The sequence below is a fragment of the Leptosomus discolor genome, chromosome 1 (assembly GCF_034619465.1).
Source record: "Leptosomus discolor isolate bLepDis1 chromosome 1, bLepDis1.hap2, whole genome shotgun sequence".
Classification (NCBI taxonomy): domain Eukaryota; kingdom Metazoa; phylum Chordata; class Aves; order Leptosomiformes; family Leptosomidae; genus Leptosomus; species Leptosomus discolor.
In genome coordinates, this window is record NC_141391.1 from 117,922,452 (window position 1) to 119,075,884 (window position 1,153,433).

The 1,153,433-nt window shown below is 38.7% G+C and overlaps 5 protein-coding genes across 9 annotated transcripts; 2 read left to right on the plus strand and 3 right to left on the minus strand.

The window, feature by feature from the left end:
- The first annotated feature begins 18,033 nt into the window (after positions 1–18,033).
- Positions 18,034–50,482, plus strand: GABRR3 (gamma-aminobutyric acid type A receptor subunit rho3). The gene is made up of 9 exons (XM_086463252.1): positions 18,034–18,161; positions 25,778–25,890; positions 36,322–36,389; positions 37,885–38,108; positions 42,013–42,095; positions 42,939–43,079; positions 46,461–46,613; positions 48,996–49,192; positions 50,180–50,482. Exons 1-9 carry the CDS (start codon positions 18,034–18,036, stop codon positions 50,480–50,482), a joined length of 1,410 nt encoding a protein of 469 aa, XP_086319378.1.
- An 8,708-nt stretch (positions 50,483–59,190) lies between these two features.
- On the plus strand, positions 59,191–73,463 carry RIOX2 (ribosomal oxygenase 2). 2 transcript variants are annotated; one of them, XM_086463268.1, is made up of 10 exons: positions 59,191–59,572; positions 59,657–60,092; positions 61,486–61,605; positions 62,828–62,956; positions 65,908–66,011; positions 69,271–69,373; positions 69,971–70,136; positions 70,648–70,736; positions 71,784–71,894; positions 73,211–73,463. In XM_086463268.1, the coding sequence occupies exons 2-10, from the start codon at positions 59,661–59,663 to the stop codon at positions 73,370–73,372; spliced, it is 1,416 nt and encodes a 471-aa protein (XP_086319394.1). In that variant the 5' UTR covers positions 59,191–59,572; positions 59,657–59,660; the 3' UTR covers positions 73,373–73,463. The 2 variants fall into 2 exon arrangements, with proteins under 2 accessions (XP_086319394.1, XP_009949706.2); XM_009951404.2 differs by having other exon boundaries at positions 73,214–73,463.
- A 2,291-nt stretch (positions 73,464–75,754) lies between these two features.
- On the minus strand, positions 75,755–171,749 carry CRYBG3 (crystallin beta-gamma domain containing 3). The gene is made up of 22 exons (XM_086463286.1): positions 171,625–171,749; positions 156,325–156,403; positions 143,471–143,907; positions 121,718–126,674; positions 120,711–120,758; positions 120,234–120,349; positions 119,057–119,204; positions 111,065–111,204; positions 109,610–109,724; positions 108,400–108,435; positions 107,220–107,353; positions 105,300–105,426; positions 100,575–100,717; positions 98,344–98,470; positions 97,317–97,349; positions 93,201–93,310; positions 92,547–92,673; positions 83,409–83,548; positions 80,019–80,142; positions 77,973–78,131; positions 77,221–77,380; positions 75,755–75,883 (listed from the first exon to the last, which is right to left on the minus strand). Exons 1-22 carry the CDS (start codon positions 171,747–171,749, stop codon positions 75,795–75,797), a joined length of 7,674 nt encoding a protein of 2,557 aa, XP_086319412.1. The 3' UTR covers positions 75,755–75,794.
- A 13,340-nt stretch (positions 171,750–185,089) lies between these two features.
- ARL6 (ARF like GTPase 6) lies at positions 185,090–202,352 on the minus strand. Of its 2 annotated transcripts, XM_086463297.1 has the most exons (8): positions 202,230–202,352; positions 198,824–198,885; positions 196,977–197,045; positions 194,554–194,648; positions 190,625–190,754; positions 187,755–187,810; positions 187,628–187,640; positions 185,090–185,126 (listed from the first exon to the last, which is right to left on the minus strand). In XM_086463297.1, the coding sequence occupies exons 1-8, from the start codon at positions 202,350–202,352 to the stop codon at positions 185,090–185,092; spliced, it is 585 nt and encodes a 194-aa protein (XP_086319423.1). The 2 variants fall into 2 exon arrangements, with proteins under 2 accessions (XP_086319423.1, XP_086319421.1); XM_086463295.1 differs by lacking the exon at positions 187,628–187,640 and having other exon boundaries at positions 185,092–185,126.
- A 15,643-nt stretch (positions 202,353–217,995) lies between these two features.
- Positions 217,996–721,569, minus strand: EPHA6 (EPH receptor A6). 3 transcript variants are annotated; one of them, XM_086477974.1, is made up of 19 exons: positions 721,467–721,569; positions 684,144–684,208; positions 589,661–590,324; positions 462,472–462,627; positions 453,759–454,094; positions 374,426–374,550; positions 347,633–347,680; positions 347,046–347,208; positions 340,489–340,597; positions 336,167–336,237; positions 332,662–332,787; positions 323,770–323,955; positions 302,823–302,945; positions 287,779–287,840; positions 275,074–275,283; positions 242,331–242,480; positions 224,474–224,667; positions 221,980–222,129; positions 217,996–218,110 (listed from the first exon to the last, which is right to left on the minus strand). In XM_086477974.1, the coding sequence occupies exons 1-19, from the start codon at positions 721,567–721,569 to the stop codon at positions 217,996–217,998; spliced, it is 3,156 nt and encodes a 1,051-aa protein (XP_086334100.1). The 3 variants fall into 3 exon arrangements, with proteins under 3 accessions (XP_086334100.1, XP_086334109.1, XP_086334116.1); XM_086477983.1 differs by lacking the exon at positions 302,823–302,945; XM_086477990.1 differs by lacking the exons at positions 347,633–347,680; positions 684,144–684,208; positions 721,467–721,569 and having other exon boundaries at positions 589,661–590,273.
- Positions 721,570–1,153,433: the final 431,864 nt, after the last annotated feature.

Genomic DNA, 1,153,433 nt, shown 5'->3' on the forward strand with positions numbered 1-1,153,433 from the left:
TTACAAATGCTGCCAAAACCTTGCAAAATGGAAGCCGCTTGCAGTCACGGCTGGCCAGTGAGAAAAAGTTCCAGATCACGCCATGACTTTTAAAGCTAGCAAGCTAATGCCAAAATCAGCAACATACGAAAAGGTTTTTCTAAGCCTTTTCAATGCGTCTGAGCCAGCTGGTCACCTCACCATCTTTGCTTTCAGCAAAATGGGTCCCCAGAGCCAATATACCGCTTTTTCGGTGCCACTGATGTTTTCTCCAGGAAAAACAATCTCATTCTTAAAAAATCTCTTTGGACTTTATTTATATTTTACAGAAAAATTCTAGCATAAAATTTATATAATTGCTAGTCTCAAAATACTGAACTCTCAATGATATCACTTGTGTGGCTTGTTGTAGCTACCAGTAAATACTGTTTAATGTAGTCTTATGTGCCTCAGTCATTTTTCTCCAGATGACTGAACCTAGCAAGAGCACCTAAACCACAGGAAAGTGGGCTTGGAGAATATTTAATACCCTAAATTACTTTATTGAAAAATCATTAGTGGAGAAAACACATTTTCTTGTTAGAAGATTGCAAAGACACTGAAGAGCTCTAGATGAATCAACAGCCAACTATTAGCTGGCTGTGCAACAGAAGACAATAAATCCAAGACAAAACCCCACATCCAGTTAAAATTACTCGGATCTATTAATTACTGAGAGGGCAAAAACACTTTAAGAAAATTTCACATTTTTTTTTAACAAATGTATCAAGCCAGCTTTTCCAAATTATGTTTGTTCTTCCAAACTGAAAATTGAGGTGGTTTTTTTGTTTGTTTTGTTTTTCAGTTTAAAGGAAAGAACTGGTCCCCATCGTCTCTGCCTAGGAGATGTGGAACATGAAGAAATTTCAAGAAGGTCGCAACTATCTTGCCTTTTACTCACTCACTTTTTTTGTTTAACAACAATGGCAGTTCACAGAATTCCACTGCACATTTCATTATTAACTTCGCACCAACTATTGGAGAGTTGCAGCTGTTGTGAGGATGGTAGGCTCTTTGTTTGTAGGCAAGTGGATCCTCCAGAATAAGGCGTTTTCATTTTGACGTTTGTTGACTGTGGAGTATTTTTGTAGAAGAAATGATTTATATTGTGACGGATTATCTCTGAGGTGCAGTATGGAGAGAAGAATCCTCGTTACATGTGATTTGATGAAACCTGGACACTTCTGTAGGGGACTGCTGAGTGCAGCACGCAGGGCAGTGTTGAAGTGGTCCATACAATGCCATGTGATGGCTGCTGGAGGCAAATGTGTGGTGGGTTTTCCAAAGCAACCCAGAGGCTCCAAACCTACACTCCAGCCTTTTCTCTTCTGCCTAGTGGGGCCATACCTTACCAAAGCACTCCCTGAATTGTATTGACTGTTGCAATATTGAGCCTCAATAAATTCTAGAGAAAGTGTGATGACTAGAGAAAAATCTGGCCTTGATATCTGTTAAGCAGATAGTAAAGTCTATGTCATGCTGAGCTTTGAAGACAGTGAAACGGAAAATATTCTGTTCAGATTAAATTTGAGTAAAAGTAACAATTTGTGATTAACTTGGAAATAAATGAGGTTTACTTCATTATATTTAATGTTAATCAATATAATTACTTCAGTGTTTAATGTAATTAAATATTGTTGAGAAATAATCTGGAGCTTGTCTTAGTTAAACAAGAATTGCAAAACAATTGTCAATTTTAGTGCAAAAGGAATAAAACTATCTTCCTGTGGCCTTATTTTAATATAACATCTCACCTACTGATGCACTAATTTATATAACACAGCCTTCAAGTTCAGAAATCTTTCCTGTCTTTGCTTAAACAAGGAGGAAAAAAAAGTAAGTTTTAGAGGGTTTTTGGGGGGTTAAATCTGTATCACTTTCACCTGGGAGAAAGATGCGGCTCTCAGTGGGAGCTAGGAAAGAGGCACACAGGGCTGTGTCCTGTTTAGGAGAAACGGTGAGGAGAGAAATTCTGGATAACTGGGAAAGGAGCACATAAGGGTTGTGCCTCTGTGACAGGGAAGCTATGTGGTCAAGAATAAGGCAGAAGGAATGTAAATGTATTTTTAGTCGAAATTAGAGCCACCTTTCTAAGACTACAGTCAAATTACTTAGGCTCCTCTTACGCCAGGCAACAACTATCCTGGGGACTCAGCCTTACGGTGACAAATGTGCCTGTGAACCAGTTAAAAAGCACAGTCATGTGTCACTGAATTCAAGCGTTGTACATGCAGGGGTTTTCTCCCGTTTTTACTATCTCCAGAATAAGTCAAAACTTGCAGAGAAATACATAGTAAAACAGTGTAACGAAACATGTTATTTCTCCGTTTCCCAAACTGAGGAGCTGTGTAGGAATATTCAGATTTCTGTGGACTAGGAATGTCAGCTGGGAGCAAGGGAGTTGCTCTAATGTGACGCACGGGAGCTATTTAGAGCACTAAGAAGCTGATAGCTGCACAGCAGCAAGGAATTTGCAGTGTGGCTGTGGATGAAAATTACTGTGTGTGGAGCAGGCAGAACATTGCTAAGCTGATTACAAACAGAAATTTTGAGTGTGCTGCAATCCATTCAGAAGAAAGGACACACTGCTTCCTGAAGCGAGCGGTAGTGATCCAGGCTAGGGCGTCAGCACGGACCTGGTAATTGTTGCCTCTCCACTCGGCGAAGGCATCTCTGGTTTCCTTGACTTAGCCTGTCTGCACAGGGTTTTTTTCCTCGTATTCAACAGGTGCTTCTCAGTGTTATCAAAAGATGTTTAGAACAGAAATATGCTCTCCAGAGTATGAGAATAAACGAGATTACAGCTGTCTCTCTGGAAAGGGGATTGACAGCTGTGTAGTCCTAATACAGTTGTCATGAAACACAGAGTTCCCGAAGCAAAGATAAAAGCCCAGTCTTCTGCCTATAAAAATCACTAGTAAAGTGGGGTGTTCTTTTTTTGGTGTGTTTTAGGATTTCGTTGATTCTTTTTTTTTTTTTTTTCATTTCTATTTCTGTGGGATTAAAGAATGTACTGCTCTATAGGGGATGGGGAGACTGGGGAGACAGACCCTTGCTTGCCATGGCTCCTTTACTAACTCTAAATCAAAAGATTTTTTTCCAACATTAATTTGCAGGAGTTGAGCCTACTTCCTCTGGGCTGAGAAAAATCTGATCGATCTCTGGTATACATTTGGACAGTGAGGACTTTGTTCTCCTTGTGCTCCACCCAAGTGTCCCTCAATTTAATCCGAGCAACTGAATTGACATTAGTATTGGATTTCTGCTGTGTGAAGAAATGCACCTACAGAGCACCTTTCTGAAAGGACAAACACATCCCTACAGTTCAAAAAGCGTTCTGCTAGGACAAGGCAGTTAATGAAACAGTTAACGATGTTTTACAGGCCTCCTAAGCCAAACGATTTCAGACTATATTCACTCATAGGTTGATACTGGAGGAAGCTAAGGCTAATTAGCAGATGCTTTGGCAGTCTGCTCATCTTCATTTTTTCTACATCGTACTAGGTAAGAGTACCCAGATGATGATGATGACTAACAATAACAACAACAATTATTGTTGTTATTATTTTAAAAGCCTTCTCAAAGTGCTGGTTTGGCTGAAGAGCTGAATGTTAGCAATAGCTGCTTTTCTACCCTTACCACAGGTTTGTAGCCGGACACCCACCTCCTTTGTGGAACAGCTAATGGCTTTAAATGATGTTGAAAAATATGAGAAGCAGTCTTTCTCAACTGGCTTAATTAGAAAAATAAGCAATAAGTCTACAACATTTGGTTATGAAATCTGTTGCCTGACTCAGACGAGCTGCTTAAACTGAGCGGAAGGAGTGTAAAAGCTGAATTATCACTTGCATTTTAGCTATCACACCTGGATGTAAAAAGTAAGGCTCTTTTAATCCAGTTTTGTGGGAGAGACAGATGAGAAGATATTAAGGAAATGGCTGGAGGTACAAAGCTATCTAGGGCTGTGGAGATTGGCTAAAGAGAGATGAATTTGGCAGTTAGCAGCACAGAGCTGCTAGGTAAAGTTAGGGAGTGGTAGAGCTCCAGTGAGAAAATGTAATAAGTAAAAGATAGGAGAAACAGTGACGCTGGCTCAAAAACAAACAGAAGGTTACGAAACTCGAGATCCATCAAGTCAGAGCATGCTATGAAGAAGACAGGATAAAAAGAGAGCAATCATTGAGATCCAGGGAAGGAAATGTTCATGGAAGTGGCAAAACAATCAGGTAAAACAGCAACAGGAAAGTCTCCTTTAACTTAGCATTCGCTGTTGAAGTGTACTGGAGGAAAAGCAGGAAGCGAGCTGTCAGAGAAGACAAGGTCTCCTTAACAGACAGCTTGCCTGAGACCTATGGAGACAGCTTGAGGAGATATGATCAATTTGTTGTCATGGAGGCATCAGCTAATTTACTGAAAGTCAGAAAGGTAGAGTGGGAGGAAGGGCAATTTTTCCAAGATTAGAGAAGTATAGCACTTGTAAGCAAAGAAGATAAAGCAGTTGAAAATAATGGAGAGAACACTAGGACAGGAAAAGCAAAGGAAATGAAGAGACAGTTTAAAAAGCGTGCAAAACGGATTACCTTCCCCTGAGGTGTTGCAAAGACCAAGCTCTTAGCACAACTCTCATCTCTGTAGAAAATTGAATCTCCTGAAAGCTGTGAGTAACAGCTAGCAAATCACAAATTGCTAGAAAAGAACTGCTTTACGGCCTTGCAAGAGTAACTAGCAATATTCTGTCGTATGGACGCTGGGATGGCCAGACTGTCAGAGGGATCTATTCCACTTCCCACCAACCCCTAACGCCCTTATGATACTGGAGCCTCCATCTGCTCTTCATAACAAAGAAAAGCAAAATCCTGTGTATTTCCTTGGGAGGACTAGAAAGTCTGCACTGAAAAGCAAATTTTCTCTGCCTCCTTTTCATGGTGATGTTGGTGGTTAGAACCAGTCTCTGATTAAATTAATAGCTACGGAGATTACTTTCAGGAGTTAAGCATGCCTTAGAAAAAGAACCAGTATCACAATCAGAGCTTGTAACAAGGATAAACCCCAAAGTGACCGTCTCATTCTGTGATATCCTCCAAGTCTTTGTTACAACTGTCCCTTTCATCAGCTTGTCTCTGAGAAGTGCTGCTTCTCCTTTTCCGCTTGTGGCACAGAATTTCTCTGTTTTAAAGTCTTGCAAGCATCCAGATTTGCTAGTAAGTAGCATGAACATTAAAAGTTCATTTATATATGGTCTTTAATACTAAAAAAAAAAAAAAAACAAAGAAAGAGAAAAACCTGAAGCATTACCTTTAAGCTTCGTTTGCCTTACTGCAGCTAAGGATAATGGTACTAAGAGGATACAGGGTCTTAATTGCAGAGGTTTACAAATCCTTTGATAGCCCAACAGAGAGGGGCAGCAGCAGAGATGCCAGACTTTCAGTTTCACCATTCTCCTTTTCCTCACTAGCTTTTCCTTCTATGAAAGGAACATCTTCCTCTCTAGAGTGACTGGTGCTTCTGTAATTACTGAGGGGTCACTTTACTTCCAGGGCATATCCCTTCACAGTTTAAGGGTGCTGCTCCACAGCCCACACCTGCGTGGCCTGTGGGCCTTTCTCCTTCTCCCTGCCTGCCTGGGAGCTGCCTGCTCCTTGACTGCAGTAGAGGCTGTGACTGCAGATATGAGGTAGGAGTCGAGAACGGCAGTGTCCTCTAGCTTTTCAAAAGCTCAGAACGATTTGTCACTCGAGCAAATAAACATCTGACAGAAACATATGGCTAGGAATGAGCAATAGCCCCCTACGCTCACTCACACGGGAGCTGGCAGGGCTGCTTGATGTAATGTAGAGAATAAAGAAGGAAGGGGAAATACATTTCTTTAAAACTAGGGAATTAAAATCTTCTCAAAAGTGATCTGTGCAAAATAGCTGCCAATTCCAACTGTTTGCCTACAACGTTTCATTATCTCTTGAATTCTGTCTCTCCTAGCCCCCCGCAGTCTAATGATCGCAGGAACCAAGCAGTCATGTTCTTAATTTCTCCATCGTGTTGTACCTTGTATTTGAGCTGATGATCCTGGCCCCACCCTTCTGTTGTGTTGGCTTGTCATTTCTGCCTGCTGTCCAGATGCAGGTTATGCCTGTCATCCTCCTGTGAGTTTTGCCCAAACACCCAAAATTTTATGAGCCTTGCTGGGTCAATTATGGTCTTTTTTTTTTTTCCTATAAATAGTAATGGACTTTATTGGGATTAGGCGAGAGACCTGCTGAGATTCAAGCAAGAAGCAAATGGCAGCTTTATCTCAGCAAATCTTATCACAGGATTGTCCCAGAGACTCCTCCAAATTTCTGAGGATGAGAAGATGCTTGCTCGAGCAAGTGGCCTTGGGCAGCCCCAGCCCTCAGGGAAAGACATGAGGATCCAGGCAATTTTCATTACTAAAATTCCACTGCACATTTTTCTCCTTTCCCACGTTTTATCTCTGGTGCTAACAGGCTAGTTCATTTTTAGTCTGGTTTTCCTCAAAACACAGAAAATGTTCAGGGCCATCTACCTCTTTGCACCATTGACTTTTAAAAATCTCTATTTATAATATGGTGTAGGGAGGGAGGCTCTGAAACTAGGTGCTCCAATTCAGAGTAGTACCTCTCTGCCAACGCCCTGTCTGTACAGTGTTGGTGGTAAATTAAGATCTAATGCTACAAGCATGTGAAATGTGAGGATATTAGGGGAGAACTACATAACCCCTTTACAAACCATTACTCAGGATGCAGCACCTTCTCCCTCCTGCTGTGAGTGATGCTGATCAGAGAGTTACTGAAGTTTGTTTTAAAATAATCTGATATTTCAGGGGTCTTGCACAACCTCAACTCCCAAGTCAACCATGCCCAAAGCGATTGCCTTCAGAGGCCTCTCTCCTTGCCCAGCTGAGTCTGCTGAGTTTCCAGCACTGCGCATACCTGGTATTAACTTGAGGTCTAAGCAACCACCATGTCAACACACAGAAAAAAAAAAAAAAAAAAAACAACAATGCAGACTAAAATAAGGCAAAAGCACAGTATAGCTTTTTAGGGTGTTTTATTTAATGTTCCTGATTCAGACCTTGAATTCCTGGGTACACTTATTGAAGATTTCAGACTCCACGTTGATGTTCTGTGTCTGTTTTCTATAGCATGTCCTTGGTGTATTGTCTTTATTGATTCTTCAAAGGGAAGAGTCATTTGCCTGTCCTATTGCACCTCATGTTTCCAACCTTGGGATGACAAATTTATTTCTGGTTCCCCAGCAGAAGCTGGGCCCACATTCTCTGTACCGTTAATCTGCTGAGACAGCAACAATTCCTCCTCCCAAATACAGGTTTTTGGTGCCTTTCTCATGTGACAACTGTTGTGTAACTGTTGTGCAACTGCTTTATTTTGATTTCTGGAAATTGAGAACAGAAGGGTGGAACTACTTGTACTATGCAGTTGTCCTTCCTGGAAACGCAGAAAACCTGTATTTTCTCTGTTCCAAATAGCGTGTGACGTAACGAGTAGCAACTTTGACAAAAGAAGAGGAACACATACCTGCAAGATCACGTAAGTTGGGCTAGGCTTACGAAGAAATGTAATGTGCATGTGTATGACTAATTAAAAGCCACAATAACACAAAGTTTTCACTTAACAAAACATAAATAATTACGACATGAAATTCAAAAATAGAATGGGTCTTTTAACTAACTTGTAATAGTGCGAGTCCCACAGAGAAGGTATAAACATCCTTAAGTTTTCACCCACACTTCCACCTGCTTAAAATACACCAGACCTGAGTACTTGCAGTGAAAGATTAAGGGCTGTTTTGAGGTGTTTGCATGAGCCTGGGATCTGAAGGATTCCAGGGAACTATGTCTCAGTCTTCTCAATGCTCATTGGGTATGCTGTGCTATTAACTGGCACGAAATCTCATGGAGTTGGTGGAGAAACTGTGTCTTGGTTTCAGGCCAGACTAAATATAGGAAAAATTCTGAATGAAACAGACTCCTCCATTTTTCAGGATAATCATCAGGAGAAGTGTAGCTTTTGGACAATATTGTTCCTGATTATCCTTCACAGCTGAAGAGATAACACCTGTTAGAACACCACCACTTTATCCTCCCGCCCTTTTTTTTTAAAAAAGAAAAAACACTAGAACTAAGTAACTTATGGGAAATTGTTTTTATTTTGATGGGCTTTATTTAACAACTCATTTAATGGTAGAAAACCCTTCATATCAGATACTTCTGAGAATAGTATCTTCTGTCAGCCCATTTCAGTCTCCAGAAAAGCCTTCTCCTTTTTGACGAAAATTGTATTTTCTATGTTACCATAAATGTAAATGTGCCTTTCTGTAACTCTTTTTAATCTTACTGGAAGTCTAAAATGAGTTATAAGCAGAAATTTAATTAATATCACTCTAGATGTTAGATTTAGGCAGTCATGTTGTGAGTGTCTTGACTTCAGCTATGAGCTAAGTTTAATACACGAAGCATGTTCGTTTGATGATGGCCTCCTCTTTCCTCTTCCCCTCACTGCTGTTGGGTTCACCACTGTCCTCTACAATGAGGAGATGCATGCCAGCCCTGCCCGGCAGTGACAGCACCATGGCTTACCTCCGCACTGCATGTAAAGGCAAGATAGCTGCGATCCCCTCCCTGGCCATCCCCTGCAGCCAGGCTGCTCTTCGATGTGCATTTGGAAACAACTGTATGAGTTGGGCACGAGCCAAGTATTTTCTTTGACGATGACAGATCGGATCTGTATGTTGCAGGAAGGCGGAAACCAGTACCCCCTTTCAAGATAACTCTAATGAATGGGCAACAATTTCTGCATGGTCTCACTTCCATGAGACGCTAATGCTGGCCCAGAAGCCATAGCAGCAAGGACGTGGTGACAGCCCAGCTACTGTAGCGAGGAGCTCACTGGAAGCTAAATTCCGCTGCTCCCTGCCTGTGCTGAGCTCTGCCTGAGCTGCCAGGCTGCTCCTGGTAACCAGCCTCGCTGACAGTCTGCTCACAAACCTCTGTGCTTTGGGGTCTGCAGTACCAAAGTAGCTTTAGGTTGTCAATTTGTAAGCCAGCAACGGATCTATAGATGACCAGACTGCAGGCTTCATGGGTCCATAGGCTATGACACTGAGGAAATAACATGCTGCGGGCAGCACTATGCTTAGCTCTGCCTGTCAGCTTCAATTTTAGGTCTTTAATTTCCTGCGGCTGCAAATGATGATGAAGGGCTGTGCTATCATTTAGGGACTCTGCCCTATACTACGTGGGTTTTTCGAACGGACATTGTAATTTTTTTATATCCATCCTTAGCATCTTGAACTGCTGCTTCTCCTTGACTGAAGTCTCCAGAAACTTTCCTAGATTAAAAATACCAATTTTTATTAAGATTTAGTTCTATTGTTTTCAAGGGGCTTTGAGGACATGAAGAAAAATCACTAGCCTTCTTCTGATCCAAGAAATGTTGGGAGCCATTCTGTTTGATCTCTAAAATTCACTACTACAGAAAAGAAACAGGAATTGGATTGGGGCTGTCACACTTGATTGGACCGGGCATACGCATTTATCTGTTTAGATGAGGTGTGTTTGCATTTGTTCTCTTTCTCCTCACTGTCTGCAAAACAATCCACTGGGCTATGCAAAACGGAGCAAGTGGAATCCTACACCTGTTGTGAAATGAAAGCCAGTGACCAAAACACTGGAGGCCCTTTTAGAGTGTTTTGAAGTCTCCCCCACCACCAGAAAGGGTAAAATGGATTTTTAATGATCTCTTTTTTTTTTTTTTTTGCTCTGGAATTTTTACACGAATAAAAACTACTCTCGTCTTCACATCAAAAAAAAAAAAAAGATATTTTGACACTAAACCGCTGCAGTGGCATGCGGTGTTCTCCCGCATTTTGACTTGTGCCCTCGAAAGAGAAAGCACTACCTGAGAACACTCGTGGTGGGAAAAAAAAATCAAAGATAGCTGGGCTTTTGCCAAGGTGTTTCCACAATAAGGAAGGTATCTGCGAAATATTGACCAGACCCCTTTTTTTCCTCTCAAAAATAACAGGGGAGAAAGGGTGAGTTCATTTATCTTAGGTCCCACATCAGCACGCAGTGGTGAGGAGGCAGAGCTGGAAGAGGGAACTACCTGTGGCTGCCCATTTCTGTGCTTGCCCTTTTGTCTGCCTCTCTGTCGTTCCCTCTGTTTATGCCTGTCTTGACAGCTTTTCCATTTTATACATTTGTGAGTGACTGTAGTGCTGATGTCCATCGTTGTCAGTATCCGTCATAATACTACATGCAAATAATATCTGTGTGCTAATAACCTGTAGAATCTTCCATTGGTGTTGGGACATCCTTACACAGCTACGAAAAGATACATCTTTGTGTCTGTCCTGCTTTGAAAAGCTGATGCTCCACTCTTCCTTTCTGTGGGCATCAGTCTCGTTTTCTGACAAGGCAGACACTCGGTGCTCTTAGGTAATCCATGTGCACACATTCCAGTATACCCCATAGCTTTTCCTGCACTTGAAGGCAATTGCCAGATCAATATTTCTCCATTGAAGGCAACGGCCACAGCAGGAGTGACCTTGCAGTGAAGGTGCTCCACTTCATTTGTGATCTCAGCTGTACTTTAGGTATCTTTTACAGTTGGAACGTGGCATAGCCAGGATACCTGTATTGTAGCTCACAGCCAAAGTATTTGTACGGCATTATCTTTACTTTAACAGGGAAATAATGAAATGGAGAGCCAGAGCTTGGGCAAGGTCTCAGAAACAGGATTTGATTTAATGCACATTCCTATTGGCCTCATAATCAGCCACAGAAAGGTAACAGATCTACTGAATGGCATAAAAACTTAACTTTAATAGACACTGTAAGACACTTGGACAGGCTGGATGGACTCTCCACACTGAATTATGTCTGATGGCTTCTGAAGCTATTTCATGACCAATAGAGATGAGCCATTAATCAATAAATCTATCTCTCTTTTGACTGTAAGATGACAAAAGTTTGCAATGCAAAAACTGAAAGGCACATTTTTTTACCACTGTTCGACTGTTTCTTTGCCTCATGTTCACTGGTGACAGAAAAGGAGTTTTGTAGATATGCAATACATTTCATAAATTAGTTCCCATCGGAGATACTGTTGACTCCTGGACAACAAACTGGACCTATTCTGATATCCTATTTGTAGAAAAAGCTTAATAAACATCAGTGTGGAGCAAGAAAAGAGTAAACACAGTTGCTGAATTGTTTTATTTCATTCTGTGGAGGAAAATGAGCCAAAAGAACTTCAGATGGCAGTTAGGATCTGGCTGCTAAGCGATGCTGAGAGACAGTGGTATTTGCCTAACTGCCGAGGAAGAAGGAAAATAAAAAATTCTGATGCAGTGTATATTGCTTTTCAGATTGAAGTACAGTGTTCCAGCCACACATATGGCAAACGTGCTTACTTCTTGGGGATATACTATGCCGTTGCAAACTCTTGTTTGCTGTGAATTGCTCAGGTTTATGTGTCATCACTTTGATGTTCACTCGCTTGTGAAAGATGCTAAAAGATTTGTAAAGAAATATATCCTACAAACATAACGAAGCAAACTCTAGAAACTCCTCCTGGGAGGAGATGGACATAAATGCAGGAGTACGATAGTTGTATCCCGTGTCTGTGATCAACATCAGGTGGTGGAAAGGCAAAGTTTTCTGCCACTGACTTTATGAGAAGTGTCAATCTGGGAAGAATGTGGCTGTTTTTTTTTCCAGAGGTGACCCTCAAGATGCGGATCGTTCCTTAACTGGACACAGTAAAACTGATTCTTTTACTTTCAGAATTGCTGCTGTAGAACCTAAGTAAAGGGATTTAGGGATGAAACTAATTCAGTGATTGTTCTGCCCAGAGCAGAATGATGAACGGGAAAGAATCCCTGACTTAGAGGCTCTGGAATTACGGAATGCAAAGAACGAGGGAAGTGCGTGTTTTTTTTCACTGCTGTTTGTGTCACTTTTTCAAACAAAATTGCTGATTGTACAAAATTGTGCAGCCACCACAGTTCTAGAGCAAACAGAAGACCAAGTTTTGTAAATTGAAGGAAAAGTAGAAAAGACCCCTGTGCAAAACTGGGTCATCTGTACAAGTCTGATATTAAGAGGCTGTTTTATATGGGAAAAACATGCTTGCCTTAGGTACATTACGGTCTTGGCAGGATCCCCCACTACAGTTTTAAAGTATGCCTTTGGATGAATAGGTGATGGATGAAGACAGTAAGAAATTGGACAAGCTTCAGGAGCGGGATATAGTCTCCAGGCTTAAGCCACTTAAGGCCAACTCTCCAGGCCACCAACTGCTGCTCTTGAAAGCTACAAACCTCTTGCATGACCTCTTTGTGAATGAATGTCTAAGCTACCTGAGGAGACCTCATATAGCACGACAACTACGTTAAGGCAATTGTTCAGCTGTCGTTTACTTTTTAATTAACTACACTTTATCTTAATGAAATATAACAAATGGTTGTTTTCTAATGAGAAGAAAAGGCAGACAACTAAAGTTACATTTTATTTCTAGAATTTTGATCTCTCATCACCATGTCTTGCTGAGTTGGCTGTGTATGGTTTTCCAAGCCGTGATTATGATTTCCAAGCTTATGATTTTAAGACACGTTGACCACTCAGCTGCGAATGAAGCCAACTGGAAGCCAAGCATTTTGTATTGCTCATAGCAGCTCCTCAATTCATGCTATGTCTTAATTGTGCTTTGGACTTTAGATTACAAATTTGACATTTAGCTGTCCTAGTGGGAATGTTTGGGGGCGGTTCTAATTGTGGAATAGCTTCAGATCCATGGCTGGAGGAGGTATCAAAACAGAGAATTTCTTAGGAAAACATGCTCAAGACTCTGTGTTCAACATACTAAAAAAGCTGTGGGTGAACCAGACTTCACAGGGCATCAGAACGAAGACCAAACTACTGGGCTCAGTCTGGATCCCGGCGATATGTGTGCACAGACTGTAGCTGGTCGCTGTGCATCTATAGATGTTTGTTTTCCTTCACAGTAGGCTTTGTCTGCTGTCTGGAATGCTCCTTTTGATGATACGAGAATTCCGCAGACAGTGAGATGTTAATAAAGCGTAAGAAACATTAAGTCCAGAACCATAATTTGACAGGAAATTTGTACTAAGACAGCAAAAATTGCATGTCCCATAAAAGGGAAAAAGAAAACAATCAGGATTTTCTTTTTTACAGTAGAACTAAACACTCATCGAAAAATATTACGTGCTTACTTCAATATTATTGCTATTTTTCATATTGCATAGCAGAAATTCAGGATGAGAGGAAATGGCCTCAAGTTGGACCAGAGGACATTTAGATTGGGTATTAGGAAAAATTTCTTTACTGAAAGAGTAGTCAAACTGTAACAGGCGGAGTGTTGGAAGTGGTGGAGTCACCATCCCTGGAGGTGTTCAAAAAACGCTTTGGACATGGTTTAGTGGGTATGGCGGTATTAGGTCAACGGTTGGACTTGATGATCTCAGAGATCTTTTCCAACATAATGATTCTATGATTCTGTGAAATTAAGAGTGCAGTTTCAAGGTTGGCTTAAGCCAGTCTAGCCGAGTGTCGCCACAGAGAAGGGGCAGGCCCTCCCTTCCACCCTTCTGCCCATTCCTGTAACAACTGGCTGAACGGTTGCTGATGGTGAAGCAAGGGTCACAAGTGCACTGCAGGGATGAAGGGGAGGACAGTGTTTCAGCAGTAGGCTGATAGTTCTATTTAAGCCAGTTGTAAAACCCCAGGGCAAGTCCACCTCAGTAAGCACCTTGCAAAAATCTTGAATAGACTTTGAGCTGAGGGTTTTGCTGATTTTTGAATTCTCTTGTAGTACTTTGCAGTCCTTACATGCCCGGTTTGTAATCTCATACCATTTGGGACAGTAATGAATGTTCACTTGCCACCCCTACTAAGATATTGGCTAAAGAGCAGGACTGTAAGAGCTGGGTCCCAATGCACGTGTGTACTGAGATCTGCAAAATGGAATCATCAGGCTCAGTCTCTGCTTTCCTCTCACTTCATCTTTTTAGGAAATGTGAATGCATAATTTAGTCTGGAAAATTGCTTTGTCATTTGTGTTAATACAAGAAGGAGAAAGTGTCCTTAATTCTGACTAGTATTTTTTGCGAGTCACCACGATATAAATGGTAAGTGCTATGCACTGAGTCTGTTACCATAGAAAAGCAAAATGCTGCCTGTTCTTGTGCTGCAGTATTGCGTTCACACTGTCGCAGTCGCTGCTCTGGTTAATCTGCTTTCTACGGTTTGCCGGTTGTTTATCAGAAATGGATGCCTCTTAGGAGGCTCTTAGGAATGTTTTTTTTCTTGTGTTTCATTCTCTGATTAGGAGAATACAAAATACAGCTCCATATGTTTAAAGTGGCCTTTAGATGTGCTCAGATTGAATGCAAAATTCCAGCCTCTGAAACATATCTTCATTCCTGGCACTCTTCTGTTCTTATTTTTATAATAGCTGTTGTCAATTTACTTTGCTTTATGATCTGTGGCAGAGAGGGGTTTGTAGTTCCAGATTGCAATTACCTGAAACTACGTTTTATTTTGCTTACTAAAAGAAGGTATCTCATTTTTTTGATACCAGGTGGTGTATTTACCTTTGTTTCTTTTGCTTCCTTGGTTGTTTAACTGTTCCAATGAGTTTATGCACTGTTACCATGCACTGCATTTTGTCCTTGAAAGATAAGCATGACAAACTTTTCATGGGCTACAGAGAAGAGATAATTTTAAATAAATGTTTTAATGATAGCAAAGGTCTGTGTTTAAACACAAGGACCTATCAACAACTCGCCTAATACAAGTAGTGGATTATCCTGTCTTTATTCTCCACAAAGACAGAACTTTTTAGAATTTATTACTGACAAATTCATGGGAGATTAACCTGTTTTCTTAATGGTAACTTATAACGATATTATAATCTGCTCTGCGTAATGCTCTCTTACCCAGAAGAAATGAAAACTCTAGTATGAAGAATCCCTGTTGCTGTGAGTGACATCTAGTTGCTCTCACTGATATTACACGGCCGTTAATGGAAGTATTCTCCATTTCCTTCTGCAGGATTCCCCCCCGAATACATTGGGTGTGTGGGCTAGACAATTAGTTTCTGGAAATATGCCTTAGCAAAGGACAGAGGGATAGTGCTTAGATGCTCAGTGTGCTTAGGAAAAGCACCTCAAGATAATATTTAGTGTCATCAGATCAACGAGTTGAAGGTGGTGGAATATGTCAGTGCGTGCAGATTTTTTTTTTTGACTCAAGCTGATTTTGGCACGGGCAGCCAAAGGAACATTGAGCATATTTTGGAAGTCCTCCATTGAGCAGTCTTTTGAGCACCACAGCTTAGTTGTAAAGTCCTTGCTACAGCCAGGAATAATAAGACAGCAGGGTTCTGATACCTGAATGAAGACAACATCAAATTGCCTCTTTCTAAGTTAAAGACTCCCCTCTTGGCTGATGTGCCTTCTCAAGGGAGGGACATCAATATGCAGCTTAGCCAGGGGCACGCCAGTCATTCTGCAAAGCCAAATTGTTTGTCTTTGCCATATCCCTGGAGCAGGGGTTCTAAGCACTCCCTTTTCCAACTGGGAAACAAATACACAAAGCAATTATAATGTATTTATTTTTAATGGACTCTCAATTTCCTTGACGTCAGCTCACAGAGTCAACACATTTATGCATGATCTCACATCAGGTCCCTTCAGAGCTCTTGGATAACCTCAGCACCTGGAACTTCCTCTTCTTCCCCATTCTATGTCTCCTGCATACTGAGGATAACAGCTAGCAGTTTCAGCTAAGGATGACGTTAATGTTTACAATATGACTTTCCCAAAAGCCTCTCGAAACAGTATGGGTTATTACTATTGACAGAGTAAAAAGTATATACATGTTGTTATTCCTTTGTAGTTGAGGAAAATGGTTGGAAATGAGTTAACACTGACGAATGTGTAGGTAGCTGAATATGCAGAAATGTGGTAACACATTTACCACACAGCCTGCAGTGTAGTTAGCTTTTTTATCTGATTTTCTGCTACTGTTGGGCCTTTGCTTGGGTGGGGAAAGAGGAGGATACAAAAGTTCTTGGATCTTTTCTTAATGTATTTTAATCAGGTGTGCTGCTACTTTGATATATGTAGGCTGGATGAGACCAGACAACCAGACAGGCTCAGGAACTAGTATTGGAATAAATTCTCATCAGTTACTGTTTATTCTCCCTTTTCCGTCAAAATGATAGTGCAAATCAATGGAACCTGTTGAAGGTCTTATTAACTACATCTTGTGTTTACCTTCTCTAGAAACTGCACCCTGGGAATACACCAGACCTGCTTGAAGCACTACTATCTGACTGTCCCTGGGTCATACTATACATGGTCTTCCATAATTGGCTGAACAGTAAAACGATTGAACTATGCACAGTGTAGAATGAGGTGGATAACAGAGTTGAAAGCCTTTGCTCTAGGTCACTAAATTCAATCTAACACTTTTGAAGTGTTATTCATGGTCGGGAAGGGATTTTTTAAGTCACAGGCAGATCGCGGTTCGACTCTACATGGAAAAAACAATTGGGAATTAGCTGTTCTTTGGTAACATCCTCCTGGAAATCATTTGCATCTTAGAATTATTTCTTAGCCCAAAGTTAATTGGGAATCTGAGGGAACTTCTGAGGGGGCAGATGCCACATCACAGAATTATTACCTCAAAATTGCTTGGGTGTTAACAGTCCTAGCAGACATAGCGTTGGGTTTGTTTTCATTCCTCTGTTTATTTGTCTTACTTAGGAAGAAGCCTACCACTGGGAGACCTGAATTACTTCTACATCTGTTAGACAGGGGTTGGGTATTTCCATTTCCCTAACTTTCGATCTCCTACCTCTTCATTTTCTAGATAAAGAAAAATAAATACATGCTGTCAATTTTGATAATTGCTGAACTTGCTGATGGCTTGAAAAGGATGAATTTGACTGTCAGCTGAGAAGCTGTGTCCAGGATTGCCCAGTTTTAAGACCACAAGAAATCTTACCACCTTTCATAGGAGCAACAGGCATGTCCAAGTTATGGCTTAAGCAACATTTTGTTCACAAAACGTTGCGCCATTCACTCTGCTATTGAACAGACAGCGCAGAGTAAATGAAATAAAGATAAAATTAGGGGTGGTGGAAGAATACTGAATTGTAGACGTGCACATACCTTGAAAATTTAGGGTAAATTAAATAGGTAGCTGCAGAGCTTACTAAAAGAAAAAAGGAGAAAAAAAAAAATTGTTGGTATTTCCAAATGTTATTGGGGAATATTGAAACAAGACTTCGGTTTTAGTGTGGACTACTATCCAAAAGTAGTTCTGTATCTACAGGCAAAATGCTTGCTACTGCACATTACAGAAACATAAATGACGTTAATTGTTGGGAAGACAATACAATATAGCCAGTTAATGAAAAAGCTTGATCTGTACAGAAAATTATTTTGAGCAGATACACACATATATAGAAAGCAAGATTAATTTAGAGACCTTTGTCATTAAAGCAGATTTTTGTATGGTTTTCTGTGGGATTTAAGGGGGATTAAATGTTTGACATCACATTGCACAGCCTATGTTGAAAAGGTTACTGAGCGGGCGATGGAGAATTCAAATATGCTCCTATGCTGAAAGACTGGAAGCAATGGATAAGACTGCACCCTGGCCAAACAAATTGCAGTATCTACCATATTTCTAAAAGCAAGGTGCTTCTGGTTTGACAGCAGATGACACAGGGATTTAGAGCTGAAGGAATTTTTATGATTTGCCAAAATATGAGGGGAACTCGTCAAGGTCATCAGAACTGGGATGCCCCTGCCTTCTTTCTTCAGTGATACCTTGCTTCATTTGCATCCTTTGTATGCTATGCTGTTTCTAAAGAGTAAAAACACTAAAAATAAAAAGTCAGCAAGGTGGATTGGCTGATTAGGTGCATTTCTCTTTTGGAAGAGATGGTCCTGGTCATGAAAATTCTGTTCCTCACCTGCCTGTGGCCAACAGCAGTGCTACACAGTTCTCAAAGTCAGCATCACCGTCTTCATCATCGGCAACAATTCTCATTCTTAAGAAAGCATAACAGGTAAGCAATATACTCTCTCCATCTATGTTCACCTGATAAACTTTATGCTGCCAGCAACCTTTCACTGCACTCTTTTTGTTCACTGTCCTGCTTTCCCAGTTTCTGGATTTATAGTATGTGTAGTATTGGTAGGCTGTTCCCAAAACAGAAATAGTGAACTATTAATTAATTTTTTTAACCAGATATTTCATATAGTGATTTCATAAATGCTTTGTGACTGTGCAGGTGTGTACACAATCACACCCACACGCAGCTCTTTTAACTTGCATGATACCAGGCTGCTTTTGTGATGTACAAAGTATTCTTGCTCTCTCGCTCCTATTACAAGAAGCAGAAATGCCTTCCAAAGTTCTATGACAATATTATAAAGTGACTTCCATTACCTAAACAGCAGAGTAGCTACACTATCAAGATACAGAAGACACTTTCATGGCACTAAATAGGGTGAATTGTACCTTATTTTTAGTGATGACACAGTGTCTTCCTTTTCTGCTTCTGCTTTAGACATTGAAGATTGTCTCTGTTCTTAGTGTTTCCAATCAAGAAGCTGGTTTAAAATAAATAATGACACAGAGGATTTTACACGTAAGTTTCTCTGGCTAGTGTTAGCGCTTTTTCCCACAAATGAAATTTCACATCATCTGCCACGTGTAGTCTCTGAATGTGTTTCCAGATTAATCGAATAGTGTGTAAAGAGACAAATGACTGCCAGTGATAATCGAAGCAACGTCTCACTTTATTGGGAGATAGGAGAAATTGTAATAAGCATCTTCATTTAAGGAAGGAGAACAGATACAAATGTTACATTTTTCTATGTACTTAACCCCCTATTAAAATAAAAAAGGAAGCTTAATTTAATAGTTCATAATAATCGTAGTTTGTTCATACAACGTCACATATTGAGGAAAATTAACATAAGCAGCTTCCTCTCATAAGCTGTTTTTTCGAGTTACGTGCTTTGTAGCAGGTTGTCATCGCTTAACCCCAGCTGGCAACTAAGCACCGTGTAACCGCTCGCTCACTACTCCCCCCACAGTGGGATGGGGAAGAGAATTGGGGGAAAAAAAAGTAAAACTTGTGGGTTGAGATAAGAACAGTTTAATAACTAAAATAGAGTATTATAATAACAACAACAACGAAGATAAGAATTGTCATGAAAATGAATATAGCAATTCAAGAGAGATAAATCAAACCCCAGATAGACAAGTGATGCACAAGCAATTGCTCACCACCCGCTGACCGATGCCCAGCCAGTCCCCAAGCAACAACCCTCCCCCCCACCAGACAGCTCCCCCCAGTTTATACACTGAGCATGACGTCCTATGGTATGGAATATCCCTTTGCCCAGTTCAGGTTAGCTGTCCTGGCTGTGCTCCCTCCCAGCTTCTTGCTGGCAGAGCATGGGGAGCTGAAAAGTCCTTCACTTTGGACAAGTTCTACTTAGCAACAGCTTAAACATCACTCTGTTACCAGCATTATTCTCACACTAAATCCAAAACACAGCACTGCACCAGCTACTAGGAAGACAATTAACTCTATCCCAGATGAAAGCAGGACACAAGTGTACAGCTGTTCACCTTCTGTATCACTTCTTATATGGTAGTCCAGCAGCGCCATATCTCTGAATCTTTACATATCTTGATAAAATCACATTTAAGCAATGCAACGCCACAGAACATACCCCAGTGACACAATGGGGGCGTCTGGAGATGCTATATTGCTTAGTATTTCTGGATTTCAATTCAAGGTCATAGGTTCACACTTGGTCTAAGCCAAAAGCTCATGAAAAGAATGGCTATTCAGCAGACTGTTTCAAAGTTTTAGAGTGAATGCTGGTGCACAATTATTTGTAACAACAGAATGAAACAAACACAGCTAGCCCTTATATCGACATAATGTCCAATCTTGTGCTTTACTAGTCTCAGGAAGCAGTTAAGAATCAAACGGAAACAGAGTAAAATATCTTCTTATTGCTGTAGTGGTAAGGAATGTCTATTTTAATCTTAGCTGATGTTCTTTTGACAGTGATAAAAGGGAGGCACGTGCCTCTGTTGTTTGCATTTATCCTGTCCTGCAGTAGCTGAGAGGAGTTGCTCCATCACTGACATAAAAAAAACACTGACCCAGAGAGAAGCCTGGTGGTAGGAGGCAGTAGATTTTGCAGTATCCTTCTGGACATCCTTTGCTGACCTCTTGCCGCAGGACAGCAGTAACAATAGTAGCACAGTTTCCTCTCCATCTTCACAGATCTTTACTGATACATACAAATGGATCCATACGACAATCCTGTGAGATAGGCAGATGTGTGTTAACAGAAGGGAAGAACAGGAACAAGGAGGAATCCCAGTACTGCAATCTCAGCTGGTGATGACTGGTGTAGCAGTTTTCTTTACACAAGGCAATGCTTTGGCCTTCCATGTCTTCTTTTCCTCGGTCCTAGTGATTTGGAACTGGAAAGAAGACTGCAGAATCGGAGCCATAGAAAATCTCAAAGCCTAACGGCTGCAAATCAGCTTTTCTGTGCAAAGAATCTAAATACATTTAATTTCTCTTTGTGTGATTCTCTGGTTTTGTTCTAAAGGTGGCATTATCCTCAAGTACATTGCAACAGGGTCTGACTTTCTACAAGCTTCTTTTTCTTTCTGGGGGAAAACCCTTTGATCCAGCACTAGGGTTATTAGGGACACAGATGACAGATGGCCTTGGTTACATGGGTGGCCTTTTAAAAAGAATCCCATGTGAAAACGTTACTTAACGTACAAGTTCTACTGTTTCAATAAGAGTAACCCAATTCTCCCACCAAAGCTATTTGTCTGCATTCTCTTGTAAAGAAGATTTTAAAGTATTAACCAAAAGTACATGAGAAAGAGATTATTCTTATGCTCCATTTCCTACAGCAAAGAACAAAACATTCGACTGTCAAAATATTAGGCTTTTTGACAGTACATGTTGCTGATGTTACTGACAACTTAGAAACAGACTTTTTTATATGAGAAAGAAATGTACAGTTGTGATTATTACATTTCTCTGTGCTTCAAGATTTGTTTAATGTGTTAAAACGTTTAAGAGGTCTGACTGCTGTATAACTCCACAGACTTTTGATTTGATAGTGGCTAGAGTAACTCCAAGATAGCTTTGATTTGGTAGTAGCTGGAGTGTCTTGGGGACATAGCACTGGAAAGAAGCTTATGGCCATTAAATCTAGGGTATTCTTTTCATAAATGGGTCCTTCGTAGTATTTTCATAAACTTAACTAGTTTCATCTTGAATATGACGAGAATTTTTTTCCCCTCTACCCCCATACTACAGCAGTAAAGGAAGTGTAGTATCTTGGATATTAACTTAGTGTAACTGAAACCAAAAAGTTCTCCTAACTGTCCTTCATAAGACACAAGTTTCAGATTTTTCAAAGATCTGTTGTGATGAGGATGGTGCCGGAAATGTGTTTATATCTTCCTGAACACCCAGAACTGCTTTGGCCTTACTCCACTCTCCTCCCAAGAACTTTTACCATACCATTAGTTACGCAGGGCATTAAAACAGAAGGACAGCCACGCAGGATCTTACCAAAGGTCTATGTACTATAGTGCCGTGTTTCCAACAAAGGCTGTAAGCACAAATCTGGAACAATAAGGGCAGGGCTAACAAATAAGTTATTTCCACCTAATACTCCCATCCATATCCACTCATCAGATTTCTCTCAGAGACTTCCTGTGTTGGATGTAATTTCTGCGGATTTACTGACCTTCAGTGGATTTCTTTTCCATGAATTTGTCCGATTCCTCCTTGAACCAGCATAAGCTTTTGATAACCTGGTAAGTTACAACCAGATGGGATATTAACCACATCAATCCCATGAATGCCAATGATTATGGAACTACACTGATGACTTTATGTGCTTAAATCCTTTAACAAAAACCAATCCAAGTACCCTTGAGCGGGCCTTTGACCTTTCATTCGCTGATAGGTATTCAAGGTTAGGTAGGAACAGCTAAATTTGTCTTAAAAGACTGCTATGTATTTGTCCACTGTTAAAGAATTCTGACTTAGTTGTTTTGGTTTTGTACGCAGTAACTAACTCCTTTTTGAAAGTTTGGTCAGACACTAAGGCATCGAGCCATGAGTATGTATAACAGTATTGGGTAGGGAAGTGCCCAAAAGAGTGTATCTCACTTTTTATCATCCAAATAGCTAGTGCCTCTGTTAACTTCCTGTATAAGTACCAGCATAGGTGTCTTTCCTGTGTGATCTGAAACACTTCAAGCGCTTTTTATGACCTCTGTGGGAATTTAATTATAGATTACTGTTTCATTTACATCATGTGAATTGTTGCGTGGAATACAGCTGTGGAAAGCACAGCTATTACAACTGGAAGTAGTAATTTGTTGAACAAGTGCCTCACCGAGAGCAACAAATTTATCGTTGTATTTATCGTTGCCCAAATCTAAGGCAATACCAAGCCATCTGTCAGAGGTCCCTTTGTTGCTACTGCCCCAGGTAGGTAAAGAGAGATTTCCTTTCCTTAGGTGCATGTATCTGCTGATACATGCATCTAGTGATGATTTCACAAAAAATTCTTCACTGGAAGGGTTGTCATGCACTAGAACAGGCTGCCCAGGGAAGAGGTTGACTCACCATCCCTGGACGTATTTAAAAGACACGTAGATTTGGTGCTTAGGGACATGGTTTAGTGGTGGACGTGGCAGTGTTAGGTTTATGATTGGACTCGATGATCTTAAAGATCTTTTCCAACATAAACGATTCTATAATTCTGTGAGTCTAGGTGAGCTTTTCCTCTCAAAAGCCACAGTCTGACATCTGCCAGGGTAACACTGGCATCTAGAAGATGATGGGGCTTTGAGCAACCTTGTCTAGTGGAAGGTGTCCCTGCCCATGGCGGGGGGGGTTGGAACTAGGTGAGCTTTAAGGTCTTTTCCAACCCGAACCATTCTGTGATACTATGATATAATTTTAGCCTGCTTCTTCCAATGAAATCATCGGAGCATCAAACATGTACCTTCCTTGGCACATCTGATGACAAATAACCTCATAGTTCCAAACTTTTAGCTGTGCCATGGCATTCTAAACATAATTCATCATTTTCTCTTATACTGGTTCCCAAGCAGCAGAATTTCCTTGTATACCTATTGCAGAGCATTGCAGCTCTTCAGTTCTGTTGCCCTTTGTACTCTGATACAGGCTTGCTCTCTGGTGATTTCAGTTCTCTGAACCATGGGGTTTCATTTTAGCATGCACATAATTTTCATACTTAGAAAACTCAAGTCTGTATGTCTGATGGGCATTCTGATTGCCCTGGTGATTTGGTTCAGACAACACTGTCAGAGACATTCAAGAATACGAAAGTAAATGAATTTGTTCAAGCCCAACAGTTCTGAATAGCCCAGCAGCCACCTCAGCATTCCTGTAACATAGCATTTTAAAAAGTAATTTCTTGGGCTTCATTATTAAGAAAAAAGGGGAGAAAAGAGAAAAAAATCAAATATAGGCACATACCTTATCCTAAGGTATTCTATACCTCATCTTAAGCAGTGTTTGACTACAGGGCAAATCTTCAGAACAGGTTTCTATCATTCATTCTAAAGTGATAATTAGTGTTTCTGGCAGCAAAGGCCAAGACAATCACAGAAGGCATGAAAGAACTTATGCCTAGGGAGAGTCCCTTGCCTGTGGCAAAGCAGCTGTATTTAAGTAATTCCTACAGGTATATGCCTAACCTATTTTTAAGTAGCCCAAGTGAAAGGAGTCTTAAAACTTGCCCAAGCAATATATTCCCATGTTTCACAATTCTCACCATGCGAATGGTGTTCCTAATGTGTACCATAGATTTCCCTCGGGGCCACTGCTTACCCTACTGGGGAGTGGACATGGAGCAACGGGCCCTGTAAAAGCTCTTCATGTGTTCTGAATTCTGTGATGTGTTCCCACAGTCGTCTTCCTCTAAATTAAACTATACAGGTTCTTACAATCTTCCCATGCCTTTCCCGATATGGGGGCCCAAACTTGGGCATAATCCTGCATCTAAAGTACAGCTAGTTCTGTTATTGCTTGTGGCAAGCCACTTAAAGCAGGACATGCAACAAGGAGCAGAAACTTAAGGAGACACCAGAATATTTTCCTTATAGCAGAATATCCTAATTTGGCTGGTACTGAACCCCAGCCCAGCCATGCTAGGCAGGCCATTAGCAGTTTTCAGTCAGTAAGGGCAACTGACCTGAGTTAGCTACAGGTGTAGCCCATCCCATCATGTCATGGTCATTACAAAGGGGGAAGGTTTGCTCTTATGGTGTACCTGATGAGGTCCCTTATGCTCCTTCTCTGGTTTCTCCTGAGAACTGCTCGCTGGTTGATGGTGATGACTGGATATTTATTTGGCTGAGTATACCTTGGTGTAGTGGTGTTTTCATTAAATGTGTTTCACTTCTACCCACGAGTTTACTCTCCTTTTTCCCAATTCCCCTCACTGACGGATGAGGGTTTGAGGGTGACAGAGCGACTGTTACAGTTTAGCCCCAGGTACAGGCTAAATGCAGACACAGAACCAAGTAATGTAATGGATTCTTTCTAAAGCCTGTGTGTCCCCTGGCTGCCAGATCTGACTGTAGATCTTGTCAGTATTTTCACCAAATAGCTTTGTGGTATGGGCATGCATCAAATCCCTCTGCTGTCTGTGCTATGGTTTCCGTTTATAGCAGAAAAATGGAAAAGGAGTCTGCTTTGTGAAGGGCATCTGCTGTTCATTTCAAATGCAGGCCCAGCATATAAGATTTCTGTCTGCAGAGCTCAAGTTCATTCTTAGGCCTGTGAATTTCCCAGTGGAGTTTGGGATGCTGTGCAGTGTGTTCTGTAGAGGGAAGAAATTAGCAACAGTCACCAAAAAGAAATACAAAATTCATGGCATCCTGCTTTAAGGTTCAACTGTGTTGCAATGATGCTACGCAGAGGCTTAGTTATGTGTGGCATAGGGAAAAATGCAGTGATGGGACTTGATACAAAGGCATGCTGCATTTCTGAGCAGCAATAAAGGGGACAAGCTAAAGAGTAACTTGGCCAAACCTGAGCAATGTTAAAGAGGATCTTAAAAATCAAGTCCCTGGATCCAGGACCAGCAGATTCTCAGCCCTTCTGAAAAAATACTTACACATTTGAGCTCCTAGGAAAAAAGATTCATAATGAAAAGTATAACTCTCTCGGTAATATGGATAATGTATGAAGTGGTTTAAAACCGTGGATATGTGGTGTAATTTCCAAGTCTGAGTTGCAAGTGGTTATGTGACTAATAACATTTTTTCAAACAGCTATAACCTCATATAAAATGACAGATACAATCTCTAAGCGGAACAGAAAAAGAACTAGACATTCTCCCTGGGACTTTTGCTATATAGCTGGTGTCCCTCATAGACCTCAGCACCTCATAGCTAATTTTCCTACCTTTTTCAGTATCTTTCTTCTACTTTATTAGCACAGGTGTTTTCCTTATCACATCAAATTCAACTGTTCAGTCTTCTTGGGTCCCTGCTTCAGTTAACTAGCACTCTGAAAGTCAGGCAGAGGGAAAAAAATGAAGTTTCTTACTTTTTTTTTTTTTTTAAACATAGTAAACGAGAAATTAAAATGAGGAAACTTGACAGCACAAAAGTACGGCCACTTAAATCTGAGCAGATTCTTCGCATAGAGGACCATGACTTTGCACTGAGACCCGGATTTGGAGGTAAGCAGCATGTGCCTGTGCTGTACTGGTTAATAGTTTATCCTCTCTCTGGAAGTTTACTTAAACTCTGTCCAGCAGTGTCACTTAAATTGGAATGACAGACTTAATTGCAGCTTACCCCTTTTGTGGTGCTTCAGGAAATAAAAAAAGAAGGAATCCAGAAATACTTGAAGGCAAAGGAATTCTCTGTGTGTAGTGTATCAATAGGTGAAATGTTCAAATTGTGTCCTTTTCAGAGCTAATTAAAAAAAATTAGAGTAAGATTCTTTGACAACAGTCATTAAGCTATTCCTGTAAACTGCATAGTCTAGAAGCAATCAGCAGATTACTTAGTCATCATATTTGTTTTGAGAGATTGAAATCAAGCATCAATTCCTAAATCTGTTTGCTCTGTACAAAATGAAAACTACCCACAGGCCTTCATTTATTACCGTGTTGTTTCTGTGTTGCTGGGCACTATGATGATTCTTTCTTTATTTAACTAAATTGCATGTGGATAAAGGGGGTACTCAATGGGATATTCACAGTTTGAATTGAATTTTGACTCTGCTTCATGAAAGGTAAAATGAGAAAGCTGGCCCACTAATAAGCTTTGTCTGAGCCTTTGCGTCACCAGTTCAGTGTTCATGATTTGTGAAAATAGACTGAACTGCTCTGGATTATGAAGCCTAAATAAAATATATGAGGAACAATCATCAGCTGTGTAAAACTGGGAGGATAGCTCAAGTCTGTGGACTTCTTGTTGATACCAGCTGCTGGGATCTAAGGTCTGGCAAGCATTCCAGGAGGGAGACCTGGAGTAAGAAGAGCCTCTCTGGATGCACTGGGAGAATGTGAATGGGTTTCTTGTTATCCTAGAAATTCTGTCTTATCAGAGAGCAAAAATCTTGCCTTATTTTGGACAATAGTTATGTCTGTCTCTTGACAACAAAAGTTAGGATTACTTCTTGCCTAATATCTGTCTAGTCTACTATTTATTAGCCCAGACATCTTGTTACCACCTGCTTTGCCACACAAGGATTTTAATTTTTTTGAGAGTGTCATCTCAGAAAGGAAATAGTATTTCCATGAAAGCAAACAACAGTTTGGGATGTAATTTATCACTGGATCACCCCAGAAAGCAATACTTACGATGTACTTAAAAGCAGCTTTCAGAATACACCCTGTGATCTGTCAGTTGTAATTTTCCACAGGCAGTGAGGATTTTTTTACACACGGCAAATCTGTACCAGGCTTTTCTCCCCTTGTCTCTTTACTTTCAGATGACTAGTCATAAAGCCCATCCAATTCTTATTGCAACCAGCTGTAGTTTTTCCACTGACTTCATTGCACAGGGCTCTCAATAATCACATTGCCAATATAATAATAATCACAACAATCATCAATAATTGTATGATTTCAGCTGTAGTCCTCTCTTTCAGAAATAGCTTTCAGCAGAGAAGAGCATCAGCTTTGCTGCTTCTCTGTCATCCACATGCCATAGTGGCATGGGAGGCACTTTTTTCAGTCACACCAGTAGTTTACACACTTCAAATTTCCAGAACTCTTAATATGTAGAATACTTATGTGTGAATATCTGTAAGACTAAAACACAGATCCATGAACGTTTTTACAGCACACAGTGAAAAAAGTCTCAGCAAAATGGATGTCGATCCCAAAGTAATACTCTGTTATTCCTATTTTACTGCTGATTTCAGTGATGTTACAGTAGTAAAGATGGTTTGTTTTTAACAACAGGCAGCTTAATAAGGCAGAGAGTTAGTACAAAAGTGTGACCTCGTCAGAGGACAAAACTCACCAACTAAAACATGAATCTGAATATCATACCCAGAATTTTTGTATGACAGCAGAGACAGAGCATGGATTTCTCTGAAGAATGCTGATGATTAAGTGGGCAGCAGAAGGGAACTTAACTAGAGAAGAAGGTGAAATTAGAGATACTGTGGCTACAGTTATTGCCACGGAAGTCATAACATGGCCCTGAATTGCACAAAGACTTATAACACTGTGGCTTTACATAGTTAAAGCAGGTGAAATTTTGGGGTTGTTTTTACCCAATCTAATGAAGCATTTCAGTACTGTGATTCATGAAGCCTTGTATCTGTCACATGCCACAGTGCATGATTTATTCAGCTCAGCACAATGCATCAATTCACAATATGGATGGGAGGAAAAAAAAAACCTAACAGGTCAAAACAGCTGGGTGAAAACCATGTTTTTAAAAACTATTCTTTACCTTTCGAAGACGGACAATTTTTTGCCCTTTCCTATACCCCAATGTGATTTTCTTTGTATGTCAGGGAGTTGGAAGTACAGATATTGTTAATCTGGCTCCATGTGCCACTTTCCCTGAGAAAGTCAACCATGCTTTCCACCAGTTTGGGAGAAAAAGCAGCTGGAAAATTCATGCTGTTTTGAATCTGCTGGAGATCACTCAGTTCAGGGAGCTCTTAAATCTAAATCTGGCTTGTTTGATTTCATTTAGCCCCAAACATACAAAGTAAATGAGGCAGACTACAGGAACTAGACTTTTTAGTATTTATAATTAAATAACAAAGGAAAAACAGGGAGAGCACATGCTGAATTTGGTTTGTAAACTGAGCAAACACACAGAGGAAAAAACTGGGGGAAATGAATATAGAGCTGTTGGATACTGATGCTACCGGCTGCAGTATTAGTGAAAATAATTGTGACTTTGCTTACATGATTGGTTGCTTTCTCAGGAAAGCTCTGTGGAGGCAAGCGATCCTTTTTTTGACCAAATGGACACAAGTCCGATGTGATTTATGTGGGTGTATTTTGGCATTCTTCAGTTGATGGCAATGCCATTTCAGTTGCACAATCTGAATTTGACACTCTGACTGATTTTAAAATTTAGTCTTGACGTTGTCCATTTATTAACAGAATAGAGATCAAAGTCTGGGAAGTATACTGTGTCAAGATGAAGCAAAACCAGCAAGCTTCTAGCAAGCTGTTTCTACATTTTTGCTATAGAAATGTTACTTTGCCTGCTGTTCATTATACAGTGAGGCTGACTGAAGCAAACCAGTAACTCAGTACACACAAATGTTCTTTAAAAACCTAGACTTCCATTGTTACATTGAACTTATTCGCTAAGCCACGCTCTTGGGTGGCTGTTTGCAGGAGGTGGGGGTAGGGTTTTTTTCCTTCCTGGATTTTTTTGTTGTTTTGTTTTGTTGTTGTCTTCTATATAGTGTCATGGCCCTCTTTTGTTTGGAAGTCTCCAATACGTGGACCCTTGCTGATTCAAACAGATGTGGACCAGCATAGTGATTTGAGTAATTCCACTAGACACTGGACTAGGAGCATGGATGTTTCCTTTCCTCAAACAGCTTTACCAACGGCATCAATGAACATTGCAGGAATTATGTTTAGTCCTTGATGCTTCCAGAAGCAGTGATAAAGGCCAAGAGACGGGTATGTGAGGGTTCTGCAATGGTGTAGTCAATAAAAAACAGCCAGTTCTGGCAAGGTTATCTGTCTGCATAGGTCCTACACAAGGAAACAAAAGACTGTCAGTAGACTCAGTCAGATCTTTTCATGACTTACATATCTCTTACTATTATGGCCTAAAGTACTTCAACTGATCTTTCAGTAGCATCATAAACCGATAATCTGTGAGAATATAGCTTAAGTTTGGACTGGAGAAAAATAAGAAATTAAATAATGTAGCCAGCACTTCTTGGAATGGTTGATTTGCCCATGATTTAAACTTATTGGGAAGCGGTGAGCACAGACGAATATCAGACAGTGAAGAGAGACTTCTAGCAGCTCGAACCTGAGTGCCATGATGCAGACTGCTTTAGTAGCCAAAACTCTGTTTGAGAGAGGTGTTAAAGCAAATCCTTAGAAATGCTTTAAACTTACTTTGTTTTCCACTATACATCTATTTATCTATATCCTATTATTCTCTGAAGTATCTTATTTCAAAGTACTGGCAGAAGTTGAAGTGCGGAAAAAAAACCTTTACAACCTGAAAGGTTATAAAGTGGGTATGTTTATTGTGCGCAGATGCACGGGGGATCGCTCCACCACAAACGTGCACGCCCATCGTGACCGCTTGTCCAGTATTTATACAATTAAAACACTACATATTCCAGAGGCACATACACTTATTCATGATCTATCTCCAAAAAGGCAGTTCCTTCCGGTCACTCTATTTCCATAATCTCCGCCTTGGGCCCCTCCTTGGTGCCCTTGCACAGTCCCTCCAGGTGGTCGTGAACAGGGGTCTTCAGGGATGAAGGCCGTGGGTCTTCAGGGATGAAGGCCGTATGTCTTCCTCGCTGTATACTTTTCACCTCTCCCCTGAAATCTCTAATTTGGCTGAGCTCCCAGTTCCAGACCTGTTTCGGGCTGGTCTGTCCTTGAGTGCACATCTGGCTACCTCCCTTTTGTTATTGTTTGAAGATGGATGTTAGCTAGCCCTTGTTAGCCCTTATCTCCTCCTGCCTTTGACACCTTTGAACCATGAATTACATCCTTGGTTTCTTCTTTTCTGTTTCCCCTTATCAGCTGCTTTCTCCAGCATTCCGGGCCTCCTTTTCAGGCCGTTTGCAGGGGTTAGTAATTAATTGCCTACTTGCATGCATGTTAGTTCTGGGAAAGCAGGTTTTAATAGTTTTAGCGTTTTATCTGTAGCTCTCTATTAATATTTTCGATATATCTTCGGTTAGAAAGTATATTTTCTATACAACCCCCCTATCAAAGTCATTGTGAGCTCTCAGTTTTCTGAGTTCTGTCTCCACTTACTAAAAATTAACATTGCCATTAAAAAAAAATCATAGACTAGCACATAGAGGAGGTCATATTTTATTGCTCTGTGCTTTGGTTTTCCTGACAATAAAACCCTTCCACACATACACTCTGAACTATTTAGCAATCTAAGGATTATGGAACCACATGATCATTGTCACTGTGTACATGCAAATTCTCACTATGTGTGTGTATATATATTGAGGTATCACAACTTTATTTTTCTCTTACACTGTGTCTTAAGGACCTGTTATTTCCTATGCTCACAGTCTGTTACTTACAGAATTTTAAAATTGGTTATCTCTGCTTTGTCAACCCATATAGAGGATAATAACTTAGCAAGTATTAGAAATTATAGAAAATATTTTAGTAGCTTGGCTGGTTAAAAGAGGCAACAGTCTTTCTAGACAATTTGCAACCCAATCTGCAATTAAGCATAATCTTAATTCCAAATTTTCAATGGATCAGACATCCCATTAGCTCACTCCCCTTTTTGCTTCCTCCCTCCTCAAGCTAAATTAGTAACATTTAAATTCATCTGAAGGTAAAAGAGGGGAAAAAGGAAAGAAAACAGGGCCCAAAGAATGTTTAAAAATTGCTGCAATTCTAATAGCTCTTCGCCACCAAGTTGTTTTCTGTACCACAGCCCTCCCCAAAAGGTCAGAAATATCTTCTCACCGTGGTGGACAAGACTCACTCTGATGGAAACAGAATGGCTTTTTCTCATGTATTACTGGAAAGAATAGCTTGAGTCCAGAACAGGAAGGAAATACTTTGGTAATTTGCAAAACCTCTAATAGGCTCCTTCTCAATTCCTCCCCCCCCCCCGCCCCCCCCCGCCTTACATTGCTAATTTTTCTATTGCAAGAGACTGGCTACTGCTAATACTGGTCAACTTTCTTCTCTCACATAAATAAGAAACAAAACAGTAGCAAGAAAATACCATTGCCAGTAAATCTCCTGTTTCAGTCGTGCATGAGGAAAGTAAATACATCTACATAGCGTCACTTCCCTGGGACTTGTTTACATTTCTATCTGGTTTTCTTCCACTAAAGGCCCACAAGCCTTTTTAAGGAGAAAGTACTCCTGTAGACCTTAGTCCTTCCCTCATGTCTGTCTTCTACTAGGCAGCTTTCTGTAGACCTAGCTTTTTTTCCAGCATACACTGTTACAAAGCCAATTGGGATACATTGGCTGGTTTTTCTATAGTCAGTATTTATCATATAGAATTTCAGGTGCAATCTGCTGTGTGTTCAAAGGTCTGACTAGTACAAAAATACTACAGAAGTCACTAAACCAGTCATTATTACTGTAGAAATTGATCCTAAAATGCTAAAAGGATATTCTGTTCACGTAATATCCCTTCTAAAATGGGTATTATAGAACTTGCCTGCAATAGTATCTATTAAAAAAATTCCGTGCTCATGAAGAAATTCTTGTGCTATGTTTAAACCTCTAAAATAAAAGACTGGAAATGGCTTGGGTGAAGATAAACCGATCTGAAAACAATTCTATTTTTTTCTGCTGAGTAGTAATTATCTTGAAAATCTGTGGAGCCTCCATTGTGAAAATCACTAATCCATCTAAAATAATGATTTGCAGCAACGTTAGAGAAGCAACTGAGGCTGCTCAATTTAATAACAAAATCCTCTCTAGCTCCAGTTTTGTCAAACTGGGAAATAAAACCCACAGCTTTGCTCTTGTTCCTTTTTGTTTTTGTTTTTTTTTTTTTTTCCCCAAAGTGAATTTGATGTTGGTGCCTGATGGTCAGGCAGAGATTGAAATTCTCAATATACTAGGGAGAAAGCCGTGGTGTGGACACAGAGGTAGACAAATCACTATTCTGGCTGGTTTAGGATCCATTCCAACGCTTATTGAAGTGCTCTTTTTTAAAAGCATCCAATCGTGGTAAAACAAATCCAAGTGATGAAGAAATTACAGATCTCAGCAACCTGTTCCCAATAGTTAATTATTACTTTTTCTAGTGGAGTTGGTTTTTTAATCACAGACGGAAACGTTCCCAGAAAACTCAGAAAGCCTAGACCAGAGTAAGGCCAATATGTGTATTACGGGGGTGGTGGTATTAGTGACAATATAAAAATGCTTCAGATTAGAAAAGTGAACAATGGCACACTGATGGGACTGGGGTTGCATGTAAGTACAGTGTTTAGTGTCTTTATCATTTACTTACATTGTTGCCAAAGTGGAGTAAGAATAGGAAGAAAATATTTGCAGCTGGTCTGATCTGTCAATAATAGGTCAGGGCTGGGGTTAGGGGATGTGATTTAATAATTGTCCGTGGTGGATGCTAGACTGAACAGTATTTTCTCATTAAACAGCATGAGTATGATCTTTGGACCTTCCCCAGACAGAGAATAAGAATCTCTTTTTAAGGAGTCTGTTTCACAGTTTAAGCATTGCTACCTGATCAGGAACAAATTTCAGTTTAACAGTTTCCCTTTTAGTTAATTCACTTTAGAACCATCCACTGTACTTCTCTAGCCATAGCTGTTGATCTTTTTTATGCTATTCAGTGTCCCCACTGACTTGGTTTTATACAGTTCCCAACTTATTGGGGAAAAAGTTGTTTTTTTCAAAGAATCAAGTGCCTCTGTGTGCATTTCTATGTAACTGGCACTTCAATTTGTGTGCATGTAACCGAAGTAATCATAAACTGCCACTAATTTCTAGTGATCAGTGTTTTTATATCTGCCCAGATGAGGTGAATTATTGAAAGAAATTGTTACCACATACTGCTTGTTGGGGTAGGAAATTGTAATTTTCACAAAGCCCAAGAAAGTATTAGGACTGTAATCATCCGAATCTGAGCAGCTGCCTCTAAGAAAAACAATTTCCTCACTACACATGATATATGGCTTAGGCAGCCAGTCATCCTGCTCTGTGGTATGATTTGTGGGTAGCTCCTTTCCTGTTTGCAGAATGTTGATGGTACACATCTAACTTAATTTGCTTTAGATTTGTCCTGGACTCAGAAACTGATAAAACCATTGTTTTATGTAGAGATCTGCTCCCTTCTCCTCCCACTCACATGATTCTACATAAATAGGAATAAACCTCCTGTTTTCACCAGGCTAGTCAAGCAAATCATGTCCCAGCTTTTTAGTAATAGCAGTTAAGATCAAATGTACACCCAGATATGAGCACTTCCAGTATATCCTAGCATGCGCCTCTGCCATAGTCATGGGGTAAAAGTTTGGACGAATCTACAATATCAAGAAGTTGAAGCTTTGTGGTGGGTAAGGTTAGATAATACACAGATCATCTGCCTATTACAGATGCTCTTAAGCAACCCTGGTAACCAACAGGCATTTACTAGTCACAAGCCATCTCACCCCAATCTACGATGTTCCTGTTACGCTGCATAGGCTTTAAAGGGAGCCAGGGGCTGAGGCCAGGTTTCTATCTTCAACGCTATTTGCATATCAGTCAGCATTTTGTATTGCTCAAGCTCCTAGGATAGAGCACTGTGCTTCTACAGCTAGCCTGCTCCCTGAGCAACCCTGCTTTGTGTACAGCCAGCTCAGCTGTCAGCTCTGCAATGTAGGCTTGTCCTGTTTCGTATGCAAACGAGGAGCTTCACAGGCAACACCTCATCTTTCTGCTCTGTTTCCATTTAAACGATGTGTGAATGCCATTTGTGAACGATGTTCCCATCATGTACAAATCCCACAATGACTGCTACTTAGATTAACCTGTCTTTAGTTTACAAGATAGTTTAGATTTCAGTGGAATACTGAGAAGACAATTCCACTCAGATTACAACCAGGCATTTTTGTACCAGTACTTGGTACAAGTTGGTATTTAGCATAAGTAAACTATTTGTGTGGTATGGTCAAAAGAAAGACAAGAAATGGTTAAAAGTGGTTTAGGAGAGGCATAAAAAATATGTATTGTTTATGTGAAGAAGCCTGGCTGAATATATACATTGATACCCTTGTGCGTCAGCTCTAGGGCAGATTTCTCCTGCTCTCTCTATTCTCCAAAAGAAGCAGATTTTCGCAACTAGTGTTTTACTAATAAACTAATTACTGAACTTTTCTGTCTGTAGTCCTGAATTTTGTTTTGAGCTTTGACAGAGCGATGCATTCCTCTGAGGGAGATGTGATTTCTGATCCAGGCAGCACAGCTCTTCTCAATGCTGAAACATGCTCCTGAGTGCCCTGCTAACTCTGAACGCATTTTACCTTGCTTTCCCATGCACAATGCATCTTCATCTGTTCTGTGCAGGGTCAAACCACCCATTAAAAATAAAAGTCATATAAAGAGATTACAGAGCCAGATTTTAAAATACCTCAAAAATAGTTCGAGATCTCTACTGGTAAGATCTGTAGGCAGCTGTGTAATCCTCAAGGGCTGCTATTTTAAGGATAATTCCAAAAATGAGACATAGTATTGTGGCTGGTTATAAGGAGAGTGATATTTCTGGACTATTTGAGCTTGACACTGACAAAAGGAAAAGAGAATGACAAGAAAAAGAGAAAGACACGTTAGAAAAGCTGTTGCTATCTCCTGCTGTTCAGACTTCCTTGTACTTATGTTTTGTACCGGGTTATTTTAAATGTGTACTTTAAAAATATTTTAACTGACTATTTTTAACAAATGTAATTGGAATCCTGTGTACAATAATTACTAGCAATTTTCATGCCAAATGTAGAATATTTGGGGGGGGGGGGCGGGGGGGCGGGTGTCGGTGTATACACATATATACACACATCTCTTCTCTGTAAGGAAGTCATTAGTCAACTGATTTGGTGGAATGACTTGCTTGCTGAAAATTACACAGGTGCATAACCTTTATAGAACTAGCTCCTTCATTCCAGGTATTGTGCACTGAAGAGACCGGAAATATTTTTATGTTTTGTTTTACGTTTAAAATTTTAATCAATTTTAAATTGATTTTTTAGTCACTTTATTGTAAAACTGCAAATGAACTGTTTGTTCATTCAGATCCCATTGCGTTATGAACTCACAACATTTTTCAATGGCATGAAATAGTACGGTAGTATATAAAATAAAGTCCCCTAGTGCAGTTTAGTATGTATTGTACTTGATAAGAAGTTATGTACTAGGTAATACAAAACACTCCATCACATAACATGCCTAGTACGTGTACAGCTCTTCACTTATGAGATAGTGAGCAAGCAATGCTTTTTCACAAATACCTATGCCGAACTTTAAATAGTTAAGTAACTAAAGATATTTAGGAGGCCTAATAGATGTTTTGTTTATAAGTGTGGGAATAGGCATTGGAAGTGGTAAGAACATTTTCAGTCTTTGATGTATTTGATATATTTACTCAGCTTTTCCCTGTGACATTTCTAAATAGCACTCCAAGCAGTTCATTAGCTTTGGCACCACAAGGAAGCCATCACTGCTGTCCAAACTGCAATGCCAGTAACAACTAGTCTGGCTGCAAAAAGATCACTGAAGGTTTTGTGCTTACTTTTACAACTGCTTAGCATCATCTTTTACTTTTTTTTTTTTTTACCATGGACTTTCTCAATCAGTGTACTAAGATAGACAGACCATAGTAAATGCTGGGATGGGGTACTCTCTGTATGTCGCTAATATACAGTCTTCCTTTTAAAAATATGGATTTACGTTCCTCATCTCTCTTATTCTGTTACATTCAAGGGTCGCCAATACCTGTGGGCATTGATGTGCAGGTAGAAAGCATTGACAGTATATCTGAAGTTGACATGGTAAGTTGGTTAATAGAACTGGAATAAAGAATTTCAGCCAAAATTCATGGTCTCAGAAACATCCAGCTGGATAGTACAGAATAGTAGTTAAAGAAAGCAACTCCTTGAAGAGCACAACCTTGCCTTGAAGCGTGCAAGTCGTACTCATTTAAACTAATAAGTGTAATATAAGAGCACATGTCGAATTTCTCCCTGGGCAAGAGGAACATATCAGAGTGGATGGTGCTCTGATTTGAATATGCGAACCATTCAGTAAGCCCCATGGGCTTCTACATGAGCTCTTAGTGCTCTGCATGCTAGGTGAGGAGGCTTCATGTCATTTGCTCATGCAGATCTGAATATTCCCATAATTTCTGGCGTGGGTGGAGCTGAGGCCATAACAAATGGAAATAGAAAAATTAGTTCCAGGAATGGTCCTAGGAAGGAGACACCCTCGCTGCAATCAAGGACCTGTAGCACTGGAATGCAGGCAGTTCATTCCTCAGCTGAAGTTGTCACTAATAACGCCTCCCAGACATCAGTGCCAAGTTGCCCCGTCCTAGAATGGCAGGGCATGTTTACTTTGCAGAGATCTCATTTACAGTATCTTTTCACAGAGAGTGTAGCTGTATTTGGAGGTGATGAGTTCGCAATGGGATCTGTCAGTATGAACATTCCTTTGCAAACCTACCCAAATCATAAAATCATGTTACAGGGGGAAACCTGAGTATCTTCCCAGTATTCTTATCAGAAGTAATTGTTCTACCGAGATAAATGAAGTCTGCATAATACATAGGTGAGTGCAGAGCAGTTGAGCTGTGCAGAAGCTCTGACTGGGTTTGCAGCATCCTCTCCATGTCTTTCCACATATATATTTGCAGTCGTATTATTTCTCTAAATAGGATGATAAAATATTTGTAACCATCTTTCATGGTTTTTTAAAAAATTGTAATTCTTCTGAAATTTAATTGTTTACTCTTATGAAATTCATCATAGTTTCTTTTTGATGCATTTCACTCATAAATGTACTGATCTAAAAGCCCGGCGGAATATTTGTACAAAATGTCCAGATTAATGGATTTTACAAATTGACCTAATGCTTATGAAGAACTCAAATTAATCCCTTTGTAAAGGAACCACAGTACGTTCTGGGAAAAGACTGTGAAGATTTCCAAAGGAATCCCCTTTTCATTTGCCTTTGGTTGGTTTAAAAGTTTCTTTATCACTTCACTGATGGCCCAATCCAGCAGACCACTGAAATCTCTAAAAGTTTATCTAAATATAAATGAAGTATGAACCTCAGGCTCAGACACCAGTGACAAGGCAAACAGCCAGTATCTCAGAGGTAGTTCTAATCTATATTTAAATTAATTGAGCAGCGTTTGAGTCCTCCCATTGAGAATCTTACAGATGATGTTCAGAGAAGAAACTTTGCATGAGTTGATTACTTTGTACTGTTTTCTATTGTACGTGAATAAAACAAGCGTTGTCTTCTTTTATTTTTAATTAAACAAAGGACTTCACAATGACTTTGTATCTCAGACATTACTGGAAGGATGAGAGACTTTCATTTCGTAGTAACAAAAACAAAAGCATGACTTTTGATGGAAGACTGATAAAAAAGATCTGGGTACCTGATGTATTTTTTGTACACTCCAAAAGAGCTTTCATCCATGATACAACTGTGGAAAACGTCATGCTCAGAGTATACCCTGATGGCAATGTACTCTTCAGTCTACGGTAAGAACAATACCCTTTTATATGAAAATACATGACTGCAATTGTGGACCAATAGTCTGTACAGCGAGAATCTACTGGAAATATTTGCAGTTAAGCTTCTGACACTGGACTGATCCCCTGGCATCAGATAATGGGAGCTGGTCACCAGTGTACCATCAGGAAAACAAATTTGGCATCGATAACATATAGATAATTTTTTTTATCATTCACATATTGTTTCCTGTCACAGGATAATAGCAGTTTTTCATCTGTTGTAAATAGCACTGAAGTTTATCAAGTGTTAATTCATTGCCAGTGGTTTTAGCAATATTGCAGTAGTTTTACTGTTGAGTATAGTAAAGCCCAAAACTATTAGTAAAGAGCAAATGGTGAGTTTGTTTTTTTTTCCCCCCCTGAGTCTAACACTGTCTCAGCTATTTTCATCCTGCTGTATTGGGTTTGCACGGCAAGGTTTTGGCAGTGGGGGGGGCCTACAGGGATGGCTTCTGTGAGAAGCTGCTAGAAGCTTCCCCTATGTCCGATACAGCCAATGCTGGCCAGCTCCAAGATGGACCCGCCACTGGCCAAGTCTGAGCCCATCAGTGACAGCGGTAACGCCTCTGGGATAATGTATTTAAGAAGATGAAAAACTACTGTGCAACAGCAATTGCGGCTGGAGAAGAGGGGAATGAGAATATGAGACATGCAACTGCATGCACCAGTTTCAGTGAAGAGAGACAGGAGGTGCTCCAGGCACCAGAGCAGAGATTCCCCTGCAGCCCGTGGTGAAGACCATGGTGAGGCAGGTTGTACCTCTGCAGCCCATGGAGGTTAATATTGGAGCAGATATCCACCTGCAGCCCATGGAGGACCCCACACTGGAGCAGGTGGATGCTCCACAGGCTGGGAGCAGGCTCCCGGCAAGACCTGTGGCCCCGTGGAGAGAGAGAGAAGACCACCCTGGAGCAGGTTTGCTGACAGGACTTGTGACCCCCTGGGGGACCCATGCTAGAGCAGCCTTATCCTGAGGGACTGCACCCCATGGAAGAGAACCACGCTGGAGCAGTTTGTGAAGAACTGTAGCCTGTGGGAAGGACTCATGTTGAAGAACTTCGTGGAGGACTGTCTACCATGGGAAGGACCCCACGCTGGAGCAGGGGAAAAGCATGAGGGTACCTCACCCTGAGGAGGAAGGAGCAGCAGAAACAGTGTGTGATGAACTGACCACAACTCCCATTCCCCGTCCCACTTTGCTGCTGAGTGGGGAGGAGGTAGAGTATTTTGGGAGAAAAGTTGAGTCTAGGAAGAAGAAAGGTGTGGGAGAAAGTGGGGTGTTTTTTTTAAGATTTTGGGTTATTTCTCATTATCCTACTCTTATTTGATTGGTAATAAATTAAATTAATTTTTCCCCAAGTCGAATCTTTTGCCTGTGACAGTAATTGGTGAGTGATCTCCCTGTCCTTATCTCAACCCACAAGCCTGCTATATTTTCTCTCCCTTGTCCAGCTGAGGAGGGGGAGTGATAGACCAGCTTTGGTGGGCACCTGGTGTGCAGCCGGGGTAAATCCACTGCTCTTGGGATACTTGTAAACATGCCATTGATATTAATCGGGGCTCCAGATAGGTAGAGAGAGTGGATTGTTGATGCTGATACCAGTAATGTTAGACAGGAATGTTGTGTGACTATAAGGAACTGGAAAGTGAAACAGCAATTCCAGGACTGGAACAGCAAGGTCATTAAATGTGTCTCCCTTCTATCTGTGTGTTATTTCCTTTCTTTATGAAGCAGATTTGGATGACGTAGCAGAAATAGTTTTAATGGAGGAGTTTTACCCCTCGGGTAAAGGCTTGTGCATTGCAGAAATCAGACTTCTCCAAGGTGATAATTCCTCTAATCTGGATAGTTTGAAGATTTATGCAAATGCTTAAGATTTTTGGGTATGTAATAATTGTTCCAACAAGTAATGAATTTATCTACCCTCTCATGAAGACATGCAGAAGCCCTCACAACGGCTGCACACCACTTTAAAATAGTGTATGTTCAAGAATCACATTGACCAGTAAGAAACAATGTGGTGAAGTATGCATTTTATTTCCATGCTTCATGAGAGAGTGAGAGGGATCAGAGGAAGTACACTACTATGCTAAGGCTTACAGTGGTGGCTCTCTCTGTGAGGGGTATGACACACGTTCAGCTGGGGGAGGAGTGGTGAAGAGACATAAGCTGGGCAAACACATTCTGTCAGCTCGCTAGAGAGGTAAAGTATCATCAAGATTAAGAGCAACAAATTGTGCACAGGTAGTTACAAACCAAAGGGAAGGAGCATTTTCTGGGAAGGGCAGAAATGGAGAGAAAGGAAAAAGTGAGATGGGAGGGAAGGAGGAGGAATTAGAGCTGAGGGACAGACACAGTTGGAATCAGTTTGCTAGGTCTACTCATTGCTTGGAATCCCCTCTGTGAAGGGAGCCCTTGCCCTGTGTCCTGCATCACATTTGCAAGCTGCTCTACTTTTCTTCCTTGCCCTCGTCCTCTCTGCTCCCACAGTTACCTTTAGCCCAACCTTGCATTATCAGAAGGTGTGTACTGGGTGAGTCCTCCTTGCTCTAACAGCTGAGCTTGCAGCCAGCCTTACCGTTCTGTGCCACTGACTAGCAAAGCCCTAAAGTTCCTGCCAAACCTGTGGATTTCTTCCTGATAAGCATGAAGGGCAGGTGTCCTGTCCTTTTCCTTTCCTTTTCTATCAGTTCTTACCAAACTGAGAGGCAGGGAAAGGGTTGATGTAAAGGCTGGTGAACCAAGGTTTTAAAATGATTAACGTGAAACAATGCATTTCTAGCCTGAGTGGTGTTAATGCGTATGTTCCTAAATAATCAGATGTTCTGCCTAGCATCCAGGATTTTATTGAAGGAAAGCAGATGAAAAGTCCAGTTTTGTTGCTAAAACAGTCTCTTTTTTTTTAATCAACATTTTCTTGTTGTTCCCCTGATCCTTTAGTCAATACCTAAAAGACGGAAACAACATCCATAGTTGAAAGTCTTATGAATGATTTTAAAGGTGTACCACTCTTACAATCTCATTTCAAGCCAGTAAAACCTCACACTTGTAAAAAATTCAGCGACAGTGTGATTACCGATCACAAGTTTTCAAAAATCACTTATATACCAAGTATATCCCTTTCACTTAAATCCCTCTAGGATTCAGTTTGGGGAAAATTGAAAAAATCAAACTAAAACATCAAATGACATGCAACCTGTGACAAGAGAGGGAAATTTGGCAATATTTACCATATTTAAATTGCTGCCTCTAGCCTGTTTTTTGTTTATTGTTTAAAATGTCAAGGGACATCTTCTAAAAATTTGTAAAAATACACATGGAATGCAAAATAATGTCTTTCCCAAGATTTCCTTAAGCTTTTTAGAGTATAAGGCATTTCCATGGTGTCGGAGAGTAGGCTTCCAGAAATTGCAGTTTATGTTTTTATGCAATTAAATATTGTAACCATTCTAGCTGGGAAAATAGCACTTGGAATAGTATTTGCTCTAATCTGTAATATTATCTGCTTCAACCTCTGAGAAATCCTGTCAAGAAATGTGGACTCCCCTTGTTAATCTTCAGAAGTGTAACCCTTCAAAGCAAATGTGTGAAGGGCTAATGAAGGATCAGGCCAGTAAAGGATTTAAGAATCTAAGGTAATGTACTTAATTAGACTGTTTATTTTTAAAATATATATTCTCTCACTGATTTATTTTTCTCTCACTATCTTGAAGCAATTTTAGAAGCCTTCAAAAAAAAAAAAAATAGAAAACCTCAATCATTAAGTTTCTAAACAGCAGATCGGTTGGGAATCTCGCCAAGATGTCTGCACAGCCCTAAGGTAGTGTGAACTTTTTCATTTAATTCATGTTTTTCTGTTCCTTTTTGCAGAATAACAGTTTCTGCTATGTGTTTCATGGATTTCAGTAGGTTTCCCCTGGACACCCAGAACTGTTCTTTAGAACTGGAAAGCTGTAAGTTTAATTCATACCTGTTCTTTACATGTGCATTTTTATCAGCACTCCATCTTGTTCATAATACCTTTTCACTTATTTTGATGTGTGACCTGAACCCTTCAACCTGTACATATTAAACGATGGCCAGTTTGGGATCTTTGCAGAACTCGATGAGCTTTGGGAAGATAGAAAAACCATGATGCCCCATGCTTTGCTTTGTCTGTGTTGATATTCCAAGGCCTAAATCTAAAAATGTTTCATCTGTCAAAAATCATGGGTTTTTTTCTGAGGGAAAAAAAAAAAGTGCAAGTTAAAAGTAAAATAAGATTTGACCCCAAGGTAAAATGAAAATTAGTGTTTGTGTTTCTGTTAAATGTCTGCTTTCTCGCCCCTGACTCAGTTGTCTGTAGTAAGCTGTAGAACTGGACAACAAAAGGTAAATAATTTTTGCAGAGCCTTTTCAGATTTCCAACTTTATTCTTATTTGGATTACGAGTAAAACTGGGATGCTGGTTTGTTGTTTAGTCTTGGAAAAGAGAACAGATCCCCAGTGTTCAGACAGCCTGCTCAGTGTGGCATCGCCAGGGCTCCGCCCCTGTGTGCCCTGTGATGCTGAGCATGCCCATGTCCCCTGTCTGTCACGTAAGCTCTGCTGTCAGGGCACAGGACTGGGCTCCACTTGGAAGAAGGTGTAATATGTTGTTTGCAAATTTTTCCATGTCAACTAGCAGGCGAATTGATGTGAAAAAAAATGTTTCTTTGGGGCCTTCCCAAATTGTTTGAGTGGTCTTCTATCCCTAAGAAAAGAAACAGAAGTGTTGTACCAGCAGAAGAGGTGATTTAGTTTTTACTTTCTCATAGATGCATACAATGAAGATGATCTGATGTTATACTGGAAACACGGGAACAAGTCCCTGAGCACAGATGAGCACATCTCCCTCTCCCAGTTTTTCATCGAAGAATTCAGTGCTTCCAGTGGACTAGCTTTTTACAGCAGTACTGGTATAGTAAGCTCCTGTCATTAGAAGAGAAAAGCACAGGACACAATCATGCAGAATGTCTTTCACATCCGAATTCATTGATAATAAATGACTGTTAACTGCTGAGAGATCACAGTTAAAATGAGGTCTGTCAATCACACTGGTCTGCCAGCCTAGGTCCTCGAATCTCTTTACATTACATATGTAACACTTTCTTGATATTAGAAGAAGAAGCCATAATATAACTTAACATCTGACATTAAGAACCTAGAAAAAAATGCACAACAACCAAATACATGCTGTTGTGAGCTCTTGCAAAATCATGGTTCTTCTCTGAAAGCCACTGGACTATTTGGTTTACAGGAATCTTTAGGTCCTGGTTAAACAGAAAAGCTTGAAAATGCAAACCCTAAAGGGACAAGTACTAGAAAGCAAACCAGAGGAACCCCAGTGTGGGTTATTTTTTTGGAGCTGTAAAATGTCATTAAAAGTCTACTAACTATAAGATTTCCATGTGAGAACACTTATAACCTGTTGAGGTCTAATTCAGGGTTTGCTTTAATGTTCCTTGTTTACACATAAAGTTGCAGGAAAAAAAAATCCCTTTGTGTCAGTGCTACATTGTTTAAATATAGGTATCTGCCCCTGACAGGTTTTTATTTCTCCCTCTACATCTTGAACTACACTTTCTGACAAATGCACAAGGCTTTAGGAGTTTATTAATAGTCTTGATTTCATCGAGGTCTTTTTTATTTTCTTTGTATTTGTGCATGCAATTACAAATTTTGAAATACTTCTCTATGCAAGTAGTCTAACCGTGCATTTTAACTAGATAAAATAGCATGCTTGCTACTGTGCTTTCCAGTCTGAGTCAATTCATTTCGGTGTGGATATTGCCCTTTATATAAAGGCAGATTAATACTATAGAAATTATTCCATATAATATGATGAAATGCATAACACTTTGGAAAAAAGCCATTAAGACATACAGGAAAGCTGCAAATAGATTTATTTACTGCATTTTATTTACAGGATAGCTTCCTTTTGCGTTTAAAAAAGAGGCATTCAAGTTCGCGGTGGCAGAAATTCCAGTTTAAATTATGACACAGCCTAAGCAGTGAGGAATTCACAGCTTGATTGGGTTCTTCATCCTTATCTCTTGCTCGCGTATGAGCTAAGAACAGACCTCCAGCTTTCAAGAGCCACTGTCACGTGAGAAGAGGGCAAGTGATACCCTTACTATCGTAACTATCCTTGCTGAGAGCTACGTCAAATTTGTCTTTGTTGCAAGAAGGAGACTGGGATGTTTTCCACCAAACTGTGTATTGAAACCGGGTTCTGGGAACTCACCTGGCTTCTTTCTGCCTTGGTCATAAAAAAACACTTCCACAAGTAAATACAGTCTTGTGCCCAACAGTGCAACCTCGTACCACCCCTGTACCCAGGCCTTTGCAGCACCTTCACAGCACCTTCGACTTTGCAAAGTGTAACTGCTTCACACTTACATGCAGATGTTTTGATGATGAGCTTACTCAGCAGGGTAAACGTGAAAGACTTATTTTATAAGTCTCAGGGACCACAGGAAGTACCTGAATAATGCATGTACCGCATCTGCTAATTAGAACACCGCCCTTTGTAGACATACACTTTTCTTTGGTTTTGAGGTTTTGTTTCAGTCAAGAGGTTGCACTTTGTCTCGTTCTGTTATTTTGCTTCTTGTTGGAAGATGATTACACATAGACCCCCTGAAGTAAGTAAGAGTGGGGATCAATCAACACAAGTCTATTGGGAGCCAGCTCCTCCTGAAGAATCTCAGGCAAAAAATGGACAAAAATACTGCTTACAAAGCAGCCTTCTGCATATCCTTTCCTGTGAATCTCAGCGAACTACACATGTGTAGCATTTAGGCTTCTGGAGTTCCCTGGCCTCCAAAGGAGCAACAATTTCAATCCATTTTTGAGACTATAATTTTTAAAACCAAAAACCTTCTCCACTAATGAAAACGCATAGTGATTCAAAATTCGGAGCTTCCAAACCCCCTTGCTTTCTAACACTCCTCACCGAGATGGGAGGCTAGATGCGGCTGGGTAAGGATTCCGAGATGAAAACTCAATAACAACAGAGTGTTATTAAGCAGGCATTCTTTATTGCAGCGCTGGGCAGCACTGGGGATGCTCCACCATGAGTGCTCCAACGGGTTAGCAAAACACACCGGTTCATATACACAAAAATCATACATATTCATTAGATTTCCTGAGAAGGGCAGTCTTATGGTGATGAGTTCCCGGAATTCATCTACATGGTCCAAGCATGCGCAGTAAATTTAGGGTTAGGGTCTTTTCATCTTCCGGTGGTTGCTCATAGTCATCCTCACGCTAGTTGAATCTTCCTTCTTGAGCACAAGCCAGGGCCCCTTTTCTGATGCAACCTCCTCTTGTAACAAGCAGCCGTGTAGATGTTTGCTGGGCGTTCCTGTAGATAGCTTTGTCTCCTTGGTGTCAGGTAAGATGTTATCTATTTACCACCTTTGCTCAGCAAATCGCTAAAACCATCCTTGTGGGGGAAGAAAAACTCAGGAAAACAAAGACGCAAGTAAAACTAAACAGATCACAGTGAGGCCTAAGCCAGAGACTGTCAGAGTTTAGCTCTTTCAATAGAGTGTGTTTAATATTTGATGGGGTTATTGCTGAGATATTATTTTTTATAAAGTCGCTCTTTGTGACGGCATGACTGCTCCAACACAGGCTCATTGATGTCTCTGTACTGGACAGGCAGACGCTGCGCAGCCAGCCACTTCTGTCTTCTTTCTGTCTCACTACATCTTGATTTCTCTCCCATCGTAGGAGATTATATAGCACGCGTGCTTTGTTGCACAGACAGAGCATGCCTCAAAATTCACTAGATGGCACCCTTTCCTCTAAAGTCAACGCTGATCAGGCAAATGGCTCTGACCGCAAGAAAAGAAGTCCTGCTTGTTATTAGGTATTTGTAGCGTGAGAGAAGGCAGGCTAGTTTTTGGGCGAGGCAGGGTGTTGGCTTCACTGTCCGAGCTGGATTGAACAATTATATTCTGGCTGTATTCTCCCGGCAGTTTCACTTAAAGTCTATTTACTTTTTTTTTTTTTTTTTTTCCAATTTCCTAACCTCAATTATAATATAGTATTTTATTTGTGCAGTCGTGATGCTTCACTTCCAAGGCAGCAGTATTTTAATGAGGTATGATGGACAGTTTGTAAAGCACTATATAAAACCAAGGCAGTGGCCATATTTCTTAGGCATTTACTATTACTGATGTGGCTACACCTTTCCTACTGGAAGGAGGGGGCCAGTGAACAGAGCTCACAAATAACACAGCTCTCTTCTGTTCTCCCCCAACCCATTTCTCTCTCTTTTTTTTCAATAGGTTGGTACAACCGACTTTTTATAAACTTTGCACTCCGGAGACATATTTTCTTTTTTGTGCTACAATCCTATTTCCCAGCCATGCTGATGGTGATGCTGTCTTGGGTTTCATTTTGGATTGACAGAAGAGCCGTTCCTGCCAGGGTATCACTAGGTAAACCTTTAATGTCTGTTCTTTTGGGAAGTACAGGATGAATAGGGGAGAGGTTTTGAAGTTACCTTGGCTTCTTATTTACACAGAACATGAGCAAGTATGTCAGGTAATTGCCTGAACAACACTATTATTGCCACTGTTGTCACTACTGCAAACTCATTTAGTCAACCTCTACGTTTGGAATGTTTGTTCAGACTGGCTTTGCTATATTAGAAAACAGCTCACACACCACAGTAGGAAAAAGGATGATTCTGCCCATTTCCCTATGCAGAATTTTACTTCATTCCTTTTTCTTTTTTTTTTTTTTTTTTCCCCCCAAAGCCTGGGTTGTTTTTTTCTTCCCCTCTTCCCAGCAAAGTAACAGGTAGTAACAGGTAGTCAGATCCCTCCCCAAATCCATGGTTCATGAGAGACACTTAATAACCATAGCACAATCTACTTAAAAGCTTTGCAGCTCTGCCTTCTCCCTGGAAACATTTGGTATCTTCCTACCAACCTGGAAGCAGTTTCCTGCCTTGTCCTACATAGCAAAGCCTTTCTTTGCTAGGCACTTTGAAAATGCTTGCTTTGGTGCCTTCACTGTGCAAGGCCCACAGGCTTCCGTGGAAGCCAAAGAGTAAGTTGGATGTCTTTCTGCTCTCCCAGTTTTAGTTCTGAACACCACAGCTCAGGAGAAAAAGACTAATTACAGTGAATTTTTTATAACATTATTGTTTTTCTCAGTGTTGAATCACTTGATACCACTTCAAGACTGCCTTTGTTGCGAATTTAATGCTGGTGGCCTTGGAATGAGTACATTGTTTCAAAGATTGGCATCTCTATGAAGATCTGAGGGAAATGTCTTAAGATATCTAACAGAATCATAATGTATCTGAGTCCTGCAACTGGTGGTTTAAGAGTTAGTAAAGAAGCTCCTGTTCTTTATTCTTGCTGATGCTAGTCCCAGAAGCCAACTGCATGTTGCTATGTTTCTTAGACAAGTGAAAATTTGAGGATCTTTGTTTAAGAAACAAACTCGCATGTACTGAGGAAGCCCTCAATTTTTATCAATAGCTGTATCAATCTAGAAAAAATAGGACTATAGCTACCTCAGATCCCTTTCTATTGGCACAGTCTAAAGCTATTAATACATGAGATATAAATCTATTTGCTAGTCTAAAACCAGATTATGGTACCTCCTACCTACTTTTAATAATGCATCTACCAATTCCTTTTATTTATAAGAAATCTAACTTCATCTTTAAAAATAAAGTTTAAATCTCAGTAGGTCATTTGTAATGTTGTCAAGATGGTTTTGCTGATCATGTTCTTTAAATTATATATGGATTTCTGCAGAAGGTTATGCATCAGGAGTTCTATGAATAACACACATTTCGTTAGCATAAGCATGTATAATTTATGGGCAATGTTAAAAACAAAGCTTAAAAACCTTTGCTCCCTAGCCTAGAGTATACGTATTTTAAGTAAATTGATTGCCCTTTATATGGAATATTTCAAACTCCATCCTTCAACCTAAGGAACTTGCAGAGAGGGAGAGGGAAAACTCTTGTATGTTCCAGTGGGCTTGAACTAAGCATAAAACTGGAGAAAGGCTATACTGAGACCCAGCTGAAAGTCCATGCTATCAGCCAGTGCTGTCTCACAGATGTTACTGGGATGTCTTCACTTCCAGTGTTACATTAATTTCCTTAAAAGCAGGGCCTGGGTTGGTGTTGGGAGGTTTGGGTTTTTTTTTCTGAGATAGAGGAGAACAAAATGCGATGAATAGCTGCATGTGAGAGCAAAGACTGAAGAGATGAGGGTGATATTCTGGATACACTGAAGTAAACAAAAAACATTTCTTAGTTTCAATGGATATAGGATTTTTATGCTAGAGTGTTTTTAGACAGCCATGCAGTTATGACAGAGACAGAGACATACAAGCTGATATCTGTTCTCAGGAAGTACAATTTGAGAAGGACTTGGGAGGGAAACTGGTGATTCTTTAGGGATTCTCCAGGACAAGACAGTGTGTAGTGGAGACCCTGGCTCTGGGAAGTGAGGGAAGACCACAGCCTGCTTTCACTTCTCTATAGCAGTTCCTTGAAGCTGTCACAGAAATATGTTCCTTACGCTGCTGAATCACCACCGTTGTGTCCGCGCTGTTCGAACCTGCTGTGCTGAAGCTCTAACTGCACACAGAGCAGAGAGATGATTTACTGTTTTCGGTATTGTATGTGATAAGTCCTTCATGGTTCACTCCACTCTTCAGAGCCTGTGCAATGAAGTTAAAGGTGGTGTCAATCATATGCCCTCACAAAGCTGTGCTGTCCAAGCAACAGCGATGAACTAAACAGAACCAGCTGGCCAGCATTATGATAATCTCCCCTTTTTCTTTGGCAGGTATAACTACAGTGCTGACAATGTCAACCATCATGACAGGAGTAAGTGCCTCAATGCCTCAAGTGTCTTACATAAAGGCTGTGGATGTGTATTTATGGATCAGCTTCCTTTTTGTCTTCCTGTCTGTCATCGAATATGCAGCAGTGAACTATCTTACCACAATTGAAGAGAGAAAGCAACTGAAAAAAAGGGGCAAGGTACAATCCTCTGTGTTTTGTTGCTTTCAGAAAGCATCAGAGAAGTCACAGAGTAATCCTGATACACCACTGTGATAACAGTGCAGTAACCATCTCTGTGACTCCCCTCTATATCTCACTCTCTTTACTTGGCTGAAGGGAGGAAATGTATCATCCTTTCTGAAATCTTGAGAAGCTCTGTGCTTTCTCCCATCCTTTTCTTGTGGCAGAGGTTAGGGAGTATGCCTTTTGACACATTCCACCCCCACCCCCCCCACCCCCCCCCCCCGAGGAAGGTAACTTTCATTCTGTTCTCAAATACCTATTTATCAAGGTATTTTTCCTCTCTCTGAAATATACCCCAGAATGCACTCACGTAATATTCCTTCTTGTTTCCTGTGAGACAGAGTCTACTTCTCCTCCTGCTTCACCATTTTCAATTAGGAAGATGGGTTTAATGATGCCTTTTTGTCCCAAGACCAGATGAATGACAAGGTCATCGAAAAGTGTGCCTTCAGCAGAAATGGTCACAAGCTAAACATTTGCTTTCTATGAAGCACTCACTTAAAGCCTTTGCTTCAAGAATATCCCATTCATGTATGGGGATAAACACAAAAAGGGTGCATATGTTGCTCACATGATTCGATAATCCCATCAAAAAATGACTCATGGAAATATTTGAAGTCATTTCCCACGACTCCAGCAACGCAGACCTACAGGAAAGGCAGAGTTTGCTTTTTCTATTTCAGAAGCTAGGCCATAGATTGCCAGCCAGAAGCTGGTAATAATCAGTCAGTGTTTTATGGCATGTATCCCCTTCCTTGCCCGTGTCCTGCCCAAAGAGGCAGGCCCCACAGATAGCAATGCTGTGAGGTAGCCCCCTTCTCCATAGGCTCTCCACAGAAGAACAACACTGAAGAGAAAGCTTTCTTTATTTTCTGTTTTATTTATTTATAATTTACCAAAATGGCTCCTGCTAGATGCAGAATAACTATTCTCTGTTGCCAGGCTTCAGGAATGTATAGTATTGACGCAGTGCAAGCAATGGCTTTCGATGGCTGCTTTCATGACACAGATGTGGACATGGACCTAACTGCTTTCTCAGACCACTGTGAAGAGAATGAGACCGAGGCACGTGCAGCCAGCATCTCCGACGTGGACACAACTCGCATAAAGAGGAAGAGATCTCTGAAGGGAAACGTGGGCAGGATTATTTTACAGAACAATCATGTTATCGACACATATTCCAGGATTATATTTCCCAGTGTGTATATTGTGTTCAACTTTTTTTACTGGGGTTTGTACCTATGAACAAAACCCATTATAAACTAGATATTATTTTGCATGTGAGGGTAGCATCATGCTTTAAAAATAATGCAACAGCAGTAGAGGAAAGGGTTAAAAATTTCCGAAACTGACTTCTGCATCATACCAACGCGCTTTGGTTAGTAGCAAAACTGTTAATGAAAAACTCTCACAAGTCTTGTTTCAATTGGACTGTGCAATGCTGCATTGGGGCAATCTAATGCACATGCTGCTACTGCAGTAGCATAGAAGCAGTTTGCTCACTAAGGGAGCCCTTTGTCACACATGAACAGACATCAGCTCCCACCTGAGGTACTACCCAGTCTCTATCTACACTCTAATAATGCCTCTTTAATCAGCCCTTCTGCTTGTTCTCCACTTCTGGTCCATTTTAGTAGGCAATCAGCACCAGCCGCCTTCAAACAGCTCCTATCCTTATTTCACTTGCTGCATTTCGATTTTGCTAGGCACCCTGTATGCACCTCAGCAGCCTTTGTCCTCGGATGGCAAGTAGGGGGAAAGTGTTTATGGCTTAGCAGTGGAGTAGGGACCAGCAGAAAGCAGGAAGCAAAGCTGATGGGGCTTTGTACACAGTGCATCATCAACAGCTCAAGAAAACCCCTCACCTCTCTCCCTGTCAGCTCTCTCTGACTTCCCACAGGACCATTGGGAAGGGCCTCTGTTTTGGAGAAATCTTGCTCACTAGTTCCTGAGGCAGCACAGGAACAATGTCCCAGACCTGATGCACTCAGTGTCTTGCAGCCGCCTCCCAGGTGGATGACTGAAGTCACCTGCACAAGCTCTGCCCCTCCCCATGACACCCACACACCTGTGCCTCATGTGGGACCTGCTGTAATCACCTGCTTTCTGCGTAGCTGTTCATTTTAGAAACACAAGCCTTGAGGCAGAGATTTTAGAAAACTTTGTCAAGAAAACAAACGACCCATGTCTTCAGCAGAATCTGGTTCTTCTGCTTTATGTGGCGTACATGAGCTTGGGGTTTTGCCCCCCTCCCTCTCCCTTTGGCTTTTGAGATTGAATGTTACAGCGAGGAGAAGCCACATATGCCTGCTTGCAGCAGTGATTCCCAGCATGGTTCAAAGACACCACACCGAGACACACAGGAAATAAAAGGGAGCAGCTGTGCCAAAAGAGAGCCATATTCAGCAATCCAGTTGGTCCCAGGTGAATCCTGCACAGAAATATCCTTAGATTCAGGTTAAGGAGGTTGAATTAAGGATGTTCAGCGACACACACAAAAAGTGTTCACAGTTCCAGAAAAGAATCAAGATTATTTTTGCAACTTTGCCAAACAAGGAGCATTTTCCACTTAAATTCCTTGGGTTTGTCTGTCATTTAATGGAGTGAGTTTATATTTACAAAGTCAGTTCAAAATGATAATTTGCGGTGGCAAAAAATGCCACAAGGTAACTGCTTGGTTAAGATTAGGAAATTGGAATAAATTTGGAAGCCTGAACCGCTCTCTGGTTTATTTGATTTTCCTGCCCCAATATTGTTTGTTCATAGCAGGGGGATGTCTCTTTCAAAAAGCTGCATTTGCCAAGCTCCCAGTTACAGAGCTGGAGAAGCTCTGCATGCCGGGTGATTGAAATCTGATGGAGTGAGTGGGCACTTTGGTAGCCAGTTTGCTGCCAAAAAAATGATCAGAGCTAAGACAGCTTTGATACTCTTCCAGGAAATCCTGTCATGAAAAGCAGAACCATACCAGGAATGACAATGCTGGGAACGTAAAGCCAAAGGACACACAGGCTTTGGCAACAGTGACAGCACACTAGACCTCAGGCTGAGCAAATGTGTAATACAGACGTGTTTAAAACATACCATGACACTCTTGTTACTGCACTGCCATTATGGAGGCATCCCGCACAGATGTTCCAGATTGCCCAAGAAGATCCTGTCTAACTGCTCCAGACGTGTAACGGGTGTCCTGAACTTTTCACATGAACCAATATAACACCATTGTTCTCACATAATTTTTTTTCATATCTGCCTTATGGGTAGAGGCATTTGTCCTGTAGCCAACAGCAAATCCTCAGCCTCCAACAGAAAAAATACCCATGTGCTTCTTGACCCAAACCAGTTCCCCCTTCTAAATTTCTTAAAGGATCTGCAGCAGCAAAAGCCGCGCAGCGCAGCATGCCCCAGCCCCGGGTAGGCTGTCCAGCAAACAGGCCCACACATGGAAGTGTGGAGGAAAAGAGGTTCCTGCCTGCATTTACCTTCCACACACATCCTGTACAGGTGCCTGAAAGCTGCACAGCCTGCTTTGACTGAGGAAACTGTTAGTTACCTTCAACTGTGAATGTAACCATTGGCAAAGTGCGTGTGTGTGTGTACCGGAGAGCACGATACATATATCAAGCTTTATTACGATAATGAGGAAGATCGCACGTTATGACGATGAAACTTAACTGCATACTTTTACAGCAAAGCTTGTAATTTTTATCTTCTTAATGCAGCGACAGGGATGTTATCAGGACTGATTGTACTTCAAAAGTCTACTGCTTGTATAAACAGTAAAAAAATAACAAACAGTATTTAAATACATTATTTCTTGTTTAGAGGGCGCCAGAGGGCTGACTAAAACTCACATGACCCTCACCTGAAGCTTGTGTTACCCTCCAGAAGGGGATGGTAATAAATACTTTCAGTCAATTTGCCTAGACAGACCAGCACGGATGTCTTTAGAAAAGTATTCACAAGTATTTCCCATTCCTGTTACTTGTGGCTAGTTTTGCAGCCAGTCAAATGCACGGGTTTTACTTCCCACAGTGTTTGCTAAAAGCTAAAACATCACAGCCATTATGTAAATACATACTTGTCCGAGTATCACAGTTTGAGGCTGGGCCGGCCACCAACGAATGACAGACGCTCTCTACTAACCCCTCTCCCCTCCCAAAAGGGAAAAGGAGAGAGAACAAGGGAGAGAGACTTTACGGTTTGGAAAAGAAAACTAAAACAGCTTTAATGGAACAATAACAATAAAAGAAAAGATAATAATAAGAATAAGGAAAAAAAATGAAATATATACAGTATGTACAAATATATACAAAACCAATACCGAACCCAACTCCCCCCACCCTGATGACAATACGTCACCACCACACTGCAGGGCTGGCACTGGGGCAGTCCCAGGCTGGACTCGGCAGCAGACAGGGACGGGATGCAGGAGCTGGACTCAGGCACTGGATTCAGGGATGCACGGATCAGCCCTCCTCAGATGTCGGCCATCGAAGAAGAGCGAAGGGGAGCGACCCTCGTGATCTCTCAGCTTTTATACTGAATATGATGTCTATGGGATGGAATACTCTGTTGGTCAGGTTTGGGTCACCTGTCCAGTTCACTCCTCCCTGTAGGTGCGACCCTTTTCACTCCCGGCACCCCAACACGCAGTACAAGATTTAGCAGTGACCTTGGTCGCTATAAGAACAAGTACAAGCAAGGGCCTCTCTGCATCCCATTCCTTGGTATGAACTATAAACACTAGGCCTTATCACTGCTAGGAGCAGTCACTGTCTGGAAAAACATGCTGCTGTTTCAGAAAGTGCTGGTAGTTAGAGGAGACTTAACTGAAAAGTTAAAGCACTAAAACAGAATCAGTTCTGATTTAGCCCAAACCAGGACACCGAGCATTCATCCTAGTGGTATTTGAGCAGTTATGCTGAGAGTACTTTGTGGATTTTTGGAACAGAAATAACAGCTTGTAATGGTTCCTGTGACCAGCTGAGGTGCAGGATGTGGCCTTCCTATTTTTAGCATCTGCTGCTACACCCATCTGTAGTAAGAAAACATCCTGTAAGTATTAATGTAGGTGATGCAGACATTTAAGTCTGGAGAAGTACTTAATTCTTCAAAGCTTTATAACTCTCATGAAAGATGTAAGCAGAATTTCATGCCAGTGACCTGTTTTTCAGAGAGCTACAAAAATGTATGCCTTTGAATATCCCAACTGTTGGTGTTTACACTAAAATATTCACAATTTAATAAATTTTGCAAAGTGTCCTGAATGTTGAGCGATGTCACGATGAACCAAGAATGAGCCAGAGTTAGAAGGTAGAGAATGTCTTCTTTTTCTTCGAAAGTCACAGCCCCATGAAAGAAAAATGCTTTATAGAGAAACTTAGATTTTACTATCTAATTCGTACACATTTGCGCAGTTAGGACAACCTTAGGTTCACCCCTAGGAAAACCTCTCTCCTGGTAACCCATCTACATGCTGATTAAACTGTATTTCATGATCAAGTCACCACGACATGTTGGTCAGCTGGTGACCAAAGCAGTGCAGGCAGTAAAGCAACAAGGACTGAACAGGATGAACAGTATTTGGCTTTTTCTCTCCTCCATCCCCTTTTCCAGTGTGTTGTATTTTGCCAGTTTCTCTATCCAGCACGTAGGAGCTTGCCGAGTGCATTCACGAGCGCAGAACCCACTGGAATCACACAATGTTTGTTCCAGAAGATCCAGCTAGTGCCAGGGAACCAGGAGTTACCACCGTGTGACTAACAACCACACCGCAAGGAGGAACAAGACAGCAAAAACATTTTCCATAAAGGGAGGGATTTGAACTGGTACGTTAGATGTCAAAGGCTCTATTACTTCCCTCCGTAAGTTGTTGACAGAACACAGTCCCCTCTCTGTCATTGAAAGGTCCTTCTAGTAACTAACTGACACCCAGTTAGTTATAACTTTCTACTTATATTAGCCACATGCTGCCAGGCTGCTGATTCACTTCCAAAATTCACTTTTCCTGGTAGTTCTGCTTTGTATGCCTCAAGCTATCAGTATGCCTCAAGCTATCAGTACGCAAGAACAAAACTTTAGTAAAACCTACCAAATTTTCTCATGTCTTTCAGCCCATATAAATGAAAACATTAAGCACCTCTAACAAAGGTAACTAATATTTCTAGATGCTTTCATGTGCTTGGTGAGGGTTCTAAGGGTGCCTCACAGGGGCTCTGCAACAAGATTTTGGTCCAGGAAAAAATATTGCAGCTAAAACCCGGGCACTTTTGTGTGTATGAAGTAAAATTTTATATAAAGAACCACAAGGCTTCATGCTGTATCTCCTAATTTAACCCATGCAATAACTTTAGTGGAGATACCGTTGTGTCACTTCCTATTGGTTCCAAATGTGGTTTTTCTCTCGCACATTCACGCTAAATAACGTGGGTAGACGAAGAACTATTTCTTGCACAGACTATGTTTCCAGGTGGCGATTAAAACTCCCTGGAGGCAGGAGCGCCGGACCCACTCCCACGGCGAGGCCTCCGCAGCCCGCACGGGCCGGGCCGGGCCGGGCCGGGCCGGGGCAGACCGAGGGCGCTGGGAACCCGCGCTCCCGCCCCTCCCGGGACGTGCACCAGGCCCGCTGCCCAGCTCCCACCGCCGCCCGGAAACGCCTCCTCCCGTGACACCAAGGGCCGCCGCACCCCCCTCCCGCCTCCGCCGCCATTTTCTCCCGGCCGCAGAGCGCCTCCTCTGGCAGCGCCCCGCCCCGCCCGCTGCGGCCCGCGCGCCCGGGTGAGTGCGCGCGCGTGGAGGGGGCGCTGGGTCGCTGGGGCTGTGGGGTCGGCGGGGGAAGCGGCGGCTGGGGGCAGTGGGAGGAGCGGGCCTGCCGCCGCCGCCTCCCGCCGGACTCGGAGCCCCTCCGGGACGCGGGGGAAGGCGTCCGTGGGTGCGGGGCGCCTCGTGGCAGCGCCGGGCCCGGCGATCTCGTGGCTGACTCGGCGGGGCTCCGGGGGAGCTGGAGCGGCTTTAGGGGCCGTCCCCCTGCCCCGGGGCTCGTGAAGTCGGGGCCCCGGCAGCCGCGGAGCACGGCCAGCGTCAGCCGCCGGGTGCCCTCGTGGCAGCCCGGGCGTGCTTGTAAGGCCGGCTGGGGCCGGGAAGCGCCGGCTCCTACCTGCTGCGGGCACCGGAGCACTTTTCTCTGCGGATTTCCCTTCTGGGGAGAGTTTAACAGTAGCCTGGCGTGGCCGTGCGGTGAGGGGGAGTAGTGGGGGCTGTGTGGGCTCGGAATCGCTGTGGCCATCTTTCTCCCCATTGCTTCGCGGGGAGCGGGTTCCCCTGCAGTTGCTGGACCAGTTCAGAGGCCTCGGCTCAGAAACGGGCACATTTTTTCTCTAGCCGTGCAGAAGAGGACTTGGGGGTAATTGGTAGATGAAAAATTGGACGTGAGCCGGCAACGTGCACTTGCTGCTCAGAAAGCAAATGGCATCCTGGGCTGCGTGAAGAGAAGCATGGCCAGCAGGTCGAGGGAGGTGATTCTCTGTTTCACTCTTGTAAAATGCCACCAGCTGCGTGCAGTTCTGGGGCCCCCAGCTCAAGAAAGGCACAGACCTGTTGGAGTGGGTCCAGAGGAGGCCACAAAGATGATGAGGGGGCTGGAGCACCTGCCCTGTGAGGACAGGCTGAGAGAGTTGGGGTTGTTCAGCCTGGAGAAGAGAAGGCTCTGGGGAGACCTTATAGTGGCCTTCCAGTACTTAAATGCTATAAGAAAGATGGAAAGGGACTTTTTGCTAGGGCATGTCGTGACAGGACAACGGGCAATGGTTTTAAACTGAAAGAGGGTAGGTTTAGATTAGATACAAGGAAGGATTTTTTTTTCCTGATGAGCATGGTGAGACACTGGAAGAGGTTGCCATGAGAAGTCGTGGATGCCCCACCATTGGCACTGTTCAAGGTCAAGTTGACTGGATCTTTGGGCACTCTGATCTAGCGGAAGATGTCCCTGCCTGTGGCAGGGGGGTTGGACTAGATGATCTCTTCCAACCCAAACCATTCTATGGTTCTACAGTTGTAATAACTAACAAAACACTACAGAACAGCACATTGTGTAAATGAACTCTTCTCTGACATATCTGAATTAACTTTCAGTACATATCTGAATTTAACTTTCTTAAATACAATGTAGGTGAGCCAAGAGGTTGATATGTTGGATTTAGGTCTAGAATTCAAAACAGTTCAGGCTTGGTTGTGTTTCTGTTGCTGGCATTTGTGGATGTCAGTTGTAGATCTCAGGTGCTGGCAGTGTCTTCAGGTGTTGCTAGCAATGGGGGACTAATTTTCAGTCTTGTTTTAAGCATTCTGTTGCCTTATGGAGAATTGTAGCTTGCTGCAGCTGAGAAATGTCCATCCGCTCAGGAAGGTGGTGATGTGGATTCCCTCCTGCAGGACTAAGGTGACTGTAGGTTACTGTTTAGGTACAAGCTGTTACAGGAACTGCTGATGAAACACTCTGCCCAGGAGTTCGTGGATCAGCGAGGGTGTCCTGCGTACTGCTGCACAGGAGAACTTAGTACTGCATGTAAATACCAGAACTGGAGTTTAGGTTTCGTGATAAGGAATGTGTTTAAGTGACAGCATCTTAATAATTGAGAGCATTTACTTTTGGGAGTAAAGCTGTCATTTTTGCTTACAAATGAAGGCATCAGCATGCTGATGTGTTGGCTTCACATCCTCATGTGTTGGCTTCACAAACTTGCTCAGACATGCCCAGAGTCAGCTTGGGTTGGCCAGCCCAGACCTAGCAGGCAGGCTGCAGTGCTAGAGTGCTTGGTGCTGGCTCATTGCAGGATACTTAACTCAGCTTCTCAGGCAGGCTTTTACTGCTGCCTGGTGCTCTGGGCTACTCTGGGGGATGAAATCCTGGTGCAGACTTAAGGCAAGTATGTCTGCACATACTATGGTGTTAGACCTACTGTTACTTGATTGTTGCCTTAACTTTCCTGAGAACTTGGCAGCTAAACCCTTTGTGAATGAACTTTTTTGTTTTTACATAATGATACCCAAGCACATTATCTACCTGGAAAAACAAAGTAAATTACTTCGAACTTTAAAACGAAACGTCTGTACTTGGATGAAAGAATTCTTTTTTATTCTACATAAACCACAAAGTTTGACAGCTTTGCAGAAATGAAAACAGAATTTTGTAATTTTAGTTTTTGATGTAATTGCATAGCATCAACAGAAAGGCCTAACAATGTTCCCGCTCTTGTCTAAGCTTTGTTTTGCTAAACCTGGCCATTCGGGATACAGTATGGAGACCCTGACAGAGGCGGAGATGTGGGCCACTGCCATTGTGTGGTGAGCATCACTAGGTACCTGGCACTGTCACATAATTTAGCATTAAATTGTTCCCAGGGCCCAAGACCTTAAGCAGGTGCCCTTACTTTGTGTTCCTAAAACCTGCTGCACCTGCAGGGGAGTCTGCTCTGGGTTTTTCTGTTTCTTTGGAAGCTGCTGTAACCCTCCTGACAATTGAATCATCCTCACCCACTGAACTCATCACATACTCCTTCTTCCTGCACAGTGATCTACTCTTTCGCTTGGCCTCCATCTTTCTGTGCCCCATTTCCTTGTGTTTTCTGTTCACTGTGTTCTTGCATGGCCCTTAATGGGTGCTGTGGTACCACTGTCAGTGTCCCCTCACTGCAGTAGCTGCCTTTTCTGTAGGTCCTGCTAGAGCTTTAGCCTGGTAACTGTACTAACTGTCTCCTATGTAGATGCTGGGTTTATGATGTGTAAGCCAGCTGGAAAGGAAAGCTTAGCTTAACACACACCACACCAACCGCTGTGTTTAACTGGTTGGGTTCTGCACTTGAAATGCCATACATCCTCCTCCATCGTGCTCTGGCTGGAAAGTCATTGGGAAGTCTTCAATGCGCTTTTTTCCCCCCAATGTTAATGCATTTCAAGGATGTGTGATGGTTTCTGATCCTGTCCCCTCTGTCCGTCCCCCTCTGCATGTTGCCATTAAACCTTTTAAAGCTGAATTAATTTTTTAATAATTTGCAGCTCTTGCTACAGAAGACCACTCTACCACAGGTCTTTGTGTGGGTGGATTCCTGCCTTTGTAAAGATCTGTTCTGTGGCCATTTGGTTTCATTGCATGCTTTTTAGTGTAAACTCAGCTGTGGGATTTGAGCTTCTGTGAGCAGTGGCTCCCAGTAGAGCCCTTCAGAGTTCACTGAGGTTTGAGAGAGGACTGGAATGGGCTTTTTTCTGCTGCTTGGAGCAAATAGCGAACATCTGAAAGCAGCGCTGTTCCCAGTGTACTCTGATACCCCACTGGATAAGGTAAGAGGAGCGGCTTTGGGCCCGTGAGCTCTTGAGGTTGTGTTACTGGTTGACTGTTTTGGTTTTCTCTCTCCTCTTAAACAGGAACATGCCCAAGAAAGGAGGGAAGCATGCTGAAGTGGGAAAAGAAATGCAGGCACAGTGTAAACGAGCAAAGGTGGAAGCAGGTTGTCCCCCATCAATCATGAGTTTTGAGAACCCAGACAGCCTCTTCAGAAGCTTGATCTCTCCCATCAAACAAGAGGTGTTTTTCAGGGAGTATTGGGAGCAAAAGCCACTGCTTGTGCAGAGAAATGATCCCCTGCTGGCTGCTTATTACCAGTCCCTGTTCCAGGTGTCAGATTTGAAGGAACTGTGCAGACAGGGTCTGTACTATGGGCGAGATATAAATGTCTGCAGATGTGTGAATGGAAAAAAAGAAGTTTTAAATAATGACGGCAAAGTGAATTACGTGCAGCTGAAGAAGGATTTTGACCAGAAAAAGGCAACAATACAGTTTCATCAGCCTCAGAGATTTAAGGTTGGATCGTTTCATTGAATATAATTAATGCATGCTTTTACTTTGCTTGAGTCTTACTAGACCTAGCTTCATCTCTGTCCCCAGTAAATCCAGGGGAAGTAGCTGACATCGATGACCTGCTGAAATCTATACATGAATGAACTGTATTAATTAAAACATGGTTTATACTTTGCACTGCCCATCATGTTTCAGTGCTCTGCAGTAAGAACAAAATCTGATTCATGCTGTAATATTAAGTATAATGTGACAAAGCAAATGTTTTAAAAAGAAAAGTTTAGAAAAAAATGAACGCACAAAATGGGTGATTGTGCATCTATGTCTGCTTAAATTCTTCCTCCTGTTTCCTTGTGCAAATAGGGGCTTTTGCACTGCTGTACTTTAATGGAGAGCAAGGTGTGAAACCATGTAAGGTATTTCCAGGACACTCCACTGTTCTTGCCAATGGATTGGCTTTGAATTGTACTGTGGAAGTGTACCGTCCCATTTTATCTGAGTGTCCTCTTTCTTGTTCTTTTTGATACCTTTGCAATCTTCATCAATGAGAATGGAGGAGTGGTGTCTGCAGCGTTGTGTAAAGGAATCGGATACTTGTAGGTACTTGGATTTAGATAGTCCTTTTTTTGTCCCATGGTGTCAACATGATTTAATTGCGAAGTGGTCCGTGAGGGCCGAGATCCACAGCTGAGTCCCAGGTACAGTGTTGCTGGCCGATCTCAGTAACCGAGTGTAGCTATAATGGCCAGTGGCAGGGGCATCTGCAGGTGAAGTTGAAATGTTGCATGGCTTATGCTGAGATGTGAGCTTGAGCTGAACCTACATGAATTCTGGTTGAAGTTGCACTTGCGCAGGTCTGGTAGTTGGCATCTTCGGATATGGGACTCATCCCTTCGGTGCCTTGTCTGTCACATATTAGGTGTGGATGAATAAAGTTTGTTCTGGAATGTGCCCAAACAATTGGAGACACTGGAAAAATGTCTATAATCTTTGCATGCTCTCTTTGGTGCTAGCCCGTGTAGTGCAAGTCCTGCGTGTGTGCATTGGCTTAAGATGTTTTGCTGTTTGTGGGATGATGGGTGGTTTATTTTCCTTTGTCTAGCCTTGTTTGTCTGTTTTTGCAAGCTAAAAGTGGTACAGGGAAGAGAACAAACACCAACACTCTGTTGGATCACCAGACTTCTTGGCTTACCGATTACCTTCATGGCAGATCTCCTTTGTGTCTACAGTGCTTGCTTTCAGGAGAAACACTCGTACAGAGCATCTGCCTTCCCAGCCACTCAGTGGGGACGTGATCATTCTCTAGAAAAACCTCCCAAGCGACTGGGACGCTGTGGGCTGGGCGTCAGCCTGCCTTGGCTGAGCTCTTCAGTAGTAACAGCATCATTTCTTTTGAAAGGAGGAGCTGTGGAAAATTCAGGAGAAGCTGGAGTGCTACTTCGGGTCTCTGGTTGGGTCGAATATTTACATTACTCCCCAGGGGTCGCAGGGCCTTCCTCCGCACTACGATGATGTTGAGGTAGGATGGGACAACCTTGTCTCTGAAACTGCGTGGGCTTTTGCTAGTGGCAGTGCATACCTGTATGTGCACCTCCCTGCTGCCCCCCCCCCCCCCCCACCTCCCCCCCCCAATAACTTAATATAGAAAAATGTTTTTTCCACATTAAACTTACGGTATTTGGTAGCAAGTGTTTTGTTATAGTTGTTTTTCTCCTGTAATTTTACTGGAAAGGTACTAATAGTAGTATCTAGTGATAACATCACATAAACTGTGCTTTCCAGACCTGGTATTTCTGTTATTATTAGATGAAAAAAGAAATTGTTTTCCCAGCTGCAGAAGCTTTCTAGCACGTTTTTTTCATTTTCACTTCATTGAGACTCCCCAAGAATCTCGAAGTCCTTTTTCCTTTACTCTAAGTACTTGCTCTTTTTCCAGCTGGACAGTGAAAGCAGACTGGTTGTGCTGGTCCTGCTGTTTTTAAGAAGTTACTGGTATGATGAAGTCCTGTGATCCAAATGCATTTTAAATTAGCTTCTAAAAGAAACAGTCAAATAGGCACTACATTAGAAAAAGGTGGGCTTAAACCACTTAAACCAAACAAAAAAGCTCCTTACATGTATTTTTTTATTTTCATTGTTTTCTTTTCCATTAAATACATCTGGAGTATCATTTTGCTTATGCTTTTTTTGTTCATCAGCCCCACAACCTGCATGTTCTGGTGTATGTCATCAACGCCCAGCTTGCAGCATCCCTTAGATGTGTCTGATGCGCTGTTTGTCTGTGAATGGTGATAAGACCTCTCTCCCTCTCTCGCATGATATTTGAAATACTTTTGACTTAGTTGTCTAGCACTTCCTTAAGTGACTGGAACCCGGGATTTCCAAATGCCTACCTTAGGATAAAACAGATCATACTTCACAGCTCTTCTCTCTGTTGTCTCTAAGTAGAGCCTTAAGAAATAGTTCAAATGCAAATTTCTGTGTTGTAGACCTCTAAAAAGTAATGTGAGAGGAATCCTGTTTGCTGTGCTGTGGAGTAGCTGAGAGCAGGAAAGGTGAAGTCTGTTTCTTCTGTTGTCAGAAAAAGCAACCTGTGTCGCTTCCATTTGCTTTCTATCTCTGATTTATGGCGTAGTTCTGCAGGCTTTCCAAGTAAGAAGATGACTTAAAATTTCTGGTCAGTTGGATGTGTGAGGGGCAGCAAGGCTTCTCTTTGCATTTGGATTTACGGTCTTTTGCAGGTGTTTATCCTTCAGCTAGAAGGTGAGAAACATTGGCGACTCTATAAACCAACGGTGCATTTGGCTCGGGAGTATAATGTTGAATCAGAAGATAGGATTGGGAATCCCACACATGAATTCATATTAAAGGTATTATGATTGAATTGCTTTACGTGGTCTGGGCTATGGTTGCTGGAAAAGTGGTCATGGTTAAAATGGTCCATTTCTTGAAGACAGTATTCTGAATGATTGTGGTTGTGAAATTGAGGGGAAGGTTTGTGCACAAAACACTGTGAGCACAAGAAATTTGCGTGATAGTTGTCTAACCTATCATTTTTCAAAAGTGTCCTCTTTGCTTTAGTATTTAAATGTGGATCAAGAAACCAGCTATTTCTGGAAATTCTCTAATATTCTCCAAGTCAGGCTCCCTGACTCCTGAATCATATTTGTGGAGTTGTGCCTGGAAAAACCATTGGGTTTATATATGGTTATGAAGCAATTTTATGCTTTTACATGCTGTCTGTAATGAATCAGGCTAACCTTTCTGTGCACGAAGACTTATGCTTTACCAAGGGTTGTCACTGTTCTGATGAATTAAGTTTAAATATTTATCCTTGGCTGATAAACAAAAGCATGAACTAAACCCCTTATTACTTGTTTTTTCTTTTTCCAAACCTGAAAATTGAGTGTTCGGCTGTTTTTTGTTGTTTGGAATAAAAAGAGCATTTCATGAAGATTAATGAACGCAGCCCCTGTGACAGCAGGGCGTGTGGTACTTGTCCATTCTGGTTTACATGCTTGTGCCTTCGAAGCATGTTATTTATCCAGCAGACAGCGCTGTTCTGTGTTGGAAGCCTCCTTAGTTCCTCTGCCTTGTGCCTGTCAGAGGGCCTCTCTCTGCAAGGTCTCTGCTCTTCTCAGGGTTCAGACCTGCCTTTGAGTGTAGGTAGTTGAGGGACAGTGTGACACACTGGATATGATGCTGACATCACTAGCTGTGTAGTTTGACAAATTATAATAGTCAGTTGTCGTGATGTATTGGGTGATGCAAAGTCTAGTAAATTACAGTTCCCTTTTTAATTTCTGGAACATTTTGGGCTGGACTTCAGTGCCTTTGATTTTTATGGAATAATGATATATTCCACAAAGGATTTTACTGACCCTGGTGGACTTAAAATACTGGCCTCTGAAAACGGTTTAAAAATTAATAAATTTTTAATTTATTATTCTCCTGTTTGATGTTCTTCACTTCTCGTGACCCATTTCTTCTGGGTGGCTACTGTCAGATTTTGGTTGTCTGTCTGGAGCTGTCTCTGAGAGGGATGCTGTCAGATGACTCTTATTCCCTCCCTAAACATCTTTCGAGAATGTTTCCTTTCTTCTTTTTTGCATTTCTGTCTGCAGTCTGCCATCCTTGGGCAGTTTTGAACAAATGGACCAGTTAGGGACTATAGTGGAGGTGTTCTCCCTTTCCACCAAAAACTGGAGGCTGACTGAGCACAAAGGCACGCTGGTTTGTGTATAAGGTCCCAAGCTGCAGTGTGTCTTGGTGACACTGCAACAGGCTGTGGCCATGGCTGGTTTGTTATTGATGTCAGGTGCAGAGCTTATTTGGTAGCTAGCCTTCTGCATGTATGATTTTCCATTCAATTTGCTGGTATTGCTGGTATTGCTTCTCCCTTGTCTGCCCCTCCTTCCTCCAATTCAGAAGTAAGAAGGCAGCAAAGTGATCAGATCTGCGCTGTCTCTTGTCAGAGCCCAAATCTGGGTGTTGCCACCTGGAGTCTCTGAAGATTCTGATTATTTTAATTGAAGAGTGTTGTGCTTGCTGGCTCGTGGGAATGATGTTGATGAGACTACCCAGCAGATAAGATGAATAAGAGTTGGACTTGGCAGCAAAGACTGCTTCGAAAAATCATGATCCTGCCTTCTTAGTGGTAGGCATGGGGTGCTGCAGCATGAAATAATTTCTCTTGCAGACTAGTTTGTCATCACTCTGGTAGGTGTTCAGGGCTCTTACCCTGTGTGACCCCCCTCCAGTTCTTTTTTTTCATTGGTGGGGTTGTGAAGTTGGGAAATGAAGAGAATTCAAAATACTCTTAGTTGGTCAGTGTAGTCCCTACGCTGGCAAGGAAGACAGTTTATTAACAGCAGAGAGAGGCTTGCTTCAGAACAAGTAACTTGTACACAGCTGATCTGTGCTTTTTACAGCTTGTTATAAATAGCTCTTCAAAGAGACTGCATCTTGCCAAGTCCTGTGAAGCCTCATAATCTAAACAGACCTTTCAATTCAGTGAAAAATCAACTAGTATTCATTTGAAATATATCTGTGTCAGTTCGGTAGGCTCTTAGAAACAGGTGATGGGACCAAATTCAAGGAACGGTAAAATTAAAATGGAATCAAATTTCATCATTGTTGCTTTATGAATTTTTTCTTTGACTGTTTGATCCAACTATACAGGTGTTTATAGGACAAGCCATAAGTAAACTGGCTTTTCCTTGGATGCAATTTTGTGTGCTTTGCACTTCTCCACTATCTTGATTTTCCTCATCTAATTTTTTATCAGTGCGGAGATTTAATTTAGACAGAGGAGAAGAAAGATAGGGAGGAGGAAGTCTGTACTTGGTTTTTAAGTGTTTTAACTGAAAATTTCAGACAGCAGTATTGTAACAGATTACTTTCTTTATAGAATACTTGGCTTTTGTGGAATACCGGGCTTTTCTTTTGACGTGGTCTGGCCAAATTCACAGTGCCCTGCTCCTCTGCTAGCCTGCTGTGTTGTCAGGTTTATCTCAGCTGCTTCTTTGTCCCCTTTATGCAGCTGAGTTGGAGTGTGCATGCTCTATAAAGTTGAAAGCTTGCTTCATGTTTTCAGACAGGTGTATAGTAAATACTGAAAATAAGCTGGAAAGTTCAAGGTATCAGAATTCTGGCTTAGAGTGCTTTATTTTATGTTATTAAAGGGTACAATGGAGAGTCTCTCTATTTGTGATTTTAAAAACCATATGTTGTCAGTCTGTCGGCTCAGAGAGTATTTTCTTTGTTATCACTACAATAAGGTTTGCCCTAAATACATCAATTCTCTTTCATTTTCTTGCAGCCAGGCGACTTACTGTACTTCCCACGAGGGACTATTCACCAAGCTGACACTCCTCTTGGGATCTCCTATTCTACACACGTGACCATCAGCACCTACCAAAACAAGTAATTTTTCTTTACTTTTTTTTTTTCAGTATGGCTTTTCTGAAAATGGCTTTCCTTTGCCAGATAGTACAGACTTGAAACCAAAGTTTCGAAGAAGTGATGTCCTGTTCCTTAAAAAAACCCCACCTTGTAACGAGCTCTGCTTAGCTCTTTTCTGTGCTCATCTATGCCCTTGTGTGTTTATTTTTCTGTAATACAGGGACAGGGCATGTCACCTTCACCCCCAGAGATGTGGTGACATGGAATATATGTAGGTACCCCACTATTATCTATGGGCCGTGCTGTTACTACTGGAATCTAAGCTAGTGTTCAGATAGCCGTAATTGATGTTTTGGGGTTTGGGGGAAGGAGGGGAATGAAACCCTTGTTGTTTGAAGAAGCCTGTTTACAAGGTTTTCATGCAGCAAGCTTGATTGCTTTTTAATTGGTTATTTTATTATTTAACAGCTGTAGACTTTAATGTGTAAGATAATGCTACAACTGCAAACTCACTGTTGTGTTTAAAAAAAATCTCTCACCAGTGACTGAAGTTACTGTTCATTTCATAACCCAGTTAAAGAGTCATGAGTTAACTCTTCTCCTGTTCTCTCCTGCATTTGATAGTCACCCACACCTATTTTGACAGACTTGCTGCAAATTCTTCCTTTGCAAATATTTTCTGCTTACCTGTGTTTGTCATCTCCTACCCCGTGTATGCAAGCCAGATTTCCTTTGATACACGATCTGATCCTTGTGCCCACTGAAACATTGTCATCACACAGGGAAATGCTGCTGCCACCTCATCAGCCTCTCAGATGCTGGGTTTGGCATCACTGGCCTCAGTTAGGAGTTGGGAAGGATTTTTGTTAGCCACAAAACAGGTCAGAACAAGTTGGCACATATTCTAGATGATTGTAAGATGAATCTCTAACCACCAGCTGTACCATTCAGGAAGCCCAGGATGTCAGTACTGCTGGTAACTCTCAATATGGCCAGTCCTCCCAAGCTGGAGAGAGTGTTAAGATGAAGCCACTCAAAGGTGTGAGTCTTCATAAAAGTTGGGTTCAGCTGATTTTAATTTACACTCGTGTTCTATTTTATTCAGAAGGCAAAACCCCCACCTAAGTGCTGTTTTCTGTAAGCATTGCCTGCTGTTGCAGAGAGTGTTTGACTTCATTAGTCATGCAGGAGGCAGTAGTAGTGCTGAGCCGCTTTGGCAAGTTTGATGGCACATTCAGGGTGATCAGCAGCGAGTGGCCTCTGAAGAGATGTCCTGCTCTGCCTCCCTTCCCCTGCCTCTTTTGTCCCGCTGCTTCCTTGGGTTGACCTGGCACTTCTCTTACCCCTGGTTTAGTGAACTGAGCAGGCAGAGGAGTGACACTAGAAGAAGCAGGGGTTTGGCTTGTTGGTGGAGGCTGGGCTGGAGTGGTGTCTTAGAGAGCAGTGTGCAGGAGTCCTCCAGAACGGGGTTTGTCCAGCTTGATCTGCACAGAGTTGTTGGTCAAGTAGTGCTGGGGAGACAAGAATTTGTTTCCTTATAACAGGGTTGCTGGAGACCTGCCAGGCTGGTGTGGAGCCAGTGCAGTTTCTCCGTGACAGAGTAAGCCAAGTGCCAGTCTAGTGTTACTTGAGGAGCAGTGCTGTTGGGGAGCATGTTCCCTGGGTGCCTGTGTCAGAATGAGGAGAGGAAAAAAGGAAAGGCTTGAAGAGTGCTGTTCTTCTAAGGATTAAAAAGTGGAATTATCATCCATTAAGGTTAATTGAGAAGGAAGTGTAAGAGCCTGCCCCTGCACCTGCTTTCAGTAAGCATAGGGAAAATAAGCAGCAGTCCTGATACAGGCTGGTATTTGGATTTGGCTTGTAGTTGGAAGTATAGTTGGAAGTATGGTCCTCGGAAAATTGAAGAGAACTCCTTGAAAATAGCTGTCCTTATTATGTTTGGATTCCTTGTGACCGCTCTGGAAGCGGCACGTGCTGAAGGAGCTGGGAGGGGACGAAGTGCCGGTGGAGGTGGCACCTCCAGGGATTTTTAGGCACCAAGACAAAAGGGACTCCTCTGTGTGCTGGAGGACTGTTCCTCTGGGCCACATCCCAGCAGGCAGACAAGTGTGTGTGTGTGAGTTCATTATAAGCAGGTCAGTCTGGAAAAGCAGTGGGAAGCTGACGAGAGTTGCTGGCAAAAGGAGATTGGGGGCAAGAGAAGGGAAGCAGTAAAAAGATGTGGAATACTTGAGTGGAGATGATAAAAAAAAAAAAGTAAATGAGACTATATCACACCATACTTGTTAATTTTTTTTAAACTAAAGTAGTGCCTAGAGATCAGTGCTGAAAACAGGGAGTGCTGAGGGAGAGCAAGAGCAGAGGGTGAAGTGTACATTGGAGGACAGGCCCTGCTCTGCTGCCTGCCCTAGTTGGGTGGTACTCTGCTGGCAGCCTTGGATGCTGGGCACTTGCCCTGTTTGGTTGCCCATTAAACCAGCCTCTGGGAATGTGGTAGGGAGAGAGGTTGCACGTGGACAGGACAGTACTTTTGTGTGAGCGGTACCCTGTTCCTGATGAGGTTGACTCAGGCAAAGAAGGTGCAGGCAGTAGTCCTGCCTCCCCCCCCTCCTCTAGTTTGTTCTTGCAATTGGGGAACAGAAGGACAGAGATCAAAGGCCAATTATTTTTTTTTTTTAAGTATGTAGGCTAAGAAGGGGGATTTAACACAAGACACGCTTAAGGTGCCTGTTGGGTATCATTAAAATCCCTGCAGAGATATGTAGGGGTCCTGTTTCTGAGCTCATAATTAAGTTTGTAGCAAAGCTAAAAACTGATGCCATGTTGGATTTGATAACCCTGGGTACATTTCCTCCTTTAATTTAAGTGTCTCAAAAGCATGTTAAATGACACAACCCTAGGCCCATGTGTTCATTGTGTGCAGCGAGGCCCTATGTGTGCGCGGTTGGATAATGGTCCCAGTACGAATTTCTTCATTCACTGATGTCAGCTTTAAGCTGAATTCACTGGTAAATGGCCAGCACCTGCATCAGAACAAACCGGCCCCTTCTCAAGGCTGTTCCTTCCCTCTGTTGGAGTGTCACTGACCTGCGGCTAGTGAGGACACACAGACAGTTGAGATGAGAGTGAACTATTGCGTGGGACTACAGAGTGGTAATAGAAGGGCCAGAGGCACAAAGCAGATTTGGAATTGGAGCACCAAGTTTCCAGCTGTTGACATCAGTAAGGTGTCTGTTTTATTTCCATGCAGCTAATTATTTTTTTTCTTCCTGTCCTTCAGCTCTTGGGGAGATTTCTTACTGGATGCAATTCCTGGCCTTGTGTTTGATACAGCAAAAGAAGATGTGGTGCTGCGGACAAGCATACCAAGGCGGCTGCTTATGGTGAGTAGGTGGGACTAAGGGAATAGTAGTGCATTCAGCTGAAACTTCAGCACTGAGCCCAGCACATATCTTGTTGATCTGCTCCGAAAGCTCAAATGCAATGACAGTATCTTGTCTAGCAGCACAACCGCTTTTGAAGTCTTCAGGGCAACTGTTCTGAGCTTTGCTCAACCTGAAACACTGCCTAGTTCATTGCACTGCCTTTCTTCCGTATCACACAGTTCCTGTCAGGCAAAGCTTTTGAATCTTTAAAAGCAAAGCTGTAAAATGTTGTGTGACCTCTCTATGGTTAGTCCAGTTGTGCTGCTGATGAGCTCATCAGCCTGCAGAAGGAACGAGTCTCTCTTTCAACTACATGGGCAAGTCCTTCAGCATTGCTGGTAGTCCCAGAGTGAGGGAAAGTGAGCACCAGCTTTGGTGTGCGAACAGCTCGGGGGAATGTGTAAAAGAAACAAAGTTTTTTTGCCAGTAAATGTTACCCTTTGCAAAGATAAAAGAGGAGTGTCCAGATTTTCACTGTGTTACTGCACCTCTTTCTCTTTAGGCTAGTCTGTTTAGCTTGAATTCATGTGAGAGGAACTTTGTGTGAATATTTAGCAGGTGGATGTAGCTGATTCGAAAAAAAAACTGAGCAGCCTTTTAAGAAGGCTTGCAGACCGGCTGGAAAACACTGGAGAACTGAGATCATCTGACATGAAGAAGGATTTCATTATGAACCGGTTGCCACCTTGCTTGGGCTTTGACTCCGATTCTTTGACTCCAGGTAGACTTTGAAGTTACCAAAACTGGCTGATGTGATGGTAGAGCTGTTGGCAGAGATCTATCTCTTATGACTTCAGTATTTTGTGCAGTAGGCAAAGATTATAGCGTAGCATCAGGTTCATGTTGTGCTAGGCTCTACGTGTGCATTTGCACACCTCAGTTAATTCCCTGTGTCTAGCGGAAGAGATGACATGACCCTCTGAGTGAAAGAGGTTATCCTAGACTGAGATTGGCAGCTTTAATAAACTGCTGTGTACTGAGAATGTTTAACTGGTAGAATTTGTCCATATGCACCAACTTGCTATTACACCTATTTGTAGACTGTAAAGGTGGGAGAAATCTCTCTCCCCCATGCCCCACCTCCCCCCCACCCCGAGTTTGACAGTGTGTGGGTGTTGAAAGCTAGGTTGACAAAAAATCTAGCCGCAAAGGAGGGGGTGATGTGCAGAGGGCTCAATTTGCACTGATTGTCTGGTTTCCTTCCTTTCTAAAAGAGAATTTATGTTTCTTAGGTGGGAAATTGCCAAAAATCGATAGCAAAATCCGGCTGCAGTTTAGAGATCACACTGTTGTTGCAGTGGAACCAGAGCAAGAGAATTCTGTAAGTATAATGAAGCTGCCCTTGTATGCTTGGGGTGGGAGTGCAAGGTGGGGAATGCGAGGTCTGTGAGTTGTTGGCCGAAAAGGGTCATGCAGTTATTCTTCATTGGCTCCTGTGCCCCCTTAGGGCTGTTAGGAGATCAGGGGGTTGCTGTTGAGCAGTAATATGGCACATTCTTGCCTTCTGGGGAGAGCTACAGAGCTAAATCTGTGATTCCACAGGGTAGGTGCATGGCTTTTATCTGAGGTTAGATGGGATGGATCATTACAGCTGCTAAATCACCTCTATAGCTCTTGATAATGTTGTTGTTTTTAATTTTCTTTTATTCTTTGTATTGAAGAGTGTGAGTAAATTATATATATAAAAAAAAAGAAGTTCCCTCAAGAGGGGAATTTTCTTAGTTGCAACTGCTGCTGAGTGTGGCTGCATTTAGTGTTCGCTTCCACATTATGTTTGTACCTCAGCGGGTGCCAGTGGCACTACTAAGCTGTTCCAGGAAACAGATGGACATCTTGGATTGTGTTCAGAGTACATCTTATCTATGAAGGCTTTTTAGTATAAAACTGTAAAAGTGCCTTTTTTTTTTTTGTCTTAAGTTTAAAAAAACCAAGGGAAGATGAGGTGAACAGGCTATCTTGTACAGGGTGGGGTTTTTTTTTTTGCATGAGTAAAATATTTCCCTCCAAGAAAAACATACCATAGCTTTCTGATTTTTCTTCTCCTGTTCAGACTGGAAATTAGTGGCACGACTTCACAAAGCACTTCTAGGAGGTGCACTTTAAATGGCATGTTTTCTGTACAGCATCAGTCCTCTGAGGCAGTAGTAAGGCAGAAGAGAATAGGCCGTAAATGAATTTTCAAAGATGTTTTGGCAACTCCCTTATTGCTGTAGTAGATGGCTGTTGTTGAGAGTATTCAGTTAGGAAGGTGAAGTGCTTTTGTTGATGTAACAGTGGACGCCAGACTTAAGGAGCTAACATTGTCACTTGAGTAAGATGAATTTGAGGGCGTGGATCATACATAACTTTTCTTCCCGCTGTCTTTTAGGATGAAATTCGCAGAGAGATGGTTTATGTGTATCATTCTTTAAAGAACAGGCGAGAAACACACATGATGGGGAAAGAAGACGATACTATGAGTGAGGAAGGCACATTGCAGGTTTGTGCCCACAACCACACCACAGAAGTTACGTTGCCTCATTAGGTTTTGATGTGTGAGAGGAGCTTGATGGAGATGGTAGCAGGGGCCTGCGTTCTGCTCTTCCTCAGCACCCAGAGCATTTTGGCCCATCCCCTAAGTACCTGGGTGAGCTGAAGCTACAACACAGAGGCATTTAACAGTAACACTAAGTAGTGCCATCTCATGCTCAATTAAACGGTTGAGATGTTAACAGGATTTCTTTTGTATGCCTTCTATTCTCACTAGCAAAGCTGCTGGGGGGTGCTCGAGAAGTGTCTAGCACTTCTGTGGCCTGTAGCGCATCCTTTATTAAGGCTACCGGATGTGCTCGCACATGCTTAGTGGTAGCAGGGATTACCGCACCTCACATGCCATGTTAGACCACATTGAACCTGTGTTTGCTTCTGTATCCACTAGAGCATACCACAAGATAGGTGTGTTGGTTTTAGGGTGGGTCAGCACTGGGAGTAAAGAGTTAACTCTTACATAGGAGGGAACTTTTATACAGTTAATAAGGCTGCAGATGGTTCCTCTCACTTCTTACTCAGCGTGTACAGTGTGCTTTCACTCAAATCATTAATGCTCCTGAAGAGGGGCAGTGAGCTTTGGCACTTTTTGTTCCACTTTATGCTAGCAGGACACTCTGGCTTAGGTCTGTGACCTGAAACACCTGATGAATACAGGCCTGCTCTGTAGAGACAAGCAGAACCCAGCTGTTCTAGTCTCAGCAATTACAGCAGGACTCTTTGCCTGGCTGTTACTTACCTTCTAAGGTAACTCTCATTCACCCTCTAGAGTAGAGACTATGGGTAGCTGAGGTTGTGCCCTGGCACCTGTATGATATGTGCAAATCCCAGCATACACCTTCCTGCCCTGAAAGACTCCAGCCACAGTAATAGAAGTCCTCTGGGGTTCTGTCGATTTACAGCCAAAGACTGTGTGTGGCAGATGATAGATAGGCAGAAACTTACATGACCTTCTAAAAATAACAGACAGGGTTAGTCAAGAGTGTAAATTTAAAGTTATTCCATTCATCAGTGTGGAAACCACACACCTTAAGCCTCCCTACCTCATATGGTGTGCTAGAACCTGTAAGAGATTCCAGCTATTTTTCTCTTAAGAAAAGTGGCAGGATAATACTGCACCTTTTGGAGGATGCTCTCAGAGGTACCAGTGTGATGTGGGAAAGGAGCACATACCTGCTGGTCAGTACCTACAGACTATCAGACTGTTGTGTAACAAGGGACACCACACTCAGCTGAAGGATGTTTTATTATTTTTTATTTCCCCCCAAGCAGACTCATGGACTGCGGTTCCCTTTGTCATACTTGGATGCACTGAAGCAGATTTGGAGTGGCAGCACTGTTAATGTTAAAGAGCTTAACCTTAGCTCAGATGAGGAGAAAGAAAACCTTGCCTTGTCCCTGTGGACTGAATGTCTAATTGAAGTTATTTAATGCATTTGTGAATGAGTTGCTGCTGTAAGTAGTACTTCTGGCCATTAAGAATCTCTCAAGAGAAAGGCTTATTAAATTACTTTTTTATCCATCCAGCCTTTGGTTTGTATTGCTGTCTAACAACACATTGCAGGGTATATAGACAGTGCCAAATATTACTTTTCTTTCCTTAGCTTTGGTAAAACGGGCATCAGGAAAACCAGGTGAGCTGCTCCTTGTCCAGCAAGCCACAGCTCCATGTCTGTGGGTGGATGAAGTCACCCCTACTAACACAAGTGCTGTGGTATCCCCTTGCCTCTGGAGATGGGCCCTGATGTGGAGGACATCTAAAGGTCTACATGGAGCAGGCTCCAGGATCTTGGGCAAAAACCCAGTAACTTATTTCTCATTTGTAAAGTTCACCAGCAAGAAAACCCATTTGTTCTGTTCGTTTGCCCTGAGAGAACAAAAGCTTCTTGTGAAAGCTGTGTATGTTGTTTCCCAAAACTATGGTTCTATTTAGTTTGTTTAAAAAGAAACTAAGCAGCAAAATGTTCCTCCTAAAAACCAGTTTTATCAATTAACATATACATGCCTGACACTTTACATTCAACATCTCTTAAGTACAAAAGCCTGCTTTACTCTGTGATATAACACTGACACACCAAACAGGATTTAGTCATTCTTGCTTTAAAAGACTAGAACTTCTTACACAGAGGCTTTTAAAATTTCATATGGAAAGTGAGTCACATGTAGAACATGTGATATACTGACTTACATAAAAAAGCTAAACAAGTGCATTAGCTGGAAAAATATATACATCCATTTGAAGATCTGTTACTTAAACAGCAGATTTATGATAATTTTAGAATGTAAAACAGTAAGTGCAAGTAGAGATATTTTTTTAAATAGAACTGTATAGAACTCTATTTCATACAAAAATAGACATCCATATATTTTATTTCTGTGGCAAACTCAGGGTTATGTGCTTGTTTTTGTTTGGGGATGAATCCTGTTTGAATGCTCAACTGGAATACTCACAGCTTTTGGAAACGAAAATATCTCTTTAAATAGTTAGAGAAACACATACCCCAATATACAAATAAGGAAAAAAATACTAAATTTTCAGTGAAGTAGATTAATTTAGCAATGCTGAAATCAAATGAAGTTACCACTGATCTCAGGGCCTCCTCTTCCACGTCAGATGTTCACAGCTCTACTAATGTCTGCAGTTCCTTCAGTATCTGCCAGTGTTGAGTGAGGAACGCGCCCTCCCAGCCTGCCACAACTGCAGTCCCATCCAGTAGCCGGCGCCGTCTGTCCCAGGAGGCTGGCTGCGTGGTGCTGACCGTGAGGAGAGCAGCGGCAGGCCAAGGTCTGCACTGTTCTACGTCCTCATCCTTCAGGCCAAGATGGACGCGGTGGTGATGAGGCACAGCCACGTTAACATGCAGTTACGCTGTTCGTTCAGTGTGAAGCAAGGGTTGAAGTGCAGGCTGCTAGCACCTTTGAAAATACGTACTAACTAGGCAGAACTATTTTCTGAAGGAAGACATGGTTTCAAGACCAAACTACATTGTATTAAATTAATCTATATACACAAAACCAAAACACAGCTAGGGTTAAAATCATTACTGCTTTAAATGCAGCTAGCCCTTGCAGAAGTCTAGCCCTACCCAGGACCCTTTATTCTCTTTTGATACACGCACATATGGCTCCACGCTGGTGATGTTCAGTGATAGCGCACATCTCAACGGGCTGGAAACAGGCTGTGAGTAAGCAAAACCAGTTCCTGAAGATGGAAATTTTATACTGTTAAAACGTTGAACGAAGACAACGGCCTACCAGTAACATCAGGGGGTGAAAGTCAGGGTTTCTCTATTGCCTCATTTCACATGCTGAGCTGGTAATTCCAGTTCAAAGTTGTCTTCATAAACAAAATAAATTGCATTTTAGCAAGATGCGTGATTTAAACTTCAGGATCGCTTGAGGCCTGAATGGTTTCACTTAGGACATAAAGCCCAACCGAACCTCTTTCAAGCTTGTCAGTGCGTTTGCTCTTCGGTGAGCTTCCATGGGTTTGAGAGGAAGGTGAAGACAACATTTCTAAAGAGCCTTACCCCTATTATCTTTTGCAGTTCACATCCTGCAAGACTTGTGCGTTTTGCATTTACTTTTAATACTTTGGCTGAGGAGCAGTGGTGACTTTCACAGGAGCGGCCTCTAAAGAGTCAGCTTCCCTGCAGTAAGACATTGGATCAACCTCCCATCTTCCAGCTTTGTGCAAAATTGAGTCGTTTTAGGAGTTGGTGCTTGGTATGAGGGAAGTAGAGAGGAGTTGCTGCTTAAGGTTTCAGTGGTGTATGACTTCAGTAGTTCGGTTTCCCCCCCTCCTCTAGCTGTTAAGAACGCACATGCAGTCCATCCATGTGGTGGGTTTTACTCACAATATCTCAATATCCCATTTTTGTGAATGTTTGTCATCTATCAGCTGATTCATAATGATGTGATTCTTGTCATAATAATTCCCTCCTTAAAAAGAAAATAAGGGAAGTTTTTTAAAAAGAAATGCTCAGAAAAGTCTATGCCTAATCTTTAAGAAGTGTGACTAAGTAGGAAAATTAGCTGAAAACCAGAAATTCCATGAGGTAGGGGGCTGGTGTCTGCCCCTCTGCCTCTGTATGTTGGTCTCCTTCAGTCACTTGTCAGCTTGGGCCCCGAGGAGCTCCCTTAGTTCGGAAGCAGAATACAGCGCCAACCGGAGTCCTAAAATGTACCTCTGTGCACAGGAACAGCACCTCTACGAGTGTTTTGCTTTTGGCAGACACTGAGCTCCCCGCTATGTGTCTGGATTTTTAATGCACTATATTGCTATAGTAGAAATACACCGATTCACAGCTACACGTGAGATTATTAACGGCGTATCCATTTCAACCACAAACTTAGGAAGTCCTTAAAATAAAATTTCTCTCCTTCGAATACACGTAGCATAGAAATGGCAACACATTTTTTATCATGATACCATAAATAAAAATCCACTAAAAGAAATAAGCGTTCTCAAGAGCTGCCAAGTGGCACGTCGCCACCCCAGCCTTCAACATATTTTGCCGTAACGCAGGCAGTACAGCGCTCTGATGCTGTACGAGTTGCCACCGGTATCACCGATTGCATTTGATGGCTTTGTAGTAACTATTTATGAATTAGTAACGGTGGTTAAACTCCTTAATTCTGGAAGCTGGTTATGCTCTATTAGTTCAACATCACGGGGCTGTAAGCCCTGCAGGGCTGTTAGGGTATCGGTTCATCTACTGAGACATTTCATAGCGCCACAGAGCCCCCAGCCTCACAGCCAGGCACTGCAGTCACTGCCCCACTACCTCCCTAGCGCCAGCAGCAGGGCTTGGCCAACTTGCCCGTGAGGAACAGGCGTTGTTCTCCGGTAGTTCTACCATAGTGGATAACTAGAAGGACTTGAGCAATGGCAATTTTAACGAGCCTGAAAACATTAGGGGTGAGCGCTTTCCTCTTTTTGAGCCACATCTATTCCACAGGAGCTTTTCCTTCATCATTTTGTCTTCTGCAACTTGCACTTCTTGCCATCAGCACTATGGGACTCCCTGCAGTAGAATAGTTGATCTGATCAAAACAAACCTCTGGGGTCAAAAGAGTAAGGTTCCTCCCTGCCCTGATGTTTCTTGGCCCACTGTCAAGCAACTGGACATAAACCTAACAGGAAAAACAAGATTCAGTATTTAACCTTAAGTACAAAAAGAGCTGGAATACGGCTATTAACCTCAATCAAAAAATGCACTTAGAACATGCGAGATTTAGTTGGTTTTGTTTTGTTTGCTTTTTTTTTTTTTAAATACCTTTAATATCAAGCACCAGTTGGTTGCTGAGGTATGAACTGATGGTTCCATCCTCATTGAGCCTCCACTTCTGCCTGTCCTTCCCATGTTCTGCCCAAAGCGTGACTTTGGCCCCAGGCACATCTCTGCCACCAATGACATCCAGACAGGCATCGTTAGCCTAAGAAACATGACGAGAAGTGAGATCCAGGCCACAAAGCCTTGCTTCTGTGTCTGACTTGTTTCAGTTTCAGGCACTGGGCATATTGCAGTAATTGTGCTATAGCTGGTGACAAGCCTGATAAGCAGGCTGGGAACAGATCATTCAGCAATTGCCCACCTGCTTGATCAAAGGTGGTCATCTTTGTTACTTCAGGTGTTTCTTACATTAAATCAGCAGCTTTTGATATTAATAACGGACTATCAAAGGCAGCATTAATACAAAATCACTTACTTTCTTCACATATTACTTTTCAGAGAAATTCTTGACTCTCTAGAAGTAATAAACTTAGGACTTTAAACAAAACCAGGTTTCTACTTCCAGGAACATCAGTTGCATTAGACAGATGTGAAAAGTAGTCCAGCTTGCCAAAGCAGACAAATCCAATATGTCTGTGCACAGCAGGAGGATGTAGGTTATAAGAGCTCTGGTTTAAGATGCATGGAAGAGGCCAAAAGCTGTCCTGGTGTTAATGCCAGCCTACAGCACAGGCAAGAAGAGAAGATGAAAGGACAGCAGTGATATACCCCACTTCCAGCACCTGGAAACTCACCTTGGATTTGAAGAGTCCACGACAGTAGTGCCAGATCTGGGTATTCTTGCCATTATATGGGGACGCGCACACTGATGTTGCTCTTATATCTGCTAGGCTCCCAGCGACTGTCAGGTATTTACCTTGGGCTCGGTTCTTCACTCTGAGGTACACTGCTGGCTGAAATGGTGTGAAGGGAGATAGTTATAACACAGAGATCAAGAAAGCTGATGTGAGAATGCCTCCCTCCCATCTTATATTGGTTTTCTGAAGTGTGTGTTTCATTTCCAGTTTCAGATGAGGATTTTGGTCATTTTTTTGTTGGAAACAAATGTGCATGTGAAGCAGCAGGAAGTGTTTTTCACAGACAGACAGCTGTAAGCAGCGATGATGATGGCATTTATGTCTGTAGAACTAATTCCTGTGATACGCAAATATCTCTAGTTCTGCACATCTCACTCATTCCAAGGCCAGTAAATGGGCTGTAACCCACAAGCTTTTTATTCTGAGGGCACAAAACTTACACGTATCCAGCAACTTCAGCCCCCATTAACTGGCAGAGAAGTTACACCCTTGCTTTTGAATGGACGTGGAAAGCAGGGCACCGGCTTAGCACTCCTGTTTACTCAAACAATAAAGAGATTTTGTACGGCTGCTATAGGGGTCAGGCTTTTGCTCTGTTATTCACCGATTTCAGTGCAAATGAAGAGCAATGAGTTCTACAGAGCAGCTCTGCTGCAACCCCAGCTCAAGCATAGTTTTTGTTCCGGGAGCTTTGAATCTCCTTTTTTTTCATAAAACAAACCCTTAGGTACAGACAAAAAAGCCTCTTGCCCACCAAGCATCCATAAACTAATGTATATTAGTATAGTGTATAGTCATTCTTTACAATTAAGGAGTCACATTATAAAGTCACTGTGCAAAATTTGTGTCTCATTTTGTGTGAATTTCAAATATTTCACTTTTTCTTGCACTACCTCTTACACCAGCAGACTTGACTGTTTTTGTAGTTTGAAAGGGAGCCAGAAGGAAGAAATATGAAGTGGTGCAGGTTTGTAGTAATACTCCCGTCCAAAAAAAAACCGACCTTCTGCCCACAGAAGTGTCAAGCATAGGTAGCTGACTGCATGAACTCAAAGAAGCCCTCAGTTTGCAGGGCTTAAAACACCCCCCCCCCCCAAAACAAAACAAAAAAATCACAAACCCCAAAGTCCCAGCAAAGTAGCTGAACTAGGCCTTCTAGTGTTTAAAAATAAAGCAGCATTTGTCACTAAGTGGAAACAAGTTGTTCTGTGAGAAGCAGAGCTGACAAAAACTCTTTTCCAGTGGAGTTACTGCTCGCATTGCCTGCTGCTCTCCCGTCCTTCTCCTGCCTGCCCGGACGCTGCTCTCCCACAGCTGGGTGGCTGGGCATGGGGCAACAGCCGCTTTGGCTGGTTCGGAGCGTACGTGTGCCGCTGATCAGCTGATGCAGCTTGGAAAGGCAGAGAGGCAGAATTGTACCTGCTTTTCTTTGAATGAGGGGCGTTTATCTCAGTCTTGCTTCTCTACCTACCTTTCAAAAAGTTCCTAAGAACTCTGGTTTTGAGACCTTTGAAGGAGATTGAAGTTGGCATTACTTGGGGTGAGGCAGAGGGAGAAAACCTGGTGGGACTGCATAAACTTTGGTTCCTTTAGAAATCCAGGCTACAGCACAATAAAATTCGCTCTTGCTTCCATTTACGTTAATTATGAACAAGCCAACGTAGAATTATTTTCTTTGTTGTTATACAGCAAAAATGTAAAAATAGAGCATCTACAGAACATGCTAATGAGCCATTCAGAAAAACAAAACTTGGCTCCAAGAAAGCAGGAATTATTTCCCTTTAGGAGCCTAATATAGATCTCAATAACTGCCACTGGAGCAATTTTCTGCTTCAGTAATCTTCCAGTAGGTCCTTCTGGCTGTCATCATTTGGCCTGATTTAAGGAGTACAATGGACACCATTATACTTAGTGGTAGAGCTGATACTTCTGCACTAATCCCTGTCCAAAAAAATTAATTGTCCTCATACACTGTTACACTACCTGCTTCATAGGACGAAGCGAGCCAATTACTTTCCAACCACTGTGTTCATTCCAGTTTGAAATCTCACTGGGCTCCAGCAGAATCTGCTTTCCAAAAAAATTACATCCTTCGTATGCAATCCACCTGGATACAGAAAACAGAACATGAAAGACAACACGTTAACCATGGCAAAATGAACTGCAGGCTTGTGTGTTCAGGACTGTGCCCCCAAACCTGTCCACATTAGTGCTAGCATCAAACCTGTATCACCCAAAATGCCATCCATTTCTGTGGTTTAACTGTTTCCTGTCTAAAGACCTGTTTTCTGTTTGTCTGAAACTCATGAACTCTGCTCCCCCCAGTTTTTCCCCACAAACATGAGAACCTCTGCATGAACCCAGATGGGAATAATGCAGGTTACAGTGGGCATGCATTAGGAAACTAGGAAGCCACGCACCAGACTGCACTACTTGCAGCTTTGCCTGGTTGTACATATTAATTATGAGATAATTTTGTCCTTTTTTTTTTTTATTACAGTTAAAGCTTTTTATAGCTATTCCATTTGTCTGAAAACACATACACAATATTCACTCCAAAACCTATACATTGCTGTAACAGACTTTCCTGCAGAGAATGTATCTGAGCCACAGACACGGCTGAATCCTTTAGCACCGAGCTGAAGCACCGGCACGTACAGGTCCCTTGTTATCGAGGCATCTGCTCAGTACATACTGTGTTGCTGCATACAAAGGCAGCCAAAACCGATCTGTGGTCCTGGGTTTGTATCAATAGGACGTTGTGCAGACAGCGAATCCTAAATGCTTGACTCATTGCCTCATCTGAACACAAAGCAAATACCGGTTTCCCCAAGTTACCTGCTCTACAGGTCAGCAGCCAAGAACAGGAGGGATGGCTGCACTCTGTCAGTGAGAAACATCCACCAACGCTGCTCTCAGCACCTGCAATTTACTTTTCCCCGTTGCACATAATTTAGAGAAACTGAAAGCCAGCCTTGCTCAAGACTCCACAGAGGCTAAAGTGTGCCAACTGTGAACTGCCTCATCATGAGGCCGTATCAGTTACTTCAAGCTAAGTCCCGTACCGCCCAACTAACAGGTATTCAGAGCAGCCCAACCACCACTGTGTGTTCCTTACACTTCTAACACATTCCTGACTTTTCTTGTGATGCTTTCTGTCAAGTCACCAAAAATTCTCTGTTAACATTGTTCTTGGAGCACTGAACAGCCTCATTTGAAATGCGGTTGCAAACCACACATAGGGAACAGAGAGGGGAAAGACTGTTACAGTCATAACCATGTGAAGCCAGGTTGGGCTTCTGGCATTCAGTCACAAACTCATCTTGGCTCTCACGCAGACCAGCAGCCCCCGCAGTGCCATCTTCCCCACACCCCGGAGTGCCTCAGACCCCAGCCCCCTTTGCCAAGCCTTGTGCCATTTCTCACTGAGGTGGTCAGCTACTCAAGAAGGTCCTTGTACCTAAGCCTGGCAGCAAGATGGCATCCATATATTTATATAAATCGTTTGCCTAAAGCTGACAGCAAACTTTGGGGCAGAGAGCCAAAAACCCTCTAAATCCACCTTCCTGAACTCTTGACCACAGATATGGCAAACAAACCCTCTAGGACATCCCACAGACTTCCCACGATCACCTACCACCCTCAGCCTTCAGGGTACCTGTCTGCAGGATGGGATGGGGACAAGCTGTGGAGCTCTGTTTCCTAGGGAGCATCACAAGTTGCTCAGAGAAAGCCCAACCATTCTGCTCTCAGCCTGCCTAGAGACAGGAAACCAGCTAACCTGGCTTGGGATACTCGGAATGAACAGGAAGACGGAGATGGGGCTGGACTGTCATGCTCCCTCTCCTGTGCTTTCCTTTTCTACTATGTGGTCCCAAAGCCATCGCCCTTCCTTTACAGCCCACTGCATAGGCAAAGTGGTTTAATTTCCAGTTCCACACCCTTCATGAGAGGGCAGAGAAGGTCATAAAGAGATGTTCCCCAACAGGACACACTTTACACTGTAACACCTCCACCAAGGCATGAAGGTTTACACTCGCCCACTGTAAGTCAGTCCAGTGTTCCTCCCAAAGGCAGCCTTTTCTCCTCCAAACTAGCACAGATCATGGGGAACGTGTGTATGCTCTTCGCAGCCTCAAAGGGCAGCTGCTTGCCCCTCTCACCTGGGGCACCTCAAGACAAGAGCAGCAGATGATCACTATGTATTTTCATCAAGGGCTCAGGATGGAGGTGGCACAGATGTTAGAGACTAAAATCTGTAGTGAATAGGCAAAGCTCTGTGAGGAAGCCTATATTTACTATGGGCTCACAGCTAAAGTCAACAGCTACTGACTGCTCTTAAAGAAAGGGAGGTGCAAATCTTAACCAACCAACTTAACCAAGAAAACGCTTGCATGAAATTATTGAAAGAAAACAGTGCACAGTGCTCTGAAGCGTCAGCTAGGTTAGGCTTACCCTTTGTAGCAACCTCAAAGAATCAGAGGAGCACTTAGCAGTGGTATCACAGGTATCTGTAGAAGGGTTTTGACTTCCAGGTGGTAATAGACTTGATGCATTTGAAAAATTCATTGCAAGAATCACAACAGAGATATACCTAAGCTGTCAGTAGTCAAGACTAATTCCTTTCCCAATTAGTTCAAATTTTGCACCTTTGTGTCATCCTGTAAGACCCCTCAAGAAAATTACAGCCTTGTCTATGTGAGAAAGGTAGGGAAAAGGTTAAAAATAAACATAGCAAACGTGTGTCACGTTAGAAGAGCAGCAGTTTCCAGTCAGTCTCAGTTGCAGGACGTGCCTGGAAGTTATTTGTTGCTGCTGTGGATGTGGAGGCTGAAAATCTGGCTGAGACAGAACACTTGGGAGTTTCTCCAAAAGGTGAAAGGAGGAGATGTGGAAGGGGTTAGAAGGTCACTTCTGCAGATCAGCGTGTCAATCTTCACTGAACCACCGCAGGGGTTTCAGTTAAATCACTGCAGTTTATAGCTGGTAATTTAGAGCCAGTTAATAAAGGCAGTCCGAGTTTACTCTACCTGTCTTTGTAAGTCACCAAAACTTATTTACTTTTGGTTCCTGGCTTGAACAATGGCCTCTATTGTTCATTACTGTATAGGGATAAAAGGACAATTCTCACAGGGGGAAATCAACCCCTGCCCAGAGTTTTGTTCATTTTAGGTCCTGATACAAAAAGTGGGTCTAGCATTCAACCGCATTTTAGGATTTAATATTGTCTCAAAATAACAGAATGTAAAACACATCCTATGAAAAAAAGCAGTAATCGAGAGAACGCATGCTCAGTATGAACTCCTATAAGACAAAACTCCTATATGCTCAGTATGAACTCCTATAAGACAAGAGTATTTCGTCCATACTTACAAGCCACTTCTCACCCACACAGACTGAGTGTAAAAATGAAGGTCCTCATTCAAAACAGAATTGACGGGTTCACTGAAGTGCAGCTCTCTGCCCTTGCAGCATTCCAGAGCAAACAGACTGATGGAGGGCTCAGCAAAAACCTGGGGAGGGAAGGAGGAAAAAAAAAAAAAAAAAGGCAAAGTTTTACTAGGAATAGTCTAACTTCAGTTGGTAGGCATGATGCACACATTTGCCCACTGCAGTTTAATTTCCACATGCTTTTGGTTAGATCATGCTCCCTCCGCAAATATCACAGCAAGGAAAAAAATACGTACATCCGCCAACAAAGCACACAGAGCTGAAACACACTGGATTTATCCGTGGCATTATCATCAGAGTATAGTGCTCCACTGACACAGGCCGGGCACAGTGAGTTGCTTTGAGATGCTGAGAGGCCTCTGTTTGCATTTGAAAAACCTCTTTTTGATCCAATTTGTATCATTGGGGCCTTGATTCTTTTTCATAAATCCAGTTTATTTATTTATTGATGGAACAAGTTACAGCAGTAGTTTCCAGGTTCATCTGTAGATTGCATCTAAAGTAGTGAGGCAAATCACAAGTCTATTGTCCATAGACCACAATCAACAGTGGTTCACTGGAAAAAGCTTAGTGATCTACAAATTGGAAAAGGTTAAAAACATCAGAACTAAAAAGTACTCAATGTTTTTAACAGAGATGCCTATTTTTCTTCTAATAATCTTGAAGAAATAGTGTAATTAGTAACCTCTTCAATCGCATGTAGAATTGAAATATTTTTCACTTAATATAATTTTCTATATTCAATCGAGAGATTGCCTACAAAAGCAAATAAAAAGATCAGTTTGTATGAAAGTGTGGTACAGCTCTAAGATCAGCAGAAAAGCACAGAGGGAACAGATTTAAACACACAAGTCTGTATAAGGAACACTTGAATAATTTTTCAGCATTTTTAACCTAAACCTTAACGTGAGGGGTGAGGGAAGTATTGTAACCAGTGTCATAAACACTTGATATTTGTATCTTGATGCAGCTAGTAAAGGAAGAGGGAACGGGTCTGAATAACTGCTTCAATTAGCAGCCTCTCCAGGTAAGTAAGTCACTTTGTTGTTAAGAGATGTTACCCTGAGATAGCTGGCCCAGGCAAAGGTAGGATTCTTTTGCAGCAAAGATATGGCCTTAGGTGGAATGAATGAAACAAAATCTTGAATTAAAGTTGACACAGACACTGAGTAATTAACAGAACTTAACCTTCATGTTTGAAGAGGCATATGTATTGTAGTGAAGCGTCTGTGAAGAGCTCAGTGGTGACTCAGGACTTACAAATTTACTGGCAGTGACTCAGTGAACTTGGAATGTAAGCTGGTTGTTCAAATCCTACTTCAGAAAAATTGCTTTCCCCTGCCCACCAGTGCAGAGACAATGTAAGTCATGCAACACTGCATGGACAGGGCGTTTGCTGAGACATTTTAAAGAACAGCCTGGGATCATCTGCCAGGAGAGATTTTTAAAGCCCACTGCACTCCTAAAAAACTACTGTTACAAAACCGAAAGAGATTAAAACCAGTGACATTTTTATTTTGGAATGTCAGTTTTTCCCACCTGCCTTCTGCTGGATGAGGTGGGTCAAATTTACAGCGTGTGTCTGAAGGCTTACTTGGAAATCTAGACCTGCAGGCAGCTACTTCTCTGGTTGCTTTGCTCAGGAAGGCAGTATCATCATACTCCAGTTTGCAAGAGCCTACTGCCTTGGCACTGGCTTTCACCCGAGTGGAGACCAGAAGCCATGTCCAGCACAGGTCCAACAGGGAAAATTTTCACAAGTGCATTAGTAAGCATGGGAAACACCATTCACCATCATTGTTACCAAAGTCTAAAATTTATCCTGCTGTTGCAATATTCAATATGTTAAGAGACACGGATGCCATACTGGATGGACAACTCATCTGATCCAGCGTACCCATTTATACACCAAGAATCAGAACAGCAGATTGGTCACGTCAATTGAAATGACTCCAGCTCTCATGTGGTTAAGACAGCTCAACAGGCCTCAGAAAGCCCTGTACGGTTGCTCAGAGTCCCAGGCTGTCAGTACGCAGCAGACATTGCATCTATGACACACACACACAGAGCTGATCACAAGGATTGATACCACCTTTCCAGTGAGACCTCAGAAGGACTCCACTGATCGTGGCACTGACATGAAGCACAGAAAAAGAAAACGTGCTGCTGTCTCAAGCACTGAAGCTCTCACATTTCTATAACCATATATAGAGCAATGAGCCAATTACTCACTTTATATATACCCTTTTACACCAACAGCTGGCAGCAGTGACTTGGCCTGGCTTTTCTCCTCTGATTTTGTTTCCATAACTCCATGGAAACTATCAACAGTAAAAAACCCAAGGTTTTGAGGCTATGCTGTTACACTTACTACAGAGGCACCTTGCTCTCACCCTTCCTTGCAGAATCTCAAGCTGTACTTTCACCCATTTTCAGGCTGAAGAGTCATCACGGATAGATAAGCATGAGACTGACAGGATCAGCTTTCTTCACCAAGGCCCAATCCTGATAAGCCAGGGAGGAATGGGGCTCTCTGAAAGCCAGAGGAAGGAAGGGCAACCAGGCAGAGAATACAAGAGGGGGCAACCTCAGATTGCGGTGTTGCTTTAGGCGGACCCTAGTCCCCAATTTTGGAAGGCAAGCTAAAGACATCTCCATTCACCCACAATTGGCAAGTCATTGCCATGTCTAGGTCAGGATTACCTTAGCTATTTCAAGGAAAATAGCTGAAATGCCATCCTTTGGGCAAAGCTTGCCAAATGCAAGAATGACAAAGCACTAAAGAATTGTTCAACCTGATCTTTGTGCATTAAGGAATGAATTGTGTTGCTTAAACCAGCACCAATAAAGTTTCAAGAGGTTTTGCTTGTCCTGTTTTTTAATGCCAGTGTCCAGGGAGAAACCTGAAGAGGTTTAATACATTCAAGAGGCTGGTGACTAAGGAAGGCTACATTTACATAGCATTTCAACACATAAGCAGCCTTGTGAACTGTTAAATACAGGGATATTCTTTACTTAACAGGTGTGGTAGCCTATGGCTAATACAGCCCATGATGCCACGAAAATGACACAGCTTTTTTCCCTCCCCACGGTGTGATTTCAGAGGCTGAAAGGTAAGCCATGGAAATCAATGCACTAAAAATCTCTCACACAGTTCATCTCAGCTTAGACTTTCCCCTCAACAACTTCTGGCTTTTTTTAACAGAGAGAAGCTGTGCACCACAAATTTTTCACAACTGAGAACAAAATTTTATACTTTACCAGTTCAGAAAAAAAAACCCACAATGCAAGCCTGAAGTGGGTTTATTATTAAATAAAGGTTAGTGCAAGATGAGTTTCCTTTCAAATGCCTTTTGTGTGCAGTGCAAGGCTTAGGCGCTTGACCCACTAAAAAGCAATCGTGCACAGACACAAGGGAGCTAACCGAAAGGTGCTACAACTGAAAACCGAGTGTACGAGGGAATTCGCACACATGCTTGTAATAAAAACAAGCATAGTTTTAGCTATAGAAAACATAACACACAGATGATTTTTCATTATGATTTTTGTGAAAATTATTACTAATAAAGCCCTTTTGAGAAGGGCTCATTCCAAAACACACTTTTCCTCATACCTTTTTTTTTTTTTCCCAAACTCAGATTTCTACACATTTTGATGGGAAAGCCTAATAAAGCCAAAGAAAGAAATCCATGGGGCTGGACTAAAGCGTGACAGTAACCCAGTCACTGCACAGGTTGTTACATTTCGCCACTTTATGTCCCTGCTGACCTGTTGCTATGCAAATAGCATTGGCCAGAGCCTTAACTGAAGCAGACTACACAGCTGTATTACAACATCCTTGGAAAAATCTTTACTCTTCAGCCTTGGCTAACTCATCGTTTACAACTGTCTTTACTGAAGCTGCACTCGCCTGGCTACTCCCTTCAGTGTGGGAAGGACGCCTGGCTGAGGGAGAGGAACACAGTGCTGGATGACAGTAACACCCATGGTCCAGTCCCAGCTGCACAACATGACTCACTGCCTGGCCCCGGGAAATACCGATTAATTTTTGTATCTGATTTCATTATATGCCTCACAGGAATGCTGGGGAGATTGGTTAACACCTATATTTAACTTAGAAAAGATAATCAATATAGAAATACAGGAACTATCACGATTGATCAGGGCAAGAATAAGGAATGCCTCAAAAGAAAAGGACGGGATGTGGGGGGAAAGCGTTGCACAACCTACAGCTCAGATCTCATTTTTGTTTTTAGAAACTATAAGACTGGTTTAATTTTTGGGCTGAAGTTAACATTGTAGAAGGAAAACTAATTTTGCTCATGGCAACAATCCTGGATACTCTTGCCCATGTAAGTCACACCAAATATTACAAAGAGTTTGACAAAACAACATGCTTGAGAAAGGGCTGCACTAGAGCTGAACTCTCCTTTGTAAGAACATCTTGCAAGGGTCTCTATCCCTCTTCAAGGAACAAACTCTGGACAAATGCCCAATAAGCAACTACAGGCCCTACAGATAGCCCAGCTGACTTTACCTGCTCTCCTCCCACCAGGCGAACAGCCCATGCTTTCCTTTTCATGAATTCAAGGCAAGGCAAAAGGCAAGTCCTTGCTGAGGCAGGCACGGAAACTAGCACCTCTGCAGCAAACGCAGCAACCCTTAACCTGTGCTGTGCTTTTACCCACCTGCAAAATGGCTATTAACAATACCAACAAATTTCATCAACAAGCTTTTCTTAAAGAGTGCTTTGGGATTTTTAGATGAAAGGACACAATGAAAGGCAAGTTACATTAGTTCCAGTGTTCCTACCACTGCTAAACAGATGTGTACCCTTCTAATGTTAAGTGGGCTTCCAAAGTGTGTAACTGCCTGTTCACTTAAAGAATTACATTCCTGTGAGATATACTTTTTAGCATATTTTCCCCTCTTATGATATAGCACATGAAAAAGACTCATTTGTCGTTCAGAAGCATTCCCCTTTTCAGAAGGGAAGAGGCCATGTACCACACTGTTATTCAATACGCAATCTAGATATTAATACATGGGTATTGCAACACTATTTTTCTTCCCAGAATACCGAAAACAAAGGAATTATTTTCTCATTATCAAGGTAGAGGTACACTTTGTTCCTTCTTTGTATCCTCTCATTAAACCATAGCTTTTCCTAAACACTCCCAGAAGGACAAGCAGTCCAGTCTGAATTTGAGCGAAATGGAACAGCAGGGAAAAAATACAGGTAGGGCCTCCTAAGCATATAGTTTGAGTATTATACGCCTTGGAGAATAAGCCAAGATGGGAAAGAGGTTCCTGGGAATAAGGAAACATCTTCCCTCTCTCCTTATGAACCTGCCTAACTTTTGCTTTGCTACTTCCTGAACAAACAGCAGAGGAAAATGGTTACGAAGATGTGCTTAATATTCCTCTATGATGCCAGTGCATAATAAATAGGGAAATAACCAAAGTAGAACCATGTTATTTTGAATTTCATGAGAAATAGCGTAGTGTGTGTGTGGAGGGGATGTGGGTAGCATGCCCATACTTAAATGATGACAACTTCACTTTTCAGCAAAGAACCCATAAAACATCCCTCCAAGAGCTAAAGGTTAGAACAAAAGCTAGCCAACCTAAAATACTGTCATTGCAGTGAAAAAATCAGACCACCACTAGTCTGAGCCTGTTTTCTTACCACAATTCATTTTCCTCTGCTCTGGAAATTTTAGGGTTTTTTCTATTTTAATTGGGCAAACTCAGTGATTTAGAAAGAGATTTTGCATTTTGTTATGTAATTAATCTCTTAAATTATATTTCTGGTGATTTTTGAACTAAAACCTCAAAAGTTAATTTTCCTAAAAAAAAAAAATTTCCTCATTTTTTTCATATAGAATGTTTGCTGCATTTGTTTGCGTCAAAGCTACATTTTCCAGATAACAAATTATTCCCTCAAATCCTTTCCTTATTTGGGTGATCTATTATAAAAAACAAAACAAAACAAAAAAACAGTCAAGGCTTTGCAGAAGTTCTTAGTTGTTTCATATAGATTAAGGCATTACTGTTAACTCACTCAGTCACAAAAATCCCACTGCCACCTTACAGTGTTGTTCCATCAGGACACAAAAGCACATCCATGCCATGAAGGAGTACTACAAATACTTAAACTTTAATCCTCAAATTCTCCCTCCAAAACAGTGTGCCCAGAAATCTTGTGGTAGCTGACAACATCCATGAAGTCTCTCAAAACTGTTACAGACTAAGTGAAAACTTAAAAAGTTACATGGAAGGTATTGCTACATGCAATACCAAACCCATTGCTTTTAGTTACCAGAACAGATAGGAACAGAAAGGGCATCTTGATTCAGGGTCAGATGTAGAAATCTGTGTGGGTGCCCAGCCAAGCTGCACACACCACAGGTGTCAGTGGCCTGTGCTGACCACTGTTTCAAGCTACTTTGGATTTTAGCCCCACACAAAGAATCTATATTCCTATATACATCCTGCAGATAAAGGCCCAGAGTTGGGACATCACTCAGCTGTACAACACCAAGGTAATATACAGTTAATTGACACGACAATCTTGCAAATTAGAAAGGGAATATCCAGATCCCATGTTCCCATTTTCTCCAGCAGATACGTTCTCCAATCTCAAAGGACTGGCTGAAACAATCTACTTCTAAAATATATAACTGCACCACACCTACACCAGTCAATGGACTTGGACTGCTTTCAAAGACTGGTAACGAGCTAGCCTTATGAGTCCTTTGTACTGCTACAAGCATATTTTCTTCCCCTCTGCCAGTGCCACACACAAGCCCCTACTTCTAGGCAACATCTGGGATGCAGAAACCTCACACACTGAAGCAATACGTGGCTCCGACTGGTGTGAGTCCTTCCAACAGTTATACTTGCAGCAAATACATGTTGCTTAAAGGAGAGCAGGAGACAATGCACATTCAGTGCTTGGTTGGTGTTGGGGTTAAACATTCTCCTTCTTACATGTGAGTTACCGAGATACACACCTTATGTGTGAAATTGGGCTGGTATTTAAAGCTGAATAATGGAAGGGGTTCCCAACGTCCCAACTGAATTCAATAAAACTATACAACAATTTCACTTGGGAATACGCTTGCTGCTCTCTTCAATGAGCTAATAGAAATATCTTGTATAAAAAGGGCTCTGTTCCAAGAACACTGCATTACGGACAATGCACAGAATTAACTACGGCTGTTTCTGACCACTGACCAAACTTATTGCTGCGTGCCTAAAATCACGTCTGTGCTACACAATGCCTCTGAGCACTGTCCCGTGCGATTAGCATACACAATGCGTTAGGGGCCGATGAGGGCATTTCTATTTGCAAAACAGGTGTGGTTCAATAGCATTTTTTGCTTTTTAGTGCCTCGATTTTGCAAAATACAAGGGCTCCTATTTGCAAGAGAGGAACTGAAATAAGAGGTGCAAGCCACTTACAAAGTACAGGAAGATGTGTGTAAGCTTCCCACACACAGCCTGCCAAACACACTTCTCTCGGGGCTCGGCCCTCGGTAATCAAGGGCTGCCAGTAGTGTCCTATTATGCCAAATTGCGTAGTTACTTCCCTGTGAGATTACAGGCTGAGGGATTTGGATGAGGCCAACCATTTCATGTCAAGACTTCACTCTGGTTTAGCAAAGCAGAGTCCAAAAGCCTAACGTTAAAAGGAATCTTTAATCTGAAAACCAGGCTCTCAGCAGACGGTAAGCTATAGCTCCACTGAAGTTACTGTACCTATGTAACCTAGTGAAAAGACCTGCTCTGAAACTCGAGTTGTATATCCTTCCCACCATGTCCATGGCTTCTGGTGTTCAAGGTGGAGTTTTGTTTGGTTTTGTGTGCTGTCGTGTCCCCCGCCCCCCCTTTTTTTAGAAAAAAATCTGTTCACAAATGGAAAAAGGGATGTAATACTTGAAGAAAACTGGATTAAGTAATCTCTAAAGTCTAGTTTCATAAGAGTTACATTGAATGGCACATGCCACATAAACTGAGTATTCTGTGATCAGGGAAGGAGGAAGAGTTTTGGAGAAGCTGGTCAGTGCTAGAGAGGAGTGGGCAGAGCAGCCACTTGCTTCTCTTTTACCAACAGCGTTACAGCCAGCTCTTGCATAGAAGCATACCAAGATACGGGACAAAGGCACAGACATGACAGCAAAACTTCAGAGGCATATGTCCTGTGTGCAGGATTACAACAAGATGTACAAAAGGCTGTATCCGTCTTGTACTGGATAGTACAATGCATTCCTGTTCAGTCTCCTGGCCACAGAGGACTTCGTATCTCCCCTTACTGTTATAAAAGGCCACTTGACTGCAAGTTGTGTGCTCGGATAGTATAACCAACGTGACCTGAAAGTCACATGAAGACTATATGCATGTGTAATAAGTGCTTGTCTTGCATCTCAGAAGTCACCAAGAGAGAGGGTGGCCACATGAGCTTTGGACTGGACTATCTGATGTGCCATACACGGCTCACAGGCCACACGCAAGGTATATTATACCACTTTATTGACCCATGATTTAAGATGCCACTAGGAGGTGAAAACCTTTTCATATTTCTGTAAAATAGTTAATAAATTAAACAGCATTATGGTTTAAGTATATGCTACCTTGTAACTTCAATTTTCATGTCTTCTGTGTGCACTTTGCTTTAAGGCTGAACTTTGGCTGTAGGCCTAAGAGAAGCTGCCCCATGTGCTTAGACGGTGTGACAAAATGTCTCACTGCGTACTAAGCTTGCTGAGCTCTATATAAAGACCAGTCAGAAAAATGCCAATCAACGCAACTTGTACAAAATAGAGCAACTTTGAGCCCAGAACACCCAAAACCATGTGCCTACAAGTGACCACGTGCATGCATGTACGCAGCCTGGCTTGTTCCTAACCCAAAAAAATCCCGTAAGCCAAGAAAACAAACTTCACTCTTCCCTGAGTGGGAGTTTGTTTAGCACAAGCACTTGTTTCAGACATATGACTAGGAAAAGGGTTCCAAAACCTGCCCCCCCCCCCCCCCCCCCGCCAATAAAGTCCTTACATATCGAATAGGCTTGAGGGATTTGATTGTAGCAGTTGGGCAGCCACAGGAACTGAGGTCAACGTAGAGGCCTTCTTCCAGCACACAGTGATTGTCAGTGATTTCCCCTTGGTAATACAGGAGCCAACTGCAAGAATAACGTAGCAAAAAAAAAAAAAAGATTAGCTGCTCTAGCTGCTTATTAACAGCAAGGTTTTTTTCAAGGTTTAATATTTGCTAAGGAAACAAGGAATAAAAAATTTGTTTGTTCTTGTTAAGCTTAAAAGTAAGATGACTTGAAAGGCTACGTGACAAAGCAACCAAAGCTGCAAAATCAAGTCACATGGTACAGAAATCTCAGTTCCAGAGTCAAACAACGCAAGTGGAATGCAGACACTTCTACTGTATCATGTTCTCAAAATCTGGAATAAATTTTAACTGGAGTCAGAAAAAGAATCACAGTAACCGTGCAAACTCCCCATAGGGAAAGCAAAATGCATACTACCCAAACCAATGACAGGATGACAGTTACTGAGATGCACTGCAAGACAAAGGGTCTAAGACATGATGGAATATGATGGGCATGTGTTATGCACTTTCAGCTGTCTGAAATTTAGTAGCATCTAAAAAAGTTTTTGTATTACTTAAAATGGTGGCATGTAAAACAACACTTACCATCCCCGAAGAACCTTAAATGAACATGGTATGAATGATGTAAAATCAGAAACTTCTGCTGTGAAATCTACACATGCTCCTTGGAAATGTGTATTACTGAAAGCTTTGAGCTACAAGAACAAAACAAAACAAAACCAATGACTAGAAGGAATATGAATGCATTATCATTACTGTAAAGAGACACAGCTGTGCTCTTAGAGAAGTATCCATTCCATTGACAAAGATACAATACATAGAATGAATTCTCATTTAAGGAATCTTTCACATTTCTACAGCTGCTTTATTTATAGAAAGAGCAAGTGTTTTATCATCTCTGGACCCGGTAGAGGATGCTTCCCAGTGATGGCTATCAAGTGTAAGTGCAACTGCAGCAGGAGAGGGCCCAGAGAAAAAGAGAAGGCTAGGACTGAAGGATGTTATCTTCCATCCAAAGTACACCTGAACTGCAGCTAACTCTTGCTACAGCTCAGAAATCCAGTGTTCAAAACAGGATGGGGAAGCAAAGATACAGGGCTACTGCTGACAAAGTGCCTTGAAATCTTCTGTGACCACAGTGATCACAGGTAGTTTCTCATTTAAGAACTGGCAGAATTTCTGGGGGAACTGGGTACAGCCTGGTAGATGTACCATGAACTTCTGAAGTTCAGCTAGGGTGTGTTGACATGTCATGGTGAAGAACTTCAAGCCATATTGAACCATATCCTACCAGTCAGATGTGATCAATTCACCCTGAAAAAGCAATAAGGTTGAAAGTGTTGCAGTAAAAGAAAAAAAAAAAAAGGAAAAAAGTAGTATGATGTAGCTTATGATCTCTAGCAAAGTTGCCTAGAATTCTATACCCCTTAGGCTGCTGCTGTGTAACTGAAAATTTCACTTTAAAGCCTGAAAGAGAGGCTGGAAAAGAATGAAAAATTTAACTGTATGAAGAGAACAGCTCATATTCTGTAATGGAAGAAAAACACGATAGCTGTTCCAAGACCTACTTCCTCCTTCATGCCCCAAACTGGCCTAGCTTCCTGCCAAGGAAAAGAAATCAAATGCTTTTGCCAGTACAGAGCGAGAAGGCCAAACACAAGTATCAGCAAATGATTTTACGGAAAACCTCAGTCTATGTTTTTAAAAGAAATGAATATGTTTCCTGTTAGAAAAACAAGAAAGGCTTAATCTGGCCTTGCATACTGTAACTGCAAATTGGAGAACACAAATCAGCTACAATATAATGAATAAAGTATAACTGATTTTTCTGTAAATATAATTGTGCTGCTATGTCAACGTCACAAAGCATCTATTTAAGCTGTAATTACATAGTATTTTCTACCCACTTATCTCAAAGCTCTTTATAAAGGAATATATATGTACATTGTCTTTCTTTAATAGGCCAGATGCTACGCAAGGCTTTTAATACAAAGATCTGTAACTCATTATACAGAATACCTCTAATAATGAATGGTGGTCTTAGTTTGACAAAAGCTGGGGTACCGATTCCTCGGTGAAAACACTGCATATCTGCAATTGGTCTCAAACTGCGGCTATCTCCAGTTTGTCAAGGTTTAACATTACCATATGAGGTTTAGCTTCCTCGGGCAGCATGTTAAAACACAAGTTATCACAACATTTATCTCCGCTTCCTAAATCTTCTGTACCAGTCAGCTGCTACTGAAAGAGGCTTTGCTCTTGCTGGGCAAAACCAAGTTTTATTTTTATTAAATAAAATTAATGGCTTTTTAGACTTGGTGATTTGAGCCATTCTTAGATTATATGTACTTTGTTTATTTAGGGAGCCTGTCAGGAGGAAAAGGTCAGGGGATTTACTAAGAGACTTAAGACAATTTAGATGCTTTTCAATTTCTGATAAGCAAATAAAAGCAGAAGTGAAAAAAGACACACTTCTGTAGACAGTGAAAACAGTTCCCTTAGCTCACGGATATGGTTATTAAAGGTGGGAGAATGTATAATCATTCAAAATAACTGGTATACGGCTTATACAAGGGTCAAACATTAAGATGCTTAAGGATTTGCCAGTTCATATGCACCATGCTTTGAAGTTCCAAAGAGACTGTTGTATACGTGGAAACTTTTATTTTACTCTGAATGGGAAATTCTTCATATTTATCCAAAAGACTGTCCTTTACTTATCCTAGGTGATTAAATGTTTTCGCATAAAACCTTACCCAAATTACTTCCCCTTCCAAAAGAACTGTAGCACTATGAATGATGTTCTTCCTTAGCTTTAGGGCAGAATCCTATGAAAACCAGGATTGTGGTAAATCGGGATAGTTTTGTTTGTGTTCGTGGGGTTTTCATGTGTGGTGTATGTTTTTGTTTTGTTGGCTTTTTTTTTTATACAAATAAGAATGCTATTAGAGAACACAAAAGGCAAAACATAATCTAGTACACGTCAACTTTAAAGGTGACTGTGCATGTACACACACAGAGCTTTTTTCATGTATTACTTGAAATAAAGAATGTAAAGCACAATTTACTGAAACTTCAAAGGTTTGAATTGATCTTAAAGGTCTGCAAAACTAGACTAAAGCACTCAAAAGAATAGGTTGTGGGAGATTCTGAAAAAAAACAGAAGAGTTGAAGATGGAGAAAAAATTATCTTCCACTGTCTGGATCTCACCGGTTTCCTCCGAGTTGGTTATTTTATCTGGTATCATTTACCAAGGCCTTACTGTGAACATACTTGCAAGCCTGTGGATTTGGCCACAAACTGTCATATGAATAGGTCTGGTAGGAAATCAGTGTTTAAGACTAAAATAATACACCAATTATGTCTTCAGACAGGAAACATTTCCTGTAGTCCTGGGTTAACGATAAAATTGTATAACTAGAATACTTGGAGAAAAAGAAGGGTGTGGTCAACCTGCTAAGTAACACAATGTATGTGTTTCCCATGCACTTACAGCCATTATACCCATCCAAGCAAGAAAGAGCAAAATTGCATCCAGATGACAAAATACTTAAGATTTCTGAAACAGAACCATTGAGCTCTGAAGCCTCTTTTGTCTGGAAAAAAGTCATGTTTCTTGAAATAAAGTTTTCCAAGTTTGCTTGATTAAAAGCACGTCAGAGAGCGCCATATAACCACTTAGATCATCACCCATGCTAGCAGCACACTCCAGGACAGAAAAAGAGAAACCAAACAACTAATGCAGGAAGGGAGGAGAGCCCTGGGAACAGAACGTTGCAGAACACACAGACCACGCCTGGTGATGAGCACTAACACTTAGAGCAAGTTTTTGGTTTAGAAAGATATCACAAAGGAATGTAACCTTGTAAGGTAAGGACCAAAAGTGTAAAACCCTAAAGTAACTCATTATTGAGACTAAAAGTGAATTATAGGGACCACTTTCTAAGTTTTCACCAAGTTAGCACAACTTTCAAGGAAATTGTCAGAATGTATCACAGGAGAGATTTATCACAGATTTATTATAATCAGGATGTGTTTGGTTAAGGCCATATGTTACTGTGATGAAAAGGAAAGCATGGAGCAAGTGATGCCTACTCCTTAAGGAGTGGCTATACATGCTTGGGAGACTATGAAAAGCAGAGCTACCAGCACACAAAACTAAAAAAACCAAAAACCCAGCTTCCCCTGATGATGCACCTGCAGGTTTGAAGAGCGCAGTTCAATTTTCTGCAGTTTATACTTTCTTCTTCACCTCATACGTGAACGAGATAGTGAAAAAGAAGACACAATACAAAACAATGGAAAGAAGACACAATACAAAACAATGGAAAGAAGACACAATACAAAACAATGGAAAGAAAATATGCCACAAAGAGAAGGATGAATGCATGTGATAGTGAGTTTCCAGAAACAGGAAGGAAAGAAGAGGAAAATAAATAGCCATAGAGAGTCACTCAAAACCTACGGAACTGCTTGCACTTTTGAGGACAGAATACTAAAGGGTATGATCTGGAATAAAGCAAAGAGTGGAACATTAGCAAACTTAACCTTTATACATCTACCAGTTTCCTCCATCTGCTGGATGGAGATGACAATACTGAGGTATCATCTGAAGTAACAAAGCAAGACATTCAAGATTATCTGTATTTAATTATTAAAAGTAGTTTAGTACTAGAGACTGTTATATAATGTCAACATACCAAATGTGGAGGCTCATTCATTCCAAGCGGTTCCTGCAATAATAAATACATATACATGCATATAAATAAATAATATTAATTACAACTAATTTCCTAGAAGACATGTCAAGTTCCTGAAATTTGTTAATTATGAACTCGAGAGCAGAACAAAACACACTTCCCAGGCTCTTTGCACAATTCTTTTCCCTGGCCTCTGCCATCAGCTGCCTGTAAGCTCCTGACTACCTGCCTGATTGTTCAGTGCCTTTCGCACAGAGAACTTGCAACAGCATTAATTGCTTCACACACTGTGGATTAGAGACCATAAAATAAATAGAGAAATTTTCAAGTCTATTTCTTGAAAAAAGACAGAATGAAAAATAACAGAAGACTGCGACACCTCTTCAAACAGATGCTCTTCAAAGTAAGGTTAAATGTTCCTTTCCCATTTTCAGTGCAGTACTATCATTTATTACATACTTATTACTGAGGAATACCTTTGTTTTGCATTTGGGTTTTGACAGTTCTGGCACTAATCTACTTGGGCAAGTTGCATCAGCGTGGATTTAATAATGGATTAAAACCATTTCCTGTCTTTATTCACTCCATGTATTATAAATATTTTAGCATAAAAATAAGAAAAATAAGTTATCAGACCTCTACTATACAGCAACAGTATGGGCCAGATAAATTCTCAAGTATTTTTATATCCATTATCAATTACGCAATACAAATTGCTATGTTTTAAGGCAAATAAATCTTTCCAGGCCAGGTTATTCTTTCCATGAATGCAGTCTGCCAAAGGCAAGTTCTTCTTACGAAGTTTCCCTCACAATTTTCTCAACAGATAGAAAGATCCAGAGTGTCCATTTCAGTCTCCATACTGAACAGACTCATTATGTCATTCACAAGGGTCTTGAAATTGTTTCCAAATAAACAGACAAATTGATTAAACAGCACAGCCCACATTATACCATTATTGTACATGCTGAACTCCAAAAGTCTCATTTCTTTTAAGTTCTCCCCTTAACAAGTTCTGGTAACTCACCAACTTAATAGGTCGAATTGACATGATGATTTTACTAGATCCTCCCCAGTCAAAGAAACATTTGTATTTTCCTTTCTCCAATACATATTGTTCTCCACAGAAATATTTCTGCTGATATGCAACCCACCTGGAGAATGACACAAAAATTAATTGAAAACATCACATTTTTCCATGTAGCTTGACAAAAATACTAATGAGTCAAACAGAACAATTTTCTTTGGAGTTTTATCGGTAAGTCCATCTGACAGACAGTGTAACATTACACCCAGTGAGAAGCGCATAATTGTCACACACTTGATTTTCTGCTTTTAATTTGTGAACACTACTTTGACAAACACACAATTTTGGGTCTCTGCCTTTCTATCAAATATATATTCAGCATGAGATGATGCCTTGCTTAGAAACACAGAGGAAAGACCATTGAGAAGTTTTTGAATCAGCTGAATTTTCACCTGTTCAGCATTCCCACAGATAGCGCTTTTCCATTTGGATTTATGAAAAATGGTGCAAGAAGAAAGAGAAGTAAATGAGGAAACTTTGATAAAATGAGATGAAGCAAAAGCTTGCACCGGTTGGCAGTTCAAGCTTCTCCCACCCTACTTTCCCTGTTGCGAACTAAAGGAAAAAAAACCCAACCACGTGAGATCGAGGGTCCCTCTAGCCCTGCACACACTCTTTGGCAGTGGCAGAAGCAGATGGAGGCCAGAGACGCCCCTAACCTTCCCTCCTTTGGTGGTATGTTCCCCTCTCTGTCATCCAGGAGCCTGTTATATCAGGGATATTAGAGAGCATCTCATTTCCTAGTCCTTTTAGCACCCATTTATGAATCTGTTATTAATTTGCCTAACGCTTTTTTAAACTTCCTGGTGCTATCTGCTACCACTGCCTCCTTCAGCAGCAAGTTCCAGAAACTCACTGCCTCTGGTGTAAGAAAGGCTTTTTGTTCCCCACCTCTAAATCTGTTTTAAATCAATCTTCAGCTAGTTCTGTAAAGCATTCCCCTGTTGTTGTGCAGGATTCCCTGAGCACTGCTGCATTAAGCTTGTCTACCACCCTCAGGATTTTGCAGAGCTCCTGTATCTGTCCTCAGCCATCTCTTCTCCAAATAGAGTCCCAGCCTTTTATCCTTGTATCTCACCCTCATGAGACACTAATACCTAGTCTCTACATGAGCAGTTCAAATCCCCCACTATTGCTACCTGTCCTAAGTTTGAAGCTTTTTTAGTCTCACTTAACAGTTGCTGGTCTCTATTGCCATCACCATCAAGGTAGGTATGACAATGTTAATACCGCACTTCTAAAATTACTATTAAAGTCTGGAATTTCTACCCACACGATCCCATAGTGCTCTTTTCCCATACCGTGTTTTACGTTTCAGCATTTGGTATCGTTCTTCACGTGCAGTACTATGCCTTTAATAGCGCACTCTATCATTCCTATAGAGTTGGTAGCTTCTCTGCTTATCCTTCCTGTGAATCTCTGTGGTATCTGCTATATCAGAGCTGTTGTTTCATGCCAAGCATTCTAGTTCCCCCATACTATTTTTTTAGGCTTCTAGCACTTTGAAGTTTTGTCCTTGCTTTATCAATTAATACTGCATATCTCCGTCAACAGACATTAGAGGTGGTCTAATTTATCTTCCTTATTTATAGCAATTGTGCTGTTTATTTTCCTCCTGGATTTCACATATGGATACCAAAAGTTGGCCAAGTTGACCCTGTAGGCCATACCAGCTTGAACCAGGTACTCTTGCACACCTGTTGGTTTAACTCCCTGCTTTTAGTTTAAATATTTCTCTAAAAAGTATTTGAATTTTCAGTGGCAGCAGCCTGACTTTATTACAAATAAGGCACAGCTCATCCTTTCTGTACAGGCTCCACCTGTCCCAAAAGGTATCCTAGTTCTTAACATACCTAAAACCCTTCTTTTGTATTACTGCCCAAACTCCCGTATCATCAAACTACAGTCTGTGTGACCTCTGGAGGGGCATCACAAGCTTTCTCTAGTAACAAGAATGCCCAGATCCAAATCAAGATGTAGGCATGACATTTACAGAAAACTAAGATTTTTTTTTTTCTTCTATTTACCAAGGAAACTGAAAGAAACATTGTTCTCCCCCAAATGTGTACCACCTGTACCACGTGAAATACATTCTTGTCAAAAGATGTACCGAAACCCAACTGTGCACAAAAGTACTTAATACTTCCATCCATATATCTCAGTAGACTTACACTCCACTTCTCACAAGAATTGACCTCGTCTCTGGGCCAAATCCGGCCTGCTCCAAATCAGGAATTTCTTCATTGACGATGTCTAATGCTTTCCCATCTTCATCATCAGACTGGAAAAGGGCCACTGATGACTCTATGAAATCCTAAGAGTCAGCACAGGAATTAGAAGACAGGCTGTCACAGCTCAGTGACACTTCACAATGTAAAACATTTTGGAAAAGAGTTGTGGCCTGAAAGACAGTGTTTTATAAAGCAGTGAAGGGACTTGGGTCTTTACAGGGTATTTTGACACTGAAGTGCCTAGCTGGAAGCCTGAAATCTGATATGGCCTTCAGTGGTTTCCACTAAAGAGAGGGTGACCCTGCTGACCCTGAGCACCATTCTTTCCTCTACAAGGAGGGCTGAGAGCACAAAGATGCCTGTGTGGGAAGGAGAAGGGTTAAGGATTTAGCATTGATTTTCCAACAGCTTCACAAATGACTATTCCAAGCACTACCATGACTATAGTCTTTTACTTCAAATTCTCCTTCCTCACCCCTTCTTAGCAACAAGGCAATAGTTATGGCGAGGAGAAGACTGGGCAAGATCACCTTTCTAGCACAAGGGGTTTGTAGTTTTTGGATACATTCATTTTATGACTAATCACTATAGCTACGAGAAATTCCACATGACACTCATGTCTTCTCTTATATAGCCATGTGACATTGCTTTATGCTTTCAGCTAGCAGTTTCTTGACCAGATTACTTGCACAGCTTCAGATTATTTGAATTCGGGTTTCAAATCTCCAACTTTTTAACCACTTAGCAATTTCAAGCACAGTCACTGCTTTGGAAAACAGAAAACAACAATCCATTCACTTTATTCCTTTTACTCTTAACAAAAAGCATGAACTCAATTAAAATTCAGTGTTTCTGAAACATTCAGCAATATTATAGCAAGTTAAAAATAAGTAAGTCTTGCAAATAAGAGAAAAAGCTATCAAGGAAATACAGGAGCCACCAGTTTCACAAACATATGAGGACACCATTACAGGAATTATTACCCTAAATACTTGCTGCTGTAGAACTTAGAAGCTACCAAGGAGAGAGCACCACGCTGAAAGCTACATCAAGACGACAAAGACGTAAAACAATCAAAAAGCACTTAGAAATCAAGGCCAGCCCAAGCATGTAGCCAGATTCATTTGGTCAAGTGAACCTGATCAAACAGCTCTTTAAAGGACACCATGCCTTTGTACAGGATTCAATCACAATAAATAATGAAAACAAATTTTAGAATGAACACTTGACATGGTTCAACCTCTTTGCATTGTTTACGGGACACTAAAAAGTGACAGAATAAATTCTGTAGTAAAACTGGTTTTCTTACTATGTTTACCATCTGCTTCTTTCATTTATTTAAAAAGTTGCACCTATTTCAGGTATACATTAGAAATTAAAGTGCCAGGTCTGGCAAAATCATCATGAACAACTGCAGCTTCAGACTACTTTTTAGAAGAAAAACAAAAAAAAATAGTGCAGTTTTAGTGAAAATGAAAACACTACAAAAGCAAGAACTTTGTAAGAGTTCCTGAAAAGCCATTTAGATCAAATCTGCATGTACTTACTTTGACTAAATTTAAAATACTGAAATATATCCACAGTTGTAATGACATTTAAACATGTTTCAACCTCAGCTATCATTTCTTCCTCCCTAAATTTTCACTACAGCTTCTCTTACAATAAGCAATAGGAGGAATACTTAAAAATAGAGTTTCAGACCAAGGCAAGTAATTTTAAACTTGAAAACAGTAGTGGGAAAGCTTCAAACGCAAGCTACTGTGCTCCACTGAAAGACTCAGAAACATTGTTCTTTCCCTGATCATGACAGCCATGGCCAAACCCAGCTTCACAGATTCTCTCATTTGACACTGCAGAAAAGCAGCAAATGCAACTGTCCCCAAACCAGCAAACTGCTGTCTGCTCTCAGGACCAAGTCCTGTATTTGACTCCAGTGTGTTCAATACAGATGCTGATAACAGAGCTGATAGTATGCTGGACAAAACAATTCTACAAGTCCTTTCTATCTCTGCTTTCAAAACGCACCCTGAATCCCCACATCAGAGCTTGCGACGGTTCACAGCAGAAATATTTAAGACAGACAAAACCTGAAAGCTCTTGCAGTATGTCTACATGCGTGTCCACCTTAGCCAGCAGGTGGGGAGGGGTGACTTGCAACGATCCCTCTTTTGTGTGCGATGCCTAACCTTTCTGATTTGTCAGGAAACTAAATTCATGCCTCAGCTCAACCGCAGTCACTGGTATGTGTACAGAAACACAGGTTGGATTTTCCTAGCGCTATTAACCTCTGATGGAACCTGTCATGTTGAGCATAGTGGCGCAGGAACATCCGAATAGCTTTGCATAGCACTAAGCCACATTGACAGAGCTGGTACTGACACAGGCTAATATCCAGCCTGGCTCTCTGCAGAGCCATTTACGTGCTTCTGTACCATGCTCCCTGCTTTGGGAGCACGGCACAAAGACACTTGATCTGACTCTGCCTGGAGCAGACTCAGGTCACAGAGCTCATTAGCTTCAGCTTCATGTCATGTAGGCCAGGCTAAATTGTTTTCAGGTCTGGGCTGGCCTTAAAGCCAACACAATCAAGGTCACCTGGTGTCACACCTGAGCAAAAAAAAAACAACAAACCAACAAAAAAAACCAACAAATAACCCCAAAACCAAAGTCTAGCTGCATTGCCCCCTACATGAGACCACACTGGTGAGTATGTTTAAAGAACAGGGTCTGTGCCCAGCCCCACTCCCCACCTAAGCTGACCATGAATAATGCAACCTGGCTACATTTCACAAATCCTTAATCTTCTACAGAGACTTCTGAATTCATCTGACTAAAACAGAATTTCTAGAGAAAAGCAATAAAGATCTGATATCCAGAAGCACTCCCACAGAGTCCGACACCATTGCAACCTTTACCGCACTTCTCAAGATAGAATTTCTGAGATTACGGAGAAGAGCTAGCACGTTTGATGAGCAGCGAGGGGCCTCAAGCACACACAACTAGTTTTGGACTTTTGTCCAGGTCCCCCTGAAAACAAGAGTTCAGTACTGAAATGTTTTTAAAATCTTGACATTAAGTATCGTATACAAAGTCATGAAGGGAGCATATAGCAAGCCTGAACGCTGACCTATGTATTGCACAGAGCGAGGCGGTCAATCTGTTGGTCAAGCTGAACAACAAAATGCCAATGCCATTAGTCATTTTACTGGCAACCAGCTCATCACCTTTAGTTATGCTACAACTTGAGGAAAAGTATTACTTATGCTTTTATTATCAACACATATTGAAATTTATATGCCAATTTGAATGTTGATATATGAGTGCAAATGATACGTGTTTTTAAAATGTTAATGACTTGAGCATCCTGACTGTTCTAGGTGTGAGGCAAATTAAATACATGTATGTATTTGGTAGGTCATCCCTGCTAGGCATATGCACAATTTTACGCTTCTAATTATGTCCTTTGCCAAGAGGAAGATGTAAAAAGATCAGTTTAAGCTACTCAAGTATCCTATATATAGCTTGAAAAGAAAAAAACCCTAAGATTAATCAGTAGTTGAATAGGATTGTGCACATTCAAAATGAAGAGTGAGAAGAAAATTCCTGCCTGTTTTTCCTCAGAAAACTAAAAATAAATTATTTATGGAAGGACATTTGTCTTCAGTTTATTCTCCTATCTTTAAGTTATATGATAGATTCTGATTAAAAATATAGCTTTTCCTAGGAGCCCTTCAGAAAAATCAGAACTGCAAATTGTGAATTTAAGCATGGCCTTTTTGGGTTCGCATTTAAATTATTTTCCTCTTTTTTTTAAATAATGACTGTTGAGACAACGAGTTTGCTTTAAATGCCCATCTTCAACCTTCACAAAATTCCTAGCTCAGGAATATCATATCTCCTCAGATGAGGAAATGAGTAATCTAAGTAATCTCAGAGCGAACAATCTAATTCTCAAAAGCAGCCACTCTTTGCAGCTGTATTTAAAACTCACAGAGCTTCTATTGTAATAGTAACAAAAAAATCCTCAAACCCCCAAACAAACCCCAAACCAAAGGAAATGATAAGGAAGCTCGAATCCCATGTTTCCCCAGCACTGAAAAGTTTTAGCTTTGCTTCCGATACTGGACTTGGATATAGTTTTTATTATTATTTCATCTTTGCCCCCACTAAACACATTTTAGTAGCAGGAATTTTTTCACCATGATTATTTTTGCTGCCAAAATTTTCTGGCAAAAAAATCACAGAGACAGAGGGTAATGCTGTTTTAAGGCTTGCAACAGCTGCTGTGTTCAAATGCTATTTTTATGTTAATAAAGAACTACACTGTACACTTACAATTGGTAAACTTTTAAGGAAATTCTTTTCTAGAGATTCAAATTGCTTGAACTGCGGAAGTGAGATACTTGGAAAATCTGGCAGGTAGACAAGGAATTCTGCATGATACATTCTTTGTATGAACATTATAAAGGCTATTTAGAACCTGGTTTTGCTTTACAACATATATAGTGCAGTCTAAATTTCAGCAAGTAGGAAAAGAATGAGAGTGAACTTAGGCAAAAGATAGAATGACTAAACCAAAGACAGCTGTACCATATATAAAGAATAACCTTTCTCTTTACGTACCGAATGGTGCATAACTTGTGTGAAATTCATATAAGTACTTACAGACTGAAGGAACCGGAAAGACAGAAGGACACTGTCAGTTCCCCCCCATGAGTGTCTATCCTCATAATCTCCCTCCTCCAGCAAGTACTGACGGCCTTTGTAGCGTTCTTTATCATAGGCAACCCATCTACAGCAACCACACAACAAAAGAAAGATAAACAACTAAAAGCAAAACAATTACACACATCATTTTCCATAACAAATAAAAGGGGAAGAGAACATCCTAAGAACATGAAAATTAGTATCGCAGACTCAGCTAACAAAGCAATGCTTGTTTGAAATCACAATACTACCCATAAAGTGTTCTTTGTGGATCGAAATCCCACCATGTGATTCTATCTCCAACAACACTTTATTTGTGTAACATTTCTCCATGTACCTCCTCTCAGCCAGCCATATTCCCAATACTACAGAGGCTAGTACACATCTAGTGGCCAAAACACTGTAAGCCACCAATTGTTGATGATAAAAAACAAGTAGTAGATCTCTTCAGTGTATTAATAAATTATGAGATACTACTCTTGCTGAAGCTGGTAACAAAATTAATGGATTTCAGCAGAACAAATTTTCACCTGCTTCTGTTTCCTGCTCTAATCTAAACGTATTTATATAAGAATACACAAGTGAATTGAATATATGCAATATATTGCATATGGAATACGTTTTAGCACAAGGGAATAAAACTTTTTCAAGTACTTTGAATAAATAGACAGACTCGATTAAAAGAAGACATTTCAACATCAACTTTGAAAGCTCTATAGATCTTAATTTGAAAAAGTGCTTCCCTATCCTTTCTTGTAAGCGTTTCTTTCACTAAAGCTCCCTTATAAGTATTAGAACTGCTGTACAAATTCTGTTGACATTGAAATTTGGCAGGCAGAGCGAGCTTTAGTTTTAGTACTATTTGGTTTACATTAATTCAGCTGTTTAAGTTACCGTAGTATTAAAAATAAAAGCCACCACAACAGTCAGAAGAATTATTTTTAATAACTTGAGGCTTGCCAGATAGAGAATACATAATGTATTTATTAACAGATTATTTTAATATTCACAATTAAGTTTATTCTGAATTCAGTGCTTGTAAGATTCTGACAACAGCCTGAAAGGATGTTATTGAATCTTTATATTGGAGTATTAACATTGAAATCCTCTAAGGAAAAAAAAAGTTTCTGAAAACTATCTTATTGCTAAGCTCTTTGGCAGAAGCAATCACCCTGCATGCTTTCAAACAGTCCTATCCTGTTAGGTTTTGGGAGATGTTGAAAGAACAATGTGTGGGGTTGGCAGCTCTCTAGAATAGCTGGTGCTGAGACTACCTCGTGAGCAGTCCACGTAAGGACTGGGTTACAAGCCCTTTTTGTGCATATGTGTGTGTACGTACGCATGACAGAGAGGGGCAGGGAAACACAGAATCAATCCGAGGACTCAAAGAAGGAAAATAAGGGTAGATTCTCAATTCCAGGTAACATGCAACAAGTAGCAAAGGAAAACCATTAAGACAATAAAACAGTTTATAGATTTCAGAGACATTAAAATGTCAACTTGAAGGCAGACCACACCTACTCAAGGTCATTTCAGTAAATTAAGTAGAGACTATCAGAAGTATAAAGCAATATAAATTAAAGCCCTGTGTGAATGCTGTCATTAAGGAACAAAGTGGCCTAGTTTATTAGCATCCAAACAGTAAACACTGACTTCACACCTCTCTCACAGTTTTATCTTCCTATGGAACAGATAGATAAGCCATATGGAGAGATGGTTTTATCCAAGACAAAAATTGACAAAAGAAATATATATTCCTTTCTTTTCAAAATATTTTACTAGCAAGAGATTCTAATCACCCCTTAGTTAGTACTTCTTTGCATTTCACTGTGATTTCCTATTTTAAAGTAAATAAACATAAAAGTGAGATACACTTACACTCCACCAATTACACGTATTGATCCGATTTCCTGAAACTCCTCTTCACTGCCAAACAGAGCTGGAACAGAACTGATGTTTTCTGAAAACTCTTTGGACCATCCTCCAAAGTGAGTTTTCTCATGTATTATTATCTAGAAAACATGATGTTGAACAATACCTTGAGTATGCCCTGAATAGCAATCTGATCTGGGTGAGTGTACTGCTACAGTATGTGGAAGACACCTTTTCCCTCCCTCCAACAAGCCATTGCCATGAAGAAAATTCAGGGTTGCATTCCTCATCCCTTCTGATTCTTGAGTGCCCCAGAAGCTGAAGATACCCTATTTGGGCTTAGGCTTGCCAGGCTATTCACCCACATTTCCACAGAAGGATACTTATTGACACAATTCTATACACATAAATGCACTCTACAGCTATATGACTGTGATTTATCCTGTAATCCTGTGCCTGGGCAGTGTATATTAGCCTGCAGTGAATCCTACCTGGCCACAGCTACACACACTGAGCTTACTCCCTGAAAAGTAGACAAAACTTCTTTCTCTGTACTTTGCTGAAGTTATTTCAGTGACTGCAGTTAACAACCCCTTGAGGTTCCTCATCCGCTGAATCATGCGATATTTATTAGAAAAACACCCGAGTCTCGCATGTATTTGTATAATTAAAAGTTACCTAAAGCATTAGCATTTTTTGTGGAGAAAAAGAAGCAGTAACTCTGGATTAGCTTTCTGCTCCTCAAATCACAGAAAGGCCATGGTCTCACTCATGCCTCTTGTATTGGGATCAGGTATAGGAAGGAAAGGTCCTAGTCCTGTTCTCCTCTCTTCCCTCTTTTTTTGTTTTTTTAACTTGGTACATTAAATGGGAAAATCTCTCCTGATCCCTTTCCACTACAGGGACTGGTGTGTCAGTCAGGAAAACTCATTTTATCTTCTAAAAGCTTTACAATTCTTCTATAGCAAATTCACGTTCTCCTAATATGTAAAAAACAAACTACTACTACTTTTACATCTCATGAAACACTAGTAAGGAAGTGGACTTGACAGCATTGGTGAATTTTTCTTCAGCAGCAAACACTGAATACTTAATCAAACATCACATACCCAACAAAAAGAAACCAGCTTAAATAGAGATTTTATACTTTCAGTGTGCTCCTATTTCACATGTCCTCAGTGCTCACCTTGACATTCATTGGCATTTGTACCTTTAGTCCACCCTAAAAGAAGATGGAGGGAAAAAAAAAAAGTATTTATATAAAATTTAAAGTTATGCTTTGACATGCATTTTATAGTACCATCAGAGCATTAAGTCTTTGTAACTGTATTCACGATTTTCAGTGTTGGCCAAATCAAACAGTAGTTTAAATACTCTGATAATTCATAAAGGCCAAGGACACTATAAACCTGACCAACAAACAAATCAGTGCATTGCAAGCCTGTAGGGGTACAAGCAATTTTAAAATATTCCTTCATTGTTTATTAACAATCTAAAGCAAATATTTATTGTGTGTTTTTAAACTAGTTTATATTGACCAATTTTTAAAATTAACTTTTAAAGCTTTGTTGTATATATTTCAAGTTTGTTAAGCACAAATAGTGGAACACTAAGACACTATAAATACCAGAAGAGAGAGAAAATAGAGGCTGTCATTCATGTCTGTGGACAAAGAGCAAATACAAGAAATGCATTTTCTCTGGAAATGTTAGTGAATGATGTTCTGTGAGGAATAAGACACCTACCTCTCATGAGTGACTAAGTTGACAGCTGTTAGGTTTTATTCCTGTGTCACTTCTAAACTTGCTTTCTGTAGGCTTGCTATGTATACAGCAGAATTATGTGTTATACCCTTCCACAACTCTTTCACATTTAGACCTACATGCTGTCTATCAAAACAAACATTAGCTGCACTTCCCAAGATTTTCATGCAATGTGTGGTCACAGGAATACTACTGGGCAATAAACTCCTCACCTCGTCTTCTACTCCCAGTAGACTAGCCGTACCACTAAAAAACCAGAAAATCAGCAACTTCTAAAGAGCTGCTTTAGTTAATGAATTGGTGTTGGCTGCAATACAATTAAGAGCCTTTCAGCTCTGTCTTATTTCATCTCCACTCAACAGCAGCAGTTTCCCAGGAAGATGTCCTAGTGAATCAGGCACTCCCTTTGACTACGTGGTCTTACTTGGGCAGATGCAGAAGCCCAGCAAGTCACAGCAACCGCCGCGCCATTACAACACTGTAAACGCGCCATGATGCAAGATGAGCATTACATGTATAAAGATTAACCCTGAAAGGACATTAGAACTTTTTATATTTAGGTCAAAATCTTTGGGGGAGCAACAACAGTAAAAGGAAGGCACACAACTTAATAGGGAATTGTGAAGTCCTCACCATTTTTAAGGGACGCAGAGATTTTACATCTGCTGAAGGAATTTCAGATGGTGAATCACATTCTTCCAAAACCTTCATCTCTCCCTTGTAATTAAAGTCTGAATAAGCAAGCCATCTATAATAATAAGGATAAAGGACTTATTAATCTCATTAAACAGATTACAAATACAAAGATTTTATTAAAATTATTTTCCTTTTTGTACTCTTCAGAGCTAGATAATGTTTTAGATACTGCCAGCACATCAACATGAAGTTATATTTAAATACACTGGCAACTTCAATGCCAAGAAGATCTCAGATACTTTTTCCTCAGTCCAAGCTAAACACAAATGAAAGAGAAGAAAATCACCAATCTGTTCACTCACTTTAAGAAGTCATTTTGTTACACTATGAGTATACAAAACCAATGTCAGTACTGAGGATGAGACACTTGCATCAAATTTTGCATAGGATTATCACCTTAGGAATTAAAAGGCTTCTAACATCAATCCCACTTAAGTTTTTCCAGTGGAAGTTATTAAAATACAATGATTTACAAGACTCCTTTGGAAAGCAGGCTACCATAATTTTGACATGAAGATTAAAAATGCTGAGACTCCTTCAGACTCTTAAATCAAAAAGAAGTTGGTCACAGGGTTAGCAGACCAAATAAGGAATGGATGACCAGGCATTAAGCAACACAGAAAATTATTTTCTTAAAACTACACACAAGACAATAAGCAGTTAAAAGTTATACTAAGTTCTACCAAAATTAAGACATGACTCTGTTTTTAATTCCTTCACCACCTCAAGCTTCACAGATATATTGTGAGATTGTGCGAAGGAGGGCTTGGCTTATGTGGAAAGGCAAACTCAAGACTCTTGTAACAGAATAGCTAATGTCATTCCGCAACGATTTATGAGAAGAGGCAGAGAACTCCCAAACTTCAGGAACTGCGAAGTGTTGGCCATTTACCCAGGAAACAGACTCTTCTGCTCAATATGGAAATGCTGGGCTACCAAGGGGCCTGTATCATATTGCATCACCTCTCTCCAGAAAGTCAGGATATAGCTGTAGCTTGAGAAATTCTTGGATGATGTAATATTCATTTTCTGGTATTCAGCTGCAGTGTTACAGTTATAACAGGGTGAGTGACTAGGAAGACAATATCTATTCTCCAATGAACGAAAAGCTAATTATAGCTAAGCTGCTGCTTCTATTTATAAAGCTACTCAAAGAAGGAATTATAGAAGACCTCTGCCAGCAACTAGAGGAAAAATGCCTTCAAAAATTTGGTTCCACTACTAGGAAGCCACCTAGCATAATGATGAAGTGCAGAGCTGTGTATATCTAGTGTTTGTTAACTGATTTGTCAAAATCCCCCAAATATTGTTCCCATCACTGACTGACTTTCATCCCATGATGTTACTCCTCTACGCGCTGGCAAAATGCTATTAAAAAGGTTTAGTACTCACACTCCCGATTTGACTCTTATATAAGGGTTTTTCTCAACATCCAGTTCTTGTAAATTGGCAACTGCGCTCTGTATGCAGACAGGAAGTCCCTCTGTACCACCAGCTGCCAGGCAGAACTCTACCTCTGGAACACCACAGTCCTGCAGAAACAAATCAAAGGGTAAGGCTTATTCACACTTGCAGAGTCTGTCCCATCACAGCATGGGAAGGACCAATAATGATTCCTCCTTTTTTCTCGTCTTCTCACCCTTCTAACCTAACTCCAGGCTCCATATGGAGTTTTAGTTTGTTTTTTTTTTTTTTAAATGAAGACTGGAATTTTTAGAAAAGCTAAGGGAAGCAAATTTCCAGCTCCCGCTAACTTTCAAAGAACAGCTATGCATTTATGCCTGTTGGGCTACTTTCAAAAAGCTCAGTTTAATTCCTCTCCAAGTAAAGGATCTGACAGTATTTACTGATAGACAAACCATGCATATAATACAACTGACTTTTTTTTTTTTAAGACAGTGCTTCCATAACACACATAGATACAAGTGATGTATACATGACTAAAACTTTCTAGAAATGTCTACTACATTCCCGCCTCCCTCCCTCAGTGACAATTACATTCTGTAACGCACCCAACTACAGTTTCAAGCCATATGAGTTCAATTTTCTGTCATGCTAAATAAATCTACAGCATTTTAGACATAGAAATAAAAAGATCAATACTAGAAAATGTTTGTTTTGTTAAGTAGATGCTTTAGGAATTTTCCTGTTACTACAGAGCAACAACCTCTGTTCCTTACTGAAGTTTTCTACTGATAGATACCATGCTGGAGAACAACTTGTTGAACAAATGATCTTTACAATTTGCAGGGATTTTGTTGAATTACACCCATTTAATAATATTTATATAAAACGCATTGCCAATGCTTCCCACTGTTCAAAGACATCACGTATCAATGAGGATCTTCTATAAGGCCCTGCTTCAGCAGCGCCTTACAGAACAGTCTTCCTGTGCTTACAGACCTTGCTCAGCTGTAGCTGCAAATTTCACAGCACCCTTCTTCCCCCTGCCATCCTGACCCACAGGTCCATTTGCATTAGGGCAAAGGGCTTGGACAGCATAAAAAGACCCCGAAGTCCTAAGAGTGGCTGGAGCAAGATGCCCCTTGCATATCGCACTGAATAGGAGGGATGAGAAGCTGTCCCTGAGGGTGCCCCTAGAGAAGCACCTGGTTACTGGATTTGTTGAGGACCCAGACAGGGTCACATCGTGACAGTGATCCCATGTGGCCCGTGGTTCTGCCAAACCAGAAAGGCAAAACACAAGAGCTTGCAGAGCAACCCAGCAACAGGGCAGAAAAGCCCTCAAAATTACAGCACCTCATCTCATGACAACACCTGCATGCTCTCCTTTTTCACATAGGTTTTGAGTGGAGCTTTCAAATAGTGGAGTAACATCCCACCTAGAAACACACCTCTTCTTGGTTAGTGAAGTTCTTTCTGTAGTTATTTAACTGTCAGCAATAAATGTGGCAATTATAACAGATTGACTTCAGGATATTATTTTGCTTTCCTCATGAGACCTGAAGTAACATAGTATACTGTTTTGTCAACTCTCCCTCATGCACAATCATGTTTCCTCTGTATTGTACCTTGCAAACAATGCACACTATTTATTAGAACAAACTGCAATACTGGAATTTTTGTTTTCAGATGAGCAAAGCATGAAAAACTGGGAAAAAAGACCTTCTAGTACAATGCTTCTTTATGGCAAAGTGCTAAGGAACATCATTCTTCAATTCTAAGTGTACTGCTAGACAAATTTAAAAAAAAGTTAAAAAAATCTTATAGTTCTTACATGTATATGTATCTTATTAAATCACAGTTTAGAAATATTTGAAGTTCCTGGGTTTTTTCTAATAATACCTGATACATGATAAGACTGAAGTCTGTGAATCCAACAGTAAAGCTTGATACAGAAAATCTGAAGTTGCACCTGTGAGAATTCCACAGACAATGATGCTAGACTCTTAATAGTGTCAGATAAATTCTGAACCAAAGCACCCACAAGACTAGACAAGTGGCAAAATAAGGTATCTTTGCCTGCGGGCTCAGACAGACTATGAGACATTTAATTTTAATTCAGCAGGAGGTTTTGGATGTTTTTTGTTTTTTTTTTTTTTTCCATTTGAAGATTGGAAAAGCTAGTCTATATTGTCTTTTCAAGTCTGTTCTCCTGACTCTTGAAGCTCATGAGGCAGGCGCCACCTCAAAAGATGAAGAATGCAGCAGTTCTCCAAAGGGTAGGTAAAGCATAAGCACTCGTAATAAGATCTCTCCTATTTATCAACATCTTTCTCCAGCCAGATTTTGACAATCATTAAAAAACCCTCTACTCTTTGTGACAGTATTTGTGCGTGTACCAGATTAAGTCCACAAAGTCCTTTCAGAAAGTGTCACATAGTAAACTCAGGTCTTCATCAAAAGCAATTCAAATACCTATTTTTAAAGGTAATAACACGTTTGAGCAAGTAGTACATTATATTTTCTAAGCACTTTTTTTTTTTTTAAAGTTACAACTATACTTCTTATTTAAATATCGAGCTCAATTTACATAGATTAATCCACAGACTGCAGAAAATGGTAAAATTTAATATTACTGTATGAGGTGAACACTATGCATTTGCAGATATACACTGAAGTACTATGCCATTAATTTATGTAATTTAAGCCTGTAAACTTTAGCTTGCTAAATATTTGCCCTAGCATGTTCATATTTGCCTGAGCATATTTAATAGGCATCATTACTTTCAGAGGCTTCTTTAACATTCCTAACAAAGCTACCATCATTAGAAACAAAATGAAAACCTGTCCTAGGTTACAGTGTAAAATGTGCCAAAAGGAAAAAAAAGTATTCTATTACCATCTTCAGGAGCTGTTGAGACCAGGTGGGGCGGTGCTCCCTGCCTCCCCCCCCTGGACTATCTTCTGTCAATGGGCACAACAATGCCTTATCGCCTGACCCATCGATAACTCGCTCCTGGACTATCTCCTGTTAATGGCCCATCAAGGAACTGCCTCACGACTCGCCATCCCATTGTGAGATGCTCCGCCCGGGGAGTGGGGGGAAGGAGCCAAGCAGTCCATGCTAAATAAAAACTGAGATCTCGAACACCCTAGCAGCCTTCTTCCACTGGATTCCCGGAGGAGTTTTTCCCCCCACTGGAGTTCCAGAGGACGAGAGCTACCTACCTACCACTGGACCTTCGGAGGAAGACCAGACCCTTTTACCTGATCGCTGCTTCAACAGAACTACATCCATCGCTTCAGGAGGACTGCAGCCATCATCTTATCGGACTGCTACTGCCACCCTAACAGGGTATCAGGTTGTATTCCTGACTCTGTCAGTGTAAACCAGTGGGTTGTTTTTTTTTTTTCCCTGCCTTGTGTTATATATATATATATATATATATATATATATATGTATATACACATTAGTAAAGAACTGTTATTCCTATTCCCCATATCTTTGCCTGAAGGCCCGTTAATTTCAAAATCATAATAATTTGGAGGGAAGGGGGTTGCATTTTCCATTTCAAGCGAGGCTCCTGCCTTCCTCCGCAGACACCTGTCTTTCAAACCAGGACAAAACCACACAAATATGATAGCACTCAGGTTGACAACTAGATCCTTTAGTCCAAAGCATTTTTATTTGCAAGGCATCAAGATTTTGAAATAAGACACCCACATGCAAAACTATTACCACAGTGTTTTAGGCCAGATTCAAAACTACAAAGTTTCCTCCCCATTCCTGCCTGGCCCTGCCACCTCCATCACAAGCAGTCAAAACTCATGTCATATTCATTATCCTACTGACCCATGAGGCAAAAACAGAATAAAAAGCACAGCGACCAGATTAGACAGCTGTGTTCATTTCCAAAGATAATACACAACCAGCAAATGCTTAGGTAGGTCACAGCCTCCAAGCAACCCACTCTGTCTTGCTGTACTCTACAGTACTCTTCTCCTACCTCCATACAGTCATCCTGGAGGGCCTGTGCTTCCTTCGTGGTCTTTTTACAGATGTTTACGTACTTCTGCTAGCTTGTAGAGAACAGACACTTCCAAAACAGTAACACGGCCCTCAGCAGAAAGGTTAAGGCTTCTTCTGAAGAAGGTTAAGATGACCCTCAAGACCTTACCATGAAATATGACTTCAGTGGCATCTCTGACATTTTTCTAGTCCGACTAAGAGCTCCAGCACAAGTGAGAGCCTCAGAGCCTTTGACCTCCTCAAGGTGGTCTTGGCTGTTTACCCTTCTCCCAGATCTAGGGTTACAGCCCTAACAGGGCTACATAACCAGCACTATTAGGTCTTCTCCTTGGACCTGTAAGCTGTGGTGCCTGAAGTGATCAAAGTAGCGTATTTAAATGAGTTAGCCTTTTATCTTGTCCTGGCTTTGGCTGGGACAGAGCTGATTTTTCTTCTCAGTAGCTAGAACAGCGCTGTGTTTTGGATTCAGTATGTGAACTGGTATGAGGAGAAAGGTGATAATATACTGATGTTTCTAGCTGCTGCTAGGAAATCAAGGACTTTTCATCTTCTCATGTCTTGCTAGTGTGCAGGTGCACAAGAAACTGGGAGGGAGCATAGCCAAAGCAATGGACCAAAACTAGCCAACAGAATATTCCATAACACACAATATCATGTTCAGTATATAGATGAGGGTGGGCCAAGGCTCTTCTGGGATTGCAGTTTTGGGATTTTCTCTCCTCTGGGATCACTAGCCAGGAATGGGCTGGGCATTGGTTGGTGGAAGGTGAACAACTGCATTGTGCATCACTTGTTTGTATATTCTATTATTTGTATTATTATGATTATTATTTTAATTTTATTTAATTTCTCTACCCTTCCAATTCTCTCCCTTATCCCCTGGAGAGGGGGGAGGGTGAGTGAGTAGCTGCTGGCTAAGTTCAAAGCACAACATATGTCAATGGCAGGACAAAGAATGACTAAAGTCTGGCTTCTTAAGCTAAATACCAAAACAACGATGAGAGAAGAGTCTATTGAAAGCCAGGCATCATTAGTTCCGGTATTCACGTGATTGCTTTTTAATACAATCTAGACATGCATCTTACTTTTGATACACAGTTTGTCCTTAGGACATGGTAGCTTCCACAGCATTTTTCATTTTCAGTCTTTCTCTCTGTTGCTCCTTTTCTTTTTTTTTTTACCCAATCATAATTTTTCCTCCCAGTTCTCCTGCTATGTACAACTCTTGCTACCACCCATCACCACCAAACCAAACTGCAGAATGCAACAGGGATGGTAGTAAAATAAAATAATATTAAGGAAATTAATGATTACTATCTTGTAAATACCAACTCCAGAAATGAGAAAATCTGAAGCTGCTGGACGTCTTCCTATGGCATCTGACAACGTAGTCCCTGCTTGAATTATTAATTTCTTTTCACCTAGCAAACCACACAAGCAAAAGAAACACACCCTTCATGTAATACTCTGAACACTCCCATTACAAAGAGCTTTGCTTAAGAAGAGTCCACAAGGAATTCAGTTATTCCCTGCCTAACCATCTTGCAAACAGCCATTATAAACTGCTGCTTCAGATCCCATAAACCACTATTTTGCGAGGTGACAAGATTACTTCAGAACGGAAACATCAGCAGCTCTTCTCAGCTCTTGTTTTTGGGAAACTAACATTTAGCATCCTCTTTGGGCTTCCAGAAACAGAAAAAGCCCTCCAATTTCATAAGATCAATATACATGCATTTGCAGTAGACCAGAGAACTGACTTGACTGAACAGACTGTGCAGCAGGAGCTACACGGAACCTGTGTGTGCAGACAGAATGTGCTAGCCTAGCTCATGTTGACTTGCTTTAGTGGAATTCAGACTCCTCATTACTTCAAATAGGTCTTCATTTTACTATTTGCACAATCTGTTCCTTTGGGATCTCCCACCCCCCTCCTAAATTCCTTCAAATTAAACACACATTGATACATCTAATGTGTATCCACAGTAAGTCAAGCCACAAACTAACCACAAAGCTAACTGAATGTTTGCTTTCTGTGGAGGCTTGAAGCCAAATCTGAGCACGAAGTTACCGGCAGACTGTTTCTCAGCAAATTAACATCTGCCAGTAAAAAATGAAAAATAATATTAAATGTACCTCCTACAGTTTCTTTAGTAAGCATCTGTTTTTCTCTTCTTGGCAAGGCATTTTCTTCTCAAATATTTAGCCAACTTTCAAATCTGCTAACTCAAGGCATCTAAGCAGCCATTGAACAAGCACCATAAAAAGCCACTTGAAGAATCAGAAGACAAGCCAGACAGCCTGGACACACAGCCAGTATGACCAAACTAGGCAGGAGAAAAGCCACTAAGCTACCCAACCTATGAAAAACAGAATGACAGTAAAGCATGTAATCCTGTAGATCACAAGCACACAAGCTGCCTGAAAAAGAAACAACTATTTGTCTATTAAAAACAACACCTGTATTTTTCACAAAAAATAAATAAGGTAGCACTTTCACAAACTACCTTCTAAAAGCAGTTCCACAGCAGCTGAAGTACAACCTAAAAAAGAGGGATGCTTTCAAGAATCAAGGTTTAGAAGACAAAACCCAGCTTAGTGAGTTCCACACCCACACTGGCTCCATACAGCCCTATGGACTAACAGCAAAAGCCCTCCCAACCAACCATATCTGCTAGAGGTTTAAGTCACATGAGAAACAGTGTTGATTACTGAACTAGTGTACTGTAACAAAACTTTTCATCTGTGTTCCATACAAACGAACCACATACTGGAAGAAGAACAATGCTCAAACTTACTTAGCCGCATTACAAAGGTTTTTATCAAGCATGATGAAGCTAACCACAGCACCTTTCCTATTCAAGAGTTTTCTTTGATACCCAAGACATACCTAGCTTCACTTGGCTTCAGACCATAGTTCCACATGTTATCGTGGTATTTCTTTAATTATTTAGCTGCCTTCCACATTATTGATCAATATTCATTCTCCATACTGGTCAAACACTTTTAATTTATTTAGCTCAAATAAATGTTAACTTCACTATTCATGCCCTCTGCCAGCCTCTTTTGAATTTACTTATTTACTGTTAAGTCTTTAAGAGAATGAAAAAATATTTCTAACTGTTACAACACTATGCCCCTGTATTGATGACAGGAAGGTTATCAATTTTTAAATGACCTCTATACCAGCAGAGAACAGAAAAACACCACTTTTTCTGAAAAACTTCCACATTGTGAAATGATAGTTCACCCACAGTAAAAGGCCATTGACCTGTGAATAACTGGAATGTCATGCTAAACAACTAGAGCACTAAGTCTTACTAAATCACAAGATCTGGTAAATATAGTCCTCATTCACTGACTAACAATGGAGGAATTATATTTAGTTTTAGGCATTTGATTACTAACTTTTCAACAAAAAAGTCTTTTAAACTTCTGTCTGTACACAGAGCCAGATGCTGTAGGTGTACCACTTGTCCACGTGGAAACCCTACAGATGGCACAAATCTGTAGAGGGAGCGACAGTTCAAAAAATTTTTAGAGGCTATGCTGAGAAACAGGATTGGAAACACAACTACTAAGTTTTGAAACAGAAGCCATAGAGACAAGTAGATAGTTTAAGCTTAAGATAAACACTTCTTTGAAAAATATTGATTCCATTTAATTTCAACTAACTGGACAGATAAACATCTAAAAGAAGGGGAGTCACTGTGTCAGGTAAAGGTGGCGGCAAAGAAAGATAATCTATCTGCTCATTACCTTCAGGAAGAAAGGGCAATTCAGGATGACAAAAGCCCTGGAATTTATCTTGAAGGTGAAAAATGTGATTCATAGCAAATTTGAATAAAGTCAGAAACACAGCATATACACATTGTCCATTGCTAGTAATACAGTACTATTGCCACAGCAATTAATTATGTATGTAAGTATATTATTAACGAAGTCTATACCTTTGTTACATGTTTGATTGAACCAACTGTGACGTTTCTTCGATGATATTTCACACCTGGGAGATCCCAAAGGTGATCCAGCACAGCCTCTCCTTCTTCTAGTACATATTTCCGACCTTGGAACTTTGGTTTCTCGTAAAAAATCCAACTGTAATAATGATATAATGAACCGAGTTGTTGCTGTTAGGTAAGACTCTCCTTATACAGTACATCTGCTGGAAAGCTCAGTAATGAGCTCTTCTTATCAAGCCAACTATCACATCTTTCTTATACTGTCCCTCAGCAGACACATTCACTTTAAATAAATATTGGGCTTGTATTTCCACCCTTTAAAAGTAAAATACACAGTTCTCCTCCAGGGCATAGCCTAACATAGCTTAAAATATTAACTATATAAACACACAGGTAAACACAACATAAATAAAGATAAATAAAGAGCCTCATTTTACCAGAAAAATACAATAATTGACACATCAAGACATGTCCTGTCCAGACAGATACAGTGTGAGGCATAAGACATACATACTAATAATGGCATTCAGATTTCTTAGGACACAAAAGAAATGTACACAAAACTGCATACATGTGACATGCATTGTTACTATGGCCGACAGTCAGAAACATTCACTGTAAGCGTTGCAAGTTAAATTCCAGTGCAACAATTTACATGGTCCCAGCCCCAGCTTCTGAAAGCAAACCAAGAAACACTTGCAAAGTCTGCCTTAAAGGTACTTGTATATCCTTCTGCCTCCACATTCCTCTAAACCCTGCACTACAAACAGCAGCTGAGATTGTTCATTTTATGGTCCTTTTGCAACAGCTACTGTATAATAAAACTGAACTGTAAAAAACCCCCATTTTCTTTGGCATACACATGCTTCTAGTGATGATTGTAGTGGTATTGTCTCAGCACTTCAGGCAAGAAGTCAAACTCACTTGTGGTTCTATCAGAAACTCCATTTGAAGCTAGTTCCCAGGAGAAACAATGTATTATATTTTTTTGTACTGCAGCATTTGAAGCCCTGCATAATGCTTTTTTCATTGCTATCAGCCTAATTATGAAGAAGACACTCTTGCAGATCAGACGTGTGTCATAAATAAAAGAAATGAAAATACAAGAGAAAACACATATACAGTCTTTTGCAAAGACTATTTAAACATGACCTGGATTTCTTACCATCCTCTAATCATCCTAAGTAATGCTCCAATGGGAAAGATCCAGGATGTGGTATCTAGCACATCAGAATGAACTTCTTGTTTACTTTTGTCACCATAAATATCATAAATAATAATCTGAAACAATATACAATGCATATGAATGAGGGCCCATTTCAACATACAGCATAGACAGATATTTTTTGCTTAGAATAAAACCTATTTCACTTTGTGTCCACTCAAATGATATGCCACACATTTTCTTCTTTTATGAAACACTCTACTGAACTAAAACAGCAGCTGCTGACAGGAACACAGTGAAATCCTAGAGGTAGGACTTTTAATAACATAATCTCATTATTAGCATGTGCAAGCATATGCACCATTAAAATACAGAAAACTAGACTAACAACTTCAGATGCTTTCCATTCAAAAATGTTGGTGTAACAAATTATTCCAGGTATCATATATTGATCTACGTGACACAAATTACGCTTACCTTTCCTGGTCTTGGATTGTATTTGAGACTTGCCCTGTCAACGAGGTTCTGAAATTAAAAGGTCATGGAAAACAACTATTAACACTTGCAACAGCAGCACAAAGTATAGATCGATTATTCTGGGTCCACTATTCCCATAAATGTATGCAACTATCACTAGCAAAAACAACCAAGATTTCTTTCACTGTCATTCAGAGCTAGTCTAAATAGTTTAAAAGCATCCAACAATCACCAGAAAGCAGCAAGTGCTAGAAAGGAAGAACTGTTATGGAAGTTACAAACTTCTGGAAATGTATTACCATTTCCCAGTAAACAATCAACTGCATGTCTTAACAGTGGTAGAACCAAAAGAGACTTCTTACACAGACTGAAATATTCCCAACATCATAGGAAACTTTCTTCTTCAGTTACACATTTGACCTATGCAGCATTTTCAATTTCTAAGTATTGGAAAAACTGCTTCCATACCTTCATCTGTCATTACTTTAAATAAGCTAAAAAAGAAATTCTAATCTGTGGAAGCAGCCATATTACTTACTTGCTAACTGAGCTACAATCTGTAGAAGACTCCATGATGAAACAAATAGCCCATTAAGCAGATACTTATATCTTTTAGACAATACAGCTCTACTAATCTCTGAAGTGGAAGAAAAGAAATAATAATTTTCATCCAAAAGGCAATTCCAACATCTTCAGGTTGAAATGTCCTTAACATGGACAAGTCTGTGTTTTGCTGTTATACAGACTATTATGCATATTTTCTGTTCATATCTTCTGTTGTACAATTAAGTCACTTTCATCTGTGTGTTGAACCAAGAATACTATGTTTTTAAAATTATTGTATCAGAAGACTTTTTTTTTTTTTTAAGCTATGATCTTAAACAGCCTAATTACTTTTGTTTATGATAAAAGAACTACCCTTAAAAAGGGAGGAAGGAGAACAGGGAGGCAGCCATTTTTAAATTCAATCACTTTGATTATTAATATTATGGGACATGACATCTTACCGCTGACAATTCTCCCAGTTTTGGCATGGTACTGTCTTGAGACCAATGAATCTTTGGCTGCAACATATCCTGGAGAATGCTTCCAAACCTGGTCCCCTTCTCAGAGGAGCAATTGCTGGCAGATTTCAAATACTGGTAGTACACACTTGTAGGAGGACGCTTTAGAGCAGCATCAGCTTTCTGTGAAACCGGCTTACAAGGTGTTTGACTGGGAGAAGCCACATCTGGAAACAATTCTGGTTGCTCCTCAGAGTCAAGTTGTTCTTTTGAAAGAAAAAGTGATTGTTCAGGAAACAAAGATTTATTTTGGTCATTTGACTGAAGAGTTGTTTTTAAATTCCCTCTCCGCTGTCTGGAAAGACAGTCTTCCTCTCCCTCAAATTGAAGTATATTTTCTTCATATGACGATTCTTCCTCCTCCTCCACCCCCTCCTCCTCCTCCTCTTTACTGAACTGAGTAGTAAACTGTAAGCGCTCCGAAACTGACTGGAGAAGGGAAAGCACAGAAGCATGGTCACAGTTATCTCTAGACATTCCACTAGGATGGCCTTCCGGCGACATGTCTGTGGAAAGCAAGTCTTCTTGGGAGCTGTCATCTTCGTATATTGGAGACAAAGAGAAAGGATATACTCTATAGCGCTTGGCCTCCACACTCAGAAATGACTCTGAGCTACGGCCATCTGTTGCTTCATTCAACTTGTTATCCTTCCCATAGAGACAGGCTGGCTCATCTTTATTCTTTGCTCCTTCACACCTTAGATGATCTGTATTATCCAAAGGCAAATCAGAAGAAGAAAGCAAACCATTTTGCATATCATTAGTTGAGACAGATTTGTTCTCAGTTTGAAGGGCACCTTCATAAACGATAGTAAAAGAACTGTTTTCCCACTGCTCAGTTAGTGGAGAAAAGGCCAAAAGATCTGTCGATTTCTTCATGTCATCGCTGCAGTCCAAACCATTTTCTTCAAGTTGATCATTTCTCTTCATGTCCTGATCCTTCATTTGTACCTGCTTCAGATTCTCACTATTTTGGGCAAAGACAGTGTTGAAGCAGCTTTTCCCTTCACTGTCCTCTCCAATAACAGACAATTCAGGTACAAACCGTGTATTTAACCCAATATTAAACTCTGCTATCCCACTTGCCTCTTCTGCTAGTTCCTCTTTACTCTCCACTGCCTTCAAATCTTCTAAGGTTGCTTTTACCTGTGGAGGTACTTCTTCTGCAGCCTTTCTTCTGCAGTGTTCACACGAACCATCCTCTTCCCTGCTTTCCAGAGACCCCCGAGGACTGCTTTTGTCTTTGGATTCACTCTGCATGCTGACACATTCATTACCAGGCATAAACGATGACAAATCAACATTCACAGCTGGCAGCAATGTGCACTCTGGCACATTTGTATCATTGCACGAACCTTTTAGTTGCAATGACAAAAGCGTATCTTCAGTCACAGTAGCACCTCTATGTATTAAATGTAGTGATCCATCAGATTTTCTACTAGTTTCTGATACTCCAGCTTTGCCATACATCTCTGCTGCAGCCAGATGTTCACACACCTTTCTATCATGTGTCTCTTTTGCTGGTGTCATAAGACCAAATTCTGGTCTTGCTGAACTACCAGTGGGTAGAAATCCACTTGTTTGACATGTAAATGCATTATTTGGTACCTTTTCACCTCTTTGAGGCCAATCTATGCCATCTTCCATACTATGTGGAAGCAAAGGACGACCTAAGCAATCCGCCTTTTCACAGCTTACACTTACACTCCAAGTTTCCTTCTCAGTTGGTTCTTGCATTTCAGCAGGCAACTTCATATCCAGGTTTAAAATCTTCGGCATTTCAGCCTTTGGTTTAGGCTCACGCTTTTCAGAAGGCCTTTTACTCTCACTGCCTTGCCACTGATTGGATGCCAGTTTTTGTTTGGCTGAGTTAATGACTTCATCAATCATTTCTTTGGCTTTTAGTGCTAGTGCACTATGTAGGTCAATTTTATCTGGGATGTAAGGTAGTATCTTTTCATCTTGATCATTTGTATTTACTGTTTCATTTCCTGTGAATGCAGATGAGTCTCCTCCACTGCTCTCATTAAAACGTTTTAATGACTGCACAGCTGACTGGATTTCTTCTGCTTCCAGCTGTACAGTTTCAGGTCTCTGATAATTTAGAGTATCCATACGTATTAAACTATCCTTGCTCCCACAAAGCTGGCAAACACCAATGGCTTGTTTTGATATTATTTCTTCTATAGCCAAGTGTAAAACTGAGTTCACTATTTCCTCAGCTTTTTTAAACAAAACAGCAGTATCTTGGCATTTAGCAAGTTCTTGTCCCTTCACATCGGTATCTTCCCATACTTCCTCAGAACAGAGCTCATTTGACTCTGTAGGTGCAGCAGCTGTTCGATCATCTGCCACAGAAAGGGCTGCTGAGATAGCAGAAGCATGGTTACCAAGAATCACCTGTCCGACAGCATTTCTGCACACACTCTCAGTACAGGTTGACTTGGACACCATTTCCAAAGATTTCAAAGGACCAATGGGTGATAGCATTGCCTCTGCCAAGACACCACTTTCACCCTGTTGTGTGGAGGAGGCCTCCTCTGCCTCATCATTAGCTCTGGAACAATTACTATTTCCCTGAGCAATGCCCAACACTTCCAAGGCAGAAACAGAAAGGTTGGAGCCTTCTCTAGATCCCAGAGTAGGTGAAGTGGGCCTGGGGATGCAAACACCCCCCTCATCTACTTTAGCAGCAGAACTATGAACTGTAGCTGGAGTAAGCTCAGGTTGCAGAGAACCAGTCAGGCATGAAGCCCTCAGGTCTCCTGAGCAAAGTGCCACCTCGGTCACTCTCTCCTCAGGGATTATTCTCCCACATTCAGCAGCTGGAAAAATAAAGCTGTCCTGTTCAGAAGCAGCAGACCATCTAGCAGTCTGGCCACTTTCAGAGTTAGTGGCAGGAGAACGCATTTCTCCTTGGCTGTCAGATGAAGAATCAAGTACTGTGGGTGATATCCTAGGCTTATTACTGTTTTCCTTCTCAGAAGAAAAATTAGTACACCTATCTTCAGAAACAGGTAGAGATTCAGAAATGTCTACATCAATGTCTTTTTCACAGATGAAAGCAGAATGGTTGGTCAAAGCTCTTCCTCCATATCTCAAGGCAGAATCAGAAACATCCAGATTTTTTTCTTGTGACTTAGAATTGTGAGAGGAAAGTTCAAAGATGCAATCTTTACATTCAGAAGGAACAAGAACAACCTCAGTCATGCCAGTCTTGTTGATTTTAGAAGCACCAGGAGTACTATCATCTGTCCTGTCAATGGTGATTAAAGGGCAAGGTGTAGGCTTTGCTGTGCTATTTTCTGCGAGTATAACTAATGCCTTGGCAGGAATGTCTTGAAGAGGTTCAAGGGAAACAGGACCATGGCTGTGGACAGGAACAGAGTTATCTGAGAGGCTCATCTCTACAAGTTCAAAGGATTTGTTCATCTCATATTCAAGATTAGGATGAGAAAGTGTCTCTCTTCCATCTCTTAAACAGACTTCTCTTTTCCCTACAGTTTTTTTTTTGAATTTGCAACTAGGCTGAAGAGAAGCTGCGCAACAGCCTCCAGTTTCAAAAGAAGACTCATAAGTTACAGAGAGCTGTGCTGTCAGCTCATTGAAGTTAGATTTCACACTTTCACACCCACACATGCGTGTCGATACATCAGCAAGGTTTTCTACTGCAACCTCAGATGAAACCTTCATCATTTCCACATCCTCAGTTTCCAGGCAAGGTAAACCAGTCTGCTGGGTGGCAGTATTCTTAGATTTCTCCACATGGATCAATTGGTCATCATTTTGCACTTGCATTTGTTTCCCTAACTCACTCAGTTCTTCATTACAAGTCCTCCTGTCCATGACTTCATCATTTTTAATAGATGATGCTGAAGTAGTTAGATTACCTGTGGCTATGCTTTTTTCTCCTTTGGACTCCATGCTAGGCAAAGCGGGTATTTGTTCATTAAAAGGTAAAAGAACAGTAGCAAGAAAGTTCTGTGGAGTCTGTTCTCTTTCTACAGCTGCTACAGTCTTCCATGTATCACTTCTTGGATCACCGTCTTTATTTGCACTACCTGTATGCTGATCTGCTTGCTGCTGAAATGTAGTGGTACTGGAAGGAAGCATCTGGACATCCAATGTTAGCTCCAGGTGACTATCCATTCGATGATTACTGCAAACTTCTCCCTTACTCACCTGTAGTTCTTCATTAACTGTCTTACTGTTTGATTTGGGTGAACGTAAACAGTCATCCTGCATTTCTTTTGTGGACTCCTCATTAGCTGTTTCACTACAATTGTTTTCTTTATCAAAGTTAGAAGTGGTATTTTTGTCTGCCTGAAACAGAGCTTCTGCTTCTCCCAGCAGTCCGTCATCTTTTCCAACCAAATCATTTGCAGAACTCACTTTAAGGGCATTGGTAACCTGGGAAGTGGAATTAGTTAGGATCTCACTGTTTCTACTACTAGATGACAGTAATGAATCTAGTGAGTATGTCCTTTTAACTTTTGTTGCAGCTAAAGCAGGCATATGTTTTAAGTCTACCTCATGAGATGATTCAGTAGATGAAATTGTGGCCTTCGCAGTTATTTCATGTTTACCGCTACCCAAGCAAAGCTGAGCTTTACCAGACTTTTTCCTTCCCATTTTAACTGCAGAAGAATTTACTACAGCACCATCTTCACAATCCTTATCCTTAACGTCTCCATTTTCTTTTATTAAGGGTCCTGATTTCGGAGGGACAGCTGTTTGGATTTCTCCATTTTCTTTGACCATTGAAGCATTTCTGTTCTTCGTACTTTCTTCTCCTTTTTCAGACATTTCTGACTGATTCTTTAGTAGCTGCCTAATCCTTGCAGAACCTCGATATGTTGCATAAGTGACTGCAGGAGCTTCTGGCTTCCGTTGCATCTGCCTGTAACAAGGATCATCATTATCAGCACAAGGCAGACTATCTAAATAGTTAGCGTGATAATAAAGGTTAACACAAACTGAAGATTGCACACATCACTGTTTTCCTCCTTTTTCTGCTCTTCCTAAATATGGGTTTTGTGACAAATGATAAATGCATTACCTTTTACTGAAAAAGCCAACTTAAAACTATAAGCAAAAAAGTAGATGCTGCTATAAACAACTTTCACCATTTGCTTTCTACTAGACAACAGAATTACTACTTACAAATGCCACTGCAAGTCAACATTTTCAGTGAGAGAACAGCACACTTCCGTGACGTTATATGCTACTAAAGCAGGCCTATACTTTAAAACTGGAAAAAAAAGTACCGTACTAACGTTCATTACAATATTAAACTGAAACTTAATTTTTTACCCAAGCTCTCAATATATTGTTAAGGAACAGGACAAGGAGAAGCAAAGCATGTGGAGAAAAGAAAGTATACAACAGAGGATGCTTTCTGAACCACAGGTTAGGAAGAAAGAATGTTTGAATGCTGGAAGAAATACTGAAATGAGAAGTCTAGCAATGTGACAAGGAATTGGTAGATCTAGCCATTCATCAGCCTTAAATTTAGCAGCAAAAAAAGTGAATCCAAAACTAACAAATGAAAGAAACACCATGGAAGAATGGTGATCCTAATCCTTCACTACTCTTTCTGATAATATTAAGGATAAATTCAGAGCCTGTCACTTTCAATTTTCTGAAGAAGCAATTTTTCCTCTTTCTTAAAACTAACAGACATCACAAATACCCTTCCTTCTGATGCTTCTCTCCTTCCCCCCTACTTTTTTGTCTGTTAAAGAATTCTCACAGAAATGAGGCAGTGACAATATGAGCTTGACTGTCAGGTTTTCCACTCTTCACCTTAGGACAAAGCAGACGCTCACGTTGTGCTTAAACTCCATTCTGCCCCAGCCTCCACCTAAACTAAGAATAAACCATTTCAAACTCTTATCCAGTCTGACCCTATGTCTGCTAACCCAGTGGCTGGAAGTGGCCGTTCACCTGTCTGAGAAATAGTCATACTCCTTTCAGAAGAGTCTGTTGCAGGGTGGGGGTGAAGCAGGGGGAAGTGTTAGCTAAGATTTTGATTCCAAATATAAATGCATTGCAATAGGTAAAAAAAAAAAAATAAATTCTGAATAGCATTTTCAAAAGCTCTTTGCAGCTTACCCTTAGTTCACATTTATTGAGACGTTATTAGAGCTCTAGAGTTGAGGACAAATAATTTAAGTGAGAAATAGAACATAAATTTACTAAGGAAAACTGAAAAGCAAAATAAATAAGTTTGAGTATTATTGAGTAACTGTAACTTGAAATATCATCTGTCTAGATTTTGAGTATGTATTGTCCGAACAGATACAGAAAAATATAAAAACGGAGTGGATTCACCAATCTAAAATAGAATTTCTTTTCTGCCAAGGTTTTAGAGGCACAGATTTCTTATTTCTATGTTAATTTTATTTTAAAGAGGGAACTTAATACTATTTAAAATCACAAGTAAACTCCCTCCTCATGCAGTACTTCGACAGGCAAAAAGTACAAGTGAACTAAAAGTGAACTTACTCATATCCATAAATATTAAAACAGACACACAAACAGTCATTTATATGCATGTTTTACATTGCCAGGTATATTTAGGCTAATGCTGAAATACATGAATATGGGAATTTAGACATTGTGAGAACTTGAAGTTTGCATTGGTATTAAATTCATCTCTGAAGGCTACAGCTAAATTTCAATACCGGATTTATTAGCCAGGTATATTAAGTTATAGAGGAAACAGCAAAGTTGTGTATAAACAGGATGTCTCCAAGTATTTGCAAAGTTAGATGCCTACATTTAGCCTTCTATACCAGTAGCTTGGTTTTCAGAGATACCAACAGTGGCAGCTTCTAAACATCACACACCCCCTTTATTTAAGTTGCTGTCTTCAGCATTCACACCTCTTCCAAGAAACACACATGCTTCTCAGCAAAAGAAAACAAAACACAGTTGGAAAAAGGGTACTAGAGGGGGGAAAAAAAATTGTTTATTTTCTCACAGAAAACTTTCTTCTACATTAGAAAATATTTTCCAAAGCTCGAGAGATCCTAAAAATCTCAGGGGTCGAGTTCTATAGTACATCATATTCACTGGGCATCAGTCACAGCCATAATAAAAATAAGTCTACAGAATGTGAGACCTGATAATGCTCTCATTCAGAATTAACCTTACTGAGTAACCGCTCCTATTTCAGTTAAGTCAGAATGGGGTCAAAATGCTTTAAACAATCACTATTAAGCTTTAAAAAAAAAACCCCACAACCAAAAAAACCTCAAAAGTAAAACTTGGTCTACAATCATCCTGAATCCAGTAAAATTTCTTAGAAGAAAACAAACAGAACACAGGTTGGCACCAATTCTCCAAACAAGTTTTACAGATTCTTAAAAAGGAAAACTAACGACATGTGTTTAAAGCGAGCTCATTAATGGTATTACAAGGTACCAAACACCCATTTCCACCAAAACCAAGGCGTGATTTTGAATAAAAAAGCTCAGTGACAACTAACTTTTACTGTGTGTCTTTCATGTCACAGTTGATATTTTGTCTGATATGCAGCAGAAAGAATTCAGAATTTATCTACAAACATGTGGTGAGAACTAGTGCTCTGACACAAACCAGGAAGACGTCCTTCCATTTGTCTCCCATACCCAACTTTGCCTTCAAATTTCTCCCATGAACTCAGCAATTCTTAAACCCAAAGCATCCAGAGATGGGATGATAAGGCTCATTTTACATAAGATTGCCTACACAGGGATGACAAAGAGAACCCATCAGGATGAAGTACTATATCTACATTGATTTGAGCCACAGATCATGACAAACAGTTAGTTATACCATTATACACATGGTCAGGCAAAACAAATGTACTCAGAAGCTTATATGTGGCACCCTTTATCATTTCTGCCAATTCTTTTTGCTCTCTGTTTGTCTTCTGAAGGAATTTTATGCTCCAATTGATCAATTTGAAGTCTTAACAAGACTCAAAGCAACCTGCCCTACAGAGCTCTCTTCTCAGGAACCCAATCCTGACTAGCACTGCTACAGCACCACTTCAGTACCGCTTCAGTTGCAGAGCCTTATCCTGTAGCTGGCCTCAAATAGCTCTGCTTTCCTGTAGACTTGCCTCTACCAAGAGTTTCTGCAGTGGATGCTATTTTAAAAGGGAACCAATCTCTCCTCCACAGATACTGCAACTTCAGGATCTCTGACCATTGATAAAGAACTTGCTGCTCAGCATATTGTAAAATTTTTGCCAACAGACATTTTAGTCCTAATGCATTTACTTTTAAAGTACATAGAGCATGTTCAATCTGAACACTTGCATGCAACAAGACATTTAAAAAATAAAACCTGTGCTTCTATGCTGCAGCAGCAATTCAGCCGTAAGTCTTATAAAACACATTTAGAAGAAGGCTGTGTCACAGAAAATATTTTGCAAGTGTCACTAGAGACTTGTTTCATAGATATTTCAAGTAACAATTCATTTCTGATCACCAAAAGAATATGTCAGTTCAGAACTTACCTTTAAAACTCTTTGCAAAATTTTCCTTTCAACTCATATGAGGATACAGATGAAAGCCTGATTATACATAGAATCTAGTGTGTATTCTGTCACATATTTCAAATACTGGAGATTCCTTCTTTCCCTTCTTCACAGGAAACTATTCAATTCCCTATAAAGCCTTAATTCAATTTCACAAAAGATTGTTTGACAGCAATAAGAGAGGATGTCATCATGAGTTATATTACATTTGTCAAAAGTAGGTGCTCGTAGAGATTACAACTATTCTGAAAGAGAAATAAATAGTTCAAGTGGGGCTAACTCAAGGAGGAGAGGGGAACATTTTCTGACACATCATATGACAGACAACTTATATAACTTGCCCCAAAAGTGGTATTAATTATATATAAAAAAAAATCTTGTTGGATTTGAAGCCCTAAAGCCGGACAAAACCTACTACCTTGAATGCCTTGTCTCAGTGCATCCATAAGGTCTATGTTGTTTGCATATTTTTCAAGTGTATGTGATCAAGATGGTGACCCCTCCTATCTTCATATCGGTACCATACAACAATGCAGAAAGCAGACAACCCTAGACTATTTGCAAAAAGATGGAGGAAGATCATGCAGCATGATACAGCACTACATACGTACAGCACCTCAGATCCCCGGGCAGCTCAGCTGTATTTGCACAGCATGGCATCCACACTAGAAAGTCCTCACAGCCAGCATCACTGCTTAGCTCCAGGCTCACTAGCTCAGGCTCAGCAGGGCCAACACATAAGCATACTGCTCGCTGGCCCGCTTCTGCAGCACGCAAAGATTGGCTATCCCAAGACATGCAATGGCCATTTTTTTCCTCATACCTCAGTCTTCCAGATATTTTCTCTCCAGCCCAGCAGTCTCCTGCTTTTTCAAGCATACATGTGCATGTTTCCCCTGATCTCCTCTCACAGACTGCTCAGAAGCAGCTCCCAGAGCAGAGATCTGCAGGCTATAGGCTGAAAAGCACTGATCTAAATCAGTATGTCTCTTGTGGTTCCTGTCTACTCCTCCCTGACTATTTTAAAATTATGCTATTGTTTATTTTAATTTTTTTCCACTTAGCCTTTTTTCTACTGCACACTTAAATGCCAACTTCTTAAAAATTATGTTAAAGTCCTTTGTCTGGAAACAACTGTCTTGAAGTCACTGAAAAACGTTCTGGTGGAATCGAACTTAGCCAGCCAGTTGGTTTCTACACTCATGTCAGATCTTCATAAATGGAAAAAAATTAAGTCTTGTTGAAAAAAAGACACCGTAGGCTAACTGAAAAGTTGCCATATACAACTTAGATGAAAGAAAATTATTTTTTAGCCAGGGGGTATAGCTTCATGATTTAAATCTGAAGTTTGAAATACTTAGCGTCCTTGGACTTCACAACGTGTATTTCAAAAGGTCAAAAGTTTGGTTGAACAAAGTGATTTGCACACAGTTGATTCTGCAGGAAAATTCAAAGTTAATGTTCCATAAGGACAATTAAGAGTCAATGATAGTTTTAATAAAATCAAATGTAGTCTCTCTGACCTTGGAAGGAATACTATTCCTTCCCCTTGCCCTTCATGGTATTACTGCTTAATTATCTTTCACATCTAGGAAAGTAACCCTACTCTGAGTCTGAAGGACAAAGCACAGATCAATGCTGACCCAAAACACTGGCAGCTGCAAGACCAAGACCAGCATGAAGGGCCTGGGATCACTCCCAGCTGCCATCATACCCCAGTACCTGGCAGCAGTCAATCTTTCTGCCCCATACCTGTGGGAAGTATCTATGCACACCCTGCCACCCTCACCTCCCCACCCCCATCCCACATAGCTCAGGCAGCTACCCCTCCCTTCCCCTCAATCAGATATTCAAGTGCTCAAACGCCTGTGACCTGTCCTTCCAGGCATGGGCTGAGCTGCCTCTGCAGCAGTTTGCCATGTGCTGCCGCATGCTGATGTACAAAGAGGGGTTATAAAATGCTGCCAGTCCCAATGAAAAACACATTCAGAAGCTGGATGGCACAGTTACCTTGTGAGAGATGGCCTCGCCTTCGGGCACAGAGCTGTAACATAGGCTGGAAAGGACTGCGGTAGACTGCCCAATTAAACCTCTGCTCCAAGCTGGGCCAGTGAGATCAGGATGCTCAGGGCCTTGTCCTACCACTTCTGAGCACCTCTGAGGATGTGCCTTCAGGACAGAAGCCCTGTGCACACGCCCCAGGGTTTGACCACCCTTCATGGTGAAAACATATTTCCCAAAATCCCACATTCCTGCTGCCTCCCATCCCAACAGTGCACGCCTCAAAGCACTGCCTCCATCTCCTCTTAAGGCCTCCATAATAAAAGCTGAAGACAACAGTAAGGTCTCCCCTTAGCCTTCTCTTCTTAAGGCTGAAGAAAGTCACTCCTCTTGGCCTCTCCTCATACATAATGAAGAATTGAAGCTAGGACATCCCTCCACTCCCAAGTAAGAGCGTAGCTTCAGATGCGTTAAAGAAACCAAAGGCTTTGACTTTGGGATGCCAGAAACAGAGAGTTAGGCAGATGTATCAGCAGGAGGTTATAGTGGGACCTGCCTCTGAGCATTACACAGGTGCTGCGTGTGCTCTGAAGAGGCAAACAAAGGTGACTACATGTTCTAGCAGCCCACTTGCCTTCTTAAAGCAGGAACCCAGTGATACCCTCACTCTGACCTTGCCACCCCAACAACAGTAAAGGTGAAGGTATGAGGATTAAGCCCTTATTGACAAGTAAAGGCCTACAAGGCCTGAATAATTACATTGCAGGTGGCTCCTTAACTTCATATGCTTGGATCCAAGACTGGTGCCACAGGCAGGGTTTTGGGTTCTTTGATAATGGTTGCTTTTATAAGACACCAGGCCTGATGCTAATACATGGGAAAGGCTTATATTGTAGAGCGAAAAGGGTTCTAGGGCAACAATTAGAAAGGCTCATACATAGAGCTTTAAACTAGATTTGAAGAGGGAATGGTTGTAGCTGGGTTTGCACCGGTGTAGTTGTGTTCTAGTATTAATGAGGACCAGAAGGCGTCCCATTCCCCCAAGGGTGAAGTCAGCGTGCTCAGCTTGCTCCCTCAAATGCCTGTATACCAATGCACACATGGGGAATAAACAGGAGGAGTTAAAAATCTGTGTGCGGTCTAGGGATTATGATCTGGTAGCAATTACACAGACATGGTGGGACAGCTCACATGACTGGAATGTGGTCATGGATGGCTATGTCCTTTTCAGGAAAGGAAGGCCAACAAGGCGAGGATGTGGAGTTGCTCTTCATGTAAGAGAGCAACTAGAATGTATGGAGTTCTGTCCGAGGTGGATGAGGAGTAGGTTGAGAATCAAGGGGCAGGATAGCATGGGAGATACTGTTGTGGGTGTCTATTACAGGCCACTTGATCAAGATGAGGAAGTTGATGAGGCCTTCTACAGGCAGCTGACAGCAGCCTCGCAATCACAGGACCTGGTACTTACGGGAGATTTTAACTGCCCAGATGTTTGCTGGAAGGCCTACACAGCTAGCCATTCAGAGTCCAGGAGGTTCCTCCAGTGCATCGATGACAACTTCTTCATGCAAATGATGGATGAGTCAACTAGGAGAGAAGCACTGCTAGATCTTATACTCACTAACAAGCAGGATCTGGCTGAAGTGGTGAAGGTTGAGGGCAGCCTTGGCTGCAGTGATCATGAGAGATGGTGGAGTTCAGGATCTTGTGCAGTAGGGACAGAATACCAACCAGGATCACAACCCTGGACTTCAGCATGGCCAATTTTGGCCTTTTCAAGCAATTGCTTGGAGAAATCCCATGGGACAGGGTACTAGAAGGTAAAGGGGCCCAAGATAGTTGGTTTATATTCAAGGGCCACTTTTTCCAAGCTCAATATCGGAGCATCCCAGTAGGCAGGAAATCAAGAAAGGGAGCCAGGAGACCCCTTGGTTAAACATGGAACTGATGGGCAAACTCAAGTGGAAAAGAGAGACTATAGGTCTTGGAAGGAGGGGATGGCCACTTGGGAGGAACATAAGACTGTTAGAGGATGTAGGGAGGCAACTAGGAAAGATAAGGCCTCCTTGGAGTTAAGCCTTGCAAGGGAGGTCAAGGACAACAGAAAGGGCTTCTTCAACTACACTGAAGACAAAACTAACACTTAGAGGCAATGTAGGCCCACTGTTGAATGAGGCGGGTGCCCAGGTGACAGAGGATACAAAGAAGGCAGAGTTACTGAATGCCTTCTTCGCCTCTCTCTATACTGCTGGAGACTGTCCCAGACCCCTGAGGCCCCAGAGGAAGTCAGAATAAAGGAGGAGTTTGACTTGGTCGATGAGGACTGGGTTAGGGATCAATTAAGCAATCTGGACATACATAAATCCATGGGCCCTGATGGGATGCACCTGTGGGTACTGAGGGAGCTGGTGGAAGTCATTGCTAGACCATTCTCCATCATCTTTGGTAAGTCAGCGGGAACAGGTGAGGTGCGTGAGGACTGGAGGAAAGCAGATGTCACTCCAGTTTTTAAAAGGGCAAGAAGGAGGACCTGAGTAACTACAGACCAGTCAGCCTCACCTCCATCCCTGGAAAAGTGATGGAACAACTTATCCTCAGTGCCGTCTCGAGGCATATCAAGGATAAGAGGGTCATTAGGAGCAGTCAACATGGCTTCACCAAGGGGAAGTCATGTTTGACCAACCTGATAGCCTTTTATGAAGGCATAACCAGGTGGATAGATGATGGTAGCGCAGTGGATGTGGTTTATCTTGAGTTCAGTAAAGCATTTGACACCGTCTCCCACAGCACCCCCACAGCTAAACTGAGGAAGTGTGGTCTGGATGATCGGATAGTGAGGTGGATTGTGAATTGGTTGAAGGAAAGAAGTCAGAGAGTTGTGGCCAATGGGATAGAGTCTAGCTGGAGGCCTGTATCTAGTGGAGTCCCTCAGGGGTTGGTATTGGGACCAGTATTATTCAATATATTCATCAATGACCTGGGTGAGGGAAGAGAGTGCACTGTCAGCAAGTTTGCCGATGACACAAAACTAGGAAGAGTGGCTGACACACCAGAAGGCTGGGTTGCCATTCAGAGAGACCTGGATAGGCTGGAGAGCTGGGCAGGGAAACTTTATGAAATACAGTAAGGGCAAGTGTAGAGTCCTGCATCTGGGAAAGAACAACTCCATGTGCCAGTATAGGTTGGGGACTGAGCTGTTAGAGAGTAGCATAAGGGAAAGGGACCCCATGGTCCTGGTGGACAGCGGGATGACCATGAGCCAGCAATGTGTCCTTGTGGCCAAGAAGGCCAATGGCATCCTGGGGTGTATTAGAAGGGGTGTGGTCAGTAAGTCAAGAGAGGTTCTCCTCCCCCTCTGCCCTGGTGAGACCCCATCTGGAATATTGTGTCCAGGTCTGGGCCCCTCCATTCAAGAAGGACACAGAACTGCTTGGAAGAGTCCAGCACAGAGCCACAGAGACGATTAAGCGGGTGGAACATCTCCCTTCTGGTGAAAGTCTGAGGGAGCTGTGTCGCTTTAGCTTGGGGAAGAGGAGACTGAAGGGTGACCTCATTAATGTTTATAAATACATAAAGGGCAAGTGTCAGGAGGATGGACCCGGGCTCTTCTCAGTGATGGCCAATGATAGGACAAGGGGCAATGGGTGCAAACTGGAGCACAGGAGGTTCCACATTAACATAAGGAAAAACATTTTCACTGTGAGGGTGGTAGAGCACTGGAACAGGCTGCCCAGAGAGGTTGTGGAGTCTGCTTCTCTGGAGACATTCAAAACCCGCCTGGAGGCGTTCCTGTGTGATCTACTCTAGGTGGTCCTTTTCTGGCGGGGGGTTGGACTAGATGATCTTTTGAGGTCTCTTCCAACCCCTGACATTCTGCGATTCTGTGATAATCACACTGTAAAATGCTGTTTCTAAGAAACAGCCTCTACTAATCGAATACATTGCACAGTTGAAGAACCCTATTGAAAAAAGTTCAGTGGAAAAAACAACCCAGTGAATTAATTTTCAGCTTAATTAATTTAGCTCAATTTTGCATAATGCATCTGTTATTAATTACTCTTAAACTAAGAAGCTTTCATCCTTCAGAAACACAGAAATCTTTGCTTTGGTGCCAAGAAGAACCTTTCCTTTGACCTAAGTCCCAGCTCTGGGTGGGTACCCTTCTCTGGCAGGCAGGCCTGGGCCTGCACTTCTACAGCAGAGCCCTGAAATTCACCCACCCCACTGTTGGAATGGGTCACTAAATCTCAGTACAGCACCTATCCTGACAAGGTCTCAGTGACCCACATAGGCTTGAGCTCTCACCAAAATTTGAAAGTCTGTGAGCAATGTTAAAGGGTAGCTTATTCAATCAAGGTACGCATAGAGATGCATCTGGAAGAAAAGATTTAAGAATAATGAAGCCCTCTTCTTTAGTGGCCTAACACTGAATCCTTCCATGGGAGTTTGGGTATACCTCTGCAATCACTGCTGGAGGCCTCCCTCCGAAGTTCACCAAGAAAATTTGGGGCGGGATGATCCTGATCCTTCTCCAGGACAGCCTTCTAAAATCAATTTTGGGCTATATTTGCCTGTCCTAGAAGGGTGGAGCTACCCACATAGTTTATACCCCTCTCAAGTAGTCGCAGGTCACTCTCAGCAGTGACTCCCTGTCCATCTGAGCACCAGCAACTGAACAACACTGCACTTCTATGGTCAGTTTCTGAAAGCAGAAGTCAGAAAGCCATCAGAACATGAATTACTATGTCGCCCTCCCCTCCTTTCTCCCCATTTCCCCAACATAAGATGCATATCTCTGCCCCCCACTCCTCCTTGTGCTGCTTCAAGCATCTGCGTAGCAAATTGTATCACAGAATTAAGACCAAAAGTAACTGATCTAGGTCCAAACAGCAGTGCTTGAAGGCACACAGGGCATGTGCTGGCAGGACCAGCCAGCGTCCACAGCTGTCCTGGTGTTCCCCAGAGCCACCACCAAGGCAATCTCTCACTACAAAGGGAAGCAGCTGTCTCTCCTGTCTCTGACAGTCTGTATATAACTATATATATTTGGCTGTACAACAGGAATCTTTATGCAAGTTTTATTACAACAGAAGTAATCAACACAGTGCTCTTGTTTTCCTCTTACTGTCATCACCCAACAGATGCTTTCAAAGATGGATGGACACTGCCATGCTATGTGTACACTTAGGGTTTTTCAATGTTCAGGTCCTGTGTGTAAAATAGGTTCTGGGTAGGCAATTATAAAGAAGGACATGGCTCTGACCACAAGACAGATTTGATTTCAACAAATGAAGCAGCTTCCCCACTCTTCTACATTACTCCTCAGGAATTACCTGGCAAGACCATTGCTTGGAATTAAGTGATTTAATTTCCATACTCTTGATTGTCTGCCACAGGCATCTATAGGGAAAGACGAATGCTGCCGCTACTGACTGAATCAAAACCACAATACACAATCCATGAGACAATTAAGGGCTACGTTTCTGTATCACCACAAGCCTGCAACTGACCAGTAACACAAAGGTGAACGACAAGTTCTGAAACAGACATGTTAACCAGAATTATGTAGACCTGAAGGATTTTATCAGATGTATTTCTAACACAGCAAAATAAATGGACAGGATTTTTGACAGTACTGAGATGGGAAATACTATGCAATTAGATGTATAGCAACAGGTTTACTAGACACAAAACCCAAGAATGCATGACAGAACTGTAAACGGTCTGAAACTTGTCTGTCAAGGCTACCTCCCTTTCTGAATGAAATACCTTGCAATGCTCTTGCTAAACTATTGCAAGGACTTTGCTCCTGATAGGGTGCGAAGTGTAAAAGTATACCGTTTTGAGCGTTGCTTTTGAAATCACCCCCTCTTCTCTTCCACCTACAGTTAGAAAATCCTTGCAGTTGTGAGGTTGGGAGTTCTTTCTCACTTCTAAGCCCACAAGGTTCATAACATAAGGGAGAAGTCAGGATTTAAAATATTTTGCTGAATTGGGGTATTAGCATCTTAACTAGTGGTCAGGACTTTATAATCAAAACATTTAGAGTGGGTACAACTTTGATTTTCATCTCCTCAGCCACGTTCAGCAATGCAATAAGGCTTCCAGAAGAAGCTATGCAGTTCCACAAGTACTACAGTTTTGCACATCACTATATGTAACATCTGCTTATTGTTAATGGACGTTACAAAAATAATAATAATTAAAAAAAAACTACTAGAAGATAGGCAAATGGCAAGAAGTCAGTAGAACAGATCTGGGTCATTACTAATTTTTTCTTCCTAAGGACAGGAAAAAAAAAAAAAAAAAAAAAAAAAAAAAAGAGACCCCAAATTGTCAGGGTTGTGTTCTCAGTCATCTGTAGAGATTACTGCCTATTACCATGACTGGTATTCTTGAGGAGACGGCAGGTATGTACTGCAGGAAGTCCATTCTCAGGGATCTAATGGAAACAGCTTCAGTTTTGAAGCCAAATTGTTGCTTAGTAGTCAAAGGCAATATATGTGTAAGTGAAAGAATTTTACATTAAGGAAAGAAAGATAATAGGGGAAAACCCATGTTTTATATTTGTCACTCACTTTATGAAAACTTGATCTCTCTCATGTAGACATTCAGAGGTGAGAAATTAGGTGAAGTGCATCCCCACTGTTCCATGGTTTTATTTTTAGTGCTTATTTCATCAGTTAAAGGTTGGCTTTTAACATCATTAAGGAGTGCAAAGGCTAAAACTAAACATGAACTTTTCACTTTTATACTTCTTTATACTCCCCCTCTGCCACTGGGGACTACTCTACATAAAAGTTGCCGTCTTATCTAAGAAAGAGATTTTTCTACACTTAGTAGCAAATACCTTACTTTGCCTTTTTCTTTTCCACTTAAAACCAAAAAAGCATTACTTTAAAACTGTATTTTATATTTTACCGACCTCACCCCTTCACTGATAAGATTTTATAGAACACTGCAAGCCCAATTGCTTACTTCACTACTTAATGGCAAGGAAATCTTCAACTATCTCAGACAAATGGAAGACTTAGGGATGCAGTCACTGGAGACAGTCAACCCAACTCTCCTCACCCGTATTCAGTGCTGCAATTACTCAGTTACTGTCCACAGGAATTGTCTAGAGATTTTGCCAAAGTTAGCATGGTTTTAGTCTCTGTGCTCCTCCTTTACCACTTGCCTCTGGATTAAAGGAGCAGAAGCCCTTAAGGTAAAATTACCTCTAAGCCAACCAGCCAACATGACCTACACATTTTGTCCCTCACAAACACATACTCCATAGCCTGAGCTCACGAATTCCACTTTCCTTGGCTGAAGGCCTGGAAACTTGAGCCTTTACCAAGTGCCAGACCTCCCACTGAGGGCAAAATTAGTCTCAGTCTACAGGTCAGAGCAGTCTGATTTCCTTGTATTTTACGAAATACTGCTTTAAGGATATGAGGTTAATAAATTGTTTGGGTAGAGGCATGTGAGATAATTTAGTAGGATGGGGATTATGCAATCTTAACAACTGTCCTTTTTTCACTTATCATTGCAACCTCCTCTCTAACCACAGATAACCTCTAATGTAATATTTAACAGTAGTTTAGAATTAGCAAATTCATTTAAATGTTCCTCATGACAAAGGAAACTAGTTTTATGATTAATAATACAGTGGTCTTAAGGATTTATAAAGCCCTCCCCTTCAATCTGCCTCTACATTCAATGCTAAAACTGCAGTTTAACACAACAACCAATGGAATCAATAATACCTGTGAATTTATATGTATCACTAGCATGTCTCATCTGTCTTTTGAGACCTTTTGGGACCCAATCTTCAAGAGATTAGCAAAAGACCACATTCACATCATCCCTTCCCTTCATGGTACCCAACGACCTTGTTCCTTTGTGCTACATGTTTCCCCCACTCCAACATTATTAATGTGCCTTTAGCACCCACTTCTAACTACTTCTTAATACTTTCCACAAAACTATCTAGCCAACCATTAGCAATCAGGAGCAGTTTTACAGTTTAACTATGCTAAATGGATACCAATTAGTTAATATTTAGTAAAGAAGCTAGCTAGTGCTAAAGGGACAAAACTGTTCTACAACTTTCATGAACTAAAAGAGAACAAACCCAGCACAATCACTTCCATAACAGAAAAAAGGGGTATCCTTGACTCAAAACTTTTTAAAAAGGTAAACAGTGCAAACCTCTGCTTCTATGTGGTCATTTCATTTCTCTTTACCAACTGCTTCAGAAACACAGTTCACATTGTGTAGTCAGGCAGAGAAAAACATACACAAAAGATATACAGAGACTAACTTGGCTGTATCCTGAGACAAAAAGGGCAGAATGTACACTGTACTTTTGATAATGAGTTTAAAAGCAAAATGACTGGTTTAATGTTTGCCTGATTTTACAACAGCTACAATGAAAAAACCCACAAATTTTCTTCCACTTAAAAAAGTAATTTTCCATGGAAAAACTTCATTCTGTATGCAGACCAACTTACTCCTGCCTCCAAACTAGCAACACAGATTTTTATATGCTTGCCTGACCATAAGATAGGTAAACTATACTGAGAAAAACTACACTGATTTGCACAGGTTATCTAACAATATAGAACAATGTCAAAATATGGTCAACTGAAAATGCCAACTACAATTTTGATTTCAAGAAAACCAAAATAACTCAAAAATACCTGCACAGAGCAAGGAGTTCACTTCAGTGAGTTAATACCCACACCATCCAAACTCTATAAGCTTTTATTAATGACAAACTTACTAACCCACACTGTTCTGAAGAAGAATTCACAAGAAGCTAATGAAGACTGAGACCATCTTACCCTCTAACTGTGCATACAGACTGCCCAGCACCTTATCAGTTCACTGCTCAAGATCTACTCAAATGCAGCAGCAGAAAATGAGCAGAGCAGCAAAAAACATCCCAAGACATTCTGTCATTTCCACCGCTCCTGTTCACAGGCCTGTAGGCATCAATAAAACAGGAAAGTCAAACAAAGCTCATACGTACACTTTGAAAAATCAGCAGAAGTCAGAGGTTTCTACCTGGAAGGAAAGATGTGCACCAGCTCCTTACTGCATCAGCCAGTGGACTGGAGGAAAGGCGGGGGGGGGGGGGGGGGGGGGGGGGGCAGAGAAAGACTGACCACGGCTGCCTCTCATCCACTTACTGCAGGCTCCGATTGCCATGTTTAGTTCACCACGTACTGGGCCTTCAGTTGAATCTCCAAGATTCATATTTGTCAGAATAGACAGGAGAGACTCAAGAGAGCAAGAAAAAGAGCAAACATTGAAGAAAGTACAGCAGAAAGTATGCTGAGATACAATATGGAAGAAACTACATGGAACAAAGTAAAATGTGAAAAAGATCTATTAATGTCTACTGTCTTTTTTGACTAAGCTCTCTTCAAGGCAAGGAGTGACTTTTCTTATATCTCTGCACAGCCCCTGGCACAACAGCATGTGACCTACCTGCCAGTTTCCAGAGTATATGACAGAAACAGCAAATAGCAGCGAGAAACTGATGCAGCAAGCCAGCCTGTCCAACAGGTTTTAAGAAATACACAGCTTGTTCAGGAACTAGACTGAGTAACATAACACTCCTAGGCCCCTCCAGATAACAACTAAAGGAAGGAGAAATTTTGATTCTATATTGATCAATGAAGTGGTGGTGCTGGGCTGCAACATGAAGTCTGGAAAAAGCATCAGTCAGATGTGTTCTACTATGATAGGAATCTGTAATGAAAACCAGTCAGCCACGTCACAGACCAAACCAGAGTACTCATGAGAACACAACCATTATTATTACTAATTACAGAGAGTACTGTATTTTGGTGGTGGAAATAGTCTTACGTTCACCTGAATAGGTATCATATTCCCTATTCAGACCCTGATCAAACATTACATTTATATTATAAAGGTGGCGCCTCAAATCATTAGTCTGCTGAAAAATAAATAAGGACAGATTATTGGAGACATCCCCAATATGGAAGTGAAATTCATTAAGCAGGTACTTTGGGTATCTCTGACCTCCTATATGGAGATAAAACACTTCACATGTCACAGATGGATATACTGAGCATAACTCAAATTAGTTTTAAAGACTGAAGGAAAAAAAAAAAAAAAAAAAGAGGAGTTTCTTCTTAGTACATCCATTCTGCAATACAAGCAGGAGCACTGTGATAGACTTATTGGTTATCCCAAATCATTACTTTCAGCTTAGATTTAAAATAAATATCCTGGGCAGTATGGAAAAGTTAAGTAAACATTACTTACAGATTCATTGCCTGTGGACAATTTCATATTCTACGCAAACTATCAAAAACAGGACAGGTACCACATGCATACGTACACACCTAACTCCAAACCTACGCCGCATGGGCCCACATATAGTCAAATACTCAACATAAGAGCTACAAATGTTTTTGGTATACTATTACCTATGTTTATGCCACGGTCAGAAAGATTTTGTAATATACACTGTGGACCACAGCCAATGTTTTTACTTTTCTACTCTCAAACACACACTGGTGCCCTTGGCACAATTTTTTTTTTTTTTTTTTTTTTTAAATACTACAGGACTGTTAAGGATGTTCCTAGGCTAATTAAGTATTTTATATAACCTTCTCTACATTACAGGAAAACTCCAAAAAGCAAAGGGAAACAAAAAACACATGCAAAAATCACCAAGCCAAATAAACCAGGAAAGATAATTTAAAACTGAGAAAACTCCACTTGCAGGAGTAAACCCACTGAACTAGAGAGATATAAAAAGGACAAACATTCAAATCTATGGACTGAAATAAGCGCATAACAATTTTATTTTTTTTTTTTAAGTAGATCTACAAAAACAAATGTATTTTTAAGTGCCACATCTTTAACTTCTCAATGCTTAGACAAATCTACACTGGATCTATCCACAGTCAGAAGACTTCTAGAAAACCTTCTTTAAAGTTTTATTTTGTTGCAGTAGACGACTTCTCATTTATTTAAGGTAGCTGCAACTACAGTTTTCCACAGTGTCAAGTCAGGGACACTCCAACTATCCTTAGAAATGACAGTCATTTGTCATACAGTCAGCAGAACTTAGTCAACGTAGTTTTGTGCACACGCGTGCACAAACATCAACATATTTAATACTAAATTATAGAACTTACTTTTGTGCATCTGCAGATCGTATCCAGCATCCTTGCAGATCCTGTGAGACATCTTTCCCAATATTATTTAAGATGGTATCATCTTTATTTACAAAATCCTCTTTTACTTTAGCCATAGAACAGATAGGCTCTTCAATTTTTGGATGCTTTGGCTTCATGTCCTCCGGAAGGGTATTTGTGTTCTGTAAATCCTTTTCACATCTGTTGGGTTCATCTTGGAAGGTAGAGGGCTTAGATTCTACCAAAGAAGATTTTGTTGCAATATTAAATAAGCTTCCAAGAAAATGAAAAAAACCTTCTCGGGGTTGCTTGTCTTTGTCTGCTGTTTTGATTCCAGGAGTCAAACTAGGAAGGCTATTAGCCTTTTTCAGGTCCTCCTGGATTTCAGACTTGCTAAGTTCTTCTGTGGAATGGTTCTTCTCTTCATTTTGACAGACCTAAGATAAATAGAAGCAGCACATAAAGAAAACGTTTCCTGTCATTTTCCCACATACCCAAATTCCTTAATTTTACTTTGCTCCTATGCGTTGAATGCCTTTCAGGAGATTAGTTGTTTAAAGGTTCATTTTAAGATCAAATCCCTGTGCTCTCTTCTCTTTTTGTACAAAAAAGGTCCCCATTCTGAAAGGATGACATAGGCTAGAAGATCCACAAAGCAGCTGCCATGGAAATAAAGCACAGGACAGATGGAGAACAATTGCTTCAACTGGCAGAAAAAACCCAAGGAAGAAGCATGGAAAGTGTTGTTTGTTTTGTTTTGTTTTGTTTTTTCACACTTCAGACTAATCCACTCAGAAAGCACAGCTTCACAAACAAATGTATAACACTCACAAGATGAACAGTTTTCAGCTTGCAAACATATGCAAGAACACCATAGCAAAACACAAACGTACCTAGCCTTAAATGTGGGGTAACCTGCACTTGTAAAAAACCTAGGAGAATCAAGAACTGAATTTGGATTAAAAAACCCCTCACACGCCAGAGATTAGTGCTACCTGCCATCCTTAGCAACCCCATGTTGCACCCTTTGGCCAGCTTTCCTTCAACTCCACAGGCAACTAACTGCACAGCTCTACTTCCAAATCTATTTGTAGTCTCACACAGCTCCATAGTCTACCATGCTCAAACTGTATGGTTTTCCATACAGCCAAACTCCTACACAGCATTACCCCTGCACCCCTGACCTTCCAAACCGCGTATCAGCTAACTGAAAATAGTTAGTACAAACGCAGGGCTTCACCTCATTTAAACCACCTGTTCATTTCTTCCCTCAACTCAGCTGAGAATCCACCTCCACGGGCAAGACAAGCTCTGTTCCCCATCAGTTCACACCCTTGAATTTCCTTGGTGTCTGCTTCTCTTACAGATCCAAGAACTACTACCCAAGCCCATGCTACTTCTGCCAACACCATCTGCCCAACAAGACGATGAAACTTCACTGGTAGGCTTCACAAACACCGCATGTAACCATGTTTTCATCTTCGTAATCTACAAATGCTTTTTCCCTGGACTAGAATTTTCTGAGGAGCACCACCCCTCATCCTCACCCTTCATAGTGGGTGCCATATATTATTGCTGCCTACATCATCTTTACAGTTAAATCCTTGTAATTTCAATCCCTGTTTCAACTCAGTTTATTAAAACAGAATAAAGTTACCCCAGCTTTTCTCACGTGAAATCTATTCTGCTCAACAGAAGAGGGAAAGGAGAACATGAACTAAAAGTCCTATGCAAATTCTAGCTGTGTCAACAATATCTTTGGATATGAGTAATTGTTTCAAATTGGGTAGCACCTACCCACTCAATCTAAGCACAAAGCTACTATTTTCATTAGGTCACTAATCCTATTTCAACTTGAAGACACATTTGTTTCAAGCAACCTAAAATAAGCAAGTAGGCTTATTCGTTAATAGTCCACCTAGGATCATGTTAACGATGAAAAAAGTGTTTTAGTGAACACAGTTTAATCTTTGGGGAACAGCAATTTCTTAAACACTTGCAAGCTATACTTAGTGATACTGGAGCACTGGTCTTTAATCTTCAAGCAATATTTTTTCACCTTTTTCATACAAAGAGTAGATGCAATTGCTTAATGGTAAGTGATCAGATTTATGAGTTGAAAACAGTTGTTTATGTGAGGATAGAAATTGAATGGCACTAATTTATCCTTAAGAAATCCATACAACCTCTGTTTTCTTCATACAGGCAAGACACTTAAACAACCACGTTAAACTTTTAAGGAAACTTCCAAAAGTCAGCTAAGTCAAACTCTAAGCCTTTTTTCATACCACTTGTGACAAATCCCACCTACTTCCCCACATACTGCAATGATCAATAGCTGATGTGTCACAAAGGTATGTAGTCACCCCTGTAGTATTCAGGGATTTACCTCTTTACAAGTGAACTCTACCCAAACCCACCCCTGGAGATTAAGAGAACAACAATGCAGTTTACAGATGTACCACAGTGCTGGCTGGTATCTTCAGTACTAGGCAAACTATGAAAGTAACATGCAAACCTGGGATGAGTCTCTCGAACAATTAACTTCATCTCATAGGAACTAATTAATTTGCATAAGGAAATACAAAACAGAAACAAGAAAAACTTCGTTTCCAAAATTTGATAATATATTAATGATTCACCATAGTCAACTTCAAAGTTCTACTGTCATAGTTTCTTCCTTCACTTTGATTAATACCTCAGCATTCTTCAATACTAGTTTTTGATTCAACTTTAAGGGAGGGAGGGCATTTCTCCCCTGTTCTGTGATTAGTATCACTCACACGAACTTGTCAGATTTAAGTAAGTATCTCAGTGCAGGAAGTGCACACACATCTTATTACTTTTGCTGCAGATATAACCATTATAGGCTATAAACATTTACATTAATTACTACAATATCTATGAAGTTAACAGCTAAATGCATTGTCTATAAAAATATTACATTCAAAACTCGTAAACAGTGTAGTAGTATAGCTTTTTTGTTGTTGGTTGGTTGGGTTTAGGTTTGTTTTTTTTTTAATAGTAATTTTTATTCAGCAACTAGTGGGTTTTTTGCTATTAGGAAGTGAGACTTCAAATATGGCTAAATCTCTACATGTGGAATTCTTCCCCAGCAGCTCTGAGACATAACGATTCTAAAGACTGTGCTTCTTATTTGTAAGTATAATTCATGCCCTGCATGAAAAGCTGTTTTGTAGTCTCTGTTTCCAGAAACAGAAATGTATTTAGACTTTCCTTCCTCTTTAAGCTTTCTTTTCTAACTTAACTTTTGGTAAATCAAAAGAACCGGAAGCTTTAATATAAAAGGGTCCTTCCATACCTTTAACCATAAAGTGTCCTGCATTAAAAAAGTTGTGGAGAACATTTACACTGTGCTTACTTGAAGATATACATGGATATTAAGCCCAAACACAGAAATTATGCAAATCCTCCTTTCTTCCGTTCAATATAATCAATCCTACTCTCCATACATTCTCCCTCCTGCTCCACTTTGCTATAAAAGACAGCATGAGCTATTGGTGTTTTATCATTTGTCCATAAAATCTCAATTCAAATTTTGAACCACTGTTTAGGCAACATAAAAACAAAACTGTTCCTGCTACAGATTTTGAAGTTTGTATTTTAAGATAATACCATATTCAAATTACTAAGATGAAAGCACATGATCTATAAAGGCAGTAAGCCTTTAATACAGCAGGAGCCTTCAGGCACAAGTGCCTGATGAACACAGCAGTATGACGGCAATTCCACAAGGCAACATCATGATAACTTTCACTTATTAATTCCCATGCCTCTCTCCGAGCTCGTCTGACAGAAGCCCTCAGCAAATACTCAGGAAAAAAAGGCGAGGATGTAGGGTATATGCAAAGTAATCCTTTCCCTGGTATATCCCACCAGTTTTCAACTGTCAGGGCCTTTAGTTGACCTTGATAGAGTAGTTGCATCTTTGCCGCAATTAGGCTTGAGCAGTTTGATATTCACGACACTGGAAGAACACCAGTGACTCTTGTATTAGTTACACTTCATGTCATCGGTTAAAAAAAAAATAAATCCTGTTCCAGTGTCACAGCACTCTGAACAGATTCTCAGGCTTACAATACTTTTTGGATGAAAATCTACCTGCCAGGTCCCCTTTGAAATCCTTGCTGATGCAACGAAAAAGTTTTCCTACTGCAGCATTGTCTTTCTGCTTCTTTTGTATATGGACTGTCATGGCTCTTCCCCTTGCCTCCTCTTTCCCACTCTCCATGAGTTTTCCTGCTTGTGACATGTTTCATGGCTTTTATTCCTTTAGCAACTTGTTACTCAAAGTTTCAGTGGGCAAGCCCCGGGTAACCTGGCCTGACCTTATAGCTGAGCCTGCTTTAAGCAAGGGGATGGGCTAGCTGACATCCTGGGGTCCCTTCAACCTGAATCATCCTATGGTCCTGTGACCTCACATGCAATGAGGCTGGTGGAGAGGGGAAGCTTAGCAGAGCATGAAACAAGATTACGACTTAAATCAGGTGACTGAAGAGATAACCGAAGCTGTATCTACTGCGCAGTCAGGTAGCGCGGTCTCACCTTGCTGGAGCATCTGCTGCAGAGAAGCTTGGCAGCCAGGACTCAGAGGACAAGCCCACGAAGTCATGTCTCAAGCACAATTCTTATCTGAGCTAATTTATTGAATGGTAGACTAGGTATGTTTTCCAGGCTGTAATCCGCTCCTGACTATAGCGCAGACATATGCCCAAAGCCTAACTGCACCCATGCAGTAAGGCACAGGGCTTGCTACCAGCGTGAACGGCCCCACCATCCCACCCCCCTGCAAAGTGCAGAGAGCAGCTCCAGCGACGCAACAGCACTCTGAAGAGGGACTGCTTTGACAGGTTTGCCTTGCCTCCTGTACCAGCTGGGAACAGCCACCCTGGTAGCCACTGTCTCTCAGCAGTCGAGTGGCAAAAGTTCAAATTGCCAGAGGTTCTCATTCGGCAGGGGTTATGTCCGTCTGCCAAGAATACAATCTCTTTTATTGCCCTAACAAATGAATGAAACAAAAACATTAACAGCATTAAACCACAGATCTCTGTGAACAAAGAATTAGCTTCCAGCCACAAGAGCCAGACATTTCAGATTTCACTTCCCATGAACAAACGCTCATTACGAAGCAGAAACTCCAGACGGCCGCATGGAGACCTCTCACAGACCGCCTGCCTGTCCTGCTGCGCTGCGAGCCGCTGATGGACGACATTCCATGCATCGCACAGATACACCTGTGCGCTTTAACCATCCCATCTCACCTGCACTTGTGAGAGAAGACTGCCAGCCACCAGCATTTTAGGATCGCCATTGATTCCTCCCAGGGACCTTCAACAAGCCATTTAACCCCAACATCACAATTTACTCATCCAAGAGACAGTCACAGCACTACTCCAGAATTTCTGTTTGCTAGTGTGTAGAAATAGTTTTAAAAGTTCCAGATTACAGTGTTGGGTGCACAAAGTCGCACATTTACGCATCGCTACCTCTAATACTGGAAAATTAACCATGTTCCTGGCCCTAGCTTCGACCTTCCAACACAGCTAAGATGGCTGCATTTCGTTCAACAATTATGAGCATCTCATTCAATCTGAACAGCGATACAGTATGTGAATTTTGCAGGCTAAACAAAATCCATGGTGAAACAGCTTGAGTTGCTGGCAGGCTAGTACATCCTCACAAGTCACTACTGCATGTTTTTCAGCAGACTTCCCTTCTCTGGGAGGCTAAAGCGTCTCTGGTGCCATCTCCCACTTGTTTGCAATAAGTGGGACGCATTGAGGTACATTAAATCCACACATGAGATAAGCTTTTGTTTTTTCAACTACTGTGAGGAAAAGCAGTTAGGCATTCTCAACCAAAAGCCAATACATACGGAAATCTAACAAAAAAGAACCAGACATAGTTAGACATAGATTAGGAACACAACTTAAGAAAATTGGCATGGCATTAAGAAAAATTCAGGAAAAAGTACTGTCAGACAGTGAAATATTATTATGAAATAATAAGCAGGGAACTCCTACAAGTCCATTTTTGCTAGTGTTAATGAGAAAAATGGATTTAAAAACCAGAGGGTTTTTTTCCTATTTATGCTAGTAATTACAGTTGTGATAGAGATGATGCAAGAGAGTTCCACTATTATCAAAAACTGTTCAGTCTTAACTAAACAGTACCTTTTAAATAATCAGAAAAAGCAAAAAACTCGAAGATTAACAAAGACAGCCTTGCAGTTTTGGGGGGATTTAAGTTAAAGGTGAGTTCCGTATCTCTACAAATAACCAATGCTTTGAACCTCTGAGTATTTTGGCTTTTTTATACTGTGAGCTTTCCCTTCCACATCCTCCTTGCTATGCTTATTTTGACATTAAAAAAAAAAATAAAAAAAAATTCACATCATGACAACCCCATAAGACAAAAGTAGAAGACAACTTCTACATTAGTAGAAAACTAATGAAATCATGGCATCTTCACAATCAAGAGTAAAAGAGGAAGGGACTTTTAGTTAAATTGTATCAAGTTTGCATTTTTAAAAATAAACCTATTTAAATTCAATGACCATTTAGCATTTGGAAAGACAACTGCCTCTGTTGAAAGTTCAACCTTAGGAATTCAAAAATTTGTTTATCCATTTGAATTCCTGAAACACCAAAGAGTCCTTAATGTAGATTTAATTTGTCAGATGAGGAAACAAAAGATGAAAGAAACATTCTCTGAAACTCTAGTGTTCTCCTAAAGTCTGAGGAAGTATCTAGATTCACCTTCCCCGACAAGAGAACAAAAAACAAGGTGGTAACTGTGAACACTTCAAATGAAAAGGTAGAGGAAAAAGTAGGAACAATTTGAAATAAAGTTTCTGCTAGGCCACCTTTACAGGGAATTGTAAACTCGGTGAAAGTCTCTAGAAATGTAAAGTGAATTTTATAATTTAAAAAAATTCTGGTTTCACCATTCATAGAGTTACTTCAAAATCTCTCCCTTCTGAATTTTCTCTGGAAATTATTGTAAAGCTTTGATAAAGTTTAAGAACTGGTGCTCACTACTCAGTATGTAACCACCGCCTTATTACTACAAGCTCTAGTGCAGAGCCAGAGAGAACAGAATTAAATTGTCTGTCTTATTTCTGTTCTTTCCTCTAAATTTTCCCAGTATTACACTTCCATTGCCTTTTATGAAAGTGTTTTCACAAACATGAAATAATTTTATTCTCTTTTACTTGACGATTTCCTGATGTCCGAAAGTAAATTAAAAAATAAAGGCAAAATTCACCTTTTCAATGCAGAAGCTGTGCACAACCAGGCAGTACAGAGAATGGGGTGAGATAGTGCAACTTCCACCCATACTTATACTCTATTGGCAGGCTATAGCATCTGGCACCACACCTCTCCTCCTCATCTGTCTCCTCGGTAGTTTTCTGTGCCAAAGTGAGCAAGGTTTAAGCCCTTTTTTTTTTCCCCACCCATCCTGAAATGAAGCTCCCTGCTCAAGATCCCATCTTTGAAGAACTGAAGTAGTAGAGAGGAAGTACATTTCACGATCATCCTTTCTAAAAATTTTCAGTATGATAAAGGAATTCACCAGGACTTTAGGTAGGATAATCTTGAAATGTTTTCCTAAACACATACAGGTGTTAACACCATTAATTTAACAATAACTTCTGGGAAACCAGAAGTACTTGCCATGTACTTGTTAAAATTCCATTTTAACAGTCTACATCATTGCTGAAGAGAAAAAGATCTGCTTTCAGGTTCCACAAGAGAAATCTCGATTATGCGAACTCCAAAAACATTTTGGTTTTGTGTTTCATTTGTTGTTGTGAGCAGCAACATTTAAAAGTATCTCTCAAGTTTTTTAAAAATTCATGGTTGGCAATAATAGTCCACCTCCCTTGACTCCCAAAAGACAAAGAATCCTTCTCTCTGATTTCTAATTACTAGGTCTAAGACGCAGGCATTCACACACAGGCTGAGCAGACATTACTTAGATAACATACGTATGAAATAAAGACTATAAAATAAAACCATGACAATATGAAAAAAACCCCCATGCTATACGGAAAAGTAGGCAGTTAACTAAGACACTGGGCTCAATTTTGATTTCTAACTTTTTGTAGAACTTAAAACTAATTATGAAGTCAGAATTAGGGACATTCAGTAAGAACAGCTACATATATTCAGCAAGTTCATGGGACTTTTTTTAAAACTTACATGAATTCACACACCAGACGAAAAATGATGTCAGAGAATTACAAAACAAATTAGGCCGAAAGGAATGTGGAAGCGGAGGTCATGTAGTCTAAGCTCCTGCTCAAAGCAGCTCCAGTTAGAGCAGGGCTTCATCCAGCTACATTTTGAGTATTTCCAAGGATAAATATTCTGCAACTTCCTTGGGCAACCTGTTCCAGTATCTGGCCACTCTTATGGTAAACAGGGGAAAAGGCCGGGGGAGGAAGAAAAAAGTTCTTATAGGTGACTGGAATTTCCCATGTTCCAACTTGTACCTGTTGCCTCTTGTCCTATTTGTCGCAACTCCAAAAAGAATCTGGCTCCATCTTATCACATAATTTCAGCCCTTGCCATCAAATTTTAATACCCTGTCTACCATTTAAACGCAGCCATCTTTATGTTATCTTAAAATGAAATTCATGTGAGAAAGTAGGGCTACAGAATAATCACTTCTCCACTTTCACAGCATACAGGAGTACTTGTCAGAGGTCAATTAGCAACAGGTTTAATTTGTAGCAAGGAAGCTTTAGATGGGATGTTAAGAAAAAGACTTTCTAATTATAAGGTTTATGAAATCAGTAGAACAGTTGTCTGGTGAAGTTGCAGAGATCTTAGAGATCTCCATCGCTGGAGGTCTTTGAGAACAAGTTAGACCAACTTCTATCAGGTATGACAGATCAGAGATCTCACCTTGGGGCACAGGAGTGGACTAGATAATCTTTGCAGTACCTTCTGCCCCTCTGTTTTCTATGAAGGTTGAGACTGCCTCTGGTTAATCGAGGCAACTAGCAACCAGGCTTGAGCCTATGGGCCAAATTATAAAACATGTAATGCTATTGATGTACTGAAGTCTAAATTATACATTTGATACACCGTATTTGTACCTACTTTTTCAAACTTTTGCATTTGCCTGACGAGCTCACATAGTAGTTACTGTGCCAAGATATTTAGGAATTCCTTCCTAATCAGTTATGGGAGAACGTTCTATTTCCTCCACACACCGCTACAGGAAGGATACCTGGGGAAGATCATCAGGCAAGTGAATTTGCCTCCACTGTCACAGCAAAGCCTTCAGCTGGATGAGAACCTCAGACAGGGCAAGCCTGGGACCCAGGCCACTCACTACTACTGAAAGCAACTCAAGCACCTATCACCGCTGCTACTGCTACAGTATGGTAATACGGGTAGGAGTCAGATTAGACCTGTGGCATAAGCACGCTCAACAAGAGCGCTGTGCAATTCCTTTGAAACTGTACTAACACGACGTTCTCCAGCACACAGCTTGCTACAGTGGCAGTGTTAACTTATATGGTAGCTGTTCCAAACATGTCCCAGTTGTAATCCTCTGTTTTAAGGGCATTACCAAAAGCAAAAGTATACGAAAAACACTTTTGCAGGAAGCACTGTTGCAATACTCCTTTTAAAATCAAAGTCCCCGTAGCACTAAAAGTGAGGTTAATGATATACTAACGCGTACTGGATGCTATGTAATACAGATACTTAGACCACTAAACATGAACTTCAAGAACTGTTTACATGCACACAACCATCTGTTCAACAATCACATTGCTCAAATGGAGCGTTTACTCAGAAAAAGCACTGTTTACAGCTCTAATTCAAAGAAACAGAAGCAAAACAAAAACTGTAAATAAATAGCAGTGGGTGGCGGTGTACTTTCTGGCAATGAATTAATAGACGTGGCAAATATATTTCAGTAACGTTTTCTCAAAAGGGATCAAATGATGATTGATAAAGTCACCTTGGCACAGAAAGATTAGGCTTCACATTTTCATATTAAGTTATCTTTTCTTCCCTCTATGAGCTAAATATTTCATCACACGGAAAAGAATAGCGGGGGTAAAGTAGAGACCAGCTAATTAAAGTGCTCAGAAGAGCCAAAGAGTTACTGTAGCTCAGCACATTTCCCAGCTCCACTTATCCAGTCAGCTGTAATTCAGATGTCCAACATTTGCTGCTAAATCAGAGACTTGCAGTTCCCCCGCTATTTTGCCCCTGGCCTCTTGCTGAGACAGCCAATGAACGTACAAAATCACAGCACATAAATCTACATGTAAGTCTATCAGAAACATGATAGCTCATTAACTTGGTGACAGACAGACACGATATGGTTTCAACTTTTAGTCATCATCCACCTGAAATGACTAGGTAGAAGCACAGTTCAGAGACACAGACATGTATGGAAACCTGCCCAAACCTGATCCATATAGGGTATATAGATTTAGATACTCCTCACAAAGTCCATAACAACAAAACAATTTTTTTCAGCCCATAGTAACCTTGATGATTCAATGAATAAAGCTGGAAAGTCTTTCAATACCATACATTATCCCTTTCAAATGAGACAGTCTCAGTTCTCTCCAACTGTTAAGCTGCATTCTAGTGATCTTAGCACAAAGACAGATTATTTTGGACAATGTCAGGCACTGGACAGCGTGGTGTTATCAAAACGCAAGTGTATGTTGGAGGGAGCAGTGGTAAGAAAAAAAAATTTCTTCACAAAAAAGGGGGGAGGGGCAGCAGTCGAAAATAAATACTTTTTCCACCTCCTCTGAATCAGTTTTTACTATCTGGCTGTAATTTTGGTGCACACAAGATATAAAATTATAGTGCTAAAAGTACTCATTACTATGCATATGAAACTGTTCAAGTATATCAGAAAAGTTTTGATCAGTTTAAGAAAGAGAGAAGTTAGACAGGGAGCTCTCAGTAGAGTTGAACAGCCAGCACATTCTAGTAATATGAAAACCACCCCTGTCTTATAAAGCCTATACAAACACCAGCTATTATTTCAAAGGTAATGTAATGTGCACTGTAACACTGTAGACTTCTAAATATAGGTCAAAATATAATTACATAAAGAGTTACGGCAAGACAAAGAAAACGGATATTTGGAACAAAACTTTACAGCATTAATATTGGCACCGACTTTTAGCACAGTATTACAAAACCACAAGTTCTGAATAGAAGACTTTACTGCAATGAGTTTAGGTTCAACAGGAAAGACTTTCAATTTGGGGTTTTTAAAATTTAGGTTTTGGCAAGAAAGAAACACTCTTAGGTAACTTAAACCTGCTATGCTCCCTTTGCTCCACCTATGCATCCTGCTTGTTCCTTGAGACCTAGTCCTCTTCATATTTCCTTTTAAGCAATTCCTGGTGTTGAAGTCCTGTGCACTATGCTAAATTACTCCACTTCCTCAGTCAAAACCTTCTTCAAAAAGAAATTCTATTTTAGAATTTTTCACTGATCTAACACAGGAAAAATAAGATTTTTTTTTTTTTTCAAATGCAGAAAATTTGCTTCTGTAATAGTAGCATGTTCTCTGGTTTATGAGAATCCTTTCCGCCTGTCCTTTCAAGACATAAAATCAATAGTCCGTGATTTATGGTAACAGGAAGGCATTCAGTGGCATTTTCCAAGAGCTCAGAACTCACAGAGCTGGCTTGCATCGACAGGGCTTCTGAACAAACGTCACTGCATTGTTTCCCACCTTGATGTAGATAAACTACAGTCAGCATGGAACTGTTCTTGAGCTAGTAACCCTGGCTGGACTGAACCGGGTCTTTGTAGAAGCAACCGCAATATCTTTTCACTTTCGGCAAAGCCCAAACAAACAGCCCCTAGATACCGAAGATGCAACTACGTAGAGACTGTAGGCCATATAGGAGGAAGATTGTGTCCTCCTCCATACATCATTAGTGCTCAATAAAGGCAACACAGGATAGAAATCTCATATTCAGTGTGTCAAGAAGCCTATTGCATCCCCAAATAAATCCAGCAGACTAGTCAAGGCCCTTTTGGGGAAGTAGCCACAACATTATCTGCACTAAACTAAAACAACTAGGAAAGGAACAAAAAACAAGCAAAAGTGCTTACTGAATGAATCACTAAAATGGCTCTGTTCAGGGTACGATGTAGCAAAGATGGCTGTTATCATCAGGCCCTGTCCTGTACATAATTATTTATAATACTGGACTAAATCTAGGCAGCAATCACTTTGTGTCAAGTGCCATAGGAGAAAGCCCTGATCACAGAGCAGCATGTCTTCCCCGCACCTCCCCCCCCCCCCTTTTTTTTTTTTTTTCTTTTCAGTAAAATGCTTACAGGACAAGACAAGTATGATTAACATGGGTAACACTGGTGAAGAACAGCCAACGTGCATACAAATTTCAGCAGAAAGATCTTACAGTACTTTGGTTGACAACCAGCAGACCTTCAGGCAGGCAAAAACTGGCTGGTTAGATATTCATAAATTATATAGCAATGGTGCTTTAGAGGAATGCCTGAAACCATCGTTTGATAAAAATACTAGCTTCCTTCTTCACTGGGTAACTGCATGTAGAATCAGCACTAGACACTCACTTCTTTAATGTGAGCAAAGACATGAATTTCAAGAATGTGAAGCAGAGACAGTTTTTCTGTCTTCTGCATGTATTAGTACCATGGCATAATGGACCCTAACCCAAAATATACCAACCAGATGCTGCATCGCAGTGCAGGAATACGTCCAACATCAGAACACTAGCAAGTAGTAACAAGCAGACGTGGCAGGCTTTAGCTTAATGAAATATTAGTAAATAAAAATCATACCTTCAAAAGTGCAGGCAGAGTTGTGCTTTCCTTTTGGTTGCTCTTTAAATTTATGGCTTCGCTCCCTTTGTTTTCAGAACTGAAAAACAAAGATATTTTGTAACACTGAGGACTTGCATTATTAAAGTTTACCTAAAAGCCAACACAGCATCATTCAATTTAAACACAGGAGCATTAAAAGGACATAAGAATACATTTTCCAAATCATAGCGCATATTCAGCAATGCAGATATTGCAACTGAAAAAGCCATGCCCCAAAAGCTGAAGATGGAAGCAAAATGCCTGTTTCACCTTATACAGAGATTTTCAAATTCAAGCATTCAGCATTTCAGCTCTTCCAGCTGAAAAAATCCCAAGCTTTCTGTGCATGTGTATTCTTTTTGCTGGAAAAATGATACTAGAGTTGATCAGTCATCTGCTACAGCAGCATTCATTGCCATAGTGCTATCTGGCACACCTGGGAGATAGAAGGTACTCCCAGACTTTATTCCGAGGACTACAATTGAGTGGAACACACTCAGGGCAGACGCAATCATCAAAAAATCACAGCTATCACATTTACAGATCTTCACTGAACATACTTAATGGGGGTTTGCAGGCACATTCAGAAGAAATTTTAGAAAGGGGACAACAGGCATGTTATTACCACCAAGGCAACATCCACCGTTCCATTTTAAAGGTCATAAGTCCAAAGTTGCATATGTCCTCCTTGCCAATTTACCTTGGTCAAAATTTTCTTCAGAGCCCATCTTTGGAATGAAGGGAACGATTCCCTTCCCCCGCTCCCTGATTCTTAAAATGATCCTTAAGCACAATCCAGCAGATAACATTTTAATTAAAACCTCTATGCTACATGCAAATTAAAAGCAAAAGCATATCAGGTAAAATATAAGAGGATGTTAATGACAGACATCACTTCCTGCACTGCGTGTCATAAGGTGAAGAAAAAGAACTTTGTACCAATATAGCATGTGAGAAATGCTCATAATCACAATCAAAGAAACAACCTTTCTTAATCAATTTTAGAAATTTAGCTTTGCTATTGACAAATGCACAAGCCCTTATTTTCGAAGTTGTATGAAGAGACGAATTAAAAGCTGTTTAAATAAAAATTAAAAAATTATTTGCATTTTGGTGAAATTCTGTCAGGATTTGGAGAAAGGATTTAGGCGTATGAGTACTCCTACTGCTACTGACTGTTAACCACAGGTACGTGTGTCTCAGCAAGGCTTCTGAAAAGAAACATTTTACTCCTATTGCAGATTAGGCATCCGAGTTAAATATATGTTGATATACACACAAAATACAAAAGCCAGTCTGAGCCAGCTACTCAGAGACAACACTGCATGAATAAAAATGAATACAGAACTCTCCTGCAATTAAGTTTTTCAAGATCTTTCAGATCTTTTCAGATACATCAAAAGAAAAGCTCCTTCCTCTCTTTTTTTAGATCATCTTCAAGTTGAAAACCATGTAATTTCAGATCATCTCAGGTAATGTTTCATAATGCATTCATAAACACAAAGAAGCTTTTTCAAAGTCTTGGCTTTTCTCTGCCCCCTGTAAGACAGAGCAGACGAATTCATATTCTACCCTATTAATTTCTTCTGCTGTTAATGTGTTTCATGAAGGAGATGTCACAATCACTTCTGGACATTCTGGCACACTAATAAAAGTGCTTCTCAGTACATAACCTATTTACCCCTCCTAGTTTTTGCTAGTTTTGGATTGTTTGTTTCTTTGTTTTGGGTTTCTTTGTTGTTGTTTTGTTTGGTTGTCTGGTTTTTTTTTTTTTTAAAAAAAACCCACACCCTTCTCAGATCTGTATAGCTTTTCCGAATGCTTACACATGACATGTACAGGAACTCCCTGTACTTAAGAGCAGAATAATGAGGTTGATCTCCACCAGACATTCTTCCTGGCTTCAGGATATCACTCTTTATGGAACTGGTCTGCAGACCACAAACTAGATCCTTGCTTTCATCAAGTATTGCCAGCACAGATCACCAGCATCCTATTCTTTTATCACTTGTTTTGCTCATATTCTTCCCTTTACATCATGGGGTTTTTTTTCCCAAATTTTTTCTCACTTTCCTACCTCTTGTTTGTATTGGAAATATGTACCTGTATTACTTTCTTCTAGCTAGCCATGCTTGGGCAGATTGCTATGAAATTCCACAGTGTACATACCAAAACCGAAAGAATGCAGTTAGGCAGATACACATCCTAAAATCAACAATTAGGAAAAAAAAGTACCAAAACTTTACTTTACATCATAAAATAAACCTAAACCTGGAAGCAACTCCCCAGACCCTTTCATGGTTTATATTCTAGTGTTTCTACATTTCTGAACCTTTTGCTTTAGGGTGTAGTTCCTCAATATGCTGACTTTGTCAGCAGAACCAGCTTTAGATTTAATTTCCATGCCTTCTTCCTCAACCTCAGCTATCTCTTCCCACCCTTAACTCAGCTGAGCAGGACTCTCAGCAGGGCCATGGTCTTGGATAAAATCAAGGGGGAGCAGAAGTTTCCATCAGGAAAAATTCAGCCTGTGATCCAGTTCACAGTGCAGTGATTTGTACTGGCACACATGAAGGGGCATTGAATGCCACTCAACTGGCAGGAACAAGCAAGCGCGCACCACCACAGCTCACTTCACCACTGCAGCTACTTTTTGTGAACCTTAGCTAGGGCCCAGTTTTAAACAGATCTTTGACTGAAATCAAATGACTCACGCTAAATGAATGAAGTTTACAGCACAAAAGCTTGCTTTGCTGGAAACAGGCCCCATGGATTGTTTAGCATAAAATTGTTTTGTTTTTCCCAGAGTCAAGATTACCTTCTACAGCCTGACCACAGACACAGTACCTGGTGCCATGCTCAATACTTGGGACTAGAGAACAGGCTGCCTACTGCTCATTGGGCTCAAATGATGCAGCTTATCACTTCTCACTACCAACCCACTTACAACTTTTAGGGCTTTCCCGGTTCTTACCAGTGCATCAATCACACAACAGTCACTGATCACAAACTTTGGAACACCACACAGTATATTTTCCTCATTCTCTGAGGAAAATAAAATAGTAAAGTTCATAAGCTCACATATAACCCTACATTCCCTGTTAAAAAACAAAACAACACAAAACATGGTGAAGCTAATGTAATTATGCCACACATATTCTTGTGTTGCAACATAAGCCCATGTTGTCTATATGACTTTATATTCAGAGATATTGTGAACACAATTATTAAGCTATGGCATTCAAAATTAAAATTAATTCTTGGGAAATACAGAAGACATTTAGTACTTATGCTAAAAATTATCCATTCTTTGAATTTTTTTTTTATGCCCACACTATCCTACAATTTGTGGCTAGATGTTACACTTCCAAGAACTGTATTCTAAGGGGGTTTATGTATTTTTTTTTTCTACAGGACAATCTCTGCAACTAAATATTGTTATAAATGTTGACTTGGTAGCTACGTGGTATCACACCAACAGATGCTTATGCCTTCACCAAGAACTGGAAACAACACACTGGCAGTATATACAGGCTCACTGTGAACTAGGGATTCTACCCCACCCGACATTTAGGCTACATTTGTATCATTAAAGCTTGGCTCCGCAGAGTTTCATTCTTCCTTTAAGCTCTTCCAGAGTGGTGCATTTTTTGAGTGCTCTGCCATGGCAGGTACTGAGCATGCTATCTCCAGGTCAGCACATCTAAAGTTAGGCTTGTGTTTAACCACCTATATGGCTTTGCTAGATCAGCCAGCCAGCTCTCAAAAAGCATTTCAGCACTTTCTAAATTAGGAAGATGAATCTCATGAGTCTTCAACTCTATGCTTCACAAACTACTGTTATTACATTATATACCCAGCAAAAGGACTCTACTACCCCAAGTTCTGAAGTTACTCTGTACTACTTGCTTTTAAGAAGCGAAAGAGCAAAGCACCATCGTAGGAAGACAGGAAACACCTCTGCCCCACCAGCTTGCTTCCATGGACTTGTTAATTAGACAGACAATCATTTACAAATTGTCACAACCACTTATTTACATATTTAGGCAGATACTACTTTGATTTTATAGATTTTTTTTTTTTGTATGTCCATTTTTTAAGTATGGACATAACAAATGATGCCCAGAGTAATAAAGACAGCACCAAAATTAAGACTAGAAACCAAGTCTCTCAAATACTTCTCAAATATGCGATCTACTGTATTCCTGCTGCTATTTCTGCCAGACATTCCCTTTTCTCTTATGTATTAGTGCATCCAACAAGGATGAGTTAATCTTCAGTGAAGGCAGAGGGTTCTCTTCTCCTCAACTGTCTTGTTGCTCTTCCCTACTCTCTTGCCAGCATGCCTAACTTGATTAGCATCACTCCTATCCTTTAAATAATCAAGATTAAACTCACATTACAAAAGATCCCATTCTGTATCTTCTGCACGAACCTTTCTTTGTGTGATTTTCTAATGCTTTCTGTTCCTCTGCTGCTGAAAACCTGTTTTGACCTTTCTATAATACTTGAACAGGTGGTGTCTGAATCAGCAGCAGATTTGTGGTCCAAGTTCTTAATCACTACACTTAACACAGGATAGGTTAGAGATTCTTACAGGGGAGACAAATGTTCATGTTCTGCATTGCTGCTCACACAAAAAGTAGGCACACATAAGCAAAAGTACTCAAACTCAGGTTAATATACATAAGGGATTACAGACAAGACAAAAAAATCAATTTAATGGAGTAAATTTAATTACGCTGTTTGTGAGATCTTTTCCAACTGCCTCTAAAACCAGAACAAGACAATTACAAACAATCAGTTCTTCAAAAGGCCCTCACAGCAACTCCATACAGTGCTAGACGTCTGCTTCCTCCAACCTTGTCCTTCATAACAAACCCTTGGAACTCGCGAATTAAAAGCCTATCCTCTTCTTCCTTTATTCATCTACCTCACTCACATTAGGCACGCAGCAGATTGTGAATGTGTTGTGTCAGATAAAAAAAAAAACAAGCTACTGGCAGCATGCAAGTGCAATAAAGCACAAACATGCAAGTTTTGATGAGACTGACCAGACGCAGAGCTGACCAAGCTGAAAGTAATCGCTGAGACATTTTAGGTTACTTCCACAAGGAGAAGGTACAGGCCGCTGATTGATGTTTAGGAAGGGGGAAATTAATGGGCAGTCTCTTAAGGAAACAGGGACATGTGGCTGAAGCTCAACTCGAACAGCACTGCAACAGCACTTCTGGATGTCGACTCTCCCTCCTTCTCCCACTGCTTAGAAGCAAAGTCTCTTTCAATACAGCAGCTCCAGCATTTACTTCTCGTGCAGTCCAGATGTTACCAGACAGGAGAGTGTGCTCTATCATTTTGCCATCTCTCTATCTCTTCAGGGATAGATGACTCCCTGAATAGTCAAAACCTCTTTGCTATCACATTAGGCCAGCATTATTTGTTTTTATCTGGTCCTCTCTTCAGATTAACTCAGAAACCAATTAGTCATTTGATGTGATGACTTGTAATGGTAAGAGAATAAGCAATGCCTAATCTGAAAATGGCTTCAGGGTGCCAAAAGGCAAAAAGCTTCCACATCTGGCTTTAGTGACATAATGCTAACAAATTAAGCCTGACCTATACATGCGTCTATCTATCCAGGTTTCATGACATCACTTGTTACATCTCATTCCCAGTATTTTCTAAACAGTTTTCCTCAAGACAATGTGCTTTTTGGGATTGTTGATACAATTCACTCTGCTGGAGTTCTCACTTAGGCTACTGTCATTTTTAGGCTTCCTTTCTTGATAGTTTATTTCAGCATTATGGGTTGTAATGCCAGTTCCTGACCCCTGCCTTTCACCTCTTTCTGAATAAAACTAGTGCTCCTCTCTGGGAAGTAACATCTCATTTGGTTTTGACGTCATGATTTCTTTCCAATTTTACTTAGTGCCAACACAGTGACACATTCAGTGGTGACCTTCCAGAAGGATAGTACAACAGAGGAACAGAGAACTTGCTAAGAAGGTCTCATCACCTAGTACTTTAAAAATCCATCTGCGCAAGAGCCTCCCTGAAGAATGTGAATGAGTGGAAAACCACGAGTCTAGTAATACTATCAAATACAGATATGCAAGACCAAAATCTTGATGAAGTTTCAGCACATTACAGGGATTCTCAAACCACAGCCACAGACCAGTAGTAGTCATGAAACTTTTATCATACATCTGCAAAGAGCCACAGGTTAGCTAATATTGGTTTCTTCTCTGTTCTGGCTTCCAAGTGGTAATTAAAAAGATGACTGCTAAAAATTCAACCTTTTGAGTTATATTTTTCTATACATACCAGTTGCCCTACTTGCCATACAGACCCTTACGATTACTGAAGATGGCCTCCTGCATAATCTAGATTACAAAATTTCACCAAGAGAAATTAATGGGATTTCACCTGTGTCAAGCATTTAACACCTGACCAAAAGATATGAGCTTTGATTAAAAACCGACAAGCAATGGAAAATATACCACACTTGTAAATCAGACTTTTCCATGTGAACTGCTACTAAATTCACTACTTAAAATTAGGTTTACTGGTCTGATTTGTCAAGCCTCATCTCTCAGCTATAGGATCAACCTACATCTATGTGGGACAGATTACAAAGGCCTGGGGTTCAAATATCCTCTTCAAGTCACAGGTCTACTATGACATTAAGTCTCAGTTCCCTTGTAGTTATATACCTTGAGGCACAGCCATTCCTCAAACTGTAACCCTGTCATTTCAAAATCTTCTCTTAGATGAACTAAATGCTCTTGAGCTACTTAATTTTATTATGTGAGGGAGGTTTTCCAGACACCAAATTGTTCTGGAGCTCTTCTCAGAACCCTTTTTAGTTTGTCACCATCTCTTTCACAATAAATCGTGGACACCACAACTACACTCAGTACTTTAGTAACCAAAGTTCATCCACAGAATACACGTACTTTGTTATTTATACATCCGAGAATCACATTTTCTCTACAAGCCATCACTTTGCTTTGGCAGCTCATGTTCAGCTGCTGACCATGGCAACTTTGTTTGCTTTTAATGTTGTCATCTACATGGTGATTCCCACACTTTTCACTCTAGTCATCTGCAAACTTCACAAGCTACAGTTTTGTCCTCTTTCAAATTATTTGTGAAGATATTCAATAAATTGATTAAAAAATACGTCCTTTTAATTTTCTTCAAATACTATTAACAAAAATTATTTTTCATATCCAGTCTTTCTATATCCCTCCGTATGTTGATTTTTAGCCCACTGACATTACACTTGCAAATATTTTAATTGGAGCATCAGCACCAAGTCAGATGCCTGAAAGAGTCCAAGGACACTATTTCAGCAGTTTGTCAACTGAAGCTGTAATCTCATAAACAAAACCAAGTTTGACAATTCCCATCCTCCAGTGATGTCAGGATCAACATCATATTAACTTCTCAGGTCACCCGGCAGCCTTGGTAAATCAACTTTTAAATCCTTCCACTTTAATCCAATCTAATACAATAGACTTAAAAGTGAAATACCAACACCTTACTCTAGATACTAACATCACTCTTGTGAACCCATCCATGCACTGTGCAGCCAGGAGAACTATCAGAACCTGATCTGTGAAGAGAAGTCAGACAATTTTTTAAAAGTCAAACTTTTGGCATGTAGACTGAATGACACGAGCAAGGGTACATTAAACATTTGTTAAATGAATCAAAAGGAGAATATTACTATAAAGCTCACTGGCAACAAGATGTTAGGAAATCAATGAAGATTCCTAAGAACTGTCTTCTGCATCGAATGACAGCTAAAAATCCATTAGTATTTTAACTGAAAATAAAGATCCTACCATTTAACAGAAAATAGTAACAAATAAAGAGCTCTTCCCTCTGTTGTTGTTCCCCCTCTCCCCCCCCCTAGAATATTGCCCTTTTTGAAAAGCTTCAAAATGAAAAATCTTGGCCAACCTCTCAAGATTCCCAAGGCTAAGGAAACCAAATGGTAGTGCCAGTGACAAAGTCTGCCCCTAGTCTCTGGCAAGGCTGTTGGAACATGTCTTAAAGAGAGAAGAGGGAGTGTTTGCATAGAAATTCGAATGTGAAGTTTCTGGCACCTACTTCCGTGCTTAAACTTAGGCCACATACATAGGGGAGGATAAGTAAAGATATTAAGATAAATGGAAGTAATAAAAACAAGTTAGTGAGTTGGAAATTAGAGGGTCAAAGGAAAGAAAAGCTGCTATTTCATTTAAAACAAGTAAAAAGGGAAGTGGAGGAACAGAAAGCAGAGAAAGGTAAGGAAGGAGAAAATGGAGCCAGGAGGAAAAGGGGGCAGGAACTTAGACAGAAGAAGGGTTACAATCAGCTGATTAATTTAAGTGTTGGAATAGCATTAAATGTACTGTATTCAATCAAACTATCCCACTTTGAAACTGGTTTAATCACACACAGCATTAAGCAATTTAGGTTGTTTTAACCTAACCAAAACAATTTTTCCTCTCAGACCTGTTTATGCTCCTTATTTACATATTGTTCTGTGCCTGTGTAGCAAAGCTAGGTCAGCTTCATGCTCTGCATTAGCAGCACATGTGTCACATAGACCATGTGAGCTATATAGAGTGTGTTAGCACAGGACAAAGATTTTTTTTTTTAATCATCTTTCAAAATGCAACTAAAAATATCACAGAAAATAAAGATATCACAGATATGCCACATTTTACAATGAAAATTTACACAAAAAACGCAAGAACCAAACCATGTCTTTACACTCAACATATACCTTTAAGTTTAAAGGCTAGAACTAAGTGGAATAAGTATGGTGGCCCATGATCACTTTTGCTGAATATCTTAATCTGTTTTACATGTGTGGGAACTGAACAGTTGTACAAAGGCTAGAGAAAAGAAACATAAATGTTTCCGAGTAGAGCCTACTTTGATATTGGGCAGTACGATTATACCAGATTACATCAAGCTTTTTCTTGTGACATCTGTCAAGCATAGTAACCAACATTAACGTAGAGTCTGCTCCATATTTGCCAGTCTGATTGGTCAGATATTTTCCAACATTCTTATAAAATAAATATGTTACTGGCCACTAGCACATAAACTTGGTATAATACCAGAAACATATTTATAAACTTTTAAAGTTTATTAAGGTTAAAATCATTGAACTAATAGAGAAAAGAACAGACAGCTCATTCTACAACTGTTTTCAAATTGCACATTTGCAGGGTTGGGGATCAACAATAGTACTTACAAACGGCATGAAAATAGGAGATATTTAAAAAAAAAATCCAGGAAAGCTTTAAAGCAGCAACAACTGCTGTCCTCCTGACACACAGACTATAACAGAATTTTCAAAAGATGTCACTAAGAAAAAGCACCCATGAAAAAACAAGCAAGAGACTGGTGTCACCAGTAAAATGCAGCAAGTTCTTCCAGTCAGGCTGGAGCAGAAAACTCTTGGTAGAGGCACACATCGCTACCAATTCAACACAATAAAATACTTCTCCCATTCTCTACTCACAAAATATACATCAGGAGGCATTCTACAGACTTTCCAGTCATTATCAAGGTTCCCTCTCTTGTGTTGAAAGCATGCATTTTCCATTCAACCAAGACAAATTTGATGGCTAAGTTTGTACCATTTAATTGATGATTAAAAAAAGTCTTTGTCTTTTGTCACTGCAATTCTTTCTGCCTTTGCTCTTCATGTGCTCACAAGAAATACGTCCTCCTATATTTTTCCCTACAAAACACTGTCCATAGGTGAAGCGCAGATCCACACAGTGTTCATACACTTAGGCCTCATGACCTCCAAACTGCTTAAGCAGATACACTGCCTTCAGTAACGTATTTTAGCAATTTAAGAAACACTGGAACATTTAGAAAACCAAGACTCCATTTCAAAATAAGGCAAGTCATGAAGTCACATTAACACAACACAATTAGAGACTACATTTTACGTCACAAAACTGACGTAAGAAAGTGAAATGACTATGGAAACCCATGTTTCTGATCTTAAGAGTCTTCAAAGGTGATAGTGTAAAGTTGGTTAGAACCTCTAAAAAGTACTTTACAAATTAAAATCATAATACCAGAAAAACAGAGGTATTAATATCCTCTGGAAAGCCTAAGCAAAATAGTGCTGTGCTACCGTCTGGAAGTATGACAGTATATACTAACTGAATTGTACGAAATCCAATAACCCCTCAGAAAATAAAAGCAGTTGTTGGGTTTAACTCCTTTTAAGAAGTTTCAATAATCAGAAACAACCCCCCAGCAACACATTTCTGAATTTTCCTTTTTTTTTTCCACCCGTGAGCCTTTTCTTCACCAGAGGAGAAGACTGAGGAGTTTTCACCTTTGCAAAACTGTTCCTTAAAACCACAGACTTGTAGCTGTTTTGGAAATATTTTTATACTAACGCTAGCACTTATGCCAGTAATTGGAAAGGAGACAATGCTGTCAACATTTAAAGCAAAGTGAAAAAAAAATATGTTCCTTTGTTTCTTCTAAGGAGCGCTACTATTATAATTAATACTCTAGTAACAACATTTCCTTTAGGAAAGATCTCACACATACACGGCCAGCTGCTGGGCTTGGCTCCTTCTGGTCTCAGTCCCATGAGACATCTAGGTACGCACCTAATTCTAATTAAACAAGTATTCCCACTATAGTGCATAGAACTATTTACCTATTAATTACAGGCAACCATTTTGGTATCCTGCTGAAGCAGGGCCTTTGCTACTATTTTGAATTATCCTGCAATAAAAACCACAATAGAAAAATCTAGGAAGCAAAAAGAAACAAAAACCCAGAAAATTTCCATAAAGCATCTTGTTTAGGTAACTCTAATTTGAATTCTTCTATATGCTTGGAGTATTCCCCTTGCTGGTTCCACAAAACACCATCCCTTACGTACATTCACAAATGAGTTAATTTTTAATAACAACAACAAAAAAGATCCTGCTCTGCCTTTTGATAGAAAAAGCTTCTTTATTAGAAAGTGGAGACTGATTTTTCCAGCAAACAATAGATTTCTTCAAAGATGCTAATGGTACCTGAATGAAAACCAACCAGGAGGTAGCAGCTTCAGAAGTTTGAAATGTATTACTCCCCTTTCAATCAATTCCCAGCAGTCCTCAAATGTCCAGTTTTTACAACTACAAAAATACATGTTCTTTGTAAACAGGAACAATGACTGTCAGTCCCAGAGGAAGAAAGAGACTCTCTAATCTCTTCTCAGGCAGAATAAACAAAGTTCTTCCATCTCTGAAAGCTCTTAGTTAGAAACTAATGGATGAACGGAACAATAATCTCAGCCTGAAAAAAATAAAAGCCCTCTAAAACCAAATAAAAGGTTTCTCTTCCCCATTTGACGTCTCCGGTATACTTCAGCGATGCAGAAGAAATATCTGAACAAACCCAACAAAGGCCCACTTGCACTGGTAGTTATTTGACCGGCCAACAACAGCACTCGGAAGGGAAAAAGATAAACCTGAAATGAACCTGCTAAACAACATACAGAATAACTAATAAAATACAACCATAGTTTGAAGGAGATTTTGGTGGTAGCTCCAGGTTAAGGTGTTCAGTGAAAAGCATCACACCTCCTTGGCAACTTCTAATGTGACCTGAAAGGTCATATTTATTTGCAACACAACAATTGATCAGCCACAGAAGCTGTGTATTTCTGAAAGAATCCACAGTGGATTGACCTGACGATCTCAAAGGTCTTTTCCAACCTGAATGATTCCACGATTCTATGACTTACACTGTAAAAGCTGTATCTTCGTCCAGGTGGATTAAAGAAAGAAAAATTACAAAATCAGACTCCCATCAGAATCGTGAAAATTCAATGGGATTTTTCACCCTGAGGATTTAGACTGCTCCAGGGAAAACACTGCAAATAATCAATTTTGTATTATTGAAAATTGCAAATGGCCAAGTAGAGCATAATAACTGCCTTTGATAGAAGTTAATGATAAAGAACTGGGATGAAAAGCACCGAAGCCCTCGCTCAAAGCATCCCCAATTCTGAAGAACACACTTACATAGGCAAGCACTGGGTGGGAGAGATACCTGATGTTTGTCTACATTCTATGCAAAAGCCAAGTAAGCCCTTAGCAAAAGTGCTGTGCTTTTTGCTGCCAAAAAACTTGCAAGTAATCTGCACAGGTTATTTTTTCCACAAGCAAGCAAGCCTCCAGCAATTCTCATGTTCATCAGAGCTACAAATTGCTGTAAGGGCAAGTTATTAACATAAGCTCTTCGTCAAATGAGGTTCTTGGAAGAGCCTAAGACACTGATTAACAAACAGCGTAATTCCCCCCCTCCCCTTCCTCCTATTTTAAACCAGGGCCACAGTAGGTTTGGGGGTTGTTTTTTTGCCTTTTTTTAAAGCTAAGTCTGAACATGGTGCCTGGAGCAAGAGTGGGTGAGAGCTGAGGGGCAGCTATGGGGTTGGGGGAAGAAAGTTGGGGGCTTCCATCCAGCTGCTGTTGCCTAACTTTTAGGAGCCGATGGAGAATGACTTTGGATGTATGCAGGCTCATTTCCGCACGTTTTCAAAATTTAGAAAACCATCATGTTCTCACAGGCATTAAGCACAATTTATGTCTCCAGAGGTCAATGCAGGTACACCAGGAGCTTATTTGGCCCTGTGTAACATACTGCTCCCTCTCCTGCCACCTTTACTTGGGTGTTCTGCTTTTTTGAACCCCAAGGGTAGGTAAAATACCTCCATACAAAAGTTTCTTTCTATCTATTTCAAATTTGATCTGGTTCTAATATATATCGTACTGATAATTTGAACCATTAATTAATGGTTAATTAATAAATTAACCATCCTGGTGTATACGCATCTCAGAACACTTCACAAAAGACCTATTCCCCAACTCGCCTCACACACTCCACACCTTAACAATAAACATACAAAGCAGCTTTGGTTCCCCCTCCCCACACGCACGCTTTGTTCGACAATCCATTTTTCTACACCGCCAAGCTCACTAAATAAACATGACGAGCAAACCTGCAGCACTCATCCTAACCCAGCGCTGTTTAATGTATGCAATTACACTAATCTGTGAAGAAGGCTGCCAGTGGAAACCAAATACAAGAACGTCAGCATTCCTGACTAATGCTGTGTGGCAACTCAGCGCAACAAAAAAAGCTCCTTAACATACTAAATTGGACTCCTCAAGAGCAGGAGGGTTTTTGCCTGCTTCCATTCCAGAGAGGAATCACAGCTACCACCCTCCAGCTAACCGCACAAGGAGTTCAAGAACAAGGCCAAGAGGCCCAAGCCTTTTCGTATCTATGTGGACCTAATATAGGAAAGGCTCTTGGCTGCAGAAAACGAAACTGTGGTTTAGATAAAGATAACAGACTCCAGCCCCAAGTTAAGTGGAGCAGGTCACCATGAGTGCTACCTACAGATAGGCTATTTAGTGTGCAAACCACTGAACTAGCATCACCCTCCTCCTTACCAAGGCGACCGCTATGCTTTTTTTGTTTATTCTGAACCACAGCTGTAGGGAGCTGGCAAGGAGGAGTCCGATGAAACCTCTCCTATTGCCTCTTCAGATCCTCAGCCAGATCCAAGCCTTTTTTTCCTCCCATCTCTTAACCACCCCCTGCCAGATGCAACAGCCACATTACCCCTGCAACTGTAAAGATGCCCTTGATTCAGCAGCCTTATTCCTGTTGGTTGGTTTTTTTTTTTCCCCAGGAAATAAAAAGCAACGTTTCATGCTCGTGAAAGGCTGGCGGACCTTTGGTGATATATTGGTGCATCAAACGCTTACAGGAAAACAAAACCCCCAAAGTTAAAAAACTTCATAGTGCATTTATGAGACCATTTAAGGTGGTTGGTGTAAGACAGCAACACGCTCTGCTGCTTTTCTTGATTGCTGAGAATATGCAGAGCAAGATCCTAGACTTTTTCACTAAAAGAACTACCGTGATACCTATCTGATTAATCTATCTGATTAAACTGCACTTACTTGTCTGCCGATTTAAACACAAACCTTTGCAGTATCAAGAATGACTCAAAGATTAAAACCAACACGTTAAAGGCAAAAAATAAACACTCCACCTGAGGAAATGAGGCCGAGCCAGCTGGCACCTTTTCACCACAAAAATATCCTTATTAACTAGGGCCAATAATAAGGCTGCATGAGAAACAGAAGGAAACTCTATCTGTGCTGCTATACTACATACACATAAGAATCAGAGACCAGGGAAAAAAAAAAAAAAAAAAAAGAGGAACAAATATACAGAAATTTTCCAAATCTTTTTATCTTGTAAAGTTTCTGTACACTAAAAAATAATTATTAATAACCAGATTTCCATAAACCACAAATTTTGCATTGAGACTTAAACGCATCAGTAATATTTATATTTCATTAACATCTGATTTACACCAGTCCAAAAGAAAACTCTTAAGCGTGAAAACCGAGAAGAAGAAACCCCCAAACAAACGCAAACCCGTCACAGACCTCTGCGCTCTGCCCCGCTTTCCAAGGAAGGGGATGCAACCTGAGGAAGAAGCGGGGGGGGCGGAACGGGACGACACGGACGGACGCGGGGGACAGGACACAGCCCCACCGCCGACACCCGCACCACCAGGACAAAGCGGCAGCCCCAGAGCCGTCCGTTTGCGGCACACGCGTGTCCCACCCAGGGCTCCACCACCGGACCGAGTTCGGCTGAACTCGGCAGGGCCCGGGAAGGCGGGTTCGCGGGGCGGCGGCGCTCACCCGACGGCCAGGCCCACTCCCAACAAAACCCCTGAAGCCCCACCGCCCGAACGCCAAGCCCGCAGGGGACCCGCCTCGCACCGTACCGCAACTACGTCAAATTAACAACACCGCAACCAAAAACACGGGCTCAGACAACGTCGGCAGACAGGCTAACACCACCCCCCACACACACACGGTTTCAAACTCCGCGGGACACGCCGCCGCCCTCCCACCGCGGGGGCTGCCCCCACAGGAGCCAGAGCCCGCCCCGCCAGGCCCACGCCTGCCCCGTGACCGGCCGAGGCGCCTTGCGGCCCCGGGACGTCCGGGCGGGCACCCCCGCAGCGAGCACACCCGTTTCTTCTCTCTCCCTCACCCGCTGGTGTCGCAATATGTACCGGGGCGGCCGGCGCGGTCCCGCATCTCCCGCCCCAGCGGCTCACTGCCGTCCGGGGGCAGGTGGGACGGGGCAGAAGGGCGGCAGCGGGCAGGCGCCCGACCGCGCCGCTTCGCTCTGGTCCCGTCCGCCACGTACCTGTTCGCGCCCGCCGGCCGCCCCGGCGCCGCTCCCCCATCGCCGGGTGGGCTCCTGGCGAAGAAGCGGGAGAACGTGCTGTGCCAGGAGGAGCCGGCCCGCCGCCGGCTGCCCCCGCCAGACATCGCCGCCGCCGGGACGCTGACAGGATAGGACGGGAGATGCCGCCAGCAGCCGCCCAGCACCGAGTCCCTGCGGCTGCGGGAGGTGGCAGCGGCAAACTCCTCCCCCCTCCGCCTGCGGGGGCGGCCACCGCCCGCCCTCGGGGCGGAGCCACCGCTCCGCCTCCGCCCGCCCCTTCTCGCCGGCGGGGCGGCCGCCGCTCGGGCCGGGGTGGGCGGGAAGGGCGAGAGCTGCGCCCGGGGGAAGAGGGAGGGCGGCTCCTCCGCGGTGGCGGGGAAGGCTGGGGCAGAAGGTGGTGTTTCACCGCTATCGGTGCCCCGGCAGCGCTCTTGCTTTGGGCGGGCGGACCAAGGACGGGCTCCGCCGCCTGCGGACGCGGGGGGAGGCGGGCTCTGCCCCGGAGAGCGCACGGGGTCGCGGGAGGAAAGCGATGGCAGCGGAGAGGGAAGCGGCACCACAACGCAGCCTGCCGCCTCCTCCTCCTCCCGAGGAGGGGCGTTTGGGTGGGCTTTGTGTTGTTTTCGTAAGTTAACGTGGCGTACTTAGTGTGAACAAAGAGAAAAGATCAGGAGTGAAAATGAACTCTGTAAGAAAAAGGACAGACAGCCTTGAGAATTTATGCTCCTGACTGACTGCAAACACCAACGCCAGCCTACTGGTTTTAACTTATGCCAACTTTGAGATGCCACCCGTGTTTGTCAATGCAAAGTCAGTACCTGGCTTCACGCTGTCCTGGGCCGGGCACCGCCTGGGTGCCACACAATGCACACGCCGCTGGTGCCAGCATCGCAAAACGTGCATCAAATAAAGGTGCGCAGCAGCAGGAGCACAGCTGTTTCACCTCCCTCCGTCACTCTGGGATAAGTTCATGCCATTCTTGATGATGAAATGAGTGACTTAAAGGATGGGGGTTCTCCTGCCTTTTGAAAAGATCTCTTTCTAGAATGGAGTTCTATTGTTTGTTGGTTGGGATTTTTTTTTAATACTGAAACACTAATTTTTCTCCCTTTGAGGACTGTGGCCTCCCTTGAGTTAACATCAAACTGTTTCTACCAACAGAGATGACCTTGCCATTTCAACAACCCAGTGATGAATATTATCCTTTTTTTTTTTTTTAATAGATAGAGGTGATGCACAAAACTGATGATTCACTGAGTGTGAATTAATGGTAAAATAGACTAACCTTGATGTTAGGAATTTAAGTTCAGAACCACACTTTCCTCTCTCATCTTAATGAACATCACTGTTCTTTGTGACTGCCTACACCTCACACCTTTTTATCAGCTCCTTTTTGCATGGTGCCATCTCACAGAATCATGGAGTGGCTGAGGCTGTAAGGGACCTTGGAGGTCACTGGGTCCAAGGCCCCTGCCTGAGTAGGGCTACCTAGAGCAGGTTGCCCAGGACCATGTCCAGACAGCTTTTGAGTATCTCCAAGGATAGAGACTCCACAGTCTCTCTGGGCAACCTGTGCACCAGTGTTCACCTCTTTTCTGTTAAGATGTTTTTCCATTCATCCACCTTGATCGACCCCACCTATAGCCAAAGGCCTCTTTGCCCCTATTCCTTACTGCTGTACCTTAGTATCTGCCTGCCGTGGCTGCAACTAGGGGTGAGTGTGAAGCTGATACTCTAGGCCCACCTGCTGAGCAGCAGCTATAAAATAGCCTGGAAATAAACTACTGGCTACTTTTCTGTCTACTTTCCACTACATCAGCTCTGACCAAAATCTTTAAGAAATGCACAGACAGCTCCCCTTCTTATTGTCCAGGTCTCATACAGCTTTGATGTGGATTTTAAAAACACAGACACAAGTGGATAGGTAGATATTGGACACGTAGTTAAATCTTTACTGGTCAGTCTGAGTTGGGACTAGCTGGTTGTTTCACAGGTTACAAAAAGTAGCTTTCTCATGGCATAATTACCAGTCACAAACCTTATTCAGGGGACCAGCACTGACTACACAACAAGGTCCTGCCTAGTTTGCAGTGTCCAGACAAGGAAAAGACAATTCTCTCAGTGACACAGATGCCCCAAACCTAGCACAAAAATAGGAAACATAGAGAAAAAAGAAACCACATTTTGAGACTACCTGTGCATAGTTGCCTGTTCTCAGGGAAATGGCAATCAGAGTTAAAACTACAAAATGTAACAGCAGCCCCTATGGAACATTATAGAGGAGACACTCCCTCTGACATTCAAAATAAAAGTAATTAAGGCTCCAAAACCAAATTAGAAGAGTGGAAATTTAATGGGACTGCACAAACAGGCTGCAGGGAGGCTTAGGCTCTTGGTGACTGTTTATTACTTTTAATTATTCTTTGCCACGTACATCTCACAGCTTCCCTACCTATTGCTTAAGTAAGGTCTAATCCCTAAACTGTAGCAAACCTGAATATAATAATTAGCATTCATAAAGCATCTGGTATCTTCAAAGGATTTAAGCATTAATTAATCCTCATAACCACCTCAGGATGTAGTTAAGTATAGCCTGGTGAATGGTTTGCACACAGAGACACAGGCAGTCAAAACACTTAGCTGCATCCAGAATCTGTCCACACTCTACCAGCGAGGCGCCTGGAGGGGCACCACAGTACAGCATGAAGGGCTGTGCTTGTCCACGAACTAAGAGCCAACCTAATCAGAAATGCTAATCCCAAACAGTAACATTTTGTGCTCAAATCTGTTTCCCCTTTTTTCACTGCATCTACAAGCAGAAAACGCAGAAACATACCATATGACAGCTCTACTGGAGGCATGTAAGTAAATTCTAATCAAAGTAGTAAAACTATATTAACATAAAACGTGACCTGGAGTAATTGAGTACCACATGACTTGACTAAATAATTTTAACACATTTAAAATAATAAAATGGGAACTGCCAGCAGAGTTGCCAACAGGAACCCAATTTTAGCCACCTACACCTTCCATGAAGGGAGAAAAGTTAGGCTTTTACCCAAAGATGCAGTATCTACCACGTAGCAGGTGGCCTCGCATATTAACACAGCTGTCAGCATTAACAGCAGCACCAACACATGCAAGGCAAAACAGATGGGGGAAATGGGTTCCTTTCCACCTCAAATTAGAATACTCACATGTGGCCCATACAAGGTAATACGCATCACCAAAGGCAGTGAGAAACCATTAAAACACAGTTGCAGAGGGCTACAATGGCACAGAAGAGGAAAATGTCAAGCTGAGGCTCTCACTATATTTTTTTTCGTGGTACATCCTGCCCAGAGTTTCACTTGAATCAGTATCTTGAATAAGAGAGGGGACTGTTTTGCCTATTCCATATCCACTAATTTTCTACTGCAATTCAGATTATAATGGTTGTGCACAAGGGAAATCTCCTCCTTCTCCTTGCTGCTTCAGAGTGAGCAGATGGTGAAATTTTAATTGTGCTTTATGAATTTCTCCTTTTTATGGGTCTTTAAAATCTTGTGTCAAATCTTTTGTTTTATTTGGATGCCATCATACTGGTATATGAAAAGCCCTCCTCTCACACCCTGTTTTAGAACTTTTCTGATACATTAAAGTCATAACTGGGGGAGAAATGCAGTCTTAAAACCACCAAATGAAACATTTTCCCTGTTTCATAAAGGGAAAGCACATTTTAGCACAACTATTAAATGACAAAAAACATTCTCAAACTGTTTGCATTGTTGGACCGCTACAAGAAATGGTCTTATATTCTGAGGTACAACCCTGCTAAACAAAAGCATAGTTCAGTTTTGTGTTTCATACATGTCTAAAGCATTTATCTATAAAAATATTTTGTATGTTTTAGCTACTTTTTCTTCTTAGTAGGCAATGCCATTTTCCAGGCTCTTACAGAACATTTACAGGTAGATGTGGCACAAATAGCAATAGTATTTTAATAACAGATGGTCCCATACCTATCTTTTTCCTTTCCGGTATATAATATGTAATGGCAAGTTTCTAACAGGTGGCATGAGACCATCAATTAATAAATGCACAAAATCGAGTCATCACACGTAATATTTCCTAGCCATTTTTCACAATGTTAGTTGTCCAGATGTTGAAACAAATACTGATGACTTTAACGTCCCCCTAGTCTATGCTTATTCTAAAATGAAGGCGAACAACAGAATTGAAGATTTGGGTCTTGGATATGTTATTACACAGATGAAGCATGTTAGCAAGGATTTCTAGGATATATTTTCTATCTAGCTATGACCTTCTGCTGTAAAGCATGCACTGCGCAGCTTCCAGCATTCCTCATCCTTTTAACTGTGAACACACAGTTCCTCCATTTGATTTACTGAAAATGGTTTAAAAGAGCACCACACGGTCAGCTGCTGTTGTTCAAATGCCTTCATGTCTGGAGGACAGCTGGAAATGACTCATGGTGTTAACTGCAGTTACTGGGAGCGGTAACTGTGTTCTTCATTATTTTGGATAAAGTTTATACACTGTGCCACCTATGGTCGAAGTTCAGTGTAGTAATTAAAATCTTTAAATCAACTTTTCAGAAGGCCTCTTCTATTTGTTTTCCACACTATAATTTCTGATATTTATATTTACCTAGTGCCAGAAGTGCTAAAATGGAAAACTAATTGTAAAGAACAAAATAAAAAATTACCAACACACCTACAGAATCCTTTTTAAAATAGACTTTTGCTGCACCTGGGCACGGAGGAAAAACACATTCAGAAGCCTCATACTATGGTGATGTGTATGCACCTAACTACTCTAGATGAGGGCTGAAGTCCTTTTCTGTTAATTCCAACAGAATTGATAACTTTCAACTGACTAGCACAGCTTGTCTGGAAGGGTTTCAAGACATTTTTGATAGCACCTCATATCAATTACACTCGTGTGAATACAAAGATGAAACTCACTTATGCTCTTACCAATGCTAATCATTGCAAAACACCCTACCCTAACTGCAGATCAAGAAAATCTGCATTTCATATAATTAGGTCTCTGTAAAACCATTCTATTCTGAGTTATGCTTCCTTGCTAAGCCAATTTGTCTATTCACCACCACCTTTATTAGAAAAATGATGGTTAAACAAAGTGCTTCAGTAAGCTAATTTCATCCAACTTCTAACATATATTGTATGCATGGCAAAAAGCAGCACAAATAATTTAGTATCCAGAAGAATGCAAGAGCTTTTAAAAAGAGATCTTACATGCAAATAAAGGAAATCCATGCAAGACATAACCAGCAACTTGTATGTTGTAATTAATTTAATGCTTTTCCATCTAGAATGTCTTTTGAATATCAGATTGAATGAATATACACCTTTCTGTACAAATCTACATGCTTTCAAATATCAAATTACTAATATTCTAAAGGCCTACCCTATTTCCATGCATATATGTAAAAGTACCTTTTTCAATTTGCAGATTACTAAGCAGCTTCAAATTGTGGTGCAAGCCTATGGACAGTAAAGTGAAGCCTATGGACAGCAGACTTGCCTTTTTTGGTTACCTTTAAAAGATTTCTTAAAACTAGTCCCTGGACCCCAAGGCTTCCTAGAACCACTGACTGCAAAACACTGTCAGAGACACACCAATTCCACTCCTTTGTCTATCCTGCTGGATTTCACAACATGGAATACTTTTTAACCCAATGATCTGAGCCCTTTATAAAACATTATTCAAAATGTTTGAAAATTAGAATATACATATATAAAGAAGTAAACCCTTACCACATTCATAGCAAGCACATGTATTTGTAGTATAGTCCAACAAGAAGAATCATCTTTAGTGTCCAGAGAAATACACTGCAAAATATTCTGCATGTAAAAATGTTAGTACACCAGACTCTAACAAGCAGAATTCTTACGGATTTGAGCCAAACAGGATCATAAAAGCTTTTGGCTGCAAATGTTGCAGAATCCCATCTGGTTTCATGGAACAACTTATTTTCCTCTCCACTTCATTTAAGCTTACAGAAATAAATTAAAAAAGAAAAAAACAAGAAAACAAAGAAAAGACCTTTTCTTATGTACACAAATTATATCCGTAAGTTATTCCAAACAGGCAGAAAATATTTCAATCTTATTACAGAACAAACAAAAAAACCCGAGTCTAATTCTTGGCATACCAGTTTCACATAACAGTAAATGGTACATACAGAATACAGAAAAAGAGTAAGAAAGAAATATTAAAGCCCAAGTTTGTAAGAATGCAAGTGACCATTAATCAGACTGTGCCTAGTTAGCTGGATAAGGAACAGCATAACTGACTCCCCCCACTTTTTTTTTTTTTTTTTTAAGCACAACACAACAGAATCTTTAGTAGGGGAAAGAAGATTTTTCTTAATACCCAAGAACAAAAATTCTGAATAATCCATGTTTCCTCACTCAAGCATTCATCGTCATTGAAGTCAGAGAAGAAAAGCTTTTTCACCGAAGTAAACACCATCATAAGGAAATGTGTGTCTAATGGGGATATAAGCCTGAAAAAAAAGTCTTTTTATCTGGTGTTGCTCTTTAGAAATATTTTCTGTGTGTAATGCACAGCTTTAGTCCACTAAAACATGAGTAATAAGACTAAAGGGGTTTCCCTACAATGGGACATAGCATTTTATAGGATGCACTTACTGTAGCTCATAAATATTAGTCGTACAGCAGTTTTTCCAAATTTTGTTCAGGGTATGCTTAACTGCTGCTGAAAAGAAAGGTTCGCATTATCTCTTCATTAAATCAATTCCCTTAATAAAGCTGTAAACTTTTCTTTATAGTAGGAACTGATTGAAGTGCTCCTATTTAGTATGATGCCAACATCAGATCATCTATCATTCATTTAACAATTTAGGCATTGCTGCAGCCTTGAGGAAAGCACGTAGATATTTTGTATCCTGCATAAATCAAGGACTTATTAAAATGTATTACCTGACATGATGACAGAACACACATCAGGGAAAGCATGACACTTATTACCCACAAAAGGGTTTTTAATCCTTTTCTGAACCATTGCATGACATATGAGAGTAGATAGAGAACTAAGTAGTACTTTACAAAATGGGTAAAAAAGAAATTTGGTACTCAAAAGTATTTCTGCAACCTAAACTAGTTGATTTTGGATATGTGTCTTAATTTCCAGAAACTGTAATGCTACAACATGAGAGGTCTATACATATGCTAATATTGATAAGTCAGCACTGAAATGGCTATTCTGCAATTGTTTTCTAAGACAAAATTTATTGTTCTTATTTTATAATGGTACCAATTAAAGAAACAGCAAGGCTCAAACCTTAATTGCAATACACAGCAATACTTTCTAACCACTAAATTGGATTAGTTTATAGATCAATTCAGCCTGCTTTGAAACTGCTGCCAAAAATTTCTTAGAGTATTAACTTGCTCTTAATTTAAACCTCAGCAGAGGACTTAAAAACCAGACAATTATTCATGGGTTATAGGCACCTCAAAACAGAGTAACACTTTCTCTTTGAAAACTACCTTAAGAATGTAAAAGATTCCCTAACAAGAGAGACCGGGGGCGGTGGGGGGGGGGTGGGGTGTGGGCAAGGTATTACAAGAGAAAAGCATCACCTTTCCCAGCAGAAACATTCTACCCAGCAAGAATGTAACTACTGGCCAACAAAATCACATGTCACAGACAAAGATGTTAAATTGTGACCCAGTTGCTTCTAATAAATGATGAAAAATTCTTGGAATAGTGTTATAATGGAAAACAACATACACCTTCTGGTTCATTGAATCCATTTGTTACTTGTTACATCAATTTTTAGACACTATTTTTCCTGTTCAGTTTATGCTAATAAATGTTGGTGGATAAGATTAAAACACACAGAGATTTACTTGCAAAGTGAGATTTTTAAGTAAAACCCAAACAAACCAACCCCCAAAAGTGCAAAGTTTTTCCCTAGTAACACCTTTAAACCTCTGTGATCATAAATACAGATGATGCCAGGAACAGCAACGAGATGCCTGCCAGCCCATAATAACTCTTTTTACTCATGACTGCCTATTTTTCACAACTCACATTATGCCATTTCCTCTAAATTGGAAGTGTTACCACTTAATCCCTGTCTAATGGCTATATCCTTTATTAGTGGAACAAACTTTCCCAGTTCTGACTGGGCTGTCCTACAAACTGGTATTTTTACTATATATTTCACTGGAATTATTCCTGGGGAACCTTGTCATACAGAGACCTCTTGCCAAGTTCTGCTAGTCTTTTACATGATTTCAACTCCATGGTTTTAAAACTTTGGGATTGTTTCCCTTTTAAGTCTGTACAGGCATGCCTACACTAGTCCTCAGTTCAGGTCATGAGGGTACTTTGAAGATAATCTTCACTAGTACAGCTTTTGTTTACACAGCAAAGTTGGCTGGGAATACACAACCTGAATTCTTTTTGGATGAAACTACACCAGAAAGCTAGGAGTGCACCCAGTGTGCTCCAACAACTAAGAGGCACTCAGTCTGGAGGGCCAGAAAGGAACCAGGCTGAAGGAAACTCAGAAACACACAGACTGGGGATATCAGGTCCTCAGCACCAACTATTTTCCTCCACAAAAGCAGTCTGATGGGGCTGCTCTCCTTACTAGGGAGCCTGTATTGCCCAGGATAGACTTACATAATTTATCATGGTTACTTCATTGAGCCTCAAGAAGTCTGGGTTTCTTTAGTGTTTGTTAGCATGACTTCACTTCAGCCCAAATAAACTTCTTCCACACATCCCAATTTCCTTGATTTCTTACATCCTTTCTTTACTGTCTTTTCTTCCCTTCACTGAAGAACTGTCAGGCAATTCTTCAGCAAACTAAATTTGGTCCAATAACTACTTTGCTAGGCCTACAATCCACTTACCGATCTCCAAAGACAAAGTTGTTTTTGAAAGGACTGCCTAACATGAAGTTTCTAAATTTACACTTCTTTTACTAAACAAGTTAACCTGATCTTCAAAGGTACCCCCTGAATCACAGAGAAATTACTTATACTCCCTTGTGAGTTGGTGCCCAAGTAATATGATTGTAAAACAATTAAGTTCATCTTCTGATAAACAATTTGTAAAACATAAGATCATTTAATGGTAGACAAGAGTCATTAACAGCCTAGCTTTAGTTTTAAGAATGATTTTGAAAAAGAGTAGCAGGAGTGGGTTTCATGCTATCATTAGAAAAGTGGAAAAAGTAAACATGGCTGATTTGCATAGTGAGATCCTGACTTCCACTGCAAAAGAACAGTACGTTATCAAATACACACTGTACTTATGAGAATAAGAACTTCATATGGCTAGAAATATTCAACCAATTAAGTAGCAAGCCAACTGACTGAACACTGGTAAATTAATTATAAAGTGCTGGTTCACACCAACACAGATGCTTTCATGATGTAACTTACTGTGACAGGAGCTACAGAGCCTTAGAACTAAGGTATGATTACAGAGTATTACTAAAACCACTTGGCATTTGTTATAAGACAGCATTAGAAGTCCTGAATTCTGATTACCTCGTACACATAATATTACTTTTGCATAGTAACAGCACGTTTCACAATTTAAGCAGTCAAGTATGGGCTATGCAATAATAACAATAAAAAAGATCAGGGCATATCAAGTTAACTTTTCAAACCAAACTTTCCTGACCTTTCTGAAAGAAGAGAGTTGAATCCTTTTCTCAGTAGTCCCCTTTTTTGCTTTTTTTTATTTCCCAGCTTCTGTGACATTCTCTCATTATCTATTTTGTTTCTCAAAAAAAACAGGGGAGCTGCAAAGTTTCACTCGTAGAACACTCAGCAAAAGTTAAAAGGAACATGGTTTCTGTGAAACAGAAATAAGGAAGGCCAGAAAGAATTAAAGAAATGGATGACAGAAATTAATCAGAAGGAGAGTGATTTCCCAAACAAGTAAAACTTAATAAAAAATTAGAACTTTTAAGATTAAACTGTATTTCTTGGTACAAGAAATGTTTGCTTTTAAAGATAAGTATTTTGAATCACTGTTAATTTAATTTCTTATTGCTAACGAAATGTTATTTCCCAGTTAAAGCTTCTAAGAGATGAGCTGCTTTCTGAGGCAGAAGGTTGCACAGCTGTTTTAATGCAACATTACCATTCTACATACTCCCACATCAGAATACCTTCCTGTAGACAGCTAAGCAGTGCAGCTGAGCTGTTATGTCTAGCCTTCCACAGCAGCTTATCTTTCTTATCAGTAAATGAAAAACCCCAAGCATATCACAGTTACAGGGCTGAGATTAAAAGAAGGATCCATTACATTTACATCCTATCACTTAGAACTGTACTTGCTTAACAGAAAATTGCCCAGGAGTCTTCAGGCCATGCAGGCTCTCAGCTTACCTACCAGTAGCTACAGGTTAAACACATAAAGTTACAATGGACTCACATCCCGAGCACCAGAGAGGCAAGGCTAGCAAGAAGTAGGATTCACATGTTTAGGTGATAGCCCCCACTTGGTAAAGAGGATATGTAGAAGGCAACATTTTGTATGCGAGAATAACTGCCTCACGTTTCAGCTGAAAATGCTATAATCTTAAGCATCACCAGGCATATTTTAAAGAAATTCATAAATACGTAGGAGGACAGGGTGCTTAGTGCACAGAAGCAACGCCACATAACATTGTGTGGAGCATAAAGACCAAACTCTCAGTCTCTTTCAATCACTCCATTGCCTTTCAAGTTCCCACTTAATGCATATATCTAGAGTAGCACGGAGGAAAAAAAAAGTGAATATTCTGCAAGTTTCATTTAAATCTCCAAAGGAACTTGTCTGCTTTGTTCTTAAGGTGCAATGAACTCATGCATGTGAGCTGTCTTGGAGCATCTATGATCCAGGTAGAACTCATTACTTTAATTATTTTAACATCCTAAATGTAATGGGAGAACAGCATTGAAGTCCAACAGCCACTGGGCCCTCAGAACAACTCCAAAGAAGCCTTTTTGCACAGATCTATGAGGTTTTTGTGCAATATATGATCCTTGTACCAAATTCAACATTATTAGAGCAACTCGAGGCTGTAGCAACTGTGTACATTAGGGACCTATGCCTGTACACCATGAGGGTAGGAGGGTTGAACATGCAGACATCCCTTTGGTAGTTTATGTTCACAGAATGATCACAAATGTTCTAGAAGTGAGATACAAGTAATGGCTGAAGCAGTAATGGAAAAATAATTAAAAAAAATTAAAAATGGAGTGTTTCACTAATGCGACTGTCCCCATTCCCACTCCTTCCAACAGGTCTCCATCCAGCCCAGCATCTTGGTAGGAGAGGAACAGAAAGAGCTGCTAAAGAAAAAAACAAAAACAAAAAAAGAAGAAAAAACAAAAAGGGAAACAATAGTTAACATAAATAACTAACTGCTGTTTTCAAAAAGGGGCTTACTAACCACATCAGAAAGCAAAAAGTAAAAGACAACAGGATAATTTCTTCAGATTTGTGTGTGGAAGAACAAAGCAGTTCATTCAAACAGTTTCCCATGATAGTAAAGGCAATCCCTAAGATAAACATAGTACTTTCTGTAGTCCAGCATAAAACCCCTAAAAATAATCAGAAAGCCATCAAGGTCCAGATTATTCAAGGAAGTCAGAAACGCAGATAGATTTTGTAAGAAAAATTTTCTTTGGTAGAAAAAGAACTAATGCCAACTTAAAATTAAACATTTCATTTCAATAAGTCATATAAGTGAACCAAAACCTTAAAAAATACTTAGAAAAAGATGCTCCCAACAAGCTGCCATATTATCCAAGGCAAAGTAAACCAGAAAATTGTTTGCTCCACAACTCAGAGACAGAGAAACATCTCAGAATTATATATGACTTTTTCTCCTTTTTATTTGATTTTGTATAGATATTTAGATTCAGAGCTGACAGAAGGCCAAAGGTGTCACAGAAAGAGACAGGGAAGATACTTTCATGACAAACCAAACTTAGAATTATATCATCCTGTAAGAAAGTTTTTTTTATAGTAAGACTTAGCAAAAAGTCCCTCTAGAAAAGCAGGGGAGTTAATTTTAACTGTTTAATAATAACTGAAAGTACATGAAACTGTTCTACCATTTCAGGCAAGTCTGCTCCAAATATTCCTCTATTAAGTGAGCCTTAGAAGGCATGCTTACAGAACATTTGTGTTTTATAGTCTAACAAGGTGGGGGGAAGCTTTTGCAAGACCTACATAGTACATCTCCCACAGGAATCAGCTAATCACTCAGTTAAACACAGACCAGTGTTTCCAGTGCTAGTCTTCTTGTTTCTTGGACAAGGGAGGAGGGATCAAAGGGGAAGATGCGGCATGACAAAAATAAAGTTCTTAGCATTGGCTTAATTTGTTACCTATGGTACATCTTTGAATACAGAAAGTTTATTAAAAATTATTCTTGGAGGTAAAACAGTTTTTATACACAAGAGAAGTGTAAGACATTTCATAATAATAATCTAGTAAAAACTAGTGAACTGTCCCTTAACTGTACTCCTTAAATATCTGGAAGTGCAGCTGAGTTTATTGGAGTGTAACAAATATATGCAATTAAAAAAAAAGCTCGCCAAAAGAGATAACATTTTATCACAGTATACAGTGCCAATTCCATTATCAAATAGACAAACATTTCCTAATGTTCAAAATCCAGAAAATTCCAAATGAACTAACAGACAAACAAAAATCTCTAAGATGTGAAGACCATCAATGAGCATATTTAAGTTAAAAAAACAAACCATGGCATGCTGTATATTTGAAGTTTTATTGATGGGAATGCAAATATAACCATGCCATATCACAAAAACAATTCGTAACATTTCATTAAAAGCAGTTCCTTAAAAACATCTGCAATCATCTATAACAAATGCACTGAATATTTGAATCCTTGTATCTTAAATCAAAATGTTCCTCTAGAAGCCTATTGTAGATGGTTACTAAAAACCCAACATCAAACTTTACAATAAAAAAATGCAGAAATATCTAAAAACAGGCAGCTAAAATCAGATGGTATCTCATGCAGCTATATTTCAGGAAGTGCTGATTAGTCTTTCTCAGGTAAATAAATACTCCCATTTGGTCAAAAGGTGTCACCCCAAAAACCAGAGGGGCACTTCCTGATGGCTGTTTATCACCTAAAACTCAAATGAATGCAGATGTTTATTGTTAACACAAATCTTTTTAAAAAATATGCTCTCCAGTCACATGATTCAATTTAATTCATCAGTGTGTATTCCTGAGGCGCTATGTTGACTACATTCAGTTTTCCTGGAAGAGATACTAAAAGGAAACAAGTCACCACAGTATATTTTAGCTGAACTGTTCATTTTCCTTAAATCATTCTTCCTTTCCAAGGAACTTGTACATCTACTGACAAAGTTTGTAAAAGAATGCCATACATCTTTTATTTATCCCTCATGTCTTCATTGCTTGGATCTGATCTGTTAATAAAAAGAAACAGTTAGTCTTAATACAAGATGAATTCTTGCTGTATTTTGCTTTTTGAAAACATAACCCAGTATTGTCCAGGTTACAGAAATACACCAATAGATATTTTGGTGTAGTTACAAGAATGGGGGGACAATGCACTTAAGAGTTGTTTTCAACTTGTTTTCTCATCCTCTTCTGAAATTCCTCCACAGCCAAGTTGTTTCCCCCAAATGTTGCTAATTAAACAGGAAGACTCTTCCATATAATTCAATTTCTATCTTTTTTTGGGGCTTATGAGATAACTATGATGAGAATAAGGCATGGAAGTTTACTTTATGTGCATTTCAATTCCTTGTACACATTTCAGCTTCCACATAACTGAACATGACCTAACTCTCCAACAGCAGAGGTTTTCAAGTTTGTTTCTGAATAACTCGCATGAAAACTTCTTTGCTCTCAGTAGCCACACTTGCCCATACCACTGCCTGATTGACACTTCTCAATTCACTTCAAATGCTTCCTTAGCAGATGTGCTGCATCCTACAAGATACAGAAATCAGCACAACTCCCCGCACTAATAGGGAACATGAATTGGGTTTAGACTGTTGTGTGACAGGTTAGTTTTACCCTACTGATAGGTTGTTGCAGTAGTAACACCATTACAAAATAGGGAAATATGCACACTCAGTCTTCACTAGGAAAAAAAGGCAAAACCTTCTGCCCCTGCTGCCCCGAATCTGTGAACTACCTGAAATGGGTCTGCAAAAGGTAACTAAGGAAAGCATGGCTGTGGATAAGAACTGTGCATTCGTTAAATAGGTGTCAATTCCTCCACTAAATTTTATGACATCCACAGGCTGTGATTTAGGGACCACTGTAACTTAAGGGTTGTTCTCGAAATATTTCCATCTAGTGCTCTAGGAATGAGGAGGAGAATTGTGGTAGAAATTTGTTCTCGAAATATCAAAGTCATCATCCATTAAAAGTATAACCGCCAAACTGCACGTGCTTAGGCAACAATATAGTTTAAACCCAATCCCTCTTAAGCTTTTGGGGACACTGAGCCAGGGAGTTAAAGAAAATTTTTAGATAAAGCCCATCCATGAAGAATTTCAGCTCAGAAAATTAGGAAGTTTAACAATCCATGAGAAGTGAATAGTTATGAAGAGCTATGTGAGTGACACCAGAAGCACCTGCTCACTGTGCTTAAAAAAAAAAATCTACATATACAACTTAAATATTTTGTCAGAAAATATTTAGACGAGGATTTGAGATCCTTTTAAGTATCTTAAAGCTACGTACAAGATCATCAACTCAAAATTTGGGTTGAAACTTAGAAGGTTCCTCAAAGACAAGCAAAGACCCTAAAAATTGCAGGAAAATATTACAAAATCAGAACTATGCCTGAAATTAGGAAAAAGTACACGATTTGGAATCAGCCTCTATGATAACAGGATACGGCAGTGAAGAAAACTCTGTAATAAGATGCTGGTTCCCCACCACAGAACTCTTTTAGATGGTGGAGATGCATCACTGTTCTTCGGTTGGGCAGTAAACCTCTTTGTAAAGACTATTTTAATTAGTATCCCCTCCTCTGAAAACATGACCAAATGTTTTTGTATTCTGTAATAACACAGTAAAATAAAAGATCTTTTTCTAATTAGCAGCAAGGATTCTAAGTAGAAAGGACAGTCTGGTATCCATAGATAAATGGAGATATGTAAATCAGGGACAACCGTGAGTATTAGCTGCATTTTGAAGGAAAGGAGTTTGGTGGCACTGACTCTGGAACATCGCTGACATCTAGTGGCTGCCCCATCACAGAACACGCCAGTACAGAGAAACCGTCTTGCAGATTCAGGTTATATATACTACACTAATACACTCACAGTATAAGCAATGTAAGTTAGGGAACTAAAATTAGAATGAGTCTACCAAAACAATACCACACTTCACTATTCTATACATTTAGCAGTACACAGGAGGACAAAAGAGACCAGATCCTTACCAACATAGAACAGAAGGATATAGAGCATCCATACCAAGTTTGTAACTTAAAATGTGAACATAATACATCATCTAAGCTGGATCTGATATTTTCTATGTAGTTACAAGTGTCTACATATGCTATGACCGTTATAGTGTAATCTGTTCTTATTTTGGCTCTAGATTAAAGAACTGAAGTTGCATAATCATAACTAGTGTATTTGTCTGTGTACTTCACTTATTTTTCTAGCCAGCTTATTCACCATTTCCTGATACATAACAGTATGTAAAACTGGGACATGACAGTAAGAATAAATTAAAGAACAAACTGAACTACAACAATTATAGATTGAAGTGCAGGAGCTGGTATTATTATTATTGCTTACAAGAAAGTGTTACACTGTTTCCAAGAGTACACTATTAGTATTTCACAGTACACACTTTTGTCAAAGAAAATGGCATGATCTTTTGTGTATGCTAAGGAGGTAAATGAAAGGCAAATATGGGACAGAACATCAGTACTCACTGTGTAATTTGATCTGACAGCAGAAGTGGACAGAAAGAAAACAAAAGGAAATAATAAAGAAAAAACCTTACAAAACTAAGAAGTTTAACAGAATGAAAATAGAGCAAGAGAATTACACATGATATACCTTGGAGCCAATCCACACCTTCTTGTAATCCTTCTCCTTTAAGAGCATCACTAGCACTGAAAGAAACAAACCAAATTATGAAAATTTTGTAGAAATACCAGTTTTAGTGCAGTCATCACTATAATTGTAATTTACAGAATTGCAAAGTAGCATCAAGTACAGTTTACTTCAGTTTTCTTCACATGGAGGAGGCTGCTTCTCAAATGATATATTCTAGAGGCCCTTCCCAATATGCAAACACCATTTCAAGATGTGATTTATCTTAATTTCAGTTTCAAGGCAGAGGAATTGTTCCTAGAACATGAGGGGTTCTGGAAGAGCTCCCACACAAGGCAGCCACATTGTTCTGTGGCACTGCCACTTAGAAAACTCCCTCCTCAGACTGTGCTATAGATGATGTTTTCTACCTACAACAGCAGCAATGAATCATCGAATCATTTAAGTTGGAAAAGACCAAGCAGTGTGATCAGGGGTGCTGAGTCCAGCTGGAGGCCTGTAACCAGTGGTGTTCCCCAGGGGTCAGTATCAGGGCCTGTCTTATTCAATATATTCATCAATGACCTAGATGAAGGGACAGAGTGTATCCTCAGCAAATTTGCTGATGATACAAAGCTGGGAGGAGTGGCAGATATAAGGGAAGGCTGTGCTGCCATTCAGCGAGATCTGGACAGGCTGGAGAGCTGGGCAGAGAGGAACCAAATGAAGTTTAATAGAGGCAAGTGTAGGGTCCTGCACCTGGGGAGGAATAACCCCACACACCAGTACAGGTTGGGGGTCAACCTGCTTGAAAGTAGCTCTGCAGAGAGGGGCCTGGGAGTTTTGGTGGATAATGGGATGACCATGAGCCAGCAATGTGCTCTTGTGGCCAAGGAGGCCAATGGTGTCCTGGGGTGCATTAAGGAGAGTGTGGCCAGTAGGTCGAGGGAGGTTCTCCTCCTCCTCTACTCTGCCCTGGTGAGGCTACACCTGGATCCAGTTTTGGGCCCCCCAGTTCAAGAAGGACAGGGAGCTACTGGAAAGAGTCCAGTGGAGGGCTATGAAGATGATTAGGGGACTGGAGCATCTCCCCTATGAGGAGAGGCTGAGAGACCTGGGTCTCTTTAGCCTGGAGAAGAGAAGGCTGAGAGAGGACCTTATCAACACTTATAAATATCTAGAGGGCAGGTGTCAAGAGGATGGGGCCAGGCTCTTCTCAGTGATGCCCAGTGACAGGACAAGGGGCAATGGGCAGAAGCTGGAGCACAGGAAGTTCCGCTTGAACATGAGGAAAAACTTCTTCACTCTGAGGGTGACAGAGTCCTGGAACAGGCTTCCCAGGAAGGCTGTGGAGTCTCCTTCTCCGGAGATATTAAAACCCCATCTGGACGCGTTCCTGTGTGACCTGCTCTAGGCGAAGCTGCTTTGGTGGGGGAGTTGGATCACATGATCTCCAGAGGTCCTTTCCAACTCCTACCATTCTGTGATTCTGTGACCTTTAAGATCATCAAGTCTGATTGTCCCCCAATGCAGTTCCTATACACAGCAAGAATGTTGGCGTACTGGAGGAAGAAAGTATAGTGCATACATACTTCATTCTAACAGCAACCCTAAGAGTGTCTGTTAATATATATTAATATTAAGCTACACTGAGAACAGTGGAAATTTACCTTTTGAATCACAGAGATATAACTGTTTAAAGGCCCCTTCTTCTTCAGCTTATGAAAACTAGCACAGACATGTATCTGGAATGTTACTGTGGTTAGCTATAAGATTATCTTCCAAGGCGCTCGGGAATTCATCAGTGTAATTTGTGAAACAAAGCAGTGACCCCAAACCAACACCCAGGTAATTAAGTTTAATATTATAGGGTGTAAAATGAAAATTGTAGTTTTCAGCAGCTTTTAACTGCTGATTTCACTTTTATTTGTAGCATTTGAGGACATTAATAAGACAAAAGTCTAACTTCTATAAAACATTTCTGATAAAAGGAGAGTTTTTTTCCTCGTGAACACTGGCATAAAATCCTTCTATTTATATGAAAGCTTACATCCTTCAGCTAGACAACACACTAGCTCCTACAAGTAAAAATCTCCTAAAACGTTACAGGGTACAAAGCATGGTGTCCCTCTGAATTCACATGCAAACAGTTTACTGTTAAGTTTCATTAGTTTACTAAATGGCCTTTCAACAGTTTACTAAAGCATCTGCAGAGTGGAAAAAAAACAACCCTGATGTTTTTATTGTTGGTACTCTGAAACCTGCAAGACAAACTAGCAGCAGGACTCTGACAACAACTCTACTCCATTTCCCAGCGAAAAAAGTAATAGCAGCTATTCTTCTGATAAGAACACTGCCTTCTGATTTCACTCAAAGTCCTCCCTTTCATTATTTGGGTAATAGTTCTACTGTGAAAATTTGCAAAACACAGTTTACATGGATGCATTGTGCATTTAAAGCAAGTTTCATAGCAAGTATTGTAATATTACTACCATTTCCACATGTGGCAGCACAGCATTTTATCTGGTTGATAGTGAGGTGGGGGTCAGTCTCTTCTGCCAAGTAACTAGTGATAGGACAAAAGGAAATGGCCTCAAGTTGTGCCAGGGGAGGTTTAGATTGGACATTAGGAAAAATTTCTTCACCAAAAGAGTAGTCAAACTGCTGCCCAGGGAAGTGGTGAAGTCACCACCCCTGGAGGCATTCAAAAACCATGTAGATGTAGCACTTCAGGACATGGTTTAGGGGGCGTGGTGGTATTAGGTCAACGGCTGGACTTGATCTCAGAGGTCTATTCCAACCTAATGATTCTATGACTCTATGAGTGAACGATAGAGCTAAAATATGAATGTACAAAGTAATACCAATAAAAGGGTAGAAAGAGGGAAGTTTACCAGATATGCCAGGGCTTGTCTTTGATGTTTTCTAATGACAGTAACTGAGATACTTTCACAGATGATATTGCATCCCTGAGGTCCATCTTGTTAGCAAAGAAGAGAATAGGCAGTCGACGGTGCTTAATATCTAGGCATGAGCAGAAACAGAACACGACATTATGCAACACTTACTAATCTCCACATGTCATAAGCTACGAACAGCACAGGAAGATATTTTGCTCACCTGTAACTGCAGTTCTCTGAAGGCTGTGTCCTACCAAGAGGCACACTGTTGGGTCACATGGCCTCTGATGCATGCTTCAAGAATGCTCACAAACTTTCTGGCAAGCTTTGGAATCTTCCACCCCCTCTCCCCCTACCTTATACATACATTTAAAGCTGTAGGTATAAATTTCTAGTGAAGCTGAGGAACAGGAGATCAAACAACTGTCTACAAATACTACACATCTCTGCTTAGTGAGGACTGGATGTGTAAAATGGACAGAAAAATTATTTCTGTTCATTCATAACCTCACAACAATAGTTGCGTAAGGGTAGTCTGAATTATCCTTTAGCATACTCGGGAGCATCCATGACTTCATAAAATTCATAAAATAGGAAAAAAATGCACATGTCTGGACAATCCCTTATCCTACTTTCACTTGAAGGAGGACTTTTTTTCCAGAAGCTCTTCTTAGCTAGCAGTGAGAACTACGGACCAAACCAAATACACTGGCAATTCCTGGCATACTTATGCATTCAGAAGCATAAGCCTTGCTGATTACCACAAAAGAAGAAACAAAGCATACTCTCTTCAACCCCAGAGATGCAAAACTGCCAAAAAATTACCAGCACCAAGACTAACTAAGAATTTTTCACATTATTTAAACAAAGGATGATTTTCAGGATTAGAGAAAAATCTAGATTTGATTCTATCAATCAACCAATTCTTGATGGGATAAGAACTCAACCCACCCCACTCCTGATGAAAACTGCTGTACTGGCTCTTTTTAAAATAGTAAAAAGAAAAGGTTATTTCACATAGGAAACAAGCTAAGGATTCATTTTAAAACTTCAAACATAAGCCAGCTGCCCCGGGCAGGGGGGGTGAGGGGGGGTGGGCAGGGAACAAAAACCCCAGCAAACTGTCAATGCTGAAGTGGTTTGAACCCTCCTAATTATGTTCTTTTCAAACCCCCTACTGAACCTTTCCACAAAATCAGTGGAGATAACACCATCTACTCACACTCAGAGATCATGAGTGCTGACCAAAACACTGACCATTTTCACAACTATTTACCCTATCTGGAGCTATTTTTAACTCTGATATCCTCTAACACAAATCAAAGGCCTCAAAACACAAGCACAAAGCATCATTAAATGCCTATTTTGATTCCATAGTTGAACATCGTTCGTGTCTCCAGACTGCAACTTCTACATTAATCTATGGTATAATTAAATGAACCCTGGTACCCACAGGTTGCAGGTTATGGATAAATTAAAGCCACAGAAATTGGTTGATATCACATATGCAAATAGCCAAGTTAATCAAGGAATTTTCAGTGGTTTTTTTTAAAGCAATTAAAAAGGGGCACAACTTACCCACATAGACTCATAAGTGTACGCTTAAAGATGTTTGTTAAGTGGTGGTGGCAGAAATTTACACTCTTTCCTACCTTACGACATTGTTTCCTACTATGCAGTATTTCCCCCCACCCTTTTTACAGTTATTAATGGAAAGCTAACATTTTCTCATTGCCAGTAGTTATGAGTTAGCACATTCAAAAAAAATCTCAGACACTAGATATGTGTGATGTGTAATTTTATACAAAGAATTTCAAATATACAGGAATTCCAGTTTATTTTAGAAGCATGTGCTGGAGGTCAAGTGACCCAAGAGTCAATATCTAAAACAAGTAATACACAGACTACCATCTTGCAAAATGCTGAAGAAGTTTGATTTAAAAAAAATAATATGGTAACAGTGATCATTAAACAAGCTGTTATTTGTAAAGTGCATTGTCCACTTGTGTAATTAAAAATAATTTATAGTTCTGATTCACAAAACAGTCCTAGATAGTACAACTTCTAACTCCATTAATGCTTCACAGTACATGTTCCCTTTCACTTGACAACCTCTGGCAAAAAGAGAGGAAACTGGTTTACTGAAGGATTGCCAAGACTTTCAGAGAGAGAAATTGATTGAAAGTTGTTACCCTGCATCCATTTAAACCTTAAGTAAACACGAAAATTTAAACCACTCCAGGAGGTTCAAGGCAGAAGCATAGATGGGGATAAAGTAGGGTATGCAGGAAGAAAAGCAGAACAGTAATACAAATAAAAATATTGATATAGTAAAACAGTTACATATTGATTCAGTTAACAGCTACTTCTATCGAACGTCGCTACTAGAAGAACTTTTTATTCTCTTTGGTTCTCTTAGATGCAACCTATCAAAATCCGAAATGATAAAACAGGAACACTGTTGCTGCATTTGACCTGAGCTGCTCCAAGGCAGAAATACACAACTGCCCTTTCCTGGTTCTAAGGAACGTACCAGGTGGCCATAGCCATGGTCTTTCAGAACTAGAAGACACGAACACATCAACTGAACAGCACTGACCTGCTAGACCAGCATTCATAAGCTATTAATGCCTAAATGAAAAGCCCCACCTAAGCTTGCATCTCCTCAGTCTTAACATTTTCACTCTTTTGCCTTCTAAGAAACCAGTAACTTCTTACAGCAGTCTTCACCTCCCACCCTTGGTTCCTATGTGGTTTCTGTTTCACCAACAGAATCGCCTTTCCCCACTGTGGTTAATACCTGCTTTGGTACAAAGTTCCCCGACCTCTGCGTAATCCACTTGCAGCCTTTGGTTCACCTCATCCTCCCTTTGACCTTCACAAGACTCTTTTCAGTGTCTGCATTTGAAGTGGCCCATACCCTCAAATATGAACTTAAAAGGGCCCAGTCAGCTCTCACACACTCAGCTACAGCATCTTTGTTGATGAACTAACATATTATATGCAGTGTTCATGGAAAATAAAATCATAGTAACTATCACATAGTGCTTTTCTTGGTTAGAAATGCAAGTCAGCTCCTCCTTTTTTACTTTCAGCATGGTAACCCCACAAGTTAAGGCTCTACCATCTTAGTAAATAAATAAATAAGGAATTACAGGATTATTTCCCTTTTAAATTTCTTGCACGTAGTTTTATAATCTGTTACTCAGAGCAACTACCTAAAGTATTGAAAGACAAAATTGCATATTGCTTACAAAAACATTCCAGTAATGCTGGCTATATGGAAGCCAAAGAAGTGAAGAATTGTCTGATCTCAGAACTTAATTAAAAAAAGGTGTAGCCTCATGTAAAAAAAACCAACCAAACCAAACAAATCAAATGAACACCCTAAACCCAACCCCCCAACTATGAATCCTCTCATATCCTCTTCCATCCCATGTATCCTTTTGTAGGCAATTGAAACTGATGGGTATAATTATCCCTCCTTATTTTTGGCTAAAGCATCATTAAAAAAAAAAAGATAACGACGATGAAAAAAAAAGAAATTAAAAGTTACATAAAGGAATTAGCTGTCTTCATGGAAAAATCCAGACAGGGAGATACTTTTTTGTATGTGTTCATCGACACACACAGGCTCTCCAGGTTCCAAAGGGTCAAAGTCTATCCTTCCTTAAAACAATGCAACTTTTGATCTATATTGATTAATAAAAGACCAATCCAACTCAGCGTAGCCAACTGAAGTATCATCAGTTTGTAAACGTGAATAGGTATAAACCCCCCCCCCCCAAACATATTGAAGACTATTATTGTTGTAGTATTCATGAGCGGCTAAAATATTTGCAAAGTAATCAGAATTCAGATAAGGGCTTTTCTTAAGATAACATAACAAATATGGAGACAGAAGGGGAAAAAAGCCTCCTCACCTGGATGATTCAGAAGGGTGTCAAGTTCTTCTTTGGCCACAACCATTCTTAATTTGTCACTGCTATCAATGACAAAAATAATGGCTTGGCCTTCTCTGCATAACATAAAAAGAGCAAAGAGGCAAATTATAGGTTCTTTTAAACTGTGATTAAGAAAAGGCTTCAGAAGAAACACCAAAATAAAGGCAAACAAATGTGATTTTTTTCCCCCTCTAATTTTTGTTGTTGTTATTGTTATGTTTTGTTATGAGATTGTTAGCTGCATGACTCATACAAGGTTCAGTCTACACAGACCCTTCAGAAAAGCTTGATTTCACTACTTAGGCTGAAAAATTAAAGTGTAATCAACTGCTATTCTAACAGTGTGGTCCGACACACAAGGAAAATCTCAACAGGTTTTTGTAGAAATTCTTTATTTCCTACACTAAACCAAGTTTATTTAGAGAAAGGTCAATTATCTTTTTTAAAAAAACCCCCATGTGTCCACAGATGCTTAACAACTAGGCATATGCAGATCAATTTCACTTTTACAAAAATCTGCATAAACAGGACCTTTGTTTTGAGTGACAGGCAAAAACTTGCAACTATTTCAAATTGTTAAGACATTTTTCTGGCAATATGACCACAGGCACAACATATATATACAACTCTTCAACTCATTATTTCAGGAGATTACTGATATTTTATAACTTGATGTTTTATTTATTGAAACTTATTTGAACGCAAAATAAAGTCTGACCAATTCAGATGAGCAGTTATAAAGACTTTCAAAAAGTATTTTTAATTTACATTTTAATGTAGTATTAAATTCTCCTTTGTTTTACATTTCTCTGCGAGACCATTACGGATACATTCTTCACCCCCCCCCAGCACCATCTACCTTCCTATTTTGATAGAAATAGTCCTAGACTTACTGAAAACCAGAAATAACTTGACCAGCCTAAGAGTGTGTGAGAAGGTCCATTCTTATCTGGAGTACAGAAGAACTTTAACAGTAAATAAAACTTTTGCATATTAGCTGGAAATGCCTAAGTAAATTTGATGAGCATACAGGATTTTTCTAGAGGAATCAGTCTAGCATGTACTTAGTACCAAAAAATAACTTCACAAACAAGTAACAGTAATAGGGACACAACATGAGCTTACATAAGTTTAAGACAAGTGTACTTTGAGGACATCCTAGAAGATTGTTTTGAGTCAAACAGAAGAAAAGGGCAGGCTTCAACCACTCTGAAGCAACTACTTAGACACTTGATCAGATTTGGTTGTCATTTTGCAACTCTTGCAAAATTAAATCTTGCTTAACTTTGTAAAATGAACAGCACATTATTATTTTTATATTATTCTTAGAAGTTAAATACGTGACTACTGCACTGGATCAGGAACAGAGGTGGATAAAAGTGCACATTTCACTGTCAGCATTACCTAAGAACTCCCTTATTGCTAAGACGAAAAAAGCCGGTTATGCCACACAAGGGATAAATTAATGCATTAAATACAGCAGGTAGAAAAATTATGTGCTTATGAAGCACTTGGCTAGCACTCTGAGAGCAGCCTAAAGGCATCAGTTATTGCAATCCGAAAGATTTGGGAGACATACATCTAACACTCTTGAACAATGAAGGTCTCCTGCCCACACAAGTTTTCAAAACATATTTTGCACAGAAAGGAGACGAAGTGTTAATCCTCCATTAAAGAACACTTTAAGCTCTATCACATTAAATATTAATTTTTAGTCAATATAATAATCTTCAGAATTCCTCCATTCTATTTCTCGAAGCTATTTCTGTGTGGTTTACTGCTGTTCACCTTATTTAGATGAGCATCAGGTATTGCAGAATAAAATGAGACAACATAAACTAAGATTCAAGATTTCATTAGAAGCTAGAAAAACAGAAAATGGTGTTTATTACAAATAGGGCAATATCATAGTGTTATGAAGTACAGTGAATATGCCGCTTAATGAATAACGTCTAAGAATACTTGGTCAAGTTCTTAGTTACATGTACCTCAATCTCTGAGGTTAATTTCCCTCAACTCTAAAAATCCCAGCCATCAACCAATATCTTTGGGTCTTAAGTTACTTACCCACAGAAGAATAGAAAAATAGGAAGCCTAACTCATCTCGGTGCTTTCTTACAGGATTGGCTTTCAAGTTTCAACATTTAAATCCCATCTCTACATACGCTCCCCCAATCTTCAAGTCAGCAAGATGACTACAAAAGCATGCTGATAACAGCATATAAAAATTTTCATTTTTTAGAACAGAAAAAAGTCGTATTTATCTAGAACGACTTTCTGTCAAACACCAGGTGAGTCTTCTCTGAATAATTTTTAATCACTAGATATTATCATACTTCTGTTTAAATAACACATGACAGCTAATATGAACAGCAATGCTTTAAAATAAACGATAGACTTACTTGTAGTAATGTTCCCAGAGGTTTCTGTATCTCCCTTGACCTGACATATCAAACACCGTGAAAGACAAACTGCAAAGAAAAGAAGTGTATGAGGCACAGAAAGAACAAAACCCAAACCATTTTCTTTGCTACCTTGACAGAAAAAAAGCCAGATCAGCTTGAGTCCTAATCAACAGAAAAATATTCCCAGAGGAACTCTGGTTACTCTGTCAGCCTTCAAACTATCCTACCCAGTTTTGCAGACTTACTAGAGAAATATTTTACAACAGAAAATGTTTGTTTATTCTCTGAATAATAGAACTAAACCAATTATAAAGATACAAAATAAGCTCCCATTCAGCCTCACTTTTTATCACATTAGTATCAAATATTGTTTATAATGTTGAGTAAAAGAAATTCAGATGAGCCATGACTTAAAATCCACAGCCTGTCTTAAATTCTGCCCCTAGACAGGCACTGATAACATCCAAAGGCTTCTATATGCAAACAAAAAGGCTTTTCTAAAAAAAAAAAAAAAATTTAAAAAATCCCACCTTCAGAAAAAAATCACATTCTGGTAATAACAGGTCACTTAAGGCGACCAAGCCACAAAGGGTAGTCTTTGCAACTTTGAGATTTCACCCAAACACTAAATACATCAAGTCAACTTAAAGAACATTACAAAAAAAGTTCCGATCTATTCCTGAAATATCTATAGAGGCAACATCGACTTCAGTATTAGGCTTTCCTGTTTTGGATAGTCCCAAATAGCTCCCTGAGTGGAGGCTGCACCAAAATGAGGTGGTTTAGCAAACGAAGCTCTGCAGACATCCTTTCCACTCTATATCCAGACATCACCTGATTCTAGACTAGCCGCTCTGCCATGTACAAATTTATTAGCCACCCCCAAACAATGTTTTGGTTGTAATATTAGATTAATGAGTTTTTGGGGTGGGTTGTGGGTTTGTTTGGTTTTTAATCATTCTACATGGTGTATTTGCTGGTCATCTCTCCTACTGCAGGATCAGAATAAAGGAAAGCTATATAAATCGATTTACAGTCTCACACAGCCAAACCCCAAACCTGTCTTACACGCTTTAAAGAGACAGAACACAGCTGTTGAGCCTCACAGTTTGACCTTTTGATTTTCATAAAAATATGAAACCTATCAGTCCCACACATCATTTGGCTCAAGGAATAAACAGTTTTCTTGCAGATCTTTCATCTGGTGGGGCATGCTTTTTGGTTTGAAGACTAACTGCACCCATTAAAAATACACCGTGAAGCCTACAGAATTATAAAATAATATCTAAAGTTACTTCCTTGAAGTATCTTTGTCTCATGACATTCTTTTTCTAAATATTAGCCTTCATTCAACTAATGATTTCTTCCTCCTTTTCCTGACCTTTGCCCCTGTCATCTTTACATTGCTAACGCTGTAGCCACCATTTTTTCTTTTAATGAGATTAGATTGCAATCTATTCAGAGTCCCTCCAGTAAGAGCACTTAATGGAATACAGGTTACCATCTAAGCAACTGTCTCCCCTCAAGCCTGTAACAGTGTCCTGTTCTGAAATTCTTAACAGACAGAAATCAGATGCTTATACACGCTACTGCAAAAAAAAAAAAAAAAAATCAATTTTTTTTTTTTTCCCCCACATACATAGTTTTACAGCAGCACAAAAGATATGATACATTGTAACGATGATTAAGATTCCTGAGTACCACAAAATTTCAGCAAACTGCATGTTGTGTCATTATACCACCACACATTATACTCAGTTACATCCCACTGAAGGAGATAATTAAGTCCAATGATCGTATATTAACTACTACTGCTAAATTGAGAAAATGACAGAAACTACTACCTCGAAGTCTTGAATTTCTCTATACTGAATCCTATTGTCGGAACGATGTCCTGAGTTTGAGCCTTTAAAGAAAAGAAAGTACAAATTTTACAACAAGTTGTAAATATTGAAACATATTTGAAACATGAATACATTACAGATCTTTTTTCCCCAAACTGTGCAATACAAAAACTTTTTACAAATCCAGATACTTTATATTAAAAAAGTCACCAGAAAAGTAAAACAATTCAAAATCAAGTTTTTGGTTCTTTCTAGGAAATACAGTGAGCACTATTGGACAAGAGCACTGAAGACATTTTAGCCTGAAGAGTGAGGTTTCACCCTTTACATTAGTCTGTGTGTACACATATGTGTGGATATTACCTACGAAATAAATAGGAGACAGGTTAACACGGGAGATGGAGATAACAGCTTGAAAATTATGACTGAGGTCAAAGTTCACAATATTTGTGCACTTTGGAAATCACAATGTCAGCCCAAACAAGTCTGCACAATAACCCAAGCCTCTTAGATGAAAAAGAACCATAGAATGGTTTAGGTTGGAAGGGACCTTAAAGTTCACCTAGTTCCAATCCCCTGCCATGGGCAGGGACACCTTCCACTAGACCAGGTTGCTCAAAGGCCCATCCAGCCTGGGCTTGAACACTGCCAGGGAGGGGGCAGCCACAGCTGCTCTGGGCAACCTGTGCCAGTGTCTCACCACCCTCACAGTGAAGAATTTCTTCCTAATATCTAATCTAAATCTCCCCTCTTTCAGTTTGAAACCGTTACCCCTCATCCTGTCACCACACTCCCTGGTAAAAAGTCCCTCCCTACCTTTCCTGTAGGCCCCCTTTAAGTACTGGAAGGTTGCTCCAGGGTCCCCCTGGAGCCTTCTCTTCTCCAGGCTTTTATCAAGACACTAGGCTGGCCATACTCCCAGCTTCTATCCACAGGCTGGAGGAGTCTATTTGACATGGGGAATTATACAGCAGACATTACACAGTGGCTTAACCACATTCTATTCAAACTACTAGATCACTGGAAGAAATCACCATTTACCACAGAGGAATGGCCAAAACATAAAGCATTATTAATAGATCAGCCTGATAACCAGGCTTACTGCTGAGCTAGCCAAGGAATCCATGAGCTAAGTTGGTACAACAGAATAGCTCCTTTAAGAAGCATCAATATTGGGAAGGGGAAAAGATCACATTCCTTAAGATTACAGAGCTGTCTGAGAAAGTGACATGCAATCTTTTTACAGACTTTCTAGAGCCCCTTATTAAAAACACTGACTATAAGCAGTTGATTCCTTGCATACAACTGAAGCAAGCTTAGCTTGTTCACCTGCAGCTTCATTATGAAAATGGCATGCCACCATCGTAGACAGTTTAGACAACAGCTCCTGTCACCAAGGGAAAATTTGTGTGAAGTAGAAGAGGTGTTACTTCTTCAACATTTATTTCAAACATATTTTTTCAGACCCAGAAAAAACAACTGCAAACAGATGGAGAAACACTTGCATTTGCCAGACACCTAATATATGGCTCCCAGGGCAATGTAGCAGTTCCTACAAAAACTGGGTTGATCCAGAGCTCAAAATTATCTGTCCATTGAACTTAGTAACAATAAACAATTTCATCAAGTCTGATCTAATGACATTCATTGAACATTAGAGAATCTGTAATGTCTTGCAACAATAGGATTTGCACAAGTTGTAGGCAAAGCTACCCTCCTAAAGCATCACATTAAATGAAAACATAGAATCATAGAACCATAAAGGCTGGAAAAGACTTCTAAGATCATCAGGTCTAGCTGTCAACCCAACACTACCATGCCCACTAAACCATGTCTACAAGTCATCATCATGCTTTTTGAACACCTCCAGGGATGGTGACTCCACCATTTCCCTGGGCAGCCTGCTCCAATGTTTGACCACTCTTTCAGTAAAGAAATGTTTCCTAATGTCCAATCTAAACCTCCCCTGGTGCAACTTGAGGCTATTTCCTCTTGTCCTATCGCTAGTTACTTGGGAGAAGACACCAACCCCCACCTCACTAAGCTTCCTTTCAGGTAGTTGTAGAGAGTAAGAAGGTCTCCCCTCAGCCTCCTCTTCTCCAGGCTAAACAACGTCCTTCTTGTAGCGAGGGGCCCAAAACTCTACAGAGTATTCAAAATGTGGCCTCACCAGTGCCAAGTACAGGGGCACAATCACTTCCCTACTGCTGCTGGTCACACTGTTTCTGATACAGGCCATTTCTACATTTAGAAGTAAATTCTCATTGCACGATTTAGAGTAAAGCAAACAAATTCTATTTATTCTACTTGTGTTATTCCCTTGGGACCTTCTCTAATACCTATTATTGTGATAAATCCTCAAGTCTGTGTTCAACCCTAGTTAGGAATCCTTTACTGTTTAAGGCATGACATAAAACCCCTGCTACAATAAAGACCTCAAAAATTACATAAAGATATAACTTGCTACAAATTGTAGCACTTCCCCCAAAAGACTGGCAGCAGAGAGGAAGAAGTTTATAGTCTTTGTTTGTAGATTTATTTAATTTTCAGTGGTAGAATAATTGCCAGGAATGGAAGAGTAGTAGACTCTTTACCATGTTACATTGTAAAAACCATGTCCAGTGGTACTCTTCAGGAAAAGTTCAACGAAAATTAAAAAACAAAAGCTGTGTCCTGATGTAAACAGCAGAAATCCCGGTTTCCCAGATGCATATAACCAAGATGCACAAACCTCTGGCTTTACCAAATTTAATCTATTTCTATTCCATAAATGTACCTAGAAAGAAGGTAATCTTACTTTAAATTTTGCTCAGAATACCATGCCCTCTTCACACTTTTCACTGGATGAACAAACTGCAAGCATAAATGCTGCTTATTTTGAAAGTTATTCTGCCTTAAAAATGCTGAAGTCACCATTAAGGGCACATCTTCACATAATTTCCCATTGTATTATTTATCATATACTTACTATTTCTCAGGAAGAGATTAAAATAAATGTGATAAATGTAGACAAGTACAGGTTGTTATACAACTGTATTAATCCCAAATGTTCAACATATCACTCATAGCTGCAATCCTACAGCAATTATTTAAGTGATTTAAGAAAACTCTTTCAGATTCTGATTCCAGCCTTCGTAAACCCTTCCTTATTGGGTGATCTTAGAAAAAACGTGCCACATTAACAGTGGTTTTTTTGGGAAATGTTTTCATAATATGCACGTGGATGCTTACATTTAGTTTTAGTTAGTTGGAAACACTTAAAATATATTTGTTCCACTGCACTAATTCAAAAAGCACTTCACATCTTTTCCGTGGTCACATTTAATATAACAGCATGCAAAACCAGTTTAAACAAACATCAACTCTGCAGCAAAAAAAATGACAGTGAACTAAGTGGTCTACTTACATTTGAAGGTTTAAGTTTATTTATAATCGTTGTTTTGCCACTATTGTCCAAGCCAAGGCACAAAACGTGAACCTCCTTTTTCTTCAGCCCAAGCCATCCCGCTAGCTTGTCAAACAATCCCATATTTCTGGCTCAAATGCACAGGTGTCACCTGTTGTTCAGAGAATCAGAGAAGGAAATAGCTGTTGTAAAACCCTTACATGTACAGCAGTGCTAGCACAGTAGGTGGGCATACGGCTAAACTTTTAAAAGGACACTGTGAATAAGACACTATACAAATACTGTCACAGCAGGTCTGCTCGGTATACTAAGCAAATGGAATGTAAGCTGATTATAGCGAAGAGGCCTTGACACAAAAGTAGATTGGCCGTTTATAGCCCTGTCTGTATAACGCAATGTCCTTGATTCACTGAGTTGCAATATTGCTGTCATTCTGAGCAGTCCAAATAGAAGCACAACTGCAATCCCTCCTTAACTTCCACCAAACTGGAAGAAAAAGGAAGACTATTACATTTTACTTAAAATTCTCAGTAGTCCAGTCAGTCGTCATGATTTAGACAACGAAGCAAAACACTATTTCCCTTCTTCAGCACCTGCTACATAATTTACTGAATGCTGAACTAAATAAAACACCCTCTGTCAATTCAATTCAAGCTCTAATTGGAACAGGCTTTGCAGCCATTAAATTGTATAAATTAGGAACTCATTCACTACAAATAGGAACTGATTATAATAGACACAACAGACACGAAGCCAGACACCATAACATTCCCCCACGCATCAGGTCAATGCCAGACTCTTAGTCCTGCCCAGACACTGATTGAAGTTACCTGGCAGTAACATATTTGAAGGAGCTTACATCATGCATTCCCTTGCAGTACTTGGCTGAATGTACCTTGCAAAGAGGATAAACCTTGTCTATCCTGAATTAATTTCACCAAGAGCAATTTCAGCAATTAGACAGCTGAAATATTTGTGACCTATTCAGTAATAAAGCATTTAATTAATGCCAAAAGAATTTTGTGGAGTGGTGAAGGCTTAATAAAGAAAAAACACACAGCACTGAAAAACTCAGATAGTGATCTTAATTACCCCAGAAAATCACGGCAGGAGAAGGAAGAGGAAGAAATGTCAATGACAAGCATTTGGTCTCACTTCTTCACTAACTGATTACAAAATGATGATTAACTGTGTTTTAATAGAAATAATTTTTTTTTAATTTAATACAGTCACATAAACCATCACCTTTGCTTACAGCATGATTTTTTTTTCCTTTTTTTAATACCAATCCTTTTTAAAGTGTTACCTAGTGCATTTTGATTCAAGACTGGTAGTGCGCTAGAGTGGCTATATGTATTACAGCTACACACAGAGTTGCCATCAGATTAAACAAGCCCAACATTAGTTACAGCAATTCCCTCAAAGAAAAAAAAACCACATGCTTTTCTTCTAACTCCCTTTGCTTTATGCCCCACTCCCTTTTAAATATATCCATCTATAACTCTGAAAGAAAATTAAGGCTTTCTGTTTATTATCAAATTAACCCTGCTCCAAAACACACTACTTTCTAGTCCAATCAAGGACCTTGTCTATATATTCTAGACAGTAAGGTCCAAAAAAAAATACCTCTGAGGTACTCCTAAAATGGAAAAAGAGAAAACAAGCACTTAAAAAGGTACTTCTAGGGCTTCACTTTGAAACCCAAAAGCCTAAATACACATTCTTTACCAACAGTTCCTAGCAACATTTTAATTATAAACATTTTTTCTAGCAGTTTTTCATAACAGTTAGCAAAGTCAATTATTTAAAAATACAACGGGAAAAGCATACCCTTGACTTCTTGCCCTGCCCCTTTTCTCTCATTCTTTTTCTCCGCTGTGAAGAGTTACAGCAGCTACAGCTGGCCCAGGCTCCTTTCTTTGCCAGCTGATATTTAGCCTACAATGCTATAGCAGCAGATGTTAGACATGTCCTAAAATTATTTAGGACCGAATTTGGTCCAGGAACTTGTTATCAAACTCCATAAACCTTTATCAAGAACTGTAAACCTGTCTGAGGCATCAGCGATGAACACTTGTTCTGACTCACCACGCTGTGAAACTCCTGAAGATAAACCCCACGAAGTACAGCAAGTCATTATTATTTTTTTTTTTCCTTCCTTCTTTTTCTCTCTTTTTAGCACCATCACGTAAAGCCCTGGCGAAGCCGTGCCTCGCTGCAGGAAGCAGAGCCAGGGGAGCCGCCCAGCTCTGCATACACCCCGCGGGATGCGCGGGCAGGCACAGCCACCGCTCCCCAGCGCTAGAGGGGAGCCAGGCCCCGAGGATCAGCACGCCAGGCTGAAGGCGACAGCCCGCGGAGCGCTGCGCATGCTGCCGTCCTGAGCTCCCGAGGCAGCCATCAGAGCAGCGGCCTGCTGAGCTCCCTTCCTGAGCTCCCTTCCTGACGTTCCGTACGGCGCCAAACGTGCATTTACTTCACGTGGATTACTCAAACGTAAACGCTGAAACACCAAGGCTGCCCAAGCCACCCGGAGGACGCCCCTTCAGATTTGTATCACTTAAAACTATAGGTTCTTTGGTCTGTTTTTTCGGTTGTTTTGTTTTGTTTTTTCAGGGCCCTCACTCCCAAGGCACTCGGGGTGAGTGAGCGAGGAGCCAGGGCCCAGTACGTCCCCAGCAGCGTCTGGGGCCAGAGCCGGCAAACCCCGGGGCGGCCGGGCTGATTGCAGCTGCCAGGATGGGGGTTCCCTTCCCGCCGCCGAGCCCCTCTTCAGCAGCACCCCTCGCAGCGGGCGCTCCCGCCCTGAGGCCTCGGGTAGGGCCACCCCCAGCTGCCGCGGCAACTGGCAGCGGGTACAAGTCCCCTCGCCCAGGGCGGAACAGGGGCCCCCCACGGGAGGTCAAAACCGGCCGGCGCCCAGCGGCTCCGGTTCCCGCGCTCCCCTCCGCCCGGGGCCGCAGCACAGACCTCGGCCCGCCAGATGTCGGCCGGGCCTAGCCGCCGCCGTCGCCGTTGCCAAGGAGACCGCCGCCCCGCCCCTCCCTTCCCCGAAGAGGCCGCGCCCCGCCTCCCCGCTCGCCCTCACGGCCCCGCCCCTTCCGGCCAAGTAGCGTGGCCGTTGGACGGTGTGGTGGGGTCCTGCGGGGCTGAGCCGGTGCGAACGCGATCGGGAGTTCGTCATCTGAGGCAGCTTTACGTGTTGCCCTGTCGGCTGTGCCCGGGCGCCGGTCACCTACACCGGGCAGGCGTCGCCCGCTGTTTACCCGTGCGAACCGCAGCCATTTCATCCCGTGTCGAGCGCTTGTGGAACTTGTGTTCCGACCCCTGCGCCTTTTTTCCTGCACAGCTGGATCGAGAGCGCTCGGATCAATCCTCTTGGGAGTTGCAATTAGTGTAGGAAGAAAAGCCTGGTCAGAAACGTCGTCACAGGTGTCCACAGCAGCTCCTCACGCAGGCAGTTTGGGGGAGTGCAGCGTTCTGGGAAAGCCTTAAATCCGCCTGTCACGTCGGCAATTACAGCAACTGGGGTCAGGGAAGAAGGCCGGTTGGTTAGGCTAGGCACGGTGTCTAGCCTACCGCATAGCACTGCCAAAATTGTTCTCAGCTCTGTAAGACTGAGTGCTGTGGCTTCCTGTGCTGCTGCACTTCCCAAATGCAGTTAAAAAAAGACTCCCGCCGTTTTTAACTGGGACAGTAGCCTGAGTTTTCCTCGCTTTCTCACCTCTGTCGAGGTATTCATAGGATGTAAAAGACTGTTCACGCGCCACTCCCTGTGTCCAGACCGATAACCAGCAGTGCAGGCCCTGGTGGGAGCCTGTGTGCTCAAGCAGAAGGTGTGGAGGGGAGGAGCTCAGCTGCTGTCCCATACTCATCCCTCACAGGCTGGCAGTGCAAGCCAACTAGCTGGAGCAGCCCAGTCCCTCATGCTCCCCTCACTACAGCTGATACTTCTGTAATTACAGATTTTAAGCGTATTTTTGGGTTTGTCCTTCACTTTCGGACAAAGATAAGCAATGAGTGATGGGTGGAGCACATGGTTCTGCCTCTGCTTCTCCCAAAAAAGTGGTCTGTACTGCTCCTTGGCTTGAAGAAGCAATTTTCCTCCATGGAGCTCCACCCCTCATCTTGAAAAACTCCTAAATCTAGTTTCGCATATGCTGAACACAGCTTTCAGTCTACTGTCTCAACTGCTCTGGGGAGAGGAGTGAGAGCAGTGAAAAGAGCTATCATTTGATAGTAACGTGGACAGTTCTTTTTGCTAAAAATCTTAAGTCAGAAGCTCACAGTTATAATAAGCTTTGAATTAAACTTCGAAGATTAAAACTACTACAAACATTTTGTCTATTGTTTGGCTTTCTAATTCCTACTGCTGCTTTTGCTATTAATAAAGGTTTGAGGTAAATTGCAATCATGATGTCATGATTTCCCTATACCCAGAAAAGTTCTGACTAAAAGATGAGATTCCCTCATAGTGATATTGTGAGCCATTAAAGGAAAAGCAGGTAGCAAAAATCTCCCAGTGAAATTCTGGGTTGAAGCACTTTCTAAAAGATAATTGGGTTAAGTATGTATTAGTGGAGGGTGTCATCTCCTACTTTTTATGTTGAAATCAGTCCATATTTAAGAATTAGTTCTAAACTCGATAAAGAACAAAGAGTGGCAAAGGCATTTCTATAACCAGATGTGAACGGAAACATTTGTTCTTCATTATATACACTGTGTTAAACCTGACTGGCCTTGGTGAGAAAGTTCTTCCCATGTAAAATATGCAGGACGTAATGGACTGTGGACACCTAACATACATTTCCTATTAATCTACACATGCTTCTGTTCAGTTTTGTGTTGCATGCATACAATGTTATGAAATGAAAGGCTAATTATAATATTAAACTTTTTCAGGTAGGGTGTGATTATTGTATATGGCCTTCACTTCTTCGTGAATCACTGTATATTGCTCTGCCATTATTTACATAATACAATCAGTTTTGAAACTCCATTTGTCAGTGAGAGTTTTGAAAAACACTAAAGAAGGAGTTCCATGGCCTGGTGAACCATCATAAGGAGGGTGAACAGTTCAGATTCCCAGTGTTTGGCACATTTAATGTGTACAGTTTTTTCCTGATGTTGTTAGCTCTATGTGCATTTTGAGAAGGAGTTTATCATAAATGCTCGGTGGTAAGCACAGAAGAGGCCACTATGATTAAGCATTCTTTAGCTGAAAAAAAACACCACCACCCTGAAGCATCTCAAGTGTTAGAACATATTGCTGGTCCATCTTTATTAATACACCACCCTGTGCTAAGCAGCCGGGGGTTTTTTGCATGATCATGTATGACAGGATTCACTGTGTATCATTATATTAGTAACTTAAGGCAAAACAAACACTATTAACTCAAAAATAACCACCAGTACTGTAACTTTTATTTGCTAATAAATATCTTAATAAACAGGCTTACCCCATCCGTAAGACCTGATAATGCCTCTTAGGAAATCATAGAAAAATAAAATACAATAATAATCAGTAACTTGTACTTTGTACAAAAATCTCATTATGTTGCTCAGCAGGTAGCTTTGCCAAACCCCATATTCTTTCTGCAAAGAGATGGCATATGTAATGCAATTCACCTTAAAAACACCCTAATGTTGAGAGCTGAGCATTCTATTACACTATTAACTTGTAGGCATGCCAGCACATGAAAATTTACATGGAACATCATATTATCATATAATAATAAAAAAAAGAGGATAACACCACTTTTCAGTAAATAATAACAACTTCACTTCTAATGTAAATTCCCCTTGGGACTGCAAATCAGTATATTAAGCTTTTTATTTCATGGCTATTCCTACAATACTGTTATAAACTGGCGAAAAGGCAGAAAGAAAAATGCAGTGGGAACATGTATGGGATCATATATTATGTGAAGAAAAGTCTTTCTGAACAGTGAGGCAGTCCCAGGGGGAAACCAACGATACCAGCTGTGAAATGTTCAGTCTCTCAGAATGAGTAGATCGTGCTTGCTGTGTGCAACGCTACACAAAGTTCAGAGCGATGAAGATATAGCTTAGAGGTACAGTACCAAGGCTGCTTTTCTGTGAGATGAATGGTGAAGACTGAGTCACAGGTAGTTGTCGTTATTCAAATACATCTTGGTAAGAGGAAAAGAAGCAATGGCAAAACAAATGTTATCTGAGGTCTTTAAAGAAAAGATGTGTTTCCGACTACTGGCAAGGATATGAGATCTGTGCTGAGGCCACGGTTTGTTTGTAAAATAGTTTGCGAGTATTTCGATTATACCATTATTTTTGAAGCCATCTACCTTTAAAGTTTTGACATGGCTGCTTAAATATATAATCTAAAGTGTCTGTCATCAAATAGTTATTCATATATACACATACATTGATACATTTTATGGCTATGCTAAACAGCAAACTATGAAGAGCAGTCATATTTAGTTGTGTACAATCTAGTTTCACATAAGAGACAGAGATTAAAACCCCTTTTAATTCAGATACGTTTAAAACCAACACACAGAAACAGATAGAGTCTATCCTGAGAAAACATACCAACCACATTATCTTCCAAGACTAAACCAAAGCTAATTTTTAGAAGGTAGTCAAATATTTTTCTTGTATCTTTCTGTAAGTCAAAGTGGTTTGTTTTTTTAAAAAAAATGATGACAAAATTAAAACAATTCATTACATCTTGATCAATGAAGGTTGCTTTGCTAGAAAATAAACTATTGCCTTTCAGTAAATATGGTTTCACATGATCTTTTAAAGTTTTTTTTCCCTTGTTGAACTGCAGACGTAATCCTGAGAAATGCGGAGTACCTGTCGTTGTTACCTAATCAATAGGAGTTACACTGCACCAAACAAGAACAAGCCCTTTTTGTTAGTCTCTGGGTTTTCAGTCACGGCATCACTACGCCTGACACAACTGACACCATCAGAGAATTTTGACATTGGCCTCAGCAGAAGCAGACGCAAGGCTTTAGGTAAGAGCAACATACTGAAGTACTGGCTGAATCCAGTTTCTTCACCAGTTAACCAAGAAACAACTTTTCCCAATTTTAATCTGAAGTAGCCCTCTCTACCTTATGTAGAAAAGTTGGGAGAAGAAATTGCTGCAAAACAAACGGTATTAAAAATGCTACGCTGACAGTTCAGAGCTAACAGTCAGATAGGGAATCATGGCCTTAAGTTTTAAAATGCTTATGCCTTTACATGTTAGGAATCTTAGAGTAGGATGGTTTTCTTGAGATACGGAATTAATGAGAGTCCAATAAACAGAACCACTAGGAGGACGTTAGTTATTTTGTTCACTCCTGTGCCTTTCATTAACTGGCAAACCTCAAAACTTATACTGCAATGCACTAGGAGTGTGAAACAGCTTGCCCAAAGAGGAAAATCACCTAGAACTTCTGTTATGAAGAACTAGCAGATCAGCTAGAACTTCTGTCATGAAGGGGAGACCATATTGCATAACGGTATATGTTTAGGAAAGAAGAGAGACAGACAAATCCTATCATTTTGTAGGTTCTGTTTGTTTGATGGGGATGTGGTTTTATCCTGAATTTAAATCCAGGAGTTTGGGGAATTTTCTAGGGAAAAGAGAAAACCCCAAAACATTTCTGTTAGATACTCTATTAAATGTGTAGGTCATTTTTTAAGTACTTACTCCAAACTCAGAGATGGTAGCCCATTCCAGATAAAACAACACTTTTGTACCTTGCACTTCCGCTCTGCCGTGTTGAAAGTAACCATGACCTATTTCATCACATCCCTGAGGTAGTGGCCTTGTCTTTTATGCTCAGTGCACCCTCTCCTATTAAATGAGGCCATCCATTCCATGCAAATCTATAGGAACCTTTGATCCAAAACCTGTTTCAGTCTATTGACATTTTCTTACGGATTTAACTGACTTTGGGTCATGCCCTGAAGGACCCACCTACATCTCAACCTGAAATTCTGAACAGAGAAATTAAAACTAGCAAAAAGTTCTAGCGATACATTTGAATGACAAGACAGCATGTGTCCTAATATGTGCTGGTTCTCTAACAACAAATCACCATGACAGTAGTGGGATGCAGGAAAGGAGAATCTGGAGAGCTGAATCCTGCATACAGTATGTATAATGTAGGGCTTCAGACCACTGCCACTGAAGTCAGTAACAAACTCTCCTCAATTTTGGTCACAGCAAGACTATTCCTCTTGACACTGAAATATTTAATTCCTCAGAGTTACATCATTGTCCCAGGAATTGCTCTACCAAGAAGTTTATTAAAGTCTTTCAGCAGGATTTGGAAATACTGGGTGTTTTAGAGCAGAACCTTCCCAAGACAAAAATGGAGCTTGCAAATTTGGCATTTAGTAACTAAAATCATCTACAGATTTGAAATGTTGGCTGCACTTTGTCTTTTTCAGCTAATCCTATTGTACGTAAAGGGACTGTGATGGTAAGTTGTACAGCTCAGAGCATTCAGCTTCTTAAAAAAAACCAACCTGTTTTGCTTTTCCTTTTTGCCTCTTAGTCATTCTCAGGTAGAGCTCAGTCTGAATGAGAGAAAACTGAAAATTCAGTTTGCAGGCTGCTCTTCACTGGATAGCTCTACTCTTTACTGTTTATTTAGGTTCCTCTCAAAAAAGCCAGTACGCAAGAACAAGTAGTCTTTCAGTTACAGAATTGTGTCTACTGCAGGTTCTAATCTAAATGATGACAATTGCACCTGTTTTTTTTTTTGTCATAGTCTGGACCCTGGAAAACCAGCAAACAGGTTTTTTTCCCTATCACTGCTGTAGAGGAGCCTCAGAGCATTATGCAGTGATGATACTATGAAAATACTCGGTAGACTGTTTAAATGGGCATTTTTTCATCATTCACAACCAGAAATGAATATGTGAATTCCAATGCAGATTTACCTCAAATTTTATTTTCCAGATTCTAGATTCAAGGTTACTTTCTATACAACCAAGGCCCCAGGCATGACACAGTTCAGAATACAGAGAGCTAGGTTTCTCTTTGATTTGTGAATTTTCCGTCCCAGGGTTTTGGCTTATCTACCGCACAACATACATGCTGCTGCCTAGCAGTTGTTCACTGAATTGTCAGTACTGAGAAGTGATAGTATAATATTATGGTTTATTCACAAATTCGTAATCAGCTTGCTGATGTGCGTGTTATTGAGATGAATATTCCCCAAAACGTGTAGTATTTCCCAAATGAAAAAAAAAATCAGCAGTATCTCCTTACATATAAAGAACAATATGTGCAGGAGGTTTTGTGATAGTATCAATGAATATATTGGACTCCTCAAGGAAGACATACGTAGTACTGAAGTTAAAAAAAAAAAAAAACAAAATATGTTATCTCATGCTGCCTTACAAATATTTTATAGGACTTCGATTTGCAAGTCCTTTTTGCCTAACTCTATCCATGTAAATAGTCCCATTTCTAATTCGCCTCCTGATATGAATTAAGCTGCAGAAACACAACTGTGTACAGATTCAGGAGTATGCCAATGTATCTATATACCGAGATACTGAGCATGGCACAGTACATACATTATTACTGAGACACTACTAGTCAAAGTGCTCAGATGCTTAGACAGGTCAAAATTTTGGACAGGAACAAAGTAGAACAGGTGTGAAAACTGTGAAAACTTCAAATGTTGATTTTGAGACTGACCTTTTTAATATATTTTTTCCATATCTTCAGTGTCATGACTTGGCATTTTTTATTCCCGATAATTACAGGTATGAAAAAGGAGATAATATGCTAAACCTTTCTGGAGGAGAGATGTACTTGGGAAGATCTCTTGCCAGAAAGAAAGGTAAGAGGTGCTCATGTAGGATATTTAAAGAAACACACACAAATAGATTTCACTGAACTGGCATTATATTATTTCACATATAAAATATTGAAATATATTTTAACTCTAATCCATTTTTTAACCTTGTGGTTTTTCATCAACCATTTTTGTTGGTTTTCCTTTCTAAGATTCAGAACATCTTTTTATACTATATGCTGGCATATCCTTAGTCATAGTCCCTTGAAAATTCCCCTCATTTTAATAAGTCTCTATAAATGGCTATTTAAAATAGTATAATTTATATACTGTTCAAACACCTCTGGTGACTTCAGCAGAGGGACTCAAACTTTTTATAACATGGACTACATGTTACTAGAAGAAATGCTAGCTCATGGGGAACCTTGCTTCCCCTTTGTGATCACTGATGATTTGTACAGTAATTAGTTGTATGGAGTAGAATCAGTAGAAAAGGGTTTGGTGTGGTGGTGGTAGAAGGGTCAGCATCAGGTGACCAGGCAGCTTTCTATGAGCCAGTTTGAAAATGCTTTTTCTGCCTGTGGAGGAAAAGAGGGGCTGTCCATTTATAGATAACAAGCCAGGAAAGTCTGGGAAGTACCACACACCTACAGTGCATGCCGTTAAAAATTTTAAAAGCCAATGGAGCAGATCAACCCCGGTAGCATTATTGGGAGTTAGGTAATTAATTCTGTAGGTTTGAAAAATCTGAGACATTATGATATACATTATATTTAAATTCTTTATGTACATATAGACAAATATTTTATATTCATAGCGTGCTCAACATATCCTGCTCCATAATCTGAGGAACTATATATGACCATAGCACTCATGGATGAGCAGTATGCACTACTAAATATGGTATATGACAGTAGAAGATATTTGTGAGTTTTAAGTGCATGGAACTGCCTTATGGAATTTGCTTGTTTTTTTGTTAGAGCTCCTTAGGACAATATGGACAGTTCTTCCTTTTTCACCTTAGGCTTTTAGGATTTTTTTTCCCTTTTCAGTGCTGAGTCATTTGTCTCTCAAGGAGATTTCAGGATCACTGTCCTACTGTTAGCCCAGTCCAACACATCTTTCCCTCACTCTCAAAAAATAATAACAGTACCATTATCAAAAGGAAAAAAAAAAAAAAAAAGATTATCTTTGCCATTTATTCAGGAAAGATTAATTATAATTGGTGAACAAGGATATTCTGGAAGAAAACTGTTTTAACAGAATACATTGCTCTTCAATCATGCACAAATGCCCTAAGTGAAGTAGCTCTATTTTTAACACCTTTCCTAGAAGATGCAATGGAAGACAGACTTATTATTATGACTCTAGATTTTGTTACACTGAAACATGTGTTGGACTGGATTAGAAGAAAGTCCTACTTTCCACTCTCTGCAGGACATATTCCAATATAGACTGAGCCCATGAGCTACTGCATCTGAATAAAGGGCATCTGTACATTACTTATGACCCACCTTTGGATCCCATATGAATCTGCATTGAAAAAGAAATTAATGAAGCTCAGTGTTAGGCTCATGATATAAAAAATGGAAAACAGGTAGTCAGTCTTAAATTACAGAAAAATCAATGTACTACAGCCTATGAGTTCCATGTCAGAATAATCCAGCTAATACCTAATACAATTTTGGACACAGAATGCTTTGTCCAGAGCAACTAATTCGACTAATTGATTTGAATTTATTATTGAGTGCACAATTTGCCATTATCAGCCAAGTTCACCTTGTGCTGAAAAGTCTTGGCTGATGTCTTAAAGCATAGCATGTGTCTGAGTTTTTATTGGACAGACACTGAATTTCCATTCATGGGAAACAAAACATGTAACTTTTGTTTAAGAAAAGTTCAAATTACGTAGCTCAATTCTCTTTCTTTCTCGGCATGGAGTCCCATTGCTTCTCCGTAAGTCCGATGTGTGAACACCTCATGAGCAAAATTTACTAAACCTTCTGCTGTCACTTGTTCAATTTTAACACGAGCATTCTGGACAAGAACCTCTCTTTTTCACAGGTTCAGCATAAGGACTGGATACAATTGGTGCAGGAGATTCATCTGACCAAGCACAGATGCCTGGATATGAGCTACTCATTTTGATCTCTTTGAATGCAGACAAACAGCTGCTTCTTTGGCACAAGTCATCTAACACAGAAGTAAATAATTACATTTGTCAGATGATTCACATCCCTTAAGGGACTACTTCTCTTCATTGATCAAAACAGAACCTTGGATGACCAGCTCAAATGCAGACCTCCAAAATTAGGTGAGGAGAATTTCTCCCAATAGGTCTCAGGGCTCTGACTGACAAGTGGAGAAGATAGCTTGAATAAGGCTGACTTGATAGGGTTTCCATGTTAGATGACCACCCCACTTGGCTGCATGGACATCCAAGTTGCTTGCAGATGAACTTTGGAGGCACTGTAGATGGCACGTGATGGACAGCTGGGGCAGTGCACTTGTCAGCCAAGAGACACCAACCTGGTCCTGTTCAGCAGTCAAGGCCCTCACTTAAGCTATGTTTTGGAGGCTTAAGTGATACACGAGTAGTGGTAACAGTACAGACGGATGGATTTTATTCTAGATTAATGACAATCAGATCTGTGAGAAAAAACTACACATGGATATTACTTGTAAATAACTTAGAACTATTTCCCTACATCTGCGTTTTAATGCTGGGTTGTTGGGTTTTTTGGTTTTTTTTTTTGGCTTGCATATCATGCACACTTTATTTTGTAAACTTTCAATGAGTACTTTCAGTCATGAAACATTCTGCAATGTGGGCCAGATTCTCAAAAACAGCCTACTAGATTTGCTTAAATTTCTTAAATTTAAGCTCTGACTGCACACTGCAATATACAGGATAACTAAATAGAGCTAATATTCACCTGAAGAAAGTATCCCCTGTAACAAAGAAGGTTACTCTAATTTCACATATACATTTGTGGCCTGCACAGAATTAAACTTACATTTGAAAAATAACACCTGTTGGTTTTTTGTTTGTTTTTCAATGAAAAAATTAGGGACCCTCCCTCAAAAAACCCAAGAGTAGGCTTGGAATTGGAGCAAGAACAAATAAAATGTTTCCAAAATAGCAAAAATGTAAATTTGATCAAGCTAACTGTTATAAAAGTGTCATACTGCACCACCGCAACAACAAAAAACCAAGCCGTACAAACCAACAAAATCCTGGATTTACAATGTTTTTAATAAATGTCATCACACAAAGAATCCCTTGCTCTTTCCTTTCTGGTTACCCAAACTCATGTTTATATAAAAAATATATCTGATTAATAAATGTTTTAATATTATTATATTTTTTCTGTTGAAAATATATTTTCAGTAGTGTGATAAGTTTGGAAATTAATTTCCATGAAATATATCCAGGTTGTGTTTATGTAACATGCCACTCTGCATCCACACTACTAGGAATGAAAAAAACGTGCAAAGGAGAATTTAAAAGTGCACATAGATGGTTTGGACTAGTTATGAGTAATTTTGAAACCCCATTAACAAATAACAGACTCATACCTCCTAGGTATTTAATTGTGAGAGAGGCTTCTTCCACAGATGTCACGTTGTTGGCCGTGGAAGCAATGACAGGCAAAATGGATAACAAAATGATAAAGGAAAATCCACTTTTAAATTACTCTGTGATGATTGTATATTTTAAAAGGCTTCAAGTATGTGTAATTTTCTTTCCATAAGAGAACTTTTACCAACAAAATCATTCATATGTGGAATTGGGGCGGAATTTTTCAAGTGACTATCACAGGAAAGGACAAATGCTTTTTTTTCCCCACTAAAGGCCTGTGATACTGCAAAACGCACATGCTTATAGAGCCCTACTGAGTTCAGTGGGATTACTCATGCTGGCAAAATTACCTTTATACCTAGAATAGGACTGGAGCTGCCCTTCTTTAAACAAGTTCAACAAATTGGCATTGCAGAACACTGGTGAATCCTGATCTTTAGAAAACTTGTTCCTCAGTTAAATCTGGGTTGTTTTTTTTAATGAAAGAAAGGAAAATTTACTTAGTGTACTACTGTTATCCCACTTAAATTAATGCAGTTACTCCAACATAAAGTGACAACAGTGAATCAGGCCTAGCGTGTCTTACTCTGTGAACTGGTTGGAAGCATAATCTTTTCTGAGTTCCTTTCTGATTTTTCTTCTGTGCCACCAGTATACAATGGCAGCCTTTTCCAAGAGTTAGGAAATACATTTTGATTTACAAGCTGTAAATTAAGCAGTAAATATCATTATGAATACATAAAATAGTTTGTTTTGATATACACATATATTATACTAATTACTCAAATGCATGTTTTAATGGAAGAGTTGTAATGCTTGAGTATATTGGAATGCCACGTAACTAAAAAATGTCCTCCAAACTATGCATAAATCAACAAAAGCATCTGCACCCAGTTTACACGTGACATGCATGTAGATCTGCGTGTGACTTCTACAGAACACAGATGTGTGCTCGTTCCCCTGTTCCCAGTAGTGCATATCCCATGCAAAAGTTTGGAAACATAGCTCAGCACATCTGTGTAAGTTGTCTGAATAAAACATGAAAGCTGTAAGTCTTAGAGAGGTACAAATATTATGTTAGGCCTTTTCAGACATTTTCTTGCATGTAAATATGGCTATTGAGTTCTAAAGGTCATTGTCTTTGATGTCATTTAGATATCTGTACTAAATGAAGATCTAGCCCATAGTAACCAGAGCTCCATTTCAGCAGAGTCTGCTTTTTACTTCTAAAAGCAGTTAGAAGTAGACTCAAGGCAACATATTATTACACTGCTGTCCTACATCTCCTTTTCTGCCTGTGTACAAGATAACTGAATACCGCAGCATGTAACTTCCAGCATTAGTTGGTGGTTGTACCACTGCCCTCAACTGGAGGATGATATGGCCAGCTTGTTCCCATGGGAATAAGCACATCACCCCATGAATGGCTGGCTCTCTGAAGTCTACTACCACTGGTGGAAATTATGCTTAGTTCAAAGCAGTGGAGGCCTGCATTTTTGGAACAGAAAGCTTTCTGAAGTCTATGTGGCCATGCTATAGTTGACAAACGTGATTTATACTTGGTTATGGAAACGTTACAATCAGTTTTCCAGTGAATATTTGCCATGTTGAAGAAGCAAATGCAGAGTATTACAAAAAAAAAGAAAAGGTCTAGGGTGGTAAAGAATCACAAGTATGAACAAGTTTTCCAACCTAATTAAAATTTAAAGCATAAAAAGTGTCGAGTGCTAAAGTAATTCAAAATCAAGAACCTTAAGATTTCAAACAGATTTCTCTCACTATCCTCCCAATAATTAATCACACAATAAAAACCCACTTCATAAAATCATTTCTGCAAACAATACTAATGCTTTGAGGCACCAGCTTACCAGCATTCAAACTAATATAAAGTAATATAATGATAGGACCCATATATTTGGATTTAATTAAGAGATAAAATAAATATTTATGTCAAACTTCTTTTTGATTGCACATTTGGTATTGGAAGTTACATGGTCACAGAACATGAAAAAAGTCAAATATTTTTTGATCTACCAGCAAACTCTAAATATATCAATAAAGAAGCCACACCAGGCCAAATAGATTACTACTTTCAAGTAAGTTCATGAAAGTTTCCCAAATACTGTTATACAAAGTTACACATCCATATTGAGTTATTCATCAATGTGTAGCATGAGTCTTGCAGTAGGCCAGGATTTTATTGGCAGATAACTGGCAGAGGAGCTATGCAGTGTGATTAAAAATTCCAGTCTGGAAGCATTAACATAGAAATACTTTTATAGTCTGAACAGAAGGCTGCAGTTCTTGAAGTTGGGAAGAGCAGAAGGGAAGAATGAGAATATTTTTCATTTTAGAAATGCTGAGGCACAAAACACAGTTGGTTCTAGAACTTTCATACATGAAATCCTTTCTCCTGTATGTGCATCATGTGTAACCGCAAAGTCTGTAAACTGCTGACTATTCGCCTCTGGTGTCCAATGAGTACAACTCCAATTCTTCTAATGTCACTGCAAGATAAAAAGTTTCATCTTGGATGCAGTTATGGTAAAGCCTCTTGTACACAAAAGAATATAAATACATGATGAATCACTCTTCTTCAGGACAGTTTACTTTCCTGACTGGAACATATAAGAAAGCTGCAAATGTTCAAGTTTTCTGCACCTGCCAATTCCAAATTTTTAAAGATGGCCGTTTAAGAAAAAAAAAAAAAAAATTATTTTGTAGTTAGAGCATCAGTATCTTTTGTGAAACTAATGGTCAGTTGATTTTTCCAGATCTTGAGGAAGAACCTGAGACGTAGGTTCTAATAGCCCATTTTTAGTCATGTGTTAGTAGCAAATGTTTCCCACTTATACTTGCAAAGAAACAGGGCTGATACACTTACTCTTGCAGTCCTGAGACGGAAATAAAGAGGCTGGGCTTCTGATGATTTGGGGAATTGCGGTGAGAGATGGTCTAAAGATCAGTAAATCTTCCATCTTGAGACAGATTTCCCTCCCAGTTTCCCTTCATCTCATCTGGACCTGTACCCCACAGTGGGTAGCTCACCCACAGAGCTTAACTCTTTGGTAGGAATGAAGTCAACAGCCCTCAGTGTCCTGCACAATCCATTAGTTTATTTGTTCTCTAAACATCAGCAACTGCAAGATGTCGAGAAAGATCACAGAGGTGGTGAGGGCAGAAAACTTGAGATATGCCTTGTCAATTGTGCAAATCCCACACCGGGACATAGCATAGACATTGCCTGTTTAGATATCCTCAAAAATTGTTTGATGATGTAGCTAGTGAAGGAGCTCACAGGATCAGGCATGACCTTTATGAGTTTCAGATTTGCAGTTCAAGATACTTGCCTCTGTATACTCCAGATGAAGAACCACTGGATAACAACTGTTATGTACTTAGGCTTAACATCCACATGTGCAATGATACACAACACTTAAGGTCAGCAGAGACTGTGCGAAAATATTGAGCATCTTGGAAGCTAAAAGGAGTCAGCTACAAGAATAAACCTTTACAGAGGGGAGTGGTATTAGAAGGGCAAGAACAATGCTTAGCACTTATCAAGGAAGGCCTGACAAAGCTCAGAAAGAAGCCAGCAGGCTTAGAGTAACAGAGGTTATTTGAAGAAAGAATATTTCAAAAAGCTGAAGTGGTATCTAAAGAAAGAGAGTAGAAAGGATTATAACCTCAGGCAGATTATCTGTAAAAGCACAGTAAGGCAGGCTAAAAAAGAATTTAAGGAACAACTAGAAAAAAAGACACCTAATTATAAAACTCATCATAAACCTTTTTGCAAACTCACTGGGTACAAGAAGCCTGCCAGAGCGTCTGTAGAGTCTAATGATGATTTGGGTATAAAAGCGCACTAGAAGACTCACACTGTTGGAAGACTAAACCAATTATTTAGAGTTGACATTCACTGCAGAAGAAATTGAAGTGACTCCCATACCAGAGCCTTTATGGGGGACTTGCCAGAGGATCTGTCTGAAGTTGAAGTGACTGCAGGAGAGGTTATAGGACAAACTGAAAAAACAAGCAACAACCCATCTCCAGAACAAGACTATATTTAGCCAAGAGTTTTAAAAGAGTTTGGGGATGAAATAGTGGAATTACTAACAGGGATGTGAGAAAGGGAGTTATCAGTTGTGTTCCATGTGCTTAAAAATTTCTTGATGCCTGAGGCATGGAGAGTAGTGCCAGACAAAATAAAAAGTTTCCAGGGGAGATCTGGGGAACCACAGACCTGTGAGTCTGAAATCATTACAGAGCATAAAGTACAGAATTATTGTATGCTTGGATAAATGATCTACTTGAGTCACCATAGCTTTTTCAAAGACACGTCCTGTTTTATAAAGTTACTTCTTTCCAATGGAGGAGTCAGCATATATATGGATGAAGATGATTCATTTGATACACCCCACTTAGATTTCCAAAAGCTTTGGAGAAAATTCTTCATCAAAGTTTTATAAGGAAAATAAGGAGCTATGGCATAAAAGGTCTTTGCGTGACTAAACTAGCTTAAAGACAGGTTAGGAGTAAATGGTCAGGTTCTACAATGTAGCCATCAATAGAAATCTGCAGGGACCTATGCTGGGATAATGTTGAACACTACTATCCAACACATCAGTAAATGGGCCGGAAAAACAGTTGAGCACAGAGGTGAAAAAGTCAGTAGGTGAGGCTGTTTTTTGTTTAGGGTAGTAAGGGAAAGGGCCAGCTGTGAAGAGTTTTAGAAGGGTCTTATAAGACTAAATGACTATGCCATAAAGCAGCAGATAAAATTCGGTGTATGTGAATAAAGTGATACACATGGGAGAAAATTGGTCCTAACCTCACACATGAAATCATTGAATCTTAACTGACCATTACCATTATTAATACAGACAGTCCCAACACCAAAGAAAAGATTAGGAATTCATGGGAAGGTGTGGTGGTTTGGCATCTGATGGGGTTTTGGTAGCTGGGGAGGGGGCTACAGAGGTGGCTCCTGTAAGAGACTTTGAGAAGCTCCCCTGGCTCAAATTCAGACCCGCCTCTGGCCAAGGCCAGGCCAATCGGCAGCTCTGCAAATAACTACTGAAGAGTGGAAAAAGCTGTTGGGCAGGTTCTTCGTTTGCCAGCAGTGGAGAGGAGGGTGATGTGAGAGAAAAAGCCCTGTGGACAGCCAGGTCAGTGAGGAAGGGGAGGGGCAGCTGTGCCTGAGCAGAGATTCCCCTGTGGCCCATGGTGGGGTGGTAGGCTGAGCTGCTGCCGAGCATGGAGATCAGTGGTGGCCCAGCCGTTGGCCCGAAGCCTGTGGAGGACCCCAGACCAGAGCAGGGGATTGGGCCCAAAGGTGGCTGTGACTCCAAGGCAGCCCGCGCTGGGGTGGTTTGTGGGGAGCTGTGGCCCCGCGGGAAGGACTCATGTTGGAGCAATTGGTGGAGGGCTGTCTGCTGTGAGAAGGACCCCACGGTGGAGAAGGGGAAGGCTGAGAGGACCTCTCTGAGGATGAAGGAGCAGCAGAGACATCTTGTGCCAGGCTGACTGTAACCCCCATTCCCTGCCCCCCTGCACTGCTGGGGGGGAAGAGGTAGCAGAGCTGAGCCTGGAAAGATGGGAGAAGGGTGTTTCTAAGACCTGGTTGTATCTCTCATTATCCTTGATGGTGGTGGTTGTTCATTAAACTGATGTTGTAATCCCCAAATTGAGTCTGTCTTTTGCCCGTGACCATAACTGGCGAATGAGCCCTCCCTGGCCTTTGTCTCAACCCTCAAGCCTTTTGGTTGTATTTTCTCCTCCCCATCCGTCAGGGGACAGGGTAGGGGTGAGCGAGCAGCTGCAGGGGACTTTGCTGCTGGCTGGGTGGGCTCAAGCCACGAGAGACAGGAAGAGAGAATGAAATAGATCGTATCATTATGCTACCATATTAATCCATAGTTTGACCAAACCCTTATATACTGGGTGCAGGGTTTGCATTTCAAAAATGATACAGTGTTGTCAGAGATTGTTAAAGGGCAGCAAAGATTGTTAAAGAACGGCTTCCTTATAAGGACTGACATGGGCTTGATGAAGTTCATAGCAAAGTAAAAGTTTTTTGCCACTGATTTCAGTGTTCTAGATCAAAACCAATTCCCCAAGAAACATTTAAGGATGCTCACTGCCTGACCTTTGGTAGTGTTTAGTATGGTCGCAGAATGAAACTGTCAGTTCTGGGTCCCTTAATCATATCTTTCTCCTGTGTTGTTTTGGTAAAAAACTGTATTTGTCTTGTATTAGCTTAGGTAGGAAAGGAAATGAAAGCACTGTTCCATATATCACAATAATTACATCACTGCAGCACCCAAACAAATTCAGATTGATTAGTCACTATAGGGATAACAGATTACATACTTACTCAATAGTCATTCTTGAAACCATATCCAAAGTTGTGAAACCTGCTGCCATGAAGTTATTTTTATACTGACCCATTTTTATGGAGTCCAGCCAGTCACTGACTGAAACAAACAAAGGATATTCTGGAACTTCACCAGGTGAATCTGGCATTCTGTAATAACAGGAATACAAAGGTTACCAAAGAAGTACAAAATATGACACTCAATTTACTCTGGTAGACATTGTTTTTATTAAAAGGCAGAAGGAATGAGAATGGAACCTGAGCTGTAAAGGTCAGATCTGAACTGAGGATCTCTTTAACCCATTGTCTAAAACTTACAAATCATGTCAGTCTGCCGAGTTTCACTACTTAAACAATACATTTTTTTTAAAGCACTACAGCTCAGTTACAAACCAAGGAACGAACCTCTCCCACTGCTCTTATTTTTGTTCCCATAGAGTGTTTCTTTACAGAGCTTATGCATTCAGGATGGTAATAATTTGTAAATACAGTAGTCAAAGTTTAAAATTTAACATGAGATACAATTTAAAAATATTAAACCACCATGAGATGGCTTTTACATTTATCTACAACCCTCCCCAAATGGCTCCTTATTGCTATAGCATTATGCAATGGGAACACTTTGATTACAGCTTTCAAAACATAAAACTAATCCTAAAAGAGGCAAGAAGAATAAAATTTTATATCCTTGCTTTTACATAGAATTATATAGAGTAGCAATAAAAATGAAAGAGCTAATTTAGTCACATTTCTGTTTCAGTTCTTTTCCTTAATATTATCATAACTGAAACAGAAAGATGGGAAAAACCCCTCCAGTTTTGAGGCATATATTTCCAGTCTTCTATTATGTACCACACTGGTGAGGGCTCACAGCTTTCATTGACTTTGTGCATTTTGTGTAGAGAAACTGTAGTAACAGAATGCAGAAAAAGCACACTGCTGTTTATAAAACGTTTATGATAGCCTGTAGGAGAAAGATATAATTTATTTTAAATGAGAATTTAGATGGTAAAAGCCAGACAATATTAACTGATGGAACATGACTTATATATAACGTAAGAAGCAACACACCCTACTATCTTAACACACCGAGTTTCAACCACACATATTCAAATACATTAAACATACTATTTTTCATTCATATTATCAAAAAGATAGAGAAACTGATGGACAAAAGAACACCGTCAAGTACAAACCTCAATTAAAGACCTACCAACCTGACTTTATTATTGTATGATTCTATAGAATAACTATTGACCTTGTAAGTTAATAGTAACAGAGTAATCATCCAGATTGACTGCATCAAATGTTCCCAAATGAATGGAAAAACTTTCCCAAGCAGGTGAGCTCAGCAAGAGCTTCACTGCAAGAAAACAGGCATAAGTTTTTAGATCTTAAGCAACATTTTTAAATAAGAATAGATGAAAATGCATTACTATGATGCTAAATAAACCAAGTACAAGTAGCAATGTATATATTTATATGCACATACACATAGAGGCCACTAACTCTAGTGCATAGATATTAAATCCTACAAGTCCCACTAGTTTGGGGTAGATGAAACGGATGTAGCCCTAACTCTAGGTTTTTGTAGTAACCTTGCCATTCAGCCTTCTCCACAGCAAGATACCAGCCTCAGTCTTTGCTTTGTTGCTCAGCCCTTCTCCAAACCATATTAAAAAAACTCAACCCACTCAGGTTTGCAGGAAGACTCACTCAGGCCTTAAGAACACCTTATAAACCCAGGACACCTCCATGAAGACACCTTTATCTTAAGGTAAATTTCAGCTAATGAAGGAAGTTGAGGACACCTGGACCTTCACTGATTTCAGCTGATATCCAGGGACAGCTTGGATCAACAAGCCTACAAAAATTGACAAATCCTTCCACCACAGCCTTGCTTCTCCTGTGGCTGCATTAATTTCTCTAATATTATTAATGGAAAAAACTTAAGGCAACACCATCAAGAGTTTTGGAATGGTAATAGCATAATCTCTTATTTGGTCACTGTTGACTTTCTTCTGCAGATAAATAAAGATTTAGCAAGCTAAGACACAACTACTTTCTGCAGCAAATTGCTCCAAGGCAGTTCAGAAATTGCTCCAGCACTGTCAGATGGAGAAACAGGCTATTGAATACAGGAAAAAAAATTACAAAGAGAAAACAGGCATGTTGGAGAAGCACCAAAAAAAAATGAAAAAAGAGATTCACAAAGATTAAGGGTAGAGACAGTGCACAAACAGAGCTCAGACAAAAAAAAAAAAAGAAAAAGAAAAATCTCTAACATAATCTTCATGACTTGAGAAAAAATGTCCTTATTCCACAGTGTATTAACAGTAAAGCAAACCTTAAAAGGGGCTTAAAGTTATTTGAACGCCCCCCATAACTTTGTGAATTCAGAACTTTGCAGCTCTCTCACCCCTGCTTAATGCCCTGAAACATCTAATGATAGCCACCACGTGTTACACAAAAAAAAGTACTGAAGGAGTCTTACACAAGTATGTCCTCCACTAGGGTATGAAGGGTGCTGGGATTGCGGATCAGTTTGTCTAGGAAGCTGACAATGTCACTGAATTTTGGACGGTGGTTCCTCTCCTTTTGCCAGCAGTGAAGCATCAGTTGGTGAAGAGAAGCTGGGCAGCCCATGGGAGCTGGAAGCCTGTAGCCTTCTTCAATAGACAGTATAACCTAAAGAAATACAATACATATGATCAATGGGCATTAGAGTTAAATGCTGAAAGGACTGTGTTAAGCTGACAATTAGAAACCAGTGATAACAATTAATGGCACAGCCACCCTCACTTTATGCATTGCTGAGGCTTCACTCAGAGAATTGGGACTTGCAGGAGTGTGACCAGAGGAACTGTGAAGTATTTTGTGGACATGTGAAACACAGTAGGCACTTCTTTTTAGGCTCTTTGGCCATCTTTTTCAAACAGGAAAGGAGGAGGAGAAGAAAGAACTAACCAGTATCACTATCTTTTTCATGCACTTCAGGTTGATGTTGTACTGAATGGGGTCACAGTGCCACAAACTCATATGGCCACTGCATACTGGGGTGCTCTTAATATTTGCATCCTGACAAAGTGTTAGTGTGTGCCAATGTCATGACACAATCACGCACTACAAGTGCACATTGCAGCACTTGGAAAATTTACTTGGTGATAATATGATTCTGCTGATCATCAGAGTGTGATTAATTCAGACGATGTCCCACACACCAAGTTACAGTGAAGCATAACATTATTTGGCACAGCTTCTGTCAGAAACCTGGATGTCCAAGCTGTTTATGCCTAAACAAAAGTTAATAAAATTACAGTGTTACCATATAACTAAAGTGAGTAAAACTTTCAGAATCAGGAGATGTGGAAAACATGGGTTTGGTTAGGACTTGGAAAGAAACAGCTCTGATTTCACAGATAAATCACATGTATGAAAAATTACATTTGATCAGAGTTGAAGGGAGGCTGTTTTTTAGTAACACTGGTAACAAAAAACATTGCCTGAAAAGGACATTAGCAGCCCTTTGTGACAGGAGGTAGCAAAAGTAGGTAAGGTCCATGAAAAGCTGGATTCATTCTACGTAAGATTTGAAAAACAAGAGGAAAGAATACTAGGTTCTGCAACGAGTGGTGGCAGCAGTGGGGATGATGATAGAAATGACATAGTCTTGTGTATAAAAGAATGGAAAGGTAGTAAGAAAAAGACCAACCCTACACACACACATAATCCTTCCACATAAAAATCCAGCCAATGCTGAACATCCTCCAAAGTACAAATGATTGTATACGATATTTATTACAACACAGCACATTTATGAGAAACATACCTGTGGGAGGACATTTATGAAATAAGGGACATGTGAACAATCCAGCCTCTCCAGAGAATCCGAGCTGGGACGTACCGGAACTGCAGAAAGCATAAACAACTTCCGGTGCAGGGGGCATGAACATCTTACAGGTGCAGGAGAAGAGACAGCCGCCATTAATGACGCAGTTTTAACTTCTTGAAGAAGATGGGTGTGAACATTTGTGAACGTGACTTGAACATGACTCGTAATGTGGCCAATCAGGTTGGACTATGGGCTGTTATTTGCGATGAAGCCAATCAGTATTTATTGGGTGTGGTCGAGGGTTATAAATTGCACTGGAAACACGGAAATAAAGGTTCACTTGTTAGATCACATTGATCGTGTCAGTGTCCTCACACAGCTCCCGCAAGTGGCGCCCAAACAGGGACCCTCAGATTCCTCAGAACAAAGTTGCAAGACTTGGAGAGGAAGAGGGTGGAAGGCCGACCGGAAGAGATCCACTGCCCCGGCGGAGTAATAAAAAAAAAAAAAAAGATAAAAACAGTATCAGCGATCTGCCCAGTCGCTAAGCGGTGACTCACATAGTTACCAGGAAGGAGGAGAGAAAAGGAAGGTGTGCACCTCATCTTGAAACGATTATGGAATCTCACCCTGATCAGGTGAGCGGTCAGGGAAACAGATGATGTTGGACAAGCAACAGGAGGCTGTCCTAAATCTGCTCCAACACATACTCTCAGTGAGAGGACTTAAGTATGAATCCTTGGCTCTTAAAGGGCTGTTATTATGGGCATAGAATATAAATTTAATCCCTTCTGTGGGAGTTGCTTTTGAACTCGCTATGTGGGAGGCCATAGATAAAGAGTTATGGGAAGATATAAGCTCGGGGGGAGCGAGAGCAAAAGAAGCAGGCAAGTACGCCACGTTATGGAAATGGCTTATGGAGATGTTGCATAGTATGAAAGCTGAAAGAGCTGCTGCAGCTTCTGCCTTTGCTACCTTTACCCCCTCCTCAGGCGATTCTTCGCCAACAACTACTACTTCTACCTTTTCTACGCGAATTTCTGTTCCTGTTCCACCTCCCTTGACCCCTGCTAATCAGACACAGACCGCGAGTTCGGGGGCTGGTGGGGCCTCCGCGGGGACCGCACCCTCAGAAGAGGAGGTGCACCATAATGGCGCCGACCCGATCGCAGTAAGAAGAGACTCAGAAGAGAACGCGGAAAAACTACAAGGGGGCGTGGGCAAAGGGGGAAGTACGTGAACCAGCAGACCCACCCAAATCCCACCCCTATCCTGACGACACAGCGACCCACCCAACATCCCGCCCTTATCGCGACGTCACAACGACCCACCCAGAATCCCGCCCTTATGGCAACGTCACAACGGCCCGCCTAAAGGAAGATTCTCGGGGGATCATGTCGAAACAAAAGCAGAAAAAGGAGCTGCTTGATGAAGTCCTACAGCAACTCATAAACAAACTGTCGGCACTCAATACGGCAGCGGACAGCAACAAGAAGAATCCAGAAAACGCTGCAACTCATAACTCTTTTGCTGTACCATCATCACTACCAGGGCCTTTGTCGCAAATGCCTGTGCCAACTACTTCATTGTCAAATACACTATTAAATGAACAAGAAGCAGGATGAAGATGGAAAGGAGTGATTCGTGATGCCCTAATTGAAGGAAATTTTCTTCCTTCTGCCTTTCCTATCATTACAGATCAGGCAGGAGGTAGAAAATGGGAACCGTTTGATTGGAAAATCCTTGAAAAAGCACGTTTAGCAGTATCACAATATGGGCTTCAATCTAGTTATACTCAACAATTATTACAATCTATTTTTACAGCAGATGTTCTGTTACCATATGATTCACAACAGGTTGCTAACATTCTTTTGTCCCTTTCTCAACAGCTTATGTTTACCGAGGCATGGCAGCAACTCTGCGACCGCAAAGCTGCACGACCTCAGCAGCAGGGAGATCCATTGTGTGGTATACAAGCCCAAATGTTAATGGGCCAAGGTCCTTTTGCAAATACAGGCTTACAACACGGTTTTATAGGAGAGGTATTACAATTGTCACAGCAGTTAGCTTACCAAGCAATAATTTCAATCAGGGAACCAGGAAAGGTATATTCCTTTGCCAATATTAAGCAGGGTCCACAAGAAAATTTTCCTTCTTTTATTGATTGTTTAGATCAGGTTATTAAAAGTCATCCAGATTTGGATGAGGGAATGAAGAAAAAGGTTTTTACAATGTTTGCCTTTGAGAATGCTAATGATACAACAAAAAGAGCTTTAAGTACCCTACCCAGAGATGCACAAGTAGCTGACATGCTTGAAGTTATAGAATGCACCAATGGTACCGCGTCCTTACTTGCTGCTGCTGTATACAGTGCTGTTCGACCCCTCATAGATAGAAAGGAGGGAGGCAAGCAAAAGAGATGCTTCAATTGCAGGATAATGGGTCACCTTATGAGCCAATGTAAACTCATTTCAGTCCCTCTGTAAATCAAACTTTCGCAGATACACGGTGTACCAAATTCTAATCGCACTGTAGGTTTGTGCTTGCCAGGCAGGTTTAAAAAGTGCTTAATTTTTCAGTCATTGCAATAGGGTCAAAGCAGGTCCTTGTTCTAAAACTATTTTTTTTTTTTTAAACTGTCTTATGATCTGTATGTGTCTGGTCAAAGATAAAGCTTCAAAATGCTATTTTTATTCATGATGTTAACTGGCTGTAAAATATGACACATTTTATCTAAAGCAGGCAAAGAAATTCAGGATTCATTTACAGGTTGCCTATAAAGTTGTGTAATTTGAAAAGCAGTGTTCATTATGAAAGAGCTCAAGTTGCTTGTAAAGATAATCTAATTAAAAAAGATGATGGAAAAAGGGGGATCTGCATAAAACATATAAAAGGCTTTGACAGATTTCTTGAAGTGCAATGGAAAATGGAAAATACCTGCTTGATAACACGTAGTTGTTATTGAGTTTTCTCAGATTCAGTTGACAACCCAGATGCGACAATCTCTGTCCGGCTGCAGGAGCCAATGAGGACCGGGACTCCCTAGGCGTGCCACGGGACCCTTTCTCGGAGGGGCTCCCTGACTCATCTGGCTCGCTGCAGGGGCAGACACGGTCCATCTACGGAAAAAGGTATTCTTTCTGGTCTGTTTCTGTAATTTGCTAAATGTTCACACTGTGCGCCGATCGGCATTGATGTCAATGTGTATTTTCACCACTCGCACTGATATTTAACTACGTGAATGGGGTTAGTCTGCTTAATGCTGTAGTTGCTATTGTAGTAATCATATTTGCAAGTGTCTTCTTATGTCTTTTGTGTGAATGGTGTAAAGGAGCTCCTTGTGTGATAGTGTAAAAACTGGTTATCAATATTTGAATGTGTGAGTGAGACGCAGTGTTATTGTTATCATTATATAGAAGATATTTTGTTAACTGCACTTTGCCACTTTTCACAAAAAATAAAATAAAAAAAAAATAAAAAAGACACATGGGACAGCTACCGCACAGACTGGTGAAACTACACGACATGTTGAGCGACAGCTTTATGCACGCTTTCCTGTTTTAGGCATTCCACTCGAAATTAAGACAAACAACACACCTGCTTATGCTTCTTCGCTTTGCACGTTTTTGGAATCTTTGGGGTATTAACCATCGTACAGGTATACCTCGCTCTCCTACCTGTCAGGCAATTGTTGAGCGCTCTCACCAGACACTAAAAGCAACATTGTTAAAACAAAAAGGGGGAACCCAGGGTTGGTTGCCTAATGATCAACTGATGAAAGCATTGTATGTTTTGAATTTTTTAAGTCTAGCAGGTAACAGTGAGGAGCCACCAATGTTAATACACAGCAAAGGAATGGGTTCATTCTGGGAAGGTCTCCTAGAATTGCTTTATCATTATTTTTGCCAGGAGCTGTTGGGGGCAATGCCTTGCGTGAACTATCGCATTTAGCATGCTGGACTGCTAAGCAAATTAATCTGACCTCAAGCATACTAACAGAATTGCTGGAAGATGTAGATAGTGTTAGACATGCAGTATTACAGAATAGAGCTGGTATAGATTTTTTGTTATTGGCATTAGGTCATGGGTGTGAAGATTTTGAGGGATTGTGTTGCATGAATCTTTCTGATCATTTCACAAGCATATACAAAATCTGCAAAAGTATATTAAAAAGATTGGCATTGATCGTTCTCCGCTAGACGCGTGGTTGAGTTCTTGGGGTATAAGTGAATGGTTACTACACTGGGTAAAGTATGGTATCCTTATTGTTATCATGATATTAATTGTACTGCTGATGCTACCTTGTATCCTACGGTACATAAGCTCAATGGTCGAGCGGGCTGTAAAACAAGTCTGGATTGTTCAAAAAAAAAGAAGGGGGATGTGTGGGAGGACATTTATGAAATAAGGGACATGTGAACAATCCAGCCTTTCCAGAGAATCCGAGCTGGGACGTACTGGAACTGCTGAAAGCATAAACAACTTCCAGTGCAGGGGGCATGAACATCTTACAGGTGCAGGAGAAGAGACAGCCGCCATTAATGACGCAGTTTTAACTTCTTGAAGAAGATGGGTGTGAACATTTGTGAACGTGACTTGAACATGACTCGTAATGTGGCCAATCAGGTTGGACTATGGGCTGTTATTTGCGATGAAGCCAATCAGTATTTATTGGGTGTGGTCGAGGGTTATAAATTGCACTGGAAACACGGAAATAAAGGTTCACTTGTTAGATCACATTGATCGTGTCAGTGTCCTCATGCAGCTCCCGCACATACCTACTGCATTTATACCCACTCTGCTTTAAGGAGACATTTATCATTTTCACACAGATATATGTACATGCTGTAGACATATTAATGCAGCTGGAAGGTGGTACATTAGACTGTTTACAGCAAATCAATGTTTTATAGCACTAGCTGTAGCCTCAATATATTCAATCTTATTATCCTGGCATATATCCTTGTTCTCTTTTTGAATTCTGAATGAATGTAGTTGGCTCCATTTAGCAAAGCCTAATGCTTATGCTGCAAGTATTATGCAAATAAATAAGAGTAACGAAGATACATTAGGACTTTAGCTCCCCTTCATGGCATGGTAGAAAATGGAACAACACTCCTGTAGCTGTACACAGCTGTGTGTCTGAGTTTTGTAAAACGACGTGGCTTGGTCCTACAGTGTATAGACCTCTTATATCCTGGCAGAAACACCTATGCATGAAAACCAAATGTGCACTGCAGCAGGGAATTGGATTTGCACGGTTTTTGAATACCTGAAAGGAGCCTATAAGAAGGCAGGGGAAGAACTATTCACAGTTTCAGACCCATCGGTGGCAGGAGCACTGGGAAGCACAGGCTACTCCAAAGGCAGCATTACTTGCCATAGGGATCTCTGAATTTTATGCACCTGTGAGTATTGACAGATCACGTATGTGCAGGCAGGACTGGCTATGCACATACAGAGGTGATATCTAACAGTAAATGATATGTCAATATGATAATCTTTCCACCTGCCTTTCTGGCTACTTTTTTATCTCCCTGGTATTTACTTCAGTGGTCCAAAATCCAGGCTGACGAAATGGCTGCTACAGGAAAAAAATACTGTCAGATTGCCACAGAAATATTTCCTCCAAAGCCTTGCCCACTAATGATGAATACACCCCCCCAGATTGCTCCTGTTACGGACTCAGGATGGGTGAAATTCAACCCCACATGCACGAAATTTTATTCACAAAACTGCCAAAACTCATGTGTCAGGCAGTCTGTCAACAGTGGCTTCATAAAACATAGATACTTCTTACAGTGTGAGGTATAGCTTAGTTGATACTTGTCAGTGAAGAGGCAGTCTTCAGCAGCCTGGAAATGCAGATATCATAGTCTTTACATTTAACTGTACCTGTTGCAAATGATGAATTTAGGAAATATATTTTGTTTTTAAGGCAAAAGGAAAGCTTCTCTGCTTTTCTGAGACACATAACATTTGCTGAACACAACAATAGAGAGCTGATGAGGGTTTTCTGAAATAATTTATTCAGGAAAAAAACTAAAAGCAACCACAATTTTCCGGACATTATATTTTCTCTGACATGCTGTATTATACCATATCTTTGAAAAAGAAGTCACAGTGCATTTTGCTTCCTCTCTTGTTCCAAAGGAACATTTCAGTATGAAGAGAAATGCCAGCTGGTACTGGGATAATTATAATTTCTCATTAATACCAGCAAATTTTAAAAATAAACTGCAAATATTGCCTCATTAGTATCCCTTGTGAGGCAAGTATTATTTTTAGAGTCTAAGAAGCAAGAGTAAAGATGTGGTGTCTAATACTGCAATGGGAATCAAGTCTCAAAGGAAGAATTAGAGCTTTTCAGTTCTTTCTTTCTTTGTTTTAGTGCCCGCTTTGCCACTTGCATAGCACCTGACTCTGAACAGAGTAATTAGATATCCATATACCTAAAAGGGAAGAAGTATTACATTTTTCATGGTAATATAGAATTATATAATATATAATATGTAAAGATTATACATTTTAACATCTTTTAATTGCCTTTTTCCTTGCCAGTGTAAGGTTGAAGAAGCACCACATTAATCGTGAAATGGTCTAAACATCTGTATCTACAAGAAGGACTTAGCAAAAGCTCTAGCAACCAGTGTAACACTTTCCACATTGGCAAATCAATGTCCCATCTATTTCCATCTGAAAGAATAGGAACATTAGCAAAGGAAGCCCTGAGTCTGCTAACAAAAAGGCTGATTGCTGCTGTGATGTTCTGGTTTTGTGACTACTACTTGATAGGTATCAAAAGAAGGAAAACATGCAAATATTCTGTGCTGCCATCAAACACTGAGAAAGAGGCTGTAGGTTTCTTTTCAGTGATAAGTATGTTTAAAACTCCTTAGAAGGTCTTGTGGGTCAGCATTAAGGTGAATAAAATGGGCAGGATGTATTTTTACAAATAATGATTTTTGGCAGGTAAGAATATAAACTATAAGAGAAAGGGAATATTTTTTACTGTTAACAAAGCTAATTATTTCCATGTTTTTTAATGCTTAGGATTTTATTTTTGTAAAGGAGACCATTATTTGTATGTATTTTTGTACTCAGATGATGTTAAACGTGGAGCCTGTCAAATACATTTTAAAATTTTTGTTTGGTTAGACATAGCTGTAAAGGTTAAAGGCAGAGTTAATATTAAATATTAATCATGATACCAAAATTATAAAACAAATGTTATGGACTTCTACATAAAATTCATGCCTGTTTGATTTAAAAATAATTTGAAATTGGCAAAAATGGCACCTGAAAACTAAGCTGTAATCTTTTTGATAGTTTTGTTATTAACAGTAACACAGATTTTTGCTTTCGAAAGGTAATTGACAGATTTTTTTAATGAGACTGAGACAGAAGAAAGTCCAAATGGACACATTGTCCCTGTGTCCTGCTGACATCTGAAAAATCTATCAGGAGGGAGAGGCAGCTGCTCCTGCCTCCTGGTACAGAGCCAATCCCAGGTGCCTGACAAGTGTTTTGATCTCTGTGGGTTGAAAGAACTATATTAGGGTAAGTTATTTTTACTATTACATGAAACTTTCATAAGTGTAAGGACTTTTATTCTGTTTGCTACAGTAGTTTTCTTGCATATTGATTACAATCTATTAAAGAATATTTTTTTTTTTTTAAATATTGTAGTTCTGCAACATGCACTAATTTATACAGTGGCTTCTAACAGGTGTCCCAGTAGACTTCACTCACATGCATGGAATATAAATCTTTCTTTCCTCACATGAGCATTAGCAAGCCAGGCTCTTAGAACAATCTGTTCATCAGTACTCTGGTTTCCCTGGAAAGTTCAGTATCTTAGCTAATGTTTATTAATTAAGCAATAAGACATGACAGACTGTGCAGCAGCCCTAATTAGGGACACCTCTGGTGCCTGCCACACATCTAAGAAGTGCATTAATCAGCAGCAACACAGGTTGGAAGTGACTTACCACAATAATAAAATGGTTATTTACTTAAACAAGAACAATTCTCAAAGTTAATAACATTTTAAGCCCCTATGTTATACCGTGCACAGTATTAAAAAATTTATAAGAGGCATTTTCAAACTCAGTTGCCTAAAGTTCAGCTTCCAAATCCCTGCTTAGGAATATAAATAGAGGACACTAGATTTATAGAATCACAGAATGGTTTGGGTTGGAAAAGACCTTAAGGTTCATCTAGTTCCAATCCCCCTGCCATGGGCAGGGACACCTTCCACCAGACGAGGCTGCTCAAAGCCCCATCCAGCCTGGCCTTAAACACTACCAGGGAGGGGGCAGCCACAACTTCTCTGGGCAACCTGTGCCAGTGTCTCGCCATCCTCACAGTAAAGAATTTCTTTCTTGTATCTAACCTATATCTCCTCTTTCAGTTTGAAACCGTTACCCCTTGTCCTATCACCACACTCCCTGATCAAGAATCCCTCCCCACCTTTCCTGTAGGCCCCCCTTATGTACTGGAAGGCCACTGTAAGGTCTCCCCTGGAGCCTTCTCTTCTCCAGGCTGAACAACTCCAACTCTCTCAGCCTGTCCTCACAGGGGAGGTGCTCCAGCCCTCTCATCATCTTTGTGACCCTCCTCTGGACCTGCTTGGGCAGGTTCATGTGTTTCTCTGGGGGGTCCCAGAGCTGGACATAGCACCCAAGTGGGGTCTCACCAGTGCAGAGTAGAGGGGGAGAATCCCCTCCTTTGACCTGCTGGCCACGCTTCTCTTGATGCAGCCCAGGATGTGATTGGCTTTCTGGGCTTCGAGCACACACTGCTGGCTCATATTCAGTTTATTATCCACCAACACCCCCAAGTCCTTCTCCATAAGGCTGCTACGAATCCACTCATGGCCCAGCCTGTATCTGTGCTTGGGGTTGCCCTGACCCAGGTGCAGGACCTTGCACGTGGTCTTGTTGAACTTCACAAGGTTTGCACGGACCCACCTCTCCAGTCTGTCAAGATCCCTCTGAATGGCATCTCTTCTCCCCAGTGTGTCGACCACACCATACAGCTTGATGTCATCAACAAACTTGCTGAGGCTGCACTCAATCCCACTTCCACACTGCTGACAAAGATGTTAAATTGCACTGGTCCCAATACTGACCCTTAAGGAATGCCAGTTGTCACTGGTCTCCGCTTGGACATTGAGCCGTTGATCACAACTCTTTGAGTGCAACCATCCAACCAATTCCTTATCCACTGAATGGTCCATCTGTGAAATCCACGTCCCTCCAGTTTAGAGACAAGGATGTCATGTGGGACAGTGTCAAGTGCTTTGCACAAGGCCAGGTAGATGACGTCTTCCCTTACTCACCAAAGCTGTAATCTTGTCATAGAAGGCCACCAAATTGGTCAGGCACGATTTGCCCTTGGTGAAGCCATGTTGGCTGTCACCAATCACCTCCTTATTCTCCATATGCCTTAGCATAGCTTCCAGGAGGATCTGCTCCATGATCTTGCTGGGCACAGAGGTGAGACTGATTGGCCTGTAATTCCCCGGGTCTTTCTTTTTTCTCTTTTTAAAAATGGAGGTTGTGTTTCCCCTTTTCCAGTCAGTGGGAACTTCAGTGGACTGCCACAACTTCTCAAATATGATGGATAGTGGCATAGAAACTTCATCCGCCAGTTCCCTCAGGACCCACAGATGCATCTCATCAGGTCACATGGACTTGTGTACCTTTAGGTTTCTTAGACGGTCTCAGACCTGATCTTCTCCTACAGCGGGCAGTTCTCCATTCTTCCAGTCCCTTTGCCTTCTGTGACTTGGGGTGGTGTGGCTGGAGCACTTGGTGCAGACTGAGCCAAAAATGTGTGGGGTTTTTTGTTTTGTTTTGTTTTTTTCAGAGGTGTTGAGTCTCTCTGTCTTGCACTGACCCGATGGGTACTTGTGAACAGTTGTTGTCTCTGAAAATCAGACTGAGTTTTATTTAGGTGGCACGTATCAGTTTAACACTTTGCATCAGCTTGGTCTCTGTGCTACCTGCGCTGGATCCTCATGATTTGGTTGCTGTGACTGAGGGGTCAGACAAGAGATCCTTGGTAGACTTAGCTCAGCCCTAATGTTCATCTGACTGAAGATGTGTTCACATGGCAAACAGGCACTGCATCAGACAGCACTGAACTCACCTCTCCTAGCGTTGCCTTCCTTCGGGTAGGGGTGGGCATATCATTGGCTTCTATGTTATGCACGTAAGAGCTGAACACTTAAACATCACTTACTTAGCCATGGTCTAAAAAAAGTGAATTAATTTCCCAAAGTTGTTTAATTAGAAAAGCAATTTGTAAGATGGAATGTGAAAAAATAGAACTGACTCTGTAGAGTTTATACTTGGAAAACTTTTGGTACTTTACAAAAACCCATGCAATTCCATAAATATTTTATTACTAACTAGAGAAGAGTTTTATTATTATCAAAACCAAGTAACTGTTGTAATGTTAATGTTGCCAGACATTTTGTTGTGGCAGAACCTCTGACTATACTTATGTTAGACCTTATTAGGTCTTATATAAGTATAAATATGGCTAGATTACATATAGCCAAAGATGACAAAAACAACAAGAAGGGCTTCTTCAAATACATTGGTAGTAAAAGAAAGACCAGGGAAACGGTGGGCCCATTGCTGAATGAGGCGAGTACCCTGGTGATGGAAGATATGGAGAAGGCGGATTTGTTGAATGCCGCCTTTGCCTCAGTCTTTATTACTAACTTTACTACTTTCCTACTCAGGAATCCCTGCCTCTGGCAGTAGGGGAAGAATTGAGAGGAAAGGAGAACTACCCCTTAGTCGAGGAGGATTGGGTTAGGGATCTTTTAGGTAAACTAGACACCCACAAATCCATGGGCCTGATGGGATGCACCCGTGAATGTTGAGGGAGCTGGCATATGCCATTGCAATCATCTTTGAAAGGTTGTGGAGGACAGGAGAGATGCTTGAGGACTGGAGGAAAGCCAATGTAACTCCAGTCTTCAAGAAGGGCAAGAAGGAGGACCTGGGAAACTACTGGCCAATCAGCCTCACCTCCATTCCTGGGAAGGTGATGGAACAGCTCATTCTGGCTGTTATCTCCCAGCACATGGAGGAAAAGAAGATTATCAGGAGTAGTCAGCATGGATTCACTAAGGGGAAATCATGCTTGACCAATCTGATGGCCTTCTATGATAAAATGAATGGCTGGGTGGATGAGGGGAGGGCAGTGGATGTGGTCTACCTTGACCTTAGTAAGGCCTTTGACACTGTCTCCCATCACATCCTCATAGGTAAGATTAGGGAGTGTAAGTTAGATGAGCGGACAGTGAGGTGAGTTGAGAACTGGCTGAAGGACAGAGCTCAGAGTGTTGCGATCAGGGGTTCTGAGTCCAGCTGGAGGCCTGTAACTAGTGCTGCTTCCCAGCAGTCAGTATTAGGGCCTGTTTTATTCAATATATTCATCAATGACCTAGATGAAGGGACAGAGTGTATCCTCAGCAAATTTGCTGATGATACAAAGCTGGGAGGAGTGGCAGATATAAGGGAAGGCTGTGCTGCCATTCAGCGAGATCTGGACAGGCTGGAGAGCTGGGCAGAGAGGAACCAAATGAAGTTTAATAGAGGCAAGTGTAGGGTCCTGCACCTGAGGAGGAGTCAAACCATACAATAGTCCAGGTTGGGGGTCAACCTGCTTGAAAGTAGCTCTGCAGAGAGGGGCCTGGGAGTTTTGGTGGATAATGGGATGACCATGAGCCAGCAATGTGCCTTTGTGGCCAAGAAGGCAAACACCATCCTGGGGTGCATTAAGAAGGGTGTGGCCAGCAGGTCAAGGGAGGTCATCCTCCCCCTCTACTCTGCCCTGGTGAGGCCACACCTGGAGTACTGTGTCCAGTTCTGGGCCCCCCCATTCAAGAAGGACAGGGAGCTACTGGAGAGAGTCCAGCGGAGGGCTACGAACATGATTAGGGGGCTGGAGCATCTCTCCTATGAGGAGAGGCTGAGACACCTGGGGCTCTTTAGCCTGGAGCAGAGAAGACTGAGAGGGGACCTCATCAACACTTATAACTATCTAAAGGGTGGGTGTCAAGAGGATGGGGCCAGGCTCTTCTCAGTGGTGCCCAGCAACAGGACCAGGAGCAATGGGCACAAGCTGGAGCACAGGAAGTTCCACTTGAACCTGAGGAAAAACTTCTTCACTCTGAGGGTGACAGAGCCCTGGGACAGGCTGCCCAGGGAGGCTGTGGAGTCTCCTTCTCTGGAGATACTCAGAGCCCACCTGGACGTGTTCCCGTGTGACCTGCTCTAGGCTAACCTGCTTTGGCGGGGGAGTTGGACCAGATATCTCCAGAGGTCCCTTCCAACTCCTACCATTCTGTGATCCTGTGATTATTAACAGTTGTTTGCATAATGTGTCTTTTATGAATCTGTTTAGTGCATCCCCTCTCTGTTACTTTCCCTGCTATATGTACAGTATCACTGACCTTCGAGAAAGTCCTATTATTTCTGCAAAATAAGCTTGTGTGAATTCAGGGTAATTTATTGTATTAAAAGAAACATCCCAATATCCAGCAAAGTAAGCTTTACAATATATCTAATAACTGGAAATTTCCCAATGACGTTTAGAGTCACTAAATGTATTTAGAAGATCACAGGTGCTCACTGTTAACATTTTGGCACTGCAAGTCTGTGGGTAGGGCTCTGGAGAAAAGGAGTCCTTTGTGCTCTGCATTGCAGAACTGCAGGGAAAGACCCCAGGAGCCAGCATCGTTGGCATATGAAGAATCCACAGGGCTTGCATCATTACTCTGTATTAACAGATACTTCTGTTTTGGATGTAGGGGTAATTAAATGTTGCTATCTTCATGCTGTAGCAGAATATTTAATATACTCTAAAATGAGGGTTCATTTTATGAATTCTCACTGCTGGCATGGCCTTGAATAGAGATGTCATAAGGTCTGATAGAGGGGAAGAGGACAGGCTGAACGCAGCCTCAAAAAAAGGGAGACAGCTGGAATGAAGGTCTGTGTTGTGCACTACTCTCACCTGGTGACTTTGGACTCTGTGTGAAGGTCCTACCAGTGATTCAGACCCTCTTCCCATGAGGTGAATAGTGGGGCCAAATGGACTTAATAGAAAGTCTTTCTCTAACTCCATTCCCAGTTAGTGGTAACAACAATGGGAGAATCAAGAGGTGGGCTGGTAACAGAGCTGGTGTAAGGAGTAGGATTATGATTACAGGAGAAGTAAAAGAGATGATGGCAGTTGGGTTCCTCAGAGAGAGTTGACCCAACACCAGATGAAATCTCTCACAACTGGAATAGAGACTGAAATTCTTATGTTGAAGCAGAAATCGCATGATAGTGGGACATGATGATACAGCAAAAAACCCATCTTCTTCCCCCCACCTCCTCAAGCTGCAGTTGCTACCAGCTGTCCATCACCTGCAACTAGACAAGCAGACTGGCAAGATGAGGGGCAGAGGAAGAGTTATGGAGAGGTGACATTGCAGTTGGAAGCACTGGCACTGCACAGAAGCCAGGCACCATAGTCGGGCTGGCTTTGTTCAGAAGTATCTCTTACTTCATGGGCTTCTTTAATCTCTAAAACAACCAACCATGAATGGGGTGCTGCAGAGGGAGGTGGGAAATGAAATACCAGTTACACAGTGAGGAAACCCAGGCAAAAGATGATATGCTTAGTGAATGTGCCAGTGGCAACTGACAGGCACAACAGCAGAAAGGACTGTTAGCCAATGCTGCATTTACGACAGTGCAGCCCCTCAACCAGGCAGTGCTAATGGGCATAGAACAGGAAAAGTAACTGCCCAGTGAGCTGTTTTTATAAAGGTACACATGGACACTGTACTTACTACTCAGAGAGTGTTGAGTGGGCAAGTTTGTGCCCCATTGGGGCACAAACAAAAACCATGGAATTCCATTAAAATGTAAGAAAACACTTTTGTATTGTGCATGTGACCGAGCACTAACACAGGCTGCCCAGAGAGGCTGTAGAGTCTCCATCCTTGGAGATACTCAAAACCTGATCAGAGATAGCCCTGAGCAAACTGCTTTAGCTAATCATGCTTGAGCAGGGGGCTGGACTAGTCGATCTTGAAAGGTCCCTCAACCTCAGCTGTTGTGTGATTCTGTGATTTGCTAGTACCTTCTTCCCAGTTTCTTGTTCCGTTCAATCTCCCGTTAAAAGGCGGCTCACAGTGAAACTAACCATTGCATCTATTAGTTTGGGAAGGCAGAAAATTTGAGGCTATATGTGCATTTTGATACAAAGTGCATATCATGCGATGCAGAGTAATCAAGTTTTGCAACAGCACACTAACAATGAACAGGCTGATCTTGCTATGGCTGTGTTCAGCTTTGCTTCTGAACGGAAGATTAGCTCAAAAATAGCACCCTCTGCTATTGCAATGAAGCGATGTCCCAACTCCTTAGCAATCAGCTCCTAAAACACCACATCTTACAATGCGGCTTTTTTAAGGAAACAAATGGCAGTTTGCCTTAAATTGGTGTTTGTAAGCCATGGCAGTTCAGGAGCTGATAAGTAGCTCTCAGTTCAGGCAAGGTACTGAGGCTGGCATTCTCAATATTGTTAGCTGGAGTCTGCTTGTTTGTTCTCTTTTATTAACTTTGAACCCATTGCCCCACTTCATCAAATTAAACAGGTTGTGTAAGAATCAGCAGCTGGGCAGAGGCATAAAGTTTGTTGTAGGACAGAGAGACTTAAATATATAAGAAGGTTATACATAGATGATTTCATGCTGTGCGCAAGAGGAAAAAATAGCCTTAATTCAGTTGTCTAAGCTTACGTGTCTAATTGTAGACTCCCCAAGGTATCCTTCCTGGCCTTCAGTTTTTGCTCCAGAAGAACTCAGGTCTCTAGCATGTCCTGTGTCAGCTGCATGTGGAGATCTTTGTTAGACTAGGGCATCTCAAATGCCAGCACATTGCTAGCTATGGGAAACAGAATTGAGCCTGCTGGGCTTATCTGCTTATTTCACAGTAGAACCATGATGTGTTCATAGTTCAGATAGTACCAAAAATAATGTCTCCACTGGAGAAAAAACATCTATCTCAGCTCAGTCGTTGCTTGTTCTCCTCAGGTGGGCAACTAGCCACCACTGCCTGGTCAATCAAGAGAAGCGTAGCTCAAAACCAGGCACAACATGTATCATCCCATACCTGGTGTTAATTAAGGAGCACAACAGGGAGCTGGGCTGCTGGCAGGTAGATGTGTGGAGAGGGGATAGAGGCTGTAGGCACTGTTGGGTAGAATGATCGACAGGAGAGCTGGTCTAATTCCAAAAGGTAAACTCACAAGAGAAATGCTGGAGAGAAGCAGGATTATAGTGCTGGTGAGGTTGTAGAGTACAAATCCAAAGGAAATAAGGCTTTATTAGTTCTGCTGGTCTTTTCTGTTTTGGGTGGTTGGGTGGTTTTGGTTGTGCTTTTTTTTTTTCCTTCCAGAAACATTCTGAAATGATGTTTTTTTAATGAAAATGTCTCTCAGATCCTTATCCCCAAATGACTGATCAGTCTTAACAAGCAACCAGACTTGAACAGCTGAATAACTGAGCAACAATATAACACCAGCCATCTGGGAAAATTCTTGTCAACTCTTCAGAATGAATGCAGAGGTATTCTAGGCACATATACGAGAGAGATTAAGATGGGTTGGCTGATATTCTGCATTTTGACATAGAGATTGATGGCTGGTGTGAAGATTGAGTATACCAGTTTGAGCTGTTGTGGGGATCCATCAAATAAGGGAATTAGTGAAAGTGTAAATTGTGGAGAAAATAACATTTCCCCTTTCCCTTGCTTTCTTTTCTAGAACAAGCCTTCAATTTCACTAGAAGTGTGTTTTGTTAATTGGGAAGGCCACGACTTTTGCAAAAAAAAAAGTCAGACGAAAATGTAACTTTGTTATGAGGGAGAACTATTGTCCTGCACTGTGGTTAAGCCTATATGTAGATTTTAAGGTAAACAGAATGCATTTTGATCTTAGAAAGGAAAATTGGCAAATGTGTTTCTCATGGCAGCTTAACTCTTTCAGGATTTAACCATGTATGCCCACTGATGGGTACTGTCAGACTGTACTGGAGATAATGGACCAACTTCATGATCAGAGTAGTTCCAGTATTCCTTCAAGTTTTTACTATAGCTTAATTAAGAACTGCATCAACTTGCATATGTGATGCAGACTCCCAGGGATTTAGATGAAAGCCACCTATAGTCAGCGTTAGAGCCTGGCAAACTGGCTATGACTCTTTGTAATACGTCTTTAATCCATTGGAGGGAGCTAATCAAGGTTTTAGTCATACAGGGCCAAGCCTTCAGGTTGCATAAATTAACTGTCCCATTGAGGTTGATAAGGGTTATGCTGATTTTAAAAAGCTGAAGTTCCAGCCTAGAAAGTGAATGATAAAGGAAAGCAGGGCAGGGAGTGGCAATCATTTTCAAGGAGCATTTCAACAAGTTGCAGATTAGTCCTAGGCAGTACTTACATCCTGGTTGGACATCTCCCAGTATGGTCTCTCACCGTAGGACATCACCTCCCACATTACAATCCCATAGCTCCACGCGTCGCTCGCCGAAGAGAACTTCCGGTAAGCTATAGCTTCAGGAGCGGTCCACCTTATGGGGATTTTTCCACCCTGGAAAATATGTTGAAAACTTCTCAGTATGAGAATACGGAATAACACGTGTTTAAAAGAAAAGAAAAAAAAAATATCCTGGATGCTGAGATTCTACATTCTGTCTTCTGTCAATTTGCCTTGTTAATTTGATGCAAGTGGAAAGGAAGAAATACACCTTGTTTAGAATTTGATAAAAATTTGGTTTCATTTCACCAAACCCAGCACTTTGTGAAAACAAAACTCAGTTCGAAGAACAGAAAGCATTTTAGATTATTCATGTTTGTTCAGTCATATAATTAGTCAGAACATGCCTTTTGATTGAAAACATCCCAAGCCTGAAATTCCTAGTACATTGACATTTAAACTCTTTTTCCTTAAATGAAACAGAAGCTTCTATTGCACAATAGAACACCGAAAGCACTTAATACAATTATATAATCAGAAAAGAGACTACAGGCTTTCTCTTATTATTTGTATTTGATAATATATTTTAATTTTTGTGGTGCTCTTTAAATATCCAGGTAAATAGCAAACCAAATGTGTTTCTAAGAGGTGTTTCCTTAGGATATGGAATAGATTCGTTCTTCAGCTTTCAACTTAAAATCCAAGTGCTACCACAAAAAAATTGTAAGAATTCAATCAACAAACCTGACTTACTCTTTACAAGACTACAGGACGCAGAAATTTTCTCTGACATTAGTAATTTAAACCGTTGAATCTCTTATATTCTCCCATAAATAGTTTATGTATGAAAACTACTTTTCCATGTCAGAAAAAAGTATTTCTTCTCCAGATACATTTCTCTTTTCAAAAGTATAAATTTTTATTTTTAAAAGTGTGCATTTATTATCATTCTCCATTTAACACTTTAAATACGTACAGAGAGAGCAGTGTGCTTAAGGTGCCACTAGATGGTAGAAGGAGGCAGTCAGTAGAGCTGAGCTCACTTAGCACTAGTTGCTTTTGACACACAGTAACAGATTCTGCTCAGAACTATAATCATATTTCTGACAGAAACAAAAGAAGAAATAAACTAGAACATCCGTTTGGCAATTGAAGAGAAGCCATGGTTAAAAACAAATATGTAAACTCCTGTTAATTTTCTTTGAATGTATAAAAAATTGTCTGTATCTAGGCCTGATTTCAACTGACTGAGAAGATACTTGTTCTACCAAAAAAGTGTTCAAAAGCAAAGCCCTGTGTCCGGGGTGATGTGCCAGTAAGCTAACTTCTTGTCACTGAGTCTCATCTGCCGATGAAAAATGTGTGGTTAACATTTATGGTTAACATTTAGCCAAGATGTCCTTTATATTCTACATTTTTTGCAGCTTCTTTTTTAAAGCCTTTGCTTGCTTGGTTGTGGTTGAAGTCAGTGACAAACCACTTACTGATTTTAGCAGCAGGTAAGGTAAAGGTAATACTTTATTTCATATTTTTGCCCAAGCACCTCCCCTACCCCCTTATCTTAATCCAGTAACCTGGTGGTCAGATCACTCCTCTGGCATGTAAGAGATGCAAAGGACTTTACGCCTGCTGCCATTTCTGAGCCTGCCCTAGCCAGCTCTCCAGGATGTGATGCTCTCGGTCCGTTCCTGTTACAGCTGTTCCACTTGGAAGCAATTGCAAATGCTTTTGAGTATGAGAATGAAGAAATAGGGTAACAAAAAAGATTTGTGATAAGATATTCTTCAAGAAAAGACCAGCCTAATTTCTTGTCCCTTCCCCAGGAAAAGTTAAACCTTCTAAACAAACTGGATAAGAGCACTTGATCTCATGGTCTGGTTACAACGGCGTTTTGGTGGGATGTGCGAGTCCAAGCTTCCTGAGGCAATGGAAAATTTAGATACTCAGTGCCCCAAATGTACACTACACACTAGGCTGTCCAACCAAGAGGATGTGTCTTCTGAGAAACAGACAGTTTTAGGGTCTAACTGCAGAGTAGAGTTCAAAATATCTCCTCACACCACAGAGTTATGGGCCTTATGGTTTTTACTGGATCGGGTTTAGTCCTTAATTTTTTAAACATTTTATTGCCAAACTTATGTAATTCCATCCTTTAGATCCCTGGCTTCTGCAGATTTTTGGGGACAATTGATATTTTCCTGACCTAAGTCACAGGGTCACGTTAGGCATTTAACTCCTTCTGTGACGTGGACACATGCACTTTTAAAAAGGTAAACAACAGTCATGATGATCCGTATCACAAGAGATGCTGCCCTGACAACTGTAAATGCCCTTCCTCATTAGCAGGATATCACTCCTGGCTGACAAATGATGTAGAAGGTGCGACACTTATTCCCCCTTGAGGCCTTTTGCTTTATGTCCACTCAAGATACTTTCTGGAGTGCCATACCGGTGTTTGAGAGAGGATGCAAAAGAAGAATTCCATGTTTTTTCTTTCCTTGTCACAGATCTCAGAAGATGACAGGAAAAAACGTCTACCTGTTTAGATGGTTGTGTTACTGTAAGAGTGTTTTATCAAGACAAACTGATGAATCAACAAATTTACTCTCAGCCTACATTTCTAATTTGGAAACTTTTATTAATAATTTATTACTGTTTTAATTTTATTGAAAAGTCTTATGTCAATAATTAAATATCTAATTTTAGGGAAAACATAAATCTATACATGCATTTGGATATTTATAGGTTTTGCTTTTAATGTTTATAATATAATATGGATAACATAGTAGGAAAATTATTTTTAAAGTGTATTCTTTTCATAAATCTGATTATGTATTCCCAAATTATAGTAAAAAAAAAAAAAAGAGGTCACACCTCAATCAGCATTTGCAGCTAGGTTTGTGACTATTGGCTAAATATAAATGAGTTTTAACGAATCTGATTAGACTCTACAACTAGTTTCATGACACAGCTTTACTGACTGGTCCCTTCTGGACTGAAACAGTAGTGGCTCATTGAGTGTGAAAATGAGAATGGAGAACAGAGTCTTACAGAATTCAAGGCAGTTCACATTCAAGGGCATGAAATGTGTTCAGTGTTGTAATGTAAAATAAAATTATTTTCTGCTACCTCTAATGACAAAGTGAAGCAAGACCTCTAAAATTTTTACAATTGATTTGTCTTGTGTATGAAGATGTTATATTCATAAAAATGTAAATTTCAATACTTAATTATGTTTGCAGAATAACTTTTTATGCAAAAAAAAGTTGGTTTATTTATTTGAAAGCCATTCAAAAGGCAGAGATTTCAATATGACTACCTTAAGAGATGTATATGACTGAAGAGTAGTAATAGCTCCTCATGCATAATAAAAAAGCACATAAGGTTTGGAATAGCTGAAAATATATTTCCTGTTTCTGATTAAAATAATAAACAGTGATACTGATACTGACATGTCTTTTTACATTTTGATCTAACTAGGAAGATAATAAATGCAATACTTACTGTTTACACAATGCCTCACCTTCAAATTAAGATACTTTATAAATCATCTATGTTTTACTACTGTAGCAATGAAATCTGTTACAGCTCCCTGTATCAGAAAGCCCTCATGCAAGCTCATGTTGCTTTTAGGTTATTCTCTTTTAAGGGGTGGGAGGAAGGGGCAGAATGGGTGTTAGGAACTAAGCTGTGTTTCTGCCTCATCTCATACATTAATAATGATACCAGTGATAAGCTAATTTTATTTTCGCATAGTAAAAGAACACTAATGCTGCTATTCAAATAATTACAATTCAGCCTTTTTTTCTGTATGCTGCCACCTGAATAGTGTCTATCTCCTGATTTTTTTATTGATTGTAGTTTAATAAGCAATTTTACTATGCAGTGTCAAAGAGTCCACTTGCAATTAAAATATTAGGCTTACATTGTTTGGCTTGTAGGACTGTTCAGAGATCAGTCCTTGAAAAGAAATTTACCCTGTCACCCACCCACACCCACACTCACTTTGCCTACAGAGCTAGCAACAATGCAGTTTGCCACACGTGGAAAGACAGAATTGGAACTACATGCTGCAGAATGCCTCATTCTTTACCTCAAGCTATGCATGAGAGAAAGACAGTCTTCCCAAAATGCCATCTCTTCTTTGAGCTTAGAACAAAAAAAGTGCTTATGATCTGTTATGTGAAAAGACAGTTGCCTGGCAAGGCAACTGACAATTGTGTATTGTCCAATGGGCCACAAAGTCTATTCCTTACTCTGTGTTCTTGCCATTTCCCATTTGATTTTTTTTTTTTATTTTGTTAGACGTATTTTTGAAAAGTTTCTTTGATTAAATATTTAAACATATTTTAAAACTCCAGCAGAACAATGTAACTGGCAGCTACAGCCCATTACTCTGCAAAGACCAAGGTCAGGATGCATCAGCAACCTCAAAATGCTTGATGTGAAAAATGACAGAAGGGGCACAGAAACAAAGAAGGAAGCCTTGTTAGATGCCCAGAATTTTTGTCATGCCCTGCTAGCTAGTTAAAGCGAGGTGTGATACCACTCAGGACCTTAGATATAAAACTGAAGGTAAGATATATGAGCTCCTACTGGATGTGCAAAGACAGAGATACACATAAGCATCCAGAAGCAAACACAGTGCATCAGACTCACAGAGTCCCAGAACTAGCAGTGATGTGAAACAATGCCTGTTTCTGTTGAAAAGCCTGCTGTGTATTTTCCTTGAATGACAGACACCGCAGAGAGACTGTCACAGAACTGGTGTCAGTTTTACTAAATGCTGAGGTGCAAACCCATCAGTTCCAGATGCGCAGACATCTAGAACTGTCTATTTCTAGGACAAAAGATACCGAACTATGTGCACCATTAGTCTGATCTGGCACAGCAATTCCTATGCATCTGTCGGGTACTATTCGTTTATGTATGATGTTACTGAATCATGCAATAATTTTCCATGACACAAGTGTAATATCTGTCTTTTTTTCCACCCCAAATGGCAGAAGTGGGGGAAAAAAAAAAAAAAAAAAGAACTTCAGAGGGAAAAGAGGCAAAAGTAATGAGAGAGATTAGTTTTAAATATTGGACACAATTCATCATTCTGTACAAAAGCCTTATGCCACTTTACTGGAGTGATGCTTTTATTTGAGCATATGAATCACATTTTTCATGTGCAAGTTAAAAATAGTTGGATTTAGCATCCTGAAATCATAATTTAGACCTATTCAGTATTATCAACAGTCTTATCTAGTGTCTATTGGAATATCAGAGAAACTACATGGCAAGATAACAAAACTGCTCTGAAAAGGCATTTCAGAATTTGCTCTCATTATGCCCAGTTCCAGTTAGTTGTACCAGTCTCTAATTTACCTCAGAACTGAAACGAACAAACCCCTTGATTTTCAAAAAGATTGGATTTGCTTTTAATCTCTGAGAAAATAGTAATTTTCTTTCAAATATCCTGATTAACAATGCTGCAGTTAAGTACGGGGAACTTGATTTTTTCCCTCTAAGTTAGCTATCCAATTTTTCAGAACAAGTTATTTATGATTTTGAGAATACACCAATTTTAGCGAATATTATGCCCTACAATACATATCTATTTGTGTCTTCATAAAGGAGAGAAGCTCTTGATAGATGGAAAGAATCAGTGCCAAACATATTGGCAGAACTAAACCAGCGAAGATGACATGTCTGTCCAGAGATCATTAGAAACACTTCATGTTAATTAGCATTAACATTAGAGGTATCGCAGGATGCTTCTCCAAAATACTCCACCCAATCTGTCATTTTGTCTTCCTGAAGGTCATCAGTAAGATGAATTGAATAGTGCTATACATAGAAACAAAACCTCCAGAGAGACAGATACATGCTACCCTATCGTCTTTTAGTTCAAAAATTAAAGAATTAAAATATTAGATTACTTTGCTGAAAATTGAGGAGTTATGAAATCAGGAATGCTCTCTAAAACAGCTGGGATTCTCATTAGTAGTAGTAGTAGTAGCATTTCCTTTGAAACAAAACACTTCAACATGCATCCTGTTCTGAGGCATTGATTTTCACTTGGGTTGAAAGATAATAAGAAGTCTGATAAAAAGGCATAGCTTTGACCCTCAAAATCCACATAAGTGAAATGGTAGTGAATATTTCTGACCACTTACATCTGTCCTGCATTCATGTTTTCTTGACAGTGAAATTTAAAGAACTTTATACAATGACAAAGATACAGCAAACTACCAAATACAAGTGGTTGATACCATTGTCTCTTGTTTTTGTAACAAACTAAACTACAGATATCTCTTCTTGTTAGCATGATGCCTTTATCTATAAGATGCTCATTGAAAGACTCAAGGGTTTTAGCCATTTATTTTAAGAACATATATTTCTTTAGTTGTGAAATGAATAAAGTACTTCATTCCAGAATGTAGTTCTTTCATTGCTTTACAGCACAGGCACTAGGGCTGTCAGAAAGCAGCAAGACCAGGGCTGCTCCCTAAGGGTAGGGGAGACAGGAGCGGCCACCACACAGGCTGGGTGATGCCCTTGTGGACAGGGTGCACCCCATAGTGCTTGGGTGGGTGAGCAGGGCAGGGCAGTGATGGTGGCAGTGGGTGCTATCCACAATCCTGTGAGCATCAGGCAAAGGCAAGGTAGCAAGCCAAGGTGAACCCAGCAAATCCAAACAACTTCAGTCCAACAGGGCTGAGGCTGGCCAGCTGCAGTGTCGCTGGAGCAGGGATTGATGGCCCCAGGCTGAGCTGCAACAGGATCCTGGGCCTGTGAGCAGAGGTGGGGGGAAGTCCCAGGGGATGCCAGGCACACCAAGGACTAGTGATGTCCTCAGAGCCCTAGTAAGAACTAGACAATTGTACAAAGACAGATAAACACAAGTATTTTGCAAAACCTCTTTGAGACTGGTCTTTTGAAAGGTAATGGTGAGACTGGTGGGCCAAGGAGTCTCGTAATGGTTTAGAGTGGGACTTCGCATTTCCCTAGGATTAAGAATGCACCAGCGAATTTTACAGTATGGGGTGCTTGGCCCTCAGTAACAGAGAAACTCTTTCCTTTTCTGAAATTAAGTATCAGAACCATGTATCTCTACCAAATCCAGTTTAGAAACTATAGCACTACTTGACAGTAATGATAGGAAAAAATGTCATTTCTCTTGAAACTAATATTTGTGGCAAAGATCTCTTTTCGAGAGCGTCATTTTCAAGCTATCTGCCAGCTGTGTCAGCACAGCTCACATTACAGCCATAACCAATTTCTTGAAAGTTACTCCTACGGAGTCCTTCAATCTGCACATCCAGAGCCTACCCACTTTGCTTACACAAGTAGTCCTGCTGAAGTCAATGGAAAAGGTGAAAAGGATTTGTTCCGAGATGCTTATGTGAAGGATGCCTTACGTTGCATAATTCTGTAACAAAGGAATTTGTACTAGGTCCATTCTTACATCAGAACTGAGTTACTGAATACAAATATTTCTCTAAAACTAAGTAATATGAATACAAAAAGAGATGTTACTAGGAACTATGTTTTCTTAAAAGCATCAACAAAAACTTGTCTGTGAAATGATATCCCTGACTTGCCTTGGGCTTCATGAAGTGTTTATTATTGGATCAAAAGTAAACTGTTACCATGCTCTGCTTGAACACTTCATGTCATTAACTATCATTAACGATTTCACAGCTAGTGATTTCCACATGCATATCTACTTGACATGCATAACAAACAGTTCCCATGTTTAAGTAATCAAGTTGCCTCTGTATGTGCTGCCATAATGCCCAGATCATTCATACTCTGCTTGCTTCACCCCTGAATGCCTACAATAATTCCTTCCACACCATACAATCTGAAGTGGACAATAAAAAATCGGAAGCATATAGAAACTTAAAAATCTAGGACAAAGCGAAATGGATTTAAATACAAAATTAACAGCATATAGGCTATGGTACTGTCTCTGGTATATATTTTTATATTCCATTCTTTGGGATGCTGGTCTAGAGAGAGTGTAGGAACCTAGACACTGAATTCACATACAGCTAGCTTTGAGGTACACTAGATTTTATTGATCTAAGAATTCTTAAAAACTTTATTCTAGAAACGAATCAGAAACATCACAAAAATTGGGCTTCTCTTTTGAGAGTTGCAGTGCCATACAGATGATGATCAGAATTATTATGAGGCTGAGCTACTCTGCAAGTATCATTGCTTTAGTTTTCATCCCAGCTGCATCAGGAAGTGCAGAGGAGAATTAATATCTTAGTAACTGATGAATTAAATGTTCTGCTCACATTTTTGTGAGGTCACGTCTCATTTTATCCTGAAGGAGTTTGCTCGTTATGTAAGTTTTAGTCAATTAATGGATAAGTAGCCGGGCAAAAGGAAATAGGAAACAAACAGTCAGAAAGAAAAGGTCAGTTTTTAGAGTGGTGTCCCCCAGGGACCAATGCTCACGTCCTGCTGGCAGAGTATGTAGAATCTACAATACTGGCTGGACAATGAACAGGTAAAATTGTGCTAGCAATCCAAAGGTATTCATGGTAGTAAAGATGATGATTGACCACAAAAATTTGCCAAAGAATCTTATGATACTGAGTTGCCAAGTGATAAAATGTCACAAAATTCAGTGTCATAGTGATGTGCGCAAAATAAAATGCTCCTAACTTCACATAAAAAATATCAAGATTCCGTACTAAGTTATCACTGCTCAAGACAGATCTTGTGGTTATAACAGAATAGATGGCTCTATAGCATTATCAACTCCATGCTCAAAAGCAGATTAAGGGGAAAAAAGAAATTAAATGATAGAAAATTGTCAGGAAAAGATAAAAGCAATGGCACTGTTGAAACGTAGGATATTCCTGCATATTGCTTACTGATTGCAGTCTTGATCCCCCATCCAAAAAGGATATATTGAAACTAACAGACCTGTAGAAAAAGTCAGGATGGGTCTTCAAAGGTATGGAATAAAGAAACTAGAAAAGGTTGAATATAATGGAGCAGATAATAGGTAGAGAGTATAGAACCAGGATGCATCAAACATAAAGTGGCAAGTAGCAGATTACAAACATCAACCAAAAAAACTTTTTTTTTTTTTTACAAAGAAACATTGCTATGGGATGTTATGGACTCTAAAAATACAAACATCTCCAAAAAGTAACTAAACTTACATAACAAATATTCATGAAATATATTATATATAAAGACCTACCTATGACTTAAAGAAGTCTTTGAGCCACAGACCTCTAAAAGCTCAATAACCAAAACTGAGAATGCACCATTGCATGTGCACTCTTCTTATTATAGTCCTCCTTGGAATTCACTACTTGCTTGCATTTTGGAGACACGCTTCTGAGCTCGCAAGCATTGTGGCTGTCTGAGTTTGATCATTATTCCCTTCCTATGATCTCAGTTCACTTGCAGGTAAAATATAAACACATGGTATAATAGTGCAACTGGAAAAAAGTGGATGATGAACATGTTATCAACATTTTGGGTGAAAGAAAGTTAAAGAAAATTCAAAAGTTAAATTTAAAGGCACCAGAATAGAGGCATTCTTTGTCTTTGACATGAGACAGTATAATTGTAAATGGCTATCTGAAGGATCACTAGACATTTTTTTGTTGTTGTTGATTCTATGACTAAATTTCTGTTCCTCTGTACAGGACTTCAACATTTATAGATATCCTTTATGACTAAACCCTTTGGCAAAAGGAAATAGTTCTGCTGTTAGTAAGTTTTAGCAACAGAAAAGGGACCGAGTACTAAGGAAATAAACCGGCAGACTGTTATCTGTAAAAGTACTATCCTGAGATAGTGGGGGCTGGCTATTGGGCGAGTGCTTGGATGTCTTATTTGCTCCATGGAGGGATGACACTATCTTGTAAAGATTTCAGTCTTATATCTTTCATCGGCAATAAATAATTTCACTTAGGAAAAAAAGGGAATAAAAATATTCCCAGGCTGTTGGGAAGCATGCGAGTTTCATGTCTCTAAGTGAGCCCACACACTGCATAAAAATGTTGTTTATATATTGCAGGGGTGATGGGAGAACAGATGCTGATGAAGGCAAAGCAGCTGAGTCCAGGGCCATGGGTCAAGAAGCATGACAGGGGCCAGGGTGCTGTCAAATACTGGGCACCATCTCCTGCCTTCCCATCTGGGGACAGGGAGGGACAAAGGCGAGGAACAGCTTGCCAAGGCCAGGGTGGGCACTCAGTCTCAGCAGAAAAGAGGACAGTAACAGCCATTTCTCCCGCACTAGGCCAAAACACTCCCATTGCCGCCCTGCTGGTTTTCCAAAGAAATGAAGCGTACGAGCTGCAGCTGCACTGCCAGCATATCTGTCTCTCTCTGCCATTCCCCAGGCTAGGAGCTTTGAACCACTGGAAATTTCAAGAAGTGTGGATGACAGAAAGGTAAAGACAGGAAAGACAACAAAGGCTAGATCAAATCACCTAAACATGGTGTCTACTGTCCCTTTAGGCACTGTCACTTGCTCGCTAGCTGTCATTTTAAGAAAACATAGGTCTCATGTCTGCCAGTCCTCTGCAGAGATCTCAGGTTCCCCAGGACATCTCAGAGGGCACTGGACCTCTACATATAGGCAGCTAATCCCTTCCCAATTTCCCATGTATTTAATGAAAAGCAGTATCTAAGCAAAAGAGAGAGATCACAGCCTTTCTCCTGACCGAACAACAGAACAACTTAGTATGCAGCCGTTCTTCTGGACCAGCCAGCAGCTAGAAGGCAGTGGCTCAGTGGTCTATCAGGCTGCACAATGTTGGGCACAACATTGCAAACCAGGCAACCATTTGGGCTACTGGGGAGATAGGTATAGGGTTGTGGAAGGGGCTTATGAGTAACTTGATATAGTATGAAGCCACAGAGCCATAGGAGGGATCTAAGTTTTACCAGGGGAGTGAAACTGGTGGAGGATGGCAAGAAGCTGGAAGTACTGTGAAGGTGCCAAGGGAAGACTCTGAGAAGGTCAGAAGTTATGTTATTGGGGCTGCAGAAGACAGCCTGAGAACTAGGATAACTGTAGCATGAGAATGCAGTTGATGTATACAAATGGAGCCCTAGGAGACAGGGCTTCATTAATTTGCTTCTTGCGAAATAAATTCTTCCCTACCCTCTGACCAAGGAAGGTATCCTGTTATAGTAGAAGTTACAGCACAGTGTTATCCTACTGTACCTGCCCAAAGCATATCAACCAAAAAATTACAAACAAATGAACACACAAGAGTAGTTTTCAGTCCAAGCTAGGAGCTACTTCACAACAAAGTTTCTATGATATTTCTATTTGGTTTAATGACACACTGGTATTGTCCATAGATCACTGCAGTGTGGCAGCATGCAAATAGTTGAATAATAACAACTGTTTGATGATTAATAGTTAGGCACAGAAGTGTGGTCGAGCCTTCCTGCAGATATACATTCAACTAAATCTCTGTCAGGAGGGTTGGATTAGATGATGTTTTGAGGTCCCTTCCAACCCCTAACATTCTGTGATTCTGTGAACTGTCTGAATAAAGGGCACTGAATGTCAAGTTAGTTTCTGTTTCACTATCATTAGCAGCTTACCAGGACAAAGCTTATGATGGCAGCTCCAGTCATACTAATGGCAATGTAATGGATAGTGTTTATACTAGTGTAATGTCGGTTTACCGGCACTGAGAATCTGCTTCTGACCTTTACAATAGCAACATTTCTTAGTATTACACTTCCTAGACTTTTGTACTTTTCTGTATCTTGATATATTTTAATTTAGGCTATTCATGAATTGTGGCACGGGGATACCTTTTGTCCTAAAAGTTGAATTTATTTCTTGTATTTCCCAGATGGCATAAAGTTTTGAGTAACACCCTATTAGATTATCTTTTTCTGATGATGCATCATACTAAATCATCATCTGACTGATGACAATATAATGGGAATAACATATTAACATAATTTATCATCCCTGTACCTTGCTCAGGGGATATTTTATTTTATCATATAATATATTAGTTGTCACTTCCATGATATATTACAGTAAGATATCATCAGCAGGAAACATTTTGATGAAGTAGTACTTAACAGTAGAGACTATTGTCTAGGGGTAAACAGCCCTCAGGGGTACTTTGTTTAACAGAATAGTGTAATACAAAGGTAAGAAGATACATGGTATAATGAGAGATGTGATTAGTCTCTGACATCAGACTTGCCACTAGTGCTAGACCAGCTGTGGTTTATCTTGGAAGAGTAATTTATATAAATTGCTATGCAGCCTCTAAGCAGTGGTGACTTTTGCATTACCTTCATGAATTCACCAAAAAGCTTCAAAGTAGTTGAAACTCGTTTTGACCTTTTGGAGTTTCACTACAGATAAAAAAAGCGCCAGTGTGTTCATTTCAGTAAAAAAAATCTACCTAGTTCAGAGTAATGAAAAATAAGGAAAATAAGGAGGGTTTGACTTTTTATTTTTTAATTTAGAAACGTCAATTTATCAGATTGGCAAATGACAAATCATTTTTAACCACAAATTCATTAAGAGACAGGCATTTAAATAATTTTTAGCATTCAGGCTTCATGCAAATTAAGCTTATGCATCCATCTAAGTCATAGCAAAACTGGCTAAACTCCTGCCTTTGGGCACAGATGCATGGCAGTCATGTGTTTCCATTGCCAGCTTGCATAATATATGGGTGCAACTTCTGCAGGAAGTCCCTTTTTGTTCTATAACAAAGCATATGCACTGCCTTTTTCTTTCTTTCAATAATCCCCATTACATTTATGTACTGAAAAATGAATATATGCATATATTCTCTCATATACATATATATATGAAATGGATTTCCACAGCTCTTCTGGTGGACAGTGAAGCAATATGCATTCCAACAGGCAGCTCTAGCACAGCTGTGCCTGCAGCATCTGAAGGTAAACTTTCAGATAATAGCACTGGGGAAGAGACAGTAAATCAAAAGCATTCAGCAGAACTTAACAACATTTTAGGAAAAAGTATTTTTCTCCTCTGTCTATAGATAGTGGACAATTTACTCCTTTGCTCCACTTGAGTTCTGGATTATGACCTTGTATACTTCAGGAAATTTAAGCCAACTGGTTTGGATATCAATGAAGTATGAAGTTACGGAATACTAATGCATGGTTTTGATTCCTTATTTTTAAGATCTCTTGTGTAAAGTGCTAAATTTCAAGCCTATCTTAAAACCCAGAAATTCATATCACTTCAAGAGACAGATTGCTAGTCAAAATACCAACTAGTTTCATAGTCACAACAAAGTGGGGTATATTTTATGGCACATACGTCACTGCATTGCTTGTTTTCGTGTAGACTGGAAAATTTCTGGAGTGTCCGGACTCATGATCATTCTCAGTAATTCCCAACAACTCACAGGATCTCTTTAGTTCCAGTGAAAGAACCAAAGAAAGAACCTGAGTCTTGCAAAGGATGGGTATCATAGTTACACCTGATAAAAACAGCAGTATCAAGATGAAAAACTTGGAAAACTCAGTGTTCAGTGATTTAACACCACGAAAACCAACACTGTAAAGAAGCCACCATCCCTTATTAGCAATTTCCAGAGCACGTTGAATTATTCCAGGTACAAGAAAGCTCACTAATTACAACCACAAGAATGTGCTGTGGGAAATTGATCTAGATGAGCCATCTATCCTGCTTAACAAATTTCCACACCTCCTGACATGCTCTGAAACTTCCCCCATGACTAGGGCTTTGATATCTCCACAGCATGTATTCTTATGACTAATGAAAAGTAGATTAGGCTGCACTTACGGCATAACTCAACCTAACTTAAAAAAAACTCAAAGCAACACCCTCCATCCCCAATCACACAATCACCTATAACATAAAAATCAATTAAAAGGAAAAATCAGACGTGCAAATGCACTATTTGCTTCCTGGGATAAGATGTAATATTCAGAAAGGAAGCCCTTCACTGTCTTTCTGTGCTGCACCCCACAGGATACCCACCCAAAAATGTCGTCTTTCTCTTGGTCGTCACTTATGTTGAGTCCACGTACTTCAGTTGTTCACTGGGCCCTCACATTTTATTACCTCAAATGTTTTTCTCTTCACATCCATGCCTCTGTTTTGTTATGATGTGATCTTTAATTAGGGAACTTTGCTGTTTCTAAAATATAAGTGGGTGCTAGAGATCTTTGGCCTTTAAATGTATCTACTACTGCTTCTGCTGATTTATCTTGGCTGAAAAAAGTACATCTCCAGACTTAATCTGTCTGGGGTCATGGGATTCATTCTGACATCTTTACCTCTTGTTCCATGGTTTTAGACCTTATTCTTAGTGGCAGTACCTCACTCTCTTCTATTCTTTTCACTTTCTTGGTTTACAGAAGAGATGCGATTGCAGCTAGCTTTCTAGCAATCCCCATGCGAATAGATGTTCCTTTGCTTTCCCCAAACTCTCTTTTTCTGAAGCTCGTGTTTTCCACTCCAGGTTCCCTTTGGGATGCTGGAGTGATCACAATCGCTGTCTAAATGAAGTTATTGATGGCATGTTCTTGGTCTTTCTAGCCCTCCCTCCCCATTTCATCTACAGTTTGGAACTCGAATAAACAAACAAAAAAACCCCAAGAATCGGGCAAAAATGAGTCTTCAACTTCTCACAGGTGTATAGAATTAATCGAAGCAATGGACTGATCATTTTTTTCATGTGTATTGCTTTTCACTTCATCATGTGCTTCATCACAAAAGATTTTCTTGTTTGAAGATTCCTTTGTAGTTTTGCCTATTGTCACAAGATGTCCTTTTTCTTATAAACGAGGTAGTTAGAAGTATTTATACTTGTCCTCCATGAAAAAATTCTGACTCAAATATTCCAAGAGTCGGTTCTTCTCAAACAAGGATAACAGTAAAATCACACGTGTTGACAAATGAGATGTTACCAGTTTGTGAAGCCCAGCCTGTGTGTCTGCTGTAATTAGATTTGTACACACAAATTGGAGAATGCATTGTTGCTATTCCTTTTAACAGGATAGATCTTCTGAGCAGAACTTTTAAAGCTTTTATTTTAATGAGTCTTCAGTATGTGACATCAATCTTCACATGATTTTGTGTTACACTTTTTTACTGCATAGATTATCAAAGAATGTCACTTGATGTGTAGCTGGCTAATACGAATACCTTTTACTATTGGTTACAAACCTACTTTTACTTATATTTATCTCGGTGGAAGCACTGAAAATACCTTTTACTAATGGTTACAAACAAGTCTGTGCAAAAAGCCCAGGACAATACAGTACACCACAGGCAGAAATCTAAAAGCAAAACCTCAAAACAATGTTAAAAAGCCCCAGTATTATGTTGCATTTGTGGTATATGGTATGGTGTTATGTTGCCCCCGTAACAATTTCAAACTTTAATTTCAAATCTTTATGTTTCCATGTTTAAATTGTGACAGCACTATTGCATTATTCATGTAGAAAGTGAAGTGAAAAAATGTGGCAGCAAGAGGCTTTTTTTTTGCTTTTATCTGTACACCTCAATACACAAGAATTTCAACACCAGTGCAGTAAACAGAGGACTAGAAACAGGTAACTTGGCACAGAGAAGATACAGCTTGTTGCATTGCAGTCTGCAACTATGAGGAGGTCATGGGAATCAATCACATAATAGCTTGACTTCGCAACACCTGGTCAAAAGGCAAGGCTGAACTGACAGTTGGATGCACTTCAAAAAAAAATAAGCAGCAAACACATTACTTGGCCAACTGTTTTGTAATGGAAAGAGGCTTCCAGAGGAGGCAGCCAAAGGAACCTTGTCTAAATGTGCTGTCAAGAAGCATGTAGGGCTTGCTGCCTTTGCCCTGGGGTACCACACTGGCACTGGTAGGGATACTAAATAAAAAAGAAAAACAAAACAAAACAAAACAACCAACCACATGCAGAAGGACAAAAACTATCCCAAGAAAGAGCCTCTGCCCTCTTACAATCCAGAAACTGGCAGGAACCGATGACTCCTTGGGACACAACATGCACTTGGAAAGAAGCTGTCCGTGAGTCTAATATTCTCATTTGTGTATCTTATCTGTGAAGGAAAGTACATTTTGCTAAAATGTAACATCTACAGCAGTGAGACAGGGTTTCTGATGTGACTGGATATTGAGGGCATAGAAATAATTATAGGTCATTTAATGGCAGATGGATGGAGCAGCAGACTTTAAAAAGGTATGACACCAGTGTCAAACAGGCTTCTGCTGTCTTCTCCAAGACTTACATTGTAATGGACCTTCCCACAGAAAAAATATCTTGTCAAGAAAGCAAATATAATATTGTTATCTCAAATATAATAAAATATGTATCAAAATGAGTAGGTTCCTATAACTGAACCTATAATATACTTTTAATAAGGGCTTGAGCTCTGCCTTCAGGTATAACCTGAGAAAAAGCACAGCTGAAGAAAGATATAGGGCTTCACTGTTGTACTCTAAGCATTTTCTTAGACATTCAGTCAGGAGAAGGGGTAATAATAGGTATTTTTAGAACACGATACAGGAAAAAGGCAACAAACACATATGACAGATATTTTGTTTTTTTTTTTTTTTTTTTTTTTTTTTTTTTTTTTTTTATTTGTTTTTGTTTAGAATTGTTTCTTGTGTCAAAGTGAGGTGAAAGCCCTGGGAGAGGTTCCATGCTACCTACAGTTTTACTTCCAATGGAGGCCTTTGCTTGGAGTGCTACTGTCTCTGCTCAGGGAGAGACATGTTGGAAGAAGGTAAGATGTGGCAAGCAAGAGACAGCCTTGGGAAGTTCATGCTGAGCTGGAAAACTGTGTGCCGAGAAGCAGGAAGCCAAACCTCAGAGAGGAAAGGAAGAGCTTTCTAGAGATGAGAAAGGGTTGGTACAATTCATAAAGTCATTGACTAAGCCTAATCTGCAACCAAAATCTACACATTTGCCTATAGTTCAGGCTGACTCAGTGTCCTGACACAAAGTTTCTCTCCCCAATTACTGATAGGGACTTAAAGGTAAGACCCTGAGAGGGGGAAAATCCAAAAGAACTGCTGATGTTAAAATATTTAACCACAGAAACACTGTATCCTCTGCATGTCAAGTTACACTACAGATGATTCTGTCACGTACACAAAGCAATGCAGTATTTCTATTCTGTGCAGGATGGTTAACGCCAAAAATATATACAACCCTCCCCCCATTATCCTTTTCTAATTAAGAAGCAGATGTTACTTATAGTTTTATTTCTGATGGAGGCAAAATGTTCTATATGCAATAGGAAAGCAGCAAACAGCTATCAAAACCTCAACAAATTAGTAAAGCTATGGATCCCAGTATATTTCTTTCAAGAGTAGTGTAGCAGATCTGCAAAATAATTTATAAGCATGACAGTTTCATGAACCTTTGGCAGCTCCCATTTAGAAAAGACTTTGAAAAGAAAGTCTGCACACACAGCATGCATTAATTTCATTGAATAATTTACAGTGTATTGTGGCATGGGTTCTGCCCCCCCCCCCCCCCCCCCTTTATTCTATGATCTGACAAATTTGAGAAGAAATACTATGCAATTAAATATATTCATTTTGTCAGTCACAGCTGTTAGGTGTATCTCTCTATTTGCTCTCTTTTTCCTATACCTCCTCTTATTGTAACATTGCTGTATCATGAACAAAGGCAATTTGACCAAGAGACTAAAGGGATCCTAGAAAGTTTTTCAGTCTTTCTGATTAAAAAAACCCTAGTCCAGGAAATTTAGTGCGTATAACAAATATTCCACTTACATGGTATAAAGTGTACCTTCTTTTTAGCTGGAAATACCCAGCATTAGCACATCTACAACACAAAGCAACATAGTGCAGAGATGGGCTCTTGAGAAGCAGGTAGGCTAGCCCATGTGGCATGCCTCACTGCTGGGACAGTACTACAGAAACATAAGCAGAAATGCTACTGACTTTCTATAGTGCAAGCTACAAGAGAGGCCCAAGAGCTTTTCACATTAGCGCATGGAATATAGTCCCAGTTTAACAAGGCAATTCAGCACCAATCTATCTGATCCTAAAGCCAAGGGAAACTGGTACTCCTGCTTCCATTGTTATCCAGAACAGCTTGCTAAAGTAATATTTTTTTACATTACATAATAAACTGAAAATTCTGTAAAAGAAAATGTTAAGGCTATATAGTCAAACACTCAAAAATTAATAAAAGACAGAATTAAATGGATAGTTACACAATGGTAATAATAAATACTGTAATAGGATTCCTTGACATGCCTAGATGCTTTGAAGTCTGTTGACTTCCTCTCCTGTTACAACTGCAAGTTTAGAAATAACTAAATAACTTAGTAAAATGCAGACCAGAGGTCAAGGACAACAGAAAGGGCTTCTTCAACTACATTGCAGACAAAATTAACACTAGAGGCAATGTAGGTCCACTGTTGAATGAGGCGGGTGCCCAGGTGACAGAGGATACAAAGAAGGCGGAGTTACTGAATGCCTTCTTCGCCTCTCTCTGTACTGCTGGAGACTGTCCTCAGGAGCCCCAGACTCCTGAGGCCCCAGAGGAAGTCAGGATAAAGGAGGAGTTTGACTTGGTCGATGAGGACTGGGTTAGGGATCAATTAAACAATCTGGACATACATAAATCCATGGGCCCTGATGGGATGCACCTGTGGGTACTGAGGGAGCTGGTGGAAGTCATTGCTAGACCATTCTCCATCATCTTTGGTAAGTCAGCGGGAACAGGTGAGGTGCGTGAGGACTGGAGGAAAGCAAAGGTCACTCCAGTTTTTAAAAGGGCAAGAAGGAGGACCTGAGTAACTACAGACCAGTCAGCCTCACCTCCATCCCTGGAAAAGTGATGGAACAACTTATCCTCAGTGCTGTCTCGAGGCATATCAAGGATAAGAGGATCACTAGGAGCAGTCAACATGGCTTCACCAAGGGGAAGTCATGTTTGACCAACCTGACAGCCTTTTATGAAGACATAACCAGGTGGATAGATGATGGTAGTGCAGTGGACATGGTTTATCTTGATTTCAGTAAAGCATTTGACACCATCTCCCACAGCACCCCCACAGCTAAACTGAGGAAGTGTGGTCTAGATGATCGGATAGTGAGGTGAATTGTGAATTGGTTGAAGGAAAGAAGTCAGAGAGTTGTGGTCAATGGGACAGAGTCTCGCTGGAGGCCTGTATCTAGCAGAGTCTCTCAGGGATTGGCACTGGGACCAGTATTATTCAATATATTCATCAATGACCTGGATGAGGGAACAGAGTGCACCCTCATCATCCTTGCTGATGACACAAAACTGGGGAGAGTGGCTGACACACCAGAAGGCTGGGCTGCCATTCAGAGAGACCTGGACAGGCTGGAGAGCTGGGCAGGGAAATTTTATGAAATACAAGGGTAGGTGTAGAGTCCTGCAACCCCATGTGCCAGTATAGGTTGGGGACTGAGCTGTTAGAGAGTAGCATAGGGGAAAGGGACTCTGGGGTCCTGGTGGACAGCAGGATGACCATGATCCAGCAATGTGTCCTTGTGGCCAAGGCGGCCAATGGCATCCTGGGGTGTATTAGAAGGGGTGTGGTCAGTAGGTCAACAGAGGTTCTTCTCCTCCTCTACTCTGCCCTGGTGAGACCCCATCTGGAATACTGTGCCCAGTTCTGGGCCCCTCTGTTCAAGAAGGACAGGGAACTGCTTGGAAGAGTCCAACACAGAGCCACAAAGATGATTAAGGGAGTGGAACATCCCCCTTCTGATGAAAGGCTGAGGGAGCTGGGTCTCTTTAGCTTGGGGAAGAGCAGACTGAGGGGTGACCTCATCAATGTTTATAAATACATAAAAGGTGAGTGTCAGGATGATGGAGCCAGGCTCTTCTTGGTGATGGCCAATGACAGGACAAGGGGCAACGGGTGCAAGCTGGAACACAGGAAGTTCCACATTAACATAAGGAAAAACTTTTTCACTGTGAGGGTGACAGAGCACTGGAACAGGCTGCCCAGAGAGTTTTGGAGTCTCCTTCTCTGGAGACATTCAAAACCCGCCTGGATACATTCCTGTGTGACCTACTCTAGGTGGTCCTGCTCTGGCAGGGGGGTTGGACTTTATGATCTTTTGAGGTCCTTTCCAACCCCTAACATTCTGTGATTGTGATATATTCTTTTCATTTAGAATAATAAGATTTAAGTAGTCGTTAGTCAGGAGAGATACACACAGGCTCTCTCCACTTCTGGGAGTATGTTTCCATTCATAATAGACATCTGCACATTTGAAAAGTAAGCATCACAAGTAAACTATAGCTCCAGCACAGGAGCTGTTAACTTTTAAAACACATTTGAATTACTTCAACTCCTGTAATGAACTACTAAACTTATAAGGAAATGTTTAGTCAGAAAGCTATGCCTGAGAAAATTATACCAAAATTAGACCAAAGGAACATAGACCAAATTAAACTTTATATTGAGAACATTTAAAGCTGTACTTGAACATATTATTTGGCAACTTGAATTAATTATACTAGTTTATTAGAGAAAAGGCTGAAGAGAGTCTCTTCAGGCTACTTTCATGGAGATAATGATGTCAATAATTTGCTGAAAAATTAAATTATCAATTCAGAGAAACTTATTTTAAATAAGTACATCAAGTATAATATAAAAATGTGGTTAAACTGATTGTGCAATGTTTATTCTTTAATACATAATCAAACCAGGACCCGACTGCTGGATATTCCATGCTTCTCCAGGACAAAATGACTATGAACAGAGAATGTCTGCCTAAGCATTTAATCAATAGTACTGCTCCTGTAATTTTGAGAGAATATCTGCACTGAAAAGTCTCTCTGTGTTTAAGAATAAAATAAATTAAGCATAACCATGACATTCATAAAGAGGCTGAAATAAGAGGAATGGCTAAGGCTGGTGGCTGAATTGCAGGAGCTGGGCATAAAATGAAAATTAGAGTTTACTCTATATGTTATTAAGATGAATTTAAAGGGAGTCTGGGTAAAGAGAGGTAAATATTTTGTAATTGTCACAACACTGTTACCAGCTTTCTTATCTTGGAGAAATGGACCTGATATGTTTCTCAGGCTACAACTGACTGTTCACCAAATAATCTTCATTGGCAATGAGTACTACAGTAGGAGAAAGAGCCTACATACTCAAGCTAACTGTTCATGTTGAGTAAGAGCTTATCCATGACAAGAAGTATTTATCTCAGTGGAAGCACTGAAGATTTGGGAGCTATTCAGCCTGAGTAAGGATACAAAAGCTTCTAAAGAGAAGTGCAACACATTTATCATGATATTTACCCCAGAGCTTTTTTTAAAGTAAAGAGAAGGGTGACTGCATTTTTATTCAAAAGGATTTGCATTAAAACCTCAGATGTGGATCTTCACAAGGGAATTTAAATGGACTACTCTACGGAAAAAGTGTCATAGTTCCAGTTAGAGGGTCTGATATAAAACAAGATACAATGAAAAAAGAAAATAAAGGGAGCAATAATAGGTAAAGCATTGAGAGTGAAGATGGAGGCAGCTAGAAATTAGAGTAGAAATGAAAGCACAGTTAGTGGCATGCTGTTATGGGAGAGGATGACAAGTCTCAACTTGAAGTGTTCTTCAGCTAATTTTAGAAAAAAAAAAGTAAAATCAAGGCAGTAAGCATGGCCACATTACTAAGAAGAAAACTAGCTCCTCTGTGTGATTTCAAGTCTTTATATGCCCTTCTTTATTTCCAAATACTGCACATGTCTTAGTGAGGTCAATTAAGCATGTTCATCTAATGGCTTCCTTGCAAAGAAAACTTATTTTAAGAAAGCACTGAAATTTCTGAGTTTATTAATGACTCAATTTGCCTTATCTATTCCTTCAAAAAAACTTTCTTTGCTGGCTTAACCCTCATTGAATGGATTTCTAACATTTGAACTGTGACTCAAAAGCCTTGTATGGAGTAGGCAGTGATACAAACCTATGAAACTTTATAGGAGAGAACAAAAAGCCACGAGATTTAAGATAAAAGGTTCATTCCCCTCCCCCCTGCCTCCAAAATAACTGAAAGCAAAAAACTGAAGTTCTAGAGTAGAAAGAAGGGGAACAAGGAATCTAGAATATATATTAAAACCCCCCACATTTACTTTTCATGCAATAATATACAGAATTAGTGCATCTAGATTTTGGAATTACATTAAATATAATAAATACACTTAAAACTTTTTTTAATATTCTGACACTGAGTATATGCTTAATGCCAGGAGACAGAAGATTCTACCATCTTAAGCTGAAGATGATACAGCCACAGTGGGGCAGTCAAGGACAAGACGTGATCTACTTCTAGAACACTTCCAAAATGCAAGGAACAGATCAAATATTTTAGATGCTAAGGGCAAAATTCCCACGGTGCTTAGTCAGGCAAAACTCCTGTTGAAGCCAATGGGAGTTTTGCCTGAATATGTACTGATCACAGACTATGATGTTTGACCCAGATTTATCCATCTCATACAAATCCAGGTCTAACTTGTTTTTAAGACAGACAACCACTATGCTGCAACATTGCTGCAGCATTCTGTTTAAAGGAAACCACAGTAACAGTAAGCCATGAATCATCCCCTGCACCTTCCGTGTATATAATGAAGGGAAGAACTCACAGCTGGGAAAGGAGCTGCTATCTGGAAAATCTGCCAGAGACCAGGACTAAAAAAGAATGTTTACCATTGCAAAGTTTTTGAAATCTGATAAATACAGAAAAGTGTGCAAATGAGATTCCCAAGGGCTTGTGTGTGACAAAATAATCTGTCTTTCATTTTTGTAAGAAAACAGACAATAATGAATAATTCCTTTCTATAGTTATCCTTCTGATTTAGGGCAAACAGCAATTCCTACACTGTCAGCAGAAATTCCTCTCGTAGATTTCACTGGGGATTAATTTAGGTGAATAACTAGGTCAGTCTTGTTCCTAAGTCAACATTTCTGTTACAAAAATATGAAAGTAGACTAAGTTTAACGTAATATCTTGCTTCAGAAACTTCCTGTCGTAATTACAGAATCCCATTTACAACAACTTTGATATCACATACAGGTGAAATATTGGAATTAGTATGAAAGTGAGCAGAAAAATTCATAAGCATGTGAGATGTGCATCATTTTGGTTTCCTTCTAGCTGAAGTGAATATCAAAACCCTGACATCAGCAGCAGTTGGATCAGAGGATCTCCCTGAAGGACGAGGGGGAGATGGTAGAACATGAGTACTGCACATCATAACACAAATGCTGAAATCATAACAAGCTAAAACTCCACCCTTTCACATTTAGCTGGGTCCACCCTTTGCAAGATTCCTTTATATAAAGAGCAACAGTTAAACAATGTGAAAAGATATTTCTTTTTTATGAGAGCTCTTCCATCATTAATGTGTCCTAAACCTTCCGAACTGTGCAATATTACTCAGAGAAGTGAATAGTTGTACTATTCAGCCAGTAATAGCTTGATACTATCTTTGACTGTGAAATTAAACTTAAGATTTTAAAAGGGCAGGTCCTAGAAAATGAAAAGCCTACAACTTCTATCAAGTGTCAGTCAAGGACCTTGTAATCTTACAAAGTATGCTAAAACTCACAAAGTTCAGCCAGCTCCAAATTTCGCCACCAGATATGAAAGACTAGTGTCACTTGCTTTGCCCCTGTTAAATTTTCAGGTGAGGCAGTGAGGTGCCGTAGGAACAAGAACATACAATTGATTCTCTTTGATGAATACAGCTATGGAGAAGGTGACTCATACTCCAGAAGACCACAGCTCAGAAAACTACTGCACCTGAGATTCTCCTCAGAGTGTTCTGCATCCAAAGCTATTCTCCTCATCCATTTTAATAAATTTGTATAGACTGGATTTCAGCATTTCCATGACACTGATATGTTTCCCACAGATGCCCCTACTTCCTCTATTTATGGATGACTATCTTAAGCAAACATTAGGTTATAAGTAAATCAAAACTATACTATCTCTCCTTACTTTCAGAAGTGTCAGGTTTTCTTCCCTCCTTTGTATTCCTGCCAGCCCTCTGCTCCCTTCTCTCCTGATTTCTTGGTTGACTCCTTTTGATGACATTATATATTAACACTGATCCTTATTCAAAAAAATAAAACCCAAACCAAAACACCAAAAAAGTCCTTCCATAAGCAAAGGAAGAAAAGAAATCTTGGTTTTCTGCAGATTTGTGCCTTGAAGATTGGATGTCAGAATTCCAGGCTAAAAAATCAGTTAGGGTCAAGTCCTTGCTAAATTAACAGATTTAATTCCTATTTTCTATTTTACCATTTGTTTTCATGAAATTGAGAACATAGTGTCTCTGAATGTAATGCCTCTTTCTAATTTGATAAATTTGAAATTGATAAAAGTCATTAGGAAACGTAGGACTAGCCAGTTGTGTGCAAATACAGTGTAGGATAATTCCACAGGAACCAGACCAAAAAAACCCAACAAATACCCACCAGAAAAAACACCAAACAGGTGCATCCAACTTTTGGATCTTCAGCACACAGGAGTTCCCAATTCTAAAAATAAGACTGCATCATGGTCTAGCAGTTTGGCCAAGAATTTTTGGTCCCTCCCAGTATCATAGTTGTTTGCTCTCTTGTTGACATAGCATGCTCAATGCAAAACAGAAGACAAGAGGGGAAAATTGAGACAGAAACATAAGTGATCTCCTCTCGCATCTGAAGACACAGTTATGAGCTTCCTCCTTCTCAAGGCTCCTTCCCTGTGAGCTTTGAAATATGCACCTCACTGTGCCTGAAAAACTGACTGCTTTCAAATAACCAAGTCTAACAGGTGGGGGTTTTTTGTTTTAAATTACTCTTATATGGGACTAGAGTCAGGAATTCATTTGACTACATTCAACAGACATAATACAAATAAATTACATCCTACTGTGGAATACATCAAGATTTAGCTATGAAGCGTTACAAAAGCCTGGTGAAGCCAACTGCTTCAAGTTTTCAATCCAGAAGTTTTATATGGCTATATGCAGAGAAGTTAGTTTTTACAGCAGTATTTAATGTGGACCATAAATTCCCATGGAGAGCAATGAAAAAAAATCATCCAGATTTTATTTAGCTGTTAGGTGGAAGGGTTAGTTGCAGTGCACCTGTTTGGATCACTGGAGCTGAATGGTTTTCTTTTCCCAATGAAATGCCTACCTCTGACTTCAACAGCACACAGTAAACAGATTTAGTTTAACCTGTCTTTGAAAGGTACCAATAATTTTGAATGACAAAAAACCCAAACACACATACGACTAAGCTATATTCTTTTTCTAAGCTTTCAGGAAGTTGTTCCTTTAGTTCTTTATATCAGAATACAATAACCTACAGTAATTACTGTCAGCTGACATGCTACTGAAAGCAACAGCTCTGACCTTAATGGACTGAGTTTAAACTCATTAAACAGTGTATCGGGAGCTGTGCATACTGCAGGTATGTTCCAAAGTATTTAACACAGTAAAGTTATTTTGATATCTGCACCTTGGCCAGTATGTTGAATATTAAAATACTAAGTAAACTGTGGTCCATTATTAGCAATAGCCTAACAAAAGAGGTGTTCATGATTATTTTCATTCACATAACTAGCAACAAGCAATAACTTTGATTTTATGTCAGTACATTTTTAATCTTAAGTGCAGATAGTATTGTTCTAAGTGAATGAAGATATAGCTAAAAACGTATAAGCATTTTCTGCATGCTTACAATAGCTGCAATTATAGTTTGAAAATGGCAATTCTTATTAAAAATAAATTATAAATGCATACAATCAAGTCCATATGCAGTGAAAAACAAGCTGTGTTTGAAATTAGATTAATATTCTGATAATTGTTAGCTTTAAAATAGTATCAGCAGTATAAGGAATTAATAAAATGCTATGACTGCTTATATATATAGTGCATGTATACAAATATATATTAGTATACTGCTTCACTTTATTGGACTTGGTTTCCAAGTAGAGTAATGTGCACAGAATTTTCCAGGGTTCTTATGTCCAGCTGAGAGGGCAATAACTTTGGTGCCTTGGTCATTTTGTAGTCTTTCTGAAAACATCACCTGTAGCTTTCTGAGATTCATAGTCTTCATTTAACTGTTACTTCAGAAATGATTTGCAAGTGCATTGGCTTTTTCCCCCCTCCTCTGCCCTTGCATAGCTATTGAAGATTTGCTCAGAGAAGTAGCATTGCCTATTTGTATGGGTTCAGTACCAGTAAGTTTTGAATCTTATACAAAAGCCAGACTTAACACTCATGACTGAGATAACTGTTGGGGGGGGGTGGGGTGGGGGGTGGGTGGTGGGGAGGGAAGAGCCCCTTTTCCCCACTAGCTATATAACCACAAGTAAGCAACAATCATTTTTTCCCAAATCACTTTCTTGATGTTCTACCAGTTAATAAGACAAGCCTTGGTGATGTTAGAACCAGTCAGTGCTTTGACATACTTGATGAATAATCCTTCATTTAGGCCATAACAGAAGTAAAGCATATTTATAATTGTCGTCTTGGGCAATGAAGGGTATTATTTAAGCCCTGCAGGGAAATTGACCCTGTCTCTGCCTTCCCCAAAGTACTAATCAGATCATTAGGTCACCAGAAGCAATGGCAATTATAGCTCTGAAAATAAAGAGGATATTTGTTACATTTAAACATTTCAAAATGTAGGTTGTCTGGAGAAAAAAAAGCAGCTTTATGCAGACATTTAATGACAACTTTTTTAGAAATAAAGAGAGACATCAGCAGGCTATTAAATACCCTGAAGACAACAGTATGGTCACAAACAGCCACCTTTTGAAGTATGGCAGCTCCAGAGGCTTCCCAGCTTATCCACGTTTCCTTTCTAAATGGCAGTCTGTCTTTATAGTCATACTACTTTTGCATTCCCTACCAGCAGGGACTCAGTGATGCTGTGACAAGCTACACAGAAGATTAACAACAAAATGGGTCTGCTAAGAGTCTCTTCCCTTTGCACAGGTAGGATGTTGTATAGCTGCTTCATGTCTTTGGCTGGCCGCATACACACCAAACACCTGCACACTTCAAACCCATTAAACAAATCAGTATCTCCTGGTTATGAAACTTGCATTTTCCAAAGAGACAATTGTACATTATGTGATTAAACTACAAATTAGTATTTTTTTTTACAGGACACAAGGTTATACCAATTGTTTTCTAGAATTCTGTCCTGAACCTAACAACAAAGAATGAAATAAAAAATAACTCCCATAAACTCTCACCTAGCCTTTGATGATGCATATTTTATTTAGTGTTTCTTCATATCTGAATAAAAAAAAACAAACAGGGAGTATTCCCCTAATGATGCATAACAACTACAAAGCAAAATCAGAAATTCAACACTGCCAAAAAACGTAACAATTAAAAACATCTTTTTTTTTTTTGCTTTTGAAAGTAAACTAGAGATCAATTTTACCTGAGAAGGCAAATCATACCACTGCATTCTAAAGTCAGGTAACAAAACATGAATTAATTCCATTAAAATATGTTTCCAGATCAGCATCCTAACATTCAAGATCTAGCTGAAGAATCTACCTACCTAATTTAATCTCTTGTATGTCTGCTTGGAAAAGGCCTTGGCCTGGTGTTTTTCATTTTCTCTGTTATTGCTTGCTTTTGATCACAGCCAAACTCTAGTGAAATTGCAGATGCATTTTTGTAGGCTCAGTTCCATTCCATGATCTTCCATTGTATTAGCTGTTGTTTAAGTTGATCATTAAGATCCACTGCAGAGTCTTTTTCTTACAATTTATTTTTTTTGAACAAAAGTCTTTGCACCATTCATTTTATCTACAAACATTACCTTGGCTAACTTTTATCACCATTTGCATTGCTAAAAATACTAAGTGATAGTCTCTGTCTCCTTACATTCTCTTACACTTTCTGATCTCTGCAATGTTTTCCCCATAACAGTGATTTTAGTTACATTTGATATTTTATATTAAGTTTCAGTAGTGCCACATAAAATGTTTTAAACTTCTGCAGATTTATATGCTTGTCCTGGTCTGCCTGTTTTTACTGTGTACACTATTTTAGAGTCTTTTTGTTGGATCGTACTCCACTGCATTAACTGTTTTCATTTGGATTGTGAGTCCCAAACTTTCATTTTGTTATTGCTTTCACTAACAAATGCATTTTGCAGAATTCAGCTGCTTAAAAGCAATGACTTACTGAGAAATCTTGAGGCCAGGATGATTTATTTTGCATCTATATACCATGTGGCATAGGATTTCACTGTGTGAATCCTGCATAGCCCTTTCTGTATGAGATAGGGCATATCTGTTAGGTGCAGTCTTCATTCCAGGACTTTTGCAGACATCCTGCACATCCACAGACAGTTTGTTTTAGTGGTTAGAGTTACTCTTACTGTTTGAAGGAAGAATTGCCATAGTGAATCAAACCCAAGATGCTTTAATCCTGTTACCTGTGGCAGTAGCCATATCAGATGTTTAAGAGGAAGGTGTGAAAGCTTGAAAATAATCTACACTCTGCTACTTCTTTCACATTTGTTTTCTTTCTGTGCTACTTCTTTCCTTCCCTAGGTTGAAAGACAAGATTTCATCTCTCTCTAAAATTGTTATTGATTGTAGTAATCAGATATTTTTTTCTTCCTAAGAATATTCTTTTTTTTAAAAAAAACACCAACAAACCAAACAAACCCAACCAACCAAACAAAAAACACTTAACTTGTTGAAATCTTGGCCCAGATCATCTTCTGTAGCAGTCAGCTCCATGGTTAATTATACACTGTGTGGTAAAACTATTCGTCATCTTTAAAATAGCTTTGAGTTTCCCATCATTTAACTTAATGGAACATACCTTTATTTTTGTAGTTTATGAAACAAGAGTGGATATTTCTGACTTAGACCATTCATTATTCAGTGTTTTTCCAGTGATCATTTGAGCCAAATTTTTAATTTAGGTAAGACTCACTGATGTGAATTTCCTACATTACTCTTGACATTTCTGCAGTAGGCAGGTACATTTTCTGTTAATCCTCTGGAATAGTGGCCATTTTTAATGGTATTCAGTCAGAGCTAAACAAATCTTTTCTGAGTTTTAGGATACCTCTCAACAGAAAAAAAACTGGTGTTTCAGAGTAAGCACAGAATGTAGTAATTTTCTAGGTGGTTTCCTTTCCAGATTTTCCCACAGTCTGATTCCCGTTTTTTGCCCTGCATGTGAGAGGACGTGCCAATAGAAAGAAGATCTATTCCAAGCCACTGAGTAAAGAGGAAGATATATACATTGATTGACAACAGGAAGGCAAAGCAAAAGATATCGATCATCTGACTCAAGGCCGTGCCTGTTCAGATGTGGTAGGTTCCCAAGGTACAAGGGCCTTTCAGCTTATTTTTTGGAGAATACAGCTTGTTTTGTCACAACTTGTCTTTTGCATCAATTTATGTTTTTATGTCTGGTGAATATACTCACACAATATTGACCACAGCATCACAGATATAAAATTCTATTTTCTGGCTTCTGTTTGGCTTAGGTTGCCTTGTAGCTTTTGTTTCCAAAGAAAACATCTAATTGTACCATCTTATTTGTGACACCAGGACTAAGACAAAAAGGAGAATAAAAAAATAATCAGTTTCCACTGAGCATTGACAAGACAGTGGTGCACTGGGGGATGTAAGCCTAAAAATACTACTATTCAATATGCAGACCCACTCTACGGATTTCTTGTAGCTACAAGTACTGGGCTGTTACCAAGAAAAATCTCTGTAGAGAGGAAACATGAATTCTAACAGCACCAGAACCTTTGTAAGAGCACTGAAGTTTTAACCTTCATATGGCAAAAGCACAGTATGGAACTAAGTAGATGGTATAAAAACCTCTACTAATGCACATGGTCTGCTGTTGGGAAGATGTTTGTGAGGTAGCAAAAAGGTCAATGACATAATGATGGTCAGTGAAAGCTGCAAGAGGACAAGCCATCCAGTGTGGTATTCTATTCTCTTCTGTTGCTATCAAAGACTGCTTAAAGAGTGAAAGTCTTCATGAAGTCCTCCACAGCCACTGTGAGAAATATTTCCTTCTTCCTCCCCCTGCCCCATTGTGGTCATATTTGTGCTGTGTTCCTTTAAAAAGTAACTGGGCTATTCAACTCTCTACAGAGAACATCTACTGAACCTGCTCAAGGGGAGCAAGACCCAGAGGGTGGAGATGTGGCTGGCAAGAGCATCCCACACAATGCTTGGCTATCACCAAGTTGTACAGAATGACTGCAACATGGAACAGGGACTGCAGCAGTCAGGCTACCCCCAGAGATGAGGGAAGGACATTTCCCAAGGACCAGAGGTGACAGAAGAAAATTGGGCAGACTCAGCCACAGTGATTGGAACAGCCTGGATATGAAGACCCACTTGCAAGGGCAGAGGGAGCTGTAGTTGAAGCAAGGAGTGATTTAAAATGCTTTCAATTTCTATTATGCCTGCCTTACTTTGAATTCTTCCTATTTATAGAGTTTCTATTATAATGACACATAGCATTTTCTCACCTGAGTTTCAAAGATTTTTGATTTTCTTTGTGGAGTTCATGGTCAAAGTAGATTCACCTTAAATGTCTGGCTGACACAAGGTCCTGCCACTGGCCATTAGCCTCTGTAATGACCCCTAGTTATTTTCTGTATCCTGATAGACATGCTATAGATACCTGCTCAGCAGGATTTTCTAGTACAGCATGTGGCTGCAACCTTGGAAAACTGAAGCAATGGCTCTGAGGTATTCCACCTACAACAGCTGCCTCACAAACTCAGATTAACCAGCTAGGTGAACCGATAGGAAAATCCTGAGCATTTCAAAGCCTGTCATACATTTCAAGAAAGTCCTTCACCACAGATATGTTGCCATGAATTATTCATTTTTTAACAACATTTAGCATTTCCTGATTAAAAGCAGCTCTAGCTATGATGAAAAAGGCAGGCACTAACTACTCTGAAAAACTAATTGTTTGGTATCCAGTAGAAGCTTACAGGATAAAGAATAGCTGTAAGCCTCAAATTATCTTTTGATATTTTTCCTGAACCTAACTGGGAGAGACTACTTGGCAATTTTCAGTGCCTTCCACCAGCTGAGCTGATTAGCCCATGATTGGTGCTGAGCAATGTAACTTAACTTGCCTGTCACTGGGGGCATTTGCTGCCAGCTGAGCACACTCACATGGACAATTAGCAAGGCTCAGCCAACATGTGATAACTTGTTAAACTGCAGTAATGTTTATTTTTCCTTTCAAGCCTCATACTAAGAAGCAGTGTGAAGCAAAAGAGGTTTTGAGAACTAAATGAGGGAAATCTCTGCTATAAAGTAAAAAACTATGATCCCCCCCAGCTTGCATATTCATACTGATAGAAAACCTTGCAAAATGACTTGTTTTGCTCTAGTCTGCTTGCACTTCTGTGTAGACCTTATTCAAAGAAGTGGAATTTACAGCAAATTTATCAGAACACCCCTATTTTAGGCTTAAAATAAAAAACTATTTTAATATATATATATAAAGTTCTCTAATCCCATTACAATAGCTACATTGAAATCAATAGATAGACCAGAGTACTTACTACAAAACAGTTAAATTAGAAGAGATCCTTGTTTTGTCCATGCATCACTTTTTAAAGTGAAATAGAAAAAAGGTTGAGACATGTTGAAATAAATGATTTTATGCTAATTTATTATCTCTATTAGAATTCTGTCACTGCGCCCTATCATGGAAACATACAAATTCTGTGCATTTTGAGAGTGCTAATGAGAATGCATTCTGGCTCTGAAATAGTTTTAGTTTCAGTGATAGATACGAAAGTTACTTGAAATCAGCTTATAATTAGCTAAGTTTCTTAATGTTGTGGTAATAATCACAATAGAAATGTAACAACATTTTCGTATGGTGAAGAAATGCTGTATCTGAACTTATAATTTTATTAACACCAACACACCCCTTCCCCTATTTTCTTCATAATGTAAGTGCAATTTACTTTTTTCTTCTAAGTCAGATTTGAACAAGCTTCTCCAAGTTCAAGAATTTTTCACTTCAGTGAAGACCCCCAACACCACAAGCAAACAAAAAATACCCCATCACCAAACCCAAAACTCCCCACCCAAACCCCATTTTCCACTATATCTACTTGCATCACATAAATTTAAATATTAATGAAATGAGACTTAAACCTTGAGAGAAAGGTCCTACACATCCTGTTAGATGTTAAGCTTAAATGAAATAAAATGAAAATTTTAGTTTGTGAATACAAGGCTTGACACCATGTTCCAACAGTTGAACTGGTGAGATTCTCTCCTCCCCCATCCCCCCCTTTTAAAAACACATCTTTGTAAGTGAATACAAGGTAGCAGAGAGGGAAATGACACAGAAAAAACCAACCCCACAAACAACAAAAAACCAAACACAAAACCCAAACAAGAATGGAAAAGATCTCCCACTTATACTTGCACATTTGCTTAAAAAAATTACTTTAACTAAAATTTATTATACATCCCTTACACAGCTAAAGATCAAAAAAACCTTCCTGTAAACACATTGGCAATGCAATTAAACCACATGGGCTGAGAATAGAACACAGCCAATTCAAACTACTATTTCTATGGCACAGACAAATCTGAAACTAGAATAAAAAGAGGCATGAGGCAATCAACTGTTCAAACTAGATAAGACAAACTTACGCTTGTTGTGTAAGCAGCTTCAGGATCGTTCTCCAGCACTCGTGACAAACCAAAATCAGAGACTTTACACATGAGGTTACTGTTGACCAAGATGTTACGTGCTGCCAGATCACGGTGTACATAGCCCATGTCTGAGAGGTACTTCATGCCAGATGCAATCCCCCGCAGCATGCCAACCAGCTGGATGACTGTGAAGTGGCCATCATGCTTCTGCAAGTAAAGATGCAAGTTCAAAGAACACAGCTACTTTTCATTAATTGTACTAGTGATATTACTTAGAGCTCACATTTAAAATACATTTGTAACACATACAGCCAACCTGCACACTACAAGCTTGTTTTTTCAAGTATTGGACTTGATCAGCAGTGCAATCTATCCCATCTCTCATTGTGCAGTTTGTCCTTTATTTCTTACACATTTTCACACATTCCACAATCTTTCTACTGATAGTATTTAAGGTCTTTTATCCTGTTACAAAGAACACTTACCCCAAACACTATTTTTTCATAGAAGAATGACAATGCCCAGAAAATCCTCTTCAACTCTTACTCCATGGCCTCAGGAAACAAAAAGCCCCCTGTTTTTATTGCCTCAGCCTTGATTTTCTGCATGAGGTACTGCTGTTACCTCAGTTTTTGCAAGGGAGTAGGAGGTGTTTAAAAAACCAAAACCAACCAACCTGGAAAAAGTCTGGGGCTTTACCTCATGTCTATCCTGCACCTAACACCGTAGAATCTCTGAACACTAGATTAAAAAAGAAGATTTGGGCTGAAATTCAGGAGTCATGTAGCTTTCCCAAAGTCTTCCTGGCTGACTAAGCCCAGTAACATCAGACCCATGAATACAATTAAGCTGCTTAACTCCTGCTGAAATCTATTGGAGTTGAATATGTAAATAAGAGTTATGTTGTTAACCATGCTTGTCCAGCTGATCAGTCTTGGTAAGCCTCAGTTTCCCATCTGCAACATTGAAGTTAACACTTCTGTACCTCCTGCATCTGATGGCTCCTGAATTACATGGCAGTGGGGACCAAGCGAGTATCTGTACAGAAATTTGGTTATGGGCTCTTTGCCTGGTTTAGGTCTGCTCTATCTACCATTTACAGCACACTGCTTACAGCAGTATTTTTGTGACCTCAGCTAGCAAACATTTAGCTTCTCATTGATTATTCAGAGAGCCAGGCTTTTATGTTAGCAGGAACAGCTAAATGAAAACAAACAACTCCTACCTGCAAGCAAGTTACCTTTCCACTTTCTCTTTCAACACCTTCAGCATTGGCCTACACACAAGTGACGGTGTTCCAAGCAGCATTCAGAACATTTCTATTGCTTAGTTCATGCATTTAAGCAATATCATTTTTGTAGGGGAAAGTTTACTGTAAATTTAGTAAATTCATTAAATTCAGCAAAGCAATAAGCTCAACCATACAGGTATGTTTAACTATATCCCTGATCAGCAAAGTATTTCAGCATTTCCATCATGATTCAACGGGCCTATATCGAGCTATCAGGATATAAACATTCAAAGAAATAAGGAATTAGCAGTCAGATGTAATTAAGGTTACACAAAAACCCACAAACCAACCACAAAACCTCAGACATGAAGAAGGTCAGTGTTACTTGCTTCTCATGTTATTAATCTATTTTATGAGATGAAGCAATAGACTAAGACCTGCCTCTAATATATGTGATACCTCTACTTAAATCAAGAAATTACACATTCTTAAATTATGTCATTTACTGTGCATAGCAAGGTGCTAAATTGAAAGAGTTGCCTGCCCATAAAGAAGTTGGAGAAACTAGATCCAAAAGTCACTATTATTCAATTAAACTCTATTGGGAATGAAGACAAACTTAGCAAACAGAAAAGGCAGAGACAACGTGGATTCTGCAATTTGTAGAACTTACAGAGTGTCTTGGAAGTTTTTCCAACTCCTTTCATAAAATGAATTGGAAAAAAAACCCTCATGTGCAGCAGTATATGAAAACCTGCATTACAGGCAACATTCACTAGTTACTGACCTATACTGCTATATCAGGTTATAACACAAGACAAAAAACAGAAAGAAAGGTAAAAGGAATATACACATGGTTACTACATGGTTAGGTTTCCAAGCTGCTTTTCTAAGGCAATGTATCAGAATGCAAAAATTCATATACTAACACACCTTGCCAGCTAGAACACCTCACAGCTGTACCAATACAAGCGATACTTGTATTTAAGGAGCCATCGGTGGCCAAACACCACAGCCATCTCACAGACTTCTTCAAACAAAGCATGTTTAATGATACTTCTTCGAAACAAGCTATTTATATACAGCAACTTGAAGGCTCTTACTGTTCTTGTGTCAGCACTCTAGAGCTGAGCTGAGCTGAGCTGAGCTTCCCTCCCCCTCCCCCTCCCCCTCCCCCTCCCCCTCCCCCTCCCCCTCCCCCTCCCCCTCCCCCTCCCCCTCCCCCTCCCCCCCCAATGGAGGCAGATCTCTCTAAGCAGTCATGTCGCACCTATAAGTATCCCCCCTTCCATTGTTGTCTCCATCAAAGCCACCTGTAAGCAGTTAGTTCTGCTGATGATGCTCAGCTGAGAGTCAAGACACAAGTGATAACCAGACATTTTACAAAAGGCCATCCCCTGCTATGGGCCTAGGACGTTCCCTGTCACAGGTCCCTACCACAAGAATTAGGGGAACCTCTCAGAGTCCAAAACACATCAGACAAATATTTTAAATGAAAACTTTCCAACTAGCAATTAAGCGAAGAGAGACAAAAGAGAATATTCTTAAGCATTTTAAGCCTCTTCCAAGAAAGGAAGGACATGAACTCTATCCAATATTTTATGTAATGAAGCCACATGGGATTTGGGTTTCGCTTTTTATTTAATAATTCTATATGTTCAGTTGACTCAAATTTTATTAAGCTGGTTGCAAACAGTTAATATTTTTCACAGTTATCCTGTATGGATAACTTTCTTTAGCTAACTGTAGAAATAGGATTTGGAACAAAGCACCTATGACTTTTGCAAAATGACCAACCAAGCCACCCCTGCCCCCGCAACAAAGCACTGAATAAAACCAACCTCCCAAATCTCTAGATTTTACCTCCTCCTTATCGTTGTCAACAGCTCCATTATTTCAACAAACCTCAGAGTCATCTGCAACACCTCCCTTAACCTTCTGTCCCCTTGGATCACAAGCATTCATTCCTTCCTTTTTTAATTTGTGCTCTTTCAAATCTAAACCATGCTTGACTGATTTTTCATAAAACATAACCTTTTTCTGCTCTTTCCAAATCTCAGTATTTGCCTTACCAGTATAGCAGAAATGCCTGAGTTAAAAATTTCTCATGCTTTTGCCATTCTCTCCCTCCATCCTTCAAATTTCTTTGGGCTTCTGCCTTGACGCAAAAAGTTCAAGCTTCTTATCTCCATTTTTAAAGAAATTACAGACTTGCTAACATACCAATTTTATTCTGTCCTACTTCTCCCTCTGTATGTTTCTCTGAATCCTCTTCTGCATCTGTCATCCCTGTCCCTTCTCATGCTTGGTTTTGCATAGTTTCATTGCCAGCCTTGCAGTTGGAACAACTACATTTTTCCTGTAAGCAAAACAGTCTTCTCTCTTCCAAGTCTCTGTAATCACTTCTGCATCAGCTTCCATGCAGAAGCTTATATATTGTACTCCCTTACAATCTATAAACTGTTATCTTCCAATATATCAAAATATTTGTCTGATTTAAGCTGATCAGGACAAAGACTATGGGGCCATATTTAACCCTTGGAAAATTCAACTAAGTTGACGAAATTATACCAGGTATGAATCTGGCCTCATATTTTCAGCATTTGTAAATCCCCACGTACATCTGTGAGTCAAACCAATCCTTTGGCAACTTTCCATTATGTCGTTTCATTCGCTTGTCACATAGGGACATAAAACGCTCATCTGAATGATACGGCGGCTGTTATCCAGGGCTTTATTCTGATTTCCATGGCTTAGATTTGAAATATGCTTTTGATAGGATTCCCATTGGGGTATTAAGGGTTTTAATCAATACTGGCAGCAATTCAGACCTCAGTGGACTTACCACATTTATCCTATCATCCCATCAAATTTTAATCAGGCTTTAATGGCTTTGCTAAATAAACTTTTCTGAACATCTGAGTATACATGCGATAGCTGAGTAATTGCCATTGCATTTATGCATCCCTGAAAATGTATTGAAAAAAATATTGTTTTTTCATTCAGCTACAGTTTGCTTTTGAAAATCTTACGTACACAAAATACTGTCTCCTGTTACAGAACTTTCAATATCACTGACATATAATAAGCTGGTGAAAAGGGTCAGTTACTGTAGGGGAGGAAGGATGATATCCTAAGTTTCTCTCATTGCTTTTCACCCTCTAGTTTCCAGCTTCAGCATGCATTAGTTCAGTGCTTTTCTAAGAGCCCATGGAAATTTTTTTCTTCAGAAGATTTTTTTCATTTTACTACTGAGTAACCTTTTGGAGGCATTGTTGAATTTTTCTGTATTGTTTCTGGACTTTCATCTGTTCTAAAATACTTTATTTGCCCCATAAGTCAGAGCACTTTTATCCTCTTATATTCTGAGAAGCGTACAGGATTTGCTACAGGTCTAAATATTTTACTACAGATGATTTAGATCTTATTTTAGATGGAGAATAGCATTGAAAATGGTGTGTCTATGTCCAGCTTAGATCATATTCACCAGTGACAGTTCCTGCTGGTCACTATATTAAAGATGTAGTTTTTGCTATGCATTTATTATTATTCTACCATGCAAAGTAAAAGGTAGAACTTTATCAGGATAAATCTTCCGAAATTCAAGTTGCAACTTGGTATTTCCTGGAAGTATAACTCATGCTTCATACTATCATGTGGACTGCACTCAAGTTTATATTACTGGTACTGAATAAGGTCAACTGTCAATTTCTTCTTTAATCAGCTATTAATAGGGTTCCATACAATTAGTAATACCTAATTTCATTAAATGTAATACATAAAAACCTGAAATTAGTTCATTTTTAATGTTACTGAGGGATTCTACAGAAGGATCTAAGTGCCTCTTCAACCACTACAAATATGGGAAATTATTTTATTATTAAAAATGCTGCAACATGAAGCCCTTCCAAAGCTTATTTTAGGCTGCAATAACCACCCTCAAACCTGGACAGAATAGCAGCAGTAGCCTTGCAACCTGTGATGCTGTTTTCCTTACTCAGCTACAACAACAAGAAAGGGATGTTCTGGAACAACTAGGTGTCCCTGCCGACTTTGGTGCACTGGAGTATGGCTGTCATAGAATCACAGAACTTGAAGGGACTTTGAATCTCCTCACCCTGTGTCATTCCTGACGTGCTTTTCTAACCTGCACTTAAAGACCACTAGGGACAATATTTCTTACCCTACCCACTCTATATCACATCTTAAATAAGATGCCTCCCTTGAGCATGGCACTTCAACTGGCACAGACTTCAATTCCACTTTGCAACTGCTTTTTTATGCCCATGAAGACTAAACATCTCTCTCTCCCTTTTCTTTGGGCTTAACACAAGTTCAGTCTACAGATCTCATTTGCTTGGCAACTATTCTTTCTGATTTTGTTGTTAACTCTGCCTGCCTACTCCATACAGCTCCTGAAGCCTTAAGGTCCAAATAAGACAAAGTACTCTGAGGCCTCGCCAATGCGAAGCAGAGAGGAAACGTTAGTTCACAGACCTTGCAGGGGATACTCCTTTTTCTAGATTCCATTGTGGTAGTTGCCATTTTCACAGCAACGTGACGCCCCTGACCTACTGCAACCTCTAGAGTCCTTTTTTCCAGCAGACTTCTTTCTGAACAGTTATTCACTGACCTCTACTCTATAGCTGATTATTTCAGCCTCAGTGGAGTATCATGCCCTTGTCCTTACTAATTAGTATTTAAAACTAATCACTAAATTATATCTCAAATTTGTTGTGATGATTTCAAATTCTAGCCCTGTCTTGTTGTCTGCCTGTGTTCCTACTTGGCTTTTCATTGCCTGAAAATTCCGTTAGTCACAATCTCAGGATCCAGAAGGTTAATGAAAATATGTGGAAAAACAAACTACAGAACAACCCTACTTCATGTATCTTTCCATTCAAAGTCTGTTCTCTCCATACGGTATGTAGCCAGTACAGTGTCCACCAACAGAAATTTCATGAAAACCATATTTCTCTAGCTGCTTAGAAGGATCTAATGTGAGAGAGTTTTAAAGCCCTACTAAAGTCAAGATTTGTGATATCAACTGCTTCTTCCATACCCACAAAGCCTGTGTCCTGCTACAAAAGGAAACCAGATTGTTTGACATAATTTATTCTTGACAAATCCATGTTGGCTCATACTTATCTCGCTGTTATCTGTAGAGTGCTTACAAATACTTTTTGATAATTTGTTCCAGAAATGTTACTCCAGTTGACATTAAGCTGACTGGCCTTTGATTTCTTGGTTTCTCTTTTCCCTTCTCTTTAAAGACATGGATGACTTTGGCTCTGGTCTGATCTGGTTTCTTACGTATTCTCCACAAACTCACGAATATAAAGAGCACACTGGAAGTGTTCACATTACCTATCAAATTCTTTTTGCTTTCAAATACAGTTTGTAATAATTTCTTGTTGCTTAGTAAGAATGTCTACAGTGATTAAGAATACCCAGTGTTTCTAAATGAACTTCTTACAGCAGTATCAGAAATACTTTCTACCTTCTTTAGGCAGGGTAAAGCATTGCTTGAGAACAAATGTTGGCTCTGTAGCATCAGCGACAATATAAATATAAATAACATAAATATAAATAATATAAATATAAATATATTCTGCTTATAATTTCACTATTAAGGTAATGCATTCATTCAAACTCAGTTTCTAATTGCTCAGTTTGTTTTTTTGGTTCAGAAAGAAATATAGGTATCAGCAGTTTCCAGTGCAGGTTTTCTTCTTTACAGAGTCATTTTGAAAGCAAAATGCTACCTTTATCCTATGAGGAATGGAACGTGCCCCCAACAAATAAATGTGCGCATGAATGCTGCATGTGAAAGCAAAAGAAGTATTAGTTAGGAGCTCTAATGTTGCCTCTCTGGATGCAGATAAATAATAACAGGAACCATTAAACTTAGGAAAGGCCATCTGGCCTCTTTTCCCCAAAGCTGACTCTGTCTAGTGATGCCATGTTAGACGGATATACAACATACACTTTACAACATCGTTTTGTAGAACTTCCTACAAGTCTTCATTTTTCTCTTTTCTCCCTTTTCCCCAAACTCACTAAATGTAGGTATTTCCCGCAGCATCTAAACTCTAGTTGAAATAAGGGTAAGCCTGATAGCAAAGCTGCTCTGAGAATAACTTCATAATGATTACTGTATCAAAGAGCAATATATCATAATATTTTATCCTTCTAGTAACACTTTTTTTTCCACACACTTTTACACTTACTTAGCCTCGGCTAGACAGGCCTCAAGGGATTAAAATTTGGTGATGCATTCCAGAGTTTCGTTTGCTGTACAGTCTGCTGCAGTTAGTGCTCTAAGGCAGTTAAGCGCATTTTTTTATAGAACCTTTAGAAAATATTTTCTTTGGAAGAACAAAATACATTTTACAGCATTTTTACCTACTATGCATGCCTGTAAATAAATCTAACTTTCTAAACAAGTATTTTAATTTTCTGAAGTGAAAAGAAATATACCAAGCACAAGTTTTTAGGTAGGGAGAGGAGCATTACTATTGCAAATAGTAATGAAGAAAGCAAAAGGACCCTATGATTACCCTAGGTAAATGAATCCCTGCCTCCTATAGCTCAGAGATTCACCAAACTGGGCAAGACTGGAGCATCTTTCAAACCTAAACATCTGTCTCTTCAGGGTACAGTTAAAGGAAAATGCTGCAAAACCTGAGGAGCTTTCTTTCCCACACTGATCCCTGGAGAATGCACATTCCCTCCCTAATAAAGAAGGGTGAGCAAATACAGTGTAGTGGATACAGCCGATAGATTATTTTAATATCAGGCCTGCTACAGCACCTGCTGCAATACCATGAGTTCTCATCTGATTAATATTGCTGTGTCCCTGGTTCTTGCCCACTGCCCTGACTATTGGTTAGCACACCTTGGACACTGAGCAGGAATAAAACATTGACAGTAGTCTGGTAGTCTGCAGTTGCAGAAAAATACTGAAAGAATTTAAATTACTTTGGTGATAGTTTTTTGGTTCATTTCACATGATTTTACGTAGCGAACCACAAACAAACATCTCAAAAGTCAGCTTCTAGATGTGTTCCTTTTCTATAGTTTAAATCCATGCCCATACTGAATGATGTATGAGAAGGATGAGTGCAGACCACAGCCAGCAGATGCTCTCCAGGTATCATTCTGTGCCACTGAACCCAAGAAATAGTAGCCCTACTGAGCACACAAGTCACGTAACCTCCTAATCACCCTGTTCCTGTCTATGGGATGTTAAATCCAATTATTTTAGCCAAGAATGACCCTTTAGATGGAGCTGTGAAAACAGTAGGTGAGATCTGACTTTTAATAGCTCCATAACTCTGTGGAGCATCTTCTTTGAGAGTGGGCTAAGTGGGGGAGGGTGTGTCAGGGTGAAAGGACCAACCTCAGGGCAAAGGACTTTTATAGAAATTATTGAAAGCATCTGATACAGACAAGCCTGAGGGAAATGTTGTGGTGTCCAGCACAAACAGCGAGGGAGTGAAACTGGGATTCAGACCTGGGTTATATTATTGTATCACCCTCCGAACTGCTGCATGGGCTTGAGTGCAATGTGGCACTCATTTCTGTTTTCCTTAAGCAAAAGGGGATTGCATTTATGTCCTGTATGAAGACTGCAAGATCACCAAGCAGTGGTTCAACACCCATGTGGTTTACTTAGTCATGGCCATGCTCAGAGAACAGGCATCTCAAACCCACAGCAGTGGCAAACTGCTTGCTAAAAAGGTTTTGTGGTTTTGAGGCTTTTTATTTTTTTTGATTATGTGACTCTCTTGGTTGTCTTCTGGTCATATCTTCTATAGTTCTATAGCCTATCAACAAGCCTGGGCAAACATATCTGACTGCAGCTATCCTATCTAATTGCTAAGTACATCTTTCTGTCAATACAGATAGCTGCCCTTTCAACTCTTTATGATTATTATTTTCCTCACATGTTTGCAGAAGAAGTGATTGCCAAGATCTCCATGACACGGGCAGGTGACTGAAATGTAAAGACAATGTGTCCCATCCAAAGTCTATGTGTGAAGTTGGTAACAGGAAATTGTATCTGGATCTCCTCAACTTCCAGGCTGAAGTATTAGCCACTTTCTTTCCAAGCACAGATTACTTCTATCTGGCAGCTATTGGAGTAATACTTGAAAGAGGAGCCTCTAGCCCCTGAGTAAATACTAAGCCGGGAGCTCGCATCCTTTTTCAGAGAAATCTGTCCAAGTGTTATCAGAAATTAAGTCACATGTACCTTATTTCTGGTCAAATGACAATTTCATCGACAGCAAAATTCAAGTATACTTTTGTGGGATGATTAACTTACATGCCTCAATCTTACACAAGAAATCTTATGGAACGCATCTTATGGAAATGCGTTTTATATAATTGCAAAAATAATGCAGAATTTTTGAGGAAAATTTAGTGCTAGGTGTTTCCAGCAATTTAGGGTGTCTGATGGTGCAGAATCGCTGTAATTAATTACTGTCATCTTACAGATTTGGTTCTAATTATCTGGTGCCTTTCCACTAAGAATACTTCTGAAGCATCTTCATATTGCAAATGCATGCCAAATTTTTTACCCCAAAGTTCAAAGTTAGCAGCCAGTATAGAGGATATTTTGTGGGTGGGGAAGACATAATCTAGCTGAGTGTGCTGTTTAATTCATACAAATAGCAGAAAGTAAGGCACGGGTTTGGGAACTTGGTCACATAACTGCAACCAAAATGCAGCACTAAATAAGATGAAGGATGAGTGCTGCCCTGGGATTCAGGGAAACTGATGTAATGTCTACTCTCTGCCATGCACTTTGTGCACCATACTGTGCAGATATGCAGATCACTTAACATCCCAGTGCTTTATTTCCCTGTCCGTAAAGCAAGGAAGTAAAGGCTATTAAGATTTTAGGGTTTAGGAGTCAAGGGAAGTTTTACTTGGAGCTTATGATTCATGGCAGAACATGTATTGGCATGAAAGCTAATATCCCACCAAGGGTGTGAGAAGGGTGATGACTAAGGTCTTCCATGAGAAGTCTTTCTTCTGGAATACTCTCACATGGTTTATCACAGAGTCTCACTTTGAAATTGTAAGAATGACTTATTTTTGCAGGCTTTTGGAGAAGGATAGGTTGGGGAGATGTGCTGGTTAATTTTTTGCAAGTTGTGGTCTGTGTGGAAATACTTTTTATGAGAAATGGATTTTTTCCCCCTTTCTGTAAAAACACTTTGCACGGTAACAAGTGAATTCCTTTAAATAATAAGAAAGATAGAGTATCTTATAGGCCCTTCCAAATCTCACCACATAAGAATTGTTATATTCACTGAACACCTTTCATTAGGTTTGCAAAAGATAAACCCTCTCTACTTCTTTGTATCTTCACAAAAGCTTTTAAAAGTGTAGACTTATATCTGCAGGAAACCACTATTATTAATGAAGCAGCTGGATTTCTTTTTGAATAAGTTACTTTGCAGCCATTTACTCTGCTAATTATTAACAGAAATGCTGATATACCTACAGTGCTTTGGGACGTTGAATATTATCTAAAGTCCTTTTAAAAAGCATTTTAGAGCAATAAACCATATCTTATGTGTGAATTGAAACTGTAAAATAATACGCATGCGAACCAGCTGCAGAAATGATTAGCTTACATTTTCCCTCAGCAGTTTTGCCTACAAATATATCTGATGCAATGTGAGAGGTATTGCTTCACAGTAACATCATAATTTTGCTGATGCCAGTTTCTATTAAAGTATCCTAATAAGTAGTAACTATTCTGATAAATAAATGCATGTGAAGAGTAATTGGAATATAGATATCATGCTGGAGCAATTCAGAGAAAGGTAATTCTCTCTCATGAATTATTTCAGTATTTGTTTTTATTCTCTTTTATGAAATTCTGCACACACGCACGCACACACACAGAGCAGAGTTTCAGGCCCAGGTAAGTCTTCCTGGGACACAGCTGAAAAATTACAGGCCAGGGAAGCCCCAGGTACTCAAATTTGAGGCAGTCTGTCTGCTGCGGATGGACAGAGAGATGAGCCAGAAAGGCAAGGGAGGTAATTTTAAAAACCTATCTGGTTTCTAAGAAGACCTTGATGATATCAAACTCTCCAGAAAAATAACTTGATTTTGTGAGATCACAAATTTTCACCAGAAACTGTGGTGCTGGTGTGTTTTTGACAACATAGCAGGTATCTGCCATGTGTCTTGACAAATGAAAACAAAAAATTATTTGGGAGAGTTGGTTAAGAGGACAAGAAGAAATCTTAGAGAAAAAATACTACGGAATAATCAAAAGCAAAAGGAAGGGAGAAACAATGTCTAGAAATAGCTAAGATAATGGCTTTGATGCGCTTTCAGGGCAGGATACTCTGTTCCAGATGCTCTTCTCTTGTGGCTACCTCTTTTCTCAACCTGCTGTCAAACAAATACTCTGTGTTTGACTTTCTCTCCCTCTCTCTAAGTCTTCTTTCTAAAGTGTTAGCTGTTTTTTCCCTCCTGCTTGAACTCTTTTCTCTTACCACTTCCTTCTTCCTGCTACCAAAGCATCCTTGAATCACCATCATCTAGATTTTTGTGCAAATATTTTCACAGTTCCTTGTTGAGCACCTCTCCTTTGCACTTGGGATACCCGTTCAAACAAGTTCACAAACCCATAGTACCCCTACCCCCACCCCACCCTTGCCTCCAATCCCAGCTTTACCATTCTGCAAGACAGCAACGGCAAGGCACCAGGCTAGTAAGGGCTGACGTTTACTTTTTAAGACAAATTTTAAATACTTGACAATCAAATTATTCACATAGCAGGCCTCTGGCGCATTTCCAGGAGTTCTGTTAACAAAGAGACTCTTTTAGGATAAGTTTAGCTTGGGGGGGGTGTCATCCTTTCCTTCTACTTTTCTAAGAAAAATTAAACTCATTTGTGCCAACATATCATTCATGCTTTCTATAGCCCTTCTTTAATGTTTATTAGTGACCTTTGGGAGTTAATTAATACTAGGACATGTAACCCATGAACTGTTTTCTAATTCAATTTGTTAAATGCAAGTAATCATAAATAATTATAATCCAATTACTGACTGTATTCTACACTTCACCAACCAAAAAAATCATAACAAAGTATTTTTGAAGGTGATAGAAAAATGAACTGCTTCCATAAGGCTAGGCATTTGTGCTCCAATTTATCTTTTCTTCACACAAACCCACTAGTTGAAATACATTTTGCTAAATATGGGAACTACTTTTGTAGAAGAAATCAATTACATTCTGAACTTTAAATCTTTTTTTTTCCTAGCAATTCACTAATGTATCACTGTACCTCAGAAATGTACCCTGGGGAAAATGCTTCTATTCTTCACTAAAATTCCATGAATAACATTATGTAGAAATTAATTTATGATAAAAGATTTAAAATCTTAACCTAGAATGGTGTCTTACTCAAACGTCATCAGAAAATGGCACCTCACCCGCAGAAAGGAGTCAAGGGATCCATTCTCCATGTATTCAACTACAATCATTACTGGTCTGCCTGCAAAACAGCGAAGAAACACATTAGAATTATAGACATATAATGGGGCTTTTCTAATTCCAGCTGTTATGCACAGATTATTCACAGTAGTTAAATATGTTACATATTTTCAAAATCCTCATTTATATCACAAACACAATTCCCTGTGTTATTCTCTAAGAATTATTTTCTATCTTTTTTTTTTTTGGTACTGATTTAGCTGAATGTGCATTGTTCATTCCAGTGTACTCTCCCCTTAAAAAGGTTCAAAGAAAAGCCTGCTATTTCCAAATGGCAACAGTTGCTGCTTGACAGTTTGGAATATATTTGAGTAAAGGCAAAAAAAAAAAAAAATTTCATAAGCCATGTCCAAGAAATTACAAACTCAGTGCCATAATTTGAGAAAAATATCTCAATGATTTAGGAGTGTACAGATAGTCAGATAGGAGGGGATGTCACCAAAAAAGCTTACCTAGATTGTGTGTATTGGGTGTGTAAAATCCAGCAAAACTCTGAATTCATATGTTTGTACATACATAACATATACACAATGTTACTCAAATCAAAGTTTTGCTCAACTTTTCTGTATGGTTCCAGGGTGGGATCACAGCCAAATTGAAGTAGAATAACATTTTACATTTATTTTTAAAAGAATATCCAAATCTGAAGATAAACTTTTAAACTGGGTATCTAACTAAATACCATTTCACTGTTGATACCCAGGAATAAACTACCACTCTACAACTGCTTGTCAGGAGGGGCTCAATTAGCACGCTAATCAGGCTAGGCAGCAAGAAGTTTTTTGGAACAGTTCGTATGACAAAGGAGCCATTCTAATATATGCAAAACTAATGTAATGAATGTTAGTAAGACTGAGAAGGAGGTAAAAAGCTTTAAGATGGCAAAGTTTTCTTTCCCTGAGAATGCCTGTCTCTTCCAGGGTTTGTGGGAAACTGGGGGTGTGCCAAGTGGTGACACCACCAGTCTGCCCATTTCACTTTCTTGGTACAACACTAACTGTTCCAATATTTTTCAAGTCCAAATGAAGCCTCTTTCATGACTTTTTTTTTCTTTGCCTCTCAAATTATATTTGTGTTTTATTTGGATGAGGGGATGAGAAACAAAGACAGCATTCAGGGTGAGAAAGCACAGAAGAGCATTATGATTGTTCCAGCACAATTGTTTGTTACTGTACATGCTAACATTTTGTTCAGTTTGGTTAACAATGGAAGTGTTTATTAAACCATCCACAATATACAATAAGCCACAGCCAGGTATTTCTCCTGAGCTGTTACAGATAACCTTGAATCTAAAAAACTGAATGAGCTGTTGCTTTGTTCATCCCAGCATGTTGACTTGGAGTTCCAGGTACCCTCGTGATGCTCATTCACGTAGCTTAGTCTAGTCTTTCTGGAGTTCCTCAAAATATCCTCTAATTTCTTCCAATAAAATTTGGGGTTCTTTCTGTATTCACCCTACAGGTCCTCAATGAATAATACAGTGCTTCATAGTGTTGGCACAGTAGTACATTTTTTTCTGTGTGAAAATTCTCAGATGCCTTAATAGACTTTTTGGATAACCTTTCTGAAGTGTGAAGAATTACCAGCTTCTTTTTTTTTTATTTAATTGAATGTTTGGTCTCAGCTGCAGATGTGCATCTGCCACCAAATCAATTACTATTCATCTGCATCCATTGGTTATACCCTGCTTTGCATTATAAGCTTATATGATACATCACTTTTAAGCTCTTAAAGATCACAGCATTTTAAAAATTAATGTTTTCTTTACTTCATCTTGCCAATGCTAACTAGTATAGCCTAGTCTCTTTAGTTTCAAGCACATGAATGACCTAGATTCCCCTACCTTTGCCACTTGCCTGTTGTCAAGGAGCTGACATCTCCATGTGAAAGGAATATCCTATAATCTAAAGAAGTAAACCAATGTCAGCCTGATTCTAGCAGATCTTACTAGATGCAGAACTCTCAAGCAGGTAGTAATTTCTAAATTGTTGCAGACAACAGCATGTTGCAATAAATAGGGATGTAAAGCTGGCTTTCAGATGGTATATTTGGTTAGACAAGTTATCCAGAAATTCCTCTTTCTGGGTAAATCAAGAACTAAAACACCTTTATGGAAGATTTGCACTTGAAGGGAATGACAAATGGAGCTATTGACCTTCAGGATGGTGCCCCTAGTTTCCTGGTAGTAATCCTTTGGCACCCTATGCTTTGTGAAAGCTATTTTGTAAGGTTCTCTAAAGGTTCATAGGCTCTTTTATGCTCCTTAGATTCATATCCTTCAACACAAATTATTGCACACTTATTTTGTAAAAGCAATTTCTAACTCTTCTAGGTTGTCTCACAAAATATTACCCCCTCCAAAAAAACCCCAACAAACAGTACTTCATTTTGGTCAGACCAACAGTATGAACTTAACAGTACTAAAGTAACTATGAAATGTATCTGTATGCATTTATCTGTGGATTTAAAAAAGAGATTTCTGTATTTTTCATTGGATAATGTTTAAGAGCTTTTAAACTGCTCAATGTGTTCTTTTAATCACTTGAAATGACATGACTTAATACAAAACCAGCTCTTTCACGGCAGCACAGAAGTGGCATGATCTGGTAAATACACCAAAATAAGTAACATTTGTCTTCAAACAAGGTTGCTGTATATTGGAAGATCAGCATATCATTAAGTATTCGGGAATTTTGGTGAACAATAAATGTAGTCCCTCAGGCTGATACCTTCCCACACACTCAGTCTGTATCACTCATCATCACTAAATCGCAAATGATCTTGATTCAAGACTGTGCCAAGACACCACAAAAATGAACCCATCTCTATCGCTTGATTATCTTAAGCAAAAATCTGGATCCTAACGCTAACTTCCCAAATAATCTTCTTTTAGCATGCCAGCACTTGATAAAAGCCATCCTATTTTGGCTGCAAGTTCAATGTATCACTGAAGATATTTATGTATTCCAAGCTGGACTGTGACAGGCAATACAGTAAGACTTGTAGTCAGCATAGTATTTGTCTTTGGAGTACCTGTAGATCAAAAATGTCTCAGCTATTGTTTCGGTTGCTTGAAGATACAGTAAAAAACTCTGATACACAGCAGATTCCAGTGGGTACATTGATCATTTAAGTGGTAACATATAGGTTCTATCCAGCAAACAGTTTTTTCCCAGTAATTTTATAGGGTTGCAAATTTTGTACAATGATCTCTGAACCTTTTACAAATATAAGTACATCAAGTGTCAGAAAACGTAAGGTAGGACATATCTTGATTTCCAAGGTGTGGTAGGAAAAACAGGTTCAGAAAATCAAGTGGCCCTCTCCATTTAGTCAGTATAGTACATTCAACCAGGCTGTGTTTGGTTACCAATACACAAATTGTATTTTCTTCCCTAGATCAGACCCTGTAGAGGCACTTGAGTGATTCCATCATGCGTTCGTGTTGCATGAACAGACTCCAGTTCACAAATGGTTGAAGGAAAGGTTGAAGTAGCAGTTGGCTGTGGAGAAGCTGGCTGAGATGGGAGGATGAGCAGCTGACTCTTGCACATCCAAGGGTGGAATCCAACATCGGTCATCTCAGTCCAGAGACCGAGTCACCAGTCCCAAGGGCAGGCAGTGGGACAGACTGGACTGCAATCTGGGATGCCTACTCTCCAAATGGTCAGAGGGTGGCAGCCAACCCAGGGCTTGTGTAGAACAAAGTTCTTGGTAAGACAAAAGGCTATCGATGACATTAGTTCATGTTAGTTTCATTTTAGGTGTAAAGAGCAGATGTAATCCTTTATACTGTGGTACAATTTGAGTCCAGAAAAGATTAAGGTCTTTGCTGAACCCTGTACAAATACAGAATACTGCTTTTGCTTTAAAGAGGACTACAAAATTTACTTTGAAAAATAATACTGGGAAATTTCTAAAACAACGTAATATTTGCTTCTAGACAAAGAAAAAAAGAAAAAACACTATTACTTAGATTATGAAAATCCATGCTGCTTTCATGGTACTAAGAAAGATGAATTCTTCATCCTCAAAACAAGGACAGGAATGAATAAATGGGGGGAGGGGCAGAGAAGTCTCTGAGATGGAGAAGCAATCTTTGATTATTTTATCACAGGCTAATCCAATTCTGGAAGGTATTGAATTGTTTTCCTATATTTATGATTGCTTACACATATGAAACACTGACATCTTTACTTGCATAAACAGTTTAAGGACAAACAGCACTGGGAGGCGATACAGATGGGGGTCGGGAAAGCACTCAGGGCTCAGAAGGACAGCACAGGCTGCAGCACACTGACAGCCAGCCCAGCGCTGCGTGAGCCTGCTACTTGAGCACCTGTGAAGGCTCATACATAGCCCAGGTAACTCTGTACGGGCAACACAGCAACAAAAGGCATTTCTGTGACCAATGCTGAGTCCCCTCTGTGGCATCGGTGCACCTCACCAGATAGGTGGACACCCAAACTCTAGTTTAAAGACTTGACCAATCCAGGCGAGTGTTTTCACACAGATACTGGCATAGGCACTGGAGAAGTATCTGAAGAAGAATCTGGGTTAATTTTACAGTCAAGATCCACAAAAGAGAAGGCATGGAAAAAGGACACTGAAAAAGATGGCAGCTTGGGTGGAGGACTTGGAATAAAAGACAGAGCTCAAGAGCATCTAGGAGCTAAAAAATGCAGATGCTGCTGGAGGAGAGCACACAACTTCATGTCTGAATTGGGGGAGGACAAAATGTAAAAGGTTTGAAGATGGATTCAGTGATCAAATCAGTCAAATGAATCATTCTTGCAGGAATTTTAGATACTTAGCAGTGCTGGAGTAGGAAGTACTGCAAGAAAATAGACTTGAAGTACAGGAATTATATAATGTTCGGAGGCAATAGATTTTAACCCCAAATATGGATTTTACACGCTACGTATATCACATTTGTCATTTGCAGCACCTGAGTGTAACAAATTTATCATTTCACTACACGCTTAGGATAACAATATGAAATTATAATTGTATTTACACGTGATATATACTGACACCCCACATTCACTCTTTTCATGCTTTCTGTGAAACAATAAATATTCCTGCCCCTGACGTGTATAGGATATTGGCAAAAGCCACTTCCCCTCCTTGCACATGGAGTAACTCTGGCTCTGGCAGATCCATTTCAGACTCCCACCATCTCAGAAAGCCAAACTGAACACACAATAGCAGTACTGGTGCTTAGCATGATGCAGGAAATGGACATGACATTTCATTACTCAGAACTTAGATGAATCTAAGGTGTGGGGGTTATTCATTGTTTTGATGCAACTACTACCTCATGACCAGAGGCTGACTGGTTTTGACAAATTGGGTTTTCTTCTCTAAGAAAGTTCTTCACTGGAATTCTCCCACACAGCTGTACTGCAATGCCATTCAAATAAAACCAGCATAAATGACCAACAATCTGTATTGAAGTCATGCCACTTCAAAATATGTTACAATTTTGTATTTTCCATTAATCAATCTGCTTGACTTATTCTTAATAAGCAGAAATGCAAAAGACAAAAAAGAAAACCATATATTGCAGAATAATGTAAAATACCAATTATATTTAAAATGCACATATGTATTTTTATTTCTCTGTTTTTTCAACAACACAAGATTTTGATAGTGGGTAATTTAATTGAGTGGTAGAGTGATGAGTAAGGAGGAGAATTTGAAGTGACATATCAATGACAAAATATTCAGCTTGTTGTTTCCTGTTGTCATTTGAAATAATGCAGCAAAGCCTACTTTAATGGATTTGTAATGTAAGATTAATCCTCCAAAAAGAATACAGTTAGTACATGTTCGTCTCTACAGCCTTTACTTATAATGAAATCTTTAATACCTGTTATAGGAATAGATCTTTTAACATAAACACAGGATACTTATTCTTCCACTTAAAACAGCAGAGGTTGGAACCTGTTCTCTTGTTCATATAAGAAAATATTGCTCCATCACTTCGGCAGGTCAGAATTCATATGTCTCTGAAAATCACTTCCTTATCAGGCATCTTTTCGCTCTAAAGCTATGTTCTGCTTTTGGTTCTTCACTAACTTACCTCCTGCTAAAGTTAAAGAGATAAGACTAAAAGACCAAAATGGACAGGCACTCTTTTAGGTAGCCCTGGGCCTTTCAGCACTCCAACAGCGTGCAAAGCAGCCATAGTAAAATTCTGTGCCCCTCACTGAAATGCCCAGGGCTTGGAAGGCATTCCTAGATCTCACACCAGTTCCATTCATTACATATCACTTCAAATAAGAGAACCACTTGCCACGGCCCAAAATTTGGTGTTTTTTTTTTTTTTTTCCCCCTGCATTTATACTTTCCAGCCATATAACTTTGAAAAAAATTTGAACTTCTTCAAGTTCCATTTGTTGGGTTGGTTATCTGTATTAACTCTTCCTGCATATTTATTAGCATTACAAATACAATATGGATGAAGAAAGTTCCGTTTTATTCCTGCTGCATATGCTTACAAGAAAATTAGAAGCAGAAATAAAAAAGAAGTACCTTCATCATTAGGGTGAGACAGCTTATTGGAATTCAGAAGTACACATGGAGGGGAACAAGAGCTGGTGTGTTTGTAGACCAGTTCTGAAAGCTGCTGTATGAACTATTCTAAGTACATGTAATGCATTTTATTTGAGAGCCTGACACTATATTTCAAATACTAACCTGTAAACAGATAGATCCATGCTATGTATGGTGAAAAGAGGTGAAGTGACTTGGCTGATGTATCACAAAAACCAAGTCCTCAGCCTGCAAGAAAAATCTGTGGGAACTACCATATTGGCAAAAAGTGTGCACAAAGAGGGCTTTGCATTTTCTCCATGTTCCCCTGATCCTTAGGAGGGCAGTGTGCAAGCCTGGGCCCTTGGGATAAACTGATATACCTTAAAAAAATAATGTGGATTATGGCAGTTGCCCAACAACTTCTACAGATCATTATAACGGCTGATGTTTGCATCAGAATCTTGGTCATGTACCCTGGAACAGTTCTGTCATCTCCACACCTTATAAGGACCACCTTATAGTGACTTGAAAGGTTTTAAGAGATTAAAAAATCACAAGTTAGAACAATGAATAGATCTTAAAGATTGCATTTTTGACCATCCTATCTCAAATACTAGGTTATATTATATATTTTAAACCAAGAAATCCCAGCATTAAAGGCAGCCTTTACCAGTGTATAAGAAGGGAAGAGAATGTAGACCAGTTTCTTTGCAAGAATAGGTAATTTGTTAATGACCAGCCACAAAACATTTGGCCACTGAGTTTTAATCATGTTCCGTGTGGGAAGGGAATAAAAAAAAAAAAAGTAAGTTTTTAATAGAACTGATTCTGGCATAGGATTTCTATTGCTTGAAATTTGTCTTAGAACCCTAAAAATTCCAGCACTTTCACTTTAGCACTGAAGCAAAGAACAATAAAAACCCCCAACATAATAAATAACAGATTCTGTTCAGATTTAGTTTAAGAGAGATACTTTTGTTCAGTTAGATTAACCAAAACAATTCACCTTACTTTTTTTTATAACTGAATTTCAGCATTCTTCACTTAATCTAATGACATTTCACCCTTAAGTTACTTTAACATTTTCCGTGTTCATACCACTCTACATCCTCTTGTGGAAAGAGCGAGGGATGTTCTTTGGTGCAAAATTAGTCCACAGAATCTGACTGCATGAGGGATCCCTTGCCCTATTGAGCCCAGAGCATGTAAAGGGATTTAAAGAAAAATAGGTCTATGTATCAGGGACTTTGCACTTAATCAATATGCAGTATGCCATGATACATAACAGGTACTTATGGGACATAAGAAACAAAGCTTATTTAATCTCTATTGTGAATTTACCCATTATCACAGCTGTGTTATATTTAGAAGCTGTAAGCTGCAACAGAAATTTGAAAATGAGCAAAATGAAAAAATTGCATATGTAAGGTTACAGTAAAACATGTTTTTGTGCTTTCATAAGTATAATGACATGGTTAAAGTATTACTTTAATCCTATTCTGAAATGTCAGGGCATTTTTTGATTATCCATTACTAGGCCTGATTATGATCTTCATAAGATTCTGACATGACTTGCACTTTAGAATATCGTGTATGTATTTTTTCCATTTACTATTTGAGCACACATGTTTTTCTCCTATCTTCCTCTGGTCTACATCAGCTTTCAAGTTCTGAGCTACACAAAACTGATGAGCCACCACCTCCTCGTTCAATGTTTATGAGTATCTTGCTACTTTCTACATATAAGAAAGGCATAATTTCTCATTCCAAGAAGCAATGGAGGCCACATAACATTACTGAAGTTTCTGAAATCTGCAAAGAAAGCTTTGGTTGTGACATGAGTGAGTTGCTAAATCTGTAATTAAGAAAACAAAACATCAGGAGTCAGGGCTCCAACAAATAAATGATGCACTGGACCTAACATTGTGACATTTTTATGATCTCATGTTTTTTTTTTCTTATTTCTTATTTGGGGTTTTATATCTTCAGGCCTTTCAAGACATACTCAAGCTTTTCCCTTCAACTCTGACTTTGAACATACACAAAAGCCAAGAGCTGCAATGAAGATGGGTCAAGCAGCAAACTTTAGATGGACAGGTTTTTAGGCAAGCATATATATCTTGAAAAAATAAGACAAATATGGAAACTCATTGACACAAGAGGAAGTAAACCAAAAGCATTCTTCTCCTATAACTTAACTCGTATAACTGTGGACACATCTCCATAGCTGGCAATATCTAGATTTTTTCTGAGAAAGAAAAAGGCATTTCAAAGGAAGAAGTCAGATTTTCGTAACTATGCGTCATAAACAGGTCATATGAGTCAGTCCAGAACTGTCCAGTTTTCACCAACTGTATAAGGCACCTAAACAGGCTTTTTAAATACCAGTGTATAAAATCCAGTTAGGCAGATTATTTCCCATACACAGTATTTGGGCCTGAGAATGGTACTTCAACAAGTTGAATTTGGTAAAGGTACAATGGTTTCCTACCTAAAACAGAACAAAAACCACAAAACATTATTCAAGTTAACTATTCCCTCCGTCTCCCACCTCACAAAGTCAAACAATTCTTAATCTGCTTTCACATCCACTGCTTTACTGCTAGGCTTGAAAGGGAGTTCAGATTTTTTTTTCCTTTCATCTAGAAACAAAGAATAACTGCGTGTAGCTTATTTACAAATACATTTCTATGTGCATCCATCAGTCTTCTCCAGCTCTCCTCTTCCTGTCTTTCTGCTCCTGTTCGTAATGAACAGGAACGTGCTTCATTTTGCATGCTTGTTAGAATAAATTATCACATTTTCTGTAGTCAGATTTTTAAAAATATGCAATAGTAGTGTATATTATGTAAAAATGACCGCATATGTAAATAAATTTTTCTGAACTTCTACAGCTAAAATGTTTGGAATTGTTTACAATGACCATCTGAACATGAAATGAGCTATTTAGCAACGGTGGGGAATGAAGACCTCCTTTTATCACTTCCTACACTCAGAGATTAATCTCAGTTCTACAGTTCAAGCTAAATCCTAATGGACCAGTATATAAAAAAGGCTTCTCTCACTATTTGTGTTACTTACTGCTTTTCCATATTTTGGTTCTGATGTACTTCTACCTGCCTAATGGAAAAGTCCATGTAAATAAAAACCTCTATCCTCAGAAAATACATGCCATTATATATTAGTTGTAGGGTTTATAGGCTAGACATGCTAGTGAAATAGCACTGAGGCTGGAAAGAATAAACTGGAAGAGCCATTTGGCTCAGATATCCTAGAAAATGCATATGCAATGAAAGAATCAATTTGTTAGTCACTGAGAAAGGATTAGCAGTTTTATTGTAACAACAAATACAGTGTTTTAGGTGCTGGAATCCAAAGTAGGGAAAGATGCATTAACAGAAAAAAAGTTACTGTTCTCATTATTGGAGTACTGTAATTATAGTTGAGTTTCACTATGAACAATTGCTCCTTGATGGTTCTTGTTGAATAATTTTGTTCAATAAGGGTCTGTCAATACAATTTGCTCTCAATTGCCTGTTTATACAACATCAAGAATAATGGGCTCACTCAGGTGCACTTGGAAATTGTAATAAAATATTAATTTTGGGGCAAATAAAACTGGTAATCATCTGGTTTAGTATTCTACAGTTATGTCCGACCTTTTTGAGAAGTTCCCTGTGATAAATCTGGACATTACAATGTATGTTAGACAAACAGTCACAGACAACCAAGCAGTAAACCACTGAAAAGGGGATATCCTCTGTACAATGTACTTTATGTGGAGGATGAGTCCTGTCATTATCTATTCCAAGACAGCAGTAAGCAAACTGTGCTGTATCACTTTTAAGTTTCTGGAAAGTAAATGCATCCTCATTTCTTGCATATAATATATTTTTGAGGTTCACAGGGGTAGATTATTTGTCAGGCTTAATTTCTTTGCTTCCATTTTCCTAAAATGTAAAAGAGCCGGATAATTAATCCTTGCAAAAGAAGTGGTAGGAAATAACTGGTACTCATACTTAATTAAAAAAGTCACATCAAGATACTCTCACAGAAGCTTCAGAGAGGTGCTCTGTGAATGAAACAGGGGGCAATGATCCAGCTGCTGACTACATGGGGAGATCAGAGGATTCACAAGCAAATTGCAGCACCGATGTTCATAGAAAGGCGTATATGCAAAGAATCAGTTTGATGTTTTATCGCCCCTCTCCTGCTAACGTAGTTTGAATGAGGAACAGTATGAAGGGGGGCTGGGAGGTTTGCTAAACAGGAACTTTTCCATAATTTCTCATAGCCTGACACCCATCTCTAGCTCTTGTTGTCAACCGAAAAACTCAGGAAAGGAGTTTAACTTGAAAGACACAGTAGGAAAGGTATTTGCTTTCCCTCTCTTCCTTTCCAACTCAGCAAGTTTAACAATCTGTCTGATACTCTTTAAAGACAGCAGCATACCATAAATTTTTCTATCCCTAACTTCTGCCAGGCAATATAGGTATATATTTACATAACAAACCCTTTACACTTGACCAAAATCAAGAGGTGCCAATACACAACAAGAGTAGTAAGCTAAGAATTTACCCCCAGTGGAGCAAGCAACGCTGTACTTAGTTTGGAAGAGCTAGAATTTGAAGAAATAGATGCAGCACTGGCAATTTAGTTAATTGTTTTTTCACAACATGCGCTTATATGTGTATGTTTGTGTGTGTGTATGTCTAATTATGAAGGAAGGGGAAAGCTTCCACAGCTTGTGCCAGTGTGAGTATGAAGAGGAGTGTAAACTGCTACACAGTTAAAGAATTTTATTTAATATATGCAAGGATATCACTTCAGAAAAATTATTTATTGCTTATGGGAATCCATCTGTCATTATAGACCTACATCAACTAAGTCATGTGACATTGTACTGCTAACAGGTGGGATAACAAGAAACTAGGTAATTTGTGACATAAATGATAGCTAAATCAAAAGGAATCTATTGTCTGAAAATGGGCTTGGTTTTGCAAAAATCTAGGACAGATATTTGGAGATCTGCTGAAAGCTTAGCTTCTAGTGAAATAGCAGTGACAGATCTTTAATGTAACTATCAAATATAAGCACTTTTGCATTAGCATAATTATGTCTAGGCTTAAAAAACGCCTATGTTTTAGGCAATCTATTTATGCAGAAAGATGCAACGCCCCATGTCAGCAGCATAAATTAATCTCTAGGTTGGCTAAATGAGGATACCTTTCACATAAGCGAACCTCTGCACAGTGCAAAAGCAGACATCAAATTACACAAAACTGAGTATCAGCTGTCAGTGCAATGGTAAAAGAAATACACTCCCCCGAACTAGTGAGTAAGTGAAAAGTGCAAAGTGAAAAAAGGAAACCAACAGCTACATTGCCCTGCCAAGCTGCTTTCCAGATACTTATTTATAGGAGGCTTTACAGTTTAGTTCTGTCTTTCACATAAAACATCTGTGGGGAATTTTGTAGAAAAAAGATGAAAAGCATTTTGTCTTTAGTAAGGAATAAATTTTCTGACTATTTTGTAGTAGATCTGCCACTTAGCTTGAGTTAAAAATTTTGGTAAATAAAATAATCTCATTATCTTTGTTCCTAATGATCCTAATAGCAGAATAATGCAGACATTTTAAGCCTTCCATGGAGTTAAAGTCACTGAAACCTTACACATATGTGAAGCAATTAGGTTATAATTCAGCAAAGTTATTAAACGTTAAGTACTTCTGTTAGGCTTAGGAACGCTACTGTCCAATATGAGGCAAACATCTCAGATAATGGAAGTGAGGTCACTGTGCTATCAAAGGCAGCAATTGAGCATGCTTCCCTCCAGTACCAACACACAAACAGCAATCCTCTCACTTTTAATGAGAGATGGTAAGCCTCAGAGACAGCATCAAGACTGCAATGGGCAGCTGATTTTGTCTACCTATTGCTGTTCTAACGGTCAGAGTTAGCCATGATAGCACAGATATCACTGCTTAAATACCTTCTTGGAGCACTGTTGCATTTGGTATCTTTGTTCCTTGGTAAAACAATACTCAGAAAAAAGTTCAGGTGTTTAGTGCAGTGTTTTTCGATACAAAGGGACAAAGGGTACATCCCTTCTCTATTTGTACTGAAGGATGAACTTATATTTTCCCACTGAATCATGCTTAGTAAGAGATTCAGTTGAGTCTTTCACATCCCAGATCAGTACTTCCTTCAACAGATTTCCCCCCCCCCCCCCAAAAAAAATGCAGTAAATGTGTGGTGGGTTTTTTGCTCACATGTACAGCAAAGCTGGTTTTAGCAATTTAGAAAGTTATCATGAAATGGAAATGGCATCCTCTGGTCTTCTCTGTAACAAAGACAGGCAACTCAGAATTAAGATTGTGCTCAGTGTAAATACAAATATGGTAAAGCAAAAAAGGAAAAGTTAAATAGCAGCACTACACGTAAGATTGTTATGATACACTTGTTAACAGCAATTTCTGACATACTGTGGAATTTCATGCCAGCCGGGCCCCCACAAGCACTCTTTCTCAAAGGAACAGATCTTGTCTGTTGGATTTATCACAGTTCTTCACTGGCTTTCAACTGCCTCATAATCTTTACTTTCCAGAAGGTGGGCAGTCTCTTTTTTTTCTGTGGGGTTGCTGCTTGGCTCATTTTTTTGGTGTTGGTGACATGATCAAACAATAACATTTACTTCCATTACGTGGCTAGGGTCTATGTTGCATATCATGTAGCCGCATTTCCATTTTTTCCCTTTTGACTATTTAATCAGACTGAATTGGAATCCTTAATAAAAGACATTTAATAGCAAGAAATTATGAACCAGTTTTATTAAACAAACCACATTTAAGTCAAAAAATTTAAGTCAAAAAAATGTGATAAAAAGCTTTATGAGCACTCAGAAAACAACAGTCCTAAGGACCTTATACAATCAACTTGTAGGTAGGTACGTAGTTGAGAAGCCAGGTCATAAGTGCAGTTAAGCCATTTGTAACCTAATAGAATCAGTGATACACTATACAGAACACTATGTTCAAAATTTAGAATTTTATGGGGCCTGGAGTATTTCCTCTTCCACAGAGCTGTTTAGTTACAGACACCAATCTCGTCATGATGCTGACTGTCAAAACAGCCTAAGGGCTATCAAACACTCTGTGATATGCCAAGGAGAAAACATATGGAAAGTATTTTGCAAACTGTTGACAAAAGACACCCAAACAATCATAAGAAAAGACATCAAAGTTGCTGTGAAGCTTCTATTCAAAGAAACAAAGTAAACAAAGAAATAATAGCACTTAAAAAAAAGACAAGTGAGAATCAACTTCTATTAATGAGGCAGTAGAACATTTTACTTTGAATAGCAAATCAATAACATTATGTAATTTTTCAATTTCCTCCCTACTTTTACCATAAGAGATTTTTCCTCTTTAAGAAAAACTGTATGGTAAGATGCCCTGAAAAGATACAAGTGTGACATTAGCCCATGTACAGATTAATTTTACATAGAAATATGTGGTTTGGAAAGGAACAGAATTGAACTTCGATCCAGTTTTAGCTATAAGTAAGATACATGTATTTATTCTTCATTTATTATTTTTGGTGGAAGATGGTGTTTAATGCCTCCAGAAGGGAATGGATAACACATAAAGTCTTTCTGGGAAAGGATGACTCTAACCTACCCTTTACTGTTTCAGCCCAGTACCTGGTAGCAGCCCGTTTACCCGGCACGGAGCTCTCGTTGTTGGCCTACAATTCAACCTTACTCCAACCCTCTGGGCTCCCTCATGCCATCATACAACTCTGCCTCTGCTGAGGACCTCGCCAGAGGCAGCACAGAATACCATGCTAGGAACAGAAGCAATGGTGTTTTCTCACTCATTTTAAGAGAATTAGAGTAGTTCAGATTGTGATAAAAGTTATTAGACATGTTAAGGTGGTTTTCACGAGATACAAGTTGCAACTACAAAAGCACACAAAGAATTGAAACACTATATCAATACATAATTAAATTTTCCTTTTCCAAATTTGTTTTGCTTCCATGTTTTAGCAAGGGAATGTAAATTTTAGGGAAGATTCACAGAGTCATATAAAATCTGGGATTTTATAGGGGCATTTTTAAAGTTATGCTTCCGTGGTGCACATGGGCATGCTTCATCAAGTGCATGACTAGAGGATAGCAGGCCTTCTTTTCCAATATTTAGGTTGACCACTTAACTACAGATCAGTTTTCCTCACAATTTCTCATATACATTGGTTTGGGAAAATGGCTACTTCCTGAAAAGTAATTTATCTTTTCCATTGCCTTTCACTTTGGCATTTTATTGGAAGGGACTTCTAATCTCCCTGTCTGACCAACACCATATTTTGTTCCCCTAAAATGTGAGGAGAGATGGGGCAAAGGGTGAAGGGAAATATCAACGTGGGGAATAGGCTGGAATACCTACCAGAGGAAATGCTGGGGGGTAAAGATCCACCCCCTGACACTGGATGTGAGGCCAGGATGCTATTTAAAAATCCCGCCCTCAGGAATCTCGAAAGAGACTTCACCCCAATGGTCGGAAAGGATCCTTTCAAAGAGATAAAAATGATCATTAATCAAATGACTTGTTCTTTGGCTGATAAAAGAAGTTGACTGTTTAAAGAAAGAATAACCAAATCGCTGCAGAGTTAAAAGTGGTTTCACTGGAACAGATCTTATAAAAAGCAGTTATACGTCTTTCTTTGGTTTTTAACCAAGTCATACAATAGACAGCTTTAACCAGAAAAGAGGTTGTTTTCTGCATACTTTGCAAATGTAGAATTCCAGCACTTCTAGGAGGAATGGAAAAATTTGATATTTTAAAGGCAAATTACACCTATTAGATATTCATAATGCATTTCAAAAGGCATTTTACAGTTTTGTATACAAATCAAAGAGCTTCACTAGAGGTGAAGGTATATTGGCGAAGCTGTGTTTTATATCGGTATTTCAAAGCCACCTGACAAAAGTCATGTCAGGCAAGGGGAGAAGGGGAACCAGAATTTGCAGCTACATTACAGACTTCTGTCTCAGGGCAGCTACATCAGTCAGAGCTTCTATTGCATCTCTCAACACCTGTCAATATATTGATGCAGGCAACATCCAGGAGTACAGACATAGCCTCTTTCTGCTTTGGCTCTCACCAGAAGCTTCACATATTTTGCGCTTTCAATGTAATAAACTTTATATTCTTCTCATTGCCTAAATGTACAGTTTTATTTCTGTAAACAATGATTATCTCATCCACCTCTTTTAAAATAAGTACTTGTAACATGTCTATTATAGTCAGCATATAGAAGGACTCCTTATCGTTTGATCCACTGTTTCAGCTTTCAGTGTATGTACAGAGATCTAGAGACATCATTTCAGCTGCCTCGTGCTGGTGCTCAGTTACTGCCAGTATCAAAGATGGATCTCAAATGAGAGCTCTACACATCTTGCTTAAAAGCACAGAGTCAAGATTCTCCCAGCTTGCAATAAATTTAAATTAACAATCAGAATAATTTGTGTATTTTTGCAAGTACATCAAGCAAGCATCCATCCAAAAATTTAGACATTGGCAAGTTTGTTCTCATAATCTTGCAGGTATTTCATAGTTGTTCTTTTGAGAGATAGAAAACATCTTAGTATTTATGTACAATGAGAAAAATAAATGGCCCTCTTAAAATTTATGCAACTGTTGGGATTTTTTTTAACCAATAAAAATATAGTGAGGAAAATTTAGCCTCAAAACACACATCTGTCTTTGCAGAACTTAAAGAAGCCTAAGAGAGCTTTGAACTTTTGTCTTTGATTTTCAAGCAAGAGTTTTATTGTTTCTCCTCAATACACTTGCCCTTTGAATTTGTTATTAGATCTGCTGCAGTCTGTGGAAAAAGAATTAATTTAATAAATGTTCTAGATGCAGTATTTTTATATCTGATGGCTAAAGATAAGGCATAAAAGTTTTTCTTCTGGCCACTCCAGAAAAGCCTTTGATATTCTTGTAAAAGTGCTTCCACTTTACAAAATTCCGTGGCTTTAATTTTATAATAGTTTCAGAAGTGATCACGGATAGAGAGTCCAGAATGCAATACACAGAAATTCAATTTTAAAATGGAAAATTATTCCATTAACTCCAAGATGTTTGGTACTGAAAACCATCTTAAAACATAAAGGCTAAATAATGAACATACGAAGACTTCCCAAATAAAATTTTGCTTCTGTGTTTCAAAATATGAATTATACTAACCATGAAGTGCACACACTGTGAGTCACATGCCATATGTAAAGACCTTCAGAAAAGCCAAACAGCTTGAGCTCCACCATTGACATTTTCCTACATTCAAATGGTGTTAAATGGCAAATAACTCAAGTTTCCTAGCAGTCTTATGATAAATTACTTTGTTATAGAAAGCAATGAAGACAAAACCAAATTAGTTTCACTTATTGTACATATTCATAAATAAAACCAAGAAGCAGCAAATTTTGGAGCAATTCAATCTGTGAATACTAAGTAGAAAGCTAGAGGGCTAAAACTATTGAAGCTTTATAAGCAGCAAATAACTAAAAGGATACATATAAATAATGTTTTTCTCTTGCACTTAAAAGGTAGGATTCAGTTGTTTATGTGTAAATGGTTTGTGCCATTTGAGACGCTCTAGAAAATCTGAGACACTCACATTTGAGTGTCAGACTTTATAAAATCTGCAGGAGACTTGCACTCTTTGAAAGTGGCAACAAGATGCAAACCAGCAGTTCGGTATCTAAGAGTAGGCACCTAGTGTCGTTTTAGGTAACTGTATCCCATCCAAACAGTCTACTGTTGCCTCAAAAATATCAGAGTTATAAGAACAAGTTCTCACTTAGTCTCTTCTAGAAGTCCATCAACAGCTTCAGAAAAGGACAAGGTTGGTAACATTCAGCCCTTATCAGTATTTGTCAACATAAAAAAGCAGACAAAGAAAAGGCTGAAAGTTCATTGATCTTAAAACCTGTGTGGTACTAAATTAAAATACAGCATCTGCCCCAGAATGAACAAATGAGTGGTTTTGGTATTATCTCCTGCAAGGTGTGAAATGGGTTTGAGACTCTATTACATGACTATTTAAGTGGAAGTTGATTATCATTGCAGGTAGTTGGCAAAGAAAATGAATTCTCCTAAGCCCCATCAATCACCATCAGAAGGACAGAGGTCTGATGAGAGCTTTGGGCATTTACAGTAATTTAGAAGCTTTCTCCAATTTTTACTTGTTTACATAAAGGTTTATGAAATATTTGAAAGAAAATTTGCAACAAAAAATTGTGTTCAAGACAGAAAGGGAGAAAGCTCTCTGCTAACACAACAAAGAAGAAGGGACATAGGAGCACGATATTAAAGAGAAAATACAAGCTTCTCAGAAGCATTATAAACTTCCGTGCAGAAAGCAATGAAGAAGAATTGCGTTTCCTCCTAACTGATCTTTTTAAAAATTTTTTAATTGGACAATGAAGGTGATGTCTTTCCTCTTTTTTGAAATTGGGATCATGCTTAGCCAAAGAAAAAGTCTACCAAAAATGTGCCTGCTGCTTTATACCCTGCTGCTTTATGCTCCAAATTGCATAAGCAATATTCGTTTTTTAGAGGTGTACGCTAGCAATAGAAATCCTAATGCTCAATTTAAACAATCTCTTTAAAGCAACCACACCAGACACTTTCAAGATGCTAGGATATTATTTCTTTAGTTAACCACTTTCTTGAGACATGCCATTCTGTCGGTGCACACCATACAGATACTAGTGCTTTACACCCCTTCTGTGTTCTGTGTAAAAATTAACACTCGTTTTTGCAGGGGTTGCAGTTACACTAATGGGAAGAGCTTTTAATATAAGGTCTGACTGGTTCTCAACTGGGAAAAGGAGACATGAATATTAAGCCATGATTCCTCAGTGCCCTGAAATACAGCTGTTATTTAGCAGCTTACAGGCATGGATTTATTGAGGGAAAAAAACAACCTCTCCCTGATTCCATAGTTACACACTATGAACATTATGCCACCTTAACGTTGGAAACTATATTAGTTACAGATATTAGTTCGAAAAACGCACTGAAACAGTAAAAATATACAGCAATACTCTGAATAGCTGACAGTTCATGAAGTGTACACCATTTATTGTGTCCTGTGATATCGGTTTATAACTCAGCGTAAATTCTTCTGTTTCACAATTATTAGAGCTAAGTGCCTGTGCTCAGAGGCAGTGGGGGAGTGCTGAATCAATTAGCCTGCCTTCCACCTTCATCTGTTGTTCCAGGGGGAATATCATCCCACAAATTGTAGAATTTGATAGGGAAATTGTCGGTATAGCATCCTAAACTGGCATGGATTTAGTGGCATATTATCACAAAGAGCAGAAGGGCAAGAGCAGATAGCTGGGTAAAGGAAATACATGTGCTTAGTTCAGCTCCAGAGCTTATACATTAATTCGCACACACTTATTAGCACTTGCACGATGACAGCATGGCTGGCCAGAAGGAACAGCCATTTCTCCCCACACCAAAGGCACATCCCATAGCCCAGGTCTGGCAGCGATGCAACTGTGCTGAAGAGTCCTGGATTTACAAAGGAAGGAAAGTTCTGCCACACAGTAAAAAAGTAGTACTAAACAGAGGGATGGATGGATGGATGTGTGGGTGGATGGATGAAGAGAGTGGCACCAAATGCATTTGGTGCAATACCAGTGGAACACAATGGACTAGAGTGAAACACATAACTTCTGTTTGAACAGGGGGTGAAGGGGCCCTTGTGAGCTATAGTAAAATGCATTTAAAAGGAACGAACTTCCACTTTAAAACCCTCAGGGATTAAGCAAGCTGAGAAATATTCACCTGACCCATTATTTTTGCTGCTGACACTTTGCAGAAACTTCCAGCAGAAGACCCTCATAATTTTCCACATAAACTCAACACAGTTTTATTTTGTTAATGACAGCACATACCCACTCACACATGCCAACTTGAGTGCAAACATTCCTGTCAATTTTGCACCCATATGCCGTAAAGTGCCAGCACAGTGCCAGCTGCCCTCAGAGGCCTGCATCCCACCCTTTCCTCCTCTCCAGCTGCTGGCTTCTCTGCCCCACTACCATCAGCAGCCTTTGAGCCAATGCCATGGCAGCTTCTGGGCCCACAGGGCTTGCAGGAATGGCATCTAAAGCTGCTAAATTGTGTGGGTACAGGCAGGCAGGGCCATCAGCTTGTTCTCTTTGTGCCAGAGTCCCTGAGCCTTGCTGGCAGCAAACTAAGCACTTTGTTTGTTTGTTCATTTGTGTTTTTTTTTTTTCCACTAGCAATTGTACTTGTGGGACCTGAGGGTAGCTTGTAGAGATTTTCTTTTAAAAAAGAGAACATTTCTAGAGTCTCTGCACTGTCTACTAACCTGGCTGAAGTAGGTTATTAGAAAGCCTACTGAAGATGCAGCCTGCTCTTCAGCCCTGCTACTTGTTGTTGTTTTTTCTTATTTATTACACTTTAAACTGATCCAACACTTTCTGCAGGTGGAATTGACCATTTCAGGTCCTGGGCATCTGACAGCTTTAAATTCAAAAGATGCTCTTTGAGCTGCTTAATTTAATAAACTGGAAGGAGAAGTTCTAGAGAGGTCACAATACCTGTCAGTCATTTCTCTTTACTAGTATCATCTCTTTATTAGAACCATCAAAAGACAACTTTAGTTTGTTATTCTTTTCCCATAGATTTTGTTTTGGATTTTGAAAAAAAAAAAAGGAAAAATGCACAATTAGTGCATTTTGTAATGTAAAAAACCCACTGATATTTGCTTCTACATAGTCAGTTGTCTTGATGGCATTGTAAAATACAGCTAAGAGAAATTTCTTAGGAACTCTGCATATGAAGGCTTTGGGGAAGAGAATCAAAAGGCTATAATGAGCTTTTACATTCAGTCTTGGCAGGAAGCAACTGAACGACTTCAGGATATTTTCACTCCTAACTGCACTCTCATGGAGATGGGACTGTATCATTTAGTAATTAAATACTAGAGGACAGAATACAGAAAGAGTTTTCCTGCTTCTGAATAGGGGAATTATCCAATGTTATCACCGAATGCCTGGCAGAAGGCTGGCTTCTGTTATGAGCACCTTACGTTCTAAAATAAAACCTGTTTTTTATTGTTACTAGTTTTTCCTCAGGGAAGCTAGAAGAAGGGTTAGAGCATTTTTTTCCAAAATTATTTGTAATATATCCATTATGGAAAGTACTGAAAATCAGTCAACTTTTTCTCACATGGTTTTATTGATTTATCCTTCCTAGACCACCAGAAATTGCACATTACCTCATATTCTTTTATGGGGGAACGTATGGAAGGTTTTCATGAGGAACGGCTTTATAAAACTTTGAAATTATGACGTAAGATTACAATTTGTAGAGCATTCAAAAGGCTTGACTTGGAATGAAAAAAAAAAGATCAGAAGCAGGGCTAAAATTTATCCCTGATGAATTTGTTGGATCATGTATTCAGTACCTTTATAAAGCATGGATCAATACAATTAATTTTAACTGTTTTGAATGCACTAACCTGGAGATTTGGAATATGCTTTTAACAATTCATTTTAGAGCATTTTGACACATGCAAACAAAGGTGATAGAATATAGAGTGGTATGCCTAAATTTTTACCCGCATAACTTATATGTCTAAGGGAAATCTAATTTTCAAGATCACTAAATAATATTTTGCAACACATATAATAAAATATTAGAGCACAACAACAATTTACAAAAATGAGTGTGCTTACTGCTATTGAAATCACAGAATCACAGTATGGCTGAGGTTGAAAGGGACCTCTGGAGGTCATCCAGTCCAACCAAATCATGGGAAGCTTTCCATTACCTTGCAAATAACATAGTGAAAACTTTTGAAGGTTAAATTCTGCTCTCAGCTACCTAAGCTAGTAAAACCAAAACCTGTATGAAACATATTTTACTGTGCAGAGGAAAATTTACACTCTAATGTTTAGCAGCAAATTTTCAAAGTGTGGTCTAATCTTGTTTCCCCAGATTCCACTCGAGTAAACAGCGTCATCCCAGAGCACTGACAAAGAATTCTGTCATTCCTGAATGCAATTTCAAGAACTTGTAGATCTTTAAACTGCCTTTGTCTGAGCAACTTTTAAAGCAGCCTGAATTTTAATCTCACTGTTGTAATATATATAGCTTGGAACCTTAACTCAAAGTAGAAAGTTCTATGAAAAAACTTAAATATCCTAAATATGCAATGAATGTAAAAACTTAAAACATCTTCATTTACCAGGTAGACTCTGACTAATTAAATTAGAAACAGTAATTCTCCAAGGGAATAAGTACAACAGAAATGTCAGTAGATTTAGCAAGATGCCAAAGTATATAAATAGAAGAGAAAGGAAAACAAAACATAAACTGCTGTTGGAGGGATGCAGCTGAGGACTGCTCACTGACCACAGACTGTGGTATTTTTAACTAGTGAGACTGGAATTCCTTCTGAAGGAACTCATGTCAACATCTAAACTAGCAAAAGACCTTTGCACATGTTCTGCTCCACTTGAGGTCTTGAATTTAGGTAATATAGGGAGTTATTTGGCAGAACCTCTTCAGATTAACGAATGCTCACAATTTCAAATACAAAGCAGTGTCTAAACGTTGAAGTTGAGAGGAATGTGTGTTGGGGAATAGTCATCCAAGAAAGGTCTTTATTACAAAACCTGGGGGCTCTTGCCAGTTCTTAAGATTAGAGATTAACTATGGTGAGGCACCACTTTTGTCATAGGATGTGGCGTGGGTATATACTGTCTCCCTGACACATGCCCATGGAAAGGAAAATTGTATGTCCTGTTTAGAAGGGACCTGCAATAATCCAGAGCTCCTTTTGTCTGCCTCTGAGTAATTTTCTCACTTCAATGGGTTTCAGTATCTCACTTCAAAAGATGACCCAGATTTAACTTTAGTTCTGTCAGAATAGTGGCTCAAAGAAGGAGAAGGACCACGGGAACTTGTCTGCAATACCATGCATCAGAGAGTGACCAGTTACATCATTTTTGGGATGCTGTTACATAGGCACTGTTGGTGATTTTATCTAAGAATAAACTCTGCTGTGCATTTAAAACAAGAATTCAGCTTGTCCAAAATTATGAGTATTGCTCATTAAAACTAAATGGATTTTCTGAATATTTATGAACAAGTTGGTTACCTTCAATCAAAAGACACTTTAGGAAAAGCTCCGTAAGGAATTGAATAAACTGCATCATATATTTCTCCTGAATAGTCCTAGAAATAGTCTTAGAAAAAAGATGCTAAAAATTTTTCTTTTTGCTATATTTTAGAGAGATTGAGTGTGCTTGAAAAATTTATTTTAGAATGAAACGTTATTTCCCCCCTGTTACTCTGCATAAGAAATCTTCTCTCTCAGAAAAGGCTGAAGAGTAAATCCTACTGTGCAGCATCCCTAGCAGGACTGCCCTTTTTCAAAAGTCAGCTGCCATTATTCTCAATAGGACTGGAAGGGTATCTTGTCTACAGTTAGGTGATTATTCTGAGAAGTGCAGCAGTCTTCCAAAAGATTCAACGAGCCCAGATTCGCAAATGGATCTTAAAGTGAGCCCTTAGATCACAGGAAACAATAGGATGTAGTAGGCTTTTACTGCAAAATGCTGTAATCAAAATAGCAGTGGTGCAGATGTGCCCTAAGAGCAACAGAAAATAACACGTAGAGGACAACTCTAAGAAATCCAGGCAGCAGCAGATTGCACCTTTATTGATGCATCAGTTTTCAGTTACAAAAAGTAACAAAACTTACTAAAAATTCCTAAAGAGCTCTTTTTAAAAGCTTTGGATCAGATATACTTACTAGAAAAAGTAGAAGAGAGGTGAACACTAGAAATACACCTATCAGGAAGAAGGAAAAACGTGTATGGAGATATGTGTGCTTTCTAGAAAATAAAACTGCAAGTAAAAAGGGACACAGAAGGACTGATGAAAGAACTTAACACAGAGGTTTGGAAGAGATTTGAGTATATACTTACTGCCTTGGATTGTCCTAGCTGTGACAAACAACTGTATACTCAACTCAATCTGTATGTTCTAGCTGGCTTGTAACTTGCTTTTCTTAAAACAAGTGCTTCAGTAATTTCAGTAGAAATGCAAGGAAATACAAAATGAACACGCTCTATGATGTTTAGAAAAAAATTAATATTAGAAAGCCTATAATAGTTTTTAGTATTTTGCTATTCTAGGACTGTGCTGTGCTTTTGAAGGACCCGATCTGAGATTTTTAACATTCAGCAGCAACATGCATTTAAAGTACAAAAATTACTCTAAAGACTTTTATACCCTTGTTTATTAGTCATATATAGTATTTAAATACAAATGGGAATTTCCATCAAAAAACAGACTTAAAGTTTAACCAGCCATCTCCAGTGAAGTACACTAATGTACTTCAGTGAACTTCAGCCTGTACCTAGGATGTGTATTATGAAATATATGAGGCAACTTCAATGCTAACCCTTAGTCCTTTTCTGCCTCTGCCAGTAAGATAAGGGAGACTTAGTACTGCCTTTGTTCGATCTAATGTGGGGACAGAGGCACTGCCATGACACAAGCACAGCTGGAGTTGTGATGGTCTTGTGGAAATATAATACAAACCCAGAGGTTCGTCTCTTTTGATATGCGAGCAATGTTTTTGGGAAGAACAGGGAAGCTTTCTGGCACCCAGGCTCAAATCCGAAGAGGGTTTGTGTGTGTGAAAATATTTCTGTTTTCTTCCCCAGTGACAATAAGCAACACTAATAATAAAAGACATGTCTTCTACAAATGCTGCTTTGCTTATTTTCACTGTAAGATTTTTGCATGATAGCACAATGAGTAGTTCAGGTGTCTGGATTATTTATTTCCACACTTTTTTGGGTTTACTTTTCAGTTTGATTTCAACTCTGAATTTTCTTAATTTTATTGGTTTGGGAATAGTAGAGCATCCACATGCTTTGGCCTCATTTTTGAGAAATAGACCATTATAACCTAGTTAGTGGTGAAAATATTTTAAAAGGCCTGCTTTTCTCTATCAAGTCCCCTAATCTCTGCTCCAGATTTAAATTTACGGAATTTATCTGGAAACATGAAGAAGACAAACACTTGGTAGGGCAAAACTGCTCTTCAGGTCTCCAACTTTGATGAGTTTAACCTTGAGATCCTTGTGAAAGACAATGCTTTCCTAAGAACCTGAAGTGCTGGAGTTCTCTTATTTCTTGATTGGTGGATGAGAAAAAATCCAGAATATTTACAACAGAATGAGACTATTTTAGAAAATCCCAATTATAGCAATTTTTGGCTTTACTTACAACTTCTCTGGGAGAAAAAGCAAACGCTAAAAGAGGCTTACAGTTCCTAAGGAGGAACTGATGTAAGTTACAGAATATTTGAGTAGAATATTAACTTCTAATTTAATTTCCCTTGCTGCTTCTAGACAAACAGGCAATTTGGTGGTGGTGGGGGTGTGTGTGTGTGTGTGTGAAATGAGGGAATTGCTTGAAAAGAGTTCTACAAACACTATAGCCATTTATTTTGTGATGTGTTAAATGTCAACGCACACTGAAGTTCTGGTTGCTGAGAAGACTGGTATGACAACATTAATGTGATTAAGGTTTTTAACAGCAATAACAACTGTTGTGTTGAATCACCCTTGTAGTCTTAATGGAATAGTAATTGGAAATACCGTGCTTCCGTTATGGGATAAAATAATTTGTGTATGTTTCAGCTGTCTATTAAATAAGTATTTTTCAGCCAGTAGTTAAACTGAAAACAGCTTTAGCACAATGCTAAACAAGAACTCTGAAATGTTTATGTATTTATAGTTATGAATGATACCCAGAACACTGTTCCAAGCACTGTACGCTGTACATTTGGATTTCATGATCACGCATGTATTATCAAATTATCTAGAAACAGAACACTTTAAAACTACAGTTTTCATGACAGAAAAAACAAAGCCTGCAATATCAGCCGAAAACTTTATAATTCATTTTGTACACATCATTATTTTGTGGAATGATTGGGCTAATCATTAATAATTAGCAATATGAATTTCATTTTAGTCATCTTTTGATCACCTAGTTTTTGGGATTTTGGAAGGAAAGATCCTGAGTAAATTCTGAGCATTCCTGTGATATGGAATTCTTCATCCTTTAAGACAGGATTCTCCCATGTGAAATGTTGATGTGGATATATAAATGTGATGGTTAAGAAGTTCCAGGGGCTTTTAAATTTTCCACTGTCCTTTTTCATGGTATTTCCATAAAAAGAGAGATAATAGGTTTTAATTTTGTACTTAAAAATTTCAGTCAGTTTTAATTTAATGAGTGAAATTGGTTTTCACGGGTGACATCTGAAGATGAATGTACTCATGCAGCGTGCTGCATATTCTGCAGTTCTGCAATTAAAGCTCTGATTATCTACTCTTTTAGTCTTGCTAGCCTGTAACAGTATGAACAAGGAGTAGGAGATAAACACTTTCCACTTTTAGACAGTAATTAGTATCATTGAAAAAGGCTCACTGTTTTCAGTTAAAAAAACCACTTGGGGCTGAAGTTCCAAAGAGTCAAACAACAAAAAATGTTTTGTTAAACAAATGTAGAGTATAAGTTGAGGGTGAGGATTCCTTTCACTATTCACATCCATACTATTCACAATCCACATTTCACTAATATCAATGAAATTAAGTACAAAGGTTTGATTTTCTTCCTGGTTACAAACACCAAGTGACTCAGTCAAATAGGTGATGCCAAGATTAGAAGTAGGAAGATCGCTATCACTATCATTATTGTCTCCTCAGATGAACTCTTTGATTAGAAATGTATTATATACAGGTTTACATTTACAAATCTATGTGCTAGACAAAAAAACCTCTATGCCTAGGCTCAGAGAAGGTATCCCAGCCCCCACCTGACAACCCATGATAGAAGCCAGGTTACAGGCAGCTCCTGTAGCTATCTGACGTGCTGTGGCATATGCATGGGCATTCTGCTTCCTGTTTTTGGAAAATGGTACTGATCAAAGAGAATTAGCTGTGCCTGTTAATTATCTCCTTGTGGATATCAGTGTATTCAGAGGATTTTCTCTAAATCTCAAAGACCACTTGGTGTTAAGGGTAAATGCCATGTGGTAAAACCTCTCTCATCTGATTTTCCTTGTGCTAATTTTGGCAACAGTGATTCTGGCAAGATGAATATTGGGCAGTCAGTGTTTACATAGGCTATGAAGTCACATTTTTCAATGCTTATAAAGGCATTCATTGAAAATTGAAAGTAAATTGCCAATCTTACCGAAAACAGCAAAACAGTGTTTGTATGCTGAAGAATGTACTCAACTACTGCTGAGAGGATAAAAGGAGAAAAAGGAGAGTGGAGATGTGTTTCCAAAGTGGGTAAGTTATTGCCAGTCTAGGGAGAAATTAACAACTTTCTGTTGTTTCAGGAAGAAAGTAAATTAATTATGTGAATTCTAGCAACAGTACAGTAGTTTGTTTCATATTTCTACTATTACGAAAATTCTCTACTATGCTTCTCTAGATGAAATATTGAAATGAAGTCACTATCAGCTAAACTTATTTGCTTTCAAATTTTATTCAGCAGAAATTACCTTGTTAAAGTTTAGTAGAAAAATGACAATATTTAATGAGTGATGTAGCCATGAATCTATTGATGTAGTTATGAATCTATTCTGGAATGTCAGACTGAATACATTTGCCATTTAAAATGTGTTTACAGTATTGCCATTAGTGTTTTGTCCTTATATTAAGAACATACTTAAACTGAATACTCTGTAAACTCACACCATCTAATTATAGTGTTTTAAAAATTTTTTTTTCCAAATTGCTTCTCTCTTTCAGCTGTGTCCCCCTTAACAGTTTTATCATCTACTCCTGGTTTAAAAGCAGGGCCAAGGCTATGTTTATCTGTGAAGAACTGTAAGATATAAGAAGCAGTATTTTTTGCAAACTGTATTTCCAACCAAAGCTTCAAGAGTCTGGAATGCATCCCAGAATGTTTGCATGTAAATTATTTATTCATTTGGAACCTGAACTACGTACATATTAAGAATCAGAAAGATAATTATAGTATGTGAAATGGATACAGCAAAACTTACAGTAGAGAGGAAGTAAAGAAAGGAATTTGAAGGTCAGAAATATACAAAGAATGTAATGATGGGCTGAGTTAATAGATTCTGAATAAACAGTTTGCGGATGAAAACTCTATTACAATGATGGCATAATTTTTGTGTAGATGTTAGTGATGGCGCTAGAAGAACGGTGAAAGCAGAAATAATTTTTATCTGCCCTGGCTGAAGCTGCAATGCTGACTGAGAGCAGGAAGCAAAATGCGTGCATGTGTATTTGCTACAAACCTGTCATTAAAGTTCTCACTTGCTCTCCCTAGCAGAACATAGAAAACACATGGCACTTTTCAACAGATCATAACTCAAACAAGTCTAAACAGATTTTCATTGCATAATATGACTGTTCCGCTTCCAAATTTCAAAGATTTCTCACTAATCACTGAAAATAGTTACTTTCAGCAGCTTTTACTTCTATACACTGAAAAATCAAGCTGTATGTGGGAAGCATGTCCCAACTGGCAATATTCCATACAAGTGCTTTGATTCCTGTGTGAGAAGGATGTGTCTGGTTTGAAATAAAGAGAAACTCTTCCTAACTCAAAGAAATCTATCTGCAGTTTGCTAAAACAAACTGGTATTATCTTCTTTTCAAGAACTTCCTTTCTTTTCTCTTCTGCTCTCTTTCTGTCCCATCTGCAGCACTACAACTGTAGTTGTTTATAGTAATCCTTGCATTAGAAAGAAGATGATGTAAAAACCAAAAGGTTTCTTTTCCTCAAATCCAAGTCTCATGTTTCCATATAATACAATATCAGATCATTTATATGCAAAAATATCAATCCATATTTTAATTCTTCTTCTCCATATGAATCTGCTGTTAAAGATATCTCAAGCTTGTTACCTTCCATTAGAAATTTAGGTATGAGCCTTTAAGCTGTAGTAAAGACTACTATACAACCTCTTGAGGAAGAGGTTTATATGGCAGAACATGTGCGCCATCTGGACAACCAATATCATAACTACCTGATGAACTAGCAGTTCCCTAGGGATGACGGTCTCTCTATTTTGGAGTGACAAGGCTCTTTCTTACTCTAGTTCAGGTAACTCTATTGACCATAACTTGTTCTTACATATTAACGTGTACCAAAGTGCTAGCATTCCCCCTTCAACTAATTATGGATGTTGGTCTTGTATGTTCTGTTTCATCACAAATTTGTCAATGTGAACTGGTAGTCCTCAGCAACATAGAATATGAAAAACCTTATTATTTCATTCCTTATTCATATCTTGCAAACAAATGTAAAATTTAAAGAGACGTGAACTAGAGAAGGGGTATAGCTTTCCTGGAACAGTTTTAATGACTCAAGCACTCATCCAGTTAATCAAAGTTTAAGCATATAAGCTGATCTATTTAACTTTGCATATTAGGTGAATTAGGGTATGTTTACACAATGCATTCTCTTATTTCTTCTGTGAAGTCTTTAACTCAGACAGCTGGTCTTAGAACGTGGCAGCATAACATGGTTGAAAATGCAAACACCAATACTATTGGTCCATAAAGATTGTCAGTATATCGCATATAAGAAAGCAGACAACTGTGCTCTGTTTTCTGTAGTGACAGAGACATTTACATTAGTTTTAAAAAGTTATTTAAGGATTTCAACTTACCAATAAAAATCTAGTTGCTATCTTGTACCTGTTTACTTTAATGAGACGTGCATTTTCTGAGGTTTGCAGAAGTACTAAGATAAATACCTTCATCCTTAGATACCTAAAATCCATTGGACTAGAGAAGACTAATATTATTTATAACATTCATTACATTTGACAACTCTTCTGTAATAAGGTTCTAGAATTATTAAATTATTTAGTTGCAATGATTATGGCTTCAATAGCACTCTGCTCCCTGGGTTTCTAAACACTTCATAAATATGGTTGGACTTGATGATCTTAAAGATCTTTTCCAACCTAAATGATTCTATGATTCTATGATTCTGTGTCAAATGAACTTGTGAGTCCCCACTCACATACATGTAAGGCAACAGGCTTATACAAAGAATCAGAGAAATGCAAACAAAACTGTGAGGGTGAACAAGAGCTCTTCACCCACAAGAAAATTTTGTACAACATTAAGATAATACACTGAGAATAACTTTGCATGAAATTGAAAGCACCAGGGATATATTATTAGTTTGATACACTCATTTAAGTTTGGATATAGTTAAGACAGTGAGAATGGCAGCTGTTTCTTTTAAAAAAAAGTAACAACGGGGACTTAACAGTCACCATGATTATGTCACCCATCTTTCATCTTGTCACCTCAAGGAGAAGCTATGTTCCTTAGTATCAGACATGGATCTAGACCCAATATCTGCCATGGGACAGGAATATCAAATTATCTCTATTATTTTGATAGCTAATCTAGATTTCTCCCATAAAAGCGCAGTCTTAGTGTATCATCATAACTCAAAAGATCATGAAACAGGTAGAAGTTGGTATAATAAGGCTTCTACCCTGAGCACGACACATCTGCTAGCTTACTATCAAGAACAAACTGTAATCCATGAAAATATAGATATATTCCCGTAACTGTGACAGCCTTCCTGGTCAAGGTGTTGTGTCACTGCAGCCTACAGAGCTTTATTGCCGTTCTTTCATGCTTTACGTGACTAGTAGTACAAGAACTACAACTAGAAACTAAGAGACTAATGGCAGCACAAAAGAAAGATAGTAAGCAAATTAGTCTGAGGCAATGAGGCGTTAGTCCTGAATACATTACATCATAATCCATACAAGCTTGTATTCTAAATTATACTCTGTGATTTAACTCTTTTTCCTTAGTACTCTCCACAAATTTCCCTAGGAAATTTCTGAGGAAACTACTGCACAGTCAGGGTAATAACAGCTGGGAAACTGTCCTCAGTGGTTTACTGTCAACCTGGAAACATACAAATAGTATGGTCCAGGGCTTTTGCTACTCTTCTGTTTCTCCTTAATGACTGTGATGCTGGAACTAAGAATGTGTTTCTAAGTCCAAGACAGACAGCAAAATGGAAAGACATGGCACGCTAGGGTAAGGTGTGAGAAAACATAGAACAAAATTCTGGAAGACAAAGCAGGTCAATGGAGATGGCAGTAAACAACCACACAAATACATCCTGGAGAAAAGACTACACAGCCAGCTGTTTCACAGAGGAGGATCTATGGAAAATAATAAATCAAAGTAAAACCCAGCAATGGCTTCTATTGAAAACCATACATATTTAAAGATGAGTAACACAATTTAGATTTAAAATAATTATTTCCTTCTTGCTAGTGGAAGGTAAGGCTCAGCATCCATTGTATCCACTCTTGAAAGCAATACTTTAAAAAAGATATGAATTGAATGGAAAGTGTCTAAAGGAAAGCATTAAGAATGACCAAAGGCCCAGTAAACAGGTACCATGAAGAAAGACTTGACAGAGCTTAGGTGATTTACTGAAGACAGTAAAGACATTATAATGGTCTACAAATGTAAAATACTGCTGCAAAGAGGAAAGGCACAAACTGTTCCACCACAGACAGGAAAAGAGTTAATGGCCTTAAGGTGCAGTAAAAAAAATAATTCAGTTTAACACTAGGAAGGTTAAGTATGAGGATAGTTAAACACTCAACAGATTGCCCACGGAGGCTGTGGAATCTTCACCAGGTGAGGTTTCTCAGAATAGGATAGGCAACCATCTATCCAGACTAGTTTAAATATAATTGATTCTGCCTTGGGGCAGGAAGATGGACAAGATGACCTCTCAGTGTTCTTCACAGCCCAGTGCTGTATATTCTGAGAATTACAAGAGAATGATTTATCGTTGAAAAATATGTCACCTTCCAAAATGAATTCTGAACTCCATTTAACAGGCTCGACCTAACAGGTTGGAGAAAAGGGCAACATTAGATTCATTGCACTAAGGGCTCAAAGGCCTAGAACACAGTGTCTTGGCTGAAAAAAAGTAAATTCATTGTTATCCCCTGCATTGTTCAGAAACGAAAAATGGGTCAGATATGAAGAGCTACATAGTGCAAATTATAGCGAAAGAGGATCATGCTGCTACTTTGCCTGCCTTATGGACAAGGTAAGGTACACTGACCTCAGGACTCTTCTTGCACCGAACAGATTATATACAATAATTTATAAAGAAACTCAATGATTAAAGCTTTGAATTTATTCTGCCAGATGACTGACTAAAGATTTCAGAACTGTGATAACATTCACAATTTGAAAGTCTCCAAAGAAAAACAGGGAGGAGACAATAAGGGAGTTGAAGGTGTCATTCCAAATCCAGACTCGATGTTACGAAGATGTGAGCTTACACAGAACCAAAATTCTAGGTGCTGTTTTCATTCATTCTTCTTTTGTGAAGGGATTAATACGAAAATTATTCTGAAGAATAACAATATACATAATGTTGTTAAAGAAAATTAATGCCTTAAAAAGATTCCTCTTCTACATGTGACAGGTGCAAATCCTTCAGTAGCCAATGTTCAGAAACGGAAGAAATTCCTTAGAAATGAATTGTAACAATTTAAAGTTATTTGGGGCGAAGTCTGAGGAGGAGGGGAACAAAGATTATGACTACAATAAAGCCCTTGCATGCATTGATATTTTGTATTGACACAGCATTACACAGTACTGAGAAGGCTGTGCTTTGAACTATTGTGTAAGATACCATCAAGCTAAACTAACTATAGATTCCAGTTCAGCTAGTATAACACCAGTTATTTCTTCCAGTTACAATAGTCAGAGACCATTTTTTCATGTCTCCTGTAGATACAGTTTTGTTGGCAGGTGTTTGCTGCAAGCATAGCTTTAATTTTCTTTACAGACTTTTCATGGAAAGTCTGCAACACAGACTTCAACAAGATGGAAAGTGGAAGACACATCTTACTTCTATGTAGCCCAAATCTCAACGTTGGTTATGTATGTTCCCGCTAGAGAAAGAAATTTTATTTTTCTTACACCTGTTTATGAAATAGCAGAGGCTTGGACAATGACATACAACTCAGCTGAGCATGTCGTGACACATCCAAGAAGAGGTGTCAAAATTATCACTGTGTCAATATGACTTGAACGGGAAACATGGAAGATTTTGTAAAGTGCCCAAGCATCTCTCATAAATTCACGACGCAATAATCGGCCTTTTATGGCAAACCATGCAAGGAATGGTGTTGCTAAAACAAACCAAAAAGGAATAAATTTTCCTCTGTGACTTCTGATTAGCAATATAAGCAAACACTCGGATCCAGATTCTGTGCTATGGCATATTTGCCTTGGCCCAGCAAATTGTCCTTGAAATGAACTCCCTGCTAACAGAAAGCTTGTGCTACAGCAACTGTTCTGCCTACTGCTCTCTGTGATTAGGGATCACAGTTAGGACAAATGAGAAATGAAGCAATCAGAAAAGGGGACTAAAACTGTTTCAGATCTAATTTGAGCAGGCTTAGTTTAGCATTTTTTCATCCTGTACAGTCCATATTCCATAGCAATTTTGAAAACAGTATCATTTCAAAGTTAACATCTGCTTAGCTGGTAGGAACAGGTAAAAGTTCTCATTTGTAATGAACAGGCAAATTTGTTATTGCCCCAGTCAATAACTATTGACTTGGTAGAGCACTTCTGCTTATTACAATCAGATCCTTTTTCTTTTTTGTTCAATAGTCAACGACACTGTAATGGAAGGTACTGCTTACAAGCTGATGCAATACGTATCAGCGGCTGCTAGAAGTTAATGACTAATGATTACAAAGAGGAAAGCATGTGCTAAGAACAGCATTACACATCTATTAATCAAATTTACTGCACCCGATGTGCCTTTATAGGTTAGTGGAAGTGTAAAGCACATCAGATAAATACTTTTTGCTGTTATTAATCAAAATTTTAGCACAAAAAAACCTTTTAATCATGCTATCATTACATAAACAATTTGGCTAGGACAAGGCTTTGTCTGACTTTTACAGCACACGTTCTAGTTATAGGAAATTTCTCTCCTGTGTTGGCTTCTGCGATCCTACATTTAGGATTTAGTGAAATGCAAAGTAACTGTTGTGCTCCTTGCTGAAGCCATGTTACTCTCTAAATACCACAGGTGGGGAAGTATAAATGCAAGGCAACATCCTAAAGATAAAGTGCCAAAAGAGGAGTGTAGCAGAGTGCACGTGTCCATTGCTCCACCTGTCTCCTAGCTTCTTCCCTGCAGCAGAGCAGTACAGCTTTGTCCTTTGCACTTTATATAGCTTGCACTTTCTATGCCTTAGAGTGAAATTTGCTGAAAACTCAGGTATTTTTTCCATTCTATAATTATTACTGTATAATTGTTTTATTCTTTTTAAACCTGCCTGACCCAAAAATATTTTCTTTCAAACTTTCTCTCTCTTATTTTATTATATCTGAGAGGTATGCATATTTTTGTAGGACAGTGTGACTATAACAGTAACACCTACTTTTTTTTTATTACCTTTAAGCAAACTCTCCAAAAACAATAATAAAGTTTGTTGACTCCTTAGAGAAAAAGAGAACCTCTAATGATGACTTCTTGACTTACAGTTTTCTATAGTCATTTTTCCTGTAGAACAGGAACAAATACTCTAATGTTGGAGTGCTGATTTATCTGTCTATTTCTGTTTTCTGAGTGCAATCTTCATTTCTCTCTAGACTAACGATGAGACATTACAGAAAGAAAATTTATAAATGTGGCAAAGATTAAACAATCATGCCATTGTCAAGTACATTATACTGTACTCTGTGTGCACCATCTAATTAGGTTTAAACAATGTTCGTAAATCACAGCCATTAGTTTTTTTCAGGAATCAGACATACACTACTGGATCCATCACATGGGTCCTAGTTACACCTGTGATACTGGTTCATAAACTGCCCATATTGGTGAAGACTGGTGGAATTTAATTGCTGCTATACTACTCATTATGAAGCGAGGAGCTAAATTCAATTAAGTTGCTACATATTTACATCTCTTGACAAAGATCTCCAAAGCCAGTGTTAACTCGTGTTCTTGTTTGCTGTTAGCAAAGCAGTTACTGACAGGAGAGCAATGGAGGAGACTAAGCCACATCTTTCCAGAAGTCTGCAACGTAATGGATTTCGTAGAGTAGTAACTAAACATTCCTAAATAATAATGAATTTATCCTTGCAATACTGTGTGAAGGAAAAAAAAGATCCTCTTCATATTTAGAAACGCAGAGAGACAGATTTGAGCAATGTCATCCCATAAATCTATTGAAACTCCATTCCAATGAGTTCAGGAGCTACACTTTCCCCTTTGTTCTGGTACGCTGTGTTTTCCGAACATAGCTTTTGATATTGTAACAATGTGAAAACAGGAAACATTCACAGCATATTTAATGTATTTACTGTGAAGGTAAGACAGCATCATTCTTTTATACACACAACACTTGATCTTTAAAAGAAAAATAGAAGTATTGCAAATCAGCAGATAACATGATTTAGTTGAGACTATGATTGATTTTGAGAAAAGTACATTTATGACTTTTTGAATTTATTACTGAAAAAGTTGGCATTAAAGAAACTACATACATGTTAATAAGACTTTTACTTAATACTTGAAGATAACTAGGTATTTCAGCACTTTGGAAAAGTGTGTAACACCACTAAAAATGCTAGATTTCTGAGGCAAGGGCTATCTTTTGGCAGTTGCAGAAGGTATAAAGAGTAAGAAATTTCATAGACTATTCTGGAATTCTAGTGAATCATTTGCAAATGTACAATAAGAGATTACGTTTTATTTCTTAAAAAAAAAAAAGAAGCAATTTAAAAATAGGAAATGGCTCTCTTCTTGTACCAAAATCAGTAAAACACAACCAAATAAATAACGAGTGCTTGTGGGAAAAGAATATAATTGCTACCTTACGAGATTATTTGATTTCATTGTCAACTCAGTTACATTTATGGTTTTCTGTACTGTATTCCACTTGCCTGTAAGCAAACTCTACCGTCTATTTCAGAAGAACCTGTGAAGACTTTCTTTGAATGAGAAGGTTTTTATTAAAAATAAAAGTAAAACATTTCTAATTGAAAATGGATAGCCTATGCATTTCCTGTTGTGGTCCCAAACTCTGCAGTGTCTACTGCCACTTTACAATTTGGTTAATTTCTGAGAATTGCAATCCATATTGAATGTAGAAGTAATGCTTAATTTTGATACTAAATGACATAGAATGGGAAAACCAACAAAAAATATTAATAGTAACTTACTTTTTGTAACAACTCCTTCAAGGTGAATTATATTTGGGTGATCAAATTGTCCCATGATACTAGCTTCTCTCAGGAAATCTCTTCTCTGCCTGTCCACATAGCCGCCTTTTAGAGTTTTAATTGCAACAGGTATCTCTCTTTTTCCTGGTGTCTTCAGACGTCCACTGCATACTTCTCCAAACTCACCTTAAATAGATAAAATATTTGTGAGATCATTCATAGTGTCTGAAGGACTACATTAGTTTGTATTGCTGAACTTCGACATCTTATTTTTCACAATAACCTTCAGTAGCTGTCTTAAAAGCTGTCTTTTTGAAAAGTTCAGTTATTTATAGTTGTCAGTGAAACAAGAATGCAAAAATATTCAAGAAACTCACACATCCCATAGAAGTGGACAGAGAAATAATGGATGGGGTATTTAAGTTCCCGAGTTTTATCACATCTCAGAAAAGCAAAATATTCAGCATTGCTTCACAGCAAATAATCAACTTTCCTTTGTGCCACATCATAAGATCATGGGGACTTATACTTTCACTGCAACAGCCAAACCATCTGCCCTCCTTTGTTCATGGTTCATCTTGCTTTACTGACACTTTGAGACAGAACTTTGATTTCAATGTGTTTGTGAAATAACTGAGCATGCAATGACAAGGAATATAATGACACTTAGATTTTAATTCCAATGATGACAAAATATCCATCTAAAATATCTATTTATGGCAAAACTTATCTGTTGGGGTGCCATGCACTAAAACCTATCTGAAAAGAAATGCCATGAGAATATTAGAATACCGGACTACCCTCCAGGTATAGAAAGCATTTAAAATATACTTAATGCTGTTATGCCCCCAAAAAGCATTTGCACACGATTTATTTAAATAGACATATGCACCACTTGAAATTAATTAAATATTTCACTGTTCAGACAGTCAAAGGCCAACAGTTTCAGCAAATGATGACTGAGCTGTGTAACAAGATGAGTCTCAAATCTTGCTTCACCTCGTGTTGTCTTCTGTATGTAAGGGCCTTTGAAGAATGCATGTTTCCTTGCATTCCTTTTACACATTTGCTAATTAAGTGTGTATGGAAATCACAACTTTCCTTTGATGTTGAAGCCACTCAAAAGTTCTTTAAAGCCCCTACCAAATACACTCTGGATGCCTGCAGGTCAGTTTTCAATAGGACATAATTCTGCAAATGAAAAACAATGCTCACAAGAATATTTCAAAGCACTTCTCAGTGCAGGATACTTCCACAGCAAAACTAAATTCTCTATCCCAGCCACTCTGGAATCAGAACTGGTGAAAAACAAAAACCAAGTAATAAACAGATACATATATAACTGGAGGAAGTAATTTGTTACCCCCTCCATTGAGTGCTGTCTGAATTAGTTTTCCTTAAACTTTAAGGACAGAACAAAAGAAAAGAAAATGAGAGCTCTGTCCTATAACAATGTGTCTTTAGATATGAACCGAATCTAGAAGAGAGAGGCCTTAAAGACAAAAGCTTTGCTTCAGAAAATTGTAACTCCCTGATGTTATAGGATTAGAACAGATATTGTGATACAGCTTTTATTTTATTAGGTTCTGCTGCTTTCACTAAAAGAGAACAAGGTTTTATTAGCCAATAAGATCCAGAAACAGTGGAGGGACTAAAAAACCAATTTCATATCTTCTCTTTCACTTCAAAACAGAGACATCATCAAGTGCAAGAGTACAATTAACATATGCTGAACGTAACCTCTGAATAAATTAGCAGCTTCTTAAACTGCTACCAAAAGCCAAGTGCCCTAGGTCTTCCTTCTACCAAAAAAACCCCCATTTGTTCTATTTCTACTAAATTTTTAAAAGTAAATCAAAGCATATGCTTCCCTGAAGGTGTGTGCGTATGTGTGAAAATATGTCATCAGACTAATGCTCTGGGAATCTTTTGACAAAAGGGGAAGTTGGGTAGGGATTTTCCTACATGATTTTGCCCCTTTAGCTCTTAGAAGGCTCTCCATTAAAGTTTGTTTGACTGACTACTGCCACTGAAAAAGTAGTAGCTAATTTGAACTTCTAAAGTCCTACCATAAAACAAAGTCATGAAACCAGAATGTTTTGAAGGAGACACGGTATGTCAATCTTCTATTCTGTGATACATCCAGCAGTGCTAGAACACATCTCTAAAGCCCTGACCTTATTGCATCTTACTGTCTTTTCAAACTTAAATACCTAAAATGAGAATAATTTCCAATTTCTTTCTCTGGATGGAACACTGAAAACCAAAAAGTCTAGAGCCTTAATATCCAGATTATAAAAGAGATTTCATGATTGATAAATCTGCAGAACTGCAAAATCTCATTTTTGAGAATAATTTGGAAAGCATAGGTTACAGAATAAATCATTTTGCTAGTATAAAAATATACAAGAATACTACAACTTCAGAATTTCATAAATAACGGCATTCATACCTCAGGGACGTACAGGGCTGTTCACCAAATGCTCTGAAAATAATTAAACAGAAGGAGGCAGGTGAAGGACTTAAAATCCCAAGATTTATTATCTGTACAACATCTAAAGCTGAGGAAGGAACATTGTCTGTTCTCCCTGACCTGTTTCTTTTTCGTTTTTTGGACGCATGATTTGTACAGTTAGAAAGAAACTTTATTCTCCTTGGATACTGGGATTGATAAACCAGGGAACTTAAAGACTAGCAGCAATTTTTTTGTGATGTAATGTCAAACAGACAGTAAGTGATCATCAGCTCAGAACAGACAGTTACTACATTTAGAAAGCTAAGGTATGTGTAATAACTTCTGCTTCTGGTTTAGACTAGATGGAGATCAATGATATAATTTAAAGCATTGAACTATTTACACTGAGAAAGAGTTTGACAAGATTTCTTCCCAAAGCATTTTTTCTGCGCTCTTGCTCAGATCGTTTTGAATGTTTTTAAAGTCAAAGGGGAATGTGTTCAACAAAAGGGATTTTAAAATCTAAAAATCTAAGTCTCGTTGCTCAAGTTTGAAGATAAACAAGACAAATGTTGACCCTGCAGCAGTAAAGGTTCATGACTGCATGTGTAGTAAGTAGAAGCTAAGAGCCAGATGTCAATGAAGTCGACATCTTTCATTGCTTCAGGGAAAAAGCTGATGATAACTAGACAAAAAAATACACTTCATTGTCTGTTCAGTTTTAATAAAATATAAATAATCCATGGTTCAATGATATAAACCCCAGACATCTTACTGTATGTTATATAAAAAGAGGATAATTGAGCAGTCTAGAGACTTATCCTGTGCAAACTACACATCCCTTTTCTCATTCAGTCATAACATATGTTCTATTTAAAATGGAACAGGAATAGTCAGTCACTTAAAAGTCTGATATGCAGTCTGGTATCAAAACAAATGTTTTACAACACAGACAGCTGCTGTTGATAGAACTGAAAGGTCACAGCACCAGATACAGCTCAACTCATTTTCCCCAGTTTTAGTCTTTAGACCTGTGGGAGAACTGGCAGAAGATGTAAATTATAAAAAGAATATAGTGTACTCTCTGTGAAAAATTGAAGATTAGCCTCTTCCTTGAGTTTCAACATTTTAACAAAGAAAGTAAGAGGATAATTATAACTTGACAAAGTACCTCTGGGAATTCCAGAGAACAAGAAGTGATGGGGCAGAAAAAAGCGTCATGGACAGGACAAAAACAAATGATATGATGACATGTCAGTAGGTGCAGCAAGCTCAATATGAAGAGTGGCTGAAAGGGACCATCTACAGAAAATCTACAGCAATGAACAGATGGCAAATTGTGGAACGGGCAAAAAGGCAGATCTTTAATTTCAAAAAGTGATCTTTGAAATGAACCAATAGAAAATCTCCTGGAATATTTAATAATAGTGATTAAAAAAACTCGGCCAAGAGTTTTGAATCCAAGAATATACAATATCCAATCAAACAATAGTAAAACTTTGTCATAAGTAGTGGATACAATAAAAGGGAATGGACTAATACATTTCACCTTTTAAACAGTAACTACTGCTAGAATGTGAACTTCCTTAATACCTGTTTATTTGGCTGATGTTACCATGAGAGACATAAGCTAAGCACTTACAAATAGATACTGGTTTGCCTTTGGTATTGTAACCTGCTTGCTATTATGAATATTTAATCAAACTTCAATTTCCATTTTGGTGGTAAACTGCTTCCCCTACTGCCTTACTGCCTTTACCCTCCAGTTTGAACCAAGATATCAGCAGAAGATTTATTTATTTATTCAAAGACCAACAAAAGGGACCACTAACAGCTATTAACCTGGATAACCTTTCATTCAATCAAAAGATTTACAAACCAGTATCTTTTTTTCTCAGAAGAACCAGATGTAAAGTGGGAAACAATGGGAAGACATGCAGAGGAAGTAACCTGACTACATATTCATCTTGAATCTGGATTTATGTGCAGATATTGTTACTTTAATGCAGATCTCTTCTATCTATCCATTGAGTAAGTAAATCATGAATAATTTAGAAAGGACTTTGCAAAGTCTGTATTTTACTTGCTCTGTTTTCACCAAAGCACCAGAAAGAAGGATACTAATTTCAAGAGTTTGAGGATGCATTGGAACACCAAAAGCATGCCGGAGGGGAAGACTGGGAGAGCTGAGATCAAAGTTTCCATTAATTGGCTCCATAGAATATAGCGATTGCATTCAAAAAATCAGCTCAGTAAATGTCTACTAGGAGGACCTGAAAAAGGATTTTAACAAGAGATTGCGCTAATTCATTTTTTCTCAAAGTAACCTTGCAAGCTCAGCATTCTTTCTTAAATTGTTGCTGTTTTGATTTCCTATCATTACCTGCCTAGTGATATGAACTTGCAATAGGAATGTTTATTAAATTTACAGCTAAATGTATAGACGTTCTCTTTTTATTTTGGCTATGATTTCTTTGACTCTTGCAGGCCAAGCGTCATCTTGATCTTTATAACTATGAAACGTTATTTTCCAATCTGCTGTTCCTGCTTGAAGATCTTGCTACTTTTTCAATTTGACCATTTATTGCCACCTTCTCTGAACCTGCTTTTAGTATCTGATGGAAAAATATCATTATGTGTAGCAGACAGTGTCTAAGCAACAATTTTAGATATTTGCTCTTTTTTTACATCTTTACTCTTATGTTACGAGTACTTGGCACCAAAGAAGCAGACCAAATTGTCTTTATAACATGGCTAATAATTAACTGCAGAGAAATCCCGATGTCTTCTGCAGTCTTCAGATGTACGTAAATACACTCAGAGGCTCTTAGATCTTACACTTCTAAGCAGAGACTGAAATATAGGACAAAAATAATAGATAGGAAGTCTTTGTTTTTCAAGTCTATAGTGTATCTGAGGTAAGTGGAGTGGGTAGGAGATTTTAACCTTTAACAGTGCTGTAATCAGAAATGAGATAATCAATAGCTTTAGTTGAAAATACTACTTCTGATTTGATACCATCCTCAGACAGATTACTCAGCAGCAAATAATATAATGTACATTTCAAATTCACATAATCTAAGATTATAATTAACAACAATTTAAAAGATAACTTTGGTATAGAGTTATGTAAGCTGAAAAAAGAAAACAGAAAAAACACTTGCCTTGAGTGTCAAAGCCATCTGCACTGCAACTAGCTAACTGTCAAGAGCTTTTGGACATTACTTTTTCATTGAAAAACCAAACTGGAAACTACTTTCAGGAAAAAATCAGTTTCAAAAATTTCTTGACTAGAAATGTTAGAAAAAAATTTTCAAATATTTGCAATGCCCCACTTTGACCCTTTCAAAATGAAAACTTTTAGTTCTTCAATGGAAATAATTTTTGTTTTGAAAAATTACAGTTACAGAAATTCAAAATGATCATGGATCAAAATAAAAAGTCCAAACAAAACAAATTTAAGAAATGCATCTACTAATTCACTTCTTACAAGATTTAAAAGTTTCAGTTTGTAAAAGATTTAAATTTTTCGTTTCACCTACATGAAAATTGTAAACATCTTTTAAAAGTAATTCTCCTAAGAAAAGAAATCCATTTTCTATCTGCTTGCAATGTCTAATACAGAATTAGAGAGATGGCATAAAGAAAGTTTTAGGACTGCTGTGAATGATAATGATTTGTATGTCTCCTAGCAGCTATCGAAGAATTCTGTGAGAATTTGTACTCTCCATGCTCAGGCATGGTATTTAACCTGTATCTTGCCTGCATGGAAATGGGTTTAAATTTCATTGCAACCAATTTGCAAGTCCTGCTAGGCAAGTATGTTTGAAGATGGCAGATTACCCAAGTAATTTTAGAAGATAAAAAATATGAAAATAAAATGTGTCAAAGCAGGCAAAAATTCACCCCCAACGCACACAAGAAAAGGTAGAGACAAGCTGAGTAAAGGATTTTCATAAATGAATTAAGTTGAGAATAAGGATGCGATTTTCATCTGAACTAAAATCAATAAGCTCAATCCTTGCCTGATGTATTCAACTGCTTTGAAATCAGCAGTTATACCAGTGCTGAATGTAGTTCAATGTGCTTTATAATCTAAGACATCAATATCTATAATATGTCTGAAGAAAAGGAAGACATAAAAGAAATCAGATAGAATGTTTTGTGCAGAAGTCAGCCCTCTGGATGCTCTTTCAAGCTCATAATTCCAATGGTGCACAGTGCCAGCTACATATTATCTAGCTTAAGCAATCAGGTAAACTCTAAACTCTAGTGATACGGACTGCAGCGTGAAAGAGAATTTTCTCTCTTACTTTCAGGTCAATACTTTTTCTCCCCCTGTTTGTTAACAGACATGGTTTTCTTTCTGTTATATTATTTGCATGACATTTTCTAGTACATAAAGCACTTTTTAGCAACACCGGAGACATTTCAATTGCTGTGTAGTAACGCATCATTAAAAGAAGAATCTCAACTGAAAAATACCTCACCTGTCACGAGTTGCCAAGATATATGAATCAAAGAAAATAAGAAAGATCATAGTGCATTATGTCTTCTGATAGTAATTTTTCTGACAATTCTTGCTAGCATGAGTTCTTTAGTAGGCTCACTATAAACAAAATATTTTTTTTTTCCATTGACCCTCCTTCTACAAGACGTAACTGATTTTTGCAGTCTGTTGTACTGTGATTTTTTTTCTTGATGTCATTAAAGTTAGAGAAAGCAAATAAGGTAAAAAAAAAATAAATTGTATGTCGGCACTTACTTAGTAAGTAATAAAACAGCATTGTTAAAGAAAGCCCAGAATGGATAGCATTGTAGTATGGAACATACTAATTATTGCTACTGAAACAAAATCACAGTGAGGTGAAGACAAAACATCTGTGTAGCCAGTATTATAAGTACCTTTCAGACAGCAATTTACAAAAATCTGTCACTCTTAATATCTTAAAGGCACAGGGAAATGTCCATATTGTGCAAATTGAAGACAGGTATAATGTTAATGTCTTTCTCAGGAAAATAAATTTCACTGCTGGAATTAGAGCTCCGAATTCAGTTCCTATGTTCATTAAAATTTCCGATATAGAACCTTAGGTCTCCCACCTTCCCTTTCTACTGAGGCTAAGAAATGACTAATGCTTCCCAGCCATTGACAGTGTGCAGGTAACAACACAGAGGATGTAATGCACCACAGGGACATCAGACTCTCCTTGTCAATATGTTTTTTGTTTAATTTGTTATAACTGTGAGAAACGTTGGTGGGCATTCTGAATTACATGTTGGTCACAAGCCATGCATTGAGATCCACTGTTTGTAAGGCCTTTTTTCTAGCTTTGTCTCTCTAAGTCCTCAGTAAACTACAACTGGGTAAACCAGAGCAAACAATCTCAGGTCCTGGTGAATAATGAAATGCTATCTGTCCTAGATAGTCAGAACACAAGTTACAAGAAATGGATCTATAAGACTCTGAGCTTTAAAAGTATTTCACTTTTGTTGTGTTAACCACACTTAATGCATAGAATACACATGCCTATAAACATAGCACACTACCAAAGGATAAGATCCCTGAAAACACAAGGGGCCTGTTACCTCCTTTAGAAAAAAAAGGCCAATATACATACAGGATCAACGAACTGCTGAAACTTGTTTTCAAACAGCTGTGAAATGGCCTACATCCCCAATGAGATGTTCTCAACTGAAGGTAAACACCCCATAGAAGAGAAAAGGGTCTGAAAGAATTGTTCAGATGTAATTCTTCTCTGTCCCCACCACACACTTGGACAAACAGGGATGTAAGAGGAGAGCCTGCTGCTATTTTTCTCATTCATTCTTCTTCCCAGCTCCACGTCACCTTTCATACTGCATACACCTTCTCATTATATGTTCCTCTTTTCTATCTCTGCCAATGATTCTTCTCCTCACACTTACAGAAAGCCTATCCCAAGCTAGCCTCTCCTTTTCCTCCTTGCATTCCTCCTATTTTCTGTTTGAAAATATCTTTTTCTCAGTCTTCCATATTCTTATCTTATCTCCCCCAGAAAGAGATTCTGATCTGATCTCCCCCTCGGTGACAGAGAATATGTGACACTAACTATGGCAAATGCTGATTGACACAGTGTTTTGAGTACATATGGAACAAAGAACCACCCAACCAGAAAACCAACCCTAACTAAAAGATTGGTAAAGACTTAAAAAAGGTTTGGGATAAACCTATTGCTTTGGAGAATCTGCCTCTCAAGAAATCCTTATTTGAATATACACACATTTGGAACATTAGCCAAATACAATACCTCATGTACACCGCACCTGAGAGTGAACTGGTGCTATCAGAGAAATATGCTCACATTTTGTACTATACCTGACGACCTGCATTCTTGTGACTTGGGAAAAGCAGCCTTTCCACGCCTAGACATTTTTTAAAGTGGGTATACTTTTACCTGCTCCAATAACTTTCTCAATACGAATTCTTGAAGGATCTATCTCCTTTGCAAACTCGTGGACAGCAAGAGATGGGTCTTCATACGTGTCTGGATCAATATACGTTTTGATTCCTGGGAAACGTACTGCAAAAAAGAGAGAATACTAGGAATCAAGAATTCTTTGACATTTATGTACTGTAACACTAAGTTTTAATTTTATTTTTATTTATTTTTTTTTTTTACTAAACAATTGAAAGGATTGGAAATAATATATTAAATCTTCCACATTTAAAGTTCCAGAACCCAACAGAAGAGCGTAGTGGCCCCAAATCACTAATGGTTGCTACTGGTTTCACAGAAACACACTGTAGAATGCACATGAGTTGTCCCCATTTGCTGTCAGCACCAGGGCCTTCAAAGATTGACTGAGCACAGACTTAAACATTTCCTTTTAACCTTCAAATAGCTTTTTTAGGTGAGGCTTCTGAAACATCAAAGAGCTAGGTGTTGCAACTCCACAGACAGAGGATAAGCCTCTGCCAACCCAACACTAGCAAAAGCCTTCAAAAGTACTGTCTGAAACTGTAAGCAAGGTCCTACTGGACCCTGCTTAAATCTCCTGAGATATTCTGGGTGACTGAAAGCGTGAATACTTTGCAGTGCATTGTTACATCAAATATCCTTTCAGGTTGCTATGATAACCAGTGTTAGTGTAAAGATTGGAGGAAATACAGGTATTAGATTTTCTGAATGTTATTTATGCCTCTAGTTACTGTTGTGTTTCCTAGTTGTATGGGTCCCAGAGTCTAACTTGTCCCACAGGAACAAAAAGTTGAAGGCCTTTAGAAAACTCAGTCTTTGGCATTCAACTGATAAGATAGTGTCGAACTCCTATGCTGTTTTCTCTCTGTCCCAGCTGAACACATGCATCTCCTGAGGTATAGCATTTGAGGCAGGAAAATTAAGAGGACAATAAAGTTTTGAACTTCTTAGGAAAAAATAACAGCCCTACCCAAATTTTAAGGAAAACACTATTTTGGGCAAGATAAAAGTACTTTAATCTGAGGAGGGTCCTTGGAGTCTCTGCACTTGGCTCACATCCTCGAGGAACGCTTCAAGTACAGCTAATAAATCTGGAAAATACAGCAAGTCGTGAGAGAAAATACGAGCTCTGAGCTGGTCACTTGAAAGGGTGTTTACAGGGACATCAAGTGAGGGCTCAAAGATATGGGGAAAAGCAGATCCTCAAGCCTAACAGTGAATACTGCCAAAGTACTTCTATTCCCTTTTGCAGCTCCTAGGGCAACATAGGCAATCTGTCCTTTACTTTGAAAACAGTGCTTTCTAATTCACTCCTTTTATTTATGGGCAGATGGCTGGACATTCCTTTCACCAAACAGGTCCAATCTTTGAGATCCTTTTCTCTGAGTATGCGTCCTGGAGGATTGTGCTGCTTTGTTCTCTTCTGATCAGCTGGAACAACCAGAGCGCCAGGTGCAAGATGAGAACAAAAATACCCAAATCCATTTATAAGGCTTTGATAATTTCTGTCTGCTTCCTTGGAGATGGCTGTGGCAACAGTGGGTTGGTGCCAGATTGCTTTGGCAGGCTCCAGTAAGCCATCATCTTCTGGCATGGCTAATATCCCTTGTGTTCTTGAGTACAGCATGTCCAAGAACTTACATTGTTTCTCTTGGATGGGAACTTTTTTAGGTTGCTGCCTTGTGGTGATTAAGTTTTGGAAAATTTTCAATCCATTAACAGAAGTTGATGTAGACAACGTTTCAACTTACCAGGATAAGAGAAGGGTACTGCAGCTGGGTCCAGAGAACTTCTTTTAAAAGAATTAAGTACCTCTCAGCCTTCTTTCTCTTATCACTTAGTAGCCGAGTTTAAAGCAGCTCATTATCTGATAAGCCTAAATGCATTAGGTGAAGAACACATGTTCAGGACACATGAATGTGGCTGGGTTTCATTAAGTAGTGTGCAACAGCCATTTGAATCACTGCCTATAGAGTACACATACCATACAGAAATGGGGAGAACACCAGACATCATGGGGTGTCATATCATCAGTAAGATCACAGACCCCTTTCTAACTCCCTTCAAAGAGTTTCTTTCCTAAAATCTCCCTCTGACTCACACCAAGCTCCCAGAGGAGAGAGGAAAGATGAACAGAAGATGGTTTTCTTCTGCACACAGCAGAAGCATAGGATGTAAAGCGTGGACATGACAAATCTGGGAACAGGAACCAGTGCAGGTTTTGCAGTAGAGATTTTTTCTTAACAGCTGGAGCCAGTCTAGGAGAGGTCACCCTTATACTGATCCCAGCAGAGACTGTGCAGCCCCATATACTGTTTCCAGTTCAGATGCTCAATACCAAATCTGTAGATAAAGGTCAGATAAAGATTGCTGCTAGGATGAAGGAGGTATTTCTTATGGAGGTGCTGAGTGGTCGGTGTAAAGGAGGGAGTACTGTTGGCAATAGTCTTAGCCATTGGGGTAAATCACAGTAATTCCTCTTTATCCTTGGTTCTATGGGGCACATATATGAGACTTGCCCCCTCAAATCTGATGCTGAGGTAACTGCATATGAATGAGAAACCTCTGAGATGAAGCTTCATGTCAACATGAAATACAGTCGTCATTTACCATGGCCTGAAAGACACTGAGTGAGGCTTTTCTCAGTTTCAGTCATGGTCCCAGAGACATACATCAAACTCTCCACCAGGAAAGTTTTTGTCTTCTTTCCTTTCTGATCATGTTTGGAAACAAATAGCAAAGAAAACTTCCAATACTTTATGGGAAAATGTGCTCTTTTCCCTGACACTTGGCTGGATATAGTGGTGTCACTTGAAAAGAGATTTTACTTCTGGTGACTTAGCTTCTATCTTGATCATAGTATTTCCAGGGATGCTATAAAAAATTAACAACAACAATAAAAAATACCCTTTGTATAATACTCTTTGAATAAATAAAAACTTTAACTAGCTACTCTAACATAAACCAGTGAGGCTAATAATTTAAACTAAGCAGCTAAACTAAACTAAATAAACTAATATACCGCCCACGAGAGACTGGCAGATTTTTCTCTCACTGTAGTGATCAGTGAGTGGGAACACGAGGGAATGCAACCCATTCTACTTTTTATTTCTTGGGTAGCTGGAAGTGTAGAAGCCTAAAACCAAAGAGAACTGGATAAAATAAGGCACATAGTCACCAAGAGAGGACTTCTGAGGCGGAAATTCGATATTGTCTAGACCAATTGGGAATTCAAAGAACCAGAAAGACTGATAATTATTATTAAGAGAACACCAAAAACTTTAGTAACTAGAGTGAATTCAGTGAAATTGTTCAAGAGGACATACAAATAAAAATAAACACCCATGATGGTGCAGACAATAAGGAACTGTTCAAATGGCCAGATTAAAACATCAAGGGCAAAGGCTGTACAGAAAACAATGAACATTCTTAATTCAAACCATGATCTAGATATTATGTAACACAGTGTTGAACTACTTACAATGTCCATTTTGCAAATGAGCCCTTCTTTTCTCTTCAGATTTCATTTTGGCCTTTATGTACCACTGGCATCTTTTAAGAAAAACAAGTGAGGCTTTAATTAAAATTCTTGTCATGCATAAAATAAATGTACATTAAGTTTTACCTGCACTTTTATGAAAGCCAAAATTTTTGTGTTTGGAATATATATTTAGTTATGAATCTAAAGAGAGAAATAAGCATGAAGAACTACACACAGATGAGATACAAATGAAAATAAATCATGGTTGAATGATTAGCACGAAAAAGACTGCTTAAGTTCAAGTTTGATGCAATACTTTATTTCCAAGTTTCACTCCTTCAAAGAAACCTGTTACTTTCATAAATTATTACTTCCCTGCATTTTTGTTTGCACATACTGGTTTGTGCTAATTAAACCTTCTCCTATTAACATTCATATCCAGTGGGTCAAAACCCCTCACATTTTCTTCGTAAGATAATAGTTCCTATGACTTCACCGTGTTTCACAAAAAAAGGAAATATTTTTTCACATCAGGACCACTTTTTTTTTTTTTTTTTTTTTTTTTCTGAGTAGCTCTGTGGAGCCTAAGCCAGGCACTGACTTATTATTTCTTCTAAGATAGCAGCTGTCATATAGGATAAACAACACGTAGCCTGCTATGTGAATATGATGATTTAGCATATGCCTGTATGATTGCTATAAAATTGCAAATCCTTGGCAAACAACACAAAACTCTGTGGATGTTCATGAATTGCTAGCAACCTTACCTGACAATGCAAGGGTATGTTGGAGAAAACTGCCACATGGCAAGCTTTCACATTCCGTGTGATGAAATCTCCCCCAGCCTGAATGCTGCCTATCTGCAGGACTGTTAATGCTGATTTAGAGGGTCACCATGACAGGAGAAACTGTTTCAGTCAAGAAAAAATTTGGTCTTAAAGCTCTTTCTCACTCACTGAACAGCATAAGTATGGTTTAGAGGGAAATCTTTTGATCTAAGGCCTAGGCTAAGTGCTGTTGGGGCACTGACCCCCGTGGAGAACAGCAATGCATGCAGATGTGTGCGTTGGTAAACAGACACTCAGTTCCATGCCCAGCTTGAAAAAAGTGACTGACCCCTATGTGTTCATTACCAGACTTATAAAATAAACTAAAATATAATTATAGATACTATATCCAGTAAAATACTAACAACGGAGATATGAGAAATATGTGAACACACTCACCTCATTTCAATGGTTCATTTAAACTACTGAAACAGAGTAGAAATACTCACAAATTCATTTATTGCTACAGAGGTGATGAAGAACACCTGAAGGGCAGAAACTTTAGAAGCTGTCATGGTTATGTACCCTTATGGAAGGAAACAGCAACCAGTGGATTTTCAGCTTCTGTGGAAATCTTTAGGTTTTACACCAGTTGCTGGGACCGCTAAGCAGGCTAGTGCCTTTTTTAGGACCTGAACAACTGGTCTGTAGGGTGTCAACTGCCAAGAATGCTGAACATAAGCTCTCACACTCAAAATGTCTGCCCAAGGGAACAGTCAAAAAACCAAGGCTTTAACCTCGTCCAGTCCTCCTAGTTATCAAAAGTACACACGTGGCCCCAAAGTTTGACTATAGAAGCAAGTGAGTAATCATCAGAGAGGAGTCTTCCAGCTCCAGCTCACCATTCCCTACATGTGTTGACTACAGAACAATCGGGGAGGAATAATTTCTGTAATGATAAGAATAAATCACACTGAGCTTTAACATTGCATTTCTTGGAATTTAGCCAAGACCCTTGTCTCACTGTGCCTCAAAGTCTCCATCACTTTCATTTTTCTATCTGCAATTGACAGCCATGCTTCCTGCTTGCTTTTGGTGGATAATCATTCAGCGAAGTGCAGAAGCAGGTGCTCATTTAATCCAGCCTCTCCACTATGAATAGACTCATCAGCAGCCCTGCGATTCAACAGCTCATCAAATTGTTAATTCTAAACAGTGAAGCACAGCATATCTGTAGGGTACCAATCCCACTTTTCACACAGAAATTTGCCTCCAGTCCTAAAGTACATTGAGTATTTATTAAAAGATTTTCTTGCTCTATCTTCTGCGGAATACAGTCTTGTCATTGCATTTAAGCAGCTCTTCAAAATGAATTAATATCTTACATAATTGAAATGGTCTCACTAAGTAAGATGTTAGAAAGCTAAGAGAATCTCTGATACCCTTAACAAATAGGAGGTATAAACACAGAACAAAACTCATTTCCATACTCTTTTTCATTCCTGAGTTTAGTGACTTTTTTCTAAAGGAAGCATTTAAGTTATGTTTCAGGATTCCACATAACGATCCTTATTCCAACGATCATTTTCTCTGAAAGTTTATCTTTGAATATTTCCTCTTTCTTCTGAAAGGCCCTACTGTTTGTCAGCATTTACTGCAGTGTAAGCATTTACTCAGCTTCTAAGCTTATCTAAGATCACAATATATTCCAATGTTAACTGCTCCCATTAGCTTTGAGAGAATGTTAGACCTAACTGGTTTTATTATTTAGCAGAGGAAGCATTAATTCACATAATGGTAGCTACTGTAGTGCCATATTTGGTTGCTGGGGTACTGCAAGTAAAACCGCTGTCCTACACTGATAGGACTTCACTTTCTTTTCAAATTAGAGATAATGCTATACCAACAAAACAGAAATTTAATTACAAATCTGAAAGTGCAGCACCGTCTATTGATATCAACCCTATCTGTGATGACAATTATCATGTTCAGAGGAGTCAGTTTAACATCTTTTGTTTAAGTGTAAACACAGGCTCTAACCCAGGATAGGAATAGTGCAGGATCCTATCCTAACCCCGGATTTTTTTCTGTCCCCAACCCAGGTAAGAAGCAAACTCCATGGAGAATCCCCCTCACATGGAGGCTTTTCCACCAACGTTTTATGCATCTGAAGGAGGGACAGGGGAGAAGGGTGGAGAGGGCCCAGAGCCCACACAATGTCCCTCCTACAGAGCCTACTGCAGGAGCTACGAGCCTGACTCCTCTGCTCGAAGGCCCATACCTCTACAGAGTAACAGTCTGGTTTTAGGGTTTCTTGATCCATGGCAGCACTGCAGTGCCACTGATGTCTCACAGAGTAGATGGGGACATAATGTCTTTTTACTTTTAAATTCTGCTTTGCTTCCTGATGGAAGCAGGTGAAGTCCTCAAATCACACAGGAAACACCCAGAGGCTCAGTGAAAAAGGAAACAAGGCACCATGGAAGCAGCTAGACCTGTGGGAATCTGAGCTCCAGCAAGGACTGATGTTCCAACCTCTATGTGAGTTTTTTAGCATGTGCCATTAGAATTTGTGAGTTCCCTTAAAACCTTCAGTGTATAATTGAGCATGGCATTTGGCCACTCAAATCAAAATGCTTTCCATTCAATTTGCATAACATCATTATTTGATCCTGGTCAACACATCAACTGAAGAAAGGTGAACAATCAGCACTGTACTAAAAGAATTGTAAGTATAAGAATAAGGGTAGTTATAAAAAAATAATCATTGTCCAGACTGGTGAATTCCCCTGCCGGTGCAACAGTACTGCTGTCATGTAGGTTTGACAGGGATATCTTCAGTCCAATTGAAAAAACAAACAAAAAGCCCAAAAGCATTAAACAGGACCTTCAGGAAGCTATTTTCTGTTCACCAGTGATATCACAAGCAGTAGAGTCATTGTAATATTTTGGAATAAAGTTTTCTTTAGTTTAATTTAATTACATAATTCCTGTATTTGATCATAATAGATGCAGAAAGATCCATATGAAATATACACATAATAGTGTATGATTTTTCCTTACAAATTTAATATGGCAAATGTAATAAATATTGTCCACTCAAGTGTCTTTAGCAAGCTACATTGCCAACCCCAAGACATCAAAAATCCTAAAGTAACAGCCTCCAAAGCTTTATGATTGACAGGCATGAGATTTTGTAAAAAATACTGTGGTTTTTTGGGTTTTCGTCTTCTAATATCAGAGCCTTGAGGGTTTAGGTACACTGTATTTTTAAATTCTCACTCTGCAGGCAAGAGATCCAGTAACTTACTTTTAAAATAGCCAAGCTATTTCACATAATTGCTTAGCTCCCCAAACTGGGCTTTTACAAAAAGCAACACTCACAATGCAACTCTGAGTATGAACAGCGCAGAACAAAGAGGACATTCCCACCACTATGCCTAACCCCTACTTTAGCACCGAAAACGTGGTCTAATGACTTAACTATTATTCTTAAATTCTTCGTTTTGGATGACTCTGACCCTGAGTAAATTAGAACACTGTAGTGTTAATTACCTCCCCGTGATCAGGAAGAACAAAGTGAGGATGACCAAGAGAGTGAATCCACCAACAGCAGCAGTGGCGATTACAAGAATCTGTCCCTGCTCGGCAGCTATATCAGAAGCTGAAAGAGAAGCACAAAGAAAGGAGGTTAAAGCTCCATCACGCAGCGTTCTTGCAGAATGAGTGATAACATTTCACTGGTCAAATGTTGCAATTACTCTGTAATAGCTTCCTCGGTGCTTAGCAAGGACATCAGACACGAATGTGCCTGTGAAGTGAAAAACTGTAATCCACGTCCCAACGATGGTGAAAGGGAGAAGATATTTACAGGTTTTTAAAATGAGGAGCTGGCATTGTCAGCAATTTACTAAAGTTTGAATATGACAGGATTTTGAACACAAAACTAGAACATATTTTTTCTTTAGCTTTATTTAGCTTAATCCTGCATCTAATTCAGAACTTTTCTCCATCCAGCTGTCCGAGTGAAGTCAGCAGCAGTGCTATGTAAGTAAGAGATATTAAACTGGGTTCAGGAGAAAGCAAAGCAGAAAAAAACACGCTTAGTGTGTAGCCTCACACACTCTTCTGTATGTCTGGTGTTTAGTTTTATTGTTACAAAATGTATACAGTTTTATGTATAACATGCTCTGATTGGAAACACTGTAGTTAAAAAAAATACTGATTTTCTTATGCCTCATGTTTTTCTCTATGCTTTTTGTAGGACATTTAGGAGTTAAAAAAGATCACCTGAAATTATCCCATCTCTAGACACTTGCTCTTTTTGTTAATTTGTTCTGTATAATATTAAATCTGTACATCGACATAGTACCTACTTACAGTCCAGTTGGTCCTCACTGTCCAAGTACTATGTGAGCAGAAAAAGAATTAGGCTCAGCTTTTTCTCTATCTCCTGTCTTGTGACTCCAGAGTTTTATTTCTTAAACTCAGTTACACTTGAACATTTTCACCACATGACGTTTACCTAATTCTGACTGTGTTTCCGTGAGAAACATAACATTGTTCTGAAAGAAGAATAAAGAATTCTATTCAATGACCTTTGTCAACAGTAGTAAATGTAGAAAAGAAAATAAATTTTAGATTCATCAGGAAAGAAACTTTGATTTTGTAAACTTGCAAACTGTTCTATAAGCAAAATCTTCAGCATTCTTTAGGCACCGGACAATTAGAGGCTGCTGCCTAGAAAGCTCAGCAGGCTATATTCTCTCAATTTGCAGTTGATGAAACCAAATACAATGCACGCATTGCTGCCCAAAGCCTCATAAAGTGCTGCTTCCAAGAAAAACATTTGGCTTAAATAATATTTGTGAGTGGTTTAGAAATTAGCAGTGTAAACTGGCTTTGTAATAGTAGTAAAGCAAATAAAAACAACAGTATTTTATGTCAAATAGTCAGCAAAAACAACTTGTTAAATTTCTGCCATTAGGTTTCTGTCCATATAATTTAGTGGAGATACACACAGGCAGTAAATTACAAGGCATTCCATATCTGTGGTGAGAAGCTCTCCACAGACAAGTTAAATATATACATCTTCCAATAAATGATATAATAAATACTCTCTGAATAGCTAATCTCCCAAATGGTATCTAGTGATATTATGGGAGTGGATTCTAGCTCTGTGGTTTGTTATGTTCCACAGGGTCATACTCAGTTGGAAAAATACAACGTAACAAATATCATGCCACACAAGTAACCATGCAAATAATAACAGGCTCTCCGAATCAATGGCTGAACACCATTTTCAGACTTGCGGGATGTGCTGAACGTTGCAAAGATTGCTACAGCCAGGCACAGTTCGAAGTTGTAAACGAAGCAGGAGGTTTTAGATGAGCCTATCTCGCCCATCTGCAACAGAAGTGAGAGGACAAACTGTGGCCACCGCCTTTTTTTTTTTTTTTTTTTTAAATAGGAAAAAGAGTTGTGCAGAAATAGCGAATTCAAGCAGAAGAGCAAACTGCGGGGTTAGATAAATTAGCTGTTGTTTTCTTCAACAGACATTCATTGCCAAGGAGACAACCCAGGGCCTTTCTTCATGAGAATTAAAGGTGCAAATGTAAAGACTGATTCCATGGTCCTGAGAAGCACCCTGCAGCTATTGAGATGAAGAGAGTCACATGTCCCGGATAATTTCTGCTGAATGGAGCTGCTGTTTCTTGGTGGTTTAGCTAAAACAGAATGCAATCTATCAGTTCAATAACATATATTTTCTATCAGGAACCAGACTCTGATTCACGAAGGGGAGAAATTCCAGGCTGACTTAGTTCTTTGCACCTCTAAGCAATGACTTTTAGCTGAGGCTGTACATACTTAAAAAGTGATCATTCTGTTTCTCTTGTTTTTACATTACTGTGATGGCAGAGGTGCCAGAACAATACATTGGGATTTTTTTTTTTTTTTTTTTTTTTTTGTACCAGATCACTGTAAGGGCCTTTGGAGCCTGAAACTTCTTGAGTACATCAATTTACTTGTTGGAAAAAAATATCAAATGACAAGCAAGTATAATTGGAAAATGTGGATTTGTTAAAAACTGACAGAGGAGGGTAAGGCACAATGATGGAAATCCTTATTTTTGCTTGAAGTGGTTCTTCTAGAAATCAATGATGGCACAGTGCAGTGAACGACACATGTATAAGCACATATATAAGTGCATACACAGACTCCTCACATGCAGATAAAAGGCTCCATAAAACATTATCTAGACAGTGAGAAGGGACACTCAATAATTAAAATTTTTACAGCATTTTTCCATTCAAAATTAAATTCAGCACGTCCCTCAGTCTCTCTGTTCTTTTCCCATTTGTCCAGCTTCCTCTTAAGGTAAAGTTCAAGTTGTAAATAATAAGAGCTTTAACATGTATTACTTCTGCTGTACAAGTTCTTGAATCTTTTTTGTTGTTCCCTGCTTTTTCTTCCTTCGGTTTTTCCTCTCTGTCAGCTGTGCATATTGGTATATGACCCTGTGGTTCTCCTCAGGACTATTCTTGATTATGCAAGACAGAAAAACTCAGTTTAAAACCAAAGTATGATATGCGGCAAAGCCAAGCAAGTTCCTTCAACCTTGTTTCATCTTTTACTGTATACTTATTAGAGTGCTGCATTCAATCATAGAAGTACATAGCCATTTTTCCAGAATCTCATTTATTAGACAACATGGCCAGAACTTATAGCTAAAATCAGTATTTTGTTGTCTCTACACTTTCCAGTGCACGGTCTCGTATCTGCCAACTATGCACCACCCAAATCCTGCTAGGCCTGGGATGATCAGTAGCTCTGTGATCACAGGGATGAATGTGGCTGTATCATGTATGGGGCCATACTCCATTTGATAGTCAAAGCTGATAGGCCAGGGGGTGAGGAAGTGCAGGTGCAACAGGAATATGTAAACCACTAGCAGTGCTAAGACTCATAGGGGAGCTTAGTGCCTATTTAACTAGGCTGGCTGTTTTCTCTGGTAGTATGCTTTATTCTATCTGTCTATCTGCTCAATAAGTTCATTTTGACAAAAACATACTTTAAAAAATGAGTAGCACAAGACAAGGGAGGATCTATTACTTATCCCAGTAGATGATTAGATAGTATACTATAATGTTTGAGTGTCAAAACTCTTCAAACACATTGTAGATGCAACTAATGTGATTAGTCAAAGTAGAGATTTGATTTTAAAACTGCAGCATGTATTGTCCATGTACCCAGAAGTGTATTATCCAGATAAAACTCTTCACTCCCATTACTCTTCATGCTTAATTCAGGTTATATGCCCAAAACGACATTTAAAGCATCTAATTGCATCATTCCAACTTCCTTGCTTAACACCATGCCCAGAAATCCCTTCTGCATCCAGCCTGATGTCAGTTCTGTCCCCAGTATCTACAATTTACATCCACACCTTCTCTCAGCTCCTCTCTGGGTTCTTCACCCAAATGTGTGGAGGAGGAGCTGCACTTTCCCTCTTCTCTGTACTGAAGAGAAATAGCCCGAGGCTTCTTCACTTCCTCACTGGCCAGACTAGAAGAAATGGTACAGACATTTTAGTCATGGCGCAAGAAGATGAAAGACAGAGAGAATCTTCCAGCTCTGTTCTCCTTTCTTCTTTTTGAGCAAATTTTTCCAAAATCTTTTAAAAGGTTGTGAATTTGGTATAAAAGAGCTGGGAGCCCTAATGACAGCTCACTTCTGTCTCTTAGCTATATCCTTTAGTTATTTCAATTTGACATCTATCAGTCAGTGGACCTTCAGCAGACTGAAAGATAAAAAAGTGACAGAAAGACAGCTAGATGTATAATAGTGAGTAGCTGTAAGACAGGTAAGTGTAGACAGTGAGAACCAGAACTCTAATAGACAGGAACTGGCTGTCAGATGGATTTACAAGGCATTGTAAACAATGGTGCTTAAGAAAAATAAGAAAGAAAAATAAGAAAGAAAAATACGAAGTCTAATTAGGTTAACCTTTACATTTTCAGAAGTGCTGCAGTTCCTGTGCTCCAGTGAGCTGATGGGTTCCAATCTAAGGGGGAACGTGGGAGAGGGAGAAGGCAATGGAAAACCAATCTAAAAAAAGGACTTTTAAAAGGGGAAATTAGTGCCAACATTAGCATAAGAGTGTAAAACTTTTTTGTATGTGTTCACTCAAAACGCCTTCTTTTGAGTGTTGCCCCTAACATTAGCTATCTGACTAGTGGATGAATGGAAATCTTGTGCAAGCTGTTTGAAATCAGAACAAGGATGTTGCTCGTTTATGAAATGCAGAGGAAAAGAAAAGTGTCTGGGGCTTGTGGACACATACGGTAGAAAAATCAGATAGGCCAAAGTCAAATTTGAAGAACAAAAGGCTGAAAACATAAAACACAGTAAGAAAATACTTCAAAATTAAAAAGAGACATTCTGAGGTATCCAGTGCTGATTACTACTGAATGAACAGTAGGACCAGGCCAACATGGGGAGAGATCCAGCAAGACAGTTTATAAATATGAGATATGTGCCATCTCATTTGTTTGTTTCAATCATAAATTTAATTTACTATTGTAAAAACATCAAACATTCTAACAAAAAAAATCTGCATTTTGCATCAGTAATTCAAAGTATTTCCAAAAATCCTAGGGACAGCTTCTCTGTCATGACATGAATCAGAGCATGTACTTGAAACAATACTGGACCTCTATCAGAATCAATGATTAAGGAGCCATCTCTTGAGCTTTGGAGTTCTGGAAAGAAAGGAGCTCAGGGTCTAAATCACATCTGGTGGCAAATCCAAAACAGCATGTTTTGAGGCTGAAAATTTAAAGGTAGATTTTGTGGATGTGGGAAGAGGTGGAAGAACGTTAGAATTCAGCAGAACTGGCAATACAAGAAATTCACCATCTGTGCTATGGTGAAGAAATTAAAGTTATTGTTTCATCAAGATCAGGGTTTCAGGCCAAATAGTTTTTCACAGTCCTCAAATTTACAGAATACCTAATCAGGTATTCTATTAACATTTCTGAAATTTTAATTTTTATTGTTAATACGATTTATTTGAAGTATACAAAAGTCTACATTGCTTTTGGATTAAAAATCATCATGTGCTTATATTTATCACTCTGTTCAGCTCAAGCACTAGTCCACGCTGCACACACGCTAGTTTGTCCCTTAGGTCCCTTCTGGAACAAGCCAACTAGATTCCTTTCAGACTTTTTATTTTCCTAATGACAGGAAGGCTGACAAGGAAAGTACCTTCGGTTTTAGAGTAAGTCCTGCACAAGAGAGCTACAGCATGGAAACACTGCTCTGTCTAACAGCTGTAAATTGTTTAATATTTTACAAATTCCTCTAGACACAAGGGCCTCTGAGATGATTGAGTGAAAAACATTCCTCCAGAAAAAAAAAAACACCAAACAATGCTTTGAATAATTAATATTTTTTTTAAGAAAACCCAACCAAATAAAATACCTTGTTTACAATTTCTTTGAACATGGAGGGCAATACACAACTTAAATATAAAATTGTTCAGAGCAGGAACATCACACACAGAATCAAGCCTGTTTGCATATTCTGAAGGAATATGTAGGTTTTTTGCTTCTTATTGGCAAATATAGTAGGCTTATTGGTTGACAGAAATGCATATAAAAGTTTTTATTTTTTTAATTTGTAGAGTCTGGGAGCACTAATAACTACAGAGAAAAGACTCCATTACTGTGTTCTGGAAGCTTGCATGAAGCTGCTGGACTTACATAAATCCTGACTAACGGTATTTCTAGAGGACAAAAGGAAGGCCTTCTTCATGCAAAGAAAGGATTATAGAATCATAGAATATCTCAAGTTCGAAGCAACTCATGAGGAAATTTTGCAGCAGAAAACATTCCTTCAGCTGCACTGTTGGGCTAAAATTTCTATTTGTTGTTATAAATACAGAAGTGTGAGGCTGAGATTTATTTGTTTTTTATCATATAGCAGCGGGCATTTTGTGATAAGCAAATGGTATGGATTCAGCCATTCAAACTCACAATGTCTCATTGTTTTAGAATTAGATGCTACTTCTATTGTATTTGATTTTTTTTTCCTTCAGTGAAACTTACTTTCATCTCCAGTTTCAAATTCAAACTTCTGGCTATATCCGCTGTATCCTGCTGCCGTCCTGACTCTGATATGAAATATATACTTGGTGGCTGGCTTGAGACCTGTGATGATAACACTTGGAGCCTTGGACCTTGTGGAGGAATAGCTGAGCTGCTCATGCTCCTGAGGGACAAAAGAGGGGAGAAATGGTATCAAGTTGAGTTGTACAATCTTTGCAAAAATGATATAGCAGAACTAAAGTTCCGTATTCTTCTTATGAGTGTAAAATGTGTTTATAAAAGGAGGTGCAGGTATGGATCTCTGTACTTTGATTTTGTGCTATAGTCATAATGTATGATATGGCCTTGACTTAGATTTCAAATTTTTGTCTTTAATCTTGCATATAAACACATCACATCTTTGTGACTTGGGTTAGTAATTACACTGTAGTCAAAACAATATGTAATTAGTACAAGACTACATTCACAGAAAATGGCAGCTAGAATGGTAGCTGATTATTTTTGCACAATGGACAAACTAGGAGGTCAATATATACTAGTAAGCTGTAAAGTAAAGATGTGGGAGTATTCAAATATCCGCTACTCACTTCTACCCGCCGGTAGTGCCAAAATGCCGGCGCTATCCGTGGGTAGACCTGTGGGTAAAAGAAGATAAAAATTAACTCTTTCTTTAAAGTCTGTAAACTTCGAGCATAGTTCAACTGCTTCACTGCTGTTGAACTTAATTTCTTTTTCTGGGTAGCTGTAATGTAGTCATACATGAAATTCCCTTTCACACTCTATATGGAGAAAAAGTCACTGCAAAAGTCCCTTGTTAATCTCCTAGCAGTTGATCCTGGGCATCTGCTGAGAATTCCTGACTGCCGCAGAGATCACTGAGGATTATGGTGTGCAGAGGTCACTGGGAATTACCACTGCTGATCAGCTGTTGTAGTATGGAGACCAGCCACATAGATTTTTGTGCAAAACTTAAGTATTGCTTTGCTAGACATGTTGTTGATGATGCTTTTAAATGAGGGGATGACTTAGAAGAAGAGAGTTTATTCCCTGTCATTAGTCACTGTCACTTGATAAATCAGTAATCTGTAATATTTTATGTGGTGCCTTAAGGCTAGCTTTACTTTGTTGCCTCAGGATTTGTCTCCAAGCTGACATACGAGCAGAAATGTCCTTGGCATATGCTTAACAATCCAACTGTGATAACGATAGGGCACCATATATGTTTATTATACCATGCAGCAATATTAGAGTGTGTATAAGTTATTCAAAGGGTGCTTCCAGCCTCCTAAGAAGGAAACGATCTAGTTCACAGAAGAGAGATAACCAGGAGAATAGGTTTCAGTTAGATTCTATTGGACTTTTAACCTCTTCTGAGCAACATATATATATATATATATATATATATATATATATATATTTAATATAAAACATGCTGAGTCAACTTTGGTCATGGTGTAATAAAATCACATTAGCATAGGGCAGCAGGTATATCAGTATTCCCCCAGAAGGCATACAAGGACATGGCTAAGAAAACCAAATTAAAAAAACGCACAAAAATAACCTAACAATTCTGTTAAGTGAAGAAGGAAGGCAACAATGACCAATGTCTAAAATAATTGCATTCAATGCTCACTTAAAAGTGAAGTGGAAATGATTTGAGAAACTATAGTAAGAAGAAGTGTTGTAGGTAGTAGAGTGTTCTACACTCTACTACCAAAATTTGAAACAGCAAGAACCATATATTTAAATTGAAATAGTAAGACACAGTGTACATGTAATCTTATGGATGGAGACTATGATTAATATACCATCTAACAACTTCTATAACTATCAGATTTCTCCCAATTACCTGAAATGTTATAACTTCACTTTGAAGAGGTTAGTGGATTTTAGACATACTTTCATTTTAGAAATTTCAGAAAATATCTATTTTTTTCTGACAGAAGGACAACTTGTTAAAGTGATGGATTTTTTTTTTTTTTGTGATTAAGCTTGCTTCAATTTGAAAAATAGCATGTATGTGAGCAAAAAAGATATAGTAGGTTCATAATCAGATTTATGAGGAAATAGAGAACTACACATACAGAGGAGTTTTCATACTACTTTATGGACATTTCACAAATACTCAGTGTGTCATGAATAGCTAGTTGCTACTCTATAGCCTTGTTATATCCACAGCTTCCAGGGACTTCAATGTGCAGAATGTTGTATAACTTAATGTGTAACTTGGCCAGGGGATGCAAACTCGGAGAACACAAGATGTGAATTTATTTAGTAATGAGGCTGCTGGCTAAAGCGTGTACATTTCTGCCCAAAGAGACCAAGTCTTTCAACACAAGCTAGTGACCAGCCCAAAATCAATGTAAGAACTAGGAAAAAAACCCAAACCAAACCATGTGATTTTGCAATATCCTAAGAGCACATTGAATCATAGGTATGGCCCAATGTTTGTGATCTTGTCTGTTAAATACAATTTCAATACCAGACTGTGTTTCAAAGATTCTAGATACATTCATTAAAGGCTATGTAAACAGCAAAATCTTGTTTTATACAGGTATTAGTAGGCTTCTGTTAAAAGTTTTAGTGAGTACTATGTGCTCCACCTGTCATGACCCAGATATAGGTGGGCAGAGATTTTACACTTTAGAATGTTCTGGAAATTTTTGTTTAGGTTCCGCAACCTGTAAGAGACCGTACCTGGGAGACCAGTACCTAAGAACGTAATAGTTGCAAGCCATTTCCCTTCCTCAGACTACCTTGCTGCTTCAAATCAAGTTCTAAGCATTTAACAATTTACTGTTTCTTCTGACCTGCTGGAAAGATTGCAGAAATAATTTGAAGGAATTGTGAAAAGAAATAGGTTCCTCCAGAAGAGGATGGAAATGGAAAGTTTGTCAAAGCTTGGTGGAGACTCCCCAAGGTCCAATGATAAGATTTACTTCCTGAAGCCTGCAGAACAAGGCCAGTGGCAGCAAAGAACCAAGAATGACTTATGAAAAAAAACCAGTCTGAGTTATATCTGTTATATTTGTTACTACAGGCCACTACTGCTTGTGTAAAATATAGCATTTACGATATAGCAGCTCCCCAACCAGGGATGCAGACAGACAGTATCAAGTGTAATTTATTATTTGTAGTTGGTCAAAGATGACGACTGTAACAAGGCCTGTGATGGTAACATTTAATCAACAAAATTGTTTTCTCCATCCATGTGGGCAGGGTGTGGCTAACAGCAATTCCCTGAGGGGCAGCCATCTCTGCCTGTCCCTTCTGGGTGATGGAAGGTATTTTTGTCACCTCCAAGGGTTGTCTGGCTTGCTGCCCCCTGCCTGGGGCTGCCTGCAGAATGCCCTGAGGGTTCTCATTTCTGTGCCCTCCCACCTCCTTTCTTCTTTCTGCAGCCTCTTATGTCATCCATCACACATGCAGAAAAACGATGTCTAGGAGTACAGGATCATATAAATAATACTGCTGTCATATGGAAAAGGGGGTAGGATTTGTTGTTACAAGTGAAATAGAGGAATGGGAACCTATCATCTTGGTGTGTTTGAGAAGAAAAAGCTTCAGAAACCTGTATCTGAGCAGAAAGTTACTCAAACTCAAGACAAAATGATTAATAGCTGGAAACTTCACATTGTTTTATCTGATTGTTTCACACAAAGAAATCAGCCTTTTTGTACTGGATTCATACATTCTCCAAAGAGTGGACGCTTGTCCTGGGTTACAGTGTAAAATGTGCCAAAAGAAAAAAATATATTCTATTACCATCTTCAGGAGCTGTTGAGACCAGGTGGGGCGGTGCTCCCTGCCTTTCCCCCCCCCCCCCCCCCCGGACTATCTCCTGTTACTGGGCACAACAATGCCTTATCGCCTGACCCATCGGTAACTCGCTCCTGGGCTATCTCCTGTTAATGGCCCATCAAGGAACTGCCTCACGACTCCCCATCCCATTGTGAGATGCTCCGCCCGGGGAGGGGGGGGGGGGGGAAGGAGCCAAGCAGTCCATGCCAAATAAAAACGGAGATTTTGAACACCCTAGCTGCCTTTCTTCCACTGGATTCCCAGAGGAGCTTTTCCCCCCACTGGAGTTCCAGAGGACAAGAGCTACCTGCCGACCACTGGACCTTCGGAGGAAGACCAGACTCTTTTACCTGATTGCTGCTTCCACAGAACTACACCCATCACTTCAGGAGGACTGCAGCCAGCATCTTATCGGACTGCTACTGCCACCCTAACAGGGTGTCAGGTTGTATTCCTGACTCTGTCAGTGTAAACCAGTGGGTTGTTTGTTTTTCCCTGCCTTGTGTTATATACATATATATATATATTAGTAAAGAACTGTTATTCCTATTCCCCATATCTTTGCCTGAAGGCCCGTTAATTTCAAAATTATAATAGTTTGGAGGGAAGGGGGTTGCACTCTCTATTTCAAGGGAGGCTCCTGCCTTCCTCCACAGACACCTGTCTTTTCAAACCAAGACAGATTTTGGCGCCCAACGTGGGGCTCGAGGGCATCGAGAGATAAAGGAATAACGGTTTTTGTGCATTGGATATAGATTCCTTGTTAAGTGGCATCATGTGGGCTAGTTTATCCTGGTTCGTGTGGCATGTGGTGGTGGCTGTATTTCTCCCATTTGCAGGCCCTTATCTAAACATGGGTCCTATAACTAAGGCTACCGTGACTGTTATCCAGTTTGTTTTATGGATTAATAAGGTGAGGAATTCATGGCTTATTAACTTCCTCTGGAAGGCGGGCACATGGATTCGGAGCTATCAAACACTAAATGTATGCTTTTGGGGTTACTTTAATAATGGTACCTACTGTGAGGAAATGACACCGGGAGAAACTTTCTCCCAACCCCTAACCCAGCTCTTTGGGTCTACTCCACCAGTTTTCGAAGGATTCAGAGCTTTCCTAAGTGCTAATGATATCATACAGTGGCTGGTGTTGCTGATAATCCTGTTTTATTCAGTATTCAGAGATCAGGGGAGATTGGCTTGGATAACTACCCTGACTAGGAATGCTGCTCCAGAATCTGACCCTGCCTCACAGCTCACATCAGAAATGAACCACTCGGATTGGGTGAAGGAGATACGTGAGATGGGCCAGATGCTGAAGGAGTGCATTCTCTCAGCTGCTGGGAATCCCTCCTCCTGCCTTGAAGAGGGAGAGTCTAATGGTGCAGCAGTAGAACCCACAGACGTTACAACCGTCCAGGTTCCAGCTGAAACGCAAGGGCAGTCAGAGCCAGCAGCAGTCGCCCCTGTGGAAACGAGGAAATCTAAGATGAAATCAGACCACTCAGTTAAGAAAGGAGGGCCCTCAGAACCTGCAGGCGAGCCAGTGGTTGAGATAATCACCGAGTCCCTGACGTATGACAGTCTCCGTAATCTGCACAAAGACATCGTACGGCGGGGGCGTGAGGCTTTTACAACCTGGTTACTTCGGGTCTGGGATCTTATGGGTACGGGTGTGCAACTGGATGGCAGTGAGGCAAGGAATTTGGGACCCTTGACTCAGGACTCAGGTGTCAATCTGGTATTTGTAAGGGAGCCGGGGACCCTTTCCCTCTGGGAGCGGCTTTTAATGAGTGTGAGAGAGAGGTTTGTCCACAGAGAGAGAATGCAGGAGCACCATCATAGAATGCGCTGGAAGACCCTTGAGGAAGGGATCCAGCAGCTGAGAGAAGTGGCAGTATTGGAGGTACTCTTTGGGAGGGATGGACAGCATGGTAATGACCCTGACAAAGTCAGGTGCACAGGGCAAATGTTGTGGAGTCTGGCAAATCTAGGGCCATCTGAATACTCCACCTTCATTGCAATGATTAATGCAGATAACGACCGAGAGACAGTGGGTTCTGTCACGAGCAAGCTTAGAAATTTTGAAAGCATGATCAATGGCCCAATGCAGGCTAACGTTTCTGCTGTGATTAAGAGCCTACAAGAGGAGATGAGGGAAATAAAGGAGGAGGTGAGGAGGAGCAGTTCCCATTTGGCACCGGTACAAGTCACAGGCCCCAAAGTCGGAGCCCAACGTCCCCCAGCTAGAGGGAGAGGGTACACCCCACGAGCTGAGCTATGGTACTTCCTGCGCGACCATGGGGAAGACATGGGAAGGTGGGATGGGAAACCCACTTCTGTCCTGGCAGCACGGGTGCGTCAACTCAAGGAGGGAAACACTAACCGGGGGAGTAACACTAAAGTGAAGGTAGCCTCAACCTCCCAGGACCGAGCTGCCAGATATTACAGAAGGGAGGATGATCTGACAGATCCCCTTGAAGGAACCTCTAGTATGTATGTCCAGGAAGGAAATGGTAACCAGTGCTAGAGGGGCCCTGCCTCTAGCCAGGGAGAGGCACGGGAAAACCGGATATTTTGGACGGTGTGGATCCGATGGCCTGGCACGTCAGAGCCACAAAAATACAAAGCGTTAGTTGATACTGGTGCGCAGTGTACCCTAATGCCATCGGGACATGTGGGGGCAGAACCTGTTTCCATTGCCGGGGTAACGGGGGGATCGCAGCAATTGACTCTGTTGGAAGCCGAGGTGAGCCTTACTGGGAAGGAGTGGCAGAAACATCCGATTGTGACTGGCCCAGAGGCCCCGTGTATTCTGGGCATAGACTTCCTCCGGAACGGCTATTACAAGGACCCAAAAGGTCTCAGGTGGGCATTTGGGATAGCTGCTGTGGAGGCAGAGAGCATTAGGCAATTGAACACCTTGCCCGGACTATCAGAAAACCCATCTGCAGTAGGACTCTTGAAGGTGGAAGAGCAACAAGTGCCAATTGCCACCTCGACAGTGCACCGCCGGCAGTATCGGACGAATCGAGATGCCGTGATCCCCATACACAAAATGATCCGCGAGCTGGAGAGTCAAGGGGTGGTCAGCAAGACCCACTCACCCTTCAACAGCCCCATTTGGCCTGTGCGCAAGTCTGACGGAGAATGGAGATTGACTGTGGACTATCGTGGCTTGAATGAAGTGACTCCACCGTTGAGCGCTGCCGTGCCGGACATGCTGGAACTCCAGTACGAGCTGGAGTCCAAGGCAGCAAAGTGGTATGCCACTATTGACATTGCAAATGCTTTTTTCTCCATTCCTCTGGCAGCAGAATGTAGGCCTCAGTTTGCCTTCACCTGGAGGGGCGTACAGTACACCTGGAACCGACTGCCCCAGGGGTGGAAGCACAGTCCCACCATCTGCCATGGACTGATCCAGGCTGCACTGGAAAAGGGTGAAGCTCCGGAACATCTGCAGTACATCGATGACATCATTGTGTGGGGGAACACAGCAAAGGAAGTATTTGGGAAAGGAGAGAAGATCATCCAGATTCTCCTGGAAGCTGGTTTTGCCATCAAGAAGAGCAAAGTCAAGGGACCTGCCCGAGAGATCCAGTTCCTGGGGGTAAAGTGGCAAGACGGACGGCGTCAGATCCCCACCGAGGTCATCAATAAGATCACTGCGATGTCTCCACCAACCAGCAAGAAGGAAACACAGGCTTTCCTAGGCGCCATAGGTTTTTGGAGAATGCACATTCCTGAGTACAGCCAGATTGTGAGCCCTCTGTACCTGGTTACCCGCAAGAAGAACGATTTCCACTGGGGCCCTGAACAGCAACAAGCTTTTGCCCAAATCAAGCGGGAGATCGCTCATGCGCTAGCCCTTGGCCCAGTCAGGACGGGACCAGAGGTGAGGAACGTGCTCTACTCTGCGGCCGGGAACAATGGTTTGTCCTGGAGCCTTTGGCAGAAGGTGCCTGGAGAGACTCGTGGCCGACCACTGGGATTCTGGAGTCGAAGTTATAGAGGGTCTGAGGCCAACTACACTCCCACAGAGAAGGAAATCCTAGCAGCCTATGAAGGAGTCCAAGCTGCCTCGGAAGTGATTGGCACCGAAGCACAACTCCTCCTGGCACCCCGACTACCGGTGCTGGGGTGGATGTTTAAAGGAAAGGTTCCCTCCACCCACCACGCCACTGACGCCACATGGAGCAAATGGATTGCCCTCATCACACAACGCGCCCGTATTGGAAACCCAAATCGCCCTGGGATTTTGGAGATAATTACGAACTGGCCGGAAGGTGAAGACTTTGGCCTCACTGACGAAGAGGAGCAGGAACAAGTGACGCGGGCTGAAGAAGCTCCACCGTACAACCAACTACCAGCAGAGGAAACACGATATGCTCTTTTCACTGACGGTTCCTGTCGCATCGTAGGGATGAACCGGAAGTGGAAAGCAGCCGTATGGAGCCCCACACGACAGGTCGCACAAGCTACTGAAGGAGAAGGTGGATCAAGTCAACTTGCTGAACTCAAAGCCGTTCAACTAGCCCTGGACATTGCTGAAAGAGAGAAGTGGCCAAAGCTCTACCTTTATACTGATTCGTGGATGGTAGCCAATGCTCTGTGGGGCTGGCTGGAAAGGTGGAATAAGGCCAACTGGCAGCGTAGGGGAAAACCAATTTGGGCTGCTGATGAGTGGAAAGATATTGCCACTCGGGTAAAGAAGCTACCTGTGAGGGTCCGTCATGTAGATGCTCATGTCCCCAGGAGTCGGGCTAATGAAGAACATCGTAACAATGAACAGGTAGATCAGGCTGCAAAAATAGAGGTGTCCCAGATAGACTTAGATTGGCAACATAAAGGAGAGTTGTTCTTAGCTCGATGGGCCCATGATGCCTCAGGCCATCAAGGCAGAGAGGCCACTTATAAATGGGCACGGGACCGAGGGGTGGATCTAACCATGAACAGTATCTCCCAGGTTATCCAAGACTGTGAGACCTGCGCTGCGATCAAGCAGGCCAAGCGGGTAAAGCCTCTGTGGTACGGTGGACGATGGTCAAAGTACAGGTATGGGGAAGCCTGGCAAATTGACTACATCACTCTTCCCCAAACCCGTCAAGGCAAGCGCTACGTGCTGACCATGGTGGAAGCAACCACTGGGTGGCTGGAGACCTACCCTGTGCCTCATGCTACTGCCCAGAACACCATCTTGGGCCTGGAAAAGCAAGTTCTTTGGAGACATGGCACCCCTGAGAGAATCGAGTCAGACAACGGGACACATTTCAAGAACAGCCTCATAAGCACTTGGGCCAGAGAACATGGAATCGAATGGATATATCATATCCCTTATCATGCACCAGCTGCCGGGAAAGTTGAACGGTGCAACGGGCTACTTAAGACTACCCTAAAAGCACTTGGAGGGGGGACTTTCAAAAATTGGGAACTGAACTTAGCAAAGGCCACCTGGATGGTCAATACCCGAGGGTCCATCAATCGAGCTGGTCCCGCCCAGTCTGGACCCTTGCACACAGTGGACGGAGATAAAGTCCCTGTGGTACACACGAGAGGTATGTTAGGAAAGACTGTTTGGATTAATCCCACATCAGGCAAAGGCACACCCCTCCGTGGGGTTGTTTTTGCTCAAGGACCTGGTTACACTTGGTGGGTAATGCAGAAAAATGGGGAAACCCGTTGTGTACCACAAGGAGACCTAATTTTAAGTGAGAACTCTGTGTAAGGTTTCATTGTGTATATATGTATATATGTATCTGTAAGGGGGCATTGGGTTGGGTATGGTGCAGATGGTAATAGAATAAGGGGTGGATTATGTCCTGGGTTACAGTGTAAAATGTGCCAAAAGAAAAAAATATATTCTATTACCATCTTCAGGAGCTGTTGAGACCAGGTGGGGCGGTGCTCCCTGCCTTTCCCCCCCCCCCCCCCCTGGACTATCTCCTGTTACTGGGCACAACAATGCCTTATCGCCTGACCCATCGGTAACTCGCTCCTGGGCTATCTCCTGTTAATGGCCCATCAAGGAACTGCCTCACGACTCCCCATCCCATTGTGAGATGCTCCGCCCGGGGAGGGGGGGGGGGGGGGAAGGAGCCAAGCAGTCCATGCCAAATAAAAACGGAGATTTTGAACACCCTAGCTGCCTTTCTTCCACTGGATTCCCAGAGGAGCTTTTCCCCCCACTGGAGTTCCAGAGGACGAGAGCTGCCTGCCGACCACTGGACCTTCGGAGGAAGACCAGACTCTTTTACCTGATTGCTGCTTCCACAGAACTACACCCATCACTTCAGGAGGACTGCAGCCAGCATCTTATCGGACTGCTACTGCCACCCTAACAGGGTGTCAGGTTGTATTCCTGACTCTGTCAGTGTAAACCAGTGGGTTGTTTGTTTTTCCCTGCCTTGTGTTATATACATATATATATATATTAGTAAAGAACTGTTATTCCTATTCCCCATATCTTTGCCTGAAGGCCCGTTAATTTCAAAATTATAATAGTTTGGAGGGAAGGGGGTTGCACTCTCTATTTCAAGGGAGGCTCCTGCCTTCCTCCACAGACACCTGTCTTTTCAAACCAAGACAACGCTTTACCATTACTTCCTTCTCATGACAATGACAAGATCTGCAGCCTACCTGGAAAACCAGAGCTTTCCACAGAGGTGCATTTTGAGGTTGATGGGGGTGGCTCTCAAGGTTGGCCTCTTCTTCTGCCATGATCTTTTCAAGAAGGCTAAAGACAGTCTCAGGATAAAACAATTCTAGTCTGTAAAGAAGTATGGGATGCGTTGTCTTATTCTTGCCACAAATACTATACACTTACTTTTGCATGGATTCTGGGTTCAAAAAGTGAATTTTTAACTGCGGGACTTGATGTATTTCTTGGATGTTAGTGAATGATTTTACCAGAGACTGATTTTTATGTTGTGGCAAAATTAGACGTATATCAGGCCTCCTGCCATGCACCCAAAAGGAAGCATGGTTCTGTGAGCTACAAGGAGTCACAGTATGCTCTGTGACAGATCTCTGACCTGGACAGGGATGGGCCCAGAATCAATCAGAAACATCAGGGACTACTGTATTGACTATTATCAAGAAATACAGAACAGACTGACAACTACAGAGGACTTCTACAAAATTTGTGAAACAAAAGTTTCATTGTTAAGGCTGTATTTCTCACTGCATGTAAGCAGTTAAGTGAACTGTTGGCCATTATATATGGCTCAGAGTTCATATAAAAGGAGAAGCACAAGAAATGCTCTGATCCTGCACATTAGTATCAGAGAAGCATTGTGATCTTCAGATGGCACAGGACTCACAAGAAGCAGTTCTGAGAACACAAGGACTAAGGGTTTAAACATAAGTCAAAGAAGTCTATCTAATATTATATACTTATATAACTACTAGTCAGAATCCGATACGAGGAAAATCATAAGAACTCTTCCATAGCTTGCTGCAAATTTATCTTGGTGAAAATCTGTAATTAGAATATAAATGTGACAAGCGATGCCAATGTTATTACACAATGTAATACAGAGCCTATGACTAGCTATCCAAGTTAAACAGAATTATATTATGAACTTTGAAAATGCTATCTCTTTTTCTGAGGAAATTGTATTTTTCTCATGGGTTGTGTGATTCTTCTTGTCAGTGGCTTTAGTTCTGATCGTGAGAGACATCCTTGACAGTTTGGTTTGTGCACGAACATGAACACCTTTCAGAATCAAACTCTTTCCTGTGGCCACCTCTGCATGAGTACCTGAATCTGTATCTACCTTAATTTTATACTTGGCTGTATAGTCAAGACATTTTTTCATACCTAAAGAAATAGACTGACTAAATGGAAGTTTCAGTGGTGCTAATGGTGTAAGACTGATTTAATGGAGTAGCAGGATCAGAGTATAAAAAATAATGAAAAGTTTTCTGCTTTTGAAATGCAACAGAATAGCTGTATCTGTCCGATCAACATAGGCTGTAGTGAAACACTTCCACTATATGACATCATCAGATTAAACGATAGTTCTTCACTCACTGAAAGTAGCTACTTTATTACTGAATGTCATAGTAATTCAATATCCAGATTTTATATTATTGTAAGGAGTACTATAATTTTTCTCACATGCTCAAAAAGAAAGGTGATTCCCTCTGATGCTGTTAATGCTTGCAAACAGATAGATAAACCTGAACATGCCACATCTATGTGAACATGCTGCTCTCTAATTTTACCCCCAACTTACTTCAGAGGGAAAAAGCACTGAAGTGAAGACTTTGCGCACATATATGAAACAAGATGTTGATAAAAAATAATGAAAAGGCGATGATCATTTATCTGTTTAGACTCATACTGCAATCAAAGAGTTTACATTCTGATGCTATGGGTGAGAAAAATACGTATAACTAAAATTGTTTAGCGCAAAAAAAAAAGAAATAAAAGCTGAAATGCAGAATTTCGCTTACAGTGCTCAAACAACCTTTAAAAGATGAATTTTATCAGTAAAGCACTGATAAAAATCTAGACACTTTCACGAGTACAAGATTTGTCACTGTTAATATTTGAGTGGGAAAGAGAAACATGCCTCTAATAAAAATAATTTCAGTCCTTATTTTAGCAATTGAAAAAGACAACCAAATATAATTTTCTGTCCTTTAGAATACAGAATGAGTGCTCCAGGAATTACCACTCTCTTGCAATTTACTCTGTCTAGCTTATTTTATGAATGACAATCAAGGTATCCAGTTCATTGACACCCACGAGTAACTGAAAAGCTTTCTTAAACTGACATTGGGTAAAGGGTTTTCAAAGACTTTTGCCAGCTGAAAACATACTTACAGTGTACCTACAACTTCCAAATGTATGTGTGTGGAAAGAATCCAGGGAGACAGTAACTGAACTTACTAACAAATGCTTGCCAATACATTTTCTAGTTTATATCCATTGTCCTCTAACATGAAAATTCTGTACTTAAGCCATATAATCCTGCTTAGCCTTTTCAGAACACTATCACTTAACAGAAAGAAATACTAATAGTGATTCAATCTATATACGACAGGGACCAGCTCTTTCTCCTGTGCATTAAAGCACAATGTCAAAGCTGAATAAATATGACAGTAAACCAAAGAAGATTCAGAGCACCATGACTGAGACATTATCAATGTTTAAATAAAAGCACCAATAATAAAAAAGTATCTTCTATGAGGCTACTTGGTCACATCTTTCCTCTTTCCTAGATACATCAGTTTGAAGGATATACACAATGTGACCTACAGAGGAAGCATCAGTATTTTAAAGGAGTGACCACAATTCTGGAAGATTGGAGTTTTTATTAATCATAGTTCTGGTCCATCATAAAATGAAATCTCCAACCTCTTCCTTACTTTTCTCCTAAAATCAGCTATGATAGCACTTAATTACCTCCAGAGTCACCTGAACTTTAATGTTGTGATACACATTAGAATAAAACAGTAGGTAATTGCCAGGTATAGTCAATATGTGATTAATCAGTTCCAACAGAATCTATTAAAGACAAATAACAGCTAACTGTGGAGTTTGTACCTACGGCCTATGTTTTCCAAGAAAAACAGCCCCCACAGCTCTAATTTATGGAAATTACCTCTGATTTATACCACCTATATTCCTCTCACAACTAACTTATCCCCAGTAATTCTGAAAAAAATTTTTTTTTTTGCAATAAAATACTTCCATAATGTGTTTTCTGAATGCCTATTGCCCCTACTCACATCTCGCTTCTCATCTTACACAGATTGTTGTAGATGAGGAGTAATTACACTGAAAGCAGTAAAATTAACTGCACTTGGGAAACTAAAAGTCTGTCTTTGAAAGCTTCTTTTCTATTTACTAATTTTGCGCACGATTTTCTATTAGAAGACTATTGTGACCTACAGTATATTTAGTAACATGAATGCCAGCAGTATTATTCGGATGATATTAGAGAAAAGACTCATACATTTAAAACCGTGCTTCTAACATCAAGTACTATCTGGTTACAATACGATCAAAAGAATTAGGTAAATTCTCATTGCAGTATAGAGTGATAGGAGAAATTACAATAATAGAAATCTTAGTCAAAGATACCATTGATATTCTTAAAAAAACACTTCCTAAAAATCTTGTACCTTTGGTTTGCAGCTGAGCAACAAACTTAAAGTAAATTTAGAACAGTGATTACAAAGCTCTGAGGACCAATCTGAACTAAGGTGAAAATCCAACAGGAAAAAGTGGAGCCATAGAGAAAATTGCCGATGGCTCTAGTATGTGCTTCAGAGAAGAAACCTGCAGATTTTTAAGACATCAGCCACTCTAGGTTGTAAACTTCTCCCTTCCCTTCTCAACCTCCCTTGTGATTAATCTCAGATGTAACAGCCTGGGGAGCTGAAATACTAAAGTGTGCTTTACCTGCTTGGCCTTTCAATATTTTATATTTCGATTGCCTGTCAGTCAGCTCATCACTTTCTCTGTACATAAAGTGAAGCTGTCAACAAGAAAACGGGAAGAACAGACAACCAACCACAAAGAAAATACGGAAAGGTCAAAACCCAACCAAACCACATTTTAATTGGATTATGTACCTGGAAAGGCAGAAATGAGTTAATGTGAGGTGAACCATGAAAAAGAGAAAATTAAATGAGGAGAGATGAGGACAGGGTGACTCTAAAACAGTGTTAATGTTCTTGCCAGCACAACAAGGTGAGAGGTGGGCAGAGCAAAAGCTGTGTAGTTAACACGGCGGGCCAAACAGGAAAAATGGGTGTGAAGGCAGCAGACAGGACACTGCTGATCATACTGACAAGGAGATTAAATTGAAAGGAATAATAACAGGTTGGTGCCTTAAGTTGGTGATGGAACAGGGTGCAATTTAGAATATAATAAAGGGAGCTGGGAAACATGAATTATCGCATAAGCCCAGATATTAAATTCCATCTTTCTAGCAGTTATGAGCTACTCTGATAACATTCGTTTGCTAATTAAAAATATTTACCAGTGAAAACTTTTTCACCAGTATCTCTAGGAGTCTTTCTAACTTCAGCATATAAAAATGTCAGCCTCTCAAATTGTCCCTGAAGATTTTTCATATTTTTTCGTTCAACTTTCTTTTCTCCTGCATTGACTTTTCCAGTTGGGAAGAAGCAAGCAGATAATGCAAACGTGAACTAGCTTACTAATGGTAAAAATCAACTCAAGTAGTACTGCTGTAATTTTTGGACATTAACACACAGTTTCTTCTGAGATACTGAACACTAAGGTATACTTCATAATGAGATAATAGACCTGCTGACAAATACAGCTCAACAGGAAACAGATGCAAACTCTCAAAATTTGAAGACTGGAAGCCTTCTGTGACTTTCTTTGTTGTGAAACAAGCCCTGACAACATACAGCCAGTGGGCTAATTCCCAAGTCATTCATTTGGCATATGAGATTCATACCTCAAATTTCTGAATCAGGTCCTGTACACACCACTGCAGACTTGAGACTCCTCATAAGCAGTACAGGTTCCTTCTTGCCACACTCACCTTTAACACCCCCCCCCCCCAGAGTCCAGCAATCCACAGACTAGCAGGTTTCTGAATTAACTAAATTTGTTTCATTACATTTTACAGCTCATGGACTTTTCTTCCATGAATTTACTTAATTATTTTTTGGACCACTTTTGCTTGTGGCTTCCAAAACATCCCCAGGCAACAAGTTTAATTACAAACTGTTTTAAAACATACTGGGGTTTTTTGTTTGTTTGTTTCCTGATGATTTTATTGAATATACTCCAGGTACTTGTCTATAAGAAATAGTGAATAAACATGAATATCAGTGATTTGTTCAAACTCAGCATATCTCGGTATATCATAGGAACAGTACTTCTAGTTACAGATGGGAAGTAGGTCACTGGGTAATGAAATTTTTAAATTGAAAATGCAAGACCCTGGAGGAACGATAATAAAAAGGAACAACTCATGTGATGTAAAAAACCTGCAATGTAAAAAGCCACAGTCCAAACACCTGAAGGTCTCCAAATTGCTGAGACTTGTGGCAGACAATCTTCTCACACCTCACACTATCAGCATTGGTAAAATCACAGCTGTACAGACAAAACTGCTGCATTTCTTCATGGCAGAACCCAAAAATGTGGTTCCCCTATTTCACACGAAGATGTTTTTAAAGTAAGGAAGCATCTTACAAATGAAGTGGAATTGAAATACAAGAGCAATGATCCAATTTTTCAGAAGACTTCTACAATGATGGTGACTTGCTAAAATACAATGTAGCCAATGATCTATTTTGACAAAAAAAAAAAACCCAGAACATATTTTTAAAGCTATGAAATCCATATAAGTCTACCAATCCTAAAAATGTAGTACAGCACTGAATCAGCTACACAAAACTCAGCCCTAATGGTTCTGATGACAATGACTACTTAATTTACCTAATTTCAGAATCTCTTTAATATCCAGGATTTTGATTAGGGCTCCTGTTCTGTGCTGGACATTTTGTCAGGTTCGTCACAACTTGCTGGAAAATTTTAACTGCTGCACAAATGCCCTTGTGAAAATATATACCATATTAAAAACCTCTTGAGGCAAAAAGCCTTTCCAACTCCTTTTTAATATGTTTCAGCCTTTGAAGGTGCTAGGACAGGCAGAGTGACTGGGCTGATTTTAAGAGTCGTTTGAGCCTAGGTTGAATCTTCTACATAAATACCTTTTATTCTTAGAAGAGCAGACTGATGTACACTTTTCTGCTTTCATTTGCCACTGAATTTTTCCTATTTGGCAAATTATTGATGTACAACAGCTTGGAAACAAGCCATACTTAAAGCAAAACTATTCATAGTGGTTTACTTGGTTCATAGATACACACAAGAGAGATATTAACTGTGGTTCAGTGGTATTAACAAAGCTATCCCTTTTATTTAAGTAAGCAAAATACCTACTTTTGTAGATAGAACTGATACAGATTGCTACTGAAAATCTGGAATAAATGACTGAAGTAATTTGGATTATTTTAAATCTACATGAATGTTCTATAACAATGAGTCTTTCACATGCTAACTGCGTATACAGTTTTTTGGGACAACTACTTACCTTTTCAAAGAAAATCAGGACTTATAAATATAGATTGTTGTTGACAATATTAATACCACCACCCAAGAAAAATCAATTTTGAAGAAAGAATTTTTGCCCTAAAATACAAAGTCTGACACTAACTAAAATTTTACTTTAATCACTCCAATACAAATAATAAATGAGAGGCAAAAGCAAACCTGCTGATATATATATATATAGGCACAATCCTTTGAGATTGTGTGGCATTTTTCATTACGCAATTCATGCATGCATTATTCATTATCTCTTCAGATATAAATATATCAATAGCTATTGAAAACTCACTGAAATATCACATTCTTTGTCTATTTGTGAGCATGTGTGCGCATTTTCTGAGTCTCAGTGCACGCAGACAGTAAACATCTATCCTGTAACGTTAACTCAAAGGGGATGAATTCACCTCTGGCATCATGACTATATTGCAGATCCTGGCATTATATCCACAATGAATACTACATGTCATTTAAATTTATGTTTACTTCGAACACTTCAGTGAGTTAATAGAGAGTATAAAGCAAAAATGGAAATCTTTTTTCCAATTAGTTTAACGTGAATTTCAAAGGACAAAGTAAATTATCTAACAGGTAAACTAAAATGCTGATTTTACACTCTCAAAACTAACAAAGCAAGTTTTGTTCCTATTTTGTATCAGGGAAGTTTCCATTTCTAATTTAACTAAGTTCAGTAGAAATATTATTTTTGGAGTTGGTAAAAACAAACAAAAAGTCTGAAAAAATATAAAAGAAATTTACAGACAGGTGACGATACCTTTTAAAAAAGGAAGAGCTGTCTCAGTCAGTAAAGAATTGCCATTGTGTTAATATAATACATTAGTACTTCTGGCAGTATATGCAAGAAAACCAGATAGTTTGTGCAAGGTCATTGCAAATAAAAGATACATCAACCTGGTGAAGTTCCTACAGCAACATAAACATGTTTATGAGCAGCAGGTGAATTCCTGCAAAAGACTCTAAAGCTATTAACAGCTTGGTAAGGAGTACATAATAACAGGTTGTTAACTCAGCCTCCCTGACAAGAACACCAAGAAATCTGAAACTATCAATACTAATATGTTAAAAAAAAAAAAAAAAAAAAAAGATTTTTACATTATGTTTCTTTAAATCAACAAAATAAACATGCATGATTTTATTAGGGTACACAACTAGCAAAACTATGTGGGAGTGACTGAATAACATACTCTTTCTATGAATTCAAGTTGTCTAATGAAATCATGCATTTAAATGAAAAGCTCCTCTAACGTTCATTTCTCATTCCAACACCCTCACTGCTCCCCTTCCTCCAGCTTTTATTTACTACATGGTAAAACACCTATAATAATAATAAACATGGAAATGGTACATTTTATTGCATGAAAATGGAGTAGCTTTCCTTAAAAGAGCTTTTTCTCTTTGGATTTTTCTCACTTCTCCCAGAATGACTGCTTTGGGGACATCACTACTTAATAAAAACTAGGTTGCTTTTATTATACAGTCACTGTCTTTATCTCCATTTTCAGTGTGAAAAAAAAAAGTTAAAAGTGGAAACCTAACAACAATCTAGCCTTCTGCATGGTTAGTGTACAATTGCAAAGCAGTCTCAGAAGGAGAGAGGAAAAAGAAGGAACTTTCTTTGTGTGTCGTGTCCCCCACCCCCGCCAAAGAATATGTCTTTTTACCTCTTTCTCCCCAGATATCTCCTGAATGCATCAAGGATTGCAGGGAAATAGTATAAGTGAAATGGTACCTCATATTGGAACATTCCTTCATTTAGACAAAGATATAACCACACTTCTGTCTCAAAGTAAGTATCTTCTTGACTTAATCTGTGAATCCACCTTTACGGTTACAAAAGAACAAATTATGAACTGTAAGGAGTTTGTGTATTATGAAAACACTGTCCTAGCTTTAGTTTTTAAAATAGTTTGGGCTCATAGATGAAGACTTTTGGGAATTGTTAAGCTAATTCTTATTTTAAGTAGGTCTAAAGTAAACATTCTGACAGGTTTTTCGAGAAATGGAGACCTAGACATTGCACTTAGCTTATAAATAAGGAAATTATTTTTGCTTAGATGGCCATCTTTTGGCAGCTCGGTAGTTATGTTTAAGTCATTACACATGAAACTCACCATTCTTTTTGTAAAAATATGTCAAACTTTTAAACCCAAAGTTTGACTCCTGTATGTGTGTTAAGGTATTTGAGGGAACTACAACTCTAACTTCAGATACTACTAAAACTTACTGCACCTAAACTGAAAGGTGAACACACTGAAACTAGTTAATAATAACAGCAACAACAACAATAATAAAATATTTTAACTTGAGAGTATATTCTCAAGTATATTCAGGATTAAATATGTTAAACTTCTTGCCACTTCCTTTTGTGCAATTGATATATTCTGTCTGAAGAGACGACATTTCTTTTTTACAATTTGTTTATCAAAATCATCTAAAGTTTGTCCTCGGGAGGGAGCTGAAACTTACTGCACTATAAAATTGCTGCTTCTGATTTTTGATCCTACCTAATCACATGCTTAAGATTAACAACTGATTCCTGTGGTTAACATTATTATTCTTTCTGTGTCATTAAACTATTTTAAAAACTATTTTTTCTGAAGTTCAAATGACAAATGTCTAGAAAAAATGTTTAATAATTCCTTTTATTAGGAATCAACCTCTGCTATTAGTGGATTTAGCTTTCTTTGAGGTATGGAACTAATGATGTTTGTTGTCTTGTTACAGTTTGCATACCTCCTATGCCTATGTCTTTTAAAGAGTTTAAAAATAATTTATTCAAAACTATTAATGCACTTTTACTGCATCTGTGCAGCCCTTTTAGCTCTTCCGTTCTTCTGGAATAAGCATTGTACATGCAATTTTCCTTGGAGAAAATGGTATTGGCTACAGACAAGAACACAAGATCAGCAGAGACTGAACTATGTTTTTTTTAAAAATCAGATCCACTAGGCTTGCTTAAACAGCATTATATTTCTTGTTGAGATTTTTCAGTTCAGCAGGAATGACAATAGTAATAGCTCTGTAGACTATTATTAAATACAAAGGTTTAGAAGCTGTCTATAAATAACTGATGACAATGGTTAGACAATGACTAGCCAAACCAAGCACCTAATGGAGAAGGCCTAGCTCAGAACTTCTTTGATAAACACCTTGTTGCATGTAATTGATATTTAGAGGCCAGATTTCTTTTTCTCCTAATAGTAATTATAGCAGTGTCATTAATACTGGCTGCTGCAAGGTCTTTTGGTTCTTTCCTGCAGGCAAAAATTGTATCTGGTCAGAGAGTCTCATAATTATTCACTCTCATTTTCAACAGTTCTGGGACCTAGTTTTTTCTCTTTTTAGAATCCAAGGCTTTTATAGCTCTTCCCTTGGGAAACTAGGCTAATAACAGCAGAATAGGAAAACTGAGAAGCTTGTTTAACATCACTTACTATGCTAAAATAAGCTAGGAGATTTCATTTTAATGATTATCTCCCAAGGTACATTTTTAGTGATTATTTTTTAAAAAATTCACCAGACATGGTTCATTTCCCAGGAGCTCTGAACAGCTGAGAATGCCAGAGGCGCTCCTTGGAGTTGCGGCGTCTCACTGTGACATGCTGATCTGTTCCTGCAGCTATGGTCAGCTACTAAGATCTGCTTACTAATACTATCACAAAGCTCTTATACATTCAAATTACTCCATGCTCTTGTTTTTATGAGAACGTGCTGAAAATGTAATGAAAATGTATTATTGCATAAACCCTACATTTCTTGCTTCTAGTCACATCAGAAACATTTTACTTGTAGACAGCAGATTGCTATTTAAACCTCAAATAATTTGAATAATTGAAAAATATTACAGGAGCAAACGGTTCATTTTAAAAGAAAATGATCAGCATGAGGCTAAAATTTGCCCAGCCTATCATTCAACAATAACAGCATAGTGCTTGCTATTTAATACTGAGTATAGTCACTGACTGACCAGGCATCTACAGTGCTCATATGCTCATCTCTATTGTTATAAGCCTTTTCTTGTTCCCCAATCTTGTCACTGATGTTGACTTTAAAATTTAGTCAGGAAGCTTGCAAGGTTATCGAGCATGCTATGGTAGGTATAGCAACAATAAAAGAATATGCCTGGAGAAAGAACCAGTACATGCTAACAAGCCAGCCACAGCAGTACCAAATGAACTACACCTGCTCATGAATAATGTCACATAGTCTGCAGGCTCCTTTCAGCCTCATGTGGATTGGAGCTGGTGCATATATTATTCTTCACGATTTAAAAATCTAACATAAAAGCAAAATCTGAACCAAGAAAGTAATAGCAGGTACTTAAGGGAAATAGGGAAGTTGTAACATAGTTGTGTCTGAAAAAAGGTGATCCTTCTAACTCAGTTAAACCTTCTGCAAAATTGTAATTAAAGAGGTGGAAAGACTGGAGTGCTTTAGCTATTTAAGTAATAGGGAGATCAAGAGTCCATGAACCTCACACATATCATGAACCTCATGGAAAGAAATTATAGAAGAAAAATAACTAATTTTACTTCACCTTTCTGAAATGTCACCCAGAAATTCAGAGGATTGTCTGACCTACATGATGTGTCGTCTTATAAGAAATGTCCATATCTTGCCTAACGAGAACATGTATGGCTTCTGTTCATTGAGGTTAGATTCCAGCCGATACTCAAGTAGGGTCAGGTTCTGCCTGAGCAGAACCGGATTAATCTGAGAAAATCATAATGAAACTCCTCCTTAGCTGGAGAAGACACAGAGGAACATCTCTTGCCCTAAACTGGGATGAGTCACATACCTTACACTGGCAGTTCACACGGGAAGAAAAAGCTGGAATGAAACAACTTGGGCACATGCATGAAAGTGAGCTCGGTGTGTTCCCAAGGCTCCCAGGACTGTGCTATTGCTGTGCTAGTCAGTGTGGTACTGAGCATAGCACAATATTATCAGTTCCTCAAAAAGTGTAGAAAAAAAAGGTCAAGGATATCAGTTCATACCTCTGTACATGCATTGAGTGCCACATCTTTTTACCATCAAGTACAGAGTACGTAATCTACCATACATGTACATTTCTATGGCTTTGAAATAATATGGTGCACGTATTTCTAGACGATAGATTTGCTTTAAACTACAGAACATTACCGTAGGCAAACAATTCTGAAAGACAAAATTACTTTCTTGTTTATAATTTTCCTTATTAATTTTTGTAAAAATAATTCTGTCATTCAAAATCGATATCTTAAATCTTCACATTATTCCTATCAAGTAATTTACCTCAATGTATTTAATGTATATTACTACTCAAATTTGGGATGGCTCATTTTAATTCATATTAACGAATATTCCAAGAAATGGTGGTGTTTGTTTTAATATTAGATTTTAAAAAGGAGCACCATTTCTCATATAAGTTAAGTAAACACAGCTGTAGACTGATAGAAAAATTAACAAGGTCATACCGCTTTCTAATTCTTTAAATCTGGTACTTTCCTCTATCTCTCTGTCTCATCGGCTCTTCATCTCTTTTTAAAATCTCATTGGAAAACTAATTTCCCCCTTGCCTCTACTGCTTGGCTATTTTCTCTCTTTTATTTATTAATTCAACTCTAAATAATACTGGAATGGAGGAAAAGTCATATCCTGTCCACTTACTGTCACATGGAGGTGGGTTAAATTTTTTATGTGAAAACTGCCTGCAAGTTGCAAATTGAGTCTGCCAACAAAATGAAGTATCTTGTCAAAGGGATTTGGCTCCAGCGCAAATTTCATCAAAAGAAAAGAAAGCAAAGAAACATCAGCCAGCCCCTCCATCCTATATCCTGCTCCAAAAGATATTCTCTATTTGGAGATATCATTCCACTGCCTTGGGATATTGCTTAGGTACATCCCATTAAAATATCTTCTCTATAGACAGGCTTCTTCAGCTAATTATATATTATCTTGTGTGTAACAGAAAATATAATCCAACTGATGTATTTAGCTCATATGAGAGAACAAACTTAATACAGTTGCTGACACGTATATAGCTGGGTATGCTTAATACAGCTCTCAGGGAGTATTATTTTTTGATGATTAACTTTAAGGGTTTGGGTGGAAAAGGGGAGGAATAAACATTTTCCAGCTCAGCTGTGCAAGCTGAAGTGCAACTGGTATGGTCTACATCCACTGCTACTGTGTTTCCTTTCCTGTGTAGGAATTCCTACAGAAAGACTCAGCGCCATTACAAGGCTGTAACAAGGCCACATGTTATCCCATTCCTCCATCTGACTCAAACATGTGACCTTTTTTGACAAGAGGTAAATAGATTACAATGCCCTGGAGTCTTTCAAAAAGTACAAGCTTTGGTCAGAGTCTGAGTAATAGTTATAAAGTATAAAAGAAATGTTTACTATTAGCAGAGAAACTGAGATTATATTGATATCTGGAGCTTGATTTTTAAAGGGAAAGACAATACTGCGTATGAGATATTTTTTTCTTTTAAAAGTACTGGGCTGTTTATGGAAGATATTAAAGGATTATAAAATAGAATGGATAGATAACAGACTGCAGAACAGGGCAGACAGCCTGTATCAACACAGATAATTTGCAAATGTGTAGTATCTTTGAAGACTCCAAAGAAGGTCTACGGAAAAATGCTTTTCAGAGTACATCTTAGATCTCTAAGGTCTAACATTTAAAGGATTCTTTGTGTGCTGCTGTAAAGACTCACTTATCGCCTAAGGTGACAAATGTTACTAACTGTATAGTTTTCAGAATGATTCATAATCTACCAGAAATAAGATATTTCAGCTACCAGGCCTCAACATACAGTATTATTTCAGGATCATTATACTCTCTCTCTGGTTACATCACGTAACTATTCAAGCAATGGAAAACTTCTTACTGTGACAGAAACTCAGAGCATCTTGCATTGAATGTCTATGAATTTTTGTACTCCTCACATGCCAAGTCATCTCTCTAATTATGTCCTAGGTCAGCTTATGTTCACTGCACTTTTGGCTGAAAAGCTGCAGAACAAAGTGACCTCTTGTCAGCCAACCACATAAATATGTATCAGTGTATTCCTAAAAATCTGTACAATCCATATAGAATTGGCTTACAAAAAAGTTTTGTTATTTTCTCGAGATTTTAATTTTTAGAGACAGATAGAAAGCCAAACAATATTTTAAGTTATGATTTTGAGTATTTTGTAGCAATTCATTGAAGAAATGAAGGTCATAGGGAAGAAGGTGCTTTAAAGCAGACAAATTACTGAGCTGCTTTATTATATTTTTTTAATTAATTTATGTGTTCCATACTTGTAGCTTATTGATAGAACTTCTCTCTTCTACTTTATTTCTTCATTATTTGGCAGTGTCTTTCTCAGAAGATGTGCGTAATTTTCACAGAGAGGGCCTGATCTTTTGATAGTTGTCTGAGTGCAATTTGTATTGCACAAGGATGCAAATATAAGTTTCTTGTATACTTGGCACAGTCTAGCCTCCTTCCATTGTTCTTGTTCTGGATATGCATGGAAAGATTCATCTCTGTGTTCTGGGTTCACCGTCACTAATTTGTGTTACTTACGAAATTTTTGGAAACCGCCCCATTTTGTGGAGTGTTCATGGTAGTTTGTTAGACAGCTACTTGATTTCTGTAAGTTTACACATCTTTCATGAAACCTTGGGAGCACATGACAAGATATGACTTCCATTTATGAGCTGCAGAGTTCTTACTGGTTATAATTAAAAGCAAGCATGCTCCCCTAATGTGCTCCGCAATGTCATCTTGACAATTTTGCAGATGTCAACAAGGAATCTGATAAGAAATAGCAGTTCATACCTGTAAAACTTTAAAATCCTACAGAGTTCTTTACAGTTTCACAAAGCTAAGAAACCATTACAATCGGTTGAATTTGGGGGACTGAGTGTTTGTATTTGATGGAGACATTCAATTTCTTATACTGTATACCAGAACAACACTTCTTTTATTTTTTAAACACAAATGACATGTAAAAAGGGATAAGGACAGGACTGCAAAATCTGTTCCATTTTAGTAATTAGAGTCTTTATTAGTACTAAGAATACTGTTTTCTGAATTTTTCTTGACTCCTTAAGACTTTAATAAAATTTCTGAGCTTTTCACACTTAACATGTTCTTGAACTTTAGCTGCATTTTTTACTCTTCAGTAGAGGGACGTCTGTGAGGTAAATTCATATTAAAACCAGTAGACAACTATTTCACTTTTATCACGTTTCTTGTGGGTATGCAACATCATGCCTATTTTGTCACTGTTGCTGAGAACGTGAATGCTGATATTTCCCTCTTTGAGGGTTACTGGGAAGCCTGAAAGATTACGGTTTCACTTGCTATGTCTACCACTGACATTACACAAACTATGCTATTTAATACACAGAGTTCTAAGGTGAAGAACAATGAATTAATTGAAACTGTAAATATTTTAATGAATTGTGCACGTTAATATTTTCTGGCTTTAGGGTAGGAACCATCCCTGGTTTTTTCCAATACACAAATCCCATTTGCATTTGGTCACTGTACTTACCCCATGTTACAGGTACAATGTACATTTCTTCAGCACTATTTAAATATAAATAAAGTAGTATAAAGCCACATTTTCTAATTTAATACTGCAAATCAACAGACTGACTTGCAGTACTAGATTGTTCATGTCTCTGCTCTAGAATCTGGTCTTTGAGAAAGTTCTTGAAAATCTGTCATATACTTATTCATCTGCTTAAATAAATGATCTTTTTTTTGCCAGCCTGTTTGTCTTGCATTCTGCCTATTACATAGCATTGCCAGAGAGCACACCTGTTCTAACAGTAACAAAAGGTGTATTCAAGAGCTGAGCATTTAGTTCAGTTAGTGACTTAGGAAGGAAATAATGCCTGTGCAACAGTACTGGAAGATGCCAGCAGTGCATTTATCTGCCCACACGTAAGGGTGAAGAGAAATTTATAGCAGCAAGAAGGTACTCCTTACACATTATAAAAGGTGAAAAAAGAAAATGGTTCTTTTCTTTTGGTGTAAACAGATAAGAGTGGTTTAAGCTGTATATACCAAAGCGCTGTGTATGTAGTGTTGCTGCACAACAGACAAGACTAAGTAATATGTAGACCTCTAACAACAGCTATTTGCTATGTCACTCATGTTGAGAAATGCTGGCAGATAATCTATTGATAAAGGATTTTTATAAATATAAGCTTTATAATTTAACATCCATATGAATGGTTTGGGATGTTTGAAATTGTTCCTATTCAATTGAATAAAATCTCACTATTTCTGTTGTTTAATTCATCTGGTTATTATTTTAATATCAACAAAACAAGGGCAGTGCAAGTCATAATGTGGCTTACCGTGGTAATGGATCAAAACCTGAAGGACTTCCATTAGTATAGGAAAGGAAGGTTTCCTTGCTTTGGCTACCAAATATTTTAAGCAATCTGTCTTCTCCCTCTAGCTGTGCTATTTAAATTGTTTGTATTCTTTTCCCAGTTTACCCTTTTTTTCTGCATCATTAAAGCTGCATAATTTCAATGGAGAAGTGCCTCCAAGGAAGAAAATTCTCAGATATTTACAGAACCTAACATCCCCAAATCTGTCTTTCATTACTTGGCTTATATTTATGGGGTTTTTTTGTGGTCTTCTCACATATCCATTAGTTCCATTGTGACTTTCAGATGGGGACGGAGAAACAGCAAGAGCTGACCTAGCAGGCAACTGTTTAAGGTATGGACACCAAAAAATTCCTGTTTATATCTTTACAAAATGAAGGCAGTGCTTAGCACTAAATTTTACACTGATACAAGACCCTGTAGCCAATTGGAAATGACAAAACATGTTTTGTGCTTTGGGAGAAGCAGGCTTCAAAATACGCTTTCACAAGACATGTTGTGTGTGCACCTTGTACCTTTACTTGTAATGCATGTTGTTACCCTCTTTTCTGTTAAATCACATAAACTTGACAGAATGCCAGAAATTTGACCTGAATGCCATGCAGTTTCTCCCTCTTGTAACCTTTTGTAACCCTCTAAACAAGGCTGGTGCATGCTATCATTTAAGCATAGATTATTGTTAAATAATGCCGCAAAATTAAATCACATTGACATTCACTTTAATTGTATTGTTTCAGTGTCATTCTAATGTAAATTTTTACAGTCCATAAATCAAAATATGTCCAAGCATATGATTGATTTATCCATGTTCGTAAATGTAGTTACTATGAGACAGGTGTATCTACTGCCTGCTTGCTGCTTTACTTGATTCTGATGAGAAACAAGACAGTCATGAACAAGCTAGAATGAAACAACAAAAAATCAATACAAAATAAAACGTCTACTTATATAGCATTGTATGTGGGATCAAGTGAAAAGTTTAAAGTATTTAAAGTATTAAAAATAGGAAACATATTGCTCTTTAGGATCTGAGTTTGGGTGATGCTATAAGTGAGACCTACTTTCTCATAGTACTTGATCTCGTAGTCCAGAATTGCTCCATGGGGAAAGTCCGGCTCTTGCCAGGAGAGGGCAATGCTGTTTTGGGAAGCCCAGTCCTTCCTTACCATACCTATCAAGGAGGGTGCTGAAAAGGAAAAGGATAACTAAGGGTTAAAGACGAAGCACACGCTTTATCCTTTCAACCTACTATCCTAGGATACCAACCCGTGGTAACTTTGAGTGACCTCCAGATAGAAAAACATGACAGACGGCAATGCTCAGGGAAACCATATAACCTGAAATTAATGTCTCAAGTACATACTAGTAACTCCTTTGTTAAAGTGCAGACTAGCTTCTGAAAAATGGCTACATACAAAAATATAGAAAGAAGCACCTGTACCAGTCCCCACTGCAGGCTCTGTGCAACCAGGTTGCACTGTTGACTCTAAATACATCGTGTCCAGAGCAGAACCACATTTCAGAGACAGTAAATTCTACATTAAGGATAATCTTCATTAAATGTTATAATTCCACTGTGTAAAATGTATCTTCAGTTTACTCTTTGGGGTAAAATAAAGTGACACAGCTTAAGACAGATGCAATGAATCCTATTTCTGCTAGCTGGGCTGGCAGCAGCAAGGGCATTTTAGCCTGTTGGTGAGGTAGATGTGAGCACCGAAGAGCCAGCTTGTTAGAGGAGGCCAGGGGCAGGGATCAGGCAAAGGTCTTCCCAAACCTACATGCTATAATTGATACTGCAGGTCTGCAGCAGCGCAGTAAGAACTGCTTCCAGCAGCTTTTGGAAGGGGCCTAAGAGGGGTGGATGCCCTCAAGAGGCAAATTATCTCACCATAGGATTAGCTAATTTTAAGAAACAGATTTTCTGCCCTTTTTGAAAAGAAGGTGCACGGTTACCTATGCAATAATTTCAAATGGTGCAAAAAATGAATTCTAGAAAATGATCTTTACTTATTTTACTAACCTGGTCAAGCATGTCAAAGGAGGTCTAATATTCTCCAGACACTAATGCTGTTTTAATAGTATTGATGTGCAGCTTTCTCAAATGTTACAATAAAACCAGAACCAGTCATATTCGACAGTCTTGAAGACAACTGAGTAAGCTGAACATACCAGCTACCATAACGAGAAAAAAGTTCTTCCAGTGGTTCACAGCTTTCACTACCTGTCTTTCCACTAACAAATACCAGTTTATTACACACCCTCCCCCATTCCTCTGTATTATGAATCTTACTTAACCTCTTCTCAGCTTCCAAGGAGCTGTCTCCTAAAAATAACACATTTTTATGACTTCTGTTTGTACCTTTTCAATGAAAGAGTCTCTCTAGGAAAATGAAATAAGAATCTGCTTCTAGTCACAAAATTTCATGCCTTAGTTTTCTTTCCCGGAAATATTTCAGGAAGTTTAAGAAATGAAAACAATAAATAAATTCTAGAATGCAAACACTGAAGAAAACAAAACAATTCGTTTTCCTTTGAAAAAAGGGAAATTCTACACACACAGACATGCACATAACAATCTCTTTCTCTGTGACAGTGCATTTATCAGAGAGAGAGAACAAACTTACATCCAGTGTCAATCCTCTCTGTGGATAACTATTCTGTGGTATAATAGTTCAGTCCTCTCTGATGTGAAAAAAACCAACCCAACATGTAACACTAAATGAAAAAAACCCCTACCAAAAGCATTAAGTGGACGAAACAGAGCTTACACAGGAAACTGTCCTACACCTGTACTTATGCCATTTTAACCATAGGTTTGATGCAAGGGAATGAGAGAAAAAAAGAGTTCCTGCCATGCTGAATAAAGGAGTAACCTGTTTTTCAGGAAGTCCTTAAACAGCATAATGTAAATAAGTGAATAGGACAAATTACAAATAAATAAATAAATAGCATTCACAGGTTCTGGGCCAAAATGTTATCCCTGGGTACGTATAACTACTTCCTCAGTTCAAATGAAACTTTTACTCTTGAAACTGAGGATGAAGCTGAGGTCTCATAATATTTCTCTGGGGTAAAATCAGCTACTCCAAGCAGTGAACAGATAGGTCTGTTTAGAGGAAAAAAGGAGCTAGCAAACATGGATTTGTATCTGCTAAACACTGATCAAGGTCCTATGAGGGCGTTGCTCATATAAATTTGTTTACTATTTGTTGTTTTGAGTCATCCACTGGTATCGAGCTGTGATTTACTGAGTGAGCTTTAGCAACCTTTCAGAAAAGTCTAGTACACCCTCTGCACCTACTCACAGGTGACGGACATCAGCTGGGCCACTTTACCCAGCACATCATGGCTTCATCTCACTACATTTGGTGGTTCACTGGTCAGGCAAACAAATCCTTGCAAAACGATTGAGGTCTATTACAGAAAACATCAGGTTAAACTGCAGATATAATTCTATTCCTGTACTTTTTAGGCTTTTAAAATATAGATTACACTTCTTGAAATTATGACCTAACCTTTATAAGCTTTTCATATGTATCGTATGTCATGCATTTTTCTTTGTGTTCTGATTTCCAAAGTTATACAGCAATTTACACGTGTTTTCAGCCTGAGCTCACTGCAGTAACTCTTCCATTTGAGGAAGCGTATGTCAAAACACAGACCTGCACATCAGAAGACCCTCTCAAAAGTTCAGTTTAAGAAATAGCTCAAGTTTTCTTCCTGGGAAACAACTCAGTAGCAAATTAATGAAAATTACTTTAGCCCTCTCCTAAACCAGCTGTGCTTGACCTGCACTTGAAACTGAAGACCCCATACAACAAGGCTCACATCAAACCTGTAGCACTGTGCCAGCACTGTATCCTCTAAATATAAATAAGGATGTGTGTGCATAAGGCTGTGAATATGAGAAGGGTATTTTTGTTTGTACCAGGGTACCAGTCAAAAAGAGAGTGTACTTTTTAACAAAAAGCCACAAAACAGCCACCATTGACTATTCTTCTATGTTTAGAAGGGCGATCCTCTATTTGCCATACAGAGGTTATCTATTCACATCTCAGAGGAAATAGTAACTTCTAGGGAAAGGATTTCAGTCACAAATTTATTGTACAAAGCAACGGACAAAGAAGACCAAGTAATTAAAAGCTGCAGCCAGCTCAGTTTCTATTTCCTCAGTTGTTGTGAAATGCTACTAAAACCAATACTTTCTACAGAGAAATTTCAGCTCCTTATAACAGTTGCTCACTAGAGCAGAAGTTATTTAGACCCTAAAGATCCTATCCCTTTATTGTTAAAGCTCTTTTTAACCAGAAAATTGTAAGGTATACAAATCCTATTTGCCCATTTATAAAGACTGCTCTAATGTTCCTATGATGAATCAATGGGAAGTTCTTTTAATCGGTTGTTTCAAATCCAGTAGCTGCAGGAGAGCTCTAATTTGGTTACCCAATGAAACTATTTGGAAAAAAAAAAAATGCTTAGAAGTGCAGCATGGCTTTTAATCACTTTAGTGGCAGCATTTTCATGCCATTGGTACTAGGCTGAAGGATGGTTTCTGGCTCTTGGGCTCAGCACTGATCTCTGTTTTGTACTGAGGATTCTTTGCACCATCTGCTCTCTATGTTTTCTTCTACACTATTATAAATTTCTTGAATTATGATGAGTCATCTACAATGCTGTGAGCTCCTCTTTTAATTTAGTCTGATAAGTTTCTTTGTCTTTTCAAATTTGTATTGAATAATGGAAGCTCATTCTTTAATTCAGAGTGAGCTTATTTTATTCTAAGTCTCTTTGGCTTCTCTTTTTTGGAATCCCTTTTCTCATAAGGACAGAAAATGTGTATTTTAAATGATGATTGGGTTCCAGTGTCATTTCTCTACAGACTTTCTCTTCTGAAGTTGACTTCCATTATCTGTGCTGCCTGATTTCAAAACAGATGAACTGTACGGTTTCTGAAGCTTTTTTCCTTCAGCCTGTTTTGTAATTTTCCAATTTCTTGTTTCATACTGTTTAAAGTAGGCAAAGAATTGCCAGAATTTCTTCCTCAGTTCAAGGGTTGAACAACTTTGATATGGTGCCCATTCACTACGAAAATGCTTCAGACCCAACGGCAGCTGATGGCAAAAGCTCACCTGATGTCTGTCTGTATACAGAGTACTCTACCCCTCTGATATCTCATTTCAAATCTTATTTCTTTGGTGATGAGAAACCATGACAGCTCAATGGCCTTTTACTGGCTGGCAGAACAGGCTCTATGGGGTATGCACAATCATTTCCTTGTTAAAAAATCTACGATCCAACAAACAAGAACAGCTGCACAACTGCTGTCTTCTTCTCTCCTTCCCCCCCACATTGTGTCTGTTTTGGCCAAAGCCAAGGAAGTGCTGGGAGATACAAATTTGGAGGGGAGGGAATGGAAGGGGGATCTGAACTGTACACATATTGCTGGTGAGGACAGCATCTTCAGTCCTTTGGACACCATCCTCAGGAGAAGGCTGTGAGTCTCAATGTGTAAAATACTGCCATTTGGGATAATGTCATTTAATTTGGTTAGATGTTTCTATATCTCTACCATTACCAATAATAATCTGAATTGCATTATTACATGTTATTCTTTCTGCGAGACCTCTGCCTGCTTCAAGGGACAGGAAAGACCATACTCATCAAAATATAGGGCTTTATCACATCTTTTCTGAGTAAGGATTTCCCAATAGAGGAGGGAAACCAGCCCTTCTCCCTGCCTCTTCTTTCTCTCCTACCTCAGACACTTCTCAACTGCAGTTTGGGTAAAATACTGACTGAAGTCCATTCAGCAACCTTGATTCTCTTTGAAAATTCATTAATTGATCCCTCCTAGCTTCATGTGACATAGTTAGAGGAGAAACCTCCTATAATATCCTGCAGGGAGCCTGCATTCTTCTTGTTGGGGAACAATTCTTTCATTAAGGGAAGGACAGTTGAGGGTAGAAGAAATATCAACGCTGTGAGGACTAATTTACACTGACTTGGGTTTCATGTCTGTGTTGGTCAGAAAATAAAAGGTGACTGTTTTCATGTTCATGAAGAGAAAAGGACTTTTTCAAGTTTATATCACAGGTTAATGGCATGAATTAAATCACACAGTGAACTATGCTTAACAGTATGAAAGCTATGGTTATCTAGTCATCCAAAACCCATTCGACAAAAATTGTAGGAAATTAATGAAACAGAATATGGTATAAGTACATTTACTTTCAATTGTTTTCTCCTTTTGTTTAATTGTAATACTAGAAAGTTCTTCTGTAAACTACTGATAATATTAGATTGAAACTAGACTTTTATAAATACAGCCACACTTTGAAAAAATACACTGTCAAATTTTTGCCAAACCATACATATGTAGTATTTATAATTGTTAATTATAGAGATGTTCTGAGGTTCAATTTTCAAGTGGTTTACTGGATGGTAAAAACAACCTTTACACCTTTTTCTATACCAGAAAATGATATTATATTTATATAGTGTTTTGACAGCCTAGGTTCTGTAACTATATTGGAATTTCTATATTATTGACACTGAGTATGATTTTGTATTATACACAGCAATAAATGAAGTCTGACGTTTTATTCATGATCCTGCACTTGGAAAAAATTATTACTGCAGGACGCAGTAAGAAAAATATTGATTTTACTTTTGATTCTAGAAAGTCTGTAAGAAAGGTAATAAGAAATAAAAAGATGTTTTCTTAGGGGAGACATTTTACTCCAGTAACAGAACTGGAAGTAATGTAACAACATTTTCTGATCAATGATAATGCCTCCAATATTATTAGCATTTCAGCTATTTACCAAGGAAGGATTTACCAGAGAAGCTAAGAGGCCAAAAGTTTTAAGCCTCCACTACTAACACCATGCATGACATGTACTATCGGTCAACTGACAATGATGTACTTGTGCTGCTTATCATCTACATCAGTCTTCAATCCTGCAATATGATTACTAGTCCTCCAGCAGAGATGCATTTCATTCTTTTTTTTTTTTCTTCTGTGTTTTCTTGTTATCCTTTCTGTTGCTATCTTTGTAGCATAAGGGAATAGAGACTTTTATGAACGAGGAATATGATATAGATTCAGGATACCTATGTTTATGTTCTTTTCTGACTGTGCTCTAGAGATTTTCTTTAATCTTTTGACTGAGCTATCCTAATGTACAACGTGAATGTCAATACCTTCTATTACTTCCGGTATGCGAGTACTTTCACGTTAGAAGTTTGTGTCTGTGTGTGTGTCTATATAAAAGATGAAAAACTAAGCACCAAGTTTGCAAGGAAAAAATTACGGAAATATGAACATAAATTAAACTTTTATTAAAAAAACCCAGTTCATAACCCATCTCTCTGTATATTAAAGGTGCCCATGTGGCTGAAACATCTTTGGGTTTACGCTGAATTCAATAAGAATACTTTTTCTTACTGTACAAGGCTGCTTCCAATTAGTACAGTGACTAGATAAGATATTTGATTCTTCACATAATAGAGTCTCTTATCTTCCTAAGCACTTCAGAGCTAATTCACAGTTATAATGCTTGGAGGGGATACTATTACTGGCACTAACCTTGGAGTTCAAAGTTGAGCATGCAGTTTTCCTGACAAGGCATTAGAGCTGCAAATTAACAAGTTTGGGGTGAAAAATAATGTTTTTACTTAATTTTCTTACACTAGTTCCCTAAAGATTTGCATTCAAAAGACAGCATAACAGTATGCTTCTTTGAAGCACTTCATTTACTGAAAAACAGGCCTCCAACAATCTATAATTATCATATCTCCCTCCATTTTAAGTTCCTTCCCCTTGCAGATTTTCTTTGCTTGCTCAGAAATGGTGGATGGAAGCTGAGTGAACCTAATACCATTATCAAAAAAACGGATTCTGCTACAGTGTTGTGAGCTAAAGGTCATGGTAGATGCAACCCCCAAATTCCCCCCAGGCTCAACGTAGATTCAACATAACTTTTTTTCCTACTATGTTCCATAATGAAATTCTTTCTTCCTTGCAGCTCAATTTCTCTCTCATCTATTGTTGATCTTAGGTATGAAGACAGCAATTATACACCCATATGATTTTGCAACAGTACAGATTTTTTTCCACTTACAGAATGTGCTGCCATTCATTATTTTGCAAGCTTGAGACAGAAGCACTCCTAGATCTTTACTTCTTACAGGACCTGTTCAGTCCCCAATTCTTCAAAATAGATTATAGCAGAAGATACCTAAAAGCAATTGTGTAAAATAAAGCCTTATCAGCTGTCAGTCAGCCTGTGTGGATATTGTTCTCTGATGAGATGTATGTGCAAAACCCACAAAGTTAAAATGTATTGTGAGATATTTGGCATAATTTATAATACAGTGAATAATTTAAAATATTTTAATAACAAATTTCTTTGAATAACAGTAGCTAAAAAATTCACACAGATGTTTTACATATATTTATGTTTTAAGGAGTTACTTTATATGCTCTATATTTCTGAAGCAAGTGGAAGAAATTAATTTCAAAAAGCTCAGTGAAAGGGTGTGAATCCAGGAATCACATGCAAAAATAAAATTAAAAAAAAATCTGCAAAACTGAAAAGAGTTGCCTGTCACATAAATGGAAATCATGTCAAATCAATGCCCTCTGATAACCAAAGGGACTTGCATCAGAATAAGCAGGTTCTTGGCTCCCTTCCATTGCCTTTTATTGCTAGAGTAGCAGGAGACATGAAGCAGCTTAAAGACCTAATAGGTCACTGGGATACCTAGGGAACAGCTCTCCCAAAAAAGACAGAGCTTCTCTGTCCTTGTTTGGCAGAAGACAACATTATGGTCACGTGGCACTGACATATCAGCTCACATCAGGCAGCAACAACATAATGTGGCTGAATGGCACAGCAAGATCATGGTAACTGGGGCAAAAAAGCCCTTAATTTCATTTTCTTCTTCCAGACACTTTGTTCTGGATCCAGCAACTGATGATTTGATGGCACAGGGAAGGGTGCAGGAGGCCCTGCAGGGAAATCGCTTCCCTTCCTATCAGCTCTTATGACAATTATAAACCCTGTTGTGGTACCTGCAGCAGGAGTAACAGAATACTATGTTCTTAACCAGCAGATTTGCTGCTTTCACAAGCTCAGATGTTATGTGTTGTACTGTTCACTGTTCCTCCTGACTCAGACATTGTGGCAAGCCACTGACTGCCGGCGGGTGGCACGTACAACTTGAAATTGGTATGCGTGCTCTCCTGGGGAACTATTCCTGACATGCAGGATTCCTCTTAAAAATGAAGGCAGAGTGGCTTATAGGGTTTCCTTTTTAGGAAACCTGTGCTAAAAGAGAAGGAGGTGGGAGAAAGTGGTTTATCAGCAGATTCAGACTGCTACTATAATGACGTTAATCAGTGTGAAAAAAGATATGTTCCAGCCAATGTGTTATGTAAGATACAAATATCGTGCCAGCACTGCTAGGTGCCCTATGATGTGGGGACAACCTGTGGTGACACACTTCTCTGGAGAACTTTGTTTTCAACCTCCTAATGTAATCTAGGAATTGCTATAAATGTATTGGAAATACAACTTGAGGTTAAGAAGGCGTCATTTATTGCAGCAAGGTGTCACTATAGAAACAGAGCTGTAAGTAAGTCTCATTCAGCAACAACCCCTCCAGGGTCAACTGGAACCAAATTGCTCTGCAGAACTTCCTACTGCTAAATTGATCTCAGAAGTTTGCAAATAAAAGAAGCAGGTTGAAAAGCACTAGGAAATCTACAATCTTTTCACTCCGTTAATTGCTACTCATCCTGTGATGTAACAAAGACAAACCTAAAATGTACACTCACTTCAGCAAAATTTCCTGCTCTTGTTTATATCAAAATATGGGATGACATCAGACTGTAGGTCATTTTCTGTCAAACAGTACTTTACAGATCTGAAAGAGGTTTTTCTTTTAGCAAGAAAATAATTAATCTTATTTGAACATCTTCTGTGAACCTTCTGTAAAAGCTGTATTTTTTGGCATGTGCAATGTCAGAGCGACCGTACTTCAACATTTTGAGTGAACATGTGTAAGTGCATGAAGACACATCTGATACTGACTTAAAATGTACATCTTCAAATAATTTCCCCACAAATGTTGATTTTGACAAAGTATTTTATAAATCATATGATGCTAAATAAATATGTCTTCATAAATTAATTCTCCCAGTGATGTTACAAACAAAATTATATATTTTATTATATTATATTAATGCTAAAAAGGTATGCTCTCACCTGTTGATTACAACGAATCATTAGATAGCAATAAACTCTGTGGTTTAGACTATCTCTGTTTTGCATACGGTCAAGTATCATTTAAATCTTTAATATGTAGACCTATGCACAGAAAAGCACACCCTTTTAAACTCCGGCATACAGACAAAGAGAAATACTTCTAGAAGGCCAGTAAGTCAATGGTTTGTATTTGATGTATGTCGCTGTCAAATGTCAAATGTTAGGTGTGCAATTTCTAGTCAAGTAGGGTGAAATTCACTTTACTCAAATTTTGGCAATTAGTCTTGATTCCCTCTGTAGTTAGAGGGAGGTAGGCAACTCCAAAAGGCAATTTATCATACCTGTTACAGACGTCATCTTAGGGTGGCACAGACTTCACACTGGAGCTGCCTGTTTAGATGCTGAACTTCCAGATGGCTGCCAGTAGACCAAAGGTAGTCCCTAGTTTCAGCCACAACGTTCAATACATGCATCACTACTATTAACACAGAGCTTATTACAAAATCAGCCATGGATCTTCTTTAAAGGTGAGCTCTAGAGTAATGCAAGAGTAACTTTAGATATGTCGACATCCTAAATAAAGTGTTTTCATTTGGGTATATCTATATGAACCAACATAGTGTCGCACAGATGTACCTGAGTTAGCCAGTTAGCTTGTATACTGAAACTAATACACCTGCACTAGCTCAGCCTGATTAACTCTTTGGAGAAGATACTGCAATAGCATTGAGCTGTGCTGGAAATATCAAGGAAAGATATAAAGAACAGGAAAAGGACAATTAATAAGAGACTCATGTGGTGAGGTTAAGGAAAGATGGCGTACGCTGCATATGTGCAAATAATAGCAATTTACGAAGGTAATTTGCAGTAATTCCTTTCTGCTTTCTATGAATGGCAGAAGGAGAGAATTAAAGAATAGAAGAAGCATGGTCAAGTTATCAAAAAACCATAGACAAACTATCAGGGAAATCAGGGAACACACTGTAGTGAGAGAGCATTTACATCTTCTACTAGTTTGCACATCTCTGAGTCTGAGGATAGGCTCTAAAAGTGAAGGATAGAAGCACTGACATTTGAATTCATCAGGGCAAATCAAACTTAAAAGCAAACAGCAGCCAGGTGGAATGGATGGATAGTCTTCCTCACCTCTAACTTCTGTTATGTCTTGGATCTGAGGTTCAGAAGAGGCAGAGGTTCTTTCTGGTACTGTACTCATATATTCTGAAGCATGTCACACTAATATTAAATGCGTTTGAAAAATAAATGTCTTCTTTGTGTTTTTCTCTTTCAAGAAGATTGAGTCTCTTTTATTCACATGACAAAATTCCCCAGAGTTAAAGAACTATTGGGAGCTAAAGAGTTTTCATCTTTCTGACCTGTATAAAAATCAAAACACCAAGAAAACAGAGCAGCCTAGAAATTAGATCAGACGATGGGCAGTAAAAGATGTTTCAACGCAAGGTTTGTGGAAACCTGGGCAATTATGGAATAACCTTTCAGAAGGGAAATGTGGCGGATTAAGGCATGGACTCCGACTGAGGGTGAACCGAAGACCTTTATTGTTTGTTATAGCATTATTATATACTTTTCTCTATTAGCACATGCGCCACTAAGTAAGCTGTGACTGGTGTACAAGCATTGTTCATGCGCCACTACCGCTAACCCAGTTGGCTGCTGACCTGCAGGCTTGCGTTCCTCTCATACCTAATGGTCAGTATCTATTTACTTCCCTGTTATCTTTACTCTTCTTCAAGGCTCAGGGCAGGAACGGCCTGAATCCTGTTAACTCTTTCCATCCCTTCTCTTCTTGTTCCTCCTCAGGGAAGCTTCTTCAACTATTAGTTAGCTCATGCCTTGAAGCTTGTGGTTTTATACTTATTACACATACCCATGATTACGCCCTGAGAGGTAATCATCTGACAGAGATCCAGGTGAGAAAGAAACCTGATCGTTCATGCTTCCAGATTAGTGCATCAACTAGCTTAAGGATCCTGTCTTATTTCCAAGAAATTAATTATCTGATGACTGCTGTCTTACTCAGAGCTCTTCCACTATGCCCCTTTGGTGTTTCTATTCTTTTTCTTGGCACTGTCTTATCCAGTTTTTGTCGTCTTCAATATTCTGCATGCTGAACTCTGCCCTTCTACTGTTCTTCATCTCATATCTCTATGCCAAACCAACATAATAAAGGTGTTTCCTATAGAAGGGAAGGTTTGAGGAGCGAAGCTGAGCACTGCTGTCCTTCCCTTCACAACCTCTTCTTGTCCAAGGGACAAAGTCTAGGTGACCTGCTGACACATGCAGGGTTTGCACTGGTCATTTTCTAAAGAGGACCATAAAAATTCTGTGGCCTCCAAAAAGTTAGGAAGTCGACAGGCATTCAGGCAAGAAACAGATAAAACGTGTCTTATAAATCAACGTGCTACTGAACACTGATGGGAGCTGGAAGAGTACAAAAGGAGAAGTATCATTTGATACTTTCCTGATGTTCTGCCATCGGTGTCACTTGTTGCATATTGTCAGAGAGAAAATAATGGACTAGATTAACCTCCTGAAATTCAGAAGTACTACCTGATTAGAAAGCCACCTGTTTAAATCCGTCGCAAGCAGAAAGTCAAGTTTTTACATACAGCTCTCCTCTGGAATAAGCTTTTATCTATCCCTAAATAGTCTCCTGCACTGCAGAAATTTTACAGAGAGAAAACACTGAGCTACACAGCTTAGGTAGTTGCTTGTAAGAAACTAATGGCTCATATCCACACAGTACATTAGTGCTGTAGAGCTGAGTGCTTCAGGGTCTGACTTTTAAGTGCCTGATCCTCAGAATGAGATTTAGAGTTAAATTATGCTACATGTCCAAGCTCCTTAATGCTGTCAAAACAGGCAACCCAGAGCATGCACAAAAGCAGAACTTGAGAATTTATTCAATTTTCAGTTTGACAGCTGACTTTTAGGTATAAATGAGTGTTAAGCACCATCAGAGTTAGACATCAGTATTGCACTATTGCTTACAAGCAATATTGTTATATTGGAATAACCCACAAAATAATGCTTTCATGAGCAAAATATTGTTCAGCCTCTTTTACTCTTATCACTAAGTATATCTTCCTATTTTAAATCTTCCTTAAGTATTTGAAGTTATTTTCTTAGCCCAATATCACACTTTGTTATGTGATTCAGTTGTGAGTCTGGAGTTCGTTTGGAAAGTCTGAGAAATTAGTGTGTTCACACGGGATATTTAAAGTTTTTTGGCAAACAAACAAACAAAACCAAACAGTAAGACTCCCTAATTCAGATCCATGTCTCAGTAACTGGCGATGATCTCTGTTTCTGTCACATTCATCTTACAATATTCTGAAACAGACAATCATCTCAAGTCCCTCTGTACTCAAACATATGGTGAAACCTGTGCAAAACAGCCACTGAGACATAGCAACTACTAAGGGAATCTTTGACACAGGAAAAAAATATCCTCCACACATGTAGCAAACCCTGGAATGCCATCTAGAGGATACTATCCTAGCACAGCTATGTAAGGGGTCCTGACAAATTCAGACATGTGCACTCCACATCTACTACTTCTTTATATATACTGTTCAGAAAATAAGGGTTAGTAAAATGTGATCAAAAGGAAGTTTAAAAATATCCACAAAATAAATCATACAGAGTAAATTTCTAATAACTTTCTAAACATGTTATTATGCTTGCACAGAATAATTCTGTGCCAGTAACGTTATGGAAAATAATGATGGAAAACAAATGGGCTATTCATGTATTGAGTTTTTCATCCTCATGTATAGCTGTTGTCTTTTTGAGGAACCCGTATCAATGGCATTAATTTGCTGAGCCATCATACTAACTCTGCCATAAATCAGAATTTTCTATGTTTCATTAATAATCATGATCACAATGTATTTGTGGTATTGACTTAACTACTCATGCCATGGGTGGTCAGATATATTGTGATTTGGTTTGTAACTGTTCATGTTATGCAAGTTCATCTTCCTCTGAAATGTCCTTCCAAAAATTTCCACTTTGAATGCATAAAATATTGAGCAAGAAACGCTGTTTTGATAATTAATTCATTGGCTCTGGCTGACAAGAGAGGATTTGGCTGATCTGAGAATGTACTCCTCTAACGGTAACAGCTTTGAGTTTGTCCATGTTTATTATCAGTCCTCACTTGGTGGTCAGTTCCCATTACATTTACACCAGGGTATTCAGATCCTCTACTCCCAGTTACTTTAGGCCTCTAATTCAGTGGGAACATCTAAAGTTAGGAACATCAGGACCTTGTATAAATAGTGCAGACAGACAGTGCCTCCAGCAAAGCATCCAGCTTAGATGTCTAAAGTTACTGAACACCCCACACCTTCTTCAGTTCTCTACCGAGTAACTCAGGAAACATACCCTCAGGAGCTACATGGGGATTTGTCTTTTAGTGCTGCTTGCCCAAAGACAGATGACTTTTACTTCCTCCAAAAAGAATCCTGCACCATTAACTTTTCAAACAGTGAGACAAGACCTCAGAAAACACAACAAAAGCCCGTTCTACAGGATAAATTCAGTAATTAAATTCCTTCTGAAGATTGTAAAACGGTGCATCTTAAAAGTGTTACAACCTCAGCTGGTTTGGTCCATGCTCTGCACCTCTTTCCAGCCATTAGACTGGAGAGACAGAGCTGAGATGCAAGGTGCCTCCAGGTTCTTTTTACAGAGATCAGAATGAGTAAGACAGATGTTGCTTTTCGCCCATCTAGGACCTGCTAATTGCAGAGTGCTTTCTCAAACATACCCTGTGTCTCTGCTAATGTACCTCTTCAGCTGGAAGCGTCTCCTGTACTGTATGGTCCTAATTTGTCCCTCAAATACCGAGGTCAGTGGAGCTGCACAACAGTACAGTGGAAGGAATACAGCTGTGATGTGTGCAATTGTATATTTAAAACATACTGTCTGTCTCTATATTCATGCGTGCATTTTATCTTTAAGCTATGTCCCCCCTACAAGCACATCTACACACTAGTAACTATAAAAGCTAATGGATTTTGCTCATAAAAATATACAAATATGGAATAGCCTATAAAACACTCAGTTCTCTTTCCTCAACTGGTAGAAGTGTCTCACCTTTAAGCCACATTCACAAAACCACCTTACTGGGTTTTGTTAAGATAACAGTCACACTAACCCTACTGTATTCTATAAACTTTGACATCACCATCTAATATCTTTAAAACAATGCATTAAATGTTTCATAATGCAATCTTCTACATCTGAACTTCCCATCAGGTATTCAGGTATAATCCTGTTATTATATCTATATACCAATTTCAAAGATGTTGCTTGCTTCCTTTTAAAATAGGTAGAAACACAAGTACGGTGCTGCAGGTTCCAGGATAACAATAATGACTGTTACATTATGGTTTTGTAAGCTCACAGTGCTGAATACAAGAGTAATACAAAATAGCTAATAGGAGACATTAACAGGCTCAAGTAATTGGAAGTAGCAAGAAAGACAATAGTTGATATATTTCAATGTTTAAACAGCTTGATGGAATAATTAAGAACATTTTGAATGATTTGTAAACAGTTATGTTCAGAATAATATTTTATAAATATAACTGTTGTTATGATAAATACATAGTTGAAATATTCAGTTATCATAATTCTATTTCAAGTGTCGTATATACATTGTTCTCAGTGTCTGAAACATTCACATTCCACAAGTCTAAAGACTTCTCATATGTATGTTGTTATCAAGCTATCTAAACTTCTTCTCTTATGAAAGTAATAAGTGAATGCAGTATTTTTGAATGAATAACACATTTACATATAAAGCAGCACTGAAAAAAACCCTCAATAGAAGTCAGATTGCTATGTTTTCCATTTTCTTCTTCTTCAAAAAAAAAGCAAATATATCTTTATAATTTCAGAATACAAGAACATGAAATCTGAGGTATTCTTACAATAAAAAAATTAAATTAGGTTTCGCTGTATTTTTGGTATTATTATGACCGGACTCCGAAAATATAATCCTGCATACATACAGTTCTTCTTTGGAGTTTGTTTTATGGAGAACTTTTTTCATAAAGTAAGAGAAAAAAATCTCAAACAAAGAAGTTTTTATATACATGAGACGATAAAAATGGAAATTCATTCCTTGAGTTTGAAGATGTGTACTTCAATGTAAGAAGCTGGCAGAAATCTAATAATTTTTGGAGATGTGATCTCAAATGCACTGCTTGTGCATGCATACAGCAGTTTGGTAGATTGGACAGCCCTTCTGAGATCTGCACCGCAGGTTGCTGAGAGAAGCAGCACCTCTTGCGTGAGGAGGACGCCTCAAGTTGAGCTGCCCCCTGGCTCCTGGATCCCTCAGTTGACTTCCAGCCCTGCCAGAGAGTGGGGTGCAGCCCCAGGGGCACAAGTCCTGCAGTCCTCACCTCTGCTGATTGGCAGCCTAGCAAGCCTCTAGGGCTTTAGTCGCAGTTAACCCTCACTGATGCTATAATCTCCTGGTCCTTTGGAGAACGTAAGGAGTGGCCATCGCTTCTTGCAGAAAAAAACTTGCTAGCATCAAGCAAAGTGGAAAGGAAATGATTCTTAATAAAATGTGAAATTAAGCTGCAGAATTCCTTACCAAGGGATGGTATAGATTCTTTTTTTAAGATGTATTTAATGATAAATTATTAAAATCCTACTGGACAAGGAAGTCCCCAAAGTACAACTTGTCAGAAGCTAGGTGAGTACTCAGAGAATGCATCTTGTAACCTTTTTCTGTTCTCTTAGTCATCTCTAATCTTCAGGTTTTGGCTACTACCAGAGAGAGGATATGAGGCCAGATGGACCAACGGTGTGATCCAATACAGCTGCTCTTCCGTATAATAAACAGGAATAGAAAATTAATTTATGAGGAGAGCAGGGTTGCTGCCTGGCTTGTTTTTGTACTTAGAAGCCTGATGAAGAATCATATTCTGTTTTTTTTTTGTTTGTTTGTTTGTTTTTGAGCTTTCTGTGTATGTATGTGGTGGTCATAAGTCTGGTATCTTCTCATTGAATCTACTTTATATACATGGAGAAACTGCTCGCATCTTGCATATTGGAGTGGATCTGCACAATCTGTGGCACCGCTGGTGTATCTCAGATGTACTAGATTCATTCAGCATGGAGTCCATCTGCATCTATTCAGCAACTGCTTTGTAAGGAGGGAGACAGTTTATCATAAAATGGCAAAGTGCTAACTACGCATGAAGTCACTGGAGTGAGATACACAAGTAAACCTGAAAAGCAGCACACTTTCACTTGACCCTGTGTACGATATACAAAGTAATTCTTCAGCTAATTTGGAGGCTGAGGCAATGTATGTTACGCCCATAGTCAGGCAGTTAGCAAACCACCACACATCCATTCTTTGGACAGACAGCTAGTTGCCCAGAAGATAATCTGCTGGGCAGACAGGTCAGCAAAACGTGTGAATTTCTTGACAATGGGTACATGCATTTGGCTGGCTCCCTGGGGGAGGTTTGTTTTGCTTCTCTCGCCTGGGGCAGACTCATCCTGCTCTGGGATGGTCCAGAACAGAAGGAGTCCTCTCTGCAGCATTTGTTATCCATGTTCTGATGAGCAAAGGCTGCAGGATGTGCATTGAGTGAGGAGAAATTCAGGAACGAAGAGACTTCAAGACACCAGGACTATTGCAGCAGCAAAGAAGGAAAAGATCCTATGGAGGAGAGCACCGCTATGAAACTTATGGAATGTCTGGAGGGAGTTAGTTGTTCTAAAAAAAGGTGTACACTGAAATATTAGCCCATCTGCATGAGTGGATTATCCAAAAGACATCTGCATTTCTTGTGGATTTTTATAATCACACGAAGTAGATGCTGAAATTAATACAACACTGGATTGATCTTTTTTGACAAGTCTCAGAGAGGCTGAGACATTACTTTCTTTAAAGTATGAGCTATACTCCTTAATATGACTCTCTTGGTTAAAGAACTCAGTATTGTCTTAAGTATTATGATCATCAAAACAGCAACCATTTAATTCAGTAAAGATGGGATTGGGTTGAAAAATCATGTGAAAAGATTTATTACTCAATAAAGTTTGCATAGCACATTCAGTCTGGATGTAAATCACAAAACCTTGAATGTGCACTGTCTATATCCTGCAGTACATAAAATAAGGAATATCTAGTCCCCTTTGACAGATCAAAAAATAATAAGCGCATTTTGGCTACTGATCAAACTGAAAATATGTAGAGATTGAAGGTGCCTCGTCCGTGTTCTGGCAGCCAAGTGGCCGAGGCATGTTGCAACTGAATCAGAGACGTGGGCTTGAGTCCTGCCCTGCCTGTGCACTGAAAGCCACCTACAATCACTTTAGCTGCAGATGGGTAAGCATCTGCAGGCTGAGACAAGGGCAGCACATCAGGCTGGCAACTGCATCACTGACAGATGTGTCATTGCCTACAGCCATTTATATGCTGTACCCACTCTAGTCCAATGGATCAGCTATGTAGGAACTAACTTTTTGTCTAATCTGTCCAGAAGGCAAGTTTCTACAGGGACTGTTTTATGTCCACCTGGCATGTGAACTTAAAAATGCATAAAAACAGGCAGCTCCTGGGTGGCTTTACAACGCATTACATTTTTTGTTATCATGTCTACACATATATTTATTGTGAACTGTTTTTAGAATGGAGAGATGACTCAGCATGTGAAAAAACAAACCAAATCATCCCTCCTGCTCCTACCTTACACTAGTATCATGCAATGGAAAATGAAGAAAGACACAAAACTTCTTTGGACATTTAAAATAAGTTTTCTTATCCAGGAGTAAGAAACAACAGTATGAATACAGAGATATGCCAGATGGCTTTAGTTAAGTTTTACCAATTTACTGAAAAGTTTTTAGACAAAGAATATGTAAGGTTTGAACTTGAAGTCCACCACGTACTTGTGAAAGTCTGTATGCACTATTTATGAGGTATGAAGCAACCATGGTGATATAAGAAAAAAACATAACATGAAAAACAGACTTCTGACAAAAAATATTAAAACTATAAAGGCTTTAAAAGAGACCATTTTTGTAGTTAATTTTGTAATTTATTCACTTCTGTTTGCAGCACCCTACTACTTTTTTTCCCAACTTTTGCTTTCATTTTCATAACAGACTTTTTATTACAAGCATATCTATCCCTATCATGGAAACTCAGTTACTCCTTGAAACATTTTTTTTTTGGTGAATGAATAATGAAAAAAAAAAAAAAACAGAGTCTATTACTGTTATCTAACAAGTGTTCTAGTCATTGCTTATTCAAAAAATAAGTGCATCTAAGAATCAGTGCTCATTTTCTCAGTCTGTCCATCTCCAATACAAAACTGTGTGGTTTAACCTGTGAACAAACATATGCCACTGGTAGGATTAACCAAGTGAGCAACCAAAGGAAATATAACTGATTTAGCAACAATCAAAAAACTCTAGTTATATTTCTTTCCATGTGGCTTACTTTGACCCTTCTAAGGGTACTCTGGGTAAAGATAGCATGCTGTCAAAGTGGCCAGTAATAGCGCACAGAAAATACTTCTTAAGTTTCCTACCTAGAATCCATCCTAGCCCCTTTCTGTCTCATAACGTTCCTGAAGACAAGGGTGTTTTCCCACCATAGAAAAATCTCAGCAGAAAATAGTTTGGTTTTATTGTAATTATCTATTTAAGTCTTTGGGTAAAGAACAAAATAGTCATACATCTCAGCCCATAACCCTAAACATTTTAATTTGTGAATGCCTATAGTGTTTCACATGAGTTGCTATTCAGGTACCTCATGACTTTGTTCCTTTACCAGATTTCCTACTGTACTGGGTTCATGTCACAAGGTTTTGGTAGAGGGGGGCAGTTACAGGGGCGGCTTCTGTGAGAAGCTGCTGGAAGTTTCCCCTATGTCTGATACAGCCAATGCTGGTCAGCTCCAAGACAGACCCACCACTGGCCAAGGCCGAGCCCATCAGTGACAGTGGTAACGCCTCTGGGATAACATATTTAAGACAGGAAAAAAGTTGCTGCGCAGGAGCAATTGCAGCCAGAGAAGAGAGGATTGAGAATATGTGAGAGAAACAACTCTGCAGACAACAAGGTCAGTGAAGAAGGAGGGGGAGGAGGTGCTCCAGGCACTGGAGCAGACGTTCCCCTGCAACCCGTGGTGAAGACCATGGTGAGGCCAGCTGTCACCCTGCAGCCCATGGAGGTCCATGGTGGAACAGATACCTGCCTACACCCCATGGAGGACCCCACGCCAGAGGAGGTGGATTCCTGAAGGAGGCTGGGACTCCATGGAAAGCCTGCACTGGACCAGGCTCCTGGCAGGACCTCTGGACCCAAGGAGACACAGGAGCCCACACTAGAGCAGGTTTGCTGGCAGGACTTGTGACACCCCTGGGGGACCCATTCTGGAGCAGTCTGTTCCTGAGGAACTGCACCCTGTGGAAGGGACCCACGCTGAAGCAGTTCATGAAGAACTGTAGCCTGTGGGAAGTACTCATGTTGTGGAGGACTGTCTCCCATGGGAAGGATCTCATGCTGGAACAGGGGAAGAGGATAAGGAGTCCTTCCCCTGACAAGGAAGGAGCAGCAGAAACAACGTGTGATGAACTGACATCAACCCCCACTCCCCATCACTCTGCACCGCTTGCGGGGAGGAGGTAGAGAAATTGGGAATAAATTTGAGTCCAGGAAGAAGGAAGGGGTGTCAGGAACATGTTTTTCCCCTGACAAGGAAGGAGCAGCAGAAACAACGTGTGATGAACTGACATCAACCCCCACTCCCCATCACTCTGCACCGCTTGCGGGGAGGAGGTAGAGAAATTGGGAATAAATTTGAGTCCAGGAAGAAGGAAGGGGTGTCAGGAACATGTTTTTAAGATTTGGTTTTATTTCTCATTACTCTTCTCTGATTTGGTTGGTAATAAATTAATTTCCCCAAGTTGAGTCTGTTTTGCCTGTGACGGTAATTGCTGAGTGATCTTGACCCATGAGCCTGTTGTTATATTTTCTCTCCCCTGTCCAGCTGACAAGGGGGAGTGATAGAGCAGCTTTGGTGAGTACCTGGTGTCCAGCCAGGGTCAACCCACCACACCTATATGCACCATAGTTTCCTCCTTTAGTTGTAAAGGAGGCAACTAATCATTGGGACATCAGGCAATTGTGACTAATGTGAGATCCTGTCTGACAGAGAAAGAAGATATCGGCATGAGAAAATTACAACTCTGATCAGAGGCAAACTTCAGGTTTTTTTCTAGTTTCTAGTTTCATCCTGGAGCACACAGGCCTTTTTGGAATATATATCTGAGACACAGAGAATTTTCTAAAGAACTAAAAAACTCTCTGATCAAAACGATGTACTAAAATCCTACAGAATGCATACACCACAATGATCAGGGATGGCTGATTACAGCTAGCCTGCTGAATTCAAATTAATCCCAGAACTCCACATGTTGGGTTCACCACAACCATTGCAAATGAGACATTTGATAAGTGAGGGAAATTTCCAAAATCAGACGAAATTAAGAAAATTAAGAATCTTATTCCTGAGACAGAACAAATCTAGTCTTACACAGTTTATGACATGGTAAAAGGAAGCTCTTAAGGTATGATAGAAGGAAAAACTGGGATTGTACATTTGAATTCTTAGTCAATAAGATCATAAAGATTAGTCTGTTACCAGGCCTGAGTCTCAGTTTTACTGCATTTGGAAACACTGAAGGAAAGTATAGACAAGATAAATACTGGAGATGACACTGGTAGCCAATAAAAGTACTTCAAAGTGCTCGATTATGATCCATTATTTATGATCTAGCAAGGAAATCGTAGGTAGGAGGAAAAAATCCCTTTCTCAAAGGCTTAAATCCAATAGGTGAGGAATTAAAGAAAGAAGAGAAAGGAGGAGATAATTTCCTAAGTGAGGACATACATTTTGTTTTCCTCTCACTCCTAGCAGGCTATTCCAGTGTTTGGGATACATAACAACATTAATAAAATTACTTTAAATGATCTGAGACCATTTGCACCTTAAATAATGCATAAGCAGTACTACTTAATGTTGGGGTCATTTTGGACTAACTCAGTGTCAAAAACATTGCTCTAACCAGAATCAGCTGGATATTGGCATCTCTGCACACTACAGTGAAACTGCCTTTCAAAAAGAATGGCTTGGTTCCAGGATCCCTTCATTACAGTCAAAGCTGCTTACACAGCAGATGTAGAGCCTTACAACTGAAGGTATAACCAGTTACCATAAAAGATTAAATGTAAATTACTATAAATTTTGAAATATATGTATTTGGTCATATATCCTGGATTTCCAAATGTACTAAGCTCTCACAGAATGCAGATGGACCTACATCTGCCCAGCTTCTTTGCAGATCAGGTCACAGGTAACTAATTAGAATTTGGAACAGTGACAGTAGACTCTGCATGTTTAGAGTGACTGCATAGAGTCAGCTTTCTTTAAAGTGACCTATAGAAAGAAATGCGTATGATCTTTAAATTCATCTTCCCAGAGCGGCTCACTCAATTATACTGAGATTTTAAGACTTTTGTTACAAAAGTGGACAATTTAGCCTAACAGACATTCTTCCGAGACACAGTTTGAAATAGATCCTTCAGTACATGAAATCTTCATGTTCTCCTACCATAACAAAAAAAAAATGACATAGATACAAAAATTTTGGTTTTATGCTTTGATCAAATATCAACAACAACAAAAAAACCCATCTTGTAAATTAACAGTTTCAAATATACCGAACTACATTAAAACACTGAAAAAGGCAAGGTAATTTAAAGGAAATTTTACTACAGTTCTTCACTGTAAAGTGCAATCAGCAGAAATGTTTTACTCAGTTACATTTGTTTACCCACTGATCCAGAATAGGTTGTCTCAATATGTAAAGGCAAATGAAATAAAGTTACTCCATTGTTACGCAGCAGGATTTGGCCTTAATGCAGTCACAATCAGATACTTCACATTCAAATAATTTTGAAAACAGATTCTGAGCAATGAACTGCAGCCAAAATGCAGAGACATAGAGGAATTTTGATACAGACTTCAGTGGAGCAAATTCACACTGCTCCTTTACTTGTCTCTATAAAATGCTGAAACTATTCCTAAATTTAATATTTTAAAATTATTAAGTATAACTTGGGATTCACCAACATCCATGTATTTTGTCTCTGTTTAGTGGTAGTTCAAAAAAAAAAGCAGTCTATTGTCTAAATACTAGGGCTGTGTGCAAAATTGGAATGAGTTTTTCTCCCCTATAGCTAAAGATTTAAAACTCCTAAATCTCCTAGTAATTGCTGGATCAGCACAAATGTTGATCTATTTTCCTCCTTATTTTTTCCCCATTTTTGAATAGGAATACAACTTTTTAAATACTGTTCATTTTTTTGTAGTCAAATATATTACATATTCTACATTGCTATCACAACTTCTTCCCTGGGTCTTGCAAGACTTCAGGTAGGTGAATCTTTCTATTTCCAAGCCATGGCTGTAGCAAGCACAGGAGGGGATGGATACTTGCTCCTCTGCCATGGGCAAAGCACTGGTGGTAAGGTGCTGGCAGGTGACAGTCAGCTGGGAAGTGCCTCCAGGAGGAATAGCACCTCAGCCAGCAAAGTGCCTCTTTGCATTTCCACCTAGCAGCCCCAGCGTAATCCCTCCAAACAGTTGTGTGGCATGATGCTCCATCCTCATAGATTCTCTTGCAAGATGGTCTTGTTCATTTTTGCTTAGAGAAGATTTAGTTCTTTGTAATATATACCAAGTGACAAATAGCATTAAAAGAGACTATGGCCCTACCAGAACCCATGTGAGAACAAAAACTGTCCAAATATTCTTACTTTTATATCACTATTCTGACAAAACAGACAAAACAGGCACGTCTGGTTGTCAACATGGCAGCATATTTTTATTCATGTTATGCTGCAAAGGATTTTAAATCGCCTAAGATGGAGTAGTGGGGGTGGGGAGGGAACGAGTAGTTTGTTCTTCATGCCACCATCCAGGTGGCCTCTTAGTAGCAAGTTGGCGCAAGGATGCATTCCAATCTCAAATCGTTTTGTGTGTGCTTCTGTGAATGCTAAGCAAATCCTGCCATCCTCTTCCAGCTCAATCAGCTAGCATCTTTCAATCAACAAATTGCACTTTGGCATGAACACAAGGTTTAAGATGGACTTCTGCCACCTTCCCAGTTCCAGGCTAAATAGCTATGAACATATGCAGAGATTGCGTTGTTCATTTTTAGGGCTTTATGATGGCACATTTAATTGTACTAAAAGTGCAATTGATGGAAAGCGAGTTACAGATTGAACAGGCAGTGCAGCAGATGTACAAGGTCATTCAACAAGGACTACTCATTACTTCAAATTACCACCCTTGAGGAGAAACTATAGTATATGCCAGGATGAAGCTCTCTCTCTGACACCTCATTTTTCAGTTTCATCCCAAAGGCCATCTTTCACAGTATTACAGAATGGTAAGGGTTGGAAGGGACCTCTGGAAATCATCTAGTCCAACCCCTCTGCTAAAGTAGGTTCACCTAGAGCAGGTCACACAGAACTGCATCCAGGAGGTTTTTGAATATCTTCAGGGAAGGAGATTCCACAGCCTCCCTGGGCAGCTTGTTCCAGTGCTCTGTCACCCTCAATGTAAAGAAGTTTTTCCTCATGTTCAAGAGGAACTTTCTGTGCTCCAGTTTGTGCCCGTTGCCCCTTGTCCTGTCACTGGGCATCACTGAAAAGAGCCTGGCCCCATTCTCTCGACATCCACCCTTTAGATATTTGTAAGTGTTGATGAGGTCCCCTCTTACTCTTCTCATCTCTTCTCCAGACTAAAGAGTCTCAGTCTCTCAGCCTCTCCTTGTAGAAGAGAAGCTCCAGTCCCCTAATAATCTTTGTAGCCCTCCACTGGACTCTCTCCAGTACTTCCCTGTCCCTCTTGACCTGCAGGGTCCAGAACTGGACACACACACCAGATGTGGCCTCAGCAGGGAAGAGTAAAGGGGGAGAATAATCTCCCTTGACCTGCTGCCACACTCTTCTTAATACACCCCAGGATACCATTGGCCTTCTTGGCCACAAGGGCACATTGCTGGCTCATGGTCCCCTTGTCTACCACAACTCCCAGGTTCTTCTCTGCAGAGCTGCTCTCCAGCAGGTTGACCTCCAGCCTGTACTGGTGTGTGGAGTTATTTCTCCCCAAGTGAGACCCTACAGTTGCCCCTGTTGAACCTCATCAGGTTCCTCTCTGCCCAGCTCTCTGGCTTGTCCAGATCTCGTTGAATAGCAGCACAGCCCGCTGGTGTGTCAGCCACTCCTCCCAGTTTTGTGTCATCAGCAAACTTGCTGAGGGTGCACTCTGGCCCTTCATCCAGGTCGTTGATGAATATTTTGAAAAAGACAGGACTCAGTACTGACCCCTGGGGAACACCACTAGTCACTGGCCTCCAGCTAGACTCAGCACCACTGATCACAACTCTTTGACCTCTGTCCTTCAGCCACAATCCACCTCACTGTCCACGCATCTATCCCACACTTCCTAAGCTTACCTATGAGGATGTGGTGGGAGACAGTGTCAAAATCTTTGCTAAAGTTAGGTAGACAACATCCACTGCTTTCCCCTCGTTCACCCAGCCAGTCATGCCATCATAGAAGGCTATCAGGTTTGTCAGGCATGATTTCCCCTTGGTGAATCCATGCTGACTACTCCTGATAATCCTCTTTTCCTCCACCTGTTCAGAGATAACAGCCAGAATGATCTTTGTTTTCTTACAGATAACATTTTGCAATTAGAACCTGCTACCTTAAGTTACGACGACTCGATTGTCATGTCTAATGTGATTCACATATGTGAAGTATGCTACTGCTGCTTCCGTTCTTTTTAAGAGTTGATTGCCAGAAATTGCATACAATGTGTTTGTACGTTCACAGACCTGTGTTTCTGCCTCATTTGACAGTGATGAAAGACAGCTGCCTTGTTTAGTTCTAAATCACATTAGCATTCTATTTTCATTTATCTTTTAATTTCATAACTCCTCACTGAATTACAGTCTGATGAAATTTGTCAAAAAGAGCATGACTTGCTCAACATTTTACAGGATTTGGCAGCATTGGAATGTTTGCTTCTTCTCATCTGGCTGTCCTGGCATTCATGAACAAAGACAAGTATTAGATGGACACAGTCAACTAGACCACAATTTTGTTAATTCTTCTGGGAATCAGCAATATTTTATTCAAGATAGTTCATGACCTTTTAAAATCAACTGCTGCCTGCCAAAAACACCATCACAGCCTTCATGCATTTCAAGTGATTTCCCAGTGAGCTAGAAGAGAAGCATTGCCCTCCCCATGTAGGAGAGATGTATGTTTAGGTGAGATGGAGTCAACAAGGCATTCATTAAGGAATGCTTCTTCCGAGACTTCTTCCAATTTCATTTAGCAGAAAGTCAGCCTTCTGACTTTATTCTATTAGAGAATGTCTGCCCTAAGCCGAAGAAAGTGCCAGCAATTAGCTCAGCCCTCTGCAGCGCTGCCTTGCACCCACGGCACACCGCCTCACTGACATCTTACAGGGAGGAAGGGGTTACATGTCCTGTCCATCCCTTCAGGGGATACTTTTCTGACCCCTTCCTGCCCTGCTTCCAAGTCCCATGACTCTTTCTGGGAAGGACTTTTAAAGAGAAGCCTCTATTCAACCTGCTCTCACTGTCATTTCAGACAATTCTCTTCTGCACAGCAAGATTCTTTGTTTAACATATATATGCTCTGATAGTGTACGTCACGACATCAAGAAACTTTTTACTGTTAATTTTTGAAGCCGTAGCAGAGATGTCTTCCAACAAGAATGTAAAAAAGTCTTCCAGTTTTCTCTGAAGAAGAGTGAACATCATGTTGAATAGCAAATGTGGAAAAAAGAAAGACAGACAAATGTGAAATCCCAGGATTTAACTTAAGATTTATATTTAACTACTTGTATTGGTCAAGAAAAGCACAGAAAGTAGGAAAGTTAGGGCCCTTCATCTTGTATTTTTGTACTGGAATTTGGTGTAGAGATGCTGATAAAGGAATAGAATAAATACCATATTTACATATGATGTATGATTGATGGCTCCTGTTCATATCGCCTTCAATCTACAGTCTCAAAACTGCTAATCTAAGAAATGCCGTGGAATGAAAAAAGTAAAGCTGAACTGAAGATCAGTAGCAATGTTATTTGCAAACACTTTATCTGCAGAAAAATGTAAACCTTTTTGTCAGGAATAATTCAAGAAAATTGATTCAAGAAGCTCTACTTTGAAATATTGTTCAATAACTTTCAAAACATGCTCATTAATTGTCCTGAGAAATATGAAAAAATGCAGGGTTTTGTCTTCAAAATGCAAAAGAGAAAGTGTAAGAAAATGATTTACTGAGAACGTTTAATAATGTAACTGATAACGCTTATCATACATGGTTGCAGAACATCCAGTAATTATGAAGAGCAGAGTAAATTTCTCTTGCTCATTTTCTTGTCATCCTGTTTCTTCAAGATCTGGCATCAAATATATTTATTTATGAGTGATCACCTATAAATCTCATGATAAGAACTGTTTCTTAGAATCTAAAGTGCTGAGATAACACATTCATTTAACAAACTATTTTTATCGGTGTGCTGTGTACATCACTGTGCTGACCCACTTTTACTAGATTCAAGTACTATAAGGTCTTCAGGAGTATCAATCAGTCAGCAGATACATTCACTAGAGACTTTATTGTTTTTTAAAACGGCACACAATGCATCGACTGCATGGCTGTCAACTGATAAGATCTTGAATCAGTGCTGGACATATTCAGCCTTATTTCATTTTTCTTCACTCATTCTTTGACACTGTTTATCTCTGTCTTGCAACATTTAGTTTTTGCAGTGGACAAACAGTTTCTAATATTAATATGTTTTCCTGCAAAATGTTAACTTCAGAGTGCCAAAGTATTTCCTTTTTATTTTCCCCAACCCATCTAACTTGCACACCATTTCAAAGGCATCCATTCCTGTGCATCTCACAGAAGTACTATGTCTTTCGGTTTGTAAGATGCACTCTGCTCAAGAAATGGCTAGAAACAATAGTGGCAGTAGTAAAATACTGCAAGAAGAAGCCATTTGAATGAGAAATATTTGGAATCTATCAGCACTGATAGGGTTCCTTTAAAAGGAAACTTTAAAATAATTTAATAAGATGCAAAAAAATTCTGCTCTGCTTTGTTTGTCAGATGATGGTCCCCATGCACTTCACAAAAAGGCATTAAACATTTCTCAGATCAAAAATGTTGAAATTAGTAACAATAAAAACGATAGAAGTCAGTAGTGTTATTTAATTTCTGATAAATAGATAAAGCACCCTGACTAGATGCTACCAGTAAAGAAGCAGTTCTGACATAAATAACAGAAGCACAGAATGGTTTGGGTTGGAAGGCAACTTTAAAGATCACCTAGTTCCAACCCCCCCGCCATGGGCGGGGACATCTTCCACTAGATTAGTTGGAATGCTATGGATGAAGACAAGACAGTTTCTGAAAAGGTCCATCTGCATTGGAGTCAAACTATGTGACCGGTCAGAGTCAAAGTACTGGCCCTTGCACTGGCCTTGTTTTCCATATTAACATGAATTCAGCCTCAAATTCTGCTACCTGTAATCTTACAAAAGCCATACAGTCACTAAAACAGTTTTTTATAAAGGGAAAACTTTCCTACATTAGCAAGTGAGTAAACGAGAGATTATTTCTACTGGTTATTGATTGGCTTTCATAATCTTCATGAATTTCCATTATGCTGTGCCAATTTCAACTTACGAAGACATCAATAGTTTATGAAAAAATAAATTATGTCCAAAGTCTCAGTTTGAATGGACTTGCTATCTAGCCTCGTATGGCATATATAGGAGTGGGGAAGGTTTTTCTGGGTTTTTACAAAGAAACCTTTACTACTGCAGTGGTACTACTACTATTAAAGTGTTCTCTAATAAATGTATTTTTTTGGTTTGAAAGTGTATGCAGGTTATTGAACTAGCTATAACTTTGTTTCCATATTAACCCACAAAGTACTTACAAATGAGGATGCTGCCAACATTAATGAAACAGTGCCACAGACAACCAGGTAGCTTAATTTGTATATGGATAATCATGAAATAAACATCTATACAGCTTGACAAAAACTAATGCAACTCTGAGTACAGTGAAAGGTTTTTTTACAAAGAGTAGAGAAACACAGCACTCTTTATACCTGTGAAACCTCAAGGTAAGAAATTGAATAATCTCATCAAAGGGCTGAATGTTAGGTGTACTGGAGCCAGCAGTTCATAAAATCTTATATTTCAAATTTAGATTAACTTTTTTACAGAATATTAAATTCTTATTTGCTTAGGGGCATCTCTTTAATGTCATGAGAATGTTAGTAGGAGTTAATAGAAGAAATTTTGAATCGCCAACACTGAAGAAAATTGGATCCTAGCAGGTGTATAGAATAATAAGGTGATGAGGACATAGGAACTGGACAAAGCTTTATGCAGCTACTGCCATGCCCAAGTAATGCTAGATACATAGTAGACAAAGACAGAGAAGCCTTTCAAAAATTAATTAATCAACCTTCATCCCACCGAGATAATACCTTCTTTGAAATGTTTTATCATGGTTCTTTTGACAGCTTCTGCTTGCAGAAATCACCACCTTAATTTCAGGTCCCCCATAGCATAAGTAAACCATGAACACTTTACTATTTCAAAAGACATTTCCCATACCCTGTTTATTGTATTACCTATATACCTTCCACCCAGATATTTAAAACACAGGATTTCTCTGTGTGAGATGTATCTGTCCTCCCTCACTAAGCCTGAAGGGAAAGTTTCCAACTAATGTCAAGATAACGCTGCCTGTTAGGGAGTAACACACTGGGAAGAACAGAGAGAGATGAGCATTTCACCAAATGCGGAAGGTAACAAGCAGTAGCTAGTCTCAGTTTGAGGCAAGATGCTAGGTTGTGGGGTAGGGCAAAGACATGAGAGAACTACAGAGAACTGTGATGTAAAGAGAGAGCAGACTAAATGAATGAATTCTGTCAGATACAGAAAAGTCAATAAAAATAGATGAGAAAGTGAGTGGTGTGGTCTGGAAATCAAAAGCACTTTTCGGATCAGACAACTTCAGACAGAAAACTTCCATGGGCCAGAGACAAATCACAGCCTGCTGCAACCAGAGCACCACCAAGGTACAAGTGGGTTTCCACAGGAGTGACCAGTCGTGGGGTCTTAGCTGTTTCAGCAACCAAGTAAGCAGCTCCCACATGGTTCAAGGGCAGCTGCATCTCCTGCCTGGCAATGGAGCAGGGCTGGCACAAGGGCTGCTGGATAATACAGACCCACAGCAATGGGAGAAAGCGAGACAGCAACAGGCAACCTCCCAAGGTTGTCCTGGGAGCCAGATATCTTCTGATTTCAGTCCTGTGTTAAAATGAATTCCTAAACATGGAGAGAGCCTCTGTAACTTCCTGGTGGCCAGCTCCTCTCTGCTTTCTGAAGTGTGGCACACACCTTTTGTCTCTTGATAGGTCACACAGTTTGGTGCATCGCTCTGAGGGTTTGGTGGGACACTGGTGCAGTGAACAAACATCGTAACTTTTATTTTCAAGAGCCGTTCAGCACTTTATGGAGCACCCATTAGAAGGACATTCAAGGCTGCACTGTGTTTTGGAAACTCTTTGGCTTTCAGATGTTATATCTGGAGAGCAAAAAGGAATGAAGTTGAACCAGGCAGTTGCACCAGCTCCATATCACCAAGTTTGAGTTCACAGTGCTGCTCACATTTTTCTGTTGAGCTTGGACAGCCAGTTTCCATTTGGGTTCTTACTCCTCTTGTGCCCCATGCATCTGTTGACTATAATTCTAAATATTAGGTGCTGAATAAATGTCAAGAAACTCTATCTGTTATTTCTTTAATATATATTTCATTAGTATGTTTCACGCTTGCTTTCTATTGCTTTCCCATCACATAGTGTGATGTTGCATAAAGTCTTGCATAAAGGCTTTTATCCCTAGAGAGCTTTTTTTCATGAAATGTGCTGAGATGCTGGAAATCTATTCAAAACACTGCTGCTATCTTTGACTTTGATACAATTAGCTACTCAGTAAAAAGGCACATTGGAATACACTATGAAAGAAATAAAAAATACACTCAGTCAATTCTGAGTTGATTCAGTGCCGATGTGTTTAGCTGACTGTCTGAAAAAAAGATAAGTAGCAAACCATTTCAAAGATCACTCTTCCCAAACAATAAAAAAAACTACCTTAAACTTGACATTTCCAAAATGATGAATCTTGGATTAAATCATGTGAAATGTCAAAATGAAGAGAAAAAGAAAAATCAATAGCGGTGCAGATGAAGCAATGTGAGGTCAATCATACTGTACTGCCAGTGCCAGGCCACCCATGTCTTTTTAATAACAGTATTTTTAAAGTGTGCAATACCTGAAAGACACTAGAGATTAATTTTCAAGACTGAATCCCCTCTTAACAATAAAAACAAATAAAACAATTTGTTTGTAGAGATTGGAGCAGAGGCATAATAAAATGGCACATTTCCAAAAAAGTTTTTACTGCATCCTTGAGATTAGTTCACCAACATTATCCTCAGTATTTCACATTAAATGAATTTTCCTTTGAATTTGACACATTTTTCCTGCCAGGCAACTGAAAGCTTTAATCAGAGGAGAGAAAAAAAAGGCTTAGACATCATCACTGTTTTTGAAATGCGTCTTGAGCCTGCTGCTAACTCTTTTATGACAACACCCCCATATTTTCCTGTGAAAGCCATAGATGTGGCATAAGTATGCTGGACAGTACTACAGGGGTGCTCCAACCACCTAACTTTGGCATGTTCTGAAGGAATGCATGCCTCTCACTCATGGGCTATGTGGATAGCTGAAGGTGGACACTCAGGCTGGCTGTCTTGAGCCCATAATGGAGATGCCCAAATGTAGGCAATATGAATATTCCCCATATTGTATTTCAGGGTGCCTGGTTAAGAAGTAGACCTAGGGCATTTAATTTTCTTTTGTGTACTAAAAGCTAAAGTTTTTCTAAATTTAAAGTTGAACATATTGATTATTTTTGACAAGTCTGGGTCTCAGCCATATTTACAGTGAGGTGACATAAGCTCTGTGTGTGCATAGTTTTCACTCCACCATAGTGTGGTTTTACAGTCTCAAATACAACCAATCTGAGGATGTGATTCCTAAAAAGATGGCTGAGAAGCTTGTATTGCCCTTGGACTAGCCAGAGGAACTTGCTGAATACTGACAAGTGCCCACAAGTAATGGAGGATAATCACCAAGTGGGAAAACCCCTTATTGTTCTAGAGAAGTATACCATAACTATTTTCCTGTTACCTGCAGTCACTGCTTTTATTTAGGTTTAAAAGGCTTCTCAATTAAAATGTAGCCTAGACATGGAATATCAGCAGAACTGTATTTTACTGCAGCACTATTTAAATTTTAGGGAAAAACAAAAGTACAGTGGAACTGGACTCCTGGATTATTCTTTAAGAGGGGACTAAGAAGAGAAAAGCTTTTGCTTCTTTTTTTTTTTTTTTTATCTGATCAGTGGGACAGAACGTTTACTTCAAAAGAAAGAAAAAAAAGGCCTTTCAGAGCAAAAAGGATGTTTGAACTGATACTAGAGACTGTAAACTACATATAAACCCCTAAAGCTAACTTCTCACTCTAAAGATAAATGGCATTAATTCACAATACCATCCTTAAAACTCTCTAGTCCTTCTAGGACTGTATAAAATGATATATTTTTACAGCTTGAGCTGCTTTACAGCTTTAAGATGGAGACAAAAATGGAGACTAAAACATTTTATAAAATACAGTTAGTGCTAGTAAAAGAAAGCTGTCTGTGAAGCTTTCCTTTTAAGTTTTCCTATGATAGTTGTTATCGATATCTTCTATTGCTGTTTAAAGAGAAAGTAGGGGAAAAGCCTCGTTTCGAAGGATATGAGTAAGTTATATCAAAAATGGTTTTTCATTTTAAGAATTTTTACAGCTAGGAAAAGAATCAGCTTCCTTTTGAAATGAGATTTTTCACTCAACCACCCACTGTAGAGCTAACCTAATTGTGGTGTCGAACTACACCAGCCTGTGTCAGTTGTCTGTGTAATTACTGAGCAGACAAGAGCATTTCAGAGCATGACTAATGGTTTGTGGTTTCTCCAAATCTGGTAGGAATCTTATTCAACCAAATGTGTTCAAAAAAGGTAAAGCAGGACAATATTTATTGTCTTCGATGAGCTGATGGTTAAATAGCTTCTTCAAAAATCTCGGCTTTCGCCAAAGCAATAGTCAGAAACACACCTCGGCAGAGGAGGGGTCTCTTTCTGTCATTAGTAAGTATACAGAAAAGCAAATATGAAATGCTTTTTATTCAAAACAGTTTAAATTTAGGAATGTGACTGTGACGTATAACATCCATACAATAAAAATCCATAAAGAAAGCGCAATGCAGAAGACAACATGTAATTTAGCTTTGCACCCACACAGACATTGATGCTTAGAAATCACAGTGACTGAGGAGAGGGAATTTTGCTTTATGAGAGCTCAGAAGAATCCCTTAAAAAACCATTTTATGCTTGCACGATTTTTTTTTTTTTTCCTCTCCCTCAAAGATAGGAAATCCTCTTCACCTACCCAATTCTGGCAAGAATGCTACAGAGAACACAGTATATGTTCTCTGAGAGAGTGTAAAAGGAAATCAAGGAAAGAGCTCTCAGCCTTGTCTATAACATTCCTGGTCCACGTAACAGAGCTGTCTCTTTGAAAAAATAACCAATGTATTGCACAATAGAAATGGTTTATAACCATTTGGGTAAATTTCTACCAATGTTTATTTTTCTGATATTTACAGGGAAAAAACCCCACCAAACTATTAAAAATGAGACACCATCCTTCGGATAGTAACTATTTACTTTCTTACCAAATAAGAACTAGTTAGTTAATGAATGACATCTGGAGACAAACCTCGAGAGAGAGATGTGTGAAAATCAAAATGTCAAAAAAATGGCATGGTCCTATGGGTAAACTCACAAGCAATCCTAGAGAACTGATGTTTTCAACAGCTTCAGCTATAAACTACTGTCTTATACCATCTCTTCCTTTCTCTGTAAAACACACAGAAACACATAGAGGTGCTGTAACTACTGCGGTGAGATTTTTCAATTATGGAGCTCACCGTAACTTATAAGATTGTTCTCAGGTTTATATTTGACCTATTCAGAAATCCCAGCTTCTCTATTTAAACTCATTTACACAAAAGTCTGAGAGAAAAAAAAGCTAGAATTTCTGTTGCAGAGGACTAATCATTCCTTTTTTGCTTATAGACTAGTATCTTTTGGGATCCTGCTATTCCTGTAGTATAAGCATGTACCAGATGTTTGTGAAAATAATCCTGTTAATCAGTCTAATTAAACCAATACATTTTATGGTGTATTTTTGCATTTCATCAGTGTTCTGTAAAATCAAAGTGCAAATGATAATTACAACTCTTTTTTTGGTTTTATTATAAAAATGTATCTTGCAGAGCCTTAATACTTCTCCCTAAATTTAGGGTACTTGTATAACCCCATTTATTGCTAGTTTAGGATTGTAGAAAAACAGACCACCATGTCCTGCCATATATATGCCTGTCAATCTCAGTCAAGCTAGACATGAAAACAGGGAATAATTTGGGATGGAAGGGACTTCAAAGGGCACCTTGTCTCACCCTTTGCTCAAAACAGGGACCAATTAGATCAGATTTTCAGGGCTTTGTCCAGTGAAGTTTTGAATGTTTCCAAAGTCTTCAAGGTATTAAGTTTCCACAAGTATTAAGTAGTTCAGCAGAGTAGAAACCTTTCATTAACAACATTCACTGAATAAAAGAATGCTCTCAACCCTTATGAAGTGCCAGACAATCCAAACGGGAGTGCCTGAGACTCAAAACCACAGCACATGAGGCTTCACTGGGCTTACTGCTTTCATAACTAGACGTTCTGCCTGCAGGACAAAACCTCACAGAAAGAATGACAAAACTTTCTAAAAAGCATATCATTGCAGCATAGCCAATGATAATAATATATTAGCACTAAAGCATCACTTTAAATGTGCATGTCAAATTATGTTAATCTAATAAGTATGTAGGTAAATGATTAATTGGTTGTGAACTAAATTAAACTACAGATTTAACCTGGAAAATACGTGTAATGAACCTAAATTTTCCATCACCGAATACAGGGAAAACGAGTTTCAAAATAGCTAAGTAGTTGAAACTATGAGGTTTAGTTCTTCCATATTATCTGGAGCTGGGCTCTCTGCCTGTGATTCTCTTACTCTATTTCTCAATGGAAAGAAAAGCATTTAAGCAATTTGGATTTTCAGAGATGTTAGTCTCAGTAAGAAAATTAACAGATTTATAAGGTCCATTTCTCAATTTCTTCTCAGATCTTTCATCCAACCATTTTTAGTTCAGTCTTGAAGTTTGCCAAATGTTTGACAGCCCAATTGAATAAGCGAATTAAGCATTGCCAAATCTATCGTTCAACAAATCACACATCAATGCTCTGGAAAAAAAGACTGACTAAAAATCATGTTGTTTTGTAAAATCAAACCCAAGTCTTTTATGCAGCACTGCTAGGATTTGATTAAACCTGTGGTCACTGATAAAAGTAAGGATTTTTCACTGATTTTCATCTCCAGATCTGCTGGCTATTTTAGCCTCTCTGCATAGTGTTCCTCATGCCAGCAAAATTGCCTTTCTTCAGTCAGAGAGTGAGGTGATGCAGATGCGTAGGCATCTCCTGGAGAGCTTGAGTTTCTGGTAATGTGTCATCCTGGATGTCCTGGAGTTGCCTCAAACCTTTTCTCTATGGTGCATATAATGCATTTCTCACCAGATACAGGTCGCCCAGAAGAAAGACAACATCCTTTTGGGGCAGGAGACCACTGGCTGATTAACTTGGTGTGACTAAAACTTCTGCTGATTAGAATACCCATCAGGAATACTTTGGAGAAAAGATAAATATAGTGTCCAAATTTAAGTTCAAGCATATCTTGCAAGTCTACTACTGTGTGTAGACTTACAGTTCAGTAAATATAACGTTGCCATTGTTTGTGACAGGCTAGGCTTTGGGTTAAGCTAACAATGTAGGTCTCTGGACCTATCTTGGCTTGCCTGAGGCTCTGCTCCAGCTTGGTAACTAATCTCAGGACCAGGTGACTGGTCCTCATGTAATTTGTTTTAGCTTTTGCTTAGCTCTGTAGGATTATGTGGTGTAGTGTGTTCTGTCATATATATACATTCTGTTACTAATAGGCAGTAATGACAAGGAGTTACTGTATATTGAATGAACTATCTATGATCACAGAATTAACTGCAGCATGAAGGAATACAGGCACAGGATGATAGGAGACACCTTCCAAGTATAGTCACAGCATGATACCAGGGCTATAAGCAACTCAGCAATCATCAATTATTATCCTCAAAGGAAGGCAATTTTTGGAGCTAGGTAAAACCAGTTTTAGAGGCTTTAGGGGAAAAAAAAGTATCTAACACACCTAAAATGCCCACCTTAGCGGTGTCAATTTGACTTAATCTCTTCATTAACAATTTAGACAATGGGATGGAATAAACTCTCAGGAAATTTGTGGTCAATATCAAATCTGCGGGAGTGATTGATACACTGGAGGGAAAGGGCCGCTAAACCCTGGGCTCAGAATGGATGTTATTGCTGTCTACAAGTACCAAATAGGTCAGTTCAGAGAAGATAAAGCCAGACTTTTTTGACAGGTGCACAGTGAAAGGATGAGAAGTTCCAAATGGTGGTTCCAAAGCATTACATTTTGGTTAGATATAAAGAAATATTTTTTCACCATTTGGGTGGTCAAATATTGGAATAGGTTAACCAGAGAGACTGTGGTACCTTTATCCTTGGGGATATTCAGAACTCAATGGACAAGACCCTCAGTAACCTCATCTCATTAGACTTGTTTTTATTTGAGCTTGAATCAGATGATCCATAGATGTCTCTTCTGATCTAAATTGTTCTATGATTCTGTTACTGTAAGAATTATGATAAAACTGCATAAGTTAGTAATGTCGTATCTGTCTTGTTATCACCTGTATCCATATATTAAATGATGCTTAGAAGATAAGATCGCAGAGTAAAGCATTCAAAATTTAGAAGAGTTCAGAATTACGGTTGGTCATCAACCAAATTAAATGCTATGCATTTAAGCCATGATACAATTCTTAATTACATGCATGAATCCATTATTCCAACACTTCAATTACTGAATCAGATGAATCATATTCATTGAAGAGGAAGTCATTCAATATTTCTTATCTTAAGCCAGCAGGGTCGCAAATCATATTTGCTGCAGCTCTAAAAAGCCATGTTCCCATTCTAGGATTTTGCAAATGTAGTACCAAAATAGTGTCAAAATTCTCTTCGTGAGGTGAATTGGTAGTACTTTCTACATTTTACAGGAAAAAAAAAAGGCAAGGATTTAAAACTGATGTTTCTTCAAATGTGTGCATGCTGCCTTTGACGCAGTAAAATCTATATTGTGACAGGGTATACTGTAAGTTTCCATCATGTAATACAGAAAAAAAAAAAAATCGTAACTCACAAGATTTATGGCATGCTGGGAACTAAACCAGTAGTGCATATCACACGTTCTTCCCAGGTTCTGAAAATACCAGTTCAACATCAGAGCCTTAATTCATGCCTGACATATCTTAATGAAATGGTGGAATGATCTAAGAACAACTGATACTGGGAATTACAGCAGAATATCCTGCTTTCACATCCTGGCTTGTATGCCTTAGTAATCCACTTCCTTTGTTAAGACAGAAGCACATACATTACTCAGATGCACACATCTAATTAGAGAAGCCAAAACAGAAATTTAGCCATGGCACATATATTCTTCAGTGATTTAGCTACTATGTGTAAAGGGATGGAGCTTTTGGGCTAAAAAGCATGAAAACCCGACACACCGTGTGCTGAGATGAAAGAGGAAGAGCAGGGAGAGAAACTCCAGACAAAGAGAAAATTAGCAGAAGACAACAAGCAGACAGAGCACACAGAAGTAGATTCAGCTGAGGGGGAGGAAGTGGAGTAGGTATGCTGGCTGATTTGAAAGAAAGAGACTCAAAGGCATCTGAAGACGGTAGTTTTTTATCAGTTGAAAACTACAGGATGAAAAGGATTAAAAAATCACTATTTTGATGATGTGTCAGAATAGGACCTAGATTAAAAAAGCACTTAAACATTTCTTTTGCTTCAAGTATTGAAGAAAGATTAAGACTGTATAATTCAAGATAGCAAACCATATTCTTCAGATAGTGCAAGTCCCAAAGTTAAAAGAAAACTGTTTGCAGGCCAAGGAGGATATGGCCCTACATGAATCTCACCTTTGCATGGCATTCAGTGCGTGTTTAATCAAGAGCACATTTTGAATGAGAAGACTACTTCAAGAAAATAATCTACAGAAATCAGAGATATCACAAGTCATACATTATGGAAGTGAAAACTGCAAATTTTCCTTTTTCTTCATTGAAAATTTGCTTCAGTTAGTGCCATTCACACACTAACAGCTCAATGCAAAACTTATACAAAATGTTAGCAAATGCCACTGCACTGCCTGTAGAGAATAAGTGGCTTATTGACATGTCAGCTTCCAGCATAAAATGTCATGATTGCAGTATTGACTAACAGCATATCAAAATAAATATCTGAAAGTCGAGGTAACACTTGGGAGTTGCTGAAGACAATCTTCCTGAACCACCAGCTCTGCACTTAAAAAAAAGCAACAAAACCCAACCGCATATCTACCTCCTGAGGCATTTTCAGTTATAAAGTAGAAATTCCGTTAAAGTGGTTGAGGGATAACATAAAAATTCTATCTGTTTAGACTTCTGTCTTACGCAATTTAGCTCTTGCCATTTTTCTCATTATTTGTGCTCTGTATCTTCAGTAAGTATCATTCTATGGGCATGGCAGCAAACAGTATTTTTGACTTTTACTTAATCAGAATTACTTGAGAAATTGTCTTGGGAGTGGCAGTAACAGTGAAGCAATATACAAAACAATAAATTGCCTCTGCTACTGATTACTAAAACAGCACTGAAATGTTTATAAAAGTAAAGGCCATTCATTGTCAGCAAAATCCAAGCAATTTACCTTGTTTGTGTTGTATGTGACACAGGAAAAAAATCAACAAGCCACATTATAATGACTGTCTTATATCTTCTCACATAAGGGTTTGAAAGTACACCAATGCTGTTACCTTTTAGGTTTCCCACTGACATTAGCATTAGAGTTTGTCACGAATTAATTTGTCCAGTAGAATAAAAATCCTGAGCAGGAACAGTGGGTTTGTCCAGAGTCTTCCACAGTAATATTTGGAATCAACTTTAGCAGGTGATAGATGCTTGAATTTCCTTCCTGCAGTTAATCTGGTCTCTTCATCCATTTTATTATTGAAGTAAAAGGAAATATGGATGGTATCGCAGTATTATTTAGCAGTTTTTATTTCTTTAAGGCAATACCAAAGAATCAGTTCAATCTATGTTGCATGCATACATGTAGCTTTTTTCTATTCTCTGTTTCTAGGTTAGTGAGGTTTTTATATTACTGAAGTCCTAAAATGCATCTCTATAATAGAAACTAGTCAAGACTCATCAGCAGTTGACTGCTTAAATACTTCAGTATACTTCTTAACATGTAATTTACTAGACTCTTAGAAAGAAACAGGACTTTTAAAATGTTAACTGCTACACTGAAAGGTTTCAGTTAAGCTCTAAAGTACAACCTTAGCTGCTAGAGAGGGGAATGGGAGAATAATGCAGGGTCAGATTTTCAAGAGGTTTCTTGAGGTTTGCGGTGTCACTGTAGGTGAAATTTTACTTGCCTCATGCCTCTGCGCCTTAGCTTTTCTATCTGTCTGTAAACCTGAAACAAGGACAGTTTGCAATACAAAAATTCAAAAGTGAATGAAGACTAATTAGTGCACAACATAGGGACATATCAACCATATGGCATTTGCTGTATGTGCATTCTCTCAGGGCAGGAAAAAAAAAAAAAAAAAGAGTACAAAATCTCCTTTTTTGGAAATTGGATCCAGAGTTTTGGAAACTGTCTCTGCCTGTTTTCAAACTAAATAATCAAAGTCTATGTTTTGAAGTGTGGTGTACAGACTTTTTTTTTTTTTTCTGAAGCACCTATGTTGTCCTCTAAATAAATAGTTTTTCATAATTGCTGGGCACTCACAGTTACCTGGATATTTATGCAGGTTAAATATGGGCAGATTTTTGTGCAGTCTGCAAAAACAGGAGTGCATACCAGCCCGTTCTGTCTCCTGCCTATAAAAAAATATAATTCGAGGTCAAGTAATATAAAACTGCTCATCGTGACAGACTTAAGCTGCAGCCCAGTAGTCTTCAACTTTTTCAAAGTAGACAATTTCCATCTTTGCGTAGACTGATCCATAACCCAGAGCACCTTTTAAAATAGCATGAATAACTTCACATAATGTAACAACTTTAAATAGTATCAGACATGCTCTAGTATTAGGGCCATACAAACCTTGCTTTGTGGACTGGCCTGGCCTTTACATCTTGTGCCACTCTGTATTCCTACCGAAGTAGCAGCAGAAAGACTTTACAGTTGATTTGGTGAAGCAGTGTGAAAAGTATCCTAATTTCTAAGATCACTAGCTTTCTTTTATGGCAGATACCTTTTATGGCAGATACATGCACACTGAGTTGGGTCAAACAGTCAAGTGTGAATTAAATTACTTTTTTTTTTTCTGACATAAGTAGCTAACCCAGTTTTAATCTGAATAGAGGTATCAGCAGTTATTCAGTTAGTATGCTGGAGAGACATGAAATGCTAATTCATCTTTTTTTTTTTTTTTTTTAAATTTGAATGAGAGATATATCACTGTTTTATTGCCTAAAAGAAGATTCTCCATCAAAGTTACTGTCTCTTACTGTGAAAGTTTTCAGTTTTTCAATTTTTTCACTTGGAATTTAATCTTAATTCAACTTGGATACTTCCTTATAAAGGATTACAGGAAACAAACCTGATTACATATGAAATAATAACAAGATAGGAAAAGTAGAATCTCAAACAAGACTAAATCCTATTAAAAATTATGCTCTTTTATACCCTTGAGCAGACAGATATCATAAACTGACATTGCAAGGAAGCAAATAAAAAAAAAAAATCGACCTTTTTACTATTGTAAATATGTTTTTGTATCTAGATGGTAGAGTTTTGCTTGTTCAAAAAACTTGAACTTATGAAAACAGAAGATGCATTCCGAAGCAGCTACCAAGCACTTACGAACTGTGGACCTAACATATTTTCACTTCGCTCCTGGGAAATAGTCTCTATTGGACAATTTCCTGACTTTTGCCTGGGCCTGATGACAGGACTGACTTCGAACGCTGAAAAGAAAACTGCAAACCAACTCCTGCTGCCGAGGGTGAAAATTAACCATCAGTAGTGAGAAAAGCAAATTCTAGCTATACAGCAATCTGCTGTCTTATGAAAACTAATTGTCACAGGTTAGGGCTGGGCTGTGCTGGCCACTAACAAATGACAGATGCTCTCTATTAACTCCTCTCCCTCCTCAAACCAGGACACTAATAAATACCTCACACCCGACACATATTAGGAGTTATTCCTGCAACCTAAAGGTTTTGTCAGCAGGGGACTTAGGTGCCCAGAGAAACCCTCTGCATCCTTAGATGACTTGACTGCCTGCTTGCATCTTCAAGGATGGAGGCTCCACGTCTCGGGGCAACCTGTGCCAGTGCTCAGTCACTCCAACAGTAAAAAAGTGTTTCCTGATGTTCAGATGGCATCTCCTGTGTTTCAGCGTGTGCCCATTTCCTCTTGTCCCGTCATTGGACATCACCCAAAAGAGCCTGGCTCTGTCTTCTTTGCACCCTCCCTTCAGGTATTTTAAATCTGCATTTATTTTTCATCCTAGAGAACAGCCTATCTTAACTTAGCTCATGCACATAATAATTTAAGGATCATTATACTGCATCCTGAGGAGAACAGACTACTAAATGAGAGCAAGAATGAGTTCAGATGACTCATTTGGCCCCCACTCATTTCCCAAATGTGTGTTTTTAAGGCCTCACATTTTAACTCACAGAAGAGAAATAAGTCCAAACACCAGTACTATTAAACTTGAAAGACTTTTGTTTGCAAGAAGCAGGGACATGGATTTTGAACTAAATTACTAATAAATGAGCAGTACAGGGTAACTGGAAAGTAAACACAGGGCGAGCAAAATTCTGTCTCCGTTACATGTTGCAGCCCAATTAACTCCATCAGTATTGCCCATGTATAACAAAACAAAACTGACCGGCATGCATTTTTGCAGCAAGATACCACTTTCTTTCTTTCCTTCCGGCCAGCATCTTGTGCTAGAAGGGAAAGGAGAGAATTAATTGCATAACTGAATAGGGTGCCTACGATCTATTCACTGAATATCTACTAACCGATCATAAGTGGGTTTTCTTTATATTTTATTCTAACTCAGCAAAGCTGATCACAAAACGTATTTATATTCTTGAATAGTTACAGAAATTAAATCTCAAGCAGTATTGGATCACTAAATGAAGATGCATATTGGTACTTTGCTGGGTGAGTATAACATACTATGTTCTTTGCATAACTGGTGGTAAAAGCGAAACATTTTTCTTCACTTGGAACAGTGATAAGAAGATGTCTATCTAGATTGCCTCACAAGAATGATTATTAAAGAATTAGCTATTTGACTCCCTGTGTGGTCGTTCTCTCTTAGAAAAAATATTTTTTCTTTGAATAATTAGTCAGAAAATGCAATAAATGTTTCAGAATAGTGTGCATATAAAGACAGCTACTGTGGAATAATTTATTGTGCAATAGCTATTTAGATAATTTCCAAAAGTAGACAAGCTATTTTACATTCTTCCCTTTAGGGGGACAAGGACTCATCTCACTTCTCTCCCAGATCTTCCTGAATCGCTCACAAGAGGAAATCTGAAGAATCTTCTAATTGTGGAACCCTCAGAGCAAGCGATGCAATAATTGCCATGGATCTCCCTCAACCCTTTGGTTTCAGGGGCTAGGCAATCTGCCACTTTCACAGTGACTGAAAGCAAAGCTAAGGGAAAAGGATAATACTTTGAGAAGGCAAATGTTTACTCAGTTTTAAGAAAGTGCCAGCTGTGTTGTGTTGGCCCTTTATTCCCTACCAGTTCTGTTCTTTTTTTAAAACTATTTTTAATTTATACTCAGGGTTGGGTCCAACCTCCAAGGCAGATGTTTATTTTGAATATTAATGTAACTTGCATCTTGTGAGGGAGGAGAGGAAGGGAGTTGCCTTGTAAGCCTTGAAGAGAGTTGCTTTTTGTCCTGTCACTTTCTTTCCTTCCTGTGAACTGCTCATTTGGTGCTTTACTTGAGAAGGATTTGTCAACCCAAAAAGTTTCTTGTAATGCCAACTCTCTCAACTCTCTGAAGTACATCATTACCTGTGGCAGTACTTCACAGGGAAAGAGCCTGCTTACTGCACTTTAACTGGCAGATTTTTTCACGTTTTGCACTACTCGTTGCTTTACCAGCTCACAACACAGCATGCATTGCCTTAACTCTGATCATGCCCTAACACTTCACCAGATTTGGGAACAACGAGTTGTTGCCCAGCACTCATCATTTAGTTGGCCAGGTGATGCACCAAAAGGATTTCAGCTCAGGAGAGACACCAGCTAGGGGTCTTGGCAAACAAAGGCATATTTTCCCAGCATTAGCTCCTCTGCAAAGATTATAAGCACTCAGACCTGAAACGTAGGATAATTTGAGCCTAAATGGCAGGAGAGAACATGTTGCTTTCAATATTTACAAAGGTACAGGCTATTAGTTATTTTCCTATTATACAAGCAGAACCTCTTCACTTGGCAAAGTGAACCATGGAAATTTGTAACACAGACACAGGGCTATAGTAATCATTGAAACAAGTAACATTTGGTTTCAATCATAGACTTCCTTGAGCAGAGTCTAAATTAATAGGTGTGTGAAATTTAATAGAAATATAATTTTTAATATTTAAAGAGTGATGGTTTCTGGACTAATAATTAGATCCTATTATTAGCATCCCATTTTGTGAGGCACTTAATTCATATAATGAAAACATTCTTTAGAAAGAACTTGGAGTACAAATGCATGCATATAAATTAAAATTATAAATATGGATAAGTTTATACATCTTTCCTCAGCAGTTTTGTAAAATTCACAGGTTTCAGACACATCTTCATCACACAGGAAGATAAAAATTGAAAAGTTTTCCCAGCAGCAGCTATAATGACACAGCTAAGCCTACTGGGTAGTGCAAAGTGCACATGAAACCTCTCACCAACAAAATGCCTCCCTCTTCTTTCTCATCACATTCATCCTACAGTATGTCCCTTACCATGTCCCCTTATCTTCCCCTTTGTTCTCCAGCATTTAATACCTCCACATCGTTTTAATTTTTTTCCCCAACAATCCTTAATCTCTCATGCTCCATTCATGACACACACGCATTCATTCCTACATAATTCTAACATTACAATTATTTAAGAGGTGGGGAAGAAAACTTGCTAGCTAAAGGTTGCTGTGAAAGGGATAATGTCAGCCTACAATTATATATTGGGCTTCTTCTAAGCTGCTGCCAGCAGATCTGTCAGCATATGGTCTGGGAAGCGTAGCAGCATTTTGTGTGCTCACATACTCCCCTGGGCAATGGAGTGTGTCCTGTGATGTACTGAACAGCAAGACAAGGGCTTTGGAGGTCTAGTTCTGCATCCTGTGTTGATTGCTAATATTTTTGTGGATCTCAAAGTCTTTTAAAATCCACGTTTCCTATCTTTTTGAAGAGATGCAACAATCATCAGTGACAGAGGGAGAGAGGAAAAGGGGAACAAGATGAGATCTATCCAAGCACCCTTAAGACTACAGTCTTCCTGATTTTGCTTTACAATGAAATGTCAATCTGGTACTGACTCCACATTGCCCTTCAGATGCTGAGGCAGAGGAGCTCTGAAGAACCATGTGGTCCCAAAGTCAAGGCAGGCCTATTGTAATATCCTCTGTTTCTAGCCACTAGGCTATACTTTGTTAACGCTATTACACTGCTGTTGTATTTTCAGTGCTTTAATGCAAGAGCCATTTTATGTGATGACCATAAAGACATTTCACAAACCAGCGTCTCTAGAATTCAGGCTTCTCTCTTGGTGGTGAGTGTTAGCACTACCTATTCTGTCAGTAGGGTTTTTATCCATTGATGAATTCAGAGTGTTCCACTTTGCTTCACACCCCCTCTCACCTCTTTGGACATACAGCTAAAATGCCAACATATTCATGAGGCTGGATTAACACCTATCCTTAGAGGAAATGTCCTATTGGCCAAGAATGGCAGGACAGTGGGTAAGGAAAGCCTGTCCTCACCTCACTAAAACCTTCAGAATATTTTTTTCCACAGGTAGAGTTAATTTCCATGCAAATTAAGCAGAATATGCAAAATTATTCATATTAAATCTGAATAAGGCACCAGACACTTATAAACAGCTCTAGAGTTCTGCAAAGGCCTTTATCTTTCTTGTCAAGGTCTAACTGGTCTAGTGCATTGGAAGCCTTCAGCAAAATGTCCTGCTGATGTAGATCGTCATCCTCCCTCTAAATAGCTGCCTGGCAATGATTGGGGAGTTTCTTTGCTATTCAAACCTTTCTGTATTTTATGTCTCTTCTAGATGCCTTTTCTATGCTAGACTTCCCCTAGGTTCTCACTACTAGAAAGGCAGTTTCTCAGTAACTACATTTTCATTAGCCACTTTCTAGCCTCACTCTAGGTTCTGAATAATTGTTCACAGCAGACCTCTCTGTTGCACACGCATTACATTTTGCTCTGTTCATGCTGAGAAAGTTACTCTTCCTAACAGCTATTGTAGAAATTTGACAGCTTAGAGTCCATCCAGCTTAGAAGACAGGACTTGCTTAGAAAGCCTTCTACTTACAACTGCATTTTAAAACCCATGAAATACATCCTTCTCATAAGCCAAAATCAAATTGCTCCATTTCTAGCCAATGTTCACAGATGTAAAGGCTAGACATAACTTTTTCAAAGTGCCCTGAATTTATCCAGACTTTATATGGCCTATGTGTTGTTTAATGGATGGCTACTGTAGCCCATTTCATAATGAACAGTGAAATAGAACTTAGTTCTTTTCAGAATCTGAAATAAAAAGTTTCTGATCTTTCAGAACCATGATTTTTCAGAACTAGGCTTTCCACCACTGATCTTGGTGACAGTTCAACAGAGGGAACAGTATAGCATTACTGTTTTAAAATTTATTTAGCTTAATTTTGAATCCGGTAGGAATTATGAGATGTTTTCACAAAAATAACTCCATAGTGATCTTTTAATCTTTTGTTTTCCTTTCAGTACTTATGACTATGTTAAAATGAACTATCATTTGCAAGACAGGTGGTCCTCTAATAATGGGTTAAAATTTCAGAATAAAACAACACAAAAATTTCAGAGAACACGAAAATATATGCACTGACTCTTCAGCAATGTTTAAAATCGCCTGGTCTTAATGAATTAATTCTCCTCCCTAAGTCAAGCATCAGACAACATGTGCAGTGGAAGGAAAAGACAAGCTTCATGTCACCGGGGCTGTTTGGGTCAGGATGTTTGACCCCCAGGGCAGCTAAAACCGATCACAGTCTTAGCACAGCCTCAAAACACCACGTGCCTGCTTGCTATTTCTGGCTGGCCAAGGAACAGTGTGGTCACAGGGCTTCCAGGAGGAAGCACCTTAATAAAAAGGTGATTCCCAAAGGAGTGGTTCTGTTTACACCATGCTGAACAAAAGAGAGAAAAGGAATGAGAGAAATCAGCCCTACTATATTTATATTTCACAGATGCCACCTGTGTTGGTCATTTAAGATTTAAACCTTACAACTAAGTAACCAAAGATACTGCTTTTGAGGGCATTAATAAGAGTTTGTTACTAACATACATTCTGCTTTGGTTATACAAGCAGAAAATGCTCTGAACTACCACACTATGATCCGCTGATTAACAATCATGCCCCATACCATAACTCTTAAAAAAAAAAAAGTATTTACTTTGCACTTCTCAGCATAAGTTTGTTTGAAGGAAAGCCGTATGCATGGATGGCTTGGAGAGATGCCTAAGACTTCTCAGAGCCTGTATCAAGTATCTATAACATTTTTTAAAAGAATGGCACATTAGTGAGGCTGGTCCTTGAAGAGATATTGAGTATTATTCATTATTGCAATGTATCTTCTGTAAGAACTCACATTCCTGCAGCTTAAGAGCTAAAAGATGTCAGCTCAGAACAACAGTATTTTCCTTTCTCTTTGCAAAACTGTACATGTTACACAAGATGAAAAGCAGTAAAGGATCTGGCCCTAATTTCCACGCACTTTATTGCTTCTTCTCCTTCTGGCTGAAACCAAGTGTAGCCCTAAGTACAGAACCTGAATCATTCTTTATCAATTGAGAATATCCTGCAGTAACATTACAGACAGATTAAACTACCCAAAAATGACTTTTTCAGTAGTATTACTCTATCTTATACCCAGAAATAAGTGGCAGCAGTAAAGCAGTTTCAAGTATCACATTCCTGTCTTAAAACTGTGTTTTAGCATTAAGAAACCTGCAGTTAAAAAATTCTTAATTGTGTCTACCACTTAGAGGGCTGATACATCATGAAAACTCTTTTGCTGTCTCATTTTAGATTAAACAATCAATTCTGGTAATTGTGGTATACTGCATTAATCACAGATGTGGGTTTTTTCTGACAATCTCTTTGATAAGATGCTGAATTAGGATTCTCACCTTCAGCTTTTCTCTTCTCTCTTCACCTTCCTGCCTATAGCAATACCCCTCTGTCTATCATCTTGTCATACCAGGCCAGTAAGAATCTGAATAAGATACCACTATACAAATTCAGATACTGAAGAAATGTGGTTTTGATTGCTCAGTAGTTACTACTCTCTAATTATTATTGAGTAAACGCTAAAGTCACCATATGCCATTTCTTTCAACTGAGATATATATCCAAACTTCTGATCACTGAAGGCCACTCAGTTCACATTAATATTTTCCATTAGTACCGCTCAAAATGCATTTAATTTGAGAATGTATGTTATTCCCACTTTCGCTGTTTTCTCTCTCCTTCCTTTTATAAAAACAATAGTGTGATGGTTCCTTCCCAGACCCTGCTGCATTAACTTTGACTTTCTTTTGGGATCTTTTTCATGAGATTCCCACATTAAGTATAACAGTGTTACTTCTCAGTATTGAGAGCAAACTTGTGTTTTCTGATTGTCTCATTTGTGCATGGATAATACACAACGGTAGAGACTGAATGAGCACATAGAAGGGATCATCTCCTTTTCTATGGAAGCATATTCTTAAAATCTGTCTTCCTCTGGCAATCTGCCCAACTTACGTCTCCATCTTACTACTTTCTTAGCTTCCGATTTTGTAATTCTACTTTGTAACTGCATGTGACATTGACACACTTTGAGAACCTAGGTGATGAAAAATTAAGCTCTGAATTGCAGAAATATGCATATGGAAAATGACGCCTTCTCTCTCATGGAAGGTAGTAAACAAATTAGCCTACAATACCTCATAATTTTGTAACATTCCTACATGTCTGTAAAGGCCATCAGTTGCACTAACATTTACAATCTTTGTGTGCATTATTAAGTTTTCTTTATTAGCTTCCATTTAAATTAAGTAAGAAAATGTTTTCACAAAAAATCTATTATTTCTTAAAGAGGATGGAAGCAGAAGTTGCAACCTACAGAATATTTCCCCTTTTCCTTTATGGAGAGGAGTATGTACTACTGTTCATTTCAGTTTTCTATTAGCATGATTTTACATGAAAAACCTCCTCAAAGGCTTGAAGATCAAAATACTACCCCAGCCTGATAGCATCTTAATGTGCTCTTGTAATGGATTCTGGAACAGGTGGCTAATAAATTAACAAGAGGTATGCCATCTATTATCGTGCTGGTTTTGGCAGGGATAGAGTTGATTTTCTCCATAGTAGCCAGTATGGGGCTCTACTTTGGATTTGTGCTGAAAACAGTTTTGATAACACAGGGATGTTTTAGTTACTGCTGAGCAGCGCTTACACAGCCTTTTTTGCCTCTCGATTGGGCTGGGGGTGCACAAGATGTTGGGAGGGGACACAGCGGGGACAGCGGACCTCAACTGACCAAAGGGACAATCCATACCATACGATGTCATGCTCAGCATATACAGCTGGGGGAAGAAGAAGGAAAGGGGGACATTTGAAGTGATGGTGTTGTCTTCCTAAGTGACCGTTATGAGTGACAGAGTCCTGCTCTCCTGGAGATGGCTGAACTCCTGCCTGCTGATGGGAAGCAGCGGATTAATTCCTTGCTTTGCTTTGTTTGCGTGTGGGGCTTTTGCTTTACCTAGTAAACTGTATTTACCCCAAACCACGAGTTTTCTCACTTTTACTCTTCCAAGTCTCTGGCCCATCTCACCAAGGGGGAGTGAGTGAGGAGCTGGGTGGGGCTTAGTTGCCAGCTGGGGTTAAACCACTACAATTATTGACTGGCATCATTCGAACCACATAGCTTTCAAATGACAGCTTGTTTCATGTAAATTTTATTGTATTGAAGGTTTCATTTGTTACCAAGAGACTTACTTATAAATGGAAAGAAAATGCAAATTATATTTTCTACTTTACATAGGATAATGCTTAAAAAAAAACACAAGCAAACAATACTTTCCTCTAGTATTTTAATCTGTAGGATCTTAACCAGCAAAGTAAGTATTTTGAGAACATAGTAGCTCGATAACCTAACAGATAAAATATTAATAAAAAAAGCTAATAGTTACCTGGTTCGGTGCTTTTTCACAATACTAAATAAAACAACCCTCTCTGAAGCAGATTATGAAGCTCTGCTCTAGCAGAGCTCTCAATACTACAAAATTATCTTCATTTTGCCATGTAATACTGTATAGATTACTGAGTACATTTTAAATTCCCTCTTACACTGAGCCAAATGGCGTCTTTCTTACGGATCTCTGATCTCTTACACCCACTGATACCCATCCCTAAACAAACAAGACAAAGGCTTCTCTTCTAAGTCTATGCTGTCCTTCTCACTGGCTGTCTCCTTATTTCCTTGTATGAAGCCATGAGCAGAATACTGTTAGGGAAGTTATTCTGGAAAAAGAGAGTCTTATTCATGAAGGACAGACGAGCTCCCTCCAATTCCTACACCAGTTTGCAGGATATTATCTTGCAGAAATTCCTGCAGGACTGTAGGAAGGGCATGAAATAGGCTACATTAGCTGTGCATGTCCAAATCATGCACAAGGACTAAAACCACAGAGTTTGAGTATGATATATAAAAGTTAAAAGGAATATAGGATAAAGGAATAAAGGATAATATGCCTGCAGAGGTGGTGACAGTTACTTAGAACACACTACAGGATAGAGCATTTAAAATAAGAGCAACAAAACCACCAGCAACTCATCTGTTCTTGCTTATCAGATTAATTGCATTTGGGATCCACTATAGTGATTCTCTCACCAGTGCACCTTCTCCCCACAAACACAGATTCTATCTCAGAGAAGCATAAGAAGCCCTGGGAAATTACACTTGGCCCAAGATGTCTTGTAGTTCTGAAAATTAGATTTACTTTCTGTCTAATTTCTAACATAAAGTTTATCCTTTCTCAGACTGGTATCAATGATATGATACTGCCTGAGCAAGATCAGGGCCTTGTCATGCAAAGGAGTTCTGAACAGGCAGACAGTGCTCCATTTAGTCCTCATAAATAATGTAGAAAAAACTTCAGCCAATCTTTTTCACTTTCCTGATTTCCCTCATATTTTTTGTTATTCTTTTGAATTCCTTTATATTCTAATCAGTTTATTTTTGCATTAAGTTGAGATGCAGTGCATTCCCTGTCATCATTCCTGTCATTTGAGTACTGGCTGGCAGCATTAAGCCAGGTATTAGTGATGATCCACTAAGTAAAGAGATGTTAATGCTGTCAGTTTCACTGATGTTGTTTAAGAATGCTTTTGGTGTGTGAGTTTAGGCTTATTCTGCAGAATTCTTGAAAACATTATCTTACTTATCAGCACTTTCTCCTTTACATAGATGAAATTAATCTTAAAGGCATTTCATTTGAACTTTTGTATTTTTAATTTCAGCTTAGAAAGTGCATCTTGTTTTGTGACTTCTAGCTCTTTCCATATTTATAAAGTCTGCTATGACAAGTACTTTTGGCAAGAAAGTACAATACTAAATATTATCCAACTAGTATGTTGATCTAATGATCTAATAATTGTACTGTTATACAAACAGTATGACTTACTAACCAATGTGTAATTAACTTGAAACTTCTATATCCGAAGGAAGATGTCTCTATTTCATTCTTGTTCTTATATTCAGAAGAGACAACGGAAAGATAAAATAGTTAGATGGTCAGTTGTTAATGATTTGATTATTCTGCTTTTCTGTTCCATTGTTTGTCCCTTTGAGCTAAGAAATACAGACCCCACCTACCATCCTGCCACAATGAAATGCCCCAAAAATGAAGTCAGGGTAAATGGTAGGTTGGTAACATTCTTATTGGCTCATGCAATCACACTCGTCTACTTTCCCTTTCCCTTTTCCCTTTCCTTTTTTATGATTTCTTATGTACTTGCTTACTTGCTCCTCATTTTTCAGACCCTCAATTTTGGCTCCATGAACTCTCTATTTACCAAAGACTCTCTTCATTTGCTGATGTTGTGCCTTCTGCATAGGAACTTATATTCCTATTCTGGGTCACTGGGTGCTAACATGGTAAGAATAGTTATCCACAAATGTTGTCTAAAACCCTTGGTAAATCTGTCAGCATTATTGCTACACTTATCAGGTTGACATTTAAATTATCTTAGTAATTTTCAGTACAGTGTCATCAGAAAATTTCTAACTGCAAACAGTTCAGGTGAAAACGCAGAAAATGGTACGCAATGTATTTCAGAAATAGTTAAAATGACAGGATGAAGTAAAACTTTTTGTATTATTTTTATGCAAGTGAAGAATTCCTTATTCTGAAAACCATTTACAAAAATCAAATAGTGATAGACTACTTGTCTCGTAACTTGATAAATCATTTATAAAATAAAGTAATTTTGAGATTTCCCACTATTTTTCTTGTCACTGCAAAATACCCTACCACTATGGGCTATTTCTACTCCGCTGTGATGAATCGGCACCTCAGGCAGCTGTACTCCTTTTATTGTGGAATATCAGCAGTCAAACAAATAGAAGAGCCATTAAAAAAAAAAAGCCTTTTCAGCAGATCATGTAGATATGCTCCAATAGCACAAAATTAGAGTGCAAAATTTAGAAAAAATAAAAGGAAGAGGATTTGATAAGTAAAGAGATGGTGAAGGAGTTAGAAAAATAAAAGGAAACCATGCTTAAATAAGCAAAAGACCAATTAAAAAGTGTAGCCCTGCTGCCTAGGCATAAGGCTGGACAGAATGGTCTTGCAACCTTATGGCGAATTCTGTGTTTTACTGTCTCATCCCACAGTAGTTTCGATTACATGTGCAGGCGCTCCTGTAACCTTCTGGGCTCAAACTGTTCAAGACAGTGAGAAAGACCTTCTCAGCGAACTGCCTCCAGCTCTGGAAGTCACACGCACCTTCAGTCTCTAAAGGCCTAAGTTTTACCATGAATTTTTATGACTGCAGATTCCTGGCTAAGTCTGGGAATCATAAATGTTACGACTTTTTTTTTTTTAAATCTACTGCAAATAATAGAGGGCAATGTGAAGATTTTCATAGAATAAAGGAATATTTATCTTTCTAGAAGGAAAATCTAAAGTTTTATTTCTGCGGCGGTGATGATTTCATAGTGTTTCCTAATGATAGTTACATGCCCACATTATTTCAGTTAGCTTCCAGGGGATCTAAACCCCTCTGGAATCACTGCAGACAGTCAGATGCAGGAACAACTGGGGTGCTGTGGACAGCAGTGTCACACAGCCCTGGGTACAGATCTGTCAAATGCTACTGGAAACTGATGTTTTCTTCCTAAACACTCCTGCATCAAGTTACAGAACTTAATCGCTGCGACACTAGAAATCCTCCATGTAATCATGAAGTTAAAGGAGTCAGAGGTTTTTAATATATTTTTAATAGCTTTATGTAGAGATGTGAAATAACAGCAATTCAATTCAAGCTGTCATAAATTGTCACTAGCTAAGGGTAAATGCTTACCAAATACACCTAAACAGACTGGATGTTGATACGTAAACAACAAGGAGAAGTTCTAAAGCAAATAAACATTTTGAAAGTGATAAAATATAACATAATGTGAAATACATGACATTTCACTTCAGACAATCATCATGTAACTGGCAAACAGTTCTTGAATTTTCCTCTGAATTATCTGGTAATGTTAACTGTCGAAAAAAACCCAATTACTGGATTAAGGGGATAGTTGATTTGATCTGCTATAGCATATTTTCCATGTTAAGTTGAAAAAAAAAGTAAAAAATATAATTGTTAGTAAAAATATGTTAATATAATTCTCTTCATTGTCAGTCAGAAAGGTCCTTGAAATCATGAATTTTGGAACTTTTAAAAGAGGAATGATTACTTTATAAATAAAATTATCTCTGTCCAGCATATTTACTGTGACAAGAAATTTGCCTTTGTTAATTGTATGTACATAGCACATTTATTAGGAGAAATTTCCGGAAGGAAAGGTACGTTTCTTCATTTGTCAGCATAGGTAGGACCTAATGCCACAGGAAATTTTAAAAGAATAAATACTGGGATCCATCTTCAAGGGAAGCAGAAGGTAAAAACCTCCCTGACTTCCGCAGTGACTGGAATCATACAGTCTCGTTGTATGCTGTCAGTTATCTTTTTTTTCCCCCTATATTTCTAAAAAAATGTCCAAAGTTACTCTTTGAGTATCAATCCATACATTAAAAAGAAGAAAAAAACCAAACCAACAAACCAAAACAAACCCTAGTATAAATCAATCATCTTGTATCTTTTGCTTAGTTAATGACTGACACTAAAAGGTTTCATTATTGCCAAAAATGAGAACCCTTTATTAGGGAATGATGTAAAATCTCTGTAAACAAAAACCAAAATCGTGACAGGGTATAGCTATGGCTAATGTCACATTAGTTTTTTTAACATCAAATATGTTCAGCAATTTATTTATCAGACAGAAAACGGAGTCCCTGTTATTGGCATTTGACAGAAATCACTGGCTATAGTATACAGAGCTTCTCAGACCCGTCATTTACAAACCCTGCAATTTTAAATGGACCCTCCATCATGTCTAACATCTAATTATCTTGTCTAAGTGGTTTTGCCGGGCAAGGAAGATAAACAATTAGCATGAAGGGTGGTGAATTTAGAAAGTTCAAAAACTGATTCTATTTGAAGAAAGAATAAAGCTTTGATTCCTACCTGCATGCTTAAATTAAACCTATGGTTTAGATTTTTTTTTTTTAATACTCATTAGTATCATTATTTCAATACGCATTATGGCCAGTGAGATGAAAAATCAATCAGTCACACAGGTTTGCTCAGGACACTTAAGAGGTGATGATCTGGGAAATCATGAAAAAACATCAAAATGCTGTAGTCTACACAGGCAGAAATTTTGAAGGCTTTCCATATTTACTTGGGCTGTGAGATATAATCTGAACTCGTATACCCTCTCAAAATGGATTTTTTTTTTTTAGTAAAAGCTTGAATAGTTTGTATTTCTATATCCTATTTCATAGAATTAACCACTTCTAAAACCTTATGTAGTTTCAACTGTTTAACAGTTTGCTGCCTTTCTCAGCCCACAACTCCTTGCTTGTTCCAAAGTGTGAATGCATTTTGGCACATGGATTTGTTATAGCCCTATTTTTAAACTTTAGGAAAGAATATGTAAGCATACAAAGCTTAAAGAAAATCAATTGTACCCTTCATTTCTTTGTGGAAAAACAGAACTAGCACATAGGAGTGAGAACACTTGTACCTAAAATTTCCTCACTAGCACATTTGTCTGAATCAATCATATTTCAGAGTGCATTTCTGACTAGTTATGTTGCAAATGCCAACAGAAGTACATGTCTCCAGTCACTCCATTCCACCCCTCAAACTTCAATTCTTTTGCCTTTAGGCACACAGGACCTTAATTAAACACACTCCAGTGAAAGTGATGAAGCCTGCACAGGCGTAGTGCTTTATTAGCCAGACAGCTGACTACTTCACGTTTACAATAAAGGTGTGTCACCTGCACATTATTTTGTATGTACTCCAATTAAAGAAACATTCAACTCATCAGAAATTGTATAATTGGACTTCAGGCCCTAACATATTTTACTGAAAACAGAAAAGCCATTTCTTAGGACAAAAACAGTTTCAAATGTCTGAAATAGTTTCAAATATCTCTAGAATTATTTAAATTTGGAAGCAAATAAATCCTTGACATGTCTCACTGCAGACGTGAACACAAAGTCTAAAGGACTGTGGCTAAATTACAGTGCGACCATTCCTAACACCCTAGCATCATGCAAATACACTGCTGATGTCCCAGTAGAGAGCAGTTATATGGCAGCCTGTCGTTGGGACTTTTATGCAGCACTAGCACACAATATTTGTGTGCTTGCTCAAGGCACAGACGGAAGCATTTAAGACAATACTATTGCATTTGGGGTAGCCTGAACAGCTGATTTGATGGCCTAGAAAGTGTTCACTGAAAAAAAATGACACCCAAATATTGATTGCTTCACTTCCAAACACAGTGGCAAAGGTACAGGGACACTGTCTACAGGAGACTTTGCAAGCTGCTGCTCTGTGTCCAGAAGGAAGCACTTCTCACCACCCTTGCAAACCAGAAAGCACTGAGATATTGGTGAGAGGGTAACTGCTGAAGAGGATTTCGCTAGTTTTGGGGGAGGAGAAGAGAGACCAAACCTTTGTCTCCTTGCATGGGCACTGTCACAAGCAGCACCAGCAGATCACAGAGCTCTTGCAGTACCTCACTTCATTTCAGAGCTTTGAAGGTATGCTTAGAAGGTGTACACAACCACCTCCCAACAAATAACTGCCAGTTAACGAGTGAAGTTAATATGATATATGAAAGTCATAACCAGGGCTTCAGAAGAGAACTACTGCAAGTAAAGTGACTTGTAAAAAAATATAGCAGATTTTCAGAAATGAATACATCTTCAGTTTGCACAGCAGAAACTAGTAAACTGCTGTGTTATATAGAGTATACAGCAACTAGGACAGCAAAACCAATAGGAAATACTGCTTCTCATAAGAATCTTGCAGCAAGAAATATGTCTTTTACATTTAGGAGATATTTAGCATGTTGTGCAAACATAATAAAGAATTTTTAAAGAATTATAAAGGTAGTAATTTTTACAGGATTATTCTTCTTATCCCAAATTGCTTTTTTGTCCTTTCATTTGTGAGGCAATTAAAATTTTAAATAAAAATTGAATGAATGCTAGTGAGCATTAATGCAGAACATATGAAGATGGAAACCTGTAACAATCTGTTCTAGCAACCAAAAGTGTATCTTACAGGCAGGCAAAGATCTCTTTTTGAACTGACCTAGCCTGTAATACTGCTAAAGAATACAGGCTGATACAAGTAACTAGCTCAGCCAAAAAACTAACTGCCTGGACAACACATTCCCAAACTAGGATTTAGCAACTGCAATAGAAATATTCTTTGAAAACATTGATTTGAAATGGAAACTGGATTCCCGACCTGAATTGAAGAATCCCATCAACAATAAGGTTAGTATCTTGCAGCCTGGTGGGAAAAGATATATCCCAACTAAGAATTCCTCTCTTTTTCCTTTGACACTCAAGCACTTGACTGTTCATAAGCATCAAAGGAGAGGTGGTGATACTTAAAAAAATAAAGAGTAGTAGCAGTAGTAGTTAGTAATAAAAATAATAAAATAACAACTGATGTGCTGCATTGTGATTACTGAGGGTTTTGCTATTGAGCCACAAATTGGAGTGCTTACTCACAACTTACCTGAACCCTACAGGTCTCAAAATCAACATGAAAGTGCCAAGACTATCAGAACTGTCACAATCTCTACTCTGTAGCATATGTAAAAAACAAAATGTCTTTAGCTCTTTGCCATTTGGGGTATTTCTATTTCTGCTCTGTGTTTAGAAATATAAAGATGTCATTCACTGTTTTCTCTGGCTGCATCCATTCCCACAGCAGTGTTTCCAGAGCTCCAAGGCACCCAACAAGCGACTCCTGTGTAATCCAAGAGCACAGAAAATGGGCTCTGATAATTTCCAAGCCTGCAGCTGGCTCTAATAATTTAATTTGCATGTTCACATATAACTTGCATATGCAGAAAGCTTCAGAACTTAATAAAGGCATGGATTTGGTGGTGGGGTAAGGGACTGCCTTACCAGCTCTGCTTCGTGAAGTTCTCTTTTATCTGCAGTACAGCAAAAAGATAAGATTTCCCTATTTGCATTAGTATACGCTCAAGCATTGGCTCTGCCCTGGGGACTTAATATTTTCAGAACCTATGTAGTTGTGAGATTTCGTCTTGTTTTTCAACTGGTAACAAGCATAAGAAAGTTTCTGTGCATGAGAGCAGAAACTGAGACCCTTGCTGAGAGAAAAATGTACCTAGTTTAACAAAAATTACATTTAAACAGAGTTTTCTGAAAGGATAGCAAATATAATGCAGAAGCTCTTTTTTTTTTTTCCAGATTACAAATGACTTATTTCAACTGAATTTAAACCAATTCCTAATTTACTTAAGTTTGTCCAAACCAAGTTCACACATTAAGTAATGGACGAGTATCAGACTAAACTTAATTTTGGCAGAATGAAAGTTATACTGAAGATGCCAGAAGTTCCAGAAATGACCTTGTCCAATTTTTCAGAGTAAAATAATAGTTACTTTGACTGATAAAAGTCAGAGGGCATGTGGATATCTTGGCTTCCGGATCAATGCACAACCCTCACCAGGTACAGTGGCTGTGCGAGGGAGGGTCTCTCCCTTCCCAGTTTCCCTGAGGTCTGACATGACTTGACAGATCTGTCACCTACACGGCTGTAAGGCTTGACATCCAGTAGGTTTACTGCGATGCTGATTTAACAGGGATTGAAAAGCAAAACTCGATTTGTAAAAGCTTTCATGATTACTCTGTACCCATCAAACATTAGACAAAAATGTATGCCAAAAGCTGTTCTGTCCTAGGAAGAAGCGAGAGCTGGCATCACCCTTGCTTTTGAGGATGCAGAGAAAAGACACTGCCATCAGCTGGCAGTGAGCACCAGCAGCCACCCCCGGGGAAGATGCCCAGGCACACCAACTCCAAGCTGCAATAGAAGCTGGAGCTTGGCCCCTTGATTCAGTTTTAGGCTCAGACTCCTGCTATTACTGTCTTACTATAGCTCTGTGGGATGGCTTAGGGAGAACAGGGGTTATTGCTTATTTTATGATACTGCTATTCTGAGCTTGCCATGTTGAGATGCAATGTAATAAAGCAAAGAGCTCATTCTCCAAATGGCAGAAATGTCTCTGTTTCCTACATTGGCCTTTTAAAATAGCCAAGGTGCAGAAAGAAGTGGCACCAAGCCACAGCTCAGAGAAAAACGCTAGCACTGGCCAAGCATGGCCTGTAATGGCAGGCAGAACAAGTTGAAATGTGTCAAACTTATTTTTAACTTTTTTCTTTCTCTCTCTCTCTACATATATATGCATATATGCATGCATATATATTTTTATATATGTCCATATGTGTGTTTATGCATAGAAAATGCAGGCCTGATGAGTGAAAAACTGTAATGAATTTATTCTGGTCTTTGTCATTGTCTGTGTCTTCAGCAAAGCAAAAAAAAAAAAATTCTAACTAAGATGAAATAATGCCTTTTAAAATGAAACAAAATTTCTCTTCTGCAAAAGCAGTTTATGGGAACACGCTGCCTGCCCATCATTTGCCCTCTTTTTGCTAGTGCTTCATGAGCAACTTTGGAGCCAACCAGCGAATTGCAGACAAATCTAGAGAAGTCCAAAAGATATATTTCTACAACTTTCATGGGAATCAACAACTGCATAAAGACAGACTCAACAATAACTGTGTAACTGTTAACTGGTAGCAGCAATTCTTGCTAATGTTCCAGCCAAATTGGTAGAAAATACAGGAAACGGCTCCAAGCACAAATTTGAAGGAAATAAGGTTATACCAGTCCTGCTACTCACACTACAAATAATTTTGTATTAAAGAAAAAAAAAAAGGTATTTTTACAAAAACATAAGGATACCATCTACCTAGAAGTGGCGAACGGCTGAAATTAGGTATGCATAAAAACATTATAGATTAAGGTCTTTATTTATTGCTTTCCTATATGCAGTCAAGGATATCACTGGGTATGAGAAAAAGTAATTTAACAAAATTATTACAAAAGAAAACCAGAACTTATTAAATTAACAAAGTTCAAATTAAAGGCCTGTACTTTTGAGGGTACAGTACAAGTATAATTAACATTTCCAGAGATAAATTAAGTGGAGTCAACTTTATTAAGCGGAGTCAACTTTATTAAGCAGCATCATGTTTTTTATAACTGAGATGAAAGTTCAGTCACCATCAAAAAAAAAGAATTTATTGTGACTTGACAACAGTGTTGAGCCTTTAAAAAGACACAACACCTAGCTTATGCCTCACTTCTAAATGAAAGTGGAGTACTTAAGTCTCTGTGCTAAAAAGCATGCCTGTCAATTGTTACACTCAGACCTTCACTGAAAAAGCCACAGCAGAATCTATGATAGCTTCAGAGTATGTAAAGAGAATCTATTCCTAAACATGTTTCTCCCAAAAAAGAATTGTTTATATGGAGCTACTCAGGCATATCAAGAGGAGCAATATGAGCCGCAATCAAATTCCTGAAATCAATTCATTTAGACAACTGAACACTTACCTTTGAACTGCAAAATACACTGACTACAAACTGCCCTTTTCACATTCTCCAACATTTGCAGGATTAAAATAAATTAATTGTCAACCGAGATAAGTGCATGATAGGAGGTTTTACACAGACAAATTTCTGCTTATGTTAATGTACTGCATCAGTAACTCTGCAGATCAAACCAGGGGCATCCTATCCTCTATATTGCCAAGGGACTGAAAGGCTTAGCCAGCTTACCTAAGTGAGCTTGCAGAACCTTTTCCAATGTTGAATGCATTATCTTCTACTCATCCAACAAGCACTAACTGGACTAGACTCTTTTTCAGGTAATATCTGTGAACGTTGAACTACATTGGATTTGATATGTTGAAAAAATTGCCACATCTATGTTACAGAGATTTTAGAAAAATGTAAGAAGTGGGCTTTAATGACCCACTTTGATCTTAAGACATCGATCTTATCCCTTTCACAGTCACTGTAAAACTCCAGGCAGGAACCTGCCCTTAGCCAATAGATACTACCACCGAATGTCCACTTTTCCCAAAAGACATAACTAGTTAAGTGTATTTTGACTATAATTATAGCAGATTTGTCTGGAAAAAAAAAATAGTAAATTTCATGTAAGTGTAGTTTAGTAATTCCAAGAAAAATTATTTCAAAATAGTGATTTTAAATACTGCAAATGGTGGACTATTGAATTTCAGATCATACTAACCATTCATCTAGGTTTCTTTTAAATAGAAAGGCTGTTGGAAGCATCAAATCTTTTCTGTTATTAGTGACAAAGCAACTGGTCTGTCTTCAGTTTCAACACTGAAAATCTTCAATAGTTGCCAGATGAACAAGACTGCAAACATGCACTTATGTTTGCATGTTTCTTTAGTGAGATTTGCACAGCTACCTGAGCTTCAGTGAACTGCATGAAGACTGCAAACTCTGCCTTTCAAGGTTTGAAGGTCCCTCGTTCTCGCCCTAGCATTAGGGCTCAGCTAGTACCTACAATATGTAGGCAGGTATTAGAAGACCTCAGCATACAGGCAGAGCAAAAAGCTGTCCTTCCAAAATCCAGTCAGAAGCTAGAGCTTTCTATGCAAGCCATACACAAGGCTTTGATGTTTTTTCTTTCAGTACTCAACTTGTTTTAAGCACTTAGTACTCGTGCACCCGTTGTTCTGTCTTTGCCATTTCATGTCTTGGAACATTTGTTCTGCTTGCAAGGCCAGTTTTAGTTGTGCAAGAAAAGGTTTCCAAACTGCTAAGACCTTCTCTCTGGTCATGACACCAGACTAATATAAATATTTTAACAGTTTACTAAAATTTAAATCTTGGGACTGAGGCTCTGCAACAAAAATGGTAACTTGAACAAAAGTTTATGGCTGAATCTTAAAGTTTTGAAAATGTGTAAGATGGCAGTATTGAAAGACCATTAACTACATAAGCAGAACAATGTAGCACAGTAACAAATCTTGAATAAAACTGTACAGTTCTCTCCAGAATAAACAGAGCTTGCACAGTAACAGACTGAGAGTATACAGCAACTATCTCACTTCATGATTAGCAAACTGGTACAAGACTTAAAACTGCAGGGGATACTGAAATTATCCTGTGCATTCATGTCACTGACGGGCTAAAGAAATTTTCAACTTTAAGGCTATGCCCTCTAGGAATAAGTAGCAATGTGTGACAGTCTTCCCATGAAGACTGACAAGCAGTCGATGATGCATGTATGTATGAATGTACGTATTACCAGTCACTCCTAGGCAGAACAACACACAAAAAGCACGCCATCAACTTTGCAGTGGGAAAAGAAATCAAGCACGAACCAGAAGGAAAGTGCAAGGGTAGAAAGGGGAGTGCCAAGGAAGCTACTAAAAGTGTGCTTTGGATACAAAGCTAAAAGGCAAAAGGCAGAGCTGTGGGCTCAGGAGGCACGAAATAGGATGTGTACGCACGTAAGATTAGGCAAAACAGTAAGTTAGGAATGGGCAAGGCTGCTGGGAGCTCTGGAAGAAGGAATATTACAACATGGCCCGAGTGAGCCATGTGAAAGAAACGATTTGCCTGAGGATGTTTGGGGAACAGTGAAAAGAGGCAGTAGGGAGCTACAGAAGAAAGACAAGAAGGATGATAGAAAAAGACAGGATAAGAGGAGAATGATTGGTTTAGAAGACAGAAGAGATGTGGCAAACAGGGAAGGAAACTGAACTGTTGAACGTAACATTGGAGACTGGGTCAAGGGAACCTCAGTGAGTAAAATGTGTGCAGCCTCATCTACTGACATGGACGGTAGGGCCGAGTCAGTTCACTGCAAATTAGAGGCAAAAGAAGGTAATGAATGTGAAGGTGACTGACAAATCAAGCTTGGTAATCACAAGGAAAACAAAGAGCTCAGTTTAGTGCTCTTATTTATACTTTCGTCCTTGCACTGCATGCTCTATAGTAACCCATCAAATTGTGTTCAATGGGCTGTAATGTAGAAGCTTGAGAAGCTTAAATGCTCAACTTCAAATACTTATGTGTGGTTTATGAGGTAAAGATTCATTTGCATTGACTTCAGCTTTCGTAGTTTCTTTTAAAATACTTGTTTTCACTTGTGGCAAACAGATAAGTATTTTGCCAATTTATATACTACCAAGGGCCTTTTCATATTACTGATGAGCACCTAATGTGTGGCTAGAAAGAGCAAATAACTGATGAATTGTGAAACAGTCCCACTGACACTGAAATTAGCATTAAATCTGAAAGTTTAGAAAGGGGAAACTGTTGTCTAGTGAATTCCTGAATATTGTTGTGTCCGCTTTTATATCTGTGCATAGCAGACATAAAGTAAAATAAATGATAGATTACTTAAGGAGAGACAAGACTTACAGTTCCACCTGGTCTTTAAGGTCACACTCTCTTAAAGAGTAATTGTTCATCCTGGCACTTGCTGCCACTAAAAAAGTTAACGGCAACTCTAATATCTAGTCAGCAGTGATAGAGATATATGCACCTAACCCCCGTCAACCTGCTACCTAGGTAAAAGAATGTCTCATGCATCTTTCAATTTGCTCTTACATTTTAAAACTGGCAAATGCATTCTCAAAGGAAAGTCACCTTCACAGATACACAGGCATTGCCACAGATATACACACCCATAGCAAATGTTCACTTTTTCAATCAGACCAATTTCTATTAGTGTTCCTTTATTTTTTGATATGTTGGATGGGATTGCTGCAAAGTAAAAGAATTATTTTATGATGCCTTTTCCAATCAGCATCATTGTTTTCATTCCAAGCCAGCAATTAACTTCCTGCCTAGTTCGTCACACTTAATTTAAAATGAAGCGTTCAGCGATGTTTAGAGCTGCAGTCATAGCATTTGTGTTTGGCTGAGGTAGTGGTCACCAGCAGTATCAATTTATCATTTTTAATTTAAACTCTCATGCCAACGATTTTCGTTCTTAAAGCTATGACTGGCACTTATGGATTTCAAAATCAAAGGGAAAATAAACTACAGTTAAGAATTCAACCACTCAGATCAATGAAAACCTGTTTTATAACTGAGTGTGCTCCCAGCTGCCTGACAGAAAGAATTTAATGTTTCAGACAGTTCTTTTCCCACTTAAATACTCAGAATAACTTTTTATTGCAGCAGTAAGCCACTACTGGGTGGACAGAAGTGGACTATCGATGTTATGTTCCCAGGAAATACTGCAAAGCAAGTAAAGGTGAGTGCATCAACTGAAAGAAACATGCACTAATATCCAAATGGCAGCCCTTGGACTGTTTGTTGCTAGTGTATATTTCCTTTTTTAAGGCAATTGATATTATGTATTATTTCACTGTTAAAAATCAATAGCAAAAGCTTGAGAGAAATTAGTAAATGAAAGAACATACAACATTTATACTTCCAGAGTTCTTTGAAGGTGAATAACCTCAATTATTTGGCCCAAGATCTCACAATTAGCAGTTAATTTGACATAGAATTCTTTTATATCCCTTTAAAAAGTTAAATAGATAGGTACATATTTTTATACTATCCATATTTGCTAACATATTTACTAAAATAAATATATATTTTTTTAAGAAACAGACTGCATAGAGCTATCAACACCTGTCAATGTATAACTCTGGCATAAACCCACCCACCTACCTGTGTCAGAAAACTAGAGAGTGAAGGAGAGAAACAGAAGTCCAGATATTATTCCATACTACTCTATATCACAGAATAAGAAACAACCTACCATTTTACTCTATGGAAACTAGGAAGTAATTTTAAAATGTCAAAAAATACTTAATTTGGTTATTTTGCAGGAAAGTTTGTTTTCTAACCAGCCTTTCCTCAATCATAGTTTTCCTTCCAGAAAGAGACTTTTACAAATTTTAATATCTTTAATAATCTTTTGGTGAATCAATATTTTTTGTTTTGAGATCATTAGTGTTACCAAAACACTGAAGCTTTTCCCACATTTTAGCTGTGAAACAGCCAAAGATGATTGGAAGGCAATTGTCTCTGTCACTAGAGTCACTGTAGCTCCTTGAATTTACAGGATTATCAACCCCTACTCTTCTACTCCGAGTTGCTTACCTTCCCAATTTATCATTCAGAAAAGTAGCCAAAAGCAGCATGCTGCACTTTGTAATCCAATTTTTCTTTGTAACCAACACATATACAGGAAATATACTTCAAGAAAACATGAAGAAAAGCAGTACCAACTACAGGATTGATCATAAATGTTTTTCCTGGTAAAAAGAGATGATGAATTTTCAAAATAAATCAACTCCATTACTGGGCTAGTTGTGAACATTCTTCTCCTTGTTTTTTGTGTACAAATAATGAGCAGGTTTAACTGTCAGTGAAACCTACAGAAAGCTCTAAATTCTCCCAAGTCCGAAGAGTAGGATATCTGCACCCCAAGGGAGCCATGCTCACTTGACAGATGGTTATGCCCTACATGATTTTACACGCACAGACTTATTCCTTACCTTGTAAATGTGAGTAATTCTACCTACTTGCCTTCAAGGATCCGACTTAATGTTTCCAATGTGCTTAAAAGCAACCAAATACTACAGCTTATGAATGCAGTAGAAAACCTACGATAGAGTATACGTCACATGATGGCTAAGCTTTGAAAAACTGGGCTAAACAAGGGATAAAGGGGCAATGCACACACTGACAGATGAGGATGATGTGGATTAACACTGTCCTGTTATCATGGAGACGACCAAAAATGTGTAGGGCATTGGACTGCCTAGTAAAACATAAAACATGATTCTGAATTAAGGTTTCTTGAAAAGCTTTCCAGTGATTTAATTTGGAAATTTATTTTTTTAAATGAAGATTTTGGTAGCAACTTGGGTGCACAAATTTAATATTTGATATTTTATAGCTACATAAAAATAATTTCTCAAATAAATTAATACATTATTTTGCATAAAAATGGCTGTGAAAATCACCAAAAGTAAAACAATCTCTTTTATTAAAATCTGGCGTATTTGTATTACTGCCAACAAATCTGAGCTATTCTTGTTTCCTGTTGCAAATACTGCAATTCTTAGAAGGACTATCTCGTATCACTTTAACTCAGAAGAACGGAATCTTTTCATGCTTTAAAGTGCAAATAGCATACTGCAATAACATGTACTTTTATTAAATCTTTTTATCTTTAATTATTGTAAGGATATCTAAACAAACTCAATAGATAAGCAGGGATTTCTAAGTAGAAAAGCAACGAAAAAGCAAAAATGCAAAATCTATAAGCTGATTTTTTAATGCTTTAGGAAACAGAAAAATCTGGTCAAACTCTGGCCGCTTAGTAATAAGGTAAGAGTGTAAAGCTTGCAGTTTTGGCTCTTTCACCTTATATAAAAGAGATTAGAAGTACTTGTATAGCACACTGTGCTTAAATCATTTACTTTTAGTTACTCCACACTTCTATCAGTGTACGAGCTAATATGTGACCCCATATCCTTCTGAAATAAATGTTACACTTTCAACAAATTTTATTGATTAAGAAAGAACTAACAGCACTTTGTAAAACAAGCCGGTTTCCAGCATCTCGGTGTTGGGGCAGTATTTTCAAAGGTGCTCAGTGAACTGCAGCTCCCAGTGCTTTCCTTAGGCTGAGATGCCTAATGAGACCTGAGTTCCCTGCAAAGTCTGTCAGTCCTGTAGAAAACAGACACACGCTTTCCTGAATCTCCGCATACTCTCTCACTTTGTTGAGCACCCACAGCAGGTATCGCTAACTGTGTAAGAGGTACCCAAACTCCTGTGGTTAAGTTCTTTATTTTCTACAGCTTTTAAATATTTGTTGTATCACTACTTATTTCACAATACTCCACTGAGGAAATAAGATTGTACATATACCAAATAGTCAAAATGTTTACCTGTCACTGCAAAAACTTAAACAGAAAGGTGGGAAGACAGTTTAAATATAAAGTAAATAGACAGTAAGGAATGGAATGCATCTTATCTATTAATTATTTTGAAAGTGTTGGATAGTTTCAATGAAAATGTAGTTTTAGGGTTACATAGAAATGTTGCTCATGTATCAATCTGGTAAATATGAAAATATTACAAAAATATTAAAATATTTCAACAAAGTAAAATGATTTTTTTCTTATAGCAAAGTCATTTACATATTAACATGTATTTAGTATTAGACTAATGAATCAGTGGCATATCATTATTTTCACAATATTTGTACATATTGAGAGGTTTTTATGACATAGATGCATATAGAAATAAAAGTACATAGTAAATATGCATTTTTTATCCTTTAAATTATATTTAATTACAGAAGAAATTCTATATTGAGATTTTAATTAATTTTAATCCTTGATCAACTGAAGAGACTGAATAATAGTGATTTGATCAGAAACTGACACGTATTCCACCCACTCAAATTATTTTTGAAGATGTTAGTCTTATTCTTCCTAAAACTGCATGAAAAAGTCACACTTTTAAGGTCTGACAATATAGCCAGCATCTTAAAATGGAAAAATGGAAGAATTAAGAATATTTTATTCACATTGGTGCTTAAAAGAGCTTAGATTTATTATGTTAATGAGAATGTAAAGGTTGTCTAGAAAGTTTATCCAGAATGCTACTGTATATATCAATACGGAAAAACAAGATCTGAACTGATTTTTAATGCCTTTTGGAATTGTTCAACACCCAGTATTGCAGCTAACATCTTGAGTGATTACCTAGAAATGTCAGGCCATCTTTATGAACCAGTCGTATCACAGATTAATGGTTATAACAGAAAAGCAAAAATCTTAACAGGGAAGGTAATGAAGCAAATGCGATGTTAGATAACTTGGAAAACAGATAAAAATACCCTGCACTATGTCCCTGAATATGCACAGAACTGCACTGATACATACTTTGGAATGTGATGTAAAAACATTACAATATATGTTAATGCCTTACCAGTGTGTTTGGTGCAAGTGGCTCTACGGGATACAGAAGCCGTACGGGCCAAGCGTGGAGGTTTTGGGACACAACTTACTTCCTTTTACATCAGCTTCTATGGGTTGCAACACGAGAAACTATTCACAGTGAAATTTAGCTTCAAAGATCTTGGAAACAGCCCTTCGTTCGTCAGAGATTAATCACTTTTTCGCTATTACATTATGTTGCATGTAACAAAAGTTACCATTGAAACCGGCACCACCGAACTTAATTGATTCAGGAAAAGGTCAGGGAGATAAATGCAGATGAAACTATGCTTTTCTCCTAAAGATAATCTCCCAGCACCAAAGTAATATACACCAAGGAACTAAGTTAATACAGCTCTGCAGTCACACATGTTCTCTGAAAAGGTACAGACTTTAATCTTCCATGTTGTCAACTTGCTGCTTTGACCATTCAAAATTCACTTCCAAATACAAGCAAGCATTTAAAAAAATAAATAGTATTTAACACCACATTAGAAAAATGTGATTTTCTCTATTTCCTCTCTCCAAAGATTTCATATTCTTGTCTGAGTTGCATTATTTGTAACCTGAAATCAATACTTTCTGTGAATTGGCATAGAGGGATGTTAAGTATCATAGAATCACAGAACGGTTTGGGTTGGAAGGGACCTTAAAGATCATCCAGTTCCAACCCCCCTGCCATGGGCAGGGACACCTTCCACCAGACCAGGCTGCTCAAAGCCCCATACAGCCTGGCCTTGGACACTTCCAAGTGTTGCAAGGGGCAGCCACAGCTTCTCTGGGCAACCTGTGCCAGTTCCTCACCACCCTCACAGTGAAGAACTTCTTCTTTACATCTAGCCTAATTCTCCCCTCTTTCAGTTTGAAACTGTTACCCCTAATCCTATCACCCAACTCCTCTGTAAAAAGTCCCTCCCCACCTTCCTTGTAGGCCCTCTTTAAATACTGGAAGGCCAATAGAAGCCTTCTCTTCTCCAGGCTGAACAATCCCAGCTATCTCAGCCTCTCCTCATAGCAGAGGTGCTCCAGCCCCCTCATCATCTTCATGGCCCTCCTCTGGACCTGCTCGAGCAGGTTCATGTCTTTCTTGTGCTGGGGGCCCCAGAGCTGGACACAGCACTCCAGGCTGGGTCCCACCAGTGCAGCGTAGAGGGGGATAACCCCCTCCCTCGATGTGCTGGCCACATTGCTTTTGATGCAGCCCAGGGTGCTATTGGCTTTCTGGGCTGCAAGCGCACCTTGCTGGCTCCTATTCAGTTTTTCATCCACCAGCACCCCCAAGCCCTTCTCTGCAGGGCTGCTCTCGATCCACTCATTGCCCAGCCTCTATCTGTGCTTGGGATTGCCATGGCCCAGGTGCAGGACCTTGCACTTGGTCTTGTTGAACTTCATCAAGTTTGCACAGGCCCACCTCTCCAGCCTGTCAAGGTCCCTCTGGATGGCCTCCTTTCCCTCCAGGGTGTTGACCGTAACACACACCTTGGTGTTATCGGCAAACTTGCTGAGGGTGCACTCAATCCCACTGTCCATGTCGCCGACAAAGATGTTAAACAGCACCGGTCCCAATACCTTGATTGTCAAGGTCACCCCCTTGATGAATGCCACTCGTCACTGGTCTCCACTCAGACATCGAGCTGTTGATCGCAACACTTTGAGTATGACCGTCCCTCCAATTCCTGATCCACCAAGTGGTCCATCCATCAAATCCATGTCCCTCCAGTTTAGAGACAAGAACGTCATGCAGGACAGTGACAGTTAAATATCAGTTAAAGTATTTTCCCTTTATCAGAATAAATCGTATCTATGAATATATGGCAATGAGACAACAAAAATTCACCTCATGTCTAATCAGTAAATGACATTTCTAGCTTGACAGAAAAATGTATGAGTTGAGGGAAGAAGGTAGACTCATATCTTCTCTATTGTTGATAGACTATAGCCCATCATCCTTGAACTATAGACTGAATTTCCTTAATCCCATTACTCCATTACCCTAGCCTGTAAAATTTTTTTTTAGTCCTCTTTGATCTTCAATTATAGGATAAAAAGAATTCTTAGATAATTTTAGAAGAATAATCTAATTTTGAAAAATGGAGCTTAGAGTTTTAATATTATATATATATATGAACCAGTCACTGGAATCAGACAATTTGTTTTCCAGACAGAGTTTATATAATAAAATGCTCATTTATTTCTAAACTGTAAAATACAGTATTGGAAACTGGCTGAACAACTTGTCAGTAACTTATGGGATCGTACATCAGCTGTTTGCAATGCATAACAAGTTAGAATTTATGAGTCACTTAGATAATGCACATTAATCTCTAAACACTTCAATACAATTATAGATCAAGCACATGTTTTAGAAGCTGTGGTTTGTATTATTTAAATCGATATGGAAAAGACAAGTTTAAAAATATTACTGTATATTCAGACAGAATAAGCACAAAGAAAATTCTTACAAATGTAGATTAATTCAATGAAGAATGAGATTTAATTAACACTGGAACAATTTATATGGTTTGCCACTAACTTCAGCAGAAAAGTTGTGACTAGTTATCCGAGTACTGTGAATGAAGGCAAAAGAGCTAAGCAAGAGCAGAGGAGACAACAGGAGTGTTCAGGAAACATTAGTAGAGTCAGGCTTCCCTTTTTACCCACTGGGACATCTGTAACTGACTTCCAGTGAAACAGCTTTGGGACATTATATCTAATTCTGCAATTAGAGATTTCTTGTAAATATTTGCTTTAAAATTTCAGTTTTCAAATACTAATTAGTTTAGAGTACAAGATGACATTGTTATTCCAAGGAAGATATATAGTGATCAAATCAGTCTGCTGAATACATGTTTTCTTTAAAATGTATTTAATTTAATATTTTTAAACTTATTTTTTATATTATAAATTATTTTATTTACATGCTGTTTTGTTTTGCTCATGTTTTCCTTGGGAATGGTTCTGCGTATCACCTTCCTTCTCCTTTTGGCTATGATGACTCTACATGTAGACAGTAAAATCAAGCACTTTTATCTGATGCAGTTTCCCAACTTCCATGTGACTTTAGGAAGTGAAAACAACCGAGAAATACTCTGAATAGTTAGTACTCCACAGAACTAGTTGTGCTCAGTCCAGAGGGTCAAAAAGTATGAAACTGATTTCAAATGGTTTTATTGAAAAAGTCCACTTTGGAATCTCTAGCCATGTCTTGAATGTCTGAATATATTTGCATTTTTAATATGCAAAAATCACTTCTCAATAGAAACCAGAGATCGCATACTAAATGGGAAAAAGCTTTAGCAGACTTAAGAGTGTCTTGTTTTTCCTTCTTTTGCTCCTGGCCAAACCAATACACTAGCCAGTCTTGACACTGGCTGTCACCTCCTGCCTCATCTCTGTCAGACTAGCATTCAGACTAGAATACGAAGGCTCACTGACGTCAGGTTGTTCAAGGCAACATGAAATTCTAAACTAAATATTAAGTATGCACATCCTGGCTAGTATAATCTTTTCAGAGAGGCAATCTTTATTATTTGTTCATTGGAGACTCAGTATCAATTTTACAACAGTGGGAAAACATTTAAATATGTAACACAGATATGAAGATAGTAAACAGATGTCTCTCATTGTTAGTCCAGGCAGAAAAAGGTAAAAGCATGTTATTAAAAATATTATCTTGAAGCTAACAGAACTGTAAAATAAATAGACTTCTGAAGCTTAGAAAATGATGTAATTTTGAGTCCACTCTCAACCTTATTCCAATCTGCACAACTTAATGCCATTATTGTATATAAATGAAAACTATTTCCAAACTGTGAGCCTAAGGAAAATGCATATGGAAGACTCTCAGAAGTGGAAGGAGAAGGTTGTTGAGTGTAATGAAGAAACTACATTTTAAGAAGCAAATGAATCGGAGCAACCTGCTACCAACATAATTGCTTTAAAGACTCCATAGCAAACATCAGCAGAATTGGCTTGTAATTTACCATGTCCTTCATTTTGAACATGCTCCCTAAAGGTTTGTGTGAAAGTCATGACATCTACAAACACAATTTGTTTCAGACTGACTAGCTGTGATTAATGTCTTCCTTTACTACCCTTGACCAAAATTATTCCTCTTGCCAAGAATGCAACAGAAGTCTTCATTTAACCTGTCATATACTGGGAACACCAGAGTTGTTGTGGTTTTTTTTTAAAAATGAAATAACTTGCAGGAATGTTTAGGTAAACTTTGAAAACAGAAGATTCCTAATGTAACACTGAAGAATTTCCCAAGTTGGTCAATTAATATTTGTGGTAGAGGTTTCTAATTACTTGAGTCACCAGTTTATATCTGAAATATCCTGTACCCTATCCTGATTAGAATGATTCTTTGAACTATATATCATTCATTGTGAGAGGTTCCAGCTAATTGAAATGTGCTTGTGTCCTGGGTTACAGTGTAAAATGTGCCAAAAGAAAAAATATATTCTATTACCATCTTCAGGAGCTGTTGAGACCAGGTGGGGCGGTGCTCCCTGCCTCCCCCCTCTGGACTATCTCCTGTTACTGGGCACAACAATGCCTTATCGCCTGACCCATCGGTAACTCGCTCCTGGGCTATCTCCTGTTAATGGCCCATCAAGGAACTGCCTCACGACTCGCCATCCCATTGTGAGATGCTCCGCCCGGGGAGGGGGGTGAAGGAGCCAAGCAGTCCATGCCAAATAAAAACGGAGATTTTGAACACCCTAGCCGCCTTTCTTCCACTGGATTCCCAGAGGAGCTTTTCCCCCCACCTGAGTTCCAGAGGACGAGAGCTACCTGCCGACCACTGGACCTTCGGAGGAAGACCAGACTCTTTTACCTGATTGCTGCTTCCACAGAACTACACCCATCACTTCAGGAGGACTTGCAGCCAGCATCTTATCGGACTGCTACTGCCACCCTAACAGGGTGTCAGGTTGTATTCCTGACTCTGTCAGTGTAAACCAGTGGGTTGTTTGTTTTTTCCCTGCCTTGTGTTATATATATATATATATATATTAGTAAAGAACTGTTATTCCTATTCCCCATATCTTTGCCTGAAGGCCCGTTAATTTCAAAATTATAATAGTTTGGAGGGAAGGGGGTTGCACTCTCCATTTCAAGGGAGGCTCCTGCCTTCCTCCACAGACACCTGTCTTTTTCAAACCAAGACAGCTTGATTACCCCAATGCAGTTCTTAGCTGAGTGGTGTGCAGGTAGCACCAGTAAACTTCTTTGGAATTCTTGTTTAAAATCACTGAAGTCGATGAATAAACATCTCATTCTTAGAGGGCTTAATCATGTGCTGAATGTCCTTCACAGCTACTGACTACAATAGGAACAAATAAATATCCCAGCGCTGTATGCCAACCAATTTATTTGTAATGATTATTTTACATTTTTCTCCACAAATGTCCCTTTGACAAATAGAAATAAACTACTATTATTAAATATACAATTGTTACAGCATTTGGACGTGGTATTTTAGTGACTGCAGCTTAAGTCAGAAACTTGCTGAAAATGCATGTTACAGACAAATTGCCCATGGTTATAAATAATAGTGTGCTACGCAATGAAAGCAACTATTATAAAAGCTGAAAGACCACACTGGTAAGTATATTATGGGAAAAATACTTTACAGTAATGATTAACCACTTACCCCTCCTCCTTCGAACTAGAATTTCATTTTGTTCTCCTCATACTGTGTAACTTAGAGAAACATATCTTAAACCCATGCATAGTCTGACTAGCTTAATGGATAATACTGGTGAACGAGAAAGTAAATGGAATCAGGTTGACTTTTGCTGCATTAAAGAAATGGCTGAACATCAATATCTGCCAGTGGAAAAAGAACATAGTTGTTAAGAAAATTTATAAGTATTTAAAAAATCTTCGGGATATACATCAAGACTGTTTTAAAAATTTTTTTTCACCTATGATTACTGAGTAGTAATCAGCCATATGTATAAAGAAACATCAGGAAAAAGTAGTCTAAATGCACAGATGTGATCAGCAGATGAAAATCTGTGGGTAATAACTATACTACACAGACCTTGCCTCAAAACTTTGAATTTTGGCAGGCCTGAAGAGTGTACAACAGAATGTTACTTGAACAAGTCTGAGAACTGACATTTAGCATTTTTCTCTTGTGGTTTTCTTTCCAACTGAAAATGCATAATTTATACACATACTGACATAAATATGCATAAACATTAATATAGTTTAACAGACTGGCCTGAATAGTCATTGTATAATGCTGAATACCTTTTTTAAAATGTATCATTTAAATGTATTGTTCAGAAGTGACTTAAAATAGGGAGTACACAAACAAAACTTTTTGGTTTTGTTAGTAAACCCTCTTACTGTCTTCACATCACATTCAGTATGGACACTTACAGACTGTTCCTAGCCAGTAACCAAGAAGCTGATTTCTAGTTTTTCACATAAATAGCACCAGCAGCACTGTTTTGCACTGCTCCCATGACAGTACAGGGTTTGGCAGAACTATTAATACAGCTGTAGGTGTCAAGTAAACAAATGCCACAAAAATTTCTCATTTATGGTAATCTACGACAATTTCATGATCTTTCTTTCATGTGGCTTAAGCTCTGGTAATGTCTAATGGAGGTTGTTTTGTGACCATTCCATAACAGCCATTGTGTGACCTGCTATTCCATTTCGACAACCAATGATTAGAAATAGCTGTTCCTTTAGATTTATAAACCATTACCATAAACAGTTTGGAAGACGGTTCAAAGGGCTTCATCATGTCATTATGAAAAGAGAAGTTTTCTTAGCTTTAAAGTTGGAAAGCACATTCACACCTGTAGAGATTTGAGACTCAAGGGAATGAAAAAGAAAACCTGACTTTTGATTAGGGTGAAAGTCAGATGCTACTATGGGAAGCAACTTAGGATGAGTGAACAGGGAACTCACCTGCCACCTCAATGAGCATGCTGAAACTATACTGCCATCAGCCAGAAGGATTAATCCTGATAAACTGTCCTGGTTGTGCCACTGAGATGCTTTTCTTACAGTCAGATGAGGCTCTTTACAACTTACACCATCTGCATTGTTATTACAATGCTCTGTGCCATTAATTCACGGTGACATGGTCATGTTTATTCCTGGAAGAGACACTGAAATCCATCCATTCATCCGTTTCTCAGTTCCCACAGCTCTAAGAGAGTGATAAGAGGTTACTGTTGCTACAGACCATCCACACTGGGCCACAAATAGGTCTGAGCAGCCACCTGTACTAGGAACAATGAATTGGCTGTAACTTGCTTGGAAAAAGGAATCAGATGAAAGGCAATCCCTTTCAGACACTGGCAAGGTTTTACCATCAGATTAGGAAACATGTTATCATCTAGGATATATCTGACAATTGCTTGCATAAAATAAAATGTATTAGACAAAGGAATCCTGCCAGATTTGCAGTTTCAGAGTCTGCCTAAAAACCTCAGCTAGTCGCAGACTGCCAACACTAGACAGACACAGCAAAACTAGACAGGTCTTTAATATAGTTCTAGGGTGTGTGTCCAGAACTGTGGAGTCTCTTATGTCTTATATTTTGTCCACTGGTTGCAGGTCTTTGATGTCTCAGAGACCAGAGTCACTCACAAACTGCAGAACTGAGGAGGAAGAAAACGAGATTTCTGGGATGCAATGGCAGAAGGAATGTTTCTCTAGTGTGAACTTTCCCTCAAGGCAGGAAAGACATGTGGAAGGAGCTCATGAATGGAACGATGCCTGCAAAGTGTCCCACGGCTGGACTGTGATTTTAGGGGATGGTACTGCTGTGGGACTTGCAGGTGAAAGGTGAACTGGGGGCTGCCAGCATGGAGTCCCACAGGAGGGACATGATGTGGTGAAGATGCAGACCGGGCAATGAGGAAACTATTCAGTCAGTAAAGCACTAAAGCTACGGAGTGCCACCCCTCAGTGCCGCAGTTGAAATGGTGGACTGAAACGGAGCAGGCCACTATCTGTCTATATAATCACGTATTCAGGATATGTCTCATGACTCTACTCCGACTCTGCATAGTATAAAGTTAAAAACCTTTCTGTTCTCAAGGAACAGAACATATGAATGATCACTGAGTGAATGTGTATGTGGACTATTATTTGGAAATAGAAACTACTGTTTTAAGTTCTGTTTTACTTAATTATCCATTATTTACTACTTCAATTATGCATGAAAAACCTCAAGTACTTCTGAATTTTCTTTAGGTAATGCAGACTCTAAGGCATATTATGAAAGTTATATAGTGAGGTGTCTCTTCCTTCCATTAGTCAGAAGAGAAACCTAAATTACAATTCAGCATATAATTCTCTGCTTCTTCACACAATGATTTAAAGTCTATTGAGTACAATTACTACATATTCAGTATATTTACTGCTGTATAAAACTTTCTCACTCCCATAAAGAAAAGGCATCCAGGCACTTTTCTGAACAACAGTATTGTTAAACATTTTTTGATGAGGCATTTTTTGAAAACATGTTTTTACCTTTCAGTTGTTTACAAATTATTTTAGCAGTGATTTGGGAAAGCACTTAATATGTGTTAATGTTCTTCCTTGAACAGGGACTTTATTTAAATACTTTTCTGAGTGGAATCTGTGTTTATCTGTCCGTTCATCTGAATTTAAAGTAGCGATTATTTTGATATCTCAAAACATTTTGAAACAAAGCTACGCAACAAGAGCGTGTAACTCACTTCCCTCATCTCTCTATCTGCAACACCTAAATTTCCTAAGACATCTCTATCCCTTGTTTGCCGCACTTGCTGGACAAGACACAGCATGTGCCATTATCATACAGGAACTATATATATATTCTTTACTGTCCAGTCAACAGACAGGTTAAGTGGTCAGTCAGCTGGCATCCCTAGTCCAGTAAGCAAACCCTACATACCTGAACCTTGCTTTTCAACTTGCAGACCCAACCAAGAGCTTGGTGACTCTAAGTGGTCATTTTTCACACTTCTGTTGAGAGAATATAATATCTGTGAAATCTTTTTTTCTGTTGTAGAACTCATGTTGACTAATGGGTTCACAGCTCTTTACGGTGCCTGACAGACAATGTGACCACAGAAACTTTGTTTCGTTATGAAGCCCAGGGAGAAAAACCAAACCCATGTATATTAAACTTATGAATACTTGTACAAAATTAATAACTAAAAAAGTTCATTTTATATGACTTAAATTAATTATAGCAATTTTTTTCAGTATTTGATCAGGTCTAGTAAAGCTTTAGTCACCAAATCACAGAGAGGTTTGTGGGATGCAGTTTGCAAAGCCATTTCAAAGTGTTACTTTCCTTTAGTTTGCTTCTTGTCATTGTTAGAGCTGAGCAGTGTACTTAATCTTGTTGATGCTGGTGATTGCATCAGGAGGCAGTTACGACTAATATTAGTTGTGGTAGAGCTCTGTGCATAAAGATGAGCCTTAATCACTTCTGAATTAGTTCACTTCCCCTGTCAGCAAATATTCTCCCTCTTTGATGCTCTCAGTCTCCTCTACTCGCTAACTGCAGTAGAATACAATTCTTCAGTTTCTATGGATGCCCACGGTACTCTTCATTGCATGACTTTATTCAGCAAAATGCCAACAGCAATATCTTCTCCAAAAAGAGAGAAAAAACCCTGAAGAACAAGCTAATAATTTTGCATGTTTAAAGAAGAATGTTAGTTTCACATAAATCATTAAAAAGAAAGGGCCACTAGAGGGAAGTAAATCCAATATGCTCAAAGAAAATAAAATGCTAGCTCCTCAGCTACTGTAAATTATTGTAGCTAACAGAATGGTCTGGATTTAAAACAGCTGAAGATAGTGCTCTATATTCCTAACAAAGACATAACAATTGAAGAAAACAATTTATATATTTATAAAGAGGTCTAGCATTTCATGCAATGCGTATACCAAAAACATTAAAACTGTATGTATGAAAAGAACACATAGTATGAACACGAGATAAATGTGTAGGTATAATTTATTATAAATCTAGATCTTTCATATTAGACACACATCAAAAGCAAACAATCATTTTAAACCAATATGTTTGGACATCTGGTAATGCAGTTCTTGTATACATTAAGATATTTTTGATTTGTTGTCCTGTCATGTGTATAATCTTGGATCTGCATTTTATGTGAACACATGCACAAACCTGCAACACCATCCAATTAATATTGTCCTTTTCGGTATAATGAAGATTATAAGGAAAGATTGTAACAGGAAGTTTACTATTTGGTGATATAGATCAAAAAAAAAAAGCAATATAAAGGTAATAATTTAGTATTTTTGGTAAATATGGCAAAAGCAAAACTATAAATTGTTTACTAATAGCTGACTAACAATAAAAAGTCCTTTTATCTGAGAACTTCAATATGTTGCATAAACACTAATAAAATCTCTGCAATGTTTTGAAGCTTTACTTCTACAGCTTCCTTTTCTGAGGTTAGATGTCTAGCTTTCTCTGTATCACTTCTTATTTATGACTAAAAGTGACTCACAAAAAACGTTTATTGTCCTCTCAATAATTGCCATCAACAAAAACTCCATTAATTTTCTTCCATAGTTCATATGACATTATGTTTCTCTCTTTTGCTTCTAAATATACAGTTACCATGCTTACGATTTTATACAACTACACAGTTTGTAGGCCTACAAAAATGGTTTTGTCTTTATAACTACATTTTATAGATGCCTCCATTTCATTTATTACAATGCTTCTCCTGCAAAGCTTCTTTTTATATCCAAATAAACTGACAGATATTCTAGAATCTTAAAGTCTCTGAAGCCCTTCCAACAGCATTTTTAGCAATGTAAGAATTACTATAGGGAATTCAAGCGCTCTGCACTCTAGAGTTTACTGTCAGTGTGTCACAAATTATCAAAACATTGGTCTTTTCCCTGTTTTGAGTAAACTGCAGTGAAAATCTATATCCTTAAACCAGGAACAGAAACCAGAAAAAGACATATTATTTTTTAAAAGCGCACCACTTAAATACACATCATAAGCTGTGTTCTCACAGCTATTAGCCAGTTTAAAAACAAACTATATCTCTGGTGACCTCCACCTGTGCATGCTTGGTGACCTGTATTTAGTACCACGTAAAAAACATCTAAGAATAAGTATACATAGGGGTAGTTTCTGGCATCACAATTTTTTTCCTTTAATGAGAAAGGAAAAGAGAGATACAGGTTCACAACGTGATACATAGGGTAAGAGCTTAAGGCAATTCTTAGTGCAAGGCATACATCATTAGGCATCATATAATTAGTGCTTCTGTAACCATCATCACATGAACGGTGAGTGAGTAGTTTTCATGCTTTTTCTAATCCATTTTCATGAATATTATTAGTATTACCACCATTGTCATTATCATCATCATCACAGCAAGCTGTTAATTTTTGTATGCCCAAAGGCAAACAAGTAATTACATACTTATCAACAAAACTACATGTCCCAGATAAAAAGGTAAGCAGATTTTTGCTAGGCTGATCACTGAAAGAACCCAGGGCCTTCCTACAAGCTTAACATAACAGGATCCTCCTGAACATTAGCACTTTCACTAAATACTTTCATGTCATCAAAGGTCTTCTACTCAAAACAGTAGTTTTGCCAGTTCGGTTCCTGTTCTACATTAAACACTTCAGCTACAGTTGCAATGTCACTGCACAGTAGGTGAAAAACATTTCTGGAACAAATGTCAGCAAGAGATAATTTTGAAATAACCTTCTCATCTGCAGTAGCACAAGCGAGAAGATAACACTGCTATACAGATTGCTTTGTTGGTAACCTATGGTGCTGTTACCTGGCATAGTAAGTACTTCTAAAGATGGAAGAGGAAAAAGTTGCAGAAATAAACAAAAATATAGACTTCTTTTACTTTCCCGTGTTTCTCATAAAAGTTGACCTTGGACATGAATTTGTACTGAAATTGTGGGAAGAAAAAGCTCAAAAACAATAATGCAAAGTGGACAATTTAAGGAACAAAGAAAAAAAAATCCATTAGGATACCTCTCCTAAGGAAAATGGCTCATACAGATGTGGAAATATCTTACAGTGAAGCATGCTGTATTAGTACTATGAAACATGGATACTAGAGGAAGTGAATTCACTTTAATTTCACCTTTGAATTCTGAAATTGTGGCGGATAACCTGTGGTGGTTTACCCTTTCAAAACTGAAACCATAAGGAAAGACTTGGAAAAGCATCAGATACAGACTCCAGATCTGATGAATCACTGATGCAGTTAGTCTCAGGTAGTTAAAGCTTGCACTTAATTTTAAACAGGAAGGTAAGTTTTTGTGCCCTGTGTAATGGGGTCAAGGGCCAACTGCCAAAAGCATTTAATGCCCTCATCAGCAGAAGCTGGAAGTCCTCACCCAAAGCACTTACAAACATTTAAGAAACTGCAAAACATCCTAACTTGCTGACCCAGACTTCCAAGAAATAAAATGATCCCCCTAATCAGTGCATAGATGAGAGGGGTGCAGTAACAGACATGCAGTGCTGGGACTTACCATCTTGATCGGTGGTCACTGTGATAGCTGTGAACTGCTTGGGAGAGAAACTCAGCTCCGAGACCCCATTCGTGGCTTCAATTTCAAAGGTGTAGTTCACGTGCGACACAAAGTCAAGCACTGTCACAGAGGAGTTGATGAGACCTGTGTGCCTGGGGATGAAACGGATACCTCCCCCACAAATCTCACACTGGCTGGCATTCAACCCGCATTTCTTACAGATGACACTGTAAGTGAGATCTTTTCTTCCTCCGGTGTCACTCGGGGGGCTCCATTCCAACATGAGAGCTGTTTCGTTAATGTTAAAAATCACATTCCTCGGAGCAGAAGGTGGCCCTGCAGAGAAGGAGTGGAAAGCCTGTTAAGCAACAGCTGTCTATTTTGGAGAAAAAAAGCCATGAAAAAATATATTAGTCTTAAGGCAATTATTTTCAAATAGAAGCTAAAAGAGTTATGTTTCAATAACAAATTCAATGTAAAAATTAAAAATTATATAAATACTTAAAATCCTTGAAAATTAAGCAGGAATAATAAATGGGTGAGATCATAAAAAGCTGAATAATCTTAATAAATCAGAATTAATTCAGAAATAATGTAAGGCAACATAAAAATTACTTGGGAATGTCAAACCTAGACTTGATAACACAAATTTGCACTAAATATCTCTTGATCTTGTGGGATACTGGGGTAGAGCTTTAACCACTAAATTTATTTCTTTATTTTATGTCTAGTAATGTAGGCTTTTCTGACAGTTATAATCTTTGATGTTTTATAAGAGTCAAATTGAATCATAAATAAATAACAGCTCTGGGATAACTACAAGAGGTAAAGTTGTTTGCATTAGTTCTGCAGTGCCAGATAATTTTTCTATCCTTCACTGCTTATCCCTAGGGATATCCCCAGCAAAAAAGGGATTTCATTGTTGCTGTTCATTAAAGTGGCAACAGGCCAAGACTATTAGGCACAAGAGACAGTTTACAAGTTTTTTTCTTTCCCACCTGGCACATCATCAGCATCAGTATAACAGTGAAGACATCAACCTTGCAAGTTAAAGGTCTAAAATGGATGCAAAGCAGGAGAACAAATAATTCTTGAAGGCTGTGGGGAGGGATGCAAAGATAGCAGCAGGAAAGGTACAGAGGAAAGCTCTCTGTGTACTATCAGATGAACCATGAGTGACCCATTTCCCATGGATCCCACAATAGTCAAAGTATGTCCAACAAGTTTTAAGTTGTTATGCTGACTTACTGTGTAGGATCACATGTAAGTCATCTGAGGCTTTATATGTCAGCTTCCACAGTCTGATGGAAGAACTTCACCACCTAATGATTTTTCAGAAGGGAATTAATGAATTAATGAAGTGGTGAAGGAAAAGCAGCACTTATTAAAGGAAATTAAAAATTTATTTTTAATAAGAAATTAAAGAATCTCCATTTCTTATTATATTCTTCTTCTTCCACTTAACATATTTCAATCAAGCACTTAGACACATGGTTTTCAAAACCAGTTTCTATATAGTCCCAAAATATGCCCATAAAATTATGTAAGAAACACAGATTTGGCAAAATGGCCTCATACTCCAGGTTTTGATATATGTAAGATGACTGTGGTAAATTTGACTGGTCTCTGGGTTTTTTTGAGCTGAATGAGTTGAACAAGCATTATATTCCCAGGTCTCATCATAAAATCACAGTGCACATGGGTTCTTAGCCAATGGCTAGCAGAACTTTGAAAACATTCAGCTTCCTTTGCAGCTTTTCTTGATTTATACAACCTGCCAGCAAGACTTAAGTATAAAGTTTTGGTTGAGATACTGTTCAAACTTTGAATGAGGCTTTTATTACATCTGGGCCTGTTAAGCAGTCTGAAAGACTATGTGAAAGGTTTGCAAATGGCATCAGCTAATTCTTACACGGAGTGTATTTCACCCAACAACTTGAGTGGCACAGTAAATCTGGGAGAGTCACATTAAAATATCATCATGTCCTTTATCAATACTTTAAGACAATGAGAGGAGAACTAAACAAACAATGAAAAATATTGATCAACAGTCTTGTAAATTCCAGTTCTACAACTTGTAGCCTGAGGGAAGACCTTGTGCCCAAAGGATGGTCAAATAAACTGTCAGAACTTTGCATTATGAAGAAAAACAATCAAAGCTCATCCTAGCATTTCATACATAAATCAGGATCTCAAATCTCAGAAAAAAAACCCCAACCAAAACCAAAAACAATCTTGTTTTTTCTAATAATACAATTTCATTATTTCTTTTTTCTGTAAGATCTGCAATTACTTCAGCATTGATATACTGATTCGGTTTTCAAACTTCTAGCTGTTTATTTGACCAAACAAAACGTAGTGATTTAGAAAATCAAGCCTGTGAGTGGTTCTGAAATATGTACCTACCACTGAAATAAATCCATTTCTTCAAGTTCTTAATTCTTGAAGATGACCCTGAATACTAACAGACTATACTTTAACAGAAAACATTACTATACCTTACATTTTACTGATAAACTGTATAGTAGTAAGGATCTATACAGTTGTACCAGCACATAGCAGCAAGAAAGAACACTAACTTTAATAAAGGAAAGAGGCAATAATAGTTGCAGAAAAAAAGTCACTATTTGCGGGAGCTGCATGAGGACACTGGCACGATCAATGTGATCTAACAAGTGAACCTCCATTTCCGTGTTTTTCAGTGCAATATATAACCCTCGACCACACCCAATAAATACTGATTGGCTTCATCGCAAATAATCGGCCCATAGTCCAACCCGATTGGCCATATTGCGAGTCATGTTCAAGTCATGTTCACAAATGTTCACACCCATCTTCTTCAGGAATTAAAACTGCGTCATTAATGGCGGCTGTCTCTTCTCCTGCACCTGTAAGATGTTGATGCCCTCTGCACCGGAAGTTGTTTATGCTTTCCGCAGTCCCGGTACGTCCCAGCCCAGGCTCTCTGAAAAGGCTGGATTGTTCACATGTCCCTTATTTTGTAAATATCCTTCCACAACTATTCACCAACATTTATAATTTTTAAGTGATGTTATTTGTTTACTTATGTGGCACAAATGCGTGTATAAAAGCTGAAATAACTGTAAAGGAAAAAAAGTTTGTATGGTGTGGGAAGGATAATGGATAATGTGAATTAATAAATGGTAAGGTTTTCTATGATGTAGCTGAACACTTGACTTGCCTTTTTCTTTCTGGTATGTGTTTGTAACTTTAAATAACTGAGACTTTTCATTAAAATGATTTTTGCTCTAAAAATAAATGATGAGTTAGCTGCTGGATTTCAAGCACTTGATAATTAAAGTATTTGGAGGTGTTACATTGCTTTGTATTTTTTTAGTGGACAAGAAAGTTTAAAATATTTTGAATCTGTAGTCTTTATTTGTATATATATCTGTGCAGAGTTCATATTTAGCACCAAAAAAGCCCCGGACAATGAAGAACAGTTATTTTTCATCCTATCAAGGAATCATTTAGCTGAATGGTATGTGGGTCATTTGTACTGAAGACTGACATTTCTGGAACTTATCAGATGAAAAGTATATTTGTAGTTTGCACTTTTTATGGTCACAAAGCATATTTTGAGTATTTCTTTCCTGGTCTTTGACTGTGACCTTGTGATAAGTCTAACACTGAAGCATTTGAAATACTGTAAATATTTACAAATGCAACTTATTATCAAAGGCTAATTGTATTGATAAATCATTTTTCAGTGGTGTGGAAAACAGAGACAAGTACAGCATTGAAGACACTGATGTGGTCCAAAAGCCCCTAAAACCTGAGTGTCTCAGATTTACAGATCTCTAAACTCGCTGCAAAATCACTGTGAGGTTGATGGTTCTAGCTACTTTGGAAAACAGTCCTGAGATCAGAATAAGCTAAAACTAGCACAGATTACTTCAGCTTCTGTTCTTATTATTTATGTGCAGAAGACATAATTATGTTTCCTCTAAAATCATGCTGTGGGAATTAAATAATGACCGGTCTTAACAAATTCCCGTTGTTAAAACCAATGAGGAGTTTTAGGAATATGGAGGATGAGCCTTAATCACACTTACATATGTGCATAACTTCAAGCGGATCAGTAATCCCCTTGAAATAATTGGTAATTCTCATACACTTAAAACTAAGCATGTGTGTAATTGCTTGAAGGATTGGGGCCAATGTTTTAAAACTGGCTTAAATTTAATCTTAAACTACATATAAACTATAGATATTATGACAATGGGTCATCACAGCTCAGGGTTTTTTATGTTACTTCAGCAACTTTGGCAGGCCAAAACAGGAATTAATGTGAATCTAGGCAATAGGGGAGTTTTGTCTGGTTTTGTCAATTTTCTGTTGTACTATATGTAGATGGCATCAGAGAAGAACCAATACAGTAGATAAAAAAAAAAAAAATTAAATAGGTGTATTTTATCTGTACTGGAGACTGAAGGTTGATATATTCATGATTTGGGACTTAATCTTCAATTGTAAGAGAAAACATGAATTATCATACATTCACATTTCAATGATTAGGGAGAATATTATCAATTACGTTAGACGTGTCTGAAAGTATATGACTGTCTGCCTGCAAATACTGAAAAAAACCCCTCAGACACACTTCATACTCAAGGCCCCTCATGCCAATTTGCATGACAATTAAATAGCTTTTTAATTGTTGTTAAATTATGCCAGTTAAACTGTGATTTCATGCAAATATTAAGCTGTAATGACATGCAGTGAATCATTTACTAAGATTTAGAACTTGGAACAAAGACAGACAATTAATTCTAATCCTCAGATTCAGCTAAATTATGTGTCACTGGGCTTTTATGAATGTGGCCTGATTGCTTTGTTATAATTTATAAATTATACAAAGATTATTTGACACATTGGGAAAACTTGGCAGGAATAACCTTTCTGAAGACATCTGTGTGCAAAGCTCTTGGGGATTTCCTTATACTGATTTTTAAGGAAAACAAGTATATTGGTGAAAAGGACAAAACCTTTCCTCACAGCAAAATTCATGACTGGATTTTATGCAAAAGAGTAAAATGCAGTTCAAATGGATGAGCATTTTAAAAAATGCAGCTCTTCCGCTTCTTAGATGAAACACAGCCCTATTGTGAGTGATGTCTTTTGCTTTATTTACAATCATAATGTAAGGAGTATTTCTCACTCTCTGTGAAGTAGACTGGCATTGATGTCTTATGGAGAAGCAGGCCCACTCCAAAAGCTACAGAGGTGATTTCATGCCTCACGCAGTGCTTTGCACCTCATCTTGCTTTGAATATCCTCTCCCTCTTTGAAGGTGAAGTGCATTTTGCCCTGTATGGAAGCAGAGAGGAGCAAACCCAATGCTGCAGAAGTCTAGTGAGGGCAATGCAGTATTTTAAGCACTACAAAGTGATGACTGTCTGGAAAAAAAATTTTTAAGTTTTACAGTTTTAAGTGAGAACTGTCCTTTAGCAACTAGTGGACTCTTAGAAGTGTGTGTTATTTGACCACTGGATTTACAGTGGAAGGGCAAAAATTAACCATTATCTTCTGAGAATACTCAGAATCAGCATGTGGCTGTGCCCCTTGAGCTCGTAATTGCTTTTTTAGAGACACGAATACACGTAGCATAGACAAGCAATGTCACTCGATGTGGCATGCTGTATGACATTTTTTCCTTTTCAGAATCACTTATTATTTTTCTGTGAGGCAGATGGGAAGAATGGATGACAGTGACTGCAAACCAGTACTCCAAGTCTGAGCGTAATGATAATTTGCAAACAAGTATATATATAAAAATAACAGTAGAGGCTGTAGAGTCAAAGGCTTGATTTTACTGCTGGAATACAGTATTGACTCTTGAAAATAGAGGATACAGTTTGAGACAAGGTTATTGAACAGAGCAGAAGTTTGTTGGGTTCAAAATTGTTTAAGCATAACACAAAAAGAGATCATTCAGACTCAGACACCCAATATAAGCCTGCCTGCCTTTGACCTTGAAAAGATGGATCAATTTATCCAATTACATTATAGTGGGGAATGTTAGAGTTTATGTACAGAGTAATCAGACAGCGGATTAGATATGATGCTATTTGTTGTTCACTGTCATTGCAGAGAAATCACTGATAGAGTACTTGCACACGGCAAGGAAATACAATAAGGAGAAAAAGTAGCAGCAAGAGATTGGTAACAAGTGCCAATCAAATGAAAAAAATGCTAGAAGAGAGAGATTAACAATATATCCTAATGTAATTTTCATTCGTTTTATTAAAATCAGATTTCTATTATACTTTTCTGCAAAGTGCACACTCTTCTTTTACAAAATATAGTTACACAAAGTAAAAATGGGAACTGTCAATTTTGGAAAAGCATACAGTATGCACTTTCACAGAATTAATGAAATTAGATTTGAAGCCCATCTTGAAAAAAGTGGATGCTTGAAGCTAAACTCTTAATTTCATAGTCTCTTAAATTAAGGTCCTTATTTTCCATAATGCTGCATTTGCAAGTTTTCTAGTGCTGAGGAAAAATTCTGGAGTGAGGAAAACTGTCTAACCCTACACAAGAATGAAAAGAGAGAGACAATAAAATATCTACCTATCCTAGGCATATTGCTTTGCAGGACTTGGCAAAGCAAATAAAACAGGAATGAATACAGTTGGTTCAAAATATCTGAATATGAAGAAATTTGTAAGGGCAATACACTATTCATTCTTTAATGCAAGAACACCTCTCAGTCAAAAAGTCACACGAAAAATTTCTAATCTCTTATGCCACATCTCACATGCCAGGATAAAAATTTGTAAATGAACATCAGAAATGCAGATCTGCCCCAAAAGTGTTTATGTAGAAAAGGTATTTTCTCACTGCACAGCCTTTCATCTTTATTTAGTCAAATTGGCTCTTTTTTTTTTTTTTTCCCCCTAAATTTTCAACTCCTTTTATTACAGCAAAGCATGACAGTTTTGAAGGAAAATCTAAATTCTACTCATATCTGTATCTTTGTTTATTAAATTTAAATTAGCCACATCTGCACAGACATACCAAAGGCGGTGAGGTTGTATTTATGACAGAAACATTATTTTAATAACTGAGAGCATAATTTGAAAGCAGTGGGGCTAAAGATATCACTTAGGGAATAATTTGGCCTGCAGACTCTTCATTACTGATGATGTACAAGAAGATAAGAACACAGTCTGCCTGTCAAGAGTCTCAGTGTCATTTGCAGAGCTAACAATTAGTGAAATAATCATCATTGTAGGTATAAGCTGAATACATCTGCTGTTACAGTCAATGAAGTACCGATAACTTGCAGTCTAGGCTGAATGAGAGGCAATGCATGGTGGCACTGCACCAAGAGCAAGGCAGAAACTAGAATGTGGTTCACTGTCTCCTCTATTTTTTATTTCTCCCAAGTCACAGTGAGTTGGGGCACTGGAACCACTGTTGTGGTTGATTTCTTCCCTGCCTCCACTCACTGGTTGTTTTGGCTGACATCCTCAGCAGGAATGGAGAGGTCTGGCACCAAGTCTTCACTGGCAGTTCTCCACAAAAGCAGCTCTCAGCACCCTGCTTCCGTTAGGAAAGAAACATGGTGTTGTAGGTACCTCTTCCCTGATGCCGCAGAGCGCTCATGCTCCTCCCTACCTTATCAATACTAATGGGTAGCAGGGCTTAAAATTGTGCCCTGAAAGATAATTATAGAAACATAATGCCATGTATGAGTCATTTTTTCAGAGAAGAACTGTCTTTTGGAGATGAAAAATCAATGACTTACAAATAATATGGAACCACATCTGAATAATGCATGAGTAAAACCATCTTTCTAAGCATGAAACTGTCAAGAGCACCTGGGATGTGTGTTAGTTCTGTGGGTAAGTTTCTAATGGCCTGTGCTTCGGGCACTCATTTGAGTGGAATTATTTGTAATCACTATTTTCCTGCAAGAAGTCTGGAACAACATTGTTTATTCTCTCACATATTTTGTGCAAAAAGATAGGCCTATGTGCCTTGCTCCAGAGCGATCTCACAGCAGATTGTGTGCATTGGATTGGGGTGCCTCTCTAAACCCTATGTCCCTGAAGTAGCTGGAGGCTGGGACTTACCCTTCCCCTCTGAAAACGAGACAACATTCTGCTAAGTGTCTTGGATCTGGAGAATGGCATTTTTAAAGACCATCATTCATATTTAGCCAACGGACAATGTCTTGGTCTATGTAATGACCTCAGGATTACAGAGTGCCTGTGACTTTGTAAATCAGCTCCTAATTACCTGGTATATTTCCAGTTTGCCCAGTACCATGTTGTACAGAGAGACTAGCACAAGCACAGGACGTAATTCAATTGTGTTAGTTATAGTAGTAGTAGTTCAGTTCTGTCAGCTAGGTTATTTTTATATGGTGCTGTCTCACGCAGTGTAAACATGCCAAAATTATGACTATACACTGACGGTTATTGCAATAGTATTTTGTTTTTAGGTTTTATCTCTTAAGTTTTTTGGATACTTAGTCTGTTAAAATACTTCGTGCATTTAGCATGTTAAATTTTTAGAATTCTCTTAACAAGAGGACTATGGCACAAAATGTGCTAAATCAAATCTTGAAAAAGACTCCTCACAAAATGTACAAATTCAGGTAATTTTTTTAAAAACACAAAAATAAATAAATGAGGCACAGGGGAAGAGAACTGCAGACAATGGTACTGATCAGACTTACGGGTACATGCCATAGTTGGTGGGTCCTTCTCAGCTCTGAAGTAACCTTTCTCACACTGACAGACAGAAGTTGCTTCTACGTAAGTCAAACTGTGTGGAGGGCACTTGGAGCACTTTACATTTCCAGCAAATGCTTTATAGAATCCAGGCCTGCAAGCTGCAAAACAAGAAAATAAGATTCATTAATAGAAGCAAGCTTTGGTCATAAGTAAAATCTGTTCCATGAAGTTATAATGCACTTTCTTTCCTTTCCAACCTATATATGTGTATGCTATTTGCATCATACAATTCTTCACAGTTTTTATTTTTGTATATGTATATTTAAAAAAAAACCCCAAACTGTTCTTGGTATATAACAGGAGATCATTAAAACAGACAGCTTCCAAATTCACAGGCAGTCCTCACTGCTGCTTGAAACTGTTATCTAGACAACTTCACCAATATCGCTAAGCAAAAGCACATTACCTATGTTTTATATAGGTTCCATCCTTTAATAATAAAGAATAAAGACAACTTCTTATCCGCTGAAGCTATTCATACGTCTTCCTTACTTAAATAATGGAGACTTGCAATGCCTAATATGTTTACCCTCACAATGCCTTGATAAGACAAGGATGACATCCCTATATATCTATAGATGCGTCTGACTTGTCTACAGTCCCCTGAGAAGCCTATGACAGAAGGGCCACACCAGCTGGGTTCTCTGCACCCTGTTGGCATGAAAGGCTGGGAAGTGCTGCTATCACCACCTTCAGAGATGCAGGAGGGGGATGCCAATACCTTCTCGCACAAAATACCACAAGCCTAAGGCTAATCTTAAGTCTCAGGAAACAACCTGGATAGCAGCTGTCCTGGGGATAGGGGATGTTGCGATGCTCAGAGCTCACTGTGTCCCCAGTTAATTGGAGCAGGGGTCCCTGCCATTCTTAACCACAGCACAACCGTATGTACCTTTTCGATGGCCTTTAAAGCACAAACAATTTGTTAAAATAAATCTTATCATAAATCTGACAGTTTTGCAATCTGAAATAGTATTTTAAAACCATCCTAAGACTTCATCATATTTGTCTAAACAGAGATTTCTTTCTTTCTCCTGCCAACTACCACATTTACACATGCCAGCATGTATTGCAGTTACTGTCTCCTGGCTTCCAAATCCAAAACTAGAATTGAAACAAATGAAAGGGCAAATCAAACATGTATAGATTCTACAGACATACTCTTTTTGACTCCTCCAGTACGATGGAAACCATTGCTATAAACATAATTTCAAAGAATCATATGGCTCTTTCTCATTTTGACATATTCAAGATTATTTTCTTTACATTGCTAGAGAAAGTACCTCCTTCTCTTGTAATAAGAAAAAACAATATTAAATGAGGTGTTTTTAAAAAGTATCCAAAAGTATGTATTTTATGTCAGTTCATATTAAGTGAGTTATTAAAAAGTATTTATCATAGATAAGATATACACAGATCAGTTTTGCTTCTGATTCCAAAGTAGTTGCTTGATATAAAAGCAGTTTCACTAGTAGCTGAGGGAAAAGGAGTGGGAAGATGAGTCTGAAAAAGATAACAGTTGATTGCCTATCAGAATCCAAGATCCAATTTTTCAAATGTTATTTTAAGAGCTTGTTTTTGACCCAACGATTTCAGCTGCTCTCTTCCTAGTGAGTTCTTCCGACTTTGCCAAATAGACATTAGGGAGGAATCCTGCCCTTCTGTCACCAATGGAAAAAAAATAAAAGAAAATAAGTATTTCTGGTGTTCATGGTGTTACAGATAAGAGGGATGCGAACAGCAGGGATTTTCCCCTTGAAAGAAGGCTACTGGTCTGATACAATTGTGATTATAGTAAGTGGTAATTTTCTACTGATTGGAAAGACAGCAGGTTTGGTGCATGGAAGAAGGCACCATTGTAGATATAGACCGTAGGCACTGACTCCTCTTAGCTTTGCTGGAAGGAAGAGGGAAGCTAAGGCAAAATTGGGGAAGGGTGTTAGGCTTGCCTGCTCCTTTCTTCTTTTCTCATGCTGAAGTCCTGCCCTGGCTTATCTAAGGACGAATTTTAAATTCTTGCTTTTAATAGCCACCTTTCCTACACGTGCTGTGATAAAAAGAAGTTTGTGATTAAAAAGCTGGCAATTCCAGGTTACAGTTTCAGTCAAAGCAAAATGAGTGCTCTTTAAAATCCCTATTACTTCTCAAATTCATGCCTGTCAGTTCTGAAATCATCCCTTCTTCCCTTCTATCCTCCAAATGACAAACCATTTTGGATCAAAAGAAACATAGCATTCTCTTTCAAAAGAAATATTTTGTTTAAACTTCAAGAAGTTCGCTATTCCAAAATAAAACTCAAGGTGAAGATTCATTTACAATTTAAAAAAGTAAAAGTTTTATTCTGAAATGGTCTTCTGTAATGTATTTAAAGCAATTATGGTTTTGATATGGTGTGTCTCTTAAAAGTAAGCACATGGAAAACATTGAGGAAAAAATAATGGATAAATAAGTGGATCCTTTTACTTCTTTTGAAGCAACCCATATACATTTATCTGTTAAGCCAGTATGTACCACAAATTCTGAGGCAGAGGAAGATATCAGGGAAGCTTTTCTATGGATAAGTTTACAAAGCTATTGATAACCAGCTCTCTGTCCAAATGTAGAATCACACAACCATGATTATTGGATATTTCCAAATAAAACCATCCCTCCATAAACAAGACCAAATAACACAAGATGAAAACCTGCAAATGATCACAAGCTTGGGATTCCTCACCTCTGGATAACTCAGTGCTGATAGCCAACATTCAAGGTAAAAGAAAATAAACTGTTACTGTATCAAAATCAATGAATGTGCAGCATGAGTCTGAAATACAGCACTTCAGCTGCTGTTCATATCTATGCTTAGACTCTGTTAACAAATATCATGTTTCAGTGGCACAATTAACAATAACAATTGCTAAATCTACAATTTTCCATGGAAAATTTGCAAGCACTAGAGTTACTACCCATGTTTTTAAAAGCTCATTTAGGAAATGCCTCTACTATGATTTCAGAGATATGTCTCCCTCTAAAGAAAAGAAAAAGAATCTCTTCTTTTCTTTGGCCTTAGGTGTCTTCGTGGAGCTTAAGGCTATATAAGACCACTGTGAGCCAACTGTAGCTTACAGCAATTCCAACTAAAATTTACAGGGAAATTGCACAAAGGAGTCAACTGTATATGCATTCCATTATAATTTCTGTTTTATGCATAACATTTTGTAAAACTGGGTTTGTAAATGTTCTGCTATGAGACTGCAGATTGCATTACTGTATGTATGTCACTGTGTGGGACTGCAGATTGTGATATCAAACCATACACAAGCACTAGATTCTTGTATTCAACTTTAGAATCCTTAAGTGACACGCTATCTAAAATAAGGATTAGGGTATGAGTCTGAAAATGGATTAATCAAGGCTTACTGACATGCTTAATGTTAACAAAGTTCTTCAGATTTTGCCTGGCTTCCTATTATTTCTATTATTTCCCGCTTCTGTGGCGGTTTCAGCCACACAAAATTATTTAGTGCACAATGCCTGATGGGCAAATCATACACTCAGAAATTTTTAATTATAAATGGGTTGTGGTTTTGTATTTGGAGAAGGAAAAAAGCCATCTTTCCTGTGTCAAATTGTACCCTATGTAAATATATTACAAGTAAGTGAAAAGTTTGTTCCAGATGTTTATGTATGCAGAAAATTTCATTTTGTATGGGTTGATAAATCAGTATTTTCAAATTGTTTCTCATAACATTTTCTTCACTCAGCTAATAGTTATTGCATCTACTATTTTCACAAATTATTTGTGCATATGTTAGTGTAAACTAAAATTTAAACTATGAAAAGCTGCTGTCTGAAAAAGCTTCTAATGATGACTATTCAGAAAAACCTAGTTTGTTTTTATCTTTGTTACCACAGAGTATTTTTTTTCTACCTTCCAAATCACTGGGAGGCATCTTATTTTCCCTAATGCTATCTAACGGAAGTGACTTTTTGAGTTACTAATTATATGAACTGCATTAGATTTGACTTTTGTAAAGCCTGGGGGAAGATATTATATTGTCTTAATGGTTAAGTAATTAGCAGGGTATCTGAATGAACAATTCAAAGACACTAAAGTTTTCTGCAATGAAATACCAGAGATCACGCAGAGAAGCACTGATAATTTAATTTGCTTCACAAAAGATAACACATCTATAAATGCGCTCGACTGCAGCTTTATCAGAATTTGACAATGAGGTTTTTAAACTATAGAAACTTTGTAATTAATATAATTTTCCTTATTTAACGTTTAATACATGGCATTTAGTTTTGTTTGTATTATACACAGACGTGTAGGAAGAGAAGACATGTAGGCCTCCCAGCCTGGACAAAGAGTGGGAGAAGGCATTTATCAAGCAGCTGCAAAACAGTTTAGCACTGTTGCTATTATTTGCAGAGGTACTGAAGCAGACTGGAAAAATTTCAGAGGTGCATTGTACACTTACTGCCTAAAATGAGATACAGCCTAAGGTGTTCCAAACAGGATGGGACGTGTGTGGTGCAAGACACTATGGGAAGACGCTGTTCCCCATGCATGGCTGCATGGTTGGTCTATGGCATTACCACCCCTAAGGGCCCCAAGTGCATCCCCCTGCCAGGACTTTGGCTGTGGAGGCTCAGGGCCAGCTCAGAGGCAGTGCAGCCTAGGGCAGCCATGGGGAAAGGCTCCCTAGCAGAGTGGTTGTCAAGTCAACCTCTGCCTGTGGGAGATGCTTTAGGCCGAGGTCTTGGTCCCTGCCTGGGCTACAGCTCCACAGTGGCACAGCCCTGCCCTGCTTGGCCACAGGCCCTGCTGAGCTCGGCCCGCCTGCAGACCGACATCCTGGTGCAGCCCACCACCAAAGGCCCAAGGTGGTGGGACAGGCCCTGCCTGGCTCCCCCTTGGGGAGCATCCCAGCACTACTGGCCCCCAGGGAGGTACCGGCCCCCATGGTGCCCCAACAACCTAAAACAATCACTGGATATATATTATAGCAAGTGCAGAGAAAGCCATACTTCACTGAAAACCATCTGGGAAACTGGACACATTTCCAAACCCAGGGGAAGGCAGCTGAAGGCTGACCTGTGTGTAGGCTGGTGGGCCGCAGGGCCTGGTCTTGTGGCATTATTCAGGCAGTGAGGAGTGCGAGTTTCATCTCACGCTAGATGGAACAGTATTTTTAAGGATCTTTTGAATTACCCAGTCCAGTAAATAAGGTCATGGGTCAATTATTAGAAAATGTAGTTGTGGGTTCTCTTGTGGAAGTCTTTACTACCTGAGACTGTTATGGCCATTAAGTTCTTCCCCAGCCCGGGAAGTTCATGATGTATAGAGAAAAAAAAAACCAGAAAATGCAAACACGGTGGTCATCTTGGTGGTCATCTTAGTTGTCATAAACCTTTTTTAAAAAAAGGAGCATTTTCGCTGCTCTTTGGAGTTACTGTGAAAGAAAGAAGTTGATTCCAGCTTTCAAATGTTTCAGTTTTACAACATCTGAATCGACCCTTATTATGTTAGGTAAAGTAAGTGGACTCCCAAGGAATCAGAGGAGCAACTTTTAGCTGTCTGACACTGTTGGTCTGTGTGCGGGAAGACATTTCTCATGAAAATGGGATTTTTATAGCTTGCTGAGAACTCATCAACCAAATTAAAATAGAGAAGACTCTGTTGTCATTTATAATGAATGGTAACCATCATCAGTAGCTATGGAAGAGGTGTTTTAATCTTTCTGAAACACATAATAAGATATGCTTTTCCACCTCATATGCTTTTTAAAATTGCTTACTGAAACCCACTAATGAGACTGACATCTTTCATATTTGTTATATTCTGTCAATATATAATTATTCTAATTTTAAATTCCTCTTACCCCTCTGATACCTGATCACTTTATAAAAAGGGCAATCACAGAACCACAGAATGGTAGGGGTTGGAAGGGACCTCTGGAGATCATCTAGTCCAAGCCCCCTGCTAAACCAGGTTCACCTAAAGCAGGTCACACAGGAATGTATCCAGGTGGGTTTTGAATACCTACAGAGCAGGAGACTCCACAACCTCTCTGGGCAGCCTGTTCCAGTGTTCTACCACCCTCAAAGTAAAGAAGTTTTTCCTCATGTTTAAGTGGAACTTCCTGTTCTTACCCATCTGGCCCACATTTCCTAAACTTACCTATGACAATGTGATGGGAGACAGTGTCAAAAGCCTTGCTGAAGTCGAGGCAGGAAACATCCACTGCCCTCCCCTCATCCACCCAGCCAGTCATGCCATCATAGAAGGCTATCAGATTAGTGAAGCATGATTTCCCCTTAGTGAATCCATGCTGACTACTCCTGATAATCTTTTCTTCCACATGCTTAGAGATGACATCCAGAATGAGCTGTTCCATCACCTCTCCAGGGATGGAGGTGAGGCTGCCTGGTCTGTAGTTACTTGGGTCCTCCTTCTTGTCCTTTTTGAAGACTGGAGTGATTGGCTTTCCTCCAGTCCTCAGGCACCTCTCCTGTCCTCCATGACCTTTCAAAGATGATGGAAAGTGGCTTAGCAATAGCATCTGCCAGCTCCCTCAGCACTCGCGAGTGTATCCCATCAGGGCCCATGGATTTGTGGATGTCTAGTTTGTCTAAAAGACCCCTAACCCAACCCTCCTCAACCAAGGGGTAGTCTTCCTTCCTCCAGACTTCCTCCCCTACCTCCAGGGTCTGGGATTCCTGAGGGCCAGCCTTAGCAGTAAAGACTGAGGCAAAGAAGGCACTCGGTAACTCCGCCTTCTCCAAATCCTCTGTCACCAGGGCACCCATCTCATTCAGCAGCAGGCCACCTTTTCCCTGGTCTTCCTTTTGCTACCAATGTATTTGAAGAAGCCCTTGTTAATTGTCGTTGACATCCCTTGCCCGATTTAATTCCAAGCGTGCTTTAGCCTTCCTTGTTGCATCCCTTAATACTTTTATGATATTCCTGTATTCCTCCCAAGTGGCCAGTCCCTTTTTCCACATGCTGTAAACTTCTTTCTTCCCTTTTAGTTTTCACAGAGGCTCCTTGCTCATCCAAGCAGGCCTTCTGCCTCCTTTGTTCGATTTCTTCCTCACAGGGATCCAATAAGGCCTCTCCTATTCTACCACTGTGTAGAAAAAGGGAACTATAATATTATTTTAGCCAATTTATATTTTAGTAAGTGTCTAGAAAATAACAAAGTAGTATAAAAAAAAAGAACAAGAGAAAAGAATGTAACAAAATATGCACATTGTATATTATGAAAGGCAGAATACAATCACAAAGTCAAGATTAGGATGTTACAGAATAAGGACAATGAAGCTATGAGGATAACCTTTGATTGTGAGTACTATCTGACTAATTCATCTCACGTCTTCTTTCTTCACATAATCCTTGTTTTATTCAGGTCATGAATGGATTGTGAAAAAAGAGAGGGGATCCACTTTGGGTCATGTTCAAACTGATAGTGAGACTATGCAGGAGGATTGGCTAGAAACATGAGGCTTCATGAAGAACCTACTGTGAAAGACCAGCCGTGGCAGATTATAAATTATCGAACATGCTGGTTAGTCGAAACCACAAGAATAAGGCATTATGTATCTAGAAAACAAGGCTCTAGTTCGGTTCGGTTCGGTTCCTACAGATGGCAAGGAGGGGGCAGCAGACACCCCTAGGAAACTTAGTGACTGGATGACCCAATTTTTGCAGGACAATAGACTGAATTTCCTTTCTTGTTTGTGGTAAATTTGATGGATTGTATTTCTGTGTGCTTTGGCATGCACTTAAATGCATCTGTGCTTGTATGCTCCAGTCAATCTTCTCTTGCAAATACCTTCTACTGTGTAATACTTCTATTCTTTGAGGTGGAAAACAGATAAAAGCATTATGCATACCCTTGACTTTGGAGAGGAACAAGTGAGAGGAAATAAAAAGAGACAGGTATAAGGTTGCTTCCTCAAACATAAATACATAATGAAGATAGGTAAATTAAATTAATTGTTCTTTCTCTTTGTGATGATTCTTTTTTTTCCCCAGTAACTTATTTTCTGTCATTCCCATGTTTCAATATTGTATTGAGGCTGTTTATTAAAATGATTAGAAGAAATGACAAGAGAGATAATTGGTGTATATCAAACAGTATTTTCAGTTCACGTCAATGCAATTTTTCTCTGAATAAAACATTAATTGCAATACAATAACTTGAGCAACGATTCAGGTTGCATACCATGCTTTCAAAGAATCTGTGGTTTATCCAAAAAACTCACACAGACAGGTAAACAGTCAATTATATTAATTTTATCACTGCCTGATAGATGAAATTCAATAGGTCATCAAAGAGCTGGGATCTGTACTACACCGCACAGGTGAATACTATTCTGCACTTCTTAAAGTGCTTTTGTCAGCTACTTCTCAAAGACTTTCAAGTTGGCAACTAAAGACTTCTGATAACAAAGAGAAACACCTTGTTTGTCACCGAGGTGACTCAAATAGCTCTTGTGGTGTGAAAACAGAGTATCTTTTTAAACTTCTCCTTTCACATACTGAGCAATAATTACTCAGTGACTCAAGCTGCTTTTCATATTGCTGCAGGAGATTATCATTGCCTAGTAACAGAAGGATTTTCAAAGATCTGGGAGGAAGACTGTCTGTCTGTATCCTGGCTTCCCCTCAACTTACAGGCAAGATGGAGACAAGCGACAGTGTGGGAATAATACATGTAAATGGTGCTCTTTTCTTTGTTAATCACAAGCAGAATGATACTTTCACAGGTTGCCTGCCCATTGCATTTGTCATCTTATTTATCCTGTAGGTATATATTCTATATTGTTGACCTCTTCTTTAAAAAATCTTGACAAAGGACTCATTTTTGTATTTAAAAAAAAAAAATTAAAAAAAGCATCCTAAACAATCTCATAGAGACTATAATTTAAGAAGATAATTCTAAATGCATAGGTACTATTCAAAATAAGAGATGGAAAATGCTTTCAATACTGGTAAAACTTTGTTTTTCACTTCTTAGAACTAGCTGAATTCTTTTTTTCCCAAATTAATATAGTAAATGAAATTTACTACTACAACAGGTAGATGGAAGGTAAGAATGTTTCAGCAGGAATGAATACAAAAATGGCAAAATTATAAGCAGCTGAAAAGAGGCTCATTTGATTGGAAATATCATGTACTGTAACTACAGATCAAGACCATATCCATAAAAATAAAAGCTATTCATAATACAGGCTCCACTGCTTTATAGAGGGTCTGCAACCTTTTAAAATTACCCCTTAAACACCTTTTATAAACTATACTGATAGTCAATATAGTTAATTTTTTAGGGAAATTTGCTGTATTGCAACTTACTGCGACTTATTTTGTATGTGTGTTTAGCTCAGGTACACGTTCCTAAAGGAGTACCCAGAGATGACTGCGCAGTTTCAATTTGTTAGGTCCTTTTATGTATGCCGGTATAAGCTCCAACAGAGAAAAACAAACTCAGGCTAAAATCAAAACAAAAGCAGCTTTCATGCCACTTAGAAATGTCTGGAAGGAATTAGTGATTATCCTCTGACTAGTGAACATGTGTCAGTGATTTGACAGAAACATATTTGTTTCGGGCATCTGAGTCAATAAGAAGGCTGCCTAGGTAAAAACCAGAAACTATTAAAATGGGAAGACTCCAGTTTCTAACTGCGCAGAGACTGTGCTATTCCATCACCGCAGCATTGCATTACTGGAATTATCAGAAGGAATCAGCATTAAAAAAGCCCCCACACAACCTTTGCAAACCTTGGGTCAAAATTTTCAAGGAGGACCATGAAAGCTGGTTTGATGTTTAGAGTGGCAACGATCTCTGACTCCTCCATGCAATGAAAACCTATGTGCCTAAATGTACTGTATGTGGCCATAAAGACCTCTCGTTAATTGATAAAGGCAGTAAAGGCAGAACCTAGCCCCTAGTTTCCATAGCTGCTGCTGATCTCTGTCAGCAGATTCTGGCAGGGACACTGATGCTGGAAGGTCCTCACCTGGCACGCTGTCTTGAAGTTGTCTCAACAGTGTACAAAGCACCAATAATATATAGGCAGGCTGTTATTAGCCACAGAATAAAAATATGCTATGGTTATTTTTGTAGAACTGGGAAGAACAAAAAGGTCAAGACATGTCATAGACATAGCAAGTGACAAAAATGGCCAGAAGATCAGGATACTTTATTAGTGATGGAAGAAGAGAGACAAAAACAAGAGGATGCACCTCCTTGAAAAGTCAAGCAACTATTTTTTGCTGCTTTGTGCTACTGACTCTGTCGCGGGGATCCCTGAAATCTAATAAATTGTTTGAGGTGGGAACTATGCATACTCAAATGCACTGCTCCATACCCAAATTAGTCATTATTTCTGTTGGTATTTTACAGATAAACCCCATTGAAAATCCACAATTAGACAGACTTCATAAATCTTTAAGTGTGATGGTATAAATACTATTTTCTACACTGCATAATTTCTAAAGGAACATCACTGTGTTTGAGGAAGATAGTGAACAAAAGAAATCAGTCAGGCTAATTAAGGCACACAATAGAAATGGTAATCAAGGAACGTGATTGGCAGTGAAATAGAAGGGAAATAATTTCCTGCAATATACTAGTGCATACTCCTGGGATCAGGAAGGTCTGCAGGAAAAGAATGGAAGGAAAAGATCGCTCTATCTCCAAGAAGCCACCGCCAGCATCTCCAGTAACCACCTTTAACTAGAAAAGCAGGGGAAATGTAACCCTGAGAATACTTCAGGGCAATGCAGCGCCGGAGTAAATGGCAGAAGTTATTTGTTGAGTCCCAAAATCTGACCACAGCAGCTGTAAAAACTCTTCATTTTAAAGTATAATCTTAATAATGCATTTTATTACTTTTTAATCATTGTTCCATTACTGCAAAGCTTTGTTTTTAAGAAAATTGCTTTCTTCATTCCTTCAGTCCTGTCCAGTAAAAGTTGGTATCTGAGTGACCTGGAACATTCTGCACTTACGACAATCCTGAAAACTAGATAATCAGCTGTAATAGTCACTAACCCAGCATCTTTGCTGCAGGCTATCTCTAGGGTAGAAGAAGTATTTCTTTACTCAGTTGCCCTGGCATATTTGAGAACTCATAACACAAAGGACCAAAAATGAGGAACATCAGTAGCCAGCACTAGTCAGGAAAGCTCACTGGCACGTGTCAGAATAGTGGAGAGAATGCTTGAATCTCCAGATAAACTTTAATAGATTCTATTTAACGTGTTTTGTTCGCTGTAGATGCACAAGCCAAAGCCAAATGGAAGAATCATGCACTTAAAGCAAGTGGAGCACGTCTACTACTACGCAAGGCATGTTGCAGTGGCACATCCCTCCTTGCATTTTTGAAGAGGACAGATTCTTCTGCAGGTATCTTTAACACTTCCAAAAATAAAAGGAGGAAACTGTTGCTGGTGTAGTCCTCAGTCAAAAGCAATATGGAAATCAAGAAAATGCATTAGACCAAGGACACCATATCATAACACACATAGGGAGCAGTTTATTTAGCATTGCTGGGAGCTGTTCAGCATATCAAATTGCTTTTCATAAAGAAAAGCTAAAACAGTGGTTAGGCTACAGTTGTAGCTGGAAGGGCTTTTCATGGAGAGGGATAAGGCAGAAGCGTGATAAGTTTCTCAGCACTGCAGTGAACACTATAAAAGGGAAGTCTGAAACACAGCAGTAATAAATATTATTTATTATAACTGTAGAAGGAACCTATGTTTTTTGGAATTTCTCCATATCATTTCAAGAGGAATTAGTGACCACCTTGGAAGGCCATGAAGGCTTCTGTTTTCACAGAATCATTTATACTCTTATGTACATTTGAGGACTCCTACTTTACCACAAGACACTGCAAACGGGCATTAGACTGTATTAAATATTTCTTTCTGCAAGAGGAAAAAATGGTCCGCAAATATCAGATCAATTTTGTGGCTAAATCTTTTTGCTCATTTGTGTATCTTTCATGATCACAATGAATAACCCACAGCAGATGATTGCTCTGCAATGCTGGTGCTAGCATAGGGGCTGAATAAATGGCCAAGCCCGTGTAAGCTCTAGCCATCCCTTTTTCTTCTTTATTTGCTTTTATGGTCACAATAATTGTAAAAAGATGGATCTCCCCATTCACAGTTGCACGGCTAGCTTTTTCACCTAGTTCAAGTATGTATCTGCTAAATTGTTTGTAAGGTTTTCCCCAGCATCATAAATGTGTTCAGGTTGTGGCCAATGTGAAGTTGGTTTCCAAAAAGATTTTTCTCTATTGGAATGTTAAGTTCTCTCAGAGTAGTGCTAACAGTTACAAAATCATCTCTTGAGCTGAGCATAATAACTAAATGCTAGAAAAATACCTCCTACTATTAGAAAGATTCAAAGTGCTTCCTACCAGATATATATACAAAATTTAAAGTGCTTTCTTACTAGATACATGGACAAAAATTTTTGATACATAGAAAGCAGTTTGTCAATCTTATGATATCCATTTTCATTAGTCTGTTTTGAACTCTGCATGTATGTTAGGTAGTTCATCACGGATTTCTCTATTCCGTGTGCAAGAACAGACGGTTTGAATTTGCAGATACACTTTTCTCTGCCCATAACAAATTAATCTGCTAGCCTGGGTTAACTAATTCCTGTGATAGCAATTATTTAATTTGTTTCACAGGTGCTTTTTTTGGAAGCAATTTTTCTGAATCTGTAAGGTTTCAACTTTTGACAAGTACCAAAACTTCCAGCCTGCTAGTTGTTGCAATGGCATTTGCTGGCTGGCATTATGTCAGACTGATTTTCTGTGTAAGAATAGTAAGTTGCCAGCACACTTCTCAAATAATTAATGGCACTTGGCTTCATGCCTCCAAACACACTCAAGGTGTACATTGAAAGCCTACTAAAGCATGTCTCCCTGACATGACTTATTACTTTGGTACAAAACTGTAGAACAGCTTTCGAGAGAAGGCGTACCTTGAAGGAATGCAATATTCTTACATGGAGTGATTAACAATAAAAATCTGAAGAATAGTGCAGTCATTATTTACAAGGATACCCGTTCTTGTTACAGCCTTATTACAAGACTGTAGTTTTTAATGATTTAAGATCTCAATGCTCATTTTTTTGGGTTCACAACTTTCACAAGAGAAATTGCTTTTATAATAGATCAGCTAAAGCTATGCAATACTTTTTTTTATTCTCTGTGTAACCATCTCTTTGACGCTATTATAAGTAGCAAGAAATCATAGCAAGGAGAATACAACCTAACCCACTTTAAGAAATACGTTATATCATCCAATTTTTAAAAGGAGAGGCTTAAAAATATGCTTCCATTATTAATTATGGTTACCAAGATTGCACCTTCAAGTATGTATTTGTATGTGCAATTTATTTAAGCCCCTGCTTTATTTGCATGTACAAGTCAGAAGTTTGTGCACACAAGCAAAATTACTATAATCATGGAGAATACATAAATGTCCAGAGACAGACAGGTAATTGTACAGGTATGCAATTTCTGATGCAAAAAATGCTGAAATGTTCTAATAAAATTAGGCATTTGGTCTTTAAAACAGAATCCTTTTTGATGTGTTTGTAGAAAAACTCACAAGCTCGATTTTCAAACACACTAAACATGATTAGTGACTCCCAAACTATTTCAGCTCTGATTTACCATATTCAGTAACACTGAAAATAAAGCTCTCGTGCTTCTGTGGGAATCAAATAGTATTTTCTTTGGTATTATCTCTGAGTGCGTCCAAGCTCACAGGAAAATAATCTTTGTTATTAAAAATTCTTTCAAACACATCTTTGTATTTTCTACGTTACTGTATGAAATATTACGTAATTTTATTCTATTTTATCATTATTGTAAGACATGGAATAACACAATGCGGTACTTCTAATAATGTCCCATTTCGTGTCAGCAACATCCACAATATTCAAATACTGATCACCAGTGTGGCTGTTAATGTCACACACAAAGATTTCGATAAAGCTCACCAACTTGCAGTCCATACACTATAGTATGGAATTTCTCCATACATTTTAAAGTCCAGTTTATGTCCATATCTAGTATAAGTAGATGATATTTTAGACTAAGAGAACTGTAGATTGTATTTTGTTTTTTTGTTGTTGTGTGTTTTTTTTTTTTTTTTTTAATTTACTACACAAATGGTGTCTGCCTATAAAATACAGGCACATTTAATGATAGGCTCTGCTCTCAGAAACTTCACTTGCCATATTGCCATTGTTTTTAACACAAAAGGTCTGTATTTTAGTGTTACCAAATATTACTGTATCTTTCAGAAAACTGTTCCTTAATTACAGCTTATGATCAGGGTAACTACAGTCATCTATTGCTCACCTCAATAACGATTAGTTTTCCTGTGTCTTAGTTCCAGCCAATTTTGCCATGGAAAGAACACACAAAATTCTGTAATTAGTCCGTTCAAGCTTTCCTTCTCCTTTGCCTTTCCCCAGCATACGTGTAGAACTTGCAGTTCTTAGCTCCAAATTATAATAATTACTGCACTGCTTTTACATATGTAGACACATTTATGACTATCCCCACCGAATACACTGCGTGTTGCATTCTCTACAGCAGAAATGCTGATTATAGAATAGTGAAAAGCAATGTTTAAGTGAAGCCTCAGTTTTATGTAAGAACTGCAATCTTGTCCTACCAATGAATGACGGGTAAGCCAACATTACTAAACCGTTTTGTTAGAAAAAGTCAATTTCAAAAAAATACATGGATTAAAGTTTATATTTGCATAAAGTATAGGCTAAAATTTAAAAATTATTAGTAGTATTATATGCAATGGCAGATAGTGTAGGCAGGTGAATGGTAACAGTAACAACAGAAGAAACAACAAAACACAACCTTTTGTTCAATAAGTCTTTGTCAGCTCAGTCACATACTTGCATGATCTGTGCAGGGGTTGCATTTCTGCTTTGTTATTCCTGATTTTATATCTATATCTATATCTATATATCTATCTATCTCAATCAATCAAATGAAGTGGAGAGAAGTCACCAAATTACCCAGTAGTATTAACATCAACATGGTCTTTTTTCTTTATTTTGTAACCAAATATTGCCAACTTCTCCAAACCCATCACCACTGCTGCATTTGGATTTATAGGCCTTGGTAACCCAAGGGAAAATTCTGAATACTGTCTCAAATATTCCTCTATTGGCCTTGTAAGATAGGCATAACTAAATCCTTTGTTGATGCAAATCCAACCCCATTTTAGAAATCATGAAGGTGCCCTTTAGCAGAACAGGTGCTTTAATTTGTGTCTCACCAAAGTAGTTATGTGGCATAGATCTTCAATCCTTGTGTCTAAACTATTTCACATGGTTGATGACAAGTATCAGAGATAAGTATTTCTACTGAACATACCAAGATATTTCACAGGAATCTCACGGAGATGAACCATGAATTTAATATGAATTCTCAAATAACGAGGTTGATGTGAAAAATGCTCCCTCCAAGAAGACTTCTGGTATGGATAGAGAAATTTGAGCATAAGAACAAAGGTTAGTATTACTATAAAAACGTATTTATTCTGCATAAAATCTGAAGGTTTCCTAAAGAGGTACCAGAGTAGCTTATTTCTAGTTTTCAACTATATTGGATGCACACGACAGTGTTAAGTGCTTTCCAAAAGAAGTAAAAATCGTTATCCCCATCCTCAAAAATCCCAACACAAACCTTAAGCTTAGAGAGATCAATGAGACTTTATTCAAGGTCTTCTAGCAACCTCGTAGCAGAGACAAGGTCACCCAGCTGATTTTCCTGACTACAGGTGCAAGGCCCTCATGAATCATAGGCCAGGTAGGGCTTAGCCAGTTAAATGAGAAGCCAACTACCACAGAACAGTAATCAACAGCAACGGGTCAACCTACAACTGCACTTACTTTTTTCTTTTTTTTTCCAGTTTGACATTTCTTTACAGCTGCAAACATACAATCAGACAGATATTTGGCACAAAATTGACCATTTAACTACAGATTGTTTATCTTAAAGGTTCTTTTTTAAGTTACTGGCACTAGTCAAGTAGGATTGTGTAACTATGGTATCCTGCTATTTTTAAACATGTAAATTCACATGACTGTCAATTTTAATTCTGATTTAAAATGTTTAAATTTTGTAATACGTATATGTTTTATTGATAACATTTCAGGGCAATCGTACATTTTAAAAAAACTGGCAACAAATTTTATATATAGAATTTTAAATATTTAACAGATGATCAGACCTATCTGGAATAATCCCTAAACCAAAAGAAAATAATTTCAAAACTAGATTACATAGTCTACAACACTGACAACCACTGATCACAGAAGCATAGAATGGTTTGGGTTGGAAAGGACCTTAAAGATCATCTAATTCCAACCCCCCTGCCATGGCCGGGATACCTCCCACCAGACCAGGCTGCTCCAAGCCCCATCGAACCTGGCCTTGAACACTGCCAGGGAGGAGGCAGCCACACTTCTCTGGGCAACCTGTGCCAGTATCTCACCACCCTCACAGTGAAGAATTTCTTCCTTATACCTAATCTAAACCTGCCCTCTCCCAGCTTACAACCATTACCCCTCTTCCTATCACTGCAGGCCCTTGTAAAAAGTCACTCCTCAGCCTTCTTGTAGGCTCCCTTTAAGTACTGGAAGGCTGCTACAAGGTCTTCCTAGAGCCTTCTCTTTTCCAGGCTGAACAACCCCAGCTCTCTCAGCCTGAGGGGAGGTGCTCTGGCCTGCTGACCACTTTTGTGGCCCTCTGGACCCGCTCGAGCAGGTCCACGTCTTTCTTGTGTAGGGGGCTCCAGAGCTGGATGCAGCACTGCAGGTGGGGTCTCACCAGCACAGAGTAGAGGGGGAGAATCCCCTCCTTTGATCTGCTGGCCACCCTGCTTTTGATGGTTGGCTTTTTGGGCTGCAAGCACACACTGTTGGCTCACATTCATCCTATCATCCCCATTTCTCATCGGATTGTGAATTTAATTGTAGTGAAGTTTAACTCCATGTCAGCTTTTAAATACTCATTAGGAAGCATGCAGGACAGTTAGTTGTGGAGTTCACAAATATCTGCTACTAAAACTGGGGTGTAGACACACAACAGGAAGCAAGAAAGCTACCACTTACTTAGTGAACTGTGCACCCTGGTTGTGTCTTAGCGTTACAGCAGTTAACATTACATTTCTTTTGCAATTGGGGATGGCAGATTGCTTGTATGTGGTCAATCTTCACCTTTTTTTTCCCACTTGTATTCACATTTATCACACTGTGAACAAAATGACTGGGAGACAAAGGTCAGGGTCTACAATTCTGATAGTAAATGAGATACTACTGCTATTGTTGTTCAGTATTTTGAACTGTAAAACTCAGTGATCTGTATTTATCAAAAGAATAACAACAGACTGTACCATTTGGCATATTTATTTGATATTATACTGGTTTTATTTAATAAACCCATTTTTGGATAGGAAAATGGAGAGGGACAAACAGCCGACTCTGTTAACAATCCCAGCCGCAATACTGTAACTTACACTTGCCATTTACATTTTCAATGAATATATAAAAGCACAAATATGCACATGTTATATAATGTTTAGTTTTAGAACAATATGCTCTTTTGGCACAGCATTTAGAGAATATTTAGTTATAATTTAGTTATTTTAATTACACTGTATGGTCATCGGTAAGTATCACTCTGATCATCCACTCTCTGTTCCTATAATAGACAAATTATATCTTTACTTAGCAATTTCCAGATCTATTTCCAATATCATGTATTTCAGAGTGACACCATGGATCCTATTTTTATTCGCTTCCTTACTGGTTTCACTCTAGGAATCTGAAATTTTTCATGTCTACCATGATGATCTTACTCTCCTCTCAAGCTGGTTTTCCTGTCCTTTCCTTCCACAATTATTCTAGACTCTGCTTTCCTCCTCTACTCATTCTGTTTTTATGAGTATTGGGGCAAAATATCCCACATATGTTCTCTACTGAAATTATTTTAATGCATGCACACAAAAAATAAATTCATTGTGTTTGGGAATTAAAAAAAGAGGTTTTCCCATTGGTTTGTTTCAAAATATTATCTTATGCCTTTTCCACCTTTCTTTTTAATTTCTTCTACCTGTATTCTACATTAGTATGAATTATTATGAGTGCTGTTTAAGGCTAGGACTCTGAGTTCCCAATCTGAAAAGGTCCCATAAGACAGCAGCTGTTCTCTGCATTTTTATACAAAAAATTATAGTTATACAATTACTCAGTGAAAACACATGTGCATCTTGGTCAGATGCTATGGGAGTCAAAACAGAGCAAGTGCTTTGTTCCCTGGGAAGTATAAAACAGACCAGACTTTGATCCCCCTGCATCACAGGCTGAATCTGCATCTTACAGTATATAGAGCTCTGGGTGATACTGGCATCTTCATCATGCTACACATACTACAGATAGTGGTTGTTTCGCCTCCTCACAATTTCTTTAAGTTTTCTGAAACAAAGTTCATTTGCGAACTCAGAGAAACCAAAAACCAAAATGGAGATCTTTCCATTTGAATGATGCATAATGCCATTTATGTGATACAAGGACTGTTTTTGTTAGGAAATATCAACGTTGATTAAAATGAGAAGATTCTCTTGTGTTACCTAAGGATAATAAGTAACAATCCACCTCCTCGTATTACATTTGTAATTCTTAAAATGAGAAATGTTTTAGGGGTCAAAGAAAGCAGCAGCTTAGGTCAAAAATGGAAATTAATATGAGCAGTCTCATCTCAGTTATAAATTTGCATGTACACATTTCAAATCTATCACAGCTGACAGAGAGGAACTTGACTGCCAGTCCGATTAAGAAAGGCACAAGACTGGAGTTACAGGTGATTCCACTTTCAGGTTGTATTGGCCTTGGAAAACATACACAACATCTCTGATATTATGTTCGACAACAGCGTATGCTAAAAATCTATAGTCTATAATACTTGTAATAAATAGGAATTAATTACAAGCTCTCTCGATCCTCCTCCCCCTTTCTTCCATCATATGTTATAAATACTGCACTCCAATTCTCAACTCAGAAAGAAAAGATTTCTGCAAGAACTTTTAGAGAAGGGTCTCTATTAGCTCTCATTGTTGCAGCAAGGCAGAGGAAAGGACTCCTGTGGTGTTTGTGAAAAACTGGAGTTTCAGACTGTGCTGATATTGCATTATGGCTGCAACCACCTTCCTATCCTTGATGCTAATACTCATCAGGTATATTGACACTTCAGGACACTGGGGGAAGACAGACATACTGTCCCTGAGTCCTGATGAGTAGCAGCCATAACTCACCTCCAGCAAGCAAGAGGAGACTTCATCTGAATTTCTAAGAGCTCGGTTTGACACAGTATAGTACTGTAGCCATGAAGATGAGCGCACTGTTCAAGACAATGTGACTTAGCCAGCTAATACGTCTGAGAGAGGTGAAAGTTGTAAACGGTGCCTTTCCCAACCTCTTCAATAACTGTCAAAGAGCCTGGGAGGTAGGCTGGGGAGAGACTGCACCACTGCTGAGGCATATGTGAAGAAGCATCAAGATCCTTGGATTATTCATTCTCACAGCCAGTAGCAAAGTGTTAGAATTCAAAAACAGGTAAAAAGAAGGAACTCTCCTCACACCATAAAAAAAAGTAATCCTTTTATGGCTCCTTGAGCCTACATAAGCAAGTTTGCCCAGATTTCTAATGCCACCCATAAACCGTAAGAAGATGAAGAGATAATTTTTTATGTTATCCTCTGCATAGATAAGGGAAGACTCTGAAATCCCCAAGACAATCCCCAAGACAATCCCCAAGGCAGGGATGTCTGTTCACCTACAAAAATATTTCAATGACCACTAACAGTATCATCTATCTCTCATCTTTTGTATAAAACATACATAAGCAAAGGTGACGCGTTTGATGCATAGTGGAGTGAAACAGCAGCTGGAATTAGTGCAATTTATGCATAGCCAGCCAGACAAGCTGTTGCAACGGATGGTTATGCATTTCAGCACAGCCTGCAGTTGGCACATTGTTTAAATAAAAAATACGATGCCCACACATTCAAAGCAATGATGAAGAGCTAATGATCAGTTTCACAGGAGTGGGCTGTTTTTTTCTAATTATTATTTGGACTCACTTTTTGACAAGTTAGTGCTGGATTTTGTTTTATTAAATATTGTACTTTATGAAACACCTCCTTTATTACTTAATATCAAACAACTCACTGCTGAAGTGGGTGATTTTAGCTAAACTGCAGAATTGCCATTATACTGGGCAGGCCTTTTATGCACTAACCAGAAACACGGAATGAAATAGATATTGCTAGCAGATAATAGGATTCTTCTAGCAGTGGGGCAAATCTGACAAGTATACCATCAGGTTCAATGTTAAGTAGTGCAGTGGCCAGGATTTAATAAGCTATAACAAATTGATCATTATTTTAGATACAATGTGCCATGGTTTCTATATTACTTTCACTTGTCTCAGTCCACTAAAAATAATTCAAGGGACATGGAGTTACTTTTTTCTCTACTTCTTTGCCACATTAAGTTCAAGCAAAGCACACAGAAATAGAACTGACCCGATCAAATGACTGACGGTTTCTCTTGGGCTTCAAAGGCAAAAAGGTGTTACAGGAAAAATGCAGGCATTTACTGACTGTAGACTTTACCCACAGAATACAGTGGACAGAATAGAAAGAAACAGAATTTGTTAGTATTTCTAACTGAAGAAAAACACCTGGCAACTACCAGCATTTCCTTTGTACAAGACAATTCACTTGTATGTACATTAATACGTCCAGCTGTTGAATTGAAGAGGAGGCCTGTTCAGATGGTGATGCAGTATATATAAAATAATAAATATAAATAATAATAAATATATAAACCCTAACCATTAGCTAATCCTAACCCTTAGTCTTGCAACCATTTTGAAACCTACTAACGTAGACTAGAATCTGGTTTTACTAATTAGTAAATTATTGTGAATTTATTGTGAACTTGCAGAAGATGTATCCTGTGGTTAAGGCATTCATGGTCAGGGAAAAAGGGCCAGTCAATGGAGTCTTCTGTACCAAAGGACAGTGGAAACAGTAGAAAGAGAGAGAGAGATGATTTGGTGCTGTCAGTAGAGGCAGAGACACTTCATGTAAGCACCAGCGTGGCATATTAACTGGGCTCTGCTAAGAAAACAGCCAACCTAAAGTGACTATGGTAACTTAGCAACTAGCCTAATTTATTTTATTTTTCTTCACTGTATGCCACATATCATTGGTTTTATTTTATTTTTATTTATTATTATATAACCCAGTGTTTTTATTTTTATTTATCTTTTTAAGCACTAAAGTCCAGTTTTGTCAATCTCAGTTTGATAATTAGATAGCCAGTGGCATCACAAAATTCCCTATGACTGAACTCAGTGCATGAGCATTGGTGGCTTGCTGAGTGCTCTCGTGTTGTAAGAAAGACTCTTCTGAGACCTGCTCACAAATGAAGCAGAACTAACCAGTCCCTCTTGGACAAGCTAATTACCTGGAAAGCAATCAGCCAGTCAGTTTGTTCTATTGGCCTCCAGTATATGAGCACATAGTAAATGCAACTTCCAGCTAAAGTAGCACAGAAAGCCCATCTATGTGGCAGGTGTCTGTAATGCAGATACGGGCAGCACTTAAGCAAAGTTCTTGTTACTGTCCCAGAATACTCTGCTGTGACATGGAAAGCACAGCCACCCCTGTTCTATCAGTCAATGTCTCACACCACCTAATTTTCCATCAGTGATCAAGAAGCTCAGAGCTCTCTTTCATCAATGTCCAGGGAACTGAACTAGATTCTGGTGTGGAACACTTTGCCCTTCTAGTAACGCAGTTTGTGTTTTAGATTTTGTTTATGACAAGCTTTGCATTTTGCTTGGTTTTAACATGGCATTACAGCTGCTAGGTGTTTCACTTTGTTACTGCCAGGTCCAGAGATACCACAACCTGGCAAAGTAAAACAAGTGCCTGCAACAACTGATTGACAGGCCTAAAACACCTGGGAGAAGACCATCGCACAAGAAATAATGGTTTAGAAAAAAACAAATTAGGAGCCAATTTATATTCCAGGAGACATTTTATTGCCTGCCACTCTCCATCCCACTGAAATATTGTGATGGATTGGGGTGAGTGAAGAGAATTGCTAGGTGCTAGTAATGACAATTTGAACAACAAGGTGAAGGAAACACACCATGCTCTGCCTCTCCCCAGAACACAGTTAGTGGATTGTAGAGGGAACCAAGGAAGGGAATATGACCCATTACTCACTGGAGACACCTCAAGATGTGTTGTTCATACGTACATTCACATTGTAGGCATCCCTAACCCTAAATTCTGGTGGATTTAAAGGTCTATATTCTGCAATCAAACTATTAAGAAACTAACTGAAAGCAGACTAAATGGAGCTCTACATGCTTTCCACAGAGCTGCAAGCCAGCCAGCAGTTATTTGTCAAAGCATGGGAAGAGATCCAGCCCATTTCATCTACAAAAGTCTTGATGAAAGGGGTCGGAGTATGTTCTGAAAATGTTAAAAGACTAAAACATATTTGAGTTATTTTTATGAGCTGTAATCACAATGTGACTGTGTGCAAGCCGGGTGTCTTGGTTTGAAAGACAGGTGTCTGTGGAGGAAGGCAGGAGCCTCCCTTGAAATGGAAAGTGCAACCCCCTTCCCTCCAAATTATTATAATTTTAAAATTAACAGGCCTTCAGGCAAAGATATGGGGAATAGGAATAACAGTTCTTTACTAATGTGTGTATATATATATATATATATATATGTATATATATATATATATATATATATATAACACAAGGCAGGGAAAATCAAACAACCCACTGGTTTACACTGACAGAGTCAGAAATACAACCTGACACCCTGTTAGGGTGGCAGTAGCAGTCCGATAAGATGCTGGCTGCAGTCCTCCTGAAGTGATGGGTGTAGTTCTGTGGAAGCAGCGATCAGGTAAAAGAGTCTGGTCTTCCTCCGAAGGTCCAGTGGTAGGTAGGTAGCTCTCGTCCTCTGGAACTCCAGTGGGGGGAAAAATTCCTCTGGGAATCCAGTGGAAGAAGGCTGCTAGGGTGTTCGAAATCTCAGTTTTTATTTGGCATGGACTGCTTGGCTCCTTCCCCCCGGGTGGAGCATCTCACAATGGGATGGGGAGTCCTGAGGCTGTTCCTTCATGGTCCATTAACAGGAGATAGTCCAAAGGGGCGAGGCAGGGAGCACCGCCCCACCTGGTCTCAACAGCTCCTGAAGATGGTAATAGAATACTTTTTTTTTCCTTTTGGCACATTTTACACTGTAACCTAGGACACCGGGCCACTTCTGAAATGATGGTGTTGCAATTACTGTCATCATCATGAACCTGCACACACAGGCATTCGGCTTTCCGAAGACAAGTGTCAATCCTGCACTCCCAATAGCATTAGGAAATAATTGTAGCAAGATCTCTTCCATTTGATACAAAAACCTGAAACTTCTTGAAAACATCTAGAGCCAGAAGAGCAGAGTTATTCTGTTGAAGGAAAGTGGTAGCTGAAAACGGATGGGAAGACTGGGCTAGAAAGTAGCATAGGTGTAAATTGAGTCACGGCTTTTCTGTATTATCAGTGGCCAGGATCCAGCCTGGCCTCAGGTAGTATGTTATCATGACAGCTTGTGCAAAAAAATGAAGGACTAGAGGGAAACAGAAAAGAGAATCTTTGTTTTTCAGTACATGGTCACGAAGCGAGATGGTTAGAAGTGGGTCAGAATTCCCAAAGTAAGGGAGCTCTTAGTGATGTTTCTGAGACCTCTCAGATCTATCACAAAAGGTCCCAGGAGCATCATGGAAAGGCAGTCTTTTTTTCTCCCTGGAAGCCTAGGAAACTTAAAGTGGTTTCAGAGTGCTTTCATACTCTTTAAAAGTGTGCATGCACTCCATCAACCTGACTTGCTCAGCAGTAAGTCTCTCTGACATCTGCTGTCTTGTCACTAGGTTTTCTGTGCCCATGCTGCTCAATGTGAGCTATGAGACATACTTTCTTGCAAGAAAGGTGGTCTGAAGTGAGGTTCAAAATGTCAGCCTTGAAATCAAAATGAAGTCTTAATGCCTCTTCAAAAGAAGAGAATTTGAGAAGCTACATGTGCATGTCAGGTAAAATTGTGGCAACTGCTGATATAGAGCAGCACGAAAAATAAAAGACATTGTCTCACTCTCCCATCTCATGGAGCCCAACTCTGGCACAGCCCAAGCATTAAGCTTGTTTAACTTGCTACTGCCAAAATTACAGAGGATGAGGAAGAACAGGAAAAGAAATTCAGGTCTGGACAGGGAGAAATCCAACAGCCTTTGGGCAACCGTTCAGGAACTAGCTTTGTGCTAGGCAACTCCCTGTTATGTTTCCAGGGTTAGCCCAATAATTGTGTTTTATTCTCTACAGTTACCTGATTTGGGTCAAGCTACCAGTTTGCTTTATAATGCTCATCAAAATACAGAAGCCTTTCTGAGGGGATTCTGATATTTGATTTAAAATCAAGGAAAGGCTCAAAATACCTGGACAGTGGAGAAACAGGTCCCTGGACTCTTTTGGCTATGCGGAATAGAGACAAGCAGAGACCAGATAACTTCCCAAGAATGAGAGAGGCAATGAAAAAGGAGCCAAAAAAACCCTCCTTCTTTGCTACCATATGGTTGGAAATGTTGGGGAAAAACAACACAAGCACAGAGGTGAAAAATTCTGAGATCTCTTCTCTCTGAGGCCAGCTATACCTCTAGAAAGAAGCCTGTGGTTACATGGACATAAATAACAGAAGGACCGTTCCCTGAGTTCCCTCTTGCAGGGTCCAGATAGCCAGCACTGACATAACTACCTCCTTCCTAATCTTTCTCTGATCTTTTTCTTTGTTGAAGGATTTTTGACATATAAGAAATAAATTCTCAGAAGAATCAGAGAAGAGTAGTTGAGGGATGAGACCTTGAGAACAGTCATACGGATGGAGAATGACATTATTCTCTGTCCTGAGGTTTTTCGATGACCTGAATTAGATAGCACAGCACTCCCTCTGAAAGAGAAATGCCTGGGTCGTACCACGGCAGAAGTGATGCCTTCCCCATGCAGATTTCTATGATCTCAGATATAGACTGAGCCTCAGGACACAGTAAAAGTAGGGATAAGAGATCAAAGGAAAAGTTGATTCTGGAAAGCACACAGAAAGACAGGAAATCTCGACGGGAAAATCTCAACTCTAAGGAGGCTAAACAGGAAGAAATACTTTAAGTCTTGTAAGGACTCAGATTGTACAGATACACTCTCATCTCTGGCATTTCAGATCCAACAGATTTGTTTTGAGGAGAAATGAGGAGAGGCTGGAATGGAAAATGCCCACTATGTGACAGGTTTGCTGAGTAAGACATACTGGAGAAAAAGATTCTTCCTAAATCTTAGAGTGGAGAGCGTGTCAGACATCTTCTGTGTCACTTTCCCCTTTTGGGAGGGAAAAAAGCATGCAACACGTCCAACTAGTGTACCAAAAGTAGAAACAGTTGAAGAAAATTAGGTAAATAAGGAAGGAAGGTTAACAAACTTTAACCTCATTGAATAAATGCTAGATGTGCTCAGTGAGTAAACAGGACTCCAACTCAATCAGGCCACTACGAGGAGACAAAAGGATTGGAGATGCTTTTGTCCCTCTGTCACTATTTGGGCACAGCATGCTGGGAGGCTGCAGAGGGTGAAGGATGGCACCTAAGGACCAGCATCAGACTGCTAGAAGACCTCCTCTATGGTGTCATGCAACGACAGAAAAAACAAAGACTCTATTTGCCCTTCCACATTTGGTAGAGCCAACCACAACTTACTCTGTTTTAAGATGCCCTGGTTTGGGCTAAACCAGAATTAATTCTGTTTTAGTGCTTTAACTTTTCAGCTAAGTCTCCTCTAACTAACGGCACTTTCTGAAACAGTAGCGTGGTTTTCCAGACAGTGACTGCTTCTAGCAGTGATAAGGCCTAGTGTTTATAGTTCATACCAAGGAATGGGATGCAGAGAGGCCCTTGCTTATACTTGTTCTTATAGCGACCACGGTCACTGCTAAATCTTGTACTGCGTGTTGGGGTGCCGGGAGTGAAAGGGGTCACAAGCATGTAAAGGGTTGCACCTTCAGGGAGGAGCAGAGTATTCCATCCCATAGACGTCATATTCAGTATAAGGATGAGAGATCACGAGGTGACATCAATCTCTCTTCTTCGATGGCCGACATGTGAGGAGGACTCTGTCTGTACTTCTGTCGTCGATCCCGATCTGTGCATCTCTGAATCCAGTGCCTGAGTCCAGCTCCTGCATCCTGTCCGTGTCTACTGCCGAGTCCAGCCTGGGACTGCCCCAGTGCCAGCCCTGCAGTGTCGGTGGTGACGTATCGTCATCAGGGTGGGGGGAGTTTGGTTCGGTATTGGTTCAGTATTGGTTTTGTACCTACTTGTATATATTTGTACATATTGTTAAATTTCATTATTTCCTTATTCTTATCTTTTCTTTTACTGTTACTGTTTCATTACAGCTGTTTCAGTTTTCTTTTCCAAACCGTAAAGTCTCTCTCCCTTGTTCTCTCTCCTTTTCCCTTTTTGGAGGGGAGAGGGGTTAATAGACAGCATCTGTCATTTCTTAGTGGTCAGCCCAGCCTTAACCTGTGACATAAGACTAGTGTTTCTTGTTTTTTCAAAATCTGCCTTTACTGGGACACCCTATTCTTTAATTAAGAATGTTTATTAAACATTCACTTCCCATTTTTCAACAGCTCCTTGACTGATCAGTTACTGTATCGCATTGGTTTTGCCATTAAAATAAATATTATTTAATATTCAAATCTGTTCTTGAAAATGAGTGGACTGTACACAGAAGAAGAAAAATTCTTGGTCTTTTAAGTGTCATTTGCCCAATCCTAATCATGCACATTGTGGAACTTAAGCTTAATGTCAGACATCTTTTCAACTGGACAAAAATGGCTCTGTTAAAAAATCCTATTATGTTTTAGAAAAATGCACTGTCCATAAACCCACTACATTTAAAGTACACATACATGAAAAAAACATAACTTGTAGCTTTCTGAGCATTTTTAAGTTCTCGGCTTTCCTTCTCTCACTTAGACATACTGATGTTTTTACTGATTCCCCTGGCTGAACAATATCACAAACGATTTTTCTCCAGGTTTTACTAAAAGAGAAGCAATTCAGGTGAGCATCTCATGATGCCAAATAATGAGTAAGTCATTCCAACATAATGCACCTAAGAAAAACAACTGGGAAACAAACATTCTGAAGACAATTGTAAGTGGCAAAAAAAAATGACACCGAATAAGGTGTGAGAAATCACAGAAAAATAACCTTGAGTTTATAACTAAAGGTTTTGATAAGATCATTGGATAAGTTAAAATTGGAACCTTGAGCAAAGAACTTTGATGTACAGTTCTGATGATACTTTATCTGCAATATCATCTGCATTTCTGAGAACCCCTTTCCCAGAAAGAACTTAAGCAATTGGAATTATTTAAAAGAAAAACAATACGGAGAATACATTGTGCTGCAGAAAATAACAAAGCTTAAAACAGCTAAATATGAGGAGCTTGGCTAAGCAGCAAATGCCAGAAGAGGAGGAAAAGAGTGTAAAAATATGTAAAGCGTATAAACACACAGAAGAAGTAATCAGTGAGGATAAGGCGCGTGAGAGGTTAGTGCAGTAACAGTACAAAGTTAAAAACAGAAAAAGGAAAACAAAGGAAAAAGTGTAGTCCAAATGATAAGAAAAAAATTTTACACAGCAGTATCTATTCAGGTGTGAAATATTCTCCCAGAGGATAAAGAAGTTCTATAACCTATGACATTTTAAATCCACTGTAAACAATTCACTAACATTAAAAAAAAAATAATAAAAAAAAAAAGACAGTTTTGGCTCTGGACAAAGTGGCCTAGTCCTCTCCTCTGTCTTAAATGTTCAAAATTCAATGCACATTTATTAATATATTTTCTCCAATGACTAGCCTCATTAAAAGTGGAATTTCTAATGTTTCATCTAAATCGCATCTAATGCCCATCTAAATCACAGTTCTACATCATAGTTCTACATATAGAACTTCACATGTTCACTACTCAACATTAATAGCAGAATAAGGAGATTTAATTTATGTAAAAGAAAAAGATCTGAAAATGCATTATCTGAGTCTCAGGTGTGCTGTGAGGTGAGAGAGCAATTATCAAGATCATTATTATAGTGCATTAGTGTCTAATGGTGTGTGATAAGGATTGTAAAATGCCTACTATGTACTTGGTTATCTTTGGAATTCAGCAACAAAAAAGAAAATTATCTGTATTGTATGTATACACTGAACGACTTACAAAATATTAAGCAGTAGCAAATGCTTAAGAGATGTAGAGCAGAAAACCAACAACACATAAAGAGAAAAAAATTAAATAGTTTTTAATTTTTATAAAAAGCAGTGCCAGCTTTAGAAAAAAAGACCCACAAGAAGGTGCTGAGATGGTTTCTTGAGTAAAGCAATTTCTGTTTCCTAGGGTCTCTTAAAAAACCGGTGGGAGTGTGTGTGTGCGCGCATGTGTGTGCCCATGCACACACATGCACAAAGGACCACCAATTTTATAGACAATTTTTAAACAAAATGTTTTTCTTTCACCACAATTGACTTTCTGAGCAAAGGATGTCTGGCTGAATCAATTTAAACAGCAACATGGAATTTGTCAGCAATCCATTTCTGCTGAGATTAAACCAGCTGCTACCGAATCCATTGATCCTTTTAGCTATTGATTTGTTAATTTAATAAAAACCAAAGTTTTAGAATGTGAACAAATTCACAATGTTGAGGAGACAGGTTTTTGATAAGCTCTGATGCCAAACTAATCTGGTAACACTGTCAAATGAGAAAAATCACACATGATTTAAAATATTAAACATTTTCAATGTGGCAGGTTGCTTAAAATATGATTCCAAATAGAATTGTGTCCAATTAGAAAAAAGCTCTCATAATTAAAAAGGATAATCTTAAAACAACAGCTCTGCTCCCTTTGTCTTCTATCTGCTAATATTAATGATTAAATAAATTTTGCCATATTTCCTACTCCTATTTGCTTTGAAGAGCCAAATTATCTTTTGGAGTAAAGAATAGATTCTATTCTTATTACAAAGAAAATCGTCACAAGTTCTAACCAAGGAACAGGTTCTCCCTGAGGTAGCTCCATGCCACAACAGTCCTTACTGTGCAGCTCCCAGCTTTTGTTCTCAATCAAAAGTGTGTATTTCCAACTGGGTAGAGACTTCGCAGTCTAAACCTGTGACACTCTTAGTAGATACCCAGTCTGTATCACTGGCACTCAGATTCTGCTGTCTTGTTCCCTGCTTGAGCCATTATACCCATTAGGATGTACTCATTTTCTCATGACTTCAATTCACATAAATGAATGCTTGTGACTCAGAGGGCCATAGTTATAACTGTGTAATGAGACTGCCAAACTGACAGAGTGACCTCTCCTGCTGGTGGTGTTTAGAGCAGACCAGCAATTTACCACCAAAATAGTTTTTCCCTGGAAAATGCTAGTTGCAGAAAATGGATGTTTTGGAAAAAAAGAAGTTGTAACAAATCTTTAACAACCTGCCTGTTTTCCTGCCAGCTGTCCTGAAGAGCTGCTGGGGATCCCAGGCTGAAAACAACTTGAGCTCCAATGGGCTGACTAGAGAACAGAGATACCTTATAACAACTTCTAGCAGCTCAGAGGTGAATTTGCTGTGTGGACTGCATCAGAGGAAGAAATTAAAAGACTCTCAGTGTTTCTATCACCATCAAATGGATTGAGGTTCTGTATTCCCAGCATAAAACTGAAATAAGCAAAGCATATAGGGAAAAAGTAAATTACTGTTAAGGAAAGCAGTCTCCCGTTTGGAAAACTTTCCTGAACAAGAATTAGCTACAAAATTAGTGACCGCTCAGTTTAGCCTGTCTTACCATTCATAGATGAGCACTGTAAGCTGCATTGACACTGTAAGAACAACAGTACAGTGGCATTAGTAAAACTTGACAAAACAGAATGAGAAATGGAGGGAAATCTGGCAACACATGACTGACATCAGCTTTATCAAGGGCTTCCTGAGGAAAAGGAGAACAGAAGCCTTGACATTGCCAGGCTTTGGCCGCTCAAAATATTCTCCAAAAACCTGTAGTTGCAATAGTTGAAAAGCACATTCCAAACACACACCATTCTAGCTGTAGAAGTAGAGAATTTTATCCATTCAAATGTATATCTAAACATCCAGTTTCTATGGTTTTTAATTACTGATGAAGGGTCTCAATGCACTAGAGCAGATATACAAGTTTCAGTTCAAATGGGTTTCACTAATTCATTGCAGTCTTTACTGAAGTTTTTTCCACTGGAACAAAGAGGATGCATGGAGAAGCACAAAGATTTGTAGGGGGATATTGGCAAGGATATACTTTTTCTCCTCCAAAAATTAAACTAGAAAGTGTGAAAACTGAAATACGAGGGAACAAATCCTAGGTAACTTCCACCCACAATAAGTTGTTTGCTTTACTCATGGTCTATTACTTTGGGACTTGGCTAATTCTTATTTTATCAAATGTTTATACTCTCCATATATTGTATCATATCTATGCAGTATTGATATGTAAGATGGATAAGATAGATATAAGATTAATATCCTCTCATTCTACAACATGTTAATACTGCCAGAATTCAAAAAGCAGTCTCTTGGGTAGCCAAGCGAACGATTTGAAATGAAACATTTGTATGACATGACAGCAGCTGAGAACACTATTTAATGAAAGGACAAAGCAATAAATAATTAATACATCACTGTTGAGGTAAGCTCATTGATAAGTTTGAAGGAAAGCGCAGACTTCGAACTTTTCACATTTTCCATTCTGTACAGGTTTAGTCTACTACTGAAAACATGAAAATGGGTAAAGAGCACACTAGACAAGTCAAATTCAAGGAAAACTTAATATGTTTGTAGAGGTACATGATGTGAAATAATAGAAAATGACATATCCCAGGTAATCTAGGTAAGTATTAACGTGAGTCTTGAGGAAATCCATACACTTACAAATTTTCACCAGCCCTGAAGTTCCAGTCTGAACAGAAGTAACCCAAGGTCAAAGCTATGAATGGTATGCAGCTTGTGCAATAAAAATGTAAATATTCTTCATTCTATGAAACTATAGATGTGTTTAGTTGCACTATGCAACTGGTCATCAGTACAGCAAGGAAGAGGGAGAGATGAGTCTATTCTTCATAGACAGCCCGTTCAGATTTTCATAAACAGAACTTCAGAAAGCGCAACTCTTTCTGTTATGGTGCTTCTTCTATATGTGCACACACGACATACTCATACAAATAAATCTGTATGGACCAAGTAAAATAAGGAGAACTACAACTGAAAGTAGATAGGTTATTCACAGGCATCAGTAATGGTAAGTGGGTTGACAAAATACCTGAAATTATTTTGAACTAATTAAAAAATATTTAAAAGTTGGCTGCTATTTTTCTATCTCCATTTCCATTTCTTCATTTTTTTTTATTGGAACAGCTACAGATTGGAAATGTGACATAATCAAACTAGCTTTCAGCTGGGCTTAAAGTCAATTTCCCTTTCTAGTCTCGATTCAATTTAAAATATATTGTCCTTTTGAGTGGAAATCTACCTAACAGGAAGATGGTTAAAACTGATAGTCACACCAAATTCTACATTTCCATGACAGAGGGTTTATACTTCAAGCTCTGCAGTGCAGGCGCTGTTCTTTCTGGGTATTTTTAAGGGATTTTGAATGACAAATTCGGTATGAGATTTGGCCTTCGGCACACTTGCCATAATAACTCAGAATTATATTAGCACTCAATGAACAACCATGAAACATTCAGTAAATTCCACTGATGTGATTATATCAGGGAGAAGTTATGTTTTGTTTAGTTGCCTTCAAAATTGATGCATCCCAGAATCTTCAACAAAAAAGTAAACACTGGGATTGTGAAATGAAACAGCAGATGCTATACACTTAATATAAATTCCTATGCCACTTTGAACATTAAACCTTACTTAGAATAGGTTATTAACCTAAGAACGTACCAACACTTCCCCCATTCTTTCACAAAAGCTGTTAACTTTTGTGTTCAAAAGAGGTACAACATTACCTCTTTCTTCTAAAGGATGGTGACTCAGATAATGTTCTGTCTTTTAACATTTCATCCCAACGTGAAAACTGAGTCCTGGTATGACCCTAGATGATTTGGATAGGATGATTCCTGTACCTGTCATATTCTTCAGCATAAATGAAAGCTTCAGATGTTTAAATTTAATACACCGTTTGCAGTAGAAGTGGCCAACAAATTTTCTTCCAAAAGAAATTAGTAACTTCAATATGTATTTTTCAGAATCAATCTGGCTAGTGCTGTTGTATTAGTTGATGCAATTACAACAATAGGTTTTAAATGGGATTATATTTCAAATATGATTGTACTGAATTGAATTATTCCCTGCTTATCATGAAAATATTGGACGAACATTCCTTATTTTCAACCCACACTTTTAAATTTATTTCCATCCACTTCAGTATGACTAAATTTTTAAAATAAAGTAGGCAGAAACTTCACACTCTCAAGTGCTGCCACAAGTAGCAAATCTGATCCAGAAAGCAAAAATAGCTGAACTAAGTCCAACCTCTCTATACAAATATGCAAATGGAACACACCTAAGGAAGTCTACAGAGTCATCTGTTCTCTAGTCCAGAATTTGACTTACACAGAATGATACAATGTATTTTTCAAGGCTTTCCATTTAGAGATATTTAGTTATTGAAGAAACTATGAGCTTCAAGGTGATATGGAAAGAAAGACTAAAAGAGGGTATAAAGCAAACCAAGATGGACTAGATAACGTGGTTTTCTCTTCAAACAATGTGCAACAATCAGTTCCATCCTGAAGAACCTAGGAAAACCCTCATAATCTCATCTATGCAAGGTTATGTAATGGAGTACTCCAAAGAAACAAATTACCTTATATAGTCTGTCTCTCTGTGATATACACAAAGCCCTATCATAGCTCTCCAGCTTCTTGCAGAAACCTTGACTGATTCATGGAATTCTGCCGCAGCTGGTGGAGTGAAAATGTGACTTCCCAGAGAAGCTAGCACAACACTGAGGATAAAAAAATACTTTGCACATTAAAAATTTTGACTGCTTTGTAATGTAAAGTTATATAGTTAATGTGTATGGAATAGTAGAGTTTTAGGATAAAAATAAGGCAACAGTTGAAAATTCTTATCCTATTAATAACACCTTTTATGAAAGGACAGTAAAAAGAGTTTAAAGGCTGACAGTTTCAATTACTAACACAGTTTTGTGTCTAGTAGCAGGGAAAAATATTTATTGTGATTAAGAGATACAGAAGAAAAGATGAAACTTCTTATAGACACCATTATACATCAAATAATAAATTAGTTTCTACCATGAAAAATAGTCATAAAAAGGAAATACAGAGATGCAAAATAAAGGCTAACACACAAGTCTGATAAATAAAAAAAAATCAGAGTTCTGAAGGACAAATCAGGTAAAGCTTCATTTGCCCTGACTTATGTCGTACTCACAGAATCAGAGAATGTTAGGGGTTGGAAGGGACCTCAAAAGATCACCAAGTCCAACCCCCCTGCCAGAGCAGGACTACCTAGAGTAGGTCACACAGGAACGCCTCCAGGCGGGTTCTGAATGTCTCCAGAGAAGGAGACTCCACAGACTCTCTGGGCAGCCTGTTCCAGTGCTCTGTCACCCTCACAGTGAAAAAGTTTTTCCTTATGTTTATGTAGAACCTCCTGTGCTCCAGCTTGCACCTGTTGCCCCTTGTCCTATCATTGGCCATCACCGACAAGAGCCCGGCTCCATCCTCCTGACACTCACCCTTTACATATCTATAAACATTAATGAGGTCATCCCTCAGTCTCCTCTTCTCCAGGCTAAAAAGACCCAGCTCCCCAGGCCTTTCATCAGAAGGGAGATGTTCCACCCTCTTAATCATCTTTGCAGCTCTGTGCTGGACTCTTTCAAGCAGTTCCCTGTCCTTCTTGAGCGGAGGGGCCCAGACCTGGACACAATATTCCAGATGGGGTCTCACCAGGGCAGAGTAGAGGGGGAGGAGAACCTCTCTCGACCTAGTGACCACACGCCTTCTAATACACCCCAGGATGCCATTGGCCTTCTTGGCCACAAGAGCACATTGCTGGCTCATGGTCATCCCGCTGTCCACCAGGACCCCTGGGTCCCTTTCCCCTATGTAGGATGCAAAGCAGAAAAATTTTTATTACCCAATTTTCTTAGTACCCGTGCAGTTTCTTGCCAATTCAAGAGACTGCAACAGCTTCATTCTTCACTTTAATTATTTGTGGCCAAATTTTGTGAGAGCAATAGTTGTCACTTCAATTCTACTCTTCTAAGTGATATGTACAATCTTCTGTTATCAACTGACTGAAGTAACTGAAGCAACTCAATACACTTCAGACTTGTGTAGGTGTATGTGTGGTTTCAACATATTTTTTTTTTGTGTCACATATTTAGATTTTATTTCAGCGGCTCCACTTTTTCTAGCAAATTTTTCATGTATTCCTATGAATTTCCAGTGAAATTATTACCACTGGTAAAGCACAAGTAACTAGTTGCCACCCAAAGACAGATTCACTATCACAAATACGAGTGCTGTATTCCGCCAAGAAATTACGTAGAGATGACCCACCTACTCTTATTTATACCGCAAAGCAAATTCAGGAAGATACAATTTTTATCAGTACCTTTTGCCATTACTTGTTACAGAAAGAAATATGTAAAGTAATACTGTTGGCAATGAAAATTCTAGGAGAACTGTAAATACTTTAACCCACATTTTTCATCACAAATTGAAATCTTGTATCTAAACACAATGTTAATCTATGTATTGAAACATTTTACTTTTGCTTTATATTCTGTTACGTGAGAAGATGTTCTAAATAAAGTATCAAAGTCCCTAACTCTTATTTTACAACACTGGAAAAACTTTGATGCAGAAAATCAACTAAGTGTAGAAGAAAAGTATGAAGTAAGTAAAAGTAAGAAATACTAATCAATATTATTTGAAGTATTCCATAAATTACAAGTCATATGATTAGAATACATCTCTTCTGATAGTGTCCTGTCATGAAATGTCACAGATTTAATATATATCCATAAAAGTTAAAACCTCAAACTTGTATTTTTATCATTCTATTAAATTAATGTTTCGTAGCTGGCCTAGGATAACTGGACAGTGAGTGCTTTTGTTCTGATTCAGAAAGAAAAGCAATATCAAACTATCCTCTGTAACAGAAAATCTACATTTTATCAGGTTATCGGGTACAGTGCATCCTCCGCTCTCTGGTCTGATCATAAAAGGAAGCTCATGCTGAGAGCCTGGAATGCAACGAAATGGTTGCTATCCTGATCAGGGCAAAATTATCCCTTTTGGTCCCACGCATTTCCAAAATCGCTAAGTGCCTTGAGAGGGTCTTGGTAAAAGAGGCAGCGGGATTCATTTTACCTTGGAAAAGAATGAGAAACTTCCATAATAGGAATCTATTTTAACCATAGAATCAGTTGTAGAATGGTTTAGGTGGGAAGGGACCTTAAAGCTCACCTAGTTCTAACCCCCCTGCCATGGGCAGGGACACCTTCCACCACAGCAGGTTGCTCAAAGCCCCATCCAGCCTGGCCTTGAACACTGCCAGGGAGGGATGTGTTCTACTAAACTATTAAAAGACCTAAAGCTAAGATAATTCTTTTCTTTTGCAGGAACCACTAAAGCCTTTCCACAGGTAACAAGCAGAAGAATACCATTTCATATACAGCGATAACAGAATAGTCCTTCCTTTCCCATTCATTCATAGGGAGTTAGAATTTAATCTTAAACCACTTTCAAAGCCCAATAGCAGTGGAAAACACACTCACAAAGATAATTTAATCATGAAACTGTTCTCAGGAACAATGAAAATATTGCTTTTATTTTTGCTTCCTGCTAAAGGGTGGGGAGTTTATCTATGGTGCACTAAAAGCAGAGAGCTTAGACAAAAAAATCTGTTCTTTTCTCTCAGAGAAGATGGCACTCCAAAACACTGTCAAATTCAAAATCTCAGAAGCTGTCTATAGTTTTCTGCTATGTTTCTCCTTTTTTTTTATGCCACCTGCTGCTGCCCTGTCACAGCACAGGCACAGCAGGAAATACAAATGAAAGGAAGAGCCACAAACACAAGTGGGTGGATTGTGTTTTCCCAGTGGAGCAGCAGGAGGTAAAAATGATAGGGATTATGTTGCCACTTGCCCTGAGGCAAAATGTTAATAATGGAGGAAACAGCCTTATGCTTTCCCCTCCCAAGGGAGAATAAAAAGGACCTTTGATCTTGGGAAATTGAGCTTTTCATGCCCCTAAAGGTTCCTCACTAGCTTATAAATGTATATTACTGCATAGGGTTGTTAAAATAAGAACATGACAATATAAGGGCTAGATTTTGCCCAGGAAATTAGGTGCTCATGCCTTCCAAGGTGGAATCAAATATGTTTTTTCAAATAATCCAAAAGAGGAGGTTTTATTCCAGCACAGCTTTATTACTATAGCAAGTTCTTTTTTTGGCTTGATATTTCAGGATTTTCACATTAGATAAGTGCTTAGAAAATAAATACTATGGTCTGTTACGTGCAATATTAATCCATATACATATTTCAATGGAAAGTAGGAATAAAACTCATTTGTAGTTCACTACAGTCTACAAGTTTAAGCCTAGATACTGAGAAAGCAAATAGATTTTAGGTGATTTTGACCACTTTCTCTCACTATAGCATTCTTTCCTGTTGTCATTCATCTTTCCATAAATGACACTGTGCTTGTGGTTATGCATTTTGAAGGAGGCAGTTCTTTTTGCTGATAAAACCAGGAAAAGTGCAGCAGCAAAGGCATGTTTCTGATCTCATCCCAGATCAAACAAAAATCATCTCCCTTATTTCATGACAGTAAATCTTTGCCAAATATCAATCTTGAAATCCTAAAACATAAGAAAATGAATCGCATATGACAGAAAGGATTTCCTCTTCATGAGAGATTTAGAATGACTGGCAGCACACATTATGCTTTGTTACAAAGCATAATCATTGCTGTCTCCAGCAAATCTGATGATAGGAAATATTTTCAGTACCTTTGCTACCACTTTCTCCTACTCAACAGGCACTCCTGGAATTATAGACATACATAAGAGGAACCCTTAGCAATTTTGCCCTAGGATTAATGCAGTTGATAGGATTTTTCATTTCTTCTGCATGGCTTTGGGTTGTAGCAGCTTCTCTCCTCACACTTACTGTATACTCCCAGTCTAAGAGTATGTGTACATAATTCCCTATCAGTATTAAATGGAATTTTGAATATTTATTGCTGAAAAGTTCCTTTGCTATATTAATCCCAGCGAGAAAAACTGATTCATGTCCAGCACAATATGTTAAAACTGATAAAGTATAAAGGTTTATTGCACACTGCTGTTCTTTTCCCCTTCTACTTTTTATTTTGTTAGGGTTTTATCACAGAAGCAGTTTTATTTAGCTTTGTTATGTTTTATTTGGGGACAAGAATGTAGAAGCATTATCTGCTGGTCTAGAGTATATAAACATAAAAGAAATTTTTAAAAAGTCCTATTTTTATCACTCTAATAAGGTATTGCAGAAGAAAGTTACATCATGGGATAGCTGAGCAATAGCTGCTTTTGTTCTGCTTCAGAAAGAAAAGAAAGGTCAAACTATTCTTTACAACTGAAATTCTACATATCAGCTTTTTTGGGTACGGTGCATCTTCAGTTCTGTTAGGATCTTATAGAAGAAGCTTAAAGGTACATTAGCTGTTAGATTTTCTAAGAAACAACGTATACACAGTGGATGAGCTATAGTGTGCCCACTGACGACGGAGGCAATCCTTCAGAAAAAGATGTGAGTCTAAACTTCCCACCACATGTGAAACACAGGCAGATTGCAGAGGATGGGCAGCCAGGCGTAGGTGGTTTGTATGGTGACAGAGCCTGAAGAACTGGAATGTCTCAACAGAAAGAGAAGTGCAGAATCGCAGCAGGAACAAGTCTCAAGTCATTAGGGTACAAACTTATTGGCAGCCATCTACAAAATGAAGTAAAGAACTTACAGAGAGATCTGTACGTGAGGTGCAGTACTGCTGAGAAACCCAGAGGTAATCGTTACTAAGTCACCTTGGGTACTAAAACCAATCAGGCATAACAGTAGTCTATTTAGGCTCATTTTGCCTACCAAGAAATCACATACTTTCCCTTGCAATTAGTGAGAGTTGTTCTACGAAATCCCTGCTTAAGATCGAGGACCGTCATCCGTATTGTGCACAACATTGAGTGAGGGGTAAAGAAGCAAACAGGTCTACTAAAAGAGGAAAACAAAATTACTTTTAGATACATATAATCTTGTTAAATATCACTACAGAATGCATGAAAAAGCATATGTAAATTGTATCTTAATGGAACAACTAAATCTAGAGCACAAAGGAGAACGTATTCTCAACGTGGTCCTAAGACTGCTTTAAGAAGCAAGTACAACTGAGAAACTACTTAGCAGTATCTGCCTTGGAAAAGAAAATGTAGCTGATTACAGCTCTGAAGATCTCCTCTTCTGAAAATACCTCCCCAGCCCAAATTTTTCTTAACGAAAAATTTCACAGAATGAGGAAGATAGCACATAAAGAAAAGACCCTCTAAACCAACCCCACCCCCAAAACTAAAGGAAAACCCCTTATCTAAAATCTTAGCAAGGATGATGTTTACTGGGGAAAAAGAAAGGGAAAAAAACAACCCAGAATACCTTTCTTTTCTTTGTATTTGCTTTTTAATAATTTTATTTGTTTGTTTTTCAAAGAAACTGAAAAGAACTTTCACTAAATTGAATCTAGGCTTACCAAGACTGTCTTGACATACGACTTGACACCTGAGGATACCCACAAAAGGTTAAATTCTGTTCTCAACGAGTAAGGGAACAAAGGCTGGAGAGCTGGCCAGGCTGAAGGTGGCAGCGGCCCACATAGAGAAGCCCTAACACGAGATAACTGTGAGGGTCACTAGAGGGAGATTAGACAAAGACCAGAAACGTAGTGCAAAATAACCATACAGCAAAACAGCCAAATTCACTATGATCTTTACATTTACATTTGGAACAGGTCTGCGTGGCAAGGTTTTGGTAGCAGGGGGAGTTACAGGGGTGGCTTCTGTACGAAGCTGCTAGAAGTTTCCCTTATGTCAGATATAGCCAATGCCAGCCGGCTTTAAGGTGGACCCGCTGCTGGCCAAGGCCAAGCCAATCAGCGACAGCGTTTTTCGCTTCTGTGATAAGGTACTTAAGAAAGAGAAAAAGTTATTGGGCAGCAGTAATTGCAGCGAGTGAGAGTGAGAATATGTGAGAGAAACATCCCGCAGACACCAAGGTCAGTGAAGAAGGAGGGGGAGGAGATGCTCCAGGCACTGGAGCAGCAATTCCCCTGTGGCCTGTGGTGAAGACCATGGTGAGGCAGGCTGTCCCCCTGCAGCCCATGGGCAGTGGAGCAGATGACTGCCTACACCCCGTGGAGGGCCCCCACGCCGGAGTAGGTGGATACCTGAAGGAAGCTGTGACCCCGTGGGAAGCCTGCACCAGAGCAGGCTCCTGGCAGGACCTGTGACCCGTGGAGAGAGAGAAACCCACGCTGGAGCAGGTTTGCTGCTAGTGACCCCGTGAGGGGGGCTCACACTGGAGCAGTCGGTTCCTGAAGGACTGCACACCATGAAGAAGACCCACGCTGGAGCAGGTCATGAAGAACTGAACCCGTGAGAAGACTCACGCTGGAGAAGTCATGGAGGACTTTCTCCCGTGAGGGAGACCCCACATTGGAGCAAGGGAATCGTGTGAGGAGTCCTCCCCCTGAGGAGGAAGGAGCGGCAGGAACAACAGAGTGATGAACTGACCACAACCCCCATTCCCTGTTTCCCCCACTGCGCCACTGGGGGGGGGGGGGGGGGCAGGAGAGAAATCGAGATCAAAGTTAAGCCTGGGAAAGAAGGGAGGGGTGGGGGGAAGGTGTTTTAAGATTTGGTTTTATTTCTCATTCCTCCTCTATGAGTTAATTGGTAATAAATTACATTTTCCTGTAGTCGAGTCTGTTTTGCCCGTGACGGTAAATGTTGAGTGATCTCCCTACTCTTATCTTAGGGGTTATCCCTTATCCTTAGCTTGTAGAGTTAAGCTTCTTTTTATATTTTTTTTTCCTCTCCCATGTGCAGCTGAGGAGGGGGAGTGATAGAGAGGCTTTGGTAGGCACCTGGCATCTAGCCAGGGTCAACCCACCACAACAGTGGTTTTATTTGGCTTTGTTATGTTTTATTTGGAGAGAAGAATGTAGAATCACCACCTGCCAAACTGGAGCAGCTATTTCAGTTCACCATAGGACTTACTTCCTACAGAAAGGAATACACTTACTTCCAATGTTTACAAAATGTTTGCTTTTTGATAAAGGGAATTTTTCCTATGTTTTCTAATCCTAAGGCTTTGCTCACAGGACAAGCCTACTTTTGCTGCTTTGTAAGAAAGGCCATTTCCATTTGTAGTCTGTATAGTTTAAAAACAGCAGCAACACATTATACAAAATGCTTGGATGGCTTCAGCCTGTCTGAAAGCACGTCCCTCTCAGACCTGTGTTTTCCGACTGTGTCATCCAAATTCTGTCAAAGCACAGAGTAGTGGATCTCAGGCCTTGCTAACTGGCTACATGTGAAGTTAGGTAATGCAGCTCGGGGCGGGGGGAAGGGAAGAATCATTCAGCCATAGTCACCTTGACAGTGCCGGAAAAAGTGCAACATTTTTGCCTGTCAGCACAGAGGCTAATTTCAATAGACCTTTGGTAACAGGGATGCTGCAGCCCCGGATGGGCACAGGCTGCCATCACCGGCTGCTGTCATCACTCGGCATGAAACACCCGAGAACAGCGCTTCAGCGACTGCTGACAGCGAGAAGCATGCCTTGCTGCTTCACCAAACTGCAAGGGCTGGGTGTTACAATCTTGTAGGGAAAAGCCAAAGATGACAACACTGAACAGGGAAATGTAGACTTCTGTGTGGTGTTATCCTTCATGTTACACTTACAATTACAGCCGGACTCCAGGGGAGGGAGCATAGACCCGTAAGTGAGATGTCTTTCCTATTCAGACCAACAGAACTGCACCTGTTCATACAATCATTGTTAATAAAGAGTTGTGTATCGGCATATGCATCACAAGCAATAAAAGCTTTCCCCATATTCCTGTTGCTATCTTAGGAAGACATACACGTTTTCTTTGGTAGCATTCTGCTTGTTCCCTGCGAGCCTTTCGTTTCTTGCTTTTACAAGGTTCTGATGTTCAGTAGTTGCTTCAACCTGATTTGTTTTAAAGTTGATGTAGAGCATGGTAGTCCATTCCTTCAAGAAATGTTGTTTTTTCAAGACATACAGGTATTGCTTTTAAGTAAAGTCAGAGAACTAAACAACACTCAGAACATGCATCCATTTTTCTTACCACTGCCCCCAAAATGTAAAGCAGATGTTTTATAGGAAGCGGCAGATGCTATAGGTAGCATTTGTCTGAATAAAAGCAAATGTTTATATATTTGCATCTGACTTGAACTATTCACTTTATAGAGATCTTTTCTAGGCAATGAAGGAAAGCTCTTTCAAGGTGTGATTCATCTTAACGTATAGATCACCTTAAAGTAAATATCTAAAATATAACATATTAATCTTGTACCAAAATCACCTATTTTTTTTCTACTCACTAGAAATAAAGCCTCAGCTGCTAGTTCAGATGTGGACATCTGAAGCTGGGTATGATGAATTTCACCCTGTCAGCTTATAAAGACCAACTAGTCATTCAGTTCACCCCACTGATAAATAACTATTACAGAATGGGAGATACATAGCACTCACAATCTAAGTAATTACTGACTATAAGCTCACGTCTCTGGTTTAAGGGATGGAATAATTTACCGCAGTGTCTCTGCATGTGCCTCTGATCCTTACGCTGAAAAAACGATTTCCCTGATAGCAGCATTGGATTTTCTAACGCTGGTGCCCATGGTGCCCTCTGTCTCCTGCACCCTGCAAAGCAGGCTCTTTCCTAGGCTGCCACCCTGTACCCATCCAGCTGCTGCCAGTGGCGCAGCATCGAGAGGCCACTGAGCACTCATCCAAATGTAGCCACCCCTGTGCACCTCAGTACTCACACCAGCATAGGTGTTAGACACTTTGCAGCTGTCGAAATAATTAATTTTTAAAATATCACTTATTCTTTTGTCTGTTCCTGCATTACAGGTACTACCAGAAACTCTTTCAGCAGCCAAACTTGTTTCTTTGCTCATCCTTGCAAACCTCCTTAAGTAAATATATGTTCTTTGATGCTCAGTGCTTTCCATTACATAGCTAGAAAACTGTATAGCTGAGAGTACTGTACTGAATTCATCAGTAAGTTTGGATAGTGAAGTTTATAATTTTTCTCCACGGGAAAAAGGTGACGGAACTACTGGCTTCATTTATCCTTGTATACAAGTCAGGAGAGGAACTGATGATAAAGTGTATTTTAGAACATCAGAAATTGTAGTGTGAAAAGCATTTTTCAGATCTATACTTCATAATGAAGTGTGCAGAATGATGATAAGGATGAGCTACCCTGAATAAGTACTAATTTCATTCCTACTTATCTGTCTCTTTTCCGTGTCATGGCTTCAATTTCAGGTTATGATTACCTAGATAAAAATCCTTCCCTTAAGATACTTCAGCATTTTGTGTGCATGTGTGCAAAGCAATTACGGAAAAGATAATTTGTTTTCTTTTGGGTACAATCTGCATGCCCAAGGTACTGAACTAATAAATGAGGCCAAAAGGTCATAGAATGAAAAACTGCAAGAACCGTTGTTGCCGACTTACTTGATTATGAAGAAAAAAAGAAAAAAAATTGGGAAAGTGAAGAAGAGACAGAAAGAGTTAAGCATGTGTTGAACAAAGTAGCTTGGTACTTACCAGAGGACAGGAAATGGACAGAGAAAGGATTGCTCAGTTTGAGGAAAAACCAAGCAATTCCTTTCCAAAGCACTGGAAAGCAGAAAAGGAAAAAAATTGGCTTGAGAAAGCAAGTTGTTTTTTTTGCCAAGTGATCCTAATGGCACAAGAAAAGAGCTAGAAAATTCTGGGTTTCCTGGAAGGAAAAAATGTTGCACGTGGAGCTAGCACAATCATGCAGGGCTGATGGCGTTTGCAGCTACTCCGAATGCTTGCAGATCAGATACGCAAGGTAGACTGCTGACGAAAAGGGAAGTCCTGTGTTTCTTTTCTTTCCTTTCTCAACTTGGCCGCTTTGAGCAGACTCCTCCCTTGCATAAGATTTAATTTACCTTATAAGTATGCAGTGAGTTGGATCAGTCTGAAGAGTTAAGAGAAAACTAGGTTTTTTTGATGGGTTTATTTTGTGTCAGCAAATGACAGATTTGCTCTTGCTTAGTGTGTGGTTATCAAATTAATAATACAGATGACTGGGAAGCTGGGACAGGAACATGTGGCTGATGAGATGGGCCATGGCTTTTGATAGACACACAGCTGTACTGCAATAAGGGCACTGTGAAGTGCAACTTGCGGTTTTTTTAAACTACACAGTTCCTGTGCATGAGTTATCACAGGTATCATCCCCAGAGAACATATCAAAATGATTAAGGTCAGGGGTACAACGATGAAGCTAGATCCTCCTTGTACTGGCTGCACCTGGTTAGATTTATGACCAATACTTGAAATAGGAGCAAGGGGTATGAAAATCCTACCGTGGATATTTGTGGAGGTGGGAGGACTCAGATCCCATGAGCAGCTGAAGTAGAGAGGGCACAGTTAGGACTCAAATGTCAGACAAAAACTCAGGGAAGTGGAGGAGAATGTGACTGAAAGACAGTTTTGGGAAAAATTGCCTAAGGGTCGGAGCCAATGAAAAAGGAATGTAGAAACAAAGCACTTAGGGTTTATGTGTAAGGAAAGGGACTCTGGAAGGGGACAGAAGAGGAGAACTGCTACAGTGTATGGAGAGCAGCCTGAACCCAAACAATGCAGGAGATAGACATTGGGACCTGATAAACAGAGGTTGGGTTTGGGAATGAAGGGAGACGAGGACTGCAGCAAGTCTCAGTTGAAAGAGCAACTGAGGCAGATGGTGGCAGATTGGAGAGTACTGAAGAGATCACTTCAGCAGAGAAGGAGGAGAGGGAAAAAGAAATGTATGCATACTTATCCACAGATATTACACCGTGACCCAGAAATCTAAACCCTCCTATTTTAGTTTCAGCAAACTGATGGAAACCACTGTGTTGCTTGTTTTTGTTTCAGGAGAATATTAACTAGAGAAGGGCAACTCCCTGTTGCTCTCCATCAGTCAAAGAGGAGGGAGAAAAAGAGAGAGAACAGAGAAGAGCTGAGACAGGAGGTAACAACAGGTCTTGGTGACACCAGCAGCTCGAACTGACAAATGGGCATTTTGCTCTCCTGAATTTTGTGTTCACCTAGAACTAGCCTCCTCCAGGGTATATATGGAAATCAATAAAGAATATACTTAAAATAGCAACAGTACAATAACCTGGTGAAATTCACTGAGAGTTAACAAGAAAGAAATAGAATTATTTATTCTGCTTATATTCCTAATTACATCAAGAACAACTGACTATTAATGGTGAGACAATCAGTCAGAGACTGCTAAGAATTCATTTCTAAGTGTGCCTTCTGTATACTTGTAAGGCTAGATAATGAGCTTCACAGTGACTTTTTGATTGATATAAATTAAAGTTCAATTAACTAGACACCTTTATTTTTAAATATAAATGCTTTTTCCCATAAATGAATATAAATTTAAATTGAATAATAAATATACTTAATGTATTATCTATTAATAGGATCCTGCATTACAATAAAAATGCATATAATTAAAGATTACAAAATCAGTAAGCACAAAAAAAAAAAATCAAAATTTCTTGCATAAAATGTAGCCGAATTATCTCTCATTCTCAGATGGAATCAATTTCACAGTCAGCCAGAAAAAAATATTTTTAACAAGAAAGCCAACATAAATGGAAGAGTTTTTGGTTTTTTACACATTCTCTGAAATATCATCAAGCAAACTGTGACTGCCAAAGTAATAAAGCTAAGTATCCAGAACACTTGGTAAACATAATATTTCTAGTTACAGAAACCTAACAGCACACTAAATGAGTTTATTAGTCTCCTCTGTACATCTTTAAGGAGGGAAATATGCTGTATCCTATAGACTCGCTGTCCACAAAATTGAAAATGAGAGTTACATAATGTCATGTGCAAAACCAGACTCATTCACAGATGCAGATACACACATTCGTACAAATATACCCAAACACATTCAGGAAGTAATGGGCAAAGATCACCAGGCCTTTGCCAGCTGTTTGAGCCATTTAAATGCAGCAACATCTCTAGACACCCAAAGAATCCAGTAAGCCACACAGATATTTGCTCCATGGGGAAGCTCTGCATGTCCCCTAGAGCCACCGCTGGAGAAGCCCACCGAGCAGCAGGAATACGCACAGTCAGAGGCGTGCAGTGGATGTATGACCTCCCTCCAGCTATAAAAGTTTTGCAAAATTACTCCACTGGGGCTATAAGCAGAAGGTTTATAACACAGTGCACCTCAGTCTGATTTAAAGCTTATTGAAGTCAAAGGCAGCCCTTCAATTGATTTTACATTAGCTTTGGCCCAGTCCCCTAAGTTAACTCATAGGCTAGGTTAGCCAGACAAAAGAGGCTGGGAACACGAAAAGGTGTTAGATGTAGACTTTAAATAGAAGATTTGGGGTTTAGTATAGGTTTTGGATGCAACAGCATGTTTAAGATGGAGGTCTTAATTTTTTTAAAAAAATAATTTTCTCACTTTTACTGATTTAGAAGCTTAGTTGTCATGACATGTAGCTATAATAAACCCTGTATCTGTTTAGTTGGTTGCAGGAGTTAATGTAGTAAATGCTGTAGAAAAACAAGCAGTAGGAAAAGATATTTACAGTTGGCTTTCTTTTTTAGACACATTTATTCCAAAATCCACAAGGCTGAGAGGGGTCTAAAATTAAGAGACTTCTTTTAAAGTTCATGCTAGTGTAGGCTCTGTGTTGATTTCTACAGCTGGGAATTTTGCCATCGCGATCCGTCGTTTACAAAAATCCAGAGAAGCCTGGTTATGTTACAAATGTGCTAAGAAGAGATTTTCTGAATGCTTCTTATCCTCTGTATTCAAATCTTGATTAAAAATGGTCAGGTTCATGTTATGTTTATTCATACTCTTTTATTAAACAGTCAAACCTTAATTTGTGTGTATGTGTTCTTAAAGAATGTTATGAGGAAAAATACTTTCCTCTAACATGCCTCTTGCTACAAAATACTGGAAAACTTGCTCTGTTCATTATGTCCACCTCTGAGCTCAGGGGCCACTGGCTTCAGAGTCTCTTTTCTGCAGGTGGCTTTAGCCAAATAACCTTGTTGTCTTAACTACAACATCTCCAAAGTGTTTCATAAACATCTTGTAATTATCTCAATAATGGGATTTGCTAGCTGTAACAGATACGTGTTTTTCGTAAATAACCCACCCAGGAGTGTGCCTGCACAGTTCTGATCTTTTCAGCTGCTCAGAGGTAAACACACAGATGGGAAGAAAGAACAGACTGCTGTAATAATCAGCCTTGAAAATTCTAAGCATGCAAAATACACCAGCAGCATACACTGAAAATATAAACCTACAGGTTTCAGAGACACTTCGGCTCCTCCTGGTGCTTCTGAAAACTGATTTAAATATCAATTTGCACCTCTAAAAATCTGGCTACTCAATAACTACTTCCTGAAGACTTTCAGAAAGATGTACATGCACATCAAATTTACTTTTAAAAATTAGACAGATGTGCTTTTGACTTTTTTTTTTACTCTTATCCAAATTTTTACACCCCAGAAATTCCATAATCTGCTTCCTATGCCAACTGTCTAGTTAAATATAGATTCTCTGCATGTTATACACAGTAACTTTTCATAATGATACGTGCTGTGCAATTGCAAAAACAGTAATAACATTTTCATAAATTGTTTTAATTTGTCAGTTTAAATTCCAAATGCTAAGGAATCTTTAATTTAAAGTAACAGATTATCTTCTAAAATGTAACTACCTGCTAATCTGTATGCAACTTATCACAGCCATTGCCATGTAAGGCTTTGCATTCATAGAATCACAGAATCATTCAGGTTGGGAAAGACCTTTGAGATCAAGTCCAATCATCAACCCTACTCTACCAAGTACACCCCTAAACCGTATCTCCAAACACCACATCTAAACGACCTTTAAACACTCTTCAGCCTCTAGTCCTCTCAAGGACCCACCAAATAACACAGCAAGGCAATCATATGGCAAACAACAGCTCTACTACATCAGAACAGAACCCACCGCCCTCTGAAACACAAGCCCAAAACCCATATACTTTGACATCTGTGGAAACAGGCTCCAATGATCCAAAAAACCCAGGAGAGTCTTTCCTTTGGAAGCTCAAACCCACCACAGACCAGCACACCAGTCCTCCAAGAAGGCTGAAAAAGCATGGGGCAAACACAGCTCCCCAGCACTCTTCAGGTACCTCGATGAAGAGCTATTCTTCTCGGCTCATTTTCCATGTGCAGACTGACTGGCAAGCTCTTGCTTTCCCTTTCAGGCAGGCATGCTGTGCCAGAACAACACAGCAACAACCTCAGCACCCAGGGACATTACTCCCCAAGAACACTTCTCACTTTTATAGCAGAAGACACCCATCAAAAACCATGAAGTTAACACCACGGCATTTTCACTAAGACTATCGCCTCGACTCCCAACACATCCACTCTGAGAAATGCATTGGGGTCCCTCCTCCATCCGTGCTTGCTGCCACCTACTCACACTGTGCCTGGAAGCAGCAAGACAGGAATGAGAGCAAACAGTGGCGCTTTCCTCATCCAGTCATAGAATCATAGAATATCTCAAATGGAAAGGACCCTAAGGATCATGGAGTCCAAATCCCACTCCAGGCAACACTCAGGCAATCCAAGATGAAGATACCACAACTAAACTGGAACAAAAGTACATCTCTCTCTCTCTCTGACACATCTTCTTTAGGTCAGAGTCACTTACCTGTAGCCATAATGCATTAAAGGAAAGAATATGTGCATATATACATATATATGTATATAAAAAATATCAACTGGGTATATATCTACTCTTATCAAAACATACAATAAGGTGTATCGAAAGTGTAAAGATCAAATGCTTTATTTCTTGAAAGAATTATAAATGTATGTGAAATTATATACCGCATTTGGATCCAAACTGGAATCAAAAGAACTCCTTATTAATATCACAGTAAAAACTTATAGATGTCAGCCTTTGTTCCCTGAGAGACTCTGTAAACATTCGTTTAGAGACTGCAGTCCTTTCCAGGGGATGCATGACCCTATATACACCCTGTTTGCTGTAGCCCAGCATTTACCGAGTATGACAAGTCACTGAGCAGCTTGGAAACTCTACTTAGTATGCTCTGCCTGACAAGAACTGTTCTTTGTAAAACTTCAACAGAAAATTGCTGTATCAACTTTGATTCCTCAAATACACCTGCTTCTCGAAATCCACAGGTTAAACAATTGTTAATCTATTTAATATATACCACAGTGATTTGCATTGGTCTAGTTCCATAATCAAAATGTTGTGCAGTATTAGTTAAATACAGAACACCATAGTAAGGGCATGATAAAAAAGAACGAGCTAATGAATACTAAGGGGCAAGAGGCCTTGGAAATTTACTTTCTTCCTATTTCGTAACCCTATCACTGTCAATGGATATTGGACATGAAGAGACTATAGAAGCTGAGATACATTTTTCCCAAACAGCATGTGGTATACAGGTGTGGTAAGATCTGAAATAATTTAGTCATATTACAAAGCAAAAAAATATTTTTATATCAAGAATTTTCAGAATAATTGATAAAAAAATGTTAGAATACACAATTTCATACTCCTAATTTACAGAAATTTAATGATTAGATATCCACACAACTGCTAACACGTGGCTATGGTATCACATCTGTGGACATCTTAAGTTTCCTCTGAAGTGTTTGATACTGGCTTTATTAAAGAAAGGAAGCTGGAGTAGCTGGATGTTCTCTGAGTCGGCATTGCAGCTTCTATTTTCCTACTGAATGAAATGTTGTGACCCAGCTTCTAAGAAAAGACTTGCACTGTAATATAAAAATCATATAAGTAAAATCTTATTATAGCTAAAGACAGTTTTTCACTAAAATGCACAACTGTTTTAAAAATCAATGAATGTGTAATAAAAATTTCAGATTCTCACCAAAAAAGCTAAGAAATATCACTGATACATTTTCATGATAGCTTAAACAGTCATCCACTGGAAAAAAACAGAAGTAATTTATGGCTGAGATTTCCTCCTGCAAACAAATTAATTGTTTTTTGCTTAAGAGACCTTCCCAAGTATTTGTTACTTCCCAGTTCATGACATCTTTTTATTAGTCACTTGTAGCCTGAAGAAACACTAATTGTAGCAGTTACTGTATAAATAACTCTTCTCCTCTCTCAAACTTCACAGTGTTGATTTTCATAACACAAATGACTCAAGATGGTTTTTATTCTTTGGGATTTTTTTTTAAAAAAAGTTTTGTCATCCCAGTTCCTTGTGGAATTGGCTTAAGGTGAAAAATAACTTCTCTTACTTATTCTTTTCCTTTATAAAAAAAATCCTTCATGTTTGACTGAGCCATATATTTTTTATCTCTCTCCAACCTAAAAGAAAATATATTGTTCACTAACAGATTACTAAGAATGGAGATGTCCCCCATACAAAACCAGATGATGCAACATTATATCTAGAAATTTGGGTGAAAGGCAGGTAGAAAGACAGGCTGGAGTCCTGTCAGTGTTTTGGTTTTGGCATGCTGTCATGAGCTGCCTCGAGCAGTGAACACGAACAGCACCAGGGCTTGCTGAGACTGAATGAGGTTAATTTACTGAAGTCTATTAAGGAGACTTCAGTGCCAAAAGCATCACGTGCTCCTCCCATTTCACAGCTTCAGGATTTAGTTTGATGAGGCCCTCAACAATTCAAGTTAGTCTTTGTTCCATCTGACTATTTTTTAAAGATGGGCAGTTTTCTAAAAAACTTTTTACCTACCTCATAGGCAGGCACTGAACTTACTGCAAGCAGATACACAACTCATTAGATTTTCTAAAATGTGATTTTTAGGAGATTGTTTAGAAAATGTTGTGGTTTAGATATAAGTGAAGCCCCTCTAAAGCTGTCAGTTGAATATCAGGAGGGGAACCACCTGTTGGAGGCCTTGGGAAAGGCAAGAAATTTGCACCCCTTCTGGAAATCTGTGAGGTCTAAATGGATCCTTCACATGTGGTGAAATGTGCCACTGAACTCTGCACTCATGAGCAGTCATCTCCTTGCAAAACACAGTGATCATTTATAGATTATCAACTAAAATTACTTCTGGATAGCACAGGAAAAGGGGTCTGTTAAGCTAAGCAAGACTGTAAATAATGAAAATACATTTCTGCTTCTCAAGATGAACTCTCTTGCCTTCAGTCCTCGTGGTAATACACATTATTTTCTTTATATTCCATATGTTATGGAAAACAGCTTCAAAGAGTATGCTAGGAATCAGTATTGCAGCCGATTTTTCTTTAATAACAATTTCATTTAGTAACATCCTTCAAAATGCTTCTTGCATTGTGTCTGACTATTGAAGCATTTTAGCTGAATTGCAGTTTGGTAGCCCATCAGAAGAGAAAACAAATGATAAGGAGGTATCCATAACACATTTACCTCAGTAGGAGCAAGGAGGAACTCTGAACACTCAGAAGTCACATAATTTATTATCTCCACGTAAAAAGTGAAGTTTAATCCTTGCTATGCAACTAGAAAAGGGGCAATGAATATAATGGATATAATCTGCTTAACAGGAACAGCAATAGAGCACTAAAAAACCCTCAGAAATCTTCAACACAAAACAAATATGCTGCTACTAATATGAAATGCTTCAGTCACATAAATTACAAAAAGCAGTAAAATGTTTTATAATCTGACTACAAGATCATCTGCCTTTAATTAAAAAGTTATTCTTAGGGTATAGGTTATAAATGAGGTTTGGGATTTTCACTTATTTAATTTTTGACTGAGAGGCTTTTTGTTTTAAGATACGATGAAATTCAAATGACACTGCACATTTTAAGCTGATGCAAACTGATACAACTGAAAGAAAATCTGTGGGGAAAAGAATGCATGCAAAAGAGTACAGAATTGTTAATGTTTTTCTAACAATATCATAATTCTTGACTGTAAAAAGTAAAATAAAACACTGATGTTGGAAGAAGCTCTGCTAGATTTGTTGCTAGGAAGGTGGCAATGTTTCAGACACCCTGTATTGTATTTTTGTTTGGTTTATGAGTGCATTATATTTTTTTTTTTACGCAGAGACTGCTTGGTAAGGTACTTGTACACCCAGCTAAGTGGTACCACTTTCATTCAGCACTGGACTTTGTCTGATTCTGATTCCGCCTACATCTGAAAAGACAGAACAGCAGATAAAGCCTGAAGAAAGTCACAAGTCGTAAGACAGTCAATAAACCCTGCAAGAAAGGAGAGCTTCGTGTACTGCTAACCTCAGCAACTACAGTATTTCTGTCATATGTGTTACAGAAACTGTAGTTCAATAAAAGGCCTCATGCTTCACAATTTGAACTTGAAGCATTTTAATGCTTAATATTCATCAGTAACTTGTAAAATCTCAAAGAACCATAATAATACAGTGCATATATTTAAACTGAAGATTTATGAAGAAAGAAACTTGAAGACTCAGTGCAAAATAACTCGTGGATTTTCATGCCTGTGTCTTTGAGGACAATTAAACAATGTGCATCTATGTACTCCAGGTACTTGGGCAATATTCAAAGAAGGAAATTTTGGTTCCCAAATCTAGTCACATCGCCAAACGTCAATCCCAGAATACTGGTCAAAGCCATAAAGAGTCTAGACCAAATTATGAAGTGATACAAAAACTTTACTGAAAAGTCTGAATTTATCAGCTCTATATAACCTGATTATAAGCAACTCAAAAGAAGTCTCTCTAATTTGACAAGACATATTTTCATAGAATTATTTTTCTAGGAAATAGGTGAATGGATTTCTGTCTTTTCCATCAAAGGTACCAGTGTGTTGAAAAAAACATTTGCTATATCTTCTTAAAAAAAATACTACATATCATTCCCTACTTAGTTGACTATAGTTTAGAACTTGTTTCCTCTCTTATTTATAAAGTTCATGTTATATTTTGCAGCAGCATTAATAGCATATCTCAGCTAATATAGGGAATAGTTGATTTCATACTTAATATCATAATTAAGAAAATATACTGTCCTTTGGAAAATGTCTGAGTAACAGGTACATCTGCAAGAGTTTAAAAGCTGATACCTAAAACTAATTTACTACAGTGTTAGAATGTGGTGCATCTATTCAGTATCCAAGAGGTACCCATTTACCAATAAACATAATTCCACATTATTTCCCATTGCCTCTCATTATAGCAAAATTATCTCAGAGTTTCTTTCAACTGAGAGAAAGAGTCATCGCTTAGAAGAGCGTAACTAGTAGATGGGAACTTTCTTGTTTGTTCTTAGTTTATTTTGACTGAGTGTTGTGCAACCAGAGCAGAATTTGATTAGTGACGAAGCTCAGTTTTCCCTTTCACAAGCAATTGACTTATTCTCATTTCCAATGATCTTTAGGGTTCCCTTTCTATTTCAGTACAATGTGGTTTCTCAGGAATGGTCTACTTCAGATAAACCAGTGTTAGTTGAAGACAAAGCTGCCTTGAGGACCAGTATAATTCCAAACTATATGAACTGATCTTCAGCCCTTCCTTGTGTTCAATCAGGAAGATGTTGGAGCCTAGTAAGTAGAGGGGAATCCAAAGAAGATGCATTGAATCTTCAAATAAGTGAGAAACAAAAAAGCAAGAAAAGAAAAATAGCAATTATAGAGAAGCTCATGAATCTATTGACATTATTGAAGGTTCACACATCTAAGACATATTCCATCATCTGGAGTGACTTAAGCCTTTGTCACCTAGATGGCAGGATTTAAAAATAAACCAGAAGACTTCGAGAGATGTGCTCAAACAGGGTGAAACAGCTGTGTTTTTATACTACTTAGCAGAAGTCTATGCAACCCTTACATGACTAAACTCAAGTAGTTTTACAAAGACAGTGGAAGTTGGATACCTAGCTAAGTGTAGCAGAGTTCAGAGATTTGGACCTCAGAGCACAGAAAGGCAGAAATGACAGAAAGTGCAGTTGAGAACCCCAAAGTGGTGGATGCTGTTCAGGAACCACTGCACTTGTTGGGCCATGATAACTGGGGAAAGGACCACTATAAAAGATAAGCTCACCTTCTTGTGGCAGGCATCTACAGATACTCTGTAGGAGGTTTCAGTTGTGCAAAATGATACAAAGGGAAAAAAGAAAATGCAGACTGAATGTCATTTGCTAAACTTTGTTTCATGTCACATAATACTTTGAGAAAAAAAATACGGGCCTATTTTCAGAGGTAGCAATCAATCTCCAAGTGAATCAAAGCAATCAGCAGTTAACAGACACAGACAGTTTTTTAGTCACACATTTTTATGCATGAATTCAATTTTGAATTCAAAACCCAGTATAATTATTGGGAAGAAATGTCCAAACTTTATTCTACTAAACTGTCAGTTGTAATGTTGCAATGTATTGTGAATTTCTTACTGGAATGAGTGAATATGTACATTAAGATTCCATAAAGGATGAACTTATACTGCAGAAGGTGGTGATTATTCAATAAATGACGCTGTCCAGAATCAGGACAAAATAATTATCTGGAATTGGCACTTACTAGTCAACAACATTTTATGAAAGACATGCTGAAGGTCACGAACATTATTTTTCAGCTAAGTATTAACATAGAAGAAAATGCTACAAAACTGAGAAAATAAAGTCAATGAAATAAAGTACACCAAGTAGGTTAAGGATGTACTACCCCAGTGGATCCAGCTTCATAATCCAACATAGCTATTGTGTCCTAATCTAAGAAGTATAAACAAATCTCATGAAGACTACTTATTTTATTCTTAAGGTCAGATTAATTTCATTTCTGTACATTTAGGAACAGAGTAATATTAAACATCCGTTCAAATACAGACGTTTCAGATTAATTTTCACTTCTAGTTTTCCACTTTATTCACAGTTCACATAGCTCAGCATCCTAAAATGATTGACATATTTTCAGTCAGTTGGCTTCAGATATTTTATATTCTTATTGCAGTTGATAAAGTAAACAACATTTTCAGTGTTATCAATGAAGTATATACTGAACTTTTTTTTTTTTTTTTAAACAAGACTGCTAAGAGTTCTGACTAAATAGCTACATTGAGTTTTGTTTTCTGTTTATAAATATATAAAAACAAATGGCAAATTACACTTGCATAGCAGTGTGGAAACCAGGCTGTCACTACTGTGATTCAAGTTATTTAGTTAAAGACAACTTTGGGAGTTTATTTTCTTCATCTTGAAAAGTAACACCCTGAAGCTTTGAGGTATCGCTTTGTGGGCTGTAAATATGCACTATTTTGAGAATTTAATGAAGTGAGGATGAATAACAGCAATGAAGCCTTGGAATATTTCTTTCTAATAAAAATGTAGGATTTTGTTATTATTCATTATTATTTTAAAAAGCCACATTATAGTGGCTCATAATGATAAAGATATAGAATTCCCATTCTTACAGAGCTTTCTGACCAATACAGGGCATATTAGACAATATCAATGCTTCTGTTTTAGGGAACAGAAAGATGCTATCCAGTTACAACCAATAAATATCTTCATATTCTGGCAAACTGTAAAGTGTAATGGAAAAGAACTTCCATTATTATTTAAATGGAGAAAGTTTGAGCTTTATCCTTTTATGGCCAGAAACTTAGTTGCTTACTACTTTTATAACGGCTATTGCAAAACATGTAATAAAATATGAGTAGATACAGAAGGAATTTAAATTGAGAGAGGTAGAAGCATAGGAAAGAATTGTTTAGTGCTATATGGTGACAGAAAAACTGATCACTGAATAAGATGGCAAATCAAGTTGAAAGACATCATGACGTCTGTGGTAGCATGAAGCAGGATAGAGCTAACTACATCTTAAAAAGAGGAGGAAAAAAAAGGTGCCTATCTACAGAAAGGAAAAGATGAACCTATTACGAAGGAAAATATAGTAAAGATGCCAAAAATAATGTAGACTAAATGGCAAGATCTATATAGCCAAATTTGCCAACTGCATGGATGAAGACACTGAATTAGTGAAGCCTGGAACAGACTACAGAAAGTTGGAAGGGAGCACTGTGCAGGGAAGAATCATCTTTGTGAGGAACTGCATGGCATAAAAAGAACTAAGACTAAAGATTTAAATAAGAACCTAAAACCAAAACAGAACTGAAGCTAGGACTGATTTTGTGGTTAGAGCTTGATGAGCATCCACAAGGGAATACAAATCACCTGCCTTCCTCTCCTCCACATATGCTGCTACAAAGACAACTTTGCAAAGTAAGAAAACATTTAGCAGAAAGTTTTACTTTATCTGCACGTTCATCCCACAGTAGCACCACCTCCTGTTCTTACACACTGTGCTATCGCAAAATAGCACATTGCAAGCTGGGGAAAGGTACCACAGTGTTCCTACCACAGCTTCATTATCACAGTCTCCTCTCTGTGTCATATGTGGGTCTTGGACCCTTCCTGTCTCTGTACACTGGAACATGCCTCTGCTGAGACAGGGAGATGGAGACTTCCCTTCCAACCTCCACATAGCTAAAAATGCCCCAAAAGTAAGACTGATACATAAAGCAGAAAAAAACCCCGGTAACCTTGTGTCAAAATAAAGACAACATAAGGTAAGGCTACAACATTTCTGTTACTTCTTTTCTCCCCCTGCCCTTTTTTTTTTTTTTTTTTTTTTTTAAAGGGTGCCACAGTCTGGTATTGATGGTATTCTTGCCTGAGTTCTTGCCTCAAAACCAAGTCAGACATGCCAGGGCTAGGCTGCCCCCACTAACTCCCTTGTCCCTCTCCAAGCCCCTCACCTCACAGCTGAAATCCTACAGCAATTTCTGCCATTGAGTTCTCTGGTATTTATTTGCTACGCCTAAGTCTGCATTTCATGAAGGTATTCCATCCCAAGGGTCTTCATCCTCCCTTATCCTAGAACTGCCTCCTCCTTGCCGACCTGGTTGCTTAGAGGCTTCATGCTCCCAAATCAAAACTTCTGTTTAAGACTCCCATATTTTCTTCCCTCAGAGCACTTTCTATTAACTGCAGCTGCTCTAATACTCTCTTTCTGTTCATTTTTTAAATTTATCCTGCTGTACCCACAGCCCAACCCACTCTTATTGGCCACTAGTACTGATTGCTGCCATCCCCTTGGCTGTTGTGTCTGGCCAAACCTGTAATGCAGTTGGCCCTCTCCACCAAAGAAATACCCCTGTATTCCTTTCTGACATGGTTTTAAAGGGTTTTAAAATAACCATCCTGGGTAGGACACAGCAGGGGAAGACAGGAACCCTCTGGAAAACCCTCATGGCAGCTCTACTGGCATAAAACACAAACTGCTATTGTGTATTCATAATCCCCTCATAGATGAGCTCATCGGTTTCTTTCTTCTTTCTTTATATAAATAGATAAATACACTAAACCTTTTCCACATACAAAGAGGTTAAGTGGATTTTTCAAACTGCTGATCTACTGGGGTAGTTGACCCAAAACTGAAGGAATGCTGGAAGTCTTCCATGTGGTAGAGGCCAATAACTTGCCTAATTCCCAACAGTACTGACAACAAGAGCTTACTAGAAATGTAAAGATACTTTTGACAGTTCACTAACCATAAGTATATAAAAGCAGCAATGAAATCAATTAATTAAAAAAAAGATTATTATCACAAAATGGTTTGTATACTTTCCTTGGTATTTCACTGTCCTTCAGCGTTCACCTTTTAAATGTTAAGGATGAAAAGAGCATACACTTTTGTCTTCATCAGTCAGCAAAGGGCAACCTGCAAATACTGTATGCTGCTGCTACATAGGGACATTTATTTTCCTTTTTACCTGATGCTGTTATTCAGCATCCTCTTACAACCACAACCTGACACTACTCTCACTTGCATGCTTCAGTTCGGATGCATTACTAGCATTTAAGAAATTTTCTGTAAGCATTTTCAACATTTGATACAATAATTTCATACGAGCCCTTATTGAGGAGTGATTTTAAAGCCCATAAATTTCATCTACTTTGCGTTAAGAAAACCCCAACCAAAACAGTCCAAAGGGAGAGAGAGCGGGAACAGAAGACAGTTACAGTGCAGTAGTTATTGACCAAAGGTCGTTTTTGTCGTCATTTTTTTTTTAATGCAGACGTATTCAGCCTCATGTCTTATTCCCTGAGCAGATCTTTGTGATTGTACTGCTAATGTGCTGAGTTTTACATATTTGAGAGGTATTCTTGTACATCAGAACAGTCCACTAACTTCGCTATATCAGCATACGCACTCGCTGGCTTGACTGAACCAGAACAGCAAGACAGGAGGTGCACTGCTTTCCAAAGATCCTGATTTCAATTCTGTATTAACTGTATATACACACACAATCATATTGTAGAATTAAAAACTACCTAAGAGGAATTTGTTCTGACACCCGAACCATGATTGACTATTCTGGAATAACACTAAATATATATTCCTACATTAAGGCAGAATGTATTGCAAATCTTTTCATAAAGTAAGTCACCTTACTACACCAGATACGAGCCTGAATATCCTAGCCTGTTCCTTTTAAAATAATATCTTAAATGAAAATGGAAATTGCCTCTAGTAACAAGAAATAGCTATTTTCAGTATGACACGGATTTTCTCATCCTCTAGAAAAATATTTTTAGAATTATATATTCTTCTAATGTTTAGTCTTTGCAAGAATTCGTTTGTTGCATCCATCTGTAAATTTAAAATGCGCTACAGTAGTTTGGTGTGGTATGCATATACTGTAAGAAAGTATATGTATTTAGCATAAAAATAAGTTAAAAACCTGCACTCAACTAAGGTGGGTGCCCAGTGCACAGCAGGAAAAGAGAAATTAATTCAGATATGCTATAAATATATGCACTTATAAATTTATATTTATGAAATATTTATGTTTACATAAGTTAAATAGACAAATTCAGATTTAAAATAAAATGTGGCACACCCTTAAAAAATAACTCTTTGAAGTCATGCTTCTGCATTGTTAGGTTGATTTTCAAGAGTGCTTAACGTCCAACAGTCCCCAGTAGCAGTGATGAGAGGAGGCTGGTCTTCAACATACAGAATAAAAGATGCTGTAAACTGCCTCTGTGGGAGAAGTGAAGGGATTTTACTCTGTTTGGGGGAACACTGGACTTTAAAGGCCATTCGTATCAAATTTTGCAATCTGTCCAGTGTCATGGAGATGTAGTGCCCTGAATCCACATTGCATTAGCTAACATTTAAAACTTCAGTTGACTTCAGTCCAACAATATATGAGTTCTCCTTTGGCTGGTTTTGTTAGGATCCTGCTGAGGAGTGGAGGATTTGACACTGGGTGATAGTGACAACCAATATATCTTAAGTTAAGAATGTGTGCTGCCAGTCAGACCATTATATTTTTGAACAATGAGGAAAATGTACATTCTTCCGAGTGATGCATTGGCTAATTCAGTTAAGCAGTGCATGAACTGCTGATCACCTCCTTCCATTCAAAAAGCAGTTTGCTGCAGGCATGCAGACCTCCCTGATGGAGGCTTGCGCTGGACTCCAGGAGCAGGACAGCGGCCGGTGACAGGAGACACAGCCAGTCCCTCTTAGTTTCCTAGCTGTCTGCAAAACTGCTTCATCTCTGTCTTCAGAAAATTGTGCCGCTAGTCATTTTTAGGGCTTGAGGATCACTTCTTGTGGAGTTACACCAATCAACACTAATAAAATGGTTTGCTGCTGCAGATATCCCCTTCAAACGCTACTAGCTTCTAGGACTGTTAAAATTGAAAGCATGGCTTTTCATGGGTGCACAACAATCAGCAGTTTTTCAAGGGCAATCACTGAGAGTTAGGTAAAATAAAAAATTAGGCCACAGGCTTAGATCTCCACTCATCTCCACTCATCACTGGAAAGCTGTTGGGGCATTGAGTGCGACAGGATTTGACCACCCTATCCACATACACTTAAAGATGTTTTTAATCACTGAGCTTGCTAATTCTCAACTTGCTGATTGTATTTTGTCATTCGGAGTAAAGGGCAGAATTATTTTTTTTGTACCTGGAAGAAAATGTAGGATCCTGAATCTAAACAAAAGCTTCACAAACAGACAGTTCCTCTGCTCAAGGAGGACAGCAACAAGCCACTGTTTTGAAAATCTATTCCTGAAAACAGAGGGATTCAAAACCCATCTGAGATAACACATACTCAAACAACATTCTCTTTAGGAGATGGAAGCCAAATTATATGCATCATCGGTACTGCTAAAACAAACAGGAAAAGGTAAGTCCTGAAAAATTAGTTGGCCAATACCACGAGAGATTGTTCTGCTTGTTCTGTTTGTGAACGTAAAAATATTTAATAATCCAAGATCATCCAATTCCTTCAGGAGTTACATTTCAAATTATGACTCACATTTATTTTATAACAGTAACACACCAACGATTTATAATTTCGATAGTAAAATCCTCTCAGGGCTGAAATTCAGCATTTGAGAAAAAAAGATATAATTTATTTTTTTCTTTATTGTTTTGAAGATTATTGCTTTCGGCTATGTGAGCATATTTAAAATTTCATATACATATTTAAAAAAACCACTGACATAACATTTAAAATATGAAATTTAAAGACAATTTGCTCAGTGTTATTTATTCCTGCCTCAATGTTCAGCTAAAATTCCTCTCTACAGCTCCTTTCTCCCATTTTCCACTTTTCCATCGAGTCACACAATTGTGGAACAACTGCTCTCCCACATTGTCTTACCTATATGGCTGCTGTAAATGAATCAGCCCTCTTCGCTGAGAGGTGGGTTTTCACAGGGACGTAGGTGCTCTGGGAGTTGGCAGGGAGAGGGCCAAACTCTTTTCTCTCGCATACCTGGCAGAGGTCCACTGATGTCCTCCACCCAGGACTCTCTCCCACATGCTCTCCTGCTCCTCAGCTTGAGCCTCTGGGGACTTTGGAGAAGCAACAAATGAAGAGGGATGGGTGAGGGACACTATCTTCTACACTAGTGAGGAGGACTGGTGGGGGTGGCAGGGAGGAAGGATCACAGGAGGACAAGGCGCAGAAGCATCTGAGAACAAGGGTTTCTGCTTTGAACAGCGATGCATGGAGATACTGTGATCTGGACCAGGCATTGCCTCCTCTGTAACCTGGACGTTTCTCTGCAAACAGCAGGGAAGCCCTATGCAGGGTAAGGAAGAGCCAAGAACCATCTCCTCAGCCACAGGCAGAGTAAGCGATCTGCAGCTCCCTGTGGGCTGCCCTCATAGGCATCTACCTGCTCTTGAGCCAGCTCTGTTTTACCTTGAGTTGTCATGGAGCAGCAGACCCAGGCTTTCCTCACCAGGGAAGGAACCTCTATGTACTACATTGAACCAAGATAAGTGACAGTGAAATTCACAAAACTCTGGAAAAGCAGGTCCCCGCCACTCCCTATTCCTTGTGAGTTACCAGGGATTGAAGCTTACTTAAAAATTTCTACCCACTAGGTATCTTGAGGCTTTCTACATCTAAATAACAATTTTCCTTTTACCTGCAATGAAAAAAGCCATTTAGCTGATGACAGCCAGTCTTAAGCTACCCTTAATGACAAGAAATGTGAGCATTGCCTAAAATAAACTAAAAATTTTTAAAAATCATCAATCTCAGCCAGTCATAAGAAAAGTGCTTCATAAACAGAGGCAAAACTGAATTAATTGTCTGTCTTCTTTTCATATACTTGCTTTCTCCATAAGTCAAAGTTTGATTTCTAATGGGTCGAATTTTTCTAGTAGGGGTGAAAAACCACTCCAGCCCCAAGCTAAGGTGCACTGTACTGACTGCTCCCAACCACCTGCTAAGTGTCACTTGCCTGCTGCTTAGATCCATGTCTTTAACAAAGGATAAATGTGTGACTGCTGCCAGAGCCCAGCTGAACCAAGTGAGTGGAGGAGGATCTCAATGATCTGAAACTGTCATGTGGGACAAGACAACTGTCACAGAAAGAGTAGAAGAACTTTTTTTTCAGCTGGCAAGGTTGTAAAATGACAGACCTTTTCTTGGTGAGCTGGAAAGCTGATTGCAATTATCACCAGGGGTATCTGTGACAAGATCTGAATGCATGAGAGACATCAGCTCAGGCTGTGGCTCTGGGAGGTGCTCATGTTTATAGAGTTCCACATCTTAGGGTTCTTTAGTAAGTTTTTCAAAATATTATTGGTAATGTTGTCAGTCATTTATTGTAATATTTAAGAAATAGGACAGAATTTAAAGCGATATCCATTCCCAGATGAGACTGGAATTTCAGGAGTGTTTTATCACATTTCACTGAATATACATATATTCCAATTAAATTTGCTTTATTTACTTTTATTTCCTTTATATAAGCTCATGCACTGAAGGGTTACTATAAGTAAGAGACCTCTTATAATGAGCAATATGAAAAAATAAAATGTTCAGGGAAATAGTGAGAGGAAGGGAACTTTAGCTGAATTTCTGTCCTTGCATGAAAACATCGTCTGTCAACATCTCCTAAGCTAATGAACCAAAAGGAAGAGGAGATATTTTAAGGCACAGTGGGTTTTCACAGAAGAGCCTGCAGATTTGTAAGAGGTTATTCTTTTTTTAATCCTTTTGTGATGCTTACCAACTTTCTGCCAAAATAATGCTTCACTTACATATTTTGACAAAATGACTGATTTATTAAATAAAGCCCTATGATCCAAATGTGACATTATTATACAGAAATAACTTTTATATTTAAAGTAGTATAAGGGAAAACAATTTACTCTTCCTGGGGAAAATATTTTAAATGCTTAATTTAAATTAGTGACCCAGATGCCCAAAAGCTGCCTGCCCATCTTTCCACCTTGCAATTTATCAGTAGATAACAACATGCCCGGTGTGTTGCTTCCTTGCTGTCACCATCTACCTGGCAAAAAAACCTGATACTTTGATAGCACTTACTCTTTATTAGGCTAAAAGCTGCAAGTCATACTAAATCCTCTTGATTTTTGATAGCTATCCTTATTATTCATGGTTCAGCTGCACATACACGGTGTACCACACGGAAACTGAAAATCTTTTTAGCTTCAGAAATTGGAGAGATGGCATTCTTAGTCAGAACCTCAGTCCAATTAAATCAATAGGATCTGAGCATATTTGAGCCCTGATTTTCCAAGCTGCTGTGAATCACAAGCTAGGCACCCTGAAAACTGAGAGTCCTTACAGTGTCTAAATCAATTACATTTCCCTGGCGCCCCATCAGTATGTTCGTACATGAAATCCTTCCCTTATGTGGAGTATGGCATCACCCAAGGACACAATAATATTGCATAGCTTCATGGCACCCAGCAGGGACATACAATGTGGATACCCACAGTGATGGGGCTACTGGTATTTTTTCTGTTGCAGCTTAAGCAGCAGACTGCAACTGTGGCAGCTCCAGCAGGGTCACTGCTCGGCCATTCCTGAACTGATGGAACTGGTCAGCGATAGACGACTCCTGCTTTAGTTACTGACTCGAGCTGGCACATTGTGCTTTTGTATTTCCATTTTGCTGGGCATGCTAATATGAATCATTGTTGACTCTGCATCTCTTCCAGCTTTGACCTGTTTTAATGTCTGCAAGGTAGATTTGTTACAACCAACACTGTGTTTATTCCACATGTAAAATACCACACTGAGCGGTAAAGCAGCCTGTAAGCTGTAACAGCAGGAGTACCTACGTGAGAGATGGCTAGCAGCAGTAGCTTCTTTTGAGGGAGACTGTCTTCAGGAACAGAAATTATATGCTGTCAGTATGGTTTCTTACTGTATAAGATCATTTAACACTAGAGACACTATGGTAACCATTGATAGCAATCGCAGGTTCTCCTGAATTGTACATTTGCAGCAAGAACCTGGTACTTCAGATGTTTGTAAAAACAGATCAAACTTCTGAAAACAGTCACAGAAACATCCTTATCCCAGTATGAGTCCCATCTTGTTTTGTTTATATCAGTTTGTAGGTGTTCAATGTTAGTGGTGTCAAATTCAGATGGGGCTGTAATTCAGAAAGGTAGCCATGGAAAACATACTTTTTAGATAACCAGATGTGTATTGAGAAGTTTCCCAAGCACAGCAGAATCATAAAGCAGCTCAAGACATTTCTCTAGTAAAATATACTGTATATAGTAAAGCTGCTACTCTTTTAAACTGTAGAAGTAGACGCAAAACACTCCCTAAATCAGTCACTCAAGAAAAGGGGAAGCTGCCCTTCATAAAGGAGTAGTTAGAATGAGTCAAGTTCTTAATCATATTGTCAGTATTTGCCATTTTGAGAACTTCAAAGCTAAACCTTTCGTTAATGCACAAACTATTTAGGTAGGGAATGCCGACCCATTTGCTGAATATTATTGAACTAGTTTTTAAAAGATAAAGGTTTTCTGAAATTTAAAGGCAGAAATACAGAGCAAAAAAAAACCCCAGTCTGTTTCATAGCTGATACATACCATTATCCATCTGGCTGTTTAGGCCTTCTTACTGAAATAATGCTGCCTGTGAGGGCTCTGCCAACTGCATTTGTGATTTTTTTACCATTTTAAATAGCAGGCAATTTTAGATCCTACTTACATTACTCATATGATTTTCTCCAACTGAAAGTCCTTCTGTTACTATTTTCCACTGACACAGAAAATATTGTTTGATATGCAATCTGTTACTTGCTTTCCAGATTTCAAATTTAAGCTCATCTCAGCAATCAGCTCGCTATTTTCTTTTAAGAAACAAACCTTCACCTCAGCATTTACAGAATAGAAGCAGTATAAAAAAAGTTACAAAATTACTGCCATCCCAACAGATGTGTTCCTATTGAATGTAATACAAACTCTAAGAGAATCTGCAGAGGGATTTAATTATATAGGATATTATTCTGTACAGTTCTTTTAAAAACTGAGGTATCTTAAAATCAACAACCACAGTTGTTGCAGTAAGCACAGCTTAACATACAGGCTTGCAGAGCTGTGAAGTGGTCTGTGTGTATTAATATGCAACACACGACTTTGCTCCCTGTGAAGTCCCATCCCAAAGGCAGTCACCAGGGGACAGAGAGGAAGCTGGGACTCAAAAGCTGCAACTCCTTGAATAAGGAAACATTCAGATTTTCACCCTGCTTTCCTAATAGCTGTTTTCCTGGTACATTTAGTTCCCATTTAAAAGGCTACAGAAACAGGAAGAAGGTACAACAGCATTTTGATTTATGTGTGCAAATTCTATGTAGGATACTCTCCTCTCCATTTGCCCTTTTTAGCCCAGCAGACTGTCAGATACATGAAACGGGCGAGATCTTCTTCTCCAGAAGTCCAGGATGCAGAAATCTTCCCTCCACTCCCCAATACTCTCCTTGTTCCCAGGAATAAAACAGGTAACATAAAATGGATGTAGCCTACACCAAATACTTCCAAGTTATGTTGACCTGAACGGTAAGGATCTATAAGTCAGTAAGTTTATGCAACTGGTGAGGTAGAATATTGTTTTGCAACCTATTTGTATCTAAGCAGATTGGCCAAACACTAAAAAAAAAAGAAAACCATAGGCCATTAACATCCTCAGAAACCACCTAAAGCAGATACTGAGCTAAACTTTGGTGGTTTATTATATATTTATTGTATATTTAGCTCAATTTTGATTGCCATGATGAATTTTTATTTTATTCTTACTTTCCATCAGTTTTGTGGACTACCAAGTAATGTCTTGTGGTCTAAAGGTTGAGAAATTGTTGGAAGATTTGTCTGCCTCAGAGCAGCAAAGAGGCCGGAAAGATCCATTTTGCATCTACATGTAAAGCGTTGGCTGCTGATGTCTGCCCCTGAGGGTCTGTCATCTTAGTTTAAGTTAAAAATGGTTACTTACATGAATAAAATAAAGAAGTCCGAAATTTTTTTATAACTCCTAAACTACTAACTTGCTCACCCACATAGCTAGAACAGGAAGTAGCTATACTCGGGAAAGTTTTAATATTCTAAGAGTTTAATCTAATAAATAACTAATAAAATATTTGTCTAATATAGCTGCCACTGAGAGATAAATCTTTTGCAAGTTTCACTAACAGACAATGCCTTTTCTCTTAAATGAAAAAGAAATCCTACCCTTTAAAAGAAAATGCTGAGCTACAAAAACCAGGTTTTGTATAATTTATACAAGTTCTGTCTGGTTTTCGTATTTATAATTAAGATAACATTAGTTACTCAGATGGACTATAACTTTAGTTTCTCTCTAAAGAAGATGTAACCTTCAGGGGAAAAAAAAAAACAAACCCTCCACAAAATTTTACTTTGTGTACTTGATCTAAGATGGCAGAATCTTAAAGCTCAAGGATTACAGCTGCTGCAACAGTGCTCAGAAGCTACTATGCGATACGAAACAAACAGCTGGTGCAGTCCAATACAGCCTTGAGCTCTACATTTCAAACCTTTTCACTGGGAAAGATTTTTTTTTTTTTTTACACAGAAAAATAGTGCAAATACAGGCAAAGCTGTTACCTCTTATGTCCCGCACGCTTTCCATCAGGAGGCTGAAGGATCTGCAGCTCCTTCAGCCCCTGCCCCCTCCAGCATGCCCACCCGGTGCAGGGCAATCGGACAGCAGTGTTGGAAGCAGGTGGTACAAAAACAACAGGCTGGAAATGAACTGCTGGATTTATTTGGCTGGCAACGCACTGACTGTGAGTCACCAATGAGACTTTGTTCATGCTATTAATTGCATTAGTTTAATTTCTCTATTTCTTAAATCAAGGTGCAGCTCAGCTTGCAGCCAGAGGAGAAATCCATGTTATTATCAAGGTGATGGGAAATGCTGAAAGTGGGTGCTCTCCTTCATTCTACCCACTTGGCACTGCTTATCCTAACGGCAGATTTAAAAAATAAATAATAAAATCCAAATCTAATAGCTATGACAGATTGAGGAAAAGTAAATTTCAAGGAAATTCACCATCATGTGCATAAAAATATTGTACATTTAAAAAAAAAAAAAAAAAAACCAACAAGAAAAAACCCTGACCATCAGACTTGGTTTAATCTAGGGAAATAACATCAAGCTCTCTTGCTAAATTTAAGAGAATCAGAACAATCTTTTAAATAGACACTGAATTGCAGAGGTCATTTTAATATTTCAGCTTCTAAACTGCCTGGGATCATTAAATATACTGGTAACTTGCAATTTTATTAGTAAGTATAAACGACAGTTCAGTCTGTACACCTTTAAAATAGGTAGCTTAGTTCTAACAAGAAAATATATTTGTTCCAGTTGCTCACAAGCACATTTGAATTACGTCTGATCTAAAGGCACAGCCTTAATTTTGGATTCTTTAATGACTTCCAATTAACAACGAAGCTGAACGAAAACTTGTCATAAATAAACATATACAGCATTGTTGTGGGAAAAGATATTATTTCATTAGTTGGACAACTCTTGCTATACACAGAATTACAGAAGGAAGTAGTTTATAAAAGAATAAACATATTGTATGTTTACAGTAATTTTAATTTATGTAACCTGTTCTGGTTGTGCATTATACTGACGGCAATATAAGTGCAGTTTTTTACAGAAACAAATTTAATGCAATTATTGTCACTATCAGTGCAAAACGCTTTAAAAAAAAATTATTACTTTACAACACTGCCTTCAGCTGAGAGTCCTAAAGTTAATGTTAGTAGAATAAAGCTTGTTCTAAGAAACATTCTCAAAAATGTTATTTTGGTAAAGTGAACCGGGAAGGCTGTAAGGTGGTGCTCTGGAAATAGATATCCCAAAAAGATTAGCAATGAGGAAGCTTATTCTGAATCCAAGATACACGTTGACTTTCAGCTTCAGTTCTCTGGAATAATTACTCCACATTAACATATCAACGAGTCAGCAATCAGCAAGATGAGCCTCAGGTCACTGACTACCTCCTGAAAAGCGTTGCCACCTCCACCCCTTCCTACTATACATGATCTTACGGTGAAACTCCTGGTCTTCTTCCTACGCTCTTAACTATGAAGTATTCCAGTAACCAAGGAACAAAACTTTTCTTACATCAAATTCTAAGTGGATGGATGGAGCAAGTAAAAAGACATGCGAAGAACAAAGTTTAAAACAGCACGGCCACGAACTTGGTGAGCAATGGCAGTCATTAATTAATATAACCGGAGTGAGCAGGTGACGAGGCATGGTGCTGCACGGTTTTGAAAGTGATTTTGCTTTTCATAGCCCCTTTATTTTGCTTCTGCTGATTTTTGTTATGGTTTAAACTTTGTTGCATCCTTCTTCTTTGAACTATCTTTTTGATAAAGACTGGGAAAGGATGAAGACAGGATGACGGATCAGGAAACACGACAGATGGCCAGTTCCTATCTATTCCAGGCTCAATTTTAATTTCCAATATAAAACAGGTTGCTGAACCTAAGACCATTTTTCAATATATAAACTTCTGCTTCCTGTAAACCCCTCTGGGCAAATGTAGGAGCTTGTCTGTCTCAAAATGGGTACAGACAATGAAGGACCTCCATATACCTAGAAATGCTGATATACAGATACCAAAATAAAGTTTTGCTCTTAAGATTTCCCTCTAGGTTATTTTCTTTACAAACTACCAGAAAATCTCTCATTTTTACTTCAACGGGCTTCAAGAGTGGGTAGAGCTTTCGTTATCTTAATTAAAGGACTGACAATGCAACACTCCTGTGGGACTGTGACCAAGAAAACAGCCTGGCTTCTCTGACTCTGGTGTGCTGCTGAATCCCCCTGAAAACCCACCTACTGAAGCAACTAAAAAGTGAGTTACATCTTAAGAAGTAGCACAGCTTATTATATTTTCACCTTATTATACAGTTTTCTAGTACTATTACTACATAAAAATCCTGGTCTAGTTTGCCATGCAGTCATCTGTTCTTCCAACAATACCTTTAAAATAAACAAACATAAGTATTTCTTTTTCTCCCCAAGAAGCCTATTTTGTTAGAATGTGTTTAATGCTGATAATAATGGCAGAACAAAAAACAAAAAACACCCCTCACTTCACCCCCCCCCCATTTATAAAACAAGGAAGGTATCTGGCCAGGACTCTTATTAGCTGCTAAATTTGCATTTTGTTAATCTCTCTCTCTCTTTCAGTTTGAGATGTTTATTTTCTACCAGATCATCAGAGAAAAGATAAAGAGTGTGTTATGTGCTTTTCCAGAAACCAGTTTCAATTGCTTCCATTAAAAGTAAGCTTAACATCATGGTACTTACACTAGGAAGTGTATTTTCTGAAGTGTAAAAATCAGTGTACACTATGATCTAGAAAATAAATATATATGCAAATAAAATTAAAGTAGCAATTCTCAGAGCTCTACCATTATTACGTGTGCGATTTAACCCAGTTAAGAATGTTTCCATAAATAAAGGGAGTTTTATCTAAAAAAAACCCCAAAACCTATTTTGAAATGAATTTTCACATCATAGCCACCCTGTTAAAAAGTATAACTTAAAAACAGACCAAACCCTAATACACTTATAAAAGGTTAAAAATCAAACCCTAATACACTTAAAAGCTCAAAATTTAAATGGGAGAAGGAAATAGCCAGGTGGATACAACCAATGATGTGCTTGAAACTTCTACTTTTTGAATACTGATATTACAATTTCTGTTAACTCTAACAGTGATGCTTATTGCAAGATAAGTTTTATGGAAGGAAATGTTAGTATGGAAATAAAAGCTTTGTCTTTTGCATTGCAGAGAATCATTCTCCTTCGAGAGCATGACCACAGTGGGATAATTAGTCTGACATTTAAACATTTTTATCCTTTTAAATTGTTTATGTCTTTTAAGCAAAACAGCGGATTATGAACTTCAGTATTTTTCATCAGTCTAGGGAGAGTCCTAGATTGTCAATATGTAGATAATTCACCAAAACAGATCCAAATATGCTTCAGTATAATAAAACCTAATAAAATGTAAGTACTAGTAGACCTTTTTCCTTTGACAAGGCAAGTCTTTATTGCTTCAAGTTTATCTTCAACTAAATCTTCTTGTAATGGGTGATAGGTAAAACAATGTCAGTGAACACTTTGAATGAAGGGTAGTTTAACAAAGCAACTTTAAATAAGTCTCCTCAACTTGTGTGATATACAGTTTTTTGGCACAAGTTATGGAATGATAAATGTAAGGTAAAAAATGTAAAAAATTGAGAAATATGTTGTTTAAGGAAAATATTAGGGGGAAAAGTTTTTTTTGGTACCTTACTGGAAGGTTCATGTTGTCTGTTGTTTCACATAAAGACACAGAAAACATCAACCACTTGTTTAAGCTCCCTTCTAGGCAAACAGCCAACTGCCCTCATTCAGAGGGCTCCTGTTTTGTCCTTACCACAGCAAGCAGCATTTCCCCCATGCCCCGCTTCACCAAGGACAGAGCGGTGGGAGGAGCCACACCACCACCCAACTTTCCTGTTCCACCTCCTCCTCCTGTGAGAAGACTGTGGACAACAGGCCATGGCCCTTCTCCTTGAAGAGACTGGGAAAAGAAAGAGGGGAAATACTGCAGCCCAGGGAGAAAACAGGATTTACTTGTAAGGACTAGCAACTAACAGAAAAGACCCACCACATACCTCAACCCTTTTCAATTCCCACCACTTTCCATCACTTGTTAGCCACATGGGCACCCCATGTAGCTGGCAAAACAGAAAGGAGGTTGCTTAATAAATGCAGTTTCTTCATCAGCCCTGCCCAGCTGGTCTATGAAGGCCACAGGTATTTGCAGGTATTTCTGAAAGGAACCCATGGCAATCCTCTAGGACCTGTCAAGCATCTGGCAGGGAGGCAGGAGCTTTAACCTGACCTGCAGCAGCTGGGCAGCTGACTTGTTTGGAGTCAGCACAGCTGTCATTACTTTGGAGCCAAGTTGCTAGTTCTTGAGAGGTGACATTCAACATTATTTTTTTATGCTGGCAACTCAGAAGTCAGCCGTGTGCTGTTTGAACTATTCTAAATCCAGATTTTGCATACACAGAAAGCAACAAGGGTTTCCACTGGTGATATGTAAGATGATGTAATTAATAGGGTTTTTTTCATCTCTGACTTCTATTATTTCCACATAGCCCGAGGCTAGATTACTGCTGTCATAAGAGGCCCAGCACACTCTTACAGTTAAAAACTTTTCTTAAAATGAATGTAATTGGAAAAAAAAGAAAAAAGAAAAAAGTCCTATCTCCTCATATTATTTTCTTTTCATTCAGAATAGAAGCACAATTGGGAGGATGCACACATACTTTACTAACTTTTATTCGATAATACAGAACAGTTTGTCACCACTCAGATAACATGTCACTGGTATCTTCCCATATCAGATTAAATTGATGTCAAAAATTAACACCATGGTGTTATGCCTTGGTAGAGAAAAGTAATTTAAGTATCAATTTTTGAAAGCTTTTCCTTCCCCCATTTCCCCCATTCTCTTTTTCTTCTGCCCCCTCCTCCTCTGCAACTATTCCACAATGTGTCCTTTGGCAGAAGAGTGGGACACACATCTAGAGGAGCAGAATGCGTCGTGGAAATTGCTGACCCTAAAATAGGCATAAGGGTCACAGTTTAAAGGTGCTCCTGTTGAGAAGCTGGCATAACAAGAGTGTAATGCAGCCCTTGCAGTTCTTGGTAAGCAAATCTTACTACTACTCCCTATCCTGACCTGAGGACCACATTTTGAAAGGTGACTGAAAAGCTAGGGAAAGTGCAGAAAAAAGCCAGAAAACCTATTTAAGGTCTGGAAAAAATGTCCTATGGTCAGAGTTTTAATGAGCTCAATTTATTTATGACAAACAAGATTTAGTTGTGACTTAATGACAGTATGTGGGACTTCCAAAGGGAAGAAACAACAGATACTAAAAAGTTTTTTACTGTGTTGGAGAAAGTAAGGACAGGACGAAAAAAAAAATAATCAAAAACCTTCCATTGGCCAGAAAGGGAAGCTGGATAGCCCAGATTAAGGCAGTGCAGTTTAACAGCAGATTAACCAGTAAGACAAACCAGAGCAGATTTCTTGTTCCCCAAGATCTGCAAGCACAGACTGAATGCAATTCAAGGAGTCTTGTGTTAGCAAAACACAATGTACACTTTAATTAAATATACCTGACTTGGCTTTATATAGGGCTAACTATATACCATATAATGTTCCAGAAAATACCAGAATGCAACTGGTCAACGGGTGCCTTTAGCTCTGGCTTGCTTGAAAAGAAACAGCAGCTAATAATCTTCTGCCAGAAAGAGTAAAAAGGTCTTTCAAAAATTGACTCAGAATAAAAAACAATATTTAAATTTTCTGAACTGATTTCACTCACTTTTCTTGGCTAACAGGACCCTTTGTAAACATACCACTAGATAACAACACCATGGTCCTGTCTGGCCTTAAAGGAGTGGTTCAGCCTGAAAGGCTTTGACATCCCCAAGTCCAGCTGAAGGTGGGCTTACAAACACTGTCAATGCAGTCAGAAACAGTTCGTGCTCGTGGATCCTTGGCCAGGCACTGCTCTTGCAAGCCTGAAGACAATTCCTCAGCCTGCCCAAATGAAAAGCTACATTGCTGAAAAGTGTCTTAATTCAGTAAGATATTTAAATAGTTATGAATAGGGCAATTTCAGAAAAATACTGCACAAAATCTCAGGTATTTTTTTCAATTATTGCTAAGAAGCACACACAATAAGCCCCTCCCTTATTAACAGTCATTTTTCACTAGTTCAGCATTTTTTAAGAATAGATGCAAAGTTACTGAATCAAATAGAACAAATAAAATAATTGAGAAATACAGTTTTGAAAAGTCCTTAGTCTCTTCAAGAAATGTTCATCATCACCCCTACAGCTACATTGGTGAAAACAGACAACGGCCCTTTGGCATGGAGTGTTTCTTGAGCCTGTGCTACTTTGGTAATACACAGATTTAAACACCACTTTGGGAAGACCTCCTCACACTGGTAAAATACAGTTGAATTGTGGGTTGTCCTTAACACAGATATGATGAACATCTGGGAGTTGCTAGGGTTAATGAGTATGTGACAGAGCAAGGCAGGTTCACTCTCACATCCCTTTAATTAATACATTTATAAATATTCATAGGTCAACTAGACTTCTAATTATTCCCAGAGGCTTAAGAGAAGCCTAATCTTCTATTAAAACCTTAGCCTTTTATCTTTTTACCTACTAGAGTTTTTTTGACCAGATATTAAATCTGTCACTTAAAAAAAAAAAAATCTGTGAATTAGGGAGTGCTCATTAGAATTTGGAAAACTCATTTCAGTGAGAACTTAATTAAAACAAAGTGAAATAGAAACAGCATGGTGCAATAAGCTGAACACAGAACACTAAAAACATGTACCATGCTGTCGTATTTCAGGTGTAACACCATTTTGCGTAGGTATTCTTCACACTACAGCAAAGCTTGAGGCAAAACCTAAAAAAGGACTTAGTATTTTATTGTACAGATATATGGATACGTCTCATGAGTCTGTGTACATATCAGTACACAGGAGTCTGTCTCTATACTGCAGACAGATGAATCAGTTACCAGCCATCTCATTTTCCTCCTCCAGTAGTGGTTCAACCATGCCATTTCTCTACTCCACAAACAATCCCAAGCCACTATGGGACCCACCTGACCTGTTACAGTATAACAGAAAAGCAGAGACCAGACTTTGTTACAGGTGCTGGTATAGCATCCTGCCCTGTACCAAGACATTTTTACCACATCTATATTTTGCAATGCAACCCTGCAGGTGGAGAGGATGTAGTTGCCCAGCAAAGCCCTCCACTAATGCAGCTGCAGCATTTATGGTAAGTTTGGCCCAGACATCCACACTGCTCCATGTATTTCAACCTTGCCTTTAAATACTGCCCTCGCAATTAGTCTGCTACTTTCTTATTCTTGATCTATACTTGTGCAGGAAAACATGCATGGAGATTAACTCTGATTAAAAAAAGAAAAACCTTTCCAATTTCAGGCCAAGAACTGTTGAGAATCACATCTTCAGAATAGCGAAGATCTCTCAAATAGAGTCATATTAATCTCCAGTCACTACTGAATGCTACAGAAAATAAAACCTGTAGCACTTAGAAGCCTGTTACCAACCTCCCTGGGTTCCAATTTTTCTCTTCTCTTTCCCATTACAGATTTTCCTTTAGGAGAAACAGCTTTGCAGTATCACAGCTGAAATATCACCTACAAAGAACCCAGTACTACAGTTTTGTGAGACGAAACATCCGTAACTGCTGAAATACAGGTCCCAGCAACTTCTCTTCTTATGAGGACTGCAACTCCTAGATACCAGTGCAGATTTTGCCCTGCCTAAGAGCCCAGGATGGATGTAAGGAAGGGTTGGAAGATGCACTGCATGCGTACTGGAAGATCAGCCAGACAAGAGAATACACTGTGCAGAGGACAATTATAGACTAGCATAAGTGATTCTTGGATGTGAATGTGCAGATGCTTCTGCTCAAGGGTTAAAAAAGAGGCAAGAAATAGATAGAAGAATGCCAAAAATCCATAGCTGTTTCAAAAAGGTAAAAAAACTCCCATGTTTCTCCTAGAATCAGGAAAAAAAAAAAAAACCCTGCTAACTGAATTGTAAGTAGGTCGAGCTGGAAGAGACACTGCAGATCAGGAAAGGTACTTCAAAAATCTTACAAGGACTACAGGGGATGCATTTGCAGTCAGTCAGAAGTTAGCAGGAGTGTGACACTCAAGTCTCTTTTAGTGACAGAAAACTCTAACATAACCCAAGAGTGAATTGTTTCTTTGCCTAGCCAAAGCCTACATACTGGAAAACGAAGGCAAAATAATACAAGATTGGTGAAAACAGTTTTATATTTTGCCAGTGAAAACATTTGGCAAAATATAATTTGATATCTGTGTTTATACAACTTACTAAGGAGAAAATTCACTGTAATGCTATAACCAGATACCGATAGCTTGTGTAACTTCCATTTTTTAATTATGAGGGCACTGAGAAGAAATCAAGTTATTAGCTTTTATAATATTGGTATAACACCTAAAGAAATAGACATTAAAACCCTCATCAGCATATCTGCATCCACTCTACTACTAATTGGGTGTTTTCTATCTCCAAACTCCTTTCCTTGAAAAAGTATTTCCTATGAACCTTTTTCTTTTAATTACACCCATTTTTCCATTATATGCTGCTCCCATTCTCACTCATTATGAGTTTTTTTTCTCCTTTTCCTCAGTTCTTTCCCTTCTAATGATCTCAAGACTATACAAGAAATATATTGTTGACCTGTAAGTATTTTATCACAAAAAATACATCCTACTAAACCAGAATCAACTTCCTAAAAGTACCCTGGTTTGAAGACTTCAGAAATCACACTCGTGTAACAATGACAGATAAACACAAAGAAACGGAGAGCAATTATAGCTACAAGTACCCAACATGTAGCAATTACTCCCTTACAAAGAAGCATAATCTCACAGGGCCTATATTGAAGAAAGTAAGTTACTATTGAGTGTTATGCGCAATTTTATGCATGCAAACATAAATTAGATTTTGATTCTGCACAAATTCAGTTTCAACAGTTTTGAAGTTCACTAAAATACTGTAAACACAATTATAAATTCAGAAATGGCATCCGGCTTCACACTGTGCTTAATAAATGTTTTGCTTTTAGCTTTCAATATAATGGACATCTCCACTGTACATCTGAAAAATCAGACAGTACAGATCAACAGAAATGCAAATATCAGCCATTTTTTGCCCATACTCTCTATGTAGGATTTTTTAAACATTTTTTCACAACATCAGGTAACTTTGGAAAGCATCCTGATAAACGTAGACTAGTACATGCACTGAACAGGCAGGTGGAATTCAGTGGGTTACCATCCCTTTCCAACTCGTGTACCTTACAGTGCTGGAGAAAAAGAAACATATGAACCCATCTTTCCTACTCCAGAACACACTGTTGAAAAGAGAGATTAAAAAAAAGCTTTAGATTCCCAGATAATTCATAATTCAGTTATGTCTCAAATAAGGCAAGCAAAAATCCAGTGACTACATCTGAGTAATTAGTTATTAGCACTTTTCAAAAAGAATTTCCGTATACACTACTTGCAATGTGGAATATAAGTATCACTAGTATACATCCCACTCTGATAGGTTTTATGATAAACCATGAAATATCTGTTCTAAAGCTTGAAATACTGAACAATGTATCTCAACTGCATGCTGCATGATACTGACTGAACAAAAATCTTTAATGTAACGAATCAATCGCCACAGTTCACATTTAATCACAGCTGTAATGGCAATCACAAGTGTAATTGCTGATTCTTTTTTGAAGTGCTGGAAGGATACTTTTTTGGATAAAATTTAAGACCAGAAACAGGAATATCTGCTGTCTGCTCCCAGTTTCTGTATTTCCATTTACACAAGTGTCTATGGGTAGCCTGTATCCAGTGCTAAACTACAGCAGTTGCTCTATCGCTGATGACCCTTCACCAGTCAGGAAGAGAAATTGAGAAAAGGAATTGAGGCCCATGGGTTGAAGTGAAAACAGATTTAATGAAACAGCAATAATGCCAGCAAAAAAAATATACAAAGTTTTACTTGGCCCAGTGAACATATGGGCAGCCACAACAAATGGAAGAGCCATCCTGCAGAGCAGGAAGGAGCCAGAGGAGGAGCAGGAAGAGGAGAAGCCCCCCTGTCCTCAGCCAACTTCCCCTTCTTATAAGGAGCATGACATTTATGGTATGGAATACATCTGTTGGCCAATTTGGGTCAGCTGCCCTGGCTTCTGCCCCTCCTAGCTTAAGCACCTCGTCACCTTGAAACTGCTAACAGCCTGCACGCCATGGCTGGCCTAAGATTCTATCTCAGCAAAACCAGAACAACAAGCCAAGAGGAAAAGCCATGGGCAGAGCTCTGAAAAGCTGGCTTTCAGTTACGCAATAAATGCAATGGACACCTATTGCAAATTGTAGTCCCCAAAAGACGCAGTCATTGGAAGAGTTTGTCTCAAAAACTGTGGTACATTTCCTATTCATATTTTCAGTCAACCAGGGAAAGCTAACAGTTCTGCGAATAAGGTTCTTAACATGACTCTATTAGGACAGGAGATATGAGTAGCAATTATGATAATTAAATGTAACTACATTAAAAATAATTAGCACTTTAGCTATCAATTGCTGTGCACTGCAATTAAAAACAGACCAAATTTCAGTATAATTTTTATTACTCTGTTCTTCATTTAAAACAGTAAATGGTAGAGAATATTTTCTTTTCATGTGTGCTGTGCTCTGATTTTAATGGGCACTATTGTCATCTGAGTAGAGTAAGTACTACCAGAGGTGACATAATTGTCAAAACATTATGATTTGGACTTTTTCCCCAACAGACTCAAGTATACTTATGAGACCGTGAACAAAGGATGCCTGCCATCTAACTTTATGGTTTAACAGACCTCTCCTCATTAAAGTTATTTAAACACAATTAAAATGGACGATAGGATCAAACTGAGTAAACAAACTTTTGAATACACTTTACTACTGATTGACTACAGCATTAAAAATACTTCAGCACGACAGTATCTTGCGAGAATTCAGTTGGACTGTTTGTACATATATAATAGGAAAACAAACTTCAGCATTTATAGAATCTAGCTGTTTGGTACAAACGCAAACCAAAACAACATTATCTTTCTGGATATATGAAATTGTATTGTCAGCTGATATAGAACATGAGGTCTCTGTAAGAGATAATCTTCTGAGTAAATGAGTGTGGCTTGAAGTACTCAGAGCTGGGACTGATGAGACACCTCTTACACATTGGATAGAAGCACACTTCGAAGACGCCTCAGCAACAGATGATGTCTCCAGACTTGCTCATGGAAAGACACCTTTCCTTCTCCCATTTTTGAGCAGATTCCTCCTTTCTTGTATAAAATCTTAGGCCACTGAAAGTGATTCCACTCTAAAAAAGAAAGAGACTAACCTTTGGTTTTTCTTGCCTAGCAACTGACCAGACCAAAATGTGGACAACAGGCAAAACAAATTATTTACTTGCCAGCTACCAGTTCTCCAAATTCAACTAATACACTCAAAATTCAAATTGAGGGCGTTCTGAAATGATGTAATCAGAAATGACAGCAATCCTGCCACATCAACACAGTGACATTGGACTGATTTGATTTTATGAATACAGGAATAATAACACAAGAAAAAGAATATATTCATATACCATTTCTGATTTAGATACTCATAACTGGATTGGAAAGAATAAATTAAAAACAACCTGGAAAAAAGTTTCAATTGTCCTTAAAACAACTACATCAATAGAAATGCAGAAATAAGAAGGGAGGCATTCTGCTATCACCCAGTGTAAATAATCTGTATAAATGGGAAACAGACACAGAAGAGGCTGCATAAAATTACAAAATTTGCCTAGCAATGTAAACTCACATGAACACATAAATTATACCCAAAGAAACCAAGGAATAGACAGCTCTGAACTGAGCTGACCAGTATTTACTGTTACCAAGGTACATACAGATAGCCCATTGTCTGAACACCACTCCTAAGCCAGTTTGAAGACAGGCCTTCTCCCATCCTGTGTCTGCATTCGGATGACAGGTGCTGCAGGGCATGAAGTATTTACCTGTACACATTTGTGGGGGACCCAGTACAATATGGCCCCCATCTTGGTGCCACAATTGACAATAGGTGCCACATGATTAATACCTACCACTGGAAGACATTTCTGGCCAGTTCATGAGATAGTAAGTATCAGCATTGTGAATCCTACAAGTAATTTGAAATGTACTCATCGATCATTAACAGCATAAATATTTGCTGGTCTAGTGAGGCAACTAGGAATCCAACATTTATCTGTGTTAAGAAAATTCATTATTTAAATACCAACTTAATAACACCTGTGTTATTCATAAGCTTGTATCATAAAAATAACTGTACCCACACTTGGTACTCTCATTACTCTCCACTTTAGAAAGACCTTCTGAGGCCAAACCATTAGCTGCTCACACTCTTCATCTTCTTTAAAGACTAGAGCAGCATTAAGCACATAGCTGTTTCAAGCTGATTTACAGTACGTACTCCATTTCTAATGGAGTACTTACAGACCTGTGCTTTTAGAGGTTGCAGCACTTAAAGACATTTTAAGGAATATTAAACTTTTATCTGTTGTTTCTTCTATGTATCACATTCAACTTCTGCCCTCTACTGCTACAGTCTTAACAGGCCTCTAAGGGAATTCTGGGTTGATTAGCATAATTAGGGCACAGATACGAGATAATGCCACTGCCCTGCCTCTCAGAAAAATCCTAGAAGTAATAGGTCAAGCGAATAAATCTTATGGGGAACTATGATCCTGTGAGGATAACAGGGTGGGAAGAGAGAGAGAAGAGCAAGGGACAGAGAATATCACTGGAGTTTGCTGAAGTCGCAGGTTTGCAAAACATAATCTTGCACTTGGTAACTTGAAATGACCTGGGTGAATACTGCTTTGGCTAACTGGCCAAGTACAATTATTTGACTTTTAGCTGATTTGAATAGATCCCGATTTTTCAGTGCAGTGACAAAAACCTTAATTCAGTAGTGGTCAAACCACTACTACTACTTTTGCAATTTTTTGTTTAAAACTTTTTCCTTAGACCAGACTTTCCAATGGGAAAAAAAAAAAAAAAAAAAGAAGAAAGATCTAGACCAAACCCTTTTTTTATCAAGCTTAATCCCCTAACTAGTGACCCTATATATCACCTTCCTTCAGGAGGATGCACAACTTATTCTAGACTGCACCAGGCAGACGGAATTTAAATAATTTTATAGACATGCACACACACATACGGTATCTAAACACAGAAAAGCTTAAAATAAACAATAAAGTCAATCACGTATCACTAGCTTGCCAAGACATATTATTACATGGTCTACATCTAAAGTTACTTATGAATCATCTACTTCCAGGCTGTGCCATTAAACAAAAATCTTTAAATCTCTCTCCAAAATAAATCAAACTATTAATAAATCTAAATTTAATATCTTATGTACATGGGTACCTTTCAAATCCAAGTTCATTAAAAAAGGAGACTGAACATATCTCTGGAATGTTATTGTTGGGTAATCTTTTTTGTTGACAAGATTCATTGCAGGTTTTTAATTTAACTTCTTCATTGGCCTGTGCAATAACTGGAATAAAACATAAGCTGATTGAACTAAATTACAAAGAATTCAGAATATAGAAATCTACACTTCTAAAAGTATGCACAAAACCCCTGAATGGAGGTAAGAGGAATGAGAAGAGATTTAAAAAATATAAGGTGGAACTAGGTAATGGGTTTTGTTTGATAGAAAAAAAGAGGGACAGAAGGAGGATTAAAAAAACATCATTCTTTGTCATGATAGAGGATGGTATGCAATAGACGATGTACAAAAAGAAAATCAGCTTAAGCTGCAACTAAGAGAAACAAAATAAATAACAGGGAAAGCTCTTCCACACTTACAATGATGAAAGGCAGCAACAGGAAACTTGTAGTCTCCTTCAGCGAAAGTTTTAAACACCTTAGACTAAACCTCTTTCAGGGTTGGTATCAGTACATCCTGCATCAATGCCAAAAGCTGAATTAAATGATCTCTGGGGGTCCCTCCTAGCCTCACATTTCCATGAGCGCTATGATCTCTGCAGGTAACACATTAGAATATGCTATTAATCCCCCTTCATGTTGCAGTTACAACACTCCCTGCAGGGCAGGAAAAAGGTAAACCCTGGATTTAAGTCACAGCCAATACCTGTAATATTCTTGTAGAGAGTTGAAAAGTGAAGAAAAATAGCCACAGAAGTGATAATTCTATGACCTACACTTATATCAAATTAACACAAACTTAAGTGCAATATCATCAGTGGTACTGTCTGACACTGTATTTGCAGAATAATACACCTATATTTTATAGGGCTGTCCTCCAAATGTGGACGAATATAAACAAGTTTCACTCTGAGCCCTCCAGCCCAAGATGGCTACAGGACATGCACAGTCAATCGGGAATTTATCAGATTGTGCTGCTGAGTGAGCATGTGGCTTTCACACACATATATTCACCAAGCCTTCTTTATGTATAACCAGTAATAGCTTCTGGTTCAGAAATCGACAGTTCTGTCCTACATCTGTTATAAGGAGTGATTATAATACCCATTCTTCAATCAGGAAAAGATCATCGAAGCAAAAGGCCCATTTACTGAAGATAAAGGAGATTCAGAAGTTTATGGTAATAGCTGGGGCCAAAAAGAGCCTTTAAGTAATGGCTCTGCAAAGAGAAGGGAAGACATGTAAAGTTTCATCTTGTATTGCTGGAGTGTTTGTGCAGGTGAATATAACTGAAGAGAAACCTACTTGCTTCTAAAATTTTTTGTTTTAAAGGTACAGAATATCTAAGAGCATTTACAAACCCCTGAACCTACTATAGGCAGTCCATGACATTATTCACTCAGCTTAACACCTGCTCATTAAAATGAAACTGAAATTACACCACTTACATTGAAATGAAAGAAACCCACAAATTTCATAGCCTAGGACTCTGCATTTCTCTTTTTATTAAAACCTGCATAGTAGTAAGCCTCTCTAGCACTGTATTATTAATCGTGTAAAGAACAAACTTGAATGTAAACCAAGGTGTGCTTTCCAAATACTGTCTTGTTCATAGAAGATACTATTCAGATAGCTATTTCATGCTAAAGAACTGCATATTATTGCCATTCTTGCAACCTAAAAGTACAAATGAGCATACTTAGATATGACATTTGAATTAAGGTGACTATAACACTATGAGAAAAACACAAGGTTTTCTGATACTGACACCTGTCAACAGGTAAGGTCAGTACCAACACCAGTTTAAGAATCCTTTGCGAGCAAAACATCTGTGATTAAGGATAAACTATGCTTATTAAACTTCCAAATGACAGTAAAAGGGGAGAGACTTCATGAATATGTAAAGACAAGACTAAATTGCAAAGGATTTTTTTAAAATTAAAAAACTCAAGTGAAAAAAAAAGTCTTAAGTCTTTCAGTATGAGAAAGAGCAGGGTCCAACATTCTGGATGATGCTTAGTCATATGGTTTAGTTTTAGGTAGTCCAGCAAGGAGCAGGGAGTTGGACTCTATGATCCTTATGGGTTCCTTCCAACTCAAGATATTATATGATTCATGCAGAGACAATAATTGCCTAAATACAGAAATTGTAAACCGCAGGCAGGGAGTCTGCAGAAAACAATCACGCGATCTAGGATTGATAGTAGGCCACCACACAAGTATCATGCTGCTGCAAAACACAAAACAAACAAACAAACTGTCCTTCCAGTCAGCTTTGGAAAGGCATCAGATTTGTCCACTTTCATTTGGCCACCCTAAGGTGCCACTTTCAGGAAGGATATGAACCAGCTCACGAAAATCAAGAAGAGATCAACAAGCTTTCAGCATCTAGAAAACTTGATTTTAAAGAAAGCTTAAATATCCTGGACTTATTTAACTGCATGAAATGAAGACTGAGGTCATGATAACAGTTTTCAGCTGTGTCAGAAGGCCACTTTTAAGGACTATGGGATGACCTGTACTTCATATATATAGCAAGTAGAACAAGGAAGACATTTCGGTTGGAAGGACATTAATAGTAAAGAGAGCGAAGCATGAGGACTTGTTTTCTCTATCCATCACTAAGTCATCTATATAAATAGGTATCAGGAATGCCACAGATAAGAGTAAACCAGTTGTGTCAGGGACATGGTCTGAATGACTTCCAGAGTTCATTTGCAGTCCTATAAATCAGCGGTGGTTTTCTATACAATGCCAAGCACACACATTTGTGTGTCTAAAGTTTTGTTCTTTAAATATGCTTCACTTTGTGTATCTTGCACAGAGCAATCACTTTAACAGAGCCGTGTGAAGACAAAAAAAAACCCATACAGTAAGTTAAAAAAACCCAACCAACCAACAAACCAAAAATTAATTTCGAAAAGCTCCAGGGATTTTTTTCCTCTGTATGTTTTACAAAAGATAAAACCGTAAAGTAAGACTTTCATGGTTTACATTGTAATCCTGAAATCCTTTCCCAGATAAAGTTACCAAAACAAAGAACAGCTTTGCCTAGCTCAGAGTATAGAGCTTGAGAAGTCTCTACTGAAAAAATAGTTATGAAGGCTACAATAAGGAAAATTAGATGCTTTATTAATGTAAGCCAAAGAAAACTGATAAGGCATAACCATAAAAGTTTTTTGGAATGAGCTCTCTCTGAACATCTCTCAAGTGAGCCAGACAAGAAATACATGGGGTAATAGTTAATCTTCATTTGACCAAAAAAAAAAAATAAATTCTTTTTAAACTTGGCTATCAGTGTGATTTCAAAACTCAAAGTTGTTTTGGTAATGGCTCTCCAAGTCATTACAATTAACTGCGCATTATGAAATACAAACTGTGGAACTTCTTGCATCTGAAGTTTCCATTCACTGCAAAACAGTGCCTACTGTAAGACAACTAGGAAGTGACCTAAATCATAGAATCATAGAAATGTTAGAGTTTCACCTATACTTTGTCTGGTAAACGAAGCCACATACTTGTTTCCTTTTAAATAGATAAGAATTATTTATGTAGGTAGATTAGTAGACAATCTTTAAACTAGCCAAAACACAGCCAAGTGTATCACCACCTATTTTATGTAAAAAGAACATCATCAATACAGCAATATCTTCTCAGCTATTTAACACTTTGCCCTTTTCAAATTGTGCCTTTGTGAGTGGATGAGAAGATAAGCAGAACTGACATCTTTCTGCATATAAATGTTGTGTATATAGCAACATGCACATATGGCCATATAGTAGATATCCAAATAATTTTAAGGGTCTATTCACACTTTAAAGTTTCACACAATCATACATGAACGAATAGAAAACCAAGCATATGCCAGACAAAACAAGCACCACTGAGTTCATATTACTACTGAGTTAGTCTTATCATTTTATATTTGTATTATAAAATATTATATAAACAACATGCCTATATTATTATATATTATATATTTTATATTATATTTAGAACATATTATGTTACTCCAGCTATTTTTTTAAGCATCTAGAATTACTTTCTCCTTTTTTAATTGTTGTCACCTTACAAAGCAAAACTTGAACCTCTACATTTTTGCAAGTTAAGCTGCTGACAAGCTAATGTCATATTCCTCTAATGCAAGCCATATATCATAACCACCACACAGTATTTTTCAGCACTCACACACGAAGCAGCTTGCTTAAAGGAAGGTCATATTCAGTCATTAGAGAATCCTTCTGCATGAACATGTTAGTTACGTGGTGCGTCACTTTACGTTTATAGTAGCATTATTCCAAGTCTGATGTAAATTTTACAACCCAGAAGGTTATATCACTTAGGCACTCTGTCAAATACCTTCAGCCATATCAGTCAAGCTACTTTTTGACAGAAGAAAGCGAAGCCTGCACACAGTAGGAAGACCAAAGCATCTTTGCTGCTGTTTTGGTGTGGTTTGCCCCCAAAGGATGGAGCACTCCAGCTGGTTTAGTTAAGGAGTCACTGGAGCAGCACGTACAGAGTACTTCTTTTGGAAGCCACTTCTCAAGGTTAAGCCACATCGGAAAAGCAGTGCATTGTAGTATCTTCAGTCTAAAATAATGTTAAATGACAAGTGTGCATTCTTTCTGCCACATCATTTCACAAGTCAGTGCTGGAGACACATGAATCATTTCTGTTGCACTGAGACAATGCCAGAAGCACTGTCTTTCCAGTTCTCTCTGCTAAAGGAAGGGAGAAAATAAATACATACATACCTACCTAGATACTCAGGCAGTTTTTTGCAGTGTACTAGTGCCAAGATAAATTCAATACAGAATTTCAAAGAAAGTTTACCCTATGGTTCATAACAAGCAACTGATCAGAAAAGAATATTACTGTTATGAAAGCACTTTCATGTATCTTTTGTCTCATTTTTTGTTTCCATCTATTTATCATTGGATATTAATACCTCACCACACAAATTCATAGGTTTCTAAGCCACTGAAAGCCAGAGGATATTCAGGTCTAACTCAGGGAATCACATTTCCATTAGCCCCATTCCTGTGCACACTAGTATAAACAGCAGCATGCGGAGAAGTGAGCTATTGGGCTATAACACAGCAGCAAAAAATAAAGAGTTTAACATTTTGGTAGAAACTGTCTGTTATACCATGAACACTCCAGATACCCATAAGATGAAGAAGGGTTGAAAGCACTTCAGGCATACAAGAACAGAACAGGCACAAACCCATTCTTTCTGGGTGAACTTTTGATATATTTTCAGGACTAGGTGACCAACTACCCTGAAGAGCTTGCTAGTCGATGCTAAATAAAATTAATAGGATGTAGTAAAGATTTTGATATGGCGTGAAAAGCCTCAAATGGTACCGGTGATGTACTAAACATCAGAGAGCAGAGATAAAATACTATATTTCTGGTAAACGATTTCATTTTACAGATACCAAAGGCATGACCACCTGTCCTTAGATCTAACTGATTTTAAATAAAATTAATAGCTAGAAAAGACAGAAGCAAACTAAAAAGCTATAAATGCAGTACTGATACAAGAATAAATTCCATAAACCAAGAGATTCTTCTCGTGAAGAACATTTTACTTGCTTTGTACAAGTGAACAGCCATTTTAAACAGTTTTGAGACCAAATAAAACACAACTGAGCAAAAGAAGACCTAAGTCAATTCATACGGGTAAGCTACTGAAAGGAAAACCCACGTGCACACAAACACATCTTTGCAACAATATAAAAATGCTTCATTACAGGAAAAGCAGTGACCAAGAATGCTAAAGATGCTGTAAGCTCCATCTTACTAGGTAATAATAACCAAAATCCTGGAAACACTTACAAATCCATAGATATTTAAATATAGTTATTTTTAAACGACAAAAATATCCCAGAAAAAAACTTACACCTCTCTCACCCTTGGCTGAGTGACCACAAATTTCAGGTAGCTGAAGTTAATTTTGCTTCTTAGAGAAACATTAGTATCACAGAATCACATTTATTAAACTATGTTTATTTATATGACAGATATTTTTGTCTATATTACAAACAACTCATATGAAAATACAGTCATATATAAGCAACATTGCAAAATTCAGTTCATCTATCCTGTTCACTGCTCTCCCCTCTTCTTCAAATGTTGCTGTCCTTCCCGAGATATTTTCTTACCACCTCAAGAATAAGAAAAGTAGCAGCAGATTCAAAATATCTTTTGCCTGATATTGCTCATTAGATTAATTTCCGTGCATATTCATATTTAATCAGGATTCTGCCATTTGCAGAATTCAGTATTAACCACTGCCCTTTTCCTTTCTGAGCACAATTATGAATGATTAAGAAGACTTACAGTTCATTACGGACTTGTAATACAAGCTATTTTTCCAGTGATCTGTTTTGTACATTCAGCATTATGCAAGGCTGGCATGGTACTTCACAGAAAAACATTATTAATACTTTAAGTATGCTACTCTTTCAATGTCATCAATTATTGGAACATATGGCATTAATGAACAAATATGATGAAGTAAGAGCTAAGGTGTAAAATGGAATCCAAAGACGACAGTATCGGGGAAGACACAAAACACCCTATAGCTGGTGCTAAGGATTTCCTCTCAGAAACCAGAATTTTAACCATAAAGCCTGATAAATCTGGAAGCACTGACATCACCTGGACCACGCACAATTTGTATAATCACTGCTAGTTTCTGATGCCATACCAGCACTTAAGGAACAAAAATCCAGACAAACAAACAAACAAAACCTAATAACCTGAGAAATCCACATGAGCTCAGCCTTACCTTCCCACTTCTCAATCTAGGACAACAAATGTGTGAGAAATACCACGGCTCAAAGCATTGTATGTTTTACACTGCAAGCTTTCGTAATTTTTTTTTTTTGTCATGACGGTATGTTGTATACTTGAAACTATTTTGTGTTCTTAAAGCTTTATATATGTAACACCTTCTAAGTCTGTGAGGCAAGATGATAGCAAAGTAGTAGCACTACAATACTCAAGGCTGAAAGCCCCTTCTTTTTCAAAAGTCAGTTTTGCTCAGCTTAACTGTACCGCTGTGAAGTGTGGTGCATCTTCAGTGGCTTCAGAGCAGGACTGGTGATATAAATATGAGAACATTCAAGCATTTGAACAGACATCAGAAGTGTTCTTGGCTCCAATTATTCCTTGTGAATTCACTAATAAGCAAAGAGTAAGGAAAAACATTAACCTCCAGAGATGCATGTAACCTTAACACGTGTGCCAGAATCCACCATGTCTTCCTGGCCATTACCACGCAGATTAGGACACAGAAAGGTCCTTACCAGGAGGTAACTGAAAAAGGAAATAGAAAAGTTTCACTATGAAGCAGGTGTGGAAGATATATGCCCCAAGAAGATGAAACATTGTCAAAACAGCCCACTCAAGACAGACCAGGCTTGTAGAGAGTAGATGTGTCCAGAGAAGTACCTCTGGAAGAGGACTGCGTCTTTTACCTTTTACCATATGTAACATCAACACAGCCAGGAAAACTTCTAATGGCATAAGACAAAGGTACTTCCCTGGAAATAGTGTCAAGGACTGTGAGGGTCCTATACATTGTAGGGATGGAGAAACAGGAAAGAAGAAAAATACTGCTCTTCTGTAAGGACTGCCAGGCACTCAAACTTTCCTTCAGAAGCTTGTCAAGAATTCAGGACAAAGACTATGCTTATGAGATATCACTTCGCATTTCTTTTACAAGCTCAGTAGCTATACTCCAGAAATGTCAAAGCTACTATTCCCTTGCTGTTATATTTAAGGAGAAAGGATGAGGTAGGGATGATGCAGGCACAGCATGATTCACTCAGGCACTGTCATATTCTTCTTGCAGCTACCCCTGTGTAAATAATCACTAACACTTGGAAAGAAAAACACACACGTGCCCAAGCAAATCCATTTCTTTTTCTACTGAAAGAGGCTTGAAATTTGATAACTATAATTATTATTAATACCAAGATAAGGTTCTGCAAAAGTAGCTCAGATCCATCCAGAACTGAAAAACACTTTTGAAAATTAAGAAATCAAAAAACCATAATTGTTCATATAAAATTAGTACTTCTTTTTGGCTGATAGGATTGCCTCCTAAGGGTTCTGATTAACTCCTGAACAAGATTTAGTCACTACTTCCTTACAATCAAACAGCCTTTCTGCAAGAATTTGCTAAACTGCTAAAGTGATTTTTTTTTTTTTTGGACAACGCCTTTTAAATAATTTCTTTCTTAAAAGAACAACATCCAATTCTCCAAATCTCATGCGCTATCACTAAAGCACAAGAATATTCAGTTTAAGTCTATTACTACTGATAAAAGAGAAAATTGCAAAGACAGGTACAGTCACCATATGCCTCATGAAATCTTCAGTTCAAGCTTTTTGGAAAAAAATGGCATTACTTAATTTGGCAAGCACTGGCTATGCAAGGTAATAAGCAGTGGCACGAATTAGGTTTACTATAGAGTACTTGTACAGCAACAAAAACGTATTTCTGATGCGATCAATTCACAGATTTTAGCAGTACCTGGAATTTATGCTAACAAACCACTTTTTCCATTCTAGCTTTTCGCTAAGTGGAAACATTACAAGTAAATAGTGTAATGGAGATAATGCACCGTAAAACTAAAATTTTAGCATTTCTATTGTTATGTTTCAACCCTTGATAACTGCACAAGGAACTCTCTGAGTGATATAACTTTTTGAGTGAAGTTTCAATAGCCTAAATATGTTCTTCTGAAGCTGGACTAATTTTAGGCTACTTTAAAGACTCATTTTTTATGGCTCCAAGTGACACTAGCATTTCTTTATTTAATTTTTTTTCTCTCTGATTGCACAAACCTCACAGTCATAGTAAGACCAAATACACTAAGTAAACATGCTCTGTCACTGCATTTAGGAGAGTACTATGTGGTGAATTCTACTAGCATACCAGGACACTTTTCATAACACTTCTGCAACATGATTTAAAAAACAACCAGCCAACCAACCAACTTCCTGTAGGCAAACTAACCACACTTTGTGTGCAATCAGCTTCGCATCTTACAGCCTTCACTGTTTGTAAATAACGCCTCTTACTACTTTTCCATATCTGACAAATCAGTCTCCAGAGGAGCTACTCTTGCTCACCTACACAGGTTACCTTTGAAATCCCTTTGACAGAGGAAGTATGGTCTCTTTTAGGTGTTTTAGAAAGAAGCAGACCTGTGCTACTTTTTCAAGTGCTCTAGAGCCCACTTCAGTCTTACAGTCAGGGTTAGTAAAATCCCCAAACCCACAGATCATGTGACTTGGAATTAATTGTTTTGGTTAATTAAAAAATGTTAAATATTTTTTCATATACAAATAGCCTGAAAAATATTACTCTGAAATTTCAAAATACAGTATCTCCCTCTTTTTCAAACGATCAAATCTTTTATTGCAAAAAGAACCTGTTTTAAAGTGATGAATTGATATTAAAATTTTCATTTTGAAATCGGTTTCACACTAGCAGGGTGACAATATTGCAATCTATAGTAAAGACAATCCAAATTACAGAAGATTAAATGGATATCACAATGTAAGTCTAAGCTACTTTAATAAGAAAATCTCTCATCACCTTGGAATAGTATTATTTAATTCTTAAAGGCACAGAAGGCAAAAAAAATAGGTGTAGGTTTATTTAATTTAATTCAAAGGGTATTATTCTCTGAACTTTTCAACTCAGTTAAATAAAAATGTTGAATTGTCAAGACTAAACGGTCCTTTAAAAAACAAAAAAACAACCCCAGTCTCCAGAGGATTTTTTACCTGGGTGGAACTCTCTATTAGAGAGGAAGAAAACACAGAAATCTTACTGTATCTTCCTGTGCCTGCACAGCCTGGCTCATAAAATAGATAGAGGCTTATCAAAGAAATTTCTAACCAATCCTTTCATGCAGTTTAATTTTAGTATTTTTCCCCACTTATCCTATAAGAATTGTTTATTGAACCTAAAACTATAATAATTGGAAAGATTTTCTATGACTGTGTGTATCCAAAAGGTAGGAAAGTTGTTACACAAACATTACAATATTACATTATATATCATGCTTCTAGTTCTTGATAAAGAGCATCAAAGGTAGGGTTAAGTGAAGTGTAACTGTGAGTTACTCATGTGACTATGAAAAGATTACCTTCACATTCCCAAAGGAGAAAACAGCTTCAAATTCATTAATTTCTTAAGAAAACCTTGAGGGGGATGTGGGGTGTGGTGTGTGTGTGTGTGAAGGAGGAAGGTTACTCTCTGTGATTTTGACGCAGAACTAAGAGAATAAACAGATAAGAATGGGCACAGATCTGAATCAGGAGCCACCACTGTTTCCATACAGACATTTCAGTTGTTGGGGGCAGAAACCCCAAGGTAATAACTGCCTCAGTATGATACTTGAGCCAACAATACAATCATCTTATCTTCACTTCCTGCCATCATAATTCAAGTATATTCAAGAAGTGAGGAGTCCCCTGGTGATTTAACAATGAAATCACATTCCGGGAAGATTACAAATCTTTCTAGAACCTAATGATCCAGTCAAAGAGTCTTTCTATAAACAAGATACTTGAGCTTGTGGATATTAATTGGTGTAGACTATCAAATTCAAATGCATTAGCTGTTCCTAAAAGCATCATCTGTGCATCTATTGCAAAATCAATAATTGTTGATGTGTCTCCCAGGTCTTCCACACCAGCTGTAGCAGGGAATTTCTAGCAAAAATAGAAAGAAAAAGCTTCACATAAAATACAGTTAGGCTGAGAAGTTGAATGAAAGCTGATGTTTATTATTTGGAAGTTGGACAGAATTAAAAAAAAAAAAAAAGTTTGTATTCAAATTAAAGGTTGTAGAAATAATAGTAGCCATTCTTCTTTCACTGTTACTTCTATGACATTCACAAAGGTAAACTACTACAATAAGTTGCAAGATATTAATTTTACAAGAATGTAAGAAAACAGTCAAGCCTGCTGTCTCAGTCAGCCTCAGATCATGGGAGAGTTTCAGTGTCTGCTTTGAGCACTTGTACAGAACAAATGGCAGGTTTGTGAACTATAAATCCTGCTTGCTGACTTTGGCCTTTATAATTTAAGAAGTGCCTACAGAATCTGGTAATATAAAGAAAACAAATCAAAAGATAATCTTTGACTTTTAGATAAGACTGTATAACTTAATCAGATCCTCTGACCCTAAATTCATTGACCTCACAGCAGATTTCATCTCAAAGAAATTTTCTTGCTTTTCAATTCTTCTCCTACAGATGCTTACTTTGTTGAGGCAGCCTGTTTATTCAGAGCATAGCGCTTGCATTATTACTATTACTAGCAATACTGCAACAGTGCCTAGGTGTCCCAGCCTCAGGGCAGGGCACACTGCAAAAAGGCACACCTGCCCCAGAGCTCTTCCCTTCCAAACATAATAGACAAAATATGTGCACTGGCAAACTGCGCTGCATCCAGAGTTTGAAAGAGGGATGTGAAGGAGGGTAGCTCTGAAGACTTTAGATACTCCTGGAGCGCTACGTCCAGCTGTGGGGGGCAGCAAAAGAAAACTCTGCAGTCATTGGGTTGAAAACCTAAGCTGAAAAGGAGAGCTGGCATTATGGGACACACAAAGCTACCCTTCTGACACAGCACAAGCGAGGACAGGTGTAGTGCAGACAGGCCCTACAGAATTGCATAAGTGAAACCAAGTTTTTTGAGTTTGGTATTTTGGTTTTTTGTTTGTTTGTTCAGAGTTTTGGGGCTTGGGTTTTTTTGTTTGTGGTTGTTTTTAAGATACACAGGACACAAGAAGACTGAAATCACAATATAGCCAAATACTACGCTACAGGACTTGGCTTTGCAGCATCTTGGTGTCTCTGAGCAAAGAGGACAGCATTTGCTGTCCAAAGAGTTGTGCAGTAAATGAGTTGGAGAGACTTTGGGTTTACTTATCTGAGGACAGAAATGATTGCATCACAGACATTTCATGCCAAGAGAATACCCAAGACTTCACTACAGCATGAGCATGAAAGAAGTCCAAGATACAGATGATGACCAAAATGAAGAGAAGAACAATGCTAAAAATATACAAGGATGAGAAAATAGAGGCTAGGCACTGGTGCTGAAGAACTAGTAATGATGAGTTTAATTTAATGAGAAATGTCCCAATGCAGACTTTTTAATTTGATGCAGAAAGAGATGGGAGATTTAGCAAACACCCATGTCTGCCTCTCTGTCCTTCCCTGTTGCAAGGCAGCACCGAATTTGTACAGGTTTACCTTACACAAAATAGTTTAAGTTTGGCAAAGTTATGATACAAACTGGCAGCCAGCATTATTTGCATTTTACTTGTTTGCATTTTTAACTATCATACAGCTGCAAGAAGGGACTTTTAACAGAAATAGGTCCTACGAAATAATTAGGTATAAAAGCATCTAACTGATAAAACAAATATACACAACTCTCAATGTCAGAAGAGACTAGTATACCTTTCCCAAAGTTGTAAAATAATAACATACTGCTCCCCAGAAGGATTATAATACCATTAGTCTTAGGCAATATAAAAATTAAACAAAAGAGATAATAAAAGCTATCCTCTCTCCTGCTGTAGTCTAACTCTGAAATAGAAATTAAGTGCTGAATAAGCAATGCAATCTTAATGGTATTTTTTCAATATCCAAGGCAGCAGGTTTGTACTAAAATGTTCAGTGAAGCATTCTTCTAACAAGATTTTGATTAAAAAAAAATACTTTCATTTTTGTACCTATCTCAAAGAATATGCTTGAGAATTAAAGTTTTCAAAGCATTGACGTTTCAGACAGACATTTCAGGTTTTTTGAAAGGAAATTGTCACTTAATTTTAACACAGAGAGTTTGATGCTCCTAAGTATTTTCTCCATCACATCCTGTAAGCTGAAAATTGAGAAGCTGGGAAAGTACACAAAATTCAAAATCTCCTTTATTTCAGATATCCATTCTCAGTTTCTTCAATTAGAAAGAACACCTTAACAAAGTTACTGACATCCCTTCTACATTTTGTGAAACTAATGTTAATGTGTCTTTTTAATGAAGGTGCTATAATTTTTGTTACTGTGTGCCCCACTCACAGTAGGTTCTTTTCTGCTTTAAATGAGACATGCTATTTTTCCTGAATTCACCTTTTACTTCATTCCTGCCAGGAATAAAATGTGGAACTGGACACTTCAGAAACAACATCTAAACTGAGAGCAGCTTACTTCTCTAGTCTCCTTGGCTATGTACTGCTAAATAAAAGCAGTCCCTGACGCCTAATGGCTCCTACTGGCTTTACCATGCTGCTTATACTACACAGTATTTATTTTTGGAGACAGCTTGCTGAGGTCCAGAGCTAAGTCACAGAACAAGCTGATGGTTAAGTACTATGCGCAGTCAGGAGTTCAGTGTGTAAACTAACTCCCTGCTCCTATTTTTTTGTGCAACACAAAGCCATTGGAAATAAAGTAATTTTTGATGTTGAACAAATTCTTCATAAATTCTCTGGGGGATTAAGATTGTATGCACAACCTGATAAACCTTCAGCGACATAAAACAGCGATAAAAGCATATATGTTATTGCAAAATATTTTGTTTTCAATAGCCATGAGACACCATTGAAAATACCTACACGGAGTGGAGAAGAGGAATACGGGAACCAGACTGTGTTTTGGATGTTGCACAGCTAAGGGGAAATAGAGTTTGAAGGCTACATTACATTCAGCTGACAAGGTGGCTGGGGATGTCGCAGGCTGGTCAAACTTTACAGACAGTTTTGTAGCAAGGGATAGAGAAGGCCGCCTGCGCTTGGTCAGCAAAACTAAACAGTCCCCTCCACCCTGGGGAAAGAGCAGGCTGAAGGGTCTTGCTGTACAAGGCAAGGAAGCTTTGCTGGAGCCCTTCCAGCCCCCACCCCCATAAACTGTTCGCTTATGCATTTCTATGCTGTGGACACACCAGTGTAGGCAGTTCCTCCTTATCACCTCTGAAGTGGGATTTGCTGGGGTGTTAAGCAGCAAGTGCTCCAGCTAGGCTCTGCGGGAGGGTCACAGGTTCCAGGAACAGCTGCTCATCCCGTTTCTGCCCCTGCTGGCCACGCTCCTTAGTTGAGGTTGGCTGGAGGCTGGATCTCACAATGAGATGAGCAATGAAGACCATGTGCCTGAAAGAAGCCCACACTGGCTAAAGAAAAATTGCTGGTATTTGGATTGCTTAAATGTATGAAATATTAATATAAAGTATCTCCTGCAGCATTCTTTCCCAATTTTGAGCTTTACCTATAAAAACACTGTCCTACAGCTCTTTTTGATTATACAGTGGGAAATCCAAGTGGAATAAAGATCAGCTGATAAACATTTTGCAGTTTGAGCAGGAAGCACTGTGAAACAGCAAAAGGAAATTAAGATTTCGTTTTATTTTTTTTCTAGCAGAAAATTCCTTTCCTTTAGATATGAAGTCCTTTTCTATCTAAGCAAGCAAAGCCAGCATTTTAACCACATAGTATTTTTACACGCATGGATTGAAAATATTTAATGAACTACAGATTTGAAACATGCAGCACTAGGATGTGTTCAGGACATATCAGAAAGAGAAGAAAGATAAGAAATATTTGCTTTGACATTTCGACATAGTTCTGGAAGACCCATGTAAATCTATCCTATGAAGTACAATAATATTATTCCAATGCTACAAAAAGGTGACAAGACTGACCTTACGAGGAGTATGTAACACAATGAAACCAAGTCTTTTAATGGACAAAGTTCACAAAAATGAAGTAAACAATAAGCAATGTTGTCAAAAGTATGCTTCTTTCATTTTAAAGAAAGCAATGTTAACAGAAGAAAACTAAATCAGTAAATATGATGATAAAAAAGAAATCACTGCATGTATCATAAAATTTGAGATTAATAAAACCTCTGGAATACATCTGATAAAACTTCACTGATGTAAAATTTTTGGTTCCACTATAATAAAAATACTTCAAGCCTAGTACAGAGATAATGACTATCTCCTAAAGCATAAATCTTTTTAATTGCTCTCTGGTTGAATTAAGTATTTCTTCCCAAGAGGACAGGAGCAATGCATGCCTGAGTATACACACAAAAGTGCTTGTTCATATATATAAACGTGTATAAATAGAGACACAGATATATATATAGTAATATATACACATATTTATTTAAATACATACTGGTATTCTTAATTATGAAGACTTTTCACCCATACTTAGAATGTCCCTATTGTAAATGAGTAGTGAAATTATAACTAAATGAGGACTAATGAAAACTTTAGCATATCATTATATATTACACCATGCATATTCATAGCACAATGATGATCACGCTGTTGTCTCAACAATTACTTAAAGTTCATGAACCAAGATGATTCTGTAGTCCTAAAAATACCATGACCTGGCTGTTACTGTTTTTTTTCCTGTAGGATTCATGTGGAAGACGAAATGATAAGTACAAAACAAAAATTTTCTGGCAATATTGGGGTAGTTCCTCTCTCTTAGGGATCAGTAAAAGACACTGTAAAAATATGAACTTCCTTTACATTTTTTTAGGCATTACCATACCTCTAAGTATTCTATAACAGTTTTGATGGTTTCAAGAATAGTACTGCAGAAACACTGCATTTGTCCATTAAATTACTAGTCTATACTTTTTAATTTTCATCTTCATGTAGTTTTTAGTGTACATTTTCTAATCACTTTCTAAGAACTAATTAATTTACATAGGAATACTACAAAACCCTGCAAAAATAGTAATTAAAAAAAACTAGGGAAGAATTTAGAGGCATTATCAGTACCCAAAACCAGTAACCGCAGTACAATAACTCAGTAAGCCGGGTTCACAGCTGCTCTCTGTCCTCAAAGGGATGTTAAACAACTTAAGAACATCAATAAACACAGCACTTCGTTTATAATTGGTTTGTACCATTTAGCTATTTTGGAGTAGAAGTAGGTGTGGAAACTAGGCCAACAGAGCTTCACTCTTGAACCTCAATATCCATTTCTGCTGATAAAAAGGTCACCAAGTACCTATACAGCTAAATCTTGCATTTTATGTTTCTTCATATCATACTGGCAGTTTAGGAACCAAAGCCACGGCAGCTGATAACATTTTAACAAGTAAAATTGTTTAATGAATGAAAAACTTAGTATAATGTACATGACTAGCTCAGTAAAGAGTTATAAGGCAGATGGATATGGTAAGGCCACCACAGCACAATGATGTAAATGTATCTTCTCAACTCTGTATAAAGTAGAAGTAAAACAGAATCCAAAAAGCATAGCACATCTTAAACCTGAGTGTATCATCTGATTAGCAGAAGTTTTATTTGTCGTTTTCCCTATTTTAACCTTAATCATCTCTCATTTAGTCTGACAGAATACAGATATCAGTGCTGAAAAGCCTAACACTAGTGAAAAACAAAACATTTGCAACATGTTCAAGTGCAGTTGATTCAATTACACTTTCTGGTTCTTCGTGGTAAACAATTTCACCTAATACTAGAAGAATGATGAAAGAGTATGATATTGTCACTGCAGGATCAACAAATACAATTAGGATTAAATTATTCTTATTCCAATGACAGCTCAACAGACAAAACTGTGTGTATTTGGATCACTACAAAAAGGTTAAAATCAATTAGAATTGATCAGTGATAATATAATTTTCAAAATTATCAAAGAAAAAACCTGCAGTATGTACAAGGTTCCAACACCAAGAAACTCTGTCTAGCTCATCTGATCCTAGGAATTCAAATCACTAAGTATCTCATTAGTTTACTCTTTGATTTCACTACATCGCTTTTTAGATGTCAAATTACGTACGGACCAGGATGTTCCACACGATGCTTCAATTAATGCATACCTAGATGACTATTTTTCAAGTGTGTTACTCAAATTAAGGTTCAAATTAGTTATAGATTTTGTGCTTAGCTTGAAATATTAGTAACATTCCAGTCACTACTTTGCAGTAAGCTCCATTCACCAGACATTTGATTGTTTGGGAAGAAAACCCTAAAGGAACCCCTAGCATCTTATTCTATACTGGAGTCAGTTCTGAATCAGATTATCACATGAGAAACAAATACTGTGCCTCCAAATGTGCACTCCTTTCCCAGGAGTCCTGTGAGAACATGAGAACATGAGTCCCATCACCCTTCTCACAGTGAGGTCTATCACCCCAGAGTCCCCTCCTTTTCCTCTTGCTTCACTGTTCCTGGTGATCCCCTAATCACTATTAGGGGATTTCTCCTGTAAAATACTTCAAAAGGGCATCACTCAAATTTTCTTAGGCTTGGGTTGGCTAGATCTAGCATAAAACTTTCCTTCTTCAGACTAGGTACATAAAGATAAACTTTGGTAAAGAAAGTTAAGCTTAGTGTTTCTGCAGCATTTTAAGTATAAGATAGGTGGGATGGACTTCTCCAGAACACATCACTTAAAGGTTCCAAGTGTTAAAGGGACTTGATGATGTGTGGCAGTTTAAAAGCAAACGTCTTCAGTCAAGATCTGAGTGTACAGGTTTTTTTGGGACACTGAGTGTCCTTTAAATAATTGAGTTCATAACACAAACTTAAGGACTTTACTGCTTTGATTTTCTATTTTGTTTTGGCTCTCAAACGCTTGTTTGGAAGAGGACAATAAGAAAAAAAACATAGCTAGGTAACACAAATAAGTTTATACAAAAGCCAAACATTTTTCTATATCGTGCAGATTCATGATTAGCAAAACCTAGCAATCAAACCATTTGAAGTTGTTCAATGATAAATCCAAGATGAAGCCTACTCTTATTTTACATGCATAGAACTGAGGATTCTTCATCACCAGAACTCACTATCTGCTAAACACAGTTTGATTAATAAAGTGCCTAAATGCATAGCTAGAGGACTTATGATTTCACTTATGAGGTCAGGCAAGAAGAAGCAGCCTCACTTCCTTCATTGCTCAGAAGGTAAAAGACAAATCTCCAAGTTACAGAGGAATGGAGAAAGGACAGATTATTTGAAAGAACTACAGTCTCTTCTTTGAGACATGGGTGCATCCTCTGATGAGGTGGGACCAAAGCCAAATTTGGGTCCACCCATGACCTGCAGTTAGCATGACCTGACTAAGAGCATAGAGCTGCTGGAGTGACTTTACCATCTCTCTGATCAGGACGCTGCCTCTTCCTTGTGATTATTTGGTGAGCAAATCAAGAGTTCTGTGACTGCTCTGCAAACCCTCATCAGAAACATTCCCATTGCCTGTGCTGTCAAGGAACAGGGGTCCAGCACGAGCTGAGAGAGCCCCCCCCATAAGACTTGGCTGGCTGCTGTTGGGACGCTGAGCCGAGGCCAGCCCTATTCCCCTTTAGAATGAGAGCGTGATGGGGGAAGACACAGTGACTAGCTTCGGAGCCCTGACTAGGCTAAATAGAGGAGGAGATGACTGAACAGAAATACAACCACACGGCGAAAAAAATGGAGATATAAGAACAGAGAACAAAAATGCCCTGGATACTGCCTCCGGAGCTTGCATGTTTATAGCCATATTATAGACTGCATGGAGGGCAAGTGATTGAAGATTGGTTTCTTGCTGCACAAACCAAAGCAAAGTCCTTGCAGACTCAGCCATTTTCTGAAGAAACACAAAGTGGAGCAGCAGCTGTGCTTTCCTGTGTGGATACCAAAAAAAATACTTCTCTTGGATGATGTACTGGATTAACTTTGATAGCCAGTGGAAAAAATGGGGAAGATGCCAGTAGCTTGGTGTCAGTATTTATGCTATGAGTCCTTTGGGCTGGTATTAATAATAGCACTAGTTTAAGTAAGCTCAGGAGGACCAAAGGTTGCAATTTAATAAGTATTTTCATAAAACCAAGGGAAACCTTCACACTTGGCTGGCACCAAGTAATTCTGGTGAAAATCACACATAAAATCAAAGCTTTCTGAATTGAGCAGGCTTATTCCATTTCCATGAAGACTATCAGGAATGGAAGGTGTCGAGCTACCAGATGATCGGTAACAATACAAGAGGCTAAGAGAACTCTTCTCTATAGAACTTAGAGTATGGTATCAGTCATCACCATCCTAACACACCGATCTTTTAAAAATCACAGTGTTTTCTTTGCATTTTTGACAAGATTTATGATTTCTTTTTACAAAACAAGTGCTGGTGACTAAGATACTCTACATTCAATGGCATCACTTACAGCTTGACTCAGGGTAAGTAGTGCTGTACACACTCTCTTATGTGGTTCACCAATGTTCCCTCAAGGGATTAAGTTTCTGTCATTACAGATTGTCATGAGAAAAATGAAGGCAAACATATAGAAATCCTCTGTTAAAAAAAGGACTCCATCTGTGCCTTTTTAGGTGCCAGTATCATCACTAGAGATGCAAGAGCAAAGGCTTCACTTCATTTCAGTGGGACATAGACTACACATCCAGAAAACCATGACAGCAGGGTTATCTAGCCTCAGAATACACCAACTGAATTTCACTGCAGCACAGATCACTGCTGTACAGAAGCAAGATTAAAAAGTAATGCCTTAGGTCAAAAAGGGAAACTATCACAGAACAGAGCATTCCAGGAACAATTACCATACTGAGATTTAAATTCAACCAATAACAAGACATTTTTGGAAGATGCAGATAGAAGCAGACAACAAATAATCAAATTCAGATCCTTGAAAGTGTGCAGCTTATTCATGGAAAAATGTATCATCCAAATAAAAGGTCAAGTGTTATACAGTAAAACTGAAATGGGAAATAGTATTTTCTTGCTGTTAGGTTTTTATTTTTAAGTAACATGTGACATTGTGCTCAATCCAAATCACATTTGTGTAGAACAACGGCTCTAACTCACACTGTGGAACAGTTAAAAAATAATTTTTGGAAATAAATTAATCCTCCTGGGTAAGCATATGTGAAATTCTAATTGAAAAAATTAAAAGATATACAGTAAAAGCAGGATTTTAAAATAATTTATAGTAGAGTAATTGAAAACACATCCCTTTTTGCCTTAATTCAAAGCTGTATGAAAGCAATCAGAAGTTAAATTAGAATACACTAAAATAACTGGCACCACAATAACGTTTGAAATACCTCTAAAATTTACTAGACATTTGTCAAAATGAATAGTCTGGGTTTAAGACAAAATGACAACATTGGAGTTATTTGAAAAGCATTGGGGACTACAAGCATATGTTCTGGGAGCATTAAACAATAAGAATGCTTTGGCAGAAGTTTCAAAAATATTTGAAAATGTAATTATGAGGGAAAAAAGAAAAAAAGCCCCCAAACCCCAAGCTTCAGACTCAAAATCATGTCAGTTCTTACTTGATCAACCTAAATCACACCGTATCCCATGTGTAATGGAACCCATTCTCATCATCTAATTGCTATGATAATTATTCTCAGATACTGGAAGAACAAGAACAGTCCATCTGTGAAGGAATTCAGCACTGCATCACATAATAATTTTGGAAAAAAGTATGTGGGCTCAGTATGTGGGAGAGAGTACATGTGTGCGCGTCTGTGTCTGGGGAATGTCTTTTTAATATACTTTCAGAGGATCAAAATACCTGTAAATATGTCTCTAAATAAGAGAAAATATTAAACAATGATGTAATGCCAAAGGTTTCTATAGTATAAAGTAAAAGAAACAGTGAGATAAAGGAGTACTAGCCAGCAAAGAAAAGCATAAAAAATCATCCTTCTTTGGAGTCATATTCAGAAAAATTTAAATATACTACTTTAATTATACACAATGTTTCTAAAGCTACAAGTCCCTCTTCTTTATGGAAACTCCTGCTGTTACATAAAACATTGAATATATTCAAAGTTTTCTGTTTGCTACTTAATCCTATTAATTGAGAGTAAATATTCACCATTTTAGGGTGATCTGAGGAAGCATTTATTGATAAGTTGGCCTAAGGCCACTACGTATTTTTTCCAAACAGACTTTGATCAACTTAATTCAAGCACAGCTTTATAAACGTTGTTCCTACCCACTTCTGTGGTAGATTAAGTGACCAGGCTATTATCTGATTCCTGCTTTCTCCTCCACCAAGACAGATGTTGGCTGTGTTTTCCTATTACGTCCCCAAGACATCTGCACATTCAAGTTCATTTATTAAGATTTAATTACAGTAACTCCCTCTCTTGTCTTGACAACACATTTTACTCTGCTCGTGCCTGTTCAGAATACTATTGCAAAGATCACCTCTGCATGTTTTTACACCCCACCTTTTTTTCTCCTCCTTCCCTCCTTTCTCCCACCTTTATAACATCAGATATAAGCATCTTGTCCTCATGAAAGCTGCTTGTGGTCTACCCAAGCTCACTTATCTCAGACTATTACCACCTCTGCTGTCTCTAGCTGTCTTCAGATATCAATCCTTATTGCCACTGTGTCACCTTTCCATTTGGGCACTTTTGTGCTTCCCTGCTTCATAAATATCTGAAGAATAATTTCATTATTCCTACTGAGAAGTTCCCTCACTTTCCATAAAGCCTGAACAAAAAACTTTTTAAAAGTTAATTCTCAGCTAAGACTGTAGACAATTCACTGCCCAACAATGCCTCATTGACTCCTTGCATTCACTTATGTGTCTGTAGCCAAACGGGCTATAACTGTATTTTTAGGAAAGTTCTTGTGGTAAATTTTACACAGCACCTAGAAAAACAGGCTTCTGTTCTATCATTAGGGTGCTTGGGTAATATAAGTAACACAATGACAAAATATGGTAAGGTTATTACTTAATACTTTATCATTTATTTTCTTAGTATTGATGTATCTCTAAAGAATGTCACAATTTTTTTCCCGACAAACACAAATCAACTGGCTTCTTTCTTTTGTTGCGATTACTCCACCATGCTAACACAATCCATAATTCCTTCAACAGGATTAGTTTGTAGTATTTGTCTCTATTCTCCTGTTAAATTTGAAAATCTCAATCCTCTTTTCCTTCAGCTGCTGGCTAAATCAATACTGTAATAGATGTACTTTCGGTTGAAAGCCTTCTCACTTTTGACATGACAATTGGCCAAACAAACGCAGGCAGCTTAGGTTCTTTCTTGTCAAGTCAAATTGCACAACACTGTTGACCCTGTAAGCCCTAGATCTTCCTGCATTAACTTCCAGGCTAGCAATTTATGTTAAGATAAATTCAGCCATTATGGCTAAGATCAGCTTGAACTGTTTCATTGTTTGAATAATTCAGGCAGATCCTTTGTACTTATTGCAATAATATCGTTTCAATGTCTTTGGAGGAGGTAAGACTGCTAAAGGCTTTTTAATGTAAAACACATGCAACTCCTTTAATTCAGATTCCAGTCTTTTCAGAGACTCTGTGGGCTACCCTGCTGACATAGAGATGCATACAGAAACATTTTTGCAAAAATCTTACCTTGCAACTTAAAACTAGCAATACTACATTTTAATCTAATCCATGTGAAGTTGAAAATAAAAGAATATGTTGACATTTCCATTACCAACAAGGCACATCATGAAATTCACTTAAAGTTTAGCAAATATACAAAAGAAGACCCATTCTTCTGTCTCGGAGCAGCTTTTAAAATCTGCCAATCATGTTGAAAGCCATTTACACGCCATTATATTTTATTGGACTCTATTAAATTATTCTCAGACCTAAAGCTATTTCATAACAGAGACTGAAAGAAATATTAACGACCTAGCATTTAACACCAGTTCAGCAGTAATAAGTGAAGGATATTGATACTCAGACAATGTCTCTCTGTTTGCATAATGTTTCTTGGCTTTGCTGCCACCTGCAGCAAAACGCAGGATGAACGCCCAGTTTAGATATTTCTGTCCTACTTTGCATCGTCATTGCTTTCCGGTCTCTCTTCATTAGCTGAATGTACTGAATTTCAAAGTTTGAGCTCTAATACCAAGAGGGTGGTTTCTAAACTAATCCAGACCTTTCCAAATGCAAAAAAAACCCAACCAAACAACAACAAATAAGTATTGGAAGACTGATATGCACGTTTATTTCACTAGGTCAAAACATCACTTGAAATCATGTGGAATTGAAACATGTATACCTACATACTTATTTAGACTTTTCAAAGCTTCATTTATTTCCCCTTTAAAATTTCTAAATCCTACTAATAAATAATAAAACTTCTTTCCATTCTATTTAAGTGCCTAAGTTTCTTTTGAGTTAGTCTGTCTGCTTTTTTGTTTTGTTTCAGTTCTGTGTTGGATTTTTTTTGTGTGTGTGTATGGTGTTTTTTTGTTTTTGAGTTGGGTTTTTTTCGTTGATTTGGTTTCTGTTTGTTTGGTTATTTTACAATAACAAATATAAACTTGCCATCATTATATTTGAACATACAGTTCAGAACTCAAAATAAATGCTTAGTTGAATGACTTTCAAATTTTGCTAAATAGAACGGTTCAGTTGGATGGGACCTACAACGATCATTTAGTCCAACTTCCAAATATATACTCTCAAAAAATATCAGTTATATACACATGTCTTCTTAAGTGTAAGTCACAGGTAAAAATCTTTATAATGCTATGTTTTTTAATAGCATAAGTCCCGTTTGAACAAACATTATTAACACTAAAATGGAAAAGCAGATGGTCCAGCTTTAGGGTGCCTTCACTCATTCTTCTCAGCATCAACTGGAAAGTAAGATTTGACATATTTCATGTTTCTCAGAGAGCCATCATTTGTGGATTCCACAGTGAAAAGCAACCAGCTCAAGTAAAACAAAAGCATGTTATAACTGAAAGGGACAACTGCCTTGGAGAGTCACCCAAGATTTCTGTGTCTACCTTTCGTGAGAAATGCAGCTGACCCATTTGTCATGATAAAAATACAGGGTCTTGTTGGATTTTTTTTTTATTTTTTTTTTTACTTAACTTGAATAATTATTCAGATATCTAAGTAGCCTTCTTTTATCTCCTGCTTCATAGGAAACTTACCTGCCAGATGAAAAGTAGATGGCCCAATATGTAGCAACCTTCATCATAGGTCAATGGAGTTCACTATATCTGAAAATAATACAACTTTATATCTTACCTACCTTCTTTTCATGCTTGAGGTTATGCTGATAACATCATTCCTATGCTTCATATCCTCTATTAAGTTTAGTAAGAAGTTTCCTTCCTTTAGAAATATAGGAACCTACTCTTTTAATGTCCATCCCCTCATAAACTGCTCTATTTCACACTCCTACCATGAACAGGTCCATCGGAAGAAAGCTCTACAAACTAAAGCCTGACTGAGAAAAGAAATGCCAGAATGTGCACACATTCCACTGATTATTTCAGTACTGCTGATGATGGGGTGTAAGAAGCACCAAGCAAAATGAAGGAAAGCAGCAAGATGTCCTAAGACATACAGGCACTCCTTGTGTGCATTCTGCCATATTAGCATCTTATTTTTCACATATTTATCCTAGCACTTACAAAAAACAAAACCAAAACAAACCAACAAAAAAATCCCCAAACAAAAAGATATGTCTAAAGAAGAGTTTGCTGGATTGCGTCCCTTCCCATGCGACAACAGGGAATTTAGTTCAGCAGCTGTCACCTGTCCAGTGACTAAGGCCATGTAGCTTCACACTGATCCTTGTCAGCTTAATTTATCCTATGAAATCTTTACCAAGCAGAAAAGGAAAACCTTCAACTACATTTGCAGATCTGCAGATCTTTCACAGGCAGCTTTTCTTTTTTTTTTCTTTTGCGAGACTGGACACAAGAGTTGATTGATGACATTTAGTTGAATATTTTTCTTCCACAGTAACCTTTGTCAAAGAGATGGCTTCTAAGGACAACAGAGAGTGAGGTTTTTGATTGCATCCAGCATTCGGAACTGCTGAGAAAATGTCTTAGACGTTTACAGCTTTAAAATACTGCTCAAAGACCCCAGTTGAGGTTGTGACCCTACTGGGCTCAGTACTGTACAAGTATAAATGAAAACATGAAAGCTGTGCTCCAAAGAGTTTGCGAGCTCATCCTCTCTATCAAAGATACTTTACCTTTTTGGCAGTAAATCCTGATTTGATTTCAAACTAAAATAAAAAGAAATCTCAGCTTATCTTCTGTTTGGTCTCGCACAATGAACTCCTGTCAACTTAGAAACAGAAGAGGTTCAGTAATAATAAAAATGGAAAAGAGACCAGAAACTCAGCACTGAATCTGGATTTTCATCCCGAAAATTGTTTGAGGCAAGTTGAAGGGGCAGAAACATTGCTTGCATGGAAACATGTGCTGAGGTGGGGGAGAGCAGAGGCCCAATAGCATTTGCCCTGTCAAGCCTGTGGAGATCATCACAGATCAACCAGAGGAACTGTTGTTTCCCTGGGATCCTCGTGTAGCTGCTGCTCAGCCCAGTGAGACCCTGACAGCACCAGACATGTTTGTGCTGGGCCCATAGGTGAGCTGGATACTCACTTAAATGAATGAGTTCAGCTTTCAAAATAAACATGAAGGTACACACTAAGAATAATGGCAATCTGATTTCTGCTGGCAATCTCCAACACATTCTTTCTACCTGCTTCGGAACAAACTCATTCCTTGAAGTTACAAAGAAAAATTTCTATTGAAAACAAGTGCAAAAAGTGAGAAATGAAAACAAAACCTGTTCTCATTTTCAGTAGATACCAAGGAATTATGCCCACTTTAGAAAAGAGTATTAAGGAATATTAAATTTGCATGAAGGTAAAGATGTGTAGAGTTGAATTTTTATTAATGGAAGACGACTGAGGACATTCTAAACTGATTTTTTTTTGGTTCCTTTTAAACTATTAGAGAATACAGAGTTAAGAAATGAAGAAAGAAGGTGTTCTGTTTTTTTCTCAGAAGTACCACTTCTTCAAAGCGTACTGATTTTATTTTTAGGATAGCTTCAAAAGACCTTAATCGAAAGAAACACAGCTATAGAAAACATATCTAGGCATCCTTCATAATTCAAAGGAAAATGGTAGAGAATTAAAGGACCAAAAAAAATAAACCTCTTGCTTGCTACGCTGTTCTTATTTTGTGTCTCAATGGGAAGAGAATGACAGATGGAAGTATAAAGTATGTTTATTCGTATCGGGCCTTTGATATGCAAATGATTGTTCTGAAAGAATGAGAAATACACTGACCAGCAGACATCCCCTCAGAAGAGGAGCATCACCACCTGAGGGAGAAGAGAGATAAACACTCCTTGGCAGACGCATTATGAATACTGACTATGGCAAGTTCTGCCACAATACTTTCCTGAGGGAAATATTATGTTCTGAAATGTAACATCTTGACAATGTTTAAATGCAAAGAGTAAGAACGAAATATCTCAGGGACGCTGCTAATAAATCAAACACATTCACTCGCTTGTGTCTTTTTTTTTTTTTTTTTAATTTCAGCAAATTGGTAATTCTGTTATGTAACTCTTACCACAACACAGAAAAGAGCTAGCTTCGGCCTCAAGGTTTGCCTTGAGAATCTGTTTTTTTAGGCAATGAAGAGACATCAGTTGATTTAAAGGAGATCTTAGTGCATTCCATTTGACTCTCCCTGTGAATATATCACTGGCTGGTGGAGCCAAACCATCTCCACTAACTGTACAGAGAATCAGAGGAGACTGGCCTCTTGCACCTTCCAATATTGTGCTCTTCTGACAATGATGCTATAAACATTAACATTAGCTTAAAACCTGATCCAAGCTGTTTCAAAGTTTGTGGCCTTATAAAAAAAATAAAGCTAACATTAAAACATCACAAATAGCCGCTAATATGAAAGTGCTTGCTGTAACATTGCAGTGAAGCCAGAATGGTTTTCAAATGCACTCAACCTTTTTCCCATGTGTGAAAAACAAGTATTGCCTCTCTTTTCCACCCTGCTACAGCATAGTTTGGATGCAAAGTGAATGCTCCATGAAGCTCAGAGTACAGCAGTACGGTAACATTTCAGAATCAATAAAAAATTACTTTAAGAAATGTAGCAAAGCTTAAACAATACCATTTTTTAGCGGATAATTTTAACAGGGTATTAAGCAAGATCACTTGACTAAGGTGGTAAAGCCTAAAACAATACCACTAACTTCCTTTATATTTAATATGCTCAATAAACTGCACAGTGTAGTGATTTCTGATTTTTTTTAATGATTCATTACCTTCTCCAACCATCACTAGCACAGAGGTCTAACACAGAAGAAAAATACTTAAAAGATTTTTCTCAAGTTATCCCTTTTTCAAGATACCTGTCACATTTAATTGTTCACAGTGGAACTGAGGTCATGGATTTCTCTCTGTTAAAAGTCCTTTTTGAGAAAAGGTGCTATCTATTATTATTTTAGTAGCTGTATCATGGAGTTTCCTCTGTAAAGACAGCTATTGTAACCATTTGTTTGTTCCTCAGTGCCCATGTTTCATATCCCTGCTGTAGTCCTCCTGAAAAACAAAACAAAAAACCTCAATCCAAAAAACCCCAATCCAACAAAAAACACCAAACCACCTCCAAGAAAGCACAACTCCACACTCTTCAGAACCGGAAAACAAAACAGTTGCAGAAAGACCTAGAAAACATATATGGAAAAGTAAAAGTACTGATTTTCCAGAAGCTAAAGCCAAAAATAAATATTATTATCTTTAAAATTACTACTACTCATCCCAAAGTAACAGAAAATTTTCACTGTGCTTCTGATCCTTGAGTTTCAGATTCAATTGTTCTGCCAATGTTACTGACATATAGGTAAAGAGTGATAAGGTACAGGTATAAAGAACCAATCAAATACCAATTACTTACATTGCTTCTCTGGTAACTACATTGGAGGGTTTTTTTGGACACAGGCAACTATAAAAATTACCAAAGGCAGAGATTTAGTCAAAAATCAATAGGTTCTTTTATAGCTACTGTGCCTTCATTTCTTTCAGGTTTACCTAACTTATTCCTAAAGAGTAGGAAAGTCCATAAATCAGAAACAAAGATAACAGTTTTACAGTTTTCTCTGGAAATAATATATTTTTAAATTATTATTATATACAATTCCTTTTCTGCTAACCATAAATATTACCATCCAGAAGATTCCACCATTGCTTGCTATTCTTTATAAATTACGTTATTGTGACAGGACTGGACACTACTTCAGAAAAAACAAATAAACCTACCTTTAAATGTTTTAATTAGAGCTTCCATGCTGTTGATAAAATACTTCTTTCTGATCAGGAAATTACAGCTTTCACAATATGTTTACAATGCAATAGTTTCTATCTGTGGAGAAATAATTTCATGCAAAAGAGTCAGCACCGTAATTATCAATTGCTGCTATAAGGGACTTTGGGACCAGAGATGCCAACCAGCAGAGACTTCGGGACCAGAGATGCCAACCAGCAGAGACTTCGGGACCAGAGATGCCAACCAGCAGAGACTTCAAGGTGCTGAAGTGCCTGCAGACCTTGCTTGGACACTGCAGCACTGGTGAAAAGAGGTGAAGGGTAAAGAGGCTGGTAAATGAATAAAAGGTGTGTTGACACTATAATATAACTTAGGTCTCCATCTCACTTCTGGGCCCTTGGCCATGCCCATCACACAGGTTAGTTCTCTCCTAGTCCTTCCAAGACAAAACCTCGGGCTGCTCACACGGGGGGACAGTTTCTTGCCAAGGCTGCTCCAGAGTGGCAGGGGTAGCTGTGCCCGTGCCAGCCCCCTTCTGTGGGAACTGTGATTCAGCTCCTTATGTCTGCATTATGGCAAGGAGTAAGAGGATCATTCAGATAAATATGTCGATTCCCATCAAACACCCCAGCTAGCACAGACAGACGGACAAGACAGCAGTGAGACACTGTCTGCTTGGGATCATCTCCCAGCAGCCAGCCCCAGTCCCTGCTGCCTGCCTCCACCTGCATCGGCACACAAACGGGAGGGAGACATGTCTGTTACACCACAGATACAGGTTTCTCAAACATACTACCAGGAAATACGTACAAACCTAGTACGACCCAGGCACTGGTACAAGAGTGGAAGGATATCTGAAGAAAAAATATTCTTTCATCTTTTTCCCTTACAATATTGCTCACCAAAATTTATTCTAATTCAATGTTCATGGGGTAAGAGCAACCTCAATGCTGCTTTTTAAAGTGATGTGGTTAGTTTTGGATCATTAGACTTACGAAACATATTTTACGAAGGCATATCATTTTATCCAGAGACAGTTTGCAATCAACGGTTTTACATTTACTGTTAAAAAAAAATATATATATATTATTTCTCTCTGTAGGCTATGGTTTTTAAACAACAAAATATGTCCACAGAGAGCAAACCCACAATTATCTGCAATTTTTTCTAGTTATATTGCGGTTAACTTCTTTTGCTACAGATACCTGGAACATGAGTGGGTTGTTTTAAGAATCATTCTCATTTAGTTGGGTCACCTCTTCCTTTAGGGGAGTAATTCAGCTTATGTAAGGTTTCTCTATTCACAGTTGTTTGTGTTACAGCATTTTTATACCTAAACATATCACAAAGTTAGTTCTAAGTTTAAAAGTGTCATAATAATACATCTGCATGTAAATGTCAGATCGCTAGCATAAGACAGCCTGAACCATTAGAATACACTTTTCCTACAACTTTGATTCATATATTGCTCCTTTACACTTTAAAAAAAACAAACCAACAAATAAAGCCACACAAAACCTAAAAAACCCTGTACACCCAACAAACTGTATGAAGAACTGCTGCATAAGTACTAAATCACACTAATGGAGAATTATGAAGGTGGTTGTGCCTGCTGATCCCTGTAAGTGTTGTCCTCCCTCTAATCTGAGCCTATACAAGTATTTAACAGCTATAAAGTTGATGACTAGATTTTTTTTCTGATTATATTTGCACACATGTAATAACAATTACTTAGTCAACCACTGACTTGATTCTGATTTGCATGACCTTAACGGAAATTAGTCACTATTTTCCTTCTGAAACTACAAACTTTTCACTCACCATCCCTAAATTGTGTTATTGTCCTCCCCCCAAAATAATAAAAGTATCCCCTGTCATGTTCATAACCCAGAGGTGCTAACGATTAAATGGCCTGGTACTGAAAATTCTGAGTTTAGTGTATAGTATTTTCTTGTGCACATATCGGCATTGTAGGATCTAAACCTGAGTCCTAAACGCCAATATAAATGGTAACAAACAAATGATGTGTTTTAAAAGTTCGAATAGTAAAGCACCTGGTTAAATTATGTCAGTTTAACCTTAAATTCGTCTTAATTACTGTATTAGAAAACCAGCTGCAGCAATAGAAGAGAACAAAATGAAGTCTGGTAGCCTGACTAGCAAGAAGAATTCACCCACACCATTCTCGTTCTCTGCAAACAGAAACAAACCTCTAAAACACATATTTATTAAAGATGGCATGCATGTCAGTATCTAGGTTTGTCCTTGAGTTTGCTGCCATAGCAAACATGACTAATCCTACAGTTTGAAAATGTATAGTTCCTACCAATGTCAGCTAAAGTCACATTGGATGTTTCAGGCTTCCCAGTTCGAAACATGTACTGAACAGTCTCTGACTTATAACTTCAAAAGAAGTGTTTCAGAAAAATTCTGGAAGACATAATTAGCGTTGTGTTCAGTTTATCACTGAAATTTCTAAACCCCTTAAAAAATGCACAGATTAGAATAAGTATAGTTCAATAATTCATTTGCAAGTCTATGTCATCTCTTGAAAGAAATACTCAGTTCGCTTCATACGGCCCTATACCACCTCACTCCCACCATCAGATTAAAGCCTAGGTTTCAGAGCCACTAATAAACCAATAACCAATTTTTGCATTGTAGTTATTTACTTTGGAAAGCTTTTAAAGTTCACAGTTAACCAATCATCACACAAAGTAGGGAAGAAACAAAGCATTTCCCTGTCTAAGACTACATTCAACAAAGTATTTCTTAGATCATCTTCAGTTGTGATCAAATAACATGAATTATACCTTATCCCATTATACCATTCCAGCATATACCACTATTATTTAACTTATTCTGTTATGTTACAGTATGATTGATAGCGATCTAGCTGTAGAAGAAAGGCTTGCATTCTTTCAACTGTTTTATTTTGTCTGCTGCTGTCCATAATAACAGCCACAGTTATCCAGAAGAAACAAGGATAGCAAACTTTCCCCCTTTCCAAAGTTCTGAAAGAGAATTTCTTAGGTTATGGGTAGGACTGTTTTCCTGGGTAGGGCAGCTATATCTCACTCAGGCTAGGGTAAAAACTCTTTACCAAAGAGAAAGGTTTTGCAGAGTTCTCTGAAGCTCTGGTTTGTCCAAAACAATAATTTGGCCATAACAACTGTGAGTAATTTCTTTCCTTTTTTTGTGTTTTTTATTCTAAAATTCATCATGCCAACTGACAGACATGACCACAGAATTTGGTGGTAGTTAACACAATAGCTAATAGATCGTTGATACATTAGTTGCATGGAACAGAAGAATGAGAATGGCTGTGATCTAGAACTGTTGCTCTACTTCTGCTCTAACAGTCTCGCCAGGGTCTAGAACATACACAACACACTGATCTGCATTTGCACTAGCAAAATTCAGATTTATTATACATATATTAACTTACAACAACTTTTTTTCAGCTAATCTGAGCCATTCATCAAGGGGAAAGTCTAATGAAGTTTAGCAAAAGGAGCCTAGCCAGTCTCCCACAGACTGATCAGGAGCCATCCAGAGACCTCAACCAGTTCAGAGCACTGAAAAATCTCTGTAATGGGATTTTGTCAACATGGTGGCCATTTCCTTAGGGACATTAAGGATGTAAACAGATTTCTTCCTCTTCTACTATCACTGTTTATCTGTTTCAGTTAAACACAGTAATTTATTTTGGACTTTTCACTATGTATTTGGAATTTCAGCAAATGTTAGTAACTTTCACACATTAAATCTGATTTCAAAATTTTAGTCACCTGATCAAGTTACAAAAGCAGCATAGCCCACACAACCCAAGACTATATATATATAAAGTAAAATATTTAAAGAAAAAAAAAAACCCAACGAAACATGAACCCCTCAAAACCCAGGTCTCAATCACTTGTGACTAGAATACGATTTTCTGGCAGAAGTGAAACATTTTGCATGGTTGTAGCAAAATAATTAAAAAAAAATAAAGACGACCCAACAATATAAAGATATCCAAAAGCCACTCAAAAGAGAGTTTGTCTCTCTGCAGTCACAATTTCTTTTTTTAAAATTTTGCATCATCAGCATACTTCATGTTTCTTAAGGAAACAATTTTAAAATTAATTATATAGAAGGAAAAAAAAATAAATTCTGATCAATCTAAATTTCTCCCCAGAACTTTCTTCTGAAAAGCATCCAGATTTTTATTCAGAATTGAAAAGACATTTTGCAAACCCAAATTCCTTCAAAACACAGAATTTCTCTAACATGGTTTGTCATGACCTGTTATTTACGGTAATTGCATATATAATTTTAAACAACAGAGATAAATATGCAAAGTGATAACAATGCAGAGTTTACAATGAGAAGTACATGCAGAGGTAATCAAATGTATTATCCATTTACTGTGAGTCAAAGAATCTTTATTCTGATTTTGAATATCTGTACATATTTTGAATATTTGTACATATCCTCCTACTCTGGGATTTACTTTCAATGGAATCTTAAGCACTACAAACCAACCATGTCTTTAGGCATTCCCCTAGGTCTCTCCCCAGGGTCTTTACTGCCTCCTGACTTGGTGCGACTTCGTAGCTTCTTTTACATCTTCTGCCAAATGTGGAGGAAAATTTATTCTGAGTTATAAACAAAAACCACTTCTACATCTTTAACTATTATTCCAGTCTCTGATATCCCAATGATTCAACACTAAAATTCTCACTATACTTGTGAAGGCATCTCGAACATAAACATGTATAAGGCTTCTCCACAGTGCAACAAGTTTAGTATGAAAGTATATTACATTAAAAAATTATGGTTTCTCAAATATTGCTTTAAAATATTTGCAAACAAAATTGTAACAAGCGAATATGATGGCAAACATCACAGGAAATATGACCATTAATATCATATTCACCAAGTGAAATAAACACTTCAGGACACTGGAATACTTACTAACTTCAGGAGACACTTTTGTCACATGTGTCATCCCCACCCTCCTAGTTTCTTGCCTAAACTGCCAATACACGTAGATACTGGTATGTAAAATACTGGACATATTCAAATGACTTTTGAACATGATTTTTCACAGATTTTCTATCTTGACTACTCAGTTTTTCCTTGAAGACTGGTTTACAGTAAAATGAAAAATCTACATTTCGACTCTGAATAGAAGATATATTTCTATTAAATTACTGTTCCACAGGGACTTTATTAGGGCTGCTACTGAACTGCGCATCATTTTAATTAGAATTAACACTTTCATCTTGTTTATGAATATACGTAAGAACAGCTTTGAAATATTTAACAACTGGGAACACCGTCAAGTTGTCACAGCAAAATTAAGACATTTCACATACGTAACTATTATTACATAATAGCCAGATACCAAATAACTAAACATTCATAGTTAGCATTTGGAATATAATCTCTCTATGCGTACATCTCCATGTCCTTTGGGAATTTATTCATGCTTTGATCATTATCCCTTTGAAGTAACACTTCTTTAAAGAGAGACATTTCAAGCGCGGTCCTTGACTCTGTTAGATGTTTCACTGGTAGGTACGAGACCTATTTTACATAATTTATTCTACTGTTAACAGACATATCCCTGCATACAGCACAATCTCACTGCAGTGGGTTGCTTCCCAAGGATCACCTTCCTTTGCAGAGATATTTACTTTGCAGGATAGAAAGATTCATAGAAATTACTGTTCAAAAGACAACCATCACCAAGTCAGCCACCTCTTATGAACTCATGATTCTTCCCTGCAGAATATTCTCCTGTGATTTGATGGGACTCCTAAAAGTAAAATTACGAAGGGGGTGGGAAGCCAACCCAAATTAAAAAAAAAAAACACACAAAAAACCACAAAAAAACCCCAACAAAACCACAACCACAAAACCCTTCAAGAAAAGGACTTTCAGCACATCAACTAAACCACTACGGGACCGCAGTTCTGAGATGTATCAGACAGTAAGTCTTTGTTCATTTAGTCCTTTAGATCTACTTCAATCACCAATACTATTGCCAGTCGGATTATGACAACTCTTTAACATGATGGACACATGCCAGGTGAGGTCTGGGAGACAGACAACAGTCTGGAGATCAGGTCTGAGACAGACTCTCCACGACCTGCCGGTGAGGAAACTCAAGGAGCAGTGACCGGCATCTGGTGCCTCAGAGAACGAGCTAAGGAAAGGGCAAGACAAGTGAGACTACCAGCAGCAGAAGAGGGCTCCTGCAAGAGGGGCCATGGGCACTTCTCCAGTGGAGGCTGGCTGCACAGCTAACTCGGAGACACTTCTCACTGCAGCTGAAATGATGTCAGGATACGTTAACTTAAACGTTGGTTAAGGAGCTGCTGTGAACCATCAGCTGTGACAGTACTATTTAAAATCTGTAGTATAACAAAATATCAACTGCATAAACCTGTATGGAAAAGGTAATATACAGCAACCAATAAGAATTACTGTTAATTTGCTTACCAAATGTTTTCTTCCATACCCTTGCTGTAGGCACTAAACTCATAACAGACATCTAAATTCCTCTAAAATCCCACAGAACTACCCTGTGCAGTTGGACATCAATGTTCAGCACAGGAACATACCATCTGGATGTTGAAACATGAGATTTTTTTAGATTATATTCAGTAATTTATTTTTTTTTAATTCTACAAATAAAATAGTCTAGTCTTCTCATTCTGACAAGTGAAACAATCTTTACATTTAGAAAACATTTTTGTCTTAATTATGTGAAAGAATAAGAAACATTCACGCTCCTCAAGCAACAAGAAATGAATTATTCCCCTTTTACAAACTCAACTTCTTAGCACACTATCAACAGTTCAGAACGTTAAAGAAGTAATTTAAATTATTTTTTAATACATAAAAGCAAGTGGATAATAAAGTATGAGTAGCAGAAAACAGTTGTAAGAAAAAAAAATCATATAAAGATGGAACCCAAACAGCTATGGGAAAAATTGCAGAGAAATGCACTCAAATGCAATCCTTTTGCCTGAAAATGACTTAGGCAGATGCATCCACTACTTAGAGTGGGCTGATACAGAGGAAATGGAACATAAATACATTCCAACTTTATGAAAATATTAGTCTAAAAAACTAGATATCTGTTCAACAGGCATACTGAAAGTACAGTTTGCACATATAAAGCATATTCACTGTATTCAGATTCTCTCTTCAAATCCAATAAGCACGCAGACTATTTCTTTTGTTCTATTTATTTTTGGAAGTATTTATCTTTTAATCAATGAAACACTGAAAATAACAGAAAACTTTCTGTATGAAAGAAGAATGAAAGTAAGACCTTTGGGATATATACATAAACTTATCAGCGATATCTTCCAAAGATTTCCCAGCAAATAAGCTCTTTGGATACAATTCACTTGTTATATATCATAATGAAATTGTTAACTATAAGTTTTAGGAATTTTCTGTCTTCAGGTCACGTTTTGGAGTTTTTTGTTTGTTTTTAAATGTTTGCGACATTACATAGAACTGTACAAAATGTGCCTTGTATCTGTCTTTTGAACATCTAAATGAGATTATTTAAAGAAAGTTAAATTATGTGAGATTAGAGCCAAAACAGAATGAAGATTAGAGTGAGAAACTTTAAAATATTTATGTAAACACCAGCATGCTGAAAGAGCACTAAAACCAAAAAAGCAAGTTAGAAGTACTGGTAGAAGCATGACCATATTTGTTCAGAGTACACAGATACAGGAACCGAGATTTCTAGCAAGCAGGAATATTCTACAGAGTAGATCAGTAAATAATAATACAACAAAAATAAAGTAGTAAAACAAGTACCAGCAATACCACCTTTGTAAGGTTATCACAGATATCTCAGAGCAGGGACAGATGTTCAAAAAAAAAAAAAAAAAAGAAAAAAGAACAGCATCTCTAAACTGCCTAAGATTTTCAGCTGCATTTCCTTTTTATATTATCACGAGGTGCCATGTGAAATGGTTCTGCAAATGAGCACTTGATGCTGCCTGCCTAGCACAGTTCCCAGTAGAGGTCTTCCAGCTCCCCACAAAAGACTGTAAAGCACTAGTGACATTAAAGCATTACAGCACTACAGACCCAAAAGAATCAGAGTTTCCTTTTCCAAATTGGGCGTCCAAAAGTAATATAGCAGCTGACCTTTTGAAGTTTCAGTCACTGGTCCTCTCTTCTTGCCAAGAGACCTGCAATAGTCTTTGAACAGCACTGCAGCTCAAAAGGCATCCATCTTCATTACTTCCCTTGAAAGCTGCAGGCTCGGTGCTGTAAGTCACAGCACAGAACTGATTGTCACTTGCACCTCCATCAAGCTGAAGGCGTTGAGCTTTCCCTGCACAACAGAGGTCAGGGATCAACGCACAACCCTTGCTCTCTGACCCTGCAGCAGCTCCAGGATACCTCTCACTCCAGCAAAGGTGAGAGGTGATATGCTGCTGGGGACGTGGTTTTGCTTCAAGAGGAGCTGTGACGGCAGTCAAACTTCTGCCTGCTCAAGAAGTACTGTGGTGTAAACCCTGACCTATACTACTGAGGACAGAAAAATCTCTGAAACTGGCACCCCAACTTTCATGTCAGTTTTCCTTCCTCTCCCTTTTTTCTTATACAAAGGTGTCAGTCATAAATCTTGCAGCTAATGGTATTTGAATTTTTATTTATTTATTTACCATTTGTCAAGAGCTTAAGCTGGTGAGTAGTCTCCAAACTGCTTTGCTCAAATAACGCCTCTAACATGACACAAACCTTGGTGGGAGTGATTTCTGAGAATCTTTTAAATACTATTGCCCTTGAAATCTAAGGTAGTCCATGACATAGAATGAATTTATAGTCTACATCCTTCTTGCTGTGTAAAGTGACTGCTTTTGATATTATTTTCAACTTTAAGTTTTAGGAAGAAAATAAAGACAGTTGGCCAAAGCAAATTTCATCTCAGTTGCCTTCTTACTAGGAGTTACATAAAGCACATATAGTTCTTTTATTACTCATACATGTTCTTTCATATTCAAGAAAAACCTTGTCAGAAATGTCTTTGCACAGTTCACTCCTGCTTGTGATTCCTAGGCTATACTATGCACAAGGAATCCCTTTATTGATTGCCTTTGAAATTACATTTCTCAGCATAAATGCTTTAATAATTGACTGGATAAAATAATAGGAAACCTCTATGGGAGCAGTTCCATTACAGAATGTATTTTATGGTTTATTTGTGAATGTGTTACTGATTAATAACTTGCCTCAGAGGAAGTACTGGTGATTATCTTCAGATTTTAGAGCTCAACTTTATGAGTTCTCAAAGGAACATCATGTGTATTGAAATAATAATGATTTCTAAAATGTTTCAATTATTTCAAACTATAAATTTAAGTGCTTGTGCTCAGCAGCAGCATGAGAAAAATAATCTCTTTAAAAAAAATATATAGATTTTGAGAATTTGAGCTAGAATCCTCTGAACATTATACATGTATACATACTCACATAAAGTGTTAAGATTTAAGTGAAATTTCTTATCTTTATTTAAAAAAATCCACAGCCTACTGTAGTGTAAAAGCTTGCAAACTTTCACCAAGCACCCTGACTATAATTTTTTCTCAGCTTATATTTCTTTTTTATTATTCAGGGCTCCACCACAAAAAGTTAATGATGAACAAATATTCCAGAAACTGAATTTCCACAAAGACAAATATATCAAACCCTTATTAAGCCAGAACTGTTACTTCACTGCAACACATGGCTATGGAAGTGCTTAAGACATGGGTTTTACATAACTGTGCTCTACAGACAAAATGTTCCTTTGTCCAATTAGCGACCAAGTTTGTAAACCACAGCTTCCTCATGACATATTTCTCTTTCACAACTTTCAACTAATCCAATGCCTAATGTAAGCCATTTTGTACTCAACAAGTGTTATTAGGTCTTTATAAGTGAATCATAATCTTTTTACTCTCCTCCATGTGCTTGTCACAAAAGACCTCTTCAGATCCCAGAGATGTAAATTTTTCAGCATATTGAGGAAACCTGCATATTGAGGAGAAAATAGCCATAAGAAAACCCCATCACACTTCTCTTCCAGCTGCAGGAAAGCCTCCTATGGCTGTAACGAGATACAAGCAACCAGTGCTGAACTTTTACATCCATTAAATAAAGCAGGCCAAGGTTTCCACTCGCACAAAACTCGCCTACATTCAATATATTTGATTGCTGAAAGAGTTAAGGCTGATGATGTGTAAAGTGCAATGAACACTTTCCAAGTCAAATTAATCTGAAATGTTTGAGCTCAAGCTTTAGCTACTGACTCCTTGAACAAGAGAAAAACAAATTGTGGCAAGCATGAAAAAGCTGCATTACTCAAGAATGGAGAAGCACCGTTTCCATCAGTCTCTCTAGGATGTGACATATGTTTTGAGGCCAAATCCCATCGCAGTGAGGAACACAGAACAGCAATGCAGGGTTAGTGCCCTCCTTCACCGCTTGCCATACTACAGCATCCAACCTGTCAGTCTTTCTTATTTCCATTTTCACCAATACAAGAAGAACTTGTACATTGGCATGCATCTGTTTATTTCTGACAAATAAATACCTTTGAATTTGTTAATGCTATGTTTAATTAAAGTCTATTTTAATGCAGGCAAGGCAAGTATAAGGCTTGACCAAGAATTCAGTTATGACTAGATTGTTATTGTTGGAAAACAGCATCTTATTATATATAGGGAAATCAATCTGCACACAGATTTACAAAAGATTTGTTAGCGAGACCTACAGACTTTGTCCTTGTTTCCCACTCTGGCACCTCACACACGTAGCACAGCACAAAAGTCCCTTGCAAGCTTCTAGGCTATATGTGCCAGCCCCTTCACACCTACAGCATAAGAGTCCGTAGACTAAACTGTTGTTATCCCCAGTGTTAAAATCCCAGGACACAGCCCCACTACCAGCTTTAAAGTGGGAAGATGTGCAACAAATGGGCCTAATGCATGGGGTGGGGGGGTGGCACGGGGGGAAGATATCCAATAGCTGAGAAATCTGCACACCAAGTTAAAAAATAATAATCTATCAAAAAATAGTTTTACAATGTACTTATCCTATACACAGTTGAATATATACACAAATACATTTGTATTTAGTTATGTATTTTATAAAAGGTAAAACACAAGTTTTGCACGTGACCGCCACTGGAGTGTACTTCTTTCAGCAGAGTGAGAACAAATAATTGTGATTTACTATGGGCTGCTGCTAATGTCAAATCATGCAGCTGTATTACCGAGGCATACACAACAACAACAAAATCCATCACTGCAGTCCCTCTGACAATTTTTGTCTACTGTTTATCAAGGATAGCTGGTAGGATCAATATCCAAGAGTATACACTAACACAAGACCTGAGGCAAGACACATCTGAGTAATCAGCATGCTTTTGCTTCTGAAACCTCATGTCTATGTGTACAAACAGAAAATAGTGACAATTTTTGCTGTTTAACTTAAGCTGTCTTCCTTGTTCCACTGACAAAGCAGGTATCACACCAAATACTGTACTTCAATGCACACTTCAGTATCAAAGTGAAAAACAATAATTTCCTAGGATTAATTCAGTTTGCAAACAATTAAGTTTCTTATGTATGCAAAGTTTTGTCAGATGCAGCTAGAAAAATCAAGGCTTTAATCTGAATTTTTACAGTGAAATATTCTGGAAACCAGGTTATGGTGGCTATTGTAAGGGTCCTTATCTCGTCAAAATAAGGCAAGATAAGTCAGTATGATGTGACAAGAGCGTGCAAACAACTTGTATTCATTTAGTATTGGTGCAGTTTCCTTGCTACATAAAATCAAGTAACAGGGGTTTTGCTTCTTTTTTAAATCCTCACTTCTGAAGCAGAACCCTCTTCCAGCTGCTTTATCAAATTTCTTGTGTTACAATTTATCCAGCTGAATAGATCTGCAGATGGCTGTAGATCAAGTAAAAAGGGTTGGGTGTGAGCTACAACATGAATTTTTATGGTGTTGAGATTTTTCTGTCTGCTAACTCAGGCAGTCATTGAAGACAGGTACCCTTAGGCACTTACATAATTCCTATCACTTCGATGCAGTAAAAGCCAAAAAAATTCAGTAACGAATGTAAGAAATATCCTCAGTTTTAAGACACCAAAAGAAAGATAACAGAATGCTACAATTGAAAACAAAGCCAAGACCAACAAAAACAAAAACCACAAAACCAAACGAAACCAAACACAAGAAATCAACCCAAAACCAAAACCATGAATATCTTTAGAAGCTTTGAGGAGCTAGTCTGGTACCTAGTGTATAAGAAAGCATGCACAAACACATAATTTTAAAGAAATATAGAAGCCATCAAACCAACCTAAACATGTTGGAAAAAAAGGCAAAGTGATTGAATACAGCAAAGTCAGACCTCTTCAGATTGGTCCAACTCACTAAAAGTTCATCTTTCTGACAGTAAATAACATCACATTCATTTCACATGGTCTACCATGCATAATTTCCCTCCTATTTCAGCTAGGCAACAATATTGTTTTTAAATTCACACTAATTGCAAGCCTTAAGGACAAAAGGGTTCTCTATGTGCAAGTAGGAAAAGTACAGCGCAAATGAAAGAGAAAGCATGATATAGCTTGGCACATGACTTGGCATTTAGGAATTATAAACAGTATATATGAACATAAAAGTGCTGTGAGTAGCATCTGCAATGTCCCACTGCAACAGTCATTTAAATTTTAATATGCTGTAAATATATACTCTTTTTTTCTAATATATACAGTTCTTGAGTTCATATCAAGTCCATTTTTTGCAGTATGCTAGCAGTTACATGCGGTTAAGTATATTCAAAAGATTTGAACAAGTCATTAGCAATTGCTTTTCTATGTTGTTACCTAGAGATCTGCTGTTATCCACATTTCCTATTTTTTTCATGCATGTTCTTGGATAGTACTAAAACCACCTATTTAGTGGTTCAACCTAAAAAATTAATTTGGCAATGTCAAACCACAATGCCACTTTATTTATATTCAGAATTGAAATGAAAATATGCAGTGTTTGCAGATGTCGTATAGCCTTAAGAGGAGGTTTTTCACTGGAAAATACATATCACTAATAATCACAAAGGTCTGAAGCACTACCATGGTAAACTGTGAACTCTAAAGCTCTTTAGACTCACATAAATTACGTAAAATAAACCAAAATTTCTTAAGCACAACAAAAAAAGCTGTTAACCCCTTCCATAGCACTGGTGTATTTAGGAATTTGCTATAAATTCCAATAAATGATATGGCTGTTTACTTTAAAAAATATAATGCAACTATAATAACTTTTTGATTAGGACAATAAGTCACAGATACTATTTAAAAACACAACAAAAACATTTAAATTATCTCCATAGCAGATCAGTGCAGAAAGGATTGTGATACACAAGTGTCCTCTCCAACACCCAAGAAGGTGGAGGAACTCAGTGAATTTTGTAGTCTTCTCATCCTTTCTGCTCTCTGGGATGTTGTTAAGGTATCTTGACCACTCCTCCTAACCTTCTTCATGCCACCTCTAGTGTTACCTCTATACATGCTCCCATCTACCTCCCCCTCCTGCTCCTTCACAAATTGACACCGGCTTTCTGTGCATCATTGACGCATGCGCCTGCTGCGATGACTGTCTTTGAGGTAGGCTCAACTGTCAGGTTTCACTTGAGATTTCAGTTGAAAGGAGGAAATTGAAATTGAAAGGAAGAAGTTGAAAGGCTTCAATTTCAGGGGGAAATAGGCTTCAATTAGAATTTATTTTTTATTTCAACTTGTAAGTTTGTATTATCGTTATTCCTACTTGTCTGCCTTACATTTTGAAAGGAAAAAGGTACTTAACAGCATTGAAGCAAGTTCCATCTACAAGAAAACCACCTGCAGTGGTCTAGAAGACAGATGGTATCAGCTAATCAGCCATGTAGCTGTAGGAAGTCCCAGGACCTTCTGCACTGTCCCATTTCACAACAGAGAAAGAACGGTCAGCAGATCTTATCAGTCCTCCATTCATTCAGCCTCTGACAAGTTCCCATCTCTGGCTACCCAAAAAGAGTTGGCAGGGAATTGTACCCTTGTCATAGGGATCTGCTCCAGCCCGAGAGAGCTGTCTCAGGTCTGCTGCAGGAGGAACTCTCTCTGTGGTGGAAAAATTTTTCTCTTAAAAAGAATAATCTGCAATTTTCCAAATTAAAATTTAATCTTATTTTACCCTTTTTTTTTTTGGTAGTCCAAACCTTTCTATGCTTTTGCTTTACAGATCTTCCTTCACTGCCTACAGGCTGGCAAAGAAGAGTAGATCTCATGAATAAATACCTGGGAGAAGAAAAACCAAAAGGAACCTTCCACAATATCGTATCTGTTAACTATTAGGAAAACTTGCAGTTCCAATGTACTTTTTTTTTTTTTTCCCTTTTCCTGTTTTCATGCCAGCAGACAGGTAATTAAAGCATGACCGTAATATTAACTTCTTGATTTCTCAGTAATAAAGACATGCTATAGGTACATGTATGGGGATGGGGTTAGTTCATATTTGCAAAGTGAAAATATTTTCTAATTGAATCAGATGAAGTGGCTGAAGATAGGCTGCAAAGGTGGAAATTCTAACACTGAAAACAAATGCTCAATACGTTCAGGCATTAGTATCCTTAGGAACTGTTGTTCAGTCAAGTCAAGTTCAAGGAATTCGAACCTTACATTCCCACTTCTTATTGTATTTATTTTAATTAAAATAAACCAGGTAAGTCTGTCAATGCCTGTTGTTTTACATTTAAAAAAATTTTTCAACCATGTGACAACATCTTTTGGGGGTTGGAGGGTTCTTGAGAATACTCCTCAAGAACAATTAACTTCTTACAGCTAAAACACTCTTCTGCATTGTGCTTGATTGGTTAAGACTAAAATAAATACTGAAATTAGCATAATAATTAGTATTTGCCATGTATGATTGATTTTTATCTGGAATTAATTGCTAGCTAATTCAGATAATTTTTGGTAAATCATTAAAATAATCAGACTTCAGTTAACAGTCACCCAATTATTGCTATATCATACCTAAAAAGAACTGAACTGTTGTAATTTAGTTTATATAGCGTTTCTTGTCATGATTGTTTCTTTCTGTGTGAAACAAAACCACACAAAGCCCTGATATGGTCTGTATATATTATAGGTTTGATAATTTTAGCACTACTCGTCTTGGACTGACATTCAGAAAAGATTTGACACTAAACTTTTCTTCTTTTAATTGATGTTTATTACAATTCCATGCAGCTTCTCCTCCTTCGATGCTATGACTTGTGAATGGGGCTGGTATCAATGATTTAGCAAAGCAAGCACCTCATATTAGAGCCATTACGATTAGCATTGCCAGGTTATTGGTACTAACTCAGTTATTAACACCTAAAAAACCAGAAGAATATGTGAATGCTACTGTTATTCAAGATTTTAAGCAAAAAAAAAAAATCTTGAAAGTAGATTCAAATCAAAGACAATATTTTTTCAGGTTATGCCATTAAGAAATATATGTGACACACAAGTAATTGCAAAACTCTTGCAAATAATGTGGCTTTTTTCCACTATTGACTTCGGAAAAGGAAGACAGTTCCCCAATCAATGAAAAATTCTCTATCAAGGTGCCTCTCAACTGTTCCAGACACATGGGGGTATACGTTTATAAGTATGTATATTTTAATCCAGTTGTGAATTCTTCTGAGACACTTTCACTCTGAAATGATGCTTTTAAAGGCAAATACAATGGATAGGGAATACTGATAGAAACACAGGCAAAGAGAGATATACATAAAACCGACATACATTGAAATAACTGAAATGTTGCCAGTTAGGTTATTTTCATCTGCCACAATTGACTTTACTTGCTTCCCTATGATTTTAACAGCAGTGACAAAACTGATCAAAGACTTTTTTATTCCTGATCTTGCTGCTTTGTGAAACTACGAGCAGTGACAAAAGCAGAATATAATTCCTCATGCCATTTAGTACTTCCTGAATTGAGAGCGCATATCTTCACAAATAGCAAAACAGAAATTTGCTTTTTATATTCTGCAACAGGTAATCAATATTTGTCATGAAGAGCTGCTTATTCCCCACTGAGCCATGTGCTGGTATATAATTTAAAGTTTGACCCCATTTGCAAGTAGGAAAAAATATTCAAGTATTAGCAAATATTGCCCACTAACCAATTACTTGCCAGAACATACTTCAAAATACAAAATTATCATTTTGAAAGTTATTTTCATGCAGAAGAAAGATATAGTTATCAGTTTTGAGTGTGTCACAGAGTACGTCTACAAGATGCACTGACAGAATGGCGTCAAATACTTCCAAGACTCAGATTTGTAACTCCAGATGTGGAATGGGAGGGACGAAAGGGCTTTGGGTTGGGATTTGGGGGAGGGATTGTAGAAATACATCTCAGGTCTTCTTAGCAGACTATGATGTAGTGGCTTTTCTCCCCCATCTACCACTCCACCCCATCCCAGCCCTGATTCTACGAAAACAAGCTAAATGTAAATTTTACAAATTTTTCCTCAATAAAGTTAGTAATGTTCAGGTATTTCATACCCATGAAATCATGAAAGAGTTAGTTCAGGATGTATTGACAAGCAACAAATCTTTCTGATTTGCATCTCAGCCAAGAAGAAAAGTCTCAAAATAGGACACTATGGCTGTCTGAAAGAACTCTATCAACACAGATAGCGATCTCAGTTCAGTTCACAATGCTCAGAACAGTCACATCGCAAAAATGCATTCCCAGCTGCCTAAGTATGCATCTCCACCAGCATCTTTGTCACAAAGGGAAACGTGGCCACCCTGACAGTAACCCTTCCAACTCATGGTTTAAACACAAGAGCTTAAGAGTGGGCACTAGTAAAATGAAATTGTTGTTGCTCTTTAGTTCTGAAAGTACCTTAATCATTTGGGCTTGCCTTAGGCATGACATTCATGAAGGAATGCAAATCAAACATACTTTGAAAAACTGTCAGAAAAAGAAGTACTAATACTAAAATACACTGAAGATGACTAAATGGACGTCAAACACCCATGAAAGTGATCTCAAAACACATAGGGAAGTCCTATTAGATTATAATTTTCTAAAACAGTAATTTGTTACTCTTGAGGCAAATAGATAAGAATACGCAAACATTCATGGCTTTGGGTGTTCCATTTCATTTAAGAAGTGCCTGTTCAGCAGCAGACCGGACTGTCAATCAAATAAATGAGTGGAGTCAATGCACAGCAGAAAAGTTTCCTGACAAATTTTTGTGAGCTTTGGTTCCTGGTTATACTGCTTATGTACAGTTCTAAAGCATGACTCACTCACATAATGGACAGAAATTCACTAAGCATTAATGTCTTGGAAAAAAACAAACAAACAAAAAAACCCAACAAAAATCCTTATCCCATTAAGAGAGAAACCTTTTAACCTTATGTAGAAAATTATACTTGCTTCCAGTAATGGCAATGTCAAAATTGTATCTTTATAATGAGTATCTTTTGATAATTAATGCCAGCAAGATCAGACAACAATGTGAATTTCATTTTCTGATTACAATGCATAGTGTGCTTTTAATGCTCTGTATTATCCAAGGTTACTGTACAGCTTGCCTAATACCATCAAACCTGAGGAGGTCTTGAGAAAAATATTTGGCCAGTAGCAATGTCACTTGTGTAATTTATGGATCTAGACACTTTCTATTCCTTTTTGCTACAAAGCAAATGTTGAACCCAAGCAGACTGGTATTTCAGTGGCTACTGAAGCTTCTTTACAATCACTACTACAGAAAGAGTAAATTCTCAAGTCAGCATGAAACTATTACATACAGTAGAAGAGAACATATGAAGTACACTTACCCTGTAGTAACACTTTTTGAACGTAACAAAACAACAAACTACTAAGAAACTGTGCAGTATGAAAAGATGCATGCTGTTTATGATCATGTGTCACCTATCCATCAGTCCTGGCAGGCAGAAAACTAGTCTTAATGAGCACATTCTCTATGGGCAGTAGTCTCAAATTCAATGCACAAAAGCTCAGAGTCCTGGGCCTTACTCAACTATACCACAGCATTTACAAAGTTTTATCTAAGTATTCATGTTCTACACTGCACAAAAGTTTAAGTAATCTGAATGTTTCCATTTGTGTATGAAATCTACTTATTACAAAGTTTTACAAATGCTCTCTTTCAAGAATTGCAGAGTGTTAACGAACCACAGCCATCCTTGGATTGTGCAGAAGACATGCTTTTTGTTACTGCATGTGTTCACTGTCCCACCCATGAAAGTGAGGGGCTGATATAAGGAAAGAAAATGCATTTCCCTTTATAGTCAGCTGCAAGTTGAAAACTTGATTGGAAATGAACTTAATTCACTGCCATAGCGATGAAGTGCAGTACTATGTTCTTCTACACATACCAGTACAGAGAAAAAAGAAAAAGAAAAATCACCAAGCACAACTCTCCTCAGACAGAAAATTAAGATACAAGAATGTGTCAAACAACATTCAGCAACTAACTGATGTATTGATGCCTGCTTCACAAACAATCTGTCTTACTGCATTTGTACATTAGTTTCTGTGAAAAAACAGTACTAGATATATAGCGTTACTTATACATTGTAATGAAACCATTTTGAGCACTTTTGATTTCAACCTTTTGCATTAACTCTGAACAGGGTTTCAAATGTCTCTGAGTTGATATCTACTGATTTTCTACTACGTTAATATGCACGTTATCTATGGAGGCATTTAAAACTCTTCGTTTTACAGAAGCATGGATAATGACATTATCTTTTCAGGTGAATTCATCTCCTCTGTCTTTACGTGCCTATAGAAAAGACACGAGTTAATTGACCAGATCCACTTTTTAGGCATAGGGAGGAAAACATAGATTCTTTTTTCCAGTCACTGCTCATCTCATTCTGTGATAGATATCCAGAACAGGGCAGAGGAATCCTGGTCCAAAGCATGCACTTATCTCCAATAACTACAGAAGGAGTCAAGGTGACTAACTGATCTATACATATGTACACGTGAGCACCTACGGTTAGACAAAATGAAGGTCATCTTCAGTAACTAAATGTTTTCTTAGAAATCCACAATATCATAACTTCATCTAACCTTGCTTATATCTGGACAAGAGGCATTCCTTGAAAAATGTGATGCAGTATTTCCAATATACATCGAGTTATTTGCTGTACATAAAACATCACTGGACTTTTTGTTAATTAAAAATTAATCAAACAATGTTTTCTTACCATGGCAGGACCCATCTACTTCTTCATATCCTACACTGCAGATGCATCGTCCTAGAGGCACAAGCCAATCCCCATCCGCTCCACAGTACAGTTTTGGAGTATCACGTTCTTCAGCACTCTTCACACAGGAGCCCCGTACTTCCACCAAAGAGGAAGAATCAACCCTTGGAATAGTATCAGGAAACATAGCCAAATTACGGACCGTGAAAGGGCACTTTTTGTAATAAACACGGACTGAGACCAAAGCAATGCATGCTCCAATGTCCTGAAAAGCAAGATAAAATCCTTTCTTGTTTATTGGCCCAACCTCACGAACTTCTGTGTTGAGTTTAAGAATGCGGTCACCCAAGTCCATCTGGGTAAAGCTCTCATCAGCTGCAATAGTATCAATTTTAGTGTACTGGTTTGTCTTGAATTTTACTCCATGAGACTCATCTGACTCCATGTAGTAGAGATTGAAAGTTTCCTTGCAGGTTCCCAGTACCCATGGAATACTGTTGCAGTCCCTCAGGGTAAACTTCATTTCCACATAAATTTTCTGTGCAGCATCACGGGAGATCCAGTTCGTTTGAAGCCAGTTGTTTTGGTTTGGTTCCATCACATTGCATACCTGATAAGTATGAATGGGACGATTGTGTTCATCCATTTCAGTTATGGCATCCCACTGAAAAGAAAATAAAATTGTTTGAAAACTAAGAAAACTACATATTACATGTATGCACATACACAGAGCCCACGTATAGACAGACATACACATGCACCCCATATATATGCATCTATAGCATAAGTAAGAATAATTATTTGCTTAAAGTTTAGCAGAAAGACTAGTTAAAAGCAAATACCAACTACAGAATGGTACAACAGGTTTTATTTCAGAAACTCTTATGATAAGTTTCTAGTAATAAAAACTTTTAAAAATCCAGTGTGGCTCAGCAGAAGAGGGAAATATTTGCCATGTTTCCATTTGCAAATTTCGTAAGTCTGAGAACATTCCTGAACATAAATTGCTAGAACAGTCCTGTTTGGTATGCCGGTGGGCTGGCTCTCTGGCAGTCCTCCAATCAATTCCCACAGCTCAGGCATATGGCACTGGCCAGGCACCTACAGCAGTCAGCAGATGCGATGCAGCCGCTGTGATTTGGTGGGTCTGAGGCGTTTGGTGTAGGTTGTCCTGGTTTACACAATTGCCCTAGAAACATTTAACTATATAGAGAAATGCTACATTTCTGGCTCTGTAGGGTCTGCATTACACTTATTTCTGCTAAAAAATAAATAATGAAAAAACCTCAAACCTGTCACAGGCATCATGCCGTTGTTGCCTTTATAATTTCTTTCTTACACCTCTTTGGAGGTGAAGGAGGAGTGAAGTAGGAGTGCCTACTTACTTCAGTATTACAAATAAGGTATGTTTGGCCTGCAGCCTACTGGATTGAGAAAATGTAGGAAGTACAAGTGCAGTTTACCATTTTTAAACAATAAAAAATTATATATGTATATATATATCACCATTTAGAAATCCTGTGGAAAGATGGACTTTAACTGTTCATCTTTTTCTGTGAAAGAGGAAGATACTACTTAAGTGTAAATTCCCAGACATCAGATAACTCTTAAGGCCCAGGTGAACATGTAGAAAACTAGCTCGTTTTACTTTGAGTTTTAAGAACAAATAATGTCACAATATGGAAGTAGAAGAACATGCTTATCTCTAAGGCTTTTCACATAATCTCTATGTAAAAAGATAACAACACAAAAGCACACAACACCAGCAACAAGGTAGGGAAAAAATGTGCACCACTTTCTCTTGCAGTGAACAGATCCACCATGGTGGAAGCAGCAGAAAACAAACAAAAACCAAAAAAATCTGTGGCTCCATTAGCCTAATGACTTCGATTTTAAACGGTGGCTGGAATGCAAGTAGAAAAAGGAATCCCAAGTGCTGCCAGATGCAACCAGAAATTGAGATTCCTGGTCACTGCAGTGTGCACCTGGAGCTGTGCAGAAAAATAGGTTAAGTGAAGGTCTTTATAGGCCACCACTTCTGGGGCTTCTTCCTATCACAACAAAAATGATAACCTCATCTGAAGGTCCTGTCCTAAGAATCACAAAACATACTACTTATTATATGATAACCAGACAATGGCAAATATTTAGCAATCTGCCGACTCTTAAGAGATTCTTACATGGCCAAGAGCTTTTGGCCTCTATGACTTGTACGCATTCAGACAGGGCAAAGATGCTACTTCAGCAGTCATTCAGCTACTTTAGAACAAATTTAGATTTGGTCAAAGTTGTGTGATGAAGGATTAGTCAGCACAGGGCTTCTCCTGCCATTGTCCCCAAACTGGTGTGAACTATGATTAAAGTCTACCTTATAGCAAGCAATATAATACCCCAAGTAGATCTTGGCTTTGGGAAAGGAACAGGAGACTTTCACGCTCTGATGGGCTAGGTCTCTTCCCTTTTGCCAAGTGTGAACCCACACAGCTTGAATAGATTCAAAATTCCACAGCCATGAGGGATGAAAGCAAATAATTAACATTATTTTTAATTTTAAATAAAATTAATTAAAATCTACAGCTCCAAGCCTTAAAACTTCACCAGAAGAGGTTTCGTAAAAACAAAGCAGTTAAGTCTCTCAGCCACTGGTCCCCATTTTGCTTACCATGTCTGTTACATGAGCCAAGTACATACACCTTTTTCTTCACATATAAAACATGTACTGTAAGTTTAAACGTTATTACACAAATGTGTGTTATACACAAATATAACCACAATGTGGATTTAGAAAAAAAATAAACAGAAGCACAAAAGGTCTGCTGCATTTATTTGTGTATCAAACCACATTAAAAGGAAGATGTGCTATATACTGCAGAGGTCTCAAAAAAAAAAAACACCAAACAAAAAAAACAAACCCAAAAACAACCCACAGCAAAAAAACAACTCACAAAAGCACAAAACAAACCAACCAACCACCAAACAACAAAAAGGGCACCCCTAAACCCCCAAAAATGCCACCACACCAAACCCAGAATAAAACAGTAGTAGGTGGGATGACAACATAGTTTTTAAAATATAGAATATTCTTCAGAACAAGAGTAAACTAGCTTAACGAAAAGCCTCAACATACTGCTGCCTCTTAAAAACATCAAGAAAAAAAATTCCAACATATCCTCCCCCTATCATGAGATTCTCTTCAGAAATACTTATATATTCACTTTGAATCAGTACCTTGATTTGAGCTTAGAAATTAAAGGCCTGAAGTTAGCTGCTAACTGTGTAGTTAATATAAATCTATTACTTCTGTAGGAAAGTAAAGGCTCAGCACTTCAATAACTGGTTTAAAAGAATAAAATAAGATGAATTGATCAAACATGGACAGTGCTTTAGTTCATTCAAAGCAGACCTTGCATGCTTCATGCCTGTGCCTTTCCATTGTGCTCCCAGATAGCCTGCTGACAGCTCCCAATTAATGAGAATTCATGTATTGGGCAAGAAAAACATTCAAAAGTCATTTGCAAAAGTGTTTAACATAAGTCATAGTCTAATTGTCATACACATAGAATATTTTCAAGAATGGTTAACATTTAACATTTCAACCTAGCCATGGCACTCAGACATATTGTATAAGGTATACTGGTAAATACAGCTGTTTGTTGGCATGTGCTCTTAATTGCTAGTTCCAGATATTAAGAGCAAATGAGGTGAACTCCACCACCCCAAAGCATCAATGTAATTTACTGAAAAGTCTGACAGAACTCAATCTGTGATAGTCTTTGATAATGACACTTTCTTCCTGGGCAAAATACAATCTGCTTTGAATTTTACATAAATGTTGCATTTTTCTTCTGATAAAAACAGTCAGGAAATATTAAGCAATAGTTAAATTCAGCTCAGACAACAGAAAGGCAAACAATTTATCAAATACACACTAGGGGTTTTTTTGGGTGTATAGCGCCTAATTAATGAAATGAAAAGTATCTATAAACATGTTAGTTGTGTAAAACTATTCTTCACTTAAACCTTGAAAACAAATGAACAGAAGCATCTCATTGCTGATGCTTACATGAGAATGTGATACTCCCCCCAGAATACCTAACCTGACATGCATAAAAACTGGCAGGAACTGTCTGGTTTAGACAAGCTGACAGTTCAGACTTCCTTCCTCTTGGCATCCCAATGCACTGCATGACTTTCAAAATTTTTTATTACATTCCTTCCAAATGAGGAAAGCCTTTGATAATGTTGATGGAAGCAGCAGCAGCATAAAGCTAATTTTTACAGCTGGAGTTCCAGGACTCATGAAGAAGTGTCAAAAACATGGTTTGGAAGAAAGACTTCAGAATTCTACTTTAACATTGTAATCAAGAGCAGCATGGATAAGAGGTTACATTTTACTTTCACATGTGGCATAAAGCAGGGGTTAAGTGTCACTAAAATAGAAGAACATGGAATTTGAAGATTGGTAGAGATAATATTTTAAGATTACTTGTCACGTTCAAGTACAAAATATGAGATTTGGCTACAAACCACACTGAGATTTTAGACAAAATTTCAGCAGCTTTCATATCTCTACAAGCTATTTTACCACTTCTCTGTTTCATTTTAGAACTTCACTAATATTTAGCAGCTGTACAGAGAACACTATAAAGACCAAATTGCCTAAATAAAATCTTGTACCAGCTATATATAATACCAAAATCTGTTTTCAGTGTTCCCCTCTTCTTTTTATTCTTATTTTAAACCAAATATTATAGAATTACAAAATCTGCAAAAGACACTTATTACAATTCAGTAGGTTGCATGACCAAAGGCTATACGAACATTACAAAAACAGAGATTGCTTTTCAGGTATTTTATGTTATTTTTAAACACGTTACTGTCTGATAAGAAAATGACTTAGCAATACAATGCTATTGAAAAGTAAACATGGCAGATGAGTTTCAACCTGATGGTAGCGGTCATCACTTCCCTGAAGACACCAGTTACTTCAACAAATCCTGAATCTTGACTTATCTTTAAGCCACGATCAGCCTCTTAAGCAAACTCTTATTGAGGTCATATTGTGTCGCTTAAAGAAAAGAGATGTTAAATTGATGATTGGCATGATTTGCCCAGTACTAGCCATAAACAACGTTGGATTTAGGGGGAGAAGGTAGAACAGAAAGGACTGAGAGGATATTAGCTCACCCTGTTGTCACCTCTCAGCCCTCTGTGGCAGCACTGTGAAGCTGTATGTTCCCACATCAACCCTACGCTCTTTGACTTCCAGTCCCACGTGTACCCTATGGGCAGAGAGTAGTCAAGGCACTGGAATAGGGCATCTTCTCCCATGTGAAACCTGCACTGCAGGCTCTTCTCCACCATATCACTTGAGCCTCGTTTCCCACATTGCAAATCTTCATTGTGCCATTTGTGTAGAAACAAGGTCAAGCAGATTCTCTCCATTTAGCAGCACCCTACTTGCGCTTGAAGAATTCATTACAATATTTTATTTGTATGCAAAACTATACTGTAAGAATCTTTTCCAATTAGTAGGGGTAGCTATATCAAGTATTTGAAAATGTCTATTTCATAATGAGCTGACACGTAAGTAACTTCACATGTAGTGAAAGGCGTTTTTTCCCCACAAGTTGTCACACTGAATGATGAATTAATAGTGACTTCTTGATCTCAGATAACTGTTATTCGGGCACCAATCCCAGCAGAAGTTTTGTAATCTAGGATGGCAGTTTTAGCATCTTGCACAGCTCAAGTTTCTTCTATCGACATTTTACTTCATTTCAAGGAAAGGGTAGGGACACTGGTTACTTAGGCCCATGCCCTTACTCAGCAGTTTAAGGAATGGAAAAAAAAACAACTTGCCCTTATAAATTTTTCTGCATTTGTATTCCAAGCTAGGAAGTTGCCTCCCCTTTCTGCTTCTCTAAAAGTGAAGGGTTCTGCACTTGCACATACCTAAACAGTGTATCTTAGCTCACTCCTGAATAATAAGAGGTTGTAGCAGACTTAGCATGCAACACATTTAGATATTAAGTACACAATAGGACCTCTGAGTAAAATATTCTACACAAATCTCTTATTGTTGAGCAAGTATGTTGTCGGGATAAGTACTGGCTTTCCATGCAGAGAACTGAAAGAAAAAAGTTGTGCCTGAAAAGAATATGGGATAGAAGATCGGGGAACAAAACCTGTTGACTTCAGCCATCCTGCATTGAACTACCTCCTACGAAAACACATCTGTAAAGGTGAGGCCTCAACAGTAGTAAGTCTTATTACCTATCTGGCTACAGAAGAAAGATTTCCTTTCTAAATCAAGGAACAAAACCCATAAAGTTCATGCTACACAGATCTGGTTTACTCTACTGGTTTCAGAGAGCTAGGTAATTTTGGAAATGGGGCTGTCAGCTACTTCTTACACAAAAACACAGACTAGCATTTGAAAATTCAGCGAACCTGAACTGTAGCGATGCAATTTTCTGACATATGTCCCTCATTGCCCACAGATATCCTCCTAGTAACAGTAAAAGGGCTGGACTACATTTGATATATAGAAGTGCTGCTATCCTAAAAAACATTGTGGAGAGAGTTACAAGTATGTTCATGCAACTCATGTACCCAAGAACAGTTAGGTAAGCATTTCCATATTTATGACATCTGATGAGGATAAGAAGGAAGCAGATAGTATATTTTCTAACATTTTAATCGGTTCTTCTATTTTTATAAATAGTTTATTACTCATTTTGGCCATCATTATTTGCAGGTCTCAGCTGGGAGTCATCTAACGAAATCTACAAGTGAATTCTCACTTTCAGCTGTTCACTACTGACAATCTTTTAGATCCCATTTCCATGGAAACCAGCTGAATGGTAAAAATAAAGACAGTTTTAAAAGTTTTTAAAATTCTGTTTTACTGTCTTTGGTGAGATGATCTCCACGGAAATGAGATCAGAAAGGTCTCAGCCAGGAAACAATAGAGAAGGACCTGCATTTGGCATGCCCAGCTGCTGGCTGACATCTGGCAATGCAGATTTAAACATCTTGCTGCTGTAGTGACATTCAAGGAAAACCAGCTATACTACAGAACATAACTTCTTTCTTAAATTAACATGCTTAGGAAATGAACATTTTAAAACATAGTTGGCATTTAAAATATGACACTGAAAACAGCAAGATTAAAGAATATTAAAAAAGAACAACAGAATTACTGTAAATTAAAGGTATTGAGTTAATATTTTCCCCATTCCCTCTTTTCTTTTCACTTCCACCTTTTTTTACCCCAAGATCTACAAATCTATATGTGAAAAACAGATGCTCAGACCTCCAAAGCCCAGTAAGACAAGTGATAATATTGAACTTGTAAAATGAGCCTATTTAAGATTAAAGAGAAAAAAGAAAGAAAAAAAAAAGGCAGACAAAACTCTACAGCTATTCATGTATTTCCTAGCAAGTACAAGTCGGCATAGTTAGCAAAATAAAATAGCAAATAAACTACTTACAGTCTTACATTTAAATCAAGCCGATTTAAAGTTGCTTAGGGAATGTGTATAAATATATAGCATGCATTAGATTAGATTTGTAGAACTGTAACTGCGATTGCAACACAGGTTTAGAGGAAAACGTGACGTCTGTTTTCTACATAGGCAGTAGCGTATGGGCACAGACTATGACACTCAATGGCAAACCCTTCATAAAATCTGTAGAAGTAAATGTAATTAAAGGGAAGAATAAAATCAGAATTAAAAAATAAAGAAAGAATAACTAGGGAAATATAAACAAGAGAATTCAGGAAAGAAAGTGGCAGATTATTCTGTGTTCTCCAAAATACAAGCGTTAATAGGTTTCTGGCTGTGGAACAGCTCTCTATGGCTGAAGTGGCCAGGATGATCCAGAAAGCTCTTAGTGCACTCAAAATTGAAAATCCAAAACAGCGAGTTGCTTTTTTGTTATTTACATGAAACACTGAATACTAAACATGCATGTTCAGACGATCCAACTTTACTCTGCTTTGGAAACTCTTCTGGTTCATATGGATGTTTTCTTCAGGCAAGCAATACTAAGATCTGCTGAGATTTTGGGTAATGAGCTCTGGAATCCAAGCAAGACCAACTTCAGATATATTCAACGATTGACTCTTACTTGGGATTAGCCAGCATAGGACTTTGGGATCAGAAAGCAAGACAGGACATCCCTGGTCTAGGATTGTAGAGCCCATTGCAGCTGTTCTAGAAGAAAATGGAGTCACAGGACCTGAACATGGACTTTTATGCATATACTAGAAAAGATCAAGATGCCAAGAAACATGTTTACGTTTCAAAACTTATAACCTGATGTAGGGCTCAAACTACTGAGGAAGTTTGACAGACCAGAATCCAGGTAGCAGTATCATAATGCACCAATGAAAATGTTTCTGCTGTCTGGATATGGCAGCGAAAGTATAAAACAGGAGCCAGAAATAACAATACACCTTTCCTTCCATTCTAGATCATGAGAAGGCAAAGCACGTTCAGAAAAATGGAAAGAAAAACAAAAAAAGAATTCACACATACATGTGCACACATGAAGGCTGTTTATAACAGACAGATAAGTAATTGAAGCCAACAGATAACACATAAAATGCCATTCTCCTCAGTATTCTGGAACAAGACCATTGTTTCCCTGAATGTGTTATGCACTATAAGAGACTCAATGACTTGCATCAAGGATCTGCAAGGATAGCATGCCAGACTGTAATTTTCTTTCTAAATGAGACACGCTAGAAAAACCTCAGCAGGTAGTGAGAGATGCTGCAATTCAGTGGTGAAAAGTGCTGTTGATCTCCTTTCCAGGGGCATCTTATCACTGTATAATGCAACACTTCTGACATATTCAGAATTGAATGGAAAGTGAGAGCAGAAAGTCTACGCCTTTTCCAGGTGTAGCTATAGCTCTTAGCACTCAACCCTGCTGCATACCCTTCAGAGTCTGCCTGTGCGCCATCTCTGGGACCTGCATCATAGCTTGCTGACCTCTCTTTTACAGAAGAAATAATAATAAAATAAATATATAAACCAGTGGTTTACAGGTATCTGCTACAAGAACGGAGCTGGATCTAGCTGATTATAAGAGTTGTGTGCTACAATTAGCTGCTGAATGAGAATTATTGGAATAACAAAGAATACATGCAGAATGTAATAGAACTAAACAGTAACACATGATGAAATACACAGATCTGTTGTGGAAAAACTGATGTGCATATGTAAGAAAAAGTTTTGTTGCCCATTAGTAAATAAAAGATATCATGACTTAAAACACCTAAGTGTAAATTCTTATACTTTCTTATAATAAGGCAAACAAGGACTGAGAAAAGAATTACAACTAAAACATAAATAAATCAGACTGTAGGTATAGTTCAGTCAGGCTCCGATAGATATTAGCTGTTTAATAGTAACGTTTATTTGCTGCTGTATTGCTTTATTTCTTGAATATGGGGAGCTGAAGCAATCCTGGCTCTGCCCTTCCCAGCACCTAGTATGATCAGAGTAACTGGAATAGAAATGTTATAATACTGCTCAATAAAGCCAGTGTGCAGGGTACGTTGGTAACACTGCACAATAGCTGGCTGCTTCAGCTATGTGGCCTGGGGGAACTTGCTGGATCTCCAAATAGCAGAGATAATGTTACAGTAAATGTTTGTATCCAGAGATATTTAGAAACACAGAAAAACACAGACTGGAGGGACCTTTACAGGAAAAGCTGAGCAATCTCTACATTTCTAGTTCAGAAATTTCTACAAATTCAGATGTCACTTATTAATCTTACTAAGCTGTTTGTGACCAGCTCTGTGCAGCCATGTCAGTACTGCACTGACTCTGACCCAACAAGCCCCATGGTACTGGATCTGGTCTGTAGACGCCCCTCCTGCCATACCCCCACTTCCTACACACCTCAATCCCGCAAATTGTTTTGGCCTGCTGAGAAGCTGGCCAAAACAGGGCAGAAAGAGACACTGGGTAGAAGATATTCTCAGCCCTCAGTCTGACAGCTGACCTTGTCTGCATTATGATTTAATGCATCAATTACTATGAGTCAAATGACTGACTGCTTTTACCAGTTAACCCCTTTAAAAATTGTGCATTGCATCAAGTCACAAATCTAGCTTAAATGCACAAAGTTCCAAATATTAATATTCTCTTTTACTTGCTTTACAGTCTTTCAATCTTCAGTTCCAGTATTTGTAACTCCTCTTCAACAGAGGAAGATCCTCTTTTGCCTTTACCACTCCAAGAAGCAGAGTGTTAAGCAAATACCACAGAAACATGGCAAAACAACTCCTGGCTATGCACACCCAGAAAGCAGGATATGACTCAGAGTTTCCCATTTTCACTTCCTAATTATTCAGAGAAAAAGCATTTCAGTACTGTGATGGCAGAAACTGTATAAATACTTCACAAGCTCCAGGTTTTCCCCACTGAAAAGTGGTGGATCTCAGAGCCTAATTTTATACGGGCATGAGCATATTTAAGTTACTGCAACTAGCAAGCAGTCAATAGGGTTAATATAGATGAAATAAAACTCACAAAAATACCTATCTACTGTTTCTTCCCATCTCTCCCCACTTCTTTCCTGAAGTCTCTAGTGTTTAAGAAAGAAAGAAAAAAAATAATCCCGCCATTGCTGCTTATTGAATTAGTACTAGTCAACTAGTGGTTTTAATTGAAGCTATACCAAACAGAAACAATTAAAAATAATAATTACACAAAGCAGCTATATAAGGCTTTTCATCTTTGGAGTGCTTTACAAACACTAACATGTTAATTCAAACTAAGACATCAAACTAAAGAAGCAAAACTAAAGATAATGAGAGGAAGGTTAAGCGACAGATCACCGATTTCTACCAGCATGCGCTGCAAGTTATAGCAATGAAGATCTTGCTGTATCAGTGTGGATGCCTTTGTCTGACACTACACATATCCACATAAACTGTAGCAATGCCACTTCAAAATTTTTCTGCAGCGCAACAATATTCCTTTAAGCACGTTACTAATGGGCTTGTTCAAAAGTGCACTTCGTTCCTCTCCAACTGTTGTGCTACCAGGTGAAATGGAGCCCGCTCCCGCAGCACACACCTGGCTGAAATACCTCATACCAAACTGCTGGTGAACAATTGAGGACTTGCCTCTTTCACTCAAGCCTTTCACCAATATCCTAACAAGTGTTATCACTATGTACCAGTAACACGATTCATGACTTCATTTTATTTCCAAACTACTTATCCTTTCCGAGCAACCAGAGAATCAAAAGCAGGAAAACAAGATTAGAGCTATGGGAATTATTAAAGGTAAAAACTTATATTTATTGGCTTGCAAGGGATCATTTTTTTTTGGCTTAAAATCAGGGAAAAAAGGAGAGTCTCTGACCTCTGGAAGAAGGGGCAGACCACTCATAATGAGTACAAGAATGTTGTTAGGTTATGCAGGGAGGCAATTAGAAGGTCCAAAGCCCAACTAGAAGTTAATCTGGCTTTGGAGGTAAATGGCAACAAGAAAAGTTTCTATAAATATATTAACATCAAAAGAAAGACCAGGGAGAGCCTCCATCCCCTACTAGATCCAGAAAGTAATATGATAAAAGGTAGGTAATGATAATAAAAGATGAGGATAAGGCTGAGGTGCTTAATGCCTTCTTTGCCTCAGTCTTTAGCAATAGGAACACTTGTACCAGGGAAAATCAGGCCCCCAAGCCAAGAGACAGGGGCCAGGAGCAAAATGCCTCCCCGCCCCCAATCTAGGAGGAGATGGTTAGCGACCTGCTGCTCCACATCAATGTGCATAAATCTATGGGGCCAGATGGGGTACTTCCTAGAGCGCTGAAAGAACTGGCAGGGGTGCTCTCCAAGCCACTGTCCATCATTTATCAGCAGTCTTGGCTGACGGAGGAGGTCCCAACAGAGTGGAAGTCAGCCAGTATAACACCCATATATAAGAAGGGACAGAAGGATGATCCAGGAAATTACAGGCCTGTCAGTTTGACATCAGTGCCAGGGAAGCTGATGGAGCAGATCATCCTGAGTTCCATTATGCACCACATGCAGGACAACCAGGTGATCAGGCCCAGTCAGCATGGGTTTACGAAGGGCAGGTCCTGTTTGACAAACTTGATCTCCTTCTATGACAGGGTGACTCGCTTGTTGGATGAGAGAAAGGCTGTGGATGTCATCTACCTCGACTTTAGTCAGGCATTTGACACTGTTTCCCATGGCACCCTCCTAGAGAAATTGACTGCTCTTGGCTTGGATGGGCATACGCCTTGCTGGGTGAAAAACTGGTTGGACGGCCGAGTCCAGAGAGTTGTCATCAATGGAGTTAAACCCAGTTGGCAGCTGGTCACTAGTGGTGTCCCCCAGGGCTCAGTACTGGGGCTGCTCCTGTTTAATATCTTTATCAATGATTTGGACAAGGGGGTGGAGTGCACCCTTAGTAAGTTTGCAGATGACACCAAGCTGGGTGGAAGAGTTGATCTGCTTGAGGGTAGGGAAGCTCTACAGAAGGATCTAGATAGGCTGGATTGCTGGGTCAAGGCCAATTCCATGAGCTTCAATAAGGCCAAGCGCCAGGTCCTGCACTTTGGCCACAAAAACCTCCAGCAGAGCTACAGGCTTGGGGAGAAGTGCCTGGAGAGCTGTCAAGCAGAAAGGGACCTGGGAGTGTTGACTGACAGGTGGCTGAATACAAGCCAGCAGTGTGCTCAGGTGGCCAAGACGGCCAATGGCATCCATATTGCCTGTACCAGCAATAGTGTGGCCAGCAGGAGCAGGGAGGTGGTCATTCCCCTGTACTCACCTTTGGTGAGGCCGCATCTCGAGTACTGTGTCCAGTTTTGGGCTCCTCTCTACAAGAAGGACATTGAGGTGCTAGAGAGGGTACAGAGATGGGCTACCAAGCTAGTAAAGGATTTGGACCATGTCTCATATGAGGAATGGCTGAGAGATCTGGGGCTGTTTAGCCTAGAGAAGAGAAGGCTGAGGGGAGACCTTATCGCTCTCTACAACTACCTGAAAGGAGGTTGTAGCGAGGCCGGGGTCAGTCTGTTCTTCCTAGCAACAGGTGACAGAACAAGGGGAAATGGCCTTAACCTGAACCAGGGGAGGCTGAGGTTGGATATTAGGAAGAATTTCTTGACTGAAAGGGATGTCAGCCATTGGAACAGCCTGCCCAGGGAGGTGGTGGAGTCACCATCCCTGGAGGTGTTTAACAGATGGGTAGATGCTGTGCTTAGGGACATGGTTTAGTGGTGTTGATAGAGCTGGGACAAAGATTGGACTCAATGATCTTGGACAGGTCTTCCAACCAAAACTGTTCTATGATTCTATGAGTCTATGTTGATACACTCAAATGAAAGCCAAAAGAAATGGCAGGATATGATGCCATTAAACTGACCCAAAAAGTTCCGGAAATAAAAATGGGAGAGGTGAACAGAAAAGCCCGTTCTTGGAAGTGGAGCAAGCTAAATATTCATATAATTTCCTAAGTTTATTTGCATATTCTAGCTACATTCATTCCAACTTCACTCATTTTCTAGGTTGAACCAGAGTAATGCATAAAGATTCTGCAGAATAACTTCCATTACAGGTTGGAAACATCTTTAACAAAGTGTCCGAAATATGTATAGCAATACATAAAAATCAGAAAAATTGCCCCCCCCCCCTTTTTTCATAAAATGCTATCCACATCAACCTTATGCATATAGTCTCTGAACTCCAAAGCAAGAACAGATGAAAACAGTAACCAATGTTTTCCAGCAAATCAGTTTGTTCATGCTTCCCATGTAATCGTTTATTTACTGAGAGCTTCTGAAGTAGTACTGTCTCCTGGGGGAGCCCCGGCTCAATCATACTCATTAAAACATACTGGAAGAACACAACCTGCTACCATTCCCCAGTGCTCCTTCCTTTCATCCCATTTCTGAGTGCACAAATGGAGGAAGCATAAAGCTCTTAATTATCGTATAATACATATAAGCTGGTATTGAAAAGACTCCATTCGCTACAGTTGAGTGAAGTATCATCAGAGCATCCTCTCAGACATTCTCCTCTTTTCTACACTAAGCTGCATTCATCAGATACATCTGAATAAGAAAATATATGAGCTTTGATAATGAATAATTCATGTGCTCTTTCAGCCTTCCCCCTTCCCATTACCCATATTATCAATTAGATAAAAAACAAAGATAGTTTCTAAGTCAATTTCTGGCAAAAATAATGACAGTAAAGGAGAAAATTTCATTTTGCTCTCTCTTGGTTTATTCTGGTAAACGGAATAATGTTTCATATAGCTTTATTCATAAAATCTGTGTAAAGTGGATCCTCTCTATTCTTTGTGTTGCATACACAGCTTCGAATTGCATGGGTACATATTGAGCACTGTTCTGTTCATGTCTGCATAGGGAAGGGAGTAGGCAAGGCTGCTTTCTTACATAGGTTTGCAATCTCTTTAGGTTCACTCAAATTAGAAAACAGCTAGAAGGTATTACTTAATTGAATAGCTTCCTATAATGAGACACCCACAGATCTTCAGCAAGTATATTTTTCCACAGGTCTGTTGTTCAGATTTCTGAAGGAAAAACCCCTAGACAGTAAGTTGAATATTTATATATTTATTTGCTCTATTTTTAGTTCACTAAGCACTGTTTTCTTAGAAGAACACATAACTCCTCCTAAGATACATAGAACTAACTTTGGCTTTCCAAAAGGACCTTCTTTGTAACATGAGGCATCACTCACCATGTGAGCACTCTATGTTAGGAGTGTGTCTTGATCAAGTCAGCTGCAGTTTCCAGGAAACCATTTCTCAGTGATGGATAAAGGATGTTTATGTCTCCATCTTTTATCCCTTTGAAGGGATGGGTTGAACACAGAACTAAAATTAAAAGGTAGAAACATTTCACCATATCAAACTATTTACCTCCATTGAATGTGATGCTTAATGAAGGCATCTTTGCTGTACTCTTACTCTTTCTTCAGGCTTCTTCAGACTTATAGTTCCACAGAAATGTTTCCTTTTAGAGGAAATAACATTAAATGTCCCAGCCTCCAACTAGTAAGTATTTGTTTCAGTTATGTAATATACTAAAGTAAAACCAGAACTTGAGTTTAAACATTTCTAGCTGTCCGGTGTTAGTCTTCACAAGTAGAGCCAGCAACATGTGGCCACCTCACAATTCACTCCACCAAGTGTTTCAGGACCTTTTTGTAAACACAGACCACATAGTTGCGTCATGTGTCTGACAGAAAATTCACAAACGAATTTATAAGGCTGAAAATTGCAAGTCAAAGAGAAGATAGCAAAAAAAAAAAAAATACAACCAACCAAACATGTAGCAACAGCAAACTCTTAAAAACCTCCTACAAACTACTATAATACTTAGGCAATTCAGTGAAATGCTGACTGCTTAAGAGCAGCTCCATATTTGACACAGGATAACAAGCTTGAGCCACAATTTTCATTTTAAAAGCATACAATTTAGAGCAAAGATATTTAAACTTGACATACTTTCACTTGCTTTTAACTCTAGGAGATAGTTAAACATATGTTGCTTATTTTTAGCTTAATTTTTTTCTGCCTTTGGGAATTTATAATAATTACTCTTACATCTTGCAAGGGTAGCAACTCACTTCATTATCTTAAGTACAATAACATTTTTTCACCTAATGAAACCTAGAGCCATATTTAGACCCCACTGTAGAGAACCTGGTTTGCAGACATATTGAGCATCCACAAGTTAATGAGAAATCACTGCAGCTACGGGTGGTCATGGAATGTCAATTATGGGTCAAATTAGGCATCAGGTTCTGCTAGTGTTTACTGAAAGAAAGATTACACTTTGCTCGTTTTTCTTCAAGAACTTTCTCTTTTCAGTTGTCACAACAAACTTCCCCCTAAGAGAACAATACTTTATTACGTTATAGTTGAACACAATTTTTGAGATGTTAACCCAATGTCCCTACTTAATATATTGCCTGCCAGAAGGATCCCCTTTTAGCATGAAAATAAATCCCATTCATGTATGTAATTTCTAAGCAGCAAAAAGAAGGAACAGATTTTAACATGTGTCTTCACAGGGTTTTTTTGATGAAGGACATCAGCAAGATTTAGATTTTGATTTAGAATTTCTACGTCAGTGAAGATCTTTAATATATTTGAAATAGTTCCATGACTATTTAGTCTAAGAAACACTGAAAAGAGCTTTCATAAAAGTTAATCTAACTGAAAGAATGCACACCAAAAGCAGATAATCTTTATAGATTATTACTAAAAAATCTTGAACTTCTTTTCTGTAGACTAAGCTAAATTTTTGCTATTTTGTAGTGTTTTTTTGTTATTTAAATTATGCTTTTAACAGCCCTTCCAGGTTTTTAGAACATAAGTGTTAGAGCATCCATGAAGCCAGGGGAAAGCAAGCAGTACAATTATGCTTTGAGTGTTATGAGGAGAAATCCCATCCTGTAGAATTAAGAGGTTCCACAAGAACTGAAAGTCCAGGGAAAGGGAGGAAAAGACAACTTCACGTTCAGTTTTTAACCTCCTATTTCTCTTACTCCAGGAACTGTCTTAGGGACCACAACAATGGACTTCAACTGCACTGCGGTAAATGATGCGACTACTCTCCTAGCATAGTATTTAGCCCAAGAGAGGGTCTTCAGGAAGTTTCCAAAAGTCTGGCTCTTGACAGCATATTTAAATAGACAATTTTAGAATGGAAGCCTGTCTTATTATTAAAGAAAAGCATTTGACCATCTACAACTGTAGGACTATCTACCATTTTTGTAGAGGCAAAATATCTATCACATTGTTTAGTATATAAACTATTGTCATCAAATGACTGAACAGATGATAACCGTTTAGTACTTTTCTGACATACATCATTGCCTAGTTTTTGTTATTGCCATTCACCATGAAGAAACACAATGCTCCCAGTTCCCTAAAACTTTATTAGCCTATAACCAAATTGGAAAGTGAAGTTCTACAATTCCCTCTAGCAATAGAATGCAAAAGAAATCACAAACATTTCTCCTTTTTTATAGCCATGACCTCATAAACTTCAAAACCTCCTGACTTTCTGACCTTCCTGTATTTGGGATGAGACCTGGGAACACACCATCTCCCTACAAACCCTGATTATTCTGGAGACAAAAATGGGAGCCTCTAAGAAAGAGCCTGCAGGATTCAATTCTCCTCATGTAAAGGAACGTGGGACTGAAACTACTTGAGAATGAAGACAACCCAGAGAGGACAGAGAAGAACCATATAACCACAGACAGCAGAGATCAGTCTGTCATTCCTTCATCACAGTTTTCTCCTCTTCGTCAATCACAGCCATGTAGATGGGAGCAGACAACGATCACGTACGATTAATTTAAATAGACTGTTTCTATTAACTTCACGTAAAAATACTTACTTTGAGCTATATCAGCTAATTGTAGTCTCAGTCATGTTTGTTGAAACTTCATACCTGTGAAGAGCACAGTGTGCTGAATTCAAGTCCTTTCCCACCCCCCACTGCCCCCCAAACACAGTACAAGTCTTCCCTAATTCTTTCTGTTCTACTCTTCTGCCGAAACATGAGATTGAGGATAGTCAAAAGGAAAAATGCTTTTGTAAATTGATTTATGTAGAATATTCACCTGCAATCACTTGTCAAATTTGCAGAGTCCTTTCCTGAAGTAGATTAAAAAAAAAAAAAGCATGCTTTTGTGTGTGTATCTGTTTTCTAATGAGATCTGACACAATAATTAGCATGCAGCAAGCTAGGGTAGTTTAATATACTTCCCTCCTCGCTTCTATGCAACTTTATAAAAGTTTCATTAATCTTTGCCAACAACAACAGGAAAGCAATAAAACATGTATAACAAAGTAAATAACAGCACTTAATAACAATCTACACTTTTTTCAGTTCCAGTATTAAATATTGGTTTCTGGAAACAAACAGGTTGCTTTTAAGAAAGGCTAATCAGCTGCTTAGACAGTTCAGGTAAGCTAGGCACTCTAAAGTTCACCTTTTACAGTTGCTGCAGATAAGAAGTATGACATGAAATTTTTGGGACAACATGTGAATTTGATGTGAGAGGAAAGAACAACACACTTGCCAGTATTAACTTTTTTTATGCTCATGTGTTGCTCATGGTTCCGGCCACAGCTAGAAAACTTAATCTTGGCATTGTAATTACAAAACCAGTAGTTGATTAACCAAAACGGAAGACAGCCACAGAATGAAATGGAAGGTTGGATGTAATACTTGTGGTATGGAAATAGAAAAGAAAATGAGACTAAAGCCTCAAGCTGGCAGAAACACAATAAATACATGTGAATTAAATTAAAAACTCCTGAAGAGTAGGGTCTAATTTTTGTTCTGTTCATAGATAAGAGAAAATTAATGGGTTTTTTCCATGAACTGGGATTTGTATATCCAACTTTCCATAGAAGACATTTATTTAAAATTTGATACAAATACCCACTATAACCCACTTCACAGATTTCCCAAATCTCTACCCTGCATGTGAATTCCTACATAAACATTGTATATGCAAAAGAGGCACTTGGACCCAGGATTAGGAAGGAAAAGAAAAAATACTAAAAAATTTTAGATGAAAGTCACTTTAAGCAGCCTCTACTTGATAGGTAAAAACTATTTACTATAAAGGCTGAATTATAACCCTTGCCCCAACATTTTTCCACCAAGAAAACCATGCTACTCTACAGAAAGTTCACATTGAGTCTAAGAAGTGCTGTAACATTTCTGTACCAACTCAAGAGCTCCTTAAATTTAGTAGGTCCTCTCCATATCCTAATTCCTTCGTGCAGTGTGTCAATAACGCTGACTCTTTGACACTTGATAGTAATCCCTCTTTTTACTCCACTTTCTCCAAATATATTACAGATGAGTGGCTGGAAAGCTGCCCAGCAGAAAAGGACCTAGGGATACTGACTGACAAGCGGCGGAACTGGAGACAGCAGTGTGGCCAAGTGGCCAAAAAAGACAACTGTATCATGGCTTGTATTAGAAAGAGCATGGCCAGCAGGAGTAGGGAGACGATAGTCTCCCTCTACTCGGCATTGGTGAGGCCACACCACAAGTACTGTGTTCAGTTTTGGGCATCTCAAAACAAGACAGACATTGAGGTGCTGGAAAGTGTGCAGAGAAGGGCAATGAACCTGGTGAAAGGTCTAGAAAATAAGTCTTATGAAGAGCAGCTGAGAGAACTGGGGCTATTTAGTCTTAAGAAAAGGAGGTTGAGGGGAGACCTTATTGCTCTCTACAACTGCCTGAGAGGACACTGTAGAGAGGTAGGCACTGGTCTCTTCTCACAGATAATTCATGATAGAACAAGAGGGAACTGACTCAAGCTGCACCAGGGTAGGTTTACGCTTGACATTAAGAAAAAGTTTTTTACTGAAAAGGTTGTCAGACATTGGAACAGGCGGCCCAGGGAAGTGGTGGAGTTACCATCCCTTAATGCGTTTAAAGGCCATTTAGATGTGGTGCTTGGAGATATGGTTTAGGGGTGTACTTGGTAGAGTAGGGTTGATGGTTGGACTTGATGATCTCAAAGGTCTTTTCCAACCTGAATGATTCTATGATTACTTGTCAGCACTGCCTAGAAACACCGCTCTACCATATCTGTATGCCCTAGAGAGACAGAGGACCCTAAACGCATGTCTGTCTTTGCTTCCTCTTGCCCCTTCCTTGCTTCCTCTTGCCCCTTCCTTGCTTCCTAGTATCTATAGTCATACAAAAGAGTTTTATTTAGCACAACCAAGAGAAAGAGAACAGAGTGGTGTAGCAGAAGTAGCTTGGAGCATAAACTTCGCACACTATCTTTGATGCCAAGGTATCAAGAAATCCCCGAGTGACCCGCTGAGAGCTTACTCCCCCTTTCTTTTTCACATACTGTTATCACAGTGTATGAACTAGGCACCTAACATATCTCTTTAGCACTGGGCATCAGGAATGCTAATTACACACTGTTTTCTTTATAGAAAATGTTTTATTAACTCAATGTTATACAAGATGACTACACATAGAGTATGAATAGATATAGACAGTATAAATATACACACAGATCTTATGATTGTGGATAAACCAATCAAAATGATGCAGTTCTCTGATAAATTGGGCAGAAAAATTCCCGAGTCCTGCTGTCCATCATTCTACCTCCCTGACCCCACCAGAAAATCCACATACTCCCCTGCCAGTTTTCCACAGAACTTTCACCAGGTACATCGATAATGCACACAATGGGCCCAGTAACAAGCTGCTTCGCCTGGTGACACATCTGTGAGCAAATCCCCTGCTCCATCCGCTGGTGTTGAGGCTGTGAGCACAACTAAAACCTCCCACAATGGACTCTCCGTGCAGGTGCAAATACCACCAGCACCATAAGCTGTCCCTTGACCACAACCTGCTGATCAGAAAGAAATCCAACCTAATAAGACCTCTGGGGCATCATCTCCCACCTCTGCTGCTTCCTGCCCATGATCGGCCTCCACCTTGAGGATCCCAGGGGACAAGGATGACACCACCGTACTACTGCCCCTTGCTATCTTAAAAGCAGGTTTATTATACAATGGGTGCTTTCTTATAACCACTACTACCTCAGTACACCTGTACTGAGCACTTATAACTAAACAGTTGTCCTTTCTGTGGGATTTGGGCAGGTGGGAGCATGACAGGCAGGATGACAAGATGACAGTCAATGCAGTGAATGTAACAGTAGAATAAAAACAAGTCTCTTGTACATAAAACAGCAGCCCTTGAGTCAGCTCAGGTGATTCAGAGGCTCTGTTGGGAAGCTTAAATAAACACACGGCTAGAAAAGTGAGCAAAAAAAAAAAAAAAGAGACTTAGGAACTGCACATTTGGCATCTTTGAAATCAAGGACCGAAGTTTTTATTTTGTCTTAGCTCTTGCATTTTGCTCATGCTTTTTTCTCCTACTGTGTCCACAAAATATAATTTGGATTTTAGCAGGTCACGTAATAAGTAATCTTAAAAGATCTGGTGTGCAGAAACTGTTTTTTGTGGGCTTGTTCTGTTGACAGGACCTACCTTACAGAACTTACCAGAACCTAATGGTGTATCTACATAAAATTACACTAGTACTGTCAAACAAAGTTTTGTTGTGAAGAAAAAAAAAAAAGAAAAAAGATGAGTACACTCTATAGGTTCTTGCTTTTTCCAGCAATTTGTTAACTTACATTTTCCCACAAAATATTTGGCCTTTAAAATTGCTGTTCTGCTGGAATGCTTTACCAAAATGCCAACAATTACACTATGAAGTATCATGACTTGACAGCACTGCATGCAATAGTTAACACAAACTAAGCCCCATGAGCCTGCTCTTTTAGTTTTTAAAAGTCCATTTTTGCTTACTTTCAACATTATATTTTGAAAAGGCTATTATGCTTAAAAGAAACAGAAGTACTCCAGTAAACTTTGATAATACTGATAGCACAGGCTCCACCTCCAATAAAGTCTTAACACCACCACAGGAGTACTAAAAAGACAATTCTAGACAGCCACTCCATTTTTTAACCTTTTTCATCAGTGCATTTATGCCATTTAATTTTTCTACTCTAAATATAAAGTGTATTACACAGCTGTATTTTAATCTTAGTTTGAGCTATTTTAAGCTAAGCATTTTACTCTTCATAGCACTTTATAAGGGAATTTTTAATGGAGAGAAGATTGATCTTCCAAAGAAAGGTGAAAAACTACAAGCAAATGAATACTACTTCTTCTCAAAATATAGGTTATAACACAGTCTTGTTATAGGTACATTCCTCATCCCAGCAGGAACACAATAGTTTATGCTAGCATAGATCACAAATCCTACAAATTCTGTCACAGATACAAGAATTTTTGCAAGCAGAAATAGCTTGGGAAATACTGCACTAGATTTTAAAGCACCCTACATTAACTAAAATATTTTGGACGATAAAATAACCAGTGAACATGGGAAACAAAGTATTCCATGCATGCTAGAGAATAATTATTCAAAACTTGAAAAATTACCAGGGCTGATTTTCTGACTACACACTCTAAAGTGTCCCTCAGATGTTTCTTAAGAAAACAGAGAAACTGATGTCCTGACAGAGGACTTCAGCATGGTAGCAGCTACTTACAAATACTCACTTTCCAACTACATATATTTCAATCGCTTATTTTCCAGTTTGCATAGTACCATACCAGACTTTTTTTTTTTATTAGGCAGGACTGCTTTCAGGTATGATAATTTATCACAGTCCTGGTGTAACTACTGGAGTTAACCAGAGCTTCTTGATCTGGACCTATATCTCCTTGACCATTGGAAAAACCGACAGCAGACTACACATTGCCTCTAATTCTGGATGTCCAAAGATATTTTCAGTGAAGACATCACCTGCTGAGTAACCCATGTGGTAGCCTCCTGTATCAAGTATGTAAATTCTAATACGCATGTCAATACTGGGATTACAGTTACTTATTTATACTCATTTCCAGAGATTATCTACTTCAAGCCCTCTGGTTCACTGCTACTTACTTCTTCAGAGGCTCAGAAAAACTGCAGTGAAGCATATGTAGGTACCAAAGACACCAAAATCCACACAAAATTACAAAATATTGCTATACTCGAACCAGTTTCCTGAACTTTCTTAGGCATTTTCCAGGACACATGTCCTATCTAGAATGGCAATATTCCCTTCCCCCAGGTTACCTCTCATTTAGAGAATAATAGTCTATTCCTTTAATCCATTGAGCTTGTTTCACTAACTTTAAAAAGAAATACAAACCAAAACATGTATATTCAAAAAAACCCAAGTCACTCAGATGCGTTTAGCAACTTCAGAGAAGTTTAAAGAGAACAAGTGTTGTGTTAAGTTACTATAATGGGCATTTTGAATATTGGATACTTAATTATTTAATAGCTGGTACCCTTAAGATTTCTATTACAAAAGCTTTGCAAGGAAGGGGATGGGACACAACACCTTAAAACTCTCTGAAATATGAGCTAATATTGTCAGTATTACAGGAGGACAGAATTGATCAACACAGTTTTAAATACTGCAGAGCAAGAGGAAACTAGTAAAATAACTGGGGGGTGTGGGTGGGTGGGGTGTACAGGCAGAAAGAAGACAAGAACAGCTAGTAGTTACAGTGCAAAGCCCCAGCTGCTTTAGCATTCTATCCCTAGCAATGGCAAATAGTAGATTCAAAGAGAAATTTAAGAACAAGGTAAAACAGGCAGGGATGTGCTCCAGAACACTCTCCAAGGCTCCAGCTGTCTCACAGACAAACTGGCATCTTCCTAAGTTTTTTTCAGGGCTCCCCCTATCAAACCAAAATTACAACCTGAAGCTACAGTAAAGTTTGAGAGGGAAAAAAAAAAAAACACACCACACCCAACAAAAATGAGGGACAACAGAGTACAAAAGCCTTGATTTGGCTGGATAGGAGAAATAGTTAAATGCACAGTTGAATCTCATGGTTTTCCAAGTCTGCCCTTATCCACTTGGCTAAGCAAAGATGAATAGTACTGTGCGACTATCCCAAGAATGCCTTTTCCTCATGTTTCTTTCTAGTCACTTTAAAGTCAGTGCATCCACATGCTACAGTTTCAGTGAAAGCATCTTTATAAAATAGCAAATGCAACTGAAATAGATGTTCTAATTCAGAGAGCTGTTTATCAGGCACACTTGTAAGTAAATGAAAGTGATCTATTTGGTCTTTATTCTTCTGAGCAAAAGAAACCATACTCCATCATATTTTATAACATTCTTGTATGCAAGTTTCTAGGTAGAGGAGACTTAAAAAGAACATAAGGCACGTAGAACTAAAATATTTTCAGACTAGCATAAGTGCTGCTTCTTCCTTCCCTTGCTGTAAAGTATTTTGTACCATGCAGCCTTACCCTTAACATTCTGTGTACATGTCACAGAGAACTTTGCATAACAAGAACATTGGTTTAAGTTTCTTGATTTCTGTGTACACACAACATCCAGAGAATAGTTACATTAAAAGATTGATTGTATTTTCTGTGGCATTTCACTTTTGATGAGGGTGAAAATAGCACGCATTTGTACGCAGAAGCACAGTTTGTGTGAACAAATCCTTGAACTAGAATTTTCAGCTTGCATGGAATAGAACACAGCACTTCTTTAAGCAATAAAATACTTGCTCATTTTATGCCTTTAGTTCTGAAAGGCTCGGGAATTTCTCTCCTTGATAGCCTTCCTGTGGTAACTGAAATTACCACCCCAAAAAATGCAGAGAGTGAAGTGCTTCCTTACACAAAGAAATGCCTCTCGCTTCAGCTGCCCAGGCTATGCATGTGCCTGCACAGGTAGCGCTCGCAGATGCTAAACACCAGCATTCCCCTGTGTTGCACCAAGAGGCTACCTGGTGTTTTTAATTAAAATGCAGTCAGCTGAAAATCATTAATATCGCCAGAGAAAGAAAAACAACCTTTACTCTACTGGGCACGGGTAATAAAGTTTTGGGTTTTTAACTCACTGAGCTCCATCTGTGAAGGTTAAGATGAAGGTTAGCTCAGAGATGACTGCAGATCTATTTTGTAGACCCTATGGTTGCATATTATTCAACTCTTGCCTTCAAAAGCTGAATCACGGGCTTTATTACAAGATTACACCTATATTTTTTTCTCAAAATTAACATTACTTACTCTCTGTAATAGAAGCATGCCTATAAAAATGTAAATTTAAGGCAGGCCATCTAAATAGAGCATGCTTAACTTCAGCATACCAGGCAGGGCTAATCTTGCAGACCTCTGATAATTTAAATTCCGATGATGTAAGAAAACTGCATTTGATATTCTGCACAATAGAACTAAACAGACAAGAGTATTCTGATGAAGACTGGGAAAAAGGTAAAGATAGTTTTAAATAAAAATCATGTTTTTCATATTTTCATGTTTTTCAGTTTTTCATCTTTCCATTTTGTGAAAATTCTTCTTTATTCATTTGTTAATCATACTGAGGGGAAAAAAAAAATCTCATTAAGAATCAATATTTACCAGTCTTATTTGTCAGGGATTTCCCTGGGATGGGGTGGGGGGTATCAGTGCATACCTGCAACCTCCCTTACAACAGCAAGGAGTATGTCTCAAAATTGAATACACAGAAACTTTCTTTTATGTTCGATACCCACAGAATTTACCTGGATTTTCATCTAAACATTTTTTCCCCTGACAAAATTGTTATATTCCTCATTCTAAAAATATAAAGATTATAAGAAGCAGTTGCAAGCAATGTTTGAAATCCAAGAGGCATACAAATGTTAGTTCTCATACCATTCTTATAGTGTAAGCCTTTTCATTACTTTAAAAAAAAAAATCTATTCTCTCAAGTTTTGTAAAACTGGGAGAGAAAGACAGAGGGCACCCATGATGTATTCTGACATAATGGTTTCAAGTAACAGAAATTCAAAACATTGTACTAAAAGACAGATTCTGTGTCATATCCTCTCATTCTCTATTTAGGTGATGCGGCAACAGGAAAACAGCAATCTCTTGAAAGCTGGAAGAACCACTTGGAATTGGAGAGCTCAACTACTGTTTAGGAAATACGGATGGTTATCACTTGTGCTACCAAATTTCTCTGGAAAAACTGGGCAATATATTTAACCCTTTTGTGCTCTAGTTCTCCCTTTCCTAAAACTAAAATGCTTCATGTCATCAGTCTGCAAGTATAGAGGTATGATTTGGGCCATAAATCTACAGAGTCAGGTAAAAAATGACAAGTACAATAGTAACAGGAAAGTGAAAAAAATCCAAGTAATGATATATTTGGTTAAGCTTTTCAAAGAAATCTTAGAATATTTAGGAATTTCAGACTGCCAAATGTCTAATAGAGTTTAATTTTTCTTAATATAGATATTACAAAAATAAACAACAATGCTGAGAATGTGAGGATAATGGTTCTGAATTCAGTACTTACATTTAATCACTTCTGCACCTACAGATCTATAGTCTCTGTCTACACAGATTCCTGTTATAGCATGCATGTTTCCCCCAAAATAGATCCTACAACCTCAAAGCCAACACCACTGCATTTTGCCTTTAACTTCTGAAAGTCTGTTCTCCCTTTATTTTTTGAAGAAAGTAAAGATTCATCAGTCTTCTTATGTTAATTTATTTCCGATTCAAACTGTTGATCCTATTTCATTAGCCTTAATAAAGAATATCCTGCATTTCTCACAACCACAAGCATAATAAGGCTGCTTTATAGAGCTGGCTAATATCCTATGAGCTAACAATTCAATTAATTTGGAACGTGTCTTACTGATTAACAAAACCTTCTACAGAATTGTGTGTTTCATCTGCATTCATAACCTGACACTAATGACTCTTCATTCAGCAAGTTATGCAACACAGACTATCAAATATTTATGTTAAGATATTGTAAATTTAATTTTATTATTAAAATTTGAAAATATTAAAGTTCTGTCTCATATTCTAGTTTAGTTTCATAATTAAATTCTACCTATGTAGAGATTAAACGAACTGGACAAGAGAAGCAGACAAAGTTTAGTACATTCTGGCCCCTGCAGAGAAATTGGGGTACTTTGTTAGAAAATGAGACTTGATAGGATGCTGATGGAACTGATGTGACAGCAGTCAAAACAAAAATCTAAAGCATGTTATTTAAATAAACCGTTATGTTTGAAGGCATACCATTTTTCAAAATACGCATTTGTGCACAAAATTACAGAAATACATACAGTAACATCAGTGTATTAGATTCTTATATTAGCATGAGCTAATATTCATACTTGTAGAGAAGTGCTCAGATGAGTCTGAGTGAAGTTCTCAAAAGGGCCATGAAGCTCAACTCAAAACTTGAATTTGCTCGAGTGAAGAGGTTTCAAGTCCCACTACAAACTAAACCCTTGCTGCTTTTGTAATAAGAGACAAAATTCTACTTTCCAGTATTCTGCAGATTTTGCTCTGAATTAACAGAAAACCCATATTCAAATTAGCTTTGGGATTGCTATAACATTCCAGGTAGATAAAAACCAGATAGGCCCATTGATTTTTCTACCACTCAAGGACAAACAAAACCCAGAATTTTCTTCATGGAACAATAGTTATCTAGTGTTCATCAAGTGACACTTGTCCCACAATTCTGCCTTTAATCACGTACTGCGCATGTATCACTGCTTTTGATAAAAACTACTTCACTAGTTTTGTTATTATCTTAAAAAAAATGGTCGGCTCATTTCCAGATTCAATTCTCATAAACAGTCAAAGATTACAACCCTTAACAAGAACTGTCCTTTTTGTGTTTAAAGCGTTTACTTTTCATCTTTTGTAGAGATACAGTCCACAAACATGCCTTACTCTTCAAAAGTGTATTTATTTAAAAAATGAACATTTTATTTACTTGCTGATCAGAGCCTGTCTCTTCCCTCCTATATCACTGCTACAAGCAAAATAGTCTCCATATTAAAAATATATTTCTTCCAGTAAAAGTGCATGTTGTTCATTTTTAACAGAAATATACTTTTAAGATGTCAGCTACTTATTTATTTCTAGTTCATTCAGATGGTACTTTCCAGTGGCAAAACACAAATAGCATTTCCAAGGTACATTTAGTGTAGGTTTTACATTACAATGCAAGGCATAAAACACAGCCATGCAGAATGACAAAATGTTTGTACCACTCCTTTATTTAAAAAAGTGTTCCTGAACAGAATTTAGAAGGCAAGACGAACAACAACTAGGATTCCTCAATGGCTGTTTGAATTTCCCTGCACTGTTTTCACATGCCTGTACTTCCCAGTGATCCTCAGATACTGCTGCTGACAGAGAGTTACTGATTCTGGAACAACTTCCTACAATTATGGAAATTGTATGAGTAATGAAAAACAAAATATGTCTTTAGCAATGACAGTCAAATTGTAAAATCTTAAAAGAAATCTAATATTTGCATTTCTTATTCCCCATAGGCAAATCCACAGTACAAAGTAGGCCCTTGGGAAATAAATCTAGAATAGTTTCCTTTTAGTTATTTTAAATCTTGCTTCAAGACTTTCCATTACAGTTACAAGTCAATAGTTATTTATCTGTGTACAAAGAATAACACCAAACAAAAAAACCTGCAAGTGTTAAGAACATTTTATGAAAACCATAATAGGAGTTAGCATTGGAAGAAATCCACAATAGGAATGAATGTGCGAGATATACTTTTAATCCAAAGATCTGCTGTGTCGCATGCCACACAAAAAAAAACCCCACACAAACACTGGTGCTTTTTAGAAGCGTATGCTCTTTAGAAAGAAGTTTTGTGTATCCCTCAATATGGAACATGGTTACTGCTCAGAAGTAAATGGTGGTTTATTTTATTCTGGTCATATCTTAAAAACAAACACATTTTGTGATAAAACAGCACACTGAAGTTTACGGTTTAGAAGCATACCTGCTCAAAACAAGTTTTTTTAAAAAAATCCCTTCTGCTTGTTGACACTGAAGAACTGGGCAAACACTTCATTAAAGACACTCCTCTAAAGAAACACACAGTATGCTCCACATATGATAGTTTATACAAATCTGAATTTAGCTTTAATAGTTTTATTTCAGTAATAATTACAGAAGATATTTCAAGATGCACTTTACAAATGTAATACAATAAAAAAGGAGCAATTAGTACTGCCTTATGATTTCTTTCTTTCCATTAAAATAGCAGTATCCACAAGCAAATAGCTGATGAAGCACTGTCAAAGCTACAGAAATATCTTTCCCTCATTCTATGATTCCAGTTGTATCATCTTGTTACCCAAAATCCGGAATTAGTACCCCCTTTAAATTTTCAGTTTAAAGCATTAGGATTCAGCTCTCCACACGTATATGAGTCTTCAGTCCAGCACGAAGTACATGTAACACTATCTAGTTTTACAGATTATTCAAACTAAGTGACCTCTTTGCTTGCCTAAAAAGCCTTTCTAAACAGGACTTCAGCGAGTCTCTAGCAGGTTACTTATCACAGCAAATGGTGCTTTTCAATATAATAGTTATCCCCCCTCTCAACAACCCAGCAGTAGTACATCGAGTAACAGTTTTCCCATTGTTTCTTACAAATTTCACCATGTGGCAAAAGAGTAGTGGTGGTCCGCATGACCAGGGAGGGGGGGAATTGGAAGTGACATCCGAAGATCATCTGCTTCCACCTCGTCAACCCAGCAGAGCAAGCAACAAATTTAGATAAGGGTGCCCGGGGCCTCACTCAGGCCCCTACTGACCACCTCCCTTGGCAACTGCTCTAGTTTGATGGAGAAAATTTGGTGTCCAATTAAAATCTCACTGTCACAGCCTATGACAATTGCCACTTTCCTGCTCTACAACTCCCCTTGCCTGGGAAAAGGCTGCAATTGGGTCCTCCAAGCCTTCTCCTCTCCAGGCTGAAGAAGCCCCACTCCCCAGCTGCTCTTTGTATGTCATGCTTCAGCCCCTTTTCTTGGTGCCTTTCAGCTGGACTGCTAGTTTGTCTATAACTTGGTTCCATGTACTTTTCAATATAGCAAACATTTCCCTTATCAATCAATAAATAAAATCAGCTGCTTAAAAAGAAAGCTTAAAAGGTAGATCATCATTTCAATATCCATGAAAGCTAGTAAACTAGTAAATGTCCAGGAAAACAGCTAGGCACCGACACATGATTGAGCTATTATTTTCTATTAAGAGTTTTTATTAGACAATATTGTATTGCACTAACAAATTTATATTAGTACCAGAAAATTGTTGGAATGGTCACCTGCATGTCTGAATGCTCCACCAGACAGCTACCAGGCACAATTTCCAGAGTTAAACATCAAACCCTACCGCAGGCCATTTTTAACGTGCAGTTTGCACACAGTGACCCTCTTCTGGAAGCTAACAGACTCCAAAATAGCTGCAAGTTATTCCATTGAACATCCCCAAGCATGTTTAATTTACTGATACTGATGTCTCCTATGCTTCCATTATCTTATCTTAGGGACTTAACCAAAGGCTGTACTTATCTCTCTTTGGTTAATATTAAAAAAAAAAAAAAATTTACGCATTCATAGCTGATGTTTTGTGATAACCAAGAATAAAAACACTCTTCTGTCATTAATTGTGAAACATCTATACCAACTCATATCTATAACCAGTTAAATTACACCAGAGTGGAGAATCAGACTAAAAGCCACTCAGTGCCAACTTTTGCCCTTTGACATATACAGGAGGGAATGTACTTCCATGGCATAGACAACTGTTGATCCTCAATACATCATGCAGTAATAACAAAATCCTATCTTTTTCTGCAATCTCACTTTCTTTAAGTGTTTTGCAAACACTGCAGAGGACATAAGACTATACTAAAGAGCTGTGGTAAATACATAGCATGTACAGTAAATACACAGGGAAAATGCAGTCAAACAACAGAAGATACTGGTTAAAGATTCTACTCCCAAGTTATGTGTTGGAAGACTGCTTCTCTTTTTGAAGTTTCATCATGAGAAACTTAAAAATGCAAATACCATGAAACAAATGAAGTGTAATTAATATTCTATCCAAGAGAAGTTTTAGATGGCACTTTTTCCTCCTTAATGCCTACCTATGACTTCTATTAGCAATAAAACAATTTTCCAGTTCCTTGGGAAAAATAAACTTTCCACAGAAATGATTAATATAAAATAAACTTTTAACATTATTTTAACCGAAGAACTAAAGTTGTCTAACATTGAAAAGCTCTCCTTACAGTCCGCAAGTTTAAGATGAAGAAATTAATCACAAGTAAAATATTCATATAGGATTTTTCTTTCCTTTACAGTTACTATACTACTATACTATTGACCAAATGTACTTTTATACTAAAATTCTTTTTTCTGAAACATGTATACTAGTTCTAATAATTAAAGTGTAATCAATAATAGAGCAACAAGGTCATATGGCATTCTTTATATTAAAATCCAACTCTGTCTATAGGATTATTTTCATTTTACTAACATACTTATGCGTTTAGAATCAAAACATCCAAGAAGTAATGAACAATATGTGTCTTAATTATTTTACAGTGAAATGTTTAAAGTCAAAGTTTAAAGTAAATAAAACATATAAGGAATGCTATTGCTGGTGCTTAAAACCAGAGTTCTTCAAATTTAATCTCATTCTCACATTAACATTCTGTTTTTACGGTACAGGCCACTATTTTCTTAATACTAGGTTTCTTAAAAAACTCTTTTGAACATTAATTGACATAATTGCTAAAATATTTTGCCTTAAAAAAAAGTATAGAGAAGAAGAAATACAGAAGTATGAGTTAGCTCATTTGGGAGAAACAAAATTATAACAGAACAAGACAACTGGAAAGCTATTTAACACCCACGTATTATCCAAAAAGACAAAATAAAAAGGGTTATGTTTGATAGATACACAAAGGAGTTGAAAAACATTTCTTACAAGAAGGAGGCATATTTGTGGTAACAGATGGAATTTGGCCTCCAGGAAATCCTTGAAAATGCAAGTTAGGGAGGTTTAAAGCAATATACATACACAACTGTCTTAAATAGGTATCCACTCTTTAAACGTTTTTGCACTCAATCATTCTCTATTTTAACATTTGCCTTTTAAGTAGTTGTTTATCTCTCTATAAATAGCACCGTTGCTAACCTTTGAAACAAGATTCTGATGTTGTCTTTATACGCACAAATTGCCATTCTGTGAAGCCCCTCTTCCCTAGTTTATTGCTTCTTTTCTGTAGCAGTTTCTCAAAGGAGCTTAACAGTTCTTCAGGTATCTTTAGAAATCACTATGCACATTTAACTACTAATTCTAGGCATTAAATAAATTTACCAAATCAAATAGTTAATGACCAATATGACAAAAAACCTACACAAAAAGGTTTGAAACCCTTAAGAAAATATGTATCTTAAGCAGCACAGCTGCACTGATATTCTAAATATTGATCATTTGCAGACAAAACAACAGAAAAGCAAATTAAAGTTTATTGGGTGGCAAGAAACTGACAATCTGAATCAATGAATCACTCTGTTACATTTAATCCCAAATCAATTTGGGTAGTTCAGTACATCTTCCAAGCTTGTCTTTATGTCATATCATAAAGAGTAAGGCAAATGGAAATTTATTAAGCTATGAATCCTTTATTACTTAAATCCAATAAGCTCTAAATGTCTCATCCATAAATGGCAGCTCAAGTTCTCCATGTTTAAATTTTTTAGTACAATAAAAAGTAGTAGAATTGACACAGTGGTCTAGCGGCAGCATGATGTACTGCAGTACCTGAAACCAAAGCTTAGGCCATTGCTTGTAGCCCAAGCAAGAGCGTGCATAATCCAACTGAGACTGAATGTTATCACCAAGCTCTTGAAGCCAAAGATAAAGCTACCACACAGAGAACAAAGTCCTCTCAGCAGAATTAAAATCTCTGAGGTATGGGGTAAAGATTAAATTATGTATTATTTCCTGTTGAGGAAGCAACTGGTCACCAATTACTACTTTGTTACCTAGATGCACCCAAACGATACAGACTACAGATTTTTACAGCAGAAAATAACCCAGAGCATTGAATAAGATGTGTTGCAATCCAGCATACTTCCCAGCCCCTCTAAATAACTACTTATGCAACCGGTGCCTATCAAGCAAGGCTAACTTGAGTAACAGCTCAGAGTGTAATCAAACCTGTAATAAGGATGCCTTCTTTCATCCAAATCTATTCTCACAGTTAGTGGTCTCCTAATGAAGGACAGCAGATGCTGCTGCTGCCGCCTCCAGTTTTGCCTCCTTCTCCAGAAATTGTAGGAACAGAAGCTGGACTTTCAGGATGTCACAACCACCAGAGCATGCAAGCCTCACTGAAATGTAACCAGGGTTTGTGCCTAATACCTATCAGATGCTACAGAAATCCTCATCACAACCATTAACCAATTAATAGCCAAAATCCTTATGATTAGACAGGGTAGCTGTAGCTGGTGAGGTTTTGCAGATATAAGTGATATGAGACACACCACAGAAGCTCTTCAAGAGGTAGTAAGAGACCACCAAAATACGTATCAGGAACATTTACATTCCGCACTGAATTGCTGCCACTGACAATCAAGGGCCATTTTTACTTAGCTCCTGGATGGAGAAGATTTAGCTCTTGCAATTCACTCAAATACAAACACAGAAATTCAACAAGCCAATTTTAAAACTAACTGCCTTTTGGGATCCAGTTCTAAATTAGTTTTCATATTGAGAATGCCTAATAAGCAGTACTGAAGTCCAACATGGAATAAGTTATAATACTCGGAAATGCTGCTGCTGTAATTCTGCACTAAAACAGCATAAAATACTGTGTGGAGAAGTATCCTACACAGCATATTTGCAGGAAAAAAACCCAACAAACAAAAACTACTACTTGGAAAAAAACTACTTCTTGGCAGCATATCCAAGCTGACTCCATTGGAGCAGGAGCATGATCATCCATAGCAGAAGCAGGGTCTGATGGGGACATTCTTTCTTTTCCCCAGTTTTGAGCAGTGTTGACAGTGAGTCTGGTAGACTACAGGAAAGCTATATCAATTATTTTTTTATGGTGCTTATTTGGTGGTCTAGCAACTTTGCACTGGTCACAAATGGTCCTTCTGTGACACATCATCTACTTTTTCACATTCCTTGAGCAGCTTACTATGCAAAGATTGATATATGAAGATGAGGTAATTGATACACAGTACAGGAGTTTAACTCCTGGTATGTGCTAAATGCCAAATAAATTACTGAACACTTTCTACTTCATGGGGATATATTCACAGTACCAATACTGAGCATATGTTTGTCAGCAAAAAAATTTAAACTGCTCAATTTTCAACTGAATGCTGAGTCAATTTTCACTGTCAGAAACGTCTAATAACTGATTGTGCTATTAGTCTGATATTAAATCCATCTGTTGATGTTTATTTGAAATACAAGTTATCATGATACTTTAATAGCATGCAGTTCTCTAAAATTCTAGATGAAAACACATTCTCATCCCAGAGGTATATGCAAATTTTTTTCATAACTTCAATAATTAAAAATTGCCCAAAATGTGCTATTCTGATTGGACTTAGGTCTCCATAGAAACGTGCTTAAAATGGACCAAATGTGAAATCCTAGACCAGCAAGTCCATGAAGCTTTTATGTAATTTCTTCAATAATTCCTTAAGGGGATACATAAGCTATTGCCTATTTTACCAGCAAAACCAGTCTTGTCTTGATTATTGTGGCAATGCCTCCCAGAGCCAAGTAACTATTCTGTCATTTAGTGACCATACAAGAAAGAAAATCAAAGTAGAATAAGAATTTTTCTGCTTGTTGTCAAAATAAAATAATAAAAACATATACACACACACTTTTGTCAAGCGACACAAGAATACTCCATTCACTCTGAAATGAATGGTGGATTAAAGCAGCCCACCCTATTTTTCCTTCCACTTTTTGGAATCTAGATTCCTTTTAAATAATATCTACAGTAAAAAAAAAAGTATCAATTAGAACATATGAAAGCCAGACATAACTATATTTTCAAAATTAAGTCTTTATATCATGCTTTTTCTGGCCACCAGTATTTGCTGAATTAGACAAGACAGTTTGAAGTTTGATTAATTCCCTTTAAGACTCTCTGCTTCACAAAACCTTTAAACAAGAAATATATCTATAGCACTAATCTGCATTTTCTGTATTTAGACCCTTCCTATTTAAGGTACCTTCTTTTTAAAGCTGGATCCCACTTGCCATATTTATTTTCTACCAGGAAGCTATATTCTGTTAGTTTTACAGCAAACACAAATGAACTATTTTGACTTCTACTTTGCACACTGACAAGTGTCTTGACCTGTGTTTTTAATCCAGAGTCTTGGCTTGAAGCAGCTGGAAACTAAAATACTCACACTTGGATTGTTCTGTAGGTCTCATTTGATAGAAAAAAAGGAAGGGTAGTTTTGTGGAATGGGTATTTATTAATAGTAATATTGAGAATCCAATTGTGTTAAAGAGTAAATACTTCACAGTATTCGTTACAAAGTCTCCTTGAACATTACAAGTCTTCAAAACTTAAAGAATTTTGGTTTTCCTCCCCAACTTCTTTATGCTTTTCTTTTAACCTTAAGAAAGTTTGCTAAATCCTATTTAGTCTGCATGCATAAAAATGATAAATGGTTACACATATTTCAAATAAAAGAAATACACTGATATTGGGAAAAAAAAAAAAAAAGTACTTCAGTATTCATTCACTGAAATGCCAAATGTCACTGTAACATACGGTAAGACAAATTCAGCCTGAGATTTGTTACATATTTAAATCTGAAAACAACAAAAAAACAGCCTTTAAGATAAATATTGTTCTATGAATAGAAGGCATAGAATTACATTCCAGGTGAACAATGTTTCTTACCTTCAGCATACTTGTCTTGGTTTGAAAGACAGGTGTCTGCGGAGGAAGGCAGGAGCCTCCCTTGAAATGGAAAGTGCAACCCCCTTCCCTCCAAATTATTATAATTTTGAAATTAACGGGCATTCAGGCAAAGATATGGGGAATAGGAATAACAGTTCTTTACATATATATATATGTATATATATATAAAACACAAGGCAGGGAAAAAACAAACAACCCACTGGTTTACACTGACAGAGTCAGGAATACAACCTGACACCCTGTTAGGGTGGCAGTAGCAGTCCGATAAGATGATGGCTGCAGTCCTCCTGAAGCGATGGATGTAGTTCTGTTGAAGCAGCGATCAGGTAAAAGAGTCTGGTCTTCCTCCGAAGGTCCAGTGGTAGGTAGGTAGCTCTTGTCCTCTGGAACTCCAGTGGGGGAAAAAGCTCCTCTGGGAATCCAGTGGAAGAAGGCTGCTAGGGTGTTCGAGATCTCAGTTTTTATTTGGTATGGACTGCTTGGCTCCTTCCCCCCGGGCGGAGCATCTCACGATGGGATGGGGAGTCGTGAGGCAGTTCCTTGATGGGCCGTTAACAGGAGATAGCCCAGGAGCGAGTTATCGATGGGTCAGGCGATAAGGCATTGTTGTGCCCATTAACAGAAGATAGTCCAGAGGGGGGAGGCAGGGAGCACCGCCCCACCTGGTCTCAACAGCTCCTGAAGATGGTAATAGAATACTTTTTTTTTTCCTTTTGGCACATTTTACACTGTAACCTAGGACAATACTTTATTTTTAAATCTTATTCTTTCTTATGAAAGAAATAAGAGATAGACAAACTGAAACATATTTCAGCATGACTAGATATGGAAGGGTCCATCATCAAAATATACCCTTCTCTTCTAAAGTATCAGAGGAACTGCTAACCTAGAAATTGTGCAAGAGATTAATGAAAGTAAACCTAGAAATAAATACTGGTATAGGATATACTACTAGCACTGTATATAATTTAATATCATTAAAACAGAAGTGCTATTCTATTCTACTTCAAGGTCTCTGAACATGAATGAAATGCTTGATGCTGTGGGAATATTTGTATTTTATGATTCAATTAAGAACACAACTAATCAAAATTACACTCAAGAGACACTCCTCTTCCTGTGGTTTACACACCACGTTATTGCGTAGGAGCACCCATATGAATAAATATATCAGGATTCAGATATCTTCCCATCTTCTATAAACTGATTCCTATTAATTTTAATTAATTAAAGTTAATCCAAGCCTTCTATTTTTTATACAGTCCTCATCATCAGACTTTTTAATCACTCAGCAACATGAACCTGGACATTGTTTTAGCTTTAACTGCTAAATCCTCACATCCAGATGCACAACTACACATGTCTGTTTATAAACATCTCACCTTGCTGACTCATTCTAACTTTGAGCTTCTTTTTGTGTGCTCTTCTTACCACCTTTTTGTCTTCTCCTTAGTTTGTCAGCACTAGGATGGCGATCACCATCTTGCTTATCTTTGTAACACACAAAATACATTGAGACCTGATCTGCAACTAGCACTTTTTTTTTTTTTTTGCAATATAGGAACACAAGCACAAGAAGTACTATGGATCATTTTCACAGTCACACTCTTACAGGAACAATCCTAATATAGTCTGATCAATTCATAAAGCAAGCCTGATGGAAAAAAACAGACATTCCCAGACATCCTATATATACTGCTACATACTAAATTATCAGCTGAAGCTATACCTATCCCACAAGCCATCCATAGGGCCATAAAGATCACATAAGATTTCAAAGAACCCAAGATCCCTACTTGAACTGTAAGAAAAGCACAGATACAGGCAAAGAGAGATAACTCTGATGTCATCTTACTCCTCTACCATTTTGTAAGGAAAAGGTTTTTTTTTTTTAATGTCTTCAAGTTTTATACATATCCTACAGTGATCAGGATGTTACCAGAAGGAACTACTGATACCGTACGTGCAAAATAAGGATAGAAACAGGACAAGGAAAAGCCACTACCAACCAGAAAAGCCACTACCAACCAGAAAAGCCACTACCAACCAGAAAAGCCACTACCAACCAGAAAAGCCACTACCAACCAGAAAAGCCACTACCAACCAGAAAAGCCACTACCAACCAGAAAAGCCACTACCAACCAGAAAAGCCACTACCAACCAGAAAAGCCACTACCAACCAGAAAAGCCACTACCAACCAGAAAAGCCACTACCAACCAGAAAAGTCAAACCTGCTTATTTATGTTGATTCTGACAAAGTCAAGCCAGAAGAACGTGAAGAATAATTTTAATTTGGAAATGATGTTTTCAATATGGAAAATTATGTTAATATGCAGAATCACTTAAATACTTAAAACACTGAAAATGCAAAGTTTTTGCTTCTAGTTTTTAGCTGCATATTTCTGAAAACTTTTCATTATGTGAAAATATTCTTTGCTTTGCCTTTTCATCCTTTATAGAATTTTAATATGCTTTTGTCCTAGGTTACAGTGTAAAATGTGCCAAAAGAAAAAAAGTATTCCATTACCATCTTCAGGAGCTGTTGAGACCAGGTGGGGCGGTGCTCCCTGCCTCCCCCCTCTGGACTATCTTCTGTTAATGGGCACAACAATGCCTTATCGCCTGACCCATCGATAACTCGCTCCTGGACTATCTCCTGTTAATGGCCCATCAAGGAACTGCCTCACGACTCGCCATCCCATTGTGAGATGCTCCGCCCGGGGGGAAGGAGCCAAGCAGTCCATGCCAAATAAAAACTGAGATTTCGAACACCCTAGCAGCCTTCTTCCACTGGATTCCCAGAGGAATTTTTCCCCCCACTGGACTTCCAGAGGACGAGAGCTACCTACCTACCACTGGACCTTCGGAGGAAGACCAGACCCTTTTACAAGATCGTTGCTTCAACAGAACTACATCCATCACTTCAGGAGGACTTGCAGCCAGCATCTTATCGGACTGCTACTGCCACCCTAACAGGGTGTCAGGTTGTATTTCTGACTCTGTCAGTGTAAACCAGTAAAGAATTGTTATTCCTATTCCCCATATCTTTGCCTGAAGGCCCGTTAATTTCAAAATTATAATAATTTGGAGGGAAAGGGGTTGCATTTTTCATTTCAAGGGAGGCTCCTGCCTTCCTCAGCAGACACCTGTCTTTCAAACCAAGACAGCTTTGTAGCTTAACTATTCGAGTTTCCCATAGGTCATAAATTCTACTTTTTAAACATCTCTACTGACAGACTTCAAGACTAGAATGAGATTTAGATTACTTGCATCACTTTCTGTCAATTATCCACCTACTACTTATTCACTTGAGCTATCCAAGTGCTATAGTAATACATTAATAATTTCTACATGAACTCCTATGCATTACTTTTCAGTTGCCACCATGACAAATAACTATATCATCACCTCTGCCAGAATTTTGTAATCAGTAGATCTCAAAGGTCTTTGCAAAGAGGGAAAACTCTTAGCAGTTACCATTGCTTTAGCAATTCATTACTTCTTCACAAAGATCAGCTTATCGAATCAAACTGTTCACAAAACAGGGCTTATTTTCCCAATTTATCAATCTGGGCTTCTTAAGGATAGTTGGAAGACAGCTTGTTATGGGATTAAAAAAAACCCCAAACAATCAGACACCCACAGAACTATCCTGGCATGTTAAAATTTTGCAAATATTCTGAAGTTCAGAATGTTTCCAGAAAACTAAAGAACCTAAATGAAGTGTTCTGATTAAGCCAATTTTGTTACTGCTTTGCTTCATAAATAAATAATTAAAATTATGAGATTTTGTTTTTCATTCTGGTATGAAATATTTCTCTTAGCATTCCTCCTGGTATGTGAATGCAGTATGCCATCTATAACCAATAAGCACCTCAACCTTGTGTTGTAGACAAAAGAATAGACACACAGAGATGCCTAGAATAACAGCAGAGATTGAAGGCAGACTTGGTCATCTTCCATCTCTGCCAGGCTACATTGCCTCCCATGGGGTCTGTTTACACAAATAAATAAATAAAAACTTGCAGGTTGCATTTTCATGTTAACAGAACACAGTCATGCATCCACAACAACGTGCAGTGCAGTTTTCATTAAAGAAAGACCACCCTACAATTACTCTCTTGTCTACACATCATAGCATAACTTATCAAGAAAAAAACTAATTACCAGTGCTATGGATGTCTCCTGCTCTGAACAGATGCTTTGGATGAGCCTTCAAGGGGATCCAACATCTGCAAGCACTTGGACAATCCTCCATCTCAAGTGTTCCACATACCAAAATTCAGTATTCCTATCCCTTCCCTTCAAAAAGGCAAACACCTTACCTCAGTTAACCCTTTAAGGAGGATATTTGAATAATGGATTGTTATAGCATACTCATTCACAATACAGAAGTGGGCATCCGGAGGAAATTTTTTGAGGGTTGAAAGAGGTGTACATAAGTGCTTTTACAAAGCTTTTTTGTATCTTTCTGTTTGGGCAGAAAGAAGAGGAGTCGATAAGTTGCACCCATACATTTCAAAATGCAGGAAGAACTAGGTAGCGCAGTATGGCTTAAACAGCAACAAGACTTACTTCACTTACAAAAGGTAGGGTAAGGTGGAGCACCGAGTTGCAAGAACTGAATGTAGTTATCTCTGCCAAAGAGAGCAGAGCGAATATAAACAGTACAAAGAGAGCTAGAAAGATTTTGCTGAAGTTCTTACTCCAGCTAACAGCCTTTTGACAATTGGTAAGGGAAAAAGCCTAGCTTGGAAAAGCAAGTTACACAGGCAAAATTGTCAGAGGGCACTAATTAAAGAGGGATATCAACATCATTTCAGGAACTTCACAAGCAGAGGTGTTGCCTGCTTCTATTCACACATAGTAGATCAACTACTCCTACCTGAACTTCACACAGTCTACTAGCCAAAGCAATTGCTTCAGGAATTCAGCATTTCACATCAAAAATGTTAGCTACCAATTATTAAGTGAGCAAGAAAAAATTTTCTCCATGAAGGCAGGATGCTAGTATTATGCCAGGACTAGATTATAAATTCTTTGAAGCAAGGACTGCATCTTGCTCCGAGTTTACTTAGGATGGATCCAGATTCTATTAACTACTGAACTGCACTGTATAGGCACCATTACACTCTTAATAAAAACAACAACAGTAGGACAGGAAGGATTTATCATAGGTGCTAATACATCTTCACAGGACATAAAAACACTGACACAAATTCTGAAGGAAACTGAGCTTCAGCTAGACTTTAACAGCAAAGCATCTAAGTGACGCATAAATGGGTCACATAGCTAAACTGAGATTAACGTTCATATAAACATCTTCCAAAAAAAAGAAAAAAAAAAAAAGCTACTTACTCAGAAAAGTCAAAGCACAGAGCCCTACCTATGAGAAAAATACCTACAAACACAACACTCCCTTTAGAGGGCTCATTGAACTTACCTCGACTGAAGAAATTTTTTTTTGAGAATGGAAGCTCAATCTTGTTTCTTATAAAATTATGTTCTAAATCCACCCCTCACTACATCAAAAAACTTCTCCCTGAATTCACCATGCACCTTCAGTTAACTTTGTGCCTTCATTTCTGTCCTTCAAGCGTGGCCAGCTGCAAGCAATGCTCCTGCTTGGGCAGCACTCAGCTGTAGCTAGGACAGCAAATCAGACCTGCTAATTAAGGAGTTACACTGCGGCTGTACACCACCACGAAAAACCTGCCTTTCTCACCCCTCTGCAACCCTCAGGAGACTTATAGAAACTACAGATCCTTGAGACTTTTTAATCCTTTTGACATGGAAAATTAGATCCTTATCTTGCTACGTGCTTTTGTTTGTCTCCTCGCAGTAGTACAATTGGCATGGTGCTAAAGCTAAAACAAGCAGAAAGTAATGAAAACAGAAACCTCTTCCCCCCAATTCAGTGTTCAGAAGCCGTGGATTACCAGCTGCATTATGCTGTACTGAAGAAAATGCATGCTCACAGACTCCAAAGGTTGAAAGGTGAAAATATTGGCCAATTGCTTGCACTTCTTGTAGTAAAGCTCTTTGCTAGTTCTCTGCAACAAGAGAGCTGGCATTGCCTTTGCTTTCTAAAAGACAAAAGGGCCGAGAAATACATGGTAGCCATCTCTGATGAGTCCACTTGCACTCATACAAAACAGGGGTCAGGGTGCTCACAAAGGAAGAAATAACAATTTACCAAAATACTAAAAGGACATTAAGTGGCAATCTGAAAATATAAAAGATTGAAACTGAAATATTCAGAAGGGAAAGAATAAACAGAATTTGCATTACCTCTCTAATTCACTCTCCAAAAGCAGAAGTAAGTACTTTCAGAAATCTGCTGTGTGCAATGAATATTAAAAGTCAAAAATGGAAAGTTACATCCTTACAATCCCATCAGCTTGAAGGAGTAAATGACATTTCTGATTCATTTTCCAACAGAATTGGTAAAACAAAGTTCCCTTTGAAAGACCCTTGAGTTATCTGTCAGACCAATTTTCTACATAAAGAAAGTTGTATGTAAAATATTTTTCTTCGGGGAAATATGACGAGAATCTGCTTAGGAAGTCACCAATATTTATGACAGATTATGCCACATATGAATTTGTTGAAATCCTGACAAAATTAGTACAGTGTTTTTCATCAACCAAACTCTGAAGACTAATTTGTAGCAAGACCATGCTGGATAATAGGTCTCTCATGAGCTACAGGATTGGCCAAACAATGCAATCTAAGAATGGAAAACAACTATTATTCTACAAGTTTATAAACTCATAGCTCTGGAGGAGCTTGTCTCAAGTCATAAGCTTTTAATACACTTACAGAGTGGGTAGATTCTTCTCTTGGATCAACATTTACAAATCACTACAACAAATAAAATCAGCAAATACAAAATAAAGTCTCATGGTAACAAGCCACTCTCCAATGAGACTCAAATGCAAGACAAGGAGATAAATGAGGTTTGGAAAATACATGAGCAAGTGTAAGACCGAACTGGTCAGACAGGAAAAACTCACATTTGACGTGACAGAAAGCAAAGCACATCTAGGTGCTTAGAGAGTAAGGTAGTCAGAACTGCCATATTTCCAACATTGCCTCAGAAAATAATTTTTTCAGGGCTCACTGGCAGCAGTATCCAGATTATATCTGTCCAAATTAAGTCAAAGAAATATTGCTGCATGAAGCAGGAAAGTGAAGAAAGCTGAAAGCAAAATGAAGAGAGCTAGTAAATGTGAAAAAACAGAATCAAGAAGTTTTGCAAACAAGTGTCTCATCAGCTTCTCTCGCTGTTGTGCTGCAAGAGGTATACATTGAGAATTAGAAGACTGCTCCTTTCTCCCTGATCTGAGAAGCCTTAAAGGATGGTATTACTCTATCAGATCACAGTAATATAAATAAATTGTTCAGATTCTGGGTTACTGAAAAAAATAAGGGTTACATGGAACTTCATTCTGGTTTTGTTGGGTACTACATTTTTAAGGACCCTTTGGCCAACTTTGTGTTAGATTTCAGGCAAGAATGAAATATGTTTCATAAGACAGGAAGAATTTGTGGCACAGGTTAAAGCGATCACATTGAACCGTCATGTGAAGGATGTTCTTGAAGTTGGTAGGCAACTCCTGCCTCCTTACTGAGAAACCAAGAAGAAACACAGGTGGAGAAAGAGCAATAGAACAAAAATTACACATTTCATTAACAAAAGCATGAAAACGGCAAAGTTTCTGGTTCAACAAAGAGCAATTATGGAGCTACCAAGGCCTCAATGGGCCTGACAACACAAGGCATTACTAGCAGAGCTTGTTCTACAAACACTGATAACAAATAATGTGGCAGCAGTTTGCCTTTAAAGAAGTGATTTCCAAAATGGATGTCTGTAGGGCCTCCCATGAACCACAAGGCCACAGCATTTGTTAAATGAAAGCTTTCGGATGCCCTCTCCCACAATGACTGTGCACTCCCCAGGTGTCTGCAGTACAGAGCTGAGGCCTCTCTGCCTTGTTCCTTTACCAAGCTGCATGCAACCCAGAAGGCAGTCCGGCAGCCATTAAATCACACATTCACATGGAAAACTGAAGTGTATTGATCTGATGAAATCCCAAAGACAACGCAGTTTGCAATGCAGCCAATGTACAACTGGATGGTACCATCTAACTGGTGGATGTGTGTTAAAGGGAAATAAAGACCCTGCTGGTTTGTGGTTATATTGAAATGTTTCCTCTGGAAATCGAAAAACATTATTTGGTTTTGTTTTTAAAGCTTGCAGGAGCTATGACGTTTTACCTGAAGAATACCATTTAGCTACTAGAAAGGACCAGACTCACCCTCACTAAACAGTTTAGATAATGACTTGAAATAAAGATCAGTAGGAGTAATAGTGAAACGATGAAGCCAAGAGTGTCAGCAAAGTTTATCAGCGAGATGTATTATTTGAATTTTTACTAATAAGATTAATAGATGGAATAAATAAGCAGAGAAATTAACTAGAAAGTTGCATATAAACACCATATAAATTTTTATACAAACTATATTGTCTTATATATTTTTCCCTTATTTATTTTTTTTTAGTGGATAGGGAAGAGAGAAAGCAAAACCTAGTATAGTAAATAACACGACTGCCATCTTAAGAGTTATTGTATAATTAAAATTCATTTCCTAGCATGAAATTTTGGAATTAGTGACAGGATGAGCACCAAGGAAATTTATATTGTTCACAGAGTGATTAAGAAAAGTCCATTCATTATTTCATACATACAGTATGCTAACTGGTCTAAATTATACATTAGTAAGTTTGATTGCATATCTGTTAATGCTTGAAAAAAGCACTAAGGAATTAGGTTTGTATCAAGTATATCAAGGTTCACAGAGCTTGCATAGTATGCAGGCTCTAGATACAGGGTCATTCAAAACCCACGCGGACACATTCCAGTGTGACCTGCTCTAGGTGGTCCTGCTCTGGCAGAGGGGTTGGACTAGATGATCTTTCAAGGTCCCTTCCAACCCCTAACATTCTGTGATTCTGCAATAGGCTATCAAATGTTTCAAATGTATATAGTTTTCATATTTCAATTCTGAAAAAGAAAAATCCAGAGAGATTCCCAAAATACAGTATTTTAAGAAGAATTAGAATGAACAATGTTGAAAGATCACAGGCTTCTCTTTCAACACCAGCTCCTTCTGACTTCAATATACTTTGCATATCTGCCTTTATCAGAAATTCTTATCAATAAGTTTAACAAATGACATCTCTCTAAGTCCTGAGAAAATACTAGAATCAAACAGAAGTTCTAAACATATAATAATTCAGAGACTAACAATAAGCTTTGCAGTTATGAACAGTAAAGAAGGATTGTAGCTTATCAATTCTCTTTTTTTAAGGCAAAATATTATTTCTCTGTATGAAAGTAATTCACCTCCCAACACACATGCAACTTCCTTTACTAACAAAAATCATATTTACAAGTACAGCAAATGCTGGTGACTTCAATACTCCTTCCAATGTTGATGAATAACAAAATTAATGCAGGCCCACGTTATGAATCCAGAACTAATTCATGGCTTTATTACGTTTATTAACAAATAACTCCAGCCAAGTGATATATGTTTTTCATCTCTGAATTGGAAACAGAATAAGTAAGAAAATATTTAATGTGGATATCTCCATTCAAGCAGTGCTGTTCAACAGTGTCTGTTGCCTACAGTCATCTAAAGCCTTATTTTCACTCTTCAAAATCTTTTTTCCTAGAGGAAACAAGTAGAGAATAAGAGACAAATCAACCTTACTGCAACTCAAGTCAAAGACAGTCAACCATAAGCCAGGTGCAAAGGATGCCACATAATAAAACCAGCATGTGTTTTCATATTGACATAATTGTGCATGTTATAAAACCATGCATGAACTAGTGGTAAAACACCCTTCTTTAGTCAGTGAAAACCAGAACTTTGTTAAAGGGACTCTTACTGCAGCAGCTCTTCATTAAATTCATATACCTGATGAGCATAACAGCCTCCCTGCCCCACTGGAAAGTGGCTTTACCAAGTGCTCCCAACCATTTCTGTTGGTTTTTTTTTCTTTCCTTCACAATTTACTTTCAAATCAGACAGAAATTTTAACTAACAACATCAGTGAGGACTCTCACCTCTTCCACTGACAATTTGAGCCTTAGCTTCAGCACTAGTGATTAAATTAGCAAGTCAAACAAGGTAAATGTGGGAGGAGGAAACAGAGACTTCTTTGCTGCACCTTCTATTCCAAACTGATTATGCTGATGGCCACATTTTGGTTTTAAATCACTAATGTATCTGCCCAAACAATCCATTTGACATTGTTTTCACAAACAAGTAATTTCACCTATGGAAATTTTTCACAGAGCCTAATCGACTAACATAATAAAAGGGGACAACTGAGGGAGAACATACAAACATCAGTAACTTCTAGACACTGGCAATTTGCCTGTTCTTTAAAAACCCAATGTGTCCTTTGTTTATTAAGATGGACAAAGCATTCCCTACTTGTTCAGCCAAAGACATTGGCAAAACACAGACATTTATTTTAACAACCTTAAATTCAAGGGCAATCCAAAGAGAAAGGAGCAGGAGAACAAACTACTTCACAGAGCATTAAAAAAATCCATCATACTGACAAAGCTCTCTTCTCTAAGGCACAAGAAAAAACTTCCAACACAAGGTACTGAAGACAAGCCTACTCCCAGATATCTGCATTGCTTAGAACTGGACAATAAAACAGATTTCGTGTTTACTTACACTCATTTCATTGATTCATTTGTTCATTTAGACAGCTCTTAGCTGGATTTAAATAATTATCTGGTTTGCTTTGAGAAAAGGCACTGGCCAGACTATGTATTCTTACCTTGACTACAACTATTATTTATGTTAAGCCACTTTATGTCTTCACTTTTGCTTTTCACTGAGAAACTTCTTTATTTTCTTAGTCACGAGGGAAGGATAATCAAACAAGTCACAGTTAACAAAGAATAAGTTTAAAAGCAACTGTAGTTTCTTAGTGTCAAATGCAGGCAATTTTTTTTTTTTTTTTTTTTTTTCTGCCAGAAAATCAAACCTTTTCCTGAAGAGAAACAGTTATTTCCTTGGACATTACATCTACCTCTTTCTATGATTGAGGGTGGAGGGGTGGCGATGTTTTTCTGGTCTTTTTTCAGACATACCACAGTCCATTCTAATTGTTTTATATTTCAGCAAATGTGGCAGTGCTGGATCCTTCAAACCTGATAAAAGCTCCTTTTAGGCGAACATCCTCAAGCTGCTCTTGATTTAGGCAACCCATACACTTGCACACATTCTCCTTATTGTGGCCTTCGGATAACTAAAGGGGGCCTATAAGAAAGATAGGGACAGATTTTTTTTTTAGTAGGACCTGTTGCAATAGGACAAGGAGTAATGGTTTTAAACTAAAAGAAGGTAGATTCAGACTAGATATAAGGAAGAAATTTTTTACAATGAGGGTGGTAAAACACTAGAACAGGCTGCCCAGAGAGGTAGTAGAAGCTCCATCCCTGGAAACATTCAAGGTCAGGTTGGACGGGGCTCTGAGCAACCTGCTCTAGCTAAAGATGTCCCTGCTCACTGCAGGGGCGTTGGACTAGACGATCCTTAAAGGTCCTTTCCAAACCAAACCATTCTATGATTCTATGATTCTTTACTCTTTAAATCCTCCTACTACTCTCATCCTAAGATAGTTCATCTATTGAAAATATCATGTAAAGTAAAGCACGTACTAGATGCACAGAGCTACCCAAACTTAAACACAGTATTTTTTTATAAGGAAGGCAGTTATTACATTTTTTTTCCTCTCAGATTTTCCCACTGAGAACTCTCCCAGGCAGACACCAAATATGTAGTTTTTGTCCTGGCCAGCTGTTCTTTTGACCATATACCCATTCCTGATAATTCCTTAACACGAATGAAACTGTGGTCACATCAGTCTACCACAATTCAGTCTGTTGACAGGATTGTTATTCCACTAATTTCCTTTGTGTTAAAGTAAGTCTGAGTTACGCATTTTGCTAGTAAAACAGTATCTCCTGCTAGAACACAGTTTTCAGACAATGTCTACTTTTGAGCTAAGTGTGCCTATTGATAGCAAATCTATTCTGTTTGATAAACTATCCCCATATTATCTTCTCTGTAATAAATTTGCGTCTTCAGTCTGTATTTCACAGCTTCACATTAACCAAATCATACCTCAACTGAGGTGTTAATAACTGTGGTGACCCAAAGTTTTAGTGAATTAAATTAGTGTAAAATCTTATCTACAAGATACGAAAATCTAAAATATTCTATTTGTAACAACCTGCTCAAAAAAAAAAACCCAAAAAACCCCCCCCCAAAAAAAAAAAAAGGAGTTGTACATTTATCTGCACTTACCTCTAACGTTTAGTTTCAGTGGAAGGGCTGCACGAACTTGAATGGCAAAATTTCTCATTGCAGGAAGCAGCAAACACTTTGGTGCTCAGAAGCCTATTACATTTTCACTAGAGTAACTTTCAACTGCAGAGCTATAGAGCTTAACCCATTGGGTATTTGTGCTGAACCATTTCCTATTAAATAAATGACTTTTTCATTTAATAATGGCAGTACAACATTGCCCATTGGCAGTGATAACTATTCAAGCTAAGTTCAAGGTTACTGAAGCAAAGCTACTGATCTAAGTAGGAAGACTGTACAGTACAATGAAAATTATTTTTATTTAAGGCACTTACATTTTAGATATATAATAAGCACAAAAAAGTTAAGCCATACTGTAAATTTTAGCCTGGCTACTAAACCAAAAAGGAAAGATTTGTACAGATGGTATGAAAAAAATTAAAAGTGAAATTTTCTTTGTTGAAAAAGGAAAAATATCACAGAAAGTACAGCAGCCCCAGTTTGAAATCTAGGTCATGCAGACACAGAGTCATCAAAAGTTTTTATCCTCTACCACTGAAGAAGTCACCATCAAAATATGTAATAGCTGTATACAGAACACAATTTACATCATTCGTAGAAAAGTTTTAATAAAAATCCTGTGTGATGGATCACCTGGGCTAAAAGCAGCAGGCAATCAAGTTGGAACAGAAATATGGAATAGAACTAGTTAAAGAACAGGAGATAGACTATAAGCAAAAGTAGATCAATATCCAGCAAGGGGAAAACACTTAGAAGAGTCCCTAAAAGAAGAACGAACCAGACACATCGAAGAGCAGAAATGTGGACAGGTAAAGGAAAAAAATCATCAATGCAGCAGAAAAGACAGCTCTGTGGGAACAGGCTAGAAGCATGTAAAAGTACAGAATACGTAGACTGCATCAGTTTGACTTGCATTTTAAATAGAAAATCAGACAAAATAATATAAAAAGACATTAAAGAGAAATACAGACAGGACTTCAAAAAGACACTTTCTGAATTAAAAATCCGTACAGTCATTCCCATGTAAGATACAGAATTCAAAAAAGAAGAGGAAAAAAACCCTGCATCCATTTTGCATTGAGCAGTATGAAAGTGTACAGAAGGAGAACTGCTAGCCTCTATAAATCAACACTGTAATGCACTTTAATGCACATTTTCCCTTTATGTGTACCTCATGTGAATGTTGGCAGGATAGGAACAGAGGTTAGGGAGTGGAAAGCGTGCATCTTATCACAACGTTTCTGTTCATCTAAGGGAACGTTAGAATTGCTGTAACTAGAACTCTGCCCATGTTCACCACGAAAGGATATGAAGAAAGGTTTTGCTTTGTTACCTGAAACATCATGTTTCCCCAAAGCAACAGATTACCTCAAACGACAGTCTTTCAAAACCGCTTTATTGTAACCCTGGGAAAAGATAGATTTCAGGGATTCTTAACTCCAGCTACATTGATGCTTTAAGTAGTTGATTGTCACTATATCTGATCTCAGTGAAAAGACCTATACTTACCCTAATTAGATGTTTTCATCAAGTATATTTGGTAACACGTATATTGATACAAAATAGAAAGGTCAGTCACGAGGGCACTTCATCTTAAAAAATGGAAGAGTACAGAGTCGGGAAGGAGGTGGGAAGGGATCAGCCATCGCTGTGTGAAGAATTCCTTGATAAACCATCAGGTACCACTGATGTCTTACAAAGAGATGATTTCAGCTTCAAAGGAATGAAATGCTGCTTAATGTAGGTAGAGGGAGGGCTAAGACTGTGGAGTGCTATCTCCTGAATAAATTCAAATTAAATATGTTTCAAGAGGAAGGAGGACTGCTTCTTACTACATCTCCTAAAGGATACTGGAAAGAAGATAAAATCCTTATAAAGATGTATTTCAGGATAACATCAAGAGCAAGTTAGCAGGGTATTTATCTGGAACACTATTCAGGCTTAATTCAGTGTAAATACAGCAAGTATTCTTCCATTTTTTTGTTGATGTCATTAAAAAAAAGGTTGTAGCTGTGCTGTTCAGCTTGGATATTGAAGATAAACACTTTTCAAGGTATTTTACCTAAACCTGAACTTGAATCCATGGTGCAAAAGTGGCTAACTGGCTAAAAGCAAGGTATTCCTTGCCTAAAGTCCACAATGCAGGGTGCTAGAATACACCTCAGAAGCTGAACTGAGAGCTGCTACGTCAGCAGTCAGGAGAAGGATGGGTGCTCCTGTGCAATGACAAAGAGACAATCTGCAGCAATGTAGCAGGAGCTTGTCTGACTCTCAAGGAGTCTAAGAATACTGTTATCAACTCCTTTGTTTTAAAACCGGCTTTCATTTGGAATTACATGAACTTTACTTAGACACAGGCAGTAAAAAATTCCTAAACACCTCCCCACCTCCCACAAGTTGTGAACTTTGTGGCATATCTCTACTGTTAAATATCATAAAAGTTATTATTTTGTGATTTGAGGTGGTTTAATGGTTTTTCTAACATCAGAGTGCCTTCTGCATTTTTTAATCATACTTCCATATTTCTTCCCAGGAATCTAATACAACAAGGGAGAACAGGAAAAATTATGATGAGACTTCAGCAAATCATAATGAAAATACCTTTTCAATACTGTCCCCTCAACAAACACATCTAAATAAGTGCATGGAATGAACTGTAAATATGTTGTTGTGTTCTCATTGTTATTATACATTACAGATAATATGCCACAGTTCTCATAGCTAAACTAGAAAGGTTTAAAGAACTGCCAAGAGCATGTTCTCAGATTGCAACGTGTGAAAAAAATCCTGTAGTATTATTTCCACAACCAAGTAGGTATACTTCTCGGGTAGAATTAAGAAAACATGGAGGATTATTATGTCATATATCTTTTTGGTGGTTTATTGGGACCAGATGATCCCAAACTCTCACTTAGGCTGGAAATATGTAGGGTTTTGTCTTTTCACATTAGATTATGAAAGTATTTGTTTCTCTAACAGTAGATCTGATTAGAGAAAAGAGGGAAAACTTTACGAAACTTAAAAGGGAATTTGAAAACATAAGTACAAATGTCAAATTTTCCAGTAAGCAGTATCCAACTTCATGCTCTCTTTGTAAGGATGTTTCTAAAATATTCCATATTTGTTTAGGTTTCTGTCTGTGCACCATTCACTGAAAATAACAGCATGGCACTCCTCTCTTGCAATTTTCATATCTCTATCCTGAGATTTTAAAGAAAGTAAAATTTACTACCAGGAGGTCTGCTGTCTGTCAACTTCTTAAATAAACTAGTTCTCTCTACACAATTTTTAAAGTTGTATTTAATTCTGTATCTTTTGTCCCTAAAATGAAATTCTAGGAATAAGACTGAACCTCTGCTTCAAAGTCTGAATTTTCACTTCTGCTCCCCCTTTTTTTTTTTTCATGCAAGGCATTTCAAATGAGGTTATTTGAAGCTTTGGAACAGTCTTCAAGGTTTTCTTGGCATTCGAATGAAACACAACCTTTTGCCACAATGAACACTACTCTTTGTTAATTGCTTTGGGGCTCCTGAAGAAGAAGAGGGATGCTTGTGCTCCCAATCAGACAGTAACAACAGAATTATCACAAAATGATCCATTAGTACCAAATGTATGTTCTTTATTATATTTTAATTCTCTTAGGTAATAGTATGGGACCAATACCATAAGAAGAAAAATTAAAACAGTAACAACAGCATATATAGCTGTGTAAATTTTAAATTGAGCTTATTTACTTAAGTATGGCATATAAAACTTCATCTCCATGAATTAGTATCATCAACCATGTCATTTCCTACCACCACACACCCTGCAATATCAGTATTTATCTACTGAGAAGAGAAAATGCCTGAAACAAACTCTTCCCTACTTAAGTTTTCCAACAGATTTTATTGGATTACCTTCCAATTCAATCCTGATGCAGATCTTGGAATGCTTGTGGAGGCCTAGTGTTTTGTTTAGAATACTGTGCAATGCATCACTTACACTGCTTATCTTGTAAGGAGTTTTTTTCATTATGATTCTAAGGATAACATGTCAGAATACTTTTTTGTAAGGCTTAGTTATATGTAGTGCTCCTAAGATTCATTTAACAGAACATATGTCTTTGTACATATTAAATACAACTTCTAAACTGATCTATTCCCTAGACCTAATTAATTGATCTGATCTAATCGATCTAATTGATTTTTTCTAATACTTACTTATAACAAGTAGTTTATGAAAAATCTGTGACGATCCCTCTCTGAGGCATTACAGAGTGAAAACATTCTCTTAAACATTCTCTCCATCAAGATGTATTTCGAATTTCATTGGACTTGTCACAGATGTTAAGGTTACAAGAAAAAGGAATCTCCAAGATATCAAAGGAGAAATTCTCGGTAATTTACATACGGCAAACTACTGAAGCAATTGCTGTTTAAAAAAGATGTTGTGATTGCTATTTCTAATTACAGCATTCACAGATTACCATTTGCCTAAACTTCTTTAAAGTATATATTTGAAGAAAATTGCCAATACACAACAAATCTATTTAACTTGTGAAAGAAGATGGAGTCTTTTGAAGGTAATGGAAATGCTAGCTATTGAAAACACTACAATAAAAGAAACTAATACCAGCTTCTCTGACCTGGTACATTCTGTGAAATTATTGGTAGAGGAAATATAACAGTCTGAGGATAAACTGTTTCAAGATGTTGAACAGTCTAAAATAAATCGTCTGGGATACAAAGCATCATCAATATGGAAGTGTACCATAGACTAAGTGATTATAACTTCAGAGAGGTGAACAGACTTTCTGGATTGGATATCGCTTACTGCAGATAATGCAAAAAATTCATCTAGTTAGGAAGAGGGAGTTGCAGCCCCATTACGTATTAAATTGTTGAAATATACATTTACTGTTTTACTTTATTTACTTTCATCTCTTCTTTACAAATCACAGAAAAAATACAAAAATAAATTCAATATGATTTCACCTAAACATTTGGAGGGCTCAACATTTACCCCTAATCCCACTTGTGCTGCAGAGCATAGGCAGCAGGATGAAATGGAGTTGTAGGACACAGATCTACAGATAACTTGGTTTTGCTGTTAATGTGTCTCATAGATCAACTTACATTAAACAAGGTACTCTTTCTATTACTGTGTTCCAGTCTTCCTTTTGGTATGTAATACAGTTGACGGTACACTTAAAAAAAATAAATTGAACAGGCGTAACTGACTGCATTTACTACACTACATAGAAAGCACTACACTAGAATGCATGCTTGAAGTGTCTACTAATGCACCATATTCCTCAAGAAGCTGAAGACTCTTTGAGAGGCATTCTGGCAAGATTATGCTAGGGACTATTCCTCTAAATGTTTAGCCCAAAATCTAAGGATCTAAGAGAAAAAATTATAGAGCTTATTGCTGTACAAAGAATTAAAACATTTTTTGCTCATTTAGGAAATAAATGCATATTCATCATCACTCACTTCACTATTTCTCTAGAATCTAGCTCTGTAAAAAGATATCTGCATTAGGTAATTTTACTGAGATTTATAAATGGGCAAGCTGAGCCTATGAATAACAAAACTGCACAGACTGGTGTCAAGGAACTGGATACCGACACACAACCTCACACTTTACTTTCCATGCTTAATGTTAAAAACCCATTGTCTTGGTTTGAAAGACAGGTGTCTGTGGAGGAAGGCAGGAGCCTCCCTTGAAATGGAAAGTGCAACCCCCTTCCCTCCAAATTATTATAATTTTGAAATTAACGGGCATTCAGGCAAAGATATGGGGAATAGGAATAACAGTTCTTTACTAATATATATATATATATATATATATATATATATATAAAACACAAGGCAGGGAAAAACAGACAACCCACTGGTTTACACTGACAGAGTCAGAAATACAACCTGACACCCTGTTAGGGTGGCAGTAGCAGTCCGATAAGATGGTGGCTGCAGTCCTCCTGAAGCGATGGATGTAGTTCTGTGGAAGCAGCAATCAGGTAAAAAAGTCTGGTCTTCCTCCGAAGGTCCAGTGGTAGGTAGGTAGCTCTCGTCCTCTGGAACTCCAGTGGGGGGAAAAATTCCTCTGGGAATCCAGTGGAAGAAGGCTGCTAGGGTGTTCGAAATCTCAGTTTTTATGTGGCATGGACCCACAATGGGATAGGGAGTCGTGAGGCAGTTCCTTGATGGGCCATTAACAGGAGATAGTCCAGGAGCGAGTTACCGATGGGTCAGGCGATAAGGCATTGTTGTGCCCATTAACAGAAGATAGTCCAGAGGGGGGAGGCAGGGAGCACCGCCCCACCTGGTCTCAACAGCTCCTGAAGATGGTAATAGAATACTTTTTTTGCCTTTTGGCACATTTTACATTGTAACCTAGGACACCCATAAACATACAAATTGCTAAGAAAAATTCCATTCAGCTTTCTAACTCAGCTTTTCTGAAGAACTATTTCTCTCCGTTACTTTTCATCTCTTATCTGAGATGATCTTATATATATAGACCTGTATATATTATCTTTTTCCCAGTCAATACCAGATAGGCGCTGGCTCCCAACATTGCAAACTGCCTCTTCTTTTCCAACCTTTAGTTTCTAAATGAGTTAGAAAGGTGTTTTATCCCTATAAAAAAATTTTCAGTAGGCATGTATGGGGCTGAGCTGCTACAATGGATCATACTAGCTGGGCTTTTCCTACCACCTTGTGCATTACCATCACTAGTGTACTCATCTTCAGAATATCTTTTTGAGGCAGGAAAGGATCACCTTCTCTAATATAGGTACTGAAACAGGAAAATTAAGTGACTTCCGTGAACAGCAATCTATTCTAGCCTACTGTCCTGGGAACAGCTGATGAGATGGTGGTGTCTCAGAGTCAGCATGCAATCTATCATTTCCACTCACGACAAAGGTAAACAGCTCCACATTGTATTTCTTGTGACATTTACTCAATCTGAACAAAGACAGTATCAACAGTGGTTACAAGCCACCTGTCTTGGAAACACAGTAACTCTGTAGTGACAAAGTGTCGATCTTCTATGGGAAATGACATGTTTCTGTGGCACACAACACTAGAGTGTCAGTTAAAATACCATTTATCATAAGTCTTTTGACACTCTATCAGCATATTTAACCATTTTCAATGCATTAACACTTTGCAAATCAAATTGGTATTCTAAATACGCGGACAAGATCAAAAATGGGAAAAAATGAGGTTTGAGCCAAAGCAGCATGAATTCACTATTACACTCTTGTCTTCTTTGCTGTGCTAGTGACTAGAAAGAAAATTCTTCAAAACATTTTATATCTTTTAGAAGTCAAAGAGAATAGATGTTCCAAAGTTATCAGACAAAGAAATAAACAGTGTGTGTAGCTGCTGGCTGGGTATTGGATTAAACATGAACCCTAGGGGGTTTTCCTACCACATTCAATTCTTCAGGGACACACAGCATTGCAATATACAAAAATCACTTTTCTGTCCTTGCAACATTTACTTCAGTGTTACCTACTATTATACACTAAAAGTCTTAAGCCAGTAAAACCATAGGCTTAATGTACAGTAAAAGAAGCAAATCATCTGTATGGGTTTTCTTAATATTTGCTGCTCCTTGCCCTGTGATTGATTACAAGTAGAATGTCTATTTACAGAGATTACATAGTTCTCTGCATATATTGGCCTCAAGACCTATTCTATTTTTCTCGCTGACTTAAATAGGAGTAGGATTACATCTCTGATGGAAGCTTTATTGCACACCAAGCACTGATTTGAGAGATTAGCAATAGACTGTTGTGGCAAAAGGTATTCTTCATCATGGCTAAGTAAAACAGGTTACAAGACAGTCTCTTGAGATGCCTTATATGTTTTCATCAGCCTGTGTCTTTTTTTTTCCAAAGTATAGCTGATTACACAGCCTCTTTTTATCAGTAAACTGGAATGGCATTAAGTAACTAATTTGTTCGTGCCACGGAGTATTCCAAAGACAAGTAAGAAAGATATTTTCCTTATCTGGAAAAGAAGACAGTATTGTTAAAGGCACATACTCCTGATTTAGTACATCCCATGACACAAATGTAACACTGGCATGAAGAAATCCAGCTTCAGGGTTCCACTGTTAAGCACTTGGCTGGAGTGCTGTTCCAGATAGATTTAGGCATTAGATAGAAGGTTACCTCAGGAATCTCACATTTCCTTTTGGGAGTGACATTCAAAGAAATGCTGGGGCTGCATATAGATTAACTTTTCTCAGACTAACAGGGAGGCACGTTTTATACTAAGCTGACTATATATCGTAGCGTTTTACTTTTTTTTTTTTTTTTTTTAATAAACTGCCATTAATTTTAGGAATACAGAGACTAAATATTAATTCTATTCTTCACATGTCCATTTTTTCATTTGTGTGATTTTGAACATACACATCCTTCATAATATCTACCAACATGGGTACAGAGGTCATTCTAAAGAGCCTTCTCAGTGGCACAGATTTGCAGGAAAGAACATTATTCTTTTCTTTATGTCTTCCTACTGACTTCCCTCAGAAATAGAATCAGACTGCTGCAGTCTTTGCTAGGATGGTCAGAGACATTTACATTTATAAAAACTGAGTCACAGAAGTCTGCATTTGTAAGTAAGAAGTTGCTAAATTACTATGTCAAAAATAGCTGAAGAAGAACAATATTATATTACTGGACATGCCAAAGGTTCCTGAATTTTTATAACACTACTGTTGCAAATCTAGAGAACAGTTTAGGATATTTCAATTTCACTTTATTGTACAGAGAGAAGCACTGTACTCAGCCTACATGTCACATATACATAACTTAACACTCACTTGTGATCATTGAGATGTCTAAGGACCATCCCCTGCATTGAGGTATGAGCAGTGTTAGTAAAACATAACAGAAATACTGGTATAAGCAGCACACAAATTTCAATGAAACTTTGCTCATTATTAAGGGCTATCTGCACACTTTTCAAAAATAGCTTCAGCTCCTTCCTTGATTTTTTTAATTTGTGTCTGCTTAGGGTATACATAAATAATTTCATTGGGTCCAGATGCACATCTGTTAAGTTATATCTAATCAGCTTTTTCATTTTCTTCCAAGCTATCTTAATAAAACTTAATAAATTAACAGGACAGTTGTTCAAAAACTTTTTATATGTGGTCCTCATTTTCCACAATCAGCACATTTCATGGTCTCAATTTTCATTGAATTGACTGGAAATGTGACGGAGTCACTGAACTCACAGTGCCCTAAGTTATACAGAATCTGGGCTTCTGATGGCCAGTTACATCTCACAGGGGTGCAGATCTGTGGAGTAGCTTGAGTTGTTTAATATGAATGAGCAATTACTCATAGCCTACACATTCAGCCACACTTTAGTGAGCTTGTCTCTCTGCTTCTGTGTCAAACTCAGTTTTTCAAGAAATGTATAGTCTTTTCTAAGCCTTTATACAGCAGTTAGGCATTTACTAACATTTGTTTACACAAATCTCGTAAGTGTAGTTATTTCTATAAATCCTTCATATATTTAAATGAACTTAGGCTAAAGATTTAATTATCTACAATGTAGCTTTAGTTACTCCCACAGATCACAGATTTTGATTATAAATGTGTATTTCATGCAAATTAGATCACATTGCACATGTTAAAACTTGCATTTTTATTTAGTCCCACCAAAGCATGCAAATTTGAAAGATTCTATTAAATTCTGAATAAAAATACTATTGGAAACAATATTCCTAAAGTATTCTTAATCATGCAGTGCTTAACTAATTGCTCTAGATAAATCATATTTTAGTAGCTGTTGCATTTTAAGGATTTGCAATTATTGCGCCTTGAGATTTTAAAGTTTTGAAATTTGCATACTATTTAGATTACTGTTTAGCTGCTTGCACTTTTACTTGTTGAAATAAACTATTTTATTCCATGGATAACAAAAGATTTGTAGGCAGAGGTTATAGCTTTCACTACACCCACTGATGCAATAGAAAAAGCAGAGAAATTTTCTACTGTGTCTAAAGCAGATCATGAAAGATTGTCGGCTGAAGTAGTCTAATGAATTCAATTACCTCCACCTACAAACTTTGTCTAATTTATGTCCACATACCACCTTCACCTTAATAACAGTACTACTTATACTCTATATGGAGTGATAAAACTTCTCCTACCAGTTGCTTCACCTACATCACTCTCCCAATAGCCACTCTATGTCCTCAGGCTCAAAATCTGACAGCCAAATTCTGTAATTAGAGATGACATCCAAAAGCAGAAACAGCCCCACTAAGGCCTGTGGCCTGTCACCTTGCAGTTGGGAGGTTTTCAGTGAACTCTGTATTTTGAGTGAGTGAGGTTTCTTATGCTCCACTTGTTAACATTTGTGCAAATTATACCTTCTGGGATCAAATACTCAAGATTTATTCTCTGCTTTTCTAAACATATTACCTGTCAAAGACATGATACATCAAATCAGAGTGAAAAAAATGTTCGTTATTTTATCTGCAATTGAGTATGGGGCATTCAGATTTTAATACAACTCTTACTGCACATTAATGCTAACGTTTTTCTTAATATGGAAAACATTCTGTAAGTGAAGAAATCCAGTGTTATCCCTCACTTCAACGGAGTGGGAAATAGCAACATCAAATGCAGCAGAGAAGCTCTGGTACACACTTGAAGTTCTGATAGATCTTTAGTGATCTCCAGCCTTTTAGGAGTCTTTGTCCTTTATTGAACTTTATTTCCTACAACTCACTGGAAAGCCTAACTTGGAAAGATTTGGTCCATCACCTATTAAAAAAAAGAAAGGTTTTAAACACGCTGTTCTTTGCAGAATAGTAAACGTTTAATAAAGCCTTTTTTCCATCTACATGTATATCTCATTTCTCATTCTTTTACAGTATCTGGAAATTAAATCTGGAAAAAAAATGAAAAGATTAAAACAATACAAGACACATTACATTTCTAATTCATCTATTCCACCCAAAAGCATTAAATCCGCTATTTGTTACATAGCCATGCTGGAGCACTATTTCTCACAAATTTTAACATCAGAATTTTGGGAAGCAAATTGATATCTGTATTTCTCTAAATGGGCCAAACTACTTTCACATTTCCTTGTCAGAAATATTCATGTGAAACACCTGTTTTGAAAAGACCCACTGCAAAACAATCACATTTTACTCATGTTCTTCTATTAAATATGTGTGGACTTGCAAGTACATCTCAAATCAGATGCAGAGGGGAAATCTTTGTCTATATGAATTCAAATTAATTCAGCACCTTTCATTGCCAATATCTGCTTCTCTGTGAGTATATATGTGACTGCTGTTTACTGTGGGTGAAGAAAATCTGAAAGCAGCTGTTGTAATTAAAAGCTCTTGTGATATGCATGTTTCACTCTAGACATCACATTTCTAAAAGTCTTAATCCGAATGCCACAGTTCTGAGCTACAAGTGACAGGCTCTTTGCAACCTGCACTGGAATGCTCGTGGTCACTCTTGGCACCTATTTGCAGATCTTCCTTAGGTTTCCCTTGGCATCACCAAGCCTCTGATGAAACAAAATGGTTGCTGATAGCTGTCTGAAACAATACGTCAAGCTTTGTACTTGAAACTATGCTTCAAGTGAAGTAGGGGGGAAAAAATAGCTTTTGTGATCCTGCGAAATAGAGAACTTTTCATATGCCATTGATCAAAAGGATTAAGTTACACTAAGAAAAGGCTCTATTACGACAGATCAGATGTTTTGATTAAATTTTCTAACCTTTTGCATTGAAACCAGTTTTCCTGTAAAACTGTCTAGTGTTGTTCTTTAAAGAAATGCTCCCCATGTAAGTTCTCACTACAATAAAGATTGTTTTTAAAATGTCAAATTAGAACCCTGAGTATGCTATCAGTAATTGCAAAAAATGACTCCTTGTAGAAAAGCAGATCATTATATAGAGTGTAATGATATGAGAATGGAAGAGAAAGAAAAAGCTTTCTGAAGTTTTAAGAGCTTCTTAATTCCAAATGTGGGTCCACTACCGGCTGACCCCGAGGAAGCTTGAGTGAGATAAGCCACTTCTTTTTTACTGCATTTCCCAACTATGATTTGATCTCTTTCATGGGAAGAATTTGGCAGGAAATCATCAGCCTTATCTTGATCTCAGTAAGCCTAAAAGGTTAAAACCTGTTTGCTTTACAGAAATGTCAGGTATGCTGAACCCTCTGGAGTGACAGAGGGGTAATCCATGGAAGGTAGGAGGGGAATGCATCTCCCAGGACACTGAGCCCCACTGCTACAGGTACGCTGAGAACTCCGTCTTCCTGCTGGAAGGCTGCTCCAGAGCACTGACTGTGAGAAACTTAGTAAGTTAATAAAGGTAATCATAATACCACAGTAAATCTTCCTAACTGATTCTCTAATATGCAGTCAAAGTCCACAGGACTGGAGATCACGTTGGAGAAAAAAAAAAAAAGGTCTTCTGGGTATAGAGCATAGAGAGAAATTCACTCCAATTGAAATACATTCTTTTCAGGAATTCCCTCTTATGATGCCATTTAGAATCAAAACTGCAAAAGCGCCTTAATTTGATCAACACAGCAACTTGCACTAAGGTCTTCCTTCTCCAAGTCAGTACAGTGGATTTGTTAGGCTGCAGGAATAACATTTAGTGTTATTTTTTATTTTTTTAATACTTAATTTTGTGTCTTTCTCAAATTCCATTTTATGAAAGATAATGAACACAAGCTTTACAACTTTTTTTGATAAGAAAAAAGACCAAAGAAGTCAATGATGTTAGCTAGAACATGTTTTACAAAGATGTGAAACATAAGCAACTTGCCACAAGGATATCACAGAATCACAGAATCAGAGAATGGAAGATGGAAGGGACCTCTGGAGATCATCTAGTCCAACCCCCCTGCTAAAGCAGGTTCACCTACAGCAGGTCGCACAGGAACGTGTCCAGGTGGGTTTTGAATGTCTTCAGGGAAGGAGACTCCACAGCCTCCCTGGGCAGCCTGTTGCAGTGCTCTGTCATCTCAGGGTAAAGAATTTTTTCCTCATGTTCAGGTGAAACTCCCTGTGCTCCATTTTGTGCCCTTTGCCCCTTGTCCGGTCACTGGGCACCACTGAAAAGAGCCTGGCCCCATTCTCAAGACACCCACCCTTTAGATATTCATAAGTGTTGATAAGGTCCCCTCTCAGTCTTGTCTTCTCCAGGCTAAAGAGCCCCAGGTCTCTCAGCCTCTCCTCATAGGGGAGATGCTCCAGTCCCCTCATCATCTTTGTAGCCCTCTGCTGGACTCTCTCCAGTAGTTCCCTGCCTCTCTTGAACTGGGGGGCCCAGAACTGGACACAGTACTCTAGGTATGTGACAGTATGTACTTTATTATTATATACCATATTTGTTAAAATGAGCTGTTTGTTCCCAAATGCTGCTAGGCCACTCGCTCAAAATATGTTTTGATCATTATATGTGTTTATATAGGTATCTGTGAAACTTTGAACACTACATGTCATGGTATCACATAAATTTAATGAATTTTACACCGGTAACACCAGGGCTGACAAAAAATGCTTAGCTTCCATCCAGCTTTTTTAGCATGGAGGCAAAAGAATAGAGAATGACCTCCAACAAATGTCCTTAAACAAATCAAAATCAGCTAATACAGGTAATGTATGTAATAATTATGGAATCATCAGTGTTTGGGAAGTCATCTAGTCCCATCTCTAGCTCAAACCAGGATTCAGACCACATTGCTCTGGTTTTTCTTCAGTCGGGTCTTGAAAAGCTCCAAAGAATCCACAGCCTCTCTGGCCACCCAGTCCCACTGCTTAATTGTCCTTATGGAGAAAAAGTTTCTCCTTATACCTGGTTAGAGTTTCCCCATTTCATTTTATTCTCACTGTCTCTCATCAACCTGCTGTGCACATCAGCAAGAAGTCTGGCTGTCTTTTTCCCTTTGTAGGTACTTGCAGGCTGCTATTAGGTCCTCCCAAATACTTCTCTTCTGCAGGCTGAACAAACCCACTTCCCTCAGTGTCTTCTCAAAGGACATAATCATACTGGTGACCTGCCAGATGTTCAAGTTAATCAACACCTTTCTTGTACTGGGCGCCCAAAACTGGATGAATTATTCTGGTCATCATCTAATGAGTGCTGAGTAAAGAGGAATAACCATCACCGCTGGCTATGCTCCTGTTAATACAGCACATGCTGTCAGTGTTCACTGCTGCAAGGGCATACTCTTGCCCACCAGGACTGGCTAAGTCCTATTCAGCAAAGTCGCTAAACAATCAGTTAGTCCTTAGCTTGTACCATTGCAACGGATTACTCCATCCCAGCCACAGAACTTTGCTTTTGTCCCTATTAAATTTCACAAATTTCCTATTGGCCCATTTCTAACTTGCCTAGGTTCCTCTGAATGACAATCTTACCCTTAAGAACATACTGTACCCTCCAATTTTGTGTAATTCACAACCTTTACAAGGGTACATTTCAGCTACTCCTCCAGGTCATTGATAAAGATATTTAACAGGATAAATCCCAGGATAGACCCCCAAGAAACTCCAGTTGTAAGCATCTTCAAGTAGATTTTGAACCATTATCTAGTATCCTTTGAGGCCAATGATTCAGCTAGTTTTTCACCCATAGGGTAGTACAGTCCTCTAGACTATAATGTCTATACATTTTGGTATAATATCTATATTCTGATATGATGTTTATACATTGTTTGGATTAAAAAAACACTGTAGCGACACCATACCAACATAGAGAAACTAAAACAATCAAACTCTTCTTTTCAGACGTGCCATCAGAAATGAAAATTCATTAATACCTTTTTTTTTTTTTTTTCTCTTTGACATATTGGATAGAGTATGAAGTAACTCACATCACAGTTTAAATTTCACTTCAGTCTCCATATAGTAAGTCACAAAGTTCTACCCAAACTTCCTCCATCCACTATAATCCAAATCATGTACTATCTCAGTGTTTACTATAAAAGACATCATTTTTCTAAGAGCTTACACAGCTTCATTTAACATTATGTTCAATGAACTTTTTATTTGGGAACCAGTCAGCAAGTACAAAAAACAGTTCAGGTAGCACAAAGCATGTAATGACCAAAATTACCTCACATTTTAGTTTTAGTTTACATAATCTAGATCTTCTGCATTTTGTACAACAGCCTTAGATCCTACCTCTGGTAATAAATTAAAAGGTCTTTATTTCTGTCTTACTCACTAAATCTTCAATAGTGGAACTGTTCATGCCTGGGAGAGTACATATTACTAGCTGAACTAAAATGTACTGGTCTTTTCATTTAATTCAGAAATCCATACGTTGGTATCTAGTCCCACTAGATATCAGAGAACTGAAAATACCAGGGAAAGGGGAATGAATAGGACCCTTGCCAACCTCCTGACATCGGCCATGGAAAATCTTCAGATTAACTGAAATTGAACATTCTATTTTTCAGATCTTATTTGTATGTCAATGATGGCAACACATATGTCAGATTTCACATATAACTTATTCCTTTCCTGGAAAAAAACAGCATGTGTCTCAATGGAGGTGTCTTCAGTACCCAGGTCCCAAACTCAATAATTTTAGTTAGATTATTTATATTCCTTGATGATAAAACTACAAATGGTTAATATTTATCTGTATAAACACTGCTTAATGTCAGAAGTTGATTTTTTCCACAGAGCAAACATGTCAAAATTCAGTTTCCTTGTAGAAAGCATAGTAGTTAATACAGATGGTTAATTACTTCTTTGATGAAGTCACACTTCTTTTCAAAATACATAAAAGAACACTGCTTCTTTGGATGAGGATATAATCAAGAAAGAGAAGATACAATCTTTCTGCTAAAGCTCCCAGCTAATCAGCATTCATCCAAAAAGAACTTTCTGCTTTTTCTAAAGCCCCTGTTTCTAGTGCATCAGGGAATATCTTAGTATGCTTGCTGTCATCTTTCTTAAGCTCTGTTTTATATGGTGGTTGGTTTTTTTTTTTTCATATTAAGGGTTGGGGGTGTTTGTTTCATTTATTGATTCCCTTTTTTTGCAGTCCTTCATAGAGTTAAGTCTTAAAGAGAATCCTTACCCTTTTGTTTCTTATAAGCACACTGGTGTTTCCAACGGAGTGTGACTGGTTTGATAAAAGCTACTATCATTTCAGTTTCATGGCTTCTTGGAGAACATCAGTAGTTACAAGCAAATCACATGAGTAAACTTCAGTCATAATACAGAACACAGTATTTTATAGATTAAAATAATTCCATTTTGGTTTCTTTCACTTAGTTCAGTTACTAATTGATGTTGAATGTACTGATCTTTTCAACTCCTGGAACTCACATGCAGGCAATAACATGTAAGACTCATTAAATATAAGAACAGAAAGAGGTGAAATGAAAGGTATGTCAAAATAATTTTTGACTTGTGGCACAATCATGGATAAAAAGAAAAAAAGATACCTGTCACATGATTTCTTTTTGGTACTTGCCTTACAAAATGACCACAAAACCCATTATGCTTAAATATTTTATTCAACCAGTGCGTTTTGAAATAATAAGAAACTCAATAATTTCACCTTCTGTAAGCTAAACATAACTAAAATCACAAATATCAAAAATCTGATAAAAATATCTAGAACTTAAAGTCCAATATCAAAATCTTAATAAATTCTATCATAACCTGGGTAAGATCCCGCATCTGCAAACAGTCTCTTTTAAAGGGGGTTGGACTAAACCCATTAATATTGGTAAGGTTTTTTCCTAGAAATAGCAATGAATGTTACAATTAATCCATATTCATATACTTATAGTAACTACAATATATTATTTTCCATAAATATCTGGTTTCCTACTGGCTTGAATAATACTACTAGCAACAATCATAACACTGATAATATCCTTCACTTGTTTAGGGTATTAGGATGAAACTCTATTTTAAAGACCTCATAAAACTTCTAGCACATGGAAATACGATTTTGGTAGGTTTCGACATGAAGGATATGCATCTTTTGTTCACTGACCTGAGTGAAATCTTGGGTCAGGTCTTCTGATTTCCAAATTTCTGTGCCTATAGTTTCACCAATTGCTGTTAACACAGCATTAATTAGTTTTAGTTTCAAACATACATTATTGGATGAAACCTAAAAGCATAAAACAAAGTTGATCTCCTGGTAACTATTGATTAAAAAAAAGAACAGTGCTTATTTAAAGCTTATAAATTCCTGACATAGCGGCAACACTTATTTAGAAAACTTTAAGATCCTTGTTCATGCCTTATTAAAATCTACTGATATATTATCAGAGAAAAATAGATACCTAATGAAAATATCTGAAGTCATGAAAGGAATTATTTATATTAAGAAGCTCCCACTTCCCTGTCAAGGTGTCCCATTTCTAACACATGATTCAGGCAGTCTCCGAGACAGGAGTGCTTGGTGAGGGTTTATGTACTACTAACTTCTTTCCTGTGAATCCATACTCGTCTAAAGTGTAAATTAAAAAAAAAAAAAAGCCAAGGCTGTTATAAACCCTGACATAAAACTATAAATTTTCATACAGATAATTCACAGTTACGGGTTTTTTTGTTTCATATCGTGTACATGTGCTTATATTGTTGCAGATTTTTAAAATAAAGATTACTACTTTAAAAGAAAATTACAATCAGTCTTTAACATTGAGAACAAGTGACAAAAAAGATTCCAACACCCTGAAAATACTTCTGAACAAGTTCATCTACAGCTGAAAACAGGAAGTAGGATCTGCTTTTCCTGTGATCAAAATAATGCAATGCATTGTGTTCAGTGTTTTTCGAGATTTGTGTATTGTTATAATTACTATTGATTTGTCTTCTTTCCCTGTTAAGCTCCAGTTCTACTTAACGTTTAGAAGTGTATTAATTTTATACTGTGTTTCCTTTTACTGTATCATAGACAATGAGCAGGAAAACTTGTCTGTTCATGCTATTAGTACAGGTCAAATTAATTTGTTATAACTTTTTTTCATCCAAGGACTTGTTCAAAAGTTTAACTCATTAAATGTTTGCAGATAAGATACAGAAAAGGTCTGATTTCAGACTAGAAAAAAAGCAAATGTCACATCCATCTTCAAAAAAGGGCATGAAGGAAGATTTTGGGTACTACAGACTGGTCAGCCTAAAAATCTGTCCCTGGAAGGATTATGGAGGACATCTTTCTCAAAAGAAGGCACATGAAGGAGAAGAATGTGGCTGAGAACACCTAGCATAGATTTACCAAGGGAAAATGTCATCTAATCAACCTGATTGCTTCTATGATGAGATGAGTGGCTGGGTGGCCAAGGGGAGAGCAGTGGTTATTATTTACCTTTGACTTTATCTAGGCTTTTGGCATGGTCTGCCATTGTATCTGCGGATAAATCAGAATAAACCTACAACTAGTTTGCATATGACACTCAGGTAGAGGGAGAGGATGCTATTACGGAGAGCATGGCTGTCATTTGGAGAGATTTTGAGAAATGGACCAACAGAAACCTCTGAAAGTTCAACAAAGGCAAGTGACAAATCTTGCATCTGGAAGAGAATAAGTCCATGTCATGGCAAAGGCTGAGGACTAATTGGCCAGAAAACCACTTTGTAGGTAGTAAAGGACTGGGAGTCTTGGTGGTCACAAGTTGAATGTGACTTCCCAGTACACAAACAACATTGACATACTGGGGTGAGTCTAACAGAGGTTCAATAAGATGGTGAGTGGGCTGGAGCACATGAGGTGTAAGGACAATCTGTGTTCAGCCTGAGAAAAGAGCACTAACAGGCCATCTACTATGCTGTCTGCAGCTAATTAACGTCTGGTCACAGAAAGTTACAGCCAGACAGCTGTGCACACAGTGAAAGGGCACAAGGAAACCTCCTCACATCACAGCAATGAGAACTCTGGTCAGACACACACAAAAAAAAATGTTCACAATGAAGACAGTCCAGTGCTGAACTAGGCTGCCCGGAGGCTGAGGAATCTCTATCCTTGGAAAAATTCAAAATTTGCCTAGAAAAAGCCAAGCTACCTGGTCTAACTTTGAAATTAGCTTTGCTTGAGCAAGGGGTTGGACCCCTAAAGGTCCTTTCTAAGCTAAATTATTCTATAGTGTCATCATTTTGTGAGTGCTCTTGCTTGACTTACTGGCATTGCCTTCACCAATCTTAGCATTGTCAAAACAGAGTATGCCATTTCCTCTCAACAGTGACAGGATCTGTCAGTCAGGAGTCATCCCACCACATTCAAATGTTGATGTCTTCCTAAAGATTATGGGCATGATCCTTTATCTTCTGACCTTTGAAACTTATCCCTTAGAAGGGAATATTCTTACTTCTATAAGCTCATTTCAGTCTATGCAAACCATGAATGCTATAGCCTTTTTTTTTAACTGCCTGTTGCTCTGATCATGTCATTCCTCCCTAAACATCTTTACTGGGGTTTTATTTTCTTTGTTTTAATCATATCAGAACTCTGCACCTTATTCTCTATTAATGTGCCTTACACAAGTAACTAGGCAGGCTGGCTTTTAAACCATTTCTCATTATTTATTTTTGCTGTTCCACTCATAAGACATTAGGTGACTAGTAATAGCTAGAGGGACAATAGGAAAAATGGGTCAACTATAATCTATGAAACCAAGTAAAACTTTTGTTGCAGCTTACTTGTTAGCTTACTGTTTACTTACATCTCTTCAGCATAGTGAATTAATTTTCCTGAATGATGGCAGGCACCAAACATCAGGTGGGAAACTTGAACAGAAACAAATTCTAATACTCCAACAAAGACCAACCACCTCTATATCAAAACTTTTTACAGCTATAAGGACTTAAGAGACTAATACATGATTTGAAGTTTTCCTTAAGCGTCTAGCCCCAAAAGATCCATCCTGATAAAAGAAGAGATAATGCTTGTATATGACCTTTCTGGTCATATTTCTGTCAATATCAAACTGACAATATCAAATTTCTGGTTTTGGCCACTGCAGCTGCCTTTCAATACAAGAGCTAATTATAAATGTACTTTCCCTTTACTTTTAGTAAATAAGCTGTGGCCTTTATGCACACTTCTTTGAAGACAGATTTCTTGTTCTTCTGTAGCAAAAAACATACAGCTGGTATCATCACCCGCTGTAACAAAAAACACTGTGGTGTTTTTGTTTGTTTACGGTAAGCGTCCACCCATCATATTATATGATCGGTCTTCCTGATCTCCATAAAACACTTATAGTAAAACCTTACTAAACCTCTGGTGTATTTTGTCTGCTGTAGACACTATAAAGGCAGTGGTGAAGCAGTGACAGTAAATTCTCTCAAAGGTGAAAGCAGAGCTAGTGTGAACATTGGGAACTTCTACTAGCTAGAGTACACATACAATGATTGCATATGATTTCTCTTTTGCCTTCTGTCTGTTCATAACAGTATCAGAATTATTTGCAGGCTGAGTGTAAACAACTCATTTTCTATGGGACAGGGACAGATTGCAACTTAAATGAACCCTCTGCAAAATGTATAAATTCTATAATAGAATATATTTCAGGAATATATACATATACAGTGGAGACTTAATGCCTACTACTAAGCATCACAACTGTAGTTCGAAGAGCTATCATTTTAAGTCTTGGTTGGTACAACTCTACTGGTACAGCTACATGTGTAAAATCAATAGTGAGGCATGATCAACAAAGCGACTGTTTGTGTTCATATATGAAAACTATCCTTCTGAACAATACCTATGACATGAAAGTAAATTATTTCTTTCCATACTGTTTGACCTAACTACTTTATGCGGTTTAACTGACCATAATCCTGCATCTCCATATAAAAGGGAGATTTAAAAAAAAAATAGATATTAAGATAGTTTTCTGTCTAACAGATGTAGATAGCTTCTAAAAATCATCCTCATTCTCCTCTCCTTCCTTCCTGTGCTATTAATGAATAAATTAAACATAAAGTTTCATCATTCTCAACTCCATCCATTGATTCAACTTTTTATGTCTTGACAGCCTAAAATAAGGAATGTTTTGTGACAGTAAAAGGCAGCTGAGAATAATCTCATTTACTTAGATTAAGTAAAGAAATCCTGTAAGGATACCCTGATACAACCACTCAATTACGTGGTCTTCCTAATCAGTGTGGTTTTCTATTTTTCCCCTTCAATTGTATAAAAACCCTATAGACTCCACAGATTTTGGACAGAAAATGTAAACAGAAATTTTTCTTTGTTTGAACTTCCTATCTGATGCCAAATTAGACTTTTTTTCTTAATAGACTGGTATTGTGAAAGCAAAAGCAGCAACCCAGTTTAATCTATAGTTAAAACAAACAGGATGGTAACATGTAAGCAGGCATAAAGGAGAAACAACACCTTCCCTAACTGCATCCATTGTTCAATGTATAACAGAAGACTATCACATTGCTGGGGTGCACTGATTCTGTCTTAATAAAAAAGGAAAACTGCTAAGTTTAGTTCCTGACCAAGTCCTCTTCCCTCCCTATTTTCTATGTATTTTTCTTTCTTGAACTGGCAACATGAACAAAATGTCCACTGGAAGCCAGTCTACAACTATCAAAAACAACCTAAGAAAGAATTTTAACTACTATACGTAGTGTCAAAAGATTTCAAGATTGTACTGAAGAAATTATGAGCACTGGGACTTTGAGACCCAGTTGAGTTGAAGCTTCTAACAGGAATAAAGCAAGCTCAGCAGAGAAAGATGGTTCGTATTTACCTATGGAACTTTGAGTAAATAAAACAAGCCCCCAACTTATTTTTAAAACCTATTTCAAAACTTCATGGATGCAATTAAGCACCTTACAGTAACAGAAAAGGTACCAATAAAAAAAAAAAAATTTTTCTTTTTAATCTAAACTTGCATTTATTATTTCCTTAACACTTTAGAATCATTGTGAAGAATCTTCTTACTGAATGACTTGTCGGTAATACATGAAATTATATGCTGGAAAGTATTCAGTCAGTACAACAAACACTGAGAAGGAACAGAACAATGTTGACTTGCCTGGGGCAAAATAGTTCAGTATAAATTGCAAAAAACACAAACAGTATTTCCTTGTAAGGGACCACTTCAATCTCTGCTTTTTGTTTTTAATCAGAAGAGCATTACACATGTAAAGAAAAAGACGACTCTGTAAGCTACAACAGAAAAAGATAAAAGAATAAATTCTAAGGTTTCTAGTGATCTCTTACAAAAGCAGATCTATATAAATTCATGTAAAACATTTACAACAGAGTTTATTTCTGTTGTTGAGCAAAATACAAGCTATTCCAGCAGCATTCTCCTGAAGCCAGAAGCCACGGTGACTCAGTATATCACTAAATCCTAGCTGAAAGGCCTTCCTCGTACAGCTGCCCAAAAGATACATAAGTACAATCACATTTACTTAACCAAAGACCTCTTTATCAGCAAATTGATAGCATGTTTTGTCTGAGTTCTACACAATGCATGTTTGGAAAAATTTCCTATACCTACTATCAATTCAAATGCATAAACAGTTCTCTGAAACTACAAAGTAGTTTAAAACACACGTAATCTCCAGTAAGAAACATATGTGTTACTAAATGAAAATATGTATTTCAGTAATATAGATGTTCTGAGTGAATGATGCATTGTATGTTAGGCCAGGGTCATATCATATCAGTCAAGTTGTGCTAGACTCAAAGGAATCCTGACATTCAGACAGTGTAAGGAATGCCCAGTGTTGCCAAAATTTCTGTAATGTATTATCACAATGTGCTATTTTGCCTCAATTCTTTCTTTGTTTTAAAAAAATCTCAGATAATTTTCGAGACTACTTCTTCAGTTTGTCAAGATCCTACCTTCCAAGGTACCTGCAACTCTCCCAGCTTCTCTCTTGAAAAATTAGTAGTCCTTTTTGTCTTGTCACTCAACATCGGAATATTGGGCAGTTTTTCTTGGTAGGAGAAAGCACACATAAATTTTCATTTCTAACATTTGTTCTAATAATTTCATAGTCCCTTAAATTTATGAAGGGACCAAATTTCCAAACTTGTACCTAACTACCTTGTGCCAAAATCAATTGGAATTACCTGTCAAATGATCCATTTTACTGATCTGAAAGATTTCTACTATGTATTATATTACCTACTCAATCTGAAGCAATACCACACTAAACCTTACCATCATTCTTTATTTACTTTTTGATGTAAATTGTCTACCAAACAGCAACCGGTCTGTCAAATTTATATTGCAAATATACTCAGCTACTAAGCTATATTGAAATTCATACTGTAGTGAAACATCATTGTGTACTTTTCAGACTAGTATATTCCACTGCAAGCTACTATACCATGACATTTTGAAACACTGATAAAACTCGAGTCTAATCTATATTGCATCAATACTACCAATTGTCCTATGTCACTTTCATGCACTTTCGCATTACTTGGACTGATTATCTTTACTCACTTCTCTGGCAATTTAGTTATATTATAGATCTAATTCTTCTGAAACACTTCAGACCTCTTGTAAATATTTGGCATAATGTGTTTTATCTCATTTTACCTGTGATCCTGAATAAAAATTAGAATTCTAATGCATGCCTACATTTGGTAATGAAGTCGCACATAACACAAACCAGTAACAAAAATATGTACCAAGATGAGATGACCTCATCATTCACAAAATTTAAAGAAATGATGTTATCTGTTGAGAAAATTCTCTTACATTATGCCTCTCTTTTTTTTTTTTTTTTTGCTTTCTTTTTTTTTTTTTTTTTCCTCTTCAAATGATGGTATCTTCAAAATCCCTGTATTTTCTCTTTCTTTCAGTGCAGGTTTCATCATTTAAACTAGAGTAGTGCTAGCCTAGTTGTCAACATCTCTAGTTCTTTATTCTCAGTCCTTGAATATATGTCCAAAACCAGATGTTCTTAATGACTTCTGAATGTGACTCATGCAGTATTACCAGGTTAACATCACCTAAAAACGGATGCACACTTTTATTAATTCCTGTTTCTCAGAGCGGTTACTGTAATGAACATTTCCAGCATAGCTTTCATGCAAATGCCTTCCTAACTAACCATCTGAGCACATCTCATATTGAAAAATTTCCCAGGGAGCATTTTAGTATTCATTTGCTGACATATTCTCAGCACAAGACAGAGATGGATCTGTTGGAGCAAGTCCAGAGGAGGACCACAAAAATGATCAGAGGGATGGAACATCTCTCCTATGAGGAAAGCCTGAGAGAGCTGGGGTTGTTCAGCCTGGAGGGGAGAAGGCTCCGAGCAGGCCTCATTGCAGTGTTTCAGTACTTAAAGGGGGCCTATAAGAAAGATGGGCACAAACATTTTAGCAGCGCCTGTTGCGATAGGACAAGGAGTAATGGTTTTAACTAAAGGAGGGTGGACTTAGGCTAGATATAAGGAAGAAATTTTTTACAATGAGAGGAGTGAAACACTGGAACAGGCTGCCCAGAGAGGTGGTAGAACCCCCATCTCTGGAAACATTGGAGGTCAGGTTGGACGGGGCTCTGAGCAACCTCCTCTAGCTAAAGATGTCCCTGCTCGCTGCAGGGGGGGTTGGACGATGATCTTTAAAGGTCCCTTCCAGCCCAAACTATTCTATGATTCTATGATGCTATATTCTGAACACAAACGCATCGTTGTAATAAAGAAGCATTTAAGATTTGAAAAGTAGATGCTATCATACCGTGTCACTATTCTAAACAGACAAACATCTCTGTTTCCAAATTGTTGCTGGTTGGAAATAAGCACATCCGATTTCAATATGTACTTACACAGAGGAAAGCCAAAAGGTTGTTTCAGGGGGGTTGGTCAGTTTCATATTGTTCCGAAAGCACAGGTGGTTTATTTTTAACTATCTACAATGCTCTGAAGACATTAACTGATAACATATTTTACAAGTTGAAGACTTGGAGGTTACGCTGATGAATATGATCATAATAAAGTAAAAGAACTCCAGTGCTCAGAGTTGCATGATACTCTAACACTGCACTAAGATGACATAGTGATGACAGGATATGCTCAACTGACATTCAAGTCTCAAACCATCAACTGATACAGCAATGTAAATATACATAGGCAATAAAAAAACCCTCCCAGTTAACCTATTTCAGATGATGAGGACATGGGAGGCTGGAGCAAATCTTGACTCAGTGTTTGATAACAGGGATCATGACATCTCGAAGGCTAGCTATATAGTTGGGGATATTTTACAGATGGTGGTGAAAATTTAAAGATGGATGTGGGAGCGTAGCTCGCTGAAAACAGGCATGGAATGCTAAAGGGCCTGCACAGGGAAAACTCTGTTGAACAGTTTGTCTAAACTAATATAGTAGGCCTCAAGGATGCTTCGACCTTGAGGGTCAGAATAGAAGAATTAGAAGCTAACATCTGTATGAGGCGGAATGCATTAGTATTAATAGTAAAGTGATAGGTAGAAGCAGATGACTGATGTATGTATAGCACAATTAGAGTTTATGAAAAACTGCAAGTCATGATGACTTTGGAAAATTATGCTATATAAGAAAGTGCATCTGCACAATAAAACGAGTTTCCTGATATAACTCATATTGAGTCTTTTGTGGATTCTCCAGCTCCCGTCTCTGCAGATGGAGACTACTTATTTGAATTACAAGATATTAATATTTTTTTAAAAAGCAGAATTTCACTCAACTCAGAAAATTCAATCATAATACTCTTGTTATAAATGAAGTATTTTACTATTAAATTATCCTATATATGATTTGTCATTTTTGTTTAAGTACATTAAACTAACGTCATCATAATTTCTTAGTTGTCCCATTTTCCAGCTGACCAACTGTCAAGTTACTATTTCTAGACACAATTATAAATTCAGCACAGAATGTGGCAAAATGAACGCAGAACAGATTGAACACTGAGAGGAATCTAACCAATGCAGCTAGCAGAAATGAAAATGTTGCAAGCCTGCTGACAGATTGCAAAAGAGTAGAAGGAAGCCAAATGAACTGACAAATGCAGCCAGAAAACTTGTGAGACAGCAGGGTACAAAAAAAGCTAGACTTAGAACAATTGGCATATAATAGTAATTGCTAAAATGCAGCACATCACAACACATGCATGATCATAGAGAATGATCTACAGACGTTTATATATTATAATACCGTTACTGCTATTAACAAGTCAGCAACTAACTAATTAAACAAATGCTCTCTGCACTTAAGACAGTATTTTAATTAATTTAAACTGAAAGTGGTGAAACTGAAAATAGTCACAGTAACCTAAAACATTGTGAACTTTCTGCTGGAAAATGTATTTCATTATCTGTCTACAAAGAAAATCGAGTAAAAATGTGGCACATGTTGATCACTCCTTTATTCTTGACTAATTCCAGGATTCACACAGCAAAATTCCTTCAGTACTCTTGTTCAGTGTTATTTTTTCTCTTAGGTAGCTGAAGTCCAAACTTTTCAACAACTCTTTAACAAGGTATGATATCAGATATATAAAATATATTGTCACACAATTTGAAGACTATTTTCATTGTGTTTGAGATAGAAAAGAATGCACAATATTTTACAAGGGACAAGAAGACACCCTTCAGAATTCTCAAATTACAATCAGATCCCAAGAAAAGAAAAAATTATTATTTATGTCATTTGTCTATAGGGTCTTTAAAATTAGATTGAGCTTCCTGTTTATAAGATATGACAATCTATCAATTCACTGAAGAAGATGACCCTTAGTATTTAATTTTATTTAAAAAAAATTATGGACATGCAAATTCATTTTCAGCTAAAACTTTTTATTGAATTCCCTTGTCCTTCCAGTTGCAGTCGGAGCCACACTTGTGTAACTGTTCTACACTGCTAGAGATTTCTGACAAAATGGCCTTTGGCTGTGTAGCCTCCATCCAAGGCAAATGGAAAGTCAGATCCACAGATGCATACTGTAAACCTGAAGTGCACTAAAAGAGCCACATCTGAAGTTAAAGATTCTGATTTATTTTACACACATAAAAATCCTGTTGTGGCATGCTTTCATCGCTAACGAAAAATATAGTAAGTCCCTTACACAAACCTACAGATTAAAATACATGCCCCGTTTTTGTCCCAGATGAGCATATATTTAGTCCATAAACGCAGGCCCAAATATTTCCACTCCACTTCCAGAGGCAGTTAACTGTACTACTTTCTTTGCTTTTGTTTGTAGTCATTGTCCTGCCTCAATTCTTATTTTAGGTAAGATGCATTTAATATATGCCACTTTCATATGCCTATGGTTCAGAGATTTTTGTTATTGCAGTTTCTGTAGGCTTTCACAAATTTTTGAGGCATATACTGTGCATATCACCCCTGTATGTGACTTTAACAGGTACAAAGGACATAGCCATTAACCTATATTGCATACATTTTTAGACCAAGGGGTTCCATCATGTATTCCAGATACCATCTGCATCTATTTGAAGGCATAGATACGAAAGTACTCCACTTTCAGATGGTGGCCGAGACAAACTCCTTGTTCATTCTTCATTCACCTGCAAGTGGTAAAATTTAGTCCCCTGTTTTCTTTAATACATGAAAAAAGAGCAGGGAAATCCATGAATGGTAAGAACTTTACATTTGCCTTTAATTCAAGGTCTCAAAATGTACTTTACTCTTTAAAAGGATTTTTAAAAATCCTGGGATTAAGAAAGTTGCTGTTTCAAATATCATGTCAGTCAGCATTAGCTGTGGCATTATTTTAGATAAACTAAGATTTTGAATAAAATTATTATTCTTCTAATGTCATATTCACAAGGGTAATGAAAGTAATTACAAAAAGTATCACACAAGGCTAAGAACTTCACAGGGCTGTGTTTTCTTTGCCATACGAACCACACAATATCTAAAAATTGTTGAATTCCACTTCCAAGGAATCCACGTGTGATGTAGTTGATGTAGAACTTTTATGACACTGCTCAATACTATTTACATGTCCTATGCCAAGGAACTACTAGAATTACATATCATATTCCAAAAATTTAAAGAAACCAGCTTTGACATATCAGTGTAAATGTAAACAGATCAAAAATGAGTAATAAACATTCAACTCTTGGAATGATGTGAAATTTGAAGAAGTCAAAATATTAAAAAAAAGAAATCAAAAAAAGTTCTATTCAGCGTAACTGAAAAACTGTATAAAATCACCCACAGAATGGCACAGAAACAATTTTTCACTATTTCTCAGAAACATTTTTGGTATCTTTGATATCCTTGACCTTATTCTTAAATCACAGCTTAGTAGCTAATCCATTTAATTTTCAGCACAATCACAGAAAATAGTGGCTTCAGCAAACCATATTGCTTCTTAACAAGTAGTTTAACATTTATTGCATCTTTCTCTGACAATACTTTAGTTCTTCCACATAGCACCTACAATAGTTGTATTTAAAGTTATAACTCTAAAATAGGACTTAGAAATGCCATTTCAAATGCAACCATTTCTTTTAGCTAAAATTTAGAAACTTTCCAGAAGTATCCCCCATCTGACTTTTAGTACTTGTAAATAAAATCTTAATAATATATTTTTTCATAATATTACAAGAAGACAAATTTTTAAAAACAATGTCCAGCATATATAGTGAAATATTTTTAATCTCTATGCATCCTGTGAATCAGCAGGATGTAGGTTAAAGTTGCACACAATTATAAAGTGTCATTGAAGTGTGCACAGAACATTAAAATGCAAGGAAATTTTGGACTACAGTTCATATAAATATTAAATCATTCTAGTGTTGCTCTCAAAAGCTGTCAATTCTCAGTTTAAATTTCTGTTGTGAAACTTTCCAAGAGTCGGTGGTAAGTGAACTATTGCGACCACAGTAAGGTTGGGTTTTTTTGCTTATTGGCTACATATCTCTAATATTTGATTTACTTAGTTTGTGAAGAGAAGAAAGAGTGATATTGAAAAGAAAAAACTTCTTTTCAATTGAACAGTTTTAGAGAACATTTTTCTGGGACTGAAAGCCAAAAAAGCGTTCTAGGCTTCTTTCCTCTGTATAATATAATACAGTTGACTATAACTATGTATTATAGTTACTGCTACCATCCTATTTTTGACATTTTGTTTAAAAAAAAGTACCACTCATTACTCTTACTAAATGTTCCTCTGTCTAAATTTGTCTTCACTGAAGTTGTCTTTTTTCTGACTACCCCTAACTCTGTGGGCCCAAAACATATGTGATGAAAATTTTAAAAAGCTCTACTATATACAACAATACTACATAACAAGACATAAATACAACAGCAGTGAAGAACCTGACTCAACACTCCACAAAGATTCAAGCTTTACTCTTACTCAAAATTTATCCCATTGCTTGTGATTAATTTGCTATCCCTAGTACCATATTTTATTGTATATCCATAACTTTAAAATACATGCAGGAAGTTACATTACTCCAAGGGAGTCAAGAAATAGAAAATGTAATAATCATAGATTATAAATGATCTCTAGCTCAGGCAATCAGGTCGCAGATTCATGATGATTCCCATGAGGAAGGAATATTCAGATTAAAGCCATTGCAGTAACTCTTACCCTGTTATCCTGGCTCTTTTGTAGCAGTCAAAGAAGGAAATCCTTCACCCTTAGAAACAGTCTTCAGTATATAAATCAAAACAGTTGGGAAGAATAAACCATTTTCCCTCAAGAATTTTCCTGCACTGACCCAAATGGGGAAAAAAAAAATAAAAATCTAAGTTGTTTGCGTCTTCACCAGTTGCTGATCCTATACTGTAGGTAAATCAGCTCGGCTTGAGTTAAAGCCAAATTTCTCATAGCACTGCTACCTCAAATGCATTACAAAGAACTTGATTTTTTTACTGAGGTGTTTTGCTGCATGTTTGTCTTAAATAGTACTATCTGTTCCATAAAAGGCTCAGATATAGCATATTTGGCAGGTTAGCATTTCTGGGAGAACTTCTCCATTGCACATTTTTTCTCTTCGGAAATGTGCAAAATTTCATATTCTAATTGTTTTGCTGCATTTTATTTTTAGAGGCAAAGGGAAAAACGTCACTGCAAAAGAGCTTTGGAAATTTAGAACTGAGTTAGGGCACTGAAGGGAGAAATTCAAACACTGAGTTCTACTGAGCTGCACAAAGTGTAAAAGAAATTCCAGAATGCACTGCAATCTCAAAACAGGTATTTGTACAACTCAGTGGGCCAGATCTAAGCACATACAATCCTAGATGAGTGTATATCTGTTTGCACATCTCTCATGTTCACATACAGTCATGATTGTATATATAAGACTGAAGTAGCTGTCCATGTAACAGAAATAATCAGCTTTTGAGCTGACAGCTAATAACAGCAGCTGCTGAAATAGTTCTGCTGTATTCTATTGTGCAGGACTGAAACTGGAAAACAGCATATGTTTTTGCAAGTATTCTCTTAAGTGTACTGTCCCTAAGGGTATGTCTGGAGACATGTACTGCAGTACAGTAGACAGGGCTAGGGCAGTAGGCTCGAACACTGATGCACTATCATCCATACTGCTTATTTGTTAGCAGAACCTCCAGTGTGGCTTTGGTCTTTGCCAACTAGCATTCCCCTAGACATTTTCTGAGCGTAGTGTATCTGGATAGTGCACATCAAGCAGGGACTGATTCCAGCAAGTGGTATGGATTAGGTCTGTAGTGAGCTAATGGTTATTAAACAAAAAACCAACATCTGCTTACATACATATGGATTCTGACACAATATGGATATACAAGACCAGTTCCTCACAGAATTCAAACACAATTTTAACTTTAAGCACACCACTTCAAAAGAAATACCTGTATCTTCAGAGACAGGCACGTGTTAAATTTTTTTGATAAGCATAAATGTAAATTTTCAAGCACTTCCACTACACAAACAAATAACAATAAAAAAAGATATAAAAATAGTTTGTCAAAGAAAGAAGCTCATTAGTTTCTGGATTTATAGACTAAAAACTGCTGATCGCCTAGATAGAGACACAGATATGAGCAAGCATTTCAAATGGGTTTGTGAAGACATCTGCCTTCAAAGCCAGGGCACAGATCCTGGTTTATTTAATAGCACAGACATAAATTCATTAGCTGTGCATGAAGTACCTGTTTTGAATTTACATACAGACATCTCATTTGCTTCTAAGTAGTTTGAAAATATTAATTTCTGCTAGCTGCACAAGGCAATTTGGTACAAAGGCCTTGGATCTTTTTCTACTGGAACTGCTACATTCACAGAAGCAGTGCTGTGCTGTGCAGAAGCACAAGGAAGAGTGTATGAGAGCACTCAAGTCGAGAGTTTTTCTCCCTAGCTAATAAATTATGCCCTTCCAGAGTGCCTGTTGTCTTGGATTTGGTGCTGCACCGAATTTGCTATACTACTTCTGGCTCAGGTGATACCTTTGTTGGACTTGATCAAGAATCTCTGCAGTTTTGCTCCAATGGGCAGTGTAAATAGTCCTTCAAGTCCTTCATCTGAGCTGAAGCTCATGGTCATGTTCATTGCGAGGTATCAAACACTGCGTTAGACAGACTAGCAGTGTGATCAGTTATAGCAATTGTTACACTTGCTACACTTGATTTTGTCCAAATAAATACTAACGTTGAGTTTCAATGAGGAAAAGAACAAAACCATGGAATTTATTACTTCTCACTAATTTCCCTTAATGGATAAAACGTTCAGTATGGGCCATGGGCAGTAAGATCAGAAGCAAAAAAACCTAAAACAAGAACAGAAAAGGTGAGAAAAATCTTGATGCAACCACAAGGGCAGTGAAAGCAATTGCCCTTAGTTATTTTGTCATGGAATGAAAAGCTAAAGCTAATCCCCTTAGCTTTCCCATGTGAAAGTGGAATCCAAACCTAATCCTTTTATAGTAGCTATACCACATGAAATGGGGTGTTTAAACAAATCCCCTTAATCATCATGGGAAAAATCAGGGAGCTAAAGTCAATCCCCTTAGCAATTCCACATAAAGCAAGGAACCAAAGCAATCTCCTTAGTTATGCCAGTGTTAACAATGAACTCTATCAACATTTGAAACTATTTTGATGTAAAATTATTAGCAGCGTTCTTCTGACATACCAAGACCCAATGTGAGTATGCACTAACATCTACAGTACAGTAAGTTGAACATTACTGGCCAAATTTTATGGCATAAAATACATGTCTAACGCTCACCTCTTCATGACTTACTAGTTGTAAGCATAATGCAAGAATATCTATGTAAATATTAGCTGAGAGGCAAAGCAAAATGTTTGCTCTGTTAAAAAAAAATAAGAAATTGGGAGTATTCCTTATAGAATGGAAAGCCAAGGAAAAGTACTAATAGATATGCAGAGAAATCACTGAACAAGGCCAGATTAAGCATATCATCATATTATCTAGCTGTTGCTAAATTGTCTGCTACCTTCAACTTTGTTACTTTTTTTTACTTATTCTGCAATATGCCCAGTTTTTTAACACTACTAGTCAATTCCAAAGAAACTTTAATAGACTTCTTAAAATACATGTTGCTAGTTGAATTCATATGTATTTGTTCCATTTAGTGATAGCCTTTTTTGGGAGACTTTATCATTTTTTTAAACAGATCTGGTTAATAAGATCCTTCACCGGCATGAAAATATCCAGAGGCAGGTTCACCTCCACCTTGTCTCAGTGTGTCCACTGGAAAACTTCTGTTTTTTCTCAAAAAACCCACAGGATCACCATGTCTCTAGAAATACAAAATGAAATCTGTACCACTTTTCCAAGTGAGACCATCCATTTCTGTTCATTTTAAGGTTATATGCTTGTCTTAACAAAAGTCAGATAGAACATGTGTTCTCCAAATTTTCTACATCTCAACAGCACTTGTGATCTTTCAATTTATTTCTGAAAGCCACGTATTATGTTTTAAATTCTTAGGAAGGGATTCTTTTGATTAAATACAATAGAGGAGGATTATCCTCTTAAATCTGAAATACAGTTATAAATTATTATTCATAAATGCCTAGATTTTCTACTAGTTTTCTTTCTATTTTGTTCTGAACAGAATTGTGTTTATTACAAATAATTCTGTTTCCTTATTAGCAGCAATAAACATATCTACAAACGATCTACTGTTCACTTTTTGAAGTAGCTTATTAGGATTATGTGAAGAGTATCAAGTTCTGCTATGACTGCTTACATAAATGCATAATCCATGTGGTAAAGGCCTCTGTACTTGCTTGGATCCTTTGTGGTGTATGACCGTTAAATCATGTGTGCAAATTGCTGTGTAAAGTGCCTCTTCTTAAATCTGAAGTTTTCAATTCAATATTTTGGACTAGAAATTGCTGCACTCTTTAAATGTTAACTGTTCCTCAGAGAAGAGTTTTCAAGCTCAAGCATTGTACTAGAGGTTTAGAGACAGACATCTACTGGAAGAGAGCAAAGCAGAGACTTTCAGTCCAGCTGGAGTAATTTTTTCAGTAGTCTCTGGCATAGTTTTAGTACTCCAACATTTATAAGAGGGCCAGGATCTCATCTGAGCCCTGAGTTCATAGAAGACTTGTCTTAGCAAGCAGGATTGCTGCAAAGCAGCAAGGAGAAGGTTAATCAGCAAGGAGCATGCACAATCCAGGACTACTCTACTACTTCTTCTTGGCTGTCTTTTAGCTAGCAAGAGTCATAGCCTACATGTCTACTTGAGTTTTTAGCATGAATACATGGACAAAGAAAGACATGTCACTGAGGAAGCTGGTAAAACAGAGACCTATTGACAGAAGATAAATTCAGACAAAGGAAAAAGGAGCAAGCAAAAGCAGGGAGAAAACTCTGTCTCTACCTAGAAGGAAGAAAACCAAATGTATTAAGCCCTTGAAGACTGCAACCAACATAGAATTGCAACATTACTACCATAAAGTTCAGACTTCTCACTTAATACATTAAAAATAGAATAAATTGCTTTTTCTTGAGCAGTTTAGAGACTACTTCTATCGCTTTACTATAACAGATTACTATTTAAGTATATAGCTGTTCTGTACTGAACCATTCAAATAGGTTTATAATCCTCCTTCATTATATCTGCTTTCCTGTAATTGGGTTGTTCAGTTTTGGTTTTGTGGGTTTTTTTTTTAATTTACAGCAAATTATATCTCATTCTTTAGGCTATGAATGCTTTAGATCTGTGACTGCACAGTGGCAAGCACAAATGGACTCAAATGCATTTGCAATATCCAAGTACACAACAGTGTACTTTGGCAATAACTATCCTCCGTGGAATCTGTAATTAGATGTTTCACACAAAACCAAATTAAAAATAATCAGTATACTGCCCATATGAATGTATAAAAAAAGAAAAGAGGATGACAAATAATAACTCTTTTTCACAGTGCCTAGTGCATTTTCTGAACTTAGCCATTTCAAGTGGAACATGCTCTGGTAAGCCTGCATCCATTCGGTAGATACTCAAATTCCCAGCACAGTTACAGCTAATTGTGTGGCCAGGGTTTTCAGGTTTCATATACAAGCAAATTAAGATTTTTTGCCATTTTAACAGGAAATACGGGCAAAACCAAAAATTCAGGCATGCATCCAATTTAGTTAGACATTGACAGTCCCAGGGACATACAGTTTTCAAGAAAACCTTTTATGTTCTAAGAGATGCTCCCAAAAGAAACACGGAAGCTTGACTCCCACAGTCAAATCACCTCATATTAGCAACAGCAATTCCTTTAGAAAAGCTTTCTTAGACACTTAACTAGATCTTCGATAAATGTAATTGTTTAATCCCTGCAGATAGAAATTAAACTCAAAAAATACCCCTCAACTTACCTTTTCCCTCATTCAACGTCTTCACCGTCAAAAAGGATTCTAAATATGGCACTGCAGAGCATGGGATCTGATTATGTCCAAATTACAGCTCAAATATGTGACTTAAAATATTTTTCTTAATGTCATCTCTGTAAATTCCCCATATTGTGTGAAAATCTGATTAGCTTCCTTCTTTTTACTTCATCCCTGTTAAATGTTCTGACAGCTAAATGCCTACCTTCTGTTAAACTTGTTATTAAAATCACAGCCTCTGTGACACCTCTGGAATCCTGCTGATGAGCTTTCATAGATGTAACTACTTATCTTTATTGAAGTTGAACTGCTGTAATAGAGGAAAGAATTTAAACTTTTGGACACATTTTTTCTCAAAAACTTCTTCAGTTCTTAGTTAAAACTTTGCTTCCTGCTACTTCTGTAACATCTATCCACATGGCTGCAGTTCTCTGTTCCACAGACATTCAGATTCAGAGTGTGTCCAGGTGGCCAAGGCCAACAGCATCCTGGCCTGTATCAGAAACAGTGTGGCCAGCAGGAGTAGGGAAGTGATTGTGCCCCTGTACTTGGCACTGGTGAGGCCACACCTTGAATACTGCATGCAGTTTTGGGCCCCTCACTACAAGAAACACATTGAGGTGCTGGAGCATGCCCAAAGAAGAGCAACAAAGCTGGTGAAGGGTCTAGAGAACAGGTCTTATGAGGAGCAGCCAAGGGGAGACCTTATGGCTCTCTACAACTACCTGAAAGGAGGTTGTAGTGAGGTGGGTGTTAGACTCTTCTCCCAAGTAACAAGTGACAGGACAAGAGGAAACAGCCTCAAGTTGTGCCAGGGGAGGTTTAGAGTGGATATTAGTAAAAATTTCTTCACCAACAAGGTTGTCAAGCACTGGAAAAGGCTGCCCAGAGAAAGGGTTGAGTCACCAACCCTGGAGGTATTTAAAAGATATGTAGGTGGGGCACTTCAGGACATGGTTTAGTGGTGGATTTGGCAGTGTTAGGTTTATGGTTGGACTCAATGGGTCTTTTCCAACCTAAATGATTCTTTGATTCTATGATTTGCTTGGAATAAAAGTGAAGCACCTTCAGATAGAAGTCTTTCTTTGGTATTGACAATTTTTCCTGTTGACTTTCACACAACTTTAATTTTAATTATGTTTACTGGGTCTATCTGGGATAGAGATTTATTAATTAGAGATAGATACAATTTTCTTCATAGTTGTCCATATGGTGCTGTGGTTTAGATTAGTGACCAAAACAGTGCTATAACACACCAGTGTTTCAGCTGTTGCTGAACAGTGCTTGCACAGCATCAAGGCCTTCTCTGTTTCTGACTCTGCCCTCTCAAGGGGCAGGCTAAGGTAGGCAAGAGGTGGGGAGGAGACACAGACTGATGAAAGGGATATTCCATCCCCTATAATCTCATGCTTAGATATCAAGCTGTGGGGCTGGAGGTGGTAGCTTTTGCAAAGTAGCCATTTCTTCGAGACTGGATGGGCATTGGTTGGCTGGTGGGAGGTGGTGGCCTTTGCATCTCTTTCCCCCCACCTACTTACGAAACTGTCTTTACCTTGGCCCACAAGTTTTTGCCCTTCCAATTTTCTTCCCCATCCCTCTGGGTGGGAGTGAGCAAGCCACTAGGCAGGGGCTCAGCTGCTGGCTGGGGTCAATCCACCACAATATGCCATATTAAGGAGCAGGGGAAGCCTTTGAACTATGATGCCTTGTTCACTAAGTCATGGGACGAATCCCATGACTGGAGCGCGACTACCGATGGCTACAGGCTGTTCAGAAGGGACAGGAGAGACAGAAAGGGACAAGGCACTGCCCTCTACATCAAGAAATGGATAGAGTGTGAAGAGCTGTCTCTGAAGAGCAGGTTGAAAGCTTATGGGTAAGAATTAAAGACTGAGGCAACAAAGGCAATCTGGTGGTTGGTATCTACTACAGACCGCCTGATCAAGGGGAGTCTATGGACAAGTCTTCTTACTCCAGCTACAGGAGGCTTTGCACTCGCAGGCTCTCATCCTGTTGGGGGACTTCAACCACTCCAACATCAGCTGGAAAAGTAGCATGGTGAGCTGTAGGCAATCCAGGAGACTCCTGGAGTGCATGGAGGATAACTTCTTAAGCCAGGTAATAGACAGCTCTACCAGAGGGGATGCTGTACTGGACCTGGTGATTTCCAACGCAAGGGAGCTAACTGGTGACGTCAAGATTAGAGGCAGCCTGGGCTGCAGTGATCACGCACTGGTGGAGTTCACAGTCCTGAGGGATATGGGTCAGGTGAAGAATAAAATCAGGACCCTGACTTTCAGGAAAAGCAAACTTCCAGCTCTTCAAGAAGTTAGTCAATAGGACCCCCTTAGAAACCACCCTCAGGGACAAGGGAGCAGAACAGAGCTGGCAGATCTTTAAGGACCCTTTCCATAGAGTGCAAGAGCTCTCGATCCCCAGCTGTTAGAAATTGGGAAAACAAGGCAAGAGACCAGCATGGCTGTCGAGACCTGCTTGTCAAACTAAAGGGTGAAAAAGAAATGCACAGGAAGTGGAAGCAGGGACAGGTATCCTGCGAAGAGCATAGGGACGCTGCCCAGTTGTGTAGGGAAGAGGTCAGAAAGGCCAAAGCACAACGGAGCTGAACATGGCAAGGGATGAAAAGAATAATAAGGGCTTCTACAGGTGTGTTAGCCAGAAAAGGAAGATCAAAGAAAGTTTACCCTCCCTGATGGGCAAAACTGGCAAGCTGTTAACAACGGACAAGGAGAAAGCTGAGGTACTCGGTGACCTTTTTGCCTCAGTCTTCACTGGCATCTCTCTTTCTGCACCTCTTGAGTGGATGGGCCGCTAGATGGGGACTCAGGGAGCAAAGTCCCTCCCACCATAAGAGAAGATCAGCTTTGTGACCACCTGAGGAACCTGAGCATACATAAGCCTATGGGACCCAATGACACGCATCCCAGAGTCCTGAGGGAACTGGCTGATGTAGTTGACACACCAGTCTCCATGATATTTGAAAAGTCAAGGCAGTCAGGTGAAGTCCTTGGTGACTGGAAAAAGGGAAATGTTGCATTTGTTTTTAAAAACGGCAGAAAGAAGGACCCTGGGAACTATTGACCTGTCAGCCTCACTTCTGTGCCTGGGAAGATCATGGAACAGGTCCTCCTAGAAGCTATGCTAAGGCACATGGAGGACAAGGAGGTGATTTGAGACAGCCAGCATGGCTTCACCAAGGGCATGTCCTGCCTGACCAACCTAGTGGCCTTCTATAATGAACTGACTACATCAGCAGACAAGGGAAGAGCCACGGATGTAATTTATCTGGACTTCTGTAAGGTCTTTCACGCAGTCCCCCACAACATCCTTCTCTCTAAATTGGAGAGAAATGGATTTGATGGGTGGACTGTTCAGTGGGTGAGGAATTAGTGGGATGGTTGCATGCAGAGGGCAGTAATGGTCAGTGGCTAGATGTCCAGACGGAGATCTATGATGATTAGTGTCCCTCAGAGGTCCATACTGGGGCCAGTGCTGTTTGATAACTACATCAATGACATATATGGGGGGGATCAAGTACACCCTCAGCAAGTTTAAGGATGACGCCAAGCTGAGTCGTGCAGTTGACACACCTGAAGGATGAGATACCATCCAGAGGGGCCTGGACAAGCTTGAGAGGTAGGCCCATGTGAACCTCCTGAGGTTCAACAAGGCCAAGTGCAAGGTCCTGCACCTGGGTTGGAGCAATCGCCAGTATCAATACAGGTCAGCGGATGAATGGACTGAGAGCAGCCCTGCTGAGGAGAACCTGGGGGTACTGGTGGATGAAAATCTGGACATGAGCTGACAATGTGCACTTGCAGCCCAGAAAGCCAACTGTATCCTGGGCTACATCAGAAGAAGGGTGGAAAGCAGGCTGAGGCAGGTGATTCTCCCCCTCTACTCCACTCTCGTGAAACCCCACCTGCAGTACTGCATCCAGCTCTGGGACCCCCAGCATAAGAAAGATACGGACCTGTTGGAGCAAGTCCAGAGGAGGACCACAAAAATGATCAGAGGGATGGAACATCTCTCCTATGAGGAAAGCCTGAGAGAGCTGGGGTTGTTCAGCCTGGAGAGGAGAAGGCTCTGAGCAGGCCTCATTGCAGTGTTTCAGTACTTAAAGGGGGCCTATAAGAAAGATGGGCACAAACATTTTAGCAGCGCCTGTTGCGATAGGACAAGAAGTAATGGTTTTAACTAAAGGAGGGTGGACTTAGGCTAGATATAAGGAAGAAATTTTTTACAATGAGAGTAGTGAAACACTAGCACAGGCTGCCCAGAGAGGTGGTAGAAGCCCCATCTCTGGAAACACTGGAGATCAGGTTGGATGGGGCTCTGGGCAACCTGCTCTAGCTAAAGATGTCCCTGCTTACTGCAGGGGGGTTGGATTAGATGACCTTTAAAGGTCCCTTCCAGCCCAAACTATTCTATGATTCTACAGCTGTCCAACCACAGAGCAGGCTAGGAACAGACAAATACAGTTAGGTTTCTTAATTTTGGTTTTAAATGCCCTAAGGTATCTCATTTACCCCACAGATCCTGACCTTAAGCTATTTTATAAAGACGGTTTAGTGAACATAACATGCTGTGACCTTATTCAGCCATTATATCGTGTCATATGATGCATGATTAAATGTAGTTTACAATATTCAAGCACAGATTACAGAGACTAGGAAGTATTACTATACATTGTATAGTCATGGATCATCATAAATATCATATTTTAATTATAAAAATGAAACATTGTTAAGGATTTTTCTAATGAGACTTTTAAAAGGTAAATTGTTTGGTAAATATTTAGAATACAAAGGTCACACAATGATATAAATATTTTGGTCAGGAATACTCATTGAAGGATGATGTGTATTTATCTATCTAGGGGTGGGAATAGCACTTTTATGTAACAGATATTATATGGTATAAAACTGCAGTTCTGGAAGAAAATTACAAATCACAGTGAGAACCAACTGAACATGAGCTCCCAATGTTATTACTGTAGTGAGAAAGCCTAGTGGGATCTCTGATGGTTAATCAGGAGAATAGTAAAGAAAAGTGGCATGATGATTTGTCACTGTAGAAAATAATTAAATTTACTGTAAATACTACATACTCGTGTCCATACTTTCAAAAAAGAAGAACCACACAATGATTTGAACTTTGGAGAAGTAGGATGAGGAGCAATGAAGGACTTAATTGATTTAGATACAGTATGAGGCTGAGAAGGAAGAACCAGACAGTAGGAACCCTTTTTTAAAGAGTGATCCAATTAATTAATAGAACAAATTACTAAGGGAAATTATAGTTTCTTGATGTCTTTTAAAAAGATATACTTCAGTGAAATACTTGTTGCTGAGTAAATGAAATGGCAGGGCTTGAAATCTTACCGTCTCTGATATACGTGCCATCTGATGAATTGTTCCTTCTCGTCATAAAGAATTTAAATATCTATTGAGTTCTAATAGTCACGATATTAAAAGTGAAGATTAGAAGTACTGATGATATTGTAATTCACACTGCTACATGAAATGTTTAAACCACTGCCATCCTTAAAATCAATATTGAAGTGGCCACGTGGATTTGCAAATTTGTATGTTTACAAACACACATAAGTTACCTGGTTTCTATTTCACAGACAAATCCAAATAACTGGGAACTACAATGGGAGAATTTGCATTTCTTTCATGCTATAATTTGTACTATTTATTTGTTGTTATCTTCTGTAAAATGTAGCTCTCTGCTTGTAGATAACGAGACAATATGAAATGCAGAACTCAATTGTGAACGAGTACCATCCTACCACTCCTTACCTTTTTCTTACAAGGCCATACTGCTACCTGAGCATGTTGAATGCACTAACCTCACTTTCTGTTTCTGTATTAGTGATGTCACTATGCGCATCTTAGTCTTGTATCTCAGATACTTGCTTATCTTGCTATCTTTTACCACTTTCGCATTACTTGGCCTGTTCTCTCTTATAATTTCCTCACCTCGTACTCCTTCTGAGTTCTTTCTTTGTTCTTTGCTTTAAGTCAACTTTCTGAGCTAACTTCTTACACTGTTTTCCACTCTTTATGCACCCAATGATTTTGCATTGGAGAGTGCTACTTTTTTTGCTAACTGCTTTGTTTATTGATAGTTTCAATAAAGGAAGGGGCCTAAGCTTCTCTCTGTCTTTACAAGTGTTTTGTTTTTATGTGACTTTAAAGGAAAATTGGAGAACTCTAAAAAATCATCAATCTACTTAAGAAAATTAATATTTAAAAATCTTAAGTAATGTGTAAGCATGTTCCAAGACATATTGTCCCAATCATCTTCAGAGATATAGTTAAAAAATGAAGGAGAAGATAGATGCAGCTACACTGAAAGAAATGCAGGTTAGCACTGGAAAACCTCAGTACCACCTCTGATCACAACAGGAAAAACGATCAGTGAATCAGTACCGGTGATAAACAGTACTAAGACATTCAAAAAAGTGTTACCAGAAACTATAGAAATGTCTTCTGATTAGCTAAGAAAGAGCTAAAAAGTGAATTGTTGACTGATGCATTTACTGTAAAACAATTAACACAGAGGGTAAAATAGTCTGTTAGGGGAAAAAAAAAAATCACTACTTTGACAAGTCCAATCTCAACAAATTCATAACAGAAAAAAAATATCCCCCAAAGAAAGGAGATATACTTCTGTGGATGAATGGATAGGAAAATTACCAATTGCCAAGGACGCTTTTCAAATAATTGCAGGAACTGGGTTTAAAATAATTTCATCACTCACGCAGCTGTCAAATAATTTAGAAGGCTTCTAGTAGGCTCTTTACTGCTGAGACTACAGATTTTGCCTACTATGACAAGTCAAGGTAGCTTGTACAAGCCCCTTCCACGTGTTAATAACTTCTCACAACTCTGTGCTATGAGTCACCTTGCACTTCTTTCATGCTAATTTTAAATTTTTTGGAGTTTATGAAGTGGCTACACACAAGTTAAAAATTAGATTAATAGTAAAAGCAGAATATTTTTTCATTATTAATTTTCTTATTCAAATAAGAACACTTTATTCCAAATTAACTGTTGCTAGGTAGATTCAGATCATAAAAAATAAGGCATTCTTAGAGTTAAGTAGGGGTACTTATGGTAGAACTTTATCAGGAACAGACAAGGCCTTATGACAATAGTCTCCAAACCATAGCTCATGAGCAAAATCTGCTCACAAAATTGGGTTCCATTGCTTAATGCAATAGGAAATAAACAATAATTTTTTTAAAAAAATGTTACACTGAAGTCGGAGGGGAAAAAAACCCCAGCAACTGAAGTTGCCCAAGGTACATTATTTTATTAGTTTTACTGCTCATAGATAGGTGAAGGTTATGGATCACTACATTTCAGTTAGGCTTTCAAGTTTTTTTGTTTCCTCGCTAATATTCAAAACCCTACTAACCATTTAAACGGTGCTTAAACCCCTAGAAAAAAATCTGCCTTTCTAACAGTCACAGTACCACAGGCTGTACTGAGAGAACCTAAGAAAAATAATCCTGTCCAAGGTCACCAAATTGGCTTCAGCTGTAACCTGGTTCACATGAACTCGACTGGCTTGCCCACATTAACATCCTCTTTTGAAACCTAGGAAGGGATTCCTTCCCATTTTTTGTACCAATCCAAAAAAAACTTGTTCTGCATTTTCAAGGTCACAGAGTGACAGTTTGTTGAGTAAAGATCTACTTTACTTCCATAGCACATGCTTTTCATAAATCAATCAGTCATTTTGAACTATAGCCCAAAGAACAGAGGAAGTATCAGATGTGTCCATTATTAAAGCAGAAATTTCAGACAGCCCATCACTGAGAAGCTAAACTGGAACTCAATCAACAAAAGCTGATTCTACTGACCTCAAAGATATTAATGTTTTATGCTGCATTTTTGTAGCTCCAAGCACTTAATTTATTACCTGTTCAAAACACAAGCAAAAAATCTGAAAACAAATAAAGAAAACACATTTGTAAGAAAAACTATTGTATTCTCATGCTTCAGGAAGGTTGCACAAATAACTGGAAAGAAAATGAAAAAATGAAATCACATATTATATTACCAAGGAATGGATAACACTGTTGTGCATGACTCATCTTTGCAGCTAAATGATGGGACTTCATACAAATGCCACACACAACACTACTGTGTTGGATCTTTACTTGCTTGGGTAGGTACCTCTAGAGGTTACCAAAACTGCTGAAAGCTTGCAAACATTATGTTATGAATCTACTATAAATAAAGAGTCTAGGAGGTGAAAGTTATGGTTCTGCAAATTCCAAAAGAATACCCTCTAATTTTTTATCCTACTTCACCCTAGCCTGTTAGTTAGTTTAAAACCTCTGAGGCATACTCAATATTACCCAAATCCCAAGTATTAATATTTCAGTTGCTACTTAATTTAATGGAAACATTCTTTGTGACCGAGTATGCCAGCAAATTAATGACTTCTGTTAACATCATAGTCTCAAGAAAACCTATCATCCCATCCTCCTAACCTCAGAAATGTTTGTCAGAGCAGTAGCTATGTCTATGACATTTTTCTTACACATGTAAACACCACACACACACTTATTTAAAAAAAAAATAAAAAAAGAAGTTTGGTTAAAGTAACATGTAAGATTTATGCAGTAGCTGAACAAAAATCTCTATCAAAAGCACAAACCAAAACCTGTCACTCTTCTCCAGGAAAAGCTAAAACTCTGGTGTGTCCATCATGGGACAAAAGAGGTTCTTATTTTCTCAATCACACTAATAATTATGCCATATTCTGAATTATATTAGGACAGATAAGTAACTCAAATTAGACAGCACTGTGGACATAAACCAACATCTCTGATGTTTGTGCAAGATTTAGAAAGACAACAGTTTAACTGTTCTTTACTGAATCAGTAAGTATAATAGGAGCTATTAGCTGACCCCAAAAGCACTTTTTTCCCTTAATAATTAACATGAACATTGGCCTTTTGTTTCAGAGATTGCACGTAAAAGTGACATGAAGAAGCATATAAATGTCATATTCTCTTAATTACATGAGCACTTGTACGTTCAATTTTCTTCTTACCTTTGTGTAAGGTACAGGATTCCAGAATAACTTAAACATAAACAGTTTAGAAATACATTCCAGTTTAGTTTTTAACTTTAGTATATTTAATATTTTATAAGCCAAAGTAATGTAACCTTTCATATTTTAATGGCTTTATGCAATTTTTCAGTATGTTCAAATACCTAAACCAAACGGTTACATTATTATTATACATTTGGTATATTTTAATGAAGTTTGTCAGAATGACGAACTCTGATTTTAATCAGCAGTTCTGCATAATGCTCAGCAAGTGAGAGAAATAACTCAAATACATTTTGTATCAGTCATTGGTCTCCACTATTTATTTTGGGTTTTTTGTTTGCTCCTTCTTTCTCCACCATTTCAGAGGTGCAGCAAGGCCACGAGGTCCTACTGCTCACAGCAGCCTTTCCTGGAATGTTGATCTAAGGCATTTTCCTTCATTCCACTCTGAGAAATAGAGGACCTTATTTGTCTGCATATCCAGCCATCTCCTGCGGTATGTGACCAGTATCTTATAGCCTCTTTCTTAGATGGGTTGTGCTTCTCCAAGCCATGATTCTCACCTGTACAGCTTCCCAAAAATTTTGTTAAAAAACTTCTTCGTTGCTGTGCACATGCATCTTTATCACATTTACAGCTTAGATTAATTTATCAACAGTTTAGACACATTTTCTTCCTGAGTTAACAGCACATGCAGACTTCTCTTACCTGCCTCTCCACACTTAATTTATCCAGTTCCTTTCACAGTTTTCACTCTAGCCTATTCTGCCTATTTTATGTCCCAGAAAGCCTTATTCTGTATGTTTTGCTCACGCTACAAACTGGCTTTCTCCCATGTATTTACTCTAGCTACTTTTTTTAAAAAACAAATTGTACTTATTTGGGAAATTCTCTAATTGTATACACTGTATCCCAAGTACTGACTCAGATGTAAACTCCTTGTATTCTAGTAAGTGCTGCCAATTCTTAAAACACGGCAAAGGTCCTAAGACACCTGAAAACCACAATATGCTGCAAACGTAATGTTAAGGGCACGTATGACCAACCAAAATAGATATGCTGTAATAGCTGTATTTTAAATCAACTTTGAGTGCAGGTTTTACTGTGCTTGCATATTGTGGTTATTGTTATTGGAGTAACTACAGCTTTTAAGAATTTACAGAACAACAGAAACTATATCTTGTATGCTTTCCAAATGCCAGCCTCCCTGTTCAATTCAATGCAGCTCATCACAAAGCTAGAGCAAAAAAATTCCATGCTATATTTTCTCATCATGGTATATGATGGTATTTGCTTTCTGCTAAAGCAAGAATTCCTTGCTGTATTTTCTCATCATAGTGTATGACAGTACATGCTTTGTCTAGGATTTTTGAAGGAAATAAAACTTTCAGAATTCTAAATCGGATTCCATGAGACTGCACACAAAATGTAAAACACAGAAGTATCTATAACAGACTGAAATTATGTCTTGGAATACAAATAAATGGAAAACCCTGAAAAAGACTAATTCATAAAGTTGAAACATTGGCTGAGATTAAGACATGTCACATTGCTTGAAACTCCTGCGGGCAGAGACACTGAAGGCATTTTATAGAAACGGATTATTAAGGTGCTGAGGATAGACAATTTCTACTTCCTTCTGGAACAGATCACAAGAAATAAAATAAATAAAAAAGAAACAAGATTTTTCACTCAGAAAAACAGTATTTTCTGAGCTTATTTCAGAGAAGCAAGTAATTAAATGCCTCATACACAAGAATTAAGAGATAATGCCAACTAATATAAAAATAACTGATATACAATATGCACAGTGACATTGGAACTAGAAGCTGATACGATAGGTCTTAAATGCTCCAGTATACTGTATCTTAATTCAAAAGTGACACTATAAATGCCTCTCATATTTTGTGCATGCATTAGCTGGGTGGAAAGAGAAGACAGGTTTTGGAAGTGTAGCCACTGGCAAAACACTGATGGTTGAACTTCAAAGAGTAAAAATCTCCTCTTCCTCATTCTCACCTGGCCACACCATCTCCAAGTATATCAGACACCTCTCAACACTCTGGGGCCCTGTATGCAGTGTCAAATGCCTCCTAGCAATCTGTACTAACAGCACAGTGAACCCGTGTAAGACATTAAACTGGAATAACAAACTTTAGAATGGTCAGCACAGGAAAAAGAACAAAACTATTTAAATATTTTCTTTAAATGTTTAAATTGGTTTCACGACATTAACATATTTATAATGTTTTACTGATTTAGCTAACCAGATACCATTTTACCAAATGGTAAAGTCTATATTAACCCTCACTTAAATCATTGAAGTTTTTTTTCAAGTTATAAAATTGACAATTATTTTTCCTTTTATTTCACAAAAAAATGTAGTCCTAAAACATTCCACCAGCACAGGAATTTTTACTGTGGAATGTTATGGTGTGTAACAGGTAGAATCAGATTTAAAGTAAGAAAGATTCTTAACACTCAGAAAAGCAAGAGAATGGCCTAATAACGTGTACTCATGTCATTCTCATGTCTGTTATTCGCCCTTACATCACAAGCTGCTCCGGTCTTGAAAACAACTGAAATCTTTCTGACAAGTCTATATTGCAAGAATATCCACCCAGGAATAATAGTCATTCACTTCCAGAGTGTCAGAATGCCAAAATCAAGACAATAAAACCAAAATGGTGAGTGACTTACCCCATTTAAAGGAAATGTTTTCCATCCTAGTTCTCCAAGGGCAGCTGTAGTATCAAGTAACACAACTGAAAATGGAAAAAAGAAATTGTATGTTTGTGGTATTGCTTGGATTAGGTGTATATGACATAGTAAACTATTAAACTGGTATGAACTGAACTAGCCATATTAACCAGGTCCATCTGAATAAAGCTATTAAAGCAAGTAAAATGTTGGAGTATGAATAAAAACAGAATCTAAACATTTAGGCTTAGATTTCATTATCAAATGTTTCAGAAGATATGACTCACACAAAACCGAAGTCCTTTGCAGAAATCATTGTCAATAGGCACTGATGCTTAATCATTAAAAAGTGCCTGAAAAAGCATGCACATTTCTGCGATTCCTTGCCTGGAAATCTAGAAAGTCTGTACCAGCACTTAAGCATTAAAGTTAATCAAATAAAGAAAAACAGTTTCAAAAGTAAGATGTTTTAAAAAAACCCCATAAACTTCCCAGAAATAAAGTTACACAATATATAAATGGTACAATTCAGAAAGAACACAGAAAGACTAACAACTTTAGTTGATATTTTAGCTGGAATATCACAGTGCTGAAAGCTGCTACATATATTTTTGCATCACTTCTGTCATATTCATTTTATTTCTTTTTAATATATGACATGATGTCCATTATTGTACTTGTATACTACAAAATGTTTCTACACTGTTTTAATATGTTAAATTACATTAGCTTATTTTTTCTCTTCCTTTCACTAATAATGCAAAAATTATTCAGAACATCGCTCATAGTGATCAGGAAGCTGATTGTAAATTAAATATTTAGTACATGAGACATTATACCTACATGTACTACTGCCCTCTAATGCAACTGTTTCACCTGACCCTTTAAGTAAGAACTGTAAATTAGGATTTAAAAATAAAATTAAGTATTGTATAGGACAGTTTATTTTAATCATCAAGTTGATGTGTTTAGAACATTCAGTTTCTCCTTGCAGCCCACATGTTCCAGTTCTTCTTTGGATGGTTAAATGACGGAGAAAAATGGAGCTATTAGTTTAGAACAAGACACCACTATCCATACATTTGGGGTTTTTATGCTGTTGAGCATCTTCCACCTCTTATCTGTCCAAATAATTAATGTACAGCTACCTATAATGTATTTCTATGAAGCAGTACAGCAGCAGCAGTAGAAGCCAGGTCATGCTCTTTTGCCTTAAGAAAAAGGCATATGGGCATGTAAACTGTATGAACCCAACAGCTTATTAGAGAAAACTCGACCTAGCGTCTTCCTTTGTCTTTTGTATTAGTGACAATTAGAGTCCCTCTATATTTGAATGTACGTTGACTCTTAACCTGAAACTGAAATAGTCTTATCAGCAAATTTACAGTAAGGTAACAAGCTCATCGTTAACCAAATAAAAGTTTAATTATTTATTTGAAGAAACTAATGACATTTTTAAAAGGATATTCAACAAAGGACAGTATTCTGGTCTCCACTTCTTCACTACTTTACCAGTTTATGAAGCTTTGTGAATAACTTGAAGACAAACTAAACGTTTCTTTACAAGCCCTATTTTACTTCCAAAAAATGGAGTCACTGTCTCCACTGAGACTATTGCTGCCTTCTGTGTACTTAAAAATCTGGGATTTACAGCTTTCATAGTATTTTCTGTTTGCATAATGTTTGCATAGAGGCTACCATACTCCTGTTGAAGAGTGAGAAAAGCATCTTCCCGTTTGGCCTGTGGTGCAGCGGTTTCCTGTGTAAACCTTCAAGATATAATGTACTGGGGATCTGTTATCTCCAAAGAAATTAAGCCACTGTGTTTAGATATTTCTTTTTCATAGAGAAGGACAAATGCTTAGCAGGTTTCTGAGAATATTTCAGTTCATCTTAGGAGTTTGTTTTCTTCTCTCCGTCTCTCCTTCCCTCCTCTCTCCACACAGCAAACCTTGACTATTTGTAATTATACTTCATTTATACCTGAGGTTATATCTTTCTACTTAGCAAGTGCTATTCTGATGATACTTTAATTCTTTAATACAGCATTAAACAAATAAGCAATGAAAACCACTATATGTTACTGCTAAACCTATGGATCTGCAGGCAGAAATGAACCCTTTCTATAAAGAGCACTGGGGCCTGAAATTTTTCTGGTAGCCGGACCACGATTTAATAAACATCATCCAGGTATTCAAAACTAATACTTTCACAGAACAAGCCCCAAAATACAGAAAGGAAAACTAATCCATTTCTTCAGCGGAGCCTGAATTAATTAATTCCTTGCCCGAACTAATCAAGTAGCATTTGAAGGCTCAAAGCTATACATTAAAAAATTAAAAACTAGAGTAAATTCAACACTGAAAGTATGCTAAATTTAAATTTAGCTGAACCACGATCTAATAATATTTCTTGTACACATTTATCAAATGATCCACATCAAATAACTGAGTTAAGTTAAAATACAATTTTTGATACATTTCACATACCAAGCCTCTTATATGCTCGTACATGCTCACCTATAGCCACCAAATCTCTTAGAATCTCAAACTGGAGAGTTCAAACAACCAAACAACTACTAAGCAGAATTAGAATGCCATCACCTTCAGAATCAAAAATGAAAATCATAAAAAATAAAAGACTGTCCTTCCAACAGTACCTCTGTTACAAGACACAAAATAATTATCAATTAAAAATGTGCAAATACTGGCAGATCAAGTAAACATTATGTTTACATCAAAGAAATACAAACCGCACTAAAGCGGTGAAATCAACAGGGCCAGCTATACAAATGAGAATATGGATAAAGTAATAAAATCCTTGCACACCTCAGTGATTTGGAGATACCTACATGATAGACTTCAGTGTGGGACAGAGATACCCAAGCTATCTTTAAATGAGGTAATTAAGAAGCAGTCTATCCCCAGCAGCACAGACCTGATGGCAGACAAATCTGCACTGCCAAGAAGCTTCCAACATGCAGCTCCTTGGCAGAAATTTCACTCTACCAAAGAAACCCAGACTAAGAGGAATGCCCACATGTATAGATCTGAATTATATACAAGAATGAACTCCTCCTGTGACTGCAGACTCGTGAAAGTTTCAAAAGACCTAGAAATTAACATGCAAAGAGATTAAAAAGAGATGGTGGACAGTACACACATGATGCTTAAAATGAGAAAATTCCCTAAAAAGTGAATGGAACCAGGAAGCTACATTTACTGACCTTTGTCTCTATGTTTACTTATTTATACTCCTTTATGTGCCATAAAAAGCCCCATTTCTTTTAAATGAGGCTTCATGCAAAGCGGCCATTATGGACAAGCCATTAGCTGCCAGCATAAGCAGAAGTGTGTCTCTGGAACTACTGCAGTTACTATTTACGAAAAAAAGCTATAAATAAATTGGTTGCAACTAAGCAATGTTATTGACATTTCTGACATCCAGCCTCCACTTGTAGCAGCCAGTTTTTGAGGTGATGCAGAGTATAAAGCTTGCAGAGTGAACAAGAATCAAAGAGTGTAAGTCTGCCATTACAAAGTCATGTCACAGCTCAAAGTGAACTCAAAGATCCTTTAAAAAATCTCTTTGGATAAAAAGAACTTGGATTTAGTACTTGCATGTCCTTCCTTAAATAATTGAGGTAGAGATATTGTCACTTGCCCAACAATAATATACAGACTTAAACATACAGCTGTAAATCTATTGTTTTAGTTAACTGCACAGCTCATACTTAGAATTTAAAATTGTTTAGCTTTGTTTTCCAGTACATACTTTAATAGATACTACATTATTATAACTCATTATGCCATATTGAGCTCCAGTTTCTCTCTTTTTTTTGGACATATCTTACACTGCTATTATTAGACTTTACAATTGAAATTAATCTTTTCAGAGGTTTTGCCTGGTCCCAAGGGAACTGTTTTATTTAAAATTATGATGAGCAGAGCTCAGACAACTGACAGTGTGGAATTTTAATTCTAATTCCAAAATACTGTTCTGAAGATGAACTCTACAGTCTTGTCTGTACAACCAAGGAAAAAGACTTCCAAACATTTATTTCACCAGTTTCTTTTCTCCTCTTCTTTCTTTACACATCTCCAGACAGTCTGACCTAACAGTTTTAAATGAATAAAGTATTTTGACCAACTCCATGGAATCATAGTCCGACATCAGTATAGGCCATCAGGTCATCTAGCTTGATGTCCTGCTTATTGTGAACTAATGTATTTCACTGTTACCTCTACAGTGGGTAAGCCAAAGATTTGCAAGGAAAACAGATGTTATTTTCTTAAGAACAGACATTAATTTCTTAAGACAATACTAGTAACTCTGGGAGCTGCAGAAAAATACTAGTGTGGAAAAACCCTATGAAAAAACGCTAAAACTCAGAAGTTGGCAACTTGGCAAGACTGCAGACCAGCTCACTCTGACATATGGCACCCAGCTGACACATGGTGGACCAGCAGACAGTCACCAGGTGCCTGCACTGGGTGTGGGGAGTATTTGCTGGCAGCACGTTTGCCCTATCTGCCCTAAGCTCTGCAGCTTAGCCAGCAAAGGGACACAATGCACTCAAGAGCTACGCACATCCTGTGTGCAGATTCTCTCATCTGCACAGGGTAAAAGATGGAAAGTTTCTGTATCTTCCAGAAGGACAGGCAGTCATCACAGATGACACCCAGAAACAGGGAAAACTGGCACAGTTTTTCTTTTCTCTGAGAACTTACTTATTGACTGCAATCAGTTTATATTTATAAGACAAACACACTGAGCTTTGAAGTCTCTCACTTCCATCCCTCAAAGGAGTTGTTGCTCTTTTCTGAAGTGTCTGCACTTCTTTTCAGTTTTTATGGTCTTTTTCACTTTTAAAAATAGGATCACCTGCAACATTGAAATTATTCCTTCTAACAATATATATAAAGAATCCTGACTATTTTTAAATCCTGTTTATATACCCAAGGTCACGTTAGCGTCTTTTTTACTGCAGCATTGCACTCACAGGCAGTTATTAGTCTATCAAGATCACTGTCCTTTACCGAATGACTCCTTTTCATCATTATTTTTCTGTTGGGGTTGCATTTTTGTTCTTGAATGTACAAGGATCCATTTGTTTATATTAAAACAAGTTTACTTTTAAGGGCTGACCTTTACTGAATAATAAACGCTGCTCCCTGTCTGCACATCTCTTTCTTTCTTTACTTACTACTCTTTTGCCAGCTATTTTTTTTATATTTACTTCCATGTTACTAATGAAAAATCTTGACCAGTTAGAATTTTGAATGCTGTTTAAGGACTATCTCAAATTCTGTGATTTTGCAGTCACTGAAAACTACTTCAAGGCTTCTCAGACCTCGGGTTTTTAAAATCCATTTGCTAAAAAATTTGGTAAGCTTTTTTACCATCAGAACACTTTGTAATATTCTGTAATACTTTACAAAATCTGAATATGTTACCGCCGTGGTTTGTCTGCTAGAGGAAGACAAAAAGAAGAACGAGATATGCAATATGCAAGTTACCTTTGGCAATTAACGTGTGATCAACTGGGAAAAATTATTTAAATGTTTGGGGTTTTTGACCAGGCCTCTTTTCCATAAAACAAATGAACCGGCTTTCACTATATATGTATAAACTGAAACCTTTTCCAGCATTTCCATTATTTTGCATGTAACAGCTATCTGGTTTAAGCAAGATTAATGAGCTGCACTAATAAAGGGTGAGGAGCACCTGTCTAGACAGCAATTCTGCCGGGAAAGTATATAAGAGTCATAGCAAATCATATAGTAAACAAAGTATCGACCATGCTGTTTGACTGAGATAAACAGGAGTATAGCCAGCAAAATATATAGAGTAATCCTTCTCCTTTCTTCAGCATTTGTAAGCCTTTAGTGGCAGTGCTGTGCCTGGTTTTCAGTGCCTTACTTAAAAAACCTGAATCGGTTGCAAAGACACTACTGGAGAGCAATGGGAATGAAGAGATCTCTAGAAAGGCGGTGCTCTGGAAGGTCTGAGTGCACTGGAGTCATTTACCTTCGAGGTTAAATTAGAAGGACTATCCATTGACAACCTTCTAGTGTGTAAAAGGCTGTTTAAGGCAGAAGAGAATAATCTGTTCTCTATGTTAATGGCCAAAAAGGAAGAAGGGATTTAAATTACACTACAAAGAGTTTTATGTTAAACTTTCAGAAAATCCTTACTGCTCCTACAGCTGTAAAGACGAGGGACAGTTGTGACTAATTGGGAAGCTGGAGAATCTCCACTACAGCAGGCTTTTAAGACACCTTAAACACTGTCAGACCTGGTTTCTACATAATCTCGTGTTGCCTTGGGGCAGAGGGGGGGGAGCTAACGACTTCTCAAATCCTCTCCAACCCTGTGATTTTTATAAAAATCCAGTTACCCGGTTAATGGTGCTTCCATTTTCTTTTCAAACCAGTAACAACTACGATCTTCCAATATTCTTGAATTCCCTGAATCCCCAAACTCATTAAATTTACCATCAGTAGCCCACAGATCTCCTCAGCCAATTCTTTCAGGACTCTTGGAAGAGAACTATGTACACCAGATGGGGAGTACTTCATATTCTTCATGTTATGTGAATAAATTACTAATTTCTAATTTTCTCAACTCTGAGCACCTTATTTTCTGCGTCTTTCTGAAAATAGTTCAATACCATTCACACAAACATTTTGAATCATAATACCACAGAGAAATTCCTATTATCCTGAGTGTTGTGAGACTTGAGCTTTCATCTAGCACATGTAGCTTCTATTTTCAATTTTCTACACTTCATATTTTCTAATGGGTATTGATTTCCACATGTATCCTCTCTTTCCCATTAATTATTACAACTGTTTATATTTCTAGTTTCTACTTTCACGTTACCTGTAATGTAGGTTGAGTTGTTACCAAAACCTGACCTTTTTTTATTGATCAGAGATTTCCCAATGAAGAATTTTAAAAAGGAATTTCCACTTTCACCGTTTTCATTTTCATATTTGCACTCACACAAACATACAATTAGAATACTCCTCTAATGAATGAGAACTGGTCAGAATAATTTTTCATGTACAAACCCCAGCATCTCATTCATGAATTCACCTTCTCTGTCCTAAGAGGTCTGCAGCATTATTAAACTGGTGAAGTACTTTTTATGTTGGGTAACTGCCTGTCTTTAACTTGGTAGTGTTTCACTCCCAGTTACATAAGGTCTCCAGTGAGCATCTTCAAAAACTAATTCCCCCACAGCAACATTTTTCTTTCCATATATTACGTACAGACACTTAAGGAGTCATTTACCCCATTTTCTAATTTGATTCAGTTATCTGTCTCAGTCTTACTGTTCCCTACTACTACCTGGATAGATATAATTTCAAATCCTGCAGCTCTGACCTAGCAAGATTAAAACAAACAGCGGTTCTTCGGCATAAAATGCCACTACCCACCTTTTTTATTCAATCTCTTTTCCTAGAGAACCTTATTACCTAGTTCTTAACAAGATCATTTTTAAATGAAATTAAAATTTATGCTCTTTGCTATATCATTTTATGCTTTCTTACACTTTCATAGTGGTCCTGCTATTTCAGAGGCAATATAATTATCCTTTCCATATCTTACATGCAAACATACAGGTTCTCCTGAGAGTGGAAGGCTGCTGCAATCCTACTGCTCCATCTCTCACTGGAATATAAGCCAACATTTTCATACCAAAAGCTCCAGTTTTACATTATCCTTTTTCACATTGCCTTTCTTTCATTCTCACTTGAAAAATCAACAAGAATCTCTCTATTCTCATGTTGTATTATTATTAGCATTGCCAACCATTGCAGACCGCTCAGTTCAGAGTAGCCTCACTGGATTAAATGTTAAGTAGAAAAAGTGAGATGAAGCTCTGATTTATTCTCCTCTTGTGCTTTTTTGGTGGCAGACTTTATTGAATCTGGATTATGAAATGACTATTTTTATGTGACTGTACCATGCAAATAAGCAAGATAAATAAACCAAATGCTGTACTTTGTTCTTCCTACCTAAAATCATAAGATACCACACTGAGAGAGCTAATCTACGGAATTTTTCAAAATGAAAGAGTAATTCTTGTACCTACTGAGAGAACTGATGGAGGCAGAGGCAATTGATTCCACTGGTATCTTCAGTACCATTATTCCATACGCTGTCAAACCCCCGAAGATAGTGAAACGGAAGTAGCAACTAATGGAACCTCAGAATGATACGGTATTTCATTTGAACAATTCAGTGGATAAGACATATTGGGAGACCAAAGCTTTGGTCTTCAATGTGTTGTTACATACCACTTTTGCAAGCTTATGTGTCCTTTCTGTTTGCAATTCATTTGCCAAATATTTATTTTTTCGACTCCATATACTTTTCAGCAATCAGAGTTTATGAAGGTAGAAGGAAGAAATCAGGCACTTGCTTCACAAACCATTTAGACTTTTGTATTTGTTATTCATGCTATGTAATTGATCCCTAGTTGTATCAACACATTGTTTTAGAAGAACAAGTCATGAACATCATGTATAATTGTATCTGTGGAACAGGAAGTTATATGAACATCCACTTAACTTACATCTGCATGAAAAAATGCAATTTTACAATTATTTACAAATAACAAGGCATGTGGCCACGGTAGGATGAAAAACCCTCATATTCTAAACAAATAATCTAATGTGCATTTCAGCACCTCCAAAGTCTCTCTAAAAAAAGAGTTAAATTTGAATTAAACCCAGCAATACTTGACACTCAAAAATCTACATGTAGGCCTTATTCATTTTATGACTTCTACAGCACCAAGGATTAAAGTATTTGTCTTTTACCAGCATCTTGTAAGACTTTGCAAATGGTCTACTTCATGTTTAAATTTTCTTTATCGCAGAATTACTGTTGAAATTATCACTGTAAATTTTTGACAGATGGTTGTAAAAGTCTGCCCTTCTGCACAAAGCCTTTGGCTTTCACATTCAGGGAACAATAGACACCAGTCCTTATGTGTTATTTCAATAATAGAAAGACTATAGTTAGAACGTAGAGTTGCCTATTGCATTTACCATGGCTTACTTTTAATATTGTTAACACCTACCTTTCTGAAAGAAGGACAGTGGATTTAAAAAAAATGACAAGTCTGTGGCTACAGGCTGTCAAGCTTTAAGTTAACTTTGGGGTTTGAAGTATCTAACCACAAACACTTCTTATTTTAACAAGAGCATTTTTGCTTCCTTCCTAATGCTACTTTATTGTAAAATAAGCAATTGCAATACTTTAAAGACCTATCAAAATGCTCTGATAAGCAATTATTATAATTTACAATTTATAACCTGTACACAGCCCATTGAACACACCTGTATCTTGTCACACCTCTACTTTAAATGACACAATTGATACTTACTATTTTTAAATTTTAGGATCAGGAAATATTTGAAGTACTGGACAAATCTAAATATGTATTTTATAAAGTTGGAGCTTAAGACATAGTAAGATTAAAAAAATTGAGATGAACAGACTTATTTTCAGGAAACAGGAATCCTTGCACCCAAAAGAATAAAATAGTAAAATTTTATGTTCTATTTTTTTTTGTTTCAGTATTTTGGTAGCCTGTTTTAATAGCATTATTAGTGCTTAGAATAGTGCTAAAATACTTAAAAAAAAATCCCAACAAACAAACTAAATAGAAACAACTGATTAATTCTGAAAATCGGTCAATTATGCCTAGATGCTTTCATTTAAATAAAGTTTTTTTTCTTGTTAGACATCATGTAACAGGCAGAGTTCACTCCTGAAGTAGTCCCAGTACAATTAAAATAGAGACTCTTTGGCCAACTGTTAGCCTTTACAATAATTTAAGCCAAGGTATGAAATCTTCGCAGCAGCTTTCTGTACAAAGCATTTTGTAAAACTTATTTCTCTGGTGTACGAAAAAGAATAATCAGATGAATGAAGGAAATAGAAATGACCTTTTCTGCTGATTTACAACCGAACTGAGAAAAGACTCCCTGCATGATGACCTACAACAGGAGCTCCTTGTTCCGAAGTGTAACTAGAGATTGTTACCTCCACACTGACACAACCATCCTTGCTTTAACGTTTTTTCTGCACATGTGATATGACCACTCTGATGGTAAATGTCTCTCTAAAGCAACTTATGAAAGACAGAAGTCCTTACATGGATGGACTAGGATAACAAATTGACTTTTTTTTTTTCAATATCAAAGTGATGCCTTATCACACTCTAATCCCTGTTTATAATACAGACAAATATTCCAAAGAAAGAGGAAAAATTAAACAGTTTATCAGTCACAGAAATGTAACACCAGTCAGTAAAAGATATGGCCGTTCCCAGTAAGGCAGGTTCCATGTTTCATCTCATGAATACCCAGTGGAGCCTCGGAAATGAATCAGCCCAATACATTCAGTAGCACCAAACGAACCAAGCATGTAGGAAATGTATCTGTCAGTGCAGAACCACATGACAATTTCTGCACTGAAACCTTTCTGGGATAACAGTTACAATCCCAAATTGTAGATAGTTAGATCTTAACTATGTATTCTGCCACTTAGCAGATTATTTTGCCCTAAGACAACTGCACACATCCTGTATTTTAAGGTCTAACTTAAGTGCTGGCTTCTCTAACATGAGTCTTATTTACAAGCACGAGAAAAGATAAAATAACTGAGGTAAAAATAAAGCATATTCACATCTAAAATAAATGAGTTTACCTCAGAAACAGATGAACTCCCAAGTTTTCCTCAGGTAACTGTGGAATGGAGAATGAATAGGCAATATCCTACCTCTCCTAGCCTATAACACAGATTTTTTCCCCAAAAGCAGTGTCAAAGTGATTTCAAAGTGATTTAGCTGAACACTGCACTTCCAAACAGGGGAGTAACACAGGAGGAGGTTCTCAAATTCACAGATCAGCCAGAAGGGATTAAATCCTAATTTGTAATGCATCAGAAGGGGCTAAGCACTGCAATGTCAGCTCTGCAGGACAGGCAGCAAAAACAGAACTGAAGAGTAAGTCCTGGTAGGTAGAAGCAGACTGCTCTACTTTAATGGGCTCCTCACAAAGAATGAGATGGGAAAAAAGGGGTTTAGGTACCAGGGAAACAGTATGTTCTTAACCATTGACTCAGCTTTCATTTCTGAGATACTGCTTTTCAGCAGGGATTGCTGTTAAAGTGAGATAAATTAATGCTGTTCACAGGTCCAGAAAATAACACCAGAGCTGGTTTATGTCACATAGCTGTATTGTTTTCCTAAGCTTTTGGTATCACATATGAGATACAAGACGTCAAGAGCTAACCCTGATAAATATGAGTCACAAAATTATGATTGGAGCCCAGCTGCCCTATGTAATAATTTTAATTCTGACTTGAAAAAGCTAATTGATATTCAGTTCACCAGCATGTCCATGTCAACAGTAGATTATTGGGCAGATTTTTCTAAACAAACTCAAATACCTCACAGTTTTGTCAGCTCTGTTTATTAGCCTGAGTATATCTTCATTAGGGAAATTAGAAACAGGTGAAATTCAGACAAATGGATTTATCTTTTGTTGCACTGGTAAAGTACAAATGATCTCGGTGTTGAAGTCAATCCTGTTAGATTGGGACTTGGTTTGTGGAGTCATGATGCTGGGTTTAATATTATCCACTTTGCTGTTAACCTTTTCTATTCTGCATCCTTATAAACATTTGCTGTTTGTCTTTTACTGCAATTTTTTTTTTTTTTTAGTGATAAAATGAACAAAAAGTTTATGGAACAACATCCATAAATGAAAAAAGCCATACAAAAGCTTTTGGAAAAATATAATAACACCTATACATAACTGTCATTTAGACTAATTAGAAGTTAATAATTGCATAGCTATTGCTCCTGTACTCTACATTTCTTGGAATTTCCTCTTCAAGAGGAGTAGAAACTTCCCACAGGATTTCATAGGGATACCCAAACCCGTTCTTTCTTGCACTGCACTTATCCAAAGATCTGGCCTCTCTATTAGTAAAGTATGAAATGATATTGCAAAGGTTTGTTGCCTTTGCCCCATGCATACATAACTGGGGAGGCTGATATAGAGGTACCTTTCAACCTGATCATCTGTCTCTTTTCAAGAGGAGTGAGAATCAGAGTCAATACAGACCTTTTCCACATCAGTCCCTTTACAGAAAGAAGTTTTGAATAGAACAGTTGATAAAGTGACAAATGTGGACTGGGAAGACAGATGGCTACTGCTTACTCAAGTAGTTATTTAACAACCATAATGAAAAATTAGCTGTTTGGTGACTCCAAGGAACAGAGTAGACAGATGTTAGGAGAGGTACAAAGGCTGAAGCAACTAAAGAACATTCGTGCTTGACTGGTAGCACAGCCCCATGAAGAGCTGTTTGAGAATCTCTAGCTCAAGAACTGAGGCAAGGGACCAGTTCAGGCTTTTTGGCAGTGCCCTCAAGGGTGTATGTTCTCACAGCTGCAGTCAGAACTGCAGAGCATGCTGCTTCAGACAGGCTGAGGACAAGAATCAGGAGTCTGAAACTCTGACATACAGGCAAATCAGGCATGGCAACCACAGTTAGGGAAACTCCAGGCATGAAACATGTAGGCAGGCACTTCTGCGGTGGCACAGACCCATCTGCTGAAGCCAAAGACTTCTCTCTGTATTCTACTACTTCGGTAGTTCAGCATAACTTCTGAACTCTAGGCAGCTAAGTAAGAAGTTACCTACATTAAGTCCATATTTTTACATCATAAAATGAAACAGGGTCATTCCTATTTTGTACATACAAAAGCTACAACAGAGAAAGCAAAGAGTTCATACAGCCCATAAATGGCATATCTTGACTACCCTGCTTTCCCAAGCTAACAATAACGTTAACAATGTCTGTATGAAGCGGTACAGAGAGTGGAAAAGTGTAGCTGTTCAATCACCATCTGTTGCATTGTTGCAGTCTGAACCATCACCCAAAATTTATCCACAAGTCACATAAATGAGCCTTCAGAAGTGACAGAACATCATTATTATTATCCATTACAGATCTATGCCAATGCCATATAAGCAGGATGAAGTTAGTATTTTGTACTCAAATAAAAGGGACATGCTCCCTGATCTCCTTAATGACCTAAGAAAGCAAGTGACATACAAAGGATAGGGGAGGACTATCAAGGCTATATTTGTATTTTTTCTGCTTGTTAAAGGTTATGGGGTTAGCAATGATTTTAGCTGTCAACAGTTAAGGCAAGTTATCAGAAGAACCACAAGCTGTGGGCATATCAAAGCCGAAGCAGTCATGACTTTCAAAGGTGTCAATGCTCTCAAGCATTGAGACCAGTTTTTCTCCTTTGCTTCCTGAAGTGGCACCTCATTTGCTTGATAAGTTATCTACTTCAGAAGGAAATATTTAATATAGCTGGCCTTACTGCTGTAGTCTGAAAGTGACCATGATGTACAGAAAAAGAGTTTAGCAGAAATTATACCAAAAAAACCTTCCAGGAAGAAACACAAAGGGAACTCAGAAAATATGAAGTTAACATTTGACTATGTTGTTTTCTTTTTTTAATGCAGAGCCTCAAAAATATATCAAAGTAAATGCAACTTATTAGAAAGAAGAGTTATTCCACTCATGACAAATACTTCCAGAGATATCCTAGGTTCATATTCATGATGATAGAATGTTCCTTATCTCCTCTGATTAAATACCCACACAGCCAGTCAGTTTAACGTTTTTCAGCTTCGTAATTCTCTCTTTCACTGAGTCAGTCTGTCACTTTTTCCACTAGCTCTTCATTTATAATGTATGGTGTCAAGCACCAAGCTTTCACAGCATGAACATTTTACAGGTGCTAGGTCAGGCTGTCAAGCTAAAGTACATGCTAATAATTGGTAGCTTTGAAAATCTTGGTCTCTTTACCTACAGTGGAACATCGGCATGAAAGCTCAATTGTTTTTACAAAATAATACTTCTATTGTTATCAACAAATAAATATACAACATCTTGTCATTTACTTGACAGGAAATAAGTTTTGACTATCTAACTGAAGATCAAATTGCTTTAAAAGATTGGACAGCATGGACTACTCACCTCTAGTATACACAGACTTTGAGCTTTGAATGATATACTTTTAATGTACATACATGGAGATTAAAATTTCAAAGATAACTGAAGAGCATAAAAGAGATCTGAAATGCCATCACTCATGTAGCAAACTTATGCGTGGTCTGTTGAATAACTGGTCTCATATTCAACAGTATATAGTTACCCTCTAATTTGTGCCTACATGATAATTTAATTGGAGGAAACAAACTTTTTTTCTGATTACACAGGAAAAAGAGAAAGTAAAAAGACTGCTTTTCCATATAATTTTAGGATTTTTTTTTAATTTTCTAGAGTGCAAGAGGTGATTTGGATATGATACAGGGAACATTTTTCAATATATCTCTTTCTAGTCCTCAGCTTTTTTTCTTCTGCTGGCATTTAAAGAATGTTGAATCCTAACAGCATAGTACTAACACCTTTTTTTTTTTTTTTTTAATAATTAAGTAAAAAAACACTTCCTGCTAAAACAGTGTAAAGTAAAAACAGTCACTTCGGATATGACTGAAAATAGTCTTTTTGGTAACAAGGGGTTGTCATGTCTAACACACATGAAGGTGGAAAGCATTTGTGAGACTTCCACTGACCTGAAACAAACACATCTTTGGCACGATGATCTGGCAGGTACAGCATTGCATCACTACTGCTGGAAATGCAGTAGCATTCGGTGACTGACTTAGTTCAAAGCACCACTTCAAAGGCCTACTTGAGACTTAAGTGCCTGTTATACAACCCAGTGATGCAGAAGGAATGTCACTGAGGATCGCTGGAGCGCTGCCAAGTGACTTTGAAGGCAATACCAAACATAGACTATATAATACTACAGCCACACTGTTACTGCAGAATATGGCAACCTTTATATTTGAATGATTATCGCAAAGGTAATGTTTGAATTAAAACTTGCTTTATACCACTCTTCTTCAAAATTTTTTGTTTCCTCTTTTGCCATTCTGTCTGAAATGTGAGTCCAGAAAATGTGAGAAAGGGACAAACAGCACCACAACTGTGGAGATTAATTACTCAATTCAAGGAAAAAACAGGGAATAATTTAAAAATTATTCTTTGCTCCTATCTGAAGACTACAATATAGTGAAAAAGCTCAATATGTCTGGGAAGGCTATCCAGTATATCAGAGAATTACAGAACTATAGAATACTTTGGCTTAGAAAGGACCTCCACAGATTATCTAGTCCAACCCCCTGCCATGGGCAGGGACATCTTTCACTAGATCAGGTTGCACAGAGCCCCGTCCAATCTGGCTGTGAACACTACCAGGGATGGGGCACCCACAACTTCTCTGGGCAACCCACACCAATGCCTCACCACCCTCATCATAAAGAATTTCTTCCTTATACCCAATCTAAATCTACCCTCTTTCAATTTAAAACATCAACTCTTGCCCTGTCACTACAGGCCCTGGTAAAAAGTCTTTATCTGTCTTTCTTACAAGCTCACTTTATACATCAAAAAGCTGCAATAAGGTCTCCCCGGAGCCTTCTCTTCTCCAGGATAAACAACCCCAACTCTCTCAGCCTGTCTTCACAGGAAAGACATTCCAACCACCCTGATCATCTTTGTGGCCTCCTCTGGACCTGCTCAAGCAGGTCCATGTCTGCCTTGCGCTGGTGGCTCCAGGGGTGGACACAGTACTGCAGGTGAGGTCTCATCAGAGCAAAGGAGAGGGGCAGAATCACCTACCTCGACCTGCTAGCCATGTTGATTTTTATGCAGCCCAGGATACGATTGGCTTTCTGGGCAGCAAGTGCACATTGCCAGCTCAAGTCCAATTTTTAATTCACCAATACCCCCGAGTCCTTCTCTGCAGCGCTGCTCCCAATCCATTCATCCCCCAGCCTGTACTGATATTGGAGATTGTCCCAACCAAGATGCAGGACCTTGCACTTGGCCTTGTTGAATATCATGAGGTTCACATCCATCTACTTATCTATATATCCACTATATACATCTGTGATCTAGTAGGAAATAGTTTTTACCAATACAACAAAGACCAAGCCTGAAAAATTACTACTGCCCCTATACTTCTTCCCAAGAAAGTTTGTCATACATAAGTACTTTCATATGCTATGAAAAGCATATGAAAAATGCACTTTATGCTCCTCCTTCAGGAAATTCTGTAGTTCATACAGATGCTCTCCTTTAAAGCCCCAACATACACAGTTCCATAGAAATCTTTTGGTTTCAACTTTCATTGAAGATTTTACCAGATGTAATTAAAGCACAAAGAAAACTGGGTTGCAGAGTGACCTACAAGAAATATCACCAACACAATTTTTAAAATTCTCCTAATGAAGCCTTCCAAAACTGCATGTTTTGCTATTCTAGTTTCCTTGAAAAGAAACACTCTGTAACATGCCTGCTTACTGATATGAGGAAGGGTAGAGCCCTAAACCAGCTTCCTCCTCCTCCAGCTCCTCTTGTGAAATGGAAACACTTTGAGTCAGTGGGCTGTTTTGCTGCAGTGCCTCTTGAGCACTAGCTGCCCTAAAAGTCACAAACAAGAGAGACAGTAGAAAAATCAGCTAGTCCACCCACCCTCAGATTTACTGCACTGCAGGTGTCATGCAAGTCTTACAGAGCAGGTAATTCAGTAACTTTGTCTTGCCTAAAAACAGTCCCTCACTGATTTTCAAGGGACGCATCTCTAGCTGCATAGTCAGAGTCTAGTTGGGACTACAAAGGATTTGGAAGTAAAGCCGGAGAACTAGAGTACAGTGTTACCTGCAAAAGATGCAGATGGCAAAGTAGCAAGAAGGAAGAAGCACTGTGGAGAGGCAGCAAATCAGTCGTTTGTGGCAAGGCCAGGGGCCACCCAGATCAACAAACTCTAAGACCAAAGGTCAGTTCATTAAGGACAGATATTTTAACCCAAAGATCAAGTGAGTGGATTTGACAGTTAAGGAAAAACTCAATGAAAGCAGAATGCTGTGGGAAAAGCAGTTTGATGATGGTGGTTAAGGACCAACAGTGTGATGATGCCTACAGAGCAAAGAATGGATTGAGTGGATGGACTACAGCAGTCAGACAATTAATTTTGCTAAAGTATAGTGTGAATTGATGAGACTAAAAGTAGAAACAGTCTTACAGAGGTAGCAGTAGAGCTTCAGAGGGGCCAAAGATTGAGGAATCTGAGGGAGAAGTGGCTAGCTTGGATACAAACATTTCTATGGGAAGACGGGGAGGGGAGGGGAGAGTTACATTGAACAGCAGAAATTTCACAACAGAAGACAGAACTGGGGTTGTATGAAAACATGAACTGGACACCGTTACACAGTCAGGAAAGGCACTGAAAAGTGGTAATGGATAGATGGGCTGCACAGGAAGACAATGAACACTGATTCTGTAAAAAAGAAACATATTTATTATTTTTGCACATTAGGAATGATGTACAAGTTGGAAATGGGAGGCAGCAATCAGGTTTTGCACATACTTGCTTTCATTAAGACACCTTGCCACCAGAATTGTATCTAGAAACCAAAATACATCATCAGTAACTGATTTGTCTAAAATTCTAAATCACAGTCTTTCAAAATGGGGCAATTTACAGGACATATTAAACCTAAGACAACTGAAACTGTCTTCTTTTCTGATTTCAGACTGCATGATAGAAGCCTGTTTGCAAGAAACAAGGTTTCATTTTGAGTAATAATAAGTTATTCTGGAGTAAACAATATCCTCAATAGAGTTAACATACATTAAATTAAGACTGTTAAATCTAAGAACAGTTTCAGGCCAAACATTTTTATTTTTTTTTTACTTGAATGTATTTTTTTTTACCTATAAAAAGGATTACTGAGATTACAATGCGAATTAAGTAAGGAATGAAACAGAATTGGTCTTAAAAGTAAATATTTTAGGTTGAACATTAAGTATACAATTACATCCCTAGTTAAAAAAGCAACTATAAGGGGAGATAATTACAGTTGAATACAAATTTATTACACATATTTTATACATCCACATTGATTTAAGGCTTCTCTTCTTACAAGAGCTAGCTACCACCATTCCTGAGCAATTTGAAATACTTTGCTTGTTACTCTCACTTTCCCACCCGTTCAAAATCATTCTCAGACTATGAATACAATACTATCTCATGGCAGGTTTCTCTACCCTCTACATGAATGCAATTAATTATTGTTTAACATTGTTTCTCACCAACTATAATGAATGCCTTGATCAGAACCTCAGTCTTCTTTTTTTGATTGTCCACAGGCCCTTCATTTCTAGTGCTTGCTCTCAATCAGAACAAGTGATTTAAATCCCATACTTAATTTAAAACAGATGAAGGGGGAATTTAAGATGTTTCATTCATGTAAATGCCAAATTTATAACAATGAATATTATCTTTTAGATTGCTGTACAGCTTAATTTATTTCATCTAAGAGCAATAAAACAGAGTAAGTACTGAGTGATCCTAATAGCCAAGCAGAATCAAATCATGGAAGAAAAAGCTGACATCTGAATTATAATGCATTAAGGTAAAATTACAGCTGAATTTGAGGATAATTTCATTCAATTTGACTTTGAGAATGCAGTACTACTTTCAGTCTTATTTCAGAATTAAACAAACTGAAAAGTGTATTGAATCTACAAAAATTATGAAATATTATTTGTGGTTTTATAGTTAAGATATCATTAAATTACTGTTTGCATGGCAACACCCTGTTGGTACTGAACATTCTAGCTTATCATGTACATTTTGTTGTAAAAATGTCAGAAATAAATCTGGGTTAGGAAACTGAAACAAGTTGTAAAAGAGTTTTGAGCTGCTTTAAACAGAGAGCAAAAGAGGTGAGGAAGCACGTAAAAGGAATGCTTTCAAGACAGACAGTATTGAGCTGTGCAACTTGTAGTGCACTTCCTCAAAGATTAGTTATGAGAGCTTATTTCATACTTAAGTAATGTCCTTGGCCAAAGTAGGCTTGTTCTAATGAGATTTTTTTTTCATGGAAAAGTTGGGAGGTGTTGTCAACACAACTGAAGGCTGGAACACTATGTGGGGGGCTATGGAGAGAGAAGAAATTATTCTTCCTATCTGGGATAATAAAGAAGGAAGGATATTAAATATAAATCATTAGACAATCCAAAGGGAGCCAAAAATAATTTCTTTTATGAAGTGAGAGCCTAGCAGCAGACAGAGAAGATAAGATGTGCACATACTAGCTGATGACAAGCCAACCAAGGACCAATCAAACAAGTGAATGAAGGAGACAACTGCCATTACAACAAGTGTCAGGTATTACTAATTAAAACACTACTACTGCACAAAGTACCGGTAAAATCTCACCAGCAAAACTGCACTCTGTTCTGGCCACATTTGTTCAAGAGAGAACTAATTAAAACAGGATGAAAACCAAGCAAAGGCAACTGTAACTGTCATAGTGATCAGAAATCTCTTCAATGAGAGATGAAAACAGCAAGCAAAAACCCAAAAGAAGAGATAAGACTCATCCTACAACAGTGTAGCTGGATAAAAATTGAGAATGGAAAGATGTTCCTAAGCTTTGAGACAATGCCAGCACAAGCATCAATGAATAAGCACCAACCACTAATAAATGCAGTTTATAAATATATTTTAATTTCGTAGCACTGAAGTTCAGAACAACCTTCAAATAGGAGCAATGAGGGAACATCACTTAACTAGATTTAAGATGAAAACTAATTTTTTTATACAGTATCATAGGAGGCACTTGCTTGTGGTAACAGAGCCCTTTTGCAGTCCTCTGTTCCAGTTACAGCCAACAGAGCCATTTGACGCAGTGTAAACAGTCTTGGCATGTGCCACTAATGCAAATACTACTTTTTTTCTGTAAAGAACAATTAAAAAAAAAACCTTTCAATGCCAGTAATGTTACAGTAAAATATTTTCCTCACCTCCAAGCCACTTGATGAATAACTAACTCTTCCATTCCTAATTTCCTTTCCTGTCTTTGAAGCCAATAGTAACTTCTCTCCTCCAACCCATTTCCTTTTGCAACACCATAAATAATAGCACTTAAATAATTCTTGAACCATCCTCATAGAACCACAATATAAATCTTTCTGAACTACTACAGGTATCTACAATGTATGTCTCCAAAGGACTTACCCCACATTATGGACTAATAGCTTATAAAACTGCATTTTATGAACTGTAGCAGTTTTGAGCAACAAAAATGGAATCAGTGGACTCCAGCTGATGACACTTCTTCCCCACCCTACACTGGAATTAACTTATTTTTTATATTTTCTTAATTATGTACTTTTAAAAAAGTGCTAGATCTTGCTTACACCTACAGATGACATATTATTGAACGAATTATTTTTCTCCCAAACTAAACTCAAAATGTTGTAATTTAGTATATTCATGCAAGAGAGCCAGAACTTGTTTTTATCTTCTTTTCCTTCTTCTGATTTTCTTTCCCTCTCCTTTATCAAAAATGTACTGTTTCATCCCATTATCTGAAAAAAAAGGATACCCCACTGCTATTTTAGAAGCTTTAGTCATACATTGTATCACTTTACTGCAATGAAAATCATACTTATGCTTCTCACAGCAGCACAAATACGTTTACCTCTCCTCAAAAAATACTAACTCAGTGAAGCTCAGCAACAAGAATTTTACTTTATTCATAAAGCATTTCATATCAAGACCATTTCTTAAATTATTTTCATAGTTTTCTCTTAGATTAAACCAGATCAAAAAACTTTTAACATATATTCCATGGAGTCAAGGCCCCGAAACCCAAACATTCAAAGCATGCAGTCAAGGCCCCGAAACCCAAACATTCAAAGTAATTTTTTTGTGCATGCTGAATAATTGTAAAGTCAACCTGAGCTACTACCTGGCAGCTCAAATAATCAGGTCATTTGGACAACGTATTCACTGAATTTGGTGTAATCACATCTCATTTAGACATAAAAACACCAGATATCAGAAAAGAAAGAATCCCTGAGGTCAGACTCAAGCACCCATAATCACAGTTAAAAGTTTAAATACATTAGTGCAAGAGAATGAACAGTTCTTCAATCACTCTTTGCACAGCTTGAGTATCAACTCACTAACTTTTTCCTTTCCTAAACACAGTATAAAAAAAGATGGCCCTTAACTAAGCAGATGCTTAACTGAAGGGTATCATGAAGAACCTGTCCATAGTAGGACTTTTTTTTTTTTCTTCTTTTTTAAGATAGCAGTCATTATGAACCTACTAAGTAAAGTATACTACACGCTACAGTGAAGGAAAAAATGTCCAACCACAAATTGCTTTGGCAGTCTCATCTGATCTGGAGAGGTAGAAAATTCCCATCTGCTCGGATGGTGGCAATTGGTCTTACTCTGAGAATATGAGCAAGACACACAAACCTGTCACCTGCAGAGAGGTTTTTCCTTATACAGCACATCAGAACACCCAAACCAAATATTTATTTTAACCAATCTTTACTGTTTCAAAGGCAAAATAAAATTCATACAATAGATCACACAACAGAAAGGAGCAAGGAAAAAACCTAACAAGCTTCTGCTTAACAGCAACAACCCCAAACAGACAATTCTGCACTGCTGTCTTTCTCTTCCATTCCCAGCCTTTGATATTGCTTTGATACACTTTGATATTGGTATAATTCACAAGCCATAACATCAGCATGGTCTGGTAAACATCTGGTACTTAGACCTGAGTTCCGTGATGCAGCAGCTCCAGTTCTACCCATTCTGTTTATGCTTTTATCTAAACCAAACATTGCACCTTTGAATTACAGTGTATCCTTAATTTTATTTACATAACTAAATACAGTTCCAGATGACTCGCTTCAGCCATCCTTGCTTGCAAATGGACATATAGTATGTTATTTTTTGCTGCGAAAAAATTTTGCTACTTGGGGATTTTTTCATTCATTCCTACTTCTGGAATTCCAGGTGAATTAATGGGACCTTCCAACTTCATAGGGCGTGCGCCTTACATAAATGAAATAATCTGATTCCGCCAACACTGATACCTAGTTATTAAACTTGCTGGGAGCTGATAAGGAGGCTGTAGAGAACACTAATGTAAATTATCAGCTAACAGAGCACATTGTCAACTCCTGTTCCAAGGTATATATACAAGTGAAGAAGATACTTAGGCAAGACATGTCAACAGGATTCTCAAAATTACTTTTCTCTCAAAAGACCACATTTCACTTTTATTCAAATAACACAGAAATAATACTGACAGCTAAGGAAAGAAAACAAAGAAAATGACCAGGATCTATATTAAAGCGACCAAGTTCCAAGTCATGATTTAGTGATTTTCTCAAAACCCAGCAACTGCAGCGGTCTGTTACCTAAGAACCTTGGGTTTTTATCTCTGGCTCAACGAAAAAGTTTGAAAACATCTACCACATTTTTCAAGACAAAAGAAATAAAAAGGACTACACTGCAGGCTCTACTTCTGACTCTACCTCACAATATTTGGAAGTTTGGGCTTATTAAAACCTACTGGTATGTGTATTTGATTTCTATCCCTAACCTTGGCTTGACGTCATTAGAGTATATCGGACATTACAAAATCCTCATTCTCTATGGTGTGCCTTGTGATACCTTCTTCAGATAGTTGATCTAGAAGCCATTGTGTTTCTCTGGGGCATTGCCTTACAGCAATAAAATGAATACACATGCTATATATTCATTATTATGATTATTATCTCTCTAGCTTTGGTCTTGGTTTTCTGCTCTGGTACCCAAATGGTCCAGCTGTCCTTTCCTACACCTCCCTTTATGAAAGTCACAGTGCCTTTCATTGACACACGAGCTTGTTTCTCTTGAATCTGCACACTTTAATAGTGCCTAGTACAATTATGCCCTAACTTATTCTTCTTGAAATGAGCCTACAGAATGTGTCATAGTGCAGAAGTATCTGGGAGAACACTGACTATTCACAGCTTCACTTTTACTAATGCAGATTCGGATGATGAATTTATTTATCAATTCAAAATGGCACACATCCACCTATGCCACTCCATACACAAGACTGAAGAGAATAAATGGACAGGAAAAAAATCTGTTTTTTAAAATACTATTACAGAGTTACAATTTGAAGAAAAATGTTTAACTTGCTCTCAGTTTCTAATCAACTTACTTTCTTCCTTCACAGATGTTCTCTCCCTGTCCAGGCCCTTTAATTAAATGAAATAGAAAGCTACTACAGATATTGTTGGGGCTAGGAAGAGACAAGTCTGACTGAAACAGAAACACAGCTAAAATTCAGATTGCTTGGTCATGTGTTTTGCTGATTCACAGAATGGTTGAGGTTGGAAGGGACCCCTGCAGGTCATCTTGTCCAATCCTTCCTGCTCAACAAGGCCACCTAGAGCAGCTTGCCCAGGACTAGAAAGCTTCTGAATATCTCCGGTGTGGGAGACTCCAAAACATCCCATTGTAATCTATGACAATGCTCAGTCACACTCACAGTGTGGTGTTCTTAAAACCCAAAACCACCATAGTGTGGTTGAGAACCACCACAGCGTAGTGTCTCTCAGAACGCAAAAAAGAGATTCCTGATGTTCAGAAGGCACCTCCTGTGTTTCAGCATGTGCCCATTGCCTCTTGTCCTGTCACTGGGCACCACTGAAAAGAGCCTGGTTCTGTCTTCTTTGCACCCTCCCTTCAGGTATTTGTATACACTGATCCTCCCCAAGCTTTCTCTTCTCTGAGCTTAACAGTCGCAGCTCTCTCAACCTTCACCTTCATGGCCCTTCACTGGACTCTCCTCAGTATGTCCCTGTATCCCATGTACTGAGGAGCCCAAAACTGGACACTGTACTCCAGGAAGGATCACCTCCCTTGACCTGCTGGCAATACTTTGCCTAATGCAGCCCAGGATACCATTTGTCTTGGGTGTCCTCACCCAGGTCCTTTTCTGCCAAGCTGCTTTCCAGCTGGGTGGTCCCTAGCATATACAAGTGCATGGAGTTGTTCCTCCCCAGGTGGAGGACTTGGCACTTCCCTTTGTTGAACGTCATGGGGTTCCCGTCAGCCCATTTCTCCAGCTTGTCAAGGGTCCTCTGGGTGGCAGCATGACCCTCTGGCTTATCTAGCTACTCAGTTTTATGTCACCAGCAAACTTGCTAAGGGTACACTCTGATGACAAGGAAGTGGTCCCCTCAAACTGCAAAAGTGGGTTTTAAATCAAAAATACAAAAAAGTGCAAATACCAAAGAATCTTCAGTTCTTGAGCACTAATAATAACACACAGTTATTTTCCAAACTCTTATTTGTAAAAGAAAACAGTATTTATTGGAATTTAAAAGCAGAGAGGCAAGGTTAACAGACCTCTTGGGACTTTTCAGTCACTTTTAGTTATGAACTGGAAAAGGCTTAAATTTTTGTAAAGGCCAATTGGGTGAAAAGATCAATTTGGTAATCCTCCTGAGGGAGGTAAAAGTACTGTTCTGCATTAAAAACTGACTAGGAGGCAAAATAAAATAGGAATAAACAGCTAGAAGTTATTGACAAAAACTACATAGCAAGATGAATCAATGCTCTATATTAGGATCACTGATATATTTATTAAATGGAAAGGAAGTAACTAAAGACCACGATCCTCAATCTCTTCTCCCTTAAAAAGAATGCAAGTCAGGTACAACTATGCTTAAATTGCAGCAGAGTAAAACAAGTGTATGCAGGAAGGTAGGACAGAAAATCAGTTCATAAATTATTTTGGACTCATCTAAACTTTCAAGCAAATCAGAATTTCATATAACAAAAAAAAAAAAAAAAATTAAACAAATTAGGTTCCACATTAGACAAACTAGATTATAAAACATTCAGCCCTCCAGGCTAAAGCCTGAACAATCAGATGAGCTATATGGTAATTTGTTCATTAACCTTTACAATGTATGTACCGTGATCCACCTGAACCAAGAATGGAGGTACAAAAGCAAATCAGGAAGATGACTGCCAGTTGTCAGTAAATTTTAACATTATCTATGTGCAGTTCTAAATGTCAACATCTAATCAAGCCTAATCTATTATTGATTTTCTTTTTTGTTTTCAAAATATCCATCTGTGGCACCAATTTCAATCAGCTTTTATTTCTTGGGGCACATCTCTCAAGTATAAAATACATCTGTCAGACTATAGCTATTAAAAATAATTTCCTAATTTGCTCTTATATAATGGAAACCCACTAACATTAAGGCTTCGGGACATTACTTAAAATCAAAACTAATTGTTACAAAATTAGTAAGGAAAAATATTATTAGTAAAGTGAATAAGCTTAAGCATTACTGGAACTTTTGATGTACTGTGGCAACAGGTGCGCCACTAGAAAGGAAGAAAATGGGAAACTAGCTACAAGTAGTAGGATTAACTACTTAATAGTAGCTAATAGTAGTAGGATAACTTACTTAACTCTCTCATCTCACAACTTAGTTTTTTGCCTTTTCAACATTTTCCAAACTAAAATTTTCTATATCAACCCCAATGTTTGAAGTGGACTTCTACAAAAAAATTCAAACAAAACTGCTCAAGCATTTCCCAGAACAAAGGAAGGGAAAATGTGTTTTGCATCTCAGAGAACACTAGCATTTCCATGACTTGAAGCATCTTGATAGACATTCACTGATGTCCTTTGCTATAAGCTTACATTCACCCAAGCAGAACATGTTCACTATAGCAATCAGAAGTTTTGGTGCTGCCAAAGCTTATCTACGTTTAGTTTTTAGTGCATTCCACCCTCAACAGACTCTATGTATCAATTTTACTGTGCTGATACTGTTACCACAAAGCAACTAAGCACACTCGATACTACTATTGCCAGGCTGGGTTAAGATGGTCCTTTCATGGTATTTTCTGGCTGCCAAGTTAACAAGCACAGAAAGCTTTCATCTCTATTCTCTCATCTTGTTCAGGGCTTAGAGAGAGTGGAAGAACAAGGAACACAAACATCCTAAAGTAAATGCAGCAAAATGAGGGATGGAACAACAAAAAACAGAAAGAAAACGGCACTGATGGACAGAAGCTATCTAGTGGAAGAATAAGGTTAAGAAAGGTAAAAAGAGGAAAGGAAAGCAAGGACAATTGAAGTGATAAAAAGAGACACAGAATGGGATGTCACAACCATTAGAGCTCTTATGCAACCTAGAGAGGACAACCCTGGTGTGTTAACTGAAAATGAGCCTATTTACTTTCAAGTTTCAAAATTCCTTTGCTGCTTAAGACAATCTACAGGCAAGGTGCATGCCTTCATTACTGTCTAACGCTTATGCCATGGAAGACGGCATCTCTCCTGACTTATGTAATTCAGATCATTTAGCAGAGTATTACACTGTCAATCTAAATAAACCATTATTCTATGTGAATGATATCTGAAGAGGGAGAGAAAAAACAAACTTTTAACATATAAAAATTGCAGTAGGAAATGAAATTTTGTATTAACTACATCTTTACATTAATGAGATTAGCAAGTCCAACACTTAAAACTTAGGAAAAGCCAGAAGTGCAGTAATGCTCACAGTCTACATCAAAGATAATTGTTCCCAGGACTGGGAATCAAACAGCTCTACGGGCCAGCTGGCCAAGGCTTCTGCTGTGAGGTTAAGGCTTTGACTTCAGGAAGGCTGTTAAGAGACCAAGTACACAAAATGGCAAGACAGTTTCAGATCTTTAATTTGTGTGGTACAAATCCACTTCATCTGCATTCAATATTTCGATAAACTGAGTTTTGATATATCCTGGATTTTTAAATTAGGAACAAAAAATGTTCCTAGCAGAGAACAACTTAGTTATGTGCAGGGAAAAAAAAAAAAAAAAAACAAACAAACCAATGAGTTTTGCTGAAGACTACACTGAAAACCAAGGTGTTAGTTATATCTACCTCTGCCACCTATCTCTGAGCACATGAAAAACTAATTCCTTGGAATATGCAGTGTGTCACCTAAGCTAAAAGCTTCGGCCTTTAACTCTTCTCCTTAGTTCAATGGCTATAAAGACACAGAAGGCTTCCTCAAAAGAATGTGATAAATAAGTTTTGAAGACATTGAACACTGAAAAAAGAACTGTGTGCAGCCTAATGCTTGCACAGACCCATGTATTAAACAACAGCAACAAGAAATGTTGGACTCCTTCCAATCACTTTTCTGCACTAGATGAGATGCCCTTTAGATAGCCTATAGAAAAATGCAGTATATGATAACATTATTATATTCAACTGCATCAAGAGGAAATATTAACATGACATGGAATACCACCTGATTTCCTGGTTTACTTTTACAATCCCAGATTTCTTCAGAAGCAGTTTTTATACAATACCTTTCCCTAGTAGACCTTTTTTCTTTGTGCAGTGTACACTATCATTCCTTTTCCTTTGAATACAACACATCTTTATCACTTCCAGTATACACCATTATACAAAGGCAAATTCTTACCCTTAGCATGAGATGTTTCTCTATATTTCTTAAAGACGCAAATTAAGCTAACTTTTTCTGAAATTCTTGGCCTGGAAATCTGTAATTTAATGGCATTTTTTATCATATACCAAAATCATACGGTAACAGAGCTTGGGTTTCCATTGCATCCGATGCCAGTCTGAGTGTGAGTTTGGCTGAGAAGCTCATATGTGCCACACCTCGCATCATGTTTCTTCATTCCTAAATACTAACAGTATTCATACTTACCTAAATTAAATGCTCCTCTAAGAAATTAAGTCCACTAAACTGAATGACAAGATAACCCTCTGAGTCTGAGTGGGTGTTCCTACTGTATCATTCTGGCATGTAAGTGTCTAGCAACGTCAGCCATTCAAATAAAAGCAATCTAACAGAGACAAAAGTTTTATATTTCTGTTACTTTCCCATTGAAAGATCTTCAGCAGCCAGGCACAACAGAGTATGAAGTACCATGCAATTTTGTACGTTCCCACTTTGTTTAGCAGAAAGTGCTGGATTCACACTACATTTTGAAATATGAATCCCTCATCCAAATGCTTTTCATGCAATTCATTTCCAGCCACAAAGAATGGAAACATTACAGAAAAAAAATGGCTACGTCTCCTTTCATGGTTTTTTTTCCAGTATGTCCAAAATCACAGAATCACAGAATGTCAGGGGTTGGAATGGACCTCGAAAGATCATCAAGTCCAACCCCCCTGCCAGAGCAGGACCACCTAGAGTAGATCACACAGGAACGTATCCAGGCGGGTTTTGAATGTCACCAGGGAAGGAGACTCCACAGCCTCTCTGCGCAGCCTTTTCCCGTGCTCTGTCACCCTCACAGTTAATAAGTTTTTCCTTATGTTAATGTGGAACCTCCTGTGCTCCAGCTTGCACCCGTTGCCCCTTGTCCTATCATTGGCCATCACCAAGAAGAGCCTGGCTCCATCCTCCTGACACTCGCCCTTTACGTATTTATAAATTTTAGCAGAATTTTTCCTATAGAATTTGATTTTAAATCAGCAGCTGGCACCCACTGGGAAAACCGGCCTTGGAAATTTCAGAGATATAATCACTTTTACCAAGATTAAAATGCTAGTGCATAATTTTACAGAATGTTTTCTAATTCATTCTTTTATTCCTCTATTTTAAGCTTAGAAGCAACCAGCAGCTAGAGAATACAAATTACAGCAGCAAGTGCACTCTAACCAAAGGTCCCCAGCCAAGACAAATCACTCATTACATGCATCAATGATACTGTTTGCTATATGTGACTTTCCCCCTTTTGTTCTAGGCGTAGAAGCCATTAAATGGATTGAGACAGTAGAGCTCCCAGTAAATACACCTTTTGCTATGTCCTCATTCTGTGTATTCACCTTCACAGTGGTTTCTTACAGGTGGTGCCTACTGCCCACCTTTCTTTTGCATAGAACTGATACAGCACTGCTTTTAGTCTAAGCTAAAACTGGTATAATTTCAAAAACCTGTTGGCATGAAGGAATGTTGTATAACAAATGCAATTAATATCTCTCTATATTAAAACGTTCACTCTGGGTTGCTATGCTTATGTTAGTGCTCCTCACATAAGCATTGCTTATGCTATCCAGCAGAGCTGCACTGACCCATGGGGAGCTGCTGTGCATTTAGCCCTCATTAATCTGTTATCACTCTTTTTGGAGAACCTATCAGTAAACACCTTCAAAGACTGTCTGGAATTCAGTCAACTTAGAACAAATAAAACCACCTCTCATAAGAAGAAAAAAACTATATCATCTTCTTACAAATCTACCTAACACAAACCCAGAATTGCTATTTAAATAAAGAGTATTACACCTTTAAATTCTTATTTCTTCCTAGAGACTTTAAGTAGAATCTTAAAGTATGAACATATACAACACAGGGAACAGTGGAGGAGGGAAAAAGGGAAAGAAGGTGAAAGGAGAGAAGACAGACCTTTTACATGTTTCTTATGCTGGGACGGTTTTGTACCAGCTGGTTCAAGGAAGAGAGATCCACAGATAGAGCCCAGCCCTGGTCATGTATCTTCCCCTACAGCAGCATCCTGGAGAGTGTGTGTGGCCTTCTCTGTTGCACCAGCCACCCTCAACCCCCATGTTTTTCACAAGAGTATTTGAAGCAACATTAACATCACAGTTAAGGAAATGTTAAGGCTGGTTACTAAATGAATGAAGCACAGCCTTCGGGGGGCGGGGCGGGGGGGGGGGGTTTACTACAAACAAAATGAGGATTTAATCTTCCCTCAACATTTCAGTTTGTCTCCTTCCAGGAATAGAGATAAATCACAGCAACACAGAACTTGGAAACATGGTGTGGGGGTTGGCATGGAGGTGTATGTGATACAGTTAGGGATAAAAGCTTGAAAACACTGGGATCACTTAAAAACAGATTTTATAATATCCTGTTCCTTACAGATTTTCAGAGAACAGGAAAAAGATTCAAACCTATAGTTCTTTATTTTGATTCACTTTATTTCGAGTCTGTGTTTGACGTTCATACAGTTTATTCTACACTGTGTTATATCATTATGGGTTTTTTAACAATTACATGTTTCTAGGGTTTTGAATCAAGATTTCAGAATTGTTGCTAAACATGAATTTCAGTTTTTTATATTTAAAGACAAAATACATTTTAAATCCTCAGATTACTCTAGAGAAAGAAAATTTTATTTTCAATCTAGATATAATTTCCTCATAAGATAAATGGTTTTCAATTTTAAAAAACTGACCCTCCTGGACCATCAAAAGAAATGTCAGTCAAGAACATTACAGTATTTTTAATCTAGTCTTAAAGATCAAAATACCCCTACTTTCTTTAAATACACACAATAGTTATTGAGGTTTTATGTGTTTAGAATGTGAATAGATTCATAAGTAATGGTATTTGTACAGTATCATAAACCTGGGGGGGGGGGGGAATACCCATGTATTGTTTGGGTGGTGGGTTTTTATTATCTACACAAGTATCTAAAGCATCATAAAAATATCTTCATTGATTAAAATTAATAAATCTCTAATTATTAAATTATCACCATTATAAAGATATTCAGCATCTTTATGCCAGAATTGAGTCCAAATGCAAAGATCGAAGACAATAAGTGATAGAAATGCTAACATACAGAAATACTATGTAGTGGGTGAGACAATTAAATTAGCAAAATTTTCCTACTGACTAGGAAAATCTTTAGCACTTTTTGTTTGGGTTTTGTTGGGACGGTTTGGGGTTGTTGATTTTTTAATATAATGGACTAACAAGCTGCAGTTATCCTTATAAAACATGCCACTGATTTAAAAGCAGGATTGGTCTCTAAGATGTGCTCCATAACACATCAAAATTAGTACTTACATTACAAATGGATGCTGGATTAAATGAAGTGACCTCTCTTTAATGCCTACCTATTTTCAACAGACTTGTTTTTAGACGTGGGAATGATCAATAGCCTACCTACACAAAAAAAAAAAAAAAAAAAAAAAAAAAGGTGTTGCAAGATTGATAATGAAAGCAACCTTGGAACTAGCATAAAGATTGCAGGAATAAGTGGTAGAGCATAAGATTAACTAAGGGAATTACAAGAGAAATGAACGAGCTGAAGATAATTTTACTGCTAAATTTTACATGCTTTTGTATGGTCTGGAAATATTCTGGCATCATTACAACAGAGGACAGAGTGATTATTACATTGAGAAATAAGTACATAAATGGAAAGAAGTATTTACAAATGCATTTTAAAAGCCCTAAAAATAATAATAGTAATAATAAAAATAGAGATCTTTAGGTTTTTAACAGGTCATACAACCTATTCCAAGAAAGAAAAAACAAACATTACTAAAAAAATCCTGACTTTTACACAAGTTGCCAAAATAGAAATTTACAAAACCAAAAATGGTAGGGAACTGGCACTCCACAATTAGACAGTACTCTAAGAGAAAGGTCTGTGGAATTATTTTCTCACAGGGTTGAGTAAGTCAATTTGTACAGACAGAAAGAAATCCTGCAAACAATTTCATGGTTTTCTCATATGGAAGAATCTTCTTTTCGGTAGCAATTCCTCAGTTCCAACACCTTATCATAAAGACTGGCATACCATTTACAAGTTCAAAATCAGTTTCTGAAGACGTATTGTTCTCAACAGATTGGTTTTTGTTGACCTCTCTTGCATGGTAACACGGTTCCTGGAGGTCAAGATAGATTTTTGGGACAAATAATTTCTTTCCCTACTTGTCTATTTTCATACTATTTACCATTCTCTCTCTCTGTCACAGAGTTCAGCATGTTAATAGACACAGTAAACAAAAGGTCAGCCTCTTCTTTGTGTCAATCAAGTTAGTGAACCCAATGGAAACATTTCATCTTACACATAAAGCTGGAATAAGAATATAAACATATATGCTATATTGCGATACAAGAATGTTTGTCATACTGCACATGCATATCAGTTTCTCAATATTGCTAATCAGTTAAAGGAGATTTTAAACACGTTAGGCTTCTCATTTAAAAATAAAAAAAAAAACAGCAAACTGGATAGTAACTTACTCCGTCTCTTACTGATAAACAATTTATTGAACTTTTAGACTTTTCTAAAATTCTCAAGTGAAAAGTCAAACATCAGATACCCTAAAGAAACTCTCAAGTAGAGTTCAGATATAAGTAATTAGGCCTAAAAATACGTATCTGGAAACACGGAGGCTATTTCCATAAGAAAAAACTTCATTCCCTGCATGCTTTTTCCTTCCCTCAATTGTAAACTATTTGACTTCAAAAGAAGTGTTGTCTGGCAAAAAAATCACTGTTAAATTCATAGGGGGATAAGAATGGTCATTCTGGACCAAACCCAAGGTATATCCAATACTGAAGGCCAATTTGAGAGCAGCCAGCAGCAGATGCTTCGAAAAGGACCTCAGAAGAGTAGGCAGATGCAGGACAGTCAGACCCTCTGCGCTGGTGGCAGTCTGGTTTCTAGGAACTATGCTGGCTTGTTTCCTGATGCAGATAAGATGCTGGCTGCAAGTGAAAACACTGATTTCTGAATAAATCATGAGGGATGGAAAAGTCACTGCTCACTGTCAGCTATTCTCTTCAGATTGTTTTTCCATACTTCCTCATAAGATTTAGCTTAAATTTTGACTTGCCTCCCTTCTCAACAAGGCCAACCTGTATACTTTCAGAAACACTTTAGTTCCTCTGTTGTGTTTTCACACCCTCAAATTACACAAGAGCTGTACTGACTTGGTTTTAAGGCATATCTGCTTAAGCCATAAATTTTTTAATTTTTAGTATATCCATACCAATCATTCCTATTTGCCCAAAACAAATTAACAAAATACACAAACAGCACTCGGTACTGCCAAATACAACACCAGGAATATATCATGAAGTATTAAATGCAAATCCGTTCATCTCATACTCATGACACATAAATCGAGGCTTTTGGATAACAAGTCATTTCATGCATACCCATAACTACAGAGGTCCCAAAGTCTTTATTTGCACTAAAGTCTACATGGATGTGGGACACACGGGTAAAAACATTTTTTTTAAATTTAATAGCTGAAACTAAAATATGGTCTTGCTCATGACTTTATCTACGCACTTAAAAGGGAATGACACACTTTCACTGCAATGGTTTTGTTTATTAAATTTTCTGATTTTTCTGTAATGATGCAAATTCTCACAAAAGATACTAGCTGGACAACTGAAGAGCAGAATCCACCAGGACAAGTACAATACAGGCAGCAGCACAGCCTTCTTCACAGCACCTTAAGTCCTCAAAGTAAGAGATATCCTCTAGCAGCAAAACACCAGTTTCAGTCAGCAAGACGTTCAGTCTCTACAGACACTTAGTCCTTGGTCTCCTTATTGCTACGGGAAAATTCTGAGTGCTGTATTCAGAACGAGTACTTATCTGTGATGGATTGCACTTAGGTAAAAATAAATATGTGAACAAAAATAAGCCAACTTCTTTGAACTGATGAATAACTCAAGGTCATTAATAATCTGAGATTTTAATACCAGAATCAAAAAGCTTTATTACCCACTTCGAGCTACCCAATTTACATCATCAAGTGTAATCATTGTGAAAATAAAGGCTATACAAATTTCGGAACTGACATTTGACGTTATTTCTTACCTCAATTTTTTTTTTTTTTTTTGGTAAGAGGAAGGAAGTGAATACAGGTGCCTTTTAGAAGGAAATATAAAAAGACTGACCTTGCAAAACCTGACAATATGTATCGATACACAGTAACTGAAAAAGCAACAACCTCCTTTTACAGTTCACTGATAGACATGACACGTTATAAACTGAAGTAAACTATGGCACTTGCGGAGAAATTGTCTGGTGATACATAATGGCAGATACAGTCTGAAAGAAGCCAGGGTACAAAAATTCTTTCTGGTTTACATACATGCATGCATGCTTAGCACAGGACACCGATAAACTGTTACCTGATGTGACCTTTACCTTAAAAGTTAATACATGTTTGGCACAAAGAAGTTCACAGATCAGATGCTACTATCTGTATTTTTAGGTTTGAGAGCACTTGCCCAATTCATCGCATTCTGGCAACCAAACAACAAACCTACAACACAGGCTGAAATCTTGCATAATAATGCAACTTGTTCAGAACTGGATGTCACAGACAACTAATGAAAATGTAGATGAACATGGAAGCACTCCCCCTACGCCATTAATTGAGGCTTATGTTTCAAGCAGTTCTGTTTTGAGCTGCAGTGGTACATTGTTCCTATGCAGCTCTATGGCCTTGCCTACCTACATGGTTTTTCTTAGCAGTAAAAACTAGCCCTTAGCACCGTCATAATTTGTTTTTGAACTGATCACTCCATTAAGATGAATGAGGAAGTTCACTTCCCTGTCAATAGTATTGTTTGTGTCTGCCTTGCTACAGATGCTGTAAGACAACACACATTGATTTACTGGGTGAAGAATAACCTAAGAGTCTTGGAACTATATATATAAAAATACATCTTTCTGTTTGAGGAAAACAAACAAAAAGATTAGTCCCAAAATAGTAATAACAATAATTTATAAGACTGGAGTATATTAATTCTCTGAAAATCCCTCTTTAATAACAGGAAATAAACCATTAAGAATGAAGTGGAAGGGCTGTCTGTTTACCAAGACAGATAAATAAACTTATTGCCCTTCCACCTTTTTCCTCCAAACAATCAAGAAACACAAACAGAACATTCCTCTGCAATTTAGTATTAATGCTAGTATGTTTGTAAATACAAAATAAAAGACCAAACATATGAGATAGTAAAGCCAAGCTAAATTACTTTTAGTGAAAACCCAACAGCAATTATTGCAAACATGTTACCAAGATGTACATTCTGATAATATCAACTTATGAAAAATTAAGAGATTTTTTTTCTCAGTTAACTGCACAACATTTCAAAAGATTCTTCCCAGCTGGGATTTCAGATGTTAGTAGCTGGCACTTTAAACTGTCATTTAGGTGTTTACACAATAGGCAACTTCTCTATTGTACTCATTTTCTTTCATCCAGTTTCCCGGATTTAGAGAAAGTCATCACTACAAGCAGACTCTTTTGCTAGCATTCATCACGTAGAGTGTGTGTTTTGAAGCACCTGTATTAATTCAGTAAATTTTCAGTTCATGTGTGTTTTGTTCAGTTACACTTATTTTTTTACTTCTATGGTACCAAAGATAAGAGGTCGCTTGCTTCATTGGAAGTTTTGAAGCAAGGTGCAGAAAGAGAAGTTATTCAGAAGCTAGGTAATTCATCAGTACTCTATGCAGCCAATATTGCAATACCTGAACTTGCTGGGAAAAGTTATGTCAGCATCAACAAAACTCACTTCATCCTTGACAGACTATTCTTTGGGCTGAACTGGTTTAGTAACTACTTTTCCCATTTTTCTCCTGCTTTTTAAAACACTATTTAAATATTACTAGTTTAACCTCAGGAATATCAAATACTAGTTTAGAAACCTAACCTAACTTGCATTACTTTATAAAAATTCTTTATCTTTGATGGACATATGGTGTCTTGGTTATTTCACAACACATGCAAACAGATATTTTTAAAATCACATTCATGTGCCTTGTTAGGCCTTGCGGTAATGTAGCAGATATTAGCATTCACTAACAAGACTGACATAAAAGGAAAACGGTGCTGTGCTACTGTGAAAATCTGATGCCTACTAAGACATGAGTAAGGGCAAAATCTAACACAGCATTGGTATGACCGTATGTTATACGGTTACAAAGTGAAATTATTCATCACGTTTAGTGTAGAAGAAGTAAAGGAATAATATCAAACTTGGAATGTCCCTGCCATAACTGATCCTGATTGCTCAGGGTATTTGTGGCCATACTATCATATTTTCTAGATATTTTATTCTCTCTTCTTACTGTTACACATATAGTTACAACAAACGCTGAAAATGGATTGTAACCATAAGTGTGAAAATATATGAGCCACGTATTTGATAGTACTCCATGACCAGTTTCTTTTCTCTGATCATTACTTTCCACCATAGCCATCTTCAGTGCTCCTTTCAGTAACAGCAGGTAAAATAATTTCTGCTAAAAGCAACCCTTAGGGCGGCCCTTCAGGTCCCATATTTTCACTCATGTCACACCAAAATCCCATAACACGAAGCTAAATTGTACAAAAAATAATATTAAAAGTAGGGAAGACTCTCCTACTTTAGGAATAGATGCACCATACATCCTCTACAACTTAAGTAGAGATGTACATTAAACAAACATTTAAGGAAATGCTCTGCTCTATCCAGATGTTTGAGACCATATAACATGCTGTTTCATAATCAGTTATGGGGCTTTTTTTTTTCAGTTCTTCCTAATAAAAGTTTATACCCTCCCGATGTGCTATGCTTTTTTATTTTTATTTTCCCAAACAGGATGATCCCCTTCCTAATCTAGAGGCATTTTTCTTAAACGCGCACATTACAAGCTAAAGAACTAAAGTACTGCTTTCAGTAAGACCCGATGAGCGTGCACCTGTGACAGACTTTAAACGGGAATTATTTTTTTTTTCCGGACAATCAGTCCGCAGCACGTAAAAATTAGGTGTTAAGTACAGTCAGGCACCTTTGAACAGCTCTCTGACGAGCAGTAATTCCTCTTAACGCGCCACGAGCTCTCTCAAACCCTTTCCGAAGACGCTTTACGTTCGGCAGCAGTAAAGCAAAATACCGTATTTCAAGTAAAACAATGCTACCGCTCCACCTCACCGGGAGGTAACTTTCGGTTACGTGCTGTTCAGCCGCTCCGTGGCAGAGCCCGGCGGCCAGGGGTGGCTGCGGGGAGCCCGCGGGCGCCCCGCTAGTCCCGCCCGCCGCGGCGTTAACTCCCTGCCCCCGGCGCCGCTCGGCGGGGGACGGCACGTCGCCCCTCACGGGACGCGGCCCGGGGAGGGGGACGGGCAGCAGAGCCCCCCACTTCTCTATCGCCAAACACCCAACTTTTGCGGGGTGGCGGGCGCAGACGGCAGGAGGGGGGGTGACCGCCGGGCGGCGACCGACCTCCGTGCCTGGCCCCGCGCTCCCTCTGCCCAGCTGAGGCAGCCGTGAGAGGCCGAGCTACCGAGCGGGGCCGGCGGGAGCACCGCGCCCGGCCACTGGGCGCCCCAACGCCCCGCCACCCCCGCGCCCGCCGCCCCTCTTCCCCGGGCCGGGCGGCGCCGGCGCTGCCGGGTGCAGGTGCGGACCCCCTCCCCGCCGACCACTCGCACCCCGTGGCCGCCACAAAGTTAGCGGGAGCCCGCCCGCCCCGCGCCCCCCGGGCGTCCTTACCGTGGTTGCTGGCGTCGTGAGCGGCGGCGGCGGGGCGCGCTGTCAGCAGGGGCAGGAAGAGGCCGACTCTCCAGAGCAATCCCCTTACCTCACAACACCCCATGGCTGGTGCCCGCCGAGCGCACCGCGTCCTCGGCCCGCCGAGGCTCCCCGTCCTCCTTCAGGCCAGCGGAGAACGCCGCCGCGGCGCCCCCGCCCGCCGCCCCGGTGGGGTCCGGTGCGGCCCGGCGGGCTGCGCTGCCTGCACTGCCGCCAGGGGCTGCACGGGCCGGGGCGGGCGCATCCACTGGCGAGGTCCCGGGGCACGGTGCGGCCCGGAGAGCGAGGGCGAGCGAGGGTGCCGGGAGCCCCCCGCTGCCGCGCTGCCGCGAGGGGCGGCGGCGGTGGCAGCCGGGAGAGCTCCGGCAACTTCGAGGCGGCGGCGGGGGTCGCGTCCCACTCCCTCGGCCGGCTCCGGCCGGTAGCACCTTCAGCCCCACAGAAGCGCTCTCAGCAGCCTCCTCGGCGGGAGCAGCCTCCTCCCCGCTCCGCGCCGCACGGTCCCCCGCATCCCCGGCCGGAGGCAGCGCCGAGGGGCTTCAGTTTCCCACGGTGGAGCGCCTCGCCCCCGCCGAGCTCCTGAGGCGGGGAGGGGCAGAAGGGCCGGGCGCCTCCTCACGCTCCCGAAGGCATCAAGGAAACTTGCGGGGCGGCTTTGCCGACCCCTCCGCCGCCGTCCCCGGCTCTGCCGCTCTCCCCTCTCAGTCTCTGTCTCTCCCCCTCTGCCGCGGAGCAATCAGAAATCGGGCGGCTCTGGTGTGATGCTCGCTGCTCCCTCCTGATTTGCGTGCCGCGCAGCCGGCTGCGGGGGGCTTTTTTTGGTGGTGGTGGTGCCGCTCCCCTGCCGCCAGCGGAGCGATGGTGCCCTCCGGCGCGGCCGCGGGGCCGCCCCGCTGCGCCCAGCCCGGCGGGTGCCGGGTCCGCGGGGAGGCCAGCGCGGCCCCGCGCCGGGGGCGCTCCGGCACACGCGCCCCGCCAGCCAACGGGCGGCCCGGCGCGCGCGGCGGGGGGGGAGGGGGACGGAAGGGAGAGCGCTCGGAGCGGCGGCCCCTCCTCAGCCGCCCTCCCGAGGGGAGCACGGGCTGCAGGGCGGTGCGGGGCGTGCGTGAGGCAGGCGCCGAGAAGCGCCCCCTCGCCTCGCCGCTGCCGGCAGCCCGCAGGTCAGATGCGACTGGTTCAGCGCTAGAGGGGGTTAGTTGACAAGAGAAGGGAAGGGGGGGGGGGGGGGGGGGGGGGGCGGGGGGGAGAGAAGAAAACCAGCCTGGCAGGTGAGCTCCGCTCGGAAAGGGCCGCGGTGGAGAGGCGGCGGGGCTTCGCCGTTGCCGCCGTTTAAAGGAGCGCGAGGGTGGGGGCTGGGGGCCGGGGCCCGGGCCTCCACCCGCAGGTAGTGGGGTGGGCGCTTCGCAGGGGAGGGGGGACAAAGCAAGTTACGCCAAGGGGGAACGGGAGAGCAGCGAGCTGAGCCGGCCGCCTGTGGGCACCACCGGAGCGGATGCGCTTTGGGGGTTGGGGTTGGGTTTAATTTCTCAGTCAGGTGGTAGGAGCGCGGGCGGGAAGGCGGGGGTGCGTGTCCCGGGCGGGAGGTGCCGGCTGCTGCCGCGCCTGCCCCTGCCAGGACCGCTGTGGGGGTCGCTCTGAAGGGCCATGCCCGCAGCACCCCCCGGGCTCGGGGCCCCGCCTGCCGCCCACCGAGCGCCTCGGCTAATGGGCTTGCACAAACATGGGAAAAAAAAACACCTTAGGAAGATACTTATGGCGGTATTTCTGAGTATGGGCTCCTAAACTCAGGTGTCTAAACCCGCACGTAGGGGGCAAGCAAGCTGTCCGATTCCCAAGGCTTCTGAGCGCCCATAAACCCCACTGAAGTAAGTCAATGGTTAATGCAACTACCAGACCCTGCACCAGAGAATATAAAAATTCCTGCTGAGGTGCCTAAATAGATGTTCAAGGAAGATACATATATGGAAACAATGACTTTGTAGTGCAAGAATAAAGACTATTTTAATAATTATTAATTTAAGGATTATTTTCAAAGGAGTTGTTCAACAAGCAAAGCAAAGACAGCAACCTGTATTTGGGGGTTTTTAGAGGGGTTTTTTCTTCAGATTAAGCGGGCCTATAATAATGCAATATTCCCCGTATTTAGCTGTATTAATGATGTCCTGTAAGGAACGGAACTTTTATTCAAAAAGAAGGTTAACAAGAAAAGCTTCAGGGAATATTTATAAATAACAAAATAGTCATTGGTATTTCTTGGGGGAGGTAAAAGGAGAACAGTTTTTAGAATTTGGGGATTGAACTAGATGACCTTTAAAGGTGCCTTCCAACCTGAACTATTCTATGACGGTGTGGTTCGATGTGTCACAATGCCATTCTGTTTCAGCTTTAACACAGTCAAAGGGCAAGTAATGCTGACATTACAAGGTTAGCTTTTGGGGGTAATGGGTGAGAATTCAGATTTTTCTTCTGCTCCAATTCTTGGTTCAGTAGTCAGATGCTTCCCAGCCAGACTGCCAGAAAAAAATTAGTGCAGGACATCGTGTATAAAGATCCCCCAAATTAAAATGAGTCAGTTGGGCCCCACACACAATCAATACCACTGCTTGTCTTCAGCTTCTGGAAAAGACTTTTCATGGGTTAATGCAAAAGGGCAATTCACACAACAAAAGTGAACCGAGATTCCTTCCTTCACGTGTGCTGTTGCATGGTGCGGATTGGGGCTTTTCATAACAGGCTTTCCTCAGACAGCCCTAGTGACACATGTCTGTATGTGTTTATATGTGTACGCGCATCCTCCGTATACTCATGTGCGTCTCCGTGTACACCTGCATACACACCAGGTGGGCACGCTGCACGTTATGCATCCTTACTTGCCATTAACGAAGCCAAATTAGACTTCTTCAAGGAGCTGAGGAGGCCTGGCTTACCACTTCTTGTGCTTTTACATGTCCTGTCATGCTGTGGCTGAACACAGAAAGGAGGCAGTGAAAGACGTGACAGGACAAAATCTTTTCATGTTTCCTCTCACATGCAAAGCACAGCTTTGCCTCCTGGTAGCCTTGAACTCCACAAGCCACAGAAAACTGTTAGGTAACAAAAGAGCTAAAAGGAATAGTGATTTTTCTAAAGTGTCCCTTCACCAACTTTTAACTTGCTACAGAATATCCGGGGGAACAACTTTGAAAAAACACCACTCATTCATCTACACACAGATCAATTTTTTATCACCTTGTGTATTGTCATGAATTCCAAACTATATCTTAACCACCACACTTTAATGTTTCAGACATACACAAACGTGCTGAATGTAACTGAGAAGAGCAAAAATACTGAATATAAAAAGGTAGAGTCCCGTTTGTATACCCATTTTTTTTTCCTGAAGTTTAAAGCCACTTAGTATTGTAAACAGCACAGCAATAGATTTTGTAAGGGATAATTGCACCAGGTAGAACAAAGATGAGAAGCCACAGTTTGAGTACCTTCATCCTCAGAGTTCTAGAGAGCATGTTTTTGCAGAAGCAAGGAAATACATATGTTCCCATTCTTAAAACAAACCAGAATTTGGTCTGTCTTGGGAACAGAAAAAGACCTATTCTATTTTTATTGTTATTTTCTTAAAGAAAGGTCTCGTCTTTCTGTTAAAAACAAACAAGAAAAGAAATACAGCATAGACCTAGAACCACATGTAATAGGCTGTCCTGTCTTCTTTGGGAAGTTACCTATACATAATTGGTCTCTAATGTACCGTGATCATCATCATCATCATCATCATAATGTGACTTCCTGTAAAAAAAGAAAAGTATTTCCTTTTTTATTAAAATTTCCAATAATATAGTGCTGTGTTGTCTGTTAGTCCTTTGAACCATCATTCACAACTATATGTGGTTTAGTGTGATCAAAGTAAACACTTTAATTAAGACACTGACAAGGAACAGATTTACAAGAAATTCAAAACACATTTTCCGTGCAGCATGCAATGGGATTCACTGATGTTAAACTCACTGTAATATTTGGACCAAGACACTGCATTAGGATTTTTTAGAAGAGCAACACTTGCACATACTGACCTTAACTATAACAAGTACACTAAGAAAAAATGCAATGTAATATTGATCCCTTGAAATCTGAGCCAATCGCTTCTTTAGTGAATGGAATACACTGCCGATTTGTCAGTCTAACCAGAAATGAACCTTCCAATAGTATCTCTCTTATTCAGAGTTATAAATTACACTTTCCCATAAAATTGAAGGTGAAGTCCATTTTGTAATATGTGATATTCTTGTTTCTGTAGAGTTAACACTTTGTTTGTTTGTTTGTTTTGTTTGAAGGAGTGGGCCTTTTAGTTTACTAACATCTTCAATTTTTAGCGTATTTAATGGCAGGCTGACACTGAAGCACTACTGGTACTTTTCCTTCTCCCCACCATAGTGCTCAAATATGCTTATGGTACGTGCAGCAATTCACATGAAGTTTTTTAAGTATTTGCATATTTTGACAGTTTTCTGTGTTCAAAACCCCATGCCCCTACACATAGCAAGGGAAAAAAAATTACAAGGTTAATAAGGTATCATCAGGCTTGTTACCTTCCCTATTATTGCTACAGGAAAAGATAATGAAAGAAAAAGGGATGATAGTCAAAAAGTAAACTACATATTCAAAGAAATCTGGTAGAAAGATCAGAGTACTAAAACTAGGCTAAATAGGTATTTGAATTTTGACATTAAAATTATTATTTGAATTACAGAACTAACAGCAACACTTTAGTGATGAATTTACTGCGCTGCAGAATATTTTGTTATAGGCAATGATTCCTGCACCTACAGGATCCAGGAAAGTCGTTTGCCAAGTCTTGCTTGTTAATTATGTTAGTTATGTTACTAGATTACATTTTTCTTTTCCGTTGGCTTGTGTGTGGTATGGATGTGTTCTGAGCACACTAATTCTAATGCTCTGCACTGTGTAAGAAGGTGCAATTTAATTAAGTGACAATGAACCAATTATACTGAACAATGTTTTAGGGAAATTACTGACAAAATGTGCAGTATAGTAGTTTCATCCCCATCTTGTTAAATGCACAAGTATTGAATTGCCTCAAATTATTTTTACACTAAAACTAGCGAATCACAATTATAAGATTATATGATGTATGAGATCGAACAATGTTACACATTTTTCAAAGTTTAAATGTTACAGTAACAGAAAAGCCTGTACCACAATACTTTCTTCAGCTCCAGTATTTTCTTTTGCATTTATATATTGATTCATAAAATAAACAAAATATCCACATTTTAAAGAGGTGATACAGGCAAAGCAGTTACCATGTTTTTCACTTGCCGTTTCTTCAAACAAATCTAATTAATTCAATTACTAGGCAAAGCAAAAGATACAGCCAAAGGAGTTCATGTTTTGCAGGAAGGTCTAATAGTAGTGGAATTGTCCTGGAAATCTTTCAAGAATACCAAGTTGGTTGTCAGTGAACATTTTCAATATTTAAATTTAGTAAGTGGAATCGTGCTACAGCTGGGCAAAGAGATTCCAGATAAGGGCAGCAGAATGGATTAAATCACAGATCCTGAAGGAGAGGAATGGAACATCTAGACCACTAAAATAAATATTGTGGCCACGCTGACAACAGAGGAGCCAAAACGTTCCTCATAGTATTGGCAGAGGAATTGTCAGGGATGTAGGTATGACTGGAGTTTAGCAAAGCATCTGAATTAAAATGCAAGAGAGAGCAGAACTACATACTAATCAAACTTGGAAGACAGGTAAGCTTTTATATAAGGGCTTTATCCATCTCAGATCACTAAATAATTCCAGCTGAATTAATTGCAAATTGACTTGGGTCTCAAAATAGTAAAAGAATTTTATTCAGGAACAAAATGTTTTGGGGAAAAAGAGAAAAAAACTGTAGTTACTAGAGAGTGAACCAGATTCTATTCCCAATGCCCAAGTAGTGCCCTTGGCACAACCGAGAGCGATGAAATGAGGGCGTACTTCAAGGCTGTGTCTAAACTGTTTATCTCCTGGAAGTCAGAAGACTTACATTGCACTCCTAACAGCACATAAAGATTCTTAGATTCTTTTCTAAGAATATTTAGAATCAATTAATGACTGTAGTGGGGTATTTCTTTAGTAATTGGAAGTAACAGTAAATGCAAACATAACTGAATGTGTAATGATAATGCTATAAACATTCTGGGTTACATTAAAAAGATGATATGCCCAGTTTTAATGACCCACTTTTCAAATTGCCATTGAAATATTACTGCTAAAACATTAGAAAACATATTTACAGCTTTAAAAGATACTTAAATTTAAATTTGTACCCTTTTATGAAGAGGCAAGAACTTAAATTTCACACCGTACGCATAACAATGGAGAAAGCGAAAGTGGGGTCAAAAAGATTAATTCATATTGTAGTTTGTGATAGAACTGGAGTTTTGCTTTTGAATGGTGTTAGCTATGGACAAATTGGAGCTGTCTATATCTAAATACTCGAGTTTTATAATACTTCAGAAAAATGAAAACATTTTCACGTTTAAATATATATTGTTTCTGAAATCAAACCCTGTGGCTATATACTATTTTACTTGAACTAATACTGTATCTACTTAAAGATTTGAATCTTCCTGATTGTTTTTCCCTTTTGGTACTGCTGCCTTGTAGATGAAAATGAGAAAACACCAAGGTTGGCTCAGTACAAATAACAATAAAGGCAAACAACCAGACTTATTATAAAGACATATCTTTTTGCCCTTATCCAACTGCAGCTTAATGCAGAAATTGCTTCAGGCAGTGGAGCATACATGTTTATCATTACCTCAGATTAATGTTCTGTTTGAACAGTAACTCCTATACATGCTTGCATTATCTTAGTAACTGGTGTGATGTGACATATACATTTCTGCACATCAACTTGAGCTAATCTCTTCCGAGAGAAGCAACTGTTCCCATGGAAAACTAGCAATAGGAGGTAGTTACTACATCATACGTGAGACATGGGTGGTGATTATGTCAACACAGCTGATATAGTCTGAACTACTCCCAGAACTGATTAGTCAAAATATTTTCAGTTATATGCAATGGTCCTTCATACTGTCACCAAACTAAGCTGGTGCATTCACTCAGTTTTAAATTCTATACAAAATATTTTAACTGTAACTAATTTTGAAAAGGTGTTAGCATTAAACAAAGTATACCAAGTCTGGAAATGTCTGTCCTTGCCACGCACCCAAACTGACATATACGAAGTATCCATTCACAATGACTTCAGTAAAGTTGGACCTCTCAGGCAACCTTTACTTTGCACTTAAAACAGGAAAAAGACATCTTGGAATGCAGTCACAACCTATTAATTGAACTTTGCAAAATAGCAATATGTCGTCAAATTTGTTTACTTAAAATATCCACAAAATATCTAGCACTTTTAGAGACAATTAACATTTATTAGTGTCAGAAGCCCTAAAATCGCAGTTTTGCTTGGACATCATGTTGCTTTCCACCAGTAATGACAACTCATTTATTAGACATTTGAGGGGTGCATTTGCATATCCAAGGGAATTTTACACATAACTGTGATGAGACATGGGATCATGCCTTCAGACCTACCGTTAAATATGTATGCGTATGTGTCTATAAAAGTATGTATGCACACACACGTTTTAGCACATATGCTAAGTTTTCCAAATATGCGACCTAACACTGCAGTTCAAAAGGTTGCTCTTGATTTTGGTGATCATAAGAAATTACCTGGTTTGTGAGGACATCAAGTAGCCTACATATTCTAACTATGCTTTTGGCAAATTAACATTTAGGGATTGTTTAGTTTTTAAAGACGTGATAAAATTGATAACCAACTGCAGGCTGGTATTAACTGTTATAGGAACATCCTCAAAGTCCAGCTACTTGCATAATTTTCATGTGTCAATTTCCCAGCTTTCTACATTCTTATCACCCTTATAAATTATGTATTTACATCATTACGTGCTGGGTTGTGACACTGTGATCAGCAGATCCTTTTCCTGTGGATACAGCTGTATTCCCAGAGACATCTCCCCTTCAACCTTGGTCTGATTGAAGAAGGTTCCCTGTATCTGTCTAGAAATAAAACACATAAAATGGGACTGGGCTAGACTGGACTACAAGGAAGTTCTTCGGCTTAATGCTTTGAGTGGACAATGGCACCCTGAAAATGACTACAAGATCTATGAATTTTATCTTCTACGCTATTCTTCCTCTCTTAGAGAGCATGTCCTGAATGTCTTAGGAAATGAAGTTAGGGTATCAGGATAAGGGACCAAATGCTGTTCATGATAGAGGATTAAGAGAATTGTTACAGAATGTTGTTAAGTGCCAACAAGCCTTATTTGTAAAACTTGGAAATTCCATTTGTATTTAAAAAATATAATTTCAGTTGAAATGACAAGCACTCAGTTGTTAAAAATAAAGATTTGAGACTTTTATCTTGTGAATAAGTATTGCAGATTTTTTTGTTTTGTAGTATAAAATCATTTTAGTGCCTAATCCCTGCTTCATTCAATGCACAGGATTAGTAGTGTTCAGGACTGTCAAATCGAGTAAGGCAGCAAAGTGTTACAAATATTACTTGTTGTGTGAGTTAGAACGTAGCCTTCAGGAAGACGTCTCAATTCTGTCCTGACCTTTGCTACAGCCTTTTGCTATGACACCAAAGTCACTGAAATTAGTGTTAATCACAGGTAGCTGATGCGATTGCATAGGTGGGAGTTGTCAGTAACGGGTAAAACAGGTAGTGGCCAAAGAGTTTAAAAGCAGTCTCAGCCCTTTGTCCTGGCTGTGAATGACCCTCTCCTGGTCTGTTTTCTGCGGGAGCTGCGTGAGGACACTGACACGATCAATGTGATCTAACAAGTGAACCTTTATTTCCGTGTTTTTCGGTGCAATATATAACCCTCGACCACACCCAATAAATACTGATTGGCTTCATCGCAAATAATCGGCCCATAGTCCATCCCGATTGGCCATATTGCGAGTCATGTTCAAGTCACGTTCACAGATGTTCACACCCATCTTCTTCAGGAATTAAAACTGCGTCATTAATGGCGGCTGTCTCTTCTCCTGCACCTGTAAGATGTTGATGCCCTCTGCACCGGAAGTTGTTTATGCTTTCCGCAGTTCCAGTACGTCCCAGCCCAGGCTCTCTGAAAAGGCTGGATTGTTCACATGTCCCTTATTTTGTAAATATCCTTCCACAGTTTTTCTGTGACATTCCATTCTAACTGCAACCCACTTTTCTTCTACGAGCATAAAGGTTTTGAATATATTTCTTGGTTGCTTGATCGGACACAACATTAAGGGAACATGGGACCCGATACTGATGGAAAATAAGAGACAAAAGACCTTCCTAAGTTTTGCAAGGCCGCAGTTATTATGGTTTTAGCTAGAACTTTGGTAAATGAGAAAGAAATTGTGACACATTTTCTCATTTGGCCCATACTTAGCAACTAGCCTATGGTACAATGTGGTATGTTAGACTGCAGTTTTGCTTCATTTAATTTCCACTGAATTAAAAGGACAGATATAAAAGGAGTCTTTGTAACAGTCCTTGATCCAAAAGGAGATGGCGCTTTCCTTTGCAATATGTTATTATTTAGGACTTTTCAGGCAAGTGTGACAGGTTGGGCTAAACTAGAGCAGAAATAACAAATACGCTGCTGTTAAATCTGGCACAAATGAAGTGAGATTTGTCCCATAATATGTCACTACAGAGGGGAAAACCCCCAGATTTACTAAAACAGGCACTTTTTTAAAGTCATGGGTCTAAGGAGAAATCAATCAAGAAAATGCATATCTCATCAAAAGTCTATGGGAAAGGGTTTAAATGTCTGTTAGCAAAAGGTCAAGTGATAATAATAGTAAAAAATGAAAATCCAAGGGGTGTGTGTGACTTAACTTTGTGCCAGTAACTCCTTGGAGGGCTTACTTTGAACTTTGAAACTTCTCTGTTTATGGTGATTGTCTCCACACAGGTATCTGTTGCTCTGTCTGTGCTGTGATTCCTTATTTCTTAAGAACTCCTGCCCGACTTTGCTAGCCAAGATCCTTTGCTACCACTTCAGCTGGCTGCCTCTTACTAATCCTTGCTGTGTTTTCTAATAATGTGGAAGAGGATTTTAACACCTACTTTCTAGATGCATGGTTGCTTCTATTCATCAGGCTTTAATTCATAGTATCATTTACTATGGTGCTGTGTAAGTATATAAAAGAACGGCTATTTCATTGGCTGTTTAAAGAGATCCCACGCAGGCTTAGAGGGACTGAGGGTAAACAAACAATTTTCTTTAAAGGCTTTGAGGAACAAGTGTTGTCAGCATTTTATTCCATACATTTTATCTCCAGTCCACAACACATAAGATGACTCCTATTGGGACCATCCTGTCCACTGAAATTAGAGGAAACTGAGTTTTTCAGTAAGACTATGCTTTTGATCTTTAAAAGATGATTTAAAATAAAATAATTACCTCATATGAAACAAGAAAGGTTCCACTTTGTTTGCTGAAATCTATTCATTTGGATCACCTTAAGTACTTTATCAGCTTTGCTAATAATTATTAGCTAATGTAAGAATGAACGTAAATTATAATGCCCTCTGAAAAGACTTCAAAAGAGTTTACCTGGATACCACCAACATTTTGGTGAAGAATTAAGATGTTTCTGTAAATACACATAACTAAATATATTTGTTGTAGTCATCAACTAATGATGTAATAGGGGAAAACTACAATAAAAAAGGGTAGGTGGTATATCTGGGAACCTAGCAACTGAATTAGTAGCTTAAATCTTACACTATTATATAGCATTTTACGGTATGAATCATATCATCTTTTGATCTGCGATCTTTATTTAATTCCAGAATCTGAAAAAGATATATAATCACTGGACATAAAATGCAATAAAGAGTGATTAAATAAATCTACAACTAGACATTTCAATTTAGAAATGTAGCTGCTTCTAAGAAAAAAAGAAGAGTTTTTGGAAGGGTGCAAATCTATTTGAACTGTCGGTTATGGGATAATCAGTCCATCACAACAGTTCAAGCAAGCATTTGAAATATTTTGGTACAGATGCTTTTAATAACCCGAGGCTAAATTTCCAAAACATCTTTTCAAGGTGGATTGCTGGTAATTCTGAAAAGTTTATTTCATGCTATACTGAAAGTAAACAGTAGGCAGAAATTAATGCTTTTTGCCCTAAGAAGTATTAAGGTAAATGATGTTCTCCTGGAGATGAGAAAGCTGAAATAAAATAGTGTCACTGACACTGCTGTTTAAACTCTGTCACTTCTAACTAATTTGAACAAGGAAGAGTATTTTCTAAATGCAGAATACAAACACACTTTAAATTATTTTATAGTCAGAAGCCAGAAAAGGGTGAGAATATGGGGCCCTTTTCTTCTTAATATTTCAGAACTAACCATCAACCTAACCTTACTCAAATCAACCTTACTCCAAATACTGTTTTCTAAGACTGAAAGGCCAGTGATATCAACAATGCTATTTTTTCAGGAAAAGAAATTAAACTTAAGGATGCATAGTATGAAGAACATGAACACAAGTTGAACTGTTACAGGGACTATCAAATGAGCTTAAAACTGAATCTTGTTCTACTTGTTCAATTGAGAGATTTTAAGTAGCATGTGGATAAAGAATGAGAAACAGAATGAAGCTGTTATAGTTATCTGTTGCATACAAGGTGCCACTAGAGGGACTTGTACAGCCAAAAGTAGCTTACCTGAGCTTCAAAAAGAGTTGTGGCTAAATTATTCACAAAAATGCAAATATTCTTATATGAATAAGAAGTAGTTACAGCTGTATTTTTTAATCACACCTAAAAAAGTATTCTACCTTTCCATCTCTGTCTTTTCTTGACAGTGTCCTAATTTTTTTTTTTTTTTGGTAATATCCTAAAATACATCAGGAGCATACCTTTAAGATTATCTATATCAAACAGCTAAAAATAGACTTCGTTTTGACTTCTGAATATGGTTTAAGTACCTTCAAAGTTATTCTCACTCCCTTTGATTAAAATTCAATTTGTGCAATTTGAACAGTTCATTTGTTTCTGTGCGAACGAGGCAATGTAAAACAGTGTGCATAGTTCACAGAGAAACCTCATATACAGAGGTAATGAATATTCCATGAGGTGAAAGGATTGAAGAATTTTCAAATGAGTTTTGAGAAGAGGTCTTTACAGTAATCTAGCTGCACCACGAGTAAGCTGCTAAAATGGGATAAGGCGTTTTCCACCCTGTATTTATAAAATGAACACTTGAACTACAGTAAAAAGATATTTCTGTCCTTTCAAGTTTTTCTACACATCTGTTTCAGGTAGTAAAATATGCAACATTAGCCCAAGAAGAGAAACTTCGTATTCCATAGGTAAGAAATAAATTGACAATAAAGTGTGTAGCCAAACTATCACAAAAAAGATATTTGTATAATTGCCTGCTGTAAAATTCAAAGTGTGGTTAAAATACCTTGATAGTTGGCATTGTATTTATTCCAGACTATGTCCCAGTTTGTATTAGCAGATAGAAAATGAAGTGGGTGACAATTTAAATTCATGAGAATAACATTTTGTTTGACTGTTTACTTTGATCATTGAAGGGATATAGCCAATCAGATCGGCTATAATTTTAGATCTTATAAAAGTGCACTTTTAAAAACTTTAAAATCACTATTCTGAAATTCCAGACATGAATGAGTCGAGGTATTGAAGATGATGATAATTTTGTGCTGCTAAAATGGCTGGATCTAATTCAAAGCAGAAAGTATCATCATCTCTCATCTTTCTAGTTGATGCAAGAAAAGTATTTTCATTAGAAAAAGAAGAACCTTTAAAACTTTCCAACTCAAATTTGAAAGTAATGTTATACTGCAGAAAAATGCATGTTATCTAATGCCTTTAAAGAACATGTTCTTATTTTCATACTGAATCAAATGCTAAAAATGTGAGAAATTTTTTTTATTAGAGGTAAAGGTAAGTGTTACAGTAGAAAAAATACTAGAATCAGTCTACAAAACATAATTAGTTTAAGAAGAATGCAGAAAACTTTAACATGTGGTTCTTAAAATGGAATAAAACCTCACAAAAATATTGCTAGTTTGATTAAAAGTTTGATTTTATGTAATTATCTCCTCTTCATATTTTTTACGTCAGTTTTATTTAAATTCTTTTTTTTTGCTTATAAGATACCTAATGACACATCCAATATCGTGTGTGTGTGTGTGTGTGTGTGTGTGGTTTTCCTGTTAATTTTTAGAAGAATTACGAATTTGACAGTAAAGCATTAAAATAAGTAGATTAGTGACGTTACCATACTCCACAGAAAGAAAAACAACTAAAAGAAAAATCCTGTCAGACTTGATCTAGAACATCTCTATTAAGTCAACAGCACAAGTAAAGCTTTCCCACCAGAAGTTTCCAGTCACATATGACAATATGCAAGATGCATACAACATGGCAAATTCTGTACTATAGTGATATGTACTGTATGAGGATGATTATGTTAATCTAGAGACGATAAAAACAAACTTTAAATAAGACAGACATTTACAATCAGGAGTAAAAATTACTACCATTTCCCTATCAGGGCAGTTACTTTTAGGGAAGCAGCTGTGCCTAATTTATAATATATCTTAGCAGTGAAACTACAGGAAAATCTTGCGTACCTGCAAATGGGAATTTCTAAATTAAAATTGCTTAAGGGACAGAGGAATGCAGTCCTGGCACACAATCAAAAACCCCCAAATCTTAACACTCATAATGTAATTGGATGTGACTGTATCATTGTACCCTAATCTGAATACAATAATACATGTTTATTGCCTATTGAGCACTCAAGTGGTTTCTTCTAACCTTTAGTCCACAAAAAGCCATCACTGACCCCGCATCTTGTGTACTTCCTGAGCATGTAGCACCCACTTAGCCTGGAAAGCTAAGTTAAATTTTGCTGCGGGTAATAGTTACTCACATATACTAAACTACTACACTGACTCTGATGGTTATCGTGCATTTTTCTCTGTATGATTTTATTCTAGCTACTAATATCTGGATTTACTAAAAGAGGTTTACATGACAGAGCTATGCTCTGACAAATTCAAAATTACAAGGCAGGGTAGATACCTCCTGAAAGGTTACATAAACCAACTGTTTCTTGTAATATTTCCACTTCTATTACAGTTTCAGGTTTTGGATATAATTGTAAGAATCAAAAAAGGGTATGAAACCAATCATTTGAGAGTGATCAGGCAAGGAAGAACTAAATAAGAAGACCTGGCATAAGAATATTACCAGTACAAACTCAGATCTTGACTAAATCCAGACTGTATTTAAAAGATCATGTATTAAAAAAGGTTCCTATTGAAGATTTTTTTTTTAAAAATGTATATATTTATTGCACATCTTGAAGTGAGAATTTGTTTGAATAATTCCACAGTGTTTTAGAACTTTGAGTTCACATTCACATCTGCTCCAACTTATGTTTTTCACGCCTGATTATATAACCACATAGGATAAAAAAAGTCCCAGGAAAGTATTCTTTTCCAAAATTCAGTGAAATGCTTTGATTACCAACCTCAGACAGCTTCTATATCACTTTTTCAGATCACTTTTAAGGGTTGCACCAGTGAAGGCTGCTCAGCCTGGAGTTTTGGTTTGCATGCAACAAGGCATACCCCTGTCTCATGCACACAGACTATTGTGTGCTGCAAACCACATTACCTGTTCAACCTGGCTTGCCCTGCCAAAAGTGGCACCATTCCCTGAGTCATGGACATTATACCCAAACATCCTTTAATGCTCATATTGCTTTGACATCCATACTGATAAAAATTTATCAGTGTAGGCTATCAGAACAATACTGGTGAGTTTGGAAATGAACAAGGGAGGAAGCAGAAAGCAGAGCCAGTGTCACAGAACTAGAAGAACATCTTGTTCTCCCTAGGGCTGGCTAACATCCTTTACCATTTACCCCTCTAGCCTTCCTACTCATCCGCATAACACCGTTTTTAATAGCACACCAGTATCTGAGTTGCTAGAAGTCAGGCCAGAAATGGCAGGCTTTTATGGTTCTAGGCAAGTAATATAAGCACTCGCTATGGATTTACCAGATGGCTGCAGGAAGGCATCATGGGCTTGTGCCGTACATTTCTAAGCTCATGCACCAATGAATGTACATTTCCTCAGGGGGCGAGATGTGATTTCAGTAATGGCATCAATGAGGCACACCTACCTATCTAGGGTCCCATAGAAAGACACAGTGATTCATTATAATTATCAAGGTGAATGTTCATTGAATTTCTGGTACTAAGCAACCACAAATGGTAGCGTAAATATCAAACTTCATACTTTTAAGAACTTCAGCATGTCCCAACCCCTCCCCACAGCATGAAGGTATCTAATTCTTTTATCGATATTTGTGATTGTTGCCTACTGTCATAATACATGCTCTGAAGTTCATAGTGCCCCAAGGAAATTCCATTATATTCTCAATGTCCTACAGGAGTTGGTTAAATGAGGTGAAATGGTTAAATGAAATATAAGGCCATCTGAAGCTACCTACAAGCTTGATGCTGCTAAGAATAATTGTATTGTTTTCTCCATGGTCCACTGCAAGCCATAAAATCTGTAAGAGAGCAACAGGATTGAAAAAGCTCCTGGGTGTATGAAGGAGGGAAGTGTGCTCCACTGGGCTCTTCCCTAGTCAGACACACAGTACCAGTTCAGCCACCACAATATCTATGGTGGTTATTACTATTTCTGCTGTGGGTTGTCTGAAACATCCAATCTACACATTGTCAAGGAAGTTATTCTCTAAGCTGGACACAAAGCTGCAAACAACCATCCTTCCATTTCAGCAAGGCTTTGATAGATAAGTAGATACCGAAATAGACTGAGTGCTTAGGAGTGAGCGCTGGCAGCTGTAAGGCCCCAATAAGATCTCTTTTCCTGGAGATTTTTCTGCTGGGACTCAGGGTCAACTTAGAAAGAGGGCAGCTGACTGTTGCCCCCATTTCTGCTAGTAGCCATGGGGAAAGCCCATGACAGCACTGCAGAGAGGCCTCAGCCAGGGCCAGCCCCTTGCCTGTGGCAGCTGTTTTAAGCTGAGCCTCAGTCCCCACCCCAGCTACAGCTCCTGGTGCATTGCACCCTGTGCAAGGCCTGGGAACCCTGACTGGCAGGTTGCCTTCTGTCTTGGTTTGAAAGACAGGTGTCTGCGGAGGAAGGCAGGAGCCTCCCTTGAAATGGAAAATACAACCCCCTTCCCTCCAAATTATTATAATTTTGAAATTAACGGGCCTTCAGGCAAAGATATGAGGAATAGGAATAACAGTTCTTTACTAATATATATATATATATATAACACAAGGCAGGGAAAAAAAAAAAGCAACCCACTGGTTTACACTGACAGAATCAGAAATACAACCTGCCACCCTGTTAGAGTGGCAGTAGCAGTCCGAAAAGATGGTGGCTGCAGTCCTCCTGAAGTGATGGATGTAGTTCTGTTGAAGCAGCGGTCTTGTAAAAGGGTCTGGTCTTCCTCTGAAGGTCCAGTGGTGGATAGGTAGCTCTTGTCCTCTGGAACTCCAGTGGGCGGGAAAAAACTCCTCTGGGAATCCAGTGGAAGAAGGCTGCTAGGGTGTTCGAGATCTCAGTTTTTACTTAGCATGGACTGCTTGGCTCCTTCCCCCCGGGCGGAGCATCTCACAATGGGATGGGGAGTTGTGAGGCAGTTCCTTGATGGGCCATTAACAGGAGATAGTCCAGAGGGGGGAGGCAGGGAGCACCGCCCCACCTGGTCTCAACAGCTCCTGAAGATGGTAATAGAATTTTTTTTTTTTTTCTTTTGGCACATTTTACACTGTAACCTAGGACACCTTCCCAGCTTCACCCAAACCTGTCCTGTCACCATAGACCTGCCCCTGCCACTGGACTGTGCCTGACCTATTCACTGACACTGGGCCTGATCCTTTTTTGCTGGCTGGTGTTCCCAGCTTGACCTTGGACCTGCCTCATCACAATGGACATCTGACTCTCTTGAACGTGACTGCCATTCTCCCTCTGGTGACTCCTCGGTGTTGGGGTGCTGGGAGCAGCAAGGGCTCCCTGAGGATGGCAGAACAGGACCTTGCCTGCCAGGGAGTAGGGCAGGTTGCGGTGCAGCTGGGGACAACCCCAACCACGGGCATTGGGCACCTCTCTGGGGACTGCGGATTTGGTTGGGGTCAGCACCAGGCTCAGCAGGCCCATGACTGGGCAGGGCAGGACTGCAATGAAGTGGGGCTGCAGCTCAGGCAGGGTCCAAGCATGAGAGCCTCAGATGAAAGCAGCTGTCACAGGCGGGGTTCAGCCCTGACAGTGGCCTCCTTTAAAGTACAGCCCTGTTGGGGAGCTTCCCCCATGGCCAGCAGCAGGATGAGGACCACCCTTGGTTGTGCTGGCTCTGAGCTCAGTATCCCCCCCACTTGCCCCCAGGAGGGGCAATGGTCTCAGGGATCTTACAGCAGCCTACTCTGATCCTTGAACTTTAGCTTGTTCCTAATGCATTTCTCCTAATGCTGGCCTAACTATGCTGTAGCTCAAATGGCTTCCAAAAATCCTTTGGAATACCCAAAATGCTTATCTGGTTATTCTAAGGCATCAATGACACATTCGTGAGAGGTGATATTGGGAATGTTAATCTTTGCAGAGTTAAGCGCTCCAGATAGGAGCAGTCATTGTGCATATGAAGCCTGTGTAGGGAAAAAAGATTTCACATAATGCTAAGTGGCTGTAATAATTAGCACCTGTGCACTGTAAATTCAAAATCCATACTGAGGAAGCTTGTAGCTAAGTTCTACAAGGATCAGAAGTATGCAATACTGTACTATTTAAACATACACTTGATAAAACCGTACTCGTCTGTGGGAGCTGCATGAGGACACTGACACGATCAATGTGATCTAACAAGTGAACCTTTATTTCCGTGTTTCCAGTGCAATTTATAACCTTCGACCACACCCAATAAACACTGATTGGCTTCATCGCAAATAACAGCCCATAGTCCAACCTGATTGGCCACATTACGAGTCATGTTCAAGTCACGTTCACAGATGTTCACATCCATCTTCTTCAAGAAGTTAAAACTGCGTCATTAATGGCGGCTGTCTCTTCTCCTGCACCTGTAAGATGTTCATGCCCCCTGCACCGGAAGTTGTTTGTGCTTTCAGCAGTTCTGGTACTTCCCAGCTCAGATTCTCTGGAAAGGCTGGATTGTTCACATGTCCCTTATTTCATAAATGTCCTCCCACACTCATCTTCCAGCAAATGGCAATTCAAACAGCAAACAGATCTCTTTTCTCTGCTGAAAAGGCCACTTGTATTGCCTCTTCCTGGCTCTCTCCCCATTTCCTTCTGCTTTCATGGAGAAATCTCTTGGAGTTGAAATTCCAGCACTAGTGCCAGGCATTCAGTCTTCAAAAGAAAAAAAATGTTCTAATAAAGGTAACAGGTCTAATGCAAAGACATTAGTTTTGCACTGTCTTCATAGTGTTATTCAGCATTTTACTATTGATATTTCTGAAACGAGATCTTGTGTTCCACATGACTATTGCCTCCATAAGTATTTGACCTCAGATTTTAACTCTAATCTTGCCAAGGACAGCATACAGACGGGCCAGGCTTTTGAAGGTGATGTTGAAGGATTTCAGCTGAGGAAATCTAAACATTTGTTGATCTAATAATGCTGGGGACTCTTACATAATCTCCTGCCAAAAATAAAATTCTCTTTTCCTATTTTTTTTATGGTATAGCTATTGCATGTTTAGTAAACTTTTTATCTATTTGTTAATTTTTAACATTTAAAATGTCTTTTTCTTTCCTATTTTTTTTTCATTAGCTTGTGTTTTGCTTGAAATCTTTGAGCACTTTTCTGACTCCAACTTGTTAACGTGAAAACTTTGTTACCATATGAAAGCAACTAAGCATCCTTTGAGGGAATAATTTTTTTCACTTAAGCCAGATATTTCTAAGCATTCCTGGAAATGTATTCTCCTTATAAAACACATGAAATCTGGAATAGATATTTGTTTGAAAAGATCTCTCCTTTTAGAGTACAGTGCAGTTAATTAAAAATGGAATTGTATTTGTGCTATCTTCAGTTTGTTTTAAGACTTTCAGGTGATGCTAAGACTTATTCCAATATCCTGTTGTCCAGCGTTTTCCAGTGTCTTCTAATATTTTGACCCAAGTCACAAGCATCAATTTTATAGACAATGGGAAATTTGTTGATCTACATTACAAATGTAATTTCTGGGCTCTTAGCAATGAACACAGTGTTCAAGCTATCCTCCTTATTCTATATTGCAATTTTTGTCAGAAAACTTCTGTTATACTTTTTCCTTTTTGGAAATTCATGCACTCACGAATGCCTTCTGACTTGAGGACTCTATAGCAACACTTAGCAAGATATTCTCCGTCAAGTCAGAGACTGACAGAGACACGGTACAAGCATTAATGCTCCATGTGATACACAGTGACATAAGCCCTGCTTTACAAGCCACAGGGGACCACTCGCCTGGCATGCTGCTGAACTGTTGCTTTTTGAGGAAACATACAGTAATCACAACTCCTGGGCATAATGGCGTTTCAACTCTGACCTCCAGAGAGTCTGCTGTGCACATCCTTGTTTGTTTTGTTCTGTGAGATCAGAGAACAAACAGAAGATTCCTATTTTCATAGATGATCTAGATATGAACAGCAAGGATTAATTCCTACGGATGGGGTCTAAGAGGGGGTGTGGTATTTTGGAGAATATTTTCTCTCCTCTTTTAGTTGTTCCCATAGTCCACCCTGGGTTTTATGCCTTTAAAACTTCCAGAAGCCATGGATGTTGCACACAAAATTGAAAGAAGAAAAATGAATGTTTAGTGCAGCTGTTACACAGCAACACTGGAAAACATCCTTCAAGATGCAGACAGCATCCGCAAGAACTACGTCAAACGCTGAGATTTTCTAAAATTTCCTATATTTACAAATGTAAGCCACAATATCTCACATGTGGCAATAGTAAAAGGCTATATAACTAAAGTGAACAGAATTATTAGCAATATGAAACTCCTTGAACTCCTGCTTGTAGCTAAGAAGCCTTTAAAGAGTCTTTGGGGAAAAAAAATCCACATTTTCTTATCCTGAAAATGGACCATGTTAAGCTTCATTTCCTTGCTCACAGGTTGCTTAACTCCTGCAATGAGAATGTACAACTTTAATTACATCTTCTCACAATGGAACACAATGTACTTTTCCACAGACACATGTGCTATACATGATATTGGGCAAAACTATTCCTTCTTAAAATTCCATTCAATTAATTTTATGGTAATATCTATCATCTGCCACATAAACAGACAAAAAAAAAAAGATTTTCTAAACTACATGTGTTTTAAACATGTTTGGTTTAAATTTACATAGTGTATATTCTATTGTTCAACAATTACATTTATGCATAATTTTATTACTAGTACTATCTTATATTACTTTATACAATACCTTCAGAGTTTCACAAAAACTGCTGTGAGGTTCAAAGTTAACAAAAATAATAAAAACCCCCACCACAGCCATATATTCTCGGTGTTACATTTCTTGCACAGACTTCTTATGACTTAAATAGGAATTAATTAGAACTTTTAAGTTTGCAATTTCATTCTGTAATAGGTAGTATACTTCCTAAATTTCTAAAACGCAGTACTCTCACAAGATATATAGCAGTGATTTGGCTTATTAGACCTTATTGTATTTTAAAAAACAAAGAATAACATGCATAAACATAGTTTGATAACGGACTTTGATTTCTTCAGTACACCATGATTAAGTATTTGATATTTACTGCAATATTTTATTTTTTCCATTAGAGTTTGCCTATTACACCATTTTCAGACTGTAAATTATTTAAGACAGTTTAACATTCTGCCTTGAATAATTTATTTACTATGAAATTGTAATATTCTGTCAGATTTCATGCAATCCAGTGAAAATAATCCAATTTATTGAGGGTTGATATTATTGGTTAAATAAGCTTCCCCAGTGACCAGCAGACAACATTAAAGAAACTTAGTTATTATAGTGTAAGAAAGGAAAAGACAAGGGTGAGCAAAAAGTCAGGATGTAAACAGGTCTAAGGTATTTTTTTATGGAGACAATGAAATCATTTGCATTCCAAGAACATGAAACTTTGCATATTTGCCATTTAATTTGTTATAATGTGTCTGAGATTTTGATTATACTTTAAAATAATTGTCTTTTAATTAACTGTTTTATTTACATAGTAGTAACTGACTGCAGTGGTTAGCTGTCTTATGAAAATTAGTGTACAATTTGTATCAGCTAATAAAAAATTATATTGCAAGATGAGACTGTTTGATTCCTTTTTCAAGTGAAGGAAATTATATGTTGAAAAAATAACTGTAATCTTTCCTCCCTGTTTCAGTCTTTGTGAAACCATGACAAATATAAAGCTTGGATGATTTCCAATTAAACATGGAAAATACTACTTAAGGTTAGTTCCAATAAACTTTATGAAACAAAATTTTTCGAGTAAGGCAAATAAGATTTGGCCAATGAAGTAACAATTATGCATCCTTTGGAAAAATAAACTAACAGACTGTCTGCCATAACAGAGAGGACAAACCAAACTTGGATTACTGCTGACCCATATGGGCTGTTGAGCATCAGCCAGAAAAAATGTTCTGGGGTAACAGCCCGTTCCATAGTGAAAAAAAAAGTGAATACCTTGTTCTCACAAGAGGTAAATACCCAATTTAACACACAGTTTATCAACTATGAGGTCAATATAGTGATGGACTATTTATTTGAATAAGTAGACAATTTACAGGCAAGATTATTCATTCTATGCTTTTTAGAATGTAATTAGCTATGTTCCTCACAATCTTATGTTTATTTCAATACCTAATTTTGTTTGAGATATGTCTGACATGTCCTAATTCTCCATTTAGACTGGACCACTGCAGAGCAGCCATCTCAAAAGTCAATGGATTGCAGTAGGGTAATGAGCTCAAATGAGCATCAATGTTCACAATTCCTGCCCTGATATACACAGATTGGATACCAAGAAGATGAATTATTTCTATAAATGCAAGACTAGTGCTTTTTTAAACTGCTTTCCACTAATGCTGTGTTATTTTATTTATTAAATAGTTTAGTTTTAAATGGAAGATGATAGATTTACATCAGATAGAGTCAGATTTTCGTTACTAATTGCAAAGTGGATTATAGTGTCTATGAAATTATCTCTGAATTCTGCCTTTCCAGAATAAAAAAAGAGAAAAGTAAAACTGCTGCACATAACAGCAAGATAACCAGATACAGCGATTCCTATTATTCAAATGGCTGCTAGTGCCATCAGCTTCAGCTTGTTCGAAAAACTCATTTCCGTTTACTTTCAAACACTGTATCAACACTTTTTTTCTTCTAATTAAAAAATGTAATTCACATATTAAATGACTTAATGGTTGTCTTTCTTCTTGCAGATCTGAAACTAAGGAAAACCTCAATTATTCAAACTGGCTAAACCATTCAAGCTACGAGTAAATCTGAACTGGATACCAATTAGTGAGAACAAGATTTTTGCCTGCTTCCTAATTTTACAGCCACTAGAGGGCAAGGTTTTTCTGTGTCTTTTTCCATGTGGGAATGTATTTGACTCCAAACACAGAGCTGTTATTTCCTTTAAAGCGTAATATGGCCTTGAACATGCCGTTCTACGAGGTACATCTGAACTTGAATCCTTTCACCACTGTTGAACCACATTCAAGCAAGAAATAAAGACACAAGACTCCTATATAATACGAGGATTTTCTTAAGTCGATGGTCATAGTAAACAGGAGAGAAGATAAACTCTCACTTGACATCAACCTATGCTAACTCAACTCCTCTCTTACTTTAAATGTGCAACCTGCACCTTTGTGTCAGTTTATTAAACTCTTAAATGCACCAAGGCAAATTTGAAGAAGGATGCCAAGTACTTACTTCAAGCATCTGACATTTGAAAGACAATGTTTATTCTCAGATCAAAAAAGGTCAACTACCATTTTTATCAAAGGGAGTATCCAGACTTCTCTCTCTTTTTCTTTTGCTTGTGGATTTTCTTTTATTTTTCTCTGGAGCACACATTTTCCCTTCTTCCAAGGATACATAACCTCTCACTTTTTCCACCAGAAATTTAATCCCATTTTTCTTTGGTATTAATGCTATGATTTTAACAAGTTCTGAATTTTTTTGTGTTACTTTTTGGGAAAACAATTGTCCCTACTGATTGCCTCCAGATATTTTAATTGATCTTCCTGTTTGTTACTTCTAGACAGGCTGGATATTACAAAGCCAAATCCTGAATGACTATTTTTTTAAATCGGTAATATTCTGAGGTCTTGTCTATATAGTGTATTTGGAACCCAGTTGTCATTGCTCTTTTCTTGATTACCTTTTATCAAGTCCCATGGCTAGCATAAACTTTAGCATTACCAAATAAAGCTTTGATGAGCTGAATGAATCTCTGGAGTTACCATCACCTCACTCAGAGCTACTCCATCTTCTTTGATAATATTATGTGTTTTCAATTATTTCTTTATGTTATTTAGTCCTTTATTTTATACAATTCTACTCTGTTTTTTCTGCTAGTGGATTTTTTTAGTGGTGTTTTTTGAGAAGGAAATATTTCCTTCATACCTTTTCCTAAGATTCATTCAGCTGATTTGCGTGTCTAAAAAACTGTCTTCATGGCAGCATTATGAATGGCACACCAAATAAAGCAACACAGCATTTGACCGATAAGTCTGTGAATATGAATCTAAGTTTTGTGACACTTAAAATATTTTCACAAGTTCAGTTTGAAAGAGATACTTAGAGTGTTGTCTGTGTATCCATGTGGTTTCTGATATCGACCTGCAATTACTCATAATGTCAGTTCCTTTTGCATTTGACATACATCTCCATTCCCTCCCAAAACAGAGATGACTTGTGTTCTTTCTGGTAACAGCCATGTGTTGTTAGGCTATTTTCTGGAATGCTTAGCCTGTGTTTGTGCATCCTTCTATAAGAACTGGTGTTGGTTCTGGGCAAGTTTCTCTCACAGACTTCAGTCCCATGGCCATGGTGGCTCCTGCACGTCCATCACTGCCTCAGTTCAATCCCTGTCCTGGGAGATCAGAGGACCACTTTTTGTCTGGTCTCTACTCTTTGATCTGGTCAATATGGACAAATCATTTGAAGGGAACAGTTTAATTTGCACAGATTCTCAAAGCCATTATATGGTCATCAAGAAAGTCCATCAAACAGATATATGAAACAAAAACACAGCATAAATTTAAGTAAGAAAGAATCCAGTAGCAGATTGGGTTGTGCTGTGGGAAAAGCTATGTCTATAAGGACTGGAAGTTAAAGACCACAAGAATGTCTTTGCTGCCAGATATGTCTTTTTATCTTAATATATTATCTTCCCTGACATATTGTGTTTGGTGAAAAACTGGAACAGATTGAGCAGAGGTCAGGATGTACAGGGCTCTGAGCAGCATGATCTAGAAGGTGCCGCTGCTTATTGCAGGGGAGGTTGGACTTTAAAGGTCCCTTCCAACCCAAACTATTCTATGGTATTTCCTTGAACAGAAAAGATAGGAAAAAGACCTGAAACCCTTCTATATGACTGACATTCTGCCCTAAGAAGGTGTTCAAGCCGTAAGTGTAGTAACATAACTGCAGTTAGATATTCTGACTATCAGTAGCCCTGTCAAGGAGTCAGAGTTGTACAGTGCCAGTGATGAAACCACTCTAAGTGGAAGGATAGTCGTAACTTTTAAAGCTACCACTTAGTTTAGAATACATTGCCCACAACTATTTTGCATAATTGGTACTGCCAAAAGTGCAGTTCTCCAATAGAAATTTAAAATACAATTTTCAAATGAATATTATTTTAAATACAATTTTCAAACCAAACTGTAATACTTCCTGAATAAATCTTATTGCTATATATAAAAACATGAACAGTGGGGGACCAAATTACGGAAAAGGCCAAGCATTCTCTCAATTTGTATTCTGCTCTAACATTGTGAGTTTTATAGAGACTTGGGAGAGAAATAGTAAACTATCTCTATCGGAGAAGGAGGCATTCTATAACATTCAATATAATAAAATATAGTATAATATGGTCTTTAAAATACCATAGATAAACATAAAAATATATATAATCCAAGAAAACAAACAGAAGGATTTTTAGTTGGTTGAAAAGACAAGCAAGAAAGGTGGATGCATTTGCTCACCAGTGGCCACATCCTTAAATGTATTTAGAGAATCTAAGAAGATGTCCTCTGGCTTTCTTTAATTGATCACACTTACCCGTAGGAGTTCAAGTCATAGGAAAGAAATCGTTGCTGATACAGTTTTACTTGCAGAAGGAAAACAAGTTGTCTTTGTAAAAGGATTTTCAGCGAGGTTCTAAACATGCTTCTACTGCATATACAAAGTATTCATGTTGCATTAAATATTGAGAGTGACAGAGAACAACCAAATTAAATGCTGAATGTTAATACTGAGGCTGGCTCCCTGAGGCAACTGAAGTCACCGGTCCCTTGCAGTGAGGGTAGGAGGCAGATTTCATCTAAACCCAATCCAGTGGCAGCAGCTACCCTGGTTGAAGAGCAGAGAAGTCATTACCATTCAGCTGTAAACAGCTATATGCATCTTAGGAAATTAATCAAAGACTTGAACTAGCAGGCTGAGCAACAAGCGGTAGTGCTAGGCATCCATTGTGCTAGCTCTCTGTATCAGAAAACTCTCCTTCTTCTGGTGTAGTTTGCTGAAAAAAAAAGTATAAACATTATCTCAGTGGGAGACCTGAGTGTTCAGAATCACTTGGCTGCTGCTTTTTGCTGATTTTGCCCCGTCAGTTCACCGTGTATCTCAAGAATGATCATGACAGTATCAAATGATGCAAAGTTATTTGGGACGTGTCTGAAGATGGATGAATGAGGTGAGAAGTTTTCACTATAGTCACTCAAGTTTTGTGTGCTACAAAAAAAATAATCCTTGGAAAGTAAGAAATATGCATGACATGAGCTTTTACAAATACAAGAATTTCATTATTGCACTTATTAGAAGGCAATGTGAAATGGAGAAGGGAAAATCTGCACAGCTCCACTCTGACATTTTTAAATAGAGATTCTGTCCACCACTCTCAACTGCTTTCAGAGCATCCTTAGGTCTGTTCCTTCCTACGTTAGTAAAAGATATGAACTGTTTATAGGAAAACCTACTTTTTTCCCCCATCCATTAGTCTGATCATCTCATTACAGCAAAAAACAAATTACAATTTCTTGTTCATATAAAATGTCTGTTTTCGCTATCAGCCCTTTTAAATCTGCAGCACCTTTGGCGAAATTGCAGATAGTTCTGTAGATTAAATAATGTGAAAAGAGTAATATTCATTACAACTATTTATTCTCTAGTGTATAAAGCAATCCCAAACTTCACCATCCTTCAGCCTATAGTTAATATATTCTACACGAACAACCAGATTAATTATGTGTCTAGTAAAAGTTGCAATTATAATTGCATTGGTTTCTCATAGCATTTTGATTTAGTTTGAATCACTTAAGGAAAAAATTATGACAGCGTTCTCTTTTAAATAAAAAGAAAGTAACAAGATAGTTTGCTTTAACTAATTCATATGCTCTAAGTCTTGCGGTTTTCATCTTGTGTTTATCAGAACTTAGTGTTGCTTTTTTCTTCCAGAAAGACTTTATTAAGTCCTTGTAAAGATGTTTCTGCTTCTCCCAGTGCCAAGTAAAATCTAAAAACTGAAGGCTCAAAATGAGCATCATGAGAAAGAAGCTGTCACCTTGACCTTATAATTTCTTTCCAAGGATTTGGACTTTGACTTTTGAAGATACAAAGTAATATCCTCTATTCCATTTCTCCCTATCTGTGAAATTACTGTCGCGATTTTGTTGTATGTGAGTTTGTGCACACATTCATACATGAGTATGTACTGATATGAACTGCTAAACACAGTTCACATAATGAATCAACTTCCTCTAAGAAGGATAAATTTCTAACAACTTTTCCTCAGTTGCAGTTAGAGATGATACAGGGTACCTCAAGATGCAAGAGCTATTCAAGTAGTGAACAAGATTATGGGTCCTACAAGACCCTGCAAGAATCGAGCAAGATTAAGCTACCTGCTAGCTAGAGAGCAGTTAATGGAAAAAATCTTCCTGTCATTATGCACCAGAAGGAGAATTAATTTAAATCACTAGCTATAAGTTATGCATATGCAATTGCTGTATCTCACCAGAAATTCCAAAATTCTGCTTTTTAGTCAGGCCAACTGTGTGAAACCAAATTCTCATGGGTGATTGGGAAAATATAACTTCATTTATGTTCCAAACAGGTTAAAACCGAAGCAAGAAGGAACTCCAGATATATTCAGCAAAGGTGTAACTCATTTTTAAAGCAAGCACAACTTACAATACACTTAAAATCCAAAATTTAAAAAGTATATTGTTCTAAAAAATGTCCAACAAATTTATTCAATAAATTATACAAAGAAAATGGCAATTAAATGCCAGCAGGGAAATCCTTGCTGTTGTTGTAACATAAAATATCATGGACATACTTTGCAAGCTTTGTATTATCTCTTTTCTATCTCAATTACAATTTCTGGTTTTTTAAAGCCAGTTCGGTAAATGCTGATGTTCCTCTCCAAGATGCATAGTAGCTGTATCACTGGTACAGCTGCATGATTACTCTTAAGTCTCAGTGGTAGCTGCTCTCCTAATGAGCCAGGATAAAATCATTAAAAAGTAATTGTGTGCGGGTTTTACAGATAAGTCTCCGCTCTGGGACAAGGCAATCCTGACAGACTGTAATATTTCTAAGGCAATATACTCCTCCCTTCCTGTTTAATGAGCCATAGTTTTTTAATCTGAGGGTTTTGGTGATAAGCAGAAGGAATGCACAAAAGGTTGGTCTGGAGGCATCTGTATGCATCTGTATGTTATAGATTGCTGTATTCAATATAAACAATGAAAAGATGGGAACCAAAATCAGCTCTCAATCTCCCCAGAAGTTCTGTGTTACCATGGGAGTTACCATTTCACCATAGGTGAAAACATACAAAACCAGGACTTGAGTTACACTGCAAAACTGGAAGAAAATCAAATTCTAGTTTGTAAAATCATTCAGAAAACAATTGCAGTGGAGGATTTTCCATCCCTTAAAGATGGAATGCAGCTATATCATGGATATATAAAAACTAGCTTATGTAACAAAAAGAGAGAGGAAGTAAAAGATAACAATTCCTTGCAGGATCTCAAATATTCTTAGTATACTGCATTCATAGTTATACACATCTGACAATATTTTGTGATAACATTCTATGAAAGTAGGAAAAATAACAGATGTAAAACAGGTAAGATGTCTCCCAAAACTTCGTGAGGAAAACCAGAAAATCTACAAGAAGATAACGACACCATTTAGAAACACCTGGTCTGCTTTTCAACTCACAGGCATGCATCAATAAGAGCAGTATGTCACACAACGTACTCCACTTTCACCATGCTACTGCCAAAATTTCAAGCTTTTAGCATTCTCTGCACTGCATCTCCTCCACTCCACTCCATCTTGACTTTGCCTGCTTAAGATCATAACCCTATCACGAACAGACATCCAGTGAAATAAACTGGGGAGCTGGAAAAAAGCAAATTTTAAAAGAACTTTTAAGTATCACTTAGCTGTAAAAACTCTAATTTTGCAGTTTTCCATAGCAGGTTTTATCATCTCTTGATGAGAACAGTAACAAGAACAAACAGCAAATAGCATCACAGAGATCTGAGTAAAGATGTTTTCATGCAAGTTGAGTCAACTTACTGTGATTTATTCTCCAGATATTGGCTCATTTCCAAAATTGCAGGCACAAAATAAACTTATACCGACTAACTCCCCTATGGGGATCATATTCTGGGCAACGCTTTTGTTTAAGTGCAAAGGACCAGAATTTAATTTTGGCATTCAATCAGATGAACTCCCTTTTATGACACACCAAAGAAGAGTTTTCACTTTAACAGGGAAGATTGCAGTGTTGTACTTCCTCTGATGGTCTTTATCTACTGCTTTTTCTTCTATAATTTAGGTCCAGAGGGAGAAAGAGACAACCAATATTACCAATATTACCCCAAATCCTAGTAACAATCAAGTTTTTCGGGCTTACAATGTCTCCATTTGGAGTCTTCAAAGGCAAACCATTTCAGTGAAACCTCTTAAAACAGGAGTATGAAAAATTACATAGCTATAGAAATGTGCATACCATTAGTTAACACTATTTCTTGTTGTAGATATCCACACACACATTCTAGTACTTCCTTCACTTCCCAGGTGAAAGAGCTCAAGTTACCCTGAACTCTTTTCATAAGAGATTTTCTGTTACAATTTTTATGAGAAAGGATAAATCCCTTCTCTCAAATTGCAAGGCCCACTTAACTTCCTCAATCATTATAAAACAAGTGCTGCTTGTTTTCTCTCACATACTGCCATTCACCTCCTCTCACCTCGCCTATGTTGGAAAGTTTTTCTTGGCATTTATGATGATAATGGCATCTGTGCTGTCCAATGCACTTCTCTCTTTCCACCCCTCCGCACCACTAGCTTATGTTATGCTGCAAAGCACTGCACCACAAAATGGAAAAACTTTGGCCAGGCCCTGATGCTGCTTATTCACAGGGGTTGCTCTATGAAATCTTCACGTTAGTACTGGAATATCAAATCAAAAGGAAGAGATTATCTCATTTTTTTCCCTTACCTTTAGAAAATAAGATAATTTGATACATCAAACACAGGACCATGTTGTAATAAATGAAATTGTTATTGTGGCAAGAAGCACACTACAAAAATGATCAAAGTCTGAAAGAACTGGCTATTTTTAGGATGCCATCTAAGCCTAAACCTAGAGGAGACTGTTATATTCAAGAGTGCACACACCTCTTGCAGTATCTCAGGGCATGGATTTGATTGATATACTACCAAATACAACCACACATTGAATTTACCCCTTACAGTTGAACACATTTCTCATGTTGCCTGATCTACACATTTCTCTTATGCTACAGTGCAGGTCTGCTAGAAAGGCATTTCATTAAAGTAGCATTTTTCTAAATGATGTTATTAAAATGTATAAAGCAATTTCTTCAGCCTTGTTATCTAGACAAGCTGTTCTTAAGATTAAGACTGTGAAAGAGTACATGTCTAAAAAACTGGGCTGAAGCAGGTTTGACTTTTGCACCTGGTTTCAATATAAAACTATTTATGTGACCTTCAACAGTTCTTTCAACTATGATACATTTCCCCCTCTCTGTAAAATATGGATTACAATTCATTACATCTTTACACTGTCAGAACTGAGGCTTTCTCTTACAATGAGCTCTGCACATTTCAGGCTTTGTTCAAGCCTGACACCTGCTCCATCTAATACTCACTAGATACAGGGTAGTTTAGGGTGTAACACATTTGCAAGTTGAGAATATGACACACACACAAAAAAATTCAATCCCATATTGTGATCCTTTAGATCAGACCGAAAGGGCAAGCACAGTAAAAGCATAAGCATTTATGCCTTATCTGGTCCATTCTACTATTATCCATCTTACATACTTCAGCTGAAGGGGTATATTTTAAGTATTCTTCTATATTCTGTTTTTGTTCCTTAAGCTACATATTTTTTTGATCTACTTGTGTACCACTGATGTTATAGGAAAATATTATCAGAATTCATAAAGATGATACATTGTTGTGAACTGATTTGTTTTCTGATTTCATCCCTCAAGGATTTAGCCTTTATATAGGTAATTGGTGACATTTTCAACAGTCTCCAATCTCCACTAATGTTGGACATTATAAATTGCACACGGAAAGTTATTGATTACTGAATTTCTTTATGCAATTGAGAATGTCCAATGCCTTAGAGGAACTAACCCTAGCTCCTCAGCCTCCTGTTTTGATACTGTATCTTGACTATCCACCCCATAAATGACATCAACTATCCTGCCTGCAGTCCTTTGAAACGTGGAAAGTTTCTCCAGAACCATGTAACTTCACTTTAATAAATCTGTTCACCTTAAGGGTAGGATAGGAGGATATGAAACTTAGATGAAGTAACTTTCCACTAAGACAGTGGCTTAGCGCATGCTGCTCAATCTGTTACTCTTCAGAGTGCCTGCCTATAGAGACACTGTAATAGAATCACTCTATCTCTGTAGCCTGTAGGACTGACTACATCTTATTTCTTTTTTTTTATATATATTACAACACTGGTCAAGCTGAAGCGACGTCCCTGGTCACAAAGATATACACTCATGTTCCAAGGGCACTGAAACTTTCATTCTGTTCTGCATTTTAGGCTTTCAGCTTAAAAAATTCAAAGATGGAAATGAGTGTAAGAAAGTTAAAGCAAAGAAAGTTTCTGTAATTCAAGGAAAAATTCAGACAAATATATGAAAGAAATTACAAAAGAAGTGGACAAAAAACAGAACAGAGCATTAAGTTTTGCAACACATTTATCTGTTTGCATAACAAAGAAGAGAAAGCTTTCCTAGAAAGCAGTTAATTTCATTTTTATAACGTGCCTTTCAAGGTGAGCTTGTGGTTATGGAAGACTTATGCTGCCATATATAGTTCCTTTTGCTTCCTACCTCTGCCATAAGAAAAGTAGAAAGTTTCTTTTCTTAAAGAAGCATCTAAGTTTTCCTAGAAAAGAGACCTAATGAAGTTTCATGCCCCCCAAAAAATATGACAAATCTCTATCAGCCCCTGTGTCAGGAAGCGAGAAAGTCTCTCCGTTTCAGTGGATGGTGGAATAAAATTCATCACAGGTTCAGACTGAAGCCATACTCTTGTTATTAAGCAGACATATTTTACTTTGTAATAACTATGTTGTATATTTTAGTCAACTGTAGAACTTGTTCATCTTCTTAAATTTCATGTAAATGAACCTCAATGAATATGTTCAGCTTCAGTAAGATGGAGATGGACACACATGTGCTCAGATTAAAAGTCTCAGGAGAAATGTGTCTAGTCATTGAAATGTGGCTTAAGAAATTTTTTAATTTTCATTCAGACGGTACATGAAGCAAAACATACATGCCTGCAACTTTTATAACCAAACTGACAGAGTAAGTTTTATTTATGCAGAACTTTTAAAAACACTTATCACCTTTTGACTTTATGGCAATAGTTTATTGCCTTCTTTATCTTTTCTTCTACATCTTTGAGTTGTGCCACTCCACAGTGTAATATATCCTTCTGAAAGGACTGACTAGAAAAACCATAAGATTTTATTCTATTTGAAAACACAGAACCTTTAGAGAATCTCAATTCCATCTGGATGGACGTTTTCAGCTTCTACACTGCCAAACTGATTCTAAGGAAGCAGCTTCCTTCTGTCTGCTTCCTAGGCATGTAGATATATCATCATTGAACTTAACTTATGTTTGGACTTTTGGTCTTTAAATAAATTTTTTCCAGGAAGACATTAATAGGCATTAGACTGACAGAAAAGAGGAGGAAAATAGAATTTGCATTAATTAAGTGGAATAAAGAAAAATAAAAAAATAACATTTGTTATACAAAATGGCTTCTAAAGAGCTACGACTCTTCATCTATGCCATACAGGAAGGGCAATTACTGGCAAAAGCAGTGGAAAAAAAAATCTAAAATTGTCTGTCTTACTATAAAATGTGTTGCATAGTGAAGGTTGTTTTATGTTTGGCTTCTGTGAGCAAAGGTTTTTTTTGGTTACAAAAATAACAATGCCCATTTCTTTTGCAAACCAGCAGAATCTTGAGTAACAAAAATATAAACATTGTTTAAGAGTTTTAACTGGTGCTAAGTAATTATTTTTTATTCCTCATTTAAAACCCAGTTAATAGGCTCTGTTCCACAGCCTATCTTCCAGATTTTTTTAAAAGAAATAAATTTCATTGAATGTAGTTGTATTGAAGTTGTTTTGGTATGTGCTCGTTTTTGTCTCCATCCTAAAGCATAAACACCCAACTGAAGTGAAATTTGGGCAAATCTGGAAGTCAGGAAAGCTGTTTGCTGGAATTGCTTCAAGGACTTGAGAGCTGCAGACTGGATATTCAGTCAGCATCTCAATAAGCTAACAATTGTTCTTCCTGAAAGCTTCTGAAGGACTGAAATGGAACATAATCATCCATCCAGGAGAAGAATTTGGGCCCAGACAAAATGCAGTGATTTACACTGCCACTGATATCACATATGCTTCTGAAAATGCTGAGCCTCCTCAAAGGCTTTTGTCATAATGTTAAGCATGGATGCATCTTGCACAGTAAAACATGTCAAAAATAGTGACTCGAGGTGAAGCTGGAAGAAAAATAAAGGTCTGACAAAGTCCACAACAATTCCAAATTCATCCCTGGTCTAAGATGCCAAGCTTTTAGGCCTGCCATAAGGGTTTGGGCACACAACGCCCTGAATGGCAAATCCAAAACCCAGACACTCTGCAAGAACACGGGATCTACAAGAGATCTATCCAAAAGACAGCGGTAGAAAGATCAGATCACAGTGGCTATTGTTAATAACTGTAATATAAAGTTTAAGGTTTTTACTAGGATAAGTATTGACTTCAATTGATTCACTGGTATTTCAGCTGGGAGAAATCATAATTTCATTAAGGTCACAAATCTAGTTCATTTCAGCATTTGGTTATGCCAATGCTCTGTTTTAATAACTTCATTTGAGTAAATATTGTTCTGCTTAAATTGAGTGGGAGCTGGAATGTAAAACCTTTGCTGTTTAGTTACTTTCACAAACTGACATTTTTTCAGCTGTGTGCTGCCAGTTTATTTTTTTGCCAGGCAAAGTATTCCAGCTTTCCATAACAGACAAGATATCCTGTTCTGGTGAAACTGCAAAAAGGTGAAAGGAAAAAAGCACCATCTGACAACACCTACCTACACTGAATAAGTCATGCAAAATGCTCTCGAACTGACACACTGTCTGAGAACTGTGAAACCAAAGAAGGCTTGATGCATGCTTGCAGGTATTAAACCCACACAACATTTCCAAGCTTTTGAATCCCCTTCACTTCTACTGCAGCAATGCTGAAGGAGTTCATGACTAGGATTGATATTAAGGGCTTGTTTTCACCACTTAACTGCTGTTGGAACCGATATGCAGTGTTTGCCAAGTTACAGTCTACCATTTCAAACAATATTAGTATATCCAATCACTAGATTTAAAGCTCCTTATAGCAAAGCAAGGGTTAAACTAGTCAACAAGTTAAGACTGTTGGAAGAGGACTGAAAAACAGAAGATAAAAGACCTGGTATTACCACAGAAGAGAAGTCATCCAGACAGCAAAGCTTGAGAAACTACTCAGCAGAGTGGAGGAAATAAAAAGGCACTTATTTTGAAAGATGGTGACAACAACTCTGTATGTCTGGGGTGAAACAGAGAACATGGAAGAAGGTCTTGTGAGATTAATATGGTTAATATCTACTGACAGGAGCAAATAATGATAGTGATGGACATGTAGATTCCAAGAAGAAACTCTAGGAAGAGAATTTTTTCTGTATAACTTATGAGAGGGACTTTTTACAAGTGCATGTAGTGATAGTGTGAGAGGAACGGCTTTAAACTGAAAGAGGATGATTTAGATTAGACATAAGGAAGAAGTTCTTCACTGTGAGCGTGGTGAGACACTGGCACAGGTTGCCCAAAGAAGCTGTGGCTGCCCCCTCCCTGGCAGTGTTCAAGGCCAGGCTGGATGGGACTTTGAGCAGCCTGGTGTAGGGGAAGGTGTCCCTGCCCATGGCAGGGGGTTTGGAACCAGGTGAGCTTTAAGGTCCCTTCCAACCCAAACCATTACATGATTCTATGATTGATTCTATGTCAGTTAAGCCAGATCTTCATATTTAAGGCCTCTATAGCCATCAGAGTAATGCCAAAAAAAGGCCAAATTATTCTATTTCACAGATGTTTTTACTGCAGCAAAGCTTTAGCATAGGTTTGTTTTTGTATTTCTGTAGCCAGAATTAAGTTTTTTTAAGTATATAAATTTTTCATGTTTGATTCCATTACAAATGGAAATGAACGTCTTTCTCAAGGGAGCAAAGAAAAGGTACAGTTTCTAACAACTTTCTTATTGAACTAAAACCAGATCTTACGACTGGGATGATACTGTACTGTGAAGATGAAGGTATAATGGCTATAATTTGTACAGGTGCTAATGAACTGTTTCTGAAAGTTGATAGATGCAGAGTATTAGGCAATAAATTACTAGCAGCCTATATATGTTGCAATATCAAATGCATTGTTACATTTGCAGTAACTTTTTTAGATACTGTACAATGACTTAATGCAGTGTTTGCCAACAATATAGATATAGAAATGCTGAACTTTTTTACAGAGCCACAGAATATTCCTGGTCCTTAAGTTGTAAGAAACTTGGCACATCTCAAGAGTGTACTGTATCTTTTGTTAAAACACAGCTAAAAGAGTTTAAATGTAATTAGGAACTAGCTACAAGGCTTTATTTATTCACTCCTGTTAATTCTTATGATAGTTTCAACACTGTTGATCCCAACTAGTACATTATATTGAATTCACTGGGCCTGTTATTTGTGACACTGATATATTTGCATTCAGTATATGCCTATGATTAACCAATGTGGAGGGCCGAGTGTTAAATAATTGGATTATAGGCGAGCAGCAGTTTGAAGACATTTATATAGACTTCCACTATTCTGAAATTCAAAAGATCTAAACAGGCATCTTAGTATGTCTCTCTCTAACAACCGAGTGTGAATGCCCCGGAAATTTGTGTGAAGCTTGTCCTGTACTTCTCTTTGGTAACACCACCCTTACAGACATAATTATGGCCTTTATTATCCTATTATATTTTGTGTCCACCTTCTTAAAGACTATTGTATAGAGAATCTGTTTTCCGTAACTCTGTTTCTTAAAGGAGAATGCAAGCATTGAAATGAACTCTGGGGCAACTCGTATTACAAGAGGTCAATAAGGAGGATTTATTTACATTGACTACTTGTTCCACTGCAAGAGCACAGGAAAAAATAGTTTGTGGTGTACAGCATTCTTTTACTACCTTAAAAAATTGCTCATTTTTGTGTCAGGCCCTAGTGAAAGCACAACATAATGAAAGGTGAAATGCCTCCCAATTACACAAAGCAGGAATTTGCACACTGTGATGGGTGTATGTCTTCACAACACGATGCCAGACAAGAAGCAAATAGTTCCCCAAAACTCTTGTAATGCTTATTAGACAGTGTCACAGGTGTTTGCTAACAATAGGGTGATCTGTACCCAAATGAAAGGGAAATATTGGTAAGTATTAACTAGTATCAATTTTGTCATAGTTCTGGATGCTGCTCATCCACATGGACTGTGTGGAAAAGGAACCACTATAACTACGTTAAGCAAATAAAAGATTAGATTTGTTAGATGTCACGTACCAGTAGGAGTGAACTAGTTACAGAAGAAAGGTTAAAGTGCCTCGATGTTTTCTCCTAACCTGTGCCACAGGAGTGTCGGCAGCCACATCTCTCCCTTTTTACAAGGCAGTAAAACAGGGAAAACTTAATCCTCCCTTAATCCAACATATTTCTGTCTTACAGACCTATTTCACCAGTGAAAATATATTCTATTTAACATGATACTCAGAAGCCAGGGAAGTGCTTAAACGTCAAAATCCTTTCTATGACTGGTGTTTCAGAAGTTTATCTCATATTGTAAAGTTGTTTCATAGCTATATGGCTCCCATGAGAGAAAAAGTCATTTACCCTTCACAGTGAGGCACAATTGCTTGAATATATTCACGATGACTAGTCAGTGTTGAAGAAAACACTAAGCTGAAGCTTCATCCTCCTTACTATGGCTGTGACATGATTTAAAGTGCTATTTTTTCAATCTTGACTCTTAGTCTATGAGTGCAAATTACTCGGAGGGGCAATCAGAGATACTTTTCTTCATTCACGAGCTATACATGATGCTAGAATGCCCCATGTGTCAGGGGCTCCTTTGATGCCTGTGTGCAGACGCATGGCTCACACAGGGAGCCAGAGCCACGGCGGAGGGGAGACAGGAACCTGACAGGTCTCCAGCAAGGCTGCAGAATATGCCTGCCTTGCCCCTGTATGCGCTGGTTGCAGAGGGAACTTGAAAGCAAAATGAACCACCTCTCCTAAACTTAAAATGGATACAAGCAACAATTATTCTGAAACCACCAAGGCATTAGGTCTGTTTAGCATTAGCTCTGAGGAGAGGAAAACATTGGTTGTCAAGATGCAAGCACTCAGTGTTTGGGAGTGCGTGTTTTGAGGAGTCCCATGCACCAGAGGCAACTCCTAAATTCTGACTAAAATTTCAAGCACTGGGGGGTGAAGGTTGTTTTAGAACAAAGCCCAGAGACTAAACGGCCTCAGTCCCACAGCCCTGCCTTGAATCCCCTCCTGCTCTGCCCCCACACGTTTCAAGCTTACCCTGACACGAGGAGCAGGCGACAGCCATGTCTGGCGATGGACCGTGCAGAAAAGGGACTCCCGCCTCGGTGCGCCTGCAGGGAGCTGGCGGGGAGCGGCTGCTCCCTCTCTGGTGCCAGCAGCAAGGCACGGCATGGTCAGCAAGCCAAGATGGGGGTCACTCCCGGCCTTGGGGAGTCACGGGGCCCAGGGGCTCCCAGGGGGTGGCTGGGCAGGGCCTCGCAGCTAGGGCCCCTGCCAGGGAGCAGGACAGCCAGGGGCACGGGGGCAGCCACAGCCTCAGGCATGGGGCACCTCCCTGGGGACAGGATGAGGCCAGGCTGGGCCATGGGCCTGCAGGTGGGCCCGCGGGTGGGCCCAGCTCAGGGAGACCATGGCCGGACAGGGCTGCGAGGAGCTGGAGATCAGCCCTGCTGCGGTGTTGCTGGGGTGGGGGCTGACAGCCTCAGGGGGCTGGGCTGACGTGGGGTCCTGGGCCCCCTGGCAGGGTGGGGGAGCCTAGGGAAGGCCATCCCTGGGTGCCAGCACCCACACCACTGCTCCTCAGTAGGGGCCACAGCACAGTCCTCGGGGTACCTCTGGCTACCACGGGGAAGGAGCAAGAAAAAGGAAGAAGGGTGAATGAATATTTACGTACGCAGCAGTATTTTGTTGTTAATAGCAGCATAATAATTTCAAAATTATTTATTAAATTATTACTAGTTGGTTTTATTACAATAAATTATACATTTTAGATTAATGTTGAAGAAATAATTACCCTTATTTCTCTCATCACTCTTAGGCGAAGGCCACAGACAACTCCAAGACCTTTTCTTCAGCAGACAGCCTCCTCCCTGCATTGCCCTGGAGTCTCCGTTGGTAGGTCTCGGAAGTAAGAAGCTGTCTTTTTTTTTGAAAAGCTGACTGCCTAGCAGTTGTTCTACTTGTAATGCTTTGTCCAGAGTTGCACAGGCTCCATAGCTTTCAAACTCTGAACTTTAGATTCTCATTTCTGTATTCATATGTTTATTCCTGCCTCTAAACCCCAGTCTCTGGCAAAATATTAGAAAGAAACATTTTTTTTTCTACAAAGTCACCAAAGTGTCCCAAAATGTGCTTATTTAAGAGGATCCACATTGAAACTTAATTATCCCCATTGTGGTTGTGACTGAATATACTGTATGACTGCCTCACCAGACATTGGGATATTCAGTGATAAATAAAATTTAAATGAATAAATTACGGAACTCAGTCCACAAAGTCTACACAAAATAATACTTCAAGATCATTGTCCTCCTGTCAGCCATCCCAGAAATTTCTCTGCAATTCTTCTACTTTCTGTGGCTCTGGGGAGTGGCAGCCTTATTTGCCGGATCTTGGGCTCAAAACTACGCTTTATTCACTAGCAGCCATTTGACTTATGCACAGATCTAGGCCAGAACCCTATTAAAAATGTGTTTAACAACAAAGGATTAAATCAGTTCAAGCAAGAGACATGTCTGAGATTACATTTTAAGTGATTAGCCCTAATAATTCTATCTTATTCTATTAGTGTTTGTTGCTTTCATTGTTTACAGCAGTTCTAAGGTTTGTCTGTAACATGCACAAACACCATTTGTGGAATACCTTGCTTTTTAAATGCCCACTGGTATATATGGGCAAAAAAGGCTATTTTGAGTGAATTAAAATAGCCTATTAGTTCATGAATGCACCACGCATACCTGGAATCACTCCTCAGCTGTAACAACCTCAATCTTCTAATAGTTCAGAGCAAAGAAAGTATCTAAAAAAATGTATTAGAATAGTGCCCTTTAGGCAACATTGGAAAGTATTTGTTAACGTATGACTCTACGTGCTCTAGACACCTGTATAGAATTCTTATGCAATAATTTTTATTAAAGTATACATAAATTCTGATCGTGATTTTCTTTGATGAAAACAGTGTTTACCACTAGAGCTGTAGAATTTCACCCAGTTACCTGTGAGCAAGACCTGTGGGTTTTCCATGCAGCAATTCTCTTCTGGTTCAGGAAGAGAATATTCTCACAAATGGCACTCAGCCTTGAATTCAGAGTATCAGTAACTGATAATCATCTATGACGGCCCTAGTTAAGCTATCCCACTGTCCATTATTTTAAAAGCTTCATTTTACTTCAAGACTCTTTCTTCCTTCTTCTTTTTGTTTAATGTCCTTGTCAGCTTCTGGATTTGCTGTTGTCTACTAGATTAAATCCCTATAAGCATTCATTATTGTACTGTGGGAAAATAAACAACTTCTTGGACTACTTCATATTTGTAGAAAACAAATGGTGCAGTATCAGTAAAACCCTTCTGCGAACCGGAATATACATCTTAAGCCCCTGACACTTACTCTATTTTCTTTAAAAGCTTCTTTATTCAAAACATATTTTCCCACTGTCTTTAAGGAAACAACTGCTTGGCTACTTACTATCTCACAATAAGTGTCACATCTTTTACCAAGGAAAGTGTCACTCCATTGCAAAAACAAATGATAGAGATCTGAAGCAAATCCAAGGCAAAATGCCAAACACAGTCAAAATTAAAGAAGCTGTGAATCAGCAATACACTGACATACATAAATAATTACAGGAATTAATTTTGTTTAGAACAAGCAAACAACTCTATAGCGATGTACGATGTATTTAATTCTTTTCAAAAGCTGCTACTTCACAGGTACCAGATTACAAAAATGACTCTAAACGTCACCATCTTTGGCCTTGTGGTCCATCTTTTAAAAAAGGTCACAGTTTTACATCTAAACATCCTATTAGCTTGGCAGCATGACTTCTGATTGCTGTTGCAAATTCTACAGTGGTTTTTCAAAAGATGATCCAAGCTGATTATTTCTTGTAACCTTAAGGTATCAATCAAAACAACACTGTGTTATGCTGTATTAGCAATAGTAATTGTTTATTGCTTCACTAATGAGATAAAATGTTGGTATTAGAAGATTATCTGACTGTAATTTTGTTGTATATATATATTGTATATATAATTATATGTGTAATTTTTAATCATCTGACTATGTATGAAGTTAGGCTTCATACATACACTATTATTGTATTTTAAACATTTTTAATGGTTAAAGCATTAATGCTTTACCATCTTAATTTTAATAAACTTTTAAATCTCCATTTTCTATTCTGTAGACGTCTTGCATAGCAGTTGGTTAAAACTGTTAAATGAAGCATTTAACGTGAATTTAAATCACATGCCATTTAATTTTCATCACTTCTCAAGGTATGTAAAATTTTCATTTAAGTATGAATATTAACACAGCAGTATCTAAGCACATCATTAGCTTTTATTCTTGGCTAGCATCTGAGTAAAATAGCTTTCAATTTGTATAAAATATTTTTTTTTCCTTTAATATTTGATTATTTTGTTTTCTTACTGCATTACATTGTTTCTCACTAGTCAATGGCAGCTGTAGGACTATGTTAGGGAAAGAGTTTTGAGGCTACCAGACTGCAAGGCAGGAAAAGATTCAAAGGTCACAGGAAATTTAGAAGGGATTTTGGATTAAGCTATATTTCCAAGACTGTGGCTGTGCTAATGAAGAATATGTGGTGAAAATTTCAGATATTTGCAACATAATTTAACTAACACTTTGTTTTTAAACATACCACATTTTGCCAAACCCACCACCAACATAAACAGCACTGTAAAGGAAACATATCAGAGTTGGCAGATGAATGGGTCCAAGCAGTGAACTGGTGTCGTTTCCATTCATTTGTTATTCAGTGACACACAGGTTTAGTAATTACAGTACTTTTCCTTATGTGACCATCTAAATTGCCTCAAATGTTGTGGAGTTGTACTTAATTCTTCTCTGTTTTGAGTTTTAGCATTTGTACTTTTAGAACTTAGAGTTAAGAGACAACAATCTGGATGACCACCATATATTAAGGAAAGTGGAATGCAGCCTGAAAGTTAACTTTTTAAAAGTAATTCGATTGAGCTATAGAAAAAAGTTAATGCAGAAATTGTCCTTTGATATATTCTACATAATCTTGCAGGTAAATCAGAATGGAAGCTGTCTATATGCAGGTTTACTACTTGAAAACATTAATTAAATCTTCTGTATAAGATCTTTAGGATTTTACAATGAAAAGTGTCAAAATGCTACAGAGTACTTTCAAGAGCCTGAATCATAGCAGCACAAAGTGATGGGAACAACATCTTGTATTCTTAAAAGTAATACTATAGATGTTTTGTCTCTCATTTGTCATGCTGATCATATGAGATTTGTTGTTAGAAACATATGTTGTTAAAGCATATATGGTTTTTTCCCATGGCCTGTTTTTAGGGCTTTTATCCTTTAAAAGAAAAGCTAAATCAAAAAGCTATGGTTGATTCTTTTTCCACATGTGACTATTAAGACTACAGTATGGATGTAACAACACGTTTTGGCTGTACAGTATTTTCAAACATGAAGGCTCTTAGATGTCACTGAGGGTACAATTTCGTGACAGAGATAGACTAGACTTAGTATCAGAGCGCAGGCTGAGTCTGAAGGCCTGACAGTCAAAGATACTGAAATTGAGAATACTGGCCTTAAAAATACACAAAGGTTAATTCTGTACAATATTTTGCCAAACAGCAAATATTACCAGGGTATTAGCCAGTATTTAAAGACTGATCCCAGAACTCATCACGAAGTTTAGGCCATGTTTGTCGTGTGTACAGATGTGATATGTAGCTGGAGGGGTTTTGTTTGGTAGTGTTTCTCATTCTATGTGGACAGTAAAGAAATGAACCTTGTCTGGTGTAGAAACTGGGCAATTGCATGAGTTTTCTTAAAAGACACAATACTGAAACAAAAAGTTTGCATTATACTTCCTTTCCTCAAGTACAGAGCATCTCATGCTGAAGTATCACATTCATTTTAAAGATATGGCACGACACTTGCACACATACACCTTTAAACAGCTGAACTCAAGCTCTTGCTTTAGCATGAAATCAGGTACTACAGATTTGCATCCCATCCTTGCATCTTCTTTTTCGTCAAACTATCACAGATGGCAGGGGATTTTCTAGATTAACAATCACCTTCCTCTGTCCCTTCTATCTCCAGAGTAAATTGCTGATAAGTCTTTTTATTGGTCTTTTAAAAAGCTTTTAAAATTAGAAGAGACCATATATGTACAAATTATTTTAGAATAACACTCCTTAGGAAAGAAAAACTATTCTGAAGCACTATCCAAAACAGGTATTCACTTGATGTGAAATGATACCCTGTGAGAGTGCCACCACTATGCCTCAGGTATAGACTGGGGAAGGTGATGATCGCAAGCAGTTAAAATAACTAATTTGAAGAAACAGAAGGTCACTGCGTAAGTTATATGATTGATTTTTCATGTGAAAAAGCATCATCTAAAGACTCTCTAACTCAGGATTTGAGGCCTGGATATTTTCACAGCTGCATAGTATGATAGCCCAGAGGGTCTTAATTTCTAAGCACTGGAATTAAGTTTTAGGTTAACTAAGAGACTTCTTACATAGGCACAAGCCATTTGGAAGTATCTTTTGGTAGTTTGGAGTAAGTAAAGTTGTTTGTGCAGACACAACTGTAATGTCACTTATTATTAGCATCAGTTAGAGTGACAGAATTGCCCTAAGAGTCCTGAAGCAAGCAATTCTGGGGTAATAACTCGGTTTATTTACCTCATAGTGTAGTTTAATAATGATCTTGTGTTCATAGAAAATTACATATTTAAATACAAACTTTGATTTCGTAGATGCAACACTTTCTGCAAACTATTTGGAGGGTAGCGAACGTTTGTGCTTTTACACTAATGCCTCAAACCCCTCATATTTGCAGAGCTGAGTCTTGGCAGCAGGCCTGCAATACGCTAAGGCTTGCTGATCTTTTGTTTGTATCTTTTTTTTGTATCAGCATAATTCCGAACTGTTCTCTGCAATTTACCTGTCAGAGTGCAATTTTGCCAGTAGAAGTCCCGCACTCTGCATTACGCAGGAGTCAAAGGGCACCTCCCAGCTGTCACAAATAGAAATTGTGTTAGAAGTGCTTACTCGTATGCACCACAAGTAGGAATGTTTTTTATGTTCTGCCTACACGAGAACTAAATATCTGTGTTTTTTCCTATTCAACAGCTTCTAGTCAGGACATAGGACTAGATTTCATAATCTGCTATCTATATTAATTAGGAAGCTGCTTTTTTTTAGGACTAGGAATAGATTTTCCCTTTGTTGCTAGACTCGTTAGTTCAGACAAGACAGAGCTCCAAGAAATGCAGTTCTTGGTGTTCTCTACCACAGATTCTCTATGCGAACTTGCTCAAGTGAATAAACAAGTTTGTTCTGATGATTGTAGTGCATCAGATGATATTGTTTATTCCAGAGTCGTTCACAAAAGGGGCCAGCTGGGTTAAAAATGGACTTAGAGGAAGGTTTCTGCATAAATTGTCTAAAGTCCTAACGTTGAAAAATTGGAAAATATCCCCTCTTGTCTGTATTTGTTAGCATTAGACAAGAAAATATCAGAAGGGTCAAAAGTATTTAGGATGAAGGAGACTGGCAGCAAACTTCCCCTCAAAAACAGAAAGAAAAAAAAAAAGAGAGAGAAAAAAAAGAGGAAAAAAGAGGGAGAAGACAGTTGAGAAATGGTCTGTATTTTACAGTTTTATGCTGGTTAGTATCCGTTAAACTAATAAAGGTGCAATCTTTTAAATCTCTTGTTTCTTGTCCCAGAAATGAAGGAATAGTGACAAAAGCTTGAATGGAGGTGTACTTGACTTACAGGGGAGAACTGGGACCAGTAAACATTACTTTACGCATCACAGCATAAATTAAAAAATTTAAAAAAAGAATTGCTGAATTTGCAAAGAAAACTTTGTGAACATAGCCTTGTAAAACAAGATTCTATCCTCTTCACTTCTCAGTTACTTCCAATATTTTTAACACTCATGGAGGGTCTGATACTTGAGGCTTTTTATTTTAAAAGATAACTGATTTTACCAGCTTGTAAAGTTGGCTATGAATTCCTGAAAAAAAATTGAACAGTCAAAATGTTAAATAGCATTTGCTAAACAACTGGTCAGAGTGACAGACAGCTTAATTTTATTTCTAAATCAAAATATTTCAACTTATGTATCATTTGCTTAGTTACTCGTCACCCACAAGGCTTACACTGCTGACACAAGCTTCTGTAGGTCTGCAAATGTAGAACTAGAAGATATTCCTCTCTTTCTCTCTGTTGCACATTCTATCTGGTGAATAGCAAATTATACCAGAGCATCACAGAAATCTTCAGCCTGAAACAGTGGTGAGAGTAAAACAAGAAATACCAGTAGCAAGTACTAGCAGAACATTATTCAGGATTTTAGAGCAGGACAAAAAAAAAAAATCTTAGTTCAAGTGTTTTTATTTGCCTGAATTGCACAGGGACAAAAGATGTAAGAAGTTTCTATTACGTTGCTGTTATTTCTCACCCTGCTGATTGCCTTGGTTCTGTCTCAGACTACAACTTTGTTGCGACTGTCCTTTTTTCTTTTTGTGTTGAACTGCTAGGAGTTCCAAGAAGTGCTGGCACCCTGTGAGTTGGAATAGTTTTCTTTTTCCCTCTCTGATCTTTGCTGTCTGTGCTTTAGCACAGGTTCTCCACCTCCCTGTGGCCATTGCAGGTGTTTCAACTGTTAGCTCCTTTGAGCTTGGCTTCTTTCTGGAGTCATCCAGGAAAGCAGGAGAAAAAGGCAGAAAGAATCTGCCTGTGCTGGAAGTGCCACAATGTCTTTCAGCATGTGAGAGTCTACTTCTGCTTTTTCCTGCATCCTCACTTAATGAATGAGTACCTGGTTGATGTCTGAGAATGCACATCAAAGCTACTAAATGTGTTGAATGAGCTGTGAAACATGGCAACTTCAATAAGAAAATAGGGAAAGGATCAGACCTGACACCTGACAGATCCATAGCAGTAAAAAAATCGATCTGAGAGTTAAGTTTATTTTGCCATGTTAGCTCAAATGGCAAATTAATTGAGATTGGATTATGAACCACTGTGCAAAAATTGAACATTGGTATCTGAATTCCCAGACATGTTCTCTCCCACTGATACACAACTATAAACAGTAGTCAAGTCAAGCACCATATATGGCACAGCTACAGGGACGCGTGTGCAGGCAAACAGACACAGACACGCAGAAACAGAACAAAGTGTTAATAGTTGAAGGTGTGGAAACAGGAAGTATCAGAATGGGGAAAAGGAGCATCATTTGGCCCCACTGAACTATCACGAACTGACTTCTCATCATATGAGTAAAAACCAAAATATATTCTTTCTACAAAACTTGTATATAAATCTTGTCAATAACTTTCCCTACAGTCAGGTCCCGATTGATACAGTTTATGTTCCAGACACATGGTGAAACACTGAAGAGATCTAGTGTTCCATCACAGTTCAGTGAGGATGACTCCGAAAGACAGCATCTCCCCCATTATCTTGTCCCTTAAGCTCGTGCAATATAAAATAGAATTGTCAAAATTCATTAAAGAAAGAGTGAACATACTGCTTTGCAGTAGGGAAACAGCATGACGAACTTCAGAAATTTCTTTCTATTAGTTTTCGTTCTCTGCTGTGCTTGATTCTGGGACTGCACTTGCCTGTACAGCTGATCTGGGGAAATTGCATCTAGTCAGGGTTTATCCTAAGCTGGTACGTAGCTTGACTTAGGCCTGTTGAACAAATGTGGTTGGGCCACAGATGTGACAGGGTTAGTCCAGCTATCTCATGCTTCCTGTGCTGCATGGAAAACAAGAATAAAGTAGAGAACTTCTGAAACCGTTCTGACCCACCTGGAAGAGGTTCTCTTCAGAGTTGTTCCCCATGCACAGCTGTGCTTCTGGATTCAGCATGACAGGCTGAGAAATGAGGCTTTTTATGTGCTGGTTATTTCTTTGTGCCAGCAACAGATTTAGAGAATAAATGAGGCAAATCTCCAAGGAAGTAAGTAGCAAGTGGTTTTAAATTAGGTGATGTATATTGGGGTAGGGATGGACATACAAAGATAATCGTGGTTGGTGGGATTGATTTCAGGTTTTTTGAAAGCAGTATATTTTTATTAATGAAATCTAGAATCAAGAACTACTACTACATCTACTGGGTTTTTTTGACCTTCATCTTAATCGCTGAAACAAGATTGTCTTTGGAAGATTCATAATTGGTGTGGAAAAGTTTCCTGCTCTAGTTTATAGGAATACCGTATTGTTTTCATGATGAAAAAAGAGTAAGTTAGTAATTCTTTTCTTCCACAACCCAAAAATCTTCTCTAATTTCTATAAAGATTTGTTCTGTTTTCACTTATTTTTCTTATGCTCCAAGACTGCTCCAACTGTCCATGGATCTGATAACTATGATATTCCCAGAAAAATATGGGGATTATCTTCTCAGTGATGGCCAATGACAGGACAAGGGGCAATAGGTGCAAGCTGGAGCACAGGAGGTTGCACATTAACATAAGGAAAACTTTTATCTGTGAGGGTGGCAGAGGCTGCCCGGAGAGGCTCTGGAGTCTCCTTCTCTGGAGACATTCAAAACCCTCCTGGATGCATTCCTATGTGACCTACTCTAGGTGGTCCTGCTCTGGCAGGGGGGTTGGATCAGATGATCTTTCGAGGTCCCTTCCAACCCCTAACATTCCATGGTTCTGTGATTACATGGAAATAGTTGCATGTATTCTAATATGAATACATAGACAAATGCTACTGCAATACAAGTTAAAAGAATTTTGTGAGCTTAAAGAGGAAAATAAAACTAGCAATTTTTATCTGCACAAAGAGTTGTTATTAGAATATAGTAAAAAAAAATTATTCACAAGTCTTCAAAGATTAAATACAAAAGTGTTTAATCAAGTGTAATTGCTCCCATTGAGTCTGAATCAGTGCTGAGAAATTAATAGTCTTATCTGAATGACAAATCCACTGCTAACCAAGATCAATGAGAAGTGTAAAAGTCACCTGAATTATGAGCTGACCCTGCTAAATAGGACTCAGGTGACCAGGAGCAGGTTTCAATTATTGGCTCAATTCTAGACTTGGATGCACACTTTACAATTAGTTATTGATTTAGTCAACTTCCATATATCATTCCTTTGTCTCTAAACATAATCATTTTGTCATTTTTTTCTAACTCCCCAGTTATTGTACAGCGGGACTTATTCCCAAACCTAAATGTTGGGGTTTTTGCCTACATGATGTATCCTCTAGTACTGAGTGACTTATCTTATAATCACTCAGTAAAGAAAAACTAGACAAAAAAGGTAACTAATTAGGGCTGTTGGAATAGAGTTTATAAAGGCAGATAACGGTGCATGTTGAAGAAATTAAGTTCTCTTCAATTAGAACCAAAGTTTTCACTTTTTGAAAGATATCCTTTCAATGGGCAGAAGTATTCAATCTTGTGTATACTGTTCTGTGGTGACGTCTAGGAGCAGTGCTTTCAAATGTAAATGAAAAAAAGAAGAATAAATACATTGTGAATAATATTATGGTAGTGAACTGCATTTTTTGAGGTCTTTCTGAAGGCTACAGACGATGATGTTTCATACAATAATACAAGAAGTTACTGCATCATGCAGAACAGTTTTACTTGAGTTGTTACAAATGCATTGTGCTTGTCCTGAGAGGTGTTTTGCAAAAGAAAGGCAAAGCCAGAGTTGTCATTGTTCCCAGCTGAAGGTCTTGAAAGTAATTTTTCACCCACAGTTCTTGAAAGCTTTGACAAGTCTTGACTCTGGAATAAGTGAATAATAAATAGTAAGCAGCAAGATAAAAATACTACAGTGAAATGAATGAATACTGGAAACAGCTAGCAGAGGGGTTTATTGTTCCCTTTTTTCATTTGTTACACTAACAATTGGAACTGCAATACGTGCTTAGAAAGTAATAAGCATAGTTTTGATTGTACTGATTAAAGAACCTGATAAAGCAGTCTTTTTAACAAGAAATCAAGCTCCAGTAAGCGTGCACTGTGTCTTAAATGTTCAATGTATGTGGGTAAGAGAAGAGAGCAAGGTTGGAGAGAAAGACCTTGATATTATCTGCTTGTTGATGTGCAGTGAGGTCTGACAGCTCCCTGTGGGCTGGGGTGCCAGGAAAGGCGGTAGGAGTCCCCATGGGGAGAACCAGGGCAGAGCTTGGCAGCCAGGGTCCGTCCCATTGTCTCCAGCCAGGGAGCAGGGCAGGCTAGGGGGCAGCTGAGGACAGCACCAGCCCTGGGCATTGAGTACTTCTGAGGCCATGTTGGGATCAGGATCAAGGCTGGTGAGGAAAGTTTGGCAGGACTAGTAAGGCCAGTTGGTGCCCTCAGGGCCCTGACACTTGTGACAGACCTCTGATTTCACCTGGAAGACTGTTATACAAAGTTCACCTTAATTGTTAACTCTCATTGGAACACAATAATTCTCTGGCATATCCTTTTTCAAGACTGGAGTCTTGCTTTTGTGAAATCATTATTAATTCTCAGCACCCAGTGAGGATGTCACCAATGTTGTATAGTCAGGTACTGTTCTGAGATCCCATAGCAGACTTTCACATGCTTATGCTAAAAGCAGTGAAATGGTCACTGAACTGAATTCACTGTGCCAACATTATTATGGAATGCCATTTTTTGACCTATGGGTCTTCAAAGAGTATCAGTTGTAGGTAGGCCACTAACATTATTCTTCTAGTCTTCTTAGGCTGGCTTCTTTTCAGGTGTTTTTAATTTACAGAGTGCATATTCCCTCTCACAGTGAATGGGACATCTGTGTAGTACTAAAGAAAGCGTTGCAAAATCATTTATTATAATGAGAAATCTATGGTGAAGCATCTGTACGTGCTTGTTAATGTTTTTCAGAAATCTGTTCATTTGCATAGATAACTTAATGAAACATTACAAAATACTACAAACCATAGCTTTTCAACATATTCAGCTGCTCCCAACTAGAATGGTAGTGCAAAAGGTTGGTAGGAGTTGTTAGTTTATTTAATTGTGAATTTTGAATAATTGTCTTTTCTAAGGTGATTATATATGCCCAGTTTTAACAAGCTTTCTCAACCCATTGCTTTCTTAGCTCTTATTGCATGGTGCATCACGAGCCATCAAGAGTTCAGTCATGTGCTCATTCTGCAAGGTTAAATGTGCTGACTTGAAGGGAGTTTGAATATAGCTAGTAACTGAACAGGGATTTAGACTTGGTTTTCATTTCTCTCTTTTGTGAAGAGAAGTCCATATTGAGCTCTAGCAAGAAACCTAGAGAATTTCCTAATGTAGGAATAGCTTATAAAACATGCTGATGGTGATGGAAGAAATGCAGTCTTTTTTAAATTGTGTATGTCCACGCTTGTCTCTAAGTACCTTTTGGCTTTTCCAATCATTTTCCACTTTATTGCTGTAATTGCACTGCCTTGTACTGGCGAGATTAAACATATTCCCAAGTGTTTAATCTTATTTTGCTCAAGAAGAAATCTGTATTCCACCTTTCCATTAATTATAGTGGAGCAGCTGGTGACTAGTTAATTTTTGTGTATTACTAGCTGATTGCATGAAATCTACCTTTGTCATGTCTTCATCTAATGTGAAAGGTCTAAGTGATTTACAAGCTAAATGAACCCAGTACTTTATCATAACAAAGTGTAATGGCATGGTGTGATTTTAAATGATGATGCTGTTTTCGCCACCAATTAGTGTTAAATTTCTCTACCACTCTTACTTTATATTTTCATTTTTAGGAGTGGTAAACAGAAGATGAAAATTGCGTATCTAGGCAGACTGACGTGGGAAATAAACGAGCAATATTTTTTTGATGCTTGACACATGTTACCATAATAGAAAATAATTGCAAGCAGTCAGAAGTTTTAATAGATACCCAACTGAAGTGTTTATCAAGATTGAGAGTGTTATGCCAACAAGATTACTTGTTTATTAATTTAGTCAAACAATATGCTAGATTCAGCAATGCAACACAAAACACTTCTAACTTTTGTAGAAGCAAACTTTATGCTTATTTTAAAAACAGTTTTGGAGATGAAGATAAGCTTTCTCAATAAATGTAACATTACTTTCATCAGATTTGTAAACATATGGCATGAAATGGCTGCTCAAAGAGTGCCCCTATTTGAGATGTGAACAAGAAAATGATTGTACCACTGATCAAGACTCTTCAAAAGAGAGTGAGAACAATATTTTCTGACTTTTTTTCTTTCCTGTAACCAAGTGGGTTTTTTTTTAAGTGCAATGCTTTCTGCAATGCTTTCATCTGTATTTTTCCACATCTTCTGTAACATTAGTGAGACTTTTGAACACCTTGCAAAAAGTACTGTGGCACATAGAATTGACCTGATTTCTACCAGAAACTTGAATCTAAACACTCACAGCTTTCATGCATAGCTTGACTATGAAAACTCCATCCCATAATTGAGCTCAGGATCTACAAGGACAGGCAACATCCTTTAATAATTTAAAAATTAAATTAAAAACCAATACCTATCTTTGGAAACCAAAATTTTCTTTTAATTAGGAAAAAAAAAGACCATCAGAGGTAATAGATTTCTGGATATTTTTATTGGATTATATTTCTCTTGGGTTGTACAGGCTTTTGGAGCTTGAGGAGTTCTTTTCTGAAATGTTTAGTTGCACTGACAATATTCAGGACTAATGTCCAATAGGATATATGTTATAGTCTGTAATTCAGGATATAAATATTTGGAAATACCGTTTATCTAAAATCAGATTTTGAACCTCCAGTGGAATTTTCACTCCCCAAAATTTGTACCAATGAATCTAAGCTAATTCAGATTTACCAAATGTCAAAAATCCTTGCTGACAATAACAAAACCTTTTTCCTGAAAATCCTCTCTCCTTTTCCCTATATACTTGTCTAAGAGATGTTTTTTTTATTTATTTTCTTTGGAGTAACACTATTTAGAATCATTATCTGTATTGTACTCATCCATGCCTTTCACAACACTCTCGCTCTGTATTGTGATGTCTATTTTCTGTCCAGTTGTTCAGCTTCTCTGTACTGTCACCTTTATTTCTCTCCCTCTCCAGCCTACTACACAAATTTATGTCTCATGTTTCTACCTTCCGTTTTCATCTCACTTGTCTCTTTCTCACCACTTTCTCTACCTTTTGTGCCTCTCTCATTGTCAGACTTTCCCATTCCCTTGCTGTGTGTGAAGTACACATTATCTCTCTAAAATGCTGATTATTATTCACACTCTTCACATCTGCCACCAGAAACTGCCTCTCTACTGACTGCTCAGATTTAAGCCCTTACTTACTTAATACAGGGTAGCTCTTTATACCGTCTCCCACTAATTTACCAGTGACACTTTTTTTGTCCTCACTACCTCACATACTCATCCTCTGTCATTTTCTTTCCCACAGATGGACATTTGACTGCATGACCACACCGTCATTGAATCTCAAGCTTTGTTTTAATATGATTATTTGATTTTACATGATCAAAAAGAGATATCTGTCTTTACTAAGCATGGCTTGTACTGCCTGTCTTATTAATCAGCTGGTCTTACTGGGTATTGTCCATCAGCCTTTTCAAGTCTCCTATCACATGGCCTTTCTAGTGTTCTGGTGCATGAACATTACATGTTCATAATCTCCTCTAGCTGTCTTTCTGCTCTCACTTTGGTTCAGTTGTTTTCTGACTGCTTAGAAGCTTCTTGTTTCTGGCTCTTTTGCCCTCTTGCTGAATTTTAAGATTGCTAAATGAATCTCCAGCTTCATCTGAATATCTGCACCTATTCTCCTAGTGCCATATTGTAAAGTATCTGTGATGGCAATACCATCCACAGATAGGTGCCTCTTTTTCTTTCTTTCTTGGCCATCTTCCCCAAAATCCTAATTCAAACCAGTTTCAGCTGCTTTCCTTCTTGACTGTTGTTCCTTCCTCATTCTCTGCTTCCTGTTTTTTTTCCTGCACAGGATTTCATATTTCGGAGGAAATTTGACAAAAATACTATATGACCTTTGACATCCCCAGCTTCCTTTTCTTTCCAATGATTCCTTCCCCTTTCTGCATCTCCCTCATGTCCATTCAATCCTTCCCTTAAAATACAGTTGCCAAGTGAAGAATACAAGTGTCTTTTATAGATATATTTTAGTCTTTCCTAAGAAATGGTGTTGCATCCCCCCCCAAAATATATTTCCCCCCAATATGGAGCGTTATCCATGAACACAGATTCAACTAATGTTGTTGCTGTATTTGTGACCTGCACTCTACTCTAGATATCTCTCTTTCTGGCCAGTTTTCTTGTTTTTTCTTGACTCTGTCTAAGACTAGAACACATGCAAATCTAAAATCTAAACGGATATAATTGCATCAGATAAGTTTTAATACTTGAAAATTTAGGATTTTGGACTAGTACTCTGACCAGATTTTGCATAATGAGAAACTGGACTTCCCTGGAATGCTGAAGTCCATTATTGCTATGGTGACTCTGTGCTTCCTCTCTGATGCCTTCCTTTTAAAGCTACTGAGATGTACTTTTTGTTTGACTAGCCAGCCCAACTTTAAACAAAGTTTGTGCTCTCAAGCCTGAGGTTAGAAACATTCGGTTTTATTCCTATATAGTATCTGTTAGCCCTTATCATGTTGACTTTGTTATTATATCAAAATATAAAGCTATGAAATTAAACTTTCCTCATTCAAAATGGTTTCTTTTTAGATATTCATTCTCCAAAGAAACTAAATGCACTGGGTCTGTAAGAAAACTCATTTTTGTCAGAAAACAGACTTTATTAAGATGGAAAGTCAAATTGGTCCTACATGACACTCATAATGAAAATAAAACACAAATATACTAAAAATGACTAAATACTAGAATTAAATAATTCAACATTTTTAACTATACATAGAGTTTTAGTCTGTCACCAAAAAGTGATCTAGGTATTTGTAATGCTGATCTACCAAATTTTCTTAATCTGTTGTGTGTTGTGGTAGGAAAGTAAACCTAAAGCCAGAGAACAAACCAGAAAGTCTAGGATCCTGAAGACATGTGTAAGAGGTTGTTTTTCTGTTTCTGTTACAACTAGCACTTTTCCGTATCTGACTGATACAGAGATGAGCAGAGTAGTAACTGCTTTGAGACTAAAGCTGAGTGTACTTGTGTGAGTAACAAAGTTGAAACCCATACTTAATCCTAGTTACAAATTTAATAAACTGCTGAGCTGCTGGAACTGCTGTTTGACAGTTACTGCTGTATTTTGCAAATGCTATGAAAAGTATAAATCACAAGGGTAATTTTATCTCCCTCCCCACAATTCTTTTAAACCTCTTTCTCAAGATGCCCCATTGCTTAATGTAAGTAAGTTATATAGTTACTGGTTAGATTTTATTTAATCCTGACATAGTGACTGCTTGTCAATATTCAAATAAGTTCTTTCAGAGCAGATGCTAAATTATAATGGCTGAGTTAAATTTGTTTATTTATTACTTAAAAGGGAAAGCCTGGTAATCTTAGAGATGTCTGATCATCTTTCATTATGTTTACTTGTTCAGGGGGAAAGAAGGTAAGGAGAAAATGGATGAGGCTTGGGGAGGGATGTTTCCTCACGGTAAGCAAGTCTTTTAAGGTTGTGATATGCATCAGGCATTTTTTGCTGGTTCCACTGCTTCCCTGATTCTCCATCTGAAAAATAGTCATGTTTTTCACATGTTCCTTATTTCCTAACTTTAATAGCAAAAGTGTACATATTTGCTGAAGATGCCTCTGGATCTCTGGAGTGTATGTATCAGTCACTGTAAAGGAGAACAATTATGTTCTAATTAACCTTTAAAGTCCAAGAGAGCTTAATAATGGCTGATGATGAACTGAGGGAGATGAAGTGATAGCAAGGTCCGAGTAATAGAAGTCTGTACAAAGGGAAGTTTTAAAATGCTTTTGTCAAAACAGGGAAACTTAAGTACTTTTTCTTATCTGCTAGACAAAGAGGTGTTTTATTTTCAGGTAGATTGTTTTCTTTGATAGCATTCAATTTGGAAGCTGATCATGCTACAAAAATAGAATACTCTACCTTTATGTTTGGTATCATTATTGTTCTCTTCTATAGATTATTTAGATGAATATAATGATTTATCATGTCAAAGCATCTGATGCCATGTATGCATGCTAGATACACTAAAAGAGTCTTTCACTTATTCTGTGAACCAATCTTTGGTGGCATATTTATAACCATTGTTTGTGTTCTGTGGCAACACAATCTGCATAGACAGACCAGGCTCCCTTTGGGACAATGTTTGTAGCTCTGAACCTTTTAAGTTGTATATTATCTGCTACAGTCTCTAGTTGATGTGTTTCAAATCACTTGCTAAGCTGTTACTGTTGATACTAAGGAAGACTTAGGGTAGTCATCCCACTGGTACATGCTAGGGAGCAACCAAGAACCTAGCCTCCTGATCGTAGGGCTTTATGAAAGTTTGAAGTAAGCTTTTTGGAATAGAGGACATCTCCAGTCTATAAGACCATGCTGAAGTGTTGGGATTAAAATAGAGTATGCTTTCTACAGAGTCAACATGTGTTATATGTTTCCCCAGCCAGCTCTTGTTAGTGGATGATGTTGTAAAAGTAGAGTGAGATGTTGTAGGGAAAAAGGGAGAATGTGACAAGACTGAAGAAGAAGACAAGAAGAGGTCCAAGTGAGGAGTAAAACCACTGTGGCTGATGAACAGGAAGGGAGAAGGTTGGATTGAAAGGCCAGTCAGCATAAGGCTCAGAAAATATAATCAATACATTGTCTCAACGTACAGAGATCTACACTTCAGCTACTTTTACAACAATGTCTCTGGGCTGGAATTTCTGGCTGGTCCTTCACAGTGTTTTTCCTCTGAAGCTGCATGTTAAAGAAGAAAAAGAGAAATGTCACTACTAGTGTCAACCAGAAGTGAAAGATTAAAGCAACCTTTCCCCCTCACTTCTCCCACCTCTGCCAGTGAAAAATCAGAATAAGAACTTTATTTATTATTTTTGAATGCAATGTTGTAAAGCAATTGGCTTATCAATTTCTTTATTGTGGCATAGCAGCATGAATGTGGAACACTGAGAATTAGCTAGACCTTTTTGATATAGCAATGACAATTTATCATAGAGTTTCTGCACTAGGATATAGAAAATGAAGCAGAACTGTTACGTGTTTTTCTAAAAACTACTTTACTGTAATGAAACACTGTAGTAGCGGCAACAAATCACAAATGGTAATTTGCACTCACTATGCAGCCAATTAAAATTCTGTGTAAAAGCATTGGCAAGAGAATATTTTCTGTCTAATATCATAGATTGTGCCTTAACTTCTCTTGTTCTGTGCACTTTAAGTGCTAATGCACTTATCTTTCTAACATTTGTTTGCCTGGTTGCCAATAGATTATTTTGGAGAATGGAAATGTCTTACATTCTCTTACCAAGTTTCTGCAGTATGTTGAAACCACTGATTTGTATACTCTGTAACAGACAGATAAAATACTCTCTAGGCTGATAAATGTTCCACAGAAATTATTACATAATACTTTAAAAATTACTAATCCTTCATCAGAAACTTTCCACAGGTTTTAACTTGTTTGGCTGTCCGGCATGACTTGAATTAACATGGTTTTACAGACCACCAATGATAAGTAAACAAATACACAAAAAGGAAACCTTAATGCTAGCTTTCTGTGATAAGTTTTGGATCAGTCTTCGCTTTCACTGCCCCAAACCTCATCAACAAGGAAGGATCTTTGTTGTTCTTTAATACTACATAGTGACTCCTCAAGTCCATTTAATTTGCACTGTTTGATATAGCAAAATATGGCTCTTTCTTTTGAATAATTCCTCTGGAGAAAATAATTGCATTCTCTTATAAATGGATAATTCTGTCCCACTTTTCATGATGGCAAAAAAATGTTAAAATGTGTCAAGAATTTAGTTACATGTTTCTTTTGAGACTAAGTACTGATGAGATAACTGTCACTGGCACTCTAATAGATGCCTGCTAGAGAACAGATGCTGTGGCACCAGGCTCTGTCAAGCGGTAACTCCATATGTGGAATTCTCCAAGGAGCAAAAATCATTCATACTTCAGCAAGTTCTGAATAGGAAGTAAGGTGTGACCATGTTTGCATCAAAGAGTCATTTCTGCAAATCTTTTTAGGCAAAGTTTTGTTCATGTGGTGCTACTGGGGAATAAAATTTTATGGGATAACTAGTGCCTGTAATAATGAAATCACATATTTTGTGCAGAAGCACAGAATACAGATACCTGTCTAAGTTCTGGGAGGACTACTGCATGGAGCACTCTCCCTACTGATACGTGACAGGCCCAAGTGACTCTAGGAATTCTTGCCAAAGATGACTCCTCTCTCTATTTGGCACTTCATATAACTGACTATTTAAGCTTAGAGAGAAAGAGACTGATAGCACTACAGGACCATTATACTGGAGTGCTTGACTCAGAGAAGGGAAGTTAATCTATGATGCTGGGTTTACTAAGCCTTTGGGAAGCCACAAGTTTGTCAATAGCCCTGAAATAATAGAAAAGTTTTGAAAGAACTAAAAAAAACCCCCACTGAACTACAAATCTTAGTCAACAGTTACTGTATTTGGAGACAGGCACAGAAAAATTCCCCTGTCTTTACACTGGGTTCACGTCGGGTTTTTTCACAGCAGTTTCTGTGTTCTCTTCAGCTATAGACTCTTCAGTCCAGACAGAACTCCCCAGAACTGGAGTCCAGAGCTTCAGAAAAGCCCTTCAGAAATGGTCAGAAAGATAATGAGGCTTTGCCTTTCTTAGCTAAGGTTGTCAGAGGCTTCAATATATCCCTATATTTTTTATTCAGTAGGTTTCTGAGTTTGGAACCCTTGGTCTTGACAAATGAGTCAGTCAGGAGCATCAAATGATGCTTCACTCTGTGCCTGCTCTGCACGTGTCTTGTCTGACAGGATGTCAGTCATGATGCCTGTAAGGATGCCCTTCGCTGCTGCTTTATTCAATACATCTCAAAACCCATTCACCTGCAAGGAAGTCTTTTTTGGCATATAACTTTAACAGAAAATTGTGGCTTGATACTTGACCTAACCGTTAAAAAAAAAAAAAAGGTAGGAATGAAAGTATTTCCTTTTGTCTTAGAAGAAGACCTAAACTTTCTGAGAAGCTGTAAATGTTCAAGTGTAAAAAGTAGCAACTTGAGAAACTGAAAACTGTGTGTGGTTAATGCTTAGTATTTCAAGAGAGAGTAGTAATGGCAAAGAAGTCTGAGATTATAGTGTTTGAAATAAATAGCCCTGAAGATGGCTTGCTAGATTTGGGAAAGGAGACGTGTTTTAAAATGCCCTGACAACACACTGCAAGGAAACAATCTAGTGAAAGTGCAAGTGCCAATGGTTATGCATCTCAATCACTGCAGTAGTTGATGGAAGACAAAATTTTAGCCTATCATTTATGAGGGATGTTTGTGTGGCAGTTTAATGAATCCACTCTTTCCTTTAAACTTCCTCTTTGTGTCCCTGTTCACTCTTTTTAGCAGCATCTTGATATTTTTTGAAACACAATTGCTTCCACTGGACAAAGGTACCATGTCTTTCTTCACCTTTGCTTACCCTGAACACTTTCTCACATCTCCTAATTCTCAGGACATCACTTTTGTCTTTGCCTCTGTTTGCTCTCTCCACCTTCATCATTCCTGACCTCCCTTACTTAATTTTCTTCTCAGAGTGCCTGCGATACTCTTGAGATCCTTCCCCTGGTCACAGGAAGTACTCAGGAGCAGAATAAAGCTATTTAATTCTTAGGCTTACTTTGAAATGAACTATATAAAGACAGGGTAAATGTCTTCAGGTCATCAGATACTAATTGGTTACCCAAGTTCTGAACACTGCCACTTGTCAGCTTTTGCACTTCCTTGTGAGTCATGTGAGGTGGGTTGACTCTGGCCAGATGCCAGGTGCCCACCAAAGCCACTCTATCACTCCCCCTCCTCAACTGGACAGGGGAGAGAAAAAAAAAAATAACAACAGGCTTGTGGTGTTGAGATAAGGACAGGGAGATCACTCAACATTTACAGTCACAGGCAAAACAGACTTGACTTCAGGAAAATATAATTTATTACCAATTAACTCAGAGAGGAGTAATGAGAAATAAAACCAAATCTTAAAAATACCTTCCCTCCACCCCTCCCTTCTTTCCCAGGCTTAACTTTGATCCCGATTTCTCTCACTCCTCCCCCCATGAGTGGCACAGGGGGGAAACAGGGAATGGGGGCTGTGGTCAGTTCATCACTCTGTTGTTCCTGCTGCTCCTTCCTCCTCAAGGGAAGGACTCCTCACACACTTCCCCTACTCCAATGTGGGGTCCCTTTCATGGGAGAAAGTCCTCCATGACTTCTCCAACATGAGTGCTCCCATGGGCTACAGTTCTTCATGACCTGCTCCAGCATGGGTCTCCTTCATGGTGTGCAGTCCTTCAGAAACCGACTGCTCCAGTGTGGGTTTTTCATTTCCAGTGTGCACGAGTGATTACATGATTATATAATCCTTTGGTGTCATTCATTTCAAGAAAACCACTTCTACCCTTTACATACATAATTAGAAGAATGGAAATACAATCCTAAAGTTTCTAATACCATAAACCAATTAAAGATCAAGCTGTTATTTTTAAGTACCGTGACTTTTCATCCAGATGTGATACAGGTTAGAGTAAACTTCTTCTAAAAATAAAAAATGGAAGGTAGTGCAGAGGGAAAAGAGATATTGACTTGACTTTAATGAAAAGCTACTATTGAAAACCTGAAATAATAGCTGTGGTAACCCTGTGCTAACCCTGATTGCTGCTCCACCCTATTGAGCTGGAAGAAGTTATAGTCAAACTATAACCTCTGTGACTTTAGAACTTGATTTCTTTAAAGCAGGAATCAGATAGCTGTATAGGGACACCAGCATCACAGAGACACAAGACTGTTACACTTCTTTGTCCTTGCAATGCTATGTTTTACCTTGCCTTTTTAGCTTTTAAATATTCTAGTTTAGCAACAAAATAAAATATAACAACCATCAAGACTGTATTTCTTTTTCCTAACTCAAATTAAGACTACTCTGCAGTAGCATCATACAAGATGCTGTGGGTTAGACCTGAGCTTCTGTAAATCTTCTGGTAACAGTTAAAGAGATGAGATACAGAAGTAGAATATGCTTGTTGTGTTGTACTTTCTTATTAATTTCCCACTTTTTCTGACAGTCTGTGTTTAAGGCAGTACTTTGGGATGTTTTGAGAATGCTGGCAAAATACCTGCAAGCAGAATCTATTTACTTCTATATGACCTCTGGGAATGACATACTAAATGAAGAAAAGTAGTGTTGCAGAAGTGTCAATGTGTTTAAGTTTCTGGCTTATATAATCTGACTTAGAAACTCTGGGTAGCATAGGGGACACTTCATTGCTCAAGTAGAAACACCACCAGGTCTCTCTTAATGTTCTTCAGGTAAGAGGGAGGAAAGAAGAACTCATATACAGTAAAGAAATGAAAAAAAATCAACATCAGATACGTCTGTGAAAAACTGTACATGGAGCTATAAAAGACAGAGGGTCCAAGAAGTGAATAGCAAGACACCATCAAATTCTGCTAACAAAGAGCCCATAGATATACCAGCTATCTAAACTGCCATCAGTAGCGAATTCAAGTAAGTAATTAAACTGTAGTTTTCCTTGTCCTAATTTTAAAAGTCAAATGATTTCTTAAAACCATGAATGATACCTGGGGAAAAACTGGAAAAGTTGGGATAACTTCCTGAGTTAATGACATCTTGCCATGTACGAAGTTACATTCCTGCCTGACTCTCTCAGTGTGACCTTTATGGCTAATAAAGGCAAATTCCATCTCAGGTCAAAGTTTGAAAAATCTGGCTTCTTAAAACACTTTTCTTTCTTTTTCTCTGAGCACACCAACCTGTGTTTCCATAGCAATAGAAATAGAAAATCCATTGGCAGCTTGTAGGCAGGCAGCAGATGACAGCTCTCAGTACCAGATTTCAGCAGCTGACTTTCAAATAACAGTTCCAAGAACCCACTGCAATAACAAGCACAAAGATTTTAGTACAATATTGGCTTCTCCTGTATGTATTACTTTAAAACAGGGAATGCGGCTTGAGGATAAAATTATTATTTGGAGAAATGTTTATGCCTCTCTGTTGTCAAGTGCTTACTTGTGCTTTTTGGCTTCACTCCTGCAATGTCGAGAGTGTGCATAGATGTAGTTGTATGCTTTTTACCTATATGATAGTGTAATTTTTGATAATCAAAGAGGTTTGGTGTCTCTAAAAGTGAGATAACTTAGGTAAAAAAAAGCTTGCAGAAGCTCTAAAACACTCCAGGATATGGAAGAAACTCACAAAATTTTGGGGAGGAATTTAGGATGTTTCTTCTTGGGAGCCATCAAATTTAAAGGAAGATTCCAAGGAAGAAATCTGTGAAGAGAGAAGAGGTGATTTGGGTATTCTCCAAAGAGCTTCCCAGGAAGGAACACAACAGCAAAGCCCTGTCAGAGAACAGGTTTTCTCTCTGCTTGTGAGTCTTCCAGGACTGATCAGAAGCAATCACAGATAGTCATCCTGTTAGCACTAAACCTGCACGCCTCTTACAACTGCATTTGCTGCTAGCAATAATGCTGGCCTTTTTCCTGCTGCCACGGCCTAGTGTGGGACTTGCAAGCTCCTCCTAATTTGTAAATAAGATCATGAAGATAAAGTCTTTTGCTGTTTTTTTGGTTTTTGGGGTTTTTTTGTCTTTCCAGAACACAGTTGGTAAAAGAAAATGTTTTCCATGTTAAAAAAGAGTTCTAATTCATTGTCCTACTAGCACTGGCCAATATTTATCTTAATCAGAGCTGGAAAACTCTGAGCCAACACCTGCTTGTATATTTAATGATTTTTTCTTTATATGTGGCTTGTATGGTTTGTATATGATTTTGCTAGTGAAATTCACCTTTTGCAGAGTGAACGCACATTAGTTGACAGTAATTAAATCCATTTCAATGATGTCAATAATGCACAAGCCTTGTGGAAGCCCCCTATTCATAGAGAAATTTCTAAGCTGTTTTCTTGCTTGTCACTCTGTCATGAATGTTTCCAAAAAGGTCAGTCCAGTAAATCACTTCTCATGAAAGGCTTTAAAAGCTCTGAATTGTTAATCCCAAATTCTTCTCCTCACCTCCAGGACCAGAAAAATTATATGTGTTTTTTCCTTGCATTTGCTAGTGTTTTGCTAACACGTGGTTCCAGCTTCTAGCCCTTCTTGGCTGCATCCAGCTTTCTCAATCTACTTTCTGTCTTGAATAGAGAGTCAAAGAGAGTGAGTTGATCCCTCGTGTACATATTCATGTTACTATACCCAGTGTTTCTCAGGAAATAATTACATGTGTGAAAAGTCTTCTTTCATCTCTTGCCCTCAAAGTAAGAGGCAATTAATTTGAATTCATGCGTGGAAGTTTTTAACAACTTCCATGTGTCTCAATTGTCTTGTTTCAGCAGAATGAGGATTTCATACCTGGTTACACAATGTCAAGCCACTTCTATTGGAAAAATGGCTTAGCAATTGTACTCCTGGCCTGAGTGTCCTGAGTGGCCTATTTAGAAATAAAATCTGGAGTTAGAAGGCTTCTGTGAAATGCTAGCTATTACTTTATCTGTTTCTGTATACTGCTTAGCATAACATCTTCACTTAGTCCCAAGCCACCCAAGATTAACAGGGGAAGTAAATTTTTATGAGTGCTTAGCAGGGGGAAAATAAAGATGCCATTTTTTGGTGGAAAACTGTATATTCTGAAGGCCAGGATAAAAGCAATTACAGAATTGTTTACAAATGAGATCCTTTCCTTCCCTTCCAGTTCCCCTATTGTAGCAATCTTGGCTAGAACACTCTATATCCTAAGCCAAATATTGATCATTATGGGGTCAAAATAAGGAACTGGAACTCTTCTTAAGAGTTAGGGCTTCAGACAAATAGAATTTAAGTGTACCACTGTCTTTAGCCTTGCACATGATTATAAGATTTCTTCATGACCCTTTTTTTTGTTCCAGGTGTTGGTAGATTTAGCTTTCTGAGGAATACCATCCATTTTTTACTCAGGACAGCCCTCTTTCTGAAATCATGATTCCTTGGAATTAGCTCCTGAGGAAAGAATGTCTTGTCCCTATAAACAGAAATCTTTGTCGTAGCTGTCAACTCCTGTCATGGGAACCATTTCACACAAATGTCTTGGAGATATAAAGATCTGGGAGATGGTACTGTGTCCAGTTTTGGGCCCCTCTCTACAAGAAGGACATTGAGGTGCTGGAGAGGGTACAGAGATGGGCTACCAAGCTAGTAAAGGATTTGGAGCATGTCTCATATGAGGAATGGCTGAGGGATCTGGGGCTGTTTAGCCTGGAGAAGAGGAGGCTGAGGGGAGACCTTAGTGCTCTCTACAATTACCTGAAAGGAGGTTGTAGCGAAGCAGAGTTTGGTCTCTTCTCCCTAGTAACAGGCGATAGAACAAGGGGAAATGGCCTTAAGCTGCACCAGGGGAGGTTCTGGCTGGATATTAGGAAGAATTTCTTTACTGAAAGGATTGTCAGGCATTGGAACAGCCTGCCCAGGGAGGCGGTGGAGACACCATCCCTGGAGGTGTTTAAGAGAAGGGTAGATGTACTTAGGGACATGGTTTGGTGGTGTTGGTAGAGCTAGGACAAATGTTGGACTCGATGATCTTGGAGGTCCCTTCCAATCAAAACTGTTCTATGATTCTATGATTCTATGGTGCTGACTGGACCTCAAAACAGGAGGTAGCCAGGTTTATTATCTATTAAGTTTATTCTGAACTTTCATCTTCATCCAACTGTGGTGTCAGGGACATTCTGTTGAGAAGTATTGTCTCCTGTAAAATTGTTTGCCTGTTTCTTTAGAGGCAGGCATAATTTTATTGGCTGCATTTTTAGGATCCAGGGCACTAGCATGTGTAGTGTGATGAGTTCACTAATTGCTTGTTATTTTGAGATGAGGGCATAAAAAACCTGTTCCTTGAAGGACACAATCATTAAAATACTTTGTTAAAAACCTGTCAGTTTACCAGGAATGATGCCAGTTGAAAAACTGAAATCATTCTAATAGAATATGAAAGACAACATTAAAAAAAACCAAATACAATACTAATAGGATTAAACACACAGGAAGCATTGCTGAGCCTGTAAGGATGCTGTTGGAAAGCATTATAAAGCTTGAATATGTAGTAATGGATACTGATTCTGATGTCTTTGTAAAAGGGGAATTGATAGCTGTCATGATTTGCTCCTAGTAATGTAAGGGCAAGTATAGATATTGAAGTGAATAATTGCAATATGCTAAACTTATTATAATTTATTAACGTCCAATATCTGTAATTAGAACATCAGTAGGTTTCCATGAAAAGGAAATGAAGAGAAGGAAAAAAGCTTTTTTGAATAATGAAGCTTGCTGAAGCCAGACAAATATTCTTTCATCAACCATCAGTCACTTGTGTTTCAGTTACTGTCATACAGGTACCTGCTGTGGCTGCACCTAATAAATAGTAGAGCATAAATTTTTCTGCACCCCACTGATGCCCTCCTAATCTACATCTTTCCTCTTGTCATCCAGATTCAATCTTTTTCACTGAATCACAGTTACTTGTTTACAGATGTAGTTTTACTCGTTCTTTTTGTCTGATGAGGCACTAAAGTAAGCTGCATATATAAAAGGCCCAATCTCAAAGTATTTGTGAAAAAGGATATTTAAAGCTCTCATATCTCTCAGCATGGAAGAAGTTTCTCAGTGACCTAAGTGCTACAATTTAAATTCCCTGTCTCCCATGGCTGGTAATGCGGAGTAAGAGAGAGGGAGAGAACCCTTCACGGGCTGAGATGGACATAAAAGGAAATGTTTTTCTAAGAAACCAAGCTTTTGCTTTTTTATGCTGAGATACTTTACCTCCAACTAATCTGCTAAAGCTCAAAAAGCTCTCAACATGACTTTCCTCTGTTTACACTAAAGGCACGTTTATACAGGATTGTTCTTCGTGAGGAAGTAGATAAAATCTTTAATATGCTGAAGATCTTTACAGACAATATGGTGGCACATGTACCAAGGAAGCCAGAAATTGACACTGTATGAATAAAACATCTAGTTTTATATTAATATACAAACTCTATTTAACTGTTATATCACATTTAGGGTTTTTTAGGGCCGTCCGGCTTTTTTTTTTCAGTTGGTTTGTCTTTGGTTTGCTTTTTGTGAGTTTGTAACGAGAGTTGATATATTAAGATTGAAAAAAATAATAGAAAAGATTGAGAGAATGATGATAGGCTGCAATGTAAACAGGAATATTTAAATGTTGATAGTATAAGATATATCTTATAAACAAGAATATTTGATTTTGGAAGAGAAAGTAGTGTGAGAAAACCAAAGACATGAGTCCAGATCTGTTGGCATAAATTTCCATAGGCCATTCAGTCAGTTAATGTGTGAGAGTTTATATTAGTGAATAACAACCCTAGAGTTCAGAGTTATTTTATTGCTTCTGTAATAATCTGAAACATACTTCTCTGCTGAGATTCAGTTAAAATTCTCAGCATTTAATGATCCTTTGGATTAAATCACAATGTATGAAAATGTGTACTTGTGTCTTTGCACACATAAGCATATCTATGTATGCATATTTATCTTTCTTCTCTTTTTCTCTTAGGGTGCTCTAACATCTAAAGAAAGAAAAAATTGAAAGCTGTTAGAACTAAAGTACCATGCGAAGTAGCAAGTTTTAATGTTGTGCACCAGGACTTTTAAAAAAACAAATATATATTACCATAGAATCATAGAATCATTTTGGTTGGAAAAGACCTTTAAGATCAAGTCCAACCATTAACCTAAAACTGCCAAGTCCACCACTAAACCATGTCCCCAAGACCCACATCTACACGTCTTTTAAATACCTCCAGGGATGGTGACTCAACCCTTTGCCTGGTCAGCCTGTTCCAATGCTTGACAACCCTTTTGGTGAAGAAATTTTTCCTAATGTCCAATCTAAACCTCCTCTGGCACAATGGGAGGCCATTTCCTCTCATCCTATCAGTTGTTATTTGGGAGAAGAGTCTAACACCTACCTCACTACTCACTACAACCTCCTTTCAGGTAATTATAGAGGGTGATAAGGTCTCCCCTGAGTCTTCTTTTCTCCAGGCTAAACAACCCCAGTTCCCTTGGCTGGTCCTCATAAGACTCGTGGTCTAGACCCTTCACCAGCTTTGTTGCCCTTCTCTGGATGCACTCCAGCACCTCCATGTCTTTCTTGCAGTGAGGGGCCAAAACTGCACACAGTAGTCAAGGTGCGGCCTCACCAGTGCTGAGTACAGGGGCACAATCACTTCCCTACTCCTGCTGGCCACACTCTTTCTGATACAGGCCAGGATGTTGTTGGCCTTCTTGGCTACCTGGGCACACTGCTGGCTCATGTTCAGCCGGCTGTCGACCAACACCTCCAGGTCCTTTTCTGCCTGGCAGCTTTCCAGCTACTCTTCCCCAAGCCTGTAGTGTTCCATGGGGTTATTTGCCTTGTTGAACCTCATACAGTTGGCCTCAGCCCATTGACCCAGCCTGTCCAGATCCTTCTGCAGAGCCTTCCTACCCTCAAGCAGATCAACACTCCCACCCAACTTGGTGTCATCTGCAAACTTACAAAGGGTGCACTCGATCCCCCATCCAGGTCTTTGATAAGGATGTTAAACAGATCTGGCCCCAATCTTGAGCCCTGGGGAACACCACTTGTGATCTGTCGCCAACTGGATTGAACTCCATTCTCCAGCACTCTTTGGCCCCAGCCATCCAGCCAGATTTTTACCCAGCAAAGACTACGTCCACCCAAGGCATGAGCAGCCAGTTTCTCCAGGAGAATGCACTGGGAAGCAGTGTCAAAGGCTTTACTAAACTCTAGGCAGACAACATCCACAGCCTTTCCCTTGTCCACCAAACTGATCACCTTGTCGTAGAAGAAGATCAGGTTAGTCAGGCAGGATTTGTTTTTCATAAACTCATGCCAACTGGGCCTGATCATCTGGTTGTTCTGTAAGCACTCCATGACTGTACTCAAGATGATCTGCTCCATAGCCTTCCCTGGCACCGAGGCCAGACTGACAGGCCTGTAGTTCCCCGGATCCTCCTTCCAGCCCTTCTTGTAGATGGGTGTCACATTTTCTAACCTCCAGTCAACTGGGACCTCCCCTGTTAGCTAGGACTGCTGGTAAATGATGGAAAGCAGCTTGGTGAGCACTTCTGCCAGTTGCCTTTCAGGAACTCCTCTCAAGGGACTCTATTGACCAGGCTCCTGAACAGGCCAAAGTCTGGCCTCTGGAAGTCTAAGGCAGCAGTTCTGCTGATTCCCTCTTTACTTCTCTGAGAATCGACAACTCTATTATCTCATGATTGCTGTGCCGAAGACAGCCTCCTGCCATCACATCACCCACAAGTTCCATTTGAAACAGGTCCAGTGGGGCACCTTCCCTAGTTGGCTCCATCACCAGCTGTGTCAGGAAGTTATCTTCCACACACTCCAGGAGCCTCCTAGACTATTTCCTCCCTGCTGTGTTGTATTTCCAGCAGATGTCTGGTAAGTTGAAGTCCCCCAAAAGAACAAGGGCTAGCAATTGTGAGACTTTTCCCAGGCACTTATAGTATATGTTGTCTGCCTCCTCATCCTGTTTGGGTGGTCTGTAACAGACTCTCACCATGATATCTACCTTGTTAACCTTCCCCCTGATTCTTACCCATAGACACACAACCCTGCTATCACCATTGTTAAACTCTAAACAGTCAAAACACTCCCTAGATAGCGGGCTACTCCACCACTTCTCCTTCCTTATCTGTCCCTTTTGAAGAATTTCTAGCCATCTATTGCAGCACTCCGGTTGTGCGACTCCTCCCACCATGTTTCGATGATGGTGGCTATGTCATAGTTTTCCTGCTGCACAATGGCTTCCAGCTCTTCCTGTTTGTTGCCCATACTGTGTGCATTGGTGTAGGTGCACTTCAGGTGGGCTGCTGAACCTGTCACTTTTTTGGGAGGAGAAGCCCCAATTCCTATGTGACCTCTCTCAGATGCTTCTGTGGTATCAAGCACACCAACAACCCTTGTGTCTTTGGTGCTGTAAGGGTCTCCATTTCCTGCCTCCACAGAGACGGTAGTCCAAAGGGCCTTGCTTGCACTCTGTCCCTCAAACATTGATGTGCCTCCCCCAGGCTTATCTCTAGAGAGCCTGATATCATATCCTTCCCCCTTCAGGTCTAGTTTAAAGCTCTTTCAATGAGCCCTGTTAACTCTTGCGCAAAGATCCTTTTCCCTTTTTGCTACAGGCGTTCCCTGTCTGTCGCAAGCAGACCTGGTGTCATGTAGACCAAGCTGTGATCAAAAAAAACAGAATTCCACCAGGATTGGAGCCAGGTATTGATCTGCTGGCTCTTCCTGTTTCTTCCCTCACCATTCACTGCAACAGGAGGGACAGAGGAGAACACTACTTGTGGTCCTGATCCCTTAACCACGTGTCCCAGGGTCCTGAAGTCTCTCTTGATTGCACTCAGACTTCTTGTTGCAACATCATCACTGCCTACCTGAAAAATCAACAATGGATACTAACCTGAGGGCCATACCAGGGTGGCAAGCCTCCTTTTCACGTCTTTAACCCTGGCCCCAGGGAGGTAGCAGACTTCCTTAAGGAGTGGGTCCAGTCTGCATATTGGGTCTTCTGTTCCCTTCAGAAGGGAGTTCTCCATGACAATGACGCAGCTTTTTTTCTTTATTGAAGCAGTTTTGAAGCATGCTGTAGTCTGACTTAACCTCGGTGACGCCTCCAAGCTAGGTGACCCGCTGTCATCCTCATTATTACTTGCCTCCACTTGCAGAGCCTCATACCTATTATGCAAGGGCACCTGGGAGGGTGAGGTAGTCACCAAGGTGGGTGTGCTGCACTGGGCAGGGACTTGTTGCCATTTCTCCCTATCCCTTGAGTCACGGTGTTCTATCAGGGAGACTATAGGGAATCTTCTGTATCATATGTCTTGTCCGCCTGTTGGTTCTGTCTCAGGGAAGGTAGGGTTTGGTTCCAGTAATCTATCTCTTTCTCACAATCTCTGATACTGCTCAGCCTACTCACCTCCTCTTTGAGCTCCATCACTAAGCGGAGGGGTTCCTCTCCCTGGGTACACCTCCCACAGGGGTGCTCACTGCTGCCGCCCTGCACTGCCGTGAGAGCAGGGCAGACCCTGCAGCTGGATGCCTGAGAGGCAGCGTGTTCCCGACTGGGCTCTGCCTGGGCAGCTGCGTTAGTCGTGGTGGGTGCAGAGCTTAGAGAGGCCATGGCCTTCTGCTGGCTGGGTACCATTGCTCCCTAGTTGAGATGGCAGGGCTTCAATGCCCTCCCTGCACGCTCAACTACCGCGCCATGCCCTGGCTGACGTGCTAGGCCCTGGTCGCTCACACTCCCTGAGGTCGTTTAAATCTCCCACGGTTGCTCCTGGCTACACCCAGGCCGTGTCAACCATGATAGAGAGAGCTATCAGATCCCTTGGCTCTTCCCAGGGTTTCCTTGGCTCCAAGGATGCCCCTGCCTGCCTCCGTCCAGTGCTCAGCCTCAGCAGAGCCCACCACTGAAGAGCTCACCGTTGCTTACAATTGCTGTTGACTCATTCAGCGTAAAAGAAAAAAAAATCCTTTATGTCTCTGGAGCTGTTACACAGCTGAAAAAATCCTGTGGCATATTAAAAGTCAGATGTGAAAACCCAAACTATGGCATGCATCATGAAACTAACTTAAATTTTTTGGTGTTGCACAGAATTTACAGAATTGGAGCAAACTATGCCTTTGAGCTACCAGCTATTAATACATACTGTGGTGAGCTAGTGCACGGATACTGAATGCATTAATTTCAGGGTGAATTAACATATCCTGTTTATTACTCCAATCCCAAATTTCACACACCATCAAGACTTATGAAACCAGTGGATCCTGCAAAAATCCACTGAATCATTTTTTTTTTCTTTTTTCTGATAGCCTTCAGAGTAGTGGTATACCAGGGCTGCTGAAGAGAATTATTCCTAACTACGGTGAAAATATTCTTATGACAAAAAAATGTCAATTTGTGATAAATTCATTCACATTTTCATAGTAGATTTTAATGAATTAGTGAAAATAGAAAATATTAAACATACCTATAATTTAACTAAAGGTACTGTAACTTCTAAAGTCTTATAGAAGACTTACAATGATTAAAAAATACAAGTCTATTCCAAGCTCCCGACTCTTAGAAAATTGGTGAGTAATAACAATACAAAATCCAGCGAGAGCATTCTCACTAGTGTTCTCATGAGGTATTATCATTCTAAAGCAAAGAAGTAGAGGTCTTTCAGGTTATTGCTATGAGCAATGCGTTTCATTTCCATGGACTTTTAAAATCTAAGGTTAAGCTTTGCATTGTATGCTTCCTCAGGAGACATAATTTGGATTGTTTTCTTTCATTTGCAGTAACTTCTCATTATCTACCTACTATATCCCACTTACGATTTTTCTTTCAAATAGGTTTTTCCTTCATTAATACTAGATGCCTAGATTTCTTTTGCCGTTATTCACCGTCCTTAATGTTTTAAATCTGTTTTTCCATCCTTTTCATTACTTGCTGTATTTAATTATTGTATTTGGGCCACTTACCTTTGCCTTTATCTGACGTCCATTGTTCCTGTTGGTTGTATCTTGCTCAACATTTTGGCATAAAAACTGCAACATAAATTAAAATAGCTAGACTTCAGTGTGCAGTCAAATGATTCAAAGAGATTCTTTGGTCGTCCCCTTTTTTTATAGCAGGAATTGTGACTCTTTTCCCAGTTACAACAATGTAAAACTGTGTGAAACACTTTTATGTTGAACACCTGCATAATACAATTTTGTATCTTTTAAATGTTCACATCTATACTTTTGTGACAGAATCTATCCTTGTTGCTCCACTATTCTGTTAATTAAAAGGTTTTCCTCATTAGTATTGGAATGTATCTGACATATATTGAAAGTTGTAGGTTACCAGAGAAATCTCATCTTTTTAAGAGTATTTCTTTGGTACATTCATTTTTATGTTGTTAGTTTATGCAACTACAGCACGACTTTATTTTTCTTCCTTGTCTTTGCTTGTTCTGTGACAGTTTTATATTGATAAGGTGCACTGTTCTACAGACAAGTTGATTGTTCCTGCATTTTTTTGTCTGTGACAAAAATATTGAGCTTAAAATTATTTTTCATTTTACTGTTGCTGAAGTAGGCAGCAACAAATGCCATATTCTACAGTGCTTATTATTGCAACAGAAAGGCAAGAAAAAGCCAAATAAATAAATAAAATTCACATATTATCATGATCCCAGAATCAAATCATACTTATTGCGCAGCAGGATGCAAGAATCTCCTTTTCTACTTGGAAAGGTAGTTGGGTCATTCTCTAGAAACCAAACATGCCATAGTGTTTAGCTATTTACAGCAAATCTCTCACTGACACCTATCCACCTCAGTATTCACTGTCCATCTGAGGATGATAGACTTAACTCTCAGTGTTACTAGTAGGAAGAGGGAGAAGCGGCAGTGAACATCTTAACTGTATCAGTCAAACTATAAACTGGTTGTCACCGCGTCATTCCCCAGAAAGAAATATTACATTGTCATTAGTGCTGGTAGTCTTAAAACCTGTAAAAATGTAGACATTGAAACCTCACATACTTGATACTTTAAATGTTTAATTTTTTATCTGCCGAATTTTTTCAGCAGACAAAAAAAGTATTTGCGCTTATTTAATGGAATAGCACTTTGCATACATTAGTAATTTTACTATCTGTACTACTAGGGTTTTGCTCTGTGCTCTGCAGGCTGCTGTACCTGCAGCATGACATGTTTAGCAGCACGCCACTACAATGAGGCTGCCTCACATTCACTTTATGAAGAATTTGCATGGGGGCTAAATAGATTTTGGCACTAGATTTTTGTAATTGAACTACCTTGTGTCAAGGTGTGTATCGAAGCATAATAGTATCTCACTGTGAAAAGATAATGCAAATAGCTTTGGACAAAACAGGACCAAAAATGCTTATATACTTTACAGTATGTATAAATAACTGTAAAGAAACATGAAGTGTACTCAGGAATGCTGAATGGAGAGTGACAACCAGTCGTAATAATTACTCTGTGAAAGAGCTTTGGGGAAGTACTGAATGTGTAGTTTGGTTCTTGGTAAAAAAGCAAGTATGCACTTGTGGTCACTTACTACGGCAGCCTGTGGAAGTCTTTGAACAAGCAGGACTCCCTCATGTCATCTGTGGTTATATCTCTGAATGCTGTAGAGAGAAAGATCCTCCTATACCATTTTCAGTGAAAAAATCCATGGCTCTCTCCATCCTCTCTCATTCTCGGTATAGCTGCACAAGAAAATGCAGGACTTTGTCACCAATACAATTCTTAGTGCTCACAAAATATTCCTTCTCTCTTCCTTAAAGGAAAAATGGGAAGTTACCTGTTGGGTTTTAAATATTGGAGGCTGCTGGTTTGTGCCTACAGTGTCATGGAAGGTATGAAGTTGGTCATTAGTAGGCTCACAATGAGCCGCTCAGCTATGGATAGTGAATTGAAAAAAATACATGTGGCTCCCCTGCACTGACCTGGTATGCTGGAAGTTCTCTGTCTGCCTCATTATCAGGTAGCATGTTAGGTAAGAAGTGCTTTTCTGGAAGCTAATAAAGGAACTTGGGTGACATTCAGTCCTCTTAACTGGTGCCAGTAGCAACAGGAGCAAAAGACTGGAGGTCCTGAAAATTATAACATTGCATATAAAACTGAAATTATTGGCTCATGGAGAAGTCAGCACTACAGGTTTGCCTAGACCACTATGCACTGCAAGCCAAGTCTTGCTTACAAATAAGTGACTGGATTAATTCTGAAGAGTGTCTTAGCACATCAGGCCACTGCTTATAATCCTGAAAGTCAATTACACATCCACCATATTGTGTGTTTCTATTTTGTATCCTACATGTTAGTACCCTCAAATTTAATTTTGTCTGACAATTTTGGCAAAAATACATATAGAAGAATTTTTCTTTTGTAGCTCTGAAATAATGTGATACTCTTGGTCCTTCTGCTCATCCAAGATCCTGTGTAGGTAAAAGAATTAGCTTCAGAGCCACTCTGCCAAGTGTCTCGTCTAGTATAAACCTGAAACAGTTCAGGCTTTGTGCTTTTCTTTTCAGATCTGGTCAATGATAAACTGTCTCTTTCAGATTCTTGTACAGCTATTGTTACTGACATGTCCCGAATTACTGTATTTGAGCACCTTAGTTCTCATCCTCAGACCAACCATGTAAGCTAGTTATTAGATTCAGGGTGCAATGGAGAGGCCAAAAAGGGCTAAGTGACTTTGCCATGGTCACAGTAAACTTCTGGTCTCTGAGGTCCTAGACTAATGCTTCCACTGAAACAACCATCCTTCCACTTATATAGCACTCGTGCATATTTAATAGTTTGCTTCATGACTGCAAGACTAGAGTACTGACTGAAAAATTTTTTTATTACGTTTCTGAAAGAGTTGCTTCCTCTCCATTGCAAAGGAGAAATTGAACAGGGTAATGTAGGTAATCCTGTGAATGACAGTATCCGTTCTTTTTTTCTTGGTGTGCCATTGAAATTTATTAAGGAAGAAGACATCTTTGTTGAAGGAAGAAGGAATGCCTTCAAGAGCAGACAAAATTCCTTGGGAGCTGAATGAATTAGCTGCTGGGGAGGAAAGATTCTTCATTCAACACGAGGCGGAGGAGAGAGCAAACAAGAGCTGAGAGCTGGGAAATTGGTGGCTTGCAAAGCAATGGTGACAAACGTGGGGTGCATGCAGTCAGATCACAAAAGAAAGAAAAACTTTCTTTTTGAAGCAATGGAGTGGTCTGTGAAGCTGTAACTATGATTCACAAAGTGACTGAAACACAGTCTAGAAGTAAACACTTACTTGTAAGGACACAGGATAGACCCTTTATTTTTCTCCTCTGACATAGTTTTAATTTTCTCAGTTAAAAAAAAAAAAAAAGCTTATAGATTAGTAAAACTTGGCTTTTGAGTTTAAAAGACTTTTCAGTCTTTACAGTACACAAAATACGAGAAAAAAACCAAGGCAGATACCTGTCAAATCTCTTGATGTCTTAGGGTCCCATCATAAGAACTTATTTTGTGTTTTATTACTATAGTATTTGAAGCAAATTCAAAGTGTTAAATGGTTAAAACATTTTTGGTCAAGACTTCCATCCCCCAATTTGGACAGCGTCTACATATGACAGGATGGTTACAAAAAGCTGTTGTGACTATGCAAAAAGAAAACAGAGATGTTTCCTTGTAGAGTTCAATCAGGAAGGCACAGTAACATTGGGGAGTGGAAGGGAGATGAGCAGTGGTTTGCCAAAAAAGCTGGTGAGTTAACTCTATGAAATCCATGATAACTCCATTCCACACAGAGGCTAAGGAATATCTACCTACTACAAAGTTAACTGGGCAAAATATTTTGAACCTTTTTTAAACCAATCCGGTCACCTTGGACCATGCCATCATTGTGAGTTTTCTGGTCACAGAGTTGCTGTAGAGCCTTGCTCTGATCTGTCATACATTATCGAGACAAAGGCTGATGCATGTCCTGATCAGAGAGAAATCCTTATTCTAAGCTGCATTTAAACATCCTCAAAACCTATTTTAAAAGCTTTTCTTCCTATGGATAAGATCTTTATCTTTCTTTGATGAAGGGCCGTGTCATACACATTCAAATTAAAAAAAAATAATTCTATTTTCTTTGTTTTGAAACACCACGTGAAATGATTGCTATCTGTCATATTCTGATCATTGACTTAAAATGGTTTCTGAGGCCTGAAGATGTAATATCGTATGCTTTTAATGTAACTAATATGTAACTAATCCTCATATTGCACTTACACTCTCTCTTTTCTCACTATGCTTTCTTCTGAAGTGCTTCCAAGTGGAGCAGATGTAACTCTATATTGAATATATTCTTTGATTCCTTAGTTTTTACTACTTATGGTCATTTCATAAGATAGGTCTTATCTTAAATTAAAATCTTAAAATCTGACAAATAGAAAGCAATTTTTTTCCCTCTGTGGTCATGGGCTTCACTCGCTTCTGGCTCCTGAGGTTGTTAGGCACCACGAACACACTCTCTAAGGAAATTTTTGGAAAAATTATTTAACACAGACAATTAACTACCTGTAAAAGTGTAAGAACACCAACAGATTTAGGACTTCAGGATTATTAGGAAGCCCTCACATGTGAAACTACACATAGAGAAATAAGATGATAGAGAAATAAGACAAATTGGGTCAAGAAACATGTTGAAAGCCCAAGAAATTTCCATGTAGAACCTATTGACTCTAAAGTGATTCTTTATTGTAGAAACAAGGACTTACGGCTTTTGAAGGTGCTTAGTGGGTAAAGGAAAGGCTGTGGATGTTGTCTGCCTAGAGTTTAGTAAAGCCTTTGACACTGTTTCCCAATGAATTCTCCTGGAGAAACTGGCTGCTCATGCCTTGGGTGGACGTAGTCTTTGCTGGGTAAAAATCTGGCTGGATGGCTGGGGCCAGAGTGCTGGAGAATGGAGTTCAATCCAGTTGGTGACAGATCACAAGTGGTGTTCCCCAGGGCTCAGGATTTGGGCCAGATCTGTTTAATATCCTTATCAAAGACCTGGATGAGGGGATCGAGTGCACCCTTTGTAAATTTGTAAACGACACCAAGTTGGGTGGGAGTGTTGATCTGCTTGAGGGTAGGAAGGCTCTGCAGAGGGATCTGGACAGGCTGGGTCGATGGGTTGAGGCCAACTGTATGAGGTTCAACAAGGGAACGTGCCGGGTCCTGCACTTGGGTGACAATAACGCCATGGAATGCTACAGGCTTGGGGAAGAGTGGCTGGAAGCTGCCCAGCAGAAAAGGACCTGGGGGTGTTTGTCGACAGCCAGCTGGACATGAGCCAGCAGTGTGCCCAGGTGGCCAAGAAGGCCAACAACATCCTGGCCTGTATCAGAAAGAGTGTGGCCAGCAGGAGTAGGGAAGTGACTGTGCCCCGTACTCAGCACTGGTGAGGCCGCACCTTGACTACTGTGTGCAGTTTTGGGCCCTTCACTGCAAGAAAGACATGGAGGAGCTGGAGCGTGTCCAGAGAAGGGCAGTGAAGCTGGTGAAGGGTCTGGAGGTCAGGTCTTATGAGGAGTGGCTGAGGGAACTGGGGTTGTTTAGCCTAGGCCGGAGAAAAGGAAGCTCAGGGGAGACCTTATCACCCTCTATAATTACCTGAAAGGAGGTTGTAGTGAGTAGTGAGGTGGGTGTCAGTCTCTTCTTCTAAGTACCAAGTGATAGGGTGAGAGGAAATGGCCTCCCATTGTGCCAGGGGAGGTTTAGATTGGACATTAGGAAAAATTTCTTCACCAAAAGGGTTGTCAAGCATTGGAGCAGGCTAGCCAGGCAAGGGGTTGAGTCACCATCCCTGGAGGTATTTAAAAGACGTGTAGATGTGGGTCTTGGGGACATGGTTTAGCGGTGGACTTGGCAGTTTTAGGTTAATGGTTGGACTTGATCTTAAAGGTCTTTTCCAACCGAAATGATTCTATGATTCTCACTTTTTTTTTCCTTATAGAATAATGTGGACTTTTTAAAGGACTGTGTATCTGCGCTGTAGGGAGAATGCCATCTATTGCTTTTCTCTTTTTTTTTTTTTTCTTTTTAACGGTGTTTAGTAGTATGTTGAAGATTACAGTCAGAAACTTAGCCAGTTAGTGGCTAGTGCTGTGTGGTAAATTAATTTTATTGCAGCGTACCTTATGTGTGTCTACTTGCACATTGCAGTCTAGTTTGGTAAAACATTGCCCCACTTAGAGTGAAGTTTGAAGTACCACCTGACAGTAACGTCACAAGTAAGAAAATTGTAGTAAAGCCGTGCTACCATTACTTACGTGAGTGAATCAAAGGGAGGCTTGGGACTATGATGAGTTGCTGTTTAACATCTGAAGGAGCATCATACTCTCCAGGAAGAACATATTTCTTGATTTTTAATTAAGCTATAAGAACAGTGCAACTCCATGCTGCATTGAACAAGGATCATACACATGCATTTAAATAACTTAATCTAACTTTTAAAGGTGTAATTCAGGATCGCGTTCTTCTTGTATTTGCAATTACAGGGTGTAACAGATGTGGAAGACTTAGTTTAAAATGAAATGTCCAACAAATAATCTTTGTTTTTAAGATATTGCTTACCAATGGAAAGGAGTTTATCCTCTGATTCAGATATTTATTCTATTTGAATATATTAAAGGATTATAAAGGCTTTATTTTGGGACCATGTGATTGTTCTAAAGTGATTTACTGAAATTTCCCCTTTAATTTGTTCTCATAATAAAGAATTAGAGTTATGCTTGTCAGTTCTAACATAATGATTCACAAATGATGGTAAAGAATTTTCATAGTTCTTACAGTTAGATCATAGATGTGTCCAAGGCAAATCATGCCCATATTCTTCATAATTTTTTCCCCCCAGGATATACCATAAAACTGCATTTCCTATAGTTGTGTTGGTGCAACCAAAGCTCTAAATATGCCTAAAATTGCTGAGTATTCATGGTGAGTCATAGAAATACACTAGGTAAAAGAGAAAAGAAGTGACGTCTTCCAAGAGAGTTGTTTCCAGAACTGTCAAGTAACTAAAACAATTATTTTGGTTGTGAAGTGAGGAGAACATATTGCTAGTTACTATTGAAACCTAAAAGGAATTAGGTTGTGTCTGATGAATAAATACTTTTTAATCAATGTATTTGTTGATAGAATGCAAGTATACTTTGCCTTTTTCTTCGACTGTTACCAAAGGCTAAAATGCTAGGCCCAAACATTCACCATTGCCCTCCCACTACTTTTTTATTGGTTCTTAATTATTTTTCTTTCAAAAATGCTATACTTGATCTTTTGCACAAGTATTGTGTATGGATTGAATCACAGGGAGGAATCATATATTCCACAAATGGTGTAGAAACGTGCCATTTTCTTTAAAATACAAAGGTGTTATGCTTCATAATTCTTGAACATTGTCCATAGACTAAAGTCCTTAAGAACTAGAAATGCCAGAAAGAGAAGGCTGTGGTCTTTGCATGCAATATAAATGTACAGTTTCATCCTAGAGTTTATGCACATATGTTCACACATATTTAAACAAACTTGCTCTTTGAGGCTTTAAATAACTGTCTTGTGATAAATAATAGAAGGTTACTAATCTTAACTTAAAACACTCGAGGATAACAAGCACAGTGTTAGCTATGGAAAGTATTGAGGCAGAAGCAACTCCTATTGCTAACTGAGAAGTTTCACTGTTGATGGAAGGCTACTGTGTTTAATATAGTCCCAGGCATAGTTTTATAATTGCAACGAGTGAAAGCATCTTGCCACTGACAAAAATTACCTTTAAAGATCCTTACCACTATTTATAGATATTCTCTTGAATGCTGCCTCAGTCGAGCAGTAGTAAACTTATATTTAAATTGCCTTGATTTAAGGAGTGAGGGAGAAACTTACCTGACTGAAAATTTCTCTGAATTCTACGTATGAAATCACACCTGCCATGACTCTTGAGTATGTTCACCAAGTAGTCAGTCTTTGCTTGTTAAAATGCCTTTTGTTCAAACAATCTCTTCTCCTTGTTCATCAATATTCCCCACAGCTTCTCACTGCTTAAGTTTTGTGCGTGCATGATGTCTAAATGGTGGCTGGATTCTGCTACCTTTATTCATTCTGAGCAATCCCTTGAAATAAAATAGAACTGAGATAATCAACTCTTACAAAGTCTCATCCTAAAGCTAAGACATTTGGGTTAACTGGGATAGTAGCTGAACTTTGAAGTGTTTATACGAATCCTTTGAACTTTACCCAGCATTTTTAGCTGCTTATAAAAACCTTCAAAGCCAGATGCATTTTCCTGACATAGAGTTGGAACTTCTAGAGGGATACTAAATTGACACCAGTGAAACTACTGTCACCATGGCAGAAGTCTACATGAATAACACTAGCAGAGTCCAGCCCTATTTGAGTTTATAAATATAATTGCAAATGCATAAAGCCAGATACAGGCCAAAATCTGGCTGAGGGAGGATGCAGGGATCAGATAAAGGAAAAGAGGGAAAGCTGTGGCAAATGAAGGGACTAAGACACAATAGTGTCCTCCCAATCAATGATATTTAGCAGCAGAAGAATGAATGAGAAATTTCTGCAGCATTAATCATGCATTTTCCCCTCTAGGGAGCTCCTCATTCAAGGATTGACCCCTTGACTGGCATTGCGTGAAATGTGATTTTGTTAATTAAATACCAGACTCTTGATTGTGCTGGGCTTTTCAAATTAGCCTATTAGCAGTTTAACACAATTAGATGAATTAAAAACAGCATCCCTGCTTAAATTAAGACAATATTTGTTCTTTCTTTATAGCCCCTTTTTTTTTTTTTTTTTTTTTTTTTTTTTTTTCTGGAAATACCCATTTCCTGGCTGTTATAAAATAATATGTTGGCTTGATTTTGCAAAGGCTGCCCTGGCTTCTCTGTCTGAACTCTGCCATTCTCACTCAGGGTGAATAATCCTTCCCTGCCTAAACTAATCCCTTCGACTAAAGAGAGCTGCTCATTTTGAGCCACATACTGCTCTATAGAGTTGAAGTGGCAGAATGGGATCCTTGCTGAAATTATGCTTTACAACATGGAGTTTTGGTGGGTGAGATTGTTAAGCTATTTTGGTGAAATTTTCGATTAAGACTTCCTGCAGAAATCCTTACCTACAGGGCCCTTCAGTCTCCAAGACAGAGTATAGATGTTTGGAAAGTTAAGGTTGAAAAAGGCAAGTTTGGTGTTCTCATTTTCTCTTGAAAAAAACAATCAAAATAAATGCCTAAATAACCCTTCAGAGGTGATAGGTTAATGTTGCTCTGTCACCCTGCTCTCTGAATTATTTGAACGTGTAGGCAGGATCTGGGGGACTGTGGGTGGTTGTGTGTGATGTTACCCAAGGAAATATTCTTTGAAGAGGCTTTGAATATGCAGCAGCTAGCATTTAAAAACTGACAGATTTTACACAGCAATTCATGGCAGCTTGAGTGTGATAAATAAGCTGGATAAGATTTGAAATGAGCTTTTTTTTTTTTTTAACTGAATTTCTGTCAACACAGATACTGCCATTTTGGCCATATACATTGAAAGTACTCTTCTTTAAAAAAGAGCATAATTATAAAATTAAATCTTCTAAAATCCTTCAGTTGCATGTATGGAAATTGATGAGAATGGCTTTGCCGCTAGTAAGCAAGCCTAGAAGACAAGCAAACCATTAGTTGCGGGAGCTCCGTGAGGACACTGACACGATCAATGTGATCTAACAAGTGAACCTTTATTTCCGTGTTTCTAGTGCAATTTATAACCCTCGACCACACCCAATAAATACTGATTGGCTTCATCGTAAATAACAGCCCATAGTCCAACCTGATTGGCCACATTACGAGTCATGTTCAAGTCACGTTCAAGTCACGTTCACAAATGTTCACACCCATCTTCTTCAAGAAGTTAAAACTGCGTCATTAATGGCGGCTGTCTCTTCTCCTGCACCTGTAAGATGTTCATGCCCCCTGCACCGGAAGTTGTTTGTGCTTTCAGCAGTTCCGGTATGTCCCAGCTCAGATTCTCTGGAAAGGCTGGATTGTTCACATGTCCCTTATTTCGTAAATATCCTTCCACAATTAGTAATGAGGGATGGTTATGAGGGAAGTAACATACTCATGCCCTTCAACAAACACTGTACATAGAGATAACTTCATAAAATTTTTACTTATGCTTCTCTTCACCATGGCATAGACTTCTGCCAAAAAAACTTTTAGTTTGCTATAGCAGATCTGAGAGCTATATCCTTTGAGTCAGTGCAAGTTTTGCCAATCATTACAGGCTAGATCAGGCTGTATTTGGGCAAGTGCAGTTACAACAACAAGTCCAGTCAAGCTGTTTTGTAGAGACCAAGTAGAAAATCCCATTTGAATTTCTCATATGAAAGGCAAGACTAAGCTGCAGCACTCTTCACAGTTCATTGTGCCTTTCTCCCCCTAAACATCAAATGCTAGTATTGTCAATTACTCTAAAATGTGGTTGCATCTTTAAAGGACAGATAGCTACAAGACTTTATATATAAGGTCAAAGTTATGTACAAAAGTGCAGTTCAATGAGGTTTTTTCCTTAGATACTCGCTGAAATACTCTTTTAATGTGTAGTGAATGCTGAGACTCACATAGAAGTACCAGAAAGACCTGAGGAGTTATGCACTGTAATTTGTACATCTTTATTGTCTTTGTTGTTCTTCATCTGAGACATGAGTGTCTACAGAAAGTCTTTCAGTGACCATTTTGGAGAACTGACGCTACAGAAAATTGGGCTTTTTTTGTGGATTGCTGAAATAGTACGGAAAAACCTTACTACATCTTCTCTTCAGAACTTCTGGAGTTATGACTGAACTAATCCTGTATCCAATAGGCCTGTTATCTTCTATGAAGTTATACCACAGATAGATATGCTATAATCTTAATTTTCTTTAATATTTTATATTCTACTTGGGAGCTAACTCATAAAAATATCTTCCCTGAATTTCAAAACATTGAAAATATATGGTCTGTCTCCTTCCCTCTCCCTCCACCCCATATATATAGATATATTTACATGAAAAAATACTGATTTTTTAATTTATTTTTATGATAGGAAATAATTATGTTTTAGGGTTTGTTTTCTTAATTTTTAGTTGCTCTATAAACAAATAGGGAACTGGTCAGCAGTAATGATCTTGTAATATAGCAATGTGTAAGAAGTAACTGCTTCTACCTGGACTAATGTTTTTTCAGTTAGAAATTGCTGGCTTAAGCATACCTTGCACTATATTTAGTATTCTCGCTCAGGAAGGTTGAGAAGTGGCCTATTCTTAGATAATTTTGGTTTTCTTTAGGAATTTTTTTTTTGTAATTTACACTACTCAGCTGCAAATCCTCATTCTTCAGCTCATGTATCTAACTTTTCCTCCTTCAAGCCATATTCTTCCATCAGACTACAGTTCTTATGCACAATTATCACTAATTCTTATAAGAATGGAAAATGCATTGTAATACCTCAGAAATCAAAGGCAGAGGTAGTTCAAATTCAAGTCCACTCTTCCTTCTCCCCACAGAATAGGGGCATGAGATGGTCAAACTGTGATCCTATATATATTCTAGATATAGTTCAGAAATTAAGATTCCAAATTTTGCCTGAAAACCGGTTCTCAGATATTTTTTAATGAAAAAGCAGGAAGGTTTTGGCTGAAACCCCAATTCTAATTCCATCAGCTTTCATAAAATTGTATCTTTGTATTAAGTCTTTTATTTCTCAGAGTAACTAAAGGTTACTTCATAATTTGTCACTTTTTGTTATTATAGTGTATACTCCAAAGCTCAGTAAATCTAATGCAAGTAAACTAGGCTCTTTACTGCTGGCTTTGAACCACAGAAAAGATTTCGCTGATGTCTTGTAAGTAAAGGCTGAAGGTTTTGTCTTATTCCCAGGTTTATACATAGATTTTTTTTTTTTTTCCAGAGAAAGCTTTCAAAACATTGTCTGAAATTTGTCTTTACTTTGTAGTCCACTTTTCAACTCCTTTTCATTTTTTTTCATCTGCAATTTGATTTTCCTTTAGTACCCTCTAACATAGTGTAATCTACTAGGGGTACAGCTGATGTCTTCTCAGAGTATCTGACTCAATCATGCTGACAGTGCTTTTATTGTTAAATATTTTTATCATCAACTGTAGAGATGTCTTAATGGAAAGTGCCATACCAAATAGTGACAATAACAAGAGAACAATTGAATCATAGAATCATAGAACAGTTTCAGTTGGAAGAGACCTTCAAGATCATTGAGTCCAACCTTTGTCCTAGCTCTATCAACACCACCAAACCATGCCTCTAAGTACAACATCTACCTGTCTCTTAAACACCTCCAGGGATGGTGACTCCACTACCTCCCTGGGTAGGCTGTTCCAATGCCAGACAACCCTTTCAGTCAAGAAATTCTTCCTAATACACAGACAAATCTATAGTAACAATAGCTTCCCAGGTCACAAGCATTAAAAGGAAACACCTAGTTAGAAAACAAATATAAAAAATGTGAGTGCAGTAAAAATTGTATAGGGGAATCACAAAGTCTGAGGTGTGGGATGGCACAGAGGCTGAAAGGCTAGATGAATGTTTAACTTGCTAACAATTATTCCTGTTCTGTATTAAACTAGTGAACATTTTCCATGCTTAAGGCAAAGTAAGGCATGAGCTGATAAAATGCTCAGTATTTGCATACGCTTTAACTTACTGTGGATATGATATATGGTTGAATGTCCTGCCCAGCAGCTAAATCGTTCACGCTGCAAAAGCATAAGTACTCAATAGCAGTTGTCTGAAACAACAGCTCATTATGTTGTTTCAAAACAGTAAACTTCAGTCATTAAGCATGAGGTAAATGGGAGAGAACCAAAATACAGTAAAGCTGCTAAAGGCATGTGGCTGTACATTAAACAGTTTTCTTAAATCAGAATTGATCCCCTATTGCTATGTTATGCTGTTATACAGTAAGAAAAAACTGTCATCTTTAGATACAGTGAGTAGGAAAGACCTGTTCCCAAAATCAGAGCTCTAATCTATTTATTCTATGTTGTTCTGCTCCTTAAGCAGGAGGACGTCTCCTTTAGAAAGGGATTCTTAGCTGTCAAAAACATCTTAAACACTAATTACGCAATCCACTGACTTTTGGCTAAATTGACAATCTGTATTGTGACACCATAGGTATGATAAGTCGGAGTAACCCTAGATTCTAGCAGTGTCCTAAGATATTAATGTAAACTGGATTCAAATTCGAATAAGCACTATCACTTACCTTGCATGATAGTGTTGGATCATCACCACAGACTCTGTCAGCAGTACAAAGTAGAATTAAAGGCGTTGTTTTAGCCACTATTATCAAGGTGATAAATTACAGGAGAACATAGCCTTTCTCCTCAGATCTTTCAGGATGAATGTACAGAAATTGTACTATACTGTCCAAAAAATAAATACTGAATCCTTGCATTTTTCTACAACTTACAGTCTTGAACAGAATATTGATGATGTTGGAACTGGAAAATAATTTCTGAGTGGAAAAATACTTGTAAGCAGTAGAAAATAATATTTTAAAATTAATTTTCCCAAAATGGGAGTGAGGATGAATGTCCCAAAGTTTTATATGAAGGAAGGAATGTAAATACTGTTCATTCTTGCTTCTAATCTCAAAATAATAATAATAATAATAGGTAGTGCTTTGCTATTCTGTATTATTTATACCAGTTTGTGGTTCTGTTTCATGGAAATTGCAAGTGTTATAGAAAAGATATGTGCATACTAAAATATCTTTACGCTTTGCTGTACACAATGACCTTACAGCCCCTTCAGCAGAGCTACATGAACAATGTTAAAAGCATTTTGAAAATACTGAATTTAATTTCAAATTCAAGTCAATTAAACATGGTTAAAAGACTGTTATGTTCTTTCTGTGTTAACCCGTGCAGCATACTTGTTTCAGCAATGAGAAACAAAAAAATCAATCTAGAATAAATTAATATTTCAGGTATTGTTCTTGAAAACTGCATGTTATTTACTGGTTACGAAAGTCTTGAAGTCTCTGAACAAAGACATCACTTACTTAAAAAAACTGGACAAATATTCAGATGTGTGTTTTAAAAAGTCCCACAACCCTATATAATCTACCAATCTGTAAAATAACCAGTATAGCACAAGTAAAGGTGAATAAATAATGGCAATAATGTCACCATTTCAGAGGTCAGCTCTGAAGAAATTAATGAGATAAAAAATTAGGATATATAATCATCTTGAGCATGTTATGATTTTTGCAAATATTTCACGAACAGAAATCAATAAAAATTAAAATAATACAGTGATTATAATACATACAAAATATGAACCACACATTTATCTCAAGGGTTTTACAATACCTTGATGTGAATTCTACATGTGCTGTGAGACTAATAAAGATCAAAAGCTGTACATATACAGAAGTCTTTTGTGAAATGCTTTTGATATATTTTGAGGCAAGTGTATTTTCTTCTGTGAATTATCTCTGATAATTCGGGACAGCATCACTGAGAGATATAATAGTTTGTATGAGACAACAAACTACAAAAGATCAAGGTGTAGAATGAAATCTGTATCTAATTTATTTTCCTTCACCTTTTCTAAACACTTGATATATTTATGCTTGTTCAAGACTGACCACGATTTGGAAGCACTTTTAATATTAAAATAAGCAGCTGTGATAGCTTGCGAAGAAGTAGTAGGAGCTGCCCTGGTCAAACCAGGGCAATTTTTAAATTTTTATTTTTAATTGAATGAGTCAATACAGTAGGTAATACAATATAAAGAAATAAACAACAAAATATTTAGAAAAGCAATGTCTTGGAGATTCTGTGGTGTGCCTAGCTACCTGGTTGCCAGAGAAGACATGACCCATACAGGATAATAGAGGCAAGGGTAAGGGAAAATTACACTGAAATATGATGGACAGAAGTGTTTTGTTCATAAATAATGAGTCATTTTAATATATTATATATACATAACATTTATATTGCTACAGCCATATTTGTTTAGCTCGTGTTTGGAAGATACCGCTTTCTTTTTAAATGGGTTACAGTTAGCAGTAAATCTTCAAATAACATACTATAACTGGTGAATAATGGATTCTTAGTGATTCAGCTATTGAAATCACACAAGCTAGTTTTAAAGTGCGTATCTATCTAATGTGTATTATGTAAGAAGTTTTTGGTTCCTTCTTAGTACGGCCAAAGTTTTACTTCTAATACTAAAAGTGATTTTAAGTGCAACTATCATGGATAATTTTAGAAATGCTTTGCCACCCACACAGCCTTCCATTTGGTCATATTTTGTTTCTTTGTGTTTGTGGGAGGAAAACATCTGATGGGGTAGTATATTCCCAAGGACTGTACTGCATGTTGGAATGGTTTATTTTAATTGTATCTTAGACCTCTATTAAAAGTTTAGAATTTTGGTAATATATAAACAACAAAAAAAATGCTGTAGTAACTAATAAACTTTCCCCAGGAATGAGATTTAGAGAGTCGGCGAATTACTTACTCAGAATAAAGAGTATTAGTAGGAATATACTGCATGATAATCTAATTTCATGACTGTTACCTGTTACATTTGTGTATCAGTATCAGCAACAGAAAGCCTACAACAGCTGAATGACATTTTTCCTTTGCAATGCCTTGGGAAAACATTGGGTTAATCGTCCGCATGACAGCATGCATGAAGTAACCATGAATTACTATGCTATCATGCTTTGTTTGTAGTAAAACTAAGACAGAAAGTCAAAAAGACATGCTTTAACTGCCAACAAAGCTGCCAGGACTTGGAGGTACAAAATCTGTCATCTTCCTGGTAGCATAGTTGGTCGACTGCGTATACACTGTCACTGGAGAAGAACAGAAGATAGGTCAGTGACATGGAAGAAAGTCAATTCAAACGTGAATTTACACTTGAATCATGTGTGTCCAGACAAATGTTCTGGTAATTTTTCTCACTGCTGAGCAATGGTTTAAATCTTCAAACACCTAGCACACATGGGAGTTGCCTTTCTTTTGGATGACAGATGAGAATATCATGGGTGTTGAAGTTAATGACTGCTAAAGCTACGACTCCCTATTTTTCTTCTAGATCTCTAGGCAAGGAACAGTGTAACACATGTTTCTGTAATGTGCAACACCAAACTGCTTGTGAAAGGTCATCCTTCCTGTTTCAGTAACACTTAAAGTGTTCTGAGGGAAGACAACACAAGATTTAAGAGGTACAACAGATCCAACAGCTTCCTTGCTTTTCTTCTGCTTCCCAATTTTGTGTGTTATAGCCCTTTCTCACCTTGTTTATGATCTCCTAGAACTGTATTGCACACCTTACTACAGACAGGATTTTCAGGGAAGTGCTATCTACTGACTTTGTGTATAGCAGCAAAGCCTTATATTTGTTACATTAAAAAAATAAGTTAAAAATTAGAGAAAATACTCTGAAGAATGACATTTAGCACCTCAAAGAGTAGCTCTCTCTCAAAAAAGAAAAGAAAAGAAAAGAAAAGAAAAGAAAAGAAAAGAAAAGAAAAGAAAAGAAAAGAAAAGAAAAGAAAAGAAAAGAAAAGAAAAGAAAAGAAAAGAAAAGAAAAGAAAAGGAAAGAAAAGAAAAGAAAAGAGAAGAAAAGAGAAAAGAAAAGAATATTCTTTATATTTTTAACATCTGATTATTTTAAAGGCAATTTCCTAATTGTAAAAAGCCCAGTCCCTAATTCTAAAGCGTTCAGGACTGACAGTCCATCATACGAATATTACCATCTCATCTGTGGCAGCTACTTCTATGTACCTACAATAAGATTAAATATCTTGTACTTAATTCCATTTTATTCTGTTCTCTTTTACTTGCTTTCTTATTTTACTCACAGTTCTCATCCAGGCACAGAGGAATGCTCATCTGTTTGTGTTGGAATAATTGGAAAACTCAGAAAGTATGCATTTATGTGGCTGACTGATTTCCCCCCCCCCCAACGCCTGTTCAAATGTAGAAAATAACTTTCATACAATGATCTTTACTTTAGTTTTTTATGGCATGGATTTCAAAAGCTGAGAAACAAAGATCAAAACAAATGAAAAAACATATATTAGAACAATCAAAACACACTGTTATTTAGTCATTTTGTTCATCAAATCTCTCATTATTAATACAGATAAATACCTACAATACACCTGGCACTAGGTTTTCCTTCCTTTCTTCTTGAAAAATTCCTTTATTTTTAAGCACCCCCTTGCTTTTTTCCTTTCTCTTGCTCTCTTTTTGGGGAACCTTTCTACCATGGTTTTGTTCTGTTACCTGCTTTATGATTCTTTGTCTGATTCTCTTCACCTCCTTTTTGTCCCTTTAGCAGATGTTTCTTTCCTATGCCCAAATTCTGGTTTCTTCTCGTTTCCATTTTTCATTTGTTTTCCCTCTCTCCTGCTGGCAGACAGATGGGGGACGGGCTGCTTGGCACTGAAAATGTTATGGAGAGGTTTAGTTCCCATCCTACTATGAGAACAGGCTGTTCCTGTGATATTTCTTTACAAATAGAAGGAGAACGCTCTGGAGTACCAAATGGCACCTTCCAGGGACTGCTCTATTTTCATGACATTCTGAAAAGTCCTCAAAGATGTTTGTGGAAAAACTTGATATAAGGCTGACAGCCCAGATTTGAGTCCTTTTTTCTTCCACACATTTACTAGTGTGATGTACCAAGTACTTGATCTATTCAGCATTTTTCTTTGTGGATGATGCACTGAAAGACAAATGTGAAAGAATAGCTGGCTTGTACTCTTCTAGTATAAGCTTAGAGTTCTCAAAACACCAAATGTTCTTTCTAGTGGGAAAGAATACTTACTGTATGTTGAACTGGAACACTATCTAAGCATAGCTCAGAAGTTCATCTCATACGTTGCTTTTATCTGAGCAGCCTGGCAATACAGCTATACCATCAAAGTGTGTTGTTGAACTCAGAATCATATTATGGAATACTTCTGCCACTTTTTAGATGGTAGATAAAACAAGATGTGGATTTTTTTTTAAACTTCAGATAAACTTGATTTGAAAACTAAAATAAAACTATTCTAAAATACTTGGTCACAGTTACACTTGATTTTTCCAACTGAAGAGATATGGTAGATAGCCTTCACCTACAAGGACTGTCTTATCTGCAGCTACATGGTTTTGAACACTTACTCTATTCTAACCTTCTCTATTTTGGAAATAATGTCTTAACTCTGTCATTAAAATATAGATTGAGAAATTTTGCCAAAATATCCTTCCCTGAAGGAAAAAATCAAGAGAAGGCATCTACAAACAGTGTCACATTGACTCTAGTTTTTATGAGCAGCTTAAACCCTCTTGCTGAAGTTGAAACACTGTCTTCATATGATCTCCAAAAAGTTGAAGTTCAATAAGTTAACAGCCTTTATGGTTCTAATGGACTAAAGTACTCTAAAGCCAAGGATCAGTTTATTATTTGTATTTCCTTTAATCATTCAGTAGTAATTTTCTGTTCAGGATGGGGTTTGAAATATTGAGGTCTGAATCTACTTTGTTAAAATGATTGGTTGAATTGGGAAATAAGGAAGGAGAATTGGTCATCTTGTGTCTTATGACTCATTTAACTTGTCGTATTTGCAATTGTCGTATACGCAATTTTAATAATTTTGAAAGAAGCATTGTAAGACAACATTTTGAGAGAGCTTGTAGTTCGGAGCTGGGAAAGTCAAAACAGATTCCTTGCTTCTGTCTTCTGCAGCAAATGAGTTTGGATAGACCTTGATATATACAAATTAGAGATAGCTGACAGAGTCTGAAACATCTTCTCTTTGCAAACACTGCCAACCATCTTAAATTTCTCTGTAATTTTGGACACAAAAATTCAGCTGGAAAAGAGGGTCCTAAATCCCTTAGTAAATCTGTTTTCCTGGGGAAATTTAAGTTTGAGTGTTTTGTCTCTATTTTATAAAGAATAAATATATTTGGTCTCAGTCTTGCAGGAGCTTAGTGTTTGTGTTTAGGTTTTCTTGGGGGGGGGGGTGTGGATGGAGAGGTGGAAAGGTTGTTTTTGCAAAGAAAAATTCTTTGAAATTCTAAGCTTTCAGGATCACTGTAGGGCTAATTACTATTTGCCACACAAAAAACTCATGCCTGTATTTTTCTTCTCTAGTCAATATGAATCTATTCTACTTTTCAATAAGCTGGGTGCCAGGACTACAAATTCTTAGGGACCTGGGGTTGCTGGTGGACAGCAGGATGACCATGAGCCGTCAATGTACCCTAGTGGCCAAGAAGGCTAATGGCATCCTGGGATGTATTAGAAGGGGTGTGGTCAGTAGGTCAAGAGAGGTTCTCCTTCCCCTCTACTCTGCCCTGGTGAGACCCCATCTGGAATAGTGTGTCCAGGACTGCACCCCTCCATTCAAGAAGGACAGGGAACTGCTTGAAAGAGTCCAGCACAGAGCCATAAAGATGATTAAGGGGGTGGAACATCTCCCTTCTGATGAAGGGCTGAGGGAGCTGGGTCTCTTTAGCTTGGAGAATAGGAGATTGAGGGGTGACCTCATCAATGTTTATAAATACATTATAAAAGGTGAGTGTCAGGAGGATGGAGCCAGGCTCTTCTCAGTGATGGCCAATGATAGGACAAGTAGCAACAGGTGCAAGCTGGAGCACAGCAGGTTCCATGTCAACAAAAGGAAAAACTTTTTCACTGTGAGGGTGACAGAGCACTGGAACAGGCTGCCCAGAGAGGCTGTGGAGTCTCCTTCTCTGGAGACATTCAAAACCCGTCTGGACGCATTCCTGTGTGGTCTACTCTAGGTGGACCTTCTCTGGCAGGGGGGTTGGACTAGATGATCTTTCGAGGTCCCTTCCAACCCCTATCATTCTGCGATTCTGTGATGTTATGAATTATGTATAGTGACTTACTTAATTGCATTTTAGTATAAAGAGCATCAGAGGCTGGGCCATCATATTTATTTTGGTGGAGTATCCTGCAGAAGATGCTGTATGATGTTTCTCTATTTGCTATGTTTCCCTTTAGACAGTTCAATCTATCACTGAAAAGCAAGAAAGATGCAATCTGCTATGGGAACAGTCTAAGATGAAGAAAGAGAGAATATTTGTGTTGAATGGATGAAACAAAGATAGAACAAAAATAATGTTTCATTAAATTTATAGTTAGTTATGCAAATATAATATCATAACCCTAAAACTTGTATGTAACTGTTTCAATAGTTGACTTTGTGCATTGATTTAAAGAATGGTGATACAGATAGATAAAAAGTGTTTGCAGTGTCTGAGATGATAGATAAAAACTCTTTGCAGTACCAGAGACCTCCTTTTTCCCCTTTTTCTTTGAAATGAGTCTGAGACTGGTCTAGTGAACCAGTACTCAATTACCAAAACAATTTTTTAAAAGTTTTTTAACCATGTCAGAGTTCCAGATGACTACCATATTGAGTGATTTAGAATACAGAGATGAATGCTAGCAGGCTAAGAGCTTTTCCTGTCTAGGGTGTTGATACCCTAGACTTCAACTTTATAGTGAATAGACATGAATATAGCTAAAAAAGGGCTTGTATGAAATTTCTATTCTTGATTGTTCTGGTCTAAATGTTGTCCCAAAACAACCACCACCCTCCCTCCTACTGGCTGATATTCTTAAACTAAAAGTTCCTCATTTGAAATTAGAAAGGCCTTATACTATTTCATTTTTGATTACGTGTTTCTTAATACTAGTCTGTATCTTGAGGAATTTGCATTGTTTAGCATTTTTGGACTTTGTATTTTTCAAGGCCTGTGAATAAATCAAATAGAGGAGGTATATATTATTCATTTAACTGGTCTTTAAGAGAGGCCAAAATTTTTTCTGGCTATTAATTTTACTATAATTTCAATCAGTTTTCTGTTAAGAATAAAATGTTACAGACAGATAAGTCCGAAATGAATACATATATTTAAGTACCCTTTGGCGTAAGTACCTGTTAGGGAGGGATGGAATCCACCTATTTGGAAGAGGCAAGGGTATCTTTGGCAAGAGGCTGACCAACTTGGTGAGACAGGCTTTAAACTGAAGGACTTGGGGGTTGGGGTCCAAAGTAGCAATGCTCATGCCAATGCATTCAATTGGGGAATAAGCCAGGTCAACCAGAGCGGGAACAGCTGTTCCTTAGCTGCCTCACAAGACAAGTACCAGAAGTCCAACGACCTGTATGGTGTGTATGGCTACGGTGAATCCTCTTGCACCCCTCCAGGGAAACCTGTGTGCTCAATTACCTCTCTGAAATGCCTGTGCACCAATGCACACAGCATAGGGAATAAACAGGAATGCTAGAGATCTCTGCACAGTCACAGGGCCATGATCTCATTGCAATTACAGAGACATGGTGGGATAGCTCGCGTGACTGGAACGCTGTCATGGTTGGCTATGTACTTTTTACGAAAGACAGGCCAGCTTGGCAAGGTGGGGGAGTTGCTTTTTATGAGAGAGCAACTGGAATGTATTGAGCTCCACCTAGGGGTGGATGAAGAACAGGTCGAGAGCTTATGGGTAAGACTTAAGATGCAGGCCAATATGGGTGACGCAGTTGTGGTTGTTTGTGGGTGTTTACTACACGCCACCTGATCAGGAGGAGGAAGCAGATGAAGCCTTTTACAGCCAGCTGAAAGCAGCCTCACTGTCACAGGCCCTGGTCCTCACAGGATACTTCAACTACCCTGATACTGGAAAAGCAGCACAGCCAAGCACCCACAGTCCAGGAGGTTCCTGCAGGGCATTGATGATAACTCTTTGACATAAATGGTGAAGGAACTAATGAGGAGAGATATGTTGCTGGACCTTGTGCTAACAAATAAAGAAGGACTCATTGGGGATGTGAAGGCTGGAGGCAGCCTTGGCTGTAGTGACCGCAAAATGGTGGAGTTCAGGATCCTGTGTGGAAAAAACAAGGCAATAAGAAACCCTGGGCCTCAGGAGAGGTAACTTTGGCCTTTTCAAAGACCTACTTGGAGGGATCCCATGGGCTAGGGCTCTAGAAGGTAAGGGGGCCCAAGAGAACTTCTTACTGTTCAAGCACCACCTCCTCCAAGCTCAAGATCAGTGCATCCCCATGAGGAAGAAATCAAGCAAAGGAGGCAGAAGGCCTGCTTGGATGAGAAAGGAGCTTCTGTGAAAACTCAAAGAGAAGAAGGAAGTTTACACCATGTGGAAAAAGGGACTGGTCACTTGGGAGGAATATAGGACTGTTGTCAGAGTGTGCAGGGATGCAACAAGGAAGGCTAAGGCACACTTGGAATTAAATCTGGCAAGGGATGAAGAAGACAAGAAGAAAGGCTTCTTCAAATACATTGGTAGCAAAAGGAAAACTAGGGAAAATGTGGGCCTGCTGCTGAATGAGATGGGTGCCCTGGTGACGGGGGATACAGAGAAGGCGGAGTTACCGAGTGCCTTCTTTGCCTCAGTCTTTACTGCTAAGGCTGGCCCTCAGGAATCCCAGACCCTAGAGGTAGGGTAAGTCTGGAGAAAGGAAGACTTTCCCTTGGTGGAGGAGGATTGGGTTAAGGATCTTTTAGGCAAACTAGACACCTACAGATCCATGGGCCCCGATGGGTTGCACCCATGAGTGCTGAGGGAGCTGGCAGATGCTGTTGCTAGGCCACTCTCCATCATCTCCATCATCTCCTAGTGGATGAGGGAAAAGCTGTAGATGTCTGCCTGGACTTCAGCAAGGAATTTGACAAAGTCTTCCACAGCATCCTATTGGACAAGCTGGCAGCTCATGGCTTAGACAGGTGCACTCTTTGCTGGGTTAGAAACTGGCTGGATGGCTGAGCCCAGAGAGTCGTGGTAAATGGAGTTAAATCCAGTTGGTGACCAGACAAGTGGTGCTCCACAGGGCTCAGTATTGGAGCCGGTCTTGTTTAACATCTTTATCAACGCCCTGGTTGAGGGGATCAAGTGCACCCTCAGCAAGTTTGCAGATGACATGAAATTAAGCAGGAGCGTCAATCTGCTTGAGGGTAGAGAGGCTCTGCAGAGGGATCTGGACAGGCTGGATCGATGGGCTGAGGTCAATTGTATGAGGTCTAACAAGTCCAAGTGCCGGGTGTTTCACTTGGGTCACAATAACCCCATGCAGCGCTATAGGCTTGGGGATGAGTGGCTGGAAAGCTGCCAGGCAGAAAAGAACATGGGGGTGTGTAAGAATCAGTCCAAAACCAGCATTGTCTCAACCTTGTCATCAGGGATGTGGACAGTAAGGTACTGCAAAAGTTAAGCTAACACCTTGACATGAGTCTTCAGCGGCCTGCCTGAGACGCAGTTGCTGATCCCAAGAATGGAATGCTAGGCTTGTAAGGTCATTATGCCCTGGACAGAGCAAGGACGAGAGCTGAGCAACTTGTTCATCTGGCAGAAAACAGCAAAAGGATGAGAGTGCTGGTATCTTCTTCTCCCTTCTAGAAGCCTTGTGAGGGGAGATGACAGCCAAAAAAGGGAGCCTTGAGGAGGCAAGACAGCTCTGTTTTGGCTAAAGAGTGCCGTGCCATTCTCCAGTACCAGAGACGAGCCTGAGAACTGCGGTCAAGAAAGCCTGATCAGCATCGATGGAGCCAAGAAGAGGCGGAGATACAAAGGAGGAGCAGGGTGTGCTACTTGTCATAAAAGATGGCTCCTCAGCAACTGAACTTTGGAAGCTTTCCCTACCAAGGATCACGATTATCGTTACGATTGGCGAGATGCTGCCTGGACCTGGGACCATAGGGATGCCTTGGATCCGCGGTGGTAGCTATCAATCTCTTTCCTCTTTTCACTTTACTTTCCCCTTTCCTTTCACCCTCTTTTCCTATCGGACGCTGCTTTACAGGCTAACAATAAAGTTTCACTGTTTGATTGAAGCAAACCCCTTTGGCACGGTCACCTTAATTTTGCACTTTGGGATCACAGCGAACAAACCATCACGAGTTCACTGAGTGGACTGTGACAGGATGCTAGTTGATAGCCGGCTGAACATGAGCCAGCAGTGTGCCCAGGTGGCCAAGAAGGCCAACAGCATCCTGGCCTGTATCAGAAAGAGTGTGGCCAGCAGGAGCAGGGAAGTGATTGTGCCCCTGTACTCGGCACTGGTGAGGCCGCACCTCAAATACTGTGCGCAGTTTTGGGCACCACAGCATAGGAAAGACAGTGAGGTGCTGGAGCGTGTCCAGAGAAGGGCAGTGAAGCTGGTGAGGGGTCTGGAAAACAGGTCTTATGAGGATCGCCTGAGGGAACTGGGATTGTTTAGCCTAGTGAAGAGGAGGCTGAGAAGAGACCTTACTGCTCTGTACAGCTACCTAAAAGGTAGATGTAGTGAGGCTGGTGTTGGTCTCTTCCCCCAAGTAACTAAAACAGGACAAGAGGTAATGGGCTCAGGCTGTGCCAGGGGAGATTTAGGTTGGATATTAGGAAAAATTTCTTTACTAAAAGAGTGGTTAGACTTTGGAACAGGCTACCCAGGGAGGTGGTGGTGTCACCACCCCTGGAGGTGTTCAAAAGATGTATAGATGTGGTGCTTAGGGACATGGTTTAGCGGTGGGCTTGGTAGTGTTAGGATAATGGTAGGACCTAATGATCTTAAAGGTCTTTTCCAACAAAAATTAGTCTATGATTTTATGATCTTTGAAAGATCATGGAGGACAGGAGAGGTGCCTGAGGACTGGAGGAAAGCCAACGTCACTCCTGTCTTCACAAAGGGCAAGAAGGAGGACTCAGGAAACTACAGGCCAGTCAGCCTCACCTCCATCCCTGGAAAGGTGATGGAACAGCTCATTCTGGTTGCTATCTCCAAGCATGTGGCAGAAAAGAAGATTATCAGGAGTAGTCAGCATGGATTCATCAAGGGGAAATCTGATAGCCTTCTATGATGGCATGAATGGCTGGGTGGATGAGGGAAAAGCAGTGGATGTTGCCTACCTCAACTTCAGCAAGGCTCTTGACACTGTCTTTTGACAGGGAACTACTGGAGACAGTCCAGTGGAGAGCTACAAAGGTGATGAGGGGACTGGAGCATCTCCCCTACGAGGAGATGCTGAGAGACCTGAGGCTCTTTAGCCTGGAGAACACTGAGGGGGGACCTTATAAATATCTAAAGGTTGAGTATCAAGAGGATGGGGCCAGGCTCTATCCAGTGGTGCCCAGTGACAGGACAAGGGGCAATGGGCACAAACTGGAGCACAGGAAGTTCCACCTGAGCATGAGGAAATCTTCTTTACTCTGAGGGTGGCAGAGCACTGGAACAGGCTGCCCAGGGAGGCTGTGGAGTCTATTTCTCTGAAGATATTCAAAGCCCGCCTGGATGTGATCCTGTGCAACCTGCTCTGGGTGAACCTGCTTCAGCAGGTGGGTTGGAGTAGATGATCTCCAGAGGTCCCTTCCAACCCCTACCATTCTGTGATTCTATGATAATTTTTAGAACTTGAAGATATCTTTTGCAAATGACACTGTCAACCTTATGAACTGTGGCGTTATGCTAGAAGTTGAGTTTGATGGTCTATATAGAAGTGTTTAATCAGGTTCTTACTTTTAGAAAGTGTAATAGAAAGGAACAGTTAAGTGTGGTGATTCATTCTTTTGAACATATTGCCTCTGAATGAGATAAGGCATCAAAATGCTGTAGTTTAACTTATTACTTTGATTACTTAATGATAGAGATTGCAGTCTTTAGTTGGAAGGCATTAATCTCAAAATACAATGGTCATATGTGGTGACTGACATAACTTACTATGCAAGAATGGGACATTGGTGCTGCCTGTGAGAACATACCATAATTCACTTTGCAAAGATGTGTGCTGAAGAATACATAATATGAGCTGCTCCTAAAATCGGTATGAATAGCTGCTCCCAAAGTCAATGTGAAGTTAATATTAAAAACAGAAGCTGCTTAGGTGTGTGATTTGTATGCTTTGCTGTGCAGTGATAGCCAAGGACATTGCTATTGTTAAGCTCAAATAATGAGGTCAAGTCATATCTTACTTTCCTACTTCTGCTCTAAACTCCCCATAGAGACCCTTGTGTTCACTTGGTTTTCATTTAGAAGGCTATTATTTTAAATTTTGCAAGCTGAACGTCAAACTTTTAGGAGTGTCATAAAAAACCACACTTAGTGGGTACCCCCTGCCAAACACTGAATAGTCACTGTGCCATACAAGTAGACCCAATGAATTTGTATTCTCAAGTTAACTCCTGATTTCTATTTTTCTGCTACCTATCATCTCTGAACTTTCCTAGTTTAGATCCATCACCACTAATACAAGAACTGTAGCTCATCCTTTTGCTTAGGAGCAAGGGTTGTTTCTTCGCAGAGATCCTTGCTCATGGAATCTAATCCAATCCACAGCAATCCAGACCTAATACAACCTATCCATATGGCTTACAGGTCAGACTTTATTAAATCTAAGGCTTGCCTACCAAGACTATACTGTGCAGACATAGTATAAGACAGTTATTGCTTCCCTAAGTAATTTCTTCTTTGATGGAAAAAAGAAAGAAACAATGTATCATCTCTTAAGAGGCATTATTTCCAACTAGTAGATTATAACACAAGCACATATAAAACATTATCACTCAAAATCCCTGAAATATATAGAAATTTCAGCAGTGCTTCACTGGACGGAAGGTCAAAAAGTCCTCAGGGCCCAATCCTAACCAAACCTTCAGCCTTTACGCTCTTAGAATCCTAGGGATTTAGGGAATACAATGAATTAGACCCTGAAGGGTAAGGAGCTTATGGAGTTAACCAGCTGGCTTGGAGCTGGTGGACAATATTATATAGAATTTAAAATCAAGAAAGCCTTCAAACATAGGCAACTTCCTCTTGATGTGGTTGAATTTAATAGAGTATTCATCTATGTCACACAGAAATAATTGCTGTGCTTTTAAATTTAAATATTTCTAGACTACATTTAGAAAAATAACCTAGTTCCAAATTTCATATTCTCTCTTATTATTTTATCATTGTAATGCACTAGACAGACAATAAACCAGAAGCTTCTGACATCATAGAGCCGTAGGATAGATTTTTTTTTTTTGCACCTCAGTCTGCAGGATCTGGATCTTGATCATCACTAGAAGTTTGCTGATCTGTTTTACATTTTTCAGGGATTAAAGGGAAATCCAACTCGCTTTATTTCATTATAGCTGCTTGAAAAGTAAGTACTGCGTGTGCTGGGTCAACTCTGGTACTTCAAAATGATCCAGTTCCATATTCTTCTGAAATGCATGCTCTAGCAACTATGTATGTGCTTTCCAAAACAGAAAACCTATTTGGGAACAGTGTACCAGTAGGTATAATGAAATTACCCTATGAAAATACTCACCATCCTTTGTCAAGTTGGCTGTAAGCTTCCAGGCTACCAACGTTCTGAGACAGAGATATTTAGGGAAGAGTCACCAGGATGGGCAGCTGTGTTGATGGGCAGCTACACATCTCTGTCAGCTGGACTGCCTGCCCGATTACTATTTTTGCAACTTCTGCACCTCCAGAATTCTGACAGGCACAAGGCTATCCTCCTACCTTTCTCCACTACCTATGCTATCACTGTCTTGGGGACTTTCCCTAATTGCACTGAGTTTGACTTAGAAGTGGCTTGGCTATTGCTCAACCATGTCATTTGTCTGAGGAGAAGAGGCTGGAGTGCTATCCTCTTCCTCATGGGGTGTCCTTCACACAAACATACACAGACTCTCTTCTAAGGATATCTCTCTCTCTCATCATTTCAGGCTACGGTGTGGAGGAAAATGAAATAAATAAATAACTCCATGCAAAAAAATAGGCCTACCTCATGCTGTCAGGAGGACAGCTGAGTAAGAACAAGAAAGCCTCCATTCTAGTATAGGAGACTAAGTTTCCCTTCACTGCTGGAAAAAGCAGAGGTAGCATTTTGTGTTTCCAGCATGCAGACCAGTTTACATCTTTTGCCGTAACTCCATCCCACTTTGTTCCATAAGCAAGAATGAGTTCATAAAATCATTTAGGTTGGAGAAGACCTTTAAGATCACTGAGTTAAATCATTAAACTAACACTGCCAAATTCACCACTAAACCATGTCCCAGATTCACTGCCATCAGGCAAACAAGTTTGAACCAAGTGACAAATAACCAGCAGAGAAGCCTTGGCACCATGCAACATGATCTGCTAAGACATGAGATTAAACTCCTGACATCCTTTCTCTGCCAGAACTGGACATAAAGAGATAGAGCTGTTACTCTGCCTCATAGACACTCCACTGGTTTACCATTCAGCTTTCATGTCACCATGATACTTGGTCAGCAGACTCAAGCCTGTCCTGCCTATGCTCTAGTAGGCACTGCCTGACTCTGCCCACGCCCTGTGCTGCCCAGGAGCATATGGCCCCATTACTGTGGTGCCATAACCCATCTAATGTATTCTGCTGCTGAACAGGGCTTATTAACTTGGCCTCAATCAAAACTAGCAGAAGCCACACAGCTTCCAGCTGGCTTGTAGTACAAAGAGAGTACACAATCATCTGTGAAACAGCTTAAGTCCATAGCCCAACTTAATGATGCTTTTCGAAAACAATTTAAGTTGCACATAACATAAGTTGGTTTAGGCTTGTGAAGACGAAAACTGTCTTTCCTCTCCTCTTCTCATTAAGCACTCAGCAGTTTTGAATATAGATTTATAAAAGGCAATTTAAGAAGTTTGTATTCATCAACTATTTTACAACAAAAAACAAGATATGCTACTGAGTAACACTGTAAGAAATAGGAGATAACCATGATACTAATACATACTAATTATTAAATAGCCCCTTTTTACATGCCGTTCAGTCTTCAGTATGATTTTCAATGACACCCTGAAAAACAAAAGTGTTCTACTTTTCACTTCAAATTGCTAGAAATTATTAGAAATATTTCCTATTCTTTTCTGAAGACATACCAACCAAAAAAGTTATACTATCCAAGCCCCAGTGCAAGTTTTCTGGAATCATCACTCAAAAAAAAACCCCAGGAGTGCATTACCCTAAACAATTCATCTTATATTTCTAAATAATTGATAATTAACTTTTACTGAATTATCAAAAGAAACAAATCTCATGCCTATTCTGGTAGTAGTCATCTCTTACATTAAAAGTAGAATAAAACCTTCCTTTTTTCCAGATAATCATACTGCCATTTGACAAATCATTAGATGTAATAGATCAGCTTGCTCTATTTTCTGCAGTAGTCCTGAAAAGTGGAAACTATATCCTGTTCTTATACAAAGATGTTCAAGCATAAATTGATGCATAAGCTTGAAGTGGCTGTTAATAGTCAAAAATCTTATAAAAAGCATACATAAAAAGACTTCTGGAAGTTGTGTGCTGTTTCTTGACATAATAGTACATAAGATGATGCAATTCAACTGGAATAGTATTTTAAAAAGAACTACGTGACAGATTTTTAACTTATTTTTTTCATTAACCCAGACCCATTTTTCAAAAATCACTTCATCATGCAGGTGTCTATGTCACAAAATCTTTTGAGATCCTAGACACTCAGAAAGCTGGATGAATTTGGCTCAATATTTTAAACATTTCTTACATTTCCTCAATTTTCAAATATAAAATCAATAGCTACTTATAACCCATGACCTAGCTGATTTCTATAAGCAGCACATAAATCTTTTATGGATTATAGGAATATTTTTGTATTCCTGAAAAAAATGGGGGTAAGCTTGGGTACTGAAAGGTGTTAGAGAAACTACAGTATATGATTTCCTCATGAATTAAATGTAAAGCTATAAGATCTTGTTAGGTTGCCCATCCAAAAGAAAGAATTGCATCAGAAGTAAAATGGCATGTATAGGTTTAGAGGTGCTACAAAACATTGTAAAAGTGCTATTGACACTATGTCAAGCTGAGGACAAGAACTTTTCAGTTAAATTTAAAGTGAAATATTAATAGAATAGCTCTGTGTGTCTTTTTAAGATAGGTAATTATGGCATACAACAGTCTTGAAGCAGCTAAACCCCAGAAATTCCCTATAAGTGTTACTACTGATTAATAACTGAAGGTAACATGGAAATAAGAACTACTCTTATGATCCTACTTTTATGATGCTTATGACAGAGTGCTGATCCCAAAAGCATTTCTCCTATGTATACTTAACTTTACCATGAGAAGGCATATTGATGTGTTAGTAGAATAAGCAGCAACAGTAATACTAAACAAATTGAGAACTACTCACTAAATTGGGACATAAAATGCCATACTAATAAAATGTTTTATTTTCCTTTTCCTTCTCTTAAGTTTCTCAACTAAATAGTCTTTTACCATGTGATATACATAGGATAGTGCTATAGGAGGGGGATATTAAGGGACTTTTCATCTTGTTATTTCTTTAGGAAACATGGCTTGCCTTATAATAGGTATTATTATCAAAGGTAAGTTCAGTATTTAGCTTACAAAATTGAAAATAATAGCCTTCTAAATGTGAACCAAATGAATATAGGGTTCTTTACAAGGCCTTGAGAGCATATGCAATAAAGGAAACTGTGAGCTGGCCTTACTGTTTAAAAGTAATAGTAGCAATGATAGAAAGAGTTTTCAAGATACCTGTTTGTATGTGTGATTTCTGCCTTCTGGAAAAATAAACATGCTAAAACTTGGGAGTATAAGTGTGTGTACTACAAACGATTTAAGTCATACTTAAAATATGATATTAACTGCTACTGCTTATGCAGGATTGGGCTAGACAGGGACTGAATGCTGATAACCAGCTTAGCAACAATTCTCTTAATGTTCAGATCTCTTACTAGCGTAACACAGAGAAGGCATCTTATCTAGATAAGGTGTAGATCTAGATAAGGAGTAGAAGTAGTCTTAAATGTGTGAGCAAATTGCTGTAGGCTTTTTTGCTTCCAAAAAACTTTATGTTAGGTGCTAAAAAAGCAACTTCTGAAGCAAATGTCTAAGGGTAGGTTCCTTAAACTTTGTACAGTATAATAGCACTTTGTTCTTAGCAAATAGCTATGTATCTGTTATTGGTAAACTATCCAGTTTCTTGGGTTGCTTAAGTAACCTTTTTGACCCAGTCAAGTACTAATTTTAACAAACCTATATCATTCCTCATGTAGAATATTTTTAAAGGAAGGAGGGAAGTTTCACTTGTTCAATTAAATTTCTTTGAATGTCCCTTATGCAGACGTTATCGTAGTGCTTCTGTTTAATTTTTCCGATTACAGTTCTGTGGTCTTGTTTCTTGAGACAGAGGGTGACAAATAAGGGAATAAAGAAAATGAAAAGCAGAGACAGTAAATTACAGCTTCTGTTTCTTCTGTTTCCTTTTGGTGTTGAAAGGATCACAGAAGCAGTAAATGGTTCGATTCAAAATTCCTTTCCTGTTTCAACTGTGGGGTACTCAGGGAGCTTTTATTTTGTTCTAACTAATCTGTGGGATTGAAGACTTTTACCAGGATCAGGCTGTGAAAATATAATTTTTAAATTGGTTAATTGCACACAGCAAAGGGTTAGGGTGCATCTGAAAAGAGAATCAGAAATGTAGAAATGGATAGGAAAACTGAGTGAACAGACACCCCTAGAAAAGGTAGTGGGAAATTGATTCGTGTTTTGAGGTTTGTACAGTAGTGTGAAAACAGAAATAGTGATGTTATTTCATTTTGTCTTTCAAGACCCTGGATTTAGAAGTGAAGTGATGAAATGTGGTGAGTAGGTTGAGGTGATGATACCACCTGCAGCACTGTAATATGCAAATGATTGCCTTGGTTACATCATCTTGCTTTCTTCCAGCCACTTGTGACAAAATAAGATTTCTTGCAATGCTAACTTTTTTTTGATAAAGGAGTTAACTTTTTTTTTTCTGAAAACATACCCTTCATGCACTGTAAGTGTTGGTGGACAGTTTACATTTCACTTGGTAGTCTGTATCAATTAACTTCATGTGATACAGCTCTGTGTGCAGCATCTGTCTAAAATTTGCTGGACTATTTAATGTTATCTATTCCTTCTCTGTGTTGATTTTTTTTTTTCTAATAGGATAACAAAAATATGAAAAATTCAAACTGCATGTTTTCCAACTTATCTCAATTCACTCTTTGTCTTTTTCTCCAGTTTAAACATATAAAATGTTCTCTGTTCAAGTGACAGTGAGATTCTGTGTGGCCACAGGAAGGAATGCTTATTCATCAGAGCACTTAATTTTTATTATGTCAGTGACATAAGCATGAACTCCTATGGTGTCTTACATGAAAAGTAAACCAGGACCTAATCAAATAACAATCTGAAGATATCCAGGAGTTCCCCAATTCTTTTAAAATGACCCCTTCCAAATATTTTTTTAATTATTGTCAGCAGCCATGGCCTCTCTCATGTAGTAGGTAGCTCTGAAATTGGAGCAGCCAGAGTTCCTGCCTGGAAGACTATCAGGGAACAGACAGGGAACACTGTCAAGTTGAAGGGAGGCTGCTGTGTAATGTGTCCTGGATTCATGCTTGATGCTTGGCTCTCTTGTTAGTGTACATTATCAGATGTGAACTTCTAGGGAAACATGGGTACTGAAGAGTAGTATGACATAGCTGTATTTGATTCTTTCTGCAGACGTGGAAAAAGGGAGAATGATAATGTGTGCTAGTGACATGATGGATTGAGAGGAAATGATTGTAGTACTCTGTTTCTCATACAGTTTTTAAGTCAGTAGGTTGTTTTTCTTTTCCCTGCTCCCCCTCCCCCCCTCATCTTTTTATTTTTTTTGTGGTGCTCAGATTATGTGTGAGACAGATGCTCAGCCTCTAGCGACCATCCTCCTGTGGCTTTTATGCCTCCAATTTGATTGAATATGAGCACAGCAATGCTTTTTCTCCTCAAGACAGTCTGATAAATGTCCTTTGTGTGAATGGCGCACTTGGTTGCTCTAGTAAACAGAGTCGTCTTTTTATCCAGATGTCAGGAGAAGTGATGACTTCCTCACAGTGCACCTGCATTGTACCATATCTCATTCCTCCAGGGAATGAGAGGCTACAGATGCCATCTGATATTTCTTTTAGCTGATTCAGAAATGTTTGCAATCAGGCTAAGGCCAAATGCTTCCTTGTCATGGAAAAGCTGTAGATAGCCGCCCTTATTCAAAGAACGTTATAGCATTCACTTCGTGGAGTTCAGAAAATGCTCCTACCTGAGGGGAGGCATTTTTAGCCACACAGCTGTGCAGCAGGACAGAGAGTAACACAAAAGCTCAAGCTTTTAAATGAGACAGAACTGGAGAATTTACAGATGATCAAGCAAAAGCTCTTGGATGCTCTAAGTAATCATCCCTTGTGTTCGCTGGCTCTGTCTCACAGGTTCATTTCGGGGGGGTACCATGTTAGGGTCTCATACTGCAACTCACAATGGTGAGAGAAAACTCATAGAAGTTATTAGCACATCGATGTGGTCTGAAAAATATTACCTTCTTTCCTGGAAAGGGAGAGCTGTGCTGTCTATTAAGACTTCCACAAGCAGGATTACTGAAAGATCCCTATGTCACTGTGGTTCTGCATGGCTGCAGGAAGGTGTGTTCTTCATCAATATGTTCAATTTTTATATCAATAGAATCACAGAATGGTTTGGGTTGGAAAGGACCTCAAAGCTCACCTAGTTCCAACCCGTCTGCCATGGCAGGGACACCTGCCACTAGACAAGGTTGCTCAAGGCTCCATCCAACCTGGCCTTGAACACTGCCAGGGATGGAGCATCCACAACTTCCTTAGGCAACCTGTGCCAGTGTCTCACCACCCTCAGGATGAAGAATTTCTTCCTTATATCTAGTCTAAACCTGCCCTCTCCCAGCTTCCACCATAACCCCTCATTTTATCCCTGCAGGCCCTTGTAAAAGGTCCCTCCCCAGCCTTCTTGTAAGCCCCCTTTAAGTACTGAAAGATCACTACAAGGTCTCCCTGGAGCCTTCTCTTTTCCAGGCTGAACAAGCCCAACTCTCTCAGCCTGTCCTCATGGGAAAGGTGTTGCCTCAACAAAACACACCTGTGTGCTGGTGAGCTTGATTTTTTTTGTTGTTGTTGTTTGTTTGGTTGTTTTTTTTACTTTCCCTCTAGCTGGCTTCTCCATTTCTGATAAGGAAGGCAAAGGGGATGTTTTAATTTCCAGCTGGCACAAGATTCAATAGCAGAAGACTGGCTATGCTGTGTTAGGGGCAGGCCACTGAGATCAAAAGTGTTAAAACTCCCTTGCTGCAGCCTTTCTGGCCTGGACTTTGCTCGGTGTGGCAGAGATGATAGTTCATCTGCCCTCAGCTTCCAAGCCACAGGTGAAAGCTCTGTGGGGAATTGTTTTTCATTATTTGTTGCGGTAGCGAGTATGCAGGGCTTTGGTTTGGGTTTTTTGTTGGTTTTGTAGTATTTTTTTTCCTCAAAACCAAAGGGAAAGCTTCTTTTATTCAGAGTGCTCTTCTCAAAGAACAGGAAACAATTCAGTGTGTTATTGTTAAGGCATGAGCATATTGCTGAGAAATACATTGTTGAGAACAAAAGTCTAGCAAGCCACCCAAGTGAGATGACAACTTAAGTATAACAAAATAAGGAGCGTTGAAAGGACTTTGACAGTTTTCATTAACAGCATTGTCTGAGGGAAATGCCTACTTTGCCAGCTTTGGCAGCAAGTCAAGACAGCAGTATGAGTGTAATTACCTTGGGCACTGAGCCAAGTAATTTTGTGGTAGCATTTTCATGCAAAACACATTAAAGATTTGACATAAATTAAAGAATATCAGTATACCTCCTATTTTAAATGTCATGTTCTTGACTTAAAACTATTAAAACTAACTAGGAAGATCACATATGGAAACTTCTTAAACTAAGCAGTCTCATCATCCAAAGTCTGTTCTTAGACAAAGTTGGTTTTTTTAAGTTTCATCTCTGATTTAAAAGTGGGTTTTTTTCTGTAAAATGATCTTAAGCACTTGCGGCTGTCTTCTGTGTTTGTCCAATAACACGGCAAAAAGCTAAAACTAACAGAGTTTCACTGAATGGAAGAGGATGGATTGTGTGAAGAAGCACCGAATCTACTGATGACTCTAGGATGACCTTCAGAGGTTTTTGTCATTTTCCTCAGTCATTTTCCTGAACTCATAAGCAGACGATACAGCTTAATTACTTGACTGAAGGCACCTATTAGTATATTCATGCTACAAATTATTATAAATTGTATAGTTCCGTGTCATAATTCCCCTTCCTCTCAGTTATAATTCTTCTGCAACAGAACTCCAAGCTGTGGAAATATATGATCAGTCATTGTGTGCATTCTGAAATATCACTGTGGTGATTCAGTGGTGATTGTTTCCCTGAACTGGGAGTGTGGAAAAATGCATTTCAACTTAATTAATTTTCAGGTAGCTATTTTGGAAAGGAATGCATGAATGGCATGCAACTGATTTGGCTTCTAAACTCTGTTAGGGTGTTATTGATTTATAGTGAAAAATGGGTGCTTTTTTTTTTTTTTTACTGACACTCTGGTTACAGTCCCTGCTTAAGTAATGTGCAAATGCCTTGCTATGCCTGAAAATTTTTCCATTGAAAATGAGCGCCTTAATACAGGCAGACTTGACTTAGTTGGTACCTGACAGGCTTGATAAACTTGTAGGTTTTGGAGCACTATGTGGCCATTTAGTCTATGCTACAAATGTTTGACTTTGTTTTTTCTTTCTACCTTTTGGTTGCTTGAATCTCAGAGTTAAAAGTTAAATCTGGGTGTAGAATCAGAATATAAAACTGTTCGCTAAACAATTGCAAATGCTGTCTTCTACTGGAAATGTGTGAATGTGAAGTACTAAGCATTAAACGATGTATTCCGCCCCCCTCCCCCACCTTTTTTTTTCCCTGTTGTTAATATCATACAATGTATGCCAGAACTTTTTGTCCACTTTCTGGCAGCAGGAATTAGGATGTGCATAATTCTGCCACAAACCCATCACCAACCTACCCCCGAGATCTCAATAGTAGGATTGGCTATTGCCTTTCAAAATGAAGGATCAGACCATGAGATCTGGATCTTTGCAGGGATGTACAATACAGTTAATCTAAAGAGAGAAAAAGATTAGCCTCTTAAACCTTTTCTTGTTTTTTTTTTTGTTGACCACAATTTGCTTTGACAGAACAAGATTGGCTCAAGCTGGATTCTGTATTGCAGTGAACTTCCTGATAACTTTAAAATTTAAACTTACTTTCACATTTTCTGTATATTAACAGATAGGATGTCTTCAGTGAAATGTAAGTGTGGCCTAGGGTAACCTTTCTGTTTTAGGTGAAGTACAAACAAGTTTCTAAACTTCTTGCATCCATATGTAACCGCTGACTGTTTTTGTGCCGTGACATACCAAGAAACTGGCTGAAGATGTCCAAATGACTTGTGCTGCATCTTCCAGCCTGGTTTTGGTAATGCATGTAAAATGTTTTTCGTATACTTCCTGATGTTTGAGATGTCTGTGAATGAAAACCACCTTAATAGCTGGTTTCTGACTGACATTCAGGTACTTTGGCCAGCAGATACTCATTGGGATAGACAGAGAGGTCTCTTCAGCTGGCATTTTCTTTGTAGTCCCTTGGAACCTGAGGACCCTGCTCAGGTCTGGGTAACCCCACAGCACAAACTGTATTTCCTAAGACGTTTAGCCAAAGGCTCTGTTCTCGTACTACTATGCTGACAGGTTGTGAAGCTGGTGCAGACCTGATAAGAATGAGAGAGAGGCTGTCCACATTGTTCAGCCATACAATGCAATGTAAAAGTGCATAGACTGTATCAGACCCCACTAATGGGAAGACCATAGTGGCATTTTTAGACATATTTCCAGGTTTCTCATCATCTTTATAGCCCTGTTCTGATTTAATAACTGATATGTCACTGTCTATAGCAGAGAACACATACATTTTTCTTGCCCTATTTGTGTGGCAGTGTCAAATGAATCTCCTTTTCTGATGAAGATATACAAATTACGTTAAATAGCAGTTGACCTTCTCAGAAGAGCATTTAGTTATAAATGCTAGCACGAGCGTGTCATTTCAGCCTTTTGTATTTACAGATGTTGCTGTAAATTTGCCCATTCTGTTAGAGAATCCATTGTAACAGTAGGCTTTTCAACAGACAGATGCAAACAAATGCAACAGAAACTTTGAATTTGTGTATTTATGACTTAATGCTTTTTAAGCAGCTATTTTTTTAGTTAATGACTTGTTTCCCACTTTTTTTGCCTAAGTACCCTTTTATTGTCTCCCTGCTGTAGAATCTTTTATACTGGCAGTCTTAGTTTTTTCTTTTTAATTTTTTAAGGCAGTAGAGGTTTTTTCTTTTTTTTTTTTTTTTTCTTTCTGTGGAAATGTGTGTCCCAATACAACTCATTAAGAACTTGCTTTAATTCTTTTGTTTGATTGCTCGCTTTGAGGAAGTGTTTTAATAAATTATTTTTTGGACAATGACAGTGCTTTTTTTCTTGTTGAAGCTGCAAGTCTGATAAAGCTGCTTAATATTTAACGTACCTGACAACTCCAGGCAATGATAGGAGGGCTGTGCTCTCATGGTAGAGAACTAATGATGGCTCACGAAACATCTTCAAGGGTCATGATTAGGCTGTGGTTGACAATAAAACAATACAGAGGTGCCCAAATAAGTACTGTGTTAAAACTTCTGTTGTAGAATAATGTGAAATAATCCCAAGTGAGGAGACTTGCAGGTTTGCTGGGGGCTGTGCTTAGTTTAGAATGATCCTACAAGAAAGATGACCTCTCAGGTATACCCAGTTATATCTGGGATCAGGCTTCGGGCTCTACTAGGAACTTTAGTCCCAGACGGTTTTTTTGGGTTTAGCTGAATGATTGTCTGGGACTCTCTGGCTTTAAGGAAAACATTATAATGAATTTCTGTGAATTACTATGAGTTTCTCAAGAATAACAGATCTGTTATTAATCACAGAATGGTTTGGGTTGGAAGCAACCTCAAAGCTCATCCAGTTCCAACCCCCTGCCATGGGCAGGGAGACCTTCCACTAGACCAGGTTGCTCCAAGCCCCATCCAGCCTGGTCTTGAATACTGCCAGGGAGGGGGCAGTGACAGCTTCTCTGGGCAACCTGTTCTGGTGTCTCACCACCCTCACAGTAAATAATTTCTTCCTAAATCTCCTCTCTTTCAGTTTGAAGCCATTACCCCTCGTCCTATCACCACGCTCCCTGATAGAGAGTGTGTGCTCACCTTTCCTGTAGGACCCCTTTAAGTACTGGAAGGCAGACAGAAAGTCTCCCCAGAGCCTTATCTTCTCTAGGCTGAACAACCCCAGCTATCTCAGCCTGTCCTCATAGGGGAGGTGCTCCAGCCCCCTCTTCATCTTCGTGGCTCTCCTCTGGACCTGCTTGAGAGGTCCAAGTCTGTCTTGTACTGGGGGCCTCAGAGCTGGACACAGCACTGCAGGTGGTATATCACAAGAGTGGAGGGAGAGAATCTCCTCCCTCAACCTGCTGGCCACACTTCTTTTGATGCGGTCCAGGATGCTATTGGATTTCTGGGCTGCAAGAGCACTTTTGTGGCTTATATTCACTTTTCCATCCACCAGCACCCCGAAGTCCTTTTCCGCAGGGCTGCTCTCAACCTACTCATGGCCCAGCCTGTATCTGAGCTTGGGATTGCCCTGACCCAGGTGCAGGACCTTGCACTTGGTCTTATTGATCTTCATGATTTTTGTAAAGGCCCACCTCTAAAGCAGCCCTGTGCAAATAATGTGTCATGTTTTCCTATTTGCAGCTACCTGCTGTTGGTCACATCAGGCAGTTCCTGGTCTGGTGGAATAGGTGTATCTCTTCTAGCTGATTGTAGAAGCTGCTGCCAACTCAAAATCAAGCCACAAGGCTGCATTTATGTCTGAAACTGCTGCTTGTCCTTTTTGATTGACATTTTGGATGACTTGGGCTTTTAAAATACATGTTTAAAACTGAAGAAAACCCCTCTTGATAATCTGTCCTTGTTCACTTCCTGAAATTATCCACTCTGTTAAGTTTTCTCCACAGGCTTGCATTGACTTGCTGCTTCTGATTACAAGTCTTCCTGAGCTTGTTTCTAGAACAATAAATTCTAATTTCACTGTATCGATGATGCACCATGAAGCACTGGTCACTTCTCTTCAATGTGTTCATGCCTGGAAGGCATCTAATATTGATTATGAGAAAGAAGTTATTCAGCTGATATATGGAACAAACACTTCTATCTGACAGATCCATACCATATGCTTTTCTATATACTTGTTTTATTCACCTACAGCAAACACAATGACCAAGTCTGTATCAGAGCAGATGAATAATCAAGAATTACAAACTCTAATGGCTGAAGCGGAGCATTCTTTTCCATTTCAGTACAGAGGCTAGCTCTATAGTTATTAGATTATCTCACTTTAGAAACTGTAACTGTTGCTGTCATATTTTCTCTAATTACAGAAAGCTGCTATTACATTTCATAAAATCATAGACTAATTTTTGTTGGAAAAGACCTTTAAGATCATTAGGTCCTACCATTATCCTAACACTACCAAGCCCACCGCTAAACCATGTCCCTAAGCACCACATCTATACATCTTTTGAACACCTCCAGGGGTGGTGACACCACCACCTCCCTGGGTAGCCTGTTCCAAAGTCTAACCACTCTTTTAGTAAAGAAATTTTTCCTAATATCCAACCTAAATCTCCCCTGGCACAGCCTGAGCCCATTACCTCTTGTCCTGTTTTAGTTACTTGGGGGAAGAGACCAACACCAGCCTCACTACATCTACCTTTTAGGTAGCTGTACAGAGCAGTAAGGTCTCTTCTCAGCCTCCTCTTCACTAGGCTAAACAATCCCAGTTCCCTCAGGCGATCCTCATAAGACCTGTTTTCCAGACCCCTCACCAGCTTCACTGCCCTTCTCTGGACACGCTCCAGCACCTCACTGTCTTTCCTATGCTGTGGTGCCCAAAACTGCGCACAGTATTTGAGGTGCGGCCTCACCAGTGCCGAGTACAGGGGCACAATCACTTCCCTGCTCCTGCTGGCCACACTCTTTCTGATACAGGCCAGGATGCTGTTGGCCTTCTTGGCCACCTGGGCACACTGCTGGCTCATGTTCAGCCAGCTGTCAACCAGCACACCCAGGTCCTTTTCTGCTGGGCAGCTTCCAGCCACTCATCCCCAAGCCTGTAGCTCTGCGCGTGGTTGTTGTGATCCAAGTGCAGGACCTGGCACCAGGACTGCTGATAAATGATGGAGAGTGGCTTGGCAAGTTCCTCTGCCAGCTCCCTCATTATTCTCGAGTGGATTTCATCTGGACCCATAGACTTGTGAGTGTCGAATTGGCATAGCAGGTCATTAACGACTACTTCCTGGATTTTGAGGGAATCCTTCTGGTCTCCATCCCTGTCCTCCAGCTCAGGAGGCTGATTACCTTGAGGGTAACTAGTCTATTGAAGACTATTAAAGACTGAGGCAAAGAAGGCATTGAGTACCTCAGCCTTTTTCTCACTCTCGTTGAGAACATTCTTCCTCACATTCAATAAAGAATGGAGATTCTTCCTGGCTCTTTTTATTGTTAATGTATTTGTAAAAACACTTCTTACTATCTCTTGCAACAGTGGCCAGACTGAGTTCTAACTGGGCTTTTGCCTTCCTAATGTTCATTCTACACGACCTAACTAAATCCCTGTACTCTTCTTGAGTAGCCTGCCCCTTCTGCCAAAGGTGGTAGACTCTCCTCTTTCTCCTAAGTCCTAGAAAAAGCCCCCTGTTCAGCCAGGCAGGTCGTTTCCCCTGCCAGTTCTTCTTACGGCACATGGGGACAGCCTGCTCCTGTGCTTTTAAGACTTCCTTCTTGAAAACTGTCTAGCCTTCCTGGACCCCTTTGCCCTTTAGGACTGACTCCCGAGGGACTTTCTCAACCAACTTTCTCCTAAACAGGTCAAAGTCTGCCCTTTGGAAGTCCATGGTAGTGGTTTTGCTTCCCGACCTCCTTACTTTGCCAAAAATTGAAAACTCTATCATTTCACAGTTGCTAAGGCCAAGATGGCCTCCAACCAGCACATCACCCACCAGTCCCTCTCTGTTAGTAAACAGAAGGTCCAGCGAGAAATCTCCCCTGGTGGGCTCACTTACCAGCGGTGTCAGGAAGTTATCCTCTACACACTCCAGGAACCTCCTGGACTGCTGCTTCTCTGCTGTGTTATCTTTCCAGCAGATGTCTGGTAAGTTGAAGTCCCTCACAAGAACAAGGGCTGGTGATGTTGAGGCTTCTGCCAGCTGTTTGTAGAACACTTCATCAGCCTTTTCATCATGGTTGGGTGGTCTATAACAAACTCCCAACAGGATGTCTGTCTTGTTGGCCTTCCTCCTCATCCTTAACCATAAACATTTGAACACTCCATCACAGTTGTTGAGTTCTATGCCGTAAAAACACTTCCTAACATAGAGAGCCACCCCACCGCCTTTTCTACCTTGCCTGTTCCTTTTGAGGAGCTTATAGACATCCATTGCAGCACACCAGTCATGGGAGTCATCCCACCATGTTTCTGTGATGGCGACTATGTCATAGCTGTCGTGCTGCGTGATGCCTTCCAGCTCCTCCTGTTTGTTGCCCATGCTGTGTGCATTAGTGAGGGTGCACTTGAGCCGTGATAACAATTTATCTCCCAACAGTGGCCTGCCACCCTTAGGCTCAATTCTATCGAGCCCAGTTTTATCCTCTTTCCCCTTTAGACCTAGATTAAAGCCCTTTCAATCAGTCCTGCCAGTTCATATGCAAGGATCCTTTTTCCCCTTTGAGACAGGTGAACTCCATCTGTTGCCAGCAGACCTCGTGTAGTGTAAACAATTGTATCTTGCTACTGTGTACCAGAAAATCAGCTTAGCCTATGGTACATCATATTTTCTTTCCACCACTTTCTTTGTTTAAGTAGAGCAAGATTGCTTGCTTGCTTTCTATTTGAACCCTGTTCTTTCAATTGTTCTATAGCTTCAACTCCCTTACATGCCTATTGTCTCATTGAAACTGGTCCTTCTGGAACTCTTCTTAAAAACAAAACAACTGCCCCCCCCCCCCCCCCCCCCCAGTATTCCCCAAAGCTGGAATCCCAGCCATGCAGCATAATGCCAGGAGGTGGTCTTTTACAGCATCTTGTTCAAACAATTTTTTATTTCAGGGAAGTGGCTTGACTGAATACCCAACATTGTTGGAGCCACGTATCAGTCTGTCTGACCAAACCTTTACCCTTTTCCCAAAAACCTGGTCATAATTGGTGCTTTATTCTTTATTGGCTGCCTTCCCTCTGTCTTACTAATACTACAGTCTTGTGGCCAGTCCAAACAGGATTGTGCCAGAACTTGGCCCTTGAAAGGACTTTTTTGTTTTATGTGTGTGGGAGTTTCAGCTTCCCCTTACCTTCATTTTTGGATGCCATAATCCAAATACCATATTAAAGGAATAACACACAGAAACACGACAAAAGGTCTCATGATTCATTTTTCTATAGGTGCGTGACAACTTGGGGACTATTTCATTGTTCTTTCCTCATAATGGACCTTTTATTATAAATATGAAATAACGAGACATAATGGCACTTTTCCTCAGTATTCCAAGCAATATGTATTAAGCCAAAGGTGTTGAGTTAAGCCTGCCTTGCTTACTCTTACTTGCTCATAGGTATTTTGCAGACAGTTTCCTTTATTTGTGATGTACTCCACTTGTGAGGATAGCTGCACTGAATTAACCTCTCTTTAGGCAGTCCATGCATGGTCTAAAGCTATGTTTGGACTGTACTTTGAATTTTATTCCTTTATGTACTTGAGCATAATCTGGAACAGACAGATGCTACTCTGGATATCAGTGGAGTTACTTGCATACTTATTTATGGTACCTTTGTGCATTTTGCATACTGAGACCTCAACTCTGTGGGAATATCACCAGCCTTCATATTTTAAGTTAGATAAAACTGAAGATGTCATGCTAACAGAAGTATATCGTTAGCTTTCTCTTTTTTTAAAAGTTCTGTCGTAGACCATGAATTCCATACCATGAGTCATTGTGAGCATATATTGTTATTTTGTTAATATCTCTTGGTTTGAAATATTATGAAAAGAAATAGGCTATGAAAAGTAAAAAATCTAATTTTTCTCCAAAATATCAGTGTGCCAGGTAATTCTTCATGATCAAATACAGTAAGAACAGAGAGCCTGGAATCTTTTAATCTGTGAGTGGAATTCATTTATTATGTAAATTAAGTGAGAAAATTGTGCAGATGTGAGAATAAGAAGTTTCACATTCTAAATCAAACTCCTAATGTCTTTGCACCAGTTCATCTTTTCTTGAAAATTTCGTTAATTTTCTGTTAACCTTAATAACAGGTATGTAGGAGAACTTCATAATGTAATTAGCCAAAGTTTTTTCACTTAAATACGTACATAGTTTCATGCATACATATATATGCATATATAAATACAGATGATTATACATTATTTGCCTATTCCTTTGAGTTAATTTTTTTAAGTATTCAAAGCTGTAGCTTTTTGACTCATATTTTCAACCTCTCCTCTTGCAATTTTTTTTCAAAATCTTTTATGCACTTCCCCGAAGAAGGAGACAGAAGAATGTGGACAGATGCCATGGCTAGGAAGGTATATGCACTAAGTGAGTATAGTTAGATGATTAGTACCTGCTTTTCCCTGAAGACAGGCCTTAATGAGTATACGAGGTAGAGGGCATCACCCTTCACTTTGCTTGGTACTACTTCGAAGTCTGGAGGAACTTGTGAATTCAGGTAGTCTTGCAGAAAAGAAGTCATGTTCTAGACTGAAAAGCCAAAGCAGTCTAAAGTTTGAACATTCAAATGTGCAGTGATTTCCCTTCTTCCACATCTTCCTTGCTTGGCATCTGATTTGTTTTTTCTGTTGGAGTAGGTCTACTTACAGTGGGAAGGGTTTCTCTGTGTTACAGTTACAGCCCCACAGGCTTCAACATCAGTACTGTGTAGATTTTCTTCTTCAGTCAAGGACTTAAGATAGCAGCCTCATGAAGAAGATTAGAATAATTTGGACATGTACACTGTAAGCATAGGTGAAATAATTACTCCTCGAGTGACTTGTAATTGTTCAGTAGCAACACAGTGTTTAAGAAACAATTCCAAGCTTCATCTGATCTAGCAGGAGACAACACTTTAAAACACTTTTCATAAGGAGGGCAGTTTCTGTTTACTGCATCCCAGTAGCAATTTGTAGATTTTCATTCTGTTCTTTGTATAGAGTATATTACAACTGTACATCTTTTATTAATTAAAAGAAGATTTTGATCCAGAAATCAACTGCTCTCTTCTTGAACAATGGATGAGAAATATGATTAAATTATGCTTCTGACATAATGTGAAGTGGAAATGTCATAGACCAGCACTTCTCTTGAAATGTCTTGATGTGTTTCTCCTCAGGTGTCACTGCAAATCTAGTCCAAATATGACAAAAGGATTAATTTTCAGTTGAGACTATGTTTGTAGGCTATCCACCGTCTGTTTTGCTCATTGTACTGTTTAAAAAGAAAAAATAGGGTTTTTTTTATATAGTAAGCTCAATCTCCTCCTGTTTATTTAAAATGAACTGTTCGTTCATAGCTCCCAAATTACGAAAGCTTTTTAAGCTTTCTTTTAAGAAGACATACTTGACTGTCAAAGCATAGTAATTTTCAGGAATTTGCTTAAATGTGTGTGTCTCGATCTTTCTACTCTCTTGCTGACTAAGTTGCATGTGCAATACTCTGTTTTGCATTTCTGATATGTAGAATTTTACAGACCATATAGAACACTATTTTAAATATAGAATATATGGGATTTTAAAAAAATAACTTCACCTGCACTCTTACTATAACACTATATGGCTGAAAAGCCTGAAGCGATAGGTTAGTAAAAGTTACTTTCTTATTAAAGCAATGAATATATATAACTTGAACCAAAGCAAAAGCTGCATAAGCAGTCTTCTTTGGACTCTTCATATGCTCTTTTCTAGAGCTTACCAACAGTTACTTCATTTGTTTTATTTGTTCAGTTAGTCCACAAATAGATTAGCCATAGCAGATTTATCAGTGCGTCAGGCTTGCTATCCTTCCTCTCCCTTACTTATATGTTTTTCTCTTCTCTTTTCTTTTTTTTTTAAAGTTATGGAAAGTATTTATCTATGTTTGAATACAGCTGATAAATCTTTAGAGGTGCTTTTGGGAGATGAAGCTTTAGGGGTTTGAAAGATAGACATTTACATTTAAAGTGCAAATTATTTGGGCTAGTGGGTTATTATGTCTTCAGGGACATTTCTGCCATTGTTTCTCTAAATGTGACACATGGGACTGACTTCTTCAGCCTTAATAAAGATGAAAGTTACTAGAGCATGAAACTTTACAAACAAGTTCTATTGATATATGGTGAAGATTTTATTCATTTCCATTTTAAGTGGAAACCAGTTTATGGCCTTGTAAAATGGAGCATCCTAATCATTGTTTTTAGCACTAAAAATAACTGATATGGCTGTAAAGTTACATGGCACTCCACAAATATAAAGTAAGAGCTAACCTGAAACAGCTCTGAAGTTTAACTACAAAATGCAAGCATAGTCTTGGAGTAGAAAACAGTATAGTAAAAAAGAACAGGATGTGATGAGGAAAAAGAAAGAGAGGAAAAAAAAAAAAATTAGTGATCATCAAAAGCAGAATGTATAAAATAAAGATGAAATAATTAACAGATCCTCCAGGTTACAGCTATGGACTTCTACCCATAGTTTATGAAAGTAGAATTTAAGGTAAACCAACTCTTATACTTGAAGATAAGGAGACTGAACCTGATGTAAAAACATCAATGGAAGCTATGGGAGAAAGGGAGAGAAATGCAAGAAGAGGGTGCATTATCATTAGTCTTAGTGAAAGGAAGCAAAGACACTAGGTGAAGGCAGACCTGGTTGTAAGAGTGAGAAGGAAAACTAGGTGGTATTGAAACTATAACAAAAAATCAGCTCAAACAGTCTGAGCAGTCAGTCTGCAGACTTTGACCTGCATATTTGATACCTTTCACTTTTTTCTTCTCTGTCAGTGGTACCTCCCCCTTTCTTATTAAAGGTAGATGTGAAGTTAAATTCAGATTCTTGATTCCTGCTTTTGACAGTTAAGATTTGACACTATTAGCTTAGAAAAAGACGTGCTTTAGTGGAGCAAGGGGAAAGTTAACAGAGACTGAAGGGATCCATTTTTATTCAAATAACTTCTGATGAACCCCTAGAATGTGGTCCAAGTAATTTATATCCAAAAGAGTAAATACAGTCCTTGGAGACTGGAAAACACATTTGGTCCTATGTTTTCAAATATTGAGTGTACAGTTTTCTGCACTCTTCTCTGCATGAGAGTCCTGGGATAGAGAAAACAGCAGACATGTTTCTACATTCTTCAGTCTGTGACATCTTACCCAGAAGTATAAGAGGAAAAATATGGACCTAAGGTGTTCCAGTGCAGACCAGTAACCAGTCGCTAACCATGATGTCTGTGGAAGTTTATAGGTATTTGGCAGGCATATATATTAGTGTTACTAGCTCCTTTACATCAGACGCTCTTATGTTCTAGAGTATCCTGGCCTTCTAAAGGTCCTCCTGGATACAGACATGGCCTCAACTCATATACATGGCCCTTTGTAACTGTCACTTTGTAAGAGAGGAAATTAAATGCTAAAGCCTTGAGGCACTAAGCCTTGGATGTTTGATGCAGACTGAGTCACTGAAGGAAAAAAAGTGAACAAAAACTCTTTCCCTTTGTAAGAACACAAGGAGCAGATTCCTCTGCTAATGTAAAACTCCAGAGAAAGACTGGTGAGAATATCTATGATACTGATATGTGACTTGAAAAAAATATATGTTATTGCATTGACACTCTAGGCTGGGTCAGACTGGGCAGCAAAAAGTATATAGATCAGTGTAATAATCACTCAAATGCCTATGAGGAATAGTCTAGATATGGGTTGGGTTATGTTTGGGGTTTGTTGGGGTTTTTTGGTTGGGTTTTTTTGTGGTGGTTGTGGTTCTGGTTTGTTGTTGTTTGTTCGATTGGGTTTTTTCTGGTGGAATTTTTTCTACTCCAGATTACTGTTCATGCCACTTGGTGATTTCTGAAAGGCAATTGGAAGTACAGTGCTGTTGCAGATAGTTGTACATATGCCTTCCTGTGCTGAGTAGGCTTTCTGCTCCTGCCCAACCTTTCTCCTGGGCTTTTGCTGGAAAAAAATAAATATTCTCCTGATGAGATTTCTGTATCGTTCACATCAATAATTCATAATGTTCATTCTCTTGGTATGAAGAAAGACAGGGAAAGAAGGAAGATTGCAGCAGAGGGATGTGAAGAAGCAGGTTATTTCAGGAAAAAAAGACTAAAAGGTAATATAATCTAAAAATGGATTGTAACTGCTCTCAAACTTGTCTTTATTGCCCTGAAGCCTCTAAATTATCTTTTCATAAAAGCTTGCTTCTGTAAGAGGTATTTTCTATTCCTTTTCTGGTCAAGAGGTTTCAGATTTCTGTGCCTCAGTGTTATTACCTTAACAATCAATAAGCTTACACCAATCCATCTGAGATTTCCCATTTGAAATTATTTACTTACTGGAAGTGTCATGTAGGTGACAAAATTAAGATGAAACTGGAAGAGTTATGTTAAAGATGCATTTATTTCTATTATCTCTTTCTGAGAATTTTGAAACATGAGCTTGTTATAAAAGACTTGTATGGTGTGCTGCTTGGAGTGGGAAGGTACACTTGAAGCTGACAAGTAGGAGGGAAGCTTCTCCCTTACTTATAAGGGAGAAGTGTTTGACTACTGATATACCAGCAGATCCTTGCTCTGTGGAGGCTTTGATCAGCTGATGCTTGCATCACCCTCTCTTAAACACATTTTCCTATGACAGGCAGTCATGGGAGAGATCTGTGCAGTTCCATTTTCATAGCAGTGACACTCATCACAGATATACTCAAAATCCTGGCTCTCTTCATCACCACCTTCCCCTTGGCTGCCCCTGCTGTAGGCAGATCTCTCCACAAACACTTCTTGTAAGTTTGAGCAGGCTGTCCACCTGCGACTTAGCAGTGAAACTGGAACACAAAACTGTAGTGATGTGGTGTTGGTTTAGATTATCTAAGCATTCTGGCTACATCAAGAGATGAATGCCAGGTAAGAGAAGTTTAACCTGAACAATATCTGTTTCTTGAGAAAGTGTAGTTGAACTTTCTTCTATAATACTTCAGAGTGAAGCCTTGAGCAGAGGGGAACCCTTAGCAAATACTGTCTGTGTGTTAAATATTTGCAGAATGTTGTTTCTCAAGCTTAGCTCTTACATTCTAACACTGTGATTTTGTGACTTTCTTTTTCTTCTTATCTGCCTGTCAAAGATGCCATAAATGCTCTTGGTTAAGGGCTCAATTTCCACTAAAACTGATTGGAGTCAGGTATCAACTGGTACCAAACATTGGTACCACTCAGGCACCAATGTTTTCCTCTGAACCTCCTGAAAATCACAATGTGAATAAACTGAATGTTGTCTCACAATTAGAAAGCATTTTGACAGAAAACATAAGATGAAAAAAACTTATGTTAAGTTTCTTTAGATTCTGAGGCTTTCAAAATAATTTTTAACAAGTTTTAGTACTTCAAATAAGCAAACAGCATTTCCCTCCCACCCATCCTTTTACGTTCTTGCTTTAAGTTTTTCCATTCCTATTTACTGAAGACTTGTTGCCTCTATCTTGCTTTCACCACAATTTGTTTTGTGGGAGAGCAATTATGACAAGGAAGAGGGTGCTTAGCAGACTTGGGTAAGGTGTCATTTTTCACTCTCTCACTGGTTTATTCTGATTGCCTTGTGTGGTGGTAAAATTATTAATATTTAAGATCTGAGAGGTCTGGCTAAGAAGTTTATCCTAACTAAAAGAACATTCCTTTTGGCTAAAAGCTAGTAGTCTGTGATTGTTTCCAACTGCCCACCTCTGTGCTAAGATAATACTCTGTGTGCCACTCCTATAGGCTCAACTGAGAGCCAGCTCTCCGTATTGTCACACTAGTTACTGTTTGACTCCTTAGAAGTGTGGTGGTTAGCAAGCTCCTTAAGGAGTCCATCCCTCCTAGGGATGGATATCTCGCTTTGTTAACATCGAAATGATTGGTTTTCCTCATCTTTTTTCTTTTCTTATTATTATTTTCCCCCCTCTCTACTGAGCATGTAGGTTGGGTCTCTGCAATCACTTGGCAGAAAACAGGGGAGCAGAGGTGAAAATGCTGTCCAAATGTTCTCCCACTATGCTTACTGCTAATAAAGTTTCTGTATGACCCATCCTAAATTGTACTTGTGTTATGCACTTGGAGTCCTCAGATTTCTGGCACTTGAAAGCTTAATTTCTCTATTAGTGAGGAGGCACTAGTAGTCTGCCATTCTAGAGAATATTTTGAGAAGATTGGATGAATAATGTTATCAAAGTAGTAGTAAGACACTCTACCTGATCTATGGAGACATAGAGGAAAGACCTTAGTTTTCTCCTGAAAACGTATTTGCACTGGTCTGCATATATGAAGGATAAAGAAAGGAAAACAGCTGGGGAGGTTTTATTTGTGTTAAGGCAAATAACTTTTTGAAGCTCTTATTTCAGTCTTCCTTGACTGTGACTTATCCGTAAGTCAAGACATAAATCAAATCTCTGTGTGTGTGTGTGTGTGTGTGTACAAGACAAATCTTGGATTACAATAATTTTATTGACTACAGAAACAGTTTTGTTAACCTGTGAGCAGGATTGGGCCCTTAAACGGGTTTCATCTGTCTATAGCTTGATGTAAATGATAATGCTGCTCTGAGCTGGGATCGATTCAGTATAAAGCAAGGTTTACTCTAGGCACATCAATACAGATTAAAATGTGACTATTTTCAGCCAGTTTAAATGCCAAGTAAGATATTGCTGACTTCTAGAATGCAAATAGCTTCACTTCTGCACAGACGCTGTCCACTCTGCACTCCCTCCTGTCCAATTTTATGTCTCTGGCACCTCCCTAGACTCATGTATCTGATGGCAATGAGGCTCATTAACATTGCTGCATGGATCACCCAGTAATCCACCCATCCTTCTTAGCTAATTGCAGGATCATCTGGCTGTTTGGAGGAGAGCTTGAACCCTGTTTCTGCTAGTTCAGCTTGAATATAGCTTCCTGCCATCTCAATCAAAAGCAAATGTAAATCATTTTGCACATAAATCCCTTTCAAATTTATTTTGTATGTGTACCAGCACTGGTAGTGCTAAATGTTGAGCTTAAATATAACAAGATTGTAAAATTGGGATCTGTACCTGTGACCATGTGTATGGATTTTTTTTTTTAATATATAATTGTCTTCTATTATTTCAGCCCCTTGATTTTTTGAAGGAAAACATGGATGAAAAAGCTATTCTGATTTTTATTCTTATTTTAGTTTTAAATTACTTGGCTCAGAGTTGTGAAGCTTTAACAGTGAACATTAACATATGATGCTTACTGGAGTCGCAAGATATGGTACACTTGGTACTGAAGAAGTGGTACAGGGTGTATTTGGAGTCTGAGACCTAACAACTGTTTGGCTTGTAGTACATATTATATAAATTCCCTCCAGGTATTTATTCTCTCAAAGGAAAGACTGGTTCCAGTACTCTCTCCGTGACGTTGTCTTTGCTGTATTGCCTGAACTGAGGTCACTGCAGGTGCTTAAGGCAAAGTTCTGAAAGTATAAAAATAGAAGAAGTTGCCCCTAGAATGCTTCCTGCAATAGTCTCCACCTTTTGAGCTCACTTTTAACAGTCAGGGCTATTGAAATCTCCCCTAATTAGCTGGGATTTTGAGTTGGGAGAAAACAAAGTGCTAATATTGATTATTGTTTAGCTCTTGCTGAAGAGGAGGTAAAATGTGATTGTGGGACTGAGTTCTGATAAGCCACCTTACTCTGGGAAGCCCTGTGGCCTATGGCGGGGACTCGTGGAGCTCGGTGGTAATGCATCGAAAGAGAACTAAGGAGATGCCTTGCAGGTATGTTACTATCCAATATGTTGCAGGCTTATATACTATGGTGGCTAAGACACAGAGCGCAAGGGGAGTCAGCCTTTACTGAACTCATGCCCTTCTCTATGAAAGATGGATTTCTTAACGGAAGGAACACTAGACTAGCTATTTGCTATTTATCTGTTTAGTAGTTTTGGTCAAATTATTTTGTCTCTGGTTATCTCCATCTTCCCATCTGTGGAACGGAGATACTATGTGGCTTCTTTGTGGCGTGACCTGATCGCCACAAGTGAAACACGAGTCTTTACTGAGACAGATCTCTGCTGCTTACAGATGATGTATAGGAGTTTTCAGATCTTCTAATTAGTTGTACTCCTGCACCCCAAATCTACATAGGTACATATTTCTCTGCCTTTGCAGAATTCCATTAACTTCAGGTCAGATTGCAGTCTGCCTTCCTGCATAACAATGGAGAACCAGAGTCTTGTTCTGTCCTTAGTACCTTGGATTTGAGGAAAATGCTTTTGAAAAAAAAATCTCCAAATCAGAAAAAATGTTTTAAAATCAGTTTTAAAATTAGATCTTATTCAATTTAAGTCAATCAATAGTCTGGAAAGAAAAATTCAGAATGGAAAATTAGTTTTGTTGAATATTTATGTCTTTGGGCTTCTCTAAAACTTCTGTTACGTGAGCTGCATGCAACAATGTAACTGAATGTGTCCCCTAAATACTTGTAATGTATTATGAACTGCTTTTTTCTGTATTACTATTAGCAGGAAGTAAATGACTTCAGTATTAGGGGGTGAGTTTTAAAATTGTGCATGTGGAATCACATGTTAAAAGTGAAAACAGCGAGCGAGCTGTGTGAATATTTCCTCTTGAAGTTTTAAAAATATATTCCTGCAGGGAAAGAACCTTTGAAGATACAACAAAAACTAAGGGTATTTCTCTCTCTCATTCTGTCTTTTTGTGCTATGCACTGAGAGATCTCTTGGGGAAAGTCAACAAGAAGAGTTCATATAAATATACCAATACTCGCTGAAAGTCCCCTTTTCACTATTTCACTAATCATATGCTGGAGAGCACAAAACCAGTTATAAGACTATTCCTGGTTCTTAAACTGCTGCATATGCTGAAAAGAGGCCTAATCTGTAGACTGAAAGCAGAATTTTTCAGTTCTGGGCATATTGTATAATCACTTACAATTTTGACAGGGTTAGCCTGGAGCAGAATGAAAGTAAGTGTTGAATTCTTTTCTTGTATAGTTTCTCTGAAATAATCGGATAGTTTCCATATGAAGACAATGGGGAGAGGGAAAAAAACCACCCCAACCTATTCTTAAAAGTTTTTTTTTCATACTGCCTATATTTTTCCATGTTGTAGTGTAGACAAGTCATCACTAGAAAGACTTCCTCGTAAGTAATCTTTTTCTTAGAAATCCCACTGAAGCAAAGGTTAAATATATATATATATATAAAGAATTTTTAGATTTTATAAGATAATAGGTGTGTTGTCAGAACACTAGCAATCCGTTGTGTTTTCTCTTGGACATGTTAGTCTTCTACTTTCCTGTGATGTGAACACCAAAAAAGTGTTTCACTATGTGTCATTAAAAGTAGTAATAACCTGTGGAAAAAAAGGAAACTTTTACTCTGAAGGAGGTGGTTACGCTGCTACACTTGGTTTGGTATCAAGAACTATAGCCTTGTCACACACCTAGTTTTGATAAAAAACAGAGATGTGGCTGACCAAAGTGTATCTATTGATATAGTAGAACAGATACAGTAAAGCTGAATTTATAAAAATATATATAACATAACATGAGGCAGCAGTATGCACAGGAAAAAAGATCAGAGGGAGAAGCATGCAAGGTCTGGTTTTAATTTGTTGATGGTAGTGGTGACTTATTTAAAGCATGTTTAATAAAAATAAATTAACTTGCAATGAATAACTCTTCTTGGAGAATGGGAAACTGTATACAGGAAACTAATGAAGATTGGCTGCCTAAGGTTTAAACTCACTCTCTACCTTCATCCACATCAACTTTATCTTCCTGGCAAGCACTAGGTGACAAATGTTTGCAAAGCTGTTTCCTCAACTGAAAAATGTTTTAAAAATGAAACACTTTTAAAATAATGGTACATCAACAACCTTATGGCTGGACACTTAACAGGCACTGTATTTACAAGCTTACCTCCATGGTATTGAAGATCATAGTACAATGAGACTACATGGACAAGATAGTATATTTTCATTACTGTTTTGGGGGCATCATGCAGTATCTTGATATTTTTTTTGCTCTTCTTCCACACTTGATATACATTATTTTCATTATTAATGTTAATCTATGTGTATATTCATACCTTATTTGGTATATGGCATTTTGCTATAGCACATATTTTGATAGGTTTACTTTTTTGTTATGCATTAAAGATGGCTTTTTAGTTTTACTAGCAAAATAGCTCCTCATTTTTATTTTTATTTTAATCTTCTGTTCAGGTGGTGAGGTTGTTAACTATGAAGTTAATTTAGCTGTGTATGCATGTACCACACCGTTCTCCTGAAGTGCAGTTCAGAGGGTAAGATTGTTAGCTACAAAACTAACATGACTGCAAATTCTAAATGGTCTGTGTATGTCAGCAAAAAGTTATTAAATACATCACCACAGACTGATAAGCTGCTCATTGAGTTAGTATTTGTACTGTGTATTCACTTCATACTTTCTTATAATGAACAAAATTGTTTCCAATACTGCAAGGTGCTGTCCACTAAAGATGATATTTCCTATATTTAAAAGAATACTAGTAGATTAAATTTTCCACCAGGTCCTGTACTGGCGTATTGAATAATACTGGCCTTGGTAGCAAGGAGAATGTAGTTTCACATGATACCTTTCCACCTTCCTGTGTGACATCATTTACAGCAACTGTTGTGGCTTTCCATCACCAATTATCCCTTATAATAATATGCTATTTCTTTGTCAGTTTCTCTGAGATTTCTGCTATATTCCTTTATCTGCCCAATTCACCGCTGTGTTGTAAAATATTTCAGGTTAGATTGTGCCAATATCTGTTCCTCAGATTTTTATTATTTTTTCCTGTGACTCAGTAAGTTCTTTAGAGGATGCCTAGAAATATATTCATAGATTTTTTATTACTGTGCTTACTTAGTATTATACCTGTATTCCAAAGCAAGTTCAGAGGTTGAAATGCATTTCCGAAGCATGCTAGACATGAACAGTAAGACAGAGACTTTTGAAGATGCCTAAGGGATCCAAACACCAATCTCCCATTAAACTGAGAAGGAACAAAGTGTCTTGATTCCTTAGCATCATTGGTTTGTACAGAACTTGAATAGCTAAACCATCTAACTTCTCATTATATTACATTTGTGTCAGCACAATAAGCTTACAGTTTTTTGCACATAAAATGCCATATGCTGAAAAATACAAAGTTCGTCTTAAAGGTCTTGTTTGTATTTTGCCTTCAGATAAACTGGAATTCTGATTTACAAATGTTGGCACATTAAAAGTCATTCCTCTGTTTTTTCTTCTCCTTTTTTTCCTGAGATTCCTGTCCCCTCCAAAAGTGGCAGGCATCACCTTACAACATCTGCTGTGGTGGGGGCAATGTCTGTGGGGAGAAGGTTGAATGCACAGAGATGTGTGTTCAGTAACTTCCGTAAATGTCAGATTTTAGTTTATTTCTGTACGCAAGTCAGAATCTTCAAACCTAAAAGACAGCTGTTGCTCCAGGTGGGCAGGGGAGCTGCTACGCCTTGGGATGTGGTGGAGAACTGAAGCAAAATCTAGTCTTTGGTGTAGAGGTTTATTCAAACTCTGCCTAGGGAAGGAGCGGTTTGAGACAGCAAACCTACATAGCGTCTCCTTTAACTTAGATTTTCTTTAATGAATTGGGGATGGCTGTGTAATCACCTATTACTGGTGTTTTGAATTGATCTAAGATTTTTTTTTATAAGAAAAGCTTAGTCAAATGTAGTAAATAGTGAACTGTAGTGGAGTGCTTTTAAGATGCATAGCTGAATACCAGCAGTAATCCTACACTGCTGTAAGATTATTTGTTTTCCTTTCTGTAAAAGTAGCCCTTAGGAAAAAGACGTTAGGGTTTGAAAACCATTGTTTTCCCCCATGTAAAGAAGAGAATATGGAAACAAGTAGCTGTTTTATTTTTATAAAACCATTTTAAAATAGAGTTGTATTTGCTAACATATCTAACAAAACCTCATTATTGATGTGGCAAACCCCAACACTTATGAGTGCTTGTGATGAGGGTGTAAGAGTTTTAGCTGAGGGATAAAAGAAGTGTTTCCCCTGAGTGGGGTTATTGGCTGTGTCACAAACGGGTGTCACAATCTCTCATCCTGGTCTCCAATCCTACCTTTCGGGGGCAGGGGGGGGAAGTCTTGAACGTTCCTATAGAAAATACCACCTCAATTAACAGCTGTTCTTTTAATATAATACAAACCACTCTGGCAAGCTGATGGTGATAGTCTTCTAAAATATATTCTTCAAAGTGGTTTTGTTGTGTGTGACATACCATTTTTGCTACAGGTATGGATGTATGAGATAATAGTTTAGACTGTAGTTCTAGAAGGACATAAAACACACAGAGAACCAAATACACCATAGTCTTTCTGCCAGAAGACAAATATTTTCTTCTGTGTGAAAGTAATACAATGAATCCTAAGCAAAATTCCAAGTTGTTAAACAATGTTATGTCTAGAAACCTTGAATATGCACTAAATATGCAATAATTTATTACATGAAACAAGGAAAAAAGTAGCTGTTCAGTCTTACTCTGCTTCAGTACATCATCCATGCATGTTTCTGTATAGTATTGTGCAAATAAGATATTCTTCCTATTTTAAAGACATATCCCTACATTTTTCTTGCCTGTGAACAGATAGTAATTTTAATTATTATTTATAAATTATTATATTTACAGAAAACTTTCAATACATCAAACTATCATTCCTGTAAAATGTAAACCAAGTGAGGATTAACGGCTTACAAACAAATGTTTTGGGACCTGATCTGTTATCAAACATTTATAAATATTCTCAGTCCTTAGGAGTGTCCTCCCATACTTCTAAGCATTTTTAGGTGAGTTGAGATTTATTCATATAGGTCTCATGCAGATCTCAGGACTCCATAACAAGTCCAAAGCAGCATTGATGAAATACAGTGAGCTTTTCATAAGTAATAGTGGCTTTCTGTTCCTTTTTTAGCATTCATCATTTACAATGAGAAGAAGAGTGGAATAGTAAAACATATATATTCTGCCTCTTGTTGCACACTAATTTTTAATACATACTATTTTAAAAAGAACACACATCTTTACTGCTAACAATTATTTTTTTAATTATCTTTTCTTTTTTTTCCTAAAATAGTATGTCCAAAATAGCTCAGTCTTGTCTGTTCTAACACTATTAGCAAGTACTTTGCATTAAAAAATTGCATTTGGTGATAAACGCAAAAGACAAATATGGATGATTAAGGTTTTTGTTGCAGCTTTTAAAGTACCAGCAAACTTCTCTGCCAGGTAACTTTTATCAAGGAAGTATGTGTCTATTCTGGTATTTCTTTATGCCGTAGTGCATGAAAACTTGGACAACTGTTAAATGAAGGACATCTGATAATGCATGTTTTTCACATTTTGGGTGATTTACTAATGGTATTAATAAAAAGAGAGTACTTTCTGATTAAACTGTATTTTTGATGTGCACTGATTTTTAGAAGAAAGTGTTTCTTGAAACTTCATTTATATTCTTACTATCTTCTCTACCATAGAGCCAGAATTTGATCTAAAGAAGGCGGAGCACAGCAAATAGAGCTGATAGCAGCTGGCATAGATCTTATCATGTATTTTTAATTTACTGCCATTTGTTGACTCAATTTGGGTACAGAAAAAAAAGCATTGCAAGTAGCACTTGTTTTACTATACCAAGGTCACTCTTGTGAAATTTTTGAAACAATAAAACTTGCAAAGACCAGTGGTTCATTTACAATACCATAAAATTAATCTTTGTATGCAAATTTTGAATACTATGTGTTCTTAATGAACACAATGAAGCTGCTTTTTAATATGGACTTTATCTTTCTTTCCTTTTTTTTTTTTTTAAATTCTAGTTAAAATTCCTTTCCATAGGGATGGGGAGAATGAAAATGCTCAAATTCCATCTAGCCTTCAATTTGAAATTATGTAGTTTTCTAAATGTTTGCTGTAGTCCTTCCCCAGAAACTGGGCAAAAATTCCTGAGATGAGGTATTGTTCCATATCTGAATATAAGCAGATTTATTATTTTATATGCTATGAAAATATTTACAGTACTTTTTACTTCAGAATAACTTGATTGTTTCTTCCCACTTTAGCAACTGAATCACAAGAACTAAATGCTGAACAAATCTTTTAAAGGCAAAGGGCCTCTATTAAATCATGCAATATTTTGGCAGCTCTAATCCAGACTTGCATACTTTCTACTTCATGCTGTAGAGTAGAGAAATCCTCAGTATGTATATCAATGAAGTATCTCAAGACATCACTTTATCCTTGGCTAATTAAAAAGTAGTTATCACCATGTCTTTTTGCAGCTAACTTTAATGATGCTGCTTTTGCTGTTTTTCCGTTACCTTTGGTTATTTTTAAAATCCTGTGGCCCTCCTAAAACACAGCATTGCTTACTTTTGGATATTGTTTAGCAAACATTTGCCTATGAAGCCTTCCTGCAGTTAGAAAATTTTGGCTCCACCAGCTTGTCTCCATTTTAACCAGATATCATGATTTACCATGCCCACAGAACTGGACAATAAAGCATGCTGTGTGCTGTGCAGCCACTGGTCACACTTGGGAGATCATTTGCTGTCCTTCCTATTCCCCAAGCTTCTCAGTAGAGTTATTCGTTCCGGTGGTGGCTTCTATGGTCTATTTAATGCTGTAGCAACGCATTGTCAGTTCCTACAACATATTTCATGCAGCCTCTGTTCCAGTGGGGCGTGTTGTATGGGGAGCAGCAGTGGTGACATGCTGGAGTACTGGACATGGTGATAGGGAGGTTGCTCATGCAACTGCTGAGGGCAGTGTTGTTGCAAGAAAGGGTACTCCATCTGAGGTCAGCAGTGGTACAGGGTAAACATCAGGCAGCAGGCAGGGGTGGGTATCCTGGCAGCTCTCCATGCTTGTGTAACAGGACTGCTTAAGGCAGAGCACGGTAGAAATGGAGGAAACCTCTATCCTGACTCACCCTAAGCCCTCCTTTAGCTAAGCTCTTCAGGGCCAACTCAGGAGGGCGCTGAGATTTTTTCCCCACCTCCCTCTTCAGTCATCAGGGGTTTTTTTGACTTATTCTAGTTCTTCCAAGGCGGTGAATTCTCTCTGTCAGTTGGGTCAATTCCCTTCAATTCAGAGCGTCTACTCAGACACTGTTCCCCACTTTCTCAAGGATAATCTTGTACTAGACTGCTGACGTGTTTGGGTTTTTTCTTTCAATGTGCTGCTATAATACGACCTTGAATGGTGTGTGGCTCTCCCTGTCCAGTTGTGGAGAGCCAGTCTGTGGGTTGTAAAGATTTTGATTTTTTTGAAAGACTAGGAATAAATAAGGCTTTTTCTTTTCTTTTTGTCTTTTTTTTTTTTTGGTAGTAACAACTTCTGTATATTGATATTTTTCTGTCCGTGTTCATTCTTTCTTTCTTTTTGTTAGTTGTGCATAGTAACATAGTTTTCATTTAATACAGAATAATGCATCCAATTCTGTGACTGGCTTTCTGATGTGCCCCATATATATTGCACTGTATGATTAAAATACTGTTTTCCTCTTTTTAACTGTTTGATCTACTAATGATTGCGTCTGTATAAAAACACTTCTGTACTGTTTCAGTTACCTATTGTTTTCTTTGGGAGCAGCTCCAAACCCTCCAGAAAAGGGGGTAAAATCCTTGCAGTGCTGAACAATTTTTTCACAGAGAAATTTTACCTAATCCTCAGGGCTTAACACTGATGTTTTTAGCCCTTACTGCAATGTAATCATTATTTCTGCAAGTACTCAAGGATCTATGAACTTGTCCCTGAAACTGAGATCTCCAAAGACTAGATCTGACAATAGGTTTTGCTAATTATTGATTTGATTTAAAAAAAAAAAATGCAGTGAGGTTTTGTTTTGTTTGGACTGGGTGGAAGGAGAGGTTTAAATTTCCTATAGGTTGGTTCTATCATTTCCCTGTTCTCATACTTGAGAGTAAATGTAGTATAAAAAATTAAAATAGGTAAAATTAAAAGGTAGATTGGATTTTTTTCTTACATGTTAGAGACTCTCCTTTGTTTGATTCCTACCTAAGGTTGGTTTTCCTGCTGAGCAAAACATAGAAAACAGAGGTAGGCATAGGTCTGTTTCAAGCAAGGTGTTTGCAGCTACCAGAGGTGTAAGTTTCTCAGTATCTTGCATCATCAATCTATTCCAAACCAATTCAAAGAGGTTTTGTGTTCTTGTTTGTACTTACTACAAAACGAGACCTGCTTATTTAACAGATTTATGGTTTAATGCTTCAAGGCTTTGAGGCCCTGTGGGAGCTGCAAGAGCCAAACTCCTATTCTCTGCTATTTTGATACAGTAAAAAACATTTCTTACAGCTTCTGATTTCATGGCCTACTAGGTTTTGCTACTAAATGGTGGAACTGTGTAAATGTCTGCTTTTCAATTCCTTTTCTATAGAAAGGATAATGCTGACAGTAACTACCATATCCAGACTTCTTTAATTCTTTTTAAAAGCCCATGTTCACTGGCAGTATTTCTACAGCAATTTATTTCCAGCGTTTTTTGCATTCATTTTTTACACTGCAACTACACAAAATTTTCTGAGAAACTTCAAACAAGAAGTTGTACTTTCAGAAAGCAAACTAGAAATCCTATGCCATTCAAATAGGGTGGTACAAAAGTATGTGATTGGCAGCTAGACCACTAACGACAGTATAGTGATTCAAAGCTGTAATTGGATTAGATGGTCTGAAAATAGAAAGTTTGGAATTGGAGGATTTGATATGTCGTTGAAGAAAGAAGAATATAGGAAAACCTATGGTAATCTATTTTAGTTAAAAGCTTAGATTGTGGTGGTTGTGATCAAGTCATGGATGCTTTACTGCAGCTATATAACGTGCTAAAAGGATTGTATCTTCCTTCTTTTTAAAAAAAAGACAACAAGAGTAAAAAAAAAGACAACCTAAACCAAGTACATTAGGCATTCATATAAAAGATTCTGGTAAATTCCGTCACAGAAACAGACTCCTTTGTTGTTGTAGATATGTCCAGTCTCTCTGATTTTTGGATTGTAAGTGGGTTATCAGAAGAAAAAAGTTTAAATTAGTTGAACTCTATTGATTCTGAGGCAAATATTACAGGTTAAATGCCTTTGTGTGGTGTTATGGTTTGTTGTTCTTCTCATTTGTTTGCTATTGTTTCTGCTGACTTTACACAGGGATTTTCTTTCCTACAGGAGTGTTTGGTTAAATGGTTTGAGCTTCTTAAAAATTATTAGCAATGCTGTCAGATTTCTAGGAGTCCTCTATTCAAAGTATTAAAGGAAGAACTTTTTTTCAGGGCAAGATAGTTTTGGAGGACACCATTGGGTTTTTCATGATAGTAATTTCTAGCAGGGATTTATTAAATCATTATTAAATATCCAGAGAAAGATTTCATAAAGCAGGAAGTGGATTGAATCCTACATATATGGCTAGCTTGAACCCATTGCAGGAAGCCAGTTAGGTTTAATGATAGTATAAATAAATAAAAAAGCGTTATGCATACCACTTTGAAACTGTTGCCTAATAAACCCAAAATTTAGGTTATTGCAGAGCAACTCACTTATTGAATACTCCTCTCTTCTTAGGGAAAGTAAATAACAAAATCATTGTTCATTTCCCTGAAATTGGACTCTGGGACTGTAAAGCATAGTTTTGGCTGCAAAAGATAACAGTTTTATTACTGAGTTTTCCAGAACTGCTAGCATTCAAATGACTTAAAATATGAAATTTTCAAGTTTCTTTTCTTTATATGACCATCAAGAACAGTTAGAAACAATTTGAATCTGGATGTTGTAAAAGAAAGATTAGACCATCAGCTCTCATCTGAATGGTCTCAAATCACTACGAAATTTAAGGTCTGGATGTAGGCTTGCCTTGCTTTATCTCAGTAACTTCAAAGTTGTCTCTGCTGGTGGTTAGTGGGAACCTGTTAGTATGTAGCAGATAATGTAATGAATGAGGCAGAAAACATTAAAGGACACTGGCATTGTAGCACATGATCTCAGCCTGAATAGTTTTTCCTTTCCTTTGAAGGTCCCTAAGTCATAGAGAGGTTTTTAGATCGTAGCTAGGTGGGGAGAAAAAATAAATCTGCTAACTGATTTAATTTTGCAGGTTTTATTTATTAATTGTTTTAACAATTCTTCACTTAATTCTTAATAATAAGTCAGAAAGATGGAATGGGAAGAGGAGAGCTGGACCCTGAGGTTTTTTTATATCTCTGTGCGTGTGTAAGAGGAAATAGTCTTATTGTGTAATATCTTGGCTTTGGGGATTTTTCTGCTTTATTTAGCACTCTGGCAGATCATTGTATTTTCATGAACTTGGTAGGGGTAGCTCATATTGCCCTGCTTTTATTTTTATCTTTCTGCATTTTCAACTTTTATCTTTAGGCACAATGAGAGGAAAAAAAGAAATGCAGCTCAGGTATAGCATTGACAGCAAGACCCCATTTACACTTACTGATGACCGACACAGATACAGCACTATTGAATCCTCTTTTACAAATGAAACTGCCAAGAAATAGAACAAGTTACACTTCTTTTTATAATGTCCCCCAAGATTCAGGTGTGATAGAAAAAGAAACAGGAAGATATAGATAACAGATAACACAATGTGTTGGAATGGGGAAACATTTGTCACCAAGGCTACACTCAGATATGCACGCTCAAGTCCCATAGGATTTGAACAAAAACACAATCTAGCCTGCAGAAAAAAAAATAATTTTATTTTGGTTTGGAAGATATAGTCAGATTTTTGGTGATTCTAGCCTACAGACAGCGCTAAGGCTTTTGTCTGTCCACTCTGGTATATAGTATAAAATAACACTTTTTTCCTGGTAATGTCTTTCCACAATAAAGACAAATTGATGTTGTCACATTACCCCTTCCTCTGCAGCAAATGGAAGGGGTAAAAAGTGAAATTGAAAGTGCATTAAGGATGACCAGAATCGCTAAGATTAACCCTGCCAACTATCTGGGAGAGAGAAGTAAACAAAGGTAATGTCACAGGTCCTTCAGGTTCATCTTAGTAAAAAAAAAAAATTCCAGTAAAATTTGCTGTGTAACCACTTTAGAAGTGTACTGGTCTGAGGTGGGGGGGAAATGGTATCTACTCTAGGAATGTCTTGTCTCAGTGTGAGCACTGTGGTTGTGTAAATGTATCTAAGGAAAAGGCTGTTTCAATAGTGTGGATATATTTAGGTAGAGATAGTGTTTATCCATTAGGAGTGTGCGTGGATATATGGATGCTTATGAATGCAACACTCAGATTTTGATGTGCATGTGTCTATGTACAGCTACAAGACCTTTAATTTAACTGTAAAATTATGAGACTTGTAGTATAAAGCTTTTACTAGCAAGTTTGACATGATTGTATCACTTATTTAATTAATTACAATTTAAAAACTGCCCTCAATCTTTCTGCTTTACCATACCATAATGTGTGTGGAGAGAAAGAGAGATGTAAAGATTAGAGGTGTTCTGTTTTAGAGCCCACTCAGAATGTTTTGTGTCATTCTGCACTTAAGCTGTGTGCTTTTTAATTTCCATAAATCCATCCGTTTGGTTCACAACAATGACCTATTCTGTGGCTCTGGACAAGCTGAATTACGTCTTTCCTCTGTAAAAATGGGGATGATGATATTTAAGTGCTTTGAAGTCTTCAGATTGGAAGAGCCACAGTGATCTAAATATATTTACTATTTCTCAGCCCTTAGATTGCTACAGATGATTTCAAGTAGTTTAAACACAAAACCTTAAGCACTGTCTGATTTTAAGGCCAGTGTCTAAGTGGCTTCTAGGAGCAGGCACATGCATTATGCCTTCCAGGAAGGTTGGGCATTTTTGTTTTCCAGTGGTCTATGGATCCTGTTTCTAGCTCTACTGAGCCAGGACAAAAAATTTTAACTGTGACACTGTTATGGACGGGAAAAAAACTTGTTACTTGACTCAAGAATGAATTATATCTCTTCTGGGCTTAAAACAGGGGTAACTTTGAGAAGGATTTCTACCTAGAGTGTTGAAGGAGGAGATCATGCTATCGAAAGTTGATGATTTTAAAAACAAAACAAAACAAATCAGGAAGTAAAATGGCAAAGATTAAAATTTCTAAGTTGCTCAGGATGGTAGAAATCCTGATGAAAATGTGATGGCAGGCAGATGTCTAAGGTGGATAAAAGATCTCAAGTTGAATCAGTTCCTTGCAGGACTGAGCAGTTTACACAGTAGTCTTGAAGCTTGGCATGTGTGCATCAGCCTGCCTTTTCTGTGCAGGAGGTCTGTAAGACCTCCTGGCAGCCCATGTTCAATACATGCTAAACCTCTCTAACGATGTCTTATTCCAACTATCCCATCTGATCTAGATCCTTGCTGAGCAGTCTGATACATGTCCTATTTTAGAAAGGCTTTATCTTCAGAAGTTCCAAGTTAAATCAGACTACTGTTTCCCAGGGTGGCCTCCAATGTTCTGTGGACCAAATGCATACTGGGCCAGGAGGAGTGTATAAGCCTTTATGGTGGATTTGTCTCCTGTGAACTTGTTCAATAGTCCTTTGAACTCATATAAATTTCTGGTATTCACTACAGGCTCTGGAAAGGAGCTAGCTTTAAAAAATCAAGCTGGTTAGACTTCAGAGAGTAAGTTCAGAATTTTTAAACTTTATACAATTTTAATTATGTATTTTATATTGACACTCTCAAAATCCTTTAGCAAACTGACCCGCAATGAGGTGGTCCTTTCTTTAAGGAGATGGCATTAGTGTAGTATGAAGAAACTGTTAAGTTGTGAGGGGAAGAAAAAAAAAAATCTCTTCTAGGGGCACCAAGGAAAGAAAGCGAAATAAATGCCACTGGCTTACATGAGTCCTTTGGAATTAATATAGTCGGGAATTTTAGTGTCGCCATGATGGCAGCAGAGTTTCAGTGCCATTGCTACGTCAGAATCTTACCTCTGGCCTTTGGAGAAGGGCAGTGCTGAAGAGTAGGGGATGGAAAAGGAGAGTGTGAATAGCACTATACCTTTTCTTTTTTACCCTTTTTCTAACCCTTTCCCCCCCTTTTTTATCTTTTTTTTTTAACCCTTTTTTACCCTTTCTTTTTACTCTTTACTTTTACTCTTTCTTTTTTACACTTTCTTTTTTATACTTTCCTTTTTTTACCTGCCTTCTGCACTGAAGAAAAGATGGGCTGTGTATTACTGGCACCTCGTAAAGAAAAACTGTGAATGGCAGTCACAGCTGATGTGATGTTCTTTAACTAAAGAAAACCATCTTAACTGTGATGTCAGTATTTTTATCCTTTAGGATACATACTGTACTTGCATAAAATCTTTGACTTGTTAAACCTTGTAATCTTTCGAATCCAAAAATACCATATAAGCAATGTACATTTTCTTCACTGCTTTGTAGGCTCAAGTAACAGCTTTGGCTTAAGTACAGAGTATATTTACTGAAATTCAACAATATTTTTGCAGACTTTTTTTTTTAATTTAGCAGCAAATATTTACCCGCACTTTTTTAGTTTACTTTTTTTCATTTGATTGTCCCCCTCTATTATGTGTCATCTGTCATCATATGTAGAGAGGAGAAGGTGGGGTGGAAGACTAAATGACATCTATTTGTTAAGTTCTGCATCAAAAGATATTACTCCTGAACTAACTTCTTTTTTCTGTTTTCAAGAGCTGTAGAGCTACTGTACTAAATTTAACACTGATTTGGAGTGGAGAGGTTACTTTGATTTAAGAAAAATACTTTAGTAGACTAGATGAAGCAATAAGAATACTGTAGTACCATTTAAGGGACCATTGGACAAGCATATTGTCTAGATTGTGCTGGATTTAACAAAACACTGCATAGAAATGAGCCTCAGTTGTATTTGTTTGTAAATATATACATATATCCTTATATTGAAATGATGTATAGCAAAACAAACTTGTGATTCAACTTGATCCTTAGTGACTTATTAAAGTACTTGAATTTTTTTTTCATAGGAAACAAATTATTTTATTGGGAAGATGTGAAGATCTGTGTGTATCTATTATAGCTTGTGCAGCAATGCAGACTTTCTCTACCAAATGTGACTGAAAAGGATTTTTAAAAAGAAAAAACTGAGTAATACCGCTCTGTCTTTAAATATGGAATTTAAAGACATGCAAGCTTCTAATAGATTTATTTAGTTTAAAAGATGATGCAGGCAGAAAAGGCGGTGGTAATTTCATATGTTAGCACCCACCACCAAAGATCTGTTACTGCATGCACTCCTACTTATCCTAAAACTTCATAAAATATTTGAAAAAAACCCAACTTATAACCCTGTACAGTTATGAAACTTTTTAAAGTGTTTTTTTTTTTTCTTTTCAAGTGATTTTTGAAGATCTCTTTATTCAGCTTTCAGTAGTCATTTAAACTGCTGTGGTTGAGTCAACAGTGAAGTACATGAGATTGTTCCTCTCATGTTTTGTGAAGATCCATGTATGTGGATCCATGCAACTCCATGAACTACCACAGCTTCCTCTCTCTTCATTGCATAACCAATTTCTAGTACATTGTGTTTATTTGGATCAAGGAAAGTACTGAACTGCTATAAGAATATCCCCATGGGACTTTGATGCGGTTAAATGCACTTAGAAAATAGCTTTCTGTTAAATGACTAACTTAAAGCTATTTTTATGCTAAAGTTGTGTTGGTATTCCTTAAACAGCATATTTGGAAGAAGTAGAGGCTAATTAGAAAATGCCTTTTTTGTGATTGTTTCCCCCATGAAGTCCAACATCTGGTAATTTCTAAACAAGCTGACAAAATACAAATGAGTGAGTGCTTGCTGCCAGCACTGGTAAGGAGGTATCATTAGGCATCAGGAGGATGTGTGGCTAAGCAGATGTGCCCTTTGTTCAGAGACAAATTTTTGATACTGTGTCATTAACCGTGAAACAGGACATCTGTCCACCAATGTGCCTTCCTGCATTGGGCAACAGCAGCTCTAGAGCAGCGCGTGTGTGGCCCGTACCCATGTCTCATCCTCAGCCACAGCGTAAGCGTTTGCTGGAGCAGTAGGGAGAGGTCATTGAAGGGAGCATAAGACCTTTAGTTGCATGGTGAACTGACCAGCTGGCAAGCCCCCATACCAGGAAGAAAGGGGGGCTGTGAACTGAATAGTTTTCACTGGGTCTGCTGGAGTAACCACTTGCTACAGGTGTGACAAAAAAGAACTGAAAGGTGTCCACTAAACAAAGAATAAATCCGGCTTCCTCATTTGGAGAACAACTTTAAATCTAGCAAATATGTGTGAAAACAAACATAATTTATTTCCTTGTAAGACACAGCAAGAACAGATTGAAAACATTTAAGGACATCTGTCTTCTTAAAGTGCTTCCACAGGGAAGGTCATCTTTCAAAAAACCCCAGGCGCACACCTACCTCAGTTTCCCTTTTCCCATACAGGGTTGTACCAAATGCAGTACCTCAGCTGCTTTGCATGTTTCACAGTTATTTCAGACTTTTATAGCTCTTGACCCCAGTGAAGTCCCTATATCTCAGAGTCCCAGCAGAAAGTTCATGTATCTGAATAACTAAACGGTGTTTTCAGTCTGTCATTCTGCTGGTTGACCAGCTTTTGTCCCATCCTATTTTGGACTTCCACATTTCTCTTGCCTCTGTCTGTCCTTTCCATGGCTGACATTTAGGTCTCTATTTTTTGATGCAGTTCAACTGCTCTTACATTTCTTGACTGGGTTCTAGCATCAGAATCTAAATTTTCCTGTTTCCTCATAGAAAAAGCTCATTAGGAGCCTTACTTCTTCACAGGCCTCTCTTTGACTGACAGAACCTTCCTTTCAATTGCTGCTAGATTCCCATGACTGTTTTCGTAACACCAAGGTCATATGCTTCACCAGTTCCTTCTGTACGTATTTCCAAAAGTTTGGCTTGCTTTAGAAATAATGTTTTTTTCAACAGGCTACATGTATATCACAGTACCAGTACCTTGTCTTCATTCACCTTTTCCTGGGGAGATAGCTCACTTCCCCAGTAATGCCTCTAGACATTGCTCTTGCTTATAAACTAGTGTTTCATCCAGTTTGAGTAGTCATCGATTTGGGTAGGTGATGACCACCTATACAGGTTGCATGATGAAAAACACTGCAACAGAGAAATCTGCTCAAATCTACTAGTTCAATTTATTGCCAAAGCAATGTGCAAATAACATGAGCAAATAAACAGTTGTGGTTGTCTCAGCTGTTTCAGATACCTAAAAAGAGGGAAAAATTAGACAAATAAGTCTATGCAAAGCAACTATTTCATCTGCATTTCATCTATACAGTGTAAAAAAACCCAAATACCATTAAATGACTAAAGATCCCTGAAGGAATTTTAACTGGCCTCTGGAAGACATGCTTTAAAACTTGCTTTTCAACACAAGCAAAGACAATTCCCGTGGGATAGATTGTCAATACAGTCTAGCACTCTGGAACCAGTAAAAAGGAAAAATCACTAAATCTAACATGAAACTATATGATGATAGCAACGATGATTTTACCTCCAAGCAGTTCCTTTTATATTGAAGGCAAACTTTAAGGGTATTCAAATCATGTGCAGGGATCATTTCATGCACTACTGAAAAGCTGTGAAACAAAGGGACTGCTTAGCTGCACAGCAACCCAGTCTGATCTGCACAGGAAGTTTCAGCTGACAAACTATAATTACCTGAGGCTGAATCTGGCCAAGACAGAGATTAACTATCTTGCATTTGTAAAGAGAGCCATGGGATCTTTAACAGTATCTGTAAGCAGCTGGGATCTTGGTTTTACACCTTGTGTTTCTTTCAGAGGGAGACATTGTTGTCTCCTCACTGACACAACGGCAGTCGAACACTTACTGCCTAGAGTCCCATCTGTCTCCTGTGTTTAGATCCCAAATTGCAGGACACAGGAAGAGTGGTATTCGTGCTCCCTGGGAATTAGACTGTGCAGGCAGAGCATGAATCTAGACTCACATGGCTGTGCTGATAAAGAGCGAAGTAAAGGTACAATTTTGCCAGTGAAACTAGACTCTTGTCACTATAGCTTGTTTTCATCTGCAAGAGAGGGTGAGCTTGAGGCTCATACGATGGTGCAGAGTTCAGCCTTGCTGGCAAGCCTGTGTCTGGACTAAGCATGTGAGGAGGTGCACAAGTACAGAGGTTAGTGCTTTCTCTACAGGACATTGTAATTCTCTCAGACCTGCTGGTGCAAATGCTGCTTAATTGGTTTTGGTCAACATGAGCCTCCTTTAGCAAAAACAGACTTTTTGAGCTGTTTAAGTACTCTGGCATGGGCTGGCTGGAACATCAGGGTGATCTCACAGGCAGCTTGGTCTGCTGGTCAGATGAGTGGGAGAGAGGGAGGGAGACAAGGAAGAGAGATATGAGCAGCAAGGAGCACTTGCTGCATCTACATGGGAATGTCTGTCCCTGGGGTTCGTTGAGCACTGCCAGGTCCCATCCCCAGGACTCGTTTAAAGGCATTTCTGGTGTGAACACAGCCTCTCCACCTTTCACAATATTATTTATATATTGCTTCAGAATGTGCATTGGCTAATTATGATATAATATAAATATAAAATTGCCTAGTTAATTGTCAGTTTTGTTTGGTAGGAGGTGCTGAGTAGACTTTGTGAGCTGAATCTAATGCTCAGCCATCCTAATTCAGCAGCTAATCAACCGGGTCAGTGGTGACACAAAATAAATACATGTGAAAACAAAATGGTTTTGGCATGTTGGGTCTTAATGGCCTTTAGGGTTTTACAGGCTTTGCTAAATTGAAATTTCATACGCAGAGAATACCTCCAATAGCAGTGGCTTCTTAATCCCATGCTTTTGTGATAACTTCCTTTCTAGAGGAGAAAATAAAATGTAAACTTAATTGCTTAAACTCTGAAAAATGCTTTTCTTTGAACTCAATGAAGCACAAAGATTAATAGTTCATTACTAAAGGGAATTGAGCTCTATTTACGACTGCTTGTACTGTGAAATTGGTTGTTTGTGATCTCTAAAGACTTGCTTTCTTTTCAGGGTTATTACACTGTAGCTCAGACTACAGTGGAAAGCCAGATAGTAAGAAAATTATAGTTTCTAGGACAACCTGGTTTTGTATTTCTGGAAAATAAACATGGAAATTTACCAACTTTAGGATTCAAAGCAGTGAACTTAAAAATCACTGAAATGTAAACTAACCAGCACTGATGGACTTAAAAGCAATTATTCTGTAATACTAGATAAATGCTGTTCTATTGGTGCCTGCTACTTCATTTAAGTCTCCAACACTGCTCAACCAGCTTTGAAAAACAGTCCAGAACATAGATATAATGAAGACAATCCAGTGTCATGGACAAATGCATCCTATGCAAAGTACTTGATGCATTTGGGAAACTTATACTTGTGATCAATGTCTAGTGACCTACTGCACAGCAGAAACATAGGCCGATGATTTAACATGTTGATGAATTTCACGGCTATTCTGAAAGTTTCCATTGGTATATGTGGCCAACTAAAATAGTAATTCTTTCTCATGCAGCAGGATAAACCAAGATTTTTAGGTGTACCAGTGTTTTCTAGGCCATCTTACCACATAGAAGCAAGCCCTGAAAAAACTCTTCCTTTTCTGTTTCAGAATAGTTTCAGAGGCCAGGAAAGAAGCACATGTAATCAGGAGGGCCATTAGATGTATTAGAACCAGAACTGCTGCCATTCTTTGAGATGCTGGTAAGGTGTCATGTAGGACGTTGTGTCCAGTGCTGATCAGCTTTGCTCAAGACCAGCTTTCAAACTGGCCTGCATTCAGGGAAGAGACAGTGGTCTGATCAGTGAAGTAATCAGCTTCTCTTACCCAAAGAGACGTAAAGAGTCTGATCTGTTCAGCCCTGACAAAAACGAAGGGATAATCTTTGCAATGTCTTTCCAATAGAAGTCTGTGGATGTGGGGATATTGGAGGAGGTAAGAAAGCTGACACTTCTTAAGATAGTGCTTGATAATTTGATAAGTGGGCTTATATGAAAAGAGTAAAACCACTAAAATAGCAGAGCAGGGAGCCTGCTGATGCAGGAGGCACATTCCAGGTCTCTGTTCTGGAGAACAGATTGTCTTCAGCAAATAACTCTTCAGGAAAAATATTGAAAGGCTATTTAAAAAAAAAATTAAAGGTACTACATTTCTGATTTGGTTTTGTTTGCTTGTTTGTTTGTTTTTCCTTGCAAAAGCCTGTTTCAATAACACATATCAGAAGAAGTGGAAATTTGGTATATACTTGTTTCTTCCAGAGCAAAGGCTAGAGTGAAAGTTAAAATCAAACTAAAAAAAATCTTGAAGAAGGTATGGTTCAGTTCAGACTTGATCATATAGCAATTAGTTGCCAGTACCAAAGTCTTGGCTTTGCTTAGTTTTAATTTATATCATCAGAAGTTTTTGCTGTTTTGAAACACAGCTTTGAAGGCACAAAATGGGTGATGAAGATTTCTAGTGAGAATTCAAAACATAGGTAGAACTAACTGTGGTCTGCATGGCAATGAAAAAAAATGTTGTTATCACAAATTATGTATGAAAAATAGGTCAAACTAAATGCAGTTTCTAGTGTACCCACCATGCTAGTTATTAGTCCTAATAATGCATAATACTGACCAAATTAGCTGAGAACATCCGTGCTCTAGATCCACAGATACTCTCTGTGTCACACACACTTTTCAAAGGACCTGAATGTCTTGGGTTTTCCGTAAAACAGCATGTCACCAGCTGTGGTGCTGTATAGTTGTGTTTCCATGAAAGAGTGACAGTAGGTTTCATGCAAGATCAGCAGCTACTTAGATCATGCCAATGACACCAAATGATGCATTAGCCCAACCACCTAAAGTTATTGTAAGGGCCATCAGTTGTCAAGACACTGCCAGTTTATTATATCTAAACTACATAATAACCTTTTTAGTATATGAAAGTGAGGGAGTGTGAAACCTGCTTTCAAAGACCCAGAGGACCATGTATTGCTTGGTGTTTTTATGCTTACTGGGTGTATTTTCATCCCATGTCTTTGTCTTGGCCAGAAACTAGCTTCTCTTGGTTCTGGGAAGACGAATTGTATCACCACCATTATTCTGACTGGCTTGGTCTTAACCCTGTGCTGTCATGAGCATGTACTTGGTGTTTTGGCTTACAGATTGTGCAGAGCATGCTTACATCCATCTGTGGAATAAAGTATTGTAAGTATACTCATTATCAGTACACCTATAATACTTGCTACTTATGATCCTCCTGCTGCTAAACATGGAGTTTGAATTTTAAGGCAACAAAACCCAGTGCTTTAGTGAAGTCACATAAAACATTTAGAGGGAAGGGTGAAACAATTTGAATTACTTTGGTATACGACGCAATGTTTGGTAAAGGGGTTAAATGGCATTGGCTGCCATATACTTTCTTTGCTTAGAACCCTGATAAGGATATTTTTGCCAAGTTATTTAATTTGCGATACAAGTTCTACCCTAGGAAAGTGGTTCTCTTGTCTAATGGAAATCAGAGTATTTAGAAAGAAATATGTGGCTGTTATACCAAATGAAAATGCCTAAGATTCTAAGTTTGCAATTGGTATTTCAACAGTCACATTTCTGTATGTTCACAATTTAAGTTTCACTTTTATCTTTCTGCTGGGAAATTGCCAAAAACAGTACGCGAAAAACAAATCTAATCGCAGAATTTGCATTAAGCTTTTCATTGCATTAACATAGCTCCAGTTTTTGTGAAGAATACTTTGTGAGAGGAGAGCAGTCCGGTATGAGATAAAATAGGAACCGAGGAGAAAAAATATAGAAAAAAAAAAAAGAACATGAATGACTTCTCATTCATTCACATGTGAAACTGAAAGAAAGTATTGAACACAGCTGCAATGTGTGTTTCTCTTGGATCTAGGAGCATTCAATATGTTTTGTTAATTTTAGGTGAATATTTGATTACTAAAATTTGCTTATGCCATCAAGTGGATGAGAGAGTATGAAAGTTGGCAGATGGGATTAGAATTTCAGGTGATCTTGACATATAGGGGGTAAGAACTTAAAGTAGGTTTCTGTTAGGGGCAAGTGCTAACACACAAATACAGGTTGAGAAACAGACTCAGTACCAGTTCTCCATGCTATATCATAAATTAAATGCAAATCAGCACTGTACTAATGTGGCAAAGCAAACAAATGCCAGAGTGGGATAGAGAAAGCAGGAGCATTGTGTGCTCCTCCTGGCATAGAATGTGGAAGACAGTATGGGAAATGCATTTCCAAACAGATGTAGGTTATTCAATAGAACAGCAACAACAGTTTACAAAACCAGAAAACTTAGAAAATGATGGCTGCAAGGAGAGCTTCAAGACTAAAAAGACAAATTCAGTCTTGAAATAAGTTCTTCCATGAAGAGCAAGAGAACAACTTGTTCTCCCTGTGCATGGTGAAAAGGACAAAAGCAGGTGGCCCAAACATGCAGCAAGGAAGATTAAGGTGAGATATTAAGAAAAGTTTTCTAAAATTTTGTGATGCTAGAATCACCCTCGACTCTTCTGTTTCCAAGCTGTTCTCATGTCACAGTTGATTTGCAATGATGTGCTGGATTTGTCTTATCAAAGGCTTTCTTTTGTATTCTGGATAGTTTATAAAAGATAGAAATGAAGGACAGATTTTGCTTTTTGGTAAATCTAATAGTGTATGTAACCAAAAATTTTCAAACCATCAAGTGAATTAAAAAAAAAAAAATTCCTAAGCAGAAACTTAGAGCAAATTAATTCGGTAAATTATTTGTGTGAATCATTCACTTTAGTTTAATTTCTAAGTTTTACTTATTATTGATCCTTAATTAGAATAATGGTGCTATATGCAAAGTTAATTGTTTCTATTATCTTTCTGAATACAGCTATTCTCTCAATGCTTTAAAAATATGTATCTGTAGATGTACTTTTCAACAGTCAGTTTGCATATAGATAGCTGTTAATGTTGTGTTAAAATCCATGCAGTACCATTCTGTGAATACTGGAAAAGTAAGGGTAAGCAAACATGATTAACTACAGGCTGTGATGCTAAACATATTAAATTATTCGAGCGAATGTTTCTCTCTCTTTCAGCTAATGAGAAATTTATGGATTAGCCTTTTCCTCCTTCCCTGGTGGTTATTCCCTCCTATTGTTAAGAAACTAGGGGATAATATAAGGATATACTCACTTGATTACTATCAATAAGGCTTCAAATACTATTTTTAGGAAGAAGCAGCCAAATTCATCCCAGGTGCAACATCAACAAAATCAATAATATAACAGTAATGAATACTGCTGAAGAAAACTGCCTAGATCACTGCAATGTGTCTGTACAAACATTTTGATTTAAAGCATCTTTTTAAATTTACTAAACATCTTTTCAAACTACATTAAATCTTGCAATATTTATCCAAAAGCTCAGCCTGTGAAAACGAGCAGTCTATGGAGAGTGTGTGTCAGCATATTTGTACAATATACAACCTTGCTGACCTCAGTAAGATGCTGCCTTGGCAGGGTCAGGGCCGTGTATTGTTACAGGCTGAAGAGCAAGTCATGGCCACGTTCTGCAAGTCTGGGCCGTTCCCACACGCAAGCTTCTCCAGTGAGGGAGTTTCACATCGTTCCCTGGGATAGGCTGGAGTAACTGGGAGACATGAGTGAGCTAGGAAAGGGATGGCAGTAGCTCTTGCAGACTACAGCCTTGACCAGTCAACCGAAAGGGTAAGGGCCCCTGCTGGCTCTTAGAGCAAGTACTGTCCATGGTTTGTGTTCATAGGACTAAACTCTGGCCACTGAACAGGCTGGTCTTTTCCACACTGTCTTTTGGGAGCAACTTCTGGCCTGTACTTCACCCACAGACTGTTCCTGGGCCTTGCAGGACAGCTGTACCTGGTGCAGGCTAGAACTGTGCTTGGAGCACGCTGACAATTATTACGGTGCATGATCTCAGGGCAGCGCTCAAACTGACACCAGGCCTTCAGGGAGAGATGTACCTACAGTTCTTGAGTGGACTGCGAATACTGAACTCTTCTGTCTCCTGGCATTGCTCCTAATGCTTCCTTTGAGCTTTCGGGCTGGGTCCCTTACTGTCCTCAGCAGACTTAATATACTCATTTAGAATGCACTCACCACACCTAAAGTAGACCTAGGACAGTGATTCATCTCAGAAGTTCCCACTGAGATATCTGATAACCAGCCGAACTCAAAGCAAAGCACCTCTTTGGAAACAAAGCATTTCAATAAACAGACGTATTTCATAAGAAGGGTTTATTTTAAAGCCTTTTCCTCACTTTCTTTCTTGGAATTTCATTTTAACACGTGGCTTATCTTAAAAAATAAAACCAACTAGAACTGCGCGCATTTTCTATTGATATGAAACAAATCTATCATGAACTTATTGCTCATTTTTTAATTAAAATTTTCTATAATGTAAAGCATGAGTCTTAGTCTCACTGGCAATCATTCAAGCTCTTGGAATAGAAGATCTCGACACAGTCTCATAGAAAATTCAGTGACTACCTCCTGCAGGAGTTCCCTTTCCCACAATGAGATTTCAGTAAATTACACCATGCCTTTCAAGAGTAATTGCAATAAATTTAATATGACTAGCAAACAAGATATATCTCAGGGTATCACAGTTCATTACAATAGGATCTCCATTGCAAACTAATAATAAGTAATAATGCTCAGATAACAGCCAAGAAAATGTAACGTCTGAGCGTTGAAAGAACATAAATAAGGATTTGAACTCATTGGATCCTGTTCTGAATAGAATAAATGGATGCCCTGTGGACTTCTATCAAAGTGATGGATGAGACGTTTTCTTTTTTGACTACTGAAAATGGAAAGAAATAAAAAATGTACCCAACACCCAGACTTCCAATCCTCTCCCTGTATTTGTAGCAGCTCTCCCCTCCAACGAATGATTGAGGAGTGTGAACACAGAATGTGAAGGACAGCAGCTCCAGCAGGAAGATTTGAGATCATAATCCAAGTTGTAGCAGTACCTTGGGCACTTAAAGAGATATGGTAAAATAATTATTCTGTGGATTTTGTTTTGCTGTACTTCTCAGTGTTTGTAATAAATAAATAAAAATTCACGTTTTCTTGAAAACATGAGCATATTTTGTTTTGTTCTCAGTTTGTCCTCCTGTTTGGAAAGTGTTGATTTCTTCCCTTCATTTCTTTTTGAAGCAGAATCCAACGTACTATGTTTTTTTTCTGCAATAGTGATCATGTCAATAAATAGCTAGCAGTTATATTTATTTTTAATACTATTTCGTGCTCTTTCAAGCAACTCTGCCTAAGCACACTGAAGCGTATTTCAGCTGCAGCACAATACACTTTACTTTAATCTTTCACAGATACTAGTGGATACACAGAAAATGCTACTTAGTTGCGAATTATAACTGAATAATTTAAAGCATGGCCAGATTACTACTGTGAGCTCATGAAGGAGAAAATTAAAGGTTTAAAGGAACAAACTCAATTCTGATCTAAAACTACCATAACATGTGGAGATAATAAACATACATCAGTAGTGAAATTGGTCCAGATATCATCCCTGAACTGACAGTGTGTGTGGATAATCTTGTGATAACATTTTATTGTTATTCAGGCTGAAGCAGAAGTAATCAAATCTCATTTGTCAAGGCTAGTTTGTCATTTTAACCATCTGAGGGGAATGTTTCTTTCTAAAGCTACAAAGAAAAAAAAAACATTTACGATAAAGCACATGTACAGAAGGACTTTCATATTGTGAGGTACATGATGCAGGACAGAGACAGGACACCAGACTTGACTGATGAGCAGTATGACACACCATGAAAACCCCCCTCTTTATTCTATATTTCCAGCAGTTTATAGTTGCTTACAACTTCAGAAGCCTTTAATAATTTGTGACGGTATTTTCTTTGCAGAAATATTCCTTATGCAGTGCTTGAGTGTATAATAAATATTATTTACAGTGGGTGTGCTGGTTTAGTGTTAAAATTTCAATGAGTTATGTACAATATATGTATATTACACATAACAGATAAAGCACATATATCTGTTTCAATCTCTCTTGATGTTGATCAAGTTTAGTGGCTCAACAGAAGTTTGAGAGATACAATGGAATGGTGCTAGTATAAATTTTATTTTTAGACACTCGGCTGCTTTTGCAGTAGTTGTAAAAAGTGATTACCTTGTCTTCTTCTCTCTTGCCTGAAATAACAACAGCTTTGTTACTGTTAGAACATCAGAAGTGATTGTGACATGGGGCTGAATGAAAAACGTTCTGGGATCCCAGTGCTGCAACTGATTGTTGGACAGCAGGCCTATTGATTTCAGAGCTGACATGCATAATGTTTCAGCAAACTCCTGCTCTCATATTGCCCAGATGTTATGAAAAGTTTCTTGTCCCGTGGGTGCAAAGATTTTAAAATCCAAAATGGTCTTCTAAGATTGCCTACTCTGATCTCCTCGATGGCATAAGCTGTAAAATAGAAGCTGCTGATTTCAAAACCAGGAACGTAATTTTGTTTGGAACGTGAGCCTGTTTTCTTCAATTTTATTTTTGTTTGGTTGTTTTTTTTTTTCCAGAAAGACAGTAATTCACTTCTTTTCTAAGCCTGTTTCCCTCCTGCCATTTTCATATTGTAAAAGGCTGTTGAGCAGATGAATTCTTCCAGGCTTTTGTTGGCTGTAGAAGACAGGGAGGGATACCCCTCTTTAGCTCAACTCACAGCTTATCTCTGCCCTTTTTTTCTAGAAGTGATTGCCTTCTTGGGTAAAGTATCGTGAAGAAGATCAGCTGGTGGGTCTGACAGATACTCTTCAGTGGGAGGATGGTGAAAAATGGCTGCAGAGAGAAGGGATGGGAATAGGAATCTGAAAGATCCACAGTCTTGGAGCATGCTGAACATACAATGACATACTGAAAAGGATATGGCCTATGTTCTGGGTAGATCTTGGAGGTATTTTTCTAGCAATCTGAAACAAGACAGAAACATTGTGAATTCTTCAAATGTGGGGACATCAAGCATGCAAGGAGATTCAGGCTGGCCCTTGAGAGCACTAGGCTGTTACCAGGCTGAAGAGGCTGGAGGTGTGCTGTGGGACAGATGCAAACCCAGGTCAGTTCTGCCAAGGTTTACCTCATCAGCTGCAGTGCCGCACAAACGTGGCTGAATTGTTGTAGCTTCTGACTGGGAGCAACTGTTACCATAGTGCTCAGAAACAGACCATTTGCCGTTAGCCGTATTTGCTCTTGCTGTTTAGGAGGTTGTGGGCTTGCTTGCTTTCTTTTTCTTTCTTTCTTTCTACCCTTTTCATCCTTTTTCTATCTTCTCTTCCTCAAATATAGTAATATCAAACCCAAATTATTTCACTTCATGCAGATAATTTTTTAGAAATGCAGTCCTTCAGATTACGATGTCTTTACTACCTATAGGTGCTTTTCATATGTGTTTTCTCTATTTCGGTTTTTGAAGGAAGGGCAGTCACATCTGCTACTTCAGATTTTTATAAAATTTAATTTTTAAACAGTGTCATAGTTCTCAGCAGAGGAATCAAGCCACAGCTGCATCAAATTGCATTCTGACCTCAAGGTATCATCCTTAAACTGCAATTCAAGGTGCTTCCCCTCATTAGTTTAATGAATGCTACAGCAGTTTGTCTCGGATGACTTTTTTCATAAATAATTGGAAGCCCTTTGTTGCCATGGCTTAATATCATTTCATGCTCTGTCCCTTAATGATTCACAGACAATTTGTTAATCCGGAACTCTATTTTCCCTGAAATGCTCCTGCCCATAGTGATTATTCCCATAAATGCACCAAGCTGATTGAGAATTCCAGCTCCCGCCCGTGAACCATTACTCCATGCCCACCAGAACAGATGCTAAGGAAATTTTCTACTTTACTCTCCTGACTCTTTTTGACTAGGAATTTTGATCAGGTGCTTACTATGTGAACAGAGTGTTTGATAGTAACTGATTTACATTAATATACAGGTACCTCTGTATTATCTTTCTGATCTAGTAAAGATTTAGAATCAGTGTGCTGACTGCTGACTCAAGCTGAGCAGTTGCCAATGAGATTGTATGAAACTTTCATGCTGACTCTTGCTGATACCACTGTAAGATTTAAGTTCTTGGGTGAACTGTAGAACAGGAAAAATAGACCTTACTGACCACAGACAAATCTGCCTTTTCTCTCCAAAGAGGTCTTGGAGGTTTCTGTTTTTTCACTGACTTCTGTAACATGAAGTTCCACAAATTTCCAAACCTGTGTCCCAAGAGCTAGCATAGGGTACTGTGGATTCAGATGTTAAGATTTAGTTGAGATTTAGTCAGTTTAAGTGTTACTCGGGTACATATAGAATCACAGAACAGTTTTGGTTGGAAGATCATAGAGTCCAACCTTTGTCCCAGCTCTATCAACACCACCAAACCATGTCTCTAAGCACAGCATCTACCCATCTGTTAAACACCTCCAGGGATGGTGACTCCACCACCTCCCTGGGCAGGCTGTTCCAATGCCTGACAACCCTTTCAGTCAAGAAATTCTTCCTAATATCCAGCCTGAACCTTCCTTGGTGCAGCTTAAGGCCATTTCCCCTTGTTCTATCCCTTGTTACTAGGGAGAAGAGACCGACATCCACCTCGCTACAACTTCCTTTCGGGTAGTTGTAGAGAGCGCTAAGGTCTCCCCTCAGCCTTCTCTTCTCCAGGCTAAACAGCCCCAGATCCCTCAGCCGTTCCTCATACGAGACATGCTCCAGATCCCTTACTAGCTTGGTAGCCCGCCTCTGTACCCTCCCCAGTACCTCAGTGTCCTTCTTGTAGAGAAAGGCCCAAAACCGGACACAGTACTCGAGGTACGGCCACACCAAAGCTGAGTACAGGGGAATGATTAACTCCCTGCTCCTGCTGGCCGCACTATTGCTGGTACAAGCGAGGATGCCATTGGCCTTCTCAGCCACCTGAGCACACTGCTGGCTCATGTTCAGCTGTCTGTCAATCAATATGTATGTATGTATTTGCAAACATATGTTAGCATTTTAGTTCGTATTAGAAGTGGGCCTTGCAAGGATGTCTTCCAGTTGTCCCCACTCAGTACACTTTGCACCATGGAGTGAGCAAATTGGATTTTATTCGGATCAGAACAAACTTAATGTACGCCATTGAGCATCATGAGCTTACCTCTACTGGCAACCAACTGCTAATGGACAAGTAGGTATTCAGTCCACGAGATCAGGTTAGGCCCCGTCCAAATCTCCCCCACTTCAAAATGCTCATTGTGTGGACATAAGCCCCTCAGCACTGCTGTAGGGCACAGAGCTTAGCTCTACAGATCAGTTGCTGCTGTGTTGCACTACTACCTAAAGTAGGCATTTAGTTATAACCATGGATTCTGAAAATCAGAGACGCGTGAACTGCTTTCTTATTTCTTTTTAAATGTTTGTCTTGAATGCCAAGACCATGTAGCTATTAGTACCAACGCTGGAATAAGCTCAAAAATGTTGAGCCTTTTGTAAACATGTATTTTCATACCCTTATGGTAGTGACTGTGGATATGGGCAGTGAAGATTTCAGTGATTTTGTTTGTGGGCTTAAAAACATTGGTAGTGTATTTTACAGTATATTGTGTTTGAAATGGTCTAGAAGAAAGGAAGTGTGGTTGGGAGACTTAGCAATACTTCAGAATGTGTCTTTACAGGTAAATGACAAGTAAATAATATAACCTAGAATGAGCAAATCATGAATAGTACTCAGTTCTACCTCTGCACAAGTATGCAGTCTTCAGTGATCAAGGATGTAACTGAAGAATGATTTAGTGCCAACTACATAGCACAAATTGAAGGAAAATAGAGATGCACACTTGTACTTTTTTTTTTCTGAAATAAATTCCTGAACTGAAACTTTTGTGACCCTGTGCTCACAGTATTCCAGTTTCTCTTGATAGTGCTGGGGGGCGGGGTAGAGAGTAAATCATAATTTGAAGCCACTAACCTATTTATGGAACATTCTGATTCACATGCAAGGCACGTTGATGTCCTGTTCTTGCACACTGCTAGAAAAACTGATTGGTTTGGTACTGTGGAACCCATCAGCTGTACTCTGGGATCTGCTTTACTGTGGACTGAGCAGTTTAATTCCCAGAAGAACATTTTTCCATGTGTTTTTAAATTTAAAGTGGTGCATTTTGATGATATAAATCATATTGTTAACTTTTTGTGACTTCCTATAAAATAAAGTCACAGTACTCTGGCTCGTGTTCCAGATGTATGTTTTTTAATATAGAAAAAACAGAAGAAAACAAAAAACTTTTTGTTCACCTATCCTGGATATAACCTTCTCCAGCTTATGCTAATCTAAACAGTACGTTATTTAATTCTATTGGTTTACATAGGATTTTTTTGTCTCCACTGGATTAGCAGTTTTTCTTACTGCTGATCTGAAGAGGTGCTTCTCTGTTAGATGATGTTTAATACAATTTTCTTTGTCGTGATGGATTTTTGTTTGTTTGTTTAATTGTTGTTGATGGTAGCTTGGAGAATTTTTTCCCTCTGTGAGATGGCCAGGACCTAAAAAATTAAGCAACTATTTACAAATCTAAGGATTAATACAGACATACTGGTTTAAAAGATGTATACACCTGTATGTTCTACACTAAACCAAAATGAAAATCAACATTTTATGCAGAAAAGCCCATATATTTTACAGATCAATGTATTGTCATTCCTACACAAAGTATCTATAAACAAACCAGTGAGTTTTAAATCCAGCTCAATATGGATTACAGAAAAACTAAGAAGGTTTGAATAAATGAATGAGTCTCATTAATACTACCCTTAGTGTGAAAATATTTATTGTTAATACAAAACAGTATGCTTTGTCTACAAATGAATGTGTCATCTCATTTTGTCTTTTATACCACTTTCTAGTCAGCAATTATTGATCTATCAACATGAAAATTCTATAGATTTTTCCATATAATACCAGTCATTTTCTAATGTAGGAGTAGCTGGTTATTTTAAATCAAGATAGTATGGTAAAACACTATAAAATGTGTCCAAATTGTGACAATGTGGACAGATTTCACTTTCCTATGGGTTTGATAAACATATGTTTATGTGCTTTTTTGTGGGTGGAGGTGGGATTTGTGTACCATGTGTGATTTTATTGGAATTGCACAAGTAAGTGTTATATTAACTTTGGGTTTCCAAGCTCGGACAGATAGGTTCACAAGAATTACCAATTTCAGGGAAAAAGTGCTGGTCAACTACAACCTGAGTTACAAGGAAAACTGTTCCAAATTTGCAGCTCCACTGTTCTGCTGGGCGCAGGCTGAGTGCAAACTGCAACCTCAGTTGAGGCAAGGCGAGCTCTGCTCTTTGTAAGCGCTTAGAACAGCTGTTGGATACGGTGAATTAAGTAAACAACTGGGGAACCTCACAGGTACATGAGACTTGAATAAGCAGGTATTCATATATTTGGGGAATTCATTTATGTTCCTGTCTCTTAAATTAAAATGCCTGAATGTGGCTTCTTAGGTTTTGTTCAGGAAAGAACATGAGCTAGTCTCAGAAACACATTAATTTATTTTCATCCTACACTTTGCAAAGTAGATGATTTTTAAATTAGGAGTTAAACTGTGGGGCCGGATTATGCGCTTCTGTGGGGGAGTGAAGGGCATATCCCCAAGGGGAAGCTAGTGAGAATTCACCTGCATAGGCTCACACTGTAACTGAGGTATGGCTCAACTTTGATATAAACAAAAGCATTGCTGAGCCAGCTACAGTTCACTGAGGACTGCAAACCCCTCCACAGGCTGCAGATAAATACCTTAATTGGTCAACTTTTAGTGTAATCTTTGCTGTTGGAACACACTTCTGCCATTGCTTATTTCACTTGCTAAATGAAAAGTAGCTTGTGTTCTGGCTAAAATGAAGATACAGAAAAAAGAAAATCACTGGTCCTGTGAGGATCTTCGTCTCATAGGCCTATATGAAAGGACATTAATGTTGTCCTAGCTCACATCTGAACCCTACTTGCGATATCAGGGAGACATTTCTTGTCCTTGGTCTCCTTTAAGGGCATAAAATTATAAAAGGAATTAATGGTTACCGAGTCATATGTGAATATATTCCACTGCTGACATGTAAAATCAGTTGACTGAATCTCATGCAGTGTGTCCAAGGCAAGACTATGAATTCTCCTGTAAGGCCTATAACCTAACAGACAAGTAGTGTTAAAGCTTAAGGACTTGCTTATTTCTTCAAAAAATTTATCTAGAGAGCCCAAAATGTTGAGTTATGTGCAGTCATCTTCCTTGCATATGTAGGTACAATACAGTGGGAAACAGCCAGGAAAAACAGCGACAGCTTGAATATTCCTAAGAGAGAAATTTTCCAGAGGGGCTGGTGGGTTTACAACACTCCTACCTCCGGTACCCTGTCACCTGTGGCAATGCTGTGTGAATTCCCAGTCAACTGGCTCAGGAATATCTACTGACCTCTGCGAATCCCTCTAACTGCAACATATCCGATACCAGCCCTGAACAGCTCCCAGGCCCAGCTCAGTGGCATACGTGTTTGATCCTGTACGAGATTTTTGTGAAGGCCAAGGACAGAAATTACTTCTTAGGAGAACAACAGTCGGGGGCCTAAGAAGAGGTACATCTCAGTCATGGTATTTCTGGGCATGTTGCTGGTTTTCTACAATCTCTGGTTAAGGCTGTTCCTGAGGATGAGTGTAGCCTCAGGAGTGTATGGATCCTATTACAAATGAGTGTAGGAAACTTTTCACACCGATTAATTATGTCTGGTTTTGCATGTTTTTTTTTTTTTTTTAAATATTTTATAGCTAAGTTCTTCCTGTCACACATACACACCTTATTGACAGTGCTGCGTTAACGATGCTGTAACCACAGGAGTAACCTCTGTGTGTTGGGTCAGTTGTTGTAGATGAGGGGTATTTCCTTCGGCAGCCTCAAGGGGGAAACTGAGACAGTGGGAGGGCAGAGCTGAGAGCTCTTGGCTTTCGCTGTCTTAAAACAAGGTGAATATGTTTATTTTCTTGGTTACACATGTCTGTTATATGCTAATGTGTGATGCACCAGAGGCTCCAGAAATATTTGTGGAAGACAAGAACTTGAAAGTCCCTGCTTATATGCATGCCTCCAGGCAGCCAACTAGATTTCACATTGGGAAAATACAATCCCACATAATGATGCAGTGGAGGAAAATATATGTGCTGTGTACACAACTGAACATATATTATCTAAATAATTCATATGGGGATGAGAAAATTTGATAGACTTATAAGTGACTTAACTGAACTGAGCTATTTTTTTCCATACAGGTCTTTCTATTATTGAAAAAGACATAAATGGGCATAGCTCTTATTTAAAATACATTTTTAAAAGTAGCAATCACTATACAGAGAAGAAATCCCTTAAATAATATGTCCATTTGTCATGATGCTAATAATGATAATCACCTAATGAACTGAATGTACAGATCCACAGTTCTATCAAGAGTTTCATTTGATGGCCAAGCTACTCTAATTGCTACCTGTGTAATTGTGTAACTCACATAAATTACTAAAGACAGGTTGATTTAAACACAGTGTTAAAATTTAAAAGGAGTGACAGTACTAATAAAGCAAAATAATCAGAATAGATCTATTTGACAAAGCCAGTAATTATAAACTTGAATACCAATTAGTTCTGAGTAGGCAGGTTTACTCCAGCTCTTTTATTGGACTTGAGAATAATTATGTTAGTTTTCTAAAGTATCCAGAATAATAAAGCAAAAATTCATTATGCAAAACCAAGATATGCCTAGCGCCTGCCTTTTCAGTGTTTTTATTTACTGTCATGGTGAAAATACACATGCTGGTAAATCTATCTACTCAAAATAGACAAATAGTTACGCTTTTGTTGAATTTAAGTAATGAAATCTATCAGTAAGAGAGTTCTGCAGGTGTGAGAAATCGATCCAAGTAGGACAGTGTGAAACACTGATGGAAAAACTGCTAAGAAGGCTTTTGAAGATATATTAACAATGCATCTGCTTTTCTCACGACAGTTTATATCACGTTTGAAAGTATCGCCTTTAATGGTATAGTCACTACAGTAGTGGCTTCTGTTTTTTCTCTTATGAGTGATACATCATCTATCTATCTATAATTATCTATTTTTAATAGGGACAAAACACTCTGTTTCCCCTCTTACTTCCTTTGAGATTACCATGGGGAACAAGTTAAATTAATTAAAATTGGAACCTCGTGATTTTTTTAATTAGCTCTGAAATGCAAATAAGTGTCTGTACTTTCTGTAACCATGCATTAGCTGAGCAAATATGAATTTGCATAACTTATAAAGTTAGAGTATACGTTATTTGCAAAGCATGATGTTGCAGCAGCAAAACTTGTTAGAATAAACTCTCAAGTAGAAATGCAAAAAGTCTTATTACCTAGGATATCTTAAACTGAACTAAAAAAGCATTAACATTACAGTGCTTTGTACTCAGGGAGATAGGAATTGGCTTACTCAAAATACCAGTAGGCCCCTTTTAACAATGCATCTCTGCAAATTTTGGCAGGAATGAATGTAATACACACTTTACATATAATTGAATTTATCATTTTGGCTAAACCTTTGAAAGTGCTGTTATTTTTCATTCTAGCAACTGAAAAATATGAAGCTAAGTCAATAAAAATATGTGAATATATTATTATCCTTGTTGTAGAATGTCCTTTCCTTCCTGCTTTTAAATATATAAATATGAGGAAATATTTAAGGCAAGAGTTAAGGCAAGTCTTTAACACTGTGTTTAAATCAACCTGTCTTGACAGGACAAGAGGAAATGGCTTCAAGTTGCGCCAGGGGAAGTTTAGATCTTGTGACATTGATATTTCTTCGAGCAGTACAAATTAACACTGTATCACATAAATATTCTTTTTTTTAGTTGAACATTTTCTATTTTGTTTTTTAAAATTATGTAGCATAGAGATTAGCCGCATGAAAAAGAGCAAGATGTGGATTCTCTCAGGATGTCCCATTCCAAGTTAGTGAAAGGCTTGTTGAAGAATTGGCAAAAGACCAACAGAGAGAGAGAGAGAGAGAGAGAGAGAGGGAGAGAGATGATGGTTTGATGGTGTGTGTGAGGTGATGGGTTTTAGTAGGCCATGAGGGATGTCAAAAGTAAAATAATTTTGTGCAATTGGTATCTTGAATGCAGATTTGCCACAGTGCTAGAAAGGAAAATACTATCTTTGTCAAAATGTCAAGAATCATTCTGAGGATTTTGGTTGTGGAAATAGAATAAGAAGGGCAGATCTGGGCATTTTCGAGGAAATCATGATGATGAACATGGAAGAAATCTCTGTTGACTTGAATCTGGGTTTGATGTTTAACATCCTAGCAGAAGCTGTAACTCATGTTGGTTTCAATTTTGCGAAGCCTTTGTTGTTTATGTTCTTTATGGGTGTTGCTGATGTTTTCCTCCACAAAGTGCGCAAAATTCAGGAAGAATATATTGTAAATGAATCAAATGTGTTTTTTTTTCTCTTAATAAGAAATGTCTTTTCTGGATATCTAAAAGCTAGAAAAGCCACACTGAGCTCTGGAAATTAACTGCAATGCTCAGACTAGTTGTAGTCTCAGACACCTCATTCCCTAAACTAGAAACAATAATTATGCCACTTGAAATCTGAGGCTTTTTTAGCAATGATCAGTCAAAAAAAAATCTAGTGTGACTATTGGAGAGACAAAGGTACTAGTTAGGTCCAATGACTAAATAGGCATTGTGTGTTCATAAAATAAATCTGTTTCATAAGGTGGTGTTTCAAAGCAGTTATGGAGAACTTTGTGTTATCAGGTGTACAAATACACATACAAACTAAGCTGCATTTTTTTTATATATAGGAAGGAAGAAAGTCACAGGACTTCTTTTGAGGTCCCTTCCAACCCCTAACATTCAGTGATTCTGTGTGATTCTGTGACTTGTGGTACTAGTAAGAAGAATGCCTTTCTTATATTTTAAGGAAAGGTCATCAAGGTGATGGTTCTTACTTGGACACAAATGCCAAGACTAAGTTGGAAGCCTTTTAATTTTTTGGAAGGTTAGTTTAGAGAATGACATGTGTGTTAGATTAATTAGATGAAACTTGGGTAATGATGAATTTTGCTCTCTCTAAACAGTGAGGAAAATCACTGTGACAAGAAAACCACTCAGAACTTTGTTCCACAAAGCTTAAAATCTGCTTCTTGGAGGAAGAGGAGGACATCCTAGAGCAGTAGCATTCAACCTTTTTTTCAGTTTATAGGTTCCAGATTTTTTTACAGTGCCTCTAAGGAACCCTATATAAGGACTTTAAAACCGAAAGCATAACAACGTCTGTTTGGATCTCTCAAATTTACAGGACAACATACTTGTGCTTTATACTTTATTTCATGAGCTCATTAAGAAATATAATAAACAAACACAACAAACAGGGGCTCAGTCTCCTTTTTCCCAGACTAGTCTATCATGGTAATTCACTTATTCACTCTTCAAGTCATAAGATTTCATAATTGTCATTTTGGTTACGTAGCTGATGGTGAGAGTGCTCGTCCCTCCTTCTTCTTCACGGTGTGGGCGTCCCCTAGCTCACACCAGGAAGCACGAAAGCCTCAGCAGTCCAACTACTGTTGGGTCCACTTCAAAAGCTTTTTGGGTAAGCTGATGTTTTATACCCTTGAGCTTGGAGGTTTGGTCTATAGCATTTCTGTAAGGTTAGAGGATTCTGAGGAAACTGCCAGACAAAAGATAATGGCTGCCAGAGACAGCAATTTACAGGTGACATGGCTACACGATGGCCCTTTAGCTCTTCCTGGCCACCTGTCCTGCCTATGCGGTGCTCTGGCTTTGACCTAGTGGTGCTGCTTCCAGCATACATCAGGCCTTAGAATGATCTGGGTTAGCCAAAAACTAAGCAGGAGTTGAGCGAACAGTCACACAGCAGGTCTTGTTTTCCTAGTTACCTTCAGCAGACAACATAGTACTTCATGTCTCTCCAAAAGTCCCTGATTAACAGAGTGCAAATGACTGCTCTATCAGATAAAAATCTGCTTCACATATGAGTTGGATAAAGTTCACACTGCTTGCCTAACTATTGCTCATACAAGAAGCCTGGAGGGAAGTAGATAATGGAAAAGTCTCTGAGATTTTTCAGCCTTGTAGGGACAATTCTTTACTCCTGTGGACAGGGAGAGCATAGTCACTGTATTTTTCTTGCTTAAGTGATTCTACTTAATTCTGGTATCAGTTGCTAAATGCTCTCTTCTTCCTCATCAGAAGGGTTTCCTGTTTAGTACAAGGAATGACCTGCTACCTTTGGATAATATTAACCTTCAGCAAAAGGGACATTTTAAGGAAGGTAAAGATGAATAAATGTGATGAAGATTTTTGGATAAGTGGAAGCACAGTATGCCCAGAATATGAATGGAGACAGATACCACAATTTCATTAAGCAGACTAATATACCGCGCATATTTTCTAAATCCAAGTCAGGTTCAGGAGAGCTAAAGCCAGTCACACAATTATCCATAAGTGAAATCACGCCAACAGTTGATAAATAGCAGGTTGTTGACCTCATTGCCCTGTGTGAGGGGAGTCCTGGTGCTCTCCATTTTTCTGTGCCAGAGTGCAGTTTTGTTGTCAATGACTGTCTCCAGCCTAATGTTCACCTTTTGCTTTTTGTCTATCTTTTTCTAAAAGTACTTCATGCAAGGAAGCCTCCGCTAACTAATAAAATGTAACTACATAACTTGTTTTATGTACGTACACTCAGCACTTGATTCAGTCTCTACAATCATTGATGATTATATAGTTTTTATGCCAAAGCAAGGAACATTTGAGATCTGCTGGCCCTCATGAGGGCGAATAAATGAGAGACATTAACAAAATCGACACCAAACAGGAAATCTGTTGGGGAGAAGAATTATTTTGGTACACTGAAGGCTGTTTTTCCTTAAGTTGTCTCCCAGCAGAGATTTGGTCCTGTCACAGCTAGAATTATGCACCAGTCCTTTTTCCAGATCTTAGCACTTACAAAGGAAAATATAGCTTTTTCCCCAGCAGGGCTGGAAGTGGAAACCTCTTCCCTTCTCTCTACATTGCCAATTGCTCTTTGGCTCTCCTACTTAGTGCTAGTGTGATTAAGTGCTGTTACATGGGAAAGCAACAGGTTGCTTTCATGGAACCATGGCTACTTATTTTTATCTTATTGATAGCTTGTTCAAATATTTGTTATTGGCAAAGTTTTTAAATAAGTAACTATAGCTTCTCATTCTTTTTCACCATTCAAATACATGAAGAGATTGTGTAATATACATTGAGTATTAGATATCCATTATTTCTGTACATATGAGGGGATTTCACACACCATGTTACTTTTTTAGATATAAGTTTACATTTATAAGCTACAGGAAACTGGACTTGTTATTTCTGTACCTTATGGGATAGAATCACCCACTCCTTCATGTTTCAAATTTATGTTGTTTATTTATTTTGTTCCATCACAATTCTTTTGCCCTCTCTAACTTTTCTTAGCTAAATTCAGGCCTGTATAGACAAAGGTGGGAAATAAAATAAATCTGTTGTTAATATACAGACACTGTTTTAATTAAAGATCTCAAAGACGTTGGATTCCAGTGAGTCTCACCTTCAGCATTTATGCATATTAACTACTATAAATTGGCGTCTTTTAGATTTTCTGTGAAACTGCAAAGAACAGAATTAAACCAAGAACTTCTAAGAGATTTTATCCTTGAAATATTAATTGTTAATGATATATTAAAAATTTCTATGCTTTCTATTAAAAATTACTTTAAATGATCAAGACAGGAGAACAAAAAAGTGCCTCTGTATTGGAAGATATTATACAAGTGATTATTTTGAATAAAGCCAGAGAATTCTAAGATATATATAGAAGAATTTAAAATTTATTTTGTAATATATTAATTTCTTCAAGGATTGGAAATGAGTGGAAAATTGTTTACATGGCAGATGCTGTCCTTGCATACCTTAGTATTTTACTGTTGAGGTGAGGAAAATGAAATTTATTAATATGCGAAACTCACTGGGGTTTGTGTTCAACTGTCACTACAGGCTTAATCTGCTGGGTTTAGGAAGAAAGGGGTTTTAATTAATATTTGTATGCCCATGGCTTTCACTTTCAATTATTACTTTGAATTCTATCTAGGTTTTTTTTTCTGAGAACCAGTCTTTAAAAAAATCATCGCTAATATGTTCATTCCTGCAAGATGGTTAGTGCCTTCATTTCTCATCAAAGTCATTGTAAAATGAATGAATGCAACAGATTAAGAAATTGAGTCTTAAATTATTCATTCATTATTCACAGGACTGGGAATCTCTGATGTAGCTACGAGGATTCATAGGGGGAAAAAAGACAGGATACTGTGGGGAATTATTACATTTTTCGACATGAACTTGAAGTGGCAAGGTCAGATCACCAACAAACTAAGCAAACTCGAGAACTGTAAGAAAACAGTGTGACAGAATATATAGTTGAAATAAAACTTTAGATAAATATAATTTAGTGCATGTTTAGTTTTAAATTACAAAGTTCGGGGAATTCCTTCCAGTAGTTAAAACTGAACAAATTAATTCCAAAGTAGTTGAAGATGGAATTATTACAGCTACAAGATTAGTCTTGGATGCTCGGTAGCTTGTGGCAGCTGCAAAATACAGCCAACAAAATATTTGTTTATGGACAGCTCAGAGAATTGTATTTTTCTGTTAGAATAATCATATAAAGGCAGATGGGATTACAGAAGGTTAAATCCAAAAACATTCCATGGATAGAGAGATTGAGGACTTTGAAACTGGATGTATCAGTCACTTTGAAGGGGATATTTTAATTATGGAGATCCAAGACTGGAGAAAGTACATAACATTATACTAATCTAATAAAAATTGGTGTCTACTTAATAAAATTCTTTCTTCTGTCTTGCAAGATGGAGAGCTCTTTTAATCACAGGTTGTAGGAGAAAGTTTTTATCATCATCTCATCCAAAGGTCTCCAGTCCTTAGAAGCACTTCATGATACCCAAAATAAGAATTTGTCTGGGTGGATCTTTGTGTCCAGCTGCAATTCCATAAGGGCTCCACAACCCTGCAGGGACTGATCCAGACTTTCATGGTCAACAGTTTAAAAGGTAGGACATTTTTCAGTAGTCTGAGCATATGAATCACCCTCTTCTGCAAGGTTTCCTTCTGAAGGTGGGATAAAATATTTGGATCTTTCATACAGAAAATCGCTTTTCTGCATTATTTGCAGATATGTCTTGTGACACAGACATATGAGATGATACAAAATACTCTGTTTGGCATAAGCTGTTTAGGACAACTGTTAATAGTTTTGAGATTGCTTCAGTCAGCTCTCTACACATCCTAGGATTAATATTTTCAGGATCAACTAAGTGGAAAACACTATAATCTTACCAAGTATTGCCTTTCTTTCCTAAGCATTTCTTTATACTAGCCTATAACTGCTGCTAATTGTCTTAAGTGTATCCTCACAGTTGTCTGGTTTTAGTGAGGGCTAACTCATGAGTGCCTGTCACAGTTATTCTACATTTTGGCTTGATTGTGCCCCACTCTAAGGGGGGATCTCTTCTTTCCTGGATTTTCAGCATTTGCAAAGTCACCAAGCCACATTTACAAGAAAGACAGAAACACAGCACAGCATGGACAGCAGAAACATCTACCCATGTCTATTTTGTTTCAACCTTCCTCAAAGCAGTTCCTTAGACAGTGAACAACTGCTACCCTTCTTAAGACTATTGTCCTTTCAGCCTTTCTGAGAGCTGTAAAATGCATGAACTGTGTTGATGAAGTTCCGATGTGGTCATATCAAACTTAAAAACCATGATGGGGCCATTTCTGCAAGTCACCAAACTTCAATCAAAGGAAAAAAAGCACTTACATTCCTGGTACTTGTACCTTGTTACCTCTCTTGTGAATCTTTAACAGAGAACAGCTCATAAAAAAAAAAAAAAAAAAAAAAAATCAATGATTCATCATGCTTGCAAAAATAAAAATAATCCCTTTAAGACTAAGTTTTTCAAAATAATCTAGAGAATTTCATGCTACTTCTATCAACACCCAGACCTATAATGTTCATTATAGAATAAATATGTCTTCACAGAAAAGCCCTTTAGGTTACTGAATGCAAGTAAAGTACTGGCAACTTTAAGATAAGCACTTAATACGTTAAACAGTTATTTAAGTAATAGGAACAGGTTTTACACGCAACCATTTCACTAAAAATGTGGAAGACAAATAAAGGAGAAAAGTCCCTACTTTTCATAAGGGAGAAGAAGAGTGACTTAAGGCATAAAGGCTAAACTTGTTGACCTGTCTTTACTGGAAATATACAGAAAATCATAGTTCAACAGAATATTTGTTAGCATCCAGAAAACAAGAAGAAGAAAAGAACCCATATTAATTTAGCAAGAAAAAAGTCACTTGGAACCTACTAAATTTCCTTCTCTGACAGAATGATAACTCACTGGAAAGGGGAGAAGAAACATGTCAAAAACCTCCTAAGGTTTTTGACATGGTCTCAGATGACTTTCTTATACACAAAACAGGGAAACATAATCAAACAAGAAAAAGTGTTAGCTCGATGCAAAAGTATTTGGATCTCCAGAATGAGACAATCATTGAGGTTTGATCTCAAAATGGAGGGATGCACAGAATGAGGTTCAACATGCCTTGAAATTCTCTTTGGTGACTTGGGTAGCAGAATATGGAATACACTTATCAAATTTCTAGATGAAAGGTAACTAGGGATCCTTCAAACACAACGGAGAATACTATTCAGATTCAGAGTGACTTTGCTGAAGTAAAGGGACCAAGGGGAATACAGTACAATAAAGGCAGTGCAAAACGGAAAACTTAACAACAATTACCTACAACAATACAGGTAGGAGAATGCCTGGGAGTCAATTTGGCAGAAAAAAGCACAATAATCAGGTGAACTGAGTTAACAATATCATGCTCTTTCATGAAGGACAAACATTATAATGATGTATATAAATGGGACTGCCTATTCAAAGGGTGCAAAGTAATAATTTTGCTCCACTTAGCACTAAATACTTAGCCTCTGTTGGGGTTCAGTGTCCACCTTCCTGGAAAGATGTGGGGTTGGGGTTGTTCAACCTGAAAACATTACCAGTTTTCCTCTCCTTTTCCCTTTCTTAATATTTTGTTCTCTAATTTTTATTACTTTTTTTTTTTCCCCCAGTCTGCAACTTAATAATGGACACACTTGTTTCTTTGGCTACTTCTGGTCCCAGTCCTATCTGCCCACCAAACCCTCTGAGTAACAGCCCATAGCAATTCATAGAACAGTCTCACTGACTCAAAAATTCCTGCAAGATCCGTGCTTGCTCAATGCTTCATCTAGTCAGCTTCATAAGCAGGTGATCCTTGTGCACTTGCAGCTAAGGGTCTTTCCTCCATACTAAGCAGTCAGATTTCTTCTCTGGCTTTTAATCTATGTTACAATATAGGCCGTCATAATTTAGGAGTGTTTCAGTGGTGATATTTACAGAGAAAATCCTAGGAACAGCAGACAAGCAGACTTATCTCCCTTTAAATAACTCCATAGACGGAAACCTATGTCATGAATGTCTGACTGTGCAGAAAAATATTCCTTTCTTAACTGGCAAATAATGTCATTTGTTAATTCTGGTTACTTAATTCACTGATTAATGCTAAACAAGAATTAACTATTTCTGACAGCCTAGCAGTACACTAAACACTGTGCAACTGTCTCACTGCATTTGTTTCCTCTCTTGTGGCCCCTTCTCAGACGGGTAAGAGCCTCTGACTCCCCAGCTGTGAGAGCACATGCTCTTGAGCTACTACTCATCAGCTGCAGCAACCAACGCACTTTGGCCAATACATAGGTCATTGGAGAGGCAGCTGGTGGGTCACACCAGCACTTCCAGACTTGTGAATATATCTAAGTAGATGTCGATCTCTCCTATCAGTAAGAACCATTTCAATTTCATTTCAGCTGCCCTTGTTCCTTGTAAAGATAATACTCATCTTTGCTATTGTTTTTTTAATTTTATTTTGTTATCATTTATATATTTTCTGGACAATATACTTTTCACATTCTTGACAAGGAATTTTAGGTGAGTATCTGATGATGTGTTTCTCCTGACAGTAAGAATACTTTCCTTAGTTTGTCATTCAGCATTTAATAATTTTCCCCTTAAATTTTTGTTTCTTGAAATGGGCTGAAATCTAAAAATATTTCTGGCAGAAGCAGTTGCACCAGACATCTTAATTATTATGTTTCCAAGGGAATGACAGCCTGTGTAAGGGAAGTTGACATGTCTCCCTGCAGCTATGTGCTTTTTATATTGGAACTTGAGGCTGTTATAAATTACCTAGGAGTGAGACAGGCATGAACATGTTACATCAGATCTACACCAGTTGCTACATTACGAGCAACCCTTAGCAGGCTAACCCTTTCAATTCTTATTTTATTTCTGTGCTATTGAATGTATTGATGATAGTAAATATCTCAAATAGATATCGAGACTTGACAAAAAAAGCTCCACTGTTCACTAGGCTACGGCTTGATCACCTACAGTGACCACAGGGCAGGCAAAGTCCAGAAGCAGGGCAGATGAGTAGTGATGATGGAGTGGTTGTTCAAAAAAAAGCACCTGTTTTTCTTGATAACCACTGTTTGATTTTGAGGAACTGCTTGTTATACTTGCTGCAAATTTTCTCGTCTGTCAGGGCGTGGGAACTCTGCACCTGCCGCCTCCTGGTTAAATGGGAGAGGAGGAGGCGTTCCCCAGAACCCGTGCTGTGCAGCTCATAGGACAAATGAGTAAAGATGAAAGTAGATTTCAAAATAGACACTGATGATCAGATACTGTGTTGCCATGTTGCATTTCACTGACATCTAATTATTCAACTAGTTTGTTCAGAAGATATTTCTTCCATAGGAAATTTATGACAGGGAAAGCAAAAGGGGAAATATTTTATAGTTGAATATTATGTGTTAGGATTATTCTGCTAATCTTAAACTCCTCCTAAAAGAGAATAACCTAGTGAAACGGGACAAACAAGTCAATGCTAAAATTGGCTTCTTATATTGTCAACAAAAATATAGAAATCTCTCCATAACTTCAAATAAATTTATTACTAGAGAAAGAAGGAATTATTTGAAAAAATGGCTATATCATATTTTATGCAAAGACTTCTATGCAATTTTGAGCTACACGCAGTTGTCAACAGTAACTGAAACATGGCAATCATAAAACAAATAGCTGACAGTCAGTAATTTGCAACTAAGATATAAAGATATTGATGTCTGATTCTCTACAGCCATTACAAACTAACTTATCCACTTGTCACTCAATTCACTGATGTTTTCATTGCCGCTGCCTTCCATGAGGTTCATGAAGCCTGTTTGCCTATCCAACAAGATATTAAGTGTGTGTACTGACTTTTTGAAAGCATAAGCTGTTAGGTTTCCTTCAGTCCAACTATTTTAGTGCTCTCTGAATAAATCGTAAAGTCATCATTGATGACCTGATGGGCACACATTTAATTTTAGAAGTGTATCCTATAGGGATCTACAGACCAGTATTATGACATTCTCAAAGGCAAATGTAAGAGGTGAGTAACATTCGAACTTTGCAGGACTACTGGGAGAGCTGGGCTAAATGTCATCTCTGTGGTAGACCTGTGGTCCTCCTTTTTTTGCTTTTTTTGGGCACAGAAGGCTTATGTATGCCATCAGGCTGTGGCTCTGTTTCTTTCCTCTAACTCTTCACAAGCAAGTGGATACTGATAACAGCACAGAGCTACTCGTCACCATCCCTGAAATTTTGCCTCTGCCAGGAAACCTCAATAAGTTTTCATGTAGATGCAACTTCCACTTCCAGTGTCATGAACGTGAGAAAAATGAATACCAGAACACTAGTAGCTGTTACGGATAATCCAGGAACAGGGTCAATATTAAGTTTAAAGTCCCTCTGGAATACCCGAGAGAGGTGCTAGCTCACAAATGAAACATTTATTCTTAATTAAAAATGGGCAATTAGACTTAATGAATAACACTGTTTCCATTAACTTCTAAAGGTACTGAACTTTCCTTTGAGTTCTTATGAAACTTTGAGCCTAACACTTCCAGTACAAGAATGTTTTAAAAATATTTTAAGATTTTTTGTGAAGACATATTTTATTAAAGAGAAAATCTTACATTACTTATGTTTCCAAGGCATTGGTAATTTCTATCATTATGTTGTCCATCATATTTCAGAGTCTCCAAAGTATCCGACAGTCTCTCTGTAGACCCTTCTTTAATGTCGCAGAGCTGAAAACTAGGATGCTCTAAAGAAAACCAGACAGGAAATATGTTTCTAAAAGAATATTAACAGCTATCTATAGTAATTCAATTTCTATACAGTCAAAGCCCTTGAATTACCACTGCAACTGCAGTTTATACATAGCATGCACTTTGAGGAATACTGCAGCAGAGCAACCACTGTGGTTTCTGAAACCCCCAGATTTGCTGGATCTCAGTCCATTGTTAGAAGGAGATTGCTAGCAGATGTGGCTATAAATAAGAGTGAAATAAGTGTTGCTTTCATAGAATATCCCTGTAGTTTTGTTAGGACAGCTGGAGTTACTTGTAAGAATGGATAGGTTTGTTCTTAAATGGTGTTATTTCATGCCTTACTGGTGAAACTTCATCAAAATAAATCCGGACTGAAGCCAGCAGGCAGAAGAAGCTCTGGGAATTTGTCATGGTTGTATCCGTTCCCCTGTGCACAGGGAGCCGGCTGGTTGCTGGCTCCTGTCGCTTGCAACCAAAGAGTTTCCTTTCTACACAAAACTCCTGTTTGCAAGAGCTTGTTTGAGGAGAAAATAATTTTCTGTCACCCCCTACTCACTCTGCAGTAGTCTTGAGCAATGAAGTCCTTGTGATCATATAAACATACCATGATCTGTAAAGGGGGAAAGAAGATTGTGTCTGCACCATCAGTGACTACTTCGTCCAGCCCTGTTGCAGGCCACCTGCTAACGCAAGGTTTGGGTGTCCCTGGACGACGTGATAGCATGTGCTGAAACAGTGGGTGCACTCAAGCTCTTTTCAACGGTTTGCTGAGATGTGCTAGAAACATGAAAATAGCCAGGTACAGCTCACAAGGTACCTGCCATCTCATGCCCATATTTCTCGGCTGCAACTCGTTAATAGACTGTTAGAGCTCCAGGGCAAAGCCATGCAGGTTGACTTGAACATACAGCTGTGGGGTGTTTAAACAAGCACATTTCACTTTGCCCTCAGAGAAGGTGCTTACAAAGCTGTGGAACTGGTGAGCAAGATTTTGGAAAGCTTCAGAAAGATTCAGTTACTTAGAACGTGGTCAGTAGGTCGAGAGAGGTTCTCCTCCCCCTCTACTCTGCCCTGGTGAGACCCCTTCTGGAATAGTGTGTCCAGTTCTGGACCCCTCCTTTCAGGAAGGACAGGGCACTGCTTGAAAGAGTCTAGCGCAGAGCCACAAAGATGATTAAGGGGGTGGAACATCTCCCTTCTGATGAAAGGCTGAGGGAGCTGGGTCTCTTTAGCTTGGAGAAGAGGAGACTGAGGGGTGACCTCATCAATGTTTATAAATACATAAAAGGCGAGTGTCAGGAGGATGGAGCCGGGCTCTTCTCGGTGATGGCCAATGATAGGACAAGTAGCAACAGGTGCAAGCTGGAACACAGGAGGTTCCACATTAACATAAGGAAAAACTTTTTCACTGTGAGGGTGACAGAGCACTGGAACAGGCTGCCCAGAGAGATTGTGGGGTCTCCTTCTCTGGAGACATTCAAAACACGCATTCCTGTGTGGTCTACTCTAGGTGGTCCTTCTCTGGCAGGGGGGTTGGACTAAACGATCTTTCGAGGTCCCTTCCAACCTCTAACATTCTGTCATTCTGTGATCAGTTTGACTGCAGATTACCTACAGAAAGTGCGCAGACAGGCAACCTGCTTCTGGCATTGAGGACAGATGTTGAATAAATATTTAATACTTGCTATATGTTTAATATTTGCCACATTCTTATAGTATCTGACCTTGCAGACTTGTCTGTGGCTGTACCATGCACAGAGAGAGGAGGCTGCAGGCACGAAGGGGGTGACCAAAAAGTCTGAGCCCAACAGCACAAAAGAATAATTCATTGCATTTCTGTCTGCATAAAGACTTTATAAGAACTTTATAAAATAATGAGACTTTATAAGAACTCACATATGCATGAAACAAAATGTCTTTGGGGTGCCAACATTCATCTTTATTGTTCATTTTCACTAAGCGTGAGAAAATCCTGTGTGTATTGTTATAACCACAGATATACCACAACATATTCTAGCCTCTCTGTTGAGTATTAATCTTTATATTTAGTTAAATTTTAGTGGATTCACTCATAAAGAGACACTTACTGCCTCACTGCAGCAGATGAGAGCACAGACTGAGAATCAAGCCAGATGTAACTAAGAATGGTTTAAGTACAGGGTAAGAGAAAAAGAAGATATTATGTCTTTGCTCCTGATTGACAGGGGGGGGGGTGTTTGCCTTCTAAATTTAAAGTTCTTGACCTTGATCTCATTAGCTCCCTGAACTATTTCTTTATATCCAGGAAAATTGATGAATTTGTTTTGGATTTTTTTACCCCTGTTTTGACAGGATCTATTGATTTGGGAGAGATCCCTTGTACTTATATTTGCAAGCACCACTATAACACCAGCGGAAACTGTCAAAGTAGAAAAAACATGTCAACGTTACCCATGCATTTGTCATTCAGAAGACGAATTGCTGAGTAGGGCTACAGGCTAAGGAATATGTAAGCTGTGGTTTGCACAAAACACAGGGGGTTAATGCTTTAAGTAGTATTGATTTCACAAGGAATAGTGTAGCTGCAGTCCACCCAGAAATCAATGGACAGGTAGTGCCAATTTTGAAGTCAGAGGTACTGGTTTTCTAACATGCAGTGTTAAGTACTTCAAGTTCTGACTGCTATGAGTAAAAAGTGTGTCTTTCAGGTGTTTGCCTTGTGCTAGAGAGTTCACACTGAGACACTTCAATTTGACAGGTCTGGGCTTCTCACTCCCCTTGGAAGAGAAAAGAATACTTTGAAGTTCCTCCCTGATACAGCTTCTTGGATGCAGTTTGATAAGTTCATCTTTATAACCCTCATACATCAACTGTATGGGTCCCCATACTGATGGGAATGTTAGGTAATGGATAAAATCAGGTTTTATGGGTGTGCTTTAGTAAACAGAAGCAGTGGCAGTTTAAGAAGTACACAGGTTTAAAACCAGCAATGCTGTCATGTTGACGGACTTATTGGGGCAGAAGGGTATTGCACCCGAGGAGACTGGACTGTGCTGCACATTCAAATCTTGGTTCTACCGCATGCTTCTTGGTCAAATCTTTTAACTTCTCTCCATATTCATACCCAGGTGTAAACTAGAGATAACAATCTATTTTACCCATTTCAATTGTAGGGCCTTTAAGAAAGAAAATCTATTACTACATGTGCAATGATGACATCTGACACCTTTGGCTGAGCTTGTAGTATGAAAAAAATCACATTACCTGAGAGAGAAACTTGTTTTTCCTTCATATGTGTCTCCTTCACTGATAAATTCAGTGCCTGAGGACTCATGTTGGTCGCTAATCCTGGAAGACCTGAACTGTCGTATTTTGGAAGTCTGGCTGTTCTTGACTCGCATTCTGATGTTCACAGATAAGGTTAGATTTCTTCTACTGTGAGGTTGAATTTGATGTGGAACCTATTTTGCGATTTGTTTGGATATTCCATAACTATTTGTTTAAATAACATACACAGAAAAAAAAAAAAAAAAGAAAAAAAAAAAAAAGAAAAAAAAAAACAGAAAAAAAAAAAAAACAAAAAAAGGAAAAAAAAACCCAAATCATGAAACAAACCAAAGAATTCAAAGTGAAAGATTTTGGGAAGGTAATTGCAGCCACTGTCTTACCCTTTTCTTTGTAAATGTTTGTGCTGAAACCCAGAAGCTGTATTTATCCTTAAATTAGATAATTATGTGCACTTGGACTTATTAAACCTCATACAGTTGACCTCAGCCCATTGATCGAGCCTGTCCAGACCCCTCTGCAGAGCCTCTCTACCCTCGAGCAGATTGACGCTCCTGCCTAATTTCATGTCATCTGCAAACTTGCTGAGGGTGCACTTGATAACCTCATCCAAGTCATTGATAAAGATATTAAACAAGACCGGCCCCAATACTGAGCCCTGGGGAGCACCACTTGTGATCGGTCACCAACTGGATTTAACTCCATTTACTACGACTCTCTGGGCTCGGCCACCCAGTCAGTTTCTAACCCAGAGAAGGTGCACCTGTCTAGGCCATGATCTGCCATCTTGTCCAATAGGATGCTGTGGGAGACTGTGTCAAATGCCTTGCTGAAGTCCAGGTAAGACAACATCCACAGCTTTCCCCTCATCCACTAGGCAGGTGTCCTGATCATAGAAGGAGATCAGGTTGGTCAGAATTTTGAGTTAATTTAACTTTGAACATCCACCTCCATCCTCTGCAGTTTAGCAACAAGTGAGGAAGAGCAACTTGATGACAAAATTGTAAGGTCTGTTTTTTGTTTGGTTTCTCTGTGTGGTAACAGGGAGATCCCCTTGGTCTCTCTAGAACTCAAATTGCTATTTGTGAAAATGGAGATAAATGCATTTTCATGTCCCACAGAGGATAGGGATGCATTCAGGACTCTGAATCACTCTGATCCTACAGCAGTGAGACCCTCTAGGTATCTTCGACTTTTAATAAATTTTGTTTCAAGATGTTGAAGTGTTCTAAACTAAGAATTTTCATAGAAATCAAGTGATGAAACAATTTCTTTACCTATTAAGGTATCTTTGTGCCTTTTTCTAACTCACCAGGTATAGATTCTCTACCTCTGCATGAACATTTATTCGCAGTCTCCACATCTACTGCCCTCAGTTGCATTTACACTTTAAACAAAGATGGTATGGGGAAACACCAGAACCTGTAAAGACATTAGGTGAAAAGGAGAATGAGGCAAACTCTATGCCAGGGAAAACTTGTAGGAATACCAGTGCTGCCTAGGATGCTGTCAGACCCTAAAAACTTCTCAGGAAAGACTTTGTTATCTAAAACACTGTCTCAGAAAGCAAGTTCGCCTTAAACACTCCTCAGCTTAAATGTAGAAATATACCTGTGAGCTAAACTATAGGTGCTTCAGTTGGGTGTCTAAAGTCTAGTGAGATGAATCTGGGCTAAAGAATTCATAGTTTGTTCTCCATAAATCAGTCCTCTGCTAGGGCCAAGAGGCAATGCAACATACCTATTGCACTGCTATGGCATTGGCTGGCTGTGATAGTTGTTCATCATGTGTGTGATGGGATTTTCATGAAAATATCTCTCAGTATGGTAGTTTTGAGTTCCAAACCTGACAAAATGCAATTTTGTGGTATTATCAAATACACTATTTTAAATTCAGTTTTTGGCATATTAAGTTTGATGTTTTGACTTTTGATAGAGGCAATGTACATCAGTTGTTCACTGAAACAGGATATTGCCATATAGGTTTTTGGTTTGTAACACGTACACCTACACTCTACTGAATAGATAAACAGTTAATTGGTTAATTTTGCCTCTGGATGTCAGAGAAAAGCTGCAAATAAAAGAGGAAAAAAAAAAGATACTTGTTACAGAAAAAAAATTAATCTAAGCAGAAAACAAATCCTTTACAGAGTTAGTGTCTAGGACATTAAATAGAGAAGCAGGTTGTGTAGTGCATTTAGAATACATGTAAGGTACAATCCTATTTTCAAAACTGGAAATAATGCCTTCAGTCGTGTTTTCAGTTGTAGTAGTCTACATGTAGATGAGAATTTGCAACACGTTCAATGTTTTTTCCTGGTGTTGGAATAGTTGTGAACTAGAACGATTTGATTTCAGCCACTTTCTTTGGTGATCTGAATTGAGAGTTTAGCACAGCTCTACCAGGGACAAGATTACTGGCATTAAAACTCAGATTCTTCCCATACAACATCACTTCTCACCCCCAGGCTGTAACACTAGGAATGTGTATATGGTGTCCTCTGCTTCTTAACCGGGAAAAAGTGTTTGCAGAGACACCACTGTACTCCTCAGAAGTGGAGCACGTGGGCACTACCACATGTGCATCCATCTCTGTCCTCTGATTTCATTCCAGCATGTGATCCCAAAATGTCAGTACATAAAAACAAACAGCAAAAGAGTTTTCCTGAGTATGAATAGATTGTGTGCATACACAGTCGACATGTACACAATAATATCAGTGTAACTGATGATACACTACACTGAAGATATGAATTCATCTTAATAAGTTCATAGGTTTCTAGGCCTGAATTCTTAGAAAGATGTTTACAGGTTTTTGCCTGCTCCACTTAAGATGCGTCTAGGATAGTCAGAGCACAGGCACCCATATTCAGATTACTTCAAAAACTGAAGTCATGTTCCATGTAAAAAAAAAAATTCTTTTGAAATCAGACATTAAATTGGAGTAATTTATATCACCTTATCTCTTTCATCCAGTCAGCAGCAGGTACCTATTGCCAATTATAAACAGGAGAGATATATATGAGGATTTTTCCCCCACTAGAATCTTGTGATTTCCCTCAAGGATGTCACATTGGCAATAAGCATCCTTCTGCAAATAACTAGCAAAGTTAGCATAAATAAAATACTACCCAAACTCTCTTGGTCCCAGCAATTTGCTCGTGATCTGGCAAGACAATTGACAGCCGTGTCTCTTCATCTGTGAAACAAGTGAAAGACAATCCAGAGTTTATGTTTTCTCCCCCCCCCCCCCTGCCCCATTCTCTCTTCTCTCTGTTCTCTCTCCTTTTTCTTTCTTTCAGCAGATGCACAATTTCCTCTCATTTGAGACCTCTGCAGAGTAGTTGAAAAATGCAGCTTTGGCATCTCTCTTGACTTATCTCAATTATTGCCATTTGATAACCACTCTTTAAGTCTTCCTCTGGTCTTACTAGACACTATGTCTCCAAATAAACATGGAAATGGAAAGTTGCTGTTTGGTAGTAAGTGACTTATTTGCCTGTTTGTAGATAAGAACAGTATCTGCTGCTTAATTTTCTAAACATTCAGTTTTATTCCTTCAGAGTACTGATAGATATCACAGAAAAGTCTAGGTGGAAAGAACATCTGAAAATCATCCAGCCTAACCAGCTGTTGAAAGGAGTGCCTTAGATCAGGTTATCTAGGGTCCTGCTGGCCAAGGCCTGAATATTTGCAGTAATAGAAATTCTAGCACTTTTCTGGGCAGCTGTATTGCATTTGTGTGGCAAGGTTTGGGGGGGGTGGGGGGGGTGGCACACAGGCAGCTTCTGTGTGAAGCTGCTAGAAGCTTTCCATATGTCCAATACAGCAAATGCCAGACGGCTACAGGTGGATCTGTCACTGGCCAAGGCCGAGCCCATCAGTGACAGTGGTAATGCCTCTGCAATAACATATTTAAGAAGGGGGAAATGTTGCTGCACAGCAGCAATTGCAGCCAGAGAAGAGAGGAGTGAGAATATGTGAGAGAAACAACTCTGCAGACACCAAGGTCAGTGAAGAAGGAGGGGGAGGAAGTGCTTTAGGTGCCAGAGCGGACACTCCCCTGCAGCCCATAGTGAAGACCATGGTGAGGCAGGCTGTCCCCCTGCAGCCCATAGGGCAGATATCCACCTGCAGACCCTGGAGGACCCCACACTGGAGCAGGTGGGTTCTCGAAGGGGGCTGTGACCCCATGGGAAGCCCGCACTGGAGCAGGTTTATGACCCCATGAGGAACCCACACTGGAACAGTTTGCTCCTGATTGGCTGCACCCCGTGGAAGGAACCCACGCTGGAACAGTTAATGAAGAACGCTAGCCCGTGGGAAGGGTTCAATTTGGAGCAGGGGAAGAGTGTGAGGAGTCCTTGCCCTGAGGAGAAATAAACAGAGAAACATGTGATGAACTGATCACAATCCCCATTCCCCATCCCCTGTGCCATTTGAGGAGGAGCAGGTAGAGAATTTGGGAGCAAAGTTGAGCCCAGGAAGAAGGGAGGGGTGGGGGTAAAGTGTTTTCTTAAGATTTGGGTTTATTTCTTATTATTCTACTCTGATTTGATGGGTAATAAAGTAAACTGATTTCCCCAAGTCTGTTTTGCCGTGATAATAGCTGGCAAGTGATCTCACTATCCTTATCTTGACCCATGAGGCTTTTGTTATACTTTCTCTTTCCTGTCCAGCTGAGGCAGGGGAGTGATAGAGCAGCTTTGGGGAGCACCTGGCATCCAGTCAGGGTCAACCTACCACATCAGCATTTTCCAGAGTTTAATTGGTTTTGTGGTCCTGTCACGGTGCATCCTTGTAAAGAGAGCACCCCCTAGGTAGTGAGAGACTATAATAACATCCACCCTAAGCTTTTTCTTTTTCAGGCTGAACAAAACCAATTCCTTCACTTTTTCTTCCCGTACCTCTTCTCCAACCCTCTGATCATCTTGGCGACTCTCCACTGGACTGTCTCCAATTTTTCCAATCTCTCTATTTGTCTGCATTTATCCTGTATCAAGGGCTAAACTATAGCAGCTGTTCTGTCACCCGCTGACTCCTCACCATCAAGGAAGAGGAAACAGGAAAAGGAGAGGAGATCCGTGGACTGAAGTGAAAACAGATATAATGAAACAACCTCAATATTAATGAAGGTATACAAAGTTTACTCAGCCAAAATGAATATGCAGCCATCACAATCTACAGAGGGGTCCTCAGGAGCAGGGAGAAGCCAGCAAGATCCCGCAGGAGCTCTCTCTCCTCAGCAAACCTTCCCCCTTTACAATGACCATGACATTATGGGGTGGGCTACACCTGTAGCTAACTCAGGTCAGCTGCCCTGGCTGACTTGCAACTGCTAACGCCCTGCCTAGCATGGCTGGGCTAACCTATGGTTCTACCCCAGCCAAACCAGTACATTATTGAACTTGGGGAGACCAAAACTGGACACAGTATTCCTGGTATAACTTAAGTGCTGCAAAGAACTGAGTGGTTCCTTCACTTACTTTTTTCCTTGACATCACTATTTCTCAGTTAAGAACTTCCACTGAATGTGTAGATGGACTTTCTATTAGATTAGAGTCTCCTTCCAAATTGGGGCATTTTTTAACTTTTTTCCCAAGTGATCAGTGTAAATTGTTACATTTCTATTCAAAGGAAGCTCAAAGGTTTCTGGGGCCAGCAAAACTGCTGATACACAAGTTGACATGAACATAGAATATCCTAATGATTTGGTTCAGCACAAATGTAGATTAGACTAATCAACTTGTTTTTTATTTTCAAAGGAAAAGTTTTAATACATAGTTTTAATAGCAAATTTATATAGCATAGATGATTACCGTTATGACCATGTGTATCTTCTAGACTACTCAGTAAGGCAGAACTTTGGGTGCTTTTATATGACTCTTGCCCATCGTGGATGTAAAACCAGTATCCTAACACATTTAATTTCTTTTTTTTTATTATATTTTTAATGAGGACTCAACAAAATAGCTGGGGTTTGGGTGCAGTTTAATAGATCTGTGTGCAGTAGGCTTTCGGTTCCATGTGTTACAAAGACAGAAGCCTTTCAGAACAACCCGATTTTGATTTATGTCCCTCATGACATTTGTAGAATGAACAAACTTGGTATTTGGGTAAGGATCCCCTTCTAAGATCTCAACATCTATAAGTTGGGAATTTCAGCAGGAATATTTGGGGCTTGTTATTTCTCTAGCATAAGGCTGAAATGTATTAAAAGATAAGGAGGAAAACAAAACTAACTCAGATTTCTTTTTAGTCATTAACATCAAGTAAAAATTATATAATTTTTTTTGTCTCAAATAAATATGGCTGGGTTTTTTAATGATACTCTGCATATCCACTTAAGAGTATGTGCCTAAGAAGAAAAATGCTGCAATGACTAGCTTATTAGATGATTGATCCTGTCTTTTATCATATTTTGAGAGAGAGATTATACCTGTAGTGGAGTTGATCGCAATTTCTGATTATGATTAATAGACCCTCTTTTTTTATTAGACCTACTATGTAGATTCTGTTCCACATTTTCAAAAGCTTTGACAAGCAAAAGGTCTTCCAGAAGAAATATAATTGAAAAGTAAACCAGCTTTTTCAGCTAAGCTTCTGTGTAGGAAGAAGCAACATAAAAGACAGATAATTATCCCTAGATAAAACATCTATTACTTTTTTTTTTTTTGTACATCAAATCTTCTAACCTTATTGTATGCTGATAAAAAGGAACAAATATTTTCCAGAAGAATCTAAATCTTAGTGTTACCCAATGGCTTAATGTCTAGACTGCTTGTTAGACAAAGGAAGGGGGAAGAGAGGAAGACAGCTAAGCATCTACCAGTTACTCACGATAACTAGGATGAGTAAGAGGAGGAAGATACCCTGTTGCTCCAGCCAGTGAGGCTGCACAGAGCTCACCTGCTTCTTCCTTTCTCTTTCTCTCAGGCTGCTCTTTGAAGCACTGATGATAGCTTATCTGGCTCTTCCAACTAAGGCAAGAATATTTTCTGCAGAAACGTTTAATGAATTTATTTATGTTACACAGAGAGCTGGATGGGAATCAGAGGCTGAGAGGGATGAGGGACTAGATGGCCAGAACTGTCTAGCTTGCTCCCTGCCCCAGTGCATGGTCAGAAATACCACTGCCATTCCTAGCAGATTTTTGCCTAGCCTTTTTTTTTAAAAAAATAGCTCCTACAGTGAAAAGTCTATAACATCTCCTGCTGTCTATCCTGTCACTGTGCTATTCTTCCCACTACCCAGCTCAACTCTAGCTCAAATGCAAACTGACTGTTTTCCATTCATCTTTATGGGGAACAGACTATCTCCTCCTCTATGCAGCAGACATTTATGCACTTTAAGAGACACTCCTGCCTACTTCTGTCTCTTCTGTTACCTGAACAAACCCAATTGGTTCAATCTTGCCTCACAGATCATGTTTTGTAGAGCTTAGCTCATTCCTTCCATTTTTTAGTGAACATGAACTGGTCAATATCTTTGTTCAAATATCCCAAATTACGCAGAGGCATTACTCTAGCCAAAATCTTGCTAAGGCTGAGCAGAACAAGGGTTTGGTCTGTGTCTTATTTATAATGGTTATAATTTCTAGGATGGATTTTTTTCCCTTTAACAACAGCATGATATTATTAGCTATGGTATATAGCTCACAAACCATTTCTATAGAACTGCTACTTAGTCAATTGCACTTGCATTGGTGGTTATTTCTTCTTGAATACAATTCATTGATCCTCTTGAATATCATGATATGATTTTTTCAGACCATACCTCTAATATGTTGAGACAGGGTTAGAATTCAGCCTTGTCTTCTGAAGTGCTCGCAGTTCCTTATGGCCTGTGTTTTGTGTATATTTAGATTCTATCGCAGTTCTGCCTATGGAAAAACATCATCTCTCTAATGCCAAAACACTGGTGCTGCTCTGGGTGAACCTGCTTTAGCAGAGTGGTTGGACCAGATGATCTCCAGAGGTCCCTTCCAATGTCTACCTGTGATTCTGTGATTTGGAATGACTCATTGTGGTGGGTTGACCCTGGCTGGATGCCAGGTGCCCACCAAAGCCACACTGTCACTCCCCGTCCTTAAATGGACAGGGGAGATAAAGTATAATGAAAGGCTGGTGGGTCGAGATAAGGACAGGGAGATCACTCAGCAGTTACTGTCACAGGCAAAACAGACTCAACTTGGGGAAATCAGTTTAATTTATTACCAATCAAATCAGAGTAGGGTAATGAGAAATAAAACAAAATCTTTTAAAAAAATACACCTTATCCCCACCCCTCCCTTCTTCCTGGGCTCAACTTTGCTCCCAAATTCTATACCTCTTGTCCCTAAGTGGTGCAGGGGGACAGGGAATGGGGGTTGCGGTCAGCTCATCTCAAGTAGTTTCTGCTGCTCCTTCCTCCTCAGGAAGAGGACTCCTCATGCTTTTCCCCTGCTCCAGCATGGAGTCCCTCCCACAGGGGACAGTTCTCCATAGACTTCTCCAATGTAAGTCCTCCCACAAGCTGCAGGTGGATATCTGCTCCACTGTGGACTGCCATGGGCTGCGTGGCCACAGCCTGCCTCACCATGGTCTTCATCACAGGCTCTAGGGGAATCTCTACTCTGGCCCCTGGAGCACCTCCTCCCCCTCATTCTTCACTGACCTTGGTGTCTGCAGAGTTTTTTCTCTCACATATTCTCACTCCACTCTCCTCTAGCTGCAATTGCTGTTGTGCAGCAATTTTTTCCCCTTCTCAAAGACATTATCCCAGAGGCGCTGCTACTGTTGCTGATGGGCTCAGCCTTGGCCAGTGACAGATCCACCTTGGAGCTGTCTGGCATTGGCAGTATTGGACATAGGGGTATCTTCTAGCAGCCGCACACAGAAGCAGCCCCCGTAGCACCCCGCTACCAAAATCTTGCCATGCAAACCCAATACTCACATTTGACAAATGTTCCCCAAATTCAGAGCCAAGATCCGATCTTTTGCCAAGGTATCTATCCTCACTGGAGGCCTCTGGCAGTACCGTAGTTTCCTGTGCCAAGGATGACAGAAGGCCTGACACTTTGTTGGGGGAAATGGATGCTCCATCCCTGACATCCACAATAGAGTTTTACTGAAATGTCCCAAGTATAGGAACCTACAGCTCACTGGAACTTTGAAGAAAAAAATTTAGTCTGATTTAGACTGATTATGCATTGAAAACATTGCTGTCCCTCAAGATTGAGAACAAGTCCAAAATACTTCAATAACTCCTTACCTGCCTTTGACAAAAAGGGGTATCTCAGATGAAATGAGAAAAGATACCTCAGGTCACTTATAAATTCTACTCTGATAACAACTGTTCTTTCCTTCCCTTTCTGCCCACAACACTGTCTGTCAAGTGACCTACAATGTCAGACCAGTGCCTACACCAATTCCTGGTGGACAGATGCCCATGCTAATAAAATACCAAAGTCCAGCTCTGCTGAAAAATGCAGGTTGAATATATGCTGCTTACAGAATTGAGACTGCCTTTTTAACCTTAGAAGGTGTATATCACCAAAGTGGTGTCAAGATATGTGCAGAGCATCATAAAGAAACTAAAGCTCTTACTGAAAGCAAAGAACCTGGTCACGGAACAAAGCGCACCAAATCTGAAAGACTCTTTGTTGACATAACCAGATTTTGGTTCTTGCAATTCTCACTGTAAAAGTATTTAATTTGACATTTAGGGGAAAAAAATAGATGGATTTGAAAAATGTGTAAGAATGGCTTGCTTTGTTAACACACACTGACATGAAATCTGACATGACCTTGGTTTCTCATTTCTCACTTGTACAGTGTTTCATGACTAATTCTTCTTTTAAAAGTAGGACTTTTCTTCTCTTGATTGAAGAAGAAAATAATACTAAACTTAAGCCTCTTATCCTGATGCTATAGTTGCAATTATGTTGATACATACTCCTAATCTTTTATAGCCTACCTCTGAAGTATTTGTTAAACAAGTGCTACTTTTCGATCACATGCTCTCGCTGTCTTTATTTTCATTATTCAAGGTTCAAATTTATTTATTTCCCTACACAAGCCAAACTCCGCCAAGCACATCCACCTACTACCCACTCAGTCTACTATCTTCTTCTTTTAATATAGTGAAAATCTATTTTTGAAATAGTCTCACAAATAGAACAATCAACATAAATTCTTTCTAATTCAGGTACAACATGGCAGTTATCTCAACATTTAGTTGCGTTTTGCTTTTCATCCTAGTTCTTATGTCTTGACTGGATATCTAATTAGCCTTTGGAAAGTATTTTAAAATAATGGGTTATAAGAAGTTTAAAACCCAGCCTTCAGTGTCTTCTGTTCCTCTTAACTTATGTGACTCTTGCCCCACTTCTGACAGTGCAGAGGTCTGTGGCATTTCTGCTTTACCTAAAGAGATGACGCTCAGTGCAGATCCCTCTGGGCAGACACTTGTTAAGACATACATGGCAATTTTAGCAAAGATGTTTGAGGCAATCCATGCTATTTTCTTCAAATTTTGTGTGCGTTATATCTCAATGCTGGGCAGCCACAGAAATCCGTTTCTTACATTAAGACATTTGAAAAAAAGAGGCTGGCGTCCCTAGAGGTAAATTGGTTGTTACTGTGAGAATCAGACTTGAAAAAATCTACATTGTTTTGTGCTGTCCAACTTCTCCAGGCTTTAGATTCAAAGATGTTCGAATAAATATGTAACACCAAATCCTGAACTGTCTGCTATGAGCATTCAAGCATCATGTAGAGAAGTTATGAATTAATGGATATCACAGATCTATCATGTAACAAACCCAAGGGAAAAGTGTTTGCAAATCACATTGTCAGAGAGCAGTGAGGGCTGACTGCTCCACAACGGAAGGCAAGCTGGAGCCAGTGATGATGGCTCACAGCACCTGAGCCTGGAGGACAGAGTATGTTGGGTGACAGTAACCTGGATTAGCCATGGGCCAATGATAAGCAAAGAGGCTGCAGAGCCCGTTGGTGCTCTTGCGGCCCTTGCTTATATTTTTCGAAGTACATGTATGTGATTTCCTGGGCTGGCCCAGCAGAATTTTCCAACACTTGCTAAGAAAGGGCTTGAATAACCTTTTTGTACCAAACCTGGTTTAGTTGCTTAGAGAATTGGATTTGTTGGCAAGTAGACAACGTTTTCATGCCCCAGCGTATTTGTAAACAATAAATGGTTAGGGTGGGAATGTCTTCTTATTTATATGTCTGCCTTTTAGATAAAGAAGGAAATTTTCATATTTTATCATAAAATACCTGAGACCTAGCAAAAAAAACAAACCAAAACAAAAACTTTTCCCATAAACAAACATTGAATAAACAAAATTCTAGAATATTGTAGCCACACTTGACTGTGTGCAGCTGAAAACCCATTAGTGAAGCTGTCATTTAAGGTATGTTTCCGATTGCTAAACATCTTGTGCATAATCTAAATCTCTTATCCATAAAGTATTTAGACTTTATAATTAGATTTTAGAAAGACATGGACTGATTAGCTCTTATTGTCATTTAGGACATGATACCCCCTTCAGGATTTTAGTGTCTGTTTCCACTAATGTCTACAGATTAGAATCTTAAAATGTATTTAACTCCGATCTATCTATACAATTTCTATATAATACAGGAAAACACCATTAAATTTTAAATGAGCAGGATTTCAATAGGTTTCCTCAGCTTTATGGATGTTTCAGATGCTAATACTAAGAGGCTATAATATTTCATGCCTCTATTTTACATAGAATAGATTACATTTCTATAATCCTTTGCTTCTGTGTTTGCCAGTTGCCAGCAATCCAGCCATGTCTCGTTCTAAACTTGGGCTGCATGGCTGCTTGGTTTCCCTGCATTGTATGAAAAATGTATTTCCATAAGGCCAATGGACAAATTTAGTTTGCAAGTGCAAGGTTCAGGCTGAGCTCAGAGTTGTATGTTCTTAACAACAGACTTTGAAAAACAACATGCAGAGACAAAAAATAAAAACTGGGGGAGGAAGGGTGGGAAAAGGAGTGGGAAAGGATAGGCCAGAACAGTGGGGCAGACAATCTTGTGCTACAGAGGATGCGGGAGAAATTCTAGTAATAGATATGGGTAGAGCAGAAGCAAGGATAAACTTTTGAAATTCCAGACAGGAATAAGAGATGTGGATCAATCCTGTATTTCACTCATTACAAGTGGGCTATTTTCTCTACAATGTCATAAAAAAAGTGGAAGCAGGTAAAAGATTAATAAAGTCACTGACTACTGAGGGCCAAATACTTACAGGAACCTTCTCTCCTACAGAAGAAAATTATTACTTACTGGTGGTTTTATAGCAGCAAAGGATGACTCTAGTGGTGGCTGGGGTTTCTGGTTGTGATAGTAATTTACTTGTAAATGACAACTGCAATTGGCAATACCGGTCACAGTGATGAACACAGACTGAAAAATCATAAAGACAAAAGGTATGTAATAAGAAAAGACTAAATACTACTAATCAACTGTTAACAATAGTAGCAGAAATAGTTCACTGCTGGACTAGCCCATATTTCATCAATTCTTCCAAAACTGCTCTTCCTACTGAGCAGACAGACAAACCTACTTTTCTGAAGAGAGGTCAAGCAGAAGCTTAGTCCTGGCACCCATTAACCTGACCTTGAAAGCATTGTCATGGGAATGAGCGTGGCTATGTTTGAAACACAAGCAAAATTAAGTACATATTAGCTGATGGTCTTGGACCTTTGTTGTCTGGGCAATCTAATTAATTTACCGCTTTAATAAGGAGATTGTAGAATGTAAAATCTTGTTTGTTAGCACATTAACAAGGCTGTAACTGACTACTCTCTTTAGATTGTAATATAACCAGCTTTATGAGAGCAGGGGGATTAAAAGAGCTTCCTCCACAGCACGTATCTGACTTAAATTAATAAAAATACTAATGAAAAATTATCTTGGGAATGACATAATAGAACTGCTATGAGACCTGCACTACTCAGTCCCCATGGAATAAATATGCTGAAAACCACAGCCTAAATGCATTGCTGCTTACTGAAGTCTTTAGCGCCAAAGCCTACATACTTAAACCCAGGAATGACCAATTTAAGGCCTTCAGCATTTCCCAAAAGACAAATTAACTTTCTTGCTCTTTAATGATACCCCCAAAATACGGTATCTTTTCTGCATTGCATCTACTTTGTTTTAGCTGCAAGACCTTTTGTCCAAGTGGGAATTTAAGTTGTACCAGCCAGCCAAAGTATCTTCTTCCCTTCCTTTTACTGTTTACTAGTAAGCCACAAATGTTACTGTCATTCTTCATCTCAGTCTGGATGCTATTTGTAACTTGGAAGCTTGAAGCTTTGGCCACATGCAGCATCAGAAAGATAAAGGGCAGGATGATGTGAGTGTTTTACAATCTGCTTGTAGGAAACTGAACGGAGAAGCCTATGGAGCAGGCCTGGATCTGTTAAATTATCTTTCTACTTGGCAAATCTTATGGCATATCTGTTAAAGACATCTATGCTTTAAACTTGAAAAAATGGTGCTTTTTTTTTTAATTAAGATGCTATAAAATGGATGATTTATGTTCAGTTATATCCAGTGTGCCTGGCTGACAAGAGTTTCACACTTTAACTGGTAAAGTTGCTGTGAAGAAGTTCTGGATAGCGCAGTATTTGAAAAAAGGAGAAAAGGTTTATTGTAGAGCTGAAGGAGTGTGAGTGATCCTTGATTGGCACTCTGTATTTCCCAAGAATGGAGTTAGGGCAGTAAAATGCTATTGAGAGGGGTGATTCAATGGACCAGAGCAGTAGCAGGGGAAAAGCAAGGAAGAACTGCCAATAAGACATTAGCTGGCAGGGGCCAGCAGAATAGAGCAAATTGCCAGCCAAGACCTGAAAGAGAGTTGCATTTCTGTTGCATATTTAAGAGTGAAATTAGCTGGGATTTGAGCTGTGGTCCACTGAAAATTCATCAGGTTTCATAAAGGTGGTAGAGGGTTCATACTGAACAATGAAGGTCTCTTTTGCACGGGGACACATGGAACACCCATAGCCATGGACTGTTTCAGTCCCTAGGGGATTTCTCCTATGCAGTATAACGGAGAGAAGTTTGTATCCAAACACAGTCCCTGTGTGCTTTGGAGGTTAGGAACAGCAACAATATTAATGTTCATGAATGTTCTACTCTAGCACAAAGTTTTGTACTTTCATTGGTAAGCAGTTTTGTATTTCGTATTTGCGATTATTTACTGACTGAAGACACTCAGTATGTAATTGCCTGGCTGTGCTGTCTGGCATCTAATAGTGTATATTTAAACTAGATCTTCTTATTTCCATCTCTTTTAGTTTTCTTCATTATTCTTTACCATCTTCCAGAAACTGGCCTTGCTAAGCCATTCCACTTTGGCAAATATTATTTTTAGTTCATTGAATAATTCAGTTTTATCCAAATCAACAAATTTCAATTTGGATTTCACTGGTAATTTTCTGCATTTCAGACAGGTAGGTTTTTTTTGATTTTTGGAAGCATCCTGGGGATTAGTGACAGTAAAAGAACATCGTATGTTCTCAAATTGTTATGGTTTCTCTTTCTGGAGAAGACACATAAAGTTGTTTCTCTTTCAATGTCTAATTTGGACAACAGCACCATATAATGATTCTCACAATAAAATGGACTTGCCTAGTATATGTACTCACACCACTCATAGGAGTTGTTTGTAATTTAGCACAACTGAGATTATGACCTCATTAAACTTCATGTAATAGGTATGTGAACAGCAACATTTCCATCCCCCCCTGCAAAGAAAAAATTAAACCTTGCCACATGAAGATTCATTGCTAAACAGGCTAGAAAGAAAAAATGTAGACTAAGATATTGAAACTGGTTTGGTTTTTTTCCTGGATAGGGACATCAAGGAAGAAAATTATTAAAATAACTTGCAGAAATTTACGAAGTCTGTCGAAAAACAGATCTTTTAAGTTCCAGTCCAGGATTACAAAATTCTGCTTTTTGTTCTTTTTTGAAAATGGGGAACTTTGTTGGGACAAGAAAAAAGTCCAGATTCTGTCTCTTCATCTTCTAGCCACAGAGCTGATGGTTTACCTGGCTTGAAGACTGCTCTGTTTGGTAACAAATACTGAAAGAGGCACAATAATTTAGGATGAAAGTGGGTGACAAACCAGTTGCTCTTGATTCATTATAATCACAACAGCAATGAAACAAGAGACATACTTATGCATCGGCTCTGGATACAAAAAGACCCCTACCCAATCCATAAGTATATTCAAAACCCTAATGAATTCACATCAGCCTTGGAGCTTATAGCAGTTTGCACCTTTTAACAGTAAAGGCCAGAGTACATTTTACACACATGAAAGAGCTGAAACAAAACACTCCCAATATGTCTGGAGACACGAGCTGAAACTTCCCTGGATCTGGCAAACATGAGAGGTGTCAAGGAAGGAGTCGTGAAGCTAGAAGTATGAAGATGCAAAAAAAAAGAAATGAGAAAAGTGTAGAAAAGAAGGTAGTCAGGGTAGGGTTTTAATAGTGGGAAACGGAAGTTGTACTGCTGAGAGTGGATATTATAGCTAAGCACCTGAAAGGTGATGAATACAACCAGGCAAAGAACTTTGGTGGAAAACACAGCCTGGAGGCTATTTTGGTAGTCTTCTTTTTCATCCTTTAAGATCTAGATGCTATAACTGGAAATAAGTTCAGAATCCTGTAAGGAAATACTGATATTTCATGGAAACTGCTGGGAAAGGCTGGAATGGTATTTGGCATCTGTTCCGAGGAAAATAAATCTGTTTTGAAGATACAGTCATGGTTCCTCTTCTAAAAGTTTGATTTCATTTTGGTCTTCCATCTTCTGTAAGCTGCCCGTGTCCCTCAGGAGCCTCCAAAACTGAAAGAACTGGAATTCAGACAACAACCATCTTCATTAAAACTAAGATTTATTGGCAGAGAATTGCTCCCATCCTGCATTTTGAACAGCCCTCTATTAAATTCTTTCTCTTTTCATCTACTTTCACATTATTTTGCCACGTATTTCACATCCTTTCACTAGGTTCTCCTTGATCTAAAAGAGCCAGATATTACAGGATCTGTGACAAGAAACAGTAAGAGAGAAGCAGTTTTCTCCTGAAGTGAAAAAGATCGGTAGTACACACCAAGGTAAAACTAAACCCAGAGATTTCTGTTAACCTGGAGCTCCACCGGTCGAGGGGTACAAGGTTCTGCCTAGAGTGTTCCAATGAGCAAAACTAGATTAGACAGATCTTTGTTTCCTTTCTCCTTGTTATTTAAATTACCTGTTTTTATGACAAGATTGTTGTTTCTTTAATTTGTCCAGACTTCTAATTAGTGTAAGAGCTTCTGAAAAGTTTGAATGATTTTGAGTTAGTGTGTTTTTATTGTCTTTAAACGGGAGGAAAATTGATATGATATCCTTCTGTTAGTTTGTTTCACAGAAAGAAACTGTTTTGCACAATGAGTAACCGTGAACCTGACCAAGGAAACCTCGTCAGGTGGGGCCAGTCCTTACATGGAAGCCAGCACAAGGATGCAGGTGTGGGAGGATATTTATGAAATAAGGGACATGTGAACAATCCAGCCTTTCCAGAGAATCTGAGCTGGGACGTGCCGGAACTGCTGAAAGCACAAACAACTTCCAGTGCAGGGGGCATGAACATCTTACAGGTGCAGGAGAAGAGACAGCCGCCATTAATGACGCAGTTTTAACTTCTTGAAGAAGATGGGTGTGAACATTTGTGAACGTGACTTGAACATGACTCGTAACGTGGCCAATCAGGTTGGACTATGGGCTGTTATTTGCGATGAAGCCAATCAGTATTTATTGGGTGTGGTCAAGGGTTATAAATTGCACTGGAAACACGGAAATAAATGTTCACTTGTTAGATCACATTGATCGTGTCAGTGTCCTCATGCAGCTCCCGCATGCAGGCAACATTGCTTCTTACTGTACTGTTAGAAAGTTAGTAGATGATGTTACTTTAGTTTTAATCTGCCAGCTTTATCAACTCCCCTACCAATTTTTAACAAGAATTGCCACATATTTCAGAGAGAAGACAGCATTGCTGAGATCTGCCTTCAGGCAGCTGTTCCAGTCAAGATTTCACATTGTTCTGAAGCAGATGTAACCCTTCCTTCTCACAATGCCACCTACACTTCTGGGAAAACAGGAGACAAAAGGAGAGAAAGTGTTTAAGTTAGAGACCCAGAGAAAAGCCTTCCATGTTTTCTTGTTTTTAGGAGAGGTTTATTAAAGGTCTTATGTTAATGAAAATGATTGTACAATCAGCCATTGCATGTGTTTCTGAAAGGAATGATAATATGCCCTTTACTGTTGCTCAGAAGGGATTCTTATTTTAAACTTTGTGTGTTAATAAAGCAGCCTTGCTTTGAAGTCAGTGACCACTGCAAATATCAAACATATTTATAGATGGGTACAAATATGCATTTGTGAACTGTCTGTCAACTTACTCTCTTTCAGCCTATCCTAGAGTTTAGGGAGATCACCTGTAATGTCAGCCTATCAATTAAAACCACAATAAGAGCTAGCTAGCTTCTGGAGATAAAGCACAAAGAGGCTAGTGTTTCACTTCATGGCAGTAGCTGATTCAGTCTATTAAGTTTCTTTTTCTTTCCTTTTTTTTTTTAATTTCAATGTATTCTCTTCATACTGCAGTATTCATTACAAATCACACTACTTGTTTTATCATTAGGCAGCAGTGAGAGAGAAGAAAGAAACTTTTCTCTAAAAATAATTTAACTTGCAAGTGAACAAAAATATAAGTCACATTTTTACACAGAAATTCGTTGTAACAAGGAAGATATTGTGGAATAAATTCTAAGAAAAGAAGTCCACACCTATTTATAGCATAATTTATTTTCCAGACTTTTGTAACTTTTATCATCTTCAGCAAAGCCAGCAACATTTTTTAACATCTTTTTCTTTGTTATTTTCAGTGACGTTATTCTAAGATTCAGTCTTTAAGGGCAAACTTTGGATAGGGATTTCTTCCCGGTCACTTCTCTTCCTATCTGAGAACAGAAGTGCCTGACCCACAACCTGCTGAAATCAACAGGAGTTCTTTCCTCTGGCTCTAGCAGACCTTGGGAGAAGACTGTTTGGATTTTACTAGATTTTCACTGCTCAGAAGATAGTGAGCTGGAATCATCTCTTTCTTGGTCAAAAGGAAGCTCTGTCACTGTCTTTTTTCAAGATAATGATTACAGCTTTCTCAGCTTTTGCCAGTCCTTAGTGAAATATTCATGTCTTGTGGACTCAAATATTGCTGCTTGCAACAACAGTTGTAATACTTGACAAAAATGAATGAAGGTTTAGTTGAACACATCTGTATCTCAGAGAAAAATGAAAACAGGTCTTAGCCTGTAACCCCAAAGCCATGATGCTTCTTTTTCTGTCTCTCTCTCTCTCTCTCTCTCACACACACCTTTTTTAATCTTCGGGCAAATGATGAGTTATATTCAGTGGGTGCTTCTTTATTTCTTATTTTCTGCTTTCTAAGACATCCAAGCTCTTGGTGCGGAAATCAGTGTAGCTCTAATTTGGGAGTGTGCAGAACAACACAGACACATGACCAGCACTCTATCAGGCAATGAAGGTCACACCTATGTAATAAATCCACATCTGTTGTGTATGATAAGCCCTTCAAAATTATGACAAACATATTTTGAAATGGCCTGAATAATTAACTGTTTTCCCCACATTCTCTTTTTCCCTACACTCTAATATACTCAATCACTCCCTCATTCCCCACATGCATCACATCTGAAAACATGTCACTGCAGTGGCAGTTAATGAAGCCTGCTTTATTATTTGTACTTTTCAGAACAACACACTGACAAACTTGAAAACATCACCTAAACCCACACCTGGAGTTTTGAAAAAGAAAGAACTTCTTACAGAGGTGTAAGATCTGCCTCTGTTCCCACAGAAGTAGCAAAAGCACACTGAATGTGCACAACATGATTTTGAAAAATGAAACAATTTGGAAGAAACAAGTGGTGACCTGTGCTAATCAAAGTAGTTTTGTCTCTCTGTCATAATATGTCTACACTTTGGGAAGCAGCACAAGTTGCCAGGATTTTGTCTCATCACACTTATGTGGAAATTTTCTGCATATTTCAGTCATCATCATGAATTTTCCTTGACAATAATTGAAAGTCAACTTCTGTTCCCATTTCTGCTTCAAGTTAAACCAGGGTAACTCTAGAGTAACTCCATTGAAATGATTTCCAGTGTTGTAACAGTGTATTTCTTATATTTCACACTTTCTGATACTAGAGGAAATGTATCTCTTTTTAATATGATTGCAGCCACATCACATGCACTAGCTTGGACACGGCTCTCCCCAGCACCTTTTTAAAGCAAAGTATCAGCAAAAAAACCTGCTTGTTTTGTAGAAAATTCACTGCTGCAGCCTTTGAAAAATAAATATTCAAACCAGCGTAATTTTACCAAGTCATTGTGTGGTTAATGAATTCAAAGTTCAGAGGCAGGGAAGTTTTCATCTCAGAAAGGCTAAAGACTGTTAATAGCTCGACTGTGGAATCAGGTGTTTTCTGTCCCTTTCTACCAGTTCTGGTCTGTATATGCAAGGAGAAGCATGAGTGCAGTCAGGATTTCAGCAGCGGGACGGAAGCTCCCATTTCTGTCAAATAATACAGAAGAGAGGAAAAAGGCACCCAGGGGATGTTAGAAGTTCAGAAAATGCACATAGAACAAAAGCCTTTGTCAAATACAAATGTTGCCTGTCCACCAAAACACATTAAGAAGTTATATAGTTAGTGGCTTAGAATTTCACTACATTTGAGTTCAAGAAGGCTTAGAAATTGATTTTATGAAATTTCAATGAAATTATTTAATTGGTTTTGGCCTGCCTCCGAGCTAAAAATACTATTCTGACAATAAAACATGCAAATCCAAGTTCGCATCTGGTCACTAAACCCCAAACTGTACTGCCTTTGAGATCAGAGTTTTCGATTGGAGGCTCTGGTTTTTGGCAGTCTTTTATTTTGTTCTAAACCGTTTGGCTCAGCTCTTCCATAAAAAAGAGATCTTTTTAAAAAATACGGGGTTTATTCCTTATTTTCTCTGCCTTGCAATCCAGAACTGCTGTAACTGAGGCAAGTGTTCTCTGTAGGACACAGATCACCACTGTAATAAGATCTTTTCTTTACAAATGCTCTTTACCAACGTGTTAGCTCCAGAGAATTTTTTTATTTGAAGCAGCTGCCAGAAAGCTCTCTTTATGTGAATGCATAAAAAAGAGAGATAAATATATACGTGTAGACCCTCGTACAGATGAGGGTCTACATATTCCAACAGGGTAAACTACTTATGCTAAAGCAAACCTTCTCTGGTTTTCTATCCTGTGAGCCAAATTCCCATTGGTGCTGTACACTTCCAGGTGCATCCTTCTGTCAGTGCAAATTCAGGCAAATACATCTTGGTAAAGCTGCCTGCCTGGCTGCTTTTTCCAATAATTCAAATTTTAATTTTCTTTGTCTTCAGAAGAGTTAAGGAAGAGGCACAGGAATAACCTAAGAGGAGCCTAAAAAGAAATTTGGAAACAGAAATATAGATACAAACAATAGCTAAAACCTGGTGGCATTACTGGTGGGGAAAAGGGTGGGGAGGGAAGAGGATTGTTTTGATAAACTCATATTTGTATTACATAGCAAAAGACAGTTCCTGTACCCAAGGACTGCCAGTGTAAACGCCCAAGGGAACAGAAGTCAGACAAGCAGCAATGACTTGCTCAAGGTCACGCTGCAGTGGCAGAGCTTGGAGCTCCTGCCTCCTCATCCAACATCAGAATGCCCCAAACTGTTTGCTGAGACTCAGATTTGTTAGTTATTTTTGAGGAGAAAATACTATTTTAGCAAAATATTTCAAAATAGATCTCTCAGTGTTTGAAGGCAGTGGTTCGTTTTAGGCTATATTATTTATGCATTATCCCTTTAACTTATGCTGATCCTTTCTGGCCTGTAGAAATCATATCATCACTACATCTATGGCACTTGCATACGTTACTCTAGAAGACAGGAACATAAGCAGCATCTGCCTTTTTTTACTTGACTGATTATATTCAATTTCATTTCACTCTGCGCTGCTTCTGCTTCTATTTCTTGTAGAATACACCTTACCAGGAAGGTCAGATTGGCACCAGATTTAAACTATGACTCATATTGCTGGTAACTAGCAAGCACTTTCCCCTGTAGTCCAATTGTACCTCATGCATGGACCAAACTATCCACCTGCTTTTGAAAAAACCCACAGTTGTTCTATTACAGAAATAAAAGAAAAGGGACAATTATAGATAAACTGTTATTTTTCTGGCACACACTTTAGCACTGGCTGTTGCAGTATCAAAATAAAATCATCCTGCTAATAATCTCCTGTTAAGTGCTAATCACCGGCAATGTGCTGCAGACAACAGTTCTGGTGGCTTTCAGCAATTCACACACACGGAGAATTTATTCTGCTTTATGGTTAATGGGCATCTCTGAGAGGCAGACCTTTACCTAATAATAGCACAACAGAAACCCTTCAATTCTCACAAAATGAGAAACATACTCTTAACATGCACAGTTCTTGTGATCGGACATTCAACTCATCTGTTGTTTTTCTCAGAAGTAATTGTCATTTACCATTGCCAATAGATTTCTATACGTTAGATCTGTTTGTGTCCTGCAACTTTTCCTTCTATTTATGATGCACTCCCTTAGCCAAACACTGTTTTTTTGGTAACACATTATGAATAATAAACACAGCAGAAAATTAACAATTTTATGCCATGTGAGATTATGAAGCAGTGCATTTTATTACCATGGAGGAGTGCATTTTCAGAGTGTTGAATAAACCTTATTAACAGCAGAAGGAATTGCAATAGGGTCACATCTGCAACAGCTTCAGATTATGCTTCTAAACTTGCGAGAGGTCCTGCCGTTGTTGCTGGCTTGCTTAGGGTTTCAGCTGCAGTGATTTGTGTAGAAGCTGCTGCTTGTTTATCAAGAGCTTTACCGGTGACAAAACTCAGAAGGGAGATGTGCATGCCAACAGTGGCATGGCACTTTGTTCCTCCAAATATACGACATTCTTGATCACATATGCATAGACAACATGCATTTTAAGAGTCAGCACTAAAATTCTGAGGAACACAATTCAGTTGAGTTTTCTCCTTAAAAAGGCTTTTCTTATACACACAGACACTGAAATGGGAGCCTCTCAGAAGATTAAAAACACCAGTACTGCCTAGTAAGGTGTACAGGGCAGTAACTGCTTGGGTGACGTGTGTCAATAGCAGGGAGACTGTGGCACTGCTTGGAGCCTTCATTTGCAGAGGACCGTCATCAGGGAGTGGGCAGGCAAGGTCTGACTGTGAGGGCTAAGGCTTTCCCTGCTCTCTGGTAAACTTCCTTCTGCGTTTGGTGCTAGGGTAAAGAAAGGGTAATCAAGCCTGTCCTGAGTTAGCATCAGGGCAGAGCTAGAAAGACCTGGAAGAGCTGTCACTAGCAGCTGAATAGCAGCTAGCTAGTACCTGAAGGACCTTTCTGACTCGCAGTAGATGAACATAGCTGAATCCACCCTGAGGTACTCTTGTAATTTTGGCTCCTGTGTCTCATATTTGTTACTCCTTTCCTGCAGAAAGGTTTGGCTGCTTTGCTTTTCTTCCTAAAGCTCATTTGTGTGTTTAATTCTCTGCTTCTTTTACTGATTTGTTAAATAGCACATGAAGTCAAAATGCAGCTCTAATAGTTTCTCAGACTAACTTCTCCTTCCATGTTTTCCTAAGCCCCCCAAATATATTAAAAGGAGATTTTTCACTTGTGAAGCTGATGAACTGAGAGAGGGAAAGCAAAAATAAATACTTGGGAGTACACCTGAATCTTGACTATATTTGCTGCCTAAAACATCTAGCAAGCAACTAAAATGATGTTTCATATTTGGCTTTTGCTGCAATGGCTCCTGCTGACTTCAATCAGGTTCATGTTTACAGGTTCCTGTTTACAGTAGACATCACCTAAATTTTATTCATGGCTTAATTTTTGGAGCTTCCATTTACTTTATGTACAGCATGTTGTTCTCCATCCCAGCTCTAATTAACAGTTAGCTACAAGTGCCCCCTTTATTACAGCAATTAGCTGGTATGTGATGGTAGCTCTGCCTTGGCTGGGAAAGGGGAAGACCAATGGTTCAGGTACACTAGAGACAAGAACAACTGTCCTGCACTTTAATTTAGAGCAGAAGTGACTGTCATGCACATTTGCTCTTATCCTAAAAAAGAGGCTCCCAAGACACAAAGTTGGAATTTGAATCCGATCTTGCCTAACACAGTTTTATTCTAAGGTAAGATAATAGGCATATTAATTTTTCCTGCAAAACACCTTTTTAGAAAAGTCTATTTTTTTACATTGTATTCTTACTGAAGTAGTAGAAAACATAGGTTTTATTTTATATATATGGTATATATAAATATATTTATACACACACATATTTCATGACAGTGAGATACTTTTGCAGGTTTTTTTGTTTTGATAGAAATAACAGAGAAAAGACCAGAAGAGCATATTTGGTCTGTGGATCTGCTCTAGTGGATGCATGAAGCCGTCTCAATGATAGTATAATGAGTACCACCTCATAACGCAATACAGTTATTGGAGAAGAATATTTGATTGCAGTTTCACAACAGCTGTGGTTTAAGTGACATTAAAGTCCAAGAGTAAGCAGTGGAAGCTGAGATCCTCCTCCTGGGTATTTTGAGGACTAGCTGTTCAGCTAGAGGTAAGTGAATTGGTCTTCCTTTCCTCATTATTTTGTTTTCTACCTCGTGCAGTTTCCAAGAGGCTTAATTTATCATTTGGAAAGTACATTAAGTTCCTTTCACAGACCTAGCTATAAAAATGCAAAGTGTTAAGAAACAAAATTCCATGAATGATTAAAAATTAATCACCTTCAAGCCAGAGCTTTCAGAGAAATGTCCAGTGGAAATAAAAAGGCAACCTGGACTTGCAGGAAGAACGCTCTATTCACAGGAAATCTAAAGAAAAACTACCATTTCCAAACGGGGGATGTCATTTTCTCCCCTGTCCTGCTGCCTTCTTTTCCTCCTCTGCAGTCCTCTGCAAGTTCACCCTGCCACCAGAAGGAGAAGGATGGAGGACAAAGGATGTTGCCTGAAAAACAGCAACGTGGAGATGCCAGTGCTCTGCCTGTGTGCTAGCAGCCTTGGGCGAGGCTGTTCCCATGAGCAATGGTTACTTAGTCCTTCTGGCTTGAAACGGGGGCCGGCACTCTCCGGTGGGGAGGTGCGGGGGAGCATTTAGGAAGAGGGATATGATGGTAGGATGGAGAAAGAGCAGTAAGGGACTGTCAGAGACAGAGGCTGGCATGCCTGGGGGAAGGTGTAGATGAAATGTTTTCCATCTAGAGAGGCAGGAATGGGGAGGAGTAGGATTTGGGTCTCAAAGAATTATCTGGAGGCTGGTCACAGTGAGTGTAGGAGGAAGGTCTTGTCCCTTGAGACAGGAGGAACAACAGCAATGTGAGGACATTATACCCATGTCTGTCTTAAACCCCAGTTTAAGATAAATCTTGTCTCCACACTTTCTTTCATCAGCGCAAACCCAAGGTAGTTTTGCCATAGAAAATTGCTGAACAAGAGTGGAACAAGCACCAGAAGGTTCCTGAGGGGATCCACTAGCCTCACAAAAGCTTGTTGATCTGTCCCTGAACATTCCAACAACTGAGTCTCCACAGCCTTCTTGGAGAGTCTCTTCCAGGACTTTGCTGGCTTTACCTTTATAAAGCTTTTCCTCATGTGAATCTGCTGCAGTTTAAACCCACTGCTTGTCCTACATGGCATGTTGGAGCAATGCTCCTAGGCATTAAAGTGACAGAAACACAACATTGGCCATTAAGAGGCAGAATGAGATTATGTGAATGAAACAAGACATGGCCTACTGGACCGCAGTGCTGTATGCACAGGACAAGAAAGTGAGAATAATTTATTTATAAAAAGATACTTTTAGTAATTAGATTTACCGACATAGCAATAAAATAATTTGAAGTAAAATAATCTAAAATCAAAAACTCAGCATGACTATTGAACTAATAGTGAACGTTATACATCAGTTAAGTATGTAGATCAGTAATAGAAAATCCCGAGGAAAAATGACTTGGAGCACAGAACCTAACTATCGTTGCTCCAAACTGAGTGTTTGTGCATGTGATCTTCTTATCTGGCTGAACCGTGGGACATTCATCCCAAACACTCCCGCATTTTTATGTTTGAAACCTTCCATTTGGCTATGGTGTCTTTCTTGGCCTTTTTCTAGGGAGCTAAAAAACTAGTCATTTTGTCTGTTCAGATTTTTGTCCCAGCTTCAATTATTTTTAATGGATGTTTCAAGTTCTCCTTTTACAGAATGTGCTGAGCTACTCTTATACTAGGAAAAAAAAATTAAATTGCCACAAGAAAGCTATAAATGCCACAGTTCTTTAATGGTAAAAAAGACTAACTTTCTGAATCTTGCTATCAGTGGTTTTGCAAGCCGCTTCTTGAAGTGACTTTTTTTTTCAAACAAAAGTCAAGCAGTCCACAGACTGCCAGCCTGACAGTATAAACAAATCTGTTTTTCTGGGTTCTCTTTGTCAAATCAGCCTCCAGTTGAAATACAGGCAGATTTATCCCAGATGAAATATATTAGGCATACAAAGTAATAATTGTAGCTGCCTGACCATATGTTGAGAATAAAGAACCAGCCTTAGATCAGGGTCAGCAATTGAGGGTGCCTAAAATACATGCAATTTTTGAATAGGCGCTCGGAGAATGGTTTCTTGATAGACATGTAGACAAAACGGCAGTAAGCCCAAGTCTAGGGAATACCAGTATATAAGAGGACATTAGGAAGAACGTAATAGCAGTCAACAAGTTGTAGAAATAACTCTACATATCTGGAGAGGCAGTTTTCTGGCTTCAGCCACACGTTATTCTCTGCGAATAGGCGCTGTAAACTAGACATCACCTGACAGCCACCCTGCCTAGCCTTCTTTCTTGGGGTTCAAGTGGAGATCTACAGAGACAGGGAGAAGCTTTCTCAGTGTGATAGAACCAACCACCCAAAGACATTGAAATATTTTGATAAACTTTCGTACCTTGCAGGAAGACTAACCTCTTTGCACTAGCTGTTCCCAAAGGATCTTTGTAAAGGAAAATCTAGTGTAGGTTTGTATTGAACAAAATCTCTTCGTAAAATCCTGAGCACCAGATACTCCAAGCTGTGACAGTCTGAGGGTGACACTATGAACCTCAAAATTTGCTCTTTCTGAGTGTTTTTTAATGTGTCCTTAGGGACGAGTGCCTTTGCTGCCCAGTGCCTCCTGCATCTAGCTGCGTTGCTCAGGGCTTATGGAAATTTTTTAGTTGAGTGGAGAAGTTGGTTAAAGCGGTCCTTGTTTTGACCAGGGGTCAGGTTTTGGAATAACAAGGTGAAGCTGCTTAATAGGAACCAATTACTTCTTAAGAGACACTGGTGTTGCTATAGCCTATCACAAAGGGCACCACAGCAGCAACCGCCAGACCACACCTTGTCATTTAAATCCTTCTGGAGATTCCCCAGCCAGAGAAACTTCCTGCAGCGTGCCTGTCAGTCTAACGTTGCTGCCAGATCAGCTGTCCAGGGAAAGTACAGAGGACCCTAAAAAACCCAGCTAGCATAATTCTCAATTCTATAACTGGATAGCTTGGAAGGAAATCCAAGCTAGTCCCCCGATGCAGTCAAACACTGCAGATGAAATCAGACTACTTAGTGCTCTTGTGAAATAAGGCTGTTCCCACCAATAGAAAAGGAAACCAGAGATTAAGGATGAGATCATACACAATGGCCTTTCCTCAAGAGTTCATCCTGACCATTCATTTAGGGACAGCCAGCACCAACAAAGTGCATTTTTTGCAGAAAACAGCGTTACAAACACGAATGAAAACTGATGAACCTCTGTGATGTATTTGTTTGAAGGCCATAATTCTGAAAGAGATGTTAAGATATTGCATTTAGCACCACTCCACAGGATAATTTAACATTGTTAAAAATTATATTCTTTGTTTAGATTATCATTTTGTTCACTGAGGTTTAAACCTACTCTGAAAATTTTTGGAGAAATAGGGCAAAAACAAACAGAAAAGAGGGGAAAATATCTAGAATTTGACTCCAGATCCCTTTGAGTTACTTTGTTTCTTGTAGTTTTTGACTTCAGTGTTGAGGACAGTTTTCAATATTTATTTAGGTATTATTTAGAACATCTTTTATTCAGACTAACACTGTTTGTTCTTCAGGCAAAAAAATCCCAGAGAACAAACAAACAAAACCTCAAGCCCATATTATTTTGTTTAAAAGTCCTAAGTTTCAATTCGGTAAACAGGATTTGTTTAGAATTAATCTGAAATTAACACAGCAGTTTTTACATTGCCAACAGCTTCCGCTTTTGATTGTCAACAGCTTCATTTTTCTACAACATTAATGTGCAATAGCATAACTAATTGATGTCAGTACAGAGCCATACTTAACTGTTACCATAGACTCAGAGAGGAAAAGGTATGGATCTGCTAGAAATAGGTGGGTTTAGACTTAATAATGTAACTAAAATGATCTTTCAAAACCATCGAATTCAGAATAAGTCATCCTTTTCTCACACAGTGACTGCTACACTAAGCAATGGTTTGAGATTACAGTTTTTAAGATGCTCAAAACATTGGTTTTCAATTTGTAGTCTGCAATGTGTGTTTCCTGTCAAGTTAAAATTAATTCCGCTGTTTGTTTATATTGAAGACTGGCTGCAAAGTTGTATTTCTCTGCTCTTGGTGGCTGACTCCCACAGAAGCCATGGTGACGCAGCAGCTCAGAAGGCTTCTTCCCAGCACAAGCCGCCACTTTGTTTCGGCATTAATCCTTGACACCAAATGAGAATGCAGTGCAGCAACGAAGTATCAGTATAGATCAATCTTTCTATTGTGGCTGCACACTGATGAAAATAAAGTGTCAGTATGGACCAATATTTCTATTGTGGTTGCATGCCCATGCAAACTAATTCCAAATGCTTTTTTTTTTTTTGCTTCTGATTACAGTTTGGCATCTTCTACCTCATTCTTTTTTCTGCCTTTTTTTTTTTAATTATTATTATAGAATTTTGGTGTGGAGAGCTGAGGTTTAGGCTTGGTTAGGTTGGGGTTTTTTGGTAAGACTATTATTCACTTATAATTTAGACAGGAGAAGATGTTTCATACATAGGGAAGGATCTGGATTAGTATTGCCACTTAGATCATATGAAGTCATATATTTGAAGAAATAAATTGAGTTGTCTCATCACCTAAAGCATTCTCAGCTAAGGGGGAAAAACCAGCAGATGTTCTTTAGTAAAAGAGTTTTGCTGTTCTCTGCAAAAGACACTGTCACAGTTGGAAATGCAATAACATGCCTCTTAGCTGGAAGATTAATATCACCACAGCTGTCTTATACATTATTCTCATCTACTGTGCCAAACTGAAATTTGTATCCAAGTGCTCTGTGAGGAAAAGAAATATTTTTGCCTTCTGAACACAGTAGTTTAATTTTGGAATTAACCACTCTCCTGTGCTGTTTTAGTCCATACTCACATTCATAGCTCTTTGGCTTCTGGCTTGGGGACGTTTATTTTTTACTGAATATATTTCTATTTTTATTTTTTTCTCAGCCTGATTTTTATGGTATTCTGCAATATTGCGAAAAAAAAGGCCCACTCCTTCTGGAAATAGCAATTCTGTGTTTGAGAGCTTCTAATGATCTTCAAATTCAAAGCCTATGCATTTGAGGTCTCAGAAAAGCCCTAATTTTAATGGAGCTGGAAGTGCAACAAGAGTTACACACCGGGTCACATACTGAAAAGTTCAACTAGCTTATGACTATTATAACTTTTCAAAAGCTAAATAAAAATCTGATGGAAAGGTAGCTTATGCAGAAATGAGGGGCATGCCTCAGTCACAAATGATAAAATTGAGAGTATTTATCTCTTAGTTTAGGGTGTAGATTAGCCTCTGATCCATATCGAAGTGAAAGGGATCAAAATGTAAGTGGAGTTATATGGGTCCGTAAGCTTTTGTAGGTTTGAAGTTGAAGTCCGTAAAACAGGAATTGTTACTCATTTTTTACAAGAGGTTTTAGACAGAGGGAATTTAAAAACTGGTTTACTTAATGTACAGGTTTGAATCTTACTACTGTACCATTAAGCTGGTAGTTGTCATTAGAGAACTGGACAGGACACCTCATGTGGTATGTTCTCTGAAATCTGATTTACTTTACAAAAATCTAAAAAATGAAAGAGGATAAAAATATAGTCCAAAGTGTTTTAGTAGAATGTGCACTGTAGGGAAGAAGACAGAACTGAGTACTTGAGTTCTTTTGACACTTCCTATTCAAGTTTGCATTTGCATGTAATGATATGCAGTATCTGTACTTCCAATGGCATTTTTCTTTGAGTGATATATTTTGTTATGTTTCATTGGAAAGAGATTTTCTCCCTATTTTCCCCAACACTCCACCAAAAAGTTACTTGTGCTATTAACTTTTATCTGGAAAAGTATATTTCATGTGTCAAAATGCTAAAGAATTATGTGCACTTTTGACTTACATTTCTATATCTGGGTAGGTGAATTTGCATTTGGGCATCTCAGACTAATGCATCTTTCTTTTCAGAAACGAAGAGCACCCCAAAAATCTTTTGATGGGAATGAGAAACTTGAAAAAAATCATCAAAATCGATAAGCAGGTTTGAAAATTCTGTTCTTGGTCAATTATTTGAATCATAAAAGGCTGTGAAGCTATAATTTTCTTAACATTTATTAGAGATTTCCCCTTTTTGTTAAAGACATTGCCTTTGGTTTTCACCTTATCTCCAGTTAACTATCATATAGCAGGTGTGGTTTTTTTCAAACCAGTACATTCCCACGGATGTACTGCTTACAGACAGGAACTTACATTGGCTGTGTTTGTGTGCAAGAACTGTTTTTTATTTCTTCATTTAGGCTAGCTAACAAACATCATCTTTATTAATAGTGACAGGGAAAGGATTCCAGATAGATTTGTTGTTACTTTTGTTCTCTATTAGCAGGATTAAGGAGTAGGGAGTGTGCAAGTTCTTGGTAACGTGTATTTTTATGTAATTACAGAAGCGCAACAGCAGTCTGTACAAAATCATTTCCTGAGCATACTAATAAATCTGTAGAAGAATTCGAAGATAGATTTTTTTTTGGTTTGGATCCAAGTTTGTTGAGGTTTTTTTTTTAAACTGGCTCAATGGTTGGTAAGCATTTACTTACAATTATTTTTCCTCCAGCTGATGCCATAAATAATTGATCTGATAAAAAGATTCTAACACACTGGATCAGTAAACAACCTTCAAGATGAACTGGCACACATCCAATCACCCACACACCCAGCAAGAATAATTTATGCCAATTAGACCTGTGAAATGTATTTATATTTTCGGCCTATGGTAGTGAGCCAAACTATGTGGGTTCAGCTGGCCCTAAACTGGTCAGAAAGATAAATCAAATTTATTGGGGAGTAAGAACTAATTGAAATGCAGAGGCTAGAAGATGGTATATCAGCCTTTTGCTCAATAACTAAGGGGTGGGGATGTTCCCCGGGGTGCAGGGAATCCTCAGTTACATCTCTCCACACCCTGAGGGACTTCAAATCTGCATCTCTTCCCTCCTGTGGAAATCCTCCATGATCTGGTTATTGTCAAAAGGAGCTCTCGGGTTTTCTTGTCAATGCTGCCGGACTCAGTGTTGACTGAAGTATGGCCTGAACCTAGATGAGTGTCCCAACCACCAGTCCTATCCACTATAGGGGGAAAATTTTTATCCATGTATTATTCACTCAGTGCTAACTCCTTGTTCCAGTCATAGTCATTCTCACATAGCAAAACAGTGTCAGTAGAAGAGATGCAGAGATGGCCTTCCAAATTCTTCCTTTGCTTCATGGTTAGTACAGTCTGTCAGATATTTTAGTCTGTGCTTTCTTCTTCTTTTTTGTTCCCGCCCCCCCAACTGTTACTCCATGCATTTTTGTTCAATTTTATATACATTTCATTTAGATAAAGAAAATTTGGGTTTGCTTGGCATGAAACAACAACGTATTATTTTCGATCTGACAACCACTGTTTTCCGGTTAATTGAAAATAAGTGAGGTTAAGAAGGGTATTCTAAACATTGCAGTGGATACATAACATAATATTCTGCAGAAAAGCCACTGTGGCTGAAAATTTATGAGGAAGAACTGCTAAGTTGTCATTTTAATTTCCTCTTATTGTATCAAAATTATTAGTTTCACATTGCCTTCATTTAATAGCTAATTGAGAATGTCACTTTTTTTTTTTTTTTTTTGTTCTTAGCAAATATTCACCGCAGCAGAAAAATACACATATGAAACACATTACAGCGGGAAGCTTAACTGTAATGCGAAAGTAGCAAATCAGACATCAGCTGATTCTTTGGTAACATCTGAAATAGTTCTTCTTTTGGTATTTCGTTTGGAGCATGGGATTAACTGTTCCAGCTTACTTCAGCATGAGTGATTTGGGACTTGTTGGATTTCAGTTTGACAAGGGGCCACATTCTTCCAGATCCGTTCTGTTAAAGCACTTTGCTCCAAGAACATGTGGAGCATCATTCACGGCTGTAAGTAAGGTCAGGTGTTTGAATTAGACACCTGCTCAGGTACCTGGTAGAACTGGGCACACGACTTTTCCACAGTCCAGAGCTACGAGCTACCAGAGAGCATTCCCTATTTCTCTCTACCTTTTTTACTCATTTTTCTGTAACTTCTGCAGATGATGGCTCCAAGGAATTATTAGGTCACCCGTTGATGAAAAGGCTCAGGAGGCCTGCTCAGTGTTGCACGCTATTCCCACTAAAGAAGTCCCTAAATCTTGTTAACTTTACAAGGACTTCTAGTCCCAGGAATTGGTTGCCAAATGGTGTTGGGGCTGTTACCTCTGGGGGGTCAGTCAGGTTCAGGACAGAACAAAAATATTTACTATAACTAAATTAGCTTAACACTTGAAGACACTGTTTTTCAAGCTTGGAAATTGTCTTGGTTTGAAAGACAGGTGTCTGCGGAGGAAGGCAGAAGCCTCCCTTGAAATAGAAAAATGCAACCACCTTTCCTCCAGATTATTATAATTTTGAAATTAGCGGGCCTTCAGGCAAAGATATGGCAAATAGGAATAACAGTTCTTTACTAATATATATATATAACACAAGGCAGGGAAAAAACCAACCCACTGGTTTACACTGACAGAGTCAGAAATACAACCTGCCACCCTGTTAGGGTGGCAGTAGCAGTCCGATAAGATGCTGGCTGCAGTCCTCCTGAAGCGATGGATGTAGTTCTGTGGAAGCAGCAATCAGGTAAAAAAGTCTGGTCTTCCTCCGAAGGTCCAGTGGTAGGTAGGTAGCTCTCGTCCTCTGGAACTCCAGTGGGGGAAAAAACAACTCCTCTGGGAATCCAGTGGAAGAAGGCTGCTAGGGTGTTCGAGATCTCAGTTTTTATTTAGCATGGACTGCTTGGCTCCTTCCCCCCACTCCCCGGGCGGAGCATCTCACAATGGGATGGCGAGTCGTGAGGCAGTTCCTTGATGGGCCATTAACAGGAGATAGTCCAGGAGCGAGTTATCTATGGGTCAGGCGATAAGGCATTGTTGTGCCCAGTAACAGGAGATAGTCCAGAGGGGGGAGGCAGGGAGCACCGCCCCACCTGGTCTCAACAGCTCCTGAAGATGGTAATAGAATACTTTTTTTGGGCACATTTTACACTGTAACCTACGATAGAAATAAAAAAAAAAAAAAACAAAAACAAAAAACAAAAAACCTGTTACTTCTTTTCTTTCCCCCAACTCATGATGGCAGCTAACCCACCTGTGTCCACAAGTCTGTCACAGATGCAGATGAGAAAAACTGATCCGATTCTCCATTTTGTCATAGTGGCTGATGGGAGTCTCTGACAGGGCGAAGGTAAGCACGGCGTTGTTGGGGTGGGTCAGCACTGCATCGCTGGGATCATCAGTCCCTGGGGCATCCCCTTGCCCCCTGCCTTTCCCTACCCTGGGCAGTGCCTGAATGCCACCCTCTTGCAAGGTTGCCTTCCAAATTCTTTTACCACACACAAGCATTACAGTAGTGGAGAATACTGAACCAGTATTAATTTTTCAGCTAGCTTCTTTTTTTCCCCTTTTTTTTTTCTTTTTTCCCCCTTTTTTTCTTTTTTTTCTTGAAATGCTTGCAGGAAACTACATTAGAATCCCAAAGTAATGGAACATTAAAAAAAATCTAGAAATCTAAACCAATTTTAATATAAAGAGTTACAGTAGCACTGATGCATGACCATAAAGACAGATTCAATCCATTGTGAGTGTGGCAGATAGCTTGCAGTTGTACTCAGGAACATAAAATTCTGATCTTTAAAAAAAAATATTGGGATAGCTAAATAATTGGAGAATTAAAATGTTAGAAACTAAACTTTGGCTGCATTAGCATAGTAAGACTTTAGCAAATAGTTATCTTGTTCTGGGAGGGTTATAGACACAGAAACACATGCATATGCTAAATAAATGGGATTAACTTGATGGAAATGGTGTGTACAAGTATACAAAAGCAAAATACATTTTATGTTTTGTATATATATATGTCTTTTTCCAAACCATAGATAGTTCCTAGTTGCTATTTTAATTTTAGAAATTATTTTTGACTTTTGGTACCTTAAAAACTCTACCTTATAGATATAAAATGTCGTATGAAGATACAAACCATTACCTCTCTTGGAAGCACGCTGGAAACATAGAGACAGTTCAGTTTCTTCACAGAAGTGCAGAAGTCTGTTTAAAGAGAGTTAGAAATCTTCAGTCCTTTCCATGCCCAATTATTTTCCAGACTGTGTATTGTTGGTGCATAGAGAATCCTGTGTCAGGTACATGGGTGTTGCGTGCTGTGCACCTTGCAGTTCTCATGCTCTGGTCCTGGAGAAGAGGGGGCCTTTTGGAAGAGGTGCCTGGTTTGGCACAAAACTCAAGCACAAGGCCATTGTTTCTGCTATGATGCTGCCTCTGCTGGCTTCATCGTGCAAGCTTAATGTGATATATATCACAACAAGCAGACTTAAAATCAGTAAGAAAGAGTCTCCAGTGAAGCTCTTGAGACCTCATCCCCCGGGGTAATAAAAGGATAGTTCAGCATCCTTCAAGATCAAGGTCTATGTCAGGAAGATTCCTGCCAAAATCAATAGAGCTGAATCAGTAACTGTTTCAGTACAGCCATCTCCCACATGACACCCATACAACACATCCTTCACTACGCTGTCAACAGCTGACACAAACTGTTATGAGAGAATCTCAGTTTCCCCAGATCACTGCATATAGGCACTCCCCAGCATCTCAATAAAAGGTCTCCTTAAGAGCACAGAAATTACTGGTTTTTCATACGATATATTTATATTTTTACTTGTATGATTTCATTTTATATGGAAAAGCAATTTAGACTGACCATAAGTCTCAGTGTATGCTATATACATATGTTTTAAGTTTACCATAAATACATAAATTTATTTAGGTTCAACAGCTTTTTAGCAATATGCCATGCTATTGGCATAGTGAAATGAACTGAATAATTCACCGATAATTCAGAGATCAACGGGAGTGGCAGTATATTCTTGCTTAGCTGCATAGCAGATTTTTACTTTTGCCCAGCGTATTTGACTGAGCAGAGCAAGGTACTACTCACTTCTAGCTGCTATTCCAACCCTCTAGCACATTCAGAAGACATGAAAGTCATAAAGCTATTAATTGGAGTTACACGAATGTAGTGTAGTTTTTCTTTCTGGTCAGGCTGCCAATTATTGGACCAAAGAGCGGAATACTTGTTGGATGAAAAGGCAACGAAAATAAGGTGGATATATCCAACTATCTGCTACACAGTGAGATGGGAAAGTACTACTTCATTGACGAACATTTCAAATGTCTTTCATCTCTTCTGCAAAGAATATAAATCTACTTTTTCATATTCAAACTGATCCAATTTATAAGGTCGGTAATGTTTTCTACTCAAGGTTTGTGTTTGCTAAACTGTCATTTAAGTTCTGTTAATATCGAATACTATTTCTGAACTACCTGATATGAAAGGAGGATGTTTTCCAACAAGATGACACAACATTGTTGGTCAAAATAGTTTTTGATTAATCCTGTATGTTTCTTAAATATGTAACCTTTCTGAAATAGAAATTCTCCTGTAAAAAAAAATACTGAAAGGTATAGTTTTTGATTACTTGCTCTATCCCAAGATAAACCCAAGTAGTATTTGTGTAGGAAGTTTTCTTTATGTATGTTCATCAACTTTGTTTCCTTTCCCAGCAGGAAAAAAAAAAAAAGAAAATTCAGGATCTCCAGTACTGCTTGTTGTTTTTTGTTTGTTTGTTTGTTTGTTTTTTTAAAAAAAAGGCTTTTGGAAAATAAGGGAAAAGTGAACAAATTCAAGTGTCCTGCAACAGGCACTTGGAAATTCTTGCAATTTTCTTTTTCCAGTTTGATTACATTTGACAGTTTAAATGAGCATCTGAGTCTACCTAATGCGTTTGTAAGCAAGGAATAGTTACACTCCCAAGCTATCAGGTGGAAGGCAAACAAGTACAGTGGCTTGCCACTAGAGCAAGAAGTCTTTGGGGGACCGGTGGTTTTTATGACTGTCAGAACGTCCCCGAGAACATTGTTTCCTTCTTCCCACTAGAAGACCATCTGCCATGTTCAGAAATATTTTATAGACATGCATGGGAATTCAGTACCTATTAGATTTCCAGCTCTGCAGACTGCAGTCCAGAAAAAAGTTCTGCCCAGACAAAACTCTGTGTAATCCCACCAGCATATTCATGATCAGGAAGATGTAGGCCATGGCTGGCAATGAGGTCATCACTGTCATGCTCATTCATTGCTAAGAGTTACCCATGAATGTGCCAGCTGTGGTGGTGGTTACTTGGGAAGTAAATACATAACTGCTGGGAAACTGGTACAACAGCATCATTTTTGCTTCATATACATCCCTGAGCGTACATTGCATGTGAGAAACGTTCAGTCATCAGTAGCATATTCAGGCCTTTAACTAAGGAGTGATGTTTGTTGTATATCGTACTGCTGGCAAACATCCCAGCCTACATAAAATACTCCTGTGGGAAATCTCCCAATAAAAACTTTCCTACCTCTTTTGTTTTCAGCAGAAACTCAGAACAGGAACTTATCAACGTGGAGGCAACAAAGCTGCACTTTTGCTGTGTTCAAGTTGGGTTCATTAAGTGCTCAGAAGTGAGCTCAAGAGAAAGCAAAGGCAATGAGTCTTATTCTAAACTCTCATCCAATGGCTTCATAGAGATGGTAAGAACTACCAAATTTGGCTGTCTGTGGCTATTTTTCTGATTAAAGCACTGAACTGTGCAGAAATCAAGGCCTGAAACTCAAGGCTTCAATTCTGTCCTTAGTACACTCTGCACTACTGCACATAGAGTACTGTTTGTGAAATCACTTGCTGTTTGGAGACCTTTCAGATCCTCACACATTACATTGAGCTGCGGAATAAATTTTTAGTGTGGCTTCTGAATTTTTCATGCTTCAGTTGCATAAACTTTCTAACTAAATATAGAGTGATTGCTTTTATTGTTCCGTGTTTTTTTCTTCTAAATAAAAATAAGCACATACAGGGAGGAGAAAGGAAATACAGGAAGGAGTGCAAAACTACTGATAGGTTTGAGAGTACTCTTCTAGAAAATCAATGTAAATCAGTGAGATTGAGCGGAGTGACCCATTTCCAAGGAGGTAAGCTTGATTGCAGGCTTATGTGGCCCCAGACCAGAAAAGAGCTTTGAGATCATCATGAGAAAAGGCTACCAGTTCTGTTGCTAGCGATAACTGCAGAGCTGTTGCCAGAGAGCCTGGATATGGAAAGATCCTAGTTTAATCATATTTGGCTCTGAAGGGAAGGACGGTCTGCAGAATGCAGCCTAGAGGGGATCTGGCTAGGAAGAAACCTGGCTAAAGACATACCCTCACAGATCGTGGGAGTGTGGGAGAATGATAACAGAGGACATGACTGAGGTTTAAAATGTATTAAACTTTAAATAAATAAGACCTAGTCCCTGAAGAAAAGAATCTGAAATAGAATGGCTGGGAGGTGTTGTTTGATGCCTCAGTTAGCAATTTAGTCTAGAGGCACACAAGAGCGTTTGTCAAACAATTTGACAAAGTTTTAAATTTTGCAGTTTCTAGAAAAGCAAAATAAAACTCATAATAAAAATACTTCTGTAATCCCCAATTCAATAAAACATATATTGAGAACTGGCAAGAACCAGTAGTTTGCCACTTTGTGCTGTGAAATTAGCCCAAAGATTTGTAGCTAGTCACTATCACACCAGTGAGAGGACCCTTTAAACACCTCAAACCTTCCAATAGTTTTAACTATGGTGGGGAAATAGACCTGCTGAGGAGAAGGAAAGCGTTTGGAAGAAAAATTTAAGAGGGAAGTATGAGATATCTGCTAAGATTTTACAGGAGTTTTTCTAGGGCAGAAAGAGAAGTCTTCAAGGCTAAGGCTGAGAAAAGAAAGGGTAAAATTAGGGGCAGCAAGATTAAAATATTACTCAAGGTTACTCAAGATTAGCTGTATGATGGATGTTCCACAGAACGCTGCATAAATCAAGATAACTAAGATAAATGGAAGTCTAATTTAAGGAGTGAATTCTAGATCAGAACTGGAAGGAACCAGACGCATGACTGCCAGTTTACGAGGTATAAGAGCAATACCAGAACCAGGGCAGATCTGTTCAGGAGGCTCTGGTTCAGCATAGTTGGAAGGACATGCTGCTTCCTAATGTCTTTAACAAAAAGGGTAGAGAGAAATCAGCTAGGAATTGAAGTTGGACAGGAGTAGTTGTTTTTAGTGTGCATCCTCTCCTGCAGAAGGGAACATTTGGCTTTTTTAGACTGGACCTTCTCTCCCCTGTGACAATGACCCAGCTCTTTGCTACAACCGTCCTTCCCTACACCTAACCACCCATTAGTTGCTGTACTTCCTACACACTGCACACACAAACCTCTTTTCATCTTTACTTCTTTTTCTCCCCTAATTACCTTTTTGAAGAGCTAGAAGATATGATCAGAGAGGCCAGGACTCCTTTGTCTATATGTTGGCAAAAATTGGGGAGTTTTGTTTAAAAAAACCCAACAAAACCCACTACGCAAATGTGGTTTTAAAGCTAAGGTGTCTTTAAGGCTTGCATTCATGTTTCAAATTGAGTTGGCCAGAGAACTATTTTGTTGTCCATGCAGAAAGAAACACCCTGACCACCAGTGAGAGGGCACAGAACATTGTGAGACCAGAAAGGGGAGAAAATGCATGTCTTCTTTGGGTAAGGTCTCAGTGAAAATATTCTGCAAAGGAAATCATAACACATTGACTTTGCCCTACAGACCACAAATGCTGCTGGAGCTGCTGAAAGACATTGTCCCATGAAAAGTGGGAGTGCTGACAGCATTTCACAAATGACTGGGGTAAAAGATCTTCAGGCTGGGGTCATCAGCTGTATCAGCCATGAGAAGGCATTTGAATTGTGGACCAGGTACAGCAGGGATAATAAACTTTACATCCCTCGGGAATAATAAATTTGGGTTACCTAAAATCTGGGGGTTCTGAGCATGGACTGCAAATTGTGATTAGGTGATAGCTGCTAGATGAAGGCGGCTGTTAACTAACTCCTGAGTGTCTCTCAAATGGAGGAGGATTGACTTGGGATTATTGCCAATGCACTCTGGTCCAGGGGAAGAAAGTTCTCATTGCCTATCATGATTTCCAAATCAGCATTTCACTCATTTTCCTCACCTTCTCCACAGCCTTCCTCTTTCCTTGTGCTGCAAAGTTCTGTCTGTCTAAAATCACTGCTGATGAGTAGGGAAGTATCACTCACTTCCCCTGTAGTTTAGTTTTGTTTCTCAGATATCTTGTTGGGTGCTTCAATCAGCATCACTTAATTTTTTCCACATTTTTTAGGCTGGAATCAATTGAGACTGAACTTTTCACTATCCAGAATGCCCAGCAATAAGCTGACATGTTAATTTAACGAGGTTAATTTTACTGTTTCATAGACCTAAGTATGAATGCACAGTGAAATGCAAGCAACTATTCCTACTTGCTGATTGTTCACAAGCATGTGTACTAGACCATTCCCTCCTATTTATTAATTTGCAAACAAGTAACGGAGTTGTGAGCGTTGCCTTACTCAAGATGAATATGAAGGGGAAAAACAACATCCAGTAACAATTGTCATTACACTGATATTGCCTTCATTAACAAGCAGAAGCTATCAGCGTTCAGCAAATGACTGGTACTTAACCAGGCAGCATAATTTCCCTGCAGCTGCTCTTTTTGTCCCCAAGAGCCTTAAGGGAGACTTCCCAAAAAGCAGTAATTCTGGCCACACCTGTCTCCTCCAAGACGCTTTCCCTTTCTTTCCCTCACCTTATCTACAGTAATGTGTCTCTTTAACTAATGTTAATTAAAAAAAACAGGAAACATTCTGAAACCATCAGAGCAGCATGATTAGACAGATGAATAATTTAGATTCATGAAAACTTTAATCAGAAATTAAGCTTGTTTGCAGGGGTTTTCAGTGTTTCTCCAGCTTAAGAACTACCTTCCCTTTGCATTCCTTCCACTTACTGTTCCCTCTCCCACAGCTTCCAGCCAGTCACTCCTGTTCCTTCTCCCATCCATGCCTGTGGGACTGCAGGGTGAGCCAAATGGCAGAAACAATTGTGATTTTTTTTTTTTTTTTAATTGAACAGCAGTTTTAAATTTTTACTTTTAAATCTGGATTCTTGCAAGAGTCCAGCTTGTGGAGTGCAGCATCCCAAGGCACTTTGTTCTGTCTGGTAACCACTGAAGAAGAGATTCAAGAATAATAATAAAACTACTGTAAAGTTGTATCATATTAATGGTAGTCTCATCACAAATAGTCTGTTCGCTTCATTTATCCTTCTTAAGAATCTGTATTAGAAATAGACACAGGTCCAAGGATGAACAATGAAAAATATCACTGGCGTAGGAGGACTTTTGCTATTTAGTTTACAGGGGAATTATTTCACACTAGAAACTAATAAAAGTCTTCTCTTTCTCAGTTTTCAACATTATGTTACTGGGTAATTTGTCCTTTATGAAAAGTTAATAGCTGCCTCCCCAGCATCTGAACCCACCTTCACAGAGTAAGTAATTTGATTGCTTTGAGTTGGTGCAGCAATTGTTGTGTGCCTGTGCATTAGCAATTTGAGGACCGATTTTTATTTTGAGCTTGAAATAGAAGAGACAAGGGAGCGTTATCTATAATATAATACACAAATATGTACCCGCCTCTCCCCGCTGTGGATCATTCAGTGGTTAATGCGTTATAATGGAACTGTTTATATTTGTTAGCTATAGAATATCTGGCACCATTCATAAATCATACCTTTATTCTGTACTCCATTTAGCCAAAAATCTGCACATTTTATGACACAAAGGCACTACTGAATATAAATAGAATATTTGTCAAACTTCAGATTAACATAAAACCAACATTGTTCAAATACCTGATTCTGCCAACCCGCTGGTACATCCTCCACATTTTTAAGCATTCTGCCTAAAGCAGCATAGCTGCAGACTACATTACTAGGAAGAAATAGGTGAAAATACACCATAGATTACACAAGTAGACGTAAGAGAGACAGCAGATGTCACTAAGATGAGAAAATCTTGCTGACACTCCAGGGAACATTCCACTTAAATGATACTTAAAAATTAATAATTAAGCACTGGCAAACTAAGGATAGAATTGCCTTCTCAGAAAGAAGACAATGTTTCATGTACATCGTGGTCTCTGCTAGAATCAGGAAATTTAGAACAACTTCCTTGAGTGAATTCACGGTTTAAAATAGAGGATTAAGCAAGAAGCACACAGCATATTTAAAAATGTACATCTCTTATCTAATGTATTTTGTATAAGCAATCAGTATCAGTTGCCTACACATAGCAACAATGTCCACAGTGCTTTCCAAAGCCTCTGCAAGCAGTGTCAACCTAAAAAGAAAGCAGCTGTGGAGCATGCAAAAGATAAGGGTGTTGTCAGGTTCTCTTACCCGGGCATTTACAAAGGTCTGAATTCTAATGACTTTTAAGTTTAAATCCCTACTTTTCAAAAAAGGTATGATTTTGACTGTAGACTAACAACATCTGTACTTTGACATCAACCCCTTCTTAGAAAAGCACCTGACTTGGCCATTAGGTTGGCTACTGTAGTTGCAACCCAGCACCAGCTCCCAGAAGAGTAGCATACAGACACTGAGTCTCCTCACTCCTTAGGAAAGGGTAGAGAATACAGAGTTTTTTCACCTCAGCTGCAGTGGCTCCTCTTACAACAAAAAGTTTTCTTTTTAAATAAGTTGATTGAGGAGTGACTGTGTTAATTTCACCAAATTACTTAAGTGACAGTCTTTGTGAAGACCATGAGTTCCATGAAAGGGTGCTCAACTTCTCGATGGTATGGCAGCAGAGGATGACAGACATGGAAGCTAAACACCTTTTTCACACTGTCTTGGTTTAAAAGACAAGTGTCTGCTGAGGAAGGCAGAAGCCTCCCTTGAATTGGAAAAATGCAACCACCTTCCCTCCAAATTGTTATAATTTTGAAATTAAGGGGCCTTCAGGCAAAGATATGGCAAGTAGGAATAACAGTTCTTTACTAATATATATATATATATATATAACAAAAGGCAGGGGAAAAGAAACCCAACCCACTGGTTTACACTGACAGAGTCAGAAATACAACCTGCCACCCTGTTAGGGTGGCAGTAGCAGTCCGATAAGATGGTGGCTGCAGTCCTCCTGAAGTGATGGATGTAGTTCTGTTGAAGCAGCGATCTTGTAAAAGAGTCTGGTCTTCCTCCGAAGGTCCAGTGGTAGGTAGGTAGCTCTTGTCCTCTGGAACTCCAGTGGGGGAAAAAAAAACTCCTCTGGGAATCCAGTGGAAGAAGGCTGCTAGGGTGTTCGAGATCTCAGTTTTTATTTAGCATGGACTGCTTGGCTCCTTCCCCCCACTCCCCGGGTGGAGCATCTCACAATGGGATGGTGAGTCGTGAGGCAGTTCCTTGATGGGCCATTAACAGGAGATAGTCCAGGAGCGAGTTATCTATGGGTCAGGCGATAAGGCATTGTTGTGCCCAGTAACAGGAGATAGTCCAGGGGGGGGAGGCAGGGAGCACCGCCCCACCTGGTCTCAACAGCTCCTGAAGATGGTGATAGAATACATTTTTGGCCACATCTTACACTGTAACCTAGGACACACACTTTTCAAACAATGCAAAAGATTCAAACTCATAAGGTAGATACTTAAAGTTAAGATAGAGAGGATATTTAGACTTTCTCTGCTGCAGTAGACACACACCTACTTTCTCTATGTTCTACTGTCATCACCTATGTAATAAGTAACGTATTGTGCTTTGTTCATTAAACCTGTATGGGAAGGTATGGATGGAAGATTTATGTGGCCGCAAGGCTTGATAGCCCAACCGAAGGACATTCTTGCATAAGTCAACAGGACCCGTAGCTGAGGGGGTTGAGTAATCACATTTTTGCATAAGTCCACCCACAGGGCAATGAGGAAGACCTTCAGCCTTCATCCTTACGATCACCAGGAGGCAGAGAAAGACCCCCCAGCAACAGGAACATGCGCAGAGTATCGACCTGATTGCGACATCACGAATGCAGGAAATGAGACTGTATATAATGTGCTTACACGAGACGGGAAGTTGCGAGCCGTTGGTGGAGCGCAGACTCCCCGGCCGCCCAGCGCTGCCTTTGGTCTTGTTCGCTTGCTAATATAATAAAATTCGCATTGGATTTTGACACTTTAAATTGTCCGTGTCTCTACCTATCACAACCTACATTTCTGAAACCTGAAAGAAGGAAAAGAAATTGAACATAATAGTTACTAATTGGTTACATTTGTAGGCATTCTTCTAGAAAACGAGCTTGCGGGGAATAGACTGGTGAGGGACAGCATAGTTCCAGACAAGCTCACGCTTTCAGTATATAGGACAGCAGCAAATATAGCAAATTCATTTATTAATTCTGAAATGTTTATAATGCTGCTTAGGACTCACATGAGAACTGCTTTGTGGAAAAGGCCCCGGCATAGCTTCAGTCTAAAAAGCAGAGAGAGAGAGAGGGGAGGATCCCACCAAGTAATAAAATCTTGGTATTTCCACTGAGCAAGTTAGCTCATTGTGGGCCAATGCGCAGTCAGATCAAGGCATGGCTTCCATTAGTAGTCCACAATGGTATTTACAGAAGCCAGTTCAGATGTAATGATGGTAGCTTCTGTTTCCACAGGCCACAAATAGCTAATTTGATTGAGATTTATGTGATAAAATGTTGTTAATTATCACCCAGAAAATGGCTGCACTCCCAGGCTGCTTGCCAGGTGCCATCAGATCTAGATCACGTTCATAAATACTTATGATAGATTTTACACCATGGTGTCACTAAGTGGTTAAGGGAAAACAGCTCTGTAAAATGAGATCTAGTAAAAAAACCTCTAGTATAAATAAGGGTGAGGAAAAAGTTATGAAACATACAACTCTACTAAAAATGTCAAATTGCCAGTTTCATTGTTTTATACATTGGTTGGCATCAGTGCAGGAATATCTACAAAGAACGAAAAGGACTAAATTTTGCCACCTTGGTCTGAAATATATGGGCTTCCACCATGACTGGTTTGCTTTATAGGCCCTGGTGTACTAAGATCCCATCTCAGTCCTGTGAAACACAGTTCTGTCAGAGCGTCTTATGATTAGTTGAGCAAGGAACTGGGAGTATTTCATACACATTGCAGCTGGAGTCAATTCTTCATTAGATAAAAGCTCATAATTTTAGCAAGCACACCTACTGTCAGAATTCAGCCTCAAAATATAATGAATATCATGTCCAAATGCTAATCAGCAAAATAAAAGGAAAATTCTCTCTCAAGTCTGAGCCCATGATGATTTGAAAGGGAGTCGTAGGTGAAAGGAACTGAAACAATAAATGTTATACTAATAGGATTTTGCTCTTTTTTTATTTCAGCTCTGAAAGCATTTTAAAAAAATAACAACCACAACTTTATAGCCTGATCTCGCAGCTAAGAACGTTCTTGGTAGCTGACAACGAAAAAACCGCAATCTTCTTTACCACAATCCCACAAAAGAGATAAGTTTATGTATCATACAGGGGAATTAAAAAACAAAGTTCAGAGTTTTAAATGGCTTTAAAATGTTAGATAAAGGGAGTCTGGAGTAGAATTTATAAATCAGAAGACAGTGGCCTTGACAGCAGTTCATTCATGTCCCACTTTTTGTAGGTTCTGTGCTCTTTTTCGATAAAGGGTAACCAGGGATGTGCAGGACTTTTAACTTCACTCTGATATTGCTGTGAGAGCTCAGCTAGTTGTTAGAGCAGGAACTCTCAGTTAGAAAGTCTGGGTTCAGCTCCTGACTCGGCAACAGTTTTGGTATGCAGTCTGGGAGGAGATAATGTAATTACAGCTGAGGTGGCAATCTGGAGATAGTATTTCATTTTCTATCTTGTTGAAGTAATGCAAGAATTAATTAAAGTTTGCAAAACACTAGGAGATTCTGAGGCTGAATATCCTATGGAAGTACTAATGATTTATCTCATCTCTTTCTGACCATATGTACACAGTCAGTTAGATGCTTCTCCAGAAAAGACTAATCTTCTCAGAATAAGAAACTTGAGCTCTTCCTTATCACTCCATGTCATGGCTTTCAGTATAGAACAAAACTAGCTGTAATTGATACAGATTTCCTGCAATCATTTTCTTGATTCTTCTCCATGTGTTAAATAATGTATGTAAATTTATTCCCTACATTTATGAAAAATTATTTGCACAGTACTATTCCAATTTCGATTGTCAGATTTTATTTCTTAATCTAGAATTAACTAGTTAGTGAATTTAGACACACATTTGATCTCTCATAGTAAAGCATTTCCAATGTGCTGGAAGGTACGGCCACAGAAGCTGTCTGGACCTTAATCTATTCAAGTGTCACTAGAGTGAAATACAAAAAATGCAGCAAACTGTAATAAACAAAGAGTGATGGCAGAGGGAGGTGTGTGTCATTTTTATAAGCTATAGACACTCAAGCTGAAGATTTTGCATCTGGCAAGTGGCTCCAGTTTGGTGCAATTAATGTCACTCTACAGGGATCTCTAGATCTATAGATGGCTACCAGGATGAACTGGGAAAACTGAAAAATGGCTCTATAAAAAATGGTTACTATTTATGAGACTGAACTTGCCAGTGGACTACACTAAATGCTGTCTGAAGATATCTGATCTTATTGCCAGTACAGCATGATTTCTAGTCTTCCAAAAAAATTGTAAACCAAGCCATTTGTCTTACATCTTATCTTCAATAACACCATCACTCCCTCCTTCAAAAAGACAGCTCATCATTTGAGAAAACTTACATCTAAACCCACACCTCTGTGGATGGCAAGTGTCTTTCTATAAGTGGTCTTTTTGAGGTCTATTGAGATCAAAGGAAAGAAGCTATCACAGCGTGTAACCCTAAAAACTGGATCACAGTCTTTCCTTACAGGACTGATACAGAGAGAATACCCTTTCAAGCAGTGTGTCTTAATCTTGCAAAGTCTGTTTTGCATGCTCATCCAATCTCTGGAAGAGAGTATGAATTTTAATTACATATTACTTCCATAATTTCAATGCACCTCTGGAACCCCAGGAACATTGACCAAGTCTTAAAAGAGAAAACCAAGAAAGAAAAAAAGGGGCACAACAGTTTTGTTTATCAAACCTGGGATCTGTGGGCTAAAAAATATCTTACCTTGGAAGTGAAACCTGAAGTTACACGTGTCCCTGACTGTTAGACAAAAAAGTCAAAACTGTGGTCCAAAAGACCATAAATGGATCAATTCACATGCAGAAGGCAATAACATGCTGAAGGCAAGTCATGAATGGCTACCTCTCCACCATTCTCTCAATGAATGAGCAGAAGCTACCCTCCATTTCATGCACAATTTCTCTTTTCTGACTGTCTGCTACAGCGCTATCCTCCTCCCCAGCTTTAAAGTATATTATACAGTTAAAATGTCTTGATATTTAGCTGGAAATACCAGTTATTTTACTTTCATTATTGATTCCAATGTAGCAAGAAAAACTGGAGAAAGGATCAATCACCAATTCACAGCCGCAAGAAGTTCACTGTGCGTGTGGTAGTGGAACCTGATCTTGCCTGACGGATCGTAAAGGAAGCCACACTCCAAATGAGTGATTTTTGCACTGAATAGTTATTAGTTAGTTTTTATTTTCGTCGCAGGAGCCAAAGCTTCTGCTTTTGTATCTTTGATAGTGAAAGGCTTAGGCTAGTCTTTCCACTTTATGTTTAAGAAGACAACAAATCTTTATGGTCTCCTCTTAAAGAAAATAACTTGAGGCATGTGACCGAATTTCACTCAAAGCTGCTTTGATTGAAAACTTCTCAATTCTACTGACCATAATTTTTCTCAAAAAGCACTTTTATTTCCTTATTCTGCTCTGAAAAAAATGAAAGTGCAGAAATATTCAGCTAACACAAGACATTCCTTTCAGAAAGGCTCCAGAGTTGTAATATGGGTGCTTCTGCTCTTCTTCAACCTAGGCTGTCCAGGCAGAAGCCTGTTGCTGCTGTGCACTGCTGCTTCCTATCGCTGGGCAGAAGTCTGACGCGATTCCCGTTTTCCGCTGTATGCTGGGATTAGTGTCATCCAAAGCCCTGCTCCCGTTCAACACCACAGCAGCATTGCTGAATCAAAACACAGTCATTTCTGATTTCTCACTGAATTTTGCAACAGAGTGAGCCTGTGGGTTTACTGTTTCTTCTGTGGATGAGAGAAAAACACATTGTTTCATGTGAAAAACAGTTTAACAGTTCTTACTCCATGGCTTGCTTCTGCTTTATTTTTAGAAATATAAAGGTAGAAAAGAAAAAGCTAGGTGGTGCTTTTGATGGGTTTTGAACTTGCTGTTGTAACTTGTATTTGAAAATGATAAAGACTTCATCCATTTTTTTTTCTGCCTTGCCATATCTCAAAGTAATGACAACACATTGCAAAGCTGGGTACCATTAGGTATTTGAGGTGTCCCAGTTTAGTCAGCCAGTATTTACTTTAAGAGACAACACAAGTGTCAGAAAATATAGGCATTTGTACCAGCTCTTGAAGTCTTTCCAGAGTTTTGGGCATAATAACAGATTTTTTTTTTTTTTATTTTTTATTTTTTTTTTAATTTTCCTTGTTGTAGCTGTTGAGCGTAAGATTAGCTAACCTTATACAGTCTGATTAACAACTTAAGGATGAAAAAGGTGATGTTTGCACAGCCATGTGGGACCTGCAAGGCTTGGTGGCTATCTGTTAAGATCTTCTAAAAGGAGTTCAGAGTCATACACAATCAGTATTTGAAACAGTGTAAGCCATTGTCAGGCATATGATTACATACAACAAATCCGGTTGGTGATTATGTCTTAGTGAACCACTGTCAGTCCACACCAGGGTTATGGTTACGAGTGTTTTATCATTATACCCACTGGGATTTTACTAGCAACAGCCCACATCAGCCTGTGGAAGGCTGTGTCGTATTACAGCAATGCCAGCTTGTTTCCTTTGGATTGAGATCCAAAACCATCAAAATATTGCACTAAGGCGGGCTGTATTTCCCCAGCTCAAGACTCTAGCATGCATGTTAATGATGCAAGAGATGATTTTTTTATAATGGAGACATGCCAGAGAACAAGCCCACCACCCATCTCAATTCTCTCAGCATGAATGAAGCCTTTTTTGGATAAACTCCAGCACCACGGGTGCTACAGGGGACTGTACACCAGGCCTCACGCTGAGACCCCTGCCTACCTGCAGCGCACCCATGCAGGTATCCACACGCCTCCCAGGGCAGGGCCTGGGTGTCTGGGGGGTGCTCAAGGAACACCCCTGAGCACGGCACCCTGACCAACTGCTCACGCAGGGCCCAGTCCTGTCAGCCTGGCAGGGGCAGGGCAGGGAGCGCAGCACCGAGGGGCAGCGGTGGAGGGGTGCTGCCCAGGGGAACGTTTTCTGGAGCGGGGTGACATGTCACATCCCCAGTGCCACTGTGCAGAGCTGCCAGCGACTTCCCCGCAACGCACGTGACAAAAGCTGACAGAGCGTTGCCTGCTCAGGTGGACGTGAGGCGCTCGCGCAAAGACTTAAAAAAATATACAGTGCTAGGCTCACCCAGTCCTTCCCCACGGCCCTGAAGGGCAAACGCTAGCAGCCAAAACCGCCTCCCCCAGCCTCCACCCTGCTGCTGCTCGGTACCGTTTACACCGGGCAGCGCCCACTTTACCTGCCCCGCTGCTGGACGCGACCGAGGAGCTGAGGGGAGGGCTGGCCCCGGTCCCCGGTGGGCGGAAAAGGCATGCTGAGTATGCGTGGGGAAGCTGCTAGAAGGAGGGTGGGCGGCAGGAGGGAGGTGCGGGGTAGCCGCGCTGGGGTGGTGGGAGCTTTTGCCCACGTGGGAACCCCATCTGGGGTTTGTGAGGTGCCGCGGGGGTCCTTTCCATGGCCGTGGGCAGCCCCTCACGCTTGTCCAAGGCTGTTCCTCAAGCCTTCATGCAGCTGAGTTCTGTTTTTTTGGGCATTTACATGAGGTGTCTGTGTCAAGGTGAAGTGGGGGGGCAGGGGGCCGTGTGGGTTCAGTGGGTGCGTGGGGCTCTGGGGAGAGGCAAGCCCTGCCCTGGGGTGACCGTGTCTGCTGGGGGGGGAGGTCGGCTTCAGCTTTGGATCACCTCTGAATGCTTTAGGGTGCATAGCAGTAACACTTTCTGTGGTGGCAGTAGTTTATGCTTGTAACGCATTGACATTAATTTTCAGTGATGCAATGTCTAACTCGGAAAGGAGCACAGCAAAGATGTGTTTTGGAAAGGAGCTGTGCTAGGCCCTGGGAGGGCTGAGGCTCTGAGTGATGCTAACAAGGGTTCTCTGAGATTTCACCCGAGTGATTGATCTGGTCTTTTTCCCCTTTTCTGACAGCACTTGAATGCCATTGACAAGTGTAATTGACAAAACTAAAAAGGACGAGGAAATAGATTTTCAGTCCAGAACAGCTGAAGTGACATTGCTTGCAGAGCATATCCTGCCAGCACTCCCAGAGTCCATGGTGAGCTGTCTTTAATGTGAAACTCTTATGGGTGTAGCAAAACTTTGTTTGCATTTTGTGTCCGACATATTTAGTGGAAAATATGCAAAACAGTAGAGTAAATCAGTGTAAAAATTCCAGAGGAAAAGGAGTTGCCACTACTTAAGACACTTCACTGCTAGTTTATTTAAAATGGTTTATTGTAAGCCTTGTAGTATTTAGTGCCAGTGCTTTTAGTCATTGTATTATTAAAACTGTTTGCTTAATGTTTGTGATATCTTGAAAGTTACTGTATAATTTGGAAAGTTAAGAAACCTTGTGTGTTTATGTTGCAGTGTTAAAACTGAATTTTAATTCATCGTGTTCCAATTATGTGTTCATGAAGAGTAACATACAGGTGTGTGTATATGGCAGGGGGAGGATCTGGTGCCTCTAACTTGATTTTGTATACGGTTCAAGTGGGAGGCAATGGTAGAAGCGGCCGTGGGTGTCACAGGGGAGTGACCCTTGTAACATAATGCGTTGTTCACAACTGAAGTCACTATCCATGACCTAATGAAGGTACTAGGGGGTGAAGGCGGGTTTCCAGCCAACAGCCCTGTGTCTCGCGCACAGTGACACATTTCAGTGTCCTATTTCTGTCTTCAGGGACGCACTCCTTTCTTACTGTTGAAGAGGCCAAACATAAACAGTGCAGTCAGTTTCTCACTATATTCCACATACAGTCAAGGGAAAGGTAGCAAATAATATTTAAAATATATATCACGTTAGTGCAAAATAACAGCTTTTTATAGTTAATTTTGATTATATGCCTGTGTACAGATAAATGGAAAATTACTGTTACTGAAATTTGTCCTGGTTTTGCTCAGATAGAATCTTAGGCCAGCTGTGCCATGGAGGTCATAAGCAGTTTCAAGCTGGCCAGTTGCTTAGGCTAGGAGGGGAAGAAGCCGGGGCAGCTGACCCAAGTTTGCTACCAGGTGTATCCCATATCATAAACCTCACGCTTATTAGAAAAAGGGGGAGTTTGCAGGAGTGGTTTCTTCTTTTCCTGCTTTGGCTTCTCAATGCTCCCAAGGGCTGCTCCCCTGTTCTTTGTGACTACCACGCACGCAGTAAGCTGGGTGTAATTTTTATATTCTTTGTTGGCATTAGTGCTGTTTCGTTAAAAATGTTTTCACTTCAACCCATGGGTCTCCTCTCCTTTTCTTGATTCCCCTTCTGGGCTGATGAGGGGTCATTGGGTGATAGAGCAACTGCTGTAGTTTAGCCCTGAATACGGGTTAAACATAGACAAAAGTACAGAGGTGTTACTGTAGCTTCCAAGGTGCAGTATTGGCAGACTCGTGGACCGAATAATTTAATAAACCAGAGAGTGATCTAGCAGAGTCCTAGCAGATGAAGCCATGCATGCAGAAAAGCCTGTTCTTCATATGACCCTCTTTTTCACAGATTTAATGTTTCAAGTAATAGATGATCTCAGTGTCCTAGGAAAAGAGAATATTCAGTGCTCTAAAAATGGCCTAGTTTTGCCAGCATAGCTTTTCCTGAGGTCACAAAAAAGGTAGGTGAAATCTCTATTTGCTTGTGTGACTTAATGGTATTCTCACCAGTTAGGAGGGCAGGAGAAGGAGAATGCAGGTGACTAATAATTAGTGGTAGACCCATGTGTGTATAGATGTTATTTAGATGCATGGTGCCCTAAGCATTTGTCAAGATGGTCTTGTTCATGACTGGATATTTTTGTTCATGTATTGGAAGCTTCCAGTTAAAAATTGGCTTTGGAGTTCAGAGTGGTGAAGTCAGGTGACCAGGCCTGTTCGCGTATATGAGAGGCTACAAAGGAATAGCAGTGCTTTTGCTACGGGCGGCCTCATGTTCAGGACCTGAACTGAGCTTCCTTTGTGAAAACAGGCACATAAAATTAAAACCAGAATGCTTATTCCATTTGCCTTTCTCTGGTTGACTTGTCTTTAGCTGGTGTCTGGCAGCTTTTCAAAAAAAAAAAGGTCTGTGTTTTCCCCTCACTGTTCTTGGTTTGGGGAGTGCAAAACTAGTATCTACAACTGGTTATCATCAAAAGTGATAGTGTTCTTGCTAATGCCTAGAGTGCTTTTCTGAAATTCTGGTTGTTCAGACTTAGTTTTAAAAGGCTGCAACATTACTGGCAGGTCAAGAAATGCCAAAGATTGGTGCCTAGGCCCTGCTTCCACTGAGCTAAATTCAAGGTGGCAGAGATTCTAGTTACTCTTTTCATGCATATGCTGTACTCTAGGCTCTTGTGGTCGGACAGCCATTTCAAAGGTACACGTTAGAGAATAGGAAAATAAATACCAATAGGGAATTAAAAAATAAATAATGTTCCTGCTAATCCAAGATGACAGTGTTTTACAAAAGAATCTGGCATCAAAAGGAGGGAACAAGCACTGCTGGGAGCTTGCTGTTTTTAGAACTCACAGATTACAGCCCAGAACAGCGCATGAGAAACTTGTGAGTAATACCCGCTGTATGCTTACTGACATCTGGGTGGCTGCCAACATCTTCATTTCAATAATTGAGCTCTCAGTGATTGCTGTACTATACAAGGAAGAGATCCTGGGGACACTGGGAGGGAAGCAGGTTTTTTCCCCTCTTTTTTTTTTTTTTAATGTAGGTACAAATGACTAAGTGTTATACTAAGAAAGATAATGCAATTTAATACTTAATCCCAGGAATGCCAGTGGGATCAGGATTACTATTATACAATGAAATGGATGTGAGCAACCTTAACTGTTGACTCAAATATTTAAATTTAATTGCTTAAAATTTTATTACTTTCTGGATTTCATGAACAGCCAGAAAATGGGTATATAACTAGAAAGATCTGCCTTCAGCATATGGTTAAGTGTGTTGGTTTTAGTGTAGTTAAGTTTGTATAGTATACTTTTTGTCAGTAAACTATTGGTGTGCAAGGCAGTCCTACTTGTGTTTATCATATTCCTTTTTTTTTTCCCTCACTGAATGTGTCACATAGCCAGTTACTCATGGAAATAAATTTTTTAATACTTTTGCATGTTTGTTCTCAGAAGTAGGTTATGTTTTTTTATCCAGTCAGGAAATGGAAAAATACCAGTATCTTATTTTTAAACACAGCTCAGCAACCCTCTGAATATTGTCAACTGAGCCCTACAGAGGGAAATGCTGCAAAGAGATTCAGATACATTTGAATAATGCAATTCCGTTCACAGTATTCTAGGAACATGATGAAAAGAGAGAGGCTAAGTTTGCCAAACATATTATTCATGGCAAATTATTCATTCACCTTTAACAAGCATACAGCCGCTGCCGTACTCGCATGCTGCTAAACCTGCTTTTCAGTGACTTCCTCTAAAAGTGACAGGTATTGGGGAGTCTCCATCCTTGTTCAGCATGCATGCTAGATCATCAGAAGTGTTTTCCCACAGCTGCAGGCTGTATCATCCTTCCCTATCTTATCCTCAGTTCAATTAAGACATGATACACTTTTCCTCCTCACTGCTCTCCTTTATCTCCCCTTCTTATATTTCTATGATGTTGTTTTTCTTCTCCATACTGGAGATGGTTCTGAATACTGATAAGGTTAGATTTGCTGCAGATTACTGGAGAAATAGGCTAGCCCTGTGAGGTCTGGTGTCTTGCAAACATCAAACCTTTCATGTTCGGAGGGTTCCAAGAATTACCTGAGTTTTCAACCTATATTTTTCAAAAGGTTTAAACCCAAATGCTTTTTTTTTAAAAAACTGATTTCTTACTTCTCTATTTTGCAAAGTTTCCCAGTGAAGACTCAATGCAAAATAAAGTAAAATTATATTAGTCTTGGGCCTCTATTAATTATGAAGTTTTAGAAAACCTCAGAAGTTAGGCAGGCCCAACAGAGAGGTTTCTGTAGTATGGTAGTAGTACAGTTCATGTTGGTTGCTTTGATGTTGTTGTTTTTCTGTTTTGTTCCTCTGTTTTTTCATCTTCATTTTTGACTTTCAAGACTTTTGGCCCTTGTGCTGGTGCTTCTACTCAGCTTCTTAGCTTTTGCTTTCTTTGTGTTTCTTGATATTTTTAATTGAAATAGAATGGAATTGGAAGATTAACTTCTGAGTTTACAATGATCAAGGTGTCTCAGTGCAAAAAAGGAAAATTGTGATTCATCTCTGCTGTCAAAAGCCACCATGTTAGAAAATGAATTCAAGAGTTCAAGCTAAATCTTGAAGCCTGATGGGCCAAATTAAATGATTGAATCTGTTTGCATGCCATTACCTGCAGTTGTTCAGTACACATCATCTTCTTTTTTAAAAGTCCCCATGCGCTCTTTCTGACTCAGTAGTGGACAACCTTGGCTAGCCATTAATTTCATTTATAGGTTTGTGCCTGAGTTAAGATCCTGATTGGGTAATACACAGACGAATCTTAGAGAAGCTCCCAGGTGTTAATATGCTCAGAGTAATGTATTTTTCCCTTCACATTTTTAATCATAAATTATTGTTCTTTTTTCTCAATACTTATTTGCTAAAAAGGATGTGTACAGTATTTTTCTAGAGGCTAATTTAATGTGTGCGTAATCTACAGAATAATTTCCCGATGGAGAGTGAACTACATTGCTTGCTATTAGAGAGGGACTACATGGAGTATTTGTAAACATGCAATGGAAAAAAATTTTGCTTTGATAGAGTACAGGCAAAATGACCTTTTGATCTTGGATCTTTGAGTTTGGGCTTATGCCAGTGGAAACACTTGTTTATGTATTTATATTACAGAGCTAGTGACACTTAAAAGACTTAGTTTAAGAAATTTAAAAGGATTTAAAAATTAATTTTTTAAAATATCTGTTAATGGCACCATCACAAAATTTTTGACACCAATATAATAAATTAAAATTTATTTATTGTAAAATATTTGTATTGGAAATAGGACAAAGAGGCAAAGACAGCAGGTTTTTAAACTTGTCAGGGAAACTGAGAGTAGAGATAAAGTTGTTTGTCTTTACCCTTTGAAAAAAAATTTCCAATTCGTATTTTCTAAGTTACTCCTATTGATAACAGACTAAACCTAAAACTTCAGATCAAAATGTATCAGAGCATTAAGATTGCTTACATGCAAGTTGTTTGTTACATGGTGGTTTTCTGTGTTTTTTTCTTTACTTTACTTTTTTTTTCTCAAGAGTGTTTTATGAAGGGGGAGGATTATATAATGATTGCCTCATACTTCAGGGACAAAGGATATATTTAGTGTGGCTGTTAACTTTATAATAAACCTGTTTGCTTGATTTTGAATTGGATTTTTGACTTGATATGAACAAAATAGTAACAGCAAAAGTGCTTGGTCAAAATCAGGACAGCATGCTGCCTTTTGCGATTGGTTGGTTTGGGGGGGAGGGTTTATACTTCACATCTGGATGTGGCTTTCCAGAAAATGCTCTTTTATCTGTTGTGGCCTTTAATGTTGTTGGAGTTCATGTGTGCCTCTGCTTATGAGAAGAGAATGGGGAAAAAGCTAGAATTAACTTGCTGGCTTATTGAGTCTTACCTTTCTGTAATCCACATGCTCAACCTTTTCAGACTGCCTAAACTTCAGCACAGGTTTACATTTTATACAATGTTGGAACTCCGATGACTTATTTAGTAGCATTTTATCATTGGAATGTTGCATTTTGATGAAACAACTGTTCAAGGTAAGATACTTGCCCTAATAGAAGTTGAGAATTCAGCCTATTGGTTAGAAATTAATTTTCAGAGCAACAAGAGGTAAATGCACTTATAGCAATGAGAAGGAGATGCAAAGTTTCTGCAGGTACTCTATCCTTCCTAACCAAGCTACAGAACTGTACAAGTTTGGTAGAAATTGTTTACAAAAACTTAAATATTGGTACAAATTTTATCAACCCATCAAAAATACTCGCACAATCTTTTTGAGAGATTGCTATGCTTCAGAGCATGAAATCTGAGTGATTCACTCAGTTTACTTTCATTTCTTGATTCGTTCTGCCAAAACAGTATTTGTCTGTTTCTACTTTTCAGCAGTTTTAAGTGTCTTAGTCTCTGTGCGTTGCTTTTTGGAGACAGTTTGAGAAGCCATGCTTACCAGAGAGTAGAGATTCAGCAGATTTTGAAAAAACTGGCATCTCAAAGAATTTCTGAGCCTGGTATTCATCATCATCAGTGACCTCTGATGTTGTTAATGTCACTTCTTAGCTATTTCTACAAAGCAAACTGTATGCTTTTTTTTGTGGTTTGAGAAGCTTGTGTGCGCACTGATACATCTAAGTGCTCACTCTTCTGTAGTTTGTATGGAGTAGCTATGGATGTTACCTGTTCACAGATACACTGCTGTCCCCGCACCAGTGCTACCAAGGAAGGGAGAGCACTGAGAACGGCTGAACCAAGTGCTTTTAAGGCTGCCATGTGTGGAAGGATATTTACAAAATAAGGGACATGTGAACAATCCAGCCTTTTCAGAGAGCCTGGGCTGGGACGTACCGGAACTGCGGAAAGCATAAACAACTTCCGGTGCAGAGGGCATCAACATCTTGCAGGTGCAGAAGAAGAGACAGCCGCCATTAATGACGCAGTTTTAATTCCTGAAGATGATGGGTGAGAACATCTGTGAATGTGACTTGAACATGACTCGCAATATTGAGATGTACTTAGGTGAAAAAGGTTAAGAAGAGATGCAACTAAATGTTGATTCAGCATAAACAAGTTCTACAGTGTACGTTAGGAGATGATAATTATGCTTAATATGGAAGCACATCTTCCTGTGTAATGTTTCTAGCTTTCTATGGGTAAAGAAGTGATGACTCTTTTGTGGCATGTTAAGACATTCCCTGAATTAAACCAGTGTTGTTTTTTTTTTCTTAGTTAACTCTTAGTAGTACGAGATTTGAGTTTTGCATTTATATTTAGAGTTCTACATAGTAATGCTTTATTAAATTAAGATTTATGCTCCAGTATTTTCTTGTAAACAAGAAATCTCAGATAGAGACTCTGCAAAGTAACCCTTGTAACATGTCAGACTGTTCTTTTCCCATCTCCTTTCTTCCGTGACTGCTGCATGGAATCTGGGCTGATGCTAATCTACAAGGACAGTCACACCTCATGAAAGAATCATCACTGCTAATCAAATCAGAGTGAAAACCCACCACTCTACATCAGTGGAGACATTTACTGTGCTGAATATTTCATGTACTGGGGGCTGTGGCTGCAGACCCTCTCAACAGCTCCTTATGGCATGCAAATATTTACTCAAACACTCTGGCATGGTTGAACTGAATGTAGTAACATCAGGAAGCCCTGAGTGATCCTTATAAGTAATGGTAATTACATGTGACTCCATACATGCCAGGTCACAGTGGCTTGCAGACAGCCCCTTGCTTTGTCAAAGCTCCACTTGCCTGCATGATTAAGTAGGCAGTGTGCCACAGGAAATTTGATGCATACAGGATGACAAATGTCTGTTTTGGCTGCTGAGAATTGAACTCAATCATAGATCTGCACAAACATCAAAACACAATCAAGAGCTGACATCAAACCCATGAGCCAAGAGAATTCCTCAGGCAAAAAGGGTTGAGCTTGAAAGTACAACAAAAGAGTGCTTCAGTTTGTACGCTGATACACCACCAGTTTGTTTTTGCTGACTTGTTACAAGGAGAGGTGTAGGAAGTAACAACCCAGAAAAATGTGCGTCTACCTTTCCAGTTATTCTTTACGTTAGGGTTGTAGTAGTGGAGTGGCAAAAGAGCAGAGCAATGCAAAACAGTAAGTTTCCTTTCAGTTTTTATATTTAGCCTTTTAATTTTTTTCTCTACAGTATACAATAGTTGATCTTGGATATTTGTAGTGAAAAGTATGCTTACTTCTTGTTTACCCTGATAGTGTCTCCTTGTGATGTTAGGAAAAATTCCCTATTAAAAATAGTAGTGCAAATGTACTACTTGCTTGCTGCTTTTGCAATTGTTTGCTCTTATGTGATAGTTTTAAAAAGGTGTCCTCTTTTCTGCTTTGCATGTTGCTCGTACTTGATGCTGTGATAAGTGATGATGCAAGGGGAAAGAAACTGTAGAATCAGATTCGCATCTCGAATACTGTGTGCAGTTTTGGGCCCCTCATTACAAGAACAACACTGAGGCGCTGGAGCATGTCTGGTGAAGGGTCTAGAGAACAGGTCTTACAAGGAGTGGCTGAGGGAACTGGGATTGTTTCACCTGGAGAAGAGGAGGCTGAGGGGAGACCTTATTGCTCTCTACAACTACCTGAAAGGAGCTTGTAGTGAGGTGGCTGTTGGTCTCTTCTCCCAAGTAGCAAGTGACAGGACAAGAGGAAATGGCCTCAAGTTGTGCCAAGGGAGGTTTAGATTGGACATTAGGAAGAATTTCTTTACTGAAAGAGTGGTCAAACACTGGAACAGGCTGCCCAGGGAAGTGGTGGAGTCACCATCCCTGGAGGTGTTCACAAAACGTGTAGATGTGGCACTTCAGGACATGGTTTAGTGGGCATGGTGGTATTAGGTCAACGGTTGGACTTGATGATCTCAGAGGTCTATTCCAACCTAATGATTGTGTATCTCCCATTAGAGGTAAGGATTGAATTTATGTTATTTTTCAGGCCCCAGGTCTGTACAACCTCAATAGTCCTGTGGGTTGATGCATGCGATGGAACCCACTTCCAGGTTGGAAGCAGGCTGTATGTTTACAACACAAGTGCGTTATCTCTCAGTAGAGAATAGTGACTTGTGTTCCTTTGTTCTGTGTGGGTGATGGTAGAAGTTGGTTTTGGCTAGTGCATCCTACATCAAACTTACCCTGTGGTCTGCATTTTAACTAGAATTTTACATCAGTGTTTCTGGTGCTTGCTTACAGCCTTGCAAGGTTTATAGTCCTTCCTGAATACGAAATGAAAACATCTTGCAGAGCTGCAGTCATGGGACCTCTTCCCTCTACTTTTATAGTACTACTACACTAAAGGTGGGGGCAGAATATTTGCTTGACAGGTATGCTTGTCAGATAATAAAAATTATTCCTAAACAGGAGTTTGGGAGTTGTGAAAAGAACATGTTGAAAGAGGTGCTGAATTTGAACAGTCTGTGGAGCTGGTCAGATAGTGAACTATTGAAAGGAATTTGAAGCAAATGTCAATATTTGTCAGATAAATTGCTTTCAATAAATAACTTTTTCCAGACTGTAGTCATCTGTTGGGAGGTGCGGGAGCTGCATGAGGACACTGACACGATCAATGTGATCTAACAAGTGAACCTTTATTTCTGTGTTTCCAATGCAATTTATAACCCTCGACCACACCAAATAAATACTGATTCATCGCAAATAACAGCCCATAGTCCAACCTGATTGGCTACATTGCGAGTCATGTTCAAGTCACGTTCACAGATGTTCACACCCATCTTCTTCAAGAAATTAAAACTGCGTCATTAATGGCGGCTGTCTCTTCTCCTGCACCTGTAAGATGTTGATGCCCTCTGCACCGGAAGTTGTTTATGCTTTCAGCAGTTCCGGTACGTCCCAGCTCGGATTCTCTGGAAAGGCTGGATTGTTCACATGTCCCTTATTTCATAAATGTCCTCCCACAGCGAGACTTGGTGATGATGGCTCTAAAGCAAAGACCATAAGGAGTACGGAAGCATTGTGTGCTGGGATGCTTCTGGGGGCAGTCTTCATGGAGGGGCAGAATTCCTCACAAGGCAGACAGAGTGCAGATTCTGCCAGGTCTCACCCGTATGTTTTGCCATACAGCTCTGCTCTAAGGAAGGAAGAAAAACCGTAGTTGCTTCCATCCCAGTCCATCTGAGTATCCACAGACTCTTTTGGGTGTTAAAGCTGTGTCAGTGTTAAATGCAGAGGATTAAAACCAAAATAATTTTATACTCTGTGCACCCTGTTTCACCTGCAGTGGCCAGATAAGTAACAAACAGAAACATCTAAAACTGGTAATAGTGGCCATAACTGTTTCAGTATACATTGGAGACACAAGATTAACCCTTGCAAGTAAAACTGTCACAGCCTGAAAAAGAACATCAAGCTATAAGCAAACAAAATCTGAAGAATAGACCTGCAAATACACAAAGCAAACTCTGATAACTTAGCTTTCTTCCAAGAATGACAGATTTACTTTCTGGATGTGAATGGTTATATTTATCATACTTCCAAGTGCTGCCTTCCAGTGTGCAATCTGCTTTTGCATGCAACACCATAAATGCTGCTTGCCCCAGGCTTATGTTCTTGAGTTTTTCCTCTCGGTACCTGGATTCATAGTGGTAGAGTGAAACTGTTGTTATTGGATATGCCTTTCCTCAGGTGTAATCAGTCTTGAGGTTTATAATTTCACAGAGTCTAGCTCTGGAAATTTAAATTGCACATTACGAGCTGGAGATTCAGATAGCATATTTTTTCCTAGGAATAACTGATTTTTGAGTGACAACTACAATCTAATACGTGCATTTGTCTTTTCCATAAATGCTTTCTGTGCGAAGCAGAGCACTTTGTAAGAGGTGAGCATGACTGTTTCTTGCTGTAATGAAAAGGGCATTTGTAAAGAAATACTTTTTTTTTTCAATGTGTATGTGAATAAACACATTACAGTATTTTTTCAGAAGATCAAAGTGTTACTTGATGTGGCTTTAGTATGTCTCCTTCTGGATGGATTTATGTGATGTCAGCCTCTTCAAACTAGGTTGGATCTGAGAGAAGCGGTTGGTTTTGGTTTTTTTAGATGTAGGCCTCTGTTCTCCTTGCGGTTCAGAAATATTAAATTAAAAAAAAGCATTTTGAAAGTTGCATATTGTATATTTTTGAAGAAGTTGTACTTCTGAGGAAGCATATGAACTGCTGTATGTTTTTGAAGAAGTTGTACTTCTGAGGAAGCATTTTTGGAGAATTTCTTACATTGTGACCTTTTTTAGGAATTGTTCCTCCCCTCTGGGAGGGATACAAATTCATTTTGTTCCCATCAAGAAATGTTGCAACAGTCACGATATATGTTATAATGAATTTTTGTGGAAATTAATTTTAGTGTTTCGGATTTAATAAAAACAAATCCTGAATCTAACCGCAAACATTCACAGCATCTCATGGCCTGTGAGAAGTGAATGTGTTGCTACTCTGAAGCTGAGAAGCCATGGAGTCACATAACAAGACTTCAGAATACAGCTCCCTGATGTTTGTTTAGTACCTGGGAAGCAGTGAGTGGTGGTTAAAGTAAAAGTATGATTCTACAGACAATATCATATACAACCAGTGTTTTTATTTCTATGCTTTCTTTTTCTTCCATGTTTTGCTGCTTCATTATGAGCCATAAAAGTATCATAGTCTAGAGGGTTTCAACTGAGATTTTCTGAACTTTTGCTTGAGTAAGATAGCAGGGATCTAACATCCTGCATTTCTTGCTTATCAGGTACATGGTGAGAAGCCAAATTATATATTTTTATTAAAGCTTTTTTAAAATGTGAAAAGGAGTGTTCTGTAGTCCTTATTGCACTGCATTGTTGCAAGTAAAACCATATGAGATGCAAGGAACTTAAGTCCATGTTTTTTCCCAGCTTTTTTTGGCTTGTTTGGTTTGTCTAAAACAAAATTTTATGCCTGCACTGCATTTTTTGAAATAATGTAGTTACTGTTTCTTGGGAAATGTGAATTGATGAAATCTTACTTATGTCTAAAGTCTTATAATCAGGAAAAAACCCACTATAATATGTTTGAGTTACAAACATTCACCTGATCTCCAGTGCAAGGTCACTGAGATTCAAACCAGTTGTTATATTGGAGACTTCCTGCAACTTTGATAATCGATTGTGTATGTACCACATCTAGGTGGCTTATGTTCTAAACTTCAGCTAATTTTGAGAATAGGGAAATACAATAGTTGCCAAATTCCTTCAAAAAGACATGGAGTAAAAGCTGGAAACCTTTGTGGTTTTTCTTCTTACTTAAATTACCTAAAAGCACCTTTGCCTGTTCTGATCTTAGAAGTGCAGAGTAAAGAGCAGTGTTTGCATGGTGAAAATCTAGGAAACAGAGTAGTCAGTCCTGTTGAGATCTGCCTGCCCTTATGTGCTTTAAAAATTGGATAAAGAAACGGGAATGTATTGTGCTGCTCTTGTTTTTTAATGGGAATATCTCGGAAAATAAATCACTTCCTCCACACTTTTTCTGAGGAACACAAGGATAATTCAGGCAGAATTGGAGTAGAAGCTTCAAGTAATTGAAGTTCTGCTTTATGTGTTTTTGATTCCCTAATGGACCTTCATCCCCAAAAGACTGAGATGAGATGGGTATGTTCTGATTAATGTGGACTATTTACCATTTTTGCTGATAAGCTGGGAGGATGCATTAAATCTGCCTCAGCAAGTGGCAGTGAAGTTTCAAATGGTAACGAGGACAGCCACATCTTTCTTTGACTCCTGAAGGTCAAGCATTTCTAAATCCTTTCTCAGCTTATAAATAAGACTGCTGATGTGATTCAGTTAGTTACGGAAACTGTAACCTCAAGGATATTTTCAGCCTTTTGTGTTGCTGGAAATACTTCTGGCTGTATTTATAATGATATTCTAGATAGCACTTTCCAATGTTGTTTTTGGGCAGCAGCTCATGTCAAGCCAGAGACTTATTTTAAACGAGTAGTGAGACTGCCCAAATCTTAAACTGGAAGTTGGAGTTAGAGCCAAACACGAAAGTGACAGTTACATGAGGAAGAGATGGGTAGAAAGCCCTCAGCTTCCTTAGGCTTGTGCATTTCAGACTCTGTGGTTCAGTGCTGCTTGTGCTTGGTGTCGGAGACAGAAAGAGAAGTGATTACTTGGAAGATTACAAGTCGTTGAAGTGCCTGTCAAGGTTAATATTTTTAGCTAGATTTTTTCCCTTTTTTTTTTTCTTCAGTAGTATTGAAGAGCTGTACAAAATTTAGATCTCAAACGCACCTGAGTATAATCCCCATTTGAGAAGTGGGGCAGGAAATGGCTGCTATATTACTGGTTAAAAAGAGGGAGAGTAAGAGGAGGGTCAGAGTTGCATGTAAACCTTGTAGCCAGCTTCCCTTGGTGGTGTTTCCTTTGCCAGTGTCACAGTGGGGTCTCTGCTGCTACTGGGGGACTCGGTGTGTGGATCAGTGGTCACTGTCTCCCTACTTTTTTGCGTATTTTGAGCAGCAGTCTTGTATTTTGCAGCTCTTATGTGAGCTTTTGTTTCCAGTCTTACACCCTTTCTACCCAGCTACTTCTGTTTCCCCAGTGGCCAGTGAACATTGTCAGCCCCCTCTGATTTATCTTTTTTTTTTTTTTTTTTTCCCTGCCGCCTGTGCCAAAGCTGAATCTTACCTCCTCAAGGATGAGAACAGTTTCCTTGGAAGGACTCTGTTGTCTCTACAGGACTGATAAGCCTTGAGCTGATTATGAGGGCTTGTTTATTCAGCCCACAGGTGATGGCTGTGCTAGAGAAGTGTGTACCATAATTACCATTGCAACTTCAGTGGTACAAACTACCTTGTTCATAAAATACCGATGTACTTGCTCTATTGTGAAGTATTTTTATGCTGATGCTTCAGAGAACTTAATCTGATCAGTAAAACTTCTTACTTCACTGCAGAGTCCTTCTTTTGGAGTTTGTCCTGGTGCGATGTTCCTCCTATGAAAGTACTCTAGCATTTGAGGCTTTAAACAAAAGATAAAGCATGTGACTTCTCAGATGTGGTCAGTGCTACTGACAGAGTTGTCAGCTTCTTCCTGAAAAACTTTCTTGCTTTTTATGTGAGCTACTTTCTCATATGATTTGCATATTGCACATACTTTGAGGATGTCCCTGAACTTCAGATCGTGATGATTTACATACAAGATTAGTTTAGTTTAGTGCTGTCTTCGGTAGTTGCTAGTACTACATTTATGAAGAAAGATTTTTAAAAAGTAAGATAAAACTACCTATGTGGTTATGTCTCACTTGGATCTCTGATAAGCAGGCATGGATTTGCCATGTGATGTGGGAGGTGTTTACTGATCCATCTATAAAAAGTGTTTAGCATCAGTTGTGATGCTGGACAGTTTAGGTATTTCTTCTGTATACCATTCCTTTTAAATAATGGTAAGTTCTTGTTCCTGTATCAGGGAGTTCAACCTACATTTTGAATGAAAGCAAATTTCCTTTTATCGTTTATAAAATGTTGATTTATTATGTGCAAGGTCTTTTCTGTATAGAAAAAATGAGTGTTTAAAGAAGCACTGAATTTATCAGACTAAGGTGTGGACAGACAATTGTGTACTTGAAATCATCTGGAGTTAAAGTGGAAATTTGGTTTGCTTCTGGGATTTTGGTATTGCTGTGGGACCGAGAATATTGTGTCTCCTTTTACTGGAAGTGTTGTCATTGCAAAGGTACAGAGATTACAGTTGTGTAATTTTTTTAATGCCAATACTGAATAATGCCCCTCTATCCACAATAATTTTAGTCAGATATTCGAAACCCTAATTGGGTGGAGGGTATATTGCTGGTATTTTTAAAATCATGTTGCATAAAAAATTGGTTTTTGTTAATGCACCGCTACAAACAGCCAATGCCTGAACCATTGAGTTTCCCGAACTTTCACTGAAGAAGGGTTAAATTTTCTGTGGTTTTTCATGTTATATAATACTGAAAGGTCTTTTTTATGGACTTGAATAGGATGTCTGTATCATGGGGATCTGGAAAGACTTCAGTAAACTTCAGGGATGAGCTGACATGCCATGGGTCCCCTTCACAGTAAGATTTTGCCTTGAGCTTTTTAGCAAACTTGACAAACTGTATGTCAGAAGAGTGTGAGAGAAGTATACATCAGTAGTTTGGCTTTCTGAAAAGCTATTGGTGCAACAGAAAAATGTACTGCTGGTTTTCAGATGTCCAGTGACAGTTTTCAGTGAAGAGTTGACTGGTATGTCAGCACTTCTCTGGTCCTTTACTTGTAAAACAGGAAGGAAAAGGGAGGAAAAATCCCAAATCAAACTGGTTTTCACTTGCTTCATCAAAGTGGACTCAAATTAGTAGATTTCTGTTGTCTTTTATTTATTAATTTTTGAGAGATCTCCTGAGGAAATACCTAAAATTTGAGGCACGGGGAGCTCTTCTGAGAGCTGCAAATGTGTGATGCTTTCATCTTGCAGAAAACCCCCTGACATGCTGATGTATGACCAAACTGATGTGCATCCAGCTACTGTGAAACACAGGGCTTTATGGAAAGCCATTCAAAGCACAGTAAAAAGACACCTGCTGGCCAGTACTCAGATTTAATCAATTGGCCAAGTCATTGTTGCCAAGTTCCTGCTGTGTGCATATTCTGTACGCCATCCTGGTCAAAACTGGGATTGTATTTCTCAGCAGGCATTTTGCCAGCAGAACTGGATGGCAAATATCCCCCTGAGCAAGTCATAGATGTCCTAGTAAATGTCAATGACACATAATGTATGGATATGGTTAATTAATCATTTGGTGCTAATAACACAATAGACCTACAACTGAGTTACTAAAAATGTGTTTTTGTAAAGCTGACTGTATGCTTCTGTATAAATTACATAGATAGTGGATCAGTATGAGGTCTGTGCCCTGTAGATCACATGTGAATTCATACAAAGCTTTTCTTTTAGTCTAAGGGATTCAGTCTCAGAAAATAAATTCAGAGCCTGTGCTTCAGAGACTGCCAGTGTTCCCTGCCTTATGGAGAATCAGACCAGGGCCAGAGAGAGACACCCTACTGGTGTACCGTGTTATACTATGTACCGTGTTATACTATGGAAGGAAGTGTTTGCAGGTGATAAAGGATTACTAATGATAGCTAGAGGGCTAAGGAGACTAAAATCCCTACAAATCACTGACTTTGAACTATATGTAAAGGGACTAGGGCACCATGTCCGCATGTTTATACAGAAGGCAGGGAAATCTTGAGATCAAGATCTTTTGGTTTAAGAAACTAGGAGTCCCCATTAAAGCTCATAGCGCTGTGGGGAAACAAGCAGACAGCTCTCTTAATTTTGGTGGTAAAGCTCTTGATTTATTTCTTTTTACACTGTGATTGACTCTTCCAGGTTGTTGTGTTGAGTTAGTGTGATTGCATATATGGCATTTGTGAAGAAAATGGGCATTTAATTTTTAAAACTTAATTACCATTTCATATGATATTTATAGTTGTATCTGGTATTATGTTTGTGTCTATTTATAGACAGTTACAGTTACATGTCACTTTATCTTCGTTTGCTGTGGACTTCCCTTGTGATGACCTGCTACACTTGAGTAGATGGAGGGGATGGGGAGTGGAACTGTACAGGGGACTGTACAGGTGTATGTATGTCAAGATACAAACTGGATGCCTTCATGAGGCCTTGAGCAACATAGTCTAGTTGAGAGGTGCCCCTGCTCATGGCAGGGAGGTTGGATTAGATGATCTCTAGGGTTCCTTCCAACCTAACCCATTCTATGATGAGGTCCTGAACCTGAGTTCTTACAGTGCTGATCTTGGTGTCTTCAAGTAAGAAAGGCAGATGAGGGGAGGGTTATTTTTTCTCCCTGGACAGTTTGTATATTATCTCCTTTGTTAACTTTGCCAGGGAGGCAGGAATGTGCACCCAGCATTCCTGAGCACCACCTACCTGATTGTCTCCTTGTGGTCACAGGCAGACAAGCAAAGAACGCAACACCACCCTGAGGATGGGGTGAAGAGCACTGGGCTGTGGGCCACTACTCCTGAGCAGTGGAGAGAAAAGATTGTGTTTAACTGTGGGGTTTTTAGGGTTTTTTTTGCCATGCTGCTTTTCAGGGTTCTGCGCAGGAATTTTTTTTTTGTTATAGCTCAGTGATGAATTGTATACACATTGCTTCCAATTACCAGTCCACTCCTATCACTCCGTATTGCTTTCTAAGACTAGTTGACTCCTCCCAGCCTCTCCTTTTTCTGAAAAATGCAGAGTAGAGATGCAAGTCAGGAGATAAGAACTGTTGTTTTTGTGACTTTCTTAGTTGTATACCATTTTAAATGTACTGTGGAAAAAAGGGCATACAGCTGCCCATTGGTTGCATGAATTTTGCTGTTATTAAATGTTGAGAACTGAAAAGAGCTGTCAGTCATTTCTGTGAATACATTTAAAATGTCATTGGGTGTCCATGTGGATGTGATCTTCCCTTTAACCTGCCAAAATGTATCCTTTGATACTCTGCTATATTAGATGATTGTGGATGCTGCAGCAGATCTTTTCTTCTCCCAGTTGACAAGGAGGAATGCTTCTGTGGCCTGGGGCTGTAATGTGCCAGAAGAATTGGAGACCAAGATAAAGCAAAACCACCTAATGTAGATTGTGCACACCATGCCTTTCAAACACAGGACAGCTGTTCTTTATGGGGGATAGTTAAACCTATTGGGCCAGATGTTGGTGCTCTCCTGTGCCCTTGTACAGAGGAATGAATTTGCTTAAGGGTGAATGTAGCAGGAATCAGGTTTGAGAGCTTCGTTTTCAGTATGTGTAGTGTCAGTTATTAAAATGTATTTCTTTAGCTGTCAAGTGACTTCCTTTTGTGACTGGAGTTAGCTCCTGTCAGAACTGTCATGCGATTATATTTTATGTCTCTTACAAATATAGACTGATAAAAATTGAACTATACAATTATTTCAGGCCTTTTTCCCTTTTCCGTCTTCAGGTGATCTAAGCTTTGTAAATGTTGGCTGTTAAGTGCTGTATTAGATAAAGCTAGGCAGTACAAAACATTAGGTGGTGTATTTTTATATAACTGTTTTGAAATTTCAAAATTTAAATGCTTCTTCAAATTAATACTTTTCTGCAAGCCAGATACTGCACGTATACGGCTAATCTGCTGTACTTTTCAAATTCAAGTAAAGACTGTGGGAACCACATGGCTTCTTCCTGCTAATTCCAAGTGTTCATGTCACTGTTTCTTTTTCCCAGATTGAATTTGTAATCGTGGGTAAATGCAGACATATGACCAAAGTTAATTTGTCCTGATCTGTGAAACTTACCTCTCGGAAGTAATTTGACTATTGATGTAGTCTTTTAGCTTTTTAAATTGTATAGTGAAGACATGATGTCAACTTTGCACCTCAGAAACCTTTTTAATGACAAATGAAAGGAGTACTGTCTGTTCCTTCAGCTGTGAATTTCCTGATGACAGTAATGCAAGCTGAACAATAATATTAACTCTTTCATCTTTATTTTTGGTGTGTAAATACTTTTGGGTTTGATACTCTATAGCTTTGGCATAAGGTTGAACACACTTATCACACCTCATTGGTTGCACGTTTTACTCTTAGAAAGATTGTTAAGAGTCTTTTTCTTATTGATTCCCAAGCTGAACAATTTCATTTTTTTGGTGCTTTGACTCCTAACCCTGAGATCCATTAGGACACTGAGCCAGCAAGGTGTAGTAGACACATCAACTACAGAGGGAAAGAACTAAAATGACACTGTCTCCAGCAAGGGATGCATTAATAGATCTGAATTCAAACACAGAAGAGGCAATTTTTTTCCTGCTGGGAAGCAGAGTCCTCAAGAGAGTCATCTCAGACTGAAGAACATGATATGAAAATCAATAAAGGCCCTATTGTGCTGGTGATGTGTCCGGGAAGTGTCATTTTATATCTTCTTAGTGGATATCTAGAGGAAGCTAAAGCTACTTTGCTCATAATAATTGGATAAATCCTCTTTCATCAGTGGTGTAGTTTGCTGTTCAAAGTAAAAGTGAAAAACTGTGGAGAGTCCGGTTTGGGTATGATAAGACCGAATGAAGACAATGGCTGTTAGGGGTGGGGTGTTTTTTCATTAGGCTGATACCGTTTACAGAGCTGATTTCCAGCTCTGTTTTTCAATTGGAGATATAAAAGAGTACTTAAAAATAGAAGGCTTTCTTCTGTCTTTTTAGTTGGAAGAAGACTCTGCTCTTGATGTTTTCACTATATTAATGCTCCAGCCAAACGGTAAAAGCACCATTTGCTTTATTGCAGTAGATGAAGGAATTATGGCTCTTGGTTAAGTTTATCTGCATTATTAATGCTACAGGCTGGATAAACTCAAATGATAATAATAACTGTATGCACAGCTCTGGATATAGTTGTGGCCTTGCAAAATTAGCAACGAATATGGTAGCAGTATTATAGAAGTTCCAATTAAGTTATTGATTTAAAACCCCTAAGTTGGCAGAAGGAAGAACACGAGTTAGGTACAAAAAAGGAAGAGAGTGATTACCTAAACTACAACTCAGTTTTTCATTTTCTTTCCATAGGTAACTGACATTCTGCAGTTGTTATTCCATATTATCATTTTAAAAGACATATGTGGAACAAAATTGAGGCTTTTTCCTTCCATGTCTTTCAAGCAAGATTATTGTTCATTTAAACATGTGACTGAATATTGAAAGACACTGAGTAATTCTATGTGTAAGTTTTGCTGGTGGCAGACTTTGTAAAGGCACTGTTCTCATTTCTCTGTATACCACAGGGGGGAGAAAAAAAAGTATGAGAGTTGAGTAGTCTTTCTTCCTCTCTGGAAAGTTTAGTTGATATGTCTGTATTGTGAGCTGCTTCACTTTGCAGCTTTCAGAGTTGTTACATTGATCTCACTGGGACTGTGTGAAATTTTGCATATTTTCAGAACAGTTATTCCTCCCACCAAATGCATTCAGTGATCCTTTTGGTTTTTAGTGCTTCCCTTTTACCCAGTAGCTTTTAACTAAGTTTTGTAATGAAGCTGAAGTTTTCCCAATCAGTTTGGGATTTGGACCGTCTTATCATTGTAAGATTCAGTAATTTTGTCTCTCCAATGCATCTTCGTGCTTTGCATTGCTGTTTGTAGGTAATAACCTCTGTCCACTGAGATTGGACGGTGGCTTTTTTGTTTGCTTAGTTTCACTAAAACATGTGAAGAAAGATGTAAAACAAGAAGCTCCTCTTTTGTACCCAAGAACTGTAGCAAAGTAGAAAGAAAGATCATGTTTTACCTGTTGGGCTGTTGAGTGGATCAGTAGTGCAAGAAGAAAGGCAGAAAAGCTGACCTCTCCCCTTACATTTTCAGCTTTCATACTTTTTTCCTAAATGGTGTGATATACTGTTTATTGTGCAAGTATAGCAGGAGGCAAAAATCAATGCTTAGAAACCAATGGGGTTTTCATGTTTCCTCCTGACCCCCCCCCCATACACACGCAATTTCTTGCAATAAAGGTGTTATGCTTATCAGTAGTTGTGGTGTAATCTGTCCCAGCACCCCCATGTATTATTTATTTTCTTATTATTAAAGCAGTCCTAACAATTTGAATGAAAATCCCACTGCAAACAAGGAAGTCGTGTAAGTTAAAGAAAGACTTGGTTGCTGCAGTTTTCACTTCAGTAGCATTTGACCTCATGTTATTGAATGGGGTGAAATACAACGACAGTTAGGACCACCTTAATTTCTAGGGTTTTGTTAGAGAGATACGGGACCAGAAGGCTTGATAATAAATAAATAAATACAAGGCCTGACTAATGGAGACTGATGTAGTATAAGCATACTGCAGTTAAAAAGATAAACCTCCAAAAGGCTTTGAATGAATTTTTTCAGCCTTTAGTAGTATCATCAGTGCAGCGTGGATGGCTTTTGCTACCTACCCCTGGTCTTGTTAGATTGCATTTTGCAAGAGTTAAGTTACTAATACCGGCAGTATGAAACTACTATAACCTTTAGATATGATCTCCCAAACAGTGTATTTACAAAGTACTGTAGCTCCTGTTTTTTCCATCCCTGTAAATATCCAGTGCATTTGAGAAACTTATGTTTGTGATCTTTATAGGAAGACATTTTCTTGCGTGTTCTTCATTACAGCTGCAGGTGTGTATATATGTGGTTTTCACTCATGTCTGTGCATGTGCAAAATTTCTTGTTTCTTACTGCAGCTGTGTAGAACAGGGCAGAGGTTACTTCTGTGTCACAAAATACTGCTCCCACTTTTACTCCTGTATTTCTCATCTTTCACACAAATTCATTTCTACAATAAAGCTAACATCTGCTATTAAATTTCTGTTCTTGAATTTAAATTACTGTCTAAAATCTCATTAATTTGAATAATGCACGTTATTAAAATAGGACTCTAAATTCAGTGCTGTCAGTGCCACATTAGCGTCCTTATTTCTCCCTTCACCTTACTCATTGGAGGAAGCTGGAATAGTACTTTGGATACTTTTGTCCCAGGCTAGGGGAAGGTGATCTTTTTAAATACCGTGTGGTAGTCCGGCGTAAAGACAGTTATTCCAAAGGCTCATTTAAATCACAAATTTACTTGCAATGAGGTGGAATTGTAAGGAACAAGTGATTTGGCAAGAAGGTTTCTCCTGAACAAACAAAACAACTTTGGCAAGAGAGTTTGCTCAAAATGATTCCCGTGTGTGTGTGTGTGTATATAGTGCCTGAAAGTAAAAGAAGAGAGATATCAATTGATCACCAGTCCAGGTTCCAGGGTTGGTCCAGCCAACAGACGGTGTCTGTCTCTGGTTTCTAGGAGCACTCTTCTGGGTGGTGCTCTTTCTTTTTTTCTTGATGTATTTCTTAATGTCCTGTGTCACCTCTTGGTTTTGTATTCATTGTATCAGTATGACCCACCGCACTATTTAGTTTCAGGTTTCCCCCCTCCACAGATGATGCATAGCATGATCTGGGTGCAGGGATGAGTGCTAATCTTTAACATTTGCAAAGGTCATTCATCAGATGTGATGGTCCATAGAAGAGACAAGTTGGGCCAGAGCAGAACTACCCCATCTCCACAGGGCTCCCTCCTCCAGTTGCATCCTTCACACATGAGAAAAGCAAATGGCCTTATCACTTGGTTGAGTACAAAGTCTGCATTTTCCAGATTCCACATCACCCAGCCTGTGACTACAGTTTCTGTTTTCAGAGTACCTTGTGAGTGCTTGAGACATTTTAAGGGGAAGGCTCTGGAGAGGGCCTTTGACTCTCCCTTATCTTCTTCCCTCAGGCTGCTTTTGTTTCTGGAAGTTACATGTCAGCTTCTGCAACTGAAAAAAAAATTTCCCTAGTAGTTGATTGTGCTTGGTTGACTCCAGTCAGCAGCTAAGCCGTCACCCAGTTGTTCACTCACTCACCCATGGTGGCATGAGGGAGAGAATTGGGCAAAACTGAGAAAATGTGTGGGTCAAGATGAAGATAGTTTAAGTGAAGGAAGGAGGAAGAGAATCAAACGAAAATACCCTTGAAAGCAATGCAAAGACAGTCACCACCTCCCACAAGCAGACCGATGCCCAGCCAGTCTCTGAGCAATGGCTACCTCCCCAAAGCAGCCTTCTCCTTAGTTTTTGTTGTTATGACGTTATACAGCATATCCTTTTGGTTATATGGATCAGCTGTCTTGGTTGTGTCCCATCCCAACTTCTTGCCCACTCCTGGCCTGCTCACAGGGAGGGACAGAATGGAGGAAAAAGAAAGCCTTGATTCTGTGCAAGTACCTCTCAGCAGTAGCCAAAACACTGGTGTGTTTTCAGCACTTAGTCACGAATCCAAAACATAACACCAGATGTGATACTGTGAGGAAAATTAACTCCCTTTCAGGTAGACCCAGTAAATTGATACAATTACAAGATTGCATTCTGACTTTCTGAACTTCATGTGGTTTTGATGTGCTCCCTCTTATATCAAACATGTATAAAAATCAATTGCATATATAAAATCAATTGTATATGTTCTGTTAAGACACCATGTACAGTCTTAAGCTATGTAGACCAGAGGTGTTCATTAACCGATGGTCTGTTCACGGTTAAGAGTAAAGATAGTATGTTATTGTTTAAGGATGTCTGCTGGCTATGATTTATTATTCTAACTTTTTGTTAACAGTTTGAATTGTGACCAAAGTATAGTTTGAGCCAAAGTTGTTGACTCGAGGACCTTGGAAGGTCAAACCTTTTGAGTCTGGGGTCTGCTGGTGGTCACAGAGCAGCCCTTCAACTCAATTCCAGAGCCTACTGTGCATAACCAGATGAAGGTAGAGAGATGATAATGAGTTATGGGAATTAACATGTTTATGTATGAGAACCTGTTTATTATGTATTATGTACACAATATAATCAGTAACTGTTACAGGTTAGCTGTGCATTGGTGGTGAGAGAACTACCCTGCGCACCCGGCCGTCAATAAAGAATGCCTGCTTCTTAATACTACATTGGTGTTAAGAAATTTTATTCCTGATTTTGGTGACACCTCGACACCTGCAACCCCCCTGAAAAAAAAAAAAAGATAGTGACTTGTCATGGTCCACTTGGTGAACTCGTGATGGTTTGTTCGCTGTGATCTCAAGGTACACAATTAAGGCGACCATGCCAAACGGGTTTGCTTCAATCAAACATTGAAACTTCATTGTTCGCCCGTAAAGCGGTGTGCGATAAAGAGGGTGAAAGGAAAGGGGAAAGTGAAGTGAAAAGAGGAAAGAGATTGATAGCTAACACTGCGGGTCCAAGGCGTCCCTGTGATGCCAGATCCAGGCAGTGTCCCGCCGGTCCTAACAATAATCATGAGCCTTGGTGGGGAAAGCTTCCAAAGTTTGGTTGCTGAGGAGGCATCTTTTATGTCAAGTAACACACCTTGCTCCTCCTTTGTATCTCCACTTCTTCTTGGCTCCATCGATGCTGATCAGGCTTTCTTGACAGCAGTTATGCGGTCAACCTTATCAGCTCGGGCCTGTCCTGTACCAGAGAACGGCTCAGCCCTCTTCATGCCATGCAGCTCTCCCTCCTGGGGTGTTCGTACTGCATTCCATTCTCGGGATCAGCAACTGCGTCTCAGGCAGACTCATGTCAAGATGTTAGCCTAAATTTGGGGTACCTTATTGTCCATATCCCTGATGACAAGGTTGAGACAATGTGGTTTTCTGGACCCACTCTTACATGACTTTCATAGAGTTTATCTGCCTTCTTCATGAAGGCACTGTAAAGTCAAGATATTCTAAGTTCAGGTAATTTTATTTTACTAAGGGGATGTGGCTTCTCTCTTCTTACTGCTTTCCCCCATCATTTGGGCCTGTGAAAGTTAGAACCTCCTGAAAATCTTGCTCTGATCCTGTGATCTTTTCAGTGTCTGTAGACAGAAGGTTTCTGTCAGTCTTGGACTAGTGTTTCATTCCTCCCCTGCTCCTCACAAGCAAATACCATCTTCCATGCTTTTTAAAGCAGTAGATGGACAATGAAGATTAAACTGCTGGGTTGAGAGCAGAGATGGATCTTTTATTACTTTCATAGGTATGTCATCCCATTGATGCTGCCAGAAATGCTTCTTTACATTCATGTTCATCATGATGAATGCCACTCCCACCCCTGTGGAGGAGATAACCATTACAAGTGAAATCACCAGCAGTTCAACATAAAACCAGGGCCAGGGTTTTTGCAGAGCATGTAACAATTTTGTGTTAAGACCCTGTTCAACACAGACCTGTGGTGGTCAAAAGTGATTTGTATGATGTTCTTAAGGGAAAAATATTTTGTTCGTGGGTGGATGTGTGTGTCTAACCCATCCATCTCATCGTAAGATTCCTAGAAGATACAGTCTCCTGTGTCGGGATGGAGAGAGATTTCTTTATGGATCTACAGCTCCTTTCTAGGTTTTGCCTACAAAAATATCAGCCAAATAAAACCAAACCAAAAAACTCCAAACAGACAAAACCCCAAAAAACCTCCTGAGTGCAGTGACTCTTCTGTATTTTTCAGTGCATGTATTAACAGAATACTGTTCTCCTGAATTAAGTGTCCTGTAGCCATATTTTCATTTCACACCTTGGAAAAGGAGCCATTAATTGTAAGATCAAGTTGCACAGAGCTGAGTTGATGCCTTGGTGTAATGGAAGAGCTGATAGGTGATGCAGTGTACCACGTGCTCACATCTAAAATAAATCCATGCGAAAAATGGTAAGAATTTGGGCTATTTGTCACACACCTTTGAATCAAAGAAAACTCGATAACAGCTAAGTGTTATTAAGCAGGTATTCTTTATTACGGCACCGGGCAGCACAGGGGATACCTCCTTCCATAAGTGCGCGCCCAAATGTTAGGATTCTTGCCTTATATTTACAGCTTTTATACATATTTATTACATTTCTAAGAAAAGGTTGGGTTATTCTAATCATTTTCAGGAATTTATTAACATAATTTCCTCCCATAGCCCTGCCTCAGTCTGCCCAAGTTACGCCTCTGCTGGTGGTCGTTGAGGATGAAGATCTGAGTCTTCCTCATGGTGAAACTCTTGAACTTGTCCTGTGGTGCATGCCCTGTATCATCCTGGGTCTTTTCCAAACTACAGGACCAGCTCTTGCTAGCTTCCCTCTTTATCTCTCCTGCTCAGTCCTTTGTGTTCCTTGAGCCCCGCAGTCTGATTGGAAGAACCCACCCGGTGTCCTTCACTTGGCTAACTTTGAAAGATACATGTTTTCCTTCTTATCTCTAAAGGCTAGTTAGTCAGCAATGGATACATACATACGCATACTTCATTACAAACGCGCCTTATTCTTTATTACACCTTCTTACATGGAAAAAGTAGCTGCTTTGTGTCTCTGATAGCTGTTTTATTGTTTAATTTGTTTTAAGTTTACTAAATCTGTTTCAGTTATGTCTTCTGTATTGCCAAACAGTGTGTCTTGAAATAGACGCTAGAGACAAAGGAATTTGCTATAGTGACATTAAGAATAGATCGGGACATTCTGATTCATTCTGTATATCTTCAAAGTAATTGTTTTGATGCCTATTTTGGTCATTATGAATGGAAGTATTTGCATTTTCATAAGCTGTATAATGTCACCTTTTAGCAATCATGTAAGTATTGCTTTAGTACTAGAAAAGCAGAAAATTAAGTCAAGCATGAATACTTTTTCAAAGCTCTGTCTCTTAAACAGTAGTATTTCAGTTATATGGCAAAGGTGTTCTGTAATAACCAAACAGAAAGTAAAATGCAAATACAGATTAGAGCAAGAAAAGTTGAATGTAACTGTTACTGACTATAAAGGAAGTATAGCCTGATACATCCAGAAGAAAGCTGGGAATGGGAAAAACTTACAGCCTTTTTTTTTTTTTTTTTTTTTTTTCCTTCCTGGCAGTTTTTCTGTTAAAAGTATTGAGTGACTCTTTCTGGAACTTTCAAGTATGTGACTCTTACACTGTCTGTGCTTCTGGGGCATGTCTCACAGCTATAACAAGATATGAGAACAATCCTTTTGGGCCTTGGTCTTGTCTCTTATAGTCTGAGGTCTAGTTGCACGTTTCTGTGGTACATATGAGATGCACAAAGGTGCAGAAACAGGTTTCTGGCTTATTGTGCTGGACTCTGTCAGTCTCCTGATGAGCATTGAAGGGCCCAGGCAAATTCTGCAGAAATAAATGGGGCTGTCAGCTAATCCTGCCTTTCCCCAACTGTGATGATGTTTTGGGGAACCCCAAGCTGCTTTTGATGCATCCTGCTGGAGATCTATTCTGTAGGTGATGAATAGGTTTTGAGATTAGTAGTGCTCAGTACAGCATTACTGATAGCAAGCATATTGTTCTATTTGCCTCGGTCTCATTCTTTATGCATCCATGATTCTGGTGTCGCTCGATTTTCAGTAATTTTTTTTAATTTGAAAATAAGCTGCTGGTTTTGGAAGTATTACTTCTCATTTAATTCAGTGGTAAGGATGTCTAATGTAAGTTGTTGGTTACTTAAGGCTGAGGTTTTAGGCCTGTGAAAATGGGAGTCTGGGATTTAACATGAATTTAATTATTGGTGGTTATGTCTTGCTCTTAACAGTGAGTGGGAATGATGAATATATGAGGAACTTCCTCTGACAGATTTTACAAGCTGGGGGACGGTTTGGCTTGGGTTCAAGTATTTGTGACCAACCTTTTCGTAGTTTTGCTCATCCCTTCAGTTTTATTGGAGGCACTTGAAAAATGTCCCTTGACTTTCCATGGGCACTTTACTGTGTTTTCTCTTCTCTTCTTTTTTTTTTTTTTTCCTAGTCATTAATGGAATGTAAAGATTGTTCAGCACTTAAGGACTTTTTTTTTTGCACAGTCTCTTGCTCTTTTTCTCTTTTTTTTTCTAACGTAACGTAGAAAGGGCTGTTACTGTGTTGCCTGTACAAGTCATTGAAACTTAAGCTGCTGTTTCTGCAATTCCCCAGCATTTGAAGGCACAAAGCTTGAAAGACAAAGAAATACAAAACTCTGGCTGTATCTCTGCAGAGATGCTTCTGTAAAGGCTTCTGGAGTTAAGTATATTATCCTTACATATAGAGATAAAATCAAATTAAATTGGACACCACATGTGAAATAGTAAGGAGACATTATTAAAATAAACAACTGACACACTAATCCTCAAATTAAAGCTCCTACAGGAAGAGGAGATAGATGCAAGTAATGCAAGCCGTTCAAACAACAAAAGGTGGTATACCCTATTTGACAGTGTAATGGATAAGTTGGGATTTGTGGGGGCTTGCTCCTTTTTACCTTAATTTCTTTTTTTTTTCCATGTGTTGGAGCAGCCACATTCATGTTAGATTGTTATCAGATTACAATGTGAATTAAGAAAAAGCAAAACTTGTCTGGTTTGACTATTAAAACATGTGAGATTGTGTTTTCCATTTGTAGCACAAAGGTACTTTGGAAGAATTGAGAACACCTTAAGGTCTTGATGAAAAAGAGAAACTGGACTGAATTTAGAATACATAAATTTTATATGAATATACAAGCTACAGCTCCTTAGACGCAAGTATTAGAAGTGTTAGTTTGTTTTGTCTTATTGGCTGAAAAGCATAGTATTACAAAGGTGAAGTGTTTTCCTGTTCTCTTCTAGTATATGCTTTCTGTATTGCTGGAATGGCCCAACTCTCTGTGGGTCGGCACATTCTGCTGGTCCTACCCACTGCATAGCGAGCTTCGCAAAGCCCTTGAACAGTGGCAGCGGCCCAGCCCAGAGCGCCTGGTACGGAGTGGCGTCTCGGGGGAGGCAGAGGGGGAGATCCCGCGAGCTCATTCCTGCCATGCCTGCAGTATGCATTGCATGAGGAGGAGGAGGCGTGCAGGCTGGGGAGCAAGCAGTGGGGGAGGTGGTGGTGGTGGGGAAGCAGCCTGGGGAGCAGCTCTGGGTGCAGCTCAGGAATGGGGGGGAAGCTGGCTGCTGGGCACAGTCGAGCTAAACTCTCCTAGACTGCCTGGAGCAGTGGGGAGGACTGGTGTGGCACCTAGGACTGGCACAGTGCTGTGTGGTGAGGAGGACCTGTGGAATTTGCTCACCCATGTAGAGTTGTCCCCACAGGGAGTTGTCCTACACCCCTGTATTGCTGTGCCATCATCTTAGACAGGAAATGAGAGTATTAAGCTTCCCTGCTGATTGTCCAGGATTACAGATAAAATCCTGCTTTAAGGTAATACTTTCTTGTAATTTCTCCTACTGGAAAGAAACAATATGGAGTTAGACCAGAAGCATTTTGCTTGGGCTTGAGGCCTGACCTAGTGCCGAAGATTGATGCATGTTTTGGACTATCGACTGCAAAAGGCTCTGGATCAGTCCCAAATGTGGTGGTCAAAAAATGACCTTCCGTATTTAGAATGTTTAGAGTTTTGATGGGTAATCGTTGCTTGTTGTCATGGCTATGTTTAAGACTGTCAGTTTGCAAGAAATATAGGCTGAAATAGTTTGTCTTCACCTGGAAAAGAAAGAACAGATCTTAATAAAGCTGTTCTTAGTGGCGGTAGATGAGAATGTGTAGTGTAAAAGTTTATAGCAGAATTCGTAAATACTGTGCTTATTAACTAGTAATGAGATAACCATGGATTTCGTCATGAAGTCTGTTTGTGTGCAGGAAGTTACTTGCCCAGTCACTCTAAGGCTGTAAGCCTAGTTAGTCTGCTTAATAAATTAGTGCCCTCTAAAAGCTGAGATATCAACAAGCAGAATCGAACTACTGAAACTAGAGTAACAAGTGAAAAATGCAAGCAATACAGAGACATATCTAGTTTGTCTCTGACTTGGTCTGAGGGTTCTGACTAAGTCAAAATGATACCTCAGAGTCTTCATTTTTGCATGTTATCACCATGCCACAGCCATATAAACACATCAGCAGTTTAAATGTATCTTCGGTATAAACAGACGTTGCATTAGTGTTAACATATCATCTTGACTGCCTGTGCTGTTCTAAAGAGATGTAATGTCAGTTTTTAAAAAAGCATTAGAATTCACACAATGTTGAATTTATAGCCAACTCTTTGTTTATTTCATCCTTGAAATTTACTGTGTGTCGCACATAAGGCATTGATGGGCTAATCACAGCCAACCAGCAAAAAAAACCATTGAAAAGGAGCTGAGGTTCTGCATCAGTAAACTTGCTCCAGTATTCTGTGTGTTGTTAGACAGATCTGCAGAATTTTGAAAGGCAGTAAAAAACCTTGGAAGCTGGCAAAATTTTACTTCAGGAAGAATTTATCCAGAATATTTATGTCTTTGTTTTAGTTACTACTTAAAAAAAGTCTGAGAATCATTTGAGAGGTGGCAAAATACTTCACAGAGATTTTGAATCTCGCTCAAGTTAGCTGTTTGCATTTCCATATTTCATTATTCAGCAAATTCTGCTGAGAAACTTAACCTTTAAGCACTAGAGAAATACACTTGGACATATTTCACTTTACTACGCTTATTCTAGATAACTTTTAAAAAAGCTTCTATGTGGCTTGATTTACAAGTGCTTTGACAGCCATACAGACAGTGGACAGACAGACAACCACAGGAGCAGCTTGCTGCTTTTTACTATTTGGTGGAGTGTTGACTATTGGTTAGTTTTCCAGGTGAGGAAAGTTTGCAAACCTCTTCAATTCTCAAGGGGTATCATTTGGTTCCTGATATTTTAGTAAATGCAGGTTTAAATTCCATGAGTGCAAGTTCCAGCCAGCAGGAGGCAGCCAGGAGGCATGTGGAAGAGAAGATGTGTTATGGCATTGAGCTAGAGCAGTGGAAGTCTTGTATGAGAGGAGTTTGTGTTGTGTGTTCTTATATAGATATCATAGAAAGTATAGGAGTTGTGGCTCAATTTTTATTTCAGCCACATTATTACTATGTTTAGAAAGTCCTAAGTAAATGTCAGAACATGGAACGAATTTGGGAGTGATGGTCTATTGTCATGAGTCAGAGCCTCCCTGCAGCCCCCAGGGAGCCAGGTGAGCTGTTGTGATATACAAATCGCGTCAGCCTCTCCTGACAGTAACAGCAAGGACTCTTCTGGAGACAGGGGCTTCGTTCCAAGCCTGCTGTGCTGTGGTCTTGTTATAGCACATCTGGATCATACTGACCTTTTTAGGAGAGGATGTAAAGATCATTTTAATTACAACTTTCTTAATAATAGTACAAACAGAAAAGACAAGCAAATCGTATTTAGTAGGAAGCATGTTTCCTGTTTGATATGCTTTGTGAAGACAAAGGTAGATTTTGGAATCTGGATGACTCTTGCATGCTGCTTGAAATTTTACCTTTAAGGGCACAGTTTTTAAGCTCATTTTAAAAAATAATGCTGCAGAAGGTAAAAGAACAATCCAATACCACTCTCAAGTTTTGTTTTGGTTTAGATGAGTGTGAAGTTACTGTTAAGAATGTTTCAAAAGTGTTTTCAGAACAAACCCGTGTAATACATAGAAAGCGAGCACAATGCCCAGATGTGAAATGAAAGAGGAAGCTGGTGAGTACAAATCGAAGGGTGTCATGCTGAGATTACAGACTGTGCCAGCCATAGCCCATTTGGAGGACTGTGTTCACATCTGGTTACAAAACTGCAAAAAAAAAAAAAAGATAAACAGGATTGTAGCACTTACAAATGTAGCTGTACAGAGGTCAGAGTCCTGATCCCAGTATCAAACAGAAGCCATGATGGTAAGACAGAGAAGTTTATCCTCCATACGATCTAAGAAACAGCAGCTTTAGGTGCTGTAATTGTTTTGGATTACCTTGCGTACCAAATACCAACAATTAGGCATAATTCAGTAGGCATAATTTGCCCTTAGATCAGCTTTTATCAGATGTGGTAAGGAATAGATGGGCGATAAGAGTGAGAAGCATTCCTGCACATAGAAGTACACACAAGTCCTTCTTTTCTTCTCTTGGTTTCCTCTGTGGTTGAAACACACATGTAAACACTGGAGTGGTGAGGGTTGAGGAAAGAAAAGGGAAAATAAGCCTTCTCCTGCTCTAAAGGCAACAGCACTAAATGACTGAAAACGAGCCAATGTCAGTGGACCAAATAAATTCATCTCCCCCTCAGTATTGTATGTTTATAAGGTTTGTGCTTGGTGAAAAAGTAACATGATTCAGCCAGTGTTTTAAGATAGGAAAAGAAAAAAAGCCATTCTTAAGACCGTTTGATTCAGGAGGTGCTTGTTAATTGCCCTTTTCTGGTATGTTTTGTGTTGCTCCTGCCCACACCAGCCTAGTAGTGCAAACACCTTTAACCCAGGCTGATGGAGATGTAGAGGTCTGAGGTAGACTCCAGGTGCTGTGATGGAGGATCACTGACAGCTGACAGAAGAGCTGCAGAGTGAGCCCAAGACTTGCTTGACACCAGGGGATCTGCATGAAGTTAAAGATGTCATGAATGTCCCGCCTGGGAGAGAGGAGAGTTTGACTTGGTCTCTGGCATTATTAGGCTCCAGAAAACCCTCCTGTAGGGATGCGCTCAGAAGGCTGAGGGGAAAGAGTAGAAACCCTGAACTTCATTCCAAACTCAAAGTGATTCTGAAATTAATTTTAGAATGTAGAGGACGTTGTGGCTAGCTTATTTTCAATTTTAAGTGTTAAATATTCTACCACAAGGAAAAAACACAGACTATCTTTATCTGTCCTGGCCCTAGTCCAAGCAGCTGAGCTAAGGTTTAAGCATATTTGCAGTGTTTCTGGGTACTTAGCCAAAATGAAGCACAGGACCATTATTATTTTTTTAACCTTATGAAAAAATTGAAGGATGGTATCTGCCTGTGTATCTTCACAAGGCGTATTTTAAGGAAGAATAGGTCTACAAGTTTCAGATGCCAAAATGTAGTTCATTACACTTCAGCTGAACAAATTGCTATACTAATCCCTCTTCTAATGTGAGCTGAAGTACTTTACCTTGGTTCCCAGTCGTATTAAAAGCAATTTGAATATCCTTGTCAGAAAAAAGGCTTCCAACAGCACACAAAAAGGCTGACTGTGAAGAAGAACCTGACCAGAAAGGATGCCTTGCCAAATATAGTATTATGCAATTTTGTACTGCCTAATATATGTTTCTGGTGGCCTGGTATTTCAGAGCATTACAAGATACAGCATTGCTAGAGTTATTTATGAGCAGAAAGATTTTTTTCTTGTAATAAAGGAGAGTCTCTCAACTGCAGTGGTTAATAAAGAATTTGGCTTGGTTTTAATGCACATATTTTCTAATGCTTTATTTTTTCAAATTACTGATACTTGTACTACAGACATAAGAATGGTTGTAGTGGTAGTTGTTCCCTAGAATAAAATTTGGGCAGAACTCTCAACCGTAAGATGAATAAATATTCTTTTAACTATGCCTCTGTGCTATTTGCACATTTTTGATATGAGACATTTGGAAATATTTGTATTGCATAATAAAACCTAATGGAACTCTCATGGCCTTTGGTAAGAAGTATTAGTCCAGCAGATTTTCCTCACACTGAAACAGTGTAAAGTGTGTCATGCATGCTGTGTCTTACAGCATTAAAAATCATTAGTGACTGGCAGAATAGTGTCTTTGTGGTCTACACAAACAAATTATTTTACTTCAGTTCTTAGATGGTAAAATGTTTACAGCAGCCCTCTTAAAAGTTGATTTGAAAAAATAAGGTAAGAGCAGGTATCTTCCTCATGTCCTGATGTGCCTAAAAGCTGTGCAGTTTTCCTTCCTCATAAAATTTTAGTAGAGGTCAGAGTATGTCAAGGGACCAGCAGTGGAACAGACAGCTTTTTGTTTTTTACTTCTAGGATTCAATCCAGCCAAAACATTAGTAGCTGCAAGTTGTTACCACCTGGTGGCTAAGCACTCTATGTAAAATTGATTTGGTAGTCTCAGCCCAGTTCTGAGTAAACACATTTCCACTTTACAAATATGATGAAACCTGGCACTAATTGGCACCCTCACTAGCAGCCTCATCAGAGATGCCAAAATAACTGAAATGTTTCTTTGCTTCTGGTGGTGGTCTCTCCAGGTCAGCAGTGAAATACAGTGATGGGGCAGTATGAAGAAGATGGCACAGCTGTTGCCCTCGCTGTTTTGTGGACTGAGTCTGCAAAGTTGTCAGTCCGGTGCATTTCTCATGCCAATCTGTGTAGAGTTATTAGGATTTTTCCACCACTGTTGCTGCACTTTCAGCAGTCTGTTGGCAGTCAACTTAGAAATCCTTTTTGCCATCTGTATGGTTGATGCAGTGATAGCATAAGGCTAAGTGGTTCAAATATGGGTTTGTATGGTATACTTAGGAACTTAGAATTACAGCCGGTGTAGGCATAGCACATTGCTGACAGGTAGCTATTAATCACTTTTAGCCATTCTTTTTGCTGCCAGCTGCTTTGTAAATGAGGATTGGCACATGGTAGATTAATACCTCCTCGTTGTCCAAAATGAAAGGACCTTGTTTTCAGTGGTAGTAACCGTGTAAATGTCAGCAACCCTTAAAGGAAGATCACAGATTTCAATGAGACAGTGTTTTAACGTATGTAATGCCTGGAGGGATACAGGTTTTGGGGAAATAGTTGTAAAGAGGGAGAAGGAAAATTCTTTCATGTTGTCTGTTGCGTGAGAGTAACTGTGTGTGTTTGATAACTTATTCAACTGAACAAGAAAGTCAGTTTGTGAAGTGCAGTCACGGACTTAATCTCCACCACAGAAGAGCGGGGACTTGACTGCATGCACAAAGTAAGGGTGCCAGTGTTGCTAGGGAATCCCCACTTGCTCTCAGTGGGAGTTACAGCAATTCATCTGGAATTGTTGTGTTGTAAAAAAACCTCATGGAAATCTCTCTATATAGATTGCTTCAAAAAGTGGTGGTGGGAGTTTGAAAAGACAGGTTTTTCTAGAGACTTCTCTGCTTCCTTCAGAGTGACTGGTTGAAGGTGCATGTGGTACAGGTATGAAAGTCACAGTAGTCAGTCATCGTTTTTGCTTTTCCCTAGGCAGAAATTGCATTTTGTAGGGCTGCTTTTGCATGGAGTTAATTATGGCATTTTCCTTACTTAAGCCTTTAGTTCTACAGTTTAGTTTCTTTAAAATAAAATATTTAAAATATGGTCAAATTTTCCTTCTGGAAGATTTGGGATCTGCAACAAAATCATGTACACTTACTGCTTTTCTCATTGTATTTGCAGGTTCAATACATGCCTTATTCACCAAAGCTCTCAACTTCTATCATGAAGTTAAAGAGCTTTATAGATATGCAAATGTCTGTCTATATATGGATAGATAGTGTATTTGTTCTGAAGGGAATGGAGAAGGTAGTATATTCTGTCTTGAGAAAGAGATCCACAGGCTTGCCCTTTGAAAATCAGTGTAGTTCCATGGTTTTGATAGAGTTATGTCAGTTTGTGCTAGGTAATCAGCCAGCTCAAACTAGCTATCTCTGTTCTGATTTATTTCATTAGCCCAATAAATGTGCTTATGTCTGTGCTGGGCCTCAACTTCTTGGGCTTTTCTGATGGAGGCTGTAAAAGTGTATAGATGTTAGAAAGATCAATAAAGTTTATCCAGAAACTACTCACCCCTTAGGCTGCCAGAGAACCAATTAATTTACTTCTGGGGAGAAATTACTCAGGGGATCAAAACCAGTCTGTGCAAAATGGTAAACTGTGGAACACAAAGAACTGGAATCTAGCAGGTCTGTTGTGCATTACTTTTAAGATCATGGTTTATGAACATACATAAGATAGTATCCAAATGCCAGTAATGTGCACGTGTGATTAAAAACTTCCTTGATTTTTTTTTGTTTAAGTGAATATCTTCATATCTTTTTATTGTAAGAAAAGCTGAATGTAAATGTTTCTGCTCTCTGTTAACCACATTGTTTGCTGTTTTATATGCTTTTCCTAAACATCTGATGTGTATTGATCTCTTCTTGAAAGTAAATAAAGCTAATCATTTACAGGGCACTTGGGCTATGCCTTTTAAGCTTTCTTTTATAGGTTGTTTTTGAACCGCGTGCACTTCTGCTATATCCGCAAAACAGGAGGTACAGTAGCACTGTTGTGCAGCACTGGCTGAAGGATGGAACGTGGAAGGATAGGGGGCATTCTCAGTGCCATAAAATGTGCCCTCCCTCAGTTTCACAAAAAGGCCGTGGTAGTAGCAGGCATGTATATACTGAAAGCAGCAGCTGAACTGCTTTAAAATTAGCTACTTTGTAACCAGACGGATTTGTGCTTTTGTACCTATGAACGTTTTTAGTCCGTGTTTTCTGAGAGAAGTTGATACTGAGCTTCGGAGGTTTAGTGGATTGGAACACCTCTCTATAAAGGGTTTTTGGAGCTTGAATGCTTGTTATCCTGTGATGTTATAAATTACAGACATACAATGTTTAATTCCTTTTTAGTTTATTCCAATCTGATAAAGTACTCTGCTTAATTAGACATGCAGAAGAGTAGAACCCAAAATACAACCATCTTTCCTGGGGGCTATCTTCTTGACCAGCCTTTTAAAGCTAACTTTGTAAAAGAACATCAGTGTGAACTGGAAGATGAATATGGCCTTGAAATAGCATTTTATGGAAAAAGATAGTGTCTACCATCTTGCATTTTCAGCATACCTATTGCACTTAAGTGACAGTCACACCAGTGCCTTTTGTCTGCCCAGTGTCTGCCTCTGCCTGTGTAGTTCAGTAGTCTACCTTCACTTACTTTCTTAAACTTTTGCAGTCCAGGATTCTTAGCTATTTCTTAGCTTGTGTAATATGTAGCCAAAATGAAATCTGAATTCGTGTACTTCATGCGTTGTTAGAGATGGAAAAAACAGAAGAATATGCGAGTTGGAATGAACAACACTACTGTAAGTTATGCGTGTTCATTCTCATTGTGATGTCCTTTTAGTTTGGCCCCATAGTTTGTTATGGTAGGTGAGTTCCTAGTAAGCATTAGAAGTGGAGTCATTAATCTCCTCAAGCAAAAGAATATCTAGTAGAAGTTAAAGCTGGTCAGTATTTGAGTGGGATTGAGACTTATTTTAAGCTGTACAAATACAGTGTTTGTTTGCTATTACAAACTCTGCTTTGAATTTGCCCTATACATTTAAGGCATTTGAAAATGTAACTCATGCTATAAAATATTAAAGGGCAGAAATGTAGAAGCAAAGTCATTCCTCTCTAGCCGCTGCTTAAGTAATTTTGATGCATGAGTGTTTTCCTTAGGGGTGGTACATTGGAACTATTTTACACTGTGCTACTTTCTCTAGACATCTTTGATAATAGGTATCAAAACAGATGACTATGGCATTTGAGGTGTCTGTCATGGTATGGTTTTGTGACTTTTTCCTAAGTACTTGGCATTCACTTTGTTAGATGAAGTGAGAAAATTTAAGACCTATGTTAAACATTTCATATTGCAAATTCATCAAAATGATTAGCTGTGGGGCATCTGGCTAATATGGCAAATACCAAAATATATTTAAGAACTCAAAATACCCGGACACGGTTAAACTTTGGAATGAACTTTAGGTTTATAATAATATGCAACTAAAAAACCATTTTGTGTTTTAAATTTTAGAATTTGCTACAAAATATTGTCTTGCTATTATCTGAGCCTGATGTCTATTGAAGTCCCACAGTTTTTCCATTCCATTGGGGATGCGTAGAACCAATCAAAAGAACAGTGTGATTGTCTAACTATTCATGGAATGTGTAATATAAATTAAATGTAAGAAGTATAAGAAATTTTTTTTGAAAGCAAACCTTGAGTTCAGTATGTGATAGAAAGCAAAACACTGATACTGGTAGAAATTGAAACAATTTAATCACTCTCTGTAGTGACTTGCTGTAATTCATTTAACCACTTCAAAACATTTATTCATTATAAGCCATTTACTCAATGTAGTCCATTTATCCAACTGTATAATTAATTTGCTGCTTTATCTGCTTACTCAGCATAATTAAGTCTCCTGAACAAATGTATTTGTAAAGATTCACTATCCTTTTATCAGGACATTAGGATGTCTCAGTTAGTTGAAAGGAAAAATAAAAATCTTGTCATAGACTAGATTCTTCACAAGCAACTTTGGCTGTGTGTGGCTCATCTTCTCTCTGAATTGATACTGATGCTGGTTGGAAAGCTCCCACCTCCAGTATAAGTACAACTAGAGTGTTAGTTGGTCATCTAAAAAGTGCAAGTGTGTTTGGTGTAACCATGAAGCATCAGCATACTTAAATGTCCTTTCAAGACATTGTAAAGCATAGCATGCACCTGAGAAAAAATTATTATATGGCAGCTCCAAACTGTTCCCAGGCTCTGTGTGAATGGTGCTGGCTGTATTGAACACACCCAACTAAACCACTAGGTGAGGTCAGCTAAGCCATAAAGCAGAGCAAGAAGTTGCTGAGGACAGAACAAAGTTAAATGACTTTGTTCATTTGTTTTTGTTCAGATAGTTTCTGTTCTGGCAGGTGTCTGGTTTTGGTGGTTTGGGTGTCTTTTTTTTTTAAATTCCCCTCCATAGATGGAAGCAAAGTATGGGATTAGTTTGCAGAACATTAACATGCTAAAATGTGTATGCTTTGTGTCCATGCTAGTTGTCTAGAGACCTGGCAGAGACATACCCATGGAGTGCTTCAAGGGAGGCTGGGATAAACTTCCCTTTGGAGAGGCAGAGGGAATATCCATTGACAATAAGGCAGTCAAGGTACCTATTTTAGATTTGCCATCTAAGAATGAGTTCTGTTACCTTTGTAAAGATATGACTAAGGAGTGGTACATTGATTGAGCTTGGAGGTGGCCATTTGATTTGGTATGAAGAATGAAAGTTGGCAAAGTAATAGTATGAACACCTGTCGTCTTGTTCTTTGCTTTACCTGAAAGGCCAATACTGTTACTAAAGCAATTTCTGGTTATTTCCCCATTCCCCAAGCCTGCAAAGCAGACTTTTTTTTTGCAGAGGTTAATAAGCTCCTTATGTGTATAAAGAGATACACATTGTAGGTTGATGTTTGCAGTAGTCAGATGTTCTGCTCATATCAGGATCTTAGTTCTTCCTCCCTCTGTTACTCCATGCTTTTTAATTTAAGATGTGTAAAGCAAGCAAAATCTGTAAAGTGAATTGTCATTTGGTGGGTCTCCTTCTTGATCACACAGCTTTAGTGTAGACTTTCAACTGTTTCCAGGTCACTGGACTGTTCTTCCCTCTGACTCGGTACTTCCTGATACTGTTTAGTTGTCAGCTTCTCTTTTAAATGCCCTTGGTCTTTTCAGTTTTCCAAGATACTTACCCACTTACTTTTCTGTTTTCAGTGCTCTTTTCCACACACACTGATTCAAAGCGCAGATCAGTTCCTAATGAAAGAAGGTGCTGGAGGCCAGGTGAATGCCTGGCATGGAATACAGGATGCTTTAATCTCCAACCTCCTGCTACGGTGTCTTTACTATTAAATTACATATAGAAATCAAGATTAGTGACACTTGCACTGTCATTCTAAAATGGATTTAAAGGGAAAATACATTTTCATGTAGATGATAACTTACACATTTATTTTATATTTTTGTGATCCTATGCCATTAAAGTTCCCAGTGTTTGGTCAGTAACAAAAAATACACGTATGTGCATTTAAATATTTTTGAATGTTACATGTTTATGTGCTTCTTTCTTGGGATAAGAGTTATTATATTAAGCAACGGGAGAATGTACAGTGCTAAAAATAGCATTTGACGTTGAGAGGGCACAAGTTTTATCATAAGACTCTATGCAGCTGAGTGCAATTTTTTTGGAATATGTAAGATATGCTGGGAGGCAGAAAAAAAAGAGTAGTTTTTTTGACTACAGTGAATCACGGTGAATTGAGTGAGAAGTGCATGGCAAAGTTGTGGCTGCAGAAAGATCAACAGGTGAGTGACGAGGTATTGAGATTGGTAGTCCTTTTGCTCTTAATGTATGCCCAACCAAAAATGCTTTTAAATGGTAGTGAGAGAAGAGGTGGTGGCGTTGGAAGAAACAAGATGGTAAAGAATGGGATTGTGTAGTATTCTTTTTTTTTGCAACACTGCCTAACAAAAACAAAACAAAACAAAAAACAGTGAATAGATAAGAACAATGAAAGAGTTCAACAGAAACAGATAATTGGTTGATTTGTGAAGTTGGATGGGTTCAAATGCAAGATAGCAGCACAGCAGTGCTCCAGAAGCATCTTCAGAGAGGAGGTAGGGATCGATTCTGCCTCCTGCTGCTTTTCCCTTTTCCCCATCCTGGCAGTTACGCAGAGGTGATCTCTTAGGAGCATAGGGGAGCAAACAATGAGGTGAGTAAAAATCTATTAAGTTTATTACAAGTGTAAGGCTTGGTGTTGTCCATTAGCAGGATAACACATGACACCACGAGTGAAGGGATAAAAAGGAAACAAAACTTTTAAATCAGATGATGGCATGTGGTCTTGGAAGCAAAGGAAGATGTAGACAAATGGCTTGGACTTCATTAACTCTTGTAAGGTATACGACTTTTTAAAAAACATGCTTCAACTTTCATTTTTGTCTCTAAGGGAACCTTTAAGCCTAATATGAAAAACTTAGTGAACATAAGTTGGCTGTGTTACAATTATGAAAAATGAACCCCCACCCCCCCCCCCCTCGAGATTTTTGTTTCACTGGGAAGTCTTTTTGTAGACCTAAAAGAAAAGATAAATTCCATGCAAACTGTGTACACCGTGGTTGTTTTCGGATTTGTAATAAAACCCAAGTTTTGAGCAAGCTTTCAAGAGAATGATGATTTGTGTTCCTTATTAGATAAAGGTTTTTTGATGTAGGTGAAGAATCTTATTCTGAGACAAACCTGTAGCCCTTCTAGTTGTTTGAATTGAAAACGATTACACTAAATGATTCTTTTTCCTCTCACCCACTTCTGAAGCTGAAAACTTAGTGGAAGTATTAATTGAACATTTTTCTCTTACTATTTCTTATTTTCTACTCAAACTTCAAGCTTCAAGTTTAGCAAGGCAATAAATTGAACAAGTTTGGGTAATATTTTCTGTTATCTGTCGTCATCTTTCTGTCTCCTTCTGGGATTTGGTATCTTTTTCCAGATTTGCTCAGTTTTGGAATAACTGGAAGACAGAAAAATGAACGTTAGAGTCATTTGCTGGTAGGTGCAGTAGCTGCTGCCAGGGCATTCACTAAAAACTGAAAAGGTAACTTCTCATATCTGAAAATCCTGTCCTATATGATACTTATGAAGCTTCCTAGTGCATCATTGTGTTAAACCTAAGTTACTTTCTAAAAGCTACCATGCAGAAATACAGAATGTTCTCATCTATATTTTTATGCAGTTGCATTTCTCAGTATCTTTAAAAAAAAAAAAGGCAGTGCAATTGAATTCAGTTGAAAATCAATTTTGGCTCTGAATTTCTGAATTCTGATTTCTAATCAGTCACCATTGGGAAAGTTCTTGCAATCAGGAACAGCTTGATTTTTTTTTTTTTTGATGGTTGTTTTCATGGTGCCATGACCCTGTAGGAGCAAATCTGCTTTTGTTTCAAGGGGTGAGTAGAATCCCTTTTTATCTGAAAACTTAGGCAAATCTTTATATAAATATGTGTCCTTGGCAAGAAAGGCTAACAATGATAACAGCAACAAAGATGCTTTGATTTCCCTTATTTTCCCTTTCGTAATACCTTCCCCCACTCCCAGAATAAAATCCCCCAAACCAACAAGTCTGAAATACAAGAACAAAAAAAAATGTAGATTATTTTAGGTAGTCACAGCACTTAGTGCTGTCCATTTGTTTATTAATTTGCAATGGGAGAAATAATTTATTTATCTGAGATGAGATTGATTTCTTAGCTATATAATATGGGGGTCGTTGGGTTTGCATTAAGTGAAGTATAACACTTTTAGATTCATACAGCTCTGAGAAGTTAAAGTAGTGCCGAGTATAAATAGAACTGTATCATCCTGAGTATTCTTTTGCATTTCACTCATTCTTTTGGTATGAAAATCTGTTACAATTCATTATCTTGGCAGAAAGCATACTCTAAGGATGAAACAAGTTGTGATTTGAGGTGGGCTAAATTGAAACAGAAATATATTACTGCAGGAAAGCTGCAAGGAGCAAAAAAGAGTAATTTTGCTATTAAAAAGTTATTGCCACAAACAATAACCTTTATGGAGTCATCACGCCTTTGATTCAGCAAATCACAGAACTGAGACTTTAAGTCTGAGACACCACCACAATATTTAACAAAGATAAATGATGCTTTAGATGGGGAGAGGCGTTTCTTATTACTTCACACATGAGCAGCCTAAACTTTTTCCTCTTACTTTGGTTTATTAATTTTAAAGATGATGACACTTAGCGGCTGCAGTTCTCACAGCTCCAGGTGTGTATGCTAAATTCTGTAGACCTGGAGGGTTTAAGACAAAAAGACAGTTAATTCTTAATCTTTGTATTAAAAAAGAAAAAAAAAAACCAAAAACCCACAACCAAAAAACTCCAAAACAAACAACCCAAACTGTTTTGAGAATGGCAGATGAATACTGCCAGTGCTGTGCCCTTGTGTTCCTAGTAGAAAATGCAAACACAGTCTTTCAAATATTGGTAATACATACAGCTAAGTGAATTAGCATTACAGTGCACTAGATTATTTTTTTCTTGAATGCAGGAAAAGGTCAGAAGAAGAATTCTTATCGTCCTACTTGGTCTTTAATGAATAGATACTCTGTTCCTTTGAGGATCTAGCGCTAGGCTTTGACAAGAATAGAAACGTGATGCGCCACTTACTCTCTGAGATAAGTATGAAATACTTAACATTTAACTTGTATTAATTGATACTATGACAATAGTAAGAAAAAAGTCACTCTTCCTTGAGAGAACTGAGAATGCTCAGTGTGTTTTGAATTTGACCTGAGTTTTGTAAGTAGAAAAGGCTTACAACTGTGGCAACCAAAGTACCAGGGGTCTTTTTTGGCAACTTTAATACTCTGTTGACTTTTTGTTGCTGCCTTTCACGTTACACAAAGTCAGTTAAGAATTTATTTAATTTCTTTCTCCATTGTAATAGTCCTGTCCCACTGCATTGCTTTTTGCCTTTATTCAGTTTTGGTTGTGAATTCATACTTGGATGAGGTTTAATGCTTTCAGGGAACTCTTTCTTTTGCATGCTGGACAGGTATAATATGAAGTTTCTGAACTGCACGCATGCAAGCCACTCTTGTTTTGGGATGCTAGTACTTCAGTGGATATTGGGAAGGTTTTCAGGGGAGCAGCAAGAGGAAGAAAGACTTGTGATATGAATACTGCTGCTGTGGTGGATTTTTGCTCTGGAGCAATAAGGAGTCTTAGAGCATGAGAAACAAAAAGTGACCTGGGTTGGTTTGTTTATTTTAGTCTTGAACACTACTGTTGTCTTCTTTAATCTTCATTCCCAAGAATGAAAAAAAAAAAAAACAAAACAATTGCTCAAGTTTTTCAGGAAGGAAAAATCCAGTTCTGTTTTCACCTAGGAAGAAGTTAGCCCAAGTGACTAGTGTGGCAATGAAGCAAGTGACTGAAAACACTGTCTTACAAGGAGATGATAGAGGCCATTCCATTGATAAATATAAGGGGAATTACATGGAGGAATGATAGAGCCAACAATCACTTATATTCTAAAGATCATTGTCTAGAGAGTAGGGGAGTTACTAAACATGAGTAAACTTTTACTAGAATGATCACTAAATCACTATTTAGTACTCCCACAACTAATTAGAAATCTGTAATGACAGAAATTTTAATCCCTTTTACCTTTAAAGAAAACAGTTGCTGCCAGTGAGTAGCATTTCTTCAGAGGAGTCTGTGTAATAAACGGAAGCTGCCAGTCATGACACAAAACAAGTTTCCTATTTTTTGGCGGGATTTTTTTCCCCCCTATGAGAATTGAAAAGCTTATTTGTCACTTATCTTCTAATGTTAGCAGAGGGCTCATGTTTTTTTTCCCCCACTCTTCCCTTGCTGTGTAGTGTTAAGGCTGTGTTCTAGAAGAATATGCTAGTTACTCAGTAAGTGGAAAAAGAGCAGGGGAACATCTTCTGGAAAAAAAACAAACCCTTCCCCTGTAGAGTATCTATGTCACCCTTACTGACGAAATGGGCATGTCACAGAATAAATACCCCTGTTGACTGTCAGCACCCTTTGCAGAGCAATGTCCTTCTGCTCTCTGCCGGAACAGGCATGTGGCCTCAAGGATTATATACACAACTTGCTCTAATGACTCTGTACCAGTACTTGTGCATGCGTTTTCTGAGTACTAGCACAGAGGTGTTGGATGAAAAACTGGTGTGAAATACTCAAAATAAGAAAAGATTTGCTGGAACCTGCAGTCTGTCAAAATAGAAATGTTCTTCCAGAAACCAGGCAGGATTCTGGTCGGATCTTGTTTGCCAGGCAGGATTTTGAATCTTACTTGTGTGTTTTCCTGACAGTTTGTCTACCTGGATCCACGATGCTAGATCCTGTGAATTCCAGGTTTTATGTCTCTGGGTTAAAGCAGGTTATGTACAAGCTGGGACTTAGGTTTTTCTCAGATATTTAAAATCTTTTTTTCTTCTGAATGAGAGTGCAAAGAAGTTTGAAATGGCAAAACTGTAAAGAGAAATGAGCTTTATACTGCATAGCCCTGATAGTAGCTTCTGGGAGACTGATTTTTCTTCTACGCTTCTCCACTATGACAGCCAATTGCACCTTCTTCCTGCTGTTCTTGCCAGTGGTGCTGGAAAGCTGCTTCTGGCCCCTCAGCCATGCATATGCTGAAGCCATGCCCAAAAGCAGTGACACTCTGTTTGGTCAGAGGTGGTTTAGAGATGCATGGCTCACAGGAGAAACCAGAGGAGGTTGTGTTTCAGAGGCTTCAGTTCTCTGCTGAAGGTGCCTTATAGGAATATGTTTGACATCATGTGGTGATGGGAACAAACTTGTTCTGTTTCCCAGGCAAGGAAGATGGGAGGGACAGAGGGCTCCTCACAGCAGCCTGTTGCTGTTGGTCCCAAGGGGAAGGGAGGACTGGGATAAGCCATCTTGCTGTTCCAGGTACTGCAGGGTTTGTAAGGACTGTTGCTCAGTATCTTTCCAAGCTAGGGAATCTTTTTCTAAAATCTTATTTTAATTTTATTTTTTAATACCCCCCATCCCCCACCTTGTATGGCTATGAAAAGACACTATATAATCTGGCACTATGACAAAAATAACTTTGATCTAGAATAAATTATGGAGCTCCTGCCATGTTTTGAATGAAGATAAGAGATTCTTTGGAACAGATACTAATCTTGCCAGTTTAGACCCTGATGCTGTTGCTCCTAACTCTGAATGAAAGGAGTAGGACTTAATGAAATCAATTGGTGTTTATTTATATTGTTAACATTTATGGCATACTGTATTTCTAGCTTATAGTGAAAAAGGATGAACAAACCCTTTCAGTGGTTCCATGCTAACACATACGTATTTCCCTTTGAATACTGTATTTTGATATTTGCCTCTTCTTGATGTGTGGGGTTGGTGGGGAAAGATTCTGAGCATGTGTTGCTTACAGTACATGAATGAGTGTTCAGCCCGTTGGCTGGATTCTCAAATGTCTCTGAGGTGGGATTAGCAAAGTCCTTAAAATGAAAAAGAGCTTCAGGCTGTCAGATTCTGTTTATTAATCAAACTGAGTATGCTGTGGCCATCCATGGATATTTCAGTGCTAGTAGAAATGTGATAGCCTTTATTGATGGACAGAATTGTGAAGTAAAACACAAATAAAGTAAAACAAAATTGTGTCTGGAAGCAACTGGAAAATGTGTAAATCAGCATTTGAGCAGAATGGCTCCTTAACAGAGAATAATGGAGCTGTGTGATGATGTTTCATTACAGTTCAGGATTATCGTCAAGATGTTTCTATATTTCTCTGTGGTGATAGATGAGTCTACTGATGATAGTACCTCTGCAACTGAAGTCTCCGTTGTATAAAACCAGTATTGGAAGTGCAAAGAGCTCTGGTACCGGTTTTAATTCAAAGCCAACAGATGTCTTTTTTTTCCAAGTGTCTGTTTGTTTTGGTGTAATCTTTAGCCTTGATTTGTATTGTCTTTCAGATATTTTAACTTAAATCAGATTTTGGCTGAATAATTTCACTCTTAAGTTCAACAATGAAAATACTCTGTGTTTTGCAAAACTGTTTCTTGCACAAATGTAAAGAGCATCTGAAAGCCTTGATACAGAATGGTTTTCTGTGTCAAAATTATTTTTCCTTCAGAAATGATTTTTGAATTTTATTTAATAAGTAACTTTTACAAGGGCTTAAAAAGAAATAATGTTTACTATTCCTTGAAAAAAGGCAAACAAAACCCAACTACTTTTGGTAAGACACAAAAGTGGTTTCATAAAAACAGGGCTTTTGACAATGCTACAGAATTAAAATATGTTCTGTCATTATCCCTGATCTTGAACAAACAGGTTTTTAGAATTAATAGTGGCATAGTATCAGACTGTCACAACCACCAAGGCAGCAAAGGAATTAAAAAGTAAGTTTGGTATTGATACACCGTACACTAAGGGGTGGAGGGGGAGAGAGCGGGGGAAACATAGGCAATACTGGTCATATTCCTGCTGTCACCCCTGAAATAACTTTTACCTTATTGCAAAGCATAAATTATGATTAGTATTTTAGTTGTTTTTACAAAAATCAAAGCTGAGTGCAGTGAGTAGAGCTACTAATTTCAGATATGTGGGCCTAAAAAAGCCTGAGGAGCAGGGGGTGGCTAGGAAAGATACATTTCAGTACTGAGTTATGGCTTCTGAGAAAATATTTCCTGGAAGTTTTATTCCACTACTTCAGATGTATATACTTATTTTTCTCCCTTAGCATTGCATCTCAGCTGCTAACCCAGTGGGGAAAAAGTATAACTGCATTTTTTTTATCTTTGTTTTGCCATGTTGAACAGAGATGATAGTTATTCATAGGCAGGTTAAGCAGTGACCTTCTTTACTTGCTAGGTTAAAAGCAGTCATACAGTGGATAGAGGAGAGATTCTTTTCTGACTTGATTTTTTTGTCTTGAGTGGATCAGGAAGCATCTGCTTGCAGTTTAGGCCTTTTGGAGGCTTTGAGGAAGGCCGCTGGTCTCTCAGCTCAGCTGCAGACCCGTTTCCGGCTTGGGGTGCGAGTGGTGCTTAGCTAGAGCTGACAGCATTACCTTGTACTGACCAGGGTTTCATATATCCGCAGTTTCCCATGCCTGTAATTGCCTGTTGAATGTGAATTCTTACTTTTATAAAAGGCTTGCTGCTTGAACAAGCCCCCTGGGGAAGTACGTCTTTGTTGACAGACCTTTTCTGCTTTGATGCTAGAGCCAGTGAGATTGCTGCATACAGTGTGTTTAGTGTACAGGGAGAGATTTACCCCAGGGAAGCTAACAGAACTTTATTCTCCCCTTTAGCACTGCCTCGTGTGCCTTTTCCATTCTGTAGTTTGACCTCTTTTCCAGCTGCTGTTGTCAACAATGTGGTGGCACAGTCATTCTTTAGAGTGTAAGCTGCTTGGTGGAAAAGGCTGTACTCTGTAGCTTTCCAGCATCTAATATTTCTGCTTGTCTTTGAGACATGTTAGTATGGCTCTGGCTCAGCGTAGCTGAAATGCAACTCTCCTCCTCTTACACCTCAACTCCAGTGTCATAGTGGGCTGTGCCCTCTTCCACTGCTTCAGTTGTAGCTTCAAGGTAAATTCTTGGGCAGGTTGAACACAAGCTGTCAGGACCTTACAGTGTCATTAGATATTCTGTATAAGCAAAAGTTGCTAGAGCTTCCTTTTTTCTTCTTTTTTCTTTCTTTTTCTTCACACGTACAAAGTATTTGTCTAAACTGTCATGACTGAATTCCTTTATCTCTGTAGTAGTGTAAGGAAGCTCTCTTAAGATGTTGTTAAAATTACCCTTTTTGTTCAGCACCCTGGCCATCTCTCCTCTCTCTCTTTCCTTCTGAGACGATCCACAAACCAAAAGCGTTAGCTCATCAGAAGTCAGAAAGTAACAACATATTTGAAACTTCGTGTGCTTGTAGAAGTTTCACAAACAGGAGATACAGCATTTTTGCCTGTGTTCCAGGTAACTTCTGTACATACGTGTCTGTTCTCTGTGTCTGGTTATTGTCTGCGTGTGGCTTTAGAATGTCAACCCTTTTGGAGAAGGCTGCTTTGGTTGAATAATAAGCCTTGTTTCCTCTGAGGCCTTTACTAGGTCCCATGTTGTAGATATTTACTATGCTAGCTAGCTGAAAAGCCCCACTTCTGCCATTCAGCAAATGTTCTGTAGGAATTATTTGGGTTAACTGCATGTTGGTGAATTGATCAGTATGAACATTATTTGGAGGTATTACTGTTTGGTTGCGTTGAGCTGTCTGCTGTATCTCTCAGGTTTGTTTATGGTTCTTGGGAGAGCTGGTCTGTTTCCCCTTAATTTTAGCATCATTGTACATTTCATATTTAAACAAATGTATTTATAATGTAGTTGACTAGAAAAAATAGTACCTCGTTCAATATTCTGTACAGAATGGAAACAAGCAATCCAAAGTATGAGGACTGGTCTGTATATGTGTTTCACCTAAAGTGCTCCAAACTAGGCTAGAAATTTTCCCTGGGTATTAAAAAGTGAACTGTACTTTGCAAGCCAGCAACCTCTGTGAAAGCACCCACCTCAGTGGCCTGAAGCTGACAAAAGTGTGTTCTCAGAGCTACTGAAAATTTTGTAAACAAATTGGGTAGAAAAACAGACCTAGTGTAGAACAGCCCCAGTTTGACTGAGGATTGTGTAAAATGTCTTGGATTTATGTATTTACTGCTACACAAAAAAAATCTTCTATGCAGAGTTACAGCACATTAGCCAATGCAGCATAAGGTCTTGCTGTAGTTTACATAATTTAAGTTAATTCAGCTGCTGCCTAATAGGATTCCCAGTTTCAAGAGTATGTGTGTATTAAATGAAGACCTATTTAAAAACAGAACAAAACAGAAAAAAACAAAACTGGAGCCAAATTCCATGTGTGAACTTCATTAGGAAGTGTGTGATAGCCAGAATTTTTTTAAAGAAGTCAGCCCCAGGGATAAAATAGAGTAGGTAAAACTTAGGTGACCTTTTTGGGTTCATCTTTCAATAAGTTCCAGTTAATGGTTTTATGGCAATTTGAGGTACTACTTTTGGCTATAAAGTCCGTTCAGCAATACAAGAGCCTCTGTCACAAGTCTGTTTCCTAAAACACTGGGTTTTAGTCCATTTCTCCAATTCCTGTGTTATTTTATTTTTTAGAAGTGAAGGGGATTTATTCAGAACTGCTTACTTTATTCTTTCCTGAAAACTGCCTTGCAGACTGTAAGGGTCTGTTTCAAGCAGGTAACAAAGAATTTCATCTAGCAAAGTGTTTATAAACTCGATTCATCTTTCAGGCCTACAGAGTATTGCTGAGATGATGCATTCAGCTTGTCAAAGCTATCGAAGGGCATCTTGCCTCTCTGATGGCTAAATAGCTTTTCCATCAACATATGTGAACCATCTCAAGATAATCTCCCTGTACAAAATGCTGTAATCTTTGTTCTCTTGGGGGCTATGAGATTTCCTGTAATAGCATCAAATTTAGGGTAAGTTGTCTGAGATAATCTCAAAGAAGGAGTCCAGACTTTCAAATACACTTGTCGATCTCTGGGAGTGATTGGTAAATGTTATATAAGGATATTGTCTTGATTTGAAACTGAGAAATCACAGTCAAGCTGAAAACGATTGCCTGTGGTTTTGCCTTTCCTTTTGGTGTCAGGTTTGTACAGTGTGACAAGTTTGAGGCAAATTTGTATGTTATACCTTTTTTTAATTTCATTTGCCCTAATTTGTAGGGCATAACCTCTAACAGATGAATGCTTTGGGAATCAGGAATATCTACCAAACTTTACATTATCGAAGTACAGTAAAATTAACTTCCTTTTTATGGCTGTTAACTCATTTCTTAAAAGGACAGAGATGCCTGACCTGATCTGTCCTAGTACTTAACTCTAAGCACATTTAGCATTGCAGATTATTAGTTTATCTAAAATTTCTTTGTGCCATTAACTTTGATCTTAGCTGAAAATCATTCCCTAGTGTATTGTTTCTTTTTTTATATATATATATTTATTTTTTAGCTCTTTAATAATACTGATAAGTAAGGTTACAATCATAGCCAAATGTGTCTTTTGTATTCAACGTGTACATTCAATAATAAAAAAGTGTTTATATTGCTTCTGTCTGCCTTTAAGATAAAAGCCATGATCAGTAAAGTGGCTATATTCAGGAAGACCTTTATCTGGGCACATGCTGAATTTTAACTGCAATGTGTTTAAATGCTGCTGTGGCTTTTTTTAAGCCAAGGCTAGGATGCTTTTAAATACACAGGAATGGTTATAGCTGCATTTCCAGCATGGATTATTGTTTTTAGAATTTATTTTCATAACAGCTTGGTAATGAATACTGATTGTTATAGTTATGCTAAAATAACCAAACAGCTGGAAACCTCACCAGTTGATAATGCTACTTATTTTTAATGGTTTCAAACTAATTTCTTTGCATATCTTTTATAACAATGCTTCGCATTGTGGGTTTTTTGGTACAATTCAGACTTTTACATAATATACAAGTGTCGTTTTCTCACATGTTAAGTTTCTAGTTGAACAGGACTTGGAGACGGGGAAAAAAAACTAAAAGAAGATCCTGTGATAATTATATAAATTAGGGGAGGGGGTGAAATTATATAAGGCCATATTTTAGTGACTGAAGACCTTACTGACCTGGAATTATAGATGCTTTTAATATCCTAGAAGTGGAGATGACTTTATTTCTTTTAATCTTTGAATCATTCAAGATTGTCTGAATGGTCTGTATTCATCCTTCTGAAAAATAAAAACCCATCCATTTATTTCTATTACAACTAGCAGCATAAAATGGAAATTAGTCAGTGAATAAATACTAGAAAGGAAACACAGAAAGAATAAGCTGTGATACTAGTTACCTCTTTTGTAATAGATGATCTATAGCTCTTATGAGAACTTTGCAGTGTTGGCTGGAAATGGAGTGCCATCATTCATCCCTGAATGCAATGTAACTTAAGACTCCTTTGGCAGGATAGTATTTGCTACTTAGATTATTTAGGGAAGCGGTTCTGTTCTGCAGCTGGGTCTTGTGTGGGTCAGCCATTGTGGGACATAAGTGTAACCTCACTGGAAGTTGCATACTGCTGAGCCAGTCTCAGCTGATTTCTGGAATTCAGCTGCCCTTGTGTTTGAGGTCTCTTTCCCATTTGTAAGGCATATTAGATTGGGTGTTAGGAAAAAAATTCTTTAATGAAAGTGTAGCCAAACATTGGAACAGGCTGCCCAGGGAAATGATGGAGTCATCATTCCTGGAGGTGTTCAAAATGCATGTTGATGTAGCACTTAGGGACATGGTTTAGTGGTCATGGTGGTATTAGGTCAACAGTTGGACCTGATGATCTTAAAGGTCTGTTCCAACCTTATGATTCTATGGTATTTTCCCAAATCTCCTTGTTGGTGGGAAATGAGGCCTGCAGTGGCTGTTTTTCCTTCCATTTCTAGCTCTTTGAAGATCAGCAGTGATCATGGACCACAGGTTAAATAACTTCGTTATTTAACGTGAAATTGCGTTAATCCCTTCAGTCTGGGACAAGCCTAAATTTTGTGAAACATTAATGGTAAACATCCCATGAAAGTATTTGGTTTCATGGAAACCTGTGAAGGAGATGAATACCCTCCAGATCTCTCCTGTGTCAGTGTGAAATATCTGTACAGTTAGATCCTTCCTCTGTTTATGAATTTGGGTGGGTGTGTGTGTGTCTCAGATTATAGCAGTGGTTTTGGTTGTTTCTTTCCCCTCCAACACTGCAAGAAAAAAAGAGAAATTGACTGTCTTTTTGTTTATAATTATCCTTGAATACAGAAAAGCTGTTTTTATCAGTTGTCTTAAAGACAAAAGCCTGATTCTTACTGTGTTTCCCTAATTTTCCATTGTTCTCTTTGCTCTGACTTGTGCCATGCTTGTGAAGTGCAGTGCTTGGAGCAGGATAAAGTACTTGTGGCTTTGCTAGGTCAAGGAACAGGGAGTGTCCACAAATGTCCACTATAGTGAGTCTCCTGTGAATATAGGAGATCTGACTTAAATCCTCTGAACTGCCACCTGCTCTCTATTTTGCTATGTATTGCCTATATCAAGCACATAGGCTGAGAGCCTAAGATAGCTACCTGGGGAGACCTAAAAAGAAGGATGTGAAATATTCATCACTGTATTACACATCTATGTAAGGGGATATATTGTATATGTGTCATAAACATCTGTGATTTTTTTTAAGTAGTACTGATCTTTTCTAATAAGCAATAACTATTTGCTCAAATAGACTATTCTAGTGAAATCTTTTTCTGCTTCAAGTAGAGAAAGCTGTAGAACCAAGTTACTGCTGAACCATATATGACAGATAGCCCAGCTGTTCCTTGGTAGGCAGTTTTTAATTCACTCCTCTCAGAATGTTTCACAGCTAATTATAATTATACTTTAAAGCTGATCACTTTCAGAGTCTGCCTGATGAGGCCTGCCTGTCTACAGCAGTTATGACCATCACTCAATCCTACAGAAAATGGTAGAGCTAGAAGAATGGTAATCTAAATATATATTACTTTTTAATCTAAATATGTACATATGAATCCGTTTATGAAACATCTAATAGTTGTCTGATATTGCTACATTCTTAGTCTGGAAAATATTTGGCCTGTAGATCAGTGGCCATCAATAAGGAGAGGGTGTCACTTGTGCCCCCAGTACTAGATGCTCTTGCTGGCAGTCAGTATTGGGCTAGAAGCATACGTGAATGCAGCTGCAGACAAGTTCCTCCCCAGCTGATAACTTTGATTGTGAGGAGTTGTTCCATAAAAGCAATACTAGAGATGGGACTGGACTTTTCAAAACACATTCCTGAGATCTGTAATATGTACAGATGTGTTTTCAGTTTAAAAGTCAGTGGATGCTCTTGGGGTTCAGTTACACCTTCGAGCAAATCAGATGGGCTGTCTTGTTGATGAATTATTTTTTGAAACTCTCAGCTTATCTTTGAGTTGTTCTTATCTTGAAGTTTTGCACTTAAAGGAAAACTTAGTTTATCAGGCTGAAAAACAACTTTGTAAAGACTGAGGTGTTTGAAATTAGAATTACTGGCATATTTGCACATCCAAGGATAAAAATAGGGACACTTCCACTAAATGGGTCAGAATTTAGTGTTATTGAATATGCTGGTAAACGCTTGATACTAATGATCTTCTTAGTTAAAAATAAATATCTACTTCTGTCCTGGGTTACAGTGTAAAATGTGCCAAAAGAAAAAAAAAAATATTCTATTACCATCTTCAGGAGCTGTTGAGACCAGGTGGGGCGGTGCTCCCTGCCTCCCCCCCCGGACTATCTCCTGTTACTGGGCACAACAATGCCTTATCGCCTGACCCATAGATAACTCGCTCCTGGGCTATCTCCTGTTAATGGACCATCAAGGAACTGCCTCACGACTCCCCATCCCATTGTGAGATGCTCCACCCGGGGGGAAGGAGCCAAGCAGTCCATGCCAAATAAAAACGGAGATTTTGAACACCCTAGCAGCCTTCTTCCACTGGATTCCCAGAGGAGCTTTTTCCCCCACTGGAGTTCCAGAGGACAAGAGCTACCTACCTACCACTGGACCTTCGGAGGAAGACCAGACTCTTTTACCTGATTGCTGCTTTCACAGAACTACATCCATCGCTTCAGGAGGACTGCAGCCAGCATCTTATCAGACTGCTACTGCCACCCTAACAGGGTATCAGGTTGTATTTCTGACTCTGTCAGTGTAAACCAGTGGGTTGTTTGTTTTTCCCTGCCTTGTGTTATATATATATATGTAAAGAACTGTTATTCCTATTCCCCATATCTTTGCCTGAAGGCCCGTTAACTTTAAAATTATAATAATTAGGAGGGAAGGGGGTTGCACTTTCCATTTCAAGGGAGGCTCCTGCCTTCCTCCACAGACACCTGTCTTTTCAAACCAAGACAACTTCCCTGTTTTTTATTACTGTTATTCTTGTCTGTTAGAAATCAGTGACAGAGCCTTTTAAACCAGCAAATTTACCTCATGATATCCAATACCAGTTTGGCCTTGCGTTCTACAAAAGGGTTTGAAACTGATGGCTATGAATGCTGAGAATCAGTACTGCTTCTGAATTAAGTGTTTGACCACAGACCAGTAATATTTACCTTTCATAGTCTTTACTGTCTGTTAAAATGAGATTAACATTACATCTGTGGGGCTTGTAGACTTAAAGGTTAAAAACCTGAATAGCAATTTAGGTTCCCTAAATTAAATATTCTTATGCTACTGCAGTGTTAAGTGGATTCTCAAAACCTGAAATCTGAGTTGATCTTTGTTGCTTTTTTTGGAGGACCTGTGTAAGATACGTGCTGTTGTTTCTGTGTAGCTTTATATACAAAGTGAAATAATAGATTTTTCCTCTGTCTTAATTGGCATAATACCAGTGCTTTTTATATGATACTTTGAAAACAGAAATGAGGGACACTCAAAAGAGTTCTTGGATCCCTGGATTACATACGTATCTAAAGTCAAAATTGCTTATAAAAGGAATGTTTTATGATAATGTCACTAGATTTTGTAGCTGAGTTTTCCTTTCATCAGTGATGTTTCAGGTGACAGCTTGTTACTGGATTGTGTTGGTACAGTTGAAAACATATGGGGTATGCCATTAATGTTTTTACTGTTTGCATTTTGTTTCTGACAGCATACTTTATCATTAAGTACCTGGTAATGAACCATTGCAAACACTCTCCAGTGCAAGGAGTAAATGCAAATATCTCTGAGAAAAAAATGCATTTTTAGCTTCTGTGAAATCTCTGTTGTCTGTGCAAGGTCCCCTTTGAGTCATTCTAAATGTACCATTAAGTAGCACTCAGGGGCAAAACTGGAAGAAGTGGTACTGCAAGTGTTCCTGAATGAGAAAATGGCTCTAATATTTCAGCACCTGCCATGCTATCGTAATAGCCATGTCTCTACTCAGATGGGTCACTTACATTTCCGTAAGTGCAGACCTTAATATTTTAAAGAATAAAGTTACTCTCCTGGAATGTCAAAGATGTCGCTTTTGTGTACCTTGGAAAATGTAATATAATTGCGTGGAATATGCAGATTGAGGGATCCAGTGGTCATCTGCTTTCATCTCATTAAGACATGGTTCTTGAAACTACTTGCTTGAAGCAAAGCTTTAATCAGTCTTCAACTTAGCAGTTCATTGCATTAATTTTTCAGCAGTGGGTTCTTACTTCCTGTGTTGCAGTACACATCACCTGATGCACATCTGAGGCGGGGGGGAAAGACTTCCAAAAATTCTGCTAGGTAGGAGGACAAAGAAAAATGTTGACAGCAGCAACAGTTTAATTTTTAGGAGTGTCCAGGCACTTTTGTCCCCCACTGCCAGCTGTAATATGTTTTGGTACTTGGGCATTTATGCACTTTGTGGCTTGTTCAGGAGGAAATAGACAGCAGGATTTCTCTTGTCTGATGCAAAGACTTTTGCCAGAATCTTAGCATGCTTTCCACACAATTTATACCAACGAGAGTTCTTGACTTCATTAGAGGCACAAAATATGCAATAAAATAATGTGGTCCTGGTCTTCAGCTCTGTGAATTGCTAAAACAGGAGTTATGCTGGGGTTCCCTGACCAGGTACTGCACAGCTTTTCTATAGAAGGACAAATTGATGTGTGGCAAATAGGAAAAATGCTTAGTCACAGAATACAAAGTAACTCCGGGTCCTGAATTTTAAATGAGATGAAGCGAACTTCGTACCATGCATCCTCGGTGGCACCAACTAGAAAAGGCTAAACAAGTACTCCTATGAGAGAGGTTTTCCTAGTAGCATCGATAATGGGGTCATAGTTCTACCAGAGGAAGTAGACAGAAGATCGGTTCACAACACTGGTGTGAGTAAAACCCCAAGAAATCTATATTGTTTCTGTGAGAGGGTCTAGAGGGCAGCAACTAATCCTATTCTGTATTGGGTGAGTTATGATCTTTAGCCACTGTGGAAAATTGGGTCTTAATAGAGTTCTACCCATACCTGTCATCTTCATCTAAGCACTTTCAGATGTCACCATTCTCCCCTATGTCGCAGAATTTAATTTGACTGTGGCATAGAAATTGTGTATAATTCACCAAACAAACACAGGGCTGGTAAATTGCAACTCAGTGTTGATGGAATAAAAATGTATATTAAACTCTTCAGTTTTCAGAGAAAAGAGAAGTTACTGCCTCCAGATAGTCCTGAACTAATGTCATAATGCTGGAAACCACATAAGTGGAATGACTAGCAAAGGCAGGAATAAATCAGATGAACCTACAACAACGAAATAAACAGTTCTATAATAGAAACATGAATTCTGTGTTAGTGAGAAGTCACACTTCATGCATTCAGATGGATTTTGATATTGCAGTCTGTTGTGCAAGTGCTGAAGTTCTCCCATCTACATAAAAACTTAGAAATAACTTTTACCAGTTCCTTAACTCTATTTGGAGTTTTGTAGCAACCAATGTTCACTTTATATGATTTCAAGAGCCATCTATAGAATTGCAAACAAGAGTGTGTATACAAAAATCCGTGCATCTGAAAGCCTAAATGCTTGAGTACTACTTCAAAGAAATCATTCCGTTTTGTCTCATTTTCAAGTCTTGTAAGACTTTTGCTGTAAGTAATTAGGTCTTCGAACACAGGGATTCCTGTGTATGTCAGGATACCCCATCAAAAATTAGAGGCTGCTTGAATGCTGTGATAGCTATATTTTGTGACCCACCATCTAGATCACTGAAGATCTCATTTACTTAGCCATCTGTCAGGTTCTTGCTTGTGTAGCTAGTCTGATTTCAGTAGACTTTCAGCAGTGGGAGCAATCGGGGGATTGATTGGCTCAGGGTGACAGCAGTGCATGCAAGCACCTGGGGATGTTAGGTTGCAGAAAGTTCTTGGTAGGTGCAGCTCCCATTGTTAGCTCTTTGAGTCTGGCTTAGACCTGATCCCAAGCCTGTTGAAGACAGAGATTTTACGTTAACTTGAGGGGATGTTAGATTAGAATGCAGAGCATCCTTTTCAGCAAAGTGTGTACAAGTGTATTAAGAGAGTGAGCAGGCCTGGTGAAAGAGTTAAATATTTCTCTGTATTCCTGAAGTGGAACTCAAAGCTTTTTTTTTTTTCTTCTGTGATTTGGCTTGTGAATGGCCTGTGATACCTGCTTTCTGATTAGTGCTGCTGAGGTAGTTCAAACAGCTACCACCTGTTCATTTGTGGGAGTTTACTACTGGTACAGGTACAGAATGAGATGGACCTTTGACCTACTTCATTGTGGCTACTGTATGTGTCTTGATAGCTTTGCATCATACCTTCTTAGTCCTGGTCCATGCATTCCTTGCCTCTCACAGTACTGTGGCAGACAGGATAAATCTTCAGTCCAGAAATATATTCTACTTCCAGATACAAAACAGTATTTAGGATTTTTTTGTCTGGATAAAATCAAAAGTCTCAGTTAATAGAATGGATTCTCTGGAGAGTCACATACCCTTACACTTTCACTTCCCAAAGGGGTGAAATATAGTGTCTCCAAAAACTGACATGTAAATATACTTTGACTTGATATCTTACTGATAAGAGGACAAACACAATCGGAGGATTTGATGCATATGTTTGTCTTCTGTTGCAAAATTGTCTCAAAAAATCTGAAATAAATGTGAATATTGGAGTTAACATGGTATTCTTTAATGCCATAGTAGACAAAGATCTAGGTAATAACTGCTCTTGATGGTTTTGAGTCAATGGAGACTTCCCAGGATGTTCCTGATTTGTTTTGATTCATACACAATAAAACCTTTTTTTTTTTTTCCCTGCAGCTTCAGTTTGGTTCTGCGGACACCTTTGTAAAAGAGTTTTGCTTATACAGCCTTAATTATCACCACTTAATTAACTGTGCTTCAGCTTTAATGTGCCTGTTGCTTTCTGAAGCAAAAAGTACCACAAACTGTCATTAAGGAAAGTTGGAAAACGGGGGGGGGGAAGGAAGAAAATTAAGTCGAAATTAGACGTTATTGATGAATATCTTAGTGTAAACTACAGTATAAAAATAAAGTCAACATCCATTAGACAAAAATAATTTTTGAATCTTGATATTCTTAGGTAGACTCCAGAACATTATGAGGTCTTGAAGCTGCATCTATACTCAAAGTAAACTGCTGCCAGGCCCCAAATGGATAGTTTTCTGTATCGGTCGTTTGTTTGGTGCTTGGCATTGTTCTAGCCTAGACAGGTATACTTTGAAACAGTGCTCAGGTGTCGCTCCAAAGATTATCTATTCCAAAAGATGCTGCTGTAAACACTTTGGGCATTGCTATTCTTGGGGCGGGGGGGTGGGGTGGGTGGGCGGGCAAAGGGTTTAGCAATTCTGTGGAGTATTCACTTTTGTGTTTTATTTGATAGTGTAGAGGTAGCTTTAGCTAGTCAGTGCGTGTCTGTAGCTCCAATATGAGTTGTCTTGATCACACAAGCACTGCACTACAGTTCTGATCTGGATTCTAAAATGAGGGTACACTTGGGCTTACTTAAAGACAGACCTGGATTCTTGTGTCTGCCCCAAGAATGGTTTCTGTATTTCTCACTAAACATCATTTAACAGAAGAGAAACTACATGTAGCAAAAGAGCACAACTCCAATGTCTGAGAAAATTGAAGATGAAAAGAAAGAAGAAAGTGGATATAGCTGGAATTTCACTGTGTAGAGGCTTATATGGCAGCTGAGTAAGTCAGAGTTATGACCTTAGGGAGACTCAGATACCCAAGCCTCCCTTCAGGTGTGTATGTTTTGTATTTGAGGAATTGTATATGTGGATTGGATTTTTAAATATCTTGTACAGTTTTTCTCTGAAGCAGGAAAATTTTGTGCAGTACTTGTGTCAAGACCCATTGGATGAAGCTAGCTCGCCAATCTTTCTCATCAGCTAATATGAGGAGGTGTCTAGTAAAAACAGAGAGATAGAAGAGGATCTAAAGGATAAATTTGAATACAAGAAAACTTTATTGATATGCTACAACTTCTTGGAAAACTATTCCTTAATCAGAAGTTATGCATAATTTTTTGATGCCTGTCTATAAATTGTAATGCTGTTTTTGAGCCGGTGTGCATTTTCTGTTTTTATTTTGTATCTCTTGTACTTTCTCCAAGTATTCAGTTAGTGCACTGTGAAAATACGCAGTTTCTAAAGGGAGTAATTGTTCAGCTAAACTAAGACTATATTGGGAAGCAGTGACCCCAGCAGTTTCCTTTTATAGGAAGAAGGGAATACACAGTGCCTCAAGAGCACCACTGGAGAAGTAGGGTATTTCTTTGGTGGTGGAAAACAGCCATTCATTGATCCACTTTTTTGGATTGTGTTCACCTTCATGATACACTTCCATGTACTTGTTTCTCCTTCGGCGTATTTGCACCTGGAAGGAAATATATTGTGTAAGTATTTGTGTTCTGGAAGTTGCATTGAGAAGGACACCTGTACTACATTTCTGTTGCAGTTTGAGTACAGACCCAAGCCATTACTTACATCTAAACTCACCTAGCGCCTCAAATTTTTGGATGCAAGTATGCATTTAGACAAGGACTTTGACCGAATATTAGAGCATTGCTAGGGAGTAATTTAGCATCTGTGCTGCTCTTAAATGCTCTGCTTGAATCTGTAACCATATGTCCAAAAATGCCTTGTGGATATGTAAGAGTACATGGAACATGTTATTTAGTACTCTTTTGGGTCTATGCTTTATTGAATAATGCAGACAAAACTAAGTGACTGAAGTAGCATTTAAGCCCATTTTAGTATGCTTCTCTGTATAACCCTTTGCAGGGATGTATATTGGATTTGCTTGACATCTGGTTTTTACTCTAGTACTTATTTCAGTAGAAATACCCCTTGCCAGCCTTGCTCATTTGATCGGTATGCTTGCTTTCCCTCCCTTCACCCCAAAACTGAAGTTTATAATTCGAGAATGGGTGAATAGAAAGTCTAATCTGGCAAATGCTGTCCAACAAAACTGTCAGAACTGGCATGGGTCTGTGTCAACAAAACAAAAATTCTCTGGGATCTAGTGATTTTGAATATTCCTAGGCTCATCTGCACCATAACACCAGTTTTACTTTGCTCTTCCTGTGACTGTGGTTATAAATTCAAGAGACGGTGTCATCTGTTCTTCTCTGCTCAGATTTTGAGCTTCAATTGGATGTCTTGAGCCTCTTGACAGAAAAATCAAAGGCTATTTTCAGGGAGAACTAGGAGACTTAAATTATTTTTTTCTTTTTCCTGAGGAACTATTGTCCTGTACAACTGAAGAATACAGTTTTTTAAAAAAATACTGATTCCTTCCATTAGACCTGTTTCTTGCACAGATTTGAGAGTAATCTGTTGAAGCATTTACAGGTCTGTAAATATCATTTAGGACAGTAGTAAAGAAAGCCCTTTTCCCCCCAAATCAGGCACTTCATTCTCAGCAAAGATCTTGCCTTTAGATTTATTCCATGCAAATTGTTTACACATTTTCTGACATTGCCAAGCCAAGCATTCTGCTCGATGACAAAAATGTGGAGTAAACATTACAAATGTTAAATCTCATTCCCCACCAGTCCCCCTGTTTAGATTTCTTGATATACAAAATCCTTCTGGATATCTACTTTTTGTTTATAAACCAGTTCTAAACCAGTGCTGTGGTCAACAAGAGAAAAATACAGTTTCTGTGATATGCTTGTTTCAGCATACTTTTGTATTTTTAATCTCGGTTTCTTTTCAGCAGTTGGTATTGCTACAGGTGGCTATTTTGTATTGGAACACCCTTCAGGTGTTTCCTGCATTAATACAGACAGCAAAGAACCAGCTTTCTGGGAATAAGTATACTTGTGGGGTGTGTGTTCGATTTTTTTTCTTTTGTGTTGTTCCCCCCTTGCACAGACACCTTAACCGGTGCATAGGCTTTGTGCTGGTCTTTGTCCATGGGATGAATTCACCCACCTTAACCAGACTTTTCCTTTCCACTCAGGTAAGTCTTTTTAGTGTTCCTGACTCAAAAAACTATATGTGAAGTGAAAAGTAGGTCAGAGACACACACTGTCTTTTAAGCCCTGGGCTACTGTTAAAGCCACAGTATTATTTGGTACACCTGCAGTGCTTGGATCTTCTTCAGTAATAAAAGGAGCTTCTTTTGAGAGAATGAAAATGCAGGTCACATTCCTCTTAAAAGAGAGGGGAACGTGACATGGTAAAAACATCAGCATTTTCAAGAATACTCCAAGAGAAAACATTTAGTTTACATTCTACACTTAGAGAACTTTGAAGGGAAAAGGTGTGTTGAAAAGTTGTATGTAATTAATATTACTGAAAATGTTGATGAAGTGATGTGTTGGAAGGAAGGAAGCTTGAACAGCTGATAAAATGGAACACCGGAGTTCCAACTATTTTTTTTTCTAAATTAGCAACTTCAAGCTACTGGGAATTTCCCTTTTTCACCAAATATTTTTTTAACAGTGATAAATTAATGATCCTGAAAATAAGTGAAATATTAGGGTACAGTCAGTGAGGGGAAAAAGGTTGAGGATAAAGAGGTAATTCTTAATGGGAAAGTGGAAGTCATAAAGCAAAGATAGTCTTCTTTCTCCTGCATCTTAGCTAAAAATCTATAAATACAATTTTATAAGATTGCTTGAACTAAAATAATATTCTTTTCCACACTCCCTTGTTCCTGCTCACAATTGTGTTTTTCACTTTTAACTTGAGCAGTCTCTAACAGTACTTTGACTGCCATAGTAAGCTAATATAGCTCATGACAATGTAAGAAAATGGTCCTGTCAGGGTAACACGTTTGATCAGTTTGTGAATAGAAAAGGACTGGAGCTGGCCTGAAGGGGAAAAGTGTGGGACAAGAGGATAAAAAATAATCATGTGCCTTGGAGTAGGGGAGGGGAAAGTAAAAGGATGACAGGTGGTTGGTGGCAGAGAGATGGTGGAAAGGAGGGTGAGAGTGGGAACTTTTTTTCTTTGGTAGTGGTTGGGTTTTAATTCAGCTTAGTTCATCGTATAGTTTGCTAAAGCAAAGATCACAATTTTGCTTTTGGTTATTTCTCAAATGGAGGATTAAACTTTGAGGCTTTTCCATGTGAGACTACTGATGGAGTAAGTGTTAATGGCTGTCCATGAATTTATTTAAAGAAAAACACCACTTCATTTTGTAGTAGAATAAATATTTAACATGCAGAAAATACGCAGCACAGTATGTGGTAAAATGTATGGAATATTAGTAGAGTATCTGTTATCTGACAGTAAATTCAGAGGAAAACTTCATACAAAGTTTTCACTACTATGTATATATTTTGATATAAAACTCAACATTGTTTACATTTCCATACATAATTCAGATAGGATTGTTCTACCCTTGGTTGTTGCTCAAAGTCAGCATTTCAGCCTGCATGTGAGAGCTGTGTATGTATTTAATGTCACTTAGATGCTTAGTGTTTGTGAAGTAAAGACCTATAATTTGTGTAGTTCTGCCTCTCAGGTAAACATCAGTGCTACAGAGGTGGTGCTTACATGGTGTATGTCTGCAATTTGGAAGGTGGATTTGATTCTTAACTTCCCTTCTGTGCAGGTTATAAAACTTCTACTCCCAGTCCCTAGCATCCTCTAGCTTGAGGTGTGGGTTTGACAGGACACGCCTGCTTACACCACATGAAGATATTTTTAGGTTACTGCATTTAGTCACCTTCCAGTATTTGGCTGTGGCTGAGCTAAGTCAGCTGATTCTCAAGCATGTCGTGAGAAAGTTTTCTAGTGGTGGTAAGGCTGGAATTGCGAACTTCTGTTTTCTGCTTTTCTTCTGTTCCTTTGCCAAAATACCACCCCTGGGCTCTGCTGCACTTGAAATTGAGAAGAAGAGGTGAAAGAGTAGTTTGCTCCCCTCTGAGGAAAGATGGGGGGGGAGGAGGAGGAGGAATTCTCAGCATTTCACTTTCTTTTCCCAGTTCTGATGTAGGGCTTCTCTCAGGGAAATCTATGAAGGAGGAAAGGTAGGGGTGGCAGCTCAGGTGGTGGGGTGTAGAGCCCTAGTTGGGCAGCTAAGCTCTGCAGGGATTGGAATGGAAAGTTACTGTTCTTTTGTGAACTTGAGTTCAAATACATAATCTTAAAGGGCATAATCATGTAAAGGACCTGATTCAATTCTGAATGACCTGGCTTGGAGAAAAGGAAGCTGCATAGCCAGACTATTCTCAGGTCTTCATAGGCTAACTTGCTCTGCTGAGCAATGTGTACGTATAACGTATACACAAAGTGCCTGTACTCATGCAAATAACTTGAAGACTTACACCCTGCTTCTATCACCACATTGTTTGTCACTAACTTTAGGAAATGACTTGTTATTGAATTTCCTGCAAGGTAATCTTCCTTATTTACAGGCAAAGAAGCAGTGAAAACACCTTGTAGTTCCATACTGTATTTTGGGATGCCTCACATTCGCTCTTCAGTCATGCAAACCATGCCGTCTATGAACTACTCACCATTTTTATTGTCACACTTTGGATAGTTTATCTGGGTTTGTTTTGTGAACCAAAATAAGCGACGTGTTACATGTGGATGAGACTTTCAGCTCTTTCTGAAATCCCTGTTCTTCCTTCATCTCGTGTGTCCCAGGAAAAGCAGCATGAGTTTGTGTGCAGAGTAAGACCATGTGGCCCATTCACATTGTCCAGTCTGTTTTTGTTTCTTTCTTCCAGTTGTGTGTCTAGCTCTGAAGAGGAAAGCTGGGGAGATGAGATTAAGATTCTGCACAGTAATTCCTGGCATTTTCTGGGGAAGAGAGCGAACGAGCAGTGGAACTGAAGCATAATTCACAGATAGGAAAGGCAAAGCAGCTTTGGCTCTGAGGTTTTTGTTTTCCTTTTGCCCACATGAATCTTCAATATTTATCTTTTCATTCTACTGGTGGAAATTTCCCTGTCAGACATGAAAGAATTCTTCCCTTTCACTCCCCTTTTTTGCAGGAGGGTGTTGTAGGTCCAGGGGGAGAATAGTGGACCAGCTCTTTCATGATGCTAAAAAAAAAAAAAGAACAGAAGCCCAGTATTAGAGAGAGATACTGAGCCTGAGGTTCACCTCAAAGTGCATCCATGCTGTGTTGCCATATGTGAGAAGGAGTAAAAGTACACATTCCATTTACTCACTTACTATTCCCTGGAGTAAAAAGGTGGTTCTGCTACTGTGTCAAACCTGAGAGTGTATCAAGAGTGATTCCACTAAATAAACTTTCACAGGTATTGCCTAGCACAGCTTCTCCCTTACCACCACATGAGAGATTCCAGGTGCAGCCCCTATCACAGGGCTCGGTGTATGGCCTGTTTAATATGTGTAAGAAGAAACTTGAGAAGTTATGTCTGCCTGAGCAAGGTACACTGAAAGTATAGAAGAGGTTATTAATGGGGTTAGGGTAGGAGGCATTAATGGTTCATTTAGTGTGTCGCAAGGTTCCCAAACTGAAAATAGGGACTTCCAAAGTTTTAATAAGAAAGCAAAATGGAGAATGTTAATCTTTACATGGTTACAGTTCCTTCTCTGTGACAGGCTAAGCAGATGTATCCCCAGGCCTGGATGGCCAGTATGGAAAGCTGCTAGGAGGACAAGTTAATTGAACATTGAATTGTAAACTGCAGTTTAATGTTTTTTGGGGTGTTTTAGAATAAAATCTTTGAGTATGTTTTGTACAGCAGAACTCATAAGTGATCTGAGAAATCTGCAGTAGCCTTGCCCCAGTTTGCTAAGGCTGATTCATGTGACTAAGAAGAATAAAAGGGAAAGCCTTACAGGACTGTGTGTATGGAAGCTGTAGTCTTCTGATTACAGTGGCATGGAGCAGTACAGCTTCCTACAGAAGCATCTCATAGCATCCTGTTGGACAAGCTGGCGGCTCATGGCCTAGACAGGTGCACCTTCACTGGGTTAGAAACTGGCTGGATGGCCGAGCCCAGAGAGTCGTGGTAAATGGAGTTAAATCCAGTTGGCGACTAGTCACAAGCAGTGTTCCCCAGGGCTCAGTACTGGGGCCGGTCTTGTTTAACATCTTTATCAATGACCTGGATAAGGGAATCAAGTGCACCCTCAGCAAGTTTGCAGATGACATGAAATTAAGCGGGAGTGTCGATCTGCTTGAGGGTTAGAGAGGCTCTGCAGAGGAATCTGGAGAGGCTGGATCGATGGGTTGAGGTCAATTGTATCAGGTTTAACAAGTCCAAGTGCCAGGTCCTGCACTTGGATCACAACAACCACGCGCAGAGCTACAGGCTTGGGGATGAGTGGCTGGAAGCTGCCCAGCAGAAAATTATCTGGGTGTGCTGGTCGACAGCCGGCTGAACATGAGCCAGCAGTGTGCCCAGGTGGCCAAGAAGGCCAGCAGCATCCTGGCCTGTATCAGAAAGAGTGTGGCCAGCAGGAGCAGGGAGGTGATTGTGCCCCTGTACTCAGCACTGATGAGGCCACACCTTATGTACTGTGTCTAGTTTTGGGCACCACAGTATAGAAATGATGTTGAGGTGCTGGAGCGTGTCCAGAGAAGGGCAGCAAAGCTGGTAAGGGGTCTAGAAAACAGGTCTTATGAGGATCACTTGAGGGAACTGGGATTGTTTAATTTGGTGAAGAGGAGGCTGAGAGGAGACCTTATTGCTCTCTACAGCTACCTAAAAGGAAGATGTAGTGAGGCTGGTGTTGGTCTCTTCTCCCAAGTAACTAATGACAGGAAAAGAGGTAATGGGCTCAAGCTATGCCAGGGGAGATTTAGGTTGGATATTAGGAAAAATTTCTATACTGAAAGAGTGGCTAGGCATTGGAACAGGCTGCCCAGGGAGGTGGTGGAGTCACCATCCTTGGAGGTGTTCAAAAGATGTATAGATGTGGTGCTTAGGGACATGGTTTAGTGGTGGGCTTGGTAGTGTTAGGGTAATGGTTGGACCTGGTGATTTTAAAAGGTCTTTTCCAATCAAATTGATTCTATAATATCTTGGAAGGTATACCTGTAATAGGTCAGTCCTTCTGTTTCTTTACCCATGAGGTCCTCGCTGAGATGAAAGGAGTAGTTGGATTGCAGTGATATGGCATTACTGTGGTAGAAGTTACATAAATGGGAAAATTTGGGGGTTAAAGTAATGAACAGATTAATCCTTAAACTTACAGCACTTTCTGCACTTACATGGCAGGTGCTGCTTCTGGTTGACATCATAGCCTACAGTTAATACTGACCCTAACAACGAATTCAGAATACCTGTCAGATCGTTTAATAGTGCGGTTTTGCTGAGAATTCTCAGAAAGTAAAATATTTGCTGGGCTGCATCTTTTAACAAACCCATTCTTTTATCAGGTACTCACTTGAATAGATTCTCTTGTATTTTTATTAAGTAGAGAGGTATGAAGAATATTCAAATTAAATTTAGATAATGGCCACAAATTCTGTTTGTTGAAAACTTTGGCTGTAATGGAAAGAAGTGCGTAAAGAGGAGAGAGTAATGTGGTTCAGTGGAGGCTTTTATCTGATGTAGTGGTACAGATCTTCTGAACAAACTAATAATTTACAAGACTTAGTACAAGAGGAGTGGAATCCCTCAGAAAGTATGTAGACTTGAACTGTACCCGTGTCACCATCTCCACATATGCATCTCCCATAACACAGTAATAGATCTGTTACCTGAAAAATGATCAATATTCTTTTGTTTTACCTCATTTGAATATGACATAGAAAGCACAGATGTGCTGGTGAGGACTCTTGGGAACCCTCAAAGTCTGTTGGAATTCATTCCTTCTAAGAGTACTATTAAACCATCTGTAAGGATGTCTGAGTGCCATAAAATGATGGCTGAAAAGCAAATTATGTCAAGTGATGCATATTTTCAGAAGACATGATGTGGATGGATATACCCTGGTGTTTCTAGAAGATCTTCATACATGTGTTACTAACGAGTTACAAACAAGAAAAGATAAAAGCTGGTAATGGACACTTACATAACTAGCTTGCTGAGGACTAACGTGGAACCTCCTGTATGAACAGCTTTGTTGTCCTCATCCTGTTTTCCTCCGCAGATTTGCTGTGGGTCAAAGAGGGAGCTGTTTGAGCTCTTTCCCTATCTTCCCTACTTTATCCTTGTAGAATCTACCCGGGTGACTGTGTATGTCCGAGTATTGCATTTCATATTGTGTTATGGAATGGTGCAGTAGTTTATTGTTGAGGGTTTTTTTACAATGGTGCGCTTTCTACCTAACCAGGGTAACACTTGGTGCAAAGGAGTAATGTATCTTCTTCAGCACCTTGAGTTGGAGTAGAGCTGGCCTTCTGAGGGAAGATACCAGTTCCAATTGGGAATTGTTTTCCTTCTCACTATCAGACCAGACTGCGAGGTTGTGTTTTTGTTAGTTTTTGTTTCTTTGTTTGTTTTCATCCTTTTTTTGGCACTTTAAAAATCTCACAAAGAAGGCTGTTAAAATGTGTAGAATCTGAACAACAACAAGTATAGTAATATTTTTTTTTGCAAAACAGAGTCCACTGTGCTGGTAGTAGGAGCTTGACTACAGGAAGATACTACACTAGGTAGTGATTTGAGTTGCAAGTACTTGTTACAGGAAAAGATGCTTCCTCAACTCTTTCCTTTCATAAACTGTTATTTCTTAATGTTAGTGAGGTACTGGGGGAATCGTTGGAGCTAGGCTGAAAGCCTTGATGGAGGGACGGAGCAGGGACAGCAGATCAGCCAAGCAATAGCAGGTTATATGCTGTATGGGCTACTGCAACACAATTTAATGAAGGTGTTCTGTAAGTTTTTATATGTGAAGCCTGGGTCAGCCATATTTGTAGTGACTTATCAGTCATGGTGCTTTTAAGTACATTAGCATTGTGTTTCTTTACTAGAAAGTTTTCTGACAGCAAGTAGGCCAAAGAGAACCCAGTGAGGATGGAAAGATGATATTAAGATGAAGACTAATTCCCAGTAAAATGTGTAATAATGTCAGAGATGAGAATAAAATACAAGAATGCCTCACAGACAAGTGTCTCTAATTCAGTCCCTTACTATGTTTTCTGAAAATGTAGGATCTAATTTTTTTTCTGAAGCGCGTATTGAGAATTTAAAGTGCATCAAACCTGCCTGGAAAAACTGCCACTGTCTCAATTTGAAATGTAACTTATTTCTCTTATATCAAACTCAATCATCTTCTTGTTTCATTGTCAGTTACCCGATACTTCTGTTCTTACTGATCTCCAGTCCCCTGGCATATCAAGTTATCTTTGGTTTTCATGAACAAGCATGGTGACCAGGGCATGACCGTGCCACCTTCAGTTCATGGAGTTTCCAGATGACAGTCCTGTGAGTGATACTACAAACTGATCAGCTTTAAAGGACAGTTCTGTGACAGTACACAAAGGTCACTTCTTTCTCAGCATAGAGCACACTGGGAACAAATATGTGGGTAGAATTAATGGCAGGATATAAAAAAAAAAAGTCAGTATGGAAAGGCAAAAAACAAAGAATATGTATCCTAGAAAACAGAGCAATTTGGATCACAGTAGGTCTTGTACGATACTACGATTAAATGTTTCAGAAGGCTGATAATGCTGCAAAAACTAATTAATTATAAAAATCCAAATACTCTACAGGTGTCATCCTAAATATGAGAAGTTTAGGAAAGATTTATTTTTTCTTTACCTCTTACAGATTTGAGAGATGTATGAAATCTGGCAGTTGTCCCCAGGGAGACCTTCTCATTTTCAAGCTTTTCATTTTTGACACTCTAGTAACCCTGCTGATTTATACTTAATATTAAACAAGTGCCTCTTATGGGATTATTACTTAGTAGCCTTGGTTTGATCAAATCTGTCTGGACCATGACAATGTACTGCATCTATCTTTGCAGGTTTTTTCTGGTTTATTCTTTGGGTTTTTTTCTGTATTGGTTTTGGTGTTGCAATTTTAACATAATACCTCTTTATTCAGGTAGATTGCTTAGGAAAACAATGTAAAGCTACCCCAGAATTTCTCACTTGTGTGTTTTCCCCTCTGTTATGATGTTGTTAACCCCAGAGAGGTGGCTTTAGTCATAACCTCTGACACAAGACTTCTCTAACATAAAAGAACAGCAGCAAAATAGTGTTCACAACTGTATCCATTCACTTCTTGTTGCGCTCTCTTATGCCTTCTGACTCTAGTGGTATACTGCATAAAGCTGGGAGTTACTGCCCTCCAGACTTATCAGGCTAAAGGCTTACCAGGACTAGTACAGAGTTAAGAATAGGACTTCTCTAAACATTGAGTACTGTGTTTAGTTTGTGTAGGTTTTTAATCCTGATGAATACTTCAGTATTTACTTGTGTAGAATGAAAGTCAGCAGTAAGATGCAAATAAGCATAATGCAAGCTGGTCTTGTGCTCAGAAAAACTGCCTGATTCATAATACGTAACTTTGAATGTGCTAGTTTACATTTTTCAATTAAGTTGAACCAGTGTTTGAGTAGAGTGCGTACTTTCTGCCACAAGTGTAGCCCTGTGCCATATATCTGGAGAGAGATGAAGACATGCTGGTATCATGTGTATTAATCCTCTTTAAAACCTGAATGTGATCTGTAAATTATATTTTTTGTGAAACAGGCTGATAGGCTGCCCTTACTGTCATTGTTTTCGCTGCCAGTAAAAGCATGAGTGCTAATGTATTTCACATGGAAAGCCCCTTCTGCATAAGAGCTGTCCCTCACGTGATTTGTTTCTCTGCTTCACATTCTTCTGTCTTGCAAGAACTTGACAGCTTTACCCTTTTTGTTGAGATGACTGTTACTTTTCCTAACTTCTTTTTGCTGGGAATCTCTTTCCCTTCTTCAGCTGAAGTCATGTTCTAAACAGATGCAGCAGCAAAGAGCATGCAGACTAAGGAACTGCAGGTTGCATTACTAATTGCAGCAGTGAAACACAGTGACTGACCAGGAGAATGGATTAAATAAGACATATATCTGGAAAGGAAGAACAGTTGAGTGACATAAGTATACAGATAATTTTCATGTTGGAATGCAGTTGCAATTAGTGTGATATAAAACTGTAATGTTGCAGTCATGCTGGAAACATTTAGGTTTCCTTTTACTGTTTATATACTTGTAGAAACCTTTCTTGTGGCCCTACACATCCCTTGCCAGGTTCAACTCCAGGCTGGCCTTGGCTTTCCTAATCCTACCTCTGCAAGATTGAACGGCAACTCTATACCCTCCCTTGGTCACCTCGGTATCATGAACTCTACCATCTCATGGTTGCTGCAGTGAAGGCTGCCCGACTTTCATGTCCCTGACCAGTTCTTTCTTATTTGTAAATATCGAGTCCAGCAGGACATGTTGGCTCCTTGGTCACCTGTGTGAGTAAGTTGTTGTCACTGCAGTCTACATGTGCCCTAGTTCGCTTGGGCCCTGCTGTGTTGTCCATATAGTAATTATCAGAGAGGCTGAAATCCCCCATGAGGACCGGGGCTGTGAATGTGAGGCTTCTTCCAGTTGTTTGAAGAGGACTCATCTACTACTTCCTGATCAGGGGATCTATAGTGGGTACCTGCTACAACAGCACCCATGTTGGTCTGCCTTGCTGACCTTAAGCTGTTGACTGCCTCCCAACCAGTCCCAAGGCAGAGAATGCTCTTTGCATTCCAGCTGCTCCCTCTTGTAAAGGGCAATTGCCCCTTCTCACCTTCCCAGCCTGTCCTTCCTAAAAAGCCTGTAGCCACACATCACAGCACAGTGGTCATGTGTCCCACCATGTTTCTCTGATCCCAGTGAGGCTGTAGACCTGTAACTGCACAGATTTTTAGCTCTTTATGTTTGTTCCCCGTGTTGTGTACTTTAGTGTAGCAAGGTGTCCGAGAGGCACCTAAGCATGCTGGTTCCCTGGTATAAGCTTGAGTGCTTTCCTCACATGGCTATTCTTCGGGCACTTCCTTCTTTACATGCCTATGCTCTAATGGATTGAACTTCAGCTCTGTTCTGTTGACTGCTATGTTCCTTCTGTTCCCATCACCCCCGTCCTTGGCTTGCCTATCCCAGCCACAACTTGTTTCTTCAGGAATGCTCTGTATATGGGGTGCTGTAGGTATGTACGTAGATAGGCAGAACAGATTTCTGACATCTTGTTGACATCTCATGATTGCAAGTAGGTTCTCTGCAGAACAAGAGTATGCCTGAGGTTCTGCTGCTTGTGTAGTCTGGACAAAAGGAAATTTAGAGATGGAGAGCTGCTACTTTTGTTACCTAAAGTGAACACAAGTCTTGTTCTTTCATAATTGTGGGGTCCAAAGATACTTCAGCTCTTCTTCTTTCTATACCTCCTTATAGCAGATTATTGTGTGGATGAGGGCAAAAATGTGGCATTCACAAGTAGCTATGAGAATCACTGTTGTCTGAGAATTCTCAGAGGGTGATAGGCTTCAAGATCTTCAATGCCCAGGCCATTCCAGTGGAGAGTATCTGAAAATCTTCAGTAACTTCTGGGATCTGAATTCTTCTTGTATGTGTGAATGACTTTGGTATTTCCTTCAGTTTCTGTGAGACTGTGTGAGCTATTTATTCAACACACTTTATTCTCTCACTAAATGTACAATATCTGTTGCTACAGCTTAATTTTTATGTATCTGTTCATTATTCAAAATGGCATGACAAACACTTAGTACAAACATGTCTTTGCAAATAGTTGTCTTCAGTTGTTCTCTGTTCACGTGCCTGTGTGATTGGTCATCTTAGTATAACACTGGATCTGCTTGATAATTTCACAACTAAAATGGTGTGAATTGAAAAAAGGAAAATTCTAAATAGCTTTTAGGGATTTCCTTAAGTGGTACTTTTTTTCTGTGAATGCTCCTGAGACATACAAGTAAGTTTTAATATCCACAAAAAGTTTAATCACACTTGAGGAAAAAAAAGTGAATCAAGAATATACTACTAGAGTCCATGTATGTTCCTCTCTCGCCTATGATATTTTTCTTATCTGCAGTTGATTTTTTTTTTTATAGTGGTAGAAGCATCTAATTAAGGATTAGGAACAGAAGTGACCAAAGGGTGAGTGCGTTTTGTCCTGCGATTCTTTATTTTTTGACAATTGGCTGGGGTGGGGGACACACGCAGAATCAGGTATCTACAAACTCCTGTGCTCTGTATCCCAGTGACCAGAGTGCTCAACCCAAAGAATTAATACTACAGTTTCCTGAAATACACTCTGCAAAGAGTTTCCTTTCTGTTTTGCCTTTGATAGAAAAAACAAAACAAAACACACATACACACACCCCCCAAAAAAACACCCCACCTTCATCACACTTTCAGTTCTACTTGAAAGGAAAAGTTGCCGTCCTTGTCCAGTCCTCTTAGCCATTAAATGCACTTTTTTATTTGCAGCTTCTCTCCGGAGAAATTCATGGTAACATTTAGTCTGAGGGCACACAGTGTATCTAAAAAGCTGGTGTATTTTTTTGTGGCTCACTACGTACACTGAATAAAATGTCTTGAACAAGCTTAATTTTTGGAAAGGGCTAAGCACCCACTGTCTAAGTGGGGCCCCTTTAGATCTAACAATGGGCAAACAAAATAAATTTTTTAGTATATATAGGATAGATATAATATATATACTAAAATAATGTATATTTAAATTTTATATATATAAAATAAAATATATACCAAAAAAGATTAGTATAGGTACAGTAATTACTAGATCTTGATTTTTGAAGTAGCAGTGTGACACTTGATGTTACTTCATGGTGCACAAAACACTTCAGCTATGGTCTTCAACAGGCAATTTTTTATCAAAAAATACCCCTGTGATTTCTTACCAGGGAAATAACATAATTTTCTGTGGACTGATAGTGCCTTTCTGAATAGTAGACAGTGGCTGTAATTACAAGGACACAGAATATGCTCTTTTGGACAAGGAAAATATTAAGAGAGGATCACCTTGGAAGCTGTGTATACTGACATTGGGATGTGCCTATGCATGTAGTCTTACAGGAAATGCATATGTGAATGCTAATTAAAATAAGCAGAAGTGATCAGAGTTGGCTCCTTTAGTAGAGGGCATGTAGTGTGAACTCTTGTCTGTTCTTCAAAACTTACTAAACTGTGCATTTGCAGATGAGGTAAGATTTCGTTCGTCTGGTAGAGATAACTTACTCTCAGAAGAGCTCACTAGTCTAGGTGAGTCTACTCACTTATTTAGCCATGGAGGTTCCTATGCTTCAGTTCCTTCTGAAACAGCTTGCCTGGGACTTTTGTTTAAACAGAAATGCCACAGCAAAAAAGGAAGGGGGTGGAGAGAGTTTCGGTGTATCTGAACATACATTGCTAATACATTGACCGAAAGATAATGCTGCTGTTTCTTGATGCAGAGCTATTGATGACAGAAAGCAGGCTCTAGATGTTGTATTAATCCTCTGTGGTTGGTCAGGTTGTAAGTTGCTTGAACACTACAGAATTGATTAAATACAACTTCTACTGCTAAGAATACTTAATTTTATTCTACTTTATCAAAATACCTCACTTGCACATAAATCACATAATGTGCGATCTGCTGTATAAATAGTAACTATTCTTAGAGCTTGGTAACAAAGTTCTCTAATAATTTTGTCATTATTGGGGTACAACAGCTATGGGGGTTGGGGACCTCTGCTCTCAGTGTTCCCCTGTTGTTTTTTTTTTTTTCCTGCAGGGATAAATTATGAATAAACTAGCGGAGCTCTACTGGCAGGCCTTGAGTGCAAGATCTAATCTTCTGTAAAAAGTTGCTTATATATCAGACAACCCATGCTGTTCCAGTCTGAAGAGTTATGTTTTAACATGCTTGTGGGAGGTTTTTAGATATCATTATCCATTCTGGGAATGCTTATGTATTTTGTGTTAGTTCTCACCATTTTTGTTGTAGTGGCCTATGAACTTTTCAAGTCCTACTTGAGGTCTGTCAGTGAGGGGGAAAAAATGTATGCACAGATTGTATAAGTCTTGAATCTGTCAGTCTACAAGAAATTCTTTGGAGAAAAAAAAAAAGTGATAAGGAGATAAATCAGGTGACAAGATGTGCTTAGCACTTCCAGATGTCTACTATTAGAGAAAGTGTGTCCTAATCTGGGTATGATCGTTATCAAAAGATCAAGTAATACTAAAGGCAGTGTCTGACAATCAGATAGGACCAGAGAAGTACTGGAGATGGAGCATCATTGCAGAAGTTCACAGTATGTGTGGGTTAAGAAGGTAAGCTGTCATCACAGGCTAAAGTGGATTTCATTGCTTGCTGGTTTTCAGATACTATTTTGTCATGGTCAGTAGCTGAGGTTACTGATGGTAAAAAGAAGGTACCTACTCTCTTAACCTGTGCTTCTATAGTGGAGAGAAATGTCATGTGAATAATAGCAAGATAACAAGCAGAAGGGCGCAGGCTACTTATTTAGCTGCTAGCGTCACAGAAGGGGTAAGCCTGCGGATGAGCAGCTCTGACAGTGAAGATCAGGAAACCTAGAAGGGGAAAGAGGGTGAGCAGCAGAAACTGACGTCTTGGTTCAAGGCTGGAGCAATTACTTGGAAAGGAAAGAAGAAACTGCAGGAGGCTTTCTTGAGGTGAATAGGTCTAGTAGGTCACCACCAACAACTCGTGTCCTACTTCATTTTGACACTGATCTGGACCCCAGAGTTTGAGTTACCGTGTTCCTGCATTATATCACCAGACATCTGTGGAGTAAATGCCGGTGTAGAGTATATGTCATACTTTAGTTAATGCTGACCTAGAAAAGAGAGCAGCCTCTTTGTGAGATAGTAGAATAACCAGTGCACGTGCCTAGGATGTAAAGTTTTGAAACTTTTATATGTATTGAATGTAATGCTGAAATAGACAAAGAGAGTAGCAGCCTGTAGGGAAAAAAAAGGCTGAAAAAGGTTTTGAGGAGAAATGAACAGTCAGGAGAAAGCAAATACAGAGAAGAAAATTATTTGAAAGTCGATTCTAATACCTCACTGAGGTGTAATTTCTAATACTGTTGTTAAAGTAGAATTTTATATTGCATTTTTATTAGGTGCTTAATTTACTCTGTTCCTCTCTCTCCTGCAATGACTAGGTTATTTTTTATTATTTTAAAGCAAAGTGTTTGACAAAGGATAGCCCTACTGTGCATTCAGTTTTTTAGGGACTCTAATAAGAGATCACTATCTAATTAATTTCCTGCTCTGTGATGGATATTTTTTCTTTTCAGTTATTAGTATTCTGTTGTCTAAACAGACATTATTGAGAAGTACAATATTCCTCCAACGTATTACTTTCAGTCACCATTTGTGTGCTAAATATACAGTGTTATTTTGGAGACTGAAGTGCGGTAAGATAGAGTTATCACGTGTACTTTGTTGTAGTTTGAGCAAATACTGTCCCAACTTGTTCTAATTAGGGATGCGCAAGCTCTGTGCTGGTGAGTATTCACCAGTCTGATTTTTAAAGCTTTTGAGTACTCAACATTTTGTCATTGTTTTTTGTTTCTTTGTTTTTCCTTGAGGAAGAAAAGCTTAACAACCGCTCTCACTAATGGTTGTTGCTCAGAATAGCTGTTGTCTGTGTCAGCATTATTCAGGACTGGAGCTTTATTGCCTATTAGATTGTGCATCTTGGCTCTCAGAAGCATTGGACTTTCTTGTTTTGGACTCTGAGTTCAACATTAGACAAAAGGCACTTATCTGCCCTTTTTCTGTTGTATTACTGTAGCTACAAGCTTTGAGATCAGTTTTGCCTGAATGTCTACTACCCCAATGATTACACATTTACATCACAGGAATAGTTGATCTATAACTGTCTAATTTGCAGCTTAAGTCGATCATCTTATATTTGTCTTCACTCACTTTATGTGTATTCTAGTTCTTAAACATCAGATTCCTTCTGAGTTCCTTCTCTTTTGACTGAGTATGTAATGGCTGAATGAGTGTGTTTAACTGCTACGCCGAAGGGCTTGAACTCATTTGCACACTGACTATAGTTAAAGTGTAAGAAATAAAGCTCTAATACTATTGTACAGTTAGGAAGGATGTTACCGCTTTAACTTTACCACTTTTTTTTTGTGGTAAAAACATAATCGTGTTATGAACATGATTAAATATGTCTTCATCCCTTGTCTGCGTACACTATGTTGTTTTTCCTCCTTTTCGAAGTATTTGCTACAAGTTTGGTTTCAGGCCACTTGTTGGCAAAACTACACATGACTCAATATAATGTGCTCATCATTGTTGAATTCTGTTAGCCCATATTAGCCCTAAATTGGAGGTTTAGATGAAGCAGGCACTCTGCATCCAAGCAATGTGCTGGCAGATCTCAGTGACGAGTATTTTATGCTAAACAAGGTTAATTGATTTTTATCTTAATTGGGGTATTTTTTGGTGCCAATATTCTTATCTATACTAAGCATTACAAACAACCCTGCACAGGGATGAAAACTAGAAGGATTTTAAAACTTTGTTTCTACTGTATGCTGAGCACCAGATGATTGAAAACTTAAGCCATGCTGCTTCACAAATGCATGAATATTCTCATTATTTACAAAGAAGCAAATAACTTTAAGCATTTTGTAGTAACTCGAGCGTGTTACATTGGCTAAGTTGGCTTTTCACTACCTTTAATAATTGTTAATGACCTCTCCATAGTAGCTAGAATGTCAAGAACTTCCACTGTCTCGGTATCCTTTTTTTTTTGACTGTTTCCACCACTTTCTTCTGCTTTTTTCTAGTTGGAAAGGTTTTCCTTTCCACCTGGCCTTTGTAGGAAGGGATGTTTCTAATTCCTGTTATGTGTTCTTTACTTATTGAAAGATGATGTGTTCCAAATGCCTCCTGTTGTACTTTTACTCATTCTGTTTAGATTAACAGCCTTTCTTGCGTTAGCCAGGGCTGTGATGAGGGTGCCAGCAAGGCAGTGCTGAGAGAAGGTATTCAACTCTAGTAACCGAAACTCGTATCGTTGGAGAAACTGTTCAAGTTTTCAGACACGTGAGCTTTTAGGCCAACAGGAATGTGAGGATTGTTATTTTCTGTACTGAAAGAAAACAACAAACTAGAAGCATCAAACCTTCTTATTTTACAAGTAGCACCTGTTATGCTATAAAAGTAACATGAAAAATTCAGAATTACCTGGCAGTGTCTCGGATGTTACTAGTCTACTTTTATGTGAAAGATCAGTTGTGTCATTGGTTACTGTCAGAAATTAGAAAGATTATAACCCCAGGATAGGTTGGTGCATTTTTTTTTTTCTTTTAAAACCTGAAAAGCTCTTAAAGGAAAGGAGCTAAGGAAAGACTATAAAGGAGTAAAATTCATAACAATTCAGCAGCCAAATCAGAAGATTAAAAAAAAAGATACACAGCACATTATCGTTAAACAAGGAGACATACACAGAAGGCTGAGGAGAATGTGTGGGGCCTCTATCTGCAACCGTGGAGATGAGCTGTTGTGCAGAATAAACTTGAATTGATAGTATCTTAATTTTTGTCTGAGATACGATATAAAAACCTTCTGAAACAGTACATGTCAGATACTTAAAGAGCCTTAAATTATATCTGAAAGTATGGAGTGCTTTGTGCTTGCAGCTGTTACGTTATTTTAGTAGTAAGGTAATATCTATATGTTTATTCTGAACTACAGACTCAGATGCAGGTGGAAAGCTCACTGGCATTTTTTGGCCATGGTGTGAAAATAATACGTTTTCAGTTGGAAAGCCATGATGCTGAGGCTTCCAACTCTTACAATTTACTGTGCAATCTTTCTCTATACCCTTCATATAGAAATGAAAGTAAAGAAAGGACATAAAGGGCAGCCAGAGTTTTTCCATGGAAAGATCATCTTGGGAATTAAATCTAGGAGATTGTTACAGAGGGTAAACAATAGATAGAGTTAGCAATTCATTTTGACTTTAGTTGTTAATGAGCTTTCATTGTTCGTAACCACGAATGTATGAGATGAGAGAAATAGTTGAGCTGTATAAATATCTGAAGATCCATTACAGTTTTGCAGCTCCTTGCCAGTTGTGGAAGCCAAAGGCAGGGACTGGGAGAAGGAAGATCCGCCCACTGTAAATGAAGATCAGGTTCGTGACGATCTAAAGAACCTGAGAGTGTACACGTCCATGGGACCTGATGAGATCCATCCACAGGTCCTAAGAGAACTAGCAGACCAAGTTGCTAGGCCACTTTCCATCATATTTGAGAAGTCATGGTAGTCTGATGAAGTGCCCACTGACTGGAAAATGGGAAACATCACCCTCATTTTCAAAAAGGGAAAAAAGGAAGACCTGGGCAACTACAGGCCCATTAGTGTCACCCCTGTGCCTGGGAAGATCATGGAGCAGATCCTCCTGAAGGCTCTTATGGCACATGGAAAATGTGGAGATGATTTGTGGCAACCAACATGGCTTCACCAAGGGAAACTCCTGCCTGATGAATCTTTTGTGATGGAGTAACAGCATCAATTGAAAAAGGAAGAGCAACTGATGTCGTCTATCTGGACTTGTGCAAAGCTTTTGACACTGTTCTGCATGACATCCTGGTCTCCAAATTGGAAAGACATGAATTTGATGGATGGACCACTCGGTGGATAAGAAATTGGCTGGGAGGTTGCACTCAGAGTTGTGATCAATACCTTGATGTCTGAGTGGAAACCAGTGACAAGCAGTGTTCCTCAGGGATTGGTACTGGGACTAGTGCTATTTAACATCTTTATCAGCAATGTGGACAGTAGCATCGAATGCACCCTCAGCAAGTTTGCCAACGATACCAAGCAGTGTGGTGCGGTTGACATGCTGGAGGGAAGGGAGGCCATCCAGAGGGACCTTGACAGGCTGGATGGGTGGGCCCGTGCAAACCTCATGAAGTTCAACAAGACCATGTGCAAGGTCCTGCCCCTGGGCCAGGGCAGTCACAAGCACAGATACAGGCTGGGCAATGAGTGGATTGAGAGCAGCCCTGCGGAGAACGACTTGGGGGTGCTGGTGGATGGAAAGCTGGACATGAGCCAGCAATGTGTGCTCACAGCCCAGAAGGCCAACTGTATCCTGGGCTGCATCAAGAGAAGTGAGGCCAGCAGGTCGAGGGAGGTAATTCTCCTCCTCTGCTCTGCTCTTAGTGAGACTCCATCTGGAGTACTGTGTTCAGCTCTGTGGCCCGCAGCACAACACAGACACGGAGCTGTTGGAGCAAGTCCAGATGAGGGCTACCAAGATGATCAGGGGGCTGGAGCACCTCCCCTGTGAGGACAGGCTGAGAGAGTTGGGATTGTTAAGCCTGGAAAAGAGAAGGCTCCGGGGAGACCTTGTAGCAGCCTTCCAGTACCTGAAGGGGGACTACAGGAAGACTGGGGAGGGACTTTTTACAAGGACCTGCAGTGATAGGACAAGGGGTAATGGTTGGAAGCTGGGAGAGGGCAGGTTTACACTAGATAGAAGGAAGAAGCTCTTCACCCTGAGGTTGGCCAGGTTGGATGGAGCCTTGAGCAACCTTGTCTAGTGGGAGATGTCCCTGCCATGTCAGGAGGGTTGGAACTAGATGAGCTTTAAGGTCCCTTCCAACCCAAACCATTCTGTGATACTATGATTCCTCTTTTCCTTTCTTCAGGCATATCAAACAGTTTCTGGGAAGCTGATGTTAAGTAAGGTACAGTCTGCTGTGGTCCTCTAGAAAGAGCATTGGCTCTGACCTCCTTGACTGTAATGCGTTAAAGAAAGGAAAATGAAGCAAAACTTAAAATTAAAAAAAAAAAACCACCAAACACAAACACACACACACACAAAAAAATTTAAAAAAAAAAACACAAAAAAAAACCCAAACAAAACCAACCGAACAAAAAAACCCACTCCAAACCCAAAAGTGGAGCATTAAAAACAGTGCTTCAACACTGTACTTCTCTCGGTATTAAAAAAAATAATAACGTAAATCCAGTACTTGTTTAACTTTTACCAGAAAGATTGAATGAATTCCTCTTTATAAAGATTTATGACACTTTAGTTCTCTGTCCAAATGATTTTCTTGCTACTCACTTAGCATTAACAATGGATTAAAAGTAACCTTGTTTTAAACAAAGTAAATTCTATGTGGAAGAATAAAAAATCTTAATGTCCTCATTTAGATTAACAAAAAGTAGATTATTGGTTTATTAGGTATTAAACACATTATTAGAACTTTCATGACAACTAAGGGTTTTTTTGCATGCCAGAAATACTACAAGTATCCACACAGGTTTTTATCTCATCTGCTAATAGACTTTACAAAGAAATTGCTTACTTTAGAACTCTTTTAACCTTCTACTGGTTAACTTCCAACCTGTAATCAGAGGCATTTCATTTTCAATTGGTGGAGGGAGAATGTCTCTTTAGACTCCTTGAATCACAAAATGGTGCTTTCTCTGTAATTTCTTTTTTTTAGCATCACTGACAATAGCGTGACAATATCGTTAACAAAGGTAGACAAAATCCTAGCTATCTTTCTTTTCACTCTTCTCGTTGCTCAGTTGCTCTTGCTTTTTGATGCCGTTGCTCTTGCTTTTTGATGTGGAAGCTTATACAAATATGTGATGACATAATTAAGAAGCACGTTCTGATATCTTAAGTATTACTTTCCTTAGGAGTCTAATCTTTCACACAGTTTTAGCTCTTGAAACTGAGTCTTTTGTCCAGTGTTCATTGCACAGTTTCCCTACTCAGCTTGTATGCATGCTCTAAAGCTTTACCTAGTCAGATTGTATGCACACAGACACTTGCAACCAAACAAAGAACTTGCTTGCTAAATTTACTTGCATGATTGCTTTGCGCAGGAAACTGTGTGTGCAAATATCTTGACTAAACTCAAGTTTCTCACGCTAAGTTCTAAAAAATCTGTTGCTGGAAAAAAGTAAATTTACATTTAAATGTACTCCTGCTATAAGTTAAATCCCAATTTATCCCTGTCAACAAAAATTAAGCTTATCTGTACAAGGGAGTAGTCTGATAGATTTACAATCATGTATGTTGTATATGACTTTGTTGCTTAATGCTGTCTGAATAAAAAAAAAAAAGATGAGTTATAAACTGAAGGCTTAGGAACATGAATGCTGTTATTTACAAGTTACTAAATTGAGTTTCCCAAGTTTGAGATGAAAAAGCTACCTTTGATTAGTGAGTAGGTAAGTTTATAGAAGGAAAAAGTGAGACATACAGTACGTGAAACAAAGAACCACAGAATCACAACAGAAGTACTTATAGTAGTATCTCTAGAAAGCATCCTAATAAATTCAAGACTGTTACAAATTGTTTCAAAAATACGATTCTGTTTTCTTTTGGCATCATCTGGCTTTATTGCATTTTTGCTACATCGTCATGCTTGAATCTAAGCATCATTGATACTGCAAAAAGCAGGTATAAAAATTAATTTCTTTCTGCACCCCACCCCCCAGCTTTGTGAATTCACAGTCAAGTTGGGCCAACTGGGAACGGATTGGAAAAGAGAAGGGAGAAGGTAATTTGTTTTGCAAGTGTGGTTCAGAAAATTCAAGCTGTGCTCTCACGCCATAAGGACATACCAAATCAAAATGCTACTCAACTAATTGCGAAGGTGAAAATAATATAGCAGTCTCTTAATTTTCTGTATTCTTTGATCATCAGTCTAATAATAAACGTAGTTGATTAATAATTAAGTTAAAAGTATATTTGGACCACTATTTACAAAATGTAGAGTAGAAGTTGAATCCTTCCATTTTGGTTTCGAAATACATCAGAAACTGTGTTACTGAAATATAGTCAATGACTGACTATGGATTAGCTTGTCTCTATATAGACACTACAGGCAGATACATAGAGACTATTTCCTTAAACATTTGAGACCTTGTACAGTTGATCATATGGTCATCAGAGGGGTTATCCACGGTAGCCAGTTTGTCAGCCAGCTTAGAAATTAAATACCTGATATCTGTAGGTGAATTCAAGTGCCTGGAGCAGAAATTGGAACAGGCTGCCCAGATTTTTTGTGGAGTCTGGAAACACTCAAAACCCGCCCGGACGCCTTCCTGTGTGACCTACTCTAGGTGGTCCTGCTCTGGTAGGGGGGGTTGGACTAGATGATCTTTTGAGGTCCCTTCCAACCCCTGACATTCTGTGATTCTGTGAAATACGAGTACCTCTATAGGATAATTCAGGTCACCTATTTTATTTAGGCTTTTGGTATGAATATGTCTTTCCCAGTACCTTAACTGCCTTTTTTTCTGAAGCGATCTGTCATTTCCTATCTCTTCAGTGACCAGAAATACCAAAAAAGAAATGCTACTGACATCACTTATTCATAGACATCATGATAAAAGGGTAACCGCCTGTGCTTAGGTATATCTCTCTCGTATCTCTTCATGAGAATGCTTTTATAGTTTTCACTCTGTCACTCACCTCTTTACTTTTGGATGGTGCAGATGGACCACGTGGACAAACAACATACATTTTATATTATTATACATACATACAACATACCTTTCATTATTATACCTATTTGTGCATAATTATCCACTTCCAAATAATCATCATTGGTAGGAGAGGCAGAATTCTTGTTGGTATTGTTGGACCAGTCAGTAACTTTCTACAGTTCATGAGAAAGCACTGCAAGAGCACCCTCCTGAGAGGAGCTAGCAGAACCAGTATCTTGGGGTCTATCTTAGGGGTTTGTGTCACAAGAGCTTTCGCAGGTTCCCAAATGACAGTTACTGTTTATCTGAACAGTCAAAACCTCTGCCATTTTTCAAAATGACTTGCAGTTTCTGCTAAATGGATGCCACTTACTAGCCTGTGTTGTAGTAACAGTTGCAAAAGCTGTTATCTGTTTTCATGTGCCACTTGAATGACTGTCATATTTGAAATTCTTGTTTTCTGATAGTTGTGCTTTTATACTTCTGTCATAGCCTAAATATGTAATCAATACAAGATTCGTTTAGGAAGGCCAAATCTATTGTTAAACCAATTGACAGAACCCCCCTGCCCCAAATAGGTATGGAAATATTTCAAGGCTGAAATGGAAGCAGCCATTTCTCTCTAATTTTACTCTAATCACTCTAAATTTAGCTAAATTAGGTTATCTAGTTTGACTACACGGATAGAAGGGTAAGTTTTTGGTTGTCAGGAGTATAATAGTCTTGACTCGCTGTGTGATGAAACTGTAATAGAAATAAGTGTTTTTAATAGAGGATGCTGAAGAGTCAGGGGTTTCAGGTTTTGTTTTTTTTCTTTAAGGATAATTGGTCTAGACTATTTTTTCGTCATTTGATTTCTAGTTAGTAACCAAAGATGTACCTTTGGAAGCAGAATGGAGGCTGATGCAAAGTGTCAGTTCCCAAATTCCACTTGTGTCTTCAGTGTTTCTGCATTATAGAATCATAATATTATTAAGACTGGGGCTAATGAGAGCTGGTTCAGCCTTAGATACTGATCTCAATTAAGAAACAGAACAGGCATGATGTGAGTTTTGCGTTTGGATTTGGTTTTGTTTGTTTATTTTAGTTTGTTGGTTTTTTCCTGTGTCAAAAAAGGATTTTAACAGAGATCACTGAATTTGTTTACCAAACTCTGTACCAAACTCTGGCACATGGTAATAACTATTAGTAATAACTTGGGCTGAAATTGAGTGCATTACAGTTGATGTGAAAAACTCCTTTTACTCTTCTAAAAGGTCAGGCAGGCAAACCTTTTTTTTTTTTTTTTTAGTTCTCTGTGGTTTGTTTATCAGCAAAAATGAATTTCTCTTTGAAAACATGAAAGCAAGAAATGCATTGTGATTCATTTCTGTACAGTGCTATTAAGAGTGTAAAGACTGGACCATAGTTACACAAGGGAAACCCTTTTTTTTCTTCAGTATTTGATTTATTTTCTGTACTACAGTTTTTCTTGCAGTTGCATTAGGGCCATTTGTGGCAGGTTTTATGATCTGCTTTACAAATTTACTTCATAGTTCATTTTGAAATAAACCACTCTGCGTATTTGCATGATAGACAAGTATTAGCTTGTATGTTGCAATCCCATTTGCTTCAGGCAGATCAAAACCATTAAAATGGTGGTTACATTAATGTAAATTAGAAAATAACAGTATTCTTTTACTTTAAACATGTCGATAAAATAAATTCCTCAAAAACCATAAATGTTGAGGACGAGATGATACCTTTTGATGAATGAGAAAAATAGGCAGTTGCAAATAGTATTTGAGTTTTTCTAACGTAGTTTGTATGCAAATTAATACCATCTACAGATGAAAGCTCAGCTATTACATGGACAGAGATTGTCAAGATATAATTTATACTAAAATTTGTTTTATCTGTATTGCACTTGGCAACAAACCAAATGCAACAGTGTTAATGCAGTACTTTTGCTTAGTAACTCGGTTCCTGTATTTTGTAAACTGTGAATACTGATTTTTTTTTTTTTTTTTAGTTTGAAATTGACTCTTACTACAGGCACAAACCATGTGGTATTGCTTATTTTCCCCACTTGAAGAGGTAAATGGCAGGGTGTACTCTGAATAGCAGACTGAATATTACTGACAAATTGGTAAATATATTTGAAGCACCAGCACCATGAAGGAAGTGTTCTGAAATGTCCTTTCTGGCTAAAGAATCCCTGCAGCTGTTAACTGCGGCCTTATTGAGCCCTAGCTGGTACTTGGTTCGTAGGCCTGTGGAGTGCCTATCCTGTCATGCTGTATGAGTCGCTGAATGGACAAAGATTCTTGTGTTGATGTCTGAATGCAAGATAATGGATTACTAGTACTGCTGGTTTTATTTCATCTTGTTTTCCTTTTTTTTTTTTTGTACAGAAGGAAGTAAGGGCGAGTGAAATGGTCGAATTATGACAGGAGGTAATGGAGCATTTCTGTAAAAAGCCAATGAAAACACTAAGGAGGAGTGAATTGATTGTGTATTGGGGTGGATGGTTACCTTCTGACTGTGTTCCTATTTGAGCAATAGGAATTTTGAGCTCAACTAAACTCAAGAAAATAAAAATTAATTTAGACGGTAGAGAGATGTCAAGATAATGTGGTTGTGGTTTGGAAACAGCAGAGTGATGTGGAAAAACTCCGAAAAGTTTAGAAAGGAATATGTTAAAGCTGTTATAACCACTGCAATTCTTGGGTATTTTGTTGAAGAGGAGTCAAACGTCAGTATTTCTGATCCCAGTTAAAGGCTAGCTCAAAATAGTGGCCTGCATTTTTATTATTCCTGTTTTGGGTATGGTATTTTAATCCTTGTGCTGCTGGTCTGTAATGTGTTGCTGCAGCCCATCAAAGAAGGGACCATGTTGCCATGTGGTTGTGGAAGCAAGCAGTTGGGGATGGTGTTTTGGGAAGTTGTGGTTGTGTTGAGAATGGTGGAGAAATCGAATTATTAAGGAGGAGGGATGTGTTAAATGAGAGTATTAATCAGAAAGTTGACATACATGAAATCTTCAGTGGGAGGGGATGTATTTACAAGAAGGAGGACTTTGATTACTTTGCTTGCTTTTAAATAATTGGAGAGTCTGATTTCTGAAGTGATAACCTGTTTTGATCGAAAAAACAGAGGATCAGCATGTGAAACCATAAACTTCAAAGTCCGTGAAGAAATTTATTTCTTAAAAATATCGTGGGTCAGAGAAATGATACCCTATGTCCTTTGCTGTTGTGTTCCTTGGGGCTGGATGGTGGCATGGCTGGAAGTAGACACAAGCTGGAGAGCTGGGCAGTGGATGTTTCCGGTCTACTTTAGAGCCTATTTTTCCCTAATATTGGTCTTTGGCTTGGCAGAGTGAGAATTGGAGACTTGCTGATGAAAGATAAAAACACATGTTTTTGTATGTACATTATAATTTAGAAATTAACACTAAAAATTACTGTAAAAATAAAAATGTTTACATACTCGAAGATCTTAAGGTATTCTTCTCCTTTCTTGAATTTTCTTTGCATTATCAAATAGCTGCATGTTTTCTAGCTCCTCTTGATAAATTTTGCCAAAACAAATTTAATATAAAAACATCCTTTGAACTTGGAAAGATCTGACAGAGGGTCTGTCTTTCAAATATTGAATTTTTAATCTGTTAATTCTAACATGAAAAGGAATCAATGAAGACTTTCATTACAAACCTAGAGGTTTGTTTTGTTCCTTCTTTCCTTTCTGGTGTTATACTAGTGAACACTTTTTTTTTTTTTCTCCTTGACAAATGTTTTCTAAGATGATGTTACTTGTAACACTCTGCTGCCAGTTCTGCCTCTTATATTTTTATAGGAGGAAGGAGAGATAAGGATGTTTTATAGCAAGCAAATTTGGCCTTAGCCATTAAATCTAGACTCTGAATCTGCCTCATGACTGTGTTTATAAAGCTGTCATTGCAACCTAGTCTTGATTTACTCTTTCGGGTTTTGTTTTTTCTGTGTTTTGGTGGTATAGTGCCTTTTTTTTTGAATAGGTGTGGTGAAATAACTATTTATTACTATTTATTCTTAAAATTCATCTGAATTCAGATGTTGCAGTAATTTGGATTTTGAACCCATACTGCATGCATTGCTGGATTTGCAGATGCTTTGTAAGTTTAAAAAATGATGTTAGCCTTTACACCATGTGTGTAAAAAGAAGAATAAGTTAAGATCATGACTTCTAGCTCTTAAGTTTGATGGTTTGGTTTTAACATTTAATTTTGTGAGAAACCATTGTGCTGAAGTTCTATTCCATACACTGGAACTATGACCTCGAATGGCCTAAAGCCTCAAATGAGTAAGTGAGATATCTTCAGCTTCCTAAAACTTTTTGAACGATAGCATCATAGGATAGTTCAAGTGAAGGAGGTTATCTTGTGAGGTTTCTAGTCCAGCCTCCTGGTCAACCATGTGATCAGACTGGTCTGGTTACAGCTTGATTCAGTTGGGTCTTGAAACTGTCCAAGTATGGAGACCACACAACTGCTGTGGGCAACTGCTCCTGTGCCTTACTGTCCTCGTGCAGTGGGAAGGCTGCTCTTGGGTCCCTCCTCAGGGATCTCTTTTACAGGCCAAACAAGCCCAGTTCCCTTAGCTTCTTGTCCTTGGTCAAGTGCTTCTACTGCCTTACCATCTTGGTGGCCCTCAACTGAACTTGCTCCAACTTATTGATGCCCGTCTTGTATTTTAGACCTAATTCTGCACCTCACCTTTTACTAGCAATGGGAAAAGGAAGCATGTACAAACACATTTGTGCTGTCTTTGCTCACTCATTTGTCACCTGCATTTTAGACATGCTTGAATTTTTACAGACTTTCCTTAATCTTGAGAAGTGTTTGATTACTTTAGTAATAAATGCACCCATAGCTGCAATTTAAACGTTGAACTAAGAACACAAAAAGTGCAGTTCTACTTCAGCATTTAAGACAGGAAAAGAAATATTAAAATAAATGCATTTGTTGTTATTTTTCTTTATTCACATCTGGAAAATAACAATTTTCACTTCTTGGTGTTTGTTTTGGTTTCGCTTTGTTGTTTTTTTTTTTTATAAACCCCACATTATTTCTAAAGGCAAACCAACCTGCTGTGTTGGGTTTCACTTGTTCATCTGTTTTCAGATCGAGGTTCTCTGAACTTGTTAGGAGAAATTTCACTGTATGTTGTACTGCACAATAGCGTAGCCCTGACTTGTTGATTTTAGTTGAGGATATTTTATTCGTCCATAAGAGATGCTGTCTTAAAAATGAGACTAAGACTTTTGAAATTTGTAAAATGTCTTCCACCAAAGCTGGAGCTGTGATGGGTGTCAGAATTCCTGAATCTTGGAGACATTCTAACACTGTTTCCCTGAGTTGTTCTGTCAGCGAGTTAAACTTGGACACACATTTGTCTTGGGCTCAGCCCTGTTGTGTTCAGGTGTGCAGAAAATACTGTGTTATAACTTTAGGGCCAGTGAGTTTGACAGTGATGAATTTCAGCTCTGAACTCCTTGGGAGCTGTGTGTTTGTCCCTAGTCATGCCAGGGGTGGTTAATTCTTAAAAAACAGGTGTAGGTGTTAAACAGCTTGAGCTGTGACACAGGTTTCTCAATGAATGAAAAAACCTGAAAAGTTGTTGGGAGCAGAGCTATTAAGAATAGAGGTGGGAAGCAATGAATAGTGATGTTTCACAATATGAATTATCTTGTAATTACAATTTTGGTAGATACTGCGGAGGATGTGGGGGAAAATAGTTTGAGTGAAACTTGCCCTTAAAAGTGCAGAAATAAGAATGCTTTACAGCTCTGACTTAAGTATTATTTCATGGGTTAGGTGAATACCAAGGGAAAGTGAAAATGAATGAAACCCAATGTTGCATTACATTCCTGAATGTGAATCGCTATGAGTTTCTGTATGTGTAGGTGCTTGCTTGCTATTTTCATATGGCTAAAGCCCTGGCTCCAAAGAAGGAACAGGTACTGCAATGACAAAGAGGCAGTCACATGGATTTGTGTGCTGGAGTTATGCATTATTCATAGAAGAACAAGGTACGAAAAAGGAAACATGTATGATAACTTCAACCAGAACAACAGTAACTTGCAAGCTGATAATTAAACTAGTTTTATAGCTACTTACTAGGCATGCGGTACTGTTATTTAGGAAACAAGGGGTATTACAGTATGGCTAGCAAATGTTACCCTACTTGGTGTTTATGATGTCTTTAGCTATGTGATATGATCATGGGACATATAAAACTACACAGTTTGTTCCTTGTCCAAATTGAAGAGTCATATAATGCTCAACTTCTTGGAAAGCAACGGAATATTTAAAGCAGGCTGTTTTATAGAGCTTTCCATGTTACATTGACAGATCCATCATTCTGTGTGTATAAAAATTAGCTGTTTTCTTAGCTACACATATGGTGAACTAGAATATTGCAGTTAATATTGGACTGAGTGGACTGTTAAGCTGGTACCTGACTGTTGGAGACTACTTTAACCCCTAAGAAGGTCAGTGGAAAGGCCATGACTTTGACTTGAGAGCTTCAGCAGCACTCAGCCAATGTCTTCAAGGGGTATTAAGCTGCAGTACAAAGTGAGAAGGAGGAGTAAAAGATTGCAAGATTTTCTTTAAGGAATGGATTTCTTCAAATTAGTCTTTTTGAGGCTTATTTCTAATACTTAGGTACATATAGGAATCTTGGGCTGTTAAATCTAATTGCATGTTTGTTGTCTTTTCTGTGATATATTTAGCCTTTCACAGCTATATAAGCTGTGATGATTCTAAATTTGATCAAATATATTGCAGTTCTTCCTGAAATGAATAGTGTTTTCCCAAAGTTTCAACTCTATGTTGACCTCTGATAGCCTAGATTTACTAAAGAGTCTTGAAAATAAATAAACCCTGCACAGGTAACGTTCATGAGGATGTCTTAATGTACTCTCATGGAATAGCTTAAGATCTTTGCAACTATTTTCCTCTTTTGTTTTCCTCTTCACTAGAGCTGTATATTATTAAAAAAAAAATTGGGAAAGGGAACCAGATCAAATAGCAGATAAAGCTGAAAATTAACAAGGGCATGGTTCTTCAGCTTTTCTTTTAACTCTATAGTTACTAACACAAAAGTGAAAGAAAACAAGTCAACACGTTGTTTGATTTACTAACCAGAAGTATTCTGCATTTTTGACTAGCCAAGCATGTGTCAGAACATTACAGATACTAGTTGCATATCGTATAATCAAGGTATCACAGAATTTCTCAAGCTAGGGGTGATACTTCATTGTGCAAAGGGAAGAAAATGTTTATTTTGTGAAGAAAAGTTAAAGTGCGGTTTCAGACTGTTACTTCAGTTGTTACTTTCTTACAGCTCCTGGCTTTTCATATCTCTACTATTTGCTGGTGACAAAACAAGGCAAAAAAGAAAGGAGTTTAGCTGAAGCATTATTATGGAAAGTCCCGTAAAATCTGTGGTAGCCGTTTTCCCTGCCCAGGTACAAGGATTATTTGTTCCATTAAGCTCAATTTTAATTTGTTCTGCATATAAGGCTTTAAAATGAACTTTTAATTATCAGTTTCCTGGTTTTTCCAGTGCTGTGCATTTTACAGTGACTAATTATTTTGTTTTAAAACCATAATATTTATTGAAGCTTCAAAGTGCTTCATAATTTGGAAGGTATTGTAAAGAGCCGTTCCCATGAGGCAATGTTAATACTAAGTATGCTGTGTGAGCAGCATTAGAATGAAGCCAGGAATTTTAAAAGCTGTAAAATCTCTGCTAGGGTCTGTCCAAAGCTGACCAGAATCAATGGCAGTCTTTGATTAGATTTGTTGGGTATTGACCCAATCCCTGGATAACTTACTGCTGTTTTATGACAGCCACATATCTTTAGAATTGTACACAGTTAAATATTAAATTAGAAATGTTCATGTTAATCTTTCTAGTGAGTGTCAGTGGGTAAAATAATGTTATGTGAAACAAGAAACAGAGTCACAAAAATAGGTGATCAGGAAAACAAAATACATGGAAGCAAAATTTTGATCTCATAAGATAAAACCATTTTCTGTAGCTTCATTAGAGATTATAAAACCTTCTGGAAGAACACTGGGGAAAGAAAGTGTGGTGGGTTGAACCTGGCTGGACACCGGGTACCCACTAAAGCCACTCTATCACTCCCTTTCCTCAGCTGGACATGGGAGAGAAAATATAATGACAGGCTCCTGGGTTGAGATCACTTAGCAATTACTGTCATGGGCCAAACAGGCTCCACTTGGGGAAATCAGTTTAATTTATTATCAATCAAATCAGAGTAGGTTAATTAGAAATAAAACCAAGTCTTAAAATACATTCCCCCCACCCGTCCCTTCTTTCCAGGCTTAACTGTACTCCCAAATTCTCTACCTTCTCTCCCAGAGAGGTGCAGGGGGATGGGGCATGGGGGTTGTGGTCAGTTCATCACATGTTGTCTCTGCTATTCCTTCCTCCTCAGGGGAAGGACTCCTCACCTTCTTCCCCTGCTCCAGTATGGGGTCCCGCTCATAGTAGACAGTCCTCCATGAACTGCTCCAGTGTGGGTCCCTTCCACGGGGTGCAGTCCCTCAGGATCACACTGCTCCAGCATGAGTCCCCCACAGGGTTACAAATCCTGCCAGCAAACCTGCTCCAGTGTGGGCTTCTCCTTCCATGGGGCCACAGGTCCTGCCAGAAGCCTGCTCCAGTGAGGGCTTCCCATGGGGTCCCAGCCTCCTTCAGGCATCTGACTGCTCTGGCTTGGGGTCCTCCATGGGCTGCAGGTGGATATCTGCTCCAATATTATATCAACCTCCATGGGCTGCAAGAGGACAGCCTGCCTCACCATGTTCTTCACCATGGGCTACAGGGGAGTCTCTGCTCTGGCACCTGGAGCACCTCCTCCCTCTCCTTCTTCACTGGCCTTGGTGTCTGCAGAGTTGTTTCTCTCACATATTCTCACTCCTGTCTGCAGCTGCTGTTGCTCTTGCATAGTAACTTTTTCTCTTTCTTAAATACGTTATCACAGAGCTGTTGCCGCTGTTGCTGATGGGCTTGGCCTTGGCCAGTGGTGGGTCTGTCTTGGAGCCGGCTGGCATTGGCTGTACTGGACATAGGGGAAGCTTCTTGCAGAAGTTGTCCCTGTAGCATGCCCACCCACCCACCTTCCCCCCTTGCCACCAAACCAATACAGAAAGATATTTGAGATTGCATTGGACATTATTTCTCTTCATACCAATGGTGTGTACAGATACATTATTTGTCGTAGCATACTGTAACATTTGGTTTTCTGATCATTAATCTACCTAACAAAAATAAAATTAAATCTTCAGGAATTCTGAAGTTGCTTGCTTAATTAAATATCTTAGTTCTAAACTAGCTGATTAAAACAAGAGTTAGGGCAACATTAGTGTCCTGACCAAATATCACTATTCTCTTAGTATGTGGTGAGTAATTTAAGAACCTTAATAGATTTTTCAGTATGGTATCTTATCTCCTTCTGCAGTTATAACTAAATTGGAAAATTACACCTCTTGACATACTAGTGAAAATGCCACAGAGAATAATACTAACATTTACTCTACCCTCAAGCACAGTGAAAACGTGGGTGCCTTTCAGTGTCATCTAGGGTCATATACAGGTGACATTCATCTTCACTCACTACAGCATTGTTTTAAATGAAGTGTCAGAGGCAGTTGAATCAGAATAGCTGGGTTTGTATAACTGATCTGGCTTTACAAGGAATGTAAATTTCCAGACTAAAACTCAGATTTTTGAAATGTGTTTTTTTTGAATGTGCCTAAAACTGAACCTGATGGGCCATTTCTGATGGTGAAAGGAGTTTTTTCTTTGCATGCTTTCAGTCGTTAAGAAGTGGCAGCTGATGATCTTAACAGTAGAACTTCTCTGCACTTTATGCACTTTCCCTTGTGAGTCTGAAGGGGAGCAGCAATTGATTTCACAGACAGGTGCTGTTGTTACCTAGGTTAAAGGGACTGCATCAGTATACACAAAAAGACAAATGATTTCTCTTAGCAGTTGGAAGTTTTTTTTAATAGTTTGAGGACTAAATACATTAGTGCTCCTATTTAATTCCCAGTTGAGGAGTATGTTTCCGTCACTCCGTGAATACGTTGTCTTCTGCTAAAGTTTTCACTTCATTTTACTTTTAATCTTCAAGATCTTTTGTGACCTTAGTCCTGCTGAGCTAAACTTTCATTTCCTCTACGTGTCATCCTGTGCCATATATTTAATAGATTGTGATTTATTAATCATCTCCAAATGCAAATGGAAGATGTCAGCTGCTGGAGCCCTTGTCATCTATTCTGTAGGGCTTGAAACGCTCTGCCCAGGGTATTGGATCAGCAGTTCTGTGGCTGTGTTGAAAAACTAGATGAGTACACTGGTATCTTGAGTGTTTCAGGTAGTTTGGCAGAACTGAGAAGTCTCTTCTTTTGCTGGACTATTTATTTTTTTTCCTCTTTGTACAATACCTTGCTTTATAAATGTATGTTGAATAGTTAAATACTGAGCCAATTTGTAAAACATCTTGATAATATTTTAAACCTGAATTAGGTTATTACCTTGATTGCATTTGACAAATGTGCCAGCTCATTAGGAAGCTGGCATACATAGAGCAAGCATATGATGGTAAAGAATGAATGAAATTTTACTCACAACTTTCAGAAATCATGTGCAGGAAGAAGAAAAAATATAGTCAGAATCAAAGCATGTAGTTACTGTAAAATGGTTCTCTTCTATAGTCCAATTTCTGAAGTAAAGAATTTATACATTAAAAACCCCAACTTTCTTATTTAATAAATATCTCCAAGTCTCTGCCTTCTCTCTTCTTCCCTTCTACCTCACCTCTTAAAAAAAGAAACAAAACTTAGTTTTTATTGCTATGACCAAGTTACTTAGTATCATGATTTTACTGATTTTGAATGTCAGTCTATGAATTAGCAGATGTAATGTGTGACAGAACGATTGTGGACTTTAAAAGAATGAAGGAGATGTGTGATCTCCCTGGAGAAACCATCGTAGGGGTGCTTTTGAGGCACAAAGTAAAGAAAATCTGGTAATCTTTTTTCAAACTTTTTTAAAGGTATCTCTTTTGTGGACGATATTCACTTGAGGGCCAGAAGAAGACTAGTAGGCATAAAAGTGAAATGAAGAGTGGCTGACTAACAAGGAAACAATAGATATTTCTGAATGTACCCTTAAGTCACTGAATTTTGTAGTTTTCTGCCCTCTAGCTTTCTTTAGGCTGTAAAGAAGATCTCTTACTGCTGCCAGGATGTTCTTCTGTAGACGTGTTTGACATAAGGGGAAGCAATGTGATTCTTTGCCAAGTAACTTCATTAAGAAATGGGTGATGGTACCTGTAGATGCTGCACACAGGAGATTTGTATCTGAGTTGAAGGTGTAAATGGGAAAGAGCTACTGCTTTGTCTAACTCCTTTCCTTTTGACTGTGGATGAGAGAGGGGAGGGACTGAGGTGTATTACAGTTGATTTGATGCTATAGCAGACAATGTCATGTTTCGCCTTTTTGTGGCTTTCAGAATTTAGTATCTCCCAGTGCAACAGAAAGGAATGGAAGAATCATAGTTTGAAAATGTTAGGAGCCCAGCATGTGGTGGGTGGTGTTCCCTGGTAGTGATGCCCATCTGCCAAGTCTTTCTTTAATCCATTAGTATTCCTGCTATGCCTTCAATATGGGAAGATCTAATTTTTGTACTAGAGAATTCAGATTAACATTTGCATGTGGCTTTTTGATGAACATATTTTGATTTTTATAATGCAGAGCTATATGGACTTACATTGATACCCTTTACTCATGTTAAGTGATGTTGCTCCATTGATATTGTGGGGTAAAGCTCAGGTCTGATGAATTCAGAAGTGCATTAAAAAAAAAAAAAAAAGTAAATTCCGGTCAAGTTTGTTCTTGTGGAGGGTGGTATTAGCAGTATAACCTAATGAGTTTAACACTGCTAGTGTTTAATCATGTCATGTTCTGCTGTTCAGCATTAGTTAATATGTGTCACAGACTAATGAAAGTGTCAAGGTTAAAAATATATCACTAGTACATTGTACAGAATGGTTTTTGGCCCTGGAAATAAGTTCTTTTTCCTTTCTGTATTTCTCCCCATGCCCGCCCCCGACTCCTTTTTTTTTTTTTTTACGTTTTAGGCAAAGTGTTGGTGTAGCTTTTTTTCTTCCCCTTATATAATGTTTTCTTATTCTTATGTTTTATTTGACAAGGAAAAAACGAAGGTTTTCTGCAAAGAATCATGTACTTTTACTGGTCTACACCACTGTGACCTCATTAGGCATTAAGAAAAAGGCCATAACTGTTCTCTGCATAACTTCATTAAGAAACCATTGCTACTTGTAGGCATACTTGTAGAAATACTATTAGAAAGACTCATAGACACTGCACAGGGAGGAGAGATTGTTTCATAGTTCAGCAAGTAAATGAGGGAGAGCTGCTGTTGCCCCTACCTCATCTTAGTGTGTGAGAGAAGAAGAGAGAAAGGAGGCACAAGATGAAAGGGTAGCTTCATGAGGTGTAAGTTTTAAGGCATTACTTTATAATGATCTATACCAAATGTCTAAGGTCTTTGGGGGGTTAGTAGGCAGGTCCCAAAGCTATCATTTTGCCCAGTTAAATGTGAGGGTGTGTGTATACGTATATATAGTTAATGATAACTTATACTAATTATTTTATAGTATTCTAGAATTGGCCTGTTAGCTGATGTAATGTTTCTTGCTCAGTAGCCAAATTAATTCTGTTTGGGAAGTGGTGTATTGGCTCCTCTGAAGTCACCTGGATGGTTCTAACCATGCAATGGCCTCGCACCTTAAAGAATCATAAATTCCTCTGTTCTCTAAAGGTAGCTCTGGGAGCTGGGAAACTACTGCAGAGAACTGCAGTGCAGAGTGCATAATCCTGTGTTTTAAGTGAAACTAAAGCTGCAACTACTGTTCCTACTTTGCACCCATTTTTAAAAGTGTTAGGAAAAAGGACCCTGGGAACCATCAACCCGTTAGCCTCACTTCTGTGCCTGGGAAGATCACGGAACAGATCCTCCTAGAAGCTATGCTAAGGCACATGGAAGACAGGGAGGTGATTTGAGACAGCCAGCATGGCTTCACCAAGGGCAAGTCCTGCTGACCAACATAGTGGCCTTCTGTGATGAAGTGACTACATCAGTGGACAAGGGAAGAGCTATGGATGTCATCTATCTGGAGTTCTGTGAGGCCTTTGACACAGTCCCCCACAACAACCTTCTCTCTAAATTGGAGAGATATGGATTTGATGGGTCGACTGTTCAGTGGCTAATGACTTGGTTGGATGATTGCATCCAGAGGGTAGTGGTCAATGGCTCAATGTCCAGATGGAGATCTGTGATGAGTGGCATCCGTCAGAGGTCTTTACTGGGGCCAGTGCTGTTTGATATCTTCATCAATGACATAGACAGGGGGATCAAGTGCATCCTCAGCAAGTTTGCAGATGACACCAAGCTGAGTGGTGTGGTTAACACACCTGAGGGATGAGATGCCAACCAGAGGGACCTGGACAAGATTGAGAATTGGGCCCATCTGAACGTTTTGAGGTTCAACAAGGCCAAGTGCAAGGTCTTGCATCTGGGTTAGAGTAATCCTGAGTATCAGTACAGGTTAGGGGATGAAGGGATTGAGAGCAGCCCTGCTGAGAAGAAGCTGGGGGTACCGGTGAACAAAAAGCTGGACGTGACCTGACAATGTGCACTTGCAGCCCAGCAAGCCAAACATATCCTGGGCTGCATCAAAAGCAGTGTGGCCAGTTGGTCAAGGGAGGTGATTCTCCCCCTCTACTCTGCTCTCTTGAGACTCCACCTGGAGTGCTGCATCCAGCTCTGGGGCCCTCAGCATAGGAAAGACATGGACCTGTTGGAGCAAGTCCAGAGGAGGGCCACGAAAGTGCTCAGGGGGCTGGAGCACCTCCCCTTTGAGGACAGGCTGAGAGAGCTGGTGTTGTTCAGCCTGGAAAAGAGAAGGCTCCGGGGAGACCTTACAGTGGCCTTCCAGTGCTTAAAGGGGATCTACATGACAGATGGGGACAAACTTTTGAGCAGATCCTGGTGTGGTGGGACAAGGAGTAATGGTTTTAAACTGAAAGAGGCTAGATCTAGACTAGATAATAAGGAAGAAATTTTTTACAACGAGAGTGATGAAACACTGGAACAGGTTGCCCAGAGAGGTGGTAGAAGCCTCATCCCAGGAACTGTTCAAGGCCTGGTTGGACGGGGCTCTGAGCAACCTGATCTAGCTAAATATGTCCCTACTTTCTGTGTGTGGGTGTGGTGTTGGACTAGATGACCTTTAAAGGTCTCTTCCAACCCAAATTATTCCATGATTCTATTTACAGATTTTTTAAGTTATGTGACTAAGTAAACTAACTTGCTGTTTACAATACATCACTAGGCAAATAGATGGGAAGAGGTAATTGAGCTCCTGAATGAAAGCAAACAGCAATCACATGTAACAAAAATAAGGACCTGATCTGAAGACAGAGATATTTTTGACTCTTCCAGGCTTTAGAGTTGACAGTGTTCAGTACCCTCACAAGACTGGACAGGACTTAGGTAGCCCAAGGGCTGATTGCTATGAGAAAAGTAGGTTGAAAAGGGGTTAAAATTACGGTAATTCTACTTAAATTTGATTCTAAAAAAAATCATGGAGTGTTATTTCTGTCTTCTTGGTTCTGAGCTGCCAGTCTTCAATTGCCATTATTACAATAATTTGTTCTTTTACAGGCTTAGTCTTAAGTGTTTCTGGTGTGCTTGAGAAGGTAATTGTTTAAGCTAGTCTTTGCTTCTGTTCTCCTTGGTTCATAGTGTTTTGCGGTGTATTCTGTACATTGGGCTTTTTAACATCCAGTTAGTGCAAGTGTAGCAGTAGGACGGTTACGAGATAAAAAATGCCTGGATTCTGTCAATAACCTTATCAAGTCTGTAAATTATCTGATCTAATGTTGGTTCCTTCATGACTTCATTTTTTCACCCTCACATTAAATGAAGGAAAACCAATTACTGTCAATGTACAAGTACTCCCTATCCTGTGTCATATCAAAGAGCACTCCTGATTAAATAAAATTATCTTCTCACAGTTCTGTAGTTCCAATGCCACAACTTCTGCCCAGCAGCACTACCTGTTCATTAATCTTTTTTTCTTTCCTTCCCTTCCCCCGTTATTTATCTTGCAAGTGACTTAAATTTATGGCTGGCAAATGTTTCATTGCTAAGCCAGGGAATTCAGTACTTGGATTCTGGTATGCAGTGTTAAAATCCTGTAATTTCCAATTTCCCCAACATGCAGCTTGAGCATTTTTATATAGAAGACATTACACATTCCTAGGCTGACTAAAGTCAGGTCTTTGCTGTAGGAGCAAGTGTAGCAAAGCCATAGGTAGCTTTCTCACAGCAAAATAATTTGAAATGCTATAGACAGGCACATTTGGTGCCCAAGAAAGTTGAAAAGCTGTTGCATGAAATCTCTTCTGTTACTGATGTCTGATGTGATCCTTCTAGCTTCAAGTGGTGCTAGATTACAGATCATCTTCCAACTTGTTAAATGTAAGATCTGGGTAGGGATTGTCATAGTCACTCAAATGATTGCCCCGTTGAGGGGAGTGTTTTAGATGACCAGTTAATCTGTTATTAGTGATTGGGGATTGCAGGATTCTTTTCTCTCAGTTCTGATAGTCTTTGGGAAAGGCTGAAGACTTTAGTTTTGTGCTTGTTGTTTCTAGTATGAATAAAATTATCCTCCTCCTTTTTGAAGGCCTGTTAAAACTGTTTTCAGGTTGACTAAATATATGACTACTTATGAGCTCTAGCAGTTTAATTGTGAAAATCAGACAACATAAGAATATAATGTATTTAATGCATGGTTTCACTTTCTAACATGTTATTTTACATTTATGTAACTTGCTGTGTTGTTTTTTTTTTCTGTATCTGAGATAGTTAGGACTGGCATGCAGTAAGACAAAGATTTGATCTTGTACTTCTCTGTTCTTATCCTCTTTCAATGTGATACCAAATTTTTTTTTTTTCACCATACCCTTTTCTCATTTGTATGGTATGAACTCAGAGGAGTTTCTTACTGAAGACAAATCATTATAAAATATCTGACTAGAAGGCTACCCATTTAAGTGCACTAGCTGCTAGAGTCTCTAGCCCGGAGTATTCAGATACCTCACTTTCTAGTTGTTTTTTTTTTTTTTTTTTTAATAAGTTTGATACTGCCATTAAATTTCTTCTTGGAAAAGTGGCTGTGAGCAGTTGTCACCATGTGGTAGACTGCTTAGTATGTAAGTGCTCCCTGGTTTGCATTCTAGAAGATAGAGGGAAACCAGTTGCTTGTGTTCATAGGTTGCAACAAGAACATCATGATAAAGATGTCTATTATGTGTCCAAATAAATAAATAAAATATTGCCTTAAACTTTATTCATGAAAGAAGCAAAAGAGCCAACATTCGGTAGGTCAGCATCTGCACCAGTCCTGACAGCATGTTCAAATCAGGTTTTGCAATCCACCACATTCAAAGAGTGATTACTCTCACTCCCCATGGATTGCGTGGGGTTAATATGCCTGTGTTCATTTGCATTGCCTAAGGTCTAAAGGTGGTAGTTGGTAAGAGACTTTGGTTTTTTTCCTCCCACTGATGCCCAAATCTTTTGACTTCCTGAGCATCAGTTAAGACTTTGATATTTTATTACACTTTTGCATAAGTTACCACTGACAGTGACACAATAGCTTTCTCTTACAGAAGACTACCCGAAGCAATGGAAATCAGAAAGCATGGTTTCACTTGCTGTAACATACGTGTGACCATAAGTTCATCTGTTTCTAAGTAATAGAAGAGCTATATCAGAAAATCAGTGGGGGGAAAAAGGTAATCGGAAGTGTTGCACTAAGACTTTCTGAAGGTTTGAAATCCGAAGATACATATGAGATATATGTATATGTATCTTTAATATTGAAACTAAAAAATTCCAATGGTGATTTTTACTACTTGTGTATTTTTAGTTCTAGATTGTACATATGTTTTCTTGTATGTTCCTTTTCATTAACTGAAAATGGACTATGTACATGAATAAACATAAGACTACTAGTGGCCTTTGGATAAATGGACCTTTTAGAAATCTAAAAACAACAATGGTGGTATTGAGTAGGTAAGTAACATGAAACAGAGAAAACTCAGAGTAGGTAAAGGACAATTGTTGGAATTTCAAAAATGCAGAATGTTTTCCTTAGCATCCACTCGATGCATCCAGGATTCAGGCATTTCATACAAACACAAACCAGTGGTGTTACACTTCTGTATCGTGAAATCATAGAACTATATTTGTAGGATAGAAATTTTTATATTTTCTGTCTTTTTTTAACCATTAATACATATGAATTACATACCTTATTCCATAAATGCCAATTATCTTCTCATTTTGGTGACTGAGAGGCATTACTTTAGTCAATGGAAAAGTTAAAATCTTCAGGAACATGAGGAAAACGTTAGGCACTTCCCTCTTCATCTGTTGCATTGTACACTGACAGTTTTATGTTCCTGGCAGTATTGTCATGTTTTGTCTGGCTTCAGATTTTGCTATGTTCCAACTCCTATTCTGGAGTACAGAGAGTAGAAGAAATGTTTCTTTTCCTTAGGGATAATTGATTAGTTAGGGGCAAAAAAGTGACTTCTGGCTTGTGGTTATATGATCATTACAAAGTGTGCATCACCCTACCAGTGTGCATCGTCCTACCACATAGTGGTACAGCATTGATCCCTGTTAGGCATGCGTGTACTGTCATCTTTCTGTCAAATTATATGGAAACTTCCCTTGGGGATTACAGTCCTTTGTTCTTTTTGCCAGATTTTAATTGACTGTGGAAAAACAGACAACAGCATGAAGGCTGCTAGTACCTACATAAATTGTAGGTATTTTTGAGTGAGTGTGAAACAACAGTCAAGCTTACAAGAGTTGTGTAGTTTGTGCTGTGTAACCAGAGTTTTTCTTTTGGTACTTGGAACTCCAAAGCTGGATTTAATTTGTTGTCAAACAGTCTGTGACAGACAAACAGTATTGCCGAACAAAAATTAATTATCTGTAAATGTCTGAAATACTGTGAAGGATAAATAGGTGCATATGTTTCTTATTTCAATGTGGAATGATTTCCCTGCTGTACAATTAGCTGAACCAAAAAAAGGAGTATGTTTATAATGGAGGTGCGAACTCACTGTAATGTAAAGCTACGGTCGCAGTCTCTATAAACAGCAAGTGAAGTGTAAATGATTAGTTTGAACCCCAACAGACACTTATTATGAAGAGGTGACAGAAATGAAGTGTTGGGTGAAAAGGTTGAGAAAGGTTTGTCTAAAGCATTGCTGTTGCTGTTCTACCATTTTAGGACAACTTCACAGATGTGCTTATTGTCTTCTGGATTTTTCTTCCCAGTCTCTCAAAAATGCACTCATCTCATGTATTCTCCTCTTGCTTTCTCCCTCCTGTTCTGCAAGCAGCCTGGAAGCCTGTGGAAGTGGGCTGCCATGCAAGCCTGGTTATCCTTGTGGAATTTAGTACTGGAAAAAAGCAACAGTGCCTCACCTGGCAGAGAGAAACACAGCCCTGGGCTGCGTCTGTCCAGTTAGGAGGGAGGAATCAGTCCAAAACCTGTACTATTTGATCACTTGTATGTAAGGTTGGCATATATGCGGATGTAGGCATTGTGCTGGAGCAGATGCATACAGGAAAGGGAAAGTTCTTTGAGACATTGTGCTTTTATTTGAGCAAGGTGAATATCACCGTTCATCTTTTTATGCAGTCTTCAGGGAACAAAAGCTCTTTATAAACTGTAGGTGTGTTGTGAGAAAGTGTGTGTATATGTAACATCTGCTCTGAATATGCAGTAGATACAATGAATACTGCTAAAAAAAATGCCATTCTAACTGAATTGCATAGAACAAGACAGTCTTAGATTTATTTTTTTAAAAGGATATTTGTATTTACTAGCTGTGCGTTAGGATATTCCTTCTACTTTAAGTGCTATAAATGTGTGAATTTTGTATCCTTAGTGCAAGAAAGCCAGAGGTACTTGATATTTGCCTCTTCAAATTACTATGAGCAATACTACTTTGGTAAGAGTGATCGACTGCTCATTTTTGTATTTTTCTCTCTTTGAATTTTGTTCTTTGTGCATTTTTCTGGATATAATGTCATCAGGTAAACTGTTTCCTGCATCAAAGGGAAAGATACCCAATAATAGTACTGTTCTATAAAAATGCCACACTTTCTATATGTATAAATGGTTTCCAAATGTTAAAAATTTAATATACAGTTGCCTGTTATGAAGGTTTCTCAGGATTCATTGGGCTTGAAATTGCTCTTGTGTTTCACCATCTTTCTGCTTGATCCGTCATTGTTTATACCTGAAAAGGGGCCTTTTTTTTTTTCTCACTTCTTTAGGGGCTAAGGGTAATATGCAAGTTATTAGAAACTTGTTATTGTGTGGTTGTTCAGGTGTTGAGCTTGGAGGCCTAGAAGTTGCTCTAAGCACAAAGGAATATCCCCCTCTTTTGTGATGTTGAAACTGCAGCTTTTTAGCCAGCTTTGTTGTGATTACAGTCGGATATCTAACCAGCCATCACTTCAGTATGTATTTGGCACACAAGATCAGACAAGCTAACGCTTCTCGCTGTGTCAAGCTGGTCTCAGTACTGCGCACATAGAGCCAGAATCGTGAGGTGAACACTGAGGCACCTAATCCCATTCAGTGACATCCTCTAAGATCTAAATCTGCTGCTACAGAGCCAGATGTCACTTCTGACAGTGACAGAGATAACGTGTATTTCTTGACAGTGACAATGAGAGGAAGAACAGGAGGAGGATTCTGCTGCATTTATTCAGCCTGACAATATATTCTTTGACATAAAATGAGTCTGGAAATAATGCTCAGATGAACTTTGTGTGCTAGAGCCTCTGTGTTATGTGCATCTACTTAGGTGTTAGATGTTAATTGCTGAGCAATCTGGATTACTCATTTCCTGAGAAATGTGTGTGAAGTTCACATATATTGGCAAAAAGTTTAAGTGAACGTGCTGTATGTTGAGTTATCAAACAAGTGACGAGGGCAGTGCATAATTTCATGTCTTTTATTTTGCGGTAATAGTAGGAATAAATTCAAAATGCTCAGGAGCAAATACAGAGCCATCTTTTGTTTTCTGGAATTGATCATTAATTCACTAACTTGCTTAGTGCCAGATGATCTGCAGAGCAGGTCTGTCCTACACAGAGAATGAAAAAGGGTCTGTAGGGAAAAAATATAATAAAGTGATTAGGTAGTATGTGTGTTTGTGTGTCTCCATACACTTGTATATTAGAGAGGCTGAAACAACATAAATGCAAATGGTGTTTCTTAACTCATGAGCATTTGGCTTTGCAACACTGACATGGCTTTTATTTTATGCAGTACTGTATACCCTGTCATTAGCACAGCAGATCTTAATGCTAGCTCTCTACTTCTGAAATACATTGGTGTTCTCTTTATACTGCCATGATGTTTCTTACCTCAGAAACATTAAATAGACATTTTACAAATTTTGCCAGTTTTGGATACTCCGATATATCACTTTGATGTTTAGCATGGTCATAATTGTGTTCAGTTCTGGCAAAAATATTGCACTCATAACTGAAAACTTACTGTCTGTGTAGGAGTTCTTCAGTTCCCAGATGACTGCAGTCTGGGACGAGTTAAGAAGGGAGGTGGCTGATGTACTCCTCTGTGATTAACAAGGTGGTTAGAAGTAGTTGTGCTTTTCTTTTTTCTTTTTTTCCTGCTCCCTTTCTTATCACTGCAGTATCTCCTTAATTACCCCAGAAATGGAAGAGTGTGTAGGAAAGTTGTTTAGAAGCAATGAGACATGAGCTTGGAGAAACTGTAGGAATTCTGACATGACTAAAGATTACTAAAGAGGAAAATGAAGGAAGAAGGAAAAAAAGCGTAAATATTAAGGGACAAGATAGAGCAGTCTTCTGCAGCTGAAGGTGTTGGGTGGGTTCTAAAGGACTCTGTGTACGTTTGCCTGGGTTCTTCTTCTCTGGTGGAGACTGAGATAATCCTAAAACTTAAAGGAGAAGGATCTTAGCTTTCTGGCCCTAAGAGCAGGGTCTGCGCAGGTTTTGGAGAAGTAACTGTTTCTGTCTGTATGCTTTAAGTCTATAAAAACGTTGCCTCTGTGAGTGATGTATTCTGTGAGAATAATCTCTCTTCCCCAGATGTAAGTTGCTTGTTCCTTGCCGGGAAAGAGAATGAAAACAAACAAACAAAAACACCCAACAACAACAACAACAAAAAAACCCAACAAAAAAACCCCAAAGCACAAAACATGAGGCAAAAATAAGTAGTTCTGCTTGAATTAAAAATCCTTACACAACTTCTGAAGCTATTATCAAAAGATGTACTGCTGGGTCTTGGTTAATCTAAATCTGCAAAGGGGTTACTGGGACCAGAATCTAGGTGTGAAAGTGTGAGAAAGCAGAAGTGATATTGCGGATCAGTGGAAAACTGTTTGTTTGGGTTTAAGTGTGTATTTTGAAAGATCATTTACTATATTTAGCTATAAAATAATTAGTATAGCTGAAAATATTTTAAGAGAATTAAAATGATCAAACTCATGATTAACTGCAAAACATCTGGCAGTTCCATTGTGAATCAAAATGAACCTGTCAGGAATTAATTACGTAGACTGTAGACTGTGAGTCTGTGATATTAGTTGTATACTAATATCACAGAAGCACAGAATCATTAAGGTTGGAAGGGACCTCTTGAGATCATCTACTACTGTGTGCACTCTACATCCCCGTACTCAAGCAGGATCAGCTGGAGCAGGTTGCTCAGCACTGTGAATGTCTCCTGGATGGAGATGCTACAATGTCTCGGGGCAGTCTGTTCCAGTGTTTGGCTAACTTCACAGTGAAAAAAGTGTTTTCTTGTGTTCAAATGAATATTCACGTGTTTGAATTTGTGCCTGTTTCCTTCCTTGCCATTGTGTACTAGTCTTTTCTCCCCTTTCATTCCCTCCCCTCACCACATTCTCCCTAAGTTTTCTCTTCTCCAGGCTGAACAGTCCCAGCTCTCAGATTTTCTTCATGTGATATGATGCTTCAGTCCCTTCATCTTTGTGACTCTGCACTGGACTGACTCCAGTTAAGTCCATATCTTTCCTGTACTGGAGACCTCAGATCTGGACTCCATACTCCAGATGTGGCCTTACCAGTGTGGAGCAGAAGAGAAGGATCATATCCCTTGACATGGTGGCAATGCTCTTCCTAACAGAGGCTCTGATGCCACTTGCCTTTTTGCTGTAAGTGTGTATTATTTCTCAAGTTAACTGAAATATTTGTTTTCTTTTACTTTTTGCTTTGTTCGGTGCCCAGTTCAAATTTAGTTTTGCAATAGCTGAGCAGAGTGCCTACAGAAGTTTTCCCTTAAATCTGAGCAGAAAGTTAAATAACAGTTGTGGTGGAGAGGGCTGGGAGCTATTCTATACTCCAAAACCATCCTGGTCAGTAAGAAAAGGTAGATATTGGAAGGAATTGCAGGGTCCCAAGATCAATTTCAGAAGCTTCCTCTGGGACCTTCTTTAAGACTCTTGAGCTTTGTCACAACCGTCATCTTTAGGTGAATACTTTACCTGCTTTCTCTGTATTTGTGTTAAAGGTACAAGCTTCTTAGGGTGAAAGGTGTCTTCTGCTGTATATATGCACAGTGCCTAGCACTGAAATGTTTCTCATTGCAAATGACCTACAATTTCTAGAATAGGTACAAATGTATGGCATATCTTATGATTGACTTCAGACAATTTTAGAACTGCCTGCAGGTCACTGGGACTGCAGAAAGATCTTAGGACAGAAAACCTTCAAGGGAGTGCAGCATTTTAATTTCTGAGCAGCTTGGCTTTTGAGTTTTTAATATGCTTTTGTAAACTGAAGTTCATTAACTGAAAAGTATATTTTAATCATATTTCTTCTTGCTTTGGTAAAACCCCCTCTTCAGTCTGTTTGCACTTCTGAGTAAGCCATACAAGGAGTAGAAGATATTTTCTTACTGTGCCTTACCTCTGAATTGTGTTTGAAGTAGAAGTGTGACAAACGATTGAAAATGAAAATTCCTCTGAAAAGGAGTTACTATTTTTTAAAAAAAACCCACCTTTTTCTTTCTGCATGCTCAGGAGATCTCTAGTTCAAGCACATGCTCTCTTATCGTAACAGTAGATTATACGTATATCTGTAAATGGCAACAGCTGCGTCACCCTATTACAATTGCAACTGAGAAACAGTGTCACCACCAAGGTTCTTGGTGTTTGAGAAAATGTCAGCTATGGAAAATGTGTCAATAGGCAAATGTTAGTGAGATATTAAACTGGTCTTGGTGGACAGAAAAAGAGCATAATGTTTGCCAGTTTCTAGTCACACAGAACTCAAAGGTATTGTATTTCCTTTTTTCATCATCACCTCAAAGTTGTTAATTTTCAGTAAATTTTAATTCCTTTTTGCAGAGATGGATGTATTTCTCCTGTAAGAACAAAAAGTTGAGTAGCTGGTACTAGACGTCCTTTTCAAATAAGGAGAAAGTGTCATGGACGAACTTGGTGCCTGACGTTAAGGTTTTAAACCTTGAAATTACTACTTATTCTGTATGTGGCTTGCTGAACCTGTGGCTTTAGAAAGTATAGGAAATTTAAATGACTTGACATTACCAAGGTACTAAACAATGAAGCCCAACAACTTTTTCATCTCCTTCCCCACCCAGTTCCTGTTTCCTTTTGAGTAACTGTTTAGAGTATAATTTTGTTGAACAAAGGTCAGTTAAATACCTTCATCACTAACTAATTAATGGATATAATAGCTTAGTATTGGTCCCTTAAGGATTATGTGGTGAAATGTGTGTCACAGTCAGCTTGATCACTAGTGGACCACCAACTGTGGTAGGGTTTTGAGGATCCAGGCAATGTCTGCCATCAGGGAATTTTATGAATAACCAGAATGAGTTTGCATTTTTCTTGTGGAATGTTTGTTGGGATAAAAAACATACTGTTACATTGCCTGTAGCTTAGAATTACTTTCAGTTCTTTGTCCATACCTTCATAGATTTGTGAAGAGATGCAGCTATTGCTTGGATGATTGCAAAATATATTGATTGCGCAAAAATAACTGCTAAAAACAATATTTACGCAATTAAATTTTAACGGCAGAGTATTATTTCGATTTGCTGATTTTTCTCTCCCCATCCTCTGTCCTCCTTCATTTCAGTTGTATAGCAGTAGGTGTTTGTTCTAGTTTTGGCTAGGATAGTTAATTTTCTTCCTAGTAGCTGATATAGTGCTGTGGTTTGGATTTAGTGTGAGAATAATGTTGATAACACAATGTTTTTAGTTGTTGCTAAGTAGTGTTTATACTACATCACGGTCTTTTCAGCTTCTTGTATCCTGCCAGTCAGAAGGCTGGAGGGGACAGAGTCAGGACAGCTGACCCAAACTGACCAAAGGAGTGTTCATACCATATGATGTCATGCTCAGTATATAAACTGGGGGAAAGCTGGCTGGGGACCGCTGCTCAGGAACTGACTGGGCATTGGTCTGCGATTGGTGACCAATTGCATTGTGCATCACTTTATTTTTATGTTCTAGTATTATTATTACCACCGTTATTACTACTTTCTTCCTTTTCTGTCCTATTAAACTGTCTTTATCTCAACCCATGAGTTTTTACCCTTTTTCTTCCAATTCTCCTCCCCGTGCCACTGGCTGGGGGGGGGGGAGTGACCGAGCGGCCATGGGTTGTTTGGTTGTGGACTGGGATTAAACCACAACTCGTTTTTTGGGAAAATACCATCATTCACTGTCTGTTCTACGTAGGACTCAGTCTTAACTTTTTTTTACCTTAGAGTTATGCATCTGTAAGAAAGTAGCATTTGCCTGTGTGTTTATTACTGTTGTATTTTTTGTAGTATAGTAGTCTTCAAATACCTTGAGAAAATAATGAATTCTTCTGCAACTCCTACCTTTAGTATGAATTATATAGTATCTTTCTTCTTCAGAACACAGTATTGCAGCTTTTCAGATTGGGGATCTCGTACTTTGTGCATATTCTTCAGCATTTTCCCATCTCTAATCTTACAGTGTATTCCATTTCCCATGTAGAGAGTTGGATGAATATTTTTTCATACGTATGTGTATATATATATATACACACACGTATCTATGGCTGAAGAAGGGGTAATATTGACTTAGAGACACTTTAATTAGTGAGCTATTTCCACTTTATATGCCAGCACAAACAGATGGCAATTCAGACACATTCTTACACATCACTGTAATTTTTCAAAACATGAATTTTCTTTTTCACACCTGAGCAGTTGCATAAGTGTGCATATAGCTGCTACTCTGAATTCACTGTGACTTGGGATTTAGTTGTTACAATCCGTGTTTAGATATTCTGCATGCAATGTTCTGTAGGAAGTTTCTGATTCTTTGCAGGTCTTTGTAGTAACAATTTATTTTTTTCCATTAAACTGGTAAAAATAAATAACATGTCAGACAATAGTTCATGTAATACGTGCTGTTAACTAATTTAAAAGATTTCAGTCTCCAGTGCCTTTTGCACCAACCAAAAATCTGTGTAATTTCAAACAGCACATATTTCTCCCCTACCCACAAAGAGTGATGTGTGATTATAAAAAAAACCTGTCACACCATTTTTTTTGTTAGTATATGCTACCTTAAGGATTGATGTAGCCAGAAAAATTATTCTTCGTGAGTATACATCCATCAAATCTCTATTTAAACAGCCAACTCTGCTCTCTACTTAAGACTGCGTGTTGTCAGTTGCTATAATATAACTGGAGAATGTGAACTAAATGTTGATAGGGCCATAGTTATCAGCATGTTTTTAGGTGTGTTGATGATGGAATTAACATTATGAATTCAATAAATTCAATTATGACGTAACATAATAGGTGCTATACAGTAAGATGACAGAAATATGATATATAATGAATCCTGTTAGTTGTGCCTCTGCAGTGGGTTAGTGAAACATCTTGTTATTTGTGGGCCAGTTTCTGTTGTTATTCAGTACTTAAAGCTCCTCTCTGCAGTACTTGGCTTATAAGTGTTCATAACTCGAAATGCGATTCTTAAAGCAGATTGAGGCAACTGCTTCTCAAAATATGATCGAATGTGTACATAACCTGTATATGAAGGCAGGTAATGGATATAGTTAATCTCTTTGATTAGCAGAATTGCTGAGCTCATCTGTTGCAAGAAAGTGAGTCAGGACTCGGGAGTAGAGTTTGTTAGAGGGGAAGTGAAGAGGAGGATGAGTCTAAAAGCTGAAATTAAATAAGTAAATAAATCTGAGTTAGTTCCTGGTTTGCATGCGTGTAGTACTTTCGTCTTCAAGTATGAATAAAGCAATGAAAATGGAGTCAGTGCTTTGAATTTTCAACTTCTTTTAGTAGAGAGTTACTAATAAGCATAAAACATGCCTAGTTCATGCACTGTTAGTCAAGCTACCTAGTTCGGAGTGCTTTAGACATGTAATTTTTCCCTTTTCCTGGGCCGGGTAGATATGGGTTTTCCCTTTACTACATCAGGAACTCTGGCTTCTCCTACTGGTTGTGATTCAAAGGATTAAAGGTCAGAGCTGCCATTGCTTGTGTAGTTAATAGAAAGAAATAGGTGCCTCTAGTGGAGAAGAGCTGGGGATGGGAAGACAGGTAGGAAAGGTATGGCAGATACCTTAGGTGTCTAAACTCTCCATATATTTCTAACATATACTGTAGTTGTAATGTAATTATGTGTATTTGTATGTTCTTAAAATCTGACACTTCAGTGATACACTAGGAAATATTTTCTGTGTGAGAAATATTATTTAGGGTATAATTCTTATTTTTAGAGTAAACGCAGTTTGTTTTTAGAGAAGCAAGCAGCTGCTTAAAGTTTCATATTTTCTGCAGAAAGAAGGTCTGGTCCTGTCCCATCCCCCCCCGCCCCCAGTGTAGCTACCACTTTTGGAAATACCGCGGTTCTGAGAGAAAGGAACAGGAAAAGCTGTGCTGTTGTGTGGATAGAAGAGAAAATGAGACAAGCTGAAGAAGAATTTTCTCCATCAAATATACTCTGGTGATTTAGCAGTTCTTGGAACCAGTTCATTGGCTCCATAAAAACAAAACATTGTTTGCATAATCCTCTGTTTTATCTGCTGCTGCTCTTGTGCACAGCACTGCAAAGGTGAGTGCTGCAGAACACTGTATGACTGCTGGGGTGATGTACCTTTGGACACTGTGGCAAGCTATAATGGAGCTGGACCCAATTTCAGTAATAGGCTTAGAGCTCTCTGATATCATGGGTGTTATCTTTTCTTCTAAGCTTTTCCACTGCCAGTCTGTTAACCCAAACTTACTCATCAAAAGCAGGATGCTGCAATATTTAAATCTAGAGAATCTTTGACTTTTATGTGAAAGAAAAAAAAAACAAACAAACCAACCACAAACGGTTGTAGTGTGGCCCTATATAGATGTATCATTGTCTTCTAAGCTGGAAATATGAAGTTAGTTCTACCGGTTGGGATAGAGATACATCTGTCCATAGCAGCTGGTATGGAGCTAGGTTTTGGATTTGTGGTGAAAATGGTGTTGGTAACACAAGGGTGTTTTTGTTACTGCTGAGCAGCGCTTGCATAGTGCCAAGGCCTTTTCTGCTTCTCACCTTACCCTGCCAGGGACTAGGCTGAGGGTGGGCAAAAAGCTGGGAGGGGATACAACTGGGACATCCAAAGGGATATCCTGGAGCAATAAAAGCTGGGGAGGGGAAGGAGGAGGAAAGGGAGATGTTCATATTTACAGTGTTCATCTTCCAAAGTCACCATTATGCGTGACGGAGCCTTGCTTTCCTGGGGACTGCTGAACACCTGCCTGACTATGGGAAGTGGTGTATGAATTCCTTGTTTTGTGTTGCTTGCACGTGCGGCTTTTGCTTTACCTATTAAACTGTATTTACCTCAACCCACGCATTTTCTCACTTTTGCCCTTCTGATTCTCTCCCCCATCCCACTGGCAAGTGGCTGGGTGCGGGTGAGCTGCCCACCAGAGATAAAGTACGACAGATATTCAGTCCTGATTCTGCAAAGCAGTAGTGAACAGTCAAATGTACTATTTGGGATATTTATACCAAAGGTAGTAAAGCTCAGTGAGTGCAGCTTCTTGTAGCAGAGATATGTTATTGTCTCTTGAATATGCCTGAAACTGTAGTGTGTAGTCTGTTAACTTTTGTGTTGGTTGCTGTTTCCAAGCTAAGAGCATAAGGACTTGCTCAAAAATTTGTGTGAGGGACAGACAAGTAAGAGCAACATAAGGAAGACCAGGTCCCTCACTCCTAATTCTCCTGTGGGTTTTATTTTTGTTTGTTCCACACCCCACCACCGTAAGTCAAACCCCACTGGAGGGAGAAGAGGCAGCAGCAGTTGTTCCTGTCTCTGGCCTTGCCCCTTGCAACTCCTGATTTAAGTCTAGATGCGTAAACAGAGGCTGAGATGAGCTAGCTGAATTCAAGTTAATAGGAAACTTTGATGTGCTCTTAGTTTAATGTAGTGCAAACTTTGTTTTTTAGATTTCCTTCAAATTAGCGCTTAAGGGGAAAAAAAATTTCAAAAAAATTCAGAAAGGTTTTTTTTTTTTTCTTTCTTGCTACTCTTTACTGGATCTCATTGAAAATAGTGTGGTGTGTTGTTTTCTGTTGGTTTGGGGTTGTTTTTTTTTTTTTTTTTTTGGCAGGGGCAGGTGTTCTTTTTCTTTGTTGTTTGTTTTGTGCAAATAGATGTTCAAATGGGGTTAATAACTCAGAGTCTTCTGCAGTAACAGACTTGCCTCTGACACAGTTCAGCCACTGCAAGTTGAATGTGCCACATAAGTCAGAAGATCATAAATCAGTTTTGTTCTGTTTTTTGGTTTTGCTGTGTCGTCCCCTCCCCCCCATTTAATCTGTTTGTTTCGTCATAATCTGTGCTGAATGCACCCATGCACTTCAGATGTCTTCTAGCAGCTTGCACAGGCCAGAAGACTTGCTTTTGATGACCACTTTGGTTTCCTGGAGTTTTCTTTGGCTCGTTTTGAAACTTTGAAGATGATTCAGATCTTCAGATGACCTGCAGAGTTGAAGTGCTGTGCTGCATTTTGCATTACTGTCACATTTTGTCTGCCTCCTTGGCTTGGGACTCTGGTGGTTTTTTTGTATCTCCTTCTGCAAATTGTGATCATCTGTGCAACTTTCAGTTTGTTTTGTAAAATGAATTGAGAGGACAGTGTATTCTCTTAATCACTCCCACATTAGTTTGTGATGTTTACTTTTTTTTTTTGTTCTGTGCCTTAATATTTAAGCATACTGTGGGGTCTTTTGAGGGTTATGGTGCATACAAGATGTGTTTGTGTTGATGTTCTGGGCTAAAATCTGCTACTTACAAGGAGCAGATCTCAGTGAGCCAGAGGGAGAGTTCTAGACCTGGGTGCTTCCATAAGTTGTTAGTACCCCAAGTTTATATTTTCACTGATTAGGTTTTGGCATTTTTCAATAACAAAATATGGTATATCCCAGAAATAATTTTTTTATGTGTAGACAAGTGTAGGGAACAGAGATGTGAGGAAATTTTATGGCAATTATTTTCTTTCAGCTGAATTTACCTCAGCTTAGTAACATAATTTTAAATATCTGGGATAAACTATTTAACAAAAACCTTAACCTTCAGTGGAATTTGCTTACAATACTAAGTAAGAAAGGTATAATTGAAACTGGAATTTGATCTATCCACCATCTGTCTGCTAGGGTGAAGATCTATTAGTATAAACTAATTTCACATTGTAGTTGCAAAATATCCATCTCAGTGGTTCTGACAATACAACTAAAATGTCTTTGAAGGAAAATGAATGTCTAACCAACATAATTGCAACACTAGCAGAAGGAAGCAAAACAAACAAAAAACATAAGTCAAAACCCATGGACCTGAAGCTTAAAAATGAGTCTTGAGTGATATTGCTCCTAATAATTGGGTAAGAGATTTATAAAGCAAGAAATTTTCTATCATCTTTGCATTTTTTTCAATACTAATAAAACGGTATGGGAAACTATGATCACTCACATAAGGCAAAGTATCAGATCACTGCAGACTTTCTCAAAGATTCAGTCCCAGAATCTGCCCTCTGCTGTTCAGTGTGTCTCTGATTTGGAAAACAAAGCCCTGAAATTCATCTAATGTTATAAACTATTGGACAATGACAGTGTGGTGTAAACTGCAGCGTGTGCAAGCACTTGAGTCACTTCAGAGAAACTGGGACTTTCATCCTTATAAAGAAATGTATATAGGCTTGTCTGTTGGCCTCTTGTTTACGCAATGCTAGGTTTTGCATCAACAAACTTGTTACACTGTCAATATATTCTCAATATTTCTTGATCCATGCAGATTTCAAAATGATGACAGTTTGCGTTTTAATTCTCATTTTTATATGTAATAGTAGTAGTGAACCGTTCTATATGTGTGAATTGTGTTGTATCATCTGTTTCTTTAGAAAAGTGAGACGATTGAATGTTACATAAGAGATGGGGATTGCAGCAATCTGAGCTTCAGAAGTACTCAATTGTAGCACACCTGTTTGGCTGTGACAGAACTTAAACGTGCAAAGGAGAAATCGCTTTTTCAAGATGATTGTACACTGAATCCAAGACTCGGATTCTATATATGATGTTGATCAATGTCTCTGTATGCTGTAAAATGGTACCTCTGTAGTATGACATATTTTAACAAATGTATGTATAAATCAGTTCTATTAGATAATACAGGACTGATGTAAAATAATATTACCCTTTTAATGTAAGTTACAAATTGTTTAGTGTCCAGACACAGAAATATCTTAAGATAAATCCAGCAAAAATATTTTCTGCTATTTTCATTTGCATTTATTATTTGAAATACAGTAGTACCCCTTCTAGCTGCAGCTTTAAAAGAAGATTGTCCTGAGGTTTTTTTACTAAGAAACCAGACATTGTTCGCTACTCTGTTGTTCGCACGCACTCCTGGCCATGCTCCTGTCAAACCTCGGGGTTAAGTTCCTTCCCTCTCATTTCCTGCTGTATAGCACGTTGCTTCTTCAGGTACATAACTGATTGGTTTTTTGAATATTTTTTCTTTAATTGGAAAATGTCAAATCAGGTTCCTCTTATTTATAATGCTTCTCATCTGCGTATCAAATATGCTGCATAAAACTTTTCTATTGTGGCTTCATGGGTAGTGTATCATGGGCCCTGGTTCTCCTTTAATGTGATTAATACTTAGTTGTAAGGACAGTTTCTCTCCTCAAATTGTGAGTCCAAGAAACTTGTCAACTTAGAAAAGTTGTTTGTAAGAGTTAATTTTGAAATGCAGCTCTAAGCATCTTTAAAGCTCTTGTGTTATGATCTAAGACCTTGGAAAAAGAGCAAAGAAGATAAGTAATTCCTTTTTTTAAAGGTGGCAATAAAACAAGGTACCATTATTCAGAAATATATTACATTAGAGAATATCTGAGAACACATTTTGTTGTGGAAAATATTTTCTTTTTAAAATTCTAGTTGCTGAAACATTAAACTGACGGGAATAAATAGCTTATTTGTCTCAAGTGTCCAAATGAACTATGTAGAAAATCTATTTTGGCTAAACAAAGAACAGATGGTAAATAATGTGATTGCATTAAAATGACTATGATAGTAGTCACCACATAAAAATGAGCAGTGTGCTGCATTTTTCTGAAGTCTTTGTGTTACAGTCTGGGGAAAAGAAATATCACGAGAGAATTAGAGTTAAGTCCTTTACCATTTCTTCTATTACTTTCCTGGAAATTGGCCTTATTGTAAGCATGTGCGTAGAGAGGCTACAATAAGTCATAATGGGAAAGGATCATTTAGAGAAAATGTTACTGTTGTCATTTTCTTTGAAATCTTTGAAGGCAAATGAACACAAAGGATGCTTAATAAATATTTTAAATGAAAATGTTATTGAGTTACATGAATACAAAAGGTCTGTTATTCTAATGCTTAATTAACTGAGGTTTTTAAAAACGTTTTTGTACATTGCTGGCAGCACTTGGCACAGTTTTAAACTCTATGATACTGTCTGCTGCTTTGCTTCTGGTCCCTCCACCATTTTGAAAGCAGACATTCACATAAATTTTCAAAGGGGATTGATAGAACAAAGGACAAAGTGTTTTGACATAACACAATCAGTGTTTTTCTCCAATTTCCCATTGGGAGAAGGGAAAGGGACAACTTTAAAGCAAATCTAAGATTAATTTTCACAGTTTTGTTACTTGTCGGGGGTGTTAAAAAAAAAAAAAAAAAAGGTAGGGTGTGCTTTGAATGCTTTACAGGGATTCCTAACCCCAGCTGCAGGGACAAGAAAGGAAGAAAACAGAATTTTGCTGTTTCTTGAGGTAACTTCGGTCCTGGTGACTTCAGGATTTAAAGCGGAATCAGATCCTAAAAACCTGGACTTTTTCTCAGATGCTGTCGAAAACTAGCTTGAACAAGGACAGAGCAAAACCAGAGGCTGACCACAGGATTTTCAGTCGGCTTGGGCTTACCTCTCTGTGTCTAGATGTAGTGATCTGGAACAAAAGCATCCTGCGGGCAATGCCTTGTTCATTTGTCAGGAGCATGGAGGAGTCAAGTCAGTGGTTTTTGCCAGTGCCTTACTTGGTGCTGGTGTTTAAATGGTCTTGGGGGTGTATCCAAGCAACACGCAACAACCATGATTCTGAGAATGTCGGAATCGGAAGACTTTTAATATGTGTTTTTTGATGTGTTTGGGGTTTTTTTATTCCATTTGGCTTTATACAATTTCGGTTGTCTTTGCTGTTATCTCTTTGTTATTTCTGGAGTGCTTCATGAGAGGGAAGAGGGCGAAAGGCAATGTCATTGTTCTTTGTTTTCAAAAACATATTTTAAATACTGCCTCTTGGAAAGCAGTGTGCTGTGAAGAGTTTTGTGTTATGTTTGCTCCATTATGCTTTTTGTCTCTTTCTGTGATCGGAAAGGTGCTAGAAAAATACACTAATAGAAACTTTAGTTATTTGATACTGGATGTATCTGGAAGAAAATTCACTTACAGTCAGAATATTTTTTTAATACTTGAAGATTGCTGATATGGAACAAGAATGAGTTTTTTGGGTTTTTTTTTGAGACAACAGTATGTCTGCATCTCTTATGAGTGAGGAAATAGATTAAGGCTTTAGCATTTCATTGAGTCTGGTAACGAAAGGTATCTGGAAAGGGGTGTAGAGGAATCTTTGACAAAAACGTATAGCCTCTGAACTTCTCTACCAAGCTAGTGTGCAGCTTCTCGCCCCCCTGGACAGTCTAGTGTGCTTGGAGTTTCTTTTGACTCTTTTCAAGACCTGTACTGAATATTGCCCAGCACTCATCCCAGCACTCCTTCCTGCAAAGCCCTGACTGTTTGCTGTAGTAGGCTTGATCATCCTCATCTTTGGCATGGGAAAATTTAGTGTTGCCTTTGTAGTAGAAGGCTCTTGATGTTGGCATAGAGTAGGCTTCGTGTTCTTTTTCTGTTTGATTACCTGTGATTTTGGAAAACCTGACATCTCCCTGCATGCCGCTGGTGTGGACAGGTAGGCAGCTGGGTGCTTCCAGCAAGCCGCTGATGCCTGCTCCTCCAGTTTCTTACTCCATTTTACGTACGTGTACACTCTATTCTGTTGAAAGCTTAGGGATTTATGTCAGGTCAAAAAGAAGTTTAATAGAGAAGTTCTCCATTCATGAAATCCAAAAAGCAAATCTAGGTGCCTTCTGCTGGAGTCTTTTCTTTAGTGTGCGCAAAACCAAAGCCAACTGAAAGAGTCTGCTGAAGAGGTAAAACCGGTTATTGGGCACACTGGTCTTGGAATTGTTTTTGCCTTCATATTAGATCAGAAATACCAGAAGTAGCAGGCAACTAACCCTCTAGAGGTGCAGTCTGCTTTATTACTTTGAACCAGATGAGATTCTGCTGTGATACAGGTCTGTGTTCTGTAAGCTTAATGTGAATAAGAGTTTTCGGTTTAAAAATAGACTTATGGTCTTATGAATGTAAAAATATGTTGTATTCTGGGCCACAATATACCAATAAATCTGGAGTGTCCTTTCACTCAAATGTGATTAAGTAAATTAGTGAATAGTGTGCTTGGTTAATTCTCAGAATACTTCAGATCTGTGTGAATATATCCTTGGTCTGTTGAGTAACATTTAAGTTGTTTCAGTCATTGTCTTGTTTTATTTTTTGTGCCTATCAAAATGGTAACTATAAGTATTTATAAAATATGTTGATATCGATTCAGGAAAAGTACTATTAAAATAGAAGTTTTTTATTTCTTTTTATACTAGTTCTGTATTTGCCACATTGATATACAAAGCCGAAGAGAATGACATACATGGTAAGTTTATATTATTTGTGATTGTTGAAAAAGACAAATGCTGTCAGAGGTACACTTGGTGCATAACATCATTTGAGTAACTTCATGACTGATTCCAAAGGAAATAATCTTAATTTTTTTAATAGTAATGTATTTTACCTTTCTTTCAGATTTACGTCTTTTTTTTTTTTCTGTAAATGGAATGCATAGATATTTTAAGTGACAATGCTGTCCATTTTCCTCCTGCTCTCACTTCAAAGCTGTGAGAAACTCACTGTTCAGTTACAGTGCTATTGAGAAAATAGAGGACACTTTATAACGTGATAATTAAGGGAGTAATTTTCAGAAGATAGATCTGTGTCTTTTGGTTTTGAGGTGTTTTATGTACAAATAATTGAGGCTTTTGAGGAAAGGTGCAATGATATACTTTTAACTTGCTAAACTTTCTAGACTCAGATTCTGCTTTCTCGTATGCCGGGGGAATAAGTATTTAATCAAAAAGTGAGCTTGCACAAATGCAAAACTGAATTAAGTGAAACAATTAATTTTCAGTAGTTATGTTGGCAGCATGTGCAGTACCATTAAAATGCTACATTTGCTTCTTTACACGTTTGGTTAAGAAAGTAGGCTCCACTGAGAAAATGACATACTATATAGTTTATTGGTAGACCTTTACTGCATTTTTTTTCTCACAGTTCATAATTATAATATTGGTTTATTTCCATAAATTCTTCGTGGCAAGTACTTTTCTTAGAGGTAATTTTTATAACTTTAAGATACCGATTATTTTAAATCCACAGTGCTCTTTGAGTAGACAACTTCCATGAGAAAATAATGTAGAATGTTCTTTTTAGCAAGAAGGTCAGAACAATATAAAAAGTAGCTGCTTTTAAAAAAAAATAAAAGCCTAGTATTTTTGTTACCTTTTGTTTGCCTTTTCGTTAGAAAAATCAGCAGCACTTAGTTCCAAGTAACGCCTTCAATTACTATTTAACTGACTATAAGTATTTAATTTTATTGCAATTAATTCCTTATCTGAATTACTTAATCTAAAGTGTAACTGAAAAACCTTGAATTTGGGTAAATTTGGGATAAGTAATCAGCGTGAAAGTTTGATAGCAATTAAAATCAAGATAGTTAAATATACCACCCTGTTGGCATTGACTTCTAAGGCTGTATAACATCACGTACTTTCAGCGTGGACACTGGAGTTGCTAAATAGGCCGGAGTTAATTTTTGATGTGAACCCAGTATTTAGGGTTTACCCAGTTGTAAACCCAGTATATCAGGCTCTGTTATGAATCATCTGTAGCCACAGAAAACCACATTAAAACCCTTGAAGTAATCACCAGATTAGATATGAAACAAAATGCTATCATCTGAGGTTTTTGGTTTGAGTCTGTGTTAACTTGGAAGAGTTTACTTTGCTTTTGCCATTTCCTCTGCCCCTAAACTGAAGCAGAAGCCTCCTTGCAGAATGAAGTCCGTGGGGCTCCAGGTACAGGCCCTAAGCAGAGAACTCGTTCAGAAATGGCTTGTTGTGAAACATTCCCCTTGTGCCCATAGGCTTTGGATGAACTGCCTTCGGCTCCTTCCTTCTGGAAGGGGATATTTTCCTAATGCTCTTGCTGTTGTTCTGTCAGGCATGTGTTTACAGCCCAGTGGCAGGCAGCATTCACGGGGTGCACTCGTTGATGTGACTTGAATCATTACTGTTGCACTGTTTGATATCGCACTCTCTTTTGCACATACGGGGAGGGGGGAAAGTTTGTGTGATTTTTGCAGGATTTGATTGCGCTGATATTCTGTGAATGTAGAGGTAAGATGATGGTGAATTCTGCTATGGGAAAGAAACTGCAGACTGTTTCAATGAAGTTCGGGTCTTACTGGGTTTTGTTGCAGTCATGAGCTCACCTCTAAGGAAGAAAATCTGTCTTCACAAAATAGCTTTCTCTTTAGTGTCGAAAGTTTCACTGTGATTGTGGAATAAAGGTTAAACCAAGTTCTGATTTCAGCTTTTTAAAAGATTTGGGGTGCAGCCGGTCAGCCATCGTTATGAGGAAGACTGAATTTTATTCATCATTATGAGTAAGACAGACATTCTGAATTTAGTTTGGTATTTTAAGTGCAGTTAGTGTGAATAACGAGAAAATCGTAACATCGACTATTTGTGATTCTGAAACAGTGCTACAGTTACACAAATGTCCAATTGATTTTTCACTTCCATAGCTGAAGATGGCACTTAATCAGTATTATATACTGCTGTGTCAGATACTTCGACAGCAATAGTATACAGCAGTGCAGACAACTCTTTTAAACACCACTGGATATTTACAATATCATTGAGTATCATTTATTGTTTTATTTTGAGGCTGTGGTAGAGACTAGGTAATTTTAAAGCTCTTTGAAAATTGTTAAAAACTAATGTTTTCTAAACTAATTTCAACTGAATGATTTAATCAGTGGTGGGGCCAGCTAACTGTTGTGCTGAATCATGTTGTACTAGAGGATTAACCATGAAGAAGAAAAATGATCCTAAGCTCAAATTAGCTTTCTACTGCTGAAATATTTGCAGTGGGGAGAGGGTTGAATGGCAGCCTGCGGGAGGACAGCTGAAGGCTGGTGGTGGTAATGCATGTCTCTTGTGCTCCCCTTTCCCAGCCTGGCTGCAAGCTGACCATGATGAGAACTAGCTGCCTTGTTTGTAATAGGTAACATATTGTGCTTTGTTCATTAAACCTGTATGGGAGAGTATGGACGATTTATGTATGGAAAATTTATGTATGGAAGATTTATGTGCTCGCGAGGCTTGATAGCTTAACCGAAGGACATTTGGCAAAATAAACAAGACCCGTAGCTGAGGGGAGTTGAGTAATCACATTTTTGCAAAAGTTCACCCACAGGGCAACGAGGAAGACCTTCAGCCTTCATCCTTACGACTACCAGAAGGCAGAGAAAGACCCCCTAGCAACACAATGCACAGGCGCAGAAAGCAGCAGAAGTATACGTGGTACAAGGAAGTAGAAGAGTATAAAAACCAAGGACTCCGGGGGGGGGAAGGCGCGAGCCGTTGGTGGAGCGAAGACTCCACGGCCGCCCAGAGCTGTTTGCTTGCTATCGCTTGCTTGAATTTAATAAAACTTGAATTTGATTTTAGCTAACTCTGTCCAGTCAATTATTCGGACTAGCTAACACATAACATTGTTGACTCTAAATTCTGTTTTTTAGTGTAGACCTGCCCATATCAGCTGATGTGTAGATAGTCTGTTACTGCTGTGTGGATGGGAGGGTGCCTCAACCCCTGACCTGAGCCCTGCAGTGAGCGCAGCACCTCCCTCCCAGCACTGCGGTGGTGAAATCAGCCTACTGAGGGTCCAGAAAGTAAAAAGACATTTTGTTTACAAACTAAGGTTGAGAATGATGCCTTTGGCTTTTACAGGGACAGAATAATTTAATATGTACAAAAATACTCAAAAGGCTTTGTAACTTCTGGTCACTGAAGTATTTTGAATTAAAAAAGAGACGTTAATATTTAGTACAGTTTTCAGAAATGTGCCTTCAAGGGGCTGTTTCATATAGAGCCTAAGAATTTTGGAACACTACATTTCAAAACTTATCCACTTACTCCAGTTATTTGATGATAATAAAAGGAGGTCAGTTTGTTTAATTTCTTTTAAAGACCAGGTTTATTTTTTCCCCTTTTACACAAGTTTTTTATTTCCCATATTGGAATTTACTTTTCATTATTAAACAAAATCATAAAGCAGTTTTGTGATTAAGAAGTTGGTCAACAGATCTAAAAGTTCTCATTTTCTGCAGATAACACTGAGGCTAATTGAGTATGAAGATAATAGAGCGGTCCTCCAGAAACAGAAGTGTTTTAATTGGGTTGAAAGAGAAAGCAGTTACCTAATAAAAGCTGCTGTTGTTAATTGTGGGGGGAGGGGGGAAGGGTGCATGCAGTGTTAACATGAAATGAATTTAAAGCAAAACATATAAATCTGACACTTGCAAATATGTCTTTATGCAGCACATAATTAACCTGTGGAATTCATTGCAACAAGTATCATGCAGGCTAAGAGCTTAGGAAGATTAAGAAGTCAGTCAATATTTAGATTGATAATTAAAGTATCTGCTGTAACATTTGCTGGAATATAGATATGAATTTATAAATATATGTGTAATGATAAGGCATACAATGTCGTAAGCCAAACAAGAGATGAGAATTTTATGCACATTATAATATGAATAACCATAAGGTATTTTAAAGTTTCTCAGATGGGGAAAAAAAAAGTAACTTCTGTGAAGTTAGACTTAGTATTAAATGTATAGTCCACTATTGAAATTTTTGTTTCTATGTTGTGAAACTTCTTTCTAAGCAAAATTAAGCTGTGTGTATAAATGCCCATACTTATATGCAATTCAGTGGATCATGAGAAGTATAGACTCAGATGAGCAGGTCCTTGTATATCTGGCCCAAAAAGCTAATTCACACCTCTGTTGTGAATGGTTTGGTGACTGTTTTTTCCCTATTGAAACTAACACCTCTGAGTTTGCCACTGTTTTTTGGCATTGTGCCTTTTGTTGGAAAAAAATGTTTAGAATTTGTGCATAAAGAGGGAAACTTAGTATGTGACTTCTACCTTATTTATAGAGAGTGTAAAGCAGAGGTTTGGATTCTCTGTGGGTTTTGTATTTTAGTTTTGGAATATGTGGTTCTGTAATTACTGATAATCACATAAACTTCTTTTTATTATATTAATAAAGCTAGTGCAGAACAGAAAAGAGGTTTCCTAAGATAAGCACATTCTTCCTTGTGATGAACTACATATTACAGCTGTAATTAGTGTGATGTGTGTTGTTGCCAGCTTCAAACTGTGCTGCTATCATGAGTCTAATCCCAAAGATACTGACTGAACCAGTCCTCTTGAGGAAGCCTTCCCCTGCAAGGTGATCCATCACTGGCTTACAGCTGGCAGTGGAGTTTTACACCTCTGCAAATGAGAACTGGACCTGTCCTTAGAGGGCTGTGCTGTGGAAGAGTCTCAAGATGAGAGATGGAGGTCTGCTTGTCTGGTTCTTGAGAAATAAGCTGGTCAAAGAAAAATAGAGAAGAGTTGTCTGGTGCCCAGAGGGATGAAATATTTTCTGATTATCATTATGATTTTAGAGCGATAAAAGTGCTAACTGCACTTTCTTCATGCTGCTTCTTTGAAAGAGTGTTTAGTCAAGTGTATGAATTATTTTCTGACTGTAGAATTTTTTTCGTATGTGCTGGATTAAGTGTCAACATCCCAGGGTTGGGATCAGTTGAAATGACTCTGTCAAGCCATGCTAATGTATAGTTTAATTTCATTGTGGAATGTTGTTTAGAGGCCAGCAGAACACACTAATATATTTTTCCATCCCTACACAAGAAATTATCAGGTTAATATAATGAATTGCTTTGAACTTAAGAGTTGTTGTTGTCCTACTGTAAATGTGATGGAAGAGTGTCGGTTATTGAAGTTTTAATTTGACTTAGTTTAATTTAATCTGAAGACTTTTTATTAGTTATTGTTCCCATAATAAATCATCTATGTGATAATTCTGTACACTGTGGATAACGAGCCCAAGTTGCTCGTCTTATTTGGATGGCTACATTTATGATTCTTTTCTGAAAAGCAAAATGGTAGCTATACCAAATAAAGTAAAATCAAGAGTAACAGTTGTTTATAGATTACTTATTTTGGCATTGGAGAAGTACATAGAACAGCCATTGGTAGACCATAAAAGTTAAGTCAAGAGAAAGCATCCCTAGGTACACTTCTGCTTCAGGCTTGTTTCTCCACTCTGGGGCTTGAGCAAAATTATTGGCAGAAGCAAATGGAGTTCTTATCAGTGTACGGGATCCCAAAGAAAATTCAGAGCACTGTTATCTGATGCCGTAATATATATCTTTGCTCTAATATGTATCTTTGCTCTAATACAGATGGATCCTTTCTCTAATTTGTTCTCTCAAGTCCATTCTGTTGCATTATCAGTGATTTATTTTAGAGCACTATTTTTGTTAGGTGAACAAAATTGGGATAAAAACAAATCACCTGAAGGTTTCTGAAGGGAGATGCCTTAGTTTTGGCTGAAATTAAGTCCAGCGTAAAAAAGGTGGAGTTAGACCAAAAGGGTGCCTATATAACAGAGGGATCATTTGAACCGTTACTGGGCATAGTAGACTGTAGTGAATGAAATGGAAGTCTGGAAGAGATTTGCAGGAATACTTTGATTAAGTAAAAGTTAGTCACTTGAGTGATGATTAAAAGAATAATTACCTGTATTTTTTCTGCTACCTGGCATTCAAGTGGCAAACTGAATGCATTCTCCGAGAATAAAGTATGTAATCATATAATTAAAGAATCATGCCTGAAGGAGTAAAGTGGGTACTGCATGTGTAACCTTACATTTGTTCCAGTACGTGCTTCTAAATTTGTCACTTTGTCTTTCACTGCTGTTACTAATCTGATAGCTTTATAACCATCATGCATGTATGAGCTTGTAGGACTGAAAGTTCAAAGTGCATTTGGATATATATGGTAGGATATAAAATATGAGATATGCATATATGAGGAATAAGACATACTTCCTACCTTCAGGGTTTTTTTAAAATACTTAATATTGTAATAATTCTGTTTTCAATTGCTTATAATATCAGACATTTTTCCTCCTGTTTTATTCTTTGTGGAATGAAGGGAGAGAATGGAAAAAAGGGTTTACCCTGCTGTGTGCTGCTGAAACTATTGATCTCACTGTTCATAGTCAGGTTAAGCTGTGATGAGCAAAGAGGATTGTGCCTGAACTAAACATTCTGTTTGCCCTCACTTGTGTGAGGATGAGGGGCTGATTGAAGATTGAGTGGGCTAGACAGTGGGAGAGGAATGCGACAGAAGGGTTGAACTTGCTTTCCTAGTAAACTCGGAATTAAACCTGAGCTGTCACATATTTCTTGCTGCACAATAATGCTGCACAATAACTATTTCATAACAGTTACTCTAGTCATTGAAATGGCAGACCTGAATATTTGAAACACACAGACCAGCTGAAGCTGGGGTGAGTTTAGTTCTGTATGCAGGCAGCTTTATATGTGTTAGAGGGCATCAGAAAAAGGAAATGTATTCATTACAGTTTTAGAGATAAAGTCAGGAAATTCCAGAAGAAGGAATCGGAGAACACGTTACAATTTCCTCATGATGAAGTTATTACATCCCTGACTGTGAATTAGACTGAGTCTTCTCTCAGGCGGGAGCAGAACTCTCTTAGAAAAGCAATTGCTTATGGCATTTCTGTTGCTACTCGTATTTTGCAAATATCGGATAGTGTGTCAAAATGCAGATTTGATTTATAAAGTGAGATTATTTCTGGCTTTAAAAGTTGAATGTAATTTTAAAGAATTGAGTTCTGTATTGCTTTTTCCCCTAAATCATATATTAAAGCAAGATCTTTCCGTGTGGTCTCAGAACGTGCTATACAGCATTAGACACTTGTGTCTAGATTTGCGTAGCACCTGAAAGCTAAGGATGCTGATAAAATCATCTTCGGTAGCTGAGCTTTAGCATGTAGAATGCTAAATTCTTGTGGCTTGAGTTTATTTTATACCTAATGTTTGTGTTTAATCTTAGTAGTTTTATTCTTCATGTTTCTCTACCTCACTTCTGTTCACGAAAGGAGAAATATGGTAACAATACTCAAATGACAGTGCCTTTGTGAGGATGAACAAGTATCTAAATGCACTATGACTGGAGTAGTACAAAACTCTCTGAAGGAACAATTTTGCACAAGTGTTGGGTTTTAACAGTGTTTCATAGGTATGGCCTAGTTCCATGGGGAATGGGAAAACTAATGTGTAAACATTTATCAAATGAAGTAAGTTATGCATGGATTGTATTGCTATATATATGGGTGTGTTTGTGTAAGTGCATTTGAAAGAAGCAATTTCAAATACAATTAAATTCAGTTTTAGCACTCCTTCTTACAGGCATTTGTAGTATGAGTAATTTGAAATCACTTATATAAATTAAATGTAACAACGTCAACTCCATAGCACAGGTTTCTTGACAGAATTATTTTTTGAAATTGTTGGAGCATCACAAACTACATGACTGTTTCTACTGTAGCCATATAGTCTTGTGTTTTGTAGGAACTTTTTCCTTCATGTCATGGTTTTTAGAAATATGACTATTAAATTGAGCATAGAAAACCTTCTGTCCTTACAGCATAGACATTTATCACATTGTTCAGTGCCATCTTTTTCTTTTCCACCAGAAGTGCCTTCAAATATTCCTGAAACTAAAGGAACTTTTAAAAAGTTACTCTTTTTTTTTTTTAGTGTAGCAGCTGTATACACCTGCCTAACATTTTACACTGTATAAGAAACGCTTTTTCATGGTCTGTTGACAGTAAACAATTGACCTACTGAAGCCTGGCTTCCACCAATTTGTCTCTACTGCCCCCACTGCAGTATCTCTGGCACGTTCCCCACTCTCCTGAACTTCTTGCTTTCTTTTCTGCATCGTCTGCTCCTTCCCCTAACTGCTGGCGGGGCAGGAGTCACTAAGTGCGTTGCCAACAGCCAAAGCCTGGTGCATGCAGTGGGCAGGCATCTTGGCTAGTCAGTGCGTGTGCCAGTCGGCCAGCTGCCTGGAGCTAAATTGTGTTTAGGATGGGTGTGACACCTGATTTGTGTTTAGGATGAGCGATTTTGGGGGACACTCCTTCTTACTCAATTTGCATTAAATTCATGGAACTTAAATATCTTTGAGATTTACCTAACCAACAGGTTAAAGGCCTTGAGACAATATATAGCTCAATTCCTTGTGCTTCATTTCCTTAGAGTAAAAATATACACACATAGATATGTGAAGATACATTTCCATTGAGAAATTTTTGAACATGAAAAGGAAATATTTTGGAACTCCTTATTTCAGGTATTTTGGAAAAGCTTTCTTCTCCCTTGGCATGTACTGATTTTGATTGAAGCTGATGTAAAGCACATGTTAGAAACCAATTTATGAGATAAGGTATATAGAGTTTGCAGTGGAGGGTGGTTAGAAAATTAACTATGAGAAAGCTTCCATTATTTCAGGAAGTTTCTCAATAGAGAAGTTGCTTTTAATTGTAGTGAACTGTTCTGTGGTTGTATCTTAAAATACATCACTTTGGTTTGCCATTGGTGAATGTACTGTGAATTCAAAAATGCATCTTCTGACATCTCTGAATGAAGGTTACTTTAGAAGCAAAGCTCGAAGGCAGAGGATTATTCTAGACTGCAGAACACTTACTGTCTGTGGCAAGTAAGCATGCACAGGTAGCTAAATGCAGTTAGGGAAACAGAAGAATATAATAACCTTAAATGCTGCATCAGTGATGTTGAATGGTTTGTGTAATTGGATCTTGTGACAATACAGATCTGCCCTTGCCTTAAACACTCTGTTCCTGCCAGAACAGCTCTGTAAATGGATGAGGTATGATAGATTGTCAGTAGAAATTGTCCCCATGAAAAGCATTAATTGAAGACACACTGGTTATTTTCTAACTGTGCTTCAGGAACACTACCCCATTGATGGTTTCTTTTTAGTCTTGTCAGAATATGTACAGGCTGGTGTTCCAAATGGTCAGTGACTCAGAGCAAACCAAGAAGTATGAAAATTATGGCAGAACAGATCAGCTGCTGCAGCATTTGTGAGTGAGAGAATCAGTCTGACTGCCTTTAATAATTTTCATTTTTGCATCACTGGTGAGCTTATTGTAAAACATAACTTAAGTTTCTCCAGGTCATGGAGCAGGCTCTATGTGGCAATCCTTGAGCAAGATTAGATCTCTTAAAATGGTTAGATGAAATAATACACAAGTAATTAGAGCCAGTTCTGAAAACCTGGTGTTCTTCCCCTCCTGCCTTGTTTCTGAATAGTGTTGTTTGCTCATAGGAAGTACAGATTCTAGTGACCCTGTCTATTGTGGAGCAAGTATATTTCCAAGTAAGCCTGACAGTTTCAAGAATCCTTTCACCAAGTGCTTACTAAGTTGTTGATTCAGACAACAGTAGAGCTGAGACTGATAGGCATTTCTGGAAAACTTGCCCCGCTGACATGGGAGAAAATTCCTCCATTTGGTGCTGGATTAAAGGATAATGACTTATTCTATGCAGTGTCCCAGCTGATCTTAAATGACCAGCTGTCTGATGATATATCCTGATCTTCCTCTCAGAAAAGAAGGGCATACTACTCTATGTTTTTGGTAGATGGATGTGTGACAGATCTGGACATTCTCAGCTTCCTAACCACTAAATACATTTTTGAGTCTGGCTATGGTAAGAAGTCCTTGCCTTGGTGGTGGTGGGCAAGTTCCCAGAGAAGCTAAGGACTCAGATTAGGGAATAGTTTGTCCTGCTTTGGGCTAAATCAGAACTAATTCTGCTTTAGTGCTTTAACTTTTCAGTTAAGTCTCCTCTAACTAATGGCACTTTCTGAAACAACAGCACGTATTTCCAGACAGTGACTGCTTCTAGCAGTGATAAGGCCTGAGGTTTATGGTTCGTACCAAGGAATGGGATGCAGAGAGGCCCTTGCTTATACTTGTTCTTATGGTGACCAAGGTCACTGCTAAATCTTGTACTCCCTGTTGGGGTGCCGGGAGTGAAAAGGGTCACACCTGCAGGGAGGAGCGAACCGGACAGGTGACCCAAATTTGACCAAGGGAGTATTCCATCCCATAGACGTCATATTCAGTATAAAGATGAGAGATCACAAGGGTCTCTCTTCCTCTTCTTTGATGGCCAACATCTGTCTGTCCTTCTGTCGTCGATCCTGATCTGTGAATCCCTGAATCCAGTGCCTGAGTCCAGCTCGTGCATCCTGTCCCTGTCTGCTGCTGAGTCCAGCCTGGGACAGCCCCAGTGCCAGCCCTGCAGTGTGGTGGTGACATATCGTCATCGGGGAGGGGGGAGTTGGGTTCAGTATTGGTTTTGTATATATTTGTACATATTGTATATATTTCATTATTTCCTTATTTTTATTATTGTTTCTTTTATTGTTATTTTTCCATTAAAGCTGTTTTAGTTTTCTTTTCCAAACTGTAAAGTCTCTCTTCCTTGTTCTGTCCTCTCCTTTTCCCTTTTGGGAGGGGAGAGGGGTTAATAGAGCGCGTCTGTCACATGTTAGTGGCCAGCCCAGCCTCAAACCATGACATAGTTCTTGTCACTGAACTTCAAGAACTCTGCTTTGGTGTGCGTACAGTGTGCTGAGTGCTTTAAATATTTGGCCAGTTCTTTCAGTGTGAAAATAGGAGCTGAACACTTGAAAGTTTTGATGTGTTTCATCCAGTTACAGTAAGGGGCATCAACAAATACATTTAACTGAACTTACACAATGAGTTCCTTTTACATCCTCAGTAAAATAAAATACTGTAGACAAATTGTATTATGCAATAATAGTATTTTCTTCAACTCTATATTTCTGAGAGGAGAGCAGGGGTTTTGGTCTAAGTTCTCCACAGGTGGGTGGCTGGTTTTGATATTTGTTTTGTTGCATCTAGAGCTTGAGCAGCCAGACTTGAATGGGTTATAAATCTGTGTTCTTCCTTTCTAAATTGCACATTGTAACTGTCAACCTTGTGTTAATATTGTTTAAGAAAAGAAGAGGTTGTCCTTGTGTGTTGTTCCCCCCCCAAATTCTGATCTATTTCTTTAAGCTAAGATAATTTGAGCTTTTTTTAGTTGCATGGATATACATAAATATGTATTTCTTATTTATTTTTTAATGCTGTGTAAGGGTTGTTTGCACTTTTTATTTTGTTCCACCTCTACTGAGCAATACTATATGCCCTTTTCCAATGTGTTCTAATAGATTCTTTTAGGAATCCATAAATCTGAGAGAACTAATTTGTTGTATGTCCGGTTATCACTGCTGTGGCTGCTGCACAATGATATTTCATTCAATAGAGAACAACACTGTCTTGGTTTGAAAGACAGGTGTCTGCGGAGGAAGGCAGGAGCCTCCCTTGAAATGGAAAATGCAACCCCCTTCCCTCCAAATTATTATAATTTTGAAATTAATGGGCCTTCAGGCAAAGATATGAGGAATAGGAATAACAGTTCTTTACTAATATATATATATATATAACACAAGGCAGGGAAAAACAAACAACCCACTGGTTTACACTGACAGAGTCAGGAATACAACCTGACACCCTGTTAGGGTGGCAGTAGCAGTCCGATAAGATGATGGCTGCAGTCCTCCTGAAGTGATGGATGTAGTTCTGTGAAAGCAGCAATCAGGTAAAAGAGTCTGGTCTTCCTCCGAAGGTCCAGTGGTAGGTAGGTAGCTCTTGTCCTCTGGAACTCCAGTGGGGGGGAAAAACTCCTCCGGGAATCCAGTGGAAGAAGGCTGCTAGGGTGTTCGAAATCTCAGTTTTTATTTGGCATGGATTGCTTGGCTCCTTCCCCCCTCTCCCCGGGCGGAGCATCTCACAATGGGATGGGGAGTCGTGAGGCAGTTCCTTGATGGGCCATTAACAGAAGATAGTCCAGAGGGGGGAGGCAGGGAGCACTGCCCCACCTGATCTCAACAGCTCCTGAAGATGGTAATAGAATACTTTTTTTCTTTTTTGGCACATTTTACACTGTAACCTAGGACAAACAGCTTTGTTACAGATGCTATTATTTAATCATAAATATCACTCTCTCAAAAACCTCTTATGGTCTCTTCTGTGAGAATATTTACCCTCCTTACTTGTTTAATTTCCCCATTTTCTATCAGTTCTTCCCCCCTGGCTCCCCAATGTAAAATTATATTCTTGCATTTGTTGCCGCTAAATTAAACAGATTGACTTCAAGGGCCAGTCACTGTAAGCAACGTCTCCAGAGAAGGCAAGAGATTAATATCTGTGTGCATATTGCTGCTCATAGTGCAGTACTGTCTTTCTCAAATTGGAAAAATTACCTCCACAGTTAAGATGTTTACAGAATTCCTGCCTGGATGCAGGGTTAGGGTTCTGGCTTCAAGCAGCTGGGCTTAGTGAGCTTTACCACCAGAAATGAGAAACATAGGTCAGAACTGAAGTTAGCTCTTAAAAACTAAAACTTATGTGAGTAGCCAGTAACCAGATTCTGCTATAGCTTGGTGGAAGCCTGAGGTAGATACGGATCTGAAGAACTGAACCCTCTTTTAACCAGTACAGGAGAGACAACTCTTTCCTGGAGCCCACCCAAGCACTTTAGAAATGTCTCTGTTTATAGACGTTGAAGTTGTAAATTCTTAATGATGTATTTCTCTCCTTAATGCACTCCTTGGTTTATGAGCTGTCCTGCTGAGAACAATCAAAGCTAAAAACCAGTTTTCTAAGGTTCTGTGTGTAATTATATTCTGGTTTTTATGCTGCTTTATGTGAAATAGAACGTGTTAATGTTACACAGGTTACAAAGGACACATGACAGTGTATCCCTGCAATGCATTGTAAAATGCTTAATAATAATTAATGTTGCAGAGATGCAATTAATAGCTCTAAGAAAGTCACTAAAAAGTAATTTTCCATGGAAGCACCAAGTTTAAAAGAAAAAAACGCAGGGGCTTGTTTGGACTTGGAGCTTGATATGCAAATCAGGTCTTTAAGTAGGGCTGCTGTAAATGTTCACAACAGTATCTTGGCTTTGTGGAGTGACAAAATCTTTCCTGTGTCTCAAACACAACTGCAGATTCTTCTGATGTGTAGCTAGATGTGTGGTTCAGTTTCCATAAATTCGGTGGCAGGGCTCATACTCTATACATTTAAGTTCTTTTTAAAACTTGTGTTCAGCTAGACACCATGAAACTTGTGCTTTATAAGCTAAACCTCATTTGTTTTTCCTTTCTTGATCTCACTCTCTCTCTGTCCTCTGCATGTGACCTCTTTGTAACAGAGATAATTAATCTGAACAGCACCTAGTACCTTGAGCATTGTCTTGAAAGATTTTAGATTAAATCAATTAACTTTTTAGTTAGCTGATCACAGGTGCACGGGGCTATATGTATATTTCTCAGTTATGCTTGATTACTAATTTCAGTAAACTTTTTTGTGTTTTCAATTTTCAGAATAAGATGGATTTTCTTTATGTATTTTACAGTTTTATGTTCATTAATCAGCTCATAATCACTGCAGGGGTTGCTGGACATGAAGGATAGACTTTTTTTGAAGTATCTGGCATTTGCTTTACTAGTCTTCCACTGCAGTCAGCTGGCACTTCTGCAAAGCGAAATGAAGGTGAAGTTGTAGACATGATTTTTGCTGTTAATGCTACCCATGCTAGTTTGAATTTCAGGGTTCTTCTCACAACCGTATTATAACCTTGAGAGCTAGTATGCACTGAAGTTTTTACACTGCAGTTGGACCATTTGTGCTGTTAGTTTAAGGCTGTTTCTCAGATGTTACAAGCAAACTTTTGCTTTGGAGAGATAAACGTATTCAGTACTGAAATACTAGTAACTTAATACACGTATGTGAAAGTTAGAACTTTGTAAAAATATCTTTCCAGGTGTCAGCCATGTAACTTCAGGTTCTCTGCTCAGAGAATGCTTCTAGTTTTAAACTTCAAATTGGCATATTACTTTCAGAAGATTGTTGCTTCATGTGCATTAGAATAGATAACAGTTGATTTAAAATAGCTGAAAGTATTTGTGTGATGCAAGCAGTAAATAGCATGATGTGGATGTGGTACAGCCTGCTTTTGCCACATTAAATTTGTATCTTGGTTTCTGATAAATCACCCTCTTGCATATTCATGTACTTAAAGTACCATAGAATGATTGAAACAGCTATGTTCTTGACAATCTTTCTGTATAAGAAGGTATGGTGTGTTATGAAATTTATGTACACTGTATCTTGGTTAAGGTTCTCCACTGATCTAATTGGAATGAGAAGTTACAGCTACAGTACTTGAACTGGGGAAGTGCCTCCATCTGCCTTTCTTGGCTAGAAGAATTAGTATGTTGTCACTCAAAGGTGATAAATACCATAACTTAGAAGTCAATTGGCTGAAAATTCTTAACTCTTGACTGTGTCTGAAACTTGCTCACAGGGCTCTCTCGGTGAAACACTTACAGTTTTGCATACATTTTAGTTATGCATACCCTTTCTGTATGTCAGATACACTCTCATTTTGGGGGGGGGGATGGTGTTATTGTTTGCTTGGGTTTTTTTCTCTTTTAGAAGGGCGAAAACAGTGTGGAGGTAATAGGAGATGTGTTGAGCTGTGTTCAGATTTCTGTCATGAGCATGAGCTGGACACTAGTGCTTTTACAGGAATGCATGTTCTGTCTTTTGTCTCTAAAGGATGTCTAGCCTTAGTATGCAGGTTCCCTCAGGCTCTGCATATATTCTGGCCCTGGTCACTTTACCTCTAGACTCTGGCACAGAAGCGTAGCTGGCCACCTGAGCTAGTTACAGTCCTCATATTTCTGCACTTGTAGCAATTTCCATGAAGTGCTTCTAACAGAAATTAATGCCCTTTTGCCAAGTTTTCCATTGAATGTCTTTATGGTAGATCTCAGGCAAATGTGCTCATGTGGAAGTTATAAGTAGACTTTGTTACTCCGCCCCCACCCCATGTTTTAAAAACTGTTTGAATGTTGTACGTATACCCGGAGATATTTGCATACCTTCCTGAAATATTAGTGGACTGGTTTTGTTTTTGATTTGAAATTAAGCGTGGAAGAGCAGCTCTTTTGGATAACTAGGTTACTAGAAGTTACTGTAGAAGATCTTTAATGTTGCAGCTTCCTTGGTCATATTTGTAGGCTTGAAAACACATAATTTGTTGGAGGATAAAAGTATTATGAGTTTTGAAACATTTTTCTCAAATTTGTTTTTAGAGGAGAGGATTATGAGATAAAATTGGGTTACGACATCAGGAGGGGGAATAGATATGTTTGACAGATCTTTGAGCCAGTAGGATTTGGCTGTTGAGCTGCATTGGCCTCCCCCATAAACAACAAAGTTGCAGCAAGGTATCACGAAGGCTTTTTATCTTGTATTCAGTGGTAGTAAAACAACAGATGAATACACAAATGTATATATGTGCATACATTTGCATATCATCTTATGCACAGTGGATGTGTCCATGCACGCATCCAGATGACTAATTTTTCATCTCATCTTTCCATTCTTATTTCCTACAACAGAGGGAAAGGGATGAGAAGGCTGACGTCATATCAAAAAAAGGAAACTAAAATGTTTGCTAGTTCTGAAAAAAATCTGCCCTGTTATCTTACAGTAGAATACCAAAATATTAAAAGAAATGCTAGTATGTCTTCACAAAGATATCAACAATTTTTTTCTGTAAGGTTTACAGAGGGAAAAATATCCCATGCTGCTTTTGATCCAATAAAAAATTGACTAATATAGGGAAAATCTGTGCAGGCACATGTTACTTTGCTACTTGATATTTTAGAAGGTCTCCTGCTCAAATATATCTAAGCTACTTCTGTTTCACATTAGGTTAATAAGTAATTGTAATGGAGGATAAGAAGGCTGGGAGGTAATGATTAAAAAGTGGTCAGTGCTGTCTCCATCACATAGATGAATAGCAGTATTAGTTTAAAACCTCAAATTCCTGGAGGAGATGATGATTTTTTTTCCCTTATCTTTAGTCACTTCATTATTAGTGTCTCAGGCTTGTTACTAATTTGAATTCATGTGTCTAAGAACAAGGAGCTCAATAAAAATAAAACAGTTGTTTCCACATGCAAATTCCTCCCAGGCAGATGAGGAGGTTTCCCTGGCAGCAGAAATGATGCATTTGCAGTTAAGCATGTCAAAAGCATCAGACCTAGGCAGCAGGATCTCTTGTATGTGCCAGTTAATAGTAGTTTTCCATGAAAAGCAAGTGTTAATGGAAAAATATGCTTTTAAGATAAGTCAGGGATGGCATGTGTAGGAGTACTTCTGTAAAGGAAATGGCTTCTGCCACTTCTTTGCTGGAAGAACACTACCAAACTTTGAGCTTGTGTTACTGGGTTGAAACACCATCCCTACTGCATGTTGATGAGTAAACGCATAGAAGTCATTTGGGATTTAGTTTTTTGCTAAAATGTTACTGAACTAAATATGCATCACTTTCATTTGAATGAATCTATATTGTCTGATAAAGGAGAAGGAAGACTATTTAAATGTAAAAGTTCTGCTGTGGGTATTGATATTGTATGTGTGTATGCAAAACTAAAGATCTCTCACAGACGGGTTGGGAGTATTTTTTGATGCGTTAAAGAGTGTGAGGATGTATCAGTTGTCTCATGCCTTATACCCCTGTTTTTTCCACACCATTGTGGTGAATGCAGTAATCCATCAAAATTATTTAAATCAAACAATGGTTATTCTAACAGTTTTGTAACCATCCTTTATATTGGTATAACCAATGCCATTTTGTCATCAGCTTTTCAATTCCAGAGCCAGCACCCGTCATTTATCTACATAACTAAAACCAATGGTAAGGACATTTCTGCCAGGGTGAGACTGATAATGGTTTCTATTAAAGTCTTTTTAAAGATTCAATTTGAAGCAGTGATTTCCAGAGGAAGGAAATTCCATTTGTTAGAGGTCTTTTACTTTTTTTAATGAAAAATGTACAAGGAATCAAAAATAATTTCTGCTTTTTTAATTTCTCAGGCCTGCAAAATAACTGCATATAGAATAGGAATGTGTCATTATTCCCCACTTCCAAAAAGAAGAGCTTTGTTTGTGGAATAAAATGATGTTAACTGCAGATACTACCACCTCTTTTCTGTTCTAAGAAAATTCTGGGACTCCAGATGCTGCATAAATTAACTGTCATTGCTTACACGGTTTTAATCATGTTTGTGGTTCCACATTACCTCAAATTGGAGAACAGTGGCTTAAATGACTCTTTATATAGAGAACTTTACCATCCTGCTACTACAGTAATTATACCTGTACTTCAACACAGGAATAAGCATCATAAATTTGTGTCTGAGCATTTACTGTTCATTTGAGCTCATACGGGTGGCAAATGATTTTCCAGTGCTAGTAATCCACCTCTGCAGTTCCCCTTCTATCTTCATACTGAACCATTGGCTAGTTTTCCCAATCCTAATTTTTAGTTCTGTGCAAGTATATGAGGTATTTCAAAAAAAAAAAAAAAAATTAGATATGTTAATGAGGAGCTTATATTCACACGATGAGAAATGTTATTTACCAAGCATGTAATTTGTTGATTTGTTGTAAAACAGGAAATGGAATACAGGAAGTTGACCAAACTTACCTGTAAATAATGCGTGACTGGAGATGGTTGGGACGCAGTAAATTGTCCCAAGTGTTTTGTTGGTTGTTGTTTTGTTTTGTTTTGTTTTGTTTTTCAATCCATTGCTGTGGACAAGTGAGAAGCACAGAGATTCTCATCTTGAATGCTGACCTTGATTTAGAGGACCCACGCTCAGACGATGCAGTCAAGATTTAAGTGAGTAGGGTGGGCTTTGTATATGTGTGTATATATGTATATCAAGGTTAAGATGATTTGTTTTATAAAATGGGCAATGCCCATACGAAAGCTCTGTATATTTGCAAATTTAATGATTCTGTTAGAGTTTTGCAATGAGTATCTTACATGGGTAGACCATCTCATTAAACACATCTCTACTTGCTTTAGAAACCTGGCAAAGATTCCTAACTTTCAATTCCAGAAACTGTAACAGCCTTTGTTTTTCAGCAGTTGAAAGCGATCGGCAGGGTGTGAGGGGTAAGTGAGGAGACTGCACTTCCCTGACCCCAGGGCTGGCGGCTGGCTTTCTGTGGTGGCACAGACCATACTGAAGCCTTAGAGTGTATGAAGGGAACCTCTTATCAGCACATCTGATTCCTATTTTTAAAGATACTGCGGTGGTTTAAAGAGTTTCAGATTTTTTTTTTTGTGGAGACCAAGTCTTTTTAGTAAATTGAGGCAAGTAATTTAATCTTAACTTTAGATCACATATACAAGACAGAGCAAAATCTTCCCCTTCTTAGGGGGCTGGGCTCTTAATAGCTAGCTGTATGCAAGTTGCCATGCTTTGAGGTGACAGAGCAATCTGTCTTTAGATGTATCATGGTGTGTCTTCTCAAATCTACTTTAATATTTGCACGTATCTCCCAAGTAAAACTAAGAGATTCATAGCTTTCTACTTGTGAGTCACAATTATTTGTAAAAGGGTGTGTGAAAAACTTAATGGGTTTTTGAGACATGCTACTCAGCAGACTGGATAATGTAAACCTAGTGGTCCCTTTTAGTCTGAAATGCTATAGCTCACTCTGAACTGACCACCTGTGAAGTTAAAATCATCTCTCTTCAGCAGCCACAGTTTGCTTTGCCCTTTGAGATGCAAAGCCTTTTAGGTCAGGGACTCACCTGACTACACAGTTGAGACAATCACTGATCCTCATGACTGGCTGCTACCGGAATACAAATCCCTAGCTTCTAGAGCTGCTTGAAACTGGGAGAAAGGAGAGTGGAGGTGGTCAATAAGTACTTACCTGATTTCCAGCACATGTGAGGCAATAACCTGTCATCTTTTGTGTCTGACTATTGTTCATCACGTTTTTGTATTTACGGTATCCACAGAAAATTCTTAAAAACATTTCAAGTTTTGATTTCTGTTTTAAAGAATCCCTAGGAGGATTCCTAGGCTGATTAGCATTCAATACTTTGTGATGAGTAATGCGACTTTACTGGTAAATAATTTTATTTACATCAGAGTTTTAACTTTTTTTTTTTTCCATAGTCAAAATGTTGGCAAAGGGAATTTCAGCAGAAAATGGAGGGAAGAAAGTTCTCTACCTCCCACCTCATGTGAGTTGGGCTATTGGGAAAAAATTAAAGTCAAGGGAAAGACTACCAAAGGAGAGCAAACTTGTTTCTGCATTGTCCTACATTTTGCATTTTATGACTTTAAATTTATAAACTATTTAGCTCCCTGCATTGCTTTAAATATTATATAAAGATAAGTTTTTATGTGGAGACTTCCTGAAATCTGCATGACATGTATGTTTGAAAACTGAACAAAGACACAGTGTTCTGCGGCCCCTCATCCTCTAGCGTTTTGTTCTGGATTCAAAATCACAAATTGCTGCACTTCCTTTTTCTCTGTTGAACAACTGCTTCTCAGGCTGCTCGTTCTGTCTTCTCATATCTGCTTTCAGGATTGCAGGTATCTCCCAAGTGAAACTAATAGGCTCATTGCTTTTCATTTGTGACAGTGTGACAGCATATTCTCACCTCTGATCATGTCTTGTTCTAAATTCTGGGTATTTCTTTTTGGTTCTCTGTCACACTCAGCTTTCTGCTAGTCATAGCAACTTTTTGCAGTTAATTTCTTTTGGGATTTGTGCTTTTTAATTTGAAGTCAGCTGCAACCTGAACCCTGACTTCTTGCTGAATTTGGCACTGTTATGTTTCTCAGTGTTTCCCCATGTCTCATCAGTGCCTGTTCACAACCAGTTGGACTAAGTGATGTAGCACTGCTGCTCTTCTGCTTTCCCACTCATGGTCCCTGTGACAGTACCTTTTGGATAGCAGGGTATTTTATAGCAGAACCCTTGCACAATGCAGATGAACCGTGACGCCTCTATCTTTAATAACACAGTGTTAAGGTTTTGAAGGTGTGATTGGTAAATCACCCAAAACCCGATAAGGAATCAAATATTATCTGTGTCACATGAGGTCAGCTGTCTTATTTTGGACTTTTTCCCTTTTGAAATAGGTTTTTCTGTTTCTTCATAAACACGGCACCATCTTTGACTTTCCTTCTCTATTGCTATTTTTGTGGATTAAATGTGTTTTCTGCTGCTTCACGGGTTCTAGGTTTCTTTCCTGTGTTTAATGCTGCAGAGCATTTTGCCCTCAGTTTGTGTGTTCTCTCAGCTGTGTATCAAGAGGATCTGTGTGCACGAGTTTATTATATCTGTACAGTTTTTTACAGTTACAAGCAGATTTGACCATTCGTGTGTTTCATAGAACAAATTACTATTCTCCCACATTTCAATAGATTGTCTTTCTTACTGTACTGTGATAATTAATAAATAAGATATGACAAGGCATGAATTTTGTTGAATTAATTTATACCTGCTAGGTTGTTAGCTATGAGTCTGACAGCTGAATGCAGTTAGCAGAGCCATGCATGCATTAACAAGATTCTTGTGGAAGCCCAGCAGTCTAAGATTATACACACATTCATGTGTTTTTGCAATTTTATGGGTTTTTATATCTATACACACATACACCGCCCTCCCCACCACTTCCCCCAAACTATAAGTAACCGAGTAGTCACTGATGAGACTTCCATGGCCCATTTTAATCTGTGAGTTCTATGGGAGGTTTGTGAGGTCTCAGCTAGTCAGTACAATTTTCAACTCCGAGTAATGAAATGAGCAATTTACAGTCACAGCTCAGAATTATTACCAGTCAGTCATGCCTCTAGATTTCTTCTGCCTGTTTTATAACAAGAAATGTTTTGGTGGCCTGCAGTATTGCTGACAGCTTTGTTGTGAGCTTTCTAACAGTAATAAAAGAGCCCCTCCAGTACAGCAGCTAATTCAAGGTTTATGGACCATGTGGAATTCTTCCTGCTTGGAAACTGAACGTCTACATCATCAGGAAGCAGAGTCTGAATAAAGGGAAATTGAGGAAGGCATTGCCCCTTGTTCTGCCTGGTGGACCATAAACCACCTGCTGTTACAAGAGCTGTGCCACCAAAGAAGTCAGAGCTTTTCACATCTAGTAAGTAATTTTAAATCATATGTATAGACACTGAAAAAGCGTTAAGGATCAAGAATATATATCTTCCCTGAAATTTTTCTATCAGCGCCTTTCTCCCATCTTGTTGCTAGTCTTGTATGTTTTCTCTTCTGTCTCTTCTTGCAACTACTTCAGTCTTTATAATGTATTTCCTAATGTTTTCTGCATTGTCTTATTTTGGGTCTTTAAATCGTATATTAGCATTCAGATTGGTTTGTAGATGATTAGACCTTTCAAAAACATTCAAACAAAGTTAAGATTGCCAGTCTCACTTTTAAGATTCTGGCTTTTTTGTGGGCTTTGAAAGTTTCACTTTAAAATCTTTATCAAGCCTGCTTAACCATTGTTTGTGTGTACAGCAAAGCTAGGGAAATCTCTCTTAATAAGCATTGATTCCCTGAACTCCCGGCTCTTCCTCTGATTTTGCTTGGGCAAATTCTGGTCCATGCTAAATATGCCCTGGATGAACCAGCATTTAAAACCAGTTTGACCAGATGGCTGATGTATCTTGCAGTGGGTAGAGAATTGAGGTAAAATTGTTTGGAGCAAGCATCTGACCTGGAGACAGCTTCAAGATTAACAGTGGAAGTTTGTGGAAACTATGAAACCAGAAATGTAGTGGGAATCACTCAGTAATGTGAAAAATAGTTAATTGATATATCACCTTTATCACAATGAACAGTTGTACATTTGGTTTCATCCTACTCTGTTCCTGAGGTGTATTTTGCTCCTGTGCAGGGCTTTTGGAGGATTTTGGTCTCTTCTTTCACTAGTGTTATGTTTCCTGCAAAAGTTGGAGGAAAACGTTTTACCTTGTGGACAAGGGAAAAATGCCTGAACTTCCAGACGGCAGTGGTTATTCCTGTTGAGTTTATTTGACTTGGTATCTGTTACAGGTAATTTTGGACTTTGAGAGTTGGACTCAGTGACTTTAAGTGCTTCTGTCCGATATTATCTTTCAATGTTCTGATAATGGCCAAGCAGATGAAGACAGGTTTTTCCAGGCTGCATAGACTAAAATTGCTATTAAGCTTATCCCATCTACTTTTTTGAATGAATATTTCATTCATTTCCTTCTGTTTTGCTTCCAATGTGTCCCACTTCTTCAGTCTGCCATTGGGCCTTTTTAAATTTTTTAGTAATGCTGACTAAAAGGATGCATTGCTTGATAGAGTGAACAATTTTTTTAAAAGAACTGTGTCTGTTGCCCAAGCTTATGGTATGAATCTCATGGTGTGAAACCCTCATAAAGTCTTTCATAACCTTGCAGGCGTCAGAGGTATATGTAGGTTGCTTAGCATTTGATGTGTAGGTTCCCTGATTACCAAAAGCTTGGGGGCTTTGTAAGGCTGGAGAACCTCATCATTGACAAAGGCTCAGTAGCATTGCATCTAACTTACCTTGCAGTGTTTCCCTGTGATGGGCATAATATGTTTTGGGGCATGGGTAGCAGTGAGAGTACTTCATGCTTCCATCTTGTACAACTGAAGGAGCAGCATGGGTGTATTTTGTTTTTCTTGCAGGTTGGTGGTTAGGGTTTCCTTCTAGGTGAGGAAGGCCCAAGATGCTCTTCCTTCCTCTGACCCAGAAATTCCAATCCACCTCTCACCTTTGATAAGAACCAGCTAATTGCCTTGAGTTGTGTCTTAAGACATTCGCTGTCTCTCTTCTTGGAGACAGCATATATACAATTTTTTTTTTTACAAAAAAAGAATAATCCACCAGGTCCTACAAGGAACTGGAGTGGGCATGGCTCTGAGTCCCAGAAAGCTTCGTAACTTTCATCTGAGGGATGAGGTGCAACATTATAGTCAGTGGTCTGGGTTTACACTGGGTTATGAAATGGGTAGAACTTCCCGAGTCTAACCAGTGAGCTGTTGAATGGAAAAAACAAACAAACAAGGATTAGAAGCATCAGCATCACTATCGCTAGCTGTGTTTGAAAATGTAACCAGCACCAATTCACTGCATTATTTTTTTAAAGGAGATGTTATCCATCTTCAGGGCAAGCTCCAGCCTGTGCATCTCAAATGGAGGGAGGTCTTTAAGGCTTAGTAATTTAAGGTATAATATCTGGATGTGTAGACTTTTTTTAGTATTTCTCTGCAGGTTGGCTCAGGCAGCTGTCTGCCAAGTGTAGTTTCCTTCTGTAAGTCCAATTTTAGGTGCCCAGCTTCATATGTCAATTAGGTGCAACCCTACAGTATCGTGCTTTTGGCTTAAAAAGTCATTTACTGAAGCAATGTTCTGTCTTTTAAATTTACTTGTTAGGTCTGGGTCGCTGCATGAGCAGTTATATTGCTGGAAGTAACGTGTGTCTACAAAATAGTGACGCATGTTCCTGGACGTGGGTGATGTCGCTTACCTTGGACTGCAGATGGGAAGACGCAAATGAAGGGTCATTACTCACTAGCATGTAAAATTTAGTATAATTTCATTGCAAGACAAAATCAGAAGGCAAAACTACTTTTTGGTGCGTGGATTGGTAGGATAGTAAGGGAGAACAGACATAATTTACTTATTCATTAGGGAACATGTTCCACAGTCATCAGGACAAACATGCATTTTTTTACCCTGTGTTAGTTCTGTGTCATCTCGATTTCAGCCATGAGAATATAGAATCACAACCAGTAAGTGTAACTCGAATCAACACATCTTCTTTTGTATGGATTTTCTCATGCAGTGCCAGGATGAGAAGTTGTAAATGTGTATAATAGTGAATTTAAAGTACTTGGTTGCCACTTCCAAGTGTGGCTCACTACTGTTTGGTTACAGAGTTAGGGGGAATTTCTAAAATATCTTACAAGGCATTTGAATTTAGAATACAAGTAACTAACCATATTACTTTTGTGTTGTAGACTCTGGTTTTGAGTTTTTATAAATACTTTAATATCTCAAAATTTACTAAAACTTCTTTACAATTCTGTTTTTGGATGATATGTATAAAAAAGGCACTGAGAGATTTCTTTCAGGCACAGCTAAGCAAGCAACTTAATATTAAAATATGAAAGCAAAAGGGATATTGGCTATTAAATATGAGTGTAATGGATGGGATTTGGGGTAATTCTGTGAGCTATGTACATGACTATGAAGATAATTCATATTTTAATATTGATGGCAAACATTTTCACACTAAAATATGTATAGAAAAAAGGAAATTGACTATTAAAGATGTATGTAAAGAGAAAAATGTAAATGATATTTGGAAAATGACGCACCAACTATGATCTATCCTGACAGCTTTTCTTTTTAAATTTGCAAATTGGAAAGAATGAAATCAGATTACAAGAAAAAATGATTATGTACTATAGTAGTGTACAAAATATTATTCAGATCAGTAGAAGTCCTTTATTGCTAATACATGCCAAATTAAATAATAAATTAAAATGTATTGAGCTGTCATATTGCAGAGAGTAAGGCATTGAAATCTGACTTAAATCTAAAAATAGCCATCACTACTCTTGCAGAAATCTCTATGGAGAGACACTTCTGGGGTAGTTGCATCTTTCCCTCCTGCATTCCTCTCTGGTAGCATGGTGTCCACTCAAGTAACTGTACAGAAACAGATATTTGTCAAATCATAAGAGTTGTTTGTTCATCTTACACTTCAAGATGTCTGTTTTGCGTAAACCTGAGGTTTGGGTGTTATATGGGGGAGTAAGAGGACTTCAGCACCAGCCCGTGCATGGGCTCAGATGCAGGATACTTTGCAGTGCTGCTGTTTTCCATCTTCCTTTCCCCTCATTCAGTACCCGGTATCGTGCTTTGCACGTGCAAGATGCTTCAGTGGATGTGCAGGCAACTTCAAATGCGCCATGTAAGTGTGAGTGTGCTTTCTTTAGCGTCTTATGTCGTCCTTTGTAGAAGATTGCTTTGCTTTTGCATATTGCTGGTATGTGCACAAGCTTTCAGATGCACAAACAGAAGTAAAGGTTAAGGTAAATTTTAAAAAAATAAGTTTGTATCATAGCTTGTGCTGTGCAAACAGTAAAAAAAATTTCTACCTGTTCTCACTTCTTATGCTTGTCAGAGGCCCAAATAAAGGATTTTTCATGGAAGGTATAGGACTAGAACTCAAAAAATATCACAGAAGTGTGTGTGTGTTTGGGGAAACCAGACAATCTGAGCCTCCAGTTTTCATTTGTGTGGAAACTGTAAATATTTTGCAGTTTAAAAATGTTGCTAGTTTAAGAAAAATAGATTCTCATGGCTGAATATGTTACTATTAAATAATTTTGGTTTTTTCACTGCTTGAACACTTTCCTCTATTATTCATTAAAAAAATAGATTTAACCTATTCTTCTATTAGGAATTTTTGTCTAGCAGTAAAGGCAGTTCTGATAAGCAGTGAGCTATTCTGTTCCTCAGGGCGTTGCGCTTCTTACCACGTATTTAATGTTTGGTCAGCACCTAGCTTTAGGGGTACCTCAGCAGTAACAGGGTGCATAGGCACTGCAGGAGGTGGCAGCAGATGTGGGTGAAGTATTTTCCTGCAGCTGCCGTGTCCCAGAAGACTCCTGGCATGCTGCAGGGCAGCAGGGCAAGTTCAGAGTCCTGTGGGGTTCCTGTGACTGTTTCAAACTGATGGATAAATTTCGACTGTTATTTTTAGGTCAAGTTCAACTCCACTGCTAACCTGGTATCCCAAACCCTCCCATCTGTTACATTTCTTTCCCCAGCTTTACTCTACACAGAGAAACTAAGCGAGTTTCAGGGGTCAGCACTTCCCCCCAGGCTGACTCATCTTCTCTGAGGACTTCCCTCCCCTGCCCCCCGTGCTCTTTGAATTGGCTCCATTTAAATTGTCAGTATCTTCAGTCTGTCTGTGTAGTATCTTGCTGAAAACTTGGAGGAGGTTCTCCACTTGATACCTTTGACTGATTTTTAGCTGTTCTATGGCCTTGCTGTCTACCCTTTTCCCCTCTAGGGACTTGACTGGATATAGAAAAGAGGTGGAGTAGAAAAGTGGTGATTGACTGTGTATGCCTGAGTAGTGTGCGATTAGATTTAGGTCATCTCAGCTTGAAGAAGGTCTAACAATGGCCAAAGCACTGAGTCAGCACAGGAAATCATGCTACTGACAGTTGCTGCATTTCCTTAAACTGGGTAACGACAAGGGTTGTGTTCAGGTTGATGTCATTGTTATCCAAAAAAAGCTCTGATTCACAAATTTACTTTGCACACTTAAAGTTTACTTTGGTCTAGTGAAGCATCAATGTGCCCTGCTTCGGGCTCCCAGGTCTTACGTTCCTTTTCTAAATTAGGATGAGATGGTGTATGATCAGTGAACTGAAAAGGCAGATCAAATTTGAAAGCTTTTACTTATGTGCTACAGGGAGAAAGTAATAAGGTGTTCTGCCTGAAACTGGTTTAATATAAATGTGTCAACTGTTCTACAGAAATTTCTTATAAAAATATCCTAGGTGAATTTTACAAGATCTCTGACTAGTATAAATTACCCTTACCAAAGTTGTTGGTATTTTTCCTTCCACCCCAGGTTAAATACTGTCTTCATTACTAATACAGGATTATTTGTTATTGAATACTGTATTCACGTCTATATGACATATTAATTTTGTCATACAGAAAATATTTGAGCACACATTGAATTGGCATGGTTCACACAGTAAGATGTTTAGTGCTACAGTGCAAGCCATTTAGTAGAAGTGATCATAGTACATACTTTTATTTCTAGAGTAGTTGGTACAAACTACCAGCTCAGCATGAAGAGCAGACCATTATATCACTCCTGGCTACGTAGGAATGTGTTTAGGGTATCCGATTGTCTGACAGCTAGAAACAACCCTGAGTGACTTTTACCATAGGAGTTCAGAGGGGTTTCTTAGCTGGGAGTAATGCTGAATGATTTTTCAATAGCTGTAGAAAACTGGAGTAAGGACAAGAAGGAACCTGCAGATAAGATGAGCAAGTTTGTCCAGGAAACCTTAATCCAAAAAGAGGGAGCCAGTGAAGTAGCCGCATTCTTGTTGCTAATTGATACAGCATACAGTGCGTTGAAAAGGGTCTTAATACTGCTTGGGGAGCAAAGGGACGTGCGTACCAGGGTGGAGGGCAATGGTGTATCTAAATACATGTGTAAAAGGAAGGATATCTTGCAACTGTAGCTGTCTTGTCTAGTATGGGATTTTTTGGGGGCAGGAGAAATGGGTGACAGTTTGTGTCAGTTCTGCAAGGTGTCACTGTGTTTGAGACATGCAGGTGAAGGAACGTGAGGAGACACCGTCAATGTATTTGGTTCAGGACAGATGGAGAAATGCATAGAAGGAAATTATCTATCACAAAGGTGGTGAAAGATGCATACAGGTAAGTTTTAGCACAAAGGTGGTAACTAAGATGAAGCGTAGGCAAGCTAAGAGCAATGACTGAATATTGTTGTTTATAACCTAAATCTGTTGAGATAGGAACTGGCTTTCTTTTGCAAAATATCCAAAGTAATGTCTTGGGACACTGCTAAGAGATTCTGCTTTTAGAAGTCTTTTGCAGTTTCATTGTTCTTGAAATGATGTTCTAATAAGTTTCAAATACAAGTGGCATCGATCTCTCACTCTGACAGTTGGTTTACAATATGCAATTTAAAACAGAACAAAAAAGATTAAATTGCTGCAATTATAGAGGTATTGTGTTTTTTACACTGCAGTAAAAAGAAATCATAATGGCTTTGTTTGAATACTTTCAGAATAGGAACAAAATTATTTTAGAACGCTGAATTTTGATAGACCGCAATGAACCTCATTTATTTGTAAGTAATTGTGTCTATTTTGATGGTGTCTTTTATTGTTCTAATTTTGCCAGTGCATTTATTTTTCCTTTTTTTTTTCTTTTTAGCTTCTCTCCAATTCAGAATTTTCGGGCAAGAGTTTCAACTGATATAAATAGGCAAAGTTCTTTGAAAATGGTGACCTAAATTCTTCATTTAAATTTGCAAGGAAATTACTATCCTCATTTTTAGTTAAGTAATAGCTGTTTTTTCTCATTGTAAGCAATAGCATTCTGCTTTTTAAATTAAATATTTGCTTTCTAGAGCTTGAAAAGAATGTGACAGCAGTTGTTGAACCAGTGGAGTCATGCAGAATTTGTAGTTTTCATCTATCGCTAATAGAAGTTTTATGCACAGGGCAAAAAGAAAACGTACTGCTACTGGCAGGAATTTATGAAAAGCTGTATTTTTTTGTTTTTATGCACACCCCAGTGTGAGGTAGACAGATGCCAATGTTAGTAGCTGAATATTTTAGGAGGAAGGATGTGTATCTGGGAGTGTGTTATGTAGCTGTGATGTAATATCATCTGAGCCTGGGAATGCATACAGTATTTGTCAGGGATGTGAGAAAATACACCTATTTCAAACAATTTTGTCTTCCAAAAACAATGGCTTTTTCTCATAATAGACTTTTAAAAGATTTTAACAGCTAAAACCTGAGATTTTTAGCTTTTTTGAGCGTGGTCTGGAGCAGTTGGTACATACCAAACTACATATATCCTTTTAATTCTGGAAATACTTAAACAGGCTCACTTGAATCCAGTTTGGTATTCAACTGACATTGTCTCTTTAGCAGCTGTTTTGGTCTCTACTACTTTTCTAGTGATTTCTAACATTTGCTTTTGGCCACTGCTGGGCATTGGGCTGACATTTAGTGGGAATAATCATAAAGCATATGAGATCTACCACCTGCATGGTACAATAGAGCCCATTACTTTGTATGTGAAACTAGGATTTTATACTTTTTTTCCCTTGAAGTGCATTTACTACTTTTTTCTTATATTGGATTTCACCTGCCTTCTACTGCCTGATTACTCCATACTGTCAGGTCCTCCTACAGCTGACACACATGGTCAGCTTTTCCAGATGTTTTGTACTTTGGAACTTCAGTATCCAGACTGGGAGTGTATATGAAGGAAAGATTTAAAGTGGAGTAAGGTAAAATTAAAAATAACCAAAATAATAATAGTTTTCCTTAATATGTTAGAACTGTTCTACTGATGTTCTTGAAATAATAGGACTGTTTCATACTGCAAGGACTGGTGAGATCTTGGCCATCAAAGCAAAAAGTGAAGACTAGAATTTTTCTTGTCTCCTTCACTCATTTGTAGCTTCTTTTTCAATTTTATACACCCATGGATAGTTTTTGAAGGTGCAATCAACTTAACAGTAGTACCAGCCAGAAAGCAAGGCTTCTGATCTGCAGGTGGCTTCTGCTCTTTCAAGATTTGTTTTGGTTTGAACTGCATTTGTTCTGAAGCCAGAGACCTGAGAAACACCAGCCTCACCCTTTAGCGCACACTCCAAAAACTCAGGTTGATTTTTTTTATTTTTTTTTTTTTTAATTTTTGCTGGAACACTTTACAGAAGTCTGGCAGAATTGTTCATGTCTAGCTCGGTTTAGCAGGAAAGAATCACAGAGAGGGGCTCTAAACAATGGAAAACAAATGTGAGAAATGAAAATCAGTATTGAAGGTGAACTAAAGAAAAAAATTTGTAAGGGAATAACGATGGATTGCTGCTTATTGTCTGTGAAGCATAACAGTACTGAAAAATTCTTTTTATGATATTTTTTTTCCCTGAGATGTAAAATTCTTTGCTCTTGCTTTTTAGAGGTGTTTGTTCACTGTCAAATCTGTAGGTATGTTACTGGTTCAGCTTATTTAAGAAAGTATTTGGTTGAAAATAAATAGGCACAGTAATGACGGATATAAAGGCAAGAGAAGTTTGTAAATGTAGCGAGAAAACACTATCCTTCAAGGCTTTTGTCACTCCCCACTGGATGTAGAACCCCACAGCCTTACAGCACAGCTATTCAGCAACTTCCATAATACATAGCATTAAGTATTAATTTGGGCTTTTATGCTCCAAGGACATTGTATGTTAGTAACCAATATATTATCCATGTATTTTTGGTCTTCCAGCTCCACCTCTCACTTACTAGCAGATCTTGCATGACTGTGTTACTGAAGAGACATTAGGTAAAGTGGTGACAGCTGGGTATGCCCTGACAGCTTTAACATCTTACTGAAAACCAGCTGTTGTGAACAGATAAACTTCTGATACGTAACTGTTCAAATTTAAGCGGTAGGGCACACAGTAAGAGTCCGAATGCTGAATCCTGTAGGTCTTGTTAGGCCTTTGCTCCTTAAGATCAGAGCACTGCCCTTTTCACTCTGTGTGTCTGTGTTAGTACACTGCATTGCAGGACAAAGATGCTATTTTGATCACTCTTAAACCTTGTATATGTTGTTATTGTTTCGTTGCCTGTCTAGCTAAAATGTTTTCTAAGATCCTTTTCCCAAGGTTGTTCTTTATTCTCTTGAGATGCCCAAAATAATTTTTCTTCATTCAGTGTTATGTGGTGAACTGCTGATTAACTCCTGTGAGGTGCTGAGTGCCCTATCCTTGCTTTAATTTCATTGAGCTTTGAGTTGAGTCACCATGAAAGAAATTTTGGAAGCTTACCTCCCGCCGACGAAGTCTGCCTGGCCCTTTAGGTCACGCACAAATGTGAGCTAAAAGAAAAGGAGTTGTCTGAGGTAGCTCACCTGTGGTAACTCCGTGAAGCAACATGCAGAAAATGAAACCATCCAAATATTTTGGAAGTTCACACGGCAGTATGACTGCATATGCTAATATACTCTGTGGGGAGAATGAGAGGCTGAATTCAGTGAAAAAGGCATCACACACACACACACCCCCCCCCCCCTTTCATAGCCAGAATTCCTGTTTTCAGAGCTGTGTGGAAAGCTGCTGCTTTGGAGTCTTGATGTAAATTTGTGAATTTTTTTTCTATAACCTACTGATCAGACATTTCTGGTTGTGTACTTGATCCATCATGGTGATACCTGTGGTGCACCAAGGATGAAACTCCTATTTTGAAAAAAGTGTGAGTTGACTGAAACTGAGAACTATATAAGGACAAACCAGCAGAACGTCAAACTATAAGTTGATAGTATTTTCATCATCTCCAGAAAATGGATTAATAGCAGTGTGGAACAAAATTCTTTGTCCAAAATGATTAAAACAAATTAAAACAAAATTAAAAGGCAAACAGGCTGTGCAGCTATGTTATAAATTTGTTCTGAGTTTAATAAACTAATGTTGTAAAAATAGAAATTCTTTCTTAAACAACATTACTTTTGCTTACTTTTTTTTTAAAGACACATGATGTTTAAACCAAATAGGACAAAATTGTACAGTTTGTCAAGCCCAAAGATCAGAAAAGACTGTTTTAGATTAACCTTGGATGGACACTTTTCTGGGGTTGTTTGGTTTGGGGTTTTTTTTTGATATCATAAATAAGGTGATTTTCCCCATTTTTAGACAGATTGTAATTTTTTAAATTAAAGTGCCAGGGATCAGAAGTTCAGTGTGTTGAAAGTTGTATAAACATTGAACCAAGAGATGATCTCTTCCCCAAAGAACTTACCAATTACTGTTTCAGTGGAAGCGTTGAATGATTCATGTTTCAGATTTGTGTGTAGTAGTCTTGTATATTCAGTGTTGTATTTTAAACTCGTTTCTGTGGGTGGGAAAATGCATTTTAGCTCAGGGCAGCTAGTACCTAGAGATATTTAATTTCCATAGATAGCAGACAAGGTGTGCTGCAAATTCTGCAAGTACTGTCAGAAAGAGGTCTATCTCTAAATGAAAAAATCTGCTGGACTTCTAAATGGTGGTTGCAAACTTATGCTCTCTCATGGGAAAGGACAATGTTGACATTATATTGGCACAGTATCAGTAATTTCTGTCTTGGCAGTGCTTAATTTCTGTGGGCAAGAAATGCCTGTTGATTTATATACTCTTTCAATTCATACTTAATATGTCTTATCTTAGAGGCTGACATTCTATGAAAGTAGCCTTTAAAATAATAACGTCATTTAAATGGTCAGCAGAAAAGTCATTAATTATACATCCCATTTTCTACTTAATTTAATTCATTATTTGGTAGTTACTTATTTTTGCCTCTGGCTAGAAGAGAATGACTGAATTCACTCATTCTACATAGTGTTCTGGCCTCTAAATAACACAGAAACATTAAATATTAAAACATTTTGTTTGTGTGTGTGAAAAAAACTAATTAATTTACTCTTTCTTTTTTTGCTGTCCACAAGTGGTTTGTGGCTTTGCTTTTCTTTGTTTAGTAATTAGCAGCTGTTGAAATACTTCACACATGCAGGTTCTTATCTAATACCTGTAATCCCAAATTTATGAATGTTAATGATTCCTTTCTGGTTTAAAGTTAAACCAGTCACCTACCTGTGCAACTTTGGTGTGTTTGTGGTGGTGCAGAATTATAAAAGTAGGCAGCCCTTTGCAGCAGACGTATAATACACTTTCTGTTTCTTTATATGGGTTTTTGTGACATCTGAAGTGTCATCACTGACCTTTATGTTGATGCTGTTTGAAATGAACGGGTCAGCTGACAGCCCTTTTTTCAGGCAGCTGGAAAAAGCAGGGGGATCTTGCTGAATCTCTTCCATTTCCATCCTACGCTTTCCAGTTGTGAGGAAGGCTTTACAGTTGAAATAAAGTGAAATCTTTTGTTGTCTGTGCTCTCCTCCTTCAGATCTCAACAGGAATGATTTATCTACCTTGGGAATCGCTGGAAACATTTGGTACTCTGTGTCTGAATATTTGTTATTTCTTTTGTATTACTCAGTACAAGTTTCATAGTAGTGCTTGTACTTCTTGTTTGCTGCCTTATTCTTTCTTGAAAGATTTCAACTTTAAGTGTGGAAAGAGGTTTAAAGTGGAATTGTGATAGGAGAAGGTTGGGCAAAGCTCTTGGAAGGTGGCATGCGAGCCTCTGGCAAGCTAGTACATTTCAACTTTTCTGTTTTCTCTTTAAATTAGAGAGGTGTTGCGAAAACGGGGAAGTCAATCCAGTCTTGTGCAGCCAGCACTGAATATGCGACAGACTCAAATCAAGAGACAAATAGTAATCGCTTATTTACAGCAACGTTTACAGGTTCTTTTGGATTGCTGGTGATAAATTAAAAGCTACAGGTATAACACAAGATTTATCACTAATAGAACAACAACAACACACACCATACTCACACATACACACTAACAACAATAACAGCTTGCCCACTGTAGACCCGGCCACTTGGCAAATAGACAAGCCTGTATAACAGGGATACAGTGGAACAAGAGACAGTAAAGTTGTGACAAACAAGAACAAAGGATGCACTCAGGGAAGCACAGAAATGCACCTGAGGAGAAAATGTGAAATACACCCGGGGAGGAAAAGTATATCTCTCAGCGTTAGCTGAGGTAAGTAATATTACCCACACGGCATCCCAAGTGGGGGGGATGGAGGAAGAGCGAATTCGTCAATCAATCCAGTCGTCGGTATGGTTCTGAATTGATCCTGTCCCGATTTTTGGACTGAAACTGGGGTGATATTTATACTCAAAATTTTACATTACAACACCAGGGTATACATGTGGGTGGGGATAACTATAGACAATTGCTTATGTTAGTGCCCCAAAGTCTGTTAAATTACACCTGCATGGGGGGGAGGTAGTGGGTCCTTTTATTCAGGACAAAGAGAATGGGGGACTGGGACCATGAGGCCTCCGCTCTGTCACACTCCTCCAGACAATCCACATAACGCCAGATATTGATCTAGCGATGGTTGCCCCCTGCCCAATGCTTGCTACTTTGCCTAATACTGAATTTCATGCTTCCAGGCATGCAGCTACATGGTGTATGTGACTTAGACTTTGGGATTAACTTGGCGCTTTCTCTGCAAGAGGGAATTATATTTGTTCAGGTTTTGGGGGAAGCTGACTTCAAAATTGTTAAGAATTTGTCCCAGTGCCTCAAGGAAAGGCAATAGTGATGAACGTACAACTTTGTAAGCAAAAGATATTGTCTAGGAGTTCAGCTCTTCAGGTGCTGAGCTTCGGGTCAATTCTCAAGTTATTCTTCCCATTTCTTCTCTTCCTCTCCCTCAGCCCCTGCTCCTCTTAAGCCTCCTTCGTTCGGATGCTTCAGAAAACTTGGCAGTGGTTATGGCATTTTTGTGCTGTTCTGGTGAACTCCACCAATGCGTCACTTTGTGGTGCTTCCTGCGCATCGATCCGCATGTGCCTTCTGTCCCTTTGGTCTTCTGGAAGGTCTTGTCTGTAATAATACAAGAAACTTACACAATGGAGCCCTCCTTATAGCCTGGATACTTTAAGAATGTAAAAAGCCCTATTTTCTACTGCATTGTGGCTGTTTCATAAGAAAATAAACTTGTAGGAGTAGAGCAAGCCTGCTTTGGCTCATACAAATTGACTGATAATGATAGCAATCAAAGTAAGGGGAGGAGAACAGGGCTTTTGGAGGATGGTTTATATTCAAAGGCCTTTTTGTACACCAAATATAAAGGAGGGGAAAACTAGTTTTAGGATTGTATATTAGGATTTCCTAAATTTAAACACAATTAGTAAAATAGTGGCTTAAATTAAAGTTCATGTCATGATTTTCCTTTTAATGAATATGGTTCATGCTCATTAAATGAATAAATGAAGATCAATGAGCCCTGGAAAATATGTTAATTTACTCATAGAAAGGAATTACCTTATGATGAAACATCATAAAAAGAGTTTATGGACTGTAAACAATACGCTGTAATGTATATACTGAATCTTGTCTCAGATCTGCAGCATGTATTTTTGAAGGAATAACAGTTGATAAACATTCAAGACAACTGCATCAATCTTTTAATGTAAAGCAAAATACATGGGTGATGAAAACAGGGTCGCAGTCCTCAGTAATGATTTTTGCTTTGTGAGGCTTTACCCAATTACAAAGTTGGAGGAACAGGAATTTCACTAATTTTCTGAAACTTTAAATGTAATGGTAATGCATGAAGATACATATGCAGAAAAGTGCCTGGTTGAACAAGAGTGAGACTGTCAGAAATGTTTGTATTCCCTTTTGTAAATAGAAGACAAAAGGTAGTGCCAAAATTAAAATAAATATACAAGTGAATGTAGGTAATTACAGCAATGCATACTCATGCTTGAATAAAGAAGGTCAAGATCAGGACTGAACTACAAAAGCATTCTGCAGGTGAAACCTGTTAGATAGTCTGCACTTTTATTGTGTAAGTGATTTTTTTGATTGTATTTTGTGTTAAATGTACATTGCTATCTATATCTGTTGCTCTCCACAGAACACACACTGCCTCAACCCCGCTGAAACTAAAAGCAGAAAAAAGAACCCCAAACCCTTCTGCGTGAGCGAAAGTGAAGTTGTGCCTCGAGATGGTTTCAAGGTGGCTTTAATTTACAAAGGGGATGTGCCTCCTCCTTTTTGTAACTGCATGGGATTTTTCTTTGGTAGTTTTTTGGCATCTAGACATGATTGCTTTTCTTTTTATGGAGATTTTGCAAAATCTGGCTATGTAATTGTCTGCTAAACAAAATCATGCAGTTGATCCATCTCTTTCCTTGCAGCTCTTCGTGTTATTCATAATGTTTTGTTTACTTTGTGTGTCTTGTTCTCCATGGGATATTATTAGAACAGTTAACATGTCATCTTTAGCCAGTGCCCAGAAGATACAAGTGATCATGTATAAATGTTGCTTTCAGTGCATAGTCTGAAGTTTTCCAGAACTGGAAATCTCTATGTTCTATCACTGTTGTCTCCTTTGTATGGTGTGGTTAAGGAATAAACCACTTTTTTTGTGTTGCAGATTTAATGTGTGAAACTTTGTAGAGGTTGTTCTTTTGCCATGTCAAGGACTGCTTTGAATGTTTAGCCATGTATCCCCAAATATCAATGGTTCATATTTTCTTGGATCCAAGAAAGAAATATGCTTTTCAAAAATGTTTCTCTGTTCTGGCAAGCTATTCAGTATTGTGTGTCCTGGCTGTATCATTGCTTATGTCTCTCACTTATATCTACTCTCTTCTAACTTCCCTAGTCTAACGGGGTGGTACTGTGAGTCTGTACTCAGGTCACTGGGGAAACCCCTGGATGATTCTCAATGGAATTGTGTGAACTAGAGTGACACGGAAAGCTTCATAAATACCGTGACTGACGATATGGCTAGCACAAAAAGCAAAGGGTATGATGAAAATAAGGTATCAGTTCCTCTACCTCATAACTGATCAGCTTCAAAAGGTTTAAGGCAGTGGTTTAACTCCCCCTTCACCCCCTTCAGCTTATTTTTTTTTTTTTCTTGCAATTATGGAGAAGCCTTCGGTTTGTTAGTGCCAGAGCTCAATCTTATGTGTAATGCACTTGCTGAAAAAGATGAAATATCTTTTGTAAAAAGTTTTTTGTTTTATTTCTAGATATGTTCAGTAGGATCATCTTTTCATCAGGTAGGATTATACCTAGGGGGCTTACCTAGTGGGCTACTAACTTCCCCATGATACACACCTGCAGGAGTTGTCCTGGGTTTTTACAAGAAGGAGTCTTTATAGTTTGTTACGTTTCTGGATGTTCTGTTTCTTGCTGTGGTTACTTTTGCGACTGAACTTATCTACTGCATGAAGTAATTCCTAACCTTTTTCCAGCCTCTTTTCCCCACTGTATAATTTTTTAATTCAGAATATGGGCCATAACAACGAAGACACTGGCCTGTGCTGGAGCCTATGACCTTGTTGCCGCACCCAGTTCCTTCCTTCTGCTCTCAAAGGCCTGCAGTGCAACCGTTCCTGTAGAGGCTTTTATGCCAACTGTTGCATCATCGTACTCGACCTATGCAACGGCACAAAGAGGTTCTTTGTGTCATGAGAGAGACCTGAGAAACACAGCTGCTGGTTTGGTTTGTGATTGTCCAGTGAGTAGCGTCTGAGCCTTGTGCTGTCCTTGGCAAGCTACAAATGAGCTGCTCCATGGGTCTGTCATGCTACTGCTGTGGGGATGCTGTGTCTTGTAACTCAGTTGCAAGACAAAGTGATCCTGTTACCCTGAGACCAGCCCTCTCCACTCCAGTAGCAGAGTACTGGGAGCTCTGAAGGACTGCTGTCCTCTCTCAGGTGTGGTTTTCTTCCAGAGCATCTCCTACCCACAGGTCTCCTAGGTACACAGCAATTGCTGCTGCTTAGGTCACGTGAGGGTTTTTGCATGTGAATAGGAGAGACTGGACCATTAAACATCTTGACTAACTTACTAGGTGTAACACGTGTGGATTAGGAAGGCTGTCAATATAAATACATGTTTATGAAGAGTGATTTATTGTAACAATTTTTTGCTGTTGACAGCTATGGTTCAGCAGTAGTGATTTTCATTAGCTTTTTTTTTTTTTTCCAGCGTGAAAGCAATGTAATTAATTGCTGCTATAATTCTTTATATTCTTTGGGATTTCATTGTTGATTCTTAATTACAACGTGTTTCTAGGAGCAATATGTTTTCAGAAACACTTGTATGAAAAAATTCTGTAAAAGTTGATACATATATCTCCGCAATTAGTTATATTAGCTAGTTGTGATTTATGAGTGCTAGTGCCAGAACAGCTATAGAAAAATGTTTTGTAACAGTCATTTACTGCATTTGGGGGACAAATAAAACATTACAGTTTTGTTGTTGTTTTTTTTTTTTTTTTTTACTGTAATCCATTGAAATATAAGTAATGCCATCTCAACTTCCTTTAAGTCAGATTCAAAAGGATTTTTTGGTCAGTGTTGCTCACAGAAATGGCCACTCCAAAGTGGGCAGAAAACTTTTGTCTTCTGTGGAATTTTTCTTGCTTTGACCTCAGTAAAAGAAAAACCATTCTAAAATGAAGAAGCTGTCTATTATGGCCTGTTAAGTGACATAGTGTAGCGTTAAGGAATTCTGAAGCAAATTACTGATAATAAGTAAAGCAGAAAAATAACTTAGTTACATAAAATGACGTTGTCAATATTTAGCTACAGTAGAATGTTACTTCAGAAAACACAAATGGGAAACACCTTACATTACTTTTAAACTTTTTTTTTTTTTTTTTATCCCAAAGAGAGCTGGTAAGCGTGGTGTGCTTTGAGTCCTGTTCATTGCTCAGAAGAAGAACTGACCAAGGCATGATTAGAGTGCTTGGAGAGAAATGAAGAAACACTGCTCTGAAGAGACTCTAGCTTTTGCTGGGAAGGTCTTCCTCAGCTGGACTGGCATTTCAGGTGTTCTCCAGCAAAGAAATACATTGCTGTATGCAGGGAAGAGAGCAGTAAAGCCATTTCCTTTATAAATCTGTTCTGAATTCAGACTACAAGTTGAAATCTCACACTAGCATAGTTCTGGCAGTTGGAGCAATGCTGAGATACCTGTGTGAGTGAGAATTCCGTATCTAAGAGGAATTTTGGGCTTCATGATTGTAGTATAAATTTAATGATGCTTGCTCACTCATGTATGAACGTAGACAAGCTACAGTAAGAGAGATTAAGATTAGTAGTTGCTTCCATGTTGAGCAGAAAGTTGCCAAAACAGGACAGAAGGGCATGTAAAGTCTTCATAACTGACTTTGATTAGATTGTTCTTTTTACCACCAGGCTTATTTCTGGCAGCGATATTTTTCCTATTGGGGATATTTCAGTGATTTAAAGGGTACTTGTATAGTTGTATTAGTACAATAAACTCAACTTATTTCAGGTTTGCATATATATAATTTCTGTAGTTACTTTGTAGAATTACGCATAGGGGGCAAAAGGCATAAATGGGTGACTGTTGGCAAGTGGATTTTCCAGTTTTCAAAGCAGTCTTGCTGACTTCACTGAGCTGATGGCTGTTTGAAAGGAGATCCTAGTTTTACAAATATGAGCAAGCTTGAGATCAAGTCCATTTGAGGTAAAGCACAAACTGAGATATTTTGCTGTGATGAGATTTGTGATGAACTGCTTTGAACAGAAGGAGAGCATAGCTTGAATTAAGGAAGTTTTTCTTAGCCTGAGAAATGTTTTAGTAGTTTTCTGACAAAGAGTAGTTTGGTCAGGTTATTAAGTTTGAACTCTTTGTTGTTGAGGTCTTTTTCTTCTCCAATTACATGTTTTTTATTTTACTGTAATTTGGTCTTGCGTACATTTCTGCTACAGGGTGTTATACAAATAGGCTTTGCTATTTTTTAATTATTTTTTTAAAGTGCCTGGCATTTGATTTCAGCGTTTACGGTAACAATTGGACTTTCAAGAGGTCATACTGCACTGGGTTTTTAAAAAAACCAGTTACTAGTATCTTTTTCGGTTTTCAGAACAATGTGTTAGATTCTTTCTTGCCATGATTCCAGACATAGTATTTCTTGACTATTTCCCCTAAATAAAGGCTAATGAGCAGTTTTATTTGTTTTTAGACAACCATGTTACTGGTAGGTTTTTTTTACCCTTAATCCTGAAATGTTGCTGAAAAATTCAGACCCCCATTTCCTCAAAGCGTGGAAGATTTTCAGGTCTGCAGAGGCATTTCATCTCTGAATGGGAAGCTTATGCTTCAAGCTAAAACCCACACTTCTAGTGTATGGCTAAGTAAATTTGGCCAAATCCAAATTGTCTGGAGATTGCAGGCTGTGATGAATGAGCACTGAAAACATGTGAACTGCTTTGCTTTGGTATCAATCTGTTGTGTTAAGAGAGAGCATATGGCCAGATCACACAGGCCCCATGGCTATTGCAAATGCTGGCACCTCAGCAGATCAGGAGTGACTAATATCCACACATGCCAGTAACAAGTTGGTCAGGATTCCTGCTCCTCTTATTGACGGCTGGGATAAGATATCCAGATAACATATATGCGTACGGAAATGTCAGGGTTTTTTTCTTTAACAGAAGACACACAGTCATAAGCCTGTTTGTTTGTGATAGGAAACATATTATAGTTTAACATTTGCAAAGGTAATAGCTATTATCTTAAAAACATGGCAAATTTTAGGTATTTTTTTAAAAGATTTTGAACTTAACTTAGTAGTGTTTTTACCACAAGTTTCTAACAACCCTAAAAATTTGCCCTATGTACAAATTTTGACTGTAACTACTGTATACAACAGTATGCAGACTGTATATTCTAATGTAATCCAAATTTTAATTTAATCTTATGGTGATAATTTTCTTCACGGTCTACCAATTACACTTGTCATTTGCTGCACCGTAGAAAACATGTTACACTTGAGACGGTTTTGCTGGTTTTTCCTTTTTGGCAGTGGTGTATGTAAAGAACCTTTGCCATTACTATACATATATGGTAAAGAACTGATTTGCTTGTAGTTTTCCAAAATGATTCAGATTCTTGAAGTTTCTCATAGCATGTGGAGGAAAAATATTCTTTAAAAAAGAAAACTTACCATTTGACTTTATGCTTATCTAAGAAGTTCAGCACAAAGAATAGCCCTCCCCACTGCCCCCCCGCCCCCCCCGCCCCCCCCCCCCCCCCCCCCCCCCCCCCGAAGAGCTGAGGGATCCACATTTATACCTTTTCATGCTATTTTAATAACTTTGAAGAGAGTAACTGGCTCCCTTTCTGAACAGGTGGGACAAACAAGATGAGAGCACTTTATGAATTAGCTATCACAGAATGGTTTGGGTTAGAAGGGACCTTAATGATCTCCTAGTTCCAACTCTGCTGCCATGGGCAGGGACACCTTCTACTAGACCAGGTTGCTCAAAGCCCCATCCAATTAAATTATTTTTTCCTGTTCATTATATTTCACTGATGATATTTAAAAATACAATGAATAAATGTAATAAGTTACAGGAAAATTATGTGTAATCTAGATAAGAATTATTTCAGTTTCAAACACAATCTGCTAGTTTAAAGCCTCATGGTAATGAATATGAGACTATTTAAAAAAAAGAAGGGGCAGGGAGGGAACCTATTTTCTTCGATTCAGTCTTTCAGACTGCTCGATATCAGAGAGGAAAAATAAGTAAAACAAAGTTGTTGTCTCTTGTGATATTGCTGGTTTCTGCCGCCAGGATTCTGCATCACTGCCATTAGATTTTACTTACATACATTCCTCTTCTCTGTGAAGTTTTTGTCATGGATGTGCTCTTATTACTGACATAATACTGCCCCAGTCAGTAAGCAGCCCACTGCTCTAGTTCCCTCTCAAAAATGACACTGTTTGGTCCCTATTTCTTTGCCTGCCCGCCAGGGCTCTATTTTAGACGGGCTGCTTTTAAATGGCTCATTTCCCCATGGGATTTGTGCTCCTTTTGCTTTTGAAACCGTTATGCTTGGTGTTTCGTGGCAGATGCTGCGAAGCTAAAATTCAGGTGATGGTTTAAGATTGCCTGACCTATATGAAAGACACTGTGGAGAAACAGCTGCTGAAAATGAGAAGGAAAGGGCATAGAAAGGTAAAAAGAATAGACTCTGTTGTGTGTTGGGCTCCAGAGGTGGAGGTTTGTGCAGTGCAGTCCTACAGGGTAGGGAGGAGGAAGGAGTAAAGAGCTTTGGTTTGGTTTCAAGAGAGAGAACAACGCTGCAAGGAGTAGTTGGAGCCCTGCCAAGGGAGAAAAGGCATGATCTCAAAAGTTGAACTTTCGTTAAGTAGTCTTGTTTTGAACATAGAAAATTGGAGTCCTGGAAGAGGAGCGTGTAGTCCCATGAGAGCATACTTTGGTGAAGAGGTTGTTGAATTAATGTGATGTTGCACAAGAAAAAGCTCTAATCCATCTCTTGGATGTGTGCTCCAAAACAAACAAATGTAAAGCAGTTTCCTTTGTATGTTAGTTATAGCTGTTAGTCCTTGCAACACACTGTTCCTCTATGATAACCTTAGGCTGCACTTTGGCTTTTCAGGCTCTTAGGAGTTCTCTGGAATAGGCTTTCTTCTACACCAGCTCTTAGCTTTGGTTACTGGCACACTATGCACCTTGTAAGTCTCAAACTGTTGAACTCTGCCCCAGTGCTGCAGGTGAATTGGATGTTTTGTGGAGCAGACTTTAAGCCTGTAATTGACTGGAGGCTGTTTGAGGATTAATACTTTTGTTAGCACTTATTTTAAGGTGGCCAGGATAGTCATCTTTTTGGATTAAGTGGAAAACAAAATTTTTTTATGGATAGTGTAAGAGAAGGTGGAGTATGGAGCACTTTCGCTCTCATGTTTCTGTTTGAAAATAGAAGGTTGACGGAAAAAATAACAAAAGTAGTTTTGAGTACGTGTTGTCTGCTGACTAGCTCCGTTGTGGGTCCAGCCTTGCAAACAGGGTGCTGACTGAAAGCTGTTCAAACTGTTACTGTGGATATACCTAATCCATTGGCTTTTCCTTTCCTTGAGCCTTCTTTATTGACCATCAGTTCTTATTTGGAAGCTGTTTCCAGGCAATTGTTACGATTGTTAAATGGCAAGAATGAGGCCATTTTAGAGTTTAGGTGAAATGGGGAAAAACCTTCATAACATGGCATAACAGCTTTCACATAGCTTAGTGGCCCTCGTTAATTAACAGGTAAGTCCTGTCCCCCAAAATATGGATCCTTACCATGTGTGTTAGAGGTTTTATTTCAGTTCAGAATAAAATCAACACTTAATTACAAACTCCTGATTTTATTGTATAATGTTTCATGTTTGTAATGATTCACTATATGGATAGGAATCCAAAGTTGATCCCCACCTGGTAACGTCATTATGGTCTGTCACTTCGTTTGCTTAGAGAATATTTTGAGACCAAGTCTCATGTTGGTCAATTCCCTTGTTGGTTTGTTCCCTTGTTGTTTCTTTTTATTTATTCATTTTAAAGATCTATGGATTTGTTTGAGAATAAACTCCACTCTAGTATTTTTTTTCTTTCCTTCAAAACACATGGTTGGTCTTTTCTGAGCGTTCACTTAAATCTTAAGACACGGGTCTACTTGGTCATTGACAGAGTGATGACGTTTAACCGGGAGTTATAAATAAGGAATCCAGCCCCCGTATGCATTACCGTTCGTGATCTGCTGAATATGTTCACAAATGGTCCTTGCCTAACAGTAGCAATTACTCAGGTTTCTGTGAATCAGAGATCAACGAAACTGGTACAGGTCTGTGTGACGAAGATTTTTCGCAAAATTGATCAGCCTTAAAACATTTACTGGTATGCCTGCTACAGTGCGCAGTTCCACTCCATTTTATTCTTGTGTTGAAGCTGTTGGATTTTAATGGGTAGGCAGATATTTCCAAACAGACAAAACCAGGTTATCAAAGATTTCAAGAACTATTGCATGATCTTCTTGATGCAAAGAAAATACACTGGAAACAGAAATCTGCTGTATGCCTCTTAGTCAAAATGTAATTCCCAAGTTGTTCAAAAGCAAGGTTAATTGCTGTTTTCATTTTACAGCCGAGTTATATTTCACTGCAACTTCAGATTGTATCAGCCTGAAGCATAGTGCAAACATGTTCCCTGAGATAACATGACACAAGTAAAAAAACTATCATGTTTATAAATTTAGCTTTCATTTTTCTGGAGGTGTTTTGGTGGCATAGGTTAATATGCTCAAATTTGTATCTTTTTTCTATTTTTTTTTTTAAAGAATTGTGTTTTACTGGATTAATAAGGCAATAGACTAATTATAATATAATCAGCAAGTGACCGTTGGAGTCACATGTTATGTTAGGTTGGCATAAAGGAGAAAGCAGAAGTCTCTGGTTTAACCTCTTGACATTCATAGGACGTTCCCTAACGGTTGTACTGGGAGAAAGGACATACCCTGTTTCCCACTTCACCATCTCTCTACCTCCTCTATAATACATCTATGTATTTTTTAAAGACTTCCCCAGATAGGAATATTTCCTTCAAAATAAAATCCAGTTATTTCTGTGTTTAGGCACCAAATTGCTTACAGAGATTTTGAGCCCATCTCCTCAGTTCATACGGTGCAGTTTAAGACCACTTAGACATAAGTCTTTAGATGATTAAAATTACTGCATCTAACAATCAATTACTACTGCACACAAAGAAACAATAAGTTGCTTTCAAAGAAATGATGTGAAATTTAATCTCAGCACTTGATTGAGTGAAAAATGTCCTAAGTGGATCTGGAAGGATCACAGAGCCATAAGCAGGACTGAGGAAGAAGTTACAGAAACTGAAGAAAATGAAAACCAGATATTTTTAAGGAATGAAGATATAATCCGTGTCAGAAATAACATAGCAGAACTAACTAGCAGAGTGCAGACAAGGTAACAGGCCAATCAGAGGTGAAGAACAGGCTCCGTGTGAGGAAAAGCTGGAACTTAACATCCCGAGAATAACTACAGACCAACAGAATGGGACAGCAGTATATCCTACACTTACTGCACAGGTAACCCAGATCTAAGCCTATTTTTCTTTCTCTTAGTCATCATAAAATGGCCCAGACTGAGAAGATGAAATTGTGACAGTTACCTGAATCTGAGCTCTGCCTGCAGACAGACTCTTCCCTCCTGCGTGTCCTCAGCCTGGCAGGCACATCACTGGGCTGCTGTGAATTCAATTGAAAGGCAAGTTTTCTCTTGTGTAACCTGAATTATTGAGGAAAAAAATCCCAAAATGTCGCAGGCAGCAAGAGCCATGGGATATGTTCATCCCTGAAGATGAACACAGGAAGAGTGAGGGTACAGCAACATGTACATGACCTGTGAGGGGCACAGCTCTGCCCTGGTTTCCTTTGCTCATTCGTAGATCCCATTCTCCAAAGCAAAGGATTAAGGATTTGGGAAATAAAGTGTTATTGGGTCACTGAGGGTTTTAGAATCCCTGTGATGTTTTGAAAATAATTTTGAAAACATACTAATATTGCCTGGCCCTTTTCTGTGCATGACAGGATAACCTCATATTCTTTTCCTTTGTAACAAAAATGTTTAGAAGAAAAAACTGTTTGTTTTTCCCATATTGATTGCTATTATTTTTAGAAGTAATATGAAGATAAAAACAAAGCCTATTACTTAAATTTTAAATCAACAAAAAGAAACTAAATTGCATGTGGTGTCTACAATAAACCTGTATCTTCCTTGTTTTAGAAAAATCTTGAGTCTGAGATAGAAGGCAAAATCCAAACAAAGGGTGTCCCTTGCATTTTACAAGAAAGTTTTAGTCTCTCTGATTGGGCATATTCTTTTCTATTTAGGCAGCCGCTGCCTTATCCATACTAATAGAAAAGATTTATATTCTGGAAGATCTAGGAACTGACAGTTATTTCATATAGCACTTATGGGTATCTTTATCCATAATGGCAAATATATATTAACTCTTGAAAGCATATTGTCCTTTGATGCATGCTTAACCCCTGTTACTATTAATAGGAATTAAGTATGTTGAAAGAAGAAAATATTCTCTGGTGTGCCATTTTGGAGACCACAGCTTTTAAATACATTGCTTTATGGAAGTGGCTTTTCTATTTTGATCAACGGTGAAGAACTTATGCAGCATTATACATGCATGCATTTTGAAATACCAGCCGGAAATAATTGTTTACTTGTTTAGGAGAAGATAATGTTGCAGTCATGGCATTTTCTGTAATGAATATATGAAGTGCAAAGCCTTACCAGTGGAGAATGTGCAGAGAATTCACACAGTATCCCTGAGCATTGCCACCATCAAACAAGAGCTCCAAACTCTCTTTTTCATCAGTATTTTTGTTCAAAGCTCTTCCTCAGGGAAGGCATGGGAGGAGAGAGAGAGATAGAAAGACTTTTCTCAGTCCTTGTTCTGGCTGCCTCCTTGGATTTTGCATTTGATCTCTTTGCTTCTCTTTGATGCAGATACATAGGCAGTCCCACCAAACAGTACTGAGCGAAGAAGCCCTTTGCTAGCTGCTGTCTGCGTCTACTTTCTGTTTGGGCTCATCGTGTCTATCAGTGCTGAGTGCAGGGGGTAGTGGGTTTACTTTTTCAGCAGTCTAGTTTCAAACAGGAGGTTAATGGCTTTCTTGTATTCCTCAGAAGTGAAATGGAGAACACAAATGCTAGTGTGAGGTACCTGAACTGTGGCAGTACAGTCTTACAGCCCTCGCTCCTGCATCCCCTTAGGTGCTAACCGTTAGTAAATCTTTTTTTAATAAGTCTGTTACATTTTTAGATTACTAAATATTAACCTGTATCACCTAAGCTTATCTTTCCTCAAAACAGAGTTTGGTTTGTCAAATTCGAGCTACAGTTTGTTCCACATTTCTTGCAAATATTTGCCTAGGCATGTGTTGTAGTGTGCAGTACTGTGTTTTGTGAGAAGGTAATATATTTGTGTTAATATGTTACCTTGCAGTTACAGTTAATATTTAAAGAAAAAAATCTTATTGTTCTGAAACTTTTGAGTTAATTTTGAAATGCAGTCATTTGAACCTTTATTGAGCTGTCTTGTGAAATGGTATTGCAGGTTGTTGTGTGTATACGATGGAAACAGCGATTCACTCTATCTATTCAGATAAGCCTGCTGACAGATTGGGGTGTTTAACAGCAAAGTTGGTATGGCATCTTTGTTACTTTGTTTTTATTAATGAAAATCACAAGCTGTGTAAAAAAATATTTTTCTAGAATAAACTGCTAGTAATGTCAGGAAGGAGGAAGAAGTTACAATCAAGATCCAGTGTGGTTCAGGGGGTAAGATCTGTATATATTCTAGACCCCTTGGAGAAATTAAAATAGTAAATGCTTGTTTAATTCAAACTTGATATTTTCATCCTTTTTCCCATGCTTTTATGTCAGCTTTTGAAAAGTAATAGTGTAAATTCAGCAATTAATTGTGGCAGTGTCCTTTTAATCAGTAGAGGCAAAATTTACTTGTGGGATTGTGACTAAAGCTTTGAGGGGTGTTTGCATTGTGAACCAACACTGAAGTTGCAAATAGTGAGTAAGGTTTCTTGGTATTTGATTTAAACTAATTACCTCAGAGACCAGTAACAGTGTAGTCACAGTAGGATGGAGGTGTTCAAGGTCTTGTGGACCATACTGAGTCCCATTCTTTTGCACTCTCACAGTTGTGAATATGCTTGTTAGCTGGCTAAAGAGATAGCCAGCATAGCTGCTAAAGCTTTAAGCATACCTTTAAAGCAAAACGTAGACATATCTGAAGACCGGTCATGTCTTTACACTTGCATCTACAGGGTCAGAATGCTCTTTTCTCCTTTCCCTAATTTTAAAATTGCATTAATTGTACAAACTGATTGAATAAAAACTTTCTGGGATGATGTATGGAGATTTGTTGCTACCTTTTAGGTGCCATTGTGTTTCCAGAGTGCTATGTGCATTGGCCCTAGCCTGGGATACCTTTTACATGTCCTCCCTCGCTGGCAAGTCTCTTCTGAAAGTCTCGGGGTTTTGGGGGGCTAACTTGAATAGGCCTCAGTACCCATGCTTGAACGCTTTTCTTTCTGGCCACCTGGATGTGGAGATCTTGGACTTCTTGTAGTCGCCTCATGCGTTTCATCTCTCAGTTCATCTGTGTCTCACTTTGACAACACCTTACTGTCACAGCTTCTGACCTGTGGACTGCACCTCAAACCAGTCCTCTTGTGCTGCATAAAACCCCCCAACCCCAAACCATGCTTCTGGCAGGGCGTTGCCCTTGCAGGGTTCTTTGCCTTGAAACGGATCCCATTCTTCAGGGGCTGCTGTGAATTATTTGAACACATTTGTTTTGTTTCTCAGGACTGTAAGCTCCTGTAATTTAAAGTAAATGTGACAGTTATCTGCCTCGTATTTAAAAGGAAAATACAAATTTACTATCAAAAGCCTTACTTAATATTTTGGTGGGGCATGTACATCTTCAGTTTGAAAATAATTCTGTTGTGACCAGTAACAGATGTTTAATGACATTACCTGCTCAAACTGACTCAAACAATGGTGCTGCAATAGAATTTATTTTCTGATCTGGACCTGCTATGGCCATAAAATTCTAATTTGTTTTTCAACAATATAAAGTCTTTTAAAATACCACATTAAAAATAAATATGCCTTGTCATTTTCCACCCGCTGCCTCTCTGTTTCTGGAGCAAGTCAGGTGTGTCACCTGTATCAGCTTGCATCTTGGACTGAGGAAGCATACACATCCAGTGTATACTTCAGTTGCTGGCTGTGAGCAGAGTTTCAGAAGGGCAAGTTTGGAAACATAGTAGAAAAACTACTGCTTGGAGGATAACTTTTATTCCTCCAGAGTGCAGTATTTTCAAGCTATGAGGAAAATACCTTTCAGGAAAGTTGAGAAAAATGCTGTCTCTTGGGAGGAAGGAAGAAAATAAATAATAAACCAGAAAAATGTCAGCATCTCGCAAGGTATGGGATCCAACAGGAGTCTTGCAATCATTTATTTCAAGAGCAAATTTGTCATTAGTTTGAGGGTACTACTGTGGAATACATGAGGGTGAAGGGAAGGGGTCTCAGGAAGTCAGCATGGACCTTTAAAATAGGCAGACTTAGAACTAGAGGCAAAAGCCCAGGAGAGGATGAATTAAAGCTCCTTTGTCTCTTACATTATGAACAACCATTCCCACAAAGCTGTGCCATTAATGTGTCCAGGAAGCTTTCCTTGTCTTATGTGCCTTGTTTGCCTACTATGGAAAGATTATCAACGCTATTTGTTCTGTTTGTACTGGAATATTACAACAGCATTGTTGTTAGTGAAGGCACGTTACATAGAATCAGAGAATCACAGAATGGTTTGAGTTGGAAGGAACCTTAAAGCTCATCCAGTACCAACCCCCCTGCCATGGGCAGGAACACCTTCCCCTACACCAGGTTGCTCCAAGCCCCATCCAGCCTGGCCTTGAACACTGCCACGGAGGAGGCAGCCACAGCTTCTCTGGGCAACCTGTGCCAGTGTCTCACCACCCTCACAGTGAAGAACTTCTTCCTAACAGCTAATCTAAATCTCCCCTCTTCCAGTTTGAAACCGTTACCCCTCGTCCTACTACTACCCTTCCTGGTAAAAAGTCCCTCCCCACCTTTCCTGTAGGCCCCCTTTAAGTACTGGAAGGCCGCTGTAAGGCCTCCCTGGAGCCTTCTCTTGCCCAGGATGAACAACCCCAACTCTCTCAGCCCGTCCTCATAGGGGAGGTGCTCCAGCCCCCTCGTCGTCTTCATGGCCCTCCTCTGGATCCGCTCAAGCAGGTCCATGTCTGTCTTGTGTTTGGGATCCCAGAGCTGCACACAGCACTGCAGATAGGCTCTCACCAGAGCAGAGCAGAGGGGGAGAATCCCCTCCCTTGATCTGCTGGCCTCGCTTCTCTTGATGCAGCCCAGAATGCAATTGGCTTTCTGGGCTGCGAGCGCACATTGCTGAGTCATATTCCATTTTTCATCCACCAGAACCCCAAATGCTTCTCTGCAGGGCTTCTCTCTGTCCATATCCAGGGACTTATCCTTGTCCTCTTGGGTGGAGATGCATGATTAGAAGAAGAGCTATGTAGTGTATGAAGTTTTAACCACAAACCCCTTTTCATTATTTTCCTTAGTTTATTCTGAGAAGACGCTGAAAAAGCAATGAAGATTCAGAAAGAGAAATGGGTACTTGTCATGATCTTGGATTTCTGGTAACATCTGAATTTTGAGGCAATGTAGTCACAAATTTAAGCCTCAAGCCATCTGTATACTGAACAGAGCCAATGTGTCGCAGTGGGTTTGCTCATCAGTCTTGCTCCAAGATGCAGGAGGTGTAGCTGTGCCACAGGAATCCATTGAATATCTGACCTCCTTCTTCATGTCCCCTTTTTGGAGACCTCTGCAGCCTTTCCTTACAAGTTGCATGAAGTCCACCTACCTCTTACACAAGTGAGGTGCTGGTAGGAGGACTGGCTGGTGTGTATACTTTGCACCTGGCTTGGTGGATTGTGGTGTTGCTGAAGGGGTACATTGCTGGATGGGAATAGCTCTCTTAGTAAGAGGTAATATGGCTGTATTTGACATGATGATAATCAAAAGTAAACATTTTTGGAAATGCAAATTTTTTGCTCCTGCTCCTAAACCTGTTATTTGCTTATAGAATTAAAGATCTGTATTAAATACTTTCTGTCTTGTAAGCAATAAAGATCCTGAAGAAAAACCTTTGCCTCTTTTTAGTGTCAGTGAGGGACTTTATGTAGAGCAGTATTCAAGTATTTCAGTACAGTGTTCAATAGACTAAGGAGAGCTATGGATCACAAGGTTTATTGTCCAACTGTTGTAAATTTAGGCTATTTCCTGTCGGTAGATCTCTGATACATTTTTTTTCTACAGAAGTTTATTCTATATTCACATTGATTAGAGGGTGTGTGTATTTTTATTTTTTCATTAATATTTAGACAGCGAATTTGAGGCCCTTTCCCCCATGCAGTGTTTTATGAAAAGGAACAATAGAAGCTGCTTCTTCTGCAACATCAGTTTTAATATAAACCCAAAGGAACAGTTTTATACTATGCTCAGAAGATTTCTCTGAAGATAATGCTACACTGGGACAAAATACATAGTGCTATTTCATCCACGGGAAACAAAGCTGCAATAACTTTTCTTAATTGGGGTGTTTTCCAGTCTTTCTAACCGGCAGTAGAATGATGGTGTAAATAATGATGGAGTGCCCTTCGGATACGCTTTCTCTAAGTGACATACTCTGTGCTTTCATTCCTCAAGGAATCCTTATGTTTGAAAATTAAAACCTGTCTCTTCAGCTGATTTTGCTACCTTATGCTGCCCGGGAAATAAAGAAGTATCAGTGCTGAGAGTCTGAAATATGTATTTTCATGATACATCTTGGGAGGAGTTCCAAGATATGCAGTACACTTGTTGGAGCAGTTAATGTGGATTTGAATGCTCCAGTATGAGCAGTGATACAGGTCTTGCCTCACTGCTGCTGCTCTTCAGCTTTAAAGCAATCTGTGCGTTCTTTGGGCCAGGGACTTGATACGATGTCTAGTATAATGAACCCCTGAGCCTTGATAGTACAACTAGATATCACTGCCATGGATAACAGGAAGAACAGGGGCAGTAGGTGGGTCTACGACAGCAGTATTTTTATTAAAGCAAATGAAAATACTGCAGTGAAATGGTGTATGTGCTAGTCAGGTTCAGCATTAAACAGGAGAAAAAAATTATTTCAATGGAAAATGCAGCCCATGGGACTTCCAGTGTGGTTTGCTAGGTGAGATCCTTCTGGCAGAAGCCTGCAGCTCTTCACTAAGAGTTCTCTCTTTACTGTGTGTTTTCTCCTCAATATAACAGATCTGCAAAATATTGAGTAAATATTCCATACGTTTCTGGGTATGTAAGGTGTTTTGTTTTTTTTTTTTTTTTTATTTCCCATCCCCAGTAAAGATAAATTGGAGTGTCTGGCTAAATCTAGTTAAAGATTTTTTTTTAAAAAAAAAAGAAGTTTCCTTTTGGATGGAATTAGTGCTATTTTGAACAGCTTCTAAATAAGTTGTTTTTTTTTTTCTTAAAGTTGTTTTTTGCATATAATGGTTTGTTTTAATGGTTGTGTGCCTGAAATTCAAAAGGCATGAAGAGCCTGGAGGAAAAGAGGTGCCTATATAAGTCATCTCCTGGTAAACAATTAGAGGTTTTTAATGTAACAGTCAAGAAGTCAGATGGGCCTGAACAACTATAACCAGGTACGTATTTTTCTTATTTGTCCTCCCAACCTCAATCAAGATAGCAGCACGGTAGTTGAGAAGTTGCATGTTGGGGTAGGTAAAGGTATGAGGCCAAAGCTTTGAAAAAAAGGTTCATTTTAGGAGGTATATTGATATGACTAGTTTTCTGACCCTAGCAGTTTTGTTTGCCAGTACATGTATGTTTCCTTTTTTGTGGCATTTTTCCTGCTTTTTTGTGTCAAAAGAAGTTGCCATTTTATGGTGCTTTAAATAAACTGCTAGCAATTAACTACTGTATTCTGTTAACATATATTTGTTTGAAGAAAATTCTGTTAATTACATATCAGGTTTTGTATATGCTTCTGATACAATTATTGAAGACCCCCTTGCTTCTTTCTAGCAAAAAGTCCTATTTCTTTTCCATATTCTCTTCTGCGGCATTTGTCTGCACCTGCTTCTGTTCTTGCTAGCATTTTTTTTCTGAGTCTCATGATCTCAAAATTTCTTCTTTGATTTTCTTTTCGTTCCTAGGTGTTTCACAATGTAGTTTGTTCATTTTCAACCCTTAATTTCTAGTGGACTGTCTTGAGATTTTTCTATAGATCAAGAGGTTAAACCAGCAGCCTTTTATGTGTGTTTTGTCAGTACAAAAATGAGGCTGTTTAGCAAATGCACTCAGTGCAATAAGGCTGTGTGATAACAACATTTGGTAAATATCTAAATCCTACCAGCTAGTTAAAAGATACTTGGCCTAACATAACACAGGATGAAGACACAATGGATTCCCGAAAGAGCAAGTGCTAGCACTTAATTTTGGTTTTTGAAAAGCACTGCCTTTTTTGAATGAAAACCACCAGCAGGCTGAATTTAGTGTGAACTTTATATGGGTGTTCACAACTCCAGGTGACTTTAAACATAGCCTATATATTTATCTTCATCAATACCATATTTCAGGCTCTGCTTTGCTTCGTGCAAAGTTTTCCTCAGGCTGAAATTGTTAACGGCCACTGTGTAATAGCCCACAGCAGGAGAAAGTGGCAGGGAATGGATGCTTTCCAAGTGATGGCTTGGACCAGTTGTTGCTTCATTGTTTTGCTTCATGACTTGCTTCTTCTGAGCTAACTTAAATAAGAACATGTCATGCAGCCTTAATGCTCTCTACATAACATGCTGTTATGGTCAATGCTCAATGTCCGAGTGGAGATCAGTGATGAGTGGTATTCCTCAGGGGTCAGTATTGGGACCAGTGCTATTTAATATCTTCGTGGGCGACATGGACAGTGGGATTGACTGCACCCTTAGCAAGTTTGCCAATGACACGGAACTGTGTGGTGCGGTTGATACGCAGGAGGGAAGGGAGGCCATCCAGAGGAGCCATGACAGGCTGGCAAGGTGGGCCTGTGCAAACCTCATGAAGTTCAACAAGGCCAAGTGCAAGGTCCTGCACCTCGGTCGGGGCAATCCCAAGCACAGATACAGGCTGCGTGACGAGTGGATCGAGAGCAGCCCTGCAGAGAAGCATTTGGGAGTGCTGGTGGACGAAAAAAGGAATATGACCCCGCAATGTGCGCTCGCAGCCCAGAAAGCCAATTGCATCCTGGGCTGCATCAAGAGAAGCGAGGCCAGCAGATCAAGGGAGGGGATTCTCCCCCTCTGCTCTGCTCTGGTGAGAGCCTATCTGCAGTGCTGTGTGCAGCTCTGGGATCCCAAACACAAGACAGACATGGACCTGCTTGAGCGGATCCAGAGGAGGACCATGAAGACGACGAGGGGGCTGGAGCACCTCCCCTATGAGGATGGGCTGAGAGAGTTGGGGTTGTTCATCCTGGGCAAGAGAAGGCTCCAGGGAGGCCTTACAGCGGCCTTCCAGTACTTAAAGGGGGCCTACAGGAAAGGTGGGGAGGGACTTTTTACCAGGAAGGGTAGTAGTAGGACGAGGGGTAACGGTTTCAAACTGGAAGAGGGGAGATTTAGATTAGCTGTTAGGAAGAAGTTCTTCACTGTGAGGGTGGTGAGACACTGGCACAGGTTGCCCAGAGAAGCTGTGGCTGCCTCCTCCGTGGCAGTGTTCAAGGCCAGGCTGGATGGGGCTTGGAGCAACCTGGTCTGGTGGAAGGTGTCCCTGCCCATGGCAGGGGATTGGAACTAGATGAACTTTAAGGTTCCTTCCAACCTAAACTATTCTGTAATTCTTTGTAGTTGTCAATGTCTCCTGTATGCACATCCTCTCCATAAGCTCAGCTTATGCTAGGGCAGGTGGTATGGCAAAACAGGTTAGAAATCCTGTGTGGTGAAGGGTTTTCTTATTTTGGTTGTGGATATTTCTGGCTCATGAAACAAGTAATTGTACATTCCATGTACTTTGAAGTTTTTGTTGTTGTTAAACTTGTTTTTTTTAACTGAATAACAGAAAATGTAGAGGCTATGATTTTATTTTTTTAAAAGGATCTGGGAACTTGCCTCGGGTGATTATAGCCATTAGTCAACTGTAGCAAGCAAGACTTGAGAGTCTTTTAAAGGAGACTGAAAAAGGCATAAAAAGCTGCCTGATTTTATTAAACATCAATCTGTGTAGATGAACCTGAAAAGTGGCCTTGATAAGCCCCCTTTTTTTTGAGCATGGGAAATCTCAGGGATCTTAAACTGTCTGGAGTGAAGAACTTCACAGATTGTAATTAGCTGAACAGAAGAAATTGCAGATTGATATTTATTTGAGATGGTAAAGAACAGGCTAAAGGAAAGTTGTCAATGTGCTGTATTAAAAAGAAAAGTGAGTAGGTTTGGAGGAAAATTCTGTTTGACGTTTCCATTTAAGACTTCAGCACAAAAAAACGGGTGTGTGATGACATATACCGTTAAAAGGTGTTTCTGAAGTGGGAAGGGATGAAAATAAAATACAGGAAGAACTTGAGACTAAGGCTAAAGTAGTAAAAATGAGATGTAATTGAACAGCATGATATTAAAGGTCAGGCAATTAGTAATCTGGAAATTCCTCAGCTGGCAGCAAGAGAAGCAAAAAGCTTGGGACTGTTAGTTTACACGTAACTGAGTTGCTGACTTGACGTGATGAGATAGATCCTGTTCTAGGAGATGTTAAACAAGATTCTTTTGTGCAGGGAAGGGAGCAGGTGTCATGGCCAGGGCAAGGATCACCAGTGGATGTTCCCTTGGGTTACCCTGTTCAGGTCTGGATATGCCTAAGGATGAACTCAAACTGGAGTAAGTGAAAGTAGGGCTGCTAAGAAATTGGGGAAATAGACGAATATTTTCATTGACACTTCAAATATGTAATTAATTATTACTGGGTGGTGAAATGCTGTAATTGATCGTTATTGAAGTCAGATAGTGATCTTGCTAAGACCGTCTTTCCTTCTTTTCCTTCACAAGATGTCTGTGTCAGGCTGCAGTAAGGGACCAGCTGCCAACTCAGGGCTGGGAGCTGAGAGCTCAGCACTGTAACTTAGCCAGCTGGGCAGTGCCCTTGCTGGCAGGGGCCTAGGCCCACACCGTGATCTGGGACCAGCCCTGGGGAGGGCAGCCGGGTTCAGCCCAGAGTCTCCACTGCTGGGCAGGTCTGTGGTGATGGGGCAGGTCTGTGGTGGTGAGACAGGTCTGAGGCCAGGCTGGGAAGTCAGGGTCAGTACCAGGGTCAGACACACCCCAGCGGTTGCTAGGCCAGTCGGTGGAGACAGGTCAGGTCTGAGGAGAGGCCAGGGTGTCAGTCTGGAGCATGCAGTCTGATCCAGCGAGGCCCCTGGCCGGGTAAGGCATGGCTGTGGTGCTGCTGCAGCACGGTACAGGTGAGGTCCCAGGTGAGGGCCTCAGTTTAAAAGCGGCTCCGAAGGGAAGGGTAGCCCTCAAAGACTTCGTCGCAACAGCTTCGTTCAAGTGTGTTCCTAACAATGCTGGCCCTGAGCCCAGGCAGCCAGGCTCCTGAGGGCCAGTGGGATGCACCCAGGGGACTGGTGTTGCGAGTCTGTGTTAAAAGATGACTTCCTTGAGCTCTTCCACGTTATACTACCTGGTGCATTTACAGCTGTCCCTTAGCTTATGTGAGTGGCCCAGATCCTTCCAGAGGAGCAATGCCTAAGGAGCGCTGGCAAACCCATCCAGGTAAGTTTTCCCACATCAGCTACTCCTACCTGAAAACGTCCTTTAGAAATGCTGCCTCATCAGGGCCTGGCGTGAGTCCCCCACCACCCTGTGGAGATTCGGCTGCCAGGGGCTTGGGGCCAGTTTTGCTATGGCACAGCTGCATGAACTTGAGGGGACCCGGTGGGAGCCTCCCGTGCTGAGGAGATGATTTCAAGGCTGGGCTCTTGCTTTTGGTGTCTGCCTGAGCTGCAGTGCAGCCATGCCTGTACCTGGCCAGGCACCCCTTGGTCTCGATTCTGATCTCCACATTTGACTCCCCAATTGAGTTTGGACTTGCCTTGTCCCTGGGCTGTTGACTGACCCCAGTTATCATTGCTGGACCACCCTGCCCCTGTTGCTCTCTGGCACTACCTTTCGTTTTCGGCTTGGGCTTCTTGCTGTGTCAGTTTTGGGGTATTATCAAGAGGCAGGCCAGATGTTTTTGGTGTCAAGATAGGAAGAGAAAAAGACTCCTTTGATTTACATCCTCTACACAGCATTTCATGTACTATCCCCTTCTGATAACTCTCCTTTCTAAAATAAATCATTTTGATCTGTTTTCATTCTCTCTTTTTATGAGATTCTCTCCACCTTCTGAAGATAATCCATCTGTCATCTGTTGATTTTAGCAGTGATTGCCAGATTTAAAATGCGTAATTTCTTTATGTGATTACAAAGCAAAATACTTGTGCTGGATTCTGGGTTAAAAAAAAATGAAGTATAAATCTTCATTATTTTAATATCTAAGTGTAATACATAATAGAGAAGTTGGGATGGGTCAAGAAGCGACTTTTCTTTGTCTGTGGACTGGATGACTTATCTGTAGTATACAAATTTGATAGCTTACAGCTCATTTTTTTAAAAATCCTTTCTATCTTGCACTTCCCCTGAGTAAGGTTCTTGTTTTGTCACATGACCTCGAGTTCAACTTTGTACTTAATGGAAAAGCTTCATAACAGGAAAAATAGATCATATTATTGTCCTGTTTTTTTTCTTTTGTTTAAGGTTTAGCCCAATAAATTTGGTAATGGCCCTTTCCCAGCTACCTAAGTTTTAGTTGATGATTGTATCTGTCTTATCTTAAACATACAGGGAAACAAATAACAATTAAGAAAACTCTGACCTTGTATTGTAAACTAGGAGGCTGAATTGATCAAGAGTGAGACAACAAATCAGAGAGATTTCGCACGGGAGCAATTTACTCAGCCTGGAAGGGAATGTTATTAGATGACCTGTTGCAATGGTACTACCCCATTGTATTAAACTATGCCACAGTGATGAAAACAAGATTCCACTTGGTCGTCTTGGACTAAATTGAGGTGGATCAACTAGTAACACATCAGCCAGGACAGTAACATGAGGAAGAGTTGGCTGTTTTCTTCAAATCTGAAAGTCCCTTGGGAGAGAAGGGAGTGGAAATCCTTGCAAATCACTTTACATCCAGGAGAAAAAAAACCCTCAAACACCATGTTTTGGGGTTTATTTATAACAGCAAGAGCTAAATTAAGAAGCAAACTCTTTGGCTGAATGGGCATTCAGAAAAGCCACTGCTTTCCCACATATGCCAATGTGTTTTGTCACCAAGTATCTGAGCAAGGAAAGGATTGTGGCATTTCTTGCAGGGTGGCCTTAAGTTAGTAAAATTAGAAAATTTAGTAGATGTGCTTCAAATTTCCATTCTGCTACATACTGTACTTTTTTCTTTTGCACACTGCTTTAGTGGTGAGAACGTATGCTCACTGAGGATTTGAGTCAGTATGATCAACTTCAGATACTGCTTTTTAGACACGTGAAGCAGTGTAGTAGCTATAGGTGGAACTAAACATTTAATTTCTGGTTTAATGAATGTAACATTTAGGTTTATCCACGTATTTTTATTCTTACCTTGTTGAGAACCTAAAGGATTAACAAGATGGGCACCAACTACAGTAATTTTTATTCTGATAACAAAAGGTCTTTCAATTTGCATTTTAACTTCAGTTCTGCTTTAACACTGATAATGCTCAAAGCCCAGTGATTTTATTATACTTTGTCACTGAATTACCAGATAAATGACTTGTCAGAGTTCATTTATGTTTCTGAATGTTTGGCCAAGAGTGACAGCTGCACAGAGCTTATAATTCAGTGATGCATTATCTCGATGAAATAAAGCAATTTCCACTGAAATATATATATGAAAAAAAAAAAATCTTGGGGGTCTAGATAAGGTGGTTTTAGATTCAAAATGTAATTGTGTGCCAAATAAGAGGATTAGTTCTGGAAGTCAGATAATGCCAGAGGAAAGGAGATATAGTGGCTTGCCTCCTTGTGAGTAAAGAGCAGAATTTTGGATGAACATCAAGCACCTGCACTGGAAAGTTTTCTCCCCTTTAAAACAAAAAACTGAACAAAGTTACTGATATTGTTCAAATTCAGTTTTGTGTTTAGTGTATTCTGGTTCCTATCTTTTTGATATGCATGATCTCTGCCCACTGAGAAAAATTGAGGATAACGAGTCATTCAAACACATCTGATACAAAATAAACCCTCTGTATTTCCAATTTACTGTCTCTTAAATGTAGGGAAGAGATACTTGTATTAACTTCCAGAAAATAAAAGGTAGCAGAAACGAAGGCAGACCCTGCTGCCTCATCTGGTCCTCTTGGCATTGTTTCTTGTATTAACTCAGGGTTACTTTGCCAAGACTTCTGTATGCAATGCATGATGCCTGGACTTTAACATTTCTTAATTTTCTACCTTAATAAGGTGGAAAAGTGAACTAAGCTGTACTCCTTTCCCTTCTGTTAGTACTAAATGTAATGGGAGGTCATGTTGCAGCTGTCTGAGATGGAAGGAAGCCCTGATGCTGTGCAGGTGTGTGGCTGTGGGTCAGACCCAGGCAGGGGAGAGCAAGGTAGGAGAAGCCTCCATAAAGGGGACCTGCTCCTCTCCCCTCACTGGCTCCACTGGGGCAGTGCACCTGCCTGAGCCAGACCTGCAGTCTTGATTTGCTGTCTCAGGCCATCCTTGTCACCAAGATCTTTCCTGGTGATCCTTAGGCTGCTGGCCAGTGCTGGCTACCATTGCTGCACCTGCTTTGCCCTCTTTGCTGCAGTATGGCTGCTGCCCTGCTGTCATGCTGGGCTCCCAGATCCTTGACCTCTGCAGAGCAACCGGCCCGTGCTGCTCCTGACCGTAAGGTGTCGGCTGTTCTCCCCTTGTGGTGGCACTTGGTACCTTTATTTTTGCTCTCTGGATGTTGCAGGTGTGATCTGAAATAAAGTGTGAAAAGGTATCATTTTGGATTGTTTTTTCTAGCCTAGTAGTACAACAGAATGAAACAGTGCTACCAATCTTGGTAAAACTTTATATGGCATTCTGCATCCCTTGTAATGGGAGAATAGTGCTGATTTTTTTTTTTTTTTTTTTAAAAAAACAAACCCACACCACCCACACAGTTGCAATGTTAATATCTTTTACTTCTTTAGCTACTATGAATGCTCTCATAATGCCAGATTGCCAGATATTATTATGGCCTGATTCCTGGATTTTCAACCTTAACTATATTAACTTGCAAAAAGAATTTTATAATTATGTGTATTCATCAGCTCAATTCATGAAGGACAATGTGTGGTGTACAGGAAATTAGAGCTGTGGAGATAAGAAACTCTCCCTCCTCCACCTAGCAACTGTGTAATTAGAAGTGCTCATTTAGTGGATCAGTTCTCAATTATGCGTTAAGTGTAAGTATTTGAGTTAGATATGTTCCTTTGTCTAACGTGACTGTACATAATTTAATTTAGAATGTGTGCGATGTTGGCTACTGAAGGCAAACTGACAGATGACATTTCTTATGAATTGTGTTTCTAAATATGAAACTTAGTACGTGTAGTCCATGTTTATTCTTCAAGAGAGCCAGAAAGTAAAAGGCAGAGCTAGGACTATATAGCATTCTGTAGGGAATACTTCCAGGGACGTGCTGTATAGTTTCGATTTGTTATAATGAGGTTTTTTTTTTGTAATAAATACACGTAGTAAGTTGCACAGGAGGTACCTGACAGGATTGATGGTGGCTATAAAAAAGTTCTGTTTATGGATAGATACGTAAACAGGATCAGATACTGCCAGTCTCTAATTCAGGTACCCTGCTGTTGAAAGAAAATCTCTTCCAAAGAGTTTGATCACTGGAAAAAAGGAGTCCACAGTATAAACCTGTTTGTGTGTACATGGTGTGGGTTTTCTGTTTGTTTTGGGTTTTTTTTTAACCTTTTGCTGTACCTATGTGTTATTTTGTGAATGCTGTCGCTATCTGCTGGAGTCTGTCATTAGTTGTTTTAGTGTTTGAAGCTGTAGCACTTGCTAATACCTTGTACTAGAGCAGTTTCAGTTCTTCATTTTTAAATATTCTGAACACCAAATAAACGGCATTACTGGAAAGCTAAGCTTTACTAATACAGAAGTACTTCTGCAAAGGAAGCTGGGGGTGAATTTATAGCTAACTCATGACTCTGTCATAGAGGTTTTATTTTTTTTTGTTTTTTAGAGCACAGTAATAAGGTAATAGGGCAGGTACAATGTTTTCAGCTTTAGGAGAGCTTGAGCACCGCTGGTCTATAAAATTGGAGGCTTGTTTAAGGGCAAATGCATGAGAGCTGGTGCCATGGACTGCCCTTAAGCAACTCAGACTGATTTTGGAGGATGTGGGTAGCCTCGTTCCTTTCTTGTAGGCTCCTTATTTGTGCAGTTCATGCAGGTCCAAAGACATTAATTTAGACTTCTCTTATAATCCTTATTGTCCTTGGGGATGTGTACTAATCTTGTTTAGCTGTCTGGTTGCTAATCTATTAATCTTATTTGTAAATGTGTTAAATATTGGACTGCACCTTATCTATAGCAACCTTATCACAAAATTCAGGCAACACCAGTTAGAACATGAAGTGTTGAATAATGAATTTAACAGGCAAAATCAGCACCTGTGTTTCTTTTGCATGTTGCATATGTATGATTTTTTCAGAATTTTCAATGTCAGTTTCAAACACTAAACCAGATGTTTATGTCTATAAAACCAACTTTTAGACCTACAGTGAGAAAGTTCATCTTAGAAAGAAAATGCAGTAAATTGCTTATCCTCTCTCCCCCTGCTACTAGTGTTTTTCTGCTGTTTATACCACCTGTTTTTTGTCTCCAATAGTTTGATTATACTAAATAGTCAAAAATAAACTTACAGCAGCTGTTCTCAGTTGGAAAATGCTGCTTCTGTTTCAGAAGTAAAAAGCTGCTGAGTCCTGATTCCCACCCCCGACTCCCCGATTACATGAATTGACCTAGCAACAGATACTGCCTGCCTTCGTGCAGAGGTATTCATCGCGGGTCAAGAGTAATGAATACAGCAGTAAGCTGTGAATTCACACCATGCCTTTCTTCACGTGAAATCAAGTGAACCAAAGGCAGTGAGACCGTGCCTGGTGTTCTGGGGATCAGTAGAGCCTGAGACAGGTTGCTGGCATTGCACTCAATGCCCCCAGTTCTGCGTGGCAATGGTTCAGCCTCACCTCTTAAGGTGTTGATATTAGATTGCCTCACAGAATACAAGGGCGATGTGTTTCTCATCTAGAGCTATGTAATGGCAAGGGTCTTTTATGATTTACAAAAATACATGGACATTTTGGTTCCGAACACTTGACTTTTTGATAAAAACCTGAATTGCATGAAAGGGTATAAAAGCTGAGGTACTGTTTAAACCCTGGAATTATGCCTAGTTATCATGTCCTCTGCCCCAACCCCCCTCTCCATCACACTTAGTTTAAAACCAGGTTTTAAGAGTGGATTTTTTTTTCCACACTCCTTTCATACCATAGATATAAAGCAAGGTAATTAAGCTGTTTACTGGTCATTTGCTGTTGTTTTGCACAGATTTATTTCAGCTAAGTGGCCTTAAGTGTATACAAAGAATGATAACAGAAGGTTTTACTCAAGCACTTAAACTATAAACCATCTGTTTGTGAAATGTGATGTTGGTTTCCCATGAACATTTTTAAAACTTACTGATTGCTTAAAAGCAGTAGGATAAAGTAGGGCATGGTGTAATATTCCTCAAAAGGTTTGTCATGACTGCAGGAACTGTGTTAATTTTGAAATCAGGCTTTCACTTCTGCTCGCTGCACTTCTGTTTTTTATTGACACATTCTGTTGTATATGGGACAGGGAATACAAGTAAGGTGCACAAGTTCTGTGCTCATCTTGGTGCAATAGGTTATTTTCTTCTGTGTTAGTCCACTTGGAAACCTTTTGTATGCTTTTATTTTTTTGGTCTTGCTTTGTTCCCATAGTCTTGCACATCTAGATGTACATCTCTCCACTCTCCTCCACAGAGTAATTTCCTTCCTTGTCCCTGCAGCACATTCTAGTGTATAAAGTAGTATTGGTTTCTTGATTAGAAAGTAAAAGTTATTTCATGTACATGAATGCTAGGTCAAAAAAGTTATTTTCAGTATAAACAAATGCTTCACATTCAGTTTAACTGCTTTCTGTGCATGGAGTGTTTGAGAATAGACAGCAATTCCAATTTATGAGATTTTTTTGAATTTGTCTGTCTTCATTTCCAAGCTATTTGGTGATTTGATCGGGACTTCTGAAAGATTTGCTTTGCAAGTTTCAGATTTTTCTGACAATTAATTCTGTATATAAACAAACAGACAAATTTGAGAAAATCCATTGAAAAAAGAATGCAAAAAGGATGAAATGGCATTATCGTTAACCCAGTGGAGCACGTGCTTAATTTTTCACCTTACAACTCAAATAATTGGGAGTTTTGATGCATGACTATGCAAAGCAAGGATGGATTTCACTTCCCTTGGAACTATGCCTTTCTATAGTTATCCATCAGTAGGGCTAATCTGTGATATCTGGATGTTATCATGTAAATGCTGTTTTCCATCTGGGTGTTGATGATACAAGAGGTTTTGTCATAAATATGTTGTCCCTACTGTAGTGACCTCAAAATCTGTGTGAGATGTTATGCTTCAAAGGAGTAGTTCAGAGTGTGAATGTGGAAAAACTAGGATAGGTCACTATGTGGAAGGGTGAAACATATTCTTATGTAGCTTCTATGAATATTTACCTTAAAGGCTCATGTGTGATAAACCTCAGATTCATGGCACTTAAAAGAATTGTGGGCATGTTGCAGCTCCCCGTACTGGAGGTCACTCTTCAGAGAAGTCTGAAACTTGTAAGAAGGTGGAGGTGAGCAAGAGGCCCCAGCCTCTGGATCTAGCCTCATCTGGGGTTTGGTTCCAGTACTGCTTGTTCAGACTTGTATGTCTCACTTGGCAGCTTGGAGCTGGGATCAAAAAGACTGAAAATTTGAAAACAGTAGTTGTAGATAAACATTCTGTAGCCTGTGATGAAAGTTATCAAGGATGAAAGTTACTGATACGCATATTTTAGAAAGCAGTCAGTCAAGTATCTGGGCTTAAGGGTAAGAAGACTGTAATATGTAATAGCTAAGAGACTGAGGCAGTTTTCAGTTCATCTAAAATATATGTTAATTCTGCAGCCTTCATTATGACAATTTCACCACAGGGAAAAATCTCTCATTATATGAGCATTGACATGCTTTGATTAAAATTTTAAACATGTGTGACAAGTGAAAATTTTTCCACGTTACTAGCATGTGGAGAATCTGCAGGGGGTTTGAGGACCTTTTTAAACAGATGAATGAACCTTATTTTCTAGAACTTCTTAATGAAGATGTTGTATCTTCGATCTAAAAATTACCTTGAACTCTAGTTACCCTTATACTTACCAGAAAAGCATGTAGATTACAGATTCCACAAAACAAGTCTTCATGTACTTGGAAGTATAGAGAAAACTTTTTTTCCCTATGACTTGGTTGAGAGCATCGTTGTGTCCTTGCAGAAGAGTCTTAATGGTGAAATCAGTAAATGTCTGGGTAAGTTTTAACCCTTGATTTAGTTAAGTATGGTGTAAATATCTGCGCATGTCTTACTGGGTCGTAGATCACTGTCCTTTCTGGTTTAACTTTGTCTAATGTCATTGTTCTGGGGAGTGTTTGGGCTCCTGGAGTTGGCTTATGTACTGCGAATGCATGGAATGCACTGATGTACTGAATGTATTATTTGAACAGCAGGCCTAATACAGTAGTGTTCCTTTCAGTTTAAAAGATAGTGCAAAAGGACTAAACTTTCAGTTGTTGCACAGAACGATGAAGAAAGGCAAAAAGATTTTTAGGAGCTGGCACTGTTTCTTAAGGAGTGAAGGAACTGAGGCTGGTGTTTGGAGCAAAGAGGCTGGGGCTAGCACCCACATTGACACTGGTTTTATGATTAAATGTATTTTCTTCCTTGCCGAAAAAACGCCCCCCTCCAAACTCACAGATCTGTGAGTTACTCGAACTTAAAGGATAATTTAAATTTTTTAAATGGAAAAGGTTTAACTTTAAATTTATAGTGGAAAAGTCTACAGTTTAGACTTGATCGTTCCAGAAAACTAAGGTTTTTTCAGATTAGATTTCACTATTGCAAAACGCTTGCTATAATAGACAGGTTGTCACCTTTTCCAGGCCACATATCTCTGTTTAAGATATTGATGCATCCCACTGACAGCCACACTCGCTTTTAGACGGGAGATTACTAACCCAGCCTTTGGTGTCTTACTCTGTGCTGTACCAAGAGAGAGACTGACCCTTCCTAGAAGGACTTGATGTCCTTTGAGGGACACTACTGAAAATGTGTGTTTTCTGGTTTTTGTTTGTTTGGGGGGTTTATTTATTTATTTTTGAAACTACAAATACACTACTACCTTGACTGAACACCTGTTCATCTAAATTTGTGTACTTTCTCAGAGAATTTGTGAGGTAGTTTGTTTAAATAAAAGGCATGTGTTTCTTTCTGAATAGATTTAATAACTCTCTTACCATAGCTGCTCTCTGTTTTCCCAGAACAAAGTAGACTCCTTTGTAGTTCTGTGAATCGCCTGGTGTATTAACCTTTCATAAAGATTGGGGTTGTTAGTTATACTTTGTTCCTTTTTTGTAGGATGCGAGCGGTAGGATACATAACTGTTACGAGTCTAGCATCTAGATGTTGTAGTTCTGTTACAATTGCTGATTGAATTCTCAGCTTCAGAAAGTCTGTTGCAGTTCGACATTTTTGTCTGTGGTGCTTTTTTTTTTTTTTTTAAAAATCACTTCCACTGAGCTTCTGTTTGAGTAAGTTTGTCAATGATTGACTTAGAGTGCAGAACTCCCGTCTTCTTCTGTAGTGAATGCAAATGCAAAGAATATGATTAGGCTTAGAATTTAAACTAATTTTGTTTGTCTGTGTACCTCACTGAGTTTGATAAGCATCTTGCTTTTGATGCAGCTGAAATGCTTTTCTCATCTACTACATTATGGCTCCAAAACTTAACTTTTTAATTTAAATTTTTTTTTTTTTTTACTTTCAATTTTCCTCATACAAAAGCTTGCTCTGTTAAGTATTAAGTGCAACCTCTACATGGCTTTTGTTTGTGCCATCGTTCTCCTTTGGTGTTTTTTGGGTACTACTTATTCTAAACGTTTAACAGAGTATTTTTAAACTCTGACCATTTTGCTCACAGAAATTTATCCTTTTAGGTGAACTGTTTCACTTTTACTACATTGTTTATATATAAAACTATATATAGACATAGTTTACTGTATATACTCTAGTTGAAAATATTACTCTAGTAATTTGCGGTACTGTTGCTGCTACTGCAGAGATAATGTGACTTGCTGCCAGCACTACAGAGTGGCTACAGTAACTTCTGTGCAATACTCTGGACTATCTCAAGAGTGTGAGGTTTTTTTTTCCGTTATAAATTCTCTGCTAAATTACTTTTAAAAAGAGTTGTTTATGATGTCTCAAAACTTGATTTTTGTTTTAGTCTCCAGTGTACATTTTGCTCTGCCTGTGAATGAAGTTTTCTATTATTCTAATTTTGTTTTTTTCTCCTAGATCTCCATATGAATAGTGAAATTGAAGAAATAGTAGGGTTTTCCTCCTTTCTAGACATGGTATTGTAATCTGTAGTGTTTCTGTATTTGAATGTGACAGGAAAAATATCGGTTGAACTGTATATACAGCAACTAAACTCATTAAATAAAACCCTCAAAAAGTACTGTTACCAAATAATGAGGATAGAACTAAGCAGTCCAGTTAACATTATCTGAAGAATGAGGAAAGAGCAACAATAAATAGTGTAGAACTATAAAGGATAGTCTTTAAAAAAAAAAAAAAAAACAACACCAAAACCAACAACAAACAAACCCCTAGTCAGACCTGTTGTATGATGGACCGTTGTTTTGTTAAGTAGATAGTCTGACAATTGCAAGGGTTTTTTGTGATTGTTGTTGTTGTTGATGTTCAGACCTTGTAGTAGTTAATTAAATTTTGTCTTCAGTGGAGAAAAATTAAATGAAAAGTTTTGGAAATGAGATCTGTCAAATGGTTTGCTGTATGTTTCGCATCAAGCGTATCAACTTTTCTTTTCCCTAGAAGAGGTTAGATAGACTAATTTACGTATGCCAAAACCAGGAGTAGCATCTAGAAGCTACCAGATGTTTTTATATATACTATACGTCAGTATGCAAAACCAAAAAATAATAAAAAATTGGTGGTGCTTTGTTAATCATAGTATCTAGTTCAGAAATTGTTGGAGCAGAATGCATGTAACATGCTATCCGAGAGCTGTTTTTCACACCAGGTGTATACTTCCATAATTGTGAAGGAAAAGCAAGTAGGAGAAGGAAGCACGTAGAGCCCCGATATTACACCTGGGGAGTCCCTAGCCACAGTGTCCCCAACCAACATGCAGGGGTGGTAAGTCTGGGGGCAGTGGGCTTTCTTCTGGTATGCATCCCTCCAGGAGTGCCCTTTTTGAGCATGGAAGAGTCTGCCTTGCCTCTGGTGAAATCTGGTGAGCCTGTTTCTGGAAGGAGTCAGTATGTTCTTGGCTTTCCCTGTTGAACTTTGTGACTTCTGTTTGCTGAGTTGATCTTTGATCTGTTGAGTGATTAAGTCTTCCTTTGAGTATTTTGCAACCGAGTAAAGTGTTTACTATTCTGACCAATAATTCACCATTGTCTCCTTCATGTTCTGAAACTTTCTGTTGAGCAGGTTGAGCTCACTTACACGTTTGATGTATGTCCATGCTCCCAAACTTTCTGCCTGTGAAAAGGCTTCTGAAATAGGACTGGAAGCATGGGCGTGAGGGTTGAATCTGCATTGTTGCTGAAGAGTCTTATGTGTTTAGGACAGTTCAGCTGTAATCGTTTGCTTGTGTGACAGGCTTTTTTCCTTACTCTTCTAGCAGGCCATTGCATGTTTGTCTTCTGGTGCAACTTGGAAAGTCCATGTATGGCTTCTGTCTGTGGTGTGTGACTTCAGGCTGTGGGTGTTTGAGGTTAGTGATTTGGCTCCTTGCAGGACTCCCATGGCTGGTGAGTGGAGGGTGACAGAATGTAGCCAAGGTGATGTCAGCTTTCAAGCTGCAAGACTCAAGAAGGACCTTCAGTAGCAGCAGGATGTGCTTTGTTGTTCAGCATGGTTGATATTCCTTGGGGGTGGCCTGGCTAGTTTGTAGCTTCAGCAGTATTTCACTGGTATGATGATGAGGGGGAGCAGTCCATTGATGTCCTGGACATCCCAAATCCTCCAGGCAAGGTACCACAAAGAAATAATTATCTTTATTTCCCTTGCTTCCATCCCCTCACCCTCCAAAGTCCCAGAGCACCTGCAGTGCTTGGTGGTAGTTTGTCTTCCCAGTTTGTTCATTTTGCTCACAGTCAAAACCAGTCATTTGTGGTGGAAAGGAGCAGCTGGGCCATACTCACAAGTGCAGGCAGCCCTTGGGAAACTTGGCCAGTACAGAGGGCCTTTCCTGCAGTAGAAATGGGTTTCAAGCATTTCCAGCTAAATAGCAGGTAGCTTGCAAGTAGATGGGTTTCTTCAAACTACAGTGTCTAAGGGTATCTGATCTGCAACTGGGAAAGCCCGCAAGTCTTTACCTGGTGCTTTTCAGGTGACTCTCGTCACTGTAAGAGAAGTGCTCTGGTAGGTTCCTGTATTAGTAGGACAGTTTAAATTCTTGTAGTGGCTTTAAGTACGTTAAATATAGCAAAGTATGAAAAGTGGTGGATCCTTCATAGTGAAGGATCCATCCAGGGTTAATTTAACATAGAAGTGTGGATGTAACGTCTGATTGAGGAAGTCCTGAAATTATGGTTTACTTGGTCAGGATAAATATAAAAGTATATTGCTGTCTATATACTTACTTTTTAAGCGTTTGCTGTTGACTACCAGTAGGCGCAGGATATTGGGCTAGGTTATCTGTATTTTAACTCAGTGCAACCATTGTTTTATTCTTAGGTACAGGCTGTAAAGCTGTGTTTGCAATTTCCTGGCCTTCAGTTTCACCCAAGTCATGGCAAGTTGCAGATAGTGTAGAGGGCACAAGAGGAAGACCTGCCTATGAGAAATGATTGTCTAATTTTAATTCCCAAGGTGAAATAACTCAGTGGCACATCATTCTCCTATTAACAAACCAGCCTTCGCAACAGCTGCATTATTAGAACCTGTTGGCAAAACCCAGCAATTTTTCTTTATGGTAACAGTTTGATTCTTGTTGCTTCAAAGCTGAACTTCAGTTACCTGTCTGCTTGCCAAGTCTTGTACTCATCCAGGCAGTAGGACAGCCTACAGAACTAGCTGTTGTCTGGCATGTAAATACTTGGGGTTTAACCTTTGCAAAGGTTGCAATGAAAAAAATCAAAGTGCAGAAGTTTGTCTTGACAAATGCAATTTTTGTCAGTGCTAAAAATTGATGGAGTTTCACCTGGACAAAACTGGTGTAAATTGGTAGGTGAATGAAGCCCATTGCCCTATTTGTCCTATAGTTTCTTTTCTGCTATTCGTTTCTTTCCTTGTTGAGTGAAGGTTTCAGATTAATATCTACGGTTCATTTGGCAAAGAAGCTGTGTGGATTTTCTCTCTTTTCAAAAAGAATTGCTGTCTGTCAGTACCATGCCCCCTAAAGACAGACGCTGATCTGTGAAACCTCCTTACAATTATTGTATAATGAATTCCAACCAGTTCATTAAAAATGAAAATCACCAAAGAGACCTTTTGGGGCTAATCAAGTATGCTGGATGGTTTGGTGTAAGCACATTGTAATCTGAGGAGGCAGATAAGACCTTGTCTCTGTGGTAATCTTTTAATATTGTTCAAAGTATTAAATAAAAATAGGCGAATGTAAAATTTCCTATAATTCTCATAAAGCTACATTGAGCTAAATGTTTCATTTTTGGTTTGATAAAATTAACTGTTGTTGACAAGTCTGTCTGCCTGACTCAGTGAAGTGCTTAGTTACCTACATACCTCATCATATTTGTAGCAGGTTGCATAGAACTTGCAAGAAAATTGTTTGTTGTGTGGGTTAGTTTTTACTACTTGTAGAAGCTGACATAATTGTTTTCTAAATGAAAGTAATTTCCCAGATTGCAAAGTATTAATTAAATTTTTCACCATCATTTTCATATACGTTTTTCTGCAAACGGCTGAAGAACTGGACTTTCTATTCAGGCTACTCATAGAACTTAGAGTCCGTGAGCTTATAGTTAGTGGGCTGAAATGCTTCGTCTCTCAGGGAATATTCACAGTGCCCTACTTGAGATCTCATCTGACTTAACTTGTCTCCTTACCTTCTTCTGAAATTTCAGAAGGTAAGAAAACTTGTGCTGCCCTCTTGAAAATTTAATTTTTATATGCTGACAGTTATGATATTTCCATGATAAAATTATCATGGACAAATGAGGGAACAGTAAGACAGTTAAATCTTTGTTCTTGATAGGTGGGGGGTGTGTCTTTTTTTGAGATGGGGATGCTATGGAATCTTGAAGATGTGTGCACAAGGTATGGGGAGAAAGCAATGTAACTGAATATTAAACAACACACTAAAATCCAAGACTAATGGCTACTACAGTGAATTGAGTATTTGTGCTCATTTCTAGTTCTAAACTGATTTCAGCCATGTAGGAAAATGACCTGCATGCCCCTGCTGACATTTCAGTCAAACTGTTTGTTCAAGAAACTCATTTGTATTGAAAATAAATAAATGAAATCTGAGTGAATATTTTCCCAACTTTGTTTTTCTAAATCTCTTATAAAAATATTTTTCATTGTTGATTTGTCATGGGGAAAAAAAAAGTGGTTTTGATGAAAATTGGAATATTTAGACACAAATACTAGGTTGGTGCCTAATGTGAATTTTAGCTACTGCCTCAGGCTTGAGTCCTGATTTGTACATACACTTGCGCTCTCTGTCCCTTCTCACCCCCTCCCCTTTCCACATATACTAGCAGTGTACCTGTTCAGGTTGTAAACTGAACAATAGCTGTCTTTGTGGTGCAAAAAAGCAGGTTTGACAATGTGGATGGGAGGAATCAAACCCAGAACTTTCGGTGAGGTACAGTAAACACCAAAGGTGTTGTTTGAAAATTAGAGTATTTTTTTTCCAGTGGGGAAGAAGGGAATTTTTTTAACATTTTCAAGAAGGCAAAGTGGAGATGCACAAGAACTGTGATGGAACATAACATATAAGTTGCTATTAACAGAAATGGTTATGCTTCCATCTGTTATGCTTTGGTGACCCTGTCCCCAAAATAATATCAGACATATATTGGCACAGAGATGATGAGGATGACTTTAAAAAAAATAAAGTCATAAAATGGTATTACACATCTTATTACAGAGAAGCAAGGGCAATAATCTGCTCTTCTGCTTCACATATCCGTGCTAGTTCATTCAGGTACCGAAGCTCTCTTGGGTATCTGTCATACAGTATTAAAGATTACTACAGTTTTGAAAACCGTAATAGGTAAATAAAATAGTATTACTGTGACAGGGAAGGCAAACCAAGGATCTTTATCTTTTCAACTCCCTGTGAGTAGATGGCATGCTGTTGAAAGGAATTGATTTGTGACTTGTTTAAAGGAAAGTGTTATTCTATGTGGTTTGTGCTTACTATTCTTAACTGGCTGATGGTTTTATGTAAATATAGCTGCCCTGGTGGGTGTGCCAGTATTATCAAACCCTTATACATCTGAATGAAGGTTTGCATGTTCAGCAATAATTTGTAGCTTTTGCTGCTATGGATTAAAGTAGAAACGGGCAAGTGAGGTCCCTTCAGTGATTACCTCCTCTCTTGAAACTTGTCTTCTGAGAGAAGGACCCTGCTTCCTTGTGAGGTTTGGCTTTTCATGCATTGGCTAATTTTAGTGTGGATTTTCCAGGAGCCTGCTTCTCCAGTGACTGGGATATCTGACTACTATACCTTCCCTGTGCCATCGCAGATACCACTTTCACATAGTGTGTCATGTACTCAGCTTGATGTGGCTTACTGGTGACTAAACAGTATGCCAAGGACTCTAGTGGTCCAGTTCCACAGATACATATTACAGCAACTCACACTTTACAGGTTATCCAGTGGCTAACTTCTCTTTTACCACTCAATAATAAGTTGCATTTAATACTCATGAATACCTGACCAGCTTGTCAGTGCTCTAGCTCATGGGTTCAGTCAGCTGTCACTTCTTATGTGGTGCAAAGCACTTGGGCCTTGCTGTCAGTCTGAAGAAGACAGTAGTCATCTTTCAATGAAGACTGGGTAATGCTGCAAACAACCCTATATCATCTGCTGGGGTATCCCTCAAGACTATGGGTGTGTTTTGTTTCTTCTTTTTCAGAAGCAAGCTCTTTCGGAATCTCATGATTGACACAAACCCCATATCATATAGAGGTGTTTGTCAGTAAATTAATATTATCTATGGTATGATTATATGGCTGATCGTCAAGCAACGACCACTCATTCCTACGCTGTTTATGAGGCTGGGGCTGCCTTTCATCAATTTCAATCAGCTCTCTGTCTTGAGTGGCAAGTTGTGATATCAAATCCTGCTGCTCTGGAGCACTGGCATGAAATGTAAATTAAGGCTGGGATGAGCTGTGATTGTAATTCATATGAGAAAAGTCACTCTGAGGCAAACGGAAGTAATGGTTTTATGGACACTTAGGCATTTACTTCAGAGCTGGGCAACTGAAATGGCATCAGAACAGTTTTATACTGCATCTGCTATGGTATTTGGGGGTCTTTTAGTTCAAGACATGCTTTGATGGCAATTGCTTGGATCATTAGTTTTGACCAAGGCTGGAGATATGTGTTAAGCTGGAACACATGCAGCGCAATATGAGAGAAAATAAGAAAACCGAGGGGAGGGAAGTGGAATAAACATATCACATATTTTGTTGTTTGTCATAGATGTTACATATTTAGGTTGGATTTCGTTCTAGAATAGGTAAACGCTATGATACTATTTTTATTTTAAATACAGATTGGCTCAGTGCTAACAGCAACAAGCAAATGCATCTGCTTAGTGTTGCTTGATACTGTTAAAAGGAAAAGTGTATGGTGATTCAAAAGTACTTCTGCTATGTCAATAATTAAACCTTGAACATTTATGTGGGAATGAAGCCTTTTTTTAAAACATCTTAAACTGAGATGCTCCAAAATAAAACTCTTAAGTACCAAACATTGGGGGACTTCATCTACAAGAAAGCTTGTTTTGCTTTACTGTGGATGCTTCAGATTGCTTCAGACACAGCTGGTTCTGACCACAGCCAGGAGCAGTGTTCTGAGCAAGATAGGCTATGAAATAATGTCATGCTTCCTCTAAACACCTGATTGCATAGTTTTGGTAAACAGGCGTCACATCTGCCCTCCCTGTTTCCGGGTTTTCTTAGGGGCTTGTGGTATGTTTTCATTTACTAAATTCTTTTAGAAATTTTTAGAAATTTTCTTTACCATGTTTTTCAAAAGTAACAGTTGAATAGCGAGGTCTGAGCAGAGTGAGTAGTTCTGAAACTGAACTGAAATAGTCATTACTGCTCATCAGGATGGAAGATGACAGTACCTATTGAGGCATAATATCCAGGCACTGTTTTGCTTTATAATAGTTTTTATTGTATCACAGAATCGTTAGTACTTTCTGCCTTAAAGTGAGTCTTTGTTGCCTAGGAATTCAGTATGATAATGCATTAATTGCCAGCGTAAACATCTGGGGTAAGTTTCTACGCGTTTCTTCTCATATGAGCACAACCCTACATCCAGGAATCCTTTTCACTGTCCCCAGTGGTGTTTATTTAATTTTAATTCGCTTATCATTGATATATAAATACAGTATCTTAACCTTAGTTTTGAAATCAAGTATTCTTGTGTCGACTTGAAAAGTGGACTTGTGTTCTGGTAGATCTTATTTTATCTCTTCCCACTTAAATAAATCGTCCTTCTACACAGGTAACTGGAATTGAGAGCTTGAAAACTCTTCACATCAATACGTACTGCAGTGGGAATAATTTCTCTACCTCTTCTGGAAGTTATTTAAATTATGCATCATATGATGCCATTGGCCTTTTCACAGACATGTGTTTATGCTGTGAGGCAACCTTGCTCTTGAGTGAAACAAATTTTAATCCAGCTCTGATTTTATAACAGGAATGCATATTTTCAGTCTCTAAGTAACCTTGTAAATACCTTTGCGTGATTTAGTACTTAAAAATCTAACTCTTTATTATTCCAGTCTTCAACTCCCTTCGTGTTTAAAATTCCAGTCCTTTCCTTCAAGTGTTGCTCCGGATTTTGTATTCCAAGAAATTTCATTGCAGCTCTTCTCCCATGTGCCTCGGTGATTGGTGAATATACCAAATAACATCAAGTACTTCAAGAATTTCACTAGATGTCTTCCAGCATCATGAATCTTTAAAGGTAGTTGTTTCTCCTTTAATTAATTTGCTATTAACTTTAAGGATCTTGTACTAATGCATATAATCTTCATTTCAATGATGAACTTTGTCTTAGAAAATATTTTTTTTCAGAAGAAAAATGTAAGGTTATAGTCTGGACTGCAGAGATTTTGTCTCAAAAGCTGTTCATGTATTGTCCTGTTTTTACCTCACCCCACCCCCACATGTTTTTCTTCCTCAAAACTTGTTTTTAAATCTTTTTGGGCTACGTAAAATGGGATTGCCAGCCTGACTCACACTCCTTTCTCTGCTCCCACCTGCTTTCTTGCATTGCATTGTTGGTGTTATTTTAGGATGATACCATGTTTCACTAAATTTATTTAAAACTAATCTTTGTGTCCAAACTTGTGGTTTTGGAGTTGCCTGGTTAATGTGTTGTGGTTTAAAATTTTGCTTGCACGTCACTTTTTGGAATTACTTATTTCTATACCTCTTTCCCACCTGCCCCTGAGCCCATGTTTTCCTCAGTGTTCAACATTATCTGCTGTATCGAATGTGTTGCAGAGCATTTTATTGTGTGGCTTCCATACATTATCTTTAATGCTGCTTCACTATTGTGTATGTTTACTTAGTACTTTTTTTATGGCTGAATAATTTTTTCAGCTTAATTTTTAACACTAAGTCAAACTCAGTGCAATTCTTGCTCTGTACTTTTCTTCATCTTTAAGACATAATATTCTTTGGTAAGTCTGTTTCTCTGTTGCTTTATAAGACCTCTGCATATCTAAGTGTTCCATTAATATTGCATTTCGCAAGTGGAGGAGTACTTGGGACACCAATTCCAGACAGCACTTTCACCTTTCTTTCTTAATGAAATTAAAAATTTGCTCTGTGCTCTAAAGTTCTTAGTCCACTCAGTACAGTTTCTCTACCTTTATCTGAATTTCTCTACCTTTATCCGAGTTTCCCCTTTTGAAACACTGGTTCTTGATGTAGCTTTTTTTATGCTTCTGTTGAAGTTGATTGAATTGAATTGTAAACATTCCAGCTGTAGTTATTCTGTACAATGCATTTCAATTTTTAACTTTTGGGAAATAATGAGTGTATTAAACATAAGCGCAATAAAATTACCCATTCAAAACACTACTTTTCGAGTAACTTTTTCTCGGAAGCATTTTAGTATATCAACAATCATTCAAAAGATTGATTTTATTCATTATATTACTGTCAGATACTGAATGTGTTGTAAGAGCTATTTTGGGGTCTTTTTTTTAGATTGTGCCCTATTGCTTAAATAGCTTTTTTTTAAAAAAAAAAAAAAAAAAAAAATTGAGTGTGTAATTAGACTTCTGGAAATCCATAGATATAGACAGTAATGAAATAATTTTTAAAAAAATATCAGTGTGGAAACTAATATTGGACTAAATTTCATTCTTTCCTTGTTTCTTTTTTTCTCAAAGCAAAGAATCATCACAGAATTGTCTAGTCCACTCTCCCTGCTCAAGCAGGTTGCCTAGGACTGTGTCCAGTCTGCAAGGATGAAGACTCTACAGCCTATCTGGGCATCCTGTTTCAGTGTTTGCCCACCCTCACAGCAAAAAAGTTGTGTTCAGATGGAATTTCATGGGTTTTGGTTTGTGCCCATTGACTCTTCTACTGTCACTGGGCACCACTGATGTGACTCTGACTCCTCCTTCGTTCCCTCTGTAGTGTTTGTACACATGGATAAGATCTCCCGAGCCTGCTCTTCTCCAGGCTGGGCAGTCCCAGCTCGCTCTGTCTGTCCTTGTATAACAGATTCTCCAGACCCTGCATCATCTCTGTGGCCCTCAGATGTCTGTGGGAATCCATCTGTTTCAGAACTTGGACAAAGCACTTTGTTACACCATTCCCTGCCTAAAAAAAAAAAAAAAAAAAAAAAAAAAAAAGACAGGGGAGGCAGGGAGCACCCTAACATTTTATAATCTACTTTATTGTGCTACTTCCTCTGATACGCCTGTTCTCTCAGAATTTCGAACCCATTTATCCCTGCAGCATTTTTGTATGAAAGATACATTAAGTGTATCCTGAGGCTGCATAATGATTCTAATGGATTACTAAAGGCATGCAGTAAGCTTGTTTCATGGGGGAAGGAGGGCTGGCTAATCAGTTTCTTTAAAACTATTCAGCAGCCCCTGGAGTTTCACTTGCCTTTGGGTACCTGTACGTGACCTCCTGGAGAAACGTCAATATGCTGTGTATTCTGCAGCTGGTAATACGTCAGTAACTTCAACATTAGTGGCTGACAATGTAACACATTTTAAATAAAACTGAAAATTGATTTTCATGGAATAGGTAAATCATATTCTTCAAAAAAGAAAAAGCTATTTAAAATAATTGTTCCCAGTGCTATGACTACACGAACAGTATCTTGAACAGTGTAACTAGCCGTATTGCCTGCACACTGTCTGCCCATTTTTATTTTTTCAAGTGACATTTGCAGGTTTTGTGCTGAACTTCAAAGCTCAGGATCCATCAGGTCTCCAAGCTGCTCACCTCAGCTACACAAGCAGTTTTATTATTTAATCTTCTATTTTGGACCAGCAAAGTTTTGGATTTTTTTTTTTTTTATTAGGGGAAGGACTTTATTGCTTTGTTGTTGCTAACTGCATTTTAATGACTGGAAAACATTTAAATACGGCTCAGTTTGCAGATTGGTATTGGCGGGAGGAGCTGCTGTGCGTGGCATTCCTAATTGCTTCATATATTGCAGTTCAACACTCTGGAGCTGGCCCACTTGCTGTCTGCCTATCTATTGCCTCTCACACTAATCATTTACACTTCATACTGTGGAAATCTAGCGAATCCTTAGTGTGTGTAGCTGGGCCATGCACAGCTGGTGTAACAGAAGATTAAGTTGCCCATACACTAAACCAAATGATTGATAGCCAAGGTTTTCACCTAGCAAAGTGCAGTTTTGGTACATAATTACAAGAATTATGTGCAGCACTAAATCTATTCCCTGAGTATGAATTGAAGGGTTGTTCTGACTGAGTTATGAAAGAAATTATAAACTAATTTGTGGAAACAACATCTGTTGTACACAGGCAAAAAAAAAGCTCTTAGAAGAAAGAAAGAGAATTTATTTCCCTGTGTTTGCAGCTATTTGTAAGACAAAAGGAGAAAACCCGGGGTATTAACAGTCAGCAGTTCTTGTACAACACAGGTTTATTTACACAATCTCATTTGCTGAAAAACAAGGGGTTTTGTTTTTAGATACGCCCAGGGACATCAAGCATAGGAAAGATGCATTGGATAAGACACAAAGAGTGGGAATCTATTTCCGTATCTGTTTGGCACATGGTCTGTTGAGCTTGTAAGAGCTTTGTCATTAATATCACAGATTTGGGATGAGGTTACTCAGTAATTAACGTTGCCAAAAACTAGAACTAAAATGATGAAGACTGCTTGAGTTCTGGGAATATGTCTTCCCCCTTCCATGCAGACTGGTGTTGTCTGAAGTGGATAGTAATCCAGTGGTTTACACAGAAGAAAATTCTTTTCCATCTGCATTAGATAACATTTGCTCACTTTTGGCAAGGTTGAATACAATAAACACGTAATTCCCTCACTGCCTATTCACATTTAAAAGAAAAAAAATAGTTTATTGCATATTTTGCACTGCCACTGCCTTCCTGGGAATTGCAAATAGTTAGCAAAAAAAGAGTACGGAAACTTAATACAACCTGCACTTTTATGTGACTTAGGTGGTTCTTTCCAAAGACAACATGGTGTGACCAGTGAGAGATTTTGAATGTGTAGTGCCCTGGTGTGAATGCCTCTTGGAGTAGTTATAGTATAAGGGCAGGTTCTGTGCATGTGTTTTTATTTACACAAAGATATCAAGGATGTTGGAGGTCAATTGTCAGTCCTAGCTAATTTAAAGCTAGATGGGTTTTGTTGCAAGTGACATCCATATTTGCAATGGAAATGTGCCCTTTGAGATGGTGCAAAAAGTCATCATCAGGATTTGAGAAATACTGGATGAGAGGGGCCAAGAAGAGGGAAGAGTCAAAGGTGGAAGTAGTGTTAGCAACAAAATGAGGTTTAAAAAGTAAAAAAAAAAAAACAAAAAAACCACCAAAGTTCCCCACAGATTTTCAGTGATTGTGGCAACATCGAAAATATTCTGGTTTTACAAGGGAAAATTAATTTCTTTTTGGCCCTATGAAAGTAAAGCTGGTGATGACTCATCGAAAATGGTACTGAATGAAGCAAGAGACCATTGCATAATCTAGCCAAGGTGCAGAGGTACCAAAAGTGTAGGTGGAATAAGAGTGAGCGGATCAGGCATCACAGAGTGGCTGTGACTCAGAAGCACTAACTTGGTACAAATACTTCTATATTTGTATATCTTTAGTCATCTTTGCTGCTTTTTTTTATAGCCTATCATCTGGCTCATTTATTTGAATATGATTTTTCTTCTGCAAGTGCTTACCTCTACTGCTCTATGTCTGCCATTAATTACAGGAATAAATGTCAGAATTTTCATATAAGGTTTATGCGTGTGATCAGGTACAGTTATCACTAGTGGTAAATGAACTAAATTATAGCTTCAAAAATGCAAGTTCTTTAGGAAGCAGGGACAGGAACCCTTAAGATTAATATTGTCCCTACAAATGCCAGCCTGGTACAGATTCCAGTGTTAGAAATTAAGAACTGATGTCAAGAGAAATTGAGGAACTGTTGTACTCCATAGCATCTTGTCTCATCTGTTAGTAGAGCAGTCTCATCTGGGAAAATAGAGAAAACTTCTTTAGGTGTTACTAAATAATAATAATTTTAAAAAGGAGAAAATATTGGCATCAGGTAATGGGATTTCTTCCTTTTCCTCTGATCAACATCTGCCTTCAGAAATTTTACCACTATCAGTTTACTGGTTGCAGTTCTTCTCAAGGCTAGTCCTTCCTTCCTTCTTAAAACTTAGATGAAGACAATTTAGGTAAGTACAATCAATTTGAAAGAGCTCTGCACACTTACAAGAATCATTTACAGAAAAATATACTGTGGCAGCAAGTAAAATTGCTGCCTACCTGCAATGAGAATGTCTCAAGTGTACAGTTCAGGGCTACAGTAAATTATTCCTTTAATAGTCTAGTGTATTTGACATGATTTCTTTTCCCCCACAAACTCTGAAATAAGTATTCAAATTGCTGGGGGGGACAGTCTACATTGTCTTTCTCTCTCCATTTTCTTCCAGTTTTGCTGTGTGTATGTGCTGTTAGGACTGAAAAGTTACAAGTGTCACCGTAAGGTTGAAAGTTTCTTTTCACAGAGAAGACAACTTTGAAAAAAGTTTTCTCCACCAGCTCCATGCCAGCTGTATTCTCAAGCAGATTAGTAGGGGGTCTGCCAGCCTTCATATGAAGGTCTGGTTCAGCTGCACAGATAGTGCAGCACTCTAGTACTGGGTGATATCACTTCTCCCAGTTGTCAGTCTGTGGGATAGGAAGAAAAAAAATTAAATGCTACTCACTGCAGGAGTTAGACTCTCTTATCCTTTTTTCCTAGCAAGAGGGCGCTACTGAGCAACGGTACTAAGTGCTGAAGTAAGAACACTCCAACAAGACTCTGCATAAGGGTCATTACATCACTTAAAATAAAAATAATAATCATTAGAAAAAACAAACAAACAAACAAAAAAACCAACAAGAAACATTTCCTGAAGTGGCAAAGCAAGCTAAAGGCCTTTCACCATGACTGTTGCTTTGTGCAAGGCATGCTAAGTGTGCGCCTCGGGAGAGGCTGCCCTTGGCTGCATCTGCGTTGGAGTGCAGCTGGGTGCCGTGTTGTGTGCAGGAGGACATACTGGTTCCCTAGCTTTTCTTTTCAGTCTGTGGCAAATGCTGAGAAGAGGGTCTTTTTGTCCTCTGATGCTCTGAAAAACATGCGCGTGCTTGGACTTGCAAGTGTAAGACAAAGTTTTAGATTCTGTTTCTCAAGTAATTCGGAAGGTCTGTGGGCAGCAGAACAAGTGCAACTGGAATTGCTATGGGTTGGTCACACTGCAGCAGGTCAGGTGGTCAGAGGCAGATGATCCCTGTCAAAACAAAAAAAGCTTGAAATGCAGGAGATGATGTTTACTTGCAATATTGTCAATAACAACATGAAGACGAACTTCCATTTTGCTAAGGTAGATTATGTTTTCAGATTGATGTGGTACTAACAAAACCAAGTACTAGCAGGGGCCTAAATTTTTGACTGAACAAAATACAATATTTACTTTGCTTAAAAATAATATATAATTATATAACAATATAATATAACATTTATAAAACTCAGAAGCATTTTAAGTTTCTCCACCATTCTGGTTTTTGTGGTTAGTTGTTCAGGTACACAGCTTCTAATGTTACGTAGTGGCCTGTTAATGTTTAATTTCCAGTTGGACATTGGAAAATGAAGGAATCTTCTGAGATTTGCTCTGCATCACTATAACTGTCATGCTCTTGAGTGTTTATTTTCTAAATTTTGATATAGCTGTAGAAGGGATATAATTACACTATTTGTCAGAGTTTTATTGTATGTTGGAATATCCTAAACTAAGGAACTAAAAGAGCAAGGAACAAAAGTTCAAAGATGCTTTTAATATACATACATTTACAGTTCCTGTGAAGAATCCGAAATGAGGCATTTAATCCACTGGGGGTTGTGTATTAATCCTGTGGAATTTGCCTAGTATTTAAATGAACACAGACATTAATTAGAGCCTTCTTTGACTGCTATAGTGCCACAGTAATCTTACAGGCTGCATAGGGAGGGAGGAAAAAATCTACATCCTGGTCTAATATCCTCCTACAATTTTTTACTTTTTCTTTTACACAATGTATTCATATAGGACAGTAAATATTAATACCACAGCAAAAACTATACAATTGGCATGCCTGCCATCACCTTTTATTGAATACCTGTGAAGACTGAACATCTAAATATTGTAATATTCTTTAATGTAGAACTGTCAGATATTGATATGAAACTATATTACACTGGAGTTTTTCTACTGTACTTTCCGTTTAAAGAAAATCATACAGGTAAAATGAGTCGCAGTGAGTTCTTTATCTCACACAAACTTAGAGCATAATATTTTAATGTGAGGAATATGGAATAATAGGTTTACACTCCGAATTATATAAGAGCCATGTCTAAAATGTACGGTAGTTATGGACCACACCACCTAGGCAAAAAAAAAAAAAAAAAAAAAAGCTGCGATAAGGATCAGTATTAGTTCTGCTTGATAGTAAGAGAAGATGCACTGTGATCAGATCAGCAGCCTGTGCTGTGTAAGGGGTCAAGGGGACAGGATCTTGCTAATCTTTCCTCCCCAGCCTCTATGCGGGAGTTTGCCTTTATGGCAGGGGAGGCTTCTGGCACAAGCCTGCTTCCGATGGTACCTGATCCATGTGACCAGTGGAGTTGGATGGCATGTCCCAGTGGTGCTGGAAACCCCAAGGCAGCTGAGGAAAATGGCCCTGGAAAGGAAAGGGGGAGCTCTGCCAGAGTAGGGGCCCTGCACAGTGGTGCAATCCTTCCACACTGATAACATTTCTAAATAGTCCATTTCTTCCTTGTTATTTACAAACAGATTTTATGGACGTTTTGTATTTTAGAGAGAAACATCTGCAGCCTCAAGTACCTGCTGTATTTTATAACATTAGCAATATGAAAAATGGGTGTTCTCAGGGATACTAATAAAACAGTTATAGTCATTGGAATATTCCTCCCTGCAATTTTTGACCTAAATATAGTAGTAGGAAAAGATTCGTCATTTCTTTTCACGAGCTGTATCTCTGTGATACATGATTAGTTGGCTTAATTTAAGAAGCCAATGGCTTTGATTTGTTAGTGGAAGGACTTGAAGAGGGAAAATGTTTGATTTATGAGGGGGGTGGGAGGGATCCTTTCCAAAAATTCAGCATGAGGAAAAGACGTTGACCTTTCTTTCAGTGGGATTGTTGTTCTTCGACCAGAACCGGTCTGTTTGCCCCCTCATAATCCTGGTGCGGTTCTTTGGGAGCAGGCAGAATATAAAGGCATGCCTTCCAAAGTGCTATTCTTGACGGGAATAGGTGAACTCTTGTAATTTGTTTTAACTGAACTCATCCAGAGAACTTTGGCATTTCCAGTGCTTCCCCAACTGAAGAAAAAAAAAAAAGTCTGTGATCCATAGCTAATGCAAGTATTTTTTTCTTTATTGCTATTCACAGAGAATTGAACAAAAGTTCAGAAATTAAAGTGAAAATTTCAAGAAATTCAGGTCTCTTTTATTAAAGGTCTTAATACTTGCCATGTTTTTCTCTTGACATATTTACTTTGGGTTTTTTACAATGAAATGTGTAGCACCTCATCATTATTTTAAAATTCTTTGGTTTTCTTTAATTTGAAATCACATTTTTGGCCATAAAAGTTTATTGGAAATTTTCTAGCAAATTTGTGGAAACTTACTCCTGCCAGAAGTCCACCTGGCTCTGGATTACAATCTGGAATACAAACTCATTGAGGACATCAGTATTCCTTGTATGTACGTTCTTGACTACCATATCTGATTTGCAGTTAGTGTGAAGGAAGTAATGCCTCACCTAATTCATGGCCTTGCCTAAGAAGCTGGCCATACCTTTAACAGCTTTTCAGAGAAGTCTGAAACACGGTTTTAAGGTAGGTTGTTGCCATATAGTGTAAAAGTTTTTTTTTTTTTTTAATGCCTATTCCCTTGAAAACATGTTTTAGTATTGCTAAAACTATCAGGGCCTGAATTTTTATGCTGCCTACTTTCAGAGGCTGTCTGTGACGGTAATAGATTTGTAAATTTAAAAATAAAATATCTGCATAAAATACTCTGTCTCAAAGACTCCTATATCAGTCTCCAAGAATGATATAGCTAAGAACACAAATCATTTGAAATGGGTGCATGGTTGGAATTTTACTAAGAAATTAAATCAGCCTTTAACCTGCCAGCAGAACTTAATCGGGGCAAAGCCCGTCCTTGTCTGCACAGAGGAAGAGTTTGTGTTTTTGTCCAAGTATGATGTGAATGGTGCCCCTTCAGTTCATTGAAGAGCAAATATTTGGAGGGAAATCTAGTTAAACCAGTCTTTGATATACGTTTCTAATCTCCTTCCTAAACTTCAGTACAGTTGTGAGCTTTGTATTCTTTTTAAATAAAGAACCAGGAACAAAACCCAGATTCATACCGTTGTTCTCAGGTGCACACAGGTGATGCTTCAGTAGCTGTCTTGGTTACAGGGCAACCAAAGAAAAAAAGAAAACGCAAGGAAACATTTACGTAGGATAATTCTCTAAACCGGGCTGTAAAATGTGACAGGATCACCTTTGCTACCACAGGCTACTCGAATGGTAGCTTGGGAGGAGCTCACTGAAGTATCTGCCTTTCACTCTCTGGTTCCTTTGTAGGGCCTCCTGGGTGGATTAATTTGTGTGGCAGGGGGAGAGGGGCAAGTGTGAATATGAATGTAGACAGCTGAATTTCCTCTTTACAAGAGGCTCTGAAATGATGACCAGGGAGGCAGGGGAACCAATCTGTCTGGGTTGGGTGTTAAATGCTTACCACCCAAGCAGCTAGTAACCTCTTTCTTAGTCCCTTCTGTCATCTTTACCCCTCCACCACTCAAAACTGTCTCCTGTTAGAACTTTTTTTTTTTTTCCTTGCAGGTAAATAACAGGTTACTTAATTCTTTTTTAACTTTTTTTTAATATACTCTGTAATACACACAATACTTGTATGAAATAGGTAAAGTATTATTTGTACTGCAAGCTTATACTAGATTTCACATGGATAATATTTATGGCAGGTATTCATCAATATATAATAGTGTTGAATAAAAATCTTAGCACACCCATTCACAGCTTATGTAAACTTCTTTCGTCTTAGACTTACTGTAGTCTTTCCACTCAGATGGAAACTATTTGCTGCCTTTGTATGCTGTCTTTATGGTTATATTGTTGTTGATTATTTTAATACATAGTAGGTTGACTTTAATGCCTGTTTTGTTAGAACTTACCTAGATGTTAAAACTCCAGAAGTTTCTTTAAAAGATTAAGGTCTTGATCCTGCAAATCCTTACTTACCAGGTAAGTTTTATTTAATTCAATATGGCCTTACTCTCTGGAGGAGCTACTCGTATGGGGTCTGTGCTTTCAGGGAGTTTAAAATATATTTGAGAATTATAGTGCTGAATCATTTTCTAATTTAGCAGACAGGAAAACCTTCAAATGTCCGGGAAACAGACCTTCCAAGGATTTTGATGGTGATAAAGTATAGAAGTGGCCACAGGCTCCTGTGAGACAGCATCATGTTGAAGGGCAAAGGGAGAATGGAAATTCTGCTGAAGCAGCAAGAGAGAATTCTTCAGGGAAATGATAGGACGTTTTGATTAAACCAGTTGAAGAGCAAATTTCTCTTGTTAAGGGAGGTCGGGGGGAATTGTTTCAGCTCAGTGGTGTTCTCCCTCCTCCTTTTGGCTTCTCCGAGTATCTGAAGTGTATAGAGGGGTTTTAATTTTCTTTCCAATTTTTGTGGCTGTAACCTAATTAATGCATCACTTGTGTGCTGCATTTAGCAATCACTTATATGCACAAAGAGTGATGGATTCTTTAGTTAACAATGGTGTAAGAAATAATTTTCTGAATACTACCCTCCTACTTTATAACTTCCATCATCAATAATTCTAATGCTCTGTGTGAAATTTTTTTTTTTTTAAAAAAAAAATAGTATTGGGACAATGCTTATGTTAAAACTTGTTTGTTCTGTCATAATGATGGGCTGCCCCAATCAAAACAGACGTGTTACAGTGCTAGGCAGTTTGTATATGAAATGGAAAGATGATTCTGCCCCAAATGTGCCAAAAGTTCTTTTCCTTAGAACACTAGCATGTGAGAAATGGCCTAGTAGGTCAGAGCAGTGTTAATTTTTGAAAGAAGTAGCAGAGGAATTGTTTGTCCTCTTATTCTGTGGCAAATAAATCTTGTCTGCTAAAACCTAAGAATAATAGCAACAAGCTGCTCAGCATTTCAAATGTTATGTTGCACAAACTCAGTGTGAGCAAAGATTCAAGAAGGGAGTGGGAATGGAAAGATAGATAAGTGAAACAAAAATTACGTTTGGTGCTCCCCAAACTGCAAACATCTGCTTAAGTTTAACTTTTCCTCAATTATTATCACTCAGTGACTCCTACTTTTCTTTATCCTGGGCACTGATACATCTATCTCCAGAAGAGACAGTTTATTAATAAGATGATATTTTATTTGACTTCAGTGGTACTTGATAAAACAACTCAAAGTGCTTTAGAAATATTTCTTAAACTCTGAAGCCCCTAGCTATGAAAACAAATTCTCACTGGTATATCATTAAAATTTGGGGTTTAATACCTCATATAGTACAAATAAAACCTCCAAATGTAGTAGAAGACAAAATAATTAGCAATAATAACTTTTTGATGTTGCTTTTTCATCATGCTATGTGAGAAAATCTAATGGTTTTGGAAGGGTAAGTGAACATTTAAACAATAACACATTTGTTTAAATATTAGAAGTCCAAGTCCATCCAGGTTAATGTAGAAACTGATATTCAGGTAAAAATGTTTTCTGTATATTAGACGCAGAGCCTGAAATTAGACAGACATCACACTTCAGCAGAGAAAAGTTAACTTCTTTCCCTTCTTTTCTGTTTTCCCCCACTCCTGTTTTGTAAGAGTTCAGTCTTACAATTAAAGTGGTAGTTAAGGACTCATGAATCTTGGGGTTTTTTTCCAGTTCTACCAGAGATTGTAAGTGCAATGATGAGTGAATGTGTAATTCTCTTTTAAATAAAAGTTCTTTGATGTTGTTCTGCAATTATGCAAATTATAGTTGTCTGGTTTGAGCATTGTCTGCTTTTTTCATTTGCTTAAATTTTCATTATTGTAAATAAAGTTAAGGCTCAAATTTCAGTCTGATTTCTTTAGATCTTATGAAACTATTATTTTCTCTCTTTCTGGTAGAAAATGTATAACAATCATAAATATATTGTTGACAATTGGAAGAAACTGTCTTTTCTAAACAGAAAATGTTTCCACAACATCCTCATAATTCAGAGACAGAAGGAGTAAATATTTTAAATGCCACAGTTTCTAGAAAGGAGCCTAACACAAGTAGCTTTATGAACAGGAAAACAGGTATTTTCTGTGTCTATTTAAAAAAATAATCTACATAGTCTAATAGAAGTATTCTTAACTTCAGTGATAAGTTTCTTTGTCTTGTGCATGTAACTGCTGTGATATGAAGCATGGAATTTGTACTGTAGGTTACTGATTTCCTAAAATATTTGACTTCTTCCTTTCCTGAGAGGAACTATATATACATAAAATCCGTATAGATAGATGAGTATGCATAGGCATGTTCCAACTTTGGAGATAAACTTGTAAGGAAAAATAATTGCTTGTTAGAAGGATGTATGGAGATCAGCAAATGTTGGACCTTAGAGAAATGTATAAGAATTGCACTACTTATCTTCTATTGAGCATTAAGTATATCATGCAGTAGTTGGGTCAGTTCATATACTTTAGTATTTGATTAATTATCCTTTCCCTTTGGAACAGTAATATACCACAAAGAGCAAGTAATTTTTAATGTGACAAAAGGCACATTTAAAGGCAATGGTTGTTGTAACATCACAAGATGTACAAGAAAAGAAAAAAATACTCTTGTAATCACATTTCTTTAGTGAATCTCTGTTGTTGTCTTTCCTATTCTACTTATTGAAGGTGGTTACATTTTTTTGCTCACTTAGAGCAAATGTAGATCACCCCCAGGAGGAAGGCAATGGACTTGGTGTTGTTTTGGTGGTAACAGTTCCTATACAGAGCACAGCTGAGGCTGTTGGTGCACAGCTATTTTGTTATGTTTACCATGGTAGCTACCTACAGGCAGCCGAAAGTAAACGTTATTATTTTTGAGTAGTTAATGTTGTTAAAGCCCTTGGAAGATTAAAAACATGTTATCTAAAGGTTAAGCTGTGTTGTGATGGGAGAGATTAATGCAAATGGCATTCCCTTGCTCCCTCTCATACCACCATTTTCTCTGCCTCATTTGAGACAGGGTGCTGTTGTATGTGTGTGGGTTAGTCCTGGGCAGAGGCCACAAACAGATAAGCTGTCAGGTAACCTGCCTCTCCTTTTGTACAGCTTAGAAGGCATCGTGTCATGCAGCCAAACAGGTGGTCCCTGCTATATTGCCCGTGTCTGAGAAGGGCCTTGAGATTCCTTGATTATCGTTACTTGGGTTAAGGGAGCGGGTTTCTCTTTCCACTGCCTTTGTAGTGTGTGCTCATTTGAGAAGAAGGAAGGAAAAATATTTTGGCCTCAGTAACATGAATGGTGTGGCTGCTGTGCCCAGGTTCTTGCATCGTGCCTCTGGGAAGCGGGTTTTGGATGGACAGTTCCCCAGCAGCACGCTTTAGCCCTGGAAAGTATCAGCCATGTAAGAGCTTTCTCATAGGGCTTTCATTGATAGTCTCAAATCTGAGCTTCTGGTGAGAATGGGACCCCTGAGTGACCGTGCCCTTGAGTGTCTGTTTCTGTGACTTTTCCCTCCTTTTTCCTTTCACTTTACTGCTGAGACTCCACTGAGCTGTCGTGTAATCGAGATTCTTTTGACTGAGGGCTGGAGGGACAAGACTTCAGCAAGACACAACTCAATAACAAATATAAAAGAAATTAGAAAAGCAAGGTCTGCTGTTTTCTCTGTCACACAATCACTGCATGTTGTATGTTTATATAATGCAGCCAGCTTTGAGCTACAAGAGATCTCTTACTGTGTTATAAGGTGCTACAGTATTTCTTAAAAGTCTAATGTGGAAAAGCTGCTTTGCAGATGCAGGGAAGTAACCAATAGTGGCAAATGTTGATCTGGCCAACACTGTAGCTAGAGGTGCATAAAGGATGGAAAGTTTTCTGTAAGTTTTCAAGATTTTGAAAACTTGACTTCTTTCAACTAGGAAACTAAAAGTTAAAAAATATTGTTCATAAAGGCAAATTCTACAATAACTTTCTCAAGGATCAGTCAGAATTATTTTTACAGTACTTCCCTTTTATAAAGGGAAATTGATAAGTAAGAAAAAAGTGTTTGTTCTGAAACATCAGACTTGGGAGCTTGACACAGTACAGTTTCCAGTTTTATTACAGAACACAGTAGAGGTGGAAATAGACCTTTTTTTTTTCTTTAGACTAGTTCTATTTAAGTTTCTCTGATTATCTCTAATGTTAACTATCCAATGATAATGATGATAACTATATTGCTGATTTTTATTATCATAGAGCATACAGATTTCAATTAAGATGGGGTCCATCACCATTGTTTTAGGTACTTCCTCTGTAGAAAGTATTTCTTCCTTTATGTTCTTAATTACCAAAGGATGGAAAGAGAACAGACATGGACAATAATTGACATATCAAAGGTTTTACAGTAGGTCAGCAGTTAAATAAAACATATTCTGAATGGTGACACAGTTTTCTGTCTTCATTAGACCACAAATCTCTGCCAAATGTGCCTGCAAGCCTACCAGAAAGATAATGCACTAAATCTTTCAGTTGATGTAGTCTTGATTTCTTTTTAAATCATTATTCGAAACGAAGCACAATTCCATGGGCAATTCTTTCTGTGGTTAATAATGTACTAAGCAGCTGTTGTGATACCCTGTGCTGCACATTGCTATTCTACTGCACAGCTTTGGAAATAACAAAACACTGAATTTCCAGGAGAGAAAAAGAAAATCAACACAGCACTTCAAGCCATTTTGTGTTTTGTTCTACTGTAAATTCCAAGTACGGTTCTTTCATCGGAGTGGTTATTGAGTTAAAAATGACATCAAGTATAGAATTTCATTCTTCCCACACCAAACAGGCATTTTATCTTTATTCATGCTCCCACTTCCTCCTGCATTACCTTGGTTTCTGAGCTCCAATGTGCATGTTAACCAGGACTGTATGTCCTAATACTTGGGTGGCAGGGGGTGGGTAAAGAAAAGGAAGGCTTTTATGTTATTGTTTTATAAATGTTATGTTGTTTTGTAATTTAAGCTGCTGGTTTCAGACATTGTCCCGAGTGCCAGCATTAAAAGCTGGTGGTATTTGCAATAATGTCAATGGCGTATTTTTCTAGAAAATATTAATGTTTAAAATTCTTATAATGAGAACTTAATGAGTGAGTAGCAATAAAGTATGTAATGAAAACACAGTGTCAGGTGGTACATTTGTCTTCTCTGAGAGAAGAACAAGATTCACTGTGGGCAGAAATACATCTATGTTCCCATGGTAGGTGAGGACCTCTAGACTTCTGGAATGAGACATTAACAAACAGTAAGTAGATATTACAGCTGATAGGAAAAATAAGAGGTGGTGAAAATATCAATAGCAGTTAAAAGAAGTCAGGCACCAGAACAGTCATGTTAGTATATTTGATATAAAATCCTCTTCATGTTTTGAGTCCTTGAAATTTAGTAATATCCAGAGGCCATCAGAGGATTTGAATCTATGGGATCTTCTATAACTTTTGAACTCTAGGTGAAAGTAATCTGAAGATTCTTGAAAAAGCATCCCTCATAGACAAAAATTTAGTAACATCCACTGAATTTTTTTATCAACTGTGCAACTGCTGTAGGTTGTTACTGTCTAGAGCTCTGTAATGATAAATGTAGCCATGCCTATACTTGGTTTTCAACTCAGTGGCATGTTATGTATGTATCCTTTGTACATTATTCAATAACTTGTTGCATGGGTAGATAATGAGATATGCACAGTGACAGAAAAAAAAAAAAAAGGAACTGAATGTAGCTTAGTATAACTAAGGTAGGCACAGCGATAATGCACTCTGTGCTTTCATCAAGTAGCAACAAAATTTTGACTGTACCATGGTGAGACAATCTGACCAGGATAGACTGATAAATCTCTGGATAGCTATTTCTTACACCAAATAATTTGAGAATTAGAATGAATCTGGTATTTCTAAAAAAATAACATTGTATTTCCTATGCTAAAAGACACAGCTAAAATTCACAAAGAATTTAAAATTAAATTATGCACACACACATACATATGTTTGAGTTTCTACTTCATGTTGTATCAAAGAGTACAGGATCTTGTACCAGATATTATACTCAAATAATAGATATCTCTCTCACAGTGTTCTCGCCCTCAAATTCTTACCCCTTGCTGCTGAGCACAGTGGTACCACCAAGGGAGACCTTGAAAGTACTGGCTGTGTGTGCAGGGCTCTGGGTGGAGGTGAAGGGAATGGGGGCCGTGTTCTCTGCATCCTGGGGGTGAACACCTGGTTGTGCAGCTAGTGTCACAATCAGAGCTTTGGCTTCTGAAACTAAGGGAGCCTCTGAGTAATGAAGGCTGCTTCAAAGGCAGGATCTGTCAGACAAAGTGAGGCAAAAGCATCTATGCCAACAGGCTTGTTAACCTAGTGATAAAGGCCTTAAATCCTCCTCAAAAGATTGAGGACCATCTTTTCACCAAGGTGATCAGCAAGTTGAAGATTGAAGGCACTCCACTGTATATGCTAATCATAAATACAGAAGCACTTGTTAGGGATGTGAAAGTTGCTGATAGGTGGCTACAGTGACCATGAAATAGTGCAATTTATGAGAGTGAGAAAAGTGAGCAAGGTGAACAGTAGGACTTCAACCCTAGCCTTGGAGACATTGTCCAAGTAGGGGGAGATTTAATTTGGAGAGGCAATGCTCAGCCAGATTTCCCATTGGTGAGAGAGAGGATGATTGGCAATGCATAGTATATCTAAGTGACTGGTTACTAGGGTCTTGTCAGGAGTCATCATTGGAGCTAATAATGTTTAACCTAACAAGATGGATGGTGAGACAAAAATGCAGCTTCAGCAATGCTGTAGATGGTACTAAACTGGGAGGAGTGTTGAATACACTGGAGAACAGGGCTGCTATTTAGAAGGATCTCAACAGTCTGGAAGAATGGGCTGATAGGAATCTCATGCAGAGGAGGTTGAACAGGCTGACTCAGTGCGCCTTTGTGATGGAGAAGGCCAGCTACACCCTGGGCTGTATTTGCAAGACCAGTGGGTATGGTCCTGTGCCCTGTTTTGGTTCCTCAATACAAGACAGACATTGATATACTACAGTAAGTTCATGGGTGGGCAAGAAAGATGGTCATGTTACTGGAGTGGATGATATATGAGGAGAGGCTGAGGGAGCCAGGGTTCGTTCAGTCTTCAGAAGAGAAAATGCAGGGGAGATTTTGTGGCTGGCTACATCTACCGGAATGGAGGATATAGAAAAGAAGAAAAAGAGGCAGTGAACACAATTTACAAAAGGTCAATTCCAGTCAGATACAAAGAAAAAAAACAAGTCACCATGAGAGCAGTCAAGCACTGGAACAGGCTGACCAGAGAGGTTGTGGAGTCCCTGTTTGTGTTAGTATTCAAAACTTGGCTGCAGGGGACCCTGAGCAGCCTGATCTAAGTTTGCCCTATTTTGAGAAGGTGGTTAGTCCAAGTGATGACCAGAGGTCCCTTCCAACATAAATTAGTTTGAGAGTCTCTAAATCAGTTAAGCTTTCTCCTATTGACAGCTGAAGGAGGCTATACTAACAGATAAGCCCCAGCACCCAGATTCCTGAAATCTCTGGATTTGATACTGAGTGGTTTACCTTAGTTTATGCCTTGGATTATCAGTTTGTAAAATATTCTGCAAATAAAGCTTGCCTACAGAGAGACTCTGAGATTTAATCAATATTTGTCAAATGCTTTGGAATCCTCTAAGGAACTACATTACTTCTACATTTCCCCTAAAGACTGTTTTCATTTATTATGTGGATATATACAGTGTTTTTCCATTTTTACTGGTTTATGAATACAGTAATGACAGATGGGGTTTTTTTCAGCACAGAAAATCTCAAAGTGGTTCACATGTGAGTTGTTGACAAAGATCACCCTTAGTTTGTACTGCAAAAAGTAAAGATGGTGATGAGCACAGTTGTGTGTGTTTTAAGGGCTGTTGCATCATATATTCTGATACTGGGGCAGACACACACTTTTGGCATGGTGATTCCAATTCAAGCATATGAAAAATGAAAGGAGCAGCGGTAAGTTCCAGGTTGAGCATACTGGAACAATGTCACAAACATTTTTCTGGTGCTCTTCAAGTTTAAGTTGTGGTGTTTTTTCATTTAAACATCACTTTGTTTTACAACTGCAGGACTAAGTGGGCATTTGGGGTTCAGTAAGACACTTGCTGTTAATGAGAATAGTTATTTAAATAGTTATTTAAAAAGTAATGACATCTCACCTGTGGTTTATTTTCACTGATAGCACTTGTCCAGACAGCACATAAGTGTAGGTGTAATTGCTGCGGCACACTCCATTATTGTAGAGGCAGCAAATAGTTGGCTCAGTCTTACACACATCAGCCACATTTCATGTGGGAAAGAAAAAAAAAAGAAGAAAAAGTTGTATATAGCAGATGATTTCTTGAGAGAGCTATAAAGGCCACCTGGTGCAAGCTGAGTTTGGATGCTGCTGACATCTCTGCACTGTTGTAGTGGTGAGAACATTGACAGGTTGGAAGAAATTCTGAGAAGAGACTGGCAGGGACTGATTTGTGAAAACAGATTAAAACAACTGGGTAGTGGTTGTACTGCCTGGCTAGATGATCGCAGTGGGCCCAGCTGAATTAAATGGCACTCATCACATAAAGTGCTCACAAATGTCACGAAGGGAACAACAGCACATGTTAACAGAGGGAGAAAACCAAATTACCTATAAACATTAGAGCAGCGCAAAAATGAAGATGCAAAGTAGTAAATGGGTAAATGTAAAGACGCATGGTGAGTAATTATGATAGAAAACTGTGAATTCAAATAAATTTGCTGGACTTTGATTTTTTTTAATGATGTTGTTCATTATAGATTTAATAGAAATGCCAGATTCCCTGTAAGCTCAGCCCTTTGCAACTGTAGTGTAAACCGGGATGGTGAAATTAATCCTGTTTAATTTAGGTATCAAAAGCACTTATATTTATTTCTGGACTGATCTCTCTTATCTCCCTTTGTATTCTCTGGAAACAAGTAGTCCTGTTTAGGCTGCAACTAATTTGTGTTGTGTTTAGATATTAAGATTTGACAAATTGCATCTGAGACGCTGTTGCCTCTCTATTGACAAGATCCCTGCCAAACTGTAGAAGAAGCTGGGGTGGCTAGGTCTGATGCAGACATCCGCATTTATCTGGATGAATTCCAGTATTAGTCATAGTCTTGTGATGATAAAAATTATTTTTTTATCCTTCAGAGCTCATGATTAATTCTGACACTCTGCCCTAACGAGAGACTGTATTTCCAGTACAGTGTTGTGGAGGATACAGAACTGAGTGTTCGCGGCTTGGTCGTATTATATATTAGTTTAGAGACGCATTTAAATAACCTCAGGTCTGGCCAGTCTATCTATACCTAATGACTGATATAGATTAATTAGGAGACTGGAGATCTGCATGTCCAGAAAGAATAGTGGTTTCCTACTCTCTGCTTAAAAGAAATGAGATTTTAAACAGAAGGTTGTCTCCTTTATGACTGTTTGTGGCCCAGGCAGATGGTGCACTAATCATCCTTACAAATATAGTGTATTGAATATAAATAATGTAAAAACCAAGAACTTGGAACAGATAATTCATTAGTTTTGTAGTCACACTGTGAGAAACGTTTCCTCCCACCACCTCGTGATTCTGTCTGGGAGACAGAGCAGTTGAAAGAGCTGCTCTGTATTGATCTGACAACCTGGATTTGGGTTTTACAAGTAGGGTTTCATTCTTGCTTTAAGTAGGCATGTGTATCATGTATGTACTTCCATTGTTTGCATTTAAATTAAGATCCATCTTTCCTGATTATTTTTTCCTCCCTCAGTGGCATTGCAACTTCTTTTTAAAAAGAAGAGCTGTATTTCACCAGGAGACTGTATTTAAGCAAGCAATGTCTTATAGCAGAAGGCTGGACAAAAACTCTTTGATTTGCACCCAGTGAAAGGAATAGGAGAGGCATTTCAGTAAATTTTGGTTAGATTTGAGGTCCCAGAATAAATTAAATCTTCAAATCTTATTTCCTCCAAACAGTAAGTTATTAAATCTGTAACAGATATACTGTACAAATTCAAACACCATATTTTGGATTTTAGAATATTAATCTCCTAGGTGTCTTGAGATAAAAAACCAGACCTACTAATATACCACTAGGAGTCTAATGATAAACCTTGTAGGCTAGCTGTGCCTTGGGTTACTGATGAAAGCAGGAAAACAAAATAAATCCAATGAAACAGCCTACCTATACCCATTTCAGTCTGGGAATAAATTCTGATCTGACATTCTAATATGATGACCCATTTGGTCTATGAATGAAAGCAAGATAAACCATCTGTGTAAAACCAAAAAAACACCCCCAAACAAAACAAAAATGAAAACAAACAAAAAAACCCAAAACAAACAAACAAACAAAACCAAAAAACAACCCTCTTCCGTATTAACACCTTGTCCTCACCCTGTTCTAGCCATGGACTACCATGGAAGATGGAGAGGGTGAAAAGCAGAGGTCAAGGAAGAGCTAAAACTAAATTCCCTTTGTAACAACTGGAATACGCTCTGAAGCATTTTTTTTTGGTTATAAATACTCTTTTAAAACACAGCTGTAGGTGTTTGCTTGTTATGGAAATGAAGATAGTCCCAGCCTTCTGCTGGTCTCAGAAGGATGGGGCTGAACAAGGGAAGGCAAATTTCAAGGGCAAAATGAATGGCTGTGACTACCCAGCCCACCTTTCTTTCTACCCTTATATCCGAGGTACAGTGTTTCTTTCAGTTAAAGCACATGTTTTTAAAATATACCCAATACTCTGAGTATTTAAGTAAATGTTACCATGGGAACATTTCGGGCTTCACACTTGGTTAGGTCTGAGGTCCAGGGTTTTTGTGCGAGATGGGAGAATAAGGACTTGACACACAAATAGAGATGCTTGTCCTCTAAGTCAGCGATCACCTGGAGCTAACGGTTGCCTCCAGAATGGTCACCTGAATGGGCAGCCGTGGACACAGCGTACGTGGAGTGACGTAGATCTTTCTAGGGTTGTTTATGCTTTTTCTCTCCACAGCACCCTGTGGTAGAGAATTCAGCGATCTACAAGTGTGCTTGCTAAAACATGCTCCCTCTTGGTGCATTGACTGGAAATGCTTCAGCGCTGGCTTAAAAAAAAAAGGTGAAAGGTATTTAACTCCTGTCTCTCACTCTTGGGCCTTGACGGATGCTTTTCAAAGGTGCAAAGGACCACTACTTTCCACGTGGGATGGATATGGTGATTCTTTTACTAAGTGCATTTCTTGAGCAGCCAGTGATTTCCAAATCTTTCTAATGGATTTGGATACTGAATGGCTGTCAGCTTATATGAATTAAACAGCAGAGTGCCTGGGATGCTTTGACAATGACAATTAAAAATTTAAGTGAAGGTCAGTAATTGTCATTCAGAGTTGCGAAGGGACTGAATGGAGTGGCCTGGATTCTTCCTTACTTATAAATAGTTCAGGATATTTTAATGTATTTGCTGTTGTATTATATTTGTTCATCAGTTCCTTTCTGTTTATTTCCTAAGGGGTCATTTCGTTAATGCGTATCATTGATGGAAATGCATAAAACAAAAAAAAATCTATAGTGTTACCGAATTTCTGTAGTTAATTAAATCAGGGAATGAATGTAGGGCACAGGAGAAGGTGACGGGATGCCTCAGGCTCAGCCTGCCACAGTAGTGCTGATTCTGAAAATAACATTCAATTTGTTAGTAAAGTACACCAAGCCTACCACCAGTGATAAGGCCGATGAACTTTGCTACTGTCAATCTATATAAGCTGAAAAAAACTAATTTAAAAAGTACAGGTTCCCTGTTGATTCCTTCAGCAGGCTACACGTTTTGAGTAATACATCATTGGATCAACACCGCTTCACTTTCAAGGTGCTGAAACTCAATTTGTTTTCAGTGCCACAAAGTCAAGTATACTGTAAAACTCTGCAGCTCAGTGGTATAAAAAATAACTGTAAAAACAGACTTTGTGGAAGAAGTTAGGTAATAATGTGACATGTGCATAGCTGCTTCAGTCATGCTTGCCTAAATTCAAATTTCTTTAACCACAAAAATGAATATGCTATTTCTTGGGCATTCTCTTCCCCTCCCCTTCAGGAGTTTCATACCTAAATGCAGTTCTGTCATCCAGTTTGGAAGAGTTAGAAAAAAATTTAGAACAACAGATGTGGAAACACACTTTTTATGCTGTCTCCGAAAACAATATGCAGTTACCAGAGTCAGCAGATAGCAAATCCAGCTACACTCATGGCGGTTAGTGTGTTGTTCTGCTTGACACAGCCCAAGGACTCGAGTACTGTGGAGGAAATGGCCAAATTGTTGATTGTGTTTCAATTTTCTTACTTACACTATGAGAATAATCAAGCTTACTCTTCTCAGAGGTGTGTTGAAGCTCGATTAAAATGTGCAAGGTAGATTATGTTCATTGATGGAAACTGTTAATAGCATGAGAAATACAACAAAACCTGGTGAGAAAGCTATGCTTTAAAGTGGGACAG

What these genes read in the sequence shown, in the direction of transcription:
- EPHA6 (XM_086477974.1), bottom strand. Translation starts at nt 721,569, where the DNA reads ATGGGGTGTTGTGAGGTAAGGGGATTGCTCTGGAGAGTCGGCCTCTTC. An exon ending in ACCAACTATGGCATGTACCC is followed by an intron (nt 454,095 to 462,471) that starts GTAAGTCTGATC and finishes CCTTCTCTGCAG; the next exon opens with GGCCACCTTCTGCTCCGAGG. An exon ending in AAGCTGCTTACACAACAAGC is followed by an intron (nt 242,481 to 275,073) that starts GTAAGTTTGTCT and finishes CATATTTTCCAG; the next exon opens with GGTGGAAAAATCCCCATAAG.
- ARL6 (XM_086463297.1), bottom strand. Translation starts at nt 202,352, where the DNA reads ATGGGATTGTTTGACAAGCTAGCGGGATGGCTTGGGCTGAAGAAAAAG. An exon ending in ATAAACTTAAACCTTCAAAT is followed by an intron (nt 198,886 to 202,229) that starts GTAAGTAGACCA and finishes TTTTCTTTAAAG; the next exon opens with GCTCAAACTCAGGACATCGT. An exon ending in GACAAGCCCTGGCATATCTG is followed by an intron (nt 187,811 to 190,624) that starts GTAAACTTCCCT and finishes TGTTTCTTTCAG; the next exon opens with TGCTAGTGATGCTCTTAAAG.
- CRYBG3 (XM_086463286.1), bottom strand. Translation starts at nt 171,749, where the DNA reads ATGTCTGGCGGGGGCAGCCGGCGGCGGGCCGGCTCCTCCTGGCACAGC. An exon ending in CTCTGCGTCCCTTAAAAATG is followed by an intron (nt 108,436 to 109,609) that starts GTGAGGACTTCA and finishes ATCTTCTTTTAG; the next exon opens with GGTGGACTAAAGGTACAAAT. An exon ending in TGAATGAGCCTCCACATTTG is followed by an intron (nt 93,311 to 97,316) that starts GTATGTTGACAT and finishes TTGTTCTTGTAG; the next exon opens with CTCAAAGCTTTCAGTAATAC.
- GABRR3 (XM_086463252.1), top strand. Translation starts at nt 18,034, where the DNA reads ATGGTCCTGGTCATGAAAATTCTGTTCCTCACCTGCCTGTGGCCAACA. An exon ending in AATGTACTCTTCAGTCTACG is followed by an intron (nt 38,109 to 42,012) that starts GTAAGAACAATA and finishes TCCTTTTTGCAG; the next exon opens with AATAACAGTTTCTGCTATGT. An exon ending in AGCTTTTTACAGCAGTACTG is followed by an intron (nt 43,080 to 46,460) that starts GTATAGTAAGCT and finishes TTTTTTCAATAG; the next exon opens with GTTGGTACAACCGACTTTTT.
- RIOX2 (XM_086463268.1), top strand. Translation starts at nt 59,661, where the DNA reads ATGCCCAAGAAAGGAGGGAAGCATGCTGAAGTGGGAAAAGAAATGCAG. An exon ending in CTCCGATTCTTTGACTCCAG is followed by an intron (nt 70,137 to 70,647) that starts GTAGACTTTGAA and finishes TATGTTTCTTAG; the next exon opens with GTGGGAAATTGCCAAAAATC. An exon ending in AACCAGAGCAAGAGAATTCT is followed by an intron (nt 70,737 to 71,783) that starts GTAAGTATAATG and finishes GCTGTCTTTTAG; the next exon opens with GATGAAATTCGCAGAGAGAT.